This window comes from Podarcis gaigeae (assembly GCF_964106915.1).
Source record: "Podarcis gaigeae genome assembly, chromosome: 1".
Lineage (NCBI taxonomy): Eukaryota > Metazoa > Chordata > Lepidosauria > Squamata > Lacertidae > Podarcis > Podarcis gaigeae.
This window is the reverse complement of record NC_139678.1, coordinates 47796577-48793923: the sequence shown is the minus strand read 5'-3', so window position 1 is coordinate 48793923 and position 997347 is coordinate 47796577. Positions and strand designations below refer to the sequence as shown.

Below are 997347 nucleotides of genomic sequence, written 5' to 3'. Positions count from 1 at the left end.
GTAGGGGTTCCCTTATTTCATGAGAGGGGGAATGTAGATAGTGAACATGCAAATTCTACAGAGATTACAATCACGTGTTTCATTTTCACAGCAGCTTTTTGTGGAACAGAAATCCTGAGAACCTTCACGTGTAATTGTGGGAGGGATATCACTGGAGAAAATTGCATTTTCTGCTCCTAGGGTAGAAAACGAAAAAGGTTGTATTCCAGTGTTGATGACCATTAAGACCTGCAGCTGATAAATTTAATGCTTAGGCCTATGGCACACAATACAAATACGGCTGCAAACTTTTCCCCACCAAAGGAAATCTTGAGGACCTCAGAAAAGTTCTGACAGAAATCTCAGACAGGTGACTTCTCCCTCTCTTGATGTGGGTGGTCTACAGGACAAAGAGCAAACACCTGGTTCTGATTAGATCCTGCAGCTATGTCTGTTTTCATGAGCCTGACATCACTGTCTGTGTTGAGTCTTACAGGCATCTACCTGTCTTCTATGACATGAGGTTATGTTTACTACTAAATCTGGAGCTGCTTGTGATGACAAGTTAAGCAATGCTGAAAATCAGATCTCTGCTTTGAACACTTACCTACACTCAAATATTCAGCCTCCACCTTGTTTGTGTGTGGAATGCTATAATATACATGGTAATGTGTGTGTTTTATATTGGTTACTTGAAACTCCAGGTGGCATACAGTAAGTCAATATAAAAAGATTAAAAAGCACAATGGTACAGTAAAGTTCAATACTAAGATCTGAACGCAGCACAAAACAATATGAAAGCTAGAACTACCTCATTAAAAAGCATCACACAGCACAGACTAGAAATAATTAGTATATATCAATCTTTAATTGTATTAAAGATTCTAAATGGTATTTTCTCGCTGTCTTATCAATTGACCCTTGGCTGTAAACAGCCTCCTATAGCTAGGGAGGTCAGAGCTCTTAGGCATAACCTTAAGAGGGTTTCTAGACTCCTTGCACCACCACAACACCCCTTCTGAGTCCCTGGCATTCAAAACAAACCTATCTAGTCACTTTAATTGTGAAGATTTGTTCCTTACAGAAAACATTCAGGACTTCAAACCTCCCCCCCCCCCCATGATTGTTTTGGTACTCAGGTTAAGTACTTAATTCATTCTGGAGGTCCGTACTTAATCTGAAACTGTACTTAACCTGAAGCACCACTTTAGCTAATGGGGCTTCCTGCTGCTGCCGCACCGCTAGAGCACGATTTCTGTTCTCATCCTGAAGCAAAGTGCTTAACCTAAAGCACTATTTATGGGTTAGCAGGGTCTGTAACCTGAAGCGTATGTAACACGAGGTACCAATGTATTGAGAGCAGGAATACAAGCTTTTTTTAAATTATTATTTATTTTATTTCATAAACTGTATATACTGCTTGATTTTAGAAAAGAAACCCAAAGTAGTAGGTTTTTTTATTTTAAAAAATCTGGTTCTTGGTGCCCTTTAAGTTTAACGTGTGGTAAAAGATTTTGAACCCTATTTCTCTTCTAGGAAAAGTAATGTTGGCTTTCCACGTTTGTTGAATGTACATTTTGCTGAATTGCTTTTTCAGAAGTACGCTAGAAAGGATCTGTGAGGGATTGTTCAGGAAACACATTCATTTCTGAGTTACCCTTTTCCCTGATACACACGCCCTTATGACTTCCCACTATCCAGTACAGTATTTGCATTTTTTAAGTCCTTGCTGCTCAGTGATAACTTCTAGAGCCTTATCATCCATTCGAGTTTGCTTTATTTATTTTATTTGATAAACTTCTTAGTCACCTTTCAGGCTACAAATATCTTCCCAAAGTGATACACAATGCACAATAAAAACATTTTAAAGTTAACAAGAAAATCAAAATATAAATAGAGCAGTAAAACCATTTCATTTCAAGAAAGATTAAACTATACAAACCGTAATCCACAATCACTTACCTGACTGCACATCACAGCCATAGTTAAACTGGTTTCATGTGAATTAAGAGCATGCCGGTGCTGAGGCAGTGGGCATTTTGTTCCAACCGCTACCAGGAAACAAGCCATAGACTAACTTGCTATATCAAACCCTGTGGTTTGTTTCTTTCCAAACAAATTATGAGTGGTAACCAAGGTTTGTCATTGGCTTATTTAGAAAGAAACATACCACAAGGCTGTTTTCAGACAGCATGACACGCTAGACCATCACTTGTTTCCTGGCTATGTAACAAACAGCAGGGTAGAACCAAAGCAGCCACAGTTTCAGTTCATTTGCATTGAAAACCATAGGATGATATCCACAAAGTAATTCTTTTAGCGCAGTGGAACTTCTCCCTCTCCTTTCTCCCTGTGCATAATAACAAAATAGCAAAATTGGAAACCTATCATCTTAGTTATAAAAGAGCTTGAAATAAAAATAAATAAAACTACCCCTACTACCGGCATACAAGCAGGACTGCTGTAGCTGAACCCAGGGCTCAGGCAGCTTCACATGGTGGGTAGGTGGGCCTGGAAGGGAACAGGCAGCCAGTATAGCTGGCTGGAATAATATACAGATCTTTCCAGCCCTAAGGTCAGTGTTTGAAAGGTGTCTCTAGGAATACAGAAGTTGGCCACCCCTGGCCAAGAGAAGAAGCAAGTTATTGGGTTGACTTCTTATACCAGATCATTCTATCAGTGCGCTATAAAGGGAAAAACAAATGCCTTCTTATTTGTCTCCTACCTACTCCACAATCATCTGTGTGCCCATAGCCTGGATACTATGTGGGACGATGATGTGGTGACTAATGTTTCCTATCCTGTGACTCACGCTGTTAGAGTTCAGATTGTTATCTCAAGCGGGACAACAGCAAGTATTTCAGAAGTATTACAAGCATGGCATGAATTTTACCCTTACTGAATTCTTATCTCTATGATCCTACTTTAAGTCATATGTTTTGACCAACAAAGCCTGCTTTCTGCCAGACAGTGATCTAGGAGACTGGTAAGCCTCACAATAGCACGGAAGAATGTTGCTAGCCTTGAGCCTAAAGGTGTTTCTAAAGCAGGAAGGCTAACTTAAAGCAACATCTGGAGGCCCACACGTTAGCCACTTTTCTAAAGACTCTCCCTTCTCTATGGATCCATAAGGCTCCAATGCACATATTGAGTGACTGATTGTTTATATGTGCTGTTTTCCCATAACAAGCTGGGCCCAAAGCAGCTTACAGCAAACAAACATTAAAATAGAGAACAATTAATATACAAATATACAAAATACAGAACATGTCAGTAAATTCAAAACAACAAAAAATACGGAGCTCTATACAATTTAGGGCAGTGGAACTTCTCCCTCTCCTTTCTCCCTGTGCATAATAACAAAATTGTTCATGTCAATGTCAGAAACAGTGCCGTAAACCTGGGGTTATGAGAAAAGTCCCTGTGCAAACAGAAGCCCTCTGTGCGTTTTGGGAGCCCATGTGTGTACATTGGATCTACTGGATTGTGGAGGATGAGCCAACAGCTCCAATATGTTCTTGGACTTCCATGCACACTGCCCAGGCTTGCACCCCAGGGCGCTGCTAATGCAGACTTTGCCTCCGAAGAAACACTCCATTATCTCTTGAGACGGACAGATGCCAACAACAACAACATTTGTGTACTTTCTCCTCAGGTGATTTCTGTATGCTAGAACTTCCCTTCATAGAAACCCATGCACATTATAGGCTTTAGATTCTACTCTTATCTACAAATCCAAACAATGACCAATGTATGTATAAGAGATTATGCAAACACAATAATGTGTTTTTGCATTTTCAGCCATTTTTATCACGGGCGCTGACCCTATGTCAAACTACAAACCTGCTTTTTGTTTTAGTGTTGTTTTAAAAATGAGTTTATGACTTAGTAGGAGACTGGAATGTGTTTGTGTGTACTTGATGGGACTAATGTAGCTTAAGAACCCTAACATTCATGTTGATTTGGTCACACATGTGCTGGGTAAGGGTCATAGCCATTGCATAGTAAATTCATTGGTATTGAAAATATTTTCATAGAATAGAGAAATATTTGTATTTTGATTCCCCAAGTTTTTCATTTTTCCTTTCAGTTCACTTACATTGCTCCTTTTCCCTGCAGCTATTATTATTATTGATGATAATAATAATAATAATAATAATAATAATAATAATAATAATAATAATAATAATATCCAGCTGGGTTTCCCCAGGCACTCCGGGTGGCTCCTGACAGAATATTAAAAGCACAATAAAACGTCAAACATTAAAAACTTCCCTAAACAGGGCTGCCTTCAGATGTCTTCTAAAAGTCAGATAGTTGTTTATTTCCTTGACATCTGATGGGAGAGCATTCCACAGGTTGGGTGCCACTACTGAGAAGTTCCTCGGCCTGGTTCCCTGTAACCTTCTCACAGTGAAGGAACTGCCAGAAGTCCCTCGGGTGGAGACGTTCGTTCAAGTATACTGGACCGAGTCCAAGTCCTGTGGTAGCCACAGTGTTGGTCCCTGGTATGCTGTAGTACATGGAGATAACAATAAACAATACATTAAAAATGGAAATGCCCAGTGAACAAAACATGGGAACCTCCAGTCCTTGGCTTCTGTCTACAGAAGGTCTGTCTCCTTCCTGTGTTGTATAATCCAGATGGCTGACTAATATCTTCTGAGTCATTCAATGAGCTTGAACCATTCACAGTTCTAGGGGAAGTACTGCTATGGTACAATTATCTTGTTAAACTTTCCCTGTTTTGTATTCCCTTAAGGACAGGCGATCTCCTGGTGCCAGCTCACTATTTGCCTATTGTCTCCTGGGTAGGGAGGGGAGTAGACGTCACAGCAGAGGAGGAGGTGGCTAAGAAAACAGTCACTGTTTTAAAACTCCTCATGCAGAGGGATCGGCTTGCAGTTGCCCGCAGACGTCTTGGAAGGCACATTCACCTCCTACTGGATCAGCATGGAGGAAGGGAGTGGAATTCTGAAGGAAGGCTTTCTTGTTAAAAAGGTAAGCTGCAGTCACAGGCGATGTGTACATTACCAGCTTAAAACACAACTACAGTAGTTTGTTCTTTTTCTCAGCTTCTCTTGCTGGTTTGGGAGGAAATGCATCAATAAGCAATGTTTCATAAGGAACGACAAGATAGATATGGATTGTGGCTAATGGCATGTGTACACCACTTCCCAAATCAGTGGTGTGAGAGTCCCGGAGGCAGAGTAAATTAATGGGAGAGCACACACAGCCACAGTTGTAATGTGCAGCCACAGTTTTATCTCTAGGTGATTTCAGACTTGCAACCCCCTCTTTAAAAATGTGTTTGCCCTTGTTTGGGAAAGAGAGCTATAAATGTCAGAAGTAAATAACATCTTGCCAGATGTTTTCCAACATGAATGTCTCCCATAGCTAGGCAAAGCATGTATAAGGTTTTAGATACCGCTCTAGAGTGCTGTGCTAACATTCTGCTAACATTCCTCTCTTGCTCTGACCTGCAGCATCTTATTCACTGTCAGGTCCTGTCTTGCATGCATGCAGATCTCCTCAAGATCCACCGCTGCTGTCATCTTTTATTCTTGTCTTGCTTTTCAAGCAGCTCTCCCTATATCCTGCCCTTCTGACCTAGGGTGCAGCAGGTCAGAGCAACAATCTAGTTCTTCTTGCTCTACCTGTCTGCTCATCTTGATCTTTTGCCTTTTATTGTGCACACTCAATTTATGGTAGCCCAAGTTATTCAATTTATCCTTTTGCAATATCTGAAATATACCACCTCTCTTAATCTGTCATTGCCTTTATCAGATCTTCAGAAGGGCCCTAATTTCTAACAATTTATCCAGTCCAATGTGCTTTCTCTATGCTCATGTCTAAGGGCCAAATTGCACATGATGCAGGAGATTAATGAATGAATTTCTTTTCTCTACTTCAGAGACGCCACAGAGTTCCTAATTTGATTGTGCATTTATTCTTTCTCCTCCCCACCATGCTCTTTCCCTGATCTAAGTTGCCCCCAGAGGTTTCCATTAGCCCCACTAGGGGAAAACAGGAAAAACGGAACAGAGACTAGGTAGTACTGCAGTTGGCTGACAGAGCTGTCTACTTGGGGGTAGAGTGAAGAACAAAAGCAAAGAACTCCTGGATCAAGCCAAAGGCCCAGCTAGTCCAACATCTTGCTTTCACAGTGGCCAGACAGATGTTTATGGGAAACCTGCAAGTGGGACATCTCTGTCCATTGTGCTTCCCAACACCTGATATTCAGAGGCAAACTGCCTCCAACAGTGAAATGTTCTGTCGTGTTGTTGAGATAGCAATATGCTGGGTAAACTAAAAACAGATGAGAACTGCTGTATGGAACTTGAGAGCATTGTCTGAAATCTGGTTTTTTAAAGCTAGAACTCCACCCTGTGCTATGTATGGTTTGAATCCTCTCTGTTATAAAATTCAAAGTTGAGGAACACCAAAAGTGCCTGAGGCAGAGTATCAGATGATGCCTCCCCCATGCTATGGTCCACCACTTCAAAAAGTATTGGATTCCCCCCCCCAAAAAAAAATCTATTGCAAAAAATAAATAAAAATCTACTGCCCTACCTTGCTGCATGGTAGGGTAGGACCTTTTGAGAACCACTCATGCCTAGTGACTATAAAACTGAATTTGGGTCTGAGTGAGAGAAATCTATTTCATTTCTGCCATGGATTAGTTGGGGCGAATCAGCATCTTTCCCATTGTATAATAGTAGTTAGTTCTTTTCCCCGGGGGTACTAGGGTACTCAGTACTGGCACCAGATTATTGTGCTCATACCTGTAATGACTGCCTGGGAAACTGTGCTATCGTTGCAAAAAGCTCGCTTGTGGAATCACTAAAATACATTTGGGACAACCTTGAATTTGTGGAAAGAAGGTAAGAACTCGGTTTAAAGTCCTACCAGATGAGAGCACATTAGAGGCTATATAAATTATCAATTGAGTGCAATGAGTAAGAACTTCATGAGTATGCAACACCAAAGCAGGTAATAAATGTTGTTTATAAGCTGCACCTAAGATTGACACTTTCTGTTTGCAGGGACATGTTGTCCACAACTGGAAAGCAAGATGGTTTGTTCTTCTCCAGGACAGACTTCTCTATTATAAAGTTGTGGGAGGAAAGAAAGAGTCTTCTCCAAAGGGCAGGATTATTTTGGATGGCTGCACAATGACTTGTCCATGTTTGGAGTATAACAGGCCGGTATGTCCAATTCTCTTTCCATTTGGTATAAATTACTGTTGCTGTGTTGGCTCTAGAAAATGGAACATATTAGAAGGGGGCAGTGCTGGTACCATGAATGTGTGGGTCATATTAGCTAGGACATTCTCCCTTTAGCTAGGGGTGAAGAGCAGTGTTGAAACTGGCTACTTCTAAGCTCTGGAAAAATGTTGTGAGATCCTATCACAAATCTTACACATTTTCTCTAGTTTAGCTAGCACGTGATAGATATACAACTTTATCATACTGTATTTTAAAAAATTGAACATATTATAGTACTCACACATCAAAGCAGCACACCTGAAACCCACACTTATCCTTAATTTCCAGGAGATAGATAGATAGATAGATGATAGATAGATAGATAGATGATAGATAGATAGATAGATAGATAGATAGATAGATAGATAGATGATAGATAGATAGATGATAGATAGATGATAGATAGATATAGATAGATGTGATAAATAAAACACAGGTAGATTTATCATGTAGTTTTACCTGTGAAAATGTTTGATCACATCTGTTTATGACCAGAAAGTTAAGCTGTTCAAGGTCTCTCAAATTTCAGTAAGTATTTCTGAGTGATGCACTGATAATTTCTAGCAAATAATGTATTGTTGTTTCTTGTGGGTTTATTTGTAGTTGGTCATTAAACTGAAGACAAAAACAAACACAGAGTATTTCCTCGATTTCTGCTCTCGAGAAGAGCGTGATGCCTGGGCATTGGATATAACTGGTGCTATTCATGCTGGCAACCCAGTACAAGTCCAGCAACTTCACAGCATGAAAAATTCCTTCAAACTGCCCTCAAATATCAGCCTGAAGTAAGTGTTAAATAATGCCTCCATCTGCTTTCCTGTAATTTGTGGGGTGTGTGTAGCCCAGTTTGTACATAACACTAAGCCAGACTGTGGCTAAATGTGAACATGCTCATAGCAAATGTCATGGCTGCTTCACTTCTCCCCCAGTTCTGCTGCTGTGCTCCCAGAAGCTAAGCCATGGTTTAGCTTAACATTACGTCTGAATCCAAGATTGTGGTTTGTCTCAATTCGGACAAACCATAAGTTGTAGCCAAGGTTTGTTTGGGCTAACCACTCATGGTTGTTAAGGAGGAGAAGTTTGTGGGCTCCCCATGGCCATCTGCTTGGCTACTGCAGGAGAATAAATGCTGGACTAGGTTGACCTTTGGTCTGATTCTGCAGGGCTGCTCTTATGTTTTTATAGACCTGAGGCTCAGGGGACTCTCTGGACAGTAGTGCCATCAGGGCAGGACTTTGGGGCAGAAGCTCAGAGCCCCACTTCATAGAATGACCAGGAGGACCCCCAAACGCAGCAAGGCTGGTTTACCGCATTTTCAAGTGAAGTAATATGCCTTACCATCTAAAGAGGGACCCCACTGGAATATAGTCCCAAGACTGAGCTTACTTGACAGCAACATAGAATGAGATGCATTCAAGCAAGGGCATAGTGCTGTTTGCCAGCACCCGAGGCGGGTGTAGAGTGTGCTCATCTGGCGCTTGCCACCGCCACCGGGCAGGCACTCACAGGCGGGGGAGGGACATGTGGAGGGTGAAGATCATTCCCCGCATTCCCCAGCTTGGTTCGCCTGCCACCCCCGATTGTGCATCCAGGGCAATTGCCCCATGCCCCCTTCCACTACGCCACTACTTGATTGAATCAAGGATACAGGACTGAAGGGACAGAAATCAATGGTACTCTCCTGTGTTAAACTGGAATTGCCTTCCACTCATGCCTGAGGTACTTTCGATCGAAACTGTGCTCTTTATTGGCTGTATGAATTGAGACAGAGGGATTTGAGTCCCCTCACAAAACCGGATTCTCTGTTTTCCTAAACATTAACCTTTTTGCTGGTTTTTTCCAGTCACATTGTGGACAAAATGCATGACAGCAGCAGTGGAATTAAGCTCACACCCAACACAGAACAAGGCAGCACATATAAAGAAAGTTTTACAGGTAGGCAAACCTCATGTTATTAGCCTCCTAGTACTTCAATATAATCTGATGCAAAGGAATGTTGTTTTCTCCCAGGGCCCACCATGGTGCAGCTTCAGAACCTTGTTTTCATTATTAGGGCACAGCCCTGGGACATGAACAATAAGAGCACATCTTCAGTGATTTCGCTCCCACTAGTAGCTACAGCCAGACCTCACATGCTGGTGATTAGATGGAGGTACTTAAACATTAGTGGGAGTGGCTTCCAAACCTAGTATTTGGAGTGTGGGGTGGGTAGCTAACATGGTGCCCTTTATATGGTGTTGAACTACAACTTCCATCAGCCCCAGCCAGCTAAACAAATGTCTAGAGGTGATTGCAGTTGGTCCAACTGCAATTGGAGGGCACCACATTGGCTACTCCTGAATTAATGAATTGCTTTAGGACCAGGGGATTTGGGTTCAATTCCCTACTTGGCTGTGAAGTTCACTGGGTGACTTTGAGCCAATCATGGCCTCTCAGCCTAATCTACCTCCCTGGGCTGTGATGAAGATGAAATGAAAGAGGGAGACCCGTCTACACTGTACTATGCTCCTTAAAGGAAAGGCATGATTAAAATGTAAGGGGGAAATATAATCTGGAGCCCAAACACCTCTAATTTTAGGTATCATTTATGAATTGTGTTTGTGCGCGCTTCACAGAATCATAGAATTCTACAGTTGAAAGGGTCCCCTTTGCCTGCAAAATGTCTTGGACTGGCCCAGAATGAGAATAAGGTTATCCAGACAGACAGTGCTACCTGCCAAGTTTATGAAAATGTGCATGCAAATGTCTGCTCTTCAGTCAGGTTAGATTACAATTTAAGACTCATTTCTATATTAGAGGACGAGTACTGAAAACCTCTACCTTCCTTGGGAATTGACTGGCTGCATGCCGTTTTTGCTCACCTTAACAGCCGCCTTTATTCTTTTCAGGCTCTGTGCTGGTTGACTGGCTGATTTCCAATCGTTTTGCAGCCTCCCGTCTAGAGGCTGTCACCCTGGCCTCTGTGCTGGTGGATGAAAATTTCATTAAGCCTGTGGGAGCCCGCAGTGTTGAAGCCATGAGGAATGGTGATTTGACAGAGCAGTTTTTGGATGACTCTACAGCTCTGTACACATTTGTAAGTGATGGGATTTCTGGAAATCTCCTTTCTGCATATGAGGACACTAAAAAAAAATGGGGGCGCAGTGTGCATATGAATTGGGGAGACTAATAAGAAAGATTTGCAGCAAATGAAAATCAGGCAAATGAAAATCAGGTCCAAAGACTTGGGCAAAATCTTTCTAATGCTTTCCAAGTTATATCTGACTAATACAGTACGTAGTTGGACTTTGGGTTGGGTGTGGACATGCAACAGGAACAGTTTGGCGTTTATCTGGATGCAATATGGGAACAGCTCATTGTACCTGCCATAATGAAACTTAATTTATGCACTTCTGTGTCTGTTTATTAGTGAGGGGGCAGCAAAAGGCCCTCTGGGCCTCTCCAGCAGCATTATTTGCTGGGAGTGGTGGCAGCATTGCCGAGACCTGCAATGGGTGGTTGTGAGCCTAGGGGTGACATCAGTAGTGGTGGGCCCTTTAAGAGCATTGGGGTCCTGGCAACTGCCTGAGGATACTGGGTGCTGAGACCATCCCTGCTGTTTATCATGTCTGGCAAAAAAACTGCTTTGAAGATGGAAGTTTCTGTGATTTGAGGAATGGAAGTTCCGTGTTAAAAGAGGAAAGGAACACTTCTGTATTTTGTACTCGTTTTGCTACCGCCACCCCCAATTTCCCCAATATCTTTAATTTTTATTGCAGGCAGAAAACTATAAGAAGAGAACCACCTCCAAAGAAAATATTCATCTTAACATTATTGAACTGAGTGGCACCATTTTAAAACAAGGATTTTTAATAAAACAGGTGACCATGACTTCTGAATCATGTTGGCAAGTGGAGAATGGGAGGCAATGCTGTATTTAGTGTCTTCTTAAGCTCATTTTAAAGAAGAAAGTTGGGTAATAAAATGAAACAATATGGGTTGTATCTGCTTGTACAATAAACTTCCACTTGTCCAATGGGACTTCTCTCTCCTCTTCTGCTCATGCCCACCCTCGAAAACTGCTCCAGTGCATTGGGGGAAGATCTGGAGCATATCTGAGGGGGACATATGAGGAGAGGAGAGAAGAGGAGAGGGGAGGGGGAAGTCTGCTGACGTACTGTTGAATACAACCCAAAGATTGCAATCACATGAACAGTGTTGCAGAAGAGTGCACATAGGACCAAATGTATAGGGGGAAAATGTGGTGTTCTTTGCCTAATACTTCAATAGGAAATATATTTGCCTTTAGAAAACTAACTGGAATCCTTCTTGCAGATACATAGGCGCCGACTCCATGGGGCCTGAGGGGGCCCGAGCCCCCTCAAAAATTCGTTTGGGGGGGCGGAGCCCCCCCAATAATTTAAGAAAATTATTACCGTAAATTTCGCTCTATAACACACAGATTTTTTCTCCTAAAAAGTAAGGGGAAATGTCTGTGCGTGTTATTGAGCGAATGTGTGGTCCCTGGAGCTGACTCGCCGGAGCGCAGGGGCAAAAATAGGCAAAAATCAGATCGGGCGGTCGGGCGGAGGGAAGGCGGAAGCTGCTGCTTTCCTGCATTCTGCCTCAGGGTCTTACTGCCCACCCGCTTCTGTTGCTGAGTTTGCTCAAACTCAACAAAGAGCAGGGAATCCCCTGCCCTCCTGGCAAGCAGAGGGTTAAGGAAAGGATCGAGTCCTTCCTTCTAATTCTTTCCTAGTCACACTGCGTGCAGGCTCCAGCCCACCACCACCTCCTCTCCATGCTCTAGGGATGCAGGTGGGAGAGAGAGAGAGAGGGCTGGCTTGGGGGGGGGACTTTTGCCTTCCTTTCCTCCCCCCCCACCCCGTTAAACTCCTCCCCTGCATTCTTAGCCAGCTGCTTCTCCGCACACCCCTCTTGTGCTTCTTGTCCCTTCTGTGTTTTTCCTTCCCTCCCCATTTAAAACGTGGTGACAAAGCACGGATCCACATGGATCCTCAGGATCTTTGCATTGGGTCACCCCAAATTCACCATCAGATCACATAGCATGTTCATGGCTACATCTTGCACCAAAAAAATCACGCACCCACTGTTGCCTAGGGTCACAGTGGTGCAAAAACGTGGTTACAAAGCACGGATCCACATGGATCCTCAGGATTTTTGCATTGGGCTACTCCAAACTCACTGTCAGATATTAAAAATCTTTATAAAATAGAGAATGAAATACATACAGAATGTTAAATTTTCAGTTTTGAAATATTAGTACTAGTTTAGTACTGTATTTCTATATTACTATAGTACTGTATTAGTTATTTTCAAATACTTAAATATTTTTAGGGTGTAAGACCCAATTAAAGCCCGTTATTTACATACAATATTACAGTATTTACATACAGTATTAGGCATACTGTATTAACTTTATTAACTGTATTAAAGCATTAACTTTGAGATATTATATTTATTTAATGAACCCTCAGCCTTATTCAAAGTAAGCTTAAATTAGCTATTTCACTTATTAATCAAAGTGCTATTACTGTGCGACAGCAATATTTTATGTTTTATTCTTTTAATGATAGTTTAGGATTTATTTAAATATCATTTCAGTCTTTTCAGAGCTATATATTCACTGCTCTGTAATAGTCTATAAGCATAATTGTTACTGTAAATTAAATTAGCTTTTTACGAAAATACCGTGCGTGTTTTTGTTTTGTTTCTTTTTTCAAAGCCAAAAAGTGTTTCAGGCTTGTCGAGTTTCCCGGAGTGTGGAGTTATAGAGAGTCGAGTTTTCGGGGTTCTAATGTTGATCATATGACTCTAAAATACTTTTAAAAAACTTTAAAACTCACTAATTTTCATCTAAAATTTAGAAAACTTCCCGGGGCAGGACCCCGGTATGGCCCCCCCCAATATTTTTTATAAGTCGGCGCCCCTGTGCAGATATGCTACCTTTCCTTTAGCAAATAATGTTTGAGGTGGAGAATAATTGAGAAACACAATCTTTCACCTGATGTGGTACAACACAAAAAGCACTGGACCTTGTGATATTTCTGAATGTATGGTTTAGCTTTCTGTGTGACATAAGAAATGCTGTTCAAATCATAATCGGCAAAAACGATTTTCTGACCAGGAAAGCCTTTGATTCCTCCCCCCCGACGCAGAACTATCTATACTGATTTCAAATAGTTTTGTAAATCAGGTTGTTCCCCCACACACCTCAGTGCACTGAAAGTTAAAATGGAATTAAGAGACCATTGTGAAGTGCCTTGGTGAATAGTGAGGTCAGAATCCCCCACAAGGATTTGTGCGCCAAGTGATCCTTTTGAATTGTCATTCTCAGAAGAATTCCAAAATAATTTGCACTAAAATCAGATCTTCTATGAAACAGCGGTCCCACTGTGTACATTATTATATTCTGATTCTGAAGCAAATTTGGTTCTCAAAGACAAGCATTCAAATCTAGCCTACAGTTGCTATTCAAACACTTCTGTCTTTACTTGTTTGAGCTAGGAAAGGAAGTTGATGTAGTGACTTAGCAAAATGCACAATGACTTCAATTCTGCCTCTGACAATGTTTCTTTGTCTAACTTACTTGGCTATGACAATTATTCCTCTCGGCTAAACCTGTTTCACAGGGCTGTTGTGAAGATAAAATGTGCTAAAACAGATAACGAGAAATGTCTCAGTGTATGCAGATCTACAGGCCACTTCAGAAGGACAAACTGAGAAATGGAAGGTGAAATGGATCTATTAATCTTTTCAACTTTTAGGGACACAAGAGGAAAAACTGGAAGGTGAGGCGCTTTGTCCTGAGGGCTGACCCTGCTTTCCTACACTATTATGACCCAACAAAGGTGAGATGGTGGACTCCCAATACATAAACTATCTCATGTCTTGTGTGTAACTTTTTGGTAAAATAGATCTGAATTTTTTTGTGCTTAAGTTAGAATCATGTGAGGCTGAAACTAAACCTCTTGTGGTCAACAAATGTGGCATCCTGGGGTGTGTGTGTGTGTGTGCATGTCATGCCCTGGCTCCCTCAATTGTAGGGGCAAGGCGGCGCACATGGTGCTGTGTTTTGTTCTTATGCTAATTAGGTTGGTTGCTGGAGTTTGGTCTGTGGCTGTGCGCACACCATATATTTAAAGCTCATTCAGAGCACATTATTTTCTTCAAAGAATTTTGGGCACCACAGTTTACTCCTCACAGATTTATAATTTCCAGCAACCCTTAAGAAACTATGGTGCCCACAATTATTTGAGGGGGGGAAATCTGCTTCAAAGGTATAATTCACAGCCTGTGTTGATCTAGATTGGATTTATGACACTGCTGGGTTGATTTTATCAATTTATTTATGATTTCATTGAATTATATAATATGTGTTGGTTTTGTTGATCTTGCTGTGTATGTTGCCTAGATAATGTTTTTATTAAGGCAATTCATAAATGGAATCAACTAATAATAATAAATAATAGATGGACAAACTGTCTGATGCAGTATAAGACAGCTTCCTAGGTTCCTATAATCCCCCCCTTGTCTTTAGAATTCAACTCTGTTATTAAAACACTTTGGAAGAAGACATGTATAATTTTTTAAAATTAAGATACTACCTGTTTACATAATTAACACCTAGAACCTCCAGAGGCCTATCCCAAAGAGGAACAGGCTGGGACAAGATTCATGTTGTGCTGGTGTGGCCAGCTACTGCATGTCTTGCCAAAGTAAAATGTGTTGCATAGAACATATAATTCATATTCCTTACTTCTCCCTTTGGACTCTTTCTACCCGCCATAGGAAGATAACCGACCAGTTGGGGGATTCTCTCTCCGTGGTTGCCTTGTCTCAGCATTGGAAGATAATGGAGTCCCAACAGGCAAGTATGAACATAACAGTTCCTTTGGTTGTGGAGCTCTTCACATGTTCCTTTCTTGTTTATGAATGAACTTTAGTGTGAATCAGCTGCTTACGCTGGGAAAGCTGAAGCCTGATCAGATATTAGGACCTGGGCTCCCAGTTATGGGAGATTAAGTGGCAATGGTGGTGGGCATAATGAAATCCATGAATTCCACACCCTACTATTTTAGTCAAATCACACCTCCCCTGTAGGTTTCCAAAAACAGTAGTTTAGGAAATTGTCATAAAGGCCAGGGGGCCAGGCCCTGTTTGCCCCTTCTCCAGTCTGAGCACCAATTAGGGCACCTTGAAAAAGGGCAACTGTGACAATAGGACTGGATGTAGCTCTCTTGATTATAAATAGCTGGCTCAAGCAGCCATATTGCCAGATTAAGTATTGCTTTTTTGGCCTTTCATGGGACTTGGGTGGGTGGGAGGTCATGTAAAGATAAAGGGAAGAATTCAACATCACATCACTCTTCTGATCAGTGCAAGCATTTCTGCTTTTCAGATGAAATGGTACGCCCTTTCCCCTTCTGTTCTAGGGATTCTCCCAACCCTCCAAAGTGGATTTGGACAAGGTGTGTGGGTGTTCAGGCAGACAAGAGGGGGAAGAAACACACTGTGTTAGCAGAAGCCCTTGCACTAGCTTCTGCTAGCACACCGGGTTAGCTGGATCCAGATCCAAGCCTGTATTCGTATCAATGCAGTGGTACACTCTCTTATCAACAAAAGCAAAACTGTGTTGAGTTCTCAAACTCTCTCCCTTGTGAGATTTTGCTGTTACTGCAGCAATTGTGTTGTCTCTGCGCCTTGCTAACATTCCCCTCCCTTTTCCTTTTTGTTGCAGGAGTGAAAGGGAATGTGCAGGGCAACCTCTTCAAAATCATAACAAAGAATGACATTCACTACTTTATACAGGCCAGTTCCAAGGCAGAGAGGGCAAGCTGGATTGAAGCCATCAAACAGCTAACATAGACTTTTGCAAATTTCTTATGTGGGCAAAACCATTGACTTGGATCATCGCTTTGGGGTAATATAATGGTTGGTTTTTGAGGTGCATGAGTGAGTTGTTTCAGCCAAACATAAAGCCTGCATCCAACAAATCTACTTGGGCCTTTACCACACTTTCCTTATATGAAGACTTGTACATTCAGATTTTTTAAAAAGTCATTTCCTGTATGTGGTCCACGATACTTATGCATCATTTTCCTAGAATAATTCTGGGAATTCTGAATATTCAACCAGGTACATTCATCTGAGTAAAGCTAAATCACATGACACAGAGTTGGACAAACCTAGAATGGGGACATCAAGCTTGGAAACTGAATCGGACCTCTGCCATCTGTTTCCATTCACCTTCACAGCCCAGAAGGATATAGGATGGGATTCGCCTAACAAGCCCCATCAGCAGAAGCCCTGCATAAGGATTCCCGCTTGTGCAATGGGTCTTTCTCCCCTTTCCTCCTCCCATTCCCCCTGAAGTTGCCTAGGAGGTGTGTGTCTAGAGCAGTGTTTCCCAACCTTGTGCCTCCAGATGTTTTTGGCCTACAACTCCCATCATCCCTGACCACTGGTCTTGCTAGCTAGGGATGATGGGAGTTGTAGGCCAAAAACATCTGGAGGCACAAGGTTGGGAAACACTGGTCTAGAGAACACCCAAAATAGCATGCAGGGGGAGAAGAGCAGGGGAAACTCTTCTGCCTGTCAAGATGAAATACTTGTACAAACGGAAGGTTCAGCATAGTGCAACACTGAATTCCTTCCATAGTGTTACTGATTTACATCAATATAATTTCTTTGCCAGCTTTGAGATGGTTTTAAGCTTCAGTTCTCTTTTTTTTATAGCATTCAGTTCTCTCTTTTTTATACATTTTTAAGCCGGCCTATTTGTGTGTGGCCATATGAAAGTTCATGTATAGAGCCCACTGGCCAGTTTGAGTTCCTGAGAACAGTTCACATCTTACAAGCAGAAGTGCCTTCTGCCAGAAGGCAGAGGAAAGGGGGAAATGGCAGGTCCAATATTTTTTATGTTGTGTTTTACCTGTGGGAAATTAATTTCTGTAGAGGATAATGAGGCTAGATGTCTCAAGATGGGTAACTGCTGCAGTTTGAACTGCATGCCAAATATAGTATTTTCTTTTCTTTTTTAAGTAAAAATGTCCCATGAAACACTTAAGAAGCTCTGACACTGAGGTTTTGCAGAAGGTAATTACCATATTTAAAAGTGATATTTGGGGTATGTTTTAATGATCTTCCATATTTTTTTGTATGATCTTTTCTATGATTTGTTTGTATTTCTGATTTGTTTATTTATGCTGCAGCTGTAAAATTGCAAAAAAAGTTTTTTTAAAAAAATATAGTGATGAGCCACTTATAGTATGCCTTTAAATGTTAATAATTTCAAAAGCACAAGAGACTTGCTGACAAGCCTCAATTTGGACTATGGATTTGGTTGTTTGTGGAAAACAACTTTATATAATAAAACTCAACAGTCACAATCAGAGGGAAAGATGATGTGCAGTTGCTGCATTTGGCTGCCGGTTCAAGCCTAAGCATATATTTTTAAACACTATAATATGAAACCCTCCCACTCAGTTCTGAAAATTACTATTTTCTGTGCATCCAACCTTTCATACCAAAACATTTGTGTGATCCCAAATGAACCCACAGAGAATTCTATGTGTTTTCTCTGAAGTCATAGAGCAAGGATGGGGAATCTGTTGCCCTCCAGATGTTGTGAGACTCCAGTTTCTTTCAGCCCCAGTCAGCATAACCAATGGTCAGGGATGATGAGAGCTATAGTCAACATTCACCATCCCCTTCACAAAGGAAAGCTTGGTGAGAGCTGCACCTCAAGGCTAACTAATATAAATTCTGTATATTGGCTTTTTAAAATGCAACTGTTAGACAAAAGGTGCATGTAAAGTCCTGTCTTCCTAGTCTGATCCACCCTTATGTTGGGGTATGCACACGATGTGGAACAGGGACTGCTTTATGAGAATGCTCCTATTTCTCACCACATTGCTTTCTTCACGTTGTCACTCCATGACTGTCCACACCAAAAATGCTTCAGATCCAATGATTTACAGCTAGGAAAAAGTGTTCTGAAGAAGTGTGCATGCACACGAAAGCTCATACCAAGAACTAACTTAGTTGGTCTTTAAGGTGCTACTGGAAGGAATTTTTTTTGTTTTGACTATGGCAGACCAACACGGCTACCTATCTCGTAGCTAGGAAAAAGTACAACTACATATGTGCTGCCTTTTACCATATGGTAGCTTATCATAGGCTGTGTACACAGTCTCATTAACTCTACATCCTCCCATTGCTGGTATAAGAAATAGTGTACACATGATGATAGCTACGCTTCATATCTATCCTGTCACTTCTTATGAAATACTGTGTTTTGATGTGTTTCCCCTCAAACCAGCTTCAATCTGAATTGAGAAAAAGAATCTGAGTTTTAAGCCGGTGATGTGTAAACAGCCATAGACAAAAGTGCTGCAGCTTGAAAAGAATGCACATTGAAATATATTGCTGCAACTTATCAAGGTATAATAGGGCTATTTATAGAGCTCAGCCTTCATTTAAAATCTCAAGAAGCACACATAAGAGCAAAAGTAAGGAACAACATCCAACGGCATAAGGAGAACATTTCTTCACCAACCAAGGGGAGATAGGGGATTATATATTCTTCAAGCCACTTTGGTGAGCTTGATGTCTCCGGAGATTTGTAAAGCTGTCACCCTTTGCATAGGCTGCACGCGGTGAGTGAAACTGCAGAGCTGACGTCCATCAAGCAAGACCCGAATCTGCTGATGCTCACACAAGAGCTCCATCTGAAAAAAACAAAGGAGATCCATGGGTGACAGGGGCATAACCTGACAGCAATCCCAATAAAGTTGAGCGCCCATAAAATATTGAGTTGCAAGCTTATTGATTTCAATGGGTCTTGATTATACGTAGACGCTTTTGAAAATGAATTGGAAATATTACACTGGAAGATCTACTTAAATGACAACCATATTTTATTATGACAGCCTAGAAATAGCTTCATAAATAAATAAATGGTCTTCCTTTTGATCCTGTAAATACAGATGGAGCAAACAGAGGACATGTTTATTACAAACATGACCACAATTTTAGTTCCAAGCACCTATAGTTAGATAATCTGAAGAGTTGAAAAAGAAAATCTGCCTGAGGCCTTGGAGAGCTGCTGTCAAAGGAGACAATACTGGGCCAGAGGGTCTTAGGCAGTTTATATCTCTATCTATATATCTGTCTCCCATACTAGCAAGTAAAATTACCTTAAATGACTCCGCTGCTGTAAATGGGAAGTAGGGAATGGTCTTTTCCTCTTTACCCCATTTCCCAGCAATCCGTGAATTCCGGACAATGGATTTCTCAAGAAAGCTGACCGCAAGCAACAGCCCAATGTCCAGACTGGAATCCATGGGGTCACAGAGCAAAGTCACTGAAAAACTTGAAGGAATGAACATGTGATAAGTAACGATTCAGCAATCTAACATGATAGTGAGCTCATTTATCACATGCTGTGGCATTATAATGTCATATTTGTTTCCAGGGTAAGTATGGCCTAGTCTAAGGATGTGAAACCTGTGGCCCTCCAAATCATAGCTGTCAACTTTTCCCTTTTCTTGTGAGGAATCCTTTTCGGAATAAGGGAATTTCTCTTTTAAAAAGGGAAACGTTGACAGCTATGCTCCAAATGCTGTTGAACTGCAGCTCCCACCATCCTTCACAATGGGCCATGCAGACTGGGGTTGGTGGGAGCCCAGCAATGTCTCTATAGGGCCACAGGTTCTCCAACCCTGCATTAAATGCTTACCTCCAACTGCAATTGGAGAAAAGTAGCTAAACTGCACTGGCCTAGACCCTGAAAAAGCATTATGAGAACTGTACAGAAACATACATCAGATATGACACAGAGCCTGACTTTTTAGTGTGACATCATCATAGTGCTCTGTAAGAAACAGCACAGATATATGAGGCGATGATGCATTGTGCATGGCTACTCAAGCAAATTTTAAACAGCTGACCAGACATGCAGATTAATTTTCCTTCAGCACCGGGGTGATAAGGTAGCTTCTTGCACTGCACATAAAGCAGCAGGCCAGATTAAAGGGATAAGGCCGAACAAAACAGCAACAGGAAACAGCTGGGGGGTACAGAAGGAACAGTTGGGTTCCCGCTTTCTGCCTACTGGTAGGGCTGGCCCTGTGCATAGGGCATTATTCTGGGAATGCCTCTGGGAACAGCTATTTCTCCTCCAACTTTGCATCAGAAGTGTTGGATGACCCAGTCAAACAAACAAATATAGCAAAATTACGACCCCTTTCCCCTGCCCTCCCAATGGGAAGGATGGAAGCACACAGCACTGGCTCATGCAGAGGTGCAATAGGGAGCCTTGGTGAGAGTAGAGACAATTCTGTGATGAATCAGGATGATTCAGTGCTCCAGCCACAACTGAAGCAGAGATGGGTCAGCAGGATTACCCATCCCCAGTGAAAGCGAATTGGAAGAAGCATGCAGAGTTCCAGGTGGCTGCCACCTTTTTGAGTGATTACTTTGGGTTCACAGGAGACTTAATTATGGAATCATGGAATATTAGAATTGGAAGGGACTAATGTCTGGATGGGATAGTGGGTGGCGCTGTGGGTAAAACCTCAGCGCCTAGGACTTGCCGATTGCATGGTCGGCGGTTCGAATCCCCGCAGTGGGGTGCGCTCCCGTTGCTCAGTCCCAGCGCCTGCCAACCTAGCAGTTCGAAAGCTCCCTCAGGTGCAAGTAGATAAATAGGGACCGCTTACTAGCGGGAAGGTAAACGGCGTTTCCGTGTGCGGCTCTGGCTCGCCAGAGCAGCTTCGTCACGCTGGCCACGTGACCAGCGTGACCCAGAAGCGCTGGCTCCTGGCTTATAGAGTGAGATGAGCACACAACCCTAGAGTCTGTCAAGACTGGCCCGTATGGGCAGGGGTACCTTTACCTTTAATGTCTGGATGTGTGAGCTAAGAATGGTCAGTTATGCTGTGCTGAGCTACAGTGCTCAGAAATAGTGAATTATGTTCAGTGCTCTTCTGATGTTCTCCATATTGACAATACTATCTCTCCCTTTTTGCCCAGCTAATGCTATTCCTCAATAGATCTGCACCTATGAGCAATTTTCGCCAGATACATCCATGAAGCAGCTGCTAGAATGCCGGCTGACACACTTGCCTCTTGGGGGCAGGGCATATTACCCCCATGATAGTGATTTTCATGGTTGGCCTTAGTCCTCCTTTAATCTCACCGACGTATTTCTCCACCTAATGGGGGAAACAATAATTCTGAATATGTGTTTGAAAATGACATCTGTACAATAAAATACAAAGCTGCATATTTATCTATTACTAATAGTATACGTACACTGGAGTTTTCTTCCTAGGTGTACCTGTCTTTTAAGCTCTGCATTAAAAACAACAAGATAGAAATCTGTCTTATACCAAGTCAGACTATTGGTCCATCTTGCTCGGTACTGGAATAATGTGACTGGCAGTGGCTCTCCAGGAATTCAGACAGCGGACATTCCAAACCCCTGGAGATGCTGGGGTTTGACCCTGGGACCTCATGCATGCAGAGCAAGTGCTCTACCTACAACTGAGCTACAGCCTTTCGTCCAAAGAGCCACCCTGCAGGAGAAAGGAAAATGGATGTGAAGCTCAAACCTTTTAACTGGCGTTCACTGAGGGTTACACCCAGATAGCTGTGCACAAGAGTGCTACCTTGGACTGTAGGTCTTGCTGAGGATTGCACTGCCTCATGAACGCATTTCTTTACACCTGGGGCCCAAAATGTGGGCACTACATCATTTTCAGACAGCCCCCTTGGGACTTGTCAAGGCCCTGAACCCTCTCAATTTTTTAAAGTAGTTTTTTGGGCTTTTGGTTGGTTGGGGAGCTGACTTTTAGAAAGATTGCCTGCTTTTTTTTGGTCTCGGTTTTATTTGGGGGAGTTTGCGGGGAGGACTAGGTGTTTTGCATGTTATTGGGGGTGGGTGAGCATCATCTGTTTTTCTTCCATTAAATGGATATTTATGGTACCTCCAACAGTTCCAAATGTATACCCTCAAGTCCAAAAAGGTTGAATACCCTCATTTCACACTTGGGTTACTCTAGATCAGGGGTAGGCAAACTAAGGCCCGGGGGCCAGATGCAGCCCAATCGCCTTCTCAATCCGGCCTGCAGACGGTCCGCGAATCAGCGTGTTTTTACATGAGTAGAATGTATCCTTTTATTTAAAATGCATCTCTGGGTTATCTGTGGGGCCTGCCTGGTGTTTTTACATGAGTAGAATGTATCCTTTTATTTAAAATGGATCTCTGGGTTATTTGTGGGGCATAGGAATTCATTCATATTTTCTTTCAAAATATAGTCTGGCCCACCACATGGTCTGAGGAATAGTGGACCGCCCACAGCTGAAAAAGGTTGCTGACCCCTGCTCTAGACTTAATAAATGTGTAGTGGGGCTGGGAGCTGGGGGCACTGTCATACAGTGGTTCCGCTCCTTCCTCCTGGGCCGTGTTCAGAAAGTGGTGGGGGGGGGGATGAGTGTTCAGACCCCTGGGCTCTCACTTGTGGGGTGCCTCAGGGTTCTGTCCTCTCCCCCATGCTTTTCAACATTTACATGCAGCCACTGGGAGAGATCATCAGGAGGTTTGGGCTGGGTGTTCATCAGTATGCAGATGATACCCAGCTCTACCTCTCTTTTAAATCAGAACCAGTGAAGGCAGTGAAGGTCCTGTGTGAGTGTCTGGAAGCGGTTGGAGGATGGATACAGATTGAGGTTGAATCCTGACAAGACAGAAGTACTGTTTTGGGGGGACAGGAGGCGGGCAGGTGTGGAGGATTCCCTGGTCCTGAATGGGGTAACTGTGCCCCTGAAGGACCAGGTGCGCAGCCTGGGAGTCATTTTGGACTCACAGCTGTCCATGGAGGCACAGGTCAAATCTGTATCCAGGGCAGCTGTTTACCAGCTCCATCTGGTACGTAGGCTGAGACCCTATCTGCCTGCAGACTGTCTCGCCAGAGTGGTACATGCTCTGGTTATCTCCCGCTTGGACTACTGCAATGCGCTCTACGTGGGGCTACCTTTGAAGGTGACCCGGAAACTACAACTAATCCAGAATGCGGCAACTAGACTGGTGACTGGGAGCGGCCGCCGAGACCATATAACACCGGTCTTGAAAGACCTACATTGGCTCCCAGTACGTTTCCAAGCACAATTCAAAGTGTTGGTGCTGACCTTTAAAGCCCTAAACGGCCTCAGTCCAGTATATCTGAAGGAGCGTCTCCTCCCCCATCATTCTGCCCGGACACTGAGGTCCAGCTCCAAGGGCCTTCTGGCGGTTCCCTCACTGCGAGAGGCCAAGTTACAGGGAACCAGGCAGAGGGCCTTCTCGGTAGTGGCGCCCGCCCTGTGGAACGCCCTCCCATCAGATGTCAAAGCGATAAACATCTACCTGACATTCAGAAGACATCTGAAGGCAGCCCTGTTCAGGGAAGTTTTTAATATGTGACATTTTAATGTATCTTTCATCTTTGTTGGAAGCCGCCCAGAGTGGCTGGGGAGACCCAGCCAGATGGGCGGGGTACAAATAATAAATTATTATTATTATAGTGAACAGTCAGTGTAATACAATGCTTACAATGTCAGACTGGAAACAGAGACCTGTGGCTGTGTACACACAACATATATTTAAAGCACATGACTTCCCCCCAAAGAATCTAGGAACTGTAGTTTATTAAGGGTGCTGGAAATTGTGGTTCTGTGAGAGGTAAAGTGCTTCAAATGTATGGTGTATACATAGCCCCGGAGTCAAATCCTAAGCTATGAAGCTCACTAGGTGACCCATCTCTCTCTTCCTTAGCTACCTCAGAGGGCTTTTGTGAGGATAAAACTGCAGGGGAGGACACAAGCGATGAAATGGGAAATGCTGCCCCTGATCCTAAAGAAAGTGTCGTCTCCACTGACTTTCATTTCAAGGAAGCCAAACCCTAGGTAAGCACTGGAACTCCTGGAATTCCTCACCACTTAGAGATTGGGGTAGCACATAACAATATGCCTCTTATTTCAGAACTATTGTAAATACTTTGTTGGTTTTTGAAACATTACAATCTCCTCCCACCCTACACCCACTGCCAAATCCTGTTTAAGAGAGATGGCTACTCAGCAGGGATAATGCACCTGTGGCCCTCCAGATGTTGATGTATTAAAATGACCATTGGCTATGCTGGCTGCAGCTGATGGGAACTCTTGAGTCCAACAACATCTGGAGGGTCAAAGGTGCCACATCCCTTGCTCACTAGAGGCATAGCAATCCTTCATTGAAACCTTCTTGAATACTCCAAGGACAAAACCACTAATCTCGTATTCAGGCATAACTTTGAACTCTTTCCCTCCAGTCCTTTGGAGAGATGGAGTGAGGGGACCTATCGCATGAATACTTGCTAGACAATGAAAAAGCACTGATCACAGAATGGAATGTAATCTGGAATGTGTGAAATGTGTGTCCAAAGACCTCCCAGAGCAATAATGAACTGCCAGTACAAAAATGTGCTGTACTGGATGACTCTTAAGCTGTGCACATGACATTTTATTCTAGAATCAAAGGAGACTGAGTGCTTGTTTTTCTCTACATAGTACACAAACAATCTAGATCTACTATTTGCTCCTGAAAAGTGCTTCATTCCAAAATAAAAGCTCCTTGCAAATTGATTCTGTACTGCACCACAATGCCTGCACAAACACCAAGCCATTTGTAGCACAAATATATAGTGTTTTCTCAGTCCGGAATTGTTCATGCTTGTCTTTAGCATGCTGCTTTCAATCTAGATTGATTCCTGGAGCTGCCATCCACAAGGATGGGTGTGGTTACTTGATATGCATTTTTAAAAAGTTTTCATGACTGTCATTGGTTATGCTAAAGCCTCACAGTTGCAAAACATTTTCCATTTTCAATTTAACCAGTTATTTCTACAGAATCTTAATCTTAAAATGCCATCCGTAGAAGTACTTTGCAGTAGCTTTTCTTGTGCAGCCTGGTTCTCAATGGATTTACTCAGAAGTAAGTCTCACTGCAGGACTCGGGTGGTGTGGTGCTGTGGGTTAAACCACAGAGCCTAGGACTTGCCAATCAGAAGGTTGGTGGTTCGAATCCCCACGACAGGGTGAGCTCCCGTTGCTAGGTCCCTGCTCCTGCCAACCTAGCAGTTCAAAAGCACGTCAAGGTGCAAGTAGATAAATAGGCACCACTCCGGTGGGAAGGTAAACAGCGTTTCCGTGCACTGCTCTGGTTGTGCCAGAAGCGGCTTAGTCACGCTGGCCACATGACCCAGAAGTTGTATGCCGGCTCCCTCGGCCAATAAAGTGAGATGAGCACCGCAACCCCAGAGTCGGTCACGACTGGACCTAATGGTCAGGGGTCCCTTTACCTTTACCTTTAAGTCTCACTGCATTCCGTGGCAATTTATTATTCTTAAATTTATATCCTGCCCTTCTTGCCAAGGTGGCAAATGATTTTTTAAAAACGGAAAATAAAAATGGACTTAAAACAGTTTCAAACATCTAAAACAATAATGTTATCTCACAACTAATAATTTCATGGTTGGCAGGAACTGCAGCCTTGACTGACACCTTTCACTGACATAGTCACTTAAAATGGGTAGAGAATCGCTTGGCTTATTTAAAATATGGTAACTGCGGGAGGCAGTGGAAGACAGGAGTGCCTGGCGTGCTCTGGTCCATGGGGCCACGAAGAGTCGGACACGACTAAACAACAACAACAACAAATTGGGGAAAATGTATGCTGCTGTACTCGCAGAGGGGAACAGACTGGTTCAGTTTGTCTGGCCTCCCACTCTATGAGCCCTCTTTTTCTTCTTCTGATTTCAGTGCATCAGAAGCATTTAACAGCACTCTGAACAATGTGGATGCTGCAAAGACATTTACGGGATTAGCACTGGCAGGCAAATCCATATCTGACATTTTTTTTCAGGATTCAAAGAGATGTAACATTAAAATGAATAAGTTAAATAAAAACTCATTCACCTCTTCCTCTTTACATACTTACACAAACAAATAGGCTTGCAGGAAAATAGAAAGCAGGTTTTTCAATACTTACAGTTGTGCACCTGTCATTTTCTGTCATGTTTTTTTGGACTGTTACACTCAGGCCTTCTTAGAAGTCTATGGAAAAAGTTTTGTTCTTTTCCTGCCTATAAGCAAAACAAACAAAAGAGCCAGAATAGAGGATGTAGTGGGGAACATTATCTCTAGCAAACACCAGTTAGACACCACCCATGCAGATAGCTGAGTCACACAACAGTCAACATCTTCAGATGGATGCCAGACAGAATAAGAGGGAAGAATATTTGACATAATGCTTTGGGAATAGGGGAAGTTGTTCATTTTGCCATTGATCAACCAGTAAGTTTCAAAGACTGGCTTCAGAGATGCAAAAACAACAACAGTTTTTATACACATATAATAGAAGATATACTTGTACCCTTGTCACATACAATGGCATATAAATAAATAATGCCTGGAAGTACATGAAATTCACTGTGTTGAACAGCACTAAAACTGACAATGTCTGAAATAAATTAGTTCACGATCAGACCTGAATGGTGAAGTAAACGGCACCCAAAGAAATGAAAATTTAACAAGTTTTTTCACCCTACACATCACAATCCTATATAGTCAGAAGCAAGTAACACTTAGTTTTGCAGGACTTACTCCCACAGGTAAGAGAGATTGCAGTTTTCATTGACCTAAAGAGTTATTTGCTATTAGAAGCTCTAATAATAAACACTGTAAAGAGTTACCTCCCTCCAAAGGGACTAGATGCATTCACATGTAATGTAGGTCTCACAAAGGTATTTCTGAAATATACGTCCTGGATTCTCTGAACTGCACTGCAGGGTTGTAGTAAACTACTGTACTCTCTTCCACCCTCTTAGCAATATGAGTATAACAATATTAGACCACTTTGCCATATAAAATACCCCACATTCTCTTATTAATTTTATTAGCATTAATTATTGGCATGTTAACTGTTTAATATGTTTGCAAAGGTTGGGGTGACCCATTTTCTTGATGTAAAAGATGACTTGGAGAGACTTACTACCTTTTGTTTTTGGGTGCACAGGTCCAGTCACAGCTACGCAATAACCCTAATTCTCAGAATTGTTTTCTATAGGGCCACAACCATTTCTCCGTTGAAGTCGCCTCCAGACTTCAAAATGAATCAAGAAGTTCCAGACAGTAGGTGTGTCAGTCTAACATTTTAGTCTGTGTGCTTTGCTTTCCTAAATGTCAGTCAGTTATTACTTGCTTCATTGGCTAGCAACATTAAAATATGACAGTAGGCTACAATAGCTTTTTTTTAAAAAAAGAAGAATGACTCGGAAGGCCTACACGTTTTGCCTGATGAGACACTAGCTTATTTTATTTTCTATAACGAAAGCTAGGGATCCGGCCAGCTAGTGGAATAAAAGAGGACTGTATGGTAAATCTGGGTAAATCCCAGCCAACCGAACTAGAGAGGATAAGGGAGAACGGGATCTTCGGATGAATACAATTTTTTAAAAATCAGTAAATAAATTGTACGTTATGCGGACCACGAGCGCCTGTCTTTCCAGACACGTGATATTTTTGTCCGCTTCAGAGATGGCAACTGTTGGGCTTCGTTGCCCTAGAGAAAGATGGCGTCCCCCTTGCCCAATAAGCCGGTTGTTCCGCCTGTCGCTTCGATCACCTGATTAGCTTTTCAACATGGCCGCGGCAACCGGACTTGATTCTGTCTGGGAGTGCAGGTAGCGCTGATGACAGTAGGATAAGCTCCTGAGGCGAGGCGAGTGTATATTCTACTGGTGGTTGGACCTCTCTTCCAGGTGGGTCCTATGCGAGGCACGAGTTGCCGGTTCCCTGCCTGCGCTGCCTTTGCATGCCCAGGGAAAGTATGGGGAGGGTGGGGGCGAAAAAGAAAAACTCCGCTGGATGAGACGAGACTCGGAGGAGGACGCAGGAGAGCCTCCTGCCGGGGGTATTTAGGCGGAGAAGTTCACATGAGATGGGCACGGCAGCTCGCTTGCCGAGACGAGCGAGGAAGACACTAGTAGACTGTTGCGGGTGGTTATTTAAATATAGCCAGGCTTTTAAATTAACAGTTGCCTACGTGATGAGAGTAACCTTTTAGCAAAGTTGTCGAAGTATAAAAAGCAGCCATGAACGTCAGTGCTACATTTCTTTGCCCTTTTTGGAGTTAGCTCTACTGAGCTTGTGTGGTGGGACGTAATTCTGAGTGAAGGTACCTACTTTTAAGCTTGATACTTGAATAGTAGTGCCCCTCAAGGTACTTCTTTAAGAAACTGAAATGCGAATTGGAGCAAGTTGCATGATCAAGGGGGGGGGGGGCTTGATTCATCATAGATTAGCTGGGCAAAGTTTATTTGGCAGTGGAAAGTTTCCCACAGAGCAGTTAAGTCAAATGTGGCACCATAAGAACTGTTCAGATATAATAAATGAGCCTTGCTTTATTAATGTGTCCACTAGATGACTTAAAGTTTTTTTTGGGGCGGGGGGTTTAACCTGCAGGAATAATTCTTGCTGGGCTAAAACGTTTTGCTCATCTTAATGCAGAATTTGCTAACCCTCTTTGGCTCAGGCTGAGCCCCACCCCCCTCAGAGATTTCCATATCCTCACAAAGATTTAACCCCTTTTTATTGTTTCCCTTGCATCCATACTTTCCCCTTTATTTCCACTCAAGATCAGCTTAGTCTCTCAACTTGTTATTGTTAGGCCTGAGGGAAGGCTAGACAGCTGCAGTTTCCACTTTCCTGTTTTCACTCTCACCTCTTTACCTGCAAATGTTTTGATGGATTTTCAATGGGCAAACAAGACAATTGCTATTCTTGTTATTTTATAAAGGTGCAAGTGTATTAGGTTAGCTGTCTGTCCTGCTAGATATTCTAACTTTGTGTAGGGAAAAACTAAAGTTCCACTTCTAGACATGAATCTTTCTGTAAATTTCCATCTCTCGTTTTAGGAAGTGCATTGTAAGTGAATGTTTGACAGATATGATTTAAGAATAGGATCTGATGAGTTCTAATCTTTTGTTCACATTTTGAAGCAGGAAGATGCATCCATTTGGTAAGGAGGAATCTGCATCCCTGGAACGGCTCTTCTGGTTTTTTTGTGATTGTGTGAAGAGGGAAGACTGGGAACTTGCACAGGCCTGCATTCCTCAGTTACACCGGTGGCAGGAAGATGGCTGTAAAAAAGTGGAAAGGATCCTTCATGCTCTAATAGTCTGCCCTTCTCATCTGAGGTGAGCACTACATTGACTTTTGGTAACTAACAGTTGAAAGTGTGTGGAAAAGTTGCAAGTTTTAAAATATTACAGTGCGGTCCTGTACATAGATGCTCCAAAGAAAGTCCCATTATTTTCAGTGGGGCTTATTCCCAGGTAAGCGAATGCAGCCTTAAAGTATGTTTTGAGTGTGTTCCTTATTAATTCCAAAAGGGCAGCAGTGTTAATTTTTTGCAACACAAATAACAAAGGTTATTGAGTAACAAATTTATTATGATATCGACTTCTGTCAACTCCAGTTCACCATTGGATACATGAAGTGTTATCCTGAATAGCAGGAACATAGATATTTGTAGAGGGGAAGAGTGATTGTGAACTTTGAGGAAAGAAGGAAGTGGAATGCAGAAATGTGAAGATGGTAAGAATTACATAACAGGGATGATTCACAAAAAACAATGTTTGAAAACACAGGTATCCTGACATTTGTAAGTCAGTTATCACATGTAATGTGATGACAAATGATTGTGGCAATTCCATAGACAAGCAGTAGTACTGAACCTCTTGATATACTGCCATTTACTGCTTTCATCTTGCAGTCTCCCTTTGAATTTCCTTTGTTCAAGAATGGATTCGATTGTGATAGAGCTTTGAGCACCATTGCTTTGGGGGGTTATGAGCTGCTCTTGCTAGGGCTGCAGTTCAAAGCAGTTCAAAAGTTACTGAGGTTTCTAGATAAATGCATTTAGTATGGAAAATGACTAATTTGGGGATATCTCCTTGTAGGTATGGATCGAACCACAGTCCTCAAAAACTTGCTTGGTTTTGGCTCCTTGTTTTGCAGACGTGGCTTGCATGGGAGCAGGTAAAAAAAAATCTGTTCCATTCCAGATAAGAAAATACGTTTGTCCTAATTTGAAAAATTTTGTAGCACCCAATGAAGTTTGAGAATTGCTGCTGTTTTAGTAATTACAAAAAAAATCAGAAGGCTATTAAAGAAGGCTTTGGCTATGACCAGGCATAGGCAAACTCGGCCCTCCAGATGTTTTGGGACTACAACTCCCATGATCCCTAGCTAACAGGACCAGTGGTCAGGGATGATGGGAATTGTAGTCTCAAAACATCTGGAGGGCTGAGTTTGCCTATGCCTGGCTATGACTGTAACATTATATAATGATGCTTTCTTTTCAATTCTTGCAAAACGCAAGTGGCAGTTCTAAGTTTTTGATGTTCCTGCCCTTGTGCATTGAAAGGCAGACTGACATGCAGAACTTGCACAGATATAGATTCTGTCATGGGGATAAAGTGATAAGAAAATCTTCTGCTTCGTTTCTGTGTGCTAATTAGCTGGTATAGTCATAGGAGTTAACTCAGTAAGAAAGTTGGCAGTCTTGCTGAACCAGTGGGGCAAAAACATTCTTTTAGATTTGGCAATACCCCCCCCCCCCAAAGCACCACCCTCCAGCTCTCTGCAAGGTTCCCATAAATTGTTCCCTTAGATTGTAGCTGTCATTTTTTAAAACTAATTGAACCAAATATTTGGTTTATAAGTACTGGCAAGTAAAAGTTGTTGGCTGAATGCCTGTCTATTTGAAATTAGTCTATTTGAGCAGGAAGTATCAAAGTAGACTGGAAAATAAATTGCAATCTCTCCCCAGCTCCTAAAAGCTTTAAAACATCTAAAATGTCTACCAAGAAGCGCTCACTAGATATACTGTACTTTTCTGTGTATAAGACTAGGGGTTTTTTTACTCTAAAATAATGTTAAAAACAGGGGTCATCTTCCCCCATTTTCATAAATTTGAGTCTCCCAAAATAGGGGGATACACGGGGGGGTTTATACACGGGAAAATATGGTATTTTATTTGCATACCTATTCTAATACATATCATTCCAATTTCTTTTCTCTTTCTCCTCCAATCATTCCAGAAAACAGTTCCAGAAGCTCTCCAGAGAGAAACTGAGTTCTTGCTTCTCCTAGAAGAACTAGAAAAGGATGTCTCACATGCTGTTCTAAAGGTGTGATTGCTTCTTGAGGGTGAACATGGTTCAACAGGCGTTACATTTAATGTTGCTCTTATGTGTGCAAAGCTCGTGTATGAACAGTGAATTCAGCTGAGCAGTACAGCCGTGAGATAATTCCAACTCCTGGAATTCATATGAAATGTGGGGTGATCCAGGAGTTAGCTGGCTGTGATTCAGATGAGCAGTCACCACTTCAGTTGTTGGTCCGAATCCATGCCTATTTCAGTGAACTTTGTGTGGCTTGTTAAAAAAATATAACCTACTTAACCTAGTTTTCTTGAGTGTTTTGATTGCCATCTCTGTGGATGTTTGCCATTGAGGCTTCCCCCCTTATGCTTAAGTTTATAGCCAGTCAGCTCCAGCCTTCTGAAGATGACTGATTATTGGGAATGTCACTGATCCCTTCAAGGGGAACAGTCATACTTTGGATGCATTAATTTGGGGAAGGACCAAGCTGAGTGGGAGAGCACATGCTTTTCATGCAAAAGGCCCCAGGTTAAAATGCCGGCAGCTCAAGGAAGGGTTGGGAAAGAATCCTGCTTGAAACTCGAGTCTGTGTCGGTTGTACCAAGCTTGATGGACCAGTGGTCTGCCTTGGTATAAAATATATTCCTATGTTGCGATTTTATCTTATTATCGCTTTGTCACCTCTCTTGTGAAGGTTGATGGATGGTTGTTTGTTTTTAACCTAATATGTCTTAGATGTTGGATTCTGGACCTTGCAACATAACTCATAAACAGCAGTTGGGAAACTGTCTGCCTTTGTGTAGTAAAATTGTTAGGCCCACGTCAATTCCGGAAAAGTTGTTCGGTTTTAAGGTCCATAATGAAGTATTGTTCAGACTGCTAGTGGATCTGCATAGCTCTGTCTTCTGGTCCAAAAGGTCTAGGTACAGTCATACCTCGGTTTGAATGTGCTTTGGGATGAGCGCGTTCGAGTTGCGCTCCGCGGCAACCCGGAAGTAACGGAGCGCGTTACTTCCGGGTTTTGCCGCTTGCGCATGTGCAGGCGCTCAAAATGGCGTCGCGTGCATGCGCAGAAGTGGTGAAAAGCGATGCGCGCATGCGCAGACGTGCCGTCACTGGTTACATTTGCTTCTAGATGCGAATGAGGCTCTGGAACAGATCCCGTTTGCATCTAGAGGTACCACTGTAATAGGAAAAGTTCTGATACTTAGTGTCAAATTCTTAGGCTTCTCAGTTTTTTTCTGTAAGTGCTTTGCTTTCGGTTCTGGACTGGATATCGCCAACCTGAGATCAAATACCAAATGGTTCAACTGATTTAATTTTTTTCAGGCATACTGTTTATGAGTTCTACTTGTTTTAAGAGGTCACCAGTTTTTTTATATATATTATTGCATCCTATATTACCACATCATTCTACTTGTGCAAAAACCTTCATTAAAGAAAACGAATGTTTGTGGAACAGAAAGGTGCTCTAGGATCATGTGTCATGATTAACAAAATGCAGTCATAAACTCATGTGACTCAGACATCTGTAACCAGCTACATAACGGCTGTGGTGAGAAACCCCTTAAATAGGACTGAAAGAAGAAGAGAAAATCATATGGGTTTCTGTACAAGATGCAGCTGGTTTAGCTTCCCTTTGAAAATGTAACTAGCTTTTGATATGGCTTTCTGAAACCTTCACTTCATGATTTAAAGCTGATAACTATTGCTTTAATTTTAAAGTGCTCCCTGGCCTACTCTTTAGGTGTAGAATAAATTTACAAGAGAGGCTAGCACATGTGAAAATATTTTGATAATGAAATGCTTGATGCTCATTCTGCCCTTTACTTGTTTAACAGTCATGTTCATAAGTTTTCTTGCAAAGAAGCTATTTCCTGGCAAAAATGAAGGAAATCTAACCAGAGTGTGACAAGTGGGATAGAGTGTCTCTGATTGGGAGTGGGGGTTATAATAACCTGATAATTCACCATTATCAGCAGGAGCAGCATGGGGAGAAAGGGAGTTTCTCCCCTCCAGGGGTGGGGAACCTTTGGCCCTCTAATTGCTGGACAGCATCACCATCCCATCATTTATTTCTCCTCTCGTTTCTGTCAATTTTGCATCTTCTTACTGATTTCTTTTCAATAGCTATAAGCATTAATAGTGTTTGCAGTTCTTGTTCTTTGGCCTAGATAGCAGACAATGGCCCAGTTCACACAGGAGAATTAAAAAGTTCCTCACTGTGGCCAGACATCTCTGCTTCTCTGTAGCAGCTATTGGTTCTACAGTCATCTAGGGAACCTACTTCCAGTCTTTTCTCTGTTTTTTCACCATCAGCTCATTTATTCTCTGCCACTTAGGGGATACTTCTTGTAGCACCAGAGAGGAGCAAGGAAGTCTCAGGGACCCAACAACATCATTTCTCCTCTGGTGCTACATGAAGAATCCTTGTAGCTGCAGTATGCAGATAGAGTTGGAATGGGGCTGTCCAGCTGCAGATGTTTAACTGTGTTTGGGGTTCTCTTAGACCTCCAGTGTAAACTGGGCCAATGCTGTTGACAGTTCCTCCATATTTTATATATCTGCTTACCTCTTTACGTCTCTCAGTTGTATTTGTGGAAAGAATCTTCTGTTAATCCAGCTATTTCCCCAGGAACTATATGAAGCTTTTGGAAACAGGCATGGGCCAAATAGGAAGTCGAGAGATGGAGCCGTGCAGCTATTCAGTGCCGAGGTGTTCTCTGCTCTCCGAAAGATGCTGTTGCAGGCTCCTCGGAAGCTGCAAGCCATCTTGGAGCTTCTCCAGAGAGATTCTGCCGAGCAGAGCTCTTCGCTCTCACACAGCGGCTCTCCACAACACATCTTCGTTGACTTTCTCTGGGAGTCCCTAAAATATTTGAAGCGACTCCAGCTAAATCCAGAGTTGTTGGAATCTGGTGGGAGCGAGGCCGTGGATGAAATTTATCATGCCCTTGGCATGTTGAATTTGGAGGTGGAGAATCAGACTGGAGAGCTACGGCTTCTCTGCCGAGAACTTCTGGATGCCTGTTGGGCTGAGCGGAGCCCGCTGAAAGAAGAGAGGCTGCTTGGCTGTCTGCTCAGGAAAGACAGCCATGCCTTGCTCAATCTGTTCAGCAGTGTATTCATTGAGAAGATGAGAGAGAAGCTGCTGGGACTGAAGTCACCTGGCAAAGGTTTGTTTAAATTTGCATGTTCTCTTTGCTGTGCAATGATAACTGTTGGCTTAGTTTAACCAGGAGATAATTGGTGACTGTAGCTAAAATGTATAGAGAGCCTGCTCATCTTGGTGCTATTCTGTGTCTTAACTATATGTGAAATTAACCCAACTTATGGGTGTTTCAGGTACATCTGAACAGCTGGATGTAGAGCGGGCAGTGATGGCATTGTTCTTGGATCGTGAACACGCTCCTTCTTGGAAAGCTGCCTATTTCTACTGCCTGAGCAGCAACAAGCACTTTTTGGAACAAATTCTGGTAAATCACTTATGAGACATTCACATAGGAGTTGAGTAATGGATCATGTGGCTGCCATTGTTTCTGAGTTAGGCAAAGAACTTTGTGAACTCACTACCAGCTTTATTATCAAGATCTTTGGCAAATGTGCTGCAGTTTTAGTGTCTTAATAGTTAAGTCAGTGAACTGCAAACTAGAACTCTATGTGCTTCATGTAGATGCTTACTCTGATTAATGGTGTAACTTAGGTATTTCTTTCTTGGATTTGTTTATTTTTGAAGGTGGGCTTACCTATCTAAATCAAGGGGCTTGCTATGGGTAACACCCTTCATATGTTATGAAATGGTGCCTTTGAAAAGGTCTGAAACAAGAGTGTAAATAGTGTATAAAGGTGAATGGGATTTAAGTGAGTTGAAGTACTTAATATAGATATTAGCATCTGCTTCTGTGGAGTCAGGCTGAACATTCACTGTAAGTACTGTCCAACCCAATTGATCTCTGAGATCTCAATAAAGGGTCTTTGTACCCAAGATGCTCTCGATTGAACATGGAACCTTAACACATACAAGGCATGCATTCTTCATAGCCGTAGTCCCTTTGAATTGGTCCATGCCCAGTACAGGTTTTGGATCATTATGCTAGAATGATTTGTGTCTACATAAAATCCTGAAGGAGTCATTTGGAACTAAGAGAGAGGGGTGGTAATAGCATATGTTATCCATACATTTTCCAGGGGCTACTTCCCTACAGGCCAGAGGAACAGAACATGAAAAATTTCTTAGAACTGTTTTTAACATTTGCAAATTTAACTTTGCAATTTTAACTCTGCTTCCCACTCAGGCATTCCACAGTCTTAAAACAAACAAGTGGTTCTTTTCTCTAGGGTACAGCATTAACTTTATTGAAAAGGGAAGACTTCTCCAGCCTCAACAGTTTACTACAGCAAGAATTCAGCCACCTCAGTCGCCTCCTGATATTGTTAGGGTGGACTCAGTGTCACAGTTTAGAGTCGGCAAAAATGCTTCTGTGGACTCTTCACAAATCTCAGGTACGTCAGGCCTTATCAAGCCTGTGAGGGGAAGGCACAATGTTTTTCCTTGCTTTGATTCCAGTCAGTTTCTTAAGAAGAGGAATTGGAGGGCTTTTTTGCTTTGAATGGATGCAAACCTATTTCTTTTTAACAGGGTCTCCACAATGACTCAGTATTAAAAGACTTCTGTGATGGACTGTATGCCCAAGTGGAAGTTCTTGAATGGTGTATTCAACAGAATAGGTAACAGCATGGTGGTGGTGGGGAAACCTGTTGAGAATTATGCACAATGGCTGGAGAAAGCATAAAATTCATTTGATATATGCATGTTCTGCAAGGATGGATGTGCACATCATGGTTGATGTCCATGAGGCCTGGGGAATGTGTGCAATGGCCACTTGCCACACACATTAAGCACTCAACTTACATTCCCCTTAACAGGTATATAAAAGACTTCATGCAGACAAATCTGAATCAGAGTGTTGTGAAGCCTTTTCTTGAAAAAAATGTGCACTTACAAGCTAATCTTGCTGCCATTGAAACTAGGCTTCTTTTCTCTTGCAGTAATATTATCCCAGAGAAGGTTCTTCTGCAGCACTTGCACAGTTTGGAGTCCCACACATCCCTTTACTTTCTGCACCATCTTACTAATCTTGTGGCCCTGAACGAAGAAGCTGTCACTGAACTTCTTCAGGCAATTCCAGCCAGGGACACTGAAGAAGCTCCTGGTAAATGGGGGGGGGGGGAGAGATGGCTGTAGATATAACCAAGTGTCCATCTAACCTGTTTGTTGGATACACTATTGTTTATCATGGCAAGGAGGGCTTTGCTAGCATTTTCTTTTGAGTTTCTAAGAATCTTGGCTTAGTGTCGCCTACGAACCAGAGACTGTGGTTTGAAAGAAAACTATGGTCAGTTAAAGAAGCCAGCTTCATAGCACATAGTTTGATGTTGGCTTGTTTAGAAACTAACCAGAGATTGGTTCCTACAGAATGCTAGGCCATGATTCTTTGAAACTGAAAGCAAATAATGAACTGGTGTGCGTGGTTTTTTAGGTGACATTAATAGCCATTGTATATGGGGATGAGACAGATGGGGACTGTGGCACGCAGGGAGGTGAACTGCAAGCCTTTGTTCCTGCTGTGGTCCTAATTGGAACCATGTGTGTGTGTTTACTTTTTCGGGGGGGGGGGTCTCCCACTGGTACAATTCAAAGCTCTCTTCTCATTGTGAAATGAAGGTATAGACAGAGACCATTTCTGTTGGGGCTGCAATGAAGATAAAAGGTTAAAGCCCACATCCACTCACAATACAGCCCCAACCTGTTTCTCTATTTTTACTTCTCTTCCACACACACACACACACAACCCCATGTGCTACACCAGTTGTTGGTCTGCAGCTTCTCTAACCTTGTTTGGAATTGGGTGGGAGCACTGATTCCAGGCTCTGGAAACAATGGAAATGTTAATAACTTCCCTACAGCTGAGCAAACTCAACTTTCCATTTCCCATTTCCCACTTTCTCTTTCTTTTTTTAGATTCAACAGTGATGGCAGCTTCCAGTCATTTGAGCCTGCGTCGCAATCTCATTCTTTTCCAGGCATTTTGTGCCATGAAATATGCCATATACGCCCTCTGTGTCAATGCACACAAAGATTCACACTGCAAAGACTGCAGGAACTTTTTTGTCAATGGCCTCCCTGAGGAGATTCCTGGCGAATGCAAATCTGCAGATCAGCCCCTTTGCCCAGGTCTGGTAGCTTCTACATACCTTGTAACAAAAGTCATTGTTGCTTTTTATTCGGTGTTCATCTACTTCTTTCTGCAGAACAAGAAACACCTGAATAGTTTTCTTCCCCAGAACTGTAATGCTGGTGCAGCAAGAGAGATTGCAATCTGCTGTGCCATCATTTCACCATGATCGGTTGGGATGGTGTGCTTTCCTTCCTTTGCCCCATCAGTTTCTTTGGCAGTGATCTCTCCACTAGCCCAGACTTCGTAGGGGAAAGGTGGGATTTATGGAAGGAGATGATCACCAAGTAAGGATTTATGGGTAAAGGTGTGGAAAGGAGTCCATAGGATCAGTAAGTGATTTCTAGAGGTGTAGGGCAGTGATGGCCAAACTTGGCCCTCCAGCTGTTTTGGGACTGCAATTCCCATCATCCCTGACCATTTAGCTAGGGATGATGGGAGTTGTAGCCCCAAAACCGCTGGAGGGCCAAGTTTGGCCATCGCTGGTGTAGGGTGAGCCAAAGTAGCAAGGCATTGCCCCGGAGGTTTAGCTCTTTGGGTACCACACTCTGGCCCACTAAGCTGTAAGCCTTTATGGAGGGGCAGGTTGCACATGCACTTCTCCTTCTTCCACTCTCCTTAAAGCCATTCATTGCTGCTACAAGGAGACTTTATGAGTGCACAAACTGGAATAGGTGGACCATAACGTATAGGGAAGTATTACAGCATATTTCCCCCTTTTTTATCCCTTTACAGTTACATAAAAATCCTTTTCAAGCTGAGGGAAAGTTTACATTGGCAATTGCAATCATATGTGGAAGGTTTGGGTATACCCATGGGCTGATTTGTGGAGGCCTTGTGCTGAGAATTCACCCGTACTGTAGAAGCAATACATCTTTTTTTATTTTTACAAGTGTGTAAAATAGCACAATAGCTGTTGCACAAGGTCAAAATGTTAACTGTTTTCCTGATAAGCTGTGAATTGAATTATTTAATATGGGCTCACAGTTGAGGATAGCATTTGGGTTATATTTATTGATTGAGTTAGACATGAATCCGTAGACTCCTTCTCTTTGACTCCCTTGTCCTAGTGCTGCTGGTCTAATTCTGTACCCTGCTTCTATTATCTGGATGAGATAGGCTAATGTGTCAGGGCAAGAGCTGTAGCTTAGTGGTAAAGCACATGACTTGCATGCAGAAGGTACCGGGTTCAATCCTCCGAGTCTCTAGGGCTGGAAACGACCCTCTCCCTGAAAACCCTGGAGAGCTGCTGCCAGTCACTGACTTAGATGCATCGACCCTCTGACTTGGTGTAAGGCACAGCCTGCATTCTGTTTTTGGAAATGGCCAGTGCTGCCTAAGTGATGTTGAATGTCCAACTAAATGCTGCCTTCTTTATGCTGTGGCTGCATCAAAACCCTCAGGAGAGTTTTTAAGCTGGGGGCATTTAAGACAGGTTGCTGTGTGGGAGTCATAAAGCCATGGCAGAGGCTTGTAATACTGCAGGATGCCCCCTGACCTCGGCTGACCAGCACTCTGTGCCTTACAATGTATTAGAATGTATTGACCTTAAATGGAGTTGTGTTTCCTCTGGGCAGTGATTACCTTATATGGTGATGGGTGTAGTAAAAGCCATGACCGGATGAGGTAACGTGAGACATTGGCAAACGGCCATGCGACAGGGGAAAACAAAGGAGAATAAAATCGGAGGAGAGTGGACGAAGGAGCTGCTCTTACCATCTTGAGAAAATAGCTGGCTCTCTGTGTCTTTTTTCTATACTAAGCACCATCTCATGACGGCTGGACTTTCGTCATGGCTGGGATATGAATGTTGCCTAATTTTCAGGCGCATTTATATTTCTGCATATTCAGCAGGCAAACATAAAAGTTACGAGGTTTTCCCCCCTCTTGAGTTTTGTTTTTGTAAACAATATAAAGGTTTATCGTACACATTTATACTGGATATTGGCATGCCCTAAGAGGTTTGTTATGTAAAGAGGTTTTTATATATTCTGCACCATCTGTGTGTCTATGTTGCTTTGCAAAGAACAGATATGATAGGTCCCTACCCCAAAGAACTTACAAGGGGGTACGTGTAGGGGTTTCCTAGGGAAGCCATAAAATGTGATGGGGGAGAAGGTAGAAAGGGTAGAAGAAAGCGCTGGAGGAGGAAGAAGTGGAAGAAGACAGGGCTAGAGAGGTCAGGGTGCATGGCTCCCATAGTTCCATAGTTACCTTTATCTTGAGCGTCTAGTCCTTGAATGAGGAGAGCAGGGGAAATAGTAAATCTGTTTCTAATGTTTTGTTTTCCCAAATGCAGATTATGCAGGTCTCTTTGCTCAGTATCTTGCCAAGTGCCAGCAGTTTTTAAGGACTGTCCCTGTTCCTCTACGCCTGGAACTCCTGGAGAACATCTTCTCCTTGCTCTTTGTCTCCTACAGCGACCTCTGCAGGGATGATCCCCACGAGGAGGACAACACAGAAGAGTCTGTCCTCGAGAAAAAGAACTGTGCCGTCAGGAGGCTTGAGCGTTGTGCTAGCCAAGGCTCTTCCACCTCGGCCAGTCCACAGCACTCGGCAGAGCCCGGAAGGAGACCTGAGACATGCACTGCCTACGGTATATCTCACGAGCATCTCAGCGTCCCAAAGCTGCAAGATTTGCAGTCAGATAGTAACAAACGTGAGTCCTTCAGCTGGAGCCATCTGGATTTGAAGCATTTCGTCCGTGACACCTCTGGGTTTTTAGCGGATGATGTAGCAATGGAGATCATTCTCAACATGCTCCAGGACCATCTGAAAGAAATGGAGGGCTCCTCCCCCTGGGACTCGAAGCATGTGGCTCAGGAAGAGCTTGCACTGCTGGACTGCTTGAATGTGTCTGTTAACAGAGATGGCTTTGGTTGTCGTGTGCAGCTGCTCTCCAAGTACCTCTCTGAAGCTCAGTGGCGGCACAAAATAGTGCTCAGCAACAGAAATGCAGGTAAGGGGTTTCAAGTGGTTTACTACTGCAGTGGCGCATTGAAAAGGCCAAGCAAGCAGCAAGAGTCTTCATACCGTCAAGGAGCCAGGGAAGAAATAGAGCACATGTTCATGGCTCCATGGGTCAGATCCTTATTAGGATGTGCCTTGAGAGGGGTGGGTAGGGTCAGTTTGACAGGTGGGCAGGGCCAGCATCTCACAGGCAGCAAGATGCCTATAATGAAGGCCCCTGCCTTTGTTATAGCAGCTGTTTCAAAAGGCAGCACTTGCAACGCCTCTTTTGGCAAAGCCCTTACCCACACCTGACTTAATGTATGACTCTGGGGCTAGGACAGGTGGGTGTGGTTTGCCCAAAATGGTTTCACTGGCCGAAGTCAAACGTAAACATCATTATTTTTGATGGTTGTCCCTAATTCTAGGCAGCTTACTGTGAGACTGCACTAGAAGGTACTTCTCTTCTGTCAGTAAGCCCATTCCAGTGTTTCCCAGTGCTCTTTTTAGCTTATCTGCCACAAATTCTCACCGTTCAGGTCCCTTCGTAAATTCCCTGAGCTCTGCAAAACGTAGCTCTTATTGCCCATCCAGAAGTAAAATGTGTCAGTTTACATGGGGTTGTCAATCTGGTCCCTACCGTCCACTAGTGGATGTTTCAGGATTGTAGGTGGGTGGTAGGGGGTTCTACAGCACAAGCTGAATCCTCCTTCCATCGAGCACTGGTGGGCGGTAAGGAAATATTACCATCAAGAAAGATGCATTAGTGAGAAGTAGGTATAAAAAGGTTGACTACCCCTGGTTTACACAATAGCTTCAGTGTTGTGGCTAGAACTTAAAACTCCATCATTTGATGGTTTTATACTTGAAGGAGAACTTGGGTTTTATTCAGTGTGTTAAGCTCAGAACATGTGAGATGGCAGCTTCTACCTTCTACTTGCATGGTTACTTTATGCTGTCATTGTTTGCATTGAATGTGTGCTGGGACTGAAATAAATAATGGAGTCCCAACACAGTAGCTGACTGTTGCTCTTCTAGGAGGTCAACGTGTTCCCAGTAAAACATGTGGAAACTTAACCAGGGGGTCCAGCTCAAAGAGGAGGCACAGCCCATCTCAAAGGCCAAAGCCAGGTGAGGTGAAGAAAATATAAGAAAACCTGCTCCCCTCTTTCAGAACTTCATGTCTGTGATCGTGGGGATTTGTGGGGCTGTGACCCATCCTGGTCTACAACTAGAGCCCTGAATCAGATATCATCATAATAAAAAAAACAGACTGATTTTTCTTTTGTTGAAAAAAGAAAAAGCACTGTTTTATATATATATATATATATATATATATATATATATATATATATATTGATATAAAAGAAAAATCCATTATTTATTGGAATGTTTATGTGAATTTTATGGAAATTTAATAAAATATATCTTTAAAGTATATATTAAAAAAACCAGACTGTATAACTTTCAGTGCTCACGTTAGACTTGGGGCCAAATAAAAACAAGTATCCCTATGTTGTAAGTGCTAGTCAGTGTCCTCTATGTGAGAGAGAAGCCCCTCTGAGGCTCCTTCCCCAAGGCTTGATAAGCTATTCTTTTAACAACAATGAATGGCCAAACAAGCATATCAACGTTACTGGCTTCTCTCTTTCCATCATTCCCATGGAACCTGGAATAAAATGTTCTCAATTGCTTTGTGTGGCCAAAGTGTGTTTCGCAAACTGCTTGTTTTCTTCTTCAGGTCAGAAGAAGGGAACCTCAGACCCATCACTGGCAAGCACAAGCAGTGAGTTAAGTCTCAGCAGCACATCAGGTATGGGCATCTTCCTTGGTCGCACTGCCGTGCTTCACTTGCCATGAAATGCCCCCTCCATGGTGGCATGACTACTGCCTGCCCATATGTCTTTCAAGAGCCAGGAGAAGAGGGTGGGCCTTTCCTGCAGTGGTTCCCCATTTGTGGAATGCTCTCCTCAGGGAGGCTCACCTGGCACCTTCACCACATATCCTTAGGTGCTAGGCAAAAATTGTTTCTCTATAACCAAGCCTTTGGCTGATTAAACAATGCATGTCCTATTAATTTGTGTTTGTAGGAGGGGATTCATATTCTTTGTTGTTGTTATATGCATTTTGTGTTTTCACCTTTGTGTTGTAAACCACCCTATCACCCTCAAAAGAAGCACAGTATATTAAGATATTCTTTATTTTCTCTTCTGAAATTCTGCTGAAGTGTTAATTTTTATTCTGCTGCAGAGATATAATTTTTAAGGGTTTTATTATTAATTTCTTTATCAACTGTTGGCCACCCTGGTTAAAAATGCTGAAGGACAGCACATACATTAACATTTTTAACTAATTAAAAACCTTTTGACTGTTCTGCAATTACCCAAAAACAGCAGGAGTTGGCACCGACTGCTTACTTTGTGTACATCTTCCCCAGTTCAGGTTCAATAGTGATTACCTAATAACTGTTACATCTCCCTCCCTCTACCTTCCCTCCATTTTTAGATGGAAGTGAGAGTTCACTAACTGGCTGCAGTGATGTAGAATACAGGATAAAGCCTCAACAGAGCTCCCTCATCCCAATGATGCTTTCCCCACCTGAATCTCTTCTTGTTGCCTGTATCTTGAGGGGTAACTACATAGAAGCTCATCAGGTAACTCAATAGCCGCTGCGTGGTGTTTGTTTTGAAAGTAGCTGGTTTCTCCTGGACGTTATTGTGCATCCATTATATGTCCAGAGCAGCCATGGGATTAATCTCCCATGGTTTCTAGATATTTTGTGCACATTCTGCATACTGACCCTGCATCTACAGTCTTGATGTGGCAAATGGTCCTCTCCCAGCTGTCTACTTCCTCCCCTGCCAGATCTAGTAGGGATTTATTTATTTTTTATGTTCAGGAAATTGATTGTTTTAAGTCTAGACTTCTTCCAGAAAAGATATTAGGGGTTTACTAATCCTTCTATATCTAAGATATGATTGCAAGTTAATATTTCTTCAATATTTTTTTAAAAAGATTTTGTTTACATAATAAAGGAAATTCAGTTTGGGACGGGAGAAGCAGGAGACACACAAATATTGGAAATGTATTGGTCACCCACAGCCTGTCAGGGTAGAAAACCTGGTAGCAGTAGCTTTATTTGCCTCACTGATCTTTCTAGAAAAATCTCTGGATATGTTTCAATAGGAACTTCAGAAAAAGGAAAAAAGAGCTTGCCAGTAGAGGAGAATTTATCATTCTCCCCCCCCCCCCCAAAAAAAGAACATCTGGAACACTGATTAAAAAATACTTCTCCCGCCTAATATGTACGTACATGGTTTCTCTCAATTCCACAATGACAGGTGGCGATTATGTTTAGTTTGGAGGCGTCTTCTTCCTATGGTGAGCTGATATTCTTGGAGCGTTACCAAGAAGTGATCAAGGAGTTGGCAAAAGTGGAACACAAGATTGAGCACCAGTCATCTGAGGGATCTGGAAACCTCAAGCAGTCTGGAAGTGGCCGTTCAACACTGCAGGCCATTGGAAGTGCTGCAGCAGCAGGTGCAGACTTGGCTGTTGGCTTTAAAATTTGGAAAATGGGTGGGACACACACACACACACACACACACAGAGCACGGGTATGACTTTCAAGGGAATTAAACTGCAACTTACTATATAAATTGCTTTGCATCCCACCAAACTAAATACAGGCTATATACAACATAGGCTTAAAAATAAACAAACCCCAACCCTATCGATTTTTCTGCCTGCTGGGACTGCAAACATAGAGTGGGTGCAAGCAAGCCCCTGGTGGGCTGCAGTCCAAAGTGTCTCTCCCTGCTCCCACCGCCCTGAAGGGTGTCTAAAAAAGAAGATTGTCACAGATGTTCTCTAAAACTAATGCTGCAAGGAGAGTAGCTCAGCAAGAAATTACTTTCCTTATGTTTGCGTCAGGCACTCTTGGTTGCAGCACATTTTGTCAATTGTCTTCTGTCCCTCACTTTTTCCTGATCACAGTAAAATAAAGAGAGTGCTATAAAAGCATCACATAGCAGTTCAGAAACGAAAATGTTTTGCAGTATAAATAAAAAATGTTCCGTTTTGTTAATCATAGTAATAGAGCATGTGGACACACACACACGAAGTGGGGGTATGCGATGAGGGACAAATGAAAACATGCAAGTAAGGAATCCATGTTGGTATTGGATACAGTGAGGAAATAAGCAGCCTCTGTTCTCTACTCTATCATCTAAAGCCATACTAAGCATGAAAGGGAGCTGTGCACTCCCAGTTTTGGACAAAAATGAGAGTGGAACCGAGGCAGGGGTCTGATATATTCAGGACTGAAATCGCATGTTGCCTGTTAACTGTGGCCCCAAATCATTAATGAAGCTTTCTCTCTTGGTTTCCCAAGGTATGGTGTTCTACTCGATTTCGGATGTTACCAACAAGCTCCTTGCCCCTTCAGAAGGCCTTGTCCCTATGCTCCAAGAGAGCTTCTGGGCCAACAGTCTCCAGCTAGAGCATACAGATCCTCTGAGAAATGTTGTGGAGGGCCTCTGCCCCTCCGCTATGGCTCTCTTTGACTTGGCGTCTACTCAGTGCCACTTATGGAAAACCTGCAAGCAGCTCTTGGAGACGGCAGATAGGAAGTTGCATAACAGCCTTGAAACTAAGGGTACGTTTCTCTCCTCTGTTTAGGTGCTTTGACCTTGAAAAACAAAATGTTTAGCACTAAAAGTAACTACAACAGCTATGGCCACCATAGACTTTGCATGTAATCCTGTCAGCATAATTAGTTTCTCTCTCTCCTGTGTTTTCTTTCTTTGCCTTCTGCATCTGATACCAGGCCGAAGACTTGATTCTGTTCTCCAGGGCTTTCTTGGCATGAGGGGTTTCCCAGCAGTTCTTCAACAAATAAGTAAAATCATCAACACATCACAAGGGCAGCCTAAATCAGGTAACTAATTTAAACATCATTCATTCGCTTACACCTCGAGGACCGATTCTTGAGAGTCACCCCTGGGCTATAGATCTCCCTCCTAAGGTCAGCTCATCTGGCTTCCTCTCTGTTGGACATTGGCTGAAGGATGAAGATTTAGGGTTGCATCCTGTAGCGTTGCTCAGCTGACAGTAAGGCTTCCGTCAGTGGAAAAGGGAGAGAAGCATTTTTTGTGAATCCCTCTTCTCTTTGCAGCCCCCTCTCACATCTTACATCTGTTCATTCAGAGTAAGTTTAGGTGTGGAGAATCTTGAGGCTGGATGGCAAGGGGCAATAACTGAAAACCACTCCCTTCTCCATTCTGCTGATGGCCGCTTTACTCTTTTGGGAAGGCCTTCAGCCTTTGACTGTCTGTTTTGCTGCACCTCAGTTCACTGACTTCATTCGACTGTTTGCTCTGTGAATTTAATGTTTGCATTTCCTGCTGCTGGTTTTAAATTTTTTTTTAAAAATGGGTATTTTATGTGGCTTTTATATTTTTCTTTGCTTGCGTGATTTCTTCTTACAGTTGTGTGTGCTTGTTGTTCACCACCGTGAACCATTAGGAAAGGTGGATATAAATGTAATTAACCTGAGCAAGAAGACAGGGACGGATGCAGACCTACATTCTGTTAAGCTGGCTATGAGGATTTTGCCAGGGCTTGTGTCTGCATTAAAGTATTGCTTTAGATATATTATCACAGATTCTTGGCCACGCTAGATACACCTTGTATTGTCACTGCAGGGTTCCTTAGGAATCCTATGTTGCAGTGATTTCTGAGGGTAGCATATGATATCTGCTGATTTCAACAGAATCCCAAGGAAGGCTTGCTTGCTTTCCTCTAAATGGCAAGCTCTCAGCTATGGTTTTTCTTCAAGGCTGTACAGGAGAGAGTGTGCACAAAATGTCTTTTTGTTGTTGTTAATTGCTTGAAGTTGTTTCAAGTGTCAATATTCCATACACCTTGTGTAGGATAAAATAGGAATCAGCAGCTGGAGGCCCAATGCCAAATCAGTTACTTGGAAAGCATCATTTGGGTCTCTGGCTGTTAGTTGAGGGATGTGAACATGATGCCTGTGTTAAAGGACTTGTTGGCTGTACACTTTGAAAATATATATTGGCATGGGGGAGCAGTTTTACCACTGCCCATACTTTCTTCAGAAGGACTCTCCTTATTAGATTACAGCTATGAACTGTGTGTTGAGTCTTCATTCTGTTGTGAGTGTTGTTTCAGCAGTTGTTGTTGACTGCCCAACTAGTGGGTACCCCAGCAGGAAAAACCCTCACAAATATTGGTGCACATCAAGTGTGGGGAACATTTGACTCTCTGGATGTTGCCGAACTACTGCTCCCATCATTTCTTACTGTTGGCCATGCTTGCTGGGGCTGATGGGAGTTGTAGTTCAGCAATGTCTAGAGGGACGCAGGTGGCGCTGTGGGTTAAAGCCTCAGCGCCTAGGACTTGCCGATCGAAAGGTCGGCGGTTCGAATCCCTGCGGCGGGGTGCGCTCCCGCTGCTCGGTCCCAGCGCCTGCCAACCTAGCAGTTCGAAAGCACCTCCGGGTGCAAGTAGATAAATAGGGACCGCTTACCAGCGGGAAGGTAAATGGCGTTTCCGTGTGCGGCTCTGGCTCGCCAGAGCAGCGATGTCACGCTGGCCACGTGACCCGGAAGTGTCTCCGGACAGCGCTGGCCCCTGGCCTCTTAAGTGAGATGGGCGCACAACCCCAGAGTCTGTCAAGACTGGCCCGTACGGGCAGGGGTACCTTTACCTTTACCTTTAATGTCTAGAGGGCCCCAGGTTCCCCACACCTGGTGTTCATGGAAGCTGAGTTCCAGATAGCAAAACTGAATATGTGAATTGGCCCTTGGAAACCAGAGAGAATCTAAGTTGGAAGTTTTAGTGATCCTGAGCTGATGCTTCAGAGAGCTGCTGCCAATCATTCAATGGTACTGGGCTAGATGGAGCAATGGTCTTATTCAATGCAAGACATCTGTCTGCATGATGCATTGACTCAGCTCAACAGTGAGCCTCAGTTATGCCACTTAGGCCCCTTCATGCGTCCTTCATATATCTATTCCATATTTGAAACAACATTCAGATTTGGCATTAATTGACTCTGCGTCTTGTTTCCCAACAGAAATCTCAGATGAGAAAATAAGCAGTCACTTCCACTGCAGCATTGCTGACCTCATGCAGACTTGTTATCCAGTCCTGACTGAGAACTGTATTACCAGCCAGATTGTTTTATCACAAGACTTTGACCAAATCCTTCAAAGACTGGCACATGTAGAAGAGTCTTCAGGTAAGTGTATGCATGAGTCTGTGTGTATCTTAATGGCTTTCTTAAAGTCAATCACTCAAACTTTTTTCTTGATTTGAACTACCGTACTTTTCCATGTGTAAGACAAGGTTTTTTTATTTAAAAATTATGTGAAAAATGGGGGGTCGACTTATACATGGATAGTGCATGAGGAGGGACCTGGAATTAGTTGCTGCTGCGATTTGGAGTTTGTCAGCGGCTATTGGGCGTGTTATTGTTGGCTGCTGCAAGGCCTGTTTTGTTGATTGGCTGTCACTGCAGCAATTGGGTGGGCAATTGGCAGTTTCTGCTGATGAGGGGACAGATGATAGGTGGCTTTCGCACTGTGTGCAAGTGGCAGCGTAGGTCAGGTGGGTGACTGATTTTTGGCAATTCCCCCTCCCCGTCGAAAAGCTCAACAACTCAGGGCAATCCTCCCTAAAAAAAGCTCAGCAACTCTGGGCAATCTCCCCCCACTTTCTTAATTTGTAGTCCCCCAAAATAGGGAGTGTCTTATACACAGGGGCGTGTTATACGTGGAAAAATACCGTATGTGTTTCTCCATATTTAAATTTTTAATTTAGCTCCCAATTTTAAATAACTTGGAAAATTCTGAAATCATTCTTATTCAACATGAGTAAATATTTCTAGGAAAATGTTACATATTGGGTTTTTAAAAATTTACCCTGATCAAGCCATAAATATCTACCTCATAATCTGGTACAAAATAGTGGATAAAAGTGCTTTTTAATTATTCCCATTTAACATTCTTAGATGTAAAATTTCCCCAAGACTTCACCTGCTGGTGGAAATAATTTTTGTACCAAGACAGACTGTTTCTTTCTTATTTGCTCATTGCATTTCTATCCCATACGTTTTTTTCTCCAAGGAGCTCAGGGTGGCATTCACAGTTCTGCCCTCCTCGTTTAATCCTCAGAAAACCCTCAGAAAACCCTGTGACGTAGGCTAGGCTGAGAGGCAGTGACTGGCCCAGTGAGCTTCATGGCTGAGTGGGGATTTAAACCCTTGTCTCCCAGGTCCTGGTTCAACACTCTCACCCTTATCCCACACTGGCTCTCGCCTGAATGGAAAGGGTTATGTGGGATATGGAGAAATAAAGAGCGATTCTGTGTTCTGTGAGAGAGAGCGTTTCACCTCTAATCTTTCTCTTTTTCTTTTGGCTTTAATAGATTCCAGAGGGAACCTGCTGGCTGCATTAGCAGAACAGGCTTCTTTGAAACCCGCGGAATTGGAGGCACATCCCATTTCTAATCAGTTCAAACTCTTGCTGAGAACCCTGGAGCAACATGCTCAGACCCTTGAAGGGAGCCTTGTGCAAAACCTCTATGTGCAAAGCTTCTTTGACTATATTAACAGGCTGGCTGCTGTTCTTCTCCGAAGCCTCACTCCAGAGCTAGGTGGGAGATCTCTCACCATTGAAACAAGCTAATCCAAGTTTTAATTCAAGAAATATCAATATGGGTGGGGGAACTAGCTTCTTAATGAGCAACCTCAAGTTGTATCTATATTTGTGGGTAACTTGACCTGTGCCTGTGTCACTGATTCTCTGCCTATGACAACCTCTTTCTAAAGTAACCTATTTTGCATCTGTGCAGCAGAAACGGGAGCACTAAGAAGTTTGTTTCAAAAACATGCAGCATTGCTGCATGCCAAGAGCAGATTTTAGAAGCATAGCATGGAATCAAGTTGACATGACACTTTTGCAATATCCTTTCTCTAATTCTAGATCAATCTACGGAGTTAAGAGTGGCAAACCCTTTCCTATTACTTCAGCAGAGTCCTCCCCATTTGCTGTCCCAGCTTTTGTTTGAGAGACAGGTTGCTCCTGACAGGTACTGACTTTCTTCAAACATGGGCGGATGTATTGTGTACGATCAATAGCAAACCTGGTTTTACCTTGTATACCACTCACTCTCTTTAAAGCAGCGCTTAGTGTACTGCTAAATTTATTGTACTTTCTGCTCCTCAATTGTGCAGGCTGTCTTTGCTGCTGGCCAAAGAAGAACTGAACCTAAATGTGCAAGAAGTGATCATCAGCTGCTGCTGTAAGGCATTGCCTCTGTGCTGTACCAGACAAAGCAACCAGACCAGGATCCTTTTGACCAACATTAGTAGCCTGGCACACCTGCATGCCTATCACTGTCTGCCTGACGTGGAGGTGCCAGTCCACAATCCCGCCATGGACTCTGAGGACCTTTCAGGGCATCCCTTTCCCACTCTGCCTGACCAGAACCAGCACATGCTCACAGCTTCCACCCTCGCCTTCTTGAAATCTCAGTCAAAACTGACAGCTGCCGTGGCTTGTCTTAGTGTGTCGAAGGCTCAGAAGACCCCCAAGCAGGGCCTGTTGTGGATGGACTTTCGAGGCAAACGGGAAGCGCCCTTGTCTATAGAGCACGTTGCCAAGGAATGCGAAGCGCTGTTAAAGGAGTTTCCATTTCTGGAGAGCTTTCTTCTTGCCATGTGTGAGCCCCTTCAGGACCCTCAGGAGGAGGGAAAAGGCTTGGCTAGTGCACTTTGTGGCAAGCCTTACGTGTCGTTGCTCTTCCTGGGGTTGCATTCTGTTATGGCTGTTGAGGTGTTGATGGAGAACTTTGAGCAAGCTCTCAGCACAGGGGACTGGCCCAGAGCCCTCCAGATCTTGAATCTCTGCAGCCAGGACACGGAAGAGCTAATCACCGTGCAGGATGCCGTACTCAGCTGTGCTGCTGCTGATGGTAAAGAAGGGATTATTTTTCTTGTAGAAATGGCACTTTGGGCTGCAGACCAGGAACTGACGACTCAGTTGTCTAGTTTTGGAAGGAAATGGAAAATGTCTTGAGGCACTTTGGATACAGTGACAAACCATGGTTTTGCCACTCAGTCTGAGACTCGGGCCCATGATGTTTCCTCTAGTTCAGGGGTTCCCAAACTGTAGTCCATGAACCAACAATGGTATACATGCTTCATTCAGTGGTGTGCAGGCTTCTGCGTGTGGCATTAAATGCGTTAAAAATGCATATTATTTTTATTGTATTCATATAGCTTCTTTCATTTTTTAAATATTTTATTGCATTAGGAATTCTATGGAATGCAGATTGCAATACAATAAAATGCAATATCAGAAATAAAAGTAATAAATGTAATTACAGCATAAAGCACCATTTGCTACAGTTGCTGTGGCAGACATAAAAATCATTAGGTGCTCCACCAAGACCATCAGCAGTTTTTAAGTGGTCCATGCGTGGAAAGGTTTGGAAGCCATTGCTCTGGTAGCCCTGGAGCTGGAAACATCTGATAAGTGGGCCTGCTTGAGAGTAGGGTGGGGGTAGAGTAGAAACAGAAAAAGCAGCAATAGCCATGTTATTCCCCCAACTGTGGTTCTATAAAGAGGGGGGAAGAGGCAGGCTGTAGCTCAGTGGACAGAGCACATGCTTTGCATTCAGAAGGTCCCAGATCCAGAGACTAGCATCTCCAGATCAGGCTGGGAAAGACTCCTGCCTGAAACCCTGGAGAGAGGGTCTGGTTCAGTATAAGGCAGCCTTTGATGTTCCTAATGTCATTGCTGCTATCCTACTTTGCATCACCTTCATCCTGTGCAGCTAAAGCATACAGTACTGTAAAGCCAAACTTCAAATCTCTAGTGTATTCTTCCTTTCCAGGTGAGGATGGTTGGCAATACCTGTTCCGAGTGAGAGATGCCTTGCTGAGGAGCAGGTTGGCCCTGCGCTGTCTGGATAACTGGCCCTTGGAGGCTTGTCTAGAAATCTTGGCTTATTGTGCCTGCGACCCTGAGGTGCCCGAAGAACTCAGATCTGAGCTGCAGAGGAAAACGAGAGAGCTTCAGGTTTATCAAAAGGTAATAAATCATTTTATTTGGGGGTAGAATATTTCTCCCAGATTTTTTGGCGCCTTTCGGCTGCTGGGTTATATAAAGGCAATGATAGCTCTTTCTGGTCTTTTGGCAGCAGACCACTTGTAATTTAGAATAATTCCTGGTTCAGTTGTCTGCCTTAGTCCTTTTTAAAAGTAGAGAGAGAGATTGCTGAAGGGGCTGTTCAGTTGTATTTGTTTTATTTTGTCAGATTCTAAGTCTACAAGATGTCACACTCTGGCATGACTGGCAGGACCTGAAAAGAGCCTGCACTGATGACCCCCAAACCGTTGTAGGAGTGATTTTGGAAGCAAAGGTAGGCTATTTTTTGTGTGTGTTTCCTCCCTTGGAAGCTTGATCCTGCACAATATGTAATTTCCCCCAGATTCTCCCCCAAGCCCAGAGTCCCATCTAGTCCCACATCCTATTGTCTCGCAATGGCTAACTGGTGACTTCTGAGTAATCCACAGTTGGGGTTTTATTTCCTAGTCATGCTGTAGAAAGGAACTGCACCTTTCACATCCATTGTGTCCTTGCGTAGCAGAGGAACAACTTCCTACAAATAAATTGGTTGGTCTTGCAGAAAGCTCTTCTCATCTAAGGTTTTCCGGATTTCCAGTATCAGAGTGATGGCAATACAAGAAAGAGCTGTTTGTCTTTATCCTAGGATCATGAATTATGTGAAGAATGGGGGAACTTGTATCCTGTTCCAAGAGATGATTTGATCAATCTTCACCAAGAGCATCTCCTTCATTTGTTGGAAATGGGAGACACAGAAAAGGCTTTGCAGGTAACTGCTTTGTTTTTTCTGATTTATCCTCCTCCAAAATCATTTTGCAATCTTAAAGATGTCAGTAATGGGACGCTTTGCACATTAGGGAGGAAAATGGTTTCCTGTATTCAGTGGGTGTCTCTGGTGGGTGGCTGTGTCTGAGCAAATGACAAGCATGTGCCCAGGAGCCTTTGGCAAATTATGGTTCCTGTGGACACAAATCCATTTCCCTTCCATGTATGACACTTGTTTGTGGTAGAGTGATATGATGTACAAGAAGGAAGGCCTCCTTCTTGTAGCCCTGCTCAGCAGCCTTCATCATAAAATGAGCAGCCATAATAATTTGCTAGGTCCCAATGTGCTTGGGATGTTTTTAGTTGTATTTTCTGCCTCATTATCTGTATTTCCTGTATTGTGGTTGATATATTTGTTTGGTGCTGCTGTGAAAACCTAACCTCATAAAGTGTGGTGTAGAATTGTGTTAAACAGATAATTTTTGGTTGCAGATGTCTTCAGCTGGCAGTGTGAAATTATTTTATGATCTGAACTCACCATTGTTCACTTTCTTTGTAGCTCTTGCAAAGGATAGAAGACCCAGACATTCAGCTGGTCATAAGCGAACAGTGTCTTGATAAACATCCCAGCCTGGCAGCTTCTCATTTCCTTGCAGATTATCTCACCACACACTTCTACAAACACTTAACAATTATGCGCCATAATGAAATTCAGGCCCTTTATATGGGATCAAAGGTAAGCAGATGTGAAATTTGCAACTGCATTGCTGGGTTTTGGGGTTCTTCTCTCAAGTAATGAGAGAGGTTTCAGGGTTGGGTTTTTTAAAAAATAATAATAATCAGGCATTATATAAATTTTATGAAATAAATTAATTTTGTTTCTCTTCTGTTTCTACATCCAAGGTTTTACTGACTCTGCCTGAGCCTTACCGTGCTAACTACTCTCACCTATCTTGCAAGCCACTGCTCATGTTGGAGCAGCTCTTGATGAACATGAAGGTGGATTGGGTAGCCGTGGCTGTACAGACGCTGCACCAGCTCTTGGTTGGGCAAGAGATAGGCTTTACGGTAGAAGACATTGATGCCTTGCTCTCCAAGTATGCTGGGAAAGCCCTTGACTTCCCTTTCTCATTAAAAGAGAAAAGATCAGGTGACTTGCTTTTGGAAATCTCTAATCAGTGAAAATGTTCCAGGTGCTCTTTAACCAAACATGACAGATTTTCAGCTGGTAAGGCAGATTGGATTCAAGCCAAATCCACCTTGTCGCTTTGGGTTCTGTGACCCCCATGGTTTTGGCTCACGACTTAACTAAAAAGCCTCTGCGCTGCTCCATTTCTTCTTCTGTTTCCCTTATTGCCACACAGTGCAGTACTACTAATATGTTTTACTGACCAGTGGAGCCTGCATAATGCAGTGAACCAAGCCCCTTACTTCTTCCGGCTCAACTTTTTGTATATTTTTAAGATGACGTAGTCAAAAGAGTTGAGGAAAAAGAACATTAGAAGGCCTAGTATCCCTATGTTTCTAAATATCCGTATTGTTCTCCTTTTGCTGAGATGCAAAAGTCTGAACCTTACACCTCCTTGTGCATGCCGGTGGGTTAGTAAATTGCTTGTACAAAAACTGTAGTCACTTGAATCACATGTGCTGATCCAGGTTTGGATGAATCATTCTAATCTTATTGGCTGCAGATATAAATGGTTTTCTCTTTTGCCTTTAGATTCTGTGATTCAGATGCAGGAGAATTTGTGTCGCGGATCCGAGTCTGATACGTTGTCTAAATCAGAATCGACGGAACAGTTTCCAGTTAGTTCTCCTGGTGAGAGAAGGTCTAATGGCTGGATGTTGTGTTCATACTTGTGTTTTTCTCTTAAATCTGCTTTCTGCTGTAGTAGTTTAAAAAAGAAAAACACATTCTGGGTGGGATTCAATGGATGAGCCCCACCAAAAGCCCATACAAGAACTTCTACTAGCACATTCTTTGCATTGCCTTGTCACTGAAGGGTAGCAGTGATTGATTTGAGGCTTTTACTTACAATTGAGTGGTATGTACATTTTATGAAATATAATATTTCAGTTCTCAATTTTTTTGTTTCATTTCTTGTTTATCATCAAGATGCAACACATTCTTCCAGCATGAGAGAGAGAAGCCTGCAGCAAACTGTGTCCCCAGAGGAGTTTGTGCCACCAGAGAAGCCCCCACCAAAACAGCAATGGATTCCCGATGAGACCGAAGTCACGTGTATGGTCTGCAAAACGGAACGTTTTACTATGGTGAGGAACCCCCAAGGCCATACTTGACATGTAACAGGAACACTTGAACGGGTGTGTCTGCCATTGGCTCTTTGGGCAGCTTGCTGCACTTCTGTCAGTCGTATTTGCTATTGTGCCCAAAAGATCCAAATGGCTGTGGGTCTTGAATGGGTTAAATGGTAACCACTGAAATGTTATTGCTCCCTTAAAGGTTCTTCTTTGTGTCTCAGTTTAATAGACGACATCACTGCAGACGCTGCGGGAGGCTGGTGTGCAGCTCGTGTTCAACCAAGAAAATGACGGTGGAAGAGTGTAGGGAAAACCCTGCTCGTGTTTGTGACCAGTGCTACAATTATTACAACAAGGAGGGCTCAGAGAACTTGCCCCCTGAGGCAGAAATGTGTGTAAACAATCTTTCCCCATTTTTTTATATTTGGAATGCTAGCCTTCGATGTCAACTAGTGAATCATTTTAGCCTTTCTTGTGGGTCTCCCCACCCCCTGAGAGTTTCAATGAGGAGGAAAAGTCTATTTCTAGTTCCTGCTGTTCCTGTTTCTAGTTCCAACAGTGGGAGTATGGGTAGGGCTTCAGAGTTTGATTTAATGCTATGAAAACACTTGCTTTACTGAATTTAACTTTTTGATGCATGTTTGAATAGGTATGAAGCATCTTTGTTTTTCTCTTTTCATAGTACAAAAGTGGAGGATCAGGACCAAGAGGAAGGTGAGGAGATTTGCATTCTGCTGGCATGCATTACAGGACTGACTTCACAGTTAATGTTGCTTGTGGGCAACATGGGCAAGCCCTGAAGCATTTTCAAAGATGTAACAAATGCATAGTGGCATGAGCTTTCTAATGCATTGCATGGCTAACCTGGCCAAATTACTTGCTGGAAAACATGGCAAGATTTGGAAGCCACAATGCCTTTTCATGACTGGCTAGAGGACTCCTTGGGCTATTTGCCCTTGGGACTCCCCAACCCCTCACCCATGCCCTATCTTTTAGTAATGTTGTAGTTCAAGGGTGAGAACCTTTTTTGGAACTGAAGGCCACATTACTCTGGTGTAAAGCTGATGGAACATTGTTCTGGTAGTGAACAGGGTCAGACACCCCCCTTTCCTTTCTCCATGGAAACAGGTGCCTGTATTTAATTCCAAATCATTCAAGTTTCTCTTTGTTTTCTTCATAGGCTTTTACAAAGTTGGTTAGAAAAGCTTTTCAGTATCCTTTATCTGCCCTTACGGTGCACAAGGCAGAAACACCTCAGTCATCCCAGAAGAAGTGTAAGCTTAGAGCTATTCAGGGTCTTAAACTTCAAAATGTATTGCATTCTGAAAATCGTATGCATGCAGTTTCAAATTTGCAAGGACTGTCCCCCCCCCCCATATTGACAGGGAACAGAAGTGCACTGAGCCAGTTCCCCGCTTTGCTTTAATCATCTTTTGCAAAGGAAGGAGCTGCAATTCGTACACAACATCCAAGTCTTTTCCCTTACCTGCTATAGAGCTGGTGGTTGGCAGCCCCTGGAAGCAGGGCTCCCCTTCCCTCCTGTAGTTGCACCCTGCTTCACAGAGCCTCTACTGAGCAGGGGTCGGAACAGATGTCTGATTCCAAATTGTAGCATGTGACTTCTTGTCCTGATTTCTTGTGTGTTCTGTCAACGGCAGTTGCATCCTCCGATAACGAATGCTCAGATTACTCTGCAGTGGTGCAAATACCCAAAATAACAGAACTTGAGTGGCTTCTTTCTTTGAGAGAAGAGGAAAATGAAATTGTGCGCACTGAGTTTTATTACGAGCAGGTAAGTGTATGTTCTAAAAGGGGGAAATGGACTTACAATATGGCACATGATAGGGCAAGCAAGGAAAAGTTGGCAGCAGGGCAGAAAAGAAGAATATTGATGTACACTCCTTGCTCTAGCAAGTGAATGAGGTGATGTTGGGGCTTTCAAGTTCATTTGTGAAAGATTAGCACAGAGAATGAAGAAAATAAGCGGGCTGGGCACTTCTGTCTCTTCCTTTGACTGGATTCCTACTTCATGATAGCAGTTTATGTGGTAGCACTTCTTTGTAAGATGATTTGCTTTTCTAATTAGAAGCTAAAGCTTGCATTTTAGCTGTCTGAAGATCTTCTGTTAAAGCTTATTATGTTGCGCATGTGGACCCTATACAGTTCAGATGTAAGCTCGCCTATGGACAGGGTCGCAGTCATGCTAATAAATTGGATATTGCACTCTGTGCTGCCAGTAGTGGTGCTGGGAAGGGGGCCATATTGTGCTGCCTGCCTTTTTGGACATGGTTATTGGGTCTCTTATGGTAAGCTGCTGTTCTTCCACTGCTATGAGCTTGCTATACATCTGGTCAACGTAGCGGGGGTCAACAGACTCTTCTATCTCTTTGAGTTTTATAGTGAAGAATATTGTTCTGCTCCTGTCTTTTTGGCTGAGTACACTTTAGCTCTTCAGCTGCAGCCTGCAGGTGGATTCACAATTACCTCTGCCTTTCCTTTGCCTCTCCTAATGTTCAGGCACCCAGTGCTTCCTTGTGTATTGCCATCTTCAATCTCCATTCGGACAGCGTAGCCTGTGGTCACCAGTTGATAGATCACTGCTGCAAGCTTTCTCGAGGGCTGACAAACCCCGAAGTGGATGCTGGACTCCTCATGGATATCATGAAACAACTTCTCTTCAGTGCGAAAATGATGTTTGTAAAAGCTGGGATGAGCCAAGATTTAGCTCTCTGTGACAGGTAAGTGGTCTGCGGTTCTCCTGAGATGCCTTCCCAAAGTAGTCAGACAGGCCTGGCTCATGTTGAGGTGGATGCAACAGAAAGTGGTCTATAGCTGAGACTGAAACATTTATATAAGGACTGTGCTGAATTTTGCACAGTTTGGTGGATCCCAGTGTTTGTGCTGCCTCTAACTTTTGTATCTTATTTTAACTCCGCCAACAGCTACATCAGCAAAGTCGATGTGCTACATATTTTAGTCACTGCTTCATATCGTCGTGTTCCATGTCTGGATCAGATATTGCAGCCTACAGCAGTTGCAAGGCTAAGAAATCAGCTTTTGGAAGCAGAATACTATCAGCTAGCTGTAGAGGTAATGCATGGGGAGAGAAGCAGCTCTGGAGTACAACCTCAGGGCTCTTTCAAATCATTGCTCTGTTTTTACACAGATTGACTTCATTTAGAGAACACAAATATTGGGGTGTTTGAACTTCAACTTGAAGCATCTCTTCCCTCACAAAGACACCTATTAGCCTTTTGGGCTTGGTTCTGTGTTTTATAAAATATAGAAAACCAATGCTTGGTGTGTGTTTTTTTAAAAAAGCAACTATATAATTAGTAGATTAATCAACTAAGCATTTGTTGATTAATTGGTACAGGTCAGCTTTTATTGGTGGGGCTGGGATTTGAAGACATGCTTAATTTGGGGACTATTTGGTTCTATTGTAGCTGTAATAGGAAATTTTTAAAAATCCATTAGGCATGGTCTTTGTTTCTAAGAATATATATTAAGATTTCTTAAATTCTTAATATCTGAAATGTACCTTCTCAGTATTGTGACAAATGCACTCTAATAAAACTACCAATAGTGACCACAATAGTGTACAATAGTAATAGGCCAATAGTGTTCAGCTCTGATTAAAGGTAAAGGGACCCCTGACCATTAGGTCCAGTAGCGGACAACTCTGGGGTTGTGGCGCTCATCTCGCTTTATTGGCTGAGGGAGCCGGCGTACAGCTTCTGGGTCATGATTACTGCAGCTCAAAAAGAATACTCTAGAGCTAGAAAAACTGCAGAACTAGAAAAGAGCAACAAAAGTGAGCAGGTAGACATTGCAATTGCACATGTGTACATTTTTTTTCTTCAGAAAACAAAAGATGATTATGGAAGACTGAGGGGGAGACTTTCTCATATTTTGGTGACTGTTTTCAGTAACCTGTTCATTTTAGGTTTCCACGAAGACTGGCCTGGATCCAGGTGGGGCATGGCACGCCTGGGGCATGGCATGTCTTAAAGCTGGCAACCTCTCTGCCGCCAGAGAGAAATTCAGCCGGTGCCTAAAGCCACCTCTTGACTTGAACCAGCTAGACTCAGGCTCAAGACTGGTCCAAGATGTGATACAGTACCTGGAGTCCACAGTGAAGCCCATTATCTCAGTGGTAAGAATCCAGTCTTCCTCCTCCCTCAACAGCTGGTCTCCTGAGGTAGATTTAAGCTACAGCTACAGCCAGAACATTCCACATGCTAGGGTATTGGTATTCAGTGCTATTTTTCTAGAAAAAGAGGTGCTGGGACTCACCATGAATGCCTCCCTCGTTCTCTTAGAACGGCCATGGCTGGGCACCCTGAGAGTGCTGGAACTGAGTTCGGTATTTCCAGCTAAAAAAAAGGTCCTGTTTGTATTTAATCTGGGACCAAGTTATCTCTGTGATTGCCTGTGTCCACATTATTCTCCCCAAACCTTGAGTTATGGCATCTAAAGACCTGCTGCCCACCATAACTCAGATCCAAGTGATAGGCATTTGGACTACAACCGTGCTGGTTGGGACTGTTGGTAGTTGTAGTCCAAAATACTGGAGGACACCAGGTTGGCGAAGGCTGTTCTATGGAACTGTGCAAAGCCCAGTATACCTAAAGGAGCCGCTCCACTCCCATTGTTCAGCATGGACACTAAGGTCGAGCTCCAAGGGCCTTCTGGTGGTTCCCCCACTGAGAGAAGTGAGTTTACAGAGAACCAGACAGAGGGCCTTCTCAGTAGTGGCGCCCACCCAGTGGAACGCCCTCCCATCAGACGTTAAGGAAATAAACAACTATCTGACTTTTAGAAGACATCTGAAGGCAGCCCTGTTTAGGGAAGTTATAATGTTTGATGTTTTGCTGTGTTTTTATTATATTGGAAGCCATCCAGAGTGGCTGGGGCAACCCAATCAGATGGGCAAGGTATAAATAGTAAATCATCAGCATCTCCCTTCCCCCATGCTTTTGGGACTTGCTCCAAAGGCCTTCCTGTTTTATAAAGTCTTTAAACTGTCCTGTTTTGTTGGACTTAACAATACTTAATGGGTAGGAATACAATTTAAAAGTAAAAACAATTAAACATAACAATTCAATAAAATCTGCTATTTAGAAGAAAATTGTTACATTGAATTGTTATTGCTTTTAAATTATATGCCATTCAGTATTGTAAGCCACTTTGTAAAGCCTTTTGCTCTGAAAAGTGCAGTATAAGTACCTAAATGTACTTTTAAAAGATACTTAAAAATTAGAAGCTAATGCTTACTGCCTATTTATGTTTCTGCGTGTGGTCATTGGAAGGGCAAGTTTACGGTTTAGTGAGCATATACCGTATTTTTCCTTCTATAACACGCAGAATTTTTCTCCTAAAAAGGAAGGGGAAATGTCTGTGCGTGTTATTGAGCGAATGTGTGGTCCCTGGAGCCAGATGGCGTGAGGGGAGGCAAAAAAAATCAGGCAAAAATCAAATCGCGCGTCTCGGAGAAGGGAAACCTGAAAAGAGGAAGCGGCTGCTTCCCTGCATTCTGCCTCAGGGTCTTACTGCCCACCCACCTCTGTTTCCTTGCTGTGTTTGCTCAAACGGAACAAAGAGCAGGGAAAGCCCCTCCCCTCCAGGCAAGCAGAGGGGAAAGCAGAGTGTCGTCTCTGTGCTCCGGTGCTGCTGAAAACATGCAGGAGGGAGAGAGAGAGAGAGAGAGCGCGAGCCGGCTGGCTTGGGTGGGTAGGTGAGGGAAAACTTTTGCTTTCCTTTCCTCCCTCCCGTTATACCCCTCTCCTGCATTCTTAGTCAGCTGCTTCTCTGCACACCCCTCTCGTGCTCCTTGTCCGTTCGGGGTTTTCCCTTCCCTCCCCACTTAAAATGTAGTTAAAAAGCATGGATCCACATGGATCCTCAGGATCTTGGCATTGGGTCACCCCAAATTCACCATCAGATCACATAGCATGTCCATGGCTACAGCCTGCCCCCCAAAAATCATGCACCCACTGTTGCCTGGGGCTGCAATGGTGCAAAAACGTGGTTAAAAAGCATGGATCTACATGGATCCTCAGGATCTTTGCATTCGGTCACCCCAAATTCACCATCAGTTCACATAGCATGTCCATGGCTACAGCCTGCCCCCCAAAAATCACGCACCCACTGTTGCCTGGGGCTGCAATGGTGCAGAAACGTGGTTACAAAGCATGGATCCACAGGGATTCTCAGGATTTTTGCATTGGGTCACCCCAAATTCACCATCAGATCACATGTCTGTGGCCACAGCATGAAGCACAAAAATGATACATCCACTGTTTCATTCAGAATGTTTTTTCCCTTGTTTTCCTCCTCTAAAAACGATGTGCATGTTATGGTCAGGTGCGTGTTATAGAGCGAAAAATACGGTAGTTAGAACATTGCCCGTGCTTCTCTTTTTATTTCTACAACTAACAGCGTTAGAGATGTGCGTACTTTATTTTTAATGTAACCTGAACATTCTGTTTCGGTGGTATGCAGGCTGCAGCTAAAAATGGCATGTGGTAGAATGTCCAAGTCAAGGTTAGATGCAGAAAATATTGAAGACACAGTTAAATCCATGCCAACAAAGTGTGCATCAAGAACATCTTGTCTTGGTTTGGAATTCTTTTCTTTGTGCCTTCAAGCTGTACACTAGGGAAGAAGAAAGTGAAATCAGGGTATCTATGGCTCTTTACTGACATGGGACAAAATGCCAGGCATGTAATATTCTGGTGTTTTAGCATTTGGGATTACCATCTGGCCTGTTGCCATTCTTACTAAAAGCTGACATGGACAACAGCATGTAAAGCAAGAAAGTGACTACAACTCCCATCATCCCTGACCACTGGTCTTGCTGGCTGGGTCTGGTGGGAGTTTCAGTTCAACAGCATCCAGAGAGCCACACATTCTCCATCCCTGATGTGCAGATCCAATCTTATGTAGTGCTGGATTTGGGACTGAGGAGACCCAGATCCAAGATCCAATTTAGGCAAAGAAGTCGCATGGTGACTGGAAGCCAGTCATTCACCTGCTTCTCACAAAGTGATTTGGAGGATGATATGAAGAGGGAGCGAGGACCATGCATGCTGCTTTGACCACCTTGGAGAAAGGGCTGGAGAGGAATTGGAATTGATAAAGGAATGTTGCTTGCAACGTGCTGCTTGTGAACTGCTGTTGATAATAGTGGCCACACTGTGTTATGTGCTATTGTGGTGTAGATAGACAATGTGGTACCATACTGAAACCTACCTGTTTGCAGGGATTAAGCAGTTTTCCACTCTGTGTTGACTTGCACCGGGTCAGAGAAAGAGGAAACTGGATGTTAGATATTGCCCACATAGCATAACTGTGCAGCTCATTTCTAGACTATGATTTGGATCAGAGTGTCTTTCTGCTCAGAAACGTGGAAGGGCCTCTGGAGGAAGGTATTTGTGGTACAGGGAGTGATTGGTAACATTTTTTTAAAAAATCATCCTGCATCACCTTCCACACTGTACTGGAGGGTCCCTCCAGTTTTTGGTGGCAGTACTGCCAAGGAATGTAGGAATCGGTAGAAATTGCTTCCCTCTTCCTTCCTCCAGCAGGACCATATGGTGAACAGACATCTCCTCAGAGGAACTTGTGATGTTTGATTCTCTGCTTTTTTTGGTAGCAGGATGACGACTACTTTGCCACTTTGAAGGAACTGGAAGCAACACTAAGGACACGAAGCCTTTCCCTGGAGCTGATACCTGAGGGGAAGATTCAACACAACAGCTACTACCAAGAGTGCCTCTTCTATTTGCACAACTATGGCACCAATCTAGCAATCATTCATTTTTATATGAGGCACGACTGCATGCGAGAAGCACTGTTGCATTTGTTAAATAAGGTGAGGCAGCCTGTTCCTCCTGGAGGTTTTCTAGTAAGGGGTGATGAACCTGTGGTCCTCCAGATGTTACAGGACTACAACTCCCATCACCCTTGGCCATTGGTCATGTGGACAATGAGAGCTGGAATACAACAGCTGGAGGGTTGCAGGTTCCAGGTTTCCATGTCTCTTAATTTGGATGAGTTCCAGGTGGTATATCATGGGAACATGTTACTTTGTTATGAAACTAGTTTTCTCAATATTGTGAGGACCTTGACCTTGGTCTCAATCTTTTGTTGAAGTTCTTCTGTTTTGAAAATCTTGCCTATTTTATCGCTATGACTAGCCGCCCTTGAACAATGTGTGCTGTGTTCTCTTCTGCTTTGAAAATAGCCATTTTATTTTCCATGTTACGACTCCCTTCATAAAATGGCTGAGGCCTTGTTCAAGTGCCTCCAAGATTTATTGGGAAGTGTAAATGGTGCCAGGAAATATTTCAGTTTTAAGATGTCTTGTGACTATTAGAACAGCATAGTGTCTGGTGGGTATTCACAGGCTTTCATGTTGAGACTCCCACTAACTCAACTTCTGCTGTGTCTGCCTTCATACCCAAAAACAATTTTCAGTCTGATCTGAGAATTGGACAAATGTAACTTTTATGAAAAACGTGCAGTCTACTGTAGCCCAATAACAGAGGCTTTTCTTCCTAAAGTAATGATATGGATGAGGCAAGTCCGTCTAAACGCTTGAATTTTTCTCTGTTTTAGGAGAGCCCACATGAAGTATTTATTGAAGGGATATTTATCCCAAGCTATACCAGTGGAAAACTTCACATGTTGGAAAACTTACTGGAAACGATTGACCCAGGTCTGGCTAGCTGGGGTGCTTATCTCATTGCAGCTTGCAAACACTTGCAGAAAAAGAATTACTATCATATCTTATATGAATTGCAACAATTTATGAAGGTAAGAGTGGGGGTTTGATGATGGTGATGATGATAATATTTTATTATTTATACCCCGCCTATCTGGCTGGGTTTCCCCAGCCACTCTGGGCAGCTTCTAACAAAATATTAAAATACAATAGTCCATCAAACATTAAAAGCTTCTCTAAACAGGGCTGCCTTCAGATGTCTTCTAAAAGTCTGGTAATTGTTTTTCTCTTTGACATCTGGTGGGAAGCCGTTCCACAGGGCGGGTGATGTACTTCTTGTGCTGCAGTTTTAAATGTTCTGAACTTTTTGTCAGGAAAGTTGGACAATATTTCCTGTATTTTGGGAAAGAGCCCCAATATGTACCATTTGTTCATGCGGGGGGGGGGGGTTCTTTTGGGTTCCTAACTTAGGAAAGTCTGCTATAATAGAGCTTGCAAACCCCATCCCATCACTGCTTATGTCCAATCCCTTCTGTATAGTTATGTTCTGAAGAGCTGCTAAGTGGTTTTCACCAATGATACACAATTTGAAGGCTTACCCATCTTAACACTTTCAGGATCAAGTCCGTGCTGCTATGACCTGTATTAGATTTTTCACTCACAATGCAAAGTCTTACGCTGAATTGGGAGAAAGGCATACCTGGCTGTTGAAGGTCAAGGACCATCTCAAAGTTTACCTACAGGAAGTTTCAAGGAGCTCAGGAAGAAAAAAAGTTACATGTACTTTCCGTAAGAAAATGTCTGCTCCTGACGTTTCAAGGTACCAGCAGATGTTAACGTTTGATGACATATTTTTCATTCTTCATTTTATTGATCATACAGTTTCCCTGAAGAGTGTGATAATGCATTCTTCAGTACTTTTACTGTATGCATCCATGCTGTTAAAAATCAGTTGGTTTAAATTCAATATTTTTGTGGTATTGTGACTCTAGTGTCTTGAATTCATTTCTCTTAAAGTTTCTCATGCTCAACTCCATTTTAACAAGGCATATCTCTGTGGATATTTTGGAGAATGGGTTTTGTCTAAGTAGCATTAAGTAATGTGTCCTGTCAGCATATTTTCTGCTTGAACAACAAAACGTTCCTACCTCTCCTCCCCCCATATATCTTTTCTTGGATTTCTTCCAAACCTCCAGAGAAGATTTGGGGTGGGGGTGAGGAGTAGAAAGGGAGGAAATCCTGATTGCACAAGTGGAAATTCTTAAGCTGACAGGAGGCGTTTGTTGAATACTGCCTTATGTGTTGACACGTTCACCCTCTCTTATCTTACAGAGTAAATCTAGCATGCAATGTTTTCCGTGATATACTTGAGTTATGCTTGTGTGTTTTTCTTTAATGAGGACATTCTTTTTGTTTCCTTTCGCCCACAAAGTGTTTAAAGATGTTTATTCTGGGAAAGGAAAAAGAAGTAAATATTTTTATTTATTTATTAATAGACTCAGTGATGTGTGAAGGCATTGCTTTAAAAAAAACAACAACACTTTTCTGTACAGTCGTACCTTGGTTCTCGAATGGAATCCATTCCAGAAGTCTGTTCGACTTTCAAAAACATTCAAAAACCAAGGCGCAGCTTCCAATTGGCTGCAGGAGCTTCATGCACTCGATCAGAAGCCGCGTCAGATGTTCAGCTTCTAAAAAACGTTCGCAAACCAGAACATTCATTTAAGAGTTTGTGGCGTTCGGGAACCAAAACGGACGAGTACCAAGGCGGTGAGATCCAAGGTATGACTGTATTGTGTAATGAAGCATTTCCCCCTAAATCAGGCATATCAATACAGTTGAGCTTCAACTGGAAGTGACAAGATTCCTTCATCGGTGCGAAAAAATGGGAGCCTCATCTCTGACTGTCTCGTCTGTACCTACACTCTTTGGAAACAATCAAATGAAGATGGAAGTAGCTTGCAAGGTACTGAGCACCTCTTAAAATCATGGCATAGTTATAGGTATCAAAACTGAATGCTATAAACAGCACTGAGTGTAGCCTACAGAGAGCTGGTTTGCATCTAACACTAGGACAAATTATGGCTTAGGGCAAACACACAGGTTCCCAGAGAAGAGATCATGGCTTCTGCACTTCTAACTAAACCATGGTTTCGTGTAGCGTGTTGTCCAAACCTGGACTCAAGGTTTGTCTCGCTGCATACAAACCACAAGGAGTAAACCCAAAAACCAACCTTAGTTACAACTTGTGGTTTGCAAGACAATGCATAAATTCTGGTTTGGACCTCATGCTAAGCTTAACTTTGGCTTCTCACACAGCAGCAGCAGGACTGGATGAGGAGATACAAGAGAGATTTTTATCCATGGCTGCTTTCATATTGTAGACTTCATTCTGAAGAGAGGCTGGATGGGCTCCCTCCTTTTTCCTCCACTGCCAGGCTATGACCTTCTTCTTCAGACAGGTCTTTGGAAACTAAGGTGCAGAAGATACTGATCCCTGACCCAGGGCAAATTATATTTTAATTCCTGGTTTTAGATATGTTGCAATTTAATTGTTTTCAACTAGTTTGTTTTTATTATGCTGTGTTTTATAATTGTAAGCTGCCTTGAATCCCAACTTGGAAGAAAGGCAGGATATAAGTATATTAAATAAATAAATTGAAAATAATAAATGTCACTTTTCCGAAACTGAATGCTGTCCTTAAGTTTGGAAAGAGGGACTAATAATCCTGTTTGTGTTATGGAGCTGACAGTACTAACTGTGGGTTGTTTGAACAATAATCAACCTTTTTGCTGCTGCTATTTCTTCTCAGGTCATGCTGGAAGGTAAAAACATTGAAGAAGGCTTTGGGATTGCGTTTAGAGTTCTACAGGTACGGTGAACCTAAGATGATGTTATACATAATGTTGATTCCTTACAATTCTCACCAAAGCAGATAAGGAAAACCACAGCATTTTTGCCAGTTACAATGATGTATCTTTTAGGTGTCTATAAAAACTTGAGTTAGAAGCTTCTGTTTTCATAATTGCGTTAGGTTTTTAGTATAGCTTTAGTATAGAGACAACTGAAACCTTGAGTCATTCCCTCCAGCTGCTTCCTTCTTGTAGTTTCTTGCCCTTTAGCATATTTCTGTAGCACCACCTCTGCTTCCTGAGCATCTATGACGTTATTTTCCCCAGTACTCAGTATTCCCGTCTGTAATTTTGTCTCCCTTCTCCTCAGGATTTAGTTTAAAGCTCTCCTGATCAGGTTCACAATACTCATAGCAAACATATTCTTGCCAAGAGTCTCACAAACCTAAACCCTCAACTTAGAGTTGCAGCTTTGTTGTTGTTGTTTAGTTGTTTAGTCATGTCCGACTCTTTGTGACCCCATGGACCAGAGCACGCCAGGCACTTCTGTCTTCCACTGCTTCCCGCAGTTTGATCAAACTCATGCTGGTAGCTTCGAGAACACTATCCAAACAGAGAGTTGCAGCTTTAGTTGAGTCCAACTTTATAGAGGTTCCCTTTGCCAAATATTCAGTATCTCTTGTAGAGGTATACAGACATGAATGGCAAGTTCCACACACCCTTCCCGCATTATTGCCAAGTCTTTGCTGAGATAACTGTGTGAGGGATGTAGTGCCACCATAGCTGATATTTGTTGATATTTAGATGGCTCAAGCATTTCCCCAGTCTTTAAAAAATGAGGTGGAAGAGGTGTAGCTGAGTGCTAGAGCACCTACTTCGCATGCAGAAGGTTTTATGTCCTTGTTTCTGGAAAGGACCAGTCTGAACCTCTGAAAAGCTGCTGCTATAAAACCAGTTTGACCTGATGGTTTGACTTGATTTCATTCACTTTCATATGTGCTGTATAATCTGAGGAGGCTAACCTGTGGTCCTCTCAGATGTTGCTGGACTCTGAACTCCCATCAGTCCCAGCCATAATGACCAGTGGTCTGGGATGGTGAATTTTATGTAATTAAACTAGGAACAGATAACCTTTGGCCAAATAATTTTTGACTTTTAAAACCTAAGGAAGCTTACATACTGTAAATAGTGTTTGACTAAGTCACACAGAGCTCAGTGGGACTTACTGTCATATCAGTGTGTGTAAAGATGTAGTCATTGCAGAGTCATTCAATAGCTTGGCCTGTGTGTTGATTTTGGTGGGATGCATATGAGAGAATACGATTTAAAATATATCTTAGCTGATTGAATTGCATGAACTTGTTTAAGTGATGCTATAGTCCTAATGAGGACTTATCTTAAATGGGGACAGAGCAAGGTAGATACAGAGTAGGGACCATTGAAGGAGGATTCTGTAGCATCACAGTGGCTAAAGGACTTCTGCATGACAAGGGATTTTCCCAGATCCTTATTGCTCTTGTATCAGTAAAGCTCAATTCTGGTTGTAGGGAAGTGTTTGTGTATTTTGATATCATACTGGTTCTTCCACCTTAGGATTTCCAGCTGGAGGCTGCTGATGTATACATTAAAGTGGCCAGACAACTGGTGAAGCAGCAGAAGTACAGTGAGATCAGGCAGCTCCTTAAGTGCATCAAGGAATCTGGTGCTGAAGATAAAACTGATGGGGACAACGTCCTCTTAAACTGTCTGGACGAGTCTGATTCTATTCCTGCTGAGGTAATCTTGTTCTTTTCCTGGAAAGAAAAGGCACAACCCTATTTTGTTTACATTCTGCAAATAAGTATTGTGTGCTTGGAATGCAGGTAACAACTTTTAGTAATCACTAAGACTGAATTATTCTCATTTTGCTCGTCATGCTTTCGTGAGGGGCTTCTTATGAGGAGCTTCTTTCAAGCTGGCCGAGACCCTTTCCTCTCATTATCCAGGAAGTTTATTACCTCCTGGCCGAACCAATCGCCTTTCTCCTTCTAGTTGTTATCACTTAAGGAGGGCAAGTGTGGAGCAAACACATGGTGGGCCCCACCTCTCAAAGCACCATGTCTATATCCATAGATTGCAACAAACTGAAATCCATCCATGCAAAAGTGGCTAGCTGTCTCTTTGGCATCATCCTGTAGATCCCTGTAATTCTTAATGTGTCATCAAATTTGGAATAGATACAAGGGATGTTTAACAATGAAGTGTTTTACACACATGTCATGGCGATCTTACAACTGGTTATTTTTCTTTGTGGGTTACAGGATCTGGACGATCTGATCAAGGATATGGACAGTGATGAAAACAAGGTAAGTGAAGAATAGGATACATTGATCCTGGAGAAGACCCCACAACTTTTGTGGTCTTTCCTGCTTCTTCCATTATCTTGTGCTCTCGATTTAGCAGCAAGTATCAGAAGATTCAGTGATACTTGCAAGGATGTGGCCTCAAAAGAATAAAAGAAAGCTGCTTTGAAAGGGTTATATAGCCTGACTATATAACCCTTTATATAACTCATGAGCTGTTGAAGATTAGCCTCCTCATCTAGCTGTCCCGTCAATGGAAAAAACCTTGTCAAAAGACCTGGAGGGTCCCCTGCAGAATCTGGAGCATAATTATTTAGCCTGCACTTTTGTTTTTCGTGGCAAACTTTTGCAGAGGCTGCAGACAGCTGAGACCGTCAATGAATCCTTTGTGTGCCCTGAGCTGCTCATTATTCCAGAATTTGATTCTTTCTCTCCTGTTAGTGAACACATCCATTGTAGTGTTTCTAATGCTGGTAAATTCTCTTTGCAAAAGGCTGCTGCTCTCAGAGAAAGCCACAACTAAAATACTTGCTTTTCACAAATGAAACAGCATAGCTTTGTTCTATTTTTCAAATAGGGCTTCTCCAATAATGGATATTGAAACCCAAATTCTCTTAAATGAGCTTCATTCTTTTTATGCAATGGAAAAAATGGTAGGTTGAGTGGCTGATGGGGAATTTGGACCCTCCAGGCAATGTAGGGCTGTAATTCCATCAGCCAAAGGCAGTATAGTTAACAGGAGGACCTCAGATTCCCCACCCTTTGTTAAATAAACAATGAAAAGGAAAGATTTATAGTATACTTGAGACTAAAGCAATATCCATTCTGATCACTGGTTTCTCAATTCTAAAAGCTCCAGGCATAAATTGAATTTGTCCTAGCCAACTTCCCAGGCTGATCAGTATTGAGATTTATTTTAAGATTTGGTAATTAATGCATTCCAGTTCCTGATCAACAGAGCAGCCATGCCAGCTGTTCCAATACTTGGAATCGTCCCAACCATGTGTGTATACTGTTGTTCTAGGGACCCAGCCAATGCTTTTTGGCTCTGATTCAAAACTCCTATTCCACTCACATAAGGTTTGTGGAGGTTTGTCTCCCTTAGAGAAAGGTTGTGGTTCAATGACAGAGCACACGCTTTGCATTCAAAAGATCCAAACCTCACCATCTTCACGTAGGGCTCCCCTGCCTGAAACCTTGGAGAACTGCTGCTAGGCAGTGTTGAGGACACCGAATTAGGTGCATCAGTGGTCTGACTCTTCTCTCTATTCCCTGTGTTTTTACCGATTCCCACGTCCAGCTGCAATCACATCCCATGCTTTTCTGGAGGATTCCCCCAGCCTTCAAGCAGATTGGCAAGGGAGAGGGTGGAAGTGTACGGGGCTATACCAGGAAACTAGTGAGAGAGCCACATCCTGTTAAGTAGAAATCCAATTGCAGAAGTAAGAATCCCACCCTTTTCTCTCTCCGTTTCAGATCCAAGCATATCTGAAATGCCACAAGCTGCGTTCCGCTTACCTGGTCTCAGTGAGACAAGAAAACGCTCGCGCTGTGCAGTTGGTCCTGCATGTACGGCAGTTGGCTGAGGATAGTGGGGAAGATGTCGTGCAAGCCATCTGCAGCCAGTGGCTTTCAGTGCACCACACCAAGCCAAGAAGCTGGCTCACTCAGGGCTCCAAGAAGTGACTTCCAGCAAGCGTATCATTGTTGGCGGTTTGCTTTTTTATAAAGGGAAGGCTCTGCATTGTGTTGGTAAGATCAGATCAGCTTAGTCTATGTATGGCGGCAGGTTGGAAAGGAGCTGCTCCAATGCCTCTTCCGAAAAGGAAAAGACTGCTGACTAAAAGTGCCAATCATGTCCTGATGACAACCAACTATCTCTACCTCAGGGTGTTCTCTCTCTTTCTCCCCACCGCCCAGCACAACCTAAAAATGTTAATGTTTCAGTCTTTCATCAACCATATTCTCCTGTGCTGCTATCAGTACATGTATGCCCTGGGCATTGTTTTATTAATTTAGAACCCACATTGGTTAAATCTAGTTTGGAACCTATCTTGTGATTCTGCTAAAGCAAAACTGTATCACAGGCAAATCTGTATAAAGAGATAGTAATGTGGGTTTTGAATTTTGGAATATGTAGCAGATGCATCTCTAGGATTTGCTTTTGTACAGGTATGTGCTGTTTCTCCTATAGGTATTGGAAAGCAATGGGAAATTCTTATGAGGAAGAAGCTTCCTTTCCTGTTTCGAGAAACACACAAGTTTGCTGAGATGCACTTTGTCCTGCTGCTAATTGACAGATACTAGGATAGCCTAATTCCTGGAGGAAACTTTACTTGTACCACTGGTCAGTTGTAAGATCCTTAAACTGGTTTGATATGTGAAATTTGGAAACAAGTTCCAATTGTTAAAACTGCTATCTGTGGACTTAGCAAAGCTTTTTATGACATGTGCATAGCGTGAAAATTATTGTAAAAAATTGTCCTCTCTGTTGTAGAAAATACACCTCCAGCGGGTGGTTGATTTAATTATATTTTCTCACAAGTCTTTAATGATCTTTAATTCTTTAATTCTTTAATGATCTATTCATTGCCCCAAACCAACTTTGCAGAACAGTAGACATTTAGATGGAGTGAAATAACTATTGTGTGTATATGTGAACTAACTGGAGCGAGTGCAGAGTAGCAGCTTAGGCCAAGCAATTATAGGGGTGAGATAGTTGTGCAAGCTTGGAATCTGTTTGCCACAAATCTTTCAATAAAGTTGCCTCTGTAGCAGCAACTTTAAGCAGCTGCTGTTAGCCAGAAGCACTCAATGAAAGCCACAATGTCTTGCTGTAAGTATGAGTAGCAATGGAGCTGTGCATAATTCTGCACATTGCCATGTGATGCAATCAATGTATAAAGTTAAATAGTAAATAGAATCCAGAGAGGAAGTTGCCCCCACAGCTACTTAGAGCGTGGTCTAGACCCATCGGGAGTCTGGACTGATTCTAAATGTAATGCCCAGTACCTGGTTTTTGTCATCCCATTCGCTAATTACCTGTCTATCCTGCTGTCTTTCCCGTTACCACAATTGGAAGCATAATTTGCAGTGGGCTTTAAAATTCCTTTTAAATCTAAGGCAGGGCATCCAGCTAAAACCCCTCAACTCAGTTGATGGGGCCCATCCGTTTCTGTGAAAAGGGAACCTAATTGATTACAAGGGGGTGTGGGAATTGAATTGTAGGTGATGTCGCTGCACTAAAGTGATGGTAAGTTAACGGCTGTGCCATGATGCACAATCAGTCCATAAGCATACTTAATTGTTTACACCTTAAAACACTCGGGTTTTTAAGGTTAATATCGTCCTTTCCTGCTAACTTTAACTTTAACATGGTTGACCTTTATTTATGGGTTTTAGCATTACATCATAGCCACAAATGTTAGGAACAATTAGCTCATGGGATTTGGTGTCCAGAAATAGCTTGCAGCTTAAGTTATATACATTCAGCTTTCAAGTTCTTCCACCTCCTCGGTCTTGAAGATTATCCTATTAGGAATTTAAGGCTTACAAAAGCCGCTTTTCTGTCTGTCAGAACTGAATTTCTACTGGGCTTCAGAAGAACGTGATGTGACTGTACGTGGTATTGATCAGTTTTCTCATGGGAAAGCATTTGGGGGGGTGGAGAAAAGCACTAATTCTATATACAGTATTTTAAGTTGCTATACATCTCTGATTCCCTTGCCTGTCTCTTACATACATCTTCACAGGAGAAACAATAGACCCTGCTATGGTGAAGATTCTAGACTAATTCTGTGTTCCCTTTTGCACTGTACTCTATGCACTTTACATTGTTTGCAACTCAAAATTCCTTAGTGGCTCACTCTAAGGTGTTTTTTTCCACCAGCAAAACCTGTCCTATAAATTGCCCTGCCTCATAAATACTGGTGTTGATGAGATGAAACCTTCTGATGAACAAATGTTGACCCTTGATGAGAGATGAACTTCTGTCCATAATGAACAGGAATAAAGCATATTTTGTCAATTTATTTCATTTAGTTTAACTTTGACAAACGTTGGGATTTTGTATTAAATTACATTAAATTAAATCCTAGAGATCAATGTTTAAAAGCAAAGACAGAGCAGTGCAAGTTTGAATGTTTAATTTAGTCAGTGTATTGAGACATGTCCAGTGCTGAATGCCAAACTGAAACTTCCAGCCAAAGAAAATGGACTTTGCATTACTTTAAGTAACATTTTTCCTGTAAGCCAACTTGAGGTCACAGCACCAAACATTTATGCAGAATCTGACTCCTTGTAAAAGTTATCTGTCCAACAACTAAATACTCAAAAGGTATGCTGCTGGGTTTATTTCTCATTTTCCCTCAGAAAATTAAGAATACCATGCCCACCCCATGGCTCTATTGTTCTGACAAAGGGCTGTTAGATACTAACAAAGCACTTACATTATACAAAATAATGGTATGATCAATTTACAGCTAAGCTCCCTACTGTAATACCAAGATATCTACCAGGGCACCCACCAAGCTTTTTTTAACCCAGAGAGAATTAAAGTTATTTCATGCTTTCCCCCATGCTGTCTGTTTAGGCCCCCCTACCACTTTGATTGGTTCATTCTTCTTTTCAGGGTCCACTAGCCATTCTCCCCACGGACAACATTCAATTAAATAGTTCTAATTATACACTAGCAGCCCAAAGTTGTGTTGACACCAAGAAGAGAGCGGGAGCAAGAAATGTCTGTACCCAAGTACAAGAGGCAATTTGGTCATGGGGCAGGAAATCAAAACAGATTTTAAAGAACTGATTTAAGAAGAGAGGCTGGCCTTCTCTGCATTGGTGGGAATTGGCTGGTTGACTAGAAAATGGGAGGCTTAAAGCAAGAGTTTTGGAGCTCAGAATACACATACCTTGTACTTACTGATTTGAGCAAGCAACTCCTATCTTCATCTCAGCAGCTTGCCTTATGTGGAGTGTTTTATGGCTAGCAGCCATTTTGTGATATCCTCACAACTCAAGTTCAAAAGTGTAATTGGACCCCAAATCTACAGGGAAGTTAAACCTATGTGTTTAAACTCAACTTGCCCTGAACTGAACTGGCCTCAACTAGCTATCATGTAATGCTTCCAGAAACAATACTTCATTTGCAGGTCTAAACCTCTCAATGCACCATTCTGATCACATTTTATGTTCCAGAGGCCAGCAAAAAGCTGGCTTCTCATAAAAGATAAAGTAGCAGTACAAGCAAGTATCTACTATAGCAGGATTGACAGATCTCAGTTAACCTCCATCAGGAACCTAAATGTAATAGTGATTAACTTATCAAACAAATCAACACTGAGGAGTGAGAGACTAGGTACAAACGCATTCTTGCATTTTGGCAACTCCTCCTTCCATATTTATGCATCAAACCAAGAGGAGGATGGCTGTTCTCATGTTGGAAACCAGAGCATGCTGATAGCTGTGTTGTGTATATGAAAGCCTTGAATGGCTTACTTTATAATAAACAAAATTCAAAACATGGATATCAAATGACCATGTAGGAGCTGCATCCTTCAGCTCTGACAGTTTGCCTTTTCCAAGAAATAACTCACTAGGCATGTACAACTCTAGGGAAAGATCACCCCTCGTTCAGTCCCAATGGATGCCCAATAGTTCACAGCTGACGTCCCACAGCTTCTTCGCTGTTTCTTCATTGCGTCCTTGAGGAGATACATATGCTGGTTTGCAGTCACTGTCACATAAAGGAAAGTTTCTATTAGGAATTCAGGATGGCATAATCGAAAGCTGTGGTTAGCAAATATGAAAAAAACACAAAACCATCAGGTTAGAACCCTTCTCATCTCCCTATGTGCAGAGTGATTTTATAAGGAGTGGAAACAAAACAGTCAGCTCCCACCTACAGTCTGAATTGGAGCAGCTTAGGGAAGCAGGTGTGTGAAAATCCATGCTCAAGTCTCCATGCCTTGAGTCTTCTCATCTGGCACAAGTTTATAGCAGTCTGCACTTTCCCTAAATGTAGCCTCTACTTCCTGCAAACATAATAGTTGGTGTAGCTGCTATGTATTCAGCTCAGTGGTATCTTTGCATCTCCATGCTGCATTAGAACCTACCTCTACCTTTTGAAGAGCTGAGACATCACACACCTTAATACCCAATACTATGATGGAATTCCTCAGCCAGCCTGATTTAAGAAGCATGAAGTAAATGCCTTTGGACTACATATCCCCAGCTACATTAAGAACCCAGGGCAGGGAGGGCTGTACACATAGCTCCCAAATATGGATCGCCACCAGCATCACTGGTTAAAGCAGTCTTTCCCAACCTGCAGCCTTCCAAATGATAGTAGACTACAACTCCCAGTATCCCTGACCATTCACTATGCTGACTGGGGCTGATGGAAACTGGGAGTCTTAGCACCAACTCAAGAGACCAGGTTGGGCAAAGCTGGGTTAAGCACAGATGTAGTGCAGAACACATGGTCAACAATGGCTCTGAGATCACCATTCATTTAGTCAAGGGTGCCAGTTTTGACGCCCAGCCCTTTCCAAGAGAAAGTTGGTGCTGCCCATATGATACTGCTAACTATTAGCAGTCTACTATCATGCACACAGCTAGATTGGGGCCCTCCCTTCTCTACAAGAGATGTAGGCATTAGAAAAATCCATCCCTGATAGGTAATTTTTTTGCATTTTTTTCTGTGGCTCAAAAGGAGTCCAGCTTGTTCTGGTTGCAATCTGACTCATTCTGTTGACATTGTTCTCCCAAGCCTCGTGACGTTGCTTAGCACTGAAGACATCCTTGAGATCTGGATTAAACCATTGTTTCCCCACTCTGCAACCCAATGCCAGTTCTTCCACAGCCTCAACTCACCTGAAATACTTCCCACTCACTGATTCCAGCTCCTCTGCCACTGCACAATACACACTGGTTTGGGCTCCTTCCGCCGGTGTCTTCAAGAAGAAAGACGACCTTTTCCATACAGTATCTAATATAGTTGAATGGCGGGATAATTCAGAAGAGACTGTTCCAGGATGCAGGACATTTACAGTGACGCCAGTGCCTACAAGGGAGGAATCATGCGTGCTTTAGAAAAGCATTTTGGAAGCAGGCACATAAACCAACATAAAAAGCAAAATGGATCCCTTCTTTTGTTTGTCTGAATTGCCACAGAACAAATAAGATTAGTTTGCACCTGGAAATGAAAACACAAGTATTTCTCATGTGTCTATATAAAAAGGTACTTTTAACGGTACTGATACGACACACAATCTATTGCCACTGGCTGTCGCTTGCTCCTGAAAACAAACAAGCACACACACACACACACACACCAGGTACAACCCTAAGGTATACTTCCTTGGAACTATTTAGTGGGTAGAGCCTTTGCCAAAAAAGTCCCTGGTGCCAAAATGTGCTGCTGTCTTTTTGAAGGTGCAGTTCAATCCCATCAATCATTGACTGGGATTAAGTCCAATGTGTTCCATACGACTGCAATCCAACAACAACAATAACAATAATAATTTATTATTTATACCCCGCCCATCTGGCTGGGTTTCCCCAGCCACTCTGGGCAGCTTCCAACAAAACACTAAAATACCTGGGTGGCCAGGTCAGGAAGCACACAGCATCAGCTTCTGACACAACCATCAACAGCCAGACAGAGATGTTGGGCAGCTTCTCTCCCACCTTCCTGGGGCTGTTGAAGATCTGTGTGCTCTGAAGGCAGGCAGAAGTGAGAGAACTCAGGCTAGGGAGCAGACGCAACATCAGCTCCCAGTTGGCCTTGGAGGGCTCTGTCACCTTGAATTTTATACGGTGCATTTGTTCTAGTGTTTTAAAGTTATAAACCACCTTGGCAGAAAGGCACCATGCAACTTGCACAAAGAAACAAGTACATAAATAAAACTCAAGTGTACTTAGGACGGCAACTATAGAGCACCTATAGACTGCTGCAGTATGTCTTCCCTTTGATTTCAGCTCACAATCTGCACTGTCTAATAGTTAGCAGTATCATATGGGCAGCACCAACTTTCTCTTGGAAAGGGCTGGGCGTCAAAACTGGCACCCTTGACTAAATGAATGGTGATCTCAGAGCCATTGTTGACCATGTGTTCTGCACTACATCTGTGCTTAACCCAGCTTTGCCCAACCTGGTCTCTTGAGTTGGTGCTAAGACTCCCAGTTTCCATCAGCCCCAGTCAGCATAGTGAATGGTCAGGGATCCTTGAACAAATATTTCAGAAAACTGAGACATCGTCTGCAAAGGTCGCTCTTTTAAACCTCCCTCCTCCCCAAAACAATCGCAGTTTTCCACCATACAAAGTCACACTAAGCTCTTTTTAAGATGAGATTATGAACAAAAGGCCGCTACATGCTTCCAGCTCACCTTGAAGTCGTCTGGCCAACTCCCGGGTAAAGAGAATATTGGCCAGCTTGCTATGACAGTATGCCAGGCCCCGATTGTAGGACTTCTCGCCCTGGAGGTCATGGAAGCGAATCCTCCCACCATGATGGGCCAGTGAGGATACATTGACTATGCGTGCTGGTGCAGACTGCTTCAGGCAGTCTATCAACAGGAATGTTAAAAGGAAGTGCCCTGGAAGAGAAATGGCGAAGGAAGCTTTGGATGCAATTCTACCCAGGATGCAGCAAAAACTCTTTTTAATGTTACAGGAATGTTGCTCGGTATGACAAACAGGACACAAAAGCCAAATGAAGTAAAAATCCCCAAAGACGGAGATTCCTCCAGAGAAGTTCTGTGGGTGGCAATACCAGGTCCCAAAAGTTATTTAGGACTGGAGATGTAACAGTGTAACCAAAATGCTCAAGGTGATGGGAGTATGAAATCAGGGACAAAGTATTTTAGTAATTATAACAGGCAATTTCAGCTCCCATCACACATACAATGGGGTAAATGTATGTTCAAGTCATGACAAAGAGGTAAAATTTCTAGATTCCCTAAATGGGTGTGTGTCCTGGAACAGTTGGTGATGGAACCAACCAGAGGGAAATCAAACCTTAACTTAATCTTTAGTAGTGCCTGGGACCTGACGAGATAGGACAGTACTGTTAGCCAACTAGAAACATTCCAAAAAATTATTAATGTAAAAAGGGCAAACCCATTCACCCAACCCACACCTCAGGACCTTACCCAGGTGGTTGACTCCTAGATGCATCTCAAAGCCATCGGCTGTCTTGGAGTACGGGCACAGCATAACCCCTGCATTGTTAATGAGGATATGGAGTTCTTTCTCCTCTACAAGAAAGCACATGAAATAGGAAAACCAAGATAAAACCCTAGTGACAGCACAACACATTCTGCCTCATGGCTGTCAGCTTAACTCCTGTTTTGCAGTTTCTCCCATGATTCATTAGTCTTGCAGACTGCCTCAGAGCATGGGTCTACATGTACGAGGACAGGTTGTGCAATAACTTTGAACAGTGGCCTGACGCAATATAGGAAGTTTTATTTCCAGTCACAGGCAAACTGAATTTCTGATTACCTCAAACCTAACAGTCTTGTTTTACAGTGTCAGATGTCATGGTAAGACTGAAATCCTATACATTTTTACCTGGGTGTTAAGTCCCATTAAACTCAACATAACTTGCATAGGATTGTGCTGTTGGAATCCAAGTCTCTGAACAACCAGAGAAATGTTTCTATCATACACAGTGAAGCAAAATATTTGAGGAAAAGCAACTGATTTCAAATAAGGGTTGAAACAGTTAGTAGAGCGTGAGAATCTTAATCTCGGTTTGATAAGTCAGAGCTGCCAATAAACCACAAAACCAGGTTTGGACATAAGACAATTATGGCTTTGCTCTAGTTAGTACAGCAGCAGGAGGACCAGGGAAGGAGCAAGGGGCTCACATTTTTTATTCCATGCTTGTTCATTCTTGCCAAGCCATACTTTGGCTTAGCATTACATGCAAACACGACCAAGGAGTCTCAAACGTACCTTTGAGGAAATTCTCAGCAAATTCTCGAATCGACTTGGTGTCTGCCAAGTCCAGTTTCTTTGCCGTAACCTGCTGATTCCCTGTCGTGGTCCGGATTTCACAGGCTGCTGTTTCTGCCTTTGCCATATCTCTGCAGGCGAGGATGACTTTGGCACCTGCAAAAAGGAAAAGCAGGGAATTAATGAACAACACAAAGGTAGAAACTATGTGGCTCAAAGAGGTTCCAGGTAAATGACTCAAGTCCCATCCTTAGAATTGCAACAGATTTTCAATATTATGTTGAACAGGACCAGCAATAAAATGATGCCATTTGTTCAGATCTCTAGCCAGTCAGTTGCACCTCTGAGGGTGGGTGTTGTACTTTATGTGTGTTTAATGGTTTACAGTGCTGTTTTATAGGGTTACTTACTTGCTTTTTAATAGTTATATTTATTGTATATTCTTTGTCATATCTGTTCAAATCTATGCTGTGAGTCGCCTTGAGAAAGGCAGAATATAAGGGAATAAGAAGGCTTCGGACCTTGTTCCAAAACAAACTATTAATTTACAGCTTTAGTAAGGTGAAGAAAACAGTTTTTGTGCAAACCATTTTAAGGAGGGGAGCCTAGTTTTACAATTGGGGGGGGGGGTTAGCTATAAGAGCAAATAAAAATAAACAGCCATACCTATTCTAGCGTCCCCCCTCACAAAGCCAATACTTTGCCATTTGTAACCTCAGTTCAGTTTCTGGGTTGTCCCCCTTAACTTTTTAACATCTAGTCAATCAGAGGAAGAGCTAATTCCTGGTAATGTTTCTATTTCTCCTTTACTGCCAAATCTGAAGGCCAAACCTTTGGCACTCCTGTACAGAACAGCCTCTAAAACCAAACAGGAACCATTTTACTAAACTAAACTAAGCACAAAATGGCTGTTAAGTCCCATTCCTTCCCCCACTGGATCTCAGCTAAATACTGGTTGTGCTTCATGGAAAAGGGATAAAATATTTTCTATCAAGGAAGGCTACAATATATACATAGTCTCAAGTGTTGTGTCTCAAGGATAGAAGGACACATTTCACCTCAAGGGCTGGTGAAGTGCATGGGGAGGAGTCCCGAGGGCCAGTTATAAAACCTTGGAAGGCTGTGTTTGTAGGAGTGCAAATATCCAGAGTGTGGGGTCAGGTGGGATTACTATGAGAAAATATAAAATATGCATCAAGCCATTGTGTCCACGATGAATGCATTGTGTTGACTGGGTTTGATACATTGACAATAATTTCTGATCAAATCCCACAACCCTCTGCATCTCTAGCCATTTCCTCTACTGCCCATTTCTCTTGCTTGACAAGTCACGTACACACTTAGACAGGCAGGTGTCCTGGGTCATCAAAGACAGTGGGCAGTTTCTTTGATGTAGCTTTTCTGATATGTTAATCTTAGGATGTTAATTTTTGGGCCAGGAAGCAAATCTCACCTGAAGGTGATAATGATCGCTGTCCTCCTGGCCATCCTTCTTATCATGTATATTGCTTGTTTATCACCTCCGGGGTTGCCAAATGCACTCCTTTGTAGTTCTGTTCTTTATTTACCCCAGAAGTGCATGCTTTATTAGTTTTGGTAGTTTAACTTTGTCCCCACGTGGGGTTTGTTGTAATGCTCAGAAGAAATCTGATTGGTTCTTATGAACAATCTGTAAAAAGTTCTTTTGTGAATAAAACAACCTGGGCCAGAGAGTGGAGGGAGAGATTATTATACACACCCTTCCCAGGGTCTTGCTGGTTCAAGCCTCTGTGTGTATTCTTATTAATCAGAGTTCAATCCTTCCTTTACTTTGGGAACGCCTCATGTGTTCGTCTCCCAGTGCTTCCCACATCACACCAGCAAACATGAGAACAAAGTCTTCTGGCCAAATTAAATCTTCAGCACAGATAGTGCTCAAGGCTGCAAACCTAATTGCACTCACCAGGTAGTAAGCCCCACTGAATTTAATACATGGTTAGGATTGCCCTTTTTATTATCCCTCCTGCATGCCTTGTGAAAGGCTTGTCACAGGAGAAAACTGCTGGTGGGTGGGGATAAGTAACTTGCCTCTTCCTGCAAGGTCTCGGGCAGTTTCCTTCCCAATGCCGGTGTTGGCCCCTGTGATCACAACAACCTTCCCATTGAGCTTCGCGGCAGACTTGCACACTCCTCCTGCAATAAACTTCCTACAAAAATAAGGACACATCAGTCAATCACAGATTCAATGAATGTGGCAAACTGCTACTTTATTTACATGTTAAATATGCACAGTCAAGTCTATGCTATGAAAATGACTGAGAAAAGTTCACCTCCATAATTCTAAAACAACAACAAAAAGGTGAAGCAAGACCACAACCTTTATATCTCAAGTAGAAAGGCCCAGAAGTAGAAAGAAGATAATTGCTTACTAGACAGCTCTGCAGGTGCCTATTGGAATGACAGACCCTTCCCTCATATGCAGATGTAAAGAAAACACTCTTCACAATTTCTCTCCAGATTTGCTTTGAATGGCCCGTTTTCTAATTAGACTTTTCTGATTGCACCTACAGGCCACACTTTAACTGTTGATGATGGGGAGAGGGACTGTCGCTTATTTTTCTAACTTGTGTGTGACCAATATACATTAGCAATCCTAAACACACACACATACACAGCCACATGGAAGTCACTTCTCTGGGACACAATCCCACACCATCAGGAGCCATGTAAGCATATCATAGCCACCTTGAGAAGGTATCAGTTGGGTGGAAAGACCCACTTTATCAGCCTCACTTAGATAGTTGTGATATTCCACTTAGAGATGTGAGATCACATCATACCATGCCACTAGGATAGTGTGAAGGGGGACAGGTCTGCCATCTTGCTTTTGTGTGGCATTATTACCTCCATCCCTTCTTGGCATTACTGATAAATTGCCCCTTTGTCTCTACACAATTAATTGGATCCTGTTCCTCACAGTGGTTAAGTGTGGGGCTTCCATTGCTTGCTTCCTATAATTGTTTAATTACAAAATATTGCTATTTCACACTAAAGGGGGGGATAAAATTAATTTAAAAGCTAATAGGACCCCTGCCCCCACCACCCAAAACACACACATACTGGGAACAGAAACCAAATAATTATGGGGCAATTAGTCAGTAATGCCAGCCTATACTTAACTGGAGTTATTCATTTTTTTAATTTTTTTAATAAGATATTTATTGAGATTTTACAAAAAGCAAAAGTTTACAGAATAAAAAGAAAACATGTAAGAAGGAAAAAATAAGAAAAAGTTCAAAAATTACAAAAATACATAAAAAAGAAAAAAGAGAAAAGAAAAATAAAAAATAAAAATTACAAAATAAAAAGAAAAATTAAAAACAAATCCATTTTTTCGTAACTTTAAACTCATTTGCTTGTTTCATTGACCTCCTCACACCTCCCCTTTTTGTATTCCCATTTACATAATCAAATCAGCAAATCCTTACCCTCTTTCATTTATCTTAACTCTAAATCTTAACATAGTATAACTATATATTTTCATATATTATCAATCCATTTTTACATAATTCTTGTTAACTTTGTTGCTAATGCCACTTATTTTCAATCCAACATCATTTTAACATTCATTAATTTTACAATATTTCCGCAAATAGTCTTTAAATTTCTTCCAATCTTCTTCCACCAGCTCTTCTCCCAGGTCTCGGATTCTGCCAGTCATTTCCGCCAATTCCATATAGTCCATCACCTTCATCTGCCACTCTTCCAGGGTGGGTAGATCTTGTGTCTTCCAATACTTTGCGATGAGTATTCTTGCTGCTGTTGTAGTGTACATAAAGAAAGTTCTATCCTTCTTTAACACCAATTGGCCGACCATGCCCAGGAGAAAGGCCTCTGGTTTCTTCAGGAAGGTATATTTAAATACCTTTTTCATTTCATTATAGATCATCTCCCAGAAAGCCTTAATCTTTGGGCACGTCCACCAAAGGTGGAAGAATGTACCTTCATTTTCTTTACATTTCCAACATTTATTGTCGGGCAAATGATATATTTTTGCAAGTTGACTGGTGTCATGTACCACCTGTATATCATTTTCATAATATTCTCTCTTAAGGCATTACATGCCGTAAATTTCATACCAGTGGTCCACAACTGTTCCCAGTCAGCAAACATAATGTTATGTCCAACATCTTGTGCCCATTTAATCATAGCAGATTTAACCGTTTCATCCTGCGTGTTCCATTTTAACAGCAAGTTATACATTCTTGAAAGTATCTTAGTTTTGGGATCTAACGGTTCTGTTTCCAATTTTGATTTTTCCACCTGAAAGCCAATTTTTTTGTCCAAATTATAGGCCTCTCTTATTTGATAATAATGAAGCCAGTCTCGCACTTTGTCTTTTAATTTCTCAAAACTCTGCAATTTCAATTTGTCTCCTTCTTGTTCCAAAATTTCCCAATATTTCGGCCAATTGGCCTCCATATTGAGCTTTTTCTGAGCCTTTGCTTCCATCGGTGACAACCACCTTGGGTTTTTATTTTCAAGTAGGTCTTTATATCTTATCCAGACATTAAACTTAACTGGAGTTATTCAAGGAAGAAGCCATAAGGAGAAATTTTCTTAACAAAAGCTGCTGGGGAGCATCTGGTGAATAAGGCTTCTTTTTATAACATCTACTCAGAAAACTCAGCCAATGGGATGGGAACTAATATAGTATCATATTCAGTGTTGCATGGAACCAATACAGCCCAACCAATACTTGGTAGGTTTTGTTCTTCGTTGTTTATAAAGATTTTTAATCTTCACAGTTATCACATTGAAGCAAGAATTGGTTTAACAAGTTTATACCAATTCTTGCCTCGAGATTCTTGACTGAAGCTGAATCCTAACAAGACAGAGATGCTGTGGGTTGGTGGTTCTAGTGCCTTGTAAGAGACCAGTTCTGAACTGGGTCACACTCCCCATGAGCTTAGGAGTACTCTTTGATCCAGATGTTACCACTGGAGGCCCAAGTAGCATCAATGCCACAGAGCACCTATGTCCAACTTCAGGTGGTTTGCCAGCTATGGCCGTGCCTGGAGAGTGACATCCCAGCCACAGTAATCCATGCTCGGGTAGCCTCCAGCTTAGATTGTATTTTACATCAGTTGCAACTGCCAGAGAACAGAGCGTTTGGATAAAGCTGCTTGGAATCATATAACACTGGTTCTGAAGAGTTTGTTCTGGCTGCCTATATGCTACTGTGCAAATTCAATGTTTTAGTACTTATGTACAGAGCCCTGAAATTATGACTCAGTTATTTGAAGGAGCACCTCTTTTGGTATTCTTCTGCCCAGCATTTAAGATCTGCTGGGTGACTCCTTCTAGTCACTGAGTAATGGGTGCTTTGGCTTTCACAGTGGAAGTCCAGATTTTCTATTTCTAAAAAGCATTTCTATATCACCATAACATAAAATATCACACAGATGTGGAATGTTCTTCCCTGGTGCAACACAGTTCACCTTTCAGCATAAGCTGAAAACCCATTTCTTCCTCCGCAGCCCCCCATTGGCTCCCCTGATCAAAGAAAACCTTATTATCAGCTACCAGAAAGCTATGTCCTTGTTTTTTTACAGTGTTAGAACATTCACACACACACACACACAATGCAAACATAACAGACAACTGAATGAAAGGTAAATTAAGTTGGTTTTAGAACATTCTTGGGTAATGTTTGATGTTTTATTGTTTTAATATTCTGTTGGGAGCCATCCAGAGTTGCGGGCAACCCAGTCAGATGGGCGACATAGAAATAATAAAATTATTATTACTATTATAAGGTATAATTAGTATTAGCAGTGTTTTTCCAGTTTTATTCGGTTTTTATCCCTTGAGTTCTTAGACCCTCCCCCACATGGATCTTTAAAACTTTTAATGTAAAAACTTTCTAACAGAAGATTGTGGGAATCTTACACAGTGGGTAGGAACAGTTACCCAAGGAAAATACAAAGACAGGATCATTTTATTCCAAGACCTTTGACAGCCTCCTAATCAGTTAACTGGTTCAGGGAATTATATAAAGTAGTGCCCGAAGATACCCTGTCTCTTTCATTTGTACTTTAGGATGTGACTAGGAATCCTCTCCACAATACATTTTAAAATTACAGCAGTTTTTCCTGTCAGTAAACCTCAGAGATGGAAAATCTGCATTCACTTAATTTCCACCTGTCCCTTATCTGTTGAACTTTAACTTTAGTTAGAACATGGTAGCCACGTTTCCACCTTCCCACCCTGCTTCTTGAATTTCATAAAATCAAGTTATTTGCTGCAGTTGTGTCCCACCCCACCCCGGAAAAGCATATTTAAAGGCTAAGATAAAGGAAATCCAGAGAAATACAAAAATAAGAAAATAAACTGAATAGCCAATAGGGGAATGGAAAGACAGGAGTTTATGACAAAAGCATTTAAGAAATGAATGGATTAGGTGAAAAACAGACAAATTTCGAAAAAGTAGGGGGAAACAGCCAAAACAGTAAGTGAAGGAAGAAACAGGCGTTAAGACAGAAATATTTAACAACTAAACCGGTGTCAAAAGGAGATTTTTAGTTTTGAAATCTGCCATATAACCTCATCACGTCGAAGCTCATTTAGCACAAGGAAGTTGTTGCAGAGGCAGGAGCTGAAAAGGCTGCAAGTCTAAGCCCACCAATCACAGACCTGAAGATAGGAGCAACCACAAATACTAGGAGGGGGACAGATGCGAAAAGCGCCAGCACGGACCCCACGAAGCCGAACATCGTCGCCTCTCCGCCGACTCCGGCTCTCGCAGCAAGAACCTCCCAGCGACGCGCGAAGCCGCACAGGAGCAGGCGGAAAGGAGAAGCGTGAGCGCAGAGTGCTGGGATTGGCGGGAGGGAGAGAGAGAGCGAGATGGGGCGGGGCGGGGCAGAGAAGGGGCGGGGCGAGATCCTATTCATTGGTGCGCCCTAGAGATAGGAAAGAAATACAACCACACTCAATCTAAGCTTCCGGTAAGCGCCCGAAGCTACGTTTTAAAGGCACTTCTGTGGTAAAAACTCCGTGTGTTTTGCATTGGAAGCCGACTTGATAGTCTTTGTTTATTTGCAAGCATTTCTTCTCAGTACTGGTGCCACCTAGTGCCGGATTTACTTATAAGCTAAACAAGCTATAGTTTAAGCGCGGAGGGAGGTGGGGGTTAAAGGGGAAAAAAATGGATATACATTTCCAAAATATAAGATAAAAAAATAAAACCTACGTACAGCAACAGTGTTTTGTGTTGTGTAGGCTCCTATGGTGTAAGTAATGGGGCCCGCCTGATAGCCTGCTCCCTAAAATATCACTTGGTTTGCTCATTTCTATATATAGGGTGCCTACATTCTGCATGGACTGGTTGCATGGCAACATGTGCAAATGGTTTAGATACCTATTAGGTCCATAAATTACCATATAGCATATAAAGTAAAGGTAAAGGGACCCCTGACCATTAGGTCCAGTTGTGACCAAATGGAGTTGTGGCGCTCATCTTGCTTTATTGGCCGGGGGAGCCGGCGTACAGTTTCCGGGTCATGTGGCCAGCATGACTAAGACGCTTCTGGCAAACCAGAGCAGCGCATGGAAACGCCGTTTAGCTTCCCGCCGGAGTGGTACCTATTTATCTACTTGCACTTTTTGGGGTGCTTTCGAACTGCTAGGTTGGCAGGAGCAGGGACCCACAGCGCCACCCGTGTAAATTACCATATAGCATATATTCAACACAAAAAACAGTGACAATTTGTAGTTGACAAAGGACAGCCGGACATATAAAGGCCCCAATACCTTCAGTACCTGACTCCGTTGGTTGCCTTTTGCAGTAAAAGGTAACGTAAAAGGTAACCCACTCCCCACTCTGAAAAGTGCACCGGAAAGTGAAGAGTTAAGTATTGGAGTGGAAGTTCCATCAGTCTTCAAGGGAAGCCATAGACAGAAGAAAAGTGAAGACTGGCCTTTCCGTTGTCTGACAATGAGGCACCTTCGTTGCGGCATTGCATTCCATTGGCTTCCCTTGCAGCTGCTTTTACTCTTAGAAAAGCATTGGATGAGCAAAGAAAAACCTGTAAACTGAGCAGTGTGTGAGAGGATACATTTGCTAAATCTCCAAGCACTGGGTGAAAGAGGTTATTATTATTTTTGCTCTCACAAATGCAGCTTGTGTCCCGCCTTTCCCAAACTGCATTTCCCCGAGTGCATGGGATTAAAGGTTTCCAACTGTATTCCTAGACATTATACTGGAATTATAGATTATTTTTGTTTCCTCATTCATTTCCAGCATCTTATTTATTGTAATCGCATCCACATCATGTTAGGGTTTCCATATTTTGAAGAGCAAAAAAAGAGGACACTATGGAGACTCTCTACTATATACCCCTACTATACCCCTACTATATGTATGCTATAGAAGCTCTGATATATTGCGGGGGGGGGGGTTGCAGGAAGAGAGAGGAGGAAAGCAAGTATTTAACCACCACTTATATCTGTATCTCATTCAGAAAGTATAGCCAGAGACATTTTGGCAAATTTAACAAATCCACTGGGACAGAAAATTTCCTCCCAAAAAAGAGAATGTGTCCTAAAAAAAGAGAACACATAATAATAATAATAATAATAATAATAATAATAATAATAATAATAATATTTTATTTATACCCCCCCAATCTAGCCGAGTTTCCCCCACCACTCTGGGCAGCTTCCAATCGAGTGTTAAAAACAATGCAGCATTAAATATTAAAAACTTCCCTAAACAGGGCTGCCTTCAGATGTCTTTTAAAGAGAAGATAGCTGCTTATTTCCTTCACATCTGATGGGAGGGTGTTCCACAGGGTGGACGCCACTACATTTTATGTGTTTTACATTTCCAACGTGTTTTATCTCCAGTCTTGTGCATTTTTTCCAGTTTTACAGGTGTGATGTACCATCTGTACATCATTTTTTCCATATTTTCTCTAAGTGCCGTACAAGCTGTGAATTTCATTCCTTTATTCTAAAGTCTCGCCCAACTGTCATATTCTAAATTATATCCAAAATCTATCGCCCATTTTACCATTACTTCTTTTATCTCTTCATCTTTGGTATCCCATTCTAGTAACTGGTTATACATTTTGGATAGAAGTTTAGATTTACCTTCTAATATTTCTACCTGGTATCTGGATTTTTTTTCATTCATCCCTGCCTTTTTATCTTCAGTCCACAGAGCATTAATTTGGTGAAATTGGAGCCAACCTGTTAATTTAATCTTTATCTCTTCATATGATCTGATTTTCCATCCTTTTTCTGTTCTTACTAGAAGATCTTCATAAATCCATCTTTCACCTTCTGTGTTTATTTTTTTAACTGTTAAGATGTCTGTCAGGGAACTGCCATCAGAACGAGAGACGGAGGCAGGACCACCCAGCGATGCCGGAGAGGGGACGAGCAGGGGGGAAGGATTTCAACGTAACACCCATAGAGAAGAGAGGGAGAGGGAGGAATTGGTGACAGGGCTCCAAGACCCTTCCCCCGACGATAGTGGAGAGAGCGCTGGGACGCCCCTGCCTTCCCCTTACTTGCGCAGACGCGTTCCGCGCAGGGAACATAGGAGGAGACTCGGGGTCAAACAGCTTTTATGCTGGAAGAGGTTCAAGAGACGCCCACTCTCGGATTCTGCAAGTGACTAACAGGTCACGGAGGGCGAGCTCCGACCCTGGGCATGGTTGGGGCAAGCAAGCTAACTGAACTGAAGTAAGGTTACGCACAAGTAACCCCTAACAACCATTACAGCAATCCGAGAGTCTCTGTTGTTACTTGTGCGCAAGCAGTGGAAACATGAGCCAGACTGGAGGCGCCGGGGCAGCGGAGCCAGCTGCGGGGGCACAGGACCTACTAAAGAGGAACCAAGAGCTGGAACGGCATGTGGCACTGCTGATGGCGAGGCTGGACGAGAGGCGCACCCAGGACGCGCAGGTTAGACCTAGACCTTAGAAGGTGCCAGGACTAGTACACAAATTTTTTGGGGGGGAGCCCCAGAAATATAATGGATTCTGAACAGAAATAGAGTATGCCTTGCAGCTGCAGCATGATGACTTTGCTGACGAAGCAGCGCAAGTGGCGTATATCGTGGGGCACCTTGAGGGCAGTGTGAGGGAATGGGTTAGACCCCTAATGGCCTCGCAGAACCCCGCCATGAAGGACGTTCGGAAGTTTCTTCAGGCAATGGACGCGATGTATTCTAGCCAATTGGGGGAAAGCGTTACCCAAAGGGAGCTGCTGAGATGCAAGCAGGGGGAACTTTCCGTGAGAGACTACTGGTCCCGCTTTGCGATGCTAATACACCGGCTCGGATGGGATCTAGATAGCCCTCCCATACGGATGCTGTTTGAGGAGGGGTTGTCCCCAACCGTTAAAGATGAGCTCTCCCGCGCGCCCCGCCCGGAGACTCTGGATCAGCTGACGAAGGCAGCGCTGGCGATAGGCGCTCGCCAAGAAGCGCGCGCTTTGGAAAGGCAGGAAGGGAGGGGAGAGCGCCACTCTGACTACCGCATTCTGGAGATGCCTAAGCTGCCCGCCGATGACGTAGTGCCCATGGAAATCGATGGAGCGCAGGCGCGCAAGGTTTCTGGCGCCAACCAAGGAGGCAAAAGGGAGGGAAAGGCTGGGAAAAGCACCAAAAAGTGTTTCCTCTGCCAACGGCCAGGACACTTTGCCAGGGTCTGTCCTCAAAGAAAGGCTTGGCAAGGGATGGTGGGAGCCGCTGGAAGCGAGGAGGAGGGGGCAGAGGAAAAGGTGCAGGGAAACGACAGCGCTTGACTGCCCACAGGGGGGCACAGCAGCCAAGTGAACAGATAACAGAAGTGCCCCAACCGGACCCACCCAAGGTTTCTATAGCGATAGAGGTGGTGCTAGAACTCCCAAATGGACACCCAGTCAAGGTGAAAGCAATGCTGGACTCAGGCAGCTCCTGTATTTTTTTTAGTAAGGAGTTTGCATTGGAGCACCAGATCCACCTGCTGCCACTTGATTTCCCGCTCCAAGTGACCACGATAGAGGGGAGGGAGCTGCTGGGAGGGGAAGTGACAGATCAAACCCCACCTATGAGAATGAGTGCTTCCAGGCACACAGAGACCATTGCCTTTCACGTGGCCACACTGGCGGGACCTCCGATAATACTGGGCATGAGTTGGCTAGTGCTACATGATCCAGTGGTAGCCTGGCACCAACGGACAGTCACCTTCGGGTCGGCACACTGTTTGGAACACTGTCTAGGAGGGGTGAAACCCAGGGTGAGGTTGGCCAGAGTGGCAGCAACTACACTGAAGCAGAGAGCGGACGTGCCACCACAGTACGTGGATTTACAGGAAGTCTTCAGTGAGAGGGAAGCGGACAAGCTGCCGCCACATAGGCCCTTCGACTGCCAGATCAACCTGCTCCCTGGGGCGCAGCTACCGGTGGGTAAGCTGTATGCCATGTTGGACAGAGAGGTGCAGGAGTTGCGAGACTTTATTGACAAAAACCTTAAGAGGGGGTTCATAAGGGAATCTAAGGCAGTGGGGGGCAGCCCTGTGTTTTTTGTGGACAAGAAAAACACGGATCAGCTGAGGCTTGTAGTTGACTTTCGAAGCTTGAACCTTGTATCGGAACCCGTGACCTTCCCAATGCCGAGAATTGATGATATTCTGACTAGGGTGAGGAAGGGCAAGATCTTCACCAAGCTGGACCTCCGGGGAGCATACAATCTGATTAGAATAAGGAAGGGGGACGAATGGAAAACCACCATGTTCATCCCCCTAGGGGCCTTTGAGTACCTAGTCATGCCATTTGGACTACAATCGGGCTCAGCCTGTTTTCAAAGCTTCATGCACCATGTGCTGGGACCCCTGCTGTACAAAAACTGTGTAGCATTTCTGGACGACGTACTGATCTATTCGGACAATGAAAAGCAGCATATCCAGGACGTCAGGAAGTGCTGAAGAGGCTACTAGAGCACCAATTGTGGGTCAAGCTGGAAAAGTGCCAATTTCACGCCCGTGAGGTGGAATTCCTGGGATACAAGTTGTCGGACAAAGGACTTGCCATGGACCCTGGCAAGGTGCAGGCAGTGCTGGAATGGAAGGCCCCTAAGACCTGGAAGGATGTGCAGAGGTTCCTCGGGTTCAGCAACTTCTACCGGAAGTTCATCAAGAACTTCGCCCACTTGACCGCACCCATCACGGATTGTCTCAGTAGCAAGAAGAAGTTAGTCTGGACGGAAAGTGCCCAAAGGTCCTTCGAAAAACTAAAGAAGGCGTTCGCCTCGGAGGAACAGCTCCTGCACGTGGATCTGCAGAAGCCGATGAGGCTGGAGACCGACGCATCAGACAGAGCTATTGGAGCAGTGTTGCTACAGCCGGGACGGAGCCAACACACCTGGAGGCCGTGCGCCTTCTTCTCAGGGAAACTGAACAAATCGGAGCATAACTTCACGGTGTATGATCGCGAACTGTTAGCTATTTATGCAGCGTTTCGGCAGTGGAGACATCTCCTAATAGGGGCACAGCACAAGATTCAGGTTTGCACGGATCATAAGAACCTGGAATATTGGAGAACAGCTCGAGTGTTCAACCAGAGACAGATTCGATGGGCACAGGAGTTCTCCAAGTTCAACTTTGAGATCAAGTACGTGCCGGGGGAAGAGAACGTGAGGGCAGACGCGCTGTCACGGAAGCCCGAGTATACGGAAGGAGAAGGACCGCCGGAAGCTCGACACGTGTTTCCTGAGGAACGATGGGTTTGCGGGGGAGCGTTGGTTGGGAAACGAGAACTAACCGAGCTGATTCGCCAGGACAAATTCGCCCAAACCAGAATCAGGGAACTCAGGGGAACGGGGGGAGATCAAGGAGGCTTTGAGGAGAGGGAAGGACTGCTGTATTACAGGGGAGCAATGTATGTGCCCGGGGAAGCCCTGCGAGAAAGGGTTCTCAGACAGCTTCATGACAACCCAACAGCGGGGCACTTTGGGCAACACAAAACCATGTTACTGGTTACGAGGCAATTCTGGTGGCCAAGGGTGAGGGAAGATGTACGAGAGTATGTACGGGGGTGTGACCGCTGCCAACGGGCCAAGGGAGAGAGGGCGGCCCCGGCGGGGTTACTGGAGCCCTTACCCACACCGGGAAGACCATGGGGAGAGGTGTCGATCGATTTCATGACCGATTTACCCAAATCTAGAGGGAAGACAGCAGTCATGGTAGTAGTAGATCTGCTAACCAAAATGTGCCATTTTATAGCGTGCTCACATGCAGAAGACCTTCTTAAACGAGCAATGCAAAGAAATAGAGGAAAGCAATAGAATGGGAAGAACCAGAGATCTGTTCAAGAAAATTGGAGATATGAAAGGAACATTTCGTACAAAGATTTCCATAATAAAGGACAAAAGTGGAAAGGACCTAACAGAAGCAGAAGACATCAAGAAGAGGTGGCAAGAATACACAGAGGAATTATACCAGAAAGAAATGGATGTCTCGTATACCCCAGGTAGTGTGGTTGCTGACCTTGAGCCAGACATCCTGGAAAGTGAAGTCAAATGGGCCTTAGAAAGCACTGCAAATAACAAGGCCAATGGAAGTGATGGTATTCCAGCTGAACTATTTAAAATTTTAAAAGATGATGCTGTTAAGGTGCTACACTCAATATGCCAGCAAGTTTGGAAAACTCAGCAGTGGCCAGAAGATTGGAGAAGATCAGTCTACATCCCAATCCCAAAGAAGGGCAGTGCCAAGGAATGCTCCATCTACCGCACAATTGCACTCATTTCACATGCTAGCAAGGTTATGCTTAAAATTCTACAAGGAAGGCTCAAGCAGTATGTGGACCGAGAACTCCCAGAAGTGCAAGCTGGATTTAGAAGAGGCAGAGGAACCAGAGACCAAATTGCAAACATGCGCTGGATTGTGGAGAAAGCTAGAGAGTTCCAGAAAGACATCTACGTCTGCTTCATTGACTATGCAAAAGCCTTTGACTGTGTCAACCACGGCAAACTATGGCAAGTTCTTAAAGAAATGGGAGTGCCAGATCACCTCATCTGTCTCCTGATAAATCTCTATGTGGGACAAGAAGCTACAGTTAGAACTGGATATGGAACAACTGATTGGTTCAAAATTGGGAAAGGAGTACGACAAGGCTGTATTTTGTCTCCCTGCTTATTTAACTTATATGCAGAATTCATCATGCGAAAGGCTGGGCTGGATGAATCCCTAGCCGGAATTAAGATAGCCGGAAGAAATATCAACAACCTCAGATATGCAGATGACACAACCTTGATGGCAGAAAGTGAGGAGGAATTAAATAACCTTTTAATGAGGGTGAAAGAGGAGAGCGCAAAATATGGTCTGAAGCTCAACATCAAAAAAACGAAGATCATGGCCACTGGTCCCATCACCTCCTGGCAAATAGAAGGGGAAGAAATGGAGGTAGTGAGAGATTTTACTTTCTTGGGCTCAATGATCACTGCAGATGGTGACAGCAGCCACGAAATTAAAAGACGCCTGCTTCTTGGGAGAAGGGCAATGACAGGCCTAGACAGCATCTTGAGAAGTAGAGACATCACCTTGCCAACAAAGGTTCGTATAGTTAAAGCTATGGTTTTCCCAGTAGTGATGTATGGAAGTGAGAGCTGGACCATAAAGAAGGCTGATCGCCGAAGAATTGATGCTTTTGAATTATGGTGCTGGAGGAGACTCTTGAGAGTCCCATGGACTGCAAGAAGATCAAACCTCTCCATACTGAAGGAAATCAACCCTGAGTGCTCACTGGAAGGACAGATTGTGAAGCTGAGGCTCCAGTACTTTGGCCACCTCATGAGAAGAGAAGACTCCCTGGAGAAGACCCTGATGTTGGGAAAGATGGAGGGCACAAGGAGAAGGGGACGGCAGAGGACGAGATGGTTGGATAGTGTTTTCGAGGTTACCAGCATGAGTTTGACCAAACTGCGGGAGGCAGTGGAGGACAGAGGTGCCTGGCGTTCTCTGGTCCATGGGGTCACGAAGAGTCGGACACGACTAAACGACTAAACAACAACAACACATGCAGTAACGGCAGAGGAAACTGCCCGGTTGTTTGTGGATCACATTTTCAGGTTGCATGGAGCTCCGACGAGGGTTATCTCCGACCGGGGGAAACAATTTACCTCGAGGTTCTGGAGGAAACTCATGAGCTTATTGCAGGTGGAAGTGGGATTCTCGACGGCAAGACACCTGGAGACCAACGGGCAAGCAGAGAGGGCGAATAGCATTTTACAGAAATATCTACGCTGCTACATCAACGAGAGACAGAACGATTGGGTAGAGAAGCTAGCACTAGCGGAGTTTGCGTATAACAACGCTGAGCATGTGTCCACGGGGATGAGCCCGTTCATGGCTAATTATGGGTTGCACCCCAGGGCTTTTCCTGGGAGAGGGGAGGAAGGGTGGAGCGTGCCCGCCGCAGAGCAGTTTGTGGAAGAAATGGAAGCTCTGCACCAGCAGCTTAAGATGAACCTGGATAGGGCCAAGGAAGTGTACAAAAGACAAGCAGACAAACGCCGCAGGGAAGGGGAGACCATTAGGGTGGGGGACCGGGTGTGGTTATCCACACAAGGCTTACCTTTCAAGGGCGGGTGTAAGAAACTGAGGCCAAGACGGCTGGGACCATTTGAGGTGACCCACCAAGTTAACCCGGTGGCGTTCCGGCTCAAGTTGCCAGACAGCATGAAGATCCACCCGGTATTTCATAGGTCACTGCTCTCACCGTACAGAGGGGAGCGGAGGGTCCGGGAGGCAGGAGGGGAAGGGCTCACCCATCCACTAATGGAAGAGAGGGAACGCCACCACGAGGTAATGGAGATCCTGGATTCGCACTGGCGAGGGCGGCAGGTGGAGTACCTAGTGGCTTGGGAGGGGGAACCAGAGTCAGAAAACATGTGGGTGCCTGCAGGGGAACTAGATGATGGATATCTGGTGGAAGAGTTCCACAACAGGTATCCGAGGAAGCCCAAACCCCTCGGGAGATTCTGGGAGGAGCAATTTGCCACCACCGACGAGGAGGAGGAGGATTTCGTGGGTTTTCCGGCTTCCCAGGGGGAAGGAGGAGAATCGTCAGGAGAGGAGGAGTCAGATGGGGAAGTCCAGACCGTGAGAAATTGGAGCAGGTGGGAAGCGGTGTTTGAGTCCACGGACGACGACAGCAGCTCCTTTCGGGGGTTCCCGGCATCATCGGCTGAAGAAGGGGACAAGGTCCCGTCACAGGGTCAGGCCGGGGGTGAAGGGGGTCCTGGGGAGGAGGTGGATGTCAGGGAACTGCCATCAGAACGAGAGACGGAGGCAGGACCACCCAGCGATGCCGGAGAGGGGACGAGCAGGGGGGAAGGATTTCAACGTAACACCCATAGAGAAGAGAGGGAGAGAGAGGAATTGGTGACAGGGCTCCAAGACCCTTCCCCCGACGATAGTGGAGAGAGCGCTGGGACGCCCCTGCCTTCCCCTTACTTGCGCAGACGCGTTCCGCGCAGAGAACATAGGAGGAGACTTGGGGTCAAACAGCTTTTATTCTGGAAGAGGTTCAAGAGACGCCCACTCTCGGATTCTGCAAGTGACTAACAGGTCACGGAGGGCGAGCTCCGACCCTGGGCATGGTTGGGGCAAGCAAGCTAACTGAACTGAAGTAAGGTTACGCACAAGTAACCCCTAACAACCATTACAATGTCAATTGGTGATAACCACCAGGGAGTGTTTCTTTCGAGCAGCTTTTTATTTTTCTCCCATACCTCAAGCAGTGGCCCTCTAATAATATGGTTAGAGAATCCTTTATGGACCTTTTCTTTATTGTACCACAGATATGCATGCCATCCAAATCTGATGTTAAAACCTTCTAAGTCCAGGAAATCTGTGTTCTTCATAACAATCCATTATTTGATCCAACAAAGGCACGAGGCTTCATAATATAATCTCAGATTTGGAACCGCAAATCCTCCTGTCTCTTCGGTCCGTGAGTAATTTAAATTTAATTCTCTGTCTTTTCCCCTGCCAAATAAATTTCGAGAGAGTTTTTTGCCAATCTTTAAATACTGAGGTTCCCCTAATTACTGGAATATTTTGGAATAAAAACAGCAGTTTCGGCAGTATATTCATCTTAATTGCCGCAATTCTTCCAGGCCATGAGAGTTTTATCCTGTTCCAAGTATCTAAGTCCTTTTTTATTTCTTTCCAGGTGTTTGTATAATTATCTTCCATTAAGTTTATGTTTTTCATGGTTAACCATATTCCCAGGTATTTTACCTTTTTTACCACTTTAATCCCAGTCTGTGACTCAAGATGGTTTCTTAAATCTTCCTTCATGTTCTTAGTCATCATTTTGGTTTTTGTTTTATTTAGCTTAAAGCTGGATAACTTTCCAAATTCCTCTAATAATTCTAACACTTTACCAACACTTTTTTGTGGATCTTCTAACGATAACATCAAATCATCAGCGTATGCTTTCAGTTTATATTCTTTTACACCAATTCTAATTCCACGTATCTCTGATATTTTCCTTATCTTATTCGCAATTATTTCTAGCACCATTATAAACAAAAGAGGTGACAGAGGGCACCCCTGTCTTGTACCCTTCGAGATTTCAAATGAGTCAGTTAAGTTATTATTGATTATCAGTTTAGCTCCAACTCATAAGAGCTGGGGCAGAATTGATCAAATCTGGGTTTCAAGAGAACTCCTTGATGCTGTCTCTGACCTCTAGTTGCAAGAATCTTCAAAAGAAACAATTTGGACGAGATAAATTGCACATGCTTCAAGGAAAAAGGGGGAGTAAAGACTGCTGACAGAAGAGATCTCTGATAACAAGACAAGAATAAAATATGATAAGATACGTCAAGATACGGTACGGCAAATGACTGAGGGGGGAGGGGGGAAACCTTCCTTTCCTTTTTTATGTGATTTAACAAGAATCCCCTCCCTTAATGAATGAGTTAGAAATGTCGTTTTAAGGACTTAAGCTGTGGATTTAAGGCTGTGTGGAGATAAACTTTCGAACCAAAGCAATGTTTCAAAACGAAGCTGGAAAGTTAAGAGTTTTGGAATGACGCAGTTTGCCATTTTGGGAGGCATTGGAGCTCTTGAGTCTGGGAGGAGAAAGAGAGAAATAGAGCTGTTTACATATCGTGGATTAACTCCTCGGTGGGACTTGAGAGGATAAATGCCTAACTTATGATGGAAAGTGCGATGTTATATACGAAGGAGATACATGGAAACCATCTGGACTTAGATTGGAAGAACGGGAAATTCACACAGGATTATTATATTTGCTTATCGGCTTAAGGAGACCAACAGAAGAGATCGTAAAAGAAAAAGAGAAACTATATGATGTGGAAACACCAATATAAGACTGGATAGAATTATGAACTTTGTTTGGACTGATTGGGACTGATTTGGACATTAACGCAGTAATAAGAAGATGATTTGAATCCCCCTTTCGATCTTGAAGTATGGGTTCCCCCAACAAAATTCAAAAATTTGGCTTTGTAATTTGGATTTTTTGTGATGTGATTTAATTTGATGTGATTGGCCAGTTAATAAAAATTATTTTTAAAAAAACTTCCCAAAAAAACCCTTAAAATATTATAGAGTCCCAGTGACCTCGTCACATGTTAAATATAGTCGTGTTAGTATGTTATTTTTCAGAGCAAAGAGAATTTTAATGAATGAGGGATAGCTTCTTTTATAGTTAGAAAGAGAGCGTCCAGTCCAAATCAAATTCTGTTGTCTTCAGCCACTTGTTGGCTTAATCCAATTTGCGGAAAGAGTCTTCAGAAGATTATTCCGAGCATGAATCCAAAGTCTAATAAGTTACAGTTTGTTTTCAATCTTTGGAATTCCTGATGGAATATAAATATCCAAATAAGTGTCCAAATAAGTAACCAGATAAGTCAGGATCTTCAAAACCAAAGGTTTTGCAAGTATATAGAGTCTATTTATGTCCTTTCAGATTTATTAAGGTTTAATTTGAAGTTTAATGTAAAATAGGAAACTCGGCTATTCGTTGTTGAGGTGAAATTCTAGAATCTTCCACTGTTTGCACTTAGTCCATTTCTAGAATCAGTTTTTCAGTCCCATCTATTCTTTGTTGCTTCAGCACGTAGATACAAATCCCCCAAAAGGTGAGGAATTGGATTAGAGCAGAATTTCCCTAGATTTTACAGCTCTTTATATTATTATGAAAACAGAGAAGAAGAAGAATGAGTTGTTGATATTATATTAGTGAGGTAAGAAACAAAAAGAAAAGAAAAAGGAGGAAAAGGGGGATGAGAAAGAAGACGGAAGAGGTAGCACAATCAAACATCTGGGTTTTTGTACCAAAATCCAAAAAAGAATTGGGAGGATAATACAGAAATCCGGAAATTGTGAAGGGAAAGTAGAAAAAATTAGAAAGTGGCCTGGGAAGAGAAAATGTGCAGAGGGTTCTGAGTGTTCTTCAAAGTTCTTAATATATCCTCTTTTCTTAAGCCTTCTGTCCAAACCGTTTCAGAATAAGAGGGAAAAAGTTCCAAAGTATAGGAAAACAGTTTTTTCCAATATTTCCTTTTCATCCCTTTAGAGCCGCTTTTCAAACTTTCTTTCTGCCTCTTTTTTCCCCTGCTCTTTCAAGCTGTTCTTTTAAGCGACTCTACGTTGTTGCATTTCTACTCATTACTTTCCCAAAAAAGGTATAACAAAGTTTCCACGCAGTCTATTATTTGTTACTTTGTATTTGGTATTTGGTGAGTCTAGTAGCCTCAACAATAAGTGCCGAGGCCTTTCGTTTTGTACTCACTCAGTCAGGCAGAATATTACTTCCTTCCTCCTCCCTGCGACTTTGTATCCTGCGTGTCATCCTTGCGCAGGGGCCATGCTAATCTTCTCTGTATCGTCCCAATTTTAGTATATGTGCTGCCGAAGCGAGCAGTTTTCAATGTGAAGGAAGATTCTGACTCAGCACATAAAAAAAATACTTTTGCCCTCCTCTATGTAGGGATAATTTCTCAAAATCCAACCAATCTAACAGGTTTACATGTGAAAGTTATATCACAAACCAATAAGGTCAGGTTCACTTTTTTCCCCCAGGGAAGCAGTTATGTGTTGGCAGCTAAGTATCACTGTCTTCAGGTCACCAAAGAGTAGAACTCAGTGTTGATTAAAACATATTTTATTAATATACAATCTATGTTTATAAAGTGCCTGCTAGACACTGACATCTACACATGAGAAGATAAGGATAGTTTATTTCGTTCTGGTTGCATTCACATTCTGTCTACAAATGTCAACCACAGACCCATCCCAGTTCACTCCCATTGGATGCCCATCAGCTCACAGCTGACTTGCCAGAGCTTTTTTGCGGTCTCTTTGTTACAAGCCTGAGGAGCAACCCAGACTGGTCTACAGTCACTGTAGAAAGAAAAAAAAAAAATTCATTAGGCACTTTGTTAATCATTTGTTAAGCCATTCAAAACCATCAAAGAATCAGAATTCTGATTAAACATTGAGCGTATTTCCCAAATCAATATGACAGCAAATTGGGTTTATGGACAACAGTGGGCTAAGGTTACCCCTATACATGTTTACTGAGAAGTAAGTCTCAGACAATTCAATAGGGTTGACAAGTAAGACGAGGAATAGCCAAACCTATTAACTGAGTGATCATATCAGAGCAAATTCAAACTCCTGAACAAAGGGGATGTTTTAATTGTTTTTGTATGGGGCACTGCACTTTGCCTAATTTTTGCTGTCATTGGTGCCTGAGACAGTTGCCACAAAACATGGTGGTTGCCGATAAGGAGACACTATGGTTTTGTTGCAGCTCTCCCCCCCCCCCCCCACTGAAGCTGCATCCGAATCATTTGAGGGTGAAGGAATTAGTGGCCAGCCCACTGGAAGCAAAGCTGCTTGTCATTTCTTAAGTTACAAAATATAATAATGAATTATTGTTGGTGTTGTTTATTAAATTTATATACTGCCCTTCATCCGAAAAACTCAGGGCAGTTCACAAGATAAAGAAGCTGTCCTCCCCACCACTGAAAAAGTAAGGGGCAAATTTTGGTATATGCCACCCCCCCCCCCCCAATTGACTATGTATGAAAAGGGCTTTTGTTCTGTCTGGATGTTCCTGATAATAGCTTTGTTATTTCTGTATAGCTTCTGTATAGGTCGAAGATGGGATGCGGGTGGCGCTGTGGTCCAAACCACTGAGCCTAGGGCCTAGGACAAATCCCCGCGTTGCTCGGTCCCAGCTCCTGCCAACCTAGCAGTTCGAAAGCACATCAAAGTGCAAGTAGATTAATAGGTACCGCTCCGGCAGGGAAGGTAAATGGCGTTTCCATGCACTGCTCTGGTTTCGCCAGCAGCAGCTTAGTCATGCTGGCCACATGATCTGAAAAAAATGTCTGCGGACAAACGTCGGCTCCCTTGGCCAGTAAAGCGAGATGAGCGTCAAAACCCCAGAGTCGTTCATGACTGGACTTAACTGGCAGGGGTCCTTTACCTTTACCTTTAATAGTTCAAAGGAGCAATTGCACTGTGTTTGCTGTACCAGAGGCAAAGACTTCTCACAACCCATGTCCACACTGCTATTTTTAAGTTAGAGCTATTGCATATGATCTCTTTCTTTTAATGTGCAATGTGCCATTTTAATATTGCCTTCTGGGTCTGATGTGGGCACCTCTGAGCATTACCACAGAAAACTTTATCCAGATGTGCTGAATCCAGATGTCTGTATTCCAACTGCAAATCACAATCCCAGACCCACCTGAAATATTGCCCACTCACTGACTCCAGTTCCTTTGCCACTGCACAGTAAATACTAGTCTGGGCTCCTTCTTTTGGTGTCTTCAACGTGAAGCGAAACAGCGCTTTAAAAATTCCTAACGAATATGAGTAACGTGCCAATTCAGAATCAACCACACCAGGATGTAAAGCATTGACAGTAACTCCAGTGCCTAGAAAAACATAAAGTGGAAACATCAACCAAAATACCACACGCACAGACATTTCCCCTTACTTTCTAGGAGGAAAAAAGTGAGTGTTATGGTGCAAAAAATACGGTATATGAATCCAAAGGTTCAAAAGGAAAGGAGTAATATTGTTCCCATGTACCCTGTAAGGCAGCTAGTATTTAGCCAGCCTTTTCACTGTAATACACACAATATCATTGCAATGCACAGAACCTTGTGCAGCACTCAATTAGTATCAAGGGTTAAACAAAGCCTTTTTAAAAAAAACACACAAAAATATAAATAAAACAGCAAAAAGTTAACATCTCTTAAATTGAAATCTGTTATAGCATACTAAATGAATGGCTTACATATTTTGAGGGGGGGAGGGATGAACAGAATGTTAATCTGTCTTGATGGCTGGGGATCTCCCTCTCTCCCTGCAGTCTTGAAGTGCAATGCTCAGCACAGTTTGGGAACTAGCAACACTTAACAGAGCTAGTTTGAGTTTGAACTGAGAGGAAAGACAGCAGTGAGATGGCTTGGCTGAAACATCCTTGGGGATAAAGAAGCATTTGAGACTGTGGAAAGTGGATTCATAAATCACTGAAAACCCTTAATTTAGATAACATTAGAAGCCACTGGCAATGGCATGGGTAAGATACAATATTAGGACAATTTAGACATCCAATGCCTACAAAATGCATGTCAGGTTAGCCCAATGGCCCCTTTCAATGTGCAATATTTAAAATTCCTCATTGGTGCAATGAGAAACATAGAAGTGATGTGGTGATGCCTAACCATTTCTCTACACACGGCTCTAAGTCATACTTTTAATAGCGTTCCCAGAAGGAATTTTAAATGCAGAGTCATTTCATTCTGATGCTTCCATTAAATTTCAACCCAGCTATGGTTACGAGATTGGGGGAGGTTGGGAGCCAGTCAGGCAAGCTCTTTGAATTCAAAGACCAGACAGCCACTGTAGTGCTCTGCTTCACTTCAAAGGAATGAGCTATGTTGAAATTAGCTGCATCTAGGTGACAAAGAAGCAAAAGGACAACAAAGGAGCCGAGAGCTTGAAAGCTGTTTGCGAGTGAGAGGGGAAGTGGGGAGATGCTGCAGCACCTGGGAGAGAGACATGTTTACCTCTGTGCTGACAGCAAATAAATGAGGAAGCAAGATCTATGCTGTGCTAATGCTATGAGCCCCTCCATCAAATGCTGAGATTGTATGTATGTGTAAATAAAACCATATATCTTAAAGACACCACAGTCTCCACTGACCTCATTCCTAGAAAGCTGAACACTGGGTAAGTGCTGGTATCCCTCACCGCTTGGAGATTGGGGTGTCTCTCATGCGTGCAACCTTTCAGTAATCTGTGACTTCCCCCTTCCTCTCACATCCAGGCTTTGGCTATGGGCAACCCTATTATATACGTACATATGAGTGGTTGTGCGCCATTAGCATTTCATTCTTAAAGCTCACCTTGCAATTTACGAGCCAGCTCCCTGGTAAACAGAACATTAGCCAGTTTGCTTTGACAGTATGCCAGGAACTCATTGTAGTATTTATCTCCCTGCAGGTTCTTGAAGTTTATCCGCCAAAAAGCATGGAGGTGCGAAGACACATTCACTATCCGAGCTGGGGCTGACTCTTTCAAACGGTCCAGCAGCAGGAATGTTAAGAGAAAATGCCCTAAAGGGAGAGGAGATTTACAGTTATTTACTAGAGCTTAGGGACGTGGGTGACGCTGTGGTGTAAATCACTGAGCCTTGGGCTTGCCGATCAGAAGGTCGCTCCCGTTGCTCGGTCCCAGCTCCTGCCAGCCTAGCAGTTCAAAGGCACGTCAAAGTAAAGGTAAAGGTAAAGGTACCCCTGCCCGTACGGGCCAGTCTTGACAGACTCTGGGGTTGTGCGCCCATCTCACTCAAGAGGCCAGGGGCCAGCGCTGTCCGGAGACACTTCCGGGTCACGTGGCCAGCGTGACATCGCTGCTCTGGCGAGCCAGAGCCGCATACGGAAACGCCGTTTACCTTCCCGCTGGTAAGCGGTCCCTATTTATCTACTTGCACCCGGAGGTGCTTTTGAACTGCTAGGTTGGCAGGCGCTGGGACCGAGCAGCAGGAGCGCACCCCGCCGCAGGGCTTCGAACCGCCGACCTTTCGATCGGCAAGTCCTAGGCGCTGAGGCTTTAACCCACAGCACCACCTGCGTCCCTCACGTCAAAGTGCAAGTAGATAAATAGGTACCGCTCCGGCGGGAAGGTAAACAGCATTTCCGTGCGCTGCTCTGGTTTCGCCAGAAGCGGCTTAGTCATGCTGGCCACATGACTTGGAAAAACTGTCTGAGGACAAACGTCTGCTCCCTCGGCCTGTAAAGCGAGATGAGCACCGCAACCCCAGAGTCGTCTATGACTGGACTTACAGTAACTGTCAGGGGTCCTTTACCTTTACCTTTTTCTAGAGCTTATGGGCACACATATGTATAATGTAAAACTAACCTTTAGAACAAAAATAGTACTCACAATAATGTAAACACTTTATGTTTACAAACAAAATGACATTAATTTTACTGTACTATAAATCAACTAGAAATAGATAACCAAAAAATTGGCTGGTTCGTTCAAATGAATATATGAAATTCAACCAAGATGGGCACAGTATAAATAATTTAATTAAATCTCCAGGGGACTGTGACTTGGGGCCTGTCCATACTGGAGTTTACAGTGTGTCCATAACTTTTTGCGTTCAAATTTAATTTGTGTAATCCTCATGGTGTTACCCTCAACAACGCCTGTCTCTATGCTTTTCCTGTATAAATTCAGGTTTACAAATACAGGAATAATCTGTGAAATCCGGGGGGGGGGGGGGAGAGCAGGGAAGATAAGCAAAGGCAAAGAGAAGCCAGGTAATATATCCATTTATCACATCGATGTCTCATGATCTTACCAAGGTGATTGACTCCAATATGCATTTCAAAACCATCAGCAGTCTTGGAATAGGGAACCATCATCACTCCTGCATTGTTAATGAGGATATGGAGCTTCTTCTCCTCTACAGGAAATAATGGGGTATTAAGCAGAAAATACCAAAGACAAGAAGATTGAGATGTTTTAAGGAGCAAGGCTCTTATCATAACTAGCATTTGGTTACATGGCCACCTATCTATCATGGATGCTTTATTTGACATTCCTGCTTTCCAGGGGTTGGTCTAGATGACCCCCATGATCCCTTTGAACTGTACAATTCTATGATTTAAGGTTACTGTGAATATATATGTTGGGAACAAGGAAGTACAGTATAGTAAATTGATTGAAATAATTAGCAAATACTAAATTAGACTGTGTTACTTAGTCTACAGAAAAGCTTTACAGTTTACCCAACGGGACCGACAGGTGGAGGAAATTCAAACGTCTATCAGACAGAGGGTTGATGGTTCTTGCAAGTTCTCCTACTAATTTAGGTAAATATATAGTGAGATACCACCATTGGACCACATGACAGGATAAATAAATACAGTGGTACCTCAGGTTGCATAGACCTCAGGTTACATACGCTTCAGGTTACAGACTTTGCTAACCTAGAAATAGTACCTCGGGTTAAGAACTTTGCTTCAGGATGAGAACAGAAATAGTGCTCTGCGGCGCGGCAGCAGCGGGAAGCCCCATTAGCTAAAGTGGTGCTTCAGGTTAAGAACAGTTTCAGGTTAAGAAAGGACCTCCGGAATGAATTAAGTACTTAACCAAGGTACCACTGTAAATGGAAGCACTAGTGGGAAAGAAATGGATTGTATTAATGGCCTATTACCTCAGACTAATTTCCAGTGAATATTATATTTATCCTTATTGCTCAAGTAAGCAATTATCTGAGTGCATGCATACCCATTTTGAATGGGTTTTGGCAATTGTAGTAGTCCACTTCAACGGACTATTATTTATTTAAAAATTATCTCTAAATCTTTATTGTTAGCTAAATATATAATATACCCTGTGCCCATTCTGAGTGACACATATTTTGGATAGAACACTGCTATCATTAGAAGGAACAAAAAAATTCCTTCCAGTAGCACCTTAAAGACCAACTAAGTTAGTTCTTGGTATGAGCTTTCGTGTGCATGCACACTTCTTCAGATACACTGAAACAGAAGTTACCAGACCCTTCTATATAGTGAGAAGGTGGGGAGGGGTATTACTCAGAAGGGTGGTAGGAATGGGTGATTGGCAGATAGCTGTGATGAGCCTGTTGACGACTCTTAACGACTGCAATAGGTCTTACAGGAAAAAGCAAGGGGTGAGAAGGTGAAAAATGGCTTTGTTGTGTATAATGAGATAAGAATCCAATGTCTTTGTTCAGACCAGGCCTCTCCATGTCATGTATAATGAGATAAGAATCCAATGTCTTTGTTCAGACCAGGTCTCTCCATTTTTCACCTTCTCACCCCTTGCTTTTTCCTGTAAGACCTATTGCAGTCGTTAAGAGTCGTCAACAGGCTCATCACAGCTATCTTTGTTTTGACTATGGCAGACCAACACGGCTACCTATCTGTAACTGGATGATTAGAAGGATTTATTATATCTAAGGAGCTGAACAATCATTCCTACACCCACCCACCAACCCACCCACACACATACATTACCCTTTCAGGCAAAATGTAGCAAACATGCTTAAATGTGTTTACTCAAAAGCATATCATCCTTTTAATCAGACCTACAAGTAAGAGTGTCCAAGAGTACAATGAGACAATTATAAAACTATTCTGGGTCATACCTAAGGTCCATCTACCATGTCTCTGACAGTTAACATTGCCAGGTGTTTTATATAAGGCATCTCAAAATTCAAATGGAAGCTGTGGAATGATCCATCTCCTGCTTCAAAGTGCCAGAAAGGTTCAAGGGAAAGCTTCCAAGCAAAAGGTTAGCTCCTCTTAAATACAATAACATTGTCATGGAAGGTTTAAGGTGGAGATCGCCAAGCAGGCACAAGACCTTTTTTGGTGCCCTCAGGCGGGTTCCTTAGACTCTAAGCTTCTATTTAAAAAATTAAGTCTCTAGCCCTCTTAGAAGGAAAGTTATGAAGCAAAATGTGCAGATTCCCTTCTAAGTGATTTCTGTGAAATGAATCAGCTTAGCTGCTCCCACCTGCCAGTGTTTTTAGGCCAATTAGTAAAGTCAGTGTGGTGACTGTAAAGTAAGTTGTTTGGATACCAGGCAATAGAAATCCCTGAGGTCATTAAAAATTTCTGTTTACCCCTCCCCTTTACTGTACTTTTCCTGCTTCTGTCTTATTTTCTAGGAGTTCTTGGAATCTCCATAGGTTGAACTTCTTTTTTCCTAACAACTAGGATGCGTCTTTTCTGTAGTGGACTCATTCAAGATTAGGTACCTGCTAAAAGTTATTTTCTGTAAATATTACACAATAAATGCCGGTTGGTGTTAAATAATTCCCTCCTCAAATGGCAAATATAAAATGTTAAATTTGCAAAACGGCTCAGGTATGTCTGCTGCTGTGCAGAAGCTAATGTCCGAGTACTTATTAAGAATTCACAGCACATTCAAGATATGAACAGGGTGTGATCCTGTGACCTAGATTAAGGAATTAAGTAGTTATAATAACAAAAGAGTGGCCAGAACTCAGATAATGCAATCAGGTAACTTGCCAGGAGATAAACAACGCACTCAGGTTTGTTGTAGACCGCCTTTTCTGCGATGTAGGTATGATGTATCTGGGGGGTGGTCTTGGGCTACACCCCTTCTGTGATGTATGTATGATGTTTCTGGGGGTGGTCTTGGACTCCGGGGCGGGCAATCTAAAATGTCTATATAAGGGCGGACACACCTTTGTTCTGGATCCTCCTCCTCTCTCCTGTGTGTGGGGGAGCACCTTGTTGCAACAGTCAATAAAGATCAGGCTTACTAGCTGCTTTGCTTCTCAATATTCTCTGGCTGGTCTCTGTTATTTTCTCCTACTGATAGAGAACCTACAAAAGGACTCTATATGGGCTCTTGGGTACCCCATAAGGGGAAAGGAGCAGTTTTGTCACTTATAACACCAGGTAAACGGCTACAGGATGTCAGCCTTCGCTTTGTTTAGAAATGGAGAAATCAGGAATCTTTTGCCTTTAACAGCTGTGTCACTACAATCAGGACCAGCAGGACATAGATGACTTCCTGTGCTAAGCATGAGGATGTCCAAGGGTGGGGTAAGGGTGGAAAATCAGCAATGACTGTTCTCTCTTTTCTTTTGTGTTATGCTATGGCAGCCATGTTGTGTTAAGCCATGGCCCCCATTACAGCAATTTTGTGACTGGAGCAGTCAGCACTCTCTCAAAATTCAAAATGTGCCTCCTGGTCTAAAATGGTTATTGATCCCTGGTTTAAAGAACACATAGGGAAGCCAGACAAATACCTCTCTATTTTAAACAAAACCTATGAAACTCTTGACTCCACATAGATTATATCTAGGACCAAGACCACCTAGTAATTAAACTATGCAGTAATTACACAGGTGCCAACTTTTAGTCAGTCATACCTTTTAGGAAATCTTCTGCAAATGCCCGTATAGATTTGCTATCAGACAGGTCCAGTTTTTTCACAATAACTTGTTGATTCCCTGTTTCGGCTATAATTTCACGGGCTGCTGCTTCCCCTTTTGCTATATCTCTGCAGGCAAGGATGACACGACCACCTTCAAAAGGGAAATTAATAGAAAAGAGGAATAAGACAAACAAGCTGTTTCTAAACTTGGTCCTGTCTTTCTAGACTAATTTCTTTTAATGGAACAAAATATAAAATAATATAAAAATTCTACAATATGAATATGTAAATATAAATATAAATATATGTAAAAGCCCTTTTGCCAGCAGATGTTATAGGCAGCAATGAATTGTGAATCATTGTGGGAGGGGAGTAATACTCAGCTTTTTAAAGCTCACCTCAAGCATTTGAAATAGTTGCCCTTGTCTAATTACCCATTACTTCGGGCAGATATCCACAACCTAGAGAGCCCTGCGGAAGTTTCTGCAGGGCTTCCTATGCTGCGGATAGCAGTCTGCTGTCCGGAGCGCAGGGCGCGCTGAAGCCGCAGCTGGGGGGGGGATAATTTTTTTTCTTTATTACCCCCCAAAAAAACTAGATGTGTCCTATGGGCCGGTGCATCCTATAGGGCGAAAAATACGGTGACCATTACTATGAACAAGAAAAATACACTTGAATGTATTTCTAAAAATGGAAATTACCTTTGGTTAAAGTTATTTTAGGGGACAGAATACATACATTTATAGTAATAAATACACCCCCCTTACCCCAAATGTAATGGCTGTATTCAGATATAACGCTAAACCATGGTTAATTAAATATGTAGAGACTGCAGTTCCAATGGGACGCAGTCAAATGTTCATTCCACCATTGAGGGCACATTCAGAAGGGCTGGACTACAGCTCTCATCACCCCTGACCACTGGCCATGCTGAGGAGTAGTGGAAGTCCAGCAACATCTGGAAGGCCACTGGCCCCTCATCCCTGTGGTAAAGAATTACATGTGGATCACATTGTTTAGCCTTTTAAAGCAACAACTGTGTACTCCTAGACATGTCTACTCAGCAGTAATGACCATTTGCTTCATTTGGACTTACTTCCAGTGTGTAAGTGTGTAAGGTTGCAGCCTAAGGAAAGTGGCATGATAGAGGTTTCTAAAATTATTTATTGTATAGAAAAAGTGAATACAGAGAAGTGTGGCTAAGAACTACATTGTATGCCAAGTATGCTTTTAGAGCCAAAGGGGAAATATATAGTTAAAACAGATATGGCAGCTTACATATTAAAGTGCAGCTGCTATTGCAGAGCCCTTGTGGCGTGTGTGTTTTTTAAAAAAAAACCAACATGCCTCCTCTCCTTCAGGGGGCTTATGTAATTCAGTGAATTTCCTTTAAAAAATGAAAATAAATCCTATGAACCAGAAACCCTCTGTTTAAGGAAAGAGTTAAGGCACTTATAAATTTGCTTGTTCACTTAAAAATGGTTAAGGCAGCCTTTATTCATTTAAACCCTGATGGTGGCATACTCTGCAACATCCGTCTGATGAAATAGGGGTGCTCTCGTGGGAGCCAGTGTCTTTTGGTCCAGCGCTCTGGTGTGAGAGAGCCAATTTGCAGGAGAGCATGAAACAAACAAACAAAAAACAAAAACAAAAAAAGAGTGTCTTTTCGTCTGGCACAAGCCAGCTGACTCACAGCAAATTACTGGACCAAAAAACAGGATGGCTTCTGTAATTCAGAGATGTCCCACTCAATTCGGTATGGTTGAGTGGCATGTGGTGGATGATGAATGGACAGACAACTTGCCTCTTCGTGCGAGGTCCTTGGCAGTTTCCTTCCCTATGCCAGTGTTAGCCCCTGTGACCACGGCCACCTTTCCATCCAGCCGAGCGGTTGATGTGCATACTCCTCCTGCAAACCACTTCCTAAAACATAAGAGAGCGCAGCCGTAAATGTTACTTTGGTATGCATAGAGGTTTTCTCTTGGCCTGCTCCTCTGGGTAGCTCAGATGCTAGAGCATGAGACTATTAATGTCAGGGTCGTGGATTTGAACCCCACATTGGGCAAAAGATTCCGGCTTGCAGGGGTTGGAATAGAGGACCCTCATCATCCCTCCCGACTCTACAATTCTGTGATTCTATCCTTTAACCTGCTCCTCTGGCTCATGCATTCCCACATCACTTTCCAAACCACAAAAAGTCTGTTTAAAAATATAACAACAATGAGCAGCTGGATTTAGACTGTAGAATTCTAAAGTTCCAGAATGCTCTTGACTCCTTTCCCTCAAAATAATCTGGGGGCACCCTCAGATTCTATGCCAGAGAACAGAGACTTTCCTTTCTAAGACACCCAGCGAGCCTTTTTGACGGAAGAGCATGGTAAAAAATCCCTTTAAATGAAAAAAAAATGTAACACCGATTAAGCAAAAATCTGAAGAAACAATATTGCTACTGGTTTGGGAGATGAGTCTGGATGATATCTATGGATCTCTTGCAGGCCTGCGATTTTTCGTCTGTGACGTTATACTCTACAAGAGGAAACCTGGTGAACCAGTCAAACCTGTTCCTTGGTTAAATAAGTTGTTTCGATCTGTTTTTAATATTGTGCAATAATTGCATTTTAAATGTCGTAAGCCACGCCCATCCCCGGGACCTTAAGGTGTAGGGCAGATAATAAGTAGCGATGACAACAATAATCAATCAATCAGGATCAGAATGGCTTTGTTGTGTTGCCATAATGATGTGTTGCCATAATGACCACCGTAGATGCTTCAAAGAGCAGGTAGGTATTCCCACGTCCTTCTTACCTGGCTGGATGCCATGCTATGCTAGGAAGGAAAAGAAAAAGGATGTTAGTTTTGGTATTTGAGGTTTGTCTGAGCTAGACTCCGTAGGCTGTGCTGAATCCAAGGATATGCAGCAGAATGGTGGGGGCTAAGAACCTCATGGAGAGGGGGCCGCAAAAAGCTTCCGAGGTGGATCAATTTCTAAAAACTAATTGATTACAAAAAATACCCCTGGAAATGAGAACAAACCTGAATTGTAACATCACACAGCAAGAAATTGAAAGTGCCATTCAGAATCTTCAATTGGGCAAGTCTCCAGGCCCTGATGGTCTAACCTCCAAATATTATAAAGTTTTAAAGGACTATTTGATACAACCCTTGATGGAGGTTTGTAATCAGATTATGGAGGGAAGGAAGGCACCGGAAACGTGGAAAGAAGCTTTCATCACATTGATACCTAAACTAGAAACTGAAAAGACTCAACTTAAGAATTACCGCCCCATCTCACTCCTAAATGTGGATTACAAAATTTTTGCAGATATTCTGGCAAGTAGACTCAAAAAAGTATTAAATGAAGTGATCCATAAGGACCAGGCTGGCTTTCTCCCTGGTAGGCATTTGTTTGATAACACAATAAATATTATTGACATTTTGGAACTTCTACAAACAAATCTTAATACTAGAGCGGCCTTAATTTTTATTGATGCAGAGAAGGCCTTTGATAATATTTCTTGGATGTTTATGAAGAAAAATTTGGAAGGGATGGGAGTGGGGCGGGGGTTTGAAAATGGTATAGAAGCAATCTATACAGAACAAAAAGCTAAATTGATAGTAAACAATGTGGTGACAGAGGAGTTTAAAATTGAAAAAGGGACACGTCAGGGGTGCCCCCTATCCCCCCTATTGTTCATCTCAGTTCTGGAGGTGTTGCTAAACATGATTAGAAAGGACCGGTTGGTTCAAGGAATTGAGGTCGGAGTGAAACAATATAAATTGAAAGCATTTGCAGATGATTTGGTATTAACATTACAGGAACCAGTCTCCAGTACTAAAAGAGTGTTAGAATTAATTTCTGACTTTGGTCGGGTGGTGGGGTTTAAGTTAAATAAGCAAAAAACCAAGGTTTTAGCAAAAAATTTGACAGTTACAGAAACAGATGAGTTTTCTAAAGAAACGGAGTTGAATGTGGTTAAAAAAGTAAAATACCTAGGGGTGTACCTGACCTCCAAAAATTTGAATTTGTTTAAAGATAACTATGAGAAATGTTGGTCAGAAATCAAAAGAGATTTGGAAACATGGTCAAGATTGAAACTTTCCTTGTTAGGCCGAATAGCTGCTGTAAAGATGAATGTATTGCCGAAAATGTTATTTTTGTTTCAGGCCCTACAGATCGTGGATGTCAGGGTTTCAGGGACAGAGAGCGAGGGGGAGGGGTCCCAGGGCGACGAGGAAGAGGACGACGACGACCTGAGGTTGTCAGTGAGTCCGTCAAGTGAATCCGAGGATTCCCAAAAGGGAGCCCCCCTGGTCAGGCCAAGGGGCAGTAGAGAGGGAGGCAGTCAGAAGCAGGGGAACGAAGGGGGAATCCCCAGTGGGGGCTGGAGATCGGGACCGGCCTCTCCGTCGGAACGGAGTGAAGGGGGTGGAGTTGCCAGTGTGTCAGAAAGAGCAGAACAGGAAGCAGAGAGGGGAAGGAGTTCGGAGCAAAACGTCCTGCCGGAAGGGGAGGAGTGTAGTACCGAGAGTAGCGTAACGGTCGAAAGGAAGGTCAGAGGCAACGTACGCGCGCCAAGTTCAAATGTGGAGGCGCGCGGAAATGAGGAGAGCCCTGAGGAGGAGCCTGGTCCCAAAGCACGAAGGAGGGGGGAGCAGGCGGCAGAAGACTCAGCCTCGGGGGAGTCCCGGAGGGAGGGAGCACAGGGGGGCAGGAAGACCCTGCGGAAAAGGAAAGAGAGGAAAAGGTGGAGCAGTACAAGCCTCTTAAGCTGGTGCAGGGGCGGGACTGACTCAGAGGGGACTTCTAACATCTAAGGGTAACAGATGCGGAGCCACGGAGCTTGGATGTAACGACAACAATGTTCTTCAATAAAACCTTTTGTATATATCTTGGACTGGACTTTGGTCTCTTGTGAGCTGGGACCTCGGGTGGCTCTGACAGTGGACAAGGTGGAATGTTTTGGAAAGTGGCAGAAGGATATTTCTAAGTTTGTTTGGCAGGGCAAAAAGCCCCGAATAAAGTTTAAAATATTAACTGATGCGAAAGAAAGAGGGGGATTTGCCCTGCCAGACTTGAGGTTATATTATGAATCTGCAGCCTTCTGCTGGTTGAAAGATTGGATTTTATTGGAGAACACTGACGTCCTAGATCTGGAAGGGTTTGACAATGCGTTTGGGTGGCATGCATATTTGTGGTATGACAAGGTTAAAGTGCACAAATTGTTTAAAAATCATATTGTCAGAAGAGCAATTTTGATGGTCTGGACAAAATATAAAGACTTATTGGAGAGTAAGACTCCGAGGTGGCTCTCACCGGTGGAGGCCAAGGCACGTAAGAGACTTAACATGGAGGCCCATTGGCCTAAATACTGGGAAATAATTGAAAAAATTGGAGATAATTGGAGGTTGTTGAGTTTGGAAAAACTGAAAACTAAGGTGCGAGACTGGCTGCACTATGCGCAAATTCAGGAGGTCTTTAAAATAGATAAAAAGGTTGGATTCCAGGTGGAAAAATCGAAACTAGAGACTGAATTGTTAGAGCCAAAAAGTAAACTACTTTCGAGAATGTATAACTTGCTGCTTAAGTGGAATACACAGGACGAGACAGTCAAATCCGCCATGATAAAATGGGCGCAGGACGTGGGGCACAACATTATGTTTGCAGACTGGGAAAGGTTATGGAACACCGGTCTGAAATTTACGGCATGCACTGCCTTGAAGGAAAATATTATGAAAATGGTATACCGGTGGTACATGACCCCAGTCAAGCTAGCTAAGATATACCATCTGTCTGACAATAAATGTTGGAAATGTGGAGAGGCGGAAGGGACATTCTTTCATCTCTGGTGGACCTGCCCGAAAGTGAAGGCCTTCTGGGAAATGATCCATAATGAACTAAAAAAGGTACTGAGATTTACCTTACCTAAGAAACCAGAGGCCTTCCTTCTGGGCATGGTGGACCAGAGAGTGCTTAAGAAGGATAGAACCTTTTTCATGTACGCTACCACAGCAGCAAGGATCCTGATTGCAAAATATTGGAAGACACAAGATTTACCCACGCTGGAGGAATGGCAATCACAGTTGATGGACTATATGGAATTGGCTGAAATGACTGGCAGAATCCGAGACTTGGGAGAAGAAACAATTGAGGAGGACTGGAAAAAGTTTAAGGACTATTTGAAAAAACACTATAAGCTGTATGAATGTTAAAAAAATGCACCTTTCAGGAAACTCTAGCTTCAGCAAATGTAAGTTAATGAAATGAAAATTAAGACACAAGAATTTAGAGGTAAAATAATGAAATAACTTTATTGTGTTTAACACAAAGCATACAAGAATTGGGTTATAGTAAAATTGAAATCAGGGAACATGATAAAATGGAAGATACAATAAGTTCTGAAATAAGTTAACAAATTGCTGATGTTTTATATGACAGAGAACGCAGGGCTTGGAGGATGTGGGGAGGTCCTTTAGATTGGATGGAAAAAGAACATGGAAATTTGTTATTCTTCTATTCTATTTTCTTATAACTATCCTTTATTCTTTTTTCTGTATTTCTTAAAATTAATAAAAATATTATAAAAAAAAAGAACCTCATGGAGAGGCAAGATCTGTTGGAGTGTTGATGCTGTGAGCCATGCCATCCTATGCTCAGGCTGTATATATGCATAAAGAAAATAGTATATCCTACAGCTCAATAGCCATTAACTTTCTGTTACATACCACCCCAATCTCTGAGCAGTGAGAGACTCCAGAGGTGCCTGTGCTTCCCAAGGATTTGCATCCTTGGAGTGAAGGCCAATGGAGACTGTTGGTGCTGTTAGGATATATGGTTTTATTGGCACATATGCATATACAACTAGAGCATAAGATGGAGCCACTCACAGGATTAGCAACCCCATAGATCTTGTTATGGTTTCTAGGGAAGCCCCAAAGTCCAGCACAGAGCAAGTAATGTCTCTGTTTCCCAGCTTCCTGCTCCCTCACACTACTCTGCTGTTGTTCTTCTACTTACCAGCCAGGCGAGGGGAAAGGCTGGTTTCTATGGCACAGAGCAACTTCTTTGGCTATGCTAAATGGTACCACCTAACTAGCCAGCGAAAGCTATTCCCTTGACAAAGCAAGTGGTTTGGCTACCTTTGCCTTCTGCATTCCCTCACAGAAACAGGCAGTAACCAGTGCTAACTTATTTTGCACCCTAGGTTGAACTACTTGCACAAAACTACTAATTTCAATTTTCAAAAGCAGATGTCTTGTGGGGAAAAAATAAGATTATCAGAAATTTATAAGATACAATATTACAAAAACTCACCTATATAAAACTGCCCCTCAAAGGTCAGTACTTAATACCCATTAAGTTCAGTAAGGCTTTCTTTCACAATTGCAGCCTAAGGTCACATCTGCACCATACATTAAAGCGCATGGCTTCACCCAAAGGTTCCTAGCAACTTTTTTTAGTTTAGCCTTCAGAATGTCACTAGGGAGGGCTGAAACAAATCTCCCCAAAGCGCTAGAGCCCACTTAAGCATATTAATGACAGCAAGGGAAAGGGAGAGGGGGCCACACAATGCATGCAATAATTGTAGATATTTATTTCAGCGTGCCAAGGAGATATTAATCATAACCTCAATGAATGTTAAATAATAATATTTTTTTACTTATACCTCACCCACTCTGGGCAGCTTCCAGCATAATGAAAGTGCAGCAAAAAGTCAAATATTAAATTAGGTTAGAAATTATCTACACATAGTACAGTCCTAACCAAATCTACTCAGAAGTAAGTCCTACCCCCAGGTAAGTGGGGTTAGGACTGCAACCTGCTTGGTTTTGTCCACTTCTTGTATTTCAGTATTGCATACAAAAATGCATGTGGCCTATGCAAAATGTTACTTGCGGTTCTGAGAACAAGTTAATAAAGCCTACAGGATAGCTAGTGAAATAAAGGAACCCAAACCTGAGAGCTGACATTGTAGCAAACTTCTCCTCTGCAAATGAAATTTCTCCACTGACGGAGAGAAATAAAACAGTGAGAGGTGTGGGAGGAGTGCCACATGATTAGAAATAATGAATTACAAGAACTGAAAGTTATGACACCACCTGTTGGCAAATGCTAATAGCTGGGAGCAACCATGAGTGACAGGCTGCTTACTGAGCATTAATCCTGATTTATCTGGAGGGAGGTGTAGAATGTTGCATCAAGCAATTTTTATCCCACACTTTCCAGTGCATTTCCCCAACACTATACTTATTGCAAAAAAATCCAGTCTTGGGGGAAAGTGGGTTTGTTACGCAAGATATCCAAATCTCCTTTCATTGTACAACCTGAAGTTGCCAGTCCAGTACAGGACTGAATCCCAGTCCAAACAGCCTGGAAATATTTAATATACTTGCAGAGGTAAAGACAATGGTGCAGCTAGGTCACTTTAGACCCTAGACTGAATAGTCTTTTAGGGGGAGGATATTTATATTTTTTATTTCATAAAACTTCTAAATAAAGTGTACTATATGGATTTGATCTATAGCCTCTACTTGTTAATGTACTTCGGTCTCACTATCAGAGTAAAGCAAGTGGGTTTATGACACAAACAGCAACTAGAGGGTGATTTTTAGCAGGAAATTGTCCTGGTTGTTATGTACTGAAGTTCTCATCCTGGGCCAGCAGGGGGATACTGTAGATAGTTATGCAAATGAAGGATCAAAAAGTGACATTCAGTGATTGGATAGTTTTAGAAAATGGCAACAGTTGCATTGTTCTGGAGCTCTATAGAAGCAGGCTGACTGAGCTCCTCAGCCTAGTTCTGTTCTGGCATCTGAATAAAGAAGAGCTGTTTAAAGAATCACTGTGTCGTCTGACATGTTCGCCCACAACTTAACACTGGTCCTGCTTTCTGAACCAGATGTGCATTGCAAATTGGAGCTCATGTTTCTGCTTTTCTTTAAAAAATAGAAAGGGCTATCTTAAACACACTTTTTAAAGAGTATGAATAGTGTAACTTGAAGCCCGACAATGCAATCTGCTGCTGGAGGAGAAACAGTGTTTTGTCCATCCAGCAGCAGCCTGCTGAGTTTCTGGATTACAGGTACCGGTAATATATAATGTATATATTCTTACTGAAATGAACCATTCCACACAGAAATAGATGTTGACTATATATCTTGTTTTATCTCATCAGCTTTTTATATATAGAGGCAATGATTGCAAGCCCCCGGTCATTGGAGACTTGACCATGAGTTTGTCGATGCAGGTCAAGAGTGAAGCCAGAGTGGGGGCCCAGAAGTCCAAATTGTTTTTAATGGCCTCTGCTGGGATTAGGTCTTCCCCTGGGGCCTTCCCAGTCTTAGCTGAGCTACCTAGTTCTTAATCTCTGTTACCATCACTGGAGCCCACATAGGCAGATTTCCTATCATTTGGCTAGATCTTCCATTTTCAGCAGAGCTGTCCAAGTAAACATCCTGAAAGTGTGCCTCCCAGGTCCCTGGGGTGATGTGACAGTCCACCATGGTTGGGCCATAGCCTTGTGGGCTAGATGTGATATGTCAGAATGTGGCTGAATCATTGGATTTAACTGCCTGAATAAGTAAAGTTCAGGTGTTCTTAATGGCTTCCCTTTTCTTATGTGCCAGCAGATGTTTATAGTGTCTCTTCTGCTGGAGGAGGTCCATAGCAGCTGTTGGTTTGGCCTTGGAAATACCTACACCAATGTAGTGCTGTTATGCACCAGGACTGGCCTGAGACACTTTTGGCCACAAAAAGAAGTGAGCCACAAAATGCCCCACACACACTCCAGGAAAGAAGGGGTGAGTGAAGATCTTCATCAGCAACAAGGGGGCGGGGAATAAAGATCCTACATCGGAATCTACTGTCCCTGTGGATCCTGCAACCTGAAGCAGTTGCCTCACCTTGCCTCATAGCTGGCAGGCCCTGATGAGCACACAAACTTTATTATGATTATCCTTAGCACGTCAAAATCAATCATAAGATTGCTCACAACCTTTTATGTAAGCTCTTCCCAAATAGACTCTTTTTATTATTGGTTTATTTATTTTTATGCAGAAAATAAAATATGAAACAACAGAAAACACCTCAGTCCTGGATTCACCAAGGTGTCACATCACTTCCATTATGAGACACCACCCTAACCATAGCAGACTCTTTTGAGATCACCCACAAAATTATTCCAATCTAATCTCAGGTATCAGTGTAAATTGCATCATATTGTTTAAGTTCACTGTGCTCCCCTGCTTAAGCCTAGTTGTGCAATGTACTTGACTATCACTCCTCCTCCACTTCTACTTTACCCTGCACTTCAATATTACTATTTTCAGAATGGCTAGCAAATCATTTGAAATAGATTAAAATAATAAAATTACCAAGAAGTATAATTAGCCAAGCAGTACAGTAAAAGCATACCAGCATACCAGCTGAATAAAGCCAATTCAGAACAGCTTTTAGATGTCTGGGAAAATTAAAAGGGCTTCACCTTGCATCAAAAAAGACATGAGAATAGGTGTCAGGTGAGCCTGACTGGGAAGAGTATTCCTAGGGTCATTTAGTCTAATCCTCTGCAATGCAGGAATCTTAACTAAAGCATCCATGGCAGATGGATGACAGTCCTTTTTTCTTGGGTTAAGTTTGCCAGCTGAGATTTTTAAAAGTCTTTTTCTCTGCGCTCTAATTTTTTCAGAGCTTTTGCGGCCTGTAAGCCATGTTGCAAATTGTAGTTCATCTGCCAAGTGTTTGTCAGTGTTAAGCAGGAGGGGCACAGTGTTCCCGTGCACTGGCAAACTTCCAAAGTTTCAAAGTTTCAAAATTCCTATAGGAGCAGCCTTTTGATCTGAGCATGCTGCACTTCTTCAGTAGATCCTAAAAATATTTTTTTTTTACAAAGTTCACAGAAAGCATTCACTTGCTTTTAACAAATCACTACAAAAAAAATTCCTTCCAGTAGCACCTTAAAGACCAACTAAGTTAGTTCTTGGTATGAGCTTTCGTGTGCATGCACACTTCTTCAGATACACAGTGCATGCACACGAAAGCTCATACCAAGAACTAACTTAGTTGGTCTTTAAGGTGCTACTGGAAGGAATTTTTGTTTTGTTTTGACTATGGCAGACCAACACGGCTACCTATCTGTAACTTAACAAATCACTCTTCAGGTTAGTACTTGGTGATAGAGTACAGAGTACAGACATACCGGGGTGGGTATCTCTTGGCATTCTGGGGTTTTTTGTCGCTTGACTGTAAATCCAGACAGTGTGGGGTTCAGGGGAGCTGGCTGGGGAGAATACAGCAATGTCCTTCTGAGACAGCTGCCAAGAGATAAACATGCCTCACATTCCATTTTATTCTGAAGCTGCTTCAAGGGGAAAAAAGCTGATGTCTTGTTATTGCATGAATGAATGTTAGAAACAGTCTGTTCACATGCTTTCCACTGCAACAGTCTTTTAGCAAGATAGATGGGGGGGGGGGGGAATCATTTTCAGAAACCTCATTCCATGTGCTGATCAGGATCTGTATTATTGATCAAGATTTGTATTTTAAAATGAGCTTAAAAATATATATTTGCAGATGCTTGTGTGTTTTAATGCCAGGCAAAAGACCAGCTGTCTAAAAGACTGGCAGCTGTTTATCTTCTTGATCAAGGGCCCCCCTGATCTATAGCCGTGCTTCAGGGTTGTAAAAGGCAATTACAGGCTGGGAACAAAAGGTCACACTGACCATACAAATTACAGAATACAATCAAGCTGCAATTAAGAGTTGGTAAATAGTAAGAATTATTGTGCCTCCCATTAGAGACTTGAGCCACATTTTCATAAGGTTAAAAGGGCTAATAGAAACAGCAGCTGAACTAGGCAAAGCAGCTCTCTGAAACCGCTTTGAAGCTTCAGAGAACTTAGAGAATTTAGCTTTTACTAAGTTTAAGTTCCCTTTTTACTTTGAAAAGGCCTTTCCTTTCCTTCTAAAAAGCTATATATGTTAATGTATGAAATATATTGGCTTAAATGTAAGTATGCCAAGGATTTAGAAAGTAAGAAATGTTAGATTCTTATGTTAGATTATTATTTCATAGAATCATATAATTGGAAGAGACCACAGGGGCCATCGAGCCCAGCCCCCTGCCAGGCAGGAAACACCATCAGAGCACTCCTGACATATGGTTGTCAGGCCTTTGCTTAAAGACCTCCAAAGAAGGAGATCTTTCATTGATGATGCGTGAGAATGTGAACCCAAGATCTCTGACATCTGTTTAAAATAAAAATTTAAAACCATTAGCCATCTGTTTTGCAGTGAATAGGGCAACAGGGGCCAAAGGTTATCTGGTAATTAAGGTGCCTGGTCGAGGTAAATGTAAGATATAAAGGTAAAGGTAAAGGTACCCCTGCCCGTACGGGCCAGTCTTGACAGACTCTGGGGTTGTGCGCCCATCTCACTCAAGAGGCCAGGGGCCAGCGCTGTCCGGAGACACTTCCGGGTCACGTGGCCAGCGTGACATCGCTGCTCTGGCGAGCCAGAGCCGCACACGGAAACGCCGTTTACCTTCCCGCTGGTAAGCGGTCCCTATTTATCTACTTGCACCCGGAGGTGCTTTCGAACTGCTAGGTTGGCAGGCGCTGGGACCGAGCAGCGGGAGCGCACCCCGCCGCAGGGATTCGAACCGCCGACCTTTCGATCGGCAAGTCCTAGGTGCTGAGGCTTTAACCCACAGCGCCACCTGCGTCCCCTAATGTAAGATATATGACTACTTATTTGCCATTTATAGATAGAAGGAAATGTAGCTCTTTGTCTCCCATAAAAGGCAATAGGAAATGGGTGTATCTTTTATGATTGGTTCTAGCAAACAGCCAATAGTAATTTCAACCAGGCTGATTGGACAGAGGCAGCCAAAGGAGGAGCAAGGGGGCTGAGCTGAGGAAATATAAGTGCTGACCATCAGGGCTGAAGTGGGCAGAGCTTTGGTAACCATATACCACTGTGCCTCTCATTTATTTGTCTGACAAATAAATTATTATTTTAATTTCTCTATTGCTGCGTTGAATATTTCATTCCAGCTAAGCGTTAACCACAAGCAGGGTGCTACACTACCATTGTTGGACCAGGGCCAGGCAGCTTCTGGGAACCTGTGTTTGTTGGGCCTGGTTTATCCTAGTAAGTTTCTTTGTCTCTCTGGGCCATTGCCTGTGCTCTCGGCTGGTGAGATGGGGTTCAGGCCATGGGGTTACTGTTCCCAGCCTGTGGGGAACGGGGGAGTGGAGCCTGTGGGCATTCCATTTTCCAGTGACCTTCTTGCCTGCAGATGGTGCACTGGTTTATTCCCTAGGTGTCTTCTGCCCCTCCCGTGGACACCCTCCAGGATTGCATTTTTGGCTGCTGGCTGCTGGCCAGCTCTTAGTGCCATTAATTTTTTGGTCTGGTATTTTTCTCTCTGCATTTCTACTTCTTCTCCCCTTTGATTGTAAGTTGTCTGGACAAGAGTTAACATCCATTCGAGACGGTTCCCCATAAAGTTCTCATGCTTTTGGATTTTTCGTCTTATGTCGGGAGCTGCTTACACCACAAAGGTAGTTTTTACAATCACCTCTTGGGCCTCATCATCAGGATCTACGGGGGTGTACTTGCGGAATGCCTCTTTTAATCTCTCCAAAAATACTCCTGGGGGCTCACTGGGCAGCTGAAAAACCTCAGATAATTTTGCCATATTTGTAGGTCTTTTCACTGCCCTTCTCATGCCTTCTAAAACATTTTTGTGATAAGTCTCTAAGGCCGCCCTTCCCGCAGTAGTATTGTAATCCCAAGGGGGCGTGTTGTTCCTGGGGTAAGAGATCAAAACACCAAAACCACAACCGGCAGCGCTTAGACTTCTACTGGTGCCCAGCAGACCCTTTCTACTGCTTTTCTGGGCAAACCAAAAACCAGTGGCACTTTACCAAAACCAACAAGCAACCAGCAGCGCTTCGACTTCGACTGGGGCCCAGCAGCACCTTTACTGCTTCTTTGCTGGGCAAAACCAAAACCAGTGGCACCTTTTACTGCCCTACTGGTGGAGCTGATCAAACTCTCTTTTTTATTGCTCCCACCTAAAACCCTGTGGAGCCTACCTTGTTCCTCGAGGTACTTTCCTTCTGCACGGCCGTTGCTCTTTCTCTCCGTCACTTGTCGTGTGTCTACTCAGGAACGGGTGGCCAGTCCCTCCCACGAACTTGGCAGGATGCGCGCTGGAGCTGTTGACCCGGAGCCCGAGCTGTTCGCCTCGCAGTGATGCCCTGGACCTTTGTCCCTCAACTCCGGGGAACGTGCTTTTTCCCGGCCAATGCACCAGAAAATGTAGCCTTTCTAGGCCCTTTAAACCATGGGTAGGAAAATGTTGCACCCGAGCAGGGACGAAAGAGCCAAACGACACCAAAGGGTTAAATCCAGAGAAAGAGCTTTTTATTCTGCCAACCCGGATGGGCAGAGGAGCAAGTGTGATAAGTCACAAAACAAGCACGAAGTTCACAGCCATTTCACAGAGTATATATCCCCTTCCAGTTCCCTCCCCCTTTCTCCTCCTTCTTCAAGAGTCCTGCCCATGAGTTCCCCTGAGCATGAACAGAAAGTTTCTGTCTTGGGACCATTTTTGGACTTTCCCAGGAAATGGGGTGAGGGGGTTTCAGAGTGTTCCAGTTGTTTCATTCTTGTGCTCTGGCATGGTTCCCGGACAGAAAGCAAGTTGCAATGTGGTTTTTAGCAAGGCCAAAAGCCTGAGAAAGGCCTGGGAAACAATGGACTGTTCTCTATCTTTGTTTCTCTACGTTTTTTAGTTACAGCAAGCGGAATATGCTTGGCTAATGCTTTTTGTCTTAGAGGAAATGCAGTTTTAAAATGCTTGAGGCAAGGCCTGGCTGGGGGGGGAGAATTCACAAACAGTTTTTAGGGCTGTTTGGGATAACCCTGTTTCCCTTCACAGTTAGCCGCTATCCATCCTCCAACCGCCTCCAGGCACTCACACAGGACCTTCACCGCCTTCACTGGTTCAACCCTAAGCTTGGCTTTCCTCAAAGAATCCTGAGAACTGTAATTTTAAGGGTGCTGGGAATTGTAGCTTGCGGGGTAAACTACAGTTCTTAGGATAATTTGTGGGGAGCCATGACTGTCAAAATGCTTTAAATGTTTGGTGTGGATGTGACTATAGACTTCCATTTTCAGATAATGCGTGCAGTGTTTTGTGGGTTTTTTAAAAAGAGTTTTCAATGTGAAGTGAAGGAAGAAGATTCTGACTCAGCATATAAAAAAATAATACTTTTGCCCTCCTCTATGTAGGGATAATTTCTCAAAATCCAACCAATCTAACAGGTTTACATGTGAAAGTTATATCACAAACCAATTAGGGTAGATTCACTCCCTCCCCCCCCAGGGAAGCAGTTATGTGTTTGCAGCTAAGTATCACTGCCTTCAGGTCACCAAAGAGTAGAACTCAGTGTTGATTGGAACATATTTTATTAATATACAATCTATGTTTATAAAGTGCCTGATAGACACTGACATCTACACATGAGAAGATAAGGATAGTTTATTTTGTTCTGGTTGCCTTCACATTCTGTCTACGAATGTCAACCACAGACCCATCCCAGTTCACTCCCACTGGATTCCCATCAGCTCACAGCTGACTTGCCAGAGCTTTTTTGCGGTCTCTTTGTTACAAGCCTGAGGAGCAACCCAGGCTGGTCTACAGTCACTGTAGAAAGAAAAAAATAAATATTCATTAGGCACTTTGTTAATCATTTGTTAAGCCATTCAAAACCATCAAAGAATCAGAATTCTGATTAAACATTGAGCGTATTTCCCAAATCAATATGATAGCAAATTGGGTTTATGGACAACAGTGGGCTAAGGTTACCCCTATACATGTTTACTGAGAAGTAAGTCTCAGACAATTCAATAGGGTTGACAAGCAAGATGAGGAATAGCCAAACCTATTAACTGAGTGATCATATCAGAGCAAATTCAAACTCCTGAACAAAGGGGATGTTTTATTTGTTTTTGTATGGGGCACTGCACTTTGCCTAATTTTTGCAGTCATTGGTGCCTGAGACAGTTGCCACAAAACATCGTGGTTGCCGATAAGGAGACACTATGGCTTTGTTGCAGCTTGCTCCCCCCCAACTGAAGCTGCATCTGAATCATTTGAGAGTGAAGGAATTAGTGGCCAGCCCACTGACAGCAAACTGCTTGTCATTTCTCAAGTTACAAAAATAATAATAATGAATTATTGTTGGTGTTGTTTATTAAATTTATATACTGCCCTTCATCCGAAAAACTCAGGGCAGTTCACAAGATAAAGAAGCTGTCCTGCCCACCGTTGAAAAGGTAAGGGGCAAATTTTGGTATATGACCCCCCCCCCCCAATTGACTATGTATGAAAAGGGCTTTTGTTCTGTCTGGATGTTCCTGATAATAGCTTTGTTATTTCTGTATAGCTTCTGTATAGTTTGAAGATGGGATGTGGGTGGCGCTGTGGTCCAAACCACTGAGCCTAGGGCCTAGGACAAATCCCCGCGTTGCTCGGTCCCAGCTCCTGCCAACCTAGCAGTTCAAAAGCATGTCAAAGTGTAAGTAGATAAATAGGTACCACTCTGTCAGGGAAGGTAAATGGCGTTTCCATGCGCTGCTCTGGTTTCACCAGCAGCAGCTTAGTCATGCTGGCCACATGATCTGGAAAAACTGTCTGCGGACAAACGTCGGCTCCCTTGGCCAGTAAAGCGAGATGAGCGTCAAAACCCCAGAGTCGTTCATGACTGGACTTAACTGGCAGGGGTCCTTTACCTTTACCTTTAATAGTTCAAAGGAGCAATTGCACTGTGTTTGCTGTACCAGAGGCAAAGACTTCTCACAACCCATGTCCACACTGCTATTTTTAAGTTAGAGCTATTGCATATGATCTCTTTCTTTTAATGTGCAATGTGCCATTTTAATATTGCCTTCTGGGTCTGATGTGGGCACCTCTGAGCATTACCACAGAAAACTTTATCCAGATGTGCTGAATCCAGATGTCTGTATTCCAACTGCAAATCACAATCCCAGACCCACCTGAAATATTGCCCACTCACTGACTCCAGTTCCTTTGCCACTGCACAGTAAATACTAGTCTGAGCTCCTTCTTTTGGTGTCTTCAACGTGAAGCGAAACAGCGATTTAGAAATTCCTGACGTATATGAGTAACGCGACAATTCAGAATCAACCGCACCAGGATGTAAAGCATTGACAGTAACTCCAGTGCCTAGAAAAGCATAAAGCAGAAATATCAACCAAAATATATGAATCCAAAGGTTCAAAAGGAAAGGAGTAATATTGTTCCCATGTACCCTGTAAGGCAGCTAGTATTTGGCCAGCCTTTTCACTGTAATACACACAATATCATTGCAATGCACAGAACCTTGTGCAGCACTCAATTAGTATCAAGGGTTTAACAAAGCCAGTTTTAAAAAATACACAAAAAATATAAATAAAACAGCAAAAAGTTAACATCTCTTAAATTGAAATCTGTTATAGCATACTAAATGAATGGTTTACATATTTAGGGGGGCGGGGCGGGAATGAACAGAATGTTAATCTGTCTTGATGGCTGGGGATCTCCCTCTCTCCCTGCAGTCTTGAAGTGCAATGCTCAGCACAGATTGGGAACTAGCAACACTTATCAGAGCTAGTTTGAGTTTGAACTGAGAGGAAAGACAGCAGTGAGATGGCTTGGCTGAAACATCCTTGGGGATAAAGAAGCATTTGAGACTGTGGAAAGTGGATTCATAAATCACTGAAAACCCTTAATTTAGATAACATTAGAAGCCACTGGCAATGGCATGGGTAAGATACAATATTAGGACAATTTAGACATCCAACGCCTACATAATGCATGTCAGGTTAGCCCAATGGCCCCTTTCAATGTGCAATATTTAAAATTCCTCATTGGGGCAATGAGAAACATAGAGGTGATGTGGTGATGCATAACCTTTTCTCTACCCATGGCTCCAAATCATACTTTTAATAGCTTTCCCAGAAGGAATTTTAAATGCAGAGTCATTTCATTCTGATGCTTCCATTAAATTTCAACCCAGCTATGGTTACGAGATTGGGGGAGGTTGGGAGCCAGTCAGGCAAGCTCTTTGAATTCAAAGACCAGACAGCCACTGTAGTGCTCTGCTTCACTTCAAAGGAATGAGCTATGTTGAAATTAGATGCATCTAGGTGACAAAGAAGCAAAAGGACAACAAAGGAGCTGAGAGCTGGAAAGCTGCTTGCAAGTGAGAGGGGAAGTGGGGAGATGCTGCAGCACCTGGGAGAGAAACATGTTTACCTCTGTGCTGACAGCAAATAAATGAGGAAGCAAGATCTATGCTATGCTAATGCTATGAGCCCCTCCATCAAATGCTGAGATTGTATGTATGTGTAAATAAAACCATATATCTTAAAGACACCACAGTCTCCACTGACCTCCTTCCAAGAAAGCTGAACACTGGGTAAGTGCTGGTATCCCTAGAGTCTCTCACCGCTTGGAGATTGGGGTGTCTCTCATGCGTGCAACCTTTCAGTAATCTGTGACTTCCCCCTTCCTCTCACATCCAGGCTTTGGCTATGGGCAACCCTATTATATACGTACATATGAGTGGTTGTGCGCCATTAGCATTTCATTCTTAAAGCTCACCTTGCAATTTACGAGCCAGCTCCCTGGTAAACAGAACATTAGCCAGTTTGCTTTGACAGTATGCCAGGAACCCATTGTAGTATTTATCTCCCTGCAAGTTCTTGAAGTTTATCCGCCAAAAAGCATGGAGGTGCGAAGACACATTCACTATCCGAGCTGGGGCTGACTCTTTCAAACGGTCCAGCAGCAGGAATGTTAAGAGAAAATGCCCTAAAGGGAGAGGAGATTTACAGTTATTTACTAGAGCTTAGGGACGTGGCTGACGCTGTGGTGTAAATCACTGAGCCTTGGGCTTGCCGATCAGAAGGTCGGCAGTTCAAATCCCCGCGACAGGGTGAGCTCCCGTTGCTCTGTCCCAGCTCCTGCCAGCCTAGCAGTTCAAAGGCATGTCAAAGTGCAAGTAGATAAATAGGTACCGCTCTGGCGGGAAGGTAAACAGCATTTCCGTGCGCTGCTCTGGTTTCACCAGAAGCGGCTTAGTCATGCTGGCCACATAAAACTGAAAAACTGTCTGAGGACAAACGTCTGCTCCCTCGGCCTGTAAAGCGAGATGAGCACCGCAACTCCAGAGTCGTCTGTGACTGGACTTACAGTAACTGTCAGGGGTCCTTTACCTTTACCTTTTTCTAGAGCTTATGGGCACACATATGTATAATGTAAAACTAACCTTTAGAATAAAAATAGTACTCACAATAATGTAAACACTTTATTTTTATAAAATCAAACAAAATGACATTAATTTTACTGTACTATAAATCAACTAGAAATAGATAACCAAAAAATTGGCTGGTTCGTTCAAATGAATATATGAAATTCAACCAAGATGAGCACAGTATAAATAATTTAATTAAATCTCCAGGGGACTGTGACTTGGGGCCTGTCCATACTGGAGTTTACAGTGTGTCTATAACTTTTTGCGTTCAAATTTAATTTGTGTACGTAATCCTCATGGTGTTACCCTCAACAACGCCTGTCTCTATGCTTTTCCTGTATAAATTCAGGTTTACAAATACAGGAATAATCTGTGAAATCTGGTGGGGAAAGAGCAGGGAAGATAAGCAAAGGCAAAGAGAAGCCAGGTAATATATCCATTTATCACATCGATGTCTCATGATCTTACCAAGGTGATTGACTCCAATATGCATTTCAAAACCATCAGCAGTCTTGGAATAGGGAACCATCATCACTCCTGCATTGTTAATGAGGATATGGAGCTTCTTCTCCTCTACAGGAAATAATGGCCGAGATTGGGTATTAAGCAGAAAATACCAAAGATAAGAAGATTGAGATGTTTTAAGGAGCAAGGCTCTTATCGTAACTAGTATTTGGTTACATGGCCACCTATCTGTCATGGATGCTTCATTTGACATTCCTGCTTTCCAGGGGTTGGTCTAGATGACCCCCATGATCCCTTTGAACTCTACAATTCTATGATTTAAGGTTATTGTGAATATATATGTTGGGAACAAGGTAGTACAGTATTGTAAATTGATTAAAATAATTAGCAAATACTAAATTAGACTGTGTTACTCAGTCTACAGAAAAGCTTTACAGTTTACCCAACGGGACCGACAGGTGGAGGAAATTCAAACGTCTATCAGACAGAGGGTTGATGGTTCTTGCCAAGTTCTCCTACTAATTTAGGTAAATAAATAGTGAGATACCACCATCGGACCACATGACAGGATAAATAAATACAGTGGTACCTCAGGTTGCATAGACCTCAGGTTACATATGCTTCAGGTTACAGACTCCGCTAACCTAGAAATAGTACCTCGGGTTAAGAACTTTGCTTCAGGAAGAGAACAGAAATAGTGCTCTGGCGGTGCGGCAGCAGCGGGAAGCCCCATTAGCTAAAGTGGTGCTTCAGGTTAAGAACAGTTTCAGGTTAAGAAAGGACCTCCGGAACGAATTAAGTACTTAACCAAGGTACCACTGTAAATGGAAGCACTAGTGGGAAAGATATGGATTGTATGAATGGCCTATTACCTCAGACTAATTTCCAGTGAATATTATATGTATCCTTATTGCTCAAGTAAGCAATTATCTGAGTGCATGCATACCCATTTTGAATGGGTTTTGGCAATTGTAGTAGTCCACTTTCACGGACTATTATTTATTTAAAAATTATCTCTAAATCTTTATTGTTAGCTAAATATATAATATATCCTGTGTCCATTCTGAGTGACACATGTTTTGGATAGTACACTGCTATCATTAGAAGGATTTATTATATCTAAGGAGCTGAACAGTCATTCCTACACACACACACACAAACACATAATTACCTTTTCAGGCAAAATGTAGCATACATGCTTAAATGTGTTTACTCAAAAGCATATCATCCTTTTAATCAGACCTACAAGTAAGAGTGTCCAAGAGTACAATGAGACAATTATAAGAATAGCTATTCTGGGTCATACCTAAGGTCCAACTACCATGTCTCTGACAGTTAACATTGCCAGGTGTTTTATATAAGACATCTCAAAATTCAAATGGAAGCTGTGGAATGATCCATCTCCTGCTTCAAAGTGCCAGAAAGGTTCAAGGGAAAGCTTCCAAGCAAAAGGTTAGCTCCTCTTAAATACAAGAACATTGTCATGGAAGGTTTAAAGTGGAGATCGCCAAGCAGGCACAAGACCTTTTTTGGTGCCCTCAGGCGGGTTCCTTAGACTCTAAGCTTCTATTAAAAAAATTAAGTCTCTAGCCCTCTTAGAAGGAAAGTTATGAAGCAAAATGTGCAGATTCCCTTCTAAGTGATTTCTGTGAAATGAATCAGCTTAGCTGCTCCCACCTGCCAGTGTTTTAGGCCAATTAGTAAAGTCAGTGTGGTGACTGTAAAGTAAGTTGTTTGGATACCAGGCAAAAGAAATCCCTGAGGTCATTAAAAGTTTCTGTCTACCTCTCCCCTTTACTGTACTTTTCCTGCTTCTGTCTTATTTTCTAGGAGTTCTTGGAATCTCCATAGGTTGAACTTCTTTTTTCCTAACAACTAGGATGCGTCTTTTCTGTAGTGGACTCATCCAAGATTAGGTACCTGCTAAAAGTTATTTTCTGTAAATATTACACAATAAATGCAGGTTGGTGTTAAATAATTCCCTCCTCAAATGGCAAATATAAAATGTTAAATTTGCAAAACGGCTCAGGCATGTCTGCTGCTGTGCAGAAGCTAATGTCCAAGTACTTATTAAGAATTCACAGCACATTCAAGATATGAACAGGGTGTGAGCCTGTGCCCTAGATTCAGGAATTAAGTAGTTATAATAACAAAAGAGTGGCCAAAACTCAGATAATGCAATCTGGTAGATTGCCAGGAGATAAACAATTCATTCAGGTTTGTTGTAGACCGCCTTTTGTGTGATGTAGGTATGATGTATCTGGGGGGTGGTCTTGGGCTACACCCCTTCTGTGATGTATGTATGATGTTTCTGGGGGTGGTCTTGGACTCCGGGGCGGGCAATCTAAAATGTCTATATAAGGGCGGACACACCTTTGTTCTGGATTCTCCTCTTCTCTCCTGTGTGTGGGGGAGCACCCTGTTGCAACAGTCAATAAAGATCAGGCTTACTAGCTGCTTTGCTTCTCAATATTCTCTGGCTGGTCTCTATTATTTTCTCCTACTGATAGAGAACCTACGAAAGGACTCTATATGGGCTCTTGGGTACCCCATAAGGGGAAAGGAGCAGTTTTGTCACTTATAACACCAGGTAAACGGCTACAGGATGTCAGCCTTCGCTTTGTTTAGAAATGGAGAAATCAGGAATCTTTTGCCTTTAACAGCTGTGTCACTACAATCAGGACCAGCAGGACATAGATGACTTCCTGTGCTAAGCATGAGGATGTCCAAGGGTGGGGTAAGGGTGGAAAATCAGCAATGACTGTTCTCTCTTTTCTTTTGTGTTATGCTATGGCAGCCATATTGTGTTAAGCCATGGCCCCCATTACAGCAATTTTGTGACTGGAGCAGTCAGCACTCTCTCAAAATTCAAAATGTGCCTCCTGGTCTAAAATGGTTATTGATCCCTGGTTTAAAGAACACATAGGGAGGCCAGACAAATACCTCTCTATTTTAAACAAAACCTATGAAACTCTTGACTCCACATAGATTATATCTAGGACCAAGACCACCTAGTAATTAAACTATGCAGTAACTACACAGGTGCCAACTTTTAGTCAGTCATACCTTTTAGGAAATCTTCTGCAAATGCCCGTATAGATTTGCTATCAGACAGGTCCAGTTTTTTCACAATAACTTGTTGATTCCCTGTTTCGGCTATAATTTCACGGGCTGCTGCTTCCCCTTTTGCTATATCTCTGCAGGCAAGGATGACACGACCACCTTCAAAAGGGAAATTAATAGAAAAGAGGAATAAGACAAACAAGCTGTTTCTAAACTTGGTCCTGTCTTTCTAGACTAATTTCTTTCAACGGAACAAAATATAAAATAATATAAAAATTCTACAATATGAATATGTAAATATAAATATAAATATATGTAAAAGCCCTTTTGCCAGCAGATGTTATAGGCAGCAATGAATTGTGAATCATTGTGGGAGGGGAGTAATACTCAGCTTTTTTAAGCTCACCTCAAGCATTTGAAATAGTTGCCCTTGTCTAATTACCGTATTTTTCGTCCTATAGGACGCACTTTTTCCCCTCCAAAAATGAAGGGGAAATCTGTGTGCGTCCTATGGGGCGAATGCAGGCTTTCGCTGAAGCTTGGAGAGCGAGAGGGGTCGGTGCATACCGACCCCTCTCGCTCTCCAGGCTTCAGGAAGCTGTCAGCAAGCCTGGGGAGCCCGCGGATAGCAGCTTGCTGCCGGGAGCGTGGGGTGCGCTGAAGCAGAGCGCCCCTTCTTCGGGCAGATATCCACAGCCTATAGAGCCCTATGGGAGTTCCTGCAGGGCTCCCTAGGCTGCGGATAGCAGCCTGCTGTCTGGAGCGCGGGGCGTGCTGAAGCCGCAGCTGGGGGGGGGATAATTTTTTTTCTTTATTCCCCCCCAAAAAAAACCTAGGTGCGTCCTATAAGGCGAAAAATACGGTGACCATTACTATGAACAAGAAAAATACACTTGAATGTATTTCTAAAAATGGAAATCACCTTTGGTTAAAGTTATTTTAGGGGATAGAATTAAAGAATACATACATTCATAGTAATAAATACACCTCCCCTTACCCCAAATGTAATGGCTGTATTCAGATATAACGCTAAACCATGGTTAATTAAATATATAGATACTGCAGTTCCAATGGGACGCAGTCAAATGTTCATTCCACCCTCTCTGCAGTGGCAGAGAGACATTTCTAAATTTGTCTGGCAGGGCAAAAAGCCCAGAATTAAGTTTAAGATATTAACTGATGCGAAAGAAAGAGGGGGCTTTGCCCTGCCAGACTTAAAGTTGTATTATGAAGCCGCAGCTTTCTGCTGGCTAAAAGACTGGCTACTTCTCGAAGACACTGATGTATTGAACTTGGAAGGTTTTAATAATGCTTTTGGTTGGCATGCATACCTATGGTACGATAAGGTTAAGAGCAATAAGGCCTTTAAGAACCATATTGTCAGGAAAGCAGTATTTAATGTCTGGATAAAATACAAAGACTTATTGGAAAATAAAACTCCGAGGTGGCTTTCACCTCTGGAAGCTAAGGCCCGAAAAAGACCCAATATGGAGGCCAAATGGCCAAAATATTGGGAAATATTAGAAAAAGATGGAGACAATTGGAAATTGCAGAGTTTTCGAGAAAATGAAGGATAAAGTGCGAGACTGGTTACACTACGCTCAGATTAAAGAAGTCTTTAAAAATGATAAAAAGTTAGGGTTCCAGGTGGAGAAATCGAAGTTGGAAACAGAATTGTTAGAACCAAAGACTAAGGTATTATCAAGAATGTATAACCTGCTGTTAAAATGGAATACACAAGACGAAATGGTTAAATCGGCTATGATAAAGTGGGCTCAGGACATTGGGCATAACATTATGTTTGAGGACTGGGAAAGGTTGTGGACCACTGGGCTGAACTTCACTGCATGTAATGCTCTGAAGGAAAATGTAATGAAAATGATATATAGATGGTACATGACCCCAGTTAAACTTGCCAAAATATACCATTTGTCTGATAATAAATGTTGGAAATGTAAAGAAAATGAAGGAACATTCTTTCACCTCTGGTGGACTTGCCCTAAAGTGAAGGCCTTCTGGGAAATGATATATAATGAGTTGAAAAAGGTGTTCAAGTATACCTTTACTAAGAAACCAGAAGCCTTCCTTCTGGGCATTGTCGGCCAGAAGGTGTTAAAGAAAGACCGAACATTCTTTATGTATGCAACAACGGCAGCAAGGATACTCATCGCTAAGAGCTGGAAAACTCAAGATCTACCCACGCTGGAAGAGTGGCAGATGCAGCTGATGGACTATATGCAACTGGCCGAGATGACTGGCAGAATCCGAGACCTGGGAGAAGAGAGGGTTGAAGAAGACTGGAAGAAATTTAAGATCTATCTACAAAAATATTGTAATTTGGTTGAATGTTAAGAAGGATGCTAGATCATAAATAATTGCCTACCACTGAATTAGATCCGAATTTGACGATAAGTGAGATTAAGGAAAATATAAATCTTTTGGAGAACTGCTAGATTCTACTTAAATGAGCGGATATAAGATTGTAAACAAGATGGTAATTTGCTTAGAAAAACCTTTTTTAATGATGCAAGTGAGAGCGGGAGACGTGAGGGAGTCCAAAGAAGTGATGAAATTATGTTATGATATAAATAATGTTGTTTATTATTAATGCATTTGAATTTGAAAATCTTAATAAATATTTTAAAAAAATATTTTTTAAAAAAACAAATCCACCATTGAGGGCACATTCAGAAGGGCTGGACTACAGCTCTCATCACCCCTGACCACTGGCCATGCTGAGGAGTAGTGGAAGTCCAGCAACATCTGGAAGGCCACTGGCCCCTCATCCCTGTGGTAAAGAATTACATGTGGATCACATTGTTTGGCCTTTTAAAGCAACAACTGTGTACTCCTAGACATGTCTACTCAGCAGTAATGACCATTTGCTTCAATTGGACTTACTTCCAGTGTGTAAATGTGTAAGGTTGCAGCCTAAGGAAAGTGGCATGATAGAGGTTTCTAAAATTATTTATTGTATAGAAAAAGTGAATACAGAGAAGTGTGGCTAAGAACTACACTGTATGCCAAGTATGCTTTTAGAGCCAAAGGGGAAATATATAGTTAAAACAGATATGGCAGCTTACATATTAAAGTGCAGCTGCTATTGCAGAGCCCTTGTGGCGTGTGTGTGTTTTTTAAAAAAAACCAACATGCCTCCTCTCCTTCAGGGGGCTTATGTAATTCAGTGAATTTCCTTTGAAAAATGAAAAAAAAACAAAAAACAGAACCCCTCTGTTTAAGGAAAGAGTTAAGGCACTTATAAATTTGCTTGTTCACTCAAAAATGGTTAAGGCAGCCTTTATTCATTTAAACCCTGATGGTGGCATACTCTGCAACACCCGTCTGATGAAAATAGGGGTGCTCTCATGGGAACCAGTGTCTTTTGGTCCAGCGCTCTGGTGTGAGAGAGCCAATTTGCAGGAGAGCATGAAACAAAAAACAAAATAAAACAAAAAAGAGTGTCTTTTGGTCTGGCACAAACGAGCTGACTCACAGCAGAGTACTGGACCAAAAAACAGGATGGCTTCTGTAATTCAGAGATGTCCCACTCAATTCGGTATGGTTGAGTGGCATGTGGTGGATGATGAATGGGACAGACAACTTGCCTCTTCGTGCGAGGTCCTTGGCAGTTTCCTTCCCTATGCCAGTGTTAGCCCCTGTGACCACGGCCACCTTTCCATCCAGCCGAGCGGTTGATGTGCATACTCCTCCTGCAAACCACTTCCTAAAACATAAGAGAGCGCAGCCGTAAATGTTACTTTGGTATGTATAGAGGTTTTCTCTTGGCCTGCTCCTCTGGGTAGCTCAGATGCTAGAGCATGAGACTATTAATGTCAGGGTCGTGGATTTGAACCCCACATTGGGCAAAAGATTCCGGCTTGCAGGGGTTGGAATAGAGGACCCTCATCATCCCTCCCAACTCTACAATTCTGTGATTCTATCCTTTAACCTGCTTCTCTGGCTCATGCATTCCCACATCACTTTCCAAACCACAAAAAGTCTGTTTAAAAATATAACAACAATGAGCAGCTGGATTTAGACTGTAGAATTTTAAAGTTCCAGAATGCGCTTGACTCCTTTCCCACAAAGTAATCTGGGGGCACCCTCAGATTCTATGCCAGAGAACAGAGACTTTCCTTTCTAAGACACCCAGCGAGCCTTTTTGACGGAAGAGCATGGTAAAAAATCCCTTTAAATGAAAAAAATATAACACCAATTAAGCAAAAATCTGAAGAAACAATATTGCTACTGGTTTGGGAGATGAGTCTGGATGATATCTATGGATCTCTTGCAGGCCTGCGATTTTTCGTCTGTGACGTTATACTCTACAAGAGGAAACCTGGTGAACCAGTCAAACCTGTTCCTTGGTTAAATAAGTTGTTTCGATCTGTTTTTAATATTGTGCAATAATTGCATTTTAAATGTCGTAAGCCACGCCCATCCCCGGGACCTTAAGGTGTAGGGCAGATAATAAGTAGCGATGACAACAATAATCAATCAATCAGGATCAGAATGGCTTTGTTGTGTTGCCATAATGATGTGTTGCCATAATGACCACCGTAGATGCTTCAAAGAGCAGGTAGGTATTCCCACGTCCTTCTTACCTGGCTGGATGCCATGCTATGCTAGGAAGGAAAAGAAAAAGGATGTTAGTTTTGGTATTTGAGGTTTGTCTGAGCTAGACTCCGTAGGCTGTGCTGAATCCAAGGATATGCAGCAGAATGGTGGGGGCTAAGAACCTCATGGAGAGGCAAGATCTGTTGGAGTGTTGATGCTGTGAGCCATGCCATCCTATGCTCAGGCTGTATATATGCATAAAGAAAATAGTATATCCTACAGCTCAATAGCCATTAACTTTCTGTTACATACCACCCCAATCTCTGAGCAGTGAGAGACTCCAGAGGTGCCTGTGCTTCCCAGGGATTTGCATCCTTGGAGTGAAGGCCAATGGAGACTGTTGGTGCTGTTAGGATATATGGTTTTATTGGCACATATGCATATACAACTAGAGCATAAGATGGAGCCACTCACAGGATTAGCAACCCCATAGATCTTGTTATGGTTTCTAGGGAAGCCCCAAAGTCCAGCACAGAGCAAGTAATGTCTCTGTTTCCCAGCTTCCTGCTCCCTCACACTACTCTGCTGTTGTTCTTCTACTTACCAGCCAGGCGAGGGGAAAGGCTGGTTTCTATGGCACAGAGCAACTTCTTTGGCTATGCTAAATGGTACCACCTAACTAGCCAGCGAAAGCTATTCCCTTGACAAAGCAAGTGGTTTGGCAACCTTTGCCTTCTGCATTCCCTCACAGAAACAGGCAGTAACCAGTGCTAAGTTATTTTGCACCCTAGGTTGAACTACTTGCACAAAACTACTAATTTCAATTTTCAAAAGCAGATGTCTTGTGGGGAAAAAATAAGATTATCAGAAATTTATAAGATACAATATTACAAAAACTCACCTATATAAAACTGCCCCTCAAAGGTCAGTACTGTGTCCCCCTGAAGTCTGTGCCCTAGGTGGCCACTTAATGACCAGCCCTGGATACAGGATTGCAGGTCTGGAAGGGGACTGCCCTCCTCACCCCAATTCATAACATTTCTTCCTAGAAAGCCAAACCCTGGATAAGCACCAGACTCCCTGGAATGTATTGCTGCTCAAAAATTGGGGTGTGTGCGACAATACAGACAAAAGAGACAGCAGATAATACATAACAACAGGGAGCCAGGGAAATATTCAGTAGCACAATTGCAGAAATAATAGAAATAATACCCATTAAGTTCAGTAAGGCTTTCTCTCACAATTGCAGCCTAAGGTCACATCTGCACCATACATTTAAAGCGCATGGCTTCACCCAAAGGTTCCTAGCAACTTTTTTTAGTTTAGCCTTCAGAATGTCACTAGGGAGGGCTGAAACAAATCTCCCCAAAGCGCTAGAGCCCAATTGAGCATATTAATGAGAAAGGGGGAAAGGGAGAGGGGGCCACACAATGCATGCAATAATTGTAGATATGAGAGTCCCATGGACTGCAAGAAGATCAAATGCATCCATTCTGAAGGAAATCAGCCCTGAGTGCTCACTGGAAGGACAGATCCTGAAGCTGAGGCTCCAATACTTTGGCCACCTCATGAGAAGAGAAGACTCCCTGGAAAAGACCCTGATGTTGGGAAAGATGGAGGGCACAAGGAGAAGGGGACGACGGAGGACAAGATGGTTGGACAGTGTTCTCGAAACTACCAGCATGAGTTTGACCAAACTGCGGGAGGCAGTGGAAGACAGGAGTGCCTGGCGTGCTCTGGTCCATGGGGTCACAAAGAGTCGGACACGACTAAACGACTAAAGAACAACAACATTTCAGTGTGCCAAGGAAATATTAATCATAACCTCAATGAATATTAAATAATAATAATATTTTCTTACTTATACCTCACCCACTCTGGGAAACTTCCAGCATAATAAAAGTGCAGTAAAAAGTCAAATATTAAATTAGGTTAGAAATTATTTACACATTGTACAGTCCTAACCAAATCTACTCAGAAGTAAGTCCTACCCCCCGGTAAGTGGGGTTAGGACTGCAACCTGCTTGGTTTTGTCTACTTCTTGTAGTTCAGTATGGCATACAAAAATGCATGTGGCCTATGCAAAATGTTACTTGTGGTTCTGAGAACAAGTTAATAAAGCCTACAGGATAGCTAGTGAAATAAAGAAACCCAAACCTGAGAGCTGACATTGTAGAAAACTTCTCCTCTGCAAATAAAATTTCTCAACTGACTGACAGATATAAAACAGTGAGAGGTGTGGGAGGAGTGCCACATGATTAGAAATAACGAATTACAAGAATTGAAAGTTATGACACCACCTGTTGGCAAATGCTAATAGCTGGGAGGAACCAAGAGTGACAGGCTGCTTACTGAGCATTAATCCTGATTTATCTGGAGGGAGGTGTAGAATGTTGCATCAAGCAATTTTTATCCCACACTTTCCAGTGCATTTCCCCAACACTATACTTATTGCAAAAAAATCCAGTCTTGGGGGAAAGTGGGTTTGTTACGCAACATATCCAAATCTCCTTTGATTGTACAACCTGAAGTTGCCAGTCCAGTACAGGACTGAATCCCAGCCCAAACAGCCTGGAAATATTTAATATACTTGCAGAGGTAAAGACAGCTAGGTCACTTTAGACCCTAGACTGAATAGTCTTTTGTGGGGAGGCAGGGGGAGGATATTTATATTTATCTTATTTCATAAAACCTCTAAATAAAGTGTACTATATGGATTTGATCTATAGCCTCTACTTGTTAATGTACTTCTGTCTCACTATCAGAGTAAAGCAAGTGGGTTTATGACACAAACAGCAACTAGAGGGTGATTTTTAGCAGGAAATTGGCCTGGTCCTGCTTTCTGAACCAGATGTGCATTGCAAATTGGAGCCCATGTTTCTGCTTTTATTTAAAAAATAGAAAGGGCTATCTTAAACACACTTTTTAAAAGAGTATGAATAGTGTAACTTGAAGGCTTCTCTTCCTCCCTCTGAAGCCCGACAATGCAATCTGCTGCTGGAGGAGAAACTGTTTTGTCCATCCAGCAGCAGCCCATTGGGTTTCTGGATTACAGGTACCGGTAATATATAACGTATGCATTCTCACTGAAATGAACACACAGAAATAGATGTTGACTATATATCTTGTTTTATCTCATCAGCTTTTTATATATAGAGGCAATGATTGCAAGCCCCCAGTCATTGGAGACTTGACCATGAGTGTCGATGCAGGTCAAGAGTGAAGCCAGAGTGGGGGCCCAGAAGTCCAAATTGTTTTTAATGGCCTCTGCTGGGATTAGGTCTTCCCCTGGAACCCTCCCCAGTCTTAGCTAAGCTACCTAGTTCTTAATCTCTGTTACCATCACTGGAGCCCACTGGATTTCCTATCATTTGGCTAGCTCTTCCATTTTCAGCAGAGCTGTCCGAGTAAAGTTCCTGAAAGTGTGCCTCCCAGGTCCCTGGGGTGATGTGACAGTCCACCATGGTTGGGCCATAGCCTTGTGGGCTAGATGTGATATGTCAGAATGTAGCTGAATCATTGGATTTAACTGCCTGAATAAGTCAAGTTCAGGTGTTCTTAATGGCTTCCCTTTTCTTACGTGCCAGCAGATGTTTATAGTGTCTCTTCTGCTGGAGGAGGTCCATAGCAGCTGTTGGTTTGGCCTTGGAAATACCTACACCAATGTAGTGCTGTTATGCACCAGGACTGGCCTGAGACACTTTTGGCCACAAAAAGAAGTGAGCCACAAAATGCCCCACACACACTCCAGGAAAGAAGGGGTGAGTGAAGATCTTCATCAGCAACAAGGGGGCAGGGAATAAAGATCCTACATCGGAATCTACTGTCCCTGTGGATTCTGCCACCTGAAGCAGTTGCCTCACCTTGCCTCATAGCTGGCAGGCCCTGATGAGCACACAAACTTTATTATGATTATCCTTAGCATGTCAAAATCAATCATAAGATTGCTCACAACCTTTTATGTAAACTCTTCCCAAATAGACTCTTTTTATTATTGGTTTATTTATTTTTATGCAGAAAATAAAATATGAAACAACAGAAAACACCTCAGTCCTGGATTCACCAAGGTGTCACATCACTTCCATTATGAGACACCACCCTAACCATAGCAGACTCTTTTGAGATCACCCACAAAATTATTCCAATCTAATCTCAGGTATCAGTGTAAATTGCATCATATTGTTTAAGTTCACTGTGCTCCCCTGCTTAAGCCTAGTTGTGCAATGTACTTGACTATCACTCCTCCTCCACTTCTACTTTACCCTGCACTTCAATATTACTATTTTCAGAATGGCTAGCAAATCATTTGAAATAGATTAAAATAATAAAATTACCAAGAAGTATAATTAGCCAAGCAGTACACTAAAGGCATACCAGCATACCAGCTGAATAAAGCCAATTCAGAACAGCTTTTAGATGTCTGGGAAAATTAAAAGGGCTTCACCTTGCATCCAAAAAGACATGAGAATAGGTGTCAGGTGAGCCTGACTGGGAAGAGTATTCCTAGGGTCATTTAGTCTAATCCTCTGCAATGCAGGAATCTTAACTAAAGCATCCATGACAGATGGCCATCTAATCTCTGCATAAAAGCCTCCAGTGAAAGAGAGCCCACAACCTCCTGAGGTTCTCCTGACCGTTCTACTGTCAAACAGCTGTTAACTGCCAGAAATTTCTTCCCAATGTTCAGTCGGAATCTCCTTTCTTGTAACCTGAATAGCAGGGGGAAAGAAGCTTGCTCCATCTTCCATGTGCCTCCATTCTAGAGGTGAATGGGGCACTGTAACTGAAAAGGCTTCTCAGTGGCCAATGATTTGTCTCACCTCCAGATATGGGGGCACTTCCCATTCCCAGTATAGGGATTGAGTTGCATACTCCTCCTGCAACCCACTTCCTAGAACACAACAGTACCTTCAGAAAAATCACACGTTGGTCAAGCAAGACATATTACTCTAAAAGAGCCCTTTAAACTCAAGATGAGCCCTGCCTGCACAGGAACTGCTCAGAGATTGCCACCTGTTCATAAGTTGAACAGAAATGTCATATTTTCATGCACTGGCTAAAAGGAGAACACCCATTAGGGAGTCAAAGGAGGGTGTTTGAACCAACTTGAAAGCAATTCTATTGCCCATTTCAAACTTGTCATGTGCTTGAGAAGTCAAGTATGCTTCCAAAAGAAATAAGGTAACTTGCAAGAGCTGAACTGCTCTGTAGAGATATAAATCAAAATGTCAGTCTTTGTCATAAGGACTGTGACACAGCAATGACAGCTATAATGACCAGCATGTAGTAATGGCCCATCATGTAACCCCATATTTATTTGGAATTATGTGACTAGATATCCACAATTAACTTTTGCTCTTCTCCCCTCCTAGAGCCAAGCTCTGTGCTCCTGGACATCTCTTCCTTGGCTCCTGGTCTCACTGGCTTTAAATAGGCTAGTAGACTAGGCCACACATGCTTCTTTTTCTGGGCTCAGGGCAGTTCCATGAAATATATTTGGGAACCTGGCACTGCACCATTGTCGTGGTGATGACACCACACTGTGTGGTCCACTTGGCTTAGTCATGTTGGCTGAAGTTGCATAGCAAATGGCACCTCTGCTATTATGACAGCAAGCTCTTTGGGGCTGACTTGGACTGCGATGGAGTACTTGTATACATACAAACATGTATGTGGTGCTATGGTCTAAACTACTGAGCCTCTTGGGCTTGCCGATCGGAAGGTCGGCAGTTCGAATCCCTGCAATGGGGACCACTGTAAGCAGATGAAAACAGTAGCAGGATTCTAATAACACTTGTAATTTAGCAAATATCATGGACAACAGAGAGATATAAAATATGGGTTATGAAATAATATGCATTTGAACAAATTGACAATTGGACCCATGGAGAGGAGGGTGGGTACTCTGGAGATTCAGAGAAATCTCTAAATATGGATATGTATTTTGTATTGTTATAATTCTACACTTGTAAAATCAAATAAAAATTATGGGGGGGGGGGAGTACAAACAAATGAGCCTAACTTCCAACAGGGTGAAGACTGCTGCTTTAATCCTCTCTCCTCTGAACAGGAGGACACAAAAAAGGCTTGCATTATAAAAAAAATTGCCATAGATTATTTAAAAGCATATATTATTATTGAAAGGTCTCTTTCTATCTCCATGGAAATGATTTCCCCTCCAGAGGCTGGGCGGCGCTGTGCAAACGACACTTCCTGGCGGCGGCGCGGCTTCAGGCCCCCGGATGGCGGAACAGGGCGAGAGGGAAGGCCCCCGTCCGCTTTTCCTCCTCCCGGAAGCGCCTGCGAGAAGGTGCCGGTGATTACCAGGCCGCGGTGACCAGGCCTCAGATTCGGGCAGGCGCCGCTTTGCTCCCGCTCTCTCTTCGCGTCATGGCGGAGCGCGGCGCCGGCTCTTCGGAGCACTTGGAGCGGCTGCACGAGATCTTCCGCGGCTTGCACGGGGAGCTGCGGGGAGCCCCCGAGAGGCTGCGCGGGAGCTCGGCCGTTGGTACGTAGCAGCGGGGCCCGAGCGAGCCGGGGGACGCGGGACGGGACGAGCCGTGCGCGGCCCCTTCCGCCACCCGGTCCCGCTCCCGACAAGCCCGGGTCCTGCAGCGCTGCCGTCCGGCTAAGCGTCGGTTGCTGCAAGAGGGGTTGCCGTTGAGTTTACTTTTGCTGAACCCGCCTCTGAGCAGCATCCTGACCGAGACGCAGAAACTCGGCCGCTTCTGTTCGCAAGGAGCCCGAAGTGACCCGGGGAAAACTTCCTCGCTGATTTCTGCGTGTCAGGCGGCTGTCAAAGGAGGAGGACCCGTAATAATCATAATCATAATCATAATAATAATAGGTGACCCCGCCCTCGCTTCTAAGCGTGGTTGGAATGCGGAAGAAAGGCGAAGTTCAGCGTGGAATTTAATGCAGTTAAAAAAAAAAACCTGGTGCTCAGAAAAGAACCAGAGAGATCACAACCCCGGAAGGTTGCCTCCTACTGGCCCGATCCTAGACATTTCACAGTGGAGTTCAAATGGCTATTTTAAACAGGATGCTTATAAACGTCACATTTTGCTCTAGAATAAGAATAAGAATAATAATTTTAAAATTATTTATACCCCGCCACTCTGGGCGGCTCCCAACAGAACACTAAAAACGGAATAAAACTTTGAACGTTAAAAATTTCCCTAAACAAGGCTGCCTTCAGATGTCTTCTAAAAGTCAGGTAGCTGTTTATTTCCAGCGATCTGATGTTTCACAGTAGTTTTATACAGGGTTTTGGAGTGTCTAACTATATGCATTTTGTTCCTGTAATGAAATCCAAAATAGTTAATATAAGATATTCTGGAAACATTCATGAGTAACAGCAGACATGTCTCTCTGTTGTTTGCAGATCTGGATGTGTAATCCATCCCCTTTTTAAAAGGAGACAGAAATATTGTGTGGACGAGGCCTAGGCATTACAAATGTGCCCTCTATATCCTGTTGTATTACAGCTCTCACCAGCTTCAGCCAGCATTGCCAGCTCTTGGGGATGTTGGTGGTTGTAATCCATCATCTGGCGGACACCTTGTTGGCTGCCCCTGAATCTCCCATGTTACCTTGTTTGAAAGAGTGAGATCTAGTCACCAACCAAACTGATAGGCTCCCTGGCTGGTTGAGGACTAGGAGGATAACATATATTTTGGTAGTTATTTCTAAAGTGATTTTACATGATCAGTTAATACAGTTAGACCATGAAAAATAATTTTCACTGAAACAATGAGGTAGTCAAAGGCCATCACAAAAAATGTATACATTCTTATGTGGATTTGCACTGAGAAGTCCTTTTGGCTTTGCTGATTGTTGTGCTAATTTTTTCCATCTTTTCCATTATATTTTCTAGAAGAGAAGAAGAAGTTGATTCGAGAATTTGATGAAAAACAAAAAGAAGCGAATGAAACAGTAAGGATATGAATTGTAATTGGAGGAAGAGGGCTTTTAGAACAGCTATGGCCATTCCTGGACTGGGAAGGCCTTGTCACAGCAGTTAGTGCAGAATGCTGCAGCGTGATTGCTGACAGGAGTGAGGCCTTGCTAGCATATAACACCTGTGCTCAAGAGATCTACACTGGTTCCCAATTTGCTACTGGGCCAAGTTCAAGGTGTTACTATTGGTATATAAAGCCCTTAACAACTTGGGACCAATTTACCTACAAGATCTCCTTACCCCACCTATGCCCACTCAATCACCTCTTCAATCTGTAGAACTGGCACTACTACAGGTGCCACATAATACTTATTCTGCATTTGTAAGAACCCTCTTGTTTAGTGTGGCAGCGCCTACAATTGGAACACCCTGCCTGTTGAGATCAAGCAGGTACCTTCACTGCTGAAAATATTCTTGTTTAGACAAGCCTACCCAGATGCTTAAAAAGTTGAGGTAATTTTAATGTTCTAGTATTTTAACTTTTGTATGTTTTAATATAGGGTTGTACATTTTACTGTTTTATCTTTTGTAATCAGCTTTGAGATTTTTTACAATAAGTGCTATATAAATGTTATGAAATTAATAAAAAATATAGAGGTACGGTTGCATGCTTAAAAATTGTTGACTGACTCATCTAAGTGTAATAGTGAGTGCTGTAACAAAAGAACTATTAGATAATACTTTTAAAATTGTACCAAACAAAAAATTTCAGTATCTTTTCAGATTCTGCTATATTTTTAGAACTTTTTGTGTGCTGTCCATTTTCTGATTATTGCTTTTATGTTTTTTCAGTAATATTTTTCAATTGAAACTTTTCTTCTATTTACTTTTAGTTCTGTTTTTGTCTTTGGAGTTTTCATATTATTAGGAGGGCAAAAATAAAGAAGCTTGCTGAATATTCAGTACACCATGATTTAAACGCAGGGAATTATATATCCTATTAAGAAATTTGGGTGGGGGTAATGTTTTTACAAAATATAACACAGAGTCCTGGCTTATTAGCTATCCTCAGACTTTGCTGACTTACTTCAAGGACTTTTTTAACAAAGATTTTGGTATCTGCTTTTTAAAACTTACTAAAGCTACGGGAAATGGAAGAAGAACTGAAATATGCTCCAATGTCCTTCCACAATCAAATGATGGCCAAAATTCGGACTTACAGAAGAGAACTTGCCATGTTTCAGAGGAAGATGAAAAGTACAGATTTGGGAGTGGTTCCAGGAGGACATGGAGACCCAAAATTTGGGATCTACGCCACAGAAAATGAGCAGAGTGTGAGTACTAGGTATAAATTAACTATATTGATTTTGTTTATTTGTATTGGTGACAAAGCTCTTATGGTTCTTGCTAAGTTTAATTCTTTCCAGTATGTACAGAGGAGTTGTGACTGTATTTATTGCAACAATGCAAGTATATGGAAAAATACATAAGTTCTTCAGAAAGCGTAATTTCAGTAGTGCAAAATTAGTAGAGCTGACAATTTATTTTCTTCTTTTGATTTAAATGCATTTTTTATATTGACAACCATCAATAAGTTTTTTAAGAGCGCTGATAGGTAGGCACAGTTTTTCTTAAGTGGAAGAAAATAAACCACCGCTTCTTGTTAGAAGGAAATTGTATATTTAAAATGTTCTTTTTCTTTCTCAACAAATTCTGGATTAGAGAGAATATAGAATATTCTATATTCCAAAAGCATCTCTGAACTATGGCTTCCAAAATCTCTGTACTGTATGCATATCAGTATTGTGGAAGGCGCATATTTGAGGCATATTGATTTCACTCAAGTACTGTCAATACGTTTTCTGTGGTTATTATTGTAAAGAAAAAGCATTAAGCTGTTAAGACCGAACAGTCTGGTTGTTTTCAGCTGCACTGATTTGATAGAGTTACAGTTTTGACCTCTTAGGTGGGTTTTTGTTTTTGTTTTTGCACATAAATATGGGACAGACCACAAATACTATTGAAAACATTTGCAGCTTACTCATCAATATTGTTACCACAACTGGATGCAACATGAAAGAATATTCAATTAATGCATAAACAACAATTAAATACTAAATTAAATTCAGCAAAGTAAGTACAATTAATCACAGAAAGAGGCAGCTAAAAAGAGCAAGGCAGGTTTCCACCAGCACCCACTTAAAGACACTTTAAAAATGCATAAGCAGACAAATAAATTCAGCACTTGCCATATTTGTAAGGAAGGGGATACTTAAAATGGTGCATGTGTGATTTATACTTCTACATATGGCTCCTGATCTAACACATGGATTTAATTTCAGTTTTTAAAAAAGATAAGATTTGCCATATTGCATGCGTCTATAGCAAAGAATTCAATTTGTGTTGTGCTTCATTGTCCAGTTCTATGGAGCACATCCTTCTTTGGTATCAGCAATAAAATATTCACAGATTAAATAAAAAAGGGGTATACGGATTAAATATATTTAAGATACCACATATCAAGTTGGCCATAAATACCTCTTGCTTATGTAGGAGGCTTGCAATTGTGTCTTGATTGGAGTTATGCCATATGTTATTTTAGACTTCCGTGTTGCCCAGGTCAGATTTAGCAGTTAAAGCTAAAAGAGGATTGATTCTCCTTCTTTAATGTCTGTCAGGAAAGGAACAAACTTCATTTGACAACCTCTTTTGCAATGCCAGAGGCAACACTGAGGATCTGGGGTTCTTAAAGCTTACCTGGGGGAAAGTTCTCAAAGTTCTCTGTTCTTCTTCTTGTTATGGTATATCTTTTATTGGTTAGGACTAACTTATGTGTGAAAGAATAGTTCATCCCACCTGCTGCTTATTTAATTTTATTCTTGAGTAATATTACATGTGAGAGCTGAATAATATTCTTGAGTAATATTACATGAGAGAGCTGGAAGGAAGGAACAGAGACAGGAATTCCTTTGCTCTCATTTCTTTTTCTTAAAGAGCCCCCCCCCCCCAGTGCCTACACCCCTTCCACTAACAGCTCTCCCTTCACTCCCACAGCTCCTGGTTGAATCCTGTCTCTCAGCAATTGTCTGCTCAGGGCAGATTACAGCTACTTAAATGCACTATTAAAATCAGTTAAAACAATTCATTTTTTGATAGCAGAGAGCAGTGTGCATACACCACTGCAAATGAGAGGTGGTTTGCCAAGAGATCATAGGGTTATCTTCTCTGCTCCCCATATTTTCCTGCAGGAGTAGGGAGTTTCTCCATGGTAGAGGTCTCCTCTTACGTGTTCCAATTCCTGCCTCCTGCCAACTTGGGGAGTCTGCTTTTACTGTTATGTATATAGATTTCCACAGTCACTTTTGGTTGTTAAATGCACGATTATAAAGCATGAAGGGTAGATTATTGTATTTATTTACTATATTATATCCCATTTCCCCCACCCCAAGAAGTTCAAAGTAGCACACATGGCTCTTTGCCCCTGTATTTTATCCTCACAACAATTCTGTGAGGTAGTTTAGGCTGAGAGACAGTGATTGGCCCAAGATTATCCCGTGTATTTCGTGGCCAAGTGAGTATTTAAACCCTGGTCTTCCAGCTCTCTAACCAGGGCCTGAATTGTTTAGGTGAAGGGACAGGGAGAGATGCTCAGGTATGGAAGGAATATGTTCTCCTTACTTCTACCTTAGGTGATGAAACTGCCACAACAGTAGGGCTTGGTTTGGTATAATTGTGATAAAAGTAACAATATATTTTAATTATTTGTTCATGAGTTGCCTGCATTTTCATCAAAGAAAAATGATTGAGACAGGAAATACCTTTTCCTGCATGAGCCACTTTTTTAATATGGAAAATATGTCTCTTTGTCCATTTATTTATTTCCCCCTCAGGCATAATGCGCACATCTTTGACAATGGTAAAAGCTTAAACAGGCATGGAAATGGTCAAATGTTCTTATAAAGCAGAGATTGCCAGTCACCCATTTAGGCTGTGTCATCTCACACAGACCTTATCAGAAGGTAAAATATCTTCTCTGCCTTTTAAAAATGTGTCTTAATTGTCTCTTTTAAGACCCAGCTCCAGTCTCAGAGGGTGCTGCTGCTTCAAGGAACAGAAAGCTTGAACCGAGCCACTCAGAGCATTGAGCGTTCACACCAGATTGCTGCAGAGACAGATCAAGTTGGTACAGAGATCATTGAAGTACTTGGGGAGCAGCGGGAGCAGTTGGACCGCACCAAAGGCAGAGTGAGTGGAAAGCTTTTTTTGTTGTTTCACATGTTCGGAATAAACACATGCCAATTCAAAAGCAAGAAGCTAGGGAATTCTTTTTTAAAACACATACAGTCATATCTTGGTTCTCAAACAGAATGTGTTCCAGGAGTCCATTTGACTCCCAAAACTGTTCGAAAAGTAAGGCACAGCTTCTGATTGGCTGCAGGAGTGTCCTGCAGCCAGTCGGAAGCCGCACAGGACGTTCAGCTTCCGAAAATCGTTTGAAAACCAGAACACTTACTTCCGGGTTTCAATCGTTCAGGAACCAATTTGTTTGGGAGCCAAGGCGTTTGAGATCCAGGGTATGGCTGTATTGGTAAAAAAACTCTGTAATGAGCACATAATTTCACATCCATCCCAAAATAAGATAAACTTCAGGGTTTCTTTTTAGATCTGCACTTTTACAAGTCTGCTCATGCCTCTGATTTCCCTCAAGCCTCCTTGCTCCCCTCATGTAAGGTTTCTCTTCCCTATTTTGGGTGATTTCCCAGCTCAGCAGTCCACTTTCAGCAGCACAACTCCCATGTTTCAGGATAGCCTTTGATCCTTCAGAGAGACTTTGCAGGAGATGTGGAGTGGGAGGGAGGGAGATTGGTTCTGCAAACAACCTTCTGTTGTATCAGATGTAGGCCAGTATATCTAAAACAAGTACAAACTCCGTAATTTTGTTTCTATGCTGGCTGAATAACAGGGCTGCATGTACATACTGACATTCTGCAAGAACCCAAGAAGTGCACAAAATATTTGTTGCACTGAATCTCTGCTTACATTTTTCTAAAAGCAAGTTTTAGCCTTATGGTTGTGAATAGATGCTTGAAATTGCGTGACCGAGGCCTGCTGTAATCTGAGAAGCCTGCAGATTTGCTGAATAAGTTCAAGTGGTTGCTGGTGGGGCTTTGGTGTCTTCAGCGTTCATTGGCCCTCCTCGTGAGAGGAAAACCATGGCAAATTATACAAAATAAGAATTACGCAAATTTGCCCAGTTAACATAACTGTTATGGGTTGAAGAACTCACAGTATGTAAGATGTCTCTTGCATTATACCTATTTGCATGAGCTTAAGCCCCATTGGGGATGTTCCATTTGCCTGGGCACAGAATTTCACCATTCTTAGTACAGAGTACACATAGCCATGGTTAAAAATGACTACTTGAGACATACTAGCCTGTGCGAACATGGTAGCAGTACAGATATTTAAAACGAGTTAATCATGCCCTTGCATCATAAGTCTATTCTTATGATGCCACGCTTATTGACTGCACCTTAGGAATAAGCATTTAAGCAAACGTGCTTCAATTTGCATGTGCTTGAGCCTCATTCTGTGTACTTAATTTGTGATGCTGACCTTCAGGGGCAGGTATCCATGAGCACAAACTCAAGTTGCAACCTAATAGTAATAAATGTTGTTTTTTTTCCTTTTTAGCTGGTGAACACGAGTGAAAATTTAAGCAAAAGTAGAAAGATATTGCGCGCTATGTCAAGAAAGTAAGATGCCACTTAAATAATCAGTTATTTTGAGACTTGGATTGAATTTGGTTTTTTTTAATGTACTAAGTGCCAGCAGTCTGATTCCAGTGTGGTTCAAATGCAGCCCATCACGTTTATACAGATTTGGCCAGTTCCAAAATATTCCCTGGTGCCCAAACACTGCCTTCTCATCCTTTCATGGATCCTGAGTGTTGATGAAATAGCATTTTCTAAAAACTCTGTGGAGCAGGTACCATTTCCCCAAAAAGAATGCTGCCTTGAAATGAAAACAAACAATTACCTGCTTTGCCAGGGTGTTCCCTGTAGGAAACATGCTTGCGAAGCAGACCCTTGCAGCCATCTGATCTAAGGGGCACCAACCTATCAAAAGTGGTCTGTGGGGGTGGAGGAAAGTAAAGATCTCGTCCACTGAACCAAAAAGATTCCTCCATCTCTGCGCTAGAGAGAGATTTCTGAGCAGTCAAAAATGAAAGCACTCAAGCAGCTCTTACTGTGGTTCATTTAAATGTGCTTTTCTCTAGACTTCTTCAGTTTACAGCCTTAATCTCCCCAACCACCCAGTACATCCTAGCCCTTATATATCCCAGTTGCTAAATTGATTCTCAATGTGAACGCAAAAGAAAGCAAGGGAATGAATGCACTCAGAAAACATTTTTATTATTATTGAACTAACTGTACAAAGGGAAACATATCCGAGACAGTATTCCAGAAGATAGTGACTCTCAGTTGTGTTCTCTTGCTGAACTACAAGATACGTCTGTTAACAGCCACAATTAGGTGTGAAGCATGCCTATTCCTCTCTATGGTGCATATTCCAGATCTTTTCAGAAGTTTCTGGCCCATTATTTGGCTAACTACATAACTGCATATAAGTACTTCATGCTTATAGGAAAGGGGGAGGGGGTGAAGGTTATGGGAAAATGTTCCTGAAAATCAAAGGATGTTTTATGCTCATTTCAGGAGAAACTTTTTTGGCAGAATGCTGAATGAGGAGAGAACATATTGCACAATTGCACAGAAGCAACCTGAAAGTTTCTGAGTGGGCACTGGATACACTGCTGCCTTGGGGTTGCCATCAGGTGATAACAAAGCAGCATGTGGTGCTACTTTCCCAGCAGTACAGCAGGGAAGAGCTGTTTGGGGTAGTATCTCACAACTTTCAGATGATGCAAGCAAGCAAAAATGCAGTATAGACTCAACTACAGTTGCAGTGAATCATGGTTTGCTGTGATATCTGAATTGAGCTTTTATCGTGCTACAATTTTGTTTCTGTATCTTTTTTTGTGACAATCAATATTTTCTTGAAATTGTCACGTAGCTGGTTTGTCGCCAGCTTTTCAAGGTCTTAACTTATTTTAATTGCTGCTTTCCTGAATGTTTACATATTAAGTCAGATACTAATACATTTATGTGATTTTAAGTTAGCTTTTTATAAGGAATCCCAGGAACAATGCCGGTTTTGCTGAACTCAAATATAAGTTCTTGTTACTCTTCCCTTTTATTATTTCCTCAACATGGGATACAATCCTATATGCACTCACCTGGGACTAAGTCCCAGACTTTCTTATGCATAAATACACAATAGCTTTCACTGTCTAAATATGAAACGATGCTTCTGTCTCATCTAAGTGAGAATGATTTCCATGGGCAACATTAAATGCAAATAAGATTTTTTGTAAACCCAAATAAATCTCATGTCTTATCTTTCCTTCTAGGGTTATGACAAACAAACTGTTGCTCTCCTTTATCATCATTTTGGAGTTAGTCATTCTGGGAGGTGTTGTATACTACAAATTCTTCAGCTGAATCTTCTTGACACACACACAGCTGTTTTCAAGCCTTCCATCTATCTTAAGGACTGTATTACAATCATTGCCAAGGAACTGCTCTTCAGCAATGAAAGGAGTGGATTTTATTTACTACAGTTGAAGGACAATACTGGTGTGTTGTCAGGTCTTAACAGCATGTTCGTTTGAGAATGCTGCAGGGCTACTGAGAGGAAATGTATCTGTAAAGAAAGACGGAGGGCAGTGAAGGGATGGTAAGTTTTTGTATAATTGCAAAGTAATAAACGTTCACCTAAGCCAATGTGTTGTCTAGCTTGTAATACAGCGGTTTGGTCACGCAGTGAGAAAAGTAACTAGTCTCTCCAAAACTGGTGAACACTTCAGACTGTGGTATAGTTGGGTTTTAGCCAGTCCATTTGAGTAGATCAACAGATTTGTACATAATGCCCATTTGAAGCATCTGTTGATCCTTGAGGGTCCTACATCCGTACTTGCTCTTCACTGTCAGATTCATCTGGTGAACTGGGTGTTGGGAGATCATCAAACATGATGTGCGCTCCTTCTCTTGTCTGCCCAAAGCATGTAGCAATCACATCTACTGCAAGGTTAACTGTTGCATTCACTTCCTCCTGTGAATCTCCAAGCAGTGGATTTACTTCTACAAGGTCCATGGCTGAAAGCAGGCCTGGGAAATTAAAGAAACTGAGTTACATGGAAGACACAGAACTTAAAGCATCACTTCAGCCCAAGGGCAGATGTGGTCCACGCTATATGCAACGTCATATGGGTTTTGTATGAATGAATCCAAGGTTCCGGCCATGCATTGACTGAAATAAATTATTGCTGTTTTAAAAGTACTGCAGTATTTAGCATAATCTTATCTTGAATTTCCTTTTCAAACTGCGGCCCAAAAGCAATGATAACTGCTAGCCAGTTTGGCCCTGTTTCTAGGTTATGTTCTTGCCAGTAGCATGCAACATTGTTATAGAGATACTGCAAATAAGTAGTTAAATGTTTTAAATGATGCTGCTACATGGATCCTTAGTGTTTTAAGAGTGCCTAACAGCTATAATTAAACTGGATAAAGAGTCAAGTGAGAGATATTAGGTTCCCACCTCCCCTTGCTATGGAAGCTGCCAAGGTCCTGATAATGGAGGCTGCAAGGGAGCCTCAATGAAGGCAACCTGATGATAGAGCAGCTAAAACTATTGTTCCTGTAAGCAAGCCTCGTTTCATATGGGGAGTTTGTTAGGCATAGCTTTTAGCTGTAATAATTTAGACATTTGAGTAAAGTTGGTTTTTGTCTTGTACTAACAAGGAAGTGCAATTTTGATGTCTGAAAGCACCTGAGAACTCTCCTTATCCTTACTACTGTCCATTCCAATTTATCCTTGTTAATTTCCTTAGCATGGGGTGAATTAAGGAAGAGAACCTGAGCTTCTTTCTCATTTACACTCCGACGTTTTAAATAAACACTGAATACTTTTGTAACACAGCTGCCATGCAAGTGTTTACTTGTATCATGTTATCCAAAGCTGAAAGTAAAATGTGCTTGTCTGGTTCTTACCTGTGTTATGTATTTCCTCTGAAATGTACATGCCTTCACGATATGTTAATCCACCCAAGACAGGAGTCCCTGTTGCTGGAGCCAGAGTTGGGTCAAAGGCATCAATGTCAAAGCTCAGGTGGATTGGTCTTTGTCCTCTGTGAAGGAGAATCACTTTATAATACAGGTATAACCCATGTGAAATAAATCACATCATGGCAACTGGGGACTGATCAGTAGGATATGACAAGCTGATCGTTCACTGACACGTGAATAGGTTAAGTATTTTTTGCCTAACACCGCTTCCCAAAATGCCCATCCTCAAAAAAGTTGTACCTGCCCAGAAGGTGGTCGAATGTTCTTTCCATCACTTTGTGGATTCCCAAACGATCAATATCTCTCGTTGAAAAATACTGGATGCCATAGTTCTTCAAAATATAGCTGTTTAAAAAGAAAAAAATATAAATGTTTAAAGCTATAATGTTATACACCATACCTCTTACTGATGGCAGTAGGCCGAGTACGTATTTTTTAAAAAAATAAGAAGAAAGTTCTCCCAGTTCAGATATCCTGTACTTACTGTTCAGCAGGGTCAACATCTCTGAGGCCAATATATACAATATCTGATCGTGAAAGGCAGGGCTTTAGCCAGGAAAATCCAGGAAGCAGTGGCACCTATAGAGGAATAGAAGAATTAACGTAGTCCTGGATATTTTACACTAGGCTTGTTTACATGATGGTGTAGTGGTGATGTATAATGAACACCAAACTCAACTGTGTCAATACATACACATTTGGACCTTGAAGCTGTTTTGGCCAATTCGGGCCCAGCTGTCCTACACCTGACCTCATAGCGCAGTGCTTTGCTTGCACAATTCAATTTCAAACAGCACAGGCAAAAACGGGTCACCTGACTGTGATTGTGACACTTTGTGTTTGATAGGTGGGTGGCATTAACCTGTCTTCAGCCACAAGTTGGCATACATGGTTCTCTCTTGATTCTGATCTCACAACTCCATGAGGTGAGCAAGTCACCTTCTAACCTAAGGTCACCCAGTGAGTTTCATGGCTGAGCTGAGAATTGAACCCTGATTGCCTATATCTTAGTCCAGAAGAACAAAAAGTATCTAGCACATGAAAGGGAGTTATTGCGACTGCAATATGCTGTTTTCTAAATGGGGGCTGCATGTGAGGAAATAGTAGCACATCTTTTATGCTAAAATCATTTCCAGCATAGGGCAGGGTCTGGTGTTCCCAGCTAGGTTCTATGCAGACATCAATAATAATTGAACTACCTGTCTCCTTCTGGGGGTTATTTCTATATAATGTTCTAGATTTAAAATTAAATTGCTCAAGATTGTAGGGTAAGTTAAGATTGGACTTTAATGCCTGCCTTACAAACATGGTACAAAACAGAATTCATAAAATCTATTTTATAGCTGTCCAGCATAATCCCCACTTACTTTATCTTGAAGTTCTCTTAAAAGGAATGAGACTGGCTGTCCATGGAGATTTCCTGATGGGGTTGTGAGTGGAGTGTTAATGTCAGCATGTGCATCAACCCAGATCACACATAGGTGTGGGTACTGCCTTGAGTGACCACTGATTGACCCAAGTGCTAAACTGCAAAAAAATAAATAAATCAGATTCAGATTTTTATCAGTCCAGTTTACTTCAAAAGTTTCTTGCATTAATTTAAGTTTGGGTCAATACACTGAGAAAATTGTGAGTTTTACAAAGGAATTTGACAGCTGTACAGTATGTGTATAATTATATAACCTGGTTCCTGATATGCTAAAAAATGCGAATTCCACAATAAATTCTACCTAAGGGTTGTTGGGGTTCTTTTTGCAGCTGTTGGAGGTTGCCTTTCTGGCAAAGCTAAAGCAGTTTACCTGTTCCTCATATCTGGTTCTTACAGGCACTGATAGATACCTTGCTGTGCCTCCTCTGAGAATAATAAATAAAACAAGTTCATTTACTAAATGAACTTTGTGTGTGTGTGTGTGTGTATACATACAGTCACATCCTTTTATAAACAGTACCCATCACTTCATAAGAATGTAAGGACAGCTTTGCTGGATCAGACCAGATGCCTTTGGGAAATCTTGCAACCAGCAGATGAAGACAATAGCCCCCTCCCACTATTGTTCTCCAGCAACTGGTATGGTAGAGGGATAGCCCTAGAGCAGAGTTTCCAAAACTTGGGTTTCCAGCTGTTCTTGGACTACTATTCCCCTCATCCCTGACCACTGGGCATGCTGGATGAGATAATGAGAGTTACTAGTCCAAAAATAGCTGAAAACTCAAGTTTTGGGAAACCCTGCTCTAGAGGATCACAAGGCTGCAAATAAGAGACCTCCAGTGATGGGCTTCATCAGAGAGCTCTGCAATATCCTGTGGCCCCAGAGATGCTCTCACAGGGGACCGAAGATAGTGCCATTATTCTGGGATAAATCCCCGAGATCTAGCAGCTCTCCAAGCCTAACAAAAGCCTACTGTGCATGCTTATTATTGACCATTATTTTATATCAGGCAAAACTGATTCGTATTTGCCACCAAGGGACAACAATTTAACACTTGACAGTGGCCTGTCACTTTCAATCAGTCAACAGGAATTTGAACTAACGAATCCAGTTGAGGAGTGAGCTTTACCCAAAGCTCTTTGAGACTTATTTCATTCAAGAGACCATCTTCCTCACGGATCCCTCCCAACTCACCTGTGATCTCCTCCAATGGTTACACAGCTATGGCCAGCGGCAACAGCTCCATTCACCGTGTCTGCCAGAACTTGGCTAGCTGATCCCACGGAGCGTGGGTTTATGATTAGGTTGTTGTAGAGATCATCGTTGGGCACCTGGGTGAAATTTAAATCTCCAAGATCATACACCTGGCAACCTGGGGAAAAGAAGAAAACACATAATTGCACTTGCCCAGTCCAGTGACAGGAAATACTGGTGGTTAGTATTAACTTGGTTAATGAAGGTAGGTAAACAGCTGCTTTGCAACCGTGTTGCTCGTTATTCAAGGATCCTATAGGACAGGCTTCCTCAAACCCGACCCTCCAGATGTTTTGAGACTATAATTCCCATCATCCCTGACTAGCTAGGCCCTGCTGGCAAGGGATCATGGGAGTTGTGGGCCAAAAACATCTGGAGGGCCAAGTTTGAGGAAGCCTGCCATAGGACTTGGATAATAATCCCACCTTCATATTTGTAAGATAAGAGTAGATATGTTGACCAATGTCTGGATTTTCACTGCACCCAAACACTTTATTCAGAAGCAGGGGCAGAGCAAGTTTGTGCTAATGTAATTTGCTGCTGGTGCCCAGACTTTGTGGGCAGATGTGTCACTGTGTTCAACAACAGGGCTTGCCACTGAACATCAGCTTTGCCACCATCCCATAGGTCACACCCATGGCTGCTGTGTTAGAAATACAGTCAGTCCGTGCATTCCCCTGAACCAGTCTCTACTTCAGCTCCTACACACACCCTCTCCTTTGGTTAAGGTAATTGGACCTCAGCAGTCCAGGACTTGCCTGATGAATGTCATCTTCACTCGGACTTCGGGAAACCCTAAGCCTTTGCTATTTATAGGCCTAATATCTATATGGTGTGAAGTGTTTGCAAGCCCCTGCTCCCATTCTACGGCTGCCTACACGTTTGAATAAGGAAATATTTTCAAAACAAGGACATAATACCCCCACTGTTTCTATCTTGATTCCTGCCCACCTACAAACTTAAAAAGATTTGATCAGATGGGAGTATAGTCATTTACAGGAAACCTGGGATAGCTCAGTCGGGAGAACATGAGACTCTTAATCTCAGGGTCATGGGTTCAAGCCCCACGTTGGGTTATTGCATTACAGGGGGTTGGACTAGATGACCCCTGTGGTCCCTTCCAGCTCTACAATTCTATGAAAGCTTCACTGTAGTAGAAAAACAGATTAAAGACATATTAAAGTGAAATTTAAATGTTAACTGAACCCCACTAAACTAACTTTACATTTCTTGCTTTAGCTTGTTACTTTATACTGGAAAATTGGATCAATATTTAAAATATTCCTTATATACAGATCGTTCTTTTACACAGAGCTCTCCATGATCTCGCATCCAGTGTGCTGACCAGATCCACACTTATTTAGCTTCAGTAAAGCTATAGCTTCCGGTTTCTCAGATTAGCCATAAAATAAGTATCTTCAGTTAACAAGACCCACCTCCCCAAAATTATGGGGTAATCCATGTAGTACATTTAGTGTGATTATTACATAAGTGCAAAGGGAATAACAGCACAGAAACACAAAACACAGTTAAAGATTAACAAAATGAAGACTGGTCACCAAACCTACAGTGCATATATTTTTGGCACTGTGCTCTCTTTATCTCAAAAGGATGATCAGCCCAGATAAAACCCACATCATTTGGCATTACAATGCATTCAAAATCAGTCAGTCTACAAACATCAAACCTGCAAAGTTGCATCACAACCTGATGCAATGGCAGTGTACTAGGTCATCATGTGCAGATAGTGTTAGTGTGCTGAAGCCTTGAGACACAGTCACCTGACACCAAGCCTGCCTCTTCTATAGGTTGGCTGCACAAGGAGTTTCTGGCAAGGAGCCAGGAGAGAGAGAAAGTGTAATTATGAAGCCATTTATATTCAGCTAGTTTCACTTACTTTATCCCTTTAAGGGTTTTTTCTTCTTCTCCCTCCTGCTTTTTGTTTGGAGCTCTCCCCTGAACAAGACCAAATAAATGGAAAACCAGGGAAATGTCCATGTTCCCATGATCAGCATTTATCTATCCTATGAAATCTGAGCTCTCTCCTGAGCAGAAATTATACTGGTGTGTCAATACTGAATGCCGATTGCTAAAAAAAGGGGGGGGGAATTGGCACTTGCTTTAATATTTGATTTGATCAATACTGCAGGGTGTGTAGCAGGGGCTCCCACTTTACGGGGCAGAAGGGACTTCAGACCCCACAATATTTCTAGGGTGCTGTCATCCCCCAGCACCTCCAGCGAGTGCAGGAGGCGTGGAGGGCCTTCACACTCCCCATCGCAAATGCCAGAGTGCTCTGGCAATCCTCAAAGGGACATCTGTGTGTCCTGGCTGGGGGGGGGAGCACTGCACAATGCCCCCTCCTCCCAATTTTGGGACCAGCTCTGCACATCTGGTGTGTAGGTGATCTCAATTGCATGTGAACCTTATAGCTTCATTTGCTTCCAAATTATCAAGTCTCATTAAAGCAAAACTGAAATGGCCTGTGCTTGACAGCTATGTAAATTAGGGTTTAAAGCCAATTTAAGCAAAGGCAAAAATTCCTAGCTATGGAGAGACACCAATGGGTGTATTGCACGTTATGTAACAGACTCTGACGTTTATGTATGTCAACAGAAATGTTACAAAAGAAAACTCCAATGTGGCACTGATAAGTTGATTCATTGGCAAGCATGACAACAATGTGACGGAGGCCCAATAAGAACAGGAAGTTGAGACGACACTACAGAAAGCAATTGTCCCTTTTTCTATGTTTTTGTGTACGTACACTATTCATCTTGCTTTGCCACTTCATCATAAGTTGGGAGTGAGTCACAACTGCTCTTCCATTCTTTTGAATGGATCTAATTTTCATTTGTGAGATACGTAACAATACCTTGTGGCTCTGGAATTTGTAACTGCAAGGTTTGCTCTAACATAACCAAGCTGAAAAGATTAGTCAGTGAATCATGTGACAGAATTAACCTCGTTTCCTAACAAGAAGTAGAGGTTAAATCTGCACTTGTCTGGGTTGCAAGGATTGCTCAAGAGAAGCATACTATCATCAGTTGATGACATCACCTTTACCATACTTCACAAGTCGCAGCCACTTTTCCAAGCTGTACTTCTCTAAACTACTGAGAAAGAGCTTTCAGTTATGAAACTACTGCTGTTAAGTCATGTCTGTACTTCTGTATCAGAAGGAGGAAAGCTGTACCAATCTACAGCAAAGGCAAAGTATCTAAAGGTGCTACAGGAATTTTTATTTTTTAGTTACCAAATACACTTGGAGCCACTGCTCTTCATTTTTCAGCAGCTTTATAACAAAGCTTCTTTTTGTTCATCCCCCCCCCCCCCTCAAAGAACAGATAAACAGAATCAATCTCTTCTGAAAGGAGTGGAAGAATACACATGACAAAGAGCAAAATTTGGTAAATTTTGAAGCACTTATATGTGTTTTCCAATGCACTTTTGGATGTTCCAAATCCACCCCAGATTAAGGTTACCAGAATTTTTTTTTCAAAGAATCTGGGGACACTTTTTATTTTTGAAAAGAGAAAAAGAGTTATTTTTTAAAAGTTATTTAAAAAACATATTAAGAATATCTTCTCTTCTGCAGTCTCCAGTCATGCGGCCTTCCTCTGGGCCCCGGCCTGCTCTCTTGGAGTGCTAGCCGCCATGGAGTAGGCTCAGGACGGGCCTGGGCTCGGCCACATGTCCATGCCCTCCCAGTGCCCTCCTACCTCTCCTGCTCAGCGGCAGCTGCAGCGGCAGCAGTGCGGCAAGGTTGGGGATCCCCTCTTTTTTCTCCCTCCTTTCTCTATCTCTTCCTTCTCCTTCTCTTGTACTCCTTCTCCCTACGTCAGCTCCAGGGTTTTCCTGACCCCGGAGTGCCAGTGGGCAGTCGGCCAGGTGGCTGGGCACTCTTGTGCCTGGCTCGATTTGGGTCGCATGGAGGGGTGTCAGCAGTTCCCCCAGTTGACACACTGGGTGTCCCTGGTTCCCCCTTGGCAGTGGCAGTGCCAGCAGCAGTCTCAGCAGCCTGGAGCCAACCTGGTAGCACAGTTGGCTCTGGCTGGCTTCAGAAGCAGCTCGCTGCCATGGCGCCCACCATTTTGCCTCGCTGGAAGTCCTCATATGAAGTGTCTTGTGCTGTTGAACGAATCACACAAGATTCATTCCCTACTAATAAATCTACCACACTTAAAATATAAATCCGGGGACATTAAATGAAATCCGGGGACATTCTGGGGACGGATTTTGTCCGGGGACAGATTTGTAAATCCGGGGACTGTCTCCAGGAAACGGGGACGTCTGGTAACCATACCCCAAATAACAGCAGTAGAATGCAAACAGGGCCAATGCACAGCTCAATTGCAAGTCCTAACTCATAGTTTTCTAAAGCAGTGGCAGGCAGTTGCCTAATGCATAGACTACTTTTTGCATATAGTCGTACCTTGGAAGTCAATCAGAATCTGTTCCAGAAGTCTGTTCAACTTCCAAAACATTCGAAAACCAAAACACGGCTTCTGATTGGCTGCAGGAAGCTCCCTTGGAGTTTTGTAGCAGATTCTGAACAGCTGATGGATCTGCATAGTTAGTTGCCTAATCTATATGGTGGTACCTTGGTTTATGAACTTAATCCGTTCCGGAAGTCCGTTCTTAAACCAAAGCATTCTTAAACTAAGGCATGCTTTCCCATAGCAGCAGGGGACTCAATTTACAAATGGAACACACTCAACAGGAAGTAGAACATGATCATATTCCAAGGCAAAGTTCACAAACCAAAACACCTACTTCTGGGTTTGCAGCGTTCTTAATCCAAGTTGTTCATAAACTAAGCTGTTCTTAAACCAAGGTACTACTGTATATGCTTTGACAATCATTTGAAGTATTTTCACAATTCACACTGTATGTTTTTTGAAATTCACAATATGAAAAAAACTGTACACTGTTTGTGAGGATGAGTCAAATGGCTATAACAAACATATCCAGATCAGACAATTAACATTAAGATCAGTTCAGATGGCAAATGTTTCAAAATGTTCAATGTTTCAGGAAACTGAAATGCCTGACCAATCAACTTTTTTCATTCCTGATATAATTGCACAAATCCAAGTTTTGTGTGAATTGCAGGTAAGGTACCTGTAAGATAGTGACTAATGCTGAGTCACAGAATAATAACTACACTGATTTAAAAGGGTTTGGCTAAAATGACAGCTGTGCTGCCAATTACATAACTTTCTGGAAATCAGGCACTGCCAGTAGAAGAGACTCATAAGGGACATTAGCACATACTTCTCTCATTCATTCATTCATCCATTCATTCATTCACCAAAACCACAAAAGGAGTATGCTAAGACTTAGCATCGAAAGAAGTCCAACTCAACACAGTGAATTCAAGTTATTGGATGCAGAAAACTATGAGCTTTAGGCCTGGTTTTGGTAAATAAACAACTTCAGTCACTCTGTGAGATTACTTCTGCTGGAATAGACATGGGCAAATTGTTGATTCTCCAACATCACAAATGCAATATAAAAGTAATATTAAATCTTGATTCCTTGGCTGGTCATACCATTGAGTTGAATGAGGTAGCTGTGCCAGACAGGGTTTTTTTTGGGGGGGGGGATGACAATACATTGATTTGTTAAATCATTTAATTTATTATGTTATTATATTTTTACTCCCAGGAAGAGGCACTTGTAGGATTCCCCCCCCATTGCCAAAATTGGGTATTAAGTATCTTGTTGGGGGGGGACTTTTGTTGTTTGCCTCCTGAGTCGAGTGTGAATTTCATGCTCTTTATTCAGTTCATAATAGCAATGAATTAAACTTTCCCCAAAACGTCTAGCCGTATATACATTATTTACACAATGGGCCCCGTATGAATGGCTAATTCCGGGCTGCTCCTTTAGGCCAATCAGGTCGCTGATTCACTTCCACCTGGATTGGGTGGCTCCTGCGGACCAATCAGACTGCTGCATTCTGGATCCTATTGTTCTAGGATTCAGTACATAACACCTCCCATCAAAATGTCTTAAGCCAACTGTGCCTTAGGGCAGCTTCTGCTTTTATTTGAACCCAAAATTCCAAAAAAACAACAACAATTTATCTAAGCTGAAATAAGGACATTGCCTCTGGCTACACAAGCATTTCATTCTCTGCATACAGACAAAGAAGAAAATTTATGAGGAGGAAAGGGAAGGTCACACTAGGAGCCTCTTGAGTTCCTTTGCCTCCTTATTGAAAAGCCCCTCAGAGGACACATGCCACCTCTTTCATATGTACATCAGGCTTCAAATTGAGAGGGCTTTCCTCTCAAAGAAAGGAGGTTTGTATTTCTGCAGAGAGTGCCAAATCTCTCCCAACAGCTAACTTTTGCATTAAAGAGACTCAATCAGTCATGGGGGGTGGGGGAGAACTCACTTACCTTCTCTATGAAAAGCAATTGTTGGGGATGTAGCTTGGTGGTACACACTGAAGTTCCCTCGGCATCTCCAAGTGGGACTTGCCTGAAACCCTAGAGAGTCGCTATGTGGACAAATACTGAGCTGGAGCGATCAGTGGTCTGACTGGGTCTAAGGCAGCCTGCTATGTTCCTACGGGAGAGGCGGTTTCTTTCAAAATAAACCTCTTACTTACCCATGCCAGTCAGCTTCCCCACCAGCCCTGCATTTCTTATGGCTGCTGGACCGTGATCCACTCCTCTCCTTTTCTGGAGGAAGACAAAACAGGAAAGGAGCGGTGATGCTATGCGCGCCTCCGGGAAAGCGGAGAAGCGGACGCCGCTGAGTCACAGTGCCGAAAGAGAAGCGCGTGGAAATTTCCACGCTCGGGAAGCCGGTTGCCCGGTGCGCGCAGGAACACTCCCCCGCCCGCAGCTAACATTGCTCCGACCGTCCTTCCCTTTAAAGATATACGCATCTTATAACACCCCCCCAGCCAAAAAATATCACTGTGCGGATCTTAAGGATTCCATCCCTGCCCCAAGGACCACGTGCGGTCCTCCTCCAGCATTATGGCGAAGCGTCACTCGCCCCAAGGAGGGCTTGGGCCTCACGGATCACCCCCAGGCGGGAGGGAGGATGCTGTCCTTTTAGAACGTAGTTTAGTTAAACCGCGGCCTCCCTGGTCTTAGTCCAGCACTCTAACCACTACACCAGACTGCCTTTCCTTTTCTGTCTCCCCTCCCCTTGCCCCCCCAGCTCTGTTCCTCCTACCTGCGCTCGGCTGCAATAGAGTTACAGCCTTTTACCTTGAGTGAAGGCCCACCTATCCCTCTGTCTCCAACACCCAAACACCGCCTCGTTCCCCCCCCCTACCCCGCAGTGCTCACTCACCTGTCCCCTGGAGAAAGGGGCTCCGATGAGGGCCACCGAGTGCGCCGGTCTCTTCTGGACTTGTATCGAGGAGCCCGCCTGCTGCTTGAGGAGCCGCGCGAAGCTGCTGCGAAGCGACATGACGGAGGTGATGATGTGCAAAACACCGAGGAAGAGGAACCGGATCGCTCGCTCCTTATAAGCAGCCGGCTCCGCTAGCTGAGCAGGCGAGGCAGCGCACACGCCCGGCCCTTTCCCCGCCCCGATGCTTCCTTGCCCGCCCCCTGGCCGCCTCCCCGGGCTGCTCTCGCCATCCGGCCAATCGCCGCGCAGCTCCGCGGAGGTGTGCCTCCGAGTGCCCCCGGGGGTGCCGAGACCCGGGGCAGAATCGTGACCAACCTGCTTTGGCTGCCTTTGGGACGCACGTCCCCCTCTCTCCACACCCCCCTCCCGCACACACCCCTCTCTTCTCCTGCTGCGGGTCGCTTGCCCTTTCAGAGTTATTCCATGCACGCCATGCTCATCTACATTTCTTTTAAAAATATATTTGTAACTCCCCCCCCCCACGCCCGTCCAAAGGGTCAAGCAAGACATTTCAAAGACCATTTGTGAAGCCTGGACGGTTCACACTGAATTGCATCATCTCTCAATCTTCAAGTAAAGAGGTGCGTTCGGACACACCCCTTTTATATACCATCTTTTCCTCCAGGAGATCAAGATATTGTACACGGTTCTCCACCCCCACCCCCATTTTATTCTCACAGCACCCCTGTGAGGTAGGGTAAGCTGAGAGACTGTGGCTGGCCGAAGATCACCCAGTGAGCTTCATGGCTGAGTGAGGTTTCTAACCAGGCCCGAGTCCAACACTCTAACCACTCTTATCACTGACCCTCACAAAACCATAATCCACACGGGCCTGAGGATTGGAAAAGATAGCATAGCTAGAGGGAAGAAACGCTGCTACATACTCCCACACTGCAACTGTTAAACCATTTTTGCTCCATTACTATTTCCAATGCTATGGCTTGGATGTTTTAGGGGTTTCCGTTGTTCCCAGTCCTGAAATCTATTGAAGGATGCTACACAAGTGTTTGAAATCAATCATCAAAATAAAGGTAAGAATTAAAGAAATGGGATACTTTAATTCCAGTTAGAAGTCGTAGGATTGCAGTGGGAGAGCAATCTATCGCCTCGCTTGAGGAACAGGGGCTATTCCTGTTTCTAAAGAGATTTCCTCTGCCTTCTTGAGTGGCACCCATTGCCGTGTAGGATCTCGAAGTCTTCCGGCCCTACAATCTGCTGCTTGGACTGCAGGCGCGGGGCATGAACCCAGTACCTCGTCGTACGTGCGAAGCGTCGCCCCTCGCTGGTCCGCCCTGGGAGTCCGCCTCTACCGCCCCGCCCCCAGCGCTAGGTCCCTGAGATAGGGACGGGGCAGCCGGACTCCAGCCAGCTCTCCGATTACCAAAGCTGGCCGCCTTCCAATAAAGAGCCCGGGACCACTTCCTATCTCTCGATTGCCATCTCTGGAAACGTCCTGGAGCCAGTTCCCACCCGGCTCCTTCTCTATATATCGGCACTTTTCAAAGTTTCGCGGTCTAATCAAAGCTCACTACCTAGTTCACACACACACACACACACACACACAGAGAGAGAGAGAGAGAGAGAGAGAGAGAGAGAGAGAGAGAGAGAGAGAGAGAGAGAGAAAAGTACCCGCCTCACAATTTTTCTCCTAGGGAAAATAACGATGAAAGGGCGCGACTGACATGAATCATCTTAAACAGACGCTGCTGTGAAAAGCTCATAAGCCGCTATTCTGCAGGGTCCCGTCCCCCCCCCCCCCGGAACTCGGGTCTTGCCGGCTGCCACGCGCCCATTCTGACACACGCGCGACACTCCTGAGTCACACAAAAGGGCCTGGAACCGGCAGCCGCGCAGCATTCCGGCCCTGCCATTGCCCCAGTTCGGAACTCTCCCTTGCGCACTCGCAAGCACCCTCCCAGCTCTCCTGGCTTAAAGGAGTACCAATCAATAATAACAAAACGCTTTCCTGTGTATTAGCCTATGTTCTACAAGAGATCATTATCTTAAAGCAAATTATATATATATATATATATATATATATATATATATATATATATACGAAAGCATATATATATATATATATATATATATATATATATATATAAAATCTGGTCTTCCTTGTGAATTACAGATTTTATTCTGGATAGTCTCCAAAGAGCTTAGCCATGTTGGCATATAAGCAGGATATCATAGAACCATAGAATTGTGGAGTTGGAAGGGATCACGAGGGTAATCTAGTCCAACCTCCTGAACCAGAAGCCATGGCCCTGAGATCAAGAGTCTCATGCTCTGCCAACTTATTTATCTATCCAGTGCTTTTTTTCTTTAAAAAAATGTTTAGGGGTACTCTCATTTTGCTACTCATATTGAAATACTGCGGCTCAATGAGGCCAAACTTAGATTCACAAAATGCTTAGGGGTATGCGTACCCCTGGGGGGGGGGAGTGCTCTCTCTTTCTCTCTATATATAAATGTGTCATTCAAAAGTAAGTCCTACTGGTTTACTCAGCCAGGTTTACTCCCAGAAAAATGGTGTAGCATTGCAGCCTCAGTATAGTTCCACAAACTTAGTTTTCTCTAGATGTTATCATACACCTAATTCATAGGTTCCTCTGAGTTAGATTAAAAGATATGACACTGCCTTATATTGAGACACAATTATGTACTCTCCAAATCAGCACTAGATTCCTCACTTCATGGAAACCTACCATTCAGGACATGGAAAAACACCAATCAATCTTGTAATTATCACGACTTGCTAGTGGATAATTCAGAGTAATTAAAACAAACCTACCCTGCAGGCTGCAGCTCAGGTTCTGGGAATCTGTCACCCTCCAGATGTCAGCTGTTTACACACCATACATTTAAAGCTTATTTAGAGCACATCTTCCCCAAAGAATCCTGAGAACTGTAGTTAGTTAAGGGTGCTCGGAATTTTGTTTAAATTGTACACTGGATTTTTTTTGTTCATGTAAATTTTAAAGAACATGAATGTATTTCATGTTCTTTTTATGGTGAAGATACATCCTAGACTTGTTAAGTATATAAAACAGACAAGATAGAAATTGCATAAGTGCAAAACGTCTATCACATCACAACACACATTAAAAAGTTACAATTAATAGAAAACCTGAAACAACAGAGCAATATAATGAATTATGTAAGTCTATATGCAACTTAATATAGAAACTGATAGATGTACTAATGCAACTGCCATGGAAGTAAACTCCGAGGTTGCTGTTTGATGTAAATAGCAAGTTTGATTCTACTCTAAACAGTGAAAGTAGCCCTTCTATTTGTTTCATCCACGGGAGAAGATTACAATGAAAATAGTGAAATCCATGTTTACCTGGAAGTAAGTTCAACTGCATTCAGCGGGTCTTACTCTCAGGTAACTATGCATATAGCATTTCTGCACATAACTCCATTTTTCCAGGAACATCTGCACGCTAGTTGTCCCACAAGAAAATACTTTAGTTTCATCTCCAATGAGCTCCTGATTTAGTTAAGCTGGGGCTGACACACAGGGTGCGGGAGGAAGGGGGTAGTTAGCCCATCCCACCCCACAGGAACCATGACCCCTAGATTCCCAGCTTGTTTGTTTGTTTTTAAAAAAGAGCAAGTTTTGCAGAAACTGAGGCATGAGGAAAAGTGTCCAGGCATTATTCTTCTAACTTTTTGTGAGAAACTAGCCTACTCTTTTTCAGTGTTTTATTACCCCACTCAGGGCCGGATTTAGGTTTGAAGCTAATGAAGGTAATGGGGCCCTTCATATGTCCAGCTGTCCTTTGTCAACAACAAATTGTCGCTGTTTTTTGTGTGTTGAATGGTAATTTATGGACCTAATAGGTATCTAAAGCCATTTGCACATAACAAAATATGTATTTTATCAAAGTATTTGTTGAGATTAAGAAGTATATTAATAGTGAAATACAATTAATAATATAGCTTGTTTAGCTTACACGAAAAAAATTGCGGGGAATTTTAAGGTGCTACTGGAAGGATTTATTTTATTTTATTTTATTTTATTTTGTTGGGATTCTTAACGTTACGTAACATTCGTCGCTGACGTCATCCGTCATCCTTTACCTCAGAATTTACATTTTGCGCGTCTCTTTATGTCCCACGCATTGTCTGGTCCCTGCCGAAGCGGGACCAGACAAATGGCCAGCTTAGGTGTAGCCTGGGAATGAGAAAAGCGCGGACGGATCTCATGGGCTGGGAGGCGAGGCTCGCAGAGAAACATCCCCTCCGCGGTCGCCGGGCGGCCAGCACAAGAGACAGCTCCTCGCCCAGAAGGAGGCGGAGCCTCGCTACCATCGAGTTAGTCGGAAACTAGAGCGGAAGGCAGGCGGGAGGACGGTGGTGGCCGTTCTGCGCGCCTGCTGGGGCGTTCTCGTCGCTCCCTGGAGTGGGGGATGGCGGAGGAAGAGGGGTACCTGGCCCTGTCCCGGGAGCGCATCACGCTGCAGCGCCTCCACCACAGCGCCTCCTGCCGGGAGTTCCAGGTGCGCTGCCCGAGGCTGCAGCTGCGCTCGCTCAGCGCCGTCACGTGCTCCGTGTGGCTGGTGGCCTACGGGCTCTTCGTCCTCAGCCAGGTACGGAAGAGGCTTTGGCCGCCTTTTGCCTACGGGCTCCGCCACGTGCCGGTAGCTCGGGGACAGGGACTCCTAAAGGTCCCGCTTGAGGGCTGCCCCCCAAGTATCAGAGCAGCCACTTCACCCCGCGACTCTTCCGCTCCCCTCTTTCCCGACCCCCGTGTATGGCAGTGAGTTCCATTTAATCCAAAGGGATTCACTTCCGATTCACGGTACATAAGGGTTGCAGCCATGCAGCACAACTCTTTGTGCACAATTGCTCAGAAGGCGCCAGGCCGAGACTTCTTAGTCTCTGTCGACTTAGGCAAGCGAGAGAACAGCATGCTTGACTAGATCCAGCAGCGCTGTTCTTTTATGTTTCTCCAGTTTTGAGATGCGGTTAACCAATGGAGTTTTCAAAAGGGGTGTGTGGCCCTTTTTGCACATTAATCTCCACAGTAACTTTGAATAATTTCCTTCTGCTCGCCAGCAACCCCATCCCTAACAGTACAGACCTGTGCATGATGCTTACTTGGAAAAAGTTTCAGTAGGCTTAGAAAATTGCCGTAGAAAGCTTTGTGGGATTCTATGGAAGATCTAGTCCTGTTCCTAGAACAGTATTTATCTCTGACACATAAATATTATCATAGCTCTAGGGAACTGGAGTCCGTTAGTAAATGGTAGAAATGAATGAACAGTTGTATTTAGATAACACTTGGTGTATTGAAGGGTGGATTCCAGGCCAATGGAAAAATACAGGCTAAGCTCCCTTTCCAAGCCAAAGCCTCACCTCAGATAGAGGCTGTCAACATGACAAAAGGTGTTTATGGCCCATCCCAGAGAAATCCTTGTCTGTGCAAAACAGTTGCCATGCTTACTGTGGACAGAGAAAGATTTAGGATTAAAAAAAGGGGGGGAGGGAGCAGGCTATACTCACAGGAAAGATGTGCCTTTTAAAAACTAGGCTTGGAATACAAGACAGATGGGGAGGTGTTGCCTGGAGCAGGGGACACCTGGGATCAAGAAAGGAAGTCTCGAGAACACCATATGGGGGCTGAAGGACAGCAGCTATGAGAGCTGGCTGGGAAGCAAGAACAAAGGGATGGTGCTTAGGATGGCTCTGGCTGCACTACTGGGCTGCTATGAAGAACCAGCTGCTCTTGAAATGACAATGCTGTAAGATCTACACCCCTTTCATATAAACTCAGTTGTAAATATGTGTAATTTAACCATATTTATTAAAAGACACTATAGTCTTCACCGTATTTTGATTCTCATTGGAAACACAACCTTGGGTGAGCACCTGGAACCTTTGGAATCTCAGGCACTGCTTTGGCAGAGATTGGGGATGGCGTGCAACCTTTGAAACACTATTTCCTAAATTAGTCCAAGTACCTAGAAGCATGCAGCCTATGATAATCATGCAGAGAATAGACTACCACAGCAAAAGAACAGGAGAGACCCTATTGTGTTTCTTTCCAAAGTTAAGTGTTATAAGAAAAAACTGCTCCTTTTCCCTTATGGGATATCCAAGAGCCCATATAGAGTCCTTATGTAGGTTCTCTATTGGTAGGAGAAAAATACAGTGGCACCTCAGGTTACAAACACTTTGCTAACCTGGAAGTAGTACCTTGGGTTAAGAACTTTACCTCAGGATGAGAACAGAAATCGCACGGCGGCGGCGCAGCAGCAGCGGGAGGCCCCATTAGCTAAAGTGGTACCTCAGGTTAAGAACAGTTTCTGGTTAAGAACGGACATCTGGAATGAATTAAGTTCGTAACCAGAGGTACCACTGTAACAGAGGCCAACCAGAGAATATTGAGAAACAAAGCAGCTAGTAAGCCTGGTCTTTGTTGCAACAGGGTGCTCACCCTCCCCCAACACAGGAGGAAGGAGGGACCCAGAACACTGGTGTGCAAGCTCTTATATAGACTTCTGAAATTGCCTACTCTGTAGCTCAAGACCACCCCTCTCAAACATTATACATACATCACAGAAAGAGGTGGTCCCCAGCAGAAATTTGAGTGTGTTGCTTCTCTCCTGTCTGCCAGGATACCTGATAGTGCCTTATCTGATTGCCTTTTCTGTGTCCTATTGTGTATCTTTCCAAAGTTAAGTATGTTTAGGTGTGGGATCCAGTCTTGCCCTGCCTTCTCTGCTCTCTCATTCCTGGATTTAGAAAGAATTTTTTTGAAAATCTAGCATGGTCTGATTGTAGCAGCCTGTAAATTTACTGCACATCCTCAGTATAAGAATGTGCATGTTTTAAAATAGTAGACAACAGGTAAGCTAGACTACAATTCTGTATACATTTACTTGGGAGTAAGTCGTATTGAGCTTCAACAACCTCTTCTATTAAAAGAAGGTCAGTTACTCAGAGATTGTAACTTTTTCAACTAAATTAAATTTCTATATGCTGGAAATAAATTCTGGGTTGTGTAGAGCTTTACCTAAGTATTCATATTCTGGGGGAAGTACAGCGCTTGCTGTCTAAGTTATGTTTACCCACCATGTCTCTGGATTGATTGGTTCAGAATTATTAACTAGGACTGCAATCCGATGGACACATTTTTGGGAATGTCAACAATCCTAAGGTTGTGCTGTAGCTTACAAAAAGCAACATCTCAGGAAGATATTAAATTACACAAGAGTATTCCAGAAATGAAATAAATGAAAAAACCCTATATGTTCTTTTTGGAAAGATAAAAAAGTGAAAAGCTGTCCTGTGGTTTGATATGTTCAAAGAATGGTCTTCTGTTCCAGCATAGTCTCTAAAATATCTCATTTCTCCTTATAGTTGTTAAAGTTGGTGCCTTTTAATATTTTTTGGTACCCCATGTTCTTACATTATACTGTACTAATAGAGTTTACATGTGCTTTTTAAAATATAATTGATTTATCTTCATTTACCAATAATACATATATGAACAGGAACCATTAAAATACAATTAGATAAACAGTGCAGGTGAGAGAGGTGAAAGTCCATTCTCTTTATTTTTATATTTATCTATGGAAAGTCTATTAGATGTCCAGGCCTCTTTTCTGTTCATTACACTACTTCATAAGATTAATCTATGATTGATTTTGTTTCCCCCTTTTTATCTCTAAGCATAAGGATGATTATACTTAACCTTTTGACATGAAGGGCACATGCATAATGCACAATTCAGTTGCTGTGATCTCATTCCATATTGTTCAATAGCTGGAATGTTAGGCTGCTTCAAGTCCTTTGGAAGTTTGTCATGATCATGTCTTCAAATCAGTAGTTAAGAGAACAGGTCAGTTAAAGGATTTGGCCTAATGTTCTTGACTTGGTTTCTATTACAGAACAGTGTGGTGCTCTCTGCTGCTATATTTGTCACACTGATAGGCTTGCTTGTGTACCTGCACTTTGTGAAAATTGACCAGGAGTCTCTGCTTATTGTTGGCTCACTTGGAATACAGATGACTTCATCCTATGCATCTGGCAAAGAAAGTACAACCTTTATAGAGATAAGCCAGGTAAAAGATGTGGTCATCAATGAAGCCATCTATATGGTAAGCCTAATATGCCACTTCTTTTACTATGCTACTGATTTCTTCAGCAACCAGAGGGCTGGTTTTTTTTGTTTGTTTGTTTTGTTTTGTCTGGAAAGGATTTTCCCATGTCAGATGCCAAGGTGTTCTATGGTGTTGGATCAACAACAGAAAGGGCTCTGTTCTGTTCTTCAGGACCAGCTGATCTTTCCCCTTGAAATGAGAGAACTCTAAATGGAATCTCTCCAACAGATCTCAGTGGGAGAGGGATGGCTGCAGACCTGGTCCAACTGTGTGTTGGGGTTAAGTTCTTAATTCAGTAGGCAGATGGGTGGTGGGCCCAGCAAACCTCTTTGATTCTCTTCTCTGTTGGTTAAAAAAGAATTTCTAAGGTGGCTCTAACCTAAGGAAACCTTACTGGACACTCTAGGATATCGTTATCCTTTCGTGAAGAAATTATCATTCTGATTATGATGTGGGTAGCGATTTCTTGTACCACGGTTGTAATCTTATAATTGGTAGCACAGAACAACTTTCTCATTGTTATATTTGTGTGTTGTTTGTTTTTGTAGCAAAAGGTTATCTATTACCTGTGCATCCTTCTCCAAGACCCTGTGGAACCTCATGTTGTTTCAGAGGTAGTACCATTGTTCCAGGTGAGTCCATCAAAGTGCACAGGAGTGTTGGAGATGGTAGAAAATATTTGTTAGGCCATGTAGACTCTGACTGTGGCCTCTTATTTTCAGAACTCTGCAGTGCTACACAACACTTTTTTACGTGATCTTCCTTTCAATCCTGGGTCCAAGAACATAGAGTAGCTGTTAGTTTGTAATTCAGTGCACCTTAGACGCAGCAGTGACATGCTCAATTGAGCATGGATTAACTGCTGAACTTTCTGGATAGTTGATCTTGCCCAGGTAGGTGGGGCAGTAACCCTTGTCACCCTTTGGTGCATTTAAGCCCTTGCTTTTCTCAGTTATGTCAGCTCTAAAGAATACAATTTACCACCTCACTGAGCCAATTAACACTTCTATAATCACGTACTAAATTAACCTGTTTTTCTATGAAACTCAGTGGCAACCTTCAAGAAGAAAGCTTCCAAATGGACTTTACACTAAGAGTTGTTTTCAGCAGCTCAAAAGGCATTAGGACTCAGAGAGCAAAGGGTGGGTGGGATGGAGTGGGAAATTACTGCAGAGGTGAGGAGTTAAATACAGAAATATTTCTGAGTTTTTGGTCCAGCTCAGTAGTAGTAGAAAGTTATAATTTTACGCCCTTTCTATTGTGTTAGCATGGGTGGAGTTCTAGGCTACTATTAATTTTGTGGCTGACCAGATCAGTGAAGGCATACAGTGGTACCTTGGGTTACATACGCTTCAGGTTATAGACTCCGCTAACCCAGAAATAGTACCTCGGGTTAAGAACTTTGCTTCAGGATGAGAACAGAAATCGTGCTCCGGCGGTGCGGCGGCAGGAGGCCCCATTAGCTAAAGTGGTGCTTCAGGTTAAGAACAGTTTCAGGTTAAGAACGGACCTCCGGAACGAATTAAGTACTTAACCTGAGGTACCACTGTAGTTTGGATAAAACTTAAGAAGTTAGGCCTTTTAAAACATCACTGCTTTGATCATTCAGGCTAGTCTCTGCAGCAGTAGATGTTCTTCAGAAAGGGCAACCCTGTTTCTCCACCCCCCTCCTCCACATTGCTTGTATCCTTACATTTTTACTTACAGAGAATGGAGAATTCATTTTCCAGCTTGCTTTTGTCCATCATCTCAAATCAGCCAATCTGCTCTTTTGAACTCCTAGCCAGCAGCAAACCAGGGACATATACCCTGTCTCCAGCAAAGAAACAAAATAAGCACATAAACAGAACATATGACGTAGCATTTTGGTGGGGTGGCTGGTCCCTCCAAACTGGCTGTTCTGCCTTCCTCTCTCTCTCTCCTTTTGTCAGTATAGCCAGTCAAGGAACTTGGCTTTACATAGAGGAATTTGTAGAATTAAAGAAGATAGGGTGGGACTATGAGCATGTGCTGCCAGTGTCAGGTAAGAGAGATAACCTGTGTGTGTCAGGTGTGTTTGCCTGGGTTCAGTGTGTCTAGGTGCATGTGCCAGTGCCAGCTGAGTGTGTGCTCCAAGTTTGTGTGCCTGGGTTAAATGTTGATGTATACATTTATGCAAGCAATCTCTCCTAATAAATTTTGTATGTCATTTCCACTAATGTGTGCATTTTATGCATACTTTTCTCTAAGATGTGCATTTTTGTACACCTTGGTTGAGGAATTGCATAGCAAAATTCAGAGTAGTGTGAATTTCAAAACATAGCTGTTTTGGTTTGTGTATTTTGTTCAGTAAGTGGGAATTCAGTAGGTTCACAGTAAATGCAAACAAAATCAAATTTCTCCCCCATCCCCAGATGAAACCTTTTTTATTTTTCTCCTCCTGTAGCCATGCTGGCTTTGGGTGAAGCCTCCCTAATCTTTCAGCAGCAATTGCAGTTCTTCAGCCATTTGAGTCTCTCTTGTCTCCTTTATATATAGAGCTCCAAGCCACGTCTAGACTGCCTTGTCCAAGTGTACAAAAGCTGCCAAGAAATCCTGGAGCAGAGGAAGACATATTGACACCAGTTTTTAAAGTGAAGTCTTTATCTGGGTAGAAAACTTGCTAAAATACCAAGCTTTTCTTAAAAGAAATAGTTGGGAAGCGTGTCAAGGGACTTGACCATGTGGATAACTAGATGGCAGTGGATTCTAATGCACCAGAGAACTGAAAACTACTAGTGCTTTCATGGGCAAGGACGTGAGTATGTAATCTTGAATAAATGTTATGGTGGAGAAATGGCTAAACTGGGCCCCAGTTCTTTTTTCAACATGACGTAAGAATGATTATAAACTTTCTGTAAATAATTAACTCTACCATGTGAATGGAAATCTACAGGGAAGGTTCAGCAGAAATGGGATGGACAGGGAAACTGCCACCTTAGTACAAGTATATGGAAGATGAGAAACTGAGAACACCATTACATTATCTTCTAAAATCAATTGTGAGATCTTCAGTGTCTGTATGATATTCTTACTTATGCACTTAGGTTGGTCATTAGCAATTGATACAAATGTCTGCTAAACAAATCCTTTCGCTAGTTGTTTTAGAAGCATTTTGCTGTGTTCTGTGTTGTAACAAGATAACCTGTGTTTACCAAGTTCATATGTTGTAAGGACATTTTCCAGTACGCATGGAAGATCTGGCCAGAGTCTAGAGAACCTCACATCTAACGTCAAAGAAAAACAGACTTCTCATCATCCAGCCAGACAACTGCTTTTGAAATTCAGGGAAATTTCAAAGCACTTGGTCATAGGACATGGAGAGGGTGCAGAACTGCTTCCTCCCAAGGAAAGTGTCAGAAGTCATGCTGATCTCCCACAATCCCTAAGTTTAGCTGCCTGAATTGTTGGTTGGAAATTTGTTAAATAGTAAATGCCATTCCCTTATTAGTTTGTCCTACTGCATGTGCTTTGGGCAGGAAATAACACTGATAATTAAGAGACCCACTGTATAAGAATACTATCCTGAGTTAAAACTATCCCAAATCTACTTTGTCCAGGCTAAAGAAGATTTCCCTCCGCAAATGCCACATAATATTCAGGCATGGGCTTTGGCAAGTCTTCAAATCAAGGGAGTTGCACCTTTGTGGAATAGCCACCAAGAGAACCCCTTTCATCACAATTTCATGGTACAAGTTTGGTGCGCAGACTGCGTGGGGTCAAGAGAGCTATTTGAATAGTTCCACAAATGCTTGCCAGATTTCAAAGAAGTGCCATCCCATGAAGAGGCTGCTGATGGAACTCATGTTCAGTTTCCCCTGTTGATTTCTAGGCAAGGAAGACACAAGTACATTCTTACTGAAGGAATGTGTTGTAGACTACAGCTCTCTTGTTAAAATGTGGAAGGAACTGGTTTGATATCCAGCTGCAACTGTTAAAGCTGCTCTACCAGCAGAAACCCCCTTTATTTCAGTAGGATCTTTTGTGTTCAACGTAGAGGAAATAGGTCCCTGTGTTTGGCATAGAATGTTTGCTGCATCTGCTTACACCATCCCAAAAGCTAGGTAACAAATAAAACAATGAAAGAAAGAAAAATCTCCTGCTTTATTGATAATCATAAGTTTATTAGCTTTACCATCATTGCATTACAGTACATCATAGTTTTTTATGTACAAAACAGTAGTTGTGAAAACAAAGTCTTCTTTTTCACTGTTGTGCTATAGCAAATTTCCAGCTAGGGGCACAGGGCTGTTCACAACTGAATTTTATAAACTTTGCTAGAAGGGAATCCTACAAATCTGTCATGGCTTCAATAGACAAGTTTTCTGAATGCCAATAAACTATAAATATATAGTAGCATCATAGTCTCTGCATCAGAGGAGAGAGCTGGATTCAGGTCTCACTGGGATCAACTAGTAAGCTGCTATATTTCAGCTCCAGCCTCTCATCTAACATGGGAGTAAGGCTGTTACTGTAAAATGAAAATCAGCAGCATTAACGAGAGTATTGGAGCATACCTAACACTATCCATGGAAACAAGCCGAAGATAAGTATATTTTCAGTGGACAGTTTGGATTTGATTGTACAGTGTTCTCAACCCTCTAACACTAAACACATTACTTTGAAGCAAGTAAGTTCTGTTGAAATAGATGGAACATACATTCCAACTTTTGCCACATAGTTTGGAAGTAAACAGTGTCCAAGTGTGGTAGACTACCGGTACTTCTGTTCTTTGCTCTCACAGTAAATTTCAAGTACAGTAGGAAAAATTCACATCCTCAGATGGCCACAGCTCTTTCCACAAATATATAAAAAAACAGCTAAAATACAGTTGAGGACAGACAACCAACAGCGGTAACAGCAATCTGGGGGAAAATGACCCCAACCAACGTGAAAAGGATTATTGGGAGCAAAAAGAGATTAAAAAAAAATTGTAACAATTTCACCAGCCCTCACCTATGTTTAGCAAGAACCTTAAAAGGATCCTGTCCAAATATATGCATGGTTAACAGGATGTGCACACACCTTCCTGCCAGCTGACAGGCCATGCAGATGGAACCTGATGTATGGTTTTAGGCTGCTGCTTTGCTTCCAGATGTGCACTTTGCTGAGGTTGCAGATTCAGATGCACAGATTATTTGAGCTTTATGTGCAGATAATCCAGCAAGGGGATCTGCATGGGTGGGGCTCTTGTTCTTTTGGGACAGAAGTGTTTCCTTTGTAAGGTTTTGCTACACTCAACAAGTGCCATATGGCTTGTCCATGGATGCTGGAGAATGGCCACACAGATCAAATAAAATAACAATGATCTGCAGATCTTTATTTTAGTTATAGAAATGTAGATTATTCAAGAATGCAGTACAAATCACATTATAGGTATACATTTTTACAGGAAAAATAATCTGAACAGCAATACCAATAATCAATTTATCAGCTTTGTCACAAGTGATTATTGGAAGATCACTTATTTTTAAAGGCAAGATGGACACCATTTAGAAATGTATTTGTTTGCTAACCACTCCCCTTTGAAGGAAGCAGGAGTTCCAAAGATAAGTATTGCTAAAAAAAATAAGGTTTTTTTGTGTTAAACAAAGCCGTAAGATGGGAGGCAAAACAACATCAGATGCCTTCCCATTTCAAAGTGGTCCTAGTACAAATGTCAGTAGTGAACACATCCAAAAATAAATACAATATAGTGGTTCCAACATTTCAAAGCATACACCTGAGATTATGCATCATAAAATGCACCTCTATGGCAAGAGCCAAGGGATTGTCCTTGTGTAATGCTATGGTACAGTATCTATCTAGTAGAATATATGAGGGATATTTTCTTGCAATCATTCATGTTTTTGCCAGTTCCCCCAAACACACACTACCTGCATTTTACTATAGTTCAAAAGTAAACATGTAAAATTATTCCACCCTAATGCTGTACCATGTATGAAAACTCATCAACCATGAAAATGTTTTAGTCAAAGTAGTTTCTTTCCCCCCCATATTCAGAAAGTCTAGATACTATGTGTGCAATTGTTCAGCTACAAGGAAATACTCTGGATCATCAAAGGAAACTTCTAATACTAAACAGTCATTCCTTAAGTATCCCCTGCATATACGAAGAAGTCATTCCGCAAATTGTCCAGGCAACTTTTTCTATTGCTGAACTGATCTTACCATTAGTACTCTTATAATCTGTTTCCAAATATTTAATCCGAGACCATCTTCCTATAGCCCAGACCCATGGTATCATTTCCTATCCTTGAGGCACAGGATGCTCAATTGATTTCACACATATTTTTTGATATCCTTTAAATAATTTTAAAACTCTAAATATACTTCTCCTGCGTCCTGATCCTATGCATGCTTACTTGCAAGTAAGTCTCACAGTTTAATGGAGCTTACTCCCAATTAAGTATGCACTGAATTGCAGCCTTACCCTTCTTTTGTTTTGGTTAAACATGCCCAGTTCCTTCAGCCTCCCTCTACAGGATTTGTTTCCCAGACCCTGCGATCATCCATGTAACTCTTGTTTCCGATATGTCAGCATGATCTGCATTCACTGTTGAACACAGCATTCCACCCAAGTTCTTTCCAGTGCCAAAAAAATTTGATACTTCTACTTCACAAGTCTTTTGCTAAGAATTCAATTATATATTATAGGGGAAATGGAACTGCAGCTGTACCTGCAAATGGGGATCCCCATATTAAATTCTCTCCTGTAATGTGTAATATTATTCATCATGTGAATCACCACATGGTGAATTTCCCCACTGCTCCACATTATTGGCTGCCACTAGTGTGGGCATCTTCAAATGGCAGTGGCCATTTCTGCCCCAATACCACAATGTTGACTTATGTTTATACTGGTACCCTTGGAAACTTTTAGATTTACCCTGGACATACTCCAACTGCCCAGTTAAGATACCTAGCCTTCTTATATTTTGTGTTTCCCCCTTTGCAACATGGGCACTTGTTCACACACTTTCTCTTTTTTACTTACTGTCTGACACTTCAGCATGAAACCATTTCCCATATTTAGCTAATCCATTAAAGCAGGGATGGGCAACCTCTGTATTCTTTAGGTCACTCCAGACTGTGGTCCAGACCATCTCAACAGCCTTGCAGGCACTCAGGGTCAATGATAAGGTCAGCACCATCTAACAGCAAGGATTCAACATTTGTAGATTTAATACACATTTGTGTATAACAGAGGCATTATTGTACAAGACCCTAATAGGTGTAAACATCAGAAGTGTGGAACACCCCTGTATCTCACAACTTTTGAAAAAAATCTGTTTTCCCCATGATGGAATGTATGGACAAAATGTTTATCATACCTTGCACAAAAGTTGGTAGGACTATTGGGATCCAGACAGTATTGCTTTTTGGTCCTGGGTATCCCTATGTTAATCTATATCAAGTCCTCCCAGCCAGTTCCTCACATCTTTAGAGTACTATATAGTATGTTTGTGAAAAATAGGTACAAAAGTAATTGACTCCAACCTTCAACATAGCTATTTCCTCTTCTAAGCCCTTTCTTTACAAGCAATAGTTCTCCCAAGTCAGGTGTCTCTCCTCACCCCCACCCCCATTTATGCAGAACAAAAGTCCTTGCAGTTGGGCGAAAGCACATATTTCCCCTCCTCAGGCGCTTTTTCAAGGCAACAATATATTATTCTAGTTGCCTACATATTATGTGAATTCTCTGATCCAGTGTGTTCGGCAATGCCATTGTTGTCAGTCTATCATCTCAGGATGTTTGCACTTGAAATAATGTCTTAAGGAATATGGTACATATTCATTTACCCAGCACACTTCAGAAGATGAGGTAGGGAAACAAAAGGTTTTTTTTTTTGGGGGGGGAATAGGATCTTACATAAATAGTGCTACTTTTGCAGGGGAGAGTGGGAAAGGCAAGAGAGTGTAAGTTGGCAATCAGGTGAAGACCCCAACCAAGCTTTGTGTTCTGGGAAGTTTGCAGGTCAATAGCTGATGAATGCATATTCAGGAAGAAATCAATAGCTGAGAAACTGATGATCAGTTTCTAATCATAACACATGTTTAGTAAGAAGATGAATGCTGTCAAAACTCTTGCAATCGGGAGTGAGGTCTGAGAGAAATACTGGTTGCAAAAGAAAAAGCTTTGATACAGTTGAGTGTGCGTGGAATCAGCGAAGCCACCCAAAAAGATGAAACCAAGGGTGTGGTGTAAAAGTGGTTGGAGGCAATGCCGTGCTACGTGAGAACTCTAGCAGGGACAAAGTGTGAAAGATACCCTTTCTATTCAAAATAAGTAACCCTACCCCCAGCTCTAGTTCTTAAAGGGAAAAAAGATGTATAGCTCTAAACAAACCTCTAGGAAAGTTGCACTTCACCAAGGAGGTAGACCTGGAGTCTGCCTGATAGCAGGGCACATAAGCAATGAAATCACAGCAGTCTTCAATTCACAGTGTGGCAAGACAACTCCGAAAGGCACTTGAAACTGGGCTTACAGCAGTGTAGGCCCCTTAGTGGTCCGGGGCAGAGAAGGAAAGAAAGACCTGCTTTCAAGTTCCATGAGCTTCTTAGTAGATGACGTTCTCCAAGGTGAGCTGACACTCTGAGGAGGAGGCGTAGGAGATAGGTGTGGCGTTGATGAACTGTAGTTAATATAGCTGGCCATAAGGAGAGTCACTTCAGCAATCTGTTGGGAAGGTGAAAGGAAAAAAAAAAGTATTCCAATAAAATTGATTTTCTTGGACCAACTAGTAAGCTGACCTTTCGATACAATCACCCCATGCTATAAAATGGGACATAGAGCTATTATATAAACAGGTCCATCAAGCTCAGTTTTGTCATGTGATTGGCAGCTGCACTTCACAGCCTTGGGCAAAGATCTTTTCAAACTCAGCTACCTAAAATCCTTTAACCAGAGATGTCATGCATTGGCCAGTGTTCTTTGTTCAACTCACTGTGCATACATGATGCATGTATGATCTAAAATTTAAACATTTTGAGAGAAATTTTATTTCCCACAGAGAATAGGTGCTTATTATAACTGTAGGCCAGTTAGAAAGGATGTATGCTTTGGTGAGTCACACCTTTCTGTAGAAGAAAACACAAAAAAGCAAATATCAGGTTTCTGACTTACTGCCCAGACTGAGTAGACTAGTCTCAGGCCACACTTCTGAGATTTTACAGGGCTTAAAACCCAGGATAAAGGTACTGCAGTGTTAATTATGCATTTAATAATGTAATTTAGATGTCAAACTGCACACAAGAGCTCAGGGAAAGCAATTTATGCACTAGGAAGAAAATAATAGTAATATAATATATAAGTAACTTCCTAAATATACATTTCCAAATTAAAAAGGTCTTTCTTCACCACATGGAACTTGTTCAGGCTTGGAAGAAACTTGGAAGGACCAACACTTCAGAGCTACCCCTGCGTGCTTGAAGCACCAAGCACACACACATATATGCCTTTTTCTTCTGGCCCTATCCAGAGAAAGGAACATCAGCTGCCTTCTGGGGGTTTATATTCAATGTATGTTCAATAAAAAAAAGAAATTCCCCAGACTTCGCTTTGTACTCACCTTTACAGCTGCCATTGTAAAAAGTAGTTTTTCAGGAGTGGTTTTGCCAGAGCACCTGTCCTTCACTTGACTGACCACAACCATAAAGTCATCATGACAGCCTCCAAAGGTCAGTACAGAAGAGTATGAGTAAGCCAGCTTTAAGTGCTTCATGTAAGCAGAGGATAAGATGATTAGGGACAATAAACTGCTACATAAGAACATTGGTCTTCTACACCCTCCTCTAAACGGTTTTAGGAAGTGTCTAAGCCTCGTTCATGAATAGGTTTGAACAAGTCTCTCAGTCTGAATTTCTAAAATGAAATAATAATGACAGTAAAGCATAACAGAATGCCACACGAATGGTTAAATCATAAAATGTATATAATCCAGTTTTGGTTTTTTTAAGTGCAGCAGTTAGTAGTGTGACTTTAATGAACTGGAAGTCCATAAATTGAAAGTGGCTTTTTCTTGAAATCATCTGATTTCTCTCTTACTGCCTCTGGTTTTATTTGCCACTATCTTTCCTAAAGAAACAGTTTATTTTCCCTGATTTAATAAATACACCTGATTCAGCCAAATAAATTGTTTTGTCCTATTCTGTAATCAGAGTCAATGACAGAATGTACGCCCAGTTTCTGTCCTGAATAATTATTGAAATGTGGTTCTGGAGAAAAGAGCTGAAATTCCTCTGCCACTGTTTCTCAACATACCAAAGTATTATATTCCAGTATACTGATTCCATCTTCATTCACAGCTATCCAAAGTGGAGAGTCTTCCAAGGGAGAAGGTAGGACAGGCTGGGGAAATAAGAAGACACAGTAATACTGTTATAATGTCATGCTACCATGGAGGGATAATAACAACTGATAAGTCTGTGGGTTCATATTATCATGTGCACATTATTAACTATATCATATCTGTTGAAAGCCTGTATCACAGTGTGCATTACTGTTTTTAAGAAGATGCATGCTGGTTTCAGTATTTTAAGAATCATTAGGACAAGAGAGGCTTAGATTTATTACTGATGGTAAACTAGCGTTTTGCTAATTCAAGGTAAGTTACATTGACTGCGGAAAGTGAATGGAATGCATGTTGTTGCCCTGATTTGGGTTTTTTTTCCCAGTATCTCCATACAAATAAATCTCCCGGTCCATCCCTGAATGGTAATGAAATACAGTAGTGTTGTAATAATTTCAAGCTGCTGCAGGAATATTATGAGGGGAAAACAGGAGTCTTATATCAGGACAGACCACTGGTCTATCAGTATTTTGTACACTGAAAGGTAGCAGCTCTCCAGAATTTCAGACCAAGGCAAGAAGAAAATGGTCTGTCATATTGTCTGGAAAACTTCTTAAGTTTCCATTTCAGCTCAGTAAGGATTTTCACAGGCTTGCCTTAGATACAGTACATGGAAGTAACCCCATGAGCTAGCGGAAGTGAGCAGAAGGACTCCTGCTAGCACAGTGAAGCTTCCTTGCCCTCTGTGTCCACCAGATCTACTCTGGAGGGTCATGAGAACCCCCAGAACAGAGGGCGTGGGGAGGAGAGGGGAGATCAGGAAGCAGAAATGTTTGTGCTGACAGAATGATTAATGGCACCCTCCATTTGCTTAAGTTGTTATTAAAAAGGCAAAGGTCAGTGGTAGTAAATCTTACTGCATTTATTATGTAAGTGTGAAAGTTTCAGAGAGGTAAAACTCTTGACAAGTAAGATTTGGATCATTTATCCCGTTTGTCTGCTAAAGATAGATTTCATTGCAATTTCCAAAGGCTATGTGATGATGGCTAGCGACCCCTAGTGGTAGGAAGACTAACAGCTTGAAAACAATGTCCCTTATCTATAAAGGTAAAGGTAAAGGTACCCCTGCCCGTACGGGCCAGTCTTGACAGACTCTGGGGTTGTGCGCCCATCTCACTTAAGAGGCCAGGGGCCAGCGCTGTCCAGAGACACTTCCGGGTCACGTGGCCAGTGTGACATTGCTGCTCTGGCGAGCCAGAGCCGCACACGGAAACGCCGTTTACCTTCCCGCTGGTAAGCGGTCCCTATTTATCTACTTGCACCCGGAAGTGCTTTCGAACTGCTAGGTTGGCAGGCGCTGGGACCGAGCAGCGGGAGCGCACCCCGCCGCAGGGATTCAAACCGCCAACCTTTCGATCGGCAAGTCCTAGGCGCTGAGGCTTTAACCCACAGCGCCACCTGCGTCCCCCCCCTTATCTATACCGTATCCCTATTTAATATACAGTGGTGCCTCGCAAGACGAAATTAATCCGTTCCGTGAGGCACTTCGTATAGCGGTTTTTTCCGTCTTGCAAAGCAAGCCCATTGACAGCTTAGCGGATTAGCGCTATTAGCGGTTTAGCGGCTTTTAGCGGATCAGCTGATAAGCAGCTTAGGGCTTAGGAAAAGGGGGGGAAAAGGGGAAAAACCCCGCAGGAACTCGCAAGGCATTTTCGTCTTGCTAAGCAAGCCCATAGGGAAATTCGTTTTGCGAAGCGCCTCCAAAACGGAAAACCCTTTCTTCTAGCGGGTTTTCCGTCTTGCGAGGCGTTCGTCTTGCGGGGCACCACTGTGTCTTCTCCAGCTATGAAACAAAATCCAGTATGTTATCCCAAAATTATATTCTGTGGAATATAGTTTGATAAAATGTGTTTGTCCATAGAAACACAGCATTACCTTAGCAGGAAACAGTTTGGCTCCAAAAAGAGGCCATTTCCGAGCCACAGTCAAATGGATCCGAATGCATTCTTGCGAGGAGCATCCCTGCAGCGCCATCCACTTTGTAGCCAGTCGGTCAGCCAGCCGCCTATAGAAATAAGATCAATCTGTCATCTTTTTCAGCGACGGGCTTATAAAAATAGATACATTAATATAGTATCTGTCACCTAAAGGCCTCAAAGTACCGTAATGCTTTTCAAAACATTAGATGGTGGAGTCACTACAGTATAGCAGAAGAGTGCAGAACATTTCACGCGCAAGCCACCAGACTTTTGTTTACATTTCAGCCATTGCAAGATTTCACAAGTTGACACCTGATTCTGGAAGTTTGCAAAATGAGTCTGACATTATGCTTGGATGCAAAGTTTGCAAATCAACAAGGGTGTAGGAGCCCCAAGGCTTCACTTAATCTGCTTCTGCAGACAGCAGCTGTTCCCACTTCAGAATGCTGTGTTGCTGACCAGGGGCACTTCCACACAGTCACTGTTAGCAGGTGGGATTCAGTCACATAGCAGCAAATACAATGAAAGCTGATTTGGAGCTCTTGCACAACAAACTCACTTCCCAGAAAGATTGGATTTTTAATTTTATTTTTTTTAGGTAGGAAAAGTGAGGGTGAGATGCACTAGGAAGTGTGGGAGAGACTTGCTTTGATGCAACATTGCCTAGCCACCCTTCCCTGCAAACAATTCAGAGTAAACGACCATCAAATAGCCAAGGTTATCCAATCTCTCAGCAAACAAATCAGGATGAATGATCACTGAACAGATCATCTGGAAGCACCCTTAACAAAGGGCAGACTCTAACGAATAGCCTGCTTTTTTCTACCCAGAAAGAGGTGTCAAATTTTAAAAGCAGTGCTTTTCTTCTAGGAAAAAAAAGGTGCCGGTATTGCGTACCCTTGAGTATCCCCAGAAAAAAAACACTGTTTATAAGAGGTTTAACAAAAGGAACATAACCTTGAATCTACCTCTCGTTTAAATCAGAACCAGTGAAGGCTGTGAATGTCCTGTGTGAGTGTCTGGACGCATTGGAGGATGGATGGCGGCTAACAGATTGAGGTCGAATCCTGACAAGAAAGAAGTATTGCCGCAGGGGGAGGGGTGGGGGTGGGAGACTACCTGGTCTTGAATGGGGAAAGTGTGCCCCTGAAGGTGGGAGTCATTTTGGACTCACAGCAGTCCATGGAGGTCAATTCTGTGTCCAGGGCAGCTGTCTACTAGCTCCATCTGGTACACAGGCTGAGACCCTACCTGCCTGCAGACTGTCTCGCCAGAGTGGTGCATGCCCTGGTTATTTTCCGCTTGGACTAATGCAATGCTCTCTATGTGGAGCTACCTTTGAAGGTGACATGGAAACTACAACTAATACACAATGAGGCAGCTAGACTGGTGACTGGGAGTGGCTGCCAGGACCATATAACACCGGTCCTAAAGGTTCGTTACTGGCTCCCAGTAGGTTTCTGAGCACAATTCAAAGTGTTGGTGCTGACCTTTAAAGCCCTAAATGGCCTCGGCCCTGTATACCTGAAGGAGCGTCTCCACCCCATCATTCAGCCCGGACATTGAGGTCCAGCTCCGAGGGCCTTCTGGCAGTTCCCTCACGGAGATAAGTGAAGCTACAGGGAACCAGACAGAGGGCCTTCTCAGCACTGGCATCCTCCCTGTGGAATGCCCTCCCATCAGGTGTCAAGGAGATAAAGAACTACACAACTTGAAGACATCTGAAGGCAGCCCTGTATCAAAAAGTTTTAAAAGTTTGATGTTTTATTATGTTTTTATATGTACTGGAAGCTGCCCAGAGTGGCTGCGGAAACTCAGCCAGATTGGCAGGATGTTAAAAAAATCCTCACCCTCAGTTTGAGAGAGTCAAGTTGGTATTATTTGAAGCTGTGAGTCTTTCTTCCTTTATAGGAGTGTGTGCTTTGCCTTACTAATCAGAATTTCTTAGTGATAGGTGTGTGTGTGCATTCAATGACAATTAAAGGTAAAGGACCCCTGACAGTTAAGTCCAGTCGCAGATGACTCTGGGGTTGTGGCATTCATCTCGCTTTACTGACTGAGGGAGCTGGCGCTTGTCCGCAGACAGCTTCTGGGTCATGTGGCCAGCATGACTGAACCGCTTCTGGCGAACCAGAGCAGCGTACGGAAACACCGTTTACCTTCCTGCTGGAGCGGTACCTATGTATCTACGTGCTTTTGAACTGCGGGGATTCGAACCGCTGACCTTCTGATCAGCAAGCCCTAGGCTCTGTGGTTTAGACCACAGCGCCACTCACGTTCCAGATCAATGACAATTAGCTAAACTCAACCCTTGTATTTGCGTCTTGTTTTTAAATATAGAATTTTATTTTTTAAATAAAGTTCAAAATAAAAGACTAAAAAGAAAAACAGCATATAACAATGCAAGATGAGCATTAGATAATATTTTATTTTTAGCTCAAAACTCCATATGGCAAAAAGCAGGCAGGCATGCTTACTCTTTTTACCTTAGCTGCTCTGCAGTAATGCTTTGCTTGTAGCGCTTGGGATAGAATTTGTCCAGGACCTGCTGGAGAAGATGTTGCATTTTGGAGTGGGATGACCTTCCAGGACTTGATGGTACTGGCCGATCTAAGTCTCCATATTCCACCTAAGGGGGGGGGGGGAATACACCAAAACAAACAATTATTTTATGCAAGCGATTAGTGTGTGAGTGCTTCTCTCTCTCTCTCTCTCTCTCTCTCTCTCTCTCTCTCTCTCTCTGTGTGTGTGTGTGTGTGTGTTTGTGTGAATGTGGAAGGCAAGCAACTATCAGAGGCATAACAAATAAAGAAGGTAATGTAGAAGTTCTAAACAGCAGACTAGAATTCAGACCAACAACTGGGATCTGCTCCTTTTCAGGATTCCATTGCCCTGTCATGCTTTCTTCTGGGAAAATTCATTCCATTCCCTCTCCCTGGTTTTCTGTTCCTACTCCCTCAAAAACTCAGTTTGTGACAAGTGTTGGATCAACATCTTAGCTAAGCCTAGTCATGTATTGTACTAGAGGCAACTCCCCACTTGTGTTGGGATTGTTTTCCTGGCTGCAACATGCGTCAACGGGATGCACGGAAGTCTGCCCCACCCCATTTCACCCCTGCCTCCTTGCAACGCTGAAAATGGCGCACGTGTCAGTGGTCTCATGTGTGCTGTTTGTCGGTGCCTGTATTGTACCCTGCTGTGCTTTACCAGCTTGTAACCTACGCTGTACTGACTTCATCAAGAAAACTTTTAAACCTTGGAGGAGTGGTGGCATCACCGAGGCAAGATGGCGTTTTGATCCAAAATGAAGTCTTGCTCAAATTTTTAACACCCCCAAGCAGGCTATGAGCTGCAGAATTGGGGAATCACAAAGCAGCACTCTGGACAACTGGTTTTCACCGCCGTCTCAGATCATCAGAGAATCACAAGCCCAAACAACAGCCGATTCCAATGTGGCTACCAGCGCTCAATGCAATGAAAATAGCAACAACCCAGAGAGACCAGAAGCTCCATTTGACATGGCAGCTTTAGCTGCCCTAAATAAAAGAACTGCCCGAGGACTGAGGTAAAACACTGACGCTGCTGAGAGGAGAGATTTTAAAACGCACCCAATCTCAGATGTTTCCACAATTGTTTTTCAAATAATCAAATGATGGGACAATCGCTACACCCAAAATTAGCCCTACTATCTTTACGCCTCAGATTAAGAACATAACCAATAAAGACCTTATCCTCCATTTATCAACTGCAGCTAGATAAGTGATTGTCAAAAATCAGAAAGCTCTAAATGCAAATCTTTTTTGAAGCCTGGATTTTGCAAGTATGGGACACTGTGCATAAGGACAAACTCCTTTTTCACAGTAAGAATATTGATCAGCGTTGTGGGGGAAGACTCACACTTTCTGTATGACACGGTAGCCTTTTATTGACTTTGTTAAGAGAATCGAACATGGTTTACACCCTCCATCAACTCATGGAGCTTTATGGAGAGACACTTTCATTTGATGGCTATTTTTCTTTCTTTTCTGTACAACTGCTAAGTCCTGTTTTCTTTGTATGGGTATTTTTTTTTTTGCTACTTGAAATTTAAAATCAATAATAATAATAATAATAATAATGATGATGATGATGATGTGGGTTAAACCACTGAGCCTAGCGTTTGTCGATCAGAAGGTCGGCGGTTCGAATCCCCGTGATGGGGTGAGCTCCCGTTGTTCGGTCCCTGCTCCTGCCAACCTAGCAGTTCAAAAGCATATCGAAGTGCAAGTAGATCACGGCGTTTCCGTGCGCTGCTCTGGTTCGCCAGAGCATGCTGGCCACATGACCCAGAAGCTGTATGCCGGCTCCCTCGGCCAATAAAGTGAGATGAGAGCCGCAACCCCAGAGTCGGTCACGACTGGACCTAATGGTCAGGGGTCCCTTTACCTTTACGTTAACCACTTCCTCCACAGTGAAACCAACTGTAAGATTTGGTTGTGATGTCTATGAATAAATCTTCCTTATGCTTATGGAAACAACAACTTTTAAACCTCCAGTTGTGAACATTTATGAGTTCCAAGTCCAGGACACTGACCAGATCCAGACCTGCTTAGCTTCAGCAAGACAGTGTCTTCATGTGCATTTGAACCAAACCGTAGCCTTAGAAACACTACCTACTCCAACATGCTACGCAGAGATAGAGAACTTGACACCCACAAGCATGAGGGTTTGGCCACTCACCTGAGCCATCAAAGCTGCCATTTCCAGAGCCAGCTCCTTATTGACAGGGAATCTCCCACTGGATATTTCCCCACTAATCTGGAAAGCCAGCAGCAATCGTTCTCGGTCCGTCTCACCTTTTGCTTGGCTTCGGAAATACAACCTAAATGGGCGAAAAATGCCAAAGAGGAAAAAGAAACACGCCAGCCACACCTTAGCACAGCATCTTCTAGACCTTGCTCAGTCTAAGTACAATGAGTCTTTACTTACAGTTTTAAAGCTAATGTCATATCGGGGAGATTACTCAGGGCGCAATCCCCAGGGAAGTTTTCCTCCACAGACCTGCACATCTCCAGTTAATTTCAAGGGAATATGTGGAGGGGAATTTTTTTGGCAGGGACTTCTCTGTTTTATTGCTATAAGGAAGCACACTTAACAGAAGCGATGGGTCACTGTTGTTTACCAGAAAGGAGAAGGGGAAGGGTGGTGCAAATGCACCAGCAGAGTCAATCCAGCCAATGTCAGTTGATAAGTCCCACTTAAGCAGCCTGAATTGGAACTTCTGCATCCAAATTTCAGTTAGGAGAATTTCCTCAATACTTCCCCCTCCCATTAATTTCAGTTTTAGTTAAATAACAGAAGTAAACATAAAGCTGGATCAAACCTTAAGCTCCACAAGACATAGGGATGCAATACCAATCCAAGCCAGCAGTGGGCAGTACCTGTTTTTATACGTTAGTTTCACTATTCTTGTGCCACCTTCGTATTTTCCAGGATTCAACTCTTTCAGAGCTTGCTCCCACTTTGAAATGACATCACAGATCTTTGAAAAAAGAGACTGAATGAGGCTGAAGACAGAAACTTCATGCTAGACATGCATAGACAGGTCATAGGACAGTACTGCGAACCTGGGCTCATTTCAGTGAGACATGAATCCTTATAAAATATTGAAACTTTGCAAAGGATTTAGAAATAAGCATACCCACTGTGATAATATTTGAACAGAGACTATTTAGAAGCCATGGAAAACTTTTAACTATTTCTTTGGACAACAAAACCAATAAATAAACAAGTGAGTCAGTGCCAACATATTTTCAATTAAATATTTACAGACGTGTATGCTGTATATATAAAACAAAATATTCACCTTTCTTTTCATCAAAAATAATTCCATATCTTTAGTCTAGTTAAATAACAATCCTTACTCAATACTAAACTAAATACATGATAATGTATTTACTCAGTTAATGTGTTTGTGGGAGGGGCGGTTATTGGATTATATTGGGTTTTGGGGGGGGGGTATGTATTTTGTGTTCTCATCATCTGAGGCCCTTTTCTGCAGTGGCTCCCCACTTGTGGAATGCTGTCCCCAGGGAGGCTCACCTAGCATGCCAGGCAAAAATGTTCATCTTCTCCCACGCCTTTGGCTAATTAAGCAATCTATTGACTTTTAAACTGTGTGTGGCAGGGTTATTGCTTTTGTTTGTTACTGTACTATGTGTTTTTGTGTTTTTATATTGTAAACCGCCCTGCGATCCTCAGATCAAGGGCGGTATAGAAATTTAATTAATAATATTAATATTAATAATAATAATAATGAGTAAATATGCGTAATCACCTTCATAGGGCCTTGTAGGCAGTGTTCTAGATCCCTACCAGAAGGATCGTCTGTAAATAGGTAAAACCCCGAGTTGGACGACAGCCTCATTCCTGTCTCCTGGTTCAGCCGCTGCAAGAACTCATCCACGGTTGAGGAGCCATCAAAACCGACCACCTGAAATGAAACAGTTGAGAAACAACCATGAAGACAAAATCATTGCTGATGGGTGAGCACATAGACAGAGTTTAGCTGCACAGATCCATCGGCAAGCATAACCCACGGCAAATTCTGTACTGAGGCGGAGGAGTCATTTTACCCAGCCTTGAAATCTTCTCAGTGTAAAGTCATCCAGCCCTCTTGTCTCACCTGGTAGGTCCCATTCATGAAGTGTACTGGGATGCTGAAGGGGAGTGAGTGGTGGTAGGGATTCCTCAGCAAAATGGACACGACCTCCATTCGGGAAGGTCTAGCTTCTCGCTCTCTAGCTTTCAAAGTGCGCTCCATTGATCTTCGACAGTAGATGGCATACTTGCCTATTTCGGTTCTAAATCACAGAATCGGGGGGGGGGGAGTAAAATATGTTTCAGAAACACCCATTGCACTATTGCAAATATTGCTTTTTCTATAACTATCATGCTGTTGCACGTCACCAGGGGTTCCAGGTGCTCACCCAGGGTCAGTGTTTCCTTTTGGAAATGAGGCACAGCAGAGACTGTGGTGTTTTTATGATACATGGTTTATTTACACATATATGCAACCTGAGCCTGCAATGGAGAGGTTCACAGCATTAACGCCCCCAAATGGTATTGTTTCTCCCATAGCCACAGCCATGGATTCAAAATTAAACATTTCTTCCATTAGCGAGAATAAGTTGAATAATAATAATAATAATAATAATAATAATAATAATAATAATTTATTATTTGTACCCCGCCCATCTGGCTGGGTTTCCCCAGCCACTCTGGGCGGCTTCCATAGAAACCAAAAATACACTAAAATATCACACATTAAAAACTTCCCTGAACAGGACTGCCTTAAGATGTCCTCTGAATGTCAGGTAGTTGTTTATCGCGTCCTATTAGATCCATTCATAAAAACTGACTCCAGTTTAACCCAGACAAGACAAGCACTTCACCTGGAGTCTGCATGCTGCTGTAGGTGATGCTTGAGATACCAAAGGAAATGTTGCTGAGGCAGGAAGAGAGGAGCGCAAAGAGCTAGTAATTGCCAGCACTGTGAAGAAAAACAGGGTTACAGTGAATGAAGCCACCATTTCTGTTGTCCCTGCCATTTATTCTCAAGACAAAAATATCATCTACCCAATTCTCATGGATGGTTGATTCACACATCACAAATGCTACCGAAGCAATAGTTTTGAGGGAGCGAGCCAGTTTTGCAAAGGATATATACTAGTGTAAATAGATACAACTCTACCAGGGGAGCAGCAATTTGCTGAGGTTGCTTGCCTGGGTGCCCTTACCATTAAAAATATGCTTCAGCTCCCATCAAACATGAAGAAGCTTTATTACGAGGACTTCATTCCACCACTATCAGACCAGTATAAGGTCTAAGCTAGGCATTAGGTGTGTAGGTTTGTAGTCAGGTTTTCTGAGGCAGTGATCAACCACTTTTCAGTGTCACTGAAGGCTTCCATTCTATATCCAGTGTAGCTGAATGAGTATGTCCTCACTTTACCTTTTCAGTTATCATTTCTCAGGCTTTGTCTGCATGTTACCCTTCTGCAGGGAATCAAACTACTTATCACACATGACCAAAAAAGAAAAAAGGTTTCTGTGGAAATAAATACAATCGCCTCCAGGGCAAATGCAAACATGTAAAGAAGTTCTCTGTTAATAAGTCATTTAAATTCAGACGTGGCAATCGGCACCTTGAACAGGGGAACATTCACCTGGATGACGGAGAGATTCTGAACTTCCCTGCTGGTCTGTTTGACTAACTGGCAATAGATTTCATTCTGTAGCTCACTGTGAGTCAGGCAGACCTGGAGTGCTGTCTGAGCCAGGGTCACATGATAGTCAATAGATGGAGCTTCCACAGGAATGTTGATAAACAGCTGGCAAGACTGATAAAGGGGGGTGGAGAACAGAAGTACATTAACTGAGATGGAAGCGATAGTATCATTACATTTTCCTCACAACAATTAACAAGTTTATCATCTACGACAACGATGACTACAGTGGAACCTTGGTTTCCGAATGTAATCCATCCTGGAAGTCTGTTTGACTTCCGAAATGTTTGAAAACCAAGGATCAAAGGGCTGGTTGCAAAGGCAATGGGAAAAAATGAAAAACGCACCTTGGAAGCCATTTAACTTCCAGTTAAACGCATTCGAAAATGGAGGCATTCACTTCTGGGTTTTTGGCGTTCGGCTTCCAAAATGTTCGGCAGCCGAGACATTAAAAAACCAAGGTTTGACTGTATTTAGACAGGGCAATCAGCATGCACTGCGTTTCTCAGAAGAGATTACAAAATGACATGTCCCTGCCCCAAGGAACTTACAATTCAGTATATGGCACAGGAAGTGAAGCAGAGGCAGGGGCTTAACAGGGAAACAACATGTAATAATAATAATAATAATAATAATAATTTATTATTTATACCCCGCCCATCTGGCTGAGTTTTCCCCAGCCACTCTGGGCGGCTCCCAATCAGTGTTAAAAACCGTACAGCATTACATATTAAAAACCCTGAACAGGGCTGCCTTAAGATGTCTTCTGAACGTCAGGTAATTCTTTATCTCTTTGACATCTGATGGGAGGGCGTTCCACAGGGCGAGCGCCGCTACCGAGAAGGCCCTCTGTCTGGTTCCCTGTAGCCTCACTTCTCGCAATGAGGGAACCGCCAGAAGGCCCTCGGCGCTGGATCTCAGAGTCCGGGCTGAACGATGGGGGTGGAGACACTCCTTCAGGTATACAGGACCGAGGCCGTTTCGGGCTTTAAAGGTCAGCACCAACACTTTGAATCGTGCTCGGAAACGTACTGGGAGCCAATGCAGATCTCTCAGAACCGGTGTTATGTGGTCCCGGCGGCCACTCCCAGTCACCAGTCTCGCTGCCGCATTCTGGATTAATTGCAGTTTCCGGGTCACCTTCAAAGGTAGCCCCACGTAGAGCGCGTTGCAGTAGTCCAAGCGTGAGATAACTAGAGCATGCACCACTCTGGCGAGACAGTCCGCGGGGAGGTAGGGTCTTAGCCTGCGTACCAGGTGGAGCTGGTAGACAGCTGCCCTGGACGCAGAGTTAATCTGCGCCTCCATGGACAGCTGTGAGCCCAAAATGACTCCCAGGCTGCGCACCTGGTCCTTCAGGGGCACAGTTACCCCATTCAGGACCAGGGAATCCTCCACACCTGCCTGCCTCCTGTCCCCCAAAAACAGTACTTCTGTCTTGTCAGGATTCAACCTCAATCTGTTAGCCGCCATCCAACCTCCAACCGCCTCCAGGCACTCACACAGGACCTTCACCGCCTTCCCTGGTTCTGATTTAAAGGAGAGGTAGAGCTGGGTGTCATCTGCATACTGATGAACACCCAGTTTCAGTTGCACATGCATACTGATGAACACCCAGTTTCAGTTGCACATGCTAAGTTACAGTCTGCGTTATTGTAGGGTGTAGGAACTAGGGGACTGTGTCAAAGGCTTCATGAACAGGGTATTGAAGGATTTGAATTAAGCAAGATGATGGGCATCGTAGGTGTTCCAAAAGGCAGTTCCAAGATTACGGGGCAGCAAGAGAGAAAGGGAAGAGTTTTAAGTTGCTTTTGGGCCATGTGCAAACTTGACTCTCCCTTTCATCTTTCTTCAATAATAAAATAAAATGCTTGAATAGTATATTTGGAGAGCCGTCTCTGTAAATACCTTGAAGAGTTTGAGGGCCTCTGTCTGCAGTGCTTCTGAAGGCAGAGTGGTGAGGGAAGCCTGCAGCCCCTCTTTGCTGTAACACAGCATAGGATGTTTCCACAAGGGAGAATCTGAATCAGTGGGAGGGACAAAGCTAGTTAGACGCTGCACAGGACAAGGGATATTGCAAAGGAATATTAAAACTCTGGCGAATGAATCAGAAGTTGACAGCACCATGCTACTTCATCAGCATCTTTGGACTTAGAGCCATTCAGCACAGTTAGAAAATAGCACAAAGCACAGCCCTCCTGGGGCCATCCCATTTCAAAATGCAGGTGAGGAACTATGTGCTTGAATTTTCTGCCATGTTAAAAACTCTGCACTAATGGAAATGCAGGACATTGGGGAGGTGGCCAGGCTACAATCCTTCTCCCAGACTTGCTAGGTTTCAACATGAAGGGAGTTTTGTTACAGAATATATTTTAAATATTAGGCACTCACCTGCATTCTCAAGCAATGTGGCCTGAGCATGTAAAGGTAAAGGTAAAGGTACCCTTGACCATTAGGTCCAATCGCAGATGATTCTGGTGTTGCGCGCTCATCTCACTCTGTAGGCTGAGGGAGCAGACGTTTGTCCGCAGACAGCTTCAGGGTCATGTGGCCAACATGACTAAGCTGCTTCTGGTGAACCAGAGCAGTGCACAGAAACACCGTTTACCTTCCTGCCGGAGCAGTACCTATTTATCTACTTGCACTTGGACGTGCTTTCGAACTGCTAGGTTGGCAGGAGCAGGGACCGAACAACGGGAGCTCACCCTGTCGCGGGGATTCAAACCGCTGACCTTCTGATCGGCAAGCCCTAACTTTTCTGATTAACGCAACACAACAGCAAAAAGGCCACTTATAGAAAGGTCTCGTTTCAGTTGTGAGGAGAGCACCATTTAGTCTTTTTATCTTCTATAGTCCAAATATACTGCGTTTAATTAAGGCAGGCTTCCTCAACCTTGGCCCTCCAGATGTTTTGAGACTACAATTCCCAGCATCCCTGACCACTGGGATCATGGGAGTTGCAGGCCAAAAACATCTGGAGGACCAAGGTTGAGGAAGCCTGAATGAAGGCTCTGTTACTCCACATCTGGCCAGGGAAAGGATGGGAGCAGAACTGTCTTTACAGTCTACTTAGTTGGATTTTGCACATTCATTGTGCCTGCTCACCACTGTGGAGATGTCACAAGAGGAAGAAAGTATCTATCTGCCAGAACATTTCCAATTCCTGTGCTTCAAAATTGTCTGTTACAACCTTGTATCAGGAGGAGGGGAAGCCACCATGTTGACAAATGACAACAACACAACAAGCTCTCTGGGAAAAATATTTTCCTTTCTACTTACTTGGGTCTCCTTCTGCATCTAGTAGCTTCCCAATCAGCTGCTCATACGCAGTGCCTGCCTTTGCACTGCTACTTCCTGCTGCTACAGTCAGATGGTACAACCAGGTATCCTTGGAATAAAAGGGCAAAGAAGACTGAGCTGAAAATCTCATAGATCAACCTAAGAACTATAAACATATAGCATACCATCTGGGTGTATCATCTGGCACCAGTGATAGATGTACAGGGCTAATTTCTTCAGTCTCCAGCAAATGCAGCTTGTTTCTCAGTCTATAACAGGGACGCACTCCTCCCCTCACAGCTGGAGGGAAGTTATACTTTGCAAGCACTAAAATTGCAAAGAATTTGTACCTGGGAAAATATGACATTTCCCCAGCAAAGCATATCGTACTTAATGTTCCATTGCTGATAATCTGGAGCCGTCCCACGAGTATGTAATAGAATAGGTACATATTAAATAACGGAATTTATTATTTAAAATGCATCTATTCTGTAATGTGGCTTATTATTATTTTCCTAAATACCTTCTCCTGTTTGGTACGAATGAGTAGGTAGGTGGGACTCTGCTCCGGAGGGTGAATAACCAGGGTGCAATGTGAAGAAAGTAGCCCCCCACCATTAGCCTCATAATCTTCATCAGAATCACAGGAGCGATCCACTTCTTCCACCTTTGATTCCCGCAGGTGCAAATGGCCAAGGGGGCACTGAGAAGAGAAGGCCAAACAGGTTAAGCTGCATGGTAGAAAATACATGTGTGCGTTAAATCAATAAATAGTAATAAAAACAGGAGGTTACAGGCTGTGCAAGGAGCTATTGGCTAGGACCGATGAGAAAAACGCTGAATATAAAAGCGGATTAAAAATACCTTGTCTTCCTGACTGCGATAATAGTAAAATGTTTTTCCAATCAGCGCACACCAAACCAGCTTGGAGTGTCCATGTTTCACCTGCAGAAACAGCCCAGGAATAAAAAGATTTTCTTTCAACTTGTTTGCATGGGTTCATTCATTTTTCTGGAAAACTTAGAATTGCACACACACACTTTTCTATCTTTCTCCCCTCTTTGATAAAAAAACATAATGATTGTTGTGTTTTGAAATATAGTTCTGAAAGGAAAAGATATTCTGCTTCCTATTAAAGATTATTTAATTTAAATTCTTGTTTAGTATAAGACACTGTTGAGTTTGATCATATTCTTACTTAGACCAACTTGGTTTGGCTGTCTAGATTTAAATTCCAACCCATAGAAACTGCTGTACTAAAACACTGCTTCAAACCTTGTCGGAGGGGTGGGGGATGTCCAGCCATCATGTAGGAAAGAGGATCATGTCAAAATGTCCCCAACCAGCTACATGGAGAAGCCCTGGTCCGCTTAAGACAGTAGAACCTTGCTTTGAGGAGCTTTTTATTTTGGCTGCCTTCAGGCTGCTACAGTATACTCAGCAAAACAATGAAAAAGTAGCTCTTGAAAGGGCCAGACCCTGCTTCAGCCAAAGCTCTTCTGCTCAGCCCACACTTGAGAGACGAGATGGTGAATCCGAGTTCAAAGTCTATGTGAATCAACCTATCAATTAAGTAGTGAAACAGTAGGTTTGTTACAATCTATCAATGCTGGGTTTAATTCTTTTGCGTATTTATTGTAGTGGATATTAATCTACCTGTGCTGTCCCACAGTTGTGTTGCATCTCAGCCTTTGCCAAGCTGGTGCCCTCCACGTATTCTGGGCTACAACTCCCATTAGATCAATGGAAATTATAGTCCACAGCACCTAAGGAGCAGCAGGTTGCCAAAGGCCACTATTTCTGGCGCAGATATGCAGTACCTTGGTGAGCCAGCCTTTCACAGTGGGTTTGGCATCACTGAGAGGGACTTCCGTAGGACTGGTCGCCTGCACCTTCAGGATGTTTTGAAGGACACAAATCCATTCTTCCAGAATGTTAGGAGAGTCAGCTGACAGGAAATAGGTTCGTTTTTCAGTGATGAGCTAAAGGTGAAGGAAATATTACACGTTGCTACAACCAAGCATGAAGGCTTTTGCCATATTAATGTTGTTATTGCAGTAAATGAGTTGCTTTCTAATTTTCTGGCCACAATCACTAGAACCTTTCAAGGCAAGATAAAAGTGCCTTAGAAACATAACAGAGGCACTGTGACTCTTCATCCATTTTGTTACCTGCCCCCCACAAAGCTAGGAAGCTGTTCAGCTATTTCTTCCATTGGCATTGATGAGCTGCCAAAGGGGGGGGGGGAGCAGAACTGCGACGCACTCAGTGAGATGAATTGCCAGTGTGTTGTTTATTATGACACACACCTAAAAATTTAGTTGCTCTTCAATGCCATTCGAGGATATAATAATCAAGCTAGGTCAGGGGTCAGCAAACTCTTTCAGTGGGGGGCCGAACCACTGTCCCTCAGACCTTGTGGAGGGCCGGACTATATTTTGAAAGGGAAAAAAAAGAAAAAATTCCTATGCCCCACAAATAACCCAGAGGTGCATTTTAAATAAAAGGACACATTCTACTCATGTAAAAACACGCTGATTCCCGAACCGTCCGTGGGCCGGATTGAGAAGGCAATTGGGCCAAATCTGGCCCCTGGGCCTTAGTTTGCCTATTCATGGGCTAGGTGATATCCAGAGAAGAAATTCCAGCGGCAGCACTGCTCTGCAAACATTGCAGGAGCACTACTGCAAGTTTTGTACAAAGGGGACATAATAACACAACAAGATCCCTGCTGGATTAGGCCAAAGGTCCCTCAAAGTCTAACATCCTGTTCTCACAGTAGCTGACCAGATGCCTACAGGAAGCCTATAGGAAGGACCCAAGTGTAGCAGTGCTCTCTCCCCACTTGGGATTTTCAACAACCAGTATTCAGTGGCATACTCCCTCAGACACTGGAGGTAGAAAATAGCCATCATGAGTATGTGGCCCCTGTTGACATTTCTGATATTTTTGCATCTACTATTTTTATTTGTGCTTATATTTTATGTATGATGGAATAAAAGGCATTCAATTGTTTTTTTTAAAGTATGTGTAATGAATCTGAACAGATCAAAGTGCTGTAATTTAGACGTTTCTGCATTGTTGACAGAAATGCAATAATACTTGGGAGACTTTACAGGAAAGTGGGCTGTGTCAAAACCCTTTTACAGCTTTCTTCAAACATTAAAGGTTAAGTTTACGTTGAGTATTAGGTTTCAGGTCTTCTAGTATATGAACTTAATCTCCCTGATCTTTTCTGCAGGGCAAAACCATATGAAAACTAAGAACTTCAATTCAGGTTTGTCATGACAGGGAAAGTTGTCTCAATTAAAACATTTTCTCTCCCTGCCAATCTGTTAGTGCCCTTTAGACTTCAGAAATAAGAAACAAAGGTCAAAAGCAATGCTCACTTGGAATGTTTGAGATCCTTCACCCCGTATGATCTGGCAAGAAGAATTCAGTTCCACTTGCCCCTGGGGCTTGCAGATGACATCACTCTGGAGAGAGGAAGGAAATGCAAGAGACAATGAGGAATACAATATAAGGGATGGAGAAAAGGTGAGGCACAACCTCCAGGTAACATTCTGCATACGTGGCTGGTTTACAGCAGAGAAAGCACTCAGGACATGATAATGTTGCTAATAAATATTTTAAAAATTACGGCTGAAAGCATGCATTGATCAATAAATAAATAAATCAACAGCCCCAGTTTTAGTAGGTGCGATTATGAGTGGTGGTGGTTTTTGTGTGCATTCTTTGGAGGGAATAATATCTCGATTCTGTTACTGATATTGGGGATAAAAAAAACCATATCAAAGATGGCCAAAGGATGAGTAGTTTATTAAAACTATTGAATATGAGGATTTGCTACTAACTCACCGGGGACTTATAATACATGATCTGTCCATTTCTCAACACAAACCACCGCCTCTTCCATGCCTTCACCTGGTTGCCCATTTTCAGCAAATAGCCAGATTTCTCCAGTGGCTCCTAGATGAAATAAAACAGATATATTTTCCTGTGCAATGGACAAGGTGCAAACCAGGGCTGGGGAACCTCAGGCCCTCCTGCCTTCTTTAGCTGGATTCCTTTGGGATTCCTCCAAGCCCAGAACCCCTCCCCAGTCACATCCCTCTCCCTAGGCCACACCCCTCACCAGCTGGCAGGCACCGGATTTGTTCTATTTGAAAAGGTTGATGCTAAGGCTGCCCAAAGTGCAGATGGTGTTGGTGATGGGAGGGATAGCTTACACTGCACACTCCACCATCCGTGGAATAGGATGATGTCCGCTGCAACTTGTGCTCTGGTTCAGAATAATCTTCATCAACAGAGTAGGCATCAGGGGGGATGGCGTAGTCACTCTCTGAGCTTAGCGAAGACATAGAGACTCCTGCTAGAAATAAAAAGAACCCAAGAACATGCATGCTTGCCTGGTTCAGTAAGACCAAGCTTCCATGCAGAACCAAAACTATTGAAACAGGCTCACAAATTTACCAATCATCTAATAGCCGAATTACCAGTCATCTAATAACCCAAAACTAACATTACTAGCAAAACGCCTTGATTACAAAGGCAAAACTGACACGCCTTTTCCCTAGTGTATGACCTGTTTTGAGATGTTCATTTTTTTTAGAGCTGAAGCAGCAAGATTTCAGGTGGACTAACAGAAGGATCGCAGTAAAGTTTATGAACTTTTCCCCGTATGCTGGGGAGCTGACTTATAATTTATAGCAGATAAAAAATAATCTCTAGACTGGTTTTTAAAAACACACTTACTTGGCAGTAAGCTCCACTGAAGTGGAAGTGCCTAGAATTGTGCTGATAGTTCTACTACAGTCGAAGCCCCAAATTCCCTGATTATTCTGGTCTGCTACCTGCAGATGCTTTTAAATCATTTTAAAGCTCCTTCTCCTAGCAATCCAGAAAGCAATACTGTACTTCCTTCCTCTTACCTCGCTTCACTGCACGAGGACTGCCTGGTATGCTTGCTTTTCTGCATTCAGATCCTGCATTGGAGGTTCTGAAGCTCACATGAGAGCTGCAGTCATCATCAGAGCCGGAGGACTCGTCTAAGAAAGGAACGTTGCTGATTTGGCTGGCTTTCTGGAAAACAAGCCTCCAAAGTCAGGATAAAAGGGAACGTAGACATCACAGTTCACAAGAACCTTTCGTAAACTGGCTTGAGGTTTTTTGTTTTTACATTCAAGCAGCATATACATTTTACGAAATAATAAAAAGAGCTAGCACAAGAAAACCAGTTACATTGTTCTGTCTCTACACTCTGCCCCTAGATCAAAAGAAGCAAGCCCCTATAGTTGTTCATTTCATTCTCTATGCCCTAGAGCAGGCATAGGCAAACTCGGCCCTCCAGATGTTTTGAGACTACAGTTCCCATCATCCCTAAGCACTGGTCCTGTTAGCTAGGGATGATGGGAGTTGTAGTCCCCAAATATCTGGAGGGCCGAGTTTGCATATGCCTGCCCTACCAATGGCAATTAGGGTTAGGGAAAAAAGGCAGAAGCTTAGGAAGGAGAGATACACATCATTTCTGCTTGAATCCAAGGCTGTGGCTATGGGAGAAGCAAGACCTTTTTGTGGTGTTAATGACGTGAGCCCTTACGTCGTAGGCTCAGGGTGTAAATAAACTGTTGCTTTAAGATACTACAGTCTCTGCTGCCCATCGACCTCAGGAAACTGTAAGCACTTGGAACCCCTGGAATCCTGCACTGCTTGGAGATTGGGTTGGCATGCAACAACATTGTCTTATTTTAGTTAGTATTTAACAGGTTGTGGCAGAAAAAGTATCTCATGGGGAACAAAAAGTAAGCCCGCTCCCATAACGTCTTTATGCTATTTTGGGCCTACTTCTGGGTTTTGCATCATTCGGACGCATCTAACTTGGTCATTGCCTGTAGTTTCAAATGCAAATATGAGCCTAGCTTGAGGTCTTTCTGACTTCTGGGAAGAGGATGAGACCAGGCAGCGTGTGTGTGGTGTGTGTGCAGACATACAGCACAGGCAAGATTCACTTAACAGTTATCTAGACAATTTAAGGTGTAGCCATGTGAGTATGAGACATCTTCATGCATATAAGGAGACTGACCTGAACTGAATGATAGACCTGCAGATGAGCCTTCATCCTGATTTGCTTGCACAAAGTTTACATGGGGGGTGGTTAGACTATATGTATGTATGTATGTATGTATGTATGTATGTATGTATGTATGATGGTCATCTGCCTGATTTGAATGTTCGCTTGATTTCCACCCCCCCCTCAGTAAACTGAATAGCTTTATTACAAATGTAATTACTTTTCCTTATAGTTTTCTGCCAGTAGTAAGAAATTAGATTTCCAAGGACCTATTTCCATCACATGTCTGCTTTGCATGTGCTCTGTTCTGTCTAGTTTCTTGGCAGGTTTAAGAAAAACACGAACCAAAATTGTGTGTGTAAATTGTTCACACAATGCTGGAGCACACATTTTGTATACTTGTTATTTGCATTTTGTACACATTATTTCCCTAAAATATACATTTTGTATGCTTTTCAAAGCATTTCCCCATAAAATATGCACTTATATGTATGCTTAATATAAAATATACCTTACTGTGTGCATTTTTTTTGTACTGAAACTGCATCACAAAACTCAGAGAAGTGCACAATTCAGTTGATACCTGCATTCAGATTTGCATATGGGTCAGGACTGGAGAATTAGATCAGTTTTTTTTAAAATGTTGACTGAACAAATTTCTCCTCCGTCTCTGCTATGAGCTCTCCTACCAGTTTATTGCTTTCCACATCTGTTCCCACAGAGTTGTCCACCTTCCCATACTGGTCCTAACACAAGTGTCATCGTCCTTACCCCTTTTAGCATGGTGTACACAGGCACAGTGACATTTCTGTAAATGAGGCAGGTGAACGTTCCAGCAGGTGAATAGCTTGAAGAATTTGAAGCTGAGATTTTTATATGTAAAGGAAAGAAAGAAAAATGACAAGCTGCAATTAGCATCCCCAGAGCATGTTTAAATGGATGGGTTTAAATTAGCTACATGGGGCTATGTGGATAATCAACATTTATGTGGTAACAGGGGCTCTGACCAAGATTAAGACATAACCATTATATCTGAAACCACATTGAAAGACTATGTGTTGGTAAAGACTACCCATCTTCCATCTCCCGTATCTCCACAACGAAGACAGCATAATTGATGGAGGTGCCCTTTAGTGGAGCACGTTTCTGTGACTAAATGCCCTTTATCACCAAATATACAGTATACCAGCAAATGTGGCATAAATTCAGTCCGTAGTACATTTATCACAGAAGAGTTTACATGACCAAATGTTCTGAAAATATACCACCGGATAACACTAGTGGTATCTGGTCATGTATAGAGTCTTTGGGACAATTATGGCTAGTACTTACTCCGGCTAGAAGGGTCACTCCCAAGAGCCACTTCTGAAAGCCTCATGCCAGACTTGGCTACTGCATAGATCCGACTCTCCTAAAACAAGGGGGGAAGATCAAGGGGAAAAGACAAAGCAAAAATGTAACTTTTGGTGAACTTAAGGCAACTTGGGCTGCTTTGTCCCTTCTTCGGGTCCTGTCGTCTTTACCAGAGTTACTAGCAACTGAGCTACAAGCATATCTCTGGTGGCACAAACGCGTAAGCTGTCTTTTGGATAGAAAGGGAGACACAAAAGGTCCACCTACAGTTTAATTGTAAATAGACTCTTGGAAACATACACTGGGAGGAAAGAGGATGGGGTGCATGGGGGAAGAGGAGCTGCAAGAGAAAGGGAGGTGTTGAGCACACTCATTTTACCAGCTGCTTCTCTCCTACAAATAATGCACCTCCAATTCTATTTGAAAGAGGGAAGCAGCGGTCATAGTTGTATAGGCTTGATAAGGTGTAATTTCAATCTCTGATATATACCCTGAAGCAACTGTGAAACACACAAGAAATTAGAACAGGAAGGAGAAAATACGTTCATATCAAAATTATATATGTTCATTCTCTTCTCTGTATCATTCCAATTTTACTATACGTGCTGCCGAAGCGAGCACTATATATGTTCATTCTCAATACCTACATACATCTTTAAAAAAAGGAAAGAGGAACAGAGATGAAAATTCTTGCAGAGATATGGGAAAAAAATATTTACAAAAGCATCTCGGCTTCCTGTTGCTACAACTTGGGTTGGAGTATTGTTTAGGAGTTTTTGTATATTTATTTTAGATCTTATTATTATTTGTTCCAGTTCCTCTGATGGCAAACAGAATTTGTCCCTAATATATAACATATATTATATATAACATTAGATTGAAATAACAACACCTTTGCAATATGCACAGTTATTTCCAAGCTGCAATGATTTTGTTGTTGGTAGGTTGTTGTTTTTTTAATAAAAAATGCAGTGAATTAAAGTCTTGGGCATGTACTGAATTCTGAATATCTTACCCAAGATGGAAATCTGTGCAGCGGAGGAGTGGGTGGCTTGCCTCCTGGGTCCATCACTCTGGTTTCAGAAATCCATGTCTCCTTATTACAGCAAGATTGCTGGTGAATCTCTTCATCCATCCCTGCCTCCTCCCCCAAACAGTCTTCCATCTCCATGTTCTCAGCTACTTCCTCATCTATATCAGTCTCTTCCACTTGTCCCCGGCAATGTGAAACAGCACTTATAGGCTTGAAAGTGCCAATATCATTGTTTGTCACATGATGGAAGGAATCTGCCCCTGACTGTGGTTGGCTATAATGCCGCTTGGCGAGCAGGATGCTGTCCCTTGGATTGCTAGGAGTCCGGACTTTGGGGAGGGTCATGCTGTTACCTAGTCCAGCTTCCCTTCCTGGGAAATTGTGGGAGGTTGAAGTAATGGATTTTGGCAACTTGGGCTGGAGGGCTGGAGTTGATGTTGAAAGAGAACCATTAAGAACATTTTTCACTTCCCCAGATGAGGATGAGCGCAACCTATGAGTTCTGAAGTCAGTACTCAGTCCATCTGCTGGCTTGCACAAGTCAGATAATGTCTTGTCTGAATCACCAATGGAATTCTGCAGTTCCTCCAGGGGAGACTGAAAAGTTAAAGCTCCATGAAACTTCACAGTCTCAGCTTGGTGGTTTGATGGTGGGCAGATGGGGACCAGGTCATTTACCGAAGAGTTCTGGTAGTCTGGGAAGTCAGAGATAAGCCTCAGTGAGCTCCGAGAAGGCACCGATTTGTTCACCTCACCCGTTACACAGGCATCATTCATAAATACCACACTTGCTATATAAGGAACCCTTTTCATGGATACACTCTGATATGCCTGTTTGATGTCCATTGCAAGAATCCTGGAATCCCGGTCTGAGTCCTCAAGGAGGCATGACAATCGGTCTCGAAACAGCTGGATGTTGCAGTTGGAAACAGATTCTTCAGAAGGCACAGTCATCAAATCTGCAATTGGGAAAAGACGTCAGAACATAAGAAGGCCCATCTAGTCCAGCATTCTGTTCTCACAACCAACCAGGACCTGAGTGCAACGCCAATCTCTCCACTTGCGATTCCCAACAACTGATGTTTCATAGACCTGCTGCCTCTGATGTTCAAGGTAGAACACAGCCATTATAACTAGTAGCCATGAATCACCTTATCCTCTATGTATTTGTCTGTATTTCTCTTTCAAAGCCAGCCAAGATAATCATATGTAGAAAACTTGTTCCATTAGACCACTCTTCTAAAAACAGGAATTTATAATCTTTAAGCCCAAATCATTTGAAACCCCTCCAACCCATCCATGCTGATGGTTCTGGTGATCTGTTAATTAGAGGACAAATATGGCCAGATAATAAAGTTCAGATTATAACACCCCCAATAGCTCTTACAGGTCTATTTTGAGCAACAAACTAGTGAAATGGCATTCCTCATTTGTACACTAAAGGAGAAAGATTCCTTTGTAACCAGCAAAATCAATAATCAGTATAATGCTGTCAAAAGTGATCTGTATTAAACATGGTAAATGTACCTGCAGTTTTCCAGGTAAACAAAACAGTAGATAAATCTGTTAATCAGTAGAGATGTCTGCAAGAGATTGATTTTATTTCCAGAGAGGTGGTTAAATTTACAAAAATAAAAAAAAGAGGAGCTAAAGAGACTCATGAGGTTGGACCTCTTCTTTGGAAGTTCTGCCTATTAATCCCAAACACACTTGGGTGCATAGTGGAGATACTGTGGCTATTTAAAAGTGAAGAAAATCCACTCTGCATATGTTCAAAGGCAATGTTTTACGCATTATGACTTGTCACATTGCCATGCTGAGCATGGAAGACAAGGGATTAAACCCTGGTTCAAATTAGCCCCTATGTTGGAGAAGCTGAATTGAATCAGACACAATGAGACAGTACAATTATGTGCAGGAGTCAATGTATCATTCAGAGCTGTCTGATTGGTGGCATTTTGGGAACACTTAATACCAGGTTATTATAGCAACCATTTCATTCCGCTAGCAATCAAAACGGATGGGAAGTTGTTTGCAAAGCTTTCAACTGGAAAGGTGCTTGCACTTGCAGAGAGAACTGAGGCCAGTCAGGTAATATTGGCACAGGATTGGCACCTCCATACACCTCCATACAATTCTTCTGTGCTCCAGGTTGCTTGCCTATGCATCATGGCTATGCCTAATTTGCTGTTAGAGAGCGAACGAGCGCAATTTGGAAAATACAATTCCCTTACATTTGAGGAATGAAGTTTTCAGGACCCAGTACAAAGAACCCATGTCTTTAGTTGCACAGAGGGTGAACAAACACTATAAATGCGAAGTAGGCTTCCCCCAGTAACTTTTAATGTATCTATGTGCAGTAGAAAGGCATGGGAACCCAATATTTACCATCATGCCCCAGTATGAATTGTACACTATGTGAACAGGCCCATAGAAAATGTAATGCACGATTGGGCTGGGTGACATATTATACATGTCATAGGTTTAAAAAGGCACAACAATATTACTCATACTTTAGGTTAGGGATGGGGAACCTGTGGCTCATCAGATCTTGCTGGACTACAGTTCCCACAGTCCCCGACCATAGGCTTTGCTGGCTAAGGCTAATGGGAGTCTGGAGTTTAACAACAACTGGAGGGCAGCCACAGGATCCCCATCTGGGTTTTATGTACTAGCTGCAGGAAATAACGATGTAGCAACAGATACACTGGTTGGTCCTCGGAAATTGCATAAGCCACATAAAGGGTGGGGCTATTCTTAGTTGTACAAGAATGTACTTGGGACAGAGAGGTTAATGAGATTTTGCAGTTCTTAGCATGTACAAGAACAACATTGGTGTTAAAGCAACATCCACGGGACATCTACAATCCACATTTAGGTGGACCCATGATCTTGGCCAGTGAGCATCCAAACATGTCAGGAAATGACTGAGTGCGTAGTGAAAAAAGAAAATCTGCTTATGATTTTCAGAAAGTAGCTTCACCCCTAGGATAATATCTAAAGCTTGATGTTGCCCCACTAAAGGTAATGGATTTTCTGCCACTGACATTAGTTATAGCCTTTACAGCTGAATTAATAGACCAGCCATTAGTATGGAGACAGAAACAGAGATCTCACAGACAGCCTGCCTCAAAGTATATATATTTTTAAAAACTGATACATACATACATACATACATACATACATATATGTGTGTGTGTGTGTGTGTGTGTGTGTGTGTGTGTGTGTATATATATATATATGATGGAAAATGGAAATATCATATTCTGCTCATTCTGCCTCTGTGTACTAGAAGGAAACCACAAATGGCAGTGAAACGCACAGAGATCTGAGGGTTCTTCTTTTCACTTTCCCTGCTGGTTCCTAGACATTTATTTTAAAAATTACATATTTACCTTGCAGCGCTGCTTGAAGAACTTTGATCTGCTCAGTCAGCTTCAGGTTATAACCCTTGAGGTAATGGTTTTCCATCTCAAGCTGTGAAACAGTAGAAGAAAACACTTTATGTTAAAAAAAATCATTTGAAGTATATTTCTTTTACAAACAGTTCTGTCCAGACTTTTGGCTTTAATAAAATTTCAAGAAAATTAAGATAAATTTAATTGAAAATTCCTACGTTCTTCGAAAGGAAGGCCTATCTCTAGGAAGAGTTCTCTTTGTCTTGTATATTTACGGCCAAACAATACGATGATCTGCTTAACCAATAAGCTTGGACTTCACTAACTAAATTACTAAACAAGTACAGTGGTACCTCGGGTTAAGAACGTAATTCGTTCTGGAGGTCCGTTCTTAACCTGAATCTATTCTTAACCTGAAGCACCACTTTAGCTAATGGGGCCTCCCGCTGCTGCCGCACCGCTGGAGCACGATTTCTGTTCTCTTCCTGAAGCAAAGTTCTTAACCTGAAGCACTATTTCTGGGTTAGCGGAGTCTGTAACCTGAAGCATATCTAAGCTGAAGCGTATGTAACCCGAGGTACCTCTGTACATAGGTTGTACTGTAAGCGTCATTACTGGCCCAGTTCTACAGTCCATCAGCACACAAAAGAAGGCACACAGCTGTACAAATTGTTTTCTCCAACAGTGCAATGCAGAAGTTTACATGTCATTGCAGAGGAGGGTATCCCTACTGAGGCGTCACTGCAAGCACCCCTTTTATGCCAATGCAGTTGTACAATTCTATGGACTAGGGGTGTGGAAGAAACAAACTGGCCATCACCTCTCTTAGTTTAGCTGTCACCCAGTCTTTAATTTTGGCAGCCTTTTCTTGGACAATTTTAGCATCATCCGCTCTCAGTTGTTTCTGTGAAGAGGAGAAATAGACAAATGTTATAAGACAGCAGCGGATCCATTTGACTTGAAGAAATTGCAGGTGTAGCCATGGGCAACAGCTCACTATTCTTGCACAATTCTTGCATAGCAGTAAGGAATATTCTGGAGACTTTGTGGAAACTTCCCTACAAATCAGAACTAGACCATTGAACTCAGGTGCCAGAAGGAACACTTTCCCCATAGTAATTTGCCTATGTGCTGAAGTCATATTTAGAGCCTCTCTACCAGGTGCTCCAGCCATCTAAAGTAAAGCTGGTGGCAAACCTTCTCAGTCTTCTCAGTGCATCTTTTCCCTCTTAATATATTCTGTTATTGACTTAAATCACATAGCTGTTTCCTATGGTTATTTATTGCCAGTTGTGACAACTTAACTCTTCTGCCCCATACTTCTTCTTTTTAAACTAATTTCTCTTTCCTTTCTTATTTTTCTGCAACCTGTTTGTAGTTATTAGATTTATTTATTTAGAATGAAAAAAAGAAAGCCTTCTCAGTGCTGGGATTGTATTTGTGGAATTCCCTCGGCTATTGAGAAGCGTGCCTGGCACCAACTGCATTATCCTTTAGGAGCCAGGCATAATTCCACCCCCCCTTACAGTCGTAAATAAATAAATAAATAAATAAATAAATAAATAATATTGTTCTTCTTCTTCTAACGTATTAATTACTATTATAGGGGGATATCCAATGTTGTGCAAGCAGACATAATGAGACTTGTCCTTCCTTCCCCTCCCTGCCACAGTTCTCTCAAATCGGCTTCAGAGGGACCTGCAACACTCCAGAACAGATTTGGGTCCCATATGGGGGAACTGCAAGGGGAGCAAGAGGAAGTCCCATTGCATGAGTTCACCCATTTTATTTGGGATGTCACCTGTTTTATTTATGTATGTTATATTGTTTCTACAAATTGCTCTGGAAACTCTACTCAAGGGCAGCAATAACTGTTTCGAATAAATAAATATTGACCTGAGAAGGGGGAGACAGACATAAAGGCACTTTAGAAGCAGGAAGAAGAAGAAGAAGAAGAAGAAGAAGAAGAAGAAGAAGAAGAAGAAGAAGAAGAAGAAGAGTAGTTTGGATTTGATATCCCGCTTTATCACTACCCGAAGGAGTCTCAAAGCGGCTAACATTCTCCTTTCCCTTCCTCCCCCACAACAAACACTCTGTGAGGTGAGTGGGGCTGAGAGACTTCAGTGAAATGTGACTAGCCCAAGGTCACCCAGCAGCTGCATGTGGAGGAGCGGAGACGAGAACCCGGTTCACCAGATTATGAGTCTACCGCTCTTAACCACTGCACCACACCATAATATCAGATGGTACCTTTCTTACTGGCTGTGGAGGCAAGATGTGTGTCCCAGTTTAAAATAGCTTCATTACCTGCTTTTCCAGCTGTGTCTCAAGTTTCTCGATCAGTTCATCCTTTTCTTGCACTCTGCTCACCAGCTCCTGGTATTTCTTGTGTACACTTGAACCGCTTGTTTTCATGTGGGCAAGTTTCAGCTTCTCTTCCATAACTTCCACCTGAAAGATTCCCTCACACTTTCATTGTAATGACAATGGGTGGTGAAAGGGAAGGAAACACATTGGACTCTTTGTGGGAATAGACTGTTTATTCACTAATGGACCCTTATTTGGGGCAGGGCAGATTCTTCTTAAAGAACTCTCACACATTTGTCCCTTCGTATAATCCCATCCACTAGAGCGCTGGTATCTGATGTTGAAAATATCAGATTAGCAGCACTGCTCAGCCTAGTCTGAGGTAAGTTCCACTTCCAGGTAAGTGGATATACAACCTAAATATTCAAAGGCTCAAGGAAAATACATTTTTCAGAAGATAATTGAAAGAAATGCCCGGAAGGCCTGCCATCTTCAGACAGCAAGAAAGTCCCAAGTATACAAGAAGAAATAAGACATCAATCATGTCTTACAGGTACATATAAGTGGGGCACTGAATCGCCACTTGGCAGGCATTCTGCACCTGCCCCTTCTTTTTCTATGAACATGTCTCTCCCTCTTTCCATCCCAGCAGCTCTGTTATCCGTCCCCTTCCAGGGTTTTGGACAGAAGCTTTATAGGGATGTCATAAATAATTTGGTTGTGCCTGAGAGTACCTTCTCAAATGTAGTCTCCGCTTTTCTCTTTTAAAATGTTGACGGCGCCGGGGCCCTAGCCTACTGACCTCCTCCTCAAAGGCTTCAAATTGAGATTGGCAATGCCGTGCGGGATATTTCCCAGTCTATGTGCCAATTTCTTCATGAAAGCTGGTTATGCTCCAGCGGACATTCCTGGCCCCAGAGTTGCAGAAAGCTGTGTTTTGTCCTCCTGTCTGTCTACATTAGACAGAGAGAGGCAAACAGTCTCTCCCCTACGCTGAACCTGAAAGGCAAGCGTGTGGCACCCCAAGCCAGAAAGCTTAGCCTGCCAAGCTGCCGGTGTTTGGATCAGAGCTTGGGAAGAATTACCGTCTAAGGAAAGAGCCCCCCCCAGCTCTTCTGATGCCTGAGTGGTGACTCTACACTGAAACCTCCAAGCTGGGACAGTAACCGTTTTGCCTTCCTTATCTGAAGATAAGAGCACATTGAAGAGACCATCCAAAACCCTGAACTCGGGGGCTGAAAAAAACACCCAGCTTTAGGACTCAGCACACAAGTCATTTCATTTCCTAGACGTCTTTTGCTTCCCTGCACAATATACCTGTTTGTGGGGTGGCAGCTCCACATGATGTATTAAACCACTTCCTAAGCCTGTCAGATTTAATTAAGGCATTTCGAAAGGCCTTTCTATTTCCCTTAGATAACAAGCTGGGTGGTGCCACTGGTAACAGGCAGCGGCAAACTCCAAGCCTCCAGGCCTGATTCACTCCGCCAAGTTTGGCCAGGATATGGCGGTCCAACCTGGACTGTAATTTTCCATTTACCTTTCCCCCTCCCCCCTTAAAAAGGGATGTTGAAGAATAGTATCCTTGGTAGCTTAACTGGATTCTGTGTGGGTCCCAAAAATTGCTTAGCAACTAAAAATGGTGGGAATAATCGGGCACAGAATCCCTGTGATCACACCCACACGATGCTTTTAAAGCACATTTATACCACTTTAATAGTCATGACCTCTCCCAAGGAATTCTGGGGACTGTACTCCCCACAGGGCTAAAATTCCCAGCACTCTTAACAAACTACAATTCCCATGATTTTTTTTGGGGGGGGGAGCGGGGGAGAGACATGGGTTCTAAATGTATGGTATGGATATGATTTGGAGGACTCAAAGGCTATACTTTTTAGGCTTTGCCCACAGAACACAGTTTTCTGGCTGCTACAGCAAGGTTTAGAAACATGATTAAAAGCTTATAAACACTGTAAGGTGTAAATGTGTCACCTGAAACTGAAAACCTTTGTATAATTAGAAATCTTGGGGTGCCCATCCAGCTGTAAAGGTTTTCACATGTTATGGGACTAGTGATGTCAGAGAAGCTCTTACCTGTTTCTCTGCATTTTGGGCTCTCTGTTCTGCCTCAACCACTCTTTGCTCCAGTTCTTGCATCTTCAGAAGAAAATAAGACATGAAAAATGGTTTACTACCACTACTACTAAAGTAAAAGGTAAAGGTAGGGTAAAGGACCCCTGGACAGTTAAGTCCAGTCAAAAGCAACTATGGGGTGTGGAGCTCATCTCACTTTCAGGCCAAGGGAGCCAGTGTTTGTCCACAGACAGCTTTCCGGGACATGTGGCCAGCAGGACTAAACCGCTACTGGCGCATGGAAGACCGTGATGAGTGCCAGAGCACATGGAAATGCTGTATTACCAGTAGTACTAGTAATGCTAGTACTACTACTTCTTCTACTTCTTTAGAATAAAACCCATCATTTGTCACTGTGATCTCTGGCATTTCTAGAATTATAAAACATAGCTCTTTAACAGTACTATCACCCATCATTTTCTCATTAGTGAATTTTGACATTCATTATATGGTTGGAAAGGATACCTTCTGGTACATTTTACATGCTATTCACCACTCCTATAAGCAGCTTACTTAGAAGCCACCAGCTCACCATTAGCATTCAACTCACCATATCTCTTTGATAGACTTATGATAGATTCTGCATCACTATATAATCACTATGATGCGCAGGATCTTTTAATGTCTAGAAACTGTTTCAAAGAGTGCTATTTACGGTACTTTATCAAACCTTTGGGAAAGCAGTAACAATGCTCACATATTCCCATATCATGTTATTTACAGGTATGAGATTGACATAAATATTATGTAAATTCAACGGCATTTGGGGCCCAATTTACACAGGAGACTTCAACCTCCCATGTGCGCACCTCATAGGCTTGAGTGATTGATTGTCCTCCTATATTCTCTCGCTCCACATTCACTTTTGCAAAACATGCCCTTGAATAATGGTTCAACTGCACTGCCAGGAACGGCCCCATTTTTTCCAGAAGCGTCCTTAATTATAGTGTTCCAGGTTGGCAGGGATACTCAGCGCCATGCTGCGGTAATACCATGCTGAAGCACTGACTCAGCATTAATTTTGACAGAGTAAATGAAAGGATTTTAGAAAGCTGGTTTTTCTCCCCATTCAAATTTGATACCCAAGCTTCTGTTTGATCCTCATTTTGCTGATGATCTACTACCATTGCAGTGCATGGATATTAAATCAGCTGGAATTACATTAAACACATCCTGATCTCATGTAAGTAACTTCCCCTGCACTTCTCAATAGTCTGGCTTTCTCTGTGTCAATTCAGAGCTGTGTCTGCAGCTCCTTCCTCCTGCCCTGGCTTGGACTGGCTTCTCCTATGCCTTAATGAAGACCTCTAAATTACCTCCCCTCCTTTCACATTCTTCTTGGGAAAACAATATCTGCACACAGACTTTCCCTGCTGGAGAGGAAAAGAGGGCTATGGGTCAGTGTCCCATAGGTTCTTTGTTCTCACAAGCTTATATACAAGAGCTCATTAATTTTAATAATTGTCATAACATTTTCCTTGGAGGGTTGTTTGAGGAAAACCAATGCTTTTGGATTGGGAGCAGCAAACCCATTTGGGTAAAAGTGCAGTAACTCCCCTTGTAGAGTTACTATTCCCAGAAGGGAAGAGGGATCAATTTGACTTCTGCATTGTCTTAAGAAAGAGAATGGAGTGCACCTTTTGGGGATGAAGTCATTAGCAGCACCAAAGTGACCTCCCTAGGGCACAAGCTTGGGCAGTGTGTATGGAAGCCCTACACTGCCCAGATGACAAGACCTCCCCCCCCCCAGCCACGTTGATATACTCCAAAGGAAAGCAGAGCAGTAAGTTGGCATCAGGAGTTGCTAGAAGGATGCGTACAAGGCACCATCCACCTGCCTTATGGACTCTACTCCAGATTTGTGTAGGGTTTATTCCCTAGCTTTTTATTCTCCAAAATATATCCTGTAAGTTTTAGGGTCAGAGTTTCAGGGGGTTTAGAGTCAGAGTTTTCCTTTTCCTAGATGGCAACCTTCTCAGGTTGACGAGCCCCATCTGCCCCTCACTTCCCTCTACAGCATGTGCAGAAAACCACCTTCTCGACCTTTGGACCCACTGTTGGTCTTGTCTGCTCAATCAGCTGGAGCCTGTCTTCGCACGCAGGGGAAGTCCCTAACTCACCAAGGGTCTGAGACTCACTGACTACCCTCACCTGGTTTAGCTGGTCGGTCAAAGCCCTTTCCTGGGGTGTGGCTGCTGTCACATGCTGACAGCTTCTAGGAGCCACAGATGAGAGCTGGGTGCAGGGTGGGGACCAAATGTGGACAAACTACCCCAGAAGGAGCATACACCCCTACTTGGAATAATACCTGGAAATTAACATCCTTTTTGTCCCAAACTGAAACTTCAACTTCATTGCAGTACCATGGGTCACTGCACAGACATTACCATTTGCACATTATTGGTGATATTTCTGCTCTTGTGAACGATGACAACTGTACCACTCTGACACTTGACCACTTTTTGACATGGTTCACTGTCTCTCATGAGTAAGCTGAATGAGACTACCATTTTAGAGACTGATCTCCCCAAGAAACCTGGGTCCTTTGAGAACAGAAGAACTCTACTTACCTCCCAACTGAATGGATACTGAAACTGTCTGCATTCATTAAAGATCTCATGGCAACCCCTGACAGTCTGCCAAACCTTCAGATAAGCTAATAAAAATCCATGTAGCCTGGCTCAGTTTAAAAATAATTAGTATTCATCTTCCTTCTCACCACTTCATTGTCTTGCTGTGGGATGTTAAAACTGCTGCTCTGTTTAACATCAGACAAGAGTGTTAATTTCATGGTGCTTTTTGAGTATCATGTGTTATTCAAGGTTCCCCAGGGGCAAACTAACAATAAGCTGAGCATTCAGATTGCACTTTCTATGTATCATGTTTTGTAATACTGATGAGAAAACTGCACTGCACGGCTAATTAACTGTGAAACAAACATTGAAATGAGATGTTCAAAATTTGGTTCCTATGCTTCTGATCACTAGCCCACCAAGCTGTCCTCTCCCACATGCTGTAGAAAGATAAAGCCCTATTATCGAACAGAGTGATGTCTCAAAGGTGAGGAGAGCGGCCAAAGATTCATGGCCCACAGTTCATTTGTTAACTGGGTCAATTATGCCGCCATGGCAACAGACTGCTATGTCACTCATCAACTGAATATTACCCCTCTTTCCCGTTGTGTGCACAACTGTGTAAGTAAATGCCAGTTACTAAAGACATGAGATTCTTGAACGCATTTCTAGATTAACTGGGTGAAGATGCATTAACAGTCAGTATGAACACCCTTCAAATGAGCCCATGAGAAAAGTACCCAGGAAATCCTGTGTACACACATCTCCACTTCTAAGCTTAGTCAGGCATTCCTGCCAGAATCAAAGTATTTTTCTTTGGATTTTTACTCTCTTTTGCATTAATTAGATTCAGCTCCATTTTCTCTCTCCATTTCTTTCTCTGTCTCTCTCTCTCTCTCTCTCAGTTCTTTTCTCTCTCTCCTGAGAGGCCCCACAGCTCATTTGTAACAGGGTCATCATGCTGCCATGGCAACAGCCTGCCATGTCACTCATCAAGAGAATATTACCCCTTTTCTCCTCAGTGTGTGCAACTGCATGGGGGTAAAAAATCCCCTGAGTGCAAGTAAATGCCAGTTAGCAAAGGCATATAATGCATACAATTCTAAACTCCAGCATACTTTAATTTCCATGGAAAGCATCCAAAAAACATTTGAGCAGTATCATTGCTAGCATTGCATTTGTTTTGAGTTTCTCAAGAGAGGCATGGCAGAACGCAGGGCAAAGAACTTTTATTAAGATAGCATTCTAACAACCCTTCACATGTTTATTAAGGACTTTGGGGAAGGTTCACCAGTGTGTGTGTGTGTGTGTGTGTGTGTGTGTGTGCAGTCACTTGATAAGTTATCACTAGACAATTCAAAAGGTGAATGTTCAAAGCTGAATGTGTGAACTAAATCCTTCAAAAAACACACATTGAATTTGAAGAGCTATGCAGGGATATGCATGGGCATCCTGTGGTTTGTTCATTCATACATACAAGTCACCACTTGATGCTGCAGTTATCAAATGAGTCACTATAAACTGCCCTAGGAATTTGTTGAGGGGCGGGAAATTAGCAAACAAATTTGTGAACTAGCCCTTAAGGCTGAAATTCTGGTACTTAAGTTGTGTATTAGAATTGTGTGATTCAGTTCTTAAATTGTTCGACTGACTTACTAAATCACTTACTAAATTACAAAATTAGTCAGTTTTCATTTTCAGCACTAAGGCAATCATCCTGTTAGCCTGAAAACGATGAAGAAAACCTCCCCTCGCTCCTAGCACTTCTGACAAGGCTTTGTTGAATTACAGCCTTTAACTGCTTACTCTTTGGCCTTCAGAGGAAAAACCACATCACAAAACCATACAGCCAGTTACAGAGTAACCTGATCACTGAACCAAACTGCTCCCTAATCTCAACAAAGGGTAGCTTGACACACCCACACCCCTAGGGCTGGATTAACTCCAGAGTCTTCATTTCCCTTTCCACAGGGGTGTCCAGCCATCAGGTGCTCAGCAAAGTGCAGGAATAATCAGACAAGTTTATTGTGCTGTCACCATTCTGCTGGAATTCTTTCCAAAAACATTGACTGGGTGAAGATTTAAATTTAGGATTTCTAATGAACGAAAGAGGGCTTGGGGTTTAAATAACAAGCACGTGGATAGGGTGGGAATCAGGTTCTGAAAATCATGATTTCAAAGCCATCCGAGTTCTTGTCCACATCCTCAGGCTGCTCTGAAACTTAAGCCAAATACATTTTTGTATAAGCTAACATTTAAAATTAATTTTATAATGTATGTTTTAATGGTAGTTTTTATTGTGATAGTCTACTGCAGTTGGTGTTACTGTAATTAATTATAGTGTATATTTCAGCATGTGGGACGCAGGTGGCGCTGTGGGTTAAAGCCTCAGCGCCTAGGACTTGCCGATCGAAAGGTCGGCGGTTCGAATCCCTGCGGCGGGGTGCGCTCCCGCTGCTCGGTCCCAGCGCCTGCCAACCTAGCAGTTCGAAAGCACCTCCGGGTGCAAGTAGATAAATAGGGACCGCTTACCAGCGGGAAGGTAAACGGCGTTTCCGTGTGCGGCTCTGGCTCGCCAGAGCAGCGATGTCACGCTGGCCACGTGACCCGGAAGTGTCTCCGGACAGCGCTGGCCCCTGGCCTCTTAAGTGAGATGGGCGCACAACCCCAGAGTCTGTCAAGACTGGCCCGTACGGGCAGGGGTACCTTTACCTTTACCTTTATATTTCAGCATAAGGGACGCGGGTGGCGCTGTGGGTTAAACCACAGAGCCTAGGACTTGCCGATCAGAAGGTCGGCGGTTCGAATCCCCGCGACAGGGTGAGCTCCTGTTGCTCGGTCCTGCTCCTGCCAACCTAGCAGTTCGAAAGCATGTCAAAGTGCAAGTAGATAAATAGGTACCGCTCCGGTGGGAAGGTAAACGGCGTTTCCGTGTGCTGCTCTGGTTCGCCAGAAACCGCTTAGTCATGCTGGCCACATGACCCAGAAGCTGTACGCGCTCCCTCGGCCAATAAAGCGAGATGAGTACCGCAATCCCAAAGTCGGTCACGACTGGACCTAATGGTCAGGGGTCTCTTTACCTTTATATTTCAGAATGCTGTTAACTTAGAGAAATTTATTTTTTAAAAAAATCAGTCCATTAATAAGCAAATTAAAACATGACAGGCAATTTCTCTAGACCTTCTTATAGGGTACTGTATCAAATTTAAGTTGAAACTGTTTGATTTTTCATTATAAACACTTGATTTTGAAACTTATGTCCCTGGCCTCATCACGGGGGGTTACAGTCTCTCTTACTAGCTATCCTCATCCAAAGGTTTAAGAATAAGCACCCTTGTACTTTGATATTTTTTGTAGTTTTTTTAGCTTTTTTCATTATTATTATGGAATTTTCTTTTGTAATTTTGGTTGTCTATATTTATCTGTATTTGATTAAAGCAAAATAAAAGTATTTAAAAAAAAGAAGAATAAGCAACAAAGACTGGTTACAAAATGTAGCTTTTGCCTCACCTTCTCAGCCAAAAGCTCCCGGATCCTACTAGCTTGTAGGCGGAATTTGAAGAGCTGTGTCTCCAACTCAAGGCATCGTTTCTGCCAGTCCATGGAGCTACCATTCTCAACAGCAAGCTCTGCCATTTTGAATGCCTTCTCCCTAGACCGACCTCAAGATGTCCTAAGTGAGCAAGACAAAGAAAAAAAAGACTGAAATGTCCAAAATGCTATAAGAATTGTCTTTATAGATATTTTTTTAAGCACACCCAATACACATTTAAAACACATTCCTTTGACTTCCCCCAAAGAACCCTGGGAATGGAAGTTTCCCCCTCACAGTTACAATTCTCAGTAACCTTAACAAACTACAGCTCTGGATATTCTTTGGGGCAAGTAATGAGCTTAAAACATGCATTGAATGTGTCTTAAACATATGGGGTGGATGTTCCCTAGCAGGAGAATTTCCCCTGCCTCCTCCAATCTGGGGACGCGGGTGGCGCTGTGGGTTAAACCACAGAGCCTAGGGCTTGCCGATCAGAAGCGGCGGTTCGAATCCCCATGACAGGGTGAGCTCCCATTGCTCGGTCCCTGCTCCTGCCAACCTAGCAGTTCGAAAGCCCGTCAAAGTGCAAATAGATAAATAGGTACCGCTCCGGCGGGAAAGTAAACAGCATTTCTGTGTGCTGCTCTGGTTGGCCAGAAGCGGCTTAGTCATGCTAGCCACATGACCCGGAGGCTGCTCCCTTGGCCAGTAAAGAGAGATGAGCACCGCAACCCCAGAGTCATCTGTGACTGGACCTAATGGTCCCTTTACCTCCAATCTAGCTATGGTAACATTATACTATGCATTGCAGGGGGCTGGGCTAGTGACCCATGGGGACCCTTTCAACTCTAGAATTCTATGATTTTATGTCAGTTTGCACAAAACCAACTCTGCATTCAAATTTAAACACTCGGGAAGTTTAGGAGAATTCAGAATGAAGATTCCAACTGTAAACAAACTTTTAACAACTAAGACTTCCAGGACAAGAGCTTCAATCAAGCCTGATTAGAAGATTAGGCAAACGCAAACAGCCTAAGCCCTTAGACTATGGTATAAACTCACTGTTGTTCCAGAACTGTGCAGTGAAAGAGTTAACAGAATCTTCTTATCAGCTCCTAAAGATCACATTATCAAAGTTACTCTGGTTTCCATATGGTCTCTCTCTCCCCCCAGTTTAGCTATCTTTTGGACCACCAAGCTGCAGTAACTCTTAATGTTTCCCAGGGTCATTCTGGTAGCCTGTCAGTGCGTATTTAATCTCCTGGTATGTAGGTTCAGCTACAAGAGCAGGAACGATAGGCCTGTTGCTTAGCTAATGCTTAAAATTCACATAGCCAATATGCCCCTTTCATTAGAAGCCCATGAGCTAATTGAAGTGGGCAGCAGAAGACACAATGAACTAAGTGTCCTCATGGATGACAGAAGCCCTTCCACCACAAAGCTTTGGCTATGAATTATCCAAGTGAAACAGATAATAAGAGAACAAAGATAAAGCTTCATTCATTATATTTCATTGCCACAGTCTGAAAAATATTTAGCTAAGGCCCTTTGTCCATTTTAATCACCTTTGGAAGTCCCTTTTGCTTGTCCCCAAATTTAATGAATGGAAATGGAAAGATATGCTGAAAAGCTGGAGGGGTGAGCATAGAAATTAAAAACTTTGGAACTATTCTGGTGATTTAATTCAGCCTTGCAAATAAGCCCACAAAAGGCGACAGCCTCCAATATATACCGTATTTTTCGCTCTATAACACGCACCCGACCATAACACGCTCATAGTTTTTAGAGGAGGAAAGCAAGAAAAAAAATATTCTAAACAAAACAGCGGATGTATGATTTTTGTGGTTCATGCTGTGGCCACAGACATGTGATCTGATGGTGAGTTTGGTGTAGCCCAATGCAAAAATCCTGAGGATCCATGTGGATCCATGCTTTATAACCACGTTTTTGCACCACTGCGGCCCCAGGCAAGAGTGGGTGCGTGATTTTTTTGGTGCAAGCTGTAGCCATGGACATGCTATGTGATCTGATGGTGAATTTGTGGTGACCCAGTGTAAAAATCCTGAGGATCCATGTGGATCCGTGCTTTGTAACCATGTTTTAAGTGGGGAGGGAAGGAAAAGCACTCAAGGGACAAGGAACACGCATGGGGTGGGTGGAGAAGGATGCTGTTAATAATGCAGAAGAGGGGTATAAGAGGAGAAGGCTCCTCTCCTCTCCCGCTTTGCTCCTTTAAAGCAAGCAGGCTCTCTGTCCCTCTCTCCTCCCCACTCAGTGGCTCTTCTCCCGCTTTGCTGTTTCAAAGCGAGCCACGGAGGAGGGAAGGAAGGGGAACCATGGATCCTCTGCTCACGACTGCAGCAGATCACCCCGCCATCCATAGGCATTCGCTCCATAACACGCACAGACATTTCCCCTTACTTTCTAGGAAGAAAAAAGTGAGTGTTATGGTGCAAAAAATACGGTACTTTTTACCAGCCTGCCAAAGGCTGCCAGTGGAGAGAGGCAGAGCCTCCTGCAGCATTTCTAAGCTGCGTGTGGAAAGGGAGACTTCACTCCTCCAGCAGCCCACTTGGTTTCTGTATTGGCCACAGAGAAGTTATGGAACGCTCCCTCTCTCCTTGGCCATCCTGCATATAATTTTTTGTCTGTCACCTATGACTACTAAAGTGCTGGAAAACAAAGCTGAATTAATTAATGAGCAGAAAAGCTTGCGGGCACAGTTTTTCGTGTTTTTCATTGGAAATCTGCCTTTGAGGGTTAATCCATTCCACCCTGTTGGATTTGGGAATGAGGGCTGCACTGATGCTATCAATGCACATAGTACAGTCAGCCATGCAATATATATTAGTCTGAACACTCAGCTCACATAAGAACACAGCTGAAATGTTTTGGCAGAGGACCACTGTATTTTTCTGCTGCCCTCTGTCTATCCAATCTATCCATTCCTGATCACTTTCGCTACCAGGTGTGTCTGATTCATGGTTGCATCAAGCTGTTGGGAGCTTCAGAGCACTGAACTGATGTGAGGGCACTGAATTAATTGCCCATAGCATCACATGAATCCAGAATGACAGAACATCCATATAAAATGAACATATAGAGACAGGAAAGACTCCTTTAAAGATTTTACTGAGCACATGTCCCTACTACATTAAGCATGTGTACCAGAAAGTGATCTCAGTGGGACTTACTTTCAAGAGAACATATCTAAGATTGAGTTGCAGGCTTTTATATTGCATCCTATGGATCACTTGCCACAGAATGGAGTAGCCTATTTTGAAGAATGGCTAGATGATACATTTCCAGTTTGGTTCTCTACACTCCCATCTTGTCAAACCTGACATGCCAAGGATAGGAGATGGTGAGGAAGAAACTTGCCTATATAATATGCATCATCATAGATTTGTGGAGTTGGAGGGGGCCTTGTAGGCTACCTAGTACAACCCTCTGTTCAGTGAAGGACATCCAGAGCTAGAGAAACATCGGCAATGGATTGCTGCCCAGCAAACACTCCAGCAAGGGAGAGCCCCTCCCCACCTCCATTTAATTTTCAGGTCTGCCACTCCATTATCTTTCTATTGAAATGGAACAATGGTATTACTTCTTTCACTGCAATATGGAAAGATCAGTACTGGACAGTATGGAAGAGCACCTCTGCTCACATGGCCTCTGGTCAGTCACATCACTGCTGTTCACTGAGTGGCAGAGGGTGAAGGGTAAGCTGGCAGAGAAGATGGCAGGGTGGAAACACACTGGAAGGAGGCACTCAGCTGGTTCTGTTCCTGCATCTGTACCGCACAAACCTTGCTGCAGCCTCCTCCCTTCCCATCTACTTCTCAAAAAGCCATAGCAACAGAACTACCCAGCAGTCAGGTGAGGAGCAGTGGCACCCCACTCTCAGCAGTGAAGCTGCATGCTCCGCTACCGGGGGGCAGAGAATTGGCGGGGGCATGGCTGGTGATCCTGGGGGTGTGGCGCACATCCCAGGGGCATGGCATGCTGCCTGCGAGGGCGTGGTGAGCCGCCCACAGGGGCGTGGCACGCGTTCTGGGGGCGTGGGGCGCCGTCTGTGGGGGCATGGTGCCTGGTGCACATGGGGGTGTGCGGCGCGAGGGGGCGGCCGCCACAATGGCACTCTACCGGAATAGTGGTGCCAGGGGCGGTCCGCTGCCTCCACAACCCCGTTCCTCCGCGAGCGCCCACCCCACCACCAGCTACTGAGCAAGTTTCTGTTATATATATATCAATAGGGAAAAGCCTAACAGGCATAGCTGCAGTAAAAAAGCTTTAGCCAAAAAGCTAAAGAGTTAGCCCCTAGTTACGTACCCAGCTACCAAGGCCTTTTGTTAAGCAGAACATGGTGCCTTATTGTAGGAAGGCAACATTGGATCTATTACTTATAATGAAGTCATGGACAGCATTCTCATGGGAGAACAGGCTTGAGGTGAAAGACACAACATAAAGCCAGCTGAGTCCTTGCTTGTATCAAGAGATAAACTTGTACAGAAATCCTTGTAATGATTGGGGGGTGAAAACAAAACACTGAATTTGACCTCTTTCTTCTATCTGCTTGATTTTTTTTAAAAAAAGTTACAAGAGCTCAGAACAAATTGTATTCATCATAATCAAAAGCCTACCACCCATTTTGCAATAATAAATCACTTTGCAGTACTAGATTAGTAGGTGTATTGTGCCATTTGCAGACAATCTTATGATATCCACTATGAATGCATCTATCCAGAGAGGAATGCAAAAAATGTAATCAAGGATTCAGCATTAAGGCTTGATCTTAGAGGTTATAATGGTAGTACATGCAGTTTTCTGGAGAAAACATGTCCATACTGTTTCACATATGCCTTTTTAAAAACACAGTTTATTTACCCAAAAATGTTGGTTTTGCATCTAACATAACCATTATATAGCAGAACCTAACTATTTATCTTTTCTTTTTTCACTTCTCATTATGTCAAAGGTATACAAACTAATCAACATAGCGTTTTTAAGATATATGTATCATGTGAAATACATATTAATGCAATTACATTTCTTTACAAACACATGCATTACATAGATTTCTTTACTTGGATGGCAGCCCTTAGTCGAATAATCACATGAGTTTTAGGGGGTGGCCAATTTCAATTCTAGGTTGCAACAACAGATACCGGTATATAGTGTCCAGATCAAGGGAAGTACATAGGACCACACTATTCTGTCTTGGTCTGACCTGACCTGGACTACTGTAACTTTTTGTCAATTAAAATGTTTCTAATTCATTAGATATTGCAGTCCTGGTGTTTCATATATACTTGCACCAAGGTGCAATACTAAAGACAGATTCCTGCCACCTGTGCTCATTTGCCATCTCAAATTAAGACTGCAATGCTATACACATTTAGCTGGGATAACAGACATTTTAGGACTGCACTTCACTTTACCACTTCAGAAGTTTCATATCTATATTATCTGGTTTCATCTCAAACTGTATGCAGCTGGTGGAAAGCACCACCATACTGATACTCACTTTTGCGTGGGTTATTCCATTACAAATAGCATTATATATTTGTAATTATGAAAGAAAGCAGAGGTGGGAAATTCACAAGGAGATCACTTTCAAGCTCCTGTTAAGCCTGTTCTGCTCAATGAGAGTTTTGCCAGTTTTAAATCTTGCCTAGTCTCAGGGGGTGATATCCAACTAATCCATCATACTCAAAGCATACCAATTAAAATTAATGGACAGAAGCTACTTGTCCATTGATTTCAATGGCATTAGTCATTGACTTTAGTATGACTAAAGTTGGGTATAACCCAATGAGTTTAGTACAGGCTCTTTTGGGAGCTAGTTATTGTCGGCATCCATGGGAACCAAAGGTGGACAAACTACCCCAGAAGGAACACGATGTGTTCCCTACCAGAGGTACTATCCTGACACCCCATGAACCCCATGGGAGCTAGTATGGACATGGTATTTAATATGATAACTGCTGCTCTAAAGGTTTTGTTGGTGAAACAAACGGAGGACACTACACTTTAACAACTGTGCATGTGTGCCTAACCAGGCAAGATGGTGGCACAATCACCATTCCATTGTAATAGTATTGTATAAGCACTGCATCTTATGGTTTGCACCTGCATATCTCAGAGAGAGCCACTCCCTAAATTAAGCACATATCCCATTTATTGTTCTTTTGCTTTTTAAGATTCGTAAACTGCACCGTGCTTTGTATCCCATTTATAAAAGCACCTAAATCAATTGTGGGAAGGAACAAGGCCTTTTCAGTTGTAGCCTCACAGTTATGGAATGAGGTTCCCATGGAGATGAATCATCAATGTGTCTCATTTTAAATTTCAGGTAAAAGCACAAAGCACTTTTTAATACTGGGATTCTTTTTCCTGTAGTTTTATCTGCTGCTTTAATGCTACTTGTGTATGTTTTATTCTACTTTATGTTTAATTGATGTTGATTTTATCAATTTTGTAAGCCACCCAGAGCTTCGGAAGAACTAATTTAGTTCAATACATGAACAAAAAGAAATAACTATAAGCAAACACCTCAGCTATTGAAGATAAGGCTAACATGGTAATCATTTAAAATTTAAACAAATACAGTAGTCATTAGGAGAATCTTAATTGCTTAATTTAGCAGGTAAAGCGACCATAGAGTTACATTTCTCTTGTAAACTTCATCCTTCCACTAGGCAATACCCATCTTATGCAGTAAATGAAAGTACCCTTGAAAGTCCTGGTTAATGTACCAATACTCTGTGCCAGCTGTTTTTAAAAGACCAACAGCACAATCCTAAATATGTTTATGCAGAAGTAAGTTCAATGGGGCTTTTTTCTCGAACCTGAATGTGTTTAGAATTGAAGCCCCAAACTGTTTACTATTTGCCAGAGATGGCAATGGTTAAAGCTGCTAGTTTACACCACCCATTCATTACATCAGTCATAACCAGTTCACACCAAGTCATCTGTAATAATAAGATTCCATAAAAGAGGACATTTACCTACTCCCTTCTTTCCTAGTAATTTTAAATGAAAGAAGGTATCAAAGTAATACAACACCACAGGTAGTGATTTCCAGTACAAAGTACAGACATGTTATAGCAGTCATCCCTTTCTGCCCTACAGTTTTGAACCCTGCTTAAATCAGTTTTGGAAATAACAAGAAAAAGCAAAGATCGCCCCGCACACCCCTAGCCTCACACAGTCTCTCACCTTGGGCAGGCTGCTCTAGCAGGAGGAGGAGGAAGGAGGGCTGAGGCAAGCCGGGCACTGCAAGCAAAGAGCCAAGATAGCAGAAGCCTCCCCCCCCCCCCCCGCCCCAAGTTGCGACTGACCTTGTATTGTTCTTGGTCAGAACAAGGTTATATTGTGCTCAGGAACAGAGTGTTGCCATCCTCCTGCCGCTCACCTCCAGGCAAACGCGGGCTGCTGCTGCCCTGAGGGGGAGAGGATCTCACGAAAGTCATGCACACAACAGCTACGCTCGAGTCCCATTCAGTCCTTCCCCGTTCTCTGCCTCTTTTCTCCCTCTTTTCCTTCAAGCGGGAGAGCCTGGCTCAAATAGCACAGCCAGCCCTCCAAAGAAGCACAGGAACTGACATCATCGGCACTACACTTTTAACCCCTTGCCTGACAATAAGATCAGGTTAGGCTGCCTCCCATCCAAAATAAAACAGCGGGGAACTGACTTCCCACCCACAGGATTTCTCTGTGATCTTTTGTGTGTCTGTGTGGGAAATGGCCTTCTTTTGTACTGACAAGCACTCTTGTCACGTTTTATTTCATTTCAGCTTGGCCAGGCATTGTCCCAGAGAAGAAATACTCACTCTAGATCCATTCATTCTCTTCCAGAAAGCTACATACAAATGGGCGTAAAGTAACCAGGATTTTTGTTGGGGGGGGGGGAACAGAACCTCAGTTAGCTATGTATTTTTATTGTTTTTTATTGATGGGGGGCAGCTGCAGCTCCCCCCCCCCCCCGCTACACCCATGTACATACCCCTACACAACATTAAACAACACAATACACAAATCCTAAATTTGATTTTTAAAAATAAAATAAGAGAATTTTTTTTAAGCCGCTGGGTTCCAGAATCATGATTGATTGTGATTTTTTAAAATGTCAAAAGATGAAAAGGTTTTGTGGGAGGAGGAGCTGGGGGGAAGGAAAGCCAAGACATTTTGGTGCAAATACTGTAGCACGCAATATCCAGCAACGAATTGTGCCCTTTTAGCATGTGTTGGCATAATAATACGCAAGTGGTCTTAGTTATCTATATGATCTATACATGTCTAAGTTATAAAAGGAAAGTGGATCTTAGCCACACTGGTAGTGCTTGGCATGATGCAACCACACCACATCACATAGGGAACAACTCAGTCTTCGCTGCAATCATAAATGCATTCAGACTGTGCACACATTACCATTTACTCTGGCTCTGGTGCATGCTGGTGTTTGAATCTGTGTACACACGACGTTATCCACAACAGAGAGCTGGCCCGTAGTGTCTTGAAAAATACTATTGTTTGATGTGTTTTTCCCTTAAACTAACTTCAATATGAAGGGAAAACCTAAGGCACATTCACTTCACAGTTAAGCTGAGGTGTGTGCATTTGAGACAGCCATTGTCCTTGTGCAAATGATAGGGGTTGCAGGGGCAGGGAAACCAAACAGGTAATGTACATCAGGTTCAACCTCCCCACCCCCTATTTGGTGTGTACAAGAGTGTGCAAATCTGGTCAAACTTAAAGCTTTCCTTGTCTGGTCGAATAGCGGTTATAAAGATGAATGTATTGCCTAGAATGTTGTTTTTGTTTCAAACTGCAAATTGTGGACAAGATGGACTGTTTTAAGGGTTGGCAGCAAGACATTTCTAAATTTATCTGGCAGGGCAAAAAACCCAGGATAAAATTTAAGATTTTAACTGATGCAAAGGAAAGAGGGGGATTTGCCCTGCCGGATTTGAAACTTTATTATGAATCAGCAGCTTTCTGCTGGTTAAAAGACTGGCTGCTTCTCGAGAACACAGACATTTTGGACTTGGAAGGATTTAACAATTCTTTTGGGTGGCATGCATATTTGTGGTATGACAAGGTTAAGGTGCATAAAGGCTTTAAAAACCATATTGTTAGGAAAGCATTATATAATGTTTGGATGAAATATAAAGATTTGCTGGAAAATAAAACTCCAAGGTGGTTGTCACCAATGGAGGCAAAAGCTTCGAAAAAACTTAATATGGAGGCTAACTGGCCAAAATATTGTGAAATCCTAGAACAGGAGGGTGATAAATGGAAGTTGCAGAGTTTTGAGAATCTAAAAGACAAAGTCCGAGATTGGCTTCATTATTATCAGATATTGGAGGTCTATAAACTGGACAGGAAAATGGGCTTTCAGGTGGAAAAATCAAAACTGGAAACAGAGTTGCTAGAACCCAATACTAAGAATTTGTCAAAAATGTATAACTTGCTGTTGAAGTGGAATACGCAGGATGAAACAGTGAAATCAGTTATGATTAAGTGGGCTCAAGATATTGGTCATAATATTTTGTTTGCTGACTGGGAAAGGTTGTGGACCACCGGCATGAAATTCACGGCATGTAACGCCTTGAGAGAGAATATTATGAAAATGATCTATAGGTGGTACATGACCCCAGTCAAGCTTGCAAAAATTTACCACTTACCAGATAACAAATGTTGGAAATGTAAAGAAAATGAAGGCACATTCTTTCACCTCTGGTGGACATGCCCAAGGATTAAGGCTTTCTGGGAAATGATATATAATGAAATGAAAAAGGTATTTAAATATACTTTCCTGAAGAAACCAGAAGCCTTTCTCCTGGGTATGGTAAGCCACGTGGTGTCAAAGAAGGACAGAACTTTTTTATGTATGCCACTACAGCAGCAAGGATCCTTATCGCAAAGTATTGGAAGACACCAGATCTACCCACTCTGGAAGAATGGCAGATGAAGATGACGGAATATATGGGACTGGCAGAGATGACGGGCAGAATCCGAGATCAGGACAAAGAGACAGTGGAAGAAGATTGGAAGAAGTTTAAAGACTATCTTAATAAATACCATAAAATTAATGAAGGCTAAAAAGATATGGGTTTAAAAATTAGTGGTTTACAGGGGAATTGATTTAAGGAAAAAGAACAGAATTAATAAAAATTATGGGAAATGTGGGAATGGATTTGCTGATAAGATAAATGAGATTAGAATACAGAAGGGGGAGGTGTGAGGAGGTCGGTGAAATTAGGATTAGAAATTATGGTTTGAATTTATACCTGTTTTTGATTTGTTTGTTTGTTTGTGTTTTTACTTTTTTTGTGTCTATATGTGTGTGTTTTTTTAAAAAAACTTCAATAAATATCATTAAAAAAAACAAAAACAAATGTGACTGGAACACAGTTGTGAGGGCTGTGTACATAGCCTTACTTACAGAGATAAGTCCAAGGGACTTACTTTTGTGTAATAAGCATGTTTAGAATTGTGCAGTTAGTCTGGTATAAGCAGCAACCAATGTTAACTACATAAACTAGAGCTATCAAGGGTACTTTTATATATTACTTAGCATAAGGATTCCTAGTGGATTCTGTTTACAAGATAAAGTCAATTTACCTGCTAAATGAAGCAGTTAAAAATTATGAAGGCTATTTAAATTATTGCTGTTTTAGCCCTGTCCTGACTAAATGAGGTGTTTGCTTGGGAATATTTCTTTTCATCCATGCCCAAGCAGCAGTTGTGCCGGTTCCTGCTTATTTGCCCCACTGTCTTTTATTTGCCCCACTGTCTAATTTTCCAGGTCCGGCAAGCAAAACATGGCACCCTGTGTCTTCTCTCCACAGCCCTTCAGTCACATATGTTTGTATCCTTGCTTGGTTCTTCCTCACCTACCAGCATATTTATTTATTAGCACCTATTTCTAACTCACTGTTGACTCATACTCATGCAAAAGGGGCCAAAGACCGACCAGGCAAGTGAGTTCCACGTGAGCCATGAAGTTTGCCAGGTGAAATTGGGCCAATCCTGACCTACTTCACAGGGTTGTTGTGAGGACAAAATGGGCAGGAAACCATGAAACCCCCTCAAGGAAAGGTGGGATATAAATGTAATTATCTGTCTGTCTGTCTGTCTGTCTGTCTGTCTGTCTGTCTGTCTATCTATCTATCTATCTATCTATCTATCCAGCCAGCCTCATCTAATGCCACTGTAGAGAACTTGTTGGTTGCTTGGCAATCTTTTGAACCAGCAGTAGTTGAATATTTGTCGCTGTTCAGTGTTATGGTGAAATAATACAATTAAAAGAGGAATAAGTAATGGCCAAAATTCAGTTGCAGAGCACATGCTTTGCATACAGAGGATTCCAGCATCAGTCTCTAGCATATCCAGAATAGGGCTCAGAAAATCCCCTGTCCAGAACTCAGGAATGCCTCTGTCAATCAGGGGAAGCAATACTGAGCTAGTATTATCAGTATGGTCTCACTCAGTCTTCCCATATGCAGTAGCATATTGGCTGGTGATGTTATGTCACAAAGGCATTGGAAACTAAATACCCAGTTGTTGTTGTTCTTGTTGCTCTCCCATATATTTTCAAGGGGGTAGAGTCATTTGGAGGTACCGTATTTCTCCAAATGAGTAGGTCTTAGGATGACCAAACCCAGCATATTACTTTTCCTTTCCTAAGAACTGTCACACAGGGCAGTGAAGCAGTTCAAGAACAGAAGGCAGGTGTGGAACATGCAAACATTGTGTGTTACTACCCTCTACAGGAGAAAATGCACAATAGTGTTATTATGTCAATTGTGATATAATTCATGATAACACAACATGCAGGTCACACCATACATTTAAAGCTGTATTGAACATTCATTGCTTCCCCTGCTGAAGAATATTTGGAACTGTAGTTTATTAAGAGTGCTGAGAATTGCGAGGAGACCTCTATACCCCTAACAGAGCTACAATTCTTAGAGTGGTTTAACAATCAATCTCTCTTCCCAGGGAACTCTGGGAAATGTAGCTGTGTGAAGGGAAAATGGGTCTTCTAACAACTCTCAGCACCCCGAACAAGATACAGTTATTATTTATTTTAATGCAGAAGTAGAGAAGCTCTACCCTGTGGGCCAGACGCAGTCCTTCAGGCTACTCTCTCTGATTCTCAGGATGTTCCCTATGCCATGCCTCTCATCAGCCTCGCTCTGTACTCTTGAGTACTTTGGCCTGGAAAGTATCCTTGAACTGTGATTGGTGCTTCTTGCTTAGCTGGGTTGAGTGATGGGAGGCCATAGAAACTTATGGCTTTTGCATAGCTGGAATGGAGCCCACGGTACAAAGATAAGAGTCACATTTGTTGTTCCACTTCTATGCCTGTGACCCTGTCCAACACTGCCATACAGCCCCTGGATGTTCCTCTACAAAGGAATGAAGGCTTTATGCTGGAAAAGATCCCCTATGATGTTCCCCTGCCCATGATAGGTACAGATGAAGAGAGTGTGCTACAACTTTTTCCACAATAAACAATAACAAAGTTAAATCTCTGTACGGGGTGCCCACAATTGTGAGATCTGAAGAGATGAAGATGATGCCTCCACAATTGTTGCCACTGTCTGTGGACTGCTTGTGATGTCACAAAGCACTTGAGTAGAACACAACTTGCAATGGTTGTGACATTCAGCATTGCACAGGTTTCTTCCATTTGGAGGAGGTGAACTGGCAAATGGAAGGAGGCGATCAGCTGCCAGCAGAATGCTATTGACAGATAATAAGGCAAGTTTGCTTGCTGAATGGGATTGTGTCTTGAAGGCTGCTGATATCCATATTCAGAAGCTGGCTGATGTCTAGTAATGGACCTAATGGATGCCGGCAGATGTTGGTGGGTGGAAGTCAGTGGAGTTCACATTCAGAAGCTGATGGATGCTGCAAGGCAGAAGCAGGCTGATGTATGTGGATGTAAGCTGGTTGACGTTTGCCTTCGAAAGCTGGTCAACAGAAGCTGGTGGATATTTGTGGACTAAAAGGGAGGAGGGGGTAAATATTAATATTTGTTTTTTAAAAAAATGCTTATGTAAATTTATTTTTTGTTATAATATTTATAAAATGAGAAAATGAAAAATAAATTTATGAAAAAGAGGAGAGGCCTGCTGGGTGCTGCTTGTGGGCTTCCCAAGAGGCCCCTGTCTTGGTAATAGGTGAAAGATGGTGCTGAATAGGCATTTGCTCTGATCCAAGATGGTTCTCCTTCTGTCCTTATTGTCAACTAATGAGCAGAAGGTTAAACCCTGTTGGCTACAGGAGTCTGCTGAAACTTGTGAGTGGAAAAGAAAAATAGGTAAGCAGAATCTATACAAACAAGCACAAACAGAAAACCAGAAATAACAGCACATAAAATATTTGGCAGGCTTTGAGTAATGATGGCGTCTAGACAGAACTGAGTTTAGTACTGGCGTAGTTGCCATTTTACACTCAGGGAAGCATTCCTTTCCCCAATGATTCCTAGCTCTACAGACAACAGCACCTGGCAGACAACAGACCGTGAGGCACTGAGCTTTCCAATTATGTTAATCATTATGCATGGTGGCAAATGTATTGTAATAAATAACCAGTGCTGAAGTGCCTAAGGATTTCCCAAAGGGATTTTTGAGAAAAAGAGAAAGAAAATAACCTCTGAGTCTGGCAACAAATAAAAAATGTCCAGAACTTGAGAGGCATTTATTATATCCCCATTGTTCTCTGCTCATCTAGGGGATGTTTATGCCAAAAAGTATAGCTATCAGAATGCAGTGTTTTCTCCTACCTTCAAAACTTTTCATGTTCTTTATGAAGCATATTTGTCTTCATTTTGTATGGCCCAATCACCCCTCATGCTTCTTTCATGGGATGCTCATTGACTTTTCTTCTGAATGCAGACCCTTTCAGAGATGCACCACCTCTTGGAGAGCCACCGAAATGAAAAGTTCAGAAATGGATGTATTTCATATGAAAATATTAGTGTCAGTCATGTTGCCACAGCCTTAGATTCCAGCAGTAACCTCAATGCACAGACCAATATCTGTTGTATCAAAAGAGGAGGCACTGAGCATCACCACTGAATGGGAGACCCCCAAGCCCACAATGCCAGGGATCCCTGGAACGAGATCATAGAATTATTGTAGACTTGAAAGGGACCAGAATTTTTTGCACAGTGTAGGACTTGAACCCACAACCCTAAAATTTAGTCTTATGCACTGCCAACTGAGCCCTGCAGCTTGTAACCCTAAGTCCAGCAACAGGCAAGGATGCTCACCAAAAGAGCCTCAAACACCAGCCCAGCATGCCCAAGCCGGAGAGACAACTGAGTGGCAGGCTTTCAAATAAGTGGCTCTGGCATTTCAAGAAGCAACAGTCTCACAATTCTGCATAAATGTATATATTTTAATTTATAAAAAATTATATACCAAAAATTATATACTGTACCACCAACATTTAGGAAAAAATATGGTGAACAGCATAAGATCAACAATAAAAATGCATTTATAAAACAAGTACAAAATACATCACAAATCAATAGATCAAATTAATATGACAACATAGCTGCATCACCCGCTCAGAAAAAAGGCTGGGTGAACAGACAGATTTTAAGAAGGTGCCCACAGGCCGATACCGTATCAGCCTGTTCTTTGGAAGCACATTCCAAAGGGCAGGTGCCAACACAATAAAGACCCTGGACATAAGGCAAACCTTGGGCACATTCAACAATACTGAGAGTTTCTCCCCAACCCTCCACATACACCAAGATTAAGTGACCAGGCAGGATATAACAAGGTATGGTGTTTTTGAAGGTACGTTGGTCCCAAGTCCTTCACAGCTTTATACTGATGTCAATAGACTTGCTGTATCATTCTGCACTAGCTGCAGCTTCAACAGTAGAACAGACTCCTGTGAAAGGTGGTGGACTCTCCTTCCTTGGAGGTTTTTAAGCAGAGGTTGGATGGCCATCTGTCATGTATGATCTAGCTGAGATTCCTGCATTGCAGGAGTTTGGACTAGATGACCCTTCGGACCCCTTTCATCTCTACGGTTCTATGATTCCAGACCAACCTTAATGGAAACCTTAATAGGCTGGCACAGTACCATTATTACAGCAGCTTTGATTGCTGTTTATTAATGTTGACTTCATTACTGTTCTATAGTTGTGTACTGAAAGCCTACTGTTTTGCCAAATATGCGGATATCTTAATCTATGTTGGGTAGCTTAAAACTGAAACAGATGAATGATAAATAAATCAATTTCTATTGTGTGGCTGGTCCTGGTTACGCAAGGGGATAACTAATGAGAGGCAAAGGTGTAGGAGTTGGCAAGCCATAGGAAAGGAGAATGTGCTTGTTAGCAGATTAGTTTTATACAATATATTGTGTGTCTGGTATTGGACGGCATGTAGTACATGATGTCCTCGCATACCAGAGCACTCCCTGCTGCACCTTTCTCAGAGTTAGCAGGTTGCTGGGTAAATGCTATGCAAGTGATGTCAGGCATCATATATCACCGAAAGTCAAGATCAAGCCCAGCTGCTGCAACTATGGATGCATTCAGAAGAAAAGAAAGATAACCAAGGAATGGAACTGCTTGGAACCCAGCCAGGGAAGGGAACTTTAACAAATACCCTGAACTAGGTGGTTGGCATCACTGAAGTATGTGGGGTGATGTGACCTTTATGAATGCAAGAGCAGTGCTCCCTCAAATGGTACAAGGCAATCTCTTTTGTGATTCCTCTGCACTCCCAACCCTCTTCACTAGGCTTTTGTGTGTCTTGATTGGCCACAGGGAATGAATGGGAAAAACCCCTCTCGCTCTCTCCCTGTTAGTACTATATAATCAGATCTGTGGGCCTTAAACCTTGTGTATTCCTGTTGACTACAAACACTGGATGCTAATGAGACACAGTGGGGAGGACAATTGCACAGACTCCCCTGCTAGCAGGGCTGGCTCAAGACATTTTGCTGCCTGAGTTGCAGGACAAGATGATGTCCTCCCCCCAAGGCACATACAGAAGCCAATTGGACTGGTAGTTGAATGTTGCTCTTTTACTGGTGAATTAGCAGTATCCTCCACTGCACTTGAGGGCAGCAGGCTAGTGTAGTGAGTATAGGGCAGTCACATGCCCCTCACAGCTTTGTCCACTTCCTGCAGCTCAGCATCTGTTGCCTGTGGCAGATCTGGCATCTGCCTCATTGTAGGGCCGATCCTGCCTGTTTGTATCCTCAAGACCAGGCATAGGCAAACTCGGCCCTCCAGATGTTTTGGGGCAACATCATCCCTAGCTAACAGGACCAGTGGTCAGGGATAATGGAATCTGTAGTCTCAAAACATATGGAGGGCCGAGTTTGCCTATGTCTGATCAAGAGTCTCAAAAGCACACTCAGATTCACATTTTACACACTCAGTTTCATTTTACTATACTCAAGTTAAAGTGAGCTCTTTCAAACAATGTTCTTGCCTTTATTGTATCTTAGTTGCAGTTTGGGAGGTTTTTAAGCAGGGCTCCCCCTCCCTCAGTAATTTTATTTTTTGATCACAAATCACATTCACAACTTTTGAAAGAAGGTGAAGGTCATCATCTTGAGGCCTCAGAATCTTCACCATCATCTTGTGCACTGATACAAAGCCAATTCTTCCCATGCTAATGGAGCTGGAGCAAAGACCACACCACTGACATACAAAAGAGCAGTTACAGATAGGTAGCCGTGTTGGTCTGCCATAGTCAAAACAAAAAAAATTCCTTCCAGTAGCACCTTAAAGACCAACTAAGTTAGTTCTTGGTATGAGCTTTCGTGTGCATGCACGAAAGTGTATCTGAAGAAGTGTATCTGAAGAAGTGTGCATGCACACGAGTGTAACTGAAGAAGTGTGCATGTACACGAAAGCTCATACCAAGAACTAACTTAGTTGGTCTTTAAGGTGCTACTGGAAGGAATTTTTTTTGTTTTTATACAAAAGAGCAGAATAGCAAATGTGGAGGAACCCTAAGGCATGCACATAGACTAATCAGAAGGGGGGGGGGGAATTAGGCAGGCCCACACCCTGAAAGCAGCCCCATAATAACTCAATGGCAAGGAATGCTGAGTGGCTGAGAAGAAGAAAACTGCCAGGTGGAAGCAGGGAATAAACTAGAGTGGCTAGAACAAGAGGACAGAGTACATTTGCGCGTACCCCCCCCAAAAGAACCATCTCATTCTGGATACCGTATTTTTTGCTCCATAAGACGCACTTTTTCCCTCCTAAAAAGTTAGGGGAAATGTGTGTTCGTCTTATGGAGCGAATGGTGCTGCGCAGAGAGGGAGAGCTGCGCAGTGCCCCTTCAGCGAAGCGGGAGGAGTAACAGAGCCCCTTCCCTTCCTCCTCCCGCTTCGCAGGAGAGGTGCTTTGCTGAAGGTCAATTCCTGGCAGAGGCGCCACCTTCTCTGGAGGATTGAGGGCCTGACTTGACGTTGTGTGTCTCTCTCTGAACACTGAGGGTCCCAACCCTCTAGGAAGAGATTGCCCCCCCCCCCAGTGCCTCAGTCCCCAGGAGCTGGCACCCTTGATTCCTGGTTCACCCTGAAAAGCTATTTTAAAAAATTCTTAGTGACTTAAGCTGTCATAAAACATTCAAGTTCAGCTCTGCCACTGGGAAACTCTGTTATCTCTCATATCCCCAGTATCAACCCTCCAGTTCTGTAACCAGACCCTAATGATACTGCCCTGCCTTACAAGGTGTGTGCGCAGGTTAAAGACATCAGCAGCCTTCAACCTTAGGCCGTCTAGGTATTTTGGCCTACCACTCCCATCAGCCCCTGCTAGAATGGCCATGTGAATGTGTTTGAGGGATTGAAAGGGCTGAAATGTGAAAGTTGGGAAAGTAAGAGATGAGAGCAGCTTCACTGCATGAGTGTTTTGGCCTTTGCCCCAGCTTCATGCTGACATCAGGCAAACTGTTGCCAGATGCTGAATTCTCTGCTCTCTTATCTCTCAGGCCTTGATAGGGAAGTGTGTGATTGGAGATTATCTCACTCCCAGGAATGGGAGAGGATACCCCCTTGCTCAGCCCTCCTCACTCTGACTCATCTGACCAAGGGTTCTTATAAACATACACAGCTGGTTCAGGGCTTCCAGGAAACTCAGGGCTTTTCCCACAAAATTAACATTTACTGCAGCAGACAGCAGGCAAAGGAAGACAGCAAGGGTAAGACTATGGTTTGGAAAAGTGCTTACTTAATAATAATATATTATTTATACCCTGGCCATCTGGCTGGGTTTCCCCAGCCATTCTGTGCAGTTTCCAAAATAATAATAATAATAATAATAATAATAATAATAATAATACAAGCAATAAAACATCAGACATTAGAAACTTCCCTAAACATTGTGTAACGCATCAAGGACTGTACAACAGAAGATCCCCAAAACACTGAAGGCCAAGGTGCAAGCAGAGGACTTTCTAGATCCCTGCCAACGGCACTTGCATATCGCCATAGTGGAGTTTTACCTTGAATGTCAGAAGAAGCTTGTTTTGCAGTTGGCTGCTGGAAAAGAAAGTGTATCACATTAGAAGATGGATTGTGCTATTTCATGATAGGCTCGTAGTCCTGTGCTGAATTTTCTTGATCGTCAAGAAATATTAAGTGCAAAGGTTGCTGTCTGAGGTGTGGAAACGGTCCCCCAAACCATCCCTCCCTGCCATCATTTTGAGCTAAAAAATGGAGCTCCCAAGAATTTATTCTACACTGCTGTAACAGAATTTAATATTAAGAATGTACAATTCTTAAACTTGCCTTGAAGCTGCCTTCTACACCTTTGATACCTGTAAATGTGTGAGGGTGGGCTATGGTTACTCATTGCTGAGGGAAAGACACTTTGCACATGGTCAGAAGATCTCTGCTGTGCTTTTACTTCACACCAGGATTTGGTACTGAAAAGGAATTTCTGAGACAGACTAGTGGTTCAAACTAAGCCTCAGGAGGAGTCCAGTTACCATCTTTCAGACAAAATGGATGTCATGGGATTGATTACGTATACTCCACATATTATAGAATTATGACTCCCATAATCCCGGACCAATGTCTCTGCTGGCTGGGGCTGACCAGAGTTAGAATCCAAACATTCCCCTCAAGGGGAATGCCTAAGTTCCTGCTTCAGAGAGAAAAGTGAGAAGTTGCTTTTGCAGGCAATATTTATTATCATACTGTCTGTCGATGCCATCTAGCGGCTACCGTTATTCACTGCATTTGATGTGTGAATACATTTTCCTCACTAAAACATTCAGGTGCCAGGGTGCATATATCGACGCAATGCTGGAGAATTTTCCTCCTCACGGCAGTAGAGATAAGGAGGAACAAGGAGTACATCTCGATAAATGGATTTATTTCATTGTCAGAAAGGGTAAGAGATAAAGGATTATTGCTGGAGATAAGGAGTATTGCAGGGAGTCTGAAAACAACATGTAATAGTAACTCAGAGCCTAGTTTGAATCATAATCTGTCCTTAAAAGAACCTGTCATAAATTCAAGTAAGTGGATTTAGAAATGATGGGGATCTGTCTATATTACATCTCTGAAGTAAGACTACAAACATAAATGCAATTCAAAATTTGTTTGTTCCCTTTGACCGTTTGGTTCTGGGCATTTGAGAGCTGATTCTGCCATTATATCCCCCTATACACACCAGTAGTCTGGAGTGAGTGGTCAGGTGTTAAAATCATTTTGAAGGTGGTTTGCCAACTGCATGTCTTGTATAGAGATCTGCCTTATAGTAGGTCACCATTGTTCTGTCTAACATAGTTCTGTTTTCTCTCAAGAAGAGTGTCTCTGCATAAAGTACATACTATCTACAGACTTCAACAGTTTGGGCCCAGATTACTTGCAGGATCGCCATCCCTATATATATGTCTACACAACCACTTCGGTTTGCAGAACCAGCACTGTTACAAGTGCCACATAATAATCATTCTGCATTTGTAAGAAAGTGATCTTATAGTGAGCCAGCACCTCCACTATGGAACTCCCTGCTTTTTGAGATCAGGCAGGCGCCTTTGCCGTACTCTTTTCAGTGTCTGCTTAAAACATTTTTGTGTCGTCCAGACATGTAGAAGTTACAAGTGTTTTATCTCTTTTTATCTAAACGGCTTTTGAATGTTTTTAATTACCTGCTATAAAATGTTTTTTTTATCAGAAGTTTTCATGTTTTATCATATATTTTTGTAAACCACTTGGAGGTTCTCTTACAATCAAGCAGTGTTTCAGTTTTGTTAAATAAATAAAGTCAATTAAAAGCTTCCCTAGACAGTGCTGCTTTCAGATGTCTTCTAACAGTCAGATAGTTGTTTCTTTCTTTGACATCTGATAGGAGGGCGTTCCACAGGGCGGGCGCCACTACCGAAAAGGCCCTGTGCCTGGCCTCTGCCCAGACTTGCTGCCAGTCTTGAAGCTATGCAATAGGAAGTGATATGAGACTGGCTCTCCTACATTACTAGTGTACGTATCGAGGTTTGAAATGCTTGGTCTTTCTTCCTCCAATAAGTGGCCCTAGTAACAGAGAGAATCAGAGCCTAAGCTTCAAAGCTCCTGGTTTAAGACTTGCTGATCCTGACATTCTGGATGGCTCAAGGTACAATCCGGTTGCCTGGAACAAAAGGTGTGTCACCGTGATTAACTTTGCCCATAACAATCCATTTTCTCCTCTTCCAGCATCCCTTGCCCCCGTCCTACATGAATCCAGTATGAAGGCTTAAAAAAAAAAAAGTTCTTTCAAGAACAGGAAGCCTTCAATCTCTTGCTCTTTTTAAATGGTGATAGGTGAGAAAACTAATCTGGTTAATATAAACGTATGCATGATCCACCAAGCCCTGTGCATAGGGGAGTATATGTCCAATAAACACAAAAATGTCTAACTTCAGGTGCAGGATATGTAGAAAGAGGCAAACTCTGATGTTCAGAGGTACTGATGGGGCCACTTCAGATAATTGACTTCTTCAGATGCAGGCTCCAGTGCTTTTATTTATTTATTTAGATTTATTAACTGACCTTCACACATATTATCAGGGTGGCATACAACAAAATATTCACAACACTATAAAATAACACAGCACAACATAATAACCTAAAGCCAGCAACTTGCATGAGCTCTTGTGTCCTCGTGCCGGCCTGACTACTAAGGTCTGCTTCTCATCTAAAGGCTTAAAGGAATGTAAAGGGCCAGAGATTTGGCTTGGAGTTTTGCACAGAGTAATTAGCTTTAGAATCACAGTATTTTAGAGTTGAAAGGTTACTTTGGAGGGCACCTAGTCTAATCCCCTGCGCCATGGAAGAGATGCATCTTGGATGGCTTTAAGAGAGGATTAGACAAATTCACAGAGGATAAGGATCAATGGCTACTAGTCATGATGTCCACCTTCAGGGTCAAAGGCAGTATGCCTCTGAAAGCTGGTTGCTGGGACTGGGAGAGAGCTGCTGCACTCAGATCCTACTTTCAGGCATCCCAAAGCATCTCACTGGCTTTTGTGAGAACAGGGTGCCAGACCAGATAGGCACGCCGTTGTCTGATCTGTGAAGGCTCTTCTTATGTGCCAAGCAGATGACAAGAGATCGGGGGATGACAAGAGGGGAATGACATCCAACCTCCATGTGTTCATTGGCACTGCAAGCTGCCCAGAGCCTGGACACTGTACACACAGATCATCTCTGTACATGAATTAATCAGCCCCAGATTACATGTCATCATCTGCATGGCGTGACTGTTGATAGCTTTATGTTCCAGGGAGAGCCAAAGCTCAGTGGCAGAGTATCTGCTTTGCACCCAGAAGGGCCAAAGTTCAGTCCTTGGCATTGCCAGTCAGGGCTGGGAATATCCCATGCTTGAAGAAGAAGAGTTTGGATTTGATATCCCGCCTTTCACTCCCCTTCAGGAGTCTCAAAGCGGCTAACATTCTCCTTTCCCTTCCTCCCCCACAACAAACACTCTGTGAGGTGAGTGGGGCTGAGAGACTTCAAAGAAGTGTGACTGGCCCAAGGTCACCCAGCAGCTGCATGTGGAGGAGCGGAGACGCAAACCCGGTTCCCCCAATTACGAGACTACCGCTCTCAACCACTACACCACGCTGGCTCCCACAAGCCCTGGAGAGCTGCTGCCAGTCCGTGTAGGTGATACTGAGCTAGACGGGGCAGTGCTTTGACTCGGTGTAAGGCAGCTTCCTATGTTGCTCTGTTGGTTGTGCTTTCTGTCATTGCTCTTCAGATAAGCACGCTTCCATAGGTACTTGGCTTATAGGTTCAGAAGGGGGACAGATCTCATCATTTTAATAATTCAGTTGCAGCGAAGAGCTCCAGTTTCATTCATTAAGAGGGTTTGTAGCATAAGAAAAAACCTGAACTTAACAAACCAGCCCTATGGTAATGGTCGTGGCATTAGCTTACCCTTTTCTTGACCTCTGGGAAGCCTGCCAATTGCTAGGAGCAACAGAAGCTGATCAAGGGGCTGTTAGCTATAGCCCAGAGGTTTTTAAATATGTTCATGCTGCCAAGAATGCAAGTGGTAATAGCTTAACGGCTGACCATGGTGTTTTACAGAAATGGTGGCCAGCTTTTCCTTCTTTGGGCAGGGGTCCTAGGTTCAATGTGGGGCCCTGCAACACCCGGCAGATTCAGCCAAGACTTCAGTCTCCACCCTGAGAAGGTCTAAATGTAGGCTTAATCACAACAAAGTCAAGCTAGGTTTTATTTATTTTATCCCTCCCCTTTCCCCCAATCCCGCTTTGCAAATATTCCGAGGAAGAATTCTAAAAGCTTTAATACCAGTTGCTGGGAACCACAGTTGGGCCAAGTGCAGTTGCACACATTCCCAGCTTTCAGGCTTCCCACAGGCATCCGGTTGGGAACAGGATGTTGGCCTAGATGGGTCACTGGCCTGATCCAGCAGGCTTGTCTTATGTTGCTCACTGTTTTATGACATTTTGGTTGCCCCTAACAAGTCCCTATTGTGAATTTTTGATTTTGTCTCTTATGGACCAACACAACTTCCATTGCATTCTATATCTCATGGTGAAACCATAAACGGCTGTAACGGTTGTTTCTTTCTTGGTGAACTGGCTGTATTTTGGTGGTCTAGATTGGTGTTGTTGTGAGATTCCCTGAACTACCTGTTCAACTTTCTAAACAAATTATTACAAAAATGCTAAAAGCCTCCAGCAAATAAAATACTTTCAAAATATATTTTCACTGTTGTCTGAACAATTACTTTCTTCATTTAATTTAGGGCGACCCCTTTGATACAAGATAAATGCTCTGCAGAGTGGCCAAACTTCCCTCCCCTCCAACCACATTGCCCAAACTCTTAACTCTTAGGTGCTTGAAACCCATGATCAGAATAGTGATGTGTGGCTGCTTTTGCTGGGTTGTACATTCTTATTTGACACAAATGGAAATTGACTCCATACAGGCTCCAATGAACTTCCCATTGCTTGGCAATGGGGAGTTTGAAGCACTATTAAGCATTTGATACTTATACCCTGCCCTTGCTGTTTGACTCTCCTGCATACCAAAGCTGTAGCACTTAGCAACATGAAATCCTATCCTAATTAGCTTTCATTTAACATTACCCTTTTGTATGCAGTTAGAATGTCAACCACCTCCCACTGAAGGGGTGCAAGGGAAAGTAACACAGTATTTAAAGTACTGGGTCAGTGTTTCTAGACCTTTTGCAAAGTGAATAGCCCCGCTGATATATTTTGAGCCTACAGAACCCATCTTGAAAACTAATGACGGGATTTAAATAAGGTAAGACTGGATTGGAAGCCTAAGGGACTGCAGCCTGTTCTGCGGAGGTCAGGCTCCTTTGGGAATCTCCAGCCAGCATTCAGTCACATAGAAGCTACACGTCAAGTACTTCTTCATATGACAGGTTTAGTATTGTGAAACAGGCAATTTTCAGCAACTGGTGCATGAAACACAATGTGGGAACTTGGGAAATGAAGCAGAGTGTCCTTCCACATATAGGTCCAGTGACAACATCGTCTGCATCAAACTTTAATTTTCACCACCTGTGACAGAAGTGTGTCGATCTGTCTTCCCCCTGGGGTTGGATCTTGATTGCTCCTAGAATTTTATGGATCTAAAAGGGTTTCAGACTGGACTGTGGGGACTTCCTGTCTCTTATCTAGCAGATCAATGGAATAAAAAGCTATTACAGGTGATCGACACAATGATGTCTCTGCTTGGGTTTTGAGATGCTGTAGGGATATTAACTAAACAGTACACCAAACGTTAGATGTTCAGTGAATGCTAATATAAACTGCTAATAGTTCTTCAGGTGATGATGATGCAGCGGCCAGTAGGAAATGTCTATCCTTTTCTCTAGTCCAGGGGTAGCCAAGGTGGTAGCCTACAGATTCTGATGGATTCCAACTCCCATCAGCCCCAGCTGGCATGGCTGATAGTCAGGGGCATCTCGAGGACACCATATTGGCTCCCCGGCTTTAGATGTTTAGAACAAGGCCATAGTAAATACTGGCAAATAATGAAAACGGGGAATAAATTTTGTAATTTATCAACATTAACTTTGAGATCTACAATGAATACTATAATTCTGGGAAGACACTTATTCTGGGTGCTTCAATATTGCGGTGGGAACTCCTGTGTTTACCATATATGACATGGCTGTTTCCACTCACCTTTTCATTCAAAAAGAAACAAAAATGTTGTTTGCAGCTGTACAAACTAACAGGTTACCTATGCACTTACTGATCAGTTACTCTGCCTTCACATACCAGGAAAGTCTCGGATTTCAGAGTCCTTTGAACATATGCTGCTAGGGGTACTTTCCATCTCAGGCCCTCAGGGAAGTTGTTTACAGCACATTGTACTCATTTTCTTTCTTGGAAGTTCTGACCTAAATTCTTTTCCGCAAACCACCTTCCCGGCTGATTGTGCTTCATTCTAGTGAATAATGCATGTTGTCCTCCCTGGCATGTCAGACAGCATTTGCATCAAGATTCTTAGCGGTTCAGAATAGGTCTCCTTTTCCTCTGACTTCTTTTCTCTCTTCTGTAGTTTGTGTGCTTCTCTCAGATTTTAAAGGAAAGCTTGTGTCTTCGAAGTGGAACAAAAAAAAACCAACAACCCAAAAAACTATTCTCAGGGATCATTCAATTCTCCTTAAAGGGAATCTCATATTTTATATAACAGAGATTCTATTTGCAGCAGGCTTGCACATTTAATAGTTTATGAGATTTGCTCCATAATTAAAGATGCAAATTAGAGACCCCCTTCTGGGTCTTCCTTTTCAGCACTCTGCACAACTTACAAATTTTGCATCACTTCTCAGCCCTATGCTGCTGTACCCGAAATAAACTAGACAGACATTGGTCTTAGATAGACATTCATTAGCCTCAGATTTTCAGTATCCCCAGCCAAAGGAAACAGGAAACAGCTGCTAGGAGGACAGTTTACATTTCACTTGTGGAGTCCACAGTTCAGTTATGCATGTTAGTCCTTGCATGTTAGTCCTTATGTAGGTAAGGAAATAAGTAAGATACTGTATTGAGTTAGATCAGGCTTCCTCAACCTCGGCCCTCCAGATGTTTTTGGCCTACAACTCCCATGATCCCTAGCTAGCAGGACCAGTGGTCAGGGATGATGGGAATTGTAGTCTCAAAATGTCTGGAGGGCTGAGGTTGAGGAAACCTGAGTTAGATGCTGCTATTTATTGCTGTTGTTTTTCTGCTGCTATTTTTATTATTATTGGTGATGATGATAATGAGGCAACATAAAATTCTGTCTCATATTGTTGCTTTTATCTTTTATAATGCTTTGGTTTTATGAAACATTGTCCTTTATAGTCATGGAAGCTGCTAATTGCGAATAGCTGGAAGGCGTTTTTTTTAAAACATGAAATTTCTTTATTAATAATGTATATTCCCAAAACTAAGTAAGACCTCATACATTTGAATAAATAATCAAGTCTTCAAAAAGGGAAGCTCAGATGATCCTGCAGCAGCAGTATGTTATCCAAAAAACACTTTTACCTTTGTGAGGCCACAGAACCAACAGGTGTTAATGGATTGCCTTTCTTTGCTAATGCCTAAAGGTATTCTGTGAAGAGAGCAACAGATTTTCTCATATTTCCATGATTATTTCACTTAGATGCCCCAAAGCTGAATCACAGGCTACTGCAGCCCTCTGACAAGCTGATATATTCCAGCATCGACACAATGGATATGGATTGAATGAATTTATATACTGTCCTATACCCAGAGGTCTCCGGACGGTTCACAGAATAAAATCAAAATATAAAACCACAAAATACATAATCCAAATAAAAACAACCCAACACCGCCCCTCCAAATCCATTTTAAAAGGGTGAAGGATGTCCTCCTGAAAGGACTGCCATACGGAAAAAACACAAAACAAGCCAGACTGATTTGAATAGCTGGAAAATCTTCAGAGATCAAGACCTATTTTGTATGTGCTGTAAAAACCTATTCAGGTTTTAAAATGTCACAAGCAATTTAATATCTTCTAGAGAATGTCTCATGTATGAACTGGAACTCCTACATTTACTTCCTAATGAAGTAAATCCATTTCTGCTCTAGACCTGTCATTCTGGGAGTCACCAGAGAGAAAACTTCATTAGCCTTTGGTTCTACAGAGCCAGAGAGATTACAGTTAAGTGTTGTAACAGACTGAAACCCAGAGGTAATAGCACCATCATCTGAATTCACCAAATAAAGTGAATGATATTCTCAGAGAATATATTTGCTTGAAGAAGACAGTATACCTGAAGGAGTGTCTCCACCCCCATTGTTCAGCCTGGACATTGAGGCCCAGCTCTGAGGGCCTTCTGGCGGTTCCCTCACTGTGAGAAATGAGGTTACAGGGAACCAGGCAGAGGGCCTTCTCAGTAGTGGCACCCACCCTGTGGAACACTAGATGGCAAAGAAATAAACAACTATCTGACTTTTAGAAGACATCTGAAGACAGCCCTGTTTAGGGAAGTTTTTAATGTTTGATATTTTATTGTGTTTTTAATATCATGTTGGAAGCCGCCCAGAGCGGCTGGGGAGCCCCGGCCAGATGGGTGGGGTATAAGTATTATTATTATTATTATTATTATTATTATTATTATTATTATTATAGATCTGCAGAGCCATTAAACCATAAGGAAGGCTTTCCTAGCCTAGTGCTATCCAGACAATTTGGAAAACAACTTCCACCAGCTCTAGCCAGCATGACTGGTGGGAGCCATAGAAGGGCACTAGGATGAGAAAGGCTGTCGTAAGGTCATGTGACCAGCAATATATTGTACTGACCGCCACAGTGTTTAGACTCCACCTTCTTCCCAAAACCAGATGCGGCTGCACCATTTCACTGAATGGTGGAGTCTTTCTTCTAGACCTGTTTGCTTGATCAACCACATGGATGCCTTAGGCATATGAAAGGGGAAACATTTCAAACTTTCCCCCTGTTGAACACTGTAAGGAGGAAATTGTCATAAGCAGAACTGAGCTTGTTGGACTCTTAAACAAAGTTTGCATTGCCTCCTTACCAATCCTGTACAGTCTGATATTCTGTATATTAAAAAGTTTCACAAAGACAGGATACAGCTGCAGTTTTGCCTTTGTGGGAAGTTTCTGCTAGAAAAAATTGCCCTGAATTTTCTGCCGCTCAGAGAAGGGAAAGTGTGGAAGGGCAATTGCTTAGCACATGCTTCGCACATGAAAGGTCCTTGGTTTAATCACTGGCTTTTCCAGATAGGGCTGGGAGAGACTCCTGTCTAAAACCCCAAAGAGCCACCCACAGTCTGTATGGAAAATACCAGACTAGATGGGCCCATGGTCTGACTCAGTATAAGACAGCTTCCTATGTTCCTTTATCGCAGCATTTCATTCTGACATTCCCATAAAGAGCAACAAACAATTCCAGGCAACTGCCATAAGCTCAGGACTTATTATTTGGGAACCTCTTGATCATAAACATCTTAGCAAACTGAAGGCCTTGAGACTTCTACAGAGTCCTCACTGGACTGTCCCAGGAAGCAGCCCCTCCTCTGTGGAGATCACCCCCAAGCAATGAAAGAGAAGCACCCCACCCCTAGGTCACATCCGCATCATGCATTTAGGAAACATTTAAAGCACACAACTTCCTCCTAAGAAACCTAGGACTGGTAGTTAAGGGTGCTGGGAACTGTAGCTCTGTGAGGGGCAAACTACAGTTCCTAGAACCCTTTGGGAGTAGCCATGTGCTTTAACTTTATGGTGTAAGTGTGACCCTAGTTCCTGTGAATGTCCCTTCCTTTATCCTCAAATACCAGCAACTCCATTTCAGAGATTCCTTCTTAGCCACCTAATTCCCAAGCATGATAGCTTTCTTTGCCACCCCATTCCCAAGAAATATGGGACTAGTGCACTAGTCAGGATCAGAGGATTAACAGAGAGCTGATAGTCTCCAGGAAGGTGCATCAAAGGCCACACACCTCCCCGTAACAGTGTTCATCCCTCTATAAACTACTGACCAGACATGGACCTATATTTAAGGTTATCGTAGCTTGTAGCCAGTTGCTCCATGATCTGTCCTTGGTCCTGACGACTTGCTCTTGGGATAGTAACTGACTCATACCTGCTTCCCACTACTGTAAATGAGAACCTCCTTATTCTGTTTTAGACTGGCAGTATGTTCTGCTGCTCTGCCTGTCCTCTGAGTGGCATCTCCCTGCAGGCCTTGCAGGAGAACAAGCAGACACCTCCCCATATTTTCACAGAATTGATTCAGGAGCACAGCCACCACAGCATTGCCCTGTGTTTACATTGCAATTGTTATAACAACTACAGTGCACATATGCTCATTCTACCCAGCTACAAAGAGCTGCAAGCTCTTTTGATTATGAAGGGAAATAAGCATCTAGATTGCACTAACAGCAGATGAGGTTGAAAATCTGGTTCTGGACTGTACCATTGCAGGCAGGCACTCATATGACCAAATGTTCTTTTGTTTATTTTATTTTTTTAAGTCCTTGAAATAGAAAGGTAAATGTCAGCGAGAAGTCTAGGTTAGATTCAATGACATCTAGTTTTCTTTGTGCAAGGTTTTTGTATGACTGCAAAACCACTCTACTGTGAACACATAAGTGATTAGAATATCAAATGTATATAATCATTCCTTTTAAGCAAAGACCTACCACTTGGTCCATGATACCTAGCAAAGAAAAAGACTGGAGATTAGAACTCTTCTTTATGACATGTTGATGTGACATGGCACTGGAGATGCTTTTTATCTCTAATTTCAAGTAGCTGGAATAGAGAGATTACAGTGGTAAATTTCTAGCTCAGACTGGTCAGTCACCTACAAAACAGAACACAGCAGCTGCTAATCAACAACTGCAAACTCATTTACACATAATTTCATATTGGAGTAACTGGGCAACATTTTTCAGAACTTGAATAGCTGGGTTTTAGTTGCAGCAAAGGGTATAGCACAAGAGTGTCAGTTCAGCAAAACAGATGGCCTGGAGCGAAGGTAATATTTCATTTAAACAGCCAAATACTTTTCTAAGAGTCCATTACTTGGAGTGCAGGCTCCCATGGAAGTCTCTACCCAAATCCTACTGAAACAACTTGACTGAAGGAACTGAGGGGGTGCTTATCAAATGTGCAGATGATGCCAAACTGGGAGGGGTACCTAATGCAGCAGAAGCCAGAATCGGGATTCAAGATAACCTTAACAGATTGGAGAACTGAGCCCAACCTAACAAAATGCATTTCAATAAGGGCAAATACATGGTTCTGCACTTAGGCGGGGAGAACCAGCTGCACTAATATAAGATGGGGAAAACCTGGATTGCCAGAAGTATATGTGAAAATGATCTATGGATCTTTGTAGACGACAAGCTTAATGTGAGTCAACAGTGTGATACAGCAACAAAAAAGGCTAATGCTATTCTAGGCTGCATCAACAGAAATCAAGGGAAGTAATAAAACCTCTCTATTCTGCCTTAATCAGATCACACCCGGAGTCTAGTTCTAGGCACTACAATTTAAGGACACAGGCAACCTGGAACTTGTGCAGAGGAGGGCAACCAAGATGATCAAGGGTCTGGAAACCAAGCCTTATGAAGAACAGCTGAGGGAGTTGGCTATGTTTAGGCCTGGTAAAGAGGAGACTGAGAGGCAATATGATAGTCATCTTCAAATATCTCAAGGAATGTCACAGGGAAGATGGAGCAAGCTTGTTTTCTCCTGCTCTGGAGGGCAGGACTTGAACCAATGGCATCCAGTTACAAGAAACTAAATATCTGGGAGAACTTTCTGATCGTAAGAGCTTATTTTGACAGTAGAATGGCCTCCCTTGGAAGGTGGTAAGCTCTCCATTGTGGGTTTTAAAGCAGGGGTTGGATGGCCATCTGTCATGGATGCTTTAGCTGAGATTCCTGCATTGCAGGGGGTTGGACTAGATGACCCCTGAGAACCCTTCCAACCCTACAATTCTATGAGTTTATGAAATGATTGGAAGCTACACAAGAGCACATCTCCCCTTTGCTTGTGTCTCCCAGCTTTGCTGAGAGTGTGCTAAAAATATATTATGTCACATAGGAGCAAACAGTAGAATATTGAGTCCAAGTGAGTTTCTGTGGCCTTTATGAAGAGCTATAGATATAGCACTCAATTGCAGCACAGACATAACAGACCAGAGATCTTATCCTGGTTCCTGACAGTATTTCATAAGAAGAGCCCTACTGGACCAGGTCAGTGGCCTATCTAACTCAGCATCCTGTTTTCAGAGGGGCCAGCCCAGATACCCAAGGGAAACCCGCACGCAGGACCTGAGCGCAACAGCACTCTCCCTACCTGCGACCTCCAGCAACCGGTATTCAGAGCCATGCTGCCTCTGACAGCGGAGGCAGAACATAGCCATTGTGGCCAGCAGCCAGCATTGGATTTCAGGCAGTGTGGGCAGTTCCCCCCTGCACAGGGTGCCGAAAAGAAGGGGGCAAAACTGAGAAGAGCCATAACTGAGAAGATCCATTTTGGGCTCGCTCAGGGCACGTATTACCAAAGATGACCAAAGCCCATGGGCGTAGCCAAGGGAGGGGGCGGAGGGGGCAGCTGCCCCCCATAATCAATAAAAATCTAAAATCAATACAAATCTGAGTTTCTGTTCCCCCCTAACAAAAGCCTGCCCTCCCCCAACAAAAATCCTGGTTATGCCCATGCCAAATTCCAAACTAGCTAGTAGCTATAGATAGCCTTATCCCCCAGGACTCCTAGCAGCAGGTGGGGAGATACCAGGTAATGCATGTATTTATCCCAGAGATCCCTGGTACACTATGAGAACAGGATAGATGGCAGGGAACTCCGGGGCATGTTGGCAAAGGGGGGATTCGTCTCTCTTCCCACATCGTCTCCAGTCACCACGCCGGATCTGGTGCACCGCAAGCCTTGGCATGGTTGACTCCTAAGCGGGTCACTTCCAGGCCCATCCTCTGGCCTCGGGACTCCCGGGGATTCTGGGCCTCTTGCCGGTTGCCGGACGGAAGGAAGGAACGCGCCGCCTGCAAATCTGCCGGGTAAATTATTCAAAGCAAGCGGATGTAGTGAACAAAGGACCCGAAGGAGAAGAAGTAACCCTTCGCGGGCTGCGCCTCGCCAAGCCAATCCGGGCAGCGGCGGCGAACGAGTGGGCCGGAGCGGCGGGGGCGCTTTGGGGCGGCGGAAGAGAGCCGCGCCCCGCCCCGCCCCGCCCGCGAAGCAGTCCCGGCGGCGGAGGCGACCGCCCGCCTTCTCTCCCCCTTCGCCGCGCTCCCCCTTCTTGCGGGCGCGGCAGCGGAAGGGTTAAGCGAGGGGGCGGGGGCAGGAGAGGGAGCATGAGCAGTCGGGCCCCGCAGCCGCGCTATGGGTCCCTCTTCGCTGGCACACTGGGTCTGCAGCTGCCGCGGCGGCGGCGGCACAAGCAGCAGCAGCCGGCGCAGCCGGAGGAAGAGGAGGAAGAGCAGCCGGCGCCGCGACGCTTCCATGGAGGCGAGCGCGGAGAGGCGGAGCTGAGCCCAGCCCAGCCGCGTCCCGGATCGCCGCCAAGCACCTGCGCCGGGGCCTCCTCGCCCACCTCCCTCCCCGCCGCCCGGGTAGGTGCACCCGCAGAGGCCTCTTCCTCCTCTTCCCGCGACAGGGGCGCGCCGAGGTGGCGGGGCGGCCGAGGGAGGAGATCCCACCGCCCGCCCTCCCGCATGCCCGCCTGGGGGTTTCCGAGGGAACTCCGTCTCCGGGGAGTCCCTTGCGGATGGAGGCAGCGCAGACGGGCGGGAGGAGCTGCTGGGCGGGCGCTGCTTGGTGCCGCAAGAGCCGCATCCTGGCGGGCTTCTCTCACTGCCGGAGCGCTCGCCGGCCTCGGACACCTTCCTGCCTCGGCCGGGGATGCTGCCCGCCCGGGGAAGGATGCGCAGCAGCCCGAAAGCGGGGTGGCCTGGGGGGCTAGTCGGGATTGGCTCCGGGGCTGCGCTGGGCGCGCTTTCGGCTCGCAGGGGATCCCGAGTCCCGAGCGCGTCTTCCGCAGTCCAGGAAGGGACGGGGTGGGGGAAGGGAGGTGTCTCCCTGCTTAGAGCTCTTCTCCAGCCCGGGGCGCTTCCCTACCTTGGCGTTGCATTTCTTGCTCTCCTCCTCTTCGCTCTCCGTCCTCACCCAGCAGTCCGGTCCCCCTTGGTCGTGAGCGGCACTTGAGCACAGTGCTCCAGTTCTTGTTCATTACTCGGGCTCCCCCACCCCCAATCGCGATTCTCCAGCGAACGACCGGGCTATATATTTTCTTCCCGACAGCTGTCCAGCTGTCAATATGTGATCTTTTCTGTAGTTGTCTTCTTGCCGTCTAACTACTATTCTTTATCGGTTTTCATTTGCAAAACGCTGAAAGCCTTTCCTTATGCTCACCATCCCGACTCTTCATAAAGTGAGCTGCTGTACCATTAGCCTCATTTTACAGATATGAAAACTGAGGCTGAAAGAGGAAATGGAGCCCTTGCCAAGGCCAACCAGTGAGAGACAGCGGTGGGTTTGGGACCAAATGATCTCCCAGATCCAAGCCTCACCTGGCTCTCAGTGAGAATTAATCCCTGCTAGCCTCACTATACAGTATTCCTACCATCTCCTCAGCCTGCTTTTTGCTTCTGATAATTAGGCTGGCTTGGTTACCTTTGGAAACCTTCGCCACAATCCACTTGTTGGCCTCTGAAGTGCCATACCAAGTCACATGTTTGTTTTCCCCAGCTACAGACTGAATGTAGTGATTTCTCTGGAGTTTGTCATAGTTCTTTACTTTCTGGCTGTAGTTAAGGGCATCTACTGTATCCGTGGTAGACCTGTCTTCTCGGTGCCACTACCAGGGTATTTAGCTAACACACCTCTCTAGGTAGTAGAGTCCTTCCTACTCAGCCAGAGACTGACTGCATAGGGCTGGAGAACAGGAATTAAATACCGTCGGTGTGTGATATCTGAAACATTAGGTCTTGCTCATAAAACACATCTACATCACTTGATTTCTTTGCACTGGATTACTGTACAGCTGATGACTTGGACTATACCTCATGAAAGGTGGTAACCTCATACATTTGTTAAGATGCCACAAGGCTCACTGAGGGTTTTGATGCAACAGACTAAGGGCACAATCCTAAAATGAGATCTGGGATCTAGTTGAGCTGAGCTAGGATCTCAGCTGGGAACTAGGTGGCTGAGCTAAACTGGGTGGATCTTTAAGATGCCATTATCCCTTAAAAAGGGACATTCCTAGGCAGAGCTGCGGGGGGAGGGGGGGACAGAACCTAGGCTGGATCCTAAGTTTATCCAGCTCAGTCATATTACTTGATGTGTATTAAGCCAACAATAATGGTGCTGGAACTCAAACTCTATTTCAAAGGGCTTGTTTCCCCTTCTTCCAGGCTTAGGCTGGCTCAGTCATCAACATCCCAGCTGCTGAATGGAGTTTGGATCTGGGATATTTTACGACAGCTTAATTTAAATTGGCATAATTTATGCTGATTTCCCATATTTAGGACTGCTCCCTTACACACTTACTCTAGTGGAAATTGTATTTTGAGATAATAAAAAGGGATAGAAACCTGCCTGTGGTGATTTCTATATTTGTGATGAAACACAGTGGAAGTCATCAAAGGGGTGAGCATGTTTGTATTAAGCCCAGCTACTTGAAATAGCAATATCGCATACATTGTTCTCCCATCCCACCCAAATTTAGGGTGCTTTTCCGCATGAAACTGGTTCAGTTGATTTGACTAATTTAAATCAATTCAGGATAAACCAAAGGATGTACAGTATTCAGAAGTTGAATAGGATAGATGGAGGAAAGGTACATGGTTTGCTTGTTCCTCAATTAATTATCTCTAAAGAGGAAAAAGTACATCATCTCTCTTGTATCCATAGCTAAATATGTACTAGTTGTCAACAAATGGGTATACCATTCTGTGCTGCTCTGAAACCAACTATATTGTGTTGCCAGAAATAGCCAGTGCTTTAAAAATAGTACCTATAATCTCTAGCATTCTGAGGACAAAAAGAGAACCTTGGGAAAACTCATGTATGGCTGACTGCTGGACTGTCATTTGAATAGAGGTGAATTTGCTAACATCAACAGCCGTTGGTGTTATTGAATTCTTGTGAACAATCAGCTTGACAAATGTCAGATAGCAGTAGATTTTCTCAGTACAGAAAAAATATAGTTAGATGGATGTGTACTCAATAAGTTAGATCTGTCCTACATAAATATAATCAACAATGCAAATAAACTGTGTGAGTATATGTGTGTATATGTGAGGTGTATATATCACACACATGCGCGCGCGCGCGCACACACACTGCATAATTTATTCTGCTTCTATTAGTCGTGAAAAGTTGTAGGAACTATGCAAGGCACTTAAGCAGAAACCTCCTGACCTCAGGAAATTCATTTTAGACCTCCATTGCATCTGAGATTTTTATTAGGCATTCCCCACACATCTTTAAGCCTATTTTTTATCCCCATAAGGTCTAGAAACTTGCTTTTAGAAAAGATGACTCATGTGTGCAAACATAATGTCACTGGGGGAAAAAATAGGATTGGCCATGAACTGAGATATGATCCATGCATAGCACTTCTGGGCATTTCTGACAATTAGGAAGACTTAATCTCATTAATCTGTTTATTAGAAGCTAGTCTGACCATCTCCAAGGATTTGGAAAAATATGAAATCTCTATATATTTTTCAATGGTACAGAGAACGTGGAGGTCAGGTTTCACGGGCAAACATAAGCAGCAATTTCATGTACTGTATGGTGTGACAAAGAAGGATCACTTTATTGAACACTGGCTCCCATTCATATCACATGCTAACAGGAATCCAGCTGGGCAGCTTTGCGATGAGTCTTCTACCATATTGTGCAAGGATCTGCTTTCTCCATAATGCCCAAGTTTTTCAACTAATGACTAAACTTTTATGTATGACTCTACATCCTTTTTAGAGGGGGGAAGTGTACTGTTTTGGTATGGTGGTGGTTTGGTCTGTTTGAACATCAACAGTTTTTTCTTGGAATTTGTAGCTCTTAAAATATTGATGCATTATATGGATGGATGGATGGATGGATGGATAGATAGATAGATAGATAGATAGATAGCAAAGCTGATGGGGGTGTGCTAAATTTTGTGCCCATTACCAAATTGTATGATTCTGCCCACCCATGTTTATCTTTTCTGTTATTTTGAATAAAACCTGGAGAGGGTTAGGGAAGCAGCTTGTTGGGGTTTCCCATACCTCCTTGCTGGCAGGAAAAGAAGCTTGTGGGGAAACAGAGGTCCCTCAGGCCTCTGCTCCTCCCTTTCCTTCTCCAGCAAGCCAGTCCTTCTCCAACCTTTTCCTGTGCTGTAGACTGTTTAAGCTCAAGAGCTCCAAGGGCCCTTTATTACGTCTTGGTGGTAGCAGTGCTCACCCATTTCTGAGCTGAGCTGTCTGAGTGGCAGCAGCCCTGGTGCATATGGGGGAAGGTTGAGGCATTTTCTTAGAAGCCAGTCTGCCCAAAGTGATCCCTTGCAGATCTTCACACATACAGTACTATAATAAACAATTTGTTTCTAGACGAAAGGTTCTGCAAATTTTGCTGGAGAACCTACTGTGTGTTGGTTAGATCTTGAGAAGTTTCACTTCCTTCTCACTCTCCATCTAAAAAGAGGAACCCCTTTTGAAGTGATAAAGCTTCTGTATTTTATCCCATATTGGGACCCTAATGTCAATGGGTTTTTATGGACCGCAGGAGTAGCTAACATTGATGGTGTTGCTGTTTATGGTCACAGTGCTTCCATAATACAAGCATTATTCTGAACATATTCCTTGTGGGAATAAAGTTGAGAAACACAGGAAAAAATGGTAAAATTGACAAGCCATACATAGATCTGAGTCTACAAGTGTATAGTGCCAAGCTGGGGCATGATCCAGCCAAAGCTAAGCATTCTTCTCATTGATTTCAGTGCCTGTTCTTAGCTTAATTTCAACTACAGCACGCTTTAAACCAGCTTCTATGACCAGGTTTAAAATGTTGGATTATATCTCGGTGGATGCATTCTGGGGTAGGGGTTGAAGCCTGAGCATAAGCCTTTTTTTTTTTTTTTTTTTTTTACTCAGAAGAAACTTGGTTTCATTGCAACTTCCTTTCCTAGTAAGCATGCATAGGATTAGCTCTTCAGGTGTAAGAAGTTTTCCAGGTTCCAGCTTTCAGAACTTGAGATTCATTTCTGGACATGGCTGGTGTTGGTTATTTTGAATGGGATGTCAAGAGATTTTTTTTTTTTTTTGGTAGATTGACAAAAAATGGCAGCAAAGAGCTGCAAAGCCAGTAGCAAAAACCAAGCTATCCTGAAAACTGTATTAAATGGCAGTATGTAAATACTCATAACCAGTCAATCATTGGTTATATAAATAGAATGCAAAGATTCAAGGAGCAAAGATCTGTGTTCTCCCCTGATGCCAGCTACTTGGGGGGTGGGGCATCAGGAGTGAGCAGCTTTTGTTCCTGTTTATTATGATGGGGGGGTCACCCTTCCTTCTGAAACATAAGCAAAAATCTCCACTTAGTGAAAGGAAACAGTTTTCAGGAATGCAGTATTTATGTGATAATCCGCCACTGAACTGGTAACCTGCAAAAGCAAAGGGAACCATTTTTATTAACAGGCATTTCTATGGTACTCAGCATTGGTAGTGTGTGTGTGTGTGTTTAGGTTATTAACTTGCAATTTTTCATTTCACAGTTGCTATACAAAAGCGTCTAATTTCCATCTTCATACCAACTTTCCCATTATTAACCGTTCCTAAGTGCTGCTCGTAGAAATGAATAAAAAGCATAGAAGATAAGTTAAAATACTGTGTAAAGGTAAAGGGGCCCCTGACCATTAGGTCCAGTCGTGTCCGATTCTGGGGTTGCGGCGCTCATCTCGCTTTATTGGCCGAAGGAGCCGGCGTACAACTTCCGGGTCATGTGGCCAGCATGACTAAGCCGCTTCTGGCGAACCAGAGCAGTGCACGGAAACACCGTTTACCTTCCCGCCGGAGCGGTACCTATTTATCTACTTGCACTTTGACGTGCTTTCGAACTGCTAGGTTGGCAGGAGCAGGGACCGAGCAACGGGAGCCACCCCGTTGCGGGGATTCGAACCGCCGACCTTCTGATCTGCAAGTCCTAGGCTCTGTGATTTAACCCACAGCACCTACTGTGTAGGTGAGAGTAAATTCTTACACCACTGCCAGGGACCTCAGGTTAAGAAATTAATTCGTTCTGGAGGTCCGTTCTTAACCTGAAACTGTTCTTAACCTGAGATACCACTTTAGCTAATGCGGCCTCCCACTGTTGCTGCGCCACCACCGCACGATTTCTGCTCCTATCCTGAAGCAAAGTTCTTAATTCGAGGTATTATTTCTGGGTTAGCGGAGTCTGTAACCTGAAGTGTATGTAACCCAAGGTACCACTGTATACTACAAGACTGTGCTGTAGTTTCTGAAAATTCATTTCAAGCGTACTGTTGTGACATCTCACTGAGTCACTGTAGATGTACCAGCCATGATATCTTTGCCTTCTGTCCTCTCCTCCACCTTCCATCTTCTGCTGGTCTTAATCACAATTAAATATGACATCATCAATGACATTAACCACGGTTGAGACTAACTAACCAGGTTCCCTTTTAACCAGTGATTTGAATAGTGACTAGTTGATGATCATCCAGTGAACTACATAGTTAAGCACAGATTGGAACCTTGATCTCCCTGACCCACTGCATTGCACCACAACCTGCTCATCACTTCTGTATACTATTGCCATACTCCTCTGTTTTTGATCCAGCAAAGGTTTTGAACCGATAAACTGGCAGTCTGCTAAATATCCCTTCCCTCAAAATGACATCAATTAGGGCAGATTAATTATAATACTAAGATTCTAGGCTAAATCTCAGAATAAAACTTTGACCTATTTTATTAACAAATAACAATAGTCACATCAGCTGTGTTTAGCAGCGGAGCATGGAAAGCAAATTTCCTATATCTCATCTAAAGAAGTATTTGTGGGGAAAGTACATTGTTTCCCAGAGATTTTGAATAGCCTCTGGCTAGCTCTTTCCAACAGCAGATGGAGTCATAAACTTGTGTCCAGAAAGTACTGCTTCAGATTGCAGGTGACACACAAACATATGATGCAATACACTCTGCCTATTCATTCATTCATTCATTCACCCATTCATTTTTTATAAATTGCATATCACACCCTATTTGAAATCAGTACAACAAAACAGAAAACTAATGAAACCTTAACTACAGAAGAATTTATTTATTCATACATACATAGGAGAAAATTAATTAATTAATTGTCCTCCTCTTTCCGTTAAAGCGGTATGCATGGTTTTCTTCCTCCATATTTCCCCGCTCACAACAACCCTGTGCGGTAAGCTAAGCTGAGAGACTGTGACTGGCTCAAGGTTACCCAGTGAGCTTCATTGCTGAACAAGGATTTGAACTCTGGCCTCCCAGGTCATAGTCCAACACTCTAACCTCTGCACCACACTGGGTCTCACGGTGGCCACCTGTTTGGACACTCCTTAAGAGCGGAAGAGGGAGATGCTTGTGCCTTGTCCCCAGGTGTCACAGAGACACAGCCGTGCACCTTCACCCGCACATAAGCGCCTGCTGCCCTTGGAGGTCATGAGTGGGGTGGCGCATTTGCACACAACGTTTTAAATCATCATCCTATAAAGATGCAGAGAAGTAGGAAACATAACACAACCGTCACAAAATAGAATGAGGCTCAGGTTAAATGTTCAAAAGTCTAACCTGGGAAAGTAAAGTAACTCTTCACCTAGCATCTTAACTACAGTACAAGAGGAGGTGCAAGTGAATTTCCCAGAGGTGAGCATTTGATATAATCAAGAGGGCCCTGTCTTTGGTGATCACGTGCCTAAGCCCAGAAGGGAGCAGACATTCAGAGAAAGGGCTCTTAATGCACAAGCAGAAACTTGTGGGGAAGGAGGATCCTTTAGGTACCCAGAAAGCAAGCTATACCGTGGTACCACAGGTTAAGAACCTAATTCGTTCCGGAGGTCCATTCTTAACCTGAAACTGTTCTTAACCTGAAACACCACTTTAGCTAATGGGGCCTCCTACTGCCGCCGTGTGATTTCTGTTCTTATCCTGAAGCAAAGTTCTTAACCCGAGGTACTATTTCTGGGTTAGCAGAGTCTGTAACCTGAAGCTTCTGTAACCTGAAGTGTATGTAACCTGAGGTACCACTGTATAGGGCTTTAAATATAACACCAGCATTTCAAATTTTATTGGGAATAGATTGACCACCAGCAGGGTGAGGCAGCCACCTCAGGCACTTGATTGTGGAATTCATGAAACGGCAAGTTTTTAGTTATTTGATCTTTCTTTCTTTCTTTCTTTCTTTCTTTCTTTCTTCTGCCAGGGAGGAGGAGAATTGTTGGTGAGGTCTTCTTACTCATGTATCAATAACATGGTTGGCCTGAGGCACTGTATGGTGGGTTGGGGGAACCATTTACTGTTTCACATCATACAGCAAAATGCCCTGGGCTGGCACTTGCTAGCAGTGAAATTGTTTCGGAGCTGGGCAGATATGTTCTAGGAGTGCTCCCAGTAGCAATCTTGCACCTGTGTTCTGGAATAATAGAAGCTTCTGGGAAGTCTCCAGAGTCAGACCATGTAATGCATTGCAGTAATCTAACCCAAAGATTGCACCATCTTTCACATATAGAAGTACTTGATATGATGACTTCACATTGAAGCAGCATTGAATTTTGTATTTTGGTTCATAAAGCAGGGATGACCTTGCCTTGCCTTGCTGCAAAGTGCCATCAAGAAACACTATATACCCATTAATGGTAAAATGTGTTTTTTGGGTTTTTTAAAAATAGCCTTGGTGGCAAGTGCTCCACACTGAGAGATGTATTTCTCTTAGTGTTGTATAATATGGCCTTACCTTTTCAATTCAGCTTCTCATGCAAAATTCAGGCATCTGTTGCTCTTCCTGCCACTAGCAGTTTCCTTTCTGAGAGTACTGCAGCCAAAACATGCCACTGAGCACCTGAGTTTCCAGAAGACATTAAGATACAGGATCCCAGAAGGTTCTTGGGTCCTTGTAGAAGGCTGCAGTAGTCATTGTTCAAAAGTTTTTGTTTCAAACCTAACAACTTGGGAGGGCATCATAATGAGGAAAGAATAAACCCAAAACATTACAATTCTTACCCATTCTAGTATAATTCCCTGCTCTCTTCTTTAAAAGAGCACTTATTTCCCTTTGTTGGAAGGGAAATATTTGGAAATTAAATAGCTATGTGTTAACTCTGGCAGCAGCTGGGAAAGAAAGCCGAGATCTAGTGATATTCTGGCTCATTAGTAAAAGTTACTGTTGTATGTGTTAATTAAGGATAATGATGCCACACTGAGCTTTGTTCAGAGTGCTTACTCCTTTGCCAATGACAAGAGTACCAATCTGTGTCAAAAAGCAGAGACCAGCCTCAAGGGCATCGGAAGTGGACGATGCATAATATTTTTCACATTGAGTACTCACTTGTAACAGTTTTAGAATAAAGTTGCTTGTGCAAGAACTCAAATAGATTTATGTTAGTAGGGAAGCAAGAAAGGAACTATGTCATCCTGTGTTCTGACCCCTGCCATTGAATTAATTAATCTAGAGCAGTAGTTTGGGCAACCACTCCTAATAAATCCTCTCCCTACGCAGTCTTGTCTTCAAGCTCTATATAAAAGATGGATTAGTGCATAAAGAGGATCTCATCTGCTAAGCGCATTCGCTATCATGTGCTGTCTTCCCTGTGTCGCGTAAGGTTGAGAACTGATGCTCATTAGTTTAGACTTAAGCGATGGGTCTTGAACTAGAATTCAACTCTGATTGCGGTTTGTCCTGTTTCAGGCCAGCACCTTTGACAGGAACCGCATGTCTTCTGTAAATTCCTCCAGCACAGGCATCCCCAAACTCGGCCCTCCAGATGTTTTGGGACTACAGTTCCCATCATCCCTGACTACTGGTCCTGTTAGCTAGGGATGATTGCCCATTAGCAATCATCGCAGTGCAGTCTAGCTTGGCTGCTGTTTGTGATGGATTGACCTCTTTTTAACAATGAAGATCTTCAGAGCTGATGGTACCAAGAACATCTGTATGGTGCCTGGGCAGGAAGCTCTTCAAGGCCTTTCACTGCTACTGAACCAAATGGAAGATGGGATTGCTAATTTGCTATTTGAGCAACCAAGGAAATGAAGTGTATACATGTCTGGGGTGGGGATAAGTAATGAATTAAGTGAGCGAATAGAAATGCTGACCATATTTTTGAAAAAGCCTGCTGCACATGAACTTACTGATGCATAATTTAAAGTGCTTTTCATCTAGATGTCATACCCTTGTTGGTCCAACATCCTTGCATCTCTTTTTACATACTTTATATTTATATGTAAACAGTTTTGTGAGGCCCGTCTGAAAAGTGATGAATAGAACTACTTCACATAATAAACACATGACCACAACTGAGCAGTAATTGTTTTTCTAAATATATAATTAAAACTTTATGCCAATTTTTCAAGTCACTTTGCTGGTAAAATAAAAGTAACCAAGGCTGAAATATTATACATTTACCTAGGAGTAGGCCCCATTCAACTCAGTAGGACTAATTTTTTTTATCAGACATGTATAAGATTGTGCTGTAAGGCTACAATTACATACCTGGGAGAAAACATTATTGAACACAGAGGGACCTCCCTCTGAGTAAACATTCCTAATAGGATAGCACCGTAAGTTACTCATTCCTGAAAAAAATAGTAGAAGAGTAAAAAAACTAGGAGTATTGCTGAAGCGTTTAATAACCCACTGTCCTCCACAGAGTATGTAACAGTTGGGAAATGTTAATCTGCTAGGTTGCTAAGCAACTGTGTCCTGACCTCAATCCCTATTGGATCAAGGGGAGTTTACTGATGAATTATATTTTTACTCTAATTTAAACCTTGATAGAGCTGATGTAGGTGGGGTTTTAACAAAATGGTCCTTTTCCTGGTTCATTGGAGTCTTAAGGTGTACCATTTATCATTTGGTGTGCTTGCAAAAGCATGCTAATAATAAATTTCAATAATGAGAATTAAAGCTTTAACGGAATATCGTGTTGCACAAATTCAGTTTTTATAGGATCTTGTGTCAGTGTTAGTAACCCAAAATTAACCTCAGATGTATTACTGCTAGGCTAAAGGTCAAACGGATAAAGAGCCAAAATGTAAAATGATGTCACAGGAATGAGAGCTGTCAGAATCTCTCAAGTATCACTTTTAAGATATATCCCACATTGCAGGTTTTTAAAAAATCAAGTAATAAAACATACCCATACAAGGAATACAGAATTTAGCAGTGGTACAGAAAAAAAAAATGATTGTAGTATTAGACGTTCCAAGCAAGGCAGTCAAATGAAAGTGTATCTCCATTCAGTTCCACAAATTGATGGAAGGTGAAAACCATGTTCAATTGTCTTAACAAAGTCCCTAGAAGGATACCATGTCATATACCGTATTTTTCGCCCTATAGGACACACTTTTCCCCCTCCAAAAATGAAGGGGAAATGTGTGTGCGTCCTATGGGACGAATGCAGGCTTTCGCTGAAGCCTGGAGAGCCCCACCGCCAGTCCCACAAGCTCAGGGGACAGCGGGGAGGCGCAGCGCGCCTTTCCCGCTGTCCCCCGACTTGGTTAGAAGGCTGGCGGAGGGCTTCCCCCTCCTCCAGCCCCGCAAGCTCCCAGAGCGATGCCAAAGCTGCACGCAGCTTCGGCATCGCTCTGGGTCCCGTTCTGGGGGCTGGTGTCGAGGGAAGCTCGGGTTCCCCTGCGCCTGGGAGGGGGGAAAATAATTTTTTTCTCCTTTATTCCCCCCCCCCCAATCTAGGTGCGTCCTATAGGGCGAAAAATACGGTAGATGGTTTGAGTCTTATTCACCCCATATCAATATTCTTTTTGTGAAATGGTTAATTTGTCCTTAAGCACAGTGTCCCATACTTGCAAAATTCATGCTTCAAAAAGATTTTCATTTAAACGTTTCCCCATTTTTAGCAATCACTAATCTAGGTGCAGTTAATACTGTACTGTAAATGGAAGATGATGTCTTTATTGGTTATGTTCTTAATATGAGGAGTAAAACAAAATAGTAGGGCTAATTTTGCATCTGTCCACACTTTTCAGTTTTAGCTATATAAAAGTGCTATAAAAAGGTAAAGGTACCCCTGCCCGTACGGGCCAGTCTTGACAGACTCTGGGGTTGTGCGCCCATCTCACTCAAGAGGCCAGGGGCCAGCGCTGTCCGGAGACACTTCCGGGTCACGTGGCCAGCGTGACATCGCTGCTCTGGCGAGCCAGAGCCGCACACGGAAACGCCGTTTACCTTCCCGCTGGTAAGCGGTCCCTATTTATCTACTTGCACCCGGAGGTGCTTTCGAACTGCTAGGTTGGCAGGCACTGGGACCGAGCAGTGGGAGCGCACCCCACCGCAGGGATTCGAACTGCCGACCTTTCGATCGGCAAGTCCTAGGCGCTGAGGCTTTAACCCACAGCGCCACCTGCGTCCCCAAAAGTGCTATACCTTCCATCATTTGTTTTGCTAAAGTCCTTCAGTTTTTCAACAGTTTGTTCTTACGGCATTTTTCTTTAGAGACCCCGTGATTGTGCAATCAAACGTTCTGGTTCTTTTCCAGACAGGCACATGCTTTCATTAGTCAATGTGGCTGCCTGCCTACACTTTTCTTAGAGCTATATGAATGCAGTCAACAGCTCCATGCTTTGTTTTTATACACAGGAATGACTTCAAAAAGCCTGCAGTTTTGCTAATTTACATTGTAATAGGCAGCAAACTTGAAACTGTAAGCGAAGAGTCTGCAAAATAGAGGCATTCAGATTTGCTACAAAGCTGATTATTTCTACCATTTACCCTCTTGTTTCTCAGAAATCAAATTGGAGGCAAGGAGCAAAACGTTTTGGGTGCTGTGTTCTCACAGGGTTGTTGCAGCTTTCTACCTGGTAGGTTGGATTGTTTTAATACTCTTAATACAGTAGTGTAGTGGGGAGGGGCACAAGCATGATTGTCCTAGCACAAAATTGTTAGGAGCGCAAAATTTCAACACCCAGTATTGCCTCAATACAGCTGCACGCTTCCTTTGCTGGGCTCTGTTGAAAACAGCTTCTCCAGACAACGGAACAAGTTTTCTTTTCTTTTCTTGGTGGTTACAATCTCCATCATTAGGCAGTTGAATGCTGATGTGTACTCCATCCAGTGAATATAAAGCTTGCATCAATTCAGAATCTCTTCCCCTGCGATGTCTCATTTCCCAGAAGAGCTTATTTTTAATAGTTGCTTCCCAGAGGATTCTGACTGTGGTTCTGGAGTTATGCTTTAATACAGTTCTCCAAAGCACTAAGACACACCTTTTGTCCAATTAGCATCTCCCTTTAGGTAACTAATGCTTAAGGTACCTTCATACACCACAAAATTGGCCTATCTTAGCTACTGTCTCATTAAAAGCAGAGTGGCATTGGGCTGCATTGTTGTCTGAATACCCTTGGGCCTTGCAGACTGCCTGAGCAATGCAGTGTCTCTTAAGTAAGCAATCATCCATTTGCCTACTCTCTGTGTTGTAGCTGAGAATTAGCTCCTCTCCCTGATAGGCGCCAACTCTCCTCAACTCTAAAGTCAGGATTTTGCAAGTAAGGGGGAATAAGTTTCTCCCAAGGCAGTGGTGAATAGCTTTTGGTGCACCTGTACCACAGCCAAGACCCAAGTAGAAGGCTGTGTACACATTACCATAGACTCTGGTTCCAGAGTCCACTGCTGGTGTTTGAAAGTGCATTCACATGAGGTTAGCCGCAATCCTTATGTATCCTTTAGTTTATCGAGAAATTATGCTGTTTGATGCCTTAAAACCAGCTTCCATCTGATTCGAAAATGTAGGCCAAAGTTAAGCTGAGGTGTGTACATTTGAGACAGTGTTGCACATGCACAGATGACAGTGCATGCACACATTACACTGAACAGGAGTTTGGCACAGCTAATGTACATCAGGTGAAAACATCACCAACCCCTCTCTGGTGTGTACAACAACATAAGAAAGTGACTTGAAATGGAGCACGGGGATATAGGGTTGATGCATTTTAAGCTGCTAATATGTACAGTTAAGTCACATCTTGCGTGCATTTAACATACATTATGTGCTTGGCTTTAGACCCTTTCCAGATTCCATTCCAGCCTTTTTCTTCTGCCTGCATCTCTTTCTCTTTCTGCCGCTGCTGTGTTCCCCCTTTAGTTCTCTTTGGCTCCCTCCCTCTCGCCAGTTGCTCACATGAGGATGAGTGAGGAGAAGCAGTGGAGCTACATGGAAAGCCTCCCTGCAGGGCTCCCCCCCCCCCCATGCCAACCAAGGGAAATGAAATTTTGGCTATACACAATTTTCACATAGATGCACAACCATTGGCACCAAATATCTGTGCATGATACAATATGATTGTATGTAGACACTGACACACATCAGGTGACAAAGGCTGCTTTATAGCACTGCGTATGCCACTCTCATGCCTTGCTGTGGTTTTACCTCTATCCTGCTCAGCAACAGAGCAGGCAGCAGTCTAGACATGAGTGGATAGGCCCTTCCTCTCCAGGCAAGGGTTGCTTAGGTTGGCTATCCAAGTCCTGAGGGATGATCCATTGGGAAGGATCTGTTCTTCCTTCCTTTCCAGAACTGCTTGGCTAGGTAAGGGTGATAAACATTGTTCAGACCATTGTTCATGGTATCTGAAGAAGTGTGCATGCACACGAAAGCTCATACCAAGAACTAACTTAGTTGGTCTTTAAGGTGCTACTGGAAGGAATTTTTTTTTTGTTTTGACCATTGTTCAGACCATGAGCCGGGTTTCTTCCAGAGAAACAACCCAATAAATGGATCCTTGGATTCTCAAGGGCCTTAGGTTTCCTGCATTTGGGGCAGGTTGTTCCACATTGTGATTTTGTGAAGTTATTCACCCATATTTTCAAGTCCACATTCGTTAAAAAAGCAAGGGAATAGCTAGTGTGACGTGAACTTGAGTGGTGTGAATGCAATGTTCTACCGAGGTCTCCCAAATGCTTTGCCTGCCCTTCGCAAAGGGGCTTGCATTGATCTCTCTGGGCAACTGAATGAGGTTTATTACAGACCAAATGGGGGCAGATGCTCCTAGGAATGCTGCTACCATTCTGAGATAACAAAATTTCGCCAGGTGTGCCGGGTGGCGCAGTGGTGATCACAGCTCAGAAAGGAACATTGGGCTGACTCCCAGATGCCTGATCCTGTTGCTTTGAGTACAGCAAGTGCCCCTTATCGTTTGTCCTCGAGGACTATCAAAGGAAACCTAGATGTCTTCCATTACTGTTGAAAACAAGAGTGGAGTCCCATGCCGGGCCTCGAAGAAGACTGTAGATCTATTGGCAGCAGATCTGAACAAGGGAATGAATAATTCATGCCCCCAAATGCCTCCTGTGCGTTCTCATCCATTTAGGCTGCTTGGGAGTTCTAGCTGCTGAGATGCAGACACAGATCGACTTCCAAAGGATAAAAACCCTTATAGATGCTGCTTGCTGTTGCTTCTGTCAGCCTCCAGTTCAAAGGATTGCAGCAGCTGCTGTGATGCTGGCTTAAGAGGGCGAAGGCTGGACCCCCAATTGCTGCCCCATCAAAACTGTGGTAGTCCAGGAAGTTCTGTAGCAAGGGCAGCCTGCTAGAATCCCTTCTCTAGGTAAGTAAGGCCAAAAAAGGTGGCTTGGCTAATTTTACCAAGAACCATGTGGTGGGCAGGGGAGGGCAGGGCTCAGCCCAGAGTTGGAAATGGCCTTGTTTACGTGCCAAGGGGCTTTTCTTAGGAGCGGGGGCGGGCGGGCACAGGAGAAAGCAAAGCAGGTTTGTCTCTGCCAAAAGCTTGCTAAAAACAGACAAGGCTTTGATTCGCTTTCAGCCACCATCTTAAGAAGTAAAGCTGATTTAATAGCTGTTCAGTGAAGTAAATTCATTGTGTGGAGTCACTTACTAGCTGGGCAGTTGTCCATATCGGAGTTGGCAGCTAAGGGCTTGGGAGGAGGAATTTCTCTCCCTGCCTCGGTCGAGGTCTCTTTAGGTCACGGCAGAGGTGCACTGGCAGGGCAGCAGCGGGGAGAGGGGTTAGTCCAGGTCGGCAGGAAACACAACTTCATTCTCCCAAGCTGTCTATCCAGCGCCCGTGAAACAGGGCTTGTGGGCTGCCAAACTTCCTCTTCTTTGTTTGCTCAAGTCCCTGCTGTTGATTTATGGTGCCACCTTTTACCTTCCCTGTTTTCACTGAGGCTAAGCTCTTTCCATTGGATTCAGTAACTTCTTTTACATTTTGCTGCTCGGGTTGCCATTGATCCAACAGGCTGTATATCCTGTGGAGGAGAGTGTATGACCTAGCTATTTAAAGCAGGTGTTTAAACCCCAGCGTGAGTCAGGTTTCTTAACAATGGGCTATTGCCACTCCATCTCAAGGTTGTTCCAGTCAGACTGTCTCCTCTCCAGATCCCAGTGATATCCAGCTAAGTCATACTCGGAATAGACACGTTAAAACCAATGTGCTTAAGTTACTTAAGTTCATTGATTTCAGTGGGTCTGCTCTGAGTATGACTGATGTTGGATGTCATCCAGGGCGCTCTCATGCTGTGTGTGTGTGTGTGTGTGTGTGTGTGTGTGTGTGTGAGAGAGAGAGAGAGAGAGAGAGAGAGAGAGAGAGGGGTTAGAAATATAAATGTGTCACAATTCAGTTGCAATGTGTGAAGTTAGGCACATGGATGTCGTCTGTTGCAAAAACTGCAAACTGTAGGTGATATTTATCTGGTCCTGACTATTATGTTACAACAGAAGCAGGGAGCATAGCACAACTTATTTATACAGATTTATCAAGACATTAGCCTCTTGGAACAGTATACAGCACAAAGGGATAAAATACAGTAAATGCAATAAAATAACACATTGCAGCAGCATTTGAAAGTCCAGCATTGCAGTAGTGAAGATTACCAGAGCATGGACTACTATGGCTGAGCCGTATCCATACCTGCTTTTTCCTGCATAGCCCTGCCCCTGAATCTGTGCCAAGGTTACACTAGGCAGCCTTTCTCAACTTTGGGTCTGTAGATGTTGTTGGACTACAACTCCTATCATCCCTAGCTAGCAGGGTGAGTGGTCAGGAATAATGGGAGTTGTAGTCCAGCAACATCTACGGACCCAAGGTGGAGAAAGGCTGCACTAGAAAATGTGACGGAATCCAGGTTCAACTGAGTCTTGGGTATAAACACACAGCACCATTTGTGCAAGAACTAATCCCCATGACTTCTGAATTTAGGGAACTGTTGTTGTTGTTATTTAGTTGTTTAGTCGTGTCCGACCCTTCGTGACCCCATGGAGCAGAGCACGCCAGACACTACTGTCTTCCACTGCCTTGCGCATTTTGGTCAAACTCATGCTGGTAGCTTCGAGAACACTGTCCAGCCATCTCGTCCTCTGTCGTCCCCTTCTCCTTGTGCCCTCAATCTTTCCCAACATCAAGGTCTTTTCTAGGGAGTCTTCTCTTCTCACGAGGTGGCCAAAGTATTGGAGCCTCAGCTTCATGATCTGTCCTTCCAGTGAGCACTCAGGGCTGATTTCCTTCAGAATGGATAGGTTTGATCTTCTTGCAGTCCATGGGACACTTAAGAGGGCACAAGCAGAAGGGGATGACAGAGGACTTTGCATGAGCAGGTATTTGCAAAAAGGACTCTTATTCAGTTATTGGAGACCATGGCTAGCTTGGCCATGCAACCCTAAGGATGAGGCAGGCAGTGTGCACCTGCTCCCAGTCATTGCATGATTTCCCTTCATATGAATAACACAGGAAGGGGATTTATACATAGTTTAGTAAAAAGAACATTGGCATGCCCAGTTTCATTCCCTACTATTTATGAATAACAAAGATTTTTATATAAGCTGACGCATACAACAGGGTTCTTTTCGGTAGTGACCTTTGTGAAATGCCACAGTATAGAAGCTTGTAGATGTGTCAAAAGAGACTCCTTAAATGGAGGGTTAAAATGATCCCCTGTTGTACTGCTCTAAGCTGTGGTCTTGATATGTACAACTGCTAGACTCTGGTTTAGAGAGCTCAAAGTATGCAAAAGAAAATAAGCCTTACAGTGAAATGTTCCCCGTTGCTTTGGGTTAGTCTGCTGTGCAGATGCAAGGATGGCAAAGAACTCACAGCAAGGTTTCATGGCTTACTTTTAAGATAGTTCAACAGAGAAGGATTTGAAGAAATGCCCGGGTGGTTTCCATAGTAATGTTGCTGTGGAGCACTTCTTACACTTCAGAGGTAGCAAATGTGCGACCCTCTGTGTGGCAAGATAGTCAAAACTATTAAAATTGAGGAGCCACCTGGAAATCCAGAGATGGACACAGGTGTGCTTATGCTTGCTTTTGTCCTTGTTGATTATCATCTGAGCAAAGAGCACTGAGAGAAATGGAGTTGGAAGGGGTTCATTCTTCCAGACAGTCATTCCATGTTTAGGGCTCTTTAACTGAAAATCCACATAGATTTTTAAGGTAATGCTTGAGCTGCACTAGCAGCAGATGGTGCTCTCTGTCTCTCTTTTTGTACACATATATCTCAACAACACACACAGATGCCTCTTACCCTTGCTTCTGCCCCTCATAGTCATCATGATATAAAGAGATTGCACTGGTTTACTTGCTCACAGTGCTATCATATGTATATATGCAAGTTGCCTGCCTCTTCAGATGTTGTGTGTGAGCCTTAAACAGGTTTATTATTATACAGTGGTACCTCGGGTTAAGTACTTGATTCGTTCCGGAGGTCCGTACTTAACCTTAAACTGTTCTTAACCTGAAGCACCACTTTAGCTAATGGGGCCTCCTGCTGCTGCTGCGCCGCCGGAGCACGATTTCTGTTCTCATCCCGAAGCAAAGTTCTTAACCTGAAGCACTATTTCTGGGTTAGCGGAGTCTGTAACCTGAAGCGTATGTAACCTGAAGCATATGTAACCCGAGGTACCACTGTACTTGCAACATGGAAATGTTATATTCCTGCTAGAAAAGAAACACTCTGTTCCTGCTAGAGTTGCTTTTAATCTTACAAGTTTTTATTTTTGGAGTTTTGAGCAGGGTGGATCGATCTCAACTGAGGCAAGTTGTCACCAATAAAAAGACAGTTTTAAATCAATTTCTCCATTGTATAAGTCATACTGATTTGTTGCTATAACAATGAAAACATTGGTTAGCAGCTAAGAGCTTTTAAAACAGCACTGGAGCATAATCTAAAGCCTCTGGACAGGAAGTCTCTGTGCCTTTGGCACCACATTTTTGTTTACTTAGAAATAAGGGAGAGGCAATTGTGCAATTAATAGATTTATTTTTTGACCCTTAGTGCAAGATCACTGCTTTGTCAGCTTTAGAATGTTCCAGAAAAAGGGGCTAGTAATTGCTGAGGAGAACAAAGATATGGAGTAGCCAGTTACATGCATATCATACATTTAAAGCACACAGCTTCCTCCAAAGAATCCTGGGAACTCTAGTTAGTTAACGGTTATGGAACTGTAATTCTGAGAAGGGTACACTACATTTCCCAGGATTATTTGACAGTACTGCCCTACCTTATGTTATATTGTAATAAAGTATATGCAACACTGAAAGCATGGTATAAATGCTGCAAATATTTTATTCGTTTGTATCCCATCTTTCCACTATAGAAGTCTTCCAAAAAAATGCCATTTGAGTTCTGCCTTTTAAATACTTTTAGTTTATGAGATATCTTTTCAAGGAAGGCAAAGAAGGCCAATAAATCTTTTTTGTTTAAATAAGTTACACACACACATTGATCTACGAATCCACTTTCTTGGTGCCTTAGCATTTGGACTGGGTCGCAGTCCATTAAACCAACACATTGTGGCACAACTGCAAGCATCCAGACTGGCTTAAGCCTCACACATCATACAGAAACATAGAGCCTAGCTGTGAACCGTCTCATTACAAATAGAACCAGATGCAAACCAATCATGTCAATAACCAGAGCGTTTGTTTAATGCAGCCTTCCCCAGCTTGGCGTCCTCCAACTCCTCTTAATTCTTGCCAGCTCCGCTGTGCTTCCTGGAGCTGCTTGGCGACTGTATCCCAAAGCAGCTGGAGCCTGCCTAGCTGGGGAAAGCTGCTTTAATCCACAACTGTGACTAGAATGTGAATCTTTGGCTTCCCCTGTGGCATCTAGTGCTTCCCCTTAGAACCTTGAGGTTCCTTGCATTTCACAACCAAGCAGAGGGTGGATGGATGATGGGCATTTGTTGCCTGTGCTCCCACTCAGGGCTTACGAAAATGCAGCATATGCATCCAGCATCATGAGGCTGCAGCCCTACACTCTTAGGCGCATTGAACTCAGTAGAAATGGCTTCTGAGTAGAAATGTAGAATTGCACTGCAAGTCGCTCTACTACAAGAGCAAGCTTAGACCTTACGGCTGTCAAGGGCAATAGCAAGGGATTTTCTCTGAGGATGGGGAAGACTTCAGTGCTCTCCTTAGCAGCTTCCTGTTCCAAATGACTACTTGCAGAAGGGAAATAAAGTAGGGAAAAGGAGCGTATATATGAAAATAGGCTAAATTTGCATAATATGTACACAAAATGTATACTTCATGCATAATGTCTGCATAATGTATGCAGAATGGAAACTGTTTTTCCTTCCTTGAGCATGGCATGCTCCCTTTGCCCATGAGCTGATGGGTGGCTGGGAGTCCATGTTGCCCCAGCGATGGAAGAATCGGGAGCCCACTTGATTGTTCCTTTAAAGCACCATCCTTACCTGCCCCATGCCTGATATCAAGAATGTCATCAGGTGTGGTCCAGGAGGACATGGTTCCCCCAAAATGGCCTAGCAGGCCAAACAAGGGGGCCTGATGGACCAGGTTTAGCTCAGAGGCTGAGGCTCCCACCCCTGGTCTAGAGACTACAATGTTCAGCTTCTCTTGGTGCAGAATTTGAGTTGTCTTAGCAGAATGAATCTTCCAGGACAGAGTTTATACACTCTTGGATAATATGTCATTATTTTCTCTCCATGATTTCCTCTCTACACAATTGCTCTGATCTGTCATTATAGTATAGCAGGTGACCTACTGCTGACAGTACTGTTTATAATAAGCTGTTGCTTGTTCTGATGTTGAATAGCATTTATATCTGAAGGAGCAATTTTGGTTTTACTGGATAAATAATAAAACGGCACTTGTATAATTTGTGTTGGGTTGCTTAATCCTTCATTGTGAAATTGTTGTTCAACTTTTATCCAGGAGGAAATCTGTTTTATGTACCTTCTGTGCCAGACCTCTGTAGGTATTTGCCTACACACTTATAATGGGACATTCATATCATCTGGAATTGGCGTTTTCAAACTGAAGGCCTTTTCTCACTTGTGTCTTTTGTGCAGGCAACACTAGCTCTGCTCCTGGATATTTATTGTGCCATTGCCCTCTGGGGTAGACAGTCTTCTTGTGTATTTATTTGTGCTTATTTATAACTGATAAAATGGCCATAATGAGTTCTGTTTGTAAAAAAAGGATATTGAATAATTTCTATAAAACTAATTATATAGCTAATAACTATGCTGCAGCAATATCCTCCTTTCAAGAAAAGGAAGCAGACATGCGAGAGGGGAGCTCTCCTTGCTTTGTTTATCAAACTTTCTAGAGAAGGTAGCAGCACAGACAATAACAGGGAGCCAGCCCTGCCATTAGGCAGAGTGAGCCAGCTGCCTTGGATAACTGAATCTGGATATCATAAGAGGGCAGCAAATGGTTAGTTCTTTAAAAACAACCAAGATTCTTATGTCACCACAAAGACTAACAAATGTATTATGGCATAAACCTTTGTAGACTCAAGCTGCCTTTGACAAATACATGAAGTGAAATATTAGTTGGCAGGTAAGGTAGGATTATGTGACAATGAGATGCAAAAATCACAACCAGCAATAATTGAAGCTTAAATTCATGTTAAGTAGGCATATAATGGATTGAGGAGTCACTTGTGAGATTTTTCAGTGTCGTCCTCCAAAATAACTTGACTAACTTTGGGTACAGTGTACTTGCTTGTGATGAGGAGGACTATTTGCTGATTTACCGGGGGGGGGGGGGTTGGACAAGGCTGAATGCAGTCTTTGGACCAAAGAAAAGCTAAAATAAATGCCACACTTTTTAAAAAAACGCTGATATAGTGATGGGGCTGTATCAGTGACAATGACATTGGTCCAGGGGCACCTCTAGGCATTGTGTGTATTTTTCTGGCAGGTTGCTCCTTCCAACAAGACAACATTTTTCTTCTTCCTGCAACTTCATAGGCCAACGTCCATTTTGAATGGTCTTGTGAAGTTGTGGACATATCATCCATCACCTGTCATAGTCAGCCAACCAGCCAAGTGTCAGGGGGGTACTTGCCTGGAGGCAGAGTCTGTATGCAAGGTTCAGTCCAGTCCTAAGGTCAGAAGTACCTCAGTACACATAGTCAGACGATTCGGGCGTCAAGAAAGCTGAGGGTCCACAGTCACAAGATCTAGTCAGAAATGACAAATGCTGTTTCTAGCAACTGACTGAGGCGGGAAAGCCTGCTTAAGAAAGCTGGAGCCAGCTGGTTCTCATCAGGAGCAAGAAGGCTGATCAGCAGTAGGTGGAGTCACTTCACCTTCTGCTCCTTCAGGCTGCTGCTCAGCAGGTGAAGCTGACTCCTGGCCCATGACATCGCCCTCTACCTCCCTCTAATGGAGTTTATGTAGCAGGTGTTTCATATCTTTCCTTTTTTTTTTTTTTGATGATTCAGCAGTCTGTACAGTGACTTCCAAAAGATCATGACTACAGCTGCCAGAGGGCTTTGCAAACAGGAAGTGGGCTTCACACAACTTCCTTTTGAGACTGAAGTACCGGGTTTCTGTAAGCTGCTGAGTGTAGTGATCACTCGGCAGGAGAGAGCTCACTTTGTTTCCTCTCCAAGGGTGAGCAGGCTGTGAATAGGATTTTATTTCAATCATACTGTACTGTAAGACAGAGAGCCGCTCCAGGAAATGAGCCGTTGCAAGGTAATATAATTCTCTTTGCTCTCCATATGGTTTACATTTGAAACTTTGCCCCAAGCAAAGATCACCTAGCATCAGGACAACTGGATTATTCATGTTCACTTTTGCCTGCTTTGTGTCCCACTGTGATAAAGCAACTCAAATTCTAAGGATTGGACTTGTGGTAAAGGGAACTTGGTGCTGATTATTTTGTTAATTCTAATGATCGTTGTGCTCTGTTTCTATTCAGCAAAATGACAGAATCAGCGGTGGTGGGAAAGGCCTCCATGCTCCCTCATATTTCAAAGCAATAACTGGAGTGAGCACATCTCCAGAAATACAAAATTCAGCATACCGAAGGAGTTAGGAACCTGTTGCCTTCCAGATATTGGATTGTAATTTACCATCATTTTATTTGTGTGCTGCCTTTCTGTAGTTAAAACCATGCTCAAGGGAGCATACAATGTGAAGAGAGTCGCAGAATTACAAAAGTAGTTATTAGACAAATAAAGCACATTAAAAAGTACATAACAAAATTGAACAGCATTCCTGGAAATAGACCATGACGCCTGAAATCCTACAACATCTGGAGAGCCACAGGTTCCTCACCCCAATATATAGAATTGAGCTACATGTACCAACAGTCTTTGTGACTAATGATAGTAAAAGGCAGTTTATCTGTGTCTGTTTATTTTCATATTTTATATGAGGGTTTTTGTTTATCAGTCCAACGTTTTCCTCCCTAGTTTACATGGGGAGGTTCACTATGCCCAAATTTAAGAAGAGGGAAATTGCTACCTAGAAGAGAGAGATGTATTTTATCATAACAAGGTGTTTCTGCTCTCAAGAAAAGGAATTAACATGCAGGCTAGACTACATGTTATAGCCTCTTCCATAGTGATAAATAAACAATGATTGCTCCTTGGCGTCAGCATGAAAATGTACCCCTGAGCTCTTGAGTTGTATGCTGATTTTTGAAATCAGTTGCCCTTAAAAATCTTAATGTGTCTTAACTTATACAGTATCTCTTAGGGCCAAATGAGATGAGATACCACTCCCGCAGTTAGCAATTGCATGCATGGCTTTTAAAAAGTAAATTGCCCGTGTGGACCTACCAATCTGGAGTGAAATATTGGCATGGGTGATAAGTAGACTTTGTCCCTTTGTTTCCCCATGGGGTCCTGTCCTGGATCACCCCTGCTCTTTGTATGGGGGTGGTAGAATCCCCCATTCACTCCAAAGTCCAGTCTTGTGGTCTGTCCAGCCACAACACTAGAATGAAAAGTGCATTGTGAGCTTTTTTATTGACATAGCTTAAAGGCACAAATCAATTGCCCCTGCAATTGGCCATCAAAGTCGATATGGTAATGGGAAATTCAGTGGCCTGGACTCCTTTATGACTCGTGCGTCAGCAAGAAAATTGCCAGTTAAGATTAAGCTGCAAAATGTTACATGCGATAGGAATAAAAAAAAAGAGAAAAGAGCAGCTCCATTGACTTGTGTTCAATGCCTGAAAAGTGTCGTGTTGACTCATAAATGGCACATATTGGAGCTAGATTAATTAGTGACAATCAGTGGGAGATTTTCAGTTTTGGATGGGTCACCATAGCAGCTGCCCCTTTAATTCTGGAGCAAGCCGAAATCTGCCCACTTCTTTTAAGACTTGCTTTTCCTTAAAGACATGCCAACATTTCTGCTCGCTTTGGAAATGCACTGAGATGGAAATCTAAAACCAGGGTTGACTGAGGACCTTGATGACATTATTGATGGCCCTTTGGGACAGCTGGTCCAAAGATCTGTCATCAAGTGCAGTGTAGGCAGGGCGGTGAATCCCGTGACTTCAGCCTTTACCGGCCGTGTATATGACTGCGCCTGCCTTGAGCAGAAAGTGCAGATGGGGACTTCTTGCTATGAAGTAGCAGCAAAGTCCATAATTTCGTTACACCCACACACAACAGACAGGGCATTTGAGTGCTGAATCCCAAAACATAGGTGCTGGGCCTCAAGTTGTCTTCTGCTGAAACATTAAGTATGAATGCTAATTGTGATAACTGGTTTATGCAGAATCTGCAGATGCAGCTGGGCGTTTGTCCACTCACTGGCATGTTTTATTACTTCACATGCTCCAGGGCTTTATCCTGATACCAGAATCCAGTCCTGGCACAGGTCAAGCTAACCGTACCTGACCTGGTTGGGGCTAATAGGAGTTATAGTCCAAAACATCTGGAGGAGCCCAGACTGGCAAAGGCTAGATTAAGCCATCAGAGTACAATTTATGTCAGCATGCAAGCACTATGGGTTATGAGTTGCTGAGATTCTGCATCTGCATGTATATGTTTCAGTTTGGAGTTGGGTGGCATAGCAGATGGCACAGAAGACACTGCTCACAGAAAGCCAACTGTTAGAGGTGGCCTCTGAAGTAGGGGAGCAGATGTTCTACTCATCATTGGCCCATCTGCTCTCTCTGCTTCTGCCATATCTACAGGCACTTGTGTATCAGTGGTAAATGAACAAAAGAACAATCACAGCCACCCTATTCATCATGGTCCCAGCTGCTTAGTCATTGACTGTGACTAAGGGGGGTGGGGGGGTGGGATGAGGAATAGCTGTTGAACCTTCATGAAAATTCGGGATGGAAAAGCAGCACAGCAAATTTTGAGGTAAGACTTTAACTGAGTGGAAATGTGGCTTGTTGCTAACTCTGAACTGGCTGGTGGACATGGTATGATTCTGTAGGACAGAAGAACACCCCAAATGCAGCTTGTAGTGTAGTTAGCATCAAGATAGTATCTGGGTAGGTGGCAATGGTTCTGGGGGTTCTCCTGACCCCTACAGAGCCACAGATCTGGGTGTTTGGGGGAAGGAGTGGAAGCCCTTGCCTGGGCTAGCGTTAGCAGACCCATTCAATATGTGAATAGGTGCTTGAACTTTGACCTCTGGCCTCATATCACTCGCCATTTGAATTTGTTGGAGCTTCATAGGAATATGAACCTGCTTTCAGTTCTAGGATAATCTCATGGAGATGGTTTCTGCTTCAGTGGTTTGTAGAAACTCTCAATAATTAAAATGTTCTGAGAGTCACGTTCTGTGGGGCCAGCATGGCTACCGAAAGCTCTGCTGTGCAGCTCACACAGATGGGCAAAGCATCTGCTTCCAATATAAATGTACAACTGTTGTGATAGGACACCTGTTAACGTCTTTTTCCTTTGTTTATTGGACCAAATATCGCCTATTGGTTCAAAAAAGCAACAAACAGTCTATGGTCTGCAATTTGCTTATGGTTCTCTAAATGCCTTAAAGACGCGGCTCTATGTGTGAAAGTCATCACTGACCATACAATATGTTCCCATGGCTAATTAAGCAGCCTGTAAACCACAGGTGTAAGGAACACAATACTCCCTGTTGTAAGATAATTGCTGGAAAGTGGCAAGAGAATGGCTTACTGCCAAGGAAACGACTTCAGGGACCTGGCTCTCCCTTCTTTGAAAGCAGTAGCTCATTTTAAGAAGCAGGTCCAAGCAGTGAATGTTCCCCCTCAGTGACAGTCTATGGAAGCCTGTTTTCATATGTTAAAAAAGGATGACTTGTGCTTTTAAGTGTTTTAGACAAAAGAGGTATATCCTCAGGTTATCTCCAGCCCATGTCAATGTCACAAGTCCATTCCATCTTGCTTCTGCATCAATCTGCAGTTGTTGTTTTCAAAAAAAAAACAAAACTGCATAAGAAGATCACATTAACTTCGGATATACATGCATTTTTGTTTACACCTTATCCTAAACAATTTAGAACATTATTTAAAAAGCAATAACTGTATTGTACATTTTGAGAGGCAAATTTGGTACCTTATTCCCAGAGTGTATGGATCAAGACAGTGTGTATCAGAATTTGCACCCCCCCCAAAAAAAGTACAAAGAAACTAAAACCCTACTTCCCAGCAAGCTTGGTTCAGAGGTGTTGATACTAGAGGCTGATGTACACCTTTTTTCTTGTTCATACTATACAGACATATAGGGGAATATGGAAATTGTCCATTATTCCCATCAGATATAGTTGTTTGATTAGGAACATGACACAATTAAATTAATCCCATCTATTGTGTTTTACATTTCACTGGGAGCATTGTGGAAGTTTAAGGAGCACAAGCAAAAGTGCCGCTTCATATTTTGAGGCAGGGAGAAGATTTGCAGCAAGGTTCGAAAACTTCCGCTTGGATCAAATTGAGGGTCAGATTCCAGAAAGCTGTGTAGAGGATTTGCTGAGGTTATTTTTTATACCTCATAATTACTAGGGACACTGATGCCCCTGAGGCATGGTCATGTGTATCCTGTTCTGCTGGCGCTTAGGGGCTCACAAGGGAAGTGCTATACATTCCCAAGGCATCTTTCAATCAGACTCCTGGGCAGCCCTGCTATCTGAGCTATGGAAGGTGTTTGTCTCAGCCAAGGACCAGAGCCATCCAAAGGCTTAGAAAGGCTGGTAGGGCTTTCCCTTTCAGAGGCTGTGCCCTCCCTTGGAAAGCTGTCTGCAATCTTTAAAGGGCTCATAGCTGATTCTACAGTCCCCAGCACCCATCTGACTGTGGAGCAGGGGAAACGGCGGGGAGTCATTCCCGGAGTCTGCAGATGATGGGAGAGCCACCTCCTCAGGCTGAGTTGCTGCGAATGGGCATGCTAAGGATCCCATGGGAGGGTGACATGCGAGTCATGCAAAGACGTGTCCTCCTCCATAATGACATAAGGACTGACATTACCCAGAACCAGGAAAAGGGACGTTGAATAAATCTAGAATGAGAAATGCCTTTTGTAATAAACTTATATTTATGGAATTAGTGTAATACTAATGAAACATTAAGTGATGTTGGAAAGGAAGTAATTGGCTTAAGCAGAAAGGTTAAATATGGTTTGAATTTAGAAATTTTAGAGATTTGGGGATAAGATAAAATTTAATGATATTAATGCAAAAATGAAGTGATTTGGGTAATAGTATGAATTTGCTGAATAAATTTTTAAATGGAATACAAAGAGAGAGGTGAGAGGAAGTCAGGAAAATAAGTAAAAGAACGGTGAGAAATTGAAAGGAGGGATTTTTTAATTTTCTTTTCCTTTTTTCTTGTTTTTTGTGTTGAATTTTTTGGCTTTTGTATTTTTTATTCTTTTTTGGTGTTATTTTTTGTTCTTTGTCCTGTTTTTCTTTTCTTTTGTTGTCATTGTAACCTTTTTTCTTGTTAAGATCTAATAAAATATTATTCCACAAAAACAACAACAACAAAAACAAAGACGTGTCCTCCTCATGATAAAACATGGTCTGAAACGTTGCAGGGGGCTTGCCTCAGATGCCAGCTGTCAAAAAGTAAATCCAGGCTGCTCATAGGAAACATACAAAATGTTCTTTGAAGAAATGCTTTGGAACCCAGTCCTGCCCGTGTGTTGTTTGTGCTATGCACAGTAATTGGTACCTGTATGCTGGTTAGTTGGTGGAGGACTGATTTTCAAGGGCAGACAAATAGAGCTGATTTTAAAAAATGAATAACGTTAAGCATTTAATTTTCCAGAAACAGGAAAATCCCCATTTTAAAACATTGTTTAAATTTGCAGGTGGTTTTAAAACCAGTTATAGTTGCTGGTATTCAACAGTCTCCTGCCTTGCTGCTGGGTCATCGCCTGCCCCCCCCCCTTGATCCTTGAGTGTCTAAATGCTCCTGATTCCAGTACTTTTTCTTCCCTCTATTTATGATCTCTCAGAGAACTGTTCAATTGACTAATCTGTTCTCCCTGGCACCGTCAGCATTTCAGCCCGGTTTTTCAAGACTGAGTTAAGCACTTGAAAAAAACCCATTGAAACCAGTTTTTCAAAACTGGCTGTTTTCATCTTAATGGCAACTTCTGACACTGCTGCTTACACAGTTGTGAGTGGGATTTTGCCTCATTTGGAGTCAGCCACTTACAGTAACAATCCCGCTAGTACTTGGGCTTTTACTTGGGTCACTAGGGACAACCCTATTCCCCCAGATAGCTCTAGGTGTACCTATTGAGCAGTTCTATCACCCCTAAATGTGAATACTCAGCTACCTAGCCCAACTTTATTGTAATGATTGTCTGTAGCTTTGAAAGTCCACAGTTCCTATTGGTGCCCAACAATAGCCATCAAGAGTGGCAGAATTGTAAGTCAGACCATTTCTTAGTGTATTCTGAGCCATCCCAGGAGGTGGCTTTTGCCCATGCAGCTTAGAGATTTGAGTGTTTCTCGCTTGCAGCTTGGTTGTTCCATTGTGAGCCCCATAGGAAACATTGACCTTTTCTAGAATCTTAGTTCACTTTTTAATTTTATCTTGTAGGAATCGTACGAGCCCAGACATGCCTGTGAATGTGGAGGAATCTAGGCAGGTGAGCTGTGAATTGCCAATGAAACAGATCTTTTTTGTAAAGCACAGAACAACTTTTCAGTTATGGGAAGTATAATAAAGCAATGAAATACATTTTTGTAACTTGTTTCCACACAATCTTTTCTCCAAATCCTGAATTCATTGGTAAACTGCACATATTGCTTAGACGCAAGCACAGCTCAGTTGCTTTCAGTGCAGTTGGATCTCCTCTTTGGCCAGCTAAGTTATTTCCTTAGGTCACCATTAGTATGTGTGACTTCCCCTCTTCCTGAACCTAGAATCCACCAAAATAACCTTATAAGGAGGTATTAGCTATGGGGGTCTCTAGATGTATATAGCAAGTCACAGACTCATTGTGGGATGTACAGACCAATTAGATGTACAATATCTCGTAAGGATTGAGGAAGTACATTTTTCCTGTTTCCTGTTGAAGCTGGCTGAATCAGAACTCGTTCATTTGACCCCTGTTAAAATGCCACTTTTTTTAGAGCAGTTCTTCAACTATTAATTGCTGGGTCCCGCCCCCCGTAAGGAACTAAGGTTTGATTGAATACAGGAACAAGATGTGCTTAAACATCATCATTATCATCATTACTATTAATAATCATATTAAAATTGAAAACATAGGAATGCTTTTTTAAAATGTTGGTTTGAATTGAGGAACAAGCTGTTCTTAATATTTAAAATTATTTTATTATTAAAAGCGTTGGGGAAAAGCAAGACATCCAACCGAATCACTATTTGATTCATGGATTAGATTGATTGTCTTTGGTTTCCAAGCTCATGAGGAAGATGGGCTCTCTAATGGGGAAGGTTCTGACTCCTGTTTTTTGATACGTCTCTATACACTAAATTGCACTGAAGAAGTTAACTTTGGAAGATTTGTCCAGCCACTTTGTAGCATTGTTGGGAATATTCTGATAATTACATATCCAGAGTAGGCTGCTTCCAGATTGTTACTTATTTTGTCAGTTGGGTTTGATCACAAATGGGCAAATTCAGGTTGTGAACTTAAACTGTATTTGGCACTCTTGTGCAACAAACCTGCTTCCAAAACCAGAAAACTGTGGTAAGGAACCTGACAGAAGAATGCACATGAAAGTGTGGAACAATTGCTTGACGCAATGCCATTTAACTTCCTCGGAAAACAGACAGGCAGACAAACAAACAAACAAACCAGGATAGATTCACTATAAACAGGTAACCTGAGTCTGTTTCCCCTATTCACTCCAAAGTGGTAGCTGCTTGCTTCATAACTTTATCCTAGCCCTCAGCGTTATCTAATAATAATCTTAAAATTATCTAATATAATTGCAAGCCAGATATTCTTACTCAGTTTTGATCAGGTACCATATTGGTGGATCTATGTTTTATTATTACTGTATTACCTTTTAAAGTGTGTCTTGGCCACATCTGCACTGGCTACTTTCTGAGAGATCAAATTTATTGCAGATCAGCAAGAGAGTTCTGTTGTTGAAATAAATTTCTCTACACTGATTATCTGCCTTTCTCTGGCTCTAGCAAACCTTTCCTTCCTCAGCCATTGCTTTCTGTAGAACTACGTATTTATACATATATACTGTACTGGGGGAGGTTGTCCACTAGATACCCTTGTCCTGAGTTGTTTCAAACTCTAAATGTTGACAAAACCTAAACCCAGCTCAGTAGCTGACAATTGGCCAGAGCAGAACTTTCAACACCACCTGCACTAGGTCCAGTTTCTGAACCATGTGCAAAGTAGCCTCCCATGCAACATATTACAGTACTGTAATATAGACATGAATTTATCAGTGCATAGACCACCATGGCAAGGCTATTCCTATCCAGGAACAGTCATAGCTGATGCACCAACAGAAGTTGATAATGGGTGCTTGGAGCCATTAAGGTCACCTGGGCTCTAGTGAAATGGTGGATCTAGGAGCACCTCCACACTATGCACCTATTGCTTCAGAGGACGTGCGACCCCATCCAGGGCAGGTTCCAAACTTGGGAAGTGCCCATCCATAGGAAATCTATTCATCATCATCATCTTCATCATCATCATCTTCATCTTGTTGGAATTCAGTCACAATTTAAAAGCCCTATCAAACCATAACTGCATCCAGGCATCTTTTTCGGACATGCACAGCCTCTCCTGATTCAGATGTTACAGAGAAACAAGTATACTGGTGACACTTCTCTCTGCATCTCCTAATGCTTGCCTCCAGCAGCTTCATATAGATGTTAAATAGTTTTGTGCCTGTGGTACCCTCCAGATCAACTGCCAGGGGACAAGGGAAGTCATATAGTATAATTCTTCGAAATCTACCCTGTAAGTTGAACTGAAACCACAGGAAAACTTTGCCCCCAAGATGATGCCCTAGTCAATGGTATCAAGTCACTGAAAGATCCAGTAAAAAGGAGCAGGTTTACACTTCCCATCTCTGTCTTTCTCTCCCTCCTGAAGAAGCTCAGCCATCAGGATGGCCAAGACCGATTTTGTCCCAGAACCGGGCTTGAACCCAGATTGGAATGGGTCAAGATAATCTATTTCATATAAAAATGACTCTATGTCTTCATGCTATTTCTCAACCTTTTTATTTTTCAATGGTCCCCAAGTGAAGTTGGCCTCAGATGCGTGGGAGGAGCAGAGCAAAATACCCTTTGACTAATATAAATTGATGTTTTCTGCTGATGACTGAGAAGCCTGTAAATCCCTGCTCTTTTGACTTGATTTGATAATTAGATTCATTTAATCTTCTTTTGTCGTTCCTTTTTATTCTATCCATCTCCTTGCTCAGGATGGATTTGAGAGCTAGTCAGGGATCTCCTGACACAAGACACAGCCTGTACTGGACTGAGCAACAATACAGCCCAGGAAGGTGAATTCCTCTAGAAGGGAAAAGAAGCAAGCATAGACACAGTGGGAATACCTAAAAATAAACAAATGGAAGATAGCTTGCTATGCTTCTCTACTTGAACTACACAAACTAAAAAGAGCAAGAAAAGAGCACAAAGCCTTTTGACATCTTTCTTCCTCTCTGTCTTCCTCAGCTAATGCAGGTTGTGAGCCTGTGCATGGATTGTATCACTGTGGTGTTACATACGGGACCTACCACATTGTTGTACTAAATAAAGACCCATTAAAATCTCTTGGAGTGTGCAATGATTTAAATGGGATGTGGTTATACCCTAATTGTATCATAGCCTTATGTGGTTTACAATGCAGGTAAGTAACTGAGTATAGATTGATCCTTATAACAGACCCTATGGTCTCAGGTTCACTGTAGTGTAACTGGAGAAAGAAGTAATTGTGTTGTGTGCCCTGGTCCATATATTTGGACAAACAACTTTCAATAAATAGAAATAAGTTTATAGTTCTCCTAGGCAGAAATTCAACTCACAACACCAGTGCACAACCCATATTTTTATACATTGATGAGCTGCTGTCCTAGGACCAATGTCAAGCTGAGTGGAAACCCATTATTGCAAGAGAAGTTGCCTCGGAGCAAGGAGATAGGATCTCAGCATTTGAATGGCTACTGACTTCCATCTTGCCACCAAGGCCATGGCTGACCACTAGAAAGTGAGAAACAAGCCTCTAATAAGTGCTGCCTGCTCTCTTAGTATGCAGTGCCGCAAACTAATTATAAATTTGATACTTGCTAATTCCCCACTGAGAGAAGGGCACAGTGGAAATGCATGTCTTTGTTTTTTCTCTGTAGCCCTTCAAAGAAAAGCATTTTAATAAAGTATGTTTATTTTTGAAAAGCTGATTTAGTACTGCATGTGAAGGACAGCAGCTTTGAAATTTAACAACCATGGACACTGTGTTGTTGCCCCCATTTGAGATATGGGATGTGCGCCAGAGAGACTGCTGTAGTCATTCTTCTTTCTAAGGGTGGAGTTGAGCCAGTTCCTTCTAAGAGCAAAACTGGCACACCTAACAAGTTTTCTCCAGGAGACAGAAGTATCAAATGCAAGGCATCTTAGCTCCTTGTCATCACATTTCCTGAGTGCTTCTCTGCTCTGGATCCTTCCTAGGCATTAGTGACTGTTTAATGTGCTTTATTTACAGCATCTGCAACATGTGCGTTGAGCAACTAGTGTTGCCAAAGCACTAGAAAAGCTGCCTGAGATTAGCTGTTATTGCCATGTCTTGCAGTTGAAACAAGTGTCTCCAAGCCAAAATATGTGGGGCCCTGTCACTGTAGCTGCTGTGGGTATGAAACATAGAGGTTTCTTCCCTCTTGGGGTGCCCCTTTTTTGTTTCATTGTGTCAGGGAACTGCCATCAGTACTGGAGGGGGAGAGCGAAAGCCAGAGGGATTCCAGAGAGCGTCCAGGGATCGGGAGGAGCAGCCCATCTTCTGGGGAAGAGAATCAGCGTAGCACCAGGGGAGAAGGGGGGCAGCTGGGGGAAGTGGCGAGGCGGTCTCATGACTCCTTGCCTGGGACCAGCGGGGAGAGTAGGGGTCCTCCGTTGCCCATGCCCTCCCTGCGCATAAGGCTTCCGCGCAGAGAGGGTAGGCGGAGACTAGGCGTCAAAGAACTTCTTTGCTGGAAGAAGTTTAAGAAACGCCCACTCACGGATTCTGCCAGCGATTGAGTCAGCCACGGGTGAGTGGCTGTCCGGACAGTAAAGGTTCACTTTGGCAACCCAGCCAGGTGTTTGCACCCAGCCGGGGGGGTAGGCACCTGCTTACGCACGAGCAACCCCTAGAACCATTATACATTGCTAGCACTGTCTACTACCCCCACCCCCCAAGCTGTAGAAGATTATATAGGTAAAGGATTTTTTAAAATGTAGTTTGTAGCTGAGATTCCTGGGGTGGAGTAGATGACGCTTGGGACCCCTTGCAACATGACTCCTCCATATGTTGCTTGTTTGTATGAAATCCAGATTCCTCATCAAATCTATGTGTGCAATTCAAATTAGCAGTTTGGCTTGTGTTGTATTATCCATATCTCCACATGCTGTGCGAAAAACAGAGCCTCATTGATGAAGCAGCAGTGGCTAGTTTTTACTGTGTTACACAGAGCAATCCAAACCCCTGATCTACTGTGCCAGAGAAGAAGAGCATGAGAACCTATATACTTTAGTATAGCTGGGAATAAAGGTTTTTTTAAACAACAATGACAACCCTACCTCATTGAGTTTAAGTATGCTGTTACCTAGCTTATTCCCAGGTCAATGGAGCAGTTGTGACTTCATCAGTGACAACTCACAGGCCTCAAAAAGTCCAATTAATATCTGACTAGGGAGCAGTTCATAGTGTACCATATTCAGGAGGCCTAGGGTTGGATTTTGGCCTGAAAATGTCTCGGTGTGGGGGCTGAATTTCTTTTTTATATTATTATAAACCAAGGAAAAGGCAGAATGTCAACATAGCACTGGCTTCATCTCACATGGAGAACCATTTGATATCAAGTACGTATTTGGCCCTGACCTCTGCCCTTCTACCTAAACGTGCCTCGTAGCTATAACAAAAGACGCTTCCTCTAATGTGGAAGGAAAAGGTTATGATACAAGTGATAGAAATAAAAGTATTCTCTATAGGTTGTGTTTGTGTGAACATGTGAACTCAGTTTGTCATGGGGCACAGATGACCCTGTTCCCACCATTCTCCGTTCTCCCTAAGAAGCAACTCCAGCAATGTGTAACTTTCCCAGAAGAAAAAGCTTTTCTGTAGGACATGGAAATAGTTCTGCATTCAGATGTATCAGGCAGAACACAAATGTACTTGTGCTACAGACCACCAGTTGGTATCACCACCAGTTCACTTTTCAGGTCCTGCACTTGGCTCCCAAAAGGTGGGATAAGTCAGTGTGGTGTAGTATTTGAGAGTATCCAACTAGGACTGAGGTTCAAATCCCAGCTGGCATGAAGCTTACTGGGTGACATTTAGTCAGTCATTATCTTGCAACCTAACTTACTTCATTGGGTGGTTGTGAGGATTAAAACTCAGGACCATGCATGCCACCTTGAGCTCCTTGGAGAAAAATGTGGGCTGCAAATTAAGTCAATTGATAGAACAGACTATAAAACTGGACATGCCTCCTTGTTGAGGTAGATGGAGCAGTAGCTAGCAATTTTCTAAGTTATAGCCAAGCATTGCTATCCCAAGAAGACTTTTGGAGAACACAAGAGATGTGCACTGAGAATGTAGTATGGCCAGAAGCACTTTGGAAAGTAGCACTGCATGGGCAGCTAGTTCTGAAGTTCCTAGGTGGTTGTTAATATCCAGATGCCAGAGCACTTTCGGATACACAAAAACTGTCATCTGTCAGAGGGCCTTCTGGCGGTTCCCTCACTGCGAGAAGCAAAGCTACAGGGAACCAGGCAGAGGGCCTTTTCAGTAGTGGCGCTCGCCCTGTGGAACGCCCTCCCACCAGATGTCAAAGAGATAAACAACTAACTGACATTTAGAAGACATCTGAAGGCAGCCTTGTTCAGGGAAGTTTTTTAATGTGTAACATATTGATGTATTTTTAATCTTTGTTGGAAACCGCCCAGAGTGGCTGGGGAAACCCAGCCAGATGGGCGGTGTACAAATTATTATTATTATTAAACACCAAATCAAGGTTTTGACATTATATCTGAACTGTTTTTGTCACACTCCCTTTTTTATTAAATGAACGTCTTAAAATGCCTTTGTGTCACTTACCATGTCTCTCATACAGTACCTCATACTGTTCTTTTTCTTTCCTCATGCTTCCATTAGTTTTGCACCTTAGTCACTTCTCCAACTTACTCTTTCTTGTAAGCTTCATGTTTGGATGTAGAGCACCTTGCATCATTTAGCTAAAATTAGTGTGGCATTATCTCTTCTTATGCTTGCCTTAGCTTGGTCTACCTGCTGCTACGAAGAGGTAGAATGTGTGTCACATTTTAAACAAGCTTCATATGCACCCCCTTTTCAGGCTTTCTAGTTGTCTTGATTCCCAGGTACAGCTGAAGTGTGTAGGCAACAGGAATACCACAGCCTAACTTAAATGAGAACTGGGACGTTTGCACATAGGCATCTGTGTGAAAGTAGGCCCCACTGCCTGGTGTCTAGTACCAAAGACGAAACAAAAGTGAGGCCTGCTTGTGCATGCACAAAACCCTCAGTCCTCATTAAAGTTATATGCACGGCACAGCTGAGGGAGAATGTGCAGATCCAAGGTTTGCTTCTGTATCAAACTGCGAGAAGACACTTTCCTGGCCATGCGTGAGTCAACACTATAATACACTAATTTGGTTCTGAGCATACTGCAAGAAATTAGGCAAAAGCAAGGCAGTGCAGTGTGTCGCTCCTCTTCAAAACTTCACTAGTCAGACAAAAAGATACTTCTACTTCCTATTCTGGTTTTGAGCAGGTCACTTTAAAGATTTATGCCACTTTCATTATCTGTTATATTATTGATTCACATTTTTGTACTTTGTACCTTTATGCATTATATTATTTTGTTACATCTTTAACCTCCAGTGTGACAAGATCTAGTGCTGTTACCCTTGTTTACTGAGTCTTTAATCCCTCTTTCCACCCCCAATTGTCTTTCAGAGTTCCTGCTGGGGACTGTGCGGAAGGATGGCGTCTGCAGAACCCCTGACTGCTTTCTCCCGTTGGTACCTCTATGCTATTCATGGTTACTTCTGTGAGGTGATGTTCACAGCTGCTTGGGAGTTTGTGGTCAATTTCAACTGGAAATTCCCAGGTGTCACTAGCGTATGGGCACTCTTCATCTATGGAACTTCCATCCTCATTGTAGAAAAGATGTACCTGTACCTGAAGGACAAGTGCAACATCCTAGTGCGCTGCCTGATTTACACCCTGTGGACGTATACTTGGGAGTTCACCACCGGCTTCATCCTGCGCCAGTTTGATGCCTGCCCTTGGGACTATTCACAGTTTGACTTGAACTTCATGGGCCTCATAACCCTGGAGTATGCGATTCCGTGGTTCTGTGCAGCCGTCATCATGGAACAGTTAGTCATCAGGAACACCCTGCGTTTGCGATTTGATGAGAATGCTGAACCCGGGTCTCCTACTGCTGCTGTAACCTTGGCCAATGGCCATGTGAAAACTAACTGAACAGTAACTTCAAACTACACCTTGACTAAGTGAATTCTCCTGCCCCTTTCACTGGAGACTTTTGATGATGGCCTCAAAAACAAAACTCCTGCTTCCTGTATGATAAACAAACCTCCTGTGTTTGGAGGCATGCATGAAAAAGTGGAATCAGTAGGTTTTCTATGGATTTTTGCTCTCTTTTTTGGTTTTTTTAAAAAGCAACAAGTAGCACTGTCAGCTACCTGTTGGTGAGATAGTTTGACTTGTAACTTATTATGAGAACAGTCATAATACCTGCATTTTACTACATATGGGTGGGTGGGGGGGGATAAGAGTAATGCTCATCAACCTTGCACAAATAACAAGTTAGAAGATTGGCACAGACGCCCCATTTAACTTAGTGATTGGCTTATATCCCACTAGGCAATATTCAGGTGCTTGCTTGCAACCAGTACCTCCCATGGGACCCGAGATGCTTCCGGGTCAAGGAAAACTCATTAGCTGTTGAGACAACCCAACAGTGGCAGTCAACTGGGGAGGTGGTTTGCCCTCTTGTGTGCTCCCTCCTAAGTTTTTTATTTTTAAATGCACCACAGTATATGATAATATGGTGCTGGACATCTTCCTGGATTTCTATAAAATTACTTTTTGACTCATCCATCCTGAGGCTCGCTAGAGACCTTCTCCCACTCCCAATAGTCTTTTTAAAAAATAAAATAAAAGTCTCTTCTGCTGGATTAATTATATCATTACTGTACAAATTGCATTTTTGGCCAAGGAGCCCAAAACGGGAGAGAAATGGCTGAAGTCTTCCCTGCCTCCTATCCTTGTTCTTTGTAATAAAACTGAACAGAAGGGCTGCTTCAGCTCCGATTCGCCCCATAGTAACTGTTCACATTACCAGGATCCTCTCTGCCTTCCTCCCCTGAGAATTCTGTCACCAATGATACCACTGGCAATAATTGTGGACCATTGGCCCAGGTATTGAAGTCTCCGTGTGTCTCCTGGATTTATCGGGAATTAGAATTGTGCAAGACACTGTGCAGTGCTCATCTGCTTCTACAGATCTTCGGGAAGCTATGCCTGATGTTCTTCTCTATGTACTTAACAGCAGTATTAGGGGTGCAGTAATCTCTCTTTAGAAAGCTATGAGTCGCTGGAGGTGATATCCCACTGCTTTATGGTGGGGAGTGCTGAAAAACCATTCTCCAGGATCTTCCAAATGTATTGTGACCAGTGTAGGTAGAACGGCAGGCATTCTCGAACCACCTTCCCTAAGGTTGGCTCCCCAGAGATTGCTGAACCACAACCTCCATCATCTCCAGCCCACATGTCCAGTGGCCAGAGGTTATGGGGGTTGTAGTTCAACATCTGGGGGACCCGGAGTTGGAGAAGGCTGTTTCAGAGCCTGCAGAAAGTATGAAAGACCCAAGGACAGCTTAAATTAACAAAGCATCCAATAGCCTTAAGAGGAGGGTATGCTGTTACTAGACCTCCTGGGTAAAAATAAAGAAAGAACCAGGTATCATTTGCACTGAACGGAATTGAATTGCACTAGCAATGAGTTGAGCTTGGGATGTGAGTTTCTTTATGTGGCTGCAGTCTCATCTTCTGTGGTTTGTTTAGATGAGGCCTGCATTATTGTTTGACTGACCATTGACTGTTTTCTCCATCTGGCAGTCAGTTAACACAGCTGTTGTTTGTTCTGTTGAATTTCATTCTACCACCCAGGATGGGATCTGCATTGTTTTATGAATAAGAATAACTGTAACAGTATCTTGTCTTGTATTTTCGAAGTGTAATTAGTTTGTTCTTCCTAATTTTCGCTCAGGTGTGAATCCATTGCGGGCAATGGATCTGCTGGAGCACTGAAAGCAGAAGCTTATTCAGGTCTGCCCTGTTTTAGACACGTGTCTCCTGAAATACTCAGCAAACACACAGAGAGATTAGCGTTCCCGTTTATCATTCATCCATTTTATATTGAATTAAATTGTGTTTCCTGTCTGAGGCAGTGCCATGCAACAACATGCTGCAATAATGGTCAGCTGAGTGGAATATAAAATGGAGGAGCCATTTATTGGCTATGGAATCACAATCTTAATCCTTTTTTACAGTGCAATCCTATGCATGTCTCCTCAGAATTAAGCCCAGTTGAGTTTAATGGGGTTTATTCCCAGGGAAGGGGATATCAAATTCCAGCCTTAATTCATAATTGGATTTGTCATGAAAATAAGCATTATTCTTGGCATTCCACTTTTCTAACCTGCTGTCCTAAACCACAAAAGAGAAACAGCGAATCGGAAAGATACTGCATCTTGCTTTTCATGAAAAAGTTTTTAACAAACTAAAATGTATTTTCCTCCAAGTATTCTGTGATGGAGGGAATGGTGCAAATAGGAGATGGGCTACACTTGAATATTCTGGTAACCACAGTTCAAAGCATTAGATAAGGCTGGACTAGTGGAATACCCTTGCTTTCACTAGTAGCCACTGACTGCTAACATCCGCTGCAACACTGGTTCCTTTACTAACATTACAAAAACACTATGATGGAAGGCTTTTTTATTTTAAAAAGGCAACATCATGGATCTATTTAGAATATGTAAGGTTGTGGTAGCAATATCTATCCCCTGAATTGGCCAGTAGCACAATCCCATGCTCCTTAGAGGGTCTATAATCCCATCCTAAATAACAAAGTTATTTCACGGCTCACAAATTGTTATTTGCTTACACTGAAAAATGGCTTCTAGCCTCTTGCCTATGAACACCCCTTTCACTTGAGCTACATTTTCCCATGAGGCATCAGAACTACACCTCCTTGAGCTTATTTTATGCTATTTTATTTGGTTCGTACTGTGTAGATGTGTCCCCAAGGGGCTATAATTTTCACACACAAGTGCACTTTATTCGCAGTTTGCACACCAGGAACTAAGCTGGGCATAAGTTCATATTTCCTCATGCATCATTCACCAGACTACAACCTACAGACCATATGAGCTTTCCTTGATACAATTCTACAACATCTCAAAGTTACTGTATGTGTCAGGCCCTGCAGATCTCATTACTCTCTTTTTGAGAAAAGCAACTTGGTTGCAGTCAAGTGTTTTATCTCTTTTGCTTTATTTACATTTATTTTGTCCTTCAATTCTAGTGAAAACTACTGATGTTGTTTTACAGTTGGGTTGCTTAAACTACACAGCAATGGTGGCCTCATTGCTGAGAACTGTAGCCTAGAAGCTGTGCAGCAGGTAAAGCACTGGCAAATAAAACACCCACAGAACTCTCAGTTAAATATTTGCTTGTATGTGTATCCTCCTCAGTAGATTAAAGTTGCCTGTTTGAATTCACCAGCAATAAAAAAACTTGTGGTTTGTTGGTTTTGCACTCTCTTCCTTGTAAGAAGAGGGTGGTTCATGCTTATGTCATTGGAAATGGGTTATAAATTTGCTCATGCACTGCATTTTACTTGTGTTATGTTGCAGCTTTTCTTACAAAACAGTAAAGAACCCAAACTCAGCTGGTCTATTTCTAGGCATACCATTCAGATTTATTTAGGTTATTCAGTAGTCATGTCATCTCCCACCAGCCCTAACCACTGTGACCAATGACCAAGGATGATGGAAGCTGGTCCAGCAATATCTGGAGGGCTACAGGTTCTTCACCTCTGATTTAGCCATTCAGATAGATAGCAAAAGAGCTCCAGCACCACACAGATAAGGGACAAATCTTGCAATGAATGCAAATGTGTGGCAAAATTAGAAAGGACATACTTAGTCTCTAAAATATGCTGTCTCTGTGCTTCAAGGCTCACTGGGGCTAATGAGGGAAGTGCCTCTACAATTCCACTGTGTGTGTACACTGTGTACAACCAGGCTAGGAACCTGTTGGACTTCCATCAGCCCCAGTCAACATGGCCAATGGTTAGGGATGATGGGAATTGTGGTCCAACAAGTTCCCCATCCCTGATATACAAGCTTCCCAGTGGCGTAGCGTGGGGGGTGCAGGGGGGGCGGCCGCACTGGGTGCAACATCTGGGGGGCGCTCGCACTTGCAGCTCTCTGCCCCTACTAAAATCCATGGGTTAGGGGGCGCAAATTACTTGCCTTGCCCCGGGTGCTGACAACCCACACTACGCCACTGAAGCTTCCTAAAGCAAGTCATCTTGGAAACACTTTGTCAGCACTTATCTTCTACTTCTGTACTACTGTGCTCAGATTTGTGTATGTGTGTGTTTCCTTTTGGTTATTCCAGATGGACACACTTGGATCTTCTTTAGAGTCCCCCCCCCCCCGCCATTCTCTACCTTCTATGTAGAGGGGTGAATAGCGGGTAAGAAGCAATTTCCCCTCAATACAATTCCTATATATAGTAAAGAAAGCACTGACAATAGAATTTACTTTCTTTTTTGTGTTATTTTAGAAGAACATATCTGGAACATTGTAACTTTCAATTGAGATGAAGCAATTTATCTGTTTATAGTATGCTTGAACTTCCAGGCAAAGTCAAAACATTTTGAGTGGAACACAAGCATGTAATTAAAATTGCTTTCAGATCATTGATCTATTATAGACACTGCAGAATAGTCAAACCTGCTTTGTTCATTAGGAAAGTGCTCGGAGTATATGCAACCTACCCAACATAGAGTCCTAAACCTTATTTATCTTGAAGCCTTTTGGTCATTGTAACAAGCTGCTTTTCTGATGTTAAATTTTGATTTCCAAACATGCAGTCTACAAGTACAGGTTCTAATTTTGAAGTCCCCACATAGCTATCAAGTTAAGACAAAAGACCCTGATCCAACTAAAGTTAGTCATGACTAAGTCCCACTGAACTGATGGAGCAAGTTATGTCACAGAAACCTTGAAGTCCATTTTTTTTATATTTAGAGATGCTTTGACCTGTTGCCTTGACCATATTTAGAGATGCTTTGACCATAGCATTCTTGCTATGCAGTTGAAGCTGATACTGTGATGAAAAGAAGCACAAAACATAGCTAGTAGCAAAAACAAATTATTCATGAATAATTACATCTATGATTCCATAAAGGGGCGGTAGGTGAAATATTAGGAAATGCAGGAGACTGCTTCCCACACAGTGACTGGGAATCACGGCAGTGTCCTTGATAGTTCATCTAAAATGAAAATGTAGAAAGAGTATGTCTACTTGAACGAAGGAGACGGTAAACCTTCTGGCCCATGTGAAACTTAACATACCTGCAATCTGTCTCAAAAGGATACATAAGCACACCTATAAGGGTCATATATTTTTATATATTTTCCACAATATGGTTCTAAACATAGAAGTTACCAACTTGCATAGGACCCAGCAGCAGTGTAGGTGCTGTAGCAAGGTTTTCTTTAATAACTAAAAGCTTGTCACAGAGAAGACGGACAATGTTATGTGGAAGGAAGGACTGAAGCAATGGATTCCTAGCACAGTATATTTACAGTATATTTATTAAGTAGTAATTCAATTGAGACCTATGGTGCTTACTACCTGGTAAGTGGGCATAAGATTGTAGCCTGAATTTGCAAAACTGAATGCAAATACTTATACTATGGTTAGTGTCACAATCATTCATTCCTTTATTTATTGCTTTATAATGCACTCTATCTACCCAATGGACTTGGGTGGGTTAAAAATATGCTAATATTTGTTAGTATCCCATCCTATCCCCACATATCCCTACCAAAAACTACAGTAGCTGACTAAAAGCACCTTGCACTGCTTCAGTGTAAGTTGCTTCCTAGTTTTTGCACAGTGAACTGCGTCAAATATTTCTGAATGCCAAATTGGAAAGCATTTGAGAGTCAGGAAGAACCCTGTGTTACATGGATGTTCAGTGCTGGAATAATTATTTTGAAAATATGCATCCCATTGTCAGGCTTTAAATAACTATTCTGGAGCATGAAGCATTCTAGTATAGGAGCACCCTTTGAGACTCCCCAGTGAATGGTTATTCATCATGTTATGTAGTATAGTGGATCAAAGAGGTTCCTAGCCAAATCTCATTTCTGCCAGGAACACAGTAAATGGATTTAGGTAGACTACTATCGCACTGGGCAGACCATCTACAGTGGGGGGATAATAACTCTGACCTATTGCTGGAAGGATTACTGATGTAATGCATGCAAAGTCCTTTTGAATACTCTTAAGTGCTATGCCTATGTTCAATAGTAGATTATAAGTATTGAATACTGGTCTACAATATGACCTATTCATTTTCATTCATTCATTTTATTATATTTTTTCCACTTAATGCAGCCATTTATTCATTTTTCATTTTCTGCTGATAAAGCACACACAGTTTCAGAATGAAAGGGAGTTTTTAGAGCAGCTTTCACCAATCTGTTGCTGCAATGGCTGGGGCTGATAGATGTTATGGTCCAAAACATTTGGAGGGCAACAACTTGTCAGCAGCAGTTTGAGAGTTAAAACATGCTTGTTGTGAATCCACCTTTTCATGAATCCACTATTTCATATTAAAGACCAATAGCCCAATCCTATGCATACCTAGCTGAAAACTAATTACATCTGAGTCCAGTGAAATGTTCTTTTCAGTGTATAAGGCTAGGTTGCATTTGGAGAAGAATTTTGTTCTAGGTGCCATCTACAACTTCCAGTCTAACTGTTCAATTTTTGTATGGTATTTACTTGTGAGTCACTCTATAACGTATGTTCTCTGCACAATAAATGAGTAAACCAACCATTTAAGAGAAATCATAAAATGCAATAAAATAAATACAGTACTAAAAGCCAACAAATGAAAGCATCACAATACAAATTCTAATAATATCAACTAACAAAGCAAGCATGATAATAGGCTCAGCTGGCAGAGCATGAGAGTGTTAATCGCAGGGTCGTGGGTTCAAGCCCCACAGTGGGCAAAAGATTCCTACATTGCAGGGGGCCCGGACTTGATGATCTTTGTGGTCTCTTCCAACCCTATAATTCTACGGTTGTAAGTATCATACTCTTAGAGATGTTCCAGAACTTTAGATTTCATTGTTGCTGTAGGACAATGGATTATTTTTCTGTCAATAACTCAAGAAGGAACCAGTCTGGACCACCGACACAGGAAATCTGTGTATTTTCAACAACTCCAGCAATATGGAGGATACCAGTTATGTGTGTGTTTCTTGTCTCTGCCCAGAACATTGGAGGCTAGACACCACACCCCCTCTACAGTATTTATAGGAACTCAAACATTGAGATCCCGCTCTGTTCCAGTAACAAGAAGCCGAAAGCACCAGCCTGAAGATGACGAGTGAGACCTCGTCGAAACGTCGCCTAGACACCCCAACTTTTACACGGGAAGACACCCGAGGACACCAAAACCTGCATTCCTGTACCCGTGAAAATCTACGAAAGCATATATATATATATATATATATATATATATGCAGGTTTTGGTGTCCTCGGGTGTCTTCCCGTGTAAAAGTTGGGGTGTCTAGGCGACGTTTCGACGAGGTCTCACTCGTCATCTTCAGGCTGGTGCTTTCGGCTTCTTGTTACTGGAACAGAGCGGGATCTCAATGTTTGAGTTCCTATAAATACTGTAGAGGGGGTGTGGTGTCTAGCCTCCAATGTTCTGGGCAGAGAGGAAGTTCCCAGGCTAGTGTGCCTTTTCTTCTTTTGTTCCTTAATTACTTGAGAGATACCTTGAGTGATTTCTTGAGTGATATCCTGAGTACCACTTAGGTGGGTCATTAGGTGTGGATTAGTTGCTAAAGTCTTTGTGTCTTGACCTCTTGAACTTTGTGAAGAGTTTTCCTGAGAAGATGGCTGTATTGCACTTAGTTGTGCTTTGGCTTGGCTTCGTGTATAGGGGCGAGCTGTGGTTTTGTGGCTTGTGTCAGCCAGATCTGTGTAGGGATTGCAGGGGGGTGCAGCATCCGGAGGTGCCACCATGGATTGGCTACTGGATGGTGTCAGTAATTCATCTATGCATGCATGCCAGGGATACCCACTTTTTCAGCCTTACTTGCATAAACACAGGTTTAGATATACCTCTGCTGCTGCCTGTTACTCCCACCATCCAGTCCAGCTGCCATGGACGATCTGCTTCTGTGCCCCAAAGTTTCTCTAGTTCTTCTTTTGGTGGCTTGGACAATTTAGTTCAAACTTGTGCAATCTCCCTCTAGTAAGATCTTTATACAGGGTAGCTTTTGCAGATCAACTCAGTCACTAGTAGGGATGGAAGGATTTGTTAATTTTGCTTCTCTTTTTTCAGTCTTAAATCCAGGTCTCCACATTTTGCAGCAACTTGTGACTTTTTGAATACGTGTGAAATTTTGGACAAGTGTGAATTTTAAAGAAAGGCTGTGCTTTGTTCACATATTGTTTCAGAGGGTGCAGATTTGATAAATGCAGCTTTATATCCAAACTGATTTGAATTAATATCCTGACCTTAGCTTTATACTTTTTCTCTCGGCTTTTCCTCATACCTCTGTCATCATTTTTTTTCTCTTCCAACTGCTCAGGGTACAGCTAATTTAAAACTGACTGGAACCTTCAGCCAATCAGAGACTGCTGTCCCCCAGGCCAATCAGACTGAACTCATCTGATTTAGGCCCTGCGTAATAAAACCTTAAAGTCTATGTCAGAACTTGTCCCAAAAAAACTACTGCTACACAGGCAACCTCACAGCAGTACAAGGCCTTGAACGCCTATTTATATGCTGTCCACCTGAGTGGGTTGCCACAGTCACTCTGGACAGCTTCCTTTTTTAAATTTTTTTTTATTAACCGACCAATCAAATCACATCACATAAATTCCGAATTACAAAGCCGAATTTTAAATTTTTGTTGGGGGGACCCATATTTCAAGTTCCGAAGGGGGATTCCGATCATCTTCTTGCTGCTGCGTTAATATCCACAAATCTGTCCAAATAATGTTCATAGTTCTATCCAGTCTTATCTTGCTGTTTCCACATCTCATCTTGTTCGTATGTTTTTCTTTTTTTCTTTATGATCTCTTCTGATAATCTCCTTAAGCAGATAAACACCAATTTATAATCCTGTGTGAATTTTTCCGTTCGTCCAATCATCATATCAAGATGGTTTCCATATATCATCACTTTCATAAATAACAGCAGTCTTTCCATCATTAATCTCGCAAATCTGTCGCTCTTTAGTCCCTCTGAGGAGGCTCACCCACAATATAAAAACAGCTCTGTTCCTCCTCCCAGACTTAAGTCTTCCAACAGAACTTGCCAAAATGGCGACGGTATTTTTTGCTGCGTCATTCCAAAGCTCTTATGCTTTCCACGATCTTCTTGAAACATGCTTTGGTTAGAAAATTATCTCCACGCAGTCTTAAATCCACAGCTTAAGTCATTTAAACGGGACAGCTTCCAACAAATAATAAAACTACAGTAAAACACCAAACATTAAAAACTTCCCTATAAACCTATACAGCATTTCTCAATAGTATACCAGATGATGATCTTAAGCAAGTGTGAAATGTTCATTTAAATTCTGCAGAACAAAATGTTCATTTCACGCATCTGGATTGTGAATACAACAAGGTTCATTAAACTAAAAGCATTTCATTAAAATAAAAGTTGTACATTTAATTAATCATAAAATCACTGAAGTGGGTAACTCGCCTGAGTTCAATAAACTATGCACTCTTGGAATTGAGAAATGGGCACATAACATATGTTAACTGAGGCCAAATTTATAATTCCTTTTCGCAGCTTTTGATGAATGGCAGAACAATCCAAAACCCCTTTGCAATGGACTGGGCTGTATGTGATCAGAAAATTTAGTGATCAGAAAACGGATCTTGCTTACAGGAAAGTGAAAGAGAAAAGGAGTATAATTCTGGAAAAAATAACTTTTGGTTCTGGGAGAGGATCAGGAACTTCCCAAATATGGGGGCAGGTGTGCCGCAATTTCTTGTTCCAGCCCAACTAGCAAAATGCATTGGACAAGCACTGGGGGGAGCCATTGGTATATATATCCCCTCCTACAAAAAAGCTTGGCTTGCACAAATAAAACTAGTGGTACCATACTTAAGCCACAAAACAACAGGATCTTACTAATGAGTAGTGGGAGTATACTCAACAGTACCTGTTTTAAATGTAGCATGGGATACACAGTGCTTCTGGAATTTAGCCACAAGATGCTTTAATTTAATTTCTGACACAATCTTAAATATGGTGGACAGAGTTTTTGAACTGAGAATTGTCAAATTGCAAGTCAGTTATCATGCCTTTTCCAAGTCTTCCTTTTAAAAGTTCCAAGCCAGTAGAATATGCAGCCACTACCCATTCTCCTTTGCTCACTTTTCTCCTCACCCACCGCAAGGGGGGAAACTACAGTTCTGCTTGTTGCAGCCATGAGACAGGACGGAGAGCAAGCAGACTGGTACAGGAACATGGCAGAAGGTATAATGGTAGCATACTTGCCACGGTCTTAGAACATGTAGGAAAAAGCAGTACCTTCAGGATTCCATATAGCAACAATATTTAGCTGAAATGTAACATATTCAGACCCAGATTGGGCCAAAGAGCCTAATGGTTAGAGGCCATTGAGATTGACCTGGGAGCCCTGTAGAACTGGCACTGGCTCCCTACCGATTGAGCTACAGAGGCTACTGGTCAAAGGGAGAAACTGTAGGCAATTTCAATCAGGTAACTCTCAGAACAGCCCATAATCTTCCTGGCCCGGGAAGCCAAATGATATTTCAGGGCTCAGATGTACATCATTTTGGTGCAAGTGTTGGCAATACCTTGTTGGATAACATGAAAGACTCAAGTGTTCACACGGCTAATGTTGAGCAACATCCTATCTTGACGGCCGTCTGTGAGGAAAACTGTGGTGATGCAGGAGTGAACTTTGATCAGAGCTGTCATAACTGTGTAGATTGCCCTCCAACTAGCTGTGGAATCTTAGGGGTTGTCATGCTTAGACTATGGTGTTTGTTGCCTGCCTTGTCAGCATGGTTACTGGGGACAGAACAATTATGCTGTCATGCTGCTTGCACCAGTGTTTCAGCAGTTTCCCCAATCTGCTTTTTCAGTGTCCTATTGGATGAGCATAGGATCACAACTATTTTATGCCACTGTCAGCCCTGGCATAAGGCTCAACGTTCTGCCTCTGATCATAGGATAGGTCTGCTTGCCTTTCTCCCTCTGATGACCTCACTTTTTCAGCCTTCTCTTTTGGCCAAGCCTGGAAGAAGCATCTTTTTCTGTGAACAGCAAACCTGAACAGAAGGCTGTTCTTATACTTGCTCCATTACCGAACCAGATGATCAACTTTAATGAAACCTATAACTAGACTAAAAATTCTGTTTCCATCTTTTAATTTTTTTCTCCCCATGGAAGAACTACCACATTCAAAATGCACTGGGAATTTTGCTTTGCAATTAAACTCTGTCTGCACCTATTTGGCTTCTGCATTCGACATCCATCTCCTCTTTCAAGTAAGGCAAGGCAGTAGCCATGATGGGACCAGCACTGATGGGCACATATGCTTTTACATTTGTGGCTCTTTACTTCTTCCATTAAAAAATGTCAGCTTGTTTTTAAAATAGAAACATTTTAAAACCTTAGTCACAAGTGGACCGCTGTTGCCCATCTCTACCCCTTCCAAGTGACCAGGAGGTCTGGCACAGTTCCTCAAAAAGCCCCCCCCCCCAAAGGAGCACATGAAATAATAAAAAAGACTTATTCAGTTAATTTTTTTTTAAAATCATTTGTATAATTCATGTAGCTGGAGAAGAGAAGCATGTTGTGGGCAGAGGCAAGTGGACCTCTGGTGCAATTGCGCCAAGCTACTTCTGAACCCCAGCCCACTCAGAAGTGATGTTCCAAGCTCCATCTACTTGCTCATCTATCTCTTCCCATCTAACAGTCCCCCTGGACCAGGGCTGTTTTTTCAAGATCATAATCATCTTTGCCATGCTTAAATCATTCAGAAAGAAGAGCGACCCTTTTGTAGGACGGGCCTGTCCATGAGGCAGACTGAGGCAGCTGCCTCAGGCAACAGAATCCAAAAGGAAGCCTTGTGGGTGCCCCTCCCCCGCCACTGGAGAAGCAACAACTGGCTGCAGCGCCTTCCAGGTTCCGGCATGTTCTTGCAGGGCTCTAGCTGGAACCTGGAAGCCACAGCTGCACGATCCCAGTAATCGAGACTTCCGTGGTGGCAGCAATGGCAGCAGCGGGGAGCAGGAAACAGCCTGTGTTGTTCGCACAGAGCGGCACCTTCCTGTTTTGCCTCAGTCAGCGAAATGGGACCACGAGTGCAGCAGGATGCTTAAAGGGTACAAGGGATAACTTAAGGAATTCATGATTTAAGGTATTGAGTAAGTGCATTTTTAAACTTAAAGATATCTGTTATTTGACATTCCTTTCTGACACTTAACAATTCATAGATGCTAAAATACACATAGGCACTTGGGCTTTACGAATTTTTAAAAAGTGTGTGGGAATAATAGAAGATACTGATTTCATTTTTTATTTTGGAGTCTCACCTAGAAATGGAGGTGTCCCACTGAAACAGACTGGCTATAGTCAGGTGCTGGTAATTCTCCTCATCCAGTACCACAACCGCATGGAGTCCTTGTGTTGACCCTGGCAACAGGGCCTGGCTCCTTCATGGCTTGCTTGCCAGCCAACAGTAGTGCTTCATCAGAGACAATGGAGGAAGACTTGTTCCAGCCTTCATGGGAAAGATGGTTCCCAACTTATGTAGTTATGGCCCACAGCCATCCTGCTTTATGTCTTTGTGCATATGTGTATAATTTGAAACAAGCCTACGGCAAATCCTTGCCTCTGTGATGAGTTCATATGAGACGCTTTATCTCACACTCTAGATTGGGATCTTAATTGAACACCCCTAACACTAGCAGATATGATACTTAGCTATTCTCCTAACAAATTATTTAATATAGTCACGGGTACATTGAGGGGAACAGGATGAAACAAGGAGATACATGCCAGAAACACACAATTATAGATAGACCTGGGAGGAAACAAAAGGCCGCCTAGTTAATTTCCCTTGCTGCAATGCAGCGCAAGCCAGTCACCCGCACAAAGAACAGGCCACCCAATCTAAGCCCAATTTGCTACATAGAGCAGGTGCCACCACAGAAACACATCAGCTAAACAAATAGCTCAAATGACATTTTACTAAACAGGAGGTTCAAAGCAGCTCTTCCTTCAATGACTTTGTGAGGCAAATGCAAAATCCACATTGATCAGAATGTCCATTTGTATTACAAGTTCCTGTTCTCTGTTTTCTCTTCTGCATGAACAGCTTTTCAGAATAATAGCATGGGAAAGGCTTGAAAGCTCTTGAAGCCTAGTCTATGAAAATGCTCTAACATCTTTAGAACATTACGGCTATGATCCCCAAAACCCTTACAGTGCTAGAAAATAAGTTTCTCAAACTACTCTACCTAAATGACATAGATTACTGATCCTAAGAGGAAGGGATTTACTCTTGGGAGTGTGTTGGGGTGGGTGTGTGTGTGTGTGTGTGTGTGTGTGCATTATTAACAGTTTAGAACCTGATTGAAAGCAAAGCCCTACCTACCTTGTCACATAAGACACAGAAGCATTTAGTGCTTTAGTAGAAGCTCAACATATAAAGCAAAACAACCCATTGCTATACATGTAGTTAAGTATGGCATCCTCCTTTTTCATACTCTCATAATTAACAGATGCAGCCATTCCAGTTACTCTGAAAGGTGAGCTCTGCTCAGCTGATTAATTTGGTCAGACAGATCAAATAAATCTCTTTCTCTCTCTTTTTAATATTCTAGTTCAGGCTTTCCCAGACTGGTGGCCTCAAAATGATTTGGACTACAACTCCTATCATTCCTGATTATTGGCCACATTGGCAAGGTCTGATGTGTGCTTTAGCTGGAAGGCACCAGGTGGGGAAGGCTGTTCTAGTCTTTCTGACCTCTTTGAAGCTATATAACTTGTAAAGCACGTTCCAGTTTCCTCTGCAAAGCACACTGACTGCAGACCCTCTGAGTGTCCCTATTTTCCAGGGACATTGATGGTTTGATTTTCCTTAGGATATCCCTATTTTCACTGGAGAAATGTTGGAGGGTATGGTAGGATGTCCCTATTTTCACTGAAGAAATGTTGGAGAGTATGGAGTTATCTGATCCCTGAGCCATCTGGAGGCAATCTTGTATAGGGAAGTTTTTTTTAATGTTTAATGTTTTATTGTGTTTTTATTTATGTTGGAAGCTGCTCAGAGTGCCTGGGGCAACTCAGTAAGATGTGTGGGGTATAAATAGTAAAATTATCATTATGGACTGGGACGTCCCTATTTTCATCGGAGAAATGTTGGAGGGTATGAGATGGAAATTACCAGTGGGCAGAAGGATTTGCTAGTGATGCTGTGTGATCTCTGTAAATTCAGCTCTATTTACCATCTGTTGTGTGCCATTACTTTCAAAGGACCGAGAAAACAGGTGAGATGGCTGCTGGGTGCCACAAAAACATCAAAGATACAGCTCTGAACGCATAATGAAAAGAACCTTGTGGAAGCAATAGAGAAGTGCTAGGTTAGGGGTGGGGGGCTTTTTGGGGGTGGGGGTGTAAGTGAACATTCCTTTCAGATTGGGTTATTATTGGGGGGCATGGCCACAAAAGAAAGAAGATGGCTGCTTAAACTCTAAGCTCTGCTCTAAGGCTCAGAAAAACAGCTTGGAGCAGGGATGCCAACTTGCCCCTCACATTAATGTGGGACACAGGTGAGAAGGGTAAGAGATCAAACAGGGGCAGCTTCGGTTCTGAATGGAACACTGAATAAAGTATTTCCGTTTGAGAAGGGATGCTTTAATTTTCGTATTGAAGGGTTTTCAACCAGAACAGACCTTTCTGCTAAGCCATCAGGCAATTTTCTCTACACCTCATTCCACCAACTGTAAAAAGGGAGTTATAGAGACATACCATTCGTGTATGAGTTGTAAGATATGAGACTTACTGGTATTTCAGTTCAAGGTTCACAGTAAGACAAAATGCGAGAGGATTCCACTGAAAGTCTGAAACAGTGGGGAGCCTGTGCCAGCCAGAGCAAACATTATGGAAGTTTCTTATACATGAACAGGTTAAAAATTGTGTGATGAAAAAACATAGGCATACACCAATGGGCAACCTAACCGGCTCTGGGTACTTGCAAAACAAACTTTTAAAAGTCCATTTATGCAATAATAATGATGATGATGATGATGATGATGATGATGATGATGATGATGTATTATTTATACCCTGCCCATCTGGCTGGGTTTCCCCAGCCACTCTGAGTGGCTCCCAACCGAATGTTAAAAACACAATATATAGCATTAAACATTAAAAACTTCCCTAAACAGGGCTGCCTTATTTCCTTGACATCTGATGGGAGGGTGTTCCACAGGGCAGGCGCCACTACCGAGAAGGCCCTCTGCCTGGTTCCCTGTAACTTCACTTCTCGCAGTGAGGGAACTGCCAGAAGGCCCTTGGAGCTGGACCTATTGACTACAGTGGCAGGAGCAACACAAATGTGGCTGAAAGTCAGATGTTTTCAACTGAGGAGGTAGCTGCCAGCAAGTGTTAAAGAGCGCTTTGGTGCTAACTTGCACCCTGAAGTTCTCTATTAGTAACATGAAGAATATTGGAATAGTAAACCTGTGCAAATGTCAGAGTACTACTTGCCTAGTTGTAGTAAATATTATTAGATAATGGAATGTTATGTCACAGAAATGCTGTTGGATAGTGTTTACTTTTTGTTTTTAGTGTTTTGTTATAGTGTTTTGCTTTTTAACAAGGAAATCTAAAATCAAGAATACACTGATATGCAGTATTCCAGTCAAAGACTGGAAGCCAAGAAAGCTATTCACAATGTATTAAAGGAAAATAACATTATGGAACTGTGCAGGAAGTCCATGCATCAGCATGTACTTTTTCAGCACCTGTCCTCCTGTTTGCTAGTGGCAGCATTATAAGAGTGCCCATAAATGGTACAGGAGTCAATAAAGGACAACAAGGTTATCTCAGTAGAATATTCCATAGGAAGAGCAGAGCTGAAAAAATTTATTTCAACACCCACTATTTTCTTGAAACTCGTGGAGTTGCAAGAAGTGCACTTCAGTAGTGACCATGCACATGCTTTTCTCTATAGACTTTGGCTGCATTCGCACATAATAAATCAAGGACTTTGGCTTAATAAATAACATCCTGAATCCTGTTTTGTGCCTCCCTTCACACAAGCAGGCACAAAACAACAACAACACAAAACAATAAGATCAGAGTTATGTTTTAATATGAGATTGTGGATTATTTCCTTATAAAAAGCAAATATCACTAGCCAGCCTTGGCTAACAAATCTTAGCTTGTTAGGGAGAAATAAACCACGATCCTGGGTTCAGTTGTAACACTAAGCTATCCCATTCCAGGACTCAGCTATATAGCTGCAAATAAAGTGTCTTGTGAAGTGCATTATACCTTATACTAGATGGTGATGGCGAGCTACGGCTAAGTCAATATATTTTTCAAAACGTTTTTAAAAAAGGATTTTCACATTGTTTCTTATATGTGTCTAGATTCCATCCTGGTTTGCTTACCCTACTGCACGAAGGGAGGAGCTAAATGGGAGTATTCAGGCTGTGTGCATGTGCACAATTCATGCACAGTATGCTTTATTTAGACAAGGGTCTTGACTTATTACTATGTGCAAATGCCATCATTATCTCCAAGTAAGAAAACCATCACAGGAGAACAGGCTATACAAATACATTTACATGATCCATTTGGATTTGTTTCTCTTATCTGTATTTCACATGAGTCATTAACTGTTTATCTTAAATTCTTCTACCATAGTTTGGAGGAGTATTTCGCTCTGAGGGTCCTGCCACGTGGTTACTTTCTGTTCTGTCTTCCGTTGTGGTTGCTTGTTAAAAAAAAATTAGATTCAATAGTTTAGTACCATGGAATTTGAGATAGATTTGTCTCAGCCTTTCACAGATTATTTTGTACAATTAGAACCCTTAACTCTGAGGCAAAAGTGAGAAAGCAAATGCCAATGTCATAAATCCATACCCATATGTTCCTGTCCAGATAAGGCAAACGTTTAAAAGTAAAACCCATGGATGTCTGCTCTCAAAGCCAGGTGAATAAACATAGATAGCTGAACATAGTATAAACTCACTCCTATCCTCCCAATATAACTTTATGGGAGATTTTTAAAAAATATCCATGCCTAAAACTAGAAGAAAAATGGTATTTAATAGTATAGCTGTAGTTTAATAAATACTGCAGGAACACAAAGCACCAAGTGGATCTTCTGTTTTACAGAAACTCTTCTTCAGTACTTCTTTCCCTTTCAAGCAGGCCCTTCGGGTGAAGGGGGAATAATATGTCTAACACATAGAGGAGGCCACATCAACCTGAAAAAAGTACAGTCCGAGAAGGAAGGGTGTGTTTCATGGGGGAAGGGGGAGATTCAGCCAATGACCATCTCAGGTGGCAATCCCCCCCCCCACACACACACCTGGGAGTAAGTCTCTCTGAATTCTGAGTAGAGATGCAGAAGTTTGCACTACCTGACTCTTTCAAAGCTTCTGCTTTCAAGGTTTTCCCACAGGAAATATGGCAGCAGATGTAACTTTTTATCTCTGATTGACTTAGGTAGGAATGTGTATAAAGCTGGAAATGATCAACAAAGTGACTTTGGTTCATCTAGCTTAATTCTATAAACATAGAAATTAACTTCAATGAAAAACTTCAATTTCTCCTCTGTTAGCATATGGTATTGCACAAAATACATAACCACAGATTTCCAGAGCAGAAGTTAAAACCCTTATAGGAAAACAAAGTTTGCATTATTTTTCTGGCTATAGGACTGAGAACAAGAAGAATTAAGAGAAAGCTGTTTGACTACAAAAAAGGGCTTCATATTCCACATCCAATATTTATTGTGGCTTTGCAAACTTCAAGATGACCTTGCCCTCCTTCAGTAGAAATTAGCTGTGGGACAGAATGGGAGATGCAATAATACAGTGGTACGTACCTCTGGTTACGAATGCTTCTGGTTATGAACGCTTCAGATTACGAGCTCCACTAACCTGGAAGTAGCAGCTCCTGCTTGTGAACTTTGCCCCAGGATGCGAATGGAAGTCGCGCATGCAGTGGGAGGCCCCATTAGTGAAAGTGCGCCTCAGGATAAGAACGGTTTCAGCTTCAGAACGAATTATGTTCGTAACCAGAGGTAGCTGCTAGGGCTGTGTTTCTGTTTCAAGCTGGATACTAAAATTAAATCCAAAGGCATATGTAGTAGGCAAAAAAGATTGGTGCCAGGAATTGTCAAGTGGCATTTCCTGACTGCATCCTTGATCTTCAGTGGTGTTTCCCTTCAGCCTCCAACTACCAGGCAACAGCTCTCACTGATGTCCTCTGAGACAAGGGAATGGGGCCCAGCAGCTGAAATTTGCTTGGTCAATGACAGAGGTAAGACTTGACTCATGTATGAGTAGGTAAGCCATTCCCTTGAGTAAATAATTGTAGCTCAGTGGCAGAGCATACATTTTGCATGCATAGGTTTTCCCAGGTTCAATCCATGACATCTCCAGGATAGACAGGAGATCCCTCTTTGAAATCCAGGAAAGCTGCTGCCAATCAGTGAGGACACTATAGAGCTACATGGATCAATGGTCTAAGGTAGCTTCACCTAACCTGGTGCCTGCCAGATATTTTGGACTACAACTCCCATGAACCTGAGCCAGCACTGACATCCAGGGGGGCAGCAGGTTGGATAACAGATCAGCTTCTTTTGTTCCTAATAAAAATATTTAGTGAGCCTTCTGCACCATGACATACATATCATTAGGTCACTTTATGGAGTGAATGAAGGCCACAGCAATGCCCTTTATGCATTAAATATACTTATTAAAATGCAATGATAAAATGAGTACGTTCTTGTGTTCTCAGTCCTGGATTGAGAACTTATTGTTCCAAGATAATCTGCTGAGTAAAGTATGCAGTTTCTTTGTCAAGGGCACCTCAATAGTCAGATCTCATATGGAGATAAACACGTGGACTCTGAGTCTACTGTTGCAGGCCACGCAGAAACCCTGTTTTGTTACAGAGTCAGTAGTTCTAGATCAGCTGACTCTCTGCCTTTTCCTCCTCTGGTGCAATTTCCGCTGAAGTACTTAGCTTGCTTCTTCTTTTTAGTGATAAAAAATATGCAAGACTGCAGCCGAGGGAAGCAAGTGTAACTCTAGAGAGGATGTCTTGGATAATGGATTAAAATGTAGTTTGATTCATTGGGTCATTATGAAACAAATGTCTTCTAATGGATTTCGTTTATTTTAGTTTTCTTTCCAATATGTGTAACTACTTTTCTGCCAAAAAAAGCATCCAAATTGATGCACAGCATAATAATTAAACCACAATGCAATGTACATTTTTAAAAAATCCATAAAACCACATAAAACATAAATAAATAATACTAAAATACTAGGCGGCAGGAAGAAATAGAACTCATCAAAAAAATGACAGATTAGATAATTTTCTAAGGGCATGGTCTTATTCTTTGGATCCTGGCAAAGGTGACCACACAGGGCGAACAAGGCAGTTTCTGTAGAAAAACTGGGCCTTAAATCAAAATTTATTGAATAAATTTTAAAAAATCCATTAGCACCTAGACTTGGCAGATGCTTTGCCTAGGAAAGAAAGGCTAGCTACCTGCTGAAAGTTGCTAACTTTTTTCAAGTTCAATATAGTTTTTTGTTTCAGGAACAGTTTTACTACAGCCTTTCTAAAGATAGCTGGGACTGCCCCCCTGTCTCATTTACCAGACCCAACTATATATTCCCTCCCTGCTAGATGCAGTAAGTCAAGAGTGGCAAGGATCAGGAATACAGGTTGGTTGGTTGAACTTAGCCATGTGCCTTGTCCATGTCCTCAGGCCTTTATAACTGAACGTCATCCAACAAACTTGGACCAGATGGTGTCCTCCATTTAGAATTTCTACTGGGTCTGCTTGTTAAGAGTCCCTGAGCCACTGTGAAGACATAATGCTGGCAAGGGAAGATGCTTCTGTGCTACCATCATAGCCTCAGAGTAGGCTCGATAGTAGGCTAACTTGTATTCATTCCAGTCATGTCAGTTCATCAGGCAAATGTACTTCACCTTATAAATTCAGGACAACAGTCTGGGAAGTGGTAGAGAGAGAAAGTAACAGCAGAAAAATATGTATAGCTCCAAGTAATAGATTATAACTATTACTATTATTAATAATAGTAATCTATTGTATATGATGGTTGCAACTAATGGCAGATCTGTCTAAATACAATTTGCCTGCTACATTCCATCAGGGCCCTTTGCTCCTGTACCAAAGCATAGCAATTTGCAATGCAATAGGATCATGCCTGTCTCAAGGGCCAATTCACAAACTGGTGTTATTTTCAGTATGTGCAGACCACTTTTTCCCTGCCTGAACTGAGTATTTATGCAGCAAACTAGTATTGTGAAACAGCTGCTATGGATATAAATTACCCTGGCCTTTGACACCAATATACTCTATTTTATAATTACTCCACCCTATTCTGTTTAATGACATTTGTTTCAACTGCTTTTAATATTACATTTTAAATTAAGCCTTCCAAGTGGAGATGCAAGAATTAAACTTGGGGTTGCTTTAATGCAAAAGAAGTGCTTGACCACTCAGCTATGGCTCCTCTTCTTGATTTAAATATGAGTGTTGGTGGATCAATTAGTTAGTTAACTGATAAAATCTACACTAAATTCCATATGAGAGAATGTGGCTTCTTAACATTGGGTAATGGCCGTAGCTATTTGGGTTAATAGTAGTTGATTCACACAGCTGGTTTAAAATGCCTACATTCCATTCAAGGAAAAAATTGATGATGATGATTAAAATAATAATAATAATAATAATAATAATAATAATAATAATAATAATAATACCCAACAAGTGGCTATGTCAGAGAGAAGGCATAAGGCAAATCTACATTACATGTGCCTCAAATGGGCAAGGCAGATGGCAAAAACTACACTGATCATTAAATCAGAAAAGTTATGAGCTCAGTTAATATTTTTCCTTAGTGTACATTAGACTTCTGAGGCTGAAAGTACAGTACTTCACTTCACTACTGAAAGTGAGTTTATATTCTCCCTCTACGTAAAATGTTTTCTGCTCTTCGCTGTGGTTCATTTATTGAATTATGTACCACTGCCATCTCCTGGCCATATGTTTATTGCTCATTCAGATTTTTCTTAAGGTATTTCTAAGCAATACTGTATGTATTAATTCAAGACTAATTCCAATTCAGTTCTGGCCACTTAAAACAGACCAGACAAGATTCTGTACACTTCACATACATTTAAACCATTCCATTAACTAACAAAAAGGTATCTCTTTCAAAACTGTTTCACACAAACTAAATGTCCTCAGCAGAAGTGCCACTCATGAAGAAAATTGTGTAAAACGTATAGACACACATATGCCCATTTTTCACTGGGTGTTCAGACCTTCGAAGTATCCCTATTTTCCAGAGACAGTCCCAGATTTACTGAAGCCATCTCAGTTTCTGATTTGATCCCGGAATGTCCCATTTTTCCTTAGGATGTCCCTATTTTCATCAGAGAAATGTTGGAGGGTATGGTTGTTTAGGGGGAAAGGTTGCACGCATTAGACTGCTGTTGATCTCTAGTCACTCTACAATGGCTAAACCTGATGCCTACAAAGGGCTCAATTTTCTTTCCTATGCTAATTATTTCCCACCAATACTTGTTTTATATATATATGTTCAACAGTTCTGGGTGTAATAATGCTTTCTCCAGTTTAGACAGAACAGATGTTGGGCTTACTGGACTGTAATTTCCTGGCTTCCCTTCTAAATTTTTTTTTTTTTAAATCAGTTTTTACATTGGCTGCTTTGCAACTTTCCTTTAAGGAGGCCTATTTTTGTGAGAACAGAGTTGCACATTCTTGTCAACAGTAATGCAATTTTACAGTACTCTCAAGTGTATTCCATTTGGACCCAGTGACTTGTTAATTTTCATCGACACTTGACTATTTTAAACCCTTTTCAACTAACAGGACATTGCAGGTCTATTTTAGAAGTGACCGCCACAGACAGATAAGTGCTGTTTCCCCTTTAACCAAGAGAAGGGAAACAAATAGGATCTTGGAAAACAATCCTCTTAAAGGAGTCAAGGCTAAATGTAGAATAATCCCAAAGACCTCTTGTTTATCCTGTTGAGCTTCAGCTGAAAAGCATGCAGACTCATCCTCTCTGCAAGAGGTCCCTGCCTTATAGCTCAGAAATCAGCTGCCCTGCTTACTTATCCAACAGTGGCAGATTTGCTGGTGCATGTGTACCTCCAGTTGTTGTTGAACTCGAACTCCCATCATATCTGTCCATAGGTTATTCTGGCTGAGGCTGGAAGGAGTTGGAGACCAACAACAACTGGAGGGCCACAGGTTCCACATCCCTCCCCTAAGAGCTTATAGTATTCTGAAGAGGGTGTTGGCATGCATTCCACCCAGGATGCTGTTAGCTTTGCAAGACACCAAATCCATTTGGAGTAAGAGTCCTTGGAGAAGTTACTAGACTGGGGGGAAATGCTTCCTCCAATCCTAATTAAGTCTCCCACAGGATTCTTTCCATTGTGAATACAGTAGAATCCCTAACAGCATGAAGTATCCTGGAATGCTGTGGGTATGAAACTATGTTTATGTGCTACGAAATGCACATTCTTTGGGCCCAATTTTCCCCATTTAACTCTCCATTAAACATAGGAAAGAGAAGGTTAAACGAAACTCTTTCCAAGCTCTACTGTCAAGTCATCACCTTTGAGCTCACCTACATCTGAATTCTATGAGAATTGCCCTAAGGCGCTAGATAGCTAAGGTTCAGGGATAGTTGAGCAGGAAATTATTTATCTAATTCAGAACAGTTTTACATGGCTGTGCTATAGAAGCGAATTTCCCAATTTGCTCCCTCCCCCTGGATGTCAGGGAGGGTGTCAGGAGCAGGTCAGTAATAATTCACATAGTACCAGTGAAGTTAACTCTATTTGTTCAAAGAAACAAAACAGCTTGGGAGGCCAGGCCTAGTGAACACAGCAACTTTCTCCAGTATATCTTGTCCCAATGAGGCAGTTGTGAGGACTACAGGTCTTCACCTTCCCATAGCTCTCTCAGTCTCCTCCTAACCTGGTTCCTTCCCAAGCAATCTGAGGCTCCTTCATCTTGCCCGTCTTTGCTCTGCCCTCTTCATACCTATTTGGGTTCTGGGAGACCAGGGGGAAGGTGGGCTGCCTATTGCAGGAGGTGGAGACAGCCTGGCTTCCTCACCAACCTGTCTGCCTCATCTCTGCCTCTTGGCCTCCCTCCTCTCCTGCATCAGCTTCTACCTCTGATTCTGGACTGCTCTCTGCCCTAGCTTCTTTCTGCTCACTAAACCCTGTTACCTCTTCAGCTTCTGGCACCCCTTCCTGCCAGTCTGCTCCTTCTTCTCTCTCTGACCACTCATTGCCATCCCACCACCAATCCCCTAGCTCTGAGCCTTTTTCCCTTGGGGGGATCCCTTGGGGACCCCCCTGCTGGTGTCTCCCACCACTGCTCTGCATCCAGCTACTCTATGACACTGGATTTCTAACTAAAGTGGATAGACTATTTGCAAGGCAAGTTTCACAAAAATACTTACAATAACTACTTTTTCTTTTGCACAACGGTCAAGTTGCTTTGTTGACTCTTTCCCCGTCCCCGTAATGTGGGTAATGTGCCCTTTAAGTTGTAGAAACACAACAAAGTCATCTTATTTTAGCTTCCAAATGATGGGATAAGAAGAGATTTAAAATATTCCATCATCTGGTTTGTCCTTTGCTAAGCTAATTATTTTTGATTCCTTCATGGTAATTGGAGTGTTTGATGTCAATGGACTGTGCCACTGGCAAATCTCCCCTTTGTTGTTAGTGTTGTTCTTTGCTTTTCTTGGGGAAAATCTGCCCTCAGTGTCCCAGTTTAGCAGGGCAGTACAGGGCAGTACGGTTAGTACTTGTTTTACTACAGTAGAATCTAAGAATCATTAGCCGCAAGGGTCCCATAATATTCAAAAACAAGCAAAATACTGTACTAAATGCTGAAGTTGGAGAATTTAAAACTAAAATGAGTGAATCATTGTTATGTACTGAGTTGAATAGGATCCAAAATGCAGCAGTCTGATTGATCCTAGAACAATAGGATCCAAAATGCAGCAGTCCGATTGGTCCTAGAACAATAGGATTCAGAATGCATCAGTCTGATTGGTCCTAGAACAATGCAGCAGTATGATTGGTCTGCAGGAGCCACCCAATCCGGCTCCAGATTCAAGTGAATCCACAACCTGATTGGCCTACAGGAGAATTCCGGAATTAGCCAATCACGTGCAGCCCATTGTGTAAATAATGTATATAAAGCAGATACTTTGAGGGGACATTCATTCCTCCTCACCACTATGAGCTGAATAAAGAGCATGAAATCCACTCTCGACTCAGACATTAAGGCCAGATAGATAGATTCTTTATTGTCATTACACAAGTGCAACATTGCACAAGTGCAACGAAATTGGATGCCATCCCTTAAAAACAACAAAAGCAAAACAACAACAACAACCAAACAAACCACATTCCAGCCACACCCACACCCACACCCATCAAACTCCCAGGTCACACTATCGAGTTACTGCATTTAAGAAGGCCACAGCTCTTGGATAGAAACTATTTTTCAGTCTATTTGTCCTTGACTTGATGTTTCTGTATCTCCTGCCAGAAGGCAGTAGTACAAACAGACTGTGTCCCGGGTGAGATGCATCCTGCAGGATATTGTTTGCTTTCCTAAGACAACGAGAACCGTACAGTTCTTCCAAAGATGGGAGGGGATGACCAATAATCCTTTGGGCTGTGGTTATGACCTTCTGGAGCACCTTCCTCTTCCTAGCTGTACAGCTGGAGAACCAGGCACAAATACAGTATGTGAGAATGCTCTCTATGGAGCCTCGGTAGAAGGACACCAGCAGTCTCTCACTCAGATTGTTCTTCTTTAAAAGTCTGAGGAAATAAATTCTCTGCTGGGCCTTCTTCACCAGAGCAGTGGTATTTGCGCTCCAAGTCATGCCCTGATCGATAGTCACTCCCAAAAACCTGAATTCCGCCACCCTCTCCACCCGTTCCTCGTTGATATACAAGGGCTGAATGTCCGCCTTTTTTTTCCTGTAATCCACCACCAATTCCTTGGTCTTAGTCGTATTAAGAGCCAGATTGTTCTCTCCACACCAAGCACAAAGCCGCTCCACCTCGTCCCGATAGGCGGACTCATCCCCTCCTGAAATGAGCCCCACCACCGTAGTGTCATCAGCAAACTTGATGATTTTGTTGCTGGAATAAATGGCTGTACAATCATACGTATAGAGAGTATAGAGCAGGGGACTCAACACACAACCCTGTGGTGAGCCGGTGTTAAGGCTAAGGGCTGTGGACATATGTGACCCTACTCTAACCCTCTGAGAACGTTCTGACAAAAAGTCCAAAACCCAGAGACAGGTGGAGTTGGAGAGTCCAATCGCCTCTAGCTTGGACACCAGTCTATGGGGGAGGATAGTGTTAAAAGCAGAGCTAAAATCCACAAACAGCAGCCTCACATAACTCCCCGGCTGCTCCAGATGGAACAGAGCAGCATGGAGAGTGGTAGTGATAGCGTCTTCCGTGGATCTATTTGCCCTGTATGCAAACTGGTAGTTGTCAAAAGTTGATGGAAGACAGGAAATAATGTGACGGCGCACCAGTTTCTCAAAACACTTCATGATGATTGGAGTCAGTGCAACTGGTCTGTAGTCGTTCAGACTACTGATTGTGGATTTTTTAGGCAGAGGAACAATAGTTGACGACTTCAGGCAGGGTGGGACAATAGACTGGTGTAAGGACTTGTTGAAGATCTTAGTAAAGACCCTCGCCAGCTGATCCGCACAGCCCTTCAACACCTTTCCCGTGATGCCATCAGGTCCAGCAGCCTTCCTCGGATTCACCATCCTCAATACCTGTCTCACCTCATGCTCCTCTACAGTGAATGAGGGGCCCCTATGGGCTGGTGGCTGTAATACCGGCGTCTCAGGTGGCTCCTTCTCGAAGCGAGCAAAGAAGAAGTTAAGCTCCTCCGCCAGCAAAGGGTCACCGTCGACAGCACCAAGGTTAGGTTTGTAGTTGGTAATATGCTGAATCCCCTGCCACATCTGTCTTGTGTTGTTACTCCTTAAATTATCCTCAATCCTCTGCCTATAGACCAGTTTTGCCCGTCGAATACCCCTCTTCAAGTTTGCTCTTGCCACACTGTAAAGCTGCACCTCGCCCGACCTAAAAGCCCTGTTCCTTTCCCGCAACAGGCACTGGACCTCTCTATTCATCCAGGGTTTCTGATTGGGGTAAAACCGGATGGATTTATTTGCTGTGACAGTGTCTGTGCAGTGATTGATATAGCACAGAACTGCCGCCGTGTGCTCCTCCAGGTCTGAACGATCGAAAATGTCCCAATTGGTTCTCTCAAAACAGTCCTGCAGCTGATGGATAGCACCTTCAGGCCAGATTTTAACAGTCCTTGATATTGTGGGAGCCCGTTTCCCCTTAATGACTCAGACATTAAGGCCAGATAGCTTTAACCATACCACTGTGCTTCATAATTCCTTTATTTTAACATGAACCTTTGTGATTTGTAATGCTCACCTCAAATACAAGATGAACATTTCTACCACACTCCCATTCCCTTAAGCTTCTTATCCAGTTTAGTTTTTAATCTGTGCTGGAGAGGAACTCCTCTGCACTGACTTGTGACTCTCTAAGCCTCTTGTCCCCCCCCCCCCACTTTCCTTGCTGTGGCTCTTGCTGCCATATGTGGGAGACAGAAACCTCTTTCTCCACATCATAAACCTGGTGCTGCTACAGCTGTTGTGCCTCCCCTTTGTAAGCAGGAGTGCAGATGTTTGTTTAGTCGCCTCCTGCCATTGCTGCATGTGATAGCAATAGCGTTAGGTAGGATGGGCAGGTAGGTGGTGCAGGTAGGTGGTGCAGTCATAACCATCCCCACTATCTAGTAAGGAGAAGTGCATTATAATCTGTAGGTGTCAAGTCAACACTGTTCTTGGTCTACCAGAAGTAGAGGAGAGGTGGGACAATGTAGAGGGCAGGAACAGCAGTCAAGTGAAGCCTGCTGAAAGAGGAATGTATTGGGCAAGTGCTATAAAGAAAATAGAGAAGGTGCTGGTCCAATACGCAATGGATGGGAGAGTTCCAAATGGTATGTGCTGTCACACTAAAAGCCTGATTCCAGCATCACGTGGAATGGATCTCATGAATGATAGATAGTATCTTCAGGATGCCCTCTCCTGCAGAACAGTGTTCAATTTAGTATCTAGTGGGTAGAGAATCTCTTTTTTTTTATAATATTTTTTTTATTAAGTTTATAAAATACAGAAAAAAGAATAAAGAGCATGTTATAAGAATAAAATAAAAAGATTACAAATTTTCTTGTTCTTTTTTCCAAATCTACTGGACTTCCCCACATCCTCCCAACCCTGCATTCTCTGTGACCATAACATCAGCAATTTGTTAACTTATTTCATTACTTATTGTATCCTTCGTTTTATCATGTTACCCAATTTCAAATGTGTTATAACCCGAATCATGTACATTTTCATTTAAACACAATAAAGTTATTTCCTTATTCTATCTCAGACTTCTTGTGCCTTAATTTCCATTTCTTTAGTTTAACATTACTGAAGCTAGAGTTTCCTAAAAGGTGCATTTTTTAACATTCATACAGCTTATAGTGTTTTTCCAGATAGTCCTTAAATTTTTTCCAGTCCTCCTCGATTGTTTCTTCTCCCAAGTCTCGGATTCTGCCAGTCATTTCGGCCAGTTCCATATAGTCCATCAACTGCGTGTGCCATTCCTCCAGTGTGGGTAAATCTTGTGTCTTCCAATGTTTTGCAATCAGGATCCTTGCTGCTGTAGTAGCGTACATAAAAAAAGTTCTGTCCTTCTTAAGCACTCTCTGGTCCCCCATGCCCAGGAGGAAGGCCTCTGGTTTCTTAGGTAAGGTAAATCTAAGTACCTTTTTTAGTTCATTATGAATCATTTCCCAAAAGGCCTTCACTTTCGGGCAGGTCCACCAGAGGTGAAAGAATGTCCCTTCCGCCTCTTTACATTTCCAACATTTATTATCAGACAGGTGATATATCTTAGCAAGCTTGACTGGGGTCATGTACCAACGGTATATCATTTTCATAATGTTTTCCTTCAAGGCACTACATGCCGTAAATTTCATTCCGGTGTTCCATAACCTTTCCCAGTCTTCAAACATAATGTTATGCCCCAAATCCTGCGCCCACTTTATCATGGCGGATTTAACTGTCTCATCCTGAGTATTCCATTTAAGCAGCAGGTTATACATTCTCGAAAGTAGTTTACTTTTTGGTTCTAACAATTCTGTCTCTAGTTTCGATTTTTCCACCTGGAATCCAACCTTCTTGTCTACTTTAAAGACCTCTTGAATTTGTGCATAATGCAACCAATCTCGCACCTTGTTTTTTAATTTTTCCAAGCTCTGCAACCTCCAATTGTCTCCAATCTTTTCAATAATTTCCCCATATTTAGGCCAATTGGCCTCCATGTTAGGTCTCTTACGTGCCTTGGCCTCCACCGGTGAGAGCCACCTCGGAGTCTTACTCTCCAGTAAGTCTTTATATTTTGTCCAGACCATTAAAATTGCTCTCCTAACAATGTGGTTTTTAAACAATTTGTGCACTTTAACCTTGTCATACCACAAATATGCATGCCACCCAAAAGCATTGTCAAACCCTTCCAGATCTAGGACATCAGTGTTTTCCAGTAAGATCCAATCTTTCAACCAGCAGAAGGCTGCAGATTCATAATATAACCTCAAGTCCGGCAGGGCAAATCCCCCTCTTTCTTTCGCATCAGTTAATATTTTAAACTTTATAGTGGGTAGAGAATCTCTTGGGTACTCTGGTCCCAAGCTGTGTACACCAGGACTTTGTACACCAATACCAGCACCTTGAACTTAGTATGGTGTTTAATTGGCAGTCAGTGAAATTATTTCAGCAGCAGTGAAGTGAAGGCACGAGACAGGTGTTGATCATCATGTGAGCTGCGCACAGGTGGTCTGAAGCGAGTGAGCGAGCTACCACCATTCCTGTGGAGCCTCCTTTTATTGAGACAAACATGCAAGCTAGGCAAATACATTTTTGGGCTGTGACCGTTACACATCGAGATTGTGGGGTGGTACGAAGCTATTTTGGCACCTGTTCCACAGCGTCATTTTCCCCTTGCACAGTGTATGACGTAGGAGACAAAAGGTCTCAGGGAAAAACTTACAGACAGGACACCGCTGACTCTGAGACCGCAAAAGGTCAGACATAGGGGACGATGTTCTAGACAGCCATGACTTGTCTGAGGGGGAGTTTTCCCTGCACCCCAGGGTCACGCGTGCAGGCAGACGTGGCTGCCTGCTGGTGGGGAAGTGTGCTCCCTCCGGACTCCGCGATATCCCTACACAGCAGCATAACATGGTTGCAACATCAGGCCCCAGTGAACAGCCAAGCCATCACATTGTGCGGTAGGAGATTGCAATGGATGTGGCATTGAGTTATAGTGTGGCGTTACAGAGACCAGTTAGTTTTGTGACATCTAGTTGGTGCAATGGTCTTTAGGTGCCAGGCAAAAAGTTTCTCCTATAACCAGGACTTTGGCCTTTAAATATAGTGGCCTTTTAAAAGTGGGTGGGATGTTTTTAATGTACAGTACAGTATTTCTTTGTCCTCTTGGTTTTAATGTATCTATGTAGGGTTCTTGTATGTTTATTTGGTTGTAAGTCATGCTGGCCACATGACCTGGAAGCTGTACGCCGGCTCCCTCGGCCAATAAAGCGAGATGAGCGCTTCAACCCCAGAGTCGGCTACGACTGGACCCAATGGTCCGGGGTCCCTTTACCTTTACGTTGCTTTGGGTTGCCTTACAACCGAAAAATAGCACAATGGTTAGGTGACTGTGCACACAACCCTATCCTTTACTTCTACTTTTTTTTTGTTGGTTTAAGATCCATTATTACAAATTACTCTGCTCCCAGGAGGAGCTCCTTTCCCACCACCTTTTTCTTGTTCTTCCACTTATTACTGCGTTTTGCAGTACTGCTACTTCTCTCCATATCTGTCTGACAGGCTCTTTTATGGGCTGTTCATTTCTTTTCCAGTCTCCCCTTGTCTTCTTGGGGATTTCTCTTCTTCAGCCAAGCTCTTCCATTCGTGATATGAACCCCCTCTTCCATTAATTCTATATTTGTTTGAGTTTTCAAGTTCATTTTATCACGATCTCTTCAGCTGGCCTTCTAACTTTCATATTAAAAAATGGCTAAATGTGGCCTCTGGGAAACAGGGAAATGCCCCGGCCCCGCGGCAGTAATTCATAGCTTCATTCGTACACCGCACAGTGTGAAGACGGAAACTTTCCTTTCCACAATCAGATCTAACCCTCTAGCGGCCACGGCGAGCAACAACGGGGTGTCCCGAACACAAGAGAAGCAGCGACCCATTCATATTTTATTAGTTTTAAAACATCAGCCCCCTTGGGCGAACCCGTTTTGCTCAACCCGCGAGCAATAAGACAGAACTACAGCTCCCAGAAGGCCTTTCGTTGGCGTAGGCCCCGTTGCCAGAAATTACTGGATGAAGCACCTCAGCCGGAGACCAATCAGAGTTCTAGGTGCTCTTGGGCGGATGTTTCCTCCTCCTCCTGTGGAGAAGTGGGAGACTTTGAAAAGTTTCCAGGTTAGGATTCGGGGCGCGCGGTGGGCGGTGGCGGCGACGGGTTCGGTTTCCCCGCCGCGTTTTTCCTTAGCAGGCCGAGTCAAGAAGTCTCTTGGCTGCCACTTCTCCGCCCCAAGGGTGTGTGTGTGTGGCGGTTGTGTGCATGATGTGTGTGTGTGGGGGGGGGGGTCGAAGGTAGTTCCTGCTGTCGCCGCCCCATCCTGGGTATGTGTTGTGCACGCTATATGCTAGGAGCATGGAAGGGAAATAGATGGTGCGCGCAGACCGTTGGGAGCTCGTGCTGTTAGAGGGCCTGGCTGCTGCTTCCGCCTGTGGCCGCCGTCGCTTCTCTCAGCAGTGCCTGGGCAGCCAAGCTGGAGCTTTCCCAGAACGTGGACTTCACCCTACTGCCCTATAGGGGGTTCCAGCGCAATCCTATATATGTCGCTTCGGAAGTATATCCCGCTGCGCGCAGTGAGACCTTGAAGTGTGCATACGATTGTTCGTTAGAGCGTGTTCTCCCCCTCCACGAGGAATGGGCAGGGCTATCATCTTGTGGCAAGGCTGCTTCTCTCCTCATTTAGCAACGCACCAAGATTTACCGACTGTTAGTTTCTAGGTCAAAACACAATATTTTCTCTGAGAGAATCTTCTCCTGCCAGCAGGTGTGGTAATTGTAGTAACTTGTGTAGTTCTGACAGATGGCATGTCTTTACATATTTCAGCTTGTGCTTATGTGGCATCACTGGCACTGAACAGTTTCCTCCCCCTATGGTATTTCATGACATTAAAAGTTATATCATTCTAAATAAACTTTTAGAGACTGAACACTTGCCCCTTATGAAGCACTAGTGAAACTATTTCAGTATAAAATGTATCAAACCCCAGAAGGAAAACAGTTTTATCCTCCAAAACCAGCATTCCTGACATTTTGTGAACTTTCTCTCTCTCTCTCCATCATTTACCTGGGAGTAAATGTGGAATAATTAGGGTGGAGAGAGAGAAATGAAGGGTGAAACCTAATGTGCAACCCTGGATGGAATAAAATGAACTAAAGTGAGAAATGCAGGATGCAGAGTTGGTTTTGCATTTTTTAAAAAAGACATCATATGAAAATGGGTGTGGCCAGGATTTTTGTTAGGGGGGGCAGGACCGAAGTGATTAGCCAGTTACTTAAGTAGTCCTATTGTTTTACTTGATGGAGGCAGCTAACCTTTTCTGTCCCACTTGGCTACACCCATGCATATGAAATAAACAACTGAATCCTCAAGATGTTGTGCAGTCACCTGTGATAAAATCATGACCTTTTAAAAACACAACCAACTAGTGTAATATGATAGAATGAAAACATTGACAATTATCACTAGCAGTGAGGGAATGATACTGTGCACATAAGCCTAGGACTTATATTTGTATTATAAGTACTAGACTTGGGTGCACAACACCATTCTCTCACTTGCGTGACCACAGCCATCCTTGGGCATCTAGTATTAAAGGGAATGGCTTTCATATAGCCTTGATCCCTGGCATATCTCTTTTACAAAAATTAGACATTTTGGGGAGGCTGAGATAAATACGATGCAGCTGAAATTATTTTAAGAATAGCTGTGATCAAAGTATTATTTGAAAGCTATTGGCTGTGCTTCCAAGTAAATAAGTTCACGTGAAGCTAAAGTAGATTCAATCCATGATGACCTGGGTTGAGATACGTGTTAATCAGAATCACAGTTCTGCTTCCCAGGAACATCAGCCTGCCTTTGAATCACCTCAGGACACTGTCTGCAAGAAGACCTGACCATCCCTCTCAGTCAGTGGGGACTGGTGCCCATTGGGATAGCTAGGCTGGTACCAATAAATTGCTTGTAAAAAGGGGAGAGGGATTGCTAGGCTGGAAGGCAGGGAGGTCAACAGTATGTGAAGCCAAAGCCAATGACAGACAGAGCCAACAAATACTGGTTATGTCCTTGTCCTGCTGAATTTTAGAATGGCAAAACCAAGGGTACCACAACTGAACTGTTTGTATGTAAGAAGACAGACAGGTGGGAGCTGGTTGAGGGAAGAGTGAGGTTGGTGAGTGGTGCTTCTTTCACCCCAATGGACTATCCTATACTGGTTTCAAGCCCTGTTTCTAAGCATGAAACTTTAAAAACACAAGGACCCTACACTGAGTACAAGTTGGGAGAAAGCTCCTGGTTGAACCTCCTGGCCAGAAAGACATACTTGTGATTGCTTTGTTTTGAGTGTCATTCCAGTGTCATTTGTGTAAGCTGAGGAAAAGTAAAGGGCCACAAAGGTCTCTGGGCATCTTTTGGTTGCACTGTAACTGATGCTAGAAAGGGGCCAGAACTGGATTTATTACTCTTCCTGAAAAACAACAGATTAAGTGAGATGGATGTGCTCGTATTCAGCATTATATTGAATAAGAGATGTAATAAATTCAGTAGAATGATGGCAAAACTCTTAAGGGAGGATGTGAATACATTGTTCTTGAACATAGTGTTTCAAGTAATCTTGCATTTATTATGACCTAGGATTGTGTTTCTTGTCACGAAATATATGAACATGGCAAGTAAGAAACTGAGAAGAGCAGGGTTGACACAGGAGCTTTGTAAGAGACTCAGTCGACATCAGATCACTACTTGTCAGGTGAGACAAATTTAATAGAGGCATAAAGTCTTCTGATGTTATGTTAAAGGATACATGGCATGATTAAGACCAATCTTTGAACTCTTGTCATCTTAATTGCAGAAGAAAATAAATGTTTCAGAAATTGCTTTTAAATATGTGAAGTTATTTTAGTCATTTCCACTCTTAATTCTCCCAGATTTTTGTTTGGTAATGTTTCAGGATTTTTTATGTCTTTCACTACTGGAGTTGATGAAAGTGACTGGACAGAGTTACTGGAATGTGCAGAAGCTTCTTCACACAGTCAGCCAAGCCTGTGCTCCCAGAATGCAAACTGTAAGTATTCATTTTCTGATAGCTTGGTGTGTAGGCATGAGACTCTTAATCTCAGGGTTGTGGATTCAAGCCCCATACTGGGCAAAAGATTTCTGCATTGCAGGGGTTGGAGTAGCTGACGCTATTGGTTCCTTCCAACTCTACAATTATATGATCCCAGGATAGGAATGACTCAAATTGTTATTGCTATGTGTGTCTCCTGACACATTTTTCTACTTGTAGGGGACACTATACTTCAGGTATTAACAATAAATGTGCTTAGCTTTAAAAAGGTTTTCTCGTTATAGAAAGGCTCACAGGAAGGAAGTAACATATGAAGTGAGCCTTGTTCTTGAGAATATTTGTACTAGGAAATGCTTCCTTAGTATATGGCAGAGAAATGGCACAATACTTGTATGTCAAACAAATAAACTGCTTCATGTGTTTTGGAAGAGGGACTTAGTTGCCCCTGCACTATTCATTTTCTCTGGAGTTACCATCCTTTGTTCAGTTACTTTTTACAGGACATCCAAGCAACATCACATAGCTTTCTGTGTTATCCACCTGTAATGTTTTAGTCTTTTTTGTCTATACTACAATTAGCTATGCATACAGATCTCCTAACAAACATTTGCCTTCTACCAAAATCTGTTAGGGTATCAATACTTTGAGATTTAGGTTGCATTTAGGTTTGTAATAGTTTGCATAAGTCTTGAAAACATTTTATTTTTTAATCTTAATCTGACGCACAAAGCCTTCCTTTTTCAAATATAACCTTTTCAAGCAATTCCAACATGTTGCATCAAAGCAAAGGGTTTTTGGAAAAGAACCTGCTTGCTTTGTACCTGTTGTTCATGTTAAACACTTTATTAGATTTTTAAAATATATATATAAAAGCTTCACAACTCTGTACAAAAATCTCAATAAGCTGGGAATGTTATATACACACTTACCTGTGAGTAAGCCCCATTGAGTTCAGTTGGACTTAATTCCAAGCAGACAGGTTTGGATTTGTGCAGTAAACCTTGTAATGAACCCAGACTTTTTGGAACCAGTTAGTTTTGTCTTGGTTTGTGGTTTTTACTGTGTGTATGTTTTCCAGCTGTACTTAACCACAAGTATAATATTTTCTCTGAAGTGGTACTTTGCAAATTAAATGATGCATATTGTCCCAAAGAGGGGAAAATATTTTAAAGCTTGGCACAATGATACAAGATATAAATTGAAGGCTGTAGCATAAAAATGTTGATAGACACAACAGTCTTTAATATTGTTTTGTGGTGTTTGGTTTGGTCGGAAGATTGGGGAAAATCTCATTAAAGGATGAGAAAGTACATGGCTTTTTTTTTGCCAAGCACTAAGAAATTCTACTTGGGAGCAAACAAATACCAGACATTTTTCTTACCAGTTGATCGCAACATCTTTTTCTAATTGATTTTGGTTATTGTAGGTTTATGAAATGAAAATGAAAAGAACCGCCAACCCTTCATCAGCATTCTTGCCCACAACACTGGGAGATCTGGATAAAATATTGCATGGTGGGATTGCCTGTGGCTCTCTTACAGAGGTAAAAGCTGCTGCTTCTTTTTCTGTAATAGAAGAGTTGTTTTATGTTTTACATAAAAGGGGTGACTATTCATTAATAAGTTTAAAATGTGACAAACTGAATCTTTTTGTACATTAATAACTGGTTCTGTATAGTTCCAATAATGTGCACTGTAAACTTTCTTGTTAATAGTAATGAACCAAAAGATACAGATGTGTGCTCTCTCTTGCACACATCAGTACTCTTATGAGCAGGTTAGGGGCAGTTGCAATGCTTGGTTGCAACACAAAACCATAAACCATGTATGAACAAATTAGTCTGTGCCATGATCTGTGTTCTAGTCTACATAGTTTGCTTGTTCCCACTTTGCTTCTCACTTTCTCCAGCAGGAAAACAAGCCATGAAGCACTTGCTTAGTGTTATGAATACACTAGACCTTGTGGTTTGCTTAGCTTCAAGCATGCCACTTTTTGAAGCCAAGGTTTGTTCCTGGCTTCCCAATGGTGGCTTGTTTAAGATAAACAAACCACAGAAGCTGGTTCAGACATAATATGAAGCCAGCCACTCTGTGGTCTGTTTTCCTGCTGGAGGAAAGGAGCAAAGTGTGAACAGCTATGCTGTGTGCATCAGCACACATTTCATATACAAACTAATTGGCTTAACCATGGTTTTGTGGCGCATCTGAATGTAACCAGTGTTTCTGTTTTGTGGGATCATGTGAATGTTCAGGCTCCCTGAGAGTAGCTTGTAGGCACTTTGTTCCTCCCTGGTCTTTTTTACTCCAGCACTGCACTGACCTGAGCCAGATTTTAGATTAGGTTATCTTCTGAATCTGTGCTTGTAGTTAAGCTCTCTCCTCACTAGTCACAAGGTTTAGACAAGAACGTAAGGAGACAACATAACCATGAGCCTGGGTTTGGATGACATTCTAAGCCAACCTTAGCTTAACTTAGGAGTAAAAAATACTGGGGAGAAGCAAAGTGGCACAGCAGATAAAGCAAACATGATCAGCATATCGGTAAAAAATGTTCAACTTGTTAGGTCAAATGCTGAAAAAAGAACATCTTAGCAGGTGGCCAAAGGCTGACGAAGAGAGGGCAAGTTGGAGTTTTATAGCCCAGGTTTGCCCGCGGAGAAGGGTGTTTCCCACACCCCACCCAAATTCATGTATTTATTTCCTAAAATGTTTATACTGCTTGATTGTAAAAAAGCAAAACAGAACCAACTTCAAAACTTAAGCCTCAAACTCATCTGAACTACTAATCCTTGCATTAAGAATCTTTTAGTGAAAAGTACCATTATAAAGTTTCTAAAATAAATTGCAGGGGAAAGTGCAAAAGCATCCTATAGATTGTCTCAGTGCTCACCAAGTTGTCTGTTTCACTGTGTGTAGTGATAATTGTCAGTAGAGACGTGGGTTTTCCTACCTTATCCTACATGAAAAATGTAGCACATGAAGAGCCCCTCTCATTCCAGTCTTACATGGTTCTTCATCTTTAGATAGTTAACAATAGAGTATTAAAATAACTCCACAGGTTAAGTCTCTTTTGCAAAGCTTTCCTGTTCATCTGACAGGAAGCAGCTCTTTTGAACTCATCAACCTGATAAAAATGTACTTACTTTTCTAGTTCAGAATTTTGACATGGCCATTTGTGAGATACTTCATACAATAATGGATAGAAGAGATGTTCTTTTGTAATATCCATTAGCAGTTTTGGTCACCCTGGAGAATTCAGTGAAGACGAGCTAACACTGCCAAATGTTTCCCATGTTTTAGAATAATCATCTTGAAGAATACATGGGGGGGATGTCAGAATGCAGAAACTATTTGAAGAATTGCTTTGTGAACAAAGCATAAAAGTTATGCTTATATTTATCTTGCATCAAACTCCAGACAGCGTTCCCATTGTGTAATTAAGCTTTTTTATGTGGATGCCTGTGTGATAATCATGCACAGCAACAATTTGAAAGCTGATGTAGTATAGTGGTTAGAGTGTCATACTAAGACCTAGGAGACCAGAGTTCTCGCTTGACCATGAAGCTCACTGGCTGACTTTTGGCTGGTCACTGTCCCTTAGCCTAACCTACCTCACAGGACTTCTGTGAGGATTAAATGAGGACGGGAAGAACCATGGATGCCACCTTGAGCTCTTTGGAGAAAATGGTGGGATATAAATGCATTAAATAATAATTTAAAGAAGGATGCATATGGCAGTATTTGCGGCATGTCACTGCTATGTACTACTTCGTTGTGAAGCTGAGATTGCAGATGAGCCCCCCTAAAGTGCAGTACTCCATCTTGATCAAATGTAGCTTCAGATTAGCTTATTTTCTTCTCCGACTGTTTATGTTAAACTTGGGACGACAGCTAATGCATAGCCTGCACTTTTACCTTAAAGGAATAGTGTTTTATTCCCTACTTTTTGTGGTTACGCTTTTTAAGCTAAATCTTTCTGAAAAAGTTGACCTGTCTTTCTTCTTACATTATCCAACAATGATGGTGGTTGGAAAGTTGGAACTCAGCTACATGAGCCATGTAAAGTAAAGGTTTAAGTGATATCCTCTGCTGCCAGATCTTGTGCTTGTTTTCTAAGAGCCAGGAAATTCTGTTGGCACGGGACCTTTTTTTCCAAACCACTAGTGTGGTTTAAACTGGAAACTGAATTGTAAGTAACTCTTTGCGGTCAATCAACTCATGTTCTGCAAATAACATACCATTAACTGAAAAAGAAAAGTGTCTCTTTCCAAAGAGGAAAATTTGAATGCTGTTATCATAGTGAGGTCTCTATTACATGGGCGGACACCTGATTTCAAATTAAAATTGGAATAAGATGAACTATGAATTCTCAACAGGTTTGGGAATTACATTGTTCTAAAGAGTCAGCATATTACTGCTTGGTGGATTCATTCCCTCAGCAGATTCAAAATTTATGGATACAGTGAGCCAAAGGTAAATATTTTTTAAGCCCTGCTGACCTTGGTGGGACAGAGTTAAGTTTTACTCAACTTGCCCATTGGAATCAATGTGACTTGGATGCTGCAATCATATATGTGCTTAACCTGAATTCAATAGGTCTTAACTTCTGAGCAGCCATGTATAGAATTACTCTATAAGATTCTATAGAAGGGTCTGGTAACTTCTGTTTCAGTGTATCTGAAGAAGTGTGCATGCACACGAAAGCTCATACCAAGAACTAACTTAGTTGGTCTTTAAGGTGCTACTGGAAGGAATTTTTTTGTTTTGACTATGGCAGACCAACACGGCCACCTATCTGTATCTATAAGATTGCTTACCTTTGACAGGATTGTGCCCAGTGTATCAGTTCTTAGACTCCATCCCCCCACCCCGGTATATAAAGCAAATATACTACTTCATGGAATAATAAATACTCCTGGTTTAGGTGTGTCCGAGTGACTTGCGATTGCACACACGTGTATGGCAGCGAACCTGGAAATAGTCCCAAAGCATCACAAAAGGGGTGAGGCGGGTGTGAAGAGGGTTTATGTGCGCTATACTGACACGTATGGGAGTCTGGAGTGGAACCCCCATGCAAAATGAGGATTGCCCATATACACAAAAGCAATATTAAAAAGCTACAAAAATATCTCACAGAATTAATATATAATTTTGTTATCCTGCCACAGGTTGGCTTGCTTTTCCACTAAAGTGTGTTTGTGGATTAGAAGTTGAACCTTTAAGGTTCAGCGTATCATTGCCATCAGTTTGAGATACAATGTGAAATACTAAGTTACATGAGTCGCAAGTGAATAATGTGCCGTTGGCTAAAATAAAAATCAACAACGGTTTTGTCTTTTCTGTATGATGCTGCTTCATACGTGTTCTTTTGTTATTAGATAACTGGTCCATCAGGTTGTGGCAAGACTCAGTTTTGTATTATGATGAGCTTGCTGGCGACGTTTCCCACCAGCTTGGGAGGATTGGATGGGGCAGTTATATATATTGATACAGAATCTGCATTCAGTGCTGAAAGGTATGTTTACACACACACAAATATATAGAGAGAGATCTTTATGACATTTTTCATAAGTCAATGCATATTGCAAGGGTGCAATCTGAAACCCTTGTATTGTTAAATCTGTCATCTTCATCCAGCCTTTGCAAGATCTAAACATATACAGAGTCCAGATCCTGTATGGCTCTGGAAGGTGGAAGAAGGCATAGCAGCTTGTAAGCCTGAGGTGCCCTGTTGTATTTGCTCTGGCAAGTCACATATGGCGCCAGATCTTTGAGGCCTCGTATGCTTAAAGTCTTCTGGAACTTGACTGTCTCTGCTATTGCTGTAAGAGGAGACCTGTTGGCAAATCTGAGAAGTGCAGTGTGTGGCTGCAAACTTAGGCCTGTTGAAGTTTATTTTGACACCTTTAGGGGCATCTAAAGTGTTCTCATTTGAAGCATTGTTGCTGCCGTTTGTTTACTGCTTTTCCATGTTGTATTTTCATTTCCTGTTATTATGTAGTTGAGCTAACATGGCACTCTGTAGGAGTTGACTTTGGACTTTGTTACAAAATCAGTTAGTTCGAGCTGTCTTTATTCAGGGAGCATTTATGGAATGCAACGAAGTAGAAAATCTGCCTCCATTGAAAATCAGTCTCATAACCTCAAATAGTGTAATGAAGCTGGATTGCAAATTCTTTGCACCTTTTAAAGAGACTTAGTTTGTTGCGTATGTGTGTGTTCCCTTCATTTTCAGAAATTCTGAGAATGAACTTGAAAGTTTGCAAAACATTCTTGAATTCAGATGCACATTCTCTGTGCTGATGGGTGGGGTATAAATAAATAATAAAATTATTGTTATTATTGATGTCACTGACATGTCTTTTGGGTTCCTAACAGGCTTCTTGAGATGGCACGGCACCGTTTTCCTGATTATTTTGCCACAGAAGAAAAGCTGGTTTTAATCGCCAGTAGAATTCATCTTTATCGGGAATTCACCTGTCACAGTGTGTTGAAAAGGTAGGACTTATTTCTGGGGTCCAGCAGTGGATTAGATGTGTAAAAAACATTATATACTGAATATATAATGGTTGGACAGAATGATAACATGCCTTAAGGCTTAGTATTACAGTATTTTACTATATTTTTCCTGCCTGAAACACACCGACACTCACACTATAAAGGAAACTATTTTTGTACCTTGTTCTTTACTGTTCTAAGTGTTTCTGTGTGCTGTGTGTACAATAAACAAAGGAATGAGGCTTTTATATGGTAGGATTTCATTTTTGTAGGTAGCTATGTTTTCGTTTAACTAGAGATGTCAGGGATTGAATCTGGAACCTTCTGCCTGCAAAACTTGTACCTGCCCTTTTACAGAGGGTTAGACCCTTACCGAAATATGAAATGGAAAATGTTGATCCACGGTCAGTGATAGAAAGCAGATTCTGTTCAAAATTGCACTGAGTGTTTAGAAAGCCTTGCTTATAACCAATGGGCTTCTCTGTTCTATTAGAACTATTCATGTACAGAAAACTCTTGATATCTTGGTAGCAGTATATGTTTGCACTTGTAACATTTGAGCCCTGCAAAGCAATTGCCTGTGAACAATCTTTTTATAAGATTATTATTTTGAAAGAAGAGCTATTACAAATATTATTGCAAATCAATTTGTTTTCCTTCTGCTTATTCTTTTTAGTTTACATTTTAAGATATATTAATGGTTTATGGACTATCTTAATGAAGTATACCAAAACACTCAGACAATGTTGCCTTACCCAACATGTTTAAATGTATGCTTTAAAGTGTGAAAGCAACACACATGTTCAAAACACATGCATCATGGAAGTAACTGGTAATTGTAAATGAATTGAAATTGATTGGTGAGTGTTCATGAGTGTAGAACAAGGTTTGCTTGATTAAATGATAAATTATCCTGCAAGGTATGTGCATGTTCACAGGTATAGCTCTCAATCTTGTTGGCATGCAGGATTCAATGAGTGAGTTTCAAGGGAAAGATCAGGTCTCTGTACCAACTTTGCCACTTGCATGTCTCATGGCACCTAACACACTTGCTCTAAATCCTGGTATAGTATCATTGCTAAATGAATGCTTCAATTTGTTTTCAGGATTGAATCTTTGGAAGAAGAAATTATTTCAAAGAATGCCAAACTAGTAGTAATTGACTCTGTTGCTTCTGTAGTCAGAAAAGAGTTTGATACAAAACTTCAAGGCAACCTGCAGCAAAGGAGCAACTTACTGAGTAGGGAGGCATCAATACTGAAGTACTTGGCTGAAGAATTTTCAATACCAGTAAGTTTCTCTCCCTTTTTACTTTGTGCACATATGCATATGTATTCAAGTGCAAAGTTGTTAGTAGTTTGGATGGCGGGCACAAGAGATGGGTTGCCCATCTCTTCTGTGTGGATTTATATCATGAGGATATTGCGGCATGCTTCATCATCAGGCATTTGGCTGAGCATCATCAGGCATTTGCTGTTGTCTCTCCCAAGGACTGAAATTTGTGTGTGTTGAATTTTCATTGACTAAGCAGTGAGATATTTTGAACTTGGCAAATGTGGACTGAGGTTGTATTGCATCATAATAAAATGGAAAATGTTTCACAATTTATTAGACCACATTTATTAGAAAATGTTTCACAATTTATTAGACCACTTTATTAGACTTACGTTTTATCTAGAGTTACTAGATACTTTGGGGTTGGAAATTTGAACATTGCTTTTAATGAAATATAGTGTGTCCATCTTTAGTCATTTGGCATATGTTTAGTGGTTCTGGTCCTTCAGCTGATATGCTTAGTACTTTACTAATTATAATTTTACTAATTATTTTAATACATAATAAATACGCTACCTTTTTGTGCAGTGTAGGGGTGGCTACTTGGAGAAAATTAAAAAATATATACAATTGATTAAAGACCCAACACTGCCTGTACAGGAAGGCCTGGACACTGCAGCAGAAGGCAAACAAGGATCTCCATAAATCAGAAGTGGCAAGAGAAAAAGCTCTCTTTCTCTTGTTCCAAATTATCCATGGTTTGGGGCCTCTATGGATCATCTTAATTAATGTAATTGGGCAGAAGGTGAATTTTTGGAACAAAACATTCTATTCAGTGAAGAAAAAGAAAACTGAACTTTAAATGTAACACCACCATAGGAAGAAACTGGAAAGTACTCAACTTGAAAATGATAACACTCCAGTTGACAAATTGATCTGGGGTACAGGCACATGTCAGAGTATTTGAGGGAGATGTAGGGAACCTCCTGGCAGTCTTAGCATTCTTGACTGTGTTTGATATGTTGAGTTAAAGTGATATGGGGTAAGGTTCAACTGAGGCCTGTAGGTGGAAGCCCTGTGCAAAGACTTTCACTTGTGCAGTGTGGCCTTCCCCCCGCCTCCTTCACCCTGTGTGCCCCCCTATATTGACTCTAGGGGATTGAAAGAATCCCTAGGATAGTGTGTGGTGGGGAGAAGAGTTGGGATTGTTCTGTCTGGCAAGCCAAAATGCTTGCACTGACAGAATTATCAGAAAAGCACGATGTTGGATTCCTCCCTTGGGGATATATCCAACAAAGTTGCCCTGTTCACACAAGGGCTTGTGCAGTGGAACTACTCCTCCCAGCCCTCTTCCTGAGTGCTCTCTGTTCTGGGGCGTTTAGGGAGTATCCAGAACAGATTTGGGTGGGTGGGTGAGAACTGGAAGTTCCATTATGTAAGCAGAAGTTCTTGCATGAACAGGATGATTTCATTGAATACAACTCATGGTTTATTTCAGACTTTGTCATATAAAGAGTAGCACTTCTCCCCCACCGCCATGTGTGCGTATAAGAGGGTCAGAAAATGGTCCGACATTCTAATGCTGAAGGTAGTTTGGCCCTGTAAACTGTCTGGAAATGGGATCACATTAGGAATATTTGTAAGTTGCCCTGAGCTCCTTAGAGGAAGAGCAGGGCCAAATATAAAAATACAAAATCTTAGGTAGCTTTTGAACAGAGTTAATTAAATCTGTGTCAAAAGCAATATTTTGCTTTTAGACAAGTTTTTCCTTAAGAGCAATTTTAGCGAAGAATAATCCCCAGGAAGCCTAGTGTGATAGAATTTTTAAGCATTCTGTAAGTGTAGGAAGCATACTGTATTGAGTAATTTAAGAAAAAAATGTGTTGGGGAGATGTGATCCATCTGTGAATTCTTCTGTCTCTGACTGCTCTGGTTCTTGTAGCTTTTGCCTCAGTCAATCATATATTAGATTTAGGAAGAAAAGTTCCTGTGATTGATTTTATTTTTTGAAACCTGCTATAAAACTTGTCAGGTGTCTTGAAATACTAAAACATTAATCCATGCCTTTAAAATTGTGTGCAAAGGTAATGGCCCAGACCATCTTAGTCAATGATACCGTTTAAAAAGGAGCCAGGAAAATGGTTTTTGAAAAGTGACTTTAACAACATTTCTGTTTACATTTAGAGCAAAGATGATGCATTCTTGGCAAAATGGAAAGTTACATAATGTGTATGGAAGTTCTTAATACCTCTGTCTTTTAGTTATTTCATTTCAGTTGATTAACATTGTAAATTTGAGCCATAGAAAGCAATCCAGAAATGTTGCACTTTGCCCTTCCTTAAGAACATAGAGACAGAATGCTAAGAAGACTGAAGCTTTTAATGTTTTCCAGAGATGCTGAATGAATGGAAAAGTTAAGCATTGATGCTTACTTTATTAATGTATCCTTTTGATACTTTAACCCTGTATATACTACAAACAGCCAGTTTAAAAGGAGGTTTGAATCACTGTTTAAATTCATAAAACAGCAGAGGAAATGTATAGTAATTTTGTGTTTGGTGTCTGTACTCCATTTAGATTGATTAAATATGTTGCCTTGAACACTTGAACGAAAATGTAGTCAGAAAGTTTTTTTTTTAAAAAAAGGATTAAATTACAGTGGTACCTCTACTTACGAACACAATCCGTTTCGAGGTGCCGTTTGCACCCCGAAAAGTCCTTAAGTAGAGTGCTGTTACTGTGTGTGCGCGAAGTGCAATAAAGCGCTTCTGTGCATGTGCACAGATCACTTCTGCGTGTGTGTGCATGGCAAACCCGGAAGTAAACACTTTGCGTTCGTAACTTACTTTTAAACTTCCACAAAACTGGTGGAGGGCTTTTAAATATTTTTTTTAATTTCTGAATTGCTTTTTATGTTTGTCTTATGATGATCTACAAAACTGTTTCTAGCTGTTTTTTGCTGCTTTATAAGGTGTTATTCAACTAAGCTTTACTCAAGGCAGACTTACTGAAACTAATGAACATGACTAAGTTGGGACCATTAATTTAAATTCATAGTGGATTTAATAGAAGTGAAGGCTAGGAAAATCTGTTTACACCCTTCCATGTGCAACTGTCTTTTAAGGTAGGCCAGTCTTGCCCCATAGCTATCTGGTATACTGCCACCACGCTCCCTTTTAGGGCATCATCTCAACTCAAGACATGGGTGGTTTCTGGGAGCCCAAGGCAATTACATGTGAAGAGGCCTGGAGACAGTGCATTCTGTGCTTCTTGGCCAAATCCCTCTCCTCTTCACAGGGAAACAGAGCTGGTATCCAGCTGTCTATCCCACCCTAGAGATCAGAGCAGCTTGCTTGCTTTCCTGTCAGACTCCGCTTATTCACACAAGAAGTATGTACCCAGGGTCTAAGCCTGTGGGATATTACACTAACCCTTAGAGTCTAGCATCAACACAACCTCAGACCTCAACAGCCAAATTATATAAAGTTGATTAAGAGTAACTAAGGAAGAAGAGGACCATGGGAATAAAGCAGACTTAAGAAAATAAAAAGAACATATCAGTTCAGGTCTGTTTGTCTTGCTACTTACAAACAGGCTTTTGGTCTCCCCATGAGAGAAAAAAAAGTTCACTGATAAACTGTAGTAAATTGCCATGTAGAGTTAGATTAGCTCCTGCCCTCTTATTCAGGAAGTGACTTTTATCCCTCCCTGCACCTTTGTAGCAGGGTGAAATGTCCTCCAGCCTATCTGAATAACAGTATTTCATTGTGTAAAAATTCTTTTTATTATCTTGCAACACAACATTTACTTTGAAAACTGTTACGGTTTAAATGAATTTATAACTAGTTTCAGTTTTGCTGACATCTGTCTGCTTTCAAGCCGAGTGTTTCAAGAATGCACATTTTTGCAGTTTTATGGTCTTGACACAATGTTCCGTTTGGAAGAGTCATGCTCATAAAAAAATAATGCTGTTAAGAAAAAGAAATGAAAAAGCTGGTGCAATATTTCCTGTTTCAGTGCCACAAAAAAGTGTAGAAAGGGAGGTAATACAGTAATACTGGATTGCAATTTAAAGTAATACAGTGGCAGGACAGGCCGTGGTCTGTAAAGGAGAGGTTGGGGCTTTCAAAGCACTTATGTTTATACATGGTTTGACTGCCCTCTGGTTTAGAGCTTTTGGACAGGTGTTGTCAGTGCCATCACGTTAAAACAATTGTATCTGCTTGTACCACTAATGATTGTTTATGATATTGACAGTCTTATTGTAATCTGGGGGCTGAACAATTTCAATCCTCCTAAAAAAAGGTCAACAACTTTGGTCAGCCCCCACGGCCCTTCACTTCATCAAATCTGGCTCTCTTTGAAAAAAGTTTGGACACCACTGTGCTAGACAATATGTTTGTTTGTTTGTGTGTGTGTGATTGTTTCCTGGGATTGCCACCTTAAGATGGACTAACAGTGCGCTCTTATATGTTGAGTTCAGTGGAGTCCCAGGTAAGTGTGCATAAGTCAGCTCCCACTTTTTCCAAGTCATGTTTTAAGATCTGGATTGTTTCCCTTTTAAATTACAAACATCTAGCGGGTAACAAAAGGTTCTTTTTAACATTAAAAAATCACAATATTTGGAAAATTTACTTGATCACTCCTAGCTCATACTTGCTACTGCTGCATTCTAATTTTATACTACCTCTGTTATTTTCTTGTTTGGCTGTAAAGCAGGGCTGAGGAACCTTTCTAAGCTTGGGGGCTTCATTTCCTTCTGGCAGCTTTCCAAATATAATTCTCTGGGATAGGATTGGAACCACTGTAAAACAGTGCCTCCCATACCGATCCCACTAAGTCGTTTCATAAGGATACCATGGTCAAGGGGATCAGAAGCTCCTGAAAGATCAAGTAAACACAACACGGTTGCACTCTGCCAGGCACCAGGAGCATTTTGCACCTGGCCATTGGCCACTTGCGACCAAGTGAAAATGCCTGGGTGCTAGGATGGCGTCTGACGTCTCCACCATCTGGAGGTGCATGCCTGGGAATCCTTGGATCTTGACTGTTTTCACACAACAGCAACACATCCTGTAGATTTCTGTCCATTACATTTTATCTTCACAATGAGGTTGAATTTCAGGAACCAAAAAAATTGTATTGAAAAATGAGACTTTCAAGCTGTCCACCCCCAAAATGTCAACTAGGCATTCTGTTTTGGCAATTGGTTTAAGGGGCCATTGGGCATGTAGCTTATATACCTGATTGACCAGGGCCAACTCAGTCTCATAACCAGGCCTGAACTCAGGTTGAAAAGAGTAATGATAACCTCCTTCATTCCAGAGTACTTGCAATTGTTTTGCTGCAAACCTCTTAATCAGTTTCCATAAAAAGGATGTATTTGTGACTGGGCAGTAGTTTCCACAAACCAATGGATCTAGGCTGGGCTTTTTCAGGAGTGGCTGGATCACTGCCTCATTCAGGATGACCAAGAACACTTCCTCCTTGAAGGAGACATTGACCATATCCTTGATCCACTTGGTCATCTCAGCAAGCTTAAATAAGCCAAGATGGGCACATATAGGATAAATGTACAAGGAAACTCTGGCAGGGGGAAACATTCTAACTATGGTATTTACACAAATCTATTGCACCATTGAATCTAATTCGCACCTTAATATTCAAAACCTTGAAACCAAAAAAGTATTTGCTGGAGAATGTAAATGTGCCATCAAATCCAATGCGTAACCTAGTTTTTGCAATGTAATTTGCCCCAAAAATGTGTGCACTACATTTGAGTAAATACGGTAATAATGGGAAACGGTCACTTTCTGTTCGATCGAGCACCTCAAAAGATTTCACCGAGTGGAAAAGAGATGGCGTTGCATCTTAAATTCTGTAAAAATAAGTTCCACATTCAAAAATGAGGTCAAAAATTGGCATTTTAGACAGAACTCCAGAAAGTCTGTTTTGCTTTAACTCTAATAAACTGCTGGTGGGTTTTCTTTCATTGCTGTGTGTAACTTTCTCCCACTTGAGACTCTGGTTAATATTTTGGGTAGTAGAAAAATAAGACAGATGGGAGGTTGTGCTGAAGGAAACCTCAGCCAGTCTGCAATTTAATTAGGACCAAATGAAAATGCTCAGAAATGCAACAGTTCTTGTTTGAAATGTTGATATCTGAGTTTTTAGTAACAGGAAAGATTTTCTTTGATCAATTTTCTGGTATTTTGCTGATATTTTTGAATGTGTCCATTTTGCTGAGTTACACTGTCCATCAAATATATGAATGAGCTACACCATGTCTTATTTTTTTTTTAGTGATGTTTGCCTCCCACCTTCCTGCATCTCAAATTTCTCATATGACCTTTAGGGCCCAAGGATGCAAAGCAGGGCTGGCTTAAGGATTGCACTGAGAGTTGACTGAAGCCACTTATGGCCGCATGTCAGTTGTGGACATGGCTAATGTGGCCAACGCACGCTCACATCATGTGTGCACACACACTCTCAAGAAGGCAGGCAGCCAGGAATGTGTGCACACAGACATGCACACACTTCCACATGTTTTTGTCAATGAGCAAGGAACCAAGTGGAGGCTTTCTTGGTTATGGTGTCCCGGTAGTGGAATTCTCTCTTCAGGCACGCTTGCCTAGTGCCAAGTCTGATACCTTTATAGAATCAAATAAAGACTTTTCATTTGCCCAGGCCTTTTAGTGTGCTCTAAGTTACTTTTTATTGATTTGTACTTAATTCTATTTTATTTCTCATCACATTAATTGTATTATATCTCTCTCCTTGTTTCATTGTTCTATATTGTGATCACCTATATTGTGATCACCCTTGATTAGTTTTATTGTGTGTTTTACTTTGTTTATTAGTTTTTCTTTTCATTTTATTGTTCTGCTTTTAATGTGTGTTTGTGGATTAATAGTTTATAATTTTATTTAAACTGCATTGGGAGGCCTCTGCTCTAAAACCCAAGAAATCTAAATCAACTTGCCTTTGAAGCATGCTTCCAAAATCTGAAAGTATAAACCTTTGCCAGGGCACTTTTCTGCATGCAAGTATTTTTATTTTATAAGTGATTGGCTGGTTGATCATGGAATGGCATAAATCAAAGCTGACTCTGTCTTTGTTAGTTGTGAACTGTAAATGATAGTATTTTGGGCCAGAAAATATCTGGCACAGGCAGATAGTCATCAGCTGCATTCTTGTAATGAATGTGTTTATGTCTTTTCTCACGTGGTTGCGCTTACTACACTCCAGCCTGTAGTCATAACTTTTGTGGTATGGGAAGCTATTTAAAGGTAAATAGCAGGTGTGGAGAAAAGGCATCCTGTCTGTGCAAAAAGCAGTAATGCAAGAACTCAAAGTTGCTTAAAAAATGTAATTCTAAAAAATCTTCTTTAGAATAATTGTGAACATATAGAAGATCTCATCCTCTGATCCTGGAACAAGGCTAGTTTGCATTATATTTGATACTTGAATGAAGTTATCAGAGTACAAAATATATCTGTATCTCACCATGTTATGAAGGCTCCATGCTTCAAATGCAGCTTTCCCCTTTATTGCTTACATTTTCTAATCTAATTTGAGTTAGGGGGAAAAAGACTTACAAAGTTAGAAACCCATACAATGTTCCCCTTGAACTGATGAGATTAAGTGTCACTCAAATTTCAGTTCTAGACATGCTTACTCAGAGGTGAATCCAACTCAGTTCATTAGTGAGTTTGTAGTGAAGTTTGAGGTTTGTTGCTTTGGAATTCTGCAATAATTGATAGAGAACTTAAGTAGTAGGAGTATTTTCCTTTTTGGTTAAAAAATAATTGCTGCCTGTGCTGTTTGACCTTGCATGTCAATGGTCTTTTAATTCAGTGTTATGCTGTATCTCTATCTGTATCTTTGGGTTCAGTGTTATGCTGTATCTCTATCTGTATCTGTATCTATCTGTGCTTATTACTTGTTAGCAGGTTTTGGTATCTGATACCAGATTTTTAAATTAACAGTTCCATATTCATCTGCCAACAGGCCACGGTTAAGCCATCTAACATGTTTTGAAAACAGCTGTTGAACAAGATAGTAGCATCCTGATATCTTTGCTGCAGCAATGATGTTTGCAGGAAAAACCTTAAATAGTAATTCTAGTGCACTTATATGACAATTCTCAGATTTCGATCCTGCAGTCTAAATATTATATAGTAGCACTGCAGTGGAAGAAAATAGCATATTCATTTGCATTACAGCATGTTTGTTTTCTCTGACATCCTTGGTTGTCATTGTCTTGGGTTTATCAAAATACCTATTTCAAAGATCATAATATTTTTAGTCTGATGCTGGGACCTTGAAGCAGAAGCTTGCCAGTGTTCTTACTCCTGTACTCCAACCAATTTCTCAGTAGATTTCATATTTCTCTTAACACTGAATGTACAAAACATGTTTATTATGTCTGAGTCTCCTTGAAACTTCTGTGCCCTTTTTGGTACACTACTATTAATAAGATGTTTTGATTTTTTTTTATTTAAAAAAATAGCTTTGAGTAAGCACAATGTTTTAAATAGGTATACTTTCATCACATGTTAACTGACCTTCAGTGGAAAAGCAAACTACAGTGGTACCTCAGTTTATGAACAGTCCTGTTTATGAACGAATTGGCTAACGAACTCCGCAAAACCAGAAGTAGTGTCCCGGTTTGCGAACTTTACCTCGGTCTAAGAATGGAATCCAAATGGTGGAAGGACACCGGCGGCGGGAGGCCTCATTAGGGAAAGTGCACCTTGGTTTAAGAATGGTTTCGGTTTAAGAATGGACTTCTGGAACGGATTAAGTTCGTAAACCGAGGTACCACTGTACTTTGTTGTACAATGCAGAATCATGCAGAATCATTTCTCCAGCAGTGACTCCCCAACATTCCTCTCCGTGGACCATTTGAAAATCGCTAAGGATATTGGAGGACAACTTAATGATTTTTCTGCCTCTTGTAGCAATTGCAGTATGTGCAACTAGCTGTGCTAGTTGTTGTATGCTTTTAGTTCTTTATTGCTAGTTTGATTTCCTACATAGAATTCCATAGAATCCAATTCATAGAACAATATAATGCAATATTAGAAATAGAAGAAATTAAATGCAATTAAAAATCAATATGAATATTTGCTTTGATGATCTTAAACCACAAATCCAGACATGCTGCAGACCACCTGAATGGAACGTTTGGACCACTGGTGGTCTGTGGACACCCTCTTGGAACCCCTGATCTACATTACACTTTAATTACCTTTGACTTTTCCCATTATATTTTGCTTATTAGGTTTATAGCCTGGCTGAGAACCTGTAGTTTTGCTAGTTAGGTTACACAGTACATATTTCAGATCACTCCTACCTTTACTAAACTTTGTCACAAACAGGGTCTTGCTTTGCTCTGACAGCAGAGATCCTCGTAATCTGGAGATAAAGTGGAACCTCGACTTACATACGGCTCTACTTATGTATGATTCCAGTTACGACCTTCAGTAGGTGCTTCGACTTACGAACTTTCCTCTAGATATGAACAAAGGCCTTGCCAGCAGCCTGGAGCTCACCCAGCCGCTGCGGGGCAGCGCTGGGGCCTCCGCTGCCGGGGAGAGAACCCCATCCCACCCCTGAAGCTGTGGAAGAGGTGTTGCCTGCAAGAGGCACAGCAGGGCGCACTGCAGCCCCAAACCCCACTGATGAACTAACCTGAGGAAGTCCAGAGAAGAACCTGGTCTGGCAAGAAAAAAAAGTGACCCTGGCTGAAGTGAATCAGCTCTTTACTGACCCTTTTCCCACCCCCAGCTTGTAGCCAGGTAAGCCCACCCACCCTCTGTGCACGTAAGAAAAAAAAAGATGATTTTTTTCCATCTACAATACTGTCTTATTTATTTTATAGTACAGTACATTGATTATTGCCTTCATTTTATGGATCTATGGTCTCGTTGGATATTAAAATCCATGTTTTTCATCGTTTAGAATGGATCAATTCACTTTTCCAGTATTTTCTATGGAAAAGTGTGCCTCTACTTATGTACGTTTGTAGTTTTGACCGGACCTCCAGAACGGATTATGGTTGTAGGTAGAGGTTCCACTGTACTAGAAATTAAATCTGGCAGTTTTTATGTGTGCAAAGTGCATGCTTTTCTACAGTGCTGTGTTACAGCATGTACATTACATGGAAAGGGTTCCAAATTCAGACCCCGACATTTCCAAGTGAAAAGATCAGGGAGCAGGTCGTGGGGAAGATTACCAGTGCCTCCTAGCCTGATCAGCTGCTGGGGGGCAAAGTAGAGAATGTGGAAATCAGCTCAAGTAGCTTTTGTTAAACAAGAATGTGAATAGATTTATAGTAGGAATTAGAACAGCCTGAACAGTGCAGTGTCATGGTTTGAGTGTTGGAGTACAACCTGGGAGACAAAGGTTCAAACCCTCACTTAAGACATAAAGCCCACGGAGACACCCTGAGCCAGCCACTCTCTCTCAGCCTAACTTGCCTCCCTTTGTTGTTGGCAGGATGAAATGGGGAGGAGAAACTTTGAGCTCCTTGGAGAAAAGGTGGGATCTAAGTGTGACATAACCAGTTTTGTATGTAGAATGCATGCTGGTGACAGTTCAGCAATATAGAGCAAATCCATCGACTATCCTTAAATATTGCTAGTTTTGTTGTTACTACAGCTATAAAGCAATCTGTACATCATCTCTTGAAACATTCAGTGTCTCCAGCGTGTCTCCGTTTCTGAAGATCCTGTTTTCATAAAAGCGGTGTCCCCAGTTATGATGAAAAAAACTTTAAAAGAAGCAGAAGGAAAGAGCCACTAGGTGGTGCATGTTTATCATGTAACTAATTCCAAGTTGATGAATGAAAAGGCCTCCAAAGGAATGCATAGATATTTCTGTTGGGGGGGGGGGGACCATTATTGGAACTGTAAGTTTAGATTCTCCTTTTCCTAAGGCAAAGCTAGCATAATGATCCACTTATTTCAAAGCAATGACACATTGAGAAAGTATTTCAAAGGAACTTCAGATTCAGGTAGGTAGCTGTGTTGCTGACACAGTCAAAATAAATTTAAAAAATTAAAAAATTGTCCAGTAGAACCGTAGAGACCAACTAAGTTTGTTCTGGGTATAAGCTTTCGTGTAGAATATATACTTCCCTTCTCTCAAGTTGCATTGCTCACAGTACAGTACAGTGGTACCTTTAGTTACAAACACCTCAGGTTACAAACTCCACTAACTTGGAAGAGTTACCTTGAGTTGAGAACTTTGCCCAAGGATGAGAACCGAAATCGTGTGCTGGCGGCACAGCGACAGCAAGAGGCCCCATTGGCGAAAACATGCCTCTAGTTAAGAACCGTTTCAAGTTAAGAAAGGATCTCCGGAACGAATTAAGTTCGTAACTAGAGGTACCACTGTACAGCAAGCGAAAATAAGTACCAGGAAGGGATGTGTGCAGTGGCCTAGGCCCTCAGTTAACAGGTTAAGTTACTTGACCATATATAGCTTTTGGCGAATGGTGCCTGAAACTGCGCGGTCCATTTATTCAATTTAATGTGAAGGCTGAAATCTTGAAACATAAAATATTTAGTGAGGTGGGAGTTACTGTCATAAAACTACATGTTACTTCTGCTCCGTGTTCCCAGATTAGCTGCACTTCCTTCTTAGCACTGATACTGAACTGAAGTACAGACACTGTAGGTGGCGCTTTATTATTGGTTATGCACATGGAAAAGAGCTTTAAAGTTGGTTAAGCGCTGAGGCATACTATTTTTGAGTAGGCAATATTTCATCAGCAAAGAAACTGGAAAGCTTATGCTTTTGATAAGATAAGCAGTCTAGATGTTTCCCGCTCCAAAACAAACCTCTATTCTCAGCCCTTGGTTTTATGCTCCAGTGGTCTCTAAAAATGTAATACATGATCAGTTGGAACCATAAATATATTGGTGCAATTTATCTGTGTATTTCCCTTTTAAAGCCTGCCAAATATTTGCCTTGCAATTGTAATCTGTTCTTTCAATCAGTTTCTTTCATTTATTTTTTCTTGCTTCATTTCCTGGTCTTTCTGACTTGCTTAACAGTGGCCACACTTTCTCTAATACGAATTTCTCAAAATCGCAAAACAAAGTGGAATGGATTGATTTGTAATCCTCTGTAATATACACCAGTTTTTCTTACATTAGGTTCTGCCTACTTTGAAAGTATTTCTGTTAACTCAGTGTGAACAAAGAGTTTTCTAAAGGTTTTTCATTGTGGTGCCTTTTCATTTTTCAAAGCTTTTCTGTGGCTATCAAATGTAATGGGTTGTTCATCTCTGCAGTGGCGTGCTGTGGTGACTGGTCTGAATTTCTGGGTCTTCTTTTGTCTATTCAGTCTTAATTCTTTTTAAAGTTTATAATAACGTTGCTTATGTTATGTGATCTGTATTACTTTCTACCCTTTGTATGAATGTCAACAAATGTAAATAGTTTAGGAATTTTCTTTGCTTTTACTATTTTTCTGGATGCTTTTTCCGTTATCATTAAGATTTCTCAACTATGCAGGTTATTGTATGAGTCTATTTGGTTAACTGGGGCAATATAGAATAAAACAGCCCTGCATTTAACAGCTTGCCTCCTAGCCATAGGAAGCAAGATACTCTAGGTGTGTAAATGGGGTGCTGGAGGAAGGATGAATCTCTCTGTTTCTCCTTCACTAGTTGACGGTCTGTCCAGATCATGGAAGTAGGAAAGCTGACCCTCTAACACCATCCTCTTAATAAAAGGCATTTCTAAAAGTCCAATTTGCTAAGAAACTGGAATCCTGTTGTCAGGGTTTCAGGGACAGAGAGCGAGGGGGAGGGGTCCCAGGGCGACGAGGAAGAGGACGACGACGACCCGAGGTTGTCAGTGAGTCCGTCAAGTGAATCCGAGGATTCCCAAAAGGGAGCCCCCCTGGTCAGGCCAAGGGGCAGTAGAGAGGGAGGCAGTCAGAAGCAGGGGAACGAAGGGGGAATCCCCAGTGGGGGCTGGAGATCGGGACCGGCCTCTCCGTCGGAACGGAGTGAAGGGGGTGGAGTTGCCAGTGTGTCAGAAAGAGCAGAACAGGGAGCAGAGAGGGGAAGGAGTTCGGAGCAAAACGTCCTGCCGGAAGGGGAGGAGTGTAGTACCGAGAGTAGCGTAACGGTCGAAAGGAAGGTCAGAGGCAACGTACGCGCGCCAAGTTCAAATGTGGAGGCGCGCGGAAATGAGGGGAGCCCTGAGGAGGAGCCTGGTCCCAAAGCACGAAGGAGGGGGGAGCAGGCGGCAGAAGACTCAGCCTCGGGGGAGTCCCGGAGGGAGGGAGCACAGGGGGGCAGGAAGACCCTGCGGAAAAGGAAAGAGAGGAAAAGGTGGAGCAGTACAAGCCTCTTAAGCTGGTGCAGGGGCGGGACTGACTCAGAGGGGACTTCTAACATCTAAGGGTAACAGATGCGGAGCCACGGAGCTTGGATGTAACGACAACAATGTTCTTCAATAAAACCTTTTGTATATAACTTGGACTGGACTTTGGTCTCTTGTGAGCTGGGACCACGGGTGGCTCTGACAGTAAGTCCCCTCCCAAAGAACGCAAAATTTTTTTTTGCAAAGCTCACAAACGGTGACAGCCATGAGTGCGGAGGATCAGCTGACAGCACTGCGAACTACAGTTTCCGAACTCACCGCTGCAGTCCTTGCGTCTCAGAAGAAGCATGACGAAATGGAGAAGCGCTGCCAGGACCTGCAAACAAGGTGGGAGCGTGCAAACAGGGAAGGGTTCCCAGGGTCCAGATCAGAGGGCATTGGACTTGGAAGGCGGGGGGGCAGCCTAGTCACCCACTTCGATGGGAACCTGAAGCACTACCCCAGTTTCAGAGCAGACGTTTTGTATGCATTGCACTTGCTTCGTCATGACTTTAAAGATGAGGAGGAGAAAGTGGGGTTTATTGTTTCTCACTTGCATGGGCCGGCCAGAGACTGGTTGCGCAATTTGTGGCGTGAAGATGGCCCTGCCCGCCGCGATTCTGATGAATTCATTAAAGCGATGGATGCCTGCTTCCAGTCAACCGTAGATTTGGATCTTGCACGCAGGGAGATATTTGGACTGCGGCAAGGCAAAGCCACTGTGCGTCAGTACCATTCCAGATTTTTTGCTTTACTGACTGCGTTTCGCTGGGAGAAAGACTGCACACCTGTGAGGGATTTGTTCTGGGAGGGTCTCAGCGGTCCCATAAAGGATGAACTTGCCAGGGGAGACAGACCTCAGACCCTGGAGGAGGTGGTGCAGAGGGCTCTGGCGATTGGGATACGTCACGAGGGACGTCCTTGGCACAATGAGGAAGAACGTCAGGTGCGTCCACCAGCGAGGACGTCTTCTTTCATCCCCAGGGAGTTCAGTCAGTCACATCCCTCGCCGCTGGGGAGGCAGGGGGAGGAGCCGATGGAACTTGGTGGTGCTAAGGCTCAAGCAACAGCCAGAGCCCCAGCTTCCGGTGCAGTAAAGGCGAAGCCTCCTAGAGGGACCAGGAAGTGTTACATCTGCGACAGTGCACTGCACATGGCGAAAGAGTGCCCCCAGAGGCTCCAGAAACACACTGCAGCTTTAGCGACGGTAGCTGCAGAAGTGATCCAGGAAGAGGAACCTCAGGGAAACGACAATGCCTGGCTGGAAGCAGAATTGCTGGGGCTCAGCCAGGCGAATCTGTAGAACAGTCCCCAGCGTCTTTGCAACCCACAGACCCTTTACCACCCAAGCCAGCGGTGCAGCTCACTGCAACACTTCAGTTGCCAAATGGGACCACCCTAGAAGTGCCCCTCACGATCGATTCGGGGAGCAACGCCGATTTCGTGGGGATGCAATTCGTCAAGCAGCATCGCATAGCGCTTCTGCCCGCCACAACGCCTCTGAACGTAGTCACGGTGGATGGCAGGAAATTGCTAGGAGGGCAAGTTGTGCAACAGACACCTCCCATGGTGATGCGGATTGGAGATCACCGAGAAGTCATTAGCTTCAATGTCACCCACCTGTCTGACACGCCTATAGTATTAGGCATGAGTTGGCTGGAGAGACACAGTCCTGCTGTAGCGTGGTACCAACGCCAGATCACCTTTTGTTCATCGTACTGTGCTCAAAATTGCATCCAGTCCTGCCAGGAGGAGGGGGCTGAGCAGCAGCTGCGACTTGGCATGGTGCAGGCAGTACCTAGCAAGTACGAAGGGTTCCTGGAGGTTTTCTGCGAGAAGGAAGCTGACCAGTTGCCGCCCCACAGACCTTATGATTGTGCCATCGATCTGGTGCCGGGGGCACAGTTGCCGACTGCAAAGCTGTATTCCATGTCTGAGGACGAAATGCAAGAGCTCAGGGAGTTCATAGAGCACAATTTGAAGCGTGGATTCATCCGGGAATCGAAAGCAGTGGGGGGCAGTCCTGTGTTCTTTGTGAAGAAGAAGGACACGCCCCAAAAGAGACTCATTGTGGACTATAGAACCATAAACAGTATGACCAAACCCAAGGCCTTCCCCATGCCTAAGATTGATGATCTCCTAGCAACCGTGAGGAAGGGGAAGATCTTCACCAAATTGGATCTGCGTGGAGCGTATAACCTCATACGCATCCGGGAGGGCGATGAGTGGAAAACGGCCATGTTCACGCCTCTGGGCACGTATGAATACAGAGTTATGCCGTTTGGTCTCCAAAATGGATCTCACGTCTTCCAAGCCTTTATGCATCACGTGCTAGCGGGACTCCTCTACAAGAAATGTGTGTGTTTCCTCGACGACATCCTGATCTTTTCGGAGACGGAAGAGGCCCACGAGAGGGACGTAAAGGAAGTCCTGCAAAGGGCTCTACGCCAAGTTAGAGAAGTGCCAGTTTGATGTGACGGAGGTGGATTTCCTGGGCTACAAGCTGTCCGACAAGGGGCTGGCCATGGACAGCGTCAAGGTCCGCGCGGTGTTGGACTGGAAGAGCCCACGCAATCGGAAGGAAGTCCAGAGATTCGTCGGCTTCGCCAACTTCTACCGCAAATTCATCAGAGGTTTTGCAAAGGAGACGGCAGCGATCACGGACACTCTGAGTTCCAAGAAGAAGAGGTTCGTGTGGACGGAACAGGCGGAGCGCTCTTTTCGGAAGCTTAAAAGCCTTTTCGCCTCCGAGGAGCAGCTGCTGCACGTGAATCCAGGCAGGCCCATGCGAGTAGAGACCGACGCGTCAGACAGGGCGGTTGGAGCCGTGCTCCTGCAAGAAGATCCACATGGGAACTGGAGACCCAGTGCCTTTTACTCCCGAAAGCTCAGCAAGGTGGAGCAAAACTACACCATATGGGACAGAGAGCTGTTGGCCATTCACGCAGCGTTCAAAGCGTGGCGACACTTCCTCATAGGAGCCAAGCACACAGTACAGGTCCGCACGGATCACAAGAACCTAGAGTATTGGCGCACGGCGAAGCTCCAAAGCCAGAGACACATGCGCTGGGCGGAATTCTTCGCGGATTTCGACTTTCGGATAGAGTACATCCCCGGAGATTCCAACGTTATAGCCGATGCGCTATCCAGGAAACCGCAATATCTCGATGAAGCGACACCAGTAGCAGCCAGGCACGTTTTCGCACCGCAGGCGTGGTCGTGCGCTGCCATCACAGTAGATCTGGACGCGGTGCGACGCGCGTTGCAAGTGGATCAGTTCGCACAGTCCAAGATGGAGGAGTTGCGCAGAGGTGTGCAGAGTGGCGAAGATTTCCAACTACGCGACGGGCTGCTAACTCGCAAAGGTGCCCTCTACGTGCCAAGCGACGAGCTTCGCGCAAAGGTTCTGCAGCAGTTGCACGACGCCCCCAGTGCGGGCCACTTCGGCAAGGAGAAGACAATAGAACTGGTGGCAAGGGACTTTTGGTGGCCTCGGATGCGTGGAGAGGTAGCGGATTACGTCGCCAGGTGTGACACTTGTCAAAGGTCCAAGCCAGTACACCAGAAGCCAGCGGGGCTGTTGGAACCGCTGGAAACGCCACAGCAACCGTGGGAGAGGGTAGCCCTGGACTTCGTTACTGACCTGCCCAGCTCCAGAGGGAAGACGGCGGTACTGGTGGTTGTGGACCTGTTCACCAAGATGGCGCACTTCATTCCGTGCGCAAAGGTGGCGACGGCGGAACAGACTGCCAAACTCTTCATTGATCACGTGTTCAAGGTGCATGGGCTGCCGCAGTCCATCCTGTCCGACAGGGGGCGCCAGTTTGTTTCCAATTTTTGGCAGAAGCTTTTAGGTATCCTGAACGTCAAGATCAACCTTACGTCGGCGAGACACCCACAGACCAACGGCCAAGCTGAGAGGGTCAACGCGATCATGCAGCAGTACCTGAGATGTTACGCCAATCAGCGACCCGCAGCTTGGGTGGACTACCTGCCGATGGCAGAGTTTGCCTATAACAACACGAAGCACGCATCCACGGGGGTGACGCCGTTCTTCGCGAACAATGGTCGTCATCCCAGAACCTTCCCGGGGTTCGGGGCACCGAGAGAGGGGGTGCCGCAAGAAGCCGACCAGTTTGCAGCGGAGCTGCAGGAGGTGCACGAAGAGTTGCGGAGACAATTGGAGCTGGCCAAGCAAGCATATAAGGTGCAGGCAGACAAAAACAGGAGAGCGGGGGAGGAGATCCAGGTGGGGGACTGGGTGTGGTTAGCGGCCCAAGCGATGCCAGCCAAGTCGTTGGCCAAGAAGAAGCTAGGGCACAGGCAGTTAGGGCCGTACCAGGTGGAGGCTAAGATCAACCCTGTAGCCTTTCGACTAGCCCTCCCCGAAGGTTCCAGAGTGCATCCGGTATTTCATAGGTCGGTGCTCACCCCCTACAAGGCACCGCACAGGTTTCAGGAGTCTGAAACAGTCCCGCAACTACACATTAAGTCACAGGAGAGGGAGAGGGCGCCTAGGGCCGAACCACTCAACGAGGTCACAGAAATCCTGGACTCGAGATGGGGGGAAGAGGGGGTAGAATACTTTCTAGCCACAGAGGGCACTCCAGCCAGTGCCAACGGTTGGGTGCCGGGCTACGCTTTAGACGAACCTCTTCTAAAAGACGAGTTCCATGCCCTTTTCCCGCATAGACCCATGCCAGCCGAGTACTTTGATGACTGGCTCTTTACGCCCACACTCTCAGACAGTACTTTCCGGGGTTTTTCTTCAGCCGAGGAGAGAACGCCAGAATCTAGCCCGCCCAGGGGATCGTGCTCAGGGGTGGACACAGAACCCTCTTATTGGTGGGACGAGCAACCAGAGGAGGACTGGCGCAGGAAATGGCTGACGGGACCTTGGCCGGCAGCACCAGACGAGGTACCAATGGAAGAGGGAGAAGAGAACACTTTGGGTCAAGAACCCGAATTCGAACACTCATACACCGAACTGCAAGCAGAGGATATGGAGGTACACAACCTGTATCCTGCATCCACTTCCGAAGAGCTGCAGCTCCTACAACCTGCACCCGATGGGCGGGAGGGGGGAAGGGGGGGCTTCGAGGGGGGATGGATGTCAGGGTTTCAGGGACAGAGAGCGAGGGGGAGGGGTCCCAGGGCGACGAGGAAGAGGACAACGACGACCCGAGGTTGTCAGTGAGTCCGTCAAGTGAATCCGAGGATTCCCAAAAGGGAGTCCCCCTGGTCAGGCCAAGGGGCAGTAGAGAGGGAGGCAGTCAGAAGCAGGGGAACGAAGGGGGAATCCCCAGTGGGGGCTGGAGATCGGGACCGGCCTCTCCGTCGGAACGGAGTGAAGGGGGTGGAGTTGCCAGTGTGTCAGAAAGAGCAGAACAGGGAGCAGAGAGGGGAAGGAGTTCGGAGCAAAACGTCCTGCCGGAAGGGGAGGAGTGTAGTACCGAGAGTAGCGTAACGGTCGAAAGGAAGGTCAGAGGCAACGTACGCGCGCCAAGTTCAAATGTGGAGGCGCGCGGAAATGAGGGGAGCCCTGAGGAGGAGCCTGGTCCCAAAGCACGAAGGAGGGGGGAGCAGGCGGCAGAAGACTCAGCCTCGGGGGAGTCCCGGAGGGAGGGAGCACAGGGGGGCAGGAAGACCCTGCGGAAAAGGAAAGAGAGGAAAAGGTGGAGCAGTACAAGCCTCTTAAGCTGGTGCAGGGGCGGGACTGACTCAGAGGGGACTTCTAACATCTAAGGGTAACAGATGCGGAGCCACGGAGCTTGGATGTAACGACAACAATGTTCTTCAATAAAACCTTTTGTATATAACTTGGACTGGACTTTGGTCTCTTGTGAGCTGGGACCACGGGTGGCTCTGACACCTGTGTTTCCATGGTGGCCACAGAAGGAGAGAACTTTCCCTCTTCACCTATCAGTATGGAAACCCAGGATACTGGCCTCTTAGCAGACTAATAATTTATTGTTTTTCTGCATGCTAGTAACTTTTGTGAGCTTATGCACAAGGCTACAATAAACATTTTACTTTTTCATTTACCCAAGGCCCAGCTTGAGAAGCCAAAGAATATCCAGCTTTTGTGTTGTTTCCCAAACAAGGTAAAAAGATTTCTTAGAGAAACTCAGGGTTGTAAATAAAACATACAGCAGGAGAAGAATCTCTGTATACATGACTAAAACATTTCAATGTAGGTGCCTGGAGGGGCCAGTTCTGCCCGTTTTTTCTTTCCACTGCAGCTTCTCACTGTGTGTTGGATGTTGTTCCAGAGATTTCCCAAATCCTCAATAATGGCTTTTCATAGTGTGTCAAAAGCTGCAGCAGGAAGCATGGATTGAAAAGCATTGGTCTCTTAAAATGTAATACATGATCAGTTGGAACCATAAATATATTGGTGCAATTTGGATCCTGGTCACTGTATGTGTTAAGGAGTTAGTACAGAAGTTAATAACATCCAACTCAATGGTGGGCCCTGAATAAAAGCCACCAAAACCACGGCTGTGCGGTGCTGTTATTGTTCTACATGGGTTTGTAATGTTTGTAAGTTATCCACCATGTGGACTGGCCTGATTGTGTGAAGAGCAACTCCATTGGCATTGAACTGAACACTCCCTTTGTACACTGAGGCTGGTGTGGAATTTCTCATGATTAATCTACTTTATGTAGCAACCCTTATATCAACATGGTCCTCATTTGGAAGCATTTGTGGCAGCCTCCACATGGGGGCTGTAACTTCTGAACTGGTCTCAAACCTTTCTTTTGTACCTTAAAAAGACTCTTCTTTGATTCTGAGCCAAACTTTGGATCTGCCAAAGTTTTATTTGTCTCAGTGTTGTGTGTGTGTGTGTTTTGTTTTTTTAATGGTATTAAACCCTTTTCTTCCTGACCTGTTTTCTTGCTCAGCTCTTCCTTTCCTGGCTACTGCTTGCCTTGAGGTGCTGGGATACAGGCTTCTTGTGGGACAAATGATGGCCAAGGGGATTTTTTATCAGAAAAAAGCAGCTCTGGGGGAAGACACACTTAAAAAAATGCAACCTGAATGTTTTATTTACCATATCAACCATGTGTGGGGACCTCTTTATGGCAGAGGTCAAGTAATAGAGCACATGCTTTCCTTGAAGAAAGTCCAGCATCAACCCCTGAAATCTCCCACTAAAACAGAGATGGCGAACTAGATGTTGTAGAGCTGCTTTGTTTGTTTGTTTGTTTACATAAAATGTATATACATCATTTGATTGTAAGAAAAACCTCACAACTCTACTGTAAAACACACAAAAAATAAAATACAGTGGTACCTCGGGTTAAGAACTTAATTTGTTCTGGAGGTCCATCCTTAACCTGAAACTGTTCTTAACCTGAGGTACCACTTTAGCTAATGGGGCTTCCTGCTGCTGCCGCCGGAGCACGATTTCTGTTCTCATTCTGAAGCAATGTTCTTAACCCGAGGTACTATTTCTGGGTTAGCGGAGTCTATAACCTGAAACGTCTGTAACCCGAGGTACCACTGTACTAAAACCAGTTAGAATTACCTCAATATTCTAAGCATCTGGGTAGGCTTGCCTACACAGTAATGTTTTTAGCAGGTACCAAAAAGAGTACAGTGAAGATGCCTGCTTGATCTCAATAGGCTGAGAGTTCCAAAGTGTAGGATCTGCCACAGTAATCAGTTGAGTTCTTACGGATGTGGAATGAGTATTATGTCTCCCATCATCTCTGACTATTAACCAAGCTGTCTGGGGCAGAAAGGATTTGGAGTCCAGGACATCCATCCATGTGCTAGTAGGATTTGGGGAAGCAGTGCTAGGAAATATTTCTGCCTGAGACCTGGGATAGCAGCTTTTAGTCAGAGTGGATTGTACTGTGCTGAATTGACCAATGATGTAAGGTAACTTTGTAGGTTCATTCTGCCATCTGACTACATGCGTGCATATCGGGTACACAAGGGGGCTTTCTCGGTATGCGCATGCTATTATTTCCACACAGCCTTCCACAGCTGCTTATTTCAGCCATAGCTGAACAAGTCTGGAATGTGAAAGTAAAGTTCTTAGGGGAGCCCTAGGGTCCTATGCCATTTCAGATGGAATAATTAAGAGAGAGGAACTGGTACTCCCTGCACAGATTTTCTCCCTTTGATCTGGTTTATCTTAATTAATGATGTGAGCTCTGAATCACCATGCTGTCACTCTATATAGCTCAATTGCACTCATTTCTTAGGCCTGATAAAAGAGGTGGGGGGTTTTTTTGCCTTCACTTTCTTCAAGAAATTTTGGGACCTTCTTTTATTTCACAGTGTACCAGTATGAACACACTTTACCATTCTCATAAACTTATTATCAGTTGAAGCATTCTTTTTTAGCTCTTTTCTTTCTGGCATTTCTCCAATTTTGCTATTTTCCCTCAATTTTATAGCATTTGTTTCTTTGGCTGCCTTTGATTCACAGTTTATTAATTAGCTTGAATCCTTAAAGACCATCTCTCCATCTCTGTGCCAGGAAAAGCTTCACCTACTAAATCTCTGTGTGTCAGGCAACTGTTAAAACCACAGGAGCAGGGCCAGTAAAAACGTTCCCAACCTTATGGCAATAGGAACAGTAAATCATAGTTCTTCTCAGCAGATATCCTTAGAGTTGTGAAAGAAATGGATTTTTTTTAAAAAAAACATTTCATCCGTCATGAAGATTTACATGGACTAGGTGAGCCTCAGTGCAGTGCTGCTGAGACCCCAGAAACCCACCATCTTAATTTGCTCAGAAGCATCTACACATATAAATTAACATGTGCATCAAGTATTTCTGCCATGTACCTCTGCCCTGTGGCTTTTAAGTACTTGTTTTCTTATTTCTTACATTTATAGCATGCCTTTCTTCCACCATGTAATCCCTAAGGCGACATATTTGTGGGTCCCAGGTTGTCTCCCATCGGTCGTGGCCTTGTGCAGCTTCGAGCCATGCCTAGCAAAATTGCTCATGGAGCAAATATTAAGTGGTTAAACTAAAGGCTCCCGTGAAGAAGCTGGGTTATGAGAAGGGATTTGAAGAGAGGCAAGTAGCACCATGAAGATGTTCAGGGAGGGAGTTCCATTCACTGGGGACAGTAAAGGAGATTGAACAGAGTCATTTTAAAGAGCATAAGCAATCTTTAGGCTGTTGAGAGTGATAGTTTTGGAGGATCAAAGTTTACTGGTAGAAGTTATAATGGGAAGCAAAGAAGATGGGGGAAGCCTGTGGAAAGCTTTAAATTAAATGCAGGAGGTCTCCACTTAGAAAGCTTGTTGGAAGAGGAAAGTATTTAACAGACAACTGAAGGGACTATAAAGATGAAATATTGAGGACTAAAACTGACATCAAATAAAGTTGTGAGGAATGACCCTCCAAGATTAATACAGTAATAAATGAAACCTAGTATGGTTTTAGGAGTAAAAACACACAAATACTGGTGCATTTAGACTGCTTACTTGAAGGAAGAGGCTACCACTTCATATGGTATTTATTGATATGGAGAAAACACTGTAAACCAACCGATGGAAACTCTATGGTGCCTGAAAAGGAATTGCAGCCCATCAATTTGGTTCAGATATCACAAAAGGGGTGTTGTGATGAAGATGAGCAAGTGTGAAGTTTTGGTTTGCACTCTCTTTTTTGCATGTGAGGGGGAGAAGTTTCAGGGAGAGGTCATTCAGGACTGAGGCATGTTAAATCCTGGTCTGCAAAACTACCATATTTACTCAAATATAATGCGTCATCGAATCTAATGCACACCTTAATTTTTTCAATGTAATCTGGCCAAGAAAGATACGCATTAGACTCGAATAAATACAGTGGGTAGGGGACGCGGGTGGCGCTGTGGTCTAAACCACTGAGCCTCGGGCTTGCTGATCAGAAGGTTGGCAGTTCGAATCCTTGCGACGGGGTGAGCTCCCGTTGCTCGGTCCCTGCTCCAGCCCACCTAGCAGTTCAAAAGCACGTCAAAGTGTAAGTAGATAAATAGGTACTGCTCAGGCAGGAAGGTAAATGGTGTTTTTGTGCGCTGCTCTGGTTCAACAGAAGCGGCTTAGTCATGTTGGCCACATGAGCCGGAAAAACTGTCTGCGGACAAACATTGGCTCCCTCGGCCTATAGAGTGAGATGAGCGCCGCAACCCCAGAGTTGTCTGTGACTGGGCCTAACACTCACGGGTACCTTTACCTTTAAATACAGTAAAGCTTTAGTACTGTAATATTCGAAGGACCATATTAAAGCACATTCAGTCTTAAATGCCAAGCATTAAAAAAACCCACAACTTTTTGATGTCGTCATAGAAGGGAAATGAAAGAGGAAGGTGTGAATGTTAAAGCACTGGAATTAATAATGATCAGAGAGATTAGGAAAGAAATAAAACTGATTTGGCCAGGGATTAAAAACTACAAAGGAATAAAAAAAGTGAGCTGCTTTGAGAAGACACTCTTCCCCTGCCAGGCTCTTGCGTAGGTGTGGCCACTGGTTCTTTGTTTTGTCTTCTGAGTTAATCTTTTTAGTTTGATTTCAACATGCCCATAGGGCTAAGCTCTGAAAATGTTTACTGATGACAAAATTAACTAGAACAAATGGTTCATCAGTTCTTGCTTCCTTTTAAGATTTTTTTTCCATCTTAAAGGAACTCTTGTTAGTGTTTGAGAACGTTGAGTGATACTCACTGGATATGTGACAAGCATTTGTAGATATTGCAGGGTTTGGAATTTTGTTCAATGAACTCAGCAAAAATGTGGTGAAACATTTGTGAGCCCCTCTCATTTTGGGGGGTGGGATTTATGTCTTGCCTTTATCAATAGCATGAATTTAATAGGCTCATTTACACCACTTTTTTGGAAAACACAACAAATGCACCTACAGGCCAAGTTTTTAAGACTAAAAAGTTTGTTGATTTCTTATTTTAAAAGAATGTTTGCTATTTACTACTTCCTCTGCTCTTCCATCTTCTATAACTTTATGAGTCTAGGAGCACACACACTTGTGTTCAATCTGATGGATGCTGCTATTGATACTGAGTTTATCTTGGGATCATTTCAACCTATCCTTTACCCCTTGATGATGTTGACAAGATGCTGTTTATTGTGATGACTTATACATGTCTTTTTAAATCCTGTGATTGATGAAGTTCTCCTAAGACGGGGGTCGGCAACCTGCGGCTCCAGAGCCGCATGTGGCTCTTTAAAGCCTTTGCTGCGGCTCCGGGGAGGAGGCGATGGGAGGAGGCGAGGAGCGGAGGCGAGGGGAGGAGGCGAGGGGAGGAGGCGATGGGAGGAGGCGAGGAGCGGAGGCGAGGGGAGGAGGCGAGGAGCGGAGGCGAGGGGAGGAGGCGAGGAGCGGAGGCGAGGGGAGGAGGCGAGGGGAGGAAGCGAGCGGCGGAGGCGAGGGGAGGAGGCGAGGGGAGGAGGCGAGGGGAGGAGGCGTGGGGAGGAGGCGAGGAGTGGAGGTGAGGGGAGGAGGCGAGGGGAGGAGGCGAGGGGAGGAGGCGAGGAGTGGAGGCGATGGGAGGAGGCGAGGGGAGGAGGCGAGGGGAGGAGGCGAGGAGTGGAGGCGAGGAGTGGAGGCGAGGCGAGGGGAGGAGGCGAGGGGAGGAAGCGAGGGGCGGAGGCGAGGGGAGGAGGCGAGGAGCGGAGGCGAGGGGAGGAGGCGAGGGGAGGAAGCGAGGGGCGGAGGCGAGGGGAGGAGGCGAGGGGAGGAGGCGAGGGGAGGAGGCGAGGAGTGGAGGCGAGGAGTGGAGGGGAGGAGGCGAGGGGAGGAGGCGAGGGGCGGAGGCGAGGGGAGGAGGCGAGGAGTGGAGGCGAGGGGAGGAGGGGAGGAGTGGAGGGGAGGAGGCGAGGGGAGGAGGCGAGGGCAGGAGGCGAGGGGCGGAGGCGAGGGGAGGAGGCGAGGGGAGGAGGCGAGGAGTGGAGGCGAGGGGAGGAGGCGAGGCGAGGGGAGGAGGCGAGGGGAGGAGGCGGAGGAGTTAGTTGCCTGAAGCCCCTTTTTAAACTTAAGCAGGGGGAAGTTTGGTGAATTGTTCTTTCCTTGGGGAAAGCAGGCTGCATTGAAAGGGGCCGTATACACTGGTCACTGTTTTGAAGGGGAGTGAAGAACACACACTCAAAAAAAGGTAACTTGTTAATTTTATTTCTATGAGGAGGAGTAATTCTGAGGGGTCAAACAAATGAATAATAAAAAGGTATTTTTATAATGACGAATGCCTCATTATTAATTATTATTTACATCAGCCACTGATTATGATTTATGGTACACTGGGGCCCTGATTAATTTTCTATGGCATTTTGGGGCATTGATTATTGGGCATAGCAAGTTGCGGTCGCGTGGAATTTGTGCTTTGTGACTGTTTGAGGTGGGTTTTTTTTCTTGGGAGGCTGGGCGGTGCGAAGAGAGGGAGGCTTGTGGTAGTGTCGGGGCTTGTCTCTAGCAAAGTAAGTCCTCGCCATTTGGTCACATGCGCAGCATTCTAGTTGTGGGGGTTAGGTGGCTTCGGCGCTCCAACGCTTGCTTTGCCGGCTGCTTTCAAAAGCGTCGGAAACAGCTGTGCTGTTGCTGGGTAACCGGATCGTCCCAGCAGCCATCTTATCTGCCCATGTGTCTTCTGAGGCGGCCGCCATCTTACTATAGGAAATTCCACGTGGGAGTTAGTTGCCTAAAGCCCCTTTTTAAACTAAGCAGGGGGAAGTTTGGTGAATAGCTAACACTTTCCTTGGGGAACGTTATGCAACAGCTTATTGCTGGTCTTTCCCGCCTTTGTAAGCAGGCTGCATTGAAAGGGGCCATATACACTGATCACTGTTTTGAAGTGGTATTTAATTTACTGGTTGTAAATTAAATATTTTAATTAGCTATTTGTCCTTTTTTCTTGAGATTGACAGCTGACTGCACGATCCTGTATATACAGCATTAAGGCAAGAAACAATATATACAGTGTTATATTTGTTTTAAATGTTGCAATGTTTTTGCGGCTCCCAGTTGTTGTTGTTTTTTTGGAAACGGGTCCAAGTGGCTCTTTTTGTCTTAAAGGTTGCAGACCCCTGTCCTAAGAGGATCTTTGTTTGACCGCTGGTTACAACTATGAATACAGTGGTACCTCGGGTTACAGACTCCGAAATAGTACCTTGGGTTAAGAACTTTGCTTCAGGATGAGATCAAAAATCGCACCACGACGGCGCAGCGGCAGCGGGAGGCCCCATTAGCTAAAGTGGTACCTCAGGTTAAGAACAGTTTCAGGTTAAGAACGGACCTCCAGAACGAATTAAGTTCTTAACCCGAGGTACCACTGTACAGGCATCTCCCGATTTGCGCACAACCGCTGTGACATGCAAGCCGTTCTCAGCACCACAAGGGGGCCGGGTGGGGCTAGACTTACATGTGTTCCACTGATGCACACGGTGCCTCAGAGCGCAACTCCCATGTAAATGGGGAGCTCCTTGTAAATCCTTGTAGAAAGATGGGGTCTCATCTGTTTGAAATGAGTTAAGCAATCCATCCCCTTCTGAACACATACACACACACACACACACACACACACTTGAACAAGGTGGATCTAGTCAGAGGCCTTCCATTCTGGAGTGACTGGTGGCAGATCATTTTGTAGTGTTCTTGGATGACTTCATCAATCCCTTTCAGTCTGGCTTAAATCCTGGTTTTGGGATGGGCAGGTTTGTTCTCCAGTGATTTCATTCTTTTGATGAGAAGGTGTTTCCACATGTAAGTTGGTGTATAGCAGTGGTTCCCAAATTCTCCCCCCCCCATTTGAAAATAGTTGAGGGTCTTGGTGGACCACTTAATACTTTTTCTGCCAATTGTAGCAAGCATAACATGTGGCATACAGTGTGATTTTTATTTGTATTTTTATAAACACAGCATGGCCCATCCAAATGAAGATTGCAGACCTCCACTTGGGACCCCCTGGTGTATAGTAGTACTTCTAATTAGCAGCTGGGAGAGATCATCCGGAGTTTTTGAGTTGGGTGTCATCCATATACTTGACACCTAGCTCCATACCTCATTAAGTAAGGGTCAAAGTACCTTTTGATGAATGTTCGTTTTGATGAAATGCTCTAGTGAGCAAAGACAGACATTGGAGTAACTGGAGGCTATAAATGCATGCCAAGACGAAGCCTATAGCTTGGTGCCTGTGCCTGTGTTCAACGTGAGAATGTATGTGGGTTGAAGTATTTGGATTACCTGGTGTCTTGTTCTGCTTGTTTAACAGGAAGCTGTCTTATACTTAGACAGACCAATGGTCCGTCTGGCATAGTTTTGTCAACAAAGGCTCTTTAGGGTTTTAGGCAGGAGTCCTTTCCAGTCCTACCTGGGACCTTTCACATGCAAAACACATGGTCTGCCACTGCACTGTGGCCCTACCCTAGGTGCCATATTAACATCAGCATCCAGTGCTAGAAAACTGCATATATTATATGGTTATTAATCTTTATTAGTATTTTTTATTTTATTTGGAGAGAAAGCTTTACGGAACTGGCAATTTCCTTCTGTCTGCTGCATTGACCACACATGCATTTGCTTGCCCAGGTGCAAGTTCACTTTGACTGGTTTAATCTTCCCAGTCAGCATTGTCACATTTTGTTCTTTTATATGTGTTTTGATTCAAAACTCTTTGGTGATACTTATCACAAGCTTTTTGATATTAACCATTCTAAGCTTAATTTTTGTTTTCGGGAAGGACAAGAGAAGTTTGAGAAATGCCACCAGAGTGTTTATGAGGGAAATAGTGGTGTGAAAAGCCAGCCCCCTCCCCCCCGCGGCATCAAGTGTTTTGAATCTACTGAAATCTCCTCTTCCCTCCGTTTTTAGTTACTCTTCTTGCTATGATGTCTATTTCTTAAATGTTTTAGTTACCTTAGCCAAAATGAGTGAGCAGCTTGGTCAGCAGTAAGACTGCATCAGAAATATATCATTATCAGATGTTCCCAAAGTAATAGCTGTAATATTGCTGCAGCTAGTTAGCATATTTGCAAAGCTTTTTTTTTAAAAAAAAAAATAATTGAAGACTTTTCAGCTAAAGTTCACAGATCAGGTAAAACTTAATTCTGAAGTAGTTATTTTCAAAAGTTGAAATTATGACTAGGTATCTGAAAAAAGTTCATACTATGTAATGGAATAGTATGAAAACTGAAATGATGTGAGGTTTTCTTTTTTAAGTCTACATGTTGTTTTTTACTTTACACTTAATAGTCAAACTTCCATTTTTAGTGTTGAATTGCTCAGTAAGGAAACACGGGTTGCTGTACCCTTTAATTTTGTCTGTTGATCATGCTCTGCGTCTCACATAAGACCATTTCCCCTATATTGGCACTTTAAAAGCCCTTCTCCATGTTTTAAGAATTCTGGTGTGTCTATGTGCTCAGCATGTAAGTCTCCCTTTCTTTCTCCCTGCCAATTTTGTTTGCATTTGGATTGTCATTCTTAATTCAGATTCAGTTTAGCATTGAGAATTCTCAAACCAACTCTGAATATTATGCACCTACTAAATGCATTCTAATTTGAATTGATATAATTACTGAATAGCTTGCTGCTGAAACATCAGGGTCTCTGAAGACAAGTGTAATGGTTGGACAGTTTTGTGTGGAAACAGATTACCATAGGTAGTTCTGCATGTATCCGGGTTCAAGGCTGTTTAGGGTTTTAAAGGAACACCAACATCTGTTCCTTAAAGCCTGGGAACGGGCAGGCAATCAGTGTAGTTCTTTTAGAACAAGCAAGGTATGTTCCCAAATGCTTGACCCAATTGGCAGCCTATCTGCTGTATTTTGTACCAGTTTTAAGTTTCTTGACAGTATTCAAAGGCAGCCCTGTGTAGCAGTAATCTAGTATTAGCCCCATAATAGTAGTCCTGGCTAGTAGGTATTACCAGGGTATGAATTAGTGTAGTCAGCTCACCTTTTTCAAGAGTAGCCACATATGGAGAATTGGCAGCAGCTGATAACTGCTACGGACCACCAAAGATATCTGACCAGTTATCCACAAAACTGACTATTACTACCCCTCTAAAGAAATAGATTCAAACCTAGTATTTCATGGGTAATGTGACCCTGATTTATAATGGGTTGAACTCCATTTCCTTTGTCAACTATATCACCATCTAATGGTGCCTCTCTTCTCCGGATTGAGCTTCAGTTTATTGCCCCTCCACCCTTCCCATTAATGATTTCTGACAACTCTTTAGGACCTCAGCAGCCTCACTTGAAGTAGATGGAATTGAAAGAGACAGCTGTGATGACATTTCACCCCAAATCTCTGGACACACTCTTGCATTTTCATGTTAGATAGCATGGAGGACATTAGGGAATCTTGCAGAACTCCGTAGTATACAAGCCAAGGAGGAAAAAAGTGGTCCCCTTGTAAAATGTTCTAAAACTAGTCAGCCAGATAGGAACTGAATCACTGGAAAATGGCAATCTCAATACCCATCTCCTCCAGTTATGACAGGGCAGGTATCTGGATGAGGATAACTCAGAGTCATGGCTATTTGGGGGGGGGGGGTTGGGGTATACCAAGTTTAATCTCTGTTTGAAAGCATGCATGTGCATGACAACATGTGCATGCGAGCATGCATGTCTATCGGCAGTATGTGCATAGTTCAGCAAATTTCCATGTTTGGAAAAAGAACTCTTAGTACTTTTCAGTGTTGTTCCGCTTTAAATTATTTTGAACCATTGTAATTTCTTTCTGCTTCATGGGAAGCCACTCTAGCTAAAAAGTGGGGTTAAGTAACATTATCTTTTTGAGACAGGAGAATTATCTCTGGGCAAACAAGTACCCTGGGGGGGAAGTAAACCTTATGTTATAAAAATGGCTCTGGCAGACATTTCAAATGAATTGGTCACTAAAGTATCCTATTTCTACAATGAATCCTGTGAAACTGAAATATAAACATAAAGTGGGTAAGTAGTTAGGCAACCAATGCTTCCTATTTAAGGTAGATGAACTGTAAAAAGAGTTCCCCATCTGGTGCCAGGGGAGCTTGATAAACACCACAGAACTGTTTTCCTTAAATTTTTGTGCATCCGCTCAATTAAATCCTCAAATATTTAAAGCCCCAGGGAGATTTAAAAAAGATTCACCTAATATATTTTAAAATGTAGAAGGATTGAGTTTTTCTTGTATTTTGTTCTTATTTTAGTTACAGTTGGATTGTTTTTATCACATTTCATTTTGGAAGGGAGATGTGCTCAGATTTCAGTCTTGAAAGGTCTTACCGAATGCTCATAGGGAACAACCCTATGTTCATCAGTAAACATGGTAGTATGACTTTACAATTATACACTGAATAAGAGCAGATCTTTGGGTCTCTGAGGAAGGGAAAGAGGTGAGTGACTATCAATCGCCTGCAACAAGCCAGTAGATGGAGCTGGCTGCTGAGGGACTCCTTGAATGAGTACTTCACCTTTCCCAGACTTGCTACGCCTTAGCAGTTGGGTAGCAGGGTTTCAGCTCGGCTCCCTAAGAACCTGTTGATTTTTTGGTTTAAGCATAAGCACCAGAGGGGAAGAAACAAATCTTAGCAGCTCTTCCTGGTCTTAACAATAGTAATTCCTACTGCTCTAGCGTTAGTCTTGATTTCCAAGGGGCACTGCAGAGTTCCAAAGGATGGTCAACACAAGTGTAATCGGCTAACAGATCCATCATTCTGTAAGCTTGACTACACAGGCAATTTTGCTGCCAGTGGAACACTCCCAACCAAGGTGTTCCAAGGGTGGGACTGATGGGGCCCAGGATCCACTGGATCGCAAACTTGCTTCACAGCCGTCGCTGGCTTGCCTCAGCCTTTTTCAGGATCTGATTGCTGCACCACACTTCGGATTGAGCCGGGATCAGGCCCAATTGTCTTAACCCACCCTCACTTTCTGCTACTTTCACCATGAGCAGCCTGGTTATGGGTGCAGCGGAGACTCCATTGGTCCCCAAAGCCCAGGGTGGGAGTGGGGTTTAGTGTTGCAGCCTAATGTAGGACCTTTAAGCTCTATCCACATATGATATAGGCCAAATTAGATTCATTTTTCTACATCTAGAATTTAGATAAATCCTCAAGACAGGTTTGATCACCTCTGCATGACGTGCATATGATTGCCACTGAGAGCAAATTCCTTAGCCAGTTCTGTCACTGGTGAGAGGGAAGAACAATGGGATATCCTGTGAATGTTCGCAGGATTGTAGGGCTGCCATATGCCAGGGATTTGACCATCAAAAATGGCGTCTAGGCGCAATCAAAAAACAATGGGAGAATGACATAGGCTATGAGATTAACCCCACTCAATGGACCAGAATGTGGTCTAAACCCCCCTTTAAATCCATATCAACGAAAAGAAAAGAACTCACACTGAAACTCACCTACAGGTGGTACCTAACACCAAGGAAACTAGCGCTAATACACCCAGGAACCTCACCAAAATGCTGGAGGGGGTGTACCTCCACAGGCACATACCTCCACATGTGGTGGGAGTGTCCCAAAATTCAACTATTCTGGACAACAGCCATACAAGTAATATGTAAAATAACTAAGCAAGTAATAGACATCACCCCAGAATTGGCCCTACTAAACATCTTCCAAGACAACAATGCCCATTTACACCACAAAGAACTCATAACCCACCTGCTCTCAGCAGCCAGAAACATCATAACCAGACACTGGAGAGACCTGTCAGGAGTAAGCATGGACCAATGGTACCAAATAGTATGGGAAACAGCCCTACTAGAAAAATTAACTAATAAACTGAAACTGAAAGGGGACAAACAGAAGAAGACGCCTTCACCCCGGTATGCCTCCCCTTTATCACATACACAGCCCAACAGGACAATGACAATAATCCACCAACAGCATACAAATCTATATGGCTAACCTGATCCAAAACACACACACACCTCACTCACACACGAAAACAAAGATCACCACAGCCAATCACAAGCAAACAATCACACCCTAGGCCAACCCCAACCTCTCTCATCACCAAAGGAACACAAGTGAACAACACAAGCAACGCTGACACCAAACTCTACATACATTAAACATAATAGAAACACCGCCACCCGACCCCACCCCCATCCATCTTCCCTCTCTCCACCCCCTTTCTTTGTTTTTCTTTTCTTTTTTTCTTCTCCCCCTAATGCCTCAACAAATGAAACGGATTTGTAAAAACGTTACATGGAAGAAGAAAAAAAAATACGAGGCACTACACTTCTGTAAAACAAAAAAATCCTTAATAAAAAATATTTGGGGGGGGGGGGGAATGGCGTCTAGGTGGAATTTTGTGAAAGTGGCAAAAATGTCCATATTGGAAGTGTTGCTTTTGGGCAATTTTCCTAAAATATGGTTACAATCTTCTCTCTCTCTCTCTCTCTCTCTCTCTCTTGAGATTATGCAAAAAGAGCTCAACAACTTTGCCCCCCCCCATTAAAAGCTCTGCCACTTTGCCACTTTTTGAAATATGGCAACCCTACAGGAGTGAAATAGGGAGAATATTACTGTTCAGATTATTTCTGCCTCTTCCAGCTTTTTCAGATGAAGTTTGTTTATTATAACTTCATTTAATGTATTTTAAAATGTTCAATAATGTTGCACTCTGCTGTGCTAACCTAGTTCAGGAGATAGACACACGTACTAAGAGAAAAAGAGCTTTCCCTATGCTCATCACATTATCATAATTGATTGATGGTTAGCTTTAATTGCACTTATATGTTTTCTGTACTGTCCAGTTCTGAATCTGCTTCTGTACTGTTTTACAAAATTTATTTATATTGTGGTGGGGATAGAGAAGAACAAACTGTTAACAGCTGGAAATTTGGTTGATTAAATGAAGTGCAGACAAATTTACAAGAGGAACTGTTCCTTGAAAAACTCCAGTGCATTGAAATATGAAAGCATCCTGGCTATTTCATACCAGTTTCCATAGTTTCCTGCCAAAACCAATAAACCACTGACACCACAATTTGAAAATGGTAAATGTTTTATCAATCATCATAGGTTGTTGCGAATCCCAAAAACAAATAGACGTATCTATGTAGACACCTGGAGAGTCTCTTAATCCTGGAAGATCATATTCTGTTCAGACGGTGATTCAGAACCCCTTGTGGTCATAGAGAATTATGTTTGTGCCAGCTATTGAGAGGCACCACATAATAATGGAAATTACAGAACATTATGGGATATTATTTTTTTTACTGTGCAATTAAGTACAGCTCCTGAATAGGTAAGTATAAAACAGTAAAGATGGTTAAACGATTAAAATTTGTTAAAGTCCTTTAACCTTAATATATCTATTAAGGATTTAGTTTACCACAGCAGGGAACTTTACTGTGAGTGGAGTTTTTGAAGTATAACTTTATATGACCAGCTCAGGATTGCACAGTGAAATTTGTGTCAGATTCATAATAAGGATTTCAGTTATGTATGTATAAAATAATGCTATTTGAAAGGGACATATTTGCAGTGTAAAAAATAATGCATTCCGATGGTCAGCCCTTTGTTTTACCTTGACTGTGAGCTAAATTTAGAATGAAAGAATCATTTATTGCTTGTTCCCATCTCTGTGGCTGAAGTTCTGAAAACTGCTGCTTTCCTCAATTTGTAAATTTAAACTTTAAATCTAAGTGGCCCCACATTTGTACTTTAGTAAAGTGATCAACAACAATATAGGGAATTTTCTTTTACATAGCCATAGACATGTGTGTATGTGTACCTACTCACACATACAAACATACAAATTTACCAGGAGCATGTAGATTTACTTTTTCACCAGTAAATAGTGAGCAACTTTAACTTCATCTAAAGTTGAAATCACTTAGCAGAATAATTGACCATATGTCAAACTTACCTGATGATTGCCAGACTTCAGTGTCTCAAGGGAGAAGAATGAAATTATTTATGGCTATACAGTTTTGATTTTAAAAGAGATGAATCTACTATGTGCTCCCTGGTCTTCTAAATAATGAAATACAACATTAGAGCAGACCTTAGCTTTTAATACTTTAATCATCTTGAGATCACTGACTGCTCTGTCAACCAGTAATGATAGCTGGGATCAATAGTCAGATCAATAATGGAATGGGCAGTCAAGTTACTTATAAAGAGATAAATAATTGCTCCTATCATTTAGGGAACAACTATGGCTTTATGATTTTCATTAAACACATTTCAAGCAATTGGTCTCAATCCACTTAGGACACTACCTAAATTTAATTTCTACATCTGTTGATATAAAAACTGCCTAGTTTCTCTTTATTACTGTTTTCCACCTGCTATTAATGAACCTGTGTGTTCATAGGTGGCTACCTAAGTATGGAGATAGACTTGAGAAACTGTTTTTCTATTGCCAGAGATGTGGAACCAGCCATGATTATACTTCTTTGGAGTAGGCCTCAGTACAACCTGATACCTGCACAATATTTAAAAGAGTCTTATTTGAATGCCTACCACTTCCTGCTTTAAGGCTCTTACCAGACACAGTCTCCCCCCCCCCCCCAATTTACAATCCATGCTAATGAAGACCTCTGGAAACTTGAAAGCTTACACACTGTTTTTGATATTTTGGTTGTCCTAAGGAAGGTATTGACTTATCGTATTGACCTGAATATAAGCCACACTCCCCCCCCCCATTCCGATCGTGAAAAATTAAAATGCGTCTCATATTCGGGACCTTATGTTGCCGGCAAAGCGGCTTGGCTTCCCCCCACCCAGGAAGCAGCCCAGGAATGTGGTTGGCTGCTGCTCCAAAGCCTCTCCAGAGCTGTCGGAAAGAAGGGGGGAAGAGAGGGAGTCACACCACTCTGCCGGTGGCCACCCGCTTCCCTCCGACGGCTCAAGGGAGGCTTTGGAACGGCGGGCGGGCTGAGCGCCATTGCCTTGTGCTCCCGGGCTGCTCTGGGGGGGGGGGAGTTGAGCAGCCCACCCGATGCTCCCAAGTCTCCCCTGAGCCGCCTAAGGAAGGGGGGAGGCCGCTCGCAAAGCTGCGCGGCTCTCACCCTGCCCCCAGAGAGCAGGCCGGAGTGCGGGGCAACGGCGCGAAGCCCAGCCGCCACTCCCAAGCCTCTCCTGAGCTGCCGGAAAGAAGGGGGAAGGGGGTGAGGCACGGCTCCTCCTGAGGAAGCAGCCCTAGTATTGTGTTTTTTTTCTCCCCCCACCTTCAATTTTTAACGTGCGGCTTATTTGCGGGTGTGGCTTATATTCAGGTCAATACGATAATATGGTTATTGGAAGCTTCCTCTTCAGTTCATAAAAAGTTCCATCTCATGTTACCTTTGGGGTGTAGGACTTCTTATTGCTTTTCCCCGCACCACTTAAGTAATATCATAAGTCCTGAGCCATGTTGGGAGGAAGCACTCTAGCTCCCACACTGATATTTCTCCAGTTTCTGGCACAGGCAGTACTGACATGGAGGAATTGACCATGTTCATAGGAGTTAAAGTAATGTTGATTTCTAAAATTATTTCAAATCAACAAATAGTGAAATAATCAGTAAGAGACAAGTCCTGTTCTTAGCTCTACAATCCATTCAAACATCTCCTGGCAGGCTCTGGTTTTCTCATTGACTTTCAAGGGCAAACTATTTTTTGTTTCCCACCCTTTGTTGCTGACAGGACTTGCTCGAAGCCTGATTATTCAGTCAGCTCTTCTTCAAGCTCCAGATTCTGAGTCATCTTCATAAAGTAACTCTTCAAATATATTCCATAGTAGCCCATTATAGCAATCATTGCCAGGAATTATCCTACAAATTTCCAACAAGATACAAAATAGCTTGGTTTTAGAAGATGCATATATGTGGCACTATTTCTTGTCCAAAATAGTCATCCATAATATGACACACTGGTAAAGCAATACCCACATACCCAAAACACAGCGCAGATGAAGAAGAAAAGTCATTTGTGCTTTCTAAAAATAATTTTGAAAGAGCTGAAACGAGTAAGCCACAGACTGAAAATTCAGAAAAGCAGGCCATATTATGCTATCCTGCTTGTGTTTGTGTACAGAAATAACCCCCTTCTTTGTTCTGCTTGGGTTCTGTGGAATTTTAATAATTTAAACAGAAACAATTATCAAAATATGTTGAATTAGAATGGTCAAGAAAAAGAAAGCAGACCCTCCTCTCAACAATCAAATACTGAGCAACTCAATCTTCAGCAGTTACAAATTACATCAGAATGCTGATGGATTAATATACTTGATTAATAGCATTAATACTGTATTTAAAAAAAGGTAAAGGTAAAGGATCCCTGACAGTTACCGTAAGTCCAGTCACAAACAACTCTGGGGTTGTGACGCTCATCTTGCTTTACAGGCAGAGGGAGCCAGCGTTTGTCTGCAGACAGTTTTTCTGGGTCATGTGGCCAGCATGACTAAGCCCCTTCTGGCACAACGGAACACTGAAACCAGAGCAGCGCATGGAAATGCTATTTACCTTCCCGCCGGAGCAGTACCTAGTTATCTACCTGCACTTTTTGGCATGCTTTCAAACTGCTAGGTTGGCAGGAGCTGGGACTGAGCAATGGGAGCTTAGCCCGTCGCAGGGATTCGAACCGCCGATGTTCTGATCGGCAAGCCCAAGAGGCTCAGTGGTTTAGACCACAGCACCACCCACGTCCCTCCAATACTAAACGCGTAATTAGATACCTGTTACAGTCATACCTTGGGTTAAAGTAGCTTCAGATTGAGTGTTTTCGGGTTGCGTTCCACGGCGACCTTGAAGTAAGAGAATGGGTTACTTCCGGGTTTCGCCGCTCGTGCATGTGCAGACGCTCAAAATGACGTCACACACATGCGCAGAAGTGGCAAATCGCAGAAGCGCAGACACGGGTTGCGTTCTGCTCAGGATGCGAATGGGGCTCCAGAACGGATTCCGTTTGCAACCAGAGGTACCACTGTACTCAGAAGCAAGCTCCTTTATATTATTAGATCTTACTTCCAGGTACGTGTGCATAGTTTTACAACCCAAATCACACTGTATAGTTTGTGTGTTCAATGGAGGCTGTATCTTCTCTGTAATGCACCAATCTTCTATGGGATAAGTTATAGTTGACTTCAGCTAGTTATGAGTTTATAGCTGGAGAGTTAAGCTCATTATTATGTAATGTCATTCTTTTAAGCTCTTCCTCTGGATTCAATTATAACCTTGATTTAAGTCATGTCTAGGATGACTCATAATTGTTAAATCCCATTTGCTGTTGCTTAAATTGTGTAACAGTACCTTTTCAAAATCTAGAATGGAAACGATAGGGATTAAACTTGTTTGAAAATTCATAAGAAGCTTATTAACTCATTTTTATAATTCTAAAACAATCAAACATTGCATACAAGAAATGCATACTTAATACCCTCCAACATTTCTCCGAAGAAAATAGGGATGTCCCATTCCATAATGATAATTTTCTCTTTACACACCACACATATTACTGGTTTGCCACAGCTACTCTGGGCAGCTTCCAATATATATAAAAACATAATAAAACATTAAAGATAAAAAAACTTCCCCACACAGAATTGTCTTCAGATGGCTCGGGGGGTCAGATAAGTCCATACCCTGCAACATTTCTCCAGTGAAAATAGGGGCATCCCAAGGAAAAGTAGGACATTCCAGGATCAAACTGGGATGGCTTCTCTAAATCAGGGACATCCCTGGAAAATAGGACACTTGGAGGATATGTACATATCTGAAAAACACAATAAAATTATTAATAAAAAACTACGAAGCTACCAGCATGAGTTTGACCAAACTGTGGGAGGCAGTGGAAGACAGGAGTGCCTGGCATGCTCTGGTCCATGGGGTCACGAAGAGTTGGAAACGACCCAACAACACATATAAGAACATTTACCAGAGATAAGCCTCTCTGGCCCTGCCCCATAACCAGCATAAGATAGAATCATAGAATTGTAAGGGACTCTGAGGATCAACTATTCCACCCCCCTGCAATGTAGGAATATTCAGCTGTCCCATACAGGGATTAAACCTGCAACCTTGGCGTCTTCAGCACCATGCTCTAACCAGCTGAGCTATCCAGGCTGAGAGATTTTTCTACCCTTCTCCAGGTTTCCAATCAAGATTGATTTGATTTGATATTTTTGTTCCACTTTTCCAACAACAGTGTTGAGCTTAAAGCAGCTCACATTATAACAATATAAAACTATTAAGGAGCATTACAGTAAGTATAATATCAAAAACGTCGTAACATACAAATTAGGCAGTCAGTGTTTACAATCAATTAGAGAATGACTTTTTCAAGTGAACTTAAACAGAAGCGCATTTCCACATCTCCTGTTGCCTAGGGTTGCCATATTTCAAACAGTGAAAATCTGGACAGAAAAGTTGTTGAGCATTTTTTGGTAAGATCACAAAAATGAGTTTTTGAGCTCTTTTAAAGGCAAATCTGACATGGACTGCCATATGACCGTATCTTCCTGCACATTTGGCCGATTTCTGCCCAGACACTGCTGACGAATGCGATATTCCAGATATGTCCGGAAAATTCCGGACATATGGCAACCCTACTGTTGTCCTGTCATCTAAACTGTATTAAAGATGGGAAATATTTGTCTGAGACTGGAGAGCCACTGCCAATCAGAGTAGATGATACTGGAAAGTATAAACAAATAGTCTGTTTGAGTATGGCAGCTTCTTACATTCCTAATTAGATAAAATTATTTCATTATTGATAGACTTTGGCTTTGCTCAGTAGTGGGGGTGGGGGGAGAAATAACCTACTGCTGTGAAAAAGAGCATTACATTTTTAAGCTGTAGGCCGATGTGCAACATGGATAACCAAGAGTTTATAGACATTTGTTGCAAAAACAGTTTGGTGTGTTGAGCTTTTCTACAGACAGGTTCTTATATCATAGACATAGGTGGTGTTACATGGTGTTTTCAATGGATTCATTTTTCCATTTGCTCTTTATGACTCCTTCTGTCTGTAACTGTTGAATCATTCATAAATCACACTAAAAGAGGTGGCAAAGCATAACAGACATGCTATAAAAGTTTGGCAATTGATACATAGCCTAGAATGAAGATTTGGCATGCATATAATCTGCAAGTAGCTTTTTCTTTTCTTTTTAAGGAAACTGCAGCTATGATATAATCATGGTTATTAAAATGAAAAAAGTCAATTATTTTGAAGTAATGAGTAACCTTGCTATATGTTTCCATTACAGTGTCATTCCATGTTGTGTACGGATTTACTTCAAAGGCTTAATGCACTGAAATTCGTTTTATGCACTATAACCTCAGTTTTCTGTAGATGAATAATATCAATCTATTACAGTGGTACCTCAGTTTTCAAACATACTGCATTCCGGAAGACCGTTCGAGTTCTGAAATGTTCAAAAACTGAGGCGCAGAGAGTCACAAAAACAAATTGGTTGCAAGAGAACTCCTGAGATTAGCTGAACACAGATTGATTACACACGGAAGCCACATGGCATGTTCGACTTCCAAGGCATGTTCAAAAACTGAAGCATTTACTTCCAGGTTTATGGCATTCATAAACCAAAATGTTTGTCAATGGAGACTTTCGAAAACTGAGGTACCACTGTATTTCCATTTGTGTACTGATCCCATCCGTTACTGATCCTAGGATAGACCACAGAATAAAACAAACGATACCAATTAAACAAAACAGTAAAATCACATGACAATTAAAGCAGCAATTTTAAACCTCATACTGCAATACAGTAACTCAGGAAGCAGACAGCAACTACTTTACAGCTGGCAAATTACCTCAGCCCTTCACAAAGGCCTGGGTGAAGGCAAACATTTTTGCCTGATGCCAGTATGCAGTCATTTAGAGCCTCTGCATGTCCTTTCCTTTCCTCCTGGCTTGGGAAGCCTGTGTCCCTTCAGATGGTGTTGGACTCCAACACCCATCTACCCCAGCCAGCATTACCAATGGCCAGAGATTATGGGAGTTGTAGTTCAGCAGCATCTGGAGGACCGCAGGTTCTCTACCTCTGCTGCTTTACGCAGTGATTTCCTTAGTTTTCAGAGTTCAGGAAGGAATATGAAAACTATACCTCTTATCTGGGGCATAACAGTCCTTTATGTTTTGAGTGTTATTCTTTTTTATACCTGAACTCACTTCAATGTAGCACATCATGCCTGACCATGCTAATAGTAGTTCGCTGTTGGCCTTTCAGTAGTTTTGTGCTTGTAGCAGTCAAACCCCGTACAAATTGTTGATCTTCTTCATGTGACTATGTAGTGCACTGATGCACTTTGATTAAATGAGCTTAAAAATCACAGAGTTAGGGGTGAACATGCAAGCCTGGCTGCTGACCCAAATAAATGAAAGTTCATTTCTATGGATGGATGGGGTCAGCGAAGCTTGCACTTGAGTTTTAGTTTTGGTCTACATGTCATCTTCATTTCTATTGTTGTGGAAAGCTTTGACTTTCAGTTTGTGATGTTTTGTGCTGCAGGCATGCCAAGTTAGCTGTTTGTGTGTGCTGATGCCAAGAAGTGCGTTAAATAGCCTGCAAAAGTCTAACAAGTTAGAACATTTTAACTGTTTCCATATTTATCAATCTTGCTGAGTAATATTACCACCAAGCCTTCCATGGATTAACTGCTCTAGTTGTTTGCTTTAGGTTTTATTGCCAAGAGGAAGCTAACTTTTCAGTATGCTGCAGTATAGTCAAATTAATTAAGTGTGAGAATGTAGGATGGGCTACCAATGGAGATACCTTTGCAAGGACAGGAATCATTCTCTAAATGCTTGTTGCACTTTGTATCAATGCCTATCTATCTATCTATATTTTAATGACTATATAAGTAGGTTGACAGTTGCTGCAACCTGAGAGAGAGATGAGCGATATTTGGTTTGAAACCCACACTTGCATCTGTCACACCTGCAGTAAAGGCAACAGGTAGACTACATTGTAGGCCATAGTCTACTCTCAGCGTAGCTACTTCCAACATGTGACATGGGGACAAATAATTGTGTTTACTTTGAAATGGGCATTTGTAAGTTTAAGAGCTGGCGACTGGGTTTGCTTATTTTTCTTCTTCCCTCCCCTTCCCTTTTAGATTGTAAGTCTGAGGGCATGAAATGTCTTGTTTTCTGTTGATCTGGAAGACTTTTAGACTGAAGAGAAAGGTAAAAATGCTAGGAATACAGGCGGCGACCATTTTGTGTGTGTCCAATTGACACACAATGTGCAGGTCCTTTTGGACATGGAAGAGGGCAGAACAGGGGTATAACAGAGTGAGGCAGGCTTATGTACTCCCTGCTGATGCTGGGGGGCCGGGGGTGGGAACGCCACCCCTGTGCAAAATGGTTGCTGCCTGTAAATAATAACTAAGTTATAAAGATTTATATTATAAACTGCCCTGTGATCCTGAGAGCCAGTGTGGTGTAGTGGTTAAGAGCGGTAGACTCGTAATCTGGTGAACCGGGTTTGTGTCTCTGCTCCTCCACATGCAGCTGCTGGGTGACCTTGGGCCAGTCACACTTCTCTGAAGTCTCTCAGCCCCACTCACCTCACAGCGTGTTTGTTGTGGGGCAGGAAGGGAAAGGAGAATGTTAGCCGCTTTGAGACTCCTTTGAGTAGTGATAAAATGGGATATCAAATCCAAACTCTTCTCTTCTTCTTCTTCTTCTTGGATGAAGGGTGGCATAGAAACTTCATATATAATAATGAGCAAAAATGCTTTTCTTTGCCGCTACATAAGAATTAGGATAGAGGACATGCGTGGCACTGGAAAAAATAAAATACATTGTTGTATGGAGTACTTTTGTTCAGAATGTCATACACTTCATTCCATCCCTTCACCATGGTTGTTTGTGTCTTGCCCCCTCAGCATTGTCTATCCTCATTGGGCTGTGTTTGGGTTTTGTGGGGGCTGTGCACACTGATGTTCTGTCACAGCAACATTAACATTTTGGATATTGCTGTTGTGAACCACCCTGTGATCTTCAGATGAAGGGCTGAACAAATTTAATAAACAATAAATACAGTGGAACCTCGGGTTACGTAACGTCCTCCTTATGAACGCTTCAGGTAACAAGCTCCGTTAACCCAGAGGCAGATGCTCCTGGTAGCAAACTTTGCCCTGCGGTATCTGAAGAAGTGTGCATGCACACGAAAGCTCATACCAAGAACTAACTTAGTTGGTCTTTAAGGTGCTACTGGAAGGAATTTTTTTTGTTTTGACTATGGCAGACCAACACGGCTACCTATCTGTAACTTTGCCCTGCGGTGTGAGTGGAAGTCACGTGGCGGCGGTGTGGCAGCAGCGGGTGGCCCCATTAGCGAAAGTGCGCCTCAGGTTAAGAACGGTTTTGGGTTAAGAGTGGACCTCCGGAACAAATTAAGTTCGTAACAGGAGGTACCACTGTTATTTAAAATACTGTATATATAAAGTCAGTTATCTCCCTTTCCACAGTGAACCAGGATAATCTGGATAATGAGCTGTGTCTGTGCACTTCTGTTTATGTGTTCCTTGGCCCTCTCTTGCTTGTTTTTCTCAGAGGAGGAAAGAGGAGAGAGAGTCAAGGACAAAGACTGTCCATCTTCCGTTCATCTTCTTAGCCCCTCTGCACTACTTACCTCTTCTCCTTGCCTTTCCTGCCTGCCAGCCAGCCTATGGTGCTTTAAATCCTCCTGGATTGCGGCAATCGTTCCAAGCCCTTCATCAGCCACATCAGGTTCTCTCCTTGCACATCTGGTTTTCTTTTCCAACTCACTTAAAATTCCAAGGCTCCTGATCATGCTCAGTCTTCATTAGGTTGTATTGGCATCACCCCCTGCTGTGTTTCCTCCTACCCTTGGTACTTCTGCAATATTTCCTCCCAAGCCTGTTGTAGAAGGGTGGTACTGTTTTGGCTTCAGTAAGCATCAGCACCGGATGACGACTTCAAGGATAATGAATAGGGAAATACGGAATTCTTTTTCTAAGTTTGTAAAGAACTTGTTGCTTTTGACATTTGAGCTTTCTACTAAATGACTAGGTTTGCTTGAAAGTATGCCAGTATGGAATGATCAACGACTGGTCTAAATGCCATTAGATCCAACTTGTATATTGCTGGGCCATGCCCATGGACCAGCCACAGACAACATGATATGGACCAGCCTTCCCTAACTTGGAGTCTTCCAGGTATTTTAGGCTACCAACACCCATCAGTCTCATCAACTTGTGCTTGCAGAAAAGTATCTGAATTCCTCCCGATGACCTTCTTGTTCTCTAATGCCCACCATCTAGATTTATGCAGTGCAGAGTGAGTAAGTTATCTGGCAAGACTTTCAGTGTCTAAAATCCAGAGATTATCTAACATCATTTGCTATTGCTTCAGTTCAAATTACCTTGGGCAGGATTTACCTAATGCGTTCTATCAGCGCAAGCCCTGCACAAGGGCTTCTGCTTGCGCAGTGAAGCTTCCCCCTTCTCTTTCCCCCGTACTCACACCCTCCAAAACTGGCTTTGGGGTGTGTGAAGAGAACCGCCAGAACAATACATAGGGGGAGTAGGGGTATCCTTCCATCTGGCAGGCTGCAATTCTTGTGCTGATGGAACATTCACCATAGCGTGACATTGAATTCCACCCCTTGTCATGCATTTCAGACTTCCCATGCAGTTGAATGAAATTAATCCTTGTATTCTTAGATCTATAATGTCACACTTCTCAGAAGATGACTAGTAATATGGGAGGTCAGCACTTTTCATTGTGTTTTTTAATTAGTGTGTATAGTTTACATACAATAAGATAACTTTTTTTGGGAAGTGTGCATCCTTCCCTTACTACACTGTTATCTATGTACTTAAGAAACCCTTACCAAGTTTCTCATGGGAAAAGCTAGAGTAAAGGAGCGTAGTGAAGCAAAGCATTACCTTGTGCTGAATTCTTAAGTGAAAAGCAAGGCAACAAGAGTTGCAGTCAGCCAGTTTGAAGGAGTGCTCTTGATGTTGTGTGTGAGTGTGTGTGGTGGTAGAGAGCCCTACCATTAAAAACAGATTTGGCCATTGTGTTGATTTTAGAAACATTCTCTGATGCTGGAACTGTGAAGAGGCAGAGAGTGGATTTCTCATCCAGAACACTTTCTGCATTTTTCATATTTCTCTCTTGCTTGAAAATTTTCTCATGTTCTTACATCTGCCTCTGTTAATTATAGCAGGGCTACTATTGCCATGCCAGCAGATTTGTTTATGTCTAATGGAACAGCTTTTTCTGCTTAAGGAAAGCTTGAACTGTGTTCAGGCTCAACCTTGGTTGCCCTGTGTACGTAATAGTAGAGGCTGTAGAGGGCTGTGGGGGCAGTTAAAATCTCAAACACATTGAGATTTTATTGTTCTTAATTAAATAGTGAGGGGAAATATCAGTATCGTTTTCCTTCTGCTGCTCAGCATCAGGAACTTTATTTTTGTTAGATGTTGAAATTATCTTTCAATATGGGTTATTTTTATTGTCTTTTTAAAATGTTAAATGGATATTTAATAGTCTTTCTTTTTGCTGGAGTATATTCCACATAATGTGTACCATTTTATTTCTCTACGGCAGCAGAGGAATACACAATTCCTCGAGTGTACGTCCCATTGAACTCAATGGAAGTCAGACTTACCACTGAGTAATGATGCATAGAATTACAAAAATTGGTCCACATGGCTAAAGACAGGGAGGGCAATCTGTATAGTCACACGCATTTTGTCAAAATAATGGTTGAAGTCATGTATTTATTTATTTATTTATTTATACTTAAATGTGGTGTCAAGTGCTTAAATCATTACCGTGCAAAGAGAGATTTGGCTAGAGAAGGTATAAATCTCCTGTAGCCTGATACCGGCTCCTTATCTGGAGGTGCGGTAATAATACTGTGCATATAAATGTAAGAAAAACTAAACAGATTTAGCAGTAACCTTTGCTAAAGGATCAGTGGGGTATAAAAGATCAGGTAGAAGCTAAAAGCATAAAACATAGTAAAGGAGGACAAAAGATGATCCTTTCTTCCTTCCAAAAAGACAAACAAGGGAAACCCAACTACTCAATTTATATCTCTGCCATTGGGTGTGAAAAGACTGCATGCTTTTAGAGTATTGTCATGACTTTGTGGGTGCCAGACCTACACATTTGCCCATTAAATGTTAAAATATAAGCCATGTTAAAATATAAGACAGGTTGGCTTCCTGATGAAGTAATTGCCTGGAAAGATGGGTCATTAAAAGAGGACAATGGGAAGGACCACTAAGAAGGCAAGGACTGTCCCAGACGAAAAATGGGAGAGGCCCCTCCTCCAGCTCTGAGTCAGGCAGAAGACAGAAAGAGACTCTTTGAAGCAGAGTGGAGAGCTTAGGATGGGGTTGTTGGTTTTTTTTTGCAATGATGTTGCAGGCTGTAAAATACAGCAAGCTGGCGAGAGGGCCAGAGCCACATTTTAATTTAGAACATGTTTGATTTCTGTTTGAATCCAAGGCTGTAGCTATGAGAGAAGACAGACCCTCTTGGAGCGTAATGCTGGGAGCTCCTCCATCGCAGGCTCAGGTTGTATATATGTGTTAATAAACTATATATCATAAAGACATCACAGTCTCCACTGTGCTTCATTTCCAAAAGGAAACACAGACCCTGAGTAAAAACCTGGAAACTCTGGAATTTCACACAGCTTGGAGATTGGGGTGGCGTATTCTGACGCCTACAGCTCTTTGAAGCTGCAAATGTCAAAACTAATACCCCTGGAAAAGCTGGAAGGTTTCTTGTTTTGTTTTGTTTTGTTGTTTTAAAAACTAACCTTGTAGTGATAGCCTTGTAGTGATAGCCACAAGAATATTTTTTTGCGTGTGAAGAACCTAGTCTCAAAAATGGAAAGTTTAATGGAAAGACTTTACATGTCACATTATGAAATATAAGCTGACTCACAAGTAGGAACAGAAATATTACTATCTCAAGAATGCCGTAAGAAGTGTCAGCTAGCTCCCCAGAATCATCTGCATAGGGATAATTCTAGTTGATCAAAGACAACTTTCCAGAAGAGTAGATAAAACTGGTTTATATCTCATGTTACATGTTAGTTAAGTAACTACTTTAAATTTTACAGTTGTCTTATCATCCATTAATAGTAAAGAAGATGAACTTGAGGCCATATCTGTATTGACATTTAATCCCCATTTGACATTCTGGGCAAGCTAAACCAAAATAGGTGAAGAGAGAACTAGAATTTACACAGGTATGTTTTTTGGGGGGTAAATTTGATGGTAAAGGTAAAAGGTAAAAGACCCTGGACAGTTAAGTCCAGTCAAAGGTGACTATGGGGTGCGGTGCTCATCTCATTTTTCAGACCAAGGAGCCGCCATTGTCCACAGACAGCTTTCTGGGTCATGTGGCCAGCATGACTAAACCGTTTCTGGTGCAACGGGACACTGTGACGAGTGCCAGTGCACATGGAAATGCTGTTTACCTCCCACCACAGGGGTATCTATTTATCTACTTGTACTTGTATGTTTTCAAACTGCTAGGTTGGCAGGAGCTGGGACAGAGCAACGGGAGCTCACCCCGTTGGGCGAATTCGAACCACCAACTTCCCAATTGGCAAGCTCAGTGGTTTAGACCACAGCGCCACCCATGTCCCACAGTAGCTAGTCCTAATAGCTTATATTTATTGTAGGGGTTTGTATCATGAGAGTGATCTTAGCTGCTGAAATTGAGACAATTTGGGCAAAGTTCCAAACATATATTCATGATTAGAATCGATAAAGGCAGCATTTGGGGATTCATGTTTCACAACTGCTACTTAATGGCATAGCTGTCAACTTTTCTCTTTTTTTAAGGGAAATCCTATTCGGAATAAGGGAATTTCCCTTAAAAAAAGGAAACGTTGACAGCTATGCATGGGTATTGAACTTTGTGTAGGATAATAACATTCTCTGTGTTTTGAACATCATATGTGTAATCTTTTTCTGTCTCTCAAGACATATAGTTATGGGATACTCAGTATCCAAAGAGGGAGTTAGCCTTATAAGTGCAAAATATAATGAGGAGAAAACATTCTTAGGAAGTCTGTGTAAATTCTTAAAATTTGTTTTACTTTGCAAGCATTTGACAAGTGAATTGAAAGTTGCATCCAATAACACTGAAGCCATTGTTAGGGTGGGGTGAGAATCTGATATTGTTCCACATGAATTAAGCTTTTGAGGAAATGCTTGGAAATTCTAGCTGTACTATTGACTGAACCCAGTCAAGTGGAAAAGTTTTCAGGTTTTTGCACTAAATGGTGAGGGGGAAGGATAGGGAACTAATTCAACCTGGATATGGCGGCTTACTTGACAAGCTTCTAACAGAGTGAAACGTAAATAAGTTCTGCAGATGAATTTATTGGCTGGAAACTACAGAAAAACATTCTCATTTGTCTGTTTATCCACGTATTTTGAAAAATTGTTATATTTTCACATGTGATGAAATTAATAGTCTATAGAATCTGACACGTGTATTCGTGGACGAAAAGTAAAGAAAATAAGAATGTTGAACATGATTAAGTCTCAAATGACTGCAGCTGCTCTGTCATTCGTAGGACTCGGAAATCTACCTGGAAGGTGAGCAATGCAGACCAGAAGTGATGCTGAGGATGCAATGGAGTGCAGAGTTAATGGGAGGCTGTAACTAAGAAGTTGAATCTTGATTTTTGAGATTTATTTACTATATTATATACATATAACTTGTCATGCAATAAAATGCAACATATAAGAAATAAAAGAAGTGATTAAAATACAATTAAAATAATACAGCATCTAGAACAGCATATTACAGTTGCTGCAACAGGCAGAAAAATCATTAAGTGGTCCTCCAAGACCTTCAGAATTTTCCAGGAGCTCCATGGGGAAATCCACTGCACTGGATATCATAAATTTAAAGTGGCTATAGTTTTTTTCCACATTGTTCAATACAACCCAGTGATTACACGTCAGACAAGGCAAATTTGCAAATTCAAACAAAGCTTTTGTGTGTAGGAAAAGTTAAATACATACAGAAACTGCACAAGGAGGTGACAAAATATTCTTCTGTTAAGTGCATTAATAAACTATTCATATCTTCTGCAATCATTCACATCATACACACTTACCTCTCTGTACTACATATGCGGAATGCTGGATCACCCGTAGTATATATACTGTAATGAGTAAACTGTTACTGATGTATGATCGCCCTCAGAACAATTAATAAAAACAACACTGTTGACAAAATTATATTTTGGATCAACTTGTGTACAGAATTTTTAGATCAGGTGCCAGTTGGAATTAATAATCCCCTCCCCACTATCCATTGTTTTCCAGGAGGAACCTTGACAGTCAGTACTTTACTATAATAACAATATTTATTTACGGTTCTCAGCTTACTTTTCCTAATGTGGAATTAAGTTTAAGGTTTTAGTTCAGATCTAGTGGTTATGGTTCTGTGTCCCGTGAATTCATTTGTGATGTTAAAGGACATCTCACTAACTTTACTAAGATTCATATAAAAAAATAAAAAAAATTGTCCAGTAGTACCTTAGAGACCAACTAAGTTTGTTCTTGGTATGAGAACATCTGGTACGTAGGTTGAGACCCTATCTGCCTGCGGACCGTCTCGCCAGAGTGGTGCATGCTCTGGTTATCTCCCGCTTGGACTACTGCAATGCACTCTACGTGGGGCTACCTTTGAAGGTGACTCGGAAACTACAACTAATCCAGAATGCGGCAGCTAGACTGGTGACTGGGGGCGGCCGCTGAGACCATATAACACCGGTATTGAAAGACCTACATTGGCTCCCAGTACGTTTCCGAGCACAATTCAAAGTGTTGGTGCTGACCTTTAAAGCCCTAAACGGCCTCGGTCCAGTATACCTGAAGGAGCGTCTCCACCCCCATCATTCTGCCCGGACGCTGAGGTCCAGCGCCGAGGGCCTTCTGGCGGTTCCCTCACTGCGAGAAGCAAAGCTACAGGGAACCAGGCAGAGGGCCTTCTCGGTAGTGGCGCCCGCCCTGTGGAACGCCCTTCCAGCAGATGGCAAAGCGATAAACAACTACCTGACATTCAGAAGACATCTTAAGGCAGCCCTGTTCAGGGAAGTTTTTAACGTGTGATATTTTACTGTATTTTTGGTTTCTATGGAAGCCGCCCAGAGTGGCTGGGGAGGCCCAACCAGATGGGCAGGGTATAAATAATAAATTATTGTTGTTGTTGTTGTTGGGTATAAATAATAAATTGTTGTTGTTGTTGTTGTTGGGTATAAATAATAAATTGTTGTTGTTGTTGTTGTTGTTGTTATTAGCTTTTGTGTGCATGAACACTTATTCAGATATTCTGAAACAGAATTCACCAGACCTTTATATATAGTGAGAAGGTGGGGAGGGGTATTACTCAGAAGGGAGGTGGGAATGGGTGATTGGCTGATAGGTGTAGTAAACCTGTTGACGATTGTTAATGACTGCAATTGGTCTTACAGGAAAAAGCAAGGGATGAGATGGCCAAAAATAGCTTTATCATGTAAAATGAGATAAGAATCCAGTGTCTCTATTCAGACCAGGTCTCTCCATGGTTTTAATCTCCTAAGATTCTGTTTTAGTAGTGCACTGTGTCCTTTATAGTTTATCTATCAAAATGTGTGAAACAATTGTAAATGTATCAGAAAATCATTCTTCAGGTTCTAGTTTGAGGTTTCACTTCTCTCCTTTATTTATTTCTTTCATGCACACTTCATCCAATGCCAGTGTTATAACTAATTATTTGGAAAAATGCCCCTGATGTCTTTCAAGTAATGACTTCTCAACAGTTCTTCAGTGATGAGATACTGGATTTCATTCATCTGTTAGTATGAGGCCTCTCTGGCACATCTTTGCTAGCAACATTTGTTTTGTATATGTATGCAGATATATTTCATAGGCTGGCAAAATGTTTTTATATTTTCTGTTAATAGTTTATGATAGAGCTGTGAATCATTTTATTGTACCCACTTTTTGAAGCTATTGCATACGTGATGCTTTTATTAGCTTATTATACTATTTAATATTTCTTCCTGGGGTACCTTGAGGATCTGGTTAGGATTATTTGGCAAGATATAAAATCCATACAATAAACAAGTAGTCCATGTGGGCAAAACGAGGGTCAGACAGTCTAAAAGTGAAGGCCTGGACCTTTTTGTCTATCAGCATGTTGATTCCTGTTCCTTCATCTTTTGTGCATTTGTATGGCTGTTTATATTTCCCCTAGACTAACCTATCAAGTTGATAAATTTTCTGCAGCAGTAGTTCAATTTAAGACCAAACTTGACTTGTTCTTAGTTGATATATGTACTCTGGATGACTTTATTTGTATTACATGGTTAAATATGATCTTGGTTCATTGGGATCCGATCTAAACAAAAATCTCCCTGATTTAGTGAGACTTTTCCTCCCTCTGAAATAGCTTTTCAACAGCTGGGCTGATTGAAAACAGACAGCAGCTGGCATCAAACTAACATTATATCATTTGTGTTTATATTTCCTACCCACACATTCTTTATTTTTAATGGTATATTAATTTTGAAACAGCATGTGACATACTGTTATAATTACATCATTTGGAACTGTGTTTATTCCCAAGAGCGCATATTTGATTTAGGAACTGTTTTTCCTGCTTTCTGTTATTCATGGCATGGCCAGCAGGCTTCTGCAGGAGGACCTGATGCTTATACCACTTTAAAGGTTTGCAGGCCCGCGACACAGAAGCCCATTGAAACATCTTGGTGGGGATAGTGAATGATTTAAGGTTTGATAAAGTGCATTGGGGTTGATTAAACTTTAATAACAGCTTGGTGACTTCAGTGCAGGGCGCATTCATTCACTTCTCTCTCTCTTGCTTTGTAAACATCAGTCACTTTATGAGGAGTTTTAAGTGTTTATATATGGTGCTTGTAATAGGGTTGAACGTCCGGCCTTCGGTCTTGTTCAGCAGGAAGCAATGGTTCTTGAGGCTATTTGTTAAAGGAAAACTGTAATAAATTTTAGTGCTCCTTAAAGCAGCTAAACAAAAATGTGCTTAATTAGAATAAGTAAGTTGAGGAAATTTCAAGGCTGTATCTTTTTAAAACAGAATTTTCCAGCGTTAGTTGAGCAGCTGTGTAAACCTAAAAGCTGCCATTTTAAATTATTTTGCAGTTGGAAGTGTAGCTTAGAGATATATGATTATCTGAAGATAAATATTCAACTGCAACTAGAAACTACGCTGTTGCAGGTCATTCCAAAGTGCAGTTTATCTCTTCCTGTTCTTGTTCATTTTGCAGTGCGTGCCCAGGTCCATTACCTATATGGGCCTGTTGTTTTCCTTCAAAGAACATCTCTCTTAGATAAAGAGCAGGCTTTTCGAGGAGCCTGTCATCAAATCAGTTGATCCAAGCATTGTGCAGCATGCCACTTGAAGCTCAAATGGATTGTTTATCTATGTTTAAGTGGACTGTGGATAAGACCATGCACTCAGGAGAAGAGAGGAGCCTGCAGTATTGCTACTGTATCCAGATCACATTCTTTAATAAATGCCAATAGCAGCTTTTTCAAATGTGAATGATAAACAAGACAGTCTGGGTACTTTATTCAAAAAGTTGCTTCCAGCATTGGGTGGCACAGAAGCAAAAAGATATTCAAATGCATTCGCTGCATAAGTTGTAAAAATGTATTTTCTCATATACTTTACTGGGATGGGCGGGGTAGAAATAAATTATTATTACTAAATCAATGGAAGCAATCAATGTAGATCAATCTATACAGTAAGGAAAAAAGTTAATGTTAAACATGGCACCGTCTTTTGAAATTAGTACCAAAATGGTCTGTAAATATAATGATTATAAAATTAAAAAATGAAATAGCTTATGTATTTTTCTCTTTATTTAGTAGATTTATGCTTTACAATGTACCTAAAGTCCACACACAGTAGGTTATTTTAGGTTGGTTGACAATTTGCAGGCAAGTACAGGTCTGCTTCCTAAGCCCTGTATGAGGAAAGTATCAGCCAGAATGGACTGTAGATTATTGAAGATAACTTTGTGTAGTTTCAGCTGAGATCAGGAAGTGACAACAAGTGATGGTCTCTTCCTTCTAGATTTGTCCTGTAATAGACTATTTCTGGGTACCAGTTTGGGCTTGTCATTATGTTTTTTTCACTACAGTGAGTCAGTATTGCAGTTCACAGAATACCTAACATAAATTTGTAAGATGTAGGTCTCTGCCCAACGAGTCTCTGAAATGATATGGTTGTATTGAAGGCCTTGGCTTTAGACAGCTGATTTTGTGATGTGTTCTGATGGAAGCTGCAAGCTTGTAAATATGTGTAGCAGTCAATGTGTTTCCGACATAAGGTGGTGATTTATATATCCAGAAAGTGAAACATTTGTGTGGATTGTTATAGGATTAGCCTTAGGCTAATGGTGGGCTGAAAGTTACTGAAGTTTGTGTGGAACTGTACAACTGTGTCCTGTCCACGAGCCCAAATGTCACCAATATGTCTCAGGTAGAGAATAGGCATTTGTGAATAGGAGATGAGAAGGCATCTATAAAGATGTTGGCCCACTGTCAAGCTATTCAAGTGCCCATTGCAGTGCCATTGACCAGAAGAGCTCCCCCAAACTGAGAGATTGTCAATAGACTGTAGTTTCCTTTGGATGTTAGTGTTGTCCTATATGTAAGTTGGGAGTACTGCTTACATATAGTTTGAGGGTTGAGTCCATATAACCCTGTACCTTGAATGCTATACTGCTCTCTGAAACTATAGGGTGTCCAGGATAGCCTAGTTTATGTATTTTGGGTATTGGATAAATATGCTTCTTCAGCGTCTGAGGCTGTCAGGGACCGTGCTGAGAAGGGCTGCACTGATGAGGAATGGTAGGAGCCTTCCCCACCCCCTGTTCCTGATAAGGATCCTGAATCTTCCCAGGAGCAGTGGGACAGTATAGATTTGGAACAGTGGTTCGCAGAGGGGCATAGACCTGAAGACAAAAGTTCGGACGAACTCTGTGTTGAACAGCTAGGAGAAGAAGAACTAGGGGAGAGAGAGTTAATAGGTTCTCTCTTGCTGGAAAGCCTACATCCGCCCAGCCCAAGGTCACACTGAGCAGATAAGGTGGCAGCGCAGAAAACAAAGTGGTTGCGAGATGAGGAAGTGACTTGGGTGACTCGAGGGGGGGGATGGTGTAAACCTTAATTGGGAGCACCTTTACTCTGAGAATGGACTATTTGTTCTTTTGCTGTGTTCATTAAAATCTCTTTAAATGGTAAGAGACTATTTTTGCTTTGTTCTGCTTATCCGTGGCCAAAGGGAGGGAGGAAGCCGCGCCCCCGAAGCCTGACAGAGGCATGGCTTTATGGATTTGGTCCTGCACATCTGCAGGAAATTTCTTTATCAGCTTGTGTAGTTCCTTCTGGTATTCCTCAACTGAGAATAAGAGAAATGAATGAATGAATGTGGTGTTGTAGATTCGCTGATCAGCTTCCTTTATGTAGAGGAGATCAGTTTGTTCATGATGACAGCAGCTCTTCCTTTGTCATCCTCTTTGTTTATATTGTCACTGTTGTTTCTTGGTCTGTAGATGGCATCACACTGTAGATGTTCTGAAAATTAATTATACTTCCTGGTTCATGTGCTCATCAAAAGAAATCCTCTAAAAATATCAAGGGTTGTGATGCTAAAAATAATAACCTTGTGTTCAGATTAGAGCAAATTATTTTGTGGCTGAAAAATCAGTCTGTCAGTCATTCTATACTGTGTGGATTACGAATGTACAGAAATACATTCAACTACTCTATTAATAATTCTGTGTTGTCGTTATTATTCTTGTGTAACTTTCATTGCTGGAAGGCCACAATTTTTGTTCTTAAATGCATTCAAAAATAATATGGTCAACAAGCCAGAGCCCTTCCAGCTTATGTTTGTCATCTTTACCTCTTGTCTAATTTTTTATTGCTTTTAATGTTCCATGATTCAGGGATAATTTTCTTGATTAAGTATAGCTGTTGTTTTTAGTAGAAAGGAATAAGCTGACAGCTGTGTTATATTAACAGCAAAGCTGGAGAAGGAGCAGACACAACAGTTTTGTTTTCGTAGTTTTCTCATCCGTGTTTAGCTCAATGCTGTTGCCTTATCTTGGTAGTGCTGTGAAATATCTACCAGACTACTTTGAAGTCATAGATCTAAGCTAAGAAAAAGTGAGTGCAATAAAATAGATTGAAGGGATGTAAAGTAATAGGCTAAACACACAAACACATGCAAATAAATGTAGTATTCAGAATTTATGGTTAGTCTTTATGTAAATAATTGGCACTCCTCTACTACAGGTCACATCAAAGGTCATTTCCGCCAATTTTCGCAAATAATTACTACAATGTAGCCTGTAGCTTCAGAGTTGTGGCCTATTACCAATCACCATAAAAGGCTACAAAGATGTGGAGTTGCGGATATGGAGCTGTGCCTATGTAATAATGGCCTTGATGGTTTTTCAGGGGTGATATTGCCGAGGCAAGAGTTCTGCTAGGATATAAATTACTAGACTCGAGTACACTGAAGGAGAACTATGAAGCAGTGAAGTATGTGCTGGAGAAAATTGGTTATGATCAGCATAAGTGGTTTATTTGTGTTGACCTGAAGTTGGTGAACTTTTTGTTGGGACAACAGTCTGGCTTCACCAAGTGCCCATGTTTTCTGTGCATGTGGGATAGTAGGGACTGTGCTCAGCATTACACGAAGAAGGACTGGCCTGTGCAGGAGGAATTGGTGCCTTGCAAAGAAAGGAACGTCATCAACGACCCTCTGGGGGACAGAGACAGAATACTCTTCCCACCGCTGCACATCAAGCTTGGCTTAATCAAGCAGTTCACCAAGGCTCTGGACAAGGATGGTGACTGCTTCACTTGCTTGTGCCAGGCTTTTCCAGGATTGACCATGGAGAAGTTGAAAGCTGGCATCTTTGATGTTCCTGAGATCCGTCAGCTCATCAGAGATCAAGAGTTCAGAAACTCAATGGACGAAGTGGAACTGGAAGCGTGGAAGGCATTTGTTCTGGTAGTGAAGAACTTTCTTGGCAACAATAAGGCCAGAAACTACGCAGAACTTGTCAACAACATGCTGACTGCTTTCAGAAACTTGGGCTGCAACATGAGCGTCAAGATGCACTACCTATTTTCACATATGGACCGGTTTCCTGAGAACCTGGGTTCAATGAGTGACGAGCAGGGGGAGAGATTCCATCAGGACATGAAAGAGATGGAGACCAGGTATCAGGGTCTCTGGGACGCAGTCATGATGGCTGACTACTGTTGGACTCTGAAGAGAGACCTCCCTGCCGCTGAGCATTCCAGGAGTTCCAAGAAACGGAAGTTCAAGCCCTGAAGTTTGAAAAATGGTGAAGCAACATGCAATTTACGTGTACTTACCTTTATCAATGCCCACCATTCAGTTTACAGTAAACCTGACCTGATGGAGAGAAATGGATGCCATTTCCTGATTCAGCAGTGCAAAAATACCCTAAATCAGTTGTAGAAATCTAGACAACATTCAAAAAGTAAAAAATTGTTGCCCAGTGTTATTTATTCAATCTGGACCCATGTGACTAAACTTGGCCAAAAAGTTGTACCTACATTAGAAGTGCCATACAAAATGGCTTCAGAATTTGTTATGCACTAAAAGCATAACAAAATACTGGGGCATACGCATGCAAAAGGACTTTGAGTTTGTTTTTCTCAAACTCTGCTCCCTTCCTCATGCCATAGTCACAATGATACTGCTTTGTAACTGAAACAACTTTCAAAAGCAGCTTATTGACTTGTGAAAGGAAATGATGCCCCAAACCCTTGAGGACTCATGAAATGCAACTCTTTAGATCTTGGCTTTGGTGCTTTGTTTCTTAATAAAACTGTAATTGTAATGAGTGCTCATATATGTAAAGAAGATTGCTGACTATGCAGATACAAGTTTTTGATGCAAAAGATTCCCACATATAAAATAGTTAAAAGGAATGTGGGAATGTAATTAAGCAATTTAAATATTTAATACATCTTAATATAAAGTAGATACAAATGGGGCTAGATTCCAAAGAGCAGAGCAGATTCAAAGATGTGTGAGCAGATGAAATTCTAATTATGGTACTGTTCCACAAACATATTGTGCTCAACAGCTCAAGCAAACATATTATTTCAGTTCTCTTTTCTCACACAGAAATCCTTCACTAAGTTAAAAAATTATTCCACTAACAAACATTCCAACCCATTGTGCCCTTGTCACATTTTTTGCTGTTTGGGTTTGTATTGTTTTATATGTCACTTCTTCTGATATTCCTTCCTATGGAACCATTTTATCTTCTTCCTCTGTAGTACTGCAAGAGTCATATTATGCTTGAGTAATTTGACTGCCTGTTGAGATGTATGAATTTCTGTTTTAACCATCAATTCCCTCTTAAAACATGTTCCCTTCCTTCAATTAGTTCATTTTACCTATATTCCTACCCACTCTGCATTATTTGATTAAAAACTGATATATGTGTTATGCTGTAATCTCAGTCACGTGTATTGGGAAGTTCATAGAATCATAGAATTGTAGAGTTGCAAGGGACCATGAGGATCATCTAGTCCATGGGTAGGCAACCTAAGGCCTGGGGGCCCAATCCAGCCCAATTGCCTTCTAAATCCGGCCTGCGGACAGTCCGGGAATCAGCATGTTCTTACATGAGTAGAATGTGTCCTTTTATTTAAAATGCATCTCTGGGTTATTTGTGGGGCATAGGAATTCGTTCATTTCCCACCCTCAAATATAGTCCGGCCCCCCACAAGGTCTGAGGGACAGTGGACCGGCCCCTTGCTGAAAAGGTTTGCTGACCCCTGATCTAGTCCAGCTCCCTGCAGTTTAAGAATATGCAGCTGTCCCATACAGGGATCAAATCTGTAACCTTGCCATTATCAACACCACATTCTAACCAATAAATTGGACTTTCCAAATGAAAACGGAATCAGGCTACAGACCTTTCAGTTGTAAACAGTGTGCCAATCTGAATTACAGTTCTAGATGATATCTCTCTAAATAGAAGACATATGAGTGGAACATAAAATGCCTTACAAATAAAAGTGTAAGCTGTAGCTGGGGGCACTGAACTGCAAATGGAAAAGTAGAAAAGTTGTAAGATAGGGTTAGATTTTAATTATGTCTGCTTACCCCAGTAGAGTCTTTATACAAATGTACAGGCCAGGAATGTTGTCTTTTAAAAGTTTTGTTTGACTTTATTAAACTTTGAACATTTACGAGAGCAGCGGATGCAAAAGGAAGAACAGCCAATTTCTTCAAATGCTTCTCCTTGATACAACAGACACGACACGACCTCCAAAAATTCTTGGTAAAAAGTCTTTCTTATTCAACACTCAGATTTATTGCCATGAGAATATCCAGTGTTACTTTCAACTATTTAGCCTACTAATACTTCATTAAGTTATGTCCCAAAGAAATTAAGATGCACTAATACTTATCTCCAAAGTAAAAACTCTTATTTACCAGTAAACAGATGTATTTTAGTTTCTCACTGGCATTACAACTTTCTTACTCCAACCAGTTTCAGAAATGACTCCTATCATTTCAGATTACAGGGTGGGGGATTGCATTTTTGAACATTTGTTAAAAGTTCATTTATAGAGAGAATTGGCACACCATGAAAGAGTTTGTAAGGTTGGTCTTTCCCTGATGCTTGGATTTTTGAAGGGACAGCTTGTACAATCCATTCAGCAGCATCAACTGATAAAGAGTTTCCTGGATTGTAACATTTTAGGCTGCCAGTAGGGAGTTCTACATCTGAATTCCGCTCTCAAAGTAAATGACCTTCACTTAGAAAAGTAGCATGTTGGGGGAAGGCTTGGCTCAGTTTTGTTCTTCTGTGCTTGATGTGCTAGATTTATAGGTGCAGGGACTTTTACGCATGGGGTGACATTTAAACATCCAAGTCCCACAACTATAGCTGGAAGTAGTGCAGACCAGGAAAAGCACCAGGTGGCCTTAAATTAATTGAGTTGATGGATGTTGGAGAGCACTTACAAATGTGATTTATCTTTCTCATCTGCAGTTTTACATGGTAGCATCCTAGGAAGCCTGTGCTGTATGATTTTGCTGAATACACAGGTCAGCACTTAGATGCACATCTTGTTTCTTCTACTACATTAGAAGCATAAAAGCTTAAATAGCTAGAGGAAGCCGCATTACCTTGTTTTTGAAAATTTGAAACAAACATATCATTTTTTCTGAAAAAGCTTTTTAATGAGCAGAGTTATTTTTAAGATAATATCCCAAGCTAAGAAAAAACTTCACCAGACTGATGTGCAGGAATGTTGCAGTATATTAACATGCAGTACAAATATTACCATAGAGAAGGAGGGAAGCTGAATGATCACACGCAGATTGTTTCAGTTTGCTGACTTGAAGCAGATGACAGAGTTACAATTCTTAACAAGGAAACAGACCTGCTGAACCAATCGTGTTCCCCATTTGAGCCAACTGGTGATTACCTTTTCTTTAGAGGGCTTTTGTTGGTGGGGAGAGGTTGAGGGATTCTACAGGGAGCTTTTTAGCAGCTGTTTGTTCAGCTGAATATGTCAATTTGTGTCTTAAATGTTCAGAACTTCAGTATTCTTTGGCCTGCCATGTTTCTTATTCTCATGCCACAATGTTCCGTTTTAAGATTTTATTTCATTGTATGGTGACTTTGAGATTACAGTTATTTCCTAATGTAAATACACATATTGGTTCAGAATAACAAAAGAGGAGGTTATTCTATTAAAATATTCTGTTTAGTGCTGATTGCAATAAAATAGAGATGGTAGAGGAATTTAAAGTTTATTGAAGCAGTCACATTGTGTGTAAGGTATAAAATAAATAAACAAATTTGCTTTATGACAGGCACAATGAATCCCCGTCAGAGCTTTGGGGACGCTCTGTAAAGCATGTCAAGTCTGTCTCTCTTATTGCCATAGTTCGTCATTCAAATAATTAACTCCCTCTCCCCACGCATTTTAGTACTCGTTTTGAATTGTAGCTGATAAACTTTGCTACATGTATTAAGGTTTTTATTTGCTAAAAGTGCATAGGATAATTATAAAAAGGATATAAGGATCCTAAATATCAAGCAAGCTACTAAATGAGATACTACAACGTTACTAGTAGCTAAATGAGAAATATTTATCCTGCGGTAAGAAATATGCATTGTTCTCTTCCTGACACTCCCTTCTCAACAACTTGCCACCCCTTTCTCTCTTTTCCCCTGTCCAGTCACTCCTCCTATTTAAAAATACTTCATTCAGAACACATACACCATCTCTGAAGCCATTTCCATGTCACAGTGGTCTGGTTCACATGACAAACTGGAGTATGGTTTACCATAAGGGTCACCAACACAATGCCTGCTGGTACTATTGTGCTCAGCAAGGTCTTCCTTGGTGCTGCCCAGCCAGTGGCCCCAGACTTTGAGCTTTCTTTCTTTCTTATTTTAAAGTAAGTCTCTAGCCCTTCTAGAAAGTTATGAAGAAAAATGTGCAGATACCTTTCTAAGCAATTTCCGTGAATTGAGCCAGCCTTTTGTTGCTTCCCCCTGTCTGTGTTTGGCTAATGAGTGAAGTCAGAGTTGTCACTGGTAAGTGAGTTGTTTGGAAACCAGGCAAACCCTGTGGTCCTAAAAAGCTGCTGTTTCCTCCTCCCTTTAGCACACTTTTCCTGTTTTTTTCTTATTTTTAGTAGTCCTTGGAATCCCTGTAGCTTCCCCTGCCTTTCCCCATAAGAACCAGGATCCATCCTCCCTGTGGTGGGTTCATCTGAGATCAGGTACTCATTAGAAGCTATAAAGCTGATGTCCTATGATAAACATGAAACAATTGTACTCTCTAATTTTGTGTTATGCCATCAAAAATCAAAATGTGCCCATTGGTACAAAAAGCTTGGCAACTCCTGTTTTACCATGGCTGTGTGAACATGTTGGCTTCTGGAGAGGAACTCCCACTCACTTTGCTACTTCCCAGGATTTTAAGTTAGTGTGAGATGGCAGCTAAGCCAAGGTTTTTCTTAGTATGTGGTTCAAACCTGGATTTGTGTTTAACGATGACCTCTAACCATAGGACAAACCTTGGTTAAGGATCAAGGTTATGGAGGAGAAACCTTGACCATGATCCCATGTTTCAAGAATACACTAAAGCAAACATCAGCTCAGGTATCATACCACTAACAAGACTGAGAAGGAACAAAGCAACTGTGATCTCATAAGCCAGGACATTTGTGTTCATGCTAAGCCATGACATGCAAGGATAACAGAATTCATGGTCTCCCTCCTATTCAAAACAGGGACAACTCTTCTCTTAGGGCTGTGAGAGCTGCTTTGGATAAGACTAGAATAAACCAAAGTAAGCTGTGTTGAGACCTGCAACCTAGAGCTGTTAACAGCATGTGCACTTGGTTTACAAGCTTGTTTCAAAGCACTGGTTCCAGGATTGAAACCTCTTTCGTATGAACTTACCTGTGCAATCGAGTGAATTTTATTTGCTTTGTTCCATCCTCCCCTGTTGCCTGATGTGTGGTAGCTACACAGGATAGTGTTCTCTCAGTAGTGTTGTCCAGATTATGGAATTCTTTCCTTAGAGAGGCTCATTTTACAGTTTCATTGATTGGTTTCACGTGGCAAGTTAATACCTCCATTCTGTTGGACGCATTTGTGATAACTTTTACTTTTCCCATTTAACTCAGTTTTGTTGCAATTGCTGATGTGATGGTATTGGCAATACTTAATAAGTACAGTGGTACCTCGGGTTAAGTACTTAATTCGTTCTGGAGGACTGTTCTTAACCTGAAACTGTTCTTAACCTGAAGCACCACTTTAGCTAATGGGGCCTCCCGCTGTCGCTGCGCGGCTGCTGCGCGATTTCTGTTCTCATCCTGAAGCAAAGTTCTTAACCCGAGGTACTTTTTCTGGGTTAGCGGAGTCTGTAACCTGAAACATATGTAACCTGAAGCATATGTAACCCGAGGTACCACTGTAATATGTGTGACTTGGCTCATCTTCAAAAATAATACATAATAAAAGCAAGGCTAGCCAGAACTACACAAAGAGTCGTCTCTCCCACCCACCCCGGCTAGAAAATGGTTTCATTAAAAATATGCCAGGATTTGTGTAATACACTAAAATTTGGGGATTTGTTTTAATAATAATATTCTTTAAAGAAAAAGCGTTATGCTGGAAGCATTTTGCTTTTGGACAGATGTGTATCACTTCAGAGCATTCAAGAATTGTGTTCTGAGAACTGAAAGAAAAGAACCAAAGAAAAGCTCCTTCCACTTCCCACCTGAGGAATTTTGATTCATTAGGAACCAAATCAGAAATCCCACTTAATCTGTATACTTCAGTTTTTCCTCTGCTCAGCTGGCTTGCAGGTGCAGCCAAGCTTGGCTGTTTTTTCAATGTGGTGAAATTCACTGGCACACGTCCCTCAGAATGCAGCTGATGTCATGGAATAACAAAAACGTTGTGGGTAACCCCTAACAACCAAAGGAGCAGTAAACAGTAAATGCTGCCTCCACCAAGATATTGGAATTTAAAGATATTTAACAAGATGGTGCTTGCTTGCCAAGAATCATAAACATATAGTTTAATTACAGTCTTCCTAAATGTACTAACACATTACTAGAAACTAGCTATGATTTTCAGATTCAGAGCAGAATTGTGGCTATTTTGCAGCACTTTCTGCTACCTGATAGGTTATGCTGGTTTTTTTTTTTAAATGTAAAATTTTAAAATATATCCTAATGCAGAGTAGAACAATAGAGTAATTTTCTGTGCTTTTAAGTTTTCCAATTATCAAGGTATAATTTTGGTGGGGAATTAATCAAAAGGACTGAGTTCCAGGAATAAGCTGATTTATTTCAGGGTTCATTTCGATCCTGGAGCTATGTCTATTCCGGTTTTGTAGAATGACATTGGAGTACTGCTACATACCCCTGTGACAATTAATGAACATTTACACTGTTCCTGATTTTTATGTGTGTGGTAGAATGTGTCACTATTTCTATCTCAAATATAATTCATTTGTTTGGACTCTGCACATGATTATGCTTAGGGTGAGACTAAACTACCTGAACCTCTTAGGTACTTCTTTAAAATTTCCAAGGATGCTTTCTCAGGTGATATGACTCAGCTGAAATTATGAATTTATCTGCTGTTCATTTGTGCATTTTCTTGGAATTAGAGATGTGAAGACCTGTGGGGAAAAGCTTAAAAAAATAATAATTCAAGGCCCCTCCCCACATTTTTTCCAAGGTCACCCTCTCCCCCCCCAAAATGGGGGGGTGGATTATGAAATATTTTCTTTCAGAATCATGAATAAAACTTAAAAGACAAGGTGCTTATATGTTTTCCCCCAGAATGATTTCTAAAAATTACGTAACAAGAAGACTTTTATGTTAGATTATTGAACAGTATCAGATCATAAAATTCCTGTACGCCGAAGACAAGAAAGGCCTGAATTGTACACAGTACAATTGAATACAGTACAGTATCTCAAATGCAAGAGCCAAATGCATTTCTGCCTTTAGGGGGCACTGTCATTGTCATAATAAGAGAAGGAAGACTGATTTAGTGCCTTCTTTACTTGTGGGCTTTCTCTTGTTGGTATAGTAGAATCTGTCCTTCCTATTTTCTTGATAGGTCTCAAATTTGCGATTGTTTGATGACAGATATGAAGAAGCAGAAACTGATAGTGATAACTTAGAAAATGAGTATTCTTTGAGTCTTAGTTTCCCCTCCTCTTTTTCTCAACCCTTTTTTATGGAAATGTCTGCTTTATGTCAGCTTGACACTGGAGGGTTGCAGAATGTAATGTTGACAGTTTCTTCTGTTTTTATTGTTTTTTGCTGGGCCTTCATAAACTGGTAAAACCAAAGAGATGCCTAGTTCCTTACAGTTCATCAGCTTGCAGCTTTGTTTAAAATAGCAAAATAAAAATAAATTCAATGAGTATTTATTGTCTGAACAAACTGTACTTTTAATATACAAAACATGATAATTTTAAGGCATAACATAATACAGTTATGTTTCTAAAGTAGCAAATTGGCTTTTGATCTATAAACGACCCTAAAAATGTTGCAATTTTTTTTTATATCCCCCCTCTCCAAATTTCCAGATGTTTTACATCTCTATTTGAAATAGTTCATCTGGTGTCATCTACACAACTGGTACATCACTGCTATTTGTCAAGCAGGCTTTCAGTTATTAAGAGAGAATAAGGGGTAATAAGTGCCTTATTATTTATTGTAAATATTTCATGTAAAAATGTGAAATTGTACTCAGAAAAATTGTCTTGTGGTATCATTATTAAAACATTGAAGAAAATGTTGACATATATTAAACTACTGAACTTTTCTTTAAGTAGTTCATAGAATCATAGCATTGAAAGAAAGGGATTCCAAGGGTCATTTAGTCCAACCTCCTGCAAAGCAGGAATGTCGACTATAGCATTTGTGACATACGGCGAACCTCTGCTTAAAAATCCTCCAATGAAGGAGAGTTAAATGCAAACTATTTTGATCTCAACATAGTTAATGTTACGACATGGGAAATATTTTGCTATAATATTAAAAGAACATCTGGCCCAGACTTTTGATGACCAAGATCCTTAAGGTGGTATAATGCAGCCAAATTAAAAATTGCTAGACTAAAGATAAAACAGAGACCATTGAATCACATTTATATTCAGAACGGAATTGTATTCCTTTATTATTTGTTGGTGGTAGTGTGGTAATTAATAAGAATTGTTTGAAACTTCATAGATTTGTATGGTTAGATAAGTGGAAAAATATTAATATGTTCCAAGGCTACACTTTCCTATTCAGAGCAGTTTATTGCTGAAGTGTGCTGAGCCCTGGCTCTCTTTACAAAATCATAACTGTTCTGCTGAAAAGAACATTTAGTTTTGTATATTGTAGTCCTAGTTCTAAATATTTTGTCTTTTGACATCAGGATAAAGGGGATTTAGGAATATCTGAGGGGATTCTCTTACCTAATTCAGAGGAAATTGATTTGGGCAGCAAATTATGCTTTGCCTTTGGTGAACTGCAAGAAAGCCTGAAGCTTTAACTGTTCTTTTTTGTGTTTACATTCTAGTCCCTTTTGCTCTGTTTTTTAACTTTTAGGAGAGTTACGGTTGAAGTTTCTTCCTCTATTTTTTTGCCAGGTAATTTTTTTCCATGTAAAAGATCCATACTCATTTAGATGTAAATGTAGTTTATTCTCTATAAAGCAAAGTGTTTATTTCCCTATTTGTATGTGTTAGGAGTATAACTGAGGATGTTGCATAACAGTTGACAAACAGTACAAGCTGCTTGCCATGCTGTGTTAAACAAGACTCAGTCCTTAATTACTTAACTTGCTGTTGGGTGAGTCATGGCAGGACCTTCTCAGTGGCTGTTCCCTTTTTGTGGAATGGGTTCCCTGGTGAATTGCATCTGTTTCTCTCATTATTAACTTTCAGTAGAAATGTAAAAACATTCCTGCTTACCCAGGCATTTGATAAAGATACTGTTCCTGGCAACGTTGAAATTATCAGCTGTGAAATTACGTGCCAGTTCTGCATTTTTAGATGCTTTTAATTGTTTTTAATTATCTTATGTTTTTAAATATAGGTGTTTTTTAAACTGTATTGTTTTATCAATCATTCTGATGAAATGCCTGGTTTAAATAATTATTTTCACTGTGTAATATGTTTTATTCTGTTTTATGTCTTTTTTGTAATGGCCTTGGCTACACAAATAAGTAATACTTGTATTCATTTTATCACTTTCATGTTTGCTGCTCTGGCTTCCTTGGGCAAGCAGGGCAGAATATAAAAAGAATTAAACATAAATAATATGCAGCAGGCATATGCATAGAATGGAGACCCCCAAGTGATCAGGAGTGACAACCCTTGGGTTTCCCTTTTCACGGATTATTTCCATGTAACTTTTATGAAACAAACCCACTGATTATACCCCGCTCCCCCAAATCTTTCCTTCCCGCATATTGAAATGTATAGAAATAAGTGTTTCTATAGGCAGGCTCACCTGGTGCCTGGTACATATCTGTAGGCAAAGGCAAAAAAGTTTCTTGTCAGTCAGGCGTTCATTCGGCTGCTTAATATTTCATGGGTTTTAAAATGTGTTTGTTGGGGGGGGAGTTATTGGTTTGTTTTTGTTTTATTATGTATTATGTATTTTTATTTTGTAGTTTTCTGCTGTGAACTGCCCTGGGCTCTTCAGATGAAGGGTGCTATATAAATTTAATAAATCACAATAAATAATAATAATTCTATAATGTGTATTCCCCTCAAATATCAGAATTCAGTGTGTTCTCAACCATTGTTTAGTACAAACCAGGGTAGTGCAATTACTGAGCAAATAAAGGAGGGGGGAAACTCCAGGTACTATGCAAAATATTGATTGTGAGTCCAATGCATTTTGCAATCATTGCTTTAACCCTTCATAAAGAATTTCATTGGACTCCCAATGAGTGATATTTTGTAACACTTGGTGTTCCCCATGTCTTTTATTTGCCCAAGAATTTTTTGGTCAGCAGCTATATAAAAAATAATAATTGCTGTAGCTGTTACCATTTTCATAAAAAGCACCTGAAAACTACAGTCGTACCTTGGAAGCCAAATGTCTTAGCTCCCGAACAAATCAGCTCCCGAATGATTGAAACTCGGAAGTGAGTGTTCCTGTTTTTGAATGATTTTTGGAAGCCAAACGCCTGGTGCACTCCTGCAGCCCATCAGAAGCCACACTTTGGTTTTTGAACGGTTCCGGGAGTCCAATAGACTCCTGGAATGCATTCTGTTTGAAAACCAAAGTACCACTGTAGTTGAAAATTACAGTTTTGGAGAGACTAAAAATGCTCTCCTATTGACTGACAGGGTCTTGACTACCCTACAAATGGAGGATAGATTTATAGTTTCTTCTGTGGGGTTGTTGCTTTCTTTTCTGCTTTTAAATAATATCTCTGCTGTCACCTCTCATGTCCCAAAATACCTGATTCTTAGGATGAGCAAGTTGCAAATGGAAGAAAGAAGGGCAGTCCAGATACTATTAGTGAGTTGGACTTTCATTGTCTGCCATGTTTTTCCTGATCATTCTATTGTCACTTTTTACAGGCCGCAAAAACCTTATCTAAACGAGTACCGTATTTTTCGCCCTATAGGACGCACCGTCCCATAAGGCGCACCTAGTTTTTTTGGGGGGAAATAAAGGGGAAAAAATTATTCCCCCCCCCAGGCACGGGGCTGGGGCGGGGGAGGCCCGAGCTTCCCCCGACCCCAGCCCCCAAACAGGCAGCTCTCTGCAAGCCGTGGGAGCCCAGCGCTGGCTCCCGCTGCTTGCGGAGAGATCCGCGAAGCCTGGACGCGCTGAACTCAGCGTACGCAGGCTTCTGCATGCAGGCAACTCTCCGCAAGCAGCGGGAACGCTCCCGCTGCTTGCGGAGAGGTTCAGCGAAAGCCTGCATTCGCCCCATAGGACGCACACACATTTCCCCTTCATTTTTGGAGTGGAAAAAGTGCGTCCTATAGGGCGAAAAATACGGTATGTTGCAAAATCTTGGTGTGAATCTGATGACATTTAAAGTTTATTAGCCCTCTTTTAAAAGTAGATGGTTTGCAAACAGCATATGCAAAGTGGATCATGTTGTATTTAATAAGAATTCAGATCTCTGAAGTGTAGAGCTCGGTGCTTGGGAAAGGGCTAACCCTATGGCCAGCTAAGTATTAGCTGTGATTAATGTTCTCAGATCTGATAAGCATTTGCCACTCAAGGCTAATTTTGTTTTTTAGTAAATGGTGGGCAAAGGTCTTCACCGTTCATTTGGTAAGATTATGGATGTTTGCACTTTATCTGCTAATAAAGCCAACCCTCCATTTGGTTTTCCTTTCCCAGAGTTGGATAAGACATTTAGTCTCTCAGTGTATTTGTCTTAAGTAAATGAGACAAAGTAAACAAATCTGGCAGATTAACTTTGTAAACAAAGAAGGTAGAGTGTTACCTGCCAAGATTAGCTCCCCTTAAAAATGGGAAGAATTGCAAAGTGTTTACAGTGTCCTTTACAGAATGCTGTCTTTATTCCTTAGTGTACTTGGTACATTTTACACATTCTCTTAGCTCTTCCAGTAGCAACCTTTCTTTTCCTTTGTGTTGCCAGCATGTAAAAAGAAGAAAAGCCGCAAGAATGTTTTAAATGGGTTTGCTTTTCTGTGACTTTGCTCAGACTGTGTCTGCATTTCGCTTCCTCCTCCGCCAAGCAGAACAGGAAGTGGGAGGAGGTGTTAGGAGATACTCAATACCTTGTAAACTAGGGGTGATGTGGCATGGAGTGACCCAGTGCCAATCTGGCCTGCAAGACAGTCTTGCCAGTGATTTCTGCTGGGATCTTCCAAGCTGAAGCAGCGGCGCAGATTTTGCCATGCAGTTGCTCAACTACCCATGAAAACAAAGCATTTCCTCAACCTATTTTTCACCAAAAAGAAAGAAAGGAAAGATTAATTGCATCACTACTCCGTCCAGTCACAAAGACACAGAAAACACCTAAGAGGCAGAAGAACAAAACCTTTGAGAAGTCTCCCTCATACAGTTCTTTCCCAAACCAAGCTATACAAATTGACTTAAAACCTAATTCATGCCAAATACGTTTGTTGCACAAAAGCTCATTTTTTCATGTTCTTACATATGCACCTTATAAGGTATGATCAATATTCTGATTGGTTTTGACATAACTGATTGAAAACTACACTTTTACCAGGCCACAGTATACTAGCCAATGTGTGCACTTTTACAAAACAATTTCAGTTTCAACCTAACACACACACACACACACACACACACACACACACAAAGAAATAGGGAAATCTTTTCTTTAAAGATTTGAAACACCTCCATCTAATGGACCTATTGTACTTCTATAAAGCATTCTTATAATCAAATGCCTAGATTCAATCCTTTTCTTTCAGTCATTGAAGCTACTATTATTACTAAGTACTCATCTGCCACTTATGGTCTGGTGTGCAGCGTACAAGGCACAGCAGTGACACTGTCTTTTGTGGCAGATACAAGATTGAAAAGCACTTCCCAATGCGGTTTCCCACAATAAATGATAGGGATGAGCAAAGCAGGAGAGAGATACTGTGGAATACATAGGAAGAGGCCCTGCCATTTCTGGTTTTGTGCCACAATTGCTGTAACATCCATACTTTACATTTCCATAGTAGGGATCAGCACAGACCTTATATAGTTTGCATGTCTTGGGCACTCATCACCTACGAAAGCAACCATATGACAGTATCCTAAGGCTACAAAGTTGTAACGACAAAAATGGCTAAACCTCACTGAAGTAATTCATAGTACTTGCCTGTGCATAACTGTTGATAGAGTTCTTACAAATGTTAGTATCAGTAGTCGGGAGCATCCACTATTCCTAATGCAAGAATCAAGACAGGGTGTGTATTGAAAAAGGAAGGTGACGTTAAAACAAGAACAGTGGATAACATTCCATCAGTTTTAGCAGCAAGACCAAGCCTGAATGAGCCTTAAGAGACCAGCCTTTCAGAGTAATCACAATTCTCCAGAGTTTGGCAGACAACAGACAGCAGTCACAGCCATTAGTGTATCTGCCATGTGAACTAGAGGCTGCTTTTGCTCCAGATGTCAATTTAGTACTTTCTATCAGCTTTGACTAGTTCATTTCAAATTTGCCATGAAAGCTTTGCTTTTGAAAATACTTGGTCAAACAAACCTCAGAATTTACAATTTTGTAGACACTTCTCTACCTTTTGGAGATTTTCATTCTCTGCCCTTAGCGCAATAGATAGTTTAGAGTTGAGTACAGCTCCATGGCAGCAGTTTCGTATTTTAAAATGTTTGCTTTTGTTTAACACCCCTGAAGCAAATGCATTTTACAGATGTCAAATAAGATTCCATTTTACAGTCTAAATTCTAGAGAGCAAAAGGAACACTATTACACAGCAGCTAAGGAATTCACATTAAGCAATACTAATTCTTAAAATCTTAGGGACTGCTGTTGTTTGCTTTTTGATTATGCTATTTTAAGCTTAACTTTTCAAAAAAGGCTTCATAAAGGAGAATGTGAATGTTAAGATTCTGAAATGGTTTGCTGAGAGTTTACCTTATTCTGATATTATTTTACATTACTTTTTTTGGCGGGGGGGATGAGACTTGGTAGTTCTGTTATGTTCAGAGACCTAGAGAGTGGTCTGAGAGACAATTCTGATAGCCATCTCATCCATGGGACTGACCAACTTCCACAGGAATACAATGTAGTGTTTAAAAAGAATATTATCTTCAGTTTTTCTAGGCCTTATTTTCTATGCACAAAGAGGGGTTGGAGGGAGGGGAACAAGTATAAGCTTAATGCCCACACCCAGATGCAATGTCTTACGTAGCCCTAACAGAGTTAACTGATACCATAAAATATATGTATTATTATTATTATTATTATTATTATTATTAATTAAATTTGTATACCATCCTGTAGGGACGCGGGTGGCACTGTGGTCTAAACCACAGAGCCTAGGGCTTGCCAATCAGAAGGTCGGTGGTTCGAATCCCCGCGACGGGGTGATCTCTCGTTGTTTGGTCCCAGCTCCTGCCCACCTAGCAGTTCTAAAACATGTCAAGTGCAAATAGATAAATAGGTACTGCTCCGGCGGGAAGGTAAACAGCATTTCCGTGTGCTGCTCTGGTTCGCCAGAAGTGGCTTAGTCATTTTGGCCACATGACCCGGAAGCTGTCTGCAGACAAACGCTGGCCCCCTCGGCCTATAGAGCGAGATGAGTGCGCAACCCCAGAGTCGTTTGTGACTGGACCTAATGGTCAGGGGTACATTTACCTTTATACCATCCTATACCCCTAGGGCTCGGGGTGGTTCGCAACACAAAGTTACAAAAGCACAAAGCAGAAAATACATAATAAAAATAAACAAACGATCAACAGTAGTAATGTATATACACTAATAAGCAATACACTCCCCAACAAAAGCCTTTAAACATACTCCAGTCCACAAATACAAAAATTTGAATTAACATCTAACTGTGAAAACAATTTTAAACAACCCTAGTCTCCAAATAAAACAGCACCCATCCAAGTTAAAACAATAATTTTAATACAAGGGGGCTGGCCCACACCCACATTTCACCCCTGAAGTGCTGCTACCAAAGGGGCAGTGCCCAATAGTGTCTTCTCTTTGGTGCATGCCTAGTTGGGGCAGCACGTGTTCCCAGTGCCGCCTGCCCGCCCAAGATGCTGGTCCCTGCAGCACTCTCCACAGTCCTCTCATGTGGAGGAGGGTGCCAGTCTTCGGGCATTATCTGTAGATAGTCCTCTGAGGAATAAGGAGACGCCAGTCCCCAGGCAGTCAACTGGCAGTAGAACTGGAACAGTAAAGCCAAACCTTGTTTTTATTTAAATGTAAACACATGAAAGAAAACTAACTAAATGAACAAACCATATCAAAAGGAAATTGCTTCATTCCTGGTATCCACTATCAGTGTTCTCCATTTTGCTACTGAATTGTTTGTTCTTTTCGTTAGGAAACATCAAAATTGTATATTGATTGTGTTATGCCAGTGAATTCCAAGTAACACCTGAAAAAGTTTTAATCACCCAATTTATTGTGCTGGTGTGCCTGTTGAATGCTTTTTGTGTTCTGGGAAGGCGACTTTATGAGGAATGAAGAATTTGTAATACAAGTTCAGCTGGACCCACTTTATTTCTGCATTTGTTAAACATCCAAACCTAAATCAGGCATGGTAGACCAGAAGTTTTTGTTTGTATTGTACCAAAAGCTTTAGAGTTTTATGCAAGCTGGAGATGGCAAGAGGGGTTTTAATTCCTGCCTATCCTCCTCAAAGTTGTGATATCTGGTCATGGAATGACCTCAGCCTTTTCTGGTTTGGTTTGTGACGCTTAGTACTGATAGCTGTGTGCTCTACTCACACAAAGATAAATTGCAATGGTAAATTGCAAACCCCTTTTCTTCACTGGATAAATGTGCACAACCTTGACATTGCTGGAACACAGTTGAACTCCGGCAGTATAATTGTAGTAGCAGATTAACTTCTACAACTGCTAATGTGTGTGCAATCTGTTTGATCTTAGAAGCTGATGACCATAGTCCCTCTGTCCTTTTGAACACATGTAGAGCCTAAGTGTGGACGTTGCCCTTGAGACCATTTTTACACAAGCCAGTAAAGACTGAAAGAGTAGGAACATCTTAATACATGTTATGATACCTTTGCACATGATACCTCTGCTTATAGACTGCAAAGTACCTTGAGTAATGTTTATGGCAGATCTAGTCTTTGTTTCTGATGATGATTTCAGAATGCCCTTACAGATCAATCCACCCCAGAACTTACAGTAGGCTGACAGGGCAAGGGGTTTTCTGAAAGGAAGAACACCAATCTGCATGTAGTAGTGTTCAAGGAATGAACACAGATTAAAGTACATATTATCAAAATGTAGTCTGGATCCAGATTCTAAAGTGATAAAGAACTCCAATAAAGAGGAAGAAAACAAAACAGAAAGAGAAAAAGGGCAAAAATGTTTGTCTTTTGCAAACCAATGGCATATGAATTTTGTAAAATAATAATAATAGAAAAATTGTAAGCTGAACTGAGAAAGCTATGGGATTTCCCCGTAGCATATATAAAAGTATTATTCTGGCTAGCATTATAACATAGAGAAGCCTTGGTAGGAAAGGAGATACTAAAATGCTGAGAAGCAAATCCCATCGCACTAAGAAAGGGATGGCAAAAGGAAACAATCTCTTTTCATTCATTTAACATCTGGCAAGTTGAAAATACCTCTGACGCCATTGGTGATATATAATTTCAGGAAAATTGTTTGGGAGTGAGTGCTGATTTCCATGACACCATCCTTCAGGGGGCGAAGGCTTCTTATTGGAGTCTAAACTTCTTCCTCCGTTTAAAGCCGTGAAGTTCTGAAGTTCCCATTGGCTGGTGTCCAGAAAACCGTCTTTTCATATAGCATAGCCCAGTGTTTGTAAATGTGTGACTATAAATGTCTATTTGGCACTTCCCATTGTGACTATAACTAGTAAAATAAGGCTGGAACTTAATGTTTAGAAACATACTCTGTTATTGGAAATGTATGCTAGCTTCTTGTTCTTCCATTAAATCTTGATTTTCATTGGGGTACATTTAATAAAATAAGCTCTTTCCTGGCATTTAGTAGATTTGCTTCTATAAGATGTTTTGTTTAAAAACCCAGCTGCAGCAAATACTTTTTTGTCTTGGTCTGTTAATCCCTACAAGGTGCTCATATTTTGTATGTGTTTAGATCCTCTTAACGATGCTATTAACAATGAGGGCAAAGAGGAACATGGAAAACATAGTTTGAAATTAAAAAGCTCAAAGAGTTCCACTCCTCAGAGTACTTCATTAATTTGAAAAGAAATTCAACATCATCAACTAAAAAGAGAGATTTCCCCACAAAACTTTGCCTTCCACAACTGTCAGACCCTTTCTCTAGATTATGGGAGGAGAAAATGGATTTTTGTCACTAATTTTTTTAATTTTTAAGCATTTAATGATACTCCATTTGTCATGATTTAGATTAATCTGAAACGATTGTTCAGCATTAGTTGTAATGCTAAATTATTATGAGTCACATTTTAAAGATACTTTACTAATTATTTTTTTAAGTAAACAAATGAAAACAGAATGACAGCTAGTATTTTCTTGTATAGCTTTTGCGTGTGGCATTTAGTAAAATTATAATAAGAGTTAATAAAATAAAAACAAGTAGTTATATGAATAATAATAATAATAATAATACCCAACCCATCTGGCTGGGTTTCCCCAGCCACTCATTCACTCATTTTATCAGATGAAAATCAGTAATTATTTGTTCAGTGTGGTGGAACAGTAAAATTATCTTGACCATGTAATAGAAAATTCAGTCATGTGCTGTGAAACCTTGAGAATCATTGGGAAATGTTTTATTGCTTCTTGCTGCCAGATAGCATTGTTGTTCCTGCACTATAGATTGAATTTTACATGAGCCAGCATGGGGATTTCCTGCAGTTGCAGCATACCTGCTTTTCAAACTGTATGGCATGCTCTGTGTACAGTAAAGTTACATTTCAACCCAGATGTTGCTTAGTAACTGAGTTCAGTCATCGGTTGGACAAAGCCCAGTTCATTACTAAGAGGAAGGGACAAGTTTTGCAGCTTCAGTTAAGGACAATACATATACAGTACAATCTTGTGTAGCAGCAGCAGCAGCAGCAGCAGCAGTTTTTACTAATTACCTGTCCTTCACCCTCAGGTCCTAGGTGTTGTTACAATGCAAACATAGTCATAATCATAAGAGAAAACTAGATCTATGCCATGCACATAAAGAGTTCATTAAGCAGTCCAAATACTTGTATAATGTGCATAAGGATTCCTGTTATATTCTTTTATGTTACATAAAGCATACCAAACTTTAACAAATTAGTTGGTCTGTGAATGACCACAAAGTATTCTTAAGTTTCCGGATCACCTTTCCCACTAATTCAGTGTATCACACCTTCAACATAAAAAAAAACTCAGATCATGGCCACTGCTCCCATCACCTCCTGGCAAATAGAAGGGGAAGAAATGGAGGCAGTGAGAGATTTTACTTTCTTGAGCTCCATAATCACTGCAGATGGTGACAGCAGTCACGAAATTAAAAGACACCTGCCTCTTGGTAAAAAAGCGATGACAAACCTAGACAGCAGCTTAAAAAGCAGAGACATCACCTTGCCGACAAAGGTCCGTATAGTTAAAGCTATGGTTTCCCCAGTAGTGATGTATGGAAGTGAGAGCTGGACCATAAAGAAGGCTGACCGCCGAATAATTTATGCTTTTGAATTATGGTGCTGGAGGAGACTCTTGAGAGTCCCATGGACTGCAAGAAGAACAAACCTATCCATTCTTAAGGAGATCAGCCCTGAGTGCTCACTGGAAGGACAGATTGTGAAGCTGAGGCTCCAATACTTTGGCCACCTCATGAGAAGAAAAGACTCCCTGGAAAAGACCCTGATGTTGGGAAAGATGGAGGGCACAAGGAGAAGGAGACGATGGAGGACGAGGTGGCTGGATAGTGTTCTCGAAGCTACCAGCATGAGTTTGACCAAACTGTGGGAGGCAATGGAAGACAGGAGTGCCTGGCGTGCTCTGGTCCATGGGGTCACGAAGAGTCAGACACGACTAAACGATTAAACAACAACAAGGAAAAGCAGGACATTCTGGGATCAAATCAGAAACCGGGAAGGCTTCTCTAAATCAGGGACGTCCCTGGAAAATAGGGACGCTTGGAGGGTTTGGGTTCACTGGACAGAAACTTCAGAAACTGTCAACTCTTGGCCTTGCTTCTTCCTCTTTTCTCTTATGCTTTGTCAGTCTCTGTTTATAATTATTGGCACAGGAATGTTGGCACATGGGTTCTAGCTTTTAAAGCTGTTGCCTAAATACACTTACCTGGAAGTAACTTCCACTGAATTTCATACGGCTTACTTCTGACAAAAAAATGTTTATTTGCTCTAAGGTTCCAGGGTGAATTCTAACATTAAAACACAATGTCAAAAGAAGCTTAAAGCAACATTCAAGATTTCAAACTTCGGTCACCTTAATAAATTTTTCCTCTCAAACACAGTATTTCTCAGAAAATAATAAACATTTCCTCTCCCAGAACCCGGTGGTTGCATCCATAATAACTTAAGTTATTAAGAAGGAGAACTGTTCTAAACAACAAATACTGGGGACTTCCGGGGGCGGCGCGAACGGCAATGGCGGTCCTCTTTACTTTGTGAAGGGAAAGCTCCGCAGAAACGGGTCGTCCGCTACGGCGAAGCGGAGACCCTTGTTGGAAAACCACAGGCAGCGTTAGCCTGTGGCCGTGGGACTCAGCGGGCACCATTTGCGCCCCCCGAAACGTCAAAGGAACCCCGTAAGGGGCTCCGGAGCGTGAAAGGGCTGGCGCGGTGCTGTGAGTCGATCACTCTTTCTGTGGAGTGAAGCCGCGAAGCTGCTGCCGGTGAGCGCTGACCTTCTTCCTGGGACAATTCGGCTACAAAACAATTACCCGTGAGTAAGACGAAGTTTATTGACTTGGGGACTAAATTACTGGAAATTCGGCACTGAAGCGGGAGGTGCAACCAGGAAGTCCGCCTCCCGGCTCTGTACAAAGACTCAGAGCAAAGACGTTTAACTTTCTAATGCCCTGGAAACTACGTCTTCAAAGGGCACTAATCTGAGCATCAATTGAATTTAGCCTATTTTTGCTACCCGTGGATTTTACCTTTTACTTGTGGATATATCCTTTTTTCCTTGTGGATTTACAAAATCTTTGAGAGACCCCGGCAACCGGGCTGCCAGACTACTAGAGCTACAAAATTGCTAGAACTGTCAATTGGTTAGAATTGCTACAGTGGATTGCTACATTGAACTGTTACGTTGGAAACTCGCACCTTTTGAGACATTGTAAGTACTCAAGGATTCGCTCTGCAAAAGATTAAAGGACTAAGAAGGTTTTTAGGAGTTTGAGGCTGTTTGATACTGATATTAACATTTGAGAGACTTTGAACAACTTGGTAAATTGTTTGAACAGTAACTTTCTCTCTTGCAAGAAACAGTGTCCCCCTAGTGGAATATTGAAATTTCGCAACTGCTGGGGGATTTTTCCATTCAGGGACTTGTGGATTCCCATGGGAATTACTAATCGTGAGACTGACCTTGGCGCATAGACAGTGGTGGGATGAGTTGGAAAACAAGATCAGGCAAAGCCAAAACACAACAAACTACTATAACTTCACAGCTGCGCAGATCATCGGTTCCTATTGTCTCCGTGGCACAACAGGAAGATTTAGAGCAAGCAAGGCCTGAAGGAATGGCCACAGGTGGAGACACATCAGTATTAGACAAAATTCTTGGAAAATTAGATGATCTGTGTAAGCAAGTGAATGAACATTCATCTAAACTAGACCAAAATACAGCTAGTGTAAATAATTTGACTCAACAAGTCGGCTTAAATGGACAAGCCATTGGGAAACTCTTGGAAACCACTACTGAAAACCGCAAAATTGCGGAAGAGGCCAAACAGAAAGTGGAGGCCGTGGAACAGGAAATAAAACCTATGCGTAAACAGATTGGTGATCATCAGGCATACCTGTCTATGGTGGAATTAAAAAGTAAAGAAAATAATCTGAGATTGAGGTCAGTCCCAGAACTTGAAAAGGGAGATCTAATTGAATATTTGACAAAAGAATTTGCAGAATTTTGGTCTTTGGAAGAAGATAAAGATTTTAAAATTGTAAGTGCAGACTTGGAAAAGGAGGGAGGAAGGTCAAGTCTAGAGACTGCCTGATCTCCCTCAGAACGAAGGAAGAAAGAGATAAGATACTGAGTGCACATTTTCAAAAGACCTTAGAAATTCAGGATATTAACGTGGAAATCTACAAGGACATCCTGAAACACTTACTGGAACTTAGATCTGACTACAGAGATTTGGTGACACTACTGAGAGGCAACAGTATCATTTTTAGATGGGAGTTCCCCCAGGGACTATCTTTTACTTTCAGGGGGAAGAAAGTTAAAATCAAAACAGCTGAAGACAAGGAAAATTTTTTGAGTGACTATGGAGAAGACCTTCAGAAAGGGTCTGAAGGTGAACTAGGAGCCTTAGGACCTGGACTACTAAGTTCTGTACCCACACCTTTGGGTTCTGTGGATCCTGAGAAAGTGATACCACCGCCAAAGGGAGAATAGAAATACTTCAACATGTCTCTGCAACTACTAAGTTGGAACATTCATGGCTGTAACTCCCCAGAGAAAAGGAAGAAGATATTTCATTTATTAAAAAAGGAACAATTAGATCTAATTTGTCTACAGGAAACACATGTGACTAGGCTTCATAGGAAAGTCTTAATTAATAAGAGACTGGGCCAAGAATTTATTTCATCTGACAGAGTGAAGAAGAGAGGAGTTGTCATCTATGCAAGAGAAAGCCTATCACCAAAATTTCTTTTCAAAGATGAACATGGAAGAATTTTGGCAATTGAAATTCAAGTACAAGGAGAAAATTTTTTGATCTTGGGAATTTATGCACCAAATGAGGGGAAGTCGGAATTCAACAAGAAGTTGCATGAGACAATGCTGGAGCATATTGACTACAATAACATTATTATGATGGGAGACATGAATGGGGTGGTATCCACGAATATGGATAAAGCGCAAAGCCAAAGTATAACAAAAGAGGGCAGACTACCAAAGACCTTTTTTGAACTAACTGACAATATGGATTTGATTGATATTTGGAGAACAAAAACCCCCTAGGAAGAGAAGGGACCTTCTTTTCTGAAGCTAAAATGACATGGACAAGAATTGACCAAATATGGATAACTAGAGGACTGGCACCGAAGACTAGAAAAGTGGAAATCTGCCCAAAAACCTGCTCCGACCATAATGCAGTAAAGATGGAAATGAGACTAACTACGACTGGTTCCTTCAGATGGAAGATGAATGACACCTTATTAAGAGATCAAGAGATTGTTAAGAAGGCCCCAAAAAATTTGAAGGACTATTTTGAAGTAAATCTGAAAACTACAGTGGAAAAAAGAATAATCTGGGACGCAAGCAAAGCAGTTATGAGGGGATTTCTGATACAGCAGAATGCAATAAAAAGGAGAACTCAAAATGAGAAAAAAAGACAGAATTTTGGAAAAAATAAAAGGAGAGAAAAAGTTAAGATCGAAACCAAAGTCACAGGAGATCTTGAGAGAAATTAAATTACTGTATTTTTCGCCCCATAGGACGCACTTTTTCCCCTCCAAAAATGAAGGGGAAATGTGTGTGCGTCCTATGGGGCGAATGCAGGCTTTCGCTGAAGCCTGGAGAGCAAGAGGCATCGGTGCGCACCGACCCCTCTCGCTCTCCAGGCTTCAGGAAGCTGTCCGCAAGCCTTGCGCGCCCGGCAGGAGCTCCCGCCGAGCGCGCAAGGCTTGGGGCGGCAGCCTGTTGCCCGAAGCATAGGGAGCCCTCCGGAGGGCTCCCCGTGCTTCGGGCGAGTGTTTGCAAGCCTTGCGCGCCCGGCAGGAGCTCCCGCCAGGCGCGCGAGGCTTGGGGCGGCAGCCTGTTGCCCGAAGCATAGGGAGCCCTCCGGAGGGCTCCCCGTGCTTCGGGCGAGTGTTTGCAAGCCTTGCGCGCCCGGCAGGAGCTCCCGCCAGGGGCACAAGGCTTGGGGCGGCAGCCTGTTGCCCGAAGCACAGGGAGCCCTCCGGAGGGCTCCCCGTGCTTCGGGCGAGTGTCTGCAAGCCTTGCGCACCCGGCAGGAGGGCTCCCTGTGCTTCGGGCGAGTGTCTGCAAGCCTTGCGCGCCCGGCAGGAGCTTCCGCCGGGCGCGCGAGGCTTGGGGCGGCAGCCTGCCGCCCGAAGCACGCGGAGCCCTCCGGAGGGTGCCCCATGCTTCGGGCAGGCGTGTGCAAGGCTTGGGGCGGCAGCCGTGGCTGGAGGGGGGAAATAATTTTTTTTATTCATTCCCCACCCCAAAAAACGAGGTGCGTCCTATGGGCCGGTGCGTCCTATGGGACGAAAAATACGGTATATCAAGTACAATATATGAAATTAGTAAACAAGGAAGTTGAATGGAAAATTAAGCAAATGAGGCAAACAAACTTTTGAATCGGCAAATAAATGTGGAAAACTCCTGGCATGGCAGTTGAAAAAAAGACAGAAGTTGAATACGGTCACTAACCTTGAGATAGAAGGGAGAAGCATCCAGAATCCTGTGGAGATTAGAAAGTGCTTCCAGAGATACTTCAAACAACTTTATACACAGGGGCCGCAGAAAGAGACTGATATAGACCAAATTTTAAGAACTAATGGATTACAAAAACTATCTCAAGAAAATAAGACAATATCGAACTATGAGATAACGGAACAGGAGATTGAAGGTGTCTGATAACACAAGGAACATTATTGATATATTGGAGTTATTGCAGACGAACACTAATACAAAAGCAGTGTTAATTTTTATTGATGCAGAGAAGGCCTTTGATAATATTTCTTGGAGTTTTATGAAAGAAAACCGTAAGGGAATGGGTGTGGGACGAGGGTTTGAAAATAGTATAGAAGCAATCTATTCGGAACAAAAAGCAAAATTGATAGTTAATAATGTGTTGTCAGAAGAGATTAAAATTGAAAAAGGAACACGACAGGGTTGCCCTATCTCTCCATTGCTATTTATCTTGGTCCTGGAGGTGCTCTTGAATATGATTAGGAAGGACCAGTTGGTTAAAGGAATTCAGGTCGGAGCCAAACAATATAAACTTAAAGCTTTCGCAGACGACCTGGTTTTGACGTTGCAGGAGCCAGAATCTAGTACGAAAAGAGTTTTAGAACTGATTCAGGAATTTGGTCAGGTGGCAGGATTTAAATTAAATAAGCAAAAAACTAAAGTATTGGAGAAAAATATGATCTTAACGGAAATAGAAAAGCTTCAGAAAGAGACAGATTTAAATGTGGTGAAGAAAGTGAAATACCTAGGGATAAATATGACAGCCAAAAACCTGAACTTATTTAAAGATAATTATGAAAAATGTTGGTCAGAGGTAAAAAAAGATCTAGAAATTTGGTCAAATTTGAAGCTCTCCTTGTTGGGTCGAATTGGTGCTATAAAGATGAATGTATTGCCAAAAATGTTGTTTTTGTTTCAGACCTTGCAGATTGTGGACAGGATGGACTGTTTCAAGAGGTGGCAGAGAGATATTTCTAAATTTGTCTGGCAGGGCAAAAAGCCCAGAAAAAAATTTAAAATATTGATTGATGCTAAAGAAAGAGGGGGGTTTGCCCTGCCAGACATGAAGCTATATTATGAATCAGCAGCTTTTTGCTGGATGAAGGACTGGCTACTTCTTGAAAACACTGACATTCTGGATTTGGAAGGGTTCAACAATGCGTTTGGGTGGCATGCATATTTGTGGTATGACAAGGTTAGAGCTCATAAAGCATTTAAGAACCATATTGTCAGGAAAGCAGTTTTTAATGTCTGGACAAGATACAAAGATTTATTAGAAAACAAGACCCCAAGGTGGTTGTCACCTATGGAAGCTAAGGCTCTGAAAAGACTCAATATGGAGGCCAAATGGCTGAAATATTGGGAGATACTAGAACAAAATGGAGATACATGGAGATTGCAGAGTTTTGAGAAACTAAAAGATAAAGTGCGAGATTGGCTACACTATTACCAAATCAGAGAGGTCTTTAATATGGATAAAAAAATAGGTTTCCAGGTGGAAAAATCGAAATTAGAAACGGAATTGTTAGAACCTAAAACTAAGGTACTGTCAAGAATGTACAACTTGCTGTTAAAGTGGAATACTCAGGATGAAACGGTCAAATCAGCTATGATTAAGTGGGCACAAGACACTGGTTATAACATCATGTTTGCTGACTGGGAACGGTTATGGACCACTGGTATGAAATTCACGGCATGTAATGCTTTGAAAGAAAATATTATGAAAATGATTTATAGGTGGTACATGACACCAGTCAAGCTTGCAAAGATATATCATTTGCCTGACAATAAGTGTTGAAAATGTAAGGAAACTGAGGGAACATTCTTTCACCTCTGGTGGACGTGCCCAGAGGTTAAGGCTTTCTGGGAAATTATCTATAATGAACTGAAAAAGGTATTTAAGTATACCTTTCTTAAGAAACCAGAGGCCTTTCTCTTGGGCATTGTTGGCCAGATGGTGTTAAAGAAGGATAGAACCTTTTTCATGTATGCAACAACAGCAGCAAGAATACTCATCGCAAAGTATTGGAAGACACAATATTTGCCCACCTTGGAAGAATGGCAGATGCAACTGATAGACTACATGGAACTGGCAGAAATGACTGGCAGAATCCGAGACATGGGAGAAGAACAAACAGAAGAAGATTGGAAGAAATTTAAAGATTATCTGCAAAAACATTGTAAACTATTTGAATGTTAAAGTGATGCAGGATATAGAGATAGTGCGGCATTAGCGACAAAGTTGAAAGGAATGTGCAAAGATGTTTTATAAGTAACAAGTAAAGAAATACAGCAAAATTAATCAATGATCGGGGATTAGAAGATAAGTGGACAGCAGCGGTAATGGTTAATTTAAAAGAAATTAAGCAACATTAAAATCAGTCAAAATAGAGGAAGAGTTTGCTGAAACTAAATTGGAAATTGGAATACAGAAAAGGGAGGTGTGAGGAAGTTGGGAAAGTAAGTTACATGAAATTAAGAGTTGAACTTATATATTTTTGTTTGATTTTTATGTTTTATGTTGTTTATTGTTTGTTATTGTGTTGTTTTGTTTTGTTTGTTATGATAAAATTTGTTGAAACCTTAATAAAAAAATTTTTTTAAAAAAATAAACAACAAATTCTGATACAGTCATACCTCGGGATGAATACGCTTCAGTGTGTTACTTCCGGGTTTTGTCGCGCATACTAAAAATGACGTCATGCGCGGAAGCGGTGAAACGCGCACACGCAGACGTGTCTTACATTCGCTTCAGGATGCAAACGGGGCTGCAGAATGGATCCCGTTCACATCCAGAGGTACCACTGTACTTGAGCCACTTAAATCTACAAAACGCTTTGTGGAAATAGCTTTTTAAGCCCCATGGTTTGTTTACAGGGTTCTGTGATGGTTGCACAAGGCCTCGGGATGCTCTCATGAGATCTCATGAGACCTTGGTCGGCCCTGTGAGATCTCATGAGAGCTTCCAGAGCGTTTAATTTCTTTTTAATGGCTACTGTTTAATTTGTAAGCGGCTTTGAGAGCTAGGATCAAAAGTCAGAGTAACAGTAAACATCCAGGCAGAAAACCAGCTAGATGGGCGGGGTATAAATATATTATTATTATTATTATTATTATTATTATTATTATTATTATTATTATTATTTTGTTGTTTAGTCGTTTAGTCGTGTCCGACTCTTCGTGACCCCATGGACCACATCACGCCAGGCACTCCTGACTTCCACTGCCTCCCGCAGTTTGGTCAGACTCATGTTTGTAGCTTCGAGACCACTATCCAGCCATCTCGTCCTCCGTCGTCCCCTAGGTTTGCCATCGCCTTTCTCCCAAGGAGCACGCATCTTTTAATTTCGTGACTGCTGTCACCATCTGCAGTGATTATGGAGCCCAAGAAAGTAAAATCTCTCACTGCCTCCATTTCTTCCCCTTCTATTTGCCAGGAGGTGATGGGCCCACTGGCCATGATCTTCATTTTCTTGATGTTGAGCTTCAGACCATATTTTACGCTCTCCTCTTTCACCCTCATTAAAAGGTTCTTTAATTCCTCCTCACTTTCTGCCATCAACGTTGTGTTATCTGCATATCTGAGGTTGTTGATATTTCTTCCGGCAGTCTTAATTCCGGCTTGGGATTCATCCAGCCCAGCCTTTCACATGATGAATTCTGCATATAAGTTAAATAAGCAGGGAGACAATATACAGCCTTGCCATACTCCTTTCCCAATTTTGAACCAATCAGTTGTTCCATATCCAGTTCTAACTGCAGCTTCTTGTCCCACATAGAGATTTCTCAGAAGACAGATGAGGTGATCAGGCACTCCCATTTCTTTAAGAACTTGCCATAGTTTGCTGTGGTCGACACAGTCAAAGGCTTTTGCATAGTCAATGAAGCAGAAGTAGATGTTTTTCTGGAACTCTCTAGCTTTCTCCATAATCCAGCGCATGTTTGCAATTTGGTCTCTGGTTCCTCTGCCCCTTCGAAATCCAGCTTGCACTTCTGGGAGTTCTCGGTCCACATACTGCTTAAGCCTGCCTTGTAGAATTTTAAGCATAACCTTGCTAGCGTGTGAAATGAGTGCAATCGTGCGGTAGTTGGAGCATTCTTTGGCACTTCCCTTCTTTGGGATTGGGATGTAGATCTTCTCCAATCCTCTGGCCACTGCTGAGTTTTCCAAATTTGCTGGCATATTGAGTGTAGCACCCTAACAGCATCATCTTTTAAAATTTTAAATAGTTCAGCTGGAATATCATCACTTCCACTGGCCTTGTTATTTGCAGTGCTTTCTAAGGCCCATTTGACTTCACTCTCCAAGATGTCTGGCTCAAGGTCAGCAACCACACTACCTGGGGTATACAAGACATCCATTTCTTTCTGGTATAGTTTCTCTGTGTATTTTTGCCACCTCTTCTTGATGTCTTCTGCTTCTGTTAGGTCCTTTCCACTTTTGTCTTTTATTATGGAAATCTTTGTATGAAATGTTCCTTTCATATCTCCAATTTTCTTGAACAGATCTCTGGTTTTTCCCATTCCATTGTTTTCCTCTATTTCTTTGCATTGCTCATTTAAGAAGGCCTTCTTATCTCTCTTTGCTATTTTTTGGAAATCAGCATTCAATTTCCTGTATCTTTCACTATCTCCCTCGCATTTTGCTTGCCTTCTCTCCCCCGCTATTTGTAAGGCCTCGTTGGACAGCCACTTTGCTTTCTTGCATTTCCTTTTCATTGGGATGGTTTTAGTTGCTGCCTCCTGTATAATGTTACGAGCCTCCATCCATAGTTCTTCAGGCACTCTGTCCACCAAATCTAAATCCTTAAACCTGTTCCTCACTTCCACTGTGTATTCATAAGGGATTTGACTTAGATTGTATCTTACCGGCCCAGTGGTTTTTCCTACTTTCTTCAGTTTAAGCTTGAATTTTGCTATAAGAAGCTGATGATCTGAGCCACAGTCAGCTCCAGGTCTTGTTTTTGCTGACTGTATAGAGCTTCTCCATCTTTGGCTGCAGAGAATATAATCAATCTGATTTTGATGCTGCCCATCTGGTGATGTCCATGTGTAGAGTCGTCTCTTTTGTTGTTGGAAAAGAGTGTTTGTGATGACCAGCTTGTTCTCTTGGCAGAACTCTATTAGCCTTTGCCCTGCTTCGTTTTGAACTCCAAGGCCAAACTTGCCAGTTTTTCCTTTTATCTCTTGACTCCCTACTTTAGCATTCCAATCCCCTATAATGAGAAGTACATCCTTCTTTGGTGTCATTTCTATAAGGTGTTGTAAGTCTTCATAGAACTGGCCAATTTCAGTTTCTTCAGCACCAGTGGTTGGTGCATAAACTTGGATTACTGTGATGTTAAAAGGTCTGCCTTGGATTCGTATTGAGATCATTCTATCATTTTTGAGATTGCATCCTAGTACAGCTTTTGCCACTCTTTTGTTGACTATGAGGGCCCCTCCATTTCTTTTACGGGATTCTTGCCCACAATAGGAGATGTGATGGTCATCCGAACTGAATTTGCCCATTCCCGTCCATTTTAGTTCACTGATGCCCAGGATGTCAATATTTATTCTTTCCATCTCATTTTTGACCACATCCAACTTACCCAGGTTCATGGTTCTTACATTCCAGGTTCCTATGCAATATTTTTCTTTACAGCATTGGACTTTCCTTTCGCTTCCAGGCTTATCTGCAACTGAGCGTCCTTTCGGCTTTGGCCCAGCCGCTTCATCAGCTCTGAATCTACTTGTACTTGTCCTCCGCTCTTCCTCAGTAGCATGTTGGACGCCTTCCGACCTGAGGGGCTCATCTTCAAGCGTCATAACTTTTATATGCCTGTTGTCTTTGTCCATGGAGTTTTCTTGGCAGGGATACTGGAGTGGCTTGCCGGTTCCTGCTCCAGGTGGATCACGTTTGGTCAAAACTCTCCACTATGACCTGTCCATCTTGGGTGGCCCTGCACGGCATAGCTCATAGCTTCTCTGAGTTATTCAAGCCCCTTTGCCACGGCAAGGCAGTGATTCATGAAGGGGATTATTATTATTATTATTATTATTATTATTATTATTATATTTTTTATATATTGTTTCTGAACCAGTTTCTGTTGTGTTGCCATATTTTCCCATAGTAGCATATACCCAGCTTTCATCTGAGTGATCAAGATATTGGTTAAAAGAAATGGACTTGTTGACTTAATACTATATAAATATTGTGTTTTATCTTTTGTGGTCTACAATATAGTTAGGCCTAATAACAAATATACGATTCTCTTACATTTTTAATATATCGTGCCATTATTTGGTCATAGCAAAATATTTTCTATGTATGACAATTTCTGCAGTTTACTTTTACACCTCAATATCTCTTTTAATTAAATATTTGGTAGTTTGGATAGAAGTTAATTTTTTAAAGCCCATCAAAGCTTGTACCAGAAAAATAATTTGTACCTGAGTCCAACTATGGTACTAATGAGTAAGCCAAAGGGGCCTTTTCCTGGTTAGTGATGAGCACAGAAGGCTTTAGAGGCTTAAATAAACTTGCAAAACATTTTGTCAAACTACATAAAAGAACATTAAAGAAAGTGGTCTTTATTCAAAATGGAAAGATACATGAAACTACTATCAACATTTTTCCAGTACACTCATAGAGGTTCCAAGAGTAAAACGCAACAAGAAAAATATCTAAACAGCTTGTAAATATTTCTCTTTCCTTTTAACTACCAAAATCCTAATAAAGTTTTTTTTAAAAAAAAGAAAAGAAAACCAATGTAATTTACAGTTAATATATTTTTCAGTTGTAGGCCATCAACACACCCAATGTGGAGTGGTCGAGGTAGAGTGGATTTTCAGGGTATGGCTCAGACTTTTTGGAACCACAGGTTAAACTCCTGGCAAGGTCAACTTAAGCCTCTCTTTGCCTATGACATGTTGAATGCTTGTGAATTCTGTCCTGTGTTGGTTATTTGGATGAGAGACTTAAAACTGAGGTTAGAAGTTCTCTGAGTAGCCATTTATGATCCCAACACGTTTCTATAACTGCAGAGTAGGGAAACTTTCCTGGAAGCATTGAGAAATTTTTACCTCACAGGTTGCCACATCCTGTTGTGCACCATTATGTGCCTCAGTTGTATGCTTGTCTGTTGCTCCACATCCCACATAAGATATTTCTCTCTGTAGGAACCATATTAAACTCTTGGAGTTTCCTTTCTGTTCTCTTCATCTCTAAAGACAGATTTCATGGAACTCAGAATGACAGCATGAGAATTATATTATTCAGACACAGCAGCAAAAGTTAAGGTTTTATGAAGAATAAAATGTGCAACATATTTCAAAGAGCATATGGATTTAAAAGGTAAAAAAAAGATACTCCTGTTTTCTTTTCCCAGTGGGATGTTCTCAGAAATTGGTTACTTGGTTGTGGTACTGTCATAACTCCTCAAATAGAGTTTTCGTGAGTTGGATGGTTGAAAACATTCTACACTAAAATTAGGTGGAGGTTGAGGGTTCAATTAAAAATGAATTTTACTGTGGGGCAGTTATGTAATAGCATCCCAGGCCCAGTGGCGTAGCGTGGGGGGTGCAGGGGGGCCCGGCCGCACTGGCCGCAACATCTGGGGGTTATGGTTAGGGGGCACAAATCCATGGGTTAGGGGGCGCAAATCCATGGGTTAGGGGGCGCAAATTACTTGCCCTGCCCCGGGTGCTGACAACCCACGCTACGCCACTGCCCAGGCCTTGCCCCAGGAGTCATTCAGTTGTGCCAACTGGTGTGGAACTGCTGAGTGAGCCAGAGAGTGAATCTCTCTCTCTTCTGGTGTACTTCTGTGTAAACCAGTATGGACCAGACACGGACTTTGTAATTGCTATCACTGTCTACCCTCCTACTTCCCTTGACTTGCAAAACGTCTAAACTTTCTATGGGCAGAGGTTAGCTGCCAGTTGATGAAACTGGGAAGGAATATTAGCTGCATCCACGATTAACGTAAGTGATAGGGGGTTTATTTTTCCCATAGCAATGTTATTTGGGCTTTCTTAAATTATGTTTCTTTATAGCAGTCTTTCCCAGCCTGCTGTACTGCAGATGTTTTGGACTACAACTCCCATTTGCTATACTGGCTGGCCACTATGGGAGGTTATCATGGGGAAGCCCACAATATAGTATCATCACAACCATGTGACAGGCATTGGCAGGATCCATATCTGGGATAAATGGGGACCTTGAGGTGTTGCTTCAAGGTCCAGTCTAGCTCAGATCACACATGCGTGATACACACCCAGGGGTGAGATTATCCATGGTATCAGCCTGCTGATGCAAATTGGGTTGTGTGATTTCTGGATCCTTGCTAGTATGTATGCCACATGAAACTGCACGAGCAATGGCCAGTAAGGTTGTGGCACTTTCAACCCATTTCCTCTCCATCTATAACCTTGCTCTCTATTCAGGTACAAATAATGATTCAGGGTTTGGTAACCAATCTTTATTAAAGAACTTTAAATTATTGCTTTTCTTATATTTCTCAGATGCTTGTCTTCCATTATCTCTTTACCCTTAACATAAAATTGAAGGCTTCGGTTTTTTTTTTCTTATCCAGTAGCAACACCCACATTATATTTATCGCAAGAATAAATAATGTGTGTGTTTTTTCTTGAATTATTACCCTAGACCTAGACAATCGTAAGTATTCAGCTCTTAAACTTATGTGCGTATATAATCCCTACCGTCTTCGGATTACTTTTGTTACTTTCCTTTGAATCTCACAACCATTACGATATTTATTTTGCTTTGTGAATACATAAGATATTTGTGTGGTCTTTCTTAAAATAAACTTTTCCACAATCTTTAAAAAGTGCCTGCAACCATCTACTTTTAAGCTGTGATTTTGTCTATTGAAGAAGATTTAAGGGAAGGGGGCAGGCCCCTCCCACTACTTTACCCCCTCCTTTTGGTTTTTGAGATGAGGTTTGTGTTGTTTAAATGTCAGCTGATACATTGGCCTAATTAATGAAACTGTCTCAGAATATTCTGTAAGTCTTAAATTGTGCTGAAGAGTTGCATCATGTATGCCTCCTTGGGCCATACGTTTCTATACATTCCCCTTTAGGGTAAGCTGTTTCATGTTGTTTCTGCCTGTTACAGGGGAATGATAAACATAATGTTTGGAACTATGCTGCCTATCATAATTATCAGCTTAACATTATTATTAGAGAGACAAATGCAGACTTTATTTTGGGTGTATTTACTTCATTTAGAAAGCACTTGTATAGGTAAAATAAAAGATGTGGCTTTCACAGGCTCATTTTTCTGATTGATGGTGATCATGAACTCTAATTTTGAACCCCTTGTATATTTCAAGTCAGAAAGGAAGGCTTTCCAAGTTTTAATGGAAAACTTAAGTACAATACTTTCCACCATATGGCTTTCTTTAAAGGCATTTGCATTTTCAGAATCTGCATTGTGTTAAATTTGAAACTGAAGTTAAAGTTGCTGAAATATTTGGCTAAATTTCAGAAGAATAACCTTTGAAACAATTCAGCAATGTGGAAAGTATACTTATAAGGATAGTTAGTAGAATTCTATTGTTTGTAACATTTTGCCCTCCAGAATGTGTAAAGATGTCCCAACCAAAAGTTCTGAGCTTGCATTGCAGGTTCTGATTCACGGCCCTCTTCTGATAGATTGATTTGACACCTACTTGACATGCAAACTTGTTGGGTTGGATACAGACCTTCCATTCATGAATGAAAGGACTCCTTCCATTCACAAAAGAATTTTGATCCATCTGAGAGATCTCACTGGTGATAGGAGGAGGCTGCAACATTTGCTGATTCCCCCCCACCTCTTCTCCCCCAAATGCATCTCATAATGTTCCAGAGTAAAGAAGCCTAAACTTCATTTTAAAATGTTACTGGGATTTTTTCTCTGCTTCCTTTTCATGTGTATTATTGCATATATTTTTTGAGGACATTTTTTAAAAAGTGTGGTCTTTACATAGACCATGTGAATCTGCCAAGAAATTGAAGATGATTTCATTCAACAAATATTCATTCCTTTAAAGCCTCCCACAGCGTAGACTGTACAACAGTTCCAGTTCCAGAGAAATTTGTTGTGTAATAAATTCTCTGACTCCATCCACAGCTGACATGCTACCCTCAATAGATTATCTTTTGAGATAATTCAGTTTGCATCTGGGAAAAGTTTCCCCATTCCTGTCTTAATACTCCTTGTTCACTGTAGGTTACAGAGTTATCTTTTTATCTAGCATTGTTCCACTGTAGCCTCCACTCTGGTCAGTTTCTAAACAAGTCAACATCAAACCATGGTTATGAAGCTGGTTTGTTTATACTGGAATTTGCTTTAAACCACAATCTCTGGTTTATATGCAATGGCAATACCGGATTCATGGATAATGAAATTAAATGCTGCAGAAGTCCTTCTCCTGGCTGCATGGAAGAAAGGAGAAGTAGCCCATTAGTCCAGTTTTTTTGCTCAGCCTTATTTCAACTTGGACACATTTTGTTAAGCCATGGTTTAGTGTTATATGCAAATCAGTCTACTCTCAAGAAGAACACATTTACATGTATATGTCCCTCCTGTGAAACATTTGTTTGTGAATATACAAACAAAAAAGATTTTAAACTAAAAGTTGACTATTCTTCTGATTGATAACCTTTGGTTGAATAAAGGTGAGATTTGTCCTGTATTTGTCCTCCTATTTACAGGAGTCACGGATATGGCTATAACAGAAATATAAAGGACAAATCTCACCTTTATTCAACCAAGGTTTAAAATGTTAGCAGGTCCTTTGATACTTAATAGCACACTTAAAAGTAATGTTACACAGCGGTATTTCACTGAATTGAGGCCTATAAAACTTTGACTCACCAGTTGTATTCCTTAACTGTAGTGAAGTCCTAGATACATATCTTAAGATGTGAGAATAATATTTTACTAGTACAGATGCACATTAAGAAAATCTTGGAAGCTGGCTAGTAGACACATAACTTTGTTAGAAACAATCAGTTTAAGTTGCCTTAAGTTATGCTTTTCTGAACCAGTATATGTATGATGATAGTCCACTAAAAAGAACATTAGCATCAAAGGCATCCCTTGAAGTTAAGTAGTTAGTTAGTTTACATGAATCACATTTTTGTTCATGAAGGAGTAGTGTGCTCTGAATGTTTGTTTAGACTGTGATCAGCGGTTTCCTGATTAAGAGGTTAAAATATCACTTATTGGTGAAAATTCAGCATAGATATTTGGGCATAGTAAAATCAGAATTCTAAATTTTTCATCTCAGATTGTGCCACCACCTAATTTATATGTGAATAAAGTGGCTAACATGACTGAGGATTACATTCAGAAAAATGTCTCAGCTGTAGACCAGACCTCAGTTATTTTGCTTTTATCTAGGGCAGTTGCACAGTGAAGCCAAAGAGAACAGATGTGCTGTCAAAATAAATGATCATCATTGGTCTATTCTCTTTTTATTTTTTTTAAAAATCAGAGAGCAAATCAGCAAGGGATTGAAGTCTTTTCAACTTACGGAAAACCTCTCACTTTGCAGATGCTGCACTTCTGCTTTGACAAGGTTTACTGAAGTATTGCACTTTTCCTGACTCTTGTTGTTGATTAGTGATTCTTATACCCTTTCTTGTGGAATTCTGAAGGAAATAGATCCCGGGGTTTTTTGGGGGGCGCTTGAGCTCCAAATTAGGCAGGACTGATCACAAAGGCGTATAGATCTTTGGAAAAATGAGACGTTTGTCAATGGTATCTATTCAGGGACTACTGAGATGCTGGCAGAGTCTTGTAGGGGACTACTGTGGTGTAGTCATGGTTTCAAAGCAGCAATGTTAATTGAAAAACCTTTTCATGTGTACTATGACGTGTTTTGTTTTTCAAAACCCCTGTTCACTGCAAAGCTGTACGTGTTAAATAGTTACTCTTATTTAGTTTCCGTTTGCCTTTTCCCAGAAGGAAACTTTATAATATACTGATCAGCAAACCTTGGCCTGAATTAAGTTGTATGTTTTGTTAGATTCAGCAAATACATTCCTGGTTTTGCAAATAAATGGGAGACTTAACAAGAAAAAAAAAAAGAGTAATTCTCATGTCTTTGGCCTAGAGAGGTGTCATCAATAAAGTGCATGAAAGCTAGGATAGGTTGTACCCAAATCATTATGTATTGTGTTATATATATTGTAACCTGGTTTTTTAGCAGACATATTTTGATCTTTCTTGTTTTAAACATGTTTCCTTCAGAATAAGAAGGAAGATGTCTGCTAAATGTATGGGCATATCAGCCACACTATATTTTGGCTGGTATTTATTATATTGCATCATGAGGTGTTGCTGTGCTATAGCTCCAAGTGCCAAAATAAAAAAATTAGTTGCAGAAGAAGAAAAATCCATTTAGTCTCCAGAACAGTTGCTCCTTCCACCCTCAGCTACATTAGGGTGGAACAAACTGTTCCAGTTCTGTAGGAGGGGAACAAGTTTATTTTAATCAAAACAAAACAGAAAGGGAACCATAGGGCAGCCAGAGAAGGGCAGCCACATGAGAAGGACTTCCCAGAAAATAAGTGAGCCAAGCTCTGTTAATGAAAATTCTTTACCAGTGATCAAAGATTTATGTGGAATAGAGTTAAGGGTAACGAACTCACATGGGTCTTTATGTAAATTCATCCCAAGTGTCCAGTGCACAGCTGTCTTTCTTGACTTCACCCGCTCTTCCTGAGACATACTTTTAGCTTCTTAGAAAGTAATTACCAAAGCAAATGCACAGGGTTCCAATGGTTGCCCATATAGTGTAGAAATTTTGATAACTGCTGGGTATTTGATAACTGCTGGGTATTATCTTATACAGATTGTTGTAAATTTTCAATTACTGTATAAAGACTGTGACCCAACAGATCAGAGCAGTATGTCTTATATCTGTTTTGGGGACAAGCGAGTGCACGTCTGCTGAGAGAACACCAGTGGTGATGCCTGCAGATTGGACCCACCCTGCGCTTGTTCTTCCCCACCTCTAGATCTCTGCTCCCCCTTTTAATAATCTATTCAGTGTTCTGAAGCAACACATCATCATGAGATTGTGGGAAATTTTAAGTGGGCAGTTGGCAGCCAACCACTGCCAGTAAGGCCTCTGGTGTCCCTGCTCATGTCAGGAGTTCCCTGACTTTGTGGTGGTGGTGGGGAAGGAGGAAAGGCTTGATCCTGAAGCAGCTGTCAGGAAGATTCCTGTGTGAGACCACAAGACTACATTAGGAGATACTGCTAAGGGAAGTCATTTATATTTTACTCTAAGTTTGGACTTTCCTCTGAAGCTGTCATCAACAATAGAAAGCATGATCAGTGTGGTCTGCATAATATGGGTTGGATCCAGACTCGGCCACCCACAAACAGAAGGGCTCCTTCTGTCCACAAAAGACTTTTGATCCAGTGGAGGGATGCTGTTGGCAGAAGATGATTTGTGTATTCTCCCCTCCTCTTGCAGCTTCCCAGCTGTTCTGGAGGGTCCCCTAACACCTGGAGCAGATTTTCAGAGGGTGCAAGTTTCTGCAGGCAAAGGGGGAAATGAGCGAAATTTATCTCCACCTGCCAGCAGAAGCAAAGTTGAGATCCAATGTCGGTAATGCTTATTATACTGTAGCACAATATGTCAGTATAATTATATCTTCATTTAAAATTGAGGCTGAGATTGAGAGGTAGTAACTGGCCTCAGGTTGCCTGAGCTTACCTAGTGAGTTCCTGATAGGGATGACATTTGAATTGGGGACATTGTGATTCTGATTTTTAGTCCCTAGGAGGAGAAGGCCTGTAGCTTGGTATTAGAGCATTTGCTTTGCATTCAGAATCCCTGGCATCTCCAGATAGGGATGGGAAAGACATCCTGTCTAAACCCTGAAGAGCCACTGCCCAATCAGTAATGCTGAGCTATATGGACCAATAGTCTGACTCTATTTAGCAACTTCCTATGCCCCTACACATGCCTGAATTTCCATGCATATGTTTTCTTGCAGGACAGCAACCTTATTTTGGAAGTTCAAAGCAAATGAGAAGTAGCTTACGTTGCTTTGGTGTGAGCTCTGATACTGTCCCTAATGTCTTTTGTACACAAATCAAGGTGTGGCATTTCAATCTCCTCTCCCACCCTGTTCTGTCATGACTTTTCAATAGCAGCTGTTTACCTTGCGGTGCCAACTTGACTCACTTTTTAACATTCATCTCATCTGTTTGTAGATTTTTTGCTAGAGAGGAAGTGAATGTTTCTTTCATAGGTGCTTTTTGTGCTTGACTCAAATGACAGATTAATTGTAGCTGCGACATTGAATGCAACATTAGGTGTGAAATAGAATCCTATTGGTAGTTAAGAAATATTGCTTGGATCCATCTTGGAACAGAGAAGCAGCTCGGCAAATCACAGGCTGCAAGTGGTGCCAGAATCTGTTGAATTTTTTTTGGTGAAAAATAGGGATACTCCACATTTCAGAAGAGTGAAGAGGCTTTCCCCCTTGCTGGAAGTTGCAGTGATTGCACTAATTGTGTTCTGAGGATACTGTTTGCACAGTAGTTAGGATGATTACGTTGCTGAAAGTTGTGATCCTGACACCAAGATGTACTGGTAAATGGATACTTGATATATTCGACTGGGAATGACAAAGCTAACTGTGATTCTCCATATCACACTTCCTTGAATTCTGTGGGGCAAAGAAATTAGTATGCATTACTATACTACTGCTCTTTGAAACTGGATTTTTTTGAACAGAAATGAAACCTTGAGCAATATTTATTTGCTCTATTAAAGATGTAAGCCCAGCACAGGAGTTTAACAAAATAGAGTAGATTTAGTCAGACAAATGTTTGGCTTGCTTAATATTTATCAGTCTTTATAGACAAGAGCAAACATGTAAGATAAACACTAGAACATTTGCATTAATATTCTCCTAATGCACCCATCTCCAGTTATTAGCTGAAACAGATGTTTGCTTATTTATATTTGATAATATGTTACCTCAAAGCTTAGGGCAGTTGCAACATTTCAAAGTCAACTCAAAAAATTATATTTAAAAACAGAATTTATAGAATACTGATCCTTCTGTCATTCTTTTTTTTTATAATATTTTTTTTATTAGTTTTATATAATACAGAAAAAAGAATAAAGAACGTATTGCAAAAGTAAAGAAGAAAGGTTACAAATTTTTCTTACTCCTTTTTCCAAATCTGTTGGACTTCCCCACGTCCTCCCAACCCTGCATTCTCTGTGATGCATAACGTCTGCAATTTGTTAACTTGTTTCAATACTTATTATATCTTCTTTTTTATCATGTTACCCAATTTCAAATGTAATATAACCCAAATCATGTACATTTTCATTTTAACACAATAAAGTTGTTTCATTATTCTATCTCTGACTCCTTGTACCTTAATTTCCATTTCTTTAATTTAACATTACTGAAACTAGAATTTCCTAGAGGGTGCATTTTTTAACATTCATACAACTTATAATGTTTTTGCAAATAGTCTTTAAATTTTCTCCAATCCTCCTCGAATGTTTCTTCTCCCAAGTCTCGGATTCTGCCAGACATTTCGGCCAGTTCCATATAGTCCATCAACTGCGTGTGCCATTCCTCCAGTGTGGGTAAATCTTGTGTCTTCCAATATTTTGCAATCAGAATCCTTGCTGCTGTAGTAGCATACATAAAAAAAGTTCTGTCCTTCTTAAACACTCTCCGGTCCACCATGCCCAGAAGGAAGGCCTCTGGTTTCTTAGGTAAGGTAAATCTCAGTACCTTTTTTAGTTCATTATGAATCATTTCCCAGAAGGCCTTCACTTTCGGGCAGGTCCACCAGAGGTGAAAGAATGTCCCTTCCGCCTCTTTACATTTCCAGCATTTATTATCAGACAGGTGATATATCTTAGCAAGCTTGACTGGGGTCATGTACCACCGGTATATCATTTTCATAATGTTTTCCTTCAAGGCACTACATGCCGTAAATTTCATTCCGGTGTTCCATAACCTTTCCCAGTCTTCAAACATAATGTTATGCCCCAAATCCTGCGCCCACTTTATCATGGCGGATTTGACTGTTTCATCCTGAGTATTCCATTTAAGCAGCAGGTTATACATTCTCGAAAGTAATTTACTTTTTGGTTCTAACAATTCTGTCTCCAGTTTCGATTTTTCCACCTGGAATCCAACCTTCTTATCTACTTTGAAGACCTCTTGAATTTGTGCATAATGCAACCAATCTCGCACCTTGTTTTTTAGTTTTTCCAAGCTCTGCAACCTCCAATTGTCTCCAATCTTTTCAATGATTTCCCCATATTTAGGCCAATTGGCTTCCATATTAGGTCTCTTACGTGCCTTGGCCTCCACCGGCGAGAGCCACCTCAGAGTCTTACTCTCCAATAAGTCTTTATATTTTGTCCAGACCATTAAAATTGCTCTCCTGACAATGTGGTTTTTAAACAATTTGTGCACTTTAACCTTGTCATACCAAAAATATGCATGCCACCCAAAAGCATTGTCAAACCCTTCCAGATCTAGGACATCAGTGTTTTCCAGTAAAATCCAATCTTTCAACCAGCAGAAGGCTGCAGCTTCATAATATAACCTCAAGTCTGGCAGGGCAAATCCCCCTCTTTCTTTCGCATCAGTTAGTATCTTAAACTTCTGTCATTCTGCCCTTCTCCGGTACATCGGTCAGAAAAGGCGTAGCACTCCCTTGATGTTTGTCAAGCACTGTACGTCACAAGCTAAACAACTCTGTATGTCAATTACAAAAACTCATTAACAATAATGTACAGCATTTCAACACCTTCTATTACATGAAATCTTAAATAATATATACAATGCCAAAATAATAATGACATGTGCAACTCAGTATCTCAAAGCCAAGCAGCCCAAATATTACTGAAATGAGTCCATGAGAAAAACTCTATTTGTGTATACTTGTGTTGGTGCGGTCCCAACCGAACTTCAACTTCAATCTCTGTTTTGTGAATCTTCTTCTGGTTGATCCGAAAAGGAACTATACAATGGCAATTCAATGCTCCACCAAATAGATCAGCTCCAACCTTAGAGTGGCACTTTGCCCTTTTTTGAAAAGCCACTGCAGGTCTACATTTACTGTATCCCGTCCATATGACAGACCAGGCTGCTCCTTTCATTCTCCATTGATTGGAAAAGAGTCTCATCCACTACGCTAACTGGATGGGTGGAAGGATGCGTCTTGTTAGCTTATGCCTCCACCTACCAGAATCATGGCTCACTTGTCTAGGGCTGCGGCAGCCCCAGTGACCTTTCCCCTAAATGCCCATCTACAAGAGATTTGCAGAGCATTCACATGGTCAACACCGCCTGCTTTCCTTTAGAATTACAAAATCACACGTTGGCTTCAGCTGAGGCTGCCTTTGGAAGGAGGGTGCTACAGCATGTCCTTTCAGCCTCCTAAACAGCAGTTTCCTATTTGTCCCACCCTTCATGGGTCTGTAGGCAGATTCTGTATATCTCTGTCTGGCCAATGCTTCTCTGGAAGCTCCAGAAAGCTGTCTTGCATGCTATACTGGTGCCAGACTGAAGAAGGGAGGAGCAAGGAGGAGCTAAGACAGCAGCTTCCTATTTGAATTTTTAAAACTTGCGAGGTTGGCAACTGGGGCAGCGCCAAATCCTAATTTGGCAGCAGCTTCTACGGTATCCAGCAATACCTTTCACGGTATCCAGCAATGGACTTTTTAAATTTCTGACAAATAAAAGGTTTAAAAGTACATCTTATGGATCACTGTGGCCATTAAATCTATCCAGCTATGAATGAAAGAATGGTTCATAGTTTTAAAGTAAATAAGGTGCATCAACTGTAGTTGACCTCTGTAGTCCAACCAGAAAATCCACCTCTGCATTCCTGCAGTTCTAGTGAATTGCTGGAAAGCCTGTCTGTCAGTCGTGCTGCTGTGTAAACTGGGTGGCTTGTTTTCCTGCAGCGTTTTCTTCTTGGGGTTTCATAGAATACCTCCTGGAGAAATGCTGTAGGTGGGATGTTGTCTTGGCAGTTAATCTGTATACTTGATGAAATGAAATTCTTTGAGTCCTGTGTTGGAATCTGATGCTATTATAGATGTGTTACTTGGAGAAGTGGGAGTGTTGCCTCTAACAGGCAGCTGGAAATCAAAGACTTTGGAGAGAGGGTGTATGTTTACTCTAGATAGCAGTTGTTAGCTGCCAAAACTAACACTGAACAACAAGCCTTTAATGGAGCTGTAAATGAAAGATAGACTGTTTTAACCCTTCACTGCCTTGCTGGCAGTGCCTTCAGCTTGCAGATGCTAAGAAGCAAGATATGTGGCAGGGGGGAAAGATTGTTCTTGTACTTTCTATACATAGGACAAAAATACAAGTAACAGAAACAAGTAAGGACAGGTCCTGATCCTAAGGAGCTTACATTATAAATTTCAACAAGGGCTGGGAGAGAGAAACAAGGGTAATGAAACAACAGAATCAGAGAGGGAAGGATAGCGTGGGGAAAGACGAGTGAATGTGAGCGAATGCATGTAAAGTTTGTCAAAAGCCTAAAGAGCATCATGGAGTTTTTAAGACCATGATTCTGAAATAGTGGGCTGAAAGCCATCACTGGGACAAGGGAGCGTTCTCTCTCTCTCTCTCTCTCTCTCTGTGTGTGTGTGTGTGTGTGTTTGTGTATGTGGTTTTTTTGCAAGGCTAGTCAAATAATTTTGTGAGGGCATGATGTGAGGCATTTGATTTGAATGTTGGGATGCATAAAGATGAAATTCCGTTGGTGGTTTAACTTGGTGAATGTTTGGGAACCAGTGAATCTTTGATGTCCGTGTTCCCTGTGGGTTATGAAAACACTTTACAATTCAGTATTATGGAGACAATAATCCATTTTCTGCATAAGAGATGCAATAAGTGCAGAAAACTGTCCTTCAGGAGAAGAAAAATAATTGAGGAGTAGATTTATAATGTATAACATACATAGTTCTGCAAGTGCTTTTAGTACTTTATTTTTCTTCAACAGAAAATATTAAACAGTACTAAATTATGTGTTGTCCTAAATAAAACTAATAAGTATATTTATTAATAAGCTTCTTTATTTTGCTTTCTTACTTTCATGAATACTTCTAATATAACCATGAAAGCAACAGTAGGTGGCAGAGTAGCTACATCTAAAGGGCCAGGTTTTCAGTTCACCCTGTCACACTCAATGAACATAAAGTTGAGAAGAATGAAATATACTCACAATTGGTTTTGTCAGATGATTCATTGTAGACTTTTTTTGACAGTGTGTACCACAATGATTTTCTTTATCTTGCTTTGAAGGTTCTCTCCTCACAGCTTTATAGTTACTTTCATTCAGAATTTTATTTAATTTACATATTGGTAGGCAGGGAAGTGGGTCATAAATAAGTCTGACAAGTTACAAAAATAAAATGTTCTAAAATTATATAATGCACCATTAGCACTTGTCACTTGTAAAGGACAAAAACAAATTCTTTACTTTTCCAGGTGAAACAGCATTAGTATTTATTAATTCACAGAGTGACTTAATTAACTTAATTAACTTTGTATACCTCAGGTTTTTAAAAAGAATATATTATTTATGAATATGTCAGGCGCATGGACCTTACAGATGTACTCATCAGGGATTCTCAGTGACTTCAGCTGTCTACTGAATAGTCACAGTAACAAAGCATAATGCGTGAAATGAATGTTAGGAAGCTTACTTGCTCTTCTGAATATCTGCAAGTTCAGGCTGATAGGAATTCCAGTGACAAAATAATCTGTAGTGTTGGGGCAATGACTGATAACTAACCCTGTCTCATAACTAACCTTGGGAGTGATTTAAATGCCACATTGCTCAAGCACAAATTACTAACCCATGTAAGTACTGCACAGAGCCTCTGTCACAGTGTACTTACTGCCATGTGCTGCCTATAGACATGCAGCATTAACATGTAGTCAATGTTTGCTGCATCAGGGCTACAGATTGCAAGCGGTGGACATGTATATGCCAGGACACAAGTGCATTTAAGCAAGACAGCAGCTCAGTTTAGGCAATCTTTGCAAAACATTACTACTTCCCCAGAATTCCACTCATCATTCTCTTTATACCTTTATCATTCTCTTTATAAACTTTATACCTTTCTGTTCAGCATCTCATTTTCTGTTATAGATCTAGAATGATTCAATTCATTTGAGTTTCCTCCTCCATCTTCCCGTTGATGCCCCAGTTTTTTCCCTTTTAAATGCTTTCAATCCTGCTTCTCTTAGTGACATCTTCTGTGTTCTTTCTTCCAATGTTTCTCTTCCTCTACCCTCTTTTATCTTCTAACAGGCCACCATTTCTCCTTTTTTGCTGCTCATCGTCAGACTCTCACTTTCCCACAGCTTTCAAACACACCACTGTTTCTTTCATCCTCAGAAAGCACCACTTGGTCCCTCCTTCCTTTTGTCTCCCAAGTTACTTGAATGTGTGGTCTGCACCCGCTGTAATACATTTCTCTCCTCCAATTGCTCCCTTGACCCCTTTTGGTCTGGTTTCCGTCCGTTTAATTCTACCAAAACAGTTCTTGCTAAATCTCCAATGACCTCCTGGCTGCTAAATCGAAGAGCCTCTTTTCTGTTCTTGTTCTGTTTGAACTCTCACCAGCTTTTGACACACTTGATCTTTCTGCTTTTTCTTTTGCAAACTCTCTGCTCTTTAGAATCTAAAATCTAGATTTTAATGATTCCCCCCCCCCCAGCTAGTTTGATCCTTCATGCCTGGCTTCCAGCTATGCTTCCCCCCACCCCATTGTACATGATAACAGAATAAAATGGGTACATTGATCTGGCTGCAAGTAAGATCAGCATATTAATACACACTGCATTTTTTCAGTCGTGCTAAGGCATGAGGTACTATTCTTATCAGCCATGCTTCTGACAAAATAATTTGGAAACTATGGCTCTTTTTTCTTGTAGCATGTCTGGTTTACAAGAGTTCCAGTCTCTGTCAACATTAGGCTGTAGGTAGTCTAGTCAAAACTCTGTTGCTAGGAACTAAGGGCCAAAGTGTTTTTCAAAAAAATCAATTAGTAGCCCCATGCTACTGCTTTGAAGTTCTGGGAAGTGGTGCTCTGGTAGAGAGAGTTTAAGCTACGCCTTTTCCTTTTCCCCATCTTATTAACTCTCAAATCTCCTATTATTTCCTGAGTTGGTTAGGTGGGTGGGTGGGTGGGTGGGTGGGTGGGTGGATGAGACAGGTACAACATAATTCCATGTTTTGTTGTTTGGGGAGGCTAGATTGTAGTTCAACCCTTTTAAGAACATTTAAGATTTAGTCTGCTGGATCAGATCAATGCCCCATCTAGTCCAGTATCCTGTTCCCACAGTGGCAAGCCAGATGCCTGTGGGAGACCTACAAGCAGGACCCAAGCACAAGAGAACTTGTATAACAACATAATGATAACAGGCGGTTTTATTTTCAATTACTTTCCCAATTATTCCTGGCATGATTGTTTATATTTTCTCAACTGCCATACACAGGGTTGACATATTCCCATCCACTATGACATTCCTGCTCAGTCACCACCAATTCACATTCTATGAGTGTATAGTTGAATTTAAGATTTTTTTGACCTGGCATAACATCACTTCTTGTTGACATTGAATTGGAGTTGGCATTTCACTATTTATTCACTCAGTTTGAAGAGGTCCTTTTGGAGCTCTTAACAATCTCTTTTTGGTTTAATAACCTGTATCATCAGCTAATTTGGCCATCTCATTGATCACCCCTTAGTCTAGATTGTTTGTGGACAAATTAAAAAGCACAGGTCTTGATACTTACTCAGGGACTCCATTTTTTACATCTCTTCATTCAGTGCTTCCTGCAATTTAACCAATTTCTGATCTACAAGAGAATGTCTCCTCTTATTCCATGTCTTCTAAGTTTACTCAGGAGACTTTGGTGAGTTACCTTGTCAAAAGATTTTGAAAAATCTTAGTACACATTCTCAGCTAGATGACATCTATCTACAGTGGTACCTTGGGTTACATACGCTTCAGGTTACAGACTCCGCGAACCCAGAAATAGTACCTCAGGTTAAGAACTTTGCTTCAGGATGAGAACAGAAATCGTGCTCCGGTGGCACGGTAGCAGTGGGAGGCCCCATTAGCTAAAGTGGTGCTTCAGGTTAAAGAACAGTTTCAGGTTAAGCATGGACCTCTGGAACGAATTAAGTACTTAACCTGAGGTACCACTGTATGTAGGGGATGCGGATGGTGCTGTGGGTAAAACCTCAGTGCCTAGGACTTGCCGATCACATGGTCGGCGGTTCGAATCCCCACAGCGGGGTGAGCTCCTGTCTTTTGGTTCCAGCTCCTGCCCACCTAGCAGTCTGCAAGCACCCCTAAGTGCAAGTAGATAAATAGGTACCGCTTTATAGCGGGAAGGTAAACGGCGTTTCCGTGTGCTGCGCTGGTGCTGGCTCGCCAGAGCAGCTTCGTCACACTGGCCACGTGACCCAGAAGTGTCTCCGGACAGCACTGGCCCCCGGCCTCTTAAGTGAGATGGGCGCACAACCCTAGAGTCGGACAGGGGTACCTTTACCTTTACCTTACCACTATATGTGCTTATTGACTTTATCCTGGGCCTGTTGTTGTTCAACATCTTTATAAATGACTTGGATGAAGGAATTGAGGGCATGCTCATCAGATTTGCAGATGACACCAAACTGGGACGGGTAGCTAATACCACAAAGGACAGAATCAGAATTCAAAATGACCTTGAAGACTGGAGAACTGGGCACAAGCTAACAAAATGAATTTCAATAGGGACAAATGTAAGGTTCTGCACTTAGGCAGGGAGAACCAGATGCACAAATATAGGATTGGGGGTCCCTTCAGATCTGTTGTTAGGAACTTCCTATCAGCCCCTGCATGGCTAATGGTCAGGGATAATACAAATTCCAATCCAAAACATCTGATGTTCAACCCCCTGATATATAACACTCTATAACTATTATGTCTGAACCAGGCAGGGATGTCCAAAACCTGGTTTGTAAACCTCCATGAAACTGTACAGGCCCTGCATTAGCCTACAATACATAGTTCAAGGAACCTGCCTAAACTTTGTAACTAAAGAGTATTCAGTTAGGAAGCACCCACTCTGAGCTCAATTAAAACTAAGAGATTTTTTAATATACACTTTCCACAATTAGTGTTGTGAAACCATCATAAGAGCAAAAGGTTCCTAATTAAGGTTAATGTACACATTAAAATACTTGGACTCTCTTCCAAGCTCTCCTGAATTTCTCTTCAGAAATTCACTCTTCACAAAATGTGATTGCTTTTTTCCACCCAAAGCATGTTACTGCCTGAAATCTTATGGAACACCCCCCCCCCCCCATCATGGATGTCTTTGGGGAACAGCTGACAGACCTTTCCTTCCACAAAGTCAGCTGACATTTCAGCTGTCATCAGATTTCCCATCCATATCAGCATTGGAACACTTGAAGAAGCTGTCACATGGAGGTTTGGTTTGGTCTGTTACAGAGGTCAACTACAGTTTACTCTCTGGTTTTGAACAGTAGCTTGGGAATTACTTTCCTAAGCCATTTGAATGTCTAGAAATGGCAGAGAAAGTGTGATTTGATTCTAGGATGTATGAAAGATCGCTTGACTTGCCTAGTTGCCACAGTTTGTGACAGTAGGAATGAAGAGTAGGAGCGGAAACATGACTCACATCTGATTTTATTAATGTTTTAAACCATGAAGAGACTGCTAACTTTTAATTAATTCCTTATATCTACTCGGAATGTAAAGGAGGGAGAAAGAAAGGCAAAAGCAGTGACTTTCTTATAAGTCTAGGATGATTTGGAGGCATTCTAAGAAAAAGCAATTATTGCATAGATGGAAATAGCAAGTCTCTCTGTTTTCATATGAAGGAGGGAACAAACCTCCTTGTTGCATGTAAGTGAAATTGTCAATGCCCTTATGACGGGAGAAACTTACTCAGAAATTAAATTGTGGAAATCTTTATGGGCAAGATGTCAAGTAAAATATAGTTTATAAGATCTCCGTCATATACCTGGGCAAAAGCCAATAGCTAAGGGGATTTTGCCTTATTAATTTTAAAAATGCCAAACTGTTTTCTAGTTGATACATGTTTGGCAGATCTTTTAAAAACAGCATAGATAGAGGCATATGTTGTGTTTTGCAGTATAGCAGAAAAACTAGTGCCTTTGATGAAGACTGCAGTGTTTAGGCTGTTTCTAGTGGGGAGAAGCAGTCCTTGAGGTATTGGGGTCCTGTGCACTTTAAATTGAGCCCAGAAACTAATTGGTAGCCAGTGCAGTTGGGTGAGAATCAGTGCAATATGCTCAGATCTTCTGGACTCAGTAATCTGACCACTAAATTCTGCAGTGGCTATAGTTTTGAACTCTCTTTAAAGGCAGGCCCACATATAATGCATTGCAACAGTCCTAACATAAAATTTACCAGAACATAGATTTTTGAAAGTAGATTATCCCTGTACAGATAGCATTGCATCTGGGCAGCCAGTTGAAGCTGGTAAAGACACTCCAAGTTTGTTGCCTACTTACTGCTTCTCCAAGTCCTTCCTTACAAACACACACACACACACACACACACACACACACACACACACACACACACCAGAAAAGACACATCTGTCAAGTAACTATGTGATCCGTAGTTCTTTTATGCCCCATTTATGTTTCAAGGCATCTTTCATGTGGCCACCTCAGTACACCACATAATGTGAGAAACTAAATAACTTTTCTATAATGTATAGAAACAGCTGTTCATTGGAGCAAAAACAGCATCAAGATTAGGAAAACAGAGACATCCTGGTAACTTTCCTAACTTTTAGAGTTAATGAAGCTCTATTACAAAATATGCAGGGTATTAATCATTATGACTACCCATTAGCCCTAGTATCAGAATCAGTCTGTCTTTTTATACCCTGTGCTGAGAATCCTGACGCAATTGTGCTTATGTTCTGTGTATGGATTTCCCATTGGCATCTGGCTGGCCCCTGGAAGAACAGGATGCTAAACTAGATGGGCCTTTGGTTTGATACAGCAGGGCTCTTAGGTTCTCATTGGACTCTTTCTTTGTGGGGTGTTTCCCACTTGTGCTTCAGTGAAGTTTGGAAATGGAACAACATGAGCTAGTCTCTTTACTAAACAAGTTAATTAGGATTTATTTTAAAATATGACAAGGCCTGGTTGGCTTTGGAAAACCATGAACAGCTAACTGAAGTAATTTATCTAGAAAAGGGCCATATGAGTCAAGCTAATGCCATAAACCTCAAACTAGCGTAACCAGTAAGACAATCTCTTTCATACAAGTTAGATTTTTATATATAATGTATATACATGGCCTCTCTATTTTGTTAAGAACCATCCAAATTTTGTGTGTTTGCTTTGCTATCTGTCTGTATACAGCTTTTAAAGAATTTATTTCCCCAAAGTAATTTACAAGCTACATGTCATGTGCATAATAAATTACTATTTAAAGCCATATAAAGCACCACAAAAATATAACTTGTAGTGAGCATTACGGTGTATCTGTAATTGCAGGTGAAGTTAAAGTTTGCAAATGGCTGCTTTCACTACAGTGGAAAATCTTTTACATTTACACTATGTTTTACAAACTTAAAAAAATTGTGCCATGAAGTTTCATCAGACATAAAGTATTAGGTATTAGCTTTTCTTTAAATATGTGTTCTGCATTCTATTAGACTTTTAAAAATTATGCACATACTGTTTGCGCAGAAAGATCACATCACTCTTTATATACCATTGATCACTGCACTCTGCCTTTAGGAATTAGTCCTTTGTTATTGTGGCATCTACCCTTTAGAATCCTCTCCTCTTGAATACAGCAGTCCCCCATTTACAAGCTTCCAATAGGTGCACGACCATGTATACGTGCATCGGGTCAAACCCAGAAGTGACCCAGAAACGTCATAAAGATGTCACTGACGCGTCACAAAAAGGGTGGAGTGGGGCGCTTGCAGTCTTTTTCAATTATACACAATTTCACCAGCACGTGTGGTGCATTGGATTGTAACTCCCACATAAATGAGGAGCTGCCTGTATTAGACAGGCGCTATCTCTGTTCTCTCTCCCCCTGCTTGGGCAGGTATTTTGGTGTAAGCTCTCTCTTCTTCTTTGACATAGGGAAGGAGAGTGGGACTTGTGGATTTCTGAACAGTAGCCATCCAAGCTTTCTCAACATATGGGTAGGTGTGTCTAAATAAGAATGTCTTCAGCAATTTTGAAATCCGTGGTTAAAACTAATCCAGTTTTGAATGATTCTATCTGCCATCTTAATTTGAAAGTGGCGTCCATTTCCATCCTGTCATAGATGAAAATCTTGATGTCAGGAATCATTATGCAAAATTTGGTTAGAATCAAGATGGTAGTCGGCTGACTTGAATCAAAATGGTGTTCAGTTGCATTGGAACGTAGGCGAAAGCTTGCTTCTTGGTCTTAGGAACCATCATACAAAGCTTGGTTAATGTATCTTAAGAGGTGCCCAAATGCATAGCAAACAGACAAACATCAATTCAAAACATATAATTGGTAAGAATTAATCAGATGTGATGTTTCATGGTTTTACAGTGCATTTCTGCAAAGCTTGTATGCGGGGTGTGTGTGTGTTATGACACCCACCCAATTCTTTAGGTGTATACATATGTGCTACATTTAGAGGTGGATTCCTGCCATAAAATGTACCTACACGTTGTTTCATATGACACAGTTACTATTGTACAACCTTACGGTATGGCCCACATCTTAACCATTTGAGGGCCACAAATTGTCCACAGTTTAAAGTCTTCCAGCAATCATCACTAGACTAGGAGCACAGAGCTATAGAATGCAGCAGTCCAATAGCATTGTGAACTGTTTGGTTTTCTAACATAAGCACACCTGTCAGAGCTGCCTCTAGGTCCCAGCTCACAGAGGACCAACGCTAGGCTGTCGTAATGTACAAAAGTCTTTATTGAAGTTCAGTTTCCATTTCAAAGCCACAGCGTGCAGCCCTACGTCTTAAACCCTAGATCGGCGAAGTCCCGTCTGAGTCTCCTCCCCTCTGACACCAGTTTAAGATCCTAGCCCTGCTCCACCTTTTCCGCTGCTCTCTCCTCCTCTGGGTCCTCCTGCCCGTTGGGGCATTGCCCTTTCTGGACTCTTCCGACGCTGAGTCGCTCAGCTCCTCCCCCTCCCTCCGGCGGGCTTTAGGACCCGGTTCCCAATCCTCATTCTTTGCTGTCCCGCGCTCCTGTACATTTGAACTTGCCTCTCGCGCCAACCCAGTGACCTTTCTCCTAACCGTTACACTACTTCTGTCACTACTTCCCTCTTCCGTGATACTGGCCGGATCTGACCTCCCCTCCGTTGTCCGACTCTCCGATGGAGGCGTGGTCAGCCCTGCCTCGTCTTCTCTCCCTGGTGGGGAATGCACTGGCCCCGATACTTGGGACTCTTCCCCCCCACTCTGCTCTGGTGGGGAAGCTGGTCCTGATTTCCAACTACTGCTCTGGGAGTCCCTGCTGCCCCCTTGCTCCTGGGGCGTTCCCCTTGGGAACCCCCTACCCCTGGCCACTGGCGCCCCCTTCTGTGAATCTTCCGATTCGCTGGAGAGGCTCATGGAATCCCTCGGGCCACTGTCCTCTTCTCCTACGCTCCCCTCGGATTCTTCCCCTTCGCTCTCCATTTCCTCTCTTCCCTTTGCCTCTGCTCCTGAGCCCCTGACAACACCTATTCAGGAGACTGTGCAAAATAGCTTCCTCCCACCTCAAGCTGTCTGTAGTGAAAAAACAACACCCTGTGTAATTTACCAATAAAACATTTGCATCTTCTAAATGAAGAGTATCTTGACCAACCAAGTACAGTGCAGATTTGCTCTATACAGACTGTCCATTCTACTTTAGATAGTTCACATTTTTGGATGAAGAATCTCCATTCAGAAATCTGTGCTTTTATTCACAACTTTCTCGAGGATAGGAAAAGCATGTTGAAACTAACCCCTAAGCCCTGGGAGTCTGGCAGGATGTGGAAGAGGCAAGGCAATCTGATCCGCCCTGGCCTTTGGGGATGTCTTGCGCATGTCTCTGCAAACAGGTTTGTACAGGCTGCATATGCATGGGCTGTTTGGATATGAAGCAGTCCCTCAAGGCACGTAGACCTTTTTTTGGTGGAGTAGAACAACACGGGGGGCAGGAGGGTAGGTTTTGAAGGTTACATTTGTGTTGGCTGCGTTCCTTGCTCATAGAGGAGGAAAGGCAATACCCTGAGGCTATTTCTGGGTGGTGGTAGTTTCAATTTGAAGACATGTAGCTGCTTGGGAGCAGCACATTTTTGTGTGTTGTTTTGTGTTTTCCCTGCTTGTTGTAGAACTCTTATTAATTTCTTGTGATTATTTTTAAGCCTTTGGCACAGACTTGCATCCAGTCTCTGCACTTCCCAGAAAACGCTTAAAAGTGAATTGTATAATGTGGTATTTTCCCTCTCTAATGCAGAACTAAATGCAGAGGCCAGTTTGCACTGGTGTTTAATCCCCCCCCCCCAGCCCTTTCCTTGTCTTTGTCTTCTGGTGTGCCTTCTTCAGTTGCCCTTGTTAGGGAAGTTGTTTCAGAAGCTGCCTTCTGTCAGTTCTGAGCCATAGGGAACCAGGGATACAGGGAATGCAAGACTTAGTAGGGTTGAGACCAGGTATGCAACATGAAGGACAAAATCTGTTACAGACAAGAGTATGAATTAAACTTCTTAGGGATATGCTCAGATAAGTATGCAGGTAGGAAGCAGAAAGAAGGGGTGGACAAATGGATTAGGATGCATGCAAGTTAGAAGACAGGCAAGGAACATGCTAGAAGAGACCTGGAGCAAGACTAAGGAACTACGCAAGCAAGATCTTAGTCAGCTTGAAGCATTTATAGGTAGGTCTGGGAGAACCAATGAACTGCTTGGTGAATGGGCCCATGCTTGTATCTAGAGGACCTTCAGTGTCCTCAAGTAGCTCACATTGTAGGGCATCAGTGTACAGTGGTACCTCTGGTTGCAAACGGGATCCGTACCGGAGGGCCGTTCGCAACATGAAAAGAACGCAACCCGCAGTGGCCGCATCTGTGCATGCATGGATTGTGATTTGCTGCTTCTGCGCATGTGTGTGACATCATTTTGCGCATCTGCACATGTGCGAGCGGTGAAACCCGGAAGTAACGCTTTCTGATACTTCCAAGTTGCCGTGGGACGCAACCTGAAGAAACGTAACATGAAGCAAACGTAACATGAGGTTTGGCTGTACAAACCAGGAGGCTCCTTATCAGAGCCCCAGAAGTTCCCCACACTTTTTATTTGGTGACAAAGTAGCTGCAGAGAAAGAAGAGTTGGTAGGTAGGGAAAATTTGGGCTGAGGTCTTGGGTAGACAGTTGCTTCATCTCTTGGGCCATAGAAGTGGAAAGCCCAACGTTGTCCACAAAAGCTTTGCAACAATTAATTGTGGAACCAATCACACAATTTAGATGGTGTGAGTGGATTGATGTTTCTTTTTTGTAATCTCATGTGGGTAGGCATGATCATTATCCTAACATGCTAGTAGCCATTTTAAAGGAAAAAGAGAGACTGGCAGTCAATAGCTGCCACCATCCCCAAAATATATTGCGTTTGTTTCAAGTGACCCTGGATTATTTTAAAAATTGGGAGGAATGAAGTTGATGTTGTTTTCCTGTCTCACTCCTGTTGAGGTGGGCTGATTCAAGTAGTTAGCTACTTATGTGACTTCATGCCCATGTGCCACAGGCAGTTTTAGCTACTTTACTGAGAACCTACATTTTCAACACTGATACAGTTGAAAGCCAAGTGAGTCATGTGGGCATTACAGCACTTCTCCCATTATAATACAGTAGAACCTCAGCTTACGTCACCCTCGGGTAACGTAAACTTCGGGTTGCGAAAGCGGCAAACCCAGAAGTATTTTTCCGGGCTTCACTGCTCGCGCATGTGCAGAAGCGCTCTATCATGCCATGCACATGCGCAGAACAGGCACCTCCGGTTGCGGAAACCTCGGGATCCAACCGGAGCTCCAGAATGGATCCCATCCGCAACCGGAGGTACCACTGTACTTGAATCATCCCAGCAAGCATACTCCCATGCTTGCAAGACATATAAAAATAAATAGATAGATAGATAGATAGATAGATAGATAATGATAATACCACCTGGCATCTTCTTACACTTAAATGTGGCAGTTCAGCAGTAAAATGAAAGTTTGGGAAGTATGCATTAAAAAACCCCAAACCTATATGTTTGTAATTCTTGCACTCAAGTGTTGAATTTGGCTATGCAGATTTTGTGTCTGGAGCTAGTCTTGGCCTATGCATGCTGCTGGAATTGGAAGTGGGTCCAGTCTACTTCTACTTCCTTATTAAACCATATTGTGGAATTGCCATATTTAGTCAATGTGGGCGCAACTTTTCCACAATTTTATGAACCCTGAGTTTTCAATCAAAGGTGCTAGAGTTTAGTGTTCTAATAAGTGGTCTGCTCAGGATGAGGTTTTGTTATTAGGATGCAGTATTATTTATGTGAATTGTTTATGTGCTATGGAATATAATTGCTTCAGTGCTATTATCCTGTCCAAACTGAGAAAATCTAGTAGCATCTCACAAGAATATGGAAATGTGGACATTATGACTAGTCTGGTGAATTTCAAGGTTTGTGGTTTACCATATGCTGGAAAAGCAATCACATGCTTCCCTGTCAACTACCTGGGGATTAGTGGGTGTAAATATAGATGAATGACAGCTAGAGAAGTAATGGGCTAATTTGAGTGAGACAAAGCCTTTTGAGTTGCATTGTTTTGGAAGTGAATAAAATATTCCCTTTTCCATTTTGGCCAACACTTCTGAGAACACTTCTGAGATTGTCGTGAGGCTCTGAACAGTTCCTCCAGCACCCATCTTCTATAGAAAACTCCCAACTCCAGTGACACTGGCAAGAAGGAGCTCTAATGCTGGCAGTGTTATTTCTGTGATTACACCAATTGGATATGTTCTTTTGTCTGAAAGTCTGATGTTGTAGGGTTGAACTATTACCTTGAAGCTAGCTTTTCTCATTATAAACACCCAGCCATGTGATTGTGTAAAGACCACCAATTCTTTTGAAAGGTGCTAATATCACAGTGATTTACTGTAAGCCTGGATGAGGTAATGGGCAACTGTTCAACCATGTGTGGCAAGCTGTTATTAATGCTCATGGAGCAGATTTTACCTGTAGAGAGCCCAGAGCCAAAGGAAGTTGTTAATCCAATGTCTAGTCTTAAGTTATGTGTTGTCAGTAACCCCTGCCTGTCATTTGCAGCAGGTGCAAGGCTGAACACAGCTGCTCTCCCTGCGCTCAAATACTGGCCATTGCCCCAGCTCAACATATCAAGTGCATCGCTATGATGTCCTTCTCATGATGAGTTGGTAAATGGTTTCCTGGTGTTCTTAGCAATACTGTATGCAGTTGCTTCTTCACCAAAGGACAGACTTTAGGCATTATTATTTCAACCAATTATCAGCATGTCATAAAACTCAGCAGCGCTGCTTGCTAAGTGCGCTGACATTTCTGGGCTGGAGAAACTCATAGCTCAGGGTTTTGAGATGCACAATCCCTTCTGCCAAATAGGAATTAAGTTGCTGCCCTAGAGAAGATTAATAGAAAATAAAATTAAAATAAAAAACAATTCCTCTGCAACATGCTGAGTAACTGTCCTGGCCATATGAAAATGACGGCTGCTTTTACCTCATTATCTCTACTGTGTTGCTGGAGTGCACTAAAAACAGCAAGAAACATGCACTAATGCAGGGGAAAGCCATTTTGGAGTCATCTAAGTGTTTTGTACTAACTCTCCCATCTCAATGGGAAGCCTTTAATTAGTGTTTTCCTAAATGCTGCTACATGTGAAATGGGGAATTTTGCCCTGTTCTCATAATAGCCATTTCATGTGAGGTTTCCCCCTTCCCCTTAATTCCGATGCATTCCAAAGCCTCTGTACCTTTGCTGGTTACTGATTGATGGTTCTGTACTATGTTCCCTTTAATTTTGCAATAAACCAACAAGGAGGTTGAGACCACAAGTTTACAGAAAATGCCTTATTTACTCAACTAGTTTTACAAGGATGACAGAGTAATATTTAGTAGTTTCAGTGTGGTCCTGGGGAGGGCAGAAGATGTATTTGAGAAAATGCATTGCAAAAATAGCTTGCTTATTCCTTTCTGTAGAAGCAGTCATAAATCAGTTTCTGGACACCTTTCTTCTTGAAACGCCAGGGACTACAGATTTACACAAAGTGTGCGTTTAAACTAATGCAGTTGTATATTGGTGTCTTATGTTAGGCACTTTAAATTGTTGATTTTGTAGTGTGCTTTCAAAAAACAAACAAACAAACAAACAAACAAACAAACAAACAAACAAACAACCTACCGAACACAGAAAGCAGGCACTGAACACAGGCACTGAACACAAAAAAACACACAATGGCATTGTGCAATGTTTATAGTGGAGCAAATGTGGGATGACCACATCACTCATGGGTTCTTTTGACATTTGTGAATAATGTAGTCAGTGCAAATATCTGCCAATAAAAACTTTATACCATGCCATAATGTGTAAGTGTGCACAGACATGTACATTAATCTGAAATATGTCCTATTCCTCTTCTTCACATCTGTTTCTGTTGGATGTTGCTTAACATTTCCGTCTTCTTTGGCTCTGCATTAGGATTTTGAATCTGGAACTGGCATACTGCTGTCAATGGACACTGCTTCAATGCTGAATCTGCTGTGGTCCTAATCCCATTAAACCAATGTGAATATGGAATTGGTGAATAGGTGACTCCTCTTACACTGGGGTTACGTTCCAGGCTCCTGACCGCATAAATGAAATTGCTAGAGTGGGGAGCACCCTCTAAACGTGAACTCTGCCACTTTCTCTTCAATCCACACCCAAAATACCCACAACTAGAATTCAAGTTCTGGTGCTGGCAGGAGGCTGGAGGACATGTGAGAAAGTGTCTGCTATTAGGCAGGGAGGCTGAGCAGCATAAACAAAGCCCTGCTGTACCTCCAGTGTCTTTGGGGCTTTCCCCCACCTTCACTGACATTCTCTGACCCGGGGAGGGTCTCCTCGTGAGCCACGAGGACTCTGCGGGAAGTGCACTTTTAAGAGACTGAGGCAGGCGAGAGACCACAGCCCAGCTTACTAGTTGATCAGGTGAAGATCATGGGATTTGTTAAGTCTGGGAGGAGGTTTGTGGCCACTTAGCTTGATTAGGCTCAAGACAGGTGAGGATCACATGCTTCATTAAGGGGAGAGATACAGCTACTCAGCTGGAACAAGCTCAGGTGCATCAAACAAGATTGGCAGGAATAAAAGGGAAGCAAGGTAACAACTCCTTGTTTGCTGAACTTCCACCACTGATGGTCCACGGTTTGGTTGTTTTGGGAACTCCAATGGACTTTGATTTTGCGACTGACTAGGATTCCAACCCTGGATCTTTTTCAGAGACAGGAACCTGGTCTTTTGGGTTGACTTAGAACCTTTCTCGTTGCATTGGACCTGAAGCTGTATTTGAGCATCTGACTCATCTCTAGCATTGCCCTCGGGACTGTGAGCACTATCAGGACTTACCTCAGAGTATGCTGGGATTTGGGACAAGCACACTCACAGGCTAATAATAATAATAATAATAATAATAAGCCTTTATTGTCACTACACCATCTGTGTGCAGTGAAATTAAACGACCCCCTCCCCCACACACTCAGTCTTGTTCGCACTCTGTGTGCTTGTCAGAAGTCAATTGCAGCATTATTTTTTTTCCATTCAGCAGCTCAGGGATAAAAATTGTTCTTTAACCTATTGGTGCAGCTGACTATACTTCTGTATCTCCTGCCTGACGGTAGGAGATTAAAGAGGTGCTGGGCGGGGTGTGAGTTGTCCCTAAGAATTTTCCTCGCTCTCCTGAGGCAGCAGTCTCCTGCTGTCATCTAGCGAACTCAGGGGACAGCCCATGATGTCATGTGCTGTATTCACCACCCTCTGTAGGGACTTTCTGTCCATGGCTGTCAAACCAGCATACCACACTGTAATACAGTATGAAGCCTGTAATATGGTAAGAAGCCTTTTGTGAAGCCTGTAAATGTAGGGCATGAACTGGGCCCTTCTTTCCATGACCTCCAACTTAGTGTGGGTGATGCAAATTACCTCAATTGTGTCAAGCAGGAGCAGCTTCTAAGCATTGCTTCACTATTGCACAAATACATCATGAAGCATACCTCATTTGGAGACCTTCAGGAACCCAGAAAAATCTGTAGTGGATTTTTTTAGGTAAACTTGTAAATTTGTGGTGAAATGCAGTTTGGATTTCAGATATCTGTGGCAACTCTAGACTTAAAGGGTTTACATTAGAGTCTAAACCAGTGATGGCCAAACTTAGCCCTTCAGCTGTTTTGGGACTACAACTCCCATCATCCCTTGCTAAGAGGACCGGTGGTCAGGGATGGTGGGAGTTGTAGTCCCAAAACAGCTGGAGGGCCAAGTTTGGCCATCACTGGTCTAAATAAAAGAAAAGATGTTCTGAGAGTGTAAAAGGCTATATAGTACACTTAATGGAGATCACCATCTTAGCCGATGTTTAATATATTGTTGTGCAAGGAAGGTTTGGTAAAATTAGGACTGGTTCATCCCCCAATACCAATCTACTCTTGCCCTTTTTTCTTTCATTGGTTAGCCTATGGGGCTCTGATGTTTACATATAACATGCCTGTATTATCCCATCAAACTCGTGAATTGCATTATGTTCAATTTAATTGTTGTTGGTGGTACATTATCCAATTAGCCACTTCATCTAGCAGAGGTGGTTCATCTCATGGTAACAAAAATGGGCAATCATTCAGTAGATTCAGTGGTAGCAGTCAGGGTAGCTCTAAGTTCAGCATTGTTGATAAACAAATACACATCCGAAAGTGACCTGTGTGAGGTGCTTCAGAGAGCAGGTTGGCAAACCATTCTGTAAAGCACCACCTATCCTCCAAATGCCGCTCCAGTGATGTTTAATGGGAGGAGAGGGGTGCTTCAGTCTGCCATTTCACCTGGGCTGCCTGTCACTTATACTGCTTGCTTCTCGTCTGCCTGCCTGCTATTCTGTCACTACGCTAGAGTTTCCCTGATCACCTATTGGTAGTCAAGGAAACTGCAGCATGACAACAGCCTTACAAATTTATAATATGTGTGTGTCGCTGTTTGATCTCTTTAAATAAAGCAACATCACAGACACATAACATATCAAACTGTTCTTTATTCCATCTCTGTACACTACCTACCACAGAAGCAAGGGTTGGATCAAGCATGTAGGCTGGTACAGACATGCTAAGAAGGTGGCAACCTGATAGAGGATCAGTCAGACGGGAAGCTATAGGAGGGGCAAGTAAGCCAGGCAGAAATACAGATGTACAACTATGAAGTCATGTTCAGAATAGAGTCTGGTTTTTTTGCCCAGGCAAAGGCTCAGGCATGATCTAGAATTAGTTACACTATACATTTTATAGCCAGGATTGCTCAAGAGGAAACTGGTGGTGAGGTGCTGGAGCATAGCTGTCAACGTTTCCCTTTTTTAAAGGGAAAATCCCTTATTCCGAATAGGATTCCTCGCAAGAAAAGGGAAAAGTTGACAGCTATGTGCTGGAGCCATGTGGGAAATAATACTCTACCTTCTTGCTCTATCTGTAGTTCATAACAGCAGATGGGACCCCAGTGCATAATAGACCAGAAGGCTTCTAACCTGAATCTTGATAGATCCTGACAGAATCACTCTCTTGGAAAGACAACATGGAAATATTTGGTGCTCCAGACTATCGTGGTAGCAGCAATTCTTACACTAAGCCAGACCATTGATTCTCTCCAAGCAGTTCTCTCCAAGCTTTGACAGGAGGCTTTCCCTGCCCTACCTGGAGATACCAGGGGCCTTTGACATTTTGCATACAAAGTAGGTGCTCTAACATTGATCTACAAAGATGGGATAGCTCTGGTGATATTTTGTTTCCATGGTATTTTATTCTTTATTTGTTTTTAGCCCAGACTGACTGGGACTAGCAATGTCATCTTACCTCACTGGCTCTATACAGCATGCACTTGAAATGATGAGGTGGCCCAGTTCAGTTTGTCGCGTTCACTAAATCTGTCCGATTTTTTTGAAGTCATGCATCACCCTATATTATAAGCTTAACAGATATTCCAGGATCCTCATTGTATATACCCATCTGGCTCTTAAACTGCCTTCCTATTTGCTTTTTTGAATTTTATGCACACCCGCACCAACCGGGCCCTAAACACTCATCACTTCCCATCCTGGCTCCTACATACTTGTTTTTTCTGTACCATTACTCCTTTTCAACAAAGGCATCCCTTTCTCGTACCTGGGAGATATGAGGTGTAATGTGAAGCCCATAAGTAATCTGAAAAGATTGCTTGAAAGGATTTGCTTTCTGCAGCAGTCTATTATGATGCTACTATAGTTGATCCAACATTTCTAGGAAGGAATTGAAGTGGTTGAAAATTAGGGTGGGTGTTGAGGGTTGCCTGTCTGCCTATATACATTCCAATTCTTCTCTGAGCTACCACTGTATATTCTTCTTGTAATTCTAATACTTTTTCCTTCTCCATGTCTGTTTGCAGGTTATCTTGACGAATCAGATTACCACGTGGCTGAGCGATGGCCTTGCTGTACAGGCAGACCTGCTGTCTCCAGCTGATGACTTCTCTCTGTCTGAAGGTAAGCAACCCTTTTTATTACAGTTGAAACTTGACCCTGACACAAATCTCCACTACTACTCGTAAGTCTCTTTTTCATATTTAAGGAGCAATACAAATATGGTTATTTGACCTAGTATAAGATGTAGATAGAATTCAAAGTCCCTTTGAAACATCTTTTAGAGTTTCATTCTTTAAGACCAGTAAATGGTATTGATCTGCATGCTGGAACCTTAGAAGGGTTTGTTTACCCCACATTTTGTATGGTAGCATGCTTCAAAACATTGCTATGTACTTACCAACCTGGTGAATTACAGAACCTTCCCATCACTGTTAGAGGCAAGGTAGTTGAGGGAATAGTTGGATCATTCTGCTGATCTAATGTGGTACAGGAACACGAGGCAATGGCCGTAATTATCAGCTACTCAAAAGAACAAGTTGGCTCTGTCGGATAAAGAATAAATACTCATGTTTCTGCAATGATTTTGTTTCACATATTGTATAGCACAGTGCAGACCTAAATACTTCATTATGCTGTAGAAACTTGTGTGTGATGTAACACAGCCTAATTTTGTTAAAAACCTGCATCAGATAAGGATATGGAAATGATGCAATTGGTCCACTATCTTCCATCAAACCATGTGCACCTATCACTATAGTATCAAATTATTTACTATCTTAAGTCTTTTATAGCTTTTACCCTTACAGCATACCTATTGTAGGACTGGGGCAAAGTGAAATTACAAGAGTCTGTGACAGAATTAAAAGCAATTTTCTGAGTCCTTTACCTTATCTGTGATCTATTCATTCAAACGATGCATCTTGCAACTCGCATTAGGAAACAGTTTCACAGAGAAATAGTTGAAAGTTGTGCTCTAGTAATATTGACAAGGAATTCAATAGAAACCTGATGGCAGAAAGTATGAATATATATTATGCATTACTTACTCCTAAATAGAAAAACTTCCTAAAAGCAATTAGAAAATTCTGCTACTAGTATGCTGTTTTCTACATTGCAATTGAGTACCTGCTAGCAGGCTCCAACATTGTACTAGGAACTGCATATACCTTCCATATATGGACATACTTTGAAACCAAGGGTAACTTTGCATATTATATTGTGTGCATACAGTATAGTGTATCACATGTGTATGAAAAATCCATGTTTGTAAATGCAGGTATTGCGCAGAGATGTGTGCTAGGGAGCTGGGCATGGCTAGGGAGCTGGGCATGGCTCCCTGCCATAGGTACACCCAGCGGCAAATATACTTGCTGTTCTGTAATGTGTCGAGTTATAGGGATAATATAGGTATTAAAACAATGTCAAAATCAATTCTATAACAGGCTAAGGGTGATGAGGGTACTCTTTCATTCCACAGGCTCTGCTACTATTTAAATAGAAAGACTGGTTGCAGGACTAAAATGTGCAACAAGTCTAATTCAGTATAAGGGAACCAGAATGGGTTTCACACATCTTCAAAAGAAACTAGGAAAACAATTTGCCCAGACTTCTTCTGACCAGCTGCCACCCTCAAATGTTTATCTATAAAAGGCGGATTTGTTATGTTCATGTTAGCTAGATCTAGTTTTAGACTGTGTTCAATTTTCTTTTCTTTCATGTGGGATAATGACTTTGGTCATACGCAAGTGGAGTGACAATTTACCTTTTCCTGGAATGTCATTGCAACATAGAGATGTAGTAATTTATGCAATAAAGGTGCCCTTGTGAAGGCTGAAGGGATGCTAGCTTTACAGTTTGCCTCTCTCCTGGGCCCAGTGCTTTTCTTCTAGAAAAAAAAGGCGCCTGTACTCACATGAAGTTGTTACAGTTAGTGCCACACATTTAACCAGCGCTTTTCTTCTAGGAAAAATTGTGCTGGTACTGTGTGCACTGGAGTACCCCCAGGAAAAAAGCACTGCCAGGACCTATAAATCATTCTCTTTTTGTCTCAAGAGCTTTACCTGGTGATATTATAGCTACACATCTCTTTTAATGCTTTGATAAGTGAACCTCAGTGATTCACTGAATTCAACAAGGCTCGCTTTGGCACAGGAATTTGGGCTGTTAAATAGACTAGAGTTAGTTTGGGACAAATTGCTTCTGGAACTTCTGTGTTCAGGTCAATATATAGCTTCTGCTGTTTCCACTTTAGTAGCTTTTACATCCTTTCTGTGAGGACCCTGCATTGGATGAGTTTTTGTGCCTTGGAGTTGAGCTAAGTAAGATGAGAGGCTGTGGCAGTGGTGCACATATCACCAGCCAAAGAAACCAACAAAAAAACACCCCTTAATTGCAGCATATTACTAGTAGTAGTAGTATTAATGGTGGTGGTGGTGGTAGTGTTTCTATGCTATCCTTCCTCCCATATAAGCCCCGTGCAGTTCGTAACACGGCAAAGTGCAACCAGAACTGCTTTCTTATTTTACATCCAGAAACATACTCTAGCCTTACTGGATAGGGAGGAAACTAGGCATTTATTATCTTTAAGCTCTCTTCTGTCCCTGCTGTGAAAATCAGGCAGCAGATCACTGAAATGGTCAGCTGAACCCAAGACACACTGCCTCATTGTATGACTCGCTAGGAGAGTGTGCTGGTGCTGTTGAACTCCAGCAAGAGTGGAGATTGGGGGTGTGTGGAAGGAAGGGAAAGAAACACAGAGAGAATGAAATAAACAAAAGGAAGGAGAAAGGAGAAAAAGAGGGGAATAATATGAATGCGGCTGTAGAGAGACCTGTGGATAAGCAAACTATAAAAAAGACATGGGTAACACACACCCTTTCTTTCGGTTGTGGGGGGGAGGGTTGTATAAAAATGTTACTTCCAGTGACCTGATTGAGTATTCGTCCTGATTTGTTTGCAAAAAGTTTGCAGCGAGGTTAAAAGACTTCAACTCTATTGAGCATCCATTCTGTTTTGTTTACGGGGAGGCTACATAGCACTGCATCAGTAAGTTGTTATCCCATACATTCTAGTGCATTTCCCCGTTACTGCAAAAAGCAGCGAGGGAGAGCATGCACACTGTAAGGTGCAGTGAGAAAAGGAGGCAGGGTATGCAGAGAGAAGATAAATTATGTTGTGGGGTGCTGAGAGAAAAGGGGACTAACAGAATGGTTTAAAGAAATAAAAAAACTGAAAGAAAAAGACTTTTCTTTGGTATAAGTAGTGACACAACCCTCACGTGTTAGTAAAAAAATTGTTCACACTTGAATTCTGCATCCCTGAGCTACGGTAACATGTACTAAGTTTAACGAAAGTGCTGAGCACAAAGAACTGAGCATTTGCTTGGTTGTGATCAGTTCTTTAAACAAGCATCTCAAGCATAACATGTTCCAGCGTGTTAGAAACTTATATGTACTTGAGGGAATAATCACATTTTGACAGTTGCTGAGTTTTTCTCTTCATTGTTATAGGCACAAAGTCTTCAAATCAATTGCAAGCTTCTTTTGATGATAGCAATAGCCTCTGTGCGTCATTGGAGGTGTGCGCTAAAAGATTCATAATTTATCAAATATCCAATTTTGCTAGCAAGTTTTAAACAAGTCATAAATGATTAGACAGCCTTTGTAGCCACAAATCCACTGGAATTAGTTTCATGAGATTAAATGCATTGGAGTGGTAATAAATATCTGGTTTTGGTTATCACTTTGAGTAGTCTAAACTGACAACACTCTGTTTCTGCTAATGGATGGGGTATTGGATTTCATTTTGCTGCAGCACTGTACAGCCACCCAGTATCTATAATTTGTTTTTCCCCTACAATTCAACTGCTTTAATGTTAGTAGGGATTTATGCTGATGCGTTAGATGGAAAAACAGTAATTAACAATTAACAGTAATTGACGGTCTATAGATACACTGGATATCTAGGAGGACGATCACATTTCAAATAAGTCTTACATATGCATACCTAGAAACACGCCATTAAGAATGTAGAGATGTGTGACAAGAAGGAATTAAGTCCAAATGTTTTTGGAGTTCATGGAGTCATTCTCTAGACAGCTTGGCCTTCAGTGGAGAAGGTGGTGCTCCTACATTATTCAAGGCATCTGTCAATGGTTTCAGCTTTTTTGGACTGAAAAAGATGGAAGCAGGTTGCAACTCTTCTTAGAACATGCTGTAGCCTCAACACTGCCAATTAATGAATTACCCATTGTTCCTTCTACAAGTTTATCCCTGTATTGAACATGGTCCTGTAACTGCTACTTAAAACAGTGTTATGAAAAACAGAAGTGAAACTTGAGATTTGATTTAATTAGTTTGCATGCTAGGAAAGCTGTTAATACTAACTTTTTATAAGCTGCCAAGGAACCTGTTGACGGACAGGCCACCTGGTGGCTCTTCATGACATATATGACAAAGCAAACACATGGTTGGCACATTCCATTGAAATATGATTTTATTTGAAGTCTTTGTAGTTATATTCATTCTGTATATTGTTATGGTATGAATGCATGTATGCTTGCTGTATTCCCCAACCCTACCCATTGCCGGTACACACAGATCAGGACACTTCCTACTTCCTTTCATTGTGATTACTTGTCTGTGATTTGTTCACATTATCCTCTTGAGTAGTACTATATTGTACGATTGCTGATTTGTGCTGCTTCATTCTTGTATTGTTTTGAACATGTTTAAGTTAAAAGTTTAAATAAAAAAGAATGAAAAGAGGAAAAAGTCCTGCTGGAATAAGAATATGTTGTACTTAATAGGTCCTTGTTCTGATTCAGCAAGGCAGTCCTTATGTCCTGCTTGTACTTGAATCAGCTCCCCACCCCCAAAATTTGATTTGAGGCTTGCAAAGCTCCAACTGGTTTGTGCTTAATAGATAAAAGATGTTTTATCGCATGGATAAACGCAGTCCCCCATGCACTCTGGTGATAGCCTTCCAGGAACCGTCAGGCAATGATGAGTCATAGCTTTCTTCCCTAGCTGCAGCTGTGCACCAATGCTCCATTAGAGCATTTTAATTTGGTGTTTAAAAGGCATACATGGCAGTCATAAGACCTGAATCAGGAAGAAACGGTTAAAAGCCTTCTAACTCTGAAGTTGCTGAAAAGCATTCTTTACCATGTTTCAGACGTAGTGCTGGATCCAGTCTGTGAACCTCAGTGATTAGGGGGCAGTCAGACTCACCCATAGTAGGTACCTCTTCGCCTCTCTTCCAGTTACAAAGCATGGCAACCATCTTTACTTCATTTATGTTTGCATTTAGCTTCCATAAATTTGTCTATATCCAATAATCTGTCATTGTAGCCAAGCATACAATGAGTAAGCACCAAGATCACAAGACCTCGTTTCAGATAAAATATAAAGGGTTAGGCGCCATCAGCATTTTGATGGGCAGCTTATCCAAGAGTCCTGCATCATCTAATTAGTAGAGCTATATTACACAGCGTATACCACATCCCCTTGGTACCATGCTTGTTTAAAAGCAGAGTTGGGAATTAAATCCATGAATCCTGATTTAAACAATCCAAAATGTATTCCTGGACTTGTCTTACAAGGGGGAAAAAATCCAACAGAAAACATTTCACATATTGATATAGTAAAATTGCTTCAGGCACAGGACGTGCAGAACGAAAGGGTTCCTATAGAAGATGGGGAATTACATAATCCCACCCAGGGAATTCTTAAGAAAACAGCAGCAAAAGACCATGCACTACACATTCCTAGAGACCCACCAACTGAAACTTCAACCATTTAAAACACAATTCTGGCTTCAGTCTTGCTATAAATAACTTTAATTTTTAAAATTATTGCATCATTTACAGTTCTTCTTTTAAACCCAGCTGACAAAATCCACTCCAGATGTTTGGTAGGCAAGAACAGCAAGCAACAAAGTCAAACAAGAAAGTTGAAAACTTAATGAGCAGTGATGGATTTAAAATAAAAATAGGAGCAATAGAGGAAAATCCTGGATGAAATTTGAAACCATTTTAAAAGGAGCATAATAATTAATTTATCTTGTTCATAAGACAGCAAATTTATTAGGTTGTTTTTTCTTCAAAGCCACGGGGACTTGGCTGATGAAACCTGAAATTGTTGTTCCATGACCTATGCTTTTATATTAAACAGATGACCTCAGATTTTGGAGCAGCTTTTGACTCCAGGGAAAGTATGCCATTAAGAAAGTGCCAGAAATGTGCTTAATTGATACAAGTCTTGAAAACCTCTCTAAAGGGTGTTATTTCCCATATACAGATTTCTGGGAAATGACAGAGGCCCACTTCATACATTTACTGGAGGCTAGTGCTAAAACAGTGCAAAGGAAGAAAAGCCCTGGTCCTCCCCTCCCTCGTGCAGGTAACGTCCCATGTGAGTAAGTAATGTGCTCTTAAAATAATGGTGTATGTGTAGGCAGTAATCAAAACAGGAGCTTTTTCACAACTGGCCAGTACTGTGGAGGTCTTGGCTCACATGGCAGGCTATCTGCGTCGTGGTGGGGAGAGCTCACATCTCTCTTCCACCATTGCTTTCTTCTATGTCTCTCTTCACATCTCTTCCACTTTAGGGGAAAGGCTGTAGCTCAGTGGGGGAGCTTCTGTTTCACATGTAGAAGGTCCCAGGTTCAGTCCTTGGCCTCTCCAGATAGGGCTGGAAGACACCTCTGAAATCTGGGAAAGCCGTTGCCAATCCATGTAGCTAATGCTGAATTAGCTAAATGCTATAAGGCAGCTTCCTATGCTATTTCAGTGCTTGCCCGTACTGTATGAATTGGGCCTAAAGAGCTGTAGAATTTCATCAGAATTCAAGCTGTATGTGAAGGACTCCAAAGTCAAAGTCTGAATCCAATTCAAAAAATACTAATTAGATTACCCAAGAAATGTGGTGCATTAGATATGCTCTGTTGTCTCAAACAGCTATCCTGGACAGATGGAAGAGTTTATCTTCTCTTGGCATATAATTAGGATTGAGTCTTTTTTTAAAAAAAGAAAAAAAGATCAGGTTACGGATACAAATTATGAGCAAACTATTTAATTTCAGTGAAGCTTATACACAGTACCAGTTTGTAGCAAGAGACGCAGCTGGTAATATTTCCATAAGCCACTCTAGAAATTTCAGTGAACAGGAACTAGGGTGAATGTTTGTGTTTCAGTCTGAATATTCTCTGTACACTTGCCTTTACACACACACACACACACACACACACACACACACCCCAAAACCAGTCCAGCAACATTAATAAACAAAGACCCTTGTCTCATCTTTGAAATTCAAACTTGCAGGAACTTTGCCAATCTCGGGCAAGTTTTACGGAACACAGTAATTTAACCAGACCGCAAAGTAATGGGCATGTATTTTTCTGCATGTTCCTCCCATTGTTAGTTATTACCAGGATCTTTATGTACAAACTGAATAAATTTTCTTTTCCAGTCAGGCTCCTCCTTACTACAGGGACGTTACACTCCTTTGTTTTCCCCCTCCACAACTCTGAATCACAGAGTCATGTGCCTGGTGCAATAAAATGACTGGGCCAGGTTAGCGGAAGATGACTATTGAAGAGTGATTTCAGAATACAACACAATACGTATGCACATCTTACTGAGCATGAATACTTGGGATAATAAAAAAGAAGAAAAAAGAATTATAGCTATGCATAGAATTGCAGATGTTTTAAAAACACACCAAGGGTTTTATTATACAAAGCAGAGCCTGGGTGTTTTTAACATATTAAGTTCTGTCCTGCTTTGTAAAAGTAAAACTGTTTTTTTCCTGCTGTGCTTAAACCAGCCAGATCTGTAAGCCTTCCTTGCAAAATTTCCTTTTCTATCGCCAGAACATTTTGCTTGCCTATCCATTTGTAATTCTGCTGGGTACATCTGTTGCTGAAATCTGCAGGATCACATCTATGAGTACAGCTATGAGGTTTTAATATTTACAGAAAGGAATTCACCCATTCCCTGCTAATTCAGAAATCTGCCTGTCATAACATTATAGTCTGAGGGGAGACTATAAAGAAAGGAGGATTGTAATGTAAGCTTCAGTGCACTTGAGCTATGAAGTATCAGTTAATTGCAAGCTGTGACATGAGCTGGGTGTGAGAGAATGAAGGGTAAGTTCACAGAATATAATGGGTATGTGCAGGAAAGCTCAACATCCCGTTTTTGTGACTATTAAAAATATTTTAAGCAACTTCCCCTCCCCCAAACCAACCCCTCCCCAAAAGTTTTGATCTGTAAAGCAGAATGAGCATAACTTCAGACTGCCCTTGGCAACTGCTTAGAGGCTGCAGATAGTGTTAAATCCTGAGAGCACATTGCACTACTGCTCCAGTCCTCGCACTGTTTTTCTGCTGTTACCTTCTGTGCATAATTTAGAGGGTTAGCTTTGATCTAAAGAGAACTAAACAGCTTGAGCCCTGCCTAAGACAGGGCTTATCCTCATGGTCTTGCAAAGGACTACAGTAAGTTTTCACAAGAAGAGGGGAAGAGGGAAATGACTTGTTGTACTGGTATGTGTCTTCCTTTTATGGATTAGAAATGTGCTTCAAACTGGAGGGGGAGAACACATTTTTCCAGTTCTTCCCTCATCTTCCTAAGGAGTCTCCATGCTGTAGATTGAAAGTGTTACTGTTACTTCCAAAAGCAAGAAAGAGAAAAGAAGAATGTTATACCGTCACCTAATTAAGAAAAAAAAAACATTCCTGCAGAGTGCTAACAGATCAGGATTCTAGTCCAGCCTGTTCCCTGATCCCCTAGTTTTCTTTATGCAGGGAGAAATAGGTTTCTTTTTACAAGTTGGGGAGTATTCTGATATCACGCCCCCTCCCAGGTGCACAGTGGGGCTGTGCTGCCCTCCTGACACTGGCATCTCAACTGCTTACTGGAATGGAGCAGGGCAGTGTTGATGCTGGGCCTGTGCAGGTGCACTGGCGGAGTCCATACTGCACTCCCACCAATGTGCGTGCACATTGCTGGCACCCTTTGCCATCCAAATAAATGGCTCTGACACTGGTGTCAGTAGGACAGCTGCGTGGCACTGCCCCAATGCACTGGTTGCTCCTGCTTCTAGCACACGATTTTCCTGAAGGTGCAGACCACCTCTTAAGCTAGAAAAGACTGTCCAAAGTATATGAATCTGGGTGTGACTTTCTTTCCTTTGTGCAGTGTCATCCAGCTTGAACTCCTCCCCTCCAGCTCATGATCAGTTGAACTTCTGTTGTGTTGCCAGGGAAAAGGCAACTCTTTCTCCATACAGCAGTGATTTGGGATGCCGTCTTGGAATGTGATGGTCCAAGTTCAATGCATACCTCTTTGAATAGAGCCTATGATATCACTGATGACAGAGATGGTCATGTGCAGACAGCTCTGCTTCATTTTCAATGATTAAAATCCCCACTAGTTTAAGCTATTGGTAATGGGTCAGTTCATGTTACAGTACAGTAAGGCCTAGCTCCTTCATATAAAGCAATGTGGGTCATATTTACTGGTCCCAGGGACATCATCCTCACCATGTGGACTTGGGCCTGAATAAACATGGGGGTGCATGGAGGTACGAGTTGAGAGCAAGCATAAGTTTTGACCTAGCGCAACATGATTACTGATCATCAGCCTTAGCTTGCATTTTCCTGGTTTTATGGAACTTGTGCCAACATGAGATGCCATTAAAGCAGGCTTGTTGGGAATTGAATTTTTCTGTTTTTTACAGAGAAGTTTATTCAAATACTAGGTTTTGTTAAATGTGTGTGCATATTATTCCAGTGAGTGGGTGTGGTTGTTGTGGTGCATGTGAGTGCATGTGGTTGTGGGGTTGGGAGGCAGGGCTCACATCCGTTTCTCAAGTTTCCCAATGTACTCACTGGCCCCAACAGTTTGGTGAACCACTGCGCCGCATTGTCATATTCTGTAAGTAAGGGATTAAGCATTTCACATAGCATCCACTAGATGGCTCCCTCTGCATATATTGGAGTCCTGGCAGAATTCTCACTTCAAAATTTAAATTGCGCATGCTGTAATTTTCATCAAAATTGAAAAGAAATATGTGATATGATTATATTAAAAAACAGAATAAAAAGGGTCAGGTATCTCAGTCTTCAGCACTTTTTAAATGACTGTACCTGTTGCAGTTTATAATGGATCAGTTTGGAATCTGGCGCATTTGTCATCCCATAGAACGCGTATGACAAGTATCAATTTATTTGCGTAACGGTTACAATTTTATAAGCAATATGAGTCTTATAATGTCAGAACCCTGTTTTGTTTAATTGTGTTATTCATATTGACTGAAGGGGAGCTTTAGTAATCATCACTAGAGGTGGGATCTAAGGCTGCCCCTTGTGTTCCTAGCAGGGACAAGATATGAACTGAGGCCATCTGACCCAGCTCCTAAGTATTAAACACAATGTGGTACCCGTTCTGTATGGCTAAAATGCAGTTGGATTTTGTTTTGAGCAGGTGATCTGGATCGACTGTGTAGGTAGTTATCTTACCACCTTGGGTTAATTTTTTTCTGATTCTTTAAGGTTGTGGAAACTAAAGATGTTTATTGGTTTAACCAGGGCTTTTTTTCAGCCGGGATTGAGTTCTGGCGCCTCTATACATCGCACTGCAGGCGGCTGTGGGCAGCACGGCGATTGGTGCTGTGCAGTGGCCATGGGTGGGGCGAGAGGGTGAAGAAGAAAAGCTCCCCTAAGAAAAGCGCAACAGCTTTCACTGGGTTGACCTAAAAAAAGGTCAACAAATTCCAGCACCTTTTTTTTCTAGCAAAAAAGCCCTGGGTTTAACCAAAATTGACATACCACTTGATTGTAATAAAACCTCCGAGGCGTTTACAAGAAATATTAAAATTATCATTAAAAACAATTAAAATTAACAGTGAAGAAATCAAAAGATGCAAGTATTTATGCATCTGGATAGGCTTGCCCACAAGAAAACATTTTAAGTAGGTACTTAAAGTTTGTTTCATTTGCTTTTTCTACTACAATACATTTGTTGATTTGCTTTATATAGAGCAAATCTTGGTACACCAGGAGAGTGAGAATTGCTCTAAAGAGCTTTTTTCAAAAGTGAATGCTTTATTTTAACAGTGCAGGCCTATGCTCACTTACTCAAAAGTAGTAATTAGATAATTAAATGGGGCTTATTTTTAAGTAGTGTGTTTAGGATTGTAGCTTGAAGCACACACACAATTTCTTCTTACAGTAGTTACTAGTTCCTGACTACCATTTGATTTCCATTGTTAAAAAGGCTTTCTCCATGGAGAATGGCCCAGCAGATGGTAGGATATGCTGTCATCTAGCATCTAAAGACAGGCAAACTTACCTGCAGATGTAATCTTTTGACTAGGATCTGGATAACTGCTCTCCCTGTGCCCAAAGGCTTAAGTATGCTCAGTGTCATTTCGTTGTTTATGCATTGTGAATTTCTGCCCTCCTCTGTATTTCCCTCTGAAATGGCTTCTACAGCTTGCTAATTAATTTCCAACATTAGTTCAAAGTACATAAGTTGAAGTAGAACATGAGAGTGAAACACTCTTGCTATCAGTCTGTTCCATTCCTGCCCTTTCTGATGGCTCAAGTTTTGTGCTGCTGGAGAAGGAGCCAGTGGAGTTATTTTGTGGCAGAAGGAAGGGATACAAGTGACCCCCTTCTTGGGATGAAGCACTCTTTGGCACCTCAAAGACTAACTAGCTCAGTGTGCCGTGAGTTTTTGTGGGCAAGAGTCCAAATTCTTTCAAATCAGGGTGCAAATCTCTGGGAGACCTTCCCAGCTCATCCTGCCGCTTTGATATTCCCCCTGCCAATTGCATCCTCTGGGATCTTGCTGTCTCTGAATGGAGAGTCCAATAATTGTCCAACAGTGGCTCTCGTGTTTATCTCTTTGTAACTGGCATCTCATTTGGATTTAGTTTCCTGTCATCTGTCAAAACTATCTAGGGCAACTTAGATTCTTTCAGAAATAACTGCCTCTGCAAAGAACAGCTCACAGTGAAGTAGTCATTTCAGCTTCCTTTAGGCTGGATGCCAGTTTATAGAATAATGGATCTTTCTTCCTCTTGAGTTGCTCCTCTCTTTGCTCCTCTCTATCATTTTTCTTATGCAGATAAGGGAAAGTGGAGATATTTTTCATTGTGCTCAGTAAGCATCTGTGATTATTCATGGTGCGGAAGTGTTTTCCAGCATTCCAGCAGCCATCACAGTCATGAAATGTTCACCATTTTACTTTATGTGACAGTCCAGAGTATCATTTCCAGTAAAACATTCTTTAAAAAAATAAATAAATCCATGGGTTTGCTGGTATGATCTAGCTGTTGTTATTTAACCCAGGATACAAGTTTTTATAGAAAAATCAAGTAAAACTTCCATAGGTAAGGGCCAGTTTAATCAGTGAGGTCAAATTTTGATTTGCTGAATTAAGAGTACCTTTGCTTATTTCTTGAGTAAGCATTTTATTCCAATGTGGCCACTTGGCGGAAAATGAAAAAATAATGATGACATTCCCTGAATCACTTGAAGTTTTTCTTAATAATAATATACAAAATTATTCATAGAGTATTTATTATTTTTTTATAGGGGGCATATTTTGTCAGAACCACGGGGAAAAGAATAATTCCTCCCCCCTTTAATGCATGTTCCTATATGAGCTTTCATTTCAGGCCTTACTGTTGCCATAGGAGACAATTTTCTTTGGGACCTTGGTAGTAGACGAAATGGTTATCGCACACACCTGTCTGCTGCAGTCCCAAGGCTGGCAATCAATAATTCATTAATTGTAATTAATTAATTACAACTCCTCAGGTGATTTGTTTATTTTCCAAATGAATATACAAGATCTATTTCAAATATTCTCAGAAAGCACAGGTTGAAGTTTTGTAAAAATGCAAAACATACATAAATGTGAGTACATTTAATTAATTGGCTAAAAGGCAGGTGATTTTTGAACTAAAATATTTGTAATCATTGGTGAGCCATTGCTTAGCTAGATGTGCTAATTTTGGTGGTGTTTGTTTTATGGAAGTGAGTTGTGGGCAACTTACACCCACCAGGAGCGATGCCTCAATGTCTTCTGTATGTACCGCATTAGGAAGATTTTGGTCATCACATGGTAGGACAGCGCAAAGATGTGCTGTCCCAAGCCCACATTCCCAAGATGTTCACACTTCTGTCTCAGGGACATCTACACTGGCTTGGTCATGTACACAGATGACAGGATCCCCAAAGATTTTCTGTACAGGGAGCTGACGTCAGGCACTAGGCCTGTTGGCAGACCAACCATTACAAAGATATCTGCAAATATGACATGAAGGCTGGAAACAATAACCCTGCGATAAGGGAATCCCTGGAGAAAGACCATCATATTGTGTGACCACAGCAGTGACCACAGGGCGAATGATCCCTGGGATGAACGCAGCAGAGCGGATAGTTTTAGCAGAGGCTGGGGAGGGTTGTGGGCAACTGAGGGAGGAGGTAACTCAGGAGGAGACAGTGCCCAATGGGAAGCCTCACAGGAGGGTGTGGTATTGTTGCTTAGAACCTGCCCCCACAGGAAGCAGACCCATAACAGAGGAGCTGGTATTTGCAACCCCAGCATTCCCACATACCAAGGCTCATGAGTGAGTACCACATGTTGTCTTTAAAAGCTTGGTGGGCGTGATGTGGAAACTGTTGGGAGATCTTCACTTCTTTCATCCATTTCTGAACATTTCGCCTGATTTCTGTACTCCTGACCTGTTACTCTTGAACTCTTGTGTCTCCTGCCAAGCCTGTAGTGTTACCCTCCTGAATAAAAATATTACTTATACATAAAAGCCTGTGGGGGGGTGTGTAATGTGTGGGTATGTGTATGTGTTGAGTGTGAGACAGGACGGTCATACTATTTTTGTGTTTGAATGGCAGAGTTAGCTGCTATTAGGATTTTTTAATGAACAAATGACTGAACAAGTAGGAAACAAGTATGGGTCTTTAAAGACATGCACACATCTGGATTTGCATTAGTGCCAGTAGAGCCTGAGAAACTTTTGGTTTCTGGGGGGTTAACATGTATATTTGAGGATTTACATAAAACTCACATTGCCTTGTTTTTTCTTCTTTAATGTGGCATATATAACTGGTTTCAAGTAGTAGTCCTAAGATGTAAAATACAGAGGCTGGGCCTTTGAATTTGGTGTGAATTCACTTTTCCTTCATCATGTCAAGAGCGTGAATGTGCACTGCCTCTGCTACGACTAGACAGCAGTAACCAAATCAGTCCACAAGAGCAATTTGTGCTTAATTCCAAAGCACAGTTGTAGGGTGTGGATATGAGTTTGAGGCTGTTGGTGAATGACCCATTAGATTGGCAGCTTCTATAGCTCATCCATTGCATGTATGGGGAAAAGTAAGAAATGGAGCTGATTCTGCCCTGGTTCAAAAGCACCTTCCATGTGTTCTTCAGACTTTCAAGTACATGCTGTGAGTTAGAAAGAAATCAGTCACTTTGAAATTTTATCTTGCACTCAGCATTTGGCATATCCATATCCTAACTCCGGCTGCAGCTTTTAGAATCCACCACATGTTTACACTGGAAATTTCTCCATATATATATATATAGAGTTTGTTCTCTTATGAAATCATGTCTCAGGGGAAGGATAATTTAAAGACATTTCCGTTTGTTATGTCTGAGCAGAACTAGACTATTAGGGCTTGTTAATGCTGGATAAACTCAAGCCCTAGAACTGCCTTCCACTGTGGATTATAGAATCTGCTGCAAACGGCATTCTGACATGACCAGTATGATGATACCCAGGAGGCATTGCAATGTAGATAGTATGGTTTCTGCCCCTCCTCCCTTCTTTGAAATTGAGGGTTTGCTAGATGGAATGATGCAGTGCTGAATTTTCCATTGCCTCGTGAATGTGAACTAAGAGGTGCTTCACATATCACCTTTTTCTTGTAAGTGAGCGCGGGTGGGTGGGTGTGGCACTTGCCAGTAGGCTCCCAATACCTGCACAGAAAATAAGACAGTTTTTATGCTCGTTTATACCCCTGTAGACGCGGGTGGCGCTGTGGGTAAAACCTCAGTGCCTAGGACTTGCTGATCGTATGGTCGGTGGTTCGGATCCCTGCGGCGGGGTGAGCTCCCGTCGTTCGGTCCCAGCTCCTGCCCACCTAGCAGTTCGAAAGCATTCCTGAGTGCAAGTAGATAAATAGGTACCGCTTTATAGCGGGAAGCTAAATGGCGTTTCCGTGTGCTGCGCTGGTGCTGGCTCACCAGAGCAGCTTCGTCACGCTGGCCACGTGACCTGGAAGTGTCTTCGGACAGCGCTGGCTCCCGGCCTCTTAAGTGAGATGAGCGCGCAACCCTAGAGTCGGACACGACTGGCCCGCACAGGAAGGGGTACCTTTACCTTTACCTTATACCCCTGTAGAGCCCTCCCCCCCCCCCAGTTTAGGTGGCCCTAAATTGCACTTGAATTGTGCACATTATTGTTTTTTCTTGTATCTGTTTAGAAGGAAACCCTGTGTACCATTGTTGAATGTGTTTTAGAATGTAGATGGAACTGAAGAAACTTTTACACAAAAGTAGCTGTTCTATTAAACATAGAATACATTCTAATCACATTTTGGTCACTTTAAAAGAAACCTTTCAACTGAAGGTCCTGCAGTTTCAGTCTGCTACATTTTCCAGAACCCGTCTGTAATCTTGGATTTACTTTATATGACTTTTGGGAGCAGATTTATAATAGCTCATTGATAAAATGACAAATGTTTTCTTCCCTGCTCTAGATATCACTTAAGCAATAAACATGTCTCACATTGTTTTTCCAAAGTCCGGGTTATCCTTCAGTATGACTATAGGATAGAGAACCATTAATTTGGCATTTCATAGACATAGCTATAAGCCAGGCAGAGACTGTAGTCCTACTTATATATTTCTCAACTTCAGCAGACAGATTTGGGTAAGGTAGGAATGCAGGATCAGTCAGGCTTAAACTGTCTCTTTTAAAATCAATTTGTGCTGACCTCAGCAACAGAGCTCATATTATGTACCAAATTGCTATTACAGTAAGCTGCTTCAAATACCTTCCTTAGTCCCTGTAACAGACTGTCACTCTGTTGAACTTGGACAATTCACTGAGGGATGTATTAGGTTCTGAATAAAATAAAATGCCTTTGCCTTTTCTGATTTCATTTCTTTTATTTCCACTGCAGCTTAAGTATAGATACATTTTTATTGCTTTTTATCCCAACATTCATAAAACAGTGTAGCAAATTACTTTCCTGACTCCATGTTTTTTAATTCAGTCAATAAACCCTAACATGCTATTTTAAAAAATTAACAGGAGGTATACATTGGCAAATACGCCTTGCAGAGAATTTAAAGTTACAGATAGGTAGCCGTGTTGGTCTGCCATAGTCAAAACAAAAAAAATTCCTTCCAGTAGCACCTTAAAGACCAAGTAAGTCAGTTCTTGGTATGAGCTTTCGTGTGCATGCACACTTCTTCAGATACACTGAAACAGAAGTTTCCAGACCCTTCTATATAGTGAGAAGGTGGGGAGGGGTATTACTCAGAAGGGTGGTGGGAATGGGTGATTGGCAATAAACCCAGATGCCAACTTTGCTGCCACATACACCCGGACAACACCATTACTGGCCCCAACAACATCACACATACCATCTCGGGACTATTTAATTGCTCATCGTCTAACATTGTGTATGCCATCAAATGCCAACAGTGTCCTTCAGCTCTCTACGTTGGACAAACAGGCCAGACCTTACGCCAAAGAATAAACGAACATAAATCGGACATCAGGAATCATAAGACAGAGAAACCAGTAGGAGAACACTTCAATCTCCCAGGACATTCTATACAAGATCTCAAAGTAGCTGTTTTACTACAAAGGAATTTCAGAAATAGACTGGAAAGAGAAGCTGCTGAATTGCAACTTATCACCAAACTTAAAACCATGGAGAAACCTGGTCTGAACAAAGACCTTGGATTCTTATCTCATTATACATGACAAAGCCATTTTTCACCTTTTCACCCCTTGCTTTTTCCTGTAAGACCTATTGCAGTCGTTAAGAGTCGTCAACAGGCTCATCACAGCTATCTGCCAATCACCCATTCCCACCACCCTTCTGAGTAATACCCCTCCCCACCTTCTCACTATATAGAAGGGTCTGGAAACTTCTGTTTCAGTGTATCTGAAGAAGTGTGCATGCACACGAAAGCTCATACCAAGAACTGACTTAGTTGGTCTTTAAGGTGTTACTGGAGAGAATTTAAAGTTTCCCTTTGCATATTCTTTTTGTTGTTGTGAGAAAGCTGTAACTAAGTCAATTAGCACTTTGTCTGAGCTTTGCCTGAAGATACTGGATACCAATGGAAGCTTTTATCTCTCAATACAAATAGGGACTTTAGGGAGGGGCTATCAAAAACTGGGGAAAGCTGGGGAAAAGGTTAAATTCTGGCTGTCATCGTGCCAGTCTTGGTTCTCCCCTCTCCCCCAAGTCTGCAATTTTGTTTTTAAAGATATCCATGTTAAATGCAATAACGTAATGTGTAGTTTGGCCCTCTAAGTGCAATGAGGGGGAGTAGATTGCTATCTGAACTCTTTCATTTTACAAGTAGATGGAAAAGAATGAGCTTAGCACACCCACTCACAGCCTGTTGAGAGACAGCAGTTTTTAAGAGACTTAAAGGTGATCTTGTAGGTGAATTGTTTAGTTGCCTTTTCCCATTGTTGTCTCTGGTTAAAAAGGTTTTGTTAATTGCAAAAACCATAGGAGGATTACATGTGCTGGGAGATGTACCAGGCAGCATGATCCTCCCAGTTTCTCTTGTAGCCCCCAAAGTAGTTCTTCTTTACCATCACCATCACCACCACCATAGAGTAGGCTCGAAAAAATAGCTCTTGCTTGTGTTGAGTCAGATGCATGTGGCTTGTGTTCATGTATCCCACACTGCTCCAGCCTTCTGGTAAAAAGCAAGGAAGCAAATGGGCTCTGTTCAATGGGAGAGGATACTTGAGAGTGATTGTGTCACTTGCAGCAGGGAGCCACATGTTTACCTGCCCCACACTTGACATCATATATGACATCAGGTGGGCGTCGCTTGCGGAAAACAATCTCAGGAGCCAAAGGACTTCTGCCACTGGGCCTAAATAGGTCTGTGGGCCAGAGGTTCCCCTCTGATGTTTTAGGGGAAAGCTGAAAAGAAGGGAGGCAAAGTAATTTTATTTATGTATTTGCACATTTGTTCTTTCTAAGGTACCTAGAATATTGCTCGTAATGGTGTACCCTAGTACCTTGTGTGACACACACTCACTCTCCAAAGAAGAAAATACCCAGCTACAGTACTTTTCTAGTGTCTAAATTTCAGGCATTTTACTCCTTTCCTGTTTAGTTTGTGGGCTGGCAGTTTCTTTTTTAGGTTGTGTATAATTACTGTTTGTCCCATTTCTGAGGTTATTTTTCTCTCTCCATTCACTTGAATCACTAGGGAATTGCTTCAGCTTTATTTTCTAAAAATATTATACTGTAGTTTGATATGCAAGGAATATCATGTGCTGGTTAAAATGAAATTCCTCATTTGGGAAGGATGCCATGTAGAAAACTGGTCTGATCTAGGCTCTGGTTTATCGCCATTGATTTGGAAGTCTCTGAACTATTTCTATATGATGATAATGGGTATTTATCCCCTCTTTCCTCCACTCCCGTGAGAAATGAACTGATTTCCTTCCATCCCCTTATTTTTCCTGACTGCTTTACTCAGTTCAACAATTGGTGAGAGTCAGTGAACCGTTCTCAATTACATAGATGCACATAATCGGTTAATTGATCAATAGCTAGAAATCAAGCAGCTATTCAAAGCTCAATCAATACAGTTTTATTTTACAATAATCTGCTATAGGCAAATCCCTGTTTGCATGGGGGTTGCTTTCCGTCTCAGTGTTCACATCAGCAGTCGCGCATAAATCCATTCTGCCCCCTTCCAAGGCCGAAAGTGGCACAAGTGCGTGCCTTGGTGGCCCTAGTGGTGGACCAATAAAATGGTCATTTATTGTAATTCACCCAATCCGACAAGTATCAGTTCAGTTAAACCTTCACAACATGTGGACCATTTCAAGCCTTTGTGGACTACAATATATTTTGACCCCCCCCCCCCCCATAAATCTGACTTTTGGTTATGATAGTCTGTTTCAAGCCACTTGCCCCTCAACTTGGGCCCTGACCCTGCCTAGGCTTGGTGGTGGGTTTACTGAGGCACCAGTGAAAGTTCTGCTTCCCAACTCCCTGGGCATTCTACCCACTTCATCAAATGCCCCATTGCCTCTCTAACCTCCCTTAGTAACTTTTGCCCATCTCTTAAGTTCTCCAAAGATCTCCCTTTGCTTGTGGTTTCCTGATGAAGTCCTCTCAAGAGGCTGCTGAACTCCTTGGGTCCTGTGCTGCTACGTAGCAATAAGCAGGAAGCAGCTCAGCTCTTCACAGCTTGTGTGGCCCAGAGGAGCCTCTCTATCCAGTAAGGTAAACAGTAGTTACTGTATGACCCCAGGAGAATCTTTCCTTTCTCTTGTAACCCAGGCATCTTTATACTATGCAACTACTACCACTATCCGCAACTCCAGATCTGTTTTTCTGCCTCCTCGCCCCTCAAATGCCTTACATGCAAAATAGTGAATAGTTTATTGACGTGTTACCATCCATGTTAAAATGCCTAGAATCCCCAAATACGGGATTTGCAACCACATGATTTTAATTTTTCTCTTAAAAAAGAAAGATTTGGAGCTAGAATTGGTTTCAGGTTTTAACGTTAGGATGTTTTATTACACTTCTACTCATGATTGGCGAAAACAGTGGTGAAGGAGTAAAAAGTTCCAGTGAGAGAGGAAAATGTGCACAGAAGGTTTTAAGAGTTGTATACTTTTCACTTTAAAACCCTGAGAGCCTCAGTGCCCGGCTTCCTCAAGAGCACTCTTCATCAGTTCACACACATTCAGTTCAGCGGTTGAATAGTTTTTCAGAGCCCTGAGAGCCACAGCACACAACTTCCTCAAGGAACAAACACCGCCAGCTAACCTTATGAAGAATGCTTCTTGAGGAAGCTGGATATTGTGGCTCTCTAAAGCTTTTAAACCACAGAATGTGCTCTTTCTGGGGAGAGGTTTGTTTTGCCAGCACTGGGAAGTGGCAGGATGGTCTTCAGAATGTATCAAGTGTGTAATATGGATTACTGAAGTTTGTGAAGAATTTGCTTCATGAATGAAATCTTTTGTATTAGCTTAAGTGACAGGCTCCCCATCAGTCACTTCATTTTTCCAAGGCCACATCCTGACTCTCCTGTGGACTTTTGGGTGTTTTATTTCTGTATTTCAGATGTCTTCAGTGCTTGAGCCCCTTGTTTATTGTGAACTAATGTTTTGGACTATTCAGTACCAAAATGTGTATTTTGATCCTCCTTTATGTATATAATATAAATATGAGCCATTATTCCCAAACCATAATTTAAAGTGCAGTAAATAGTCTCTTTTTTCCTTAACATTCTATAGAAGCAAATATAGATATTCAACCAGTTGTTTCCTGTGAATAGAGCTGATCATGTCTTTGTTGTCTTCCCTGTCCCATTGCAGAAAGGTGTCTCACTTCTTACCCACTGGATAGATTTTATTTGAGTACATATTAATATAGAAAAGCAGGGAATGAATGAACAAACAAAATTTACTATATTAACTCCAATATTTGCTATGACATTCTTTAAAAAACTTGGTTCATGATGCAGTCAAAGTTAAACTCTTTTAAATACTACTATCAGCTGGAGAAATGCTTCATTCTTCCATAGGACATACATGTGCTTTATTCACCAGTAAAAGTGATAGGGCTTAAAAGTGCTTAATTATAGTAGTGTTAATTTGTAGTGTTAATTTGTTTCTTTCATTTCTCATGTGTTATAGTCACATTCTGTGCAAGCCTTTACTGAATTATTCTGTAGCAATTTAGTTTTTGGAAGGATCATAGATTCACCCTCCGTTCAGAAATAGGCAAACATTTGCACTATTGCATATTGATAGGAAAGTGCCTTCTTTAAATGAAAGGCATGTTTATCATTAAGATTTTATTCCTAGCCTTATCTCTTAATTATGTGGTATGTAGATAATTGAAAGCCGGGATGGGGTGATGTGTTTTCCTAGCACTGAAATGTGAGCTGGGCAGGTTCAGAGAGCAGTTCCAATTGAAATATCAGAATACTGCGCCATATATTCTCAGAAACCATCAGTGGAATCTTATTGCTGTCTAGGCTATATTTTGACATTTTATGGCATAAACAACATGTTTTGCTGTGCCCAGAGACCGCACAGTAGGGCTACCATTGGAAGACAGTACAGCATAGATTATGCTCTTCCTGCAACCCCCCTCGCCCCCTCTCCTTTTCTTTTGGAGTTATACACGGCACTGTGGCTCGGAGGTCATTTGTTTCCCACAGCTTTACTAGACACTGTGGTGGGCAGGGGAATAATCTTTCACAAGGGGCTTGTTCATCTAAAATAAGTCTCTTTACTAGTGCTGGGAGAGCTGAGCAGTGTGTGTGTATTCCTTTGCATGTCATTCATTATGAAGCCCTCTGCAGTTTCTTGTGAACTTATTTTATGGCTGATTTTGGAATGATTCTCTTTACACTGGATTCCTGTGTCTACCTGACCAAATTATGAGACATTCTTCTTTCTTCAATGCACTTATGAAAAAGCACATTTGGTTGAAATCAAAAGGGGAAAAATGTTTTTCTTAAAATACATCCTAACTGTTCTCTACCAAGTACATTGTCCTCCTTAGAAGCATTTGAGAGCTAAGCATGTCAGAAGAAAGAAACTTTCTGAATATCTGATCTAACACATTTCTGTGTCTGGCCATTTAAGCTCTCATGTAATTCATTTGGGAACTCTGATTGGGTCATAGTTCTTAGTTGCATTTTACCTATTTGCTGTAGGAAGCACTGATGTTCCTAAGCAATTTAAAACCACTTTGAGGTTCCATTACAACCAAGCAGTATATATGTTTGAGTCAATAAATAAGATTCATCATTAAATTCAGAAAAAATAATAATACATAGTTTTAATAGGAGAAATTTTGGGAGGGTCTTGGTGGGGATCACAAAAACCATTTGTCACTACTGCATGGTACCTAAAGGAGCAGCAATTTAAACAAAAACAAAAAACCCCACAAGATTTTTAAAAAGTTTTTAAAGGCCTGGGGGGGGGGGTGTAGCTTGGGGACCACACAAACAAAGTGAAACTTTTGGCATCATGGTATTACAGCAGGAGACACACTGAAGCAGTCAATACTAAAAAAACCCCCTCAAATTTAAAAAGAAATAAAAAAAAAATTAATGACAAATCTTGTGGGGTCATAGGGGCACATCAACATCTTGGGGTGCTGAATAAAAATATTTTAAAACAGTTGATAATAGTTGATGGTAAAGTCTTTTGGAAGGCAATTATAAGAGTTGTGGTTCTCGTCACTTTCACCCAATGACCGCACTCAATTTGATGTGTGGGGTTCCTGATATAGAACAAGATTAAAAGTAATCCATATTGAGCAGAACATACACTTTTCAATTCCAAATTTTCAAGAGAAGACAGTCCCCAAAGTTCCCCAAGGTTAAAGACCTGCTAGAACACAACATACACCCCCTGAGGGCTTATGAAGAAGGTGAGCGGATTTGGACTTGACTATTTGATTCTTGTGACTATCATATAGATCCAAAAGTGTCATTATTGTTTCTCACTTTTTTCTCAGCTGGCTTATTCCTCTTATTTTCAGTTCTTCTTCTTATCCCTCTTCTACTTTGCCATATGAGTGGGCTGTTATTCTATAACTTCCCTCCTTCAGTTCCTCCTTCCTCTTTCATTTTACCTTCTCCTGGATATACTGGATGGAACTTTGCTGCCAGCTATTGCATGTACAAAATCTTGAGTAGTTGTTTGTCTATCTGAAAGCTGGACAGAGCTTCCTCTATTGCTCTTGCTCTTTGCACTGCTGATGGAAGCTTCTGCAGAGAGTAGCATATCGTAATAATAGAAACATAGGTGTTGTTATAAAACACTCTCAGCATTGGTAAAGTTTTAGAACTAGTAATTGAACAGTGGTCTTGCTGTCTCAGTTTTTGGTTAAAATAGGATGGTCCTTATGTTGGTAACATATAAATTAAACCCCCATTGCCAGTAGAAGATAATGGCCTTTTCCATGACCTTCTGCAAATGAAACAAAAAGCTATTGGTAGGGCAAAATTTCATAGAAGTGGATTTGTTTGAAGAAAAAGTCATCTCTCTGAATTGGGTAATTGGATAGCTGTTCTGACTGCCTTGAGGCTTCTACCAAATATATAATTGCATTAGTAACTTCATTGTCTGAATTAAAAAACAGGCAGCTTGCTGTTGTACCATTTCATTCTCAAGTGCTTTGGGATATGAAATCATGAATCTTCTGATTGAAGTGTGCAATGTGGCCTTTGTATAATGTGTGTTCGTAGAAAGTGTAACCTATCAGACCATAGATAAATAAATAAGCTGTGCTTTATATAAAAGCAGAATCTAAGGGGTTAAAGGTTATAGATAACCCTTCTGAGAAGTGCCTTTTTCTGACTTTGTGAGATGCAGTGAAAAATATATCTATGTCATAAGATTAGCATGTTCTAGGCACTTAATATCTGGAAGTGCTGGGGAATGTGTTCGACAAGGCATCTCTGTTAAACAGAGGTCCAGAAATCTTGACTAGCATTGGTAGCCAAGCCAAAATTGTGTTTTGAGGATCCTGTCCTTAGCTAAAATGCTCAGTGCTTTAGCCAGCCACCAGTAGCAGCAGCCCAAACATCCTCTCCAGCCTGGAGCAGGGATATTATCCACTGTTGCACTGAGCAGTTCCAGGAATGATCCCGAGCCCTTCTCCAGCTCTAGCCTGCTCTGCTCTCCTGTGACTCTTGCCGGAAGATGAGTGTATGAGCAAGAAGTGTGGGACTCCAGATATTGATGCACATGGGAAGCAACGTTCATGGTGAGGACCTGACCTCTAGTGATAACTGTAGATTCCCAGTACAGATTTTTACCTGTATATAAACTGGAAACAGTTGCATTTTGTAGGGTGCGCAAGTTACCATTTTAACCTGCGGTTCAGTTTACTTCCACACTATTAGGCAGCACCCAGCTGTAATAAGTACTAATACTTAGTATTTGTATGTTTTTGAGCCTGCCTTTGGCCACCTGTGAGTTCATTGTTATGGTGCCAGTTGAACTGGAGAATTCCTATTTCACTGCTCACTCTTAACTAGTACATTACCCCACTTCAGATTATTAGTCATATTTTATCCATACCTGCATAATCTGTTTACAAAAAACTTCACTTTTCTGCTTTGGCTGAAATCAAAAGTTGAAAATCTACACAGATATTAATTTTTATTTTATTTTTACATATTTTCTTTTTTGCAAGTTTGTAAAAAGGAAACTTTCTGCATATGTGATGACACTGTGAAATACTGGATCCAAGGGTATGGGGTGTGAGCTGTGCCTTCATGTTGATCAGTGCGGATGAAGGGTGATAGGCAAATTTAATAAATAATAATAAAAATAATAAAATATAGATACAACTCCCCTGATTAGCATGTAATCCCTAAGTGTATTTCCTAGTGTACACTCAGTGTATATTGCTAAAATAATGAAACCTTAGCTCTTCACAATACGTTTGCCCTGAATTTGGAGATTAAATATGAAAGCGAGTTACTTTTCTTCTTTTTTTGCAGGGGTGTGTATATGCCTTGATGCACTATATTTTGAGGACAAAAGATGTGTTCACAAATTAAATGGTACCTCCCTATAGAGCAAGCTATTTTATCCCAGTTTATATTGAGAAGGGGATTTTGCTTCATCTAAAGTTTTTTTTTTTTTCCTTTTGGGGGCGGGAAGAATAAAAAGTCACTCCCAAAGTAATGACCTTGGCTTAGAAATATTTTTGTGGGAAATATGTGTCTGGGAGCTATATTTGGGTTTATGTCAAAGCATATCCTCCCTTGATCATGTTTTATATCATTTTTAGGAGCAGTAGGATTTTATTGAGCATATAATTCATTTAACGGTGCTTATCTGCTGGTTCTGCTGCTTTTATTTTGTGGTTATATTGTTCTTTGATACTATATTTATTTTGTCATTCTTTTCATTGTTGTTGTAATCCACCGGGGGGGGGGGTGCGCGGGGAGAAGAGATCATCATGAAAAATTATAGAACAGAGAGAGAGATGCAAACCTCGAAATAGTACAAAAATATGAGACTTTTTAAATAAAAATGTATGTTGTCTGATGTGCTTCAATTAAATCCTTACTTAGAGTTGCATGATTAGTTGTTGTTTTTTGAATGCTATAGCAGGGCAACATGCTCAGAACCATAATTCCCTACTGGAATTAAGGGAGCTTTGGAGTTGGTGTTTTTGACAGGAAGTGAAAGGTTTTGAGCATGTTTAAAACATTATTTCAAGGCAATGGGTCTGCTTCCCTATGTGTCTGGGATCTGGGGGTCCCTCAAATGCTGGTTACACCCCTCCCAAAAACACACACATACTTTGAGAAAGTTGGGTTTTTGTTTCTTTGTTTGAAAGAGAGTGGATGTCCTATCTAGGTTTTGCAGTCTTTCCTTCTGGCTGCTCACAAATTCTGCTTGAGTAAAGTTCAGTACAATATTCAGAAGGAATAACCAGAAAATGACTGTCAGTGCAAGTACAGGGACATTTGTCTGAAGTTGGTGAGGCATTTTTGACTATAGAATAGATGCTGTGGAATGCCTTCTTCAAACAGGTTCAGCTGCCAGTATTGCTACTTTTTTGTGAAGACACAAAACTTGGGGGTTTTTTTTATGCTTGTTTAGTTTAATTTTGCTGCTGTAAAGTTTTTGACTGTTAGGATCTGATCTATGGACTTTCCTACTCTTGTCTTTTGTCTTTTTCTTGATTTATTGTTTTTAAATTTTGTCATAGTGGGTTGCCTTGAAGACTGGAAAGACCGCTTTAAATCAGATTGGAATTTGGGTGAATTTATACTGCCTTGCAAATAGAGATCATGGTACAGTGGTACCTCGGGTTACATACACTTCAGGTTACATACGCTTCAGGTTACAGACTCCACTAACCCAGAAATAGTGCTTCAGGTTAAGAACTTTGCTTCAGGATAAGAACAGAAATCGGGCTCCGGCAGCGCGGCGGCAGCAGGAGGCCCCATTAGCCAAAGTGGTGCTTCAGGTTAAGAACAGTTTCAGGTTAAAAATGGACCTCCGGAACAAATTAAGTACTTAACCCGAGGTACCACTGTATAGGTGCCCTCTCCCTGGTCCCTATCTTCTCCTCCTTTGCAGCTGCACTCCTTTTATTCTTTAACGCACCCCTTTTTCCCCACATCCCCACTTCTGGGAACTGGGGGCAGGAGGACCGGGAGGAAGTGCTATTAGAATATTTCAACGCTATAGCTTTTCACTTTTACCAAACATGGAAAATTCTATCTGAGAAATGAAGACTGCAAGTGGACTAATTTCCCCTGACTTCATTGGGTACAATACAATTTTCAGTTCACTGAATTTGGTACGTAGAAATATTTCATATATATTTGCCTACGGTCATATTTCCAATTCAGGCAAATATCCATTCTACAGATGAGCATATGCATGCTTATGTTATGTTCTTAGAGAAAATAAAATACTCGGCTTCTTCAGCCTGTTAAATTTTTTAAGATTTACATTCAGCCTAATTAAGAAATTAGATTTACAATTGTAATAGAGGAGGCTCAGAATATATAATCTTTTTATGACACAGATTTATCATTTGGCACTTTATTTGCTGTTCCTTCTTTGTCATTAGGTGGAATATGTCAGATCTATAGGAATTGTTCACTGGGAAAAATACAGTTTGAGAATGCAGAGCCAGAAATGTTTAATAATAATAATAATAATAATAATAATAATAATAATAATAATAATTTATTTGTACCCCGCCCACCTGGCTGGGTTTCCCCAGCCACTCTGAGTGGCTTCCAACAAAGATTAAAAATACATTAAAATGTCACACATTAAAAACTTCCCTAAACAGGGCTGCCTTCAGATGTCTTCTAAATGTCAGGTAGTTGTTTATCTCTTTGACATTTGATGGGAGGGCGTTCCACAGGGCGGGCGCCACTACCGAGAAGGCCCTCTGCCTGGTTCCCTGTAACTTTGCTTCTCACAATGAGGGAACTGCCAAAAGGCCCTTGGAGCTGGACCTCAGTGTCCGGGCAGAAAGATGGGGGTGGAGACACTCCTTCAGGTATATATGTAAATAAATGTTACATTATCTGTCCTTCATTTGGTTAGTTGAGTTGATTAGCACAACCTTTGCTTATTCTAATGAGTCTGATTCAGATATAAAAGGAAATAACACTGGTGTTAATTTAACTGTGAATTTCCCAATGTTTCCTGAACTGGATACCACGTTTTAAAATTTCCTTTCCCCTGAAAAATGATGACATTGTTTGGATTATATTTACAGTGGTACCTCAGGTTACATACGCTTCAGGTTACATACGCTTCAGGTTACAGACTCCGCTAACCCAGAAATAGTGCTTCAGGTTAAGAACTTTGCTTCAGGATGAGAACAGAAATCGGGCTCCGATGGCGCAGCAGCAGCAGGAGGCCCCATTAGCTAAAGTGGTGCTTCAGGTTAAGAACAGTTTCAGGTTAAATACGGACCTCCGGAACAAATTAAGTACTTAACCTGAGGTACCACTGTATTCCTTTTGAAATAACGAGGATGGAACATAGTTAATGTTTTGGTATTCCTTCTTTGCAGCTCCTCGTGTGTACTTGGTGCCCTGTTGATCAATAATATTTTATAAATATGCCTGTAAAGCAGTACATTCAGTATATACTTTTCAACAGTCTTGAAAAGTATAGAAGTATGTTGGATCCCAACTAGGGGCCATCAGAATTCTGAGTTGACTAAAGTATGTTTCTTTTCCTATACCTATTTTGCATCTGTACCTTTAGCAATCCAAAATAATAAATACAACAAGACTCTAGAATTGAGATGTGCAAGCAATTTTAAATAGTGGGTAGGTAAAGTTAACTGTCAGTTCAACAGCAGTGATCTCTTTGTTCCTGAAGCCAAACAATAACCCTGATTTAGAAACTATTATAGAGGCCATGTCTTACCACATGGGCATCTACTCTTTCCTTTCCCTTTCCTTTTCCTTTTTGCTGGCATACATAATAATTGCTGGAGTGAGCAGAGTTTAAAATTTGGATAATGAGAGAGTGTAACAGGAGGAACAATCAGAGAGGTGATAATGAAATGATTATTGTGCACAACGTAACTTAGTGAATGCCTCTTGTTCTGAAGAAGGAAGCTAAAGTGAAGGATTTTTTACTCTAATTGCCTTTATAAACAAACTGTTAGATTAGCTTTAATTAAGGATTTTGTTAGCACTACTGAGCTTATATCTCAAAGCCATGTAGGTATAGAGAAGGCACAAAAATTTATTGCTGTGTGACTCAGGAAAAAAAGGGCTATAAATCTCCTCCGGAACAAATGAAAAACATATTATCAGTGACTGTGAGTTATGGTAAAGTAAAGGTAAAGGTACCCCTGCCCATACGGGCCAGTCTTGACAGACTCTAGGGTTGTGCGCCCATCTCACTTAAGAGGCCGGGGGCCAGCGCTGTCCGCAAACACTTCCAGGTCACGTGACCAGCGTGACAAGCTGCATCTGGCAAGCCAGCGCAGCGCACGGAAATGCCGTTTACCTTCCCGCTAATAAGCAGTCCCTATTTATCTACTTGCACCCGGGGGTGCTTTCAAACTGCTAGGTTGGCAGGCGCTGGGACTGAGCAGCGGGAGCGCACCCGGCCACGGGGATTCGAACCGCCAACCTGACGATCGGCAAGTCCTAGGCGCTGAGGTTTTACCCACAGCGCCACCTGCGTCCCTACGTAATTCCAGCAAAGGTAACCTCACACGCTCCAATTACTTAGTATTCACAGTATAAACACCAGCATGGTATGGTGTTTATGCAACAACAAGCTGAGGTGGGGGGGGATCCCAATGGAAGCTTGCCTTTTCTTCCTAGTCCACCATATTTTTAAAATTCCATGTTTGCCAAATACTGTGTTTATGGCTTGGTCCTTTCAGGAATACTTCCAAAGCTACTGTATATTCTAGATCACTCAAGGGCAATACAGTCATACCTTGAGTTGAATGTGCTTCGGATTGGGCACGTTTGAGTTGCGCTCCGTGGCAGCCCGGAAGTAATGGAGCGCGTTACTTCCGGGTTTCGCTGCTCGCGCATGCGCAGATGCTCAAAATGACATCACGCGCATGCCTGGAAGCAGCAAAACGCGGCACGCGCAGACGCGCCATTGCGTCTTTCAGGATGCGAACGGAGCTCCAGAATGGATCCCGTTCGCATCCCGAGGTACCACTGTATTGTCACAGAAATTGGAGCTAGGCGAGGTTCCTGTGCATCAGTACGCATTCAGTTGCTTCTTCATCCTTTTGGGATCATACTGCAAAAGAAGAGACCACCTATGCATACTATTCATAATTATCTGTCTAAAGTGTCATCTTATAATAGTAATCTTGACTGGGAATTTCATGAGACGCTGCAGAATTAATCTTCACTCATCTGGGCAGTAGCGTTTGGGAGAAGGGCACTTTAAAGTATGCTGCCATTTTGAGGATATCCATAAGTTGTAGCATGATTTACACCTTTGGGAGGTGATACTCCCCTCTATCCACCTTAGAAGAAAAGGTTTTTATCCACTGTATTTACTGTAATTTCCTATTCTGGGAGAATACACGGAGAGTAATCTACCTAAATGAAACTCATTTGGCCTTGCTGGATCAGACCAAAGGAACATTAATTCAAAATCACAGTGGCCAACCACACACCTGCGAGAAGCCCATGCCTCTCTTTCAGCATTGCATGAGCAGCCCTTGGACTTGTAAGCAACCTCTACTCTCTCTTTGCCTCAGCCACAAGGAGCAAGTCATAATCCAGCCCCCTCCCCACCGTTTTGACTAATGTCAGAACCCCAACAAAAATGTAACTGGTCTCAACTAGAGAAACAAATGAAGGTTTGTGAAGTTGGCTCTTCCTCCTAATCTATAGCTAAGAGCAGTACAGATTTAAATTAAGAGGTAATGATAATCAGTGGATATTAGGAAATAGAAGCAAAAACTTCCAGTCTTGTGGCTTTTAATGGGAAGTAAATGAACCCAAAGATTGTCTATGTCATGCTAGACCATTGTTCAATGTTTCATCTGAACCAGGCCATAAACATACGGTATTTTTTGCTCTATAGGACGCACTTTTTCCCCTTCAAAAATGAAGGAGAAATGTGTGTGCGTCCTATGGAGCAAAGACGCCATAGTCTTGCGACCCTCTCCTGTCTGGAGAGGTGGCACGCAGCTAAAGATGCTTCTTTAGCCCCCCACGCACTCTCCCGGCTGGAGAGGTGACGCGCGGCTATGGCAGGAGCCCCCCCGTGACCCTCTCCCAGCTGGAGAGGTAACGCGCGGCTATGGCAGAAGCCTCTTTAGCTGCACGCCACCTCTCCAGCCGGGAGAGCACGTGCGGGGCTAAAGAAGCCATAGAAGCTTTCCACTGCTCCCCTACCTGCTCTTTGGGGCTGGGGGTGGGCTTCCCCCCGCCAGCCCCAAAGAGCAGGTCGAAAGGAACCTGAAGCCTGGAGAGCGAGAGGGAGCGAGAGGTGCAGCGACCCCTCTCGCTTTCCAGGCTTCCAAGCTAGCCGCCTGAAGGCGACTGAACGCACCTTAAACGGCACCTTGTTTTAGAGGGGGAAAACAAGAGGGGAAAAATTCTCCCCCTCTCTGCGCAGCGCCTCCTGCCGCTTTGCTGAAGGGGCACTGGGCAGAGAGGGGGAATTTCCCCCCCCTTGTTCTCCCCCATCTAAAACAAGGTGCGTCCTATTGTCCAGTGCGTCCTATGGTGCGAAAAATACGGTATGTGAGGAAAATAAGGCAGGAGTGCCTAGGAATGCCCACTTCACTTCTTTAAACTGTATTTTGTTAACATTTGTACTGTTGCCACATTGGCATCTGCATTGTTTGTTTATTAGTGTCAGGAGATTCTGCTTAGCAGAATGCTCTGTTTTGGAAGGGGGGAGATCCCTCTCCCCGAATAAGCAAATGCAACTCTATATTCCACTAGGATGGAGTGTTTTAGAAGGCTAAGACTGCCCTCTGTCCACTATCAAGAATGAGAATTTATGGTAAGACATTTCCCTTTTTAGATGATCAGAAACATGAAGTTTGCGTCTTCAAAGCATCAAATTCAATTTGTCACATTTGGCAGAGCCAGCATCTGATCTAAGCCTGGAAAGTAAATTGCCTTTCACCTCCCGTAGAGAAAGTCTCTATGGGTCAGGGCTGAAATCCTTGGTAAAGTGCTCAAAGGAAGTTTGCATCAGAGCTGCCTCCACCACATCTGGCCTTGTGAATAAATAGGACAGTTATTTCTCAGTACAGCCAAATATCTGACATACAGGGCTACAAATATTCACATACCCCACTGTTGCCCCCTCCTGTGTCTCAAATATTTTTGAGAGTGCTTTAAAAGTCAACAAAGAAGGACAAGTTACCATATTTACTTGGTTCCTGTGACAGATTCTACAAAAGACCAAAGAGACTTTTAAAGTATTACAAAATGTGTGTTTATAGTTGATTGGCTGCACAGCCATTCCTTGATATCCAGGAACATCTGTCCAGCAATTCAGACACCCTGGGAGCATTCTGTTCTCAGCTTGAGGCACACTTTCCCTCTAAACAAATGTTGATTGTTTCCTAAAGCAGCATTCACATGTTGTTGTTCTGACTTAAATGGTGTCACTCTCTGCTTCAAAGGTGTGCTGGTTGGGTAGGATGAATGGAAGAGATCCACATTTTATTGTGACAAACATTTGTTCAGTTGGTGACTTGGTAGGGTTGAAACATGGAAAGGAAGAGTTTGGTTACTGAATTTCTATTTCTCTGTAATCAACCCATATTCCGCATAGTTGTTGGGTTGCATACTTTTCAGACAGCCTCAACACAGTTGAAGACCTTACAAGGTACATATTATATTTGAATAACATCTTTTTCTGCTCCTGTGCACAAGTTGTTCAGTATAGAAATGCAGGGTCCCAATATTTTAAAAAATGAAACTGTTTTTTAAAAGTTTAAGAAAAGATGCCGTGGCACATTTGATCAAGCTGACTGACATAACACAGCACTTTTCAGTAGAGACAGACATTTATTTTTTTTAGAGACTGTCCGTTTTTGTTTCCCTCAGTTTCAAATTTTTCTAATCCTAAATTTGATTAACCACAGTTTCACATCAGTTTGGAAGGTTAGGGTTTTTTCTGAACCCCCAGAAAAATTCATCAGTTCACATTTTTCCTTCTATGCCAATTGTTTCAAGCAATATCCCAAATATAATGCATCTCTGTATACATTTTGTGTTGGAGAAATGTACCACAAAATTAGGAACAGTGCGAATTTCAAAGGATAACTGTGCTTTGGGTCACATATTGTTTGGGAAAGTGTGAATTAGGTATGTTAGAGTAGCTGGGGAAACCCAGCCAGATGGGTGGAGTATAAATAATGCCCTGGGTTGACATTATGTTAACATTAAAATGTGAACCAAACCAAAATTCTCCCCCATTGCTATTTGCCAGGCATTTGGCTTGAACAGGTAAGAGGAAAAACATGTGCAAGGCACTGACTGGGAGCACACATACAGTCTCCACTTCCAACATTCCCATATGCACTGGGTGTGCCCACTTCAACAATCCCACTGAGGGGAAGTTCTGAAGAGAGAGCTTTAAGTGCATTGGGCTGAATACACTTGGAAGCTTCTTCTCTGACAGGCTTGCTCATCAGATTCTGTTCCTCTTAAAGAAACAGTAGCATATGTCACCATGGGGTGTGTGTGCAAAGGGGACTGCAGAGGAGGAAGCAAGGAAATGGGGCTGCAGGATAGAAGTGGATGGCTGCTTCACACCTGGGTAGAAGGTGTATAGAGTGCTTATGAGTTGCACTCTGTGGGAAGTGGAAAATGCAGGAGGTTATCATCGGGGTGGTCTGTGTGCAGAGGGAAATTGCACTGGGGCAGGCATGGATATGGGGGTTTAGTTGACAGCAGGAGTACAAAGTGGGAGTGCAGAGTCAAAGTGACTTCAGAAATAGGAATGGGAAGGTGAAAAGGGGGTTAGTAGTTGCATTGGGTAGGAAAGGGAAAGTCTAGGGGGTTAATGTGGGGAGTGGAGTGAGCAGTGGGAAGAATCCCCCCCAGTAAATATATATAAACAGCTTGTTCAAAATGTAAAGCAGTGAGTAAAATGGTATGAAAAACACATAAATGTCTGATTTTCCAGAAAGAAGGATCATAGCAAATAGTTTTGCTTGATTTTATTTATTTTATTTTTGTCTCTTTACATTTAATAGAGGAGAAAGGAAAGAAAGCATGAATAACAATTGCTTGAAAGGAGAAAAGGAAACAAGAAAAGCTTAAATATTTGATAGTGCTCTATTAAGAACAACAGCAGCAGGAAAACTTGAGGGAAAATGTCATCTGTTATTTCTTCATTCCAAAAATGAATAAACAAGGCCCATCTCTCAATGAATTGGTCTTAATGGCCATCATTTACCACTTTCCTTTTATATGTTTGCTTTTAACATAATAAAATGAATGCTAAAATATAAATGGCTAAATGTTTTTATGACATAAATCTTATTTTGAAGTGACAAGGATACTTGTGTGCAGATAGATGTTGTAAGAGATCAGTTAACATTTATACATCCCACATTTTAAACCTCTGACTGTTCTTACAGGGACCTAAAAATGCATTTAGACAGCAGATGTGGTATATGGAATGTGTGGGAATATACTTTGGGGGCCACCTGTCCTGGGATTTGGAAGACAGACCCAATTTGCAAGCACTGCTTTTTGCATTGGTATTAACACATTCATTCATGCATTCTCTCTCTCCCCCCCACCACCCCCTTTGAAATAAGGGTTATACTGTAAGATTGGGCAAACTTTTTTCCCTATGGAAATTGTGATAGCGAGGGGGGGAAAATCTTTAAATATGTATCATCATCATCATCATCATCACCATCAAGTTAATAATAAACTAGTCTTTGCCCCTTTTGCAGTTAATGTAGAAATTTATTGCATGGACCATTTTAATAGCATTTAACCATGGAGTGCTGTTTTGTAGTTCTTTAGATATTAGGGGCAAGCTACCTAGTGCACACATAAGAAAACACAGCAGCTTTTGGAGGCCATAGCTTGGATGCAGACTCTTCTTCTCACATGTGCCTTTGGAGTATGCCTTTTTGTGGAGCAAAGTTGTTCAGGGAGAGTTGGAGTCCTAGCTGATGGAAATTTTAGACAAGCAGAAGGCTCTACTAACATCTAAGGAGGAGGACTGCAAGTTCAAGCAGGGTTAGTCCTTTCTAAGCCAAAAGCCATCTTAAAAGCTTTGGAATGCAGTTGGTTTTCAAGCCATAATGGCACAACCAGCTTAAGTCCTCAGGGTCAAGGTCTTCCAGGCTACCATTCTCATCCACTGCAGTCATTTCTTCATAGTCCAGATTCCAGAATTGGCCCCAAAAGACCCCTCCTCCTGACACCAGGGAAGTTCCTCCCCGGGGTCATAGGAAACCAGCTTCTTACATTTTCACATCTTGAGTTCAATGATAACATACAGATGGCTCCTCAAGACATTCACTCTAGGCTACGCTCTGGAGATTGTTAGTCTTCCAAGTGAGTACTTTTCCCCAACACCTCAGTCCTCCTGGGCAGAAAAACACTTGGCCTATGGGATAGCAATCCATCACCTTCTTGAGATCAAGTTGATCTCCCGGATTCACACCCACACTAATCTGGATTTGAGTGGCTGAACAAACATATCAGCCACAAGTGCTTCAAATTGAAGTCTCTGACTCTTGAGTTCCATTGCGCAGGTTCTGGACAGGAATGACTGGATGACATTAATTGATCGTAGGAGGCCTAACTACAGTTCCTCATCCCAGAAGTTCCTTCACTTCAGCAGCATAGCTCGCCATTTTCAACACTGGGCCCTCCCCATGGCCCTCTCCCCAGTCTCCAGAGTATTTGTGAAGGTCTTGGTGGCCATTGTGACATATCTGAAGATATTGGGCATGTGGGTGCTGACATACCTGAATGTTCTTTTGTTTTGGTTCATCTTGAGGGAGAAATGCAGATGGGACTAGACTGGAATGCCTGCAAATCCATGGCTTCATCATAAATTGGGAGAAGAGTTCCTTAGAACCCACTCAGCATGTCACCCACTCCGAGGTTTAGTTGGACATTCAGCATGCACCACTTGGAGGAGCTCGGGGAGAAGTGGACCCTCCCCATATATCAAGTTCTCGTGTCACTGACCATAGATCTGATGGTTCTGGTGCAGCTTCTGGGCATGATGGTGTCCTGCCAAGATCTCATTTCACAGGCACATCTACACACCTTACTACTAACCAGACTCAGATTATGGAATCCAGACATCTCCAGACTGCCATACCACATCCTCTTGCAAAGAGCTTTGTTGATGGGTGGTCCAGCACAGGTGCCCGGGGGGGGGGGGGAGGGAGCCTTGAGGAGCTTCACAGAGAAGTTATTGCAACAGATGTCTGCCTGTATGGCTAGGGCCCCCACCTGAGGACTGTATTGATTTGGGTATGTGGAATCAGCAGGACTCCCAGTTCAGTGTAACCTGGTTGGATCTCAGTGTGATCTCACTGCCTGTCTTGGATTTCTCCCCTCATATTCAAATGGTTGCTTAGAGGGGTGTGTCAGTGGAATCCTCTGATGGTCCATTGGTTTCCTGTTTGGAACCTTAACTATGTGTTGACTGCCTTTATGGGTCCGCCCTTTGAACTTACGGCTTCATGTGAGTTCAAATTTCTGTTACACGAAATGGTTTTGGGGGGGAATCATCTTAGGTAAGCAGCGTTGTCTCAGGATTCTTAGCTTTGCATTTTTCACAGGAACAAGGTGCTTTGTAAGCCAGACCCAGCATTTATTCCAAAGGTTATTTCTGTTTTTATTCTTCTCTCTTTTAATCCAAAGCCTTCTAATCTGGGGGAGATGGCATGACACACACTAGATGTTTGTAGGGCTTTTCATTCCTATCTGGCAGGGTTCAGGAAGTTAGAAGCACTATTCGTGGCATTTTGTGGGAGGTCCTTGGGGGCCAAGATCACCTTATCATCCATATTCATGTGGTTGTAGGAGTCCCTGGGTTGAGGTTTCTCAGCCTTTGGTCAAGGCAGCACCGGAGAGGCAAACTGCACACTTGCTCTGGGGAGCAACCACCTCATCAGCTTACATTGGTAGTTTCTCCATTTCTGAGAGTTTTAGAGGGGCCTACCGGGGCATCTCTCCATGCATTTGCTAAACATAATAGAATTGACACCTTCTCTTCTCCAGATGTGGCCTTTGGGCATAGGGGGCTACAGAAGGTGGTCACATTCTGACAGGCCTCTGCAGAAGTCCACCCTATATTTTTTTACTGCTCTGCTATATCCCAGTGGTCAGAACTGCTCTCTGTGAAGCACCGGGAGAAATGGAAGTTCATGGTAAACAGACTTCCATTTTTCCTGTCTGTTGGATTTGAGGAGGCTGAGAAAGTTGCAGGTGGGGAATCTCACATTTCATTTTTTTAAATTACATTTCTAGCCCATGTGGTTTATTGTAATATATCTGATGGTGGATATTTCAGATGCTTGCTTCGGTGTTGAGCAGGTTGGACATTCCTGGATGAAAGAGTACTGTGAAAAAGGAAAGTCTTTAAAAATTGGCAAAGTAGCAAGAAACTCAGGCCAAATCCACACAGATACTTCCTGTGCTCTCAGCAGAGAGAATACAATAGGGAAAGGATAAGATACAATGAACCAGTGCTTCTTTTTAAAAACACAGGACAGTTTTGAGGTATGGGTGTGCATTCATTTTTAAAAAATCTTTGCACTGTAAGGTTTGAGTTTGGATGTTTGCTTTAAATATACTCAACAACATTGCAGGAAGACAACAGTGATTATATTATGGTGATAGGGTCACACACACACACACACACACACACAGAGCACTTGCTAGTGATGGGATTCCCAGGACTCTTCCAGCGCTGTGCTTGAGGGAGGGGGGCCAGCTCTGTGTGGTGCATACTAGAGAATGGGCTCAGTTAAACCTGAGTGTGGGAACTGCAGCTTTAAATTCTTTAAATTTAAATCCCCAGGGCTTGTTACACACAAAACCTCAAGCGTTATCATTAGGGGGTTATGTCTGAAATTTTTGTGTTTGCTGGAGGGAGTTCTTATGATTAAAGAGAGCAGTTTTCAATGAGCAAGACAAGTTCTGATTTGTCCTTTTTTTCACCTCGGCTCGGGGCAAAGACCAGCAGCTTGAGGTTGACCCCTGGAAGAAGCTGGCTCTGAAAAGGAAGATGTGAAAGGCTGGAAATGCTCTTTCTAATGCTCTGCTCTGGAGCCAGGAAAAGGCAGCTGCTTCTGGCCTTTCTATTTTTTTCCCAGATAGCTGAGAGCTGGGCTTGTTGCCATATCTGTTTGTCTGTCTGTGTCTCCTTGTTTTTCTCAGAAAGCTTCAGAGGCCAGTTGCCCGTAGCGGGTTGCTGGGAACAGAGGTCGCTCCTTGTATCGTCTTAACTCTCCATGCCAGAGCGTTCATGCTTGAATAGGAAACAGCAAGATCTGTCAATATAGGCCTTTTCTTCAGAGCTTTGAGTCTGCATTCTCCACGGCCATCTGTTCCCTTTCACCCTTTTGGACAATGTTGCTATTTGAAACTTCTCTCCCTCCCTCCCTCTCTCCCTCCCTCTCCCCATCTCTATTACAAAAAAAAAAGTTTCTGTGAAATAGTTTGGACTCTAACATCCTTAACTATACTTTTAACTAGCTAAAAATGACATTAAAAGTGACAGGGGGGATCAATATTTCACAGGAGAGACAAAAACCGTACAGCCCAAACATTCAGTATCTTTTTTTTTCTTTGTGTGGCTGTGTAGGAATTACTTTATTTAAAGCAGTGATGGTTCTTATTATGTTACAGATGTGGGCTGTGTTTGTTGTTGTTATGAGAGGTATGGCACCAGCCCCTATAGACCATAATGTATACATACACTATTAACAAAGCTGCCATTCTAAATTTCTTGTTTTGAAGCTGCGAAAACACTGCATTTTTATAGTCTTGTTAAGAGTCCTGTTGGGCAACTAAAAATCAGCTTTGACTGTATGGAAATTTCAAAGTGGATTATGCCTGGCCATGAAGTGAAGTTGTCATATAGCTGAAGCTGATTTGCACTCCTGGGATTTGGCAGTCATTGTGCTCAACATAAATTTCCTAACAATGAGCAGTATCTGGTGAAGTAGTTCCATTAGTGCAAAGATTAACATTTGTGCAATGCAACGTTCCTGATCTCTCCTCCCCAAATCTGTTCTAGAGGATTGGGGGAACCCCTGGAACAGATTTAGGAGCTGGAGAAGAGAAGGGGACTTTCTTTTGCATAGCCATAAGTCCTTGCCCTAACGAACAACTTTGTTGGATACTGCCCAACATGAGACAACACACACAAGTCCTTATTGTTGGTGGTGATGGTGGTGATGACAGCTGTGGAAGAATTGCAAAAATGGTCCCAAGCCTCTTCAGGGCCTTATTTTTAGGCACAGTACAAATTTCTAGTTGGGAATAGTCCCAACGACTAGAGGAGAAATCTCCAATAGTTTATTGAGAGTGGGGCTCACCATTAGCAGTGGCACAGCCATATCTATCTATCTATCTATCTATCTATCTATCTATCTATCTATCTATCTATCTATCTCTATCTATCTATCTATCTATCTATCTATCATCTATCTATCTATCTATCTATCTATCTATCTATCTATCTTTCTATCTATCTATCTATCTATCTATCTATCTATCTATCATCTATCTATCTATCTATCTATCATCATCTATCATCTCTCTCTATCTCTATCATCTATCATCTATCTATCTATCTATCTATCTATCATCTATCTATCTATCTATCTATCTATCTATCTATCTATCTATCATCTATCTATCATCTATCTATCTATCTATCTATCTATCTATCTATCTATCTATCATCTATCTATCTATCATCTATCTATTGATCTGTCTATCAATCTATCTATCGATCTATCCATCCCCCAGCCCCCGCTGCTGCAAGTGGTATCAGCAGCAATAACGTGTTGGCAGTCTTCCCACCATTTTGCATCCTTTGCACATTCCTGGACCTAGCATTATTCTGGGGCTTGACAGGGAAATAAGGTATACCTGCTGCCACAAAAAATGGTAGAAAATATTTGGAGAAAATTCTGCAAAGTGGCCTTTGTTTTCTAGGGAGAGCAGAAAAAGAAAAAGCTTAGAAAGCTTCTCAGAGAAATATCTTCTATGAAACCTTGGTTCAACTCTGGTTCTTGATGTTATGGAAGCAATATGGTTTTTGCGACCTTGTTGCTGTTTTCCTATGCCTCGCTCTCACAATCTGGCCTCTGATGATGGCATATGTAATTCTGCCATCTCACATTATTATTTTATTCGTATGTTGCCAAGGTAACGTTGAAAGAAGCTACCAAAGAGCAGTCGCTGCACTGTACTTGTTACACACAAATCAGCCCTGAATGACTTGGCTCATTTTATTTTCTGCCTGTCTTTTTGGGAATTGGCAGCCACACTAATAGAAGAGTATTGGAAGTTTATTTGAGAGTAGTTGTAACCTGCTTCTTTGAGATCCTTTAACAGTAAGAGCAAGATGTTTACTGCCTTAAAAGTTGCACGGGCTGTTTCCCATATTGTCTGTAAATCAGACCTGTTCAGTTTGGAGGACATTATTTTCTTTTCATGGCAGAGTTCTGGTATCTGTTTGTAAAGGTAGAAACAATGCTTCTATTGTGTGAGTGAATGTGGTATTAGTGTGTGGCATTTGATTATTTGGATCGGCCATGGTGTTACTATTGTCTCAGATCTGCTTATTTAAATTATTATTATTTTTAAATAATGTCCATTTAGATAGACAGTCAAGTCAGATTGCAGATGTGAATAGGATCCTTCCCCTCCCCAACTCCCCGGTCAATGTTAGCACTCATATCTAGGCTTACATTTTTGGTTTCGTTCTTTCCTACGCTATGATTCTAGTTGGAACTCCTTTACTTTTGACTAGGGGAAAGTGATATTGCAGCTGAAAAGGTTGGATTTTAAATAGTCCCATGGTTCAAGCTCAGGGAGGAAATAGTTCCGAACATTGTGACTTGCACAAAGTACAATTTGGACTAGCATTTAGATTAAAATCCAAGATGAAATAATTGCTTTCAAGTTGTGCCTGTAATTAACCAAAGTACTGTTGGCAGACATGCAAAATTCAGGTGTCCAAATTCTTTTGTGCCTCAAGCCTATATTTTTGAAAATTCTTGTAAAATGTGGCTATTGGCAGATGTGTCAACCAGATGAAAAAAATCGAAATCAGTTGGAAAGATATGTGGGTTCATTCTTCTCAGTAAGCAGCAATAGCAGTGAAGACAAACCAAGAGAAGTCCCAACAATTCTATTGTCTAACACTTGTAGTAGAATTATTGTGGTAATTACAACAGAAATATACACATGGGGATATTAATTTACATCTAAAGAATGTCTTGTCAGGGTTCCCCTATCAAATTTAGAAGTGAACAGAAGTTGAAAGTACCAGCTTTATCTGCCAGAAGCTAACCTGGATCCTTGCTTCTCGTGCCATTTATCTCTGTTGAGGACCATAGTCCTCTTTCGGCTACACCAGCTCTTAGCCCTTCCATGAATGGCTACTCCCCATTCCGTCCCTATACAAACTTCTGTGTAAGCTGCTCCTTTTGTAATCAGGCTTGATGCGGAAAGTACCTCCTGTCTGGAGCTCACAGACTCCTTGTTGCATCAAGCCTTTCACCGGTTCCTCATTCTCACCTATCCTATATGTGCCTTGACTGCCTTTCTGGAGTTGACTCCAGCTGGCAATTTCATTTTGCTCCTCAGTGAGACACTTAGGCCCAATTACCTTACTGGAAAACACCCAGACCTAACAGGTCCTGGCTGCATGGGGGATATGGAATATCTGTGCATGATACTAACTAATGAGATTTCATGGTTTTCATGGTTTTCTGAGAAATGGGCTAGACTAGTTGTTGTAGACCCCACTGGAATTGTGGCCTCTCTAACTAGTATTTCCTGCAAATCATTTTCATCTCAGCAGAGAAGAATCATGAAGCCTAATTCCACTTAGGACACAGTTCAAGATTACTTTCAAGGATGAATCTGCAGGTCAGGGTTTAGTTTTTTAATCACACTGAGATATTTTCCTTTTGCCACAAGTTGAAATCCATGTGGAATTGACATGAGCAATGTTTGATGAACTCATTTCAGTCTGCAATGAGATCCTTCTCATAGTTTGATTCAACATGTATCTCCCCAGAAGATGAATGCAATAATTAACCTATAAATAAAGAAATTTGTTCCCTACAGATGCTGGTGCAACAACTTTTCTAATAGAACTCAAAACAGTGGTACTGTACCTCTGGTTACATACTTAATTCGTTCCAGAGGTCTGTTCTTAACCTGAAACTGTTCTTAAGGAGAGTATAAGATCCATCCCTGAAACTACTGCTTTTTTTCCTTTTAAATATTTTTACTGTGAGGCATATGTGTGTTAGGCAACTTTCTAGGTTTTAGCTTGTGGAATTTGTAAAAATGGCAAATCCAGATGATGGGTGAACAGCAGCAAAGAATGACATAACATAACAGCTGAGAGAGACTGGCGTGGGAAAATGAAATGCTTTACCCTGAGGTTTTGAGCATAGTGTGCAGAGGCGTTTGAATTTGCACTGACAGTTTCAAACCTCTCTTGTTTCTTCCTCAAGCTTTAAGGGACATAAGCATATGTAATTCAAGCATTCCACTCCCTCACAATCACCACATCCAATATGCTTAATACCATTGTATTCTCTCCTAAGGGAAGAATTTTATGTAATAGCTCATAGTAACACTCATAATAAATTTTCAGAAAACTCAGTTCTCTGAGTTTTGCGCTTTATGTAACTAAAATGACACCATCCACACACCTGAGAGAATGCTGTGAGCAGGCCAGGAGGAATTGAAAGGTTTGCAGAAGTACAAAGCAGGGTGAGGGGAGCCCAAAATGGCTCAGTTGGGACTAAGTATTTTGGGTTGCCAATGAGTACTGGCTGCCTGTTGGATTTGGGGGAGAGAGGAACAGGATGAAGTATCCTGAAAGAAGAAAGTGCTGGCAGGCTAAAACCCTGAACAGAAACAGTCCACACTGCAATTCTGCTGAGCTCAGTCGGTTAGAGTGTGGTGCTGATAACGCCAAGGTTGCAGGATTGATCCCAGTATGGGACAGCTGCATATTCCTGCATTGCATAGACTGGATGATCCTCAGGGTCCCTTCCAACTCTGCAATTCTATGCTTCTATGCTAGTCTTCAGAAATGCTATTTGGGACTTCCATGTCCTAAGTCCCTTCTTATGTACAGACAAGAAAGAAAATTCTTCCTTTTCTTTTTATAAATGATGAATAAGTAAATATGATTTTGCAGTGGGAACTGTTTTATAATTCAAGAAATAAGGATGAAGAGGGCAATATATTTGTAAACAGGATTGGTTGCAGAATCCTAGCAAGGCAAAGGAAGAATAGAACGAAAGAGAAAACCAGAGTTTTATAGAGACACTTTTGCAAGTTATGTTCAGATGAGAGAATTTTTCAGCTTGTCACACAGAAAAGCTGAGCGAAATACTGAATTTGAAGAAGAGCATCAGGAGTTCTTGGTGATCAGAGTGTATATCCTCTTATACATTCTTATACTGCACCATCATTGCTGCAAAAGCAACACAACAGAGTAACTATAAAAAACAGAAAGAGAAGACAGTTAGAATATTGGAAGTTAAAATGTTTGTTATTGTTAACCACAGAAGTTTTTTCCTTTCAAATGAAAAGAGAGAATCTCATCAATTCTTTTAGGTTGTGGTTTTCTGCAACTCCTAATCTTAGCCTCTCTCTGCCACTATAAAACAACCAGCTGTCTTCCCACCTCCACAGAGCCTGTGAAACCTGATCATTTTACTCAGGGTTGGTGCATCTAGTAGATCATCTGGCTAGGATTCAGAACAGCTGGATAATTTCTTTTCTTTTTCTTTTTGGTTCTTTAGTAGACAAGAGCCTAAGTACTGGCTTGAAGCCTCCCACTGAAGGGTTTCAAAACAAAATGGAATCCACATGAACCCACTGACGCCAGGAGTTGAGATTCCCTAATGCAAAACATGTTGTGATGACAGTAAACCTGCATGCCACTTCCAAGGATCCTGAAATTAAAAACAAACATAACAAATTCACATTACTATTCTTAATACTAAATCTAGAGCTCCTATTATTTTCAGGGTGGAGCTTGGCTTAGATCTTTTGTTGTTTAGAAAAGCCTCATTAAGTCTCACTGGTTATACCGGGGTGTGGGGGTGGGAATCTATGAAAAAGTCATTTTTCCAGCAAATATTCACATATTTCTTTAGGATTGTGATCTAAATGGAGAAAGGGAGCAAAAGTTAAAACATTTTCAAGAGCAACCAAAAATATGGGGGTATCCAACAAATTCATACTCAGTGTAGACCCACTGAAGCTCATGGACTTAAGTTACTCAAGTTACATTCGCCATCACCCTGTGGTTGTATTTTTTAAAAAATAATAATTGAGGATCCCTGGGTGCATTACTTATAGCAGGCTTTCCTGGTCCAGGAATTGCCAAAGCAGGCAAACTGAGTGGAGCTGGAAACAGACATTCCTTGCCACTGAAGATATCTTGACTTCCAGTTACAATTGTGGATCAGATAGTTCTATCAGCCTACATACCTGCTTCATTTGGGGAAGTGCTACCCCATCCAAAATAGGCTGTCCTCCTAACCCCTGCACCCAAAAAGCCTGTACCTTCATCTTACTGGGATTCACTCATAGTTTATTTGCCCCTCATAAGTGCATAACTGCTTATCTACTACCTCATATCTATCAGCATATCTACTACCTCATCTGATTCAGGTGGAAAGGAGAGGAATAGCTGTTGGTCATCAGCACATTAATACTACTGTCCTCCTAATCACCAGAAATCATGAAGATCCTTGAATGAGTCAAAGCAAAAATTTGTGGAAAAATGGGATGGTTATAGAAGATATGTTCAAAAATACAATAATAGTTTTGACTCCGTGCTAGCATTAGAGTGATAAAGGAACTAAAGGGAGGTGGATAACAATTAAGGATTTATTATGTTTTCAGAATGTATTAGAAAAATTATATACAAAGGTTTATTGTTTTGTGTACATTCAAATGTAAGATAAAATATATGCAAAGGGACTTGACAGGAAGTCAAAGTTGAAGAAAATACTTTGGGAGATAAAAGGGGGAAAATATTTACTTTCATTATTATCATTTTGTGTGTGGGTGTCTGCACATATGTGTGTTGTATGCAATGTTTGGGAGGAAATAAGACGATAAATAACAAATAACAAACTAAATATCGATGTATGTAATTTTTATTTCTTAATTATATTTAGTGGTAGTATGGCTGCATTGTTTTTTGTATATTTAGTGGTAGTATGGCTGCATTGTTTTTTGTATTGAAATCATTCAATATTTTTTTTTTAAAAAAAAGAATGAGTCAGGCTTTTCCAGGGCTTATCGAGCTGTTTTGGAATGGGGAAAAGTCATATGTTGGGGAGGGCCCATAACTCAATGGTAGAGCATCTACTTTGTATGCAGAAGGGACCAAGCTCAATCCCTGGCATCTCTAAGTAGGGCTGTATGAAACGGGAGAATCATTGCCACCCCATGAAGAAAGTGCTGAGCTAGATGGCTCAGCATAAGGCAGCTTCCTATGTTCCTTCCTATCTATAAGATGAACAAGATTGTGCCCTTCAATGCATCCACAGAGCATTGTGGATTGTCTGGTGAGCAGGTGATGTAGAGAAAGAATTTCTCTCCTAATTCAGTTTATTTGAACAGTATGTGCATCTTTGTATTATTATTCACTACCCCCCACTGTGTTTTATTTTTCTCAAACCAATGCATTGCAGAGTGATTAGTTATATGTCATTTTTTAAAATTTATATGTAGTGCTGGCATGCATGTTTGAATAGATTTCTGCATACCCCCCAAACCTTTGTTTATTAGTTCCTCATGGATCAGCAATGAAGCATGCACCATGTCCTGGGTACGGAATGCACCTTGGCCAGCTAGTCCAGGGAATGAGATCATCCCTTTGGACATCAAAACTGCCAAGCGTACCTCCTAATCTGAAACAATACTGCGGAATGGAGAGAAGGGAGAGTGTGAGGCAAAAAACATGTGAAGGGCACCACATGCGTGGAGACATGCTTTGTTTAGCTCTCTTTAAAACTCCTTCAATTGATTTGATTAGCATTGTCCCTCTGGTTTGTTTGGTTTTTTAACTTCAGTTTAAATCTATCGATACATTTATTGATTTAATTTCCATGAACTTTCACATGAGGGAAACCAATAATTCTGAAGGAAAAAAGCACACCTCCTTAAAAAATAATAATGTATCTTGTTCCAAGCACTAACTTAAAAGCGGTGTTGCCTCCTGTGTCAGAGAAGGGGCAGTGCTTCATCTAACGTGGTGCCCACCAGTTGTTGTTGTTTTTTTAAGAGGGTCATATGAAGAGCCCCACTACAAAGACTACAGGATTTTGTTCTCGCAATGGCTAACCAAATGCCTGTAGGAAGCCCCAAAGCAGTACCCAATCGTCTTCTGTTAATGATCTCCAACAACTGGTATTCAGACACATACTGTCATTACTTCATTTTATGGCAGTGATAGTTTAACTGTGTGAAGAATTACTAACCTTTTGTCCTGAATCTTACAGCAGTCACCCTGGTCCTAGTATTATGAGAGAGACAAAAAAAACTAATATCTACCCCCTTTTTTCTAAATCGTGCATAATTTTATATACCTCTACCATGTCCCTCACTACTTGCCCTTTTTTAAAACTAAAAAGCCTGAAGTGTTGTAATTAAGGCCAACATATTGGTATGATGGTTGTTTTGTGGATTGGGGAACAGAGGGGGCGGGGCTTATTTGGGTCTCTAGAAAATGTCAGTAAAGTTGAAGATGGGATAAGGCAAGGGATATGTGTGATAAAATGCCCAGTTAATCTTCTTTCATGGTCTTTTAAAAATTCATTTCACAGTTGAAATAATAGAATAATTTTTAAGCAACATATCTGAGCTCCTATCTCTCTCCCTCCCATTTCCGATTTCCTGCCCCTGAGACATCTGTTGTCTCCTGGTGTTTGGTGCTAAAAGAGGCAAAATGTCTGGCTCTTAACTGCCATTGAACTCTCCTGGGGACCTCCTCAGTTTCCTCCACAGTACACGTTGCCGCTTCCTGATTTACTTCCCTCTGTTTTATACAACATGTAGAGATTGCAGAAGGGGTATAGTGTTTCTGTTTTAAAGATAAACCTTCCCACCCACCCCCAGCTGCCCTGTAGAAGGGAGGTTGCTCTACCCCAAAATAGTTGTCTTGCGCTAAAGCATATATGTGAGCAGCTCAGAGGGTCACACAAATAGTCCTGCCAGCAGTTGTCAAGGCAGGTGCTGCTGCAGCCTCGTACCACAAGTGTTTCCCCCCAGAAATAAGGAAAGAGTAATTTATGTGCCTGCACTCTTTCTAACCACTGTGCCCCCTGAACCTGCCTCCACTGCTCACTCAGCCTACCTGTTGACGTAAGTGGGAGTCCTGGGTGTGTACAGCAATGCCGAGAGCAATGATATATTTCCTTCGCTTGCATGCTAAGTTTAACTGTTTCCTAGCCACGTCCACATCTGGATTGCAATTTTCACAATGTGAGAGTTGATAGAGGTGCAGAAATAAGAACTTTGGAAAAGTTGATTTTTCTCATGAGTCAGCCTTTGTCTCATATATCCCTGCTCATTTGGTGACATGGTGGAAAGTCTTCAGTACCTATATAATGGAGAAACCTCATTTAATTTTACACGGTTATGAGCCTTTTCTTTTTGAAAGTTCAGGGGTTTGAGGTGAAAGAATGAATATGAGTGTGTGTGTTTGTGGGGAATCCTTTAAATAGGAGTGAGAATTAACAAAATCTGAAAATCTAATAGTCTGCGAAAAGAAGTTTTGAGAAAACTATGTCATATTATTATGCATTTGGATATAACCAGGAAAAAAAACATATCAAAGTGACTGGGAAAGAGAGCCAAGACAAAACACTTAATAAGAAGCATGGAAATGGATTTGAAATGTGTACCTCAACAGACTTTGTGTACAAATGTGAAATAGAGGGTTGTTGTTTTTAAATTGACATACATCTGGTAGGTAACCCATGCATGACTTTGTCATATACAGTGGTACCTTGGTTTACAAACGCATCAGGTTACAAACACTTCGGGTTACAAACTCTGCTAACCCAGAAGTAGTACCTTGGGTTGAGAACTTTGCCCCAGGATGAGAATGGAAATTGCGTGCCAGCGGCGCGGCAGCAGCGGGAGGCCCCATTAGCGAAAGTGCGCCTCAGTTTAAGAACAGTTTCGGGTTAAGAATGGACCTCTGGAACGAATTAAGTTCATAACCCAAGGTACCACTGTATACAGTAGAGCAGTCAACATTTTCTGGAGGTGCAGCTCAGAAAATACTAGCATGCTTCATCTTTTCTGGTCATGTTTTAAAATTAAAATAATTGGAAAATCAGAAAAAAATGAAATAGAAGTTATAACAGGATATGATTAACTAGAAGATGCATTGATCATATTGTTTGGGCATGTTAAATACTTGGTCTTATCATTTGCTGGTAATATACTAAGGAGTAAACAGTACACAAATCCAGAATGGAGTCCCTAAAACTGTTGGATGGCGTCTTGTACACCCCTTTCCAGCATGTCTTTGTTTGGATCTGGCCTTTCCCAGCCTCTCTTTTCCTTGATGCCCAGGTCATTCCTCTTTTATGGGATGCATGCACTGGTTTGTCTGATATGACATGGAAAGTACATGCAGCTGTCATAACTCCTTCGAAGACATGGTAAATGATTGCCAGTTGTTGTTTTTAATTCTTGTATAAGCAGCTGTCAATAATAAGCACATCTGATATAGCATGAATACAACTTATCTCTCCTTTTTGGTTTTTCACTCTAGTGTTGTCATTTTACTTCAGTTACAAGAAGGTAATATCAATGCTTCTGTCTTCTTTATTCTAGGCTCTAGAAATGGAGAGTCTGGCTATGTGACTGCAGCACTAGGGAATACTTGGAGTCATAGCGTGAATACAAGGCTCATCTTGCAGTATCTGGATTCACAGACAAGACAGGTGAGGCACCAGGGGAAGCAATGTTACTCCTACAGTAATGTATATGACAGACACATTCTACTCAGAGAAGGTACTCTAAGTTGTAGTTGTCATGTTTTAGTTAGATACAACTGAGAGTCCTATAATAAGAAGGAAGGAGGGACAAAAACATTTTATTTCTTTGATTCACCTTCCTCCTCTCTACAAGGAATCTACACAGGGGTTGACTTCAGAAAAAGCTTCCTCTGACCTTAGTTCTGCTATGATCCTCTTCAGGGATGAGGTCAAGGACTCAAAGCCAGAGGATGAAATTCCACAAGGCAAGCCTGTGGTGCTGGTGCCCTTCTGGCCCAATGATATCACATAGAAACCACAGTACAACCACAGTCTACCTCTCTCCTTTGGAGTAAAAGGAGTGGACCAGGCCCCTTTAACTGAAGATGCGTCTTTCATTGAAGGCAGAGCTTGCAGTTGGAACAGAACTGGTCTGCCTATGTAGTGTATAATCTGCAGTCTAAGGTCGCCTGTTGGTAACATCTGATATCTGCTTATCTATAGTACTCAGACTGAGCCAGGCACAAGGCAGTTTTGCCTTACCTTGCCACCGTGGCAGTTAAGGCAACTGATGTCAACGACATAAGAACATAAGAGTAGCCTGCTGGATCAGGCCAGTGGCCCTGCTAGTGCAGCATCCTGTTTTCAACCAGATGCCTGTGGGAAACCAGGGAGCAGAATGTGAGCACAAGAGCATTCTTCTCTCCTGTGGTTTCCAGCTATGGTATTTTGAAGCACTGCTGCCCTCCAACTGTGGAGGCAGAGCTTGGTCATCATGTCTAGTAGCCACTGATGTCAGTTAAGTGTCTCAGAAAAAAATCCCCATTACCCTGCAATTGTTTTGATGATGGGGGGATCAGCCTGCCTTTGTTCTCCTATGGTCACTCCTTTTCCCCTGGGCTGGTGCACATGCACTTCTGCTGCCAGAGACTCCAGATGGCTCATTGCCACCATCCAAGCATTTTGATGTGGGGAGATATGGAGGTCATTCTAACCTCTCACTATTTTTTCATTAGTCTTGATCATTGGTAGATATTCTATCTTACCTAGCCATGCTTCTTGGTGTGGCCCACACAGAGCCAACACATGGATGTCTTCTTTACTAAAGAGGTAGTTGCATGTATGCCATGGGTAGGAATGTAATGCATGCATCTATATCTGGGAAAGGATCTTCAAACATGTCTGGAAACATGTCTGATAGTTTTTAGAAATAGCTGCATGTGTTATGTTGCTATTGCAAGATTCTCATGCATCTTAAGACATAAGTATATGGGGGAAACTTGTTTCTCCAGTACTTTCCCATGGCTAGTAGTACTCTCTGCTGCTTGAGAAAAACAATTGAATTATCTATGCTCTTGGATGGGCCACCTTTGGTTTTCAAAAGTGTTTCTGGAGTTTATTTTAGTGCCTTAAGATTTAGCTTATTAGTTTAGAAGGTGAAATTTTGGGGTTGTTACAGCATGTGTAGGCATAGACGACTGTGATTTGAGCACTTTCCTATTGTTTGTGTACTTCTATGTCAAACATCCGTTTTACATTTTAAGAAGTAAATGTTAATAATAATAATAATAATAATAATAATAATAATAATAATAATAATAATTTATTATTTGTACCCCACCCATCTGGCTGGGTTTCCCCAGCCACTTTGGGCAGCTTCCAACAAGTATTTTTTTTTTATTTCTGTAGGTATTTGTGAATAGGGTTTTATCATCTCCATCTGCAAATGCTGCTTTCTCTTTCCTCTCATAGTAAACAACTCGCAGGAATTAAAACAGACCAAACACCCACTATTTTAATTGACAGATCATACGTTTTTCAAGTGAAATGTTTAAAAGCATTTTACTCTGGGGGTGGTTGTTGAGGGGTGTTTTTTTTTTTCAAACAGTGAGACAAGGTGCAAGAACACACTTTTCAGCAAACACCTGATTTAATTTTCATCTTTTTTCATGTGCGTGGTTGAGCTGAATGCAGTTTTTCAAATGGCTTACAATCTAAACTCTGTTTAAACTCTGCCCAAACTCTGTTAATGCATGGTCAATTTTTATGCCCCCTTTTGTGACGAATGCTCACTACCAAAATTGCACAATATACTTTACTATTTTGTGATTTAGACCCTTGCTTATAGAAGATTCAGGGGAGCCTTCAGCCTCATATGTTTTTGTTCCCACATCTAGTGGTTCCTTTTATAGAGTGGCTGCTTACTACCTGAGATCCTGTGGGAGGTTAGCATAGGCAAAACAGAGAGCTGGATTAGGTAAATGTGTGAACTGACCAGCAAAGGCTATTTTGGTGTTCATATGTACTTTAAGCGGAAAAGCTGTGAAAAGACAAATCTGATACATATACAAAATTGTGGGTGCATGGAGGTTAATAATCCTATGTTTTCATTTGTTGCTTGTGGAATTTATTCTTAAAATAATTTTTTTGAGATTAGAGCGAAATGTTTAGTTGTCACCAAATGTTACGGGAGCTGTCTGATTAGCAGTCTTCTGCTCTCAGTACAATATTGAGATGTGTTATAAGCCCAAGCATAAGATTTCCCTGGCCTACGGATGCCAGACATCACTTCCCCAGTGTTCTTTGTTAGAGACCAGCTGGTTTTACCCTACCTACTCTGATTAGTGCGATATAAATAGCATTCCACCATTCTGACTGTCACACAAACACCAACTTGACTGGTAGTAGCAGGGGATGGCTTATGTTAAAACCTAAAAGTGAAGCTACAGTAGTTTTTCCGCAAAGTCTAACTCTGAATATCTTAAAGGTTATACACTGAAAAATTATGTTTTTACGCCTAATGATTCTCCAGCTCTTCTTATATATTTATTCAACTGCAGGAGAGACACATTCTTTACTCTAGAAGTGCTTACAGATGTTTCGACATTTTTCAAAAAAGAAGCCCCCCAGCATCCCAAATGTTAGTGTTGCCATGTGTTAATAATAGTGTTTGATAGTGTTGCAGTGTTACAAATCAAAATAGCTAGAAATGAGAGGGGAGATAGTAGCACTCATCCTAATGTTTTTAAAGAAGTAATGTATTAACTATTTTACTTAAAAGCAAGTTTGTAAAAGCAAACAAGAAAGACTATAGAAGTGCAGGGGGAGGATAAATAATAACTTTACAATCCAAGTTCTTTAATGATGACACTTTATTATATATATGGATATTTAGATTCTGCTTTTCAGCCTTATATGAGTGTGGGTAATGGAGGGGTACAAAATATGTTTTTGATGAGATTTGAAGAGGTTCTGGAGCCACAGCTGATAAGACATACCTGATGAGTCTGCTGTAATGTAGGGCTGACATATGTCCAGAATTTCCTGGGCATAGCCAGTATTCAGCCCTTGTATGTGTCTGGGTAGAAATCACTTAAATGTCTGGGGAAATCCAGATGTATGGCAGCCCATGTCAGAAGTGTAGATTTTGGCGAATTTCATTAAAAATCGTTGAAAAGCTCAATTTTGGTCAAAACTAAAAAAAAAAAAAGCTAAACAATTTATGTGTCCGGATTTTCTCTTTTTGAACTACTGTATAGCAACCCTATGTAATGTGTTCCTTTAAAGGGACGCAGGTGGCGCTGTGGTCTAAACCACTGAGCTTCTTGGGCTTGCCGATCAGAAGGTCGGTGGTTCGAATCCCTGCGGTGGGGGGAACTTCCGTTGCTCGGTCCCAGCTCCTGCCAACCTAGCAGTTCAAAAGCACTGTCAGGGAACTGCCATCGGAAAGGCAGGCGGTGGAAGGGCTCTCGGACGCTAAGAGAGACTCGGCAGCAGAGGAAGGTACCAGCAGGGGGAGGGAAAGAGCTCAGAGAGAAAGTGAGTCGGAGGGAGGGCTCCGAGAGACTGCCAGTGAAAACAGTGGAGAAGTCTCAGGACCCCCCATAGGTATACCCACTCCTCGCCGGAAACTGTCTCGCCGAGAATCCCGAAGACACGTTTCCGTTAAGGAACTTTTATGTTGGAGCAGATTCCGCAAACGCCCACTGTCGGATTCTGCTAGCGATTGAGGGAGTCATGTTTAAGGGGGCTCCGCTTAAGGCAGAGTTTGAGAACCATGCCCAAGCTCTGAGGGACTAAGCTTTAACGCACAAGCAGCTCATCATCCCATCACAAGCACGTTAAAAAGTGCAAGTAGGTAAATAGGTACCGCTCCGGCGGGATGGTAAACGACATTTCCGTGTGCTGCTCTGGTTTAGGTGTTCCGTTGCACCAGAAGTGTCTTAGTCATGCTGGCCACATGACCTGGAAAAACTGTCGGCGGACAAACGGCGACTCTCTCTGCCAGTAAAGTGAGATGAGCGCCGCAACCCCAGAGTTATCTGCGACTGGACTTAACTGTCAGGGGTCCTTTATGTAATGTGTTGACTGAAACTGCAACAATTATAGACAAGGTGGGCATAAAGAAGATGTGAAAGGATAAATTGGGATTCTGAAAATGATCTCAAGTGTTTTGAGCAAGACTGGGATATGATAACTATTAGAACTTATGAGGGGAAATGCCTATCTGATATGCAGGAAATGAAGACATTGCAAGAAAGGAAATGGAAGTGATAATTGACCGGAGGATCTGAAATTCTCTGGTTAGATTTTAGTAGTATGAGATGAATGCTCCCTTGTGGCCTGAGAATCTCATGTGGATGCTGGTAGATATGTAAACGTTTTCTGGAGAACATTTTGCTCAACCCTATAAAATATATAGGTTTAGAATGGCTAATGTTGTCTGCGGTTACTATGACACTCACCATGTGTGATGATGATACACAATGAGTTCAGTGCTGGTATGAAGTTTAACCAAATGCTAGTCTTTAAAAATATCTGTTCTCTTTATTCATGATAATGCTGAAATTTGCATACTTATTTCAAGTCATGTGTAGTGTATTTTTTTGCTTTTAATGCAGTAAAGTAGGAATAGTCTTGATAAGAAATTGCATATATGTAGAGTTTCTCAAAACTTCAGGTTTTTAAAAAGAAAAACAAAACATGTTCTCCTTTACTTCAGAATGTCTGTTATGAACAGATCAGTAACTTTTACCAGCAAAACTTTAATTAGAAACTTCAATGCTCCCTTCCTGATCAGTTTACTTTCTTCCCTTGTATATTGTTCTTAATTTTGGTTTCCTTTTCCTTTCACTGTGAATTGAAATACTACTGGACATTCAGTTCTAGAAGCAGGCATGGATTTTAATAATTGTGCAACTTTCTGTTTTTTTTTCCTCTTTGAAGATTTAATTCCCCAATATTCTATTCAGTTTATTACTCTTCCATCAAAATATACTAATTGTTTGTCCTTAAAAGGAGGGGGCTGGATCTACAAGTAAAAACAGCTTCCCCTGTTAGGAGTTTCTTTGCTGTAGCTGTTTCGTAGTTCTTTCTGAAAGAAGTGGGACTTCATTTTCTCTTAATATTTTTGTAGCAGCATGCATAACAGTCAAGCTCTGATAAATAAGATAATTATGTTAATCAGAATACTATTAAAACCTTGGTACATTTCAAACAATATGTATTCATTCCTCATTTCTTTGAGCATAGGAAGTTTCAGGAGAGCTGTCTTTTTCTTGCCAGCCAGCTGCACAAATTCAAACATGTTTTTCCTTCACTGGTTTACATTCACACTGCCAAACAGGGTTTTTTTTTTGGGGGGGGGGGTGTTCTTCAGCCACATGTACACACGAGCAGAATGCTGATTTCAGCCCCTATATTTGCAGGTAAGTATAACTTACATTCTTGGCTACAGGAACATCAACTGGCCATCAGTGTTCATTTATCAAACACTTTTCTTTCTTAAGGTACACAAAAGCCTTGGAGAGAAATTAATTTTGTGTATCTAAGAGGTAACAATATTTAAAAGAGCTATTTTATGTCTGTGTGAAAATACAAAATATTATCTCTACCCTGGAAACATAAGCAGTATAATTTGTTGCAAAGGACTGACCCAATTCTAGTCCAAATTTGAACACACTGATTGAACAAGTGGCTTAAAGTGCTATTGTGCACCTTCCCAACATCCACAAAGAGACTGCTTGATTATTTTCCAGTTTGAAATTGTTGGGAGTAACAAATGACAAATATGATGGCCCTTGTGAGCTTCTTATTTCTGTGAGGAACTGGGCTTCACATGGTCCTAAGACTTTCTTTCTCTCTGTCTGTCTGCCAGCCATGGGAGTCTGACACGGCACATAGTGGCTAGTTAAGGCAGCTAGCTGTGTGGAGGCCCCAGCAGGTCTTTCCCTTCCCCTTTAAGAAAGGCTCACTATCTCAACATTTGAGAAGCACTGGCCTCAGAAATTATTGCATGGAAGAAAGGAAGAAGCTAGGAGACTGACCTAAAGTGCTCAACCATTGCTGCAAATCCATCTGCACGGTATGTTGATTTACGCTGCTGTTGTTTATCAGGACTCAGACCTCCTAATGGACATGTGTGGGATGTATATGTAAAGCAAACACTGTCAGGGCACTGCAGGCTAGTTGGATTTATGTCCCACTTCTCTTCAGAAGGGCTTTTATGGAGGAGCAAATGTTTACATTATTTTAGACTTGTCTTTGACTTTAATCCATTACACACTCAGATATCAGTGGACAGTTCTGTCTAAGAACTGGATTAGAAACGACACTAAATAAAATAGAAACGCAATACAGTGGCATTATGGTTTTATTCACTTTTCTCAGTTTCCCCACAGAAATCTCTGTGTTAACATAACATGCAGTTTATATTGGTTTGGGACTTGAGTGTTTTGTCCCCAACAGAGTAACCAAAGGTTTTCTATAACTATCCCAGTCTGATACCTGCTAAAAAGAGATATTCTAGACTGCCAAGGCCCAATGATGACCTGAGACCTATCGGTATGGATTCAACTGAACAGTTGCACTAGTGGGAGCCAGTGGGACATGCTATGCTATTAGGTGGTATTCAACTAAGCTATTAGGTGGTATTCAACTAAGCTTTTATTCAGAGTAGAGTGGTACCTCGGGTTAAGAACTTAATTCGTTCTGGAGGTCTGTTCTTAACCTGAAACTGTTCTTAACCTGAAGCACCACTTTAGCTAATGTGGCCTCCTGCTGCTGCTGCGTCGCCACTGCATGATTTCTGTTCTCATCCTGAAGCAAAGTTCTTAACCCAAGGTTATATTTCTGGGTTAGCGGAGTCTGTAAGCTGAAGCGTATGTAACCTGAGGTACCACTGTAGTCCTATTGAAATTAATGGACATAACTTAGTCATGTTCATTAATTTCAATAAGTAAAACTTAGTTGAGCCACCAAGGGACAGTACTATGCGCAGTAACCAGGCAAAAGGCCTTCTCGGTAGTGGCGCCCACACTGTGGAACGCCCTCCCATCAGATGTCAAGGAAATAAACAACTATCTGACTTTTAGAAGGCAGCCCAGTTCAGGGAAGTTTGTGATGTTTGATGTTATATTGTGCTTTTAATTCTGTTGGCAGCCACCCAGAGTGGCTGGGGAAACCCAGCCAGATGGGCGGGGTATAAATAATAAGTTGTTGTTGTTGTTGTTGTTGTTGTTAACTCAGTTCAAAGCAAAAGACGATTTTTCTAAAAACAGATGGTGTCAAATCCGTTACATTAACAAAGTAATATCGGAAGCTGCCATATACTGAATCAGACCATTGTCTATGCTGCCTGGCAGCAGCTCTCTAAGATTTGAGATGGGTATCTCACAGCCCTATCTGGAGAGATGCTAGGAACTGGAACTTGGACCTCCTGCACACAAATCTTTACAACTCAGGTACAGTGCTTTACCCAAATAGTCTGGATGCAGAAACACCAAACTGCCGCTTTGCTTATTTAAAATATTAGCAGCTTTTTATGGATGATAAATTCCTGATCTGTCCAGCAATGCAAATTTAAAACAAAAGAGAATATGAACAGGGGAGAAATTATTTCACATATCCTGGAGTTTTTGATGTAGTCTGTGAAAATTTTAATTCTTTTCCACATTGACACATAAGAATAATTCCAGGTTTCTGGCTTATTGTAGTTTACCATCATGAATGAGGAACATGCTGCTGCATGCTGCCCCGTTGCTCCTGTTCTACTCCCTTGTTATGAGTGGGATAAACAAGCTAATAAGCCTTGACTTCCTATTACACATAAATCCAGGTCTCTGTGAGTTGTTGGTCCCTAACTAGGTATGATTTGTAAGCCAGCAGCAATGCAGCTGATACATCAATGCAACATTCCCATTTCCTACAAAGAGAACTATATTGCTTGAGAGCAAGAACAGGTGATTATTAAATTATTGCTTTCTGTAGCTCAGTGCTATGCTTGTCATCAGTACTTACTTTACAACCCACATATACAAGGGGGCAACTTCCAAATGTTCTTCCAGCCATCTTGTTTTTGGGCCAAGGAATGTCTAATTTAGTTTTGCTGTGTGCTTCTGGAAACTCATGGTGAATTTGTACATCAGGCCCCAGTTCAACTATTAATTTTATTATTGTTTAGAGTGACCTGAAACATGTTTCACATCCAGGGCTTTTAATGTGTGTTCTCTACTATTTCTTTAGCTTTTCACCTTGGACTTACTCTTTTTTTTCTGGGGCGTGTGTCAATTTGGAATAGGGGTAGTGGAGTTTTTGTTTTATCCTAAAATGATTTTGTAGACAGTGCTGTGGGTGAAAATATTTTAAGATGTGATGTAGGATAATCTCTTGGTTTCTTGGCTGGAGTCTGGGGCTTGCTAAGTTGCATTTTGTGTTGTTGTATAAGTGAGGAGTTGAGAGAGAGTAAGAGAAAGTTTGACTACTGCCCTTTGTGAAAGAGTGATGGTGAGGGACACTGGCATGATTTCTTTTATGCTTATCAGCATGGCTGTCAATCTGTCATCACGTGAAAAAATGCCCCTACACTTCCAGCTTGTGAGAAAGAACTACAGAATAGCTTGCTGGTTATTATGAACCACGGTCTCAGATGTTGACTTCCTTACATATATATTGTTGTTTAGTAGAAATACTGCATGTATGCATAGACTCCTCAAGATAAGAAGAAAGAAACACAGATAGAGAATATATATCCATGACTGTTGTCTCTTATGATACCTAAGTGCAAACAAAATGTATGTATATATGTTCCCGGCTGCCACTGGAAGTTCTCAAATCTGAGGACTTTGAAAGAGTGCAAAGGGAAAAGTTTTATAAGGCTTATACTATGGACATTTTGATCTTTAGTAATAACATAATAGAACTTCCTTCCTTAAAAATGGATTTAATGGATACATGAATGTATTTTATCTTGGTGTGAATCCCTAATCAGCATTATTGATCAGGAAATGTGGTGGCTGCATCTTATCCTGTATTTTATTTTATCTCATTCCAAACAAGTGGCCAAATAAATTTATATTACAGTAGTGTTGCACTATTTGTTTATTTTGTTGAAAGAATTAAACTTCCCTTCATCCAATTGTATCCCAGGTCACCGTAGAATAACAATAAACAGTTGGTGCAGAGTCAACTAAATAGGTGTGCTAGGAGAAGCCAGCACAAATGAGTCCCCCTAGCACAATTTTGCTCTCCCCCATTCTCCTACTCCCACCCCACTCCCCAAATTGGCTTGGAGTGGGGGTTGGGGGAACCTCTAGAACAGCATTCTGGGTCAGAGGAGATCATTCCATCTGGCTAACAGAAATGTTTTGTAATGATGGAATGATCATATTAGCGCAACATTCAATTCCACCCAGTATAAATAACAGCAATAATAGTGAATTTTACTTGGAAGATTAAGAAGTTAATACCTGTACTGGGAAAGGACTTTCTCAACCATATGCATTATGCAAATACCTTTAATGCAATCTATAATTTCTGTATGTATTAAACTGAGATGGGGGCAAAACAAGCAAGGCAAGGAAATGTAGTCATGGATTGCTGGAGAAGGGACCACTTCAGTGACTTATGTTTTTCATGTTGCTGCTGTTTATTTTGATCCCTGCCTCCTGAAGTGTACTTGTGTGGGATGTATGCTCAACACAAATGCTGCCTGTGTACTGTCTTCACTAATTGGTTTGGATTTATGACCCACTTCTCATAAAGTGCCCCAAGCAGCCATTGCTGCTGTTCTATAAAATAGCAGAGAGGAAATCCCTTTCTAAACAGCTTCCGTTGGACAGGATTTTCTTGTGGGGTAGGTATGATGCATTTAGACTGCTCTATAAAGAGTTTTATTGAATTGTGACCCATTAACCTGGTTTTAATTAAAAACCTCTCTTCAAACATACTGAGCTTTGGAGATCCAAATTTTCCACTGCAGCACACACCAATAAGTGTGTGATTTGGTTGTTTGGGGACAAATTCTAACATGGCATTCATGGATGAACAGTGAACAGGAACAGGAACACAAACTACAGTCATGCCATTTATGACTGCAAATATATGCCTCAGTCTTGGGGCTGTGTGAATTTGGCTCTGCAAGCCCCATTGAGAACCACCACAGACTCCTTTCCACAGGATGAAAACTGGACAAATCCATTTGCCTTTAGCTGATTTCTTCTTGCATCGCTGGAGTTAATTGCTCATTCTTTCAGCTGCTTAGTCAAAGTTCCTTAATCCCTGTTGATGAGGCTGCTGGAGGAGAATTGTCGAAGCCCCCCTTGCCTTCTTTTCTTGTACAATAACCTTGAATAGATCAGGTGGAGCCTGCAATATGTCTACTAGTTTTCTTTTCTCATTGCACCTTCTTTGCTTGAGACAAATGCCAGGCATTGACTTCAAAAGCAACAGTAAGGTTTTCCAGGGTTGTACACCCCATGAAGAAACCTTCAGGATCTTTTCTCTAAATCTGATGAACTAATTCATAGATTTGTGGATATTTAGTTGTTGGATTGATTGTTTTAATGTGTTTAGTTGGGAAGGAGGGCAGTATCTAAATTCAATAAATAGTTTTATTAGGTTTTATTATTTATATGTATGGTGATGATGATGCCCTTTTTGGTTTCATACTATTTAGCTGCCCTGGCAACATAAGCTCATGTTGAAGGTGTGGGACCTAAATCCTATAAAGAAGCAAATATTTTTTCTGGAGATATCAATATTTGTGCATTGGTTTTGACTCTTATGGTCTTGACTCTCTTTCAACAAGCTGTTCTAGATGAATCTTTAGTATCTCTCTTAGTCACATCAAGTCACATTGCTTGCCTGATCTGTTCTACATATCTCTGCTTTGGTTCACAGATTTGTGCAAAGGTTGCAAATAACCAAGAATGGAAATTGCAACATGTGAGTGTAAACAGAGCTGTAGTCTGTAACATACCAGGAAAACCATGCACAGGGCTATGCAGATGGGAATTGGGGTCCTATATTACTATTATTGATGTCTTTTGGCAATATTTGGCATCTATATATAAAAAAGACCGTCCCTATAAGAGAAATTTGAGAACTAATGTAATATTTCATTATAGTTCAGTTCCTTAAGTCCATCAGCTTCAATGGATCTACTTTGAGTATGACTTAGTTGAACATTACTCTTTTTAAAATAATAATAATAATAATAATAATAATAATAATAATAATAATAATAATAATAATAATAATTTATTATTTATACCCTGCCCATCTGGCTGGGCCTCCCCAGCCACTCTGGGCGGCTTCCATAGAAACCAAAAAAACACTAAAATATCACACGTTAAAAACTTCCCTGAACAGGGCTGCCTTAAGATGTCTTCTGAATGTCAGGTAGTTGTTTATCGCTTTGACATCTGCTGGAAGGGCATTCCACAGGGCGGGCGCCACTACCGAGAAGGCCCTCTGCCTGGTTCCCTGTAGCTTTGCTTCTCGCAATGAGGGAACCGCCAGAAGGCCCTCGGCGCTGGACCTCAGCGTCCGGGCAGAATGATGGGGGTGGAGACACTCCTTCAGGTATACTGGCCCGAGGCCGTTTAGGGCTTTAAGGGTCAGCACCAACACTTTGAATTGTGCTCGGAAACGTACTGGGAGCCAATACATGGTCTCAGCGGCCGCTCCCAGTCACCAGTCTAGCTGCCGCATTCTGGATTAGTTGTAGTTTCCGAGTCACCTTCAAAGGTAGCCCCACGTAAAGCGCATTGCAGTAGTCCAAGCGGGACATAACCAGAGCATGCACCACTCTGGTGAGACAGTCGGCAGGCAGATAGGGTCTCAGCCTACGTACCAGATGGAGCTGGTAAACAGCTGCCCTGGACACAGATTTGACCTGTGCCTCCATGGACAGCTGTGAGTCCAAAATGACTCCCAGGCTGCGCACCTGGTCCTTCAGGGGCACAGTTACCCCATTCAGGACCAGGGAATCCTCCACACCTGCCCGCCTACTGTCCCCCCAAAACAGTACTTCTGTCTTGTAATAGAGCTTTATGAATGGTGGTTCTTCTAATGCTTTTAAATTGTATCAGTATTGTGTATTGTTTGAATACTGCTGTGTTTCTTTTGAAACAGATTTGAAATGTATTAAACTAAAGTTTCCAATTCTTGGTTATGGCAACCAAATGCAAAACATCTGGAAAATGTTTGTGCTTGGGCTTTGTTGTACCTCCATCAGGATTTCTCCAAATGTAGAATTGCTGAGTGTTCTTTTGTGTGTACATAGTAATCACTTTTAGTGCCCAAATGGTGTATCAACTGTTAGATAGTCTGATTCTAAGGAATCCAAGAGGGAAGGTGATTGTATGTGAGGTATATAAGAACTATTTTCCTATCCAGCTGCAACTTAAAAACAGTCCTTAAGGGTTAGTGGTACATAGAGCTTATTATAGGTGTCAAGGTTATGATAATAGGGATGAACGGCCATTGCTAAGTTTGAAGCAACCTGACAATCCAGGTGCATTGATGGATCCAAGAATACCTTAAGGCTGTATACTTCAGTGAACAGAAACCAAAGTCTTATAAATGACAGGTGTTCCCACTTCCTGCCAGTCGCATACCTTGCTAACCTTTGTTGTAGTCAAAAATTGCATAGGTTCAGCATAAATCAGCTCCCTAGATTAAGTCCTCAATTTTTCAATGTGTATTAATATATAAAAACATAGTAAAACATCAAACGTTAAAAACTTATTGAAACAGGACTTCCTTCAGATGTCTTCTAAAAGTTGTATACAGTGGTGCCTCGCAAGACGAAATTAATCCGTTCCGTGAGGCTCTTCGTATAGCGGTTTTTTCGTCTCGCGAAGCAAGCCCATTGACAGCTTAGCGGATTAGCGCTATTAGCGGTTTAGCGGCTTTTAGCGGCTTATCAACTTAGCGGATCAGCTGATAAGCGGCTTAGCGGCTTAGGAAAGGGGGGGAGGGGAAAAAACCCGCAGGAACTCGCAAAACATTTTCGTCTTGCAAAGCAAGCCCATAGGGAAATTCGTTTTGCGAAGCGCCTCCAAAACGGAAAACCCTTTCGTCTAGCAGGTTTTCCGTCTTGCGAGGCGTTTGTCTTGCGGGGCACCACTGTAGTTCTGTAGACCAATGGCCACAGGCAAAATGATCAAACCCCCCTGTTTGCCATGCTGGAGTTGGTTTGGACTGAATGGAGGTATGCCTCTGCTCATCCCTGCCAGCCTCCAGTGTCAAGAAGTGCCCCAGTGTTCCCACCCAAATGGCAGGTGGGCAGAATCTGCCATTGATGGCATCCCTTCTGCAGGTAGCCAGCAAACCCCTCGAAACAGGATGCAGAAGGAGAGGGCCAGCACTTTGGGTAAGAAATGTTTGAAGAGGCTAGCCACATAACACTCCAACAAACCACTCCAGATCCTCAAATTGCATTATTATCCTTCCATGATGGGAAAGGCTGAGCTGTCAAAAAAATAAGGACTTGTTGGTTTTCTCATTTACAGCAGCAAGGCTAACAATAGCAAAGTGTTGGAAATCTGTGAATCATTGAATGTATAAACACTCTACATATATGGGGGAAATAAGCGGGGGGGGACATGCACACGTTGGTGTGCATGTGTGGTGGGGATTGTATTTGTCATTTGTGTATTCTGTAAAAAATAAATATTTAAAGAAAGCAATAATGAAAGCTTGAGACAGATTTTTGAAACTTGCACAGAACAATAGCTAGGCAGCCTCACCACCACTACAGGGACCATCTTGACACAGAGTCAGCATTCCTGCACTTCTGCAATGAAGTGACCAGTACAGTAGCAGAATTCCTAGAGCATTGTAAACTTCCAAGTGAGGTTAAGCATTCTATATTAAATCTGCCTGGTGATTTATCTTTTAAAGGCAAAAATGTTTATATAGAAAGTTTGTTGGGTATGGCTTGGGTTTAGTGATGTTAAACAGTACCCAAAGCTGCCCTATTTGGGCACATATTTAATTGCTAGGAACATGAATACTGTATTTGGGCAAATATTGTTACCTATACCCTGTTCTCAGGGAATCTGGTGGAAGGCCACACACTTTGCATGCAAAGATTCAACCTCTGACATCCCCAGGGATATCTGTCTGAAATCTCTAGGAGTTTCTGCCAGTCCTTGTAGACAATACTGAGTTAGATGGACCAATGGCTTGAATCTGTATATATAATATATCTTCCTTCCTATGATCATAATAAGAACTAGCAGTTGAATGGTTGAATTCCAAGTTCAATATTTTTCCTTTTGCTCTGCTTTGGTACTGGCACAGCAGATTAAACCCCTGCATGGTACAGAAGATGTGAGCAAACAGGGGAAAGTAAAGTTTCTTGAATTGATGCAAAAGCCAGTGGAGTTGTTTTCCTCACTGGCTCTTTTCCTGTTTTCTTGAAGCAGCTGAAAAAACAATGTTTCTCCATCTACAATAAGAAGGGATATTCTGGCATAAGGATTGCCTGTCCCAGACATTTGGCACAATCGGAGGAAAGATTTGTTTTGCTTAGCAGTGGTTTTATTAGTTCATGAATCTAATTGAACATTCTAAGATAATCACATCCCTTGTTGAATGACATTGCTGATTCGGTGCATTTCTTCTCACTTTTCAGCTATGCTCTGCTCTGCCATGCAAATGTAGTTACAAACTGGATAATTAGAGAGTTGGGCTTAAAAGTAAAGAGTAACTAACTGAACAAAGTTCTATGCACCACTTTGGGAAAGGGACTTATAAATGTTGTTAATAATAATAATGCTAGTTGTGGTTTTAAAATCTCATAGCAGATTAAAAATTCTAATAGTATTCAGAACTGGGTAGTTAATTTTGTGAAATTTAAGGATAAGGTTTTGTTCTTTGTGATCTCTACAATCATACATATGGGTTCTAAGCACAGGGCAACTTTTTGAACCATTGCCATAACTCTTGAAAAAACCTTTGCAGGATAGTTTGCCATAGGGACCAAGATCTCTTGCTCAAAGAGATGGGGTTTCACCCTCCCATTCACTTCATTTATGACTAATGCAGCACAAGGAACACTGCTTGGAATTTACTCCTTGCTAAAGCAAAAAGAACTGTGCCTGTGTTTCTTTTATCTCTTTATTTATCACTCTCGCTCTTGTTTCCTTTCCACTCACTATTTTTTTTCCTTTTATGTTTTTCTTTTATTTTCTGTTCTGCATTCTCTTCTCACCTGCCTAGGCATCATTTAAGGACTGTCAGGACTAAAGTTCCCCATATCATCCCAAGGCAGTTGGCAGGGAACACTATGAAATGGAGACGGCTGGTGTTTCTGCTATATGCCATATCTGAATACTTCATAGCATAGCATAATATTGTGGTTGAGTCTACTGATGTGTTGTTCCTCTGAGGAGCCATGCAAGACAAAAGGGCTTTTTATTATGTTTGTTTCAATAATGCCATGTGTCTGCTGTTTGAAATTTGTGTTTTATACAGATGGTTCTTTATTTTATTCTGATTTCTACCAGTAAGTAGAGAACGGAACTTCCCTTTACAATTTTGCTGCTGGAAGCCTCATGAGCAGAGTACATGGCAACCCCAATGACTTGGGGTGAAGATTATTGCATCATTCAATGAGGTTAAATGCAGGAAAGGGAATTCTGGGGGTTGCATCATGGCTACAAGTGACATGCTCCTTCCTTTTCTTTGCATGAAGAACAATAACTTATGCTGAGGAAGGGAAAGTGCTTGCATTGCAGATTTCCACCGTGCAACAGGTCACCAAGTTTATATCACATCCTGAGATGGCTTTGCTAGCATAACATTACTCAAAGCAAAACATTGACAATGGTTACTAAACCTGCATTTTTGCTCTGTTTGTCTTGTACCCTCATACCTCAGTAGCTAGGGAAGATACATGCAGGCCAACAGATGTTATAAATAAGCAAGAATAAGAGGCTGTTTGTGAGGATCTCTACAGATGTACTTCTAAGCGGTGCCCAACTCACTTTCTTCTATTGTAGAATGATCCTTCACATTGCAGACAATAAGCAATCTTACTAGGAATTAAAATGCTGACCTCAGTTGGTTGTCTGCACACACACACACACACACACACACACACACACACACACCCCAAGTCTTCAGGTAGACTGTGTTTATTTTTGTAAAGTTTATAATGAATTGAATTCATTATTCATCTCTGCTTTAAAAAAGGGAAAGTCTGTTTTAAAAGAGCTTCAGCGTTGCGCTAGGTGTCATTATAAACTACATGAATCAGCACTAAGAATTCTGTTGTAAGTGGGCAAAAATGGAGCTCAATCTTGGACAGGAATTGTGTCTTTGTACAGTGCACTGAGAACTCTTCTGCAGTGGTTCAGCTACTTACTTTACATCTGTGTGACTCTAAAATGGTCTGATACAGAACGAAGGATGAAGTGCTCTCCTCTTTGATGGCTTTTTAATTAGAACAATTAATCCAACACTAGTTTGACCAAACTGTGGGAGGCAGTGGAAGATAGGAGTGCCTGGCATGCTCTGGTCCATGGGGTCACGAAGAGTCGGACACGACTAAACGACTAAACAACAACAATCCAACACTATTATTATTATTATTATTTATCAAATTTGGATACTGCCCTGTACCTGCAGGTCTCAGGGCAGTTCACGTGATAAAATCACAATATAAAACCACAAAATACATAATCAATATAAAAACAAGAACAACCCAATAACCACCCCAATCATGCCATCTATGTGGATCTCTTTGCCTTTTTTTTTGCCACTTAATGAGGATATGTCCATTTGTTATCATCCGTATAAAACAGAGCTGAGTTTGTTAGATTTATATAGAGCACAATTATGAGAGCCTTTATTTTCAAGTTCGGTTTACAAAGGATTTTGTTGTTGTTGTTGTTGTTGTTGTTGTTGTTGTTGTTGTTGTTGTTGCTGTTATATTCCACTGGGCTTTAACTGTTCATCTTCTGGAGCAGGCTGTCTATTGACTAATTCCATGTACATTCACTAACCAAATAAAAAAGTGAGAAAGTAGCTAACCTTTCGGGATTTCTTTAGTGCTCACCCGTACCAATCCAGTATATAAACGGTATAACATCAATTGTCCAATGGCCCTAAAATGCACATGAAAAAATACCATTATGAAGATTTCTTCCTTCCTTCGTACTTCCTTTTGTAGCAGCTTGCCCATATGGTACTTGTCACTGCATAAAACTCTACGGAAGGAGTTTCAGAACAGCTGAACACCTTCACTTGCACTTTAGGGTCAAGGAACCTTTTGGTTTGTGGACTGCAACCTCCAAAAACAAGCCACTGCTTGGCATGGCAGTGATAAAGATACGTTTCTCACATCTGAACTGTGTTATTTAATGGACAACAAGAAATGGCAGATTTTATCATAGCTCAAAGTAGAGCAGGGTTATAAGGTATATTGCTGGAGAACTTTAATTGTGGAACAGAAGAGTGGCCCTGACAGTGCTGTTCACAGGCCATATGGATATTTTTGAAATGTCTCTGTCCATGCATACTTAAAAATGAAGAAAGTAGTAAAGTCTGGTGTATTTTCCGGGCATTGGTGAAATGGGTATGACATCACTTTAATTGAAACGGAGCTCTGAAAAGAACCAGAATGTGCTTTGGATCAGCAGCCTTGTTAAATGGTGCCCTTAGGGCTGCAAAGTTGGAAATGCCGCTGTGAAAACCACAGACTGGGAAATTGCTTTCCAGTTCCTTTCCCTTTTTTTCCTGAGGCAGAAATGAGTGAGGAAATCTGCTTCAGATTTGGGCTGCAGACATGTTTTTGCAGGAATGGCAGCAGCAAGTCACATGAACTACCAGCAACCATTCCATGTGCAAATCATAATATAGGGGGCTGGTTGTATGGGCTTGGGTTGACCTGGACAATTGAATATTTTATAGCAAGTACTCTTAAGAAACCAAAGCCATCATGGGTACAAGGATTGACTTAGCTCCTTTCTTAATGTGCAAATTTCTATGTGGGGTCTCATTGCTCTGCCATAGTCTATCTTCTCTCCTTCTGTGCTGGAACACACAGATGTTTGGAGCATTTCTTGTTGTCTGTTGAAACATATACAACAGAGTGGAAGGGCATATTCAAATGGTGTAGTTTTTTTTGGAAAATATGACTTAAATGTGAATAAAAATATGAATATTTTGAATCTAAAGGGCTAAAGGTACATTTTTTTTGCAAATAAAAGTGGTACACGTCTGTAGTATTTGCAGAGCTGCTGTTACAAAATAGCCTAGACTTTTGATGGTTGCTATTGTTAAGCTTTCTCTGTGAACTGGAATTGTAATCAGTAGTAGTATAAAATAGGATTTTATTTTGGTTTTTGTCTTTGTTTCTGCAGCTTCTGGTTGCAAAGTCCCCGATTGCACCATTCACATCTTTCCTGTACAGAATTGAAAATTCAGGGTTCGTTCTCCAAGGTAAGACCATGAGTCAGTTTTGCATACTGAAATGCCAGAAGTCTTACATTTGTTCTTGCATCACCTGCACATCAAGTACATTTCCTATTGAGAGACTTTTTCCTCTTCAGCTAGGCAGAAATAAACAATATGGCATCTTCTTGGCACAATATTTTGACCAGATCATTATATTTGTTCCAGATCATTATATTTATATATGTTTGAATAAATGTGGAATCTTCCTCTAATGGTCTTGCCTTGTATATGTGGTGACAGCCTGACAGTATTGCTACACCTATTGTTATTGCAGTCATTTATTGCAGGAGACCAACCAAGAGGCTGCATGTTTATCTTCAGTGGTGTGGTTCAGAAGGTTATATAGGTTTTATATAGGTTTTATATTGGGCTTAGTCAACTCCCATTGATTTCAGTTGGTCTACTCTAAGCACTACTAAATCCAACCCGTTTTGTTAACAAAAAATGATGATGGGGTGGGGGAGTGTGCCAGTCCAAAATCTATCCCTGATGCCTGCACATAGAGGTTAATGGGAGAAAAGTAACTTCCAGACAAGGCCATATTAGGGTTCTTTGAGCCAGCTAAGAAGATTGTGAGAAGCAGCATAAAAGGGAAAACTTCCCCCCACCCCCACCCCTAAAAGGAAACTTCTTGAAAGGTGTCAGGTAAAAAGGATGATATCTACGCTGGTGGCAGAAGAACATTTTAGTGCTAATGAATGGGCTGTATTCCACGGTCTGACAGCAGAGGCAACATTTCCATTCATTCATTATTGTGTATTATTGTGTGAGGCAGTCAGTGTCAGGAGGAGAACACATTCAAAGTATGTGACAAGGGAACAAGTGGATGAGTGTGGGAACTAGTGAAGAACAACAGCTGTCTGAAAAATGAAGCTTAAGGGGAGAGGGGAGGGGAGATCCCATCACAGCTCTGTTAACTAGGAGGTCACAAACAAACCAATACTAGAAAACATACCTGAATCCTCTTTAATTGTGGGTGACAGGAAGGAGGCACACACAGAACATAGTAAAGAAGTTTGATTTAGTGTCTCTGCAGGCAATTCCTCTTGCCATCCCTAGGGGATTTGGAGGTGGAGATAGAGTTAAAACTGCAAGTTGCTTTCTCTCCCTTTTGTTCCTTGGGCCTGGTGGTTAATAAAAAGGGCAGGAGAGGATGGCTAGTTAGAGATTTCAGTGACTGCTATTTGATGCAGTTTAAGGAGCTACTCTGCTATTGTTTGTAGTTAAAATGGAAAGCGGAACTGTTCTCCATTTGCAAAAGTCTCCAGCGTCCTAGGGAAAAGAAGGCTGAGAGTGAAAAAGCTATTAACATGGTAATGCTGCCTCATTCGGAGGAGTGCATCAAAATCCCCTTTGTTGATGTAAATTGCTGCTCTATTGCCTGGTCTCTTTCGATCTCATGGTCTCGGTACAAGTACTGAAAATTGTTTGGTGAGACTTGGGTGGAGGGAAAACTGCACCTCTTATATCATTTTAGGAGATCGCCAAGCTGCCCAAGAGCACTGCAGTGGGAGACTTCTGTGCCTTTGTAAACTTGAAGTGCTCAGTGGTGAAAAGAATCCAATTATTCAGTGGCTCTTTTATTGCTGCTTTCACTCTTGAGAAATGCTGCTCAACAATTTGAAGACAAGGATGGCTGGTCAAAGGGTTGAGTTAGATTTTGAACTACTTTTCAAGTATATTGTGAGAACAAGGGAAAAGATAAGTAAGCCCTAGTGAGTCTTACTCAAAGTCTCTGATGCTTGAGAATCCTGGGTTTGAAATTCTAATTTTGTAAGTATTGTTATTTATATAAAGGGACAAATCAAAAGCCTGGATTTGCACATTGCTGATTATATCCTCAAACGTGGATCTAAATGTGTCACCTAAAATCTGCATTAGTACACAAATTCTGGTTTAAACCACATTTTTAAGATCCAGAAAATACTTTAAAATACTAATAAAGTTTCATATTTATATTTCTTTCCAGTGACTCCAGTGTAATGAGGCCAGATGTTCAGGTTTAAAAGTTCTTTTTCTGTCAGAGCCGCAAGCCTTGCCCTTTAAGACTGAATAATCTCTTTGAAATCTAGTTCTAGTTCATATGTACATTTTTCAGCAGTCAGGTTCATTCACCAGTCAATTGCTTGTTTTGGTGGTGGTGTATGAGTAAGGAGTAGTTCACTTTCACCCCCAGTTACTATATCCTGCCGATAGAGGAAAAGGAAGGAGATGTGTTTGTGTCAGGAAAGGAAATAGCCATGAGTCAGACAAACAGCTTGTAATAGGTGAAATTGAGAGTACGGAAGTTACTTTCATATAAACACCTTTGTATCTTCATTTACTAGTAGAGCTATTGTTGAAGCAGACTGATTTTCATACCAGTTGTTGGAAACGGTGACATTTGTGAAAGCATGTACCAGTTCAGATATCAATGAAAATAGAACTGAACTCAGGGAGTAGTAGATTTCTTGGGGCACTTGATTGTTATACTAACTTCCAGAGAGAGGAATTTTACTTACCAGTGATCTAAAATGTATGCATCTGTGCTGTGTTACTTTTCAAACATTCTTCCTTCAAGGGATATTCTACATTGATGTCCACATGTTTCAAAAGATTGAGGGCATTAGGCACGCACATCATGCTGGATGCCGGCCAGGAGTCCTGCGGCCTCACTTTTGGCCCCTGGAAACTGAGAGCCTGCTCAGAACATAATCAGTCCACATTCCCCTACAGTTGCACACTGCAAGGGAAGATCTATAGTGCTGGACAAGCTGTTTTTCAGGGAGGTTTATCTGCCCATTACTGAGCGCTTCTAATTGACAGGCTTCTGGCAGGCTTCTAAGGAACCCCGGAGTTCCCCACAATACAGATTGGAAACCCTTGCATCAGTGTGTGGAAAAATGAGGCATCTTCTGCATTTCAGTCTGACCATTTTTTGTTAAGTGCTCTTCATGCTAAGGGTGTTATTCAGCAGTATTGTTTTTATATTATTATCCTAAGAGTATTGTAGAGTTCAGTAAACCTTTTAGACTTTAGGAGCCCTCTTTAACACCATTGTACAACGTGGGGCCTGTTTTTAATTTGTGACTAGAATTGTCTGCCCATTTTCTGTCCCTTAATTTTGCCATTTGCCTTTTCTCACTTTCACTTTTTCATCATTTATTCTTCCCTATCTCTTCATCTCCCACTTTTTCCATATCTCATTAACAAAATGTAAATAGTGCTGATGGTTTTCTCCCAGGTGTTCCAAAGTATCCTTTCTTGCCGGGGTACATGGGAGTTGCAATTCTCTATTCTCTATTCCTCCCTATCCAGTGCATAGGGCTGGGAAGCATGGGAAATAAAAAATTCCCATGCACCCTGATAAGAGATCATGTTTTGGGGTATACGTACTTATTTGTGTCCAAGCCTTAAGGATAAAGTCTACAAGGCTTCCCTTGTCACCAGTGAGCCCTCCCCACTACTTGTCCTCCCCCCACTTGCAAGGGTGAGCTTGTCAGCAGGAAGGACTGGTGGTAAAATTCCCATGTCTTAAAAAAAAGTCATTGGATAAAGCTTGGAAAGACCAGAGCTTTTCTAAAAATTCTCCTAGGAAGTTCAAAAAGCTCAATGAAATCTGAACTAATTGCAACATTAACCCACCATACTAGTAACAGACAAAGGGATGCAGATACGATTGTAGAAGAAGTTGCCATTTCAGGGGCCTATTTGAACCAGAGGAGAGTGTTAGCCAACATCTGAACTGTAGCACAGGAATGAAAATGGATCAGGGATCTTTGTAAGGCAATGGTTAGAGCATACAACTTAAAATGATTCAAGTCACTGAATTCCATTGTGTCTGCCCAGTCAAACCAATTTATGCATTTCACTAGTCGAAACAGATGTAAGAGGTACAGCAACCACCACCACAAAAGCCCCCCCCCCCCCGGTGGATTATTACCACAGCAAGTTATTTCCATGCTTACATTGTTCTGCAGGCACCCTCTTTTGCCTCATAAGTATCCTCCTGCATGTTATTAAGAGGTGTGGCTAAGGAAAATGTCACTAAACTTTTGCCCTGGCAAAAGCCACAGTCTAGAATTTATTCAATCTATAGGGCTTCCTTGCTCTCCTTTACAGTCTAGGATTGCTTTCAAGGGAATGTATCTGGCAGATGAAATCAAGATGTGCTTAAGTGGCTTGCTGGACCAGACCCAAGCACCAAAATTTAATTAAATACCTAGTTTTACAAACTAATCTAATACAAAAAGGAATGTTTGCATGATTTCTCTTTTGTTTGGAGGTGAATTGAGTTTTGTAAATCTTTTATTTTTTGTGTTGAAATGTGTGTGTTTGATAAAGGAGAACCTTTTGTTGAATGGCTAAGCAGGTTGTACAAAAGCTGAAAGTGTTTCTCTGCTTCTCGTCCAAGTCCTGGACAGTAATCGCTACTCAGAAAGAGCTCTGTAAAAGCCCCCTAAGGCTCGTTTTCTTTTTTCTTTTATATATGTAAAAAAAGGATTCAGAGAACTAAGTAGACTCAGCTAGCCCACAAGGGAAACTCGTGAACCTTGGGAGTAAGGAAATTATGCAGTCCTTGCTGTCTGAATAAGCTTAGGAAAGCTCTCTAACCAAACTGAGCTCAGTTGCGCTGTCAGGGCAGCACTTCGGGGCAAACATCCAGAGTCCCATGCAGCAAAAGGAGCCCCAAATGCAGCAGTTAGCTTACCACATTTTGAAGTAATTGAAATAATACACATTTCCAATCTAGGGAGAGGGGCCCCCTTAAGTCCATTAAGTTCCAAGTCTAGAATTACCTAACTGCACCATTGACTGAGCTAAAGCTTAGGTAGCGTCTGTTACATATACAGTGTATTCCAGCTTTTCCACATATACAATTACACATTGCTGAAAGCTATGCTTCATGTACTGTATTTGTTTACTCTGCCCTAGTTTATCCTGCACTGATTTTAAAAGCTGAGGATGTTCCTTTGACTATAGATATATACACACACTACAGAGCACTGTACCCACTCATTTTTAATTTACTGGCAAGGGGGCATGGCGATGGTAACAACAGCAGAAAGTGGGAAGAGGGCATTTTTCTCCTTCCTCCCCTCCTCTTGTTTGTCAGGCATCAGGACTTAAAGAGCCCTGATAAAGTTCAAGCCCTGGGTTGCTCTTTACGTCCCACTGTCTGACAGGGAGAAGGAGAAGAAGGGGGAAAGGTCCCTGCTTACCACTAGGGAATAGGAGATAAATTTGATTTTGTTTGTATTTTTATGAAAAGCTACCTGATTCACAGTTATTGAATCAGCACGTGAACCAAGACACAGTTGTGCGATATATATATATATATATATATGCAGGTTTTGGTGTCCTCGGGTGTCTTCCCGTGTAAAAGTTGGGGTGTCTAGGCGACGTTTCGACGAGGTCTCACTCGTCATCTTCAGGCTGGTGCTTTCGGCTTCTTGTTACTGGAACAGAGCGGGATCTCAATGTTTGAGTTCCTATAAATACTGTAGAGGGGGTGTGGTGTCTAGCCTCCAATGTTCTGGGCAGAGAGGAAGTTCCCAGGCTAGTGTGCCTTTTCTTCTTTTGTTCCTTAATTACTTGAGAGATACCTTGAGTGATTTCTTGAGTGATATCCTGAGTACCACTTAGGTGGGTCAATAGGTGTGGATTAGTTGCTAAAGTCTTTGTGTCTTGACCTCTTGAACTTTGTGAAGAGTTTTCCTGAGAAGATGGCTGTATTGCACTTAGTTGTGCTTTGGCTTGGCTTCGTGTATAGGGGCGAGCTGTGGTTTTGTGGCTTGTGTCAGCCAGATCTGTGTAGGGATTGCAGGGGGGTGCAGCATCCGGAGGTGCCACCATGGATTGGCTACTGGATGGTGTCAGTAATTCATCTGTGGAGAGGGTCTGGGTTTGGGTCTGGTGTGGTTGATTGGTGTTGGCGTTCTGTGTGCCTCTGGATCTGGTGTCAGTTTTTGTGGGGAGGGCTAATTTCCAGATGTCTGGCAAGCGGGATGTGTCGTCACGCTTGTTCATGTTGTGAGGGTGTTTCTCTATCTCGATGGCTTCCATGATTATTCTCTTGTGGTGATGTTCCGTGTTAAAGAGCAATTTGGAATCTGCAAAATTAATTTCGTGTCCTGTTTCTTTCATGTGTTGGAAAAGAGAGGAAGTTTTTTCTTCTTTTTTGACGGCATTCTTGTGTTCTGCGATACGTGCATTTATTCGTCTGTTTGTTTGTCCAATGTACGTGGCTGGGCAGACTTTGCAGGGTATTTCATAGATCCCTTGGTTTTCCAACTGGATTTTATCCTTGGGGTTTCTGAGGATATTGGCTATTTTTTGGTTGGTGCAAAAGGCTGTTTTGATATTGTGTTTATGGAGGATTTTGCTAATTTTATCTGTAGTGCCCTTGATATAAGGAAGGAGGGCCATGCCATTGTTTTCTTCTGTGTCTTGGTTTTTGGGGGGTGTTTCCTTTTGGATTAGCTTCGTAATCCTGTTTTGCTGGTATCCATTGGCAATTAACACATTTGAGAGATTCTGTAACTCAGTTGTCAAGTGGTCTTTGTCAGCCAGGTGTTTGGTTCTGGAGATGAGAGTCTTGGCTACGGAGTTTATTTGTGCAGGGTGGTGGTGTGATTGTGCATGTAAGTAGCGGTTGGTGTGTGTTTTTTTCTGGTAGATAGTGTGTCCTAGGGAGCCATCAGGTTTTTTGTAGATTAGGACGTCAATTTTTTTGTAGATTAGGACTAATCCACACCTATTGACCCACCTAAGTGGTACTCAGGATATCACTCAAGAAATCACTCAAGGTATCTCTCAAGTAATTAAGGAACAAAAGAAGAAAAGGCACACTAGCCTGGGAACTTCCTCTCTGCCCAGAACATTGGAGGCTAGACACCACACCCCCTCTACAGTATTTATAGGAACTCAAACATTGAGATCCCGCTCTGTTCCAGTAACAAGAAGCCGAAAGCACCAGCCTGAAGATGACGAGTGAGACCTCGTCGAAACGTCGCCTAGACACCCCAACTTTTACACGGGAAGACACCCGAGGACACCAAAACCTGCATTCCTGTACCCGTGAAAATCTACGAAAGCAAATATATATATATATATATATATATATATATATATATATAAAATCCTAATTTTCTGAATTATATATATATAATCCTAATTCTCTGAATTATGCAATTCATGTCTAAAATCATAGTGTGTAGGGGAAATTCTGCATTACACAGTAGTGCAAACAACATTAAAAAAAACACTTGAGGGAATTGCTTGCAATAATGTGTCTTAGTCAAAGCTGCTTGCAAAAAGTTGCTCTAAAATGCTTACAAATTTTCATGAGGATTTTTCTTTTTTTAAAAAAAATTATAGATTGCAGAAATGAATTTAAGATTTGATAACTGAGAAGCTGAGAAGAACCAAAATTTACAATTTCGTCCAACAAAACTTAGCACTGCTAACCATCGTTATTCCACGCTAGTAAGTAAATGAAAGATGGGACAGTTGCAGGAAGTAGAGCCAGACCCTGTGACAGGTAGAGTCAGCTAATTCTAACTTTGCTCCCGTCCATTTCACGGCTGAGTTTGACAAGGACTGCACTGAGATTGTGGAGGAAAATGCTGACAGTTCCACCCTTAGGACAGGTTGCAATTAAGAAATCAGACAAGTTGGGGCAGGCTGAGGGAAGAGAAGACTGAGCTTGGTGGGACAGTGCCCCACTTGCTCTGATGAACCCTCACCCAACTGCATATTTTCCTTCCCTTTGGAATAGCTCTTGAGTCAGTTCAGCCTACGGCTTTTGCAGCCTTCCTTTTAATGTCCAGATGATGGACAAAAAAACTAGATGCAATTTCAAGGGATCCTCAAAAGCACACCTAAAAACTAGATATGTGTTTGACAATAACCAAAGTGAAAACGAAACTTTAAAAGCTGTTTGGTTCACTGTCACTTTTCTTTTTTCCATTTCAAAAGATGTTTGCAAACACCTTGAACCACTGGGAACTAGCCTCATCTGGTCCATTAAAGTAAAAGTGAAAAAGAAGAATTATAGTTTGTATAGTTCACCAAGCTAAGCGAGAACAAAAAATAGATTAAACACGCAGAAGGCTTAAAAGCTCTTTTTGTGCAGGGCTTTTCCATCTGAGAACTCACGAGAGCCTCCCAGGGTCTGGTAAACAGACTTGAGATCTTTTAAGCTTTCTGCCTCCCATGTGCTTAATTTGTGCAATTTCAGCCGGCCGGCCATCAAGCATGTAAAGTTGAAATTGTGCAACTTGCATGTGTTTAAGTTACAAATTGTCTGTATTGCACAAAACATATGATTCACAAAACATAATATGTCAGTGTGCGATTAAAATTTTCAGTAGTGGACTATGAAATCATTGATGCTGCTTTGTTTTTTATATTGTTGAAATGTAGGATTTGATCTTTGCTTTGCAAATTCAGCCCCAAAGCATGACTCATGTGCCCTTCAAGGTTTTCAGAACTAAACTGTCCCCACAACCATAACCAGAGAGAAGCTTTCCCTTGTTGTTCTCTTAATAATTATGCTGCACTCATATGTTTTTCGTAAAGCGTTGGAGCAAATGCTGCCATGACTTCTTTCCAAGAGGCTTTTACACACCGTCCTTGAAGGTCCTGTATTGATGTGAGCTTATGTTTTGTGTCAGTAAAACCTCCTGGGGATGGAAACATAAAACAGAGCATGATTTTTAGGTATTTGTTAGACCTGCTTGCCACCATGAGCAATTTGCTGGTTGTTGCACAGAAGATACTAGGTTTTTAATGCTTTTTTTACTAGATGGTTCTGTGGTGAAATTAATTTTAATTGCAAACACCATGCCATGCTCAATGTGAGGTTGTTTTGAACACATTCAGAAACACAAAGTCTGACAGAGTCTCCTGGAAATGATCCAATGTCAGAGGTTGCCAACTGTTTTTAGCCAGTGGACACATTTAGAATTTTGAGAATGTGACATGGGGGCCAGTCACAAAATGGCTGCCACATCTGAAAGAGCAGAGAAAAGAAACAGGACCACCAAAGGATGCAGACATGTCCCCGGATCATCTGCCACATCAGTGGGGAAAAATGTTCTGTTGTGCTAGCTCACAGAGAGAAGCTCTGTGTACCTCTCCTCTGTGCAGAACAGAAGGAAAGGTGGGTATCTGACCTTGTGCACTGCAGATTTCTGAGGGGATATTCAAGACTTTGTGTGTTTGCCATAGGAGGTACTGGCAGGTATACTGGCACCCACAGGCCGACAAGGGAACTGTGTTCTAGGTCATCATATAGCATCAGAAGATGGTGACTGCCAAACAGAATTCTTGCCACATCTACAAAGCTGACAGCGTTGGTGAAACCAGAAAAGAAAGACAAGCAGTTTTATTGCCCCTTTTGGCCTTCCTGAAGAAGGCCCTGCATTCTCCATCCCTGCAAGGTGAGCTGGCTGCTGCCTTGTTTTCTTTCTTTAATTATGGCATCATCCTGCAGTTACTCTCCAGTTTGTAATGTTCAGGGGGTGTCCATGGGATTTCAAAATAAGAATAGGGCTGTGTGAGAAAGATTAAGCTCATTAGCCCCTTATCTATTATGGCTCAATGTCTGTAAGTGGCTTCAGGTCAATTTATTTGGAGCATTTGTACCCTGCTCTTCAAGTAGGTTACCAGTGTGGCTTGCATGCAGTCAATAAAAGCAAGTCAGTCTCTGCCTGCAGGCTTACAATCTAAAAAAAAACAACAACAACACACAAGGGGAAAGGGACAAGGAGGAAAGAAGAAATAAATTAAACTCAGCTTGTTGTTGTCGTTTAGTCGTGTCCGACTCTTCGTGACCCCATGGCCAGGCACTCCTGTCTTCCACTGCCTCCCACAGTTTGGTCAAACTCATGCTGGTAGCTTCGAGAACACTGTCCAAGCAGGGAGACAATATAAAGCCTTATCATACTCCTTTCCCAATTTGGAATCAATCAGTTGTTCCATATCCAGTTCTAACTGCAGCTTCTTGTCCCAGCTACTAATCCTTAAACATTTGTTCTCACAATGAACAGTTCTTATAATTTCTGAACACAATTCAAAGTGTTGGTGCTTTTTTGCTCCCTGGCTTTTAACATCTGGTCTCTCCACCCCTGCCTTCCCCCGGTAATTATTTTTAGTATTTACTTTCACTGTGTGTTTATTAGTCATTGTAAACTACCCTGGAAATAAATAAAAGTACATTTAGTTGCTAGTGCTTCTAAAATCTACAAGTGCTAAAAAACAATCACAGCAATAAGAATCTATAGATCTGTAGCTTTTCCCTGTCTAGTTTCCTTCAGATGTGGCTAAACCACAACTCCCATTATCCCTGAACACAGTCTATGCTGGCTGGAGCTGATGGGAATTGTAGTCTAAAATGTCTGGAGGGCTCCAGATTGGACGTGGCTGCTAAAGATGATCAGTATTATGTCTGATTGTTTCATTTATAAGTTTGTATCTTGGTAGTGGCCCCGTCACTATGGAACTCCCTCCTAAGGGATGTGAGTTTCAACCCCTCTTTGATTGTGTTCAAAAGGGTCTTAAAACCTGCCTATTCCAAACAGATTTTAATTGAATTCACTTGCTGCTCTATCATTTTTACTTCTGCTTTTATCTATGGTATTTTGGTTGGACGGTTTAAAGTTGTTTATATAATCTTAACTGTAAATTGCCTTGGGGGTTCTTCCAGCCCTGAAAGGCAGAAAAAAATACCTAAATAAATAAATATACACAAACTAATCAGGCCCGGTACAGACCATCTACAATTAAAACTGAGTGAACAAATAAGATTAAAAACATTAGTTAAATTGTCTGCTTCGGTTAATTCAGCAGAAAGTTTTACTGAGAATTTGTTCGTCCCTGAGTAAGTTTCTTGAGGTTGAGGTTGACTACAAATGATCTCTGTTGGAAGTGTGACAAGCCACAGGCTAATTTATCCCATATGTTCTGGCACTGCCCTGTCATCTCACCAGTCTGGAAAGTAGTGGGAGATTGCATAAACATTACCTTATCCGCAGGATCTAATTCTTACCTTAAATCGTTTAATATTTGGATACATATCAGCCATCTGGGCACTCCCAAAGAAATACAATGAATGGATTGCTAGGTTAGTGGTTGTGAGAATAATCCTCCCAACACTGAAATGAAATGAAAACTCTCCAATATTGAGCAGTGCTTGGAAGAAGTGTTTGATATTGCTAGAAAATAAAATAAATATTTTATAGTATATTAAATTCACCTGATGTTCAATTCTAAAAGTTACAAGTTTCTGGAGAATTGTGAAAATGAGCTCCTAAAATAAAAGGGAGATTTGATCATTATTTCCCCTCATTTCTTACTCTTCTTCCCCCTGCTTCTGCTTTTCTTCTTTGCGCTCTCTCTCTCTCTCTCTCTCTCTCTCTCTCTCTGTACTTCATATCAGTTGGATAGGATTCAAAGGACTAGGAAGCTGGAATGGTAGCCTAAAGAAGAGTGGTTGTAAATCTGTTATTTCTGGCAATTTTTAAAAAAATTAAGTTTAAGGAATAATAGTGACTGCTTGATTTGGAGACCCAGGTTAATGTCAACTGTCTCAAAGCATATACAGTAAACTGGCAACTTAAGCACATTTAAGTTGTGCACATTCAGCTTCATACGCTTGGGGGGAAAACTTCAGAAAAGAAAAGAGGTGGGCATCCAAGAAGAAAGACTCTGGCAATCCCACCTGCCATTGCACGCAATGTGTTTTGGCTATACACGATTTTGGCCTTAGGCATGATCTCACTGTGGGTTTACTGTAATTGATTAAAAAGATAAAGGTAACCCTGACCATTAGGTCCAATCATGGATGACTCTCTGTGAATGGCCATGTTTCTGGAGCATGTTCCACACCACCAGTGGTTATAATAATCAGCCCTGTTGAACTCAGTATTACTTTGATTGACCAGCTTCATTGGACATGCCCTGCTTATGACAGCTTTCTCTTCTTAACAAAATGGACTGAAATGATGAGGATACTGTAACCTACAACTCCCTATAACCTTACCATCTGTTCAAGAGGGAAATAGAACTGCACTTTGGAATGTTAACTTGAAGTTTCCTTAGATATACTTGAACTGCCGTAGAGTGGAAAGCCATCTATAAGTAGCAACAACGGTGAACTTAGAGTTACAACAATTTACTATTCTCTGTTAATTTCTAAGAACTCCTACCCACCTTGGCGTTCAGAAATAAGGAGTAGGAGTGGTTTAAATACAGAGAATCCTCCAGCAAGAAACCTGGCTGGCGTAGTATTATTTATATAAATCTCTGAGCAGTTTACAGAGAGTCAAGTATGGTGGCAGCGGGGGGGTCATCACCAAGTGCAGTAATTTATTCAAGATACCCTCGTTTATGATTACATTCAATGATTGGATAGCACCTCTTTAGAAACTGTCAAATTGCCCTGTAGTATACCAAAGTGATTGCTTGGGGGGGGGGGGATAAATACAGTTCTTTCTTTCCCAAATATTGCTCACAAATGTTCCTAGTTCAGGCACTGGGGAACTAATAGCTGCCCCTCAATTTCCCACATACCACAGCACTACAAAGACTGAACTATATAGCCACCAGCGAGCCTGCTTCATTTTCATTTCAAAAGATTTCTTACTCCCTTGAGGGGGAAAACTCACAGGCAAATTGCAGGGAGGGAAGTTGCTCCAGATTTCTCCTGGAAAGTTAAGTGTAAAATGAGTTAAATTCCACAACCAGTCTGAACAGGAGAAAGAGAGAGGCAGCCCGCTAGCTGGTCACAGCTGCGTGATTTGGCAGAGGCCACACCAATTGATGTATCCCCCAAAGGCACAGGAAACATCAGCACACCACTGTATGTACACAAATCAAACCCATCCATTGAAGAAGGGTTAAACTTGCTTACTGAGCCCTGGGAACACAATGAACAATTTCAGCACCCCATTCATTCCTGACAGATTTCAGCTCCTCTTTCATTCCTGCTTCAGTTTCTGTGGTGTGCTGGCACATCCTTTTAGAGACAGAGATGATTCAGGAGGAAGTTCATTAGAAACCTTCCTCATCCACCCCTTTCATCTATCACTTTTTCTTGTCAATCGCTCTCTAAACCAGCCAAGAAACAAAGGTTTATATATTGATGGCCAGCGATATTTCTTCATTGTCTCTGTCTTTAAAATTATGGTTGATTAGTCGTTCACAGTAGCATGCCAGCTTGAAAAGCCAGTAGATTTGTGGTTTAGCTGTAATTTGATAGGAAATGCTTTCCTTCCAGTGCTTTATGCAGTATCTTTCTGCAACGTATCAATTTTGAGTATTTATGTAAAATCCTGAAATCAATTTACATCCAAAATAAGTGACGTTTTAAAAGCCCTAGTTCTCAAAACATGAGGTAAGCTCCCCTGAAGAGAAATGGGTGTTAGAATGAACTTCCTTCTTCCAGACCAATTTTTGGAGTATACAATAGCAGGCAGAATGCCACAGCAAATGGAGCACGTCTATAAGAACCTTGTAGCTAAATAATGCTTTTGCTTGCTCTGATCATTCAGAAGAATCTTTAGCAAATGGTGTTGCACGGTGATATTTACCAAAATGTATTTTAGTATAATCTTTGCATTTAAAAATGTTTAATGCATGCAGCATAGAACATGGTACAAACTGAAAAGAAGAGTTTGATTACAGTGGTGCCTCGCAAGACGAAATTAATCCGTTCCGTGATTCTCTTCGTCTAGCGGTTTTTTCCTCTTGCGAAGCAAGCCCATTGACAGCTTAGCGGATTAGCGCTATTAGCGGTCTAGCGGCTTTTAGCGATCAGCTGAGAAGCGGCTTATCAGCGGAACAGCTGATAAGCGGCTTAGCGCTTAGGGAAAGGGCAGAAAAAAGCGAGAAAAAAACGCGGGAACTCGCAAGATTTTTTCGTCTTGCGAAGCAGCCCCATAGAGAAATTCGTTTAGCGAAGCGCCTCCAAAAACGGAAAACCCTTTCGTCTAGCAGGTTTTTCGTCTTGCGAGGCGTTCGTCTTGCAGGGCACCACTGTATCTTTCTTATAAATATTGAAGCACTTTTAGATGCAGTTGTCATGTATAGAAACATAACAGTTTTAAGTTATAGGAAGGTAAGTTCATGTAAAATGTAATAATGAAGTCTTGATGATTTGCCACTTAAAGGAAAGGCTGGATAACTATGTATCAGCGATAATTTAAAAACAGTTTCTTTTTCAATGTGGGAGGTAGTAACCTTTGATCAGATGTATCTCTTGAGATCCAGTGCAGACCTACCTGCAGTTTAAGCCTGTTCCTATGCACACCAACATGGAAGAAAGCCTCACTGAACTTATTAGGACTTACTTCTAAGTAACCATGCATAGGCTTGCGCTGCATGAGTGCTAAAAATGATGAAACAAAAAGAGATGATGCCAAACATTCCATTCACAGTTTCCTTGAAAACAAAACGGACTGCAAGTTAATGTCAGCAACTGGAGCCCAGGAAAGTATCCTATTAGGACACCCGACACTGATATTTTACAGGAGTGCTTTTCTTAATGTGGACAAAAGGAAGGCAGGGAGTTTAGTTATCAGATTGAATTTGGAAATCTTGGCTATACTTAACACTAAGACTGAAGAAGAGCAAAACTTTGCACTATAATCTTTCATCAGTACTAACTAGTCATACTACTCAAAATATTGAGATTAAAGTCAAGTATATTGAACTTAAAGAAAAACTACCTCTCAAGCTGAAGTTCTATACTAATGTACCTTGGAGTAAGTCCTGCTGAACTCACAGGGCTTGCTTCTCAGTAGACATGTATAAGATTGCCCTGATATGTGCCTTAATAGCATTCAGTTTACCAGAAACATGATGATTGGGTGGGTCAGAAACACTCTGGAGACTCTCATATCTGTAGTTCCCTTGGCAATCAGTTTCTAAACCTGTCTGATTTAGTGAACTGTATATTATATAATAGAAGGTGCACATTTTTCAAATGAGCAGCATATGCTTTAGCAGTCAGTGATATCCCAGGTAAAGAATAGATCAACATTTTTAACTAAATGTGGGTGCTTAAATTGATCTCCTAAGACTCTCAGAAATACAGGTTTGTAGTGTCAGTGTCAAAATATATTGGTATATGCCATAAATTTGTTTTAACTGACTGAATGGAAAGTATATGCACCTGGAAGAAAACAAGAAAGAATCCTAGATACAACACTTGAGCAGTATGTTTATAAGACAGGTCAAAAGACCCTATATGTAGAGATTGTGAAAAAAGTAAGTTATCTGACAAGTGCATTATATGCCTTTTTATTGCTAACTTCACTTGAAAGTAGATCAACCTATTTGTGTGCCATGTTTGAGGCATTTGGCAGAATTAATGCAAATGTGTAATATTATGGTCTGGATGTTGTGCTTCCAAAATTAAGCCATAAAGCTCAACATAAATCATGGGAATAAAACTCCTACCAACTGGAAAATTAAATGAACATTGCAAGACCACTTACCTATAGCTTTAGTTTTCTGGAAACAAATGAAATATTGCCTTAAAATGTTGCATTTTGAAAGTACGAGGAAATTTAGATAGCACTGAAGGTGGACAGGACAAGATCCAATCCAGCACACTTAGTCGGTCAAATCAAATTTAGTTAGTATCCAGAAGGGGGCATTTTAAGTATGAAGCTTTGTGTTAGAAGACCACGCACATTTTTATGTGAAGTAAAGTCATAAGAAGCATACTTTTAATCAGAGCAATGGAATGAAAGTGAATCCAAGTTACAGAACTAAGAGTCATGGGATATGAGATCTTCAGCCTCTTAAGGATTAAATTTCCTAGGGCCTGTCCAGTTTTGTGTCCAATCCAAGTCAAAGCAGAGTACAAACAAGAACAGGACCTTGGACAACTCCAGTGGACCTGTGCTGTCTAAGACGTTCTCCTATTAAGGCAGCCACAGAAGATGTCTCTGCATGGAGCTAAAACCAACTGAAGCCTAATGTAGCCTGGACAGACCTGGAGTGTGGTAAGCTCTGCCTCCCTGAAGGAGATAGCTGACTGGCTGGTTGAAGGGTCCTCACCGTCTTTGGTTTCTGCACGGCTGTGGAAATAGCTGTACTGCAAAAGACTTGTCAACTGAATCAGAGGATGATGACAGGTCTGTGTCCTCCAACAGGAAGGGCCCCAAAAGAGATATAAGCAGTTATCCACGCAAAAGAAGCCAGACCCTTATTTTCGTCAGATTCCTTTGTCACACACTGAGCGGTTCCTGGGTTTATGGTTCATCACACGGCCTATCTGTGTTGTATGGTATGTAGGTCAGGTGCTTGTGATTTACCCTTCTTATACATTCTTTTAAACATCTGTTCCTCCTTGATCTCTTCTAAGTATGCTATAACACAAGGTGGTTCAACAGGTTGGGAGTATGAATTTGATTTTCTCTTTACATTTTAATACAGCCACATTTTGGCTTCTAAAGCAACAAACAAAAATATTCAGACTTTTATCAAACTAACCCTAAAAAAGGAACAGAACCTCTAATCTAAGTAAGACTTTCAAAGTGCACTAGTTAAATGGAGATAACAGCAAATTGAAAAACTGAAACAATTATAAATGGTCATTTTCCTGTAAACCAGGTATTAACTCTGGAAAAGGCTTTAGACTGCTTTATTTTTAAAATGTACACACCACAGTTTAATAGAACTTTTTTCTGAGACTGTTAGATCTACCAGATTGTTACTGAAAAACATAGAGTCCTGATTATTCAGATTACCAAATACCTGCAGGATTATAGTGGAAAACAAAAGTAGGGAGGGCTCTGGCGGCATTCCTATGCACACTGATTTGGGAGTAAGTCTTATTGAACTCAGAGAGACCTCTGATTAGGCTGCATAGGATTGCACTGTTGAAATATTCAAATCACTGAATAAATATTCCCCATATCAGATTAAGGAAGTTCTCAAATAATTGTCACCTCACATTCATTTAAAATAAAGAGGTTGTGTTTATTATAAAGAACTTTTTTTTAAAAAAAATCCCCCCAGCAAATGAATCTGGATTTACAAGGCTGCTGTTCTTATACTCCAAGAAGACACATGAAATATGGCCTTATTTACAGTCAGGCACTGGAGTTCAACAGCTGCAGAAGTGTGAGGCAAAGGAGTGAACCCTCCAGCCAGACACTTTAACAACGGTTCTATTGCTGAGGCACCTCTTGTTACACACAAGACAAAAACAGATGAAGAGAGAAGCTTGAGAATGATTCAGAATAGCACTCATTATGAAATAAAACCCAAGCAGGAAGTACATTTCTTTTTGTCATAGGGTTCTTCCAGCTGTCTTTAATTCACACAGCTACCCACACACAATTAAAGAATGAAATAAAGCTTCCACCAATTTGTCTGCTCTCCTTTCTCAAATGAAGTAAGCATTTGGTCAGGCAGAAAAGAAAATATGCCCTGATGTTAACTCTACCTACTATCTTTTTGGCTAAAACCAAACTGGAAAAATATTAGGAGTTTGTTCTGTTTGTGTATAATTAAAGAAAGAATCCTGTATTGTGTCTTCATCAAAACACTAAAAAAAGCACTGACTTGCCTCCAAATGTCAAAATATGTGACATTTCACTCTCTTGCTGATGAAACTCATCCTGCTTCCTTTGCTATCTCACTTGCCCCCTGCTGTTTTCTCGTGCTCCCACCCCATCCCTATCCTCCTTCATTGTTCTTGTGATTGCATCCTGCCAGAGTGAAGAGGTTCAGAAGAACCTGGAGCCAGACCTTTGAGCTTGAATAAACATTTTTCATAGCTAGCTTTGGCCTGTTCAGTCCAATCACCATGCAGGGAATAAGACTAGATGAAGCCTTTCAGCCCTATGATTTAATGAGGATCATCTTGAAGGAGCTGTCCCTAGGAAGCCTGACCTCTCATTTCAAAACAGAGACCCCTGGGCTTTCCACTGAAACTGCTTGTAAGGCAGTTTAAGCAATAGTGCTGATTTATTTATTTATTACTTTACAGATAACTATAGCATTGTAAAATCACAAGTTCATTTTACAGAAACTATGGTGCATCCCTGTCATCATAGGCTATTATTATTTCTATTCTATAATAAGAGCTACTATTTATTTATTTTCTCCAGGAATAATAAGAAAGCCAGTTATTTGACTGGCAACTTGTGCTGAGCCACAATGTGGGAACATGTTTCATGAATACTTTCACACCCCATGAAATGTGCTCCCGCCTTTTGATAATCTTTGCACCTTTTTGTCAGAAGGACACAGGCGACAGCGAGGGAATTCAGCTAAAACAACAGGACCACATCCATGCACCCCTGTTCATAAACTCCCACAACTAGTCATCTGTTAACTATTAGGCTAAAACAGGGTAGTGTCTTGCAGCACTGGTGGACAAAAACCCTGCAAGGCAAGACCCTTGGCCCTGCTGTCAGGGCAGCAGGGATGTATTCCCTTCCTTCCTTCCTTCCTTCCTTCCTTCCTTTCTCTCTCTCTCTCTCTCTCTCTCTTTCTTTCTTTCTTTCTTTCTTTCTTTCTTTCTTTCTTTCTTTCTCCCTCATGCAGGACAATGCGAGGACTTGGTTTACACTTAGTAACATCTTGTAGCCAAATCCGACTGGCTACGCAGTGCTGTGATATCATTATGTTCACAGCCCATTTGCTTGGAACACACAGTGAAAAAGCCTTCCAGGTTCTTTAAAAACTGGCACCAGAATAGAAACAGATTGGAGGAAATATGGCTGTGACCAGGCATGAAGAAACATCCATAACGAAGTAGAAATAAGGGGTTTTTCATGGAGCTCTTCCCCCACCCCCAGTTTTGTCAACATGTGACATGTAAGCACGGAGGAAGAAAATGACGTAGTTCAGGTCCCAGACCTAGACCATTTAGGCATAGTATTTCCCTACTATGTCCCATTCTCTCCTTATATAGACAGCAAGGAGGTTCAATAAATGGAAAGCAAATTTCCAGTGCTTGCCTCTTCGTTTTTATTCAATTTATGTAACACTGTGTAATCCTTTTCAAAACTGAAGAGGAGAGAGATCTTCTACAGGAAAAAGTTCATCTAGATGAAGATCTGCTGCAGCCTAATAATGGCTTGTGCCCAAGATTTAGGAAACAAAACAAAAAAAACCCCACTAAGCTGAATTGGTCTGAACTGGCCTCTGTCTCCTGGGTGGGGGCTATAGTGGAAAAGATGGCTTTAATTGATTTTTATTCTTTTCCTGAAGCTAATCTACTCAAACCAAGCATGGGTTGTGCTATAGAGGCCAGCTTCAGAGAGGATTGGCTGACACTGATAAAAAAAACCTGGATTTCTGTTCTGAAGGTTTGTGAGTGCTTGACATATATAATTAAACAGGCTTGTTTACATTATTGTTTAAGAGCAGAGAATTTCAACTGCACATTAAAACCTTTTCATTAACCATCAAACATCACAGAGCAACTTTCAGGTATATTATTTGAAATCAGCTGCTTTTATTGTTTCCCTTTTCTCTAAATGAGGAAGGTGCACTCTTTGGTCTGAACTACTGCTTTACCTACCAAACAAATACTTGAAATCAGTTGCTAGAGTTGCTATATCATAAACATAACATGTGAAAACCAAATAGTATATTAGGGAATTTAGTCTTCCAACTCTACTTTCCCTACAAACTGTATTCTATTTCCCCCCCCTCTTCAAGTATTTTTGGGCCTTAATCACTATGGAAATTGAAGGATATTTCTGTTTAATTGCCGTCAATTATAGGACAGATTCGTGTGTGTTATCTATGTGGCAGAGTGGGTGGGAGCATTATTTCATTTCCTCCTTACTGTACAAAACAAGCACCCTTTGTGGCACACAAGTTAAATGTACATTTCCATCTCTTCCCCCACAATTTTTCATCTCTTGCTTTTAGTCTTCCCCAGTCCCCAACATCACTCTTCCCTAGCTGCTTACAAATGGGCTGCGTTATTAAGTCAGCTTTTCTGAGCATACCACCATACCAGCAAGTGTGTGTAGCCATTCTGTCTGCTTTGGGAAGCCCCATGTGCAGCCGCAACTACAACAATCCCCTTGTTGATCCTGTGCTTGTTGGCTAATCCCTCATAAAGTATGGGAATTGTAGCCTCTTCCACATCTGCTTGCAAAACTGCAGGGAGAACACCAACCTTTCAAATCATCTTGGCTTGAAACACTGGAGACTAGCAGCAGGGGAACGGCACAGGGAAGGAATATTCCGTTTTTGAGCTGAGGAGGGTTATAAGATCTTAGAGCTCTCCATCCCTTCCACCTCTCATCCTTTATCATCCTCTTTCAGGTCAGTGGGATCAGGTTTATGTTAACAAACCATGAAGCTTATCAAATAAATGCAACAGCAGCAGGTGTTTGAATCTGCCTGTTTCCACAGAACAGGCCTAACAAGGTTGACATTGTGGCTAAGGCCAAGGTAATGCAGTAATTATTCCTTTCTGGGTATGAAGCCCCCAAGAGATTTCTGGGAACGAGTTAGAAAAACAAACATTGCCAAGAGTAGGATTTTTATTTTATTTTTTAAAAAAGGAAAGAACAGTAGTCCTCTCTATGCCAGACTGTGAAGACAAGCATTTCCATTGCAGTATCCTGAACACTACCCAGTTTCTCTTGAACATGTCTCATATTACAGAGGAAAGAGATTGTGAGAGAAGCAGTATGTTTGTGTCTGGGTGTTCACATCTGGAGGGGTAGCTTATTTTGGCTCTGGCCGGCATGTGGGAAGACAGCTGTTTACTTAAGACACTAATAAGTGCCAGAAGAAGGGGAGAAGCAATATTTGGGGAGGGGAGGGGGGCTATTGATGCAGCATTTAAGTATTTCTAATTATATAATATGGCTCGGTGTGCTTAACAGTTAAGGACTGTGTGGTACTCTTCTTGAGGTACTATATAATTGGTATCTTATTGTGTAACAATTCCTGTTTGCTGCATACCTGTGGAGAATACTATTTTTTATTTTCATTGCCATGATCCTACACATTATGTAGGAAACTCCCCACCAGAGTAGAAATCATATATCGGACAGATGGAAAGCTTCTTAATCTGAGTAGGCTGAAAGCAAATAGTAAGGTTACCATAACTTCTGTCATAGAGCTTCAGTATGCTGGTGACAACATAGTGTGTGCACACTCAGTGGATGACCTCCAAACCATCCTAAATATCTTTGTAGAAGCTTACAAAAAACTTGGCCTATCTCTCAATATCCAAAAAACCAAAGTGCTGCACGAACAAGCACAAAACAACCCCTCTGCAGTGCCACAAATCCAACTCAATGGTGTAATGTTGGAAAGTGTTGCTCACTTCTATCTTTCCACAAGGGCCGGCATTGATGCCAAAATCCTGCATCGCCTGAGCTCTGCGAGTGCAGCTTTCTCCCTAATGAAGCACAGAGTGTTTGAGGACCAGGACATTCACAAGGAAACCAAAATGCTTGTTTACAAAGCTATTGTACTACCAACCTTATTGTATGCTTGTGAAACATGGACCACTTATAAACGCCATCTCGCACCACTGTTTAAATTGGCCCTGGCCACTCCCCTAAGCAAGCTGATTGGCTGCAAGGCCCCATGGCGTGGCTGGGGTTGCCCCAGCGGGACGCGGGACATCGTCCTGCGCCCACACTGTGACGGGGAGGCTGAGCAGCCTGTATGCTTGTGAAACATGGGCCACTTATAAACGCCATCTCTTTCCTTGAAAGAGTCCATCAACAGTGTCTCCAAAATATTTTACATATAACTTGGGAAGACAGGCAAACTAATGCCAGTGTCGAAGCAATGATTCTTTAACAGCAACTTCAATGGACTGGTCATGTTGTTTGGATGCCTGATTATCAATTATTATTCCAAACTTTAAAATGGAAAGCGTAATGCTGGTGGTCAACAAAAGAGATTTAAAGACTCTCTCAAGGCAAATTTTTAAAAATGTAGTATAAACACCGACAATTGGGAAACACTGGCCTGCGAGCACTCCAGTTAGAGAACAGCCTTTACCAAAGGTGTCATGGACTTTGAATGTGCTCAAACTCAAAATGAAAGGGAGAAACATGCTAAGAGGAAGGCACATTTGGCAAACCCTCACCATGATCAACTCCCGCCCAGAAACCTCTGTCCCCACTGTGGAAGGACGTGTGCATCCAGAATTGGCCTCCACAGTCACTTACAGACTCACTGTTAAGACCATGTTCATGGAAGACAATCTTACTCAGCTACGAGTGATCGCCAAAGAAGAAGAAGAGTTATGGCAATGTTAGGGCATCAGTTCTTCACTACCAGTAGTGCTAGCTCCAGGGTTTGGGGGAAGCGTGTATACTCAGTGCGCTCTCCCATGAGCAGACCCACCTCCTTCTCTCTACTGTCACCACTGTGCATTCGCACACCCTCTCCCTCTAGGCCAAAGTGACACAAGCACCCAGAGGGAGAGCAGAAGGCCTGTTTCATCTCCTGAAACTTGTCACATATTCTGTGCTTGGGGGGGTGGGGCAGATGAACAGGCAGCATCAGTGGCAGGAAGAGCAGCAGGGCCAGGAGGCTCTGGGGATCAGCATTGGGGGGCCCTGCAATGGAGTGGATTTCAGCAGTTGCCTGATTATGTTGGCCACTGGGGCTGGCCCTATCTAGAGATGAAAACCCAATATTTGCGGAAGCAAATATCATGCTACCTATTCTACTACCTTTGGCCCAAGTGGTAGATACTCTATTTTTTATTACTGTGGCCCATCTTGAACATTTTGGGAAGGCCATGTTGTAAATTTGATTGTGTCTTTGTGCTCTTCCTTATTTACTCCTTTGCTGTCTTCATCTGGTGAGTCTGTTTTCCACTTAATTTCCATCCCCACACAGATCTGCAGTGCAAACTATTGTGATCATGTAAGAGCAGTCATGATGCCATGGCTGCAGAGTTATGCAATTTGTCAGTTTTTTAAATTGATTTGCTTGATACAGCTTGCAAGTATATAAAACTAGAGCATTTGTAAGCCTGGCTTAACAACTCAAATTTCCCCATGGGTACCATGAAATGTACTAGGCTTCCAGTGCATTTAGGAACATCCTTCATTTAAGATTGGTGATGAGCAACCTTCTTCCAGTGTTGGGCTACTCCTTTCCCCTTCAGTGCCTGCCGCCACCTCCCCATCCAACCATGACCTGGAGGGCCTCCCAAAGAAGCTTTTCAGGGGGCGCAGATGGCTAGAGTAGAGAGGAGGGGGTGATAAACTTTTCTTCCGTGAACAACCTTAAGTTCATTTAATGTAGAATCCAAAACTATGTCTTCATTTGCTCTGCAAATGTTCAAGCCTTTATGAATATGATTTAGTGGGAGAACATTTAAATTTAAATGATGAGGTATGTGAGTTAAGTACTGAAAGTATACATTGTATAAATAAGGAAAAAAAGATAAATCAAAGAGTTCACAATCACATTATTTGTTTGTATGCTTATTGCCCACCCTTCACCCTAAGGTCCCAGGGTTACATCATTATTTCATTTCATTTCATTTTGCTTTGCTTTGCTTTATTTTATTTTATTATTGTATTAGTGTATTTTTCAGTCACTTTATCTTACCCAGGGGAACCCAAAGCAACTTGCAACCCAACTAATAGGTGATAAACCTCACATAGATACATTAAATTAAGAGGAAAGAGAAATAAATTTAAAACACTCCACTCACTTCTTAAAGGCCATGGACAGTTAGTTACAGGCCAAAGGCCTGATTATAGCAAAAAGTTTTTGCTTGACACCTAAAGATATATAATGATGGCACCAGGCAAGCCTGCACGAACAGAGCCACCACATTAAAAAACAACATTAAAACAATTAGAGATAAAGGTACACATTGACCAGTTTATCTGCTGAAAAACCTATAAATCTTAGGATTCTTGCAACGGAAAAGAAAAATGCTGTATTGGAGTCAAGAGTAAAGCAATACATAATGCATTATTGTGCCACTTGCAGATTTGATCTGTCATGTGTTCATCTTAATGATGAAGAAAAGGATTGTGGTTATTTTTGTTTAGTATTCTCATAGTGATTAATAAGTTAGAATCTTTGCCTTGTTCCCATTTGTGTATAGCCCCAAAACATAGTGGAAAAAATAATAAATCAAGTAAGCAAGCAAAAGGCACTCATCCAAATTTGAGCAATGCCCTTCTTTATAGAGGGGAAATGCATAAATATATTCTTAGACTGGTGCAATATTTATGTTTAAAACAATTACAACTATCTAATAGCTGCATTTTTATTTTAAAAAGTCAATTTATCCTTTGTTACATATTAGGTAAAGGAATCCATAATTCCAATAATACATAATTCCAATATGTAGAGTATTAATCTGTAAACTAAGAAGAACTAGTTTGTTTAAACTACCTGTATTAAGAGAACAATTGCTTTCCTATTATCCCTGAGCAGCTGTTTTTGCAGAACATGCCCCTAAACATACTGTGGACAGCTGGAAAATCTGCACTTCATCCCAGGTGGTATCCTTGATTACGGCTCTACTTCTGGATTTTGTCATGGGAAAGTCAGTACCACATTACATAGCTTAACTTCCCTGCAAAGACTGGATAGACATTGTGAAATATATGGCTCTGCATCCTTCAAACATTGTGCAGCTGCCCCTACTTACAATAAATTTACTTGCTATACGCTGCTTCACAACTGTGGATCGGGTGTTGGTGGGGCATGCTACCTGAATGTGCACCTCTCTATGCCTGTGCCTGTGCTTTGAATGTGTATTTTAAAAAAATCCAAGTTGTTCTGTTTGATGTTTAAAATATTGATTTCTTAATTTTGGGTTCAAAAAAATTGGGGCCGTCTTATACATGGGGGTGTCTTATACACGGAAAACTATGGTAAGTGAAATTCCTGCTTTAGCAAAAGGCCAAGAGCATTGGCAGAGGAGAGGAAGCTTCTACAAAATATACGCATTTAACAGCCAAAAGGCTGGTTGCAACAGAGGTTTGCTATAAAACCATTGCAGTCCAACTGCACTGATCTTTCAAAGTACTGCTCTTTGAGCTACTTTCTTTTCCTAAACAACATGCTCATTCGTGCCCAATGGCCTCCAATCAGTGAAAAAGCAAAAGAGAAGACACTGGATCAACAGTCCTGGGAACGTAGTCTGTGCTTGCAGTAGTTTTGCAAAATGGCATGTGCAAGCATTCATTCCAACAGTGTCCCAACATCACAGCCTGCCAGTAATAAGGCAATTTAAACACCACATTGGAGAGAACATGTTGCTTGTTCTGTTATAACCTGAAAACAAAAGGCTCGCTGAGCCAAAATAAAAATAACAGGAGGGTCAAGATAGGGCAAAGTCCCACATTTCATTAACTAGCCTTTGTCATTAAATATATATGAATAGGACCAAGAGTAAAGCTGACGCCAGAATATCAAATAATCATTCTTTGCTACTCTCAGCTGCTTCAATATGAATATGAGCTAAGTCTTTATTACAAAGTTGAAGGAACTTTGTTTTAATTGTTCTAATTTTGGAATTTGTGTACTTAATGGTGTTCGGGGAAATGGTGTTCTATGTGAGGCTGCCTTTGAAGATGATTCCGAAACTAACTGGTTTCATTGGTGTTCATTGGTGGAGGCAGCATGGGACATAGAACACCATGTTGAAAGCAGTTAATTTGAAAAAATAGTTGCCCTGCGAAGTGTGCGATGCTCCAGATTCAAAACCTAGCCAGAGGTCCAAAGGCTGCTGGGTACATTGCACCACCTGCATGCCAGCCTGACTACAAAGGGATATAAATACCTGTCAACAATTCATACTTGCATCTCCCTCATCTAGCTTTTCCCGCTATTTCCCTTTCTCTTTTGCTTCTTCTTGTAAGTAATTCTGGTAGTAGTCTCATTTTAGTTTCTTCCCCTTGCTCACATTTCCCTCTCCTTCATTGTGCCTTTTTGTGTGATTTTAAGCTCCTTGGGGCCTATCCTCTCATTCATTGTAAAGCACCATAGCACCTAGATGGCACTATATCAATAGTCAACCTAGCAGTTTGAAAGCACACCAGTGCAAGTAGATAGATAGTTACCGCTGTGGTAGGAAGGTAAACAGCATTTCCATGTGCTCTGCTTTCCGTCACAGTGTTCTGTTGCTCCAGAAGTGGCTTAGTCATGCTGGCCACATGACCCGGAAAGCAAATGCTGGCTCCCTTGGCCTGAAAGCGAGATGAGCTTCACCCCATAGTCGCCTTTGACTGGACTTCAGAGTCCAGGAGTTATTTACCTTTTACCTTTACCTTATATCAATAAATATAAGTATAGTACCCAACAGTAGCATTGTGAATTGAATTTTAATTGCTTTGGGCCAGGTCAGGAGACCATTTTTTCCTGAAGAGTGAATTAAAAATGTAACTATTAAATTAGTAATTCATTAGCTATCAGTGTTTGGGGCATCTTAAAGCATTTTACAATGTTGTACATGCTTTGAGTGCTACTTTGGTGGCAGAGAAGCTATGTAGAACTGCCACCTAAATAAAATAATAATTTCAGGTGCTGATTTTCACCTTGTCATGGAATGGCTACAAGGGGTTTGGGCCCATATACTTTTTTCTGTGTCCCACTATTGTAAAGAGAAAAAGCCTAGGCTTATTGCAGCTTCTCAGTCAGATCTTTTGTTTATTTGGGAGTAAGAGTGCAAATCTAATTCCTCCTACCTTAGAGTAAGCCCCTTTGAATTTAATAGGACTTACTTTTGAGTAGATGTAGGTACGACTGCATTGTAATTACTGCATTACATACTGACTAGTCTGCCTGCCTGCTCACTCAGTAGGTCACTTACCATCCCACCATCTGACCATAATTCTTGTTTAGAAGGAAGAGCCATTCATTTAAATGGGACTTAACTCCAAATTAAGTGGGTTTAGGACAACAGCAAACAACTGCTACCTATATTAAGCTCTGAGGGTACTGAAAATTGTTCAGGGTTATTTTCTGTATGTTATGTATCAGGCAAGTTGACATAAGCAGAGGACAGATAAATAGGTAGTTGTGAAGCATTTGCCTTGCTCCGCCTTCAAATAGAGCACTGTTTTTGATAGAGTAGAATGCATAGCTGTCATAATTTATCAGCCTTTTGAATAGAATTGCTTATTTCATCTTTGGTAATCAATTTGTAAAGACATGAAAACCTAGAAAGTATTAGTCCTGAGAGTGATTGCCTTAGATTTACTTGTTTACTTCCTTTTTGCCTGAATCCTAAACGTAGTACATGAAGGCAAGTTTAGCTGAAATCTACCAAACAGCATGGGGAGATATTTCACTATTTCCAATGAAGAACCTTCAAAACAGTTCATATAATGTTCTTTCTCATTGTGGATTCTTCTTTCTTTCTTTCTTTTTGTCCAGACTCTTCTTACGCATTTTGCAAGATGTCCTGAGAAGGAGTCCTGCTTCATAGAAATCCTTAGTTTTTTGTGCTTCTGAGTTTCATCCAAGCTCCTTCTTCTAACACGTAATAAGAGAGGCAGTTTCTGATACTGCCAGTGTTCTTTTCTTTCCCTCTTCCCTGTAGTGCAGTCACATTGCTAATTAATTGAATTCCCTACTTGCTCCTTTGTATGTTATTTCTATTGCCCATTAGCAGAGCAGCTTGGGATTTGAGCTATGTTTTCACTCATCTTACTGGAATTTTGCTTTTGGTCTTTCTTTCTCTCTCTCCCTCTCTCCCTTTGTTGTTGTTTCTGTGCTCTGTGAAAGGCATTAGAGGGGCTTTAACACCAAGGGCCTATATTGTTCACAGGCCCAGCTGCATTCTTTTACACTCTACCTTGTGCGTCACAGCTATTCATCTTGATTTGTACTTGGCTCAACTGCAGATGCTGTAAATATGGTAATTTTAGATTCCCTGTTTGGAAACAGTTTCAGGGCGGGTCTTGTGGCAGGAACACACTTTGATTTACACTGGTTTGTATTACCTCGGTACAGTTGAGAGGGGAATGAAGCTTAGAACTAAAATGGTTTTGTTTGAAACCTCTTTTAAAAACTGGGAGGCAAATAAGACTCTGCCTTGATATGCAGGCATGCAGTACTAGAGGCAATACTTTATTTCAGGGAGGATAACAACCTACCTAGGAAGAATAGGAGAAAGGAATTTTAGATTATTGTAGAATTTTGGTGTCACCGTATGGGTTTTTGAATTCTTTCCTTTTCTTCTCATTATAAAATTGCTGGGGTGGAACGCACTGGTTGAAGAGCATGTTGCATTCCCCCGATGCGGTAACATGCTATAAGTAGGTTCTCTTCTATTTAGTTATCTTGTATTTTTTATTATTAACTTAGTAAAACTCAGGAACAGCCATATCTGAAAAGCACTGGAGGGGGTGGGATATTGAATTTTAATAAAATACAAACATGGAAATGCATTCATATCCCACTTTACATGTTCCAGGTGTGACCTCCAAGTCTGTGAAATGTGTGTGGTTCAGCTCCCACTGAAATTGTTCATTGGTAATACTTTTCTCAATGATAAGTCTTTAAAAACAAGTAAACATCTTCAGAATTCACTTGAATTCTGGCTTGTTGGGCATACATAGTTTCCTTCAGAGATCTCATTTTACCCAGGAGAGGGAAATTTGAGGCCTAGGCCTGAATGTGCAAAACCCACCACCACTACCACCCTCAGCCTCTCTATCTGGCACCAGGAACTCTCTCCAGCAGAGGTTAAAACAAAAGGCACCTGCTGAATCTCTGTTGGCATAGCATTCCACAGGACTGGGTTGATGACACTAAAGACATGGTCCCATCTTGCTGTCAGGTGAGCCTTGCCAACTCGAGGGATGACCAACAATTGGGGATGGGCAGTGTAGTGTTCAATCAAGTGCTTTCTCATGATCATCGGTCTTTATGAAGTCCACCAGCAAAACACCAAAGGTTCTATTCATTCCAATGGAGTAGGAAGTGTTGCTTCTTTCTGACCAAAGAGAAGACTTTAACATTACAGCGACATTTTGGATTTGGAGGGATGGAACAACAGATATGGTTGGCATGCCTATCTAATTTATAACAAAGTGGCAGTCCATAAAGAATTTCTAAGCCATGTAATTAGAAATGCATTATACAAGGTCTGGGTGAGACATAGAAGGTTGTTAGAACCAAAAACTCCATGGTGGGTCTCACCGCTAGAAGTAATATCAGTTAAAAAGAAAAATACTACAGGAAGAATGGCAACTTACCAGCAGCTCCTAAAGGAAGAACAGGGCCAATTAAAACTAAGACCATATGACGAGGTGACCCAATACTGTACCACATGGCTTCAATATCACCAAATTGCACAAATATTTAACCAGGATAAAGTAATAGGATTTGAAAAAGAAGAATCAAAATTACAAAAAGTATTATTACAAAACTCAAAAAAATATATATCCAGAATGTATAATTTATTATTAGAATGGGAATTAAAGGATGAAGAAATAAAAGAAGTTATGATCAAATGGGCATGTGATATAGGATATGTAATTCGGCTGGACCAATGGGAGAAATTATGGAAATATGACATCAAATTCACGGCATGTTATACAATAAGAGAAAATTTTATGAAAATGGTGTACCAATGGTACTTAACTCCAGTAAAATTGGCAAAAATTTACAAATTAAAATCGAATACCTGTTGGAGATGTAAAAAAGAAATAGGAACAATGTTCCACATGTGGTGGGAATGCCGACCCATTAAACAATTCTGGAATGAAATCTATGAAGAACTCAAAAGGATGTTTAAAATATCTTTTAGTAAAAAACCGGAGGCATTCCTTTTAGGTTTAATTACAAATGATATCCCCGAAAATCAAAGGAAAATATTCCTTTATGCAACAACAGCTGCCAGGATGCTTATAGCTAAAAACTGGAAAAGCAGAAAAATTCCATCAGTGAAAGATTGGCAAATTAAATTTTGTGAATACATAAATCTGGCAAGACTTACAGCTTACATAAGGGGACAATCGGACCAGAAACTATTAAAAGAATGGGGTTGTGCTAAAGAGTATATGAAAAAACATTGTTCTGGAGTCAGTATATTGGTATGTAATGAGTGATGCTTTACAGGGTTAAAGAACAAGAAAAATGATGTAAAAAAGCATAAAGATGGAAGTAATCTAATTAGACACAACAATACAGTAAGAGTAAATATCTTTGGAGGTCTTAGAACAAAGGAAGGAAGTCAATTTATGTTTATGTATGTTATGATATGGTTTTGCTTTGTAGATGTGTGTTTTTTCGTTTTTGTGTATTCAATGTTTGTAATTTTTGTTACGATTTTGCATTGAAAATAAAAGCTAAAAAAAAAAAAAAAAAAGAGAAGACTTTAACATTAATTAACCTTTAATCTGCAATGGTATCATACCCTCCAACATTTCTCTGTCCCATTCCTTCATGATAATGTTACTATTTATACCCCACACGTGTTATTGGGTTGCCCCAGCCACTATGAGCATCTTCCAACATGTATAAAAACATAATAAAACATTAAATATTTTTAAAAACTTCCCTATACAGGGTTGCCTTCAGACAGCTCAGGGATGGGATAACTCCATACCCTCCAACATTTCTCCAATGAAAATAAGGACATCCTAAGGAAGAGGGGGGCATTCTGGGATTAATTCAGAAACCAGGACAGCTTCTCTAAATGAAGGATGTCCCTGGAAAACAGGGACACTTGGAGGTTCTGCAATATCTGGAATGTGTTGAGGGGCTTTTTGCCATCCATTTAAAGGTAAAGGTAAAGGGACCCCTGACCATTAGGTCCAGTTGTGGCCGACTCTGGGGTTGTGGCGCTCATCTCGCTTTATTGGCTGAGGGAGCCGGCGTACAGCTTCCGGATCATGTGGCCAGCATGACTAAGCCGCTTCTGGCAAACCGGCACAGCACACGGAAACGCCGTTTACCTTCCCGCCGGAGCAGTACCTATTTATCTACTTGCACTTTGACGTGCTTTCGAACTGCTAGGTTGGCAGGCACTTGTCTCTTAAAAGCAGTTCAGACATTCAATCTTCTTCAGATAAGATAGCAGAATCCCCTTCCAGGTGCCCCTTGCATCTGGTGATATTTAGGCCATAGAACCCTAAGCATTGCTTCTTACAACATATGGAGTAGTATTAGTAAAACCAGCATCTATAATAGCTATACTCCCCGTTTGAAATGCATCCACTGTATCTGGGGTGTATAACCTCAGTTCAAAAACAACATATCAAAGTGGAGTGCAGTTCTAACAAGTAAGACCCCCAGGTCCTTTTCATTCAAATCAGAGATATTTACCCAAGAAAAATAGAAAAGTGACAGAGTACACATGTTAGAAAAATATACAGGCAGACACTGAAGAAAAAATAACATTCTGCCATAAGTAGCCACCTTGTTCCTTCAGTTTCCTCTCCTCAATATTAGAACCAACTGTTTCTCATGTGTTTTCAAGAACCTACTGTGGTTTCCAGACAGCTGGCTGGAGGAGTCTGGGATTGGGCTTGAAAAAATAGGTCATGGGTCAAGTTATTTTCACGAAAGCAATCACTAAGTTCCTGTTAGATTTGTTAAAATTCATGGTCGCTCCTTTTATTTTCCTAAACTGGTAGCAGGAACCTGAAGACATAACTTATTTTCAGTCACAAATGATGGGCTAATAAAGACCAGTTACAGAATTAGCTCACTGCTCTTTCAGTTTATGGTGAAAACAAATGTCTACTTGTCAGTGTGGAGAAACAGGGCTCTCTGACACTCTCAGCAGACTGTGAGAAGTAAAGCATTTAATCAAATGCAAATACATTTTGCAATGTTCTCCGAACACTTAGCTTACAAAATCTGTCTCATTAACTGACAGCATTAGTTGCAAACGCTCATTTACTATATCAGGTAGATAGGGTGCATGTGTGTTATGTGAAATTGCTGTATTAGTTGCTCTTTCAGGACAGAAAATTTAAATACTGTTTTAAGTCTCTGAACAGTGGCAGACCTTGGCGTCTCAAATTTCAGTGGCACCCTGTGAAACACCAAAATCCGCCCCTCACCTTCCATTGGACTTCATAGTTGCGGTGCCTGCTGCAGCGCCCCAGAAACTCTGCACGCAGTACAACCAAACCAGTTGTTCTCCTCTAAATCTGCCTTTGCTCTCAATGTTATCATCTTATAGTTTGGGGAGTGGGGTGTCATAGAATTTTCTCTGTTCCAGCGTTTATTTTAGGAAGGTTTTTCTGTCCAATGAATCTTTGCGAAGAATGCTAACAGGTATTAAGCAAAGCATCAAGCCGTGGTTGAGATCTAGTGAAACAGGAGATGGGTGGCAAGAAACCCTGGTGGTTTGTTTTCTCACTTTTATAGAATTTTTTTATTTGATTTGTCTATGTACTCTATCCTTTAATATTATTGAGTATTTTTTAATGTAGAGTGGTTTGTGCATTTTGAAATAAATATATAAAATGAAAGGCAGTAGCAGACCTGGGTGTCAGTGAGTAGGAAGACAAAGGTGTGGTTCAATATGGGAATAAACATTCAAGAGCAGATTTTGGCACCACAGAACTTAAAACTGAAGCTCTCTTTTTTAAAAAAAATCACAGCATAAACAGGGTTAGCTGTTTCCTAATATTATTTTCATATTATTTATTATGGGAAACCAGGGCCCTCATGCCTCCAGTGCATATGAAATAGGTGTGCCTTTAAGCAGAATGAGGCTCTCCAAGTAAAATGTCATTTAATGCTAATTGTCATGTGACTGGTTTTGATTTTTTTTAAATTATGATTCTTATGCAAAAAATTATTAAACAGCCAAAATATAAACAAATACTAAAGTGGTGAACAAAATAAAATCATCGATAAAATTGCATGAATAAAAATAAGCTTATTATTCTCTACACTGACTGGCAGTGGCTTTCCACGGTTTCAGATGGGGTCCCACTCATCTTTCCCTATAGACCAAGCATGGGGCCTTCTGCATTCAAAGTAGTTGTGCCATGTCTGAACTACAACCCTTCTACTTATCTGGATCACCCCTCACGGAAAGCCTGGCTGAAAAAATGTGTTTTAAGTGAGTGCCTCAACACACCTGATGTAAATACATGTTTGTAGAAACAGGGCCAAGAACTTTTTGCTGTTATGGGAGACTAAATCTCCAAGAAGGCTGTGCTTAGTCCTGGGGAGAGTGTGGTGGTGAGGTGGGCAAAATTACACTTGTACAACATGGCGGACTCAGACTACACACCTAATTGTAGCTTATGATCTTCTTGCAGGAATGCTCTGTAAATGTAACATTGCCCCCTGTTGTGGACTTAATGTGTTCTGGGCCCCAAGTACAAGGTTGCATGTTGTATTAAAAGAACCTTTCAAATAAGGAATTTTATGATTCTCTTTAACTTTCACTATAAGGGTCCAATAAAATTTGCAAACATCAAAGGCTTAATAGTTTAATTATCTCTGATTATAGGTGCCTTAGAATAGTGAAATCCACTTATATTCATAGCATAGGAAGATGGTGCCTGTGTTTATATACTGTTAATCTCAGGAATTCTGTACCAAGTCACTGAGAGTGTCCCATTTTCCCCAACCTTACTTTATTCTGTGTTGTTTAAAGTAAAGTTTATAATACTGCGCAAAAAAAACTTCCATTCCCAACCTGACAGCCTTCCCCTCCCCCATCTGGCGAACGGTAAACATGATACGTTTTCTTTCCTGTTTATATCGTCAAAGGAAAGAGCAACATTATGTCAAGACTGATAGAGTAAGAATTAATCGCTACTACTGTATGTGCCCTTGCATTTTGAACCACAAGACGTTTCCTTTCTCCTCCCCCACACCCAGCTTTGCTCTATTCTTTTAAGCAAGCAGGATATTGACATTTACAAGACTTCTGGCCTTTGAAGTGCTAAGTAAACAAAGTTGTGGCAAAATTCATTGCAGCTCCTGTTCATAAGCAGTGAAAAATAAGTACTGTGAGGAGAAAGAAGAGGCCACTTCAAAAGAACCTCTGCTTTGGAGGTGCTACTTTATTTGGTACCTTAAGATCAGCTGCTCAGATATAGCTGAGGTAAAAAGGATTGTACACTCTTAATAACAGGCTAATGTTGGGCACTGAACTTTTTTCTTTCCAGTTCTACTAAGTGGAGGTGGAGAATGGTGGTTCCAGCAACTTGGGAAGCAGTTAGTGATCTTCCTGGGAGGGGTGGTGTCAGCAGTGCTTTTTTTCTAAAGAAAGAAAGAAAGAAAGAAAGAAAGAAAGAAAGTAAGTAAGTAAGTTTAGGGGTACTCTCATTTTGACTCAAGAAAATCACCACTTTATAGTTCAAATCAGAAAAAAATTAAATGGACAAAAGTACAAAGAATATGCATTACACTGGGAAAGAAAAGGAAACCACCATTGGAGGTGGTAACAACGAAACTGACCAATCACTGTGCTAGATTCCAACTCCTACTTCACACATTAAACGCTCGCTTCTGTTTGAGACTCAGGAAACACCATGACAGGAAATGAAGTCGCCCTCGGGGGTAGCAACGGGACTGACGATTCACCATGGTAGAGAAGAAACTATTTTTTTTAAAAAAAGAAATAGTTTCTTCTCCCATTAAATTCACAAAATATTTAGGGGTATGCGTACCCTGCGCCGCCCCCCCCAAAACACTGGGTGTCAATACCTGTTCTCCCACAGCCCATCATCTCTTCTGTGCCAGGACTGCTTCCTGCACTGTCATGGAAGAGGGAATGCCAGAAGCAGTCTCTGTAGATAGCAGCTCAGCTTAAATCGAAACGTCCACAGAGTTCAAGGCTTTTAGTGGTATGATTTGCTCTAGGCCCATTTCCACTAATAACAGAACCAGGCTCGCTCCAGACTTTTGTTAGAGTAAGTATGTGGTGGTTTCTAAAGTATACTCAGTTTTCCAGTTTTCCATTGTATATTGAAATGGTGTCTGGTTTTATGGGGGTGGGGAAAGTGTTTTAAATAACAAAGCTGTGAAATCTTACGAGACTGTATAACATATCCCAAAGCCCAGACCCATTAGCATCTGAGATTTACCTTGGCATGGCCGAGTCTAAAAGTTTACCAAAACGTACACAAATAGTTGCTGGTTCTAAGAACTGAGCAGACCTCAGCTTTGCATATGGCAGAATCTGGAAACCACAACTCACTAAAGAATTTCAGTGTGATGTTTGGCTGGCTGAAGGATGTCAGCATTGCTGAAGCAAGCTTGCGGTTAGACGTCTCTGCTGTAGGAGGATCCAAGCACTGAGTTATATTTTTCCCCTCCCCTTCAAACAAGCGATAATTTGTTTTTCTCCACAGTTTGAAGCAGCAACACCTGTGTAACCTTGGTTAACGACCAGCTCCAAGCACCTTCCTGCACTCAGCGCATGTTCTGCCAACTTGACAAACATTTTTCCTTTAGAATGCAGAACAGCTTGAAAGCTGTTTTCATGGCAGCTGAATAAAAGGAAATGGTCTCTGGTTAGCACTAACACTATGAACATAGATGTACGTACATGCCCGTGTGTTGGTGTAAAAAAAATAAATAAGAGAGAGACATTCTCAAAAATGTGTAACTGTGAACACCACAAATGTTCTCTTAGTGTTGATTCGGACAACCACAGGGCTTTTGGCAGTCACTGGAAATCTGGTTGAAATTGCTGCATGCATGTACGTTGTGCCTATGAATGCATCATGTGTTGTCTCACATGCAATCAGCCTCTTTGTACTCTATTACTAGCTACCTTAAATATTTACGTTAGTTCATTTATATACCGCTTTCAACAGAAATCACCCAATAAAAAACGACCGATATAAAAAATGCAATACAAATTCCACACTGAAAGCTATACACTACAGTGGTACTTCGAGTTAAGAACTTAATTCATTCTGGAGGTCTGTTCTTAACCTGAAACTGTTCTTAACCTGAGGTACCACTTTAGCTAATGGAGCCTCCTGCTGCCGCTGCTCGATTTCTGTATTCATCCTGAAGCGAAGTTCTTAACCTGAGATACTATTTCTGGGTTAGCGGAGTCTGTAACCTGAAGCGTCTGTAACCTGAAGCATCTGTAATCCGAGGTACCACTGTACTAACAACATCAATAATCATAATCATACGCATGATGTATTACCAAGGTATAGTATTTAAAACCCATATCAGCTTGGGACCAGTTTACTTGAGGGATAGTCCCACTCGACTGCTTTGATCTTCAAAACTGGCACTGTTACAGGTTTGTTCTGCTCTTGTAAGAAGTTGATCTGTCAGGGATTCTTTAGCTGTGATTCCTGCATTGCAGGGGGTTGAGCTAGATGACCACTGTGACCCCTTCCAGCTCTACAATCCTATGATTATTTTTAGTGTGGCAGCACCTGCACTTTGGATGTCATCAGGCAGGCACCTTGGCTGTGCTCTTTTTGGTACCTCTTTAAAACATTTTTGTTTAAGCCAGCCTTTCTAGACATGTAGAAGCTACATGTGTTCCTTTTAGTTATTATTGATTTTAATAATCTTTTGAATATTTTAATACCAGTTTTAATCAATAGTTTTAATGTGTTTTTTTTAAAATATATTGTAAACCAGAGAGGATTTTTGGTTTGTGACTTTTTAAATAATCAAGCAGTATATAAATTTTGCTGAGTAAAATTATTACTGCTCCACATTTTAAGTAACGTAATTAAGTAGCAATAAATAAAACACTCGTGGTATTTGGCAAGAGGTGTGTAGAAGGGCCTGTATATGACCTATACAGAGGAAGCCACTATGCAGAGCAATTTCAGTAATGTTTCAGCAGCAGTAGTATGCACCAAGGGTTGTGCCAGTTTGATAATACAGTGGGGACATTTTTAAGATTCTTGCTAATAAAAGACAAAGAATCCACTGTACCAAAATCACTCTTCTTTGGAGTTTGAGATCTGTGTCTCAGGCTGGTCAAACCTTCAACATGGGGGGGGGGTGATCTCTCCTCATTCTTAGTAATGAGGCAAACAGCTTTCTAAACATAAAAGGCCAACATTGCTCCATGTGACTCCTTTGAAGCCCATAATGGCAGAGCTGAAAGCAAGAGTTTTAGACTTAGGTATCTGGAATATGTTTTCTGTTTTGTCCATGTGAGGCAGCTTCATTCTCCTGAAAGGCATAGACGTTTTCAGAAGGGCACACTGTTTCGCTCCCCCCCCCTTCCCAGATATACCCTTCCCTTAAACACTGCACACAGCACAAGCTTCCTATTGCAGCTGGTAGTTATAAACCAGAATAAGTGTGCACACACAGGTCAACCATGGGAATGCATCAAGTATTAGATTTGAAAAAGAGCTGGGGAGGAGAGAGCAATAAGAGGAGCAGGACTGTGGTCTTTTTGGCCTGATTACTATTATTATTATTACTGTCTGCCCTTTAAGAAGGAAAAAGGAAGAAAGATTACAGCAGCTTTGCTATTAAATGAAAAGATTAACATGCTGTGGGTGCTTTGCCAGGGTGTGATGAGATTTGCAGGAGATGAGTGGCTGCAAAGCGGGACTAATGAAAAGCAGGCCACGGAAACCATGTGCTGTGTGGGCCCCCAAATTATCTTGCTTCTCTCTTCCAGGCATCTTCCAGATATCTTCCAGATATTTACTGAGATCCCCACCAGAAACAAAAAAGCCAGCACTGGGATGGGGTCATTTGATAAGTCTTCCTTCCTGAGGTTCTTGGAAGTGATCCATTCTCTGACTTAGCAGCTTTGGTTTCCTTCTTAAGATGAAGTGAAAAGCAATAGTGGCTCAGCCCAGCCTAGTTTTAAGTTTCATGGTACCTTATTTGGTGTGTGTGTGTGTGTGTGTGTGTGTGTGTGTGTGTGAGTGAACTGGGGAGTGCTGAAGGGAGACAAGAAGGATATGTATGGTGAGTGTAGTTGTCAGCCTTCTTCAAAATTTGTGTTCTTCCGCTCCTCCCTTTCAAAGCCTGGGACTCAATTGACTTGTTTTTCCTTGCACCTTGGGAAGGTTCAAGGTAAGAGATAGGAAACTAGCTTCTCAGGGAACAGTATTGAAAACAAAATACAGGCACTCCCCACTTATGCAGGAGTTACGTGCCTGGCCCCCACATGCATAAGTGAAATTGCGTAAAGTGGGGAGCACCATCTAAACACCCTCAAAATGCCCTCTCTTCCACTCCTCTTCAGTCCATACAAAAAATACTGAGCACAATAAAATAACACTTGTGACCTATTCATACAGCCAAGTTTACCAATTCTATTACGTTTGTATTGAGGTCACACTATGGGAATGTAGGCTCCTTTGCAAACCCTTTCCTGAACGTTTTAAAGTGAAAAGTTCAGACAAGCTCCAATCTGGCTTCTTCATAAGCAGTCAAAGTGTCCCCTTCCATACAGATGAACATGTGTGGTACTTTGAGTTGACAAGTGTATTTGCTCTCTCTGTACATATCAAGGTATTTGCTAAAGAAAGTTAAAGGAACCTGAATTTTGATTTGCTAGATTTTCTGTGTGTAACTTTAATTGTCTTCATTGCAGATTATTTAGAAAAAAGGCCACTTCAGGAATCCGAATTTATCCTGAATCAGAACAGTTCTTAAGCTCTGTGACTTGCTATACTCTAAAAACCCTTTTAATCTGGTTTATGTTCCCATGGACAATGAATGCAGCCAGACAAAGGCAGGATCAGTGCCAACATAGAGCTGTGCTTTTTACTAGTTGTTATGGCAGGATATTATACATAAACCAGAGTGGCTCTCCCTTTATGGTAACAGGAGTGAGGAGGGGAGTGAAAAGGAATTAAAGGGGTCAGAAGTCATACTCTCTGATGGATGGCAGAATCTCTCCCTGGTTTATGGTCTCTGGTGACTCTGGTTCCTTGATTTTAATGACTGACCTAACAAGACATTGCAACCTTCCTTCCTTCAGAGACTAGACTGATGCAAAGTTTGACAAGAATTAAGAAAGAATGCATTGTGCCTTTGATCTATAGGACTATTTTTAATCTGTCATCCGAGAGATAAAATGTCAGAGGGGCCTCCATTTATTTTCTAGAAGCTTTGACCGAGTTAAAAAGTTCCCTTAAACGTTAACTTCAGTGGTTTTACTGCTTCTTGTGTTAACAAAAAAGCACTAATAGTAGAAAAGGGACTTCATGCATCCAAATTGATTAAACTTTTTAGCCCACTTGTTGGGACCAGTTGAAAGGCTGTGATAGAAATGACACGATGCACACAGGTTCTTGTTTGTTCTTGCACTTCAATGTTATGCTATGCCTGAAAGGCAAATTGTGTGCCCATGGAGGAAATGAAATGTCATCAAGAAACTGTAAGTTGCTGACAGTGTCTTGCCTTCCTGTCAGTGCATGGAAAGGCTGGGTCTTGTCTATTATAATGACTCTGGAACTAAAGCCAAGTCATAATCATCCAAGTCTCAAGAGAGATCGTAAAGCGAAACAGTTCTTGGCCAAGAAATCATCATATGGGTCCATAGTAATCAGACTGAGAAATATTCAAAGAGTACATGTCAGTTTGGAGACAGTATTAACAATGAATATTCAATTAGCATTTAGTCACACCCTTTTCCTGCTTAAAATAACCGATCCAAATAAAAAATCAATGTTTGGGAAGGAATTTCAGTGAAGGTGGCTCAGTGCCAACTGAGCTTTGAGGCTGCTGGCTTGCAGATCTAAAACAGCATCAAAATAAAAAAATGAAAATTGATGGCAGCAAAATTTAAAAATAATAAAGTGGAATGGGCTTGTGGACTGCAATAGTTGACAGTTGCTCACAGGTAGGTAAAGCCACAGAGTATTTTTTATTATTACTGAGAATGATAAATTTCAAACAGGGAAACTCCAGTTACGGAGGATGGGCATTGTTGACTCCTGTGGTGTTGTGAATCTACCCCTCAGGCTGCATTTCAAAACTTTAAAAAATGTGTATGGCTTTTCATATGTTCAAATAGGGCAAAGGAAGAATGGAACTTAAAAAAAATGAGAGCAGTCCTGAAGCATGGGGGAAGACTGGTGCCTTTCTGGAGGCAGGGTTGAGAAAAGCTTCCTTCAGAGGAAGGAGGCTTGTATGGAAGGAACATTGATGTCTAGACAGGTAACAGAGAACATTACACAGAATTAAATATTACAGAGGGAGAGCCGCCATGGAGAAAGCAAAGGGAGATCCTGCAGCTAATGTAGTGTCCCAGGGAAAGTGGAGAAAACACTCTCATTTAACACATCTAACATTAGACTGGATAGAACACTGGAAAGGACAGCTCTAGGATGGAGTAGACCGGGGTGGCCAACTTCCTAGAGACTGCGATCTACTCACAGAATTAAAAACTAGCAGTGATCTATCCCTGTTTTTTAGGGGTTTGGGGGAAAGCCATGTTTTATTGGGGTTCAGGTCACAGTTGTTGAGGGATTTTTAGAGAGGGGGTTCAGGAGGCTGAAGCAACTCACACAAGGATCACGGGGGGGGGGGGTAAACAGCCTCAGTTTGTAAACTCCGTCTTCTGTTCTCCAACAGTGGAGGGCGGGGCGAGGGGCTGGAAGGGGGCCAGCGATCGACTGCGATCAACAAAAACATTGTAGGGATCTACCAGCAGATCGCTATTGACCTGTTGGATATCCCTGGAGTAGATTAGTGGAGGTTTTTACTGTTTATTCCCTCTGTTTTTAGCACTTTTACAACTATCTCTGAATACACTACTATGTTTTTACCAACTATTGAATCCCCAATCTTGTGCCTTCATCCCACCTTCAGAAAATGAATTCAATGCATTTTGTAAATTATTGCATCAGCAGCTATATTGATCCCAAGGGTCACAGCCCATAGCGTAGATGAAGGTAGAAATGATCAACTGCAGGCTTTCCTGTTGCTGGCTTTGCTGAAGGCTTGACCTCTTTTTTTTTAAAAAAAGACTTCAACAGCTGTTTCTGCTTAGAGACCACTGGCATCTTTATGAACTGTTTTTTCCATTCACCCTCTCTCCTTTCTCAGCAGCAATGAATTATGTAAGATTACATTCCTGCCCTTTCCTTATTAATGTTCTGGCAGACATATCCCTATGAAGTGGATCCACATAGTCTCTCTGGATTGTGCGGACATATACACAACAGAAACACCCCACCCCCACAACACACACACATTAAATATGTATACTCAGAAGTTCAGGAATATTCTCTCATAAATTGTCCATATTTTCAGGAATATTCTCTCATAAATTGTTCACATTTTTATTCATCTGATACTCCTAAAAGCAGACATAAACAATCTCACTACTAGCTGTACATGTAACCCTTCCAGTTCTTCACTCATCTTGCAGGGAATAATCCAAGCTCCTGTTGGTTTCTTCCCCCAGTCTTTCCCTGTCAGGCCCAAATTCTTCATCCTCGCCTTAGCCATGGTTAAGTTATTTCAAACAACTATGGTTATCCTTACAGGTTTTGCTTTTAACAAGGACATAAAGCCTGAGTGTGAAGCTATCTTGAAGTCTCTGGTTTAAAGTGAACTAATCCTACCATTCATCATGTTTCATATCAGTTTTGAAATAATGCTTAATTATGGTTAAGGTGGATGATGGACTCTACAGGCAAGAGGGGAGAGAGATTAGGGGAAGGGAGCAGCCAGACCCACTGTGCCCTCTTGATTACTTGACCAGCAATGGGGGATCTTGGCCCATTATGTCTCCATCAGCACGTCGCGCATCTTGTCATAATTTGAGTTTAGAGAATAATTTGTATTGGATAAAGACTGTGGCTTTAACTGCATCGTCTCCTACAGGGGTGAGCAACCTTTTTTCTGCCTAAGAGAAATGGTCTCACAGCAATGTTACGGAGACCACATGCCAATGGTATGTGGGAGCAGAGGCAAAAGTGGGCGGAGCAACAGATATGTCTGTACAGGAGGCCACACAAAAGTCAGGAATTTCTCCACACACCCTACACATGCATATGGCAAACAAGAGGCATTATCACAGCTCAGGGACAAATACCAGCCGGGTAAAAGCATTCAGGTTGGCTGGTGTGGGGCATAGACTGGGGGGAGGAGGCATGACCTGGAGAGGGTTCCAAGGGCCAGATAGAGTTACTTGGAGGGCCGCATTTGCTGTACTACACCTCTGCAGTTATTTAAAAGTAATTAAAATCATATTAAAAAGCGGGTAAAGTTTGTTGGTTGAGTTTCCAATGGAGGAGGAATGTGCTAGCTTTCAGTTCTGTTCATTCAAGAGCTTGCATGCCATTTGACCAACAAACTCTATCCTCTTACCTAGTTTTTTATCTCTTAAACTGATTTTAATTACTAGATATTAAATGCAGAAGTGTAGTAGAGCATGCATATAAAGGTAGTCTTTATCCAATATAAATTAATCTCCTTGTTCAAATAATGGCAAGAAATAAATAAGTCCAATAAAAGGTATCCTCTTATGTAGTTTGCATTTCTTAGCCTTTCAAGCCAAGACTGATCTTTATTTATTAACATGTCAGTATAGAATATGTGGTTTCATACTGCATCCAGAAAATAATTGTTTCCATATGATTTAGTCAGTCTTCTGCTCTTCAATAGGAGATAAACTAGTTTAAGACAATTCTGGTTAGGCATCAATCATCAGTAAATATAAACTAAATTGGTGCATTCTCTGGGTACATAAAAAATTGTAAACATGAACATTGCAGCATGGCCCACATGCACATTGGGCCAGATTAGATTGTTCACATAGCTGTTGGTTGACTTTCAACCTGTCCAGAATTTTAAGTAAACATCAGTTGAATGAATTGTTGCTTGTTGGTGTGGCTGCCACAATTTGTAACAACTTGAAAAGGGGGCATCAGAATTAAGCAAACTGCAGCAACTATCCATGGGGAGAGAGAGAAATGTATACATATACATATTGAAAGATTAGAAAAGAACATTCTAAACTCTTCGAATGCTGATCCTGATGCAGTGTTTCAGAATAGTATCTGAATCCATACCTATTTCCCAAGGATTAATGCTTGATGCCTTTAGTACACGAAAATGGACAAGTACTGCAAGGGGCTTACTGCCTAGATATTGTTCCTTCTGCAATGGACCCAACTCTGGGGAAGCTTACTATGGAACTAAGCTTTCCCCATTATTATGGTCCCAGACTTTCAGAATTCCCACAAACCTGGAATGTGTTTGTCTCCCAAAGAAGAGCTAGGATAACTTTATTATTGTCAGAACATAGTTCAATTCATATTTTCCCAGGCTGAAGTGAGAAGAGATATGTGATATATGTTGTGGCTTCTATTATTTTACCAGCTATAAACTGTAAATCTTCTCACTGGATTGGTAACTTCTAGAATTTTCAGGTAGTCATATTTCAAAGACTTCCTCATGTAAAAGTGGCAGACAGGAATGGAGCATTTCAGTGTCACATATGAAAGTATCCCTAAACTCAGTTTCAGCCTGAATTAAAATTCTAACCGTTTGTTGAAAATTAGGCACATTTAGGGAGCAATCCTGCTCCCTCACAGGGCAGCTAAGGATAGACTGCCCTCTCTGTGGGTGGAGGCATCCTAGTATGACCATGGAAAGCTTCACCGCTGTTGCTCTTATGCTGGTGATGCTTTTCAGGGTGGTGGAGGCAAAAATGGGATGCATTGGATTTAAAGCCCCTTCATTCCCCCAACAGCTCCTGAAAAAGGCAAAAAAACCTATGCCAGCCTGGAGCTGGATTATTCCCCTCCCCTTATTGGTGTCAATGGAAGGGGATTTTTTTAAGGACAGGAAAGGACAGAAAATTAGGAGAGCTGAATCCCTACTTTCTGCCCTGCCAGAGCAAACAGCAGGGCTGAAGAAGTGGCGGTTCTTCCACCACAGAATCTCCCCACCACCACTTCTCCAAGGCAAATTTCTCTTTGCAAATATGAATTTGGCTGTGGAATTCCAAATGGCCCAGCTTTTTAGTTTTGTCAGAGTAAACTTGGCACATTTCACTAGGAATCAAGATATTACTGTTTGAGGAAGCATTCCATGTTCTCAGAATGAGGAACAACTGTAGTACAGCCAATAGTTTGTTCAGCTTGATGAAATGAAATCAAGCTTCAGAACTCCATCACCACATTTTAAATGCACGTTACAAGCACAGCTTATTAGCCAGTTTTCTGCCTGCACAGTATTATTCCCATTACTGGGGAAGAGTGTGAAGAACAGAGTACCCAAACAGCTGAGAGCCAGAACTAGAACTCAGGCATTTCTAGTTTCCTAGTCCTTGCTTGAATCTTTTAGACCAGACTGCTATGGGGATAGTTCCATATCTGGGATCCAGCAGAAGATGCCAAGCTATGAGGTCTAGTCCAAGAACATTGTCTCCAATAACACCGAAACAGCACATAAGCAGAGAAGCCAAAGAACACGAAACTTTATTTTTACAGAGACATCATACCAAAGGTCTTCTTGAGTTTTCACTCTTGAAGATGAATTCTCCCAGCTCCCTGGGGTCCAGAACCTTGACTTGCTTGCTAAAGGATTTTGGCTCACACTAGTTTGTGTATTTGCTTCCTTGGCTGACATTTCATTTATATGATTTAGTTTTCTTCCCCGTGCTAAAAAATCTTACCGCTTATGAGAGAACAGTATTAACATATAAATAGTGATGGGATTTGAACAGACTGGGAGATCTAACCTGTAATGAAGAGCTAGCTGTCAGAGCCCTTTTTAAATAGCATATGGGATGACAGGCAATGTTCTGTGCGGTTATTGCTGGAAGGACCCTAGAGCAGGGGTGGGGGATCTACTCTGCTGTAGAGGATGGAAAGGTCAGTGGTGAAGCATATGCTTTGCACACAGAAGAGCTCATCTTCAATCACTGGCATCACCCATTAAAATAGGGATGAGACTCTCGAGATGTGATGAATTCCAACTCTCATCAGCCTCAGCCAGCATGGTCAGTGATGAGGGATGCTGGGAATTATAATCTAGCACTATCTAAATGGCCACAGGTTGTTCACCCGTCACACAATTAAAAGGCTCACGTAGCAGGTGATAGAATTTCTGCATGAGACCATGGAAAACAGCTTGCAGTGTTGGCTAGATGGACCAATGGTTTCACTCCTCAGCAAAAGGAAACTCCACATGTTTTAACAAATATGCTTAGAAATAAACGTACTAAATGGTATCTCTTCTCAAGTAGAACTTTTATCTGGAGGGTTTTGTAGCAGTAACTTATCAGAGTTTCTTGCCATTTGTTTTTTGTGCTTTACTGTAGAACTTTTGTGTTACATAGATCCCCCCCAAATAATCCCCAACTTTTTCAAATATGGGGGGAACATACACTGTTCATCGGTGCGGGGTTAAGTTCATGTTACGTGTACACGTGTGTGTTGGAGACTTGATGCCTTCCCCATGAAAAACAGTTGCAGTCGGTGGTATTGATAGCAGAGAAGTGGTAGCAGGAGGGGCACTTCACTGCTTCCAGCATGCCATTTCTATTCTGAATCTCCTCCCCCTGAAGCTGTTTGTAATGCCTGTGTGTGTGTATAAATATTTCACTCTGAGGTCCCTGAAAGAAAGGTGGAATATAAATGTCATAAAGAGATATCCAGGATCTAATTTCAAACTGCCAAAGCTCAAGGCTGCTATGCTGTGTGCACTGGGAGTAGGTATTGTTAGCCAAGTAATACTTTTGTTGAGCATGTTTCGGTACAGAAAAAGGGATCAAGGTGTTAGAATAACTCTACTTTGAGGGAAAGTATCAATGTTTGGGGCTTTTTAGGTGAGCAAAGGAGAACATGCTAAGTTAAGAGCAAAGTACAGTCATACCTCGGGTTGAAGTAGCGTCGGGATAAGTATTTTCGGGTTGTGCGCTGCGGCGACCCATTACTTCCGGGTTTTGCTGCTCGCGCATGCGCAGACGGTCAAAATGACGTCAAGCGCATGCGTGGAAGCAGCGAATCGCTACCCGCGCAAGCCCAGACGCGGGTTGCGTTCGCTTCTGGATGCAAACGGGGCTTCGGAACGGATCCCCGTTCACATCCAAAGGTACCACTGTATGCTTCAAAAGTTTACAAGAAAAGCATGCTTTAAAAGCAGTTTAAACACATTCATGGGAGATACCAATGTCTACTGGTCATGATGGCTATATATTAACTCTAAATCCAGAGGTGGTATGCCTCTGAGTACCAGATGCTGGGGAGCACAAGTGGGGAGCCCCCTGTAGTGCTCAGGTCCTGCTTGCTGGCTCCTCATGGGCTGGTCCACTGTGAGACAGGCTGCGGGACAAGATTTATTTTATTTATTTTTTTATTTATTAGATTTATCTACCGCCCTTCTTTGTAAGATCTCAGGGCAGTTCACAGAATACAATACAGGACAAAAACAAGTAAATAATTAAAAACAAAACAGCAAACCTACATTTCTTCTGTCTAGCTTTTGGTTTGGCTGGTTAGTCCATTTGGGTGTTTCTGGTGCCGATAAACCTGTGTTTTCTGTATTATTTAAGTTTTGCTTTAAGTTATTAACTCAAGCCACCTTAAACCTTGGAAAATTTGCTAATAATAGGGAAGCAAGCAAGATGGTGCAGCCGGGCTTTTTATTATTCTTTCATTCATGCTACACAGGTGCATTCACAGTTGATGAATGTCTCCGCTCATGGTTCTTGTGTAGTAAAGAATTGAAGAGTCAACTCCACTCTGACTCAGAAGGAAGGCTCAGCCACTCTGTAGGGGTGGCGTGAGGAGCCTGGCTTATTGGCGCCTGTACTTTAACTTTTCTCCAGAGGCCTCTGGGACTATTGGTCCCATAACCTTGGCAGCGCACTTTCACTAAAAGTAGGTTTGTGAATTACTTTTGGAGGCCAGTATGGGAATATGGCGAACTCAAGCTGAGGTTCTGAAATGGGCTAGGGATGGAGCTGCAGTTCACCTGCTGTGTTTTCTCTGCCCAGGGACTTGATAAAGCTCCTTCTTCCCCCCCCCCCGACCCTCATCCCCGCTTTCCACAGCAAAGAGCATATACAAGGAGGCCCTTTCATCTTGGCATATCCCCCTGCTGATTAATGTGATGCAATGTTCCCACGTAGGCAGAGGCAACAGTATGTCGGCCGTGTAATTAGGAGCCAGATAATGAATGCTTAGAGGCTATTCAGACAGCACTCCCACCTCCCTGCCAACCAAGGCTGTTTCTCAGCAGTGAAGCCAAGTGGAAGAAAGGGTGGCACAAATCCTATTGGCCCTCTGCTTAATTGTGTTGAAAAGCAGGGCCTCATACTGCAGTGGGGGGATGGGTTGAGGGAACACTGGACAAATGGATCTCCCTCAGTACTGTAGGGCCAAACTTTTCGGGAGTGGTTTTTTTTAAAAAAAAAATGTGTTTGACCTTGTGGCCGCAGAAGCTCTAAACATGCACATCCCTGTGTGCATTTTTTAAAATGTTTCAGATCATTAGGGAAAGCCACCACAATAAGCACAAGGCTGTCCCTTCTCCGTAACCCAGGGGCGAAGATGCTGCTGCTTAGTAGCCTTTGAAATGTGGGAAACAAGCCAGGCATACAAAGGGGTTATTCTTGTTATGGGCCTTTACAGTTACACCGCCATTCGTTGTCCAATTAATAGTTGTAAAAAGGCTATCCCTTTTCTCCAGGCCTCACATAGGGGAAATAATAATCCATTGGTGTAACCAGGCTTGGCCAGATGTCTTGACGAAAATAAAGTATAGCTCTAAAATTAGCGGCAAGTTTGTCTGATAAGCTTCGCTCCAGACGATTCTGTTGCCAGACTTTTCCAAACCCCCCAAAGCCAACGAGTTTCCAAAATGCCTGCTAATATGTTTATTAACTGGGGAAGGGGGTGTCACACTTGAGCATGTGATGAATGTAAAGCATCCTGCTTGCATGTATTCAGTTCTGAATGGAATCTCTAATTCAACCAGTCTCTGACTGAACAGGACCGAGCAAGTGATTTGGAATTTCCACATCAGCTTCTGGCTAGTACACAGTATTTTCATCACAAAGATCAAGGGCCACAGTTCATAGGAAAGGAATAATCAGCAGCCTGTTCGTAAGCCTTGCTGTGACATCACCACGAAGGGCTGCACCATCAGCTGCACCAGAGCAACACATACCATGTTGTGTTATAATGTTATGCATCATTCAGAGTAGTATTGAAATTGGTAGAACAGAAGGAGAGCTCTCCTGAATCAGACCAAAATTTCATCCAGATCAGTATCCTGTTTCTCACTGTGCAAGGGCATTGCAAAACCTGTGACTGCTGGGTCTTGTGGAGGGCTTTGAAAATCATTTTGCAGGTTGTGCATTTACCTGGATGATTTGATTTCACACAGTGAACACACAAAAGGGTCAGCTGACATCCAGGTGACTGACAAATGGGCAGCCACACCCACCAGTCAGATTTGGCCTATGAAGGACATAGTGATCTGTCCCACCAGCCAGATCCATTTCCCCGCCCTTGCTGCAGCCCAATCTTATGCATATATAGGTCCTGTCCATGATGCATACCCCAGGTGGAATAGCTTAGAATATCAGCCTTAATAGGCATTTTTATCAAATAGGATGGAGACAGGGAGCCCACAGTATTCCCTGGGTTCTTATTAAAGCACCCTTTTGACTTGTCTTCCTTTAGCTTGCAGCCAAAAAGGGCTCTTTTCCATCTCCAGTTTTTTCAACCCCTATCCATTCTGAGCCAGCATTTTTTTCCTAGCAAAATAGCTCAATTTTCTAATTTTGGGTTCAGTTTTAACTGACAGTTCTGTGACAGATCTGTTGCAACATTTGCTGGGCAAGTTTTTCCATACTCAAATTCAATGTAGACAAATTTTTCCATCTCCTAATATTGTGCATTTTGTTTGAGTAACTTTATCCCATGTTAGTTGGTTTAATAAAAACCTAACTCTGTTGAAATATCAACAATGGTGAAATTAGTAGGGATACATTTAGGTGTTGTTGTTTTTTAAAAAAAAAATGTATCTACAAAAGAACAGCAATTAAGCATGTTTCTTGTTTAGTGATGCCATCCCTAGTTATTGCTTCTATGAGGCAAAGAGGGTCAGAGCAGAGCCTAATGTGTCCCTGACCTGTCCAGGGGGACAAAACAGAAGAGCTTTTGTTTTATTTGTTTATACAGTGACTCACTCTGTAGTAACTGGGTTAAAGTCCACTTAGAAATGAAGAGAACAAAAGGCGTCCTGTTAGTACTGGACATTTGCCTCTTAAGATATCATAGAAAGGATCTTTTTTAATACTTCAGCAGGATGCAGGAAGCCACAAGCTTATGGGAACATAGCAGCACTTTGGAAAGGAAAACACAGCCTCAGACTTTCATCTGCAGATTTCTCCCTTCATTTTTCCTCTAGCTTCTTTACCGCCTGCTGGAGCTGAAAGAATCAGAGCCCCAAATTTCCATACATCACAGGCTCCTGAAGAGAAAGGAAAAACATTGGATTGGAGGGCTTGGGTCCTCTGTTGCTGCAAGCCCCAAAGAGAGAGGGGGAACATTGCTTTATGCAACCTCTTGGATTCTTCTGTGCAGAGAACTGTGTTTTCATTATTGTGTTATCTGATCTCTAAATCCCCCAACCCCCTACCAGACAGAAAATTCATCAGTACTGAATGCCACAGTCCCAGAGTAAAAATATATGATATTAAGTGGTATTACTGTGTATGTCATTTACTTGCACATCCTAAAATGCTTTCTAAACTAAACAGCACAAACCCTGTAGATGGAAATAGCTCTGGAAAAGGTGGTAGTTACTGAACTTCCTTTTTTCATTGTCTCCCTTCAAGACGCTTGAGTTGCCCACTGTGGTCCATTCATAGTGATGCGGAATGCTCAATGAACTGTTTCCCACCAGAGATTCCTACTCCACCTTTTTAGACCTCAGGAAGGACTGGGAGATTCCCACTAGCTCATTGGATAAGGCATTTCGGAGAAACTTTAAGTTGGCCCACTCCCATCTCGGCTCCCAATGCCTGTGTTGTAGTTTTTGGCTACCTAAATTGCCCAACTGCTAAGTTTCATATAACACCAAATTTCTGCCTTACAACTAGTGAGTACACATGTGGGCGAAGGCTTGTGGGTTTTTATAATATTACCCTGAACCATGCCTTTTACTTTTATTTTCCTTGAGAGAGAAGGGGTAGGATTTAGGAGTGTTATGCAAAAAGGCCGGAAATTCTGTCTGCCTTGGAGGGTAGGTTTGATCTTGTGTTAGAAATTGGTGCGTTTTTGGAAATCATCCTACATAAATCCTTGGGTTTGGAGACGTGATATTTGATAAGTGTAAATCCAGCAAAAATAGTTTTGAGGTAGGTTTTTTGGTGTGTTTTTTTAAAGGGTGGAGTGAATTTTTCACATCTGTTCAGTGCTGAAGGTGACCAGCTCTTGCTTGTAACAGCAACTGCCAATGTCTGTCCAGGGCCAGCATTTTTCTCTGACCCCAGTTTACAGCTTCCCACATGAGCATGCTGCGCCCAGGCTACTCTTGCCAAAGAAAGCAAGAGCTCCTGTAGCATTAGAGCCTCAGTTCTTCATTGAAACTGGAGAGCATATGAAACTCATTCAAGCACAGGGTGAGTGTTGCTGTGACCTGGCTTTCAAACCACCATCACCAACCTCTCTCTCTTATGTAAAACAAAAAAAAAAAGCTCACATTCAGTATTTTTGTAATAATTCCATTGTTTTGTCATCTCAAAATAGCTACGTCTTAGATGGAAGGAAGTCAGAATATTGCTATACAAAACAAACCAGAGTTAGCAAGCCATCAATCACATGCCACTCAAGTAATTAGCATGCACATATATGCACTCCTTAATGACCCCACAATAACAAACCAAGGCGCTACAGGGAAAGGGAGGCAAATGCACATTCATAGAACAGAGAAAGTAACCATCAAAGAAAGCGTAGGGGATAGAAAAAGCAAAGCAATAGGGCATCAGACAGCACTGTGTTATATTTCAGATAGGTCCAATTAAATTTTTGCTTGAGTTCCCTAATTAAAACTTGAATAGCATTCAGATGAACTTTCTGTAGATGCTGAGAATGTGGCTCAAGTTACCTTTGCATTAGGTTTTATTTTGCTGCCAAGTATCTCTCTCTGTTTAATTATATGATTGAACTGGACCAACTAGACTGCTTAGAGGTTTTATTATAAACAATATATAAATTTTGCTAAATAAAAAAAGAGTGAACACAAACATTGGTTTGTTTGCTTTTCCACCCTTTTATATACTTTAACACCAATAGTGTAATATCCCAATGCAAAGGAATAGCTAAGTGGGGTTGTTGTTGTTACTGTTGTTACTGTTTTTCATAATGGTTTTTATTTTATTCTCCCTTATTACTGTTTTTCTTAATGGTTGTAGTAGGTGTTTTTACAGAACAATAAAACAGAGGGTTAAGGGGGCAGAGAAGGAGTAAGGTGTGGATCCCAGAATCGTAATGGGCTGTTTCACACATGATACTAACTCACGGTTTAGCACTATTCAGAGAATCCTCAGTGAGCCTGATCAGAGTGTTGCACACTATTCTCCTGCATGGCTGGAAGCAGAACTTTTGTGATTATTTTCAGTCCTGAATATTTGTTTAGTACTACATACAAATTGGGAATCCCAGTTGAAAACAAACTCTGAAAAGTTGGCTTCATGGTTCACAGTTTGAAGTTGGTTTATTATGAAATTCGTTAGACTTTGTTTCATATCGGGATTTCTGGTTTCTTTGTAAGGCTAAGATGAGATGCATTGAAACTTAAGTAATCTTGGCAGGTCACCTAATCCCTGATGCACGGGAGGAAAGAAAGGCACACAGACCCAGCACCTTTGCTCAGGCTTGCTGAGGTTCATACTCATATCACTAAACCATGCTGCGGTCAACAGCACGTGCAGGCTGCGGCTGGTGGGATTTGTAATCCAAAACATATGGAGGGTACCAGGTTGGGGAAGTTTGGTATAGATGCTGAAAACATACTCACTGATATCCATTCCTGTTTGGGATATACAGTGGTACCTCGGGTTACATACGCTTCAGGTTACAGACTCCGCTAACCCAGAAATATTACCTCGGGTTAAGAACTTTGCTTCAGGATGAGAACAGAAATCGTGCTCCGGCGGCATGGCGGCAGCAAGAGGCCCCATTAGCTAAAGTGGTGCTTCAGGTTAAGAACAGTTTCAGGTTAAGAACAGACCTCCAGAACGAATTAAGTTCTTAACCCGAGGTACCACTGTACTCATTAGCCGAGAGAGAGAGGAAAAAACAGTGGTGAATGCCAGAAGAGATACCTCTCCGATTTCCCTTTGTCAGTCTAACAGATTGTAAGCTACTGGCAGGGTAGGGAGTGGGGAGAGATAGAGAATACAGTGGTACCTCGGTTTACAAACTTAATCCGTTCCCGAAGTCCGTTCTTAAACCGAAACCATTCTTAAACCGAGGTGCGCTTTCCCTAATGAGGCCTTCCGCCACCGGTGCCCTTCCACTGTTCGGCTTCCGTTCTTAGACTGAGGTAAAGTTTGCAAACCGGGGCACTGCTTCCAGTTTTGCGGAGTTTGTAAACCAAATAGTTCGTAAACAGGGCTGTTCTTAAACCGAGGTACCACTGTATATAAAATAGGTCAACTTGAGAGTAAACTATGTTAATTGGTCACATAGGGTTCTGATCATCTGGAGACTGACTCTTCCTATTTACATGAGTGCCGGGAGAAAGAGAGAGCTAGGTCAGAAAGATTTGCTTGTACTATGACTTTGTTTTCTGCATTGGGCCATACTATCACAAGGAAGGTTCATGGAGCGTAACGCCCTTTGAGGAATTAAATCTGCTTTTCCTCTAGTGCCATGGATGTGATATTGCATTACAAACAATGGATTCAGGAATAGAATGAGGGAACAATGGCAAAGCTCATTCTCCACTATTCCCTGGACTGTGAGGAGCACTGATCAGCTGCTGGTTCTCCAGCATGTAACCTGAGCCCCTCACTCAGGACTGTTAGAAGCATATGTAGCTTGTTCAAGGCTAAGAGGGCAGGAGGCCAGATATAGAATGCACTAATGGAGGTGACAGGAGACTGGAGTTTACAGCCAAGGTCAGCAGTGCTGGAACAGCCTGTCTTCAGCTGGGGCCATTAAATGGCTCAGATTTGTTCAAATTTGCTGTTTCCTTCCTAGCTGAAAAGAATAGTAGAGAAGAAACAAAATTCAATCTTAATATTTTTCTTTTAATTGTTTAATAATAATAATAATAATAATAATAATAATAATTTATTACAGTATTTATACCCCACTCATCTGGCTGCTGACTTTAAAAGCTCAGAAACTCTCGCCTAAGTGATGCTTCAGACCATGAACAATACACAATAAACAGTTGGAATCTGGGCACAGCTTGTGATGAAATGAGTGGAGATATTGCACTGACATGTTAAACAGCCCTGCTCTTTTTATCTTATTTATGTCCAGGCTGCCTCGCAGAGCAGTACACCACTTTGTTTATTCCACTGGCTTGAAAGCTTCAAAATGTGGCAACTCTTTTGTGGCCTTCCTGTGCATGTGCGTGTGTGTGTGTTCCTTTCTCTAAACTCTTGTTTTCTCCTAGGAACTGTGTTCAGGGAAATGTGTGTAGGTTTGTGGGAAGGGAAGGCCTTAAACATACACGTCAAGACGGATACCTAAGCATGTATCCAGGAGTGATGCCAGAGGGGGGAAAGTGCATGGATCCGTGCATGTGACTTTTAACATTGTACAGAAGGTTATATTCCAGCCATGCAAAGTGAAAGGTTGCCACACCCACATCTTTCTTTTCTCCATCCCGACAAGCAAGAGGCAGTATCACAATTTAGGAGCACATTCCAGCCACAAACACACTCAAGGAGGGCGTGGAGCAAGGTCAGTGAGGGGTGTGTCCAGGGAGGCCTAGTGGCTTGGCTGGTGGAAGTCTCCCGGACAAGGTATAAAGTCCTGGGGGTTCTCCACCCTTAATGTCTCTAATAAGGAAAAAAAAAATCAATGAATCGTGTTTCTGCTGTCACAGGACTCGGCAACACTGCAGCCTTCTCACGGAGAAAACCATGGATTCTGCCATATAATATCATCATGGTGTGAGGAAGGTTACAGGGCATCTCTTTGCTTCTGTAGTTATGCAGAATGGGACTTCTTGGCAACTTACAGCGGCGCAGGAAGAAACTTCTTGGTGTCCTCAAGGCAGTGCAGAACGCTTCCTCTGTTCATGTAAAGAACTCTGCCAAAGTGGTTTGAGCCAAAGTCAGTAACAGTTTATGACTTCAGCCCCCGGCTCAGAGGATGTACATGCTTATATATATATATATATATATATATATATATATGCACAAATTGACACAGCAAATAGTCCTAAACACAGGAGAAGGTAAAATGGTTTGACCCAATTTCAACAAAAAGTACATCCATCACTCTGAGCTGTAAGTAAAAATACAGATATGATTTTTTGGGAGGGGAGTAATAAAAGACTTTGAACTCCCTCTGCTTTCATGCAGGAATGGGTTTGTGGGCAGCAGTTAGCTCTGGTGCTTCTCTCCTAACCTACATGTGCTTTGGACCCCATGCCTACAGCCAGCACGCCTCTTGATCCTGCTCTCCGGCATGTTAGTTTTAGCTCTGCAAGTTGAAAGGAAGGACACTTTGCTTTGCAAAAACCTAGATTGAGCAAGGAGATACTCTCACACAGTCTGTGATATATTGCCTTTATTCTATCTATAGCTAGAATGCTGTTTTCATAGTTCCCATTTTAGGATTGCTTCATCCATACCAGGAAGTTACGAGTTTTGTAAGACTAGGTGGTGATTTGAGACCAAAGATACCACCATAAGATGAAATGTAATCATCTTCTTGTCTTCTTTTCTTTTCTTTTCTTTTTCTACCTCCCCTTTGTGGCTCTGTTGCTTTGCCTTCAATAAAATCCTAGATATGAGCATTCCAAGATTTGGATAAGCAGCAGAACCAAATTAATAAATTTGTACCTCATTCTTGTGAAATAATTACTTCAGATAGCTTGAAACTTTAAAATTTCAGGCCCTGACCTCTAGCCCTGTTCTAGCAAATTGGTGAGCCATGATTTGAGATTCCAATGCAAACCTCTTTTTAAAGAATCAGCCTCATCTTGTACCCACTCTTGTCCAAAAAAATACATGCTAAGGTGCTGGTAGGCACTTTCTGTCCATCTCTCTCTCTCTCTCTCTCTCTCTCTCTCTCTCTCTCTCTCACACACACACACACACACACACACACAACCCCAAAATATAGCGCTCTAATAACCCTGTGACCAAACTTATCAACTGCCTTGTTTTGCTTTCAGTATTTCTTGTTTTGCAGCAGTTCCTATATTTTGGTAAACATGGGGTTTTTTTTGAATATCTGTTTTTAAAAAAAATAATAATAAAGAAAAGTAATAAATTTAAGAAGGAATCCAGCTGACCTTACATCTTACTGTTTTGTTCTATTATAATTTATGTAGTGTTTATAGTATTCATAGTATCTGAAGTGCTAGATAAAGTTGCCTCAAAGTAAAACTGTTTTCCACTGATTTTTACCTAGCACAAATAACATCAAAGTAGAAACTGGGGGGAAATGTACTTTAAAGGTAACTAAAGGGAGATTTTTTTTAATTAATCCCAAGCTACCTGTAGATTCTTGAGAAAATGTCACACACTTGCTTTTTTTGCTACCCTAACTCACTGGAGAAGGTACATTAAAAAACAAGAACAGCCAGTGAGCTCAGCTTTGGGGCCCCTCAACTCAATATTACAGGTCAAAGGAAACCACCTTAGGTTGAGATACACAGGCAGATCCAAAATGCCACGCCAGGGACATGCTTCTTGACAAGATATAATGCACAGTATGTATTTTTGTCAGATAGCAAGATGGGCACCTTCATGCAACATGTTAGCATTCACATCCAGACTGGCAGAATCACTAATGTGAATTATCCTGCGTCTTGGAACAATGTTGGATTCACCCTCTCTTTTATCTGACCTAGCTCTCTTCCCCCACCCAGCAGACTTCAGCATACATAGGGTTAAAGATCCTCTCCTCTGCCACTTTGGCTTGGCGCCCAGAGTATTGATTACGCCCCTCAACAATAGCAAGTCATTAGGAGATATTTTCTTATTTGGTCTCACAATTGCCCCTGACACTAAAGCCACTGCCGAGGGGCCTTGTCTTGGAGAAAGCGCAGCAGGAATAATCCAGCAGGGTCAGAAGGAGGGGTCAGAGGCCAGAGGCCAGGACAGGTCAATGCTAGGCACCCAAAGCTCCAAGCCAGTGGAGCAGGTGAAAGGTCCTTTTTGGTTTCACACTAGCCATCCTTTTGGAAACTTAAGATCCACTTTGGGAGATTCAGTGAGTTGGCTTACAATAACCTGGAGTAAAGCACAGGAGATGACATATGTCCCATAGTTTTTCGCCCAGAAGAAAAGTGGAAAACTGGAAAGGGGAAGAAGGGCAAATCTGAAATATGTCACTGCTTGGGCTTTTCTATGCCAAACATAGCGGAAGAGGAGAACCAGATAGCTTTCCCTGTAGCGACAGCCAGTTGCATGTGACTTGGGCTCAGGCTGCCTTCCTATAATCAAACAGCAGCTTTTCCCCCTTGTAAGAGGTTTTTTCCCTGCGCTAAAAGAAAATGTCTAGACAGTAACAATAACAACTGGGCCTTGTATGTGTTCAGGGAATGCCTATTGAAATTCTTATAAATATATTTGGGAACCAACCTCCAGGAACGCCTCCTCCACAGAAAACTGTTTTTGCACAACTTACATTCATTTCAGCAAGGTGTGCATAGAAGACTGGACCTACTGCATTCAGCTGAGTCTTGCTCTTTACTTCCAGTGCAGTGCACTTACCTTATAGTAATAGTTCATTAATAAATATAGTATACTTCTGAAAAACAGGCCATTTCAAAAAGAAGGTTTAGAAAAAGAAGGCTTTTTAAAGACTCTCTGAGGTGATGCTGAGCAGAACACAAACAGAATGGATTGTAAAATTGGCATTTAAGTTAGCTTCTCAGTTGATTTTTAGGAGGACAGAAAATGTCTGAAAACTAAAGCAGTTGTTTCCATCTGATGTGACAAACTGTTCCTTCTCTTTCCCCCAGTGCAGCAGTCCCTGGATCTGCCAGCTGGAGGAGTGAGAGGTTAGGCCCAAAGAACAGAATAAGTGTACACATTCATATCTATGTGCTGAGATCTAGTCTGGCCCTATTTGATTCAAATATACTAGACTCTGAATTTCAAATGGAAAATGCCAGCTCCTATGGTAATTGTTAGAATTGACTGGTTTCACTACACTTTTGAATTCTTAGATCCTCTTTTCAGCACTACTGTAAGATTTTTGTTACTTTTCATAACTTTTCTATCTGTTTCAACATATATATTATGTGAGGCTCAGTAACAGAATCCTCTACGGAAAGATTAGTGGCACAGTTGGTGCTTCCAGATATCAATTTCTCCAGCAACCACAGTTCCAACACAAGTGTTGGACAGGGACAGGAAGTACCTCAAAGGAAGAAATTTCCTGACATAGCAGTTTGACATGCTGTTGTGCCCTGTTTGACACTACTGCTGTCATGTCATCTGTGCAGCTTCTCCTGTTTTAACTATTGGACCAGCAGCAATTGTCATGAGGACCAGCAAAATCCCCACATGGCTTTTAGGGTAATGATTCAGTGCATCTGGGGCTTGGAAACACATCTGTCTGAAAGCTGCAGCAGCTAGTGGGTATGCTGACCAGTGGATTTGCTGACAGATCAGATCCTGTCTTATTTCTCTAGTAAATTATAATTACAATTTAGTACAATGAGGCCACAATATTTCATCAAGTAATCTGTGAACCCTCAATTGATGCTTAATCTGCTCTTGATCAGGGAAAATGGTTGGACCAGTCTTGATGCACATCATTCCAAGCAAACTTTGTCTGATCAAAATTACAGACCAATAGATTGAGCCATGATTTGATATTCCAAAGCAAACCTCTTTTTAAATATGCATGTCTCCTTTTGACCCACTGTTATTCAAAAACATACATGCTAATATGTTGGTAGACACATTCTCTCTCTCTCTCTCTCTCTCTCTCTCTCTCTCTCTCTCTCTCACACACACACACACACACACACACACTGAAGACCTGATTCCTTGTTCACACAGTACATTTCTCATAAAGCTACAGCTGGCCGGAATTGCTGACAATTGTATATTTGACTTACCATTTTTACCTACATTTTTCCACCAAATGCATTTCCAAATATAGCAGGAACAGAAATTTTGGGTGAGAGGAAATCACTATTCATAGAGTCTTGGTACCTGTACACAACTTGCTTCTCCCTTCCTTCTAAATCTAAGCCATTGCAGCTTAGAAAGGTGTACGTTCTGCTTGCTTATTCAAAACCTGCCTCCTGTCATATTTCTGGAGAGAAGAAAAAGTAGCATTCATCTTTTTAAAGCAACACTTTTATTTTAATTGAAACATTCTACAAAATCTGTGGAGGTGGGCATGGCAAAATTTAAGCTAGGAAACATGTAACCAACACCATTTCCCCTTCTGGTCTGACTTGTCACGGAACCCTAAAACCATTCCTCTACAATAACTGTAGACTTCACTATTGTGTTACCGTCTCTTGCACACATCTGACTTTGCCAGTATGAGTTCTGGAGACAAACTCAGGTGCAGGAAATACTCCCCTATGTTCCCTGCTAAGTTGTTTGACATAGGAGGCAACTGGGTGCTTTCTTGAGACACAAAAGTGAACAGCCCAGAGGAGTAGGCTCCCAGAATCCTCCTCTGTTCTCCTAGAATCGTCACACCCACACTTCCCTTTATCTCCTGTTCTGCTTCCTCCTCTAATCATTCTGTGGCTGCTTGTTTTCTGCCTCCCTCAGACATGGCATTGTGACTCAGAATTGCTGCAGGCACGCCATAAATAGGCTTGTTGGGGAGGGGGGAGCAAGTGATCAAAAAGCACACTTCTCCATCTTGTCATTTGAACTTCAGCTTCTCCCACAATACAGAAGAACACAATACAGGAAGCGCTTGTATGCATCATAACTTAAGATGTATGGTGGAAGCCTCTCTTTTGCTAAAAGGTAAAAAAGGCAAAGGACCTCTGGACGGTTAAGTCCAGTCAAAGGCAACTATGGGGTATCAAGGGAGAATCTGGAGAGCTGGTATTTAATGTGGCCTTTTGATCCACGCACTCACAGAAAATATAAACTTCTGTCACACTGTACTTACTGTGTTTGCACATTTTCTTTGTTATAGAGATTCATTCCACATTGCAAAAACCACCATTTTAAAGCACCTCTAGTTATGGCCCTGTCTGAGAGTAAGATTTCCCTCAATAGTTCTAGCTAATGAAATTAAGCAGCCTTTTAAAAGTTATTGGTTTACTTTTTTTTTACTTTTTTACTTTTTGCTATTGAAGTTTAAATTCCAGGTCCCCTTCATTTTATGTACTCGGATTCACTTAAAGCAGTAAGACAGGAAAATTCCGTTCTGGCTGTGTGGGTATTTAGCAAGCCCTTATTGCCACAGGACATCCGTTATCTCTCTAAAGTTTTTAAAAATAGAATTATAAGCAACAATCTCTCTTTTTCTTCGTTCCCCTGCAGGGGGACAGTTCAATGGGTTCTTTTCCTCTGTGGATTCTATGAAGAGCTGTGATTGGATGTAATTCATCTAGCAGTAATTTACATTGCTTATCAGAAAATGAGAAGTGATGTGGTGTGTAAGCAGTTGTGGGGGTTTTTCAGTCTGTACATGCAGGGGCTAGTATTTTGTGCACCCTCTGCTGGCTTTGTTGAGTAACAAATAGATTCACATAGCTGTTCATGCTAGTGTTTTGCTGATGAGCAACTTTTGCTGATGTATTGGCAAGATCAGGTGTTGTATAAGCTGTTGATGTTACTTAAAGGAAAGTGCTACATATATTAATTGCAGCTCAAATTGAAACATTGGGGTGGAGGAATCAATGTTTGCCAGATGGAAAGTAATTTAGAAAATGTAGTATTCCCATGCTAATGTGGTCATAAGCTCAGTGAAGTAGGAAAACATGAAACAATAGTGGTGGCTTTCTGTTTTGTGTATGTGTAATGTTGTTCATACTGCGGTACCTGGCATTCAAAACTGAGACTTGAGGAGCTGCTATCCTCCCTTCAGATTTCTTTCTCTCCAACTAATACTATTTAAGGAGTTTCTTATTCTTAATTTGCCGGTGTTAACCTTCAGTAATCAGTATGGTTGCTTTCTTTTCTTCAGATGTGCTTCTCCTTTCAAGGAACTAACACAATCTTCTTAAGAGCAGCTTGAAGCAGGACAGAGCTGTGCTATGAAGAGCACACAAAGTTCCTTATGATTCCTAGTTTGCTTCAGTCCCGCCAGTGGTGCAGTAATGGCTCTTGGGATAACTATCTTCATGGGGGGGGGGGGAGGCTGGCCTTACTGAGAAGCAGAGAAGGAGGATGTCCCCCTGCATCCTTTCGGGGCAACATCCTGTAAGTTACTTTGCTTAGGGCAGGGTCTGCACATTGCTGAGACATTGTGGCAGAGCTGGATAGCCCTAACAAAAGCAAATATGTAAGATGGAATTGGCTGGCTGACTGAGGCCTGCAAAGTCCACCATCGGCTGGTAGCCCATTAGTCCCCTTTACCCTTCCTGTTGATGTATCTGGTGGGTGTCACTGGGACAGCTAGGCTTGGGGGGCGGGGGTCAAATTCTGCCTGCTGAGAATTTTCTCAAGTTAACAGAAAACCATGGATTTTATGGATAGTGGTGAGGATTATTCTAGTGTTTGAATTCGGCCTCATGTTTGTGTGAATCTAGGTTGGTTATTAAACAGCAGATCAGCTTCATGATGATCTAGATGTCCTCTTATTTTCAGTCAGAGTCGAAGTCAGTTGCAGAGAAGCAGATGGAGAAGAAATTAAGAGGTACATGCAAGGGCAAAAGGAGGGAGGAGGGTGTTTTTTTCATACATGCAAGCATATGATTTTTCCATATGGATTCTTATGGGTTTTTTCTCTCTGCAAAGAAATAGACTCTTGTCTATTTAAAAAGCAAACATTCCCTTGTGATGACCCTCTAAGGATCTCACAGCTAATATAGTTTTATAAACAGTTTGTAATGTCATGTAGAAGCCTCTAAAAGTACTCTCTTTAGAAACAATGCTTCTGTCTCACATTTCCTGGCATTTTCTTCTGCAGTGCTTGATGTGTTAGTCTTCAAAACAAGATCCCTGTTGTGATGGATTCATCTGCTGCTTTGGGTTGCCTTCATTTGATCGTGGCCACAATCCAGATAGCTGTTACTTGTGCCCAAGGACTTCAGTTTCCTCAGTGAGACTCTTTTTATTATTATTTTAAGCAGTCCCTGGTCAACAAACTGCTTTTGAAACTCTCCCAGTTCCCAAAAGTGGAGATGCAGAGGAGCTGCAGTTCCTTCTTTAAAGGAAAATTTATATATCAAAAACCTCACTATCCAAGTTTAGTTAATTGTACTGGTCTGTGGATCATAGTAGCCTTTAGACAGAGCTTTCTGGTGTCAGATGAGGAACTGATAGCAACTCTACGCATCCAGTTCTTAATGAGTTTTCATCCACATCAAATGTCTACATGCACTGCAAACTGTTTATATGCTAACAGTGAGATCCTTATCCTGCTATGATGATTTTATGAAGAAGGGTGAGTTCACACTATGAATAAATTTGATGCCAGCTGAAACAGTGTGCTAAAACTAAAAAAGGATAAAGAATACATTCCCACAAGGAAGCATGGCTCATGGGCATAGAATGTCTTTCTTGTACTAGCCAAATTATTCATCAGCTGCTGAATCGCTTTTGGAGCCCTGGTACATAGAGCTGGCGAGAAATCCACCATAATTGTCCTCTGATTCAGCATCCTCTCTCCTTTCCTCCTCTGTACACATGAGTGAAGTCTGCACTTGGCTGAAAGTGAGAAATTTATTAGCACAAGAGCTTTTCTGTCACAATCTCTTTACAACATCAAAAGGTTTATATCAGGAATGCAAGTTTTAATCACTTTAACAGGTTGACGAGAAATCAAGTATTCTTTGACTGCAATTGGAGCTGTTTCTATGCTGTTTTCGCCATGGAACAGAGCACCACTATTTCCTATTCATATAAAGCACTGAGCTCTACCATTTGAAAACATCTTTGGGCATCATGGGTACTTTCACCGGGGCAGTGGATTATATTCTATAGTTCTAGTCTAAATTCTACTTAACATGTATTATATTTATGCATTGGCTGTACATTTTACAAATAAATAACAGACACAAGTGGAACTTCTGAGAAAGCAGGGTTTATTTTTTTTCAAGTGTAAGGTGAGAAGAGGCCCTGGGGTGAATTTACACAGTGTACCTGGTAACCACAGACTCTTACCAACCCCAGGGCTTCCTTCCCTTTGATAAGTACTGTTTACAAATAATGAAAAGCCTTTATCTGCAATAATTGAGCATCTTGGAAGCCTCAGGTGAATAGGTTAAATGAAAAACAGGTTTGTGTGAATTCAAGTTTTTAGAAGTAGGAGTTAAGTACTGAGTATCAAGTCTATACTTTGTGTTCTTTCTCATAGGAAGAAAATGGTTTTGGAAACACAAAAGACTGTTGGAGCAATGACAGTACAGTGCTACACTGATTACTTTCACACAAATACATTTTAATACAATTTTAATTTTCTCTGGTATCTCAACATTCTGGATCTCACATACCCACTTTTCAGACCAGTTCATGGTGTTAAGGATGCATATGCTGGGCTGAACTCACAGCCTCCAGCCCAGTATTCCACGTTTAATAAACTATCACATCTAAAAAAGTCCCCTTCAGGGTTTTTTTTTTGGGGGGGGGGTATCCTGGGCCATTGGTGAGTCTCCTCTTCTGTTGATGGATCCTTTTGGGCTATCCTGACAGTGGTGGCAGGCACAGCTTCAGTTCAAGCAGCATCAGCTGACTAAGAACTGCCATTTTAATTTTCCCACAATGCTTGCAGGGTGACGCTACTTTGGAGTATTGCGGAAAATTAAAATGGCATCTAGACCCAGGGGCTCAAACACTGGACCAGTGGAGGGAAACCTTTTTAAAGGAGACGCCAAAGAAAGTGTAGTTGGTAGGCTGGGCATTGCAGCCTTGGCAGCAGCCCAGAAATTCTGAGTGCTGATATTGGCCCTGCATCAGAAAGTTTTAGCTCTGTGCAGGGTTCCCTGCCATTACTCTGAGGAATGAGCATTCTGACTGTTAACCACTGATAAATCCAACTCTCCATGAGTTGGTTTTATAAAATAATTTTACATTTGCAAATTTAGTGAGATCATATGCAGCATCATACATTCCTTTTACAGTATCAGTAATTACTGATGTGTCACATAGTGGATTTTGACATTCTCATTGAAATTTTCAGTTAAAACAAGGAAGACGCTTTCACTGATTTTGTAGCCACCCCTGCCTACCTATCACCTCACAACCCCCATGCCAACCTATTCCCTTCACACCTCACACCCCCAAAACTTGTACACCTGGCCCATTACCCATTACCCCTTTCCCAACCCCTTCTCCCTTCTCTCACTCATTACCCAAACCATGCCCCTCTTCCCTCACAGGTCATCCAGACTAACCGACACCCCCATTCCCTGACTGATCGCCCAAACCACATCCATTCCATCTTCTCTCACATCATCTGACATGGCAGCAGTGAGGTAAGGTGGAGACCAAGAAGAGGGAGAAATGGGGTCATAATAGGGGATATAACTTGGGCTTAAACTCACTCTGCCAACACAGGCAGGGGCCAGGAATGGAACCCCCACACAAAATGGTTGTCGCCTGTACTTAAAAAATAATTTCCATGAGGATTTCTTCAAATTCACAAATGATATGCAGAAATAAGGTAAAGCAGATTTAGAAAACAGATTGGAAATAGATTTATCTGTGCGTTACTAGCTGTAAACCCTGGAGGCTTTTCCATTGCTGATTTTGCGTCTCATTCCAGATGCCATTGCTCCACATACACAATTGAAGGTGAGAGTTGTGACTGTTGTTGAGAAATGTAGTTTTATTTGGGCATTAGTAAAAGAAGCTGGAAATGCAGGTGTCAGAACAATTCCAAAAGGCAACTTCGCTATTGAATTGAGTCTGGTGGGTGGTAGGTCTGCCTGGGGCAGTTCCAGTCACCTGGCCCAGTACTCCTCCTCTCAGTAAACAGACAAGTGGGATGCTGCTGTGTTTGTGCTAGTATTAGATTTACGTATTTTTTGTTTGCTGATTTGATTTAGTGTTTTTATTTAAATTTCATGTTGTGTATACTGGTCTGTAAATCATCTAGATAACTTAGTTATATGGGCAGTATACAAATGTAAGAAACAATATGAAATCAGCCTTGGTGGGGCCTCTGGATCACTTCGGCCCCACAGCATTTGTCCACTAGTGTCTTTTGAACTTCCTCCATCACAGCTGTTGTTTTTCATGTTGCATTTTGAGGCCATACCACACTTTGATGCCAATATCCACATGCATCAATACATAACAAACCGTCCTCATCTGTGTTTTCTTGTGACATTGGTGCCTAGCATACTTTGATGAATGTGAATACGTGGTGGTGTATTGCCTAGGTTTTATAAGAACCGTAATGTGGGAAGCTCACACCTAGAACCCCATTGCATTGGAAGCAAACTCACAAAGCTGTCGGTCCTAATTGAAAGTTGTAGGATGTTAGTTGCTGAGCGGACTGGTTCTGGAATCTGGAGATGTCTTTAAGACAGTCTTGAAGGAAATACAACCTCCTAAATCACTGCCAAATTCAGCACTTAAGTTCCCCTAGGAAATCTCCTGTCAAGATCACAAAAGAGATGGTACAGGCTCAACAAGTTTTGACACACTTGTACCGTGCAAGATGGATACACTTGGGTTATTTTGCCTTCCTTAGCTTAAGAAGAGCGACTACACCCATCTTGGCACACTGTGTGAGGGTAAACTGCTGTATCAGGAGCTGGCTCCGTCTCTGTTCCCAAAGCAGCCAGGTAGTATTATGGGGGATTAGAGAAAAGAGAAAAAGATGGCAGAGATAATGAGCAAACCTGCCTGAGAAGCAAAGGAATGGGGATACCCATACACTAGCAGCCTTTCCCCTTCCAGTCTGCCCACAATGTGCTGTTGTGCAGAGTCTGCAGCAAAGCAGGGGAATTTGGCACTGACATGGCTCAGAATAGTCATCAGATATTTAAAACAGAGCTAGAATAACAAAGGAGCCCTTTGTAGTGTGAAGCTGCACTGAAAGCCCAACCTCCTCCCTCCCTCCCTCCCTCCCTTCCCCAGCTGGCTTGCAGGGAGCTGTGCACCAGCTAATGTACACAGTAGAGTGCAGGTTGTGGGTCAGTGTGGGTACGGCGGGGGGGGGGGTATTAAAGTATTAAATCCTTTAACTGCTGTAGCATTGATAAGCATTTTATGAAGACCTGAGAAGCTGCATTCAGCTCCCCTTTGATCAAACTGACCGTGCTGCTCGCTGAACGGTGCTACTCGCAGACAGAAATGGGACGCATCTATTTTTAATGCGTTATCTTTGCAGCTAGTCGCAAGTGAGATGGATGAAGGAATGTGATTTCCCATCACTTTGTTTTCTTACTGCAGCTCCTCTGACTTGGCAACTTGGGAATTGTCACTTTTGTCTCTTCTGCATATCTCCCCATATCATATCAACCCATTTCAAGGAAATAAGGAAAAGCTTGACTTAGAATTAGTAAGTTCAAATCTGTATAAATTAAATCAGGGGTTTCTGAGGCTGTTTCCAGTAAAAGCGTACAATGCAGCACCTTTCCTTACTTTATGGGATTTATTTCAGTTTATGCAGCCTGGTGATGCGGACAGGACCATTGCAGTGCTGCAACCAGCTTATTGCTCTCTTGATCCCTGTCCATCCTAGCTGGTGGAAGCCAGTCAGAGGGCTTGCCCAGGCGGCTCCAGGACATGGCTATGGAGTGGTGTATTTTTCCCTTCAGCAGGCAATAGTATGTCTGCTTCTGAAGACACCCACCCTGGAACTTGTGGTTTAGAACAACTTCTGCCCCGTCACAAATGCCCCTTCTTGGGTAAGATGGTGAAGAGAGTGTTACTAAGGCAGTTGCAGGACTTCCTAGAGGATACCGATTATCTGGATCCATTTGAATCCGGGTTCAGGCATGATTTTGCAAATCAGCCTTGGTCATCCTGGCAGATGGCCTGTATCAAAAGCAGGACAGAGAAAGTGTGACTCTGTTCCTGTTTCTTCAGCTTTTGATACCATTGACCACAGTAGCTTCCTGGAGCAGCTCTTTGGAATGTGTATTGGCAGCAGTATTTTACATTCCTACATTCAGTGCCATGTCCAGAGAATAGCGCTGGGAGATTGTGTCTCAAATCCATGATTCTTGTGCTTTGGTGTGCTGCAGGGCACAATCTTGTCCCCAGTGCTCCTCGGCCATTGCTCAATATTAAGCCATTGGGAGCACTCATTGGGTGTCTTGGGATACAGTGTCATCAGTACACTGTTGACACATAGTTCTGTTTCTCCAAAACATCTGAGTAGTGGGAGTGGGTGGCTGAACACGATCTGGACCATTGTCAGGGCTCAGTGGTGAACTGGATGAGGACCAGTATACTGAACCTGAACCCTGAGAAGATGGAGGCACTGTATGCCACTTACAAACTTTGGGGATTAAGTGTTATATGAACAGCTTAAATAAATTAATAAAAAATCCTGGAATCTTACAATTAAGGCTGATATATAAATCTTTAAATTTAGGTTTATAAATCCATAAATCTAAATAAAAACAAACAAATATCACCTTGGCATCATTAGTACACTTAAAGCTAAGTATGTCAGAAATGTACTGAGATAGTTTGAAGCAAATATGTGCCAGGATATGAGTTCAACAGATCAAACATTTGTAATTCCATAGGGAAGATTAAAAAAAACTAGGATGATTTCCTTGCTATTTGCACATTATGCACTAGAGGCCTATCCTTAGTGATAAGAGCAGTGTCTCGTACAATGGACAGATCTATCTTGAAGGAGGTGAAGATAGGAGGTTATGTCTGGGTTGCACCACAATCCTATACTTGGCCGCTCAGAAGTAAGCCCTATTGAGTGTAGTGCAGCTGACCTCCAGCTAAGTTGGTATAAGACTGCAGCCTTAATTTGATATTCCTTCCTTATGGTTCAGTTATCTTGCTTTGGGGTTACTGGCATGGTGCGAGACAGAGGGAGCTTTTAGGCGTGAAGAAAGGGAGAGAAAAAAGGGGAAATCTTGTAAAGTTGAATAGAGGGGCGAGGCCTTTACTTTGGGGGAAGTCCTGGTCTGCTTTTGACTTGGGAATTTGCAGAATCCAGAAAATGATGAGTGATGCAAGTGAGATGCTGGCTGCTGCTTTAGGATAGGTGGGTGGCATTATAGTAGGTTCCAAGGCTCTGGAATATTCAAATGGCATATATGACTGCCAGTCCCCAACTTCTCCATTCATGGGGAGTCTGTGAGCGCTTCATCTCGTGGGCCCTAGAGAATCTATGGGGCATTGCCAAGAGAAAGAGGAGAGGCATGAGACCGAGCAATGCAGAAGAGCTGAATGCTGCTATTGAAGCCTCCTGGTCTTCCATAACACCTCAGCAGTGCCGCAGGCTGATAGCATCCATGCCACGCCACATTCAGGCAGTAGTTGATGCAAAAGGGACCCAAACCAAGTACTGAGTACATGCTTCTACTTCTCAGAGGTCCAGTATTGCTCTATTTGCAGTCCTTGTTTTGCTGATTTCATTTAATATTCTAATTTTCTGAGATTGTTAATTTGGGGTTTTCGTCAGCTGTACGCCATGATCATCACAATTATAACAAATAAAGGCTTGACATATCTCGCTTGGCATGCCATGAGTCTATCTCATATATTAGTTTCACCTTTTAAGCTGAATTACTGAAATAAATGAACTTTTCTACGATATTCTAATTTTCTGAGTTTCACCTGTACTCCTAATTTGAGAGGGAGTGGTGTTCATGGAGGGCTATTGGTTTTGGAACATCAATTCAATGTAGAGACTATGGCTGAACATCCCACCGAACAAGACCTTGCGAAGGTGGTCAAGAATCTCATCAGCAAAAGTGTGAAGCAATGGAACCTCCAGATTATGTCCTTTTAACAGCTACAGTGGTACCTCGGGTTAAGAACTTAATTCGTTCTGGAGGTCCGTTTTTAACCTGAAACTGTTCTTAACCTGAGGTACCACTTTAGCTAATGCGGCCTCTCGCTGCTGCACGATTTCTGTTCTCATCCTGAAGCAAAGTTCTTAACCCGAAGTAATATTTCTAGGTTAGTGGAGTCTGTAACCTGAAGCGTCTGTAACCTGAAGCATCTGTAACACGAGGTACCACTGTACAGCTAAAGTGAAGGAAAAAAAAGTTGCTTTTAGTAATTTTGGAAATTTAAGGCAGAAGAAGCAGGAAGATGGGGAAGTGTATGCATGTTTGATGGATTTGGGACAGGCATCTGGAATTGGATCAAAGAAATGGTTTAAGCCTGGTTTAGATATCAGAGTATATGATGGTGATGATCTAGACAGACTGAAACAGATGGAAGATTCAGAAGTTACCATGAGGCAAATAGAAGCATTTTCTGAAGGCATTAAGAAATTGACTTACATGTTAAGACAAAATGCTGCAAGACTTTGCTACTCACTCTCCTAGTGCCAGTGTAACAGATGAGGATTCAATTGTGGTCCCACTCACAGTGACCCCTTCCCCAGGAGCAAGACCTAGTCTAAGGTGAACAACCTGGACAAGGAAACGTTTTGGGATTTGAAATTGGCCACAATTCCAGATGTAGGTAAGATTGGACTTAGGTATTGGGTGTGTGATCCTCCCAGCCTACTGGTGGAGGGCTGAGGCATGAGAGTCGATCATGGGATACTGGGTCCATCACACTGAAAGAAGCCTCTGTCTCTGTCTCGCACGCCTTGGCTTCTGGACAGAGACTTCCAACTAGACCCTTCCAATGGGGTACCCCTGTGATTGAGCTGTTCAGAGGTGGGGAAGAGGCACCACTTCACCCCAATGTAAGACAAAGGATTCCACCCCAAAGCCCAGACCCACCAAAGTTTTGACTATTGCTGTGGGGAAGCCAAAACCTGCAAATGGGGCCAATCTGTTTGCCGGTAAATTCCGTCCTGGCTCCAAAGAGAACCACAGCAAACAATTAAAGAACCACAGCAAAGCCATAATTGCATAGCCTAGAAGAGAAACCATTACTATAGAACAAGCCTCAAAGCATGAATATGAGGGAGGGAAGGGAGGGGGTGATCACAGTCCTGAGGTCAGGGGCAGCTGGCCTTTTAAGGCCAAAGAGTGGACCAGAGTGAAACCTGCTCCACTCCGGTCTGCTCCCAAGCCCCACCTCCAAGGCCTGGCTTGATTGGCCAGAATTTAAAATTGGGACTGGCGGGAACTACCATCTTCCTCTTTTTCTGGAAGAATAGCACTGAGAAACTATTATTTACCAATTATTATGCAGTCCCCTTGCTGCTTTAATAATTGGGGAGGGGGGAGTACCATAGCTGTCACCTTTTCCCTTTTCTTGCGAGGAATCCTATTCGGAATAAGGGAATTTCCCTTTAAAAAAGGGAAACGTTCCCTTTAAAAAAGGGAAACGTTGACAGCTATGGGGAGTATTATTCCAGTACCTCTTTTGTGCAAGGGATCAGTCATCTTACAGTGCTGTTTGTAAGCTTTTATGCCATATCCTGTGAACTACTGCCTTGGCATAGCTAAGGACCTTCATAGCTAAGGAGGGATTTGAGCCTTGAGTTTCCTACATCTAATTCCAACATCTAGCTACCATGCTAGAGATAAATGCACTTTTCAGTTGCAGGTACTGTTAGGCAAAGTGTTTATTTTATTAGGAAATTAGTCCACCATGATCCCTAAATTCACATAGCTTAAATGTGACAGCCTCTTCTAAGGCCTTTGGGGTGCAGTACTTGGTGATTAGGGGGTAATTCCACCCCCGTCCTATGTTCATCTATTCCTTCTGCAGTGATTACAGGGAGGGGAAGCTATTAATTATTTCCTTTCCTATAGCAGGCATGTTGGCCAATTGCTGAAGCACTGGTAATCCCAAACGATGAACTTACATTCAGAATCTACTCACAGGCCATAATAGTTTGTCATTTTTTCTTTTATTGCAATTAGATAGAAAGAAAGCGCTTTGGGTAACTAAGTTGGAGATGCCACAGCCCTTTTTATTTGGGGGAGAAGGTTCAGCACCTGTGGGGTGCCACAGGGTTCTGTCTTGGGCCCGGTCTTATTCAACATCTTTATCAATGACTTGGATGATGGACTCAAGGGCATCCTGATCAAATTTGCAGATGACACCAAACTGGGAGGGTGGCTAACACCCCAGAGGACAGGATCACACTTCAAAACGACCTTGACAGATTAGAGAACTGGGCCAAAACAAACAAGATGAATTTTAACAGGGGGAAATGTTAAGTATTGCACTTGGGCAAAAAAAAATGAGAGGCACAAATACAAGATGGGTGACACCTGGCTTGAGAGCAGTACACGTGAAAAGGATCTAGGAGTCTTGATTGACCACAAACTTGACATGAGCCAACAGTTTGACGCGGCAGCTAAAAAAGCCAATGCAATTCTGGGCTGCATCAATAGGAGTATAGCATCTAGATCAAGGGAAGTAATAGTGCCACTGTATTCTGCTCTAGTCAGACCTCACCTGGAGTACTGTGTCCAGTTCTGGGCACCACAGTTCAAGAAGGACACTGACAAACTGGAACGTGTCCAGAGGAGGGCAACCAAAATGGTCAAAGGCCTTGAAACGATGCCTTATGAGGAATGGCTAAGGGAGCTGGGCATGTTTAGCCTGGAGAAGAGGAGGTTAAGGGGTGATATAATAGCCATGTTCAAATATATAAAAGGATGTCACATAGAGGAGGGAGAAAGGTTGTTTTCTGCTGCTCCAGAGAAGCGGACACGGAGCAATGGATCCAAACTACAAGAAAGAAGATTCCACCTAAACATTAGGAAGAACTTCCTGACAGTAAGAGCTGTTCGACAGTGGAATTTGCTGCCAAGGAGTGTGGTGGAGTCTCCTTCTTTGGAGGTCTTTAAGCAGAGGCTTGACAACCATATGTCAGGAGTGCTCTGATGGTGTTTCCTGGTTGGACTCCATGGCCCTTGTGGTCTCTTCCAACTCTATGATTCTATGATTCTAAGAGTATGTTTTTGTCCATGATGGCAGATTCAGTCAGTTTCTCTGGATCTACAGATACTTTGCTCTTTTTTTCTTGAGGTGTGAGCGGAATAAGAGAGCTGGTTCAGCAGTTTTTATGACATGTCCCATTCTTCTCACTCCTTCTTACTTTCTGAAAGGAAGAGATGGGGATTCTGTAGTTGCATGCTCTACATTTTAGAACCAAGTCCCTTAAAATTATATTTGCAGTGTCTTTTTCAATAGATTGGTCTCAGAAACACTCCTTCAGTTTTTCCTCCCTCTTTTATAGCCTCCTCACTCATTGTGCTTACGGCTGAGGAAGTTATCCAGCCATCCTTGTTTGATACAATATTGTATAACAAAACGCCTTATTTTCATAATTTCCTCTATTGGACTCCTCCAGCTAGGCAAAGACTTCTGATTCTGTGGATATTTCCATCTGTAATACCCTTCCTGGCACAGTTCCTTCTTCTTATGAGCCTTCTTGGCAAGGCAATAGCAATCAAGCCTTGCTTTCCATTCTGGCCTGGCAGCAGAATTATTAAAACTGTGGAGGCTTCTGGTGCAGGAAATTGTGCCATTTTCTTTGTCCTCATCCGAATTATTGCTTGGTGTCTGGCACCATGTCATGGAACCAGTCAGAATTGGTACCATATTTATTTATTATTTTCCAGGAAACAGCAAACACTGAGCAACAGCACATAGAGGACAGCAGCAACTCCCCCCCCCCCCCCTTCTTAGCATGAAGTGTACTTGGGAAGGAAGAGACTTTAGATATCAATGGAGTTGTGTGTCTGTGGATGCTGCAAAAGTATAGTAGTTACTATGGGGAAAGAAACAGGAATGAAAGGGTGCAGGCCAACTGAGTTTATAAAATTGGCTTCTTCATACCATGCCTGGATTCAAAAGAAGCCCCCCAAGTAGTTGTGTGAATTGTCCCCATAATGACCAAAAACAAATGATAGTGAGAAACTGAAGTATCTGTTGTTTCTTTTCTTCCAAAACTTGATGAAATTGCATTTGTTATTAGGGTTGTGCTTGAAATGATAAAAAAATGATCACCAAGGACAAGTCTCCTATAGCTTGTAACCTGCTGGTGTTAGTTAGACTGTAATTTGCAAAGACAGCAATATTCTAAAAGGGTACACCTGAAGCAATTCCCACAAAATAGACATCTGAAGCGTCACTGTCTTGGGAATATATAGGAGCAGAAGAGGTGGGAGAGACTTAATTATTTACTTAAACAATAAATTGTTTTTCCATACGAAAGAAAGTTCTAAGGAATTCTGATTTTTCTCATAAGCTTTGTTCTTAAAATTTAAATAAGATGGCAGAGTAGTAGTCAGGTTGCAATAATTTTTTTAAAGGGTGAGGTTGAAGCCCTAAGGAGCGAAGCTGCAGGTGTCTTCCTCCGGGGAATTTATAATACCTGCTATTTGTTGCATTCAGGGCCCATTTTAAAGCCAGTTCCCCCACGCACACAATTTCTGCTTCTGAAGAATGCGTAAGAGCCTGGAGGACGTGATCTCTGGCAATTAATAGCAGGATGGAGGGGGATGGGTGTGCTCACGGGAAAGGATCTTCCCTTTTCAATTTGAATGGTAGGATTTGAGTGAGAAACTTCATAAAATAATTTATAGAGATCTATATGATATAGCCTAGGAAAAATGTTTATATCTGTATATAAAAAGAGAACCATGAGTTGGATCCAGAGATCCTATGAGTTGAGTTCTGGTCACGGCCAGGACTATCCTAAGTAACCAAATGCAGCTTTTGCAGATTTCATTTTCACCCTACATCCTCCTACATTGATCTCCTCTGAGGGGACCCTGTGGAACAGTCTTGGAGGTGGCACAGGAACTTGTAGGGATAAAGTGGAATTAGTGGGAGTTGGCTTTCCCCCACACACTGTTTTAGCTGCATCCTCACTGATCTAATGCACATTTTCTCTGTCCTGTGTCTTAATGTGCATTGAGATATATGTCAGTGTAACCGTCCATACTGTTTTTAAGCAACCCAACATGGATAGTACTATACCAAGCTTTCCAAATAAATGGCATAAGTCAGATTCTATAGGAGAATAGTGGCAGATTTTCTCTTCAAACTTAAGGCTTCTAGATCAACACATTGCTGTATCTCGTGTAGTTCAGATAAAAAAATAATCCAAAGTCTGTGCAACAACTCCCCACCCCAAAAACCCTAAAATCAGTTTCCTGATAATGTAAAGTAAATATGGATATTTTTCCTTGTTTTCTACAATTTATTCTTCTACTCATACAATTTTTGATAATTCTGGTTTTGCTATGGTTCAGGAAAGACAAAGGACACTGAACCCTGCTCTTAAAATAGTACTAGAAATTTTGTTCCAGACACCTCTAAGTTTCTAAGATTACACCCAACATCAACCACTTGCTGATCATAAGATCTAGAAACGAGAGATGTGAGGAAGTCCAAAGAAGTGAAGAAAATGTGGATATTGAAAATTTTTTATGTTATTTTGTTTGCTTTTTTGTTGTATTGAGAAAACCTTTAATAATTTTTTTTTTTAAAATAGAAACTTGATATTTAAAAAAATTACCAGGAAGCTGAATGCTGGGGTCACTGCTCCAATCTACATTCCTATGGAATGTTTTCTGCATTCCTATGGAAATTACCAGGACTAGCAAAAAGAAAAGGGATAGTGATAACTTTTTAAGTTATTTATTTATCAGTTTTTATAGAGAATCAACCAAGTGTTTAAGAAAAGTCCCTGTTAAGTTTGAAAGCAGCACAATCTCCTGATTATTTCAATATATGTATAGCTGAACAAGGGGGCAGGTGAAGGGCTCCAACATCTTCACACAAGGGTTGATTACAGGCTGCAGCTGTTGTGCAAATTTAATACAGTTTTAAGCAATTGCCTCAGATGTCCTTGCAAACAAAATGTTGCACAATGATTGTTAACTGACTCATATTAATATAGAAAAAGAGAAGCGAGGTTGTTAAGCAAGCTGCTTATGAGGCATGAGAGGTTGCAATCTGCTCTGTAAGTTCACACATATGTTTGAGTGTTTCCATATAAGTCAGTGAAGTGCTGTTGTAAATTAACAATAAAGGAAATGAATATTTTTGTTTAAAAACAAGGCAGAAAATTGAAGTGGAGACCTGCAAAAGGTATAACAGTATTTTCTTCCAAGTGTGCCTAAGGGGAAACCCTCTGAACTGCAACTATAGCGGATTGTATTCTGTGATGAAGCTTCTTGAGGAACCCTCAGAATAGAACATGTCTATCCATTTGGGTGTGGTGCTTGACTGTTGGGGCAGCCCTTGTTTTGAGCTGTTTTTTAGAGACAGGCCTGTTCACTTGCAACATTTTTTAAAAATATGGATGCGGAGAACTAAGCTACCTCTTTTCAGAAAAGGCATGTCAAACTCTTGTAACCCACCAAGACCTTCTTTTTCTATAATGAGGGGTGTGGGGTGTGTGGATGTTACGCCTTCCCAGTACAGTGGTGCCCCGCAAGACGAATGCCTCGCTAAACGAAAAACCCGCAAGACGAAAGGGTTTTCCGATTTTTTAGCGGCTTCGCAAGACGAATTTCCCTATGGGCTTGCTTCGCAAGACGAAAGCCCATAGGGAAATCTCCGGGGACAGTGGGGAAGCGCAGCGCGCCTTCTCCTCTGTTCCCGGACCTGTCCTAAGGCTTGCGGTGGGAGGTCCGGGAACAGAGGGGAAGGCGCGAAGGGCTTCTCCTCTGTTCCCGGGGCTTGCGGTGGGAGGAGGGTTTTTCCTCCCCACCGCCAACATTCAGAACAGCATTCTGAATGTTGGCGGTGGGGAGGAAAGCCCTCCTCCCACTGCAAGCCTTCAGGACAGGTCCGGGAACAGAGGGGAAGGTGCGCAGCACTTCTCCTCTGTTCCCGGGGCTTGCGGTGGGAGGAGGGTTTTTCCTCCCCACCGCCAACATTCAGAACAGCATTCTGAATGTTGGCGGTGGGGAGGAAAGCCCTCCTCCCACTGCAAGCCTTCAGGACAGGTCCGGGAACAGAGGGGAAGGTGCGCAGCGCTTCTCCTCTGTTCCCGGGGCTTGCGGTGGGAGGAGGGTTTTTCCTCCCCACCGCCAACATTCAGAACAGCATTCTGAATGTTGGCGGTGTGGAGGAAAGCCCTCCTCCCACCGCAAGCCTTCAGGACAGGTCCGGGAACAGAGGGGAAGGTGCTCAGCCTGCTGCCCCACGCGAGGGGCGCTCTTAAACAGAGCGCCCCTCGCGCGGGGCCGACATTCGCCGCTTGGAGAGCCCTGCAGGGAAGTCCTGCAGGGTTCCCCAAGCTGCGAATGTCTGCGCCGCGCGAGGGGCGCTCTGCTTAAGAACGCCCCTCGCGCGGGGCAGCAGGCTGCTATCCGCAGCTTGGAGAGCCCTGCGGGGAAGTCCTGCAGGGCTCCCCAAGCTGCGAATGTCTGCCCCTCGCGCGGGGCAGCAGGCTGCTATCCGCAGCTTGGAGAGCCCTCTGGACCTCTTCTGAAGGCGGGTGGGGGGCAAAAGTCTTTGTCCCCCCTGCCTGCCTTCCCGGAGGATTTTAAAATGCTGGCGGGCGGCAGCGAAGGGTTCGCTGCCGCCCGCCAGCATTTTAAAATCGCCCCAGGACAGCGGAGAAGTCTCCGCTGTCCCGGGAAGGGGGGGGGAAGCAAAGACTTTCGCCCCCCCCCGTCGGCCTTCAGAAGAGGTCGGGGGACAGACTGTCCCCGGACCTGGTCTGAAGGCGGTTTCCATAGGAACGCATTGATTGTTTTTCAATGCATTCCTATGGGAAACCGTGCTTCGCAAGACGAAAAACTCGCAAGACGAAAAGACTTGCGGAACGAATTAATTTCGTCTTGCGAGGCACCACTGTACTTTAGCCCTGAATAATGTAGTGCTTCTTTTGAGAGAGAAGTTTAAGGCTTTCTGATCTTGGGGCAGAGGCTTGAATCACTCACTGGTAAATGAAAGGCTGAGTTTAGGCATACATTTATTATTATTATTATTATTATTATTATTATTATTATTTCTCTCCCATGACCACAGCCTGAAGAATTTCTGACATAAATTTACCACTGCAATCTCAGGGAGATATCTCTAGAATCCTATACATCACTCATTCCCCCCCCCCCATCTACTGCTGTCCCTTGTGACTAACAGGGGTCAGCAACCTTTTTCAGCTGTGGGTCAGTCCACCGTCCCTCAGACCTTGTGGTGGGCCGGACTATTTTTTTTGGGGGGGGGAATGAATTCCTATGCCCCACAAATAACCCAGAGATGCATTTTAAATAAAAGCACACATTTTATTCATGTAAAAACACTAGGCAAGCCCCACAAATAACCCAGAGATGCATTTTAAATAAAAGGACTCATGTAAAAACACGCTGATTCCTGGACCGTCCGTGGGCCGGATTGAGAGAGAGGTTGGGCCGCATCCAGCCCATGGGCCTTAGGTTGCCTACCCCTGGACTAAAGTAGGAGGAAATGAGAATGAGAAAGAAAGAGGTAAGGCAGGGATAGGGAACATGTGATCATCCAAATATTAATGAACTGCATCTCCCATCAGCCCCTGAACATTGGCCATGGTGGCTGTGGCTGAGGGAATCAAACATCTGGAGGACCACATGTTCCCCCATCCCTGGAGAAAGGAAACAGATGTTATGGGACAGAGTATTAGTGAATGAACTCAATCAGTAAAGTGTAACCGGTTCTAGAACTTAGAGCTGTCTTGTTACATAGAATCCTACATCTTCGCCCCTCCTCTCCATGTCCATAAGAAAGAGGACTTTTCCTTTTATAGGAATACTGAAAATTTGGAGATGGTAGCTTATGTATTTCTACGGAGACGATGCCCCTTTGCAGCTGCAGACCTGGATAACAACACAGTAAGGTAGGAATCAGAACCTAAGAGAGAGGCATTGGGACCTGATGCCACTAATAATAAACATTTGAGCTGCCCTGATTTTAAAGGGGGGCATGTTGAGAAGCCCTCATCTCTGGCCTAGGCAACACTTCTACCAATGAAAGAAGAACAAATTCTGCTTCCTTAACTCCCTCCCTGGTGATTTTAGCACATTTTGCTCATCTTCCAGGTCAGATTGTTCCTCCAGTGACCTAATCTGGGAAGAATAGCTCCCCACATACCCAGACTGATCTTCTCTCAACCACAGGCAGCAAAATCATGTGGAGTTCCTGGCAAAGGGATTTCCATGTATTTTTTAAAAAGGAAAGAAAATATATTTTACTAGATAGTTTGTAGAGCTTTCTCTCTCCTTGAGATCCTAATAGGAGCACATTTAGGAATGGAGAGTTGAGGGCTTTTGTGCACATCTCAAGCCTGCCAACAATCATATAGCAGCAAAGTCAGAGGAGGCCTTCCACCATTCCCATATCTAAAGGCTCACTATATAAACCAGTGTTCTCAGAGCACTGGAATATTCATTGAGGAACCTTGCTCTCTCCCTCCCCCATTGGCTTAGTTAACCTGGTTGAGACTTAGAGTAGGGCCTTCTCAGTGTCAAACTCCTTACTAGGGAAACTCATGTTAGCCCATCATTATGGGTTGGTTGGTTTTTAGATGGCAGGCAAAGGCATCTGGGGTGGAATTATTTATTACCTGTACAGTCGTATCTTGGTTGTCAAGCTTAATCCGTTCCAGGAGTCCATTCGACTCCCGAAACTGTGTGAGGACCAAGGCGCAGCTTCTGATTGGCTGCAGGAGCTTCCTGCACTCAATTGGAAGCTGTGGAAGTCCCATCAGACATTAGGCTTCCAAAAAACATTCACAAATTGAAACATTCACTTCCAGGTTTGCTGCGTTCAGGATCCAAAACCTCTGAGTACCAAGGCGTTCAACAACCAAGGTACGACTGTACAGCAAAAAGATTCTAGAGAAATAGTTTTTAACATTGGTTTTATTGTGTTAAGTTCTGTTGTAAACTGGACTGAACAACAAGCTATTTCAAAATGCAGTGGATGAATTTTAGATATCAAATATTCCTAGGAATACAGTGGTACCTCTGGTTACGAACTTAATTCGTTCTGGAGGTCCGTTCTTAACCTGAAACCCTTCTTAACCTGAGGTACCACTTTAGCAAATGGGGCCTCCCGCTGCCACCACACCTCCAGCACACGATTTCTGTTTTCATCCTGAGGTAAAGTTCTTAACCCGAGGTACTACTTCCGGGTTAGTGGAGTCTGTAATCTGAAGTGTTTGTAACCCAAGGTGTTTGTAACCTGAGGTACCACTGTATATTTTTTTCTTGTTAAAAGAATGCTATTTTTTGTGCCCACTTGAGCAACTTGAACCTAGTGAGCCAACTGAAGTCAATGTAGTAAAAGGGCCCATCCTACCAGTACCCTGTGCTCATATTTTGAAACCAAAACAACAGTTGAATGAGTCAAACACAACCAGGCAGTTTAGCTTCTATCTCATCTGTGGGAACAAGTGATTTTGTCCTTGTGGCTATGCTGAGCATTCTGTTTGGTGGTATTATTTGCTTATTCCCACCTGGGTATATGACACCAGACGAAACACCATTAATTGCTTCTGAAACAATGCAGAGAACTGTTTACACTAAGTTTCCTTTTCTAATTTTCTCCTTTTCACTAAGTATCCTAAGAGACAGAGCTGACCTTTGCCAGAATTACAAAGAGCACCCAGCTGGGTCTGTACACAGTTCTTAGGAAACAGGTTAAGAACAAATCTGACTCACCGTCAGTGCTCTAGAAGCTATTACAGTAAATCCCCTTCTTCTGCTGACTTCAGCAGAACAGTTTCAAATCTGCATCCTAGTTGAGGATGCAGCACCATAGGACTAAAGAGCTTTTTAAAAAGAAAATAAGGGTTGGGAGACAAAATCAAACAAACCATTAACCGGTGGCTCTGGGACCCTTAATTTATTGCACATGAAGTTTATGTCCAATTTTCTCTGGATTTGGGCCAAGGTTAAGAAATTTCCCTTAAATCATATACCTTGACTTTCTCATTACAATTGGAAAGCAAGTAAGGATGGAGTCATTTTCAGATCTGGCCAGTGGAAACAATAGAAAAAGCAAAGAGAAATTTCTAGAAGATTGGTATTTGGCTAAAAGGTGACCTGTGCCTATGCAGGTGTAGCCACACGTAAACTCTGTAGGCAAATGCTGCTTAGGACAGTTACTGTTCCTGCTATTTTATTATTTTTAACTAAAGAGTATTCTTAATATCAGAATTCTTCAAGCTCCAATGTGATATATTGTGAGATACCACAGTTCCCAATTCTATCTCAGTATATCATTCCTGTGTTGTTAACATGCATCTCTGATCATACATGTAGCCTTACATGAATATTTACTTGTATTGTCAATGGAAGCACACTATCCAAGATTTTGGGGCTACCTAGATAAGGCACAACCAAGGCCATCAGCTAATTTGCCTAATTGTACAGAGGAGAAGGAAGAGAGATAAAGAGAGAGAATTACTGCCTCTATGTGAGAGGGGAGGGCCCTAGGCTGCAATAGAGGCTATAGTGGGGCAAGCTTGAAATGTAAATGAGGTGGAATTGAGTATATGAGGGCAGAACAGAGAGGCAAGAGAACAAGATCAAGGGAAATGAGAAAGAGAGATTGAAGCACCAATCTGTTCCAGAGAGGAAAGAAGGAACCAGAGCTTTCGCACCAAGGTTCATGGTGACCTGGGAGTTTAAAGTTAGGACTGGATACCAAAGGTTCAAGGAGCATCTTGCTACAAATCATGGGTGTCATGCTGCCTCTTCACTAGAAAACCGGACCACAGGTTAGTTTTCTCTTCCATATAGGTAAAGGCTGTGGTGGGAAGTAAAGGTAGGCATGTCTTCATAGGCTCACCTGAATGACCCATGGTATCAGTTTCCAACAAATTGGGTTCCCTTTCAAGCCTATGTTCACAGCCACAAGAGCTGGCAGCTTACTATGTAAATTTTAAAGTAGTAAGCTTTCTCGGGACCCTGAATTTTGTAACTAATACAACATTCTGGGCTTTATTTTATCCTTGCATGTAATCACAAGATACACATAGTTGGGTATGTATAGCCATTGTACGTGTGATACTGTGAATGTTCTAAGTGTCCTTCTGATCTGGAAATACTTTTACATTCCTTCAGACTTAAGCATTTGCACAGTTATACGTTATCTGTCCATATTATTTCTCAATACATCTGCTGACTCTATGTGGCAATTTTCCCCACAGCAGCCTTTATAGCAGCAAGTCACTTAAATAACTTCCAGCTCCTTCCCTAAGCTTATGTTCTTTTTCCATTACATCTCTCATTCATTTTCCAAGCAATTCTGAATTCTCCTTTCCCCCTTTTTTTTAATTTAACACATAAATTAGTGCAAGTCATTGTGTACTATATATAGCCCTCCTGTCTGTTTTCCATATGCTTTGACCTTGGCATGCTTCTTTTCAGCATTCCAGCCTAATTCAAGTCTCTCTCTCTCTCTCCTCCTGCACGCATGCACTCTTTTTTTGCTTTTTTTAAAAAAAGGAAATGGACTATATTGAATTCAAGAACCAAATAACTGACAACTAAAGAAAAAGCACTGTTTGAGTACTGTTTTTTTTGTTTTTAAGTGTAGGGGCTAAATTACTGGCATAACAGTATATTTCTGGCATGTGACAGGAAGGCTGAGCGCTGGGGAACTGAATGGAAATAGAGCCTAGAACTAGCAACTTCCTGTGTTCCAGTGCACTGAGGTACAAAGCAGTAGCTGAGGAAGTGAGTATGTGCTCATACTGGCTAAATAGCTGAGGAGAATATGTACTCATGCTAGCTACCGCTAGGAGGCAGCTTTCAAAAGAGGGACCAGTTTGATCTGAGCAGTGTAGGCACAAGCGGCTTCTAGTGCTCTCCGCACTTATGACTCTGGTTTGCACCAACATTTATGTCTGGAGTCTCTACACCTATCCCACACAGATTACCGTATTTTTCGCTCTATAAGACACACCAGACCACAAGACGCACCTAGTTTTTGGAGGAGGAAAACAAGGGGGGGAAATTCTGAATCTTAGTTTTTGGAGGAGGAAAACAAGGGGGGGGGGAAATTCTGCAGTGAAAGCAGCAATCCCTCTTGTTGTTCTGGCTTCTGGGATAGCTGCGCAGCCTGCATTCGCTCCATAAGACGCACACATATTTCCCCTTACTTTTTAGGAGGGAAAAAGTGAGTCTTATAGAGCAAAAAATACGGTAAGCCCGGCCTCTATCAGCAGCCACATCAAGAGGCCAGGCCCAGTCCTCTGTTAGTGGCAGCCGAATTATCAAAGTGTGACTACTACTACATTGGGGGAAGGGAGGATTGATGCTGTTGGGAAGCAGTGGGTCTAACAAACAGAGGACCAAGAAGGAAGGTTAAAAAGAAAATGCCTCAGAAAGGGATGGGTGGAAGAGGCTGAGGACTGTAGGAACCTTGGCAAGGAACGGGTTGAGCATCAGAAGGTGTAAAAACTTCATACAGAAACTATGCAGAGGCTGGGAGCAGGCAAAACTGCTGAAGAGTCAAAGACATCACTCGCATCTCAAATAGTGTAATATTGCAGATAGAAGCATTTCCTGCCATTTCTAATGGGTTCCATTCTAATCAACAGTAGTATTACAGGCTGACAGCAATATCTAATTTTCTGTTATTTCTATTAAGAAAGGGATGTTTTCTCCATCTCTGGAAAGAAAGAGTTGTACTCTGTTTTGATGGAGAGGACAGATCCATGGTTTTCAAGGATTTTGATACAGAAGAAAGTGATAAAACAGTGTTTTCTTGCATTTTCTGTTGAAGACAGGGTGAGTAGGGCTCAAAAGGCACAGTTAGTTTACAAATGAGTTCCTAAAGTTTTAGTACATTTCCAGTTCAAAATGATGAGAAGAAAGTAAGCTGCAATCCTATACACACTTACTTGGAAGTAAGTCTTACTGAACTTGGTAACTTCTGAGTAAACATGCACAGAATTGCCCTATTGATCTTGCATCATTTGTGATGGCTAGAATGAGGAGAAAAGAGCATTCTCAGACTTTTTTTATATAAAAAGGTCAATATATTCATTTGCTGTGATAAATCTGTCTCAGAATGTATAATATATGCCACATCAATAGAATTCTGGGCCCTTCCAAAATTTGTGGATTTTATCAGAACAGTACTGAGCTGTTTGTGGATTTTCGCAGAACAGTTCTGATCCAAGATTAAAATTATCATTTCCAGATGATTTACAGAAGGACTAGAATCATTTCCAGTCCTTGTTTTAGAAGTTTAAAAAACCCTAGCCTTGAACACCACCACAAAGCTTATAAATGGCAGAAATAATGACTGCTTTGCTGATCATATTTTAAAGGATCTATAATAGTTCCCTTCCCATATGTTCTCCAATGCAAGGAGTGTCACCTCCAAAACAACACAGGCCACTTTAGTCAAGAAAGGATCACCCAGGGCATATTGCATAACCCTCTCAGAATCTTGCTTTTTGCGGGATGCTTTGATGGAGAGAGGGGTATGGAGGATGAAGATCACTTCCAGGCTAGAACAAGGAGCCCTATTGTTTGCCCAGCTCTGTGTTGGTTTTTGTTTTCTCTCATTCATTACAGCATGATCAGATCACAGCTGGCCTAAGGATATGCTTTCCAGTATGTTTAAGATTTGGAACAGTCCCAGGTTTCAGGAACACATGGCAGGGAAGAGAGGGCATCTGTGATACTGAGTGGAAAGCAAATTTCTACTTTTCTTCAGACTGAATTCTCCTTCAAGAAGAACGAGATTCTGATTGGCTGGCGGTCCTAGTCAGTGAAAAAAGGACAGTTAACTGTCAAGTGTGGAGAAAGAATGCCAGTTGGGTAAGTCAGTTGATGATGGCTAAGACCAGTAAAAGCTGAGGCAAAGTGGGATAGCTGAGGTCTAAGCTAGTCCTGCCCAGTGGGATAACTATACTTTGCTGGTCAATATCAAAGGAATGGAGCCAGTGGCTGTATTAGACTAACAGGCTGTCAATGTGTAAAGCTAAACTGTCCAGGCAGTCATAAGTATACCTGGTGGAAATTTGGTGTCAGAAGCAGATTGTATCCAGTTACTGGACCGAGTTTTGAGTGAATTTGGCTGGGTTAGAGCTTTAGGTAATTGGACCTGGAGTAAATGCCTCTTATAGGCAGGTTTCAGCAACCAAATCTATTGAGTTCTTAGAAATGATAATCAAGACCCTATAGTAAATGTCAGTACTTTAATGTACAAAATATCCCTTTAATGAACCATCTTAGCTAATAGTTCATTCTTTTTCCAGTGTGAGAGTCAATCTCACACCTAAACCTATTATACCAAGCTACTAGGAGGTTTTAAAAGCATTCTAAGGGAATGGGTCACAGCAAAAAAAAAAGTCACCACAGAATTCTGAATTATTGTAGCAAGGAGTTCCATAGAACTTGAACAATAAAAATTAAAGAAGCACTAATATCTAAGTGTGCATTTATACAAAGTGGGACTGAGGAAACATTTCTCCATAGGCCTTCAAAAGGCTTAGTAAAGAGTTGCCAGGAGAAACACACCAACTGTGCTCAACAAAAAGGGGGAAAATGGAAAAAAGAACTTCCTTTCTTTCTAATTTTCCCTAATCCTAAATAGTGTCATAAAAAATAGAAAGGTTATACCCATATAGCCAGTCTCTTGCTTGACTATTGCTGAGTTAATTTCTCCTGGACCTATTTACTGCTGAAAGGGGATTCCTTTTTGGCATATGGTTTCTGAAATATAAACAGAGCAGCAAAGAATGCCTGGGGTGAGAGGGTAGAGAGAGGCACGAGGCAGGGAGGTGCTGGTACAGAAGAAATTCACCCTACCTCCAGTTTGCTTGCTGGAGTTTATATCTCCAACTGGAAAATCACAAGCTGCCAAAAGAAAAGAAAAGAAAAAAGGAAAGAAAATAATGTCGTGATGGTATCCTTTATTGGTCAAACTTGAATTGCTTAAATGAAACAAATGAAGTTTTTTAACTCCACCAAGACTCTTCATCTAGGATAAATTGTTAAGAGTAAAACTAAAAGCTGTTTGAGTTTCAAAAAGTAAAAAATGGTAGTGTCACTTGATTGTTCTGAGAGCAAAGGATGAAAATTAGGCTAAGAAGTTAAGAAGAGCCCTGCTGGATTAGACTAAAGCCCCATCTAGTCCAGCACTCTGTTCACACCGTGGCCAACCAGATGCCCATGGGCATGCAACAGCCTTCTCCTGCTGGTGTTCTCTATCAACTAATATTTAGAGGCATATTGCCTGATACCTTCTGATAAATTTATGTTTGCCCAATCCCCTTTGAAAGCTGTCCAAGTTGGCAATCATCACTATATCTTGGTAAAGCTTCCTCCAGAATTTAACATGTCTTGCACAAGGAAGTACTTCCTTTAGTCTATCCTGAAAGTCCAAGTAATACAAGAGAGGTTGAAATTATTGTTATGTGCACCATTCACACCAGCGCTCCATGACCACTGAGATCATTCCTTATTAGGCTGTTTTAGAATCTCCCACAACCCCTTTAGAAGGTTTTCCCCCTTAAATACTTTTTGTACATCTGCAAACCTTGGGGTTTCCCTAAGCATGGTCCTAGCTCCCTCTAGTTTGTGGGTCATGTCATTTTGAGTCCATATGGATACACACTCAGAGAATTGAGTACCTTTATTAGTGTATATTATGACAGAAGTGGCAAAAAGACAGAACATCTTCCCCCTTCTGCTCAAACTTATTGTGGGGTGCATATTGCTGAAACATTTTGTGGAGAAATATTGTATGGTGGGTGAAATTTAGTCAGACCATACACAGAAATCCCTGAACTCACTTAAGAGGTATTTGCAGCGAGCCCAGATAAATGAAGTTACAGGTAGGTAGCCGTGTTGTTCTGCCGTAGTCGAAACAAAATAAAAAAATTCCTTCCAGTAGCACCTTAGAGACCAACTATGTTTGTTATTGGTATGAGCTTTCGTGGGCATGCACACTTCTTCAGATACCACTACTGAAGAAGTGTGCATGCACACGAAAGCTCATACCAATAACAAACTTAGTTGGTCTCTAAGGTGCTACTGGAAGGAATTTTTTTATTTGTTTCAGATAAATGAAGTTAGCTTCCAGGGTTGGTATTATACAGGACTACACTTGAAGTTCAAATAAGAAGTTGCTCTCACTGAAAAGCCTTCAGGTTTCAAAAGGAGGCACAGATGCTTATTAGTTCTTTGAAACATAACATTCGTTCAACATGAAAAGTTCACAAGGCTGCTTCAGCCTTCTAAAACCCATAAACCTGATCAGTATATTTATACCTCTGCAAACAGTGGCCTTGTTTATGTCAAAAAGTCCAAGGTTATCCTGATTTTACTATTTTTAATTTAGCTAGGAATAAGCAGAGGAGGAGGACTTAATTGCAAACAGACTGAACTTTATATAGGAAATGTGTATGCCCCTTGGGGGCACCTAGAAAGTGAAGGCCTGAAATTAAAACCATATTCCTTTCTCCCTCACTCCCTAAAGCATGTAAGCCTTGAATAATGGATTGCTGTTTGCTAGCATTATGTCCTGGTGGTTCTTCCTGCTCACTGTAACACTGGTCCCATTACTGCTGGGTTATTAGATGGTTCACAATCAGTACTACTTTTCTAGAAAAATAGGTGCAGCTTCTCACCATGAAGTTGTTACACTTTTTAACAACAAAAAAAGAGGAGCTGGTACTGCGTACTCTTGAGTACCCTGGGGGGGGAGGGGAAGCACTGGTCACAACATGTTTAGAACCTAAAGGGTGTTCAAGAAAACTATAGAAAACTAGCAACCTTGTACCCAGCATTTCCCAGGAATTCTATGAAACCAAAAATTCAGTGTAATTCTGAAACCAATGGTTCATTGCAGTTGTGAAAGGTTCAGACTGCCATCTTGATTCAAAATAGCACCCAGTTGTATCCAAACATAGAGGGGAAACCTGCATCTTGATCTCAGGAACCATCATGAAAAGCTTGGTTACGATCTCTAAGGTGTCCAAATGCATAGTGGCTGGACAAACAAGCTTTCCAAAATATATAGTAGATATATTTTAAAAGTTCAAAGACAAATTACAAACTGAAGTGCAATATATCTTACTGATATCCAAAAGTTGGCTAGTTGTCTGAGTTTGGCATGTGAAATTCACACACACACACCATCTCACTGAATTTGTGCCTTTGCCTCTCCACTCCTAATTCTTTCCATCTGCACACAACCCTTGTGATTGCCAAGCCATATATGAGGCTTTATATAGTTAAAGCTATGGTTTTCCCAGTAGTGATGTATGGAAGCGAGAGCTGTACCATAAAGAAGGCTGATCGCCAAAGAATTGATGCTTTTGAATTATGGTGCTGGAGGAGACTCTTGAGAGTCCCATGGACTACAAGAAGATCGAACCTATCAATTCTTAAGGAAATCAGCCCTGAGTGCTCACTGGAAGGACAGATCCTGAAGCTAAGGCTCCAATACTTTGGCCACCTCATGAGAAGACTCCCTAGAAAAGACCCTGATGTTGGGAAAGATGGAGGGCACAAGAAGAAGGGGACGACGGAGGATGAGATGGTGGGACAGTGTTCTCGAAGCTACAAACATGAGTCTGACCAAACTGCGGGAGGCAGTGGAAGACAGGAGTGCCTGGCGTGCTCTGGTCCATGGGGCCACGAAGAGTCGGACATGACTAAACGACTAAACGACAACAACAACATATGAGGCTTTCCCCTGGCTCACTGTCTTCTTGGTGTCTCTTTCATTTTGCTTGCTCCCTCTTCAGGTTTCTTGTTGGCCCCTTTCCTAAACTCCCTCTTCCCTACTCCTTCAACCCCAATGGGTCTTGCCTCAACTATCTCTGCAGCCCTCCCTCCCCTTTTTTTGCATACTTTTCCATCAATAGGATACTCTCCAAGTATTCAGTCTGGTGGGGGGCAGCAGTTTAAAGAGAAAGTATCTAGCTACCCCACCTTCCATTTTTTAATAGGTAGCTAGATACTTTCTCTTTAAACTGCTGCCCCCCACCAGACTGAATACTTGGGAGGGCTGCAAAGATAGTTGTTGAACTGTGTTGAACTGAGGTCAAGTGTGCGTTTTTTAAATATTTGTTTCTCCAGCTAACAAAATCACACACAGAAAACAAAGCAAAAGCAAAAGGCAAATAATACTCTAAAAACCCATAGGAGATTTGAAAAGGTTGGTACTGAGGTTTTAAACAATATTTGTTGGTCTTAATGGTTTATTGCAATCTGCTGTGGGATTTGTATTGAAATTAAGAGTGGTCTGTAATTTATATAATTAGCAAATAATACTTTCCTCCCATTCTTTTATGGTCTTTCAGTGTCCTGTCCCATGAGGGTATGTGCTTCATCTTGGAAAACTTTATATTGACATTTGTGCTAAACTAGGCTCCATACTTCCAAAAGTCAGTCAGTTATATCTCTAGAATAATAGTTTTGCATTCAATATCATGTCAGAATATGATCTGTGATACTTCAGAGAAGGACATTGTGATCTCTTCTCCTTTATACCAAGTTTTATTTCCATTCTCCCTTCCACATGCTAAACTTTGTTGTGCTCCTGGGTCCCATATTCCTTACTGCCTGTTCTGTTTCAACAGTCTTATTTTGTATGTTAGTTTCTGGATTTTAAACAATCTGAGGAGTTGATGCAGAACACCAGAGACTTTTTGATTTATTGCTTGTACTCAAAAAGTACTTATTTTTTTTCAGTTGGGGGACAGGGGAGATAAAGATAGATGAAGAGCCTAGGGAGCAGAAAAGCAGCCAGAGAAGATTAGATTCAGTGTTGCTTGGCATGCCCAACATACTTTCTAGTTACAATAACAGTGACATTATTTCCCTTTACGTGCAGCAAGCTTACATTTGTTTTGTACTGACTCTTCTGCACATCACCAAACTACATATTCCATGTCTTTTAGGGCTTCTAATAGCTGCTAATCAATTTGTACTTTATCATATTATTGCAAATGATGGGTGGTGGGGAGAAAAACGTAAAAAAAAAAAAACAGTTATATATCAGGTGTCTGCTTCATATATACTAAAGTTTCAAATGTCTTGTTGCCTTTAGAAGTATACCCAACATGGTTCAGCTATACTTCTTCAGTAGTAAGCACTCCTTATTTAATATTCAAGTCATGCTCCAACATTTAGCAGTGGTTAATACTTTTTCTTACTCTACAGTAAGGATGGGACAGGAAAATAATACTATTCCTTCTCTCCATCTGGACTTACAAGCAGCAATGCCCCCTTCACACTTCTCTAATACTGTATGGAATCTGCTGTCCTGTAGTGTATGTGTGTGACCCCAAGTAGGTAGGGGGGCACCAATTGTACATGTTCTTTCAACCAGATAAGTAATTGGTTGGAAAAGACCACATGATTGGCCCCACCCAAGTGGTTGCAGTATCGACGCACATACTGCAGCAACATAGGAATAATTACAGCCCAGAAAAGTAGTGTATATGAGAAGCTGGCTGCTGTAGAGAGACCGTTACCAATAGCCAATCTATTTTGTGGCACACTTTGTTGGTGAGTCTGTAAGTTGGCTGTTTGGGTTGATCATGTGCAGAACTTGGTGGAAGAGAATGAGGGAGAAGCAGCCTAGGAGAATGGTTTTTGAGAATGTTTGATGTGCCACTTGACTCCCATCTCTATGAATGCACAGGGAATGTTTAGAAGAATAAAAGGTACAGGTACCTCACATTTTTTCTGCAATTAATTTAAATCTTGAAACAACAACAAAAAAGAAAATTTAGTATTTACATTTTTTAAAACAACAACAACAACCAGTTAATAAGAGACGAGCGAAAAGCCCTTCACATAACCTTTTTCCCTTGAAAGCAGAGGCTCCAGAAGGAAATGCTTCATGAAACTACCCCCTCATCTGGGGGCATGGGTTGCCTCAGCACTAATAACTGGCATAAGCTTCCCTTCAGTTATACAGTTTAGTTGAGTATGCAGTAGCAAACAAGAGGAAGCATTGGTCAAACCGCGGGTTGCACATAACAGGGCCAGATGCCAAGAGCCTTAGGAAAAGGCAGCGAGGGGAGGCGATTAGCCTGCTTGCTTTTCTATATAAAACTGACCTTTTTGAGGAAGTCTTGGTCTTGGCCTCTGTAGCATATGAGTACGTGCAAAAGAACCTCACTTCTCCAACTCTTAAAATGGCAGAACTGCCACCAATAACCGGTGTTGGCAAACAAAACAAAACAAAAAAATGGGAAGGGGAAATTGAAGAAAGAAAAAATACAATTTTCAAAAATGCTTGCCACTTGGAAAACTCTATTTGGGAGGAAATTATAATTGTATCCAAATAGCTAGTGCTGGCAACAGAGATAATTTAAAGATGTGATCATAAGAATATAAAAAAGAGGCCTACTTCATCAACCAAAGACCCATCTAGTCTCTTCTTCTTGGCGATCACTCGTAACCAAGTAAGATTGTCTTCCATAAACACGGTTTTAACAGTGAGTCCATGAGTCACTGTGGAGGCTAATTCTAGATCTGCACGCCCTTCCACAGTGGGGACATTGGTTTCCGGGCAGGAGTTGATCGTGGTGAGGGTTTGCCAAGCGTGTCTTCCTCTTAGCTCGTTTCTTCCTTTCGTCCTGAGTTCGAGCATCTTCAAAGCCCATGACACCTTTGGTAAAGGCTATTCTCCAATTGGAGCAATTGCAGGCCAGTGTTTCTCAGTTGTTGGTGTTTATACTACATTTTTAAAAAATTGCCTTGAGAGAGTCTTTAAACCTCTTTTGTTGGCCACCAACATTACACTTTCCATTTTTAAGTTTGAAATAGAGTAGTTGCTTTGGCAGACAATTATCAGGCATCTGCACAAACTCATCAAAAAAATCTGGGAGAGAGAGGAGATCCCAGCAGATTTTAGGAATGCCAAAATTATCAATCTCTTAAAACAAAAGGTGACAGAACCGATTACAGAAACTATCAAGGCACCTCTCTATTAGCTGCAGCCGGCAAAATTCTTGCAAGGATCTTAGCAAACCGTCTCTCAACAATATCCAAGGCGACCCTTCCTGAATCCCAAAATGGTTTTAGACCTTCTAGGGGAACAGTGGACATGATTTTTTTCCGCTGGACAGCTTAAAAAAAAAATTCAGAGAGCAAAACCAACCCCTGTATATGGCATTTACTGATATGACTAAGGCCTTCAACACTAAATCTAGTCTAGCCTCCTGTTCTCCCCATGGCCAACCCAGATGCCAAGGGGAATTGCTTTTAAAGCTGCCCAAGTTGGTAACTATCCTGTGGTAATGAACACTACCATTTTCAATTCCCAACATGGAATTCACCTTCTTCACAGCTGCTTTGCACTGGGTAGACATCACGTGTATATTTTCATTATACAATTGGAGTTGTACAATAGCAACATTACAAATTAAAAAACTAGAACACATATCCATCAGTGAATTTGTGCACAATCCAACAGTGCCAGGCTTTGCATCTACAGCCAGCACGAAAGCCCAGAGATTTTGAACTACTCTGCAGATTACTAACTTGCTAACTTATTAATTTACTAACTTAATGCTTACTTTGAGCTAGGGCTGAGCCTCAGATCTTATTTTAGATGCCTGGACTCATCCCTAGAACACGTGAACTAATAAAATGCCTCTGGGTGTCTGTAGGGTACCTTTCCCTCACCATGAGGTGATCACAGCCAACAACCACACACCTGGAATTTGGCAGCATGGAATCCAGGTGAATGGCTTCCAGGCAGGATTCAGCATTGGTACCTCTCAGTTCTTAAATTGAGCCTCTGGGCATATTGGCCTGTCAATGATAACAAAAGGGATCATGCAGCTGTAGCAAGAATTCCAGAAAAAAACACCAAGATGATAGCTCCGTGGAAAGAAACTTATGCCACATTTTAAGGATAACTTTCTCAGAAATATAACTCAAAACAGCCAAAGAGTTTCATTTATAAGTCCATTTAATTCAAGGTAATTGGAATCTGGTTTCTCTAAAGGCTGTTCAAAAATTACAGCTAGAGCAATCTCAGAGTAGGCCGTTTCTTAGCTTGATAGCCACTGTAGTCCATGGTTCGAGTGCTGGACTTGGAAGGCAAAATTAAACTGTTTTGATTGACTAGATGGATGAAGTTAATATCCAGTTCTCTAAATTCTGTTGAAAGTCAGGTGTCAAATACTGATGGTTACTACATATCTGCTGTCAATAACATTGATTGCCACATGCCCAACACTGTCAAGTGGACTGTCAGATGTTGAGTGCAAAATAATAGTTTTGCTTAGAGACAGCAGTCTTTTCTGTTTGTGTATCTATTGTATAACACAGGAAGCTGCCTTATACTAAGTGAAACCATTGATCCATCTAGCTCAACATTGTCTCCCCTGACTGACTTTAGCTCTCCAAGGTTTCAGACAGGGGATTTGACCAACCCTACTTAGAGATGCCAGGGATTGAAATTGGGACCTTCTGGGATCTTCTTCACATGCTCTGCTACTGAGGTATACCCTCATATACAAAAATTACATTGCTCAAGTGGACATATGATGTTTATGAAGCTATTGAGAAAGAGTATCACCTGAGGAAGAAAAACATTTAAAGTGCTTTGAGAATTCTGGGATATGTAGAAATCAGTTATTTAACAAATCAGGAGGGAGAGGTTTTTTGCCCCTTTTTCAGTGTTGTGCTGTGTGGTATATGACTCACCTTCTCATTACATCTGGCATCATAAAGTAATGACTGCAGCTTCGTCTCAAATGGCAAATACTGCCTGCTACTGCAAAATTTTGCAAAGTCAAATGCTGATGCTGAAGAGCAAATACTTGCCAAGCACTCACAGTTGGAGAATAGTAACCATCAAAATTCAAAGGTAAATCTGAGGGGATTTATTTATTATTATTATTTTTGCAGATTCGCTTCAACTCTCCCCCCCTCCCCATAAAATTTGGTGTTAGTTTGTGGACTCTGTGGGCTTATCCTGCGTTCTTTCCAGGCACAGTCCACAGTCTTTAACAATTCATGTCCATGAACACCCTTTTTTCTCTCTAATAAATAATAATAAAAAAAATTATTTATATCCCGCCCTCCCCAGCCGAAGCCAGGCTCAGGGCGGCTAACAACAATAAAACAGTACAAAAGTACTCTGGAGCTTTCCCTGCGAAAACCGACTCAATCAGAGCAAACAGCAACCTGCAGAAAACTTGAATTGATGCGCTAAAGTGTATGTTTTCAATTGAGCGCTAAAGTGTATGTTTTCACAGGGAAAGTTTCAGAAGGGAAAAAAGGTTTGCGGACACGAATCTTTAAAGTCTGTGGACTGTGCCTGGAAAGAGTGAGGGGAAAGGTAAGTATGATACACACATACCTGACCCCATACAAAAGCTGAAATGGGATCAGTATCATCAACATGCTGGAAATTGTGCCAGTTTGAAGAAGGGAAAATAACACTGCTTCAGTTTTACCACACCACTAACGTGTGGAGGTTTTTTTCAGGGAGAGGCGGTATCCTGCAAATCCATCATATCCTTATTACTTTTCTTCCCATTGCTCACTCCCTTCTTAGCTTTTCTTGGTGGGAAAAATGTCAGGTGAGTACATGGTGAGACATATAGGACAAGTAAATCTTTAATGGATCACATCTAGCTGTTTACAGGCTTTGTTCTGGAAGGTTTTTGGCTGCTCAAGTGTTTACATCAGACACAAATATTCAGAACACAAACAAACAGGACTAAACTTAAAAAACCATATTTTATGGCTTGCCACCTGACCTCTGCCCTGACATCAGACTCTGTGATGTGGCAGCTGACACACACAGAGAATTCAGCCACGCCACAACCCTTACTTGACTGCCATGGAGTTTTACCAAGGCTTGAACTGGCCCCAGTAAACCTGATCTCTTAATGGTGATGGAGACAATAAATGTACTTTTACTCTTGCCAGATTGACAAGAAGGTGTTTCAGCAATCAATGAATTTGCCTTTTAAAAGTGATTTTAATAGACTTTTCAAAAATAGCTTGCTATTGGAAAAGTGAGCCTATTTCTCCTGAACATTTCTTAACTAAATTGTGAGGACTTTTCAAAAAAGGGAATGTATGTCAATAGCAACTGAAAGCTCATTGGAACTAAGCCCCTAGAAACGCAGTTTCTACTGTACATTGGAATGTATGCAGTGCATGGAAAATGCTACACTCAACCCCCTGCTAACATACCTCAAATGCTGGCAGCCCATATGTTAGCCACCCGGTGAGAAATGAAATGTTAGCAATCTCCAAGAATGGGCATATTTGAGTGTGTAGACTGTAACTGTATGTACATCCCAGACTATTTATTCTGTGAAAATAGCAACCCTGTCATGCTCCAAACCAGCCTGAAGGGAAACATCTGGAATTGAAGTCTGATTGTGGCAGAAAAAACAAGAAGAGATTAAAGGCAAATGTGAGTTTCTGTACCCTTCAGGTAGAACATACTATTCTATCTTAAATATACCATAGTTTGTTTCAAGAATCGCTAAGCCCTCTACCAGATGTATGCCCCTGAATCATTGTGCTGCTGGAGAAACGCAACCACCTTTTGACTGAAATGCAACTGTTCTGAGCTCTTTGCAATCTTTTGCCATTGCATTGAAAGAGAAACACTTAAAATATTTGGTCAAACTGAAATAAGAAGAAGAATCATTTGTTACTGTTGAATATAAATGTATTTGCTTCTAAACTTCAGTTCATGCCCTACACCACGGGTAGCAAATACACTGCCCTCTATATGTTTTGGACTACAACTCAGCCCCAAATAGCACAATCGATGGTCAAGGATGATGAGTGTTGTAGCCCACAACATCTGGAGGGCACCATGTTGGCTACCCCTGCTGAATATCCCTCAATGGGACAGTTGGGCCACTTTAGTCTTCTGTATTTCTATAGTGGTTCTGTCCAAGTGCTCTATAAACTTGCATGAATTTCCCCCCTCAGCAACAGTTGCCATGAAGTGGTGCATGAAGCATACATTCTGAGCTAATTTGAAATAGAGACAATCCTGCTTTATTCATTATGTTTGCATCTAAAGAATATACAAACCAGAAAGAATGTAACTCTTCTGACTTCCTCTACCAGCGATGTTTTACCAAGAGCAGATTTTTCTATTATTTCTGTTTAGTCTTCAAAATCCATACTCGATGAAATCCATGGCAGTATTCAAGTGGTTTTTGCATGGCAAGTATGTTATGTTAGGTTTCCCTCTTGAATAACCTCAGTTAAAGTAGATCAGAACCCCAGAAGAGATTGTCATTTCATTCTTGTGTTCCTTTTAGGGCTTAATTTTTGTAACAGTTCTTCAAATCATGTGGGTCTTACACCTGACAGTTTCTGCTTTGGAACATAAATTAAAAGCTTTTAAACCAGTGCCACTGATCCAATGCAAATTCTAAGGAAGTGTGGGGTAAATGGAAGTGTCCATAGGCACTCTTGACTCCTGGAAATTTCCCTCACCACAGTTCATATCTTTGATCCCTCATGCGTTCAATGCTATACCTTGGCATTTCTTTACCTCTCAGTTTACACCAATAACATTATTAGCTTTGTTGATTATGGTTCATGTGATGCTATGAACCTTCCCATCATATCAAGATCAGATTCTTATCTTCACGGTGTGCAAAAGTGTTTTCCAACTTCTGATTAAAGCAAAATGATTATTAGGAACCAGCAATAGCAATGGATAAAGTGCAAAATGCACAAAGTCCCTTTGTTTCCTTGGAGTTAGTTTTCTTCTCAGGAATTCCAGAGTTAAATGTTCAAAATATGATTCATATGCTTCCCCTCCCCTCAGGAGAAAAAGGGATCTGCTAGACATATGTTTTGAGAGAAGCAGGGGGAGAGATGACGTGAGTCAGGAGCCTGGAAGGAATATTTGGAGGAGTGTTCTGTAGCCCTGATTTTCTGTAAAATTTACTGCCTTTGCTTATTGCACAGACCATTTTTTCCTGGAATATTGCTAGCTTTTGCCATTCTGTTTTTTGTTTTGTTTTTTGTTTTTTTAGAACCCAAGCAGTAAACAAGTATTTTGAAGGGGAAAGAAGCCAAGAAAAAGTCAGGCCTATTAGTCACACAGCTGCACTTCCTGTCACAAACGACCCCTGTTGAGTAATCAGTCCAAATATGCCTATTTTCTGTTTTATTTTTATTCTGTTTGAAATCTGCTAAAATCTCAGCTTTGGAAGACAGAATAAAAGAATCCAGTTCACAGAAACACGGATAAGAGCAGATTAGTTGCCGGCTAATTCATTTTCCAAGTACCATTTCCAAAGTTCCTTCTATACAGCCTAGGAGTGCTCCCATATCTCACTTTTCAATATGCAATGTAGGGCAGATTAGCTCACCAAGGTTCTAGAAAGGTCTGAGCAGACTCCCATGTTTTCCTCAGAGGCAGAATCTGTCTCAAGCCTCACAGTATTTCAATTGTTTAGAGCAGAGACCTAAGAGGAAGGGATTCCATTTTCAGCTGCAGTTATTCTTTAAGACTCATTTGTCCTTAAGGCAGCAGAAGCTCTGTGAGGATACCAGGAGGAATAAGTCTGTGTACTGATTGCAAGTCCCTCTCTCCCCTCACACTGGCAAACCCGAGACAGTGGCGGTGTGGCAGACAGAACCATTAGGAAGGGTGAACCTAACTAGCATGCAGATTCACATCTCCATCCTTCTGTCAACCATAGGAAATGGGGTTTTCGTCTCACTCCTACTTAGTCTGAGTCCCAAACCAGGTGCTGTGGACACAGGCAATACCCAGAACTCTTTGAGGAGAAGAATGTGCTTTGAATGTGTTTTGAGGGTGTGTAGACAGCCAAAGTCTCTTAACATGTTGACACACTCACAATCCCAGTTCTCAGCTGGTTTTCAGGAGCATCAACTCTACCTAAACAGTGTCCATAGTTCTCCCCTGAGGGCCCATCCATACTTATATTTGTTCTGCATTTCTGGGCACAGGACCAGGCTTTCCAGGTCTGTGTCTGACAGGGTTGTCACCCACCCCTGGCGGTGCTATTTGCCGCTGAATTGGAGCAAACAACAATCTGTAGAAAACCCAAATTGCTGCTTGCTCTGATTCAACAATAAAATCGGGTTTCCCTGGGGAAAGCAATGGGCGGCGGGGGGGGGGGGGAGCATGGACCTGTGCCTAGAAAGTGCAGGGCAAAAGGTACATATGGATGAGGCATGACTCGGGGACCATTTGAGGTAGCAACTGAGCATATGAAGAGTGGGGTCTAGACTATGGTTACCAGACATCAATGTTTCCCGGGGACAGACTCTGGATTTACAAATCTGTCCCCGGACAAAATCCATCCCCGGATTTCATTCAATGTCCCCGGATTTCATTTAATGTCCCCGGATTTATATTTTAAGCGTTATAGGTTTTTTAGTAGGGAATGAATGTTGCGTGATTGGTTCAACGGCACAAGACACATCATATGGGGACTTCTGGTGAGGCAAAATGGCGGGCGCCAGAGCAATGAACAGCTCCTGAAGCCAGCCAGAGCCAACTGCGCTACCAGGCTGGCTCCGGGCTGCTGAGACTGCTGCTGCCACCGCCACTGCGGAGGGGGAACCAGGGACGCCGGCGCGTCAACTGGGGGAACTGCTGACCCCCCCCCCACGACCCAAATCGAGCCAGAAGCGAGAGTGCCTGGCCAACTGCCCAGCGGTGCTCTGGGACCAGGAAAAGCCCAGAGCCGACGCAGGGAGAAGGAGGAGAGAAGAAGGAGAAGGAAGAGAGAGAAAGAGGAAGGAGAAGAAAGAGGGGAGTCCCGGTTTTGCCATGCCACTGCTGCTGCCGCCACTGAGGATAGTTAGGAGAACACTGGGAAGGCAAGGACAGCCCAGCCCAGGCCCAACCTGAGCCTACTCCATGGCGGCTAGCACTCCAAGATTGCAGGCCAGAGCCCAGAGGAAGGCCTTGCAACAGAGGAGACCACAGAAGAGAAGATATGACTTCTTAATTTTTTTTAAAAAAATATCTTTTTAAAATAACTTTTTTCCTCTCTTTTCAAAAAGAATAAAGTGTCCCCAGATTCTTTGGAAAAAATCTGGTAACCTTAGTCTAGACCAGTAGCACAAACTAAAGCTGCTGTTCTAAACACTAGTTACTAAGAAATAACTCCCATTGAATACAGTGGGGCCTGCTTCAAAGTTAACAAGCAATAGAATTGTGCTCATTAAGCTACTCTCACACATCAATATGTATAAAACCATCATGCTCCATAGCACAGTAGCCAGTGTAAGTGAATGCCTCTTTCTTCTCCACTAAGTGCTGTGCATTATGACACAAATTAGTGGCTCTCTTAAACTGCAGTTTTGTGACTTTTTGTGTGTCCTGTTTTAGGCATGTCTAAATTATAGATGATTATGCTTATTTCCTAACCTACTAACATTATTTTTTTTAATGTAGTGACTGATTCATTTCTTATACCTGGTAGGCATGGGAACAACTTTTGCTTGCAAGAATTATGTGCCATTGTTGTTGTTGCTGAGCTGCATACTTTAGAGTGCATACAAATAAGCAGAGTAGTGGGGGGGTTTGAGTGGTGGGGTTTTTGTTTGTTTGTCATTTGCTGTTGATTTCTGCATGAACAGTCCATACCTCATCTGGTACTCTATCCCTGTTTGCACTCTACTTCCTGGTATTTTTGCAAGAGGAACAAGGATTGGCCTTGTCTGGACAAGATCATATTGTTCCTCCTCTTGGGCATTTGTCTTTACCTCCCCCTTCACTGTAACTAGCTAATTTATATCATTGTACCCCATCACCTAGAAAATCTTTTTTTGCTATTGTGTGCAGAGCTGTAGCCAGGTGATCTTTGCCCCAGCAGAAACATCCAGATTGTGCCCCCTAGCCACGGACAGAGTAGCTCTTCTTTCCGCCTCTCCTCAAACCCACCCCCAGCCACCCATTCAATTCCTCATGCAGTTCACCTTGTAATGAATTCTTTCACAGAAATTCCAATATTTAATTTATTATTTCTTAATAAAAGGTTTCAGCAAAGAAAACGACATTTTGATGTGAGTTGACAGGATTTTTTTTTAATGTAATTCTGTTGTAAAAACAATACAGAGATAGGCCTAAATGAAATGTACAAACAATATCATACTGAATTGTTCCAGAATAATAACTTTACATTATAATACTATATGATGTAAAATGGCATTACTTTTGCAATATCTGTGTTTATTTGGTTAATATAAAGTAAGAAGACTATTATGAGTCACAAGTTACAACTTCTTATTCACAAGAGTTGTTATTTGGAAAAAAATATGAAAGTCAAGTTAGGCCAACTCTGGCTTTAAGTAGCAATCTCCTCAATGAAGTCTGATTTGATTATAACTTTATTTTTCTCCCTTTAATTGAAGAAAATTCAGTAATAATTTCATCAAAGTCTATTTTTTATGTTAGTTCATACTTGCCACCCCCAGCTACAGCCCTGATTGTGTGGCATTTTCATCAGAAGCTAATCCTGGCTACATTAAACAAGTGTAATGACAGAGATAATGCTGAGACAATATGGGGCAACGGTGAAATTAAATGAGTGCTGCTCACTCAGATTTGTACTTCAGATTACCTTCCATAGCAGCTTGATGATTTTATCCTCAAGGTCAGTATAATATGCTTTACAGCACTTCTTGCAAATCTGCCATAAAAGTGATTACATACAACAAAATAAAATGGACTACAGGTAGGAACCATTTTGCATGGGGGTTCCACTCCTGGCCCCCACACGCTTTGGCAGAGTATGCATAAGCCCGCTCTGCCCTGTTACGTCCCCCATTCTGCCCTCTTCTGGATCCAAAAGGACTTGCACGTCGGCAGTCGTTTCAATTGGACGCATGCAAAATGGTCGCCACCTGTAATACAACAAGATTTCCCCTTTCATAGCTAGTTCTTTGAGGAGGAAAGAATCATCTGTAGCTAGAGTCATTCCAGTAGTGGGAAGAAAAATGTTCATAGCTCTGAGAAAAGAACGCCTAAGTGGCTCCATCCCCCCCCCCCTTATTTTTAAAAAGGAAAAAAGAATGCCACATGGCTCAACAACCACAACATCAGCGATGACAAACCCCCTATTACTGCCGAGTCATAATCCAGGTGGCCAGGCCACCTATGAAGCATGATTATGAGCCCATTTCGGAACATAGGTTAGACACTGACTTCTATACCCCTTGCTGTGTTGCCCAGCTGGGTGACAGTGGAAGAAAATGCCCTGTTTGGGTGGCTGTGTAAATAACAGGCGAGTCATTGCTGTTTACTCTCCATAATAACAGGGCCCAACATATTTCATGAGTTTGGATGTTTACATTTGTATGTAAATTAGTGGTGATAGCATGCGATTACCTTAATTTGCGCATATTCTTCAAGTCTGACATATAATGGTTCCAAACCACAGTATACAAGCAAATGCAAATTACAGCTTTGACAATGAGTGAAGTTCTGTAAGTGCAAGTCAGGTTTATACACAGTCACACTGAAGTAGGCTTGAACATTGTTTACATGTATTGAGCACTGTGATTTTAGTCTTCAGACACATACATGTATAAATGGTTCTAACAGATGAGTTCCATGTCCGTTGAGCTGAAACCTCTCTGAGTTATGCTACTATATACTCTGCTGGTAAATCCCATCAAAGCTGATTTTGCTCATTTTTGTTCATCCCCTTTTTGCAGTTTTGGAATATGAGCCCTTTGGCATAACTTTCTTTTACAAGGTAAATTTCTTTTTTTGTAGAACACCTATAGATATGAGTAAAAGAATGTCACATAGAAATTAGTAAGAGGTGACTATCATGAACACTGTAATATGTGCTTTGTAGCCTGAAGACAATAGTTATAAAGGTGGAGAGAAGAACAACTGCCAAAAACTAGATGCCAATACTACCCTGTAATTCTGATACAACTCAGAACAGAATTAACAAAACATTCAAGCCACCAAAGTTTTTATTACCTTTTAAAACTTTCTGTTACCTACATCCATTAAGCAGTCAAGGAACTGGAGGTGAGAGGTTTTCAGTTCTTGTAGTGGCTCCTTCATGCCTTGAGTCCTGGACTCCTCCTATCTCAAGAAGAATTCGTTTTGCCAACATTCCTGCACTCCAGCAGTAAGGATGCATCTGCACAAGACTTTCTCCTGCTTCTGTTTGCTGCTACAGGAGGCGTATTTCCCTGAAAACAGAAAAGGTTCATTGTGTCTTTTATGAGAAATGTTGTACCTTGAGTGGTGCTGCTGATGTAGCCGGTGCTGGTTTTGCAATTTTCCCCTTCTGTGACCCAAATGGGTGGAGCAGCACTATGTACCTGATTCTGGGTGCATGCGGTTGTTTGATTTGAACAGATCTGACAGCACAAGGATCACGTCTTTCTGTCTTGCACCCATCTGACTCTTTGTACTAAGAAGGCAAAGATTAGGTCATCACCCTTAAGCACTTTTGCATTCTTTCTCTCAGAGCTCACTTTTACTAAAATGTCACAATGACTCCACAGCCTCTGAGGCCTTGCCCTCCTTTCTCACCTGTCCCACATCACCACAGATTTCCTTTCACTGAGCTGGTTCTCATGTCACAGTAAGCCAAATGGTGGTTTACTGGGACTACACAAGCATGCAGGCTCCCAGAGAGCTGAGAGTTTAAACATGAGTCCCAGTTTCAGTACAAGTAAAAAAAGAGACAAATGAACAAATCAGCTATAGGGGCCTCTGTGGGAACCCACACATTTGAGTAGGCTTGGTAAGCAGGGAACGAGGAATCTTTGACCCTCCATATGTTGCTGAACTACAACTCCCATCAGCTCCAGCCAGCATAGCCCATGGCCAAGAATGATGGAAATTGTAGTTCAGCAACCTCTGGAGGGCCAAAGGTTCTGCACATCTGTTATAAGCCATATTTTGACTTGCCATGATGTGCAAACCAGGCCGTAGTCAACTTGCAGTTTGCTAGCCCCATCCCTGCTTTTCCTTCTGTTGCAAGATCACACCTTTGGATTCCTTCATTCACCCAAGCTTCACTATGTGATATGGCAGCAAGCATTACACAAGGCCATAGTTACCCCAGCCCCACACAAAGCCATGCTTTCCTGTGTCACTTTCTCTGATGGCCCATTCTTCTTTTAAGCGCCTTTCTTTTTGGATTCAGCAGCAGTCCTCAAAATCATACTTCTGAAAGGGTTAATGCCACGGCAGTCAAAATAAGGAGGCGGAACACAATTTTTGAGTCTTAATAAAACACAGGTGTTTTTACTGCAGAACTAAAAAAAAAATTGCAGCAAGCAAGTATTAACAAGAGCAGAATGCTGTGGAAAAATGTGCTATTGAATAATGAGAAAGCAGTTTGGAAAAGCAGCAGCGGGCTGTGCTAGGGGTTTATGAGGAATGCAGCAGTCGCCGGCTGAGGTTTACCTTAAAGTTCACCGGAGGGTGGGGGGGACACATAAATCTTGCATGAACTGTTCCTCTGACAACATGAATTTACCCTCCAGTGTATTACACCAGGGATTAACTCTTGACATTCTTCTCACTGTATGCATGTCCTCTCTTTTTTCTCTTTTGCTTGCTGTTTGCTTTTGTTCCATTTCCCCCCTCTTATTTAAGACACAGATTATTTTTCCAACCTTTGCATGTGGTAAAAACATAAGAGAAATGCACACATGCATATTTAAGCAGATGATTTAAGAGCTCAATTTCCCAAGGGTGGAACTATCAGCATAGAAATACATTCGTATTCCTCTGTCAGTGTAATCAACCTTCCCTGAAACAAAAAAAAAACTTAATAAGATATAAAAATTCAAAACTTTCTCATCCCTCCCAAGCAAAATATAATAAACCCAGACTGCATGTAATGTGGGGGTTGCAGGAGAAGAGATTGCAGCTGCTGCCTTCCTCTCCAGGTTCTCCTGCTGCTCAGTGCTGAGCCATGGTTTGGCTTGATCAGCAGGAAGTCCAAACCCAGGTTCAAGCTGTAGACCAAGAACAAGCCTTTGTTCTATAATGGAAGGGGAAAGGCTAGGAGAGCCTACTTATGCCCTTCCTTGTGCAACTGCTGCAAAACTGCCCTGTAGAGTTGGCCAGCTGCCTCCGGCCAGCTACTCACTTCCACAACCACTCCCTTTCACACTTATAGCTCACAGATGAGACAGAACTGTAAAATATTAAAACCCAGGCTCCCAAGACAATGCACTCTGTGTTTCCTAGCCAGATTCCTCTCAGTTTACTCAGGACAACAGGGCTGGCATCCAGCTGCCTCTCCCACCCTAGGATTCCACGCAGCCTGCTCTTTTCTCAATGAAACCTCCTTTTTTGCCCTAGCGGCATATGCCCAGTGGCCAGGTATGTGGGATATTATCCGGACCATAGTGTTTTGCAAAACCACACTTCAGCACCCAACAGCCAAATTATATGAATTTTTATTAAGAATAAAAAGGAGAAATCAGATTAAAAACAAACTGATCTCTGTAGCTCACTCCTTATGCTGACCTAGTTACTTAGAATCACAGAATTGTAGAGTTGGAATGACCCCAAGGACCATCTAATCCAGGAGACCTCAAACTTTTTAAACAGAGCCGTTTCACTGCCCCTCGGACACTGTTGGGGGTTGGACAGGAAGTTTTGGAGAGTGGGCTGGCACGCTTGTGGGAGCTGGGCACCTCGGGAGCCTGCAGGAGCTGGCCAAGTGTGGCGCGCACTGCCTAGTGCACCTCTTCAAGGAACACGGAGATGGAGACAAGGAAAAGCTTGTGCCTCACTGCAGCTGCCGCCCCATGCAAGTGTTTCCACCCCTTCATCCTCCTGCTCCCCGGAGGTGAAGGCCGCCGCCTGGGCCACTTTGCCGCTGGCCTCATCGTCCTCCACTGTCATTTCAGCCGCCAATGGGAGCCCCACAGTGGCCCCAAGCCCTAGCGCAGACTGGCTGTCCTCCAGGAACACCGCTGCTGCCCCCCCCTCACAGGGATGCAGAGCAGCAGCAACCACAGGAGCACCAGGGCCGAGTGGCAGCGTCTCTGCCAATCAAATGCTGTGCCTGGTTTACCTCAGCATGACACAATGTTTGATTGGCAGAGATGTCCCCGCACCGCACTGAGATAAACCAGGCGCAGCGTTTTATTGGCAGAGATGCAGCCACTCGGCCTCTTCCGTCGCCATCGCCTGGAGTCTCGGCTTCGCGGCAGGTTCTTAAATGGCCAGGCGGGCCGGATTTAGAGCCCTAGCGGGCCTGGTCCGGCCTGGGAGCTGTAGTTTGCCAACCCCTGATCTAGTCCAACCCCATGCAATGCAGGAATCTCAACTACATCATCATGACAGATGGCCATCCAACAGACTGCTTCCCTTGCATAATTCCACAACCCACCCATGTCCCCCATGAAAACAGAGTCAATCTTGCATCCCTCTGGTATAAAGCTCTGCCTTTATTGTGCTATAGTCATGCATTTGGCAATATCCTGCCCTACGCTAGCTTATGGAATAGTTGTGTTAGTTTAATATAACAGTTTCCTTTTTAAAAATGTGTTTATTCCCACAATGGGTTGGTTGTATTAATTATATAAAAGTTGCAACTGAAACACATTCAGCAATGTCTGCTGCCCATATAGACAGATTTGAGACAGTAGCATTAAAAAAAAAACTCCGCCTCCCTACAAATTTCACTAAAGGACAAAATAGAGCAGTGATTTCCCAGGAACTGGAAGTGAAAGGAGGAACTGTTGGAGTGTTTGTTTCTGGTTAAACTGAATGTGATGTGGAAGTATTTTTCCTAGCCTAAAAGCAGTGGCAAGGGAGGGAGCTGACTGAGGCTGCAGCACAGAGTCTTTCCTCTGTGCTGTTCCTCCAAAGTCAATCTCTCCTCCCAGGTGGGGGACCAGTTAGAATGGCCCACTCCCAAGAGACTGGTGGAACCTGATAGATTCCTGACTGCTCTGACAGGCTTTCCAGTGGATAGAGCAGGTGATCCTGCTGAGACCCTAGTCTCTCTCTCCTGTGGACTCATTCAAACACTGTAAAGCTCACTTTGCTCTGTCATGGTCGATGAAACAGACTGGATGAGGGCTGGAGCATAAGTGGCATCAATTTCCCTCTAGAACCAACCAAACATGTGCTCAAGCTTATAATTGGGCCTGCCACGTGGCTGAGGGAACAGCAAAGAGATCCTACTTTGCTGCCTCCATTGCATTGCTATGTTGGAGTCACAGCAGCATTCTGTTTGGAAATAGTGTTAAAGGACAGAATGCAAGTCTGCCCCTTTTGACAATTTCCGTTTATCCTGGAGTTACCCAACCTAACAGCATCATCAAGGAACTGCCCAGCAGAGTTGTTCCATGTAGTTCAGAGGAGGGCAGACCTCTGGAGCACATAGTGTCTGCCTGGCTGGCTAAACACTTGGAAGACAATGCTGCTCGGCTCCACAGTGGTTTAGAGACTGGTATTGTGGCAACGTATGCTGACATGTCCAACCCAACATCAAACCCCGTGTTGTGGGATTAATTCCAGTTCATAGGGCCTGACTGGATACTACCTGATGAATGATGGATTACTGCAGGGCACTGTATATCAGGCTGTGTTGTTGGTTGTCCTGAGTTGGCAAGGGTCATCGGATGGCAACAAGAAACTGAGCTTTTACTGTCCTTGACCCAGTCCTCTGGAATGCTCAGGCAATAGAGATTCATGTTTTAATCTTTAAATGTCTGCTGAAAACTTTCGTATGCTGCCAGGCTTGTGCAGGCAATTAATAATTCAGATTTCTGTAATAGTTGATATTTGGTTTTAAATATGTGCATGGTTTTCATTGCATATATGTGTGGTTGTAAACCACTTTGATTTTTTTAATGAATAGTGATATATAAATATTTTAATAAATCAATAATAAACACAGATACTTCTTTCTATCCTGTGCCCAATAGCAACTTGAGGAAACTTGGGGAAAATTTATCTGGGGAAACAGAATGATGGGAAGGGTTAACCCCTTTCTCTCAATACAAGAACACCAATTTAACAAACACACAATAGCAAAATGAAAGACATTAGAAGATCCAAACAGGGATCTCCCACTTCATGTCTAGTTTGGCCTTCCTTTCATGCAGTTCAGAATATTCTGTTTATTTAACCATATAAAAGAGAGTGTTTCAGCTGTGTGGAAAATCAACATGCTCCACAGTACAGAGTAAAAAGAACTTTAGAGGAGCAAGTACTGCAGGCTCGTCTTCAGGAGCCTGCACATCCTTGTGGTCTTGGTATACCATAGTTTGGCTTGCACACCATGCGAACCAGGCTGAAAATGGGTGGTACAAACCACAGCTTTGCAATATTGCTGAGACTGCAGTGGAAAGAAATTAATAATGATTCCTCCTAGCATTCTAATACCTTTGGATGCAAATAAAGGATAAGCCTTGCCAAGCAATATTTATATTATGTAAAGACACTACAGTATAGGATACAGAAGCAACTGTGAAAATTATCAGCATGCCAATCTACTCATCAAAGTGATAATAATCAATGTTTCAAGGCTGGAAGATGAGCAATAACTGCAGATCAGCAACAGGACTTGAGTCTACAGCAGTGTAATAACTAAAATAAAAATCAGTACAACTGTATTGATTCACATACTCTCATTTTTCTGGGTGCTGAAATCTCATTTCTGGTAAAATGAGCAGGCTAAAGAAGAAGAAGAAGCCATGTTCCAAAATATATTAGGAAATCCTGACCCATTCTCTGTCAATTCTGCACGAGTTGCACTTCTGAAGTTTTTATTTGAATTTTAACAAGTACCCCCTGAAATTCTTCAAAATCCCAGAAAAACTGTCTTTCCACTGTCAACTGTGCAACAAAAAATTAATATGTGCAACATGGCAGAACAATTCCATTTTGACATACCTGAAAGCATATAGTCCGAAAAGCTACTTGTTTCTCAAGCAAATGCAGTTTCATAAAAAAATTCACTTAGCAGGGTTTTTTTTTTAAAAAAAAAAGATTTCTGAAATGGGTTGGCAAAACAAATGTTTGGATAGGCAGGATTCTGATGAAGTCCTTTGCCTTGTAGTGGGTGAAGAATGACTGAGTTAACTTAACCAGGATTAATGCAAGATAATCTGTCACTGTGTCACGGAGCTTCAGGCAAGTGGATGAATGAGTCTGAATTACACAATGTTGTTTGCTTGCTTTTCCCCTGGAAGAACTGTGGGAGACTTCATAAACATTTAATTAACCGTTTTGTTGCAATGTTTAACCATGTTGTCTGAATGCTGATCCACAAATAGCTGTGTTCCCTTAAAGCCACAAGACAGGATCATCAGCAAAGAGAAGACCAGGGGATCCCAGGAGGGGCCTAGTAAATACAAACATTAAAAAAAAGGCAAGGCAAAGGAAGAATACATTTCCTGGAATACAGGACTCAAAGGTCACAAGGTCAGAGGTACTGAGCTTCTCATGCATATCTGCCATTCTCTCCATGTCTGTGCTTGCTCTGAAGAGGGCAAAGATTTAAGGAAAAGTTTTCTAATTTCTCACCCTCCCTTAGTCCTTGCATTCAAAAGTCTATTGAAAGCCTCTTTTAAGTCAGAATGGACACAAAGTGAACTGCCCCAATGCAGAAGCACAATCTGGGATTTTATGCAAGCAAGAAGTTTTGGGGTTTATTTCATCTGCTACGTTTTGCTGAACTCATTTTCCATGCAATTGCAAGATAGCTTTTGTTCTCAAATTTTAAGTCATGATTCTTCTACAAGAACCTCAGGGGTATCTGTGGTAAGTACTGGGACAGTGAGGGAGTGTTGACCTCAATCATAGTTGTGGGCCCTGGAAAAGAGGAAGAAAGAAGAAACTGAGATTAGATTGTTATCCCAACCCAAGAGAAGAGGACCACACATTATTCAAGAGTTCCAGCAGTGAGACTGGCAGTTCCTTATATCAGGCACAGACACCATAAAGACCCTTCCTAAACTACCCAGGGGATGCGAGTGGCACTGTGGTCTAAACCACAGAGCCTAGAGCTTGCCAATCGGAAGGTTGGTGGTTCGAATTCCCAGCTCCTGCCAACCTAGCAGTTTGAAAGCATGTCAAAGTGCAAGTAGATAAATAGGTACCGCTCTGGCGGGAAGGTAAAGGGCGTTTCCGTGCACTGCTCTGGTTTCGCCAAAAGCAGCTTAGTTATGCTGGCCACATGACCCGGAAAAACTGTCTGTGGACAAACATCGGCTCCCTCGGCCAGTAAAGTGAGATGAGCATCACAACCCAGAGTCGTTCGCGACTGGACTTAACTGTCAGGCGTCCCTTTACCTTTACATTTAATCTACCCAGAGAGTGAAGACATTGAACAGAAGCGAATGAGCAGTGTCAGATTTAGAGGGGTATGGGCAGTTCCCCAGCACAGGGTGCTGAGCTGAGGAGGCACAAAATGAAGGAGATCCATAATTGAGAAGACCCATTTGAGGGTGCCAAATTTTGGGCTCACTCAGGACGCCATATTACCAAAAATTACCAAAGTTCGCCCCTGGGGCAAGGTGTCCATTTCCAGGTGCAGAGCAGGGATAGGGAGCCTGTGGCCCTCTAAATGTTGTTTAACTCCAGGTTTCATAAGTCACAGCTAGCATGGCCAGTTGCCAGGGATGGTGGGAGTTGTGGTCCAGCAACATCTTGGAGACCACAGATACCTCTTGTAGCTAGGAGGAGAAACAGATGAGCCCACAGAATGCAGCCTGCTAGGAAAGCTGCATGGTTATTGAGCATGGCCACAGTGGCATAATTTTGGAGTAGAACTGAGATGGGGGCACGATACCCCTGGCCCCTGGCTATGTGAGAGCAGTTAATGGGTGCACTCAATAGCTGGAGAAGTGGAACAGAAATTACACAACAGCTATTTTCCAGACAGGAAAAACTGACTACACATGTATCACATGGCATATAAAAGTTACATGTAGTCCTTGGGCTTCAATTGATCACCACTACCAATAAAGTAATCAGATGACGTGTGCATGCATGCACGCACCCAGACACACCAGTCTTTGCCAAGACGTCTGCAGTGTGAAGCACAGCATCATGTAACAGCAAGCAAGGGGCACTGGACCTGGGCCATAGAAAGCAGAATTCCGTGCTAAAGCTGGGTAGTGAAATCTCCCTGGCAGATACCTTGTTCCAACAACTTCTAGAGCATGACGGTGCCATATAGAATGATGCAAGCTCCCATCCTCCTTAGGAAATAATGAAGTTCTTAAAGAAGCCAAGGTCCATCTTTGTATTCTCTTGACAGACCTGTTGACACCTCAGATGAGGAAGGGCTGGATCCTGGCAATTGATAAAGCAACTCCTTAGAAGGCTCATGCACTTGGGTGGCATCGCCCAAATGGGTGGCATCTTGGGTAGACATAGGATCCTTCCCCCAGATGAGGACCAGTTTGAAGACTCTTGATCTTGCTTGTTGAGCAACCTTGAGAATGACAGGACTACCCTCCATGTGTCACTGGGAACATAAGTTCACAGTAAGCCAAGTACCATTTTTCCAGTTACACCTAGCTTGCCAGCTGTGGCCATTCTTGGACCCGCATGGCTTTCTCACAGGGATCCATGCCCTGGTAGCCTCCTGCCTTGACAAGTACAATGGCAGATTAAACTGGGGGCTTTAAAACCCTGAAAGCTTGGGAATATAAAGTTAACCTCCCTCCAAGCAGTGGAAGGCTCACCCATTCAATATCCCTTTTCTTTTCTTTTTAAAAAACAGTAGCTTAGCTGGCAAAGAGAGAAATGAGCACTGGTGTTCGGGGGCAGAAAGTCAGTGGAATGTCTGAAGTTTGAAGCGAAAATTTTACACTAATTCAACCATGTTTAATTGGCTTTCTCTGAAAGTTAGACAAATTTCTCACAAGGTAGGTTCCCCATATTGAATTTCATACCAATGGGACACAGCCATCTTGGCTTTACAATGAATCCAGCTGGATTGAGGTGGGAAAGCAAGATATTTAGAACTTGGGAGCTTCTGCTGCTGCAATTGCTGCTCTGTCATCTGATGGATGTAGCAGTTATCAGTTACAGTTGTAACTCGGAAGTCGAACAGAATCTGTTCCGGAAGTCTGTTCGAAACCCCATTGGACGTTCGGCTTCCAAAAGAATGTTTGAAAACCAGAACACTCACTTCCAGTTTCAATCGTTCAGTTGCTGTAACGTTTGACTCCCAAAGCATTCGGGAGCTGAGGTACGACTGGACTATGAATATTCGTCACGCTAAACTGTTATTAGAAAGAAAACATATTCCAAACAGGGGGAAAACAAACAGTTCCTGGGTTCCATCTCAGAGAGCGTTGTTTTTAGAAGAAAGTGATTCCTTACGTCTAAAGCCCTGTAAGACTGAAAGTAGCCTGTTCCAAATGTGCTATAATTTTCCTGAATATTCGTTTTGTTTTGTTTTTTGGGAGCATTCGGCTTTAGGCAGCTTCTTTCAGGAACAGCTTCTGGCACTTACAGGGTGCTTTCTTGCTCATTCAGCCCTTAATGCACTGGGTGGGTCTCTTTTTTCTTCTGCCTTCCAGGCAGCTTCCTCCTAATGCTCCCAGGGCCTGGCTCAGAATTGCAGAGGATTACTCAGGCCAATGGTGTTTGTGGCCTTCAAGACTGTGTGTCTTCAGGGGCCGATAGAGATAAGGGCAGCGGAGGAGGAGGCGGCGTGGGTGGATAGCTAGTCACTGCAGCTGCCCAAAGGCTGAGGGGGAGAGACATTCTTTTGAATGCATTCAGACACACTGCTATTTCCTGCTTTGCTCTCAAAGTGCTCCACCTGCTTTTACTTAACCATTTCCTGATTTCTGCTCCTAGAAATCCTCTGCTGGAGTAGCTGGTCTCTCTCAGAAGTATTACTTAAAACTGGCATGCCTGTGTGGGGCTTTTAAAATGGCAAGTGCTTGTTACCAGTTCATCCATCCAAACTCTTCTTTAATATATCTTAGTTCAAATGACTAGAATTACATTTACAGCTAGCAACCATCTGCTTATATCTGTATTTTCCGTGTGTTTTTTTCCACAGCATGCAGACTGTTGAAAATAATATGTTGAATCTGCACCGGGATAGTACAGCATGAGACTCATAATTTCAGGGTTGTGGGTATGAGCCCTACATTCGGCAAGAGATTCCTGTATTGCAGGGGGTTAGACTGGATGGCCCCGGGGTCCCTTTCAACTTTACTTTTCTATGATTCTGTGAACTTGTGCAAAGAATTAAGGAATATAAAAGAGCAAATTTCTCAACAGACTTTTGGAGGGGGAAATGGCATAATTAATCAGGAAGGAAAACCATGCCAGATTGTGGAATATTTACACCATGGAAAAAAGACATTTATAACAAAGTGTTATTAAACATAAAATAATATACTGTGCTGAATGATTCTTTTACTAAGGCAGTGATCCTAAGCGCACATACCATGGGGCAAGGGTACCTCCAGACAGGGCTTTGTGTCACAAATGCATCGTTTTTAGTGTTTGTACGACTGGCATGTTAACCTCCACACATTCCCCCCCACCCCAAAGTTATGGATATGCATTGCTGTTCATCCACTTACTGTCCACACAGTAGGTGGTGCCTGAAGGAACATATCCATGCTGTGTATTTTGCCCCTCTCCTCAATACACTTGCCCATTCTGGTCATGCACACAGGTATTTGTGTACTTGTCCAAGCACATTAAATAAATAAAGACAAACAGAGAAAGACACCAGAAGAGCGCAAAAGCAAATGTTACCAGCCCTTAGTTTTCAATCTTGCTTCACGACTGGCAAAATGGAGACTTGTGCTTTGCAGGGGAGGAGAGCAGCATCCATCCCCTCCAAAATTTCTCCAATGAAAATAGGGACATCCTAAGGCAAAGCGGGACATTCCGGGATCAAATCAGAAAGTGGGACAGCTACTGTAAATCCAGGACTGTCCCTGGAAAATAGAGACACTTGGCAGGTCTGAGCATCCACTTTCATTTGCTGTTGTTGTTGTTGTTGCCCACGCCCCACAAAATTGTACTAATGAGCCTCTACACCAACAGTGACTAGAGATGTATAATAGTTTATTTTTACTTAATGGATTTTCCATATACAGGGAAATCTGGATTAAACTGAAAGGAAAGAAGGAAATAAAGGGTATGGACTGGCATTTTGATAAAGATGACATGGTGTGGGCGCTGTGCAAGAGTTGTAGGCTTGACCTGTAAACTCCAGTCTAGCAATACTCTCATTGAACTTGGTCAAACTGACTTTTGTGTAAGCATGATTAGAATTGTGCCATAAGAAGGCAAATTAGGCTGGGCCGTGGTGAAGCATTTTTCTTTCTTAACATAAAACACTTTTGATAATGTGCCATTTTTTGCTTGTGTTTTATTCATACATTTCTAAATGGGGCCAGGTTTAATATTCAGATAATGTTAATCCTCGTTCTAACAGGTATTGGGCCAGGCTTGTTCCAGTGCATACTGCAGAGCCTAAGCCCTGCCAAACCCTTGCATTTTTGTGCAAGTATGTTCCAGATAAGATAAACCATGAGTACATAATGCTCACGGAGGGCTGAGGGAACCTTTCAGAGTGGGCTTGCAACACTGTATGAAAAGCTTTATGAATTAGAAAGAGCCACTAACACCTTTCCTTTTGTCTACTCTGTATATGCCACCTTGACCCTCATCATATTGTAGGGTTGCCATATTTCAAAAAGTAAAAACCAGGACACCCCAAAAATTGTTGAGATTCTTTTTAGGAAACACCAAAGTTCTGGAGCTATCTATCTATCTATCTATCTATCTATCTATCTATCTATCATCTAGCTATCTAGCTATCTAGCTATCTAGCTATTGCTTGCTTGCAAAGATTGACTTGCCTAAAATACAGGATTAAGCGCCACGTTTCGGAAATTTCCCCCAGACGTCATTTACGCCTTTGAGATCTGGATGTATGGCAGCCCTATCATATTGTCAAAGCAAGCATCAAAAGACTCTATGTTTTATTTTCCAAGCAAGCATCAAGACTATTGGCTTCAGAAGTCATTGTAGCCTATGCTGGAGCTGAGCCAAAGGGGGAAAAGTGCTGAATCATCTAGCATAGACAGTATCTAATGTCTCGTGAATACCATATGCCCCAGTTCCCACATGTTTCATCTAAGCAGAAAGCACATGTCATTTTCTCATTGGATCCATCCACCTGTATATGGTTTTCCATAATGATTTTCCACTTGGGTCCTCTTTAAGTCTTCTTACGTTGCCCAAATTCCAAACTTTTAGACCATTTAGTTTTCCTTAGAGTACTGCCCTCCAACATTTTGATGCTTGTGCACACATTTAGAGTATATCCTGGCAAGATTTCCATATGATTTGTACCTTGAAATATTTGTGCAGTCCCCACTTTACCTTGCACGTTACTCTGGGTTTTCTTTACATCCAAGCTTATTATATTGGCACAAACCACCTATATTATGCACCAGTTTCTCCCATGCAAGCCATAGGCTAGTAGCTCTTTATACATCAACACACACACACCACCTCTCAGTGTAAACAGCAAGCGAGTCTGTCAGAGATCAGATGCTACATAACTCTCGGAAACTCCAGGATTGAGATACATTAGGAAAAACACTAACAGAGCAGTCTTTTCCTATTCACATGGGTAGGGAAATTAGAAAGCTTTTTCTCTTAAAGTGAGTGCTGAACTGCTTAAGTGGCTGTGCTGCTCTGCTAAAGCCTTCACTACTGCTCATACTGTCATTTGTGCAAGCATGTGGGAGTGAGGTCATTGCATACACATAACCAATGGTTAGGTCACATGCAGTATACTTTTATTATGACTCGGCCACCAAACGCCACGCATCTCAGCATCAGAGAAATTTCTTAATAAGTTTGGGGTTTTTATGCCTCTGAGTTTGTTGCTGACTGTAACAGAGGAGAGGAATGGGGTTGCAAAAAAATTAATTACGTAAATAACCAGGTAAAGGTTTTGCAAGATGTAGTTTAATGGGCTCTATTGAAGCGGGATAAATTTCCCCACTGGTCGTAGCTAGAGCAATCAAACTGAGGCACATAAAAAGGTCACTGAGCCCGTCTTATTCTACAATCTCAGAGTAGCCTCTTTATTCCATAGACAGATAAAAACAGAACCCACAGCAAATGTTAACATTCTGATAGAGATCTTGCTTACAATAATAAATTACTGTTGGGTGACACCTAATAGGTCAAGCAGTCCTGTGTTCTATTTTTGCCTCTCATGTCTCTCTCCCTGGCCCAACCAGCTCAGGAATCTTCTCCAGAGATAATCTGTTGCTGTTGTTGTTTTCCCAGTAGTGTTTAAAAACAATGTGTTTTACAACTTTCCAGTGGGAAGGACATTAAGCTCATTGCTAAGGTTACTCCTATTAAAGTGTTTCGGCAATAGGAAAAAGTCTTATTTCAGAACTCTTTAGTAGACTAGAATTCTGATCCCTCTTTTGCGTTATAGTTGCCCTACAGCTATGCCTACTTAGCAGTGGCAGTGCTAGCAATATGTCTGAAACATTAGTTCCGATACTTGAACAAGGCGAAAGCTTCAGGTTAGCTGCTAGACTCCAGGCACTTTGGTCAATAGCTAGTTAATCTAGTATGATGATCTCATAGTCTTACTGGCTGGTGATATGGCTGATAATGCTGAGAGGACAGCAAAGAAGACAAGTGCTTCTCTTTTTATTTTTAAACACACTTGCTCCCTTCCTTATTGCAGAGTCCACATGCTACCCTCTCCCCAACTTTCCAGTGGACACAGGCTTCACTATTAGATTCACCACAGGGCCCTGTGACTCTATGCCTTTTCATTTAAATAGCATCTTTACCCAGCTTTATTGACATACTTCAGTGCTTTGTTCCTGAACAATAGCGATGGGCTCATCTAGGTGCATGTTGCCCTGTGGGGGGCCTTGGGGGAACTTTACTTTTCAGCACTACAATGGAGCTTGTTTGAATGATCAGCTGAAGAAATCCAGCATGCTGCAGCACATATTTGCCTAGGTCTATGTCACCTTGCAGTGTAATTATTAGTAGCAAACATTTCTCTTTGGACTAAGCTGTCTTCCAAACAAAGAGATGTAATCTGCAGTCATTCATTATCACCTGGAATATTTTTCTCCTGATAAGAACTGAATGCTTTTCCAGGTTGCTATTCTGCCCTTAGTTGCCGATAGCTGTGAGTGCATGATCTTAGACTTAGAGGGTACCTTTAGTACAGGCTTCAGCATTTTCCTTCAAGGGAAGTTTGGGCAGTCACCTTTCCTACTGCACCTCAGGCCATGTACTGGCCATGTTTGGATAATTCAGCTGATCTGCCTCCTGTGCAAGAGAAGAGCAATTGCTTTCCTCCCTTGTCCACTCAATATGTCTGACCCACTTATGTTATTATTATTGATTAAATTTGTATACCACCCTTCATGTGAAGATATGAGGACAGTTCACAAGAGAAGAATACATAATGAGAATACAAGATACATAAAAGAGCAAAAACAAAAACCAACCAATAGCCCCCCTCAACACACACACAAACAAAAAGCCATAGAATGTTAATCAGCCTGGTTGAAAAGAAATATTTTTGCATGGTGTTTAAAGATATGTAATGAAGGCACAAGTCGAGCCTCCTTGGAGAGAGCATTCCACAAATGGGGAGCCACCACAGAAAAGGCCCATTCTCGCATTGCCTACAGACCTCTTGTGGAGGAGGCACATGAAGAAGGGCCTCGTATAATGATTTTGTTGCCCTGGTAAGCTGATGGCTGAATTCTGCACAGCTAAAGTTTCTGAAATATATAACAAATAGGAGTAATCTAACCTAGAGTTGGCACATCATGGACAACAGAAGTTAGGCTATCCCTATCCAGTTAAGGGATGCAGCTGGGGCACCAGCCAAAGCTGATGGAAGGCATTCCACACCACTGAGGCCACCTGAGCCTCAAGCGACAGCAAAGAGTCCAGAAGTGCCCTAAAGCTGTGTACCCACTTCTTCGGAGGCAGTATAAACCCATCAACAGCAAGCAATCTTTCACCCATCTGGTCTAGGGGACTGCCCACTAACAGTACCTCAGTTTTATCTGGACTGAGCTTCAGTCTGTTGACTCTCATTCAGTCCATTACTGAGGCAAAACAACAGTCCAACACAGCCACTGCCACACCTGCAGATGTAAAGGAGAAGCAGAGCTGTGTCTCATCAGCATATTGCTGACAATGTACTCCAATACTCCAGATAACCCCCCTCAGTGGTTTCATATAGATGTTAAACAGCATAACAGATAAAATCAAACCCTGACAACCCCCACATTGAAGGTTGCACGGAGTCGAAGAGTACTCCCCAAAGAATCACCCTCTGGAAATGACCATCCAAGTAGGACTGGAACCACTACAAAGAGGTGTCACCGACCCCCAACTTGGACTGCCTCTCCAAAAGGATACAATAGTCAATGGTATTGAAAGGGACTGGGGAGGGAGAGGAGAATTAACAGGGACATATTTCCCGTCTGTTTCCTGACTCGAGGTCATCATACAGGCATCCAAAGTAGTTTCTGGGCCTAAACTCCAATTAAAATGGATTTAGAAAATCAGTTTCCTCCAACAGTGCCTGGATACCCACTCAAGAACTTTGTCCAAGCATCTCCCTGGTCCAGCCAGCTGCCCCTCCCTGCTAGTTTTTATCAGTCAAGAGGGGCAAAGGCCCAGAGCACAAGTGGTCACTTCCAAGTCCACCATGCATGAGTATAACATAATAATAATAATAATAATAATAATAATAATAATAATAATTTTTGTTTATACCCCGCCTTCCCCAGCCAAGGCCGGGCTCAGAGCGGCTTACAAGCAATAATAAAAACAAGTTAAATGATTACAACTTAATTAAAAAAAAATACATTAAAATATTGAAACATTAAAATATTAAAATGTAGCCTCATCACAGAAGGAGAAGGAAAAGAAAAAAGAAAGAGAGGGAGGGAATCAAATTGGCTCCAAGCCAAAGGCCAGGCGGAAGAACTCTGTCTTACAGGCCCTGCGGAAAGAAATCAGATCCTCCAGGGCCCTGGTCTCATGGGGCAGAGCGTTCCACCAGACCGGAGCCAGAGTTGAAAAGGCCCTGGCTCTGGTTGAAGCCAATCTAACTTCCTTAGGGCCTGGGACCACAAGGGTGTTGCTATTTATGGACCTTGAGGCTCTCCGTGGGGCATACCGGGAGAGGCGGTCCCGTAGGTACGAGGGTCCTAGGCCGTGAAGGGCTTTAAAGGTCAAAAGCAGCACCTTAAATCTGATCCTGTACTCCACCGGGAGCCAGTGCAGCTTGAAAAGCACTGGGTGAATATGCTCCCATGGCAGAGACCCCGTGAGGAGTCTTGCTGCAGCATTCTGCACCCGCTGGAGTTTCTGGGACAGCTTCAAGGACAGCCCCGCGTAGAGCGAATTACAGTAGTCAAGCCTGGAGATGACTGTTGCATGGATCACTGTGGCCAGGTCGGGGCATCATCATGCATAAAAGACAACGTGCAGACCAAGATTGTGTGGGCAGTTCCCAGATTATCCATCTAAGATATTCATCACACTGCTCCGACCTATGTGCATTAGATTTATGCACATACATGCTATAGAAACCTGCTCATATGTCTGTCAGGACAACTGTGCCCAGTGGGTGGAGAAGGATGTTGCAATCTTCCACATGGGAGATGACCAGGGGAGATTATCATCTAAACCAGGCCAGTATTGGAAAATTCAAGGTAAATGAAAACCCTATAATACTGAACATTGTACCAGGGCAGTTTGATGAAAGGCTGCAAGATAAATTTCTTTAAGCTCTCCTGGCTCCATGCAACCTTAGTAAATACTTTTGCCTTCAGAAAATCTCTAATACAGAGATTGGATAGATTAGCAGAGAGGGCTGTTTGCCATCAGCACATATTCTCTGGGAGCTGAGATATGTAGGGAACATACCTGGGTCTACATCCTTAGCTGATAAAAATCAGCAAAGTTTCATCCATTTCAACAGAGACGTGCCAGTTACCACCAAGTCTGCCTCATGAACAGAGAAGTTGCTTAGATCATCATCAGTGGGGATATCTAAATTTTGGCTTAATCTCAGTGTCATCGTTGTGGAATTTAACCCCTTTTAATACTAGATGCCATGACTAATGAAGAAGCTTGCACTTCTAAGCATCCCCCTTTACTTTGGCGCCTGGTGTGAGGTCAATTATAATAATATAGTTTGACTTGCATATTATAGCATATGGGTTGCCAGTCAGTGGTGGCGCCTCTCTTTTATGGAGTACCCTCCCCAGGGAGACATGCCTGATGCCAGCATTAGCAAAATCATTCTTATTCACACAGGCCTTTGGGTCTTAATTTTAGCAGGTTGGGATAGAGTTGGATCTGGTTATTTTATATATTATTTGTGTATTTGGGACTGTTTTATCATTGGTTTGAATGTTCATTTTTAAAAGTTGCCTTGAGTTTCATGGGGGGGGGAGTGACTAATAAATATATTCATCTTATATCAGGTTATTACAAGTATAGGTTGCCAAAAGTGTTGAAGAGAACAGCCATGCAAAATGGACAAAGTGTCTTGTTCAACACAGTTCTAGTTTTTCATTTTCATTTCATTTGATGCTATTTCAGGTGAACTCCCTGCCAAGTGATCTGGTGTTTTAAGCCTTTGGAGCAGTTGATCAGCCTTTGCAAAAATGATAATGCATTGATCAAAAGCAGAAGATAGATAAGGAAGCATATGGAAACTAGCTAACACAAGAAAATTCATTACAGTATGCTGTTGATTTCTGAGTGGGCCAAGAATCTAGTATCTCTTTGTAGGCAGAAATGTCATCATTCAAACTTCCTTTCAAAAACCCAGTTGTGCATAGTACATCATGTTGTCACTGAAACTGGTTTTATTTCTTGTATGTTTCAGATCAAAAGGACCAGCCATATTGCAGTTGGGAAGGAAAAAGCCAAGTGCTGCAAGCCATAAAAGTGAGGAAAGACACCTTTAAAAATGAACCTGAAATGGCTTTATCCAGTTTCCCCAGTGAGACTCCCTAGTACACATCAGCAGTTACCATATGTAGGACAGCAAGCAGCTGGAACAGGGAACACGTGCTTGATAAGTATAAATACTATTTCTTGGTCTGAAGCAACTGTTCCATATGATGGCTACTAGATTTTTCTAAATAGATAACGAACGCCGGAGTCTGTAATCTTACACATTCTCCTCAATTAACATTTGCATATTGGAAAGTAGTACACTCGACTTCCTTCTTCAGTTAATAGTTGTGTGTTTATCGGTACATTTTATATTGATCCCTATCTCTTGTCTGATGCAACAAAAGCTCATCTACTGAGATCTGAGAAGCTGCAGTGAACTTTGTAATGCTTCAAAATGTGTACGGCATGATTTTCATAGCACATTACCAATAAAATCTAAAAGATCAACATGAATCACCACTACTTGGTTTCCATTCTCAAAGCACTATACAAATATTAGCTAATGTCATCCAATCTTGCTTTATTAAAGGATATACCAAAGGAAAAAAATGACAGAATTTGCCCATACGTGAGAGGAAGGATATATTCACATGGCTGTTTTGCAGAGGAACATCCAGCCAATGCAAGCCACACTCAGCTGTGGTGTCATCCTGAATCTCACCAGCAGAAAAATGTGGACATGAAGGGAAGACCCGTTTTGGTGGCAAAGTCAGTCCAGCAGTCAATGTGCTATGAGTTAACGATAACCACAGTAACAAATAGCCACTTCATGAATATTAGTTTGATGTAACTGCTACAACACTCCTGTATAGTAGATCGGCATTATCTTCCCCATATTGCAGATATGGAGCAGAAAGAGAGTGGCTCGTCACCTAGTAGGTTTATGGCAGAGATGATGTTAAGAGAACTTTTTTAGCTGCCATGTTACAATAGAGTTCAGATGGAAAGATACCTGCTTTTAAAATGGATCCACTTAGATTGCTTCTTTCACTTTGGTTAAGCACACAGGTGCCAACCTACACACCGCAAGAAGGCCAGGCAATATCCCACCTAAGGACTACATTGTCTTCCGTACTTCAGTCACAGAAGTAAAAAAAAGCAAAGGGAGTGTAAACAGTCTATCTGCTACTAGTTTTTACAAAGGACTAGACAAGGGATCAGCGAACTTTTTCAGCAGGGGGCCAGTCTACTGTCCCTCAGATCATGTGGGGGGCCGGACTATATTTTGAAAAGAAATAATGAACAAATTCCTATGCCCCACAAATAACCCAGAGATGCATTTTAAATAAAAGCAGACATTCTGCTCATATAAAAACACACTGATTCCCGGACTGTCCGCAGGCCAAATTCAGAAGTTGATGGGCTGGATCCGGGCCTCGGGCCTTAGTTTGCCTACCCATGGCACTAGTCAGTGTGTTGGGTTGTTACAGAAGAGAGCAACTTGTTCATAGCTGAAGTGGAAACTGCAAGTTGGCCATATCAGTAGGCTTTTCCTGCAGAGCAAAACCTCAGTCCCGGCCTAAGGCAAGCCAAATCTATTTGGCTGGTAGGTGAGAGTTAACTGCAAGGTGAAAATGAGATAGCATGGTTAAGATGAGATCTCTCGGAGAAATATCTCCACTACTCAGCCTGGCTAGGCTACTGTCTAGGTGCCGAGTATTCTCAAAATGATGAGGAATGGACAGTTTTGCTATTTCGGGACAGTAAGACAGTAACTTAAACATTCATTTAACTCCCATTCATTTTAGTGGAGAGAAACACAAAGGAAACACAGAACTGCCCCTTCACTGAAAGGAATAGGAAATTATTTTACTCAAGTAGGGAGGGAGGATTCAGTGCATGCTAAAGAGCTCAACATATCATCACATGACCGTTACTCGGCACAAACCCATTTAGTTAAGCAGAAACCATCTCTCTTTGTCTTTCAAGCCATCAATAGAGCCAAAGTTTTTATTTTTAATGCACACGTAGACAGGATAGTGTCAATCCAAAGATAATCTTTTTGAAGCATATCTTCACATTGGCTGTCTTCTCCAGTCACAAAGAACTTGTTGCTACAGCTACCAAATGCATTGTTCTGTTTCATTGAGCCCCTATTTTTTAAAAAATGCAAATTAGTTCTTGAATGGGGGAATGCTCCCCACCTTCTGTGTTACGGGTTGAGTAACTTAAAGGAAAAGGGAGCTTCCTGTTTTGATGGCATAGCCTACCTTTAACTGTTTAACTGGATAGAGCAGAAACATCTTTTGAACTAGATAACCAGTGAATATTTTGTGGAAGTATTCAGAGACACAGAAGTTCTTCCTTTCCTTTTCTTCCCACCCCCATCCCCCAAATAATCACATGCCTACTTCCAAGACCTTTCAGTAGCACAATAGGCTGAATGGCAAGGAAAATTCCACAGAAGGATGTTTAGGTCTCCGGGGAACTACCATGGTCTGTGTAAGCCTAAAATCTTCAGGGGGCGGAGGGCAGAAAGAGAGAATGTGTATAGAGTGTACGTAAAATTAAAACACACACACAAAAACCTCTACAATGCAAGAGTTGTTTAACTAGAATCTCCTGTACTGTCAGAACATAATGATTTTGCAAGGACAAAGCTCTTAAATATTTTCCTCTGTCATTTTCTCTGGAGATATTTCACCCAAGGGACTGGTATATTTATAAACATTCATCATTTAAAGTTTTATCCCTTCCTTCACTGCTTTGTAAATAAAATAATTTAAAGATAGAGAAACTGAGTGAGATACTTGAAATTACACCAAGTTGTTGGCAGATTTTTGGCAGAAAAGGAAGAAAAGCAGTTTCCCCACCCCTTTTAAGTCCCATGCCTCAGATTCTAGACAATATTCTGTCCCCATTTTAAATCTTAAGGCTACTTCCATATCTGCAAACGTCCATTACAGTCTTTGTTGCTTGTCATTCCTGCTTTGTTGTTTGTCGTTTCCATGAAGCATGCTTTGTAAGCCTTGTACAAGCCTGTTTACAGTACAGTGCATACATGTTTTGGCTCTATTAGGCTGGATAACATTTTATTGTGAGGGTGACACTTTCCATTTGGACCTGACAGGCGAGGCCTTTTGCCTCTTCTTTTAAGGGGTGGAATCATTCTGCCCTTCAGTTACCCTGCTGTTTTTGGTTGGGTCTTTTCTTCTCTTAGGAAAATCCTTTAGCTGGGCATTTAAGTGATCTGCTAGTGTTTTCTTCTTTCTTGTGTCTCCACTTCTCTTTCTTCCTCTACTGCATCCTCGACCTCAACCTTTTCATAACCAGGACCCACTTTTAACCCAAACATGCATTTGGGGACACATTTCTTAATCTGTTACCATATAGTTGCATGGTGGTAGTGCTCCTATTGTGACCCACTTTGAATCAGTCCATAAATCACTAGTGGGTCCCGACCCACCAGTTGAAGACCAGTGTCTTGGGCTGTCTGGGTTGTTCTTTGTGTTTTCCTTCCTGACTCCTCTGAGTTTCCCGGTGTGGTGGTTGTCCCAGAGGTTTGCCTCTTCAGCTTTTCATTCCTGTGCCTGTTCCTCTTCAAATAGCGAAACAAAATCTCCTCCATTTGTTTGTCCCAATCTCAATCAAAAACTTTCGTGAGGTTTTTGTCCTCCCTTGTCCACTATCCATTTCTTGTGAGTGGAGAGAAAGCTTTAGCCAGAGATTGACTCTCCACTAGGCCACGGCAAAAAAATTTAGGACAGGAAGTTTGGCAAGCCTCCTAACTAAACTATCAAAAAAGGAGTGCCATTTTGTTTGGTGCACTGTATCTTTTTGCTCCAACCAGCTCTGCTCTGTTTGGTGAGTCCTGCAACCCTCATTCTGGGCAGGAACGCCTAACTGGCCACTTCTTTGCCTTCTGCCTTAAGAAATCAGTGCAAGCAGCAGGCACAGCCAGCCACAAATTCCCTGGTGTGCAGCGGTTTGGGAGAAACACAGTACCTTTGCTTCTGGCCATCTTTGAGGCACGCTGGCTTTATTTCCAAGGTGGTTAGCACCAAAAAAGGGAGATGAAAACAAGCACAGCTCCAGAAGGCATGAGAGGGCAATCTTACAGATCTTATAGTTATAGCAGCTCTGTGACGTCTCCCCGGAACCCTAGGGCACACTTGCCTTACAGAGTGGAACCAGCTGCCCAAGGGGCCAGAGTGAATTCACAGGTTCAGGTGTCCCAGGTTTCATCTCAGCTGTAGGCACAAGCTTTCCAGCCTGTGTCCTTATCACCTCTGCCAGGGGTAGGCAGCCCATTCGCCTTCTAAATCCAGCCCACAGACAGTCTGGGAAACAGCGTGTTTTTACATGAGTAGAATGTGTCCTTTTATTTAAAATGCATCTCTGGGTTATTTGTGCGGCATAGGCATTTGTTCATTATTATTTTTCAAAATATAGTCTGGTCCACCACATGGTCTGAGGGAAGGTGGACCGGCCCATGGCTGAAAAGGGTTGCTGACCCCTGACCTCTGCTCTAAAGTTTAGAGTCCTAATGTCATGCACGATGAGGGCATGTTTGAACAGGAAATTGCAGTTTTCTGACAATTTGCACCTACAAAGAGCAAAAACAAAGGCTGTCAAAGTACAGGCCACAACTTGACTTGCTTTCAAATTGGACCCTATCTTTGTGATCCTGAAGCCCAAAGATTTGAGCCTAGTATCATTATCCTTGCTACAAGCTCTGATAAAAGTGGTAGGCATTTGAAGATAATATATTCTTCCTTCCACTGCTTATTTTTACAATATTCAAACTCTGGAACAAAACTGTCTCCCCACAGTATATATAAAAAAACAAAAACATTTTTAAATAAATAAATAAATGTACTGAAGAGGATCCAGCTGCAAAGTGATCTGATGGCAGATGTAAGCACTATGAAATCCAGTACTAATAAATAAAAAGTCTTGTCCTGAGGGAAAATAAACAACAACGAAGTGAAATGGAGTGCAAGGGGAAGGGACACAGCCTCAAATTGCACTTGATGTCACTGCTATACAGTGAGTTTATTTTCATACTAAGTTGCTTGCACTTTTATGAGACCAAGACTCCTAAACACGATGGGGGATATGGGATTTTGTGGAAAGGGCCTGTCTCATTTCTCACATAAAGATGTAATGTGTTACTTGATGGGATGCCTTGTTGGAGCCTAGATCCTAGCAATGTGCACAGCCCCCAAGATTTGCCTTGCATCTATGCATTCAAAAAATAATAATTAAAAATCAATATGTTTCTGTGTCCCTCTGTGGTAACATTGTTCAATGTTCAGATGTCACAAGTGTTGATTAGGAGCCTCAAGTTAGTGAATAACTTCCAGAAGGATTTGTATCAACTGTATCAACTTCAGTAATTGAAATTCAATTTACCTATAAATTGGGCTTGATTTGTTTGTCAGCTGTGGACATACAGAGCCAGCAGAGACTTCATCTCTCAATAGGTAGCAATGAGAATGTCCAGCCTGGGTGTGAAACAAAATAATTACGCCTAATACATTCCCCTGCCAATAACATCGACAAACAAGAACATGCCAGAGCAGCTTAGTTCCCTTAACAAATCCATGTAGGCTGCTAGCAATCGCTCCACACTTCTCATAATATCTCCAGGACTGAAGGTTGGCAACTGCAGCTGTAGCTGCCAGGCTCTTTTCTTTTTTGAGGCAAGTGCTCAACTCTGTTGGGGCCATTCCCTCTCTGGTGTTGTTACTGCAAGCTCAAGATTTAGTATTTGGTCCTTTAAATGGCAGCCTTTCACTGCTAGGAATTGTACTATTATTATTAGTAGTAGTACAGTAGTATAGGTTAGGTACTTAATTCGTTCCGGAGGTCCGTTCTTAACCTGAAACTGTTCTTAACCTGAAGCACCACTTTAGCTAATGGGGCCTCCTACTGCTACTGCACCGCCGGAGGACGATTTCTGTTTTCATCCTGAAACAAAGTTCTTAACCCGAGGTATATTTCTGGGTTAGCAGAGTATGTAACCTGAAGAGTATGTAACCTGAAGCATATGTAACCCGAGGTACCACTGTATCAGTATTACAGTAATACCTCGGTTTACAAACTTAATCCGTTCCAGAAGTCCGTTCTTAAACCAAAACCGTTCTTAAACTGAGTCGCACTTTCCCTGAGGCCTCCCGCTGCCGGTGCCCTTCCACCATTCGGCTTCCGTCCTTTGTCCAAGGTAAAGTTTGCAAATCGGGACACTATTTCTGGTTTTCCGGAGTTTGTAAACCAAATTGTTCTTAAACAGGACTGTTCTTAAACCGAGGTACCACTGTATTTCAAGAGTGGATTACTGCAAAGCACTGTATGTGGTGCAGCCCTTAAGGTGGTCCTGAAGCTAATGCAGAATGCAGCGGCCAAACTGCTAAGTGGAGCAGTCTGTTGTCGGTATATAATGCTGGCCACCAGGGCTTTTTTTTTCAGTTGGAACTCAGTTCCAGCACCCCTCAGGTGGGCGCCATTGCTATTATAAGAGAACAAAGGAGACGTTCATGGTGAGTTTTGGCACCTCTTTTTTATTTTTAAAAATAGCACTGCTGGCCACCAACATAGTACTGGGCCTTGCTGAAAATTTTGATGCTTGTGGCACATTAAAAGATTAATAATTGTGTCGTGGCATAAGCTTCCATAATAAATTGTTAGTTTTTAGCGTGTCACAAGACTCCTGCTATTTCCCCGCTTTTTGTTTGGTCTGCCATTTGCTTACTAAGACTTCATATGACTGTCTCCAGTCCATGAAAGCTAGTGCAATGCTGAATTTGTTAACAGTCTTTTAAGATGCTGCAGGACGCTTTGCTTCAACAGGCTTAACAAGCCTACCGCTCTAGAAAAAGAGAAAGTAGTTCACAAAACTGCAGGATTGTTTCTTCATAATAGAGTCCGCTTTCCTTTTCATGTGCAGTGTGTACTCCTCAGCTTAATTTGCACACGTATAGCTGCTGCTCCCTCCCACTCCCATGTAATTCCGAGCTACAGCTGCCAAAAGGCTTTCAGCTCACATGACAGAATATGTGAGTTTAAGCTTTTCCAACTGAACCTTCTATTTTCCCTTTCGAAGGTTTTCTTAATTAGGCCTGATGGGCAGGGAAACACCAGCCTGAGCAGAGTATTTAGCAGATGATTGCTTAGCTTTACAGTTCTCTTTGTTGCTTATTTAAGCTTCGTTTGCCCATTCCCCTTTGTACCTGACTTATCTCTTGCAAGAACATCAGTACTTGAGTTATGTCTAGTGACTTCATGCACACTCCCCTGAGATTTTACTCCCTTTTACCCCATTGGCAGACATGCATTGTACTTCCAATGAGTAAATCCTCAAAAGGAAAGAAAGCTCCAATGTCCAATAGTACAACATCTATGGGTTCATCATTTGCTGCTGAAATTCACTAAAAGCTTATTTCGGTTCAAATATTGTCGTGCTGACAATTCAGAACCCTGTTCCAAAAATCTTAGCAGCCTTACTGAAAACTATTCAACAGTTTCAGTATTCGAACACTCGTGATGCAGTGGCACCTATAGTGAAATATGCATACACAAGTACAACTTAACAGTCTTAAGATTACAAACTCTACAATGCATCCTTCTCTTGCGAGCATGGGGGTAGCCAAGGGGGGGCAGGGGGGGCAGCTGCCCCTCCAAATCAATAATAAATCAATAAAAAGACATAGCTAACTGAGGTTTTGGGCCCCACCCCATCAAAAGGCCTGCCACTCTCCCCAATAAAAAACCTGGCTATGCCAATGCTTGTGAGTAAAGATTCATGTGCAAAAATATCCACAGCCTCACAAAAACAAATTGTCAAAGGAATGGAAGTGCAGCTGGAAGCAGTTAAAACACACAAATAACGGGTGCATTTTCTGAAGAAATTGGCAGCATGGGCAATGAAAATGAAACAGGAACCAGCCTCTCCTACTGTGCCTTTTTCATATGAACAGCAATAAAAGCAATTCTCCGTAGGTCATTAAAGAAGAATGGTTGTGGCCTAGAATATACAATTCAAATTTACATTGTTTCCAACAGAGGGTCTACTTTCTATTCTTACAGTTTCAAATGAAGTCTGAAAAGTTTTCATGAGAAAGTGGGGAAGCTGGGCCTGTTTGGTCTAGTAAAGAGGAAGCTGTGAGGTGATGGAGTGATATTTTAAATATGTATCAGGAGTTAATGCAGTAGGGAGGATGACTTGTTTAAACAAGAAGAAATTAGAATACTAAGTTAAATAGTTTTTACTTTTCCATTAGTAAATGTTATCTGTAGATCACAAGCTCTTAAGAATAAAGTCTGAGAGCACTCATTGGAAGTGATGAATAGAAATCTTACACTAGTTTAAAAACCAATAACATGTATTTAGTTATTTTACACATATATGCTATTTCTCCAAAATATTTATAGCAGTTTATATATTGTTCCCAATAAGTTTCCCATCCTATCCAGGCAGATGACAGGATTAAATCTGGTATCAACAGTGGAATTTTATGTTGTGCCTTCAAACCATTATTTGTGATGAGTCTGGAAAACAAAAAAGCTATACTGTACAAAAACTTTGTGTCTCTCTGCAACAAGAAACTCCTGACTCCACTCAGTTGCAACTAGGTCCAGTGCCACCCTAGTTACTAAACCATATAATGCCACTGTCCACACATCTCCCCCTTTTTATTTTAGAAAATAGCAGTTGAATAAATTAACACTACTGAAACATTTGATAGTTCAGGTTAACCAGTCAATTACATCAAAAGCTTCCAAAGAAGTACATGACCATCTGAATCTTAACATGGCCAGAGCCGTCTGGTAAGACTGATTTCAGTCTCAGGGGCCTTTGAGAACACATCAGCCCAAAGCTACAAGAAGAACCTTATTGCCTTGCTCCAGTAAGAACAGAAACACCAAATCCTTACTCCAATTTAAGCCTTGAGCCACCTATGTTATCCACAGCCTTATGCATTCACCCTTCTCAATAATTGCTTCTGCAGGTATTATGGTTAGAGATTTTGGAGTATGTGAATCAGTACCCATCAGGAAGGTCAAAGCCGATCAAATGATAATCATGTGGTTATATATGGGGTGCTGTAGGAGAAAAGACTGAGTAGTCAAGAAACCCTCTTGCTGTTAAACATTGGTTCATTTCCGAGACTGTGCTTCAAAATCCCTCCTCGGTGTGAACAAAGCAGAAAGGAAGTTTCCATGAGCTTTGCTTATTCTAGAGGCAATAACTCTTAGAGCAGAGGTGGGAAAACCTTTCTCAGACGGTGGGCCACATTCCATTGTGGGCAACTTTCCAAGGCAGAATAACAGTGGTAGGTGAGGCCATAGTCAAAACTTGGTGGGGATACAGACGTGACTCTTACCTTTCAACAGTAGGCTGCAAGAGGTTTGTATAAAGACACAAACCTCTATTCTCTGTTCAGTTTAATGATACATTCCAGCCAGGCAAAAGCACTTGAAGAGCTGAGGCGGTGAGGGATGCAATAAGAGTTCTGAAGGCTGGAAAGAGGAGGCTGGAGGGTTGCATTTGTTTCCTCTCCCTGCTTTGGAAGACAAGGATACTCCCATATTTAAATACTGTACATGAAGGGATCTTAGTGCATTGTGAAAGAAAGGGCAAATTAGGAGTATATCACATATCTTCAGCCTTTATGTGGATGAATGACTCCATGACAACATCCAAACCTTATGGGCAATGTTGATGTGTTTTCAGCAGAGGAGCTTGTTTTAAAAAGAAACAGTTCCTACAGCTTTACTTCTCACAAAAGCCTTCACTGGAATTGAAAAAAAATAGACATTCTGCTAAGTTTGTTTATGCAAAAACATTAAAACGAATGAATGAATGAATGTTAAGAAATTCCCTTACGACTAAAACTTTTCCCCCTCTAATGCTTTTTCCCTAACTGCTTTGTAATGAGAATATAGATGCTGGTATTGACAGTCAAAACCAAGTATTTCCCCAGGAGGGACAACTCCACATTCCACATTGCTATTCCCAGTAGTCCTATTTAGGCATTTGCCTAAATGTGTGTAGATTCAGCATGGGCAGAGGGGCCTGGACACCTGCCCTGTCCCCCACATCTCCAGAAGTGCCTGTTGTGCTTCAGATCTCCTCATGTTGAGAGGGAAGCTCTAAATACATACAGTATTCTAAACACAGTCAGCTGAATGTGCTCAGAATCCTCCCTGTAAAGCATATTCACCCAAAACACCCACACATATTTGCCCCCAAAACATTCAAGCCCACATGCATCTGCCCTGAATGCCTGAAGATGGCTATAATGATCTCCTCCCTCTATGCCCATCTTATCCTAATCACCTATACCTGAAAAGTCAGTAAAAGAGCACTGTGTCCTGTGCCACATAGATTTTCATTTAAAAATTTGGATTGGCTATGTAATACCCTAAAAGCAAAGGCTGCAGAGTTCATGGATGTGTGTATTTTTATTTAATTTGTGTGTTTACCTTGCCCCAAGTAGCTCCAAGTTAGAAACAATGCATTAAACAAACGTCATGGAATCATAAAACTGTAAAATTGGAAAGGACCCCAAGGATCATGTAGTCCAACTACCTGTAATGTGGAAATCTCAACTAAAGCATCTATGACAGATGACCACCCAACCTTTGCTTAAAACCTCCAAGGAAGGAGAGTCCACCACCTTCTGATGGAGTGTGTTCCACTGTCAAACAGCTCTTACTGCCAGATATTTAGTCCTGATGTTTAGTTGGACTCTCCTTTCTTGTAACCTGAATCCATTGGTTCAGGTCCTATTCTCCGCCAGATGGTCAAATAAGTACAATTGATACATATATTTTTTAAATCCTTCCCTCCCTTCCTTGGCACCAAATACCTGCCCAAACAAATACTTGCAATGCTATTCAGAGCTTGGCAGGGGTCCAAGGAAGAAGGTTGTTCCACAGTTGTGAGACAGAATTCCTCAGTGCATTTCATGGGATCTTATTTTGAACTTCATTGGCAGGGGAAAGATATTATCTTCATTTACTGGAAGGATATGTTCCTACTTGTTTTGCAATCTGTGTATGTGTTACATACATTGTGATTTGCATGCTTAATCTGTGAATACAAGGTTGCAAAGCAATGATTGGTGATTTTTATATGCACTTGTTACATTGGCTAGCTTCCTGATGCAAAATTCCCTTAATGAAATCTGACTGCGGTCTTTTAATTGCAGGGCTCTCATTATTTCGCAATCTTGTGCTCTAGCTAACTTCTCTCTCATTCACATGCAAACAAAGAAAATCAGAGAGGACATAGGTACTTGTCTCCATGAACTGAGTGGGAGGCAGCTTGTTTTGCAAATACTGACAGTTCTGAAGCAGGATCTGTGAGGCATTTCTCAAACCTTAAATCCCAATTTCAGTTTTGAGGATTCAGGTAAATTCAACTGACAAATAATGGTTCAGGAATCCCAAACTCAACATTTCATAACTGATCTGTCTGAAATAGGAAATATTGACATAGTTTGTACATAATGTTAAATCCTGGTTTATTAACTATTGTTTATTAAAACATGGCTTAGCATTACGTGTGAACTCAGCCAAGCAGCTTAACTGTGGCTTATCAGCTATGGTTAAAGGTCTCTCATTAACCAAGTTTTTATTGTTTTTATTGCTGGTTTATAAATCTTAGTTAGAATTTACCATATCTTAGCATTACATGTGAACTCAGGCTGCCTTAACAATAGTCAATGAGCCTTCATCTCTCAAAAGCAGTGCAGTGACGTCGCAACGGGGGGCGGTGCACCCCGGGTGCCATGTCTGCAGGGGTGACAAGAAGTCACCCCGTGGGAGCTTGGAATGGCGGCGCATCGCACAGCCGCAGCCGCATGTGGAGGATCCTCCGTTCGTGGCTGCAGCCGCAAGCAGAGGATCCTGGCACCGTCCATACAGCACTGGAGCACCGCTGCTGGCAAACCGCTAAGTACAGTGCATGTGCGGCGGCGCTGTAGGTAGCAAAGCTGCACATGCACTGTGTAGCGTTTTGCTGGTGCCGCCATTCCAGCGCCGTATGGATGGTGCCGGGATCCTCTGCTTGTGGCTGCAGCACATGCGCCCTATGTAGCAACCCCCACCCCTGGTGTCACGATGCCTTCCTTCACCCCTGGGTGAGTGAAGAACACAATGAACCAAGTTTTAAGTGAATTTCTGCCAGACATCCCAGCTTTAACTATGGTTTATTAACTGTGGTCAGAGGCATCCACTTGAAGAAAATATTGGGGGGTCCCAGACAATGATAGTGATATGGGAGGGAGGGTGGAGAGGAAGAAGGGACAGCAGAAAGGAAACCTCTCCCTCCTCCCCTGCCTCTTACAGTGTGTCTTATGTGGTTGAAATTGTGAATTTGGGAGGGATTTTATTGAGAGGAGTCCTAGTTTAATTTTATTTTTTTAATGAAAAGCAACCAGGAACCATTTCCGCTCTTGTCCTAGCATTGCTCCATGAACTCGCCCCGTGGAGAAAGCAGTTTGCATTCTCTCTCTCTGCTCCAGTCACAAGGGTTGTCAGAAATGATGTTTGAGGTTTTTGCCCAATGCCAGCTCTCTTGCAATATAGCAACCCTTTACAAGTTCCTTAACATAGCTGGTTGGCAAATGAAGTTCAAACATGGAAAAGAAAGAAAGGCAACAATGCCTATCAACTGGGAAGGGGAGCCCCCACAAATATTTGATTGGGGGCACTGAAGGGACCTGGGCCCCTTAGAGCTGGCGCCCATGGTTAACATTAAGTATGAATAATCTTAACCATAACTTAGCATTATGTGCAAACCAGGCCATTGGAGATAAGGTTTTTAGATGTTCTTAATTGTTTTTCATATTTCATTTTCAGTTGTATTGTTTTATTCCTCTGTTGTTTTCTGCTCTGGATTCCTTTGGAAGGAATGGCAGGGTACACATATAATAAATATTTTGTGACCCAGGGCACTGACAGATAGTTTTCTGAATAGACCGTCATATCCTTCCACTCCCCATCTGCTTTGTCTCTCTGTCCTCATTTCCCCACATCATTGGTTGTCATGGACTCTGAGGGCTCTCTAATGCCAATTCACTTCCATGCAGAAGGGGAAACATGATTAAGAGCCTACATGCTACACAGAAGTGTATGTTTAGAAATCCTGCTTCTTTGCAATTATATCTCCTTGAGATGCTTTCCCCTCTAAGGGAACCCAAATGTATACAACACAAATGCATCACTGAGTTGTAGTGGAGGACTGAACAACCCACAACAAAGATGGTAATCTTGCTTTGCTGCATGAAACATTGTGTGCTACTATTTCACATGCCAGGGCAAGAAAAGGGAAATATCTTTAACCTCACAAATACTTAAGTTTTCATTATGCTACATTAAATGTTAACAGTAAATGGGTAAAACCACTTAACCAGTGAAATGGATAAGAATATTGTGTTTTCCGGGAAGTGGCCTGTGCTTTGACCTAATTTGTGAAATTTGTGCATGATTTAAGCAGCGCTTCAGCCTAATTCATGAGAGCAGCAATGGATTTGTTTAAACCATGTAATAAGTAAAGCCTTTTATGAATGGGAGGGGGGAGTATTTCAGAGTTCATGAATTGGGCAAGGGCTTTGCCTGTTTTCTAAATTAAGTAGAAGCCTTGCTTGGTTCATAAATCATAATTACTGGAGCTCATAAATTTGAGGTGCTGTTAATATCTGGAATGAAACATAATCATACCATCCATCAGTTGAGCATGAGACTCTCAATCTTGGGTCATGAGTACAAGCCCCACATTGGGCAAGAGCTTCCTGCATTTCAGAGGGTTGGACTGGATGAGCCTCGTGATCCCATCCAACTCTATGGTTCTATGATTCTATTATCTGCCCTGCCAAATGGCGTTCATATTGTGTATTTTCAGTGTTCATTCCAAAATGGGCCTTACACGTGTTGCTACATGCACATACAGTATCTGAACCATTCAGCCAGTGCAATATGGGCACTTCCCATATTGCAGTGAAAGATGAAGACCATTGTATGCAGAAATTAAAGCATTCAGTTTATAGAGCATGACTGATCACTAATTTGACTTTCACTTGTAAACACTGAGAAACCTAGGATGCTTCATCCTAGTTTTTTATATGGCACCTTGCCTAAGATTAAAACTTCAGAGTGTTCACTTCACATATATTAATTTATGCAAGTTCAATCGATTAATAACTAACAAATTTTAACACTGTATAATCAGCTAAAAATCTTTAACCAGCTGACAGCCCTAGCTACTAGCATTTGTTTAGCAGTTTGCAGGATTGGGCTGTTTAGCGAGTACTCAAGGAGAAAGTTGGCAATGAGAAAATGTTCATTTTTCTCAACTACTTTGCAATTTCTTCTCTTTTACTCTAGACAAAACAGTATTGATTAAGAAATACAACAATGGTGTTTCAATAGAGCCAGAGTTTTATTTCCTATGCAGTTTTATTTGAGTTCTTTTCCTAACCTTTATTAGCATGGAATTTGCCTTTTTCACAGCTGCTACACATTGGGCTGACATCTGCATTGACCTCTTCCCTACAACCCTAAGGTGTTTCATCCCTGGTCAGTCACCAGCAATTCAGACCCCATGAGTGTATGTGTGAAATTAGGATTTTTTTGCCCCACTGTGCATCACTTTACATTTGTTCATACTGAATTCCATTTTTCATTTTACTGCCCATTCACCCAGTTTTGAGACATCCTTTGAGATTTCTACAATCCCTTTCTGTTTTAACCACCCTGAACAATTTGGCATCATCAGCAAACCTGGCTACCTCACTGCTTGACTATTAATCATTTATGAACATATTAAAAAGCGCTGGTCTCAATACTGATCCTTGGAAAACTCCACTTTCTACATTCCTCCATTGTAACAACACCTGATTGTGGCAAAAAGTCAGGGTACCGGAGACTCGTTCTAAAAAGAGGTAAAAATCAATAACTTCCCAGTTATCCTTATTCAACCGCCAATTCTCACAGACTTGTTCTTACTGGGAAAATCACAGTGACTTTCCATATCTAATTTTAGAAAACACTTGTTAGGCAAAACAAGTTATTTTTAAGATGCCCCCTTTCTTTGTAACTGGAGTCTTTCTATTGATCCAGACAGCTTTTAGTTATGCAGAAGTGCTGAGGGATGGTTTCTGTCACTCACAAACCCTCTGGGGTGTCTTGTTGGTTCATCTCTCATTGCCATTAACATGCTATAACTCACTGCTCATTTTAGAACTGAATTAGTCATAACACCAAAGTGTGAAATAATTTGCATTTCAAAGTGCGCTGAACTCCCCTCCCACCACCTTGTTGCCTCCCATTGGGGAAGTCTCATGCCAAGGTGGTGACAAGTCCATCATTCCTTTTAATCACAGAGGTCTGAAAATTTGTAGCCTTTTTTATAAGACAGGTGGTGGGGCAGTAGCAAAATCCCTTTGCAGTGGAAGGTAAGCAGTGGGGTGGGGTTACAGTTGCTTGAGATGTGGCTTAAAGAAATGCGTTCAGGCACAGAATGACGCAATGGGCCAACGTTGAACTGGATGCAGGGAGACCTGTGTAGATCCTCAGCCAGCCATGAAGTTCTCTGGGTGACCTTAAGGTACTCATTATCTTTGACTCTAATCTAGGGTTACTGTGAAAATAAAGTGAGGGCGGGCAGAGGAGCATGTATGCTGGGCATGAACTCTGAAAAGGAAAGATGGAATAGGCATGTAATAAATCAATGAATAAGGTACAGTGGTACCTCAGGATGTGAATGGGATCCATTCCAGAGCCCCGTTCGCATCCTGAATGGAACATAAGACACAGTGGCGCTCGTGGTCGCGTTTTGCCGCTTCCGGGCATGCGCATGACATCATTTTGAGCATCTGTGCATGTGCGAGCGGTGAAACCCGGAAGTAACACGCTCCGTGCACCTGAAGCACATTCAACTTGAGGTATGACTGTACAGTGGTACCTCAGGTTAAGTACTTAATTCATTCTGGAGGTCCGTTCTTAACCTGAAACTGTTCTTAACTTCAAGCACCACTTTAGCTAATGGGGCCTCCTGCTGCCGCCACGCCACCGCCGCATGATTTCTGTTCTCATCTTGAAGCAAAGTTCTTAACCTGAAGCACTATTTAGCAGAGTCTGTAACCTGAAGCATATGTAACCTGAAGTGTATGTAACCCGAGGTACCACTGTATGTGCTTATGTCTGTGTTAAACAAAAGAAGCATACAAACATACCTGACCAACCGCAGAAGGATGAATTTCACGTGATACCAAGTTGCATGCAGTTTCCCCCCTAGATTCTTTTAAAAAAAAAAAGTTACTGGAAAGGAAGGATGTAACCTAAAAGAGGAGGAGGCCCATATGGTGGTGAGAGGGACACAATTTCTTAATGCTTTCCTTTCTAGTGTTTTCCTCCATTAAAAGCCATCCTCTTTATCAGTTGCTTCCCATCTACCACTGAACAGGAGAAAAGATACCGAGAACAAATGTTTGATTGGCATTCTGTGTGTTGATGGCAGGAACCTGCAACCTAAACCTGCTACATGTATCTGTATGCTATGTAGTGCTAAATTTGTGTTCGTTGCATAACTTTTACATTATAAATGCAATTCACAAAGCTGGCCTCTGCATGGACAAGATTATGCCCTCGTGTACAAGATGCACTTGCGTAGCCGTAGAATGATATCTGTATACATTTGTGCATCTGCTGATCACTCTGTCATCACAGTTTGACAGTTGCATGTTTAAAGTGGGTTTAAAGTACCGGTAAGTTGCACAGTCCCATTATTTACTTATTATTACCATTAGTAGGAGTAATAAATTGTTTTTACTGGTTATTTTACTTTTAACTTATTTCATATATTTATATACCAAAACAGCCTCTAAGCGATTCACAAAAAGATAATGCCACATTGCATAGATACATACAGATATGAAAATATTACAATAGCAGACAAAACCATAAAACCCCATAAAACATGATAAAGCACTTTGGAAGCATCCTGCTCCCTTTATCATCTCCTGCATGTAATCCTCTGAATAGGAGCACCATCCTGACATGAACAATTCCACAGAATAGTTGGTCTTTGCTATAACACTTGGTAATAAATATCTGAAGTATTAAAATTGAACAGTGCAATCCTAAAACCCACACACCATCGCTGGTGGTGCTGTGTGTGTGTGTGTGTGTGTGTGTGAGAGAGAGAGAGAGAGAGAGAGAGAGAGACTCTGCTGGCCTCCATCAGTGGAGAAATGTGCTGTCCAGGACACTCTGCTGTGGCACGGCCCCCAGTTTCCCCTGATCAGGCATGAAGCTATTGCCGGTGGTTCTCTTGCTAATGGTGGCCAGTGGAAAACTCCAGAACAGGGCATTTTGGGTGGGGCACTGGTAGTTTTGGATCAACTGGATCCACCCATTGATCCACCCAGGGATCAGATTCTCAGGCTGCTGCCCAGGCTGACATTAGAACTGCTCTTCCCATAACACTGGGAGAGAACAGAAAGATGGTTTGGGAAAGAAGTCATTGGCACTGGCAATTCTTGTAATTCAGGCTTGCCTGCAGTAATTAACCGTAAGTCAAGTGTGTTTCTCCTGTCTTCAGTGAGATGCGCAGAGCCTTAAACCATCAAGCAAACCATGACCGCTGACCTGAAAGCCCTTCTCCCTGATTAATCCCAAATGTGTGTAGACTCTTGGCTATGGTCACTCAGAGGTGAGAGGCATTCTGCAGATTTGACAATTTTGCTCCATCCAAAGGGGAAATCTGAGCCTGAGTTCTATGCAGCAGACACCAAGTCTGACAATTAGATTTTTCATCTCAGTTCCCTCTACAGTTACTCCAGTGTTAAGGGAGACAATTAGTCCTCCTTCATATCAGCCCACGGAAAATTTTATACCAAATACATTTCCTTTTCTCAGTAGGACTTATTCAAGCATTACCGAAAAGAAGATGAACAAGGTTAGAAACATTCTAAAATGCAAGATAAAGTTACAAATCTAAAGTATTTACTACTGAGGCAGAGCTGAGAAACCCTAATTAAATTAGAATTAGCTGAAGCAACAAGGCTAGGATGCAAGCGTAAGGTGATATGGGCCTCCCAAAAGAGTGATCAGTGCTGAAAGGTGAAGACATTTATATCCCTTTTTCCTTTCAATGAGATTTTCTTTCTCAGTTATCAAATAAAAACAAGACTATACTCCACAAAATATTCAACTACTGTACAGTACATGAAAAAAATGCATACACCGCAATTTCTGCCATTATTTTGACTAAACATAATATACTATAATGAAAATAAAATAAAATTAGCAACGTCTAATAAAACTATATCAAATGCAAACAATTGCTATTTTTAAAAAACATATCTGGACAGAAGTTACAGCAACATATCAAAACCTAAATTATACAAGAATGTGTTGTCTTCAGAGCAAATGCTATTTTCAACTCTGATACTTGTGCTCAGATGTGAACCAAACTTCTTTATTTAACTAACCTACAAAGCTGGATTGATAAAAGTCAGACCAATTCAAGGTTTTCTTTTTATAACAAGAGACATAACCATATTGGTTCCAGATAGGCAATGTACCAGTCTGGTATGCAAGTCTGGCCTCTCTCCAAAGGACATCACAAAGATAGAGGTGCCTTTTATTATCATTTTAATAAGTTTAATTGTGTTGCACTGGGGTAAGGAAAATTTACTGTCTGGCCTGTTCCAACGTCTCTGGAACTAACCAAAATCGGTGCAGAAGTGAGGCCCACAACATTTATATATTTATATTATTTATATGTATAGGTGCACCCATAGGGCTAATTACTGTAATTCAATCAGACATACCATATCATGCAAGAGGGAAAAATAAAGCTACATTTCAAGTATTGCCAGAAACATATGCCTGAATAATTACAATAGGCAGACTTTTGTTCATCTGCAATCTTTTTCCTCTGACCTATAAGAACAGACTTTTGTGCACATGGATGACAAAGTGAACTTTGGAGAAACAGATCTTGCTCCTAAGAGAATATCCATTTGCAGTTGGGGTCTGAAGCCTATGCCTCGGCCCAGTATACCTGAAGGAGCATCTCCACCCCCATTGTTCAGCCCGGACACTGAGGTCCAGCTCCAAGGGCCTTCTGGCGGTTCCCTCCCTGTGAGAAGTGAGGTCACAGGGAACCAGGCAGAGGGCCTTATTGGTGGTGGCACCTGCCCTGTGGAACGCCCTCCCATCAGATGTCAAGGAAATAAACAACTATCTGACTTTTAGAAGACAGCTGAAGGCAGCACTGTTTAGGGAAGCTTTTAATGTTTTATTAGTTATTGTGTTTCTAATATCCTGTTGGAAGCCACCTTGAGTGGCTTGGGAGGCCTGGACAGATGGCCGGGGTATAAGTAATAAATTATTATTATTTAGAAGACATCTGAAGGCAGCCCTGTTTAGGGAAGTTTTTAATGTTTGATGTTTTATCATGTTTTTAATATTCTGTTGGGAGCCACCCAAAGTGGCTGGGGAAACCCAGCCAGATGGGCAAGGTATAAATAAATCTATTATTATTATTATTATTATTATTATTATTATTATTATTATTATTATTCCAGCGTGCCTTCCTATGCCAATCAAGAGGCTCCCTCAAGTTAGAAGGAAAGAGATAAAAGGCTAAGGGGTGTAAAATATCAGAAACAGACCTGAGGACTTCTTAAGAAGCCCACACATGCTTTTACTTGCTCCACCTTTGAACCCTCCCACCACCATTACCCAACCAACCAAAGAAGATCCTGAAATCTGCCTAGAGTAGCAGCAGGTTTATGCAACTGGCCAAGGGTGGTGAGTGGGATAGAAATATGTTGATAAATAGAAGTGACAGGGAAAAGAGTGTGGGTGTGCATAATTTGGCCTCACCCACTGTGGCCTCCCCCATCCAGCACGCAGTCCCTGAGCGAATGGAACCACCACTTGCAAAAAGATTGCCCACCGCCAATTCAATTTATTATTCTTTCAAATTGTATTTTGTACTGTTATAGTGTAATTGAAGTCATTGAATTATTTATGCTTTAGTACGTTTTTATAGTTTGAATTATATATGATGCTTTAATTTATTTAGAAGATTGTAACACACATTTTTTTAATTAAAAAAAAATTGTGGTGCATGGTCTGAAATGCATATTTGCATAGTTATTATAATGAACGTGCTTTTGACCATCAAAGAAGATACACATTAGTGGCTTATCTTGGGTGTGAGCCAGGCATATCATGAGTGACTATTTTGTGCAATAATTAAATCAGGTACTTAGGCTTGGTGAGGAAACAAGCCTGTGAATTAGGTTTGTAAGCATGGAGGAACATCTGTGTCAGAGTTCATGTATACATTGTTAGTTTTTATATGGACTGGGTGAGGCCATCTATATAGGAAGGATTAAGGAATATCATCCTCTATTAAATTACCTCAGGAAAGTCTTTCTGTTTGTATATGTCTCTGCCTCACCCTCCTCTGTCAGTTGGAGAGGATATGAAGGCAGGCCTGTGGTGGCTGCACCCTCACCTCCAGCACATGGAAAAACAAACACAGCCATTCTTCTGTTTGTTGTTTTAGCGCAGGGCGCTCTCCTTCCATAACAAAACCCATTTCCCTACAGGCAGCAGGCTAAGACTTGTTTGCTTATTATTCTGTCAAGGAAAAGGAGTCTTCACAAGGAGCAGTCTTCAAGCATCAATATCCTGTTGATAAACAGAAAAAGAAGGAGGATATTTTCCAGCTGTCCTTGTACAAACACCTCTTGCCAAGTCTAGCCTAGCTTTTGTTAGTCCATGGTTTGTGAAGCTCTAACTCCTTGCAGATTGAACATTAAATGCATTCTGGGGCAGCATTTCTTTCTCAGGGGGTAGTACAGGGCTTCACGCCCCTCAAACATGTCTGCTTGAAAGATTTTTATATTCGTAGTTAGCTAATGAAGCGATGGCCCATATATAACATAATGTGAATATTCTCACTTGACTATGCACAGGTTGCTATCGTGACTTGCATTACTTAAAAACAGCGTAACCTTTTCCAGTACCTGCGTGAAGGCTTAAAGGTAAGCCTTAAACGACTGACCGTTGGGTCCAGTCGTGGCTGACACTGGGGTTACGGCACTCATCTCGCTTTATTGGCCGGGGGAGCCGGCGTACAGCTTCTGGGTCATGTGGCCAGCATGAATAAGCCGCTTCTGGCAAACCAGAGCAGCACACAGAAACACCATTTACCTTCCCGCCAGAGCAGTACCTATTTATCTACCGTACTTGCACTTTGACGTGATTTCGAAATGCTAGGTTGGCAGAAGCAAGGACCGAGTAACAAGAGCTCACCCCGTCACGGGGATTCGAACAGCCGACCTTCTGATCAGCAAGCCCTAGGCTCTGTGGTTTAGGCCACAGCACCACCCGCATCCCTTTTGCGTGAAGGCTTACTTTGGGACAAAGATCAGCAAGGCTTGCAACCTGTTTTTAATGTAAAAACTCAGTGAAATCATGTGTTGGTCCACGTGCCTGTACACTTTTCTCATGACTGAGTCACCACAAAGATAGCAGCATATATCTGGTATTAGGTTATCCGGAACAGAGGGCATGACTCCCAGATATCCCTGAACACCATCACCTTCCCTTTGTGAAATAGCATAAGCCCTGGAAAAGAAAAAACCAGTACTCTAAATTTAGGTCTGGCTTTGAATGTCACATCTGCCTCTTCTTGTACACAGTCAAAGGGTATTTAAACCATTTCCCACTTGCATTGTCAGAAAAAAAAATCACAATTACTTCAGCAGAAAATGTATGTCTTTTAACCACCTGTTGAGCATTGATTCATATGTGTTTCCATCTTGAGTATGTTTAGCTCAGCTTTTTTACTGAAAGATAACCATAAAAAGGAACCTCCAAACAGTTTATTGTGGAATCAGTGCTGTTTCCACTGACAAGTTTTTTGTAGCATCCACATGTGCTGTTATCAAAATGCCAGCCCATAAGTTTTGTTTTTGGGGTTGTTTTTTTAACAATTAATCTGACTTTTCCCCCCTTTCCACAGAAAATCCAGGAACCCATTATGTGTCTGCAGTCATTGCTGGTGTGGAAACTCATTATTGCATTTTTCGGACTAGGCAGTTTGTCATATGTTGTGACATTTCAGTGGATTTTCTCTATTGCCCTTGCATTGCTGGGTTGGACTAGATGACCCTTGGGTTCCTTCCAACTATGATTCTATTTCTGCTTGCTCCTTATGTGAGCACAACATAACCATTTTGCCTCTGGTGGTCCACAGTACCAAAGGGAAAAAAAACCTTTCCATTGATTGCTACATGCTCAGTTTGAATGAGATATTCTCCCAAGATCTCTACAGGTAATGTGGGAGGTTATGTGGAAGACTGTAATCACAATTACACAGGTCAGGCTTTTTATTTTGTTTTGTTTAAAGTTAATACTGAGGTCTTGCACAAGACCACTGTATCACTTGTACACTCTTATGCAATACCTCATTATTAAAAAATAAACTAAAGAAATGGATCTCCCACACACCATTTTGCCCACTGTGAAACAGAACTGGCTAGGTAAGACTGGTGAAATTTGCACTTGCACAATTGCTGGGATTCCCCCGGCCCCCAATGAAGGTACACAGAGGTATAGAAGTATCTGTGCAGAACATGAAAAGATAATGCAGTGTGAGAAATAAGTGATTATTGGGAGGGAAGGGAGGGGACAGAAAAACATAACTCAGATACCTTCCTTCAAACTCCACCCACTGGTGTGGGCAGTACGTAATGGGTTAGCAACGGATATTATGACTTTAAAAAGTGGAGTATGCAGAAGGATTTGTTTGTTTGTTTGAATTTATATGTTGTGCTTCACCTGGAAGTCTCAGGTTCACAAGAAAGATCATAATATATAAAATCAAAATAAAAACAATAACCCAATAATACCCTCCAAAAAGAGCCACATTTTAAAAGGGTATAGGATGTTGATCAGGTCAACCAAAAGCCTGGTTAAAAAGGAATGTTTTTGCCTGGCGCCTAAAGGTGTGTAATGAAGGCGCCAGGCAAACCTCCCTGGGGAGAGCATTCCACAAACGGAGCCACTGCATTCTCATGTTGCCACCCTCTGGATCTCTTGAGGAGGAGGCACACGAAAGAGGGCCTAAGAAGATGAGCTCAGGGTCCAGGTGGGTGCATATGAAATGGGTTAGGAATGAAGGGTTGCATCCAGCATTCCTCTCACACAACAGGAACTTCCTCTTCCTCTTCCTCTCCTCTCCCTATACATCTCCAAAATTGGTTCCATGGGGTCCTCCCATCCTCTGGAGCAGATTTGAGGGAATATTAAGGGGGAGGGGGGAAGAGATAGAAGTTACACTGTGCAAACAGATGTTTGTTGCACAACTGGAACAGCAGTATTGGATACGGCCCATAGGAAGCTGCCTTATACAGAGTCAGACCACTGGTCCATCTAACTCACTGCTGTCTACACTGACTGGCAGAAGCTCGACTGGGTTTCAGACAGGAGTTTTCCCCAAAACCTAGGACTTTCGGCATGCAGAGCAGATGCTCTGCCACTGAGCTGTGCCAACAAAGCACAGAAGAGTCTCCTATGACTGAACACAATCCACTTGGATGAGAAAAGGAGGAATGAGTGCTCTTGCACACAGAGGCATTTTGAAGCAGAGGCTCAGTCCACATCTCCATCACCCACAATCAACTTGTAGTCTGACTGTGGCTGGTCAGAGCGATGAGAAGGCTTAGCAACCATGAGTCTCAACTGGTTGTGGTAGCACCAAAGCCCTGGACAGGTACTTCCTTTCGTGCTGCTTATCTTTTATTGGTGCTGCCTGAACTGCCTGGATTCCCTCAAGCAGTGAGGAGGCAGCATTGAAGCCATGTGCTTCTTGAATAATCCCTTCAGGAATGTAGAAGGAGGACATTTGCCTTTGTTCATGTGAGTGCATCTTCAGTTTCCCCGGCAACAGCAGCCAGAGATGCTATCTCTTTCTGAAGCTATTTTCCCTGGTGCACACTACGCCCAGCAAAGAGTCCTCCAGTCTCTTGTGTCTGGCCAACATATGGAGAATTATTTGGCTGCCCCCTGGAAAAACAGCTCATTTAGCACTTGAAAGTCAAGCTGCTGTAGCCTGAAAGCTGCTCTTTGCTGCAGTAAAGAGCGGGGCGGGGGGGATGAGAATTCTGAAACAGCAGCGAAATACTTTGCAGAGGCCACCACAGAGCCTGCTTTCCCACAAGGCTGCTTCCAAAGCCTGCAGCCTCTGGATAGCTTCCATCCCAAATGTATGTCACGTTTCCTTCCAATGAAAGCCAAATATTTACATTAATCTGGGGTCACTCAGAGGCCATGCTGCTATCACGAGTTGGAAGAGACTGTAGTAAACCAAGGAGAAGGGGGGGGGCTTGGTGGATGGATTAACAGAGGACTCTAAAGTAAATCATGGAGCCGTGGGTTCTCTGCTTTAACGGTACTGTGTCAGTAAACAGAAAAGCCATAGGCCAACAGGGTGATTTCAACCTGAGATACGGGCAACGCATCATATTTTGGGTGAACATATCTAAACATGGTAGGTGTGACATGGGAGCCACGTACAGCAGACACACAGGGAGAAACTTGTGCTTTCGGAACAGGTCATGCTTGAGCCTGTTTACCTATTGTATTATATTTAACGGATTGTTTAAGACTGTGAATATCTTTTTGTGTTTTTTGTCAAATAAATTGCATATCATAAATAGTTTTATATACTCAGCTTTGGGATTAATTATTTCTTCCTGCTGGTGCAATGGAAATCCATTTCAGCAACCAGGGATTCTGGTTTTTCTTCTCCCCCTCCCCTCCAGCATACCCCCAAAATCTGCTCCAGAGGGTCTCCCAACCCTCAAAAGCAGATTTTGGGAGTGCCTGGATGGCTGCAGGGCAGATGCAAAGAAAGAGAAGCTTTGATGTGCAAGCGTCCAATGCCACTTTCCTGATTACCTCTTGAGTGCATTGTGTGTTGTGCCATGCACTGATTAAAACAGAGTATGTGTTTTGCCATAATTGTTAAGACCTATTCCTCTCTTGGCTAAATTTTCTCACCATCTTTGAATCTGTCTTTCTTGGAGAAAGAAGGATTCCACATTGGCACCTTGTAATGGTTGACTTTTATCCATGGTGCCCAAGAAACTGAGGTTTGGAGGCGTTCTGCCATTGTGCTGCATGACCTGCTGGACCTGGTTACACTATCTTGGCATGGAATTTGGGTAGAAATATATTTTGGCACTCATGGTTGTCCACAGCAGCTTTCCCTATCTGTGTGCGAGGGCTGGCATGGGTTCTACTGTCATTCCTTGACACAGAAGGTCTACCTCCATCATCCTTCACCAACCTGGTGCCCTCCAGGTATTTTGAGTCACAACTCCAGTGCTGTCTGCAGCCGATAAGAGTTGTAGTCCGAAAGAGCTGGAGGGTACAAGGTTGGCAAAGGCTAACCCACATCATTGGCAGCACCTTCTTTTTAGATTGACATCCCACATCCAATTCTGTCGGGTTCATTAGAGCAGAGCCATGTTTCACTGGCAAATGTTATGCAATTTTAGACTTTCTGCCCCACTTTTACTGCTAGTGTCACACAGATTTATAACCTCTTTGATTTCCGCCTCTATGTAATTAATGAATCTCCCTCCCTGCCCTTTTCCCTACTGTTTCATGACTCATTTTATGCTCTACTGGTGCTTAGCAGTTGATACGCTGTAGAAGTAATACTACTCTGCTGCTAAATAACAATATATTGTTTCATGCTCCCCACTTTCCTGAGCAGTGAGGAGTTATCCAATCTGATAACTCAAATGGAAGATGGGCTATAAATCTTAAGGTAAAGGTACCCCTGCCCGTACGGGCCAGTCTTGCCAGACTCTAGGGTTGTGGGCTCATCTCACTCTATAGGCCGGGAGCCAGCGCTGTCTGCAGACACTTCCGGGTCATGTGGCCAGCGTGACAAGCTGCATCTGGCGAGCCAGCGCAGCACATGGAATGCCGTTTACCTTCCCGCTGGTAAGCGGTACCTATTTATCTACTTGCACCCGGGGGTGCTTTCGAACTGCTAGGTTGGCAGGCGCTGGGACCGAACGACGGGAGCGCACCCCGCCACGGGGATTCGAACCGCCGACCATGCGATCGGCAAGTCCTAGGTGCTGAGGTTTTACCCACAGCGCCACCCGCGTCCCACATAAAACTTAATGACAAATAATTAAATAAAGTCAAAGGTGGTTGGCTGCCTTTTGGATGAGAGATCCATAGATTCACAGACATTTCTGTGAAGTTTGGTTGTACATGGAGTAAGCACTCCTACAAACAACAAATCCCCTGCCCGTAATCAGATCCCCCAAGAGACATCCCAGCAGCACCTCAATATGCTTCTAGAGATCACGGCTAACTCTCAGCTCTCCCTTCCAATTATCTACAAAACACAGTTCTATTGTTTGCTTCACAGACACACCTATACCAACTGGCCTGTACCTTTAGTTGGGATGAGTAAGAAGATGAGTTGTCTTCCTTACATTCTAGGAGAGTCTTCAGCTACGTCAGACCTAGCCATTCTAGGCCTTTTATCAGTTATTTCCAAAAAGTAACAAAAGATGTGGCTGGCACAGCTTGTTCACTGACCATAAAGGAACATTAAACACTCATTCTGACCCCGTAACCATCTTCCATCCAGACCCCAGACTCCTTAATAGTTATCAGATAGCAAGTGCAACAATGCATTCTTTTAAAGCTGTTGCTTTCCTGTCACTACTGTTGGTGTTTAGTTCATATACAATATACTGTATATGGACTCCTTGATCCCAAGAAAATATCAAAATGTTCCTTTGGGAGGATATTATTCCAAATATAAGAACTTCCTGCAATAACAACCTCTTCCAGGTTTTTATTTCTTAACCCCTTCAGAACTCTTTCAGTGTCTGTTTTGAGTCACTAGATGCTTGCTACAAATAGAGAACCTTATCATCTCAGCCCATCCAAAATCTTTCTTTCTTTCTTTCTTTCTTTCTTTCTTTCTTTCTTTCTTTCTTTCTTTCTTTCTTTCTTTCTTTCTTTCTTTCTGTGCTTAGTTGTCCTGTGGTGAAAACAGTTCAGGAAAGGAACTCTGGTTATGCAGGACATCCTCCTTCCTTCACTTGTGATGTACTTCCATATCACACTATCATTCTATCCCTGCCTTTTTCTTTCTTTTCTTTTTTTTACAAAAAGGAAGCCCAAATCTGAGGCATATTCATGAGTTAACAACATGTAGTAATTATATAAACCAAAAGAGAAGTTGGTTGAGAGGTACAGAACAAGCAAACCGCAACATGATTTTTTATTTAAAAAAACAAAATAATCCAGGGTATTTGGACCCCTGAGCTATGCTGGAAAGTGAGGCTAAGCATACAGTTAGCTAATCTGTCTGGAGTGGGTTTATCCAAACCCATTCCAAAAAAAGAAATATGAAAATTGATCAACTTTAAAAAAAACAGCTGTGAATGACTGTTGAGGGAGAGGAATGGAGGGCAGGGCTCATAAGCTCAGTGGGGGGAAGCACTGGGGAATTGCCCATTGCCTCGTTCTTCCTGTCCCACGGACACACCCTCCTGGGGAGAATGCTATACAGCATTCCCTCTGCAGTTTGCCAGATGACCAAGGGCTCAGTTTGGTCTGGTTCTCAAAAAGAATGCATTGGCCAGAACATGTCACTATAGCCGTGAAATAACTTGGCTGCCCAGCTTTGTTATCTGTTTGGCGAGATATCGCTGACATCTGTCTGAGGTTTCTGTGAGTACCAAAACACTCAAGAAGCACACACAGCAGCAGATGAAACCTTGGAATCTATCCAGCAACCTTAATGTGGCTGAGAGGGTTTTATATTGTGTACATGTCCTCCATATATCAGACGTTTCCAGACATGGCAAGGCTGTGCTGCTTTCTGTTGCTTTTCCATGCAGGCAGCTGTGAAGCGACCCAAACGACTATAAGCAGGTTTTCGATATCCCATCTGCACAGCCAAAGAAGGGTTCTTGAGTTTAGAGCAAAGGGAAGTTCTGAAAACTTGCTGCCTAAGCACTCATTAATCTCTTGCATTTGCCTAACTGGCAGTGGCTACACCCATCCTTTCCCAATCCCCACATATGTTTCAAAACAGCACTTGCTGCGGTCCAGCTGCTGCAATCTAATTGTAGTTCAGTAAAGGAGTGTTCAGACAACACCCACACTGAACATGAGAGAGCCAGGCACCTGCAACACTGATGTTCTTGTCAGCCACACATTTGGCATTTGTGCAAAGGAGCCCTATATGCTTGCCGAACACATAGATGTTCCTCCACACAACCAGGAACTCTGGCTAACCCTGCTTTTCACCCTGTGTGGCTGTGTATGGAGGGCTCATTCACTAATAAAATTGTGTGTCCTGTCAGCAACAGCAGGGGGGAAATTCCAATGGGTATATAAGAATTTCCACTAATTTTTAATATTATAAATAGCCTGGACGTAGGTGGCAGATACTCCATCTGGATTTCACTGAGTGACCAGAATGGGATAGGCTTTCTGGGCCACTGTCAAATAAAACTCTTTATACGTAGGTTTAGAATATTATAATGAAGAGGTGGGGGATCTTTTTGGCACCCTGGGCCACAACCTTATCAGGATCAGCGCCATGGACCAAATTTGACAAGTGGCAGCAAGCAAAACTTACTAAAACAAGTTCCACCCCTTCCATTTTAGCAGGACTTTTGATGCAAATCCCTTCCAGAATCAGGAAGGGGGTTGCATTGAATGCTGCTGAACTAAGCAGGATTTAACCCTTGCTTATCAGCTGATGGCACACAAACAGCTCCTGCTTCCCTGGGAATATGTCACTGGTCACTGCAATCAAGCTGGTCATGATGTAGGGGAATTTCTGCCTGGGCGGGAACTCAGCATGACTCAGATTACCTCATTAGCCTTTGGAGGGAAATATCTTTCACTGAAGAGTATATGTTCTTGAAGTGCAGCCAGCCATTTCAGCTCCTTTCCTGTTTATACATAGTGTGTGCCAAATTACACATACATCCTGTGTTAACCCATTGAAGGCAGTTGCTTTGGGCCTTGCTCAGGAGTTTTCCTGTACTTTTGCCGCAGAGTTGTTCACACGTTCATGGTGTTTTCTTTTATATTAATTAGTCTGGCATTGATATCAACTTCTAGTCCCCTATAAGCATGGGAGGAATCCACTGTTCCTCCTTTTTGCTTTAATCTGCACCTAACGCTGTGTTGCCACTATTGTAGCGTTGTTGTTGTTTTGTCCTGGGACAAAAGGTAACTACATAATGAAAAAACAAATGTGTTCATGCAGCATGATTTCCAGGCCCCTACCACCCTGATTGTGAGGGCCAATGAATATTTGTCCAGAGGCAACTAGTGCACATAAGTAGGTAACTGGACTCAGGAGGACCAAACTACACAATATGTGAACTGCATCTTGGCGGGGGGTGGGGGGGTGGAGAGAATTAATTAGAATAGAGGAAGAAATCCAGTTAGGACCAGAGCACAGGTGGTGGTGGCTTTAAAATGCAAACCTCTCCCCACTTCCACCATCTTCCCTCCTAGGGCAAACAGCAGATTTGGGGAGCCATTTTCAGCAGGAGCACAGTGCAGGGGTAATGGGTTAAACACTCCCTCCTCCACTGGTGTTATGATGCCAATCCAGCTACAAGCCCGCTGATGGCTGGTTAAACTACACAGAGAGACAGCCCTTAACGTAGCATGTTTGGAATTTCCCCTAGGTGTGTAAATGTCACTTACTTGTCATACCACATGGCACAAATGGTTTCTGGTATTTAAAAAAAAAAAATCCAACTGCTATAGTAACATGTTATTCCTGCATTATTAAGTCGACCACAGCCCACCAGCCTTGTAGTGTGATCCTGTAGGACCCGACCAGCCCTCTTGCTTTTGTAGTTCCAGGTAGCAGAAACAGAAGGCTTGTGAAGCCCATGGTCAGCCACTACACATGGAGGGTGATGGTATTCAGCTTGGATGGCCTGCTAACTGGCAACAGACCCCACTGCTGGCGGGTGCTGCTGCCAGTGGTCTGTCTGCCAGCTACAGGCAGGCGGGCTTCAGAGAAGAAGCAAGTTGTATCAAGTTTTCCTTGATCAGGAAGCATGGGGAGCTACCTTATACAAAGTCAGACTACATGTCCATCTAACCCGGTATTACCTGAGGAGAAGCCGCTCTCCAGGGACCCAGGCCTTTCCTATTACCTGCTGCCCATTCCTTTTTGGTTGGAGATGCCAGGGATTCAACCTGGAACCTTTTAAGTGCAAAGCATGTGCTCTGCCACTTTGGCTGGGGTCCCTCCCTTTAAAAGAAGTATGTTGCAAGGGGCTCACAAAAGTCTCTCACCCAGTTTATTGACCAGGTCCACACCTGCTTAGTTTCAGTGTTACTGCAGCACAGTTCCTGTTGTTGAGCCCCGATTAGTTCAGCAGCCTTAGCAACAACCTTATGTTGAACTCTCTTTTTTAAAGCAATGCCTTAGCAGACCAGGGAGAGCCTGCGCCTTATCCATTAATCTGTTTCCTCAGCCTTTCCAGCACAGCATGTCACCAACTATGAAAAGCAAGCATGCATACTCAACTCTCTCACACACCCCAGTAATGATAAACTAATACTCTTCTTGATTACAGCTCATTATTTAAGCTTCATAAAACACTCAGCCAGTGTTATTATTAAGAGAATAATGCAATAATTAATACAGGGGTTAATTGTTATTCCATGCTAGTGCTTTCCCAGGAAGTGGATGTTATCTCTCAGGGCCCACACTGCAGATTCCAGACTGATGTTTCCTTGAGAGAGTTCCTACTAGCACAATAACTTGCAACAGGCCAAAGGTTGCTCTAATTTACTGCACAAGATTTGTTAAGAGCACAGCTGGCACAGGATGAGACAGCATCACCTCATCCCTGTACAGGCCTCCCTTGGACGCTTCTGTACAATCTTTTTCCTGTGTTCCAAAATTCATCCCTTATGTGCTGCCAAAGATAAGACCAAGGAGTATTCATGTGCATGTATAGATGAGATGAGAATGGGTATCTTATTGCAGTTGGGTGACCGTCTATAATCTTAACTATTAAAACAGAGTGATTTCAGTTTACCTGTTTCCATGTGCTGGGCAAATCTTACCACCCACAATCAGAATGAGCTCTATGAGCAGCAATCTCCCCCTAATGGCTACCAAACATGGGTGGGCAGGAGGCCCACTGGTGGTACGCCCAATGGTGGAGGCCAGCAAAAAGCCCCACAATAGGGCATTCTCAGGGTGGGATCAAACCAGTCCACTGGAACCTGAGCCAATCTCCCTACTATCATGCAACAGCATCCAGTTCCAATATGGACCTGATATTTGTGCCAGCCTGGAATTTGCACAGGGATCAGGTCTGATCATTATCCCCTCCTTCAATTGCAGCAGGCATGAGCAATTGTGGGTGTGGCAGTGGATCCACAAAGACCCAGCAACAGGGTGGGGTTTTTAACTGTGCCCTTAGGGAATCAAAATTCCCACTGGCTGGCTGTTGCTTTAATTAAGCTTGCAATGTGTCTGAGAAATCATAAGTGCCCTATCTCCTTCCAATGTAACTGGAACTGCAGGGTCCCTCCGCCAATCTTACACTGGTCACACAAGCAGCCTCTGAGCTCTTAAACAAATAAACAGTGGTGCCATAAGAAGAAGCCTTTGGGACGGAAGTCCAGGGCACCCACTCTGAAGAATGAGCAGAAAGGCCCCCAAATGGAGTCATTTTGAACTCACAGCTGTCCATGGAGGCACAGGTCTATTCTGTGTCCAGGGCATCTGTCTACCAGAGACCCTACCTACCCGCAGACTATCTCGCCAGAGTGGTGCATGCTCTGGTTATCTCCCGCTTGGACTACTGCAATGCACTCTACATGGAGCAGCTGGACTGGTCACTGGGAGTGGCCGCCAAGACCATATAACAACGGTCCTAAAAGACCTACATTGGCTCCCGAGCACAATTCAAAGTGTTGGTGCTGACCTTTAAAGCCCTAAACGGCCTCTGCCCAGTGTACCTGAAGGAGTGTCTCCACCCCCATCGTTCTGCCCGGACACTGAGGTCCAGCTCCGAGGGCCTTCTGGCGGTTCCCTCACTGTGAGAAGTGAGGTTACAGAGAACCAGGCAGAGGGCCTTCTCGGTAGTGGCACCTGCCCTGTGGAACGCCCTCCCATCAGATGTCAGGGAAATGAACAACTATCCGAGTTTTAGAAGACAGCTGAAGGCAGCACTGTTTAGGGAAGCTTTTAATGTTTTATTAGTTATTGTGTTTCTAATATCCTGTTGGAAGCCACCTTGAGTGGCTTGGGAGGCCTGGCCAGATGGCCGGGGTATAAGTAATAAATTATTATTAAATTATTATTATTATTATTATTATTATTATTATTATTATTATTATTATTATTATGCTGGCTTTCCACATTTTGTTTTATTTATTTTATCTAACAAAATTTATATACTGCTTGAGTATAGGAAAACCTCTAAGCAGTTTACAAAACTACCTAACTAACTAAAAAACCCATTTTGAATAACATAGGATGCCCATTGGTCCATCTGGCTCAGTAGTGATCAGTGACTGGAAGTGGCTCTCCAGGGATTCAGACTGGGGACTTTCCCAGCCCTGCCTGAAAATGCTGGGGTTTGAACTGTGACTTTCTGCATGGCAAAGCAGGTCCTCTGCCACTGAGCTATGGCCTTCCACACATTATCGTCTCAAAGGGGGTGTGGCATAATACCGTTAAGTCCAGAATCTAACACTACCTAAGTGCACTAATGTGAAAAAGAAGCCAAAGAGCACAAATGAATTGGACCTTAGAATTAGCTAGTTCCTTCCTGTAATCATAGCAGTTAAATTTGCAACTTACAAAGTTTACTATCTATAGGATGCCATTCTACTATGCAGAAATTTGTGACATATTTAATTTTCCCTCCTGGTGGGCTTTTTATTAACTTGATGCATCTTAGCACCTCCATTAATATCACTTAAAACATAAAAGGGGATTCCAGCCAGTAGCTATTTTGGCGTGGGATTCAGCCACATACCACCAAATTTAGGTTGTGCAGTTACGATTGTTTGGGAGGTATTGTGAAATGAATCAGTTACGTACCCTCAAAGATCAGACTTTTGCAAAAAGAAAAGTAATAGGAAAATGCACTGGAAACTGTGGGGTAAAACTGGCTTTGATGCAGCAGCATCTAACCTTCCCTAACCTGCTCAATAACAAGTTGTCTGGAAATACCCAATGAAATTATGTTGTAGGACATAGTATTTGACATGTTTTGTAGATGTTGTCAAGCACCCGTTTTAAGTATTACATCAGCACGAATATGAATATACTTTTAAATGAGCCTCTCCAAACTAAATAGAGGCACTCTTTGCAACTTGTGCTTTGCTAACCCATGAAGCTTTTCCTTTTCCTGTTACATCCCTTCCTAAGCTTCTTCATAAAAAGAGGGAGTAGAATACCTTTGTAAGTCCCTTTTCTCATACCAAGAAACACTACCTGGTAAACTCACCCTCAGTAGATTGTCCATTTGGAAGGTTTGTTTTTAATTTGTCCTGTAAGTTACATTGAGTGGCTCAATTTTTGAGCTAGAATGGTGGTGTGTAATTGTCCTTAGTACATAACAAATCATAATTACATAACAAACAACCAAATAACAAAAGTATTTTCTTCTCTGACAGTGGCACTCTTAGGGTCAAGCACAGCACAGAATCTGCTACCTGCTCTCTAGAGATGATACATTGGGAGAGAGAGGAAGAAGGTAACCTTGACTCTCATGTTCTTGACACTTCATAAAAATTAAGTATTTTGTTAAGAGGTGATCTTCCTCTGCAGGATAAAATTTTAAAGTCTCACAGGTATAAGGCTCATTGTCGCTCCAGTATTTAGTAGGCCTAGTAGGACTAGGAAGCCAGAGCAGTAGCCAAAAGATTAAGCATGGGAAAATGGATATTGTCAAGGTTTGTTTTGCTTAACGGGAACTGCATAACAAAGAAGATAAGGATACTCCACAGATGTTTGTGAAGATTATGAAGTCTGAATAGAATCCTAGAGTTAAAGAAGATTATATAATTATCATTGTTATTAACAGTGTTGCGAATGGATAAAGGCAAGAGGAATAAGTTACAATGGAGGAAATATGATTTATGATTATATGGATATTTTTTTCGTTCTATCTCCACTTTCTTCCACAACACACAAATATAGACACTGCTATGAATAGCATAAAAAAGTCATTTCCAGAACTATGCTATACTGATGTGAGGAAGAAAGTAAGTAGGCTGCTCTTTGGCTGACTTTAAACCAGGCCAGCTGCATTTTGTTTTGTTTTTTGGTTGCATGTGTCATTTTTCTCTCTTTTCTTAAGGTCAGCCTCAATGCTCAATGAATAAGCAATTGTAAATCTGTACACACTTTAATGGATGCAAACCATATTAGCAATGGCTTTAGAGAGGTTTTCTGAAGGGCAAAAACATTCCACCCTCATTCATCACGAAGGTAAGAGCTAGTTCAGATGCTCATCATTCTCGGGACTAGATGTGTGGTAGGGTGTCGGATGTGCATATTTGCTTGACTTTGATGGCACATAAGCCACACCACACACTATATGCATGGTGGAGAGGATACATATATGCCTACAGGTTTTCCAGAGTGATGAGCATGTAAAATGCCTTTTACTTACTAAGCACCCCATTTTGAAAGTTTTGGTAAAACATGCAACCCAATTTAACTATGAAAGGAATGCTGGGTGTACCCCTGTAATCTGTTGTGATATGGAGCTCATTTTTGCTGGAAGCAAGCGTATGCATGCAATGTGCAACATTATCGCCATGGAATCAATGAAGAATTCACTCAGGTTAATGCCACTGTATTCCATTCGAGGCAGCATTAGGCTTGATTGCCTCATATGTTTCAGGTAATCCTATTCATGGTTATCTGGCTGGATATACCAAGTGAAGAGGAACCCCCCCCCCCGAGTTCCCTATGCAAGTTACACATAAGTTCCCCTTTCTGCAAGTAAAAGATGTCCAGACAGTACATGCTCGTTTTGTTGCTCGCTCTTCCTCTTTCAGTGGAAGCTCTTACATAGGGAGGAAGAAAGTGTGGTCTGTTAACCAGATATGCTTCATATGTGCACCAATATGGAGAAGTACATAGGGGTGTCGTAGCACAATATTTCCAGTTACAGATAGGTAGCCGTGTTGGTCTGCCATAGTCAAAACAAAAAAAATTCCTTCCAGTAGCACCTTAAAGACCAACTAAGTCAGTTCTTGGTATGAGCTTTCGTGTGCATGCACACTTCTTCAGATACACAGCACCTTAAAGACCAACTAAGTCAGTTCTTGGTATGAGCTTTCGTGTGCATGCACACTTCTTCAGATACACTTCTTGTGTATCTGAAGAAGTGTGCATGCACACGAAAGCTCATACCAAGAACTGACTTAGTTGGTCTTTAAGGTGCTGTGTATCTGAAGTGTGCATGCACACGAAAGCTCATACCAAGAACTGACTTAGTTGGTCTTTAAGGTGCTACTGGAAGGAATTTTTTTTGTGGCACAATATATTTGACTACAGGCCCTTATTTACACGATTCTGTCTCTGTACACTAAGGGTACTATTAGAATATGACCCAGGGGCTTTAAGCATGTCCAGGGTCTTTTGCATTGGTCACAGGACTCCTTTCACCCTCCTCCTTAATTTTGTTAAAACGTATTTAAAAATACCTTTATCTACAGGGATGTTGGGCATGCTCCAAAGCACAGTGCCAGTGAAACCCCAGCCACTCATCATCTTAATGTGCTCAGAGACCCAAATCTGCATCTATACATCAGCATTTGCAAATACTATGTAGATTTGTCTCATGTGCTGAGACATTGCCCTGAGTTATTTAAGTATCAAGCTCTGCATGCAGATATATGTGGACTGATGGGCTGCTGGGATGTTGTAGTTTGATGGTACTTAAGCGTTTGGGAAATGACAAACTTCAGAGAGACAAGATGAGGATTAAAGAAAAAAACCGAACATACATACTTCCCAACACTATCACCATTTTAAGAAATATGTTTCAAATTAAGCTCTTCATCATACAAACAAGCCCTAATATTGATCCCCATAAAATTCATTCATGTTTTCCTAAATTTAGTATTTAACAGTGATATTAATACTATGATGAGAAGCCAAAAAGGAAACCATTCAGATCAATAGCTTACAATAAAGCTTAGTAGGCTGAAATGACTTGGGAGGCTTGCAGTAAAATCCACCAACTGGATAGCTCAGTTAGTTAGTGCGTGGTGCTGATAATGCCAAGGTTGCAGGTTCGATCTCCATATGGGACAGCTGCATATTTCTGCATTGCAGGGGGGTGGACTAGATGATCCTAAGGGTCCTTCCAAGTCTACAATTCTATGATTCTGTCATCTTCTTGATAAATGGGGGTATTATATGGCGCGGCTTTGTATTAAGTCAGACTACAGAATCATCTATCCCAGCATGTCTATTTAACTAGCAGTGACTCTACAAGGCCCAATATAGTTTTAGATGGCAATGCCAAGGATTAAACATGAGAATTTCCAAGGCAAAGCATGCTTGCTATCAAGAAGCAATGGCTAGGAAAATAAAACATAAGTTTCATCCACACACAAAATCAAAGTGCGTTAGTTCGGGGATAATTAGCTAAACAGCAGCACAGAGAAGACTCTGGGAGTAGAGTCAATCATGTGAGCACAAATATGTCAGCAATGTGACATTGCTGCAAAATGTCAAATATTATTTTGGGTCCTATTAGTAGACACAAAAGATCTAGGTCTAGGACACTGGAAACAACTGGGGCTTTGTATTCTTTAGGGATGGAGAGATGGAGTAATGTCTCACGTCAAGCTTCACTTAAAAGAGAAAGACACAAGTCAGTCTTCCCCAACTTGTAGTTTTGGACTACAAGTCCCATTAGCCCTAGCTAACACGGTTCGTTGAAGTCCAAGAATTCTGGCCAGAGAAGATACACTGGAAAGTAGAAAATCCTGTAAAAGGTATAGATTCCACAATATATCTGGAACTGGAAATTACTGGCCTATGGAAAGCCTGCTGTTGGTGACGGTGATGGAATACATTGCTTAGGAAAGTTCTCAAGTTACCGACTGGCATTTATGAGAAGTTAAGCATCAGTGAGAGATAGCTTAAGTTGTTGCAAACATTGCTTCACCATAGAAGCTTGAACTAATTTGCTCTCGAGATTTCTTCAAGTCCTGTGATGGTGATGCTGTGATTCTGATAAGGATTTACATGTTCAGAATCAGCACATGATACAGCACTTATGGAACTCAAAATACAGATGGTCTTTTGGTCTTCTATGTGTAAAAAAAATCTCCTGCAGCTAGAAATCATATTCCAGTGGAAAAGGCTAGTTTTGGATTCTTTCCCCTGGCATGTTGTATATAGAAGGATTGATCCAAATTGTTAGTTTAACTTAAATTCCATTGACGTCTTGGGAAACTACAGTATGTCATGATTAACTTGCCCCATTGATTTTAAGTGCACTTAAGTTCAACTAATTTAGCTTGGGTCCAACTTGGAGAGTTTTATTTTACAAAGGCATAGTACTTACACAATTACACAATTTCCCCTCTTCCATTCTGAAGTGGTGCAAAGCCACTGTCTAGAACAACCAGCATTCTGATTTGATCAGCAGATTGGTCAATTGTTAACCTGACTACATTGGGCCATTTAAACTAGATAATTTGTTGTCATTAAGTTAATAAGAGTGGAGGGCAGTTGTTTTTGATTGTTGGATATATTTTAAGTAACTATGGGTTAAGTAAGGTTGGTTTTTGGTTTTCCCCAGATAACACAATCCTGCTGTTACTAAGCTTTTACAAGCTGTAGTTGGAGATGAAACGAACAATTCAGGTAAAATAATATCTTCCCCATGTTCTTTTCAAACTTTCAGCTTCAGAATGTTCCCTTTATATTTGTGGCTGGGTTCTTGCTGGAAAGGAAAAGCTCCTAACTGTTCTAACAGCAATTTCAAACTGATCAGAAAACATGGGAAACCCATTTGAGAAAGTGTTTTGAGAAGATCTCTATATTTTATTAAAGTTAAGTACATCAGCCCTGCTGACTCAAACCAAAGGCCCTTGTATCCTCTTCTCACAGTGGCCAACCTAGATTCAGGTAGGTAGCCATGTTGGTCTGACACAGTTGAAATATGTAAATAAAATAAAATAACTGTCCAGTAGCACCTTAGAGACCAACTAAGTTTGTTCTTGGTATAAGCTTTCGTGTGCATGCACACTTCTTCAGATACACCAAAACAGAAGTCACCAGACCCTTATATATAGTGGGAGGGGAGGGTGGGGTGGGGTTTTTCTCAGGAGGGTAGTAGGAGATGGGTGATTGACTCAATGAGTATGGTAAACCTGTTGATGACTGTTAACTGCAATTAGTCCTACAGGAAAAAGCAAGGGATAGTATGCAGATGATTAGCATATATAATGAGACAGGAATCCAATATCTCTATTAAGACCATGTCTCTCCATAGTTTTCAGTTTAGTGATAAGTTGTAATTCAACAACTTCTCTTTCAAGTCTGTTTCTGAAATTCTTTTGTAATAAGACAGCTGCTTTGAGATCCTGTATTGAATGTCCTGGGAGATTGAAGTGTTCTCCTACTGGCTTCTCTGTCTTGTGATTCCTGATGTTAGTGGCCAACCTGACGTCTATGGAAAACTCACCTGAAAGACTTGAGCACAACACTTTCCCTATTTGAATTCTTCAGCAACTGTTATTCATGAATATACTGTCACCAATACTGGGGGAAGGACACTTAGCCAGGGTGAGGAGTAGCTGTTGGCAGCCTTCTTATCCTTTGTGAATTTGTCTAATCCCATTTTAAAGCTGTCCATGTTGGTGGCCACCACACCATCTTTTGGCAGCCAATTATTCAGTTTCAGTATGTGCTCCCTCTTGTCCTGTCCTGAATCTTCCAATACTCAGCTTACTTGGAGGACCCTGATCCTAGTATTATGAGAGAGGGAGTTTATTAATATTGAGGTTTAGGGTATTTTCAGGTCACTTTTCCAGGTCCAAGTGACTGAAGGATGTATGTAATGTCCTTATCTTCTTTGGGCTATTTATTCAGTCTTTCCTCTTTTTGTCTTAGCTGCAGCTGCTGTTGATTCCTCTATACCTCTCTTCTGAATGAAGGACAATAAACCCATTTATTTCCCTTTGGTACATCTCTGCCCTTATCTTACCTCCACTTCTGAATTAGTTCCTCTGCAAGAGGGAATTCCTTCGCCTGAATTAATTGAATATCCTTTTGTTGATCTACTGCCATAGGAACCAGAGTGCGCTTTGTAAAAAATCCACTTGAGTACATTTTGTTACGCAAACAGCTCTGGACACAGCATTGTCAGGATCATTTAGAAGACACCGGAGCAAAGATATTCCTTCCTCCTCCCCTGCCTTCGGGAATTGCTGCTCACACTGTAGACACTCCACAGAACTGATTGCAGACCTTGAGCTGCTCTGTTTATATGACTTGTTCAGTCTCCAATTGCTCATTGGTCCAGTCATTTGGAAAGCTGCATGGAGCTGTCCCACAGGGAATTAGAACATGGTGTCATTTTAGTCTCTGCCTTTCCCAGCCTGATGTCTGTTTGTTTTTATTTTCTTTAACACAACATCTGTCCCACATCGTGGAGAGATTTCACAATTTGGAACTTGCAGCAAATAAAGACACAGGATCAACAAGCTCCAGAAGTTTGCTATTAGCTGCTGCTTTTTTTTTTCTCTTGCAAAGGACACTGGGTCAACTACTTGTTCTCTATGGATCTCAAACTGTCTGTATTTATTTTACTGTTCATTATAGGGCCATGTTGGAATCTGCAAACAAACCATCATCTCTACTGCAGATGCCCTATTTCCATGTGTGGATTCCATTTAGGGTCCAAATTAGAATTTCCATTGGATCTCAAATAAAACAGATTTCAGGTTTTGTAAATTGAGTGCTGTTGAGCTCTGTAGCAACATTTTAGCGGCAAATCCCTATATCCAGCCTAGTGTGAAGCTGTTATTCCATCAACCACTGTCTGCGTTTATGAGGCCTAGCTTCTAGGAAAGGGTTTATGTTTGCCTCAACACCCCTACATTCCCACAGCCAAGTCCCAGACACTTTGGGGCCCCTGTGAGAAGAATGGAAGAAACTGGAGCTTTTTATTTTATAGGTGACAAAGGACAGAGCTGAGTAGCTGCATGTACAGTGGGACCTGTGAATAATGTGGCTTTTGGCAAACGTTCAGCTGAAAGAAGGGCTTAAATCAGTATTTATTTTCAAGTGTGTTCAGAACATAAAAACACTTAAAAGTTACTGTTAATTGTCCTGGATTAGAATAGTTATACACAGTGCTCAAATTACTGAGGGAGCAGGAAGAAAGGGGGTGTTAATTAAATCCACAACCCCTGTCCTAAACTCCCACCAACTTTAGCCAAACTGTATCCACTCCGTAGCCTTGTAAAAATTGCAGTTAACAGAAAGGAAGAGGCCAGCTCCTCCCTTGCTCGCCTCTGATTCAAAAATTGGATATACAGATTAAGAGGCTGGGTTTTTCTTTATTACTCAAACTCATTTTTGATTCAGCACAGAAAGCCATATTTGCAACTATTTGAGGGCAAGTGTTCATGTTCTGTATTCACAGACAAAAATGGAATTGGAAAGGTACATCTCCTAACTAGCAGATAATGTGGTATAGCTGTTGCTGAAGTATAAACATGGCCTTCAAGGTACTTTGCTAGCTGATGCAGCTCCTTCTCCAAAGACTCAAAGTGTTATTTGGAGAAGGGGCTACAGGAGAAAAAACAGCTGGGGAAGCTGCAAGGGGAAGACAATCTTCCCTCCAGATGTTGCTGAACTACTGCTCTTGTCATACTTGCCCATTGGTCACGCTTGCCAGGGCTGATGGGACTCGTAGTTCAGCAACATCTAAAGGGCCAAAGGTTACCCGCACCAGGTTTAAGCACTTCTTCACCTCTCCACCACTTCCTCCCTGCAAACTACCCACTCCTGCTGCAGAAAAGCAGAGGTGAGCATTTGCATACATGAATTGGTCAACCTAAATTCCGTTTGACTCCTTCCCTTTGGGGTATCACAGGGCATGTGGGAGCTCAGAATAAAACCTTCATTTCTCTTTCTCCTGATGAGCCCTTATTTACTAAGTAATAACCCTCACTATTTTTGAGGGGGGGGAAATTCCTTCCAGTAGCACCTTAAAGACCAACTAAGTTAGTTCTTGGTATGAGCTTTCGTGTGCATGCACACGAAAGCTCATACCAAGAACTAACTTAGTTGGTTTTTAAGGTGCTACTGGAAGGATTTTTTATTTTTTATTTTACTATGGCAGACCAACACGGCTACCTATCTGTAACTATTTTTGAGGGGGTCAAGATGATATATTAGCTCCGTATCTATGTGCAGGATTGTTTTTGTTACACAAATTGCAAGCACAGAAGGCCTGATTCAGATCAGGAACGTAGAAGGCAGCTTGCCCATTGCCAAGGCCCTGACTTGGCTCACCCCCTTTCTGCATGCTAACAATTAGGATGGGGGGGACTCCCATTTGCTTTTTTCCCCTTACACAAATTGCAATCACAGGTGTACCAATCTGATTGGGACCAGTGTGGGAGGAAAACTGTTACCCCCCCAAACCCTCCCATTTATTATTTTTGTTGATGTTGTTATTATATGCTGCTCCATGTCTAAACTGACTTCTAAGCTGTTTACAAAATATAAAAGGCAAATATACTAATTATAATCTATGATTAAAACATGCCATAAAGCAGTATTATAAAAATAATACAACAGCAAAAACAGGAGATCCAGATCAAGGGATCAGGAAATGCTGGTATAAACAGATGTGTCTCCAAGAGCTAGTGGAATGCCAATACAGATTCTCAAATCTCAAATGTCAACAGGGAGGACATTCTATAGATCCTGTACAACCAATAAGAAAGCCTGCCTTTGCATTACAAGTCAGCAGCAGCAGGACTGATCTTATAATGCTCTTATAGGGATATAGATAGGAAGTCAGTGTTTCCAATAACCTGGCCCAGCATTGTTTAGGGTGCTATATGTAAGTAACATATTGGGTCCTCTCAAAATACGGGCATGGCTATGAAGTTAACGTATCATCTAGCTTGGCCCTCAGTGTACCCAATGGAATTCTAAAGATAGGTCCAAGTGACCTCTCTATTCATACGCCCAACTGTTTTAGAAACTATCCTGATATAACTTACTGGATTGTGTGTTTCTTTTTGGCATGGCCACACTGTTTGCTGTTTCTTTCCTATCAGCAGTTATGTCCTGGAAGCCAGTAACTTAATTTATCGGAAGAGGTGTGTGGAATCTCAAGCCTGCTTGGCAGCCTCACTCACTGACCTTAGCAAACTAAGGCTCTGGTGAATCAAGAGTGATGGCAGCTGCGTATTAACTAGTTCCCACCTTCTAACAAAAAGGTGCTGCCCTGCTCAGCTAAATCGCCTTGTGTGCCTCCTCAGCCAGAGCACCGTGGGAGAGAGCTGTGTCTCACTCAGCTAAGCCTGCACCTACCAAGCAGCCAGGATCCCATTGCTGGGCTAGAAGGGAGGGAAGATAAGTGTTTGAATGTATTTTTAATCTTTTGTTGGAAGCCGCCCAGAGTGGCTGGGGAAACCCAGCCCAGAGTATAAATAATAAATTATTTATTATTATTATTATTATTATTAGTAGTAGTAGTAGTAGTATGTTTGGGGAATGTGACTGTGAACACACAATACACGCAAAGCACATTCCTCTCCCCCCACCCCAAAATCCTAATAACTGCAGTTTGTCAATGGTGGTAGGATTTGTAGCTCTGAGGAGCAAAGTACAGTTCCCATAATTGTTGGAGAAGGGAAATGTGTTTTAAATGTATGGTGTGTACATGGTTTGTGTTTTCCTCACTCCAGCAGTCCACCTCAAGTTTGTAATGCATGGTCTGGGAACCCACATGCCAATAGATCCACAGTCAGTTAGTTGCACTGGGAACCTTGTGTGATGCATTTGTGTGAGTTGCTTTCCCTTGTAGAGACAATAAATTGCATACTGAATTTTCAACATTAAGGGACACAAGGAATGAAGCGGAACCGAGGACTCAGTGGCCCTCTTCTCTCCCTCTAATCGCTCTTCTCCCTTCTTGCCACTATTGCTAATGCTTCCAAGAGAGGGGTTTCTTTAAAGGAGCCTATGTGTGCATCAGCACTGATGCAGGCAGTAGCTCTCCAGGGCCCCATACAAAGAGAAGTAATTTCCAGCTCGGTTAGCTGAGACCCTTTTAATTGGCCATGTACCAGGAATTGAATCTGGGATCTTCTGCACACAAAGAATGTACTCAACCCTAGAAGATGCCACCTATATTACAGCAGCAACTGTGTAGTAGTAGGGAATATGAATCATCAGCTCCCTTCTCAAGCACTTTTGATGTTATTTACATCAAGACTTAGTAGTACAAATAAAATGTGACAGATATGTTGTAAACCACCCTGAGATCTATGGGTATAAATTTATTTATTTACTTATTTAATGCTAATTAGTTTTGCAAAAGATGAGAAGAGTTCATTTTCTGAATTCCTTAATCAAGAGCAAGTGGATTTCAGCTGAGACTGCAGTTCCTACAGTGACGGGTGATTCACACTACACCTTTGGGATCATGGCAAAGGACAAAAATCACACATTTCAAAGAATGGACTCCAAAGCAGAGAAGCCTCTTGCTTGATTGGCTCTGAACCCTCATCCTTGGTATGCAGCATCTTTTGTTCTTGCTCTGCTATGTTACAGAGTCAGCTGTTTAGTTCCTAGGTGAAATGACACATCTGCGTCATCTTTCATCTTGGTCAATTACTGTAAAAACAATTCTGCTAAATCCCAGAATTTTAAAAGATGATGATAGTACTTCATAAGTCATGTTGAGATTTTAGTTTTGTTTTAGAATTGCATCAACCATAAGCCAAAGTTAAAAACAAGGCACGGCGACAAAGTAAACACAAGCCATGTACTGCACAAGTCGAGATATGTAAGTAAGGGAATATAACTAAAGGGCTGAGACATCTTCAGATGTGGTTTTCAGGCTCATGGCTTCAGAAACTTGTGTGTGGGCCATTGTGTGTGCAGGGGGGCAGAGGGCTGAACCTCAGTGGAATTTAGTATCTTGTGTGCCCAGGCTCTGTGACCTTATTTACCTATTTTACATTTTATAGCCTACTCTGTAATCCAGGAACATATGCTCAAGGCTGCTTATATTAAAATTAGAACACAAATAGCTTAAAGGAAACAATCACTTCAGCTAATAGCAGGAGCATTTCCAAGTGACAAGATGCACAAACAATTGGCTAAATACAGAATTAGGACTGTAGGCAGAATCTAAATTGCAGAAATCACAGACTGATAAATTTGGCAAAACTGCATTTTTCAGCTCACCTGCCATTCCAACATACAGTGGTATCTCGGTTTACAAACTTAATCCATTCCAGAAGTCTGTTCTTAAACTGAAACTGTTCTTAAACTGAGGCACACTTTCCCTAATGAGGCCTCCCACCGCCAGTGCCCTTCCACCGTTTGGATTCCATTCTTAGACCGAGATAAAGTTTGCAAACCAGGGCACTACTTCCAGTTTTGTGGAGTTCGTAAACTGAATAGTTCCTAAACAGGGCTGTTCTTAAACCGAGGTACCACAGTATTTGAATCGTTCCCTGAGTCTTAGATGGCATCTTCCCTGTGGATCTTCACCACAAGGTAACTCAAAAGACACCACACTTTAGGGGAAATAGTGACAGGAAGACACTATAAAAAGCTGGGGACAAGACAATGAGATAGGAAAAGAGACACACAGATCAAGTTTAGGCTTCAGTATAGATTTTTGCAATAAAATCTATGAGGGATAAAATTATTAAAATTAATTTTAATATTTTAAAGGGCAAAAAATAAAGGAAGAAAACTATCACTGCATAGCCAAACTTCTACTCTAGCTTCCTGGCCACACCAGGAATTACGGGAAAAACAGATATGACTACGCCCCCTTTCTAGGGAATAGGCTTGATATATTCAGCTGAAAGTGGAGACTATTTTTGGAACTTTACAAGGCATCTTGTATTCATATAAACATGAGGTTCTATCTTTGGAATAAAGTAAATAAAACAATGGCAGCTCCTGAACTTCCCCTGATACCAGACCAAGACTGCTCAGCATGCCAAAAAAACTCAATAAATTGGGTGGCTTCACCACATTAAAAATGGTTGCATGAATCAGCCCTTCTTTGTTTACCTTTCCAGCTGCCTTGGCCATATTAAGGCTCTTCTCAAAACCCTCCGATGGTTAGTTATCCTTCTTGACAGCCAGATGAGATGCTTGCCATGGGCCAGGCCTGACCACACAAATGATCCAGGCAGCCACTTAGAGGAGCAGCATTTGTAGGATGGTGTCAGTGCATCTGTAGGGGTGACAATAAAGCTGTGTTTGATCTGCAAAATGACCTTCAGAAATTGTGTCAGTGAATATCATAGAAGACACTGGAGATATATCTCTTAGTAGTCTTGGTTTAATCTACTAACTCAGCTCTTATACTTTACCAGGTATTTAAAAGTACAACTTTTTGCTTCAGAATTATCCATGACATCTCCTGTTGAAAGGATCTCAGGTAACTAATCTTAGAAGCAACTGTCACTCATAGTATCACACAATACAGGGACAGAGGAGCCAATAGTATGATTCACTAACTGTACATCAAAATTAAACCCCACCCTTCCGCACTATTATAAATAAACAAATAAGCAAGCTTTACTTACACAGGGCCTCCCAATTACACTCTTAAATTCTCACAGCAACAAACAATTCATAATAAAGTGTTAAATACAGCAGCTTCAAATAGACACACAATTGAAAATAAGGGAAGCAATAGAGGGAATGGGAAAGTAACCTGAGAGACTGAGGATACAACGAAATTGTAAACAAATACAGATGCATGTACTATGCAATTTGCCAGGGGTTTGCATGTAGGGGTTAAAAAGTATCATTCATTTCCCTCTTTTAATGCTATCAAGCTTTACATAAACTTCCTTACTCCTTGGATGCTTCCTTTAAACTGCATCACTTTTCTTTCATCCTTCGGATTTCTCCTTCTTCTGATAGCCTCATTTAGCTTACTCTTCTTCTTTACCCCATAAGTAAACCCCTAGCAAAGCACAGAGTACACACAGCTGCATTTACTCCCAATCGTGTGCATTCCACTTCTCAAAATCCGGTTCCCATTTCCCTTCTTCTGCAGTGCATACTTTGTGAAGATGTCTTATAGGGAGTCAGGCCATTGGTCTGATCAGCCCAGCATTGTCTAATTAATTGGCAGCTGCTCAACAAGATCTCAGGCAGGTGCTTACATACCCAGAAGCTGGACTGCTAAATATTTGGTTAAGGGACTTGAACTGTGGTTGCACTGAAAGACAAAGAGGAAGACTAATCACTGCTTAAAAATAAAAATAATCAAGGGGGCAGGGTGTGCACTTAAGTCCAGAGAACAGTAAAGGCTAATTATTATTGACAAACAGGTTGTCTAACTAAAGCTCCAGATTGAGCTCAGGGTACACAGGTGAGTGTGTCAATTCACTTTGGGCAGGCCTGCTGTGGCATGCAGCATACCCAGTCATGATCTGGACCAGTGATGAAGCCCTCTCTAGTAGGGCTGGGCGATATTAGGTTTTCAACATCGTGGTATATCACGAGCCAAGCATCACAGTTAGAACGGACTCCCAGAACGCATTCTTTTCGAGAACCAAGGAACGACTGTATTACCATAAAATGCACGCCTCATGCTTTATATAAGTAACACAGCAAACTTTTATTTTACTTTATTTAAATAAGCTGCTGTATGTCTAAGCATATATGCCAGTTATCCCTACCACCCTAAAAAAATCTTGTTTTGCATAAAAAGGCAGAATGCATGTATACTAAAGGCCAGATTAAATATTTTAAGAAAGACAGAGCTGATGCTGATTGCTTTCTATCTCTTTTCTAGTGTGAATTACACTGAAATCAGCTGTGCTGTGCATTTTCCCTCTTCCACCTCCCATCGTTGGATGGCAAGAGACACAGCGGTGATTGTTTGAATTAGACTTTACAAGGGAATGAGAGATGGAGAACGGCAGGAATCCGTATCTTTTCTCCTGTGAGGGAGAAAGCAGATGGGGGGAGGTTTGACATTCATTGTGGAAAATAACAAGAAAGGAAAACTTAAACATGCCCCCCTCCACACACACAATTTCTTCTTCAGTTCCTGTCCAGCCCCCATGGTTGCTTTTCCTAAACAAAACTCCAAGCTAGCAGGGGCAACTACATGTGATTCAGTGTCACTTGTAATTTGGCCATGAGCTGTAACATAAAATTAAAAACTTAATTTTGAAAATTGGTCCGTGACTGATCATATGGATAAACTGCATGGTAGGCAAGCTGGTGGGTTTCATAACTCTCTCTCCCCCCCCCCTCTCTCTCTGTGTGTGTGTGTGTGTGTGTGTGTGTGCACATGAAGGAAGTAAAGAATCCTTAGCATGTGGCGTCTTTTCTCTCCTGGAATTTCCAGCTCCCTGCTTCAGCTTGTCTCTTCTAACAACTGATCCTCCTTCAGAGAAAAGCCTTCAGCTGGAACGGATTGCTTTACAGCAGCCTGCGGAGGGATGTCTGATACCTGAATGAGATCAAACATTCAGGCACTGTTCTCAGGCTGAGCTGCCATGTGGAAAATCCTGTCCTCCTCATGCAACAAGGGACACCGTTTGTTCCTATGGCTTGGGGTAAACTATAGGAGCAGAGAAGGGAGAAGGGATTAACGAAAAGGAGGGGCTGCCTATTTAAAGATCTGAACTTAAAACATCTGTTGAATGTAAATAACACTCTGCATTCCATGAGAAGGCAGACACCTCTACAGTTCACCTGCACAACTTGCTTCTTGCTTTGTCTGAACATGGAATGAAATTCTTGGAGGAGCTGAGAACTAGGACTCCGTGACTAGGAAGAGAAGGGTAGTGGCTGCTGCTGGTGACGTGTGCAGCTACAGGTGAATGGGTGCTGAGTGTCAAGAGATAAATACTGAAGAGATCCCTATCAGGGGTCCATGGCAGGCCCCAGGCCCAAACTCCTGTTTGCTCAGAGGAAGATGGTGCCATTAAAAACTGTTAAAAGCAGACAGAACCCCTAAAAAGCATCCTCTCTTTGTGTGGGCTTCCTTCAGGAGCTGCAGACAACAGACCATGTTTTAGAAGCTTCTCACTTACTCTCCCTCTCCTCCCCACTCTTTTCAGTACATTTGTTTTGTTGGGACCAAAGATGTGAGGTGCAGGATTTGATCTCCTGACGTCTTGGTGTTCACTTAAAAGCAGCTGCCAGGAAAAGGGAGTTGGATCAGAGCTGCAGTACTAGGAGAAAGCTTTCCCTACCATGCTGTTTCCTTGGGCTGACATACGTCTGGAATTTCCTGGACATAGCTGGGATTCATCCACCCGAAATAGCATCTGGGCGGAATTTCCAAAAACCGTCCAAGTTGTCCAGGGAAACCTGGGCATATGGAAACCCATGTTGGAAATGTAGGGTTTTTTTGCGAATTCGCCAAAAAATGCCTCCAAAACATTTTTGAGATTTTGCCAAAAAAGTTCAACAAATTTGCTCCAAATATACAATATGGCAACCCTACTTTTTCCCCAATTTAAATCACCCCCAAAACCTACTAAGAGGAAGAAAGTCAGGTATTTGTATTCTATCTGTCTTCTTCTCCCCTAGCTAATAGCAGCCCAGGAGTCTAATTTAAGAAATGGAAACAGCACATGGGGAAACGAAGCATTACTTCCCCTGTTGACATGGTGGGGGCACAGCTCTACAGCATAAATATCAATGGGTTCTCTTCACTGTGTCTTGTTCCCCCCCTCCACTTCCTTACCCCTATCTGTAGCTCCTCACCCAGTTGCTGAAGCCTGCCTGGTTCCTGCCCAAATGCTACTGTCCTGGGATGACCACTTACAGTTTTGGCTAACTCTGCAGCCTACCATCACCTCCTCATGTTTTTGTTTCTGTACCACACAGCCACTGAGCTACCTGACTATCTTGGGCATGGTGCCATGGATGACGTAGGCATAGATTGCCCATCTTCCCCTAGAGCCATGGCCCCATTTTAAGTCAAGCCTTCCTGCAGCTGCTAACCAATCGCAGCTCTTTCACCACACACCATATCAGTTTTTTGCCTTTTGCCATATTTTATTCCCTTTCCTCATAAAAGATAATGAAGTAATCCTCCAAGCTCTCGACATTGGACTTGGGCCCAATTTCCAGTTTAGCACAGGACTGAAAATGCATCAGCAACGATTATTTGTAGCTATGGTGTGTGAGAAAGCTGTGGTTTGTGTTAACGGTGGAATCCCCAGGGGTCAATTTAACACTCCCTCCATTTTTCAATTCACTGTGGCAATAAATAAATAATTCACCACTCATGAAAAATGAGTCCCAAATGGACTGAGAAGCAGTCCTCAATCATTTATGCTGGTATCCACCCTTTCTCTGAGGACTTGGAGTTTTGGCATGAGGACAAGAGACCCATGTGTCAGATTTGGGTTACAGCAGAATCCCTATAAAGGTGGCGATTTAAACAAGGTGGTGATTTAAATCACAGGGCCTTTTCTTCTTATTATGGGGGTGGGGGAAAGTCAAAAGCACTACAGCAGTTAGATGTCCAAATATTGAGGGGGTTTAGCATGTGCTTTAGGAGCATGTGAAATTAGCAATAATGAAAGATGCTAACAGAATGTGATGACATTGGCTCATGAAGTGGCTAGAATCTAGACCAGGCTATAAGACAAAAAGTAAGTTAGGACACTGCTGGTTGCTGTGAAGGGACAGCACTTTCAAGAGGCTACAGCTCTATCTTTAAACACCCGCCCACACAATAATATTACTAGCAACAACAAAATCCTTAGGAACTAATTACTTTTTTAAAGGCACAAACCCTTTTAGGTTCTTGCTCTCCCATTTTGATAAAAGTCTATTTTGAGGAAGGATAAGATAACTCACCAGCAATGCTTAGCTTGCCTCAAATTAATGAGCTTTTTCAGGCTTTATCATTCACCCAGTTTTTTTTCCTCCATTGCAAACTTTTCAGCCTTGCCAAAAAGGATGGATTAAAAAAAAGAAAAAAGAACACATTTTGTTTGATCAGCCCTTTCTCTCTACAGTCCCCCACATCTCTTTGAAACTAGTACCACTGGTGCATGTCAGTGTGCCCTAGCAACAAGGAGTGAACTCCTCGCGATGGACAACAAGCTGGCAGAGGCTCACTAATTAGCTGAAAAGAACAGCACAAAAGCAGGATTGTAGCTGCAAACACAGTTTAAATAAAAAGAAGAGGTTTTACATAGAAATTATTCTAGTGCCTGGTGGGGCCTAGAGAACAGTGCTCTATTATCTACAGAGCAGGTAGGCCCTGATACATGGTAGCAGTGACCATTTTAGCACTGGCTTCCAGGGCCAAAGAGCTTCAGGTATAACATGAAGTACAGTGGAACCTCGGTTTTCGAGTGTTTCAGAAGCCGAACTTTTCAGTTTTCGAACGCCAAAAACCCAGAAGTAATTGCTTCTGTTTTCGAACGTGCCTCAGAAGTCGAATGGCTTCCAATGTGCGTTTCTCCATTTTCTCCATTGAAATGGCCGACCGCCCATTGCGCCTCGGTTGTTGAACGTTTCGGAAGTCGAACGGTCTTCCAGAATGGATTACGTTCAACAACCGAGGTTCCACTGTATTAGTAATAATTTAGAACATGATAGCTTAAAATACTGTTTCTCAATTCTGCAACTGTTTAACAGGTCTATTATAAAACTCAGAGATCCCATGATTAAAACATATATAAAATATTTGTCATATCCTCACTCCCACAATGCATCCAAGAGCAAATATTATGCTCTCTATATGTGGGAATTTCTGTTGTTTAAGATAAGCATTTATCTTATGGTGACTTACTGTGGGATACATGCCGTTTATAAATTTAACAAATGTATTAAATACTTCAGTGTAAAATCATTGATGGCAGCAAATTCAAATTATCTTTTCCCAGAAGGCCACTGAAGTACAGGCATCCCCCATTAAGCCTGGGCAATATATCAATATGAGGGGCAGACTGCGATGACGGCTTCACTCAGCAGTATATCGTGGGTGAAACCGCCACCTCCAGAGTCCCTCTGCTACCAGCGCTCAGTGTGCTGAGGGAGAAACAAGCTGCAGCTGGGAGCTGGAGGCAGAGGTAGAGGGACTCAGGAGCGGTGGCGGTTTCACCAGCAATTTGCCTATGAGTGAAACTGCCAAAATGGTCTGCCCTCACACCACTGCAGAGGGAGAAACAAGCTGCATCAGTGAGGTGCTCCTACAGCTTGTTCCTCCCTCCGCTTATTTAAACTGCTCAGCTGAGGCGTGCGCAGCTGCCCTTGCCTCAGCCAAGCCCTTTTATGGAGCCCCCAACCTGCCACCAACTTGCACAAGGCGGCGGCAGGGAGGGGTCTCTGTTAAAGTGCCCCTGCCCCCAATCATTTCTTCTCATGTTTTGCATGCAAGCTAGAGAGGCATCGGGGCTCCCCCAGCTGGGCAGCACTGATCCTTGTCCTGTTTGTGCGCAAGCAGCAGGGTCAGGGCTCCCTCAGCTGGGGGCGGGGAGCCTTCTCTCTGCCCGGCTGAGGAGCAAAGAAGGCCCTCCCATCCCTCCAGCTTGTGCACACGCTGGAGGGACAGGGGGCTTGCTCTACCAGGGGGACAGGGGTGAGCTCCAGAAGAAAGAGGTTGCTCGCCCGCCCCGTCGCGTTGGAGAGAGTCCTGTAAACAGAGCCCGTCAGACTGTCGCAGGAATCCCTCCATCTTGGGGAGTTGGCAGGCTTGCTCAGTTGGGGGACGGGAGCTTTCACGCCCGCTGAGTCTCGCAAGGGAGCCCCAATGTCCCTACCGCTCATATACGAGCAGCAGAGACACCGGGGCTCGCTCAGCAGGGAGGTGGGGGTGTCAGGAGTCTTCCTGCCCCCCAGCAGAGTAGCGGGCCGGGGCTAGCTGAGGTGCCTGTGAGGTGCTGGGGTGAAAGTGCCTCAGCTCCCACAGTGAGAGCTGTGGCAGTTTCACCTGTCACCTCGCAGGCTGGGGCCTGTGCAGCTTGTTTCAACATTGCAGTATATCGCCAAACAGTGATGTTTGGCTGGTGATACACCGCGATGTTGAAAGCCTAACATCGCCCAGCCCTACCTCACTTTCATGGATTCTACTCTCACGCATATATGCACAGCGCCAGGAAATAAATAGAATCATACCATGAAATGGCAGGAGAGAGCTGGAGAGTCATTGTGCTGGTCCAGGGGGGAGGTTACCGTGGGGCAAGGTCCAGGACCTGAGTCGAGGGTTGGCAGACAGTCCTCCATGGGCGAAGCGGGGTCCACAGCGAGGAGCCAGGCAAGGACCAGAACTCTGGGGGAACCAGACTGGGTGCTGGCTGAAACAGCGCTTCAACGACATTGCTCCCACAACCTGGGACCAGGCTGACTGGCCTTTATCTTCTCTGAGGCCAGGGGCGGCCCCGGCCCCCAGGAGACCCGCCTCTCCTGGCCTTAAGGCGAGCACTCCTCCTGGGAGAAACCAATTCCCTCCGCCTCTCTGCCCTGAGCCTCTGCAGTTCAGGAGAGGCTGAAGGGTTACTGGACCCAGGGGGAGACTCACCTGTAGGCACTGAGTCCTCAACCACCTCCGGGTCCAGAGTGGATTCACCTGGTGCCTGCTCCTGAGGATCCGGCACAGGTGCAGGCGCTTCAGAATCAAGGCCCTGCCCCAGTTCAGCCGGCCCTGGAGGCGGGGACTCCTGTGCAGGCTGGGATTCCTCTGGTTCAGCCTCTGAATCGGATTCCCAGGCCATCACAGTCATTGTGGCTCACAAGGAAATCCTCCCTGGAGCCGAAGGAGGATGTCAGTGAGGGCAGAGGAAGCCCCAAAGAGACCTGAGGCCACAGCGGGGCTTTGTTTAGGCTGCTCAGCCTTCCTGCCGAACAGCTGGTGTGCGGGGTAGCACAGCAGCAGCTGCTGCTTTCCTGCGTATCCTCCAGAGCTTCAACTCTAGATATTTTGGTCTGGATTGGAGAGAGAGAGCTGGAGTGTAGGGAAAGATAGGCATTCAGAGGCTTTTTAGAAGGTGCTCCCTACTTTATGCGATTTCACAAATGCATGAGGGGCCCTGAAACATAAGCCCCGCATAAGTGGGAGGACACCTGTACGGAATCAGTGCCTGAGGTCTGTAACAGACTGGAGGCAGGCAAACTGATGTTTAATCCAAACAAGATAAGGCAAGAGCAGACAGAGATGCTCCTGGTTAGCAGATCTGTTGATCTTTGTCAGATGGGGCTGCACTCCTCTTGAAAATTTAAGGTTCACAGCTTGAGGGTTCTCCTGGATCTGGTTTTGCTCCTGTATATTCAGGTAGCAGCAGGACTTTTACCCAACCTAGATTGGTTTGCCAGCTGCACTTGTTTCTAGAGAAAGCAGACTTGACTATGGTTACAGATAGGGATGGAGAAAAAAATTGATTCAGTGCACACTTTAAAGTTAAATCTATAAAATTCACACTTTTTAAAACAATACGAGAACCAAAACACACCTATTCTTCAAATTTCCTACTTATCCATATTTTGTGTATGCAGTTTGCAAATCAAACATTTTTTAAAATACTCAATTACTATTATCTAAAGCCCTAAATGGCTTAGGACTGGGATACCTGGAAACCCATCACCTCTGCTTGCTTATTAAACTAGCCAGGCTGTACTTTGTGTCCCGCAGATATGTGAGATGATTTTAGTGTGGGCAAAGGAAAAGGTTTTCTCTCAGGTTGTGCCTGGGCTTTGGAATGTCCTGCCTAAGGATGCCCACACTCACTCACTCACTCTCCCATGTTTCTTTGGTGTTTCCTGAAACAATCCTTTTTTGGCAAGTGATTATTGTTTTATTGACCCTTTGGATATATTTTTTCCTCCCTCTTATTTTTAACTGCTGTTGTCTTTTTAATTTTTAAACTGTTTATTCTCTTGTTATCTTTTATTTAAAAAAATATTTTGTAAGGAAGCCTGCAAATTTGTTGAAGGATGGGGATACAAACACCCAAAATAAATATGTGTTGCAAGCCACCTTGAGGGGTGTTGTTGTTGTTTTTAATGCTAGGGAGAGCATCACATAGTCAGAGCACCATAACCAATCAGGCTCTCTTGTCATCTGCCTCACTTAAGAAGAGAGGGGGGACACCTGGAGGATAGCCTCCAAAGATTATGATGGTGATTCTGGAGATCACACTGCATCCAAAATGGCTCCAAAACAGATTACAAACAGTCAACTGAAATGAGACAGACCCTGCCCATAGGCTTACAATCTATAAAGGCATGACACAAAAGGAAAAGGGGGTGGGGAAGGAAGAGGGTGAAAAAGAAAGCAACCTCAGGCATCAATTCTTAAAGTTGAATAGTTCTTCTTATAATGACCAGCTGGAATGGAAGCAGTCCAGGAAGAGTAGCAGCCCAATGGAGCCAGTCTTTTAACTTTAATAATGTAATTTTCAACAAGGTTGTTGTGACTTCCTTGCTTATATTCTTGTTATATTTCATATTATGTATTATGATTTTTTATTATAAAATTATGGGAGGGATCTACCTCTCTATGCTCATTGGACTGACCCCCTCCTGAACCACATGGAGATACTGCTGTGCTTTGAAGTTTATTTTATTGCATCTTCATTTCTTGGTTCTGCCTTTGACTAGAAGTGAAAGTGCTGAAATGTCAAAAGAGTTGCTTGTGCAGTGACATTTTTCACTGAGACAGGGGAAGTATCAAAAATGTTGACAAGTTCCAAAGAGTTTCATTTGCTGACTTCAGTGTTTTGGAGAAGAAATGAGGCATTGCAATGGTTAGAGATCCACTAGCATCTCACCAGAACTCTAGGGACTGCCCACCACTAGCATTAGTAGGACTTCAAAGCTTTATCCTACACCAATTAAATGCCCCAGCAGCTTACACTGAGCTACATACTGTTGTATTCTTCCTCTGTTTCCCAAGTGGTCAGAGGTTCCTCTCAAGAACCTGAGAGCCAGTGTGGTGTAGTGGTTAAGAGCAGTAGTCTTGTAATCTGGGGAACCGGGTTCGAGTCTCCGCTCCTCCACATGCAGCTTCTGGGTGACCTTGGGCTAGTCACACTTCTTTGAAGTCTCTCAGCCCCACTTACCTCACAGAGTGTTTGTTGTGGGGGAGGAAGGGAAAGGAGAATGTTAGCCGCTTTGAGACTCCTGAAGGGGAGTGAAAGGCGGGATATCAAATCCAAACTCTTCTTCTTCTTCTTCTTCTTCTTCTTTGTCTTCTTCTTCTGCCATCTCCTATTTCTCTCCCTGCATCTTCCTCCTCACAGGTACCTTAGGCCAGCCCCTTTCCTTGCATGGGCAGGGTCTCCACCTCCCAAACCTGAATGCTAACACTCACCAGATTTCAAGAGGCCTTTTTCTAACCATTAGCCCCTCCCATTAAGGAAACATTAGCCAATCACCCATTGCTTTTAACAAGCATTTCCCTAACATTCCCTGACCAGCAGCTGAAATAATAGCTTATTCCATAAGAGAGGGGCCCTAACCTCCTGCCTTGCTTTGAAGGAAGGGGATGCATTGTTTAACTGGAACAGATTACTTCCTCCTCATGGCCTCCATCCTTGCTGTTGTTCGGCACTTTCTATTTTTGGTTTTTAAACAGCTTCATAGGCACTCTTGGTCTTGAGCAGTACAGAGGGGGAGTGCATGGCTCTTCAATATGTTTTAAAGTAAAGAAATGCAAAAGGGGGGGGGAGTTCACCACAGGCCATGGTTGAACAGAGGATAGAGGATTTCTGTCCCTGTGGTAAGACAGGAAGTGCCTATGTTACTCAAACTGCCACATTGCCACGCAGTGCTGACCATCACAATAGGTATGAAAGCTCAGGTTGTTTTTTTTTAAATTTTATCAACAATAAAATATGAATTATATGAACGAGTGGGTGATTTTTGGTCTTTCTACAACAGGTGGCTTACAACAGCACATCTATTGAGCAATTACACCATTGTCTGGAAAAGCCCCATGTAATTTTATCCTTAGCCCAAATGCGTACAGTCCCTTGGGAAATGGTTTACCTTGTACCTTCCTTATAGGTTCTCACAGAAGCGCTGGTAAGCCTTCTTGCCTGGCCATTTCTCTCTTGAGTGGTTCCTCTCTGCTTCTGACCATCCCCTAGGGCAAAATGTTCTGATGCAACTATTTCAGGGCCCAGCACAGTCTGCAGGTTATTCTGGAGCTAGGAATGGGAGAGGAGAACTAGCCATGATTCATTTACTTCTCTGGGGCCACAGCTGCCTCAGGAAGTTCCTCACTGAAGGTCACTCAGAGCTGGCCCACCCACAAAACAGGGTGAAGTAACTGCCCCAAGGGCAGCCCATCACCTCCGCCACCAGCAGAGAAGCTGCTGCTTTACAGCCTATGTTTAAAGCACATATGACAGTTTCAAAAACTTTCCTGAATGGTGAAGAAAACATTCTGTACATTAAAAAAAATGTTAGAGACTACTCTTTCATTCAAAGCCACAATGCCCAAAATCAAAGAGACACCTTGATTGCATTGAGAGAACAAAAGGAAGAAAAACACAATTTGGTATTTTAAAAAATGATCCCCATTCTCTTGCAGCAAAATCTGATTATGATTATAATGGTGTTTCGGGTTTTTTAAATGTTCACATTAGAAAAATGTGTAAGCTGTCTATAAGACGATATTCTACCATTTTTATAAAACTGCAGTTACATTTCTATAGATCCCTATTGTTTTTATCCATAATAAATGGTACGGGAATTTCTTACATCATTGGTTGAATAGGATGCCTATTAAGGTATCTTTAAGCGGGAGGAACTCAAACATCTCAGTCAGTTCCTAGTTAACTTCCCAGTTCTTGAAATTATTTTGGGCTGGTCAATACCAACTCTACATATCTCAAATTCTGAGAAAGACTAAAGAGCAACAAACAGTCCTTTATGTAGAGTAAGTCTATATTATTTAAGGCTAATAAAAACAACTTAAAATACCTCATTATAACAGTTTGGCCTTTCTCACTAGAACTTTGAGAAAATGGGTTTCTGGCTTATTTCTTTCAGTCCCTCTTATGGTATTTAATATACCCAAGGGATAATTTGACTATAAATACAACATGTATACATGTGAACCATGTTGCCTGAGACAAAGCCAGAAGGAAGCCCCACTGCTCATTATATGCTACAAGTTTCTCCACTTGTGAACAATCTGAACTTATATTCTGTTTGGCAAGAGAAGCCTAGACCACTTCCTTAAGCATGACTAAAGCACCCAAAATGTGTTAAAATGTAAGGGCAGACTCAACCAGGCTGTAATGGATTACTTCCTCAGCATAGCGTTTTTTGCTTGCTGGGCATGTCACAAGAAGTGGTGAAGAGCAAATGTGTGAGGAGACTCAAATCAACTTTCCACCACTTCCTGCAAAATATGAAAAGAGAACTCACACAGATAATGGACTACCCAAGGGTGTTTTGCAAAGTTAACGGTTATTTTCATCAAATAGCTGTTATTTTCTGAAACACACTGATATATTGCCATTCTTAACACTAATAACGGATAACTTTCTTAATAGGTTTTGGTGGTTCTCTCTGAGAGTTCAGCAAACGTGGGACATCGAAGCTCCCACTTTTTCTGGAGCTGATTCTAAAAAGTTTTACAACAGAAGGTGCCCAAGCACCACAGAGGTTAACACAATACTCAAGTGTCAAGGCTCACTTGATAATTTGCAGCTTGAACAGTCTGGTTTCCTTTCTGCAGGTGAGGCATCTGGTCCCTAAATGCAGTATTGTGGGCTGAATTTGGAACACCTAAGCATGCGTGCTTCTTGGCCGGAATATTTTAAAACTTGGCTGGTGATGGCCAAGAAGATTGTATATTCTAAGTCCACAGCCTATCAAGAAATTGGTCATATTCACTGAAGTGCACGCATAATGGATCTTCATCCCATATATGTTTCTTTAGAAGTTAAGCCCACTGGTTTTACTCAACTCAGATCAAACTAAAGGAGTGTATAACTGTATCCTGGCAGTGCCTTTTGAAAGAGTAAAGCTGCTTGGAAGATAGGAACACAAGAAACTACCTTATACGAGGAAAGACTATCAATCTAACCCAATATTGTTTCTTCTGACACACAGTGGCTCTCTAGAGTAGGGTGGGGAACTATGTTCCACTCAAGGGTTGCATTCCCTCATTGGGAGGGGGGTGCCAGTAATAGGTGGAGTAGGAGTCAAAAGTGGGCGACTCTTACCTTTGTACAATAGGCTACAATCCTGCCACGCAAAAACCACAGGATTCTCTACACACACCCCCAAACTAAACTCTCCATGCAGGCAAGCAAGAGGCACTATCACAGTTCAAGGACACATTACAGCAAGGCAAATGCACTTGAGGAGGGTTCAAAGCAGGCCAGTGAGAAGGGTGGCCTGGGAGGGGGCATAGCCTGCTGAATTTCAAGGGCCAGAGAGCATTGCATCCCCTGGCTCAGGACCGGCCCAATACATTTTGTCACCCGAGGCAGATCCCAAAATGGAAAACCCCCCCCCCTCAACCAAGGAAGAAAGGGTAACAGAAGATCTATATCAGGAACAAGGGGGAAGAAAAAATGGTCTTGGAATCTGCTACCCAAGTGGATTCTGCCACCTGAGGCCGTCAGTGGCCTTACCCTGGTTTGAGTTTCCCCAACCCTGCTCAAGAGTCTTAGACACTCAAAGGCTACTAACCATGATGTCTATGCTCTGCCACAATGGTCCAAAGCAACATCTTTCTAAACACCAGCTGCTGGAAACCACGGGAGGGGAGAGTGCTCTTGTGTCCTGCTTGCAGGTTTCCTTCCCACAGGGATTAGGTTGGCTACTCTAAGAACAGGACCCAGCAGGCTCTTCTTATACCCTTAGATGGTTTTCACATCAGCTTCTAGCTGAACCTTTCACTGGCCTTGCGGGGCATTGAATCTGGGACCTTTGGCTGGCAAAGCCCAGGCTCTTTTCCTGAGGTAGGGCCCAAAAGCATGTCTGCATTCTCCTCTGGTTTGCAGGGGTGCTAAGGGACAGGGAAGATGTATGATCCTTTGGATCCCAGCCATGCCCCAGCACAAATCAGTAATTATTTTTAAAAGAAACAACTATCAGTGCTCCAAACCTTCCTGGAAATCTCACTGTCTGTTCTTAAAATCCCCTTTCCCCACCCCTAGTTGCATTGAGACTGCTAAACCCCAGCTAAATTCCTGGAACTAGGAAACATTCAATACTAATATTGCGATGGGCATGGAAAAAGCTGCAGTAGGCATGATAATAATTTACCTAGGGCACTGGAACAAACCTAACACACCTCTGCTCTTGTAATAATTGAACCCGAACAAAATTCTTAACAAGCAGAATGGGTTATGTATCCACAAGAAGAAACATGCACTCTAATTACGACAATATCTACCCACTTCCTCCTTGAAAAACAAGCTGATTCCTGCAATCTTACCACTTGCAAGTGAGATACATATAAAAGTGTGCTGCTCACTCACCACACAAACTGGTGTGGTTTGCCATTGGTCCTTGATAAACATTTGCTCACTTTTCTAGCACCTTTGCTGCTAAGTTTGGGCCAGAGGATTGTCTTGTGCTCCCTTATTATTGAGTTCATCTGCTGCCTGCAAAGGGATAGATAGATAGGCCTTTTTCAATGTAACATTGTATCAACTGAAATATTGGAAGAGCACTCACTGATCCCTGACTCAGGGTTTGAAAAAGCTTTGCCAAGTTCTTGGGAAATTACACTTTATGCTGTCTTCCTTCTGGGGGTTCCCTCCCTGCGAGAAGCCAGGTTACAGGGAACAAGGCAGAGGGCCTTCTCGGTAGTGGCACCTGCCCTGTGGAATGCCCTCCCACCAGATGTCAAGGAAATGAACAACTACCTGACTTTTAGAAGACATCTGAAGGCAGCCCTGTTTAGGGAAGCTTTTAATGTTTGATCCATTACTGTATTTTAATATTTGGTTGGAAGCCGCTCAGAGTGGCTGGGGAAGCCCAGCCAAATGGGCAGGGTATAAATAAATTATTATTATAATAATTATAATTATAATTATAATTATAATTATAATTATAATTATTATTATTATTATTACTATTATTACTATTATTATTACTATTATTATTACTATTATGAGTTTGGGGGGAGGGCAAACCCCCTACCCCGGCCATCTCTACATTCAGTGAAGGGTTAGAACAGTTTCCCACATTTATTTGGCTTACCAACCCCTTTTCAGAAAAAATAATAATACACAGTGCCCCCCTGGAATCTACCTTCTTTAAGCAACGGGGCAGGGCCGGCGTCACAGCCTGCCTGCCATTGGTCAAATAGGCAGGCAAGCTGTGATCCACTTCCCAGGCCTGAGTAAAGCTGAAAAGCGTTCACCCAAGCATGGGAAAATCCCTTGCCAGATCCAGGAGAGGCGTTGTTGCATCCTGCAACAGCGTCTGACCTGGCAGTAAGTGTCATTACACAACAGATGAAACATGCATGAACAGTTTTTCAATTTCTTCTTCTTTCTTTATGCTTCCACTGCCCCCTTATTTTTATTAAACATCCCCCAGCTGCACCTAAGGCTACTACTGCTGCACCCCTGGATCTTTCCAGCGCTCCCCAGGGGACAGTATTGCCCACTTTGGAAAACAATGGCTAAGAATTTGAGCAAACTCAGATTCATTAATCTAGCAAGGGTTGGAAATAATCACAGGATAGTTTCCTCATGAAGACAGCCTGGCAACTGGGATTAGGGGGGGGGGGGTCATTGAAGAAACAAAAGGCTGAACGTGGCCTGGTTTGCTTGATAATGGCAAGACATCAGCAAAACATAAGACTCTCTGCCCAGCAGCTTTTTTGGGGTAGTGATTACCGTTGGCCTGATGCAAGCAACAAGAAAAAGTGCCTTTTGCTGTGGGCTTGGTATGTGAAATATGTGTAAAGAAAGCGTATTTCATAAAGACACTGCAGGCTGGTGGTACATTGCTTATAAAGGTTGAATGATGATTACACCTACAAAGGATTAAGGACTGTAAGGCATTTTGCACATAAGAACTTAAAAGTCTGTTGTTGTTTTAAAAAGTGATTGCCCCCTTTAAGAAATAATTCCATTTTTATCCCTGTTCTGGTAAACTATGTAGACGTTTAGTATGTCCTTCAACAACCAGTGTGTGTTGCACTGCTTAAAATATGCCAACAGCACAAAAACTTGAAATTATTGAGGTATGTACATGGCAGCAACAAAGTTGGTGCCAAGGAATGGCGATCATGGTAGGTGCATTGAAGCGCAGGCAACAAAAAATTTCCATCTTGCAGAATTCCTCAAGCCTGTTTATTTTAATAATGTTAAACTATTTCTTTTTCTTACAGGCCTTTCAAGTAACCATGTTTTAGAATGTTAAATGCAGCTGTGACCCATTTGCTGTGGGCCATCTAGACACTTTCCCTTCAGGCTCTGCTTCTGTTGCCTCATTTTCCCAGTGGTGTTTGTGATTTTCCACTAGAGAAAATGCAGTTATTTCCTTAACTCGTGCAGTGATTGCTATTAGGTTGCAGCACAGAATGTGGTTGTGTGAGGCAGGGATGGGCAATCTGTGGTCTTCCAGATGTTGCTGAATCCCAATTCTCTGTGGGGCTTCCCTTGCACTTGAGTCTGGAGACTGTTGTTAGTGCTACAGCTTCATTGCTGACACGAGTGGGACGCTGGGAGCATATAACATCCCTCCTCAGATTCTGGCACTGGTTGATGATTTGTTACCAGGCCAGACTCATGGTGTTACAATCAGTACATAAAGCTCGTAACAGCTTGGTATCTGTTTACTTGCAAGATCACCTAACCAGATATGTGCCACTTGACCACTTCTGGCACTTTTACAAGTTCCACATAATGTTCATTGTAAGGAATCGAGCCTTTAGTGTGAAAGCTCCTACACTTTGGAATTCCCTACTCGTTGCTATTAAGCCTTTACCATACTCTTGTTGATGCCCTGCTTGTAGTCTTGCCATTTTTGCTTAGGCAAGACTACCTAGACATGTAAAGTTGATATGTGTTTTAAGCTGTAATTTTAGCTTATAATGTACTTATTTCATAATGTATGCAGCTTATAATTTGTGTGTGTGTGTGTGTGTGTGTGTGTGTGTGTAGTGAACTACTTAAGAGGTTTTATTTACAATTAAGTGCTATGCAAATTCTGTTAAATAAAATAAAGCAAACTCTCATCAGCCTTAAATATGACCAATAGGTTAGGGCTGATGGGAGTTAGAGTCAAGAAACATGTGGAAGCTCTCAGGCTCCTCACTGCTGCTATATGGAAATATCACTCCAACAATTCGCTATTCCATGTTATGAACTTAACTGCTGTAAACAGCCTGGGGCAGCGCCAGCATGGGAAAAATATCTTGAAGTGTGCTGGTGCCAGTTTTTTAAAAATAAAAATAATTTTAAAAAGCAGCAAAGATGCCCTAATAATTCCTTCATGATTTCAGGAAATTGAAAAACTTTTTAAAAACAATATTTGCTGTTTAAAGCCAGTTCTCGATTAGATATCATGCAAGTGGTGCTAGCTAGCGTGAGGTCATTGCCAACATTTTTTCCCTTTTCCCCTCACTGTTCCTTATTTTGTATTGTTTACTCCATTCTTTCCTTCACCCTCATTCCCTCTAAGGGGTTTCTGCAAACTGTTCCTTGCTAATGATTACTACACACAAAAATGTTTACGAAAGAAATGGCTGCAAAGAAACAACTCAAATGTAGAAAGAGTCAGAACTAATATTTTATGTACGCTATTAACCATCTCATCTGTCCCCCTACTTTACTTACAGGAATCAATGTCAGGAACCACGAAGCGCTACCAGGACCAGGATACTGGGAAATAACTGGTGAATACCAATTATTCCTGAAGTTCCACATTTGCCCCCAGTTCACCCTCTGAATTAAAAAAAAAAAGTGGGGGAGGGGCTTGACTCACTCCTTAGCCAAAACAGCCCCCAGTAGAGCTTAAAACACAAATCTATGCAGTGTTTACAAAGTGTGGGAAATATAAGTTGTTAGACCTTTAAATGTCCCAGTGTTAAGTGCTTACAGTTTCCCCCTGCCTCTACTCTTCTCAGAGTGAATAGGCCACAAACTTTCCTAAGTTTCAAAGCTTTACTTACAGTAATCACAGCAGAAACATCACAGGTAAAAGCTTCTTCAGTACAAAAAACCAAAAAGTATCTTCAAGCATGGAGTCTGAGCTAGGGTGCCCCAACCTCATGCATGTGGTCAGTTACATAGTTCAGACAGAAGAGTGAGAGAGGAACAGGAAACAAACAAAACAACTTCATTTCCCAAAGGTGAGGGGGCGTGACCTAGCCATTTCCTTTCTCTAGCATTTTACAGCTCGGTGGCCCTTAACCCCTTCATTTACTAACTAGCATAGATATGCACTGTTAAGTTTGACTGCAAAAAAATCTCCCACACAGGATTGAGTCAGCATGCCCCATTGCAGGAGGAGGTAGAAAAAAAAACAGATCTGATTGGGGGGAACTGGAGTTGGAACAGGGCTCTGCCCGCTGTGCCTCAACGGTGTGGAAACTGTTGTGACCCCTTTGATGCTTCTGTCCAGTTCTGAATGTTTGCTTGATTCCTGGATTGTGACTCTTGAACACTATGTCTGCTGCCAAGTCCTGTACTCGAACTTGCGTGCATAAAGATGTCTGTCTTACTTGCACACAAGATCCTCTATCTGCTGGGCGTGAGGCAGGACAATCACCTGTAAAATCTCTGGGAGCCACACATCTAGCCTGAAGGTCCTTACCAAAAAAAAGGCATTCTGTTTCCCTTTTTTCCAGCCTCATTTACCAAGCCTGTGCTGGTTTCAGATTAAAGATCAGCAGCTGTGCAGGTGAAAGGTTGCCCACCAGACATGTATGGTGGCCTGTCAGAGGTTCAGTCAACATTTTTGCAGATAGCCTGAAACTGCAGGGGAGAATCTATATCATATATACCAGATCAAATAAGTATAGTGGTTATCAGCCTGTTCATGGATCAAATGCACATTATTTTGAAATGCTCAGTTTACATGGGGCTGTTAGCCCTGGAGACTTGGGTGTGTCTACTTAGAGTTTATCTATGAGGGGTGTTTGCTTTGTCATTGCCCTTGTAGTACCTGTTTTGCTTCTTTCCTGATCACTTGATAGTGCACAAGGTGTATATCAGGTAGCAGAGAATCTGCTATTTTGGTCTGAAATGTGCAAGGTACACTTAATGCCCGAGAAAGGGAATACCTCATATTAGGGATAATGCCTAGCTAAGGGAGATTATGCTAATAGGCCATCAAGAGGGGGAAAGGGATATATTCCTGCATAATACATACATTTATATAGTGATTTTTGAAAGCTCAGTATGCTTCACATAATTATCTCAGTAATCTACGATAACACTGTAAAGTAGACTACCGTGATCTCATTGCGGATGGGGGCCTATGAACAAGTTGATATTTGAGCTAGTCACTATGCTAAAGCTCCCTTCAAAAAATTTTCTGTCATGTGATCATAATCAGAATTTAGGGGTTTTGTCATTGTTAGCACCACTTCACACTTACTGTGTTTGCATTTGCCATTTTATTACCTGTTCCCCCTTTTTTGAGAGATCCAGTGGTAAGAATGGTTACCTACAGGACTAACTCCCTCTGTCTTCCTCAAATTCAATTGCAAGAATTGGCCACTCCACACACTAAGCATGTTGAGCTTGGATTGTGGCCGCTCCATTTGTAACTATTGGTGATCTGGAGTAGGAACTAAAGTCATTCATAAGCTGTTGCATAAAGGTAAAGGTAAAGGTACCCCTGCCCGTATGGGCCAGTCTTGACAGACTCTAGGGTTGTGCGCTCATCTCACTCTAGAGGCCAGGAGCCAGCACTGTCCGCAGACACTTCCGGGTCATGTGGCCAGCGTGACGAAGCTGCTCCGGCGAACCGGCACCAGAGCAGCACACGGAACGCCATTTACCTTCCTGCTAGAAAGCGGTACCTATTTATCTACTTGCACTTAATTGTGCTTTTGAACAGCTAGGTGGGCATAGAGGGAAGCAATTTTGGATTACTCAAAAAGAAGAAGTCCCTTTTGTTATTTTGAAAATGATGCACATAGTTGAAGTTTATTTGTTTCATATTCCAGACTCTGCATAATTCTATAATGTTTACAGTGGTGAATATTTCAACACTTGCTGCTGCTATCTTAATACTTAAGTTTCCCACCTTCTGCAATGTGTGAAGTCAGTCTGCTAACCTCTTTGAGCTATATGCTGCAGAAGATGTGAATCTGTAGGCAATGAATCAGCAACAGCACTACCACCCTCTTGCTGGGAATGGTAGATAGGTGCAACGCCCTAATTTTCTTCAGTTCATGGATTAGAATTCCAGAAGAAGCAGTAAGAAAACTGTGGACAACAAGTGTATCATACAACAAATATTATTCCTTAGAAAGCAAGTTCTGTAAAATGACATTGGGAATGAAGTCTGGTGTTCCTTTTAATTCGCTGGAGTTATTTTATACACAGACCTTTTTCCAGATGCAAAATTATTTGGTTTTTGAGTCTTAATTTTTTAAAGGTTGTTTTTAGCTGTATGGTACAGAACAACTGAAAAAGCTGTGGTTTTTGAGGGTGGGTTGTGTGATTGTTGGGCTAGGGATGGAACTGGTTGGAAGAGTTACTGTAAGTCAGCTGTGACTTCTGAGTTCAAGCCCAGCTTAGAATAACAAAACTGGTAAATAGCTTTGACCAATTAACAGCGGTCACATTTAAATGATCATATCTCAGATTAATAAGACACAATATGAACAAGTCCTCTGCCTGTTCACAAAACCACTTTTGCTCCTCTATTTACAGTGCAATCAATCAAAAGCAGGACGTCTGTTCTTAGTCATAGTTTGTCTTTTCATCCAAACTTGGAAACTATGGTTACCAGCTCTGGAAATGAGGTTGCATGCACTAGCAAAAGCAGGGCCTTTTTTTCAGCCAGAACTCACCAGAACTCCATTCCAGCACCTCTCAGGTGGGCGCCATTGCCATTATAAGAGAACAATGGAAGCATTCATGGTGAGTTCCGGCACCTCTTTTTCTGGAAAAATAGGACTGAGCAAAAGGATTAATCATGATCATCTGTATCTGGCCAATATCCGAATAGAAGGCAAAATGGACTGCTGAATCTGATTAGCATAAAATGGATGATGTCAATTCTTCTCCCCAAGAAACACTGGAAATTGTAGTTCTGTGAAGGGAATAGGGCTGTCCTAACAACTATCAGCACCCTTAACAATCTACAGTTCCCAGGATTCTTTTTTGGGGGGGGGGGGAGCCATGACTTCGGTTCGGTTCTGAGGAGCTTCAATTATTACATGGTGATCTTGAAAAGCTGAATAGGTCTACTATTTGAGAAGTAGGGACTACATCTGATTCCAAGGATGCCAGTATCAGTGCACAGGGCTAGACCAAGACATTTTGCTCTCTGGCGTACCCCTTTTACAAATCAAGCTGTACTTAAGTAAACCAAGTTGTTTTGGTACTGAGGCAGAAAGTCCCGCAAATGCGTCTCCCTGGAAGGATGAACACAATCATCAAAAATCAAATCACTAACAATTTGCTATCCTTTTATGGCACTCAGAGTCAGTGGCCAGAAGTGGTTGCCTCACGCTACCAATAGTAGAGCCGGCCCTGATTATTACGTGCTATTGTGAAGGGCACAGACATTGTCTTTGGACCAGGGATTAGTTGTTGTTGTTGTTGTTGTTGTTTAGTCATATCCGACTCTTCGTGACCCCATGGACCAGAGCACGCCAGGCACTCCTGTCTTCCACTGCCTCCCGCAGTTTGGTCAGACTCGTGTTTGTAGCTTCGAGAACACTGTCCAACCACCTGGAGCAGGAACCGGCAAGTCACTCCAGTATCCCTGCCAAGAAAACTCCATGGACAAAGACAAAGGGATTAGTTAATTGACTGCTAAGTATTGGTATAAGGAAGGAAGTGCACATTTCAAGGTCATCTTAACCTAGTTACAATTTTCCTACAACCAAAGTTGCAATTAACTATAATAAACTTTGCAGAATATATTCTTTTTCTCCTCGGGCTAAATAATTGTTTTCTTTTCCTTTTCCATAAAATAACATTGCACAACTGGGAATTTCTCTCCTGGAAGCCACCAGCCTTCTTCCCATAGGCTGCTACTAAGATAACACAATGGGCTACAGGGACTTTGGGTTTGGCCTGGTATGCCTCTTCTCAGTCAAGTTTTGTTCTGGGACAGCTGCAGCTTGGGTTAGAAGCAAGGGAAACAACTGTGCTGTGTGTGTGTGTGCGCACGGGCGCACGCTGAAGCAGTCCTCTGCCTGAAGTGGTGTGTTTAGTCAGTGCCACAAACCCCACGCTCTCATCCACCAGTCAAGCCTCAGCTCCAGCACAGGAACAAAATAAACCAATAAGAGGAAGTGCGTGGTTAAAAACACCCAGGAGAACATACAGTTCTCTGTGGCTTTTTGAGGGGGGGCCTTGCATGGCAAGGAGGGTGAGCTTAACCTGTGGGAACAGGGCATGCTAGAGCAGGCAAATATCTGTGTCATGTGGTGACATGCCCCACCTGGTGTTAATATCCAGGAAATAGATCAGATCCAATATAGATTATGATCGGCTGAATGTAGGACATACTTCTCAGGACTACCAACTTCTACCTTCCCACCTCCTCCCCTTTTCATATCTCTCTTTCTCACGCCAACCCTTCTTCCTCCTTCTCAGGTCACTATACATTTGCTAGATAGAGGGCGGCTTCTGCTGTAGGGTTGTCATCCGACTGGGGGAAAATATGAATACTTGAAACATTAGTCGTGGTTAGGGTAAGGAATATATCTGCAAGGTTATATAAAGTCCTTTATCTGTCCTCATAACAAGAGCTGACTCACATATTTGTCATTTGATAGCTCAACACTCAATAAAGAGTCTTGTGGCACCTTAAGGACTAGCAGATTTATTATAGTACAGGCTTTTAAGAATGGAGCCCTGTTTCTCAGATGTGTGGAGTGTTGGCAGACATGCACATATATGCATATGGGGGAAGGGGGAGACACAAATGGTAAATACTGGGGTTAAAGGCCATGAAATATAAGAGATAGCAGTTTGTCTGAGCTGTGTCATTTCCATGCGAAACTCAAATGTGGACAACAGGAGAGGCGAACCCCAGGGCCAGATATAACTTGCCCATCTGTCTGCTGCCTCCCCCTCATAGCGACTTGGCTTGGAAATAAGCTCATGCTGAAGGGAGGTGAGAGTCTACACATTTCTGTACATCTGCAAGCTATGCATGTGTGCTTGTTTTGGCCCTGCCCACAAGTAGCATGCAGCCCCACAGAGAGTTGGCCACAAGGGAAAAGGCGATGAAATGAAAAGGGAGCCCATCCCTGCTGTACCAGAAAGGAACAGAGACACCAATTTACAGGAGCAGTCCCTGGTTTGAATATTGTCTCTCCATCTATGCAGTTCTGATTAAACACCTATGGTGGTGGGGAGAGAAACCCACATTTCTGATTTAGCCTTAACAGAATAGAATATGCTATAATTTATAGTTCTGTGATTTCATACTAAATGCTTCCTTTGACGCTTGTTGTCGATGAAGTCTGGTGAATGAGGTGAGCAGCAGTGTGGCCTCTAGTCCACAAAAGCTCATGCCACAATAAACTTGTTAGTCTGTAAGTCACTAAAGGATTCTGTTGCTGCTGCTGCATCAGTCTACTGTGGAATTCATCATCCAAATGACTCATAACTGAATGTGCGAATTACTTCAACTTTTTTTGTCTGATGTGGTATGAGTGTTGCCTCTTTGGTGTTTGGCCAGTGGTAGCTGTTTCACACCTGTAAGAGATTACTTGATGTCTTGCAGTTGCAGAGGCCCTTCAGCAAACAAACCTACCCAGAATCCAACACACCCTGTGTTGCTCTGGGTGATGATGGAAGGCAAGAGAGTCAAGGGGAATGGGGAAATATCTTGTGAACTTACTGCATCTGAATCCAAGCAAGACTTGAACAGACTCCTACGCCGATCCCAGTTGCAACCATGAACACTTGACCTCAATCTTCTAAACGATGTAGACAAAAAACAATGACACATTTTACACAGGCCTCTGAATGATCTTCATTGCACTGCATTTCCTGGTTAAAATCTTATCTTATAGCTATATTAAGTTACCCAGACTAGCATTACTTCATTATTCAAAACTGGTTGAGAGGAAACTAAAGGAAGAGGATGAAGTCCATTAACAGGAGGGCAAGCATTTTGCTGCACATAAAAGAGGCAGTAAATTATTTGTCATACATATTGAACACTTGTTTCTAGTATTAAGAAATCTGTCAAGAACTTGTCATCGCAGTTCACTGTAGAATTAATTTTATTCCTCTGGCGAGCAGAAGGCCTGGTGGTTCATCCATACCATAAAAATACAACACAGGGCCAAAGGAGAATAATATTTATGTGAAGCTGACTATTAGCAGATCCACACCTTTGGAAAAAGTCAGTGGTGCACCATCCTAGGATTATGTCTGCACCATACATTTAAAGCACATGACTTCCCCCAAAGAACAGGGTGATAACTGTAGTTTACTCCTCACAGTGCTAGAATTATCAGCGCCCTTAACAAACTACCAATGTCAGGATTCTTCGGGGAAAGTCATGTGCTTTAAATACATAGTGTCTATACAGCCTATGCCACCTTCAGGATGCCAGCGGGGAAGAAAAATATAATGCCTAGTGATACTTATGGGGTAGGATCCCATGAATGGGCTTTCTCTGTGGTGGCCCCTCACCTATGGAATGAGCTTCCCTCTGAGGTGTGCATCCTTTTAGTTAATTATGCTTCTTTTGCACTTGCATTTTAATTGTTTTATTCCTTCTCGTAAACTCCCTTGAGAGTTTGATTAAAGGGAGGCATAAAAATACCTAATCACCAATAAATATTATAACAATAAGATTATATATTTTTCACTAAGTGCTTCACGTACATTATTTCAGCATTTCTCACAACTGCCCTTTTAAAGCAGGAACGAAGAACCTGCCGGCCTTGCAGGTATTTCTGAACTACAGCTCTGAGCGCCCATGACCTGGCTGCGGCTGGAGGGAGTTGTGATCCAAAATACCTGGAGAGCACCACAGCAAAGGCTGGACTAGATTATTTTCAACATCCCTGTTGCAAAAAATTATACTGTGGTTCTGTACTGCATTTTAAAGAACCCTATGCTATATTGAAAGAACATGAACAAATCAACATTGCACCTTTCCTGTGCTCTTGAAACTGTAGCATATAGGAGCTGTTGTTAAACCTGCCAAAGTACTTCTCTGAGATGCAGTCAATACGCCTCTGTCTTGTTCTTAATGCTTTCTTTTTCTGGTTGAAGGGCAAAGCAGACTGTGCGAGAGAAGCACTGCAACCCAGCAGAGAAAATATTAAGCTTTGACCTGCATTAAATTCCCAGCGGGAAGTAATGGTGATTGCTCTCAGAGCATTGCTAAAGAATGCTGAAGGTGATAGACTGCGGCTCTTTGAAAATTAAAACTGCTATAGAAACAAACAGACAACCCCAAGAATGTGTTCACATCATAAAGCACTCGCCCCTGCGTCGGTACCACATCATGCTAGTTTTTTATATTAAAAAAGGAATGACTTTACTACAAGGATGTGAAACATGGCTCTCCAGATGTTAGTGGACTCCAACACCCATCAGCCTCAGCCAGCATGGGACGATGGGAATTGTAGTTCAGCAGCATCTGGGTGGCTACAGATTTCCCAATGATGGTTTTTCTGGTTCCAATTATTTTAGAAAGTGAGGAAATGCCAATTGCTATGGCACGCTTTGATTGCTGTGGGGGTGAGGATGGCAGCCAGATGTTAAACAGACAGTTGAAAAAAATCTTAAGACAGTTAACTGCAGGTTTCACTTCTGTGTATTGAGCAAGAAGGGGTGTGTGGTAGGGGATATAAGACGAAACTATTTTCTAAAAGGCTGATTTGTAGCAGGTATTAAAGAGGCAAGAGCTCTCATGTTCCTCTGAGTGTTCATATGAAGTAGTCGTTAGAGTGAAACTGCTTCAAGAAAGATTGGCAGGTAATAATACTTTGAGAAACAAGAAGTGGAGGTTGGGGGTGGAGGAAGGAACCTGAGAACGAAGTGGTGGAATTCAAAAGATCTGCGGTGCAAACAACCCAGCGCAACCCAGACTGCCCCATAAAACAGCAACAGCAAATAGGAGTTCTGTTATACCCATGAGGAAACGTCATAAAGCCACATCATGCCTGGCAGCAACCGACCCACAATCCCGTTTCCTCTGTTGTTATTGCAGAACTGTGTTCAACGCCTTTGGTCTGTTTAAACGCTGCAGTGGGTTCCTTTAGAACCCCCATGGTTTAGTGGGGGAGGTCATAAATCAACAGCCGTTCTTGCCCTTAGCGTTCAGTCTGAGCACAGCAGGTATTCATTTAGGATGTTTTAAAGACCTATTTAAAACAAAGGTTGTCTAGGGAATAAGTGTAGCCTTTGGTAGAGACCAGACATAGTTTAGTCAACCAAGCGGTTGTAAGATCAAGCCTGTGCTGCTTTACACACTTGCATACCCTCCAACATGCTGCAGAAGAAATCAGGAAACAAAACTTTTGGGGCCATGCTCCCATGCGGATCATGAAACTCACACAAGAGTGCCCCCCCAGTGCATCTTGCACTGAAATGCCTTCTGCACATGCTCAGATAATACTGTTGCCTATTCCAGTACCCCCTTCCTCTCCCTGACCATATCTGTAGTTGAATAATAGACTCATAGAAGCACAGAGGCAGAAGGGCTTCCAGGGATCACCAAGGCCAAAATCTCCAACTCACCCTGGCAGGCAGGTTTCCTTGAGGCCGAGATTGCATACACTCTACTTAAGCCAGCTGCTGGTGGGGAACGCAGCCAGTCAGCAGTGAGGTGGTGTGGAGAGAGCCAGATCTGGAAACTGCCTTCTTCTCTTCCAACGTTGGACAGAGGTAGCAGCTCTCAAGGCAGTGCTGTTGCCACTCTGGGCCTGTGGGCACCTGCTTAGCTCCCAGCCATGACGGGGCCCATGTCACAGCCGAGTGCCGTTTGTGCTGCTGTGGAGCATTCCTCTCCACTCACTGCCTCACCCTTGGTGCTTCCTCACCACCATGTTGAGGCGGCTGGCACAGGGGGACATAGGCTGCATCCTGAGGAGTCTGGCGGCTCCTTCTCCCTTCTTCCCTGCCTCGCTTGGCACATCTGTTGTGTCCTGCGCACCATGAGGAGGCACACCTGAGTGTGCTGAGGGCAAGGGCTGGTGGGCCGAGAGGAGTCCCCCTGTGCCCCTGATGCTGCAACTGGCTCTACAAGTCCCCCCAAAAGTGCATCTTTGGGGGCTGCAATCTCGCAGGAGCCAAAATGGGACATCCCAGGATCCCAACAGAAGCCAGGGTGGCCTCTGTAAGCCTGGGATGTCCCGCTCAAAATGGGACAGTTGAGGGGTATGCTCTTGGGTAATGCAATCCCCATATGATCTGGTTTAGAGCAGGCCTTTTAAGACGTTGAAATGCAGTGCAAGTAAATACCTTGCTCCATTGCAATCTGCAGCAGCAAACACCAACAAAGCATGTGGGTGGGCAGAAGTCCTCCACCAAGTCCCAGAATCTGCCTTTTTTGTTGTCATGCATGGGGTGAACCAGCACTCCCCCTAAATGAAGGGAAAGGCACAATCTTAACATAACTTTTCTTCCTTCTTACATGGAACCTGCAGCCAGCATTTCAAGGAGTGTTTGAATGGAAGAGTTGAGAAACGTGTTTCCCCCCAAACAGACTCCCTAACTTATTTCAAGCAAGATTCTTGGTGGCCCCTTCCCTATTTGATCCAAATAGCTTCTAAAAGGCTGCATTTGTTCTATCTTGCCTTAACAGAAAGGACTTATCAGAATCAGCTTTGTCCCCTTTCCTTTTAAGCTTCTTATACATATCAGCTGTTATTTTTGGAAATCCAAGTTTATTGCAGCACACGTCCCTTCTTGTATTGGAAGACAACCACAGTGGGAAGATCATCATGTTACGATACCAGGCAAGTCAAAGGCCTATTTACTAAAATTTTCTCAAGACACTGGTTTCGCTCGAATTCAACCTAAACCTTTTCACTTACCTTTTAAATGTGAAACACTTTGTATTAGAAGCAGAATACTAGAAGTCTTACTGTTTAGTTCAGCCTATAAGTGAAATTCAGTTCACAGCATCACCTCTCAGTACCTCTCCAAATGTCTTTATTTTCCAGGGACAGTCCTGGATTTACAAAAGCTGTCCCAGTTTCTGATTTGATCCAATAATGCCCTGCTTTCCCTTAGGACAACCCTATTTTCATCAGAAAATTTTTGGAGTGTATAGAGCTATGCGACCTGAACCAATGAGATAAGTAACTATACTACCTTTAGAAGACATCTGAAGGCAGCCCTGTATAGGGAAGGGACTGGGGCCACCAAGTCAGATGGGTGGGGAATAATAATAATAATAATAATAATAATAATAATAATAATAATAATAGACTAGGATGGCCCTCTTTTTCATCGGATAAATGTTGGAGGTATGTGCTTCTGCTTCCTAAATGCCACCAGGCCACTGTATTGTAGTAACTATAGAAGTCACAGCTAGCATGTTTCTTCTTGCTATGCAACTCTGCAAAAGTAGCCTGATGTCCCTTGACTCAAAGACCCACAAAAGCCTGTTTGCTTCCTGGACGCTTTTCTGTCTTTAGGCACAATTTAAGCTCTGCTTTCTGGACATCCATTATCTTTTAATCAGATCTTTACTTTTCAACCTACATTCCATCTTCCAAATCCTTTCACATTAGTCATTCAGGGACTTCAGCCCATCCACTAATAGCAGCACACATTCTTTGTCCATTTTAGGTGCTGGGGGGTCTTGTTTCACAGCACCCTTTCTAACAAGCCCTTCTTTTTCATCATCAGCTGTCTTGGTCATCCTTCTTCTCCTCTGGCCTCTTTGGAGCTGGACCATGACTGGGGAGACTCAACTTCAAATCCTTACTTGACCATGCAACTTCCTGGGTGACTAAAAGTCACTTGCCATTACTCTATCACAGAATTGTCAAGAAGCCATGAAATGCAAGAGGTGAGCTTAAGTCTATGACAGGCATAAGAGTCCTACTGTGCCTCTTAAATTTTTTGACCCTCCCCTAGCCAATAGTGGGCAACACTTCTTGCATCTGAAAAAATGCCACAGTAGTATTTTTTTCTGCAAAGATGGAACATTGCTCCCCACCCTAGAAGTTTTGTTTCCTAGTTGAACCAAAATTTTCATGTATCTAGTGGAGTCAGTGCTAATCCACAATACTGTTATTTTTGCAATATAATAAAGGCAATTCAGACAAGCACCATCTTCTTCCAGACCCTACTGTTGAAGGGCTGAGAGTGCAGGAGCACCATGTTTGGTTTGTGTTCCTGTCACTTTTGTTTCCCATTAACATTTTTTGAAGCAGTCCCCACCCCCACCCTGTTCTTTAGCCCTGGATTGTCCCTTTGTTATTGCACGGTGACACTGGGACTACTAAATCCCAGAGGCTTACAAGATAAATCCAGCAGTTTGGAAGAATGTGTGTGCATGCGTTGCATTAAGAAACCAATTTTTTCTTGCCTGAGACATTCGAGAAATTGTCACAAGGTGCCAATAAGCTTGGTACTCCTATTTAGCAAAATGAACAAATAATGGAGTTGTGTTTGTGTAGAGGCAGATGGAGAGATGTTCTTAGGGACTCTTGAACATTTGGCACATAAAGGAAGTGTATGAGGGCAATGACATGCTTTCAACAATTCCTGGAAGCTCAAGATAAAGTTCAGATTAGAAGGCAAACCACCCAATGCGTTCACTCTGCTATTTGATGAACTATTTGGCATTTTGACAATACTTTTCTGTTTTCTTCTGGCCAACAAAATATGCTCTCAAAGCAGGAGTTGAACATGTTTGAATCCCTGAAGCAGTATTTATTTAATAACTTATTATATAAAAATAGATAATAGGTAGGTAGCCATGTTGGTCTGCTGTAGTCAAAACAAAATAAAAAAAAATCCTTCCAGTAGCACCTTAGAGACCAACTAAGTTTGTTATTGGTATGAGCTTTCATGTGCATGCACACTTCTTCAGAAGTGGTATCTGAAGAAATGTGCATGCACACGAAAGCTCATACCAATAACCAACTTAGCTGGTCTCGAAGGTGCTACTGGAAGGAATTTTTTTATCTTATATAAAAATAGCCCATCTAAGAAGAGCAGAAGTGCAAGCCAAAGATAAGATGCATAAATATTAGCCCAGCCTAATCACATAGATCACAAGGAAAGTCAGGAGTTCTTGTGCAAATTAACTTCTATTCTGGTGCAAGAGGATTTGTCAAGACTGGAGTTATTGAACTTTTCTGCAAGGAAAACCAATTTCACTATCAAATTCTTGAAAAAACACTTGGGGTTTATTGATTTAAACTGCAAACAGTCGTTACAAAAGATTCTTTAAATAAACTCACACAAAGGAAGAAAGAAAAAAGGCAATGTAGTGAACAGTAATGGGAAAAATTACATTCAATGTGTTCTTTGTGCCAGTAAAGTTTACCTTAAATGAGGAAACACTCCATTCTTGGAATACAGAAATGCAAAGACAAACTGCATTTGGAATGTCTTTTGATAGGCACTTGAAACCAGAGGGTAGACTTTTTTTCCTTTAAGTACTTACAAAAAAGGAAGCAAGCAGTCTTCCATTTTATCGTCTCACAGCACAGCTTGTGCGTATACATTCTTGAGGCCAGAAGTGAAATCGTGACCCTACTGAAGTCACTGACGAAGCCTTCAATGACAGCAATGTGGTCAGAATTTCATCCCATCCAGGAAAGGCCTTGTTGGGGCATAGAGGCAAAGAAGCACATTAAACTCAATTTGCAGTCTGACACAAAAAGGGGAACGATCTAAAATAAATAATCCAAACACAGCTGTTGCATTTTTTTAAATTAATTTTTCATTTTTTAAAAATAAAATAACCAAAAAAGTGTAAAGTTACAAAAAATGTCATTGTAGTATAATATATTAAACTGTGGGGAAGGGGGAAAGAAAAAGACTTCACAATCTTAAGATTAATATGGAAGATCATAATTTAAACATAAAAGAATATATTCTATGAATTCATCCAGATAAATATGAACAAAATTAACAAAAAAGCATAGGTTTCAGCAATAAATACGTTTTGATAAGTTAAATAAGCTTTATATTGTTGTGCAGTGACAAGCAAAATTTGCTCTCCAATTTCTGAAAAGTTATACAAAATTAAAAACCCAGGAAAATAAAAATAAAAAGCTTGGCGTGAGTGCTCTATGGATAGGTCTATTGTAATCTAGAGCAAAACCATTAAAGCTATGACTACTGGAACTTTGTTTACACAGAACTTGCATGTGTGGAATGAACACCGTTAGACACCCCCCCCCATTATTTTTTTTGTTTCGCTTTTGAAGGTGTCACATGTACACACGGGGAACTTGTAGCACCAAAAGCAAGTCTTTCATTGTCCATCTGGCTTCCCTCTCCAGTCACCAAGTCCCATGCATGTGACAGCTACTGTCCATTCTCAGCTGTTCTTCTGGCTGACCTGAGTAGATTCAGGCAAGGTTAGTCTTTAAAAGGTGGTAAGGGCTGGATGTTAACAGGCGTCCACATGCCATATGTCTACAAAACACTGGCTAGAGAAAGAAGATTCTGCATCATGGCCAGTGATAGGAGCTGCTGGTTCCGGATATTCCCTGCACATCTGGAAATGCACAGAGCTCTGTGGAGGCTGCTGGTGCCCTCTGCAGCTGGAGAGGTAATATAGTCACAGTGAACATGTTAAAAAAAGGCACTACATTTGTAAACGATTATCACTTTTTGCTGTAATTTTGGCACTTGTGGTTTCAGCCAGTGAGTGGACTTTAGGCAAGTGGACTATCTTTGCATTAACATCTAACCCAGAGATGTTAAGAAGATTTGGGGGTGGGGGCTGAGGTGGGAAGGAGAGAGATTACAAGCTTAAAATTGTAAGAAGAGAGGCTAGAAGAGGCCGAGAGGCAACACCAGGTTACTCGTCAGAGATGGAGAGTCTGCTGAAGATGGGGAGGCGTCTTGAGGTGTCCAGGATGGGCGAGTCAGAGCCGCTGTGGCTGCTGCTTGAGCTGCTCAGGTAGCCTTCCTGGTCGGAGAGAGAGTCCTGAGGACTTGGAGGCGAGTCAAACATGTTGGGGGACTCCGACATGGGTCTGAGGAGAAAAGCAGTGGGCGAACCACCACCAGGCATCTGCACCCCCATGCTGGGAGCAAAGAGATTGGTCAGCTCCTGGCTGGAGAAGGTGAAGGGGTTGCTGGCACAGTCAGGCAGAGTAGGAGAGCCCAGGAGGTCGTCAGCACTCATGATGGGCGGAGGGGTTATGGAAGTAGGGCTGTCCAGCAGCCCGTTGGCAGCAATGGCACTTGGGAAACCTGCGAAGCTGAAGCTGTGCTGGAGGCGGGGTCTGTCGGCCATGGCAGGATCTCGGCCGCTGGCTACAGCGCGGCGCTCCTCAGCGTTGTGGATGAAATGGCAGCGAGGCCCGTAAGGGCAGAAGCCAATGGTGTGGAAAGTGCGGCAGAGCTCCGTCTTGTACTTGGGGTGGCGGGTCAGGCTTCGCAGCTCGTGGATGCCGTGGGCGAACTGGCACTTGTCTCCGTATTTGCAGGCCCCGTTCTCCTCGAAGGGGCGGCATAGCTCCGTCTTGTAGCGACTCGAGTTGACTTGTCCGCCAGGCTGCTTCTGCTGCAGTAAGCGCTCGCCACCTTCAGAGAAGGAGCGGTCCCGAAAGCGATTCTCCCTGGGCCCGAGAGTTGGGGCTGGCTCCCCCTTGAGGCTGCTGAGAAGATGGGCCTGGTGGAACTTGGAGTTCGGCAAGGTGACCGAGTGCCTCCTGGGGAAACCCCCGCCAGCTGGGGTTCCCACTGCCTTTCTGTCCAAGAGACACCCTCCGAGACCAGAAGGGCTGTAGTTCAGCATCTTGTTACTCTATAGCAGGGGGAAAAGGAGAGGCCAGTCAACAACCCAACTTCCTCAAGAACCTTTCAGCAAGTTGCAGCCTAAAACCTGGCACCTATACCTCCCTCCCAGTTTCCTTATGGGCATAATAGGCTCTCCCAAAGCCCCCAGACTGTTCTGCGCCACAGGTTGGGTCAAGGAAAATGAAAGGCACAATCTAAAAGATGAGCCTCTTTCTATCAGGGAACAGCTATACAGTATGTCAAAATACTTCCAAAGCAGCACAGTAAACAATGCTGCTATACAACAGCTTTTGCTTCAGGTTCATTTGTTCCATCCAAGCATAATGCCACAATTAAATACATGTTGTTTCATTGCCCTAGGCAAAGGCCTCTCCAACTATTCCTTAAGCAGCCACATCCCCCAAGCATGTTCCTTTCCGAGCTAGGCATGGATTCAATACTTCCACTATGCAATTTATGCCTTAAAGGCCTAACCTAGTTACTCACAAATTTCTGAGCACATTCTTCAACCCCTATTCCCATGCCCCCTTCCAGTAAGAAAGGATGGAGGAGGAGGGAGAGAAGTGAATACAGGCAAACAAATAATAATAATAATAATAATAATAATAATAATAATAATAATAATAATAATATTGCTATATACAACAGATCCCACTCTGGAGTAAAAAAAAAAAATCTGTGGTGGGGGAAGTGTGTAAGACTCAAGCTGAAAAGAGGTGTGAGACTTTGGGAAGCATGCTAGTTACTAATCTAAATTAATCCCATCCCTCTTGCTCCACCTCCTGCACAGGAATTGCATTTCATGTGATCCATGGCAAAATTCACCCATAACCGCAAGAGGATTCCTTTGCAATTAGCCATTTGGCAGCAAAGAAGAGTCTGCAGCTTCAGTTTTAAACTGCTTGAAAGCATCAAGGAAGAAGACATGCTTGGTAAAAGGCAAGACTCGGGGCTTGGTCCGGTTTATGTTTACTCTGAGACTTTTTTTAAAAAGTCATTGTTGTGCATCCATATTCAACACACTTAATGGTAAGTGGAAAAACAACACCCAGGTTTGCTCCGTTTTGGAAGTTATGAGGGGTCCATGAAAAAGCACAAACAGCTGTGCAACTTCAGAATTTAAACTACTAGTTCCAATGTGACATTGTTCTCAATGAAGTAGTGCTTTGCAACCTAGTTATAGTTGTTAACTTTCCCACAACACTGATCTCACCCACCAGCAAGTTCTCCTCCAGCTTGGTTATAAACGTAGGAGAAATGCATACAGGCAAAGACTTCGGCTATGCAAAGATAAGGCCGCTTGAAAGAGAAAAACGCAGCCGCGTGAGTGGAATGAGAGATAAGACTGGTAAACTGCTGGCTGTAAGAAGCAGCAAACTGCAGAACTAAAGGCGGGAAGGGCCGGTGACTTGCCTGCAAACGTTCTTCTGCAAGAGCCCCAGTTCCACATCTCCATCCAGTCGCGCGCGCGCACACCCGATTTTCTCCTTTCCAACCAAGGAGAAGCCAGTAGACGTGAAAAACAGCAACAGATCCCACTTGCGGGGAAAAGTGGCCACAGCCATCTTTCCCCACCCCGAGTAAGCAATTAGACGTGCGGCTGAGCAAGTCATTGCAAGCAAGAAACTTTCCAAGACACGCGTTAAGAGTTCCAAGTGAACCCCGGAGGTTGGTTTTGCTATCTGAAATGAAATAGGGACCTTCGGCTCCCTATGCACAAGTTGCTAAAATTTCACATTCCACAACATGAGCAAAAGTCTAAACTGAACCACGGCACGCCTTAGTTCAAAGTACTGCACAGAATCTAGGATGAAGGGCAACTCCCACAAGAAAAGGGGCTGCCGTCTTAAACACACTTTCTGATTCACGAAAATAAGAGGGCCAGTTTCTTCTGCACACGTTAAAAACAAGCTTTCATACATTTGAATGGCTTTCAAAGGAATAAGGACCAGCCGTTGTAAACTTGAGCCAAAAAGCAAGAGGGCAAACTGCATGGCAACCATTTCGGAATGCAATCCCAGCAAGTCACTGAAAACATCTAACAAGTTTCTTCGAGAAGGCACCCAAATTTGAAACTCTTGAAAAAACGGAACAAAAACTGAACAAAAGAGTCCAACCAAGTCAAAAACACGGGAAGCGAAGAAGGCTAGTTTGTGACAGTACCCGAAACAGCATTTTACTAGATTTGGCGCAATAACCTACCTTAACTTCTTCCTAGGCAAATCTCCCTAACAAAGCAATCTAAAGTATGCCTACTAAGAAGTAAGCCCAATTAAGTTTAATGAAGCTTACCCCCAGGTAAGCGTGCTCAGAATTGCAGCCTAAATAACTCTTCAAGGCTCCACACCAACTCCCAAACAAAACTTTGCGTTGCTTAAAAACACGCAACACCCAGCAAAACTTTAGGCTCCTAAAACGCTGAATATTGGAGCAAAAACAGGACGGGGGGGGGGGGCTGGTGACAGATGCAGAGTGAGAGACTATTCCCTTGAGAAGTTTTAAGAGATAATAGGGGCTACAACTTACTTTGCATAAAACTTCACTCAGCTCGAAGATGGTTGGAGACACGAGGGCTGTAGACATCTTCAGCTACCAAAAGGAGGGGCGAAGACGTGGAATAAGTATATTAGAATAGAAAAATAAAATGAATCACAGTGTTGTAAGGCACAGCCTCCAGTTTCCCTGGGTACTCCTCTAGCCCCCTCCAGCTCCAGCAATTCTCCCTTCTCTCTCCTTCCAGAAGAGTTTTGCGTAAAGCTCAATTTATAAAGTTTCAGACCTTACCCCGTGGGAGGAGCTCCAAATTCATTTAAATGAGGAAGAAGGCGGAGGGAAGATGACTGACGTAGAGTCTGAATCACCCATGCGGTCAAACCTATAAAAACTTTCAAGGAGGGCGAAAAACTTTCAAGAAGGGCGAAAAGGGGGAGGAGGGTCTTTTTAAAGGCGATCTCTGTTATTTTTAAAAAGGGGGATTTTTTTTTGAGAAGTACAGTGTTTGTGCAAGTTACCTCTAATTAGAAAACGGGGGGAGGACTCGATAAGACTCTTTTGTCAGGACTTGAATGCAACATGTGACGCTTTTCACTTCAACCACTCCGGCCTGCCCTCCCTTCTCCTTCCTTAAAGGCGGGATCAAACTGTTTCCTTGCAAAATTTCCTTGCTCTCAGCCCCGTTTCTTTTTGTCTTTCTTTGAAGCAGCTTTCTGGGGCGCTGTTACAGTGCCCGTCTTCGCGATTTCATTTCCTCCATGTTGTTTAGAGGGAAACAAAAGCAAAAACTTGGGAGTCAACTTTAGACTTTCTTTTCACACCGAGCGCGCACAAGTAAAGGGAAGTATATTTGATGTCTCGGGCAGTTGAAACCTTATGACTACGTTACTCGGAAGGAAATTCGAGTGAACTCGAGCAGGGCTCACTTCTGTGTGAGCTGAGTAGGGCAAGGCTGTGTGATCTGAGACACATTTACTTGGAAGTAAGTTCTGTTAAAATAAAAAAAAAGGATTGCCTTCCGCGTAAGCGTGCGTAAGCCTGGTGTCTAAAATTAAGAACTTGCAAAAGTTCTTCCTCGCGGAGAATGAATTTAAAACTCAGTAAGGGACAGGGAGTGCGCGCCCTACTTCTTTTTACAACACTGGATTTAGAATAGTGAATTAGTGGTATTTGCTCAGCTCAGAGATTTCTGTTCGACAGAATCCTCGTTTTTGTTCTTTTTACAGACCCCATTGCGGTAGTTTTCAGCTACTGATTTTGATCCCAACACTGGCGAATTGTTTCTGCAAGGGCGACCGGCTTTTTAGAAAGGTCTTATAAAAGGCTCTTTCTCTGTCTTGCACGCTTGAGAAACTACAAATTGGGGGAGGGGATGTTTTGAACGACGGGCTTTCCACAGTGGTACCGCTTTCATCTTTCTCCTTTGTTCCCGCCCCCATTTCTTTTAATTATTTAGCAGATGGTTTCCCAATTCACTCAAATGCTAGTGCCCTCCGTTTTTTTCTTTTGGCGGGATTCCGCTTAGGAAAAAAGACACATGCATTGGAACGTGACTCTCAGCCGAACTCTACGATTTGCATCTAGGAAGGAAAGGCGATTAGAGTTTAAATCAGTTCTCTCGCTGCCCTTAAGTTGTGGAACAGAAGGTTAGAGTGAAGTGGAAATACCACTATTTCCTCCCCCCCCCCTATTTCCATGTGCTCATGTTACAGCAAAGGGTCACCCACACAAGCCCTCAGATGTTTATGGCACCACAGTTCAAAATGCAGGGGCTGTTATGAAAGAGCGCGCCTCCAGTGCATTTTCCACTGCGGCGCAACGAGGCCACTTGCTCTCGGAGCGAGACTTTGCAGATCTCTCTCCCCCGTTTTCCTTCCTCCTTTCTCCCCCCTCCCCCCAACCTCCCCGGGAACATTTGAAGCTCCTTTTAAATTGCAAGGGCTGTAGCTGCGATTTCCAACTCCGAAGAGCCTTCCAGTTTGGGCAGGCTCGCAGCTGCCTGCTTTGATTGAAATTGATTGCCTCCATTTTTAACAGTGCCCTGCTGCTGCCGCCGCCTTTGCATTTTTACAAGCTGAGTCGCTTCGTGTTGACTCGCAGTCCCTCCCTCCCTCCCCGCGTTACTCCTTTTTTCCGTTTTGTGGAAAACTGGCAAGACTCTGCTGTAGGAAATAACCCGCGCTCGCTCTCACATAAATAACTCGAAACGTGTTACTAGTTAGCAAGAGGACGTTTGCTCATTTTGGCGTTTGCGCGCTGCCCCGCTTCTCCCAAGGGAAACGGGACTCTTTCCGAAACTTTTGCTCCCTCCCAATAACACCCAGTTGCCAGATGACAAGGGAACGAGGCGGGAAGGAGGAAGAAACTGTGTGGGTGGCGTGAACAAAGGCCATTGCTGCAGGGCTACCACCTTTCACCCCCGCGCTTTAAGCCTTTTGTCCGGGAAATCTCGCAAGCGATGGAAACTGCTCGAATGGGGAGGGAAGGAGACGAGCCGAGAAGGACGCGGAAGTGGCTCCTCCCTTTTGGGGAGCGCAATGGCAAGCTCCTCCTCGCCATGGCCGCCTCCGGAAGTGCGGTGAGGCCCGAGAGGCGGAAGGATCTTACCACGTGTGGCGCGTAAAGCCCGAAAAGGAGCAGCCGTTCCCGCGCCTGCAGCTTGAATGTGAAGCCTACGTGTTCATAGAATCATACAGTTGGAAAGGGAGCCCGAAGGGACATCTAGTCTGAAATATACTCGGAGTCGAGAGTGGATTTCATGCTGTTTGTTCAGCACATACTGGTGAGGAGGAATGGAAGTTCCCCCACAATATCTGCTTTATATACATTATTTACACAATAGGCTGCACGTGATTGGCTAATTCCGGGATTCTCCTGTAGGCCAAGCAGGTTGTGGATTCACTTCCACCTGGAGCTGGATTGGGTGGCTTCTGCGGACAAATCATTTTGGATCATATTCAACTCAGTACATAACATAGTCCAACCCAGGAAACTCAACTGAAGAATCCATGCGTGACAGATGGCCACTCAACTCTGTTTTACAAACTTGTGCTCAAACCTTAAACAAAAAGTTTACTCAGAAGTAAATCGGAATGAATGCTATGGATTTTCCTTGTGAGTTAGCTCTGGCTTGCAAAATGTGCTAAACTTCCAAGAGGCCTCAGCTGTGGTAACCGTACAGATTTGAAATTAAACAAATAGGGATTCCAACAAATGTGCCTCGGTCAAATTCTACACACCACCACATCTCCCTGCCTCCTCAGTTTATTTTTGCAATTGTTTGTGGTCCGTCACAAGGCTCTTCCTTGGATGCTTCATATTTTCTTGTGGCCCCCATAGGATAAGTATTGGGGGGAGGGGCTCCCATACTCATAGCTTGGCTAAATTAATGCTGTATAATCACAATACAGTGGTACCTTGGTACTCGGAACGGCTTGGCTCTGGAACAAATCGGCTCCCAAATGCAGCAAACCCGGAAGTAAGTGTTCTGGTTTGCAAACATTTTTCAGAAGTCAAGCATCCGACGCAGCTTCCACGGCTTCCGATTTAGTGCAGGAAGCTCCTGCAACCACTTGGAAGCCATGTCTTGGTTTTCAAATGGTTTTGGGAGTCAAATGGACTCCTGGAACAGATTAAGTTCTAAGGAACATAGATGCTACTGTTTATACGTAAACCACAGATGGAGAAACTCTGGCCCTCTAGATGTTGGATTACAACTCCCATCATCCCTGATCATTGAACATGGTGGCTGGGGCTGATGGGAGTTGTAGTCTAACAACATCTAACAGGCCACTGGTTAGCCATCTACATAAACAGTTACTTATGTGAACACAACTGGAGGACACACTCAGCCTTGCACGTTTCTGAAGTGTGCTTACAGTCTCCTTCCACCTGCACTACAACCATAGTGGCATTTGGTCGGCCACACTGAGAACAGGATACTGGGCTAGATGGGCCATTGGCCTGACCCAGCAGGCTCCTCTTATGTTCTTATGCCAACTCATGTGAACTGGCATTGGCACTGCACTGCTTACAAGTGTAGTCAGCCAGCATGACTCACTCTGTATATGTATATTCATTGTCGCCTGTGCTACTTCGGCAACACGGCTTGAAACTCATCTTCCCTTTCCCTTAACCTCGCTGATCAGCCAAAGATAACCAAAAGATGAGAGAGAGAGCAAAGAATGTGAGCAACGCACGTTTCCTGTATTTAAAGAGACAGCCAGTTTTCTTCTTCTTTTTTTTTAAGCTGCTGTATTCTGTTGCTGAAAGTGAGAGTAAATGGAACAACTGGAGCAGGTTCTCTTCTGCCATTGTTTTGTGGCCCTGTGGCCCATGCTTGTTCTTGGGCTCAGAACCTTTTTAATATATAATTATAAGCTATTTTAATCATTAGTTTAGAGCTATCGTTGCAGGGACTTTCCAACAGTTGCTAAATTCAAAGGAGGAAGCTGGAACAGATAATTACTTCACCACTAAAACGATTTGAGCCTAGGTTTTTATTAGCCTATCTCTGCCTGTCAAGATCAGTTTAGAATAAGAGGGCAGGGCAACAAAAAAAGGCAAAGCTGCTTGCTGGCAAAGCTCCCAGAGCCTTGCATCTAGGATGTCTCAGGTTCTTTGCCTTAGGTCTCCAGTTAAAATGATATACAGTATAGTGGTACCTCGGGTTAAGAACTTAATTCGTTCTGGAGGTCTGTTCTTAACCTGAAACTATTCTTAACCTGAGGTACCACTTTAGCTAATGGTGCCTCCTGCTGCCTCCGCCGCGTGATTTCTATTCTCATCCTGAAGCAAAGTTCTTAACCCGAGGTACTATTTCTGGGTTAGTGGAGTCTGTAACCTGAAGCGTCTGTAACCCAAGGTACCACTGGAAAGTAGCAGAAGATTTGAAAAGGCCTCTGCCTGGGCTCTGAGGAGATAATAAACTAGATGGACAGATTACCTGACCAGGTATAATGTGGCTAACTAAATCTCACTAAAATGAATATTGTGTGTATACACAAGAATGACGAACCAGTCACATTCGATCTTAATAGGTTAGTCAAATTATATTTACTATTTTAAAAACATTTCGTATGATTTGCTGCAATGATTTCCTAGGGATACATCTGTAGTCCCACAAGGCTTTGTGTCTAGGTACTAGCAGGCTGATCTGACCAGGCATATCTTAATGGAACAGGAATACACATGAGAGCACAACCTGTCACCATAAGGGATATCCACAGTCAGGATGGGGTGTGTGTGTGTGTGTGTGTGTGTGTGTGACCACTGGAGGGGGAGAAACTGGCCTGGGACCACAGTCCACTGTTTTCCCAATTAAAATCAACACTCCCAGCTGCTGTTTACCCCACAGGTGGAAACATGTGGATGCCTTAGTTTAATACATTACATGGGCCCAGCATAGTGGCTTTTAATGTATTCTATGTCACACTAGAACTTGTAGGGCTTTTCCAGACCACCTGTTTATTGAGCATTCACCCTGATTTGTTTCCAGGGAGGTTACATGACATGGGGCTTGTCTATACATCTGCTTGTCCCACTGCATTCCCCTGGAAAAGCCCACTGTTTACTGCTGAATCGAAACAAACGTCAAGCAGTTTTTCTGCAGATTGACTTTTATTCCGATTCAGTGGTAAACAGCAGGTATTCCCAGGGGAAAGCAGTTGAACGAATGAAAAACTGCTTGGACCCATGCCTTGAAAGTAAGGGACAAGTGGAAAACCTCTTGGACCCCTGCTTTCTAGGCAGGGGACAAGAGGATGTGTGGAGAAATCTTTTTTGTCAAAGAAACGTTATCCCACACTTTCCAGTGCATTCCTTCTTCACTTTCCTTATTGCAAAAAAGTGGGTTTATTTTGGAAGACCTCCCAACCAACTACAGTTGCACAACCTGAATTTCCCAGTTTGCAACTGAATCCCACTGTTGATTTAAAATAGCAACGGTCTGGAAGTCCCCTCTTGTTTCCTTTTTGTTTTTCAGGGTTAGGTAAATATTGCTTCATTTATCCCTAGCCAATCAGGTTCCCTCTTTTTTCCATGCCACTGCCCATCATCTTTGTAAGATGGCCAATCGTCTTCAAAAGAGTATGTGCCCTAAAGAAAAACAAACATCGCCTCTTATGTTAGCTGTACTTCCGTTGCGTCACACCAGTATGAATTTACCAGCATGAGTCAAACTGGAACTCATTACTTTTTTACATGCACTGTTAGGTAAAGCTAGTAGATGTGAAAAAAGTATTGAAGGAGGAGGGCCGTGGAGGAAAGATTATTGGCAGCTTAGTGTGCAAACATTTATAGGCGGGAGTGTGTACCTGTACATATTGTTAGCAGGAAGCCTGAGTAGGCAATACCATTACTTTGCAGGAATCCTTAGACAGCACGAGACAAGCATTATGAGCTGTAATCTCTTGACTTTATACCTATGAGTAATACAAGAGTAACGAGAATGAGATAAGATTACATAACTTCATAACAAGTTGTGCTCTTGAGCCAGCTGCTTATAAGAGGGTCAAACAGTTTCTCAGAAACTGTAAGGCCCTAGCTCAGGCATAGGCAAACTCGGCTCTCCACATGTTTTTGGGACTACAACTCCCATCATCCCTAGGTAACAGGACCAGTGGCCAGGGATGATGGGAATTGTAGTCTCAAAAACATCTGGAGGGCCGAGTTTGCCTATACCTGCCCTAGCTCATATACTTTTATTTAATTATTTTCTATATTGCTTCTCAGGAATGAAATTCTCCCCAAGGTGGTTCACATAAAGCACAGCAATAAAATAAATATATAACATTTTAAAACAGTCCCACATTACTCAACCTAGCAATCCAACAGCATAGTACTGTCCAGTCACCAAAAAACAGATCCCCTTCTCCAGACCAGGCCATACAACCATATTCCATAATGTAGGTTGGGGTAACAGAGCGACTTAGCACAGGGAGCATGAAACACCTTGTTCTAATCTCGCCTAAGTTGTGAACTCATAAGGCAGCTTTAGACAAGCCACAGTTCCTTCAATCTCAGCACCCACCCCTCCATAAAATGTGAACAATTACACTGGCTTCTCTTACAGGGTTGTTGTAATGATTATAAAGATGTTTGTCCCAATAACAGGAAGCAAAAGGTTTACAAATAAGCGGTGCATGAAGATTTCCTGGACATGAAAGTACTTGGGCAATGCATATGCAGCCCCTGTCGCATTGTCATCAGTAGCATCATTCATTCTAGGAAAGAGGGAAGTGAATCTGATTGACTGCTTGTACCTCAAACAGATAGCTGATCTCCTTAGCCTGAGGGAAATGACACGCAGCACCTGTTTGTGTCTCCTCTGTCACCTCCTGTTGGATCAAGGCAAATGTACATGAAGCACTTTGGGTTCAGTTATTTTGTGAAACACTGTAATGGTTGCTGAATACTTTGATTTCCTGGGCAAGGGGTAATATAGCAGTATTGTGAAACTCACTGTGGTGGTAGCAGTCTCAAGATAACTGGAAAATACGGTGGTGTCATTTTGATATGCTGTCCTGTACATAAACAGAACGTATATTTCCACTGGAAATATAAATGCAAGTAATGTGTAATGTGTCTATAGAGTAGGATGTTGAACTAACTTTTCAACTTGTTTTTACCAATAACCACTTCTTTGGCTGCTGAAGAGGAAGTAGGCTGATGTAGCATCAAAAAAGTCTGTTTTGCAGTGCTTTTACTTTCCACCATCCTCTCTCTTGCAAATAGCACAGAAGAGCCTCTCATTTTCTGTATCAAAATGCTTCCTAAGCCAGTTTTCTTTGGATATTAACTCAATATTTTAACAATCCACACTAATTTCTACAATTCAATCCCCCAGACCCCACTTCTACTGTGTCTTTCCTATATGTATCTCCATTAATTCTCATGCTGTTTCTTCAGTTAGCAAATCACTGATGGAAAGTACCTATGAGAACGTTTCCAGCTTCATTTTAGCTTAATCCTGCAAAAGCCAAACCCACAGTAATTACCCATTAGGCTGCTTCTCCTCCTGTAACCAGTGAACTGAACAGATTGCAATACAGTCTTACATCTAACTGCACATGTTGCATCTATCATTATTTCCCAATGGCATGTGTGTTCCCAAGAGAATGCTCTTTTTATTTCAAAAGGGAGACACTTAGATCTTTCCTGTCATCTTCAGAGTCTTATATCTGGGACCAACTAGAAACTAATAAATCCCAAGACTTATTTCACACGTTCCACTTAAAACACATTTTAGTCTCTCTCACACACTTTTGGTATGTATGCATAAAAGACAGAAATGCTGTTTTAATAACATTTGCATTGAAGGATGCTGATGTAGAAAAGTGGATTTATTTTTTTGTATCACCTGTGAGCGGATGCATTCTGTCTGAAGGACAGTTCTCCACCACTCATTTCTTTGCCATAAATTTACACACAGTTGGTAGTGGATTCCCCCCTCCTCCTTTTACCTCTCTTATCAGACATTTGGAAGGGAACCATGTCAATAACTTGCATTCCAGTTTGTTTCACCCCTCCTCAGTTTAAGGAGAAAGTCTAATGGTGGCAAAAAGCCAGCCATCAATTCATCCTTTTTTGCTGTTGCTATTGCTGCTCTGAGGAAACTGTGTGCGTCTCTTGTTTTCAAAGGGACATGTATATGCACAGCATATTTTTTTAAAAGAAATGGCATCAGCCTAACCAAAAGGCTTAAATTGTTTGGCATGGGGATGGAGCAGTCAAATGATGAGGCACTGGGCAGGATGTGGCACAGAGGCCCACCTGAAAGTGGCCCAAGGCTGGGTCAGAATAATGCCTGTGGAACTGCATCAGAGTATAGCTGCAAGGTTGTTTGGACCAGCAACCAAAGTAGGCAGGTAGGTGAACGTCTTCTCCTGCAAAAGCTTGAAAGGATGGCGGGATATTTAAAAACAGGAAAAGCAAAACTCATGAGTTGTGGTAATCACACTAGCTGAAGGGGGGGCTCCTTTAAAATAGAGGTCTCCCCTCTAATCTCCTTGTGCCTGTGTGTTCTGGCTTTGTGGGGGCAGCTGTTGTTGCACCAAGCTGATGTGCTCTTGTAATAAAGGTGTGTAGAATGGAAAGGCGGATGGAAGGCAAGGCAAGAGAGTGTCTGTAGAATTCTGCAAGCTGAATTTGGCAACTTTGCAAAGTCGGGTGTTCAGAACATGGGGGCAAGTCCAGTTTGAGGTCTTTAGGTACTCTGGGCTACAATTGCAACTCTGGTTATGAACTTAATTCAATCCCGAGGTCCGTTCTTAACCTGAAATCTGAGGTACCACTTTAGCTAATGGGGCCTGCCGTGCCACCGCCACACGATTTCTATTCTCCTCCTGAGGTAAAGTTCTTAACCCGAGGTACTACTTCCAGTTTAGCAGAGTCTCTAACCCAAAGTGTTTGTAACCCGAGGTACCACTGTACTTCAAATCCAAGCCTCTGCCTCATTCCATGTCATATTGTATAATGAGCAACAACAATAGCACATTAAATAATCAAGAGTTGGCCAGGGTACCTCTGTTTTTTAGAATTCTCCTACTGAGCAATCCTATACTAACTGTTCATGTCACCCCAATCTCTGAGTGGTGTGAGATTCCAGGGGTACCCAGGGTTTGTGTTTCCTTTTGGAAATGAGACACAGTGGAGACTCTGGTGTCTTTATGATATATGGTTTATTTATACATATATACAACCTAAGCCTGTGATGGAGGAGTTCACAGCATCCCCAAAAGGTCTTGTTTCTCCCATAGCTGCACCTTTGGATTCAAGCAAACATCAAACATTGCTCTGTCTCCCTGTCTTCCAGTTTTATGTTGTTCCTCTAGCTCACATCACTCCAATTCTCTGCTTTCAACTCTGTCTTTTTCTGTTGTGGGAGGGGTGTCCCACTCACATCAAGTCCCTTAATCTCCCCTCACCTAACCAGGAAGCTATCTTGGCTATTCCAGGAATTTGGAGGCTTGATTAGTTTTTAACACTTGCTGGATCCAGGGATTAGAGGGGTTTGGCACACAACGTAACACCCCAAGCTCACGATATTACTTTTTGCTGGGTCCAGGGATACACTGCTGCTGTGCTGGTAGAATGACCACAAAATCATGTATGACCTAGGCCTGAGAAGAGAGGTGGGAAGGTCATGCATACAGACCAATCCCTCCCACCTGGCTCACATGCCCAAGACATGCAACTTGTCCTACACATTTCTGGTTGCCTTTGTCATATGCAGCTTTCACAGTTGTCTTCCTGGCTGTCAAAATTAGGCTGTAATTTGGGGAGCAAAGGCTTATCTTTTCCTTTTCCTGTGGATATCTGTGAAGTGTTATATACTAAATAAAGTGTTGCACTTTCCCAACTCTGAAGTGCTTATGCATTTTTACACCCACTCCATTGAGCATAAGACGGGCAATTCTGAGGAATCCTGCTCTGTGCCTCCTGCAGTTCATAAAATCATAGAATTGTAGAGTTGGAAGAGACCTCAAGGCTCATGTAGTCCAACCCCCTGCAATGCAGGAATCTCAGCATGCAGTCTCCCATCCAATTTGAAATCATACCAGAGACTGCTGAGCTTTGCAAATGTGTTAGTGGCTGTATAGCTGCGCCACTAGTTCTGATATCTTCATCTCATAACCGCCCCCTCTCCGGTTCTCTCCTCAAAACACACCCTTTCCCTCTCTGCTAATAATCCTTACACCCTGCTCTGCCAGTGTTGTTGTCCCCATGTGTTATCTTGTGTTTGTCTTGCCCTTACTTATACCATAAAAGCTAAAGGGCAGGGAGCTTGTCTTATCTGTTTGTCAAGCCCTACACAAGTTCACAGGGCTGCAGTAAGTGCTTTTGATAATCCACAATAACAATAAAATAGGTCATCTTAGAAAAAGAAACAGATTGAAGGTGTGGCACAAGCTCAATTCCTCCAGCGCCACCTTCTGTTTTTTGCTTTTCAACAAGTGCACTTCCGAGTGTTGAGATCATCTCAGTATGGCGAGCGAGGAGGAGTGATTAGGGGACACAGAGCTGTTGCCAATGAACTTACTCCCCTACTTTTGTAGGTCTCACTATGATTCTACAGCAGACAGGGTGAGGGGATAAATTCACACTTCCTGAAACAATAAACAAACTAAAAATACATGTACCTTTTGAATTTTGTGCTTCTCCAGATGTCATAACGCAGTTTTCCAGCAACAACAATAAAGTCTTCAGAAAGCATATATTCAGGGCAAGTGTGCATAAAAATGCAAATATTACTGGAAATAAACAATAAAATGAATTATTTTGTGCAAAATTGTTTACAAAAATGTGTTTATTAGGAGAAATAAATACTAAAATGCTGATAAACTTTTTTGATTACCCTTTTTAAAATTGCAAACTGATGCAGAAATACACCAAACTGAACCTAAGTTTTGAAAAATGAGAAACTCAGAGGGATGCTGAAAACGACAACTCCATCCATGCTTCACACAGCTGCATGACCATCTGCTTGGGTGTGTTGCCAACATGGCTATAAGCTATTTGTAGGCTACTCTACAGCTTATGTGTGGAAGGGCTCTCACTCAGGTCCCCAAACTCAGTGGAAAACTCCAAGCAACACAACAATGTCAGGACAGGGTGGCCTAAGGTCTTACATTAACATCACTTCTGTTTACGTCATGGGGACCATATCGTATAAAAATGAGCATGTTTTCTTTGGCCTTGAACAGTCCTTGTGTGTTGTGGTAGATGCTTGGAAAGAGCCAGGTCCCAAATTTTCCCTTGCCATCCTATCAGAACTGGTTCTTTTCAGCCTTTCTAATGGAAGGAAATTTCTAATGGGTTGTGGCAAGCAACATGGCAGTTATATCTTTATGTATAAAGCAGGGGTCAGTAACCTTTTTCAGCCGTGGGCCAGTCCATCATCCCTCAGACCATGTGGTGGGCCGGACTATTATTTTTTTTTGGGGGGGGGGAATGAATCCTATGCCCCACAAATAACCCAGAAATGCATTTTAGATAAAAGCACACATTCTACTCATGTAAAAACACCCGGCAGGTCCCACAAATAACCCAGAGATGCATTTTAAATAAAGGGACACATTCTACTCATGTAAAAACATGCTGATTCACGGACTGTCTGTGGGCTGGACTGAGAAGGCGATTGGGCCGTATCCGGCCCCCAGGCCTTAGGTTGATGACCCCTGTATGAAGGGAGGGTTTAGATTGGTGCTTTGTGACAGAAGAACCAGAGCTGGGTTTGAGTTCTGAGGGTGACTAGCAATATTGGAAACAACATTAAAAATGCTTTGCCCAAACCCAGAAAGTTTATCATACTCAGGCCCCAAAATTCACTGCAAAGCTCCAAGCAAGCTAACAATGTTTGGTAAAATCAAGCTGTGCAGTTGTGTTAGAAAAGTCAGTAAGATAGTGGTAGTAATTTTGAGCTCTTCCACTCATTTATCACTTGATCACCCATTCCTCCATGAAATACAACTGAGCAAAAATTATAAAAAGGATGAAGTTGTCGTGAGGATGAAATAGGATTATTCCAAATATGCTGAGCTGAGTTCCTCGGAGAAGAGGCAGGATATAAATTTGAGCCTATATTCATAAACCTATAATGCAGCAGTGGCTTTATGGTGCCATAGGACATTCCATCCTGAGAAAATTGTATCCTGCTTGTGCCGAAATTTTCCACACTAGATCTCCTTGCCAGCAAGAGGCCTTCTTTAAAACATCAGCAAGAACGTTGCAGCAATTTCCAATAAGGCAAGTGAAATAACTTGTCACTTTTGCCAATCTTTAAATATTTTCAAATATATTTTACTAGGTCTAGAACTGCCTTCAGGATTTGGAGCAGGATTTTGACAATTGGCAGTGAGGAAGCTGTGAGATCAGAGAGGAGCCTTATGAAACCCTGTCCAAATTAAACCAAATTTACTCTGTTTAGAAAGAGAACTACTTGCAGATGCATAGAACTTGGGTTTGTACTACTCCTTCATAATTTATTTATTGTATGCATGCCCTCTTCTCAAGATGAAACCTTGGTACAGTATTTTAAGAGAGACAGATTAAGGAAATGCTTATGGCTTAATAGAGTCTGGGCAGTCATTTTCTTCCCTGCATGAATGAATGGATGGAGAGTGGCTTAATGGTATCTTTCAATGTGCTATGATTCACCCATCATGATCTCTGATTTTTCACCAGGTGTTGCTCACATGCACTGAAACCTGTTTTTGCAGCTTTAAGGATCCTGGAGACTCCCTTCTAAATTTTTGTTAATAACAAAAGCTGTAATTCTCAGGATGCTCCATTCTGTACCCTCATTTGTGCAATGCCATTACTGAAAAGACACACGGCATGGCCAATGCCCACAAACAAGTTGCTTCATGCCCATTCAATTTACTCGGGGTGAAAATGTCTGCACACACTGGCAAAAAGCCAAGATCTCCATCTTCATTTTAATATTTGGCTACGGGTGGGTTGCCCCGATACATAGCCCATGTGTATTCTGTTTGTGTAGCCCATGGCACAAGTGGGTGACTAAGCCAGACACAAGCCACATTAAAATGATGGAGACATATGATGTAAGAGATGTGTTATCTGCACCTCTTACTTTAATGTAGCTGCAACTTTCAAGAGAACACATACAATTAGTCCTGGGACATTGAGAAAGACTCCCAAGTGACTCATGGGAGCCCTGCAAAGCTACTAATGTGTGGGAAAAAAGCTACCTGTTCCCGTGCATAATAACAAGGGAGTATGTAATAGTAATTATTGTTATTGTAATAAGGGTTGGGTGGCTATATGAGAAAAAGGTGTCTGGCAATAACTTTGACTGGGTTTGTTTTCATCGGAGAGTAAAATAGTAGTTATGTACGCAAGGCATTAATACCCATGGCCCAGAACAAAACATTGGCAGTGTACCAGAAATGCACCGTTTTGTGCAGGCGTATGTAGGTTAGGCTAAACAACTCGTGGAAGCTGGCATACGCCCTGGCATGATGCTCTGCTGATAGCCTGCAGCAGAGTGTAGAATCCAGCACCAGGCCCCCAGAGCAGCCACCAGGCCTTTGCCTCAGGATCAGTTCCTTCCTCCAAAGCTGGAAAGCAGCCCTGAACCCTACAGCATGGCAGTGAGATGCCAGGTCGAAAGCCTTGAGGTGGCACAGTAGCATCCCACAATGGGCTTTTTGGGGTAGAAAAGGGAGGGGGCTTGAGAAGGTGGCAAGGATGCCTATGGCCCTGTCTGACACATAGGAAGGGTCACTGGAGAAGCTGCATGCGGCAGACAGAACTCTGTACGCTTCATTGGTGGGTGCATATCAACAGTTGCTTGCAGTGCACTGATAGCAAAAGCCTAGGTTGTCAATTCCCTGCATGATGACTACGTAACTCCCAAAAACTTAGCAGAGAGAGGTGGCGATAGAGCTCACACCTGCCCTGGCAATTCTTGGTCTGCTTTACATTTTAAGACACATAGTTTGAGATGTATAACCTCAAGTGTGGTGAACGTTAGATACAGGGCATCATGGTATCTTGGTGGGTTAAAATAGGATTTTGTTCTAGTGCAAGAACTGGCTTTCAGATTTTATTCAGCCAAACAACCCTATGATTATTATCTGTTGTCATCGTAGATCAGCAAAGAGTTGAAAAAGTGTGTAACGCACTCTGTAAGAAGATGAACTCCATGATGGCAAACACAAATTATAAGTAATGTTACAGGGAATGTGTGTTATAGGTTTTTAAAAAAAAAAAAACACACAACTGCTTTTGAATGCTTGTATGTTGTCAGGACCTCTACGTTTGAATGTACATTTGTGATTATTCAGCAAGAATGCTGTAGGCACAGAATTGAGATAAAGAAATGGAAGTAGTTAAGAGTTGTAATACAACGTGCTCTATCTAAAGCGATACAATCTGCTGATGTGCTTAAAATGAACGTTCTCATTTTACACCGACAGAGGCCTGTTGTTGTGCAAAAGTGACTGCAAAACTTGAGAACATTTTGTATTTTTAGTTTTGCAGTGTAAAATAGATTAACCTGGCTCTGCCTCGCAAGATAAGGCATACAGAAGAAGATGAAAGGAATTGGTGAAAGCCAGAAGAAGAAAAACATTGAAAGGAAACGCAAGGCCTGTGATTCACCAATGAGCCAAGGTACTGTGATCTGCCCTTTCCCCCTTCTTTGTTTTTACAGTCCCAGGCAGGCAGCAACAGCATGATGTTTCTCAAGAGGGTGGGCTGCATTTGGTTTGCTGTATTGCAATGCTTCAGCTTTTACAGAAGCTGTGTCTAGTGGGATTTATTCTTTTTACCCAGCTCATAAAAGCAAAGTAGCCCTCTCATAGTCTGGCTAGAGAGCAGATGAGTATATTGAAGGTGAATCACCTTTTTCTAAGGCATAATTTTCATGGACCGCTTAAGAGAAGCTGGAAGACAGCCTGTCATAGGGTGGCAGCTTGTAAACTGGAGATCTGCCTGTCGCTTTAAAGATTTCAATGCAGCAGAAGAGGATGCAGCTGCGGTACCACCCCTCCCTGCTGTGAGGCAAAACCAGAGTCCTCCTTGCTCTAGTTGCAGGTAGGAGGATGCGCCATGGCACTGTGGGAGGGGAAGCCGCAGCTGCATCCTCTTTTTGTGACTGCTGAGTTGTTAAAGAGGCAGGTGGGATTTCTGGGTTGCAACCTTGTAAGCCACAGGCAGGAAGACCCAAGCTGTGTGACCGGCCAGCTTGACTTCCTCATCGCCAAAAGGTTACAGATTCACCTTCATGTTCAGCCCAGTCCATTGGCTTGGCTGACCCCTGGAGGAAGCAGGGGAGTGCCTAAGCGGTGCATCAAGAGAGTTCAGCATTTTCTAAACCGGCTAATTAAAATTATCAGGTGTACTTCAATCCACAGAGAAGTGTTAGTCAGGGAGGGCATATTTTCTTTGCTGGGAAACAGTTGCTAGGTGAGACCACTGATAAGGCATCTTGCAGACCTATGTTAAGAAAGCTGAATCAAGTCAATTAAATGGAGGCTGAACTTCTGGCGGTATAATTGATAACCAGGACAAAATGAGCTCATGATAAGTGAGAGCAGAGAAGATGGTGTGTTCTGCTGCTTTCCTTCCCCTTCTTTGTTGTTCATTATTAGATGTTAAGAGTCTTTTGAAGCAGACTAATAAGATTTACAAGAATGACTCACAGATCACACAAGATAGACCAGGTTGGACCTGTTTTGTCTCTTTCTTTATGGCACGCTGAAAACCCAGTGACAAGAGTTCTCTCTCAAAGCTTAAGAAGACGCTGAATGACTTCAGATTCACAGAGTTCATTTCAAATAGTTCACCTGTACAATGGGCAATTGTTTGCAGTGGAGTTTTTGGCTTAGACTTCCTCCTGCAGCCACTGTTTGGGTATGTATTTCCTGCACACATTTGCACAGAAATAAACTCAAGTCCCCAGTGAATAGTAGTACTTTTCAAGTTACGTTTCCATGTGAGACAGAGACTTTCTCTTCTTGAAACTCAACCATGTGTTTATTGAGAAAGTAACCAAGCTTTCACAGGGATCTGAAGCAATCAAGCTTTGGATTCAGTGCAATTTTCTCATCAAGGCCTGAGCAAAATGATGATGAAGAGCTCATTAATTTCTTTATATTTCTTAGAATTGATCTACTCCTCATTCTTTTAGATGTTTCAAAATGTAGGATGAAGAGGGTGGGAGAAGCACTGGTACCCATAGCTGATATCCAATGTTGTGTGAGTGGACGGCTTTTTTTTAGGATTTTACCCCAAAGTTGTTGAGGGGTAGATAAACAGGTGAGAGTGCCTGTGAGCATGAAAGCAACCCGCACGGTGAGCCCCTGCAAGAGCCCGTAGGCAGGCAGGAGAGCGAGCTGCACAATGGCCACGATAGAGAGCCGCATGCAGGATGCCTGCGCAAGCCGGTCAGCAGCCAGAAAACAGAACAGGGCACAGGTGGGCAGTTTCAAGGGTCAATGCTGGAGAGTTACAGCTTTCCGCCGATGCGTTGACTCCTGGGCAGAACAAGCCGAACAGCAGGCACTCAGAATTGTTGGGGGGGGCCCGGATTAAATTGCCCAGGGGGCTGGATTTGGCCCCTGAGCTGGACTTTGGATATGCCTAGTGTAAGGGTACTAACTTTTCTGCTATGTCTTTAATGTCTACACAAAAAAGCAAGAATTTGATGGAGAAAGCTTCACTAGATGGATTTTGTCGTGTGAAGCGAACAGATGCCCTGCCAAAGAAGAGGTTATCCTAAATCTGGGCTGGCTCAAGACCTGGCATCCTACCATCCCTTGAACCATGTGTGTCCCTGCTCCAGTTCTCCAGTTCCTATTCCTGCAGCCGCAGCTGCTCAAATGCCAAGCCCAGGAATTAAGAGTCTGTTTCTCCTTTCATCCCTGGCGGAAGGGCTGCACTGGAAGTTCACTGGGAGCAACATCCGGAGGTTTGCCGTTTGCTACTGACACTGTGGAAGGCCAGTGGTATGCTGATCCCCCTCTGAGAAGTCTTAAACTGCCAAATTGGTTCCCTCCTAAAGTGAATGTTGATCTGCATTATCAGTGGAAGCACCGCATGTTAAGTTGTGAGTGAACATATCAGACGACACAGCAATTCTTCAAACAGCTCTTATTTATTCACAGGCCAGGACAGAACTGAACTGAAGGGCTCAGTCAGCCTGCTTATATAGAACTCTATTACCACGTTACTGTAACAACTTTCTAAAACTATCCAATCACTGAACGTCACTTTCGATCCTTCATTTGCATAACTATCTACAGTATCCCCCTGCTGGCCCAGGGTGAGAACTTCAGTACATAACACTACTTATGTGCCTTTACTCCACTGTCAGTTTCGTAAGAGAATTTAGACATGGAAACCGCTGGGCTCCTTTCAGAAAGTGGGCCCTTATATTTTCAGAATTTCTTTAAAATCTGCAACTGAGTGATTTTTTGATAAGATATTTAATAACAATAATAACCCCCCCCCTGTTTTTAAACCATTGGCATATAACCAAGTGTGCTTCTGTGTCATAAAACTCTAAACATTCTTGGAGCTCTTATTTACTACCAGCTGGATCTATAGCAACATGTGTTTTGTGTATTATAGTGTCTCCTGTGTGTCAATGTGACATATGATTTATGCAAAAAGAATGACAGACCAGGTGAGAAAGCGTATTCCCTTTCTGTGACTCTAGATAAGAAAAGCAACCGGGAAGAAGGGAGAAGGAATGTCAGTTATTGAAGTTGCAAAATTAATAACGCTTGGGTTATGTCAGTGAGAGGTTAATTTTAGAGGGACTTTCACCGGTTATAAACAGCATGACCAGTCAGGATGTGGCTACAACTCTGCTCCTCCCATCATAAGCCTGTGTTTTATTTCAAAAGTCTTCACTTCTGTATTTGGTTTCTCTTTTAGGAAGCGAAACCTGAGCTTATGGTGCCATGTTTAAATTCTTCGGTCAGAGTTCATTAAATAACTTTTTGTGTTTTTCTGCAGGGAGAATGCCTTGGATTATATGGTAATATAATATATTCTTGCTTTCAAACACTGTAAAAAGTTTGTCCCAGAATCACCCTTGGTTCCAGTACTCAGTATAACATGAACATGCCTTATTCATAGAACATAATATGCTTAACTTGGGGCTAGTAACTACAGTCAGTTCAGTATGTGGGGATTTGGCAAAGTGGGTTTATTTTTCAAATGCTTATTATGCTTTTTCAATAGGATGGTATAGTCATGACCAGACATCTGCATATGATGTCTAAGCATGTGCCTCATTCAAATCAGTCCCTGATGGATGTCTTTCCAAGGGGTGACAGTGTAGGGAAACAAATTCAATTCATCTGCCTAATCTGTACTTTCCAAAACAATGCACAAACAGTAACACAGCTATTTAAATTCACTTATCCGAATTTTGCAAAGCAGTTCTCTAGCCAAGTAACGTGTTCAAAAATGCATGTACTGGAATGAAGTGTGTATAAAGATGCATAGTGAAAATTGCCAAAATGTGTATAGTAGGCAGAATTGCACAAATATGTGTATAGTAGGATAAATTCACGCTAAAACACTGAATTTTCATTAGGACTTATTTCTTAATAATTTTCAGGCTGATGTGGAACTGAACTTAAGAATGGAAAAATGAAAAACTAAGAGAAACCAAATTGACAGATTTGCCTATTCCTTTGTGTGGAAGATTCTACCTGGCTTGCTATTGGATGCCAATGAGATAAGAATGGAAAAGAGACAATTCTACCCTGAAGTTTCCATAGTCTCCTGACTACATTGCTATATATATTTGAACCTATGGGTGAGCTCTCAGCTAACCAAAATAGCACCTATACAAACTGAGTTGGCCTTACTACTCTTTGCAAACAAGCCTAATTTTGACAAGAAAAGTCAGAATAATGGATTCTATAGTTGTCAAAGGAGACACATAGTTGCTTCTGCATCTGCTGGGCGAAGACCACCATGTATTGAACTGGCCCTCTATTTTAATTTTAAAAAACATATATTAGATTTAATGAATTATGAGCAGTGTTCAATGAAACAGTTGTGTGCTTCATTGGTTTACTATTAGTGAAACAGGAAGTTCCCTTCTCTTCTCCCACTGCATACCCCCCCCCCCAATCTGCTCTGGAGGGTTGGAGGACCCCCACAAACAGATTTAGGGGGTGCATGAGGGAAGAGAGGTGTGTTTTTATGTTGTGACCCACCCTGTGATCTTCAGTTGAAGGGCAGTTATAATAATAATAATAATAATAATAATAATAATAATAATAATAATAGAGAAAGTTCCATTATGCAAGGAGAAATCTCTGAGAGATTTAGTGCTATGTTGAACGCTATCCACAATATACAAAAGGGGTGGTAAGAGAATGGGAACTTTGATCCTGCACAGAATCCCTTATCAGGCAAAATTAGAAAGTAGCTGGCACCCAGAGCTTACAACATTATGACCTGGAAGTAAATCCTGTTGATATAACTGGAACTTGCTGGAGGCAAATGTTTTGTAAAGATGTAAGTAAGCAGGTGAGGTAGCCCAACGAAGAGTTCTGGATAACTTGCAAGCTTAGATGAACAGAAGAGGGACCTACCCTGATATTCCCTTATTCAGATCTTGTTCTCAAGAAACTTAACACAGCAGCCATCTCACGTCTTGTTTAGGTCTAGTGCTTTGTTTTGTTTTTAATTTTTCACACACTAAGTCCTTTTTTTAATGATTCAAATAACTTTATTGAACACCTTCTTCACTTTCCACAGTTCTGTGTGCTTTCTCATTTTGACTCACAGTGTGAGTGAAACAGTTCCATTCTCTTTCATCGTTAGGTTCTCATGTATTTGCTGCTGTAAGCAGATTTCCAACATGCGGGGAAGTTTTACATATCTGAAAATACCTCTGGAAATCCATAGTCGTTCTGTTTCAAATATGAGACCCATGTATTTCTACAGTCGTAGGCAAATACTTTTAACATGCATGTGTCTGGTTGATGTATGCAGGCTAAAATCAGAACTCTCCTTGTTATCAGTGAGATAATCTAGTCAGTGTTTGAGAGATGATGTTGTGTAGTGGCTTTGAGTGGGAAGTCCCTAGTTCAAATCTAACTTCAAGTCGTGAAGACATTAGGCAGCTTTGGTCAAACCACTGTTCTAAGCAGAGATGAGGACAATTTGGCATCCATGAGACCTTTATACCCAGTGCAAACAGCAGGCTTAGGAGGATATTTTTGTTGGTATTTTGGTGCAAAAAGAACTTCCATCCATCCCCAGCCTATTGCGTTCCCAATTCAGCTTGCTTCCTGGTTGCTATGCCTGCCTGTTTTAAAAAAACCCTGCACCTTAAATGATTTTTTAAAAAATCTTTGACAGTCATGATTATTACTGACACTTTTATTTTGATTTGGAATGCTATGTTAATTTTCTGTTATGCATATATTTTACTGTTTTGTAAGCCACCTGGAGAACATATGGAACATATTACAACAGGGACAGCCACCGTGGTGCCCTCCAGCATAGCTGTCAACTTTTCCCTTTTCTTGTGAGGAATCCTATTCTGAATAAAGGAATTTCCCTTTAAAAAAAGGGAAACATTGACAGCTATGCCCTCCAGATGTTGTTGGACTACAACTCCTATCATCCCTGACTACTGGCCCGGATGGCTTGGGCTAAAGGGATGTGGAGTCCAGCAACAACTAGAAGCTACCACGTTGGCTAGCCAGACTTTCCCTCCCAGCAGCCTCTTGTTTTGGAAGGATCTATGGGACCTGGTGTTGTATTGGTAGTAAGGTAAAAAGGTAAAGGACTCCTGGATGGTTAAGTCCAGTCAAAGGTGAGCACGGGGTTGCGGCGCTCATCTCGCTTTCAGGCCGAGGGAGCCGGCGTTTGCCCACAGACAGCTTTCAGAGTCATGTGGCTGACGGAAGCCAGAGCGCATGGAGTGCCGTTTACCTTCCCGCCACAGCAGTACCTCTACTTGCACTGGTATGCTTTCAAACTGCTAGGTTGGCAGAAGCTGGGACAGAGCAATGGGAGCTCACCTCGTTGTGGGGATTCGAACCACTGACCTTCTAATCGGCAAGCCCAAGAGGCTCAGTGGGAAAGGTGAGGAAAGAGAATGGTCTAAAGCAGTGTGCAATGCCTCTAGCTCATCTTCCCCCAATCCCTGCAATGATTCCTGGAATAAGAAAGGGGAAAGCCAACAAGCTGAACAACAACAACAAACTAGAGTTATTTCTAAACAGAGAGGAGAAAAGAGGGAAGAAAGTTGTTCCTCTTATCTAAGATGGGTATCTTAAAAGAGGAGACAAGAGTATAATTCTTGAGTGATATGCAAACGAGTGATTTGCAGCACAGTTCTATACATTTCTGCTCAAAACTAAGTCACATCTAGTTAAATAGAGCTTAACCCAAACCTGAACCCGATTCCACCCTTATTTTCTCATATATGGCTCTGGCTTCACAGCCCTAGGCCAGCTTCAGTCTCAGTCACTTCCTTGTCTCTGGAGCTGCGGCATACATGGCTGTCCACAGCACTTTTTTCAGGGTGCGTGTGCAAAGTTAAAGAATGGGGGGAAGCAGGCTAGTTTATCAGTGTAGTGGTTTAGAGCATCAGCTTAGGAGGCATTTGTGGACTTTAAAAAAAAGAAAGATAGTGAATTCCTCTTGTATTTGACGTTACAAATACATGCAAACTGAACATGCAAACTGCGGCTATTTCCACTCTCATTTCCTTTTCTGAGAGAATTCATCCAAATTTTTAATCTCCACTGACCAAACACTTCAGACTCAAGGGCCGAAAAGGGCTATATTCCAGCACCCCACAGGGTTATGTTAGCTAAGCCATAAGGGCTGCTGAAAACACTCCAAAATCTGGAGATGAGAAACTCGGTATTGTTTGTATTTTTGTCTTGTGAGGGACAAGTAAGAAATACAAGTTGAGTACAAGGATCTCCAGAGGAAGGGTCACCAAGCAAGGGGAAGAGGTAGGTTGTATCTCGGTCTCTCTTTGGCAGAGCTAATGCTCTTTCAGGTACATTGGGCTGTGAAGCAGATACTCTGGTCGGCAACTTTGAGCCAAAGAAACAAAAGAGTATTTGTTGTTGAACTGAAGTAATGCTTGGTCTCCTAGTTAAAGAGTTACTGGATTTTACATGCTCTTATCCTCTTGCAGTGCAAGGGGCAAAGGGTTTAATAGGTTACCTGGCTTGTGGCCGATTACAATTAAAGGGGCACATTCAAGAAACAGAAATGACATACTTTTTCCTTTAGATCTCCATCCAAAGTCCGTATCACCCTCTTAACTCTAGCAGGATGCTTCAGTGCTCCTTTAATTAAAACAGAAAACAAACCATAAATCCTTCACCCAGACTTGTATCAAAGTTACTACATTTAGCACTGCACGTACAAGCTACTCAGAATAACAATTGTCTGGGTTGTCATTCATGAAGGGCCTTGGCTGTAAAAAGCCATTATTCAAGGAAGGCCCATCGCCATTTCTACTGAGACATAATAAACATGGCATGTGGGGGAGGAAATATGTGGAAATATACCATTGAGTCCAACATTTTAAAACCTCATTTTCTATTTTTAAAAAAAGAGGAGATGAATAGCCTATTAGAAAATTGGGGAGGTGGAGGGAATGAAGCAAAATGTGAGGAGTGAGTGAGTGAGTGAGACATGCTCCACTAGTTCAAAATCTAGTTTTAAAAAACCAAAGAAACAGAGGGAGCCTCCTCTTAGATTCTGCCCAACTAGATTTTTCCTCGGACCCCTAGAAAATTATTGTAAGGCAATCCTAGACATGGGAATCATAGACCTACTCAATATTTTAACCCCTGAATTCAAACTTCTGAATAGAAACATATTGTTGTGAGTTGGGGACAGGGTAGACTGTATGCCTGAGCGCAACTTCTAATTACTGGAACCAGCAAGGATTCCATTGCTGGACTAGCCAGGCTAGCCTGGTAACGGCCCCCTAAGTATGGGTCCTTTAGGGTAACAGTGGCTCTGTGGCAGAAGGGGAATGGGTGGGCCTTCCTCCCTCAACTGTCTGTTAGTTAGAAAGACATAAGGCCAGAGTTGAGAGTTGAGTTGTGTGAGCTAGAAGCTGGATGCAAAAACTGCAGGCTGGAAACAGAGCCACAGAGCCACACAGGTGTTAATGCTGTGAGCCCCTCCATCACAGACTCAGTTTGTATACATGTGTAAATAAACCATATACCATAAAGAAACCACAGTCTCTGCTGTGCCTCATTCTCAAGGAAACACGAAGCCTGGGTATGCGCCCAGAAGCCCTGGAATCTCATACTGCTCAGATTGGTGTGGTGTGCAACAATATCACTGCCTTCACTTCGATTGTGATAAGAACATGCTCTTTTAAAAGATTCTCAGAGGCCCAGGGGGTGGGTGGCTTGCATAATTACCTGAAGCCCCCTTCTTGTTACACCCTGGCCCAATGTCTCAACTGGAATGTTCCACCCTTGAGGGTGAGGGGCCCTGGGTACCATTCCTGCCCCTGCACCCCCAACTCACGGAACGGGAACCACACAATAAATATATGTTTGTATGCAATGTGTGCTACTCTCGTTCAGCAAAAAGATATTAACTCAGTTCTAGGATTTGTTGTTGGCATCTGTCTGTCTCGGGAGGGAATGGAAGATTGTGCCTTCAGGGGTAAAACCAAACCATTGGGAGAGTTACAGCATCTGCTGTAGAGACCAAATCAGGGAGAGACATGTTTTATTGCAGGTGGGGCCAATTTTGCTGCTACGGGTGCACCATGGCATTTTTGAGATACAGCGCTGATTATTTTAAATGTTACGATTATTTTATGAAGCCTCACTGCTGATCATTTTAGCAGATACCTCTAGTTAATGTACTCATCCTCTCTACCTAAGCAGCAAGTTGGATGCCAGCTGAACAAAATGCATATTCCTTCCTTGCTACCCTCACTCCCTCTGGTCTTCTCCTGTATCAGATTTTAGATTGTAACCCTCCTTGCGGCACAACCGTAGAGCCTGCCCTGATTACTTAGGAAAGAACCACGCACATTTTTGGCACTACATGAATAATATTAATTGTGATCGTAATCTAACTTTATACTCTGCCCAGGTGATAAAACCAACATTTTCTACAAGCATCTCCTTTGGATCCTTGCTGTAGTTTCTTTTGTGTGTGTCTGTGTGGAGAGGATATTATGACAGGAGAGGAAGGGTTGCATTGTTTGATGAGAACCATTAACAGCCTTTTATTGTATTTAATGGTTCTGGTTTGTAAGGAAGGGTGAGGTATGAACATTTTAATTCTCTCCCCCCCCTTTTTTTTTAAATAAAGAAATCCTGCTCCTGAGGGCATTTCCAACTCCCGAACTTTTGAAAGCTCTTTCCCCTAAGGAGCCTAGCCCTGCCTGCACAAATCTTTGAAGATGTTGCACTGTGCTCAGCAGCTGTTACCATATTTTCAGTTCATAACAGTCATTTTTTTTGCAAGCTGTTGCTCTGGAAGCTGCCATTCGTGTCCCCTATTCTCCCTCTGCCCTGCACTCCTCCAAATTCCTTCAACCCACCCACTCTCCATTGCATTGTCAAGCTCAGGAGGGGGAAGAAGCGACTCTCACAACCATCGCGGGAGTTTATAATTATGTTCCGGAAACAAGAGACAAAAATGGTTTGATTTTCTCCTTTCTGCTGACACCCTCCTACATCGGTCTTGACTTACCTTTCACATCTGCTTGGATCACAGCGGCCATGAATATTATTGACTTTTACTGTGACAAGATGCAAGTGGGGAGATCTGATTAAGATCCTTAAGGAAGGGGCCTGCTTGTTGGGTTGCTGTACAGCCTGGTGCAAAGGAGTTTAATTCCATACCAGGCCACTGCTTGCTTGCCTAAAGATAGTGCATCACTGCCACCACCAGGGGTCCTGTTAACATACAGGCCTCTGAGCCTCCAAGACAGCGACTTTCCCCAAACCACTCACATACCCTCCAACATTCCTCAGATGGAAATAGGGACTTTTGTCATGCACACATGATCCTCCTCGACCCTCAGTTTTTTGTAAAACAACATAAACGAGCATTTTCACCACCACTACTCCAATGGAACGCACACCTTCCACTGTCTTGAAAAAACCCATTAATCCATATTCTATTCTATTCTATTCTATTCTATTCCATTGTAGATTTACAAAAATCACACACTAATAAATGCATTTTAGAAAGGGGCAAGATTAGACGTGGACACACAAATCATTAAAAAAAATCAAGACTCCTTGCAGTCTTCTGTGCTCCCCCTTTCTTCGCACCCAGGACAGCCCTTGCCCATGACTGCATACTGGAGCCAAGTGGGGCTGGATCTCAGTGGTGGCTGCCTTTTCTTCTCCTCCTCACCTACTCTCCAGCAGCTGCTATGAGCTGCCTGATGGAGGAGGCCAGCAGTGGTGGCCATGGAGAAGAAATGGGATGCCCCCTCACAGCCGCCACCGTTGAGGACAAGCATCCACTCATCCTCCCCGAGCTTAGCACTGGTGGTGGTGAAATAGGACATTCCAGGATCAAATCAGAAGCTGGGGTGGTTTTCATAATTCTGGGACTGTCCCTGGAAAATAGGGACACTTGGAGGGTATGCACTCATGATTTCATATTTGAGTAACAACGTGAACTTTGATTTCTGAGTTCAATGCTAAGCCACTAATCCACGCCGGCAGTAATACTTCTTTCTAACCAATCTCTAAAGGGTGCTTTTTTCTTTTCTCGTGCATTTCAGTCCGTTTGTTGGAAACTTATTGGTTGCAGTCCCAGGATCTGCTGGTTCAGCTCTTCCAACACGTCATTCCATCAGGACACCTAGTGACCTGTTTAATCTCCAGCTCTTCGCTTCTGACTTCTTCTTGTAAATGATTTATCAGCTGGCGTGGATCCCTGTTTGCTTAAGGAGGCGTGTAGTGACCTCTAGCATGGCCTGTGTACAAAGATGCAAACAGCATCTTTGATTGTGAACTTTTATACAACAAGCAGAAGGCCACCTCATGGTAAGGGCTAGAAGTGAAAGCGGACCTCTATATGGAGCCTCAAGTGGTATTAGCACTATAAACAGGGAGTTGTTGTACAACACTAGTCTTTGGAATGACTAGTTCATCATTGATAACATCTCAAATGCACCAAGAAAGAAATAACCAGGAATGGCAGGAGCAGGGGACTGCAATGGAGAGGACAATCTTTGAACAAAATTGACCTGCACATGTATCACATATTTAAATGCAGTCTACACCAGGTCAGATTTTAGAAACGTTGATCAGAAAAAGACAGGTTTTAACAACTGGCTCTGCATTAGGTGGGCAGCAAGAGTCACAACTCACCCACAACTGGGATCATGGAGAGGGGGGCGAAAGGAGAATAAAAATAATTTTATCAGTAACTGAAAAATAGAGAGGAGATTGTTTGACTGGGGAAATTAGGATATTTATCATCACCATGTGGCAGAGAGATGGCCAGAACTCTGCAGCGACTCAAATTCTTTAAGGTATTAAAAAGCAATTACAGTAACTTAAAAAGCAATATAGTTATACAAATTAAAACACTAAAATGGACAATAAATTAAAACTACTATAATTGAAACTATAGTAGTTTCAGAACAGAACAGCTGTGTTAAGTTAAATAATAATAATAATCTGGTGCCCAAATGAATTCACAGAAAATGCCTCCTGGATTTGCTTGGGAAGGGAATTCCAAAGTTGTGGAACCCACCAAAAAACCTCCTGGAGAAAGGCATATTATTATCTCAAGGGCAGGCACTTAAATGGGAATACCTTATAACATGCTAATGATGTCCCTTATGACTGTTTGGCCCCATAACACTATAAGGGCAAAAAGAAGCTCTGGTGTATGTATGTATGTATGTATGTATGTATGTATGTATGTATAATAAATACCGGTAAATAAATGATTAAAAATACATTAAAACATTAGTCATTAAAAGCTTCCCTAAACAGGGCTGCCTATAGATGTCTTCTAAATGTCATACTGTATAGTTGTTTATTTCTTCACATCTGAAGGGAGGACATTCCACAGGGCAGGTGCCACTACTGAGAAGGCCCTCTGCCTGGTTCCCTGTAACTTCACTTCTCACAATGAGGGAACTGCCAGAAGGCCCTCAGAGCTGGACCTCAGAGTCCGGGCAGAACAGTGGGGGTGCAGACGCTCCTTCAAGTATACATAGCCAAGATGGAAGGCAGATTTGGAAGTAGTCATCATAAAAGAGGTTGCTGAGGGTCTGAGAAGGACAGAGAGGGAGAAGAGAATGTGAGGAGAGTAATTATTTGCTAGAGTGAGGTAATTTATATGCAGTGATTCTGAATGGGTGGAACCAGGCAGATGTGTCAAATTCCCCAAGGTAGACTACTTAACCCAATTATCTTCATTTTATAAATGTCTACATACACATTCTAATTGGGTACTATCATTTAGAAATCTTGACTGCTATTCTGATTTTGCTGTGGCACTGTAATGAAAACACAAGCATTTCCCAGGCAAGGCCCCTTAAGATTTGATCAGCAATGGGGCAGAACGCTGGCGCAGAAAGTTTAAACCAGGAGTAGCCAACATTATGTCCTCCAAATGTTGTTGGACTACAACTCCCATCAGCTTCCCTTCCAACTTTGTGGATTAAATGAACATCAGGAGGGCTTCATGTTGGCTATCCCTGGTTTAAGCTATGGGCTTGGCTATTTTGTTCTCTAAACCCAGCTGTACTCAGCTCATCCCAGGCTATCCAAAGGGAATCCTAAGAGCTGCTTAACACATTTTGAAATGATAATATCAAATAGGCTTACCTTGTCTAATCAGTTTCACATGATTACTCTTTCTTTCCTTGATTTCAACATCACAGAAAGAGAGAGGGAGGCCTCCAAACTTAGAAGCTTATGTGGTGTGGCATATACGGGTTGGATGAGGGCACATCCGAAAGAAATATTTGTCACATTAAATTGATGAGGTCAAGCAGTCTCCTCCAATCTCCAAGGACCCTCAGGTCTATATCCATGTTTCCTGGGACGAATGGGGTGTTGAAGTCCAAAATCTGTACCATTTAATCTGTTTTATTTTATACTGTTTTATTTTTATTTAGAACTCTTTTACTTGTGTTTATTGTATATTGTTGTAATCTACCCTGGGACTTTGTGGTGAGAGACAAGTAATAAATTTATAAATACACACACACACAACTTAGAGAATGCCAGGTTAGTATAAGATTATTATTGTTGTTGTTGACTTATATTGATTTATTGGTTTGTTTGTGGCTTGTATAGGATATTTTGCTTTTTTATGTTTGATGTTTTGTTGTGTTTTTAAATGTGTTGTAAGCCGCCTAGAGTGGCTGGGGAAACCCAGCTAGACAGGCGGGATATAAATTTTAAAAATTATCATTACAGTATTATTATGAGCAATAACAATATTGGTGTAAGTTTATTGCCTCAGAAAGCAATGTCTGGATGGCCTTGACTAAAAGTAACCCAGTTGAACTCTGTTCTGCAGACAACTTTCTGGCCTCTTTCTTGCATACTAGAATTAGGGGTACTTCCATACCTAATGTAGCAGTGCTTTAATGTAGCTGCAAAGCCAAGGATGGGATTACTAGATCAACACATCTTCGTAACTTCTGGTTGACCAGCATGGCCATAAACATAGGAAGGAACCCAGACTGAAAAGCAGGGCACCTTGAGTTCCTTATAAGAAGGGCAGGACTTAAATGTGGTTAGTTTTTTATGTCGATAATAGAAAAGTTTAGAGAATCTCATTGCTCCTTCCATCAGAGATCATTATGAAACTCTAACATTGAGATGGGTTGCCATAGCACAGGATTTACCTTGCCTGGGCCGGTTCACTCCAGCAGAGATCCCTCAGAGGGCCGGATTGCTCTCATGTGTGCACGCCCGCAATTTCTGGCGCTGCGGAAGTGAGTCCCCGTGCCGCGCTGGTTTAGCGCAGCCTGCGGGGGCTCGCCAAGCGGGCGGCTCAGTTTGGGGGCAGCTCATGGGCTGGTTAAACGACCCCTGTGGGACGCTTGTGGCCCATGGGCTTTAGGTTGCCTACCCCTGCCATGGCATATACAGTAAAAGTTTTCAGTTTTTCCCTGCGTTTCTAGCCTAAAGGGAAAGCTGTTTTAATATAGGGTTTCCTTCATTTATATTAATGTGATTTAATTTCAGCAGAAATCACTGCTTTTATGAAAGAGGAAGATTTTACTGATATTATCGTTTACATATACAGTGGTATCTCGGGTTACATACGCTTCAGGTTACAGACTCTGCTAACCCAGAAATATTACCTCGGGTTAAGAACTTTGCTTCAGGATGAGAACAGAAATTGTGCTCCGGCGGTGCGGCAGCAGCAGGAGGCCCCATTAGCTAAAGTGGTGCTTCAGGTTAAGAACAGTTTCAGGTTAAGTACGGACCTCCGGAACGAATTAAGTACTTAACCCGAGGTACCAATGTACCGTGGTAGACTTGGCTTCCTATTCTGCATTGTTATAATAAAATATGCAAATCAGTTTCCCTGCAGCATCGGCTAATAAACCAAAGATACATATAAACAAACATGCATTGAGGTAAGGGAAGCCAGTCTTGTAAAGTACAAACAGCAAATTCATTCATGCTTAGAGTTAAGTTGTTTCAAGCAGTTTGCTGCCTTACTCTAAGAAGCAAGGAAGCCCGTTACCTGTTGTAGCAAATCTTCAACAGGAGACTTAAAAGAGAAGACCTGTTTGGAAAGCAAGGATAAATATCAAGCCAAATGAGTGAACAAGACGATTTGAAGGACTTGGGACTGGGCAGAAATACATTTCAGCCAGGACAGATTCGAGTAATTCAAGACATGGCTTGCAGGGTCAGGACAAGGTGAGGCAAGAATTGTATTATGAGCCAACCACAGCAGGAAAAGAGGGAGAGCTCCTGAGAAATTGTCAAAGCTCATTGCTGTGGGATATCCCCCAGTGGTTTAAACTTATGACCAAATACACAGAGAGCTTCCGCGACAGAACGTTCTAGGGAGTAGCTGGGCCACAGATAGGAAGCTGAGCACAATCAAGAGGATGCCATACTGAAGAAAGCAACAAGTCCCAGCCACCCTAACATCACACATGCAGAGCTGGATTAAGAAACTTGTTTCTAGTACTCTAGCAAATCCTTTATGACCTAGAACCATCAGACAACAACCTTACACTAAGCTTTGAGGAGTGAAGGTGTGGCAATTTCACCACTGCAGTTCCCACCACTGAATTTCAGATAAGCAACAGCCTTAATTACATTCAAATAGAAAAGCTTTTCTGAGCATCGGAGAGGCAAGACTCTGCCCCAGATCCCAACAGTGTTGTGTGAAGTGCTTTAGTTTGGGAACTGCATTTACATAATTAACACCATGTCTAATTTAGGTCCAAGACCAGTCAAACTACAACTTTATATATGCCTTTCTCACAGTGCGTTTCTTGGAAGGGAGCTCTACTGAACTCAGGAGGACTTGGGTCAAAGTACGTTTGCTAGAATCCTATACTTGGAAGCAAGCCCCATTGAACTTGGTTACTGATGAACTTTGGAGTCAACACAAACAGAACCAGGCTGTATGTGCACATGTACAAATATATAGTGCAGCAGTCCAGCCAAAGTTAAGCATGTGGCTAATTCTCCTATTGCCATCCATGGGACCTGACTTTGGGTCATTTTTTAAAACTCTTGTAACAGAACTGGTGAACTTTACAGCCTGCATGCTATTTTTAAAGAGTTATAGCAATAGTGATCAGTCAGCTGCAGCATGAACGCCATCTAGTGACTGAAATGTGCCTTTAGATTTCACCCAAACAAAATTGATTTTCACTCAGGCCTTTCATATTAATGGTTTATTTGCCGCGTACTCCCAAAACAGCTTTCTATAAAAACCATCCATTACTTCTTGCATTTTTACCTCCTCTCTAAATTTTATATATACATGAGATTCCAGGATTCTAGGTACCTGATATATATCTGAAACCTAAAACCAACTCTGGATTTATGTACCTAAATCCAGGCCAAAAGAAAGAATTGCCTAGAAAAAAAATCAAGAGCATCCCCTAGTGGTGTAAATTGTTCAGCACAGCTTCCCCTCAGTGCAAACCTCCCACTCCTAGGTGGAAAATCAGCCTTATTGCTGTTTTTAACAAAATAAGCTGTCAGCTTTGGTAATTAAAATCCACACAATTGCTTTACTGAAAAGAAGTGCAAAGCCTGCACAGATTTACAAAGCAAGTATTCGAACTAAAAGTTGTAGAAGTTTGAGAAAGATGTGCGTATCATAGGTATGTTGAAAAAAGCCTCAACTCAAGAAAGTTTTCCAAAGGGAGAATTAATGTTAAATCTTCAGTGTTCAATATCCTGGTTATATTTGCATGATTAGAAGAAAGCCACCTTTTAAATTCATAATCCTGCAGTACAGCAGGTTCTAGGTTCTAAAAAAGCAATTGACTCAACATATTTCCAATCTGATTTGCAAAAGGGGTTAGTGTGATTTGAAAAAAATTAGCCACCCTGTTAGATACATCAAGCATTTTATGGTTCTCTGGAGGGGAAGACCCTGCGCAAAATTCAGATACCTTCTCTCTGGCAGTGACATCAACAACAGATGGACTACATCCTATCCATTCCGGATTACTGGCTGGTGCTGATGGAAGGTAGAGTTCAGCGACTTCTAAAGCAGAGCATTCCAAACTTTTCATGTTGGTGACACTTTTTATACAGACATTTCACAACACAGCAATTCCATTTTAACCAGAAGTTAAACTAACCCCTTTCCAACCCCAGGAGAACACCCCAAAACACTGCAGCTGACATACTAATGTGTGGTGGGCCCAGGCGTTATCCACAAATTGAGTGATATACAGTGGTATCTCGGGTTACAGACGCTTCAGGTTACAGACTCCGCTAACCCAGAAATAGTACCTCGGGTTAAGAACTTTGTTTCAGGATGAGAACAGAAATCATGCAGCGGTGGCACAGCAGCAGCAGGAGGCCCCATTAGCTAAAGTGGTGCTTCAGGTTAAGAACAGTTTCAGGTTAAGAACAATCTCCAGAACAAATTCAGTTCTTAACCCAAGGTACCACTGTATATGAAGGAGCACACATTTGTATATGTAGACGCGCCATATGACCGGGATCACTGTTTGTGTTCCTTGCATATGTCCTGCTCAACACATGAAGGGGACGGGGGAAGAGTACATACGCGAAGAGGGCTAGAAGGTATCATTGTTCTGAATTAGGAGTCCACTGGGAACAACACTGAATCCTCAATTGAAGGCACCAGACATTATAAGCAGGTACCTCAACTTCCCTTGGGATCAAGTTTTGCAGGTTGGGAATGGGATTAAACCACCCTCCTTGCTACTCTTAGGTACAATGGAGAAAAGAAAGAGGTACCCCCAGCTTTTTTTCTATTAATAGTAGCAGTGTGCATATCAATTTCCAATAAGGAAATGACACCGATGAAAACAGTTAACCCATAAAGTGCTTTTAAATGGTAAGAGAGAGATGTCACGATGCATTCACTAGCTCATGTGTTACATGCAGATGTCTATAGCCATAAACTGAGATACTGGTAAAAAATGAGTTTCCTGTAGTGTGTATAACAAACAGAGCACTTTAAAAAAAGTTAATCCTGGAGTGTTATGGGTATTCAGGCTGGGACTCAATTATTATAAGCAAGTATTTTTCTTACACGGATAAACACACCTCCCCTAATCTTTCAAAATTATTTAATCCAAGATAATGGAAATAAACACTGGAGAGGAGTAACTCTGTTTGGTAATGAGTCTGAACAATGATCCAACAAAGTAACATTTTATTATGTATCAATTTTATTGAAAATAAAACTGTTGCTAACAAAGAAAAAAGTTTACAAACTTAGCTTTAATGAGCAACACAGAAAGACCGCTGAAGCTGCAGTAAGCAGGGGAGAAACATTTATTGTATTTACTGTATCACACCAATACATTTAAACATTTTAGGGTTCAGTTTACAAATATTTGAAGCAGATTCCCTCATTTAGGTATGTGGAAGCCAGATAGTTTAGTGATCACAAAGTTGTTAAAGATTAACAGAGTACTACTTACTAACAAAAACAAAATCATGTTTTGTAAACCTAAGGAAAATGCCCTTTTACACTTTAGCATTAATAAATTCACATTACATAAAGCTTGACTGGAAATTTGTTTTGACAGTTTGAAAATAACCTTCCCCTATTAAATCTGACAATTTACTGCTTCTGATACTACATGTACCTGCAGTATTTAAGTGTCACACTCTGGTCGCTCTCTTTGTAATATTAAAATAATAACTTCAGTAAAACTGGTGTATTTTTATTTCACAAAGGGTATCTCTGTAAAACAATGCCTTGGCAAGATTGCCAGGTTAAATACTCTAAGTTGCTGCATTAAAGTATCCGTTACGTTTTGATTTTTTTATATCATGAAGTGGGTTATGAAACGTTGTACCCTGTCCAGATAAAATTTGGTGTGGAAGATGTACTTCTTGACTAGACCTTACTCTAAAGTAGCATTAAAAATTTCACAGCAGCATCTGCTTAACCAGATAACACATTAAAACACATTCCCTGGCTTGCTACTTTAAATGTAAATACTCGTTAAGAATAAGGAAAAATTATTCCTTCACAATTCAGATACCCACATGTGCACTACTAAAGGATAACTGTATATTGGGAAGTTGCATGGGACTTTTCAAAACAGCATGTTAATAGTCAGCTGAACTATCCATGGTGATTTATTCAATGTTAACTAGAATATATTCTATGTGCAAATAAGAAGCACAGCCAAAGGACTCTGAAAAGTGGCACCACAGTCCATGTCTTAAATTTATCATATTCAACAATAAGAACAAAACTCCCATATGTGTACTGCTTGAGTCAGTAAGGCTTCACCTAGAGAAGTACATAGTACATGTGGGTAATTATAATTTGCCGATTTAAATTGCTTTTATTATTGGTTACAATTTATCTAACTCTATAAAGAGGGCAAGTTTACATACTCTCTTCAGAGGTCTATGCTCACCTGATGAATTGTCCCTCCCCCCACCCCCATTTGCATCTTATTCAGGCTTGTAGAAAATTTGACTTAGAAATGAAATATTTATACACCTCTCAAAATACCTTAACTGCGGCTTTCAGCAGAGCTCGACCTAGAGCGAGACCTTTTCTTGGCTGGGGGAGGAGATGGAGAGGAATTTTGCGGGCCGGAGTGGTGGTTTTTCTCTGAGCCCTTCCTTTCAGGTGTGCGGCTTCGAGAGCCTCTCTTTTCAGGGGTACGGCTTCGAGAACGAGACTTGCTTGTTGACTTGGAAGATCTTGCAGATCTAGACTTGCTGCGAGATCTTGAATAACTCCGTGAACGGGATCTGCTTCTGATAAAGAATGAACAGATCTTATGACAGTCTATATCCAGTATTCATAAGTATCTTTTTTTGTATCCAGTCTTGCATATTCACACTACACAACTGGGCAGTCTTTTAAAATGCCATCTATAGTGGTATTTCTCCTCTAACGGTAGAGAAACATGGAACTTTTGACTTCTGTTCATCCAACAGGCAATGTTGCAGCCCAAAGTAGCTTTTTCACCCTGACTCCCTCTCATACTTAAAAGTCTACAAAAAATCTTGAGAATTTCAAGGCTCTTTTTTGATCCCTATCTGAGTGCCACTGTACAGTAAACAAGCTTGCTTAGTGTAGAAAGCAGGCATAATACAGATCCCTCAGTCTGTACTCCAATTTCTCTCATTCTAATTTCTCTAACTAAATACACTGGGGTCGCCAAGGTGGTGTCCTCCATCTCCCTTTCCTGCCAATTGACCATGCTGGCTGGGGCTTATGGGAGTGGGAGTCTAGCAAACCTGGGGAGGGGATCACTCTGGCTATCTCCATAAAGTTATAAAATTTAGAAATTATTTGTTTATACAAAGTGTTGTCACCCTGCATTCTTTGTCACTACCTGTGGCTCCCATCATGGAAATACTTGGGCAGAGATCCAGTTCAATCGTACCTTGAGAAGGTTTGGGGCAGCAACATTTTCCTAACATCTTGCTTCCCACCCTCTGCCCTGATTGCCATGTTTCTTGCCAAGTCCATCAGATCTTCATATATGGTGACATACCTGCGCCTTTTGCGATCTTCAATTAGCTTAATTCTGCGCCCATTCAACTCGCTGCCATCCAACTTGTCCAATGCACTCTTCATGTCACTGGATGATGCAAACTCCACCACACTGCACAGCCAAAACAAAATTGACATTTAAGTTCAAAAATTATAGAGCTTATTTTCTACTTAGATTACCGAAGAGCAATGATCCTGCCCTCCTTCAATGCTCATAATCAAATTAACAGTGTTATAGTAAACAATGGTGTGAATTTCCCAAACCCTTAATTCCAGATTGTGAAATAAAGCTCCTTGTACCTTCCTTCGAACTTCCACATGATCACTTATTCCTAGCCAAATAGAATGTGGCATGGTTGCCTAGGCAACCAATCTGGAAATAGAAGTGCACAGGAGTATAGTGCTTCATTTTATTCTACTGATCCTGTGTATGTTGCAACACCACTGTCACTGCGTTTGGAACCAATCAAGCTAACTACCTTGGGTGCAAAGTTCAAATCTTACCCTTCATTTGGATTGTTTCTGTGTGCATCTACAAAGGTAACTTCTCCAGCCTTTCTCATGAAGTCTTTCAAATCCTGCAGTAAAAGTCACAGTTCAGCTTAGAAAATGATGCATAGAACTAAAGAAATCGTGTTTAAACAGGTCTCCTTGTTATGGCTAACAATTATAGTAAACTCCCATATATTACAGCTATAATGAGAAAAATTAAGCTAATCACATCACTCAGATATGGCAATATAACATACCATTTAAAGGATTACCACATATATTAACTATGTCACAAATGGTGTTATTAAATGCAAGCATTCGATCATAAATGAAGTCTCAGTTTACTTGTATATTAAAAGGTTTGCCTGCAAACATTCTTCCTCTTGTCTATACAAATTAAACACAAATGTCTTTATTAAGTTAATGCTAAGATTCTGTCACAAGCTGTGAAAAGGCAGAAACACAACCTTTCTGCTTTCATCAGTTCGTGTCACAACCTCAGTGTTATTTTAACAGAGACTTGCATTTAATGTAATTGAGATTGAGTCTATGCTGCAACACTACACAACTAAGTGTTAAAAGATATTTTAAAATAAGTTGTTTATGACTTATTTCTTAACCTTTACAAAGTGCCCCAAAGAATAGCTGACATTTTATAGCCATAGGCTACTTACCACAACATACCACAAGTGGTCAGATGATATAAGCAGGTACCTTAAGCAAAGAGTCGCTTGTCCAATAATTGCCTAGCAGACCAAGAGGAACTCCCTTACATGGGAGGGACAGAGGAATGGACCATAGCAATGTGCTTCAGGGAGATGTACCAGAGACCCTGAAAGCACTGGACACAGTCTCCGGAAGCAGCTCTAGAACCTGAGGTTGACCTGTGCTAGCCAATCGAGCTGTGGGCCAACCAAGATCTACATCGCCAAGATAGGTGTGTCATGGGTACCAAAGGGAAAACTCAGAACAGGCCAAGCCCTAGAAATTCAGCCACTAGGAACCCCAACCTCTTGGGTTCTTTCTCCTCCACACAAGAGAAACGAGGGCTAACCCAAAGCAAGGCTGTTAAAAGAGGTTCAAAATGAACTTGGTTAGATATATATTTGTGAAAAAAATACAAACAAAAAGCCTAAAACTGAGCTACAGTTTACAGGATGCCTCAATTAATTTAGTGTTTAATAAAGTTCAATTTAGTTTTTACAAACTAACATGTGAATAACACAGTCTGAAAACCTGAGCCTTTAACCTAACATGAAACAAGTTTAACAGCAGACATTTTCATGGCAGGGTTCAATTCTACAACATACTGAGCACTGCAGCCCAAATTCTGCTTGACATTTATGCATGCACACCCTCTAACATGTAAAATCCAGTGATGGTGAAATTTCTAATCACACAATGAGCACAAGAGTTTTGCACATGCCAAGATCAGGGTACTCAGCATCTGTAGGATTGAACTCTCCCCAATACAAAGTTCACAACATACAATACAAAATGATGTTCACAATACTTCAAACTGTTTATATCCACAGTAAATAGGCGACAAAGCCAAAAAACATTTTCATTAATCCTTATGCAATTCAATTAGCTTTGATAGTACAGGTGAATAAACCTATAAAGGCAGGCATCTAAATTTAAAAATACAACCATACCATGTATTTGAAATTTGATTTCTTGTCTATTGTAATATTACGTACACTACAAACATCAAGCAAAATAGTCTGTACAGATGTTCATAGCTCAAATATGTTTCTTGAGAACTTCGTTAGAAGAACCTTAGATTAGAAGACTAAAGTAGCTTATAGCAACACCTTTCCACAGAAAGCCAAGGGGTCTAGTTTCCTAGCTTTAGGCTTATGCAGAACTTGCAGCCGTTAGGGGAAAATCAGCAGTAAAAACTATGTGCTATTAAAAGTTACTGGGATTCTAGATTTTAGAAGTCATAATCAATAAGGAAGAGATTGGAACACTTTTAAACACCAGAATGTGCTGGCCTTCAAAAGAAAATGTATGCACTCTCATCTTAAAGCTTGTTTGGTTGCATGCTAGGAACATGAGATGCTAGTTAGTAAGTTTTGAACATCAGGACACAATCCAGCTCGACTTCAACCTTGTCTGCGCTACTGCTCCCACAGTTGTACACTTCTGCCACTTTTCGCTCTAAATTTAAAGGGCTAGTAAAAAGAAACAGGACAGGCACTTATCTGAGGGCAACTGCTACAATGAGCAGATGTGTATTAGTTTTCAAAATCCCACTAAGGTAGACAAGATAACCAGAAACTGATTTCAATGGACCTTGAAAACAGCTTTTCATTGATATGGGAAAGGATGCATTAAAAAGTGTTTCCTGTTACTATTCAAAGCTTATGGAAATGATGAAGCCAGGCATACATTATGTACTAGTTAGTGAAGGCAAAGAAATGGCCATGGAAGCAGCATGGCAAATTTTTTTGTTTCTGATCACAACATTTGCCAGGATCTCCTCAGGATAAAGTCATGATGTTTTCAGAAAACATGTTTCTGTAAGCACTAAGTAACCTCTGAGATAAACCAATGCCTGCAATAATTTAGTGTTTCTCATACAAATGGTAATCTCACCTATCCCAAAAGTATATACAACTTTCCCATAAACCAGCAGGTAGTTTGTATCATGGCAGTAAAACAGATTTGAACAGAAAATGTTGCTTTGTGATGTAAAACCCTCAGGGGCAAAGGGATGACTTTTATGCTGTTCAGAACAGAAACATACCTTGTTTACTTGCCTTGCCTTAATTTGCTTAAAAGCCTGATTCATTCACTTAGATACAGCACTGTAGATGTTCAAAACAGAACCACACAGAAGTTGCTCCACTCAGCAAGATGTTGTGTGAAGTACCTTACTAAATGGTTCTGGCTATTTTTAATATCACCTCTGCAGAGCCAGGCAAGGTTTGAAGTGCCTTCATGCAAGCTGCTTTTCATAAACAGCAGTCTAAAAGCAGCGATGGAAGTGCTATCACATCAGTGAACGTCAGTGAATTTTCCATTAAATTAAGAACCGCACCACACCATCATACACCCACCCACCAGGCAGCATCAGTGTAGCTGTATTAGACATAGCCCACCAGAGCACATACATGCTGGTCTCAAATGAACTGATGAGCTTTTCCAATGGCTGCAAATGATAATACAAGTACAGCATATTTACCAACACCAGAAAGTGTACTGGGAAATTTTGTGAGATATAAGTCTCAGAATGAAGCGTCACAAAAGTGGCATGCATTTATAACCAATGACAACTGAAACATGTCTGGGACCAAATAAATGGAAGACTATTCATAGTGGACAGATGGAACCTTCATGTTTAGAGACAGTATACTTTTGATATTGGGAATAAAATAACATTCTTTGCCTCTGAGAAATAAATAAGCAGGGCATGAAGGCATCTGGCTGGCTTCTATTGGAAACTGAATACCCAGCGAGATGGCCTCTAGATACAATTGAGTAGTTCTTAAAAGGAAGTGGCACTGGACTCCTACCCAGGATTTTCCCCAGTGGGACATTCCACACAGCTACTTGTAAAACAAATGCTACGTATCGGGACTCATGTGTGCTCAACTCTCCTCCCTTTAGTTATTTCTTCCCATGTCTCTCTCATATAAGTTAGAGAGACCTGGTTCAAATTTAGGCACTTTAATAATAAATTGCCAGACACAGACCCACCCAGTTGTTTTATAAAACTTTTCTAAAATGCAAAAAGGGATCTGTAATGCTGATCTATGGAAAAAGTCCTGTGTTGATATCAAAAGACTTCAGGATCATAAGTCAAATGACTGAAAAACTGGTACCCTATGCATCTCAAGTTTTATACTTCTCTGTAGGTTGCCCTGAGCAACTTATTGGAAAAGCAACAATTTTAATCCTGTCAAATTACACAAGTAGTTCAATATATGTATTTTGTTCTACAGTGGACTCAACTGTGGAGTTCTATATTTCCACACAAATAGAGAACTCCAAATGTATATGCCAGGCTTCCCTTCATCACCCATGTGAACCTCTCCATCCTACACTACGTTCTTCATTATTCTTACAATTCACTACATCAGCTAACAAAGGCTAACTTGCCTCAGGTTTATTTCATATATTAGTAAGCCCTGTCTCTTTACTTTCAGCTAAGGCTATTGTGCAGTATGCTAAATAGTTTGCTCCAATTATTCAATTATATGACAGCACTCATGCTCCTGAACTGTGCAATTATTTACAACCTGTTCCTACCCTTCCTTCCTTCCGGTTCCAAAGAAAGCCCTATTTGACGAACACATGTTTAGAGCACTGTTAAAAAGCTAGGCATTCCCCATGTTGAAATTTACAAATTAAAATGAAGACAAAACTGAGGTTAGGTAAATCATGCACTGATGACAGTAGTGCTAAGATCGAGGTAATAATTGCCCCTCATTTAAGCACAACAGCAACTAGTCAAAAGGAAATTACAAGAGAACTCAGGACACCAGAATCAGTTTAAAAAAAAAAAATTAGTCTTCACTGTGGATGCAACCATTATACCCAGAAGTCAATAGGTGAAATATTGTTCAGGGTCTCAACAAATATTAGCATACATGCAAGCCAAAGAGCAGAAAAGAAGTCTTTAGTTTGCACTTTGTAGGAAGTGATATACATAGATATTATTAAAAATGAAGGCTACAATAACCTAATGTAAAGCAGATTATTAAGTTGACAATATGCTACTTGCCTAAACCTATTATAAATAAATCTAACAAAAATACATTCTACTTTCAACACTACTTTACTGGCTCAATGAAATCTCATTTTTTGTTTCACAACTAAATATTTAGAATGAAAGGTATGTGAAGCAGCTGAAGATTCACTGGCTAATGATAACAAAAGCTGGTGTACTTTGAAGGCTTGCTGCCTTGCTAAAGAGTAGAATCAAAATGAACTTCAGGGATTATTTGGTATAGTAAACCTGCCAGACTAAGTACCACCTAGCAAATGATAGCAACTTTTCCCAGTATACACCTGGTAAAATACTTGAATAATCTTCACTCAAGATGGTATACATAGGCTTCTCCCTACCCAAGCACATCCACACTTGCATGGAAAACATGCCAGAAACAGCTGCCCGAAAGCTGAAATATTGAAAGTGAGGATTCATTTATCCAATTTCAGCATAAATATTTTGAATCTGCATGTGAAATTGGTGATCTAAGACAAGGGTCCTGTGGGCACCTGAAAAGCAAACTAATTTGTGGCATGAAATTTTCAGGTTTATGTTAGTCATATACCCCTTACAGTTAAGGAAGAGTAAAAAAGCATTGTCTTTGCAAGGAAACCAAATAGTGGCAGAATTAAGTAATACATAAAATTTCCTGCATTATGTTCTTTTAACCATGCAGTCATTCTGTTCATTCTATTGAAGCCAGATACAAACTACAGACCTTCCCACTGAGACATGCCTTTAATTATGAAGATTATGTTTTAAAATGGATTTTTCACAATTCTTATTAGATGAGGATTATAGTTGTCCAAGAAACACTAATCAGCTCTTCAGTTTTAAAAATAAAAACATGCTGCTTAAATGCTTATTTTTTGGTAGCAAATCAAAGAACTTTAAGCCTGAGTTTTAATAAAAATGTTCCGACTGCTTTAGCTGCAAAGTTACATTTTATGGTGTCTCCTTCAGGGGGAGGCTTGTTTTTGAGAAGGAAAAAAGTATTTAAGGTCAACTCCAACTCACCTGCCAGCTAACACGTGAAGAAAGATTCTCAACTATAAGCCTATGTTCAGTACGAAGAGGTGGTCCATACTGGCTACAAGAGAAACACATTTTTCCATTATTTGTTCATTTATACTTCATGCAGAAAATGAAAGTGCATTATGCTGTGACAGATTGCTTCACATTGCTCAGTAAACCAGAAAATGTTTTAGAAATTTGACTGCATTCTATTTAAATGGGGGGAAAGGCTACCGGGCAGTTGCTTATTGTGTGTAATAGGGAAAGCAAGTGGAATATATACACATACTGCAAGACACATGCTAAATGACTATGGGGCAGTTCACGCAAGTGTGTTCATCAGTCAATGACCTCCATGTGTGCAACAACCAGCATATAAACAGCTTTCAAAGCTATCACCTAACATAACATTTTTCAAAGTCCCTATATGCTATGAACACACATCAAATGATGAACATACAGGCATGAATCACCCAAGGAGGATGAGGCTGTGGAGACTGCATGCTTACTACAGCACTATAGTACTTCAATAAGCTGTGGGAGCTGATGCACTATCTACCCAATTTTACATGAATAAAAGATCTGGCTTACTGTCATCAAACCCCAAAATAATATAAAGTGCTAGTATGAACAACTGGAGAACAGTACATTAGTTTGTTCAGGCTAGCTACCAAAATCCACTCCAAATGATGGCTCTTTTATATAATATGAAATTCAACCAACAACAAGTGCATCTTTTGGAAATTTAAGCAGAGGCAACTCCATTTCATTTGCATACCTCTAAATGCCCCACATTTTCAGAATATCCAGATCTTCAGAGCATTTAAAAGAAGTTCCAGAATCCCCCAACTGGCAGGCCGAGTCCCACTTTTCACTACTGGAAATAGTAGTCTCTTCTTGTCTGGCACCATGTGCCTGATGTCATGAACGTAACTACCATGCAAGATGCCCATGAACGTCAGTCACATATCCTACTTTAGTAAAGTTCACTTTTAGCCTCGACCTTGGATCACTCTTACTGCAGCAACATCACTGCACTAAAGAAAAGAGAATCTAAACAGCATACTTCAATATGCAAAATTAGTAGTTTCCAATGTGTTTGGTTTCTGTTTAGCACGAGAACGGCAAGAAGGCTGCCTCTGAATGAAATGCAAAAATGCAAATTTTATTTCAAAGCAATTATTATCAATACAGTGTCTAAACAATTTCATGAACAGATGTCTTAACAGCAGATGTGGTAGACACAGTGAAATAGTTTAATGTGAGAGAAACATATTTTAAAGTACTATTTCCCCACATATACTGTCCGACATGAATCACAGAAATACATTCTATAATGACTGTGTATTTCAAACAAATATTGGCCTTATAGTGTCTTCTATGTAGACATCATATTTGCTTTGTTGTAGGTTCTACTGACCTTGGAGCACAACTAACTTATACACGTAGTTCTTGTCTATAGTCCCCTAGGCTCCCAGCCAAAGTTAAGCAAAGAGGAGCACAGTCCATTAAGCACTAGTCACACAAAGCCCATTCCATTCAGTAAGGCTTGTACACAACCAATGTAATACAGGCTGAAACCAAACTATAACAAACTCTGGCTGCTGGCATGAGAGTACACTACTTGTGCATCATAATTATATTAATGGGCATGAAAGCTATCAAGTGCTAACCATACACCCACTAGGCAAGGTGCAGCAATAATTAATGACTTCAACAGCACACACCTCTCCTTCTTATAGTTGAAGGTGGTAGATGGAATTCAGCAAAAAGATTGTTAGCATAAGATTCCTTGTATTGGTCTTACTAAAAAGGTAATGAAAGGTAGGGAAAATAACCACAGCTCATTAAGAACACCTTAAAATATTATGCAGCTACCCCTAGAAATGTGAACTGTTAAGAATCCTGAGTGTATGGAGAATGTTCATAGTCTAAAATTAACTGTTTAACAAGTGACTTTGCAGTAAAAAGAACATATTTCTTACCTAGATCCACCCCCATAGGATTGGTAATAATTGAACCGTTGTGGGTATCTGCCTCTACCCCCTCTTCGGGCTCTGGCATGTTCAATTGTAACCCTTTAATATTAAATGAAAATGAAATATTAATATTAAATGAAAAATAGACATAGCTTCTTTAGCACATCAATCTTTTTCTACTGGAAACATACACAAAGCAAATAGGCATCTTCCTCCAAGCATTTCCATAAATGAAATGTAGCTATTTTGAGGTACTTGAAAACAAGTAAATATTTGTCTATTCAGACGTGTGTAACCAAAAAAACCTCTCATTTTTGCCAAATCTTAACTTCCTCATACATCCATCTATTGTACACAATTTAAGATGACTGAATACGAGAGAATCACATATTTCTTCCAGCTTTTAAATTGCATTAGTTTGGGGGTTGACAGAGGCTAGCTAGAAGGCCAAAGCAATAGCTGTGCTTACCACCAACCCTACATCTACATGGAGCTGGGTGGGGTGGCAGGTGTTTTTCTCATTTCTGCTGGGGAATAAAGATGATTAAGAAGCAGCAGGAGAGACATGCCTGATTCTTCTTAGCTTACCAAGTCTTTGCATACACAGGCAAGACTCCAACTCCCTCCCAAACTCTAATGCTGGAGAGAGAAGACATCTTGCACATGAAAATATCCCTATTTCTTACCTTCTCCAACCTGTAGTGCAAATGAGTTTAGTAAGAGTATGCACATGCATGCACACTGCTGGGCATCCTGGCAAAGAGTTCCTGGCAAGTGAACTATGGATGCCTGTGTTTCTTTAAAGTTTGCAATGTAGCTTTAATACAAATACTAGAAAACTCGGTAAAAACAGAAAAACCTTAGAATGACTTTATTTCTGAAATTACAATAGTAATTTTAGTCCAGTTGCTTTTGGTAAATTACAAATGATGCTCAGGAATATAGTTTCATGGGGGAGACAAGGATGTTGTGCAAATTAGGACTTCGCTTTTCTCATTGCAAAACTCCTCCCTTTTATCAAGAACTGACTCTAGAACGTATTTGAAGACTGAGTTAAATGAATGAAGCTGCTGGTAGCTGTCAGCCATAAAACAAACCCAAAGATGGGCAGAGGTCAAACTACAACATATGGAAAACCAGTTCCACTCTTGAGATGCTGAAAAAAAGCATTTTATTGAGTGCAAACTTTCCCCTTGCCTCTCTTGAAAAAATGAAATATATAACCTTTTAGTGTCTCAGTAAGGCATATATGTAAACTGAATAGGCATAGGAAAGGGTAGGTTGCCCCTGACAAAACACTGTATATTTGGTAGGGTTACCAACTACACAAATTAGAATGCTCTGATCAATATAGGGAGTCAAATCTAGGATTAACAGATGTTAGTAATCTGCCAAAAACAAAGGAAGCCCTATTTCTTGTGAGGTCTCTTTTGTTAACAGTAGGCACCAGTTTTTCTGCTCTTCAGTTTCAAAGAAAGCAGTTGAAAAAGTAAGGCAGTAATCCTGCATCCTGATCTGCTACCAGCCTTCTGTGCCCACAAGAAGCACACTAGAGATTTAAAAAAAATCAAATGCAGCAGACCATCCAATTTACTTGCAGCAGACATAATTGCAATTTATCTGCAATTAGTTGTGTGCTTTGCAGGGGATTGGACTAGATGGCCCTCAGGGTCCCTTCCAACCCTACAATTCTACGATAATTAAAGATTACCTTTCATTACACAGTTCTTTACCATTCAGTTCATAAACAGCATCATCTGCATCTCTGTGATCCTCAAATTCCTAAGAAGGAAAAGAAGGAATGAATCATGTATTCAGTTCTTTAAGAGTGAAATCTTATTGCCATAATAGGGGATTTTTTCCATTCCTTTTTCCAGCTTATTACAGTCATGACTCTGTAACACAGAGGACAATTAACAATGCTCCTCCAGATGATCTTAGTGAGTGGGCTAGGCTATACATGCTCAGGTGGTTCTAAAGATGTATTGGACCCAACTTGTATATATCAGCACAAGAGTACTGAATATGTGAGAAAGTTAACAATTATTGCAAACCCTAACTTGGAAACTAATTAGAGGATGGTCATCTCTCCCTGAACAAGCCTGCCCATGCTTGAAGTTCTGTGGAGTTCATCTTACGTGTTCCTCTGGCAGGAGATACTTTTCTGGGGCAACATGGCAATGGGTCTTGTCAGGAATGCCCTCCCCCCTGAGGTACAGAAGCTACTGACTCATTTCAATAACAAATTAAAACTTACCTAATTAACCATTAAATTACTAAAACATCTATTTGCTTAGGCATTTGTGGAACATTAGTTCAGTTAGCCTACATGTGTCTGCTCTGTAGTCTAAAAGAAATATTTAAATATAGGGAAGGGTAGAAATATTTTAAATAAGAAAAACAATAAAACATAAAATAAAATAAAACACCCAATACAGTAGAATGCTTGCCTCTACTGTAACATCTCATGCCATTGTACGATGCAAGTTCATTATATAGGAAATCTGCCAAATACAGGTGAAATGATGTGCTATTATGAGCATGGACTCATGATACAGGTTGACTGTGTCCAGCAGCATGCACACCTATGCTGTCATGTCATGCTGTCAAATCACACAGGATGAGAAGAAGTGGTTTAGTGATGAATTCCTATCAGTCTTCAGACCAAACAGCCTCACACAATATGCTACACCTGCCTAACAGAGTGGTCTGGGACTACAAAAACACCTGATATTTTCCTATGCTTCCCACTTCATCCACCTATGCCTGAAGTTAATTGGCAAGCTTTGGAGAACTGTACATTCTGCATAATGGCATGCAGGTTGAATAAAGCATTAGTTCTGCTGTTTGCTGCTGTGATTTAGACTTATGCTCAAAAGAAAATATGGGCAAGTAAATATTGCCTCCATGCAAGACAACCATGTCAGTGTTCCCACAAGAAGCCAGATTTGCTTATGATTCATGGTGAGCGAGCAATGTGGTGGTACATTAAGCCTGACTGCTTTTCCTGATGTGAGTGGAGAAGTAACCCATGAACCTGTAGATAAGCTTGGCTTTCTGTGATATCTAACTAGAGACCTTGGTTTGTAGATTCCAAACAAGTCAGGATCTGCAAGCCAACAAAGGCCTGCAGTGATGCTGCCTTGTTTGGAAACGACAAATCAGGATCCCATATCTGAAGTCACAACAACTGCAGCTTCCTGGTTTCCCTTTCTCTCTCATGTCAAGAGATAAGTGAAGTGGGAGACATCAGGCTGCAGGTACCAGCACAGTGCACATTCACAGTACACCATTATAATCCATCAACCCTTACTTATTGTGATGGGTGAACGCAGCCTACGTATGCAACCTCCATAACCAGCGTTCAAAACTCCCGTTGTTCTAGGCACGTTTTGTGACAGGGAATTTCATTAGTGTAAGCAGTTGCTGAGATCTGGGTGCAGTGCTGCACCTAATATTTAAGATTAAAACTGCCACTGCTGGCACTGAGGGCATGGGAGGAGAAAATCCTCCCTGTTGGACTTCCAAGAGATCATTACAGGCAAGCTGAGAGGTTCCACCTCTCAGCTGGCCTTACAGAAAGGCAGTTTTGCAGATTGATTTAAATAGGTTTGGTTTAAGTAGTGCATTTTAAAGTGTTATCTACCTCACTCTCTCACTGTGATGCTTAAAATCGAAACCAATTTTGGAGTGGGATCATTGAAGGACAATGAAGCCTTAGGTTTGTGAACTGGACACTCAAGGTGGATGACTCTGCCATCAGTTGTATAGGCCTGTAATGTGTGCTAATTGTGGTGCCAAAAAGATTTATTTATATGAAGGAAAGGGGGTGTAGGAAGAATCCAGGGCTTGTCTGCAAAGTGGAAAGAAAGGAAGACCTTTTTCTGTCTCCCCACTTCCAGCCACTCTCTGAAGACTGGAGTGACCCACATAAGAATATTAGGAGGGCGGGCAGGAAGTATAGCTTTGTTTTTTGCAGTCTTCAGATGAGGATGAAACCATATGGAAAATGAATATATGATTTTTTTGCTGCAGTTCATTCATTTCCAGCTTTGTATAAAAAACACCTACCTAGACATTCTGTTGTGGCGCCCATAACCTTAGGCTTAAGGTGCCATTTACCGCATTTTCCGCCCTATAGGACGCACTTTTTCCCCTCCAAAAATGAAGGGGAAATGTGTGTGTGTCCTATGGGGCGAATACAGGCTTTTGCTGAAGCCTGTGAGCGACAGGGGTCGGTGCGCACCGACCCCTCCCTCTCCAGGCTTCAGAAAGCTCTGCGCAGCCCTAGGGAGCCCGGCGTGAAGCCACGCCGGGCTCCCGAAGGTTGCACAAGCTCCAAGAGTGATGCTGAAGCTGCGCTCAGCTTTGGCATCACTCTGGCTCCTGTTCTGGGGGCCTCGGACTTCCCCCGCCCCAGCCCCGTGCCTGGGTGGGTGGGGGAAATAATTCCCCCCCCTTTATCCCCCCCCCAAATCTAGGTGCGTCCTATGGGCCGGTGCGTCCTATAGGGTTAAAAATACGGTAACTCCTAGCTTTCACATCTCTGTTTCTAACACTGTTCATGAGCTCTGAATACCCCATCTGTGGGATTCAACTTCCTGCCTTGCAGAAAAGGGGAAATAACTAGATTTCTGCTGTTTACCTATCATTTTGGAGGTGGCACATGGAACTACTTCTCTCCCCTCCTGCATGGGAAAAACAGCTGCAAGCTAGGTTCCCTGTCTCCTGCTTGTTGAGTAGGGGAATAAAGTCACACATGCTGCCCCCAAAATGGAACTTTATCATCCTCTGTTTGGTAGGATGTGCACTAGTTGGGTGGACTTTTGTTCCCTATCTGTCTATTTCAGAGAAAGGAAGAAAGAATCCAAGTATCCTTTACCCCAGCTAGGCAGATGCAAAGGGGCAAGTTGCCTAGCTTGCCTAGCAAGAGAAGAGAAAATGCAAATCCCCACAGCCCCACTAAGTTTGCTTGGATAGGCAAATACAGAAAAGAAGACTGCTGCTTTTCTTTCTGTGTTCCTCTCTCCTCTTGCTTGATAGCATGGGTCAGGAAGACGACATGAGTCCCACCAACCCTTTTGTGCTTCTCATTGAAAGAAGAATCACCTAATGGTTGCTGGAATTTCTGAATAATAAGAAGCCCTCAAGATGTAAGTAATTTGTGTTCAGAGTATGTTCTCTTGTTTTGTAACAGAGAATTCCAGTACAAAAAGAGAACCATACAAACCTGGCTAGTTCACCTCTATTAAGAAAGCTGTCAGTTTCCCCCTTCCCTCCCCGACTTAAAACTTTGAGCGTTAACCAACCATCCTGAGTATTTACCTTAAGTTTAAGTTCCATATTTTTATTTTTCTTACGAGTTTGGGGTAGGAAGGAAAATGTAATGGCAGCAGAGAGAAATGTTGGGTTGGAGGGAGAGGCTCAGGTGACGGAACCATGGCATATACAACCTACGGCTATGATTAATTGCAAAGCTAATTTAGTTCATTCTTACCTAAAAAGCAGCCTTCCATTTTACCATATTAGCAATTTCAAAGAGGAAGTCTGCACATATTAAGAGCCATTTACAGAAAGATCTAAAAGGTTAAAGAGAAGATGGAAGTTTAACATTTCTGATATTTTGCCTAATCAGATTTCCTGTGATTTGTATGTTACAATGTAACTGCCTACAGTCATCTAGATTGGGAGGAAAATATTTAAATATGAATATACCTACCACAAAACCAAAGCCGTTTTTCAGATTGATTTCACGTATACGGCCATATCCCTTGAAAAATTTCTCCACATCTCGCTCCCGAGCATGTGGACTTAGACGTCCAACGAAGACACGACAGCCACTCATTTTAGCCTAAGCTGCAAAAAAAATAAAGTTTTTGTGTTCACGTTAGGTATTTTATTATATCAATACTAAAATTCAGTCCCACAGATGTTGGGCAGAAGAGACAACTGAGGACAGTGTTTAAAACATATTTCTTAAAACACTCTATCACGCCAATATAGATGCAAACAACTTTAGAGTATAGTTTTATCACAAATGTACCCAATGCACACTCTCAAAACATGTAGTCAAACATCCACTGCATAGAAATAAATAATTAAAACCATCTCTCACTTGGCGCCAACTCCCACTGGTGTTGGAGCATTGAAACCCTTCAAGCTGAGCTCTTGTGTAACTCAAAAGCCACTACGCTCCACCAGAAGAAGCTGGTAGTAGATAAGGCAACACCTTAGCAGATAACAAGTTTAGGATTCATGATGTCCTGCATCAGAGGCCGTTCAGCCTCCTTTTCAAGACATACCTACCAAAAAAAAAGGGGGGCGGGGGCGGAATAATAAAGACATTTCGCGTGCACATAAAAATATAAATGTCCAGAGAGGGAGATAGTAAGGAGGGTTAAAAACAAAAACAAATGTGCTCCTTTATCGTCCGTCTCAATCATTACCTTCTGAGTGGAAATGGATGAAAAGTTCGGCTGCTGAGATGCGCTTGCAAGGCCCGATCTGGAGAGATGCAAAAGCGATTCGGGAGCAGAAGGCAGGGAGGGAAAAGGGAAGGGAAAAAGAACGAGTGTCTTAACGGCAGATGCTCGAGAGAAGTGGAGACGAAGACGAGGGGGCGCCTGGGGGGGGGATGGGGAGAGGGAGTCCTCACCCGGGACCCAATGCAGGGAACGGGCGCCGCGCAGGGCCCAGGCAAGGCGGAGCTTCGGCCTCGCAGCCTGGCTCCGCTCCGTTTACCACAGCAGATAAAACGGAGCCCGCTGGCTCTTATCCCCCGACGCCACGGGTCGCCTCGCTCTCCCAACCGCCCCTGCTCCGGCTCGGCCCCTCTCCCGGGTGAGGAAAACCGCGCACTCGCCGGCGGTGCCAGCGTCCAACTAAACTCGCTTACCTTCCGTGCGCGGACGCGACGCTCGCTTCAGTCCGCCAGAGAAAATGGCGGCGCTACTTCCCTGAGGAGGAGCCGCGGAGAAGGCGGCTGCGGCTGCGCAAAGCCCCCTTTCTCGCCAACCGGCTTGCGGACTGCGACTCCCAGAAGGCAACGCGCCAGAGGCCGCGGTTTGAACGCCTTTGCTGGACGCGGATGGAGGGCCCGCTGCCCCGCTTGGGAGTTGTAGGCGGCTGCCGTTGCGAAGGGGCCTCGTGGAGAGCGGGGGTTGGTAGAGAGGCAGGCCGGGAGGTGTTGTCCTTCCGAGGGAGAGAGTTAGGCAATCAGCTTTCGCGAATGGCGATTGCGCCATTTCGGGACGTCATTGCGGGCGGGGATACAAACCATGCTTCTCTGCCAGGCTAATTCATCCAGAGCAGCTGCCGGGCTCTCCTTGTGCAGTGTTTACGTATGCAAGCTAAGATCCTTATCCTTCGCTGCTGTTGAGTGCTTTCAAGCCATTAAAAAAAATGCTTATACTTTGAATTCTTCCCTGCTGAAAGCCCGAGCTGCGTTTTCTTCCTGAAGTGATACAAAGGGCTTTTGTTTATAATACTGTAGCTATATAATTTCCAGAGGCATGGCAGATTAATAAATATATTGTTACTTGCCCCTAGCTCTTGGGGAAGGGGTGGGATTCTATATAGCTCTATATAACTATACCCTTTAAAAAAAGAAAAAAAGATGGGAATCTAGTGATTGTGGTTCATCCCAGGGAAGAGGGAGTGACAGCCCCCCTTGCAGATGCTCACAGACCAATAGCCTAAATCAAAACAAAGCAATTTCATTCAAATGATTATAAAATGCCTTTCTCTCTATTTTGCATTAATGCTTTGAGGGTGGCGTAGGAAGGCAAATGCACCAGAATTGTCACCTGTCTGATATTTTGATCTGGGCTAAATGTTGTGCAAGAAAGATTACAGGGTGGGGGGAGTAGAAACAAGATGTTGTGCCTCATTACATATTAATGAACACAGTTGGCACACAAGCTTTTCAACATTTCCACATCACTAAAAGCTAAATATGCAACACAGCATTTCCTTATCAAAATAGGTCAGAAGATTTTTTTGCTTTGTTTTAACAAGACTACTTCAGATCTTTCTGAGGTATGTGGCCTCTGAGGAATGGTTTCCCCAGTTTTGGCACGAGGCAAAGACAGTTTTGTTTTCCCAGGCATTTCGGCAACGTCAGTGATATTATATGATATTGTTACATCAGTTTTTAAATACCATTTTTAAAATTTCTTCATTGCATTTTTTTTTTACTGTAAATCACTTCGGGATTTTTTTTAGTGGGGAGCAATATACAAATTTAATAAACCTAAACCTTGGCTTTCCAAAACATAACTGGTTGCCACATACATAGCAGGTTGCTCCATAAAAGGATGCCACCATATTGTTTTTTCCCAACCCATTGCAAACCATTGCGTAAGCTGAGGATTGGCAGAGACTTTTCATATCACCACCTGTAATAACTGGTGTTTGGTGTAACATTCACTTGGCCCACATGGGTCCTGCCAGTCACAGACTGTACTAATGCAGCATTACGGTAAGTGGCTTCTTCTGTGCCAAAGTTTATATGAATTGGCTGTGATAAGAATCTCTTGTTGATTCCCTGCACACAAATGGCTCCTTTTCTTTTCACCAACGTGTGCAGCCAAGTACTCGGTGACTGACAAAGGTGGCCTTGTTTTTATAGGCATTGGAGAATGACCACAGTGCTGCTTGCTATGCAGAAGTTCCCAATCTCCAGGCAGGTCTGGGAAGGTGCCTGTCTGAAACCCTGGGGACTGTTGCCCCGGTGCGGAACTGGGTGGACCAGTGGTCTGACTTGATAAGGCAACTCCAAACATTTCTAGGTCCACATGACAAATACCACAGAAATCTGTTACACATTTTCACCTAGTCATAATATTGAGGGCGTACTTGGAAGCTGGCTTCTTTACTTCCATGCCACCAAATGACAGGCTGCAGGTGAGCAGAGCTCACCAATGTGTTGGGATCTTAAGAGAGGATGTGTGCGGTTTCTCTGGCCTCAGAGATACAGACAGACAAGCACTTTATTTATGCCCCATTGGGGTAACTGGCAGTCATTTATCTATACTGGGAAATGTAAATGCTGGCATTATAGCATTGCCAGATTTTAAATTACAAAATACCGGTCTATGATTGGTGTCTGGTAAATCACGGGTTGTAAAGATAGAATCTTGTGGATCAGGATAGTGTGGAATGAGGAAAGAAATTGCTGGTTTACATAAGCAGAACCAGGCACCTAGAGCTGACAGTGTGTGTGTGTGTGTGTGTGTGTGTGTTTACCAAATTTTCACCCCAACTTTACTGATGGTTTTATAAAAAGGTAAAGGACCCCTGACAGTTAAGTCCAGTCACGAACGACTCTGGGGTTGTGGCACTCATCTTGCTTTACTGGCCGAGGGAGCCGACGTTTGTCTGCAGTTTTTCTGGGTCATGTGGCCAGCATGACTGAGCCACTTCTGGTGAAACCAGAGCAGCGCACAGAAATGCTGTTTACCTTCCTGCTGGAGCAGTACCTATTTATCTACTTTGACGTGCTTTCGAACTGCTAGGTTGGCAGGAGCAGGGACCGAGCAAACAGGAGCTCACCCCGTTGTGGGGATTTGAACTGCCGACCTTCCGATCGGCAAGCCCTAGGCTCAGTGGTTTAGATCACAGCGCCACCCGTGAGGTTAGCAAAATTCTGCCCAACTGGTAACACCAACATACTTGGGGACACTTTAATAGTGGCTACTGCTGCCCTCTGTCCAACAGACCCCTTTGACTGATACTGCCTAATCCAGTAAGATTATCTGTACATGGTGGGAAATATTGTATCCTCAGCCTCCTGTTCAGCCTGTCAGCAAAGGTGCAATGGGGTCCTCTGCCTCCTGAGGGGCAAGATAGTGGGAGTAGAGAAGAGCTTAGGTTCTGCTCTGGGCCTGCAAGTTTGTCTGCTTGGAGAACTTGTGTGGGGTGTGTGTGTGTGTGTTTGTTATTATGTTATGTATTCTGTATTTTTATACTGTAAACATCTGTGTGATCTGGTGACATATAAATTTTATGACTGATAATTAATAATAACAACTATGGAGTCTCACCAAACTCACCTTTCAAAATAGTAGTGGGATGTTAGCATCCCTGTGCTCAACTTCTCAGAAGATGGGTAAAAATGCATGGCAGCATATGGCATGCAGCAGTGCCCACCCCCGTGCTCAGTAGAAACAGCTCAGCTAACATCCTTCTGGCTCTTCCACTGTTAGTTCTAGCAGACAGTTCTGTACTATTCAGCTACCTGGTCACCCAGCCGGATCACAAGCTTCTGCTACCACCCCACCCTGTCCCATAGCTCCTAGAATTCCCTATCAGCAACATCTCAGCTTCTGCCCCTCCCACATTAACAGGCCTCAAACCACCTGCCTTTCTCTGCAGCTGAGGTTTATCAGATGATACTCCCAGTTTCCTCCTCTTCTGATGTTCAGCCTTAGAGACTGCCGTTCCTTCTCATTCCCCCATCCCCAATCTGCTCCAGAGGGTCCCCCAACCCTCTGGAGCGGACTTTGAGGATGAACACAGGGTGGCGGGCAGGAGGGGAAGAAGCAGCTTTGTTTTGCGCACATCTACTGTGCCAGTGGAGCTGCAGCACTGAATATATATTTCCCTCCAAAGGGCCTTTTGGATGCTTAGATTTCATAATGGACAGGTGAAAAAGAGGAGTATTTCTGCATCTTTAACTGCCCTGAGACCTGTGGGTATATACTGTATACACATATACATACCTGGGTGGAAAAGGGAATTTCAGCAAGGTGCAGGATTACAGAGAATAAGAGATTCTCCAGTAATACTAAAGATGTGTGTTGTGCCTTGGAGGAAATTTATATTTGACCTTATAGGCTGCAGACCAAATGCCAATGAGAGAACGGAGTAGAAATCATTTTGTTCACCTGAGATATATATAGTATGAAAGTAAAGCAGCTAAAGTGGGTATGTGCAGAAAGGTAGTGAATTGTCAAGAAGCTAATTTCTCAAATATGTTTTAAAACATGCATAAAAGGCCTGCTAGAAGCAAATTTAATTTTATTGCTGCTGCTGGATTTGTATACAATATTGTAATGACCTTCCAGTTAAATAATAAACTGATACCATCACAGCAAAATTTAAATGTGAGGGTACTCTGAAGCAAAGTTCTTATTAACCAGCCTTGGTGCTACTTGGATAACCACAGACAAATATAGGTGTCCCGTGTGAATTTGCAGATTATTGCTCAATAGGGATCTTGTTCTTGGAACAACAATTAAATTACAGTAATGCAGCAAGAATCCCGATCATTTACACAGGCTCAGATACCTTTGGGGAAAAACTGGCAATGGAGAAAAACATTTGTTCCTAACAAAGATGAGAGATAGTTTGTGTCTTTAAACAGACACTTCAGCACAGTGCTGCCAGCTTTTCACAGTAGCCGCCTGTGGTACTTCCTCTTGTAAAATCTTCTATTCACCGTCCTTCAAAGCTTCCCTTTCCCCCTCACTCCTGTGTTTAAGAATATGTTGATACACCTACAGAGATGTGGATACAAGAACAAAAACATACACAAAAGCTGGAAGAAAATCCCAAGACAAACTAAACACACAAAATTTATTGGTTTCGAAAACAATTGCTTTAAAGCCAATTGTACATTGGGGGGGGGGGGGATTTGTGGATTTCATATCTTCCAATGCCTAGGATTGGAAATAATGCAATGGCTCATCAAATAAGATGAGAATATTTATAAAATTAAGGCTGCAATCCTATGCACACTTACCTAAGAGCAAGACATACTGAATACATTCATACCTCGGGTTGCGAATACAGTCATGCCTCGGGTTGTGATCTGTGCAGAAGGCACGTTCGCAACCTGCAGCGCCACGTCTGCGCACACGCATGACGCGATTCAGTGCTTCTGCACATGCGCGAGCACCGAAACCCGGAAGTATACCGTTGCGGTACTTCCGGGTTTGGCGCGGTCCACAACCCGAAAACACACAACCCGTAGCGTTCGCAACCCAAGGTATGACTGTACAGTGTGGCTTAACATTGAGTAAACTTGCATAGGAACATGCTGTAAGCCTGCAGTCCTATACCCACTTAACTGGGAGTAAGTCCCATTGAACTCCATGGACTTCTGAGTAAGACATGTATAAGACTGTTGTCAGTCACTTAAAAACCTTCTTTAAAACAGGAAAATTGACTGTTAATTATTTCTTTTCTGGAAAAAAGCTGTAAGTTCCAGCAATCTGCATACTTTATGTTTGGTCCAAGTTTATCTTTCGTTATCTTAAGATTATCTCCATTTGAAGCAGTAATACCAGCCACGTAAACATCAATACAATTCCGAAGCAGAGTGGAGGAGGGGAAAGCACTTTGGTGTCTTGCATTTAAGAAAACAGGTAAAAACATGAACATCAGAATAATATACAAAAAACCCTCCGAGCTACCAATGCATTCTGAATAGTGTTGGAAAGCCTTTCTGGTTATAGAGAAACAAATTAACTAGACAAAAGAATGACGTCTAGATTTGTTATCACAATAAGTTTTCTTTTTAATATGGTCTGTGACAAGCAATATCAAAGATGCCAACTCTCAAGCGCCATGTTTGGAAACCAGACAACTTTCAGCAACAACACAAAGTAGGCATATTGCAATTTTAATTAAATATGAAAACATGAGCTGTGTACATTATTTTTCCCTAAAAAACACAGCAATTTCAAAAAGTTTTATTGTAAAATATTTTCATGAAACAAGTGAACCAGCAATACATGCACTTGTGTGCCTCCGCCTCTTAAAATAAATGTGATAAGGAAATAGAGACAGGCGTGGGGGGAGTGGCGCTGGGCTTGGGAATCTTAGGATGGAATGCAACACGGAACTCCATTTCCTATGTCTGAATGGCAAGAAGAAGAAAAACAAACCGTATATATTTTGTGTAATACTTTTAACATTTTCTATTTACGCTTCAATCTTGGAGAAAAATACTTTTTTTTCTGTAATAAAATACGTTTGCTGATATGTAACTTCTTTTTCTGCAGAAAATAATTTTGTAAACCGTCATCTTTTAGGGGCATGATAAACTGTTTCATTTCAACATTTCCCCCTCTGCTGCCCCCACCCCAAATGGGAACTGGGTTCTGAAGTGGAAACAGGAAGGGCAGAGGGGGAGCGGAAGAAAAAAGGCAGAGCAGAGCCCGCTTTGCAAACAGAAAGAAAAGTGCTCCTGGATGGGAGAGGGCAAGGATGTGTGATGGATAGATAGGTAATAGTTAAAGGTCACTTTCGCCATAGAGAGCTGTAGAGAAAGACATGTAGTCCAGGGCACCAGGTACAGAATCCAGCCCGGTATAAGGTGCCATTCTAGCAATGCAATATTCAGCTTGATCAGGAGGCAGTTCCCGTCGCAATTCATCCACAGTGATATAATTCTGTAAGAGAACAGAGGGGTGTCCTTTTTTATTTTAACTAGATGACGCAGGCACAATTTTATTAATGTAAATTGAACTTATTTCCATATTAACTAAATACAGTCATATCTTGGAAGTTGAACAGAATCTGTTCCGGAAGTCCATTCGACTTCCAAAACATTCAAAAACCAAATCGCGGCTTCTGACTGGCTGCAGGAAGCTTCAGAAGCTGCGGAAGCCCCGTCGGACATTCGGGTTCCAAAAGAACGTTTGCAAACCGGAACAATCACTTTTGGGTTTGTGGTGTTCGGGAGCCAAAACGTCCAAGTTCCAGGGTGTTTGGGATCCAAGGTACAATTAGTGGTTTTATTTGACATGCATTTTCTGAGTTTCTGTTGCTTCCCAATTGGGGTGCAGCATCTTTTATAATTTGTAGTATTAGGACAGGGATGAGGAACCTTTTTGGCTCCACAGGCCAGATCCTTACCCATCAACTAATGTCACAAATTACATCAGGGGATCTGGTGTTTTGAAGTCCTGAAAGCAGCAGGTAGCAAGGTGTAGCTAACGGAAAGTCCCCCCCTGCTTCATTTCAAAGGAAAAAATCTTCCTGTTAGCAGGACCTTGCTGTCTGCCATGCGGAAAACCTATCTGAGCAGGTTCAGGTGTGTGAGAGTGAGTTCCCTGCAGAGAGTTCTCACATGCACCCAGACCAGTCAGGATCACCCTGCCATCAGCCAATGTGCATATGGAGTACAGTGGTACCTCAGGTTAAGGACTTAATTCGTTCCGGAGGTCCGTTCTTAACCTGAAATTGTTCTTAACCTGAAGTGCCACTTTAGCTAATGGGGCCTCCTGCTGCCGCCGCGCCGCCAGAGCACGATTTCTGTACTCATCCTGAAGCAAAGTTCTTTACCTGAAGCACTATTTTTGAGTTAGCAGAGTCTGTAACCTGAAGCGTATATAACCTGAGGTACCACTGTACTGCTTATTACTGGTAGCTGCCTTACATCACTTTGGAAAAGCGGTGTTTGCAAATGCTCCTCCTTTTAGCTTGTGGGCAGGCCGTCTCAGTGGGGTGGAGGGGGAGACTCCTCTCCCTTATCCTGCTGCCATGACCCCACTGGAGTAAAAAAAGAAGAAGCGTGACCTGCTTCAAACAGCACTTCTGGAAAGAGCTTTAAACTCCACCCATCAGCTAATGAGTAGGGATTAAAGCCTGCTCCCTTGGCTGTTCCTACCTGGGAACAGGGTGTACGGCCAAATGCAGGATTAAACCCTGTCTTCTGACCCATCAGCTGATGACACTCGTGACCAGTGGTTGTGTGGGTTGGAGGGAAATGGCCTTGCAGGCCAAATTGGGCCAAATTACCATAAGCAAAAACAGGTTATATTAATGTTTCAGCCAACCTGAAATAAAGGGTTTGTTTCATTACAACACATTCCTAAAATCTTTATTTGAAAAACCCAGGTTATATTTTTACATTTCAGCTGTCACGGGGAAGCGCTGACATGTAGCACAGTTCAGCGAAGATCAGAGAGAGACAAGGCCAGACAGGAAACTTGCAGCTAGCAGTTTTATTAAGAATCAGACTCATGGACACTCATGACATATGCTCCCTCAGCATAAGCTGTTGCTTAGGGTGTCTTGCTCCTCCCCAGCTAGTCTATTTTCTGTGTGTCATATCCCTCCCTCTGCCTACAGTGAGTCCCAAGGGACCTTCTCTAGGGTGTCTGCCTAGTTTTCTGCTCTATTACATAAAGCAAGTGCCTTGTTTTTGGGAGTGGGAGAAGGAGCTGGCAAATTTTCAACTCCAGTATCTCCCAGCTCTCCTCCTCCGGGGTGTGTTTGGTCATCCAACACCAAAACACCAACACCGGGTCTAAATTGTCTTCCACTGCACTCTCCCTGGGGGGCATCTTGGTCAGGCTGTTTCCACCACTCCTCATCTAGCCAGTCCCTGACATCACCAATCCTAAAACCACGTAGCGCACAAAAGTCTGAACTCACTTTATCTCCAGCCAGGATCTTGAAAGAAGCCATAACTTGGTCAGCTGTGTCAGTATCTGCAGTTTCCCGGGACATGAAATCAATGAAGGCTTGGAACGTCACTACTCCAATGCGGTTGGGATCTACAATGCTCATAATTCGAGCAAACTCTGCTTCACCCTGGACAAAGATACAAGAGTTAGCAACAACTCAGTCTACTGGTGACAGGAAAGGATGAAATAGGCATTTGTTATGGAAACACACCATAGCCTTTTGCAAACTGGCCACCCCATCCCCAGTGATGCTTTGGACTACAACAACATTTTTTTTAACAATTGCTGCTCTGGTTGGGCCTGATGGGAGTTGTAGTCCAATCCATCTGGAGGGCACTAAGTTTGGGAAGGCTGTTCCAAAGGCATCGAGGATGTATCACATGAAGAATTAATTGAAGTAGTTTGCATTTGAAGTTATAAGGAATACAAGCTCATAAATGTTTGGCACCAAGTAGTAGTCTCAGCACTGACACCCAAAGAATGGGGCTGCTACCCCTTATCTCAGGTCTGATAAGACAGCAACCAATGGAAGCCAATGGCGTAACTGCTTCAGGCAGAGACATTCCTCTAGCTCCAACCAAACACCGCCCAAATGCTATATTATTATGATGCTGCTGCTGTTGAGTGTGGGCACTGCATGGCACCAAGTCCACAAGAAGCTGCTGTGTAGAAACACCCTCTTTATAGGAAGGGAAACACAATAAAAGTACCCTTGACAGTTTCGTGGTTAGGAAACATGGTTAACAAAAGCTGATCTCACGGGAGATTAAGATTCACCAGATTTCACATCTTAGAACTGGGTGCTTGAGAACTGTAATGTGTTCACTAGCAACTTCCTTTTCCTCTTTATAAATTTTGTGGCAAGAATAAGCCTAAGGGCCGATTTGCATGTTATTGCAGAATCCCCCTCCTTTTTTCTAGCCCATGCAAATGGGCTATGCACATGAGCAGTGTAAGATGTGGGGTAGCAAAATTCATGGAATTCAGTTGTGGCAACTTACATGGTTGGGGCAAGCTCCAGACCAAAGATTTGAGATCACAGAGTCTGATGAAGATAAGCTCAGTGGCCCTGTGACAGCTAAAATTAGTAGTACTGCCAGATATGAGATTATATTATGAGGCATCCTGTCTCTGTTGATTGAAAGAATGGATAACTTTGGAAAATACACTTCTTTGGAAAATAGCATTGCATTCTTAGTACTACTAATTTTAGCTGCCATGGGGCCACTGGGACTGATGGGTGGAATATAGGCAATATGGGAAGGCACAGACCGTCACCATATCCTATAGCCCTTCAGTTGATGGCTATAACTAATTTCCCTTCCAACGACTTCTACCAGCATAGCTCCAGTTCCAGAAAAATGTGAGTATACAGTTGCCCTGTGGGATTGCAGTTCTTGTACACTTTCCTTGGAATAAACCCCACTAACTACCATAGGAGTTTCTTCTGAGTAAAGATGGTTTGCCTTTCACTGTGAAAATATGAACTGTTCACAAAATGGCAAAGACATGCCTAGAGAGAGCTGTGTTGCTCATCGACATTGATGTCACAGAAAATATGCATAGAGTATTTAACAGAAAAGGTGCCCAAGACTCTTGTGCAGCTGCATCCCACACTGCACAGTTAAATGGTTTTCATCTCTTGGTTGATATATTGCTGGTTTTGCCGTTTGTTTTTATTGCGAATAAATCCAGTTGTTTTTATGGATTTGTGAGACCGACACAAAATACCATTTTTGGCCAAAGGGGAGCTTCGAAAATGTTTGAATAAAAAATCCCCTTAAAACAGGATTCAACTAATGAATCCTGTCAAGTAGAAGCCTTCAGCAAGGACTTTCACATGTGTCATAGGGCTTTCCCTGCCTTTTCTCCCCCCGCCCCAAATTGGCTCTGGGGACAGGGGTTGAGAGAACCTCTGCAATTGAATGCAGGGGGGGGGGGCGCGCTTCTGTTTGGCAAGCCAAAATGCTAGCCCTGATCATTGAATTTCTTCCGTCCCCAATGGATGTACATAATGAAGAAGAAAAAATCATTTTTTGATAAACCAAATCTCGCAGTTTAAATGTGGGAAAATGGACTATTTTTACAGCAGAAGGACAAGTGTGAAGGGTTGTTGTGTGGGCTGCTCACAATGAATTAGCAACAAATGCATAATTATAATGCAAAAACAAAGCAAAATGGCCATGGGAGAACTAGGCTTAGACATTGCTTTGTTCTACTTATTCAGAGGTCAACCAGGAATCAGTTTGGATTATATTCTGATTCTTCTTCCAAAAATAAAGTATGAAGTCAATCCGGTTTGTAAAGAAATATGCCACTGATGCCATAGATTTTATTCACAAGTCACGGGACTGACAAAGCTTTACCTGGGTTCACTAGCAGTATGCCCTTTTCTCATTTAAGGGTCAAATATACCACTGTGAATATAAGTGGCAGATGCTTCTACCTTACCATATTGTAACCAATGGAGATAAGGCAGGTGCGGAAATCTTCAGCATCCATCATGCCAGTCTTCTTCTACACAGTCATAAAGGGATGGTAGAATGAAAGGGAAAAGAGAGGAGTAGAAAGTAGAGATGAACTCACGGAAGGTGTTAAAAGAATGGAAGATGAGATATATTGAACAACAAAAGAAAATACGAAAATAATTTGAAGAAAACAAAGAGATGGATTCATTCCATTGAAAATAAAGGAGCATATGAAAGTTTAAGGATCAACAACAAGAAGAAAAGGGTACCGATAAGAAGATAATTTTTTAAAAAATGGAGAAGAGAAAGGAAGGCAAGAAGAGTTTTAGGGAATCAAGCAAATGGAATGTGTAACCGAGAAGAGAAAAATTGATTTGACAATGCATGAAGAAAAGAATGGAGTTATGACAGAACATACAATAGTATGCAGAAATACGCACAATAAAATATAACAACATTGACAAGACGGATTAAAACAAAAAAGAAGAGAAGGGAGAAATATGTTATTCCCTTATGGTTTGATATTTGCCTGAGTTCCTTGCTAGCATTCAGTACCTGTGCATCGTTTCCAATATCGTAACCCAAGCTGATGAGGCAGGCTTTGAATTCCTCGGGGCCAAGTGTGCCGGAGTGGTCCTGGTTAGGCAGTGCGCCAGCCAGCAGGGCATGCAGTGCCAGTGGGGTGGTGGCATAAGATGAAGAAGAGAAGGAGAACAAGAAAGGGGCAAGGAGAGGAGGAGGAGGAGGTGCCCCATGCAGCAGGTGGGGAGAGATTGGGGGGAGAATGGCATGCAGGAAATAAAACAGGGGAAGAAATAAAAAGTGCACAAGATTAGATACTGTGCTCACATTTTGTATTGTGCTAATGCTGCCTTTTTTTTCTTTTGCACTTCTTTCTCACAAAATATGACCATGCCAGGGACAAATGTTTGCTTTGAAGACTGCTTTTCATTAGAAACAATTACATTTTCTTCAACAAGTTTAGAAGAAAACATTTATTGAGCCACCTGGACTGCAGAGTGGTCCCAACTCTGCAGCCATTTTTAGTCCAAAAGGTTATCCTTGAAACAGAACTTGGACCAAGTCTCCTGCTTGATGCTCCCTGCACTGAAAACTAGACCTTTGTCTTTAACTTAGACGTTTACCCAGAGATATGACGCAACATTAAATTGCCTTTGTATTTTCTAAATTGTAAAAAACAAACAAAAACAACTCACATAGTGAATATAAGCTACATTAAAATGCGAGTGAAATAGAGGACTTGACAGAGCACGCCTAAAAGCTACACACTATTAGCGCATGAAGTGACTACATTTTCTACAGCCATTCCATGCAGCCAGATGTCTTCCTTTGTGCTGTTGCTGACATAACAGTATTTTGTCTGGATTCAGTGGCTTGAGCTGAAGATTGTTCCATGCAAGGTTAGCCCTGGTCTTTTTGAGGCAACAAGAACAATCCAGAAGGAAGAACGTGAAGCACAGACAGTGTGGCCTGAACAAGAGGCTTACTGACAGCGATACCTGACCTGTGAGCTTACACATGTAGAATATTCGTACTGCAATGAGTTATCACTGTACATTTTCTAATGGATGGATAACATACAAGAGCTTTGCTAGGAAGTGGCATGCAATCAAGTTCAACAAACAAACAACCCCCACAACCATTACCTACTCTCACAGAGGCTCATTAGGTTAATGTGGCCATTTCTATTAAATCTGAGAAGGGTTTGAAAATCAAAGAGATAAGGTTTTTAAACGTTTGTGTTAGCATTTCCTTTGAGTCCCCAAACGCTTTAATGTTAATGGACTCTGCCACATTAAAAAAATTTTTTTTTTTACTTGAGCTGTGGTTTCATAAGGAGAATTTGAGCCTTGGTTTCCATTCGCTTCTATGGAGAAACTCTCTGAAGTTACAGGCACTACTAATCTCCACCATCCCAACCACCCATGCCGCTTACCCTGTCAAAGTGGTTGAAAGAGGCGCGGAATTCATTCATCTGCTCCTGGCTGATTCCTTTGGCATCCCGAGTCAGAATCTGGTTTTCCACTTCATTGGTAGTCCTAGCAATGGTTGTGAGGAGCTGCTCCCAGCCCACTCTGATGTGCTGGAGGAGAAAAAACGATTTCCCGCCTACATTTTAAGTTGAGAAGCAGCATCTGGAGACTAGTCAAAATGCAGTAAAGTGATTGTAGACTTGGAAAATGTGCTGCTCAGTAGGGAGAGGAAGCACATAGCAATGCTGGTTGCAAATAATGGGTGTTGTAGTCCAAAATATCTGGAGGGCTCCAGGTTGGGGAAAGCTGACCTAGGTTTTCATTTAAAACAAGGGTAGGCCTAACCCAGCCCACTAGACCTTACTATGCAATCCAAAGCACTCCCTTGGCTTCCCCAGGTGTGTGCACATTGGCGTGGACCATCGGAGAAGTGGGGAGGGCATAATTTTCATCCACCGAATGGTGCTTTGGGTGGAAGGTTTTTCCTCTACATGGAAATGAAAATTGCCTATTGCTCCTCAGCACTCCAATCAGCTGTTCTTCCTGATCAAGGTATCCAGGGTAGAGAGGTTGAAACTGCCTGGCACCTTGTGATGGAGAAGAAAACCACCATCACCCACAGCTGATGTGTGGACCAGCCAAGGAGTGGTAGGCAGTTTTCATCCCTATCGTCATGCACTGGAGGTTTAAACCTCCCCACCCAGCCGGCTGCAATGGGAATGCTCTTCAGATGGTCTGTGCCAATCAGCTGAGAAGTGAAAAAAGAATGATTCTCATTCCCATTCTGGCACTGCAGTAGGTACGGAAATATCTTCCTTCCTAGCTGATCTGCATTGATCAGTTGAGGAGCTGGGGGCGGGGTGAGCTTTCCACTGGAGCAATGCAGCCCTATCCCCAGTTCCCACCCCACATTTATACAATGCTGATAAGAAACTGCTTATAACCCAGAATTCCTTATTGATTGATTTAATTTATATACCACCCTTTATATACCGCCCTATACCCAGAGGTCTCAGGGCAGTTCACAGAAAAAATCACAATATAAAAAATATATTGTCATGATATCTACTTTAATTGGTAATTCTTACCAATTAAACAGCTGGCAAGCTCCAGCGACTGCCCACTCACATTTGCATGGACTCCTCAGACTTGTCTGAAGTGTTGTTCCTACACTTTTAAGGTTGTTGCCTCAAACCTGTAATCCCTTATGTGCCAGCCAGTCCCCATTATGTGAGGGCCTTATTCCTCACAGTCAAAATATTCTATCTTGGCTGCAAACTATGGGCCTTAAGCAAAGGTGAATCCAGTGGGGTCCCAGACTGTGCTACTGAACATTAAACCAGTCACCCTCTCTGTCATTTGCACAAGTGAAGGCTTTAACCAGAAGTGTTGTATGTCAATATCTGTACACGTCTGCATGGCTAGTCAGTGCTACTAGTTTAGCACCCTTTCCCCCAACATCAGTTTAATCAAGAGCAGGGTTGGGTGGCTCAGGGTATTACTCCTTGCATGCCTGGGCTATACCAGCACAGACTTCCCCTGGCCTTTACCTCCATAGTGTAGTTGGTGTGCTTGTTGTCAAAGATGAGCGCCTCTTGAATCTGTTGGTGATCTCCCTCCAGCTGATCAATCTTTGGTTTGTAATTCACAATGCTCTTCTCGTATTGCCGCAGGTGATTGAGTTGGTCCTCCAGAGTCCCGTGCATCTCAATGGAGATGCGGCCAATCTCCTGCATGAGCCCAAAGGAAATGAGCAGATGAGTGACAAGTTTCAACATGTAAAGCATTTGTCTGCAACTGTTCCCTAAATGGACTAAAACATCCTTTAACCACAGGCCTTGTCATCTCAAGGGGAAAAGAGCTTCGCTTGCAGGTTTTCAGAGAACAGGTAAACAAAACCGAGTCGCTGGAATAATTCACTGCAGCTCTACTGAGTTAAATATTTAACACCAACTGAAGACCTGCCCAGCTGTGTTAAGGACTTTCAGAAGATAAATTTGTTTCCTTTTTAGCACAGTTACAAAACTATCCTAATCCCTTGCTCAATGCTGCCGGTGGAGGGGTGGGTTTAGGTGGAGCTGTCCCTCCGCTGACTGGGGCCATTGCAGAAATCTTCAATATGGCTAAAGCACAGGCTGTTGGGAAGCTATCATTGGTGGTGTTCCCACCAGTGGTAACTAGTATAGGGCTCTGAAATGAGCCATTACAGGTGTGGGATGGAGCAGGCCCGGGGGGGGGGGGTAGGCAGTGATAGATTCACTGGATCCATTTCAAAGAGGGGAGATGATCTGGCCCAGGAAGAAAACCTCAAAGCCATCCACTGTGCCTAGAAACGTGGCTCAAAAGGAAGTCAGGAGGAGCCCTAAGTTAGGGCTTCGCTTTATTTATTGGGTATGTATTACCGATCAGTTATACCTGAACCTAGCAGATCTGGAGCTACACATTGTTTTAAAACCATATGTATTATGATTGTGACCAGATGCACCGGCATGTACTCAGACTGTAAAGATAAAGGGACCCCTGACCATTAGGTCCAGTTGTGTACGACTCTGGGGTTGCAGTGCTCATCTCGCTTTATTGGCCGAGGGAGCCGGCGTACAGCTTCTGGGTCATGTGGCCAGCATGACTAAGCCACTTCTGGTGAAACCAGAGCGGCGCACGGAAACACCGTTTACCTTCCCGCCGGAGCAGTACCTATTTATCTACTTGCACTTTGTGTTTTCAAACTACTAGGTTGGTAGGAGCAGGGACCGAGTAACAGGAGCTCACCCCGTTGCTGGGACAGGCTCAGTGGTTTAACCCACAGCGCCACCCGCATCCCACTCAGACTGTAGGCAAGTTTTAAAAAAACAACAGCCAAACAAATATGCACAGCTGCACGTACAATGTGGTCCGAAGCTACAGTCAGTTGTGGTGTATGTGTTTTAAAACCAATCTGAAGCTAATTCCGATGGAGCAAGTCTGCAACATGCACATGCAGACGAAAAATGCAAAGCACAAACTATTCCTAAGGCACATCTCAGTTAATTTAGTACCTACTTAATTTAGCATTTTATTATAGAAAGCTACCCTCAATAATTTCTTGTATAAGAATGGTTTTTAAATAGGAAGTAACCACTGGCCATTGAGTATCTTAAACAAAGAACATGAAGATTAGTAAGGAGAGAGGAAGAAAGGCCACTTTGCAAGTATAGCTTAGCACAGATATACTGGCTCGGGGGGGGGGGGGAGATTGCAGCCACTTTGTTCTTCCCCAGTCCTTTAGCTCAGCACAGTGTTGCAGCTAAGCCAAGATCATGGTTAAGCTCTCTCCTTCTTAGCCACCCTCTGTAGCCAAGGTTTGTTCTGGAAGCTAGCATGTTTGCAAAGTCCCAGTATGTAAGCCATGGTTTGGGTTTTCATGCTGTGCAAACCAGGCCAAAGAGAGTGGTGACTTCTCACAGCACAAATCCTTTTCACTGACAGGATGAAAAGACAATGGACAACTAGGAGGCTCTCTATCAGCAAAATGGTAGTTTTAAGTATTAGCAAGTTTTTACCTCCATCTTGGTTTGGATCCAGGGCCCAATGACATTGGCCTGAGCCCCAAACTGCTTGCGAAGTCTCTCATTATGCTGCTGGCGTGCATGTTCTTCCATCAAAGCCTGGTCCCGCCTGGGAACTAGTTGTCTCACCTTCAGCAAATATGAAAAAAGCTTAGAAAAATTGAGCTCACTGCTGTTAAGCCTTCATAAACAGAAAGCGTTCTGAAGCCAGAGAAGCCAAGTTCTGTGCACTGTTAATCAAAAGGATAAATCCAGCCCTCTTCTGAACAAGTAGGTATTAAAATAAAAAATTCCATTTAAGTGGATTAATGCTCACAAAAGAAAATTAACACCTCCATATCTATTATAGGTGAGATGCAACGTAGGAAATGTCAGCAAATCATCCAAAAGTCAAGATGGAATGCCAATATTTCTGTAAGTGCTCCAAATAAATTAATTCTACTTGGTGGGAGCATTGGTGACTTAAGTCACCAGACCGCTCAATAAATATATATTTCACAGGCGGAAATTATTTCCTACAGCACAAGAAAAAAACTGAGTTCAGAATTACCTTTTATAATCTGCACTGTGGATTACTTGCCTGCAAACCAAGAGTCAAGATATTACATTGCACATCTATAAGAATTTCAACTAAGGCTGCAATCCTATGTACCCTTACTTGGGAGGAGGTTCATTGAATTCAGTGGGATTTACTCCCAAGTAAAAACGTCTGAGATTGAGCTGCTTGCCAGAATTCCAAAAGCAGGCTTCCAACCTAGAAGAATAATTGCCAAGCCTAGAAAGCAACTCACGTGGTCCCATTTGCCATTGATTTCCTGTGGGGTGATGGTGGTGTAGGGGTTGGTTCCTGCCATGTTGACATGGTAGGTCTGAACGATTTTTGACACTTCGTTGTGGATTCCTAGAATGGCCTGTCGCTCCTTGTCTGCATCTGGCAAGGTAGCTTTGAACTGTTCATGGGCTGTGGTCAATCCCTGAAGGAAACAGACAACACAAAAACAATTTTTAAAAAGAACAAGCCCATTCCCCATCATGCTGCATTACAAAACACCCTTTTCTACAAATGAGAATTATAAAGGCAAGGAACTGCACTGGAGCAGTGGAAAATTAAATTGTGCAGCAAATAAAACTTCCTACTGCATGACCACTGAAGGACACGCTGGAAAGATTTTAAGGCAAGAGTGCCAAAAGCACATTTCCATTTTCGTATTCTTGGAGGCCATTTTCTTACATCAGATAGGGGTTGGGCTCTGGCATTTCTGGGTTGCAGGCAGGGATGGCGAAAGCTCCCCTTTGGTAGTAGATGGTTTAGCATAGCGGAAGGTAAAGGAAAACTGAGTCAGAGCCCAAATCTATACCTGTCTATTCAGAAGCAAGCCCTGCTGATTTCAACATGGCTTCCTGTTCCATATGTTGGTGTGAGACTGCTGGCTTAGTTACTGCAGGAATTACTTACTTAACTATTCCGAATACTTGTTTTCTAAAGAGAAAGATGCATAAGCCCAAAGGGATGGCAAACTCTGGCTCTCAAGATGTTGTTGGACTACAACTCCCATCAAGCCTGACCACTGGCCATGTTGGCTGGGGCTGATGGGAGCTGGAGTCTCACAACAGCTGGAGGGCAAAGGCTCCCCACTCCTGCAGTATATCAGCTGATCTGCAAAGCCTGTTATTTTATTACTTTTATTTTATTATTTATTAAAATTGTTGAAGGACGACAGGACAGCTCCTCAATCCTTAGCACAGGGAATGGCTATGACTAACCAGAGGTGAGAAAAGCACTTTTTATGTGTTCAGGAGGCACTTTTTGCTGCACATTACTAAACATATGCCAATTTTTTTTTGCCATGCTGAAGAAAACAGATTACCGTATTTTTCCCTCTATAACACGCAGATTTTTTTTCCTAAAAAGGAAGGGGAAATGTCTGTGCGTGTTATAGAGCGAATGTGTGGTCCCTGGAGCCGAAAAATCAGGCAAAAATCAAATCGCCAGGCAAAAATCAAATCGCGGCGCTTCACGGAGAAGGGAAAACTGAAAAGAGGAAGCGGCTGCTTTCCGGCATTCTGCCTCAGGGTCTTACTGCCCACCCCCCTCTGTTTCGTTGCTGTGTTTGCTGAAACGGAACAAAGAGCAGGGAAAGCCCCTCCCCTCCAGGCAAGCTCCAGTGCTGCTGGGGGAGAGGGAGAGAGAGGGGGGAAGGGAGAGAGAGGGGGGAGGGGGAGGGAGAGAGAGAGGGGGAGGGAGAGAGAGAGAGGGAGGGAGGGAGGGAGGGAGGGAGGGAGAGAGAGAGAGAGAGAGATGGCTGGCTGGCTTGGGTGGGGGAAAACTTTTGCCTTTCTTTTCTCCAACCCGTTAAATCCCTCTCCTGCATTCTTAGCCAGCTGCTTCTCTGCACACCCCTCTAATGTCCCTTCTTTGTTTTTCCTTCGCTCCCCACTTAAAATGTGGTTACAAAGCATAGATCCACATGGATCCTCAGGATCTTTGCATTGGGTCACCCCAAATTCACCATCAGATCACATAGCATGTCCATGGCTACAGCCTGCCCCCCCCAAAATCACGCACCCACTGTTGCCTGGGGCTGCAATGGTGCAAAAACGTGGTTAAAAAGCATGGATCCACATGGCTCCTCAGGATCTTTGCATTGGGTCACCCCAAATTCACCATCAGATCACATAGCATGTCCATGGCTACAGCCTGCCCCCCCAAAATCACGCACCCACTGTTGCCTGGGGCTGCAATGGTGCAAAAACGTGGTTAAAAAGCATGGATCCACATGGATCCTCAGGATCTTTGCATTGGGTCACCCCAAATTCACCATCAGATCACATAGCATGTCCATGGCTACAGCCTGCCCCCCAAAAAATCACGCACCCACTGTTGCCTGGGGCTGCAATTGTGCAAAAACCTGGTTACAAAGCATGGATCCACAGGAATTCTCAGGATTTTGGCATTGGGTCACCCCAAATTCACCATCAGATCACATGTCTGTGGCCACAGCATGAAGCCCAAAAATGATACATCCACTGTTTCATTCAGAATGTTTTTTCCCTTATTTTCCTCCTCTAAAAACAATGTGCGTGTTATGGTCAGGTGCGTGTTATAGAGCGAAAAATACGGTAAGTTGTTGAGACCTGGAATTAATGTAGCCCTTATCACTGAATCAAAAGGGTTAGGTGAGAACAAAGTGTTTATTTTCGGAACAAGACACATAATAGATATAGGCCTGGGAAATGGGAATGTATGGGAAATTTTAATTTTTTTGGTAACCATTTCCAGAGGCGTAGTTGTGCTATTGCAGCAAAAATATCAAAGAATCACGTGGCACCTTAAAAACTAACACATATATTATGGTCCTTGAAAGCTTATTGCCATAATACATTTGTTAGTCTTTAAAATGCCGTAAGACTCTTTGTTACTTTTGATTTTTGTGTTTCCTTTTCTCTTCTCCTCACTTCATTTGCTTCAGTTTGTATATCTAACAGGTAGAGGGAACCATCCAATCTTTCCCACCAGTTTACAGGCAGTTGCTGTTACCTGCCTGAGCTGTTGAGAGAAGGTAATTTATTTCCATTGCTAAGCTTTGACAGGAAACATTAGTATCAGCTGATATTTTGCACCCTACGAACAAGAGCCAAAGATGTATATGGCTTATCCAGTGAGAGAGGGTACATACCTGGATCTCCTCAATGGTATGGACTATGAAGGTGTCCTGAAGATCTTCCATGGCCCCCTCCATCCAGTTATTGAAAGGGGCAGCTCGTTTGGCATATTCTAGATACAGCTGGTCAATTGTCTCCAGCAATTTTTCTGTTCTCTAGGAAATCCACCCAGATAAAGAAGTTAGGTACTCTGAATTTGCCCCACACTCCCCCTGTCCTAATGACCCACCAACATGGCATTTCCTCTTTTGTTACTCCTCACAGTCCTTTCTCCTAGCTTTCTTTTTTTAAAAAGAAGCTGTGATTTACGTTTATATTTATTTAATTTATATGCCACCCTTCTTCTCAAAGCAATCCAAGCAAAGGACTTAACATTATTGACATTTAAAACAGTACACCTTCCCTCTTCCCACAGTCCACAGAACCACAGTTAGGAAGCAGTTTCAAGTTACAGATTTTTTCCCCAAGCTTTTTTAAAAAAATAAATCAAAGAATTGATCGCAAAGCAGTTCCCAATCATCAAAATAACAGGAAAATCAATGAAAAAATATCATTTGATTTATGATACAGCATTTAAAAGCAATGAATAAACCACTGTAAAACATCATAAAATCTAAAACTAGGCCTTCTTGGTAGTGGTGCCAGGCATAAAACAAAGCAGGTCCATCGGAAGCCTGGCACCACTACCAAGAAGGCCGTATCTTGCATCCTCATGCAGAAAACAACACTCACCATGGGAACAACAAGAGGAACCCCCTCTGCTAATGTCAAAACCTGGGCAGGTTGGTATTGGAAGTAGGCCTGGGCGGTATATCAATATATCGCCCAACACTGGTATGAGGAGCAGACCGCGATGTCGGCTTCACTGTGTGAAACTGCCACCCCACTCTGCCCTCATACAATTTGGAGGGAGAAACAAGCTGTATATGAAACATAGGAAGAACCTTTTACCTCCAGGGCTTCTCGTCGTTTCTGGGTCAGGGCCCCAAGGTTATCCCACTGGTCACATATTTTCTGGCACCTGGCATTGACACTTGGGGAATCGTAATAATCCAGCTCACTAGCAAAAAAAGTTGAAAAAGTGGTTTACCAAACACATTGGTAAAAGTTGGAATCTATTCATTTTTTTAAAAAAACAAGCAAACATGTTGAAACTGAATAACCTGCTAATGCTGTTAAAAGATGAAGAATAGAGCCCTGGCTGGATCAGATCAAAGGTCCATCTAGTTCAGTATCCTGATTCTAAAAGTGGTCTCCTCCCATAGCTGTCAACTTTCAGATTTGAAAATAAGGGATCAGCAGCCTCGAAAATAAGGGATCGGCAGCCTCATCTGTCCCGGGAACAGTCTACGGGATATCTAACAATACGGGATAGCAGCGGGAAGCAGCGGGGAACGGCGCTGGAATAAGGGAATTTCCCACAAAAAAAGGGAAGGTTGACAGCTATGTCTCCCACACTTGTGCCCCCCCCTGCCCTACCTTGACCTAGCAACACGTCTTCAGAGGCATACAGCCTCTCCACACGATGACAACTCTTACGGGCTCAGGTAAGCCCCTGTCTGAGCTTGCAGGCAAAATGAACATATAGATGCAGGTATTCAAATATGGATCAATGAAATCTATGAACATCAGTTGTTTAAACCCCTATTGCATTTTGTTAGGTGTCATAGAGAAAAGGTCCCTTTCTCCCCTCACCAGCCTACACCCCTCTTTTTGTGCTTTAATCCTTGTCAATGTTTTCTTTCAAATAAGGGTGCTTCCCTATAGTCTTGTGTCTAAAAAGAACTAGATTTGCCTTTGAGCTCAACGGGTTCCCCAGGCTTGCTGACTGTTGAAAAGGCCACTGTTTGGTTATGTGTCAAAAGGTGATGCCCATTTGCTAGGTGAAAGCCGTACTTGAGTTCTTGTGCAATAGCAGCAATCTGTTCCACACGGTCCTGATGAGCAGCAAGATCACTTTCAAATGCCTCGTGCTTCTTTAACAGGGCCTTGATCTCTGAGAGGGTGGCAGTTTCATAATCCTTCTGCTGCAACATTGCCTCTTTACCTGAAGGGGGTGCCAAAACACAGGAAAAATGAGCAAAAGACCAACAGGTAAGGAGTTTGGAGGAAGTTTTGATAGAGCAGCATATCTATCTATCCTTCCTTCCTTCCTTCCTTCCTTCCTTCCTTCCTTCCTTCCTTCCTTCCTTCCTTCTAAAATAGTTTCATTAACTTCCAATATATAACAATTACAAAAAAGGGGGGGATTCCAACTTGCCCTCCTCCTCACTTGAGGAAGGATTAATCTAGTTAAATTTGCCCAAATCCAATGTGTGATTTTGGTAATTGCCATTCTTCAGGGTTCTTGGCGAAGTATTTTATAAAAGGATGCCATATTTCAACAAAATTATCCTCATCATTTATATTAGTCAATGCATGTAATCTTTGTGTTCCTCCTCCATGAGGTCTGGAGGGTGGCAACATGAGAACAGGCATTTTTTGTAGTAGCTCCCCACTTTTACAATGCTCTCCCAAGGAAATTTAATAAATAGAAAGTACTAATAATTAATAACAATTTAATCAAGCCCAATCCTCAAGTTAACATGAATAATTTTTACCATTAACAGAGATTTGTTGCAGGCTGCCCTTATTTTGACCCATGGGGAAAGCCTTGGATTAAGAACAGGCAATTTTGGGACTGCATAAATTATCTGAGAATTGTAAGCTTCCATATTTTTGCAAGGATGTTCATTAAAAAAAATAATTGTCTGCAACCCTACAATTTAACACATGCACAAAACAGAAACACAGAATGTGCTAGTGGACACAAAATACAGCTCTCTGAGAATCTTAGCTTTAATTCTTTAAAAATAAAAATAAAAACAGATCCCTAATGACTAGAAAGACAGGCTTGAAATGCCAAGTGGATCTTAGAAGCCTAGAGATCAGCCAAACAAGATCTCCAGGAGTCCCAATATCAGTAACCCACGTGGGGAGGAGAAGTGGCTTGCCAGGTGGGTCAGAGGTGCTGTACTAGCTTCCTGGCAGATGGGTTGCTATTGTCTACCAGGAAGGAGAGGGCCAAGGTGGCAGGAAGGTTGATGTAGTGCAAACTCACTGACAGAAACACCAGGTTAGCGCTGCTGATGCATCTGCACCACACCTACTTCTGGCTGCCTCAGTCCTTTCCCTGTCCCTCCTCCTGGTAAGCGATAATGATTCTCCTGCAGGGAAGCTTACATAGTGGCTGTGCCCCCACTCAGCAAGCTGCTTCTGGTGAGAAGTATTGCTCTTTGGTGTTAACTAAAGCAGGGGCAGGCAGATTTCCAGCTTGCAGGTTCTACCTCCCTCGCACACACAAGCATTTCTGGTTTCTCTTCTAAGCTTTATTCATTGTAACTGAGAAACAACTAAAATTCAGAGCTGCCCAGAGATCTATTCATCATCAATTCTCCCTTCTACCGACCCCAAAAATCAAGTATGAAGAGCATGCTAATTTACTAATAAAGATGAGAAGTTAGGCTACCTTGGCACACCTCATCATCATAATTTGTAATAATAATGATGCATGGATTTATTGTTACACAGTGCACACAAAGCCCTGGCAAACGGACACATTTAGGATCTGTTTTACCGTCTGTCCAGGATTCATGAATGCAAGCTTTTTGCCGGAACTTCTCAGCCAGGTGATCCAGCCGTTCCAATCTTCGGATTTCGTTCAAAAGCCACTCCTCGTAGCCCTTCTCAGCCTGTTCTAGGCACCCCCATGCATTATTTATATCCTGTAGCGATCAAAGCAGAAGCACACAAACACAGTCAAGGAAGCATGAGCAAGTTCAGAAGAAGGGAAATCTTCTAAAACATCCTCAAGATAGTTTCCCCAAGCTGGCTTGCGAATGGCCTGTGCTAACTGAAGGCCAGCATCACGCCAGAAAGAGATGTGAAAAGGAAGTTTCAAGTGGGCAAATAATTTTGACAGAATGGCAACTGCTTGCCATTACACTAGAGCACAATGGCATTTTAACAGAAAAACCATGCAAACCACTGGAAGGTCCACAAGCAATTTAGAAAACAAGTGTCTGCAGAAGCCTGCTGCTAATCCATTGAGGAGGGCTAAGGCTCTGGAGCACCAGCAGTCCTGGGCATGGATGGGCTGCAGAGTATGACAAACTGATAAGCAGACAGCACCAGAACCAGGGACAGTAGGAACCACAGGCAAGGCTTAAGCTAAGCAACATCTGGGGAAAGCAGTTGACCTGGACAGTTGCTGCTGCACTGATCTGCCACCTACCAATGGCAGCAATGCTCCCCTACTCAGCGCCTGAGGGCCCCAGTCCTGCCACTCACCACCTGGCCCAGGGCGGGGCCTGATGGGCTCTATAAAGGACTGCTGCCACTGCTGCTGCTGGGCAGAGAGGGCTCCGTTTTGTTTTTGTTTAAATTGCTGTTATTTTTTACCTATGTCATTTTAAACTGATATTAATGCTGTATTAGTTTTATGTGGAAATTGTTTCCCATTTGGTTGTGTATTTTTTTGATGTGGTTTATTTATTGTTTATGACTTTTGTAATTATGTAAATCTTGTTATGCTGTAAGCTGCCTTGAGCATTGTTTTTTAACTGTGGAAAGGTGGCATACAAATAAAAAAAGATGATGATGATGATGATGCAAGAGGTCTGTTTTCTAGTCGCTACCTCCCTGTCCTCAGCTAAAAAGCCAGCTTTCTGATACGAAGATGTGCAATATGATATGAAGATGTGCAATCCTGCAAAAGTAGTGTACTTCCTACTGCCTCTGGGACCAGTGGTGAAAGATGTATGGAGTTGAAGAAGTTTCGGGATCTGAGAATATCAGCAAGGAAACATGATCAGGAACAGCAGAAAGAAAGCGCAGCCTACTGGGGCTCTTCTGCCTCTATCAAAACATGTCAATGCAAGGAGTGGCCCCTTCCTAAGATGATCAAGTGGAAGGATTTCCACTGCCTTCAGGGTCCTTCATGCCCCAAGATTTCTGTGTTGATGCAGGGGTGAGTGGATCCTGAGCAACAGCAACCTGGGACACCCATAATAATCGTTTTGCATCCATGTTCTATAGCGGTTGGATGACAAGAACATGCTGTCAACTTGCAAGAGCTATACCATTCATGAATGGTTATCTCTGTGGACCACAGGCTGTGATGAGAAAGTCCACTGAATACCAGGATGGGATACATGGGCCACTTGAAAGTGTCAGCAGCCACAGAGCATGTACCTAGAAAACTTGCATTTTGCTCAGACCTCGGCCAAACACACTCACCGATACCATTTTCCCTTCAGAAGGCATGAAGGCTGGCCTGTTGCTAAGCCGCAGCTTAGTCTGCAACGTATTGAAGTTGATTTCCAGTTGGCACTTCTCTTGGACTTTGGGAGGCTTGTGAAGGCGGCGGTAATCTCGGAAATCCTCCAGTTTCTGCTGCATGGCCTGCATGGTGTTCTCTGGAGCCCGATTCTCCAGCCAAGGTATGGTGCGGCGGATCCACTCCAGCAACTGAAAAAAAGGAAGCAAGTCAAGCAAGAAAGCGGGAACTGTGATAAGATTAGAAACCCATCATTGCTGACATTTAACAGGGTCAAGGGTTTGATTTTTTGTTATTTGTGGTTTTAGTCCTACAACCATCTTGCCTTTCATGATTGTAATTTTAGTTGCCAGCAAGGTTCAGCAACTGGCAGAAATCTAGTTTAACAGACTTGTATGTTTGTGTGTGTTTTCACACTTTGCATCTCTAGACTTTACACTAACAAGCATATTTAAGGACATGAAACCTCAAGTAAGATAAGCACGTAATCCAGCTTTTCATTTTCAACAGGGCTAATGAGTATTTCTACATCATGCTTCTGAGTTTATTTCTGCTGATTTTTGGTGATGGACCATTCTGAGGATAGTCTTCCCAGGCCTGCATATATTCCTAGCCCTTGTGGCTTTTGAGTTAAGTTCATTTTGTGGTGATATTACTACTACTACAATTGGGGTGATTATAGGTGTCCTTTGACAATTTCTGCAGTAGCACTGGAGTTAATTTAACATTTTTGTTCTGTCCATGCCTGCTGCCACCACCTGCAGGCCACTATTCCACTCACATGTCAGGAGCAACTTCTAACTATCAGTTAATGCACTCTTTCCTATAGCCTAAGTCATCAGTTTCTTTCCCCTATTAGTGTTTAGTTTCTTAGCCCCAGTATTATACAATGCTATTTGGGTTTTTTTTAAAAAAATAACAAATAAACAAACAAATCACTAAAGGAACATTACTTACATGAACCTGAAGGTCACACCAGAATGAATTTAACATGACTACAGACTCCTGCAACTGCATACTTAAAAATATATGTTGCTTTGATATCTGGGATCCAAAACTGAGAAATATATAGGTCCCATAGCTGTCATCCCCAATCTGGTGCCCTCCATATATTTCAGACCATAGTGCCCATCATCCCTGACTGGGGTTGATGGGAGTTTATAATCCAGAGGATTTTGAGAACCATGTTGCAGAAGGATGTTCTATGGAATATCTATCTTTCCATTTCCACATAGCTCTGTCAAGAAATTGAAATCAGGAATACCTACATCACTGGCCAACTTCTCATAGTCTTCCATTAACTGTTCATTCTCTTGATTAACTGCCAGCACCTTGCAGATACGATTGGCTGCTGTTTCCGCCTACCGAAATTTAGAAAGAAAGAAAAATACATTGTTAACAAAGATGTTACCTTCAGCTTCTTGATGCTTTTAGGAAAGGCACAGTCCACTCTGTGTCTAAGAGAATGTTACTGGTCCAAATTTATCTCCACATTATGAAGATTTTGAAGTGCTCTTGCTATCACTTCTCTTCTGGGAGTTTTGATGTGAATGTACACTTGCAATGCCTAAGAGGTTTTTTACCCTCTACACTTGCCCATATCCATTTAGGTTCACATCCATATCTATGCACATCAGTGGCTGGTATGAGATAGAATGCATAAAGTGGAAAATTATTCTTGGAACAAGTAAGTGCCTATCCAAACCTTCTCCAAGACTATCCTATAAAACTAAATGAGGTAAAAATCTAACCCCATTTGTCTCAATGGATCAATGGTTTCCATTTTGCTTGTAGAATAACATTATTCCACCTCAAACGATCAATGTTTTCCATTTTGGTTGTAGTTATTCTTCCACCTCTGTTTTGAGGTGCTACAAGGAATCACTTCCTCACGAAAACTTGCCCCTGAAGAAAGTGTGAAGCCACAGGTCTACTGTTGACATCTATTCCATACATATCCAAATCTTCAAAGCTATCAAAGTGCTCTCATATGAAACTGTAGCTCTGCTGTGATCGTCTCATACTCTTAGGTTTTGGAAGAAACATGAACTTCCCTTAATCTTACAAGAGTTCTCATTATTACATACACTGCACTAGATTTTTAAAAATAGAATAAACTGATTTTTAAAAATAGAATAACTTAATTTTTAGAAATTAACGCCAAAGGTAGTATTGGGTTTGAGTAGTCTACAGACTCATCCCAACCTGCCAATTCAGCCTCAAAGTTACATGAGGGCAGAGGGCCTAAGTGAAAGAGCAGACTAGGGGAAGCAGGAAGCGAAATAAAGCCTGAAGTACAAAAGCTGTACTTTCATCAGTCCTAAGAGGCTACAAAACTGTCCCTTGTATCTTTCACTTGAACTGGGACACCAATGCAACAATATATATCCACTGAATTATTTTTCAGATCTTCAGAGGGTGGTAACATAATTTCATTTTTTTAAAAAGCTGAGCCATTACTTGTTAAAAGTTTGAAACCCTTTTTCTATTTTCCTTTTAGACTTCACTGGAACTAGCAAAAACAAAAACAAAACCAACCCTCTATCTAGTGCAGCCTTCTCCAAACTGGTGTCCTCCAGTTTGATTTAGACAAAAACAGGGGAGGGAAACCGTTTTCATCCCAAGGGCTGTGTTTCCTTCTGGAGGCAACATGCCAGCAGTGGGCAGGGACAGTCAAAACTAGGTAGAACAATTTTACCTTTGTACAGTAGGCTTAGTTTCTACATCCACTTAACACCCTCTTCTCTGTCTTCCAGCCACGCCAACAAGTCATTATCAGAATCCAACACCACTTCCCAGTCAAGCAAAAACTCTCAAGGAGGTCGTGAAGCAAGGCCAGAGAAGTGGTCTGGCCTTGGGAAAGAGGCTGTGCTTGAGGAGGGGCGTGTGCCTTCAGGAGAATCCTGCATTTCACCCCCAGGCCTGAAGTTCCTCGCCCCTGGACAATGCTGACTCTGGGCTTATGGGAGCTGTAGTCTAAAGCATTTTGAGAGCAGCTGGTTAGAGAAGGCTGCTCTGGCCCAACATATCTGAGAAGCCATCTCGTTCTACGTGCCTCATCACAATCCCCCAAAATGGATGAAATCATCTACCTGCCAACCCAGGACATCTACAGCATGGAGACATTGTTTTCCAGCAGCTTCCTTGCTGAGTTCTTGTAGTGAAAGTCTTAGTATATTTCAAAACCAGTCTAAGAATTCCTTTACTTTGGCAGACAATTGAGCATTCTGAGCATCTTGATATAGCTATCTTGGGCAGATTTAGGGATGAAGCAGAATAAAAAATATTTATAATAAATAAGTAAATAGCTTTTAAAAACCCCTGCCAGGCTATCCCATCGGAAGACAAGGAACTTCCATATCAAAACTGAGAGGACACCAAAGCAGTTTCCTACAATGCTGATGCTCACATTCAACACTAAGCTTTTGGCTCCAGAGAAGATAAACCAAAATGACAACATTTACCTTTTTTTGTTTGTTTGTTTAGGAATGTGTGGTGTTTAAAGTAATAATAATCAATTTTTTATGCCAAGGTAAGCTGAATTCTAAAACATTATGAAAATTAACTGAATGTGCATTAACTTTACTTTCTCATTTTCCATATTTTTTGTATCGACAAATCACAGAACTGGAAAGGGCACTGAAGCACCATTCGCTGGTCTCTAGAAATCCTAAGATTTTGGACATGCACAGAATTCTGGAGCAGAAACAACCTGCTTTTATCCACCACCGAAAGGACTATGCAAGCTTTCAAACTGAACAGGCCTCTTTTAGCCACTTCAAGTTGGCAGCACTTGAACATTCTCTATATAAATTGTTCTCTTCTGCTGCTGTAATTAAATGTATTATATTATACATGTGAACTGCAGAGGGAAAAGGTTGTATTATGCCGCCACTATCTGACATCCCTAAAGTATTGATATTAAAGTACTGGTAAATTCACTCTACTAAGAATCTTGCTATTTTCCCTAAAAACTTGCAAGTTCAGAGACTTATAACTTATTTGGGTAACTTGTTCCACTGTCCAGTAACAAAAGGGGTATACTTTCATTAATGGGTCCAAAATGTATCTTAAGCAAATACATGCCCACAGTATTTTCCTATAGGTGACTAGACTGTTAATCCCAGATGCTACCCACAGAACAGGTAAGGCTAGATAGTGCCAATAATGCCTTGCCTCTTTGTCTCAACATTAAGAAAGAACAGCATAGATATGGCTCCCTATCCCCCCTGGTGTCTAAATGAATGAGTGTAAGGCTTAATATAATAGGTATATAAAACAATGTGGACATTTGTCTTTTCATCACAGATTTAATGATAGAATCCTGAAATGCTACCTATCAAACAGAAGCTTAATCAAAATACTTGCCTATAATTATTTCCAGGAATCTCCTTCGACAGTGTATTAAAAACACATTATTTAAAACCATCTAGTAATAAAAACACTCATGCAGTTTAGTGTTATTAAAGTTGGAAGCAGTTAGGGCGGGGGGAAGAAAGCAAATGGACCAAAGCAAGTATATGTGTAGAAATACATAGACACACACGCACACACACAAAATCATATGAAGGAAAAGCAGCCAGTCACATACAAGTCATGGCAGGCTGGGGCCCCTGTACCTTTAAAGACTCAGTATAAGAGAATGAAAGGAGCAGAAAGTTGATCATGTGACCTCCCCTTCAGGGCTGGTAGCAGTAATGAGAAATCTGAATGAGAAATGGAGCGACATCACACTAAGTCACCTTGTCAAGTAAGTGGGCAGAGCTTGAAAAGACACTCTGTGCTCCTGGGCAAGGCCGAAATGCATGCTTGCGAATCACTCTACAATAGCCCCAGATTTGGACTGCTACAAAGGGAAAGGGACCCTAACTCTTTCCTCCAGGTCATGAATTCATTGCTGGGCTGACTGGCTAGCTAGCTGTCAGTGTATTCAATTTAAAAAATATATATTATAAAACTTTGGATTCTGCTAAACCTGAGATTATATATTGATCTTCCGACAACTATCCAGATGTTGTGCAACTGATGTTCTCATTTGTATCTTATCAGCCGTTTCAAGGCATCAGGCACTAGGCCCCACCACTGAACAAAGCTCTTGTGCCCCATTCTAGAACACCACAGCACTGAGATCCATAGTCCATGCTGTCTGCTAGATATATATTAAATCCAGAGTAGTGTTACACAATTTCAGGGTAAAAGAACCTGGAAACGTGGCCTTTGAGCAAAGTTTGAACGCTCCCTGCAGAAACACTCATGTCCCAGATTTTCTATAAGCTTGTGCTGAAAGGGTAATTAGTGAATTAAATGTATTCTTTAAAAAATACATATTTAGAAGGTCTGCTGTCACTACATATTTTAAAAACTACAAAACTACTTTCAGAGAAGATGCTTGTAAATATTGGTGACATCCAATGTTGTCTGCCTGCTTAGGCAACAGAAATTTGCTTGTGGAGAAGAGAGGAAAGAGAAGCCCCATAGCAATGGTGGATATCCTTTCACACTATGTTGCATCTCATTCAGTATGAAGAGTTAGGCCCAAGGGAGCAGGCCACAGTGAAGTCAGTTTTTCAGCAGCTAACATGGCATGTCAGTAACATATGAATTAGGCCCCAGAACAAACATTTTCATGCACACGAAAGCTCATACCAAGAACTGACTTAGTTGATCTTTAAGGTGCTACTGGAAGGATTTTTGTTTTGTTTTGACTATGGCAGACCAACACGGCTACCTATCTGTAACTATTTTCAACTTAGTTTGCAATATTTCAGTTCAACTTAGAGTTACACCTGTGCCTGAGAACCCCTGTGAATCTACCAACAAATATGGGATAGGAAAAAGTTATGAATGCAATGTGACTGCAGAATGGAGAATAGGGTCCAAGAAAGAAAACTTTGTGGAATGGTTATCTGTTTTAGTAAAGGAGAGTCTTGTTACATTACCAGCTATCCTTATCAGAGTTTAATTGCCCAATGTGTGCCCAAGGAGCCTGGACTAAGGTCTGTTTTCCCCTTGGCATCTTTTACTCAGGTATAGATGCACGATGTCAGTGCCAACGCTAATGACAGACGTGTGTTTGAATCAAAGCTTTTCCACAAAATGCATCTAAGCAGTGATACAGAACCAACAGAAGCCAAATATTTTGCAGACGAGTACAAAATGTCAAGGGAGGATAAATCCACTGAGAGATGATTACATAGATAAAAAAGTCGTAAGGGTAAGGGGACACCGTAAATGGTACAAGGAGGGAAAGCAGCAGAACTACTGGCAGAGGAAGGACACAGATGGATGGAAGCAAAGAGAAGCAACATGGGGCAGAGAAAAAGTTAAAAGGTGTATGCAGAGACTGTGATAATCAGTTGTGGCATCAAAGGCTGGCTGTGTGAAAAAGATGTAAGAGAACAGCCATCCCAACTTACACAAGTCACTAGAGTTTGGCCATGAAACAATAAGTAAACTGAGCAGGAATTCCATGAGCTTGGCATCTACAGAACAAGAGCTTCTGAGGTCTCCCATTGGGAGAACACCTGTCAAAGCAGAAGTGGCCATTTATATACATCCACGTAGACATGACCAGATTCCACTGATGGTAAAGCAGCAGCAGCAGAGGGATTTTGTTTTTATGGCCACATAAAGGCTGAATGGCAATTTTCTGACTTCACTTGGAAAAGTAGCTGCTCGGAAATTAACGACCACTGTTGGTATACTGCCAATAATAACGGAGACCTCTTGCTTATAAAATAAACCCTGCTGAACAATTGGTTTTAGGTTGCATGAATGGGGAGCAATCTATGCATGATGCTCAATCATGCATAGCTTTTTTTGAACATGTTCTTAACTAAATCCAGCTGCAGAAATTACAGTCTGGAGCAAAAGATTAGTACGGAGGAAAATATCAGAGAACTTCTGCAACTGAGCATCATTTGGAGTTTTGACCTCAGTTGTTTAGCCCTATAATAATTATTACTGATGGCTAAAAGCAACTCTAGAGCTGGGTCTTTAAAACACTCCCAACAGGCTTAGCATTGCCAATGGTGGACCAGTGTTGTATCAGCCACCAAAAATGACTGAGAACAGAGCGCTCTAAGGAAACCAGCACCCAGCTGAAACCAGCAATGCACTTTCCAATAGGCAGCCATCTGATCTGTCAGCAAAGTATTGAATATGTTCTATAATATTAATTTGAACCAGTAGGCTGCAACTTGGGTGTTCTAGGCCAGAAATATTGTCTGGGAAAAAGCAGAGAGACCCACTACATTGAAAAAAAAATCCACTGAGTTCTCAACAAAGTTAGAGAGTGTTTTTTTAATCACCCAAGATGCTAAGGAAGTTGTGACAATATTAGATAGCTCAATAGGACCGTCAGCACTGGATTCCATACCTCTAACGGTTTAGGGTATCTTCCTCTAAATTTGGTGGGCGGGAAACAGAAGGAAGAGGAGGGGGTTTGTTAGGAGTAAAGTCTCACCTTCTGCGCACCTGAGAAGGCGTGGTAGTAACATGAAACATAGGTCATAATGGCCTTCTCATCCGGCCTTAGCGTGCCTATAATATCTGTGCAAAGAAGGAGAAGAGGTTGAAAGGATAAAGTAAGAAGCAGCACACAGAATAAAATAAAACAGTCATGGGTGGTAAGAGAGGGGAAAACTTCCCATCATGCATTGCAGGACAGGCCAAACAGATTTCCATGCGGAGAGCTGGGAATTCGGATCAGAACGTGACCGGCAGGGTTGGCTTTGTGGACTCCTGTGGCACTCGTTCCCACCTCCCGTTTTCAGCTTTGGTTTCCAAGCAACCAGCCTAGTCCACATTGCTTTGACACAACTCCACAGTCAGTAGCCTCAACCCACTTGCAGATGGGCAAATCTAGCTTTATCTGGGGAGTAAACAGCCAGTGCCATGTGCCCATTCTACATACAAGAATAAAGTAGCTAAATTTGATGAAGACACTATATAGAAGTCAAAAGGCATAACAAAACCCAGATGCAAGGCAGAGAAGATCTGCCTTGACATCTTACTAGGGCTGTCCCATGTGCATTTTCTGAGCATACAGCTCTTCCCGTTGTGCTGTGGGCACAGCTACCAGATATTCCATCTATAAAACTGCAGATTAAAAATGGATGGATTTTTTTTTTTAACTTCAGCTGTGTGCATTGGAAAAAGATGTGGAGTAACCCCTTGCCTGGTACTGTTGATTTTAAGGTAACTGCATTGTGCAATTGCAGTAAAATGACAGAATGCCAATGGCATGTCACTAGGAGTTCTAGAAATGCAGTTTACATCTGAAGTATTATCATACTGCTCCCTGTTTCACTTTAGAAGACACAGACATGCATATCTGTCCATTTAGGCAAGGCTTCAGTATTCCATGATCTACTTTCTATCAGAACCCTTCTGGCCCACCAAGCAAGAGTGCATGCTCAGGATCTCTTAAAAATTAAGGCATAATCTGATAATGCACAATTGCTTAAGAACATGAGGAATACCCTAACTAGAACCATCAGGTTCAGCATTTTCTGCAAGTATCCCAGAAAAAAGTAGGTGCCCCACAACTTCTATCCACCACTGTCTTAAGCTGTAGCTGGTGAAAGGTTAGCATTTAGTCTACTTTTGAGGGAAATGACATGACTTCTGGATCGACTTTCAAGCTTCGGCCTACTTACACACTTACTTGGGAGAACACCTTACTGAACTGAGAGTGACTTAACTTCTGAGTGAACAAGCAGAGACTTGTACTGCAGAACCCATTTGCTCTACGATGAGTTCTCAGATACCAAAGAATAGTTGATTCATCAAACTGCAATGTTCTGTGGAAACTTCCTGTTTGGGACATCCTGTCAGTAATGTTTTCAGAGAATTTGGCAAACAGAATGCACATTTTCTGTTCTGCGGCATCCAGGTCTTATTTCTTAAAATTATGCTCTTTTGCAAAATAAGGAGGCTCAATCGCACAGCAAAGCAATTCAGCATGAATCAGCTGGCATGTAGAATGTTATGATGCTGGATCACTATGCATGACAAATTACTATGCAAAATACTTTCCCCCCCTGAGATTCACCTCGAGAGAGAGAGATCTTTGTGTCCTGTGGATAAAAGCAGAGCTCCCAATGCCATGAAAGTGACCCGCTGACTTGTACAGATCTGCACTACATCACTGACTGTGGGATTGTGTTTGACCCCATCTGCACCCCCAAAATGATACATACACAGAAAGCCATTTGGAGCCAACAAGCCAACTCTGCCAAAAATAATAATAAAGATGCCCGTAGCTAGATAGGAGAGAGAGAGAAAGAAAAAAAGGTTTGGACATTAGCAAGAGGACCAGGTGCTCTGTGTGGAGGGAGCTTGGAATCCTGCGATACCTTCTGGGCTCCTGAGAAGGCGTGGTAGAAGCTAGAAACATAGGTCATGATGGCCTTCTCGTCAGGACGGGCTGTTCCAACAATGTCTGTCAAAGAAAACCTGAAGTTAAAGAGCATATCAACTCATGGGACGTGAGCAAAGCGAGATGGATCACCAAAAGGTTATGGGGACACCAGGTGAGGGGTGGGAGTGACTATTAGAACCTACACATTCTCTACATATAGGTCTTTTAGATACTTTCTTGGAAGACGATTCCCCCCCTTGGTTAGGACAATTGTCCATGTCCTCTTCTCCTTACCACAAAAAATACATATTCTTGATGCAAGTGCCCAGTAGGACACAGAAGAATTGTGTGTGCTAAATTGAGAAGATGAAAGACGATCTTAAGCTGCTGTTTCAGTGAATGAAAGCAAATGGCCACCTTCTACACCATTCTCAATAGGCTGTTAGTCTGAGTTTTCCAAACATCTAAGGAAAGCAGGTGCTTATCACCTCTCAAGCTCAGGCCATGTAATGTTTTCATAGTGTTTCCTTGCTGCTTTGAGGAGGATAATGGTGATGGAGAACAATAGTTGCCATAGCACAAAAAGAGAACCCTATTGCCATGCACCTAACCATCTGCTTCTTCTGTGAGCTTTCATGGGACCTACATTTGTCTCAGTAACCTGTGATAGTTCAGTTTGGTGGCAAAGGATAAGAAATGCCCTTTGTAAAATTCAGAGCCAGCAACTTTGGGACTCCATCTGAGGCTACCTGCTGGGATGAATTAGGTCTCATTACCTAGCTGCATCTAACACCACTCTATGCATATGAAAGAAGTCCTGATAAAGATGATTGTTAAAAATAAAAATAGTCGAATACACTGTCCTCTTTAGCTCACAAAAGCTCCCTGGATAGAGGTAATGAGGAATGGACAGAGCATGGCCAGTACAAAATGTTCTCCCAAATTTTAAGGGGGGGGGATGCCACAAAAGGGAACAGAGCAACAAAGGCAACTTGAAAAATGTGGATTTCAGAGCCAGTGTAGATTTTCAAAATGCAAAAGCAACAACATGGCAAAAGGGGAAATTTAACACATGTTTCCAGGAATCTAGCTGCTGAGGACTGAATGTTATAATGGTCACATGCTAGATCCCTTGATTAACAAGTGTGGTGGCTCAGGAAATAAAATGCCCAGAGAAATGTAACTAGTATGTAAGAGACAATGCGGGATGATCTGCCTTTGGTTCCACCTCTCCTTATGTACTGTGGAGATACCATGTCATTTGCTGTTTGTTGAGAATTCAGCTTGTTTGTCCATGGTGGAGTCCCAGCCCAGTCAGAAACAGGTGTCCTGTTACTACTGAATTTACAAATGAGCTCCACAATAACAAGCTACGGAGCTTGTTTTGGGAAGTACAGAGAATACAAGGGAAATTTGGGAGAAAGTATAAATGCAACCATGCTGTCATTCATCTTAGGCCTGGCTTATACATTTCTGGTGATGCATGGAGACTACTTCATCAAGGTCAGATCTCACATCAGAATTATGTGGCAGATCATGTTAGAAGGTTCCTTTATCCATGCTGCTGCTCCCTAGGGGCCCTGACATAGAACCTTCCATTATCCACGCTTCTTGTGCTGTTATTCAAATGTTATCAGGATAGGATCCAGCCAGTAGAAAAAAATAATCTGCAGTAATTCTAGTCTAGGTACCTGATAAGAAGGATGGGGAACGTTTGGAAGAACTAGTTAAGTAGAGGTAGAAGGTTTGTGGAACTTCTTGGGTATGTGTGGGGGAAGAGGAAAATAAATCAAAATTTGATTCTACTTTACCTTCTGCATCCAACATCTTGGGGATATCTAGGTACCTTTCAGCCACATCAAAAGCTGTGTTCAGGTTAGTGAGAGGATCATCCTAGGAAATAAATAATTTAAGTTAGCAATATGTAAAAACATGGCAGAAGAAACAATTTATATACCATACTAGGGCATTGATAAGTGAGATCATTAGAGTCATATTCTAGACTAACTGATAATTACAACATTAATATGAGTTGCACATACCACAAAAATATGCACTTAACACCCCCAGGTCAGATTGTTTCTACTAGTGAACTAGGGGGTGGAGTGTTGACAGGACCTCCACTTCCCACCACCACAAATGCAGTAAAGGGCAACTATGAGGGCTATGTGCATTTTCCAAAAGGCCTCTCTGTAACATCTTCTTTAAGGACTTTGAAAGTATATCACAGATTCCGTGATCTCCCCTTTCCACTAGTCTGCTTACTTCCTGGACGAGTACTGAGCAGGATTGCTGTCAGCTTAAGATGTTTGTCCCTGATTTGTGTAAGTTGCAACTAGAGAAGGTGCAAATCTTTTTAATGCCCTGTCTTGGTAAGGGGCAGTATGAGAAGCCGCCCTCTACACATATAGAATCTCCACTATACTATATAGGGTTTTTGTTTCAGTGGGTTCTCTTGCGCTGAATGTTAAACAGGTTAGAGAAGATGAGGCCCACCCCAGTTTTCCTTTGTTCTGTCTTCTCTTATCCAAAATTGATAGATATATTGGTTGAAATATCTACCTTTGTTTTGTTAAAATTTGAGGATACAAAAACAATTTTTTCATGACTTGCAGCCTGTAGAACTGATCTAAATGAGGCCTACACCAAGTTAAGGGTGCAAATAATTGCACCAAAAGGGAGGACAGCTTGGGATTGTCTGTCTGAGACAAGTATACTTGTTGAGGTATCTTTCTCAGAGTACCATACAGCATACACTATAGTTATTAGGAAGTTTAGGTACAGTGGTGCCCCGCAAGACGAATGCCTCGCAAAACGAAAAACGCGCAAGACGAAAGGGTTTTTCGGTTTTTGCATCGCTTCGCTAGACGAATTTCCCTATGGGCTTGCTTCGCAAGACGAAACGTCTTGCGAGTTCTTTTCCTTTTTCTTTAAGCCGCTAAGCCATTAATAGCCGCTAAGCTGCTAAGCCGTTAATAGCCGCTAAGCCACTAATAGCCGCGCTTCGCAAGACGAAAAAACCGCAAGACGAAGAGACTCGCGGAATGGATTAATTTCGTCTTGCGAGGCACCACTGTATATGTAGACCCATGAACACAAAGCCAGGCTGCACTCAGATATAGTCACGAGAGGGGTCTCTCTGTGTGGAACCGTAGTTACTATAAGGATCATTTCACTTTTGGTTGCTAACAATATTATCACAAGCATGCTGATTTTGCTGACATAAGAAATGAATGCTAGAGTCTCTTACTGCATCTCGCCTACCTCAGCATAAAAATGCTGACTCGCACAGACATCTTCCCCTCCTAGCAACTTCATATGATGTTGCCATGGCAATAATTATAATGCCACCAATCACCACCTTTCTATCAACAGCGAATCAGCAAAACTGTTGAAGCAGGGTAGGAGGAATGAGCAACCACTGTTAGCTATGTCTGTCAGGGATGCAAGAAACCTCACCTAGTAAAATATATGGTTTTGGTTACTGTTAAAATAATCAGGGCTGGAGGTGTCAGTCACAAAAAAGATGCTATTTTTACTGACCAAGATGACACGCTTCTTAGGTTACTAGAGAAAAAATGTTACACTTTTATCCATTTTCCGTAATGAACAAGGAGATCAGATTCATGGTTTATCATGGGACTATAGCAACTTAACAGCTTCTACAAGACAGTGGGAAGGAATATATGATGCCTCTTTGGGCAACCACATTCCCAGATCTGCCCAGCAGCAAAATTTTGTTTTCCTGTTACCTCTGCCTATCATGATTTAAGCTGGAGCAGCTTACAACAGTGTTTCTGAAAGGGGCTTACAATTGAACCCAAGGGGCTTACAATTGTAGCTTAAAGAAAAAGTAATGTGGACAACCATGCAGTTTTGTACAAGCAGCAGATGACTCCGCTAACTATGCATTCCACTATGGAATTGGAGCCATGCTTTCCACTACAGCTTCCCAAAACACATTTCTGGGCTTGGTCACCCACATGCTTTCTCCAAGGATGTCAAGCCCAATTTTCACCTGGATGATAACCTCAGTCAGCCTAAGAAAAGATTAGTCTCTAATGTGTCTTGGCTGAATGTGCCAGTCTAACTTTGGGAATTACCTGAGTTGTGTTTCTAAAGTCCAAAGACTTCCTTACCTGCTGCTAGTCTAAATCTCCACCAGGAACTAACAGACAGAAATCAAGTAAACCAAAACATCTGAGCTCTTCAGAGACCTCCTTTCTCTCATCTTATGGGCAAGTTAGTTATCCAAGTTGCCAGCACAGGTTTCCATCCTCCCATGACATCTGAACTTGGAACATCCCAAAACATAAGAAGGTACCTTTCTTAGTTTTCCATAGTCAATGAGTTCTGGACGATGTCTGTGAATCAAGGCACAGAAACCAAGGCCATCCTTCCAGCTGTGAGAGAGATAGGACACCATTAACTATACTCATTCAGGAATGGGGTTTGTTTTTTGTCCTATACTCAGTAAGAATCCGAGCACGAGTAAGTTTCACCTCTGCTTCAGTTGAAGCCTTTCCACAACGCCAACTACAAAACTTTTCAGTATGTAAAAAAAAGTTCTGAGGTTTCTAGTGCCAAGTGAATAATAAAAATAAATAATATATATTCTTTTACTGATTGCTATTGGATTGGCTCAATAAATTGGCTAATGACAGGCCAAAGGAGATTATGTGTACAAGAACAGGATTACATGCCATTACATATTTATACAGCCACAATGCATCCCCAGCTTGCTAAAACCATCGTTTAGCTGAAACTACAGTTAGCTTAAATGGTGGTTCCTCATCTGAACGTAGTCTAAAATCCTGGTTAGTAAATCAGCATTAAGCCACCATTCCTTGTTACAGACATTGATGTTTGGTGCATCAATTATAGGAATGAGGTGATATGCAGGGGAGGTTCATGGGGGGGAGGGGGAACACTCATTCCTGGCTTGTTAAACTATGGTTTAAGAAGCCAGGAATGCAGTAATGTTTGAACTGGGCTATGTATCCACAAACTGGGAAGTACAAAAGTAAACAGCACAAGCACTTTAATTTACATAAGATATGAGGATAATAAAGGCATTATTGTGTGCCGAGTATAGTGTGGGAAGAAGCCTTTCGTGGCCTCAGCCCTTTCCCCTGAGCTGATAGGGCAGCTTTCAGAGTACAATTGCTACACACACACAGCCTTTAATGGACTGTGATGGCAAGTCCACTGCAAATGGTCTTAACATTGCTGCTAAAACAGTTGAGGTAAGGACCAGGCAGCATCCAAATTCTCTAGGCCATGCAAAGACTACAAGTCACAGGCTGCTCCCCAGCACCTTTACATTACCTAATATGGAAGTTTTGGATGTTCACATTTTTGTATGGCGCTGTCTTTCTCTGACACCACAACAAAAGCCCTTCTTTAGCAGATGTCTCTAGGGAACAAAAGATACAAGTATTAGCCAACCTCTGTGAGGCTCTTTCACTAGGGTTTTAAAGCTGCCTCTTCATCCTGACCATTAATACGTCAGAAGCCACTGAGGAGGATTTGAGCAACTCTTTCCATTTACACCAGGAATAGGCAAACTCCGGCCCTCCAGATGTTTGGGACTACAATTCCCATCATCCCTGACCGCTGTTAGCTAGGGATGGTGGGAATTGTAGTCCCAAACATCTGGAGGGCCAGAGCTTGCCTATGCCTGATTTACACCGTAGTGTAGGCTGTGCAACTCAAAAGGTCGGGGGGGGGGGGAACCTTTTCTTCCACTTGTTAATGATCAAGTGCTGTACAGAGTTTTAAAAAACCCAACAATATTTAGGATTACATAGGCTCCAAATCATAGAACTGTAGAGTTGGAAGGGACCCTGATGATCGTCTAGTCCAATCCTCTGCAATGCAGGAATATGCAGCTGCCCCATACAGGGATCGAACCTGCAACCTTGGCGTCTTCAGCACTGTGCTCTAACCAAGTGAGCTAAGCAAGCTGCACAGAAAGTCCACAAAGGACTTAAGTGATGCGCTGGCAAAACATGTTATTTAGCACAAACATTACACTTGGAAAGGGTAAACAGTTCCCTAATATCCCTATGCTAGAACTATTGCTTTTCAAATCTAGCCCAGAGGGTGTTTTTTTCCTAGTAGTTTAATCAGTCAAAATAGCTCCTTCCACAAAGTAAGTAATTTTGCCCATCTAATTCTGCATTATGTGTGAGGGAGGGATGTATCAATGCAAAAGAAAAGGAGAGGTTTTGCATTGTAGGCTAGCAGGAACATAATTGTCTCAGTTGTTCTCAGGAACCCCTTGAGCTCAATTCATGACCTCACATTTCTGCCTTCAGGACACTAGTCAATATGGCCTTCCAGATCAGGGAAATGGTTTGCAGTGAATTGAATTCAATAAAATGGAGGTGTCTGAGCCCTGGATTTTGTCACTGTAAATATGGTCGGCATCGTAGTAACACCAACACGCAAGCAGAAGTACCACCTGCTATTTCCTGGATCATGCTCGGGGGGCAATATTTCCCTTCCCGTAGACGATAGCCAGCTATGACAATCTGTACAGGAGCTGCGTATGCTATCTATTTTGGAAATACATAGCACACAAAATATTCCACAAGTGCTTCTGTGAGAGATGGTGGCCCCTTGGGATGTACCTTCCACTGAGATATCCTGAATAGCAAAGCGGAGGATGATGGTCCAGATCATTCCAAGGGTCATTTTGGCATTCCCATCAACAATTTCTGCAAAAGAGAAAAATACCCTCTCAGCAGCTGCTACTGATGCTCAAAACATCTTTGGAACTTTGGTAGACAAGAGTCACTAGTGAGCATGTTTCACAATTAGGAAAATAAGTGGGGCTTGCAAACAAAATGTCGCAGAGTGGACTGCTCCTTCTCTGGGATTCCATTATAATCCCACTTCCCAATAAGTCTCTATCCCCTTACACACCAAAATAAGAAAATCCATGCCCACTTCTCATTAGATTGTTTTGGGAGCTTGCCCCAATCTCTTGAAAGGTTTTTTCCCTAACAGATTTTGTGTGTGTGTGTGGGGGGGTACTTCTCCAGTTCTTGGGATTTCCCCAAGTCTGCTGATAACTCTCTCTTATGTGTGGTTGGTGCTGTTTTAGTTACATGAGGACCAGCGCTAGGCACATTGAGATGGCTGTCAGTATATCCAGGTGGAACCTGCAACAAAATGCTGCAGGTGAAGTTCTTCTATTTATAGAGATCCAGCCGATCCACTCCATATAAACTTCTGAAAACCTCAGGGTTCCCCAGGGTCTGCTTATAACTTCCTTGTGCTTTTAGGCAAGATTATTTTGGTTGCTATTTGGATTGGCACTGAGAGAATTGAGATTACTATTGGTTGAGGATAACAATCAAACACAATGATTATTTTGGGCAAGCGTAGCTGGGCAACAGCCATTCAAAAATTGCCTTCACATTCACAAGAGAACAAGTGCCAGCTACGTGATGCAAATTAAACCGCAAATAGATGATGCTGTTGCACTGAGTTACAAACAATAGCAAATATCCTCATTGAGATCAAGATCTGCAATCATTAAGTTGGGAAGGAAAACATCAAAAGGCTCAGCTGTATATTACTAGTTCTGTTGCAATGTGGTTCCTTTGTCCATTTGAATTTTCTCCCTCTTTGGGACAGCCTTCATGACTGTTTCCTGTTCTCAGAGCATTAACTGCTAGAAAGACCTTCTATGGTCATTATTATTGAAATGTGGATTAGCATCATTTTATATATATATATATATATATATATATTTGTACTTTCTGCTTGCTAATTGATGCCATCCCAAGCCTCTCTACAAAACTGCACTTAATAAGCAGTTCAGCAGATACTATTAATGAACTCATTATTGCTTGTGGAAAGCATTCTGAGGATATTGGGAGAAGTGGAGGCCAGAGAAGGTTGTGTGCACTGTCTTTCCCAATCTGCTACTCAGGGATTCCCACTAGTTCCTGCCCCCTTGAATAAGCTCAAGACACCACCTGTGGTCTTCAAATTACCAGTGGCAGCAGATATAAACCACATTAGCAGCATAAAACTTAGCAAGCAATTCTGTGCCAATGCAGCAGGGTTTTTTCCCCCCATGATGATGATCCCTAAATGCTTCTGGTGTACCTGTTGCCAAAGCCAGCCAATCAGAATCACACCACCATGCAAATTGTTGGGAGAGCAGTATATATAGACCCACACTGCAAGCCCTTAAGAAAAGAGGGTCTAGTGTGTTGGGGGAAAGGGGAAGGAGTTTGTTTCTCCGAACAAACATTTGCTAGAGTGCAACCCCTTTCCAATTTAAGTGATATTAGAAGGGGTGGGGTCTAAAACAAACGCATTCCCCATCCTTCAGAAAGTTCAAGAGCCCTGTTTGCAGGAAAATATATTTTAGTCTTGCCTCAGAAACAAATATCCATATAAACTTGAAGAATCCCTTCTTCACTAATAACACAAGGCTGTTTTTTGCAGCACTATTAGCAAGCAGAGATTCTTAGTGAAATGCACATTCAGTGAAGGAGGGAGAGCTGTTTAAAGAACCAGAACAGAACAGACACACAGGAAACAAAAAATTGCTTTGCTCAAGTGAATTTGTTTCCATCCCATTGCTTTTATTACAACTATTCTCTGCTAACAGGCTATGCAAATAAAGACAGTATTTTCATGTCTTTGGCGAGCAGCTGGAGGAGCAATAAATATTGAATATTTCAGAATTAAACCTGGTGGCTGGAAAGAACAGGGTTCTGAAATGCCATCACATTCACAATCTAGTAATCCTAACCCTCTAGAGTGTAAAATAGTCTCCTTCCTCTATTCTAGTCTTAAATGACTAGCTGAAAATTCACTGTTAGGATCTATATGATTTCTTGGCTGTTTGAATGTACTTTGAGAGGCAGCCCAACCACTAGCCACGCAGAAGTGGAGAAAGGAGCTTGATTCTACGAAAACAGGTGTCAGGAGGACTAAATGGTGGGTAAGAAAGCAGGGTTTTGCTCACAACTGAATATGTGTTCATTATTCATTCAACATCCTTAGCACATTTAAACTGCTGTGTATTAACCACACTTTCAATTCCAAAGGAAGGCAAACATTAATGCATATACCTCCCACCCAGAAATAAATAAATAAATAAATAAATAAATAAATAAATAAAGATGATGATGATGATGATGATGATGATGTTTATTATTTATACCCTGCCCATCTGGCTGGGTTTCCAAAACCTAAGGGCAGCGAAAACCACAAGATCATTAAAGCAAAATAACTGCTAGCTTCATTCCACTGGTGTCAATGGGACAAGGACTTCCAGGAACCCAGCCTATAGGGCTGCTGCATGTAAACTAGTACAAGCATGTAAACTAGTCCTTCTTTGCATTCTTATGGGTAGCACCACCATTCTCTTGTCCAGTCTCTGCCATGTCCCCCTTCATTCGTCTTAAAACCTGTTGTCAGGGAACTGCCATCAGAGCCAGGAGTGGAGGTAAGGCTCCCCAGCGATGCCGGAGAAGGGCCCAGCAGGGAGAGAGGGAACACTTCCTCTGAGGAAGGAAATCAGCATGATACCAGGAAGAAAGGGGAGCAGGGGAGGGCTTCGGAGAGATGTCTCCAGGACTCTTCCACAGAAACTAGCGGTGAGAGCACAGGTCCTCCGCTGCCCACGCCCACCCTGCGCAGAAGACTTCCACGCAGGGAGGCTAGGCGGAGACTTGGCGTCAAAGAACTTTTATGCTGGAAGAAGTTCAGGAAACGCCCACTGACGGATTCCGCCAGTGACTGACACAGCCGCGGAGTAAGGGCTGTGCAGCCAGGGAAAGGTTTAACCAGGCAACTTTGCCAAGAGTAGAGGCAACTTACGCACGAGCAACCCCAATTCCCATTACACCTGTGCAAGGACTTTCTCATCTCAGCACTGTTGTGCCATCCCTGTTTGCTGTTGCCGCAATGCAACATGATGACTCTCAATCCTGCACGAGCACAGCCTTCACTAACCTGACGCCTTCCAGATGTTTTGAACCACAACTCCCAACAGCCCTGATGTGGGGCTATAATAGGAGCTATTGCAGTCCAAAAGCATTTGGAGGACCAACAGGATACCAAAGGGTCCATAAGCACAAGGGCTTTGTACCTAGTTTTATCCCACTCCTTGCCTTGCACATTGCAACATCCCACTGCATTGGGATGTTAACTATCCAGTGGCTGCTTTAAACGGTTCATGGACTGCAGCTGAAATAAAGAGCATCCTTCTAAGACTGAGAACTAAATGAAACATGAGAGATAGAGCTTAAAACATTATATATAAGCTTATGTAAGCTGGAACATGTGTTTGTTATGGCTTCAATTTTAATAGGTTTGGCTGATGTATAGAATTGAGGTAAAACAGACCATAGCCCTGTCAGTCACCACCGCACTTCACCAGTTATGAGTGGGAAGAAGACAGAAACAAACAGCTGCCTGTTTTTAATGCTGCAAGCAATACGTGTCTTCTGCCCAATAACAGCCAGCCCTGCATATTTGCATAGCTCTCTATGCTAGTAAGAGGTTGTGATCAACCAACACTGTTTCATTATTACAAGCTAAAAGCTTAAGTTTTCTCCTTGCTGACATAGTTGGATTTCAGATCAGTGTTATACCATGGAAGCAGGGCTCAGGAGTCTGAAAAGCTGATAGCTATTTGATATGTTGGAAATGCATGAATGGGAGAATAAAAATGCTTATCTCAATAATTATCCCGGTAGTATCTAACTCTAACTGTATGTTGCAATCAAATGTGAGCTTTTGGTGTGCAGCTAATCGGGATTCAGGAAGGATGAAAAGCTCATTGGCTGGTAGAAAATAGTTTGTGAACTACACCAGCAAAGAGCTTCTTTTAAGCCAATTTGCACAGGGGCCTTGGCTGTGTAAAAAATTAGTTTCATAGTCATTTCTAATTCTCAATAGCCATTTCCTTGTTCACCACACAGAAAGCCATTTTGATGTTGCCATTACTTGATCAATTCTGCATTCCTGCTTTCTCAAACTTGTGATGCTGCTGTTTTGGGGTTATATGATATACAGCAGCCTGGTGCTGAAACCTTTCAGTAGGCTGAATGACACTGGAGAGCTTTAGACCAAAAAAAATTATGGCTAAGGGTGATTTAAAACAACAACAACCCCGAACTTGGTACTAACTCAAGCTGATTTTCTCATTAAGTACTACCTGCCTGATGTGGCATTTCCTGCCTGAGCCACATTAAATACATTCTGCCTGCCTCATTAATTTTTACTTTCTAGTTTACAACAGTGACAGCTATTTAAAGCCTTAATTTGAGTCCTTTTAAAATTCATAGTCTGGAAAACTTTATAAGCCTTTTCATTGGGCAGCCCTCGCACCAGAATGCTGTCAGTCAACCCCAGATGCCCACTGAACTGCTATGATAACAACTTCATGCAAAACAAAATGCCTACAGTAGGGTGGAATCCACACACCAGGCATGCATTTGTTCTGACATGTGGATTGATTCTGTTATTCATATCTATAGGCAGAAGTCAGATGAAACAAAGCAGATTCATGAAACACATTGACCAGGATACAGCCCGCACTCTTGCAATACCTCATGCTGAAGTTAAGGACTAACATATGAACTCCTCATACTCAGAGAGAAGAAACACCATGGTGCATCCAGAGGAGCACAACCAGATGCCTTTATCTGCCCCAACTGCAACAAAACATGTCTCTTGCATCGGTCTCTACAGTCACAGCAGCTACTGCAACCATCCAACAGCTTGACCTCACCCCCAAAGGTGCACTGCTCCATTGTCTCCAGAGACAGACGGATGGTAACATATTTTAACCTTAAAGTACCCCTTAACCTTACACACACCCTCGTTATATTCCCCCATTCCTAGACCCTAGACCATTCCATAGAGATGAGAGCCATGCCACTTCAGGCTACATAAGCAAATGAGTTTGTAATAACATATATCATTAATGCTTTCACTGGAGTATTAGTTTTGAAAAGCTGCATGATCTGTAAGCCAACGTCCAGATGCAAAATGTAGATGTCATTCACCATGATTGTGAATTAGTGGATTATGGAATAATGTGAAAAAATTCTCTTTAGAATTGGACAGAAGCACGTCCCCTTATCTGGCTTTCTAGCTCATAACCTCAAGTACAATCAGGCAGAATAATTATCCAGGAAGTGTATGAAAATGTCAGAAGGAGCATGGAGAACACAACTCTTTCTGAAGCTTTACAGGGATAATTTTGAGGCAATCTCACCCTGTGCTCTGCAAGTTTCTAGCCAACATAAATCACAAAGGGATTCAAAATAGATGATCTACCTGTAGTGCACTGCATCAAATATCCAGTGCAGTTTTATTCCACACACTTTCTGGACTTTGGTAGATGTTACGTTTCGGGGAGCCTGGTAGAAACCAGACTTGCAATTGTGCTCAACGTGTAATATGGTTATCTGCAGTCCCACACAGGAGTCAAGAGTCTTTGCTTGCTAAACACATATGTTGAACTTAGGGGATTCCATAACAATCACCACCACAGTAGTACAACCGTCACCTTGTAGTGGAAAAGTTGGCCAGTTCCTGTAATAATTTTAGTAGCCTTGTGACCCACTTATATGCTCCCATTGGTGTGGGTTCTGACTTACCTTCTGCTCCAATGGATACCAACTTGACGCCTTTGCTAGCAATGAAATCCAGGGCTTTGTTGACATTCGAGATTTTGTGCACTCGCATTTTGCCTCTTTCCGGCTTAGCCAAACGTTCACCTAGTCAGAAAGAGAAAAGAGTTATGTTCCACTTTTTCAACGAACTTCCTTCATTCCACCTCAGTAAACAACTGATATACAACCGAAATATCGCAGTCTACCTCGGGGAACTTTCCGTTTGTCTTTTATTGCAATACCACAACTGCAATCTACAGAGCTGTGTTCACAGTTGAGATGTTATGCACTCGCAAAGACCATATCATTTCAGAAAGCAATCAAAGGAATCACATGTCTGAAGGCTTCTCCACATGAACACCCAGCTCATAAGAAACTGAGAGAACACTAAGCTAAAATCTTCATTCATAGTAGAAGGGAGCTTTTCAGCAAAGAAAGATTTAAATATGCAGTCAGCACACATGTACCCTCAAGTGGTATAGTTCCAGGAAGACAGTATCACATGTTTTTCCCCAATGCAAGGTGGCTAATCTGTTACCCTCTGTATTTTGCTGGACTGTGAATCCCTATGCCAACATCTGGAAGACCACAGGTTAGCTACCACAGCTCTAATAATCCTAAATATGCCTCAAAAATGAAAATATTTTACTTCCCAGTAAAATTAAAGAGCAATTTTCTCATGGTGGACAGTTATAGGAACCCAGCCAAATGAAAACAAAGTGCTTTAAATATTGCACTCAGTTGCCTTCATACAGAGCACACTTCTAACTAAATGCAAGATTAACACTCGTATATGGAGGCTTGGCTCCACATGATTTTTTTGTATGAAATGTATGTGCATATTTTCACCAAGACCACTTTTAAATAGGTCCCAGGACAAATGGCCATCAGTAAAAAATCTCGTAGAAGGGTATGAACCCACCTGCACAGCAAAGGATTCAGGGCACCACCATCCTTGCTTTCCTGCTGTTACTTACCCTTTCGCTTTAAATTACTGCGTGCCCAGCCTTTATACTTAGTGTTTACTTTGAACTGCAGCCAAGAGCAATGAAAACTGAAGCTGAGAGAGACAGAACAACAGCCCCATTTTCTTCTGACAAGACCCTATTGACTTCTTCTGTGGCCATGGCATTTTTTACCACACGATGCCACAACAAAGTGGGCGCTTGTCCTACACTTTCAAAGGGGATCACCGACACTTGACAAGGGTCTATGTGCGATCCTCTTTTGCTAAATGGAAAAAAGGGGTTTCCAAGCTGGGTTTTTTTCCTTCAGGAAAAGAGGAGTCATTGTGGCCTTGAAGAGATCAAGAATGCCCTGGCCCCAGCTACAAGACTGAATATGCCACAGTGCCAGGCATGCAGCAAGGGACTTTCCTAAAGTATGTTGGCTGGGTTCAAAAAGACTGCACATTTAAAAAATAAAAAAGCACAGAAAGAGAAATGACTGTCAGGAGACAAGAGATGTGTGCTGGGCAGACACATGCCACTTCTGAACAGAAAAGCACCCAGACACTCTCCCTTCAGTCATTTGTGTCCCTCCTATCATGCTCTCTGCACTGCTTCCTCTCAGCTTTCACCGCCTTCCCTATGCATGAGTGAGCATTTCACTAACAAGATAAACAAGACAAAAATAAATAATGTGAGGGACTCGACTCTGCTGGTTTCTGGCAAGCATCAAAAGAAGCCACGGCTCATGGATTCCCTTCTCAGTACCTCGCTTCAGCATTCTGCAGCCTTTCGAACCCTGACCCATTTGTATCAGGCATGGGAAGGAGGAACATTCTGCACTTCCCCAAGGATATAAACAAGGACAGAAACAAGCACAGAAACCTGGGAAGCCCTATAGGACTATTTAACAAAGTCTGAGAACAGGTTCCTTACGGGAACTGCTATGGTGGTGCAATGTGGGGAAATGAAAGTTACCGTACTTTGCTAATTAATGGCACTGCATGCCACTGGATCCCCATCTTTTGTATCTTTGAGGTTATTTTCCCCCTTCCAGCTGAAATTTCAAACCATGTCCTAAGTCCATGATGCTAGTACACAAGATGGCCACACTTGCTTTTTCTTCCTTACCTTTGTGCAAGCTTGAACTATTAGCCCCTGTACTTTAGCAGACTCACTAGACTGGAGTTTCCCCCCAAAGCATTTAACCTTTGCACAATGGCTGTCTTACCTGATATGACTTCCAGGAGTAACATAAGTTTAAGGCCATCCCTGAAATCTTCTTCTATGTTCTCAATCTGCGTGCCAGCCTTGCGGAGGTGAGAGTTACACCAGGCTGTAAATGTCTGGAAGAGAGAAGAAAAGGGAATAATTAATCTCCAAAGAGAACATACCGGGCTCCTGAAAATAAACCCATATTTCAATAGCACCGGTTCTGTGATTTACTTGGTGAGTGTCAGGGAATAATTATATCGAAGTTCTGCAGGGCAGAAACGTCCTGGAGATAAAAAGGGCATGAGTGAGAATGAGTGCTGGCAAGAAGAAAAATTCAAGGCAATTTGGCCCATGCAGCCTGAATGTACTCTACAGATCTGGATGCAAGGATACCCTCCCAACAGGGTTACTTCATTTACTGTTTTCCAATAGGCTTCTAATCAAAAACAGAGAGCACACTCATTTTCCCCGAACAAGGCTATGATTTCCAAGCCACAGCAGACGCTGTAACCCTCCAGCGGTTTGACTTCACCCTCAAAGGCGCACTTCCTTCATTGTCTCCTGAGACAGACGGATGCCAACAACAACAAGATTGCAGGAAAACCGCCAATATCTTAAGTGGCTGAATGGCAGGATGAAGGCTAGCAAGTGTAGCTTTTGCCACCATACTGCTTCTGTAGAAATGACAAATCTTCTCCATGGTGTTTTGCTTTCAAGGGTTCAGAAGCTCCCTTCCAGGCCAGAGGTTTGCAAGCTTGTCTCTTTATCAAAGCTAGGAAACAGGTAGGTCCTCTCTCCAATCCATTGTATTCTACAGCAGTTGTTCTCTTGGACTACGTGGATCACCTAGAAGGGGAAATAGGATCCTGATGCAGTGGGACCTCTCCTCTTACCAAGCAAGTCACATTTGGGCTGAATGCTCTTTAGCAACAGATATTATTGATTCACACTGGACTGGGGGCAAGGACTACTGCCCCACTTACCCAATCACCTCAACTTTGTTACAGCATAACAACTGCTTGGTTTGTATGGGGAATTCCTATGTGGTTTTAGAATGTGTGGGGGGTGTGGGGTTAGAGTAATATTACTCCATTCCCCTTTCTAATGCCAGAGTTGGATTAGTTCCCCAAACCACAGAGTGCATGTGCATGAATGCATGCAAGGATCTATGCATGTTCTGCTACAGAATGGACAGTTGGTGCTGGGATGGATGGAAAACTTAGAAAGCAGACATGTAGGAGGGAAGGTCAGGGTCAGAAGGATGGGGAATAGCTGCTGTTTTCTAAAAAAGCAGAAGCTAGAATCGTGGCAAACTTCTTGTCCTTTAAAGAGGACAGGCAGGTTGGCTTTAAGTGTTGTCTCAGACATTTCGGCTGGCTTATCTGCAAGAGAAGGAATTTACCTATTCCCAGTTGTTCCTCTTTATCCGTGAGGGCAAACCTCAGGGCAATCCTGCTCTCCAGACAAACTGCATGGGCCACTGTGTTAGGATGCACAACCCACCCTCTTCACAGATGGCCAGGCTTTCTAATGAAGTCAGCACCATTTGACAGTCATGGTTTCAAAGTAACAGAGGGCATGCATTTGAGAATGTCTCTCTCACACATGTGATTTTGGGAACAGTTTTCTTTTCCTTACAGGTGCAATGTTGGGCAATCCTTTCACTTAAAAAACAACAACCTTGATTTTAGAAAAGAAATCAGGTGTGCTTATGCCAGGGCAGGGAAGTAGACAAAAGTTGCTCTAAGAGCCACATTTTGCACCAGGCAGCTGGGTTTACATATTTATTTATTTCTATTTAAAAAAAATATCCCGTATGTTCAGTGCCAATAGTATGGCTCACAATCAAAAAGCAAAAATTCAAAATTCCAAGAAGAACAATGCCACTCACAATAAAAGAACAAAGAGGAAAGCAATACAGAAATACAGCTCCAACAAAATCAATAGTGAAACCTCGCAAGAACTTAAAAGCTGCCTGAAAACAAAAGGACACCCTTAACGGATAGCTTCAGTTATACGGCTCAATCAATTTATTGAACCAGTCAACAGACTTCGCAGTAGGAGTCAGACATCTGTTAACATACAAAAATGAGATGCAATATCAAATGGCTCTATTGACAGGTAGGGACCCTGGTTACAAAAAGATTTCAGCCAGTTTCAGCCTTTAACTCAACATAATTTTAGCTACGGTTTCTGTTTGTAACAGAGAAGAAATGAGAAGTGTAATACGCAAGCCATTTCCTGGGATCCAAAATGGCTATTATTGGGGCAATCAGCTCTGGAGATTTCTATAAAAGTTACAAAGCAACAAGATGTATTTCATTTTCTTCTGAGCCACAAAGACATCACTTATCCGGTTCAACTGTACTATTGTTCAACAATCATGTTCACTCTTCCGTATATTAAGCTCTGAGATGGCTACTGAAGGACAGTGTCACACACACATAACACGCAAGGCTAGGAATTATTGTGTGCTCCATCCACCTTATCTCTTATTCACAGCGGTGCAAGCCACTGGCTACAATTTACCATCCTGTGAGCAAGCAAAACTATTGTTTCAATGGCAGAGCCAGTGATTTCTAACCAAGTGGGTGGAGAGGAATTATGCCACGTAGTAGCTAGAAATAAGACAGTTATTCTGCACTGGAGAAAAGCCATCGATCTGAAGATAATCATCAAGTAAAGGTTCCATACAGAGAATGGTTGCAAAAACAGTAAGAGACGTATTATTGCTCCATAGGAAGCAGGCGTAAGCCTGTCTCAGCCTATGCAGCTTTAAGGAGAGGAAAGCACCATGAAATTAAAGTAAAGCATTTGAGCTGGCAACTCATTAGCTGGCTCTTAATTAGGAGAATGATGAATGGACTAAAATTAGAGTTTTGTGCCTCTGACTAGCATTAATTTGAGCGTGTGATATGAGATCTGAAACAGGACCATGTAACTGAAACCTAGGATTTTCCCTTAGAAAAAAGGAAAACACATTTGCTTCACCTGCTGATACAAGGTAAGAAAAAAGAAAAGAGGGCTGCATCCCAATCAAGAAAAAAGATGAAATTGTGGGCAACCACCCAGGTACAGAATTAGTATTTTAATAATCTTAAACCAAAAATGTTTTAAGGAAAATATGGAATGAGATTACTCCTACCTAAGAAATGCAGTACAATAATCTCAACATGTTTTATGGATCACTGTTCTTCAAGCTACTCCTTAAAAACAAAATAAAGAAGAGACAAACTTTCTTTTCAAAGGCTAAGAGAAGAATGGCAATATACATGCTGATAGCAAGATGTTTTTATGAAGTTACAGCTACATTCTGCAGTCTAACCACACAATGCAAGGATGATGGTTTAGCCACAGTGTGGTCAAAAATAGGAAAAGCTCCAATAAAAAACTGAAGTGTAGGTTGCAAACAGGAACGTGCTATTGTGGTCTTCGTTCCCGGAGCAATGCAAGTGTTGGGATAACCTTTGTACTGTTCACTTCCTTAACAGCAGAGAGGCCAATGGTGGTTATTGCAGAAAAACTACAGACAAGGTTGATGGAGCTGACAGCATAGGTAATGTCCTGCCCCAAGGCAAAAACTCTGCATGTTCCAGAAGCCACCAGTGTGTGCTATTGCTCCTAATTTCTGTAGTACAATCCCCTATGCCCTGGTTTGCATGACCCAGGAAGCCAAACTATACAGCAGAGGAAACACAGCCCAAACTATTTCAGCCCAAACTATTTCAACAAACTATTTCAGCAGAGGAAACACAGCCCAGAATAACTAAGGAGATAGTACAAGAATACTTGGCTAGTTTAGATGTATTCAAGTCTCCAGGGCCAGATGAACTGCATCCAAGAGTATTAAAAGAACTGGCAGATGTGATCTCAGAACCACTGGTAGTCATCTTTGAGAATTCCTGGAGAACAGGCGAAGTCCCGGCAGACTGGAGGAGGGCAAATGTTGTCCCTATTTTCAAAAAGGGGAAAAGAGAGGACCCAAATAATTACCGCCCAGTCAGTCTGACATCAATACCAGGGAAGATTCTGGAGCAAAACATTAAGCAAACAGTCTGTGAGCACCTAGAAAGGAATGCTGTGATCACCAATAGTCAACATGGATTTCTGAAAAATAACGTCATGTCAGACTAACCTGATCTCGTTTTTTGACAGAATTACAAGCCTGGTAGATGAAGGGAACGCACTGGATGTAGCCTACCTTGATTTCAGCAAGGCATTTGACAAGGTGCCCCATGATATTCTTGTAAAGAAGCTGGTAAAATGTGGTCTTGACTATGCTACCACTAAGTGGATTTGTAACTGGCTGACTGACCGAACCCAAAGGGTGCTCATCAATGGTTCCTCTTCATCCTGGAGAAGAGTGACTAGTGGGGTGCCACAGGGTTCTGTCTTGGGCCCGGTCTTATTCAACATCTTTATCAACGACTTGGATGATGGACTCAAGGGCATCCTGATCAAATTTGCAGATGACACCAAACTGGGAGGGGTGGCTAACATCCCAGAGGACAGGATCACACTTCAAAACGACCTTGACAGATTAGAGAACTAGGCCAAAACAAACAAGATGAATTTTAACAGGGAGAAATATAAAGTATTGCACTTGGGCAAAAAAAATGAGAGGCACAAATACAAGATGGGTGACACAAACTTGACATGAGCCAACAGTGTGACGCGGCAGCTAAAAAAACCAATGCAATTCTGGGCTGCATCAATAGGAGTATAGCATCTAGATCAAGGGAAGTAATAGTGCCACTGTATTCTGCTCTGGTCAGACCTCACCTGGAGTACTGTGTCCAGTTCTGGGCACCACAGTTCAAGAAGGACACTGACAAACTGGAACGTGTCCAGAGGAGGGCAACCAAAATGGTCAAAGGCCTGGAATCGATGCCTTATGAGGAACGGCTAAGGGAGCTGGGCATGTTTAGCCTGGAGAAGAGGAGGTTAAGGGGTGATATGATAGCCATGTTCAAATATATAAAAGGATGTCACATAGAGGAGGGAGAAAGGTTGTTTTCTGCTGCTCCAGAGAAGCAGACACGGAGCAATGGTTCCAAACTACAAGAAAAAAGATTCCACCTAAATATTAGGAAGAACTTCCTGACAGTAAGAGCTGTTCTACAGTGGAATTTGCTGCCAAGGAGTGTGGTGGAGTCTCCTTCTTTGGAGGTCTTTAAGCAGAGGCTTGACAACCATATGTCAGGAGTGCTCTGATGGTGTTTCCTGCTTGGCAGGGGGTTGGACTAGATGGCCCTTGTGGTCTCTTCCAACTCTATGATTCTATGATTCTACATTATTTGTGCACTGTATGAAGAAGTGCCTTCCACCTTATCTCTGCTGCCACTCAGTTTCATCAAATGACCCCTGGTTCTAGTACTTTGAGAGAAAGGGGGGTATATTTGCTAAAATTATACATAGAATGAAGAAAGTGAACAATCTCAGTAATTCCAGTTACAGATAGGTAGCCGTGTTGGTCTGCCATAGTCAAAACAAAACAAAATTCCTTCCAGTAGCACCTTAAAGACCAACTAAGTCAGTTCTTGGTATGAGCTTTCGTGTGCATGCACACTTCTTCAGATACACTGAAACAGAAGTTTCCAGACCCTTCTATATAGTGAGAAGGTGGGGAGGGGTTCTGAGTATTACTTCTGAGTAATACCCCTCCCCACCTTCTCACTATATAGAAGGGTCTGGAAACTTCTGTTTCAGTGTATCTGAAGAAGTGTGCATGCACACGAAAGCTCATACCAAGAACTGACTTAGTTGGTCTTTAAGGTGCTACTGGAAGGAATTTTGTTTTGTTTAATCTCAGTAATGTCTCCCCTTATTTGTCTTTTTTTTCCTAAACAAGAAAGCCCCAATCATTGTAGCCTTTCCTTGTAGGGAAAGTGCTCCCCTCACCCCCAATAATTTCTATTGCCCTTTCCTACACTTTTTCTAGCCGTTCTTCTGGAGATATGGTGACCCAAATTTGCACAGTATCTCAAATTTGACTCCACAATAGATTTGTATATAGAGCATTACAATACTGGCAATTTTATTTTTTTATCCCTTTCCTAGTATCTCCTAGCTGTTTTAGCCTAAACCATATGTTTCACTAAGCTATCAACCATGACTCCAACATAATTTTCCTGATCAGTAACTGCCAGTTAAGACCCAGTCAATTTATACTGTAAAGCCGGGATTTGGCTTTTTTGCCCCCCTATGAGCAGCACTTTACTTACCTTGAACTACCTTTGGCATTTTGTTGCCCATTCATCTGGTTTGGAGAGTTCCTTTTGGAGCTTCTGGCAGAAACCTTCCATTTTTACCATCTTAGTTTACTTTGTGTCATCCACAAAGGCCAGTATGGTATAGGAGAGTGTTGGGCCAGGAACTGGAAGACCAAGGTCCAAATTCCAACCCACCTCACTGAACCTCACTGAATAATCCTGGATAATAAACCATAGACTCGAGTGATCTACCTCGCAGGGTTGTTGTAAGGATAACATGGAGACCAGGGAACCATGTGACCACTCTGAGCTCTTTGGAGGAAAAGTGGGTCTATAGATGTAATCAATCAATCAATCAATAAGCAAGCAAGCAAGCAAGCAAGCAAGCAAGCAAGCAAGCAAGCAGCCAAATGGTTGATTGGAGGCCAACTGCATTAGAACTTATGGCTTCTAAGACAAAGTGGTCGATCGACTCCGTTTAACATTCAATTGAATTCAGTCAATAATGTCAAATATATCACAGCAATCCAATAGTACATGCTCACAATTCTACTTGATTTTGAACAGTAGCTTTGTCTCCTCATCTAGTTCATGTTGCCATGTGTCAGAAAGGGCAGGAGCTACTGCCCTTTCCATGTCCGTGTGCACTTGCTTCTATATCTGTGGACTCACAATCAGTGGTGAAGCTGCATGCTCTGGCACCGGGGGTGAAGAGCAGGTAGGGGGGTGGCTGGCACGCATCCCAGGGGCATGGTGCGCGGCGCATGTTGGGGGGCAGCTGCGATGGTACCCCCTCCCCGATGGTGAAGGGAGTACACTCCCCCGTCCGCCCCTGTTCCTCAGCCAGTGCTCACTATGCAGCTCACTCAGCAGCAGGTGCTGCCCCTTCTCTCCTCCCTCCTGCACTCTGGCAACTTCCTTTCCATTTCCCTCACTGCCCAAAGGAGTTGGCAGCTGTACGTGAGAGGTTCTTCTGCTAAGTTCTGCAAACCATGGACTCTTCTGTGCACCTCAAACAATACTGGCATGCAGACTATGAAACAAGGCCTTTACAAACTGAAGCAGAAACCCACATTTTCTTCACTGAAAACCAAGCAGCTTGATTCGGTTTGGTGCCTCCCTTGTACGTGCCGAACATGTCCAACACTGCCTCTAACCATAGATTTCACTTGGCTGAGACATTTCAAAGTCCGGCTGCACATGGAATTACAGAACCCGACCATAACATCCCTCTTGAAAACAATACCACCCATTATATTGTTTTCCCCTGTACAACACTAAATTACACCTAGCAGAAGCCAGTCAGCAGCAGGAAACCAGTAAGTGCTGCCACACTTCCTATGGGAAGGGGTGTTGTGCTTGTGTGGGAGGGGAAATCTTTTGAAGAAGGAAAGTTTGCTGAAAGATGCCAAACTCGCTTCCTTTACAAACACGGACAGGGACAAGAAGAGGTGATAAGCGGAATACTAGCACCTGTGTTTCCTGAGATTCTTGCGAGCAGCTGCGCAGGTTCTCCAGGAACAATTATTCGGCTACCAAACTCAGCTCAGTCATGAAGTTGACCTTGGGGCCGGCGACCATCTCTCACACTGATTTACCTCAAAGGACCACTACGAGAATAAAAGTGGGGGGGGGGGGACAGGTGCCCCGTGTACACCGTCCTTGAAGGAATGACACTAAAGTGTAATCATAAATAATGGGTTGGATCCTGACATGTTCTTCGTAGAAAGAACCCAGATCCAGCAGAGGCTCCCACTGGAGGGCAGGTTAGGAGTGAAGCACACTCATTGCCACTGGGATTCAGCAGGTTTGCGACAGACTTAAACCACAAGCAATGTTGATTGGCTGGCAGCTGTGATGTCGTGATCCCATCTCCCCATCACCATCATCCACGTAGGCATTTTACAGTCTTTGATGGTTTAACAGCAGTGCTTTGTTGTTTAAAAATGAATGAAGAAAAAGACAGACAGCCTACCTGAAGCACGGCGGCAAAGAAAGAATTAAGCCCAAATCAGAGCTGGACTTGCTGATATTCAAGTCTTTCAAACTAAAGGACAGTGAAGGTGGCAGATAACAGAGTTTGGCCATGGCAACCACTCTTTTGATGTGTACACTTGTGTGCACACCTTATTGCCATGGCATGAATGAAAAGTAGACTAATGTATTTTTGTCGTTGCTGAGCCTCAGTAAATTTTGTTTTGGTTAAGCTACAGAGGATGTTGCAATAGCTACTTTTGATTTGTTTGGTTGTTTGTATCCTAACCTCCTCTCAACAAGGCATCATCCAGGCAGGGCTGGGAACGTGCCCTGTCTGAGACCCTGGAGACTCACAACCAGTCAGTGAGCTTAACAGACAAAAGGTCTGGCTCTGGATATGGCAGCTTCCTATCTTGCTCCTATGTCATCGCTGAACCAGCGGATGAACCGGATGTCCTAAATAACTGTTACACACAAGCATCTTTGGGAGCTCCTCCAATACCAGCTGACTCAATTTTTTAAATCTACCAGGGTGGGTGTGTCTATTTGCAGTCCTCCCTAGGATTTGTGATTTGGGAACATGCAGCAGGGCCTTCTCCATTAATGCCACCCTAACTGCAATGTCCACTGCTGTCCTACTTGTTTGCATTTAGACATCAGTTGAAGGCGATTTCACTTACCCCAGTCTTTACAATTTGCCCTCAAATGCCTAAACACAGTGGACTATTCTGTGTTTGTATTATTTTGTTCATTTACAGATATTTTTGGCTTTCCCATGCATTTTCTTTATGTATTTTATTGTTTTATCTTTTGTTGTATGTTGCCCTGGGCTTCTTTTGGAGGAAGGAGTATTTGCAATAAATAAATTGATGAATAAATAAAACATGATACTCTTTTATTTTGGAAAAAGCTGCTTCTATTCCCCCACCCCACCCCCGCTCACATCAAATTACGTTTTCCCCATGCAGGGTTCCAAACATTTTTTTACAAGAGTAATCGTGTATGTGAAACCTCTCAGGAGAAATTTGTCTTAGAAGACCAATTCTGGATCAGAGAATTGGTGGCAGGCTCCATGGTCTTGCAAAACTAATCTCACCTGGTATAACTGCTTGCAACAATGGAACGGAACAATGGTAAACAACATGTAACCAAACCAAACAAACACAATGCAAAGGTCAGCTTTTGTTGACTCTTTATAAAATAAAGTTGCCACTGAAGTTTCCAGTTTTGATCTTAGCAGCAGCTTAATCCTTTCACTCTATGCCATTTCCCAAGCTAGATCATGCCCCTCCAAACTTGCCATCAACCTGATGGAGGGGTGCGTGGGAATATAAGTCCCATACAGGCAGAAACATCAACTTTGAGCATATCCATTTGAATGAAGTTGTTCCGTCAGGTTGGCTGAACCCCACAGCTGTTGAAAGGAGTTGCCCTCTCTATGGGAACAAGACTGCTGTCAAGTGTCCCTGACATTACATTCATCTGACTTCTTTGCATCCTGCCTTAGAACATTGTGTCTTTGATGCAAACACTTATCTCCATAGGGTTTTAGAACAAGGGAAATGCTTTGCAATTGTACAATGGGAACCCAACTCTGTTTCATTCCAGCTACTGGTAACAAGTTCAGTCAGAACCACAAATATAAAACATGAACTTCAAGGCAATGCAACTCACAATGAGAACCATCACAGAAGATCATTCCTAGCCGTTTCTGCCTTGGGCAATATTGCAGTCCAGCCAACTGACAAGCAAGCCTTCCCACTCTCACAAAGCAAATGCCATTGTATTAACAGGTACGTCAGAGTCAAGCAACAAAACTTTTGAGTGTTCCACATGCAAAAGAAAGTCATAGTGTCACAACTTTCATAAGTGCCCAGTAATGAAACAAAGACAAGACTAAAGGTAACAAATATGCCATGCACCCTTGATACTGCTGAAGGCAAAATTACCCACTCAGTAGATATATCAGAAGGTAAAAAACAACCATCTCAAAGGGATGTTATAAATTCAACAGTCTTCCTCAGGTTCTATTGGTCCACTAGCATAGCTCTTTGGCTTGACTAAGGTCAGCATCATGCCCAAAGTATCCTACCTCTGAATGAGAGAGCCTGCAACTCCTACCTGCTGAAGACATTCTTAGCACCTCACTCAGGGCAACTGAGTGTTTGTGGTAAGCCATCCCTGCCTCTGGGTTTTCCCAGCCCCCACATCACTGGCTGTCACTAGCAGGAGTGGACAAATGCTCTGGGCAACAATAACAGGAACGTAGGAGTAAGTTGTACTGCACATTACAGAGAGGGCAGGACAACCTCAGCATAACGTAGCTGCTTTGGCTGTTCTGCCCTTATTTCTACAATTTTATTACAACTCATTTCTCGACACCATTTTGAAGAAATAAAAAATGTACAGTAAATTCCTGTATTATGTAAATCCCACCATTATGTTGCTTTGTAAAAGCTGCATTAATTCATCACTAAGTAGCAGACCATCAAACAGTTGTAATAACACTGAGGAGCTCACCACTACAGGGGGAAAAAATACTGAAGTCATAATTCACTTGAGTCCTTTAACAGTTTTTGCAATCTAAATGTCGACGTCGCAATCATACAAATGCCAGTTATTTAAAAAGACAAATAGGCAGTTTGGTCTCCTGACAGCTTTCAATGTGACATTCCAGTTTTAACTGACCTTTACATCTGCTCTTTTACTCTCTCTTTACCTCCTTAATATTTTGTCTGCCCCTCCTTTCACCTTTTGGCCCAAGCTTCCTGTCACTTACAAGAGGCCACCATATTTGTAAAGCAGCTGTGCAGTCAAGCTAGAGCTAGCTAGGTGTCCTTGCACACAGGGAAACAATAAGGGGGGTGGAGTCCCTCCCCCAGCTGTGTGTTAGTTAGCGAAAGAGTATAGCAGAGTTGGGAGTTATATAGTATAGAGTTGGGAGGGGGAGGTTGCCAGGGTTACAGGGGGTGTGATGTTACCCCAGGGGGGGAAATGTCCTTTTTACTTGAGGCATGGGTTGCGTTTTTAGCAAGGGTTTTGGGGAAGAAGAAGGGTGGAGCCAGAGGCCATGCGGGCTGAGGGACAGATAAGCTGTGAGGAGGAGACAGAGAGATGGCATTTGGGCTGCCTTTGAATCCAATGCTGCGCTGTTACAGGGAGGAAGCCCTTCATGAGATGTGATGCTCTGATCCCTTGCTGCATCCAGACTCGGGGCTAAATATGTAGAAGTAAACCATATTTCATAAAGACACTACAGCTTCCGCCATGCCACATTTTCCCCGAAGGAAACACCAGTCCTGGTTAAGCACCAAGACTGCTGAAATCTTGAACTGCTCGGCAGAGATTGGGGTGTCCAGTAGCAATACTTTGGAGTTACAAATACCAGAGCACATGGCGAGATGATCAAATAATAATCCCTAAGCCAGTTCAACTAGAATGAACCTGGTGCAATCACTGGGCAAAGTAGAAACTGTGTATTTCTGTAGAATAATAGAATCAGTATGAGAATTAAGCATTCTACAGTCTTCTCACTGGGCAATTCAAAAGGGCACTCCATATCAAAAACAACAACCACCTGAAACAGTCAAAAGCTTCTAACCCAGAAGGGATAAGTTATCTTGCTGCCGTAAACAAAAATAAGTCCCCCTCCAGTTATATCTTCTTTTATTCACATTGTAAGATGGAAATCGTGTTTCTTGTGTGAGGGTTTTCCCGATTGTATTTGCAACCCCTTTCCCCTGTTCCATAGAAATGAATTAATACTTTTGCTTCATTCATTTTTATGGGGTGAGGAAAGAAGATTGGTAATCAGGAAAACCTGGAAGGGGTGAAAGGCATAAATTCCTGAGGAAGCTGATGAAATCATGATCTCTTTGAATAAGGTTTCTGAGGATCTTAGAGCCTTGGAATTTTGCCTCCCCATGTGTTGTCTGCTCCTGCCCCATGACAGTACTATTAGTTTATTGTTTGTGTAACTGATTCAAGACAGAGGAAGGGCAGTGTATCACACCCCTTTAAATGTTTACACCTCCGAATTCTCTTTCAGTTATGAACCAAAACCAGGAACAGTCAACTTTGGACTGATCTCAACACAGCTGCTGTTTACATAGGAGCTCTGGGGACCAAGTGAGCTCCTGCCACATAAATGTCTTTCACTCGTTGACATATTTTGTGTGTTTTAAATGCGCTTCATTCAGGATATTTTGGATGTTCCACAGAAGTGCTGCTAGTAAATGTGCTTATAAAATGTGCATCCTATGTTTATGCTTCCTGTATGTACAGTCAGTATGTATACATACACACATCACCTGATACAGCAGAGAAGCTGGATGATCTCATTAAACTTGATCAAATAATGTGGAGTCTGAAAGAGTTATCAGCAAATGTCCTGCTCCAGGTGCCACACAGGAAGAACAGCTGGGAGCTCACAGGGCCATCCCAATCTTAAAAAGTCCAAATATAAGACTAGCATGAGAAGCAAGGTCAGAGCCAATATGCAGGCAACACAGGAACAGTCCAAAATCCAAACACAGGGTGTGGGGAGATATCTAGTGACCAGCTAAGCTAGATAAACAGAAGTCAGGGAACTGGAGCAAAGATGCTGCTCCATCACTTGGTCTGGAACTAAGGGCTTTGAATTTGAGTCCCCACTCACGACACAGCGGCAAGCCATCTTTATTGCTTGCAGATTTGGTCTATTCACATACAGTAGCTTACCCACAAATATTCCTTTACTCCTAAAGTGTCTTTGTTCCTTAGGTGGGCACTTCAGCAACTAAAGTCTGCACCTTTAGGCACCTCTGTTCCCTAGGGTTTGGTGCCTACCTGGCATCTGAAGCTGAGAAGGGGTTACCTGGTTTGTGAATGAAAGGATGGATTGCTGAGGGTCTGGCCCCCACCCCCGGTCTACCTCACAGTCCCTTGACACAGGCTATGTTTCGATCTGGGAGCTCCAGATCATCCACTGAAGAGGATTCCTCAAGCTGGGGCATGAGAGAAAGCAATAAGATTTTAAACTGAGTTTTTCTTCCTCTAATGCTATGCTGTCATGAGCCCCATGGCTCTGTCAGAATTGGGCATGGACTGGAGGAAGAGGAAGAGGAAGCAGAATTACTGAAGTAATTGATCACAGCCTCAGGATAGCTAGCAAAGCTACCACCGGTATGGGGCAATATCTTATAAAACTGCCAAAGAAAGTAATCTAGATAACAAATGCCCTAATTTATTTCCACATGCAACTCATGTATTTTTCAATATAAAACTGATTTGGCAACACAAAATATTTGTAATGCTCCAGTCACATCTAACTTGTTGGGAGCCAAAACTGCAATTAGCTCTCTTCTTTGCAAAGCAAAGCTGTTTTGACAGTTAACTTGATTTTTTACACCTTTTCAGTTTTGAAAACCTTTCTTGGGTCAGCATGCTCACCAGGCATACCTAATGTATGGCAGAGACAGGCAGAACAGTTTTGTCCAGTTAGGAAGATTTGTCATATGTTGCCAGTGATTCAGCTTTCATTCCAGAAAAAGGCACACAAGAGAAATTGCTTGCACTAAATTCTGAAAGGACTAACTTCGAAATGACTGCAGACTAACCTGCAGCTTTAAAAGATGGGGGTTAGCTAGACATATAATCCCCAGGTCTTTTATAATGAGCAGCACCAGTTTTAACAGCATTTTAAGCAGACCTCCTTCCCTTCACCCATTCATAAATCTTCTTAAGGTGACAGTTTTCAGTTTAGAGAAGGAGAGACACTGATTCCAGTTACTGAAAGCTGAGTTGGAAAAGGTAAAAGGCTGTACCAAGACCAATGAAATAGGGGAGGGAACATTGTGGAAAGTGGACTAGAAATACAAAGAGAAAATAATATCTTGGCTGACAGGATATTCAACTGCTTAATAGTACTCTTAATTTCAGGAACATGGCCAACTGGTTACCTGGAAACTGTCCATAGTGTGTGCTTGTCACAATAGTATCCAAAACTCCAGGAATGGAGATAATTCAAATGGTTAACCATAAGGTTAAAGCAGGGTTCCCCAACCTTTGGGGGTTGATGAGTACATTTGGAGAATTTAAAGTGTTGCAGGTTCAACCACAAAATGGGAGGGGGGCATTACCAGACCCAAAAAATTGAGGGTGTTCTGTCCCTGTGTTCTCTCTGTACTTCAGGTTGTGTTCAAGTGTTTGCCTGAACACATGAGGGCTAAAAGCATGAATGGTCTGCCCAAACATCTCCTGCCAGTGCTTGGAATGGACTAAATAGAGTTATTGGAGAAAAGGACTTAAGAAAAGTCCAACATCAACACTGAACTGATGCTGTTTCATCTTAAACAAATTTGTCACGGGTCACTGGGAAAATAAATGAAAGCAAGTAAACAAAAACAAATCCAAAATATCAAGTGGCCAAATCCAGCTCTTCAGAAAACATTTTCATCCCAGTGTGCTTCAAGAAGAAAAAAGTCTAATTTTTCCAGGAACAAAATTCATTTAATTAAAAATTGTTTTATTTGTGCTGGATCCATGAAATAGTTCCATTTACTCAAAGGTTTTTAAGGTTTTTAGCCCAAGCCCATTTTTCTGAAGTTTCCAATCATTCCTCCCTTCAGATCTGACAGACATATAACCCTTTGACTAGGTTACCAATATTGTGCTACTGTATCCGGCTAAAAGAGTAATTTAACATATGGCACAGCAGGGAAAGTTTACAAATACTAGAAAGGAAGGAGTTTGAGCAGCAGTGGCTAAAATTACAGCCATAAGATTTACAAGACCAAAGAAGACAGAATAGAAATGCAGAAGGGAAACCTGCAGAATGCTAGGTGTTAAATTCCACAGTTTTTCTGGATTCTAAACATGACCAGACAGACACCGTTTGAAAAACAAAGCAGAAGTGAAGAGAAGTGTGAATACAGGACAAAAGAAAAGGGAGTGTAGCACACGTCAGGAACAAAGCCTGTGCTTTCCTATATATTAACAATCTTGGGTTCCCTCCCCAGTTTTACACAGTTAAAAAACATCTCCTGCCTGGAGATGGCAAGGCGGGGGAGAAGCCTTTGGACTAACTTTTGAACTCAAATTAAATGTTGCACATGATCTGCTTACCATGTCAGCACACCGGTTTCATGCTGGTCATGAAGCACTACAGCAAATAACACACGGTGCCCCCTCCTGCCTTTGGGAATGGCTGATGCCTTGAGTTTTGGACAGCAGCCTAGTATCTTCAAGGCCTTGTGGCAGGGGAAAGTTAGATAGGTGCCAATCTGACCCCCCCCCCTTTCACAGAGTTGTTAGGATGCTACAAAAATGGAGACAAAAACTATTCCATATCTACATCCTGCCGTCTTCCCCAACTTGGTGCCGTCCAGAAGTTTTGGACAACTGCCACCAGCTGTAGCCAGGTTGGGAAAGTCTGTGCTGCAGTATATTAGATGCAGGGGATGATATACAAAGCAGATGGAAAGCTACAGCAGTGCAATGAAGCAGGGAGTTAACTTAAAACAGGGCTGGGGGACCTGTGGCTGTTGGACTTGAACTCTCATCGGCCTCAGCCACATGACCAATGAGGTGGCTTGGTCAGAGCAGGAGTACAGGAACAGTTGGAAGGAACATGTACCCAATCTATGTCTCCTTCGCAAACACTAGTTAGTGGTTTCCCAGCTTTGGGAAGGAGGTGTGAGGGCTCTAGGACCCCTCCCCTTCCCCAAAAGGCAGTGCAAGAGCTGAGGGGGGCATTTAATTTTTACCTCTCTCCCCTCACCCCCCAACAAGGCAGACAGTGTGTGGTCCATGGGTTCCGTGTCGAAGTACTCTTGTGGCCCACTTGGTATGAAAAGTTGGGCCATCTTGCTTTACAGTGTACCCAGGTCTCAACTAGGATAGGATGTGACCATCCCAGCTAAGAAGCAGCAGCCAAGCTAGTTTTAATTTTGCTTTTTTACAAAAAAAAGAAAAAGAAAAAAGACAGAAGCCATTCCAAGGTGCTTTCAGATGCTGAGAGCATTAGGATTTTTTTTTTCACTGTGTGCTAGACTCTTCAGCATAAACACACCCATCACTGAAACAGACATTTCTAAATGAAATCAGATGCTGATGGATTTTTTTCACCTCTATGCTGCACTCTGCTTTTAAAACATGGGAGCTCTTTTGCCAACTTTGGGTTTCAAACTTCAATTTCAGAAGGGCTCATAAACCAGACACTAGTCTTTCAACATTCTGAAAGCAGAGGAATTTTCCATAGTTGAAACTCTTATCGGCTCATTATTATTTTTTCTAAATTCTTCTAGTTATTTGCTCAACAACTTTACCAACTCTGCCACTTTTGTCACGCAGCTGCCAGAAATATAAACTAGGGTGTAAAAATCCCTCCCTGATGGTGATCATAAGTGATAGCTCTACTTAGCTAAAAAGGGCAGGCTAAGGAGAAAATCTTATTTTTCCCCTGCTATGAAACCTGAAGAATGGAGCATGTGACATCTGTCATAAATCAGAGATTGGCACAACTGTAGAGGAAAAGTTTTCACACTGTGCCATAGTGGGTTGTCCTGGGGTCAAGAAAACAACTGTTCTAGCCTCCTCAAGCATAACTATGAATCCACAAGAACATACAGTTTGCAACGAGTACAGTGTGTGGCTGCACTCATGTTCTTAAGAACTGACTTGCTGGCTGAGAGCAAAAGCCTGGCTGATCTAGCCACAAATATGCTTGCCCCTGACACTCAATTGAGGAACATTGTGCCTTTAACCACGGGGGCGCCATTTGGCTTAACATACCTACCGTTCATTGATAAATTATCCATTCATTTAATTTGTTTTAAAACAATCAATCAACAGCTATCTCCATATATCAAGGCTTACAAATTCCATTAACTATTATTACTGTGGTTGTTATTAATTCATTTCACATCCATACCATATTATATTTTTAAGAAGAAAAATCTCAAGGTGGTTTACAACCTACATTAAAACATCAAATCGTGCATTCTTGTAAAAGGGAAGTTGAAAGGCTCCACATCACTTCAAAATTATTGGGTGTTGTCTAAAACACACTATTAGAAGCTCAACTGGAGTGTATACCACAGATCAGGAAAGGCACCACAAGGACCAAGAGGATGCCAGCGTGGTTAAGGAGCAGAGTCAAAGAAGGTACTAGAGGCAAGAAGGCTTCCTTTGAAAAATGGAAGTCTTTCCAAATGAGCAGAACAAAAAAAAGGAACACAAACCTGGGGGGGGGGATGCAGGCAGACAAGAAGGAATGCTAAAAAAAAAAATTGAGCACATTGCTAAAAATATAAAGACAGGCAACAAAAATTAATTTAGATATTTTAGTAGCAAGAGACTCTAGGAAGGGTTGGGAAGGGAGTCGAAGGTAAGCTAAAGAAAGAAAAGGAGAAGGTAAGCTAAAGAAAGAAAAGGAGATTTCCGAGAAGCTGAATGAATTGCCTCCACAGCTGAAGATGTAAGTCATATCTCAGTGCCAAAACTAATTTCCGAGGGACTGAGGCAAATAGCGGCAATGAGAGAAAAGGTCTAGGCCAAACTGCCAAAATGGAAACTGACAAATCCCTGGGTCTACTGTCAATTTAATTCTCTTTTCAATGTAGGATGATTTGTTTTTAACTGTTTTTACTGAAAATCTCAACATTTCTTGTAAACTGCTTAGAAGTTTTATTACAATCAAGTGGCATATAAAAAAAAATTAAAAGTTTAAAGAGTTTTGCGGATCTCTGTTCTCTCCTACTGTGCCACATCAAATCAATAGTGTCACTTGTAAGAGGGGGGAAAGGGACATGTTTAACACACAGTCAACCTTTTCTCAATTCAGTTTCCTACTATTTTGAAAACCTTTTGCTTTTCATAAATTTATTTTCACCTTTAGTCTGCATTGAGTCCACAACCCTGAGAGGCCGTGACTGACCCCTAAGGTCACCCAGTAAGATTAATGACCAAGTAGGGATTTGAACCCCGGTCTCCCAGGTCCTAGTCTGACACTCTAACCATTGACAAGTTTAAGAGAGCACAATGGAATTATTCCCCTTACAACCAGAGGAAGAATCAGGCAAGAAAGAAAGAGATCTGACAGAAAACAAGGCTTTCACATTCAGCGCTTTCTTAGCCAGTGGAACTTGCTAACTGCAGTGTCTGTCACTGAAGTAAAATGCTTAGTGGGATTAAAGGATTACACATTAATATAGTTAATACATCCGCAGCCAAACTGAAGCATTTCAGTACTTCAGCCACCCTTTACTGATTGGCTTTTGGGAAGCTCTTTCAATTGTGGCCAGATTCCTCACAAATATACATGAAATCACCCTTTAAACTTACTTTGGTCCTCAAGGACATTCCTAAATAGGGATACTGGATCAAGTGGGCTACTGGTCCAATCAGCTGCCCTTCTCAGCCAGCCTTAACACTTTTTGTTAGTATGCCAAGGATCTGTAGAGCTAATGTGGTACAGTGGTTACAGAGTTGGCCCAAGACTGGGAAGGCCCTGGTCAAATCCCGACTCAGCCATGAAACCCACCTGTTAGGCCATTCACCATCCCTCAGCCTAACCTATCTCACAGGGTGGTCATGAGGATAAAATGGAGGAGAGAACCAAGTACACTGCCTTAAGCTCTTTGGGTATAAAGCAGGGTACAAGTGTACGAAACGAATACAGTGGTACCTTGGTTCTCAAACTTAATCCATTCCAGAAGTCCATTCCAAAACCAAAGCATTCCAAAACCAAGGCACACTTTCCCATAGAAAGTAATGCAAAATGGATTAATCCGTTCCAGACTTTTAAAAACAACCCCCAAAACAGCAATTTAGTATGAATTTTCCTATCTAACGAGATCATTGATCCATAAAATAAAAGCAATAAACAATGTACTGCAGTCACACAATCAGTCAGTAGCTGCACAGGGTTCCACACAGTCACACACCAAAAAAGAGAGCCACAAAAATGCAAAATAAATAGCAAAAACTGACGGACCTCAGCATAACACTCAAAACGGAAGTGTGGCACTCAAATTGTCAGAGTATAACACTCCAAATGGAAGTGTGGCACTCAAATTGGAAGTGTAACACTCCAAATGGAGCACGTTTGACTTCCGTAAAAAGTTCGCAAACTGGAACACTTACTTCCGGGTTTGTAGTGTTAGGGTTCCAAGTTGTTTGAGAACCAAGGCATTTGAGAACCAAGGTACCACTGTAACTGCAAGTTGTAACACCATGAGGTCTTTGTACTAGTCTATGGAATGGGTATGAGTGACTGTGCCAGGAGTTGGGATGAGGCAGTGGGGAGAGGGATGTGGTGCAAACACACCAGCAGAAACAATCTGGTGCTCCTGCTGGTGTGTTTACATTACTTCTAGATGGATCAACAATTTGCGTCCTTATAAGGCAGCTGCTTATGTTCATTGACTTACTTAACTGTGCTCTGTCACGTAAGACATTTTTCTTCCCAGTTCAGCTCATTTCTGGTAATGGAACAGGACTGAGGACACCCAAAATGACTCAAGAGCAGTAAGAAAATAGGCTTCAGCTCCACTTGCCCTTGCACAACTTCTGCTGTAAAAATTAGAGTACCCCCATATCCCACTTTAAAAGTGAATGGAGCAAATATATGAATTACAGACATGGCTGTCCCCATTATGCCATCTTAGTAGGTCTTAAGCTTCATTTGCTAAGTTTCAGAATATCCCAAATACTGTACGTCTTATTTCATGCTGTCGGTACTGTTTCTCAAACCCATTGTCTGCTAAGGAAAATCTCTATGTTCTCACAAACAATACTGTTTGGATTATATGAAGGTCAATGTCCTAAGCTGCTTAGCATGGAGCCTATTTTCTTCCCCTCTTGTTTAAAAACAACAACAAAGGCAGTAAAACACAATTCCTTGCCATTTTCCAAAGGAACGGTTCTCATGAGTTCAGGGACTAATAGTTGAGATATAGGAATTCATTATAAATATTAACTACATGGCCTTGTATTTGAACCACCATGCGTCATTGAAAAGGTGAATACTGTGTTTAGTAAATTCTCAGTTTAGAGTGCGACCATTGGACCAGAGAAGAGATATAAACACAGAATGGAAGTTGTATAGATTTTTGATGTTAAATTTCCAGTTTATTGGCTGGGTTTCCCCAGTCACTTCTGAGTGGCTCCCAACAGAATATTAAAAACACTAACATTAAACATTAAACAGGGCTGCCTTCAGATATGCATGCTATGTATTTCCTTAGTGTAATAATGTTATCGTAACTTGTCTTTTTGATAAGTAATTTTTGAATGTATTAGTTTTAAAAATTTATAAGGTTTTGCATTATTAAGTATTAATATTGTTCTTGTATATTATCTTTATTTTCACTGTTTTTGCTTATTGCTCCTGATGAATGATATTTATCTCCAAAACACGTCAGCCTCAAATTATAGCTGAGCAAAATAAGCAGCCTATTACAACAAGGACTGGAGCCTGTCTCCCCTCTTTTCTGCTGACCTTGGTCCCCTACCCTTCTTGCTCACCTTAGAGTGTGACCATGACTAACTATCTATATCTATCCATCCATCCATCCATCCATCCACCCATCCATCCATCCATATATATTCCATGCATAATCCTAGCCATTGGAAGGGAGCAGTGTCTCCCCTGCTTCAGAGAGATGGGAACAAAGTGTTCAAAGTTGTGCTCTTCAGGGCAGCTCTTCACAGTTTGTGGTGTGGAATATGGGAATGGTGTTGGTGACATCCATGACACTTTCGTAACAGGAGAAGGACACACAGAGACCTATCTCCAACACAGCCTCCTCAGCACATCATCTTATGCTGCAAGATAACTGACAAGAGAGACACTGTGTCTGATGTAGCCATCTTTGCACTAACTGTGGGAAGAGAAGGGGCAAATATCTCTATACTTTGATCAGCAGACCAACGCATGGCACCAAGCAAAAAGGCATTAACGACACTAATGGTATACCATTGGCATGGTTAACCAATGTTTATGTGACCGCTTATATCTGATGAAGAATCTCTTTAAAGTTCACAATCTGTTGTCTCTTATTCTAAACAAATCCTCTCTTCAGGTTCATTGGGTGGTCAACTCAAACTTTCAAAGAGGCAGTAAGGTGGATTTGATGCCCCCAATCAATTGTTATTCTATTTATTTATTGCTGGCATTATCATTATTTCTCCATTTTTAATGTTTTTAAGCCACCTCATATATCAATGGAAAGTTGGTTTATGGAAGCCTAAAATGGACAAAAAAAAAGCATATTAGCCCCTATATTACAGCATAAGGCTATTCAATACCTTCTGTCACGGGAAGTTTCATTTAGGACCATCCCCTCCCCCTAGATCCCTCTGTCTAATATATATTTAGGGAAGCATGGGAAGGGGAGGGAGGCAAAAGGGAGCAGGTGGGTCCCCTCCCTCCTCCTAATATCATTGTATGCAGAGAGGTAAGTAGGTGGGGAACCAGCATGCAAAGAACATTTTTGCCAGGTTGTTGGCATCTGGTATCATCAACTTGCTGGAAATAAAAAAAAGGAAAACTTGTAGAAAAATACAGAAATCTTAAAAAAGGCACAACAACTTTCTCTGCTCTGGATAGGAGGCATTTGTTTGACTAAAGAAATTGAAAATTGGAGAGGTTAATCAGGCCAACATACATGAATCCCATCTCTGAAGGAGGATCAAGCCTATGTGTACTTCATGCTGATTTTCATACAAAAAGACTGGCAGAAGACTGAGGAGTGGATGCTGCCAATTTGGGTAGGAGGCAGCAAATTCGTGAGCGTGCTGGAGATGTATTTCAGCAACAATACAAATTTAGAAACAGAACACCAAATTGCACGAAAGAAATTGAAGTTCCTTGTAAGGTGGAGAAGCTGCCTTGCTTCTCTGTGAAGATGATTTAGTGTAGTGAACCTCGTGGGAGAGACACCTACTAAGAGAGAGCCCAGGGAAAGGGTAAGGCTATTGGCTAGCTGTGATTGCCATGGAAACTAAAGAACATGGAGGGCCTGAGCACATACTGCTAGCCGGAGATGGTGCCAAAATAAGCTCCCCTTGCAAGCTGATCCAAATGTTAACAGTGCGAGACAGGGGGAGTGTTTACCAAATGGATCAGGATTGTCCTGCTGTGAATCTTCATGCCCTCATGGGGAACATAGAAGCACATGTGATGGCCAATCCAGGAAATGAGCAATGGGATACATTATTGTGGAAGGAAGAAGAAGAGAGTTTGGATTTGATATCCCGCTTTATCACTACCCGAAGGAGTCTCAAAGCGGCTAACATTCTCCTTTCTCTTCCTCCCCCACAACAAACACTATGTGAGGTGAGTGAGGCTGAGAGACTTCAAAGAAGTGTGACTGACCCAAGGTCACCCAGCAGCTGCATGTGGAGGAGCGGAGACGCGAACCCGGTTCACCAGATTACGAGTCCACTGCTCTTAACCACTACACCACACTGGCTCATCAGTCTGAAGTTTGGGGATAAAGTTGTGGGGGGAGGGATGCTACTGGCAATAGGTTTAAACAGATTTACTGGAGTTAGGTGCTGAGAGAGTACCTAAAATCAACTGCAGCAGAGGGCTCAACAGATGTGAGGCGACTGGTAGAGAGGGGAAGACCCCCAACTGAACTTTGGGGTGCCACAAACAGCAGACAAGTTTCTGAACCAGCTTCCAGATTATGCTATCTCCCTTATCCCAAATGTATGAGAGCACTAGTCCCCATATGGATCCAGAGGGTGACCACCTTATTTCAGCCAGAAGCAGTTTACTCATGCTGGCCACATGACCCGGAAAGCTGTCTGTGGACAAACGCCGGCTCCCTCAGCCTGAAGCGAGATGAGCACAGCACCCCATAGTCACCTTTGATTGGACTTAACCATCCAGGGGTCCTTTACCTTTTTACCCATGCTTATTTCAGCATATCCTTCAAACTATGATGCAATCCCTGCTTTCAAGGAATTAGAAACCTGGTGGGTGAGCAGGTGTGTGCCAGCCTGAGATACACTCCCTGTTTCACATTGGATAGAAAAGTGACTTGGGCAGGGCAGAATAGGCCCAAAACTAAAAAAGCAAAAATGGTACTATGGAGGAGGCATGAGTGCAAGTGAAAAGTCATCGCAGTCAGTCCTGTATCCAAGAGACGGAGGTAACCTTGAGCATGTAAACATTCCCAGCACCTTGACAACCCGACACCATAGCAGCTGTGTGACAGTCTAATCAACACGCAGATGAACTTCACAGAGAGCCTCCATTCGCTCCTATTACTAAGTGCCTTTTTGCAGGTATAAATCTTAAATTCAGGTTAGTAAGCTGGACTGGGCATATTCACAGCATTTCTGCATTCCACAGAAGTCACACGAAGTCTAAACCCTTCCTGCTTTGCAGCAGGGCTTCCATCTAAAGACAACTGGCAATTATTATGCCAGGGCAACTGAAATATGCAGAAGCTCTCACAGCTAGAAGAATTACCCTTTCAGTAAATGTCTAATGTGAGCAACCTTTTGTCTTCTGCTGCCAATACCATTTGGGCGCAAGAAACAGGAATGGCCTTCAAAAGAGGGCAGGAACATTAAGGGCACGGAAGATTTATGTTTCTTAGAACTGGGTCTAACAAAGTGGGAGTAATCATGGCATCACCCTGCAAAGTTATTGTGCCAGCATCTGTACTATTTTCCTGCAGCGACAGATGGGAAGAATTCTCCTGTCCTTAGCAGTGCCTTGACTGAAAGTACTTCTGCTGCTCCAGAGGGATAGGAGTTTAACGCTTACAGAGAACCATAAAAGGTTCAGGGGAGTTTCGCTTCAGTACAAGGCATTGCAAGGCAAACCAAGAATCCAAAGGGGCTATATATGGGGAGCAGCAGCTAAGAAGCATATCAGCAGGGAGCATCAAGCTGGCACAAACTGGCTTAGGGGGTGAGGAGTGGCATTAAAGAAAGCCAAGCAAGCTACACAACTATGTAGGATTGGTATGTGCAAGTGGCCAGCCCAGGTACCAACGATACAGAGCAGGATAAGGATGTGTTAGTGTTGTTGTTGAATGGATTTCTTTCCCACCCTTCACCATAAGGTCCATGGGCGGGTTGCAACACTAGAGTAATACAGGACTAAAATGATGAAAGCTATAAATGAAGGTGCCAGTTGCACCTCTGTGGACATGGGCATCTGCAGAATTTATTTATTTTTTCGTGGTGGAGGGAGTAAAATATAGAAAGGCAGGGACCAGGCTATATAGTGTGTGTACAGTAGCTATACATTTTGTCTCATATCTCAGGTGGTTTATCCAGGGGGGGACAACTGCCCACATCTATGGACATCCATGTATGTGCAAAGGAAATTCCACAACTTGTGGCTGCTACCCCCACAAATGTCTCGAGAGTGGTGTGATCTTAACACTTCTGTTAGGGAATAAGGTAGACTTGCAGATGTTTGGGGCCTAAGTCCTTTTACAGTGAACGCCAGAAGGACATAAAGCAGTCCTGTCTCAAGTACCAACTGTTCATATTATCCAGTGGCGTAGTGTGGGGGGTGCGGGGGGGGGGCCAGCCGCAACATCTGGGGGTTAGGATTAGGGGGCGCAAATCCACGGGTTAGGGAGCGCAAATTACTTGCCTTGCCCCGGATGCTGACAACCCACGCTACGCCACTGATATTATCATCTAGTAACTGAACACCCTGAAGTCAAATAATCAGCTAATTTGAGGAAACATTTAAAACACTCTCTAGTCCTGCAGAAGTGGACCTCGGGTTTCTCAGAAAACGGCAACCAAAATTACCAAGAAAAGCAGCTCCCCTATGAGGAAAGGTTTCAGTATTTGGGAGTAGAAGGCAAGATGTCAGAAGTGTATAAAATGATGCACGGTATGAAGAAAGTGGGTAGAGGAAAGTTTTTTGCCCTCTCTCGTAACACTAGAACTCGTGAACATCCAAGGAACCTGAATGTTGGAAGATTCGGGGCAGACAAAAAGATCTTCACACAGTGCTTGGTTGAACTATGGAATCTGCTCCCACACGGGGCAGTGCTGGCACTAACTCAGATGGCTTTAATAGAGAATTAGTCAATTCCATGGAGGATAGGGCTACCAGTGACTACTTGCCACACTGGCTATGTTCAACCTTCCTAGTCAGCAGTAGTATGCCTCTGAATATCAGTAGCTGGCAATCCCAGATGGGAGAGAGTGCTTCTGCATTTAAGTCCTGCTTGAAGGCTTCCTATGGGCATCTGGTTGGTCACAGTGAGCACAGGATTCCAGACCAGATGTTTCATTGGTCTGGTCCAGCAGGCTCTTCTTGTGTCCTTATTCCCAGATGCAAATGCTGGATTTCTCAGAATCTTGCTACAGCCCTCAAAGTCTGCACTTTGTCTCAGTATTCCTGGTACAAAATTTCTATCTCCTGCTATAAATAGTCAAGATACAGTGGGGTAGAAAAAGAGGATGCAGAGGGAGCAAGGACACGCTTGTTGATCCAATGAGTTGAAGCAGAATCCATACTTACTTAGCAGCTCAAACTAGGTATGCATACTATTGTGATTAATACTTCTGATTTTAAAGATGCTCTCCAAACAAAGCAGGAATTAGCTATCCTCATATTCAAAATACTTTCTCTCTCACCTCCTTACATATAGTAGGCAGTAGCAATGCTGTACTCCACTTAAAAAGAGAGAGAGAGAGAGAGAGAGAGAGAGAGAGAGAGAAACCTAGCCAACTGAATTGAGTCACAGATATGAAGAACTTAAGACACATAAAGCTGAGATCAGCTGCCATGGTAACCAAGTAACATGGTAACTAATCTAGATTGTCCCAATTTGGAGCAGGGTGAAAAGGAGAAAGTGGCTGCAGATGAGAAACAAGTCAAATTTAAACATAACGCCTAATCTGTTTGCATTAAGAACTACGTAACATCCATTTAAAAAGAAAAAAAATGCTAAGATTACAAAAGGCTGGATATGCCACACACAAAGATGAAGATGACGGTGGGTATTTAAGTATGTTAAAACTACATCGACACTGACCTGTTATGATTGGGACACCTGGTGCCACTCCAGGTTCACTCCAGGTGGTGGAGTAGAGTGCATTGTGGCTGGGGAAAGTCCAGAGGGCCAGATATTGAGGCCTGGAGGGCCACATACACCCCCAAGGCCTGAGACTCCCCACTTCTATTCTAGAAGTACTCAGCTGCAAGATCATGAGAAAGAACCATTTTGCTTAAACAAAACAAAACAAAGAAGTATGTTTGTGTTTTAGCTGCTTAAAACCATAATTTTAAACAGCTATTCAAAGTTATTTCCCCCTCTCTTCAAAAACTGAGGCATCCACTTAATATTATCACCCAACATGTGATAACCCAAGGAAAGTCTATAAAGTATGGCTGTGAAAAAGCAGTAGGAAAAGATGTCATCATTTGAACAAACTTAGTCTCTATTTTCAGCATGTTTCTAAGTGTAATCCCCAATAGCTGTGTCCCGTTAAATACCATCTCTTGCCTGTAGGAATATTACACATTTATGATAAATGAATTTTAGTTGGACACATGTGGGTATAGGTGTGTTACAGTTGTTTTTTACAAATATTAGTTCTCTTGTTTCATAATAATCACTGAGGACAACTGTAATATAAGTAGTTGTGGACCGTAACTATTCTAGTTTATACCTTGAAACATAATAAAAGAGAGGAAGAGAGTGCCGTTTTTAAAATGTATTGCTTTATGTATGCATGTCAATGATGAAGAATCTCATTAGCACACACACCTTGACATTAAAACTGATTATCCACGCTGCTTAGGCCTGGTTTGCACAACATAGGAAGCCAAATTCTTTCTTACTAAGAGTTCACAAACAAGCAGGTTCCTAGAAAGGAGTTTAGAACAGCTTTGACCCCAACACTTTTAAGCCATTGTTTGTTCCTTATATTCTTAAATTTATTACAGACCAGAATGGCTACACTTGGTTTTTAGAAAAAACAAAGTCAAATAACACACCAGCAGCTAGAAACGCATGCTGTTTGATTAAACATCATTTAATACGTAACCAAAATACATTTTTCCAACCCTGCACAGCCTATTTTCTGTCTTTCACTCAGTGAGTGAATAAGTTAAAGCATTTGTAATATATTTGAAGCATGGCACCTTCTGAGTGTAAATTAATATTAACATGAGAATGCAGCAAGCTCTGTTTGTCTTGCTATCATACAGATTATTCCTTGGCAACAGTTGCTAAGCAAAACATTTAGAGTTTACTATCCTAAAAGGTGCTGGGCTCCAATTTAGATTATTAGCCAAGTGTAATGTTTCCATGTCAAATCTGGCTCACTTTCCAGGCCTCCTTCTCGGCTGTCTCCTCCTTGCCAGTTAATCAAATGTTGAGTGCAAAAATAATAATAAAACTGATGTGTGGGTAGCAGTGAACAGGAAAATGAGGAAGAAGGGAATCTGCAAATAGTCTACCTCGCAAGAAGAGCAGCAGCTACAAGAAACAGACAATCCAGACTATACCGTGTACGGCTGACCCATTAGAAGAGATTGGGGCAGAACCTGTGGCCCTCCAGATTTTGTTGTACTCCAACTCCCATCAACCCCAGCCAGCAGACCCAATGATCAGAGATGGTAGGAGTTGTACTCCCCATACCAGAACTAGTGGAAGACACAATGATGTGTAAATGTTCTCCTACACAGGCACTGACCCACAGAGGAAATACATGGGCCCCTCGTGTTGTACAAGAGCAGGGATCATTAATGGTAAATTCTGTCACTGGTCTGGCTGACAGCAGACTATGAATGGCCAGAGGTTGTAGCCTGCTGGGAGTTAGCTGTCAGTGACAGAGAAAGGGAGCTGAGACTTGAAGGACTTGAAGGAAGCTCTGAAGGAGTCTCTCTGCCCCATGTATGTCTGAGCCCTGTAAATAAGGCAAACCTCTTTTTACTTCTCCTTAAACTACATCTTGATTGTCTTCAGTTTATCAGTAAGTAAGTTATCATTTTCTTTTCTCTCTGGACCCTATCTGCTTTATCCAATCCCTGCTTTAGAGGGACCTAGTCTATTTAAAGAGTTGCCAAATGCTTCTTTTGAGGTCACAATTTCATCAATACATCCTTACCTGATCACATAAACTGGGATTAACTTTTGAAGATCTAATTTCAGATTCAATCCATTGCTAAACCTGCTACCTCAGTCCATGCCATGTCTCTAAAATTCAATCTCCACCACCTGTATTTTCACTGGTTCCAATAATATCTGTCCATATTAATTAGTTTATTATATCCATTTCATATTAATAAGGTCCTTCCTTTTAAAGTTCACCACTCTTGCCGCTTTGTGCTCTGTTTTTTACATCTATATTCCTTCCTGTTCCTTTCATTCTCCTTATTCCAACCTTAATAACCACAGCCTCTCTTGGTTCTTTCCTCTATCTATTCATACTCTAGGGCAGCATCTTATTGCCAGAAACCCCTTGCTCTATATACCCATGCTATTTCATCTTTAGCTACTGTAAAGAACTGCTCAAAGCTCACATCTTTTCCCATGATTTTTCTAACCAATTCTCTTTCTCCTCCCCCCCTCTTCAGCTTGGTGCCTCATCTCTAGTTTCCAGTTACATTTCATCCCTTGCTTCTCTTATATATTATGTCTACCTTAGATTGTAAGAAAAAAACAAAACAAAAGGGAGCATATAACCAAAGTGGTTATAAATAGGATTATATTAACCTCTCTTTAAATGGGATATGACCCATTGTGCACCCTTCTACATTGCTACAAAGAGACACAGAATATCACACGACAAAAGGAAGCTGAGAGAAGAGCATTCAGAAGGTTAGAAATAACAAGAAAAATAGTTCTTAGATTATAAATCTGCGGGTAGATGCAAAGACAATTTAATAATTCTTTGAACAGCATCTAATTGCTTTAAGTGTTTGAGAAATGTTAATAATTACTAGTTGCAGGAGGCAAAACCTGGGGTGAAGCTACCCATTCACAAACACCTGAATAGAGCTTCCTTGCTTGGTCATTTGGAGAAGACTTTTCCTTACTCAGATGACACAAATGAGTGTATATTTACAGGGCTGATATTTTGCAATGATGGCTTTCCTTCTGGGAGGAGGTTGAATCATGTGGCCTTTTGATCCCTTCCAATGTTATAGTTTTAAGACTACAATACTTAATCCTAGCTAGTGATGGAAGATTTAAAAACCAGGATCAGGCATTCTGGATTCCTGACAATAAATTTGTCATGATAAATCCTACATATTTTAGGCATGATTTATTACTTCAGAAGCCCAAACAGTTAGCATAACCTCATCAGCTGGAACTAAAGTGTACTACTGCAGGAAAACTTACGAGCACTCACAAGAAGCTGTATTTTTTTTTTTAAGTTTGTGAGACAATAAAAATATATTGCTTCCAGGTGTGCTAACGAAAGGAGCAGGGAGGAGCACTGTAGGTCTTTTGAGTAGTATGCCAAACGCTCTGCTTGTACACTTTAAACCATAGCTTAAATTTAAACTAGAGTTTAAAGTGATGTGCAAACCAGGCCGCTGAAATTGAAAACAAGGAGACAGGCTGCAAATTCTGGGATTAAGGCCCATCGAACTCAGTGGTATTCACTTCCAAATAGACATGCATAGGTTTACACCTTGTGACTTTACTGTGGAGATTATTATTTTTTAAGGATATGTGGAACAAAATGACTCATGTATGCTACCACCATCAACCTTCCTTGGTCACTGCAATGATGGAAATGCATGGCTGAGCCACCAACAGTTTCAAATGCTTCAGAATCCCTGTTTGTTGTCTTAGGCTCAAGAACCGCCCTTCTTTCTATTTAGGTCTGTTTACATACAGCCTGTTTTAGGCTCCATACAGCACACAGAGTTCTAGATAAAGGACTGTGGCATTCCCTATAAGAGACTGAATGCACTCTTTAAACTACCTTCCCATAATCCAGTTATGCCATACATGAAAGAAAATGAACAAATGGCATGGGTGGCAAGTATTAGTCAGCCACCAGGGAGAGGAGGTGAGTTTCCTTTCTTCTTCCCAAAATGGCACAATTGGGGCACTATACAAAAAGCAGAAACTGGAGATAACAGCCGATCATTTATTGACAGTAGCGTTGCTTCCCAGTACTTCCCTTCCATGGCTGTATCCATTCATGAATATACTGGAAAGCAGAAGCCAGGGCAGCTTGAAAGGGGAAAGTAAACTCCCCAAAGCACTGAGAACAGCAACACATTAAACAGTGAGTACAACAGCCAAGGTGAATAGTGGCAGAAGCGTTTAATATTTAATGGTAGCAGCAACTAATACAGTGAGTGGGAAGGGGCTGCATAAGCCAACCTAACAGGAAATGAATTTGTAGTGATGGTTTCACTGTCCAATTGTTGTTAAGCAGCAGAGATCAACTGAAGGCCATATATCAAGGTGTGTGCATGGCTAGGTAAGCTAGGACAGCGGACTGTATGTGTGCAAGGGAACATTTACACGCTGTTGTGTCTTCTTCTAGTTCAGAGGTGGGGATTTGGGGCCTCCGCATATTGCTAGACTACAACTTCCTTTGTCCCTGACCACTGGCCATGCTGGCTGAGGCTGATGGGAGCTGGAATGCAATGACATCTAGAAAGCCACAGGTTAGCCACCTCTGCATTAGTTCTCAGAAAAAGGGATGAGAGGGCACATGGATATTTACAACTCTGCTCTCTAAAAATGCTCAGCTTTAATGTTGTACTACAGGGGGCAGAAGGGACAGCCCATGCATGAGGTAAGGGGAGGCAATTGGATCCACAGGGGCAGAAGATTTCATTGTAGATCTTTATTCCCAGCTTGATCCAAATATCTTCACTCAACCCTTCTTTCTACCGGGGAGGGGAAACTCATTTGGTGGTTTGCCTCACGTGCCAAAATGTCTTAGGCCAGCCCCTGAGGGACTGACTTGGGTACTGGGGAAAATTAGGATTCCATCCATTTCTTAGCAAGCCACTTGCCTTTGTCCTTCAGATAGTCCAATCTGGTTCATACAAAACTGAGCTGCAGAAACTCAAGAGAAATGCTATTAGGCATGTGATGAAATTAATATCAAAACCACTATCAATAATTGTCTCCTCAATTCTCCAAGACAACTCCAACAAGAATCAGGGTTTCAGTTGTGGGTAGAGAAGAACAGCGTAGTGTCTTTTCCACAAATGGTATATTTGTGGAATATTTGATGCAGTAGGAGATGCAAGCCTGTAAACACAGTGAATTAAGATCAGATCTGCTCACCTTCCATTAATAGGGACACTTTGTACAGGATTTAATTTCTGGAACAAAACCGGAATTCCTGATAATCTGAAATTTTAACTAAAAACAAAATAAAACAGAGATGACTAAGTAACACTGGGTTCAGGGAATTTAAGCAGCACTTCCGCGTCCTTTGCAGTTTTTTGGTGCATGCTGTGCTTCTATGTCATATCCTCTTCCTACAAACAACTTTTCGGCTCTCCGTTCTCTCACATTTCTTCTCCCATGTCTGGGCATAATATCCCCGCTCTGCACAGCACCTATGGCTCTGCAAGCACAGCATCCAGATTAAACAGGAGTAACCAAGCATGCAAATTAAGCATGTTTATGCAAAATTAATTAAAACTGCATATTTTGTGGGCAATGCTTTTGTTTGTTTGTTTCCTTCCCAAGGAAGAATGAATGGCTTTGACTCCTAAAATATGCCAAGATCATAATAAAGTCTACAGCAATAAATGTTTCTTCTTCTCCTCCTTTAATGAATCCCAGCTGGGTTTTCCTGTTGCTTCCCCAGTCACACCATAGGTCAAAACACACACAAGAACAAGGCACTTCAATCTCACAGCACATCTAGTCTGAAAACTGACAGAGCTTTGGCAGCAAGACACACCACTGTTTCTACACTGTCACATCTTTCTTTTTTTGTTCCTCTCTAAGCTACCTTCCTCTGCTACCCACAACCCAAGTTACTTCAAGCCACAATACTGTGGGCTTTTTAAAGAGGCTTGAAATCGATATTCTTCATGATGCTTCCTCTCCTACACAGGAATCAATTTAAGCTTTGTGTTGTTTTTGCTAGCTGTTGTCCATAATGTGATAGTTAGCAATAGAAGACAATGAATCTAGAGCAGTACAATGACAATTAGAGGAGGTGGGTGCATGTGAAGTGATTATTAAAGTAGCCAGACAAATAGAGGAAGGGGTAACAGAAGGGCAATAGATTTTTGGTTTGTCACTACTTGCCCCAACAATGGAAGAGACAAAAGGAGAAAGTCAGGATCCAGCCATGAATGAATCAGCAGAGACAGAAAATTGACTCACTGAGACGTATTTAGAAAAATAAAGTTGTGCTTCAGGGCTTGGAAGCATATTTAATCTCTAGGCAGGAAAAGAAATACTGTATTTAATTTTAAAGCATTATTTTCCTTTCCTCTAGCCATATCGCTTCACGATTCTATTCCTTTATTGTGGGCTCTCAAAGGAGAGGGAAGCACTGTGAAGAAAATGCAGGAGAACAATAAATTCACAAGTACATTTTCCAGATGCTCTGTAAAAAGCGAGTGGCAATTGTCAAGTAAACACCTGGTATGGAAACACCCTCTCAGTACAACTGTTTGTGGACCGTGCATCCATGAATAGGCAAGACTCCCAAAATCCCAGTTCAGGATCCGGCTTGGAAGCCATCATCGAGCATAAGACAGGATACTACACAGCAATCAACACCAGAGGTCTCAGATAAAGACACATTATTCTGGGACAGAATCTGCTTAAAATATTCAATAAAAAAATTGAAACCTAGAAGAGTTATCCAGCAGTCAAAGACATTAAAACAATTTTTAAAAGTCCCCACTGCAACAACATGTGGATTTTAGGAGACAGCTCAAAAGAAATGATCTTGGTAGTCCTTGTGAAGTACCATACACAAACTGGGAGCACAAATACTTGAAACACACACTTAAAGGTACCGTATTTTTCTGTGTATAAGACTAGGTTTTTCCCCTTAAAAATGTCAAAAATTAGGGGGCGTCTTATACACGGATACATCTCCCCCCATTTTCTTAAAACTGAGTCCCCCAAAACAGTCTTATACATGGGGCGTCCTATAGATAGAAAAATAAGGTATTTTAGCCCCGAATGCCTTCTAGTTTTGATGTCCAGTATCTTGTCTGTCAGCCTTTCCCTCCTGCCAAGTTTCAGATTTTCCATACAAGTCTATGGCAGAGGTTTTTCCAGCTGTTTACAAAGACGGTATCAGTTTTAACGCTCATACAGCACCACAGTAATGAATAGAATATAGCCAGTAAACAGCAAAACCATCAATCAATCAATCAATCAATCAATCAGTCTATTAATCTTTATTATGGTCAAAGAAAAGACCAGACAACAGAAATAGCAATAATAACACATATATCTACATCAGTACCAAGGAGCAGAAGCAGTAGACAAAACTGAAAACTCATTAAGAGGGTGAGAGGAATTCCTGAAAAGCAATTGCAAAGGCCTCACTAGTAATGTGCCAGAGAATGGGTACATCAATTCAGGCAGCAGAATAGGTGCTTCTACGTATATTGCTTAAAAATCAAGAGTTATCAGTTTGACAGGGTTACCCTCTGTATTTACAGAATAATGTCTACATTATTAAAACATTAAGGCAGTTGGTTGGCTAGTATGTTAACCTTATTCTATCATACTTTAAACATTGTTACATGCCACAGAATGTAACAGCAAAATAGCATTGCAAAATAGTCACTATAAGGTCATCTGTACATATATTTCAGGGGAAATGTTGAGAAATAAGAATTCCCTAAACTGTTGCCTTTTATGCACCTATTTAAATATCCCCCCAACTACCAATGGCTGTTCAGACAAGCAAAGAGAAGGACCAGTCAAGGCAACTGATTGCACAATACTATATAAGCCTACTTAGTGTAGGTTTGAAGCATGAATCAGGGACACTGAACAAAACCTCAGCCTTTACATTAAACCACATCTCAGGTTTCCAGGCCTTGAAGCAGAAAATGCCCACTCACACATATAAAATAGCTTCATCCCATCCCTCAGCATTCCAAGAACAGGAAACAACCAACCCAGCCACATCCTCATAATAGGCTGCATCCAAGCAAGGGAGGAAAAAATGCCCAGTTTCCTTTTGTATTCAGCTGCCTTGCAGCAACTTGAGCGCATTCCCGACTAGCAGATTTACCCCCAAGGAAGCTGTTCAAGCTTCCATTGTGAGCAGCAGCCTGGGCCCTTTCCCCACCAAGCAACGGGGGTAAAGGTGAGGGGCTGGGAGTGGCAGAAAGCAGATGGTTGGGCACTGGGTGCATGTGTGAGGGGAGAAACGGAGCTGAGAAATTTGGGGAAATAAAAATGGAATGAAAGTGTGAGAGAGAAACAGAAGAGAAAGAGAGTAGAGGACAGAGGGAATGGATAATGTGCGGCATTTTTAAAGTGCCACAGGTTTTCCACTTTCGGCCTCTCATTGATAATGTAAATTAGGTTGTGCCTGTAACACAGCTTGGATTGATTTTGAGTGGCTTCTCTGTACCCTGCCAGTTTGCTATTTCTTGGGGAGGGGATAGGTAAATCATGGTAAGGAAAGGCCTCTCTGCATCTCCCCCCCCCCCCCGATAACAAAGTCACATGCTTTAATTCTTGGTTATACCATGGTGTAATTACACTCACACATAAATAGTTTTCCTTTTTCTTTAATCAATTTAATTGTTTTTACAAATGAGATTAATTTAAGCATGCTAAGGGGTGATTAATGCACATTAAGTGATCTTCAATGTGCAGCCCAGGAGATTTTCTGCTGAAAAGCAGAAATATATTGGCAAACTGTCTTGGACCTGCCACTGCTCACCACCATGATGTGAAAAACCTCTGAAAGCAAAGGGAAGCAATGTTTGCTTTTATTTCTCTGAACCAAGCCCACAACAGTTTCTCAGCTCCATAATAACAAGCCTCTTCATTAGGCTCTCTTGTTTCCCTCCCACCCAAAAATCACTTATTGGTTAGATATATTCTTGCAGTCTCCCCACTTTTCACCTGGCCCCTGGAATCATGCAGCCATACCGCATCTGCAGATTGGATCCCCTATTATGGTGCAAAGCAAAATCTAGCGGTAGTGAACCTGCCTTAAGAGCTTGTGCCAAGGAGATGTTTGACAGGCCCTGAAATTTGGAACTTTTGCCAGGAATTAACTCAGATTTAGCTCCCTGCATATGGATCACAGTCATTCTTCAGACATAAGTCCTATAAAATTTTGTGGGGGCTTGCTCCCAGGTTAGGACTGCAGTTCTGCTTGCTAAGGTGTGATAAATACTGTAAATATAAACTAAAGAGTGCCCTCCACAGACTTTTCTGTTTAGAGAAGCAGAAAAACTTTAGGGAAAGCCATGTGTTTTAAATGTATGGTTTATAAGATACTTATAGGGAAACAGAGCAATAGCCCCACCACCAAGTGTTAGGTGTCAGGAATATCAGTACAGTGGTACCTCGGGTTACATACGCTTCAGGTTACATACACTTCAGGTTACAGACTCCGCTAACCCAGAAATAGTGCTTCAGGTTAAGAACTTTGCTTCAGGATGAGAACAGAAATCGTGCTCTGGCGACACAGCGGCAGCAGGAGGTCCCATTAGCTAAAGTGGTGCTTCAGGTTAAGAAGAGTTTCAGGTTAAGAACGGACCTCCGGAATGAATTAAATACTTAACCCGAGGTACCACTGTACAGCAGTATGGTAGGAAATGGGATACCAAAGAGGAAAACTTTACAGCACAATAGGGAGATAACTCCTTGGCTCCAAACCCTGTTGCAAACATGCTATTGCCCTTCACTGTTAAAATACAACGAAAGAATCAGAAACAGGAAAATGAGTCTTTCCTAATTTTACTAAAACTTCCAGTTAGTTGCAAGGCCATTTGTTGGCAACCTTTGGGTTGCTTCAACATTCTGTCCTTCCTCTCCCCGCCCCCCATCCGGCCTTTACTGCTGCAGCCATTGCCAAACAACCCACTGCCCTTATTACGTGTATTCATTCCTGCCCAAGACTTCATTTTGAGGCCTTGATCTTATCAGCTCAACGTTCTGTTGCTTGGCGCAGAGTTTCTGAGACAGGTATGATAAGACCTAACTCACTAGGTAAAAAAAAATCTGTTGCTGCTTTATTAGGTCTTGTCTAGCTATTAAGAGTTCAGTCACAAAGCAATCCCCACAAGTGGAGTGGGGTGAGGTGGGGTACATCAGGCCTGGGTGCTCTCTATCAAGCCCTCAGGACTCCATACACACTGCCCAGGCTTGTTCCCTGGGGAGGTCACTTTGGCAATAATAATAATAATAATAATAATAATAATAATTTATTATTTATACCCCACCCATCTGGCTCGGTTTCCCCAGCCACTCTGGGCAGCTTCCAACAAAAGATTAAAATACAATAATTCATCAAATATTAAAAGCTTCCCTTAACAGGGCTGCCTTCAGATGTCTTCTAAAAGTCAGTTGTTTATTTATTTGACATCTGATGGAAGGGAATTCCACAGGGTGGGTGCCACTACTGAGAAGGCCCTCTGCCTGGTTCCTGTAAATTCACTTCTCGCAGTGTGGGAACCACCAGAAGGCCCTCGGCGCTGGACCTCAGTGTCCAGGCAGAACAATGTGGGTGGAGACGCTTCTTGTTGCTATCAAAGGGTTAAAGGGTAGCAGAAACGCTCTAATCACTGAGCAGCTGGAGGTCATTAGGCTTCCAGGAACATGAGTTTGTATAAATAGTCTCCTGTGTGTTTGTTCTTCCCTTTCTCCCCCTTTTTGGGCGTGTTTGCTGAGATGTGTGGTTCTTCGCCAGGGTTGTTTTTTGTTTTTGTAAAGAAACCTTATCTTTGAGTTACAAACCGCATGCTCCAAGACTCCTCTTTGAAAAGATACTGCCTCTCCTGCCCTTCTTCAACTGCTGTGCGAAATACTCTGCTGTAGTGGGACTTGTGACGATGGAAGCGCACTGGGCATTAACATTAAACTAATTAAAGTTTAATGGGACAGGTTATGGATGTTTGTACGTCAAGAAGGAGCTAAGGAGTGCAGTTCAGAGTGATTTATGCAAGGACTGGAGCGAAGTCAGAAGCGGTTGCCGACAACGAAAGCTTTCAAAGCAGCTTGAATCCTGCAATGTGCCTAGAAAAGTTTTAAACAGGCACTGAGCAGTTTGTACTCGCTGGAAGACATCTTATTCTTCAAGGAGCCACCTCAGCAGCTGGGAGACGGTCTACAGGTGTGTGAGTATCGTTCCTAAGCCCCAGGGAGGATGGCAGAGTCCCAGGAAAGTTTTTCTGTCCCGTTTACGCGACTCAATGGGAAAAATTGGCAAGATTGGAAGGCTAGAGTGAGGGTTTGGTTGCAAGCAAAAGAGTTGTGGAGTTGTACTGAAGCACCGCCTTTACAGGCAGCTGCAGACGCGTCTGCAGAAGACAAAGCAACAGCAGCAGCTTCACAGAAACGTGACAGGAAAGCCCAAGGTCTACTAGTTTTGGCAGTGGGACCAGAGCAAATGCCTTACGTTTCTGAGTTAAAGAACACGCATGAGGTCTGGACGGTTCTGCAGCGGCTAAATTCCAGAAACACTGCGGGGGCCAAGATCCATGCTACAAGATGTTTGTTTGATTTACGTCTCCAACCGGGAGCGTGTGTAAAAGAACATATTGCCAAAATGGTGTCTGCCTTTAATCAACTAAGACAGCTGGGCATTCCTTTCTCTATGGAGCAGCAGTCATACATATTGTTGTCTTCTCTTGATAAAAGCTATGAGACTCTAGCTCTAACCTTGGAAGCTATGCCTTCAACTGAATTAACCCTTGAATACATTTCATCTCGGCTTGCAGATGAACAGGATAAAAGGCAAAGAGAAAGAGGTTTGTCTTTAAAGGGGAGTTATGCTGTGCCTAAGAGTGTTGATGCTGAGTTTGAGCACACAGTAAATGCTTTTGCAGCTAGACACTGTTTTCGCTGTGGTTCCCCTTCCCATTTAATTAGGAATTGCACACGTGAACCTGGTCAAGACAGCACTAAGGCCGTTACCCCTAGTTACCAGACAAGGAGTTCCAGGGGACGTCGAAGAAGAGGAGGAGGTCATGGCTACTCCCACAGCACACAGCACATGGCTTCAGCAATGGCGTTGATGCAAGGGCGTGGCCAAGGCAGCAATCTACGCTGGTTGATCGACAGTGGTGCATCTCACCACCTGGTGGCGCCATCTAGTGTCCGTTTGCAGAATTGCAGACATTTGCAAACCCTTAAAGTTGTGACAATGGCAGATTCAACTAAACGTTCCTTAGAGACCGTAGGCACAGTGTTCTTGAAATGTTTGCAAACAGAAATTGATGCCTACGTGCTAAAGGGATTGAAGGGGTGTATTTTGTCTGTGTCAGAGCTTGATAGAAATGGGTTTAAAACTGTGTTTGAAAATGGGGTTTGCACTATTTCAAAGAATAACGTATCTCTTTTGCAGGTGGAATGCAGAGATGGGTTATATTATTTTGAGACAAGTCCAGATGAAGTTGAACAGGTTCATGCTGGTTGTGTGAACTCACCTACCCATAATTCTTGTGTCCATTTATGGCACCGCCGTCTGGGACATATTAATTTTCAGTATGTTAAAAGGCAACCAGAATTATCAGAAGGGTGCAAAATGAACAAATGTACTAAGTATTTGGATTGTACTGCATGCAAAAGGGCGAAGGTTCATAGATGCAGCTATCCCAGTTCAGATAGGAATCTGACAAAGTATTCCAACTTGTGCATATGGACCTATGTGGCCCAATGCCTGGGAGGTTCGAGGTATGCACTGTGTCTCTCGGATGACAAAACAAAGGTTACATGGTTTTTTCCTCTCAAAACAAAAGCAGATACTGCAGAAACAGTTAAAAATTGGGTTCATGCAGTAGAACTTGAATTCGGTACTAGAGTACTTGCTTTTCAGACAGACAGAGGGTCAGAATTTACCGGGTCTGTGTTGCAGAATTTCTTTAAGAAAAAGGGAATTAAGCATCGTCTGTCTACACCTTATTCCCCCCAAGAAGGAGGCGTGGCCGAACGTAAAAACAGGGTTCTGCAAGAGTTGGCAAACTCTATGTTGTTTGATGCTAAACTCCCTCAAAGTTACTGGGCGGAAGCCTGGCAGGCGGCTACTCATATTCTGAACCGAGTATATAATTCGGTAATTGGCACTACCCCTTATTTTGCTTTATATGGGAAGAAGCCCAAAATTAATTACTTTCGGGTGTTTGGATGTCCAGCCTATGTACTTATCCCAAAAGCGTTAAGGAAAAAGGGAGGTCCAAGGGCTAGGAAACTCATCTTTTGTGGGTACGAACCACACGCCAAATCTTGGAGGTTCGTGAACCCAAATGGGGATACTACAAGAGTGGTCCTCAGTAGGAGCGCTGAATTTTGTGAGCAATCTGGATGGACTCACTTACATGCTAACCCTGACATTTTGAGAGATGATTTAGGCATTTATGCTGAGAATGAAAGTCCAGAGAGTAGTGAGCCAGAAGAGGATGGTGCACATGGTTCAGATGCAGATTCTGACCAGGCACAAGGTCCTTCTCCTAAGGTAGAAAAGCCAAAATCTAGGGGTGTTCCAACATCGCCAGTCAGTAGGCCTAGTAGACAGCAAAAGCGAAGCAGGTCGCCTGCAACACCAAGCCCAAGGGAGGTATCTAAACGGAGGTCTTTATCCCTAGAGGCACATCCAGGTATAAAGTCTGAGACAGATTCTGACAGCCAACGGTCAGAGGGGGCACAAGAGGAACAATTGCGCAGGTCAAATCGTGCCACAAAGGGCAAGCCACCAGAGCGGTTTAAGGTGACAAGTGTATACGTAAATATGGCACAGTGTGAGCCAGATAGCTATATGGAGGTACAACAGCTTCCAAGCTCAGAAGCCGTTAAGTGGCAGGAAGCAATGGAAAAAGAGATGGCTTCAATGAAGTCTCTCGGTGTGTTTACAAGTACAGAGCTTCCGAAAGGGCAACAAGCTGTAGGTTGTCGATGGGTATATCGTTTAAAGCCCACAACTACTGAGGAGTTGCAATATAAAGCCCGACTAGTTGCAAAAGGGTTTTCGCAGCGCAAAGGTGTTCACTATTCTCAAATCTATGCCCCTACTTCAAGATCAGAGTCACTAAGAATGCTTTTAGCCTCTTCAGCTAAGAAGGGAAATAAGCTGTTTCATTTTGATGTCAATGTGGCTTATTTAAATGCAGACTTACAGGAGGAAGTCTATATGACACCACCACCAGGTTTTGAAGGAGACAAGCCAAACCAGGTCTGGCGCCTACACAAATCCATTTATGGGTTGAAACAGTCCGCCCGTAATTGGAATTCCTGCTTAAACGATGCTCTAGAGAGCATGGGGTTCAGAAAGAGCGCAGCAGATGCGTGTCTTTATCTAAAAGGCTCGGGATGTGAACAAGAAGCAGTCTTGATATTTGTTGACGATTTATTATACAGTGGAAAGGATGATAAACTTGCACAACAATTTGCCACAAAGCTTGGAGAAAGGTTTCAGATAAAATCACTAGGCAATGTATCTGTTTATCTAGGAGTTAAAATTCAGCAAGATGAAAATGGGAACTATTGGCTCAGCCAAGAAGCTAAGATCCAGCAGTTGCTGGAAAGGTTTAAAATGGACAACTGTGCTGGCGTTAAAACCCCAATGGAATTAAGTTACACAAAGGATGCTCAAGCCGAGCAACAGGCAGAGTTCTCTAATCCCGGGGTTTACCAGTCAGCGATAGGCAGTCTACTCCACATTGCACAGTGGACTCGGCCCGATATAACATATGCTGTCAACATGCTGTGTAGACAAGCTGAAAAACCATCAATGCATGCTTGGCAAGGAGTAAAAAGAGTTTTAAGGTATCTCCAAACTACCAAAAGGTTTCGCTTAAAACTATCAGCAGAGGGCAGCACACAACTTGAATGTTGGGCCGACAGTAGTTGGGCAGATGCTGGACCAGATAGAAAATCAGTGTCAGGAATGGCGATAAAATTTGGAAATGCACTAATTGGTTGGAGATCAAGAAAGCAATCACTTATAGCTTTAAGTTCAACTGAATCTGAGTTCAATGCATTATCAGATGTATGTAGAGAACTGGAATTTTATAAGCAACTGGTACAAGAATTGTTTGGAGAATGTTTCCTACCTATCAGAGTGTGGGAAGACAATCAACCTTGTATTAAACTAGCTAAATCAGGTCAATTCAAGGCCCACACAAAACACTTGGATATCCGTTATCAAAATGTATGCCAAAGTGTAAAACAAGGTTTAATTGAACTAAAGTATTGTCCAAGCCAAGAAAACCTTGCAGACGGTTTTACGAAAGCTTTGGGTCCGCAATCTCATAAATGTTTCTGTTCAGGTTTAAATTTGAATTAAGGTTGGTACAGCTCAGTGTTACGAGCGAGAGGGGGTGTTGCTATCAAAGGGTTAAAGGGTAGCAGAAACGCTCTAATCACTGAGCAGCTGGAGGTCATTAGGCTTCCAGGAACATGAGTTTGTATAAATAGTCTCCTGTGTGTTTGTTCTTCCCTTTCTCCCCCTTTTTGGGCGTGTTTGCTGAGATGTGTGGTTCTTCGCCAGGGTTGTTTTTTGTTTTTGTAAAGAAACCTTATCTTTGAGTTACAAACCGCATGCTCCAAGACTCCTCTTTGAAAAGATACTGCCTCTCCTGCCCTTCTTCAACTGCTGTGCGAAATACTCTGCTGTAGTGGGACTTGTGACGATGGAAGCGCACTGGGCATTTACATTAAACTAATTAAAGTTTAATGGGACACTTCTTCAGGTATACTGGGCCGATGCCATTTAGGGCTTTAAAGGTCAGCACCACCACTGAAACATACTGGGAGCAACTTTGGTGCTGCTAAGCAGTGGTTTGACCCCAGAGAAGCACTCCATTGTCTCTTGAGATAGATGGATGCATACAGTCTGTTCATAGTGGAAAACATTCAAGTGGAAACTGGAAAACATCCACATGGAAAGTCTCATCGTATGTCCACCTACTCTGCTGAGATGTGCTCAGTAAAGCTCAAAGACAGCCACTCTCTACACAGTGGCAGTGCAAAGAGTTGCTTCATGATGAGAAATGTGTTGTGTAAATTAGCCACTGTGCGGAAGATTTCACAAGCCAGCTGTTTATGGGCTTGTTGGACCTAAGCCCATGGTAGAAACTAAGCCTTGGGATTTCCCTGCCTGGCAAGTATCTGTTCCAGGCCTGACATTCATCTCATGCTACTGTAATTAATTTGTAAAATCTGACTGACAGGTAAAGTTGCAAAGCCACTGTGGGCTCTGCCACCTCACAAACAACAATCTGTGTTCCATAGAAGGGGTGAGTGAGAGCAAGTGAAGTCAGAGATGGCTAATGTATGGCCTGTAGGCTAGATGCATCCCAGAGCTATTTTTTCAGACTCCTTCTGGCCCTGACAATAATGTTTTCAATCTGTAATAGGAATAGAGATTCCACACTTTAATGTTAAATCTCTCTTTCGGGTTTTGAATGTATCACTGTACACATCTATGTATTATGTTATGGCCTGACAAATGTGCCTTACTACTATGAAGCCCTGACAGCTACATGGTGCCAGATTTATGGCAAATATATTTATGGCATCAGTGAGCATTAGAGAGTTGCTTTCATGCTGCAGAGCAGCCTTCCTCAACCTGCTGCCCTCCAGTTATTTACTGAACTTCAGTTCCCATAATTCCCGGCCATTAGCCATGCTGGTTGACACTGATGAGTGTTTCAGTCCAAAACAGCTGGAGGGCACCAGGTTGGGGTAGACTGTTTTGGTGCAAGTAAAGATGCTATGATAGCCAGTGTTAAATCTTTCTCAATACATTGCACAGATCTGCACACCTAAAACTGTGGTTGATATTACTTCATCTTCATATCAGTAGCTGCTGGAGTCTAGCACATACTGTGTGGGGCTGGGAAGAGGAACTGAGTTTCAAAACCCTAATTAGTCATCAGAACTTCAAGCAGACGTGCACAAATTAGGACTCAGCCAATTGTAACATCACAACTGACCAATTTACCCAAATACATGGATTGCACAGCTCACTGCACCACCATACTGATAAAGGGCAAAATATTAGGGATCACTCCCTAAGCGTCATTAGGGGCCAAGCTTGATGATGTGGGAGGAGGATAAGTTAGGCTGCAACATCATAGTAGGTGTATTTCTCTCTTGTGCTAACCTTTGGGACCCAGTTGTGGAGAGGGAGCATCATATACACACACAAACAAGTGGGAATTATTTGGTGGGCATCTGGGAGGGAAGTCATATTCTGTAGGGGAAACCTGGATGGGAAATGAATCTGCAGAGAGAGAAACATCTCAGTCAGGTCATGCAGGCTAAGGAGTAGTTGCTTAACAACTTGAGAAAACCCCTGCTGGGTCAGAAATTTCTTCATATTGCCTGGCATTCTGTTTCTAACAGCAGTGAGTCAGGTGCCTTGGGAACCACAGAAGCAGGCTGTTTCAAGAGCAGTGTTCCATGCAGATCCAGCCCATAATAAGCAACATATTGTTGTGACTTTGCAAGTGTTTGCCATGCCTAAAGAAGTGTAGTTTACCAGTCCAGGTCCTAATGGCCTTGCAGCCCCTATCAGTTTTGAGAGCGCATGGCAGAGGTGGGCAGAATGAAGATCAGCATCTACTGGCAGGTGCTCTGGGAGATTTGCAGTTGATCGGCAAAGATTTCCGACTCCCAACTGCTTAATAACAAAATTATTTATTCTACTTAAATCAGGCAGTTAAAACAAAGTAACCAGGACTTTGTACAATTTCCATCACAGCTAATATTCTTACCAGCTGCAGTAAGAAAAGTGGGAGAATCATAACTGTTGTTGCAAAGGATGGGCTTTATTATTTACCATCTAGTAGCATCTAGGAGATGGTTCAGGCATTTTCCTTTGAGTAAAAACCATATTCACTAGCATCTTAATGCAGACTTTATGGTTTCTGCTGTGGCTTGTTTATCCATACATCAGCTTGTCTCAAAGGAAGGGGTGGGGGAGGAAATTAAGAACATTGTGGCATGCTTTGAAAAGGAACACATGAAAGCTTCTTGAGGGGGGAATACAAATGTGCAGAGAAAACCAACCAAGATAGGTTATTTTATAGAATATGAGTTATGAGCCTTTTTTTTTTACTCTAAGGGTGGGGTCAGCAATTTAAGGGGGGGAAATGGGCCCTTGGGTGACCCTAAGTAGCACTTTAGATCCCAGATGAATTGTCCAGAAGTTTCCTAGAACAAATGGCTGGTGTTTACTGGGCATTATGTGTGAATTGAGCTAGTATGTTCATGGCAGAATCATAAGAGTTGATGATTATGGGTCATCTAGTCCAAACCTCCGCAATAAAGGAGACATATTGCACCGGATCTTGTGCTTATATTATCGGAGTTTCCTGCTTTCTCTTATTACCAAACAGTTGTAATAACAGAAAATTTGTGAAGGAAATGTTAAGGCTTTCTACTCTAAATAAATCATTTTTCTATACTGTGAAAAACAAATCAGTTCTAATTTGATTCTTCCCTCTGTGTGTGAGAGAGAGAAAGGCAGGAGAATCGTCCTTTCTTCTCTCCATCCTCCCCTCAATAAACCACCCCAATAAATGCCATGCCAGCCCTGTAATCAAGGCACTCAAAAGGGAAATAAATAGAGTCAGATGATGGTTGGGGTTACTATAGCGTGTGACTCTCTTGCAAGAGGCCATCGGTAGGACAATAATTTGGATACTCAAAGCTACTGTCACAGGATGTTTACCCTTTGAGAAGTATGATTTGACTTCAAAAAAACCACCATGATATGAAACCCTGCTCAGTTGTTGGCTTATAAACTATTTGTTTAAGCTATGACTTGTAATTTACATGTGAACCCAGCACCTTTCCTTAACCATGGTTTGTTTGACCCCCATCCCAGATGTTCATCCCAGTAAAAAGGCTTGAGACAACAGCCGTTGGGAAAGAAACAGAACGTGTGAAGAATAAGCTGTGATTTGCTCTGTAGTTTAGTCCCTACCTTTAACCTCCAAATCATTTCCCCTTCTCAAAGGGTAAACATCCTGTGACAGTAGCTTTCAGTATCCAAATTATTGTCCTACCAATGGCCTCTTGCAAGAGAGTCACACGCTATAGTAACCCCAACCATCATCTGACTCTATTTATTTCCCTTTTGAGTCCTTCTATCCCTTTTGAGACTTGCATGGGGTGGAGCAAAGGGGAGGAGCTTTGGGTGGGTGGAGCCAAGAGAAAGTGCCAGTCCGAGTAGCTTGGCAGGGTGGGACTTGCGTCATCCCCACCTTTTGCAGGCACTGGTGTCCAGGTGTAGGCCTTCGGTCCTCACTAATCCAACAGTCCCTTCACCTGTCCTTTCTGTCTGCTTGCCTTCATTGCTGACTGAAGCCTCAATACACATCCAGAAAAGAGCATTCTACCAGAGGCACAGGTGCTTTTAATGTATCACCTTCTACAACCCAGCCAGCTTGCATTCACGGAACAGCTACTACAACCCAGAATAGTGCATGTGGCAAATCAAGGTTTACAGCCAGCCTTTGTTTGATTTAAGGCACAGCCGTCACCCTCCCTCCTTACCCCTCCTCCAAGCCTAATGGAAAGCAGTTTGTGAAAGTTGGATGGCTTTCAAAATCGGCTTTCAATTGCGCCCAATTTCTTGTGTGAATTAGTAACATACTCAGCAGACTCTGACACACCCCATGAAACATAAAACTCAAGAAAACAGTTCCACAGGGCACATATCTGGGGTGTATGAATTAGTAATACAAGAGACACTACTTCTCCGTGTCTACAAACTCAGGAAAACCTCCCACATCTGTAACACAAGCAGCTACCTTTACTCTAGAGCAATTTGCCTCTTTTGTTGGGATCCTTCTGGGAATTCACAACACAGTGCAAATAGCGTTTGTGAGGTGACAGCTAGGGCACCATGCATTAAAAACATCCTGTATAATGTGTGACTCCTGCAGAGTTGTTTGTGGGACCTCTAAACATAACCCTCCTACTAATTATTCACCTAGCTATTCTCTCTCTCTCTCTCTCTCTCTCTCACACACACACATGCCCCCCCCCCCATATTCCTTTGCAAATTAGATTTCAGATTGCTTACGCTTTCCGTGTGCTCTTAGAGGCCTCTCCTTTAAAGTCAAGGTTGGGTTATTAGGTTATTATTCTGTTTAACTGGTTTGCTTTCCAACCTGGGCTAACTAAGTAGAAATATTCTTCTTGTCAACCCGTAAGTTAATGTAACAGCCTTGTGGGCAATGTATTCTCATATAATTTGACACCCAGAGGACTTGTGAGAACACAAAATTAGCTACTTTAACCTGGTGAGTTGCCTTCCTTTTTAGAACTAGTTTACTGTAACAATTTTAAATATAAAAGGACACAAGAATGTATTCTTGATCCTAATGAGAAAATAGGTGCAAAGGACAGCTGATAGGGTGGCTGAGTGCATTGTTTTCTGAGTCAGGCTTGCTGTTTACCTTTGCAAAGATTACGAAGCACATTTTAAAGCCAACTTATAAAGGCGACTGCCATGGAAGTAGCTGAAATGTTTCCCAAATAGGGGACATATACTATTGTCCACTGAGATGCCATGTTTGGAAACACTGGGCATTGTGAGCAAGTTCTTCAAACAAGGGTCATGTAGCAACCTGACTTCCTTTGGTTATGAAACCAGAAAAATCTCAATGGTTGCAAAATTAGCAGTTAGTTGCAGGAGGTTTCAGGAAATGTTCGATTCTGCCAACTTTACAACAGAAAACTCTAACCTGCCTGCAACATGCCACAATTAAATGAGCCCAAGTTTCATTAAGTATCAATAAGAAACAGTGGTTAGCCTATAAAAGCTGTGCCAGGGCTACTACAGAAAGTTATTTTTACTGGGGAATGAAAGGTCAAGGTTGGAAGTTCTATTCAAGCAATTCAACAGGAACTTCCAAAAAAAATTGTATTAAAAGAAAAAAAGCACACTAACCCTGTAATTCAAACCTCATGTGGAAAGTGCAAAGCCTATATGGAAATGTATTTAATGTAGATGTATGTTTATCATATTTTGAATATGTTTATGAATTTTTATTATCATATTTTATTCTTGAAAATTGCACCGGGACTTGTTGTGGGAAGTGATTTGTAGATTCAAGAAACATAACCTAACCTCTTTCTTTTAAATGAATTGATGCTATGATGAGCTTTTTTAAAGTTTTAAAATGGAAAACCTGCCTGCAAGACACACACACTTATGCCAACACCACACATGAGCAGAAGAGCTGAACAGTCCTTTTCAGGTTGGTGAGGTCCCAAGGCTGGTTTTTGAGAGAAGGCAAAACATAGGAAGCTGCCTAATACCGAACTGACTAACAGTACAGCACATCTATTTCCGTAGTCTCTACACTAACTGGCAAGGTTTCAGAAAGGTGAACTCTACCTGGAGGTGCCCCAAATTGAACCCAGGATCTTCTGCAAGCAAAGCACTGAGCTATGGCCCTTCCTACACACCAGATATTAATCCTGTTCACAATTCTCCTCTGTCTGGGTCAAGGCTTATTTATTTATCTATTGACTTAAATGCTCAGGCAGCTTCTCTCTGTATATCTCCGTAGACAACAGAGACTCAATGGAAGGTGAGGAAATCTCATGTGCATGCTGGAATACCACCAAGAGGAGATACATTAAAATTCAGGGTCCAATCTACATGGAAGTTTTGGTGTGAAAAGAGATGTGCTGTCACAGGCACTGGTGACTTTAGCCCATTTTTCTCCCTGTGGTTATGAGGCCAGCCCCCTTACCAGAAGCCACAGTTTCTAGCCTATGAGAAACATACTTGCTTTGTCACACTTCCTACATGAAAGTACCAAACTGCAAGCCACAGCACAGCCAAACTCCAATCACATTTCTTTTGCTTTTCAAACTTTATGAAATCACACCAACCACTAATGTATCGCCCTTGGATCCCTCCCTAAATCAATATTTCCCCATACTCCTCCTTTCCTACCTTCTCCAGCTTGCTGATGCTATTCCTCCCCCACTGCTCATCGTCTGTCGTTCCCAAGAGCACATGCAGAATTATTCCTTTCCCCTCCAGTATCTTATGTCCTGCAGTTTGAGAAACATGTGGCTACCCTGCAGCCCTCCATATGTTGCTGGACTACAACTCCAATCATCCACCACCATTACCCATACTGGCTGGAGCTGATGGGTGTCAGAATTCAGCAATATGGAGGGCAGAAGGTTCCTCATGCTTAGTTTACAGAGAAATGCCAAGTGGTGTTGCAGATCTGCTACTCCAAGTGCTGCTTTGGTCCATAGGACAACATTAATAATGAGACTTTGAGCCAAATCCCAGCTTGCCTGCAGATTCACTAGATAGCTCCTATACAAGGGAAGAGTGACTTACAGGGATACTAGAGCATGTTAAGGAAATGTTGTTACACACCCTGAATGTTCACAGATTTGTAAAGTTGGAAGGGACCCATGAGGGTCATCCAGCTAGTGCAAAGAAGGGATGTAAGAACTTCCTAATGTTAGTTTTCCAGAGTAACTGGAAAATATTTGGAATACAAAATAATTGAAGTTTAGGTTCATTTAAAATAAGGACTAATTTGTCAGACATTCTCCTTGCACTCCCAAATCAGGGGATGGCCTACAAGGAATGCCCATACGACCCATTCATCTGCAAGATTGCGTAAGTTACATTAATTGCCAGTTGGCTCCTTGACAAAGTTCAGGGTGCTGCTGGTTTTTAAACTATAAAACCAAACAGTGTGATCCTATGCATTTCTGTTCAAAAGTAAGTCCCAGAGTTCAACTTAATTCCCTAACAAGTGCCTTTAGGATTGGAGTTCTACAAAGCTTGAGCTCACTATGCCTTAGGGACTATGTTATATTTCTGGACTAAAACTCCCACCATACTTAGCCACAGGACATACCAGCTGGGACTGGTGAGAGGGAGTCCCAACAATATCTGAGGAGCCACAGGTTCCTGTCTCCTGCCTTACAGCAGACTGTTCACAATGTGAGCCAATCTCGTTAAGAGTGACAGATTCAGCTCTGCTTGGATTTTCCCCATGGTTAAAAGGTTAGAATAACAGGGGCGCAGAACAGGGTCTGATCATTGCCCCCCAGCACTTTGGAATTAACTACCAATACTATGAAGCCTTTTAAAGTTCTTCCAGTTGTAACGTTAAGATGAATACACTAGAAACTTATCTTCTACCCAGTTTCAACAGTATTTTATATTTTGTCTTGAAATTATGAGCTTTAACGATACTTGATTTTTATGAAGGATTTTAAAATTTTGTTTACTGTCTTTATATGCTGATTTCATGTAAATTCTGCTTGGCATGTAGACATTAACTGCAAAAAAAAGAAGAGATAAAATAATTTGTCTATGAGAAATGAGGGACAAATCTCTTTGTTCTACTATATACAGAATTTCTCCCTTTGCTGCACAAAGTTTACTAATTAAAACGTCATGTTGTTCTAAGAAAAAAAGGGGGTGAGACTGAAGAATCATCTGCCCATAACTCTTCTGTGGTAATTTAAATCTCTCAGTAGCAACTTCTGCTGCATCCCATGGGCCAGCGATTTAACATTCCCACCTCATGGACTGAGAATTAAATTACCACTCCTCTCCCTCTTGTTGTCATGCCAAGGTCATCTGCCCTGCACCCCATTCTTCAACGAGCACCCTTGTTTTCCGGGTTTGTTTCTCTTGTCTTTATTTTCTCTACAAAGCCTTGTCAAGCCAGGATGCATATCTCTGACGGGAGTTCTTTAATTAACTTAGCCTCCATTGAAGGCACATCATCTTAAAGTATCTATACATCGTTTCATAAACTAGGCAAGGGGAACGACAACAGGGTATTCTCCAATTAGTCAGTCCCTTGGATTGATACATTCCCACCTTTATTCAGAGCTCCTTGGGAGGGGAGTCACTTGTTGCTGTTTTTAAAAATATGCTTCTTTTACCCACCAGACTTCCATCAAAGTCCTTTTAATGTGGCAAAATACATACAAAGCTCCAGCCAGACACGCAGAAGCCATTCCCTCTGCTGACCTCTTCTGTGTGTCACATAGCTAGGAGGCAACTTTGCCAAATGCTTCTCCTCCTCTTCATCGGGCTTTGCCGTCTGACAAATGACTAAAGGGAAATGTTTAAGGGCTTAGGATTCCAGAGTGAGCTAATACAGGATGCCTTTGGTTATGGGGGGGGGGGGCAGAGAGAGAGAATGAAGAAGCTAGAACGCCTCCTAACCTCCCTCCCCCGCCTCCCTAAATTTAAAAATGGGATGAATGTTACCATTTTTGGACATGACTTTTGCACAAGCCCAGCCCTAAACCGCACCATTCAAAACTTGAAGTGAGCCACCATCCCGCTAGCGAAGGGCAGAGAGCGAGGGAGAGCGTGGCTCTGCGCGCAGGCGGGTCACGAACACCAACCAACCCAACCCATCGGCCTGACATAGCCCCCGCTTAGGACAACCTGGACCCCCACTTCCCCACTCCGGATTCTCGCCCTACAAGAAAGAACTGCAGGCCGCCGGCACGAGGCCGCTGGCCAAAGATTTCCCCCCGGGTTGCTCGACCTTCCCAAAGACACCTTTAGATTTCTGGCGGCTGGAAGTGGGGAGGGGACAACCCCTCCTTTAAAGCAACTTTCCTTGGCGGGTAACAGCTTCGAGAGAGGAAGTGTTGCCGTTCCTAATGACACTGTGTGGCAGGGAACACGCGCTACCTACGCGCCGCCCTCCCCTCGGGGCGAAGGAGAGGGAGCCCCGCTGCTTCCACCTAGCAAGGCGGCGGCAGCAGCAACAAAGCGCGCAAACTGCCCAGCCACTTACTTCCCTGCTAGAAGAGCCCCTCCGGGAAGGTGGCGTTGCGAAACGCCGGAGAGGCCAGCCGAGCCAGCCTGTCTCCCGCCCGCAGGCGAGGAAAACATCTGTTGCTGGAGGAGGAGGAGGTGGAGGAAGGAAGGAAGGCAACTTCGGCGCCGAGGCATTGAGCAACGCAAACGGCTCCGTCCCTTTACCTTCCGCCACACTTTCCGCGGCCGACCGCCTTATTTCAGCAGCGTCTCCCCCTCACCCCGACCCACCTCCCCCTTCTGCACGTCACCTCCGCTGCCTTTCGCTAGCAACCTCATGCTTGCCTCTGACGGTGTTTCTTTTTAAATAAAAAAAGCTTTTTATTTTAGAAAAGAAGGCTACATGCGGACAAAGCATGATCTGGCAAAGCTGGTCTATTCCGAACGAAATAGATCCCTAGCCAAGCCTATGGAACAACTTTAACCCCTGCCCTACTGCGCGTGTGTTTTAAAGGGAGTTCTTGGTTATTATGAGCCCTCTCCAATTATTGCGCCCTGGGAGCGAGACGCCACCGTCCACACAAGACATTATTTCCGTGTCAGATTGGCCACGGTGGGGACGGCGGAGGAGGATGCGAGCGAGCGTGCGTGAGGGAGGGAAGCGGGAAGATCTCCCTTGGAGACAAATCCTTAGCCACGCTGGGCTGAGCGTCGCGCCCACCCCATCCCCGCCGCCCGCCCTGACACTAGAAGACGGAGAGGAACGGAACGGCGCTGAAATTATTCCACGAGGTTCCCGAGGAGAGGGCGGCGGAGGCGCAGGAGACGGGCGCAGCAGAAGCGCCTGGTATCCTGGGCTCAGCAGCTGCTCCGGATCTACACAGCGTGGGCAAAAATCAGGGGGCAAATGGAAACCGCGGCTGCACAGCCGCATGTGCGGATTGGCGGCGCCCACAATCTCCTCGGCGGCGCCCCACGGGATGCCGATCCCACACGCTCCCTCCACGCTCCCAGATTCCGCCGCCGCCTCCTCGGTCTCATCTAGACTGATGGGGCTTCTGCTCCCCTCCCCACCGCCCACCGCCGGAGGCAGGCGAGATCCAGGTTTACCTTCCTCTGTTGCTTTTCCCAAGCCGGATCCAAAAGTAGATCCCTGTCCCAGTCGTCCTCGGGCTGCATGTAGTCGTTGGTTTGCTGAGAGTCATAATGATCCATTCCTGCGAGAGGCTGCCGGGGGTCCTTCGGTGCTGCTTCGCCTCGTCGGGGCTGCTGGGCTCGACAGCTCCCTGCTGCTGCTGCTGCTGCTGCTGCTGCTGCTGCTGCTGCTGAAGGCGCAGCTCCACTTGCAGCGAGAGCCGAGAGAATAAGGCAGCTCCCCCTGCCAGATCGCAACCTAATCTTCGCACACACCGAAAGGGGTGGAGGGTGGGGGACAAAGCGGCCCTGCCTCCCGATTGACCTTATTGGTTCAGCGGAGTTGCCCAAAGTTCATTTTCGAGGGCCACCCTAACCCCGATTGAGTCTCTCCGGTGTCAATCGCAACTTCCAGCGGCTCTTATAGGTCGGTTTAAGAGCGCTTTCCTCTCCCCCTCCCGGCTCCAGTTTCCTTCCCTCTGCACATGTGACGTCTGAATTTCATCTGCTCCGTGGGAGCGGCGTGGTGACGTCTCCCTTGAGTTCGGGGGAGATTTTACAGTTCTAGTCCCAGAAGCTGCTGAGAGGACAAATATGCGGCTTTAACCTACTGGTGCCCGTGGTCATGTGTTGCAAAGCAATGCAAGGAATGTGAGGGGACTCGATAGGATTCAGCGCCTCCTTCCTCGTACGTGGAGCATAGAGTCAGTCACCGTTACGAGAAGTTCGGTGTCTATGAGAAGCTCCTGCAGCAGAAGACACTGGGAAACAAAGCTGAAATGAAGTGGGGTTTGTTCCCACCTTTGCTTTAAGTGCTCTCTCCCCACCCTCTCATAATTTTATTAAGAGGAGATTTGCGTCTGGTTGCCTACAAACACTTCACACCTACAGCTCTTAAAAAATAAAAACAAAGGCTTGTGATTTGTTTTGATTTTTGAGGGGAAGGAACCCAGCATATTCAGTAGACTGCCAAATTTGAACGGAATCTAGTAGCAAAATTTCGAAAGCAACATTTGAATTTACTAAATGCTTACCCACTAAAAGTGATCTCTGCAAGGACAGAATTTCTGAAGGGCATTTCATCCTTTTCAAAATACTGTTATTTTAGAATAGCAACATATTAAAAGGGTTTGTGAGAAATACTTTGTGAGAGTTTCCAAATCAAAAGGCAAGACACTTTGAATATTGTTGGATCAAGACTAGGCCAGGGATGAGGAACCGACAGCCATGCAGATATTACCAGGACTCCCAGCTCCTCCCCCCCCCCACCATGGGCATAGCAGGGGGGGACGAGGACGGATGAACAGGGGTGCAGCTGCCCTCCTAGATCAAGCAAAACAATAGAAATACTTAACTAACTCACCAATCACAGCAGTTCTGCCCCTCCCCTAACAAAAGTCCTGCCCTCCCCCCAAAAAATCCTGGCTATGCCCATGCATCCGACCACAACTCCGGGTGATGGAAGCTGCAGTAACTTTTTGAGTTGTGGTCCTGTGGGAATTGTGAGCCCATAGGCTCCCTATCCATGCCCTGGAACCAATTTAGATGACTCTGGAAGCTCACAAACAAGGCATGAGGAGGATTGCTAGAGGCTTCCTTCGTCGTATGTTCCCAAACATCTGGATCTGTGAAATCTGCTGCACCCAACCCTGAAGGTTCTTACTCATTCTCATGCCTTGTGGCAGTAGAAAGACATATCAGGCATGAATTTGTCTAGTTCCTTTTAAAAAGCCATCTAGGTGCCATCGTGACATGGTGTGGCAGCCAATTTTGTATGTACGTCCTTGAGTTTGTTCTCCTGAATCCACTGCTAAACAACTGCACTGTGTGACCCCAAGTTAGTTCTAGTCTATGAGGGGGTGGAGTGTTGCTTTCTACACCAACCATGCCTAGTCATATTTTGATTTTATGCAATGCTATGGCTTATTATCAATTATTGCAAGTAATGAATTCCCTATAGGAAATTGCATTATTTATTTTTTGCTGCTGTTTAACTTGACAAACTGTAGAAGCTTAAAAAGATGGATTGTATCCAACGAGGTTTTACTCAGAGTAGGATTACTGAAATCAGTGGACCAAAGTCATGTCTTTTAATTTCAGTTTGTCTACTCTGAGTATGACTAACACTGGGTACATTAATTTAACCAAATTTTTATAACCAGGAGAACTTATCACATAGAAAATTATAGAGTTTCATGTTTTGTTCATATCTACTTTCCACAACTAAGTCTGTGAAATACAAGTCAATTGATCCTCTGTACCTACTCTCAGGAAGACTGCACTTCAACTTCTGCAGATGTACTTCAGATTTTATAATTTACTTATTAGTACATATATATATCCTACCCTACATATATATATCCTACATATACATATCAAACGCATCCATTCTTAAGGAAATCAGCCCTGAGTGCTCACTGGAGGGACAGATTGTGAAGCTGAGGCTCCAATACTTTGGCCACCTCATGAGAAGAGAAGACTCCCTGGAAAAGACCCTGATGTTGGGAAAGACTGAGGGCACAAGAAGAAGGGGACGGCAGAGGACGAGATGGTTGGACAGTGTTCTCGAAGCTACAAACATGAGTCTGACCAAACTGCGGGAGGCAGTGGAAGACAGGAGTGCCTGGCGTGCTCTGGTCCATGGGGTCACGAAGAGTCGGACATGACTAAACGACTAAACAACATATCCTACCCTTCCTTAAAGGAGCTGAGAGATCACAACTGGTTCTCGGCCTACTGCCTTCACCCACACAACAGCCTTGTGAGGTATGTCAGATTCAGATTTAATGACACATCCAAAGTTACTCAGTGAACTTCATAGCAATTCGAACCTGAGTCTCCCGTCTCTTAAACAAGGTCATCCTTCAGCACTGGCGGAGGAAGAGGAGTGCGGGGGGGAGTGCACTGCCCCTGGCAGTGCAATCCCGGTGGGGTGCCATCGCGGCCCCCCTCGCCTGTGCTGGGCACCATGCCCCCAAAGGCAGCACGCCATGCCCCCAGGACGCACACCAGCTCCACTCCCACCTGCTCTCTGCCCCCCCCCCCCGTGCCAGAGCATGAAGCTCCGCCACTGCCTTCCAGAAAGACAAATGTGAACTTGGAGGATAAATACTTGTCCCTTCCACGATTGCATAAGTCATAAATTGAAACTACATTTCCAGGAAGTAATCCAGCTGCACTATACAGCTGGCTCACCTATCTCTATGTGCTAATATTTCAGCAAAACCATGCAGAGGTGTCTGTGAGATCTCACCAGAACCTGGAAGTTGTGTGACCCCAGTAAGCAACATTTTGGTGGGGGGCAACAAAGTGGGCAGGCAGCACATGCACGGGGCAGCACCACCTTCCTGTTTTGCCTCAGGCTGTGAAATAGGATGGACTGCCCTTCTGTGTGTGTGTTTGTGTCCCCTCCCTTCCAATGTAGCAGCTGCATGTATAGCAGAGTAGGAAGTTTCCTTGCCTCCTATTTTGTCTTGGTGGGTTGCAGGCCGCTTCCCTCTGGCAACACCACTGGGGGAGTGCATAATTCTGCAAGAGAACTCTGCATTCCTTTAAACTAGATTTGGCAGTGCAGCGCAGTAGACATTCCTGGGGTCACAACTGCTTGAGGTGAAAACTAAAATAAGATGGCAGCCTTGGTGCTCCTAGTCAAACGGGGGCTAACATGAGAGAGAAAAGGAGTGGGAGTGAAGCTGGGGTTTGTGCTTGAGAGACTCTGCGATGCGTTTTCCACACTGATCGTCTGGAAACACTGCTTCTTAACTTCCCACCCTTACTTTGGATACCAAAGGGGAGGGCAGATTTATGTTCCATAAACAGGGAATTCAGTCCCTCGGCACAACTGTCTTGTTAGAACTTGCAGGAAGGAGATTAACAAAGTGCTACGGTGAAGCTTAACAATGAGTCTGAAAGCAACAGTGTCACATTGTTGTTCTTTCTGCACTGGCTATTTGTTGCCTTTGTGGAACATACCTTGAATCGCTCTGTATGCAATTCTCCCGCCCCCTGCAGTAGTTCTATTCTTTTCTACACTATCCTGTACTGGTATATTATAGTAGCTTAGGCAAAAGCGTAAAGCCACTGACCTATGAAGAGTAGAGCCTTGATGGATCAGGCCAAAAGCCCACCTAGTGCAAAATCCTAGTGCAACACCCATGCCCATGAGAAACCCACAAACAAGGACCTGAGCACAACAGCGCACTCCCCACTGTGATTCTCTGGGTCTTGCTGAATGACAGCTTTCATAATCACTGACCACTGGCCAGGCTATCTGGGGCTGCTGGGAGTCCAACCACATTTGGAGGGCCATAGGTTCTCAGGCCCTGATCTAGAAGCAAGTGGAGGCCCAGGAGCAATGTTCATGTTATAGATTCATACTGATAGGTTCATACTTCTCTGCACATTGTATGTATTTTTAAACTGTGTCAATGGTGACCTCAAGCATTTATTTCCTAAGGCTGTTGGGGGGTGTGACTACGAGTGAGTGTGGATACGGTAATTCATGTATTATGAAATAGAAGCATATTTGAACATGAATATGAGCTTGCACTTATTTCAATTAAATTTGATTTTAGTAAGCATGCCTGAGAGCAGGAGCTTAGACTAATTGCACTACTTATAATGGAAAATTAAGTAAAACTGAATTATAATGGCTTATGGATGCAGGTTCCCTAACTAGGTAAGGTAAGGTAAAAGACTCCTGGACAATTAAGTCCAGTTGAAGTCAAGTGTGGGGTGCGGCGCTTATCTCTGCTTTCAGGCTGAGGGAGCCAGTGTTTGTCTGCAGACAGCTTTTCTGGGTCATATGGCCAGCATGAAAATTCTGAAAGTATCGATTATATGCATCTGCTACAAAAATGATACAAATCGATTGAAGTGTTGGACAGTATATTTATTTTCGTGTTTTATCATGCATCCATCTCAGGAACAGAGTAATTTTCCTGAATGTTACATGGTGTGTCCTGTTCTTGATGTTGAGTGGCAACCTCCACTTTGTGGTCTTAGCTTCATATTTCACTACCATAAATTCTTTAAATGCTGAATCAAGTCCCAGGAACTGTGCATCAGCAGCTGCTAGATGTACATGTAACCAAGAAGGACATTCAGGCAGCAGGTAGATGGCCACTGACAGCTGACAAGAGAGGCATATGGCTGGAACCAATCCAACAAGAGTAAAATCCCCACCCCACCCCAAATTAATTTGTACACAGCAGGTATTATCTCACCTGACAAAGTCTTCATTAGTTTCCACTAGTATCTTTTGGGGCTTTAAATAGCTCTGCTACGCATGAGATTACTATTGTTATAAAGGAAACACTAGAAAAGCTATAGAAGCACCCTAAGGTCACATAAACAGCAGGCCCAGTTTAGGATTTTGTGCAGGTGGCGCTGTGGGTTAAAGCCTCAGCGCCTAGGACTTGCCGATCGAAAGGTCGGCGGTTCGAATCCCTGCGGCGGGGTGCGCTCCCACTGCTCGGTTCCAGCGCCTGCCAACCTAGCAATTCGAAAGCACCTCCGGGTGCAAGTAGATAAATAGGGACCGCTTACCAGCGGGAAGGTAAACAGCGTTTCCGTGTGCGGCTCTGGCTCGCCAGAGCAGCGATGTCACGCTGGCCACGTGACCCGGAAGTGTCTCCGGACAGCGCTGGCCCCTGGCCTCTTGAGTGAGATGGGCGCACAACCCCAGAGTCTGGCAAGACTGGCCCGTACGGGCAGGGGTACCTTTACCTTTAACTTACCTCATTGTTACCTTCCTATGCAATGCTTTCTTCTCCATGTACAGTGGTACCTCGGGTTACATACACTTCAGGTTACATATGCTTCAGGTTACAGACTCTGCTAACCCAGAAATAGTACCTCAGGTTAAGAACTTTGCTTCAGGATGAGAACAGAAATTGTGCTCCAGCGGCGCGGCAGCAGTGGGCGGCCTCATTAGCTAAAGTTGTGCTTCAGGTTAAGAACAGTTTCAGGTTAATAATGGACCTCCAGAACGAATTAAGTAAATAACCAGAGGTACCACTATATTGAAGTAGTACAACACAACCATAGGCATGTGTGAGGAGTTTAGTAGTTACTTGGAGTTTGTACTAGTTGGCAAAAGTGTAATTTGTTCTGGATTAGGTAGGGAAGAATTTATATCTCTCTCTCTCTCTCTCTCTCTCTCTCTCTCTCTCTGGGGCAGGGGTCTGCAACCTTTAAGACAAAAAGAGCCACTTGGACCTGTTTCCGAAGGGGAAAAAACTGGGAGCCGCAAAACCATTGCAACATTTAAAACAAATATATCTCCGGAGCCGCGATCTGACAGCGGGCGGGAAGGTGACGTCGGGACGGTGCGATGTCACAGCCAGTACAGCGCCCGCCACAGTGGGGAGTGTCGGGGCGCACAATGCGCCTCCTCCCCTCGCTAGTATCCGCCCCGGAGCCACAGCAAAGGTGTAAAAGGGCCACATGCGGCTCCGGAGCCGCGGGTTGCAGACCCCTGCTCTGGGGGAACCATGCTAAATTGCATATAAAAAAGGAATATTTCACTAAGGAAGTACTTGTTAGATACAAAAACATACACATCTCAACTCCTGTAAGGCAATACATACTGTAGAGAAGACAGACTGTCTTGTTTTTAAACTTTGAGATGAAAAACATGGTATTTCTTCTGTTGAAACAGCCTCAGGAATTTTGCATTCAGCTGTGCTCATGGGGTCTCAGTCACCCTCAGTTGTTACAGAAAGGCATCAGAGATCAAGCAACTGCAGGCTGAGGCCATTTATCCTGATAAGATCGAAATTGCTACATACTGTATCAGGTGGCCCAGGGCATGAAATTCTGTATCTGCAGCCTGTCTCCTAGAGTGGCCAGTTCTTCTGCTCTCTGGCTACCAGATGATTCCAATTGCATAGAATGACGTCGACTATTACTGATATGGAATTTCTCTCTTCTGGGAGGAAAAAAAAAAGAGGAAGTAAATTACAGCTGCTGCACATAGAAAGCTGTAGGCTGGTAAAGTAATGGGAATATCTGTTCTCTTGATTTCCCTGGAGACGGTATTGGTTCTTGTGGGTTCTCCACCACTATCAGGTGTGTTTGCAGCAACTATATTTCTGCATTAGTGGCAGCAGTATAAGATATCAAGTAAAAAGTAACATACTATATCTCAATTTGATAATTTCTATCAGATTTCAAGGACTTATTTTGAAAACAAACCATATATTCAAACCACCTGTAAAAGCTAAGCAGAAAATGCTACCAATGCACTTCAGATATTACCAATGCACTTCATCATTTCAAGCTTGAAGGAAACTGACAAAAACTGTTATTACATGTGGGAACTGTTCCTTATTACTCTCAATGATGTGTTGAGTTTGGAGAGGAGTTACGGTAATAACAAACATCACGAGCCAATTCCAAAGGTGTTTAAAATAGTGTAAATTACCCTCAGCATTCCACAAAAAGCTCACGGTAAAATAACTTTTTTAAAAATGAAATGCTTTGTGAAAAGTGTGTTTTTGATATTTGAGGAAACAAGCAATTTTCTCCTGTGTTTGAACATTTGAGCTCAGGAGTCAGCAGAGACTTGAGAAAACTGAATTTAGATCCCCAACTCTGCTATGAACTCATTCACTTTTAATGACTAATAATAACATTTAGGGTACAAAGATTTTAATATAAATTATTTTTATTAATCCTTACAATGGTTCTCTAAATAAATCCTTATGATTGTCATTATATTGCATATGGGATTTGAAACGATCTGAGGAAAGGCAGGCAGCCTCCCATTTGCATGTGACTGGCACATGCACACCATTTTCGGCACTGCAAGGGGTGGGATGGGGCAGGTTGGGCCTATGCACATCCTGCTGATGCATGCAGTGTCTTGGAATGCAACCCCTGCGCAAATGCGGAGTTGCCTTTACATGCTTACCTATGGTTACCAGAACAGGTCAGTGTATTTCCCCGTTCACACCTCATCTTTTTAGTACAATACACCAGCTCTGGCTGGTTCTCTTTCAGCCTTAGTTTCCCTTCTGTAAAATGGAAATACCAGCAATTCAGCAGGCATGTGTGTCGTGAAGACTAGATAAGGACTGCAAAGTACTCTGCATGTTAATAGGGACACAGACAAAAGCCCCCTTCAGGAATGCAGTTGGCCCTGACATCTATGCATTGCTGTGGGCTGTCTGCACAAGGAAAACCACACCCAGGCAAGTACATCCATGGGCTGGGCCAGCAGAATGCCCAATGTAAGGGGCCAAGAGAGCAATGTCTTACCCATAGTGGCTAGTGACACAGGGCGCCAAGTTCTGGAGGGTGCCAGGGAGGAGGCGGAGGCTGGACACTGCACCTCCTGGCATCAGCTCGCTGCCGTCGCCCGCCTCTGCCATGCTGCGCCGAAGCAGCGCCGCGCCTGGAGCCTCTGTCTGCTGCCACAGTATGCTTAAGACGGCACTGCCCCCAGTAATTAGAGAAGGACCATAGCTCACTGGAGAGGATCTGCTTTGCATGCAAAAGGTCCCAAAGTCAATCCTGGCATTTCCAAGTAGGGCTGGCCTGGCCTGGCCGGGAAAGGGATCCAAGCTTTTTAGTGCTTTAAACCAGAGGTTTAAACCAGGTGGAGTTCCTCAGGCCCAGGGGCCAAATGTGGCCCTTCAAGAATCTCTGTCTAGTCCTCCAGGCTGTACCCTCTCCCCAGCCCACAACTCCCAGGGGCCACATATTAGTTATGAGCAAGGCCAGAGGGAAAAGTGGGTGTTCCAATAGTCTAGTTTCCAGCCTTTGGGTCCTCCATCCAGGCAAAGGAAGCATTATCAGACTTTAAGGGGACATGCCAACGAGGCAAAGACACTGAAGAGTGCACCAGAGGACTACTGAGAATGGCCATCATCCCTAGCTAGCAAGACAAGTGGGCAGGAATGATGGGAACTGTAGTCCGAAAACAGTTGGAGACCCAAATTTGGGAAACACTATATACCAAATTTGGTATATAGACCGCCCTGGCTGTACCAAGCAAAGCTCTTGGCAACCCCCTTAACCCTGACGATTTTATTAAAACCGCAGCCACACTACCAGAAGTAAACACTCAAGTCGCTCCTCAGCCTGGCTGCCAAGTTCTTTCAAGAGAGCTCCGTGGAGCTTGCCGGCCTTCCCCCTCCCCCCGCTTTTTATATGCTGGCCAGACTTTCATTTTGCCCCTTAAAACTCCCCGGACTCCACATACTTCCCGACGTGTCTGGCTGACTCACGCGCCTAGAGGAGAGCGGCGCGCGCACCAACCTGCTCTAGGCGCGTAAAAAAGAAACCAGAGCTGGGATGGGAGGGGCGGGGATCCTGGGAGGAGTCGATTTGCCCACCCCCCTCCTCCCTCAGGTGCATTTGCCCACGGCAAGCCCGGGGAACTGTGGCCTGTGAAGGCGGCCAGCTAGGCGAGCGGGAAGTTCTCCCAGAGACTAATCCAACCCGCCCGAAGCGAGCCTGGCAGCAGCTACCACCGCAAGAAGCCTCGGGGCATCTTTTCCAGCTCCGTGACGTCACTTTCCCACGTCCGCCCAAGCATGCGAGGATGCCCATATAAAGGCAGGCGGCCTTCCCCACCTTTCCCTCGGCTGGCTGGGCAGGAGTCCTGCGCGGGGAGCAGCCGGCCTTACCTTAGAAGGCGGCGGCGAAAAAGTCTGGCCCCCATTGGAAAGCGCCTAGCTACCCTGCGGCTGGGCGCGCGTTTCCTCAGCGCGCCGGCGAAGCCCTGACCCTGGGAGGGAAGCGGCTGTTCCCGGAACGCAGCGCCGCGAAAGGTGGAGGGGCAGCCAAGCGCTCCCCACCCTCCTTGCGGCTGCCTCAGGTGTGGGGCTGAACGGGAGCGCTGTCTCTGTCAGCAGGGAATGTAGGAAAACCTACATTCGTGGTGAGCGTGTGGAATAACCTTTCTTTCATGCCCTGCTGAGTAAGCACAGCCCTGCAGAGGGGAGCAGAACATTGTGACCAAGGCCAGGCTTAAACTGTAGGGGGTCGTCGAGGTGCTGCCCTCCAGATGATTTGCTGGACTCCAGCTCCCATCATTCCTGACCATTGGGCTTTGCTGGCCCCGGCTGATGCAGTGGTTCCCAACCTTTTGTTGGCCATGCCCCACCTAAGCATCTCTAAAATCCTGAGCCCCCCCCATATAATTCTTATTATTCAAATAGTGAACTCCTGTTCACTTGGAGGAAGCTTAAAAGGCCATTCACTGTTAATAACTCATTCTCAAATTGCCCCCCTTAAAAATCAAATTGCCCCCCGTTGGGTGTGTGTGTGTCCCACGTTGGGAACCATGGGGCTAATGGAAGCGGGAGTCCAGCACTAGAAGGGCCACAGGGTCCCCGTCCCTGCTAGAAAGAAATTGCAACGTAATCCTCAGACCTAACGGTACATGTAATTCAGAGTGAGTGGGGATGTCTTCACCTGGTGTGCACAACCTTTTCTGTTTCTCAGCTTCAAAAACAGGAGTTTGGGGCTACCATTGGCGCATGCACACTCATCTGTACATGTGTGGTGGCTGGCTCCAATGTACTCTGCAGCGGCACCCTCCCTGTGGAATGCCTTCCCATCAGGTGTCAAAGAGATAAAGAACTACACAACTTTTATAAGACATCTGAAGGCAGCCCTGTATCGGGAAGTTTTTAATGTTTGGCATTTTATTATGTTTTTATATGTATTGGAAGCCACCCAGAGTGGCTGGGGAAACCCAGCCAGATGGGTGGGATATACATAATAAAACAACAACAACAATCATGATACACTATTCATAGGTACGAAATGAATGTGGCTTACATCTGGTATGAGAACAAAACACACTTTATTTTTTCTTGTTCTGTTTAGGCTTCATAAGGATCCACAGTTTACTTTTCACTGTTATATATAATGTATACATAAATAAATACATAGAAGTAAAAAATGGTGGTGGTACAGAATGGCACAGATGGGTACGGGGGGGGGTGATTTTAGGGATGTGCTGTCCAATACCCCTGACAATAGCCCAACTCTCATCCCCAAAGCAAACAGTGTGCAATAATACCACTTTACTGGAGGAAGAAATAATTCCCAGCAACTGTGCCTAGCTGTTTAAAATGCTTGGAAATGGTGATTCCTTCACAATAGGAGCCATTGGATATCTGGGCCAGTTGAGTCACAGCTCTAATGATTCTTCCAGGAAAGCCACGGTGTCTGGATTGGCCCTACAATGCTGCTGTTCTTTGACAATGTCAGCTCACCACAGTCAGTCAGCAGTCCCTTTCAAGGAATTGGCCTGGACAGCACATGGCCTAGAGAGACTGAAGCTTTCACCTTTAATTCACCCCCTTCTACTTGCTTCCTGCCTCTTACCAAAAACAGCATGTACAAAAATTATCTTGGTTTTCTGGCGCAAGTGCTATTTTTTTTTAGTAATGCAAGATTGAAAAATAATGATACAATTAGAAATAATGCTACTCATACATTCTGAGGTCATTTAACTGATGTAGAAGCATAGACTTGGAAAGGACCTCAAGGATCATCTAGTCCAATACTCTACAATGCAGAAATCTCAACACATGACCCCCATTTAATTTGAAACCATACCAGACTCTGCTTATGTTGCAAACATTTGCAAATGTTCTAGCAGTTTTACTGCTGCGCTGACATACCATGCACAAGTGGTGACTGATTGAAAAGGAAATCACAATCTTCAACATATCTAGATACAGCAAAGATGTGGGTCCAATTTTTTTTGGAATGCTTTATTTTTCCATGGAAAAATGAACGAATGCCAACTGCAAGCACAGTATTAAGCAGGCATGGCAGTTTCAAAGTGCTTACCTTTGCTTAATAAAAACAAGTAAAATAAGCATGCCAAATTAGATCACTCTCTAGGGCATCCGAAAATTTGGGTGGTTTAACCAAAGCAGCTGAATTTTCAACATTCACCCCCCCCCCGAAAAACCCACATCACTGCTAAAGAGCATTGAGTTTTCTTTCCTACCCTGAGATTAAGTAATCTGGATTCAATGTGTTAATTAATTTAAATTGCCATGAGAGCCAATCATGGCCAAAAGGTGGAGTGTTGGACTTGGACCCCCTTGCTCAAGGAAATCATTGTGCAACAGACTTCAGTAGGACTCTCTGATCTGATCTGTATGACACGCTAAACCAAACTATGGCACACCAAGATCTTGAGAACATGGAGGCAAAGCTTGTCACCCCTTTGCTCCTCCCTGGTCCTTTTTACTGCTGTGCTGAGCTAAGCTTAGGCTTTTTTTGTTGCCAGAGATCGTGTTTAGTGAGGAGAGACCTTAACCATGAGACCTGGTGTCAGGGGTTCAGTAGCGGCAGTCCTGACACCTGGTTTAAGACCATGCTGAGGCAAATATTAGGGAACCTATCTCCACATGAACATGTACAGGACGCAGAGGGAAAAAATGCTAAATTTTGAAAAAGAACAATTTTCCTTTCAGAAACATTTGGGTTAGTTACCTGAATAATATATATATATATTTCTCAACTGAAAGGACAATCCAATCCTATATGTGTCTACTCATAGGTAAGCACCACTGAGTTCAATGGGATTTATTCCATCCCAGGTAACCGTGTATACTTGTCTACCCATCTTCAGTTTTTCACAGACATTGCTCACTCTCTGTCTTTTGGGTGGTTTAACCATGTCTGCTGTATTTCTGCATTTAAGACAAGGGCAAGGAAGAAATTCTGCTGAGCTTACCTAACTGATCTACAAAGTCACTTCATAACCCTAGGCTAGAACAAAGGAAGTTCAGCAGGCAGCTCTAAAATGCTTATGAAGCAGAGTCAGGAGTCTGACTCAGGGGGGAAGGATTCACAAAAAAAATTCCCTCCTAAAAGTGAAAATATACTTATGTGATCAGTGCAAGAACAGAAATTATTTATTTCCAGTTAGCACCACTATAGCTCTGAAGCCGTACCATTAGATTTTATTTATTCATCACCCTCCACATATATGTACCACATACAGCTGAAAAACAGCACAGAAAACAGCAAATAGGTGTCTAAAACAATTCAAAGTAGACACCCAGCGCAGAGAACTGCTCATCCCACTGGTAAAACCCATTGGAACAAAAATGTCTTCAATTGTTTCTGGCAAGCGCAGATAGTGAGCGCCTGCCGTATCTCATGGACTATAAATTTAGTTCACAAGACTTCAGATGATAGCTCCATTTGTACAAATAATACTTTTTAGGAGTTTTCAGAGACAGCAGTAACTAACATGGTGTAGTGTAGACTCCCAACAAAGCTTATAATATAGCAGATTTACTGTTAACACATTATATTATTTAATCATAATAATAAGTGGTGACTTTTGTTTATTCATAAAAGTGTCCCCATTATTTTCTCCAGTGATTAAGAGGCAAAAGTACAGAAGTCACAGGGGAATCTATTTGCAAGTCAGAACAACTGCTTGGTATGAGTATGTCTGATTCACAAAGAAATACAGAATTACATTCTTTCCCTATTACAGGGAAGTAGATTTTTTCCCCCATCACAGAAGTCATGGGCCTTGCATGGGGGACCTGCAGTGGCAGATGACTGATTTTCAGGTCAATTGTAACCATGTCTACTTAGATAATTATCAATAAAGCACAGACAAAAACAGAAAAAAGTAAACAAATGTTTATAACTACATTATATGTCCCAGTAGACTTGCTGGGGGAAAGGTTTTTAGCATCTAGAACAACACAGCCTGATATCAGTAGGCAAGGGGTTCTAAAGCTAGGTGCTGCAACACTAAAAGGTTAGCTCTTTACAAATTAGCACCAATAAGCCAGAACTTTATTGGTTTTGTATTTTAATATTTACATGAATTTGTTATAGACAGCTGATTTCTATTACAGTTATAAGCTGTTTTTGAGTATATTTTTAAAGTGGAATATAAATATTTCAACAATGTGAAACTTAACGTGAAATCAAGTTTGCTGTAACAACAGGACTCCTGATATTCAGGGTTTAAACTTTAAGATATAAATTCCTAAAAAGATGAGAGTGGGAAGAGGTTTGAAACCTTCAATAACTTTATTGGTATCACTCAGTTCAAAAGCAAAACAACAAACAACCCATAAGCAATAATAGTTTTTTTGTGAAACATGTTCACCAACATTCCTCTCCAGCTATCTCATGCACATCTCTCTGGTTTTCCCTTCAGATAAGAATGAAATGCTTTCTGTTGATCACATGGAATTTTTCAGTTTATCACCAATCTTCTAGATAAGGTGCTCACGCAAAGCAATTCCTATGTCAACACTGCAGCCTCCTAGTAGAGGGGAGCTGCACAGTTTTCTGCCTTATATGGATCAGCTTGTTTGAACAACTACATTAAACTAATGAAGGTCTTTGAGGCAAACATTAAAGGCAGATGTACTTAACATCCCATTCATCCTTTTAAAAAAACTTTTTATTTTCCTGCATTACTGGCTGTCTCAGAGCAAGTTAAACAGGTAAGTATTTCAGAGTTACATAAAGTGTCTTTTTCTCTTTCGTAGGTTAAGTTATTTGATTACATTCAACACAATTGAACATTATGGGTCGAAGAAATGGTAGGGAGTAGAAGCATTTCACTTTTTCCTATGGACTGTTTCCCCTGCTCCATACTGCCTCCCCAATCAGCTTGCCCTGTGGAAAGCAAGAAAGCCACCTAGCAACAAATTGGACCTGGGAAATATCAGGTAGGAAAGAATTTAGGCATGGCTAGGATTGTACTGTAACTACTTGATTCAGGTTAAGAGGTTCTAGCAAGGCCTTGCTCTGTTCTTTGGTAGATGTCAGGTGAGTAGATGCCAGGAACAAAGGCTTTTTGCCTGGGGCTCCTTCCATTTGGAACTCTCTTTCTCAAGCTGTCTTTGATGTTCCTTTCTTTATGGTTTTCAGTCAGATGGAAGGCAGGATAGACCTCCTGTTCCATCTTGTGACTTTTAAAAGTTTGCCTTTTTCAGAGGCCTTTCGTTTTTTGAAATGAGCTGCAAGTAGAGTTAGAACAAGTTCCAGCTGCACTTAATATAGGTTTATATTATACAGCAGCACTCCTTTTCCACACTGGGCAGGCTGGTGCTGCAACCACATTTTATTACCATTAATTTTGCCAGAAAACTGATCTGGGGGAAGAAAACCCTGGACTGCAACAATTTTACAAGATCATCATCTACATGCACTGTAAAAAGTGATTGGCAATTGTAAAGAAAAGGGAAATTATGGAAGTAACATGTAATTTCCCCTGTACAGCAACATTGCAAAACAGTTTACCAAGTCAATAATAAAAAAAAGCAAACACAAGCCAGTCATTTCCTCCCACATCTATGTACCATCCTTCTACATACTCCCCCTATCCTATTTAAATGTCACTTGTATTTAGTTCTTTGATGGTAGGGGGCTCCTTCTCTTACTACAAAGGACACACATACCCTTGTTTTTTCTCTTTCTCCCTCCCATTTTTTAAAAGGGGCAAACAGCTTTGTACCTTCAACCAGTGCATAGCAGGAAATCTTGCTATTGCCTTTGAACTGGGACTTGTGAAGGCTAAATTCTCTGATTCTTGTGAGTAAGCCCTTAGGAACAAAGATCTTTTCGTCTGGGGTTTCTTTCAGTGACTTACTTCTATTTCTCATTGTTTCCATTTCCTAAGGGTTCTTTCTGCTATGATTTCTCCGAATGTTCTACAAGTTCAATCAAAATCTGCTTATATTTTGACCACTCAACTAGTAATGTGTTGTCCATGTCATCATCATGAGCTGCAACTTGAAAACCAGGAGGAAACAGTCCTCACAGAGGTGCAAGCAGGGCACCAACAGCACGATCTTAACCTTGGCTGCTCATAATTAAGTCTACTGAGTTCAGTGCAGCTAACTCCTAGGTAAATGGAGTTAGGATTGAGCCATCATAGACTCTGCTGTCTCCAGCTCCAAGAAGTGCTTCCTTTCATGGCATTCATAGAAACATAGGATACACCCACACTATAGAATTAAATCTTATACAAATTTTAACCATCATGGAGAATCCTGTTAAGGGAGTTGGGAACTGTACGTTTGTGAGGTCAGCATCCTTAACAAATTACATTTCCCAGGATTTTTTTGGGGAAAGCAATGACTGTTAGTTGTATAGGAGTGCCTGAAATGTATGGTGCAAATGTGACCACAGGAGGCTGCCTTATAGTGCGTTTGACCATGGGTGCTCCTAGCTTAGTAATATGTACTCGTTGACTGGCAGAGACTCTCCAGGTTTTCAGATGGACCTCTCTCAGCTCTTCTTGAATATGTCAGGGACTAAACCTGGGACCTTCTGCAAGCAAAATAGATGTTCTGCCACTGAGCGATGGCTCTTCCCTGGGGCTCATCCACAGTTGCTATGGTTTTTACTCCCCACTATTTCCCTGACAGTGAGAAAATGTAGATCGCATGAGATAAAGAGAGCCTGGGAGCCACATCACACAAAGATGTTCATATTTGTCAAAGTACATATCATCAGTGTGACGTCCTAGTGAACATCCTTATATAAGTTACAGATAGGTAGCCGTGTTGGTCTGCCATAGTCAAAACAAAAAAATTCCTTCCAGTAGCACCTTGGTGCTACTGGAAGGAATTCTTTTGTCCTTATATAATACCCACATCTACTCAGAGTGTACATTTGCCTCACTATCTGCAAACATATGTTTGCCTTGTTAATGTGGTACACTTTACATGTAAATATTATCATTGCCACAATCCAGAGTTAAGCATGCTTATCCACTGGTAAGCCATTGAATGGGATGGGCACACTTGCATTTTTGTTGGGCTGCGATCGGTGTGTGTAGCTCTAAGTTTCTTCCTCTCTCCACAAGGAAGGGGCAAGGAAGTTGAGCTGAATACAACTGAAAAGAAAATATCAGCATTACCAGAATTCTCCAAATTATCTCTAGATTGCAGGCCAACATTTCACTGACACATCTTTAAATGTCCATAGCAAATTCATGGGAGTTGTCTGCTGAGTAATTTGATATTGACTACTGAGTGCAAACAGACAAATTAAGTGTAGGGAAGGAGTGACAATCAAGTTCCCATTGGGCCTTTCCTCTTTCTGGTTTGGGTTTCCAGGCCAGCCTGGGAGTGGTTCCCATCCATCTGTGAACAGGCAACTCTCAGGGAGAAAGGGACAAAGAAAAAAGGGCTAGAACAGTATTCCTCCTTTGATCCATACTCTGCTTTAATAAAGAAGCTTTGCTTGCACATCCCACTCACATCTTTCTTCAAAAGGGCGGTAAAGAATCTGACACTACCTCAAAACAGAAGCCTGTTATGTGAACAAAGTGGGATCTTCCCTGTTACATTTCTTCTTTATGTGTGCTTGCTATAGACTGCTAGAACCCACATGCTGTTCACTGAACTATAATAGTGGGCCTCTGACCTTCCATTCCAATAAATAAAGGAGGCAATAAGGCTTCTATTGAAGGCATCACAAGTGGGACTTCTCAACAATATGTTGCAACATGGAGTGCTCCAGTTCAATGTCCAAGCCTTTGTTTGGGATACTTTATTCCATACCTTAGTTTTCTCTTCCCCAAGCTCAATACATTTAGCATTCTGTGGCCACTGAGCATGCTCAGTCTTCATTGACCTGTTTTGGGTTCCCTATTAAGCTCCTCATCTCATTAAAAAAAAAAAAAAACATTATACAGACCTTTGGGTTCCCCTAAGCCAGCCAATACCTTTTTCTTATGTGTAGATGGTCCCATTTTGGCTACATAAGGGGCCACATTAAGAAAAGTGAGTTCACCAATAGTTTATTATGGTATATATCCTCCACCATGTGGGAATACTTTTCTGTCTATGACCCAACTTGTTGCAACAAATCAGATCACAACTATAGTGCTTTCAGCTTTCAGCTGATGAATGCCGTATGTTGATGAATGGTTCAACCAAGCAACAGGAAAGCAACAATACTCCCAAGGTATTTCTCCCCCCACTCCAATTCAAATATGGGAAAATATCAATAGCCACAATGGCTGTGTTCTGCTTCCACTGTCAAAGGCACAATGCCTCTGAATACCAGTTGCTGGGAATCACAGGTGGGCAGAATACCTTTTCACTCAAGTCCAGCTTGCAGGCTTCCCACAGGTATCTTGTCAGCCACTGTAAGAACAGGAGTTGGACTAGATGGGCCATTGGCCTGATCCAGCAGGCTTATCTTATGTTCTGATTCCACATCTTCTCTTTGCAAAATCAGAGTTACATGCTGCTGAAAGATACGGCATATTAGACCATTGCTGAGCTGTGCAGCTTCTGAACAATAACTGCATTCACTGAAATTTCAGGTAATGGGGAAAAATCATTTTAGCTCATCTTGCCGAAGCTTTAAAATGCATTCTAATCATGATGGTCCAAGTTCAGTTCTCTGCTGAAACCATTTACAAAACATATCATGAGTAACTCTAGTCCTTGGACAGAGGAGTCAGCTAATTAGGAAGGTCATCTCTAACATCTCACTCGGCAGACAAAACAAAGACTTATGCCAGGGGGATTCAGGAAAGAAAGGTTATTTTTAATTAAGCCACAATAGACGAGGAACCACAATATTGTTTTGGAATGAAACCTATTTAAAGTAATACACCATTGCTATGGAAACGGGGAACTGTGCTGGAGAGGCAGGAAGGCAGATTGGCTAAGGAGTATTTGAGGAATCCTCAGTTTGATGGTGATCTGAACATCTAATTTTGCCATATCCCTCATCTCTCTAGAAGGTCAACAAGCCATTATCGAAGTGTGAAAGGGCAACTTGGTCAACCCTCAAGAGTGCAAAGAAATGTGGTGCAATTTTAAGAGGATCCATGGGCAGAGTCTGATGGTAGAATACGGGGAAGGGGAAGAAAGAGACCCTATAGAAAAACAGGAGGGGCCAGCACGACCCCTTTCTCCACCTTCCAACCACAATAGGCAAAGGTTGCTGCATGTATTTCCTGCATATTGCTGGGGTTGGGGGCAGCACATTGTGCTTGGTTTGCCCAGTGGGTTAGGGAAGTGATACTGAGAGGAGGGGAAACTGGGTTTCAAGGACCTGGGGCCTGTGGTGCAAATCCTCAAAGTCAGATTCCTTTTCCAAAGAATAATTTCAATGGTAGATATGGCTTAGATAGATGAAGAGCCAGTGGCAGGGGTGGGAAGAAGGTAAGTAAGTAGGAAGCAAGATAATGTGTATAAAATTATGTGTGGTGTGGAAAAAAAGTAGACCCACTTCTTCCTCTCTCATAATATTGGCATCTGGGATCTTCCAACAAAGCTCAGTGGTGGGAGATTGAGGGCAGACAAAAGGAAGCACTTCTCCATTCAGCCACATCGTGTAATGATGGCCGCCAACTTGAATGGCTTTAATCAACCATTGGATACGATAGGTAGCCGTGTTGGTCTGCCATAGTAAAAAAAAAGAAAAAAGAACTGAACAAGATTGTTAAGGAGCTACCCCCACACATCCAAGAACAGATCCTCACTAACACACCAACAGAACCTCGACCAGGAACTTTCTATCTTCTACCTAAAATACACAAACCAGGAAATCCAGGACGCCCCATCATTTCAGGTATTGGCACTATTACAGTGGGTGTCTCCGGTTATATGGACTCTGTTCTGAAACCATATGCCATCAGTGCTCCCAGCTATGTACGTGACACCACAGATTTTCTGAGGAAAATACAATCTTTAAATAATCTTCCCAACAATACTACTATGGATGTGGAATCTCTGTATACCAACATCCCACACAACGATGGTTTACAAGCTATAAGGAACACCATTTCAGATAAAACCACAGCGGACTTTGCCACCAAACTCTGCCAATTTGTCCTTACCCACAACAACTTCAAATTCGGTGATGACCTGTTCCTTCAGATCAGCGGCACAGCAATGGGCACCCGCATGGCCCCACAGTATGCCAACATCTTCATGGCAGATTTAGAACAACGTTTCCTAAACTCCTACCCACTCAAACCTCTCTTGTACCTGCGATACATTGACGATATTTTTATCATCTGGACACATGGTCAACAGACCCTGAACACCTTCCACCAGAAATTCAATGATTATCACCCCACAATCAACCTAACTATGAATCAATCTATGCAAGAAATACATTTTTTGGACACTACTATAAAAATACAGGATGGGCACATAGACACCACCTTATACCGTAAACCAACTGACCGACAAACATATCTACATGCCTCTAGCTACCATCCCAAACATACCAAACAGTCCATTGTATATAGCCAGGCACTACGTTACAGCCGCATCTGTTCCAATTCTACAGACAGAGACTCTCACCTAAGAAATCTACAGCAAACCTTTTTAGAACTAAAATACCCAACAGATGAAGTTAGACAACAGATCAACAGAGCCAGACTGATACCCAGAGAGAACTTGCTGCAAGACAGACCCAAAAAAGAAAATAACAGAACACCTCTAGTCATCACATACAGCTCCCAAGTTAAAACAGTACAACGCATCATCAGAGATCTACAACCTCTCCTGGACAATGACAGTTCTCTTTCTCAAGCTCTGGGAGGAAGACCTTTCATTGCCTACAGACAGCCACCCAGTCTTAAACAACTCCTAACCCACAATAATACTACAACCAGACCTAACACGGACACTGGCACCAGAGCCTGCAATAAACCCAGATGCCAACTTTGCTGCCACATACACCCGGACAACACCATTACTGGCCCCAACAACATCACACATACCATCTCGGGACTGTTTAATTGCTCATCGTCTAACATTGTGTATGCCATCAAATGCCAACAGTGTCCTTCAGCTCTCTATATTGGACAAACAGGCCAGACCTTACGCCAAAGAATAAACGGACATAAATCGGACATCAGGAATCACAAGACAGAGAAACCAGTAGGAGAACACTTCAATCTCCCAGGACATTCTATACAAGATCTCAAAGTAGCTGTTTTACTACAAAGGAATTTCAGAAATAGACTGGAAAGAGAAGCTGCTGAATTACAACTTATCACCAAACTTAAAACCATGGAGAAATCTGGCCTGAACAAAGACCTTGGATTCTTATCTCATTATACATGACAAAGCCATTTTTCACCTTTTCACCCCTTGCTTCTTCCTGTAAGACCTATTGCAGTTTAAGAGTCGTCAACAGGCTCATCACAGCTATCTGCCAATCACCCATTCCCACCAGCCTTCTGAGTAATACCCCTCCCCACCTTCTCACTATATAGAAGGGTCTGGAAACTTCTGTTTCAGTGTATCTGAAGAAGTGTGCATGCACACGAAAGCTCATACCAAGAACTGACTTAGTTGGTCTTTAAGGTGCTACTGGAAGGAATTTTTTTTGTTTTGACATTGGATACGAGTCATTCTGGTTATGTATTAACTCCATGTGTCATGCCTCTGGATGCCAGTTGCTGGTGAACAATATTGAGAGAGTACTATTGCACTCATACTTTGCTTGTGGGTTTCCTTTAGGTATCTAGTTGGCACTGTGGGCACTAGATAGTGGGGCGTCTGCAGATCCACTCTCCCAACGCTGAAATCTCCACTGCATACCTGGATGGGGGTGGGCATTGGGGACGTTGTGGTTCATGTGGTTGCATGAACAGGATTGCTGGATTGGTAAGCGGATAAGCAGCAGCAACACCCGTGTTGGGAAGGTGGATCCATCACACTACTCCTGCTGCTACTGGGATTAGATAGGTCTTTACTGTGGCGCAGAAGGCTTTTCTTAGGCATTGTCTTACAGCTCTGGCTTTCAAGGGTCTTCAGAAAGGAGCCTTCCCCCATCCTGATAGTTGAACTGGAAGTGCCGGGCATTGGGACTGTCTGGGTCTTTCTGTAGACCAAGCCTGTGTGCTCCCCTCCCCTCCTTACACTTCTGAAAGGAGTTTTGAATTATTTCAAGAACAAGTTCTGTCTTGCCAGTCATACCCCTTTGCTCCATTCTACTGCAGAAACTCTGAACAACCTTTTTTCTTCAAAACTAGGGATCATGACGAGCCTCTGGCCAGCACTGTTTGCACAAAAATCATCAGTGTAGGCATCATTTAGGGCATTGTTTCCCAAATGCCTGATATGACTAAAGACCACCCCTTCCCAGAATTAAAACTCGAGGCACACTTCCACCCTATGCCACACAAAAGGTTTACTTTTAGTGTGTGTGTAAGAGTAAGATTTACACACCTTCAGGAGCAGTTCATCCACCTCCAGTGTCTCCCCTGCATTCTTCAGTGTTCTGGATCCACTTCATTCAGACATGAGGATTCCTACCTGGCAAAATAGCAGCAAAGCATCCCATGGCTCTTCGGATCTGTTGTGCTTTTCTTATTGGCAGTGTTCCACTCTCCTCCAACCAATTTAGGGAAATGTGGTAGTAGTTTATCTTAACTTCCATATACGAACTGCCCCAAAAGAACACCTTCACCTGCTTGAGGGTAGGGCAGAGATCAGAGGATAGTTTACACGTTTGGGCAAAAATATTAACTCCCACGTGATTGCATTTAGAGGGCCAGAATAGCAGGAAGCTCTCTTCAAAATATGCTCCACGCTTCTTGGTTTCCTCTCTGTTTGAATGTTACCACCCCACATTTGTTAAGCTAGGTCTTGCGCTATGCTGCTAAGTCTGCAAAAATACTCTTGCACTTCTGGAAAACTTGCCTGGCAGCAGAGGCGCCAGCTTGCACGGGCAATTTGGGGGGCCCAACATCACATGCATGATGTTGCACGTAGCGTGTGCATGACGTCAGGATGTCAGGAGAAGTTGGGGGCAGAGCTGAATGTGGTGGCCACATGGCTTCAGCGGCCAGTGGCTCCCCCTCCTGGCACCATCACTGGCGGGTGGCTTCTTCGATCCTCCTTCCCCTTCATGGCAGCAGGAGCAGGAGGAACCAGCCACTGGAACTGCACTGCGCTTGGCTCCATGCTTCACCTCCATGCTTTTTGGACATTGGGGGGGGGCGGCCCCCACCCCCAAAATATTGGGAGACCCAAAAGGGCTCGGCCCCCAAGAGTTGGCACCCCTGCCAGACAGCACAGCAAGGTCTGTTCAAATGGCTGAACTGAAGGAACAATTGCAGTTGTTTGTATAGGCAGAGCACTGAAACTGACTATTGTGACTTTTTAGCCCAGCATCCAATATTGAGCCACTTTTGCTGTTGTAGATATGAATATACACACTTGGTTGAGCTGGTCAGCTGCACAGGCAGGCAAAAGAGGATCGCTTTTGCATTCCTGCTTTGTTGGATTCTTCCCTTAGTTCTGAGAAGTAGCATGTTCTAAAAATGATATGAAATTTCCTCTGGACATTATTTTTAGAATACTGGATTGCATTCCTAGCGATAGGGCTCCTGACACCCCCTGTTTTTCATTTCAATTTGGATGCAGACAAACCAGAGACTGTGCCAAGCGATAAAAGTGACAGAGAAGAACTCTTTTCTTGATCCAAGACGCTCCTTCCTCCACCCTCAAACAATGAAAGCAGAAATGCTGGCTCCCTTCTCGTAGTGAACACTTTTATGGACTTGCTTAATGAACAGCAAATGTTTCTTCTATTTAGTCATGTTTTTAATACTGAAGCTGTCGGCATTCCATCCAGTCTGCACAGAAGCAAGCCCTGCACACATACACTCCTCAGGAGCACGTTATGTCTAGAAGAAAACTTCTGTCATGGTTGCTTTAAGATCAAATACATTTTATGTCATTCTTCTGGCTTCATGAAAAAAAAAATACACTGTAACAGCCAGCCATTAAACTAGTGCACAACAAATGAAGCACTTAAACTGCTCAAAACTGCAGAAATGAACATTTTTGCTTCCAGTCTGAAACATTTTTGATGGATATTCACCAATAGAGGACTGTTAATCTTGCACACTGGGGAGCAGTGTATAGAAACCTCTGGCTTTTATGTGACTGGAATGTAGCCTACTGTACAAAGGTAAACAGGGATGGCCTCTCCTGTTTCACCACTTGAGGCACAACAGGAAGTGTGACCCTGCCACTGCTGCCTTTGCGCCATCTGCCCTGCCACCTTCGCTGGTGGCAGATAAGCAATGTCGGCACCAGTGCCAATTTGGGGTGAGAGCTTGCTGAAATTGCATGAGATCTCACACGCTCTGCAAGATCTCACGCAATTTCAGTGAGATATTGATGGAAATCAGCACTATCTTACCTGAAATCGCGCTGAACCGGGCTGGATTAACCATTAAGCAAAATAAGCACGTGCTTAGGGCTTCAAGGGAAGGGGGGCACCACAGAAATTTCACAGTGCTGGATTTACCTTGGACCATATGGTGTAGCTGAACCAAGTTCCACAAAGAAGGCTCCCACAGTAAAAGAAAAATACACACACATATACACACACAATAAAATAAAATAATATGCTTTAATCTTGGAAATACAACAAAATTAGAATCTAAAGTGTAATAGAAAGAGGTAGGTAGGTAGGTAAGTAGGTAGGTGTGGGTGCACCACAATCTATTAAGTGCTTAGGGACTCTAAAGCTCTTAATGCTGGCATCCCTTCTCCACTGCCCACGGCAGGCAGGGTGTCTAAAGGTAAGAGACATGCCAATTACCCTGCCCATATTTTACATCTGTCCCACTCTCCCACCAATCTCTAGAGCAGTTTTGCAATTAAAAAAAGTTCCCTTTGTAGTTTGTGAGTGCTTGCTGATCTAACACACCCAACTGGCTACTGTGACATGGAGAGCCTTCCACTAGCAGCGGCCCCTCTCTCCTGTGTCTGGTCATCCATGTAGTGGTGGAGCAAGTTGATCGGGCACCTGGGCAGGGGCGGGGCCAGCTGGGGCAGGATGCTCCGCAAGGCCTTGGAGTCTGCCTGCCTCCTCCCACTCAGCCGCCCCACAGCTGGGAGGGGAGGCAGTGGGTGGACCGTTTGGGCAGCGCGGAGCCTGTAGGCACCCAAGCCACCACGCCACTCCCAGGAGAGACACGTGGCTCAGGAACACTGCAGGGCCTGCAGTGAGTGCTGGCCAGCATTTTGTCACCCCCCCCCCCTTTAGTGGTGACACCCAGGGCGGACCGCTTCCCCCGCCCCTCCTTCCTCCGCCCCTCATCCATGCTCTTATACCTTCTGCAGTGCATTGTACACATGCAGCCTATGATCTGCAACAGCCCGTTAGCAGTGCATCTCGCTGGTTCTTAAACAGCAGCAATCTGGATCAAGCCCCTTGGCTGCTATTTAGCAAACCAAAATACAAGAGCCAGCCAACTGCTTAATGTCATGGCAGTCAGGATCAAACTTGACATAAGAGGGGGTTGCATCTGCTTTTAAAATGTGGGTCTGGTATATTGCATTCTTGCCTGAGTATATTTTGAAATAGTTTAAATATTGTGTAATCAGCTGTGGGAGAGGAAAAGAATTTCATTCAAGCATATTCCTGCACTGAAGATATAAATTTGATGAAATAAGATAATTTATATCCAGGGAAAGGTGCATAGGGGTATGGTAGAGTGCTGTCAAAAAATTGCAACTCTTGCAAGTTTGCTTTCTTTGCTAATGTAATTGAACGGTGCAGTGGATTTTCACATATCCTGTACTTGTGCCAGTTCAGCCCATTTCTTTGTTTGCACAGTGACAGCTTTCCTAGCTAGTCTAATCAATTTCTACGTCGTGATAGACACAAAAATGAAATGGAACCTGATTCAGTTCACCAAAGGTACTAATGAGATGGATCTTTAAATGCTGGCTCTCTTTGAGGTACCTAGATTAAATTTGGTCGTGCAAGTTCTCAGCCCAGTTAATGATATATAGCATTTAGTTTTCTTAAATATTTACTTCAGACATGACCAGATGGTGGGTTTTTATCACTGCTGCTGACCTGTAAGCAGGAGATTGCATGTGATTTTTAAAAACTGGGGAGAGAGGCTGCAACTATCTCTAGTTTAAAGAATGTCTAAAATCTATCTCCAGCCCAAAAGAATGTCTAAAATCCTAACACAACTAGGTCTGCCACAGAAGAGAAGTCATTCTTCTTCCAAATACTTGTAGAAAGTAGAAAATGTTGTGGCCTCTTTCTCTCTTGCCTCCTAATGTTCATCTACCCATTTAGTGGACTAAGGCTGCAATCCCAACACCACTTACCTGAAAGTAAGGATGATTTGTTGATTTTGGTTCTCACAGTTTCTCATTTCTGAAGTAATTAGAAAACTTTTTTTAAAAAAACCTCATGAAAATTCATCAGCATTTTAATGTGAAATTGTTCTAATAGACACTTTTTTGTAATGTACACATTTTTGCAAGTTTTCCCCAATAAAATGCATTTTGGTACTGTATATAATTTTCACCAACATATTTTTATGCACATTTTCCCTTAATTTTTTTGTAAAAAATGGTTGGAGAACTACATCACAAAATTCAGAGGAGTACAAATTTCAAAGGATAACTGTGTGTTTTGGTTTTTGCATGGTTTTGGAAATTTTGAATTTGATATTTGATTCACCTTTAAGTGTGAACTGAATTGGCCATCTACCCCATCCCTACCTGGAAGTAAACCCCAGTGAATTCAATAGGACCTGAGCAGACATGGTAATGAATGTGCTCTGAGCAAGAGGCCATAATCAGGGGGTCATAGACTAGGGATCAAGAATGGGAGGCCCCTAGGCCAAATCCTGACCATTAAGCTTGCTTTCGTTTGGACTGGAACTCAACTTTTGTACAGTTGAAATAAGAGAAGAGTGTTCATAAGCAGAGAATGCTTCATCCTTTGTCATTGCGTGGCTGCTTCTTCTTCTGCAAACAAACCTTCAACTGATGAAGGAACTGAAAGCTAGTAGGGTGGCCTTATTTCCTACTTCACAGAGGGCAGTCCTCTATAGAAGGGTTGTCTAGTTTGTGCCAGTTTTCAAGACACAGAAGGGAGACCAGAGGCCTTGAATAGTTAGCATTTGTATAGGATTCTGTGCTGGCACCTGCTCACACTCTTGTCCTGCTGTGGAGAAATGGATTGTATTTAAATTAAATTATAGTATCTGCTCATGTATATGAGCACATGCATCTATTTAGTCAAAGGCATGGCCCAGCTTTGTCCTCTTTCGCACACAAGTGTGAGACTTGTTTCCTCTTTTGGGGCCATGTATAAAGGGCCTGTGGGACAGTGGCAGTCAGGTGAAACAAAAATGTCTGAAGTGTTAATTCTCTTTTTGATGCTGCATGGAGAAACACTAGTCCAAAGCAAGTGGGGAATTACTACTATGTATAACTGAAATGCAAACTAAGTTATGTACTGAGCATATCCAACCAACAGCCTCAGTTGACTAACGTAGGTTATATCTCATGAGCAACTAGTGCACAGACTGAGAAGGCAGACATGTTAAAAGTATTTCACTAAATTTTATGCATATTTAATGACACCGCTTGTTCATCAGCCAAAAATAATAAATGATGTCAATCTGCAGACTTCAAATCAGTTCTGCCATTCCATGTTTTATCTATTATAGTGGCTTCAACATGTTTCTCAGGAGTACTTACACAGTTGTGGCTCAGTTCCAGTCCTTGGCTGGCTCATGGTAAGGAACATCTAAATTTCCAGCAAATCAGAGATAGATGTTTTTGGCTTTGGTTTGTGCACCAGAGACACTTGTTCCTGTGTGCTCTCCTTTTCGTCTCTCGATCCAAACCAAGACACCCAGAGAGGCTGTTATTATTCAAGACGCCTTGGGAATTATATTGAAGTCTGGTAGCCTGGCTGTGCAATATTAACAGGCAAGCTTTCTAAACATAAAGGCCCTTTTATCAAGTCTGATGTAAAAAGATATAGGGCTCCTGAACTCTGCAAGGTACTCTAAATAAGTTGTAAAGCTTTCACACATGCTTTAACTTAGTGCACAAGTACGGTTGGTGCTTACATTCTTTCCAAAGGTATCAAGGCAAGGATTTCAGCTGCCATAGCCATGACAAAAACAGCACACAAGGACAGCTGAAGACTCTGGAAACCCAACTTGGGACATCTAGTAAAACGTTTAAAACTGTCACTTTTGGGGAAGGCTTTTGTACCATATCAATTCCAAAAGCTGGTCAGTAGAAGAGTGCCACTGAAATCTGATTAGTAAGACATGCTGAACCAATTGTCAGTCTTTGCCATAATGTTTCCAGATGGGAAAGAGAGCAGGTCTGTTCGAGAAGATATGTTAATCATAGCAGGTCAGGTGGGGGGGGGGGGTAGGTGAAAAAGGACATGAAATACCATGGTTGTCTTCTATTCTGTGTAGGATATAGTTTTCTATTTAAAAATAAATAAATTTGAAATTCCAGCTACTAACCACCCTGCTCCAAGTTATTCCTTAAGGGGAATCTGTGCCCCACCCCACTGATGTAATTGGACTTCAGATGTCCAGTGGTCAGGGATGATGGGATTTGGGAGTCCAACAACTCTTGAAGAACTACAGGTCCTCCAGTCCTACCTTAGAAGTTTAATTAGCATTGCAAAATATCTTGTAACGATGAATGCACCTAGCTGACTTAATCAAATAGCTGGCATGGTGTGGTTAATGGTAGCTGTTTGCAATGGTGGACCTTGTCCTCTAGTTGAGAGTTATAGGGTTTCTTGTCGACTTCCTTTCCCAGGAACTGGCCAGGCTAAAATCAGATTCACATTAGAAGTGGAACTGTGTCTGGGTCCACTATCAGATACAAGAGTGATTTTACTAACCACATGCAGAAGGGTTAATATATCTCTTAAATTTCATTCCATTCAAATGAATTACTAATTCTTACAATCTATGGCCTTTTGAACTGTGGAGGGACTACTGGTTTTGTTTGTTCCTATGGTATGTATTTTTGTGATTTTATGTTGTAAGCTGTCCTGTGATTCTTGGATGAAGGGTGGTTAGAATTTTTTTAAAAATATTATTATTATGCAGAGCAGATGTCAAATGATGACCATTTATTGACATTCACTGAGAAAAAAGTATGAAGCCAAGACTTTTTTCAGAGACTGTTGGTGAAATTTTATTTAGAAGGGCACGGCCTAATGGCATGTTGCCAGAAATTGAATTTATTCCACCTTTTGAAATTAGGATTACAGTTGCAGTGAGACCACAACAGTTCAGCAGATTTCAGCTACAAAATTACTTTAGATTCAAACCATAAAATATAGCCTTCAGCAGAGATTTCCAATCTTGAAGCCAATCATTGTGTTCTTCAGAATAGAAGGAAAAACCCACACACCCCTACACTATGGCCGAGTCGATTTTCTTGCTTTCAAGAGCAGAACTTGGCATGAAATTAATTTAGCTCTTGAAGTGAAAAGAAAATTTAGCACACGCTTCACCCCAAACACATGGCTGGGTCATTTTTAAGTTCCAGAAACAAATAAGAACATATGGAGGAATCTGTCTCTTCAGATGTTAATGCTGCCATAAGCCTCTAGCCAGCACAAGTCTGTTAAGTTTAACCTAGTGGACTGCAGACCAATTTGGCTGCATAACAACTCCTGATCTATTTATTTCAAATTGAAAACAAATTAGGCCCAAGTTGTACATATATGCAAGAAGGATACTTGGAAAGGTTTATTCATCTTGTCTATTTTTCTGTCTATGCTGGGGCAACGCATACTCATTTCTACTTGGTTCTTCCACAAACTCTTCAGTCAAGTCACTAATTTTCAGCTCATTTCCATCTATATCAAATTGTAGCAGCACTGGCCTGCTTCACAAGGTTACTGTGAGGAGAAATTGGAAGGACATACTTTGCACAATGCAAGCACATCACTCTCTCTTTCCTCTGTAATAATGTTAGTTGAAAATCAAATAAAGCAGAGGTTTCCTGAAGGGTGCCATTTTAATAGTGGAGAAATGGAGAATACCAAGCAATGTCTGGTATACTACAGTCAGGTCCCAGAACTAAAAACAGTTCATAGAGGAACAGTAGCTAGCCTTCCCAAAGGCAGGACAAATATACGATGGTCATGATTACAGTTGATGGCAATTGTCTTTGGACTTGAGGAGTGGGCCTCTCAAACTCTTTAAAAGCCCTTCTACAAATGAATTGCTAGTGACAACCTTGCGAATGGCTTGAACATGCCCTACTGAATACAATATATCTAAGTTGGCTTAGGCTAACCTTAAATTGGCAAGTTGCACTAAGATGCAGTCTTTAATTCTGCACAACTTTGACGTAGCCACAACTCTGTTGCAGCAGAATTAAGGATGTAATGCTTCTACAGCATCTTTGGTTAACAGAGGTTCTCATTTACAGTGCAAGTAGGTAACTTGGAGAGCTATGTTATTATTTTAGGTTTTGCAACAAGTCTCTCAAACCATCTGTACAATAGCCATAAAAGTTTTGCTGAAGGTATTTTCTTTCACGTGGCTAAAATGAGCCCTGGATCGATCACAGATGGTTGTTGAATATTTCTGCAGCAGTTAACATTGCATATTTTTAATCTATTTTTACACAAACTAGAGCTATCTGCAGTTAGATTAAAAGTTATCTGGTGTTCAAGCATACCTATGACCAAAATATAAAGGTGTCTTTGAGAACACTGAAAGTAGTAAAAGAATTTAATTCCAGAAAGCTGCTACTTATCATTGGAAGGAAAGGTCATCTGCAATATTATCCTTCATTCCCCATAAGGAGAAACATAGCAGAGCCAAACTAGCCAACACATACACGACTACTCTGCAGTTCTTAAAAATATACCCTTCTTTAAATCAATTGCAGATTTGGTCCATCAATGCAGCTATAAGTTAAAGCTTGCAGTCATGTTTTTGTTTTTTTTAATGTAAGAACTGCTGTGTTCTGTCAAACCAATGATTAAGCTGGTTCAGAGTTATGTCTCCCAATATTCACTGGCCAAATGATAGAAGGGATTTCTCATCTATGGGCATGGTGGTGCTATAGTTCTAGCAACTGGGGTCATGTGACCTTTTACCATAGAAATTCTGGTCAACATGATTCATAACCACCCATGATTTTATATTCCAAGTAAAAAATTCAGTAATTTCCTGGCTTTTTAAATGGCAAAGCTTGTTCCCATTTCCTTTAAAATTACTGGGGAGATACAAGTCAATGAAATTTTGGCACCTTACTGTAAGGTCTCCTAATGAGGAATAAGACGTGGAGAGGAGAAACAGTCAAGACAACATAATCCTCAAGGAAAAGTCTTTATTGACTTGGTTGGGTATAGGAGCTGCTGCTCTGCAACTCCACCTGTTTTGAGTGCCAACATATGTGCCTGTAGAGAATAGTTTAAGTGATAAAATGCGGAGGGGGAAGAGCTGCAAAGCCCCAAACTACAGAATGAGTAAGTTCAAGTTACAAAACACACAAAAAAGTTTTACCCCAAGGTTTGTGCTTTCAAGTTACAGTGACAGGAGAGGAAAATCTACTGTATCTGCTAACTATTATGCTATTGCACAATGCTTTCCAATTGCAAAACCATAAGCATTTGCTTTTTCAAATCTTTGCGATGGAGAAACTCCCTCCTCAATGCACTTACACACCCACCACACCACAATCAGATTAATATTAATTATTTGTAAAGCAGATCAAGTTATTCGACTTGAAGCATATCCACTCTGCCTTTCATGCTTCCACTTCTCCCTTGGGCAGTATAATTTCTTCCATCTCCTTTACCTCGTCTTCCAGTTCTTCTGAAATCCCCTTTTTCATTTCATGAAGGTGGCCCCCTTCCCTAGTGATAGCTTAACCATAAAGGAACACTTCCAAAACCAGGGCTGTACAGCTTAGTTGAGCAGCTGTGTATTACAGAAGACCCTTTGCATGAAAAGCTAAGCACCAGTTACTAGATTCAGGAGACACACTTTCCTTTTCATTCATCCTTAAAAAGGCCCCCCAAATTAATGACTGCCCCCACCCTTTAGCCATTGACACAGTAGCATACAATATACACAAAGGAAAATTGTGCAAAGTACTACACAACAGGGCACCTCATTCTGTCATTTTTGGTTTGGTTCTAAAACACTGACCCGGCAATGTAGGACGCTTCTATTGGAAGAATCCCATAGCAAGTGATGATCCAAGGAACGTGGAGAACTCCTCAAATTCCAAGAGAAGTTTCAGCACTAGTGATGCTCCACCACAATGCTTAGCATTTTATTTTTATATTTATTGTTTAAGACAGTGTTCCCAAACTCCACCCCCCCAACTTGAATATTGCTGAGGGTACTGGTGCCACATAATGATTCCCCACCCCCACCTGTTGTAGTAATTGTAATGTGCCATGCCAGGTGCTGTATGGTTTTTAATTGTATTTTTAAGAGAGCTTTTGTGGGCCTCTTGAATGAAGCTCTGGTCCATGTACTTAGTTTGGAAAGCCCTGGGTAAGAGTCACATCAGTACAATATTTCACACAGCCATCATAAATCTTGTGCAGCAAACTATGCTAGCAATCCTACACAAAACTATGTGGGACTAAGGGCAGTATCCAGTGAAGTGGTCCTGTTGTTCCAAGGACTTCTGCTTGCCCAACAAACCTTCCCCTCCCTTGCCCAATCTGCTCTTCAGTATCGGGGTACCACCAGAGCATATTTGGGGAGCATGAGAGGAAAAGCACAGAAGTCTTTGCATAAATGGGATGCCCTTGCTAGATGCAACACTAAGTCCAGATGTACTCAGTGGAGCTTGCTTCTGACTAAAGATGCATAGAACTAGGCTGCAAAGTAGATAGCTGTTTGTTTTGTGGTATAAAGTTGACTAGTTCCAAAGGGAAGAGATCTTAAACATGTGCGGAGTAGGACTCTTACTGAAAATCTTCCCACCCCTCCTTCTTAATCCATATTTGACTTTCCAAAATCTACCATTAAGACATGCTAAAAGCAGTGAAGTATTAGAGGAAAAGAGCTCCAGCTAACACTAAAGGACACAGCAGTAGGGCTGGCACCTACCAACCTACTTTGTAAGGTGGGAAGGGACAGGCAAACTACCCAAAAGCAGAGTACAAATCTTAACAGCATCTAGGGGAACCCCTACCCCCATCACCCACCCAGTTGAGTATGGTTGTGCCAGCCATCATTATTAAAAACTCTGCAGGTAACATACAGAAATTGGCTGATTAACATTTCTGTTTACTTGGAATCCCAGAAGAATTTACCAGTGTCAAGTGTTGAACTGCAAGGCCATCCCCTCTCCAGTATATAACTATTGTATTACAAAAATATATACCAATGTTATGGTTTACCATAAAAAACAAGATAGTCAATACACACAAAAATATTTGTTTAATTGGAAACCATACATCAATCTGCACCTTTTGAACAGTAGTGCAGGACTTGTAAAACCAGGGTCTCTAAAGTCAGCCTACTGTTCCAAAGAAGATCAATTATTTTAAAAAAGGAAAAGAAAAGAAGAGAGAACCGGGTCTCAAGATTCAGTTTACGCTCACAGTTAGCTTGTTAGGTACATCAATATGCATTTTTCTCCTCCGAGTTACACTAACCATCTTTCCTGGACTGTATCACCAGTATCATGCAGACACAAGAGTTGTAGCTACATACAAGATTTCGTGTAGCTTTCCTGCAAGTTATTTTGTAAATCAGGTAATAGTTTAGGGACAGCAAATGAAGCCATGGGAAGTACAGCAGTGCTTCCAGATTATACCTCTAGTGAATTTCAATTGGAGTGGAATCTACGTTCTAATCCAATGACAAATATGGCTACTTTGTGGTAGGAGAGGCTTAATTTTAGAAGAAGGAAAAAGAGCAAGGTCGTTCTGGATACTACCTTAACAGTTTCAAACAAAACCATCTCCTGCTTCTTGAATGAGTAATTGGATTACTTTAAGTACAAACAGCTGTGTGATGTTACTTTACATACATAAACCATGAGAATGCTTCCACCAAATCAAACAATCACTCTTCTTTAAGACTTCAGAAGCATGGGAGAGGGTTAGAAGGCTGCACCCAATTTGCTCCCATTTTCATGTGCAGAAAAACACCCCAGAAGCATCAGTCATAGATGTCAGTTGCCTATCACTCAAGTCAATGAGACTATAAAACCCACAGTATCAACACGCAAATAATTCTTTTCAGAAGAATAAGATTTACAATAGCCACGTTAGGTAGCTAGCTGAACAAACACCACACATCACACGAGAATAAGTCAACTGTCTGAATAAGGATTTACTTGAACAGAACCTTGTAAGGGTACACTATACTCAGTCTCATTTTAAAGGTTGATTAGATTTTTTTATACAACATAGCCCCTGGCAATTTAAAATAGACCCACTGGAGAATGGAATGGAGAACTGGAAATGTGACATTTCAAACCCAGGCTGCGTGTGTTTTTAACTTCTTTTCTGAGGAAGACTTCTCAGAATCTGTGTCTTCAAACTCTGTTCTATGCCTTTTCTGTCGCCCACGGATCTGCGAGCCATCACTGCCTGGAAGATGCAACTCGGCAGCTTCCTCTTTCATGCTCACGGTGTGACTGGGAGAGTCTGTTGCAGACAGGCTGCATTCCTTGTGCAAGGATGTGCATGTCTGCACAAGGCTGCCATTATCAGCATTTAAGTGTAATTGTCTTCCTTGAGCCACAGCCTCCTGCTCTCCAAAACTCTGTCCGTTACTAAGGAAAGAAGAGCGAGGGTGCAAGTGACCATTATTGTGGTTTGCACAGGAATTGTCCATGTTCCTGTCCTCATTGTCATCTGTTGGGTTTCTAGAGTAATTTCCAGATCCACTACAGGTGGCAGCGGTGGAAAATGAATCCTTCGAGACAACCAGCGGGTTGTGGCTGGGTGCAGGTTGACAATTCTGGTTACTTTTCTGCTCCACAAATCCAGCAGGCTGGCTGCGTGGCTCTTCAGTGCAACTACTTCGGCCTTTGCATGTGGCTTTTCCATTGAGCTTCTTCATCTCAAACGAATGCTCCACAGTCCCACCGTTTCCGTTCCCTTGGGCAACGTTCTCTTGATCCTCCAGCTGCCGCTGATTATCGCATTCATGATCTTGACCATTTCTAGAATTTTCTGCCGAGCTATGTTCCTTGAAGTTTTCCTTGTTGCGGTTTTCAGTAGAGGGATCCTGCCCACTTTGGGTTTTTCTGCTCGTTCCGGGTCTCCCTTCACTTTCACCACCTCCATGCGAAGTTTCGCCATCTTTGTTAGCTGCGTAAGACATATAAGAATAGTGGAGCCACCTGAAAGCTTTGTAGATCTTCCTGTCTACAGATTCACTCTCTGAGCAAGGAGAGACCTTCTCTTTGCGGACCTCAGTATTTGCAGTACTCCTTTCGGGAGATGAGGCTGGAGAAGGAGAGAGGTCATCCACTTTGATCTGGGGATAATCATAGAGGTCTTCGCCTAAGTAGGTACTTGTGTTTTCTGTGCTGGCATTTGCATTAGTCCTTTCTTCCTTTTGTGGCTTCTGCCTGCGCCTTAGTGCATTGCGTTGCCGGGTTGAGGCACGGCGCTCATTCAGTTCCTCGTCATCTTCTGTGCTGCTGCTGCTGCTGGAGCTGCTTGAGTCATTCTCTTCGGGACTTGGGGACCTGGGCCTCGGGAAGAGATCAGCATCCAGCTCCGTCTCACAAGTATTTTCATCAGAATCAGACTCATTAGAAAGAGCCAAGAGACGCTTGTCTTGGTACCTCCTCAGTGCAGACAAACGTTGTTGGCGAGAAGCCACAGCTTCTCTGGCAGGTGGAGATTCGGTAGATCTCAAGGTTCCCAGGTTATAGGCAGCTTCATCAGATTCTTCCGTCATGTGAGGTGGGGAGTGATGCAGAGATGTGGAGGACTCAGACTCACTATACCCTGAACGCTCACTTACTCCGGCATGGAGCTGCAGAATTGTGCTTTCACTAAGGTCACTGTCGGAATCAGAGCTCCATCCCTCAATCTCTCGACGGACCAAGGAGTCAAAGAAGGCCATCATCCGTGGATCCTCTTGGACTGACTGATTGGCATAGTCATGAGACAGGCCACTGCCACTGTTAAGCACAAGACTAATGTACTCTTCATGTGTGTACAGACAACGGGAATCATCCTCGATTTTACCATCCAGATCTCCTGTGCAACCAGGCTGCCGGTAAGGACTCCAGATCTGTAAAAAGAATAAAAAGAAGTGTTGCTTTATTTATATCACCCGGTTGCTATTTTAAGGCTTTTCAGCAACCTACTGATATACCTATATCATTTTGCAAGACTATTGGTGTGGCTGATCTTAAAGAACAATTCTTTTTACTCAGTTTCACAAAGATGTTCCATTTCACGTGCAAAATGTTTCCCCACCTACACTTGAGGGTTCACAACTCATAAAATGCTTCCAGCTTGAAATGAAATGAACGCCAGACTGCCGAGCTCTATTTTTATCTAATAGGTGTTTACAAGTGGGAGGGGGGGTAGGAGAGAAAGGAGGTGGTAAGAATACTAGGTTGCTTTCTGAATAAAAGTCTAGGCAGTAAAGAAGGCATTTGTTTCCCAGGAAACTAAAGCTAGAGCTTGTTTTAGAGACGTGTTGTTGTGTTTCATCAAGTTGCATGGTTCAGCATCTCAGCAGTTGTGGATGGCTGCACAATGTAAGCTGAACATCTATAATGTTTGGTGTCTTACAGTGCTTTTATATTTTGTTGGAAGACGTCCAGAATGATTGGAGCAAGCCAGTCAGATGGGTGGGGTAGAAGTAATAAAATAGCAGTTGTTGTTGTTGTTATTATTTGTTCCCCTATACTCAAATGCCATGATAACAGCAGTGCAGCCATTTCCAATCATGTATGCCTATGAGACTGATGGGGGTGCTTAGAATTTTGCTGTCCTACCAAGTATTTCTTAAAAATACACCTAGGCTAGCACTAAAAGACAATTATATGGTTGAATTAGCACAGATGATCAGAACCACCTGACACCATTCAGCTCCCAGGCAGAAGGCTGTGCTTGCAAAAGAGGATGATCATGCCTGTTAGTGTACATCTATGCTCATTTAATCACTAACAGCAGACATGATCCATCCTCTTTTGCTAGCATATGTATGCACATGGGAGGTAAACAGCATAGTAGGGCTTGGAGGTAATGCCCATTTATCCTAATCTGATTCTTAAAAAAATTAATTGCTTGACAGCCCTTCTGTAGCAGGCCCTACCTCCCCACCTTCATCTAAAGGTAAAGGTACCCCTGCCCGTACGGGCCAGTCTTGACAGACTCTGGGGTTGTGCGCCCATCTCACTCTAGAGGCCAGGGGCCAGCGCTGTCCGGAGACACTTCCGGGTCACTTGGCCAGCGTGACATTGCTGCTTTGGCGAGCCAGAGCCGCACACGGAAATGCCGTTTACCTTCCCGCTGGTAAGCGGTCCCTATTTATCTACTTGCACCCGGAGGTGCTTTCGAACTGCTAGGTTGGCAGGCGCTGGGACCGAGCAGCGGGAGCGCACCCCGCCGCAGGGATTCGAACCGCCGACCTTTCGATCGGCAAGTCCTAGGCGCTGAGGCTTTAACCCACAGCGCCACCTGCGTCCCTTTCACCTTCATCTAGTCCTCACCTAAGTTGTGGGTTGGGGCCTTCGAGAGATGTGCTCTACATTTTTATCTTATTTATTATCAGCCTTTCACCCCAAGGGGCCAGGCCAAGTAAACAGCAGGATGAACAATAGAATGGACCCCTGCAGAATTCCACAGGTCAATTCCCAGGGTGTCAAGTAACAGCCCTCCCCCAATTGCTCCTTTCTGGAACTGACCCTGGAGGTAGGAACATAACCCCAGTAAAATGGTGCCCCCCCCAGTCAGTCCAGAAGAATTCCATAGTCATCACTACCAAAAGTCAGAGAAGTCAAAGAGAATGCACAGGGTTGCATTCCCCTTCTCTCTCAACAAAAATCATCAGCCAAGGCACCCAAAGCAGTTTCAGTACAATGAAGAGGCCTGGAGCCAGAATGAAATGGGTCCAGATGCTCAGCTTCCCTCAAAGAGGCTTAAAACTGGACCACCACCATGCTTTTAATCACCAAGAAGGGGATATTTGTGACTGGGTGATAGTTGTTTAGTGCTGCTGAGTCCTGATAGGTCCTCTTAACAGTCCTTTAAAGGAACCAGTTCAGTAAGTAGCCAAATTCAGAAATGTCTCCCTCAAATTACTTCCCCCAGAACAAAAAGTACAGACATGTGGAGGTTGTTCCTAGTTTAATTCTGCATAATAACAGAAGCTGCATAATAACGGAATAGTCCAACTTTGAGGAAGACCTGCAAGGAACACCTATTGGATCATAACACGAATGTGGAATCTGGGGAGATTCCAAATGTCAGTAAGGAAAAAAAATACATACAAGTCTTTAGTTCTCATGCTTCTGTAGAAAGGTTTGGGTTAGAAAAATAATATTAAAACCAAAGAACAGGTTAGGCAATAATCAAAAGGGAGAAAATTTAATGGCTATTGAATTTCCCTTTCAATTATTTGAAAATAAAGTCAGGAACTTCACACCCTTCACTCACTACATTCTTTCATACCATCCTCAATCCTAGTCCCCTCACCCACTTTGAAAACCTGAATCCTAAAAACATGACTTTGCAGAAGAAATCCTTGTAAAGGCACTTACTACCAAAGAATGTAACAAGATAGACATGACTCCCACCTTACCATTTTCTCTTTTGTTTACCTGCCAACTAAGATTTCACTTCATGCATCTGACAAGTGGGCTTGAGTCCCTGAAAGCTTATGTCACGATATATCCATTTGTATTGAAGGAGACACAAGAGACAAAAGACTGGTTGTTTTTTGTTGCAAGAGATGAACACAGCTACTCTTTGGGAAGATTTTAGAGTTGGGATAGAAGTTGAGAAGTAAGCAAAGCCCTTCAAAGGAGCAACCTTTTTTATCATCATCTGCAGTTGCCAGGAAAGCCTCAGACTCCTTTTACACGCAGGAAGGTGACCTTTCAGAGATGTCAGGTTAAGTCACATGCCAGCAAGATATTTTATGCTGTGTTCAGGTAGGCTAAATTATGATTTTGCTGCAAGTGTATATAATTAGGTGTGCTACATCAAATTATCCTATAAAAGCAAGAGACAGATAGTAGCTTGTCTCTATGGTTGTCTCCATAGAAACATGGCTGAAAAAAACTTCCATCTCTTAAATAGTAGTGCATTTCAATTTTCATTAAAGTATAAATCAGCAATACCTTACAACTTTCCCTCCCACACAGTCTGACAAGTTGCCACTACCATCAATATTCAGTTCAACACTGCCCTCCTGCTGTCAAGCCCTCTACAGACTTCAGTCAGTTTCTCTCAATAGTGTACACAACTCTACCTTTCTACTGCTTGCAGAGCAATATCTGCCTGCCAAGTAAGCTTTTCTGCAGTCTTCTCCTTTGACTCACCATTATGTTCTCTCTGAATCATGGTGTTGCTTCATAATCTCCATTTAGTTTAAAGTCTCTTCTCAAAGGCTATCTTCCACATAAAAACTTTACACAAAATTACTCTGTCATCAAGCCATGCTAACAATTCAAATAAAGCTGGATTTTAAATTTACTTTAATTCATAACACGCCAAAACAGAAAAATCACCAGCAGCTGTCCCGCTCATCCACCTCTCAAATTCCTCTCAAGGCCAAGTTTTGGCAACCCCTCTAAGGATTTAGGAGCCAGATAGATCAGCTTTCTGAAGGGTTATTAAAATTGGGAGCCCTTGCAAAGAATTGCTCTGTTGGGTTCCTGCCAATTCAACCTTACCCAGGTAAAAATTCCAGTGCAGGGCCTCACATTTTGATCTGAACAGGCGGGAAAGTCTATAAGGGGCTCACAAGGCTGGCCTACAATGTGTGATCGTAGGATATGAGCTTAGGTGTGAACAATCTGAAGCTGAGCCATTCTTGTCCCAAAATAGGTTGTCTTGCAAAAATGAGAACAAGGCACAGAAAAACTGGAGTTCCAGCATGGCAGTTACATACATCAATATTTCTTCCTCATAATTAGTTTTAAGCTTGTACATTAGAAAAGATAGGCATGTTTCACAAATACACATGCTGAACCTATGATCTAACATGAATTCTCTTTTCCAGAGGCATTCAAGCACCACAACCTTTCAGGTTGGGAGAGCTCTTGAAAAAGAGACTTAATTGAATCAATACCCCCCCCCCCGCAAAAAATAAAAATAAAATATAGGTGCAACAAAAGCAACACAGGGGCTGTTTATATACATACATTAATCCAACAGACCAAGTACTGTCACCCAGGAAAGCTTCAGAGCTTCATTGGTTATTACATCCAAATTTCACAAGATGCTTCAAACTGAACCAATTAAGTCTATGCGTACTGTATACCCGTTTGGCAGAAACTGGTGTAAATACAGTTAGGGCAGACGTCTCGAAAACAAGAAGCAAGGCATTTCAATGGTACACAACACAGTGTAATTAAAATCCTTGCTTGTGCTGCTGCCAGATATATCCCTTTTTAAATATGCATTAGTATCTGGAGAATAGGGTGAGAAAGCAGTAGCAAACTCAAAGAGCAAGCCAGAGACACAGACTGAATATAGATTCTTGGTACTGTATTATGCAGACAGGCAGTGGACCATGCTGGCAGGATTTGGGCCAGCCATGACCCCCAGCTTGTAAATGGCCAACAGGGTTACAGTCAGTCAATCAATGTGCAACTGACTAAAGTGTTTACATGATATACCTCAATTACTGCCATTTGCCCTAAAGAGATTTACAAAGCTCTTCAGCGGATGGTTGAAAACAGAACAGGCGTAGAATTAAATCCTCTTGAACCTGCTTTATAAGCCTGCAGGGCACCTGTATATACATAAAAGAGCTCAAGACGATCTATTCAAGGGTTCAGCTCAACGTCAGGGAGCTAGTGTGGTGCAGCAACAAGGGAGTTGGGACTTGGACCAGGAAGAGTGAGTTTCAAGCCCCTCTCCACCCATGAAACTCCCTCTCTCCCAGCTAAATGGCTACTTCACAGGTTTGTACAGAATTTAGAATGGGTAAAATCCTGGATTTGAAGGAAGGCGACGCACATGCGGCCAATGTGTTCTGTGGCAGAACCAAAACCAAAAATGTGCACCATCCCCAAAACAGCTAATGTTGTGGTTTGCACCCAACTCCGATAACCTCACTGCTGCACAGGCAGTAGCCTCTAAGAGTGTTTCAAGCAATTAAACATTTCAGACCATCTACTATTTTCATAAATATTTATCAAGTTATCACTCCTTACAACTGTGTCTTGCATGAACATCTGGAGAAGCTGATTGTTGTTTCAGATCTTAAGGGTTATTTACCCACAGAACAGGGGGCGCCAGCTATGGACATACCAGTATTTACAAACTGGAGAAACTATTGGGAGCACCATGTACATCCCACAACTATGCACATGGATGTAGACTCATTCCCTTCACCCTGCCAGTATTTAGCCCTGGAAACACCCTTTGGCTCCCCACTAAGCTTAACTGAGGGTGACCAACCCAGAGTGTGCAGCTGGGGAGCAAAAGTTAAACTTTCCCAAGCCAAATTTCAGCAGGGAAGGGGTGGGAGGATGGGACCCTGCAGGTGTCAGGGAAGGCCTCCAAGGGCATGTATTCATCCATGGACACTGAAAAAGCCTCTTCTATGAAGAGGGGCTCCCTGAGTGGACATGCTTTCTCTCAAGAAGCACCCCTCAATACAGTTGCTGCTCTTGATAAAAGACAACTGCTTAAATGCCTTGGACAACTCATTTGTGGTTTTTATTGCAATTATTTGTTATGTTCTAAACAGATTTCATATGTGTATATAGTTTTAATTCTATTGGTGTTTAATTGGTTTTTAAAAAATGTTTTTAGTGAGTCATGTTTTTATCTGTAAGCCACTTTAGAATCCTATAAGGGGAAAAACAAGGTATGAATAAATATTATAATATTGGCTCAAGGAAACCCTTTGTTTCCTTGATCAAGTTATCAGCCCCCCTTCCATGGCTGCATTTCAGTAAACAAACAACTCCCCACAAAACCCAAATATGTGGGAGACATGAGCAGGCTGCCAACATTTTATCTAGTTTGGTTCTCACTGAGGGGGATAAAGTGTGTGGGTGTCTCGACTGTACCAGCTTTGATTAGTGCAATTATATTAAACATGCCATTTGCTGGTGTGTGTGGCTGCCTTAACTTGTATTTCCCAATAAATGAAGAATATGGAGCACATTCTAGCAAAGAACACAAGTCCTGCATGATCATAGCAACCAACAGTTCTGCTTAAGAACACGCATCGCAGAGAATGAGCAAGGAAATGTTTACACATTTAAAAGAAGTTTCATTTACTTTAAGATCTGAGAAGAGGATACTCAACAGCCATGGCAAAGCGGAGGAAAAGGGCTCACCTTAATAATCTTTTCCACACCTGAGGAGCAGATCATGTAGGTGTGGGGATTAAATCGGACCTGATTCACAATTGAACGATGACCTTTCAATACCATAAATGCACCATTAACCACCCTGCCGATTCCACCTGGAAAAAAACAGCAACAGAAGAGAATAGCTCCATATACCAAAGAATGGCTTGTTTGCACTGAATTTGAAATACTAGCTATGTACAGCTACAGGCCATAAGTCCACCACTGCCATTATCCCATTGTGCACCTTCCACTAAATTAGTCACTATTTCATTGGCAGCAACTAAAACTGCCTTAAGTCAAGGATACCCTGACTCTGGACTATGCCAGTGGTTAAATATTCAAAAACTCCAGTAAGCCTGCATGCATACATACCACATATAGTTGTGAAAAAGAGCATACTGATAACGAATATAACTGGAACAGAACAGGCTGAAGACAGGAATGTCTGGTGGAGATGTACAGCAGCATTTCTCATCAGAGGAAGCTTCCAAATCATAGTCAGTCTTCCCCTTAGCAACTTCAGAACTATGGGCAGGCAGATAGATGGCCATTCCATTTTACTACACTGTTGGTACTAACTATTATCCAGAAGGTAAAGTAGTGATGGCCTCAACAGAGATGGGAAGAAAAGCTACTTCAAGTAAAGGGCAAGCCAACACAAATGCATTTGTTTTTATCTACTCTCTTGGTGGTTTACCAATCGATTAGTCACTGTAATGCTTATGGCAGATCCATTCCTTGATCCAAACCAGGATTCCAGGTTGCTCTGAGTTAAGTGTAGACTAGTTCACCCCAGGACTTACAGTGGGCAGACTGGGGGAAAGGGAATTCTGGAAGGAAGAACAGCAATCTGCACGTAGCTGCAAGTAAGGAAGGAACTCTAACACCTGCTATTTAATAAGACACAGTACACGTCCTGGGTCTTATGTTTCTAAGAGTCCCAGGCCTCTGAACCCAACAGGTCTGTGTCTCCTTTATCACAGGAGAACTACATTCTCTTGGTCATACAAAATACAAGGCTGAGTTGGTTCGGTCACCAAAACCATGGACCTTTAGGCAAGTCTGGACAATTACTTAGAAGTGCTGGAAGTACTGAAGAGAACCAGTTTTCTCCAAAAAGTCCTTTGACTGTAGCGCTTGGCAGCACAGTAAAGAACTTATTACTTCATGTATTTCATCTTGGTCACTCAACTGCACTGCTCAACAAACGATGCCTCTGGAAGCCCAGAAGTGGAACATGAAGGAACCTTCACTTTGTTTTTTAAAAAACAGCCATGTTGGGGACACAAAAGTGAGAAAGCAATGACACTCATGACAACATACATAGATCAACAAAGAGCTAAAATTAAAGCACTAAACTTAGTGCATGTGTGTTTCAGTAGTTGTTAATATTGTGAATACGTAATGCTTTTTTGTGTTTTAGGTATTGCATTTCTAAACTGTTACATATTCGGACTGACTGCATCAATGAATAACACAGTGTTAGGTGAAAAATACAGATACCTGTATTCCCCACCCCTACAAGGCAAAGAGCAGCTAAGGGGGAGAGATGATTTTGATTAAGAAGGCGATGGGAACGAGGATATATACACACATGTCGCACACAAACCAGGAGAACTTCAGCGCTTCCAAGCAGACATGCAAAGGATAGCAACCATCACGGGGTTTACACAAAGGTATGCATGTACAGGAAGGCGGCCCCAATAATGCACCTCTTGCATAAATTGCTAATATTGTAGAATAGTGTTCCCCAAACTTACAATGATTGTATACCTCTTTTGAGATGTTATACCAGCGGTAGGCCTTTTTAGGAGAAGATAATTTCTAGTTTTAACATCATTATTTTATCTAGACTAGAGCAAATTCTGCCATGTACCCTCTGAAACTCTTCAGTGTAACCCTGGTGGTATGCACACCACACTTTGGGAAACACTATTCTAGAAGACTGCTTTTCCTAGCGCTAGTAACTTAATTTGGAAGATTTTTCAGGAACACTCACCTGCTTCTGGATCCGGAGGAATTCTCCACATGTATAAATTAAAGTCATCAGAGCCAGAGAGGATGTACTGTTAGAAATAAAAATACTAGTAAGTTACAACAAATTCACCACTAAGGCAGCCCTTGAAATATACATATTTGGAAGATTCCAATAGCTTGATATATGATGCAATACATATATATTCTACATGCCCAGAATTCATATTGTTGGTGTGGTGGCAGGTCAAGGACTGAAAATATAAAGACCAGGGATTCATGATAAACCAGTGGGGAGAGAGAAGGCTTTGATTTTAAAAATCAACAGGCTACAAAAATGATAAGCTACAATCTAATGCATATTTACTTTCCAGTCCCATTGAAATTATACCCATAAAAACCATGCTACACAAGTCAAACACCTGTCCCTGTTCTAGTCTTCATTTATGATTTATTTGCTTTAACATCAATGGAATTCTCCCTCAAATTCACTCAATAGCCCACTGTATGAAAGTTCAAAGTACAGTACTGATAATTTTAAAAGCTTCCTTCCTCCAATGTGAAGAGGCCTAGCTGCTTTACCCAACTTGGATGTGCTCATTCCAACTGCAAGGATATTTTGTCCTCATCCTAACCAGAATTCTCAAAATGTAAAGTCAAGGTGTTCTGGCACTCCAGCCTAGTTACTGCCAGAAGAAAACAGTCACACAAGGAACTCCTTTCCATGTGAAATTTTATAGAGATCTGCTTATAAGAGGACAGCTTTAGAGAAGTGCTGCCAGTGGAGTCCCTTTTGGCAAATGTTAACAATGTCCAAAAAAGGATCTAGCACAGGAAAGTTGCTCAGGCTATAGATGTGAATGCAACTACACATTTCCCCCCAATAACTAAAAAGTATCTTGCACTTAACAGCCAGCCAAATGCAGCCACACTCTGCTGGTGGTTGGTGAGTTTCACTAAGCTTTCACAATTGCAAGTGTCCCAACACACAGTTGTAGCATAGTCACTCTGTTTAATAGTCTTAGTGTAGAAGAAGTAGCAGTAATAATAATTCTATTATTTATTCCCCACCCTTGTTTGCGTGAAGGTTCCTCAAGAGATGAAGTTTCCTAAAAGAAGGAAAAATGAAGACCCATCTCTGTTCTAGTCAGTTGTTTTTTAGGAGAGCGGTCAGAGAAGCTGCTCTTGTAGGATAATATGAAGAAAGTTGTTAAGAAATATATGCTGCCTGCTGTGTCTCCAGCACTGAGGATACATCACGAGAGACACCATGGCCTTGTTCACAAGGCCTGCAAAACCAGACCTTACCTTACTAAGCCTGTGTTGGCTCCTGGAGAGAAGCTTATAGCCGCTGTGTTCCTCCCTGGTCATTTTTGCTGCAGCACTGTGCCAAAGCAAGTCAGGATTGGTTTTGTGTGTTGTCTGAACTTGGGCTCATGGCTAAGCTCTCTCCTTCCTAACCTCGTGGTTAGCAAGCAGAGAGCTGAACCACAAGCCCCTGTTCAGACAACACACTAAACCATGCAGCAAATGGGACTGGAGCGGAGAAAAGGTGCTGCAAGCTGCTCTCTGGGATCCTGCACACTTGCGTGGTTTCCCTAATTCATGGTTTAGCTTAGCATTTCATGCAAATCAGGCCCAAGCCTACTCTCAGGAAGTGTGTGACCTAAAGCAGCAAAAAAAAGTGCTTCTCATGCCAACTGCCCCCCCCCCCATTTCCTACTCCCATCAAGTTCTCCAAACATTAAAAGAATGTGTTCAAACACAACATTAACAGTCTTTTGGGGGAAAATATTCAAAGTCATTTGATGAGCAAAGATGTAAATCATCCTCCATCTGTGACTAGCTGCAAACAACCGAAAGGGGAGAGGAGGAGAGGCTTTTGGATGACAAGCTGCTGATTCAGAAGTTTGCCTTAGAAGGAAGAAAATTCCCAGGCATGGTTAATAGCTGTTGCTGCACAAAGCAGCAATCCCAGAACTCTATAAACATGCCTCAATTGTTTAGAATGAGCCATCCTCAGACTGCTGGCTCTGCTGCTTCCTTGCCTGCCTGAACCTCCCTCCCATTTCTGCCCCCAAAGGAGAACATACTACAGGCAACTGATGCAAAATGGAATATGATCGGCAGCGGTTACTGCGGTCTTAATAGCAGTGCTTTTTGCACATTCTGGAATTCAGCCACCAACAGGAATAAATGTTTCTTAACTACTGTCTGCTGGAAAACGGTCGGCATCTTGAAGCTTTTATATTTCCGTAGGTTTTGCTGAATGCAAAGTATTAAAGAGGAAAATTAAAGCCAGCCCTTTTTTCTTGCTCCACATTTGCTTGCTTCTTTTGTGTAAGGCAATTCATGACTGACAGAGCTTCTTACATCTTAAAGAGCCAAATTACACATTAGGTTAGCTACATAACTGGGCCTTTTAAGATTTTTTGTTTTTACACAGTTCACCAGCACAGGGCTCCCAACGCTTATTAGGACCCTAGTGTGGAGGACTGGAGTGTTATTAACCCTTAATCTCTCAGCTATGACACCAAGAAATCCCCTCAGCACTTTTACACTTCAAATAATTGCTTGTTGTTGTTTAAATAAAGAGACAAATAAATAAATGTTGCTTTAAAAAATGGATGGCCTGCTTGACACCACAGGTATGGGATATGACTGACAACTAAACCAGGGCTTAAGAGAAGAGTGGCTTGCCTAAAGCCACCCACACCGTTCACAGCACATGCAACTTCCAAAATTCGGTTCAGTTTGGATTGCCATCTTCACACTTAAGTGCTGTTGAATCTTTCCCTTAGTTCCCCACCCTGCCAACAGCAGCACTCGAAAAAGTTTCCCAGGTTGTTCATCTGCATGAACTCTCAAGTCTGTGGCAAAAGCCAGTTCCCACTCTCAAAATAATCACAGGAAGAAGAGCATCTTACATCTCTTCATATATAAAAAATTCCATAAATTCTGAAGCAAAGGAGGGTTGCTATAAATTTCAATACTGATAACTGTAAAACCAATTGTTCTGTTTTGTGATATGCTGCTTATTTAAACAAACACCCCCTACAGCTCTGTACACACACATGTGCACCCAAAGTATAACAACTGATAATTAGGCAGAAAATCACGAATGACATATTTCTGGAAGCAAGAAAAGGCATAAAATAAAGGTATGCTAATAAGAGTAAAGGGACGCAGGTGGCGCTGTGGGTTAAAGCCTCAGCGCCTAGGACTTGCCGATCGAAAGGTCGGCGGTTCGAATCCCTGCGGCGGGGTGCGCTCCCGCTGCTCGGTCCCAGCGCCTGCCAACCTAGCAGTTCGAAAGCACCTCCGGGTGCAAGTAGATAAATAGGGACCGCTTACCAGCGGGAAGGTAAACGGCGTTTCCGTGTGCGGCTCTGGCTCGCCAGATGCAGCTTTGTCACGCTGGCCACGTGACCCGGAAGTGTCTCCGGACAGCGCTGGCCCCTGGCCTCTTGAGTGAGATGGGCGCACAACCCCAGAGTCTGGCAAGACTGGCCCGTATGGGCAGGGGTACCTTTACCTTTACCTAATAAGAGTAAGCTATTGGGGATAAAAATTACTTCAACATTCAAATGTTCAGATTAATTCCTCACTCTTTGACCACTCAAATATAATTCTTCAAAAAAAAACCTAGCCTTCAGCTGTTTGAACAGTATATATCATGTCAATATCAGAAATTAAATACATGGCCCTGCCTATATTTGCTTTCAATGTAATAGGTCTCATAATAGCCACTGCTGCCCCCCACTGGCAGTATAGGGTAATTCCAGTGCTTCACCTCAGTAAGCTCGCTACTTAAAGTTACCAAGAATATATTTCTTACGGCCTTAATGAAAACATTCAAAATTAATCATTGTAAATGCATTTGAAGATAATCAGAAAACCTTCATAAGGTGTATTTAGGTCATCATTCCCTGAAATCCCCTGTTCATCATCGAAGTACAACTGTTTCAACATTAGGCTTGTAAAAAATGGTTTGTCCACATCTAGTTTATAATTTGAAAACAAGCCTGTATGCCTGGTGGAATTAGGGAAATCTTATCAGTTAAACTTAGAGAACAACACTGCTTCTGAGAGGGAATTCGCACGGTATGAAGTAGTCAAGTGCCTGCCCTTTCTGACTAAAACTGATACAGTGGAACCTCGGTTTTTGAGCGTCTTGGAAGCCAAACGATTCAGAACCTGAACGCTGAAAACCCGGAAGAGAATGCTTCCGTTTTTGAACGAGCCTCAGAACCAAGACAAATTCCTAGTGCTGCAAAAGCATGCAAAAATTTTTCCCCAAGATTGATTGGGGGGGGGGGGAGAATGCTGCCAGTTCTATTCTTAAGCAGCACTGAGCAAGTTCCCTAGTTTATTTAAAAACAAAACAAAACAGCATGTAAATGAGTTGTTTTAGCCACTGCTCTTTCTAGGAGCACCATGTTGAAAGGCAGAACCCAAAGCATCCTGATCAGAGTCTCTCAGTGTGCAGAACTCATCCTAAGGAATGCTGGAAGAGCAGCCCAGTGACTGCTGCATTCCTGAAACTTTCCTGCACATGCATAATATCAACAAAGGAGACTGAGTGGTGATGTAATGTCTGAGGACATGCCACAGAGTAAAGATAATTTTAGTTTTATTCAGAGAGCACATGTTAACTCTTGCTTGAAAAAAGTAGCAAAGTAGTGCTTTTTATTACTGGTGGCCCGGAGCTTTGCTACATCTACAGTAAAGCAAAAGGGAGTGGGGAAAACAAATTTCAGAACTAAGGAGAAACGAAACAGGCAGCACCGATCTAAAACAAAGGAAATTTCTCGTCAGGTTTTGGGAGTCATTCCCTAGAAGGCTGAGATCTTGCTAAAGAAATTCATATTTCACCAAACTTTACTCACTTTTTATTGACAGAAGAATCAATCTAAGTAGAAAATTGGGGGGGGGGGGGGGAGGCACATGCATGACTCCCGTGTGACACAGGGAGGAGCCAAACACAACAACAGTGCAGCTTCAAGGGCTGGTGGCTCCTCCTTTCTGGAGCTTGGCCTCCTCCTGCTGCCACTGGCCCAGGGCTGCTTCCCCTCTCTGGCAGCAGCAGAAGAAGCGTCCAACCACTGAATCAGCACTGCACTCAGCTCCACACTCAGCCTCCTCTGCAACTGATTGATCTCAAAATTGGGATGGCAACCCCCCCCCCCAATATTTTATGGGGCGGTGAAGGGACCTGGGCCCCTTAGAGTTGGTGCCTATGTGATAGAGCATCAGTGTAGTTACAAAAAACTAGACTCCCCCTCCCATAATGCCACCAAAACCAGGCATTCTGAAGACTACTTTTTCTCCTCTCTCTTCTAAATAAAATATATGCAAGTTCCCAACAGCATTCATTTTAATTTTTCTCCAGCCCCCTCCCCCTCTCCTCACCATATTGCACCATTGCACCAGGGTTCTTCTTTTCTCCTCTGTAACAAAGGAAAACACTCGCCCCCTTCCAAAAAATTAAATAAATGGTGGTGCAACTGGCTTGAGCCACATGAGGTCAGATAACCTGCTAGTAAGTCATCATAACCCACTAGATCATCAATATCCTAAAGGGTAGGTCTGAAGACACATGGGGTCATCACAATGCAGAAACAAAGCAGCTTTGAGTTTGGTCGGTGCCTGGGTGGTGACCGAACCACATGCACACCCCTTTGGATTCCATGATGAAAACACGTGGGATATAAGTTTAAGAAATATGTAGAAACAAAGGGAAAGCAAATAAGCACATTATCATCTTTCTAAAGATTTGCACCAGCCATCTCAAATCAAGGCAACATGGTGTACCACCTACTCCCAATTAACATTTCTGCATTAGCCAAGGCACGATTTGTATGGAAATATAGCCATGTAACAGCTCTGCATGGCGTGCCATTTGCTTGCAACTATTTGCTGTGAAGCATGGCCCAAGTTCTCGCATACCACAGTAATATGGTGAAACGCAGCAGAGCCATGTTGCAAGCAGCTGTATGCACTAAAACAGCTCGCCATGTGGGGCTTTTTTGGAATAAACTCGTATGATGCGTTGATGGAGTGGAAACGGAGCCTTAGCCACCAGTTCCATTACCTTGTTTAGTATCAAAGTATTTCATTTCCCCCCTTTAATGTGCCTAGTCTGAAAGTCACATTAGTGGGGCGAAGTGGACAGTGGATTTCAACCAGAGACATACAATTTCTAATGACCACCCAGAAGAGGAGCTCAGTGGACAACCTGGGTCAGCTACCATCTCTCGGCCTACTTCACCCCACAGGGTTGGCTAAGTTGTGTGGGTATGTTGTCCAGGTCTCTCAGTGTTAACACCCTCCTTTGTTTTAAGCAAGGGGGAAACTTAAATATAGGCACACTGACCCTGTGTTTTAATGCCATGCCATCAATGCTCTTGAAGTGCAGAGGTTGTATTGGTGTAGAGGTTATATTGTCGGACTAGGACCTGGGAGACTGGGGTTCAAGCCCCCACCTGGCAGTGAAACTGACAGGATTAACTTGCATCGGTCACTCCCTTTCAGCCTACCTCACAGGGTTGTCGTGGGGATTAAACAAGGAGGGAGGGAGCCATATATGCCACTTTAAGCCCCTTGGAGAGCAAGGTGGGATATAAATGCCACAAGTGAAATATTTATTCAGCTCACAGAATTGGCAACTGAGGCTCTTTACCTGATCGCGATCACCCGCAAAACAGCAGCTTTTCATGGTACAAGAATTAAAGTATCCTTGGTTGTCAAACTGGAAGACAGGCAGACGGGAGTGGATATCATAAAGGACTGGTGGCAGCCGACGTCTGAGAGCAAGCAGCTGTGTTCCATTGCTGTTAAACCGCACACTCATGGCACTCTGAAGTGATAGATTCCCACCATACCGGAGCAGGGAACTAGGAAACAAGAAACCAAAAAGAATCAGATGGGCCGTCACAATTTAACTATCATGAAGCATCTATCAGCCATCCCTCCCTATCACAAGAAGGCAGGAAGGAGTTCAAAGGAGGCAGAAAGTCTATAGATGTGTAACTAGTTGTGTTCCATGAACCACACTTCTCCATATATTACTCAGATGTCCTAAATAAATTTCCAGGAAGGAAATGTTACTGAGGATCCAATAAGCCACCCAAGCTCTATACTTAGGACTAACTTATGAATTAGATGTGTAGCAAAATTTCAGTTAGATTTTTGGCAAAATCTCAGACAAGTAGCAATGTTTGTTTCAAGTCCCAAATCCAGTTAAGAGTATTTGCTAAAACTTTGGCCACAACTAACTCATTCTAATAATTTCAGATGGACATGCAGGTTCAACTTTAAAGTGGATCATGGGCTACAACTATAATTCCCTGCACACTTACAAGGAAATAATCTCTTGTTGAATTCAGGAGGACTTTAATAAATGAACAATAATATTTCACCTATTTATATACAGGTTTCTAAGTGGTGTACATACAAATTACAAAAGACGTACAGTGGATAAAATCAATTTAAAATTAATCACAAAACAGGAAACTAAATAAGCTGTTGAATAGCCTCTGAGGTTCAAGAGGGACGGAGCCTTTCTGATCACATCTAGGAAGGAGTTCCAAAGAATTGGGAATAAAATACTCAATGCATGGCATCAGGTGGATACAAACTGTCTATCCAAGTCACAGAGGAACTATTAAGATAGTAAATATAAATAGGGTTTGGATCCCAGTGGACCACAGAATTTATTGTGGCAAAAGCATTCATAGCTCATTCACTTACTGTATCATAACCAGTGCTTTTCTTTTGCTAAAAAAAAATGAGATGCTGGTTTGCACATTGATTAGAAGTACCATGGGGCCAGCACAAAATGATTTTACATAGAGAAGGATTAGAATTTTAAATTAACAGTGGTAAAAGTATTAACCTATTGAAAATCAATCTTTCCCAGCTATTGAATGTCATCATAACTAAAAACAGTTTTCAGTTCATCCAAAGGAAGTCTCGCAGTCAGAGAAGCCAAAAGAATGTGATTCTTCCTTCTCATTTCCAACCAACTTCCTGCCCCTTCAAACCTCTCGTCAATCTTTCACAAAAAAATTATACTGGAGTGTAACGTCCTCAGCCTCTTCTATACTATTACAAATGTCTACAGATCAAAACTGCTGTTAGTGACAGGCCAAGCCAAGCTAAGCTTTGTTTCTTTTCCTGGTCTGGTAGCAACCCTATCATCAATCTATTTCCCCCTTGCTCACATGACAATTTGCTTGGAAATACTAACAGTTTTCAACAGAACGTACAGTACTATATACAAGCTACAATGGTAAATTAAATCTTCTGGGCAAGGATGGAGCCCCAGCTATACGACTGGTGCTAAATAATAATATGCAGCAGCTAAACCAGGTTTAGCTGCCTCCTCCCTCCCTCCTCCTGGCTTATCCTCGCCCTGCCTAGAGGAGGAAGGAGGCTGGGCTTTGTTGGTGCCAGCAGCAGCAGCATTCAAGTGGCCACTATTTTAAGCAGCCCCTCTCTGGAGCCCTTTTGCGCACTGCTCATTGTCTTGCTGCCAGCGCCTGCCACTTGCAAGACACAGGTAAGCAGCCACTGGGGCTCGTGGTGCTCTTGCATCATATCAAAATATAGTCCAGCCCCACACAAGTTCTGAGGGACAGTGCACCAGCCCCTGGTGAAAAAGTTTGCTGGTGCCCTGATCTAGTTGATATTGCAAGGGGTTGGACTTGATGACCCCTGCCGTCCCTTCCAACACTATGATTCTATGATTCTATATTATGAATTCCTCTACATATAAAGTATTTCCTGTTTATTAAACTTGCAAATGTATTACCATATGTCTAAGTTAACCAAAACAGAACAGCTGGATTAGCTCAGCTGGTCTCCCAGTTGAAACTTTTAATCTCAGAGTCAAGGGTTTCAGCTAGACATTTGGCAAAAGATTCCTGCATTGCAAGGGGATGGACTGGATGAGCCTCACGGTCCCTCCTAACTTGACGATTCTAACATTTAATTTTCCCCCATTTACACTGCAGCAGAATATGTGAACAGGCCATGGTGCTGTCATTTGCCACACAGATCCTACACAAAATGATAAATGAAGCAGGATCTGTGGAACAACAACAATATTTTGGGTCTTAATCCAAGAATAGATTTTTTAAAGGTTAAATCAGTTTTTACCAGTAGCTAACAGACAAATGAGAAGAGAGAGGATATGACAAATGGGAGCTACTGTCTGCATCAGCTAATGGTTTCCTTTCCAGGAAAAATAGACAAGATAGTCTAAATAAAGCTTTTCTCCCTTTGGCAAGTTTTATGGATGGATTGTTTTCCTGAGGCTTGAAAACAGCCACTTACTGCCAACAAAGTGCAAAGAAGGAAGGCATAGCACGAAGTTGGGACATTTTTTAAAAGAAAAAGAAAAGCGAGAGGAAGAAATGACAACAACTGTATTCATAATACGAAATCTGCATATCTTGATCTGACACACCTGACTAAATTGCAAGCTTGCCAGTGGTGTCAGGAAATTACAGTCACTGAGGCGGAGGAGGAAAGGGCTGAGGAATGGGCAGGAAAGAGTTGACAGTTTCTAGCACTGCTGTTTACAGTATAATGGGGGTGGGGGAAGCAGAGAGACTTTAAAAGAGGAGGAGGACTCAATGCCTTGAACAGGCAACACACAAGAACAGACTAATACACAATAGTTAATACAACTGCCAAGCTAATATTTTAACCCATCTGATATTTTTTGACTGTACAATAATGATTTACAGTAAGAATGGCACCGGGGGGCGGGGGCGGGGAGAGAGACCCAAAAGTTAAACAGGAAAAGTAAAGTTAATCTTAAATCAGGCATAGGCAAACTCGGCCCTCCAGATGTTTTGGGACTACAATTCCCACCACCCCTGACCACTGGTCCTGTTAGCTAGGGATCATGGAGGTAGTAGTCCCAAAACATCTGGAGGGTCCTGGGTAGCTCAGTTGGTTAGAGCATGTTGCTGATAATGCCAAGGTTGCAGGTTCGATCCCCATATGGGACAGCTGCATATTCTTGCATTGCTGGGGGTTGGACTAGATGATCCTTAGGGTCCCTTCCAACTCTACAATTGTATGATTCTATGATTCTTGGGCCGAGTTTGCCTAAGCCTGATCAAATGGTTTAGCAAAGTGAATGATAAGCACACAAAAGGGTAGGGGAGAAGAGGATATTGCAAGGCAGGATTTTAAATAGCCTTTGAAGGTGGAATGGAGTCTGTGCAGACTTACAGAGCTATCCTATCACATCCCAGATAGCAAATTCATTCTCCCAGTGCTTATCCTTATGCAAGTAACATGGCACCATCATTGCACAAGAAACAGCCACAAGCAGGCTTGAAGAAGCACAAAACAATATTTAAAAGCATGTTCTGCAGGCATTGGATCCTTTCTGACTGTTGTGGGAAGAAATGGAAAAATGGGGTGGGGAGAGAGGAAGGGAGTATCCTGACCAAGGCACAGCTAGAACCCTGCCCTCAAGCACTCCACATGGCAACCGTTTGTTGCAGATCCCACTTGAAGGACTAAATTTGCTTAGAATATTCAAGTGCCTATTTGTTAGCAAACCAAAACTGAACCATTCACGTTGCTTTATGTGGAAGTAACAATGTCAAGGTTTTTTAAAAGCAACATGGGCCTTGTACCCAGATATGCAAACCATGAAGAGCAGGCCCCTTAAAATAAAAACAAAAAGTCACATGATGACTGATTATTGCCAGCCATTAGCAAGACCGCTGAAACAGGCAAAAATGTCACATGATGTTTTAAATCAGGTGTGGGGAACCTTGCTCAGCCCAAGGGGCGACATTCCCTCATGGGAAACCTTCCAAGGGCCACATGCCAGGGGAGGGGGCAAAGACCAGAGTGGAGCAATGAACATAAATTTTAATCTTGTACAGCAAGCTAGTTTCTTCACACACTCCTTTTCTCCATCCAGAGAAGCGAGAGACATTATCAGAGTTCAAGGACACATTGCAGCCTAGTCAAAATACCTGGGGCAGTGAGGGGTGAGGCCTAGGGAGAAATCTGAGGGTTAGGCATAGAGGCCTGACAGGCCACATTTAACTCCCTGGCCTGAGGTTCCCCACCCTTGTTTTAAGTAAGCAAACTGTCTCACAATTCCAGAAGTATAGCCTTTTTTAAAACCTGACCATGCCATAAACCTTTATTGACAAGTCTAGAAAGTCCAAGTCTAGAAAACAGTCCTGGAACGATTATGCTTTGTGGCCTTAGGATTTGGATGGTTAATATTCACCAATGTATAAATTGCCACACTTAGTTCAATATATATGCTACCATGTATGCTACCTTACGCACATTGTGATTTGTTGGCACCTCCTCGTGGCAGAGAAGCCTCATAACAGCTTTGTTTAAACCACCCACACTATTCAGAAGAGAAATGTTTGCCTGTGGTCTCAAACGAGCAAAGGTTGCCTGCATGACCTTCTAAAGAAATCAAGAAAAGGCCTGGGACAGCCCATGCCATGTCTTTTGCTGACACTGTACATGCATTCCATTTCTGAGAGGCTCTTTTATATCAGAACAGCACAGCAGGTTTGGATAGGAGTTGTGCACTGTTGACACAGGAAGCTGCCTTCTACCAAGTCAGGCCTGTGGTCCACTGAGCTCAGTATTGCCTATGCTGACTGGCAGCAGCTCCCCAGCATTTCTGACAAGCATTAACTATGTTTGCACCAACTTAAAAACATTTTTGTAGTTAAGGCTGGAAAAGGGAAGCTCATGGCTGAGAGGAGAGAGGCTGGAAGATAGCATGCATGGTTGGAAGAAGCTTTTAACCACAATTGTTTTTAGAACATGTTAACTCTTTTAGAATGTTCTTGCTTTTTTATTGTATATCTGTTTGCTACTCTGGAGAGGAAGGGGGACATAAATTCGATAAATGATTCCCACGATCCCTTTGTTGGCGCCTGGAAGGAGACAGCAGGTGCTTTTACACGAGGGCTTATACAGCCAGTGCTCTTTCACTTTCCACACAGAACCTATTTTTCCTTTATCTCAAATCTCATAATCCAGGGGTGGAGAACCTCTGGCCCTCCATATGCTCTTGGGCTACAATTCCCATAGCCCACAATCACTTGCAATGCTATCTGAGGTTGATGGGAATTAGAGTTTAACAACATCTAGGTGGCCACAGGTTTCTCACCCCTGCTGTAACTCCTGCCCATACTACAAATGCACAGGTGTTTTTTTTACCTTCAAAGAAAGGCAAAAAGTTACCACTGTATGGTTTTACACAATTTGCCATTTGTGTAAAAATGACAGAGTACTTCACATACAAACTTAATGTGGTCGCAGACCATCATGAGATACAAACATGCAAACAAAATAAAGCACATAAGACTTAAAGAAGAGAGGGATAAAAGAAAATAGTAAAAGTGGTTATAACTCACATAAACGTAAAGCAGATAGAGACAAAAGACAAGCAGTTAAAAGCAACTATAAGGGAGGGAATGTGAGGCAGCACAGGACTTGCATTATGGGCCTTCAGTTTGGGCCTGGTTTGTGACACAAACAATCCTTTGACATACCATATTTTTCCGTGTATAAGACAATGCTTTTTGCTAAAAAAAAATAAGCAAAAATTGGGTGTTGTCTTATACACGGATAGTGAATGCAGAGGGGGGACGTGCGATTAATGGCAGCAGCAAGCAGGAGATTGGCAGTGGCGATTGATCGGGTGACTGGTGGTTGCAGCAAGGCCTGCTGGCAATTGGCTGTGGCTATTGGGCAGGCGATTGGTGGCTGCGGCAAGTGGGCGGGTGGGCTGTTGGTGGCGGTAAGCGGGCAGACAATTGGCAGCAGCAGCGAGGTGTGCGATCGGCTGTGGCTGTGGCAAGCAATCGGCAGTGGTGTAAGTGACCTCCCCCACCCCCCAAAAAAGCTAAACAACTTAATTTCTTAATTTTGAGTTTAAAAAATAGGGATCGTCTTATACAGGGGGGCGTCTTATACATGGAAAAATATGGTGTGTTCATCATGGCAGTGCAAAATCTAGCAACTGAGTATGTGACATCTGGGTTTTCATACTAGAATAGTAGGGAGATACAAAGTCGTTCTGTACATCCTGGGAGTTTGTATAGTATAGGCAGGATGAACCTAGCTCGTATGTCTGTATAATATTAGCAGTGAAACTTAACATGCTTGTTATCACATTAAACTTTTTTTGCACTATTGTACTGATATTTTAAAATTGGCAGATTCAAGCCAGGAAGAGGCAATGATGAGGAGGGGCACATTTTAGTCAAGGTAGTGGTGGAGGTGCAGGCGGGCAATGGAAGATGTAGGGCGATGTAGATAGAGCCATGGTCTTCAGCTACATCGCTGCCCACATCATCCAAGTCTCTTCCAAAAAAGGAGAAATGACAGCGTTATAGCAATCTCTGTATGCAAGGAATGTAGAGCACTCTAGCTGGAAGCCAAAACATTTGATTACAAATGGCCAAGAGATTAAGTGGGAGGTCAATGTCGGAATGGTTTAGGAGCAATATCATCCAAATTCTCTATGAAACTTGAGTGAGCAAGAATTTTAATGGCCCAAAAGTGGAAACAAGAGGAATTACCGACAGTGGAAGAGTGGAGAATGAAACTTATGGACTTTGCAGAACTAGATAAAATGACTGGGAAAATTAGATACCAGAAAGATCACAAGTTCACTGAGGACTGGAGAAAGTTTACGATTTATCTGGAAAATATCTGTGATGAACAGACAACGCTAGTCGGTTTTAAAGAGGCTTTGTGATGAGAAAGGGTATTGTAAAAGAAAATGAGAAGAAAGGATATTATTAACCGGCAATATATTATAAAGGAAATGCGTAATAAATATAAAATATGAGGATTGTGGGAGGAGCTGGTGCAAGTCAAAAATTTGTAATTTGGCAAATATGGTAATGTCTGAATAATTTGTAAAAGAGAAATTTGTAAAAAAAATTAATAATAAAAAAAGAAACTTGAGTGAGCAAATCATGTCAACTACAGAAGAAAAATGACCAGCATGGAAGCACCCAGCATTATGCAGTGGAAGAGTAGGGGTTCAATAGATCATTAAGTAAATTTCATTTGTTCTAGAATAGGGCAAGGAGAAACAAATTTCAAAGCCAGAAGAAAAACACACTTGGATTGAATAGGACATTTCAGTGACAATAAAGGACAGCCCCATACAGAATGAGGATGGGAGACTGCTTAGTGATGCTCTCTTCACTAGCAGTTTTCAAAATAAAGTCTGGATAGACTATCACACTTGGAGCAGTTAATTCTGCTAGATGATCCATAGGTTCCTTCCATTCTGAAACCAAGTGATTTGAGAAACATATACAGAGCACACAGATACATCAACAAATTGCCATTAGGTGTGGAGAACTACTAGTCACGGAACTACTAGTCAAACATAATTTTCAACATAAAAATGTGGTCCATGGAAATTTCAAATATGAACAGCCCAGGCAGTTCAAAACTTATAGGGGCTATTGGTGAGCTGTATGGAATTAAGAACTCGAAGCAATACCACATGCAGTTAAAAGCCTCAAAGCCTAATACAGATCTACCTGCTGCTCCTCTCTGAACCAAAGCTGCTACAGATTTATGTTCAATCACGGTCACACATATATCCAGTTTATCTGAAATGTTTCAACAGAGAAGCTAATATTACTTATCTTTATAAACTATGAAAAAATACACACTTAGAGAAGTTTCATTACTCCACATTACTGTTGTGGGGGAAAAGACCCACTCAGCATTCTTTGCCTAATTGATCAATTCTGGCAATGAATTTTTCCCACAACATTACCAAGCACCAAGTTCAACTGAGTTCCAGAAGGAGCTTCTTTCTGTCTTCCCACTTTCACAAAACAACACATAAGAAAGAAGAGTCTTACCTTTGAGGCTTGCGAATGTCCCAGAGTCCTACACCTTCCTTTGAGTTGGCAGTGGCGAGTAACCTGGGCTCCACTGGATTGAACATCACACTGTGAAAGGCTGATGGATAATTAGCCAAGCAGAAGGGCTCTGTTAACAAAAAAAAGATATGATCAATTTACTTTTAAAAGCACAACACCTCTTGTACAATGCTGATGGCTGGCTAAACTTTTTCTTAATGGGACATTTGTCAACCCTTTCAAGAATTTATTTAGTGTCGCTAGTCAGGTTTTATGCATCTTTCCCTAGCATTAAACAGAATTCCCACATACTAATTGGTAATTTGTGACTCAGAAATGTACAGTGCTAGTGTACTGATGAAGTAGTATCTACTACAGAAACCATTTTTTTTTACTAAGTGGGAGATCTTGGAACTCTGACAGAGTGGAAAATATTTTAATTTAGATTTGTGTCTTATTGAAAGAGTTTTAAATAAATTACTTTAGTATAATCCATAAACATTGCATTTACTAGCACACAAAACATTGCGGTAGTCCACAAGGGAACTTCTCATAAGTTCTTGACATTCCATCTAATTAAAACTAGATTATGGCATTAAAAGTAATGTGACACTGAAACCATTTCAATAGAGTAGAGGTTTTTCAACAGTTTTATTTCATGAGTTTAATATGCTACAACAAGCAAGTGTAGCTGCCCCATCGACATCTTAAGGCTGGAATTACTTGTCAAAGTTGCCGAGAGAACTCTGAATCCCAAATATCTTTGCCAAATCCATACACTTTCCTTGTTACTCAGTTTTCCAGCATTCCCGCCATTCTACCAAAGGCTTGTTTGTAATAAAATCCTTAATGTCTAGCATTTCTAAATATAGGTCAAGATCTAGGATTCTATGAACAATTGCTTCCTTATTTGACCCACTTATTTTCATTCCCTAAATCATCACAGACAGACTTCACTCAGATGACAAAAAAAATTCCTCATTGCACAAATCCACTGAAGACACCTATATTTAAAATTGTGAATTATCAGACACTGTGGCTGCAATCCTATCCACACTCAGCTGGGAATAAGACCCATTGACCATAATTGGTCTCACTTCTAAGTAAATATGCTTAGGATTGTGTCAAGAGTCAGATAAAATTATTACCCTTTTGAGCTGTAAATCCCGTACCCAATAAGCAGACATTACAGTAAACCAAAGCTTTAGCATTATGAAAGAGAGCCAGAGGGAGCCTTTAGCTCAAATACAGTGGTGCCCCACAAGATGAATGCCTCGCAAGGCGGAAAACCCGCTAGACGAAAGGGTTTTCCATTTTGGAGGCGCTTCGCAAAACGAATTTCCCTATGGGGTTGCTTCGCAAGACGAAAAAATCTTGCGAGTTCCCGCGGGTTTTTCCCGCTTTCCCCCCCTTTTCCTAAGCCGCTAACAGCTGATCCGCTGATAAGCCGCTTAACAGCTGATCGCTAGAAGCCGCTAGACCGCTGTAGCGCTAATCCGCTAAGCTGTTAATGGGCTTGCTTCGCAAGACGAAAAAACCGCTAGACGAAGAGAATCGCGGAACGGATTCTTTTCGTCTTGTGAGGCACCACTGTATTCCTCCCTTTTCTTTCAATGTGACTGATGTTGCAAAATATAGTTAACAAACCATAGTACATGACCTCAGATGACACAACAAGCTGTAGCTAAGCAAAAGTAGTTAAGCAAAAAATAAAGAAGGTGGAAACTTCTGAACTATTCATGCTTGTGCTGAAGGAAGTCAGGAGCTGGGGGAGCATGTGACGCCAAGCTTCGCTGCAGCTTATTCACTGGCTGAGACAGATGGGAGTTGGGAGTCCGACAAGCTCCAAAGGGACAGAGAATAGCCACACCTAGTCTACAGAAATCTTCAAACCTCAAGGATCCACAGATCCATCTTTATATTACAGGCAACTCCCAATTTATGCGTTGGTTACGTTCCAAGGCACCACGCGTTTAAGTGAAATTGTGTATATTTGAAACATCATAGAAAAAGCCTGCAAACACCCTGTTCCACCCCTGCCCCGTTCTGCGGCGTTTTCAGGTCACTTCTGGGTTTGGCACAATGTGCATACATCAGACACATCTAAAATGGTCACTGCCTGTGTTTACAGGGACCTATGATGGAGATCTTCAAATATCTAAGAACTGTCATGTGGAAGATGGATCAGACTTGTGTTCTGCTTTGCCAAAGGGCAAGATTAGAACCAATGGGTAGAAATTGCAGGGAAGCAAATTTTGGTTTGGAGGATGAGAAACTTCCTAATGAACAAGAGCTATTAGACAGTGATCAAGCAAAGCTGCCTCGAGAGGCAGCTCCCTTTCTACTCTACAACAAAAGCAACTCTGTTATGCAGAAATATATTCAAGGGCCATCTACTCCCCTACTCTCTTTTCACTAGTCCCTAAAACACTCACAGTTGGAAGCATTTTGTACCCATATGTATGGTATCCTAATAGCAGCTTCCAAGAACATCGTAGAAAAGATCTTATTTAGCTGAACTTTCAACTAAACGAGGAAATTCAAGAATTCACACATGGCTTCTACACAACCCCTGTCCAACACCTAACCCAGCGAGTTAAATTCAACAGAGTCCTGTGCAGATCAATAGGCAAGTTTCCAGTTTACAAAGCACAGGGAGCGTTTGTAAATTCTCAGCAAATCATTCTGAAAACCAGTGCATGAAAAGACTTAAAAGCAGAGGTATAACCCGGGCAGCCACAGTTCATCCTTGGGCCTATGCCCAATGAACCAGCCCATACAATACTAAAGTAATCTTTGGAAGCCGTCCTCTAGGTGACCCAACTAGCAGAGATGGCGCTTCTTGGTTGTGATTATCTTCCTTTGCTTTTCCTTGAGAGGCTTTAACATGTCATTAGCATTTTATTCAGGTTTTCAAAAATCTTACAGTTAACAACAGTCCTCCCTTCATTCCCCCCCAATCCAATAAGATTAGTCCCCCCCCAAAAACAAAATTCAGTGCACTTATATTCCTAGGATTATGATGATTATTTTTTGGCCCAAGGTACAGATGTTTCATTTTCCCAGGCTTTTTAAATCTCCACTGATACTGGCTTAGAGAACAAATGGACCTGCTCTTTTATTCTTGTGGGAGTTTCATTTCATTTCATTGGTTTTTATTAGTGTCAGCTGCCCTAGAAATACTTGTAAAATCAAATAAGACTCCACCACAACAGGGATAAAGCAATCCATTTCACCCTTTAACACACTCTAGAGATGTGAAGTTTCTGGAAATCTCAAAGCCACGGGGCAGGGGTGGAAAGAGGACCTTTCCCCTTCAAGAACACAGAATAAATTCCAGGATGATTTAAATACAGTGGTACCTCAGGTTACATGCGCTTCAGGTTACATACGCTTCAGGTTACAGACTCCGCTAACCCAGAAATAGTACCTTGGGTTAAGAACTCTGCTTCAGGATGAGAACAGAAATCATGCTCCGGCGGTGCGGCAGCAGCAGGAGGCTCCGTTAGCTAAAATGGTGCTTCAGGTTAAGAACAGTTTCAGGTTAAGAACGGACCTCCAGAATGAATTAAGTACTTAACCCGAGGTACCACTGTTATGCAATGCTAACTTTTGTATTAAACCTTCACTTGTTTTACTGCTTTAACATGGAATGCATCATTTTAACTTTGCATATAAAATCACACTATTTAACGTATTTTTTTAAATTTACAGAGCAATCCTATGCATGTTTATTCAAAAGTATAGTGGCACTTACTCCCAGGTAGGCACACATAGGCTTGAAGCCTCAGAAGTATAAATGGCTTAGTTATGAAGCAAGGTGTCTGCAAGGTGGGAAGTTCAACTAGATGTGAAGGGTCATGCCAAAAGGACAGCATATGCCTCATTCTTCCTTCAGGTATCTCCAAAAGAGATCAAAGATTACCAGAAGGTGGCAAGCAGCAACTCACAAGCAACTAAGGTTCTAGGTGTTTCCCTCATGAAGATATGAAGATGACAACACCTCCTAGGTGTAGAAATGCATCCTGAATTTGCATATTGTCTGTGTCTGCAGCATATATAAGAATGATCACTCTCGAAGAAGTTAAATCAGTAATGATACACCGGGCAAGAGATTTTGGTTACAATATACAGTTTTCTTCATGGGAAAAGTTATGGAAAGAGGATTTGAAGTTTACAGCCTGCTGTTCACAGAAAGAAAATTATATGAAAATGATGTACCGTTGGTATTTGGCACCTAGTAAAATTGCGTAAATGTTTAGAACCAGTTCAAATGTGTGCTGGAAATGTAAAAGAAAAGAGGGTACATTTTATCACATGTGGTGGTCATGTGGGGTAGTAAAAGCTTTCTGGGAAATGATATATAATGAGCTGGAAAAAATGTTTAAGGTAACTTTTGTTTCAAAAAAACCAGAGGCTTTTTTGTTAGGCATTTTAAGTGCAGAACTACCAAAAGAAAATAAAAGACTGTTTGTGTATGCAATGACAGCAGCAGGATGCTTCTTGTCCAGAGATGGATAGAAGTACTGACCAGAGAAGAGTGGCAGACCAAACTGATGGAATATGCAGAAATGGCTAGACTGACGGGAAAGATCAGAAATCAGGAAGACCAAGTATTCTTAAAAGACTGGAATAACCTTCTAACATATTTGAGAGACCACTGTAAACAGCTGAAATTATTAGCAGGAATACAATGACACTTTTAAAGTAACATGGATTGTGGATACTATGATTATATAATATAGATTACAGTAAAGCATTTCATTATCTATAAAAAATTAAAACATTTCAAAATAGTCCCCCCAACATTCCCAAAATGTTCTTTTTTTTCTGTTGGAAAGTTTGAACAATGTCCTCAGAAAAGTGGGGAGGGAGACTAGAAAGGTAGTCTTTCTCCCTCTCCCTCTGTTGTTGTTTTTTTGGACTTTCACATCTCAGGACTAATTCCCTCCAGTGAGAGAGCTCACCACCATTCACACTCAAACTCACCTCCCTGCGAAGACTCTCTGATATCCCAAATGAGAACTCTGCCGTCATCAGATGAGCTTGCAAAAACGTTATCATTCACGGGACTCACAGAGAGCCCATACACTGCATCTTCATGGGCAAATACATCCAAGGTTTCACCGCTGAAAAAGACAGACATCTGTTTTTCATCTTTCTCATTTAAGGCTAGGCAGGACAGTCTGCCAGGTAGCACTGAAAAATGTTACTTGAAAATATGTAAAGTCCATTATCCTGTATGAGTAGCAGTAGGCAGAAAATATAACAGTAGAGATTTGGAGATTGAACAGTGCAATCCTATACATGTTTACTAACACTGTCCCATTATTCCAGGTAAATGAGGGAAGGGTTGTAGCCTACCCCTGCAATTGTATGCACACTTACTTGGAAGTAAGCCCATTGAAATAAGCCCAACCTATTGTGCATAGAATTGGGCTTTAAGTTAGCAGGAAATATCAACACACATGGGGCCTGGTATACAAAGTGAATATTTTTGGTCCTATACACCTGGCAGAACTTATTTCCCCACACCATCCATAAAAATCACTAGTTCTTTAAACTCAGATGTTTTAAAAACTGCTTGTGAATCTGCCCCTAGGGTAGGGAGGGTTAAATATAAAAAAGAAAGAAAGAAAGCACATACATTAGGATCTCTCCAGATCAGGGTCTTTGGCTATTTTACATTATTTGGGAAGGCTGCCGCTCTAAACCCTGGAAATAAGCCCCATTGAATTCAACAGGACTTACTTCTGAGTAGACGTGGTTAAGATTCTGCTGTATAACTTAACAAACTAGCCTAGTGGCTCTGATGCAGTTTTTCCATAGTATGTTATCTAGTAACCATATCAAGTGGAAAGACAAGAGGAGGAAGATAAAATATCAGGAGGAGAAAGGAATAAATAGAAGACAAACAAGAATGGGTGTTCGCATAGGCTTTCAGCCAACATGGTCAGGATTAGCCAACCTTGTGCCCTCCAGATGCAGCTCAACTGCCAACTCTCATTAGCCTCAGCAAGCATGGCCAATGGTTAGTGATGGCGGGGAATGGACTCCAGCAACATCTGGAGGTCACAATGTTGGCAACCCCTGTATTAGTGAAAATATCATACAACAACTGGTTAGCATTTAGGAAACAAACACACACACATCAAGAGTGTTCAGGCATTGCAGGAAATGCATTTACCTGTCAACGTCATGGAGCAACACTTGTTCATCATTACCTAGATGACAAAACAGAATTTTATAGCATATTAGTAATGAAAATTGAGAAATAATGTGCTTGCAGTTTTCATTTTGGAATAAAAAAAGATGAAGGAAAAGAGATGAGCCTGCTACTTTTTTCTCATGGCAGGACAAGGTGTCCAGGGTAAAATTCCTCCCAATTCCCTGCTTGCTTGACTTGGACATACCCAGTAGCAGAAATGAGACAACATTTGTCCGGGAGAAGAAGTACAGGGAGGAAGTGCTTGCTCGCAGTGGTAGACCTGGGGGGTCTCAAATTTCAGTGGCACCCTGTGCAACACCAAACTTCAGCACTTCCCCACCTCTTGCACTCCATTCTAAATCATAGTTGCAGCGCCCTCCACCCAAGTGCTCATTCTTCGGACCTCCACAATATCGCCCTCTGCCTGGTTCCAGGGTTAGGTGCTAGCCCCCATTGAGTGGGGGGAAAGTGGCTGGGAAATAAGAAGCTCAAGCATTCCCCCAGCCTACTTACCCTCCTGGTCCTGCCAATACCATCACATTACATGCTAGAGGAAAACACAGGATCAGGACTCCTGTTTGCTGCTCAACATTGGTTTTGCCTGTCTCTGAATTGACAGCCTAACTAAAGGCTGGCTAGCCTCTGGCATGCCGGCCATATCCAGTCCCACCACCAAGGTTTTTGTGACTGCCCCCAAGACTACTCCTTACATATTTTTTAAAACAACTTTTTATAGTTTTTAAAACATTACTGACAGCTCCTGCAGATCCCCAGCATCAAAACCTTCTGTGTGACCTTCCAAGCCCCCTACCACAGTTCTTCTCACACCCAGTTTGACACTCTGGGAATACCCACTCTGACATGCAGCTCCTAAAGGACTGATGATCATGGGTCAGTCAGCCCCAAACAAGTGAAGCTATCCCAGCCTAGCTGAAGTCACATGATTTTTTTTATCCAGCCCAAGAATACGCTAGTTGCTTTTCCTTACCACATGCGCCTCTTGCATATTAAGAGTGTGATATAGCACATCCACACAGAATGGATTTAGAGGATAGGACAATCTTGCTGAGCAGAAGAACCTGTTCTTCATCCTTGCTTGTCTATATTTTTTCAGTGCCAACCTGTTATGGAGAACTGCACCAGGGGTGGATGGTGGGTGGGGAAGTGTCCTGCTGATGTTCTCCTTTTAAAATATGGTGGTTATATGTTATCTGAGGCAGGCAGCATATTATACTCCAAGTCACAGGCAACATCCAGCAGAGTCTCTGAGACTCCCACAACCACTGCCCAAAAGGCAATTCACAGTCTACCTGGGAGGAGGAACACCATTCTCCCCAATCCAAAATATTATGCTCAGAAAAGACAGCATTCCCTCTGCAGTGATTGTTGTTAGGCTGCCAAGCCTACACAAGTGAAAGACCAAAAGTATACTGCAAAGAAAATAAATTCACAGAAAGGTCCTGAAACCCTAATTTTCCATTGAAGATGTTCCCCATGAAGCTTTTCCTCCTTACCTCCAGAAAATACTCTGGTGTTGCCACTATTAAAAGCTAGGCAAAAGATGTTTGAATGATGTTCCCCTTTCAGCTGAACAGGCTTGACTCTGGAGTGGATGGCTTGTTCCATATGCCACAGTAGAACTCGGCGGTCATCTCCACCTATGTGGGAGAATGGAGAAAAATAGCACTATAAGCACCTGCACAATTTCTGCTGAAACCAGCATTTACAACATGAAATCCAAATTACGGAGCCTCTATTGCTGTGACACTATGAACAGCCCCATTATAAGCAAAATCTCTTCACTGTTGCTCAGTGTTTCTCCAGAAAGAAGCTATCATATACTACAGTTGCATCATCTGTGACTAGAGACAAGAGTCAACATTACCACGTATTTTATTTATTGCATTTATATCCTTCCCTTCCTCCAAGGAGCTCACGATTAGCATATATGGTTCCCCTCTCCAAGTTTTTGTCCACAACAGCCCTGCGATGCAGAGTGTAACTGGCTAAAGTCACCCACTGAGCTTCATGGTTATGTAGGGACTTGAACTCCAGATTCCCCATTCCAAGTCTAACCACATCATATTAGGAAACACTTTTCAAACATGCACCATGATTAAGTGAAAAGTTTTTAAGGTAAATAAGCTCCCAAAACCATTAAATCATGGATATCTGCAATGTGCTCAATGGAAGAAACAAAAGCCTACAAAATCCTCTGACAACCTCAGGCTACAATTTGAGGAGACTTGAGAAAATTAAGGTTTTACTACTGGGTTTGTACTTAATCTCCAATCTTGCCCTTTTAAGTAGACTTGTTATGAACTGAATATACTTGGATTTGTTTACATAGCTTGCCAGAATAATAAATCCAAGCAGCAAGTCCAAGGATATACTTGTGAGCACATCTCATCTATTTACAGGCATAATTGTAACTCCTAACAGTGCTTCCAAAGATGTCCCCAAAGATGGAGTGTTTGGAAGTGAGCACTACAGGTCTATTTCAGCTTTTGGACATAGTTATAGCCCTAGTGTATCAACAACTGTTTGCCACAGGTCTATCTACTTGAACAAGTAATAGTATCACTCTATTCTGCCTTGGTCAGACCCCACCAGGACTACTGTGTCCAGCTCTGGGCACCACAGTTTAAGAAAGATATTGACAAAGATGACAAAGGGTCTAGAAGCCAAGTCACCCCCATCGTTCAGCCCAGACACTGAGATCCAGCACCAAGGGCCTTCTGGCGGTTCCCCCACTACGAGAAGTGAAGCTACAGGGAACCAGGCAGAGGACCTTCCCAGTAGTGGTGCCCACCCTGTGGAATGCCCTTGAGGTTGCCCCAGCTACTCTGGGTGGCTTCCAGCATATATAAAAACATAGTAAAACATTTAAAAGCTTCCCTATATAGGGCTGCCTTCAGATGTTTCCTCAAGGGACTCTCCTTTATTGGAGGTTTTCTGAGAGATTAGATTACCATCTGTCAGGGATTCTTTACTTGTGATTCCTGCCTAGCAGGGGCTTGGGTTAGAGAACCCTTGGGATCCCTTCCAACTCTAAAATTCTATGATTCTAGGTTGGCCATGTGTCCTACTGTACAGAGGACAGTGTACTGAACTGTAAGTTACACGTATGACTGCTGGACAGAAGTCATGGGTGTGACTTTGGTGCACTGTTCTTCAAGGAATAGCTGTGTTGAAGAATTTGAGAGAGGCACAGAGACTGGTGACCAAGGCCATTCGGGTGCCTTAGCAGAGCCTGAACAGACTGAAAATGGTCCATATAATCCAGGGGTGAGCAAACATTTTTAGCCGCAGGCCAGTCCACTGTCCCTCAGACCTTGTGATGGGCTGGAGAAGCGGCACCGGGGAAGGGGGAGCTGGAAGAAGAGGTGAGGGGAGCAAGTATTCGTCCTCCCCACCCCCACCCGCTGCGCTTACCTTCCCAGGGGTCCACCACTGCTGCTGCTTCTTCTTCTTGTGGGTAGACAGAGGGAGCTCATCCGCTCCGCTCTTTGGCCCACAGGAGCACCAGGGCATCAGTGGCGGAGGGAAGATGAGTGGCGTGAAAGGGCTGGCTCCGGAGAGGAGCTGCTTAAAATGGCGCTCAGCCAGCCCAGCCCAGCCCAGCCCAGCCTAGCCTAGCCCCCTTCCTCCTCTAGGCAGGGCGGGGAGAAGCCAGGAGGAAGGAGGCAGCACAGCGGTGTGTGTGAGGGGGGGGAATGGAATGGCGCGGGGGGGGTGGGGAAATGGCACAGCCCAAACGAACAGAATCCCCACGCAGATCCACGAACAGTCTGCAGGCCAGATCCTGAAGGCAATTGGGCCTGATCTGGCCCACACACCTTAGTTTGCCAACCCCTGATATAATCTACTTCTTCCAAGCACTCTTATACCTGAACTGCCATGATGATCCTGAGCACCTTGCTTAACAAGAGACAACTAACAACTGGGTGATGGTTGCTTAACACTTCTGGGTCCAGGGAGGTCCTCTTAAGGGGGCACCCCACTGCCTATCTAAGGGCCAGCGTACCTCCTGCACCTGTACTGAGGCATTCACTACTCTCTGCACCCACTGAGGTAAACTCCTCTGGCTCACCTGTATAAAATGCACTTAAATATATTCCTCAGGAAAGATGTTAACAGTGCACATAGAAATCAAGGGAGATTTCAAGATTTTTAGGTAGATAGGATTGAGCATTAGTTTGTCCACTCTACCTCCCACCCCACCCCCAAAAAATCCCAAACACATCCCAGTTAGGATTAAGAATGCTCAGTGGACACAAAATGCTGACTTCCTGTTGCCGAGGGGGTTGGACAAGGGATGAGGGGGAATTGTATGGAGTGGAGTGGCTGGACCTCTGAACAGAAGCAGCTCATGCTGCAGCATTTCATTGTAGGGCCCCACTTATAATTCTTATATTCTTCATATGGAATTAGGCTGTCATTCCTTCTGTGACAGAGAGCTGCTCTAGGAAAGGAGTGATAATGTTTTCACACAGAGAAACAGTTCAGATATGAGGCTATTTGTACATTTTTCAAGATCAATATTGTTCTGAATTTCTCAGGAAGAACTCAGGACTTTTGTGGATTGATCTAGAAAAGGCAGATAGGAGAATGAGTAAGAATGGTAGAACTTGGAGATTGTCAAAATTTGAGAGAGAGAATGGGAAGGGTGGGAAAATCAAGAGAGCAAGGTAAGTGTTTTGAAGAAAGATGTTGCTGGGGTGGAAAGAGAAAACAACTGTTTGATGTGGTCAAACCAACTACAGATAATTCTAGCAGAAGAATTCTGGGTTCAATTAAGAAGGTAAAGATTGGAATAAAAAAGACAAGTAAAAAGATAACAGTTAACATGAGAAGCCTAAGCACATTCTGTTCATTAAAATACGTTGCTACACTTTTCATTAAGAATTTGTCTATATCAAGTAAAGAACTAACCAATTTACACTCTAATAAAATTAATAGCTCCAAATAGATAAAATTCACTTTTGAATATTAGTACCATCTCCTTTTCATTTCTAAAGAATATAGACTGCTGCAAATTTACCAATGGTTGTCATATTTGAAACCTGCTCATGTTTCACAGAAGGGACAGTCATAACCAGAATATTACTTTAAGGCAAATATTCTAAGGTGTGCTTTTAAGGATGCATTGAATCAAGCCCTAGAAGTAGTCTAACCCTTTTATTTCATTCAGGATAAAGGAAACCTATTCACTTTAGAAGAGCCTAGTAACAAGTTTAGGAAGTGGGCAACTTTTCTGTCAAGTAGACAAAAGAGAGACACCATGTGGAATAATGGCTCATGCGTGACTAGGATGGAGGAAACTTAAGTTCCAATCCCTACTTGGCCATGAAACTTATTGGGGCAGTCAAATAGACCCAGGCCAACCTACCTCAACCTACCTAAAATGGGAAGAAGGAAAACTATGCTGGCAGAAGTGTGCCAAGGGTCCCTTAAGCCCTTGGCAATAAGCTGTATTGGCACCCCCCCCAAAAAAAAATCACTTTACTGCAGAGAAAGCCTGTGTTTGATCTCACTGCAACAGTGGCATTGCGTCACCAAGCACATATACATCATACACTCCATAGCCCGGTAGGTGATTTTTGCATTCTGCTCTGCAGGGGCCAGTTTCATCGACCCCTAGATACACCTCTGCATGCTCGCCACTCTGAACTCCTTAGAGGAAAGGTGGATTCAAATGTAGTAGAACAGCAGCAGTCAACAGACATTAAACATCAAGGAAAAACAAAGTTACCAAAGGAGAGCAAGATGGCAGCTGGGGAACCAAAGGTAACTAAAGATACAGGCCAGGAAAAAGTAGGCTTTGAGGAGGTATTTAAGAAGGACAAAGCAGTATGCCAGGAGGGACAGAACCCCCCCCCCCAACATCCATGGGTGGGCAGTGCAATGATTGGAGAGGGGAGGGCAAACTGGAGGTTTTTAGACAATTGGTAAGAGTTGAATAACGAAGGTCACGTGCAGGGATATCACCTGAACTAAGGCAGGAGATGGAGCAAGGCTACAGAAACCTCTGAAGTTAAAGGCTTTGTACTAGATATGCGAGAACCAGTACTGTATAGGGATCTCAAGTGAGTTGCCTCATGGTCCAACAACTGTGGAGGAGGACAAGGGTCCAGTACATTTACTAGCTGGGCAGTTCAGAGAGTGTCTGCAAGTGAAATATCCTGTCATATTTGTACAGGGGGGAAAGGCTATACCTGCCAACAGTCCTCTTCTATGCAACAAATATTCCACAAACCATAGTCTTGTGAATCTGGTCTCTAAATAAAATGTGTGTTTTCCCATATATTTGAACCTAATTATCCAAACTGCAGCCATACTCTTTTCAGTGGAGAGCTCGTTCTTTTCTTTCTTGCTATAGTGCTTAAGTTTCAAAAACCTTACAAGTCCACATTTTTTGGATACACTTCTACAACAAGTGATGAATGTTTGAAGCCAAAACCCAGTATTCGTTACAGTTCTGTCCATAACATTCAGATACGCTCAAAAGTGTATAAATGCTGCTAGTATGTTTTAATATCGATACTGATAAATCATTGAGAAATAAATTAAATATTATTAAAATATTAAATATTAAATAGCCTTATTTCTGCTATAGAGAGGGGAAAGAGTTTGCAACCAAGGCTAGTTTTATGCACTCTTCTCTCCTGAAAAATCATAATCCCACAATCTATTCACCCTCTTCATTCACATACTGCATAGTACTCCATCCACCCCAGTTTTGGGAGCTGCAGCTGATGGAGCCTGCAATTACCTAAATATGATTACTATGTATTACTTAGTTAATCACAACAAAGCAACCTTTGAATAATATTGAAAATAGGGCAGGAGTAGTTTAGGATTATTGCCTCTTATAGGTAGATTAGCTTGTGTTTAAAAGTTGGTGGACATTTTCCTACCAATAATCAGGGACTAAAAACAAGATTCTAAAGGGTTAATCATATTGCACATCAAACAGCAGCTTTCATCCACACACCAAGGCTGTTTTTTTTTTAGTGGAGGTGGGGCGGGGATGTAGACAACTTCCAGAATGAAACAGCTGTTTCCTTAAATATAGATCACACATCTGAAGTAGTGAGGGCTCACTTGAAATCTCTATTAACATGTCTTCTAAACTTGGAGCTTCCACAATAATGATGGGCATTGAACTTGTTTATTTCTGAAAGCACTTTAGCTCTGGCATGTTAGTAGAATATGGAATATCCTGAGATGTAGTAAAGCAATAAAGATGTCATTTTCATCAAAACAATGAGTTTTGTCTTTTTCCACTTTAAAACCTCTCACGCTTCACAAAAACTGTTCCTTCCTAGCACCCACACTGTGTCTTTTACCATATGCAAATTTAAGTCACTTGAAAGCTAGACAAAATGAAAATTAGCTAATTTTTTAATCTGTTCACCTTAGATTAAAGCCCAGTTAAATCAAATGGAACATAATTATTGCTAGAACAGTAATAGCAGAAATACCCTTTGATATTGAGAGAGATTACCTTCCAAGCAGAGGACTATAAAGGGCTAAGCTATGGACTCAGACAGCCTGAGGCAAATAATTTGTGCTAGTTTCCATTTCATATCTGAGAAGTGGAAACAGTGACCCTATCACAGCATGTTATGAGTGCATTGAAATATATTTAGGAAAAGGGTTACAGCTCCATAGTACAGAACACACTTTGCATGTAGAAGGTCCCAGGTTAAATTTTTGGATTCTCCAGGCAGGGCTGGAAAAGACTTTTGCTGGAAACCCAGGAAAACTGCTACCATTCAGCGTTGATGGCTCTGAGCAATATGGACCAATGGTCTGACTCACTCTAAGGCAGCTTCCTATATGTCCTTTATTATGCCACTATTCAGGATCTCAAAGCAATTGATAATATATACAAATACAACATTCAAAATCAGCAGTCATACACTAAAATAGATTATCCACTCATTATAATAGATGAATACTCCTCCTCTACCCACTACATAAGCACACTCCCTAAAAATACTCAGGCAGAATGCCCACAGGAGCTATAATTATATTAGCATTCAAGTACCTGGTCCAAAAAAAATTGGTGCCAGGCAAGCCTTCCCGATGAGAGCAGTTCACAAATGGGTGGGGGCATCCCTGAAAACACCCATGCTCTTGCTGCCGTCCTCCATACAAAGAGCCTCCGATGATGATCTTAGGATCTGGGGAAGCTCATATAGGAAGAGGCCATCTACAAGCTGTTGGGGTTCTGAGCTGTGTAAGGCTTTATAGGTTAAAACCAGTCCTTTGAACTGGGCTTCGAAACAAACTTGGAGCCAACGCAGCTAGGCCAGATCTGGTGTTTTGCAAAAACGTTCTGCAAAAGCTGCAGTTTCCAAACAACCTGCAAAGGCTGCCCAATTTATAAAAACAGTAATGTAACCTAGAGATTACAGGAGCATAGGCTACTGATGCCAGGCTATGCCCATCCAGAGGAGGCCGAAGCTTATATAAGACACTTGGAGCCAGAGAGGCTTCTTGTCCCTCCAAAATGATTATGGAATTTAAAAGTAAAATGCCAAAACCCTTCTTTGTGCTTATCTTCTTTGCGCAGTAGAAAGAGCAAGGTCCCCCTTTGCCTCAGTTTCCCTTTCTTCCTTTTGAAGAAAGGGTTTGCTGTGTCAGAATTGCCTTCAGACTGCAGATGCAACAAGCCTTCAGAGTGGAAAAAGAGGGAAAGGGTTCCTTTAACACTGATTATTAGTTACCAATTAAACAGGCTTCAGCCACTGGGCCACTTTCCAAGCCGGGATAGGTTAAAGAGAGAAGGCACTCGAGTGGATGAAGCCGCCAAGTGTGAGATTATAAATGGTGTAGAGAACCATTTGGTGGTAGTTATTCCGGATTAAGCATCCTTGTGCATCTTGACTCTCCTATCCGTGGCCTACGTTTCCTCCTCGAGGAGAGGGAGATGCAGGCGAGGGCTGCCTCCCTTTGGCCACCTGTCAAGACACCCCCAGCCACGGCTGCGAGAGAGGGAAACCCCGACTCCGAAACACACACACGGGAGAGACACTTCGCAAGGGCTGCGATGTGCCACTCGCGTGTCGCCCTCCCCTCCCTGGATAGGCCATCGATTCCCAGGCCTGTCGCTATGAAGAGCTCAAGGAGAGCGAGGCCTGCAGCTCCCACTCAAGCCCCGGCCTGGAGTTAGCCATTTCCTCTTAGAGCGGGGAGCGGCGGCTATAGCGGGGCAGGCGGGAGAAGGAGACGGATCTGGCCCACCTCCTGGGGGTCTGCCCCTGATGCCAGGCGCAGATAGGGGGCGGCAGGCCGAAGGGGTTATTATTCCCTGGGCCCCGTCCTGAAAGGGCGCCTCCCTGCGCCCCCCCCACACACCGGGAGCAGCTCTCGCGTCAACTCCGAGGCTCCCCGACACCTGACAGCAGACCCCCTCCCCATAAGGAAGCCCCCCCAACACACTCTTCCCCAGTTAAATTATAACCGGGGGGGGGGGGAGAATACGAAACGAGTGCACTACCCCTTTCCCGAAAGGCGCTGCGCAAAATAAAATCACCCCGCAGTTTTAAAATAAACAAGTGCCCCCCCCGCAGTGCTGCCCCCTCCCTGAATTAGCCAGCTGCCTTCAAAACCACACACGCCCCATTAATTGGAGGGGGGGAACAACGGATCCTTCCGGATCCGGCCACAAAAACCGACCCCGGTCTCCATTTGGGATATGTTGCGTCTCTCGTTATTTACTTTTGTCATTTGCCCCTGGGATTCCTTCGGGTCTTTATCCATTTTGTTCCCAATCACCCCCGACACTAGGAGGACTAGGCAGTCAGTTATTAATATACATCGGTTTTTATCTCTCTCTTTAAAAAAAAACCTATCAAGCCTCGCAGAGTAGCCGACACTTTCTGATTGGGAAGACGAAACTTCCACTCTCACAAACCAGACCGCCACCATAAACATGACTTGGGGTGGGGAACAAAAACAACCCCCCAAAAAAACCTGTCAACCATTTTAGATCTCTATTTGGGAAACATCGGGGTGTTTGTGTGTATAGGAGGGAGAATACGCCTCTCAACGCCGCTATGGTCGTCTTCCGATGCGGGCTCGGGGATGCGGGCGGGGTGGGGGTGGGGGAGAGAAGAGAAGAAGAAAATAAAAATTGGGGAGGGAGGGGGAGGGGTTGCATTACCTGAGACCAGCCACTGGCCTCCATTGTTGGAGAATTCAATGGCATTGACACAGCCGAAGTGGCCCAGGAGATCCTTCTTGTAGAGGTTTCTACAGCCTCGCAGGCGTCTCCTCTGAAAGTCCTGGGTGAGCAGGGGGTCTCCCTGCAAGCCCCTCTGGGACAAGAAGCCCACCACTGACCTCATGTTGCCCCCCAGATCAGCTCGCCTTCTCATGCTGCTGCTGCTGATCCCCCACCACCCCCTCGCTTGCTCGGCTGGCTCACTCCCTCTGCCTTCTCCCCGCCTCCCCCCCCCCCTCCTTCTTGTTATGGTTATGATGATTTTTCTTTAGCCAGCCATAGCAGGGGAGAGGTGTTAGACACTCCGTTGCTTCCTGATCCCCTTTAAACTCCTCCCCTGCCTCGCGGCGGCGGCGGCGGCGGTAGCAGCTGATCCACAGCTGCAGCCCCTTTCCTAATGCGATTCCTCGGCCGGCTGCTGCCCTGGACTGAACGTTGATCGGGGATGTCAGTGGCTTTGGAGGTTTGGACTGTGGCTCTTGTCTCACTTGCCCCCGATCCCAGGCGGAGCCCCCAAACCCCCGCTTTTTAAATAAAGATAAGATATTTACGCTGCCTAACTTCTTATATCAGTCGCCTTCCCCTCCCCACAAGAACAATCTGCGGAAGTACATCCCTCTCCCGCTAGGGATCAACGTGTTATTGGATCCACTTTTATTTTAAGGGGCTGCAACAACGGGAAGGCGCTAGATCGCGCTTGGGTGGGGCCAGAGGAGGGAGAAGGAGATGGGGGCGACGACGACGACGGTGAACCTGGAACTGCCGATGCACCTCCCTCGGGCCCTTCCTCATAATAATTTAAAGCAACACTTAATTATGAAGTTGGACAGACGTAATAAGAGGCAGCCAGGTTCAAACTCCCTGCTGGAGTTTGATCTCTCTACCATCACCAAAGCCCATCCGAGGACTGAAATCGGAAATATGATTGATTTGCTATGCCAACATTAGCCTCTTCTCCTTGAGCCTTATTAGAAATGAGGTGGAAGAAACTTTGGGGAAAGAGTGTGCTTCCCGGATTTTCTGGTTTCTTTCTAATCCATCTCTCGAGACAGTTGCTAGCATTTAATATATTCCCCGTAGATAAAATGGAAACATGATAAGTTTGTTTTGGATCACCAAAGGATCTTCTTAAAACCACCCAGTATTTCATCTGTTCCAAGGGCTTCTTAGAAATTGATTCAGACAAAGCAGATTCGAAGAGAAAGGGGTCAATGGGGAACACGTTTTGAAGGCATTAGCTAGAAAGAACAATAAATGAAGACAAGTTTGACATAGGAACTAATCTAAAGTGTACATAACTCTTCTTTCTTAAGCAGTACATTCAAGGAATGCCACTGGTTTTGTAGAACAGTGGATTTATTTATCAATTCAATTTTGGAGAAGATTAAAAATGGATTTATGTAGAATGTGCATTTTAATTGTGAATTATGATAAAATTTTAAATATTTTTAGAGGGGTGACTGGGTTAGTGTATTGCAGCAAAAAAACCAACAACATATGTGTAACTGAGAATCACACTACACGTATCAGATGAAGTGGACCCAAGTCCATAAAAGTTCATAACATAGTAAAAAGTTAAAAGACTCATTCTGGATCAGATCAAAGACCATTCTAGTACTGTACAGCGTCCTGTTTCTCCCACAAGGCAACAAGTAAGGCATAACAATATCAGTCTCCTGGTTGTGTTCCTCAGCAACTTGCATACCACCTCTGATGCTTGAAGGTACTATAGAACCATTATTATTATTATTATTATTATTATTATTATTATTATTATTATTTACCCAACCTTTATCCTTGACAGGGACTCCAGGTGATCCCTAATGATCCCTAACATGGAATTCACCTTTTCCAAAACTGCCATACACTGGGCAGATGTCTTTGTTGAGCTGCCCAATATGACTCCAAAGTCTTATTCTTGGTCACCCACTGCCAGCTCAGACCCTATTAGTATATATGTGAAATTAAGACTTTTTGCCCCAGTTTGTATCAATTTACACTTGCTTACTTCAATTTACATTCCCCATTTTAGTGTCCATTCACCCAGTTTGGAGCTCCATACAATCCATTTTTGTTTTAGCAATTCTGAGGGGGAAAAAAGATCAGCAAACATGGCTATTTCACTGCTCCCCCTTCATTTGCGGTATTTGCCACAAAGCAGACTTGCAATACTCAGCTGATGGAGGGGGCAGCTTATAATGAATCCGTTCCATTGTCATGGACAGATCACTGTTGAGATTTGGGCTGAATGCAGTTATAATAATAATCATAATAATTTATTATTTATATGCCTCCCATCTGACTGGGTTATCCAGCCACTTGGTGGCTTCCAACAAATTAAAACACAAGACGACATCACTATGCAGGGCTGGAAAACCAAATCAGATAGTCCACCCATAGAGAATCTGATGTATTCCTGAATACTTTGAGGGATTTCCATCTGGTGACTGGTGCTTACCATTCCACAGTGTGACAAGAGCCTTGACACAAGCACCAGTCACCAGAACAAAAAAAATACGGAAAAGCAAAACAATGGATAAAATCCAGAGCCAAGCAGCTACCTATAGCCTCAGTTGACTAACAGACTCACTGAGAAACAGCTTGATCTTTTATTTTCCCAGTTATTCCCACCCAGCCAAACTGTGGTCAGCTGTCAGTATCTGTCACTCATTGTCCCAAGACAATCTGTTCTGAAGATGCAATCCCACAAATATCATTTTGACCTGTTCCATATCTCTATCCTTCATCCCTCCCTCTGCTCTCCAGAGAAACTTAAAAGTTTAGGGAAATGTCTTACTAGTTACACCAATGCTTGCCAGTTTATTTTAAAAATTAAAATATTTTGTGCACAAATACTACTTTTTAAAGAAAACACACACACACACACATCCTCTGATCCTTGGAGCAGGAGAAGGGAAAGGGATGGGCAGATGGAAGATTTCCTGTATTGGTGACCTTGACAAGGACTTCACCCAACCTTCTCCTGTTTCATTGAGAACAAGGAGAGCGAAGAGATAATGACTAAGCTTTCCCCCAGCATTGTCAGGTTCACCAGAAATCAGAGAAGGGAGACCTTGGCATTAGTAAAACTGATAAGAATGCATACATTTTTTTTTAAGAGGGAGAAGTGGTAAAAATGTAGAGAGGGGAGAATCCCCAAATGTGTGGTACATTATGGGAAGAATGGTGGGTGTAGACCTCAAATGTGTTTCATAAAAAATATCTATATACTTCTAACATTTCTTCTAGCACCTTAGGATGGTGGAGAGCCCTGATGTATACCAGAAAAAGCACCAAAGCACTCTTTGTTTCCTATATGCACATTTAATTGTTAGGTATCAACTAACATGCCACAGAAGATCGCAAAATGAGGAATTGTCCTCGGGTATGTCATGGCTTGCAATTTGATTTATTGGCGGTGTTGTATAACACCTTCGATAAGACTTGAAAGTTAAATTATTATTTTTTTAATCTGAGAAGGCAGTTCAGTTGCTTTCAAGCACAAACAGTCACAGATGAGCTTTTGGCCAAAGTTTGGTGGCCATCTCCCTCTTATGTGCCAGTCAAATTTAGTTTGGAGTTTCAATATTTCTTCCTTTACCAGAATCAACTCATGCATCACTTACTTTCATTTATTTTTCATTCAACATTTACGCTTGAATACTCTGTTACAATACTTAAACTGGGGAACATGTTTGTGATATTGATATTATGAAGAATAAAAGCTTTCCAATCCAACAGCTGTTATTTTGCTTTCATTTTCCTGTATCTGACTTATGCCTCCTGAACAAGGATAGAATTGCTACTAAGCCCACTTGAATTATGGAGCCTGAAGATACACTGACATCATGAACGCTCATTCGCTCTCTGGGGAACTGTGGAGGAGTTTGGATTTGATATCCCGCTTTATCACTACCCGAAGGAGTCTCAAAGCGGCTAACATTCTCCTTTCCCTTCCTCCCCTACAACAAACACTCTGTGAGGTGAGTGGGGCTGAGAGACTTCAAAGAAGTGTGACCAGCCCAAGGTCACCCAGCAGCTGCATGTGGAGTGGAGATGCGAACCCAGTTCACCAGATTACGAGTCTACCGCTCTTAACCAGTATACCACACTGGCTCTCCGTGGAAATTGGCTCTCTGTGGAAAATGAAGGTCAGATGATGGCTAGAGTGCAGATGGTGGAAATCTCATTGTGAAGATGACCAAATATGAATTAGAGTTCTTAATCATGACTATGGCATCATAGTGAAGAGGTCTTAGTATTCTGCTTCCATTGCATCCTCAGGTGGCCATCCTGCAGAGCTGTTCCACATGGTGAGTTTTTTTGTCATTTTTCCTGGCCAATGAAATGTGGAGCACTTGAAGGCCTACTGAGACAAATTTGTGAAGCTTTTAGGGGATAAAGCTGCTCACCTCATGCTAAACTAGACAACAGGTTTACTACATCTCCAAATGAGATTCCTTGCTCATGTTGCCAAACACATGGATGTTGGGTAAGCATTTCATATTGCAGGAAGCTACAGTGTAGGTGTGACCATGCCATATAGTGGTGTGGGAGGGGCTAACTATGCATTCCTGTGCCCCTCACATTATTTCAGTGCATCTGCCCTGAAAATGCAGTCTCACAACTATCATGTTGGTCTGTTCCATTTCGGTTTCCTTTACCTCCCCTTCTGTTCTCCAGAGAAACTGAAAAGTCTGGGTAAATGTCAGTTACACCAATAATAATAATAATAATAATAATAAATTTTATTTATATCCCACCCTCCCCAGCCGAAGCCGGGCTCAGGGTGGCTAACAACAATCAAATAATCAAACAGTCAAATAATCACACATTCTAAAAATATTTCATTATAAAAATTAATTAAAATCAAATTGATGACAACCGATTAAGCAAAATTCTGTGCAGGTTGCCAGAGGAGGGAGTCAGGCTGCACCCTGACCAAAGGCCTGGTGGAAAAACTCTGTCTTGCAGGCCCTGCGGAAAGATGTCAGGTCCCGCAGGGCTCTAGTCTCTTGTGACAGAGCGTTCCACCAGATTGGAGCCGCAGCCGAGAAGGCCCTGGCTCTAGTTGAGGCCAGCCTAACCTCTCTGAGGCCTGGGACCTTGAGGATGTTATTATTTGCAGACCGTAGGTTTCTCTGTGGGGCATACCAGGAGAGGCGGTCCCGTAGGTACGAGGGTCCTAGGCCGTATAGGGCTTTAAAGGTTAAAACCAGCACCTTAAACCTGATCCTGTACTCCACCGGGAGCCAGTGCAGCTGGTATAGCACCGGATGAATGTGATCTCTAAGCGAAGACCCTGTAAGGAGTCTCGCTGCAGCATTCTGCACCCGCTGGAGTTTCTGGGTCAGTCTTAAGGGCAGCCCCACGTAGAGCGAGTTACAATAATCCAGTCTGGAGGTGACCGTCGCATGGATCACAGTGGCTAGGTCAGGGCGAGAGAGATAAGGGGCCAACTGCTTAGCTTGGCGGAGATGAAAAAATGCCGCCTTTGTTATAGCTGTAATCTGCGCCTCCATAGAGAGGGAGGTATCGAAGATTACACCCAAACTCTTAACGGACGGTGCTGGCACTAATTGCACCCCCGCAAGAGATGGGAGTTGCCCCCTCAATCCCATATCGTCCTGCCCCAGCCAGAGGACCTTTGTCTTTGAAGGATTTAACTTCAACCGGCTCCCACGTAACCATCCAGCCACAGCTTCCAGACATCTGGTCAATGCCTGACAGTTTATTATTTAATCTGATTAATCCGTGCTTATGTCTTGGAGTACAGAATATGAGGTTAGTACTTTTTCCTGATAAATTAATACATACTGAAATAATATGTTCTTGTGTATACATTATTATCTGACAGGAGACCAAAGCTCCACCCTCTTCCCAACAGTAGCTTCCCAGGAAGCTCTATGGTACAGGCACTTCTGTCTCACTCTGGCTTGGCAACTAAATGAAGAACCAGACAGCAACCTTCTGGCTAGACTTGGCACAGGGGCCAGCTCTGCTCTCTGAACTCCTATTTTGATTACTTGCTCCTTGTTCTGTTAGGTAATCCAGGTGAGGGAAGAATTGGTGCTTGCAGGATGTTTTTTTATTTTAAGGTCAACAAGGGCCAGGAGCAAAACAGAGATGCTCTTGATCAGGTTGTCACTGAGGACCCAGAGATTTGTTGTCAGTATCATAATGGAGGTCACAGTCCTGTCATACAAAAATCTCCCCAGCCCCATTCTCTCCATCTTTGCAGCCTAATTTAGAAGAGGGTCAGGGTCTGAATCCTGCAGGTCTACAATTTATTCAAAGATCTGGACCAGATACCAGTCTACCTACTGCTGTCCCGTGAAGTAATCATTATCAGTAGTGCAACCTGCGAATTTGATAGTTGGGGAGCTCCTGCCTCCTGGACAGGGATCTACATTAAAACAAAATCACCGACAAGCACACATTAAATATATATATATATATATGAAGGAAATACACACGGCAACCGTTTCCAACATATTGCCTCAGCAGAGATAGTTATGAGTTCCAGGCACAAAGGGCGATTGATTTTTATTTTTATTTTTGCATTAAACTGAGGTGCAAAGATGCAATCCTATGGGCGCTTCCATTGAACCCCGTCGCAATTAACTTCGTTCCAAACAAACCGTGATAGGATCGGGCTGCTTGCTTCTCTTTCCGCACTCATTCTAAAAGCTCGGTTAGTGCGATCCGGAGCACATTTAACTCGCGTATAGGATTGCACAACCCGCGCAAGACACACACGCCAGTGAATCCCAACCGCACTTGTTCTCTAGTAAAGGCTGGCCTGGTTTTAAGAAGAACTTCGTCCACCAGGCGCTATTCCTTTAACCAGCCCGGAAGCCCAGACAGATGGAACCAGGGTCACAATTGCCGTACAACATGGCGGCTCCCTGCGTTCCTGGAAGCTCCGGCAACACACGTGTACGTTCCTCTCCTCGAAGGACGGAAGCGTTCGCGTACGAGCAGGCTCCGGGAAGCGCGCAGACCACGGAGAAGGAGTTCCTGCCCCGCGCAACAGAAGCAGGTAACATGCACGTGTCTTTTGTTGATAGTAGATACGGGTTTCTTGAAAGGTTCAGCCCTTGGGGAGGATAAAAAAAAGCGAGATTGTTGGGACTGGCGGGAGGGGGAAATCGCCGTGAGATGGTTGCGTTTGATTTCCTCGTCGCGTGGAATTTTTCTTTCCTAGAGATTGTTGTAATATCGTTCAGAGGTTGGTGGAGCTCTTTGCTTCTGCCTGCGACTGTAGCCCTAAGAATGCTAGTATAAAAAACTTAAAGATGCAAAGGGAGCTTTAGACAAATCGGGTCTACTTGAGTGGAGATAGGATACCCTCCTGCTCCTTATGCGATCTCTGAACCTGGTCCTGATTCAACAAGGAGCATCCCATTCCCCAAGTAAAGAATATTGTGCGATCTTTCCTCACCAATCGCCTTTCTTACCTCTCTCAGCTTCAACAAAGTTTCGCGGTGTAGGGGGAGAGATTAAACTGTTACCTATATTATTATTATTATTATTATTATTATTATTATTAGCTGTTATCTGTTCACTCTGTCATGCAAACGCTATATGTGTGTTCGGATTATTGTTTTTTTATAAAGAACATATTATGCAACACATTCAAAGTGCCTAAAAGCACTAAGCACCATACCCTGCATTAAAACTCTGAGGGAAGGAGGTCTTATAAGGTGAAATGGACTGATCTGAAGGCTTGCCTCTTGCAAAGCTCACCTTACTGGCCATTAACTCCATTTAAGAAACCTTAATGGTGAAATAAAACAGTCGGTAGCTCTTGTAGTGAAACTGACTGACTGGGAAGCCAATTACCTTGAGTCTATTAAGATTTACAAACATAAGGAAGGTTGGTCAGTTGTAATGGAGTGGCAGTCTCTCTGCCACTCAAAATTGTTACAATGGAAACTGAAGCCACTCTGCTCAACAAAGACACAATTTGGCACTGAGAAAATATATATTACATTTATTATTATATCCCACCACATGGAAAGCACAGAGTGACAAAGCTAAAACCCTGGAGCAGTCTCCCAAGCAGTCCTTTAAAAAAAATGCCATTTTCTATCTTAAACCCATTGTGTTTGCTCTTCCTTCCTTCCTATCTTCCTCCCTCACAACTCTCTTCAACTGTCACTTCCATTGGATTCTAAAGGGGTTTCCAGAGGATTTGTGCAAGAAGGACCAGAATTTGGAAAAGCGGTTTTGGGGCCTAATAAAGAACTAATCTCTAAAATATATAAACTATTGTTAGGGTGGGAGACTAAAGATGAACTTTTTAAGGAGGCAGGGATAAAATGGGCTATTGATATTGTGTGTAATATTGAAATTGTTGAGTGGGAAAAATTATGGAATTCAACGATGCAACTTTTCAGCATGTTATCAAATATGAGAAAATACGTACAAAATGCAGTATAGATGGTATTTGACACCGGTCAAACTGGTTAAAATGTACCAAAAAATAAAATAAAAAATGTGCTGGAAATGTCTGGAGGTAATGTAAACGGGCAAGAAAATTTTGAGAGATAGTGAACAATAAATTAAAGAAAATCTTTATATTTACCTTTCCCAAGAAACCAGAAGCATTTCTTCTAGGTGTAATTACCAAAGAAAACCCATAACTTATTTTTATACATAACAGCAGCAGCAAGGGCAGTATATGCAAGAGACTGGAAACAAAGAGAGATCCCAGGGAAAGAACAGTGGATATACAAAGTAGTTGAATATGCAGAGTTTGCCACTATAACATCTAAAATAAGAAATCAAGATGACACATTGGTGAGGAGTGAGTGGGAGTACCCAGGGGAATATTTACAAAAACTGGACCTTAAATATAAATTCCAGGTAGGAGGCACTTTGTGACCGACAGTTGATAATATGAAAGATAAGAGAGAGTGGAAAATTGGGTGAAGGAATAAATATATATGCAGTCAAACAAGAAGTAAAAAGAGCTGTCATGAAATGCTGGGTAGGAAGTAAAAAAGAATTATGGTATATAGTATGGGAAAAAGGTGTAATTGTAAAACTGAAAAAACTCAAAAATAAAAATCTAAAAGGGATTTCCACAACCAAGTGCAGGATTATTTCTTTTGCCAATTGAGTGCAAAATACTAAGGTATTTCCCAACCAATATTATACCAGTTTAACGTCTTAGGCAATGAAATAACCACACACAACTAAGCAATACACTTTTAAAATACCGGTAGTTCATTTTAAAACTTGAGGTGCACGATTTTAGAAAATGCATGATAGATTGTTATGATGAGGCCTGGATACAGTAGGCCCTTACTCAGTAGATGAATTAATTAATCCAGCATTTTACAAACTGTGTTCCATGGAACCCTGGAGTTCTGTGACATTGTAATGTTGTAATGGTGAGTAAGCATGCACAATGTGTGATTTCCACTGAGCTTAGGGTCTCAAAAATGTATATATTGTGCGTTACATGCTCATTTAAATTTAATTAGTTGATTTTGTTAAAAGGCTGTTCAAGCAACTCCAAGTTACTTAACTGGCTGTAAGCTCTCATTATAACTTAAAATATTAATATTTTTTCCTTTACTGTTTGGTATTATTCATTAATTCAGTGCCATCCATGGAATGTGGCGTCTTACAATGAATGAGAGGATACATCCTGATGCTAAAGTGCTAATTGTCTATAAAATGGACACAAGGGAGACAACAAAGAAAGGAGAGGGACACAGAGTGAGGGGAAATTGGATGGAGAATGCACAGTTACTGCATTTTGCATACATAGATTTAGTTACTGTAGGGCAAAGGAGCCAGGAGACTGTGCCAAAGTAGAGTATTGAGGAATAGAAATGGTGTCATTAAGGGGTTAGGCATCTGATGAAGAGCAGGAAGTTGAAGCTGGGTTTATTTCCCTAAAATGGGTGTTCTCCTGGGAAAGGAGCATGTTGGGTCGAGACTGTGTTGGTTATATCATTATAGGCCTCCTTACCTAGTAAGCTCTAAACAGCTAGTTTGTCAGATCTTGAACATCTCAGTTGCATGTTTGATGGAATTAAAAGTAATATTTGACACAATCCTATGCATGTTTATGCAGAAGTATATTCTGCTGAGCTCTGTGAGACATACTCCCAGGTAATACCAGGTAGGTATAAGATTGGAGACATAATAGTCCTCTCTCCCAGAAGCCTGTCTAGGACTTCATATATTTTCCTTAATATTTTGTTTGTAGGTTACAAGGCAACTCTAAATAATGCCATTTCTTCTGTAGGAGAAGATGTATGGGGACTGAAAGATGCCAAGACAAACAACCGTTGCTGTTACTGTCGCCTCCCTGCTGGGCATTGCAGCAGGAGGCCTGATTTTCTGGAAACTCATCCGCCGTCAGAAACACAAATCTTGTGTTGCACTTAACCAAGGAAGGGCAGTCCAAGAAAGAGAAAAGGAAGACACCTCAGAAGAGAATTTTCTCTCACTCCATTCTTTTTCCACAATCCCCTGGGTGGAGAAGATTCTTGGGGCAGAAGTAGTGGTAATTTCTGAGGCACAGCAGTGGAATGAAGTGGAACCCTTTATTCAGAAAGTGTTGGTGCGTTGTCCAGTCCTTGGAATTGACTGTGAGTGGGTAAGTCATAAACGATAGGAAGGTCTGTTCCTTTAACAGCTTAGGGCGGAAACAGATGATTGACAACCACATTACAATAGTCCAGTCTTGAGGTTACCAATGCAATTGCTTTGTTATTACTGATGTTAAAAAGGATGCAATTGTCTAGGTTCGTTTGGTGTTGTTTTTTTAAAAAAATACATCACAACACATGTTTTATGGCAGACTATTAAAATATAACTAATCTATAAAGACAGAAAGTATAATAGGTTTATAGCACTAGATTAGTGGCCCATCAGAATAAAAGAACTACAGTGGTACCTCAGGTTAAGTACTTAATTCGTTCCAGAGGTCCATACTTAACCTGAAACTGTTCTTAACCTGAAGCACCACTTTAGCTAATGGCGACTCCCACTGCTGCTGCGCGCCAGAGCACAATTTCTGTTCTCATCCTGAAGCAAAGTTCTTAACCTGAGGTAATATTTCTGGGTTAGCAGAGTCTGTAACCTGAAGCGTATGTAACCCGAGGTACCACTGTACTAGCTGCTGGCTAGGATTTTAGCCTAAGGGTTCTGAAACACAATACAGTCATACCTCAGCTCCCAAATGCCTTGGGAGTTGAATATTCCAGCTCCCAAACGATCGAAAACTGGAAGTGAGTATTCTGGTTTTCGAATTTTTTTGGGACGCTGAATGTCCAGCGCAGCTTCCGCTATTGTTTCTGGCATGCCTGCACAATTGGAAACAAATCGGAAACCGCGCCTTGGTTTCTGAACATTTCGGAAGTAGAACGGACTTCCAGAACGGATTCCATTTCACTTCCGAAGTACGACTGTAATAATGGCTAATGCATGATGTTACTGTCTGAATATGGGAGTGCTTCTGAGCTTGTTCACCGCCAGCCCCATACATTATGCCAGTAGGAGAAAGCTGTGTGCTTCCCAAGGTGTAGTGTTTAGCAGTCTTAGAGCCCAGAGTCAGTTTGCAAATTTAACGACTGGTGATGCAGCCTGTATCAATTCACATTAGGATAGGCAAGAAATATCGAATGAAAATGCATAATGTTCCCAGTAGGCTTGCTCTAGATAGCCAAAACGGTTGTTAAAATTAACTCTGTACTTCCGTTCTGTTATGGCATATATATATAATCCAGAAATTATCTTTTTTATTTTTTCAAGGTCTCAGTCAAAGGAAAGAAGGATCCGCCTGTGTCTATCTTGCAACTGGCTTTTTACAGTGGTTTTTGCACTATTCTTCGCTTGCCCCAGCTGACCAGAGGTGGACAGGTTCTTCCAAAGACTTTGCTGGACATTCTGGCAGATGGTGGCATCCTGAAAGTTGGGGTAGGGTGTTGGGAAGATGCTTGCAAGTTACTTCATGGCTACGGTGTAACAGTGAAAGGGAGCGTGGACCTTCGGTATCTAGCCATAAGACAGAAGTATGTATCCTTGCAAGAAAGTTTGTGTGTGTGTGTGTGTGTGTGCGCGTGGGCGTGCGTGCGTGCACACGCACTGGTGGTAAGATAGAATTGTGTTTTCACATTTTAATTTTTTTTTTTTTAATGATGATTACCAGAGACGGATGCTAGCATGGTTTTTCCCTAGAGTGTTATTCATTGCAGTTGGTACAGAATAGTGTCGGTCTTTCCTTTTAGTGTTGCTAACTATTTTTTTTATATTCCCCATATATATATATATATATATATATATATATATATATATGGGGAATATAAAATTCACCCAGAATTCATTATATGTAATTCATATAAAATTCATTAATCGCATATTGCATACAACAACTCCCAATAAAAGGGGGGGGGGACAAACTGTTGTATAGCATCTTTACATTTATCCCCCACAATGCCACATTTTGGGGCCAGTTACTGCTGGCAGGAGCAGCAGGTATAACAGTGACCTCTGTGACAGACATGGTTCTTCAACCAGCTAAGAAACCCCTCCTCTCCATCCTAACTGCCTGCAGTCAGCAGGTCTGTTAGGATTGCTCTGCCAATTATCTTCGGCATCACAGCAACGTGCCATATGCTCACACTCCAAAACAGGGCGAGCATTACCTCTTTTCCAATTACTTGTGATACTTGGCTGTAGTTGGTAAGTTAACTTGGCTGTAGTTAGATTAATTACTAATGAATTCTAAATTAGTCTCTGGCACTAAATCCTTCAGATAGTATTATAAAACTACTTCTGGGCTCAGTTTTCTTTCTTTTTTTTAAGTTATAACTATCACACTTATACTTATCTTATATATCAATTATTCTCCAAAACAGATTAATACGTAGGAATGCCTGGAAGATATGGGAAAAGTCATTACCCATTACATTTTGGGGGGCAGGTGTAAAGATTTTCGTAATACATAATATAATATAGAAAACTAATGCAAATAAAAAAGAATAAGAAAAACCATTAAGAAAAGTACAAGTAGAATACAGAGTCCTCTTTTAAAGGTAGATCTTAACCCTTACCACCCGCAGAAGATAGTAACCCCTCCCAGCTCTTGCCTGGGATCTTTCCTTTCTCCTCCCAGCCTCTCACATTTGCTGATGTATAAAATACTATTCTGCTGGCCAGGTGCCTTGTTTTTCTGAGGAGAGTCTTCTAGTTGAAAGGACAGCAGACTGAGTGGGCCCCTAGGCCACCTGATCACAGTCTTTCCCATTATAGATGAGAGAGAGAGAGATCAACAAATGGAAAGCTGTGTTCTATCTGGCCACTTTTTTGTCTATGCATAAAGGGTCACCCTATATACCACAGATACTGGATTTTGAAAACATTTCCCTCGTATTCTGCCAACATATATTCCTCCCAATATAGACCCCATTAAGCTTATATATATATTAAAAAAGGGACGTGCGTGGCACTGGAGGTTAAACCACAGAGCCTAGGACTTGCCAATCAGAAGGTCACAATTTGAATCCCCGAGATGGAGTGAGCTCCTGTTGCTCTGTCCCTGCTCCTGCCAACCTAGCAGTTCGAAAGCACGTCAAAGTGCAAGTAGATAAATAGGAACATCGGGAAGGTAAACGGCGTTTCTTTGCGCTGCTCTGGTTCGCCAGAAGCAGCTTAGTCATGCTGGCCACATGATCCAGAAGCTGTACGCCGGCTCCCTTGGCCAGTAAAGCGAGGTGAGCGCTGCAACCCCAGAGTCGTCTGAGACTGGACCTAATGGTCAGGGGTCCCTTTACCTTTAAGCTTATAAAATAGGTTGTCCTGCATATTTTCCCTACTTCTCCTTAGAGCCACAGTTCTCTTTCTGACCAATGTAGTCACATTTGATACATTTACTATTAGCACTTTGAGAAATACCTCCTGTTATTTCTAATTCAGAAGATGTTTTAGATCTTAAGGCTGCATTCCTAGACATTTTTATAGGGGAGTAAGGCATGCTAAACGAGAGGGACTTACTTCCAAGTAATCATACCTAAGATTGCAATGCAAATCTCCAGGGCGTGTGCGCATTGCTGTTTTTACTAAAGCCATTGCCAAGCATCCATATTGGAGACAGCAGCAATTAAGAATATATTTATAAATAAAAACAAACTGTACAATGTTCTGCCCGTCCATGATATGGGTCAAAATTACTCACTAAATTTGTCATGAATTTGCTGTGATTTATCCCTGAAATATTATTCGTATCACCATCCAGCCATATTCCTAAATATTTAGCTCTAGTTTTCCATGATGTTAGTGCACTGGTACAAGAAAGGTGGGATAGAAAACTTGTATATACATAAGGGAAGATCGCCTGCTTTTTCTTCTTTAATCATTGTACTTGTTTTATATACAGTTACTCTATGTTTTTCAAGTAACTGCAGTTGTGAAATAACTTCATATTAATAACACTGACAATTTAGATGTCAAATCCCCAGATTAAACAGTGAGCGGTTACACTCGCCAAGACAGTTCTAGACACAGATGGCACTTTCATATAGTGGTTGCAAAAACATATGCATCATTCTGTTCCGAAGTCATTTCGTTTTTCTGTGTAAAAAAATAACTCTACTTTCTCCCATTTACAAAACCTAAAGTAAGGTCCTTCCCCAAAATGGACTCAGCCTCAAAGCTCTTTCTGAGAGGATCCTCAGCTACCCACTTGACAAGTCTTTTCACCTGCGCTGCAGCAACTGGGAAGAAGAAGAACTGACTCCAGAGCAGGTTTGGTTTTTCATCACTGCACTGGTAGTAGTTAGTGGTTGGAGAGGCAGCTCACAGTAGTTTTGCAGTCATTCACTGTGGCAGTTGGAGCGTCTCATTTTTCCCATGGGAAAAGGGGAGCAAGGCTTTGCAAGAAACAGATATGAGGAGGACTGAAGCACATCTTAAGGATTAAAAAATATATTTACTGATTTCAGTGGCGTAGCGTGGGGGGTGCAAGGGGGGCCGGCCGCACCGGGCGCAACATCTGGGAGGTAGGGTTAGGGGGCGCAAATCCACAGGTTAGGGGGCACAAATTACTTGCCTTGCCCCAGGTGCTGACAACCCACGCTACGCCACTGACTGATTTGAATTAAGACTGCATTGCTTAAGCCAGGATCTGAATACGTAAAAACTGAGAAAGAGTGGCATAAGGAGCTGCCACAACAGAGGGTGTAAGTGAAGGTCGGGAGCACTTGTGGCTGTGCTGCAAGGAGGAATGTCAGAAAATTGTAGTGAAAACAGAAATGGGAGTGGAAATTGCTGGTGTTTGCTTGTTTGTCCAGAACATAAATCAATCCAGTGAGTACAATCAATAGTTGATGATGTTGCTTTCAGTCCACAAATGATATGCAATTGATTATGTTCCTCCCTGCCCAATCTGAATTGCATTTCCTTTACATTGAAACAAATGGGGTGCAATAATGTAGTGACAACCTAACGTACATAATTTATTACGTAAATTTCATAATTTTTCAATAGCAGACAGCGAGGCAAATAATGTAGTTGGTGGAAGACGAACTGCAGCAGAATGGAAACAGTGCTTTCTTACACTGTTGGAAGTCAGTTTTACCATAACTTCATGGAGCTTTGGTGTTGACACTTTAGTGTGGGGGTTCTAAGGAGAATAAGGGAACTTAATTTCCTTATCTTATTAACCTGCATTCATTATTTTCATGTTTGGAATTGTTCCTCTTGGGCCCTCTTGAATACTGGAATCACTCCTGCATACTATAACACGGAGTTCTTGCTTTTCCTCTTCAGGTTGCTTATGCTGCCAGGGATGCCCAGGTGTCAGTAGCTCTGTTCCTCCACCTGCTGAATTTGCCCTTCCTTCCAGCAGGCAGAAAATATGCTCTTCTTCCTGGTTGGGAAAAAGTCCTGAAGATATGTCAGGGTTTGGCAGATGTACCTTTCAGAGGAATAAACAGGAGTAGCTTTGGAGATGACGAAAATACAGGAGGCCCAGAGAAAAAAAAAAACATTCCAAAGTCAGTAAATGATGGACAGTCCCCTGTCAATCAACAGGATCCTCGGAAGCTCAAGCGAAAGCCATTGGGCGTTGGATATTCTGTCAGGTAAAACTGTTTGCAGCTTTGTATAGTTTTTCACTAAATAATGGGGGCAATTGGCACCGGTTAAAAATTAAGTCCCCGCCCTGCAGGTTAACTTGTGAACATAGGATGCTGTCTTTATACCCAATCAGAATCTGCTTGGTATTGGCTGCACTTACTGGCAATGGTTCTCCCGAGTTTCAGACTAAGGACATCCTTAGCCTTACCTGCAGATGGTGGAAATTGCACTAGGGATCTTCTGCATGGAAAGCAGGTGGTCTACCCCTGAGCTGCAGCCCTTCTCCACTTTGTTAGTGGTGGCAATGAGCATGCCTGCCTGCTAAGGAGAAGGGCCATCTACTTGCATGTTGTGAAAGTTTACTCAAAGGTTCAGTCGGACTTACTTCAGAGTAAGGTGCATAAAATTGCAGTCTTCCTTGGAAGGCAATCTTGTTGAAATTCGTAGGTCTTGCTTCCCTGTAAATCCAAAGACTGAGGTGATAGTATTATTTACCTTTATTGCATGTGAACTTGTGTGCAATAAGCGGAAGTATTAAGGCACTACCACTGTATATTTTGGGCAATGTATGCTAAACTTACTTCTCTGTGACATCCATTGGTTTTTGCAGAAAATCTCCCTTGTATGACAATTGCTTCTTACATGCTCCAGACGGGCAGCCTCTATGCACTTGTGATCGCAAGAAGGCTCAGTGGTACCTTGACAAAGGCATTGGAGGTTTGTGAGCCTGTTATTTTACTAGTCAACAACACTAAGCTTTTTGGCCAATGTTATGGTGAGTTAGAAGCTCAGCTACATATGGAAAACAGCCCACTATTTAATGTGCATCAACATTTGGGCCATATCTGTTGGATAGTCTCTTGGGGTGCAGATGCTCTTCCCATCCATTCCAATTCAAATACATCAAGTTGCTTATCTGAGGCTCACCACAGTGTGCCCTCCTTCACTTCATAACCCAGTCTTGGCCACATGATGCCCTTCTATCTTCTTTTGTTCCTCTTCCTCCAACGTGGGAACTAGATCTCTGTCTGGATGAAGGAAGTGAGGGATGAAAGGTATCTGAAAGGCAACAAGAGGTTTGTGGGCTAAAGTTGGGCCACACTGAAACAGATGCAGAGGCTGAAGATGTTGGCTTGGAAAACAAGATTTGCCACATACACCACACCCTGCCACTGCCAAGCATTCATCTTCAGACAGTCATTATTATTTTGTGCAACCCATTATTTAGACAAGACACGTAAGCAGAAATTAAACATTTTAACATACTTTTTTTTGCCATTACAGAGTTAGTGAGCATGGACCCATTTATTGTGAAGCTACAGTTTGAACCTTCTGGGCGCCCTGAATCTAAAGTGGATTATTACTTGACTGTCAAAGAGAACCTGTGTGTTGTGTGTGGCAAACGAGAGTCTTATATTCGGTGAGTTCCCCAGTAATCCAGGGAAGGCATTCTGTTCTGGTAGAGCAAAATACTAGAGACTGAAAGGGGATCAGGTGTTTGCTGAAACTGTTTATGGGGGCAGGGGTGCACGCAGCGCCCTATCCCCCAGTGCCCTCATAGACCTCGCCCTGCCCACTCAGTCTCTGGCCTTCCCCATGTTGGTCAGGAAAGGTCTGCCGAGGGCTGTCACGCTCCTGTCCCACAACACAACAACAGTGGGGGTAAGGAAGAGATCTTTACTCAGGCTAATAGCAGTATGGGCTCAGAAGCAAACACAAGGTCCACGAGCCAAGAGATCAGGGTACATGAGCAAGACAAGAGATTCATAACTGAACAGGAACTACAAATATGTCCTAATGTTTGACACACCTCTATCAGATGAGGTGGGGCGTTTATGAGACTTGTCTCCTACATGTGCACCAGCACAACTCCTCCTGGGCAGGTGCAACTGATCCCACCTACCAAGGTGGTCCTGAGCTCTCAACGAAGAGACTTTCCTGCCTGTCTACCTCGGGCTCCTGTTTCTTCAGCTCATCCCTCTGGCTGGACAGAATCCTCTCCATTCCTAAGGAGTCTCTCTGCTGCACAGGAGGGGTGGCGGCGAGATCTGATGGCTGTGCTTCCCCAGCCCTGACATCTAGAGTAAAAAGGGGGAGGACTTGCATTCTTGGCTTCCAGGTGCCCACCTTTCTGCCCCTCATCTGCTCCATCTCCATCCTCTTCCCCTTGTCTGGGATTCCCACCCCATGCCCAGTCCTGGTGAAACCAAGGGAGCCGTGACAAGGGCTTTTATTTGCGTTTGCTTTAATGTAACTAGAACCAAGCATGATTGTAGACCCTGAAAAACACCTAAACGTGTACAGTATACCCTACCTTTTTATTGCTTTGCTCATTTTACTGTGTTTTGCTGCTCTGTACACTGACGTTTTGTGTCATTAACTGCCTTAGGGATGAGGAATCGGGGATGAGCAAGCTAGGATACCACATTAGATCAGGTTGTCACTGGGTTGTTGCAAGCTCAGAGCTGACTGTTGGCAACCGCTGCTGTTTCCTCAACAGGAAGAACATAGTTCCTCACGAGTACCGGAAGCACTTTCCCATCCAGATGAAGGACCACAACTCCCACGACGTGCTTCTCCTCTGCACCTCCTGCCATGCCATCTCCAATTACTATGACAACCATCTCAAGCAGCAGTTGGCTGAGGAGTTTGGCGCCCCCATTGGTTGCGAGGAGGGCGTCCGCCTCCTGGAAGACCCCATCCGCAGGCAGGTCCGCTCAGGCGCCAGGGCTCTCTTGAATGCAGACAGTCTTCCCCATGCCAGGAAGGAGGAGTTGCTACAAGTGATCAAGGACTACTTTGACTCTGTGACAGTTTCCCCGGAGATGCTGCAGGAAGCAGCTGGACTGGAAACCAGGTACAGTCGGAAACTTCGCTCTGCGTCTACGTTGCAGGGGTGATGGAGAGCCAGAGGCTAGACCTGATCCTCACCCCCAGCACTTCTCATTTCTGCCTGTTTCTTTGCAACACCCTCTCGAGGCTTTTGTTTGTTTGTCCCCAGCCTGCTCATATTACGGATAATTTTATAAAGTGCATACAGGAGGCCAAAGCATAACAGGCCTGTATGTGGTTTGGAATTCCATGGGGTCCTGTCTTTGTATCTGAATCCACATTTTCTATCTGCCCTTTCAGGATTTGTAACGAGAACTACATGCCACATGGCCTAAAAGTGGTCCAGTGTTTTTCCCGCGGGGGCCTTCGCTCTCTCATGCAGCTGGAGAGGCGCTGGCGACAACACTTCTTGGACGTTATGCAGCCCAGGTATCTCCCGACACAGTGGTCTGTCAGTCACAATCATGAGAAGCTGATCCAAAAATATGGGGAGCATCTCCAGGTTGAACTTTCTTGAAGCGTCATGAGGACTAATACGCTAAGGTGACGGGAAATATACTTGGGAAACTTGGGAAATAAACTGGGGCTCTTTGTTTTCCATTACGCGCCTATAATGGATGTGCAGGATCCTGCTCAGAATGCCTGTCACTTAGGAAATGGTCAGCTGTGTCAAATCAGCAAAACCGTGTGAAATGGTTAAAACGTGCAGTTTTTTAAGTTCTGAATAAATTTTAAGTACCATTTGAACCCATTGTTTCTTTGCTGCTTTGTTACACAAAGGCTACAGTAGCCAGATTTTTGTCAGGGAGGGACTTCCAGGATCAGGAAGGATGTAATGGTAGCAATGAATACTGTTTTAAAGTAACAAGTGTGTTCCCTCTGGTCCCGGTCTCCTTAGCGGACTGCAGTAAGCCTTTTTTAGCTTTACCTTTGTGGTAACTGGAAAAAAGCCTTGTATGCAATAGAAGATAATGTCAGACTGGTGGTGCTACAGCACAAGGTGTATTTGAAGCTGCTGAGTGCTTGAATTTCATCCACACAAGGGCTTTTCAAGTTCCCAGCCATCCAGGCTCAAGCACTCACTTGACCAATGACACCAGGGGAAGGGAAGGGACTGTTCAGGAATTCCTGTATAAGCCACAGGCAGTTTCGAGAAGGCTACTCCTTTGTTGAAAGACTGAGGCATGTGGGTGTTTTGTTTCTTTCTGTCCATCATTCTCTTTCCCAAGTAAGACATACTGGCAAACACTAGGTGCAAACTGCCTTAACAGCATCTCATAGCCACTTTTTCTCTATGACTGACCAGGTATGGAGGAGCCAGTCTGCTAGCTTCCCAGCAAGTGTGTTGCTCTTTTGGTTCTCATTCTGTTTCAGAAAGTGCAAATTAGGGAGGTTCCCCTAGTCTGAAGCAAGATCTCTACCTTGCCTTCTGGAAGGTTTTGAAATTCAGTTCGTATTTAAATGTGAACCTACCTAGGTTTGAACTTTCCAGAACATTATGAGATCCAAAACATAGCCAGCCGTCAAAATGCACACCTCACTGAATTTTGAGATGCCACTCTTCAGCCAAACAATGTTTACAGAAACACATATATCAGGGGAAAGTGTGCAGAAAAATGATTTTTTTGCGGAAAAAAATGTACATTGGTCAAAACTATATACAAGAATGTCTGTGTGAGAGGATCAACGCTGATCAATTTTCATGCGGTTTAAAAAAATAAAACCCACAAATTGCTGCAGAAATGTGGCAAGCTGATTTTAAGACTGGAGAAATATTAATCTGAGAGAACTGAGATTGACAGGTCTGTCCATCCCTACTTCAGACACATGGAAGAGGAGATTGTTACTAAAATTTACTGCAAAATTAAACAACTGACTGTTATCTTATTAACCAAGAATCACTGTGGCATATGAATCTTGAAAAGTTAAGTGGCTGAGGCCTCATCTGCAGTATCATACCACTTTAAACAGTCATGGCTTCTCCCAAAGAATCTTGGGAACTGTAGTTTGTTAAGCAGTCCCATTCCTTTCACACTTACAATTTCCAGAGTGGTTTAATGATCAATCCCTCTTCCCAGGGAACTCTGGGAATCGTAGTTCAGTGAGGGGAATCCTAATACCCTTAACAAGCTACAAGATAGGGTCTTTTCTGCTTGCCACAATTAGCTCCTTAGAGCTAGAACTAAAAATAAGACTTTTCTTCAATTGCTTAGTCCAGCATCTGGACTGATAGTTCATTGACATGATTTTAAAACTCCTGATATTTGAGGTTTGCCAGGCTTGTACTGGCTCTCAGTCTGATCAGATCCTGTCACTTTCATACTCTCTGGTGTGGGAGGGAGACCATTTTTATTTACCCAGGCTTTTTAAATCTTTGCCTCTTAATGCAATGAATTTCAGATCTGCAGTGTACTTTTAGTGATGCTGTGCATCTTGTACTATTTTACTGGCTGCCGCTGACATTTTCATGCTGCTGTTTTATTGTTTCATTGATACTGTATTTTAGTGTTTTGTTGCTGCCCCCTGTACACTGATATTGGGCGGCATACAAATACTGTAAATAAATTGAAACAAGCTGCCTTGCAATGGAAAGGGGGGAATGGCTACATGAATCTTTACTTAATTAACCTCACAGGGTGCTGCGAAGTCTAACCATTATTTATACATTCTAGGGAATTTAATTGGGTTTTTTAAAAAGAAAAGAAAAGAAAGAAAAACTGTGCTAGAGGCTATTTGTGTTCACCATTAATATTTGATAGGAGTGTCAACATTTTCGCGCATTTTAACACTGTTGAATAAATCTTAGTTTTAAAGAAATGATACACCAGCTGCTTTGTTTTCTTCTCTTTGGGTTGGCGCCAAACTTCATTAATTTGAGTGGAAATTCTGTTAAGTGCTTGGTAAGGTCACCCATATTTCTGCAGCTCCCTGCCACACCAGATGCCCCTCCAATGAATCCCCTGGGCGATTTAAGTGACTTTTGAGGGCCACAAAGAGGAATGGGCAAATCTGTCTCTTTAGGGCCTATGTCACTTTCCCATCTGTTCGACTCATAAATACCTTTTGTCTTATTTTCACATATAATTTGATATTTTAAAAAGCCAACCCGCCTGAATATCAGCACATTTAAACACACATTGTGAGCATTTTCTTTAAGGATACAAAGCTCCTTTTCTCTCCAAGTATGAGCTTTAGACACGTTTTATACTTTTTTTATACGTTTTTGTAATTAGCTAAGAATTGTGTTGCAGCATTTGGAGACGAGCAGAACCAAATAGCTCTGTTCTAATCCACACATCAGTGTGGGAGGTGCGGATCAAATCAATGCATATTAAATTTGCAAAACTTGAGTTCCTTTTGCAACTCTAGCTGAAACAAGGGAAGGAAATCAATAAATCATAGCTCACATGCATGGGCAGAGGTGCCTCTGTTTTTTGCATTAACAGGTTTGGATCCAGGCACACGAGTACTACCCATTTTTGACTGATCTGTTTTAGCTATTCCTGATGAAAACTCAGACTGTTTCCTTCAAAACTACTCTACCTCTTTTTCCTCTTTCCCACTGTTTAATTTCATTAGATGAATGAGTATTGTGTTTTGAGCAATAGTGAATGTACTCATCAAGATAATGAGAGAAACAGAATTTCTTTCATAGCCCCTAAGAGATGTCTAAGCAGGTATATTATTTATTTCCCTTCTTACAGTGTTCCTCCTCCATCCCTCTCTGTGTCTTCCCTTCCCTTCAGAGTACAAAATTTTACTTGATTCTGGTGCTAAAAGCAACCTAATGTCAGTGAGTCACTAGATGAACACCCAAGAAATCTTAATGTAATTAATGTTTCAAAGACAGGAACTACTAGAAAAGGTGCAAGCTGTCCCGTAACCTACTATGGGTGCTGCTGCTTCTGCAAGGTTTGGAAAGGGTGTCTTTCTGCTTCCAGTGCAGTGTATCACCTTTGCATGGATCCTAAAGAAGAACACGGATAGGGAACCTGTGGCCCTCAACCATTGTTGGGCTCTTAACTCCCATCCACTCTTGTCAACCTGGCCAATGGTCAGGTGCGATGGGAGTTGTGGTCCAACAGAATCTGGAGGGCCACAGGTTCCACATTTCTAGTCTTAGAGATCATAGAATTGTAGAGTCAGAGGGGCTCTGAGGATCATCTGCTCCAACCCCCTGCAATGCAGGAATATGCATCTGTCCCATACGGGGATTGAACTTGCAACCTTGGCATTATCAGCACCATGCTCTAACCAACTGAGCCATCTAGCCTTGAACCTTTTCAGTTTCTTTCCTTTGACTTTTAATAGACTACAGTGGAGGGTTGCTTGCCTCATTCTTCACGCCTTTTTGACCTAGAACCCCTAGACCCTTCTCCACTCCTCCCACTTCTAAAGCATTTTACCCCACCTTCCTTAGGTCTACGCGGTACTCAGATCAGCTTACGACAATGAAAATTACAATCGCACATTAAAACTGAAGCACTGGCAAAATGCAACAGAGGCAGAAATGGTGGATTAAACAATTCTCTGTATTTAAAACCATTAATGACCAACGAAGTCTGGTCCTTTAGGGCAAATGGGAACGGTGCCCTGCTAATCTCAATCTGTTTTTCTTAGTTACAGCCAGGCCAGAGGGTGGCGCTGCCTGTTAGCTTTCTCCTCCCTCGCCTCACTGTTTCCTTAGTAGACATCATCAGGGAAGAGATTGGGGACAAAACTAGAATTAGATCTGCCGTCACCTCCCCATGGCCTTTCTGCTTTCTACTGTACCAGTCTCAATGGGACCCAGCCATCACTGTTAGTAACCTTGCAAGGCAAAAGCCTGCTGGAGTAGAAAGGTCTTGAAAACTCTAAGAGATGGGGCCAGCCACATGTTAACAGGTAAGATGCTCCACGGTTTGGGTGTTGCTCCTCTCTCTAGTCACTGCCAACCACACTTCCACCACATCCGGAAAGCAAAGAGGGACCACTCTGGCAGATCATAGGCAACAGGTAAACTGGAGCACGAGGAGGAAGTCCTGAAGGGTCCAGAGCAATTTATGCCAGAAAATAAATTGTTAGTCTTTAAGGTGCTACAAGACTTCATTTTTTTAATGTGCAGATATATCACAATTCTGAATTAATCCCCAAAGATAACATCATATTGACTTTGCTTTTTAAAAGGTGTGTGTGTGTGTGTGTGTGTGTGTGTGTGTGTGTGTGTGTGGGATAGTTCTGCTTGCTCGTTACATTAGCCTTCCTTCATAAACAGTTTACAATATACAAGAGATGAAGAAACAGAAATTGTATGTAAAGACCTGCCTTGGTGTCAATATTCTGCCTGGGATTTATTGGCTAAGCAGACAGAAGGCAAAGTATTCTCCTTCAAAGCAGGTGGGATTTGAGGCCAGGACTTGGTGTGTTCCTAGAAACAATGTACTTGGGCTCCTTAATTGCTAGCAAATCAATGTTGTCAGTCATTTTATCTCTTGAAATTCCCTCTAGCGATCAGGCCACTGGGCAGGGAGCAGGAATATTGCAGAGAAGGAAGTTCAAGGCAGTAATGAATTCACCTCTTAAATTCTTAACATCAGGATGGCAAGTTTACAATACTAATTTTGCTCACAATGCTAACTATAGTACATTCATACTTACTCAAGCGCAGAATCGGGGTGGGAGGAGCTCAATATATCTCTTTAGGTTTTGGTTGGGTGGGGCTGAGTGGGAGTTGTTTGCAATTCAGTGCAGCCTTCTGTTCTGTCAGACCCAAACTTTATGGCAATTTTATACTGGGATTTTCTGTGACTGGTGTCCAGATTAGGAAGCACCTCTCTGGCCATTGTCACTCGCCATAGATTCCTTTTCTTTCCACATTCTGTTCCTCTGCAGTCAGAGTGTCCAGTATCTTTGTCTCACTCCAGGCGATATTATGGCATCCTGTTGTTTTGCTGGTAGCACCGAGACACTTAACCCTTTCTCTCTGCACCTTGCATGAATTCCATTTTTATGGCATAAACATTTTTTTCCTATGTAGTTGTTAAGGTGCTATCTTATGGTCTCTGACGTCCCAGATGATATTATCCTCCAGGCAGTTGCCAATTCTGATGCATTCGTTTGGAAAATGATCTCTTGGTAACCACGCAGCTGTCCATTTCCACTAGTCACGCAGATTGGCATATAAAATCCTTGACCACATTCAGCCTTCAGCTTCATTCCAAAAGCCTAAATGCTTCGCTAAGAACATATGGCTTGAGTTTAGCAAAGTAGGGGGGGCTTTGGAAAGTAATTTATTACTTTATATAGCCGCTTAAGAAGTTTCCAAAAAGCAATCCTTTGGAAAATAAAGCCAAAACATGAAGAAGTTCTCCACTGCCATACAAGGCTATGTTTTGAATGTTTTGGTATAGCACGTGGATTAAAAAGAACGAAGGCCTCTAAATTCAAGCTGGAATTGCATTTTTTTAAAAAGCCATTATAAGGAGCGGAAGAAGAGAGGGGGAAAGAAAGATGACAAGGTGAAAGAGAAGAGAACCATGGAAATTAGGCACATTCATAATTTTTATTTCTGTCTTAAGCCACAAAATAATTGGGCCATCAATCCACAGAAGTTAGGAAGAGTCAACATATGTTTTGGACTACAACTCCCATCAGCAGCGGCCAGCAAGACCAATGCCACCCTGGGCTCCTTTGGGAGGAAAGGCAGGATACAAATGGAATAATTCAAAAGAAAAACAAAGGCTTTGTGTTCCAGCACTATAATATTTCACGTTCATCTTTTTCCCACAATAGCACAGGCTGGATTAAATCATCATCGTCATTCCTTTCTGCTTTGCCCCTGTGCCAAAAAGAAAGGTGTGGCTGTATTAGAATTACCTCTCTATGCTGGGTAAAGGTAGAGGATTCTGCTCTTGAGGAGGGAACATTGTCCAGTTATGCTTATCTGGGACAGATGCAGATACTCTGAACGCCAGAAGCATCTTGGAAAATGCTATGCGGGAACCAAGATATAAACAATTTCCTGATCTCCGAAATATGCCACAGATATGCAGATCATAGCCTAAAATGCAGAGATATAGAATCAATCGATCAAATAAACATGAATATAGATAGATAGATATAGAGATAGATAGATAGATAGATAGATAGATAGATAGATAGATAGATAGATAGATAGATGATAGATGATAGATAGATAGAGATCAAACATGAAATCAATTTGAAATCAATCAAATATGTAGATATATATATATATACAATCGATCAACATGAATTCAGTTCCAGTGGCCTAGGCAAGCAGAATTAACAATGATGCCAAGAAGAAAAGGTAATGGATTTGTTTCTTTTTATTAAGAGATGTAAAAATACCCACGTTTCTATTTTCTTCTTCTAATTTGCAAGCAGGCCTCAGAGGAGAGAAGAGGCAAAGATGCCTAAAACAAAAGGTTGTCAGCCAGCCAAAGTTTTACTGATCTAGCCAGCAGAACTCCTTGGCTGTGTACACACTATGCATTTAAAACATATTTAAGCATTTCCCCCAATGAACCCTGGGAACTATAGTTCACCCCTTGCAGAGTTACGATCCCCAGCAGCCTTAACCAACTACAGTTCCCAGGGTTCTTTGTAGGAGGGGGAGTCTTGTGCTTGAAATGTATGGCGTGTATGCAACCTTTGTGGGCCCATGGAGAAATAGTCCAGTGCGTCTGCACCTAAAGTATCATGCTGAGCAGGTCCAACCAGCCTCTGTGTGCTAGCTGCAATGCACACCTTGTTCTCAGGTTCCTTGTAATGGAAGGGAACTATTTCTCCCTTTCCTATGCCATACACTTGCAAGAAAGTACAAGAAAGGACCCTGCACCAGTGCATCAAAGCACAGTTTTCAGCCTGAGGCAACCGTGAGATACACAAAGCGAGAGTGGTGCCGATGAAGGGGGTTCGGGGGACTCTGAGAACAAACGTGCAGAGGAGCCCAGAGCAGCAGAAGTGATAAAAAGATTGGACAGATGGCCTCCTTCTCCACAGTGGATGCAAACAGCCTCTGTAACCTTCCACAGGGAGCAGGCTTCAGAGCTTGTTCAGCAGGAACATTTAATTACTGTGCAGTCGGAGGGACTGTGCAGAAGGAAGGATTTCATCTTCCCTTTCCCTCTTTCCTAAGGCTGCTGAGCCGCTATATTTTTCTCCTAAAAATTCCATGATTGACATTTAAAAAGCTATTGTGATTAAGGAACCTTTTTTTTAATTGTAGCAGCATAAAATCGGCCCAGTATACCTGAAGGAGCGTCTCCACCCCCATCATTCAGCCCAGACACTGAGGTCCAGCTCTGAGGGTCTTCTGGCAGTTCCCTCACTGTGAGAAGTGAGGTTACAGGCAACCAGGCAGAGGGCCTTCTCAATAGTGGCACCTGCCCCGTGGAACTCCCTCCCATCAGATGTCAAGGAAATAAACAACTATCTGACTTTTAGAAGACATCTAAAGGCAGCCCTGTTTAGGGAAGTTTTTAATGTTTGATATTTTGTTGCTTTACTACTACTACTACTACTACTACTACTACTACTACTATTCTTATTATTCTTATTTTGTTGGGAGTGGCTGGGGAAACCCAGCCAGATGGGTGGGTTATAAATAATAAATTAAAGGTAAAGGTAAAGGGATCCCTGACCATTAGGTCCAGTCGTGACCGACTCTGGGGTTGCATGCTCATCTTGCTCTATAGGCAGAGGGAGCCGGCGTTTGTCCGCAGACAGCTTCCGGGTCATGTGGCCAGCATGACTAAGCTGCTTCTGGCAAACCAGAGCAGTGCACGGAAACGCTGTTTACCTTCCCACCAGAGCGGTACCTATTTATCTACTTGCACTGGCATGCTTTCAAACTGCTAGGTTGGCAGGAGCTGGGATAGAGCAACGGGAGCTCACCCCATCACGGAGATTCAAACCACTGACCTTCCGATCAGCAAGCCCAAGAGGCTCAGTGGTTTAGACCACAACGCCACCTGCGTCCATAGTCACCACCTATGTAATGGCTGCTTACTGTGAGCTTTAGGGGAGCTGCGGTTGTGGTCCAGTGCAGCCATGGTGGTTCAGGGCAGTCTTCCATCTTCAGCGCTGATGGGTGAGGACACCACTTCCTCCTTCACCAGCCGCCCTGGCTACTGGGGTTTGCCTGTGGTTGCAGCCTAGCTACAGGATGTAGTTTGGGGAGCAGACCAGAGGGAAAACTTCATCCCTCTGGCCTGCTGCCTGACTATGAAAGCTAGCCATGCCCAGATGTCAGCCTCAGTGGACACTGGAGTCCCCAGACACCCTACTCTTTATGTTGTGGGACACTGCATTTGAAGCCAGGGAAGAATTCACCTTCAGACAATTTGGGTTTGTCTGGATTTTTGCCTGCCTCATTGCAATTGTTACAATGTGACAGCGAATAAAGCATAGGGTTGGATCCTTAGTCTAGGTGGACATGGATGGGTTGGTAGCCCCTCCCCCATCCTAGGGGTCAGGGCATCCCTTTAAATGGATCCAGGGGGATTAACCCCGCCAAACAATGAGGCAGTGCATGAATTGGTTAATTCAGGATACACACCCAGTGCCTGTGCCAAAACCTGCTGACATCTGTAATCAATAAAGTTGTGGCCTATTTAAATCCCAATTGGTTGTCTTGTGTTTATTGCAACTGCACCATGTCTTGGCCCTGGGGCTTCCCTGCTCTGGAGCTGCAGAGCAAATGCCTATTTCACAAGCTCTGCACTTTGCTGCGCCTGCTTCCTGCTCCCAGCACTGCAGAGGAGGGGGCTGGACTAAAGGCCGCATCCAGACCTGGGGGAGCACAGGTGATTGGAATACATTAGCTGCATGCATGTAAGCAATCTAATTTACATCTCATTTTAATGAGCCTAGCAGATGTCAGATTCGAGCTGGCACTTATTTGACAGTATTCTTGCCTTTAAAAATTGGTTCCTGTCAAACTGGCGGCAGGGGGGATGGTGGAAGCCAGGCCTTTAAAGGTCTTGACATGCGGACATAAACTGAAAAGGCGCAGCTTCTTTTCTAAGAATAGAATTTAAAAATGAACCTCCTCTGTAGCAGCAATTTGTATGCCACAGCCAAGTGATGTAACAGGCACCAACGTGAACAATATATTGGGGGAGACCCTCTTCCCCTCTGTCCCCACCCTGCACATCTCCCCCCCCCCCGCACATCTGCAAAGCGCACCTTGCTCTGCCACATGCAGTTGAGCACAGGTCTCTCTTCCCCCACCTGCATATAAGAAGTTTTTGCCCACTCCCCCCTGCCTACTTGCCTCTCCCCAGCTGCCTTGGCTCAGACATGCTCAGAAATGGTACCTGAGAGGCAAGCTGGGAAAAGAGGAGGCGCTGGGCTGAGGTGGAGGTGGCTGCCCAAGGGAGGGAGGCACCAGTGTGCAGAAAATATTGGGTGGTGTCCCCCCTAAATATTTTATTGGGGAGCTGAAGGGGCCAGAGCCCCATAGAATTGGTGCCTATGAATGTGACTCTACCCTTTGGTGTGATGCGAAATCCTGTGGGGTTCGGTGCAGGGCTTTCTTAGCAGTGGCACCGCAGCTCCATGCTCAGGAACCACATGAAAGGTATCTTTACTCTCACTAGCACTGGCAGCTGAGAAATGTCCATTGCATTTTCATGCATCGTTGCTTTCCTTTCTATTGACGCCGTCATTTTTTTAATTAATTGTGCACAGCCTTGGGGCTCTGTTCAGACAGGAAGATGTTTTACACATACATAAATAAAAATAGTTGTGAAGGCAATCGAGGCTACAGCCCTATAAATGTTTACCTGGTGTAAGCCCAATTAAACACAGTGTGACTTACATGCAAATCAACATGCAAAGGATTAGTTTCCCCCGGCTACATCTTTACAGGGCTTGTTAACATATGTAAATAAAGCCAAGGTCTTTATTTCCTGCTTCCAAGGTCTGTTTCACGACTCAGTTAAATTACTTGAATTTAAGACTGTTTTGCCCCATAAACTGTTTAGATTTAACTGGATTGTGAATCAGGCTGCCTGCTCAGCGAAAAACAATGAAAACAAAACCCAGGTTAGTGTGTGTGCAGGTGTGTTAGATAGAAATCCACCTATCCAACACTTCAAGGCTTGCCTGCTCTCTATTTAAAATAGCTAAGGGTACGGCTGCCATGTGTCATATGAGGGCAGTCCTGTATTTGAAGTGTCCAAGCTTGATCTAAAGGCAAGAAACCATCAAAAGGGCGAGTAGAAGCCTATCGAAAGACAGCAGCACCTGGTCAACAGACCGAGGAGGTACATCTGGTGTCTATGGTGAGATTATTTCTATTTAAATTATAGCAATGTTTTCTAAATTTGCATCTATACATATAAATTACCTTCTGCAATTTTAATGCTGATTGGCATTCTCTTTTCGGTGATGCAAATTCTCTTCTTTGGCAATGCATCATGAGCCACCCTATGTATGAAACGTGGCAGAGGAACAATATTTTGCCCTGTATTCTGAGGGTTAGTGTTGGGGACAAGCTGGAAATCATGTCAGCCAACCAGGTTGACTTTGAGCTGAAACTCATAGTCTGATGGAGCAAAGAATCATTGAATTGTAGAGTTGGAAGGAACCACAAAGATCATTTAGTCCAACTACCTGCAGTGCATAAATCTTATTGCCCAACATGGGGCTCAAACCCACATCCCTGAGATTAAGATTCTCATGCTCTACAGAGAGTATTTTCTGAGATGTACCACTGAGGCTGGAAATAAGGGAACTGCATGCTGGAAGAATGCTCCTCCACATAAAAATATATATTGACTATATACAGTATATAGAAAACCTCACGTCTTTCCCAAAATTAATATGCTAGTTTTGTAGTCTGGAATACAAACTGGATTTTTTTTTGCTCTGAAACTTCAGGCCATGCAAATTGTCTCCCTGAGATTTATTCATCAAAATGGATAAGGTAACGTTGATCCTTTGGTTAGTATTGCAGACTGTCTGCAGACTCTCCCGGGATGCCAATTCTGCATCGCTCACATTTTTTGTTAAAAGAAAAAAATGCAGGGTGTTTCTTTCTTGTTTTTTTGCAATCAAAAGAGCGACATAATATTAGAAAGTAAAACCGTCTCTGGGTGTAGAGACGCCAACAAATCCTGCAGACACAGAATCCTGTAAAAATGTGACCCAGACCATAAAATGTCACTGTCGAGACCTGCAGCTTGTGCTCAATACACAACAACAGTTCAGAGAGCTGTCAGCCTTTGAGGGGGGCAGGATGTGGAATCAATGTAAACTAGCAAAAGGACGTTCCAGGCGCTGCTGCCACATTCTGAAATATTGCAGAAACTGCAGGAGCCCAGTTCAGGAGTTCTGTATCTGCAGGTACTCCACCTCCTCATCTTTACAAGCTCCACCTCTGATCCATGGAATTGTCAGCCTTGCCTTTGCAGGGTTCTCAGCTGTGTGGAGAGGGAGAGCCCTTCCTGCACACAGCTCTACCTGCTGAGGCATCCAAATGAAGGCATATATCTCTATCAGGGTTGGATTCTCCTGCAGGTTCAGTGTCTACAGATATGCAATGTCTGGCAGGGGTACAATTTACTCTGCCTCAACAGGAGCAGCTGGGTGTTTTCCACTGCCTTGCCCCTTTCCTCCTGAAAGTCAATACTTTGGTGGCTTGATGCTGTTCCATGCATATTAACTGGATGCCAGGGTTGAGCCCTGCTGCAGGACCCTAAGCTTGGGTCCTAGAAGGTAGGTAGGATTGTAGAATGCAACAACTGATTGGCTTGCAGGAGAAGACCAATCAGGCATATTTCTCCTCCAGTAGGTCTCCTCCCTACTAAGGACTCTGGAGGTCCCTGCCCCAGGACTGGAGGTACACGCACCAACTGGATGAGTTCCTGACTGGTTCTTAGAGGCACACACCCTGTTTCCCAGAACTATAGGAACAGAGTAACTAGTGAGCCAGACAGAACTTCGGAGCTGCGAGCAAAGTACCCAGTTAGCTGCATTGAGAAACCTTCTCAGATTAGGGACTGAGAACCAATAATGGGTAGAGTCTTCGGTTCCTGTATAAGTTCTGAGTCTGAGCTAGATAATGAATTTTCTTTTCACAGAACCAACATTTACTTGCAGGCAAGTTTTCACACTGTATCTTCAGGAAAATCAGTGGCTTCTTTTTTCTTTAGAAATACTGTATAATAATTTTTTTTAAATCTTCTGGCAGGAATGCTTTGGGCTAAATGACACAGCATTCTTATTTCAAATAGATTTCCCATTCTGTGGTGACATTCCTCTAAGAAACAGCACCTGTTGGGCATGAAATTCTGTATAGGCTGTTTGCTGGGTGTTGTTTTAACCAACTGCGTATTTAGACAGTGATCGCTTTGAACTGGGGTGAAGAGAGAAAACACGCCTTCCTTCCGGTTTGGGGAGTGAATTAACAGTTGGCAATATTGTGTCAAATGCAGCATAAAGATGTCCAGAAACTTCATCAATCCAGCGGTAATAGCTGCAGTGGTTGGCATCAACTGCAAGGCAACCAGCCTATAGCCTTTTGCAAGATAATGGGGACAAAACCATAGAGTTTGAATGTACCTCAAAGGTCATATTGTCCAACCTGCTGCATAGGCCTATACAGTATGAAAGATTGTTGTGTCTCTCCGCTGCCCCCCCCCAGCATTATGTAGATAGATGTGCTGTAAGCAAGACTTGTCACTAATTGACACAAACCCTGTATATGGAAAAGGACCCAGCTTCTTTTTTATTTTTTTATTTTTTTATCATATTTTTTATTAAGTTTGTAAAATACAGAAAAAAGAATAAAGAGCATATTATAAGAGTAAAGTAGAAAGATTACAAATTTTCTTGTTCTTTTTTCCAAATCTACTGGACTTCCCCACATCCTCCCAACCCTGCATTCTCTGTGATACATAACATCAGCAATTTGTTAACTTATTTCATTACTTATTGTATCCTTCGTTTTATCATGTTACCCAATTTCAAATGTGTTATAACCCGAATCATGTACATTTTCATTTAAACACAATAAAGTTATTTCCTTATTCTATCTCAAAATTCTTGTGCCTTTATTTCCATTTCTTTAGTTTAACATTACTGAAGCTAGAGTTTCCTAAAAGGTGCATTTTTTAACATTCATACAGCTTATAGTGTTTTTCCAGATAGTCCTTAAATTTTTTCCAGCCCTCCTCGATTGTTTCTTCTCCCAAGTCTCGGATTCTGCCAGTCATTTCGGCCAGTTCCATGTAGTCCATCAACTGCATGTGCCATTCCTCCAGTGTGGGTAAATCTTGTGTCTTCCAATGTTTTGCAATCAGGATCCTTGCTGCTGTAGTAGCGTACATAAAAAAAGTTCTGTCCTTCTTAAGCACTCTCTGGTCCACCATGCCCAGGAGGAAGGCCTCTGGTTTCTTAGGTAAGGTAAATCTAAGTACCTTTTTTAGTTCATTATGAATCATTTCCCAAAAGGCCTTCACTTTCGGGCAGGTCCACCAGAGGTGAAAGAATGTCCCTTCCGCCTCTTTACATTTCCAACATTTATTATCAGACAGGTGATATATCTTAGCAAGCTTGACTGGGGTCATGTACCACCGGTATATCATTTTCATAATGTTTTCCTTCAAGGCACTACATGCCGTAAATTTCATTCCGGTGTTCCATAACCTTTCCCAGTCTTCAAACATAATGTTATGCCCCAAATCCTGCGCCCACTTTATCATGGCGGATTTGACTGTCTCATCCTGAGTATTCCATTTAAGCAGCAGGTTATACATTCTCGAAAGTAGTTTACTTTTTGGTTCTAACAGTTCTGTCTCTAGTTTCGATTTTTCCACCTGGAATCCAACCTTCTTGTCTACTTTAAAAACTTCTTGAATTTGTGCATAATGCAACCAATCTCGCACCTTGTTTTTTAATTTTTCCAAGCTCTGTAACCTCCAATTGTCTCCAATCTTTTCAATTATTTCCCCATATTTAGGCCAATTGGCCTCCATGTTAGGTCTCTTACGTGCCTTGGCCTCCACCGGTGAGAGCCACCTCGGAGTCTTACTCTCCAGTAAGTCTTTATATTTTGTCCAGACCATTAAAATTGCTCTCCTAACAATGTGGTTTTTAAACAATTTGTGCACTTTAACCTTGTCATACCACAAATATGCATGCCACCCAAAAGCATTGTCAAACCCTTCCAGATCTAGGACATCAGTGTTTTCCAGTAAAATCCAATCTTTCAACCAGCAGAAGGCTGCAGATTCATAATATAACCTCAAGTCTGGCAGGGCAAATCCCCCTCTTTCTTTCGCATCAGTTAATATTTTAAACTTTATTCGGGGCTTTTTGCCCTGCCAAACAAACTTAGAAATATCCTTCTGCCACCTTCCAAAACATTCCACCTTGTCCACGATCTGTAGGGTCTGAAACAAAAATAACATTTTTGGCAATACGTTCATCTTTATAGCTGCTATTTGGCCCAACAAGGAAAGTTTCAATCTTGACCACGTTTCCAAATCTCTTTTGATTTCTGACCAACATTTCTCGTAGTTATCTTTAAACAAATTCAAATTTTTGGAGGTCAGATACACCCCTAGGTATTTTACTTTTTTAACCACATTTAGTTCTGTTTCTTTCATGAACTCATCTGTTTCTGTAGTTGTCAAATTTTTTGCTAGAACCTTAGTTTTTTGCTTGTTCAACTTAAATCCCGCCACCCGACCAAAATCAGAAATTAATTCTAACACTCTTTTAGTACTAGAGACTGGCTCCTGTAATGTTAATACCAGGTCATCTGCAAATGATTTCAATTTATATTGTTTCACTCCGACCTCAATTCCCTGTACCAACCGGTCCTTTCTAGTCATGTTCAATAGCACCTCCAGAACTGAAATAAACAATAGGGGGGATAGAGGGCACCCCTGCCGTGTCCCTTTTTCAATTTTAAACTCCTCTGTCACCACATTGTTTACTATCAATTTAGCTTTTTGTTCTGAATATATTGCTTCTATTCCATTTTCAAACCCCCGCCCCACTCCCATCCCTTCCAAATTTTTCTTCATAAACATCCAAGAAATGTTGTCAAAGGCTTTCTCCGCATCAATAAAGATTAGCACCGCTCTAGTGTTAAGCTTTGTTTGTAAAAGTTCCAAAATGTCGATGATGTTTCTTGTGTTGTCAAACAAATGCCTACCAGGGAGAAAGCCTGCCTGGTCCTTATGGATCACTTCATTAAGCACTTTTTTAAACCTACTTGCCAAAATATCTGCAAAAATTTTGTAATCCACGTTTAGGAGTGAGATGGGGCGGTAGTTCTTAAGCTGGGTCTTTTCAGTTTCTAGTTTAGGTATCAATGTGATGAAGGCTTCTTTCCACGTTTCCGGTGCCTTCCTCCCCTCCATAATCTGGTTACAGACCTCCAACAAAGGTTGTATCAAATAGTCTTTCAGAACCTTATAGTATTTGGAGGTAAGTCCATCAGGGCCTGGAGATTTGCCTAATTGGAGGTTCTGAATGGCACTTTCAATTTCTTGCTGTGTGATATTACTATTCAGGATTGTTCTCATTTCCTGAGGTATTTTCTGTAAACCGTTGGTTTTGAGAAATTGGTCCACCTCCGAATCTTTCTGTGGCCCTTGTGAATAAAGTTCTTTGAAATATCTCTGGAAGCACTTTCTAATTTCCTCGGGTTTCTGAACCATTCTCCCTTCAATCTCTAGATTTGTAACTGTATTAAGTTTTTGTCTCTTTTTCAACTGCCATGCTAGCAGTTTCCCACACTTATTTGCTGATTCAAAAGATCTTTGTTTCATTTGTTTAATTCTCCATTCCACCTCTTGATTTATCAATTTCAAATATTGTGCTTGGAAAAATTTCACTTCTCTCAGCACTTCCTTCGACTTGGGCCTGAATCTTAGTTTTTTTTCTCCATCTCTTATTTTTTCCAATATCTTCTCCTTCTTTTCATTCCAGAGCTTTTTCTTGATCGTATTTTGTTGTATTAGAAACCCTCTCATGACTGCTTTACTTGCGTCCCAGATTGTTCTTTTTTCCACAGTGGTATTTAAATTTATCTCAAAATAGTCCTTTAAAGTTTTTTGGGCCTTCTTAACAATCTTCTCGTCCCTTAGTAAGGTGTCATTCATTTTCCATCTAAAGGATCCGGTTGTATTTAGTCTCAGTTCCATTTTCAAAGCGTTATGGTCGGAGCAGGTTTTTGGGCAGATTTCCACCTTTCTAGTCTTAGGTGCCAGTCCTCTAGTTATCCATATTTGGTCGATTCGTGTCCATGTCAGATGAGCTTCAGAAAAGAAAGTTCCTTCTTTTCCTAGGGGGTTCTTAACCCTCCATATGTCAATTAAGTCCACATTGTCAGTCATTTCAAAAAAAGTTTTAGGTAGTCTGCCATCTTTCGTTATGTTAGCACTTTGCGACTTATCCATATTTACAGACACAACCCCATTCATATCACCCATCATAATAATGTTGTTGTAGTCTAAGTAGTCCAGCATAATCTCATGCAGCTTCCTGAAAAATTCCGATTTTCCTTCATTTGGAGCATATATTCCTAATATCAAAAATTTTTCTCCTTGTGTCTGAATTTCAATCGCCAAAATTCTGCCATGTTCGTCTTTAAATAAAAATTTCGGTGACAGGCTCTCCTTTGCATATATCACCACTCCTCTTTTCTTAACTTTATCCGAAGAAATAAATTCTTGGCCTAGTCTTTTGTTAATTAGCACTTTTCTGTGGAGCCTTGTCACATGCGTTTCTTGCAGGCAAATAATGTCCAATTGTTCTTTTTTCAAAATATGAAATACTTTTCTTCTTTTTTCCGGAGAATTTCCGCCATTTATATTCCAACTAAGAAGCTGCAACGACATCCTGGTCTGATTGGTGGGTCTACAGTGGGGTGTCTAGGTTTCCCTCCGATCCCGGAGGTGGTAATGCTGGTCCAGATCCAGACGGTGTAGGCTTTGGAGATGGTCCCGGTGGTGGTGGTGGCCAAGAAGCTGCGGCTCCTTTCTGGAGGTCCTCCTCGTGGTCGTGTAAGAACTTCTGTTGGTCCTCAGGTGTTTTAATTCTTACTTTCCTTCCTTTGTAGGTAAATGATAGTCCTTGCGGAAACTCCCACCTATAAGGGATTGTGTTGTATCTCAACAGTTTGGTCAAATCTGTATAAGTGGTCCTAAGATCCAAAAGATGTTTGGGTATGTCTCTGTAAATTTCAGCCTTTTTACCTTCTATCTCCAAAGATTTTTTAAAATGTAGGCCTAGTATCTTGTCTCTTTCCTCTCTTGATCTCAGAATAACCAAACAGTCTCTGGACTTATCCTTCTTTATCAATTTTCCCAGTCTAAAAGCCGTCACAATTTTAAAATCCTTGTCTTCCTCAATCCCCCAGAATTTGGAGAACAAAAGTGTTAAGAATCCCTGTAAATTTCCTTCCTCCAGTTCTGGGATGGCCCTTAACCTGAGATTATTTTCCTTACTTTTCAATTCAACCAATGACAGGTAGGCTTGTTGTTCCCCTACCTGTCTTTTCAGAGGCCTTACTTCCCCCTTAATCTCATCAACCTTTTTGTTCGCCTGTTCTGCTTTTTGACTGGCTTCCACAGCTAGTTTATAGTTTTCAGTCGTTGCCCCTTGCAATTTTTCAATTGCCTGAGTGTGCTGGGAAACCTGCTCAGATAATTTACTAATAGAGGATGTAGCTTGGTCAATTTTTGATGATTGATTGTCCACTTTTTGATTTAAAATTGCCAGTTGTTCCAAAATTTGTTTCAGGACTATTTCAGATCCTCCAGTTGCCATATCTTCTGCAGCAGGCTCTTCAGCTTCCACCTCCTGTGCTGTCAGCACAGTTGGGACGGATGATCTTCGTTGATGAGATACGGTTGTTTGAACAAGTTGCACTGGTTTCTTTTCTTTTTCTTTAGCTTTAGCTGCTCTTGTTCTCCCTGAGCCACTCATTCCACACCTGCCTCTGTTCAAGGTCAAATTTTCTTTTGTTCCATAAGTCAAACAAGTCCAGAGTGTAAACAATTTAACCACAGAGAATCACAATAAAGTACAGTTCCCAGGCCTCTATGTCTCCACAATCCTCTAGGTGGGGGTATTTCAAAGTTTTAGGGAAGGAGAGAACTCTTATCCGCCATTGAAGTTCTTATGTTCCCTATGTTAAATCTTTAGTAGTTCCAGAGCACAAAAGGAAGGTTCCCCGGGCTTTCTATTTCTTGAAAAAAAGCCACAAGGTGTCAAGAAAGGTCCCAGCAACAATGTTTAAACGTTAGTGTCTCAGTCTATGTATCAGTTTAAACTCCAATAACAGTATCAGCAGTTTGACAGTTCTCTTTTGCACACTGACAGCCCGACAGCTGGGTTGTCCCTTTTAACTCCGCATAGCTCAAAATTAGGAAGAAGGTTCCAAGAATAAAGTCCACAAATTTTACAAAGATTTCCTGCTTGTCTTTTCACTACAAAGTCTATCAAATACACCCTCGTTTTGCTTTTACAGTCCCTTTTAAGCGCTTCAGCGCTCTTCTGAACGGTTGCTTTGATCTGGTTAGCAAGATCGGGAGACGGACTTCCTGTTACTCGCCTCCCGTTTTCAGCCAAATTTCAGCCAAATTCCAAAATTTTAATCCGATGTTTAGTTCCCCTTACTCACGGGTATGTTGCAGCCAATTTCGATGTTTTCAAGAAGAAAGGTCGGCGCTCATCAGCAGCAGCAGCGCGGCTTTGCATCCACGAAAAGAGCGATGAACTCACAGCGCCGCTCCCCCTTTCACGTTCCGGAGCCCCTTACGGGGCTCCTTCTTCGTTTCTGGGGGGGCTTTTGGCGCCCGCCAAGGAAAAGGACCCAGCTTCTAACTGACCAGCCACTCTGGCATATCAGCAGTATACAAATTAATAAATTAAACAATTAATTAAATAATGATGGCTTCTGCGAGGCCGATCACTCTGATGCCACAATTATGGCTTATAAATGTCAGAAGCCTGAAATCCAAGATGGATTAATTAGAGTATCTAGAATATACAGAGACTTTAGATATATAGTGGGCACATCAGAAACTTAGTGGAACAGTGAAAATCAATGGGGTACTGTTATGCCTAGATATTCAATCTATAGAAAGGCCAGAGAAGGTCATCAGGATGGAGTTATTCTGTAGGTTGAAGAAGGAATAGAGTCCAATAAATTAACCTTAAAATAAAGAGCTAGTCCTTCTGAATTGCCAAGGGAAGAAATAGGGGAAGGGCTGTTTGTTCTGTGGCAGAGCAAATGCTTTTGGTGAAGATGTCTTAAAAGACAGGAGGGTTGGGAGAAGCCTCTCTCTGAGACCCTGGAGAGATGATGCCAGTAGATCCTGGTTCATTAGGAAAAAATAGGACCCTGGCCCAGCAACCACAGCCTGCGTTCAGGCAGCCCCCACCTGCTTTCCTTCTTTCTCACAGCCAGCCCAGGGGGTGATAATTTCTGTCAGCTTGCTCCTCTTCAGTTTTTGTTTTGCCCTGGTAGGGTGAAGCAGGAGGAGGATGGGGTGGGAACAGAACACACACTTCTTAACTTCTGGGAAAGACTCTGGAAAAGTGATTTGAAGTTCACAGCATGTTATTCTTTGAAGGAGAACTACTTGAAAATGATTTACAGGTTGTATTTAACTCCAGGTAGGCTTGCTAAGATGTGTAAGACTGAATCAGACAAGTGCTGGAGATGCAAAGAGGTTGAGGGGACATTCTTTCATATGTGGTGGACTTGTAAAAGGGTAAAAGAGTATTGGGAAATGATACATAATGAATTGAAAAAAATGTTCAAAAGTACTCCCCCCCCAAAAAACCAGAGTCCCAGGTGTCAAAAAAGGTTATTTATGTATGCCACTACTGCAGCCCATATTTTGTTAGTCCCAAAATGGAAAACGAGCGAGGTCCCAAACAAAGAAGAGTGGCAGCATAAATTGACAGAATATGCACAGCTTGCAGACTTAACATATAAAATAAGAGAACCAGAAGAACATATGTTTAGAGAAGATTGGAAAGCATTTATTGAATATTTGGGAAATAACTGTGTACAGCTGAAAACGCTGCCAGCGTTAAGATAGATGAACTGATGGTTTGACTAAGGTTGAGGCAGATTCACCCATGAAGAGGTAGGCATAAAAATATTAGTTGCATGGTATGCACAATGGCTCCCTCTTTTATTAGAAGACATCACTGATTGTGCACATGAGTTGTTCTTGTTGCATTCTATGTCTTTTAAAAATCTGATAATCATGCAGCACAATCCTATGCATGTTTACTCAGAGGAAATGGGCACTGTGTTGAATAAGGCTGACTCCCAGGGAAGTGTGCATAGGATTGCAGCCCTAATTGAGAAAGTGTGTGTCATGGATGTGTGTTTGCGTAGGAAGGAAGTGCCCACAACTTGTCAAACTTCTGTGCAAAGCCAACATGTCGGCTCCATCCCTGGAGGCAACCATGGAAACATTACATTCCACTGCCAAAACTTTTCCATTAGGCTGTGTTTAATCTAAGCTTGACGCATCAGAGGCATTTGGGATACCTCAAACAGAGAGTAGGAGTGGGATGGCTGGATCAAACTTCGTATTAGAGACACCATATAAAGTGTTGAGGGACGCGGGTGGCGCTGTGGGTTAAACCACAGAGCCTAGGACTTGCCAATCAGAAGGTCGGTGGTTCGAATCCCCACGACGGAGTGAGCTCCCGTTGCTCAGTCCCTGCTCCTGCCAACTTAGCAGTTCAAAAGCACGTCAAAGTGCAAGTAGATTAATAGGTACCGCTCCGGTGGGAAGGTAAACGGCGTTTCCGTGCGTTGCTCTGGTTCGCCAAAAGTGGCTTAGTCATGCTGGCCACATGACCCGGAAGCTGTACGCCGGCTCCCTCGGCCAATAAAGCGAGATGAGCGCCGCAACCCCAGAGTCGGTCACGACTGGACCTAATGGTCAGGGGTCCCTTTACCTTTACCACTGATGTTCTGAAATAGGGCACATGGATATTCCCAGTGGCCTGCTTTGATGAGAATGAGATGAGCTGAGCCCTGGGACTGCATCATCATCATCATCATCTATTATTTATACCCCGCCCATCTGGCTGGGTTTCCCCAGCCACTCTGGGTGGGTTCCAACAAAATGTTAAAATACAATAGTCCTTCAGATATTAAAAGTTTCCTTAAACAGGGCTGCCTTCAGATGTCTTCTAAACGTCAGGTAGTTGTTTATTTCCTTGCTATCTGGTGGGAGGGCGTTCCGCAGGGATGGCGCCACTACCGAGAAGGCCCTCTGCCTGGTTCTCTGTAACTTCACTTCTTGTAGTGAGGGAACAGCCAGAAGGCCCTCAGCGCTGGACCTGGGCTGAACGATGGAGGTGGAGACGCTCCTTCAGGTATACTGCTCCCCCATCCTCCTCAGGTGTCACTAGAAGGATTACGTAAGATTTCAGAAGCTTTTTCATTAACCGCAGCTCACCGTGACATCAGAACTTGGCAAACTGTGGTTAATTTTAACTATCGTTTGTTTGAAACAAGCAAATTTCAAACCATGGTTTACAGGATGGTCAGGTGACCTGCTTTGAGCGGACAGACCTGTATATTAAGGGCTGTTAGATGCCCTTGTTTGAAGGAGTCCTCTCTTTGAAGGGCTGCCCCAAAGAAAGGAGAACAAGGACCTTAAAGTTGCTCATCCAGACTGAGTAGGCACACAAGTCACCTGGTCACAATCTCCCCCCATATGCTGTATTTCTGCTTAGATAATTGTAATTATTTCAAAATATTCATATACTTAGACATGTATCCAATGGAGCAGCTAACACATATTGGGGAGGTGGCACATTGGACAGTGGCATGCTTCTTATTTTTTTGTCTCTTATTCCAAAATAATGGTTATAATAAAAGAAATTAAATATTAAGATTGACCAGTAACCCATTCACTATGGATATGTTAACGATATACTACCAGTGGGCACAGAACTGATAACATACTTGTTAATGGATGCTTGAAAGGCAATATTTTTCAACTGGGAGAAACACATCTCTATGTTAGAAGACTGGATAGTAAAACTACGAGAACTGTCCTGTGGTAAAAGAGCGTGGAAAGACAAACAACTTGATAATGTGTTTCTTTAGAGGTGGAGCACTTTTGCCCCATATTGGTATAACAAGACTGAGGGAATTGTTCAACTAGATATATTATTAGGAAAAATTTAAATAAAGAACAATAAATTAAAATTGCCTCTGGGACTTGGGATTCATATCAGTTTCCTCTAGAGACAAAGCACCATGTGTGAAGCTCACAGAAGTATTTATTTTACCCTAATTGCATAGCGGGAATTCAGTGCATACAAAAATGCATGTGAAGATTCTGGGCAGACACCCTGGGTCCCTGCACCCCAGTCCTTGCCCAATAACCATTACACCACACTTCCTCTCTACCATTAAGAACTGTAATCCTGTGGCAATATAGTTAAGAGAGGCACAGCTTCTGCACGACCTCTTGTAATTTCAATGGGGCTTGCCTGGGGTTCCCACACAGGCACCTCGAAATAGGCAGAGGTTGCACAACAGCAGGGCTTGATTAATTGTTTTTTGCTCTCAAGGCTGACCGTTCCCCTGCGTCCTACATTTGGCCTGCAGTCAGCACAAAGTTTCTCAAGGAGAGATGTCTCTGAAATGTTATATTTAACAGAAAACTATTTTTGAGTTGCTGTGACTTCTAGCAAAATTGTTCTCCCTCATCTTTTTAAAAATCCCTCATAATTCAAAGCCCATTTGCTATACGGAGGTCAAGCCAGCCTCACGGCGAGTGATCAGGAATAGGATAAGATTTGTGTGTGTGTGAGTGAGTGTGTGTTCCGCTCTGCCAATGTGCGGACAATTTGTTTGAGTTATTCAGATATCAGATTGGCTTAGGGAATGTACATTCCAACCTTCATGTGGGTGACAGACCTCCTGCAAAGCGAATCCTGCAATTATTTACAGCTCCATGGGCTATGCCAGTAGTATTTTACTATATCTGAAGGACAAAATGTGGTTCTGCTGATAACCTCAGCCACGCAGTGCTGTCGATTTAACAATTTGTTGCTAAACATTTATCTATTTCTTTTGCAGTGCGTAATGTATTTTAAATGTGTCACACCTTAAGAACGCTTATGGTCCACATGGGAACGGCTTCCACAGCAGAAGCTGTGCTACCTATTTGACAGAGCCACACGGTGATAGCGAGGAGCAGATCCTTCTTGGCATTCGCCCCCCAGACTGCGGAACAGCACCCCAAACCATGTAAGCAAAGCTTCTTCTTGCCAATCCTTTCACAAAGGTTGTAAACTTCTCAGTTTCCTGAAGGCTTTGAGTGATACTTTATTTTATTTGCTTCTGGTATGGCGGTGTAATGGTTCTCAGTTGTGCTGGTCCCGCGGGTTCCCATGAGGCGTGGTCTGAGTCCAGTCCGAGGTCGAGGGTGCAGTATTGAGGCCGTCCATCAAAGCTGAAGCTGGGTCCAAGGCAGGGAGTCAGGCGAGGTCAGGAGATCCGTGCAGGCAGGAACTGGCTACCAACAACGTTGCTCCCGCAACTTGGGACTGGGGATGGCTTTTATCTGCCCCGAGGCATAGGGCAGCCCCGGTCCACAGGTGACTCGCCTCTCCTGGCCTGGAGGCGACACTCCTCCTGCGGGAACTTAGTTCCTTCTGCCTTTCTGCCCTGAGCCTCTGCAGCACAGGAGAGGCTGGAGGGTTACCCGACCCAGAGGCAACCTCCGCTTCCCCTGACGGGGCTGAGAGTGGAGCACCTGCAGGCAATGGGTCCTCCATCACCTCAGGAGCCAGAGCAAACTCAGCTGGTGCCTGCACCTGAGGATCCAGCAGAGGTGAGGACCCTTCAGGCTCAAGCCTCAGCCCCGGCTCAGCTGGTTCTAGAAGCAGGGAATCCTGTGCAGGCTGGGATTCCTCAGGTTCAGCCTCCGAGTCCGAATGCCAGGCCATCACATCAGTCTTGTTTTGTTTTTGTCTGGTGTGCATTGGGAAAGGGCTATACAATATTTCAATCTATAAAGAAAAATGCCACTGATGTTGCATTGAGCGTTCAAACAAGAATTTGTGGCATGATGCTTGGGGAATGTGTGAAAATTCCCTGACATATTTTTTTGCTGGTCTTAAAGAAACTCTTCATCTCCTGTGACTAGAAGCTGGGATCCTACCTACCTGTGACTTGGCTCTATCTCAAAAGGCAAAAGGTTTGGCACCACCTAGAGAGGGCGTCATCAGCAGGGGATACATTTAAAAAACATAAAACCAGTTACAAAGAACTTTTGGTACAGAAGACGTGATGGGATGCCACATGGTGGCAGCATCCTCAGTGGAAAGCAGCACACTTTCAATCTAGAGAGCGTGGATGTTCTTCGGAGAGGGTGACTTAGCTGAGAAAGAGTGGTCAGGTTTAATAAATCAGAAGCTAACATAAATTCAATAGTACAAAGGCAGGGGTTCTCACTGATTTGTCTACTGAAACCAAAAAAAGGAACATTTCAACACAAGTGTAGCTTATTCTAGCTCAGCCTTCCTTAGCCTGGCACTCCCCAGATGTTTTAAACTATAACTCACTCTACAGGAGTGGTGCTCATTCTAGCTCAGCCGTTCCTAAAGCTTTTGCCTTTCAGATGTTTTGGACTACAACTCCCATCAGCCCCGACTGCTAGCTGGGAGCTGTAATCCAAAACATCTGAAAGGTACCAGGCTGGAGGAAGGCTGACACAACCCCATGCATGGAGGCAGGTAGATTCAATAAAAAGGCCAGGCCCTCTACACTGTCCAGACATGAGAATGCATGGAAGCCAGATGTGAGCTACTCTGACCTTCTCAGAGGAAGAGGAGCATATATGGGTAATAAAGAAATAATTTGTGATCCTTTAGGAAGTGAGTTTGCAGCAACCCAAAAAACCTGTCCAAAATTGATGTTGATTGTCAATCCCCACAGTGGCACACCGAAAGTCGCTCAGATGCAAAAATGCATTTTACTTTGCACCTCCCAGAATTGCAGAGTAAAGGAGAACAGGGCACTTCCATGAGGTATTATGGCTGGCAAGACTCACTGTGGAATAAGGAAAGCCTTTACTTCAAAATGGAGATGTCCTGTCTTCACAGAAAACAGCAGCATTTTGCATCTAGATATCATCGATATATGAGAGTCAGCATATTCATATGTTAGCTGAAACATCAACCTGGCTGCCAGCTCTTTCTGAGTGAATTCGTCCATAAATAGCCTGGGTCTTGCCGATCAGAGCAAATGACTCATTCCAAATGAGTTGCTGCTGGGGCACTTTAGATCTTTAAATGAAGCCCCACTTTGAAGTCCATCTCGGGTGGATGACAGAGTCACCTCAAAGAATAGCAAAGGCTTTTCTATTCTGACCCCAAGACTTTGGAAGGTCATTCTCCAAGGGGTCTGTCCCTTGATATTTTTTCAAAGGCAGGACAATATCTCTCTTACCTTACATGGTTGTGGTGGAGATTAAATTTTTTTTGGAGAGGGGGGAGAACCATGTATGTGCTAAGAATCCACTCTTTCTTTTTTTGACCACTTTAACCCACACCTGCTTGCATTTGCATCTGAAAACTAAATCCTCTGGTTCCCATCCTTACCACTAGGCGTCACTCCCTTTTGTGCTTGTTACTGCCGCCCAGTTTGTTGATTCTAACCTGTTCATTAAGCACGAAAGTGGCATGCAGGTAGATACTGGTAAACCAGGTAAACTCTGCACCTTTTAAATAATAATGCCAGTATGCGATTGCATTCCTCCCACAAAATAGTGACAGTCTAGAGGCAACCAGCGATGGCTCTGCTTGCTGACCCTGTTACTAGGGTTGACACCTTTGGCCGGGCAAGATACAGGTGAGGTCGGGGTGGGGATTGTGGAGCACACACACTCTCACAACAGCAAATCCTCCTGCTTTTGAGGAGGGGCTTCCCCCCTGAATTTGGCCTCCTGTCTCCTCTCTTCCCTTTGACTCATGTTGATGGGCAGGGGCCAGGAGTAGACGGCCAGCTCTCATGGGCTGCCGCTTCAGCCTCTTGCCCATGCTGGCATCTGAATAGACTTGAGTGCAGAGGAGGAGAAGGAAGGAGGAGAGGTCAGGTCAGGGTACCAGGTGGAGCCAAGGGGCAGCAGACCCATACCATGCTAGACCAGCAGGTGGTGGCTGAGGAGGAGCACCAGTGAGAAAGAAGGAAGGATAGGGCGAGGGAAGGAGGCTACTCCTTCCCCTTTCTCTCTGTTGTTCTTCGTGCCAGGCTGGGGTCCTTGTCAGCTGTACCAACAGCGACGCAACCGTCATTTGGGGCTGGGCGAGCTCAAATACAGCAAAAAAGGTGTCCTTCAAAGTCCAAATGGGACAGGGGACACTTTTATTCAAAAACAGGGCAACCCCATTTTTCTAGGGATGGGTGGCAAACTTACCTGTCACTCACCTGTTACCCAACCAGGACCAGCCCCATCATGCAGCAGTTTAGAATGGCCTGCTTCAGGCAGTACGTTGCGGGGAATCTTGAAGCAGGAACTGGTGACTGCATGATGCAGAAGGATTTTTGGAAGTGTGGCCCTAGGATTTAGGGTCTTGTTTAAGGCAGTAGCAGAGGGAGAATTCCATTAAGGCTTCTGTAAGTGTGAGGAAGGAGCATTCGAGCTGTGCTTCAGGCAGCAAAATGTTTGGGGCAACACAGTCCCTGACTTGGGTGCACATGCCACAGAGGAGTGTACTCTTCTCATAGCAATTCTCCATGTCTCTTCATGGAAGCTTGCCAGATATTCTGACAATCCTGTTTCTAAAGCATACGATACTTAACACCCTTTGTATAATGTCAACAGCTAAAAAGTTGTTATTCCAATTAAAAATATTGATGTAATAACAAATAAAAAACACACACCATGTGGTTGTGGGAAAAGTAGGGGGGGAATAAAGACAGAATACTTCTGTCCTGATTATGCATGTAAAAAATCTTTGTGAAAATGGAGAACGCAGTGCAACTAAATAGAACTTAAAAACAAAATGGAGGGTTGCATAGGGGTGTGTGTGTGAAATACCCAACAAAATTCTACTTAACAAAGGTCCATGAAGTCGGTTAAAGCTATTACTGCTCCAGCCTCTTGACTTCAATTGAAGGATAATGTGGCATTAAATATTTTCAATTTAACTCTGCATGACTTAGTTTAAATTGTTTCCAGAGCTCTAGACAGATCTTCCTCCGCTATTGTGAATGGCACGTCCTCCCCCACAGGCTGTGAATGCTGCCGACCCTGATTTTCTCAGATCAGAGGAGTGTTAAGGAAAAGCTCCTAGACAACTCCAGATGTTGCACCATCAGAGGTGTATCTATCTTATGTCAGGATACATCAGAAGAACTTCATGACTGTCCATAGTTTAAAAAGTGAAGGGAAAAGTCTTTTATTGTGTGTTACTACAAACTGTCAATCTGTTCTCAGAGTGATTAAACACATGAGGTGGTTCTTCAGACCTTATCAAAGTGACCAATATTTTAGTCTGGTTTGCCTGAGGAATCTGGAAGATGCATCTGTGCTAGTTATCCCCAATTTGCAGACAAGGATTTCTCTGCAGCCTTGGATTTTGAAGCATTCTGTCTTGATAAAAATGTAAACTGGGCATATTCTGGAAAAGAGTTGTGCAGGAGGGGAATGATTTAATTTGATCAGCACTCTCGCTTCATATTCTGAGCATACATCAGACCTTGGATTTTAATGATTACCTTGGAAATCAGATAATGTTTTTGCTGGAGAAAATACGCATCTAAGGATTAGCTGCTCTGAAGAAGATGGCAAATGTCTGTGGCAGATTAGATACACCTGGAAATGCCCCATTGTAGATTAGACGCACTATTTGGTATCCCCCATTGAAGATCTATCAGCCCAACCCTTCTGATAAGGGGATGTATTATTAATAATTATTGATTTGCAACTCTATGAAGTGGTGTGGTATTGCTTTAAATGTGTTGTGAAGATGGGATTTTTCTTGAATAATCTGCTCTCCTATACGCAATTCAGGTTCTCTGCCATGGATTCACTGATTGTCCTTGGGACTAGTCTCAGCATTAAGGGTTTCCCATTTCAAAGCTGGGTAAATGTTTCCTACATATTGTGCTCCTTAGAGAGGCTGGCTTCCTGATTGCAACTAGAGAGTCTCCTCTTCAGCAGGGGGGAGGAAAAGCTCATTAGTAACTGATAGCATGTGCTGCTGACTATTTGTAGCAAGGCTTCTGGATCTTACAAAAGGTGCAGAAATGCTCACTGCCAAGGATAAATGCCATATGTTAAAGTCAGCTATTGCTGTTGCTGGACAGCTTCCAAATGCGTTTTAGGGAAAAAAGGCCCTTTGGTAAACCCTATTTTAAAAGCTATTAAGTAGCTGTTAATTTATCCATTCTCTTGTGCCTTTTGAGTAGGCATCCATGCTTTGTGCAAAACACCAGCATAAGGATTAGGACCTGAAATCATCATTAAATTATTAGATCATAATTAAATCATTCACAGAGTTGGTACAGGAAGCATGCAAGACTAGCCCTACATGCTCAGAAATCAAGCTCACTTGCATTTAACAAGGTACTCAGGCTTATATGGAGCAAGGCTGAGCTAGTAGAAGAGGGGTGTGTATACGCACACACACCTTTGATTATACCAAGAATAGGTCCATAATGGGCTGATTTGAGACTTAGATTTGAAATCTGCTTACTCCTCACATCCATTCTGCCCTCTTACCTTTTCTGAGTGTTCCCAAGTTTTTCTCAATTGCTCTTAGCCCTAACTGTGCCATTGCCACCTCCACCCCTGACTTGGGCTGTGTTTTGCTCCTTCAGAAGTTGCTTGTGTTCAGTCTAGTAAGCAATTCCAAAGGAACAGTGGAGAGCAGATGTTCATCTCAGTGGCCTTTCCAGAGGTGATGTGAAATTGAAGCCATCACCATCCCATTGAGTGTCTGTGCATTCAGTGCAATGTTAAAGGTAAAGGTAAAGGTAGCCCTGCCCGTACGGGCCAGTCGTGTCCGACTCTAGGGTTGTGCGCCCATCTCACTTAAGAGGCCGGGGGCCAGCGCTGTCCGGAGACACCGGAGCGTGACGAAGCTGCTCTGGCGAGCCTGCACCAGCGCAGCACACGGAAACGCCGTTTACCTTCCCGCTATAAAGCGGTACCTATTTATCTACTTGCACTTAAGAATGCTTTCGAACTGCTAGGTGGGCAGGAGCTGGGACCGAACGACGGGAGCTCACCCTGCCGCGGGGATTCGAACCGCTGACCATACGATCTGCAAGTCCTAGGCGCTGAGGTTTTTGTTAAGTTGTGAGTTGACATAGCCGACGACACAGCGATTTCTCCAAATAGCTCTTTATTTCGTAAGCTGGAATAGAACTGACTGCAAACAGCTCAGCCGGCCTGCTTTTATAGGCAGCCGGCTGTCAACAATATTTGTAGCAACAACAGCCCAGAGTTTCCCGCCTAAAATAACTGACGCGGACCTGAGTGAAAACTATCTACAGACCTGAGTGAAAACTATATACAGTATCCCCCTGCTGGCCCAGGGTGAAACTTCACTACATAACACCCCTCCCCACCGAGATAAGGCGTTAGTTACAATCGTAATGGTTTCCTTATATACAGCACCACGTGTAATGGTTGAATTAGGCACAAAAGCATATCGGTTACATTTCCCATACTTAGACCAACAGTGATACCTGTCCAACAACATAGTCCTTTAAATAAGTTGGGCGCTTGGAAACTCTGCCAGACCGCCGGGGACTGGTAGCCAAGTCCGGAGGGCCACCCGGTTCTTGCTGAGGCTGTGGTGTGACCCTAGGTGGCGTTGGAACCAACTCCCCTGGATCCACTGCTGTGGATGGAGCCTCCGCAAGTGGAGTGGTCTGAGTCTGTGGTAAGTCTGGCAGACCCTCTGAAGCGGCTTGGTTCAGCTCCACGCTGGCAGTTTGCGAGGGAGGTGTAGGTGGGGCCTCGCCATCTGTACGTGTCTCTTCTTGAGCCGCAAGCGCAGTTGGGGGCACCACGGTAGTGTCCAAGTCCCCAACCCTGCGCCTAAGCTGGTCTATGTGCCGTCGCCACAAGCGTCCGTCTTCGAGTGCCACCTGGTATGAGCGAGGTCCAGTGACTCCCACTACTGTGGCTGGCACCCAAGGAATGTCCCCCACATAGTTCCGGGCAAAGACCTGGTTTCCTGGGACAAATGACCGTGGCGCGCTGGCACAGCCTGGGGGTTCAGCCACGGCAAAGTCCGGGTGTAGCCGGTCGAGCGGTGACCTGAGGCGGCGGCCCATAAGCAGTTCAGCAGGACTCCGCCCTGTCTCCGTATGAGGGGTGATGTGTTGCACGAACAAGTATTCGGCGACCCGCTCATGCCAGTCTCCCCGGTCCAGGCGCGCCAGTGCCTCTTTTGCCGAGCGCACCATTCTTTCCGCTTGCCCGTTGCTGGATGGATGAAAGGGTGCCGTTAGGGCATGGTGGATGCCCAGTCCCAAAAGATACCGCTCAAACATGCCTGACGTGAACTGTGGTCCGTTGTCAGAGACAAGGACATCAGGACACCCATGCGTTGCAAACAGGCCTCGCAGCACCCGGATGACGGCTTCTGTAGTGGTGGAGGGCATCAGGGCAACCTCCAGCCATTTGGAATAGGCGTCCACCACTACCATAAAGGTCCGGCCGTGAAAGGGGCCAGCCAGATCAATGTGCACCCTCGACCAGGGTGTCTTTGGCGTCTCCCAGGTGTGTCCCTTAGCTGCCGGTGGTGCAGGCCTCGACTCTTGGCACGCTTGACAGGCGGACACCCAGGCAGTGATGGCATCGTCCATATTAGGCCACCAGACATAACACCAAGCCAATGCCTTCATTTTGACAATTCCCGGGTGGCCAACGTGCAGAGCCTCCAGGACGCGCTGACGGAGTCCCTGGGGAATCACGACGCGGTCTCCCCACAGCAGACAGCCGCGATGAGCTGAGAGTTCATGTTGTCTGGTTGCGAAGGGCTGGAACTCCGATGCAAAAGGCCCTTGTGGCCACCCCCTCCACACCCAGTTGAGCACCCGGCTGATGGTGCGATCCTGGGCAGACGCGGAGGCCACAGTGGCAGCCGATACAGGAGCTGCCGGAAGATCCTCAATCAGAAGGAGCGATGAAGCTGGAGCCGGGTCTTCCACAAATGCTGGAAGAGGGCAACGGCTGAGGGCGTCGGCATGGCCCATCGCTTTCCCCGGGCGATGGATGAGCCGGTAGTGGTAGGCAGCCAGGAAAACAGTCCATCGCAGCATGCGTGGCGAGAGGACCGGTGGAGTTGGACGATCACCGGCGAGGAGGCCCAGGAGTGGCTTGTGGTCAGTGATGAGGTCAAAAGTCCTGCCATAGAGGTATTCATGGAACCTCTTCACCCCAGCCACAAGTGCCAGTGCCTCCTTGTCGAGCTGGCTGTAATTCCGTTCCGTCGGAGATAGCGTCCTGGAAAAGTAGGCGAGTGGTGCTTCTCTTCCGTCTGGAAAACGGTGACTAAGGACAGCACCGATGCCAAAAGGTGAGGCGTCGCAGGCAAGGACCAGCGGCCTGGATTCACTGTACTGTACCAGCACACTGTCTGATGAAAGGAGAGCCTTGACCGCGTTGAAGGCCGCCGTTTCCCAATGACCCCAGGCCCAAGGCGTCTTTGTGCTAAGGAGTCAGTGAAGAGGCTCAGCCACTGTGGCTTTGTGGGGCAGGAACATGTTATAAAAGTTCAGCAGCCCCAGGAACGCCTGCAACTCCATCTTGTTCTTTGGGGTGGGGGCCTGCTGGATAGCGCGGATCTTGGATGTGGTCGGGTGAAGGCCGGAGGCATCGATAAGATAGCCCAGGAACTCTACCTGTGGAACGGCGATCTGGCACTTTTCCCTCTTTACCTTGAGCCCGGCCTCTTGGAACCTGGTCAGCACGGCACGGAGGCGCTCGAACAGCTGCTGGTGTGAGTCTGCAGACACCAAAACATCATCAAAATATGGTACCACGCCCGGAAGCCCTTGCAGGAGACGCTCCATAAGGCTTTGGAAGATGCCAGGAGCCACACTCACCCCGAACTGCAACCGGCGGCAACGGAATGCCCCCCGGTGGGTGACGATCATCTGGGCTTCAGCAGTGACATCATCGACTGGCAGTTGTTGATAGGCTTGGGCAAGGTCCAGCTTAGCGAAGACCTTACCCTCACCCAGGGAATTCAGCAGGTGTTGGACAACAGGAACCGGATAAGCGTGCTGCTGAAGTGCCTTGTTGATCGTGCACTTGTAGTCAGCGCAGATTCTCACCGACCCATCTGGCTTGACAGGCATGACGATGGGGGTTTCCCACTTGGCGTGGTAAACCGGCTCCAAAACTCCTTGGGCGATCAGTTTGTCCAGTTGTTCGTCCACCTTAGCCTTGAGAGCAAAGGGAACCCGGCGTGGCTTTAGCTTGATGGGGGCAACTTGTGGATCAAGGCTAAAGGAGATGGGCGTACCTGTATATTGCCCCAAGGTGCCGTCAAAAACCTCGGCAAAGTCTTTGACCAGACCCTCAGTCTCTGCGTTAGAGATGCAGTTGATGCCGGTGACTTCCAGGCCGAGGGCATCAAACCAGTCTAGCCCTAGGAGGCTTGGCCGCTGACCTTCGACCACCACCAACCGGAGCAGGCCCGAAAAATCCTTGAAGGCGATCCGGAACCGGCCAACGCCTACCACGGGAATGTCGTTTCCCTGGTAGTCTCTCAGGTGTACACGGTGAGAGTCGAGTTGCCTTTTGGACACTCTGGGTACCAGTCTTTTGATGGTGCTCCATGACACAATGGACAGGGCAGACCCGGTGTCGATCTCCATGTCACATGGAGCTCCTTCAATGAGCACCGTGACGTTCAGCTTGCGTCGCGTAGGCAAGTCGGTTTGGCCAATCGTGGTTCCAGACGGGCAGCGGCAGTTGGTGAGAGCGAAACAACTTTCCTTGGCAGACTGGAGTGAAGACTTGGACTTGCGAGTCGATGAAGGGGGGGTGTCAGATGGAGCCGATCGGCAGACCTTAGCGATGTGGCCCCTTCTGGAACACTTCCTACAGATGGCGTCTCTGAATCGACACTTGGCACAGGAATGGTTGCCTCCGCAGCCGGCACATTCCAGTTGGCCCTTGGACTTCTGTTGGAACTTCCTGAGCTCCCGCTTTGTCTGGTGCACGTCATCGCCTTCACTGGAGGATGCCTCATCACTGCTGGCCTCTTCATGATGCACCGGAACTGGCTCCCTAGCAAGACGCGGGCTGCTGGACTTGCGGATCTCCTGGGCAGAGCGTTCAGCAGCTTCTGAGGCCACAGCCTCCTCAATGGCTTTCTGCAGCGTGAGGTCTGGCTTGGCGAGGAGACGCCGTTGCAGATGGATGTCCCGGACCCCGCAGACGATTCGATCCATCAGGGCATCGTCTAAGTCTCGGAACTCACAGTGCATTGCAGCCTGTCGCAGGGCGGTGGTGTAGTTGTTGATTGACTCCCCCTCTGCCTGGTTCCGGTGGTAGAACGCATGGCGGGCAGCAATCTTGGACGGCTTTGGTGCGTAGTGGTTGCGGAGCTTCTCTTGGATCGTGTCCCATGGTGTTGCCTGGACTGCTTCAGGCGCAACCAATGCTCGGGCCGTCTCAAACACCTCAGGCCCACAGAGGCTGAGGAATAGGCCCACTTACGATCCTTTGATACTGCTGTCAGCTTGTTGGCTTGGAGGTAGCAGTCGAACCGAGCGAGGTAGGAGTCCCATGATTCAGAGGCTGGCGCAAACGGCGGTAGAGGCACAAGTGAAGCCATGATTCCGATGCCGGCGTGAAGGGCGATGGATGGAACACAGTGCTCTAGCCAGAACAGTCAGCTCTGAATTGGTTCTGTCCAGTGATTTCGCTCTGTGATTCAGCTCAGTGATTCAGCTCAGTTCAGAGGCTGGCCGCATCTGGCTGTGCTCTGATGTCCATCGATCCCATCCTCGTCGCCAGTGTTATGTTGTGAGTTGACATAGCCGACGACACAGCGATTTCTCCAAATAGCTCTTTATTTCGTAAGCTGGAATAGAACTGACTGCAAACAGCTCAGCCGGCCTGCTTTTATAGGCAGCCGGCTGTCAACATTGTAGCAACAACAGCCCAGAGTTTCCCGCCTAAAATAACTGACGCGGACCTGAGTGAAAACTATCTACAGACCTGAGTGAAAACTATATACAGTATCCCCCTGCTGGCCCAGGGTGAAACTTCACTACATAACAGTTTTACCCACAGCGCCACCCGCGTCCCTTAGTGCAATGTTACTGGCACGATAAAGACACCACCAACCAGGAAGACGTCCCTTGAATTTCAGTTCTCCTCCTGCTTGTTGGAAGGCTAGTTTAAGTTGATTTCGTTTCTGGCTGATCTAAATTAAGGACAGGTACAAGGATTTTATTGTTTTGCCGATGGAAACACGGGGGCGCTTTTACAAATATATATAAGGGGCTGTAGAGTCTGAACGATTGCCATGAATCAGGGTGAGTTAATCCTCAAGATGTATGCTGTAAAGAAGGGGTTACGGTACTTCATGCACTGTGAAAACAGCACCTAAAATACTATCAAATTGATTATGGCATTAGCTTTCATGGGACAGAGTCTGCTTTATCAGATGCATGAAGTGTGCACTGGCAGAGGAATGGGAGTGTGGAGGGTGTGGACCGCCCCCGGCACCACTATTCCGGTAGGGTTCCATCGCGGGGGTCCCCCTGGACATGGGCCACACCCCCACAGGCAGCGCGTCATGGCCCCAGAATGTGTGCCATGCCCCTGCGGGCACCGTACCACACCCCCAGGATGCACGCCACACTCCTCTGCTCTCCGCCCCCGGTAGCAGAGCATGCAGCTTCTCCACTGGAAGTGTGATCCCAAATTGAGTGTCCTGCGTTTAAATTAATCAGAAGCAAAAGCCTCACAACATTTTGCTCTCTCTGTGCGTGTCATCAACAACATATTTGTATGCAGTTTCCTATACTTGAACTGCTTCTGGTGGGAAAATTCTGGAATATATGAAATGGCCTTTGGCCTGAAACTGAACTGCAGGCCCAGTGTTATAGTACAATTAATAATCTGAAGCCAGCTCTCATTGACAAGCAGGTCTGTTCCTTGTGCTGGGCTCCTTAAGAATCCCCCACATCTGTTCATGATCACATGAGCAATGGTTGTGGTCCCAGCTGTGGAGAAACTGAAAAACCTCTAGTCTGGATCCCAGCTGTGGAGAAACGTAAAACCCCACAGCCTGCAGGATGGTATGATAAACAGAATGACAATATTCTCTGAACTCTGGGTTACTGGAATCAGGCCCCATCTGTGCCAGATATTTAAAGCAGTATCATACCACTTTAAAAAGTCATGGCTTCCCTCCAACGAATCCTAAGAAGTGTAATTTGTTAAGGGTGTTGAGAGTTGTTATGAAGCCCCTGGTCTCCTTACAGAGCTATAATTTGCAGAGTGGTTTAACCATTGATTCCTTTTCCTGGCAAACTCTGTAAATTATAGCTCTGCGAGGGGAATATGGGCCTCCAAACATCTCTCAACACCATTAGAAAACTACAGTTCCCAAGATTCTTTGGGAGAACCCATGACTGTTTAAAGTGTTATGATGCTGCTTTAAATGTATAGTGTAGATGTGCCTATGATGACTGGGATAATATCTTGTACATAGGAGCTGCTCATTGAGAATGTGGTTCTACATTACGAAGGTTGCAAGTCCAACAAATGGGTAACTGCATTATTTGGCTCCTATAGAGGTTCTAGAGTTTGGGTGGGGTGAGTGGGCAATGCCCCATTATGTTCAAACCCTCCTGCCCATGAAGAGTTACTGGAATAACAAAACCTTTCCCCTTGCAGTGGTACCTCAGGTTACATACGCTTCAGGTTACAGACTCCACTAACCCAGAAATAGTACCTCAGGTTAAGAACTTTGCTTCAGGATGAGAACAGAAATCGTGCAGCAGCGGGAGGCCCCATTAGCTAATAAGAACATTTTAAGGTTAAGAACGGACCTCCAGAATGAATTAAGTTCTTAACCTGAGGCACCACTGTATAGTTAAGCTTGAAATCAAGTTTGGTACCAGAATTTACCTTTTTTTAAAAAAAAAAAAAACCACAACCAACCTGCAAGTGGTGATATGGGAGATTATTACCAGTTGATACTGGTGAAAACGAACACCTGGAATAGATTACTGGTGAAGGTGACAGAAGAGTCCGAATGAATCTAAAAGATGGCTCTTCTTGCTACTGAGGAAGAGATATATGAAGTGCTGGGGAAAAGTGGGGATGTTTGATAATAATAACCTAAAACTGGTCATATCTCTCATGTGATGCTTCCATACATCCAGATTTTCCTGGACATTACTGTGATTTCAAAAGCAAAAGTGATCTTTGACAAGTAAACCGAAAAATCACAATTATTGGTGTTTTCATAAAAAAAAAAAGCTCAACAATTTTTGGGTCTTCCTACTCATGTTACAAAACTTTCTGCCAGGTGGAATGAATCATTCTGAGATATCATACTGACCCATATTAAGTATGACCAAATGTTTAATGTTTTTAGTGTTTTAATGATATCACTGCCACTGTTTTCTAGTGTGGAGGAGGCGGCACCTCAAGAAGATAGCCTAGACAGACATTCATTATCATTTGCTTTGTGTATACCACTATAACCTCCCTAATATTGTTAAGTTGGACAGTTGGAACTTTTCTGTCTGCCTCTTCCCTGGGCTTAATGGATAGGCAGATATGCTTGGCATACTATATAGCTTAGGACAAACTTCCAAGCAGTGCATCCATTTTATTTTATTTGAATTTCTCTTATTTATATTTCAAAAGTAAACCTGCCTTTTCTGAAATGGGCACTTGATCTAAAATTGACCGTCTCCTGCCAGGAGAGCAAAACAGTAACTGTAAAAGGCATTTCAGGCTAAAACATGGGGAGGGAACTACAGGCCCAGAGCCCAGAGAAGCCCCCGACCCAGGCTTCCCTATCTGGCCCTCAGGACTCCCTGGCCCTGCTCCATCCCTTTACAAGTGCTCTTCCCTGGCTGGAGTGTGTGCTGGAACTGTGACCATGCCTCTTGCTTACTTGGAGGGAGGATGGAGAGATACGAGTGTACAAGTGTGTAGAAACATTTGCCTTTTACATGGCTGGTATGTGGACAACGGCATGAGGTAAGAGTCACAGCTGTTGCCCAGCCCACTTTTGCCTCTGACCACATCCACCACCAGGATGAGGCCCCTGGGAGGTTGCTCATATGTGAATGTGGCCCTTGGCGTGGAAAAGTTTCTCCACCCACCCCCTTGGGCTACAAGGTGTCATTTGGTGTTATGAAACTGTAGTCAGATTTAACAGCCATTACTCGTTTGGAGTTGTGTCTGTCCAGCTCTCTGTCTTGGCTTACCAAAATTCTCTTCAGCTCACTCTACAGACAGGAGCTCACTCATTACAGATCAGATAGGGAAGTTTTTAATGTTTGATGTTTTATTGTGCTTTTACATCTGTTGGAAGCTACCCAAAGTGACTATGGCAACCCAGTCAGATGGGCGGGATACAAATAATAAGAATAAGAATAATGTGAGATTCAGCTCCCGTGCTTTGACTGCACTCTGGTCTTGCTCATCATGGGTATTGCACATCCTCAGTTGCGATTGCTAAACTTCAATCGGATTTCCGAAATATCCACCTGAGAAGCTTGGAGCTACCCTAGATCAGGTGTAGTCATTCTTAGTGGCTTGGAGCTGCAGGGCCACAGAAGCTTCTCTGTTGCCACTTCCTGGAGTTCCCACTTGCAATGCACCCCAGTTTCTACTACAAACGCTCTCCTGCCGCCTGCTGGCCGGAGTTCCTTACTGTGCTGTTCTCTAATTCTGCACCCCATGGGCTGCATCTCCTACCTGACATAGGCCCCTAACTGCAGATTAAAAATCACATCAGTAACCACTCCAATGTGCCTTTGGGATGAAGTTGTTGTTGTTTAGTCGTTTAGTTGTGCCCGACTCTTCATGACCCCATGGACCAGAGCACACCAGGCACTTCACAGTTACCATATTCCAAAGCTGTTGTCCACCATGAGAAACAGAAACTCCCCCCCTCACCGCCCTCATGCTGCTAGCACAGCAAGGCCTCAGGGAATACGGGACCATTACATTACACACAGAATATCTGCATTCTTCAAGTTTTAGGGTTTAAAAATAAATATTCAACTGCAGCCATATGGCCTCCCTAGAAATAATAACTGTGAGCACAATTCCCTGGGAAAGTTTTCTGTGTGAGTCCTGTTGAATTGAAACAGCCAGACTCTTGTACTTCTCCCAATTGTTTTGATTATGTTGCGCTGAGAAGAAAGTTCTACTGCAGGGCTAAGGGAACTGTGACCCTCCAACTCCCTTCAGCCCCAATCAGTGTGGCCATAGGACAGGGATGATGGGAGCTGGTCTCTAACAACAACTGGTATTCCATACCCGTTTTAGTGGAGTCTGACCCATATATTTAAAAAATATTCTACTTTGTAGCCCGAAGAAGCTATCAAAAGATTATCATAATAAAGCCATACTCTCATCTAGTATAGGACCAAAAAGCACAGAGTGCCCATATGGAACCAGGAATAACCAGGAAGCATTTCATTTCTCCATCCTTAGCTCCCCCCCCCCCCCTTTGTTGTTGTTGCTAGGAGGCAGCAGCTTCCACCAAAGTCTTTTGGGCAAAGGAATTGGGCTGAGCATCTAGAACGTGCACAGCCCAACTCAATCGCATTTGACTAGGATGTTCAGACTGACTCTGTGTTTCCTAGTAGGTGTAACAGAAGTTTTATGAATACAAGGATCTACCAGAACTCCCGTCTTCCTGCCACTCTGCATCTAATGTCATCCTCCTGGGGAGTTTGTTTGCGTAGTCAATTCTAGCTGAGACAGGAATCTGAATCATTCCTACTGAATCATCAATACCACAATTGCTCACAAAAGTTAGCAGGGGCCATTCTGTCTGCAACACGGTCATGTTCTGTTCCCTTTCAAAGCACATTTTTATACCTGTCTGATGCTTTTTCATTCTAGCAGGATGGCTAGATTTTCCATGGTCATAACGTACATAATTTCAAGGGACATCAAGATTTCACTTTCATCCTCTTTGCAGAAATCCAGGGCTGGAATTCTAAATGCATTTATCAATGACAAACCATTAATTTAAAACCAGGCTGCAAGCGACCCCCCCCCCCCAACAGTGTTGTTTTACCCAGATGCTCTTGTTACCTTGGTGGGAACAGCAGTTCTGGTCTTTCTTTATTTTATTTTTTTAGATGTTGGGGTTGCAAGGGCACATCTAAAGTGTGACGGCAAGGCTTTCTGCATGATTCATCTTCCAAGAGGCAAAATCCCTCTCCACAATCTCTCATGTTTTCAAATCTCCTGTGGCCAGAGAAGAGAAGCTAGGATGATAAGGGGTCTGAGAACCAAGATTAAGGGGGCATGGTAGCAGCCTTCAAACATCTGAAAGGACTGGCATGCAAGAAGATGGAATAGGCTTATCAGTGCTTTTTTCTGGGGGTACGGTACACATACCCCTAAACAGTTTGGCCTCATTGAGGGGCAGAATTTTTAAAGGAAAAAAGCACTGAGGCTTAATATCTGTTGTTCCAGGCATTGGGTGGATTGCAGGGAAGCAGATATCCAGATATCAGTGAAATGTTAGGAGACACTTTATACATATTTGTTTTGCAGTGGAACAGACTAACTTGGGAGGTGGTGGGCTGCCCTTCACTAGAGCTATTAAAGCACAGGGGGGTCAGACATCTGCCAGGGATGCTGGACTTGAATCCTGCATTGTAGAGGGTTGGACTGAATGACCCCCTGGGACCCTTCCAGATTCTATGATTTTAAGTATTTGGGTTTGCTGGGCAAGATCTGTCTTGCAGCCCCTGGCATGCTGGGAAATGCAACATGTCCAGCAGCACCAGATTTAAAACCAACTGCATGCAAATAGTGTCAAATTTGTGTTCACAAACGAGGAGCAGCGCTACTCAGGGCTACTTATACTGTAGTATGCTTTTTCCCTTTGGCGACGAATAAATGAATCGCTTCCTTCTGCTCTATGGGCAGGGTAAGCAAACCCCACTGCGCTCTTTGCACCCTCCCCTCCCCCGCGGGGCCTTGAAACTATCACAAAGCTCCCCCAAAATACAACG

The 997347-nt window shown here is 42.5% G+C and overlaps 18 protein-coding genes and 5 long non-coding RNA genes across 90 annotated transcripts; 9 read left to right on the top strand and 14 right to left on the bottom strand.

Moving 5' to 3' along the window:
• Positions 1 to 4449: 4449 nt before the first annotated feature.
• Positions 4450 to 17510, top strand: PLEK2 (pleckstrin 2). The gene is made up of 10 exons (XM_083752276.1): positions 4450 to 4980; positions 7026 to 7187; positions 7851 to 8032; positions 9091 to 9182; positions 10136 to 10323; positions 11006 to 11107; positions 14015 to 14098; positions 15039 to 15117; positions 15988 to 16649; positions 16790 to 17510. The coding sequence occupies exons 1-9, from the start codon at positions 4933 to 4935 to the stop codon at positions 16113 to 16115; spliced, it is 1065 nt and encodes a 354-aa protein (XP_083608402.1). The 5' UTR covers positions 4450 to 4932; the 3' UTR covers positions 16116 to 16649; positions 16790 to 17510.
• Positions 17511 to 18674: 1164 nt separating this feature from the next.
• On the bottom strand, positions 18675 to 28091 carry LOC310848766 (galectin-related protein A-like). Of its 5 annotated transcripts, none has more exons than XM_083748160.1 (5): positions 27955 to 28091; positions 26320 to 26413; positions 21378 to 21466; positions 19448 to 19622; positions 18675 to 18979 (listed from the first exon to the last, which is right to left on the bottom strand). In XM_083748160.1, the coding sequence occupies exons 2-5, from the start codon at positions 26344 to 26346 to the stop codon at positions 18836 to 18838; spliced, it is 435 nt and encodes a 144-aa protein (XP_083604286.1). In that variant the 5' UTR covers positions 26347 to 26413; positions 27955 to 28091; the 3' UTR covers positions 18675 to 18835. The 5 variants fall into 5 exon arrangements, with proteins under 5 accessions (XP_083604286.1, XP_083604285.1, XP_083604287.1 ...); XM_083748159.1 differs by lacking the exon at positions 27955 to 28091 and adding an exon at positions 27818 to 27925; XM_083748161.1 differs by lacking the exon at positions 27955 to 28091 and adding an exon at positions 27807 to 27827.
• Positions 27952 to 72823, top strand: ZFYVE26 (zinc finger FYVE-type containing 26). Of its 5 annotated transcripts, none has more exons than XM_083746091.1 (42): positions 27952 to 28090; positions 29330 to 29527; positions 30293 to 30371; positions 31436 to 31525; positions 34134 to 34674; positions 34844 to 34974; positions 35837 to 36001; positions 36138 to 36226; positions 36548 to 36711; positions 37521 to 37733; positions 40034 to 40693; positions 41722 to 41814; positions 42425 to 42496; positions 43189 to 43337; positions 44025 to 44223; positions 45077 to 45340; positions 45512 to 45622; positions 47786 to 47950; positions 49138 to 49365; positions 49695 to 49800; positions 49946 to 50685; positions 51610 to 51806; positions 52033 to 52137; positions 52489 to 52611; positions 53167 to 53343; positions 53511 to 53757; positions 54328 to 54426; positions 54724 to 54881; positions 55091 to 55260; positions 55552 to 55583; positions 56528 to 56661; positions 57387 to 57607; positions 57812 to 57959; positions 58816 to 59025; positions 62530 to 62745; positions 63492 to 63689; positions 64215 to 64417; positions 65422 to 65563; positions 66411 to 66470; positions 68044 to 68226; positions 68751 to 68795; positions 70269 to 72823. In XM_083746091.1, exons 2-42 carry the CDS (start codon positions 29337 to 29339, stop codon positions 70476 to 70478), a joined length of 7728 nt encoding a protein of 2575 aa, XP_083602217.1. In that variant the 5' UTR covers positions 27952 to 28090; positions 29330 to 29336; the 3' UTR covers positions 70479 to 72823. The 5 variants fall into 5 exon arrangements, with proteins under 5 accessions (XP_083602217.1, XP_083602215.1, XP_083602219.1 ...); XM_083746089.1 differs by having other exon boundaries at positions 62527 to 62745; XM_083746092.1 differs by having other exon boundaries at positions 27968 to 28090; positions 29333 to 29527.
• LOC310848553 (retinol dehydrogenase 12-like) lies at positions 72807 to 85623 on the bottom strand. Of its 3 annotated transcripts, none has more exons than XM_083747731.1 (7): positions 85430 to 85623; positions 80822 to 80940; positions 78755 to 78910; positions 77947 to 78051; positions 77182 to 77391; positions 75666 to 75855; positions 72807 to 74526 (listed from the first exon to the last, which is right to left on the bottom strand). In XM_083747731.1, the coding sequence occupies exons 1-7, from the start codon at positions 85507 to 85509 to the stop codon at positions 74424 to 74426; spliced, it is 963 nt and encodes a 320-aa protein (XP_083603857.1). In that variant the 5' UTR covers positions 85510 to 85623; the 3' UTR covers positions 72807 to 74423. The 3 variants fall into 3 exon arrangements, with proteins under 3 accessions (XP_083603857.1, XP_083603858.1, XP_083603859.1); XM_083747732.1 differs by having other exon boundaries at positions 85493 to 85619; XM_083747733.1 differs by having other exon boundaries at positions 85340 to 85580.
• Positions 85624 to 98913: 13290 nt separating this feature from the next.
• LOC310848565 (retinol dehydrogenase 12-like) lies at positions 98914 to 115315 on the bottom strand. 2 transcript variants are annotated; one of them, XM_083747776.1, is made up of 8 exons: positions 115196 to 115243; positions 110047 to 110067; positions 109046 to 109164; positions 107237 to 107392; positions 103658 to 103762; positions 102195 to 102404; positions 100526 to 100715; positions 98914 to 99168 (listed from the first exon to the last, which is right to left on the bottom strand). In XM_083747776.1, the coding sequence occupies exons 1-8, from the start codon at positions 115207 to 115209 to the stop codon at positions 99066 to 99068; spliced, it is 918 nt and encodes a 305-aa protein (XP_083603902.1). In that variant the 5' UTR covers positions 115210 to 115243; the 3' UTR covers positions 98914 to 99065. The 2 variants fall into 2 exon arrangements, with proteins under 2 accessions (XP_083603902.1, XP_083603903.1); XM_083747777.1 differs by lacking the exon at positions 110047 to 110067 and having other exon boundaries at positions 115196 to 115315.
• A 7384-nt stretch (positions 115316 to 122699) lies between these two features.
• On the bottom strand, positions 122700 to 136938 carry LOC310848574 (retinol dehydrogenase 12-like). Of its 2 annotated transcripts, XM_083747804.1 has the most exons (8): positions 136810 to 136898; positions 134700 to 134720; positions 133701 to 133819; positions 130099 to 130254; positions 127036 to 127140; positions 125916 to 126125; positions 124307 to 124496; positions 122700 to 122954 (listed from the first exon to the last, which is right to left on the bottom strand). In XM_083747804.1, the coding sequence occupies exons 1-8, from the start codon at positions 136821 to 136823 to the stop codon at positions 122852 to 122854; spliced, it is 918 nt and encodes a 305-aa protein (XP_083603930.1). In that variant the 5' UTR covers positions 136824 to 136898; the 3' UTR covers positions 122700 to 122851. The 2 variants fall into 2 exon arrangements, with proteins under 2 accessions (XP_083603930.1, XP_083603931.1); XM_083747805.1 differs by lacking the exon at positions 134700 to 134720 and having other exon boundaries at positions 136810 to 136938.
• Positions 136939 to 140709: 3771 nt separating this feature from the next.
• VTI1B (vesicle transport through interaction with t-SNAREs 1B) lies at positions 140710 to 151660 on the top strand. Its single transcript, XM_083748156.1, is given in 7 exon segments — positions 140710 to 140906; positions 140909 to 141160; positions 142529 to 142587; positions 143695 to 143886; positions 146624 to 146797; positions 148247 to 148308; positions 150027 to 151660. Coding segments are annotated over 7 exon segments (924 nt in total). The 5' UTR covers positions 140710 to 140812; the 3' UTR covers positions 150118 to 151660.
• ARG2 (arginase 2) lies at positions 148948 to 166030 on the bottom strand. 5 transcript variants are annotated; one of them, XM_083747601.1, is made up of 9 exons: positions 165897 to 166030; positions 161745 to 161850; positions 161047 to 161119; positions 154365 to 154542; positions 153108 to 153267; positions 152225 to 152319; positions 151981 to 152085; positions 151666 to 151802; positions 148948 to 150783 (listed from the first exon to the last, which is right to left on the bottom strand). In XM_083747601.1, exons 3-9 carry the CDS (start codon positions 161048 to 161050, stop codon positions 150578 to 150580), a joined length of 885 nt encoding a protein of 294 aa, XP_083603727.1. In that variant the 5' UTR covers positions 161051 to 161119; positions 161745 to 161850; positions 165897 to 166030; the 3' UTR covers positions 148948 to 150577. The 5 variants fall into 5 exon arrangements, with proteins under 5 accessions (XP_083603727.1, XP_083603724.1, XP_083603723.1 ...); XM_083747598.1 differs by lacking the exon at positions 165897 to 166030 and adding an exon at positions 163446 to 163603; XM_083747597.1 differs by lacking the exon at positions 165897 to 166030 and adding an exon at positions 163446 to 163569 and having other exon boundaries at positions 161745 to 161847.
• Positions 166031 to 166225: 195 nt separating this feature from the next.
• Positions 166226 to 172747, top strand: PIGH (phosphatidylinositol glycan anchor biosynthesis class H; the record flags this gene model as incomplete). Its single annotated transcript, XM_083748155.1, has 4 exons — positions 166226 to 166405; positions 169712 to 169921; positions 170473 to 170556; positions 172442 to 172747. The coding sequence occupies 4 exons, from the start codon at positions 166226 to 166228 to the stop codon at positions 172520 to 172522; spliced, it is 555 nt and encodes a 184-aa protein (XP_083604281.1). The 3' UTR covers positions 172523 to 172747.
• A 1298-nt stretch (positions 172748 to 174045) lies between these two features.
• Positions 174046 to 223891, bottom strand: PLEKHH1 (pleckstrin homology, MyTH4 and FERM domain containing H1). 6 transcript variants are annotated; one of them, XM_083746326.1, is made up of 29 exons: positions 223502 to 223891; positions 216137 to 216299; positions 210015 to 210077; positions 207921 to 208064; positions 206434 to 206517; positions 205611 to 205692; positions 202198 to 203174; positions 201162 to 201240; positions 200601 to 200692; positions 198691 to 198841; positions 197989 to 198131; positions 197618 to 197728; positions 197149 to 197235; positions 195580 to 195741; positions 194624 to 194704; positions 194283 to 194462; positions 193760 to 193868; positions 192389 to 192501; positions 190421 to 190594; positions 189647 to 189744; positions 188878 to 189055; positions 188530 to 188685; positions 187634 to 187734; positions 186933 to 187074; positions 184700 to 184842; positions 182170 to 182299; positions 180207 to 180293; positions 179515 to 179661; positions 174046 to 178622 (listed from the first exon to the last, which is right to left on the bottom strand). In XM_083746326.1, exons 2-29 carry the CDS (start codon positions 216260 to 216262, stop codon positions 178428 to 178430), a joined length of 4335 nt encoding a protein of 1444 aa, XP_083602452.1. In that variant the 5' UTR covers positions 216263 to 216299; positions 223502 to 223891; the 3' UTR covers positions 174046 to 178427. The 6 variants fall into 6 exon arrangements, with proteins under 6 accessions (XP_083602452.1, XP_083602449.1, XP_083602451.1 ...); XM_083746323.1 differs by having other exon boundaries at positions 207921 to 208082; positions 223502 to 223767; XM_083746325.1 differs by having other exon boundaries at positions 197989 to 198128; positions 207921 to 208082; positions 223502 to 223767.
• A 23824-nt stretch (positions 223892 to 247715) lies between these two features.
• TMEM229B (transmembrane protein 229B) lies at positions 247716 to 285402 on the top strand. 9 transcript variants are annotated; one of them, XR_014566504.1, is made up of 4 exons: positions 248221 to 248283; positions 263248 to 263484; positions 277158 to 277206; positions 279986 to 280337. XR_014566504.1 is itself a non-coding variant. In XM_083748116.1 (3 exons), the coding sequence occupies exons 2-3, from the start codon at positions 277177 to 277179 to the stop codon at positions 285259 to 285261; spliced, it is 561 nt and encodes a 186-aa protein (XP_083604242.1). In that variant the 5' UTR covers positions 247758 to 248283; positions 277158 to 277176; the 3' UTR covers positions 285262 to 285402. The 9 variants fall into 9 exon arrangements, 5 of the variants coding, with proteins under 5 accessions (XP_083604241.1, XP_083604242.1, XP_083604244.1 ...); XR_014566503.1 differs by lacking the exons at positions 248221 to 248283; positions 263248 to 263484 and adding an exon at positions 247716 to 247728; XM_083748116.1 differs by lacking the exons at positions 263248 to 263484; positions 279986 to 280337 and adding an exon at positions 284731 to 285402 and having other exon boundaries at positions 247758 to 248283.
• LOC310848865 lies at positions 280542 to 302277 on the bottom strand. The gene is made up of 2 exons (XR_014566668.1): positions 302064 to 302277; positions 280542 to 280763 (listed from the first exon to the last, which is right to left on the bottom strand). It is a non-coding gene; the product is annotated as an uncharacterized lncRNA (long non-coding RNA).
• Positions 302278 to 303387: 1110 nt separating this feature from the next.
• Positions 303388 to 667427, top strand: RAD51B (RAD51 paralog B). 22 transcript variants are annotated; one of them, XR_014566391.1, is made up of 13 exons: positions 318600 to 318714; positions 318916 to 319029; positions 320459 to 320575; positions 324410 to 324546; positions 325410 to 325529; positions 326636 to 326819; positions 442731 to 442827; positions 491096 to 491205; positions 509895 to 509973; positions 661820 to 661899; positions 662506 to 662636; positions 665977 to 666041; positions 667293 to 667427. XR_014566391.1 is itself a non-coding variant. In XM_083747482.1 (11 exons), the coding sequence occupies exons 2-11, from the start codon at positions 318625 to 318627 to the stop codon at positions 628163 to 628165; spliced, it is 1179 nt and encodes a 392-aa protein (XP_083603608.1). In that variant the 5' UTR covers positions 303388 to 303694; positions 318600 to 318624; the 3' UTR covers positions 628166 to 633324. The 22 variants fall into 22 exon arrangements, 15 of the variants coding, with proteins under 15 accessions (XP_083603608.1, XP_083603603.1, XP_083603612.1 ...); XR_014566392.1 differs by having other exon boundaries at positions 665977 to 666305; positions 667293 to 667393; XR_014566394.1 differs by lacking the exons at positions 661820 to 661899; positions 662506 to 662636; positions 665977 to 666041; positions 667293 to 667427 and adding exons at positions 315728 to 316089; positions 628035 to 629441; positions 632355 to 633324.
• LOC310848788 (uncharacterized protein) lies at positions 562543 to 699944 on the bottom strand. Of its 8 annotated transcripts, XR_014566609.1 has the most exons (10): positions 674260 to 675198; positions 673464 to 673629; positions 644293 to 644357; positions 616891 to 616933; positions 615019 to 615071; positions 610106 to 610323; positions 593968 to 594015; positions 592047 to 592130; positions 586858 to 587010; positions 581152 to 581287 (listed from the first exon to the last, which is right to left on the bottom strand). XR_014566609.1 is itself a non-coding variant. In XM_083748279.1 (7 exons), exons 1-5 carry the CDS (start codon positions 699628 to 699630, stop codon positions 616915 to 616917), a joined length of 288 nt encoding a protein of 95 aa, XP_083604405.1. In that variant the 5' UTR covers positions 699631 to 699944; the 3' UTR covers positions 610234 to 610323; positions 615019 to 615071; positions 616891 to 616914. The 8 variants fall into 8 exon arrangements, 3 of the variants coding, with proteins under 3 accessions (XP_083604404.1, XP_083604405.1, XP_083604403.1); XR_014566608.1 differs by lacking the exons at positions 592047 to 592130; positions 593968 to 594015 and adding an exon at positions 648497 to 648769 and having other exon boundaries at positions 674260 to 675201; XR_014566605.1 differs by lacking the exons at positions 581152 to 581287; positions 586858 to 587010; positions 592047 to 592130; positions 593968 to 594015 and adding exons at positions 562543 to 563033; positions 648497 to 648769 and having other exon boundaries at positions 674260 to 675202.
• Positions 699945 to 703829: 3885 nt separating this feature from the next.
• Positions 703830 to 709815, bottom strand: ZFP36L1 (ZFP36 ring finger protein like 1). The gene is made up of 2 exons (XM_083747714.1): positions 708953 to 709815; positions 703830 to 706433 (listed from the first exon to the last, which is right to left on the bottom strand). Exons 1-2 carry the CDS (start codon positions 709007 to 709009, stop codon positions 705480 to 705482), a joined length of 1011 nt encoding a protein of 336 aa, XP_083603840.1. The 5' UTR covers positions 709010 to 709815; the 3' UTR covers positions 703830 to 705479.
• Positions 709816 to 715601: 5786 nt separating this feature from the next.
• On the bottom strand, positions 715602 to 734814 carry LOC310848843. Of its 2 annotated transcripts, XR_014566655.1 has the most exons (4): positions 731666 to 734814; positions 720061 to 720171; positions 716382 to 716442; positions 715602 to 716256 (listed from the first exon to the last, which is right to left on the bottom strand). It is a non-coding gene; the product is annotated as an uncharacterized lncRNA (long non-coding RNA). The 2 variants fall into 2 exon arrangements; XR_014566654.1 differs by having other exon boundaries at positions 715602 to 716442.
• Positions 720186 to 739109, top strand: LOC310848818. 2 transcript variants are annotated; one of them, XR_014566630.1, is made up of 7 exons: positions 720186 to 720408; positions 723918 to 724057; positions 725156 to 725299; positions 727019 to 727083; positions 734812 to 735029; positions 735174 to 738659; positions 738888 to 739109. It is a non-coding gene; the product is annotated as an uncharacterized lncRNA (long non-coding RNA). The 2 variants fall into 2 exon arrangements; XR_014566629.1 differs by lacking the exon at positions 734812 to 735029 and having other exon boundaries at positions 727019 to 727073.
• A 3153-nt stretch (positions 739110 to 742262) lies between these two features.
• On the bottom strand, positions 742263 to 759830 carry LOC310848600 (serine/arginine-rich splicing factor 5-like). Of its 2 annotated transcripts, none has more exons than XM_083747926.1 (9): positions 759684 to 759830; positions 759235 to 759292; positions 758508 to 758644; positions 754500 to 754570; positions 752795 to 752887; positions 750813 to 750885; positions 745088 to 745161; positions 744585 to 744695; positions 742263 to 743838 (listed from the first exon to the last, which is right to left on the bottom strand). In XM_083747926.1, exons 3-9 carry the CDS (start codon positions 758631 to 758633, stop codon positions 743589 to 743591), a joined length of 798 nt encoding a protein of 265 aa, XP_083604052.1. In that variant the 5' UTR covers positions 758634 to 758644; positions 759235 to 759292; positions 759684 to 759830; the 3' UTR covers positions 742263 to 743588. The 2 variants fall into 2 exon arrangements, with proteins under 2 accessions (XP_083604052.1, XP_083604053.1); XM_083747927.1 differs by having other exon boundaries at positions 759444 to 759685.
• A 5453-nt stretch (positions 759831 to 765283) lies between these two features.
• Positions 765284 to 861841, bottom strand: ACTN1 (actinin alpha 1). Of its 7 annotated transcripts, none has more exons than XM_083746639.1 (22): positions 861767 to 861828; positions 861549 to 861736; positions 809396 to 809510; positions 807203 to 807322; positions 801194 to 801280; positions 799887 to 799974; positions 798883 to 798961; positions 796370 to 796451; positions 794554 to 794639; positions 786463 to 786555; positions 785155 to 785385; positions 783494 to 783641; positions 781774 to 781924; positions 780829 to 780937; positions 779892 to 780032; positions 777006 to 777188; positions 776209 to 776343; positions 774220 to 774399; positions 772633 to 772779; positions 771231 to 771311; positions 768176 to 768334; positions 765284 to 766185 (listed from the first exon to the last, which is right to left on the bottom strand). In XM_083746639.1, exons 2-22 carry the CDS (start codon positions 861651 to 861653, stop codon positions 766027 to 766029), a joined length of 2679 nt encoding a protein of 892 aa, XP_083602765.1. In that variant the 5' UTR covers positions 861654 to 861736; positions 861767 to 861828; the 3' UTR covers positions 765284 to 766026. The 7 variants fall into 7 exon arrangements, 6 of the variants coding, with proteins under 6 accessions (XP_083602765.1, XP_083602769.1, XP_083602768.1 ...); XM_083746643.1 differs by adding an exon at positions 770659 to 770724 and having other exon boundaries at positions 861549 to 861768; XR_014566142.1 differs by lacking the exon at positions 794554 to 794639 and adding an exon at positions 792660 to 792745 and having other exon boundaries at positions 770659 to 771311; positions 861549 to 861841.
• Positions 861842 to 871173: 9332 nt separating this feature from the next.
• LOC310846191 lies at positions 871174 to 876867 on the top strand. The gene is made up of 2 exons (XR_014565197.1): positions 871174 to 871461; positions 876080 to 876867. It is a non-coding gene; the product is annotated as an uncharacterized lncRNA (long non-coding RNA).
• Positions 876868 to 894749: 17882 nt separating this feature from the next.
• On the bottom strand, positions 894750 to 937777 carry DCAF5 (DDB1 and CUL4 associated factor 5). 2 transcript variants are annotated; one of them, XM_083746504.1, is made up of 9 exons: positions 937119 to 937777; positions 928456 to 928599; positions 926921 to 926957; positions 925723 to 925862; positions 920734 to 920863; positions 912507 to 912720; positions 905850 to 905916; positions 903836 to 903963; positions 894750 to 897591 (listed from the first exon to the last, which is right to left on the bottom strand). In XM_083746504.1, the coding sequence occupies exons 1-9, from the start codon at positions 937330 to 937332 to the stop codon at positions 895810 to 895812; spliced, it is 2856 nt and encodes a 951-aa protein (XP_083602630.1). In that variant the 5' UTR covers positions 937333 to 937777; the 3' UTR covers positions 894750 to 895809. The 2 variants fall into 2 exon arrangements, with proteins under 2 accessions (XP_083602630.1, XP_083602631.1); XM_083746505.1 differs by lacking the exon at positions 937119 to 937777 and adding an exon at positions 935680 to 936330.
• LOC310848823 lies at positions 905966 to 910799 on the bottom strand. Its single transcript, XR_014566632.1, has 2 exons — positions 909366 to 910799; positions 905966 to 908990 (listed from the first exon to the last, which is right to left on the bottom strand). It is a non-coding gene; the product is annotated as an uncharacterized lncRNA (long non-coding RNA).
• Positions 937778 to 944082: 6305 nt separating the features above from the next.
• On the top strand, positions 944083 to 956858 carry EXD2 (exonuclease 3'-5' domain containing 2). The gene is made up of 9 exons (XM_083754497.1): positions 944083 to 944220; positions 947446 to 947799; positions 948957 to 949216; positions 951821 to 951947; positions 952971 to 953284; positions 953890 to 953996; positions 954564 to 954699; positions 955780 to 956136; positions 956412 to 956858. The coding sequence occupies exons 2-9, from the start codon at positions 947470 to 947472 to the stop codon at positions 956626 to 956628; spliced, it is 1848 nt and encodes a 615-aa protein (XP_083610623.1). The 5' UTR covers positions 944083 to 944220; positions 947446 to 947469; the 3' UTR covers positions 956629 to 956858.
• Positions 956859 to 997347: the final 40489 nt, after the last annotated feature.

Excerpts from the sequence above, each read along its gene's own strand:
- LOC310848553 (XM_083747731.1), bottom strand. The coding sequence starts at position 85,509 with ATGTTCGGCTTCGTGGGGTCCGTGCTGGCGCTTTTCGCATCTGTCCCC. Across the intron at positions 78,052-78,754 it reads TGCTGAGAATTTCCTCAAAG|AGGAGAAAGAACTCCATATC; the intron begins GTACGTTTGAGA and ends GCTTTCTTGTAG. Across the intron at positions 75,856-77,181 it reads GTTGGCCAGACGACTTCAAG|GCACTGGCGTCACTGTAAAT; the intron begins GTGAGCTGGAAG and ends CCTCCCTTGTAG.
- ZFYVE26 (XM_083746089.1), top strand. The coding sequence starts at position 29,337 with ATGCATCCATTTGGTAAGGAGGAATCTGCATCCCTGGAACGGCTCTTC. Across the intron at positions 40,694-41,721 it reads GCTCAGCAACAGAAATGCAG|GAGGTCAACGTGTTCCCAGT; the intron begins GTAAGGGGTTTC and ends TTGCTCTTCTAG. Across the intron at positions 68,227-68,750 it reads CTGATTCTATTCCTGCTGAG|GATCTGGACGATCTGATCAA; the intron begins GTAATCTTGTTC and ends TGTGGGTTACAG.
- ZFP36L1 (XM_083747714.1), bottom strand. The coding sequence starts at position 709,009 with ATGTCTACAGCCCTCGTGTCTCCAACCATCTTCGAGCTGAGTGAAGTT. Across the intron at positions 706,434-708,952 it reads TGAGTGAAGTTTTATGCAAA|AGTAACAAGATGCTGAACTA; the intron begins GTAAGTTGTAGC and ends CCCCTGCTATAG.
- PLEKHH1 (XM_083746323.1), bottom strand. The coding sequence starts at position 216,262 with ATGGCAGAGCTTGCTGTTGAGAATGGTAGCTCCATGGACTGGCAGAAA. Across the intron at positions 189,056-189,646 it reads CAGCAGCATGCAGACTCCAG|AACCGAAATAGGCAAGTATG; the intron begins GTGAAGTGCTTG and ends TCTGTGATTTAG. Across the intron at positions 178,623-179,514 it reads TTACAATGGCAGCTGTAAAG|ATTGCTGAAGTGACTCTCCT; the intron begins GTGAGTACAAAG and ends CCTTCCCAACAG.
- ACTN1 (XM_083746643.1), bottom strand. The coding sequence starts at position 861,653 with ATGGATCATTATGACTCTCAGCAAACCAACGACTACATGCAGCCCGAG. Across the intron at positions 809,511-861,548 it reads GGGAAAAGCAACAGAGGAAG|ACATTTACAGCCTGGTGTAA; the intron begins GTAAACCTGGAT and ends TCTCTCTTCCAG. Across the intron at positions 807,323-809,395 it reads ACTCCTGGAAGTCATATCAG|GTGAACGTTTGGCTAAGCCG; the intron begins GTAAGACAGCCA and ends CTTTCTGACTAG.
- DCAF5 (XM_083746504.1), bottom strand. The coding sequence starts at position 937,332 with ATGAGAAGGCGAGCTGATCTGGGGGGCAACATGAGGTCAGTGGTGGGC. Across the intron at positions 925,863-926,920 it reads TTGCTCCATGACGTTGACAG|CGGTGAAACCTTGGATGTAT; the intron begins GTAAATGCATTT and ends TGTCTTTTTCAG. Across the intron at positions 903,964-905,849 it reads TCCTCCGGATCCAGAAGCAG|GTGGAATCGGCAGGGTGGTT; the intron begins GTGAGTGTTCCT and ends GTTTTTTTCCAG.
- LOC310848574 (XM_083747804.1), bottom strand. Across the intron at positions 126,126-127,035 it reads TATTGGAGTCAATCACCTTG|GGCATTTTCTCTTAACATTC; the intron begins GTAAGATCATGA and ends CTCTCCCTTTAG. Across the intron at positions 124,497-125,915 it reads GCTGGCTCGTAAATTGCAAG|GCACTGGAGTTACTGTCAAT; the intron begins GTGAGCTTTAAG and ends ATGCTTTTCTAG.
- ARG2 (XM_083747598.1), bottom strand. The coding sequence starts at position 163,528 with ATGAGCTTTTCACAGCAGCGTCTGTTTAAGATGATTCATGTCAGTCGC. Across the intron at positions 161,851-163,445 it reads TTTTCCCTAGGAGAAAAATT|CAGCTTCGCGCGGCTCCTCA; the intron begins GTGAGGCGGGTA and ends GTCGCTTCGCAG. Across the intron at positions 153,268-154,364 it reads ACCATTGGAGGAGATCACAG|TTTAGCACTTGGGTCAATCA; the intron begins GTGAGTTGGGAG and ends ATTTTTTTGCAG.
- LOC310848600 (XM_083747926.1), bottom strand. The coding sequence starts at position 758,633 with ATGAGTGGCTGTCGTGTCTTCGTTGGACGTCTAAGTCCACATGCTCGG. Across the intron at positions 752,888-754,499 it reads AAAGAACTGTGTAATGAAAG|GGTTACAATTGAACATGCCA; the intron begins GTAATCTTTAAT and ends TTAATATTAAAG. Across the intron at positions 750,886-752,794 it reads TCCTATGGGGGTGGATCTAG|CCAGTATGGACCACCTCTTC; the intron begins GTAAGAAATATG and ends TTTCTCTTGTAG.
- EXD2 (XM_083754497.1), top strand. The coding sequence starts at position 947,470 with ATGCCAAGACAAACAACCGTTGCTGTTACTGTCGCCTCCCTGCTGGGC. Across the intron at positions 953,285-953,889 it reads GGCGTTGGATATTCTGTCAG|AAAATCTCCCTTGTATGACA; the intron begins GTAAAACTGTTT and ends TGGTTTTTGCAG. Across the intron at positions 953,997-954,563 it reads CCTTGACAAAGGCATTGGAG|AGTTAGTGAGCATGGACCCA; the intron begins GTTTGTGAGCCT and ends TTGCCATTACAG.
- PLEK2 (XM_083752276.1), top strand. The coding sequence starts at position 4,933 with ATGGAGGAAGGGAGTGGAATTCTGAAGGAAGGCTTTCTTGTTAAAAAG. Across the intron at positions 9,183-10,135 it reads ATATAAAGAAAGTTTTACAG|GCTCTGTGCTGGTTGACTGG; the intron begins GTAGGCAAACCT and ends TATTCTTTTCAG. Across the intron at positions 11,108-14,014 it reads AAGGATTTTTAATAAAACAG|GGACACAAGAGGAAAAACTG; the intron begins GTGACCATGACT and ends TTCAACTTTTAG.
- TMEM229B (XM_083748115.1), top strand. The coding sequence starts at position 248,026 with ATGAGCAGTCGGGCCCCGCAGCCGCGCTATGGGTCCCTCTTCGCTGGC. Across the intron at positions 248,284-284,730 it reads CCTCCCTCCCCGCCGCCCGG|AGTTCCTGCTGGGGACTGTG; the intron begins GTAGGTGCACCC and ends ATTGTCTTTCAG.
- LOC310848766 (XM_083748160.1), bottom strand. The coding sequence starts at position 26,346 with ATGACAGAAAATGACAGGTGCACAACT. Across the intron at positions 19,623-21,377 it reads ATATGCCCTGCCCCCAAGAG|TTTTTCAGTGACTTTGCTCT; the intron begins GCAAGTGTGTCA and ends CATTCCTTCAAG. Across the intron at positions 18,980-19,447 it reads CAGCAGCGGAGTCATTTAAG|ATGGAGCTCTTGTGTGAGCA; the intron begins GTAATTTTACTT and ends TGTTTTTTTCAG.
- RAD51B (XM_083747482.1), top strand. The coding sequence starts at position 318,625 with ATGAACATGGCAAGTAAGAAACTGAGAAGAGCAGGGTTGACACAGGAG. Across the intron at positions 320,576-324,409 it reads CCTGTGGCTCTCTTACAGAG|ATAACTGGTCCATCAGGTTG; the intron begins GTAAAAGCTGCT and ends TTTTGTTATTAG. Across the intron at positions 442,828-491,095 it reads TGACTTCTCTCTGTCTGAAG|GCTCTAGAAATGGAGAGTCT; the intron begins GTAAGCAACCCT and ends TCTTTATTCTAG.
- LOC310848788 (XM_083748278.1), bottom strand. The coding sequence starts at position 697,469 with ATGTGTCATTGTTTTTTGTCTACATCGTTTAGAAGATTGAGGTCAAGT. Across the intron at positions 691,262-697,358 it reads CTTGCTTGGATTCAGATGCA|AGGGTGAACTGGGGGCAAAT; the intron begins GTAAGTTCACAA and ends TTTTTAATTCAG. Across the intron at positions 644,358-691,153 it reads GGTTCCTGACATTGATTCCT|AATCTAGGGGGGAAACTGCA; the intron begins GTAAGTAAAGTA and ends TTTTTTTAAAAG.
- LOC310848565 (XM_083747776.1), bottom strand. Across the intron at positions 109,165-110,046 it reads ATAGCATGGCATCCAGCCAG|GAAGTGGTTTGCAGGAGGAG; the intron begins GTAAGAAGGACG and ends CTTATGTTTTAG. Across the intron at positions 103,763-107,236 it reads TGCAGAAGATTTCCTAAAAG|AGGAGAAGAAGCTCCATATC; the intron begins GTATGACTGACT and ends TATTTCCTGTAG.